The following is a 1,153,433-nucleotide window of genomic DNA, read 5'->3' as shown; positions in this document are numbered from 1 at the left end:
ACCTTGCTTGACCACTTTCTATGGGACCCCTTGCCTAAGCCCTGCCGGCCCCTGGAACCCAAGGGTTCAACCTGCAGGGAATGGGGATGGTATAAATGAAGCCCAGTCCTCATCTCAGTAGAGCATATCCACCCAGTGGGTTTGCCTCATAGGCTGTGTCAATCACACCACAGCCAAGGGCCCACATTCCACGACATCCAGTGGCTCTGCATGTCACTTGTACACCTGCTTCTTGGTGGTATGGCAGTCTCCCAGTGTTTTCTTGCTTCCTCCTCCCTGAACAAGAATATATAATTCTGTGGCTGAAAAAGGAAAGAGTCAGTTAATATAGGAGAAAGTTATACCTTCATGAAACATTAGTCTAGATTGATGACAACATGATCATTGGCTACATCATGTCTTATAATGTAATCAGATGACAATAGAGAAGATGGCACAGTAATGTACAGTGGACATTGCAATGTCAAAAATCAGACATTGAAGTAAAGGCCAAACGAATATCTATGCTGTCTACAAAAAAATGCTAGCAAGGTTCACTAAAATTTGTTTTGTGCCTTTTTAGGATAAATTCACGTCCTTTTTCTGTTTCACAGCATGAAATCAAAACTCTACTAGAATCGGACATTTTTGAGTGTATTTGAAAGTCCATGCTTGGATATACCAGATAACAAAAGTTGCGTGCATAAATAGTTGAAAGCAGCATGCTCATTGTGGCTAACGTGTTTGCACTCTGGAATGATCCAGTTATTTTTAGCGTGGAAAAAAGATCATACCAGTTACGCCGCTTCCCCAATCGCCATGCTGTTTTCAGTCAGGGTTTCCCTGGTGGGGTATCCTGCAAGCTTGCAGCGTATACCCAAGAGCAGTGATTTCCCTTATTTAAAAAAGGGGATGTGTAATACAACAAGGGGACTGTCCCTCCTGTGGCTTCCTAAAAATATGTCTCAGTAGACACACTACTGACTGTATTTGAAGCCAGGCCTTGCTTGAGAGGTGAGCACGGCGGTAAATGCGATGAAGCAGAAGGAACTTTGTCTTGCAGCAAGTTCCAAATGGTTTGAACATGGAGAAAGAAACCGCACCATCCTAACATAAACTATATTGTGCATCTTAGGCGCTGCTTTATTGCATCTCACCTTGCTTTTATCCATCTCAGTTCTCCTTCTCTGCCTGGGTCTCATTACTTTTCACTGCTTCTCTCCTAGTTTCTTTTCATGCCTCTTGTTTTACCCAGACTCCCTTCGGTTTTTCTGTATTTCTTTCAGCACGGGTATAGTATTTGACATTTTTTTCCCCTGTCTTATTTTTTCCCCAGCCTTTCCTTCTCGCGTCCTGCCTTATGCCTTGTTTCCTTCGTGGTTAACTCCTCCTCTTCTTCCATGTCTCACTCTGTCCCTCCCACTTTCCCTCTTTTCTTCCTCTTCCTATCATCCATCTACAGACAGGGCTAGTTTTGGTGGGGAGGGGAAGGGCAAGCAGGGCAATTGCCTGGGGTCCCCTTGGAGAAGTTGAGTGATGTCACTGAGCCTCTTTAGGGTGCCTGCCACTGGCTAGGCCCACTTCCTCGTTTCTGCCCTGGTTCCCGACATGTCTGACATTGGCACGGTATATAGAAATGGGCTTTCTGTGGCCTGTAATTCACACTACAGTGACCAGCAGATCTCTAAGGTTTATGTGATTTGCGCCACAGTCACCACAGAGGCTTCTTTATTCCCAGACACAGGTGGTTGGCTGGTTGCACTTCTTCTATCTATTGGGCCAGCGTAGGGTCACAGGCTCTTAAACCCCCGTGGATCAGAGCATTTTTACTTCCTGTTTAGTCAAGGAGATTTCTGTGGCTCAGCTCTCGTCAACTGTGGGATCTTGAGCCCAGGACAGACCATTGACTCAGGTCAACCTCAAACCTGCCTTGGCGTGACCAGTTCTACCCTGAATACTTTAAATATTATGTTAACCCTAAGGATGTGTCAACAATAAAGTAACTGTTCGCTTTTCATACATTCTGACTCTGAAATATAAATAAGGTATACATATATGACAAAAATGTGAATCATATGTAAAAATAATTATTAGTTATTAATAATGTACACATAGTATATTTAGAGATGAAGTTTTGGAGATGCAGTGTACGATGACTCCCAAATGTGAAATACATTTATTTTGCAGGGTAGGGGGAAGCGGAGGAATATTTGTAGAAATATGTTTGGCCTTATTTTGTTTAGTTCCTTAGGGGATAACTTTCATACTCCCCATGGATCTGCAAGTGAATTTTGAAAGGGAAAGGTCCCCTCGGAGTTGTCATTTAGAATTGTGGGGGATTGCAGAGAACCCGGGTACTTGAGTACCCGAGTACTATGCAGGTGCAAAGCACATGGGGTAAAGTACTGGCAGAGATTTCAAAATGAAATCTCCATGCCTATGTGGCAGGGCCCACCCCTAAATCCTGCCTTGGCCCATGCTTCTTTCCATTGAAGGTAAAGGTGTGATTCTAAACTAATTCTGATTTTTACTTATTTATGGTTAATTGTAGTGCATATGGTATGAAATTGTTTTAATGATATTATATTATGTGCAGTTTTATTTCATATGTTATCTTTTGTTATTTATTTGGCTTTATAAGTTATTGTTGGCTTGGTATTCTGTAACTCCACTTGAGCAGCATAGGACAGGCAAGAAATAAGTAAAAAGGGTGTTTGCGTCCGTAAAAACTTATGAACTTGCCCTCCACATGCTTCCTTAATTAACATTTGATTCACCTTTAATTAGATATATATATAGAGAGAGAGAGAGAGAACAAAATGCTGAGGCTCATTTAATATGCTGAGTTTCCCCAGTATGTCATAAGCCTGTGAAATTATTTGAGCGTAGTAACCCTGTAAATACCCTTGTGCAATCAAAAAGCAGAAGGAGCTGGAAGTTATTTCCCGTTTTGTTTTTTTTTTTGTTTGTTTTAGATATGTCACAGGGAAAAAAAGCGCACTTTCAATGGGTTAATATACACATTTAAAAAAATAAATAACTAACCAGTCAGCTGTGACACCATTTTCTGACAGCGGAAAATCTCTTCCCCCAATGTAACTTCCTCCAGAGCTCATATCTGCTCTTGTTTCTCTTTTCGTGCCATGGTTTCGATGATCAAATGTGCCAACTGCCACAGGGTATATGCAGTACAAAAGCCACTGAACGTATTCTGGTGACCCAATGCAATTTTTACCCAGGAGAAATCTTTTTTATTATTATCATTTTATGTATATATTTTGAAAAACCTGTTTATGCATTTTGTGTGAATGAGGGCAGGGTTTTGTTTTTTTGCTTTGCTGTCATTCTGTTACATTCTGTCTTTTTAGAGGAGGCTTGACCCACTGGTTGTAGCCCAGAGCTGCAAGCCAGGAGCACCGGGTTGTGACTTGATGTCCCATTCCCACCCCCGGCTATCTGTGTGACCTTAGAAAAATCAAATTGACTGTCTTTGCATCCCTTCTTCTGTCTGTAATTGGCTAATAATAACACTGATATTTCTTTCCCTTATTCACGCTGGAGGTTTTCACACAGTACAAGAGCCATAAATGTATGGGCTGCCAGGTCCTCCACCTCAGAAGTGGCTGAAAGTAATGCGATGTAGTACTTCTTTGGATTATGGCATGCTAGAGTGCTTATGTATAATGCACTCCCTAGCTAGCTTGTCGCACTTTCTGCCAAGCTTGTTTGAAGCTAGGTAGAGAGTGCATTGTACAAACCAACTCCTCTTGTACCTTTCATCAATTCAAACAGCAGAAAATCTTCAGTGATTTCTACTTTGCTGTTCGTACCTCCAACTGTGTATGTAAAACCACCCCACCCCCAAACCTACCCTACCCTCCAAACCCCACACCCATTTAAAAGTACCCCCTCTTATGTTATCTCGTGCGTTAGGGCCTTAACGCAAATGATAAATGACCTGTGGGTCCATTTTCAAAGGGTTTAGGAACCTAACTTTCAGGGTCATTCATCAGAATGCGTTATGGCATTAATGCAAGTGTTTGGGTGGGGGTATGAAAATGAGGGATGTTTAGCATTGCATGCGATATCAAAATAAATGTTATCATATTTTTTAATGCCAGAAATAACTACACCTTTTTTCCTGGTGTTAAGGTGTGCGATATGCCTGAAATGGGATTGTGATATTTATCACAAATTGGGCCGGAGAGGGAGAGGAGTGGAGTGGAAGAGAAACTCTGGGGTGGTGCACATATTAGGCATCTAATTATACCACTATAGAAGGGTCAACTAGTACCTCGAAGTGAGGTTTTGGTGGTGGTCTAGGGTTTTGAAACCAGTTTTACAAGCACAGTCAGATGTACGAACAGCACATTACACATCAGTGAAGATTTTATGTGATTTAGAATGAAGAAAGCTAAACAAAGATGAGATTTCTACAATGTACTCTCGTCTTAACTTGATAGTATGATAGTACCCAAGTAGAGAGTGCATCAAGATAGGGCAAGAGTACATTGTAGAAATCTCATCTTTATGTAGCTTTCCTCATTCCAAATCACATCAAATCTTCACTGATGTGTACAGTGCTTGGGGTCTCACTTGTGCTTTGAGCTGTGTGAAACTTCGTCGTGCTGCGTTGGTCCCTAAGGAGCAAAGGATAAGGGCATGCACGAGGCGCCGCTGCTCTCCTCTCCTCCTCCTGTAATGATGGGGCAATCACTCGGGTGAGGAAGGCCGGAGAAGGGGATCATTGTGTGCATGTAGCAGGTGTTTGGGGGAGGGGCAGGGGAGATAGGAAGAGGCTGCTGGTGGGGGAGGTTAAAGAAGGGATTAATAGGAGGATCATTGAGAGGTTGTGGAGGAGGCGGGGACAATGGAAGAGGGATCAACTTGGGGGAACTGGAGTCAAGGGCTGGAGTGGCTGAGACCGTGGCTCATCGAGGGGCCATGTGTGCGAGAGAGGGAATGAATTGCTGCCTGGTGTCTGTGTGTTTGGGGGGGGAGGGGGGTGGGGAGAGAGAAAGCCCAGAGCAGGAGCAGCAGCTGCAGCAGGAACCCTCCCTCTCCCCCCAAATCCAGATCCTCCCTCCCTCGACCCATTCCTCGGATCCTGGAATCTCCTTCTCTTCTTCTCCCTCCTCCAAGCCCCTTCTCCCATTCCCAATCCAAGATCTTTCCTCCTTCCTTTTCTGAATCCCAGGAACTCCCTCTCTTTCCCTGTCCCCGATCCTCCCCATCTCTCATCTTCCCTCTTCCTCCCACCCCTAATCCTCTCTCCCCTGCTGATTCCTGAGATTCCAGTTCCTCCCCCATAAGAGAGCGTTCAGATTGTTTCAGAAGCTTAGCTCTGCTGTACTCAAGTTCTCTTTTAAAAATGTACTAAATGCTTTCTGCAAAGTTCAAAGCAAATGAGCTTTTAGTGTACAAGCAGCCTTTTGAATTCACACGATCATCTTTAGGAAAACTAACCACCACGTGGGGCCAGCCTGCTTGAGGAAAATGGGTAGGCAGATTGCATCTGGTTTTACCGCCATTGCAGGCATTGGATTTCTAGTTCTGATCTCCCTAAGAAAAGCAGGACTGAATGTTTATGCGTGCAATGGAAGTAAAATGTACCGATTATCCTTAATACCCCTGGGCTATGGCCAAACTTGGCTGAAATGTAGAAGGCTCACAGGTGAAAGTTAATTTCTTTCCTGTGTTTTATGCTGAGCCATCTTTCTTCAGTCCTCCACGAGAAAGGATGTGCTGTCATTTTAAAATGAATGGAAAATCACAGTGACACCTGTTTATTTTGTGCTATTTCCCATCCAATTGACACAAAATAAAAAGCAAAATGTTATTTTGGGTCTGCATTTCAGCCCTAAAATGTAGAACGAAACAAAAAATTGCAAATGAAGTAAAAACAAAAATGAACCAAAAAACTGAAATGAAACTTTTTTCCCATGCACACTCTTCTCCATCAGTAAACTTAGAAGAATGCACCAAATCTGCAATAACATACTCTTACGAGACCCAAGGGGAAGCATTCAAATTCAACAGAAAGCCCTATGATTAAAAAGTACTCCTTCCTCTCCACGTGCCAAGTTGAAATGTGAATATAAGAAAAGCCAAGCAAAGACTAAGAAAGAGTTCTTAGGGATGAAACAAAATGCAAAATATTTTTGGGAGAACATACAGAAATGTGTGCATGCATTTAGGATCTGTCTGGCAAAGAAAATTTCTGAAATACTAGTTTGCAAAAATTAATCTGGCCATGTTCTCCAAGATGAGATTGACTTGAATATCTAAATAAAAATGTAAGCCCAGTGAGCTAACAAGACAGAAAACAGCTGCATATGTCTAGCTTGGACTATTTTACATTTTATTGCATAAAGAAGAATTACCTAACAGCTGGATGTAGCCAGGCTAAATATATTGAACAGTAAGGGTCCCAATACAGATCCCTGAGGCACTCCACTGTCCACTCCCTTCCACTGAGAAAATTGCCCATTTAATCCTACTCTCTGTTTCCTGTCTTTTAGCCAGTTTGCAATCCACGAAAGGACATCGCCACCTATCCCATGACTTTTTACTTTTCCTAGAAGCCTCTCATGAGGAACTTTGTCAAACGCCTTCTGAAAATCCAAGTATACTATATCTACCGGTTCACCTTTATCCACATGTTTATTAACTCCTTCAAAAAAGTGAAGCAGATTTGTGAGGCAAGACTTGCCCTGGGTAAAGCCATGCTGACTTTGTTCCATTAAACCATGTCTTTCTATATGTTCTGTGATTTTGATGTTTAGAACACTTTCCACTATTTTTCCTGGCACTGAAGTCAGGCTAACCGGTCTGTAGTTTCCCGGATCACCCCTGGAGCCCTTTTTAAATATTGGGGTTACATTTGCTATCCTCCAGTCTTCAGGTACAATGGATGATTTTAATGATAAGTTACAAATTTTTACTAATAGGTCTGAAATTTCATTTTTTAGTTCCTTCAGAACTCTGGGGTATATACCATCCGGTCCAGGTGATTTACTACTCTTCAGTTTGTCAATCAGGCCTACCACATCTTCTGGGTTCACCGTGATTTGATTCAGTCCATCTGAATCATTACCCATGAAAACCTTCTCCATTACGGGTACCTCCCCAACATCCTCTTCAGTAAACACCGAAGCAAAGAAATAATTTAATCTTTCCGCGATGGCCTTATCTTCTCTAAGTGCCCCTTTAACCCCTCGATCATCTAACGGTCCAACTGACTCCCTCACAGGCTTTCTGCTTCGGATATATTTAAAAAAGTTTTACTGTGAGTTTTTGCCTCTACAGCCAACTTCTTTTCAAATTCTCTCTTAGCCTGTCTTATCAATGTCTTACATTTAACTTGCCAATGTTTATGCTTTATCCTATTTTCTTCTGTGGATCCTTCTTCCAATTTTTGAATGAAGATCTTTTGGCTAAAATAGCTTCTTTCACCTCCCCTTTTAACCATGCCAGTAATCGTTTTGCCTTCTTTCCACCTTTCTTAATGTGTGGAATACATCTGGACTGTGCTTCTAGAATGGTATTTTTTAACAATGACCACGCCTCTTGGACATTTTTTACTTTTGTAGCTGCTCCTTTCAGTTTTTTTTCTAACAATTTTTCTCATTTTATCAAAGTTTCCCTTTTGAAAGTTTAGCACGAGAGCCTTGGATTTGCACACTGTTCCTTTTCCAGTCATTAAATCAAATTTGATCATATTATGATCACTATTGCCAAGCGGCCCCACCACCGTTACCTCTCTCACCAAGTCCTGTGCTCCACTGAGAATTAGATCTAAAATTGTTCCCTTTCTCGTCGGTTCCTGAACCAATTGTTCCATAAAGCTATCATTTATTCCATCCAGGAACGTTATCTCTCTAGCGTGACCCGATGATACATTTACCCAGTCTATATTGGGGTAATTGAAGTCTCCCATTATTACTGCACTACCAATTTGGTTAGCTTCCCTAATTTCTCTTAGCATTTCACTGTCCATCTCACCATCTTGACCAGGTGGACGGTAGTATACCCCTATCACTGTAGTCTTCCCTGATACACAAGGGATTTCTACCCATAAAGATTCAATTTTGTATTTAGTCTCATGCAGAATGTTTATCCTGTTGGACTCTATGCCATCCCGGACATAAAGCGCCACACTTCCTCCCAACTGCTCCTCTCTGTCATTGCGATATAATTTGTACCCCGGTATAGCACTGTCCCATTGGTTATCCTCTTTCCACCATGTCTCTGAGATGCCAATTAAGTCTATGTCATCATTTACTGCTATACATTCTAAGTATCAAAACACATGTTAAAAATTCAGGCCCCTCCTAAAGTCTCTCTCTAGAACAGGAATATCAAAGTCCAGTCTCTGTGAGCTGCAAACAGCTTTTTGTTTTTCATGGTAATTGTTTACTGCCTCTAAAGTAGACTAATCAAGCAGATGACTGAGGAAGATGAGGATTCAACTGGGTACAAAGGCAAACTAATAAAGGTCTTTTATGACCGTTTTTTGCCACATCTCACTTTCGGTAAAGATTTGGAGGATGTTCTAACTTTAAAGGTACAAGAATGCAATCATATGGGCCTGATTCATTCTGTCTATGGTAAAAAAAAATTAGAGAATCGGGCTCATCGTGCGAGCTACGGCACACATGTAGGATTGCATGAAGAAGAGAGATTACAACTATCTCCTCCCAGAACAATGACCCAGATTTGGCCAGAAGAGCTAACCAAGTACATCCTGGTCTTAAGCATCTTCCCATAAATTGGGCACTTGCACATCTTCTCAAATCCAGCTGATGTGTCAGAACGATCAACCATCCATAAATGGTTGGGCTCAGCCCTTGAAAGCTGACAGGGCACAGCTCATAATAAGGAGGTAAAAAGCAATGTGTACTGCTATTAATGTGGTCAGCATTCATGGGGAGCAGCTCGCTCACTCGTGCTGAACATCTGGCCTCTTAGGTCCCAATACCCGAACACCACCAACCTGCTGGCACTGACCTGGATTTTGGGGACTTGTAGCCTTCTGGTTCCATCCCAGCTACTCCATAGCCTGCAATGTCGCTAGTTCATTCTTCCTTTCTTTTGTCCTTATCATCTTTCCCTTTGCCGCTGCTATTGAAGGAGTGAAAGGTGAATTGGTTCTGATACTGCAAACCCCACCCCCACCCTCACACATCCCCAACCCTGTTCCTACCATTGCTGTGGACTATGTCAGCAGAGCAGGGCGAAACAACCCATCTAGTCCGCCTAACTCCAGTTCCAGCGCAATGCCACAAACCCCAGCCCAGCTCTGGCTTTCCGAGCTTCTCCGTACTTATCCCAGGCCCTCTTGAATTCTGCTACTGACTTTGCCTCTACCGCCTTCTCTGTGCCTCTACGATCCTTTCCAGGAAGAAATATTTCCTGGTGTGGCTCCTGAATCTACTCCTCTAGAGTCTCCCTGCAACATTCTTTCCTTTCATTAAGGTTTGCATCTTGTGCCTGAGAAGGAAATCTGTGAAATTCTTGTGCTAGAAAGCTTATAATCCCAATGTTCCATAACATTTCAGTTCCGTTTCTTAAGGCCATAGTTAGATTGGATTATTTTTTTCCCTTGAGCTCTCTGAAATTCCCAAGGGTACTATGGGTCACCTGGTTGTTTTTCAGAGTGGTAGGTTGTAAATACCCTCCACTTTCTCACACACCTTATTGCCCCTGTGTACTTTGCACCTGTCTAGGAAAGCAACCTTGATGAGTTTAGTGCAGTTTGATAACAGTTAGAAACTGTGCAAGGAATTTTGTTGTGACTTGGGGTCACTGGGGTTATTCAGTTTCCAGTGAACTGCGCCCATAGCACCACCACCAGCAGAAGACGGCTGCTTGTGAACTACGTCTGCTGAATCTACAGGTACACTGTGCAGCACAAGCAAACAAAACTATAAATCACAAGGAAAAAAAAAAAAAGAAAGGGGGACGTTAGAGCTCCCAGTCCTCTCCACCCATAAATTACTTCATCCCAACCAGCATTCAGGGGTCTCAACCTGTCATTACCCAATTATCTGTATAGCAAATCTGGCCCAGCCCTTTAACTATTTCGACACTGGGTCTTATGTAACTCGAGACTTTCGCAATAAATAAATGAGCAAACAATGAAGAAAGATTGTCACTGTTGCTCTATTAAAAAAAAAAAAAAAAAAAAACCCCAACAAAGACAGCAGTCTGGAAGCCCAAGGAAGCGACATTCACGTTACACTGACGCATCACTTAGTAACCCTCAGGTCTCTGTCCCTAATTTCAGAAGCCTGGCATGGAAGAGCGTGCTCTTTTGAGAGACCCGCTCCAGGAGGCGGACGAGGATAGAGACCTTCGAAGGGGGGGGAGTAGGAAGTGAAGGCATTTCTGGAGCATAATGGACAATTAGATAAAGGAGAGGTCTGATTAATGAATGAAGTGGGTGCTGATAAAATGCAGACTATTTTGGTCTTAGCCCACCAACCATGGCTCACTACTGTAAACTGGACATTAGAGGCATGGCTGAGATGGCAAGCCTTATTCTAGCTGCAAACCCAACTGAATGTTTATAACAGCAATAAAGCTCTTGATAGCAAGGCCTTATCAATTGGATAAGGTCCCAGAACATATAAGCAACTCTCATGTCACCTGATGTGGTATGGATCCTTCTCCATTCTTATCTTACTGATAGTAGCTCAGTACATCACAACTTATTACTTAATAACTTGTGAGATCTGTAAAGCTTTTATGAGGGGCAAGCTGGTTTTAATAACCTCTAGATGAAAATTAATGTTTAGATAAACTCAGAAACTGTAGGAGCAGACTAGAATATTACAGTCCTGATGAGGCAGGCCTCCTGGCTATAAGGTGCCACCAGCCTCTTGAGTTGTTTTGGCTACTATATAGACAAACATGCCTACCTTTCCGGGAACTGTATCTAGCTGGCTCATCGTAATGGTGAAAACGCTGCTGTGACCCTAAAGAATCCGGTTCACGTATGGTAGAACACAGGACTGTTGGTACACAGTGACCCAGACCTGTGCACTCACAACCGTAGGAGTCCACCGTAGCTTTTTTACTGACTCCATGATCAGAATGCATCCTTCTGATTTCCAGAGTTTCTAAAAAGGCATTGTTCATCCTTCTTAAAATGATGGTGAGGGCTATTTTAGGGCACGATAAAGGACAGGACTTCATTCCCTCGCCCCTCCCAATGCATTGAGTTAAAGGAGCAGCAGAACAGATAAACTGATGAGTGGGAGCTGTCCCTGCTATGGACCACTGGTAACACTACTCTCCCCTTCAGCTACAGTGTGCATTAGAGTATGTGGAAATACTTGTTTGGCTGGCATATATCGGTTTACCAAACAGAGGTAACTTTTCTGGTTAGACAGGTTCCATGGAACAAGCTCCTTTCATTTATGTTACATGGAAGCCTTAAGCAAAAGAGTATATGGAAAAAAAAAATTGGCCACTGGTCGCTTCCGTGAAAAGCAAAATCGGGATCAAAAACAGGTTTCTATAGAATATATTCAAGTATGCCTATAAAAAAAATGCTCCTGATTTGTTAACCAAAGAAAAATAGGAAGCCCACGGGGCTCATTCCAAACGCCAGAGACCACATCAAAGCAGAGAAAAGCGAACCAGCCTCTGACCCCTGTAAGATGGGCTCTCTGAATAGTCCCCCTTTTACTTTCTCAGCAGTGTTATGAAAGTAAAGGACATACAGGAGGCTGACTTGGCAAAGGTTTGAAACTTGTGATCAGTAGCGTTGTCAAGGCCTCAGTCCTAATTATTGACCATTTATGCATCTTTCATACACATTTGTAATTAATCTGCCTTTAAAAATCTATGAAAAGTAAGTGTACATCTTACCTTCACCCATCTCCTGCTTAGATCAGAAAGGGCTGGACCTTTTGACTACAAACTCTGAAGGAGTTGTAAGGAAATGTACATATAAATGGGGGAAACAGGGGGATGTGATTATCCACTCCTGTTTAAATTTCCTAAGGAAACTCTGGAAGAGTTTGCAGTCAGAACAAGCCCAGGCCTTTCTGAGTGCACCCCGTTTGCACACACATTTGGCTATGAAGATAACCTAAATGGTCAGTCAGCCTGGACATGAAGCTGGCTCCTGACCACAAAGGTGAAACCCTCCGATTGCGTTTGAGGCTGACAGCGCTCTGAGGAAGCTGAATCTTAAGTTATTGTCTGATATCAACTCAGGAAGAGTAGTGCATGACCAGAGGTTTCCACACAGGAACCTGTGGTTATTGCATGCCTTCCTTTCTTAGCACAATGCTAAGTTTTGCCTTCATTTTGGATAGGCCAAGTGGAGTCATTGTAATAATAAACCATGTTCCAATCCACTTTGACTTCCTTTTAGCAACGTCTAGCTTATTTATTTATTTGTTTGTAGGGTTTTATATACCGTTATTCGGTAGAGCCATCATAACGGTTTACAAATCTGCAATTATCATCCAACATATGCAATTATCTTACAATCAAATGGAGTTAACATAGTAGTTGGGAACAGTAGGGTTTTGTGAACAATCAACATATTTTCTTAGTCGTTGAATAACAGAATATTGCGGAGAACATTTTCAAAGAACTTAACAGATCAAGGGAGTGAGCAGGGAAGGGTAGAAAAGGAGGGTACATCAGGAGAGCATGAAGGAGGAGGATTATGCTTGCGAGTTCTGTTGAGTGCTGGGATGATCAGGTGTCAGATAGTTAGAATAGAGTTTGCGGAATAAAAATGTTTTTAGGTCTTTTTTAAATGTTTTTTGGATGTGCTGGGTCCTCAGTTCTATGGGTAGGATGTTCCAAGTTTTGGGGGAAGCAATGGAAAATGCTCTCTCTCACGTAGTTGAAAGATGAGCGTCTCTTAAGGTGGGGATGTTTAGGAATCCTGTGTTGTTGGAGCGTAGGTTTCTTTGTGGGTTTTGGGGGGGTAATGTTTAAGCCTTTTAGTCCATGAAGATCATCATTTAAGATTTTATGAATGATGGTCATAGATTTGTAGGTAATTCGTGCAGAAATAGGTAGCCAGTGAAGAGAGGATAAAATGGGTGTTATGTGTTCGTTTCTTTTTTTTCTGGTAAGGATTCTGGCAGCTGAGTTCTGCAGTATTTGGAGTGGTTTGAGGGATGATGAAGGGATTCCAATAAGTAATGAGTTGCAGTAATCGAAGGTGGAGAAAATAAGCAGTTGGAGGACAGTTCTGAAGTCAGAAGGGTTGAGAAATGGCTTTATGTGTCTTAGGGTTAGTAGCTTGTGGTATCCTTCTTTTGTTTTATTTACAATGTTTATTTACAAAGCTTATAAATCTGAGCAAAGAGTATGAGAAAGGCAGACGGGCAGACCTGAGAAGAGATTGGAAAGATGAAACAATTTTATTTTGATGGCCTGTTGCTCACCAGTGGTTGCTTTTAGTATGCAGGTATCATCCGGGCTGGTGCATGAATATTAGGTTCCCTAAGCGAACCTTCAATCTTGTATCTTCCCCCCTTACACACCTATCTATCAGCCACAGCTCTGGCATAGCATCCACCTCTCTGCTCACCTTTTGCCAAGTCGAGTCCCCTTCTCTTTGCCCCTAGTCATGGTATCCAGCATCCTCTCTATCCCACTGTTCAGCATTTCTTCTCTTCTTCTATCCCCCTCCCATCCTCCTGTTCCTCCCCTTCACTCCCTGCTCAGTACATCGTTGTCCCCTTTTTCCAGTGCCCAATATCTCTCTCCTACCTGCCCAGAATCCTCTCTCTACCCTCCCTTCATCTTCCCAACACCCCCATCTCCACAACTCCCCCACCCACCCAGCTTCTTCTCTGACTCCACCTCTTATGTCTGTCCAGCATCCATTCCCTTCTCTCTTGTGGTGCTCTGCTTTAAAACTGGGGCGTCAGCATCAAAATATTTCTGGAGTATTTGCCATCCCCTCCCCCCCAAAAAAATATTGGCACCCTAGGTGAATGCCTAGGTTGCCAAATGGAAGAACTAGCGCTGTATATCAAGGGATTGTCATAGGCTGTGAAGCCTTTTATTGGGTTAACAAAAACAATGTTGAGATATATGAGGTTTGGCAACCATCTAAGGTCCTTTCTTTGGATGTGGGACAGGACCTGCGTGGTCTTGGATTTCATAGACTTCATCACTTTGTTGGCCCAATAAAATGTACTTTGATAGATTCCAGCTTTCTCCAAGAAGGGAGGTAGCGAGGTTTAAAACAAAAAACAAAAAAAGATGCTGCTGTGACAAACAGATACATCCTTAACAGAGAGCTTATGCTCTGTTTTTCTTTTTGAACAGGAGGTTAAATTCTTCCATTTTGGATGTGGGTCAAACAGGTTTGTGGCATCAGTAGGGGTCAAAGGGCAGCACATTAACCCACCATATTGTATGGATTCTCAATTTTAGCCAAGAAGGGACCATCCCCAGCTCATGTCTAAGACCTTATTCTTGATCTTAGCCAAAAAGACTTAGAGAATATGTTGCAAGTACTGAATACTGTGAACGTATTATTGTAACTGCTAAGAAATGTTGATTGTCTAGACAAGTAAAGTACTGTAAATAAATAAATACATAAATAAAAATCTGTCATTCTTGAAACAGAGATGCCTTTAATATAAAGAACTCCAACCTGACAGGTTCCACAATTTTGCAACCAGGAAAAGAGACCCTACTTCACTGAACAAAGTGTATTTGATGAGCTTTTGGATGAAAGAAAACAGACTATAAACGCACCCATCTCTGACTACGAGTGGGCTGGATCACAACCACTAACGATGGAAAATAATTTCCATGCGATACCATCAAACGCATGTGATAACATGCAGCCTGTGAAATGCAAAATGTTCTGATCCTCAAGCTCAAAATCTTGCTTTAGTTTAAAATTAGACTGTCTATTGCTTTGATACCTATTTCTGACTGTCAAAGTGTGAGAGTGTTTAGTCTTGTGGTGCCTGGCGTTCTAGCATTTAATGTTAAGATCTCTGTCCACTAAGCCCCAGTTTGTAAAATGTTTACAGTTAGGTTTCTTGGTATTTGACATGTTTAAACCTCCTCTACCCACCCAGAAAATAAACAGTACCCCTGTATTGCAACCTGTTTTGTATTTTGCAAAAATGCACCAGAAAGCAGATGCTTTGTGGTGCTGTCCTTATGTAAGAAGCGGTGAGAAAATAGAGTATCTTAAGCTTAGAGTCCGGTTTCCTGAGAGGACAAGACTTGTTCTCCATCAAACTCACATTGGCATTTGGATGAGGGAGCGTTTTGTCTGCCACCCCTTCAACCTGAAAGAATTACAGGGCTCTTCCCAGAACGATCTTATAAATGAAAAACCGTGGAGATAAGCACAGCAGTGGATACCTTTCTCCAGAATTTGCTGGATGATGCAAATTAAAGTTTAAAGGGCAGATGAAAACAGGGGAAGCCCCAAGACCAAGTCAGCTCACAAAGATGAATATAAAGAGCAGGTACCCGAAATTCACCAAGGGCAACCCTCCAGGACCAGGGGGATTTGTTCCAAGATCATCTCTGGGCCAGGATTAATCTTTCTTGAGGAGCCTTCAAGTACACAGCTATTTCTTTTCAAAGCACTTATCCTAGGCCAAAATGGCAAAGCCCAAGAAAAGAAGTGCTCTGAGAAAGCCAAACCCTAAACAAAAATGTAAAAGCTTGAAGGGATATGGAATCTCTTCCCTTTCATTAAACCCTGACTCGAGTAGGCACATCAGCAATTGCTCACAAGCAGGTACGGAGAATTGTGGAGCCAAGATGAGTGTTGACTTCAGCATCTGTGACCTTCACTGGAATGCCCTACTGATCTCAACCCAGTCCTCAAAGACCACCCAAATTCAGCCTGCTTTTCAGGATATCCACAATGAATACCCAAAGGAAAATCTCTTTCATGTATATTCATTGTGGATATCCCGAAAAGCAGGCTGGATGGGAGATCCTCAAGACCAGATTGCGAATGGCTGCTCCAAGGCACACCCTGGTGATATGTTTATTGCCCTTATCACATGTTCTGGGCAGAGCAAAGGGACCCAGTTTCTGAATGGAGACTTTTTATCCATTTCTGCCCGTGATTTCAGTGTCCAGTGCACGGTGGTGTTTGTATCATATTTCTTCCATTAAAAATCAGCATCGCAGCCATCTAAACAAGACAAGCATCAGAAAACCGGGCTACACCTAAAGGCTGTATCCAGGAGGAGTCAAAAGACTGTGCACCAATAAACCTGGTGGCAGTCTGAACAACTCCAGGTTAAGAGAAATTGACAGTCAGTTCTGATTCTGAGCTAGTGCCCATATAAGATTAGTGGTCGTACTTTTCTTAGGGACAATCAGAACTATGAGCCCAGTGGGTCTGAAGGACAGGACTCAGCCATCCTATGACCTGAAGCTACAGAAATTTAAGACAGCAGAGCTTCCCGAGGGCCAAGCAGGGCTTCCTGTAAAAGGGCAGAGGGATGAAAGAAGGCAATTTGTTTAACATTCAATTGTGAATCAGCCCATCTCTAATTTTTAATCCTGTGCTCTTCCACTGCTCACTCAACCCATCCACACTGAAGGTTTAATGAAGCCCACACACAGGGACCTCTAACACACAAATAACTCTTCCAGCAGAGAATTATTGTACTTAATGAGTTTATTTCAAATTAGGCACAATACAATCAGTGTCCTTCTAATATGCATCAGAAAGCATTAATGATCTCACAATTCCCAGCTGAAGCAAGCGATCCACAAGACCTACTTTCATAAATCAGATGGAGCTGCTCTTACAATTATGGATTTCTCTACCGCCAAGTTGGCTGCATAAAACGCAGAATCCAAAATAAACTCATGCATGCTTCCTATCTGACAAGTGAAGCAAACTAAATATCACTAGAAACAGTACACAGATGTACATACTTAGATATGACAAAAAAAAATTACAAAATTAAAATACATTTCAAAAGTATTAATATAGTAAGAACAAGTCTGCACAATATTTATCACTGGTAAATTTCTGTACAATATCAATAACATTTATACATTTAAACTATATAATAATGATATGCATGCTGTTCTTGAGATAAAAGCATTTGAATAAATTATATTTAGTTTTTTTGATGATGAGGTTACTATATGCAAAGGATGCTTATAGCCAAAAGTGTGTGGTCCTTGTGACATCAAAGCACAAGGATCCAGTAACCTGTGGCCACTTGCACAAGCTACAATTACAAATCTATCCACCTTCATAGGTGCAAACATTAACATTACATTACTTATTCTTAAATATATCTCAAACAGCTAGTTAAAAAAAAACAAAAACAAAAGGACAAGGTAACTATTTACCTTAACTGTACTTTAAGCTTCATTCATTTGCACGAAATAGTGCAAGTAAATCAGGTCTGCTATCAGACCTTAAATCTGTTTTTGCTGGCAACAGGATTGCTTATGGTCCTTGACAGTTAACTGCTGAAAACATGTATTCCTCTGTCTGCACATAGTTGGTCTCTAGGGTGTGATTCAAGCTAGAAAGGTGTATAGCAATGATACCAAGAAAAAGAATTTCTAAAAAGCCACAATGTGATGTTCAAATTTAGTATTAATGCAAATATTGGATACTTTCTGTAGTTTAAGCATTTCTACGATAACGCATAACAGTAACAATCTAGGAGGTTACTACAAATCAAGAATGCCCAAGTCATTCGTCCCTGCTGGTTTATATGGTGAGGTTATGAAAAGTCTTTAAAAAAAAAAAAGAGTTTTGAGGAATACAGATTAAACCCAAGTGTCTGACAAAGATACTGCATTTGGAAACCTTCTCTTCTTTGGCAGGCACCTCGTGTGCATAACTCACTATACAATAGCGAACTAAATAACATTGTTTCATAGAAACAACAGACATTTGACCTCTGGCCAAATATACACATATATTAGGACTGCTTAACTAGCAGTGAGTGTTGACAAACGGAGCTCCCGGGTAGGCTAGTAAACGGAGCCTCTCTGCTGAACTGCTTTCCCCTTCAGGATCCGTTTTATCTAGAGTTTAAAAACACAAGCGGAAGGGGGAGAGAACAAAGAAATTAATGTATGCGAAAAACCCAGCCAGGTCTGCTCTGCGCGTCCTGCTTCCTGGGCTACTAATTCACAGCCAGTATTCAAAGAGCTTCCAGGTTCAAGGAGTCAGACGTCGTATTATTGCGTCTGATGGTTTTATCTCTATAGGTTTGTTGCACTCTGCCCTGAGCAATTTGGAAAAGCAGACTCTGTTTAAATAATGAGAAGAGGGTGGTTCAGAGTGCAGAACTAGCTTTCCACCCTGCGCTTGCTTGGGCACTGCACGGGGACGCCGCAAGCCCCTCTCCATATAACCCAATGGGTCAGAGGGCATCCACTTTCTTAAGTGGAGAGTTTGTGATAGCAGAATTCAATTGAAGACCTCTGCTCTTAAGCTCGCTGCTTTGATTTGGCATGCAGCCTGACCACCGTCTTCATGTCATGCTATCACTTGCAAATAATATAAGAAAAATCTGGCCTACAGCACTAAATATATATATATATATATATATATATATATATATACATATATATACACACACATACACACTTTTGACTCTCTCCTACACTGAAGATTCTTTTTTCAATTGTCCCTCTTTGTATGGAAATGTGGAACCAATTGCGTTACACATAATTAAGACCTTGTGTGTGCTGAAATGGTTTGCCAGCAAATAAGCCACTTGGGCCATGTGGCCCATCGGTGGTTAGCAACCAAGGATGTTTCTGTATTTTCACAACTGAAAATCTTAGGCCAGTAAGAATGGAAACACCATGGGATAGGCATCAGTTTGCGAGATAGCCAGGGCACACCCCCACACGAGAACCCAGTCGTTACCTGTTCTCCAACCACTCCGTCAGGAACCAGATGCACCGGCTGCTCGTTCTCCAGATTCCTGGCACTGGGGTCGGCTCCCTTCCTCATCAGGAGACGCACGGCATCCAGCTGCGTGATCCGATACTGCAGGCTGGCAGCCACATGTAGCGCACTGTTCCCATTGTAAGCCTAGCAAACAATACATAAATAAATAAATAAATAAAGGCATGAGGCAGTGCTGTCAGTACCAGCGGATTGCAAAATCAGTATAAAGCCTCGTCAGAATTATTTTCTTCCTCATGGCTAAAAATTAAGCAATTACCTTTGCATTAATGAAAGACAGGCAGTTGGGCAACTCCAAAAACAGGCGGAGCAGCTCCAAGTTTGCCTCCTCAGCAGCCAAATGCAGAGCCGAACGCCCACTTTTCCGGTCCTATCAAATTAAAAAAAATAATGCAGTGTTAGACGGGTCACATTGACCAGCAGATCCACATACAAGAGAAAACCTACTGGGTGTTCATGATGCAGGGCCCTCCCAGTATATAAGATATCAAATGGACTTGAAACTAAACCCGATTAAGATCTTTAGGAATTCATGGATCTGTAATTGGAAAATGAGGAGTGACCCAGTGGCTAATCTATGTACTTGGAAGCTAGGGGATTCCATGTTCAAATTTTAATATAACCTTGCGCAAGTTGATCTCTTAGCCTTGCTGGGCTCATTGTTTTCTCCTAATCTTTTTCCTTCATAGCTGTCTCCCCAGAGATGACTGAATTGCCGGCGCCGGAAAGCCTAACGGGGAACCTAGGTCTATGGAAAGCAATCTTTTGGTTTTACAAGCTGCGGTGGCACCACTCAGTCCTAGTGAAACGTGGTGAAATTCAAGTGCTGCACTTCATAAATCAGCAGCCCTTAACACCCAAGTCTTACATGCATTCTGTCAAGGTCACAGTCTACCAGACCTTCCAGGAGCATTGCCGCAGGTGCTCTATGGGCAGGAACTTACTCTCGCCTCGACAGAAGCGCCCATCTGGATCAGGGCCTTGACCGTCTCCACCAGGCTCTTGTTCTTCATAAGAAGCTCCTGACCTTCAGGGGTATGAAGCTGCTGATTCTTCTGCAGCTCATGGACTACTGCATTGTGGGTCATCACAGCACAATGCAATGCTGTCAGACCTTAATGTAAAAAAAAAAAAAAACCCCCAAAAACCCTGGGTTAGCATGAATTATATACTTGAGGGCATCCAAATTATGAATTCTCTATCACTGGAGACAGTACATGCCCTTCACCAGTGGAAAAAATAGCTCCTAAATTTCACAGTTCACAGTAGAAAAATTCTCCCCTATGGAAGGTGGTCATGTTCATGCTCCACAAGACCCTCACCATCATAGTTAGTTGCCCTAGGTCACAGTACTGATTACTGGTAGTAACTCCATTTTGGATTGCCTGCAAAAGTAGAAATCATTCATGTATCATTCCAATCTGGAACACAAATCTTTAACTATAGTCTTTATGGCACATGGTACAATCAACTTGAAAAATTATAAATATGCATATATAACATAGCTTAAAGCTACAGCAAGTACCTAGCCACAAGTTATATGAGAGGGAGAGAGTCCTGATCTTACAGGCATTTTATATAGGCTTTGGAATATGAAAAACCAGGCATGGGTCAACCCACAGCAGAATGCAAGTAGGCCACCCAGAGCTGTGGTCCGACCAACCTTTTTGCCCCACAGCATCAGCAACTAGGCAGCTGGGGGGGCGGGGGGAAGGGGCAGGAGCAGAGATTGGTTTGTTGGTCCCCCTCTCCAACCAAAAAGGTATTCTGCTGCCCATGGGCCCAACCTGTTCCTGAAGTCATTTGCTGAACAATGAATTTCAAAACAATCCAATTGGCTATGGAAGTATGATGTCTTAATGACAATTTACAGATGTAGCAATGACTTAATGTACAGAAGAGTATTATAACATCAAAAACCCGCTAGCAGAAAATCAATAAAATCTGTAAAAAAAACAAAAAAAAAGCCGGCTAGATTTGTGTTTTAAACATAAGAATGAGTCAGAAGATGTATGAGCCCAGCACAAAGTTAAACAAGTTTTGTTGGCTGTTTTGGGTCCTCACCTGAAGGACTTGTGCATAGCCCTTTTCAGCACAAACATGCATCGGGGTTCTACCCCAGCAGTCTGTGGTGTTCACCTGTGCGCCGAGGCTCACCAGATCTTGGACAATCAGATGCTGATTAGCCGCCACGGCTACTTGCAGGGCACTCTACAAAGGAAAATAAAGGATACTGTGATTACTGGCATTATTCCTTTGCTGCCAGGCAACGCCATGGCTAAAACTCGACAACTATTACACATCTTTTTTTCTTAAACAAAAGTTGCACCAAACAGTTGCAACAACAAACTCTTCAAGGGCCATAACCTGAATAATTCACGTTTATGCACCCACACAAAAGCGATACTAGATTTAATAAGTACTATTGACTCAGTGTTGGTCTGTTTGTTTAATGAGGTGTGAAAGTGTTTAGCAACGCAAGGACTTTGTAACTCTATCAAACTCAGCCTCTTGCAAGCTCCTTTTCCTGATGCCCTTTAGACACAAGTTAGGTATTTAGCAGCTCACCTGGCTATTGTGTTCTTTAATGTCCAACATATGCAGGTGGGCCAACTTTCTTCCAAGGACATAGGAAAGAGCCCGTCTTCCCTGAGCCACAGCAATATGGAGGAATCTGAGAGGAAAATACAGATTACCATATTTAGACCTTGAAGCATGATTTGAGACATTAAGAAAACATCCATCCATCACCTAAAACCTTCAACTCTGTAGATTTACAGACTTGTACACAGCATACACCTTGGAGTCCGAAGAATGGACATTTGTTTTTAAAACCCTAATCAGATAAGGGTCCACACATTTAGTTATCTCTGGGCTGCACAGTACAATATTGTAAATAGTGTAATTTGGACCAAGAGCCCCCAATTGAACTGGTTAAAAACAAGTCTTAACTAATAATGTTACAGGTCTTCCACTTTGTTTCACAAACCCTGTTTTCATAATATTAACCCCTTTTGCAAGTGAGATATCCAAATTATGTTTTACTTTTAACAGGAAACTCTTTTGGATCCAAATGGCAAGATGTCCACAGTTAATGAACCCCCACTCATTTTTATACTACTACTTGATGTAGCTTTCCTTTAGTTTTTAATCATTGAGGCACTTACGTATCACCATCTGAGTCTTTATACAGAAGTTGGTCCTGAGTGAGGTGGACTAATTTGTTCTCCTCTTGCTCTATTTGCCACTGGAAGAAGGACTTGGTCGGCTGTACTGCAGTCACCTTGCTCCCTTTCATACTCTGGTGCTGTAGCGAGAGGCCCATGGAATTCAGCACAGCCTGGTGTCCTCCTGAGCTGAAGGACTGCGGCGAAGCACCGACTTCTGGCTGCTGCCCAGCATTGGGCAGAGCTGAAATAGGCATGGTGGCAGCGGAAGAGCGCAGAGACTCATTCAGAAGGGGCACAAAGCTTTGACGGGAGCAATGCTGCTGCTCTTGGCACAGAAACAAGCTTTCTGGGAAACCGGAACTGGTACCAGGGAATGCGTTGTACTCCAGCCCTGCACTCTGGGTTAAGTGTGGTTGCAGCTCGTGCGTCTGTACAGATGTAAACTGGTACATCTGGGGCTGCTCCATCACTTGTGGCGGGCTGCTAGCCGGGAAGGGCTGGCACGGCAGAGCGTGAGGGTAGCTCTGCCCCAACAGCATGTCTGGATAGTGCTCTTCAGAGGAATTCTGACTGGCAACGGTGTTCATCCAGCTGACTTGAACTGTATTCAGGGAAACTGGGCTGGATTCATTCTTAATATTGATGATATTCTGCAGCAGATCACAGTCACTGCTTGGATCGCTTCTGCCTCGTTTTGTGGGCCTCTTCCATGTTTTCAGTGGAAGCTGGCGTGCTTGGTGGGGTCTGGAAACAAAAGGTTTCAGTCGACATTTTCAGTAATAGGAAACCTCAGTCAAGAACAACAAAACGTAAGTGATCCTTACAAAATGGAGGAAATAATAAAACTATTAATACCAGAAGAGGAGGTGTTTGGAAGGAAGCCGGTCTTTTACAAGCTGGTTCATCACAAGAATATTCATGAGCTCGCTTGCTACCACTCAGAATGTTCTTCAACTCTGTTAAAAACATTTAGAATCTATTGTAAGTTTGTCCTGCAGTTAAAGAACACTTGGAGTTGTTTTAAAAATGTTGAAAGCATTTAATAAAATACTCCTAAGAAAGGCAAACCAAAAGAAAGCATACCTGGATACTGGTCAATTGTCCCCAGGATTTCCTGACCTGTTAAAGCAAAAAGAAACCAATAAATTGCATGTATCAGCAGCAGGTTCTCTGAAAGAGCATCGAGATTCTTTTTTTTTTTTTTTTTTTTAACAAGAGTGCCCCTGCAACACATCTGCCCTCAAAGCCGCCCTACCTTCCATTCCTTGTCACCGTAGTCTGACATGGGCTTGGCATTCCGTAAGCGCGTCAGCAGCTCTTTCACTGAATTTCGGACACGCACCCCTTGAAAAGTCGCTCTCTTTCTTCTCTCTCCCATAAGGTTATCACCTGGGGGGAAAAAAAAAAAAAGTTCAAAAACCAAGCCACAATAATTTGCTTATCAGGTATCAAGGAAATAGAAAGTTAGTTTCATAGCTAGATCCTCAAGAATAACTGAATAGAAATTATTTATCCTTATTACTAATGAGAATCTGACCATAGTTTGGTTAAAGTGTATTGACTTACACATAAATGAAATGTGCCTTACCACATTTCTTCATTTGACCTCTTTGAAATGTAAACTTTTTTTTCCCCCAGTGTGAGGGTGGATGTGTTAATGTACAGCAGCCCTCAGAATGGCTACACTTGAAAAATATTAAAAACTTTGCTGAAATCATTTGGCAAATGCATTTGTTTTCCCAAAGCTCTTTTCTGCTTTTCTTTCCTACTGAAGGACCTACCACGGAAGCTCTGAGCCATGACTAAGAAGCAAGACCTTTTAACAGGAAAAGTATGAAATTCCCTTTTTACAATGCACCAGTCTGTCATAGCTTTTGAGTCAGCTTACAGAATGGCAAAAAAGCAGAAGTTAAGAAAAAGAAAACAAAACAGGAACTTGTTTATCAAGGCATTTGGCATATGTTATGCCTAAAATGTAACAGAGTAAGAATAGCAGGGATAAAATGGCCATTCTGAAACCTAGGAGTGCGATCCGCAAGGACATTTTAACACGTCTAGATTTGATTCAGAAAACCAGACATAAGAGCATAGGCCAACTACCCACAAACATTGCAGATAGTACATTCTCCTGACACAGATAAGTTAGCTACCTAGAAATAGATCTAAATTTCAGACATGCCCTATAATTTGTACGGCTGAAGACTGGAAGTCAGACCGTCATAATCTGCACACAAAAAAGCATAACTGTCAATAACTGAATAATTGTACATTTTATCCATATGTATTACACAGAGTGCAATTATATGATACATGAAGATACATGGATAAATAATTGTATTATACACACAAAATCATACAAATATTCAGAGGGGAGACACCAGTTAAATACCGTAGTGACCCCATTTAAATGTAGGCTTAACCCATTGTGTACTGGTGCTATCACCACTTCAAGCAAAGGGTAATAATCCTTTCATTTCATTGTAGGCCTCGCATACCCCAATGGGACTCAAGGAGATTTACAATTTCATAAAACTACAACACACAATCAAATACAATCACTTTAAGAAATTCCTAGAAGGGACTGCTCCTCCTTCCCACTTTCAGTGGAGGGTGGGCAGGATTGTGTAAAAATTAACATTTAACATATCAATAAATATATCCTCCTCCCCCCCCCCCCACTACAAAAAATGCAAGCTCCTCTTTCGCTTTAAAGCTGCGATCCCCGCACTCTTGAAATACGATCCAAGCCCCCACCAAATAAGATCTAGACAGAGAACTGGAGTGGCAGCGTCCTCCTCTCAGACTTTCATGTTAGTCTTAGCGTTAACGCGCGCGCGTAGAAACCGCTCCGCGCCGCAGCCAAAGCCACCAACCAACTCCAGACAGGCAGCCGGAACGCGTCCCTACTTTCTCCGATCCCCCTTCCGCGGCAGTTGGCTATACCGCGGTGTCATCAGACCCCCCCCTCCCCTCCCGAAGGGATTTCTTTATGTATGGCCATCTCTCCCTGCTCTCTCTCAGCCTCACCTTTGTCCAGGGACAGCTCGTTATAGCGGCCGCTGGCCGCGCCGTGGCCCTCCGCAACCTCCGCGTCGGAGCAGGGCGAGGAGCGGGCCGGGGAGCAGCTGGCCTCTGAGTAGGAGGAAGGGGGCGAGGCGCCGCTGTAGAAGCAGCCCAGGTTGAAGGGGCTGCCCTCCATCAGCCCGACGTCCCGGTCCAAGAGGTCGCAGCTCTCCTCCATCATCCCGTCTATGATCATGGCCGGGGGCGCTACTGCTGCTGCGGCACAATGGAAAATCCCTGAGAGCCTCGGCCGCTCTCTTCCGCTATACTGCCCGCGCCCCGCGCGCTCTCCCTTTTTATAAGCGCCTCCTCCAATCAAGCCGAGCGGGTGTCCTCTTACCCGGCAGTGGGCCGGACTGACGGGAAGCAGACGGAGGAGGTACCACCCCCCCCGCCCCCGGCTCCTGGCCCTGCCCTTGGCAGCTTTTGATTTCGCTTGGGGGTTCCGGGCAGGGTCTGGCTAGCTCCGGAGGAAAATAATAATAATAAAGAGCCTCACGACAGGTACTGAGGGAGTGAAGCACAATGGGGCGGGGAACGCAAGGCGGGCGGGAGTCAGCGGGAGGAGGGTGGGGGCGGGTCCGGTGGTCTGGTTAAAAGGGAAGCTTATACAGCCGAGCTCCCCTGTGCGATCCAGACATCACCGGGTTACCTGCAGTTTGCCGGCGCTGGCTCTGCCTTGTGTGCTGCTGATTCTGTGAATCTCCTGCGGGGATTCCCTGATTGCCTTTCGTTGCTGGCTCAATCTTTTCATCGAGCCCCTAACACTGCTAGCTTTGCCTTGTGAGCTGCTGATTTCTGTGAATCTCCTGCGGGGATTCCCTGGCTGCTTTTCCTTGCTGGCTCAATCGTTGCAGTGAGCCCCACAGGCTGCTCTACAAAAGCTTCCTGCACACGTGTTTCCTTGCTTTTCCTCCCCCGCTGGTTTCAGAGACCTCCTTGCTGCAGGAAAAGGGTGTCGCTGAGGCTGAGCAGATCAACTCCTCAATTCATCACACAGTATTGTTAAAAAACAAAACAAAAAAACAACAACCCTGTTTTTATTCCAGATTCCTACCCTTCCCCCTATTCCCACATGGTCTGGGAACCTTCCCAGCCGTTAGCTATGCTTGCTTTACTTCATAAGCTGCTACAAGGGAAAGCAATCCCATTAACTGTGCCCTGGCTTACTTGCTTTCACTTTGTTTTAAAGGGCCAGCAGCCCCTTATAGGAATTTGTGGACAGCAGTCCCCTTTTTTCCCTCATGCCTGCCTGCACTCAGAACGGGAACCAGACCAAGTTAATCGCATTAATTTGCACATGTTTGCATTATCTACTTGCTAGCACTTGAGATTTCACGTTTGCATCGCGTTCCCTGTATTAATAGGTTGGCATATTTAATTTCTGTCTCTAAGTTGTTCCCTAGCAGTGTTTATTTTATGTTGTTCTCAAGTGCTTGGGCAGCATTTACACTGTGTTTTTGCTTGCATTTGCAATTTTCCTCCGGTGATCACGTATGCACACTGTATTTTCCTGGGATAGCACTGAGCATGGCTAGGTTGTTTATGTACAGATTCGGGGAGCAGTGATCATGTGTACACACTGTATTTTCCTCTGGGATAGCACTGCACATGGCTAGGTTATTTATGTACAGATTCGGTGAGCGAGTACAGGGTCTGTGTAGCACATGGCGGCAGCCATCTTTGTTTAAGTATAATGTGCACATGGCCCATTTTGCCCCAGTCCACAGAGCAGAAGACATTTTGATTAGGGGCACATGGCGTCAGCCATTTTGATTAGGGGCACATGGCATCAGCCATTTTGAATAGGGGCACATGGTGGCAGCCATTTTGTTTTGCTACCCTATCCCAACAAAAAAAAAAAATTTTTTTTACAAGACCAATGGTAAAAATATTGTTCATCTGCTGCTAATCCCTGCCCCTTCCTTTCAGCTCCCATCATGTCCCCTAGTAGAAAGAACCACAGACACACAAAAACTATGACCAGGGTTTCATCTCAGCGTTCACCTGGCGAGCCGATGCCGATTGCGCCACCATTACATGAAGCCGTTGCCAGAATGCCAAGGAGGAGTAGAAGCCCACGGCAATCGGTTAATACTCAACACCAACGCCCTACGTCTATTAAGCGTAGAGGCAACAGAGCTACACCCTCAACGCCTCCAGACAACCATGACATTGAACATTTGCTCGACGAGATAAGAGCACAGGCCGCGACCCATGGGACTGAGTGGGTCCGGCAACAGATGTCAGGGCTTAACTCCGTGAGGTTGGAGGGGGCCACCCATACTACACCAAAACGGGTCAATGCGGCCTCCAAGAAGAAAGTTCCCTCCAAAAAAGTTCTCTCTCAAAGATCTTCAAAGCCTTCTGCGGGACAATCGTCTGGGCCTACAGCTGCCTCTACAGCCTCTACTTCAACAAGATCTCAGAGAGGAGCGTCTATACAAAAGGAATTCAAGATCTCGCCCTACTTCATCACAGGCTGCCAACACAACAGGAGGTAAGCCCACCAGTGAATCTGACACTTCTCTTTCTCCGAATTGCAGTGACGATGACATGGCCCTAGCCACAGCAATTCATAACGTTCTTAAATCTCACAAGAGAAAACGCTCATCTGCACACGGTGGTTCAGCGGCGACTGTTTGGGAAGCCGATCCGACACCCGACTCGCTATCCTATAGGGATACTACGGCGATTCCCCCAATAGGCTTACCTGACGCAAGTGCTGTAGCTTTACCAGACGCAAGTGTTATCGAGCTTGCATCTCATGCAAGCACCCTCACGCCTATAACCAATTCCAGTGGAAATACTGTTCCTTTGCCACTCTCTAATTCCGTCCCTGGTTCCATGCCCGTTCCTCAAGTCGCCACCCCATCTTCTGCGGAAGAAGTCCTATGTGGCGTCACTTCCTTAGCCCACAGCGTTCCACTTACAGTCAAGAACAAAATATGGAACCATGAGTTTATTGACATATTCACCTTACTAATCACGGATTTAGACGGCGAACCTGAAAAAGGGGGATTTAATGAGGGAAAAGACAAGCGACCCAAAATTCCCAAAAACATTCATAATTGGATGGAAGCATTCCACATCTTCATGACCGTGGTAGTTGAACGGGAGCCTGACCAAGCCCCTTTTCTCATTCGCTATATCGATACCATAATTAAGGCCCAGAAACGGGGGGGGGGGGATGGGCGTGGCTTAATTATGATATTAGATTCAGGAAAAGTATGGCGCAAGATCGGGCAATATCCTGGCGGCATAGATTAATTGATTTATGGCTAGATGAAATGACTCTACATAAGTCATCCTGGCAAGAGAGATCTCCCCCGCACTTGTCCTCTACTCGAGACAGAAATTCTTTTACGGGCAATGGGAGGCGTGAATTATGCAGACAATTCAATGCCGGACATTGTACATGGGCAAACTGCAAATATAAGCACACCTGCTCCATTTGTGGTCTGGGCCCACACCCCGCAACACAATGCCGGAACCCCAGAGACCGCAAACCTTTTTCGCAGGGTCCCATCAATCGCCCAAACGAATTCCCTAGCCCCAACACCAGTCAACGTTAGGGCTATGCTTCCCTGGTTACAATGCTACCCGAACCTCTCTCATGCAGCAGAAATTTACAATGGCTTTACATTCGGCTTCCCCATCCCATGTCAACGTTCCCCCCACTATTCATTCCAGCACCCACCACGTAATTCCCACTCCTTATCCTTACATGAAGAGGAAGCAAAGAAGAAAATTGACTCAGAACGCCTTTTGGGCCGGATAATGGGCCCTTTCACCCACCCACCATTCCCAAACATGGTTTTTTCCCCTCTCGGCATGGTTCCAAAAAAGGAACCTGGCCGCTATTGCCTCATTCATAACCTCTCCTTTCCCCCAGGGAATTCCGTAAATGATCAAATCGATCCCCACCTATGCTCAGTGTCCTATACATCCTTTGACTCAGCCATCAGTGTCATCAAAAAGGCAGGACACCTGGCACATATGGCCAAGGTGGATATTGAAGCCGCGTTCCGCCTCTTGCCGGTGCACCCAGAGTCCTTCCATTTGCTAGGCTTCCATTTCAGAGAGCAATATTATTATGACCGTTGTATCCCCATGGGCTGCTCGATATCCTGCTCTTACTTTGAACGATTTAGTTCCTTTCTGCAATGGGTCATCGAGAACCAATCGGGATCCAAACTTTTGGTGCACTACTTGGACGATTTCCTCCTAGTTGGGCGTGATAGACATAATTGCAACGACCTTCTATCTGTTGCGCAAGCGGTAGCCAAAACATTTGATGTCCCTTTAGCAGAGGAGAAGACCGAGGGCCCGGCCAGAGTGATAACATTTTTGGGCATTGAATTGGATGCGCAGGCGCAGCTCTCTCGCCTCCCTTCCGACAAAGTCGACAAACTACATAAGGCTATTGTTGAGATGCAAAGCTTGAAAAAAGCCACCCTGAGGCAATTTCAATCTCTCATTGGTTTGCTCTGCTTCGCTTCCAGAGTTATTCCGATGGGCAGGGCTTTCTTGCGGAGGCTCTCCTTGGCCACCGCAGGGGTACAAAAGAAACACCACCGTATATGCGTCTCTGCAGCCATTAAGCATGATTTAAACATCTGGGAAGTATTCTTGCGTAACTTCAATGGGGTAACCTTTTGGCAACATCCTCCTAGGCAAAACAGCAAACTAGAATTTTTCACTGATGCCTCAGGCGGTGTTGGCTTTGGTATATATTTCAGAGGAGCTTGGTGCGCTACGCGATGGCCACAACATTGGTTGCAGCACAAGATTTCTAAGGATCTTACATTTCTTGAGTTGTTCCCAATCGTTGTCGCCCTTAAGATTTGGGGGGAATCACTTTGTCGGTCGCAGCAAGAAACAGCAGAGTGGCCAATCTCGCCATACTCCCTTTCACGCTACATTCTTCATTGCAAGAACCTTGGAAAATCAAGGGCCTCAGCGAATTGCCTAGCTGGCTTATCATTCTTTTCAAGATTACTAGGGTTCCCTAGCTGCACATCAATGTTCCCAATCAAGAGGGCTATGTTAGGTTGGCAGAGGGGGGTGGGTATAACTACAGACAGTAGGAGGCCCATTACTGTTCAAATTCTTAGAAAAATTGTCCGGGCACTAGACAGTGTTTGCTCGGATGATACGGAATGCACCTTATTTAAGTGTGCGTTCTCCTTGTCCTTTTATGCAGCCCTACGCGTCAGTGAGCTGACTGCACAATCCACAAACAAATCATCTGCCTCATGTTTACAGTGGCAAGATACAGTTCTCGATCATGACAAGCTGATACTTCGTATTCGCAGGTCTAAGACAGACCAACGGGGTATGGGATCCACCATCATTCTACACCAATGGGCTGGGGAACTCACTTGCCCTGTCTGGTCCACCACCTTATTCTTAAGGCTACGCCCGCTGATCGCGGGGCAACTGCTAGTGCACAAGAATGGTAGACCGCTTACACGTTATCAGTTTAGTCGGGTCCTCCACATGTCGCACGCAGCAGGCATTGCAGTCTCGGGGTTTTCTACTCACTCGTTCCGTATAGGCGCCGCTACAACTGCTGCAAGCTTGGGCTTACAGGACAAGACGATAATGGCAATAGGTAGATGGCGATCAGGGAGATTTAGCCGTTATGTACGCCCCCAGCAATACTTTGCCAATAACATGTAGGATGTCACATCACTGTTTTTCCTTTATTTGCCGACAGAGCTGAGAACGCAGCAGCGCTTCGCATGGATCATTGGCCATTCTTATGTGCGCTGGGCACACAAAAGGGCCCTCCAGCGGCCTTTGGGGGAACATCTTGGTATGGCGGCCCATCAACTATCGTTGCTTTGGAACGGTATCCCGGGAATGAGATGGGACCAATTAATTCCGACTGTCCTTCAATTGTTAAAATTCAACCCCCCCCCCCAGATGCGATTATATTACATCTGGGGGGGGGGGTTGCCTCTTATCAGAAGTGTGGCTTTGACGCAAAAAATACAACAGGATCTAGTCACTTTATATAGCATGCTCCCACAGTCGGTAATTGTTTGGTCCTATATCACTCCCCGTAGGATTTGGAGAGGTGAGCTATCACACTGTGCTATGGAAAAGGTTCGTAAAAAAATAAATAAGTGGATTTCAAAATTCATGCCCACAATCAACGGTTTATCTTTAAAACACGACCTGCTAGACGAAAGCCCGGGTTTCTTTAGACCTGACGGTGTTCATCTCTCCGATATAGGGTGGGATATCTTTAATAGTGATTTACAAGATTGTCTTGAAGCTCTCTTGCCAATAATGGCCGCAGCCGAGCAATGAGTGGGGGGTTTCCCGGCAAAAGGTATCGCTACCGGGGAACCTTGGTGTGGTGACCAGCCGAAGCAACACCCCCGCCTTTAGTTTAAGTAGGCCGTGGCCTGGGGGATGGCGGCCCCTCGGGCCACTAGAGCAGGCAGCTCAGAAAGGGGCCAGCGGCCAGCGCAGACCCTCGATGCTTCAACGGCCGAGAGGGGCGAGCAAAGAGGCGAATGGACCAGTCGACCCTGACTTCCACGGTTGGGTCACCAGTAATTTATGACAGCCCCGGCTTCTACGGCCGAGGAGGGCGCATTTGCCTCAGAAACTCTGACATTGGCACGGGTTGGCGGGGGAGCGCTTGTCACTAAGAGTTCAGTTTTGCGAATACAAGTTACAGTATTGTTTATGATGGCTAATTATGTTTTATTGCTCAATTTAGTAATGTCTAATTTTACCATTGCTTGTTGGGCTGTGGCCATTATTTTGTCCAAACTAATAAATTCTCGTTATTCAAATATGTATTGGTGTGTGTTGTTTGAAAGAGCTACCTGCAGGTATGAAAAGGATTACAGACGCAGGCTTTCCACTGCCCACATTGTGCCCCTGAAAGCGGCAGCAGCAGGTGAAGTGAAAGCCAAATATCCTAGGCTATTTCCAATTCATATTTACGCTTCTATGAGCCAAGAAATGCGGAGTTTGCAGGATTCCCTGGGACCCTTCACGAATATAAAGGAGCACTCAATGCTAGCAAATCCCTTCCCTGCAGTTTCTTCGGCTCTTCTTTTCTGTCTGTCTCCCGGTACACGAAAACAAAAAAAACCACTGCAAACCTCAGCAAAAATGAAAGTGGCATGAGCAGAGATTGTTCAGCCCTGTCCCGGTTACCCTCTCATTGTCCAAGGATTTCTTTATTTCTTACTCGGGTTGATTTCCTTCCTTTTGAATAAGAAAATCACCCAGGTATATCGAGCTATATAAGCCAGTGCTCTTTTCACCCTTGTATAAAAAAAATAAACCCCCTTAAAGTAAGCCTTAGCCTAATAGTTTTAAATGATTTTAAAAAGGGTTTTTCACTGATCAGATGCTGGAAAGGAAGGGAAGAAGACAGGAAGAAAGAGAAGCAATGTAAAATGGAAAGGCAATCCTGGAAAAGAAAGAAGACCTAAATAGAGACCAGGGTCAGTCAATAAACTGGCCACACAACAAAGATAGAAAAGGAAACAGTTTACTTTCAGTTTTTGTAGAGAGGAATATGTCACTTTTGGGAATGTGCATTGCTTATATCCGTCCATGTTGCTCAGTATAGGTAGAAATTCATTTCTATTTCCTTTTTTCTTGCTCCTGAGTTGCACTCCTCTTAGAATCTGGTTTCTTGGAGTTTCCATTTCAGTTTTTGTCTGCATGTTTCTGTTTCAAATTCTGTATTAGGTAAGCGTTGACCTGTGTTCTGCTTGTGTGACTGGGTGCTAGCGTGTAATGTCTGTGCAAAGATCTTGTTCTGGTTTTCCAATAGGAGGTGTATTGGTGTTCTAGGGCCTGTACTAATGTTTGTAGTGCAGCCCTTTCATAATAAGTAAGGTTGTTGTTGAGTGTTAGTTATTTATTTATTTATTTATTTATTTATTTATTTAGCATTTTTTTATATACCGAGGTATAGCAGGGTTGCCTTCACTCCGGTTTACATACAAAACAACAAGTTACATTGAACGATGTTTGAAATTTAAAAAATTAACAATAATGAGAAATGACATAACTAGGAGAATGAACGAAACAAGATAACACAGTGTAGATACCCTGAATAGATGAACAGAGATATCTGGGAACATCGTAGAAAGGGGGCATCTGTATCATGAAGTAGGGGAGATTGACTTATTGAACTTTAAATGTACTTTAAAGTCGTTGAGTGCTGTCCTTAAAAAGTCATTGAGTGCTGTCCTTAAAAGATTGGCTGAGTAGCCAGGATTTTAGGTCTTTTTTGAAGGATTTTAAGTTTTCTTGATTGGAGAGGAAGAGAGGTAGCGAATTCCAAAGCTTTGGGCCAATAATGGAGAAAGCTCTATTTCTGGTGGAGGAAAGTTTGGCCTGTGGAAGTGAGGGAATCACTAGTTGAATTTTATTAGTAGTTCTTGTTGTTCGTTGAGAGCAATGTATGTGAATGATGTCATTAAAGGCAGTGTAATCGGCTTTGTATATTGCTTTGTGGAGAGTAGAGAACTTTGAATTCTACTCTTTTTTTTTTTTTGTTAGTGCTGTTACAGAATGGTGGTGTGCCACAAAAGTTCTGAGTGTGTTTGTGGCAGGCTTTTGTGGTGCATTAGGATGTGCCTGGTAGTGGAGAGAGTTTTTGTTGTCAGTGAAATCAGGACCCTAATTAGTTTCATATAATCAAAAATCTTATAATTCAATAGAAGAGAAAAAGGCATGACATTATGGTTTAAAGGCACACATGCCTTTTTCAACCCCTATTGCTTAAAAAGAAAGAGAGTGAGGGCATAGTGAGGGCAAAGGCGATCGGCGTCATTTTGAGTATTGGCATCGGATGACGATTTTGAGTCTCAAAATCACTATGTGTGTCAGTGAGGGCAAAGGCGATCGGCGCCATTTTGAGTATTGGCATCGGACGGCCGGCATGAAGGAGGTCGCTCCCGGACCCCCGCTGGACTTTTGGCAAGTCTTGTGGGGGTCAGGAGGCCCCCCAAACTGGCCAAAAGTCCCTGTGGGTCCAGCGGGGGTCCCGGAGCGACCTGCTGTCCGATGCCAGGACTCAAAATGGCGCCAATAGCCTTTGCCCATACTATGTCACAGGGGCTACCGGTGCCATTGGTCAGCCCTTGTCACATGGTAGGAGCACAAGATGGCGCCAGTGACCATGTGACAGGGGCTTACCAATGGCACCGGTAGCCCCTGTGACACAGGCTATCGGCGCCGTGATGAAACCAGCAAACGAGTGCAGCGATGGCTTCTGGACTCCCCGCTGGACCACCAGGGAATTTTGGTAAGTCTTGGGGGGTCAGGAGGGTGGGGGGTTTAAATTTTTATTTAGGAGGCCGAATAAAACAGATATCTGTTAAATACGTGGGGGGTCGCGATGCGTTTCGCCTCCCCACGTATTTAACAGATAGGACAAAATAAGTTACGGATTACAAATACATGGAAAACGGATGCACATCCCTAGTGAAAGTAGAAGCTATGTAATTTATTGGTGAGCAGGAGGAGAATGTAATATCAACAGGGCCCTTGCGGCACTGATGCTAAAGAAATGTTGGTTTTTTCATCACGCCAACGTGTTGTTCGATTGGAAATTAGTCTGATTTACTCTGCACTGACCTGTGAGGGTGGACTTCTCTTGTGTAATTTGCATTTCTTTATGTAGAGGATAAGAACATCAAAACATGAGAATTGACATACCGGGTCATCCTGAGATCCCATCAAGCCCAGCATCCTGTTTCCAACAGTACCCAACCTAGGTGCACATTTCTAGTGCACTAATATACACACCTATTCAGCCTAGGGCTCCAGATCATCCTAAACCCAGGCTAAGGTGGTCCTGGCTTTTGCTTTGATGGATCTCTAAACTTGTACTTCTGATTTCTCAACAAACAAAAAGCAAAAGAACGAACATAAGAACATAAGAAATTGCCATGCTTGGTCAGACCAAGGGACTATTAATACTTTGGCGAAAAACCAGGACTGACTACAGACTGGTGGTGCCATATAAGATGAACAGATTTGGATCTGAGAAAGCGCACTAGTACCTTTGAAATCTTATGCTCAATAAATCAGTCTATAAATTTCCACTAGCCTCTATACAGATTAACATGGCTATTCCTCCCGAAGCCTTCTGGTGACCTTAGGCCAAATCGCATTCTTCAATACCACATACACCTTGAACCATGGAAATTAAAATGCTACTTTTGAGTTTAAATGTCATTTATAGTTTGGTTTCTGGATAAGCCAGACCTTTACGGATGTCCAGCTATTTTGGTGGTCACTGACAAGGGGCCGGGCCACTTGATCCTAGGCTGGGGCAGCTCTTTCATTTTCTGTATTATTACTGTTACTATTTTTAGGACATCACCAGCCACCAGTTAATGAACAGTCCTTTAGGGATTATCCATTACCGAAAGAAAAACAAGGAATGCATTCGGAATTTCCAGCCTGACCTAGCACTTTAGCTGAACTGGAAGCATTGATGTGAAGCAGAGCTCTGAATGCTTTGAGTCACAGCCCCTTCTAGAGAGGGATGAAGGAATGCCCTTCAGCCAAGTGTGCAGAATTCATTTAAAGGAGGTAACAATCCTACAGAATTTCTATGGCAGTGATATAACGAGGGGCACCCCCAGAGAGGAAGAGACAGCCAGCTCTGCTGAAACCGACCCACAATAGTTTTTTCCGCAAATATATATTTTTTCTTTTTTAGCTAATAGAAATATTTTATGCGTTGATCCGCTTACCAGGGAATTTGTAAAACAGCAAAGTCTTACTGTAAAAGGGTCTGCTTTCAGCGCCTCTTATTTTGGGCTTTGATTCTAGGCGTTTATAAATTGTAAGCTTCAATGTTTATTTTAAAGCTAATTAGATGTTTTGGGAGGATATGGAAATATATGTGTATATCCTTGTTTTTAGGGAGTGGACAATTTTAAGTTATTTCATTGACAACAAGAAAAAATACAACAGACAAGCATTAAAATAAAAAAGCCATAGACATGCACAGAACTCATTAAAAAAAAATGTCTAGCACTGAAAAAATAACAATAACTTGCACATAATTCATTTTAAAAACCAAAACAAAAAAAGACTTGTTTTTAAATGAATTCTGTGCAAGTTATTATTTCTTCAGTGTGCCTCAACAAGGCAAATGGAACATCCATGGCAGAAAATCTGTGCAAAAAATCGAGGGTCATTAGAGCAACAGCTTACCCCTAGTTTGCTGTAGAGAGTGTCTGAGTTGCCACGGACGTTCCATCTGCCCTGTTGAGGAGTTGCCTGGGTCCTGCCTGAGTCCCAGATGTGATGTCATCAATGAGGGGTGACAAGAGGCGGCTACATAAGGCAGCCAGCAGTGGCGCGCAGCAGCCGGCACGCTGCTGAAGCTACGTGCCACAGGGGCGCGCTCCTTTGGAAAATGTTTCTTTTGGTTGAAGTCTCTCTGAGATGTAAGTACTCTCTCTGCTTTTTTTTTTTTTTTTTTTTCCATATTCCCCTGTGGCCAAATGGGGAAGAAGAGAAAAGTGTCTGTGCATTTTCTCCCATCAAAACCCTCAATGTCCTCTTCCCTTTCTCAACCGACTATAGAAGGGTTTATGATTCCATTTATTACAAGTACTCCATCAGGATCTGGTAAGCTTGTCATGACTGCTCATGCTGCTTAAGAACATAAGAAATTTCCATGCTGGGTCAGACCAAGGGTCCATCAAGCCCAACATCTTGTTTCCAACAGAGGCCAAACCAGGCCACAAGAACCTGGCAATTACCCAAACACCAATAAGATCCCATGCTACTGATGCAATTTTATTTATTTATTTAAGTCTTTTCTATACCGTCGTTTAGTAGTTTCCGTCACAACGGTTTACAAATAGGCACAAACAAATAATGATGCTGAAACGTTACTTTACACGAGTGCCATATCGGTCCGGTACATAGTTTTTTAACATAAGATAAATGTAGTGTGATAAGATACTGTACAGTTTTTGTTTTTTCGGAATTAAAAGCAATGCTAATTTTATCAGTGTCACTTTGCCTTATAGTGATGGATGATCAGACAAAGTAATAAAAATAAATAAAATACAGCTACACGCGTCTTGCTTTTGTTCCTATCTCGCACTTTACCAGCTTCACTATTCACCTACTCTCTTTGATAGGCCTTCTTAAATGGCCAGGTTTTTAGATTTTTTCGAAAGGATATGTTGTCGCTTTGTAACCTTAATTCTAAAGGCATGGTGTTCCATAGTATGGGTCCTGCCAGTGATAGAGCTCTTTCTCTTACTTGTGTGAGGTCTTGCTGTTTTTATTGATGGAATTGTAAGAAGTGCTTTGTTAGCTGATCTTAGATTTCTGTTTGGTACGTGAACGCGGAGGGCTGTGTTGAGCCACTCTGCTTTTTCATTGTGTATTAATTTATGTATGGTGCAATAAATAACAGTGGTTATTCCCTAAGTAAACTTGATTAATAGCAGTTAATGGACTTCCCCTCCAAGAACTTATCCAAACCTTTTTTGAATCCAGCTACACTAACTGCACTAACCACATCCTCTGGCAACAAATTCCAGAGCTTAATTGTGCATTGAGTGAAAAAGAATTTTCTCTGATTAGTCTTAAATGTGCTACTTGCTAACTTCATGGAATGCCCCCTAGTCCTTCTATTATCCGAAAGTGTAAATAACCAATTCACATTTACTCATTCAAGACCTCTCATGATCTTAAAGACCTCTATCATATCCCCCCTCAGCCGTCTCTTCTCCAAGCTGAACAGCCCTAACCTCTTCAGCCTTTCCTCATAGGGGAGCTGTTCCATCCCCTTTATCATTTTGGTTGCCCTTCTCTGTACCTTCTCCATCACAGCAATATCTTTTTTGAGAATTCTATCTCCCTTAGTCCTGATTCTCACTTACCATCTATTTTGAACCTAGAGGCCTCTGCAACCTCTCAGGAGGGTTTTCTTCAGCCTCAAAGTACTCTGAAGATGAGAAGGTTGTATCAGCTAACATCATCGGTGTGGTGCGGAACACAAAAGACATTTTGGTTTCCCCTGCTACAGAGCTTGCTTCTGGTGCTGTAAATCTAGAAAGACCTCTGCAGATTACACTAGAAACACTATGGACAGCTATTAAAAGGTTGGAACAGTCTCTGGTATCTAGATTTGATAATGTTATGTCAGCTGTGGGAGTATTGCATCATCAGTTTGCGGGGTTTGATCAATTGATTAAGAGTGATACTGAGAGAATGTCTTCTTTGGAAAAGCAATGTGGTTGGATCTCTGGGAAGTTGTGATATAGCTATAATTAAAGGTCAAGATTTAAATAATCGAAGATTAGAGATGTTAGAAAATCATTCTAGAAGATTACATTTTTCAGATGTTAAACTTTCCATAATCTTCTGTTATTTCCCCATCAGAAATGCTTAGGAAATTTTATCTTGATGTATTGAAAGTTCTCTCACTTCTTTTCCACCAATTACCAAGGCTTTTTATTTGCCAACAAGACAAGGAGTGGTGCCTGTTAGCATCTCAACTCATCATCTTAATGTGTTAGAGAATTTAACTATTAGGTTACCAGATTCTCAGGTAGAGCTTCAAGGCACTGCTACATTGCTTGTTTCTTTTGCTTTGGAACCTGATCGTATTTGGACTATGAAAATGTTCTTCTGTTTTCCTGAGAAGCTTTTTCTTGGTCATCAGTTGGCTTTATTTCCTGGTGTTTCTAAGGCAACACAATTAAGACGGAAGGCTTTTCTAATGAAAAAACAATGAGTAACTGGCCTTGGAGCTACTGTTTTGCTTCATTTCCCTTGCAAATGTATAATAAAATTAGGTGTTAATAGATCAGCCTGAAGGTTTTCTTCAAAATTGTGAACAACTTGCTCCCTAAACTTAGCTTCCCAGTTGTGTAATTTATAGCGAGATATTACATTGCATTTGGGCCATATTTCTTTGTATTATTGTTTATGATTGTCCCCTATGTAGAGGCCTCATATTCATCGTGGATATCCTGAAAACCAGACCTGTTTGAGGACCAGAGTTGGGCACCTCTGCAAGAGGATGTGTATGGGTGTTTTAGGATCTGAGGTAATATTTGCAGTGCTGCCTTTTCCTATAAGGTTGTTGCTGTTTGAATTTTTAGAGTTGTATATATATATACAGGTTTAATATAAGCTTCTGAATATCTGTTTTGAAAAGTTTTATGTTATTTCAGGAAGGGTCGGGTAATGGATAGAGTTTGTGTCACTATTACCAAGGTGACAACTAAATTTGAATTTTTTTAATTTTATGGGCCATTTTCTTTTATTAGTATTTACCCAAAAGGACCGCTTTTACTGTTCTAACAAACAGAACAACCAATACCACCTCACTTAGAACAGTACCATCTAAAACATCATCTCTTAGACAATTAACCCTAATTTAATGTTTATTAATATCACAGAAAATTTTATTGCATCAGTAAATATCAAATTCACATAATATCAGGACTAACTGCCTGTTCTTCATGTCAAAATGGATACATCTCAAATATACATAATATCAAAACAAACTTCCTATTCTTGTTATCAAAATTCCCTCCATAAGAAAACCTCCATCAAACAATTAATACACCTCACTCACACTCATTAAAAATATATCAAATGACCCGCTGACCGAAAAAGTGCACTTAACTTGGGAAACAGAAATGTCAAAATGATGAAAACTCCCTCCAAATTTTTGCAGTTCAAAGGAAAAAATCCAGTTCAAAGAGAAAATATATTGAGAAGCCATCCACAATGAAGGCTTGCACAATGTAGTATCGTTCCTTCTAAAAATTGCTGTTCTGATAAGCAGTCTACCTCCATTCCACAGAACCTGTCCTTATAAAGTCGGCATCCAGATTACAACAGAAAGGAATAATGTCGTTCTCATGCGCTGGTCTTTATCCACTCAGAAGGTCTATATTTTAGAGTTAGGACATCCCAACAGAGAGGTTCCAATAATAAGAAAAGTAGTCCAAGTGCCTAAAATTAAAAACTCACCTGAGCTAAAAGATTCCAATTTATCCTTGACAACTGAAAAGCAGAATGTGAATACAAACAAAAAACATACTTTGAAATGTTTGTATGCTAATGCCAGAAGTCTAAGAAGTAAGATGGGAGCATTAGAGTGTATAGCAGTGAATGATAGCCAAATATCAAAGGGCACCAAAACTATTTAAGAAGGATCCTTACAATACTAATTGAAACCTCAAAGCAAATCCCTCATAATAACTATAACTTCTTATATTTAACTCCTAAATCCTCATGAAAAGAGTGAAAAAATTGAACTATTAACAGGAAAAAATTTTTATGGAAGGAGAGGAATGTTTCATATGCATAATCATAAATCCCCACCAGGGGTAATATGAATGTCAATTGTAATCATAAACATCCCTCCTCCGACCAATGTGGATCTGGAGTGATTTTTTCACCGTTCTTGACAACGTAAAATGTTTTAGAGTAATAGACAAAAAATCATTTAAAAAAAGCTTTTTGATTGTAGCACTGTTTGCACATGGATTGTACACATTGGTCGGAGGAGGGATGTTTATGATTACAATTGACATTCATATTACCCCTGGTGGGGATTTATGATTATGCATATGAAACATTCCTCTCCTTCCATAAAAATTTTTTCCTGTTAATAGTTCAATTTTTTCACTCTTTTCATGAGGATTTAGGAGTTAAATATAAGAAGTTATAGCAGTGAATGATGACATAGATTTAATTGACATCTCAAGAGATATGGTGGAAAGAGAATAACCAATGGGATAGTGCTATACCGGGCTACAAATTGTATCGTAATGACTGTGAGGAGCATCTTGGTGGTGGGGTGGCGTTTTATGTCTAGAATGGCATAGAGTCCAGCAGGATAAAGATCCTGCATGAGACTAAATGCACAATTGAATATTTATAGGTAGAAATCCCTTGTATGTCAGGGAAGAGTATAATGACAGGAGTATACTACCGTACACCTGGCCAAAATGGTGAGATGAACGGTGAAATGCTAAGAGAAATTAGAGAAGCAAACCAAACTGGTAGTGCATGTTATAAAATCAGGGATCGGCACGCGCAAGGGGGTACACACTAGTGCACCTTGCGCGCGCCGAGCCCTCGGGGAGACCGGCTGGCTTTCCCCGTTCCTCCCCTCCCTTCCCCTACCTGTCCCGCACCCCAGCCCGAAACCTCCCGTACCTTTGTTGTAGAAGTTACACCTGCCAGAGACAGGCGTAACTTATGCACGCCGGCCAAGTGCCAGCACGCGATCCCCCGGCACATGGGCAAAGGGCCACTGTGCCGGTGTCCTCGGCCATGCCTCCCAGACCACCTCCAGACCACCCAGCCACGCCCTCGGACCACCCCACCATGCCCCCGGACCATCTGCCCCGCCCGTTCAGAAAAGCCCCAGGACATACGCGCGTCCCAGGACTTTACGCACACCACCGGGCCTTTTGAAAATAGGCCTGGCGCGCGTAACCCCCTTATGTGCGTAAATCCTTTAAAATCTGCCCCTTAGTGTAACTGGGTTTAAAAAAGGTTTGGATAAGTTCGCAGAGGAAAAATCCATAAACTGCTATTATTGTAATTAATAAGCAATAGTAGCCCGAGATCTATTTAATGTTTGGGTACTTGCCAGGTACTTGTGATTTGGATTGGCCACTGTTGGACACAGGATACTGGGCTTGATGGACCCTTGGTCTGACCAGTATGGCATATCTTATGTTCTTATGTGTTGCTGTCTGCACCGCTTCCCTCCTCTCTCCCGTGACCAGCGCCTACCTCCGCGGCTGGAGACGCCGCACTCCGCGGCCTCCGGGACCCAAGGACGCGCTCAGTTCCATGTGGCATCCGCCATTTGCCTGTCTCTCTCACCGCGGACTCGCGCGCACGCGCGCGAGTACGGCCACTATGAGCGTCCAGAATCCGGAAGTCAAGCCCCGCCTGCGCTGATGACGTCACGCTCCGAGACAGATATAACCGGCGTCCGGAGGTTCACTACAGTCCTGTAGTTCTGAGTTGAGCTTCGTCTTGCTGCCGATCTTGGAGTTCCTGACTACGCTCTGCCTGCTGCCTGCCTCGACCCCGGCTCGTTCCTGACTACGCTCTGCCTGCTGCCTGCCTCGACCCCGGCTCGTTCCTGACTACGCTCTGCCTGCTGCCTGCCTCGACCCCGGCTCGTCTCTGTTTCTGCTTCAGCCTACAGCCTTGCCTTCACCTGCTGGCTGCGGACCCCGCTCCAGGGTCTACCTGCTCCTACTCACGCTTGCTCAGTTAGAGACTCTCTCTAATACCCAAGTCCCAAGGTGCCAGAACCCTACGGGCCCCTCCTGGGGGGTTCTGGGTGCCCGGGTGAAGATCTGGTGCTAGACTCATTACCATTGGACTTCCTGGTTCTCTGCTACTGGACTCTCTCTCTGGTACCTAAGTCCCAAGGAGCCAGGACCCTACGGGCTCCTCCTGGGGGGTTCCTGGTTCCCGTGCGATCACCTGGTGAACACTTGAGCCTTGGCTCCACCTCCCGGCCTACCCCACCTCCGTGGTAGGTCGGCCCAAGGGTCCACTATTCCACAGCAGTGCCCAACTGCAACACTTATGTTCTCTGCACGCTCTCCCTCCTGCAATGGTTGCCAGCTCCTTCCTGTTCTCCTCCCACTGTTGCCATTCTGCCCCCCCCCCCCCCCCGACAGAAAATAAAACAAAAGAACCGCCACCTCCCCCAGTAACCATCTGACCCTGGCCAGTGCAAGGATATTAGGCCCCCTACGTGACATTCAGCTGTGTGCCACCTCTCCCCCAAATGACTTTCAGGCGCATAGACCACCCCTCCTCCTGTAAGCTCTGCAATCATGAGGGTGCCAGTACCACCCCTTCCAGAGTGATCCTGTAAAAAGAATATCAGGTTTGAATATTACACTTTGTTTTCAGAGAACAGCATTAGCCAGGGCTCCCAGTTGCACATGTTGACCTGTAGTAGTACCTTGAGTTTTAGTTCACCTGCTCCTTTCTTAGCACTGCAATTGAAAGGATGTTTACTGTTCTGTAATCCGGCTAATTAAGAGTAATTTGTAAACACCATTAAGTAGGTGAGGTGGAAGGAGGAGAGAAAGAGTCAGACAATGATCTCAGAACAAGTCAGTGGGAGATTCCTAACTAGGTGGCAAAAATAGCCCTGGCAGCGATTTTCGAAGCTGCGTGCGGTTCCTGGCCCATGCACGTGGATGCGCCAGTTTTATAGCATGCACGTGCCAGCGTGACAGCGTGCGCAGGTTATAAAATCCGATGGCTGCGTGCACATGCGCACCGGAGTTTAAAATCCACGAGCACGGGTGTGGGCGGCCCGTGACTCGTGCGCGCAGGGGGGGGGGAGATTTTATAAGCTGCATGCGGCAACACAATCAGGCCTCCCCCAGTTCCCTCCCAGTACGCTCCAACTAAGGAGTGGACTGGGAGGGAACTTTTGTATCCCGACCCTTACCCTACCCTTCCTCCCTCTTCCCCTCTCCTCCCTGCCCCCTAAACCTAACCTAACTAACCCCCAATTTTTTATTTTACTACTTACTGCTCCTCTGGAGCACAAGTAATTTCCATGCGCCCGCTGGCTGCCGGTGCGTCCCTTCTCGAGACGGCATCGAATGGCACTGTCCTGTCCCACCCCCCTCCCCGCCCCTTTCTTTCGGCCCAGCATTTTGGCGCTTAGCGAGGGTTACGCGCGTGGCCGGGTCCTTTGTGAAATGCATGCACTGCGCACAAGGCCCAGCCACATGCGTAACCCCCGTTTTTTATGCATGGCGGGCTTTTAAAATGTATTTGTGCATGATAAAGGGTCGAGGGCCAGATATGTTAATAGCCATAAAACAGGGAACATAAGAAAGGCTGTACTGGGTCAGACTAAGGGTCCATCAAGCCCAGTATCCTGTTTCCAACAGTGGCCAATCCAGGTCACAAATACCTGGCAGGATCCCAAGGGGTAAATAAATTATATGCTGCTTATCCCAGGGATAAATAGTGGCTTTCCTTAGATCTAATAATAATTTATGGACTTCTTGTCCAGGAACTTGTCCAAACTTTTTTTAAACCCAGTTACACTAATTGCCTTTACCACATCCTCCCGCAATGAATTCCAGAGCTTAACTGTGCATTGAGTGAAAAAATATTTTCTCCATTTGTTTTAAATGTGTTACTTAGTAACTTCATGGAGTGTCCCCATTAATATGTCTGGCCCATAGAGTTATTCTATTTGGGCAAATATAACAAGAAAATCTGCAGATACTGACAGTATAAATCCAGTGATGGCACCCCCCATGGTTGCCTGTTTGTGATGCACTACCTAAGAGATAAAAACAATTTTTATCTTCACCAGCTCATTTCATTTAAATACCTTCAGTGAAAATTGTCAAGATGCCAGCAAAACTGTCCTTTACATAAGTTCCTACTTTTTTGGTCTCTCCACTTCCTCTTATGATAGCAATGTCTTTGTATTTGATTATTCCGGGGAGGCCCAAGATTTTATTCGGTGAAGATTTTTTTTCCCCATAGACATGGAGCGTAATTTTCAAAGGCATTTCTCTGGGTAAAACAAAAAATTGCCTGCCCGATAGGCGAGTAAACTTATGTGCATGGTGTCATGTTAATGCAGAGGTTTACCTGGACTGAGCAGATGTATTCCTGGGGCAGAGCTGGGGAGGGGTTTGAACTTAAAAGCCCCAAAACATTTTTAAAAAGATGTGCAGACATTTTTACAGAAAATGTGTGCAAATGTTTTCAGGGCTGGATTTCTATATTTGGAGCCTGTAGGCAATGGGGGGAAGGGGTCATCAATGCCAATCCCCCACCACAGCAAAGTCCTCTTCCTTACCTCTGAGCCGCTGCACTCCTCCTGCGGTGGCAGCAGTACTCTGAAAAGCAAAGGTAGCGCGGGACCTCCAGCCTCGCGTCGCGCTCTCAAGGCCCCGCCCCCTCCACCTGCACATGGGCTTCCTGTTACTAAGGAACCCCGTGTGAGGGGGCGGGGCCTTGAGAGCGCGACGCGAGGCTGGAGGTCCCGCGCTACCTTTGCTTTTCAGAGTACTGCTGCCGCCGCAGGGGTTGGAGTGGCAAGCGTGCCGCTGCTCAGGCGCAGGTCGGATAGAGGCGTGGGGTGCCTCTCAGAATCTGGTGCCAGAGGCAGTTGCCCAGGTGGGTGGATTTGATGGGATCATTTTCAAAGCGGGCTTACTGTCCACTTTGAAAAGCGGTGTAACTCACGCACTTGTATGCCAGCTAACGTTTGCCCGATGCTGCGAAATTATTCCCAGAATGGGGAAAGTTCCTCCTGAGTGGTTAGATCTATCTGTCCATTCGTCAGCACAAGCTGGCATGGCGGGGGGGGAAGATTGACTCTGGGGCCTGCCATCTACCAGGCCCATCAGCGGGCCAAGCAGCACCCTGAGCCTTCCACGGGGGTGGGGGCAGGGCTGTTCACAAAAGGGGGGAAGGTTGGGTCCCCATCGAATGTTGCGGCCGCACTCTAGCGCCTGCATAAGAGCTCCGGTGGGTTGCTGTCTTGTGACATGGAGCACTGGCATCCCAGTCCCCTGAAAAGGCCCATTGGTGCTCTGGGCAGTCACCTGCCCCTTCTAAGCGCCCCAGCGTCTACCCTACTGACAATTAACGCGATCCGAGAAGGGTCAGGTGGTTTTTAGAACAGCAAAGCTTGAAAAGCACTCCATATCCACACACACACACACATACGGTTTGTTTTCCCCTTGTTGAATAAAGCACAAAAGTTCACATTTAACCTATTCTTCCGGCTGCTTACTGTGCTTCTGTGATAATACAGTGCCATCCCAGAACAGCAAGACATGGTGTGCCATCCCACCAAACACTCCCTGTTACAAAGTGCCAACCAGTGGTAGAAAAAAGAGGTACTAGATCGGAGACAGTGGCAGCCTCCACCCTCCCCTCAGCTGCAATGGGGAAAAGGAAGCAGGCTCTCCAGGTCAGTGACCTGGCCAAAAATCATCACTGGTACACCAACACACAAAATGCCACGGCAGGAAACATCATCAGGGCACGAGGCCATTCAATGCAGCACAATCCTCCCCGTATCCAATTCCCAGTGCCACACCTTTCCACATCCCGGCCGGATCTTATTCCTGCCCCATCCTAGCCAGGTGCTGATCACTGTCCGCCCCCCCTCCCCCACAACACAGCAGGTTAAATGGAGGCAGGTCTGATACCTTCATGCTGGCAGCCGGTGGAGGAATATCTGGCGGTGTCTGGTCCGTGCAGCCTGCTGGGAGAGAGAATGAAAAGGGCTGTTCTGGGGGCAAGCAGGACTCAGCCTCCAGGACTCTGATCTAGGGCTGGGGACTGGGGAGCAGCCCCCCTGGGATATTCTGACCTAGGACTGGGGACTGGGGAGAAGCAGCCCCCCCGGGGCTCTCAGATTGGGGATTGGGGAGAAGCAGCCCCCGAGGCTCTCAGATCTAGGACTGGGGACTGGGGAGCAGCAGCCCCCGGGGCTCTCAGATCTAGGACTGGGAAGCAGCAGTGCCCGGTGCTCTCTGATCTAATGCTCAGCTCCCAGTGCCAGGGAATAGGCAGAGAAGGGCAGATCCCCTCTTTCTCTGTCTGAGAGAGCCCATTTGAATAGAATCGCTGCTCAGTTTTGGTAAACGACACGTGGAAGGAAAGTCTCAGAGACAGAGAGCTCTTAGTCATTGCGGAAAGTCCCAGTCTGGGTGCATTCCCTGACACCGGCGAAAACCCGGCATGGATTCCCTGCCTGGAGCCGGACAGCAAACAAACTACATTGTAGGATGCTTTTAAAAACAAAATGTGTGTGTGTATGTGTGTATATACTGGTCAAAATGAAACTTGTAAAAATTAGCCACACACATTATATGAGCTGCACGTGTTTAGAGCATTAAGAAACTATGAATCATACTTTCATTTTGTACAAGTTACGTCCTGGTGCGGGGGTGGATTTCATGTGTGTCCTTTTCTCCATTTCTAGAAATGATATCGGGCCCAAAATAACGGGCCTGACGTTTGGTTTGCAGTCATTGCTGTACATAGAAATGTTTCTGCTGTTTCTAGGTGGGCACAGGTCTGCCTCTGAGAACCTGAAACTGCTGCACCGGGGGCCTGAAATCCTTTCCGGAGTGCAGAGTGGGGTCCCTTTGCCTCTTCTAATCCAGGAGGAGTCCCAGAAGGCCCGGGAGACGGAGTTAAAAAGTAGTGCCGCAAATCGTTCTATGGCTTATCTGTAAACTTGTGCCAAACCTATATCTATCTTTTTGCAGGGCGTCACCTCTTATCTTAGTCTAAGCCCCAGGACCAAGGAGGTTTAACAGCTGAGGGCGCGACCCTGGACTGAACTGGGTCTGCATTGCTACCGAAGTCAGCATTTCAAGTTCCTCTCGTGTTCATATTGAAGTAGGGAGAGTGCCTGCTACAGTTCTTGTCTGGTTCTTGGCTCTTTTTAGTCTTATGCTTACGGCTCCTGCTCTTTAGTGCTTATGAATTTTGTTCCGTATATTTTCACACTTTTTGAAATAAAAGGTAGGCACCTTACATTATTATCCCCACCACCCCGGCTCACACACGCACCTGGGGTTCTCCCCTAATGTCACTGCCCTTAGAACAGAGACTGCCAATGTTTCTGGCACCCCCCCCGGGGATGCAGTTAATGAAGTGATCTGAGGGAGGGCGTCAAAGGCCCCTGAAGGCAAGGACAGACTTCCCAATAGGGCAGCATAGGTAACTCTCTATGGGGTGGCTGTTTTGCCCTCCGGAAGCCAAGGCCGGATTTTAAGATTCTGGTGCCCATAGGCTGAGTGCCATAGCCGCACCCTTTGAAGCCGTGCCAGCGCAAGGCCCTAAATCAAGCAGGAGTAGACCCTTGTTTGGCCTGGAAATTTGGCACCCCAGGCAGTTGCCTCTGCCTAAATCCGGGCCTGCAGGGCACACGTGGAGGTTACTTCTGCCGCCTGAGCTTGTTTTCCCATTTGACGGCGGCATAAAACCCCCCTCCTTTCCAGATACAACTTCAAAAGGGGAATCTCCTCCTCCCATGTCTGGGAGCAGCCAGGGTTGTCTATTGGTCATTGCCAGTAGGAAGGGAAAAGGAAGAGAGTCTTCTGGGATAAGAGATGAGAAAGGATCTCTCCCTTCCAGCAAGGAATAGAGAACAGTGAGAAGGGGAAGAGCATCTCAAGTACGGGAGAGATATTTCCCTTGGGTCTTAAAGGCCGATCTGGAAGAGTAAAACAATGGCCCGTGGTGAGCTAAAGGTCCGAAGGAGGGAGAGTTGGCAGCCCAGTCAAGCTCTCAGAGTACCAATCCAGTGTAATGAGGCCTGCAGGCAGCCAGCATGAGAGAAGGATCTCCTGTTATTGGGATCTTAATATGGAGGAATGTGACAGAGGCACATGGGAGGGGAGACAAGCAGAGTAATTGCCTAAGGGCTCCAGGGCCACATTTGTGAAGCAGAGCTTCAGGGGGTCCTGGCACTCTTTACTTTCTGCCCCCCCCCCCCCCATGTCTAACACTGGCCCTGGAGAGACGAAATCCCCGAAGGAGCTGTCGCTCCAGGGACAGGGAAATGCGTACGGTATCTGAATGTAATCTGCTTTGAAGTGCCTGAAAAGCAGAACATGAATCAAAGAAATAAACAGATACACTGTCTTGAAGAGAAGATTAAGGATGACAGGAGGCACGAATATAATTACAAATATTTCACCACCACGTGGTAGCACAGATTTCTGCTCTGCAACAGTACTGAAGGATAACCAGGATGCTCCTTGGGCACTTTTTGCTGTACAGGTTATGGAAGATGTGGCATGGGCGGATGCCACCCAAGTTAAATGTACTATATGTGAAAAGAGAGTTTTCCCTGGAGCAGCAGCCTTGTGAGGAATGTACTTGACAGGCACAGGCTACTTTGATTTCACAGATAACACCAGTAGAGCACTTAAAGTCTTTTCTGTACCTCGATGGGAAGGATCCCCTAAATTCCCTGCCCCCTCCCCTCCCCCCATCTTATAGAGCAGGGGTAGACAGCTCCAGTGCCGCAAGCCATTCTTGTTTTTAAGATATCCAAATTGAATATGCATGAGATGCATTTGCACGCACAGCCTCCACTGCATGCAAATGCATCTCATGCATATTCCATGTAGACATCCCGAAAACCCAGCCAGCTTGTGGCACTTTAGGACTGGGGCTGCCTGTCCCTGTCATAGAGTAAGGGGAAGGGCTACCTATATTTTGGCACGTCCTATTTATTTGAAATTAGATCTGCACTACCAGAATGCAATCTGTTTGGAAGTGCTTGAAAAGCTTGTCAATATATGACTGCAGAGTGCTTATTCAGCTATTTAATCCATCAGGCAGGATCCATGACAACTTTCCTCAAAGAAGACATATCAGGGTCAAATTTGGAGTGAAGCCCAACCATGGGCATGGAATTTGCCCTATTAAATGATCTCAATCTGCTTATGCTGAGATCATGTTCAGTAGGGTCTCACTGAAAGGCATTGGAAGGTTAATGCCTATGCATGAGAGCCAATTCCTTCCTTAATTGCAGATTAGAACATAAGACTTTCCTTAATAGGCAAGAATAAGCAGTGGATTGCTACAAGTCTACCTTAATAATGGTTAATGGACTTTTCCTCCAGGAACTTGTCCAAACCTTTTTTTAAACGCAGCTATACTAATAGCTTTCACCACATCCTCTGGCAACGAATCCCAGAGATTAATTATGCGTTACGTAAAAATATATTTTCTCTTGTTAGTTTTAAATGTATTACCCAGTAACTTCATTGTGTGTCCCCTGATCTTTGTATTTTTCGAAAGAGGAAACAACTGATTAATGTTTACTCGTTCCATTCCACTCATTATTTTATAGACCTCTGTCATACCTCCCCTCAACCGCCTCTTCTCCAAGCTGAAGAGTCCTAACCTCTTTAGCCTTTCCTCATAGGTAAGGACCTTCATTTTTAGTTTTTATTGTTCTCTGTTTTTCCTAGGAATTTATCAGGGTTTATTATTATGGAAAGAACAAAAACAGGAGAAAATCATTTGAAAAAAAATGACTCATTATTTTTCCGGGTAAATATCAGAGTTTATTTTGGTGGAGAGAAGACAGGACAATAAAGTATTAAGCAAATTCTCCCACCCACTCACGCAGCAGCATCCCCCATCCCCTGCCTAGCACGCCCCTCTCTATCCCCCCCCCCTCACAAGCTGCTGAGAATCTCCCTCTCCCCCTCACCTCTGCACTGCAATAGCGTTCATCCTTATCGGTGGTGGCTCCTGGCTTCTCTCTCCTTCAGCAGCAGCTTACTGAGGCTCCCTCGCTCTGCTGTACTGCACTTCTGCTTTTGTGCAGGGCCAGGGAGCCTGCCGGGAATTGCTTCTGGTGGACAGGGCCCGCTTCAAACACATTTGCAGCACCAGAGCGCAGGCACTTTGGCTGCATGGGGGAGGAGGTGGGACGGCACGGACGGCACTGGAGGGTGGGCGCTTTCACTGGTGGGGGGGGGGGAGGGCTTGAAACACAGCAGGCACTTTGGCCTGCAGTGGCTGGAGGCCTTGAAACACTGTAGCTGCAGCTCTGAAGCAACTTTTCAATCATTCTTAAATTAGGGTGAATATTGATTTAAAATAATTGTCACCTTTGGAAAAATCCAGGAATTTATGGATGAAAATCAATGTAAATTGAAAACAAAGGACCCTACTCATAGGGGACTCATTCTAGCCCCTTTATCATTTTGGTCACCCTTCTCTGTACCTTTTCTGTGTCAAGACTCTTTCATCCAGGTACATAACTTGAAACTGTAGGCCACGCATGATGACATAGGTTTGTCTTGATTTGGAGAAAAAGCCATTGCCCAAAAAAGGGTGTTCCCCTTGTTTTATTCCAACAAATCATCTCGGAAAACAGGTAATTAGCTTTTGAGAACCAAAAGAGTAAAAGTCATGAAACATTTTCCTCATGAGGCCCAAGGCAAGTGTATGTTCTTGTTTTCTTTCTAACCTAACTCCTCCTGAAGCTGACCTATATCATCAGGAACACGTTTTATTGGGGTTTCTTGAACAGCAACCATATAATCCCACAAACATCAGGGTATTTATTGCATTTTGCAATCAATAGGCACTGACTGAGGTAAATAAGGAATAAATTATCTATTTATCAGGAAAGCTCAAACCAACTAATCTGAGTTGACAAATTGACTTTTGTCTGTTCGATAGTCCTGAGAGATGAACAGACATGTTCAGTCCTGCTCGTTCTACTGTCCCAGCCCGCCATTTTGCCCACCTTTTAACCTACCTCTCTATAGATGGCATACTTGTGCATTACCACTAACATCTGGTGGGAAAATCTCCTCTGAGACCCAACCCCTATGCTTCTGCCACTTCTCCATTCCTTCCTTCCTTCCTTCCAAAGGCCAAGCTCTACCATCCTCAGTGGACAGTGACTCAGATTTGAATTCTGCCCTCTATTACTGCCTATTGGGTGCCATCGTTTAAAGGCATCTTGGAGCTGGATAGCATGCAACACTTTTATAAGGAAGACCAGGAAGAGTCCAAGTTTGCTGGCGTGTTGAGTGTGCGCCAGCTCTGTAAAATATTTTCAGCTTCCTCAGGCCAAGCTGAAGGAGCATTAATCAGAAACATGCATTGTCACACAGCAAAATTGTTGAGCGATAAGAACCTCTTGGACTGCCCCAGTCACTGCTACCAATGGTGCCAGCACCGCACAGATCCCATTATTTTTTTATGAGCCTCTGATTCTGCATTCCACTACATTTTATCCCCAACAGCTAGCAGCAGTGGCCACTGTTACACGCCAGTTGGTAAATCTTTTAAGAGTGAGCTTTAGGGAAAATCAGAGACGTCATAACCTGTCACCGAAATACATCACAGCCAGGCAACCTTTAGGCTAAAAAAAAGAGGACATTTCCATCCTATAGAGAGAGAGAGTTAACGACTCCTGCCAGTACAATATGAACGTGAGGTACAACATAAGAAGTTGTCCCATTCCTGAAAAAAAACAGCTCAAGAGGGATAAGATTTGCTGTTTACTGCTAATTACTTTTATCAGAAATGCAATGCTGAAATTGGATAAAGAATAGCTATGCATAAGGCAAGAGATATAGAAAAAAAAATTAAGTTAGATTGCACAAAGCAGCAGGTGAGGCCATTGTACTGACGTGCATTAATGCTTTTGCAAATGTTAACGTGTTTTAAAAACAGTAGCATGCACAGTCTACTTTTAACATGTAGTAATTTGTACTCTAGTGTTTTAGTGCAAAAATGCATGCTAATGAGATGCAGAACAGCTCGTTACCTATTAACGCCTAGAAAAAGAGCATGCATTAAAAGTGAATCTAGACTTGTTACAGAAAACAACTTAATTACATGCCAGAAGGTGCAGTTACGTTTTTGTGATAATGTCCTCATTAAAGCACTAACAGTGGAAATTTCTATAGCAGAGATCCAAGCTAACTTTCTCGCCACAGAATACAACAGGAACATAAAAATCTAAACTGAAAGCCAAACAAACCAGTAAGACAATACAACAAAGAATTAGTAAATGAATGCAAATCTCATTTGCATGTCATGACCATGGGCCATTAATGCAAGGTAATTAACATGCATTACAGCCATTGGTGACACATTTTAGAATATTGTCCTGAAAGACCGGTCTGTCCTCTGAGGATCCCTTCTCTACAGGTTTCCTGACATGGTGGATCTACTTGGCATTCAGATGTCTTTATTACCTTTTCAGCAGTTTTAACCTGGTTTGCGTGAAAGTTATCATATTTTTTTCTCTCCAAATTTTCACCTCTGGGGAAAACCTTTGACAAATCAAGGTTCCTTTGTGTACCAATGTACTTTGAACTTTCAGCAAGCCAGGCTCTTCATCATGTCCCATACCGGTCAGTTTTACGCTGTCAAATTAGCTGTCTGAGAAAAAGAGAAGTCAAAAGGCTACAGGAAACTTTCAACAGGAGTGAGCCAACGTCTTAAGTTTCCCCAATATTTCTTTTTCACTAATTGATCACTTACTCCTTGGGTATACTGCAGTATCCCCTACAGCTTGCTCTCTGACCTTTATTTCTGCAAATTGCACGCAATTCTAGAAATTCCTTCGCCATCCACTTAGATGATATCAGAACCAGTGCTCTCAAACAGAATACAGAGAAAGACTCCAAAAGCCCCAAGATGCATTTAAAGTGACGGTTACTTTACGAGCTTTGATGGTGTAACCTAAGAGTAACCTGGAGGGTTACTAGATGCTGGGGATCCTCGAACTTTGCCTGTTTTGCTCTCATTTTAATGAGTTCCATTGTTCAGATAACATGAGTAGCCTTCTGCATATTCTAAGGGAGTCATAAAATGCAAAGCTGAGCATTTCTAATACTTGTTGGAATAAAGAGAAGTGAAGCTGTTCTTACAAGTGTAGACTAAGACTCATTTGGCAGTTGCTCCATAGGACCAGTACTAGCAGCAACCACAAATGCTAGCTTTCAGAGGATTTTCTATCAGATTTATCTATGGGAAGTTGCATCATATTCAACAAATTATAAGAGCTTGTTGAGGCAGGATGCCACACCCTCAGTGAGAGCAAGATAGCTTGCCAAGTGACCATCTGCCAGTGAAATCCGCCCCAGAAAAGATGAGGAATGACTAAATACATCAAAAGTGGTAGAGGAAACTGACTTGAGAAATCTCCAGGGGAAAATGGAAATACACAAACAAGCAATGATTAACCTCCTTATTGCACCTTAGTACTGTCAATCAGAAGTTTTCTTTCAATATACATTGGCCCCTATATGGAGTCCTTAGAAAAGAGAACCCTTGGTGTTCCTATATAGCACAAACAGTAAACTCTGGTTCTCAAGGGCTGCAGGCAGGTCTGTAAATATATTGCAGTATAGGCAAATGTGTCATGAACATTCACTACAGGGATCCTGGAGACTAAATCTGTTTGTGGTCCTTGAGGACTAGAATTGACCATCTATTCTACACCCAATAAGAGCAACTCATAAACACAGTGGGGTAACAAAACAAGGCAAGCCTGGCAACTGTCTCAAGTGCAGATTCAGGAATATGAATTATGCTAAAAACTGTTTTATTGTAGGTTTAAGTGATGTACTTTGTTAGTACTATTTTTGATTTAAGCATAAAGGGTGATTGTGCACTTTCACCTTCATGAATTTACTTTTTTGGGAGTTTTCAGCAGTCATCTGTGGCTTTCTTCCTTTTCCATATTTCTGTAAATGTTATGCATTAAACATATTTCATAAAATAAGTTTACTTAACAGCAATGCAGTTAAATGTAACCTTACCGTTCTGGCTATCCAGTGGTATATGCAGCTTGGATCACATCTAAAAATGAATCTAACAGGCATGACCTAATCAGGGTATTTTTTTTTTATTGATTTTTAGATCTTCATCATGATTAGGTGTTATTAATCCACAAAAACAGGATATTGCTATCAGTGAAAGACTTATGCCCAGGAAAGGCTGGCCTGGGCAGCAGTTCTTGCAATGCACAAACTATCCCGTCTGCATTGGTATGGGAGTAAAGTTGGCCCGTGGTGCACTGGCTTACTGGGGATTTTCAAGGGGGGAACCTTTAACATTTCAGGTGGTCGCCATCCACGCTGAAATTCTGCAACCTGGGCAAAAGACAAGAAGCAGGTCCATGCAGAACTAATGGAGCCTGCTTTCTGGGATATGAACAGTCCCAAAAACACCCACCATCAGGATCCTCTTGCCTCCCTCACATGTCCTAAAAATTTGGTGTGAATTGGATGCAAAGCAACATTTTTTTTAGAGGATGGCACACAGACAATGGCAATCTCATACCCCATCTTTGCTTCAGGAAGTAGCCAAAAAATACTGGGGTATATTAGAGATAAGAAACATCAAGATAATGAAAACCTAGGTTTTATTTCTTATGGGTAGGATACCACTCCAGAATACCTTTAAAATGCTGTCACAAAACCTAAAAATAGCATTTACTAAAAAGAAACAATGATTAGGAATTCAACCCAAAACTAAAATTAAACGACTGAGGAAGCCAAGACATTTTCAGAATCCACAGCCTCTTAGCCTGCCACACCCCTTCCATTAAGTTAATTGCTGCTTCTTATCCTAGAAATAGTTTTGCCTTGTGAATGTTAAGGGGGGAAACAGATTGCATTTCAACCCACATGTAATGTGGGGAAGGGCATGAACAGAAGTTTCTTCAAGTCGTTGCATTAACAAGGTCTGAAAGCAGACGTTTTCTTTGCCTTCTGGAAAATATGGCAAGCAAGAGCTTCACTCCTATTCTGACAGCAAACCATTTCCAAGTGGAAAATCCCTCCAGCCCATTGAAGTAATAAACCAAAAATTTGTCAGAACATTCGGAACATGTCATCTCTCTTCTGCTACCGGCAAAATGCTAAGTCAATATGGTCAGATTTCTAATTGCAAGAAGGCAGTTTGCATTCAGGAAACAAGCAGGCCTTTCAAACGTGAAAGCACCGTGAACTAAACTAAAAATCCCGGTTACGTTAAAACCTGTGAAAGTTTGGAGCCGGCAGCAGGAAGCTGATGAGAGCACTGGCTCCCCAAGGTTTAGATTTGGGATCTGCCTGCCAGCTCCATCAAAACTCCAGGAGCCACTGCAAAATGAGTTCAGAAGCAGGATCAAGCCATGGTGCTTTGCAAAAGCTGCTGTTAGGAGAGATTAGTGCTTTTAACATGGGATTTATTTTCTGGCTGAAGGTCTCAAAGGGTGCTATGGCTTGTGGGCCCAGTAAGAAAATCCCAGAACTAATCCGTCCAACACCAAAAGAATAAAAAGAAGGGAGAAGGTGGGTAGAATTTAAAAGGAAACATGTCTCCTGGCTCGTCACATTACTAGGATAAGATCCTTCAAATGCTCTCACTATTACACAATACGGAGCTGAAAGTGCACAGAGCTAGACTGCCATCCATTCTCTTGAATATTTTGCACATCTCTCCAGATTGTGGTTTGTGTGTCACTGAAAACTGGCAACAGTTTCCTGCATTCCTGTTAACAAGAGCTGAATAGGAAAACCAGATGTTATCTTTATAGAACATCATTTCAAAGAACTACTGTGTTCGTTTTAGTGCTCAAACCCTCTTCTCATTCGCGCTGCTTCTGATGAAACGGCCACACAACCAAAACCAAAATGAATGACATAGGAGTCAAGCAAACAATGGGCTGCAGCTGCAGACAGATTTAGCAATATTACTCCACAAAGCAGGTATCTTCTGCTAGGGACCACAGAAGGGGTGAGATGTTCAGAGGTAAAGCTAAAGACGTCATCCCTCACCCCGGGCTCTAATTCCAGGAGAGGCCCACCCCAGGAAGCAACATTGCTACTGTCAGCCATTTTGTTTTAAGAGATTTTGGCAGTCTGGAACACTGGGGATAATTCAGGTTTTCATGGAGATGCTCATGTACAATCCCCATTATCTCGCAGATCATTACTACCCGCATTTGTATCCAATCATGATACTCTAGAGAGGCCTGACAGTTCCATCTGATTTACAACTCAACATGTGAACAGTATGCAATTTTGGTTTCACAAATACTGCTTCAAGATCTCAGGCAATATACTAATACTGTTTAGGTAATATACTGAACTTTCTCCAAGATGCCCTCTATCTTATGTAGGTTCTATACTAGTTAGGGCTTCTGATTTTAGGTTTTAATCGATGAACCTCAATATTATTAGATAAACACTAGAAAAACACCACTTCCCTTAGAACTCTCTCACCTCTCTTTTGCCTACTCTGGACCCTCCAGTTTGTTTTAATGCCTTTTCTACACTAATGATGCCCCAGCTAAATGTATGTATTTGATTCAACTGGAAAAGGTACCCAACAATAGTACCTGTGCTGCAAAACACCAATAGACACTAAATTTTGGCTACTCCTAAATAGCTAGACACTAAACATCTAAATTTAGAAGCCCCTGAAACCAGGGGTTTCTAAATTCAAGAAGCAATTAATCCAGAGTAGTTCTGCAGTCATGACTTGAAAAAACCCAAAGGTGAATAAACTAACAGCAATGTCCAAAAAATTGACCTCAATTTATAGACATCAAAAACATAGATTTGAAATGTATATGACTATCATATAAGGATGTGTATACTCTTGTTCACATCCACATTTTGAGTAGACTGAATTATCAGTCTTTCTAAGACCCTGTCTGTTTTATAATCATCGGTCATGAAAAAATTATCTTTTTAAGAATTATTTCAAGGCACATAAAAACTTGAACTTAGAAACTGCCAGCAACATTTTAGTGTTTCAATTGTAAAGTCTGTGAATACATCTGCCAAAAGGTGAGCATGTCTGTCTGTAATGACAGCATTTCATGACTAAGTACAGCTGTCATATACATTTCAAATGCATGTTTTTGAAGTCTATGATTTGATGAGGTGAAATTGTTGGACATTGACGTTAGTTCTTCAGACAGACAACTTAAAATATCTTCCCATGTTCCACCTCCCCCTCCCTAAAATATAGCATTAGACAAGAGAATATAATAAGAACATAAGAAATTGTTCATATGGGGTCAAACCGAGGGTCTATCAAGCCCAGCATCTTGTTTCCAACAGTGGCCAATCCAGGTCACAAATACCTGGCGAGCACCCAAACATTAAATAAATCCCATGCTGCTAATGCCAGGACAGTATCCAGGACTTCTTCTGATCCATTCGTATCTCTGGCTGCTGTGACGGAGGGCAGGGGAGGGTTAGATCTGAATCCCTAATGGGACGACTTTTTTAGACAAATAATATGTTCGACCTGTAGATGGTATTGCCAAAGCGTGAAGGGAGATTGGTTGATCTCTGTCTTGGCTAAGCATAGATAAACATTTTTTCCCTAGAAAGCTCATACTCCATCCAACATCTCGGGATCATTTTCATATCGATTTTTCCCTAGAAAGCTCATACTCCATCCAACATCTCGGGATCATTTTCATATCGATTTGATAAAAGATATTACAACTGTTAAGGAATCCAGTTTCTCTTAGGACCAATATGAGTGCTAGACCTCTGTACTACAGAAATGGATGCCAAACCTAGCCACCAAAAACTTCCTATCCCGTGATTTTCTTAAGTCTCATTTGGGCATACAAAAGACAGGAGCACGTCTATCTGATTCTTGATACTGTTTGGCCCTAGGTGCAATGAGTGTGGCAAGTAATTTGCAAGGGACATCTCCCAAAAATCCACAAAGAAAATGCTGACACCCGAGAACATCTTCCTCATGATTGCATCGAGCTGCAAAGAAAACCAGTCGCTGTTGAACAGGCTGATCTCCGGCCCCAGCTCCTGAACATTGGCCATTCAGATGATGACCAGGGGCTTGGGACTAGGCTCCAACAGGGGCAAGATGGCCCCATGAATATTCCTGTCTCCGGATATACACCTCCAAGGGGGAAGGAGCTGAAATGCGACCAAACAGTCAGGGCCACCATGCTGTCCATCTCATTGGCGATGTAGCGCAGCTGGCTGCTGGACATCGTGGAGAAGCAAATCAGATGGCCAAGACAGCAGAACTTCCCATGATGTGGTGTTCATTGACATGGAAGGGCCCACATGCTTAGGGCTACTGCGGTTAATCTAATTCAGACCTGAAACACAGGAAATAGAACAAAACGTCATTCTTCTGCTGATGCAAGAGTTGGAAGTGTCACAATGTGGCTGACGCATAAGACTGTAAGCTTGGGGACTTCAGTTCGACTCTCTCCTCCAGAGCTTCCTCTGTGACTTTGAGGAAGTCGCATGATCTGCACATGTACAAAATAAAATTGCAAATGCTTTGATGCAAAGATGTTATGGCCATATAGTGTGTATTATTTTGTACAGAGCCGTATACTCTGATGACACTGTACAAACACGATGTACTGTTATTACAATCAAATATCACGTTAACTGCATACAATTATTTGCTCTTAAGAAAAGAATCTCATCTCTTTAGGTATACACTTGACCTTCTGATCTTTGTCTAAACATTTCTATTTCTTAAATTACTTTGTTAAAGGAAAATGTTTATCCTTCAGTTGTGAAGCAAAAACAGTTGATCACATCTCACATTTTACAAGGTCAGCGATACACCTTGGCTTGGGAAAAAACACAAAATAAACAATAAAAGTGTGGAAAGAATAATGGGGAGCTTATTATTCTAAGATTTGCTTTGATTTAAATTAGGAACTAGAGCATACCTGAAAGAAATATAAAAAAGGAATCTTCAACAGAGCTGACCATGCAGCAAGGCAATCATTTAATGAAAGATTTGCACTTCCATGAGGTCATGATTAAAAAGTTAAGCAGCGGAGATGGATGACATCTAAAAAAACAGAAATCTCAGACAGTTAGTCCACGAGAATAAACTTGACTTCCCCGTACACACACTAGCAGGTTCCTTCATCAGAAAGGGACAGACTTAACATAAAGGTATAGAAGGAACAGATTATCAGAGATGCCTTTATGGACATGGGAGAAAACAACTGGGGCTCACTATCCTGCAGCTGACTGGAATGTGACTTCCAACAAACCTGAACAAGAAATTCCAGACAAGATGCATCTTGGACCCAGGGTGTGTGCGCCTCTCTCTCTGTCTGCCTACCTATCAGTGAGAGAAAAGCAAAGGCTTGAAGCCACATCTGGATGCATCAGTTTCAATCCGGCTCAGATCCCCTGCTTACATGGGAGCACCCAGTCTTTCATCATCTGCCTCAATCCAGATAGCTGCTGGGGACAGGTGGTCGCACTGTGACTCCCCAACGCAGAAACAGCATGCAGACTTTGAGTGATGCCATAAAGTAGGACTGTGCTCCAGTGTAAATTCTGACCCCCCCACTTCACTCAAAAATCAACTCCCCCCCCCAACACACACACACTTTCCGCAACCTCACTTCTTTATAGTACACCAAATCTTTACCAAAAAAAAAATCATCCATACCCTACCGGAAAGGTGGGATAGGGAAGATACGATAGAGACATTTAAATACTGTTCCTCCAAGGTATCGATGCACTGGAGGTGGGCTGCTTTCAATGGACATGAGGCTCTGGAAGAAGGAGAATTAAAGGGGGTAGACTCAGGAGCAATCTAAGGAAATATTTCTTTAGAGAAAGGATGGTGACTGCGTGGACCAGCACTCCCCCCCCCCCCCCGGAACTGGTGGCAACATGGACAGGATCTGAATTCAAGCAGAGGGCGTGGGAATGGGAGGGAGTGTTGAGTTGAGCAGTTGCTGTGGATGGGCAGGCCATTTGGTTTTTCTGTCATGTTTCTTTTTTTTTTTTTTTTTGTAATTTAAAATGTATTGATCATAATAGCAAGAAAAAAAACCACATTACAATAACAGGCCTTAGGCTAATGCAATAGGTTATGGGTCAATTTCCATTTCTGTTGGCATGTTTCTGTTTCTAAGAGTTCTCTACCCAAGTGATTCTCAGCCCAGTTCTCAAGTAGCCACTAGCCAGTTGGATTTTCAGGATATCCACAATGAATACACATATGAGAGATTTGCATAGAAAGGAAGCAGCACATGCAACTCCCTCTCTTACATACTCATTGCAGATATCCTAAAAATCTAACTCGAGAATTGGGTTGATGAGAACCATTGCTATAACCAACGTACAAACAACAACAGAACAACGTGAAACAAAAGTCATCAGGTACTGAAACCACTATCATATGGTGGAATCCTCGAATAGATGGACCACTTTGCCCTGCGACCACTCCATGGCATCCAAGGAGCTCTTGAACTGACGGATGCTGTGTGCTCACAGCTACCACTGATCTTTGTTGAAATAACCAGAGGGGACAGACTCTTGACTCTGCCGTTTTGTCTGATTATCCATGTCTGAAAGAGAGGCAAAGACAAACGCTCTGGATTTTTTTTGGTAGCGTGGGCTGGTTGCACAATTTTAACAGACACTTGCAATTCTTTGCATTTTCCGAAGACGGGGGACCTGTGTGGTCTTGACAGCTCCTCCGCCACATTGGATGGAATGAAAGAAATCACCACCTATGCAGAGTCCAATTATATGCAGGTCAAACACACTTTCCTGCCCTCAGCATTCTGTCAGTTCAAGATGTATAAATGTTGCATCATGAAAACGTGAAGATATTGTGTAAGGAAATTGGCCTTAGCTTAAAAAAAAAAATGACATAAAATGTTACTGCTGGAAAGCCAGCACAGGACAAGAAATATTCCAGCACAGGAATTGTGCAAAGTGTTTACTTATTAGCAGAGTAAAAGAGTTAAGTAGGAGGTGGATTAGCATTTGCCTTGAAAATCAAAACAATCTCTCTTCAAATCATTTTGGGCTTTTCTCCTGCATGGAGTTCTAGAAGCTGTAATGGCCCAGGAGGAAACTGGATTCTCCGAAGGTTGCAATATCTTTAAATTACCAACGATGAGCTTCCGAAACCCCACAGGACCCTGATGCAGATGTTCTCATCAGCATTTATATTTCTTTGCCTTTCTCATCTTTTCCCCAAGCAGTGAGCCAAGAGAGAAAACCCAATTTACAGAAAGGAAACTGCAGGAAATGAAGAAGCAGAGCAATCCCGAATATGACACATTTTTTTGATTTGACTGCAATTAAAGGAGATTGGAGACATCAACCAGCACTAGGATTGTGCAGTGAAAATTATTTTGTCTCATTATTCATTCAGCTGTTTTGTTTTTTCATGTTTGTGTTTTTTTGTTTCCACTCCTATTAGCGCATGCTAAAATCATTTCATGTGCACTAAATGGTTCTACTGCATTCTAAAACAACAACAAAACCCCCCAAATCTTTGCTTTTCCTGTCTTTTCATTTTGAAAATGACATGAAACAAATATTGTTTCCGTTGTTTCAAAACGAAAGCACACCCCTAACTAGCAGAACTTCTCCGCTAGTCTTCCTCATCTAATCACCAATCATGTGTGCTTGATTTCTCTTTTTAGTGACAAAAAACCCCACCCCCATCTTAGAAGTTCTCCTCCTTATCAGCCTCAAATGGCATCAGTGGCAAAGTCAGCTTTTGTTAAATTTGAAAACGGTAAGGGAGTTGAAACCTCTCAGATTCTGATTTGCGTACGGCGCTCCAGGCTTTGCTCTTAAGGAAAGCAGTCCATTCTTAACGCATTGAACATGGGTTTGCCCATGATGCGACGCCGTATTCTGAAATCAGTTCAGAAGGGAGCAGTGCGTGTTGTGGCGGGGCAAACTTGTCATGATCGTATTTCCCCTGCCCTAGAAATGCTGAGCTGGTCACCTGGCCTCAGATAGGATTTCTTTTCAAGTCCTTATGCTGCTTCAGAAATCTTATTATAAAGAAGGATATCCATTGGCTGATTTGATACAGCTGTACTCCAATGTCTGGTCACCATGCCATAGCGAGCAGAACCTATTATGTGGACCTAATTTTCTGAACTTTCAGTTTCAGGAAATGCATTAAAAGTTTTCTCTATTGCAGGACCCTTGATGTGGAATGGATTGACCAGCCCATGGAGGGAAGAGGAAGAGTATTGGGTCTGTTTTGTTTTTTTTAGGAAGTGACTTATGGCTGAATTATTTTGGCAAGCTTATTTGAAATTAATTTCATCAGTTTTAGTTTATTTCTGGTTTGTTATTTTGTGTGTGTTTTTTATACTCCGTGCCAGTCATGTATATGGAGGCATGGGAATAGTAGTGTCTACAATAAATAATTAAAAATCTTACACTACAAATATGCATAAGAACATAAGAATTGCCATACTGGGTCAGACCAAGGTTCCATCAAGCCCAGCATCCTGTTTCCAACAGTGGCCAATCAGGGTCACAAGCACTTGGCAGTGGCTAGTGCCCAATCATTAAATAAATCTCAGGCTACTATTGCTTAATAATTAATAGCAGCTTATGGATTTTTCCTCTAGGAACTTATCCAAACCTTTTCTAAATCCAGCTACACTAACTAATGTAATCACATCCTCTGGCAATGAATTCCAGAGTTTAACTATGTGCTGAGTGAAAAAGAATTTTCTTTGATTTGTTTAAACGAGCTACTTGCTAACTTCATGGAGCGCCTCCTAGTGTTTCTATTGAGATGGTAAATAACCAATTTACATTAACCTGTTAAGTCCTTTCATGATTTTGTAGACCTCTATCATATCCCATCTCAGTCTATTCTCCAAACTGAACAGTCCTAACTTCCTTAGCCTTTCCTCATAGGGCACCATTCCATGCCCCATATCATTCTGGTCACCCTTCTCTGCACTTTCTCCAGTGCAGCTATATCCTTTTTGAGATACAGTGACCAGAATTGCACACAGTATTCAAGGTGCGGTCTCACCATGGAGAGATACAGAGGCATTATGACATCCTCCATTTTATTTGCCATTCCTTTCCTAATAATTCCTAACATTCTGTTTGCTTTTTTTGATCGCCACAGCACAATGAGCTGCCGATTTCAATGTATTATCCACTATGACGCCTAGATCTCTTTCCTGGGTGGTAACTCCTAAGATAAAACCCAACATCGTGTAATTACAGCAACGCTTATTTTTCCCTACATGCATCACTTTGCACTTGTCCACTTGAAATTTCATCTGCCATTTGAAAGCCCAAATCTTCCAGTCTCACAAGATCCTCCTGCAATTCATCACAATCCACTTGAGAGTTAACTACTCTGCATAATTTTGTGTCATCCGCAAATTTGATCACCTCACTCGTCGTACTCCTTTCCAGATCATTTATAAATATATTAAAAAGCCCAGGTCCAAGTAAAGATCCCTGAGGCACTCCACTGTTTACCTTTTCCACTATAAAAATCCTACTCTCTGTTTCCTGTCTTTTAACCAGTTTGCAATCCACAAAAGAACATTGCCTCCTATCCCATGACTTTTTAGTTTTCTTAGAAGCCTCTCATGCGGGACTTTGTTGAATGCCTTCTGAAAGTTCAAATATACCACGTCTACTGGTTCACCTTTGTCCACATGTTTATTCACCTCTTCATCAAAATGTAGGGGATTTGTGAGGCAAAGCTTCCCTTGGGTAAATCCATGTTGGCTGTGTCCCATTAAACGATGTCTATCTAAATGTTTTCTGATTTTATTCTTTATAACAGTTTCCACGATTTTCCTGGCACCGAAATCAGGCTCACCGGTCTATAGTTTCCCAGATCACGCCTGGAGCCATTTTTAAATATCAGGGTTACATTGGCCATCTTCTAATCTTCAGGTACAATGGATGATTTTAATGATAGCTAAAAAAATTAACTGAAATAGGTCTGAAATTTCATTTTTGTAATTCTTTCAGAATCCTGGTGTATATGCCATCCGATCGAGGTGATTTATTACTCTTCAGTTTGGGAATCCAGCCTACCACATCTTCCAGATTCATCGTGATTTGGTTCAGTTTATCTGAATCATCTTCCCAACATCCTCTTCAGTAAACAATGAAGCAAATAAATTAATTTTTCCACAGTGGCCTTATCTTCCCTAAGTGCCCCTTAAATTATTTCTCCTGTTGGACTCAGAATGTCATTTTGGCCAGAGATCAACTGGTATTTATAGCACTGCACCGGCAATGAAATTGGGAAGACCAGACAGGCCTCATGAACCGAATCTGCCCTCATTCTCTGTTTCCATTGTTTGCAGCCACTGGAACACTATTGGTGGTTCTGCTAGTTTTCCTAGTCTTTCACCAATAAAATGATGAAACCTGTTGCTGTAGAATGACACACCTGTTTACTCCTTTGTGGCACTGTGGGGGTGGCTCTAGCCGGAAACTGCTTTGGTTGTAGGGCGAGGGGCCTCAAGCTAGGGAGTGCTTTAGCTGCTGTATGTGATCCAAATTGGAACCGGCAGACCCTAACATGCAAGAGAGCTATTTCCAGCTGACAAAATATACTACCAAAGTTGCTAGTATAGCGTCCTCACCTGGCAATTACATAGTGCCCATTGTCAGAAATTTGCAGGGAAAAACTAGTACAAAATTTCTAACAGAGATTCTGCCATCTAAACAATCAAGTTAGGCTCAGAAATACAGTTAATCATCTGCTATGAAATGGACATGACAGTGAGCTTTTAAGCTGGATAAGAAACCCCCCCCCACACACACACACAAACCATATGTCAATGAGTATTAGAGGAGGCAGCAAAGGGGGGGGGTGTGAATTTGAAAGATACCTCAGCACTGCAGCACAAGATGTAAGCAGCTTTCAAAACAAGAGAGGTGGGAACGATACGATGCTGGAGGAGAAAACATTCAGGAGTAACAAAGAAATATCTCTTCACAGAAAATGCGGTGCATGCATGGAACAGTCTCCCCACAGCGGCAGCAAGAGCACAAAGCATGGGACAAGCAGAGGATCCTTTAATGCTATAACCTTAGGAAAAAATGCTTTCCCCCCCCTCTCTTGAGAAGTCCTTTCTGGTTTCCCTCTTTGGCATGGTTGACACGGTTGTTGCCTGTAGCAGAACCACGGTTAACCAGTGTACAGGTCAGTACAGTTGCACATAGGACTCTCCACCCCCCTGCAAGCACAGATTGCACACAGTGGGTTCTGAGATGCTGCCGGCCTGGAAGAAGCTTTTGAAGTAGACCCTATCAGGCTTGTTCTCCCATAACCTCTGAAGGACACCAACTACCTCGCTGGGATGGACCAAAGTCATGGATACAACGACTTTCCCTGGCCACCTCAAGGTGAAGTAGGCCGTGTAAAATCCATTCCAGTGGTTCACGACCCTTCCACTCACTCCAGCTTTCTGGAAGGAAGTGGATCTTCGCATGCACATAATCCCCACTGTTCTGCTTTGGCCTGCCTTGGATATCATCCATGTGAATCAGGACCTCCAAGGGCTCCCCCCATGCAGAAGTGGAAGTGAGAGTTCAGAATCACAAAATGGCAGGATCAGTGCTTTGCAAAAATTGGATCTTTTCAGCTGGAGGTAAAGGCCACTCCAAAGCAGAAAGCAACCATTCTTCTTCCGCTCGTTCTTCTGGGGACAGGTGCTGGTGTTGGTCGTCACAATAGGAACCTTCGCTGGTTTGGGTCACCTGGCTTAGGAACTGTTGCTCTTCTAGCCTGCTGGATCTGGATGATAAGTTGCGATTTAACTAGTCAGAGGCAAGAATGGCTTTAGAGCTGAATGACCCACATGATAGAACGCGGACGGAGAGTCACAGTGACCTCTGGCTAAGGAAATTTCCTAATGCAATGAACATTCCCTGAAGTTGTGCTCCTATTTACTCGCTGGGAAGCAGAACCTCTGCATTAGTTAGTTCAGCATTCTTGTAGCCAGATTAGTCCTGGAGAAAACTGACTTTTCTGCAGACTGTGATACTTTTTATGTGACCAACAAAAGAATTATCAAAAAGGAAGATTGTATGTGAGCTTTAGAGATCACAAGGGTCCAGGTACCATCCAGCAAGTTCATGGGGACCTAGGTTCGGGCAACAGCCTCACTAGTTTTGGCACCTGTGTAGATTACTACAAAGCTTGGTGGTAAAAGCTAGTGGGGGGGGGGGGGGGGGAGAAATGCCCGAGTGTTGGACTCATTAAGCTGGAAACTTGTATGGACATCTATCCAGGATGGTACAGAACCAAAAAGAGGAAGAAAACAAAAGCCAACATGGATAAGAAGTAATATCCCAGAAGCAGACAAGTCTCTATGGCTGGCAGCTAGGATATCTCTTTATCAGCCTAGACCTGAATAACTGAGCAGACTAACTGAGGCTTTACCTGCTGTTAGTATGTAACAAAAGCCTAACATAACTATTTTGGTTCAATTAAAGCTTTCTCAATCTACAAAGGATCGGAGTGTGTATTCTTTTGACAGTTTGACCACATTTCATTACAGTATGCTGTGTGAAACATCAAAGACATCAGGCCATCTACCTAGAGCTGGCTCAAAGTAAGTTTCTGTACAGGCCACAATTATTAGTGCATGGGTTTAGATGAAAGATGCTGTAAGTCTGAATCACTGAAAGTCTTAATAAGGCTATTAAAAAAAAATGTATATCCTGCCTTATCTTCAATTCTAAGTAGGTCACAAGCTCTGTGCATCCATAAATGAAACAAAAAATAGTCAATAAAATATGACATTAAACAAAAAGCAAAGTGCCCATCATCATCAGATGAGAAGCCTATGATAACAATAAAAACATTTGACATTAAATAAACATGCAATGGTTCTGAAGCACTAAAAGAAAAGGTGGAAAAAAGGAAAGCTTCACATAGCCCACAGCGCTCCCACGCACGCAGCCACACACACGACACGCTTATCATTCAAGTGGGGCTTTTAGAAAAAGCCCTCAACGTAGCAAGCTGGGGAGCCGTAAGAAGAGGAGCCTGCACAGCTGGTGAGACTTCCTTCAGAGAACCTGGCATGTTTAAAAATCAGAAGCCAGGGCCTCAGCGCGATTCGATGAACGTTATGCACCAGCGCCAAGCCAGTGGGCAGACGCGCGGGCGTCTAAGCAACAATTGCAACCGTACAAGGAATACAGTAGCACTGTGCCTAAGGCGACAGGTCTATTTCTTTTTGTCTGCCCCCTCCCCCTGGCTTTGGTAGACCGTCTTCTGTGTTGCTTTCTGGGCCCAGCATCAAGACAGCCAGCGCTGCCAGGATCGGAAAGCAAAATGGGTAGGGGCAGGAGCTCATTATCTGATCATTGCGCAGGCTGCCCATCGTTAGGATAAATACCAGTGTCATAGAACACATTTCCGGGGAACTGGGCGTCACCGATCTTTGCTCTGTACACATAAAAGACATCTAGAGGAGTTTACATAACATTCAATCACTGTAGCGTGGATAATTACTATTTAACAACCTCAGCTCTTAGCTGGTGGCTCTTTTTACATCATGAAAGTTTTCAATCTAAAATAGTTTTTTTTTCAAGCAGGTTCAATTCTTCTGCTTCGGCAATGGTTAGAACGTAACTGCAGCCCCAGTGGAAGGCGAGTGGGAGAGTGTTAACGCCTCATGTCGTACAGGCAAAACGTCAAGAAGGGACAGGACTCAGCTCATCACTCGGACCCTACCCTTGGATCTTAGCTAAAAGGCTGAGGTGAACACGAAGGCAAACCAATCTGCTGGTTCTTCAGCCTATTAAGCCTTGTCAACACCTCTAGCTTGTTCAGGGGGCTGAATTTAGCAGTGACTTGGGGGGCTCACCAAAGTTTGATTCCCCACAGAGAAAGGTAGTTTGGTAGCCCAACTGGCAAGCATGATGCAGAAATGTAGGACAAGGGCCACAGACTCAGGCAAGCAGGGGAAGGGACAAATTACGTTCAGAGACAAGTATGGAAAATTGTGCAGGGAAATGAGAACAGTGCCAACTGGTCAAACTGTTTTTGTTTCATCTTTAACTTGTTTTTAAATCACATCTCAAATATACAAAACTCCTCTTTTGAAGTCACACTTTATTCAAACTTGATGTCAGGAACCTGAAACCCCAGGAATGCAGGACTTCAGGATTAGCCGCAAGACCACCTAATCTCAGATCAGCTCAGTAGCAACAAATCTCCTTGGCAGAGGTGGTCCAGGCTCCTGGTGGCTCCAGCCTTGGGTGTGGCCCTAGATCCGAGGCTGGATAACAGGAGTTCTTGCCTGACACACCTTTGCTGGAAGCAAATAGGCCCAATTCCTGTTTCCCAGTCACAGCTACACCCTGACACCCTCAATATTCTCTGGAAACGCCAAGCCCCAGCCCGCACCCTCAGGCTCAGCTCACAGGGAGTGAACGTTGCATTGGGTAAAAACCCTGCCTGGGCCGCTTTCCTTCATGCAGCCTCCATCCTTAGACTGCCGCCGACTCAGGCCCCCGCTCTCCTCTAAGAACCCGATTGAGGCCTGGGATGTAGCAACACAATCCCAGAGCATTGTTTGATGATCACCTCAAAAGCAGTGCCCATTTTACTTCAGACCCATTGCAGAGGCTGAGTACCCGGGGAAGTAATAGAATATCCCCCACCAGAGATTCATAACAGCAGCTCGGACCAACATCTTCCTGGGAAGGTTTACAGCAGACCATGGCCGGAGACAGGGCGATGGAAATGAGTAACAGAATTTGTCCGAGGTACCCAATGATTCATTTAATAAAAAAAAAAAAAAATTGTAGGTGAGAATTGATATGAACTCTTGCCTTAATGGAAAAGCAGGGGTCATGGGGGGACTTGCAGATGCTCAAGCAGCCAGGAAAAGTAGCAGCAGAGAGAAGAAACAAATCGGCAGCAGGTTATGAGGTCCAAAGTCTGCACAAGAGCACCTCAAAGCACACGTGGATTCCGGCTGCATTTTGCAGCGGGTGCTTCGGTGCCACCATCCCACTATGGCCTAGAAGAGGACCCAAAAGAGGAAAAGACATCTATTTCTAGGCTTGGGGGGGGGGGGGGGGCACAAACAGGATGGGATGGCGAGACGCCAGCTGTTACTGGCCATTCATCGTTAAATAAAAAAAAAAGAGAGAATAAAATAAGTTGTTGTGTTGAGCCAGGCTCTGGGAAGGAGAGAGAGCTGCTTCGTAGGTGGGGCCGTCCGATCATTGTGAAACCACTTCCGGCTTCCTCTCACTGGAGGGAGGGAGGAGGGGGCTGGACTCGGAAAGGCAGGAGGAAGAGAAGAGGAAAGAGGCAGTCCTGCAAGCTTGTCCTGCCCTTTTATTTATTTTTATTTTCTGGCTCTCTTTCTGTGTTTCATCCAAAGTTTCAGCAATAGGAAAAACATGCTACTGCCATTGTTTCCGCCCTGCTCAGTCCGCCCTGAGGAGACGGCAGCAGAAGTAGTGAGTCAAAGGTGCATATGTGCCTCGGCTTTTGTCTGTAAATCAACAATCCCCCAAGGTCACTTTTCATGACAGGGCAGTTCTAGCCCATCTTCCCCCTAAACAAACTGTAATGGGAAGGAGGTAGTCTGGGGTACTCATCCCAGGTATTGGGGGCCAGCAGCTGTCCTTTTGAGGAGAGACTGTGGTCATTAGCAGCCTTGTATGGCGGCAGTCAAAGCCTGCCACGGTAAAAGAAGAATCCGTGGCAGTCCTGAGGGCAATTCACAGCAGCAGCACATCACAAGTGGGAGGGAAGAGCCTGGCGGGATTGGAGAGTGGCGAGAGGTGCAAAGGCTCTGTAGTCCCTGGGAACTCGCATGGAGACAGCAGCAGAAGTAATGCTGAGGGCCAAGTACAGCGGGGGGAGAACAGGACAGGGACATAATATAAGAACATAATTGCTATGCTGGGTCTATCAAGCCCAGCATCCTGTCTCTGACAGTGGCCAGTCCAGGTCACAAGTACTCGGCCAATCTCAAATAAATGAGATATTTCATTCCCTGAGATAAGTGCTGGATTTCCCAAATCTACCTGGCTAATAAATGTTCATGGACAAATAACCAGTAAGAAAAAAAAGGAGGTGATAATCCCCTTGTACAGGTCCTTGGTGAGGCCTCACCTGGAGTACTGTGTTCAGTTCTGGAGATCGTATCTCAAAAAGATACAGAGGCAGGATGGAGGCGGTCCAGAGAAGGGCAACCAAAATGGTGGGGGATCTCCATCAAATGACTTATGAGGAGAGGTTGAAGGACGTAAAATATGTACACCCTGGAGGAGAGGAGGTGCAGGGGAGATAGGATACAGACCTTCAGATACCTGAAAGGTTTTAATGATGCACAATCAATGACAAACCTTTTCTGTTCGAAAGAAAGCAATATAACTAGGGGTCACGAAATGAACCTGCAGGGAGGATGACTCAGAACCAATCTCAGGAAATATTTCTTCTTTGTTTAAATTTGCCAGTTGCTAGTTGTATGGCAGTGAGTCCCTTAGTCCTAGCGCTGCTTGAAAGGGTACATAATAACCATTCCCTATTTACCTGTTCCATATCCTCTCTACTGTCTCTTTGCCAAGCTAAAGAACCCTAATCTGTATAGCGCACTACTGCTGAAGAGCAGCGTCACCTTCAGAGGGAAAGGGAGACAACATAAATGCAAGGCTGCTGTTACAGTATAGAAAGGAGTCTACAGACTCATAACTCGCTGGGTGGTATTGACTTAACAGAAGAGCACCACTTCTATCACCCCCCGGTTCATGCTTTCTGAATAGTGGGAGAAAACTTGTCACACAATTTGGAAACCCACCTACAACCTTTGGGACCCTGAAGCTGGGGAATTTCCCGGGTCCTCAGGCTGCTACATTAAAATTAAGTTAAAACCAAAACGAGCTCCTGCAGCTGATGCCCCTCGTATCCTTTCATTCCTTCCCTGATGGAGGAGTCGAGCAACCCACATACACCGCTGCGGGGCCACCACCGCTGCTTCCACAAGATCCAGAATTGCTCACTAGAGCTTGGGGTGAGATGGAGAGGGCTGGGGGAATATCAGAGCTGCAGGTCACCGTAGCAGGTTTGTGGCTGATCCCATCAGTTGCCTTGCCTCCCCATCACTACGAGCTGCTGGCATGGGCTGCACTCCTGTGCACGAGCCCCGCCATGAGCAGGAGTGTGGTGCAAATATGGAACACTGCAAAAGTTGAATGTGCTTTCTGCTGATCTATGTGCCAAAGTTTGCAACAGTAAAAGGGGCTCATTTCCTAAATGAGGAGGAGGACCCAACCAGCACTAAGGGACACATTTTCCATGACCACGTTTCAGCTCATGCACAGACAGTCAGGTGAAACCCACATAGCTCTCGGCTAAAGGTTCCTGTGTACCTGGTGTTAAATGGCGGCATGTCAGGCACCTGCTGGCAGCCTACCTATGTGTGCACATTTTTTTAAATTTGGAATGTATGGGCGGTTATCTTCTAGGCTTCTGAAACACACCCAAGAACGCCTTTTATAATGTGGCTAAAAGTAGAGATGGTGTAAACACACTTCAAGATGACTGAAAAGATTCTTATGTGCATTCATTCTACCCACTAGGCCAGGGCTGGACGTGCTTTTGAACTCTAAAATCTCACTGGAGGTCCAAGCGGGATGGGGGTAAGCAGAAGTGAGGTTTGAGGAGTGGGGTGGAGAGGAAGAGGGGATCCTGGAAGTCCAACAGCAGGAGGGGGGATTTTTCTCCACAGCCTGAAGGAATGTGCATGGATTTCCAACAAGATGCAAGAACATTTTTCTTAGAGCTTTAATCTTCCTGCTTTGTCCATGGTTGTGTGTCATATGTGCAATGGGGCTGGATGGCAGGGTATTTGTCCCCCATATTATGCAAGTTCTCCAATCGCAAAATGGCAGAATTATTTTACAATTATTTGGGTGCTAGTACGGGAGGGATGTCATGGTAGTATATTTTTCTGCTGCGATTTTTATTGTTCACCATTTGGACAACGCAATTAGGCCAACCAGGTGATATAGGAAAAAAACTAAATAAATAAGAAATGAGCATCTTCAGCTCATGGCTCAGAACTTACAATCAATCTTAGCTGAAAAGAAGCAATCTACATCCTTGTTCATCACAATTGCTGCTTCCAGTATCCTGGTGACAATAACGCAAAGTTTGAGCAGCTGTACTGTTGGATTTTTTGCAAGCTGCAATACCCTCTATTGAACCAACCTAAGAATTATCAAACATCTTTGGAATTATTGTGATGTTGGCTTAACAACAACGATCATCATAGCAAAAATAACCACAAGTGGGGAAAATGCATGCTAGCTGCAGTGCACCCAGCACATTTTCCTTAACTTACTTCTTCCACCCCTCCTTAGAAAGTCCATGGGCTCGACGACAAGGTGAGGGTACAAATGCCTGCCGCTTCTTCTACTCCCCCCCCCCCCCCCCCCCCCCACTAAAACTGTCACAAGATGGCAAACGCCAGCATTGGGAGCCTGACAGAAGGTACATGCAGCTGTTTAAGTGGCCATAGCCGCCCCTGTGCACCTTGAACCATCCAATAGATATACTCACGATAGTGAGCCGTGCCTAAAAAATATTTAAGAGTTTTTCCTTCTTCCCCCAACCAAACAAAAAACTCTGCATACATTAGCATATAAATAATTTATTTTAAATGTGATTCACAGATGTACAAACATATAAAAATATTAGAACACAAGTTGCAAATACTCATAGAAAGTGTCAGGACTGCACCAGCGGTTTGAACAACACATTTTCTCAGCAAGAAAACCGCAGTCCAAATGAAGGTTTGACTCCCACGAGGAGGAGTGCATGGGCTGCAACTGCTAGGGAACAAGACGACAGTGTGAATCACAATCATTTGTCTCGTTGCTCAAGAACACTTTTGTTAACGCAGGTTATAAAATGCAGCCTCTAGTAGCCAAGCCTCTCTTGTTTTAAACAATCCTTTGCTAAGATTTTGTTTATCGATAGGAACCGGTTTCACCAGAGGCACAAACTGCAGCTTGTGTCCAAAATGAAACAATTCGATCTCTGGTTTTCACCGCCATGAGACAAAACCATTTCTGTTGCGAACACTTCAGAAACTAACAAGAAAATGCATTCATATTTTTAGCAAAATGGAGCAACTAGAGTTTGTGCTCCTAGATGGTCCTCTTTGTAAGAATTTGCTGTGCTATAATTCACTTGACTAGATGGCACAGTCCTTAAAAAAAAAACAAACCTAAAAATAGGCTGTCAAAAAAAAACAAAAAAACTATTTTTGCACTTGGATGAGAACAGGTGTATCTTGTGGTTTTGTACGGTATTTACACGTTAAGAGAGTCTGGATTCAATAACCAGGTGAACACACGGTATGGATGCTGTGTATTGCTTGGAAATGCTGGACCAATTCTAAATAATTGCATTTAGGGAGGCACAGGGATCGGTACTGGGCATTTTTTTTTTAATTTCTCTTCCTCCCAAGAAGGGAATATGGTGGGCTTCACAAGCAAACCTGTCCAAGTGAAAAAAAAAGGCTCATGTTCAGGTCAAGATAAACTAAAATTAAGACACTGCAAATCACACGAGAGATGCAGAAAATGGTTAACTGAATGATATTATGCAGAATAAATTCAATTTGTTTTGCTTTATACAGGAAACAGACTGCTAAATACATAACTCACAGCTTTGATTGTAACATGCATATTATGGTGTCTTTTATGAAGAAGTATTAAGCAAGCTATACATGCATCAATTGGCCTGATTTTAAAATAACCCTTGGAAACTTCCAAGGACACCAGCCTAGAGAGTGTTTCACACTCTCTAGGCTTTATTCTGGCTTTTCCAGTGGTCCAATAAAAAGAGAGCTACAATTAGTCTGACTTTGCCCCCTTGCGTGCTATTTTTATAGCAAATGATGCAACTTTAGAATGTTTCATTACTTCAAGAATAAGTTTGCATGGAGAGTGGAGAAGCACAAATGCATGAGATATACTCCAAAAACAGATGATCTCAGCTTTCAAAAACCCAGACATGACAGCCAGAGGTTGAAATTGTTTCCAGAAAATCTGGTTTAGTTAAATTTCTGTACTCCCTTCTGCATGAAGACACATCCTTGCTGGCTCCGTTCCCTCACTGTGGTCTTTTCATTTAGGCAGGAGCGCCAGCTAGTTTCTTGGCTCTATTACAGCCTATTTTTGGTCTTATTCAGAGTCTCCTTTCTTTTTGTGCTTCATGTGAAAAACAATTACTTGACACTTTCTTGGGAATAAAGGACATGAATCTTATTTACTGTAGTCACACAGATTTTTTTTTTTTTGTTAAACCTCCATCCTTGCATTACATGTAAAATAGGGCAACAGAAAAGGCATTAGTGTGATGCTTGTATAGTTCCAACAGAGACAGCATGCTAATTTAATTAGATTCTTATTAGGTACAAACAAAGGAGGTAATTTTCAAAAGGCTTAACATGCATAAACGGACTTTTGAAAATTGCTAGATTTACATGTATAACTCCTTGAAAAATTCACTCCATAGGGCTGAATGGTCACAAGGTTGTATGAACATAAATGGGGTTTTGAAACTTGCTACGAGGCAAGATTAGCTAGGGGGTTAAGGAAGTTCTTCTCCTTTACTGGGGCGAACTGGGAACAGGTAATTGCGTCGACTCGCATCTACTAAAATCCCCTCCACTTACGCAATCGAGGTGGTATTTGCATGCGTCAATGTAAAATTGTGTGCACATGTACGTAAGTAGAGCTGATTTTTATACCATAAGCACATACGCACGCATATGTTATAAAATATGTCATGTCCAAGTGTGCAAGCTGGCAAATGTGCTCCTGCGCAGTCTTAAAATCCAGCTTTCAGACTGTAAGCCTTTTATGGACAGGTAAAATACCTGAATGTAATCCACTTTGGCTGAACAGTTAGGAAAGGACAAATGTAAATAGATATGGCACACAGTCTAAAAACAAACACTAACATTTTCTCAGGAACAAAACAGCACACGGAACAAAAATGGGGAGTTTAATGCCTATTTTACCCACTACGTGAATTATCTTAGTTTGTAAAAGGTTTTCTTAACTGCATGAGGTACAGAGAGTGTCCAGTTGATACAAATCATTCAGGACTGAGACATTTGGAATACAGCCACAACCTGTGCATTTAATCTACGATGATTGATCATGCATTAGAGACAACTTAAAAGTGATATGTAGTCAACAATTCCAGATTGTGGGGAAGGCTTGACTCATGCATTCACAGGTCTTAACTCAGCTAATCCTGTACCTTACAACACCCGGTATTGTACAATGCATGCTGCAAACCAGACATTTTAAATAAACGGCAGCACTATCAGACTCAAACATGGTCTCCATTTTAAATGCTGTACCAAATTTCATAATGAAAGCACATTAAACATGAGGCAAGTTAGCTAGCAAATTAAATGGCATACAGTAGTGAAACAGCTCAAATACTGTAATTCCACTTTTACTAAACTGGCACAACATGCAGAATAATTAGATTCTCTGCTCCTCATCTAGAAAGTTCTCTTTTCTTTATAGACATTCGGTTTCCTTCTTGCTACATTTTCTGAAGGTGTCTCTCCCATTTTGCCCTTAGCCTACGTCTGGCCCCTTGGACTTCTTTTTCGGAGACTGCATTGCCTCCGTTTATCAAATGACAATGCGAGACTATTCCAAGGGCCCACAACATTGGACAGAAACCAACCAGACTTTCTGAAATCCCCTTTTTGTATCTTATCCACTGGGGGTTTGCAAAGGTAACATTGAACTGTGAAACCTTGAAAAAGCTGGGTGTCTGGCCCTTTCACCGGGGCAGATGTACTAAGCAATCCCCCATGAGCACATAATACGATAACCCATAGTTTGGCGTATTTCAATCGTTAGCAGATACTTCTTGCCACAATAAAATATTGCTTTAATTCAGTCTTGTACTCAACTCACAGACAAAACACAAGTTCTGCTTGCAGGGAAGTATTCTACATGTCAAAATGTAAACCACAAAAAGCAGCAGAGAAGACATAAAACTAAGGATTATAGGGGTATGTATTACAATGTCTTCATGTGCTGAAATAATTTTAATCTCACGCTGGACAGCGAGGTATATAAAGTGTATGGCGACAAGCGTGCATGTTACTTGCAGGTAAATAAAAGAAAGCACACTAATAAAATGCAGACCTACAAAAACAAATACTATTTAAAGAAACAGTCCCACTGCAGAAGGATTTTACTTTGCAGCTTCCCTTATGTTTGTTTGTTCTTTTAAATAAAAGACATTTTGATTGAAAATGTACTATTTTGAGGAGCCCCAGTCAAACTTTGCACAAACTAACCACCCAGACTACGCCAATGCTGACCTATTTCTGTGTTTCTTTCACGTACCATATAAAGAATCACCATCATTTTGGGATAACTGCTTAACACTGTAACATAGTAAATAACAGCAGAGGCAGACCAAAACGGCCCACCCCAGCAAGAGTTTTCAGGGTGGTCACAGCCACCCCATGCCTCATGATCATCCTAGGGATCCTTTGTGTTTCTCTTGTGCTTTTTTTGAATTCCGGTGCCAATTTTTTTCTCCGCCTCCACTGAGAGAACAAAATAAGGGGCACGGTACGGCAACGCTATGAGGAACGGCTGAAGAGGTTAGGGCTGTTCAGTTTTGGAGAAGAGACGGCTGAGGGGGAGATATGATAGAAGTCTACAAAAAAAATGAAAGGACATGAGCAAGCTAATGTAAGTTGGTTATTTACTCTCTCAGACGACAGGAGGACTAGGGGGCACTCCATGAAGTTAGCAAATAGCTCATTTAAAACAAAATCAGAGAACATTCTTTTTCACTCAGCACATAGTTAATCTCTGGAATTCATTGCCATAGGATGTGGTTAAGGCAGTTACTGCAACTGGGTTTAAAAAAAAAAGGTTTGGATAAGTTCCTAGAGGAAAAATCCATAAACTGCTATTAATTAATAAGCAATAGTAGTCTGAAATCTATTTAATGTTGGGTACTTGCCAGGTACTTGTGACTTGGATTAGCCGCTGTTAAAGACAGGATACTGGGCTTGATGGACCCTTGGTCTGAATCAATATGGCATGTTCTTATTCCAGATACCCTCCAGACTTTCCAGGAAAGGATGTTTTCTGAATTTGGTCCTGTCTTCCCCCATTCCAAAACTTACGTTCCATTGAAAAAGGTCTGCCTTTCAGGTATGTAAAAGTCTATCATATCCCCATCTCTCCTCTCGAGTATATACTTTCAGATCCTCAAATCTCATGTCAAATGGCTTCTGATACAGAACCCACACCACTGAAAACCTGAGGCACCTATTTTTTTTCTAAATGATAGCGCGTTGCTGATTAGAATTATTTGAATCCCAAATTTAGGGAAAGTGGATATGTCAGTACCCATCTGAGAAAAATGAAGCAAAATGCAAGTATCTCTATAGGGAATAACACATGGTTTCACGTCATTAATTTCCAAGTTGCACAGCTAATAAATTGGATTTCACCATCCACCCCTAGCAGTTTAGACACCATGGAAGAAAAGCATGCTTAGGGACTTACAGAATGATGAATGCCTTAGACATAGACTCACTTATACATGTGCCAAAATCTGTTACTCTTGATTTTAATTGTCTCTCACACATAAAAAATAAATAAATAAAACAAAACAAGAAAACAAAATGTGATACTCTCATGATACCACTCACCTCCCAACTGTGGATGTTTAATAAAAATGTCTAGAAAATCATTCTGAAAAATTCAAATGAGCCTTCAACCTGAACTTTGTGTGCAAGAATCTTTGCAGCCCAAAACCAAATCTAAATTTAATTAATAGGAGGGAGAGAAGTATTTATACCAAAATGTAAAGCAAAAATGCAGTATGAAAGAGACAGGTGCTGCCCTACACGTACACTTTTTAGGAGAAAAGGAATCTTTCGATTCTTTTAGGAGTATATGGATCTTGCATGTTCAGTACCCTGGTGGTAAGGATAGCCCATGCTTAGGGAACCTTATTGAGTTCTGGTGACATACATCTAGCATTATCAGTTTTTGGGTACCAACATCAACAGTATTTCACTCACTATGCTGGGTGTGTAATGTTTGAGTGCCAAAACTTGGCCCTGCATGCCATAAGTTCACCATCATTATAGGGTTTGTAATCTGCTATGATCTAGAATACTTGCAGCAGTACCAACCATACAGGCATGCAGATACAGTAATGGGAGGAAACACAGACATCAAACAGCAGTGCAGTATGATGTGGGGGGACCACCATACCCCAGGAATCAGACTATATGCTTTAATTGGCAAGACCAGATCTGAGCAAACATAGCTTATATTAACACCCCCCCCCCCAGTGCCCCCACATTTCAGATCCCTGTTGGATACATTACTACAGAATACTTTACTTGGTTATTAGGCCAATTTACTGGCTTACAGAAAAACCTCCTAGACAACATTCGCCACCACCACAAAACAAAGGAAAACTGGGTCTTACCTGCTAAGTTTCATACCTGTACCACCACAGATCAGTCCAGACTCCTGGGTTTTGCCTCCCCCTCCAGCAGATGGAGACAGAGAAAGTTTTACTGTCACTGCCACATAACACGAGGTGCCACCTGCAGTCCCTCAGTATTGAACTGTACCCAAGCCACAACTCAAACAAACAAAACCAACACCTTGATTGATTAATCTCCCCAAACGAGAAGTGGGAAGAGGAAACCTAGAACTGAAAACTGTGCCCACACAAAACCCTGTGTAGGATTAACAAAACCTATGCTGTTCTTCAGAGTAATCACACTAAAACAGATCAAGCGGACTCTGCAATTATTCCTTTCCTCAACTGGGTGGGACTCTGGACTGATCTGTGATATTACAGGAATGAAAATTAGCAAGTAAGAACCACATTTTCCTTTCCCTGAATGTACCTAGATCAGTCCAGACTCCTGGGATGTACCAAAGCTTCTCTAAACAGGGTGGGATTGTGAGAGTCCCGCTCGCAGCACACTTTCACCAAACCCCATGGCCTCTGGGGCCTGGACATCTAAATGATAATGCCTGGCAAAAGAGTAATTATTTTCAAGTAGCTGCTCTACAGATCTTCTGCAGCAAAACTTGCTGACACTCGGCCCAGAAGACTGCCCGAGAACGGGTGGAATGTGCCTGTAGCCCCTCCGGAACAGGGTGACCTTGATAGATATACACAGAGCTAATAGCCTCTTTCAACCACCGCGCATTTGTGGCTCTTGACGCCATATGACCCTTTTTGGCACCACTCCACAGCGCAAAAAGATGATCTGACAAGCTAAAGCTGTTCATGACCTTCAGGTACTGAAACAAAGCATGCTTTACATCCAAATGTTGCAACTCTCTAGCCTGAACCGTTGTAGGATCCAAACTAGGGAAGGTCAGCAGCTCCACTGACTGATTTAAGTGGAATGAAGACACCACCTTCGGCAGAAAGGAAGGAACCGTGCTCAAGGACACTCCTGCATCTGAAATTCTCAAAGAGGACGCCCTACATGACAAGGCCTGAAGATCGGAGATTTGGCGAGCTCAACAGATTGCCACCAGGAAGACAACTTTCAAAGTGAGATCTTTCATAGTAGCTCATTTCAGAGGCGCACACATACTCTTAAAGACTTCATTAAGGCTCCAGGAAAGTCAAGGCTTCCAAACTGGAGGATGCAAATGCTTCGCTCCCCGTAGAAAATGCACAATGTCCAGATGTGCCATCAAAGACATCCCTTGAACCTTACCTCGAAGACAGCCCAAAGCCGCCACCCGAATCCTGAGGGAATTAAAGGATAAACCTTTCATCAAACCCTCCTGCAAGAAGGCCAAAATATACACCACCGAGACTCGCATAGGATCCACCTTCTGTCCTGTACACCAGGCCTCAAAAACTCTCCATACTCTCACATACGCCAGGGACGTGGAAGTCTTCCTAGACTGCAAGAGGGTAGCAATGACCTCTTATTCCTCAATTGCTCCCTCTCAAAAGCCAAGCCGCTAGACAAAAGCGATCTGCCTAATCTAAACAAACGGGACCTTAACGCAGTCAATTCGGCAGATGAGCTAGCTGCAATGGGCTGTCCATTGCTAGGATGATCAAGTCCACAAATCACTGACACCTCGGCCACTCTGGTGCAACGAGAATCATGTCACCTGGATGGAACTCTACGTGTTGCAAGATCTTGCCCACTAATGGCCAAGGCGGAAACACATACAGAAGGATGTCCGTCCGCCAGAGTAGAACTAAGGCATCTACTCCTTCTGGTCCTCTTTTCTTCTGCCAACTGAAGAACTGTGAGACCTTGGCATTGTGGAAGGTTGCCATTAGATCCACGTACAACGTGCTCCACCTGCGACTGATGAGGCACATCACTCCCTCTGACAGCTCCCACTCTCTGGGGTCCAGCTGCTACTGGCTCAGCAAATCCGCTTGCATGTGTTCCAGGCCCACTATGTGGGAGGCTGCTAACCACTCCAGATGTTGCTCTGCCCAGTTGATTAAATCCTGGACTTCCTGAGCACTGCCCGACTTTTGGTGCCCCACTGTCAGTTGCTGTAAGCCACCGTTGTTGCATTGTGCAACAAGACTCTCACCAGCCTCCCCCTCACTGGGGCAGAAACACCTGTAGAGCCAAACGTACGTCTCTCGTCTCTAAATGAATGATGGACCACAAGGCTTCCTCCGTCGACCATCGCCTTTGCACAGACTGGTTCTGACACACCGCCATCCGGAGAGACTGGCATTGGTGGTGATGATTGTCTAGTCTGGGATATTCAAGTCTACACCCTGTCTTAACTTGTCCGGAAGGAGCCACCATGAGAGACCTGAACGAGCATACTCCATAAGTGGGAGAGGTAACTGAAACAGCTTTGACAAAGGATCTCAGCAGGATAGTAAAGCTGACTGTATAGGCCTCATATGAGCAAACACCCACAGAACCAACTCCAAGGTGGGAAGCCATAGACTCGAGAACTTGCAAGTAATACCAGACCTTTGGTACCTGCTTATCCAGCAATCCGCAAACTTGAGCTTGCAATTTGGAAATCCACTCTTCAGTGAGGAATACTTTCCCCCCCCCCTTGATATCGAAACGCGACCCCAGGAATTCCAAAATCTGGAGGAAGGGAAAAGATGACTATTGGACAGATTGACTATCCATCCCAATGATCTCAGGGCCAGAGGATTTCTGACTTCGCACGAATCAGCCAGTCGTCCAGATAGGGATGGACCAGGACCCGTTCCTCTGGAGAGTCACAGTCACCACGACCATTACCTTGGTGAAGGCCCTGGATGTAAAACTGAAAATGTTCTCCCAGAATCAAATCTCAGATATCTTTGATGATTGGGCTGGATTCCAATGTGCAATATACTTCGGTGAAATCCAGAGACGCTAGGTACCCCTCTTTGTGCACAGAGGCAATTATGCAGGGTTTCCATGTGAAACTGAGGAACCTTTAGAGCCACATTCACCTTTTTTAAACAGAGGATTGGATGGAACGTGCCCTCCTTCTTGGGAACTATGAAGTAAATGGAATAGTAGCCTGTCCCCTGCCCTTCCAGGGGGACAGAAACAATGGAGCCTAGCATGCGCAGACAACAGTTTCCTGTGCTGCCAGCTTTTCTTCATAAGTACATGGGAAGACAAGAACAAATCTCTTAGCGGCTGAGCAAATTCTAAAGCGTAATCTTCGTTTATCATGCTTAAGACCCACTGGTCCAACGTGATCTTGGCCACTCTTTGTAGAACAGAGCCAGCTGGCCTGCTAACACTGGAACTGAGGAGTGGGCTAGCCTTGCATCATTGGATTTGGCTCCACCTCCATCCTGGAAGGAGCCATCTCTACCTGGCCTTTGCCCTTGAAAGGACTGGTTCCAGGATGGTTGTCTGCCCGAGGACTATTGTTGTGTACTCTTCGACGCTCTGAGCAACCAAAACCACCAACTCCCTCTGAAGTGGGAATAAGGAGGAAAGGAGCCTTTCCCTTTCGGCTTATCCTCAGGCATTTTATGAACTTTATTCTCTCCGAGAAACTTAATCATCTCCTCCAAGTCCTTTCCAAAGAACAACTTCCCTTTAAAAGCCAAAGCTCCCAACTGACACTTGGATGAAACGGCAGCTGACCAATTCCTCAACGGGAGTCGTCTCTAGGCCGAAACTGCCGACATCATAGTCCTGGAGGAAGTCCTGACGAGATCATATAAGGCATCCGCCCCATATGCCACTATGGCTTCCAGCCACTCCGCCTGCTTTGTCTCAGATTAAGACAAGGACCTATCCACTTGCAACTGCTGCACCCAGATTAAGCCGGCCCTCAACATAAAATTGCTACACACAGCAGCCTGAACGCCAAGGGCAGACACCTCAAAAATCTTCTTGAGGTGCACCTCCAACTTCCCCATCTTGAAGGTCCTTCAGAGCTGTAGAACCAGCAACTGGAATGGTAGTCTTTTTAGTAATAGCCAAAATAGATGCATCCACCTTTGGGACCTTCAGAAGCTCAAGCGTATCCTCTGGCAAAGGATTCAACTTATCCATGGCCCTGCTGACCTTCAGGCCTGTTTCAGGAGTATCCCACTCTCTAAACAGCAACGTACTGACCGACTTGTGAAATGGAAGAGACCTCTTTGGGTCCCGGAGGCCAACCATGACTGGGTCCACTGCTCCTAATTCTGATTCTTCTCACAGGATCTCTATACCCAGTTCCTCCAGAACAGCGGGTATCAGGGGACCCAGCTCCTCCTTGTGGAACAGCTGTACCACCTTGGGATCATCACCGTCGACGGTCGGGTTCTTGGTCAACACCTGATCTGGATCCTGATCCATCAAACCCAGATCAGAACCCAGAGGGTCTTGCGTTCGTGGAATATCCGCTTCTGAAGAGCTCTCCATGGTAGTCATCAGAACCAGGGCCCCTAGGACTCACCGGATCCTCGTGGCTCCTGCCACCCTGGGTCTCGTTGCCAGCCTCACTGAAGCTGCCTGCTCAGCCCTGCGCCGGCCCATGCCTTTCCTGGCCTTATAAGCTTCTGAGTTCTCCTGGGTATCCCTCCTTGCTTCCTGAAGGAGGCCCCCTGAGGTCCTCACCACTGGAGATAAAGGAGGAGGGAAATCTCCCTCCCTGGCTCACGTGGCAGCGCTGAATGTGGACAGGATGGCTACCGTTCCCATGCTTAGCGGGAAGGGACTGTCTGCAGGCTGCCATGCTGACGAAAGCCTCCCAGGCTCATGGCACCTGGCTGATTTAGTCACTGCCATGATCCCTGAAGCGCCCTCTCTGCTGGAGAGGCACCGGGAGCATTTGCCATTGAGCGAGAGACAGATGCACGCACGTCCCCACAAGCTGAACCGTGCAGCATGAAACCCAGCACCAGGGAATGACAACAGAAGAGCTGCCAGAGGAACAAGGAATAAAAACTGAGCTGCCTGATCACTTAAGCAGATGAGCCGGGGTAAAGCGTGCTGTCCCACAGCAACCCCTATTCGCTCCCTTTGCCTTTAATTTTGTCCTCTCTTGTATTATTAATTTTTAGGTTTTTTTTTTTGTTTTGTTTTTTTTATGAAAAATGCTTTAATAGACAATGAAACAAATTGAAACACTTCCCTTAAAGAAGCCAACAGGCTCAGTCCGTCCTTCAGGGCAAGGGAACCGGAACCCCCAGTTTTTTGCCCTATCTGGCGATGAAGAGCCAAGCAACAAAGGGTCCCTGATCCCCTGCTTGTCTGCCTCACAGACCAGGGGGGATGGCCCCACCACGACCTAACAACCCCCTGGTAGGCAAGCACTCCTAGATCTTCTAGTCTCACTCTTTTTTTTTTTTTTTTGAAAACTCCGACTGCAGGCTTTGCAACTCCACCATCTGCTGGAGATAGAGAAATACTAAGGATCTACAGGTGGCACCTCATGTTAAGTGGCAGTGTCAGTAAAACTCTCTGTCTCCATTGGCTGGAGGGGAGACAAAACCCAGGAGTGTGGACTGATCAGGGTATGTACAGGGAAAAGCAAGCCACCGATCAGTAGGTAATCCATACAATATTTGTAACATACATGGACAAGAGAAAACTGCAGGGCATGGATAAGAGTTACCTGCTTACGGATGGACAGGAGCAGGTACAAACAGAATGCTTGGGTGCGGGCTGATAAAACAAAATAATGTTAGATAGTCAAGTCCAACTGTGGTTATAGAGAATCAAGTAGTGTTTTTGGTACTAAATTTTACAGAAAACGCAGGACAAAATTCAACTGTTATCAAATAAAAAGTGCAACAGCTGGGAATGACCCACTCTTTTTCCAGCATCGATTCCCAGACTATCCATTTAGTACAGCTTGGGAAAATGAAAGAATTCTCTCGGACACAGAATCCAGAAGTTCCTGTCTGGTATGAATACAAATTCTATATAAAAGAACAGGAAATTAAACTTCTGAACTGGTGTTAATCCTGCTAAACAGTTAAACTAAGGTGCTGCATCTGAAAGGCAGGTCCGTGCTCCTCTTGCTCATCTTGTCCTGCTTCCACATCCAATTGACAAATGCCTGGAGACGGCCCAATTTCTTCTTGCCAAGTGCCTGATGTGTCACGAGAAATGTCTGTTGATGGGATGCTGGAGAAGGAATCGTGGTTAGAGGATTTGGCGGTGTGGGGCCGGCTGTCGTCTGTCCTATCATCGGCATCTTCCCGCTGCTGAACAGAATTTAAATACTGCTGGAGGAGGCTGTTATCTGGCTCACTGCTGGAGCTATCTTTGCTGCATTCACCGTGGTCCTCAGCAGCAGACTCCTCCGTGGTGGATGGCAAATCGCCAACAAGATCCTTGTATTGTTTGATGGTTTCCAGGGATTTCCCTGAGCTGCTGCTTCCTTCTGTGGAATTGTTTTCAGAGCCCAGGGAGCAATGCAGTTGAGTTTGGTCTGTCACAATGGAGTGGAAGCCGGAATCTGGAAAGTCTGGTATGGACTCCTCAGTGCAAGCATTTGAGTCAGCGACTTGCTGGGGAGAGGTCTCTGGGTTTGGATCGAGCGACTGGTCAGTCAGTTTGCATGGACATGAAGTGCTTGATGTAGGAACCTCCAATTGTTTGTTGCTGTCAAAATGCTGGTTTACTGAAAGATGCCATTGATGAAGGGATTGAACCTGTGAAGCAGAGAAAACACAGAGGTGACAGGCTGTAAGAACTGCACATCTGCTCATCATTCTTTTTCACTAACAAAGCAATAAGTCCAGGGCTTTCAACACAACTCCATGAGTTAGGAGTCTGAGATGCCACTCCAGTTCTAGTTGTTTGCTTCTCATCCCAGGGCAGTCTGATACTCGATGTGCTACAGTTCATATTGGGATAGCAGTTATAAAGCAAAGACTGCACTACCATTTCACGATGGCATGGAATCATGGAACTGTATACAAATCAGCCCATGGATGTTGGAGAATGGTAAATCTGCCTTGCAGAAATCTCAAAGCATTTACATCAACACTTAATTGGACATATAGATCCATTTAACAGATAAAAAGAAAGAGGAGAGTACAAGTAATAACCCATGAAACTCTCTCAGGGGATAGGACTTTGTCCAGAACTCACAGATGGGGAGACTGGATAGACAGCACTAACCCTTTGCTCTGTTTTTCCTTGTGGGATGATTTTTTACGAGCCCGCATAAATTCTTGAACTAAACATGTGCACAAGTTACACCAGTTTTCAAAAGGGACAGAATCTGCATACTTTCCCTTTGAAAATGCCAGCAGAAGTACCTGCACACATTTACACCTGCTAATTTGTGCACAGGTATTATTTCTTGAGAAGCTTTATGTGCATACTGTTGAAAATGCAACCGTGTGCTTGTAAGTGCAAACCCCTCCCCCAGCTCCACCTCTGCTCAGTCCAGATAAACTTATGTACGTGCAGTTTACTTGCATATTGGCTGGGTGATTTTATAACAGGGCATTTCTGTGTGTAAAGCATGGTTTTACCAATGGAAATGCCTTTGAAAAAATCACCTTTCCTATATGTATTGTATCCTTAAAAAAACAAACAAACAAAACCAACCCAATCTGCCTGTTCTTTGCCCTTTTCATCCTTCCCCTCTCCTCCCATCAGGGATCTAGTGGTCCACATTCCCTGCTTTCTGATATATGTAGGTAAAGATTATTAGTGGAATCTAAGACCCGATGCTTGCTTGTTTTAGAAAGCTGTTGGTGGGTCTGCCCTCTAGGAGCAGGTAAGCAACAGCATCTCTGCCTTTCTTAGAGGACGTTAACTTGTTGTCCTCCCTCTCCTCAGTCCATCCTGTTTTCTCATTTTAATTACTGTGCAGCTTCCTTGCAACTCTCCTTTTGTCTGAGAGCAGAAATGTTGGCAAAGAGTCACAAAAGGAAAATTACAGCCACTGGATGCAAGCAGCTAACACTGCCATGATGCCACAAGCACAGTGAATCAATAAGATGCCAAAGGATACAGAATATGGCAAGCTGCATCCCAGCATCCTCTGAGTAAGCTGCAGGACAGATATTTATAGAATTCCAAACACTATTTGTAAGTCTGGCTGCTGAAACTGAAATGCCCTATCTGGATATTATAATAAAAGATAATTATGGCCTATTAGATGCAGGACTGCTACTCCAACATACCAAAACTAGGCATCCTCCCTTCACAGGAAGAGGTGCTTACCTGCTTCCAGAGGAATTTAACAGCCTCCTCCTGCACAAGCCTCTGGATCCGCTCTTCCTCGCTCTCTTTCCTTAACCTACAACAACAACAACAATTCAGTGCCCTCCAATTAACCTCCTGCTATTGAAGGAAAGGGGGAAGACAAAGGGCAGTGGGAGTGGCTGTGAAAACAGCCGCACCCACTCCCCTGGCTGAACAGAAATGCAGCTTCAGCTTCCTGTGCTAGAGGAAGCCTTTCAATGCTTCCCATCATGAGCAGCCCTGCACAGGATAGCATAGAATGGAGAACGAACTTACCTGATCATTTCGTTTTCCCTAGTGTAGACAGACGGACTCAGGACCAGTGGGTTATGTGCTCCTCTGCCAGCAGATGGGAGACGGAGTCAGGTTTCAAAGCTGACCTCACCCTAGATATACCTCAGCTCTTCGAAAAGTCATTGTGGACATATATCATCGAAGAACTTGATAAGAATTTGGATACAACTTGATTAAAACCTTGGTTAACAAAACTTGATTAAAAACTGGAGACCACCAGTGTACTCAACCAACATAAGCAACGGCTTACCCATATTCATATGGAATCGAGGTTCGCCTCATGGGCGATTCATTGGCGCCTCTCCTGGGCAGCCGTGGGCGGGATGCTGAATCCATCTGTCTACACTAAGGAAAACAAAATTATCAGGTAAGTTCTCCATTTCCTAGTGTGTAGCCAGATGGACGTAGGATCAGTGGGATGTACCAAAGCTACTCCCGAACAGGGCGAGAGGCTGCCCATGGTCCCGTTAGCACCGCCTTTGCAAAAGCTGCGTCCTCTTGAGCCTGGATGTCCAGGCGGTAGAACCTGGAGAAGGTGTGTAGGGAAGACCACGTCGCTGCTCGACAGATGTCAGCTGGCGACAGTAGCTTAGCCTCCGCCCAGGATACTGCCTGGGTCCTAGTAGAATGAGCTTTGACCTGAAGAGGTAAAGGCTTCCCTGCCTCTACGTAAGCTGCCTTGACTACTTCCTTGATCCAGAGTGCTATACTAGCTCACGAAGCTGCTTCGCCCTGTTTCTTCCCGCCTTGAAGAATAAACAAATCTGTCTTGTGCACCAGGTACGGCACTAGGAGTCTGCCAACATTTAGATGGTGAAGAAGGCGGAAGTCTTTTGTGTCCTTGTGTCCTTCCGGTGACAGTAAGGAGATTGATTGATTCAAGTGAAACTCTGAGACCACATTTGGTAAGAAGGAGGGGACAGTGCGAAGCTGTACTGTTCCTGGAGTAAATCGAAGGAATGTTTCCTAACAGGATAGAGCCTATAGTTCCGAGACGGGCCCAACATATTGCCACCAAGAATACTGTCTTTAGTGTTAATAGGCGTAGAGACAGACTGTGCACATCGGTCTGAAGAAAAGTCCTGCTAGGAAGTCCAATACTAGATTGAGGGTCCATAGGGGGATTGGCCACTTTAAGGGTGGTCAGAGTTGTTTAACCCCTTTTAGGAAATGGGCCAAGTCCGGATGTGCCGACAGACTGTTTCCGTTCACCTTGGCCCTGAAGCAGGAGAGGGCTGCTACTTGGACCTTGAGGGAGTTGAGGGACAACCCTTTCTTCAGGCCATCCTGTAAAAATTCCAGAATCATGGGGAATCTTGGCCTTTCGCAGGGGCACCCCGCCTCAAATATTCTCCAGATCCGTACGTATGCCAGAAACATTGAGAACTTCTGAGAGCGAAGAAAGGTGGTGATCACGGCCACTGAGTAACCGTGCTTCTTCAGGCGAGCCCTCTCAAGGGCCAGACCGTAAGAGAGAATAGAGACAGATCTTTGTGAAGAATCAGGCCCTGCTGGAGAAGGTCCCTGTGTGTGGGGAGGCACTGAGGACTCCCTGCGAGGAGCCTTCGCATGTCTGCGTACCACGGGTGTCTGGGCCAATCCGGGGCCACTAGGAGGACTAAACCGCTGTGGTGTTCTCTCTCGCAGATGATCTTGCCCAGTAGAGGCCATGGGGGGGGGGGGAAGGCATACAGTAAGTCCTCCTCTGGCCAGGTCTGGACCAGGATGTCAATCCCTTGGGAGTGCTGATCTAGTCTGCAACTGAAGAACTGGGGGACTTTCGCATTGTGAGATGTGGCCAGTAGATCCATGGCTCGGAGGCCCCAGCGATTTACTAGAAGCTGGAAGCCTTTGGTTGACAGCATCTATTCCCCCAGGTCCAGACTTTCCTTGCTGAGGAAGTCCGCTGAGACGTTATCTTTTCATGCGATGTAGGAGGCTGAGATCCCTTGTAGGTTTAACTCTGCCCATTCCATAAGGGGGTCTGTTTCCAGAGACACCTGATGGCTCTTGGTTCCTCCCTGGCGGTTGATGTAGGCAACCATTGTTGTGTTATTTATTTATTTAAAATTTTTATATACCGGCATTCATGTTGCAAACACATCATGCCGGTTTACATATAACAGGGGTGTACAGTGAACAATTCAATAACCTATTAGTGTAGAAGGAAGCAGTTACAAATAACAAGGTAATAGAACTGGGAGGAGAGAAGAAAAGGGAGAGAATAACATTAGGTATAGGTATTTACATTAGTAATAACATTTTTACATGTGGAAGTGGTAGAATCTGGCTGAATAGAATTAATCGGTGTCCGGGAAAGCTTTTTTAAACAGCCAGGTCTTGAGTCTCTTCCTGAAGGTTGGGAGGCTGGGCTCCTGTCTAAGGTCCGGTGGGATGGAGTTCCACAGAAGGGGGCCGGCTGTTGAAAAGGCCCGATCTCTCAAAGTAATGTGTTGTCAGACATCATCCGGATCGCTTGCCCCTGGAGCCTGTGGCTGAACTGTAGGCATGCTAGTCTGACCGCTCGAGCTTCCAGGTGGTTTATGTTCCAGTATGCCTCTTCCTTGGTCCATTGTCCCTGGGCTTTCAGCTCCTGACAGTGGGCTCCCCACCCTCGGAGGCTTGCATCTGTCGTGAGGACGAGCCAGCTCGGTGTGGATATGTTTACGCCCTTGCTTAGATGGATTTCCTGTAGCCTCTACTGAAGCTGAGAGCATACCTCTGTTGGTAGGTGGAGGCGAATCGAGTAATCTTGGGACAGTGGGTTCCAGCGTGACAGTAAGGAGCGTTGGAGAGTCCACATGTGAGCCCTCGCCCACGGTACTACTTCCAGTGTTGATGCCATAAGGCCGAGGACCTGAAGATAGTCCCAAACCTTGGGGAATATTGTGGTCCCAAACCGGCATACTTGGTCCATCAGTTTCCTCCTCCTCGTGGGAGGGAGGAAGACATTGTTCTGCTTGGTGTCGAATCGAGCCCCCAGGTACTTTAAGGACTGGGAGGGCTTGAGGCTGCTCTTTTCCATGTTCACGTAGGAGGGTCCTGACCCTGCTGGTCACCTGGAGGCTCTCTGCCACTGACTTCGCCTGGATCAGCCAGTCGTCCAAGTAGGGGTGCACCAGGATCCCTTCTTTCCTCAGTGCTGCCGCCACGACCACCATAATTTTGGAGAATGTTCTGGGGGCAGTTGCCAGATCGAAGGGTAACGCCCGGAACTGGTAATGGCAGCCCAATACCGCAAAGCATAGGAAACACTGGTGGTCTTGATGGACTAGAATATGAAGGTAGGCTTCGGAGAGGTCCATGGAGGTTAAGAACTCTCCTGGTTGCACTGCCATCATGACGGAGCGGAGAGTTTCCATGCGGAAGTGCAATATCCGCAGATGATGGTTGACGTTCTTAAGATCCAGGATGGGCCGGAATGAGCCCTCTTTCTTGGGCATGATAAAATAGATGGAATAACGCTCCGTATTTACTTGGGGTGTGGGTACCAGAATTATAGCCCTCACAGAGGAGCCTCATCAGTGTGGATTCCACTGCCAGTTTCTTGAGTTGGGAGTGGCAAGGTGATATCATGAACTTGTCCCTAGGGATGCTGTGAAATTCCAGAGTGTAGTCTTCTCGTATGATGTCCAGTACCCATTTGTCCGACGTAATCTGGACCCACTGCTGGTAAAAGAGGGAAAGTCGACCCCCTATCTCCTCTTACCGTGGATGGGTCGGCCCAACCTCATTGGGAAGCTTGGGTCGAGCCTTAGCCCGAACTTGTCCCCCTTTTGGGTTGTCTGTTCCGAAAGGACTGAAACCTCAGAGAGTAGAGGTGACTGGAATGATGGAAGCGCTGGGAGCCCCTGGTCTGACCCCTCATGGGAGAGAGGCGCTGAGACCTCTTTTTCCCGTCTTCCGGTAGTCGGGGCACTAGAGATTCACCCCACTTACTAGCTAGCTTCTTCAACTTGCTTCCGAATAGGAGGGATCCCCTTAGAGGGCATCTTTGAGAGGTTCGCCTTAGAGGTTGCATCCGCTGACCAGTTCCGCAACCATAGCTGTCTTCTGGCCGCCAGCCTAAGGCTACTCCTCTGACTGAGGTACATACTAGGTCTGAGCTTGCATCCATCAGGAAGGCTGCAGTGGGATCAATCGCCTCTCCGGCGTGCGCTCCAGAGCTATCTGCCTCTCTTGCGAGGAGCAAGCAGGAGCGAGCCACCAGGGCACAGCAGGAAGCGATCTGCAGTGTCATTGCTGTCGCTTCTAAGGCTTGCTTAAAGATGGATTCTAACCACCTATTGTGAGCATCCTCAACACGGATGGTTGTTTGCGTCGAGACAGCGCAGACCATGGCATCCACTTTTGGGGAAATGCAGGCGTTTGACCGCTGGGTCCAGAGGATACAAGGCTTCCAAGGCCCGCCCTCCTTTGAAGCTTGCCTCCGGGGGCGTCCCATTCCAGGTCAATCAACTCCTGGATGGCTTCCAGCATTGGTAAATAGCAAGAAGCTTTACAAAGAGAAACCAGGATGGGGTTTCTTCTTTGGTTCCGCCATAGGGTCCATGCCTGGAACTCCCAGAGTCTTCAGGGTCTGGGAGATTAGTGCCGGTAATTCATCTCTGGGGCAGAAACAAAGTATAGTCCGGTATGGTTCCAGGCCTGGAGAGACTTCCCCATCCTCCAGTGAATCCCCACTGTCATCTGTGGTATGTGGGTCCCTGTCAGGAATACTCTTGGTGAAGCATGGCATGTCTCGTGGCCCACAAGCAGGGCCGGGATATGAGGCCCCCCATTGGGGCTCAACTCGGGCAGGGACTGGGGCTGACTGCGCCTGAACAAAGGCTTGGAGGCCCTGAAAAAATTCCAACCAAGAGAAGGCTGCCGGATCCATATTTGTCATCCCAGGGGGAACTGGGATAGGGGCCCCTGAACTGCACTCGCCCGGGAAGGACGCCGTCCCGGAATTGCTCAGGTCCGGGGAGCTACCGGATAAGGTCGCGGCTGATACATCCTTGGAAAGTTTTTGAGAATCCAGTCCTCTCTGGGACTCCTCACAATGCTGACACAGGCAGGATTCCAGGTCAGACTGTGTGGCTCTAATATGGCAGGCCGCACAGAGAGAGTGTCACCTAAGCTTCTTTGCGGTCAGGGCCATGGCCATAGCCTGTGTGGTTTGAGCGTTTAGCCTGTTAATGTATATCATGCGTGCACCGACTCGCCTTGGCACACATATGTATAAGTGGTTGGTTGTGCGCGCAGTTATGCACACATTAGGCGCAAAGAAGGCCGGCCCACACCGCGCATATCGTCGGCCGAAGGGGGAAAATGGCACCGCACCAAACCACGCGCAAGATGGCGCCGCCACGGATCGCCACATGGCGAATTACTGAGCCGAAAATGGGGCCTAGCCCATCGGGGGGCCGCTCAACCCACTTGGAACCCCCTTCTCTCGCCCAAATGGAGATTGGGAATGAAGATGGTACAGCGTGCTGAGCAAGGAGATCGAAGGAAAGACTTACTGAAGCCCTTCAAAGTCTCTAGATCGGCGGAGCTCTTCTCTACTTACCTGGTCTCAGCGCTTACCGAATGAGTACAGAGATGGTCTCCGGCTGCGGGGGGAGAGGGCTTTGGCCTTCACCGCCGCGCTCGGCTTCTGCACCCACTGCCTTTCAGTTGCTTCCTCAGCTAAGTCCATGCTGGGAACCGGCTACCAGACCAAGGCACACCTCTGAGAGATCTCGGAAATCACCTCAGGAATTCTCAACTGGGGGAGGGACCCTTAGGTATCACCGCAGGGGAACGGGGCTCGATCTTCTTTTAAAGTGAAGGTAAAAAAATGTCTTTGTTTGTGCTGCAATCCCGCGCTAGTGTGGGGATAGCGTCCGCATCTGCTAGGAGATGGAGAGATACTGAAGAGCTGAGGTCCTGCAGGGGTATATCTAGAGTGACGTCAGCTTTGAAACTTGACTCCGTCTTCATCTGCTAGCACATAACCTACTAGTCCTGAGTCCATCTGGCTACATGCTAGGAAAATAATGTATTCAAATGGGAGGACAGTTTTCAAAGGGAACTAGCCATATAATTAAAGAATTACAACACACACACACCCACCCTCCAGGGGAACATATTTGCTCATGGAAAACAAAGGCACCTGTACTGGGGAGAGCAATGGATCGAGGGAGAGATAATGAATGTGTTTTCCCAAGCATATTTGCCCTGCAGAAATAGCACTTACGCGGGCACGTGCCAATTGTGTGAGCAGCAGATGATAGTGGTAAGAGGCAGCAGCTTAACCTACCTGGTGACCTCCTCCGTTAAGAAGAGGATGTGCTCCTGCATTCTGCTGAGCCGGATTTCATAGCGGGCCTCTCGAGCTCTGGGGTTGCAGGTTCTGGCACGGAATCCTCTCCAGCAGGCCTGCAGCTTCACGGCTGCTTTGTTCATTCTCTGGAATCTATCTGCATCTTGGTCTAGGAAAGCCGGGCCCTTTGCTTCGGTCTCCTCAGAGGTTGCACAGGGCTCCGCAGGAGCGAGGGCAAGGCTGGCTGGGCCACAGCCTATAGTCGCAGAACAAGCTGCTGGGTAACTGAGCGCAAAGTTCTTATTGGATATTGCAGAATCGGGGTGTGGGAACACGCCGGCCTTCACACTTGTCTCTTTTGCTTCTTCCCCTGCACAAGAGCTTTCTTCTGTGACCTGGGAAGTCTTTTCTGGTTGTTCTTCCTCTTTCTTGGCTTTTCTCATGACTTCCAGCACGCTATCATCGGCATCTGGTTCAGCAGTCATTCTAGGTACCCTCTCTTCCACTGTTGGAGACACTGGGGAAAGCCCTGGAGCGACAGGCATGAAGGTAGACTCTGAGGAGAGAAGGCTGCAGTTCAGTTTATCCTCGTCCGTTTGGATATCCTCCAGGTAAAGATCACCGGCAGCATGTCTTCCAGGAGGGCCGGAGCCTGGAAAGAAAGTCCTGACTGTGCAGGAATGGTTTTCACTAGGGTTCGCTCCCATCCAGGAATCTACTCGGACAACAGATTCTAAAAAGAGAACCCCATCCCCCAACAAAAGGATTACTTTGAATGAAATATATTTTACATATTATGTCTATGTAACAGAACTAATTCTGGATATAAACAGCCATTTGCAAAGATTCCATATTCCATAAAATCTATTAATATACCTCACTGTAAAACATTCTGGGTGAAAGACAGATAATGTTTCCTTCCGGCCAGTCAAATTCTAAGATCTTATTTAAATAAGAAATAGAAACACCGAATCATAGTACTACTACAGATAAGGACCTTTATACTGCCATAGATCTCAATTGATCTCTGGCCTTCCCTTCAATTTTCACAATTAAGAATCCTCTCTCCTTATCCCAGGTCTTCTGGAATTGTGTTACTGTTTTTGCCTCCACCACTTCCCCTTGAGAGGCTGCGCTATTCGTCCACCGCCCCTTCTGTGAAGAAATGTTTTCTCTCTGTATTATTCCAGCCTCTTATTTTAGAATTTGTCAGATGCCTAATTAAACAAAGGATTCCTTTCCCCTGGTCACTGATAACATGCCTTGGGGGCCTCCTCCTCTCTGAGCAGGGAGAGGCTTAAAAAAAAACAACAACTATTGGGAGACTGCTAAGATATATGTTTAATATGTCATTGCTCCCCCACAGATAATGGCTGAAGGGCGTTGTTATCCAGTTCTTCCACTATTCAGGTGGAGGGGTTGGTTTATTCATTCACATGGAAGCATGAAGTAGTATTTGATGCCACAGAAATTTAAGGGATTTTCCTCATTCACTCTGTGAGCATCATGTTGTTACTGGAATATAGCAAGGTGTGCCCTGAGGAAAATGGTCCATTTGTTTTAAAGAAAGCATAAAGTCTGTGCCTTCTCCGGCATATCACCTAGCAGTTATTTCAGGTGCAGCATTTATTTATTTATTTATAGAATTTATATACCGACATTCATCAATGATATCACATTGGTTTACAGTGTAACAAAAAATAACACATACGCTTGGAGAGCGTTTGACATAGAACAGTAGTGGGTAAAATTAAACAGCAAACTGGTAAATGGTCCACCTGCCTCCTTCAGTAAGCAGGTGGACTTGTAATGGTTGATTCAACATCAACAAATCTTAGGATAAGCAGGATTGCTGTGTCCTCCTTTATACAGCAGACATATATCTGTAGCTAGTATTATCAGGGGAGTACAGTCATCCTCTGCTATAAACAAAGTCCTGTTCCATCTGGTAATTCTGACACTATGATGCGAAAGCTGCCCAGAGAAAAACAAAGAGTCTGCTTGATTTTGCTAAGAGGCAGGTAATTGAATGACGAGCACATAATTGCCATGCTGAGTCAGACCAAGGTCCAACAAACCCAGTATTTGTCTCAGACAGTTGCTAGTCTGGGTCAAAAATACCCAGCAGATGCCCAATAGTTGATCTATTTCTTGTATCTCTCTCCCAGGGATAAGCACTGACTTTCCCATGTCAACCTGGCTAATAACTGTTTATGCACTTTTCCATCAGGAACTTCTCCAATCCTCTTATGAACCCCACTATGTTAGTTGCCCTGATAACAGATTCCAATAGCTTGACTGTGTGCAGAATGAAAACATTTTTCCTATGATTTATTTTAAATCTGCTGGTTGCTAGTTTCATGGCTGAATGTCTCTTGGCTTCCATTCATAATTCCTGCTTATCTCTGTTTATTTTCTGGGCCTGGTTAGGGACACAAATTCCAAATATACACGCTAGAAAAATTCCAAATATTTATGTACAATAGACTTCCAGAGACTAAGTCATGGGTACAGATACAGAATACTCAAATTTAAAGCAAAGGTCACAATGTTATCTGTTTGTGAAAAGGGTTATCCAGTTAAGAGTGTGATTATATTCCCTTTTGATGTGTTAAAAGGGACCAGTGCCTGTGTATGAACATTTATATATGTCTTCACAAATCCTGGATTCTTGTAACTTAGTAATATGATGCGACAAGTTGCTGTCATTTCTGAGTTAGAAGCAAAGGTGCAGAGAAGAACAGTTGACAGCCAATTCAGTACTTACCACTTTCAAAAGTTACATGTGGATCCTGGATCAGACTAGGAGACTCGGTAGCAATAGCAGGAGCTTTATTTGGCGTAAAGGAGGAAGGGTGTTCTTCAATTCTACTCTGGTGCATTAATTGCCTCTGGTGTAACCTAAAGAAACAGGGGAAAAAAAGACAAAAAAACCAACCCAGCTGAGATGCTATGACTTTATAATGAAAGGCTGCCACCTGCTGTCCTAAGGGCGCAACTGCACACGTCTTATAAGGAAAGGAAAATGTGTTCTTACCAACTAATGTTTATTCCTGTAATTTCACAGATTAGTCTAGACAAGTGGGTTTTGCAAGTGGGGGGGGGGGACTTTAGTAAATATGAGTGCCGATGCAATTGCCCGTTTCCCCAGTTCGCCCCAATAAACAAGAGGACCTCCTAAATTCCCTAGCTAACTTGCCTCCCTTTTACCCTATTAGCCCTGACCCTTAAAACCCCGCTGACTAGCCTAGTTTTTATTATTTTATTACTTACACACAGTCTATGGAAGATGTAAAGTTATGCAGTAGGGGACCCTGGCATGAACTTGTGTATACACACTTCATGTAACAGACTCGGCCCACCTATGTTTCACCCATGCCCCTTTTTTTGAATTTTTAAAATTTGTGCGCATGGTTTGTGGACTCGCATGGTTTTTAAAATCTGGGTGGTCCACACTGGGCAGAGTCACACACAAATCTCCCGGCTTTGGCACATGTAGTGCTTTTAAAATCTGCTAGCAAGAGAGTAACATCAGCCCATGCCCAGGGACGCAGCAATTTTATAACTTGCGCGTGTATTTGTGCACGTTATAAAAAGAGCCTGGCTGCACAGACATACACCAAATTTTAAGTGGATGTGCGCATGGGCACGCAAATCCTGCTTCTACTGCATAAACCGGGGGATTTTTAAAAGGGGCATGCGCTGACGCCACTGTCAGTTTACCAGTTCGCCCAACAGTTCACATAGTTAACAACTAAGTCCTCCAGATCCCCATGGTTTGATAGCCTACACTCCTCCCAGTTACCCCAGACCCTTAAACCCCTCCGAAATGTTCAATGTTTTTAGCTTACACGCCACGCCATCCATAGCAGAAGCAAAGCGCGCATCTGTCAGCCAGGCCCAGACACGCCTCTGCCCCACTCACGCCCTGCCCCTTTTGAAATGTTTTCAGATGTGCGTGCCGCAGCATTTTTGCGCGTATCTGGGCGTTTTTTTAACATACGGTTGCTGTGCACAAGCTGGACTTATTCGCGCATCACCTAATTAATGTGCCTGCTGGGCTTCTAAAATTTCACCTTTACGCAGCAGCAAAAGGATATTTGAAAACATTTTAATTTACATAGAAGGACACAGAACTGTAGCACATCTTTTACCCCAAAACGTGAACTGATTCACTCTTCCTCAAAATAAAGAGACACCATTTCAAATGAATAATATACATAGCATTCATATTTAGTAATCACACTTGGATTATCTGTGTCTGCCAGAAAAATTGCAGTTTTATTATAAAACTGCGAGATTGTAACCACAAAATAAAGTAGCACTATTTATACTTGGAAATACAATTACTGGCATATCCTTATTCAGTAAGTCCGTGAAATAACTTCCCCTTACATGGCTATTCCCTCTCCATTTTGAAAGCAGACACACACTATAGGGGCAGTCAAAGGCAAAATTAGATAAAAGAAAACTAAATAGTTAGGTAGAGACGATACGTTTAGAAGGTCCATGCATGCTTAAAAGACACAAGTGTTGAGGATTTCTGAGGACAGAATAAGAGAGAGAGACCGTAGTAGTCTGCTTGCCAGCACAGGAAATAGCTGCATTTCTTATCCTAGACATGAGAGAGAAAGAAGGAAAAAGACGCACAGGAATAAAGAAATATTGATGTCTGAAGGTGCAGACCTCTGCTTGCTGAGTATTTTTTCTAGCTTCGCATCCTCTGCAGTCTGGAGTCCCAGGATGGAGGTGAGCGGGCACACGGATGCCAAGTACTGCACTAACTGAATGTGCTGGCCTGGCCGGTAAGTGCGTCCCTTACCTTGGCTGTAAAGCCATTCTGCTTTCAAGCTAAAATAAAAAGTTAAAAAAAAATAAAAAAATCAGGTCATCGTCAGGGTCATAGTATCATCTGCTCAGTTATGGAATTAGTTATATTCCTATTGCTGACTTTTGTTGACCAAACGCCCTCCCCATTTTCTCATTGGGATGGGAGGAAAAAGCGCAATATCAAAAAAATGTTCAAAGCAGCCCCACCCCCCTTCTGTATTTCTTCTGTCCCGACTGCACTCTTCTCCTTACAGCATCCCATCCTGAAGACGGGTCACAGGATGCAGCAGGTCTCAGGAAGCCTCTGCACAGTGAACAGGCTTGAGGGACAGCATGATTCTCAGATCTTCCACAAATCCCATTCAGTAATTTTATTCCTTACCTTTCTTTCTGGGAAACCAGATATCCATCCAATACTTTAAGATTCAGACACCAGCTGACTATGTAGGGTCTATAGTCAAAGCCTGGAATGGAAGGCGTGGCCATCACACAAGGGTTATTCATGACAGACAACTGTTCCAACTCGGGAAGGCAGGCCAAGAATGAAATCTGGGAAGAAAAATATCTATGCTGACAGAAAAGAACAGACATGATTTTATGCAATGTGCTGTATCTGAGAGGGCAGAAGCCAGCCTGCGGGCTATGCAGTAGTACTTTACATCATGCCAAATACAGAGCTGTTGTTATTCCAGCTCCGTGAAAGAGTATTGGCAGTTCTATAGAGCACAGATCTAACATCAATCCCATACCAAGCTCTGAAAATTACTTTTCGTAGGAGGAATGCAAAATAAATCAATACATAAAAGCAAAAAAAAAAAAGAAATAGTGGCCATCCTTAGCCTCCATTCCAAAGTTAGCAGAGAATCCCAATCATGGTGCACCCTGATCCAGAGGGGTTACATAAAGATGGCTAAATGCCATAACAGTAAAGGGAGGAGTGGAAAAAAATCTGAAAGAGCAAGCCACACCAGCACGCATCGTATTTTAAAAAAAAAATGTGTAGTCCGCTAATCCGAAAATCTTAGTGGATAACATTTACAATAAAAATCAGCAAAATACAAAAACAACAATATCGAAAAGTAGACAACACAAACAAATTAAACATTACAAAAAAATGACGATGCAGATTCCAAATAGGTAAAGCAGCCTAGAAACCCGCAATGAATCTGCCAAACAGAAGGCATAGCACTGGGTGCCCAGACCATGCCAGTTCCCAGCCCTCATAGACCTGGGAAAGCTTGGGAGAAAAGACAGGTTTGGAGCTGCTTCTGAAAACGAAGCAGGTCATTTTCTGATCAGATTGTCATGGGCAATTCATTGCATAAGCTTGGACCTGCTTTTACGAAGCGTGGTTAATAGTGCTTGTTTTGAAGTAGGGATATCCAATAACAGCCGAGAGGAAGAATGGAGTTGACCACCTGGAATGCATTGTTGAACAGAAGATTGAATACGGAGCGGTAAAAGTCCATGTGGGGCTTTAAAGACCATGGTTAGAGCTTTAAATTTCACGAGTCAGTGTAAGCTTTCAAGGATCGGGGAAATGTGATTGTGAGGGGAGGAACCAGAAAGCAATCCGGCTGCAGAACCCGAAGATGGGAGTCAGGCAGACCTGAAATCAAGCTGTTGCAATAGTCGAGCAAAGATAAGATGAAAGACTGGGTCACAGAACAAAACCATGAGTGGCTAGGATAGACTTCAAAGAACGTAGAGTCTGCAGTTTAAAGTAGGCAGACTGAACCATCGAGTTTATGGCCGCATAGAGAGAGAGGAGCTGACTATGATCCCCAGGTTATAAGCACTTAAAAGAATGGGGACAGAAAATCCTTCAAACCCAAAGTTTGCAGAGATTTCAGACTGAGCCTCCTGGGAAAGAAATACAATTTCACTTTTCCTTAAATTGAGGGGAAACCTGTTATATGAAGGCAATCTTTAACCTTGCTCAATTAAACTGTACGTTTTTGCAGTATGAGAGCAAAATGAAGTAATAGGAAGGACAAACGGATTATCATCTGCATATATCTTGAAAAGAACACCCAAACTAGAAAGCACTGAAGAAAGGGGAGTACAATAATTATTGAAAAGAATAGGAGAGAGGAACACCAGTGGTTAGGGAATGCATCTTGGAAGAGGAATTGACAATCGCTACATAAGAGCAATTAGAAAGGAAAGAAGAAAACCAGGAAAAAATGGTAGATGTGATGCCCAACTCAGTAAGACGGTCCAGTAAGATATTGTTATTGAGGGTGTCAAAAGCAGAGGTCAAATCAAGCAGGACCAGGAGATACTGAGAACCAGAATCAAAGCCTAAGTGGATGGTATTGAATGCAGATACTAGTAGTACTTCGGTACTCTGCCGAGGCCTAAAACCAAACTGTGAACTGTCAAGGAAGTTATTGGTATCCAAATATTCCTATAGGTGGTTGTAAACTATTTTTTCAGTGATCTTAGCCAACACCGGGAGGGAGGAAATAGGCCTGAAATTACCTAAATCAAGGAAATCCAAGCCAGTTTTTTTTTTGTTTTTTTAGCAGTGGACGCACCACTGCTGTTTTTGGTTTTTGAGGAACCACACCTTCAGAGATGGAGGCATTGATAAGAGAGCTAATGAGAGGGCTTACTTCAGTATGCAGAAGCTTAAGCAAAGCAGTCGAACAGGAGTTCAAGACCCAGAAACTATCTTTCAACTGATTTAGTATGGGAGATCCCGCCACAGATGAGGTAAGGAAGAGGTTAAAGGAGGCATGGGAGAGCTGCTGGGAACTGAGGTGGCAAAGGTGTCGACCACCTAGGAGATTTTCTAGGCAAAAGATGAAGCAAAATCCTCACACATACAGCTTGTGGTAGTCAAGAAACTGAAAGTAGGTGGAGTAACTCGTGGGTGAAAAATTAGCTTATGTGGGTGAGAAGCAGCAGCAGCAATCTGTGTGGAGTACCATGAGCATTTTGCTTGGTCAATTGCCTCTTTGTGAATGGACAGATGAGAACTATAGAGCAAAGGAGTGGAATCTGACATTTTTTCACCAATGCCACTCAGTGGCCCGAAGTCTGTGTTTCATATCTTTAAGGGAGCAAGAACACAAAGGGGCAGATTTTTGTCAAACTAGAATTGATTTCATAGGAGCAAAACTGTCCAAAGCCGTACAAAGCAAATCCGTCCAATGATCGACTAAGCTATCCACATCCTGCACTGGTGGATTATTGAGAGTAGGAAGCCACCTGCTTTGCGATTCATCAGGCTCAATAGGTGGCTGCCTCAAAATAGTTTTGGGCGGATGGTTATCGGGCAGGGGCAAGACAGAGAGAGAAAATGAGAGCAAGAAGTGATCGGTCCAAGGGACCCTCTGTATAAAACTTAGGTCAATTTATGTGAGGGGGTGTGGATTAGCTGTGTCCATCCCAAGGCATCCATGATAGTGATAAAATCTGAGGAAACTGCAGTGGGTGGGCAGGACTCAAGGCAAACATTAAAACTGCCTAAAATAATAGCAACTTGTTATCCATTTTTTACAAATATATAGCCCAGGGCAGGATAAAACAAGAATAAAAAAACATGGCAACAGATAATAGGATAATAAAATAACAACATTACAAAAATATTTGTCACAAATCCATACAACAGATACCAAGCCATTTCCTTCAGCTGCACCTTTCAAATGTGAAACCCCCCCCCCCCCCCCCCCCATCAGATTTATAGGATTAAGGCACTACATTCTCACCTCATTCAAGTCTCGAATTTCATTTTCAGCCAGTGAAAGAATGGTCAGACTGTGAGAAAGGCAGACAGGTGCAGGCCGCAGAGAGGTAATGGTGTTCCCATGCAAGAGTAGTGTCTGAGAAAATTAAACAGATATGTCTGTGTCTAAAACGAAGGCTGAGTCACTCGGCTTTTCTCCCATTCTGTATAACTACAGAGAGACCAAATCACAAAATCTCTCTGGCACATTGCAAAAATAGTTTTTAAATTTCAGTAATGAAAGGAAAAATAAAGCCTGAGGTTACAGCAGAAAGTCGTTTCAAGGTAAACACCATTTCCAATTGGGTTTCTTATTTTGTTTACATTTTGTTATTTTCTGATTAAAATACACCATAGATAAAACCACAAATAGGAAACTATCCAAGAAAGGAAATTTAAGGGGACAGTCGGATTCCTGGGGTTTCAATATCACCTTTGTTCCACAGAGAACTGAACGTTGCTTATTTTCCTTCTTCTCTGAGACTCATTTACTTCCAGCCTGATGCCCACACTCAGTGGGACAATATACTCCCTAATACAATGATGCTTAAACTAGTCCTTGGCTCCTCTCCCACCCTCCTAGCAAATCAGATTCTCAGAATATCCCTAATACATAGGCATGAGATCTATTTATTTATTTAAGGGTTTTTTATATACCGGGGCACGTTAAAAACATCACCTCGGTTCACAATGTAACATAACATAGCAACAGGCTTTACAATAATTTATAGTAGGAGGAAACATTGAGGCAACTAATTCAACTTGAAAGGTGGTTACATGTTCACATATTTTAAGTATATTCACAATAACTATATTTACATTTTAATTATTCACATGGTGCCAGGGAATATATGCGGTTAGATCAGGTGGTAGGATGGTGGGGAGGGTGAGGGTGGAGGGTGAGAGGGGAGGAGGATGAGGGAGGGTTGGAGGAATGGGAATGGGGGTTGGAGGAATGGGAATGGGATGTATGTGCACCCATCAAAGCAGGGCATACACATTTCTGACATGCATATTCAGCAGGGATATCTTCAAAGGATATGTAAAGGTAAGGGATTTGAACCTGTTTTCTGAGGAAACAGGGAAGTGTAATATGCCTCATGTTGAGCACTTACCATCAGAAATGTGACAAACTGGATTTTTTAAGCTTTAGATAGAAATCAGACAGGTGCTTTTCAATTGCCTACATTAATGTTTCTGCCCTGGTTTGTTGAAAATTCAGTTCAACCTCCTGTTCTGAAAACATTTAAAGAAGGTGTGGATGCAGTCATTTAATGCAGTGCTCACCAGACCAGACTCTGGCTAGTGAAAACACCAGGCATTTTACAATCGAGTGCAGCGAGAGAGATTAAGAGTTCCAGCCAACCAGAACTATCCCTTTAAAGACCGTTTGTTTAGCAGTCATAAATGGCATAGGCTACCTCTTATTTCCATCCCAAAGAGCTCACTGAAAGAGAAGTGCAATATGAAAAAACAGCATTACCTTCAGAGATCCAAGCTTGGAGACATCGCCTATCTGACAGATGTTATTGTCTGATAAGTCCAGATGCTGCAGAGATGTGCAGCTGTTCAACTGATCCATCATCTGGAATAAAACCAAACCATTCACATTCCTAGTCACCTTTTACCTGGATCCTAAAAATTATGTAAAATATTTCTATTTCACAATATTCAATAAGAATTGTTCAAAGGTGGATTATAAAGATAAAAAAAAAAAAATTGTGATAAACAGAAAAATAAACATATATACATCTCAACTTATCAGATTCCCAAAATGGATATGTCTAATGTGGTCAATCTTTCTCACAGCTATTGCGTGACTCATCAATGCATTTTCCAGTATTCACAATAAAAGGAAAGAACTAAAGTGCACTAGTGCGTGCTATTAATGAACACACCCCATTCACCGTAATGCAGCCAGTGGCTGATATTTAGTAGCACTTAATAAATTAATCCCCAAGACGCTTACCTTTAGGTTATTTCCAGACAGGTTCAGCCACTCCAAATGCACCAAATCCTTCAGACCCTCCACATAGCCAATACTGTTCTGGGGCAGGTTCAGCACCCGTAGCTGGGTCAATTTTGCCACTCCCATCATGCGGACCAGTCGATTGTTGGCTATAGAGAGCTGCAAGATTAAATACAAGATCACCAGCTATAGCAGCGTAACAGAAGATTTTACTCACAAGTAGCCGACAGTAAATACTATACTTATTTTATGTATTTTAAAAGTTTTGTATACCATCGTTCGAAAAACATCACAACGGTTTACAAATAAATCATCATAAAGAAAGCAACAATGGTATATCTCAGAAGAAAATTTACAAAAACGTTTTCAATGTAAAACAAAATACAATTAATAAAAGGACGGTAAAATAAAACCATAAGGGACAGGCTGGCTTTTCCATTATAGCTGTTTTTTTAGCCTCTCTCAAGGTAGTCTGCCTAGGCCTGTGCAAAAAGCCAGGTCGTTAAGGCTTTTTTAAATTTTTTAAACTCAGGTTTCAAGTCTCAACTCAACAGGCATCATTGTTCTAGACACTGGGGCCTGCAATGGAGATGATCCTCTCGCGTACTAATGTGAGGTGGGCAGTGTTTACTGAGGGGACTTGCAATAGTCCTTTATTCGCTGATCTTAATGTTCTATGTGGGGTGGGTAGGCGAATTGAAAAATTCAACCAATATAAGAAAATAAGAACTGCACCAGCAAGCACAATCAGTAGCCAGGTTTTAAAATTCACTTTATTTTTTTAAGCATTTCATAATTCTTCCAGCATGATGCAAATTGAACCATTGTTGAAAATTAATGCACAGCCTAATAACTAGCATATGCTACAGGTTGCAGCAGGTCTTCTACCTTGTCTCATTTAGAGTATTACATAAATACCTAAATAAAAATAAGAATTATTTTGTGAAATGTGAGAATGTTTACTACACCAGATTTTTTTTTTTTTACTATACCGGTGAACAAATATTTAATCCGTATCATATGCAGTGGTAAAAGTAGTCCTAAGAAAACAAACATTTCACACTTTGTAAAAATTGAGGTTTACAACAAGAACAGCTTTGGGAAAAAAAATAAATAAATAAAAATAATTTCAGCCAACCTGCATGAGGTTCTTGCATTTCTCCAGATGCTCCAACTTATTTATCTGATTCTTATCCAGAATCAGGGTGTGTGTGTCAGCTGGACAGGGTAATGCAGGTCCCAGTTTCTGCAGTCCCTGACCTGAAAAATCAACGACTGGACCTTTAAGGGGAGAAACACCCATTAAATTATGTGTGCACCAAACAGAGAATTGATAAAAGTTAATACAAAAAGTATAAGAGAGCTTTACATTTAAAAATGTTATCAAAATAAATAATGAAAAATTACTACTTACCTGATAATATCCTTTTCTTTAGGATAGTCAGATAAATCCAGAACAAGTGAGTTATGCACCTCTACCAGCAGATGGAGATGGAGCAAGCTGATGTCACAGTAAACAGAGCTTCTCATTATCTCTTCACAAAACAACATCCATGCTAGCTCGACTCTACTATCAATATCTGACCACCACACGATACAAGAAGTCCGCAGTCTTGGCGTCATAATTGACAATCATCTTACATTAAGAAAATTCATCAATTCCACCATAAAAAATAGTTTCCACAAACTTCATACTTTGAAAAGGATAAATCCACTACTACACCCAAACGACTTTCGGACAGTACTACAGGCTACTATATTATCTAAATTGGACTACTGTAACTCCTTATTACTAGGTCTACCAAATAACTCAATACAACCATTACAGATGCTACAAAATGCAGCTGCACGCTTGCTAACTAACACGCACCACTACGAACACATTACTCCAGCTCTACAATTCCTGCACTGGCTTCCGATCCTATCTAGGATAACATTCAACGCACTCACCCTTAGTCACAAGACGTTGTATAACCAAGACTTGCATTGGTTTTTCGAGTTATTTACATTCCATACTTCAGACAGACCAATTAGAAAAACGCACCAGGCTAAGCTAACTACTCCAACGCTCAAACAGATAAAATATGTCTCAACGAGAGAACGAACATTCACAATAGCTGGAATCAACTTGTGGAACAAACTGCCCACTGATCTGCGCCTGGAACCCTGCCACAAGAAATTTAAACAGAACTTAAAAACATGGCTGTTTAAACAAGCCTACAATCTGTGATCCTGTCCCTTCTGTAAAAATATATGACTTTTATATAATTCTATCTTCCCATTCCAATCTATCTATTGTTTAATAACACTAAACACACTTTGGCGACATATTTACTTGCAATATTATTAATATTGTTATTTAGCTATCATCTAATTCTGACCTTGTAAGATCTGTACTGTTAATAATGTACCATTAATTTGATACTCCGGCTCCTTACGCCCCCTGTCAATTTAGTTTAATTTAGTTTATTTGAATTATATTATAATTTAATGTTATCAGCGATGTATCTCTATTTAATTATGTTGGATTGTAAAGCTTGTTGCTAATTTATGTTCATTGTAAACAGAGGTGATGTTTACTAACGAGCCGTGGTATATAAAAACCCTTAAATAAATAAACAAACAAACAAACAAACAAACATACACCCCAGCAGTGACATCAGCCTGCCAGTATTCTCTTCAAAAGCAACTGTGGACAGACCAGCAAACATTTGATTAAAAACAGATAACCATATAAATACTCAGCCAACAGGCAACACTGAGCTCAGATAAGGACTGGAGCAAAAAACCCCCCCAAAAAACCAAACAAACTTACCAGTAATCCCTGTAATATGTAGGCACACAGGAGAAGTAATATGCAACCATACGGCAGCCAAGGGAGGGAAGCCGGATTCATCTGATTGTCCTAAAGGAAAGAAAATTATCAGGTAAGTAGTAATTTCTCGTTTCTTAGCGCCAGTCAGATGAATCCTGAACAAGTGGGATGTACCCAAGCTACTCCTGAATAGGGCGGGAGGCTGCCCGCAGTCCAATCAAAACCGCATGTGCAAAGGCTGCGACCTCACGAGCCTGAACATCCAGACGATAATACCTGGAAAAGGTGTGTAAGGAGGACCACGTCGCAGCAGACAAAAATCTAACTTCTGCCCTGACACTGTCTGAGCCTGTGTGGAATGAGCCCGTACCTGACTAGATAACTTCTTCCTAGCATCCACTTATGCAATCATGACTACCTCCTTTATCCAGTGAGCTATTGTAACCCATGAGGCTGGTTCTCCCCGTCTCGTACCACTGTGAAAGACAAACAGGTGATTCGACTTCTGAAAAGGATCAGTAACCTCCAAATACCTGACAATATGTCTCTTGACATCCAAGGGTCGCAACAGATGATACTCCTCCGCGATTTTATCCAGAGAAGGCAGGGAGATGATCTGATTCAAGTGAAACTCAGTGACCATCTTTGGGGAAAAAAGGAAAGATTAGTAAGTAGCTATATCGTCCCCTGGAGTTATCTGGGGAAATAGATCCTGGCAAGACAAGCCTTGCAGTTCAGAAACCTTACGTGCCAAACAATTGCTACTAGGAACACAGTTTTGAAGGTCAGCAACCACAATGAGAGAGTTTGCAGTGGACTAAATGTAGGCCTTGCCAAAAAATCCAAGACCAAAATAAGACTCCATAGGGATACTGGAAACAGTAAGGGAGGACGAAGATGTTTTACTCTTCTCAGAAAACAGGCCACATCAGGATGAGCCGACAAGGATCCACCATTTACCTGACCCCTGAAACAGGCGAGGGCCACTTCTTATACCTTAAGGAATTAAGAGCCAAGCCTTTATTCAAGTCATCCTGCAAAAATTCCAAAATGAGCAGAATCAAGACCAAGGAAGGAAGAGCACCTCGATCCTCATGACAAGCCTCAAACACAGGCCAAGGAAGTGGAGAACTTGCAAGCTCTTAGCAAGGTGGAAACCACTGCCGCAGAATATCCACGTTTCAGTAGGCCATGCCGTAAGACAAACTTGAGTCGAATCTTCGTGAAGGACATGTCCCTGCTGCCAGAAGTGGACGAAGCGAATCCACCAGAAGCCTCTACATGTTTGCCTGGGCCAATCTGGAGTGACCAGAAGTACCAGCCCTCTGAGGCATTTGATTCTTTGAATCAATCTGCCCAAGGGCCATGGAGGAAAGGCGTACGGCAACTGGTCTTCTGGCCACTCCTGCACTAAGGCACCGATCCCCAATGACTTTGGATCTCGTCTGTGGCTGAAGAATCGCGGAACCTTCACATTGTGCAGTTGCCAACAGGTCCAGGAATGGGAGACCCAAGCGATCCCGAATCAGTTGAAATGTTTTGTCTGACAACGCCCACTCCCCTGGGTCCAGACTCTCCCTGCTGAGAAAGTCTGCTCTTACGTTGTCCTTGCCTGCAACGTGCAAGGCTGAGATCATCTGGAGATGCACTTCTGCCCATTCCATAAGTTAATCTATTTCCAGTGATACCTGTTGGCTCTTGGTACCTCACTGCTGATTGATGCAAGGCACGGTCATGGCATTGTCTGACATTATGCAGACCGATCGACCTTGCAGTCTGCTGCCAAACTGTAAACATGCCAACCGGATGGCCCTGGATTCCAGCCGATTGATGATCCAGAGAGACTCTTCTGCACTCCAGCGCCTTTGCACCATCAGCTCCTGACAGTGAGCAAACTCCTTTAGAGTTTTCATATTGTCCACTTGCTTTTGTACAGCATCCCAACCAAGGAGACTTGCATTCTTTGTCGGTACTAGCTAGTCCGGTTGGGATAAGGAGACACCCTTCCATAGATGATCCTCCTGCAGCCACCACTGCAATTGGGAGGAGACCTCCATCGGCAGGTGGAGCCAAAACAATTGGTCCTACGTCTGTGGATTCCACCGAGACAGCAGGGAGCTGAAGAAGGCACATATACACCCTCGCCCATGGTACCACTTCCAGGGTCACCACCAATAAGCCAAGGACCTATAGGTAAGTCCATACAGTTGAGGGCAGAGTTGACATCAGGCAGATTTGGGCTAGCAACTTCTGAATCCAAGCCTCCGGCAGAAACACCTTGCCTTGCTGCATATCAAACCAAACTCCCAGGTATTCCAGCGACTAAGTAGGCCGAAGGCTGCTCTTGGCTAGGTTCACCACTCAGCTGAGCTATCGCAACAGGGAATTCACCTTGTGAGACACCAGGCGGCTCTCTTCCAGCGATTTGGTGCGAATCAGTCAGTTGTCCGAATACAGGTGTACTAGTATTCTATCATTTCTCAATACCATCTCCACAACTGGGACTGGTGGACAGACCAAAGGGCAGCGGTGGTGTTCCAAAACCGCAGGAAGTGTCGATGTTCCAGTCGGATTGGAATGAGATGATATGCCTAGGACATATCCAGAGAGGTCAGAAATTCCGACTGCACTGCTATGATCACAGAGCGTAATGTTTCCATGCGAAAATACTTCACTTGCAGATGACTACTGATGCCCTTGAGGTCCAGTATGGGATGAAAGGAGCCCTCCTTCTTTGGCATAACAAAATAAATGGAATATCGCCCCATAATTTCTTGAGATGTGGGCAGTGGGACCACAGCTCTCTGCCCGAGGAGCCTTGCCAATGTATCCTCCACCGTCTGCTTCTTCTGCGGGGCATGGCAGAGATGCCAAGAACACGACCTGAGGAATAGTGCAAAACTCCAGTGCATATCCTACTTGTATCACCTCCAGGACCCACTGATCCAATATGATCTCGACCCACCTCTGATAAAAGAGAGAGAGATGACCCCCTATCTCCTGTTCCCGGGGGTGGGTCAGTAAACCTGCATTGAAAGGGTCCACCACCCGAAACTTGTGCCTCTTCTGGGCTGTCAGGAACGAAAGGACTGAGACCTACCAAAGGGCCGAGTCCTCTGAAAGGTCACTCTGTTATAGGGTCGAAAGCACCAGGAACCTCTAGCATAACCTCTCATGACAAGGGAGCGCTATGCCAATCTCTTATATTCCGACAAACGAGGAACCTGAGTATCGCCCCACTTACTGGCCATCTTCTCCAACTCTCTACCAAACAAGAGCAAGCTGTTAAAAGGCAATTTGGTCACATCGGCTGACCAATTTCTCAACCATAACGAATGCCTGGCTGCCACAACTGTAGCCACCCCTCTAGCTGAAGTGCTATCCAAATCACAGCCTGCATCAGCCAAAAAGGAAGCAGCAGGTTCTATAACTGATCTGGAATGTATCCCAGAGTCAACAACCTCCTTGAAGAAAAGCAAACAAGAGCGAGCTACCAAGGAACAACAAAAAGCGATCTGCAAGGCCATTGCCACAGCTTCAAATGCCTGCTTATGGATAGCCTCAATCTTTCTATCATGAGCATCCTTCAAGGCTGCTCCTCCTTAGACAGGAATACTGGTCTGCTTGGAAACTGAACACACAAGTGCATCTACCTTCGGAAAACAAAAGCGCTCTTATCATTGGATCCAGAGGGTAAAGGCCTTCTAAAATATGACCCCCTTTGAAATTAGCCTCTGTGGCACCCCACTCAAGATCAATCAATTCATGAATGGCTTCCATCACGGGAAAAAACCCAACAGGCCTTACACAAGGAAACCAAAATAGGATTCCTCTTCGGCTCAGAAGCAGAATCCACCCCAGGAACGCCAAACATAGTCGAGGTCTGGGAAATCAAAGGCTGGCAGTTCATCTTTATGTAAAAAAACGCAACATGGTTCCAAACCGCTGTCGTTAGAGGAGTAGTCTGTGCGTAACAGAAGGCAAGGTTTCCAACAGTGCCTCTGCCCTAGGAGCCTGGGACAGAGCAGAGGATTGCACCTGAAGAAAGGACTGTAACCCCTGAAAAAAAACTCTATCCATGAAAAAGTAAAAGCATCCAGACGAGGAGGTACCTGGGGTGTACTCACTGAGCTATCATCCCCTGCTGAAGAACCAGTTCGGGGGTTTCCAAAGTTAGGTGCCCCACCTAAGTCGTCTTTACCCAAACCTACATCTGGCTGGGAAGAACCAGGCTTCAGAGGAGGATAAATCTCCCTGAGCCTCCAAACAGCACTGGCACAATGCAGCAGGCACTCCTGGCTGAGATGCCCGAATATGACAAGCAGTGCAAAGAGAAAGGCGCTTACGACTTCTTAGGCACAGGCACCATTATGGCCAACAACTTGCTCAGCAGAGGCCAGAGGCGTGCATGTAGCTGTTATATATATATATATATATATAGTTTTATACGCACTCAACTAGGCACCCAAAAAGATACGCATGCTCACCTAGGCACTCAACTAGGCATCCAAAAAGTTATGCGTCCAATATTTATGCGCACACATCTAGGTGCTCACCCAGGCGGCCAACAAGAAGGCCTGCAAAAAAGTGCACAGTGCTAGATGTGTGCTGACATAAGCGTGCGGTCACTAGGCGGCGCTTAACGTGGGCATTCAGAGCACAAGGCTTTACTGTGCGCCCAAAAACTGGGCACACAAACTGGACGCACAGCGAGATGCACATGCTGAACCGACAAGCCTGTAAAGCACGCAAAAAGCTGATGTGGCCTACCACTCAGTGCACAGCAAAAACCTTGGAACGGGGCCTAGCCTAGATAGGCTGCTCATGTCCCTTGACCTCCCATGGAGCGGAATGAACGTCAGAACTGTGCGCCCAGCACAGAGACCAAAGGAAGGAAGCTCTGCAAGTAAAACCTCCCACCAAGTCTGTATTTTTTTTTTTTTTTAACTTGCTGGAGCTCAGCCTTACCTGGCTGAGCACAGAGACCGTCTCCAGCTGCAGGGGAAGAGGGCATTTGATGTCACCGCCGCGCTCAGCTTCCAGCACCTGCTGCCTTTCAGCTGCTCAAGCAGCTAAGCCCACACCGTAAAACCAGCTACCCAGCCAAGGCACACCTCTGAGGGACCACGGAAATTCCCTCAGTTGAGATTTCCTGAGGTTGAGACCATTTGGTATCACTGCAGGAGAGAGGGGCAATAATTTTCTTCCTTAACTCTCCTTCCTAAAATTGAAGCAATCCCCTGTGGGGAAATGCTCATCCACCATCAGATGGAGACGGAGAATACAATTCAAGAAATCGCTAAAAACTTACCTATTTCAATTAGCTTTTGAGACTTTTGCATCAGAACACACTTAATCACCCTCAGCTATCATTCTCCCGCTACTTCTTTTACCAATATCTGTGGTTTGGTACTCTGAATACTAAGGCAGGATACTCATTTTAGTTTTTATTAGTTTTGTCCTTCCATTGTTGTTTTTGTTATTTAGTTTTTATACTATACTGCTCTGGTTTATTGTATTTTATTATGTATGTACTGTATGTAAACAGTTTTGATTAATTTTTATATTGTAAAAGCAGTATATAAACATTTTTAAATAAATAAATACATATGTATGTACTGTGACAGCTTGTTCCATCTCCATCTGCTAGTAGGAGTGCATAACCCACTTGTTATGGATTCATCTGACAGGATGCTAAGAAATGTAATATTACTATCAAATACTGTTCCCAAATGCAATTTATAGAAGGAATTGTCAAGTAGTAAAATGCAGTCCCAGCATTATAGAACTATATTTATTTAATGGTTTTTTATATACCGCGGCACGTTAGAAAACATCACCTCGGTTTACAATGAACATTAAATTAGCAACAAGCTTTACAATCCAACAACTATAGAATGGTAGAGTAAACATTAAATTTGCAACAAGCTTTACAATTCAACAGCTATAGAATGGTACTATTTTATGTTTAGATATTTTTATTAAATGTCAAAGAACACGGTATAAGGATCAGACAAAGAAAAAGGTATCATAGAAACATGATCGGGTTCACTGGTTACTAGTTTCCAATGCCTGTATGCAAAACCTGAACCACATCAGATCCCCAACATGGCACTCCTCCCATCACCTTGTTGGCCCACTGTAATACAAAAATCCACTTTTATAAGGCTCCTGGCCTTATGTGACGACGCAAATAAAGCATCCCATGTAACTAGAAAATTTATACGTTTTCTGGTCAAATCAACTTTATCTACATGCATCTCATTCACGCATGAGATGTATTTGGTTCCTCTATTGCATTAAAGTTGGGGAAACCTTTCCCGTCCAGTGCTACAAAATAGATTTTTTTTTTTTCCCCCAGTAACAGGATGTTCTGAATCCAAAGCCGTATGAACCTTTTACCTCACATGTTGTCAAATAATATCACATCTGTTTGCAATGGTAGCCATATTCCCGTAACAAGAAAGATATATCGAACCACAGATTTCCAAAAATAACTTATCTTAGGGCATCCCTAAAACTGGTGTCCCAGACTACCTGGCACTTGATTACATTTTTCATAAATGTCAAATAAGGCAATATGCATGTGAAAGTCCAACTTTTGAGAATAGTGGTATCTCATTTATTTTTATTTATTTAAAAGTTTTTATATACCGCACAATGTGACATTTACACGTCCGTCTAGGCGGTTTAAAGGCACACATACATAATTTAAAAGACAAAATAATACAGTATAAAATAAGTTAAGAACATAAGAAAATGCCATACTGGGTCAGACCAAGGGTCCATCAAGCCCAGCATCCTGCTTCGAACAGTGGCCACTCCAGGCCACAAGAACCTGGCAAGTACCCAAAAACTAAGTCTATTCATACAAAATGGTAGGCCTTAATGCAATACGACCGAAGATGTTACTTATGATATTCTGTAAGCGTCATTAAACAGATAAGTTTTTAACATTTTTAATTCTTTGCGGTTTGATAATAGGCGGATGTTTTCGGAAAGAGTTCCATAGTGTAGGACCTGCTACAGAGAAGGTTCATTAGAAACATATTGTACTTGTAAATCTATATTTCAAGTAATGGATTTTATTTTCTTAAAATAGCATATTAAGGGCTTTTTTCTTTTAATATTTGTTGACTTTTTATGACAAAAAATATGGAGTCTTAGAACCAGAGATACTGATTTATAAAGGACATTCTCTCATTTTATCCCTATGAAATAAAACTTTATATAAATTAGATTCTAAGCATTTCCCAGTAGATGCAAATAAGAAAAGGCTTCATGAGTCTTTTGCATATGGGGAGCTCCTTCTGTGGTGGTGATGATTAAAATATATAAATATATATATATTATCAGTAAAACACCCCCAAAACCACTGATGTTGGGAAGGTTGCCATTTCCCCAGACATGAATTTGACTTTTTAGGAAGCTCAATTGAAAAATCAGAATAAATTAATGAATTCAATGGGCCAATTCTAGAACTAGATCAGACTGCTGGGTTGATCTGGGGTGGGTTGGTAGTCCTAGTTTGGTCTACCAGCAAACAGAATTTTAGCTGTTACTAGGAAAAGAATGGAGAATAAAATGAAGACTATGATAATACTTCTGTATCGCTCCATGATAAGGTCATACCTAGAGTACTGTCACTGTGTGCAATTCTGGGTACCACATCTCAAAAAATAGATATAATTGAACTGGAAATGGTACAGAGAAGGGCAATCAAAATGATAATGGGGATGGAATGGCTCTCTTATGAGGAAGGGCTAAAGAGATTAGGGCTGTTCAGCTTGGAGAAGAGAGGGATATAATAGAGGTCTATAAAATTACAAGTGTAACAGAACAGGTAAATGTGAATCAGTGATTTAGTCTTTCAAAAAAATACAAAGACTAGAAGACACTCCAAAAAGTTAGTAAATTGGCATTTAAAACAAATCTGAGATTACACTTTGAAGATTTATTTTTGCTCTTTGCACTGACAGATACAATGTGTATTTTCTTGAAGTTTTGTTAACCAATAAAAAAAGTTTCAATACAAGACAGCAAAAAGAAACCAGTGAAAATTATTTTTCACTCCATTCACAACTTGAGCACTGGAATTCATTGCTGGAGAATGTGGTTAAAACAATTAGCGTAATTGGGTTTAAAAAAGAAAAAAAAGTTTGGACATATTTCTGAAAAAGTCTCTAAGTTGTTATTAACCAGGTAAACTTGGGGAAAAGAGTCTACTTATCTCTGGGCGTTAGCAGCATGGGATTTATCTATCATTTGGGATCTTACCAAGTACTTGTGACCTGGGTTGGCCATTGCTGATGCACCCTAGGTCTGATCCAGTAGTTTAATATTCTTAGTGTTGTCCTCCAATATTGAGTCAAGAACGTCTTTAGCAACCCATCCTACTCTATAAAGATTGTTCCAACTCCAAAAAAAGAAATCAATGAGGCACTGGCAAGGGGCATCAGAGTCCAATTACTTACCGAGTTTCTCAGCCGTTAAACGTGAAACTCCCATTTCAAAGGAGAGCAGCGTTACAAAGTGTTGATAAAATTAACTCTGCAATGCAGGAGAGCTAGCAGGTTGCTCGGCCTGCAAGGCCAGCTCTGCTCCTACAGAGGAACCCTCACCCCCGCCATGAAAAAGCAGTTCAGTCTCACCTCCTATCGCAGAATGGGCTGCCTTATACGGCAGGCTACCATTTTATTACATTAAACAGCCCTCGCACTTCTAACCCTCTTGGAGGCTGCACAAATTAAAGACTAGCCGCTCCGACAAGTTCACAGTTGAGCGGCAGAGCATGCTGGGAGCTATAGTCCCACTCTAGCCCAGGCCTGCGGCCGATCTCAGTCACCACGAGGAGCCAAGGACCACAACTCCCAGCAAGCAGCGCGCCAACAACCTTTCCGTGCCGTTCAAAAATAGTAGCGACGGGAACGGTAAACAAACGTGAAAAATGCCCCTCCCTCGGGTGAAAAACCGCGACCCCAGAGTAGAAACCCGCCTTGCAAGCTGCAGAACCCGGGCAAGCCGTCCCGCTTTCGGGATAGACATGTACATGACTTAGTGAAAGCCGGTTACCTTCCTTTCGACCAGTCATTGCTTCCCTCCTGGCCACCTCAGCTGCCGCCATACTTCCCGCTTGCCAACGCCAAGCAACCGCAGAGCCGCCTAATTGGTCATTTTCAGATTCCGCTTAAAAATATTTTTCAGGAAGCTACAACCGCATTATAAGCTATTCCTGTCATCTGGTAGTACGTTTTTACGCATTTGTTTGCTTCCTGGATAAGTTGAGGGGTTTCCGGACTCTACAAAAGGAAGTTCCCATAATCCTCCTTTCCTCTTCGCCATCTTGGCCATCACCATGAAGTAAGTTGTTATGGGGCGTCTATCTGTCACCATCCGTTCCCAAATGCTGTTTAACCGGAGTAAAAGTACTGAGACGCGAAGCCTTGGGGGCTCGGCTGCCCTCACCGCCTCTTATTTCTCGTTTCAGGGTCGAGCTGTGCAGCTTCAGCGGCTACAAGATATACCCGGGCCATGGCCGCCGGTACGCCAGGACAGACGGGAAGGTAAAAGAGCCGCCGGCAGCGTTCGGCCTCGGATGGAGCTGGGAACTAGCTCCGGTTTCACCGGCAGGTTCGCTCCTGTCGGTAGCTGCCAGAGCATTCCTGTTTTGCGTTCCGTGCAACTACAGTGCGATTTGCCTTTTTGCCCCTTACCTTCTGTTCGTTGTTGCATTGGACGGTACCGACTTGTGCTGGTTTTCCTTCCTTGGCCGGTAACTTTATTAAGAGGCCTTGCAGATTTCAAGTTCAGCGTTTAGGTACATCTATCTTGTCTTGGATCCTGTACGTGAGCCTGTAGGTTACCTGGAGCAAACACGGTGGGAATCCGTGCCGTGATGACGGAATAGAGTTGGGTATTGTGAAGCACTTGTATGGCTCTATAGTGTGTTTTTACGTCACGTTGCCTAGTGACGTTGCTATCTATGTGTGTGTGTCTCTCTCTCTCTCTCTCTCTCTATATATATGTGTGTGTATGTATATATAGACACACACACACATAGTGTGTGTGTAACTAAACAATACTATGATGGAGCAAACATCTTTCGGAAAGGCTTGTGATTTGATGAGAAGAGGATCTTGGCCGTTATTCATGAGCAGTGTCTATTTTATGTTAAAATTTATACAAGTGTCTAATGGGTTTTAACCAAGCAGTTTGCATCAGCATATTCTTACAATGAAAATCAAAGGGAATACTTAAAGGCCATTTGTGTATAGAGCTGGTCACTTGATTACGGTGGTTTGGATAAACACCAGAGAAACTGGCAGTATTGTTTTTGGAATAATGTATGCTTTAGGATTTAAACTTTAAAGGGGCATTTTAGTTTTACCAACTCTGTAAAAGTGAAATGCTATTTAAGGATACATAGTGCAAACTGCCTTGGGATGAAGCCATGGGACAGAATGACTCTTAGTAAATACTAAGTTTAGGGGGCTATCCTTTGCCAAGAGAAACTTTTTTTTTTTTCTCCTGAATCTTTGGTGCACTATGCCTTGCAATCTCCTTTTAAGTCATAGAATCAGGTAGTACCTTGCAGGCTTTCATGGGGTGGGGGCAGCAAGACATGCAGAATGAAATCCCAAAGTAAGAAAATACTATATTTTTGCACTGTTCACCCTTGGGTATCCTTTCATCTTTGGCTTCAATGAAGTCAAGGTCACAGCAGGTGAATATGTAGTTGGTTGCTTTAAATAAAAATAATCCAGTTCACCTCTTAATATTTTAACACTCTTACAATTTATATTTAAGGTTTTCCAGTTCTTGAATGCAAAATGTGAATCTGCATTTCTTTCCAAGAGGAATCCCCGTCAGATAAACTGGACTGTTCTATACAGGCGCAAACACAAGAAGGGACAATCTGTAAGTAGATAACTAGGAGCAAAGTCATGTCTGCTATCATCTGCTTTTAAAATTTCAAATTCATATTGATCTTGGTATCTTGTCCAGTTATATTGTAGTCTAACAGTTTTTATATCTATTATTCTTTAGAAAACTACAGCAAATTAAAAAATTAGATGAAATAACATTCATTTATCAATTTATAAACTGCTTTTCTAGAAACTACCCAAGTTAAATTTTTCAGATTATTTTTCTAGCAGATTTTCACTTCTAAAACAAGTGGTCTCTAGGGTGCCATCAGCTTTCATGTTCAGGTTTGTGTTTGGCTATTTTAGCCACCCCCTGAGGTGAGCAGATATGCAGTTCCTTCCAGGGACTGCGTATGCTGTCTTCAGACTTCCAAAACAATGAATTGAACATCTGGAACTAAGATCAGGTAGAAGAGGCATGTTGATTCTAAACTAGAAATGATTTACACTAACTACCATTTTTGTATTATCAGCTACACTCTATATTGTTGGCGACTGATTGCTGCTGATCAGGCTACAAGGACTTGCTGGAATTAATGAGCTCATTTTTATAATGACTTGTTTTCCTAATGGGTAAATGTCATTTGGAGTATTCACTCTTTACCATTGCCCATAGAGTCCTTCAGACATCATGCAGCAGCAGTTTGCTCGGCATATATGAGTACCTTTGGGGAGATGGTAAGACTCCAGTCTAGACCTTATCAAAACGATAACGGTCAGACCTGGGAACGTCTGTACCAGAGAAAACTGGACTAATCTCTGATGTTACATGAGACTGCATGGATATGGTACAGCTGCCTGGCTGTACTCAATGTAAGTAAGACACTGTCGAAACACTTATACAGCTGAAGGAATCCTCCAACCAAGACACTTGGTGAAAAAACTGAACTTGGGAACAAGTTTTGATTGCAACTTAATTTTTAGTTAGACACTTTTTTTTGACGGTGGTCTTCCTTCTATAGAATAGTCCCAATATAAGGTGTTGTCTGCTAAACCCAGGCGGGCACATGAAAAGTAGAACATGCTGTAATCTAACTTGGGGAAAATTACAGGGCAGTTCTTCAGTATAATGAGTGATGATGTTGGATTGTGTATCGGGCTTGTGTGCCATGACTGGGCCTGCTGGTGGCTTCTGTGGTGGCTGCAGCATTTAGTCTCCATTCTGCCCACTTCTTCTCATCTTGCTACTAGCCCTGTAAATGCTGAACATTACTGGCAGCACATGGCTGAGTGTGAGACACAGTGCCCAAACTCTTGCATTATCACAAGACTGTGGCCCAGTACCAGAAGTGGTCAGCTGAGTGGGGGCTAGCAGCAATAAGCAAAGTAAGAGGAGGAGGGTAGAGCAGGGGCTAATATATGGCTAGCTTCAGGGGGGATTGTTGGTAAGACTTGGCTGTTGTGGAGGGATGTGAGGGGGCATAGGAGTGCAGTAGGAGTAGGGACATAATTCCAGCTCACATTTTTCCTAGATTCTGTCCCTTGGACCCTGGATCCTCCTTTCCAAATTCTTTTCCGATCCTCCCCATTCCTGAGATCTTTGTGTTGATACTTGAGATTCCTTTTTTTTTTTCCCATCCATAAAGGCCAAAGTACTGCTTTTATTTTATAATGTAGTCTAAAATATTTGATATTAATTTTAGCTGGGTTTAATCTATCCAAAAATTGCCCACTGGTCTTCAGGAGAAAAAAAGCAATGTGGTACTTCACATAAAAAGGTTTGACAGATAGACTTTTCTTCCTGTGACATTTATCATCCACTACTTGACTTGTTTGAAAGGCTTCTTAGCTCATTAACATATCACATTATACTGTAATTAGGTCAAGGCCAGATGTACTAAAATGTTTTTCCATTTTGTGTCTAGGGGCAAATGGTTAGTACATTTTGGCACTGTTTGATTTAAATAATCATTTTATAGAAACACAATGGCAGAGAGAAACCATATGGTCCATTCAGACTGCCCATCCATCCAATTAATTTAGCATCACTTCCTTAGAGATCCCCTGTATTTATCCCGTACTTTCTTGACTTCACATACTATTTTTGTCTCCACCACCTCCACTGGGAGGTTGTTCCCGCATCCACCATTCTCTGTAAAAAAAAAAAATATATATTTCCTAAGACGACTACTGAATCTACCTGCTTCCACCCTCATCACATGACCCCTTGTTCTAGAGCCTCCTTTCCATTGAAAGTCTCACCTCCTGTTCATGGAAACGTTTTGAGATGTTTAGGCAACTGTTTGTGAGGGGAGTATATTGCAAACATTCATCTAAATAAAAACTCTTTCCTACTTGACAGCTCAGGCTCATTCTTTTCAGCTTTTAGTTCAGTTGCCATGTCCATTAAATTTTTCCTACCTTTTAGCTTGAAAAATGGACTCTGGCAAAGGCACTGCTGCTAATAATATAAAAAAAGTCATTTTTCAAAGAGCAGGTTTCAAAGCTCTGATATGTTAATACTGACTGAAATGGGTTGGCTGAAGAATCATTAGAAAGTTCAGCAAAACTTTCCTTTCTCATAAAAAAAGGTTCAGGATTCAAACAAGATCCACAGTGTAACAGGAAAATGGTCAGTGGGCCTCTTATCTGCCATTTATACTTCTTGGTTTAATACTATTTTTTTTTTTTTTTTGTAAGTAAATAGTTTTTCCTTGCTTTATTTCAGGAAGAAATACAGAAGAAGCGAACCCGCCGTGCTGTCAAGTTCCAGAGGGCTATCACTGGTGCATCTTTAGCTGAAATAATGGCCAAGAGAAACCAGAAGCCTGAGGTGCGAAAAGCTCAACGTGAGCAAGCCATCAGGTAAGAAGCAGATCTCTAGTTGTCACATTGCCACGTCAGATGGTGGCTCTGATATTCCATTCTGATAGGCACTTAGTGATTTCATGTTTTACTCTGCTTGAAGTCTATCTTCTTATTGTGGGGAATCTGAATATTGTGCTTCATTGTGGCTGCAACAGCAATTACACTGTCACTGTAGACCCGAAATGAGTTGGTTGCATTTAATAAAACTAACTTGTGGAGCACACTTCACATTTGTTTGTGATAATGCGTTACAAAAATTTAACTTGCTACATGTAGTTGTGATCACCCTTTGTATAAACTGTACCAGATGGATTAGTACATTGAGTGCATAAAGAGAGGAATTGGTGATTCTTTGGCAATCTGTTTACCAATTTTGACTATGCCATTTGTAGTTTTCTCAACATTGAAGTCAGGTTACAAGTATACAATACACACTAGATTTGCTGGTGATGTAATCTTTCCGTTTTTCAAAGTAATGGCCCAAGTCTTTAAGTCTTAATCTGTTAAACAGTTTGTAATACTAATGGTCAAGCAATTTAAAGTAGAATTGAAAACTTGGTTGTTCAAATGCGCCTTCTTAGAGCAGGAAACTTAGATATCTGCAGCAAACACACCTGATTATACAGGAGCTTAACTTTTTTTCTAACCCTGTTCTTTTAACTTTTTATCTTATTTTAGAATATGAATCAAATTTAACTGCTTTTAGTAATATTCAGATTTTATGAAATAGTACTTTGCTTTAGTTTTAATGCTTTTAGTTTGTTGTACATCTTTTAGTTTAACAGCTAATTTATATAATGTTTCCGTTCTTTGGTCTTTTATTAGTTTTAGCTGTTACTATTTTTAACAAAAAATAGCCACTGCCATTAGCCATGGTAACATGGAATAGACTTAGTTTTTGGGTACTTGCCAGGTTCTTATGGCCTGGATTGGCCACTGTTGGAAACAGGATGCTGGGCTTGATGGACCCTTGGTCTGACCCAGTATGGCATTTTCTTATGTTCTTATGTCCTTAATGTATTTTCTTACTTGCAATTATTTGTAAACAGTTGTGAAGGCCTTGCTGATGTAATGGTATAGAAAATCCAATAAACTAAACTAATGTTAAATTAAATTCCTTGTATGTACCCAGATCAGTCCAGACTCTGGGTTTTGCCTCCGCTCCAGCAGATGGACAGAGAAAGTTTTGCTGACCCTGCCATATAACACGGGGTGCGATCTGCAGTCCCTCAGTATAGATCTGTATTTCTCTGTCTCCAGCAGATGGTGGAGGTGCAAAGCCTGTAGTCTGAGGGCCCCCCCAGTCTATCCCCGGTGGTAAGGACACGGAGGGGCCTTATTCAGGACGGTGAGGGGGATCTCCTGGAGGACTCGGATGCCTCCTTCACCTTTTCCTCCAGTTTGTCCTGTTGCAAAGGATTTATAAGGCCAGGAAAGCAGCGGGATGGCGTAGACCTGAGCAGGGGGCTTTGGTATGCCAAAGGGTTAGACCTTCTCGGGCCGCAGGAGCTACTAAGAGTCCAGCAGGTCCCAGGAGCCCCGGCACAGACGACAGCTACAGAGAGAGCTCCTTTCAGGGTTCAGGAGCGGAGGGTGCCCAGGACCTGCAGGAGGCAGATCTGGATTTGGACCAGACGTGGGCGAAGATCCGGCTGTGGAAAGAGATGATCCCAAGGTGATACGGCTGTTCCGCAAGGAGGAGCTGGGTCCCCTGATACCCGCGGTTCTGGAAAAAACGGGTATAAAGATCCCACGAGAGGAATCGGATCAGAAGAAGTGGATGGAGGGCCTCTGGGGTCTGACAAGATCTTTTCCGTTCCACAAGTCTGTCATAAAATTGATTTTTATGGAGTGGGATACTCCCAAGACCATCTTGAAGGTTGGCAGAGCCATGGATAAGTTGTATCCGTTGCTGGAGGATACGCTTGAGCTCCTGAAGGTCCCAAAAGTGGATATCTGTTTCGGCTGTTACTAAGAAAATGACCATTCCAATGGCCGGTTGTACAGCTTTGAAAGATCTTCAGGATAGAAAGCTGGAAGGACACCTCAAGAAGATCTTTGAGGTGTCTGACCTTGGCATTCAAGCGGCTATGTGTAGCAGTTTTATGCTGTGAGTGGGCCTGCGCTGGGTGCAGCAGTTGCAAGCTAAGTCCTTATCTGACACACAGGCAGAGCAGCTGGAAGCTGTGGTGGCCTATGAAGCTGATATGTTATATGACCTCGTCAGGACTTCGTCCAGGTCCATGATGTCGGCAATTTCGGCCTGGAGACTCCTCTGGTTGAGAAATTGGTTGGCTGATGTTTCATCCAAGTCTCAGTTGGGAGCATTACCCTTTAAAGGGAAATTGCTCTTTGGTCAGGGCTTGAAGGAGATGATCAAGCTTCTTTGGTAGAATAAGGGTCAAAAATTGCCTGAGGATAAGCCGAAGGGAAAAGGGTCCTTTCTTCCATGCGCTTGCTTCCATGGGAATAGGTGGTTTTGGTGCTTCAGATGGTCCTCAGGAAGGCAACAGTCCTGGAACTCAGTCCTTTCACGGGCGAAAGCCGGCTAAAGATGGCTCCTCCCAAGGTGTTAGTGGAGCCATATACACACTCGGTGAGGCAAAGCTGGTTTACTCCTCTGTTCCGGTTATAGGGGGTCAGTTGGCTGTTTTTTTTTCACAAGGAGTGGGTCAAGGTCACGTGAGACCAGTGGGTCTTAAGCGTGATAAAACAAGGTTTTAGACCATTAAGAGACTTGTTCATCATTTCCTCGTATTTACGAGGAAAAGAAGTTAGCAGTGAGGGAAACAGTCTTCACGTGCTGGGAGCCATTGTTCCTGTCCCCCTGGAGGAACAGGGGACAGGCTGCTATTCCATTTATTTCATAGTCCAAGAAGGAGGGTTCGTTCCGCCCAATCCTGGATTTTAAAAGGGTGAAAATGGCTCTCAAAGCTCCTCATTTTCGGATAGAAACCCTGCGTTCGGTGATTGTGGCGATACACAAGGAGTATCTTACATCTCTGGATTTGACCGAAGCAGCACGATCATCAGATTTCTACGATTCGTGTTTCTGGGGGAACATTTTCAATTCTGTGCTCTGCCCTTCGGTCTGGCGACAGCACCCAGGACCTTCACCAAAGTGGTGGTCGTGGTGTGGCAGCACCTCTCCAGAGGGACAGGATCTTAGTTCACCCCTATCTGGACTGGCTGATTCAAGTGAAGTCCAGAGGTCCTTTTCCGGGAGGCATAGACTTAGTCCTCTGGCGCCCGAGATCGTTGGGAGGGGTAGTCAATCTGTCCAAAAGTCGTCTTTCCCTTTCTCAGGTCTTGGAATTTCTGTGGGTGTGTTTAGATACCAAGGTGGGGAAGGCTCTTCGCACTGAAGAACAGATTTCCAAATTGCAAGCCCAAGTTCGTGGATTGTTGGAGAAGCAGGTGCTCAAGGTCTGGGATTATTTGCAGGTTCTCAGGTCTATGGCTTCCACCTTGGAGTTGGTTCCATGGGCATGTGCTCATATGAGGCCTCTACATTCAGCTTTACTGTCCCGCTGGGACCTGTTGTTGGAGCAGTTTCAGCTACTACTTCCTCTTATTGAGTTTGCCAGGTCCAGTCTCTCGTGGTGGCTTGTTCCAGACAAGTTGAGATGAGGGGTGTACCTGGAAGTTGTGGTCTGGACAATTGTTACCACTGATGCCAGTCTTTCCAGATGGAGCGGTGTGCCAGGACCATCCGTACCGGGGCAGTGGTCGACTGAGGAAGCTTTGTGGTCCATCAATGGCCTAGAGACGAGAGCAGTGCATTTAGCACTACAGGCATTTCTGCCCTTGTTGAGAGGGAAGCCTGCTAGAGCCCTGTCGGACAACGCGATGACTTGAGGCTTACATCAACCAACAGGGTGCCACCAAAAGTCGGGCTGTGGCACTGGAAGCCCAGGAAATGATCAGCTGGGCAGAGCAACATCTAGCAGTTAGCGATATCTCACATAGCATGCATGGACAATGTGCAAGTGGGTTTTCTAAGCCAACAACAATTGGACCGCGGAGAGTGGGAGCTGTCAGAGGAAGCAATGCACTGCCTGTCGCGGATGGAGCAGACCATGCGAGGTTCTAATGGAGACTTTCCACAATTCCAAGGTTCTGTAATTCTTCAGGGAGCGAGGAGCAGAAGGGGTAGATGCCTTGGTTCTTTTGCCGAAAGAGGTCCTGTATGTGTTTTCACCTTGGCCTCTGATGGCAAAGTCTTGAGACACAGAGGGCCATCCAGGTGACTTGATTCTCGTGGCGTCTGAGTGGCCGAGGCGTCCTCTGTTTGCAGACTTGATCACCCTAGCGGTGGACAGTTCGCTGAGGCTAGCTCATCTGCTGAATCTTCTGCGTCAAGGCTCTGTATTTTCAGATCAGGCAGCTCACTTTTGTCTAGCTGCTTGGCTTTTGAGAGGAAGCAATTAAGGAATAAGGGTTATTTGGAAGGAGTAATTACTACTCTTTTGCAGTCTAGCAAGTCTTTCACCTCCTTGGTGTAATGTGAGGGGATGGAGAGTTTTTTGAGGCCTGGTATACGGAGCAAGGTGTTGATCCTATGCGGGCCTCTGTGGCACATATTCTGGCCTTTCTGCAAAATGGTCTGGTAAAGGGTTTATCCTTTAATTCTGTCAAGGTTCAGGTGGCGGCTCTGGCTTGTCTGAGCTAAGGTTCAAGGAGAGTCTAGTGGCACATCCGGATGTAGTGCGTCTTCTCCGAGGAGCAAAGTGTTTGCGTCGTCCTCTTCAGAAGACCTGTCCTTCTTGGAGCCTTAACTTAGTTCTTGAGCATGTGTGCAGCTCAGTTTGAACATCTGAAACGGGCTATTATGAAGGATCTCACTTTGAAAGTAGTTTTCTTGGTGGCAGTTTGTTTGGCTCATTGAACTTTGGAGCTTTAGGCCTTGTCATGTGGAGAACCCTTTTTTTTTAGATTTGGGAGTCACATTGAGGACTGTTCCTTTCTGCCAAAGGTTGTGGTGTCGTTCCACTTAAATCAGTCTGTGAAGCTCCCGTTCTTCTCCAGTTTGGATCCTACTACGCCTCAGACCAAAGAGTTGCGGCATTTGGATGTGAAGCGTGCGTTGTTGCAGTACTTTAAGGTCACTAACTACTTTTGCTTGTCTGATCATCTTTTTATGCTATGGAGTGGTGCAAAAAAGGGTCATAAGGTGTCAAAAGCCATGATTGCGTGATAGTTGAAAGAAGCTGTTGGCTCCGCATACATCTGTTAGGGTCGCCCTGTTCCAGAGGGGCTAAGGGCTCATTCTACCCGTTCTCAGGCAGCTTCCTGGGCCGAGTGTCGGCAAGTTTCACCGCAAGAGATCTGCAGGGCGGCTACTTGGAAATCTTTGCACGCTTTTGCCAGGCATTAGTGTGTGAATGTCCAGGCCCCAGAGGCCATGGGCTTTGGTGAGAGTGTACTTGGAGCGGGACTCTCATGGTCCCACCCCCAGTTAGGAAAGCTTTGGTACATCCCAGGAGTCTGGATTGATCTGGGTATGAACAGGGAAAGGAAAATTGATACTTACTAATTTTCCTTCCTGTGGTACCACAGGTTGGTTAAGAGTCCTGGCCACTGGAGAAAAGGAAGTGTTTGAGAGTCTACTTCGTCTGCTGTGATTTTCTGAAGAATGGCACGGGTTTGGTTAGTCCTACACAGATCTTGTGTGGGCGCAGCTATCTGTTCCAGATTTCCACTTCCCACTGCTCGTTCAGGGGATGTTAGTAAGTATATTGGCATTTGTTTCTTTTTCTGGCTTGGGTACAGATCAATACTGAGGGACTGCATGTGGCACCTTGTGTTGTGGCAGTGACAGTAAAACTTTGTCTGCTTGAGGGAAGGCAAAATCCAGGAGTCTGGACTGATCTGTGGTACTACAAGAATGAAAATTAGCATGTAAGAACCAATTTTCCTTTATAGACCAATGGGAAGAAATGTTGCAGGGAGTTTGTTGACCTGAGTAAAGTAGAAGCTGTACAGTTGAAAAAGTCCTGCATTTTCTGCTATGAAGTTACAGTATATGGTGCTTGAACAGTAATGGAGATTGTTGTAAACATTTAACAGAGCTGCCAAGGAAGCTAAGAAGGCCAAGCAGGCTACCAAGAAGACTGCCACATCTTCTAAGGTAATACTGGGCTATGAACAGACACAAAAGGAACAAAAAGGCATTGTTGAAGCTGCATGGCTGACTAGCACTCTAGTGTGGAATGTGTTGCATATGAAATTTAGATTTAAGCTCTTAAGTGCAAAAAAAAAAAAAAAAAGCTTAAATCTGAGGCCAAATATTCAACTTTGCTAGAGCATGCTCGACATGATGCCGTCAGTGATCAAATGTGAGCAAAACGTGCTGACTGGAAAGAAGGATCACTGGTTAAACATCTCATCTAACAGGGCCTTTGGTAACTAGAGGTGGAAGCTCTTTGTGGCATACAGCTTGCCAGAGTCTTGGCAAATATTACATCCTGTTGTCTGTTGTGCAAACATGTAACCCAATAAGGGCAGACTAAATTACCCAGAATTAAACCTTGAAGAACATAACTAACCCAAACCTTTTTCCTGCTAGAGCCATATTTTTGTTGCTAGTAACTTTAAATATAATAAATTAGGAGACAGTCTAAGCTGTTAAGATGGGAAATCAAAATTAAATAAATATAGCTGAGGGATTCCTGGCAGTAATTTTAAGGGGTAGCTATGTAGTAGGAAACTTTGCTTAATCTCAAAGATTAAGGCTCTTTTCTCCAGTCTTAATACCTATACCTTTCAACTAATCATTCTGGTTGGTCAATGGCGCTAGTTTGCCTGTTACTTAAATTACCTTGGACGTCTATTTTCATTTAGCATAGGATGTTAGGGGCTAGTGATATCTAAAGTTTGTTTTTAAAGTTACTCCAAAAGTTGCAAGATTAGTTTATTTGGAGCTTGGTCAGTAGCATTGGTTTTTGTTTTTTTTTGTTTTACTGCCAGAAAGATTAGAGCTAGCCCTGCTGTGGAGACTTATTCTTGTATGCCTCAGATAGTAGAGGGTCAGGGCCTCATCGCCAAATGTATATTTTGTATAAACATGCTTTTAAATTTCTTAAAATATAGTGACTCACGTCACTTTTTGATGTGTTCCTTTATGTAGTGGGGGTGCAAGGAAACAGATAAAGCATTTTTTAGACCTCACTTCCTATCTTTATTGGCCAGTACAGCATTTGGAAATTTGGGGGAAAGCTTAGAAATAGATTGAAAGCCATGTGTGATGCTTTCTGGTGCCATAGGTATGGGAAAGGAGGCGATGGCTTGGCAGGGTGGGGTAAGAAGGTTAAATAGGATCCTATGTAACTTGTCAAACTGTTTTTATCTTTACAGGCTCCCACAAAGGCTGCACCAAAGCAAAAAATTGCAAAGCCTGTGAAAATGCAAGCCCCGCGTGTGGGTGGAAAACGCTAAAGAAGCTGCAGTTGAATTGTTTTAATAAAGCTCGGACATGTAAAAACTCAGTGCCCTGTTTCATATTGATAAATTCCAAAGTAAAGCAGGACTGTAGAAGGGTGGATTCGATGTGCTATACCATGCATTTAAAATTGATACGACTTCCACTCTTCTGGACCACTGGCTAAGCATTTTATAGTACTATGGATGTAGGAGTAAAAGGAAGGCTTCATTAATGAATGACTTGCCTTTATCACTACTGCTTCTTCTGTATCGTACCTTTTTTTTTAAGACTGTGTATCTCTTCTGTTTTCAGACTGTACAGCAGAAGCAGGCAAGGAGGATGGGGGAAGAACGAGTGGGTACTAACACTGTAGCTCATGCAGCTGAGCTGCACTAGGAGCCAGAAGGCAGGAAGGGGTTTGGGGGGGGGGGTTTAAAACTTGCACAAAATGGAACACTTTAAAAAGAAGAAATTTTTAGTTTTCTGTACCTTATGTCCCAGTCGTGCATCTTTTCTTAAACTGCCCACCCAAATAGCTTTGAAGGGGTTTAGCTAATGTCAAGGGTAATGGACTCAAATTAGGAGTGAAATTGCTAAATTTCTGTCCAAGCCAGATAAACAAGAGCTGGGCTATAGCACAGTTGGACAAGCTCTATGCTTTGATGTTGGTCAGGGGTCTACACCTCCCTCTGCCATGCTGATAGATCTCATTTCCAAAAGTAGCAGGCCAACTCTAAGCCTGTAATGTGAGAGCAGCAGACCTGCACTCTGAATGTTGAAAATGCAATGTTTATATTGGAGAGGGTTTGTTGTGCCCCAAGAGGCAAGATTCAAGTAGCTTCACCCCCTTCCTTACTAAACAGCAGCTAGGGCTGGTAGAATTTGTTTTCTATAGCTGCCTACCTTTTTCACCGAGTAGCAGGAATTAATAGGCCAACAATGCCTTGAGGGATACTTTTATTGGGCATGTTGCCAACCTTGGCATAGAGGCTGGGGAGCCTTGTTCCTAAACTTGCAGGATAATGATTTAACAGGGACTGGTATGAGTATGTTGCATGCTCTACACTTCCCCCAAAAAAGGCTACAATGGAGGTTCTGATGAAAGAACATTTGACATACTTTTACTCAAATTCTGGATAATTTTATTGCCCAAGCACTAAATAGCATGCAGATTTAAAAAAAAAAAATAAATAAAAAAATCAATGCAGCATAAATCTGATGTAAACTGTGGCTAGTCTTTGCATTATACTTGTAGGCACAATTGTTTATGTACAGATATGCTTAGCATCAAACTAGAATTGTATACATAAACTTTAATATACCGTATTTACTTGTGTATGTCAAGAAATTTATGCCAGAAAATAAGCCCAAAAAAACTCGGTCAACTTGTACACGCATACTATCATTTTTCCATGTACCCTATAACATTCCCAAGGTATGCATGTACATATGCCCCACCTGCCAAAATGGAGTAGAGTTAGCCACATAAGTCAAGTGGCTAACTCAGATATTAGCAGTTACCCACTTTTGCAGCTAAGCTGTGCTGTTAGTGTGCCCAGTAACATTTTTTTTTAATGTGGACATGGCTTTGCTTGAATTCTTGCCTTCCTGATAGATCGCTCATTTTAAACCTTGACTTATACATGGATCAATGGATTTCAGTCTTGAAATTGCCCATCAGCTTATACAGGAGTATATAATCCGGAGTGATAAGTAACTCTGTTACCTGAACCTCGGTATAAAAAAAAGTTATAAATAATTGCCATACTGGGTCAGACTAAGGTCCAGCATCTGTCAGGTTGCAAGTATCTGTTCCTTACCCTCAGCCATAATAGTTTTCTTTTCCTAGCATGTAGCCAGATGGACTCAGGACCAATAGGTTATATGGTCCCCTGCTAGCAGATGGAGACAGTCAGGTTTCAAAACTGACATCACCCTAGAGTGACCTTAGCCATTCAGTATCTCCCTGTCTCCTATCAGATGCGGATTGTCCCTTCCCTATCTGGAACGCAGTACTCTTTAGAAGAGGACATTTTACCTTATTTGGTAGCACCCTGAATCTGAGCAATCCTGGAGCCGCGTCCTCCCCGGGAGAGGGCAGCTCAGCAGCCCCTATCCCAGTTCCTCCTGGGCTAGATATGGATCCGGCCACCTTTTCTAGGGTGGAATTCTTTCAGGGCCTTCAAGCCTTTGTTCAGGTGTAGTCAGCTGCTGCCCCTGCCCGGACTGAGCCCTAGCTGGGAAGGTCTTGGGATATGCCATAGCATAACCTGGGATATGACTTGCCTCACACCAAGGGCTCATTGGAGGATGGGAAGATCCCTCCAGGCCTGGAGCCATACCGGACCATAATATGTCCCAGGTTGTGGAACTAGCTCCAGGTCCTCTGCCTGGAGGCAGTGCTGTGCGTGAGGGCACACATGCTGTCTCAAGACTACTCGATTCACCTCTACTTATGGATGGAAGTATTCTCTCTATTCCAGTGGTGGCTGCAGGAAGCTCATCTAGGCAAGGGTGTAACCCTATGACCATCAAACGGGCTGTCCTCATGCTAGACATGAGCCCCTGGGGAGCTCACTGTTAGGAACGGACAAGCGAGGGGCGTTGGACCAAGGAAGAGGCACTCTGGAGCAAACTGCCTGGAAGCCCGAGCAGTCAGATTGGCGTGTTTACAGTTCGGCTAAGAACTCTAGGGTGAAGCAATCCGTGTAATGTCTACATCAGTCACCAGGTGGGAACCGAGAGCCAGCAAGTGTCGCAGGAGATAGACCTCCTTATGGAATGGGTGGAAATAGATCTACAGCTGATTTTGGCCTCATACATCACCGGAAAAGACAATATCGGAGCAGACTTTCAAACAGGGAGCGTATGGATGCAGGAGAGTGGGTGTTTCAGGCTAAAGCCTTTCAGCTGATGGTAGGCCGCTGGGACCTGCCGGCCACATCCCACAGGGCAAAGGTTTCCCAATTCTTCAGTCACAGAAGAGATCTCTCGTTCAGACCTGCCTGGAAGAGGACTTGCTATCTGCCTTCACGCTGTGGGCCCTGCTGGGCAGCATCAAGCACCACACAGGATTCGTCTTACTAGTAGCTCCAGATTGGCCCAGATGGCTGTGGTATGTGGAGACTCCTGGTGGAGACCCCTGTATGCCTCCCACCGCACAGGGACCTGCTTTAGCAGGAACCGGTCCAACCCAGAATCTGACTTGATTCAGTGTTGTAGTTTGGCTCTTGAGAGGGCTTGCCTGATGAAGCATGGATATTTGGTGGCAGTAATTACCACCTTACTCCATGTGTGGAAGTTCCCTTTGAAGGGCAATGCTCCCACTTGTGACCAGGATGAAACAGCTGCTGACCAATTCCTCAACCAGAGGAGTCCATGGGCTGATACCACCAACGTCAAAGTCCTGAACATCTTTCACTTAGCTGGCTTAGGTCCGAGTCCTGGTGTTTTCAGAATAACTTGTAACAGTTGCAGGTAGATGTACCACAGTTGTTTATCATTGAAGACAGCCTTCCTGGTGGCAGTCTGTTCGGCCCATCATATCTCCGAGCTGCAAGCACTGTCCTGCTGGGAGCCGTTCCTCAGACTCTGGTCTGATCTGCTTGACTCCTTTCAGAAAACAGGATGCATGTTTAGACCTAAAGCTCTATCTCCATATGCTTTGCAGTAGTGATCACTAACCATTTGAGCAGCCACCCTCTGGACCTACTCCATCCTGTTTTTGTCCTGTTCAGAGATATGAACAGGAAGGAGGTGAGCCAGATCAAATTGCTTGTGAGTTTTGTGCTACTTTCAACTTTGGCTTTATAAACACTGCTCCTTTCCATTGACCAACATCAAATTAAAGGGAATACTTCTCTGGATCTGGTTCTATTCCAAAAACTACCAGGTTGCACTGAAAAGGTTTCTCATTTTAATTAGTTAAAACTGGTACAAGGATCAATCCCAATATATAAAACAAATCTTACAATGTAACAAAAAAAAATCACTGACATGACAAATCTCTCCCAAGTCTAAAATTGTGTCAAGAAACAGTGAGGTCAGTGGGTATTGTTACTATAGAAGCTGGCACAAAACTCAGACCCCATTTGCAGACACTGAGCTGTCCTCAGTACCATCCATTAGCCATCAGTCTGCTTTCTTCATTTCTTGTTGGGTTTGCTGGAGACTGGGCTTCTGATCTAAATAAGAAAAGCAAGAGATACATTACCATAAAGCTAGAGGCATAACATTGCAGGTAGTTGTTACCCACAGCAAAAGCTGAAAACTAAACTGCTGCAAGCAATAGCAATGAGAAAAAGTCCCTTGCTTTGGTGCCTGTTTTATAGAGGTCCATAAAGTTAGTAAAAAAATAAGTCCAGGTATCAGATTTTTCTATTTACATGAAATCAGTCTCATTAGTAGCAAGAGCGCATGGATTAAAATGTGCAAGAATTTGAAGCGTAAACAAAAAACAGCCTGATCACCCAGGGGGACTAAAGCAGAGCATAAACTTACTTACTTGCAGGGATCCCGGTTCTCGCTGTGGCTGTCATTTTTTTCCAGCCTTCTGATGCGTGTGCTGGCGGCGGTGGTGTCATTTAGGGCCACAGAATGCAGAAACAGATCGTGCGAGGCAGCAGCGTAACTCATGCAGAGTCAGAGCAGGGAGAAAGCGATGCGGCAGGGCACGTCAGCCAGAGATCTCATCGCGCGAGGTGGCAGCATAACTCATGCAGAGTCAGAGCAGGGAGAAATTGAACACGCGACGCGGGCACAGAGTCAGAGCAGGGAGAAATTCCTCCGAGACCTAATCCACAACCCCTTCCCGCTTTCTCAACCCTTCTAAACTGTTTTTGTTTTGACTATCACCCAGGGGCATGGGAAGGGGACTAAAGCAGTGCATAAACTTACTTACTTGCAGGGATCCCAGTTCTCGCAGGGAGAAATTCCTGCTCTGACTCTGTGCCCGCGTCGCGTGTTCAATTTCTCCCTGCTCTGACTCTTCCTGAGTTATGCTGCTGCCTCGCACGATCTGTTTCTGCATTCCGTGGCCCTAAATGACACCACCGCCGCCAGCACACGCATCAGAAGGCTGGAAAAAAATGACAGCCACAGCGAGAACCGGGATCCCTGCAAGTAAGTAAGTTTATGCACTGCTTTAGTCCCCTCCCCCCCCCCTGCGCATGCCCCTGGGTGATAGTCAAAACAAAAACAGTTTAGAAGGGTTGAGAAAGCGCGAAGGGGTTGTGGATTAGGTCTCAGAGGAAAGAAACAGAAGATGACAGTGAATGGAAGTGGAATGACTCACAAGTTTTGCTGAAGAAGAAAAAAGGAAGAGGAGTAGGACTGAGGGAGACGGAAGTAGATGTGGATAAGGTGACAGGGAAAGGGAAGATAAGAGGGAATCTATCCTAATAAACGAAGCTTGACCGACGTGCCGCTCTACTGCGCATGTGCGGGCAAGCACGATGGTCTCAGCGAGTATCAGCTGGATATCAACATGGCGGCGACAAGTGGCAGCGGTGACGAGGAGCGTCAGCTGGATATCAACATGGCGGCGACGAGGAACAGCGGCCAGTAGCGAGGAAGGAGAGTGAGATGGAGGGAGGTGAGGGAGAATGAGGGGGAGGTGAGTAAGTGGAAGGGTAAGAAGTTGTGGAGCAGAGAAAAAGGGAGTGGAGGAGGGCTGAGGGAGAGGGGAGGGAGGCAGTGGGAGGCAGAGGGTGAGTAAGACTGAGTGGAGGGAAGGGGGTGAGTGAACGAGGGGAAGGGAGTGAGGGAGAAAAAGTGTAGAAGGGTGCTGTGTTTGAAAATGGACTGAAAAAAAGTTAATGTTGCCCGTTTTAACGGGCTTAACGGCTTGTGTATATATATATATATATATATATATATATATATATATATATATATATACATACATACACACACACACACACACACTGATGTCAGGTTTGCTCCATCTGCGAGTAGAGGTGCATAACCCACTTGTTCTGGATTCATCTGTCTGGTCTAAAGAAAAGGAAATCATCAGGGAAGTAGTAATTTCTCATTCTTGTGCAATATTTATTGTTGAGGAAATGTGGATGTCTATATCATCCCCTCAATCAAGGACCTAAACATGTGGAGCATGAAGTGTCATTGCATAACACACCTGCTGCAGACTATCATTTTAGTAGCTATTCTCTGGACCACTTCCATTCTGTCTATATGCTCTTGGAGGCAGGGTCTATATTTTAACCTTCTATAGTGTTCCATGTTTTTCAGAGAGAATGAAAACCAACAGTAATGAATGCTCACCCTATATTCTTCTAAAATATTCAGTTGCATTTATATTGAATACATGATCTTTATATATATATATATTTTTTTTTTTTTATTTTTTTTTTTGTTGCAATGCCATGCTGAAATGCTCTTGATTCTAAACATACCACAAAAGGAGCTCATCAGTTAAGAGTCATCAATAGGCAACAATGGGTGAAAAGGTAGAAAAGTTCTGAACTCGGCCATACTAGTTTATTGCCAAAAAATAATATGTAAGAACAAAGCATTTGGCCTATATCCTGAATTAAGGGTCAACAACCAAGATGTAGGAGACACCTCTCCATTGGACTAATTCAATACCCGCAGGATTAGGTTTTAGAATTAGGCTTCTCTTAATTGCTCACCACTCTGGCTACATTACCTGGTTTGGGCTGATTTTCTAACTGAGCCTCCGGCTGTTCGGCCCATAGCTTGTAGTTGGGGTTATTCAGAAATCTTTTAGTTAAGCCACAACATAAGCATCTCACAACGGTTCGCCGCTGGCCATAGTGTCCTTAAACAGACATGAAAAATAAACAGCCTTTGGAAAATGTCCTGCAGTAATATCACCCACTGAGAAATAAGCAGAGCTAAGCCTTGGAGGTGGCACTAGTAAAGAGAGAGTAATGTGTTGTGTTTCCACTGTGCTAAAGGGACTGGGTTTTTTGTTTTTTTTTAAAGAATCAGCCAGTCTGGCAAAATGAGAATTACTAATATGTTCTGTATCACAGACAACACAAAACTGTACCATTAAACCCGATTATCGACAGGGTATTGAAGCCTTGCATGAAACTTTGAAAAAAAGAGACAAACTAGGCACTTGGACACACTGGTTTCTATTCTGCTAAATTCTAGTAGGGGCCTTAAGATTTTTCAGTGCCAGTGTATCTTAAGTAAATATAGTCATATCCTGAGTTTGCAAGAGAGTCATGGATCTTTGGTGGTCTAAAGTGCATGAATGTGCGTGTTGTTCACAGCTACAGAGTATCGCTTTCCTCTCTTCTTCCCTCTACATACTTCATGGGATAAGCAATCCTCAGTTAGCAATGTGCACATCTGGAAAAGGGAGCTAGCGGAGCAGACCTCAACTACTGCTGTCACCAGGATGAAAGGGCACGATACAGAAACAGCTGTGCACAATTTTTTATGAAATTAAGGCATTATGCTCAGTAGCCAAAGAGGACATTTTGGATTATAATTTGAATTTAAAATTCATAAATTTTGAAGCCATTACAGCTTAGCTAAGCACCATCTGCGGTTCCATGCTTATCTTTTCTCTGGATACACACGTGTCTCAGGACCACTCTCTCATTCTTCTTATCCTCCCTCCTTTCAACAGCACACAGTTCTTAAAACTGTTTTTATGTTGGCTCCTCTACGGCTTTGTAGTTGAATTTCGATGACAGGAGGCACAACATGATCTGACTTTTTGCAGGCAATTGTGGGGGAAAATTTGTGCTTTAAAGCAGAAATTTCAGGCTGTGACCCAGAAGACTTGCATAAAAGTCATCAGCACCCCAGCTGCCAAAGCAAGAGGAGGAAGTTGCCCGCATAGTAGAGCTGTGCTGCTGTCTTAAAGTTAAAAAAAAAAAAAAAAAAAAGTCTATTAAAAGTTCCCCCAAGGCTGGAAAGAGGCTCAAGAACAAAAAATAGACAGCCTCAGAAGAAAAAATACCAGAGCCTGCAGCCGCCTCATGAAGGGGAGGGATCTGGACCACCAGATTTACACCCCATGGGCGCAAGGACCGAGTATACTAAAGGGTCACCAACCCCCCAACTTGTCCACCTCAAACAGACAGGAAAGAACCCACCAGGATCCAAAAAACCCCTGGGAGGAAGGTTCAAAAACCAAAAATTGCTCAGACTGCAGAACTGCAAGCTTTACCCCATCTACCATTTGCTGGAGACAGAGAAATACTGAGGTGGCACATGTGGTTAAGTAGCACTGTCAGTAAAACTCTGTCTCCATCTGCTGGCAGGAAAGCAAAACCTAGGAATCTGGACTGATCTGGGTACCTACAGGGAATTATAGTTTTAAAATTATGTCTTAAACAGCTACAGTTTTGGATGCTTTATTTGCTAGTGGGTCTATAGGTCCCAGTGATCACTGAACGAGTGGAGAAACGGGCAGCGAGTTGGGGGCACAGTGAGAATGGGCACACGAAAGGACAAATAGTAATGTTTGAACCCACTTCTCTGGCGGACTGTAGCTGTGATTCCAGGCAGGAGGAGGGAGCAGCATCTCTTACAAATTGTTCTTTTCACAGATGGATCTCTGCAGAATAAGAGACAGGCGCACATATCAAATTTCTAGGACAAATTCAGCAATGACAATTGTAGGACTGCAACATGAACAGAAATCCCTAACAGAAAATCTCAGGCATACATAAAGGCAGAATATAAAATTAAATGAAGAAAATATTTTAAATATAAAAACAGCCTTTAGGCATGATTTATCAAGCATTTTCTTCCATGTTGTGATTACAGAAAAATATGGAAGGGCTGTTGTACTCAATTACAGAATCAACTGCTGTTCACACCAGAATCCCCAATGTGCATCACAGTTTGTCTACCATTCCTCAGGTTGGTAAGTATCAGGGGTATAGAGGTTTACACTTAAGCCACACCACCTGCAGAAATCCCAGTGACGGGATGTTATGATATGTGCTGGGGCTTCTTGAGTACACAATAGTCTGATCTCACCATGATTTTAAAATGTTTTCTGAGAGGCTATCTGGTACTTTAAACACACTATGCACCCATTTTACTCACTTTCATAAAAGCAATCATGTTAATGGACTGCTACGGTTTGATACCTCTTTGTTCCAAAGCTTCTAATTTATTTTACGCAAAAGTGTATTCATTTATTTTGTTTCCAAATGAAGGGAGGTGTGGCATCCTCCCAGGAGTCAGAAGCAACTAATCCAGCAAAAAAAAAAGGAGAGCGCATTTAGTGAGAAAAATAGAGATTCAAAACATATTCCAGAAATTTGTAAAAAAAAACAAAAGAAAAAACCACTAGGTACTCCATATTCAAATAAATTGTTTATGCCACATCAGTTCTAAAAGGAAAAAGCACACCATGAAACTCTGATACTTTTAAGTAGCACTAAGAGGGGAGATAAACATGATTTTGAAACATTTCTGTCCGCTAGACCATGTTCCTTTTTTGCTCTTGAAAGAAAAAAAAAATGCAGGCTCGAGGGAGCTCTTTATTGTTGCCGCCTGCAGGACCGTTCTAGTGAAACTTGCATCCTAATGCCAGCTGCTTAACTCTCTGCCTTGTGTCACAGTCCTGCCAGTAGATAGTAAACAAACCTGCCGTTAAACACTTGAAAAATTAAAGTCATCCTAACTTACATAAAAACTTCCAAACACCTTTCCAGGTCATTTATTTGAAGTAATAAAAAGGGGACCCGGTATAGAGATTTGATTTGTAAAAGTCGAGCATTAGACAGAGAAGGCACACAATCAGCAAAACATTTCTTTTTTATACAGACATTTATCACTAAAGAACCATGATAAACTGAGAATTAACTCACTGCCTTAGAACTAATCGCTTGCTGATGGTTTTCTGCGTGTGACAGTAGAACCGAGCCAACTCCACATTCTCTGGGTTTTGGGACAGAACGCAGTGGGCAGCCTGTTAAACAAAAGCAGGGTGACTATAGAGATGAAGGGGCCTCTATGGAGAGATTCTGTCTAATATATTGTAGGCCCGGTATTGAAAGCGTGTTAAGTAGGACTTATCTGGCTATCTAGCAGGCCACTGAAAATCAGTCACTTCTCCAGCTATCTTTTAGCCAGCCAATTTGTGGGTAGACAGTAGGGATGTGAATCGTTTTTTGACGATTTAAAACAGATATATTTTAAATCATCAAAAATCGTTAGAGCCGCGATACAATAACAATTCCCCCGATTTATCGTCAAAAAATTGTAAATCGGGGGGAGGGCAGGAAAACCGGCACACCAAAACAACCCTAAAACCCACCCCGACCCTTTAAAAGAAATCCCCCACCCTCCCGAACCCCCCCAAAAATGTTTTAAATTACCTGGGGTCCAGTGGGGGGAGGGGGGGGGTCCTGGCGTGATCTCCCGCTCTCGGGCCACGGCTGCGTTAATAGAAATGGCGCCGGTGGCCCTTTGCCCTTACCATATGACAGGGCAAAGTTAGCACCGGCGCCATTTTGGTTCCTGACACCCGACGTCACGAGTGCAGGAGATCGCTCCTGGACCCCCGCTGGACCCCCAGGGACTTTTGGCCAGCTTGGGGGGGCCTCCTGACCCCCACAAGACTTGCCAAAGTCCAGCGGGGGTCCGGGAGCGACCTCCTGCACTCGCGCCGTATTGCCAATATTCAAAATGGCGCCGGCGCTACCTTTGCCCTATGTCATACGGGTCGTATATCTAACAGTAAAAATGCTAACCCATCATTAAGGCTGAATAATATCTGAAGAAATCCTTTTAGAGAAGCTGTACAATAAATATTCATCAAACCAAGAAAAATGTCACCATACTGTTGAGGAAAGCCGTAATCATCTGCCACACAATCATATGGAGAAAAGCAATTTTCACATGAGTCAGAATATCACACTAATAAAAAGAAAAGCAGGTTTCTAAAAAAATTAATGTTTTCAATCTATTTCAACCAGAATCACCCGTCTAATCAGTGCTACTGCTTAATTCAGTTCACTTCAATTAGACTGGAATTTTTGTAAGTTCTGATAATTTTTGAAGATGTAGGTATATGAGGTCAAGACCGTAGATTTCTTATTCAGATAGGCCACCAAGTCTCAAGACAATAATGTGGGGTTTGAATTCTCTCAGTAAAGATTGTTAGGAGGCTTTAAGTAGAAATTGGACTCTACACTTCTGGATGACTTCTGTTGTAGCTACCGGTTAAAGTTACTGCCACACAGATTATCATCTACAGTTTCAATTCAGCAAGTGTGAAACTTGTGAGCAGCAGCCTCAATTGCCAAGATGCCAACTCTATGAAAGATGCACAAATGGGCAGTAACTAAACACATATACTAGTGGACTTTGTGAGACTGGAAGACTGGGCTTCCATATGGCAGATGAAATTGACTCACTTCCTCCTGAACAATGGACACTGGCATTTCCTGGTTAAAGCATATGCTCTAACCCGTTAAATTATTCGTATCATGTTATATTTACTCTACCTGCCTCTATCTTCCTTCCAGCTTGTCTTTAAGCCTCCAAGTTTTCCATACCTTGTTGATTGTAACTTTGACTTATTCCTTTTCCTTTGTTATCTATTATTTACCAGAATTGTTACCTCAGTTTTACCCTTTGTTAAAATGTAAACCGATCCGATATGGTTATCTACTATGAAGGTCGGTATAGAAAACTGCTAAATAAATAAAAATAAATGTGGACAAGTGCAGGGTGAAACATATAGGGAAAAATAACCCATCCCTGTATATATCCAGATCAGTCCAGACTCCTGGGTTTTGCCTCCCTGCGAGCAAATGGAGACAGTTTCACTGACACTGTACATAACCCAATTTGCCACCTGCAGTCCCGCAGTATTTCTGTCTCCAGCAGATGGTAAATAGTGCACAACCTGCAGTCTGAAGAGAAAAAAAAAATTAAAAAGAAAATTTCTGGATCCTCCCAGGGGGCTGTGAGGTCCCTGTGGGGCCATCCCCCCTGGTTTGAGGTGGACGAGCAGGGGGTTGGTGACCCTTCTGATAGCTCAGTCCAGAGATCCAGATCCCTCATCCCCCATAAGACAGCGGTGGAACCTGCTGGCAGTTCTGCACTGCAAGTCCAGTGGAGCAGGGAAGTATCCCTTTTATATGGTTTGCCTGGGCTGCGTTGCTAAAGTTTGGCGAAAGAGGACTGATATAGCCATGGGTCTGGCTCTTTTCTGATCTGCCATGCGGCCTGTGCTCCGGGAACCTGAAACTCTGCACCAAAGTAAAGTATTGGTTTCTGTGTATCTTTATTTGTTCAGAGAGAGAGAGAGAGAACAAGGAACTAGTTAGAGGAATCTGAGCAGCATCTCGGGGAGCTCAGCAATGGGGTTTTTCAGCAGCTTCTCTGCCTGCGGAGGAGACTGGGTGTTGGCTCCTTGGTGCTGAGGTGCCACAGATGAGGGGAGAAACAGCGAAAGCAGCAAAAGCATTTGGAGGTCTGAGTCAAGCATGACTGCACCGGTAGAACAAGCCTTACAGGTGACGGGATCTAGCACAGAGGTTTTCCCTCATCAGCACAGAAACAGCGGTCATTTTCGATTCCCTAGCAGCATCGGGTGGGAGAGGCAGGGGAATCCCCTCCTCAACTATCGCCGGCAGTTCCCTGTCCCGCAGAGATGCGCTTGCACTGAGTCTTCGTCTCTGGTTCTGAAGAGGTCTTCTGCCAGTTTTAAATGTGCTTATGCACAAAGCGTATTTAATAAGAGGCTACCTCTGGGTATCATTGCGGACTGGATTCGCTCTCCGCAAACCTAGCTACTCTGCCTCCTCGGACTTCACTAGAGGTACCCGCTCCTCGGGGGCCTCGCTCTCTCTTTTTCTTTTCAGGTCGCAGTCCGGAACCGGTACTCGCTCCTCGAGGGCCCACGTCCCGGACCAGCTCCTGAATACCACTTCTGCTAAAAAGTCATCGCTGCTTACAACATTAGTGAGTTTCCATCTATCTCTCGGAGCTTTTCCTGGGACCAGGTACTCGCTCCGAGGGCCTACTGCATTCCAACTCCTGGGCCACCTCAAGAGACTATGGTGTGAGTGTTATCATCAAGGACTTGTTCCAGAACTCTGCATATCCTATCTACTCACTTTCTTAGTTTCTCTACAGCTCAGCCACCTTGGGATCGCTGTTCCAATACTTGAGGGACTACAGCCCAGCCGGGCACTTCCATCTCACTACTGCCACCTTTGGTGGTCTATATACTGCTTACTAAGAAGTCTTTGTTACTTATAACATCAGAGTTTCTATCTATCTCTCAGAGCTTTCCCTGGAACCAGGTACTCACTCCTCGAGGGCCTAATGCATACAACTCCTGGGCTGCCTCAAGAGACTACTGTGTGAGTGTTACCATCAAGGACTTGTTCCAGAACTCTGCATGCCTTGCCTACTCACTTTCTTAGTTTCTCTACAGCTCAGCCACCTTGGGATCGCTGTTCCAGTACCTGAGAGACTATAGCCCAGCCGGGCGCTTCCAGCTCACTACTGCCACCTCTATGTAGGTTTGTCTCCTACACCTAAGCCTGACCAGTGGTCCCTCTCGGGACCTCCCCCGAGAGCGTGGTCACCTGCCACTGGTCCAAGGATCCACCCACAACTATTCTAAATAATAACAGATTGCTATCTCCAGCAACTCTGTTAATAACAGATTGTTATCTCTCAGCTTTAACAACAGAGCTCTAATAACAGCTTTAACAGCAGCATGGTGCCTTCTTTTCTTCCTAAGAGTCTTGGAGTTCCATCTTAAACAGTACAGCTTCCAGCTTTTATGGATTTAGATTCCTCTACGCCTCATGAGGGGGAACTTAGGCTCTTAGATTGGAGGCATGCATTATTGAGGTATCTAAAGGTCACTAATGATTTCTATAGATTGCATCTCTTCTTTGTGGATGGTATCACCTCTTTGTACTGTGGAGTGGTCCAGAGAAGGGAAATAAGTCATCTAAGGCTACCATTGTGCGGAGGCTGAAGGAAGCGATAGAGTCGACTTAACATTTCTAAAGGGTGCCTGTTGCCTGGGGGGGTTAGGAGCACCCTTGACATGTTCTCAGGAGACTTCCTGTGTTAAGTCACAGCAGGTGTCTCCGCATGAAATTTATTGGGCGGCTACTGGGAACTCTTTGCCCACTTTGCCTAGGCATTATTGACTGGATGACAGGGCTCCAGCTTCCATGTGCTTTAGAGAGAGGGCTCTACAAACGGAACTCTCCATGTCCCACCTGAGTTAAGAGGAGCTTAAGTACATCCCAAGAGTCTGGACTGATCTGGGTACATACAGGGAAAGGAAAATTGGTTCTTACCTGTAATTTTTTATTCCTGTAGTACCACAGAGCAGTCCAGAGATCCGCCCATTTACTGGGGGGGGGGGGGGGGGGCCCACTGCTTGTACTGTTGCTTTGTATATAGTGCAGAGCTCTTGGTTTTGAATGCTGATCTCATGTTAAATTTGGGAAACTAGTTTTCCATTGTCTTTTTGCACAACTTCACCTTCTTCCGGCTCGGAGAGGAGTGAGTTTGCTTAGAAATTTATAGTTGTTACTGTCATCTTGGCTTGGGTACAGGTCAATACTAAGGGAATGCAGGTGGCACATTGGGTTATGTACAGTGTCAGTGAAATTTTCTTTGCCTCCATTTGCTGGCAGGGGGGCAAAACCCAGGAGTCTGGACTGATCTGTGGTACTACAGGAATGAAAATTAGCAGGTAAGAACACATTTTCATTTGCTGTAGTTACACAATTAGGTTCTATCTTAGGAGTTACCACCCGGAAAGAAATCTAGGTGTCATCGTGTATAATACATTGAAAGTGATGGATTCTTGGTCTGACCTAATATGACATATCTTATGTTTATGTTTTTATAGAGGACAGAGGTAAGAGTAGGTGATTGGTAATAGAAGAAAAGGGGGAGAGCACTTGAGTGTTTACTCATTTATATGGAATTTCATAGAATCAACAAGAAGGATACAAATCAACAAGAAGGATACAAATCAATGGGCACAAAGCAGTAATATTTCTGTTTTGTGCTTCCAAGAAGTGTGTGTAACATAACACAAAATGGTGATGGGTACAGCCCTAACATAAGAAGTTTTTTTGCATCAAGTTTCCAGGAAGACAGAGTTCACTTTTTATGGAACGCATGAGGCTTGCAAGGAAGCTGGGACAACTTGCACAGGCCAACCATAGTTATAATCCTAACAGCAACAAGCACAGGGCAGCCAGATGTTTCAGACAATAGTTTTAATAGCTGTTTGGTTTATTACAGAAGTTGGTGGTCCAAAGCTTTAGATTAAATATGAGACTGGTTTGTTTTTTTTATAGTTCTTACAAGGCCTAAAACAGCCTGCAACAGAAGTGGTTGTAACCAGCATTCTACAGAATTTAGCACAGTATACGGCAAAAAAAAAAAAAAAAAGCAAATGCTCTATCTAGTCTGCCCAGTTGTACCACCCTGCAAAGTTATGTCCCAGTTACCAGTGCTAGAAGCCAGATGGTTTATAGGATATCAATTCTTATCCTAGGCAGTTTTGATTTTCGTTCTCTATCATCCTGGGTAGAGAAGCATTAGAGCCCACTTAACCTAGTTCTCAGCATCTCATGTCCTACTGCCAATATAGGTAAATATCTAAACAGCCCCGCTGTGTGACTTTTCATAATTCATTTACTTAAAAAAAAAAAAAATTCAGCAAGTCACTTAGTTTTTTGCATCAAATCAAACCCTATCTTTAACAGAACATTAGTGGTCCATAAAGAAATGTATAGCGGATTCTGCTAATCAAAAAAAAATAATTGTATAGATAATTTAATATTTCAGAATGTACCTGGTAAAGAAAGTTGAGTCTTTGAAAAGCTTCCTTATCTTTAACGTGAGCTGCCATTTTTCTTTGTTCTATACTTAAAACCAAAGCTATATTCTTAAATGAGCTATTTTTCTTTTTTGCAATTACCAGCAACTCGCTTTTGAATTCACTTAACAAAACAAAAGAAAGCAGTAGCCCAGCAGTTAGGAGCCCGAGAACCAAGCTTCAAATCCTCCTACCCCTCCGAAAGATAGTCCTGATGAACTACAGGAGGCGGTTTTATCTGTCACTACGACCAGGTACCCCCGTAAGTCGACAGCTCTCCGGGTCAGGGTCTCTCTGGGCCGGCAGATAACAAATTCATCTGCAACCTGCCTTAGAATGCCAAGCTCCTTCCTCAAGCCGAGAAGCGACGCTTAAGAAATTGACCCCCAGGCTCTCTCCGTCGGTGAACTGAATGCGAACGGGGAATAGCCCCGTCGCCGCGCAGTGACGTCACGTCCGGCTGTGCAGCAGCCATTTTGTCTGCCCCTGCAAGTCGGGCCCGCTCGCTCGCGAAGTGCAGTTCCACCTTCTCTCTTACCCGCCCCTCTCACCGCCGCAGCGTTCCGCTTCAGCATTTCGGCCGGGGGCAGCGGCGGCTTCGACATCGTTGTCCGTCCTCCCCTCCCCCTCAGCATGTCGAACGAGGAGAGCTACCGCGCCATCCAGCGCTACCTGACCAACGAGCGCGAGCCGTACGCACCGGGCACGGAGGGCAACGCCAAGCGCAAGATCCGCAAGGCCGCCGCCTGCTACGTAGTGCGCGCCGGCACCCTCTACTATCAGCGCCGCCTCCGCGACCGCAACCGCTTCGCCGAGCTGGAGGTGGTTCTGCAGGCCGCCCGCCGACGGGGGCTCATCGAGGCGGCGCACGTCGGGCCCGACGGCACCCACCGGACCCGCCTGCAGACCTGGCACGAGCTGTCGCAGAAGTACTGGTGGCGAGGTGGGTGAGGGAGGCCGTTCCCCCCGTCCCCTCTGCTGCTTCCTCTGCTCTTCGTCCGTCTGCGCCCGGAGGGACGGAATGTGACCGGGCACAGAGGGAGGGACACGGACAGGTCCGGCGGCCGGCAGGGGGCGCGTTCAGCCGCCTGTCCGCCTTATCATGTGGTCTGTAACTAATAACTGCAGGGGCTTAAAGCGCTACAAAGGCGTTATAACGTCTCCCCAACCCACCTAATTTGTATTTAGGGACAAAATACGTAAATGCATCCCTCCCACCACAGCTCTGTCTCAGCGTGTCAGGAAAGGCTGCTGCGGGTCTCATCCAACCCGGTTTGTATACTTGGATTTGGACCCCTACAAACCCCTGTCTGCTACTGAAGGAGAAAATCTGAATGAAATAAAGGTTAACAAAAAAAAAAAAAATACATGAGGTGACATCGTTTCATAGGAATAAATATACTTCTTCACTAGCTGTCAAGAGCTAATAGTTTCTCAGGTCAGAATAGAATAAGCAAAAAGTGACATAACCAGATTAAATGAGTGAATCATAAAAAGCTTTCCAGTGATACAAGCCAATGCAATTCTGACACACTAAAAATGGTCTCACTTTTTTAATGCACACACAATCACCTCTCCTGGGTGCTCAATGCAATAGGCAAATGAGCTGCTGTCGCTAAAAACAACACACTAGGGATAAATTGTGTGTCCCTTGCACATCCATGGCATCGTAAACCTAAGAGATGTGGCTGTATGCGGGTTAGGAAAATAGATGCTCAATTTTACGAGTGTCCGTTTTCCTAACTTGATCGCCAAGATATTTTTTTACATTATTCCTTTTTTTATGTTCCTTCAACTTAATATCACCATAATATTAAGCTGGAGGAACTACAAAAAAAAGCAGTATTTTCTTTTCTGTTAACTTTTGGGGTTCTTTGAGACAATGCCAGCTCCCGGGCTGTGTTAATTTCTGAGTAAAAATGTGCATGTCGGGGGCACATTTATTTTTTACATGAGGAGGTAATAGTTAATAACCTCATCAACATGGTATTTACATGTGACGAATGCTATTAGTTATGTGCTGGTTTTGGAAGCACTAATCCTCTTCTTGCATAAGGGGTTATGGAGGTGCATCCAACTGTGGGTTAACCTGTGCACTAGCCTGAGCACATGATATTGCATCGGCTGGATAGTGTGAATAGGACCTGAGGAAGATAATAAGCACTTAAAAGCTAGTCAAGGAATGTGAAGTTATACCAATAAAAAGGTATTGCTTTATTTAGTTTTTATGTTTTTATTTGCTAACCTTTATTTCTGTGCATTCAAATGGTCTAACAAAATCACACTGCTTTATCCAGAGGATAGGAGTGGGGACAATCGGGGCTGGATCATCCTGTCCTGAAAGAAATAGAGCCAGTTGGTAATTTTTCCTTTCCCTGCAGGGTTTTCAATTGGCTCCATTTCTGCTGAACAGGGAGATCCAGGTTAAGCTTTACTCCACTTTCTTCATGGGCCTGTAGTCCTGATTTTCCTAAGAAAAGCCAGACTTCAGTTCCCTATGTGCTAATGGAGTAAAACTTGGCTGAATCAGAGTGTTCTGCAGAAATGGATCCAGTTAGCAACCCTACTTCAATATTTGAATTAATTTGCAGTTCGCTGGGCTCAAATGCCATGAGCTGGGGCAGGCTAAATGGGCCATATGGTCTTCATCCATTGTTATGTTCCATGAAACAAAGGAAAGATAAGATATGTCCTCTTTTTGTGTGTGTACATCATTAAACAGAGGAAAGCAAGGGTTTCATTTTAAAATATTTATTTTTGTAATAATGCAATCAGGAGTTAAGACCACAGCTTGATTTTCTTCAAGTGGGTTGGTGGGACCTTTAGACTAGCAAAAATATGAATGAGTTTCAGTGCTGCTCAGAAAATACAAGTATTGGGCAGCCTATGTCCATCTGCCTCATGCTCAAAACATGGGAAGACATTGCAGAAGGTTTTTGTACAAGCCTCTTAGAGAGCATTAGTAATTTCTTCTTGGTCTAAAGAAAGTTACTATAAGATGATGTCTGACACTGAAAACATGGTTTTGTAGCATTTAGTATAAATTCCCTTTTTTACACGGTGACCCCTTTGACACTCCTTGTGACACTGGGCATGTCACTTCACCATCCATTGCCTTCAGGTACAAAATTAGGGTCAGATTCATTAAGGCTTTTCTCCTATTTTTTGACTGTGGGAAAAACCCTTAGTGAATCAGATACTTAGATTGTGAGACATTTGGGGATAGGGAAATACCTACAGTATCTGAATGTAATCTGCTTTGAAGTGCTGAAAGGCTAACTCCAAAAAATAAGACATCTGGCAGGCCTTTCTAGTTGGTAATGATTCTTCTGTCAGAAATTATTAGCAGTTCATATGACTTTTTAAGTTTTCACTAACAAAATTAATTGGAGCTTAACATCTGTAATAGAAGAATTCCGATTGCTGTATAAAGCTGGGAGTATTGTAATTGATTTTTTTTCCCTCTTCAGGGTTTTGCATAGTAAATGAATGCCTACTTTCAAATAATGCAAGCTAACTTGCTTTTGTTGCTTTTCATTAGGCATTTTAAAGCAAGTGAAAGATTATATTAAGGAGTGTAACAAATGCCAGGTAAAGTTTGATCGCTCTCGCTCTTTGAACGATACTGCTGAAATATTGGAAGAACTAGGAATAGATGCTCAATCTTTAGAAGATAACAATGAGACATGGGAGGAATCCAGCAACTCCTCACCTCTTCTTGCACCAGCACCAAAACCACCTCTCAGGAACCAGCCTGTAGCAAAACATGAAGTCATATATGTAAGTCATATCATGTAATTGGGCTTCACTTAAATCCACATGTACTGTTATAGTCAGATTTGTTAAAATTTTGCCACACTCATGCAGGGGCATGTATGTTTCCACCTAGTAAGGCACTTGCATTTTGTTTTGTGCTTTACCTGGTAAAGGGAGGAGCAAAATAATTCACAAATCAAGTAGGTTGATTTCATTGTCACTCTTGCAGAACATGTTCTTTTGTTCAGAACAAAATCTTTTGATTAACATGGCACAACTGTAGAATTGGTTCTGGCAGAAAATCAAAATGTTTTGATGTTGATAGCCTTTAACGTACCAATATGGAGACTGTACATCTGGATAAAGGGGGGAGTCCATGTGACTTCAAAAGTTCACATACTCCAAGGTGTTTGTGTATTCTTCATCTTGATCAGGCGAATGATATCGTACCCTGCAAAGATTCTGATTAAGATGAAAGTAAGGTAACATTTCATGTTGAGGCTTCTCTTTTTTTTAACCAGGTTGATAGCAAAGGCATTGTGCAGCAGTCTTCCACAAAGCACGGCCAGGCAGTCCTCAACTGTCTGAACCAACAAAGGCTTTCAAATCAGTTCTGTGATGTGACCCTGCTGATAGAAGGCGAAGAATACAAGGCACACAAGGCGGTCCTTGCAGCCAACAGCGAGTATTTCAGGGAGCTCTTCATTGAAAAGGGAGCTGTGTCCAGTCACGAAGCTGTTGTGGATCTTTCAGGTAATTCCACCAGGCAAGAGATTACATCTTGGGAATGAACTGGTAACTGTAGGTCAAAAAGGGTAGAATGGTTTTAACCCCACTACATATAAGAACATAAGAAAATGCCATACTGGGTCAGACCAAGGGTCCATCAAGCCCAGCATCCTGTTTCCAACAGTGGCCAATCCAGGCCATAAGAACCTGGCAAGTACCCAAAAACTAAGTATTCCATGTAACCATATATAGAGATAATTGCTTGCTTCTGTTAGGGAAATGAGAACTGCATCTCTGTATGTGCACTGGGGCTAAAACCCAGCTCAGCCTTTCCTTTTTCACATCCCAGCTAAAGGTGGCACCCCTAGCAGCATAGCGACCCTTAACAGAATCCTGGGGCACAAACTTGGAGGAAAGAGCCACCAGTCATTTTCCATATCACCTAGTATTCCCTGGGGTCTTCATCAAGGCATGAGCCAGACTCAATTCTGCTTAGCGTCAGATTTTACGGAATCCGATCCCAATATAGAATAGGTGCGGTGCAGATGGCAGTCTTAAATTCAAATCATTTTATTGTGATGTTTCAACAGGATGAGTTGTACTCCTGCAAACAGAACTTCCTTATCTCTGACTTTCTCTCCCAGTCTTTTTAGCTTGTATGATTTCTAGTAATTTCCCTACGCTCACTAAATATTTTGTATTATAATTTTAATTCTACAAACATTTTAGCTGATCACGATGTACTAGTAATAAACAATGCCTGGATATAATTAATAAGTTTTCCTCTTAAGCATATGGGGAGAAATCCTTTAATGAACCAAGTTATTCTTTTCTTTAAGCAGATTTTCACTGCCAACATTATAATGCATCTAAACCTTTTTGTTGCTGTTCAAAAATGTGAAAAGTGCCATTCATTTTACTGTTGGGTATCTGTCATAGGCCATAATGCTGAACAGCATGAAACATGCTTTAATAAAGCAGAGTTGCTTACCTGTAACAGGTGTTCTCGCAGGACAGCAGGATGTTAGTCCTCACATATGGGTGACATCAGCAGGATGGGGCACAATCACTGAACACTTTTGTCAAAGTTTCTAGAACTTTGACTGGCACCACTGAGCAGGCCCAGTATGGTACCAACCCTGCATCCAGCAGGGGTCCCCCTTCAGTCTCTTTTTTTCCGTGCAGCTCTTGCCATGTGGAGTTAGGAGTTCTTCCACGGTTTCCTGACAGGAAAATATTCTTCAGGAAAAAGTTTCAAGTTTTTCAAAAATTATCACCCCGGCTGGGGTCCCCCTTGTATACTGTTGATACCTGTGCCCGGAGGGCGATGGCGATGGGTTTTCGTAGGTGCCCGGACTGTCCAAGGACAATGTCCATCACCGACCCTCACCGGGTTTGTGTGTTGTGCTTGAACCCTACCCATGATGTAGATTCATGCACAACCTGGCCCAAATGACCCCTAAAGGGCGTCGGGCTCGTTTGGAAAAGATGGCTTTATTGTTCCATTCCAAATAAGTTTCTTCATCAAAAGCTTTGAAGTCATCGACACCGCCACCAGCCAAGTCCCATCACTGGTTGGATACCGATGACTCTCGACCCGCATCGAGGACTTCGGCTTCTTCGGCGCCGGACACCAGTAAGGGCGATCATAGGGAAAAGCATCGGCATCGCAAACCCTTGCCATCTGATCCCAGCACACTGGTAGCCTCCACTTCCAAGGAGCCACCGAGGAAGAAGGCCTGTGCCTAGGAGCCCCAAACCACCTCAGTGCCGGGTTCACTGAGGCGTCCCTCGCCTTCGGGGGGAGGCACCGACCGATGCTCCATCATCCTGATGTCACCCATATGTGAGGACTACCATTCTGCTTGTCCTGTGAGAAACCCCTTGATGTTTTAGCACAGTGAAGGTTAGAATAAACAGATGTTTCAAAATGTAAAGGAAAATTGGTTCTTACCTGCTAGTTTTTGTTCCTCTGGATCTAAAGAAGAAGGGTCCGGGTCCGTGTCCCCCTGCGTCTGATCCCTTCCCCTGCCATCAGCAGAGTCTTGTTCCATGGGAAACAGTGTGGGAGGGTAGTCCTGAGGCTCTGAAATAGCAGCCTGGCTTCCGGCTCCGCTGCCCTCCTCCCCGGGGCCTCCAGAGCTGGCCAAGCTGACCTCATGCTCCTGCCACCCCCTGGAAGTCCTGCAGAGGTCCAGACACATTCGTGGTAAACGCAGCCAAATCGAAGACCACTCGACGAGAACCGCAGCCGCGACAAACTTTGCCGCGATGGGCAGGTGACATGCCAGCGTGATCGGGCCTAAAAATCGCCCCTGCTGACGAGAAGAATGGCACTGTCTAGTGCTGAAAACAGCCCCTGGGCCCGACTGAGGAACAAATTTGGGCTCCCCTGCACCCTTACCTGCCTCCCGGCAGAGAACTCCAGCTGCTCACATTGCCTCAGCCCTGCTCCTGTCTTTTTTTTTTTTTTTTTTCCAAATAAACTTAAAACAGGGCCAGGGAAAGGAAAAAAATGTAAATACTTCCCTGCTTCTGAAGGAGACCGAGCGCTGAGGGTGCGAGGGAACCAGGACCCCTGGCTTTCACACCCCTCCACCTCCCCAACGATGAAGGCTGAGTCAAACCAGGGATCTCTAACCGCCTGCTTGCCCTGCTGTACCCGAGGGATGACATCTCAAGGAGCTGAAATCTCCTTATACATTTTTTTTTAACTCCAGACTACAGGTTTGCACCTCTACCATCTGCTGGAGACACAGAAACACTGAGGGACTGCAGGTGGCACTCGGCTATGAGGCAGCAGTGCCTTAAAGTTTTGTTCTCTGCCTCCATCTGCTGGTAGGAATGAATAAACCTACTTGTCTGGACTGATCCGGGGTACAAATAGGAATTGTCTTGATGCATATTTGACTCTCTAATTGGAACTGGTAGTCATACTATGAGAGGAGTCTGTAAGGTGTATGTGGTCAGAGTAATAAGCTAAAAGGAATACTTGTTAAAATTTTGCTGCCATTGCTTTTCCATTTGTCATTTTATTCAGGTTTCTGTAAGGCCAGTTTCCTTCCATTGCTTGAATTTGCTTACACGTCCGTGTTAACTTTTGACTTTCGTAGCATGGCAGAAGTTGCCATGCTGGCTCGTCATCTCTTTATGTCTGAAGTCTTAGAAATCTGTGAGCACGTGCACAAGCAGATGGAGGCAAAGCGACTAACTGTGTGTCAGAAGAGCAATGTGCGTGTTGTTGAATCTTCACATAATGTTCTAGAGGAGAAAGAGGACAAGACAGGACCTGCCCAGGACAATGGAGAAGCTTCTTTATCAGCTGCAATAAATAGTGAGGTTGAAGCTGCTGCACATGTGGAGACTGGAGGCGAAATGGCAGAACAATCTGATCCAGCCCTGAATGTAACTGCCGACCACTCTTTGTCACCACAGACCGTCAATTCAGAATCAATTGAAACTGAACACTTGCCTGAAGTTCTGCCCAGCTCTGCAGAAGTATGTGCTACTCTGGTGCAAGCAGGGTCTAGGTCTGCTGAAGACATAACTAGTAACGCCCAAAATGAAAATGTGTCCAGTCAGGATGCAACCTCCAAAGCAGCTGAAGATGTTCTGGAAGCAAGCAAGCGAAAGCGGCGCAGAGCAACCAAATCCCAGGATTTGGACGAGGGCCTGGTCCCCAAGACTGTGGTCCCAGAGCCCAGAGACACTCCTGTGAGTGGCATGTACAAAAGCAGGCTTCGACAGCGCACTGTTGTGGAAGGAGGGTACATCCGACTGCACAAGGGCCTGGAGAAAAAGTTACAGAATCGAATGGCAGCTCCCAAATCAGCAGTGCAGCAGGTAGGGCCACGCAAGTTTCCTGTGACTATTGGGTAAAATGATTTAGTGGTTTGTTTTTTTTTTTTGTTTGGTTTGATTTTTTTATTCCTGAATTGAACTTTTCGTACATGATGGTAAACAATTAATTTAGCACATTCTCAGCTACTTTTTCCCTTTGCAGTAACAAAGCTATCTTGCCACCTTTTGGAATGGTCCTCTGCACCTAAATATTTTAATAGTGTGACCTACCCTCTACTTTTCTATTTTGCATAACATCTGCTAACAAATGAAGGCGCTCTAAATTTAGTGATTCGTGATTTATTCAGATATTTTGTTTTCAGAGATTTTTTTTATTTTTGGAGCTAGAAATACTTTGAAAATGGGGTTCAACTTCCAAGAGTCATGTTACAGACTTGTTATGTTACAAGTTTCTTCTGTGTTATTGGATATACCGAACTGTAATCTTTTTTTTTCTATACTGCCCTTAAAATTAGATCGCCATGAAGTTAGTGCAAAGAGGCAAGAAAATGAAGCAGCCAAAAAAGGAGAAGGAAGACGCCGAGGCCCAGCACAAGTGCAACGAGTGTGGCATGCTTTTCCAGAGGCGTTACACGCTCATCATGCACAACCTGAAGCACGAAAAGACAAAAGACTACAAATGTCCGGTAAGTGCAGTCTCACTGGAGAACAGCATTCAGAGTTTGGAGGGTGCCCTGGTACAGTTATGAAGCTGCTAGTTACTGTCTGCTAATCTATAAAGGACCATTGAAAAATTGTGCCCCCTGTCTCCTGCACCTGAAGTTATGTTCTGCAGTTATTTTAATCGCAATTCCTCTCTCCCTCTGGACTTTTGTGACATGCTTATTTTTTTTATTTTATTAATTCTTTTATCTTAACTGCTCTTAGTACATATTTTGCTTCATTTGTATTTTATCTAATTATTATTATCTATTATTATTGCCTTTCATATTTTTATATATTTATACTATTATTGTTCTATTTCTATGTTTTTATTTCTTTTCTTAAATTTTGTAAACCATTGTGATGGTTCCTCCAAACGACAGTATATAAAATCAATCAAGAAATAAATTTACACTTCATTTCCCCCAGTCGTAAGATAAGCAGTCATGGATATCACTATAACCTGTTTATAAAGCAGCAGTTCCCTATAACAGGGCTTCACATTTCTAGGGTGAATTGTTCCTCCATGTGCATTGTACTAAAATATTTCATGTAATCTATTCAGATTTAGCTCTCATCTTTTCATTGTAGGGGAATTATGTGCAGGTGCTGTAGATATTTCCCTGTCCCCAATGCGGCTTGTATTCTAAGTTTGTACCTGAAGGCAATGGAGGGTGAAGTGACTACCCAAGGAGCATCAGTGGGATTTGAACCCTGGTTCTCAGCCCACTGCTCTAACCACTAGGATACTCGGAGTAATAGTACCACATGGGATTGTTTTGTCCATATCATGATCCTCACTGCTTGTGCTTCCTTCTAGAGATTATAGAGCGTAATATGAACAGGCAACGTAACAAGATGCACATGGGAGTTTTTTCACTCAAGCTTGTTGCGCTCAATATAATTGGGATTATTTCTGTATCTTTCTACCAGTTTTCTGGTTCTCTGATTGTATTGCTTGGTACTTGATTATCTTCTCTCCCTCCATAAGCTGTTCAGAATACGGTAGTAGTACTGAACTTCTATTAGCAATGCTGTTTCCCTGTATGTACCCAGATCAGTCCAGACTCCTGGGTTTTGTCTCCCTTCCAGCAGTTGGAGACAGAGAAAGTTTTTTGCAGACACCGCTTGTTAACCCGATGTGCCACCTGCAGCTCCTCAGTATTTCTCTGTCTCCAGCAGATGGAGGTGGTGCAAAACCTGTGGTTCTGTACCCGAGTTTAAAAAAAAAATAAATTTTTTTTTGGACAGTTTTTATTTCCTCCAAGGAGGTTGGCAGGTCCTGGTGGGGCCATCCCTCCTGATAGTAGGATAAGATGAGCAGGGTTTGGGGACCCAAAATTGCGCTCTGTCATGCCGAGGGTGAAAGCTGGTGGTTCAGTTCCCTCCCCTTCAGAAGGATCAATGGAAGCCTCTGCTACCCATCTTTCAGGGAAGTGAGGTTTTTTTTTTCTTTTATTAAAGTTTATAAAGAAAAAGAGAAGAAATGGTGCTTCTTTTTCTTTCGGCTTTCTGTCGCCAGTGGCACCCGGCGGTAAGCCGGTCAAGAGAACTCTGTCTTGCAGCTCTCCCAGACCCAGACCAGACAAGTGGTTATCCCTACCAGCAGATGGCGGCAGAGAACAAAAACTTTTGAGGAACTGCTACATAAGTTTTTCGCACCTGCAGTCCTTTAGTATTTCTCTGTCTCCAGTAGATGATAGAGGTGCAAACCTGCAGTTCTGACTGAAAGGTGAAATTTGGAGACAGTGAAGGGTTATTTTTTGATTTGAGAAGTTGGTGCCGCTCCCCGAGGTGCTAGGTTCCTTTGTGGGCCATCCCTTGGGTTGAGCCGGGCGACTGGTGGGTTGGAAACTCCTGTCTGCTGTAGCCCATTGCTTCCGGAGGTCTTGATAGCCAGGGGACTGGCTCTCTCTTATCTCCGATGTCTCCTGCTGCCGAGGGAAGTACCCTTTTTGTTTTTCGTTTTTTTTTTGTCAATTAAGTTAATAAAAAAAAAAATTAAAATAACTAGAGCGGTTTTTGTTTGTTTTTTTTTTTGTTTGTTTTTTTTTTAGTAGGCTGGGAAATTCAGTCTGCGGCTGGTGACTGGGGTGGCCGGTCAGTGGGAGTTGCCAGGGCCCACAGGACAGAGAGGGCCCTGGCAACAGGACCGAGAGGGCCGTGGTTTCTGGCGTGCCTGCGGGGGATCGTATCCTGGGGATTTCACCCCATTGAGAGCCCGGAGATTCACCTCTCCTCTGTGGTGCAGGTGATTGAGGAGGATCAGGAAGGAGGTGCGGGCTCGGATGGCAGTCTTCTCTCACAGGGTCCTAGAATCTGGAGGAGTTTTCTCCGGAGTTTGTCCTTTCATTGCACAGAGCCTTCCTGGTTCAGAGCGAGGCGGAAAGGTGGCCCGTCCAAGAGATCATGGCTAGCATCGGCGGGTAGTTCGGGAGATCTACTTAAGCGCCTGGGGTTATGGCATGCTAGTGCTGAGGGCGACCCCAGGGATCTGGATGATTCCAATGAGATGTAGGAGGATCCTGCCTCCCCTCAAGGAGCGGATCCGGATGGAGGTCAGAATCCCAATCATGATGCGGGCAAGGATGATCCTGATCCAGATGAGGGGTCCCATGACAGAAGGGGATGAAACTAGGGTGGTCCATCTGTTTAAAAAGGAGGAGCTCCGTCCTCTCATCCCTCAGGTGTTGGAAGATTTGGGGGTTAAGGTGACTCAGGAAGAGTCTGACAGTGAGGGAGTGAATCCGGTTCTGGATGGGCTGTGTGGTCCCCCCAGTGCCTTCCCATTGCCTAAGAAGATTCAGAAGCTGATCAGCCAGGTGTGGGATTTCCTGGAAGCAGGCTTGAAGCTCCATCCTTTGATGGAGAATAACCTGTATCACCTTAAGATCCCTGTTGGAAGCAGCGGTCTCAGCGATGACTAAGAAGACTATGATCCTGGTAGTGGTTTCAGCCACTCTGAAAGATGTTCAAGACCTCAAGCTGGAGCTTCAGCTGAAACGTAGGTTTGAGGTGGCTGCCTTAAGGCTGCGGGCCGCAGTGGAGGCAGTCTGAGGCAGCATGCCTGTTTGTGCTGGGATCAGAAGGCACAAGAGCAGGCTTCTACTGGGGCGTTCAGTCCTGGGCATTCTGCTCGTTTGAAGGCAGGAGTGGCCTATGTGGCAGATGCATATGATTTGATGTGTACATCTGCCAGGAGCATGGTCACAGCGATGGCGGCACGCAGGCTTTTTTTGGTTGTGCAATTGGTCAGCGGACATGTGGTTCAAATCCCAGCTGTGTAATGTGCCTTTTAAAGGAAGGCTTCTCTTTTGGTGAGGATCTGGATCAGCTGATGAAGTCTTTGGGGGAATAAGAAGAGCAATAAGGTACTCTTTCCATCCTGGTCCCATTTTCAGGATTCGCAGAGGTTTCATTCTGGCAAAGGGGCTTGTGGTTCGGGGCCGAAACAGTTGTTGGGGCACCATCAGTCCTTTCGGGGTTCCCGTGGGTCCTCCAGAGCCTGGGCCGGTCAAGGGACCGGAGCAGGAAAGTCCTAGCAATGAAGCCAAGATCGCTTACTCCTCGGTGGAAGTGGTAGGGGGCAGGTTGTCCTGCTTTTAAGAGTAGTGGGCCAATATCGCCTCAGACTGGTGGATTCTGGAGGTGGTAAGAGACTGTTACGCCTTAGAATTTTCACGCCCGGTCAGGGATGAGCGGTGGAGGGGACTCTGCAGAGGTTTCTAAGATTGGACGCAATAGTTCCGTCCCTCCGGACGAGCGAGGTCGGGGGAGGTACTCCATTTATTTCATGGTTCCCAAGGAGGGCACTTTTTGACCCATTCTGGACTTTCAAAAGCTAAACGTAGCCTTGCGGGTTCCATGTTTTCGCATGGAGATATGTAAGGTGATAGCAGTCCGCAGAGGAGAATTCCTGGCGTCTTTGGACCTGACCATGGCTTACCTTCGTATTTCCATTTGAAAGGATCCTCAGAAGTTTCCGCATTTCATGGTGATGGGGCAACACTTCCAGTTTCAAGCCCTTCCTTTCAGGTTGGCTACGGCTTCCTGCACCTTCACGAAAGTGATGGTGGTAGTGGCGGCAGCCTTGAAGCAAGAGGGAATCTTGGTATATCCTCATCTGGATGATTGGCTGATCGAGGAAAAACAGAGGAGGAGTGTGGTCGGTCCGTGCAAAAGGTGATGGATACACTGAGTTTTCTGGGTTGGGTGATCAATGTATGTCTGTGCATGTCTTTGGCTTATTAGGACTTGCAGCTTCAGTCAGACCAGCATCCTTAGACTTGACGCTGAAGACAGTTTTTTCTGGTTGCCATATATTCAGCCAGGCAGATTTCTGAGCTTCAGGCGCTATCTTGTCGGGACGCTTTTTTGCGTATTGCGAATGGCAGGGTGACGTTGCGTACAGTACCTTCCTTTTTGCCTTTCATGTAAATCAGACAGTGAAGCTTCCAGCTTTTCCAGAGTGGTCTAGAGAATCTCCATAGGATAGGGATCTTCATCTCCTGGATGTGCGTCATACTCTATTGTGTTATTTGAAGGTCTCTAATAGCTTTTGCTGGTTAGATCATCTTTTTGTGTTAGGTGGAATAAAGAAAGGGGAGAAAGCTTCTAAGGCTATGATTTCTAGATGGCTGAAGGAGGCCATTTGCTCAGCCGATATTTGTAAGGGTTGCAAGATTCCATCGGGCCTCAAGGCATAGTCGACTAGAGCGCAGGCAGCCTCTTGGGTGGAGTGTCAGTTGGTGTCTCCCCAAGAGATTTGTAGGGCTGCGGTGTGGTCCTTGCTTCATACTTTTACCAAACATTACCGATTGGAAGTTCGAGCGCAAGAAGAGGTGTCTTTTGTTGAAAGTGTGTTAAGAGCAGGTCTTTCGGATTCCTGCCCCCACTGTAGGGGTGTTTTGGTACATCCCACTTGTCTGGACTGATCTGGGTATGAATAGGAAAGGAACATTGGTTCTTATCTGCTAATTTTCGTTCCTTTAATACCACAGATCAGTCTAGAGACCCGTCCTGTTTGCTGCTGAAAGACTGAATTTCTTGGTAATGGTATACTCTGAATATCACAAGTGCTGCAACCTGTTCAAGAGTTCGGAGTTTTTATATTCAGCGGTTGTCAGCCTGTTTCCTATTGTTAAGAAGCATGTGTGTTTCCAACCCTGTGTTTCCGGTTCACCATAGAAAGGGGAAGGCTATCTTCTTTTTGGCTTGGGGACAGATCAATACTGAGGGACTGCAGGTGGCACTTGTGGTTATGTAGCAGTGCCTTCGAGTTTTTATTCTCTGCCTCCAACTGCTGGTAGGAGTTGGTCCTTGTCTGGACTGATCTGTGGTATTATAGGAATGAAAATTAGCAGGTAAGAACCAATTTTCATTTCACCCACCAATAATTAATTTCAGTTCAGAGAAGATAAATGGATAAACTCAGGTTTGTCCCCTTCTAAACATCTTTGTGGGGAGACTTCTTATATAGACTATGTGAAGATGGCACAGAAGGGTGAGAATCAGGTTGCATAGAACTAACTCCAGGACCACCGAAGACCCCATTATAGTGGAAGGGGGGGGGTGGAGCTTGTGGCAGAGTTATGGCATATGCAGAATACTGGTTGGAAAAGGCAGCAAACATGTTAGCTTGGAAACAGGTGGGTGATGAGGCAGGACACCATGCATTTTTACAGTAGTAAGGAATATACTGATTCAGTAAAAGGAAGTAGTATTCTAACTCGTGATCATAGTGATTAACCTTTCTATGCTACAGGTGTCTGATCTGCTGTGCATGTCTTAGGCTTATCAGGACTTTCAGCTTTAGTCTAGCACTTAAATTCTGCTCCATTTAGATCTAGAACTGGCACTTATAATGGGAAGATTGTGCTGTGTCTGGCTTTCCCTTCCAGTTATGTAAGAAAGAGTTCCAGTATGCCACTTCCTTGCGAGCACACCTTGTTCGACATTTTAGAAAAATTGAGACGCCACTGATGCCCCTTCCAGCTGCCACCACAGTGAAGCCGGGGGACCTGCAGGAGGTGAAAGGCCGAACGAAACGCCAGTTTATTTGTGATATTTGTGGAAGTACTCTCCCGAAGCTCTACTCTCTGAGACTTCACTTACTCAAGCACACAGGAGTGAAACCACATGCATGTAAGGTAAAATAGCATTTCCTGTCCTCCTGGCTTACAAAAGTCCAGGTATGCAATTAAAAAAAAACCTTTTTGTGCGCTTCTTGGCTACTGGTTGTCGTTCAGAATTAAATTCTGTTACAATGGAAAATAGTAACGGAATGCATTGAAATGCTTCTTCAGAGATGCATAGTGCTAATGTGTAAAGCACTATACATTATTTCAAGGGGAACATAGCTTTAAAATAATGTTCCCTATCATTCAGAAGCATTGCACACTATCTGTTTTGCCTCTGCCACTTCTTTGCTGTGCCAGTCAGAGCTCATACATCGAACCAGTGGCGTAGCCACGGGTGGGCCTGGGTGGGCAGGTGCCCACCCAACTTAGACCCAGGCCCACCCAACTGGCACCGGAACTGCAAGGCTGTCGCGGGATCCCATCCCCGCGACAGCGAACAAGAGAACCCACGCCTCGCGCGCCATCACGGCACACATGGGGAAGCACTGCTGCGGCCGTATGGCCAACCGGTCTTCCTGTTGGGGGGGGGGGGGAGCGGAAGCGCCGCGCGCAGCTTCCGCTTCCTCCCCCCAATGCAGGAAGATCAGCTGGCCTCTCCTGCTGCCACCGGCCTCCTGCTATCTTCGGGCGTCGGGCCCGCCGATCTTCCTGTTTGGGGGTGGGGGAGCGGAAGCGCCGCGGGCAGCTTCCGCTTCCTCCCCCCAAAGCAGGAAGATCAGCTGCCTCTCCTGCTGCCACCCGTTCTCCTGCTATCTTCGGGCCCGCCGAACTTCCTGTTTGGGGGTGGGGAGCGGAAGCGCCGCGGGCAGCTTCCGCTTCCTCCCCCCAATGCAGGAAGATCAGCTGGCCTCTCCTGCTGCCACCCGTTCTGCTATCTTCGGACCAAACGGCCTGCCGAACTTCCTGTTTGGGGGAGCGGAAGCGCCGCGCACAGCTTCTGCTTTCTCCCCCAAAGCAGGAAGATCAGCTGCCTTTCCTGCTGCCACCGGCCTCCTGCTATCTTCGGGCGTCGGGCCGTATGGTCCGCCGATCTTCCTGCTTTGGGGGGAGGGGGGGAGGGAGGAAGCAGACGTTGTGCGCTGCGCTTCCGCTCCCCCCCCCCCCCGACAGGAAGTTCGGACGCCCGAAGATAGCAGGAGTCCGGTGGCAGCAGGAGAGGCAGCTGATCTTCCTGCTCTGGGGGAGAAAGCGGAAGCTGTGCACGTGCTTGAATGTGTATGTGTGGATGAGAATGGGAGTGTGTGTGGGTGAAAACTGGAGCCTGGGTGTGTATGTGGGTGAGAATGGAAGCTTGAATATGTGGGTGAATGGGAGCTCGAATGTGTGTATGTGTGGGTGAGAATGGGAGCTTGAATGTGTGTATATATGGGTGAGAATGAGAGCCTGGGTTTGTGTGGGTGGGTGAGAATGGAAGCTTGAATATGTGGATAAGAATGGGTGCTTGAATGTGTGTATGTGTGGGTGAGAATAGTACCTTAAATGTGTATATGTATGGATGAGAATGGGAGCTTGAATATGTGTGGGTGAGACTGGGAGCATGGGTTTGTGGGTGAGAATGGGAGTCTGGGTTTATGTGTGTGGGTGAGAATGGGTGCCTGGATGTGCGTCTGTGTGTGCATAAGAATATAAGCCTGGGGAGGGGTGAGAAAGTGAGAACTTGAATGTGAGCTTGGGGGGGGGGGGGGGGGAGAGCATATGAGAGTGAGAGCTTGAGTGTGTGAGAGGGAGTCTGTGAGAGAAAGCGTGTATGTGTGTGTGTGTGTGTGTGTGTGTGTGTGTGTGTGTGGAAGGGAAGAAGACAGTAATAGAAGAAAGACACTGAAAAGGAATTAGGAAATGAGCTATAAGGGAAAAATGGGAAAAAGAGACCAGGACCAACTGATTAGAAAAATACAAAGATCAGACAACAAAGGTAAAAATATATATCTATATTTTGAGATGTTAGCAATTTAAATATAAGCAACACAACCGCTCTCTCAAAATTTATGGATAGGTAGGAGCCGTGTATAAAATCGTAATAATAAGAAGGCTAAAGTACCACAAATCACCGTGTATTATGTTTGTATCATTAAGTAAACCTCATACTTAGGCGTAGATGTGAATGCTATGCTGCATAATTTGGCATTATTTATCAGTAAAAAAACAACTAGTAGACCTGCATGCCTACAGCCCACCCATGTTAACCTTGTGCCCACCCAAAAAATCAATTCTGGCTACGCCACTGCATCGAACGCTTCATCAACTGGTACTAGAAGGGAGCTGTTGAGTAGGCAGGAGCCTGGCATGCTGCCCTGGTCTCAAATCACAATGGAAAAGCTCTTTAAGAGTGGTGTATTCTGTAATGTTGTATTTTATTGATAGACAAGCCGTTAAGCCCGTTAAAACGGGCTACATCCCTCTGTCTCTCACCTCCCCCTCATTCTCTCTCCCCTACCTCCCTCCCACCCACTCACTCCTCCCCAGCCTCCCTCTCCTCTCACTCAGTCCCTCCCTCCCACTCAGTCTCACTCACTCCCTCCCCCTCTCTCCCTCTCACTCACACTCAGTCCCACTCACTCTCCCTCAGTCCCACTCACTCTCCCTCAGTCCCACTCCCTCCCTCCCTCTCCCTCAGTCCCACTCACTCCCCCTCAGTCCCACTCCCTCCCTCCCTCTCCCTCAGTCCCGCTCACTCCCCCTCACTCCCTCCCCCTCACTCAATCCCTCCCTCTCACTCAGTCACTCCCTCCCACTCTCTCTCTTCGTCCCTCCCACTTAGTCCGTCCGTCCCTCCCTCCCTCCCTCTCTCTCTCTCCTCCCTCCCTCGCTACTGGCCGCTGCCGCTACCGCCCGCTGCCGCCGCCCGCTACCGCCGCCACTGCCGCCCGCTACCGCCGCCGCCGCCCGCCCCCGCTGCCGCTACCGCCGCCGCCCGCTACCGCCACCGCCCACCACCGCTGCCGCTACCGCCGCCGCTACCGCTGCCGCCATGTTTTTTGGGTTTTTTTGACGCTGCCTAAGACTGACGTGCTCGCCCGCACATGCGCAGTAGAGCTGCTCTCTACTGCGCATTTGCGGCACGTCGGTCAAGCGTCGTTTATCTAGTTAGATGTTGCTGAAAGCATTGCAGCACTGCCAATTTTTTTTTTAAATAACTTTTTTTTTTTTTTAAAGTTACTTTTTTGTGGCAATCTCCCTTTTCTTTTTACAGATTTGTAGAAAAACATTTACCCACACCCATGGTTTAAAAATGCACATGGTTCTTCATGAGGCACAGAAGCAGTTCAAATGTCATTTGTGTGAAAAATCTTTTGTAACAAAGAGAAGTCTTCAGGAACACCTCAGCATTCACACAGGTAACTGGAAGAAGCTGGTTACATGGCTCTAAACAGCCAATATAGCTTATGCTTCCCCAGGGCCAACACTATAGACTTTTCCCACGGGGGGGGGGGGGCCTCATCCAGAATTTAGGTGTAGCTGAAGTGCACAGCACTAGAAGTGTTATCTCCTCCTCATGGTCCTCATGAATTTGTTTCCCAGGAGAATCCAAGTACCTGTGCTCAATCTGTGGAAGTTCCTTCCATAGAGCCTCCGGCCTCAGCAAGCACTTAAAGAAACATAGACCAAAACCTGAAGTTCGAGGATATCAGTGTAGCCAGTAAGTCTCTGACATCCAGTATCTACATTTTTTGTGAGAGTATTTTGTTTCTGCATGTTATGTTCTGCTCACCTGTTGGAACACTTTAGCCCTGAAATGGACTTCCATAAAATTAATACAGTATCTGCTGCGTGTACCAGCTGATGACATCTTGTGCTGATCAGATGTTCTCGTTATAACAAATAGACTGGGAACCAGCCATTATATTTGTGGCAAGAAGGCTCCTTATACCAGTTTCACTGCTGTAGCAAATAACTTGTATATTTTTACTCAGAGGAACATGACTGGAGGTGATGGAAACACAAACAGTAACTAAATATAAGAGGATAAGCAGAGAGGGAAAGCAAGAGCAACAGCGGGCTGGAGCATTGTACCAAGAATTAAATTTTAAGCAGCTGAAATGAGCCGAGCCTTTGTGCCTTTATCGGCTGTCATATTAAGTGTTTTCTGTGATCGCCATTTGTTATAACCAAGCCATGTTATAAAAAAAGAAGTGGCTCTCCAGAACCACTGTATTAACCAGAAACCATCTCAAAGAGCTGCATGTCCAATACATTGCTTTTGCCCAAATCTGCAAAGAACGACGAGATGGTTGATTAACTGTTTTGAAGGGATGGTCTAAGCTCTTTCTGCATGCATTCTGAGCGCCTTTACTTCCCATGGCAGGTGCGAGAAGAGTTTCTATGAAGCTCGGGACCTCCGGCAGCACATGAACAAGCACTTGGGCGTAAAGCCGTTCCAGTGCCAGTATTGTGGGAAATGCTACAGCTGGAAGAAGGACTGGTACTCCCACGTGAAGTCCCACTCAGTCACAGAGCCATACAAGTGCGTATATAGGGATTTATAGCCACCAATTTCTGGAGAGGAAGGATTCTTGGAAGGGTTGTTTTTTATAGGAGCCACATTACTAGATGATTAGGCAGCGTCTACATGCCATAGTAAATAATCTAGGCTGCTGCTTGATTTTAGATCGCTGACTTTGTGGCCCATAAGACCAAGCAGGATACTAAACTTATGAAAATGACACAGGGCACAAGAGGATTGGGATGTAAAGAGAGCCAGACTTATTTTGGGTTTTCTAATTAGGTTTTGAATTAAATGGCAACTGAAAATTATGCAAACTGTATGAACAGGTAAACTTGGGCCTCAAGTAGAGGTAGGTGAGAAGGGAGATGCCCAGGGTATAAAGCTCTTTTGGGGGATGGGGAAAGGAACAGAAAAATTACTGAAATGCACATGTGAGTTGACAGCAGATTAGTAGCCAGGAAAGGTGCAGCTTTTCTTCTGTCGTCCACATTTGGAGGGGAAGAGAGGAGAGGGGATCAGACTGAGAGCAGGGGCATTTGCAAATATGCTTGCCTGCCTGGGGTGCTAAAATGCCTCATTATACTTCTGGCCTCAAGAATGGCTGGAAAACATAAATGGTATCACCATCCTGTCATCTTGTCTTTGACCCAAGCAAAGATGTTTAAAACAATTTCCAGGATTTGACGACAAAATAGTTGAGTTGTTTAGACTATATAATGGAATGGAAGTCTTTTCTGATTAGTTAGCATGATAAAGCCTGCCAGAAATATTTTGTAATCAAGGAAATACCTTTTTTTTTTCTGGTGTTCTTCTAATGCAGGGCCTAAACTGTTAGTGGGTGCAGGATGGTGCACTGGCAGGTACTGTTAATATAGTTGTTATGCTGCAGGTGTACTGTATGTGGGAAAGAATTCTTCGAGAAGGCCTTGTTCAGAAGGCACGTGAAGAAAGCCACGCATGGGAAGAAAGGGAGAGCAAAGCAAAACCTGGAACGTGTTTGTGAGCACTGTGGGAGAAAGTTCACCCAGCTTCGGGAGTACAGGAGGCACATGAATAATCATGAAGGTACAGCACCTAGAGCTGGCTCAAGTTACTGCCGGCTCCTTGACACAAGATGACTACGTTTAAAACCTGTACACTGTACATAATCTTATTTTTGTGTTTAGCAAGCTGCATGAGTCACTTACAATATTTTCGTCCAGCCAGCCAAGCAAAGAATCGTGCTTGGTGGTGTAGATTCTGCTAAATCAATTACATGCATGTTTTTCCAGTGCTTCAAGGGTGCACTTGCTAAAAATCCCCTATTTTTCTTTACACAGGAGTTAAGCCTTTTGAGTGTTTGACTTGTGGCGTGTCCTGGGCTGATGCACGTTCTCTGAAACGCCATGTAAGGACACACACCGGAGAACGGCCCTACGTCTGTCCAGTGTGCAATGAAGCCTACATCGATGCCCGCACGCTACGCAAACACATGACCAGGAACCATGGCGATTATGTTCCTTGCAAAATTATGCTAGAAAAGGACACACTCCAGTTCCATAATCAGGGGACCCAGGTAGAGCATGCGGTCAGCATTCTAGCAGCAGAAATACAAGAACAAGAAGCAGAGATAGTGGGGGAAGAGATTGAAACTGTAGTGGTGACGGGCGAAACACTGGAAGCCATTGAAGCTGTTTCTACTGAAGAGAGTCCATCCATCTCTACTCTTTCTGACCAAAGCATCATGCAAGTGGTTAACTATGTGCTGGCCCAGCATCAAGGACAGAAATTGTCAGAGGGGGCAGAGACTATTGAGACAGTGGAAGTGGAGGTGACCCAAGTTTCGGGGACAGACTGAAGAGGAATCGTGTACTATATCCCTTAATGTGCAAAAAATAACTTGAATCATAAACTTTAATTTTGCTGATTGGGCCTGGTTTACAGTAACATTATTTCCATTAAAAGCATGTGCTAGATGCTCAGATGTTTCCATATGTGTTGATCTTTGTCACCATAACATTATAGCACTACATAGAACCATGCACCTTTTAACTGGAGAAACATTTGTAAGGAGTTAAAGGAAATAGGTCTGTAACAATGCACTTAACATAACTCTTTCTTTTCACGTTCCTGACTCTGCGCACCATTTTCTGCTCTTTGTGTGCTTGGGGCGGGAGGGGTTACAAATGTTCTCTTTTATAAAGGTTTATAGTGCTACTTCCTTCTCTTATACCCAGAGCTGTGAATTACAGAAACGGTGGAGTCTTGCTATTATTTCTAAGTACTGTTCTACAAAGATGATGATATAGTGGGAAGCATCCGTTCTGATATGAAATCAATTCCATATTGACCAAAAGATTTTTTTTTTCCCCTGTAATGGTCCAGAGACCAGATATGCCCACTTTAAGGGAAAAGGCTGAAAATGTAAATGCAGTGCAATTATCATGCTGTTCTTTAAGTAGATAATGAAATGAAACATGGGCAAGGCTGTACAGCTAATTTAGTAGTATGCTTTTGATTTAAAGTTGGTAAGTGTGAGAAAATATTATGCCTTTTGCTAAGAGAATCTATCTTGCAGTTCTGGAAGGACAAAACCAGAAAAAAATTGTGTAATCCTGTTAGTCCCTATTAAATCAGGGTGTTAGGCTATCCCCTACATTAGGGTTCATTTATTTACTGCTAACCTTGTGGAAGATTATGCTAAAACAAGTGTTTACACCCCCCCCCCCCCCCAGCAGACACTAGATAAGTAAAGTTTTTTAAAGAAACATACTTCTGGATTTTTTGTTCTCTCCAGCTGCAGATATATATATATATATTTATAACAGGCCTGTCCAAGTAAGCCAGTGTCTCCAGGTTGGTTGCTTACCTAACTAGGAGACTTTTCAAGTGGCTGATTTAGCCCTAATAAAACTGGAAGGTTGGATTCTCACAAGTTGTGACTCAGTGCATCCTGTAGATGGGAATTGTAGCTCTCATTCGGAAGTGGGGTCCCAGGCAATTAAAGCTCTAGGCTGATGTAATGCTATTTGCATTTTCTGAAGCAAGTGAAATCATCATGGGCTTAATTTTCAACAACCAGTAAAATTGTGCAACTAAATACTGTATTCTTTCTAAAAGCACCTGAGCAAACCATTGGTCAGCTCTTGCATTCTTAGATCCTGAAGTGTGCCTATGTTTTAGTTGTTGTGTGCGGGCATCTTTGTCATAAAAGTGAGAGAGAATGATCTGTGTTTATTGGGAGAGTTATGCTGCCCTGCAAACATTAAACTATTGGCCTGATAAGTAGAACTCTTAATATAGTGGTGACTTACCCAAGGAAATCTCAGTTCCCTACTAGATGTAATACTTTCCAGAAGAGTTTTGGAAAGGTGCTCAGGTGGGATTCTAGCCCTTCTCGTCACCAGATTTAAATCTTCAATGCTGCTGCTTCCTTATTGCACATCTGTATGTACTAGAAAAGTCAAGGTTGATCCGACTGTGCCCAGCTCACTGCTCCCTATTAAGCTGTTTCTCATTAAACCCTGTCATGTGAACCTACTTCAGCACATAGGTTTAATAAATGCATGGTGGACCACAGCACCATACCAGAGAACAGTGGGTTATGGAAGAGAGTAAGAACAAACAGCATGTGTATTGTAAAGTTGTAAAATAGTATGACTCTACTAAAGAGTCAGACTAGAACACTGATGTTTTATCACATACGTCAGTTCGTTATGAGGATGGAAGCTTTAAGAATCCACCGGATGATGTATGTGCTCATTTTAAGAATTCCACTATATTATTAAAACACATTTTCTATGGCTGCTTTCCAATGTCCCCTTTCTTTCATGTTTTCTATCCAGCAAAAATCCAGTTCTACAGTCTCTGTAAGAAATACAACACGTCCTGTCCATCATAATTGCACCCTAACCTAGTAAGGTAGAAGTAGCTTCAATACCAATGTTGATTCTTTATTCCATGTGTTATCCAGCCCAAAGCCATGGTTCTTGCACGGACTCTCTTGCCCAAGATCCTGCTTTTGTTATGCATGAAGAAGTGAGTTCTCTGTATGTTCTCAGATCAGTCCAGATTCATGTTTTGCCTCCCTGCAAGCAGACAGAGACAATGAAAAAAGAATATTTAAAGAGAAGAGTGTTTTAATTGTGTTTCCAGCTCTTCCATGAGCAAGGACCCTGCCCAATCAGGGAGCTGCTCTTGTGTAGGTTCTTTGATCTGAGTTCAGCTACTTTGCAATAGATTTGTAACTGAACCTATGGTTGGTACCTTCTGTTAGAAATCAAATCCCCCATCGATGTGGTGTTTCCAGTACAACTGAATGGCGGTAGAAGTGGCCTTTGTCCTTAATAAGTGGTTTGGAACTGGCTTACAGCACAAAGCTGGGAGTGAGAATTTTTGCACTATACATTGCACCTTTGTAACATACATGTGTGAGGAGCAGGCAGGATTTCTTCAGGCATAGATCGTATAGAGCCCCGTATCACTAGCTGCCCTTAACCATGTCCTTGTGGGAAAAAACCTTTTTCTTGCCCAAACAGATGGTAAGAAAATGTAAGAGAAACATTTTGATGGTTTGTTTAAATAAGTGTATGTTTAAACTTTTTTCAGAAAGTAATGTTTCATTTGTATCTAATTAAAAATATTTAAGACAAACTTTGCATACTTCAGCCTTAAATGTGAGATTTGTCAGTTTGTGTTTAGAGGGACTGTCTTATCAACTTTTTTTCCCCATCTTGCCTGGGAGGAGAAAATAATGCCTCTGAAAGAGCTAGAGCTGAATCATTCATTTAGAACGATGACTGTTTTCTTGTGATATCATAACGAGAAGCAGGAGGGTGCTTCCCTACCATAGTACACTCTGCAGTGTAGCATGCAAGTTTTACCATCACAAAGTTGATGTTACAGGGGGAAGGTCCAATCATGCCAAACTTCCATAATTTAAGGACATTAGTGCAAACTGGCTAAGAAAAATAAAACAAATGCTGGGAGATGATAGTTTTGGAAGAAGAGTACAGCAGATGCTTTCTGAATATTATTTTCACAGCTCTTAAACTTTCTTTGCCACACAGCAGGGTGGAAAAAGCCTTTAAAGCTGCTAGTGCTCAGTGCTTAAAATCAGGTTTTCTGTCATTCATAGCCACACCGTAAAGTATGCTAGGTTCAGGTTGGAAAGCGGCAGTTAAGTCTGTTCAAAAGCAGGGGTAGAAACTTCCTCCTACCATGTAGGCAGAATTTGTTGTGATATTCTTTCACAGGGTTCCCCATGCCTTTTTATAAACTGTACCCATCCCCTAGAGAAAAAAAAATCATATCCTCCTGTAGCACATGGCATAGTTAATAGGTTTTTGTTGTAAGAAGATGGTTTGTATGTTCAGCAATTATAGGTGGTAAGGATAAAACTGTTTCATTGCAACTCTTGCCCCCTTGAGAGCTTGAGTTAGGCAGGAAGCTAAATTAACTAACTAAAGGGAGGGGGGGGGGGGGTCTGTGCCTGAGGATAAATTTAGTTGTAATGATCCTACTTCATTGAAGGTGACTTCCCTAATTTTTTAAAGAATAGAATTAATAAAATATCAATCTGAAAATCTCTTTGAAAAAAAAAATTACTGAGGCCAATGTTGGTGTGGCTTATGATTTTTAGCCTCTTTTAAACTTCATAAGCAAATGTGAAAATGTTAGGGTCATTCTCTACCTACTGGACAGGAGTCATTGCTTAATCATAGTGATCTGAAAGTGAAGCAATTTCTGCAGCAGCAAAACACAATGCGATAGGATTGATCTGTCTCGCTTTGGTTCCTGTTCATACCCAGATCAGTCCAGACAAGTGGGTTTTGCATCCCTACCAGCAGATGGAGGCAGAGAACAAAAACTTTGAGGTAGTGCTACCTGCAGTCCCTCAGTATTTCTCTGTCTCCAGCAGAAGGTTAAAGGTGCAAACCTGCAATTCTGACTGAAAGTTCAAATTTGGCGATAGTGAAGAGTTTTTTGGTATGAGAAGTTGGAGTAGCCCCCTGAGGAGCTAGGTTCCTTTGTGGGTCATCCCTCCAGTTGAGCCGGGCGACCGGGCATATTGGAAACGGTCTGCCATAGCCCTTTGCTTCCAGCGGTCTTGATAGCCAGACTAGCTCCCTTTTACCTCCAATGTCTCTACCTGCTGCTCAGGGAAGTACCCTTTTTGTATTTTGGCAATTAAGTTTAAAAAGAAAGAGCAGGTCTTTTTATTAGGCTGGGAGAGTGTCTGTGGCCAATCCATGGGAGCGGCCAGGGCCTACAGGAAGGAGACAGTAGAAGGAGTCTGCCGCTGGTTCTATTTTCTCCAGCAGTGAAAGCTTGTGTTCACACTCAGGTTCGGCATTCGCCCGGATCAGTGCGGCCTAATTCATTGTTAACTTACTTGGGCCACATTGCGTCTGCAGTCTGTGTAGCACCTTGCAAAGCCCGTCTTAATCCCACTCCCTCTGCAGCGGGACAGGAGGGAACCGTTGGGGGTGGCTCCAAGGCGAGGAGGGCCTCCTGCGTGTTGGGGGCTGTGCCTATAGCTTGGGTATTTCCCTAGCCCCAGAGGGCAGTGGGACTCAAACCCTGATCTCCTACTTCATAGCCTGCTGCTCTAACTTCTAGGCTAATCCTCCACTCTTTCCATTCTGGTCCCATTTTTAGGGTCTGTTCTAGCAAATGGGCCTCTGGTTCAGGGCTGAAACAGTTGTCGGGGCCCCAGCAGTCCTTTTCCAGTTCCTGCAGGTCCTCCAGAGAGGCAGCCACTCAAGGGCCCAGAGCAGGAAAGTCCTTGCAATGAAGCCAGGATCGCCCACTCTGCGGTAGAAGTGGTAGGAGCCAGTTTGGCCCACTTTTAGGTGGAGCGGTACAAGATCGGTTCAGGTGGTAAGAGATAATCACACTTTAGAATTTTCATGCCAATTAGGCCTTTCTGGAGTCCCACTGCTCGGCGTGAAACAAACGAACAGTGGCTGGGATGCTGCACAGATTGCTATAATTTGATGCAATAGTTCCCGTCCCTCCACACAAGCGAAGGCCGGGGAGGTACTCTATTTTTTTCATAGTTCCCAGGAAAGAGGGCACTTTGACCCATTCTGGTCTTGCAAAAGTTAAACGTAGGCTTGCAGATTCACGTGGAGAGATTGCGTACTGTGACAGCAGCGGCCTGCAGAGGAGCAGTCCTGGTATCTTTGGACCTTACCGAGACTTACCTTCATCTTCCCATTCGAAAGGATCATCAGATGTTTATACAGTTCATGGTGCTAGGACAACACTTCCAGGTTCGAGCCCTTCCGTTCACGTTAGCAACAGCTCCTAGAAGGTGATGGGGGTAGCCTTGAGGTAAGAGGGAATACTGGTGCAGTCATATCTGGATGATTGGCTGATTTGGGCAAAGATGGAGGAAGAGTGCAGTCGGTCCATGCAAAGAGTGATGGATACCCTCAAGTCTCTGGGTTAGGAGATCAGAGAAGCACTTGGTTCCATCTGTCGTTTGAGTACGTAGGAGCCCATTTCAATAGCTAGAAAAGCAGAGCGTTTCTGACAGCAGATAGGTTGTCGAAGGTGACACGTGCAGGTCTGGGACTATTTGTAGGTGCTGGGTTCCATGGGCCTTTGCTCACATACATTCATTGCAAAAGGCATTTTTGTCCAGGTAGAATCAGTTGTGAGAGTAGTTTCATCTGCCATTACCTCTTCTACGAGAATCTAGGTCCAGTCTTTTGTGTTGACTGTCGAGGACAAACCTGGAAAAGGGAGGGGACGTGGAGGCCATGGCCTGCGGGGGTAGTGACCACCGATGCCAGCCTCAAAGGCTGGGGGGGGGGGGGGGGGGGGGGGTGTCTGGGTCACTCTGCCCAGGGCCTTTGGACAGCAGTGGAGGCATCCTGGTCGATCATTTGCCTGGAGACGAGGGCAGTACGCAATAGGCCTGGAGGTGTTCCTACCTTTGGTCGAGGGGTGGCTGGTTAGAGTGTTTTGGGACAATGCGACAACGGCATACATCAACCGCTAAGAAGGGTGAAAGAGTAACACTGTGGCCTGGGAGACGCAGCTATTGTTTGTGTGGGTGGAACACCAGAGAGGGGATCGCAGCCTCCCACATTGCGGGAGTGGACAACGTACAGGCAGATTTCCACAGCAGGCAACAGCTAGATCCCATTTTGCAGCAATTAGAGTCACACCCAGGGATGGTGGTGCTGATGGCACCGGAGTGGCCACACTGTCCATGGTTCACAGACATGGGTTATCTGGTGATTGAAGGCCTCGTTGGTTGGCTCATCTGCCAGGATGGCCAAGACAAGGACCCATATTTTTGGATCGAGAGGATCACTTTTGTCTCGTGGCTCAGCTTTTGAAAGGTGACTTGCGCCTGAAGGTATTTTCAGCTCCAGTAATCTGCATTATGTTCGAGGCTAGGAGGTCCTCTACATCTATGAAAGGGGGTAGGTGTTTGATTCTTGGTGTCTTCAACAGAGTCTGGACCCCTGGCTGCGGGAGTCTCACATTTTGTCCTTTTTGGAACACAACTTGTCTAAGAACCTGGCCTATAATTCGCTTCACGTGCAGGTTTCAGGCTTGGGTTGTTTACGGGGCAAATTGCGGGGAAAGTCTTTGGCCTCTCATCCTGATGTGGTTAGTTTCCTGAAGGGGGGTTAAGCATTTGCAGCATCCAGTTTGAAAGGTATATCCAGACTGGAACCTCAACTTAGTTTTGCAGTTTCTTTGCGGCATGCCTTTTGAGCCTTTAAAACAAACTTTCTTGAAGGACGATGTTAAAGACAGTTTTTCTGGTTGGTTGCCATACATTCAGCCAGGCAGATTTCCGAGCTTTAGGGGCTATCTTGACAGGATCCTTATTTGCATATTGAGGATGACAGGGTACCACTGCATATAATACCCTCCTTTTTGCTGAAAGTGGTGTCTTCCTTTCATGTTAATCAGACAGTTGAGCTTCCCACTTTTCCAGAGTGGTCTAGAGTTTCCTGGATGTGCATCACAGGCTGTTGCATTATTTGAAGTTCTCTCATAACTTTCGCCGCTCTGATCATCTCTGTGTGTTCAGTGGAGGGGAGAAAGCTTCTAAGGTTACGATTTCTAGATGACTGAAGGAGACCATCTGCTTGGCCTATATTTGTAAGGGTCACGAGATTCCAATGGGCTTCAAAGCACATTCAACTAGAGCAGAGGCAGCCTCTTGGGTGGAGTGTAAGTTGGTGTCTCCCCAAGCAATTTCTAGGGCCATGGTATTGTCCTCACTTCATACTTTCACCGAGCATTACCATTTGGACTTTCTGGCACAAAAGGAAGTTTCCTTTAGTGAAAGTGTGTTAAGAGCAGGTCTTTCAAGTTCCCACCCCATGTAGGAGTGCTTGGGTACATCCCATTTGTCTGGAGTGTTGTGGGTATGAACAGGAAAGTAAAACTGGTTCTTACCTGCTAATTTTTGTTCCTATAACACCCCAGCTCAGTTCAGAGACCTGTCCCGTTTGCTGCTGAAAGACTGAATTTCCTGGTGATATAGTACACCGTATATCAGAATAGCTTCAACCTATTCAAGAGTTTTTATGTTCAGCAGTTGTCAGTGTGTTTCCTTTTTTTTTGTTAAGTACGTGTGGTTACCACATCAATATACAATTTATACCAAAGTCACCAAAAGTTAACCGCTATCAACATGGGAGTACAGGAAAAAAAAAAAGGCTTAGTTGAGCAGGTTCAGTTTAATTCTTTTTATTTTATTCCTCTCTCCCCTGTGTCCACTGCCTCCTTTCCTGCAATGAGGGTTTTTTTTTTCTTTTTATGGAATATATACTTTAATGGTATGATGTATCCCTCATTACTGTGCAAGATTCTTGTGTTATTTAAAATGCATAAAAAAACCATGCGTGTTTCCATGGCAGGGGTTTTCAACCCTGTGTTTCCAGTTCACTCTACAAAGGGGAAGGCTAACTAATTTTTCGCTTGGGTACAGGTCAATACTAACGGCTTGCAGATGGCACTCTCTGTTATGTAGCAGTGCCTCAAAGTTTTTGTTCCCTGCCTCTATCTGCTGCTAGGAATGCAAAACCATTTGTTTGGTCTGATCTGTGGTATTAGAAGAATGAAAATTAGCAGGTAAGAACCAATTTTCCTTTTTCCAACACAGCTGCTACCCTGCATAGCACTAAAATGGAGTGGTTATCACTTTCTCCTTATTAGCTATCAAGGGGGCTGATGCAATTATGTGAGCTGAAAGCGGGCACTGACGTTTCAGCGCCCTCTTTTTTAATGCATGCATGGCTCCCACAAGGAGGCACTATGCAATATAGAAATTAGGGTGTCACGCTTGCACAACCTTCGCGCCTCCTTCCTAAAGCGACCCATCGCGGCTGCCGGTTATGACCTGCCTGTCTGCCAGTAATGAAAACCGCCGCTGAGTTTAGGGGCAGCCATTTTCATTACTGGCAGATGGCCGGTTATGAAAACTATGCAGAGTTTACCAAGTTTTTCTTTTCAATGCACTCGGCTATTAATGCCTGTGATGAGCGCTCTCTCATTCACTCCGCGTCAGACACGAGTTAAATAGGCGCTAATCCCTCTATTGCATTAGCGCCTATTTATCCCGCATCCGACTATGGGTTACACAGTGTGCTCGGCCCCAAGCTGAATATAAACAAAAGCAGATCCACTTCGTGTTATTGCAGTAACTTAATAAAGTATACATAAAACCAATTCCAGCTAGATAAGACAGAGGTGAAATGTTTCCCACAGTACTGTCCGTGTAATGTCAAAATTCAAAACTATAGAAAAGGTATTAAAAGCTCTGGCTATTAGAGACTGCAAACTGCAAGAAGTAATATCCCCTTCCCAAATATATTACTATATATGAAGAGTATTTAGATGGCCTACAGCATACTGTGTATAATTCAAAATTTTACTCAAAAATCAATCCCTAAAAATCAGTCACCTTATCCACAGATCACTCCATATTAATAAAGATCCATGACTGAATTGTTCACATGCTCCCCCCTCCTTCACCCACCCACAGAAACTACCTAAAGCATGAGAAAAAAAGGTCTGTTTGATCCACAAATTCATTATTCAGCAGAGATGAAGAAACATCTTGATATGAATAACACTGGTAATATGGATGAAACAGATGTCATTTGATATGCATGACAATGGCACTGTAGTAGAGATTGGTGAAAAGACCATACTTGTAAGAACAATTGGTCATGAAAATACCCATTTCACGGTGGTCCTCTCGTGTATAGCAGATTGCACAAACTGCCCCCAGTGGTAACAGTCGAGAGGAAAATGATGCCTAAGTACCTAAAAACGCCGGCAGGTATTAACTGTTTGGGTTAGCCTAAAGGCTGAATGAAGAGGAAATGAAATGGTGGCTGGGCACTGTGTGGGGGGTAGGCCACCAGGCTCAGAAAACAAACCATCACTACTGGCAATAAGTTCTGTGCAAATATAACCAAGGATGTGAAGGACAATCCAAAGAAAATGGCAACCACGGTAGCAGTGGTTCCAGGTGGTCTGATATCAATGCGTCCACCATTAGACATCTGTCGCACCAAACCTTTCAAGGACCATTTGCGACGTGTAGAAACAAGGGATATGTTCTGGTCAAGCAAAGTAAATGAAAGGAGGGAACTGATGAAACAAACATTGATTTTGTAGCGAAATGGGGTAAAGGATGCCTGGGAGTCAATTCCACTAGAAATGGGTCAAGAAGTCATTTGTGAAATACAGCATTAACAATGCTATAGATGGATCAAAGACAAATCAGCATCTGATGATGATTCAATAGACGGAGATAGTGATGACATCAAAGAACATTTCCACAATTCAATTTATTTGGACATTCCAGCAATGAAGAATTGGATTTGGAAGGATTTGACTGAGTCACTTTATTCTTAATTTAATAACTACTGGTCAATAAAAAAATCTTGTAAGTTGTTAAATGTTTCTTATGAGACACTTTATTCTTTTAATAAATAAAAGTGATTTCTTAAGTTATGTATCTTAGTATGATTTCACCTTTATTTCATAAGCACCCTAGGGTTTTACCCTCGACTTATCCACAGGTCCCAATTTTTATGTTTTGGGCCCAAAAATTACCAACTTATACATGAATATATACAGTAATTGAGATTGCTTTCACGACACCCTTAAAATTGAATATTTCTATTAACTTAAGTTCTGGAATCCAACAGCAAGGACACTAGCACTGTTGCCAAGAGGTTAGAGCCAGGAACATTAAAAAAAACAACCCTAAATAGGATGGTGGATGTCCTCTTGAAGCAAGTGAAGACAAAAATGGTAACAGAATTCAATAGGGCATGTACTAAATACAGGGGATCGCTACTGGCAATTTTTAATGATGTCACAAAATGCACTGAATAATAGTGATTGTACTAGGGCTGCAGTTATGACAATATATGGATGTGCTATTTTAGGTACAATCCCAGAACATCACTTCTGTAACTCAATCCTTTACCCACACATCATGTGTTAATAATGCACAATAAAATACACAAGATAAATTTGTATAGAATGGAAAGCAAGTTCATGCAGATTTTTCTGATATATATTCATTATGGATATCCTGAAAAGCTGTAGGGGTCAGTCCCATGCCAACTTTGGGAAGGCCCAAACTAGCTACTTCAGTATAGACCCAGTTCTATAAACATTTTTTGATAAAAGGACCCAATGAAGGCAAAATAAAATGTATATATTTATGAATGTAACAAAACTTAGGAAAAGAAAAGGGTTACAGACATTCAAATGAAATGAAAACAAAATTTAAGGACAGCTCCCATATACAAAATAGTTTTTGAAGTTACAAAATCAGAACTTTCAGCCCCTTGGCCAATCTTCTACAAATACAATACAAACCAAACATTGGTTTTCCTGCTGTCCACACTGATATGGTAAAAGTATACAATGGATTACTTAAGAATGAATTAAGCAGGATAAGACTGAAAACTCTTGCAAACAAACAATTCTTAATAGCAAATCATAAGTAAACAAAATGTTGAAACAATCTGTGAAATGTGTTTTTTGGGCATTTCCCTTCTAATAAAAAATCTGCATTCTGCCTAAAATTAGACCAGGATCATTCTCATCTTACATAATACACCAAATACAACTACCACTTCCTCATTCTGCTGGCTACAAGTTGCCTCCTCTGATCTAAATCTTTTCTTTTACACTTAAGTTGTAGTCTGGGTGTATATAACATTTTGCGAAAGCTGCTGCTACAGAATTTGAGATATTTAGTTGCATGAATGTAATGTCCCATGACGACAGGAAAGCCTCTAGATTCAAGGCTCTTCCTTGTCTAGCCTAGTGCAAGTAGCTACTTAATGGGGGCTTTTATTCCACCTTTTTAAGAACCCCAGCCATAAATAGCAGATGTTTGTCTTTCTTACAACTTTCAGAAGGAATAAAAACTAATCTAAAATTGAATCCCATAATAGTACTAACAACCATACAGTCAGAATATAAAGTTTACTTTTTAAATAAGCAGTGAGACTCGTACAAGGACCAACAGAGGAGCTGCTGGACACGTACAGTGCTGAAGAGAACTATTTCAGTTTTAATGGGAAGCTCACAAAAGGACAATCCATCTCTCTCCCATTCCATGTCACTGAACTTCTGCTAGCTAACTGGTGACAAAGGAAGATTGGTTCTTAACTACTAATTTTCGTTCGTGTAATACCACAGACCAGTAGGTTTATGCATCCCTACCAGAAGATGGAGGCAGATAAGAAAAAAAGTTTTGAGACACTGCTACTTAATCGAGAGTGCCACCTGTAGACCCTCAGTATTGACCTGGACCCAAGCCAGGATTAGAAACCTTCTCCATAACCGGGCGGACCGAACCATCCCAGTGTTAGATACCCTTGAACTGAAGACCCACAAACTCCAGTAGCCACAGTCACAACGCTTTATGCAACAAACAAAACAGTAAATTGAGAAAAACTACTGACATACTGAAAAGAGTACCAGAAATTCAATCTTTTGGAAGCAACATTGGGGCGGGCCTCTGGATTGAGCTGTGGTATTACAGGAAAGAAAATTAGCAGGTAAGAATCAAATTTTCCTTTCCTGTACATACCCAGATCAGTCAAGACCAGTGAGATGTACCAAGGCACTCCTACCCCAGGCAGGAACCTGAAAGACCCACTCTCACATACTTTCACCGAAAGTAGCAGTCTTGCGACCGAACATCCAGCCAGTAAAGCTTGGTGAAAGTATGAAGCGAACACCAGACTGCGGCCCTACAAATCTCCTGTGGAGATGCCAGTTGACACTCTGCCCAGGAAGCTGCCTGTGCTCTAGTCGAATGCACTTTCAGACCCATCAGGATGGTTTGACCCTTACAAATATAGGCCAAACAAATCACTTCCTTGAATCAATGAGCCAAAATAGCTTTAGAAGCTTTCTCTCCTTTCCTTGACCCACCGAACATACATAGGTGGTCCAACTGTCGAAAGAAATTAGTGACCTTTAAATAATGCAGCAGAGTGCAACACACATCCAAAAGATGTAGATCTCTACCCTCTGCTAAATCCAGATCCCATTCTGGGAAACCCAGCAATTCCACTGAGATTCACATGAAAGGCAGAAACCACCTTTGGCAAAAAAGGATGGCACTGTATGCAAAGACATTTGGTTGTTAGAAATCCGCAAATAAAGGATTGAGACTAGAAAGAGCCTGAAGCTCCAAAATCCGTCTGGTTGAACAAATTGCAACCAGAAAAACCACTTTCAACTTAAGGTTCTTCAAGGAAGAAGGGTACAAAAGATGCTTCACGTAACATCCAAAAGACCAATTCTAGAATCCAATCTGGACACGTCTTTCGCACCAGAGGTCGAACATGCTTCACTCCCTTCAGAAATTGGATGACATCAGGATGGGTTGCCAAGGACTTACTCTGTAGCTTACCTCTGAGACAATCTAAGGTAGCAACCTGGACACAGATTGAACAAAAGGTCAAACCCTTGGACAAGCCCTGCTGCAGAAAGGAAGAGCCCAAAACTGGAAGTGCTGGCCCAACACCTTGAACCGCAGAAACTTCTGGTGATCCTCTTGAATGAGGATAAGTAGGTAAGCTTCTGTCAGATCCAACGATGCAAGGAATTCTCCTTTGCAGACCATCGCAATTACTGTCCGCAACGTCTCCATCCGGAAACATGGCACCCAGAAGCACAAGTTTACCTTCTGCAAATCCAAGATAGGACGGAAAGTGCCCTTTTTCTTTGGTATGACAAAATAGAAGAAGGAGTACCTCCCCTACCTTCTTGGCAGCACTGGAACTATGGCCTCTAGGCTTAATAACCTTTGTAGAGTTCCCTCCACCATTTCCATTTTGTTTCAAGAGGAGCAGTGGGACTCCAGAAAGGCATCCCTGAGCAGACAAAACTTCTAAGGTGTAGCCATCTCTTATAACCTCCAGGATCCACCTGTCCAAGGTAACTTTGGCCCACTCCTCGTAAAAATAGGATAACCTGCCCCCTACCGCTTCCAGCAAGGAGTAGGCTACCCTGGCTTCATTGGGAGGTCTTATTACCTCAGACCCCCTGACCGGATCCACTTCTGGAGGACTTGCCGTGCCAAAAAGTCTGCTGATGACTCAACGCCTGTTTGGAACCCTAAGCAGAAGATCCCCTGCCGGACCAAAACCTCCTTGAGTCCTGAAAACGGGAACAGGATGGAAAAACCTTATTGATGATCTTATCCTCCAGCAGCCCGCTTCCCTTTGACTCCCCCAGGGACTTCATCAACTGGTCAAGATACTCCCAAAAAGGAGCTTCCCCTTGAAAGGAAGATTACATAGATAAGTCTTGGATCACATATCCGCTGACCAATTACGCAACCAAAGAAGTCTGCATGCCGCCACCACCAAAACCATACTTCTGGCCGAAGCATGGACCAAGTCATACAAGGCATCTGCCACATAAGCCACTCTAGTGTCCAGGTGAGCCGCCTGAATAGCGGAGAGCACAAGGGCCGAGGACTGCTCCTGCAGTTTCTGGATCCAGCACAAACAGGCATGCTGCATCATGCTAGCACATACCGCTGCCCGCAAGCTCAAAGCCAACACCTCAAACATGCCCTTCAGCTGAATCTCCACCTTGTGGTCCTCGGCATCCTTTAAAGCAGCAGATCCCGCCACCAGAATTGTAATCTTAGTCTCCGCAAATACCACTGCATCCACCTTCGGCTTCTTAAGGCGATCCGAATGGTCCTACAGCAAGGGGTAAAGCTTCGCCATCACCTTCCTGACTTTTAAGCCTGCGTCTGGGAAATCCCACTCCTGGCTAACCAGCTTTTTTAGGTATGGGAAAGGTACTGGCCGGTCCCTGCAGTCCATCCAGAACCGGATTGAAGCCCTCATTGTCCGACTCCTCCTGCATTAGCTTTACCCCCAACTCTTCCAACACTTGTGGAATAAGGGGCTGAAGCTCCTCCTTCTTAAACAGGCGGACCACTCGAGGGTCATCCTCTTCAGTCTTGGCCTCTCCAAGATCTGGGTGATCTTGGCTCACATCCGGGTCCGGAATCTGATCCCCCTCTGGATCCACTCCCTATAGTGAAGCATCATCCTGCATGTTGTCTGAATCATCCAGATCCCTGGAGTCAACTGAAGCGCTATGTAACCCCCAGGGCGTGAGGACGCACTCTACACCACCTGTTGGCACCAGCCTAGGTTGCTTGGGCAGTCTTGGTCTTGAGTCTCTCGATCTCCTCTTCCCTGCATGCTTTCTAGCCATGAAAAGCCTCGTGCATCAGCAGGACAAATTTGGGGCGGGGGGGAAAACCCAGCAGACCTTCAAAGCTCTGCTCGCGAAGGCTGGACTCTGAATCCGCTCCCTCCTCCTGGTTATCCCCTAGTTCCTGTCCCGCAAGAGAGAAAAGAGGAGGAGAATCCCTGACCTCTAGATCGGCTGAAGCCCCCTGCCTGCTCACCCACTCGATAATATCAGAGGAGACACCACCCCCCCCATCCCCCCCCCTTTTCTGCCTGCTGCGGACTCCTCAGATCAGGACGACCTTTTGCTCTTAGAAGCCTTCAGAGAAGATCCCTCCTCTCCTGCAGCACAGCCTGTGCAAAGGGATCGAGAATTCAAGTGAGCAGACCAGAGCCCGCAGGCCTTACAAATCTCTACATGCAGCTCGTCTGCTGTGAGGCCCACGAAAACGCTAGGCCGGCCACACATGAGACTGTCTCCTCAGCCGCGTGAAAATGCAAGCCCTTCACAGACACCACCGGCGTGCAGGAAAATAAAAACAGCACTAGGCTTTAAAGTCGCATACGTCTCTCACGGCGCACTGTCTGAGATTCCCTTGCTGGGGGAAATCAAAATTTACTCTGCCTCACTCGCTCTCTCCTACCTGAGGACCACGGAACAACTGGCTGGTCGACCGCCCCAGCACTGCAGCTACAGGCTGAATGTCCTGGCTCCTGTCAGTCTGCCTTTCTTGATTTTTTAACTTAAACTTCACAGTTAAAGGATGACTAAAGGGATACTTCCCTGAATGGAGCCAGTGGAATCCAGGAGGGGGACTTCGGGGTACCAAGATAGAGCAGGTCTCCTGGCTATCAATTTCCCCGGGAACAGCAGGCTACAACAGTCAGGGGTAACAAACCCCTCGATCGCCCGGCTCAACCCAAGGGATGGCCTAAAGGAGCAGAATCCAAATTTCCAAGTCTCCCAAATCAATCAGAACTGCAGGTATGCACCTCTGTCTGCTGGAGACAGAGAAATACTGAGGGACTGCAATTGGCACTCTCGATTTAAGTAGCAGTGCCTCAGTTTTTCTTCTCTGACTCCATCTGCTGGTAGGATGTATTAACCCACTGGTCTGGACTAATCAGGGTACGTACAGGAACTGGAAATTAGCTGCTCATTATTCAGCAATCAACACAGAACTGCAATTTCCTAATCTTCAGGATTATTTTTGTCGTCAATCCTCAATGCTTCTTTAGGGAAGAGATTTTAATTTTCGAGCAAACCATTGCACATTTGCTGTTTTCATGGACCAAATTATTTTTAGAAACCACACTGAAAGGAAAGTGGAATTTTTATTTTTTTACTTTGATTCAGCCTGTGAAAATGCTTTGCTGTAAGGATTAAAAATGTATGTAGCTGCCCACCCCCAAAGCAATAACGCTTACTGTAAACAAGCCAGAAAAGATTATATACTACACTGCATTAAAAAATGATTTTATTATACAGCTAAGCCTTAAAGCAGTAGACCCTACTGCTTGCACAAAAATTGTAGGAAGGAAGTGGCAGAGTAAGGAATAGGAAGTTAAAAAAAGGGCAGCAGCAAGAGACAAGAAATTAAAATCAGGCACTGAAGAAATTACTGGGACTCCAGAAAATACCAGCTGCTAAACTGTGGCATCTCCCACTCTGAGCACCCTCTGCCAACTGGTTGTGGGGCAAGTCCACCAACTGGATGCTGCTTCCAAAGGACCAACCCCAAGAGTGGAACAAAGGTGAGCAGGAGATACTACTGATTGCCACCTGACATTTTTATTCTATTTAAATCCTCAAGAGTTCCATATTTATATTTGCAGTAATATTAAAAAAAAAAAATGGAGGATATTGCTTATTGTTCCAGCATCACAATAACCAAGAAGATGCCCTGATGCTTTAAAAGTCATACACATACATTTTTATCCAGCCCAAATTTTGTTAAACAGAAATTCCCCTAAGCAACTCAGTGAAAATAAACTTGCTTAGATAAAGAGCAAACTTTTTCCTTGTACAAGTGGCAGCTGTATGCCTAACTTAGGCAGTGAACAGCAAAGTACAGTGGGAACTAAAAAAGTGTATATTAATCCCCTCTAACATCTTCTGCCTTTAAAAAAAAAAAAGAGCACTTCTGAAAAAAGTATCACTTCCAATTTCTTTATTAACTAGCGGTAACATTTGGAAACTAACCATACCAAACTACAAAATTAGCAAATATTTTTCAAATTTGTATAGAAAACATAAATTACTTTAAATTTCACCAAACTCATTTATTTAGTGTACCACTCCATCTTTAAAACAAAGAAAAAAAAATAGTGGCCCTGGAGAAAAGTCATATCAGCTTAAAAAAAAAATAGAAGGGAAGGGTGGGGTGGTGGGGGAGGGGGAGGGGGAAGAGATCCTTGCCTGACATACGATTATTTTATTCACTGTGTGGAGAGACATCTTCAACACGAGTCTTTATATTCCGTTCCCACAGCTTCTGGTTATCAGAAAATCCATGCTTGCCTTTGTTAAAAGAGTTTGGTCCTGCTGATGTTGGGGTGTCCCTGTTAAATCGAATGGAAGAAAATTGGTTAACCCCAGAGATTAAGGGGACTTAAACTCCAGGAGCCTGCCTCCCCCCTTTCACCCACTGAAAAACCCATTCTGCTTTTCAGGATAACCAGAATATATACATCAACCCAGCTCTTGAACCGACTGTATGCAAAATCTCTCTCATGCACATTCATCAAGGATAACCTGAAAACCAGGCACAAGGAATGGAATCAAGAATGCTTCATAGAAACGACGGAAGAAGAAGACCAAACGGCCCATCCAGTTTGCTTCAGTATTCATGATAAAGAAATATGGGGAGGTGGAAAAATATTAAGTGTTAGGAGCCAAGGAAATGTTATCTTTACTTGTATTTCCTTTGCTTAATTTGCCTGGATTTATTTTCTTATTTGGCCTTTATTTCTGCTTTTCCTTTCATTTTTATTTTTTGCTTTTCTGATGTTTAGGCATTCAGGTCACCTGGGATTTTTCCAGCCCTGAAGTCATAATGATATATGCTGAATTTTAAATCCTCATTTCCATTCATCTACTTCCTTTCAGGTATCTAAATGTGCTCGTATTTTTTTTTTAAGACAAATATCTTTAGACCTCATTAAGTGATCATGGCTGTACTACCTACCCAGAGTATTAACGTGTACATTACTTCTCCCTAAAGAAGCTTCCACAAAGGTTAAGCTGGTTTCTGCTAAATTTGAGCTACATTAAATAATTATTCCACACTAATGTATTTTTTTTAAACTGTGAAGCTTATTGGAAAAAAAAAAAAAGCTGCAGCACTTCAACTAATTAAAAACACATTTACTTACATTCCCATTAAAAAATTATCCACGTTGTTTTAAATTGCAGAAGTGCTGTAGCTGCTTTTTTTGTTTTTGAGACTACCTTCCAATGCTGTCAGTATCCATGGTCTGTAAGTTTCTCTCTCACTTTAGTGTTAAAAAAAAACAAACAAAAAAACCACCCAAACAAAAACGCTCATGTTGAAAAACTCATGATAATCCACATTGATTAGCTGGCAACTTAAATGTTTGAGGGTGGAATCTGATGAAACTGAGATAATCCCTGCATGTGTAGTTTTCACTTCCTCCCTTCTTTGATAATAGCAGCCTTTTCTTAATTAAAAAAAAACAAACCCCATCATGCAGTCAGCAAAATCAAACTAAAGGGGCTTGACAAGAGGAAACCGAACACGACATGGCATGCAACAGAGCAGAGAACAGAGGTGGTTTAAACATGCAGAATGCCAACAGCAAAGGCTTCAATGTTCAAGTAGGCAGCACAGATCCAGTCCGCTCCAAACCTTATTGACATTGTTACTAACACCTCATTACACTTCTAACAAATTATGGTAACTTTTATTGTTTCTAACATAAAAAGGACTGCTCTTCTACCTTCCAATGTTTTTCATGCGCATCTTTGCTTCTGGGGGCATCTCTTCTGGTTCACTCTGTTAAAAAAAAAATAAAAAAATTATATATATATATATATATATATATATATATATATATATATATATATGCTATAAATACAAATTAAAAGGCCTAACCAGAGACTGAAAATCTTCAGTTCCCAACTTAACTTGTACCCATCCATTAAGTCAATTTAATGCATTTGCATGGGCTCTTAGGGTCTTACATTTATGGTAGAGATACATTTTGCTTGCTGAGAGGAGAAATATCTTTAAAGCATATGGTTTTCTGTTTAAGAATAGGACAAAGCTGTTTTGTTTGTTTCTCTCACCCACCCCATCTCAAATCTGCATTTATACACTATTGCCGAATTAAGGAGCAGGAAAAAAATAACAGGAAGCAACTAGTTTTGGACAAGCAAGTGCAAAATAAATCCTCACTCAATTTTCAAAAGAAATAGGTCAATTATGTTTTAACAGAGTAAACAAATGAAGTCTAGTAGAATTTAAGAAATATTTATAATAAAGGGATGCAGACAGTGAGATGGGGGTTACCTGGTCTTTTATTTAACTCTTTTCTATACCGACATTCATGAAAAATATATCGGTTCACATAGAACAGGGGTGATAGAAACATTAACATTAACAAGCAAAGCTGAAGCAAAGAGGTAAGTTACAATGAACCTAGGGATACGAGAACTTGGAAGATGGAAAGTACTTTTGCACTAAGTATTTGCCTTTTGTGTAAAGTTCATATGTTTGTGCCTTATGCAAAGAGCTCTTGGCTCTCAGAGAACAAGTCTGATCACTGGAGGCTACAGTGACAGACCTGAAAGAGCTGAGGCAGAAACAACCTTCAAGGACACAGTAGAGCAGTCCTACCTTCACTCTAGCGGCCCTTATGCTGCTTTGGAGAAGCAAAGTTTCCAGAAGACCCTTAATGGCCTTGGCGTGGCAGGAATTGATCCGGTAGCTAGGACCTGCCCTCCAGGTGGGAAGGGACAGGACTGCCGTTATTATATTATGATTGGAGATAGTTGAGTGGCTGGTGGGTATAAGAACTGCTTGGTAACTTGTCTACCTGATAGGAAAGTAGCAGATCTCATGTCAGACAGAATTTGAGAATTCTGGGGAACAGCCCACTGTCATGGTTCATGTGGGTATCAATGGCATAAGAAAGTGTAGGATGGAGATTCTGGAAGTCAAATTTAGGCTTTTAAATAGAAGATTGAAATCCAGTAATTTGAGTAGCATTCTCAGAAATGCCATGGTGACTGAAGAATAGAGTGGTCAATCTAATGCCAATTTTTAAGACGGGATCCAGGGGTGACTTAGGAAACTATAGACCAGTAAGCCCAATGTTGAAGGGGAGAGTGCAAAATTGAAAATGCTTCCTGAGGATCATGAACCTGAGGTATCTCCAATGATCCTGGCGAATCCCAATGTGCAAATACGCCTCCATTAGATCCAGGGAAGCCAAAGACTCCCCATCCTAAAACGGGGAATTTTGAGGGCCACTTCCACCTTCTTCAGGTCTAAGATCAGACGAAATGTCCCTTCCTTATTCAGCACCACAAAATAAATTGAATACTTTCCCATCCCCCCTCTCCTCCTGGGGGACAGGAACGATGGCCCCCAGCATTCTTAGCCTTTGGTCTGTTGAACGATAAGTTTCTTCACTGGTGAAACACAGGGAGATACCATGAACAGGCTTCTTAGCAGCCGAGCAAATTCTAAATCATAGCCTTGTTCTATCATGCTTAAAACCCACTGTCCTGATGTGGATCTTGACCCTCTCCTGATTAAGGAGTGGGTCAGCCAAGCTTCATTGTGCGGATTTGGCTCTGCTAGGCCCTTGGCCGGAACAGTCTCAATTCACTCTGCATCCACGAAAGGACTGGGACCAGGACTGAAACCTCCCAGAGGTCTGCCTCTGGCCTGCGCCCAGAGCCCTGCTCTGACAAAAATATCTTTGGCCTCAAAAAAAAAAAAAAAAAAAAGAGAGCGAACCAGCAGAAAACATTTTGCCTCTTTAGGTTTGCCTTCTGGTAGCTTGTACACCTTATCTCCAAGCTGCTTTATCAACTGCTCCAAGTCCTCTCCAAAAAGGAGCTTGCCCTTAAAAGGGAGTGGCCCAAGCTGTGCTTTTGATGAAACAGTCGCCAACCAGCTTCTCAACAAGAGTATCCTAGCTGATACCGAGGAGACCACTGTCATAGAAAAGGTGCGAATAAGATCATATAAAGCGTCAGCTCCGTAGTCTACCTCTGCTTTTAAGCACTCCACCTGCTCAGATTCCTGGGGTGAGAGATCCCTGGCACTCTGTAACTGCTGCACCTATATCAGGCTTGCCCGAAGCATAAAACTGCTACACAAAGGAGCATGGATGCCCAGAGCAGAGACTTCAAAAGTCTTTTTCAGGTGCACTTCAAGCATCCTGTCATGCAGATCTTTTAGAGCTGCTGCGCCAGCTACTGGAATGGTGATTCTCTTAGTAATCGGCACCCTTAAGAGCACTAGGGTCTCCTCAGGCAAAGGATAAATCTTATCCATAGCCCTACTAACCTTAAGACCAGTTTCCGGAATTTCCCACTCTCTAATCATCAATTGCCTGACCATCCTATGGAAAGGAAAGGTTCTGGCCAGGCCTCTCAAATCAGCCATGACTGGATCAACTGTGTCCTGGTCTGGCTCCTCCTGCAGAACCACTATTCCCAACTCCGTCAGGTGGTGCGGAATCACAGGACCTAGCTCTTCCCTCTGAAACAGGCGAACGACCTTAGGATCATCCCCTTCCATGGCCGGAATCTTTCCAGGCTTTCCCTCTGATCTGCATCACTGTTGGGAAGAGAGACACTGAGGGGACTATCTCCCGAGGGCAACCCCTGGTTGGACTGACGAAAATTCATCTGCAGTCCCCTGCATCGCCGGACCTCTAACCTTACAGATCCTTGTGGCCCCTGGTGACTCCGACAACCTGGGCACCTTTTTGGGCAGACCCTCTGGGGCCCTGCATCTGGAGGAGCAACTTGGCTTGGCCTGACTGGCCAGATATGCTTTGTGCAATAAAAGAATAAAAGCCAGAGAAATCCCCCTCCAGGGGGATCAGGATCCTCTCCTGACTGCCCCTGGGCCTCCTCGGGGCTACAATTAGTCTGCAACAGCACTGGCGGGAGATCCTCTCCCCCTGCTGCTCTCTCCTGTAGCCATGAAAGTTTTCAAGATGGCCACCGTTCCCAAACTTATCAGGGACGGTCAGCCGCTGGCAACCTGCCAGGGTTGCGCTTAGATGTTGCTGCTACAGATCCCCACAAAGAGCACGCTCCACCAGAGAGGCAGTGGGAACACGGCCTGCCCATGGAGAGCCGAAGGCAGTGCTCCCTGCACATGGAGCAGCAGCTCGCATGCGGCATGGCCTGGCATGCCTAACTGCGCAGCAGATGCTGGAGACAACAAACAGGATCAAGAGCCATGGGACCAACTCAGCCTGAGCACCTTGCCTTCGCCTGCCTCCAGCAATGGGAGGAACAGTGGAAAAACCAAGTACAGCTTTTTTTTTTTCACTTTTTTCTTTTGTTGTTGAAACTTTACTAAACAAGAAAGAAAAAGAAAAAACGTTTACTGAAGAAGGGTGGCAGAGGCTTCCCACAATCCTCGCTGAGGGGGAGGGAGCCAGACCACTGACTGTCACCCCTGGCCTATTCAAAAGAGCAAATGTGGGATCCCCAACCTCTTCTCGTCCTTAACCTGCTACCAGGAGGGGTGGTCCCACCAGGACCTGCCAACCTCCTGGGAGGAAAGTCTGAATAAAGTCCAAGAATATCCCTAGTACTACTTTACTTTTTTTTCTTTTTTATAAACTAGAGTACAGAACTGCAGGTTTTGCACCACCTCCATCTTCTGGAGACAAAGAAATACTTAGGAGATGCAGATGGCACATCGGTTCAAGAGGTGGTGCCTGTGAAATTTTCTCTGTCTCCATCTGCTGGAAGGGAGGCAAAACCCAGGAGTCTGGACTGATCTGGGTTTTGCAAAGAGAAGTCACATCTTACCAATTTATTAGAATTCTCTGCACGGTGAGCCGGTTAATACAGAGTAGCTGGATTTTCACAGATTTCCACTTGTGAAAATATACTCACATTATATAGTGTGCATTAATCAGTTCAATGGGCACATTAAGCAAATACCTTAAGCCTTAAAAACTTTGCATAAATGCCTCACACGGTGGCATGTTCCTGCATTCTAGTTACCCAGAAAAGCACACCTGTTGGTAGTTTCTAAGGACATCATTGATCTGAAAAACCGCTCAATTGCATTTGACTCTCCACACAAACATTTACTAGGGTGCTCCAGCTTTATAAAGAAACCCATTTACACACACCATTTTATAATAATCTGGAAGATAACACTTCAGGTTAATTCTACTCTGCTCTGCTAAAACAAACAGTCAACACTGGAATCAGCTTTCTGCAGTGATACCAGATTTATTTGGCTTTTTAATTACTGTCCCTATGCACCAGCTAGGAAATATTTTTTGCATCTACTAAGGTCAGAAAGGAAGCAAGCTACTGCTTAGTTTAATTGCTATTATATAAGAGAAAGGTAAAACACATTTTCAAGGAGTTTAACTCCAATGCACACGACTCACATCGTCATCTTCATTGAAAACTGCTGCCACGGAACTGGTTTTTGGAGCCATGCTTGGAGCAGCTTCTTTAGGTTTCTGAAATGAGAAGCTGAATTCAGAACGGCAGAAAAGAAGGATAAGGAAAAGCCTGCACTTTTCTGCTTTAATGCAAATTTATTGGATGGAAATCTAAATCATAAATCAATGCTGCTTAGCTTCCATTCTTTTAATTTAGTAAAAACTGTTTAGGTTATAAAGAACATCTTTTATTTGGTCTGGAACCATTAGTGTGCCTTCGTGGTGTACAGATGTCTCCTCATTGACTTTTTTAATTTTTAGAAACATCTTCACCTTTAGAACCCACACACAGCAATCTGTGGGTTTACCCACCCTGTACAGCAAAAGTTGAAATGAGTTTCTGGTAATTGTTCCCAATGCACATTCTCCCTCCCCTGTGGTAGCTTACACTTCCTGAGCTGCTCTCTAAGGTGACCTGGCTAAGGGAAGAGAATGGCCAGGAGTGGAGGAACATGAAATGAAAGAGTGGGCAGTAGCATTTCTATGTATTTCACACAAAAGAGTTATGTCTTGCTAAGGGTATACAGCATAATAAAATAGTATCATTTACTCAATGGAGAACAGTCTCATTTCTTTGGAAACTTTTTAAAGTTGCAGCATGAGCAAAAATTAAACAGAAGTAGGTTGATAGTAAATCCAAATAATTAAGATTCTATTTTTTGTTCTGGCTGCTATCATGCAGGCATCACATTTATGCATTATGAAGTGTGAGTAGAGCAACGATAGTCAAAAGATGCATGCAGGGAAGGGGGATTTTGAAAACTAGAGTCATGGCAATAACTGCACAACTCTAGGAAAATATAAAAAGTAATAACATGTATTAAGTCTAAAGAGAGACTCAGATCTAAAAAGGTAAGCGTCCGAGTCATTAAAAACAAGGAAGTTAATACATTGACGGGCCAATACCATAAAAGTGCGCTCGGCTGAGCACACTGTTTTACCCGCAGTTAGACGTGTGTCCACTACCCCTTATACAGTAAGGGACGTCAAAAACATGTATCCAAATCTCCCCCCCCCCCTCCCCGGGCCATTTTTAAAGATGGTGCGGGCCATCCAGTGCTCCTACCATGTGACAGGGGCTGGCCAATGGCACGGATACCCTGTCACATGGTAAGGACAAAGGGCCATCGGCGCCATTTTGATTAGTGGCAGCCGACGGCCCGAGAGCGGGAGATCACTCCCAGGATCCCCACTGGACCACCAGGTACCTGTAAAATGTTTTTCTGTACACCCTCCAACTTAATATCCTAGTAATATTAAGTGAGAGGAACCAAAAATGTTAATTAAAAAAAAAGTGCCAGCTAGTCAGGTTAGGAAAAGATGCTCCATGGCTGTCAGCAGGTTCAGAAAACCAAACGGTCGTAAAATTGAGCGACTGTTTTCTGAACCTGCTGACAGCCACCTCTCCTGGGCCAAGGAGGCGCTAGGGATGAGTAATCATCCCTAGCGCTTCTTTTAGCACAACCCCTCATTTAAATACAAGATTCCACGCCCAGGAGAGGTGGCTCGGCGCATGTTGGGAGAGCGGGCGCTCAACACCGCGTGCCCGTTTTCCTGAAAAGCTTACTGAATTGGCCTGTGAGTAAGCAAGAACCACTCACAGTATTGGGTATGGCACATGAGCACAGAATATTTCAGAATGACCTGATCAAATTGCTATCCCCACCCTCAAGGGACTTGTTCCACAACCTGATACATGGACAGTATTTTTGACCTTAGAAGTGTGTTGATTCAAAAAAATAGAAACCACCTTCTCCGTGAGAAAAATTGACTATCAATTCCAATATGCAGTTTAATCCATGCAGAAGATGAAGCATGCATTATCTGGGCTCCTCTTAAATAGATAGAGAGAGAGAGAGAGAGAGAGCGCAAGAGCAAAAGTAACAAGCACTGAGTTATGACATATTCTTCTGCTCAACTTACATTTGCTCCCAGTTTGATGGATATCGTTGACTGCTTCTTTACTGCCTGACTGCCTCTGGTAAATCCAAACTTGGACATTTTGGTAGGGGCAGGTTTTGTGCTGAGGTCTTCCATTGCTGATCGCTTCTCAGCGCTGCGACTTGAGCTTTCCCCTCCATTGCTGGAAGAAACAGTCTTAGTTTTCACAGATTTTTCTGCCTCTTCTTCAGGTCCTGGTGAAGTCGAAACAACTTACCAAGATGAGCAATTTTTTTTTACCGAGCAGATTGATTGGAGCAGCAGCCTCACAAAGTCCCGTTAAAAGGGTAGGGTACCTCTGCAGCTCTGCATTTACTGACCAAGCAGTCTCTTCCACTGTTTGTTAGATATAGCAGACACAGCAGCAACTAAGAACATGGTTCACTGTGGAAGGGACTCTGCAGAATCAACTAGTACAATACACATCTTACTCCTACAATTAATTCCACTTATATGCACATTTACTCTTAAGGAATTACTTTTCAGTCTCAAATTAGCTAGCGAAAGATACTGAGTAATGCCTTGTATAACATGAGAGAGAATCTCAGATTGGACATGATCATGAATGTGAACAAGTCTGTCAGCCACAACTAGTGCATATGGATGCATATCAAATAAATACTTGAACAATTTTTCAAGATTCAAGGCATGTACATATAAGAGGAATTCATTGTATATTAAAAACAAAACTATTAATCAGTACAGCAAGAAGTTTCTCTGTGTGTTCATTTTATATATGAGAAATTAATGCTAAAAAAAACTAAATTATCTTACTTAACCAGACTGATGAGATCTAAGTAGCAATTTGACAGTGTATTAAGACTTCCCAAACTAAGTTTCATCCTTCTGCACAGAAACTACAAGGGTTACTTCATAAGCCAGCCCAGCAGAGGAATCAAACCCAGATTTGATTCCTCTGCTGGGCCCGGCGGTAGAAACGGGCAAAAGGAGGCACTAGGGACACTAGCGCATCCTTTTGACCCAGAGCGGCGGCTGTCAGCGGGTTTGACAGCCGACGCTCAATTTTGCCGGCGTCTGTTCTCGAGCCCGCTGACAGCCACAGACTCGGAAACTGGACGCCGGCAAAACTGAGTGTCTGGTTTTCGGCCCGACAGCCGCCGGCCCAATTTACATTTTTTTTTCTTTTTACACCCTTCGGGACTTCCGACTTAATATCCCTATGATATTAATTCGGAGGGTGCACAGAAAAGCAGTTTTTACTGCTTTTCTATGCACTTCCCCGGTGCCGTCAGAAACTAGCGCTTACCTTTGGGTAGGCGCTAATTTCTTAGAGTAAAATGTGCGGCTTGGCTGCACATTTTACTTTCTGTATCCCTCGCGCATACCTAATAGGGCCATCAACATGCATTTGCACGTTTAGGGCGCTATTAGGTGCCGCGGGTTGGACGCACATTTTCCGCCCCTTACTGAATATGCGGTAAAGGAAGTTGCACATCCAAGAGCAGACTAACAGTGCACTCCGTCGGAGCGCACTGTACTGTATCGGCCTGACAAACAGCAAAGTGAGAAAATATTAAACACATTTGCAGCTTGCCATTTACAAAAATGTTATCATTAAATAGTTATTGTTATGCATGAAAACTATTATATCTTTTACTAACGGTGAGGGAAACAAAAATATTACCCTGTTAGTCCAACCTTCTGGTAGTAAACATTGGGAGGAGTGTGAAGGGCTGTTCTCAATTACTGGTCTTTGAGTCATCACTGTCCTTGCATCTGCCTACAAGTTCTCAAGGGGGGCCCCCCCCAATACTACAGGTTGTTTTCTCAACTTTGTTTTGTGTGTTACAAACATCTCAATCTCATTATCCTTTAGATAAAGTTGAATACCACATCATAAAACATGTGATGGAGAGGAGGATGGAAGCAACTGTACATAAAGTGAAAGGAATGTGACATTTGGGTCTTTCACCAGCATTCTTAGAAATTAAAAAAAATATTTTGTACTCAAAAGGTAATGCTACAAAACTACATTAATATCCTATACTTGCTTAAACAGTATGGGGCCAATGCAATTAAAACACACTGAAAGCGGGCGCTGAGTGTTCAAAAAAATGTAGATAATGTATTACATCATCACAGCCTTACTTCTCTCAGGCTCATTTTCCCTTATGCTCTTTCCAGGTTCCTCGTCACCCCAACAGATTCTTCCCCTTAAATTCATCTCTCTCCCACCCCCAGAATCCTTTTCATCACCTCTCCCTTCTAATAGCTTGATACAGTATTATACGGGCTGAGGAGAGGCAGTATAAGCCTGTTCGCATGGGGGTGGGGTGAAAGAGGAGCAGCAGAGACTAGGAGAGCAGCTTACTGTTATCACCCTGCTATCGGCCTGCCAAGGTGGAAAGTAGGCGGCGGGAAAGCTCTACTGCTGGACGAGGAAAAGTTAGAGGTCATGTTCGGCACTTCTTTTACCAAGAGGGATGTCGTGTACTCTGCGGATATCGTCAGGGACTGCCCTAACTACCGAATAACCCGTAGAACTGCAGTATTACACAGCTCCCTGGATATAGGGAGGGGGACGGACGGACATTGTGAAGACTTCTGCTACTCTTCCCTTCCGCGCGGACAGGCAGCGTATGCCCTGGAAAAGGGATGCAGGCCGCGTCACGAGCGGCCGGTTATGGCGCAGAGAGGCGGCCTACAAGGGAACAGCGGGGAGCCTGCCGCCCCTCACAGAGGAGGCCCCACGCCTCTCCTCACCCCTTCCCTTCCTTTTCCTGGCGTCCCCCGCCCACGGGAGAAACCGAGAGATAGAGAAAGGAAGGGCCGCATCACCTCTTTCCGCTTCCTTCTGCGGTTTCGACTCTCCCGATCTGCACTCCGCCATTATCGCCCAGCTCAGGCAGGCCGCGCAGCCGTGACGTCACAGCGTCAGCACACGCGCCGTCGCCGTCGCCCCACGTAATCTGCGCAGCGCTTTCTCCCCCAGCCTGGTGTCAATGGCGGATTTCCGGCTCTCCCAAGCTTATATACGATGCCCAGCTTGCGCTGCTTTATAAGAAACTCAAAACAAGCAGCAAGATGCGGACTATTTGTTGCTGAGCGCACCCAAAAATTGAGCGTGAGGCATAGAAAAACTAGCTTCCAGCACCACCCCAAGGTTTAGCATAAAGGGTATCAATCTGATTACTTCATGAGCTGCATTTCAATTTCTCTGCCTTTTCCTCATCATCCCCTTGCTTCGGTTGGGTGTTTGCGGTAACACACCTCCCAACTCTGTTCCTGCTACTCAGAGAGTATGATAGTAGACTGAATAGAAACAAGACCAGCTAATCTCTAACTTTCCCCTTACGTCTTTGTCTCAGCTTCTTAACTTTCTATCAATTATAAAGCTGATTTTGATAGGCAAAGATGGTATTTCATAATGCACTGGAAAATCTCTGATAGTTGTAGCTAGGTCAAGGTCCCAAGGTTTTCCCATCAGATTTTCTATGGGAACAAATACATGTTTGAGAATCTGTTCATCAAACATAATTGAAAGGTGCAGAGAGATGATTTATGCTGATTTTTATACAACAATGTAGTTTGGGGGACCATATACTAGGTCGTGCAGCCAGACAAATAAACTGCAGATTTTAATAGTAAGATTAATTTCCTATTGTTCCCGCCCAGATGTAAGATGGCCCAAGTTTACCTAGCTAATAACTGTTAATGGATTTGTCCTCTAGAACCTTGTCTACACTTTTTGAAAGCCAGTTCTGCTACTGGTCTTACCTATATATCCCTAGCAACAAATTCCACAGGTTAATTGTCCATTGACTGAGCAAATACTTTCTTAAATTTGTTTTAAATCTGCTACCAGTTAGTTTTTGGGAATGTCCCCTTCTCCTAGTATTACATGAAAGGATAAATAATGTTCTCCTAGTAAATTACTCCATTCCAACCGCTTTAGCCTCGCTTCATGAGGCAGCCAATCAGACTGATACCAGTAAGCTATAATTCCCCACAAAACAACTGGGACAGTAGCAAAAGGTATTGGTCATCAAGTGCTGTCCAGCAAGGCCACTGAGATACAGGAAGCCAACAGCCTTACTAGTTCAGGTAGCAATTTAGTTTGTTACTAAGCTTGGTGAAAAGACAGGGTGGGGGTGGGTGCAGGATAAGTAGGGGATCTTGTATGATCCTCCTAATACCTAGAAATCCTAGCTGAAACAAGTGCTCATGTAACTGGATCTGTCTGACAGGCTGTACAGGGAACCTAGGAAACCAGATGTTCAGGCAACAGCTGCAATGATAGAATTCAGTAGCATGGGATCTTCTCAGTGGTTGGGTACTTGCCAGGTTCTTGTGGCCTGGTTTGGCCTCTGTTGGAAACAGGATGCTGGGCTTGATGGACCCTTGGTCTGACTCATCATGGCAATTTCTTATGTTCATATGTTCTTAACTAGCAGCTGGTTCCGTCTGGCAAGCTGGAAGTATATTAAAAACAAAGTCCAACTTTGGAAAATAGTAGAGCTGGATCTCTCTGACAAGCTATGCAAAGGACTAGGAATAGCCATGCTAGTACTGATAGCTTTTAAAATAAGTATAAAGCTTTGTGATAAGACATGGGAGGGAAGCTAGGTGTGAATGAAGTGGGGGATCTTGTAATGCCCATGATGACAGTACAAATGCGAGAAGGTGAAAACTGTCCTAGATATTTTGGCCCAGCCATAGTCCATCCAATTCTATCTCACAGAATTTACAACTATAGTTTTTTCACATCTTCAATTTGCACAGAATAGAAGCTTAACAGCTTTGCAATGCCCCTTTTATGAGTGCTGCATTTTTCTTGCTTTCTACAAGTTGCAGAAAAAATAATATTTTAGTCTACTTTCTAAAGAGAACATTTACGAGATCACCATGTGCATGCGTCCTCACATATCCACCTCTAATAATTTTGTGTTTTTTATCCTATCCACACCAAATTGATAGGATGTATTAAGGGATCCAAGGGGATTCTAACTGGGATATTTTTTTAATCCACATATAAGTGCATTCCATTTTGGGGGGGGGGGGGGCTGTTTTGGGTTTTGTTTAGTTTTTTTTACAATGAACTAAAAGACCGTGCTGCCAAGAATCTTTTACTAAGAGACCAGCAGAGGAAGACTATACTATACTCACTAGCACCTTTGCAAAAAATATTTTTGTAAACTGCATAATCTTACAATAGTAGCAGCTTCTAAGGAAGAGCACATGGTCTAATATTTAGAGTAATGGACTACAATCCCAGACACCTAAGTTCAAATCCTGCTGCTTTGCTTAAGTGGATACCCAAGGTAAAGTGCCACTTTACCTTGGGTATCCACTTAAGACTGTAAGCCCTTCAGGAAGGGATTCATTATTCCTGTAGATCAGGTAGTGTAGTTAAAACAGTAAGCATCTCATTTGCCCAGTAACAACAATTTGTTTTCTTTCAATTACTAGATTTTGAAGATTCAATTAGATTCTTACCTGCTAATTGCCTTTCCTGGAATCCTCACAGACCAGTGTACTGTTGGGATTCTCCCTAACAGCAGATGGGGTAGAGCGCTTGATTTCTCTCTGTGACATCAGCTGTATATAGGCTAGCCCAGAAGTGAGATTATCAGTAATCTTTTGCCAAAGCTTGTTTCTTCCTTGTTCTCTTGTATGTGTCTTCTCCATTTATCTATTTATTTATTTAAGTTATACATCTATGAGAAGTCAGAGCCCCTTTCTTCTGCCCCTTCCCCAGGGTCCACTACCTTCTTGTTCCCTGGCCTGCTCCCCTTCCCCATCTGTATAGGGATGACTGTAGGTCCCAGGCATTGGGGTGAGCTCATTATCTCAACGAAAAGAATAGCCTAATGGCCTAGACGATTTTCTGCCCATCTTTAAAGCAACAATAATTTCATAAAGAACAACAAAAAAAGATGATAAAACAAGTAGAGAATCCCTCTGTTTATTCCTCCCCCCAACAGCTCCCCTCTACTGTGCCCTTGACCCGCAAGCGCCACTCTGTAATCTTATTTAGGCCTTGCTTGACCTACCCTGTGTGTTTAAATTTTTTTTCCCCTTTGGTGGAATTTAGACTGGTCTGTCAGGACCTCAGGAAAAGCAATAGGCAGGCAAGAATCTAACAACCTTCCTGATCATCCTGCCAGACCAGTGTAGTCTTGGGACATACTAAAGCCCCTTATTTTGGGTGGAGGACCCCCCATGGCCAACCTAGTTTCCCTTTTCTCATGCAAATTCCATCTATAAACTGGTCTACATTTGAAAAAATGTTTTCCACTGACCTAATTATTTTTGCTGATTTTACCCAAATGAAAGGTGCTTATTCCAAATATGAAGTTAAATATGCAATACGTCAAATTTTTTCACAAATGATAAATGTTTGATTAAAGATTATAAAGTTGAATATCAAAGGTAATAAGTTCTGAAGAAGCGATAGAACGTAATATATTTGTTTCATGCAAAAAACGAGTCTATCGTCTAACCAAGAGAGCAATTGTTGTGTAAATTTTAATTGTTACAGAGAAATTTTCTTTTTGGATGCTCTGGAATAGTTATGATCAGGGCCGTCACGCTGTAAACACCAGCAGTAGTCTGCCATCATGTTTGTGTTCCATCTGCCTTGCTATCTATGTTCCATGGTCTTAGTGTCTTGATGGAAGCGTTCTCCTCGTTCTTCACTCATAGCTCCAAGATTTGAGGGGAAGTAGTTCAGGTGGCTATCAAGGAAATGCAATTTGACATTCATGTTTGCTCCCAGTCTTTGAAAAATCAATAAATTTTGATTAACTAAAAAGTTATAATTTTGGCCCTAAAGTTGCCAAGAAAGTCTATAACCACGTCAGAAAAATCAGACCAAGCATCCTTTTCTATGGTTTTCATGGTGTTGAGGAATTCTCTGTCTTTGATTAGAAGCCTAATTTGCAGATCATCAAATATGCCAACTTTTAATTTCTCATGTGAAAGAGCAGGAAATTTGGTACACAGGTACTTGAAGCACTCACCATCTTGATCCAAAGCCCTATCGAACTGTTTCATGAGTCCCAATTTTATATGCAATGGGGGGAAGCAACACTTTGAGGATTAACAAGTGGTTCATTCTTAATATTCTTTTCACCAATCTTAAATTTCTCTCTAGCGGGCCATTCTTTCCTTGTATAATGTTCTGCCTTTGCTCCGCTATCCCAAAGGCACAAGAAGCAAGGAAATTTTGTGTAACCGCTTTGTTGTCCTAGAAGCATCGATATAACCTTGTTTAAGAAGCAGTCTTCTTATTGGTAATACCGATTGCATATTCAGCATTTCTTTTTGCGTATTCAGCATGTCTTTCTGCGCATTATCTTTTTGCATATTCAGCATATTTAAATAATAATGTTACATTATTGCTATAAGAGTTAATGAGTAGACAGCGTTTTGCGGAAAAACTGGACGTGACTGGAGGAAACGGATGTGAGTTTTGGATTCAGCACACTAAAATACATAGAGATCACATGTTATCTTGTAGTCAGCAAAATTGATGTAGACCAGTGTAATGTCTTGTTGAACAAATGCATCGCTGCCCAGGTGGCTGCTTTGCAGATATCTATTGGCGTTATTGCCCTATATTCTGCCCATGATGCTGCCTGCGCCCTTGTGGAGTGGCATCTTAGCCCCCTTAGTACTGCCTTTCCCCTTTATTTATTGCAATTGTTTCCTTAATCCATCTGGCAATAGAGGCCTTGGTTGCTGCCTCTCCTTTCTTCTGACCTACAAACAATACAAAAGTCTATTTTATCTTCTGAACTTATTTATCACTTGCAGGTACCTCAGCAGTACTCTGCAGACATCCAGGGACTTCAGGCCTGTGCATTCCCCTACATACTCTTTTTTTCCTAAAACCAGGAATGGCTTGATTAATGTGGAAACTAGACAGCACCTTTGGTAAGAAGGCCAGAAGTGGCCCGAATGTTACTTTTCCTTGGAGGACGACAAGTATGGGTCCCTACATGACTGTGCCTGTAACTCAGACATCCTTCTAGCTGAGCAGACTGCTACGAGTGTCACTGTCTTGAGCATCAGGTCCTTTAGGAAGATTTTCTTTAGTGGTTCAAACGGCAGGCTGGTCAGTGTTCTCCGGACTAAATTCGGGTCCCGAGGTGGTACCACCGGTTTGTGCAGCGGGCAAATCCATTTCGGCCTCTTTAGAAAGTATACCACATCTGGGTGGGCTGTGACTGACCTGCCCCTGAGGTAACCCCTGCCATATGGACCCTTAAAATATTCATTGCCAGGCACTTGTCTAGGCCCTCCTGCAGGAACTCTGGTGCTTACACCTTTCTCTGAGCAATGCTTCTTCCTTTGCACCTGGTTCCAAAGATTTTCCAAATTTGTCCAAATGTTAATGACATAGTGCTTTCCTGGCCTTCAGCAATGTGATGATTACTTGGCTTGAGTATCACCTTTGCTTGAATCTTTTCTTCTCAATAGCCAGGCCATGAGAACCTGTGTGAGTTCTTCATCACCACCAATCCCTGTTTGAGATGTGCTGGGACCACCCCCAGCCTAATGAGTTCCACCACGGTGTATCCTACCAGGGTCCACATACCTCTGTCTCCTTGGCCAATCTGGTGCCACCAGGATAACTTAGGCCTAGTGTAACATTAACCTTGTGATAACCCTGCCAACCATTGGCCAGGGTGGGAATATATACAACAGCTCGATCTTTGACCACTGTTGCATTAGCACATCTACACCCCTGAAGCCTGTTTCCTTCCTGCGACTGAGTAAATTCCTTGCCTTGGCATTCTCTTGTGGCCATCAGGTCCCACTGCCGAGTCCCCCAGGTTCTTATCACTAGGCTGAAGGCCACCTCCACCAGTTCCCATTCTCCTGGGTCTAACATGTGGCAGCTGACAAATTCTGCCTGGATGTTGTCTTTCCCTGATGTGTACTGCCGAGACTTCCAAGAACTCTGCCTCCATTGCAATTATTAGGGCTGTCTCCTCTGCAAGCTGCTTATTCTTTGTTCCTCCCTGCTTGGGGTTTATGTAGGTTACTGCTGTGGCATTGTCCGAGTGGACCTGTATCATCCTGTCTTGCAGCTGCCCCTGGAAGTGGCATAATACAAGCCTGACAGCACTCAATTCCAACAGATTCATGGAGTAGGCTGCTTCCTGATGAGACCAGATTCCTTGAGCTACTTGTCAGACAATGCACTCCCCATCCCTGGCAACTGGTATCCATTGTCACTACTATCGATTGTGGGGTCTGCAGGTTGGTTCCTTCTGTAAGATTGCTTGAGGTCAGTTACCAGCACAAGCTCCTTTTGACCTGCTGTGATAATCAGAGTCTTTTGTTGAACTCCTCTTTGTGGTGACTCATTTCCCAGCAACTGGGCCTGCAGGGGGCTCATCCTGGCTCTGGCCCATGGTACTAACCCAACCACCAAGGCCCTGGTGCCCAACATCTGCAGGTATCTCCAGGCAAATGGGTATGTGAATCCCAGCAGGTACTTTATTTGTTCCTGGATCTTCTTTACTGTCTTTTCAGTAAGGCATACCTCTCCTTATCTTTGTGTTGAAGTGAACCCTCAAGTGCATCAGGGTCTATGTTGGGTGCACCTGGCTTTTTGCCTTGTTTACCACCCATCCCAAGTCTTCCAAAACCTATATGACTCTTTTGATTGTAAGGCAATTTTGCTGTGCTCTTATGAGCCGTTTGTTCACCTATGGGTGGACTCCGATTCCATCCTTGCGCAGGAAGGCTGCTACCACTACCATTACCTCTGTGAAGGTCTTTGGTGCTGTTGCCAACCCAAAAGCTAATGCCATGAACTGGTAGTGCTGCCCTGCGATTGCAAATTGTAGATGTTGCTGAAATTCTTTTCTGATGGGCCTATGTAGATATCTCTCTGCCAGGTCTAAAAATGACAGGACCTCTCCCTTCTGCACTACCATCTTTACTGTCTCTAGGGACTCCTCCAAAAACAAAGGTTGACTAGAGCTCTGTTTACTCCTTTAAGGTCTAGCACCAGCCTCTATGTTCCTTCTTACTTTGGAACTATAAAATAAATGGAGTACACTCCTGTACCCTTCGCTTCCTCTGGCACCGGCAATATTGGCTGTAGCTGAAGTAACCTAAGAACATAAGAAAATGCCATACTGGGTCAGACCAAGGGTCCATCAAGCCCAGCATCCTATTTCCAACAGTGGCCAATCCAGGCCATAAGAACCTGGCAAGTACCCAAAAACTAAGTCTATTCCATGTTACCATTGCTAATGGCAGTGGCTATTCTCTAAGTGAACTTAATAGCAGGTAATGGACTTCTCCTCCAAGAACTTATCCAATCCTTTTTTAAACACAGCTATACTAACTGCCCTAACCACATCCTCTGGCAACAAATTCCAGAGCTTAATAGTGCGTTGAGTAAAAAAGAACTTTCTCTGATTAGTTTTAAATGTGCCCCATGCTAACTTCATGGAGTGTCCCCTAGTCTTTCTACTATCTGAAAGAGTAAATAACTGATTCACATCTACCCGTTCTAGACTTCTCATGATTTTAAACATCTCTATCATATCCCCCCCTCAGTCGTCTCTTCTCCAAGCTGAAAAGTCCTAATCTCTTTAGTCTTTCCTCATAGGGGAGCTGTTCCATTCCCCTTATCATTTTGGTCGCCCTTCTCTGTACCTTCTCCATCGCAATTATATCTTTTTTGAGATGCGACGACCAGAATTGTACACAGTATTCAAGGTGCGGTCTCACCATGGAGCGATACAGAGGCATTATGACATTTTCTGTTTTAGTCACCATTTCCTTTTTAATAATTCCCAACATTCTGTTTGCTTTTTTGACTGCCGCAGCACACTGTCCCGACGATTTCAATGTGTTATCCACTATGACACCTAGATCTCTTTCTTGGGTTGTAGCACCTAATATGGAACCCAACATTGTGTAATTATAGCATGGGTTATTTTTCCCTATATGCATCACCTTGCACTTATCCACATTAAATTTCATCTGCCATTTGGATGCCCAATTTTCCAGTCTTACACGGTCTTCCTGCAATTTATCACAATCTGCTTGTGATTTAACTACTCTGAACAATTTTGTGTCATCTGCAAATTTGATTATCTCACTCGTATTTATTTCCAGATCATTTATAAATATATTGAAAAGTAAGGGTCCCAATACAGATCCCTGAGGCACTCCACTGTTCACTCCCTTCCACTGAGAAAATTGTCCATTTAATCCTACTCTGTTTCCTGTCTTTTAGCCAGTTTGCAATCCACAAAAGGACATCGCCACCTATCCCATGACTTTTTACTTTTCCTAGATGCCTCTCATGAGGAACTTTGTCAAACGCCTTCTGAAAATCCAAGTATACTACATCTACCGATTCACCTTTATCCACATGTTTATTAACTCCTTCAAAAAAGTGAAGCAGATTTGTGAGGCAAGACTTGCCCCTAGGTAAAGCCATGCTGACTTTGTTCCATTAAACCATGCCTTTCTATATGTTCTGTGATTTTGATGTTTAGAACACTTTCCACTATTTTTCCTGGCACTGAAGTCAGGCTAACTGGTCTGTAGTTTCCTGGATCGCCCCTGGAGCCCTTTTTAAATATTGGGGTTACATTTGCTATCCTCCAGTCTTCAGGTACAATGGATGATTTTAATGATAGGTTACAAACTTTTATCTGCCCAACATTTTCCTCATCGTCACTCTTCTGCTTACCTTCAATGGCGAGGCAACAAAGCATTACCTTATGGGAAACTTCAATTCCGGCCAATAACTTTCTTGAATGATATTTAGGACCCATTTGTCCTGTTACTACGGCCCACTGATGATAAAATTCCTGTAACCTGCCCCTTACTGGTTGCAGAGAGGTGTAGGCCAGTTCCAAGTCAGTGTGGTGGCTTATTGTCTGCAGGACTCTGGGCCCTACCATACTTGCGGAAGTGCCTATTACCCGAAAGGGCTGCGCTATCCCTTGTGGTCTATATGTATGGCTATTCGAGCCTCTAGCCGCCCTTGTCTGCCTATAGCCCCTTGGTCACTGTCTCCATGACCCACCTCTGGGAAATCTCCTAGGTCTCTCCTTTGGCTTTAGGGTCCCTCACCAACTTTTCTAGTTCTTCTCCAAATGATGTACAACCTGATTAGGATATCAACTAAACAGGCTGCGATGGAGTTGGTAGCAAGGCGCTTGCCATGACTAGAAAACTGGGCAGCAGATGCAGCCTCCAAGATGCAATTAGTAGAGTTACCCTTTAAGAGGAAACTATTTAGTCTCATCTTGGAGGCTGCATCTGCTGCCCAGTTTTTCAACCATAAAAAGTGCCTTGCTACCATCGCGGCCTGTTTAGCCGAGATCCTATTCAGGTCATACATTTTATGAGATACGACCATCCCTGGATCCACTGCACCTCTCCCAAGGCTTGCTCCCTCTGGTTCCGGGCGATCCTGCTGGGACCAAGTAACTAGTGTTCTCGCCACATAGCCTCCACAGATTGCCACTTATGCCAGAGATGATAGCTCAAAGGCCTTCTTTAGAAGTGTCTCTATCCTTCTATCCTGGAGGTCCCTTAAGGCTGCTCCACCTTCCGCAGAGATCATGGTTTTCTTGGCTACTGCCAAAATGGCTGCACCCACCTTTGGAAGGCTCAAGAGCCTCTCTTTATCCCGCTGATTCACCAGATAATAGTTTCTGCATTGTCCTATGGCTGCTAAGCCCAGATTGTGGGCTCTCCCATTCTGCTAATAGCATATCCTGGATAGCTGTGTGCATAGAGAAGGCCTTGGTTGGTTTCTTTAGTCCCATCAAAACTGGATTCCCCCTCATCTTAGTATCCTTGATTTGTTCCTCCTTTGGGCTTAAAATTTGTGACCATTATGGCTATCAAAGCTCCCAGTTCCTCTGATCTAAAGAACCTTTTGGCTGAATCTTTTAGTTCATCTTCCTCGGCTAGCTCTTCCAGAGAAGAGGTCTCCAATGCCTCCTCTTCCCCAGGTGGGGCCTCCACCCCTCCCACAAGAGGCTGGCCTTTGCCTTCTTTCTCTCGGGGGGGATGCCAGTCCATCCAGCAATATGCCTGGTGCATAGCTAGAATGAAGTCTGAGAAGAACTCGCCTTCTTCCTCCTGCCGCAAGGATCCTGGCCTTTGCCTTTGTTTTGCCAGCCTGTCCCTCCCTCTGATGCCGACGACGAGTGTCGCAAGCGTCCTACCACTTCCAACAGCGGTAGGAGAGACGCACTTGCAGCGTCATGCCCCGCCTCCCTCCTCTACCGTGGCCCTGCTTTTCTCCATTGCAGCTGCAGCAAAAAGGAGTCAGCAATGCTAGGGTCGCGCCAGACTCTGTACTTGGCACACTTCCTGCCCTTCTCCTTAAGGGCTGTGCAACTGTCATACCATTCCCCCCCCCCCCCCTTTTTTTTTTTTTTTTTTATTTAACTCATTGCAGCTTCGTGAGACCAGAGGACCTGAACCACTGGCTGCCCTGGAGAGGAATGAGCAGACCTTTTGGAAGCTGTCATCCTGTCAAGCCTGGCACAGGCTTCCCAGGAAATCAACCCTAAGGAGGGCCGTTGACCTAGGGCCTATCTCCTGCTGGACCTGCGTAGCTCCGAATGCTCCTCACCATATGCTGGAGACAGAAACTACTAACATTCTCCCTGCTGGGCCAGCCTAGATACAGCTGATGTCACAGAGAGAAGTCAAATGCCCTGCCCCCATCTGCTGGTAGGAGGGAGAATCCCAAGGGTACACTGGTCTGGCAGGACAATCAGGAAATAGATTTTTCTCAATGAACTGCTTGTCTTTCAAACAGCTCAGGGGGTTTGGGCAGACATTTTGCCAGGTATTCTTGTTAATCTGCTTCTGTCACCCCAGGGTGTTCTCAACATTACTGGCCGACAGTCTTGCTGTCCAGCTTGGCTGAATTACCAGTCTGCCTAGAACTCCAAGCAAACGAGTGCATCCCTATCTTACATACAGGCTCTATTTCTATACTAGACAGCACATGCCAGTTGTGATTTAGTGAAGGGTAGGGAGAGCTGAGAACACAAAGGGCAGAAACAGATACTACTGGTGATGGCCACAAAATGAAAAATGTGTCCAGAGTGTGTTTTAGGAGACTCAAATCAGATGTGTTAAAAACAGTGACACATGCACCTGGTAAGACTGCAGGGATTGGCTCTCCCAATCACGAAATATTCTTTATTGATCTGTGCTAACGGCTGGACATGGTTTTCAGGGATTTACTAGTCCTCTTCCCACCATCTCTTTTGTTTGGATCCCTTGGTTAAACTGCCAGCTGATGGTTTGTCAATATTTTTTGTCCTGCTCCCAAACTGGTACATTTTTCTTTTTCTCTCAAGTTCCATTTTCTTTTGAATGTCTATAAACCCCTCGTGCTTCCTTTTGGGAACAAATGCTAGGGCCTGCTGCCAGTCCCCGGTATCTTTCAACGTCAGTAAAATGCGGATCATTTGATCCAGGGTGAGGTTTTTGGCACCAGTTTCCCAATGTAAGAACTTTTCCAGGGGAAGACGTGCTGTGGCCAGATTTAGACGCTTTGCATTGGCAAGAGACAAGCCAGTTTGTTGCGATTTGTCGACGAGCGAACCAATGATGTAAATCTTATCATGTTCGTACATCTTCATTACATTGGGCGAGTCCGCAGTTAAGTAAACGAGCTTGCCCTTTGGAAACAGGTCTACATGGGCCTTTTCCGTTGCTGTCAGGAGCAATTTATCCCATGCCTCCCCGTAGCGCTTGAGCAGCTCTTCATGATAGGGCCCGTCGGCGTGGAGGCTGCAGAAGTGGATATGGAAAGGGTCTGGGGATTTTCGGTTCCAGCCTTCGGTCTCCAGAAGCTGGTTCACCGTGTTCTCCATTTCCCTCCGGGACATGACCTTGTCATAGACCATATCAAACACCAGGGGCTGGCCAAACAGCATGGACTGGGCAGCCCGCCAGAGGTGCAGGTTGTCTATGGACCTCTGCCAGAACGTCAGGAAGAAAGAATTCCGAGGTGCTCTCTGTTCCTCTGCTGCCACTGGCCTTTCCAGAGTGTCGTTCCTTTCTGCCTTCAGTTTTTCCTTCTTTGCTTTCTTAGCATTCTTAAAACGTTCTTTTATAGCCAAGTGTTTTAAATACTTTCTTCTGGACGATTTGGTGGGAAGCTCCATGAGAACTTTCAGTTGCTCTTCGCTGATGCTCTCTGGGACCGCTTTGCCTGCCAGTCTCCACATCTCCACCAGCTCCCTAATAGCAGTTAGGGAAGAATCCCAATCCCCTTCCCGTTCCAGAATCTCATCACTGGCTTCTTCTGGTAAACTGGATTTCATTATATTTTTCCACTCATCCAAATTTAACTTTTCAGTAGGCAGTGGATGAGCATCTTCCTTTCTCATACCAAGTGATAAAAGCAGAGTTCTACAAGGGGGTGGTTTATGAGGTATTCCAAGAAACAAACACTTTCTTGTCCCTTTGGGTATGACAGATTGGAAGACTGTAAATGTGACTGTCTTTTTCAGAACTATATTTAAGAACCTCATGTTTCAATGGAATGAAGCATCAAACATAGCCTGCAAAATAAAAAGAAAAAATTAAAAAGAGCAAAACTAGTAGCTAGTCATCATCACCTTTATTTCAGCAAGATCCTAACCATGCCAATCATATGCTGCAATAAATATAGAGGCTGGTAAACCTCATAGGTAGTTTTCATCTACATAAGGTACTTGCAGGACAACTTATGAAGAGAGAAGTAACAATATTGTTACTCAATTACATTATAATTTAACCTTTAAAGTAGTCATTGATTCCAATTGCTTGCTAAGAGATAATTTGCTTTAAGCTACGCATTCCCAATCTATAGGGAAAAAAGTTTAATCAAATAATATGCAGTACAGTTTAGTAAGTTTTTCCAGTAACTAAATAGCAATTCAACATAGTAAAAAAATATTTCTGCTACTTGAATTGTAATTGTAATTGAATTGAATTGTAATTAATCATCTCTCAAACTCTGATTGGAGGTGTAGATGAAAGATGTAAACATGGGACAAAGTGAGCCTGATGACTGGGTACAGATAGATTACAATTATTCAGAAGGCCTGCGCTCTGGCAACCACAAGTTATGCAGTGGTGAAACAGAATCCCCAACACAGAGATAGTGAAAACATGCAACCAAGTCAAGTGACTATTGATTGGGGAAAGAGTCTGCTGGCTTTGGGAAGTATACTTTATTTAAGTAAAAATGAAGAAAAAAAAAGTGTTATGGGTCAAAGGCATATATAGGATCTTGGTTCTTACCAAGATCCTATATATATGATGGTCCTATTCCAATGTGAGGCATTTCAACAGTAGTATATACAATCTGTTTGGGGGGGGGGGGGGGGAAGGTGAAAAAGTTGAATTTAGTATATTGAATGTTTAAGATTTTAATAATTGTGAATGTTAATTATTATACATTCTTTTTGCTCCAAAGTAATTATTATTTGTGAGACTAAGATTGGGCATCCAAATGGCAGATGAAATTTAATGTGGACAAGTGCAAGGTGATGCATATAGGGAAAAAATAACCTATGCTGTAGTTACACCATGTTAGGGTCCATATTAAGAATTACTGCCCAGGAAAAAGATCTAGGCATCAGAGAGGATAATACATTGAAATCTGTTCAGTATGCTGCGAGGGTCAAAAAAGCAAATAGTTTTAGGAATTATTAGGAAAGGAATGAAGTCGTAGAATGTCAAAATACCTCTATTGCTCCATGGTGAGAACGCACCTAGAGTATTGTGTGCAGCTCTGATTGCCACATCTAAAAAAAAATATAGTTGCACTGGTGAAGGTGCAAAGAAAAGCAACCAAAATGAGAAATTGGATGGAACTGCTCACCTATGAAGAAAGGCTAAAGAGGTTTAAGGCTTTTCAGCTTGGAGAACAGAGTACTGGGGGAGGGGGGGGGGGGGTTTATGATAGATGTCTATATGATCATGAGAGGTCTAGAACCAGTAAATGCAAATCTGTTATTTATTCTTTCAGATAATAGAAAAACTAGAGGGCACTCCATGAAGTTAGCAAATCATAGAAAATTCCTTTTCACGCAAGGCACAATTAAGGTCTGGAATTTATTGTCAGGGGGATGTTTAGGGCAATTAGTATAGCTGGGTTTAAAAAAGGTTTGGGTAAGCTCCTAGAGGAGAAGTCCATAAACTGCTGTTAATTAAGATGATTTAGGGAATAACCACTGCTATTAGTGGCATTAGTAGCATGGGATGTATTTAATATTCGAGTACTTGTAACCTAGATTGGCCACTGTTGGAAACAGAATGCTCGGCTTGATGGACTCTCGGTCTGACCCAGTATGGCCATTTCTTATGTTCTTAACTCATTCGAGCCACACACTATAGCACCATTGCTCAATGGCTCTCTGACCCAGACACCTCTCGTCACGGCGTCTGTGCTCCATGAATCGCTCTGCAATTGAATCCAACCCAAGAATCGGCTGCCTAGACAAAAACAATTCGGAAGGCCCGTTTTTTAAAACTGGGAGAATATGGAGCCAGGATCGCCATAACTTCCAGGTATCGTACCACTGCCCGCTACCATCAGCGCGGTGCTCCATTTAAAGCGCGGCTCCGATATACCGGCCGCCTTTTTCCCTTCATACGAAGAAACTCTTGCATACAAATGCATAGCCCCGCCTCCCCGAGACTGGAATCCAATGTTGAGTTCTATAACTCTCCGTCCATCGCCGCAAGCAGCGACCCCGCTGCAGAGGGAGACAGAACCCCCCCAGCTCGCGCTGGACCGCCGCGCTCACGTACCTCGCACGAGCCGAGCACGTGGGAGCGGCCCCCGCTCGCCCCGACGACCTCAGGACGGGTCTTGCTCTTCCGACTGCAGCCGACCGCGAAGAGGGTGAGGACGGGGGCCAAGCCCTGTCCGCCCCGGGAGAAGGAGAGAAAATCACGTGCCGCTGGCCCGGAAGGTAGTGGGGCAGAGTTTGACTAATGGACCTTCCGCTTCCGGTTCGCTCGGGCTCCTCTGTTTCCTGTCAAAGGCAGGTTTCTCTGTCCCTGTGGGAGAAGCAGGGCTGGATGAATTATACGTACGTGTACAAAAAATTAATTAAAATTAAATTACTCTGCCTCCTGTAGCTGGGCAGACATGAACAAATCGTTTTCCTAAAACTGGGGGTGGTTTTTTTTTAATGTTGATAATTATAATTGGCAGTTATTAAGAAGGACTCGTTTGCTTGCCTCTGTTCTCCCTTTCTCCCAAAAAGTATCGTTTTTTCTTCTCTGTGCACCAAAAGTAACGCGTTTCCAGTGCATTTCAGTAGGAGCTTAAGATAGTGCCTTTTCCTTCTGAATCAAGTCAAGAGTTTTCAGGCACTGGCCCTGGTGTACTTAATGCCCTGAGCCTCTACTCTGCACCCCATAACCCCCCTCCCCCGAGCCATTTTATTTGCATGATGGATGCAGGCAACCGAGTTATCTCTAGCCGTGCCTGATATTATTTCCGGTTTTAATAAGGTGCAAGGTGTGATATTGGTATCATTTTATCATAGTCAATAGAAGGTATCACCACCTGTACAAAGGCTAATACGGTTTATAATTGTGCAGATTGCTTTGTGGTACCAGAGGCAGAAGTGATGAAACTAGATGTTAATATCCAAGATCTTAACATCATTGTCTAGTGGTATAATTTTAATTTTGCTCTCCCCAGGCTGGGATCTAGGCAATATGCTGTTTCACCGTCACCATCTAATGATAAAGGGTGATGGGTGCTTTTATTCGTGACTAAATGTTAACATGCATTTGTTGTTTTCTTCATATTGATTATTTACTTTTAGCAGAAGTAGGATTTGAACATTTGGAAGTAGTTTTATTCAAGATGAGTTTCTTGCTGCCCAAGTTAACCAGCAAAAAAGAGATAGACCAAGCTATAAAAAGCACGGCGGAGAAAGTTCTAGTACTTCGATTTGGGAGAGATGAGGATTCTGTTTGTCTGCAACTGGATGATATTGTAAGTAGATTTTACATCTAGCTTCTTTTATAAGTCTTACTTCATCTTTCTTGGCTGATTGTCAGGCTTGGGTAATAAGTCCTTCCTTTATTAGTAATTTGTGTTAAAAAACAAAACAAAACTAATCATCCTAGCAAATAGAGGCATTCTAAAGAGTTATGTAAACTTCAAAGCACGAGAAGAATAGTAATTAATGCATGGATAACTTGGATATTTGTAAAAAAAAAAAAAAAAAAATAGCATCTAATAATTTAAGGACCGATTCAAAGCTTTCTGTTCAGCCCAAGCCTGGACAATTATTCTGGTGAAGAATAGGTTTCCTCTAAATGCAAACTACATGGGGACCAACAAAGCTAGAATTCGTTATGGTTGGTGTGGTATTATGGATTATAGGATTAGCAGGGTAACACAGTGATTAGTGCAAGGAGCTGCAACACCTTATTCAGTCTCCCTATATGTGGTATTAAGCAAATCGCTCAGTCTGCCTGTATTTAGCTTTAGAGCTTAAGCTCCTTGGGCTAGAGGACTGTAGACATGTCATTTTGTACAGTGCCTTATACTTTAGTGATGTGTTAAGGTTTTGCCATATAACAAAATATGCACCTACTGGCAATCATATTTACATGTATTTGTCTCTATTTGCACAGCTTGCAAAGACTTCTCATGACCTAAGTAAAATGGCAACCATTTATCTGGTTGATGTGGACAAGATGCCTGTATACACCCAGTATTTTGATATAAGTTACATTCCATCCACTGTCTTTTTCTTCAATGGGCAGCACATGAAAGTGGATTATGGGTAAGATGTTTGTACAGTAGTTGTTTGCTTCCCTATAAATGATAGTATGTTCATCTAGGCATGGGTCTAAATAGTAAGCACCCATGGATATGAGGTATCTCACACATCACTGTTAAGTGATTTCCACATGAACTCTGCAATATTTTTTCTCATTTATCCATATTCTTAGTGTAATTTAAAGTGATAGTGAGATCAGTATCAAAGCCCAAACTCCACAGTTCTGGGGTCCTGAATGACAGGAATTAGAATTTAAGCTTCCTCGTTAGAAACACCCCCCAGGAACACTTTTCTCTCTGTGTTTGAGCAATAATATGCTCTAGTAACCATGTAGAAGTCTGCCAGTGTATGTGTTTATTGAATTATGCTATTGAGACAGCTTTTCATGAGGAATTTTAATTTTGAAACCAAACTTTTTCTTCATGATATTTTCTAGATCTCCAGATCATACAAAGTTTGTGGGGTGTTTCAAAACCAAGCAAGACTTTATAGACTTAATTGAAGTGATTTATCGTGGAGCGATGCGTGGAAAGCTTATTGTGCAAAGTCCTATCGACCCCAAAAACATTCCCAAGTATGACCTTCTTTATCAAGGAATTTAACAACCAGGAGAATGTTGGAAATTGTGTGGTAAACCAAATACCACTAGCACAGAGGACTTCATATTCTGATTATTGTGCATACAAATATCTGGATAAAAGGTCAATTTTTAATATTTGACTTGGCAAAAAGATTGATTCTTCTTCACTTTTTAAGAGTTGATCTGTAAAATGAGGATTGAGCTTTGGACTCAATTATGAGGATAGCTAGAATTAGTGCAGTTGGAGATCAAAACATTTGGCAAATGCACTGCAAGAAGTATGTGCTTATGTTTAAATTATTCTAAGTCTGAACAAAGGGTGAAGTACTGTAGTAAAATATAGTAAATTTGTTTATATTTCTAATAGTTTGATTCTGGAAAGTTTGTTTTCAGTGAGAAGGCTAAATGTTAAAAAATTGCTAGTATTTTACAACCATTATGCAGCAAACCCAATGTGCAAAACAAAGCAAGAAGATTGGCCCATACTGCTGAGCTGCATGTCTGCTGCTACACCTTAAGGCTCATCCTTTGTTTACAGAATTTGCTAGCACACCAAAAAGAACAAAATAGGATAGCTGTTTATCTTTAATTTGTATCAGCTAGTCACCACCGTGAAGTCAAAAATCTAAAAAGATACAGTACAGGAGCACAATACAGTACAGTATGTTAAACTGACAAGGGCCATTTGAAATTAAGATTTTTTGAACAAAGAAACAAAGTGACAAAATAAGGTAATTTTTTATTCAGTAGGGTTCTTCTTTTGCACAGCACTCCTAGTTACCATTCTTGTCCTTGTATATACTGTATTTGTTTTGGGCTCTGAGGATCTACCAAGAAATCTGAAGATGGGCTCGAGGCTGAAGGAAGGTGCCAGTTCATGGTTTTCAGTACCAGCAGAGACTCTAGGACAATCCATCTTCAACACCGAGCCTGTGGGCCTGTTTAAAGGTTTAGAACAGAGGACCCAGCTCCTGCAATGCCTCCGAATCCAGTCCTGCACCTCTGTGTCATCCCCAGCTTGATGCTGGGTGTTGTGTTTGGAGTCTATAAATGCAACAGCAAAAACTTTACTCATCACCTCCTTCCTCCCAACTAACAGATCAACAAAGGTCAAGCCCCCATAGCCATGGGCGATGAAAGCTACTTTCTTAGCTAAACTTTTAGCAATAAAGTGGTCCCACACATAAGTGGTGTGCTCTTCGGTGGTACTGCAGCACCTCTTTGCGATCTGCTGCCTGTTGCACAATGCAGGTACCTGACCATTTTCAGATGATGACTTCTCTTTCTTTATGAGAGTCATTTCAAGCTCGTCTTCTACTTTCATCTCAATGAAGTTGTCATTGGGGTTCAACACAATGACCCCACCGTACTCTTTCAGAGCCATTTTAATAAATGCTATCTGAGTTCCCCGGTCTAGACCGTGATGGATGATGGTTTTCTGTCCCCACTGACCAGCCCGAATAACTCCATGGTCTTGCAGAAGAACAATGAGGCTCGAGGGATTGGTTAAAGCTTCTTTACTCATAAAGAAGCAGCTCTGGGGTTCATGGCTCCGAGCATCCAGTGGGATATGCACTTTCTGCAGGTCACACTCCTTCTCCAGCAGCTCATACACATACTGTGTAATTACTTGTCCCAGCACCTGATAGCGTTTGTGATTTCTCTCGTGTTCATTTTTGTAATAATTAAAGACAAAAGGCTCATTAGTGTCTATGTGCCTCAATTCTCCCTTTTCATTGAAACAGTATTTAAATTCTTCCAAACCCTTTGCAATTTCAGGATATTTTTCACAGCTCACTAACTGCTCCATTTGCCACTGCAAGTCAAAATACAAATACAATTTGTTTTCAGAAAGTACAGATTAAACAGTACCATTTCCTGAACAAAAGAAATCATTATTACTTTAAATAAAAGTCCTTATAAATGTTTTCTTCCTCATTGTTTTATTATATATATGTTGTCATGTTAAAGTTTATCATATTTATGTTAAAATATGTTAAATCTACCATTCATATGTTTCTCTCTCCGCACACCTTGATGCTTCATCCCCCTCCCCATTACCTAACTGACCTCTTAAGATGTTCGAAACTTTAAGATGTAACCTCCTTTTGTATCCCAATTCTATGTTTTTTCAACTTGTTTCATTGTAAACCAATGTGATGTGCAAATGAACGTCGGTATAGAAAAGCTATAAATAAATAGCAATGTTTTCTTGTATCTTTGGATTTTTCCTTGGTGCATTTTTTTCAAATTCATTTGACCATTAAAGAAGACCCTGGATAAGGACCGTTGCTAGTTAACAAGAAACTGGAGGGGAGTGGAATGGATGAAACTCTGTTTATGGAAGAGAATGTATGGGAAGAGCTAGGAAAACTGAAGGGCCTGGGATGAACCTCATCAGGCCATGGGGCCTGATGAGGTTCATCCCAGGATACTGAGGGAGCTCAGAGATGTGCTGGCGGCTCCGCTAAGTGACCTATTCAATAGATCCTTGGAAACGGGAGTGGTGCCGAGTGATTGGAGAAGAGCGACAGAGAGCGACAGTAGTCCCTCTTCACAAGAGTGGGAGCAGAGAGGAGACTGGAAACTACAGGCTAGTTAGCCTCACCTTGGTGGTAGGAAAAGTATTGGAGTCGATGCTGAAGGAAAGAATAGTGAACTATCTACAAGCAGCAGAATTGCTGGACCAGAGGCAGCATGGTTTCACCAAGGGAAGGTCCTGTCAGACGAATCTGATCAACTTTTTTGATTGGGTGACTAAGGAATTGGATTGCGGAAGAGCGCTCGATGTCATCTACTTAGATTTTAGCAAAGCTTTTGATACGGTTCCGCACAGGAGGCTTGTGAATAAAACGAGAAGTATGGGTGTGAATGCCAAGGTGGTGGCCTGGATAGCAAACTGGTTGAAGGACAGAAGACAATGTGTGATGGTAAATGGAACTTACTCTAAAGAGAGAGCAGTGAGGAGCGGAGTGCCGCAAGGGTCGGTGTTGGGACCAGTCCTGTTCAATATCTTTGTGAGTGACATCGCGGGCGGGATAGAAGGTAAGGTTTGTCTATTTGCGGATGATAGTAAGATCTGCAACAGAGTGGACACGCCAGAAAGAGTGGAGAGAATGAGACGGGATTTAAGGAAGCTGGAAGACTGGTCGAAGATATGGCAGCTGAGATTCAATGCCAAGAAGTGCAGAGTCATGCATATTTATTTATTTTAAACTTTTCTATACCGACATTCATGAGAATATCACATCGGTTTACATTGAACAGGGTGAACGGGGGTAACCATTAACTTTGGAAAATTAGAAGTAACATGTAACGAAAGGGAGCTAAAACGGGGGGGAAAGGGCTAGAGTAGCAGAGTCAGGTAACAGAAAGGTATGGTAACAAAATAGAAAGTTAACAATTGTTTAGGATATATGACCATTATTTACAATATATACAATATAAAGGTCATGGGGCGATTACATGAATGAGATAATAACAAGCTTAGATTGTTTAACGAGAGATTGGAGGAGGATAAGACTTAGGGCTAAGGAGGGTAGCGAAGTAAGTAGGTAAGGATAGAGTCTACAGGGGTAGCGAAGGGGAGGGAAGGTAGTGGGGCACTTAAAGTGAGGCAGCTTAAGTTTAAAGTGTGCAGGGAAAAGCAACTTAAAGGGATGGGGGGGGGGGGGGAGCTGTGTGGAAATCCAAAAGAAATGTATTCAATGGAGGGTGAAGGGCTGATGTGCACGGAGCAGGAGAGAGACCTTGGGGTGATAGTGTCTAACGATCTGAAGTCGGTGAAACAATGTGACAAGGAGATAGCTAAAGCCAGAAGAATGCTGGGCTGCATAGAGAGAGGAATGTCAAGTAAGAAAAGGAATGTGATTATCCCCTTGTACAGGTCCTTGGTGAGGCCTCACCTGGAGTACTGTGTTCAGTTCTGGAGACCGTATCTCTGAAGAGACAGAGACAAGATGGATGCGGTCCAGAGAAGGGAGACCAAAAAGGTGGATGGTCTTCATTGAATGACTTATGAGGAGAGATTGAAGAATCTAAATTTGTACTCCCTGGAGGAAAGGAGGAGCAGGGGTGATATGATACAGACTTTCAGATACTTGAAAGGTTTTAATGATCCAAAGTCAACAACAAACCTTTTCCGTTGGAAAAAAATCAGCAGAACCCTGAAGGGGTCACAATTTAAAACTCCAGGGAGGAAGACTCAGAACCAATGTCAGGAAGTATTTCTTCACAGAGAGGGTGGTGGATGCCTGGAACACCCTTCCGGGGGAAGTGGTGAAGATAAAAACTGTGAAGAATTTCAAAGGGGCGTGGGATAAACACTGTGGATCCATTAAGCCTGGAGGATAGGAATGAAGAAAAGAGGTATAAGGGTGGCTTGCGGGAATGATGGCTACTACCTTGTGATTAATGCCCTTATTCAATAAATTTTCACACAGTTAATAAGACTTCTACATTGCTCTATGCTTCAACGGCAAGAGGAAATGTGGAAAAGAGGATTTGCATTCAGGGAGCAAACAAGGTAGCACAGTCTGGGTAAACAAATAAGCGTGGGAGTAGCTTGCTTGTTGTGGCGGTTACTACCCCATACATGCTTGATACTTAACTTTGCATATCCAGCGCAGCTCACTGCTTCAACGGCAGGGCGGAATGAAGAAATAGGATTTACATCCAGCCAACATCTAACAAGGCATTGATCTGAGCAATATGAGTATACAAATATCGGGATAACTTGCTCGATAAGACAATTACTACCCTCAAACATTAAGCCTTACACTTCACTTTGATACAGCTCCAATACTGCTCTCTGCCAGGGTGGAAGGAAATTAGAATCAAAAAGCTACCAATAAGGGCCCTGAACTCAGCGGTCGGAGTAACAGATAAGTATGAGAAAATAAATGTGAAAGCTTGCTGGGCAGACTGGATGGGCCTATTGGTCTTCTTCTGCCGTCGTTTCATTTGCAATACCACTTGAAGGGAATTTTTAAACAGATCTAGCTGCAATAAGATAGGTTAACTGGAACCATTTGAAAACTTCCCATCAATTGAGTAAAAGTACATATGCTGGTTGTGATAATTTGGATGTAGTCATCTGTAGTATCTTAGTATATAACTTGTATATTGAACCTCACAAGATCGAAAGTTTCCTATTCCACTTATAACACATTTTGAATATTAATCAAGAAATTTCCTCCATTTCCTTTTAGAAAATTCAGAGACTAGAATTACCATTGGTGCATCCTCAGAATACAATCACATTAATAGGCCAACTTTCCCCCACCTGCCTTCCCTGGCAGTGCAGCGACAATGACAGCGGGCTGGCAGCATGGGGACACAAAACTATAGCATACACTTCCAGTCCCTGTGGCTGCTGCTGCTTCTCCCTTTCCCCTGTACCATGGAGGAAGCGTAGTCAAGGAGACAAGAAATGCATGCATACTGCTCCCCCAAGAAATTATGAGGAACCAGAAATGGGGGGAAATGAGCGGAGTAAGAAAGAAATCAGAAGAAAATGAAGAAGAAACTAAAGGAAAGATGGAAAGAATGCTGGTGAAAGATAATCTAAGGAGAGATGCAAAAGGGGCAAAGATGACCATGACAGAGGAGGAGGAGGAGGAGATAAAGAGGAACTTTATAGTGAGAGAGACAATGAAATTAATTAAGTAGACAGATGCATTTAATAGGGGTGGAGTTGGAAAGGTGCTTTTATGAGAAGAGGGGAGATGGAGAAAGAGAAGTGGGAGAGGGGTAGGTGAAAAACCTGGAAGGATCAGGATTGTGCATCACATATTTTTTAAATCCTATCTCTGACTATGTTTAATGTATAAAATTCAGTTACATTTATTTTTCTGGTTATTACCATATTGAAAAACAGGGCAATTATGGCATACATGGTACCCAAATGCCAACTACCTTTTGGAGGCCTGGTGCCAACAGCTTCTCCTTTTCACTTCATGATTTTAAGCTCAAACTTCAAACGAAAATAATACTCCATCAAATGCTACAACACAAACAGGGGCCACCTTAGTTGAAACTAGCGAGAGACAGTCATTCTTTCAGCCTTATTTCCAACCGCTAGGGAAAAGCCACTCTCTCACCAGAACACACATCCGAGGATGCCCTTTAGCAGTAATAATGTTTGATGGTGTTTGCATGTAATCCGTACCATTATACAGGGAGATGCAAGCCGGCCAGTGCCCAGCGATTCTCCCGGGCACTGGCTAATCACGCTGATGTACCTTAGCAAGCATGAGAACCTAGGTCAGCCACAATAGGCATGAGCGCACACGCGCCTCGCGCCCCCGCCCGCCTTTCAGCTCAGCGCCCGGGCCCTTCCGGTGCAGAACGGAAGTCTTCGCAGCAGAATGTAAACAGTAGGCGGGGTCTGCGTGACGCACTTTGAGATTGTCGCCGATTTCCGAGCCGCGGATTGGGGAGGGGGGGTGGAAGTACTTGGACCCCTCCGCGCGTTTCTGTTGTGGGGAGATAGGTGACAGGTGAGCGCAGGGCGTTCGGGGTCGTATTTTCGCTCTCCTTCCCCCCACCGCCCTCCATCCTAGCGTCGTTATGGTGACTGGCAGCCCCGCTAGAAGAGGGATCCTAATTGTGTAGGCCGCAGGGATCCCAGTGCTCGTTGTGTTACTTCTTCTTGACACCGCCCAGAGCAGCTCCAGTTGTGATATCCTGCATAACCTGTCTTGATCTGTGATAGTTTATTGCAGGACCAAAAGTGGGAAGTATATTTGGTTTTTCTAGACTCTGTTAACTAGTTTATTGACATTGTCTTACATTTACGGTCCTTATTTCACAGTATAAATCGTCAAGGAAATAATGTAATTTATTGCATTGGTATTCTTTATTGGTTAATATTAAAAGTACAAATTGTAGTTTATATATATATATATATATATATATGGAATATATATTGATCAAGCACCTAGTATTATAATACAGTATATTGTTTTCATTTAATATTCTCTACAATTAGTATTAATATATATAATGTGCTGAATGATATTTTGCATTTCTGCAATAGTGAAGTTTGTTTAGGATGTATTAAGACAAGTAAGCTGGAGATCTGTTCCTGTTTTGCTGTATGATACTGGCTTCTTTTTGTGACCAATATTGTTTTGCATAAAAATGTATGGCAAGAGGCATTTCTTTCTACAGGTTCAAACAGGCCAACACAATATCAGCATGTGAAAAACGGGCGTTCATGATGGAGTGCCCACTTTCCAAACGCGTGCCCATCCACCAGTCCTGGGTGCACGATACAGGGGAAACTGCGCGTCCCTAGTGTCTCCTTTTTAACACAGCGGCTCGTTTGCTTACTGCATCGCATGCCCGGGACAGCTGGATGGGCATGCAGGTTAGGAAAAATGGATGCTCAATTTTACGAGCATCTGTTTTCTTAACCTGTGCACAGCCACATGTTAGGAAAATAGATGCTTGTTAATTAAGTGTCCATTTTCTTAACCTGACCATTGGCAAGACTTTTTATTTATTTATTTTTTACCTTACTCCTTTTTTCAGTTCTTTCAGCTTAATATCGCCATGATAATAAGTCAGAAGAGCTACAGAAAAGTAGTATTTTCTCCTTTTCTGTTAACTTTAAGAGCTTCTTAAGACTTAACGCCCGCTCTGGGGCAGGCGTTAATTTTTGAGAGTGAAAATGTGCGTGTTGGGTGCACATTTATTTTTTACATAAATGAGTAGTAGCTAATAGCCTCATCAACATGAATTTACATGAGATGAGCAATATTAGCTATGCCCTGGTTTGGACGTGCTAATCCCCTTATTGCATAAGGGATTATGGACGTGTGTCCAACCGTGGGTTAATCAGTGTGTTAGTCTGAGCATACGGTATTGCATCAGCCTGTTTGTGTATTTGCTATGTTTTTCACATTTGGTACCTTTTGGGAGCAATTTTCAAAAGTGAATGAGTCATTGAAAAGTCTGTCATTACTTTCCCTTTGAAACTGGCTTAAGGAAAAAGTACCTGCTTTTTCTGTGGAGGTTTATCCCTGATTTAACTCTACCTCTGAGCCTGCCTACTTGTCTCACTGATATAAAGGTAAGTGTATCGTTCATCCCTGTGCACATACTCTTACCCATGTACATGGTGGGTAGTTTTCACACACCCTATTTGCCTGGGTAAACAGCATTTGGAAATTCCTGAATGCTTAGTCTGGGAGTGCAACTCAACCACAAATTTACATCTCAACTGTAATAAAAACCTCCTTCCTTAGCATTCAGGTAGGTCAATCCCAACCAGTGGGTTATGCACCTCTGCCAGCAGATGGAGATGGAGCAAAAGCTGATATCACAGCTATATAGTCCCACCCCGACATCAGCCCGCCATTATTCTCCATCTCCAGCAGATGGTGGACATGCATTTTCCTTCGGGGGATTGCCTATGAGTACAAAAAAAAAGAGAAGAAAAGTTGGAAAGGAGACCTCTCCTAAATTGACCTTTTCCATGACTTTTCCACTGCCAGCCCTCCCCTTCCATACGTACACAATGATAAAGATAAAGTTGTATAGATTGTACAAAGTTATGTTTTCTTCTTTCTACCTTTCCTACCCTTCCTATCAGTTTGTTTTATGTTCTCATATATCTGATATAATGCTTCACCATGCAGATTTTACGCCATTCGCTTTAATATGATATGTTATTCTGTTATTTGTATTTTCCTCCTTTCAGGTCAATGTAAGCCGGCATAATGTGCCTTACGAATGTCGGCAAAGAAAAACCTATAAATAAATAAATGTGCATGTAGTACTGCTTGCCTCTTGAGGTGATACCATGTGGTCCCTCCCTCAGTAGAGTGCCTCAGTCTGCTAGCCTTGACTGGCGTGGACCTAGATTCCAATTAGCGGTTGCAAGCCGAGAGAGGCTTGGCGGTGAAGGCTTTAGCCCTCTCCCTCCGTAGCTGGGACCCGTTCCTGCTCTCAGCCAAGGAAGGCTGAGCTCAGGTAAAAAGTTTAAAACTTAAAAAAAAAAAGAGCGACTTGAAGACAGCAGAAAAAGGGACTGTTTCCTTGGCATTTGGCTATCCTGCTCATGTCTCTGGGGAGTGCTGTGAGGTGAAGAGAGAGTGCATGCACAGCAGGTTGAGCAGCCATTTGACTGGGCCCCGCTTCCAGACTTCTCCTATTTTCGCGGCGTGGTAGGCCACAGGGTATTTTTGCATGCTTTTTTGCTGCAGACCGTCAGCTCACGCTTGCACGTCCGAGTGTGCACCCATTCTTGTTTGAGCATGCGATTGGGCATTCTTACTTCTGGACACACATCTTGTGCACCTAGTTTAGGTGTCGGGCCTGGGCGTCCAGTGGGACGAGCAACCTAGGCAAGTGGGCTTGGGCACACACTTTTTGTGTGTCCATATTAGGCACGCTTGTACACTCAGGAAGGCTAGGCACGAGCCTTCATTGAGCTGTGCGCTTATAGCATGGTGCCTGCGGCAAAGAAACCTAAGCACCCCGGTCCTACCAATGAAGGTTTGCAGGCTCACCTGGTGGTGCGGAAGATAGGTGGTCATCTATTCCGGTTTTATCACATTGGACCCAGATTACTTTGCATCAATGGGTTTTCAAAGTAGTTCGGAACAGCTATGCTCTAAAATTTCTTCGCATTCCTCTGGCTGCCTTAATGGTCTCTCCATGCAGCTGTTCTCAGAAGAGGGTAGAAGTGGAAGCAACATTATAACAGCTGTTGATTCTGAAAGTGGTGATCCCCGTTCCTGAATCACAGCGAAAATACGGGCCGATATTCCATTTATTTTGTCGTGCCCAAGAAGGAAGGGTCGTTTTGGCCCATTCTGGATCTCAAGATTGTCAGCCGACATCTATGAGTCACACACTTCAGGATGGAAACGGTGTGCTCTGTTGTAATAGCAGTTCAAGCAGGGGAGTATCTCACATTTCTGGATCTGACGGAGATATATCTGCATATTCCCATCTTATAAGAACATAGGTAGTTCCTCTGATTTTCCATCCTGTTATCATCATTACCAGTTTCAGGCCTTGCCTTTTGGACTAATCACAGCGCCCAGGACCTTTTCAAAGGTCATGGTAGTTGTAGTGGAAGTCTTCGCAAGAAGGGCATTCTAGTTCATCCCTATCTGAACGACTGGTTGATGTGAGCCAAGACATTGGAAGAGAGTCTTCATATTTCCTGCAAGATAGTTTCCTTGCTACAGGAACTAGGCTGGGTGGTGAATCTGGCCAAGAGCCATTTGCCGCCATCTCAGACCCTGGAGTATCTTGGGGTTCAATTCAATACAAGGCAGGGCAGTGTTTCTGCTGGAGTCTCGGATCCATTCGTTGATGCTGCAAGTCCAATCCCTGTGGAATGTTCGTCCAACCATGTGGTTTTATCTACAAGTCCTAGAGTTGATGGATGCCACATTCGAAGTAGTTCCCTAGGCGAGGGCACATATGCGCCTCTTTAGCATGACTTGCTCTCCCGATGGAATCTGCAGTCACAGAACTATGCGGTGAGGCTATTCCTTCCATTTAGAGGTGAAATCCCAGTTGAACTGGTGGTTACATGCAGACCATCTCAGGAAGGGAATTTCCCTGATGATGCTGGATTGGTTGGTACTCAGGACAGATGTGAGCCTCTAGGGCTGAGGGGCTCACTGTTGGCAGCTGATGGTGCAAGGGTGCTGGAATGCAGTGGAGCGGCAGTGAAACATCAACAGACTGGAGGCGCAAGTGGTTCGGTTGACTTGCGGTTAGAGGCTTGGGCGGCTTACATCAATCATGAGTGTGGAATCAAGAGTTGATAGTTGTCAGAGGAGATAAATGCGCTCATGATATGGACAGAGCAATATCTCCTAAGCATATCCACCTCTCACATTGCTGGAAAAGACAATATCAGAGCCGATTTTCTCAGCAGGAGAAGCTTGGACCCATGAGAATGGGAGCTGGTGGATGAGGCCTTTCAGCTCCTGGTGGACCACTGTGGTCTACCGGATCTGGATCTGTTGGCAAACTTCAACAATGCGAAAGTTCCACGCTTCTTCAGTCGCAGGCAGGACCCAAAAGCAATGGGCATAGACACTCTCATTCAGGTGTGGCCTTATAGTGCCCTGCTGTATGCGTTCCTGCCTTGGCCTTTGATAGGCAGGCTGGTACAGAGGATTGCAGGTCAAATCAGCACCATCCGTTTAGTGGCTCCGAATTGGGCTCATGGTACACTGATCTCCAGAGACTTCTGGTGGGCAGTCCCCTCTGGCTACGATCTCGGAACGTTCAGGAGCTGATTCTGCATGAGGATCTGGGTCGGTTCTGTCTAACAGTTTGGCCATCGAAAGGGCTTGGCTGTTTATAGAATAAAAAACATATTTGGTTCAGATGCTGATTTCACTGAGAATTGGACTCTTAAAAGCTGTCGCAGCCAACGACTCCAGTTTTTCCATAACCAATATGGCTACTAAACTTCTGCAGAATGTTAATTATACACATACTTTACCACAAAGATGGGTCAAATAATCACAACCAGAAACCATGATCCCAAATTCTGCCCCTAATCTGAGTATTTGTGGATGAGACATGTTGAATTGTGATTGCAGTAGCATTTATTCAGGAAATCAGGATACATTTGACAAAAATATGAATTGTTTTAGAGCCTTTGAAATTTTTACCCAGGTTTTCCATGTTCTTACCATCAGAAACTGCAATTGTAATGCAATGAATCCCATTGGCTGGAAACGCAAAGGTCAGGGAAAGGGGGTCGGCATTCTCATCGTTGTTTGCAATTATCTGGCTCGTCTCTATTATGTTTTTTATTTGCTTCTTTTCTATTTAATTCTTATATACTGTATTTGTTCCCCCTAAGAGGGAACCCAAAGCAGTTTACATTTTAGTAGCAGTAAAATACAGTATAGCATAATATAACATAGCCAGTAATAAAATATCTCTAATACAGACCTACTTTATGATCTGTCATAAGAATACAGCAGATGATCTGGATGTATGATTAGTATCTGAGTAATGAGATCCAAATAATTTATTTTTCTTTTCAATGAAGGTTTTCGATGATGGCAACAATGGAAGAACGAAGAAAATCTTTAGTTTCCTCGGATCAAAACAAAGTGAAAGCCACTGAGGTATGCACAGAAATACTGAATGCATCCAGGAAAGGAATGGAAGAACCTGTTATTGGGAGAAGGTCAAAAGTTTGATGGGGTCTAGCAAGGGCTTCTGAAGAAAGGGCAGAGAAACTGGTTTCAATGGAGTGACTTGACTGAAATAGTGCAGGGAACTAACAGTGAATTTTGCGAATGAAATAATGCCTTATAGAGGAAGACTCTTGAACTAAATAATCATGGATTGTTTATTGAAAATATACCTTAAACCAAATAACTTACTGAATTTATATTAAATCTGATCTGAGATAGAACCAGGACTTTAAGGTACTAGAGTGCTAATCCTATTTTTGTCACAAAATCCCTCTTGTCCAGTGTAGTCATCAAAAAAGCAAATGTTGCCTGTTATCTAGAAACGTGTGCATTATCACAGGAGGGACCCATAAAAGACGTACTGTTAACTTTACAATAAGCAATGTAACAACGTTGCAATATACTATATGACGGAAAAAATATATAGTTGCTGTAGTTTGGCTTTATCAGAATCTCATTGGGCCTTCCTTTCACCCAGATGCAACAGCCAAGGCATTTGGGGGATCCATACAGATAGCTAGTAAATATTGTCTTGATTAGTATACAGTGGCTAACATAAGGTTCTAAGGATGCAAGGCTTGGGAACGTCAGAGAAACCAGACGCATAAGCTTTGTGCAATTTAACTAGCTGATAGTGGCTATGTGCCAGTTCTGTGGCACATGCAAGTACAGTACTGTCATTTCTTTCAGTTTAGGATCCCGAAGAAGAAACAGGATGCTTGCTTGGTGGAGGACCATCAGAGTTCTCCTTTGTCACGCTTATCATCCTCTTACAACTTCAAAAGACAGGTAAAGAGGAGCTAGAGAAAACCTTCACTGACGTGACCCTTGTGACTGGAATGTGCAAGCACAAGCTCACACTTCCAAAAATATCAAGCATTCTGAAGGCATCTGACAATGGTATGCCTTTATTTCACCCCATTGTCATGTATATTTTGTTTGGGTGGAATTCATCCTTTTATATTATACTAATGGGCTCAAGTTACCAGTTCTCTTCTATTATGAAAGTGTGAGACAGTGTCTCTATGTTTCCCCTTAAACCAGTGCAGGACCAGGCTAGGTGCCTGGTCCCCTTAATTCCCCGTGAGAGAACTCTGTGGGTGGGGCCTAACAGGGGAGGAATAAGAGCTGGGACCCCAGTGGGTTAGTCAAACCAGGCCCAGGTCTTCAGAAGGAAGTTAGCTCCTGCAGAATAACGCTTCCAATCACTGAGCTGTGATGAAGCTGTGTGAGTACTGAGGGAAATAGTGCTGAACTGTGAGTAAAGAGAGTACACTTTCTGAGGGTGAAGGCGGTCTACTAATGTTTAAACTGTGAATACAAATATAGTGTTTTAAGAGAGGCTGGAGTTAGACTGAATTTATGTCTCTAGACCTAGGAGATCATCACTTGGTCTCACATATGGTGTCATGCATGGGACTTTTTCTCTAAACCTAGTACAGAGGAAAGCCCAGCCTCCAAAGAAATTTTGGTGTATGTGTGGCCTGCCAGAAGCAGTTTGGAGGCCAAACAGATTGCAGAAGAGAGACGGAATTGTCTGTTTTAAATACAGAAAGTTGTGAAGAGGACCTGTGGTTCTAAAATGAATTACAGAGCACAGGAGTGCACAGAGCAGAGGGGCTTGTGAAAGGATGTGGCTCAGAAGCTGCACTGAAGGAAAAAAAGAGAGGAAACTGAGTGGGCCTAGTTGCAGGGACAGCCAGAAAGTGGTAGATTTAAGTCTGCTAAAGACAGAAGTTCTGCTGGGGGTAGCTAAGGATTTAATAATAAGCAAGTTAATGCTGGTCATGCATGCTGCTTTTTTTTTTTTGCTTTGGAAAAGAAAGTTGTGGCCTTAGAAAAGCTGCCAGAGTGGGCTGTGAGTGCGGTGAATAAGAACAGGGTGGGGCCCTCTTTCACCAAGCAAGCTACTCCTGCAGCCACAGGAAAGCCTGGCGTGGAGCAGTGTGGGTACTACAATAACTGGTGAAGCAAAAGCAGCCAGAGGGCTGGAAGGAAAGAACAGCCATGTATTTCTGTGTAGTGGGAGTTCCCCAGTCCCAAGAGTGGGGTCAGAGTGAGGATCTCAAGCTTGAAGTTTGGCAGCTGGAAAGACCAGCCAGGGTAATGGAGTGAGGGGACCCACTCCCAAGGGTCCAGGCCAGACAAGAGAGTGAATACCTAGACTGGCTGGACAAGGAGTGCCACCAAGTCCTGGAGAAACTGGAGGAGTTGCTGGCAGAAATGTTCCGTGGGGTGACTGAGTTGTGGGAATAGCCTGAGATTGGTGCTACAGGAAGTCCTGAGAAAGCCTTGTAGGTTGCCCAAACACTACCGGGAGTCTAGAAACAGCTCCCTTGAGAAGCCAGGAGAAGGGGGCAATGAAGAACCTTGAGAAAAGGGTCATAGAGAGCCCTAGGGAGGGTGACAGATGCTCAAGAGCAGGCAGTATTGAGTGGCCAGCAGGCTGTAGCACTGATCGGTCAGAAGGTGGTACTTCAAGAAGTTCTGATGAAGACCCTGTAGGGTGCCCAAACATTACCGGGAGTCCAGAAACAGCTCCCATGAGAAGCCCAACGAGAGAGGAAATGAAGTGCCAAGTGAGAGCTGCTGGAAGACTCCAGTGAGTGAGGCTGTGGAGGAAAACCCAGAGGAAGGAACCACGGAAAGCCCAGAAGGTGCTGCTGTGGAGAACCCAGCGAGTGAGGCTGCGGAGGAGCCAATGACCGGCATGGGCGAATGGTCAGAGAGCATTGAGGGGATACCAGAGTAATCGCCAATGGAGGCTCTACAGCTAGTCCAAGAAGTTCTGCTGGGGTGGAATTTGAAACCAAAGCCAAAAAGAGACTTGGTTAAAGGACTGGAGTGCAGGCGGTACATTGGGTGGTGGTAGGGTGGTCTAGGGTTACCCTGGAAGGTGGGGGTTGTTATGTTCGTAAGCTGCAGTGGGAATATAGGTACAACATGCAGTGCCAATGATAACACAGACTCAACCTTAGAAGCAAGAATAGAATCTAAGGCTAGACGATTCTGTTGAGCAGTAATTGCAGTTGCTCTAAGCTCAGTATTAATAGCATTAAGACCAGCAGTAATTAAATTAACAAACTACAGCCCTGATCCCAAGCTTAACTGGTCAGAGGCCAGATAAGAGGAGCTGGGGAGGTGAGGCACTCTCCTGGATGGGATTCGGGGGGGAATGCTCGGACCTATGGGTCCAAGCTCAGGAGGCAGGGAATGTGGAGGAGTAGCCTAGTGGTTAGAACCAGGAGACCAGGGTTCAAGTCCTGCTGTCACTTTACCCTCCATTGCCTCAGGTACAAACTTAGATTGTAAGCCCTCTGGGAATAGGGAAATACCTACAGTACCTGAATTTAATCCACTTTGAAGCACTGAAAAAAAGTGCAAAAAGCAGAATATTAAAAAAAATATATAAATAAATGTGAGACATTGCCCCTTAAACTAGTGCAGGACCCCTTTAATTCCCCTTGTGAGAGAGACCTCTGTGGGTGGGGCCCAACAGGGGAGGAATAAGAGCTGGGACCCAGGTGGGTTAGTCAGATCAGGCCCAGGTCTCTAGGAGGAAAGCAGCTTCTGCAGAATAACGCTGTATGGGTACTGAGGGAAGCAGTACTGAAGGCAGTCTACTGATTGTGTCTGTGTTTAAGCTGTGAATAAAGATACAGTATTTTAAGGAAAGCTGGAGTCAGACTGAATTTATGTCTCCAGGGCTGGGGGATCACTGCTCGGACCCACAGAGAGACTTTCTCCCTCAAGGAGCCAGGATTAATTAGAGTTGGAAACTGGGCCAGCTTTCTCTGTATCTTTCATTAAAAACAAATTCTTTCTTTTCTCAGTTATGATTACCTCCCGCTCTTTCTCCTTCAAAGAATGATCTTATTGAAAATGTGTGTTTAAATACGTTTTCTGTTTTTAACATGAAAAAATATAGTTCCCGTTCATAACCCAGATCAGTCCAGACTTGTCAGGAGCTGCTGCGGATTCTTTTCCCGTGACAGCGGGAACGATGGCCATCTTGAGTGCATTCACAGCAGCACAAGAGGCAAGGGATTCCCCTCCTCTCTTACTGCTGTCCGTGCAGAGTCCCACAGTGAGGCAGGAAGCCTCTGAAGGTGAGGAGGCCTGGATGCCTGAGGATTCTGGGGATTCTCAAGCCTTTTTCCTCAAATTTTGTGTTACTTCTCCACAGAGCCTATCTGGCTAGAATAGTCAGCGGGAACCAGCGACCTTGTACCCAGGGTCAGTGGCAAAGTGGCACATGACTTGCAAAATGGCCCAAGGTGACCAGCCAGAAGGCATCGGCTAACACCTGGAGGATGCTTGGCTTGGCTGGGCAGCAGGGCAGCCCCATAGAGGAGTCTGAGGACTCTGAAAACAATGATGGGCTGACAGCTGAGTCACCGGGGGCAGAGTTCACTCAGGTCGTTGTGGATCCAGAGAAGATGCAGGTTGTGGAAGGGAACGACCCTAAGTTGGTTTGACTCTTTTGCAGGGAGCCTAGGTATCAGGCTTCTTCAGGAAGAGTTGGACCAGGAAGGAGTGGATCCCATCGTGGATGGCTCAAGAGGTCTGGCTAGAGCCTTTTCCTTCCACAAGTTGGTAAAAAAGTTGGTCATCAGGGTGTGGGACACCCCGGAGACCCGTCTGAAAGTTGGAAGGGCAATGGCAAAGTGGTACCAGTTACCGGAGGGGACACTCAAATTTTTTGGTGCTTCCGAAGTTAGATGCCTCAGTCTCGGAAGTGACCAAGGAAAAAAATAAATAAAAACCACCATTTCAGTGGCAGGGGCCACTATGCTGAAAGATGGGGCTGGTGTTTTTGCCGCAGGGGACCAAATGCTGCAAGTTTCCCTCGAGGTTTTCTGAGGTTTCCACTTTGGGTATCTGGGCTGCGGTATGCCAAGTTTCGCCAAATTGGCTGCATCAGGGTCTATAAAGGGGTGCACAAAGGGGCTCTCCCCTTTGTGCACCCCTTCGTGCAACTCTTTGTGCTTCATTTAATATTTTTTCTTTTATGTTTTCTGTTAAGTAACCTTTTTTTCAAGTTCCTACCTTATGCCTTTGTTAACAATTTTATTATAAATGTTCTCTGTATTTGACTATGGAAATATTTTTTCCTGCTTTTTCTGTTTTATGTAAACCGGTATGATTTGCATTTTAATGTAAGAATGTCGGTATATAAAAATTATAAATAAATAAATAAATAAATGGTAAAAGTCAATATGTTATCCAAATAATTAAAGTATTAAAATAATAATAAATTAAAAACACGAATATCAACTCTTAGACATCAAAACATACATATAAAAGTCAAAATCTATAAAATCTTTAACTTGTATGAAAAAACTTTACCTCAGTTCTTCTTTGTTTTGTATATAGAACTACATAAATGTTCTTATATGTAGCAATAAACACAGAGATGGTTGCAAGAAGACCTAAATGTGCAAACAGAATCCAGAGGTTGTCAAACACACAGTAAAAACATTTTTATAGCGAGACAAAATAGTATCATAATCTCAAATAAATTAATACTCACCAATTAACTTAAAATATCTTTGCCATGATTTATCTAAAAAATGTATTTATATAACCAGTTCTTCTATCCAATTACATAACTGAAAATTATAAACAAAAATGAATTTATGATTTCTTTTGTGATGATTAGCTTATAAATGTTTAATTTAAAATTAATTATATGGATTACAGCTGTAGGCAACACATGTATGTGACCAGGTCCATGAGTACATTCAAAAGTATCACTATGTTCATTCAAATCCTATCGCTGTGCATTCTATTTGTGAGTTTAGGGCTTCATATGGAAGCAGTGTCCCTAAATATGAAATTTATATTTAGTACCGCATGCCTTTTTGTTCTTGTGTAAAAAGAGGTTCGACTAAATAATTTAGTAGTGAGACAGTTCTGCTTTAATGTTCATTCCCTGTACGTACCCGGATCAGTCCAGACTCCTGGGTTTTGCCCCCCCTCTAGCAGATGGAGACAGAAGTTTACAAACAAATCTCCGCCTTATCTAAGCTCGTGCCACCTACAGTCCGACAGTCTTCTTCTGTCTCCTAGCAGGTGGAGAGGGTGCAAAACCTACAGTCTGAGCTGAGGCCTAGTTTAAAAAAAAAAAAATAGAAAGTAAAGAGAAGGGATTTTAAGGAGTGGTAGGTAGGTGGGTAGGAGGCTGAGACCGCAGTTGGGTGCCTGCAGGTCCGGCCTTATCTCCTCCCAGGAAGCGGTGAGGTTCTGTTGGGACCATCCCTCCTGGGGGTTGAGCTCGCTGAAGGTGGGCTGGGGGCCCTTGCCAGCGTTGGTTGTTTGTTCCTGTCCTGGGGGTGACACCGGGGAGCTCGGTTCACTCCCCCCAGGTGGACCCGGAGCCGGCGGCGAACGGTAAAAAAAAAAAAAAAAGTTTTGGTTTTTTGATTGTCTCTCTTTTCTTCTCTCTCCTGTCCCTTCCTTCACCGGGCGTTTCGTTCGCGGGGGAGGGGGGGGACGCGGGCAGCGGCGCGAACTTGGTTTCTTTAGTGTGCCGTTTTTCTGAGGGAGGCATGCCGCGGCGGCCGGTCTGCAGGGCCTGCGGGGTGGCCCGACGTCTCTCCCGCGACAGCCTGTGTTCTGGCTGCATCTCGGGAGGGGAAGGAGTTTCGGCCTTTCAGGAGGCATCACGGGGAGCCCGGCAGGTGCGGACCGCGGCTCCGGGGAGCAAGTCAGGGGTAATGGCTGGCCCGTCTCCGCGAAGCGCGGGAACGGGCGCCATTTTGGGTGCCCTGGAGCCGGCGGCGGGAACGCCCGCCATTTTGTTTTCTTCGGGGCCCGGGATTTCGGCGCCCCCGGCAGTGAGGGGCGGGGAGGATTTGCCTCCTGCGCTGTCCCCTCAGCGGACAGTCCCTGAGGGGGACAAGTCTCCGCAGCCAGACTTGGAAAGCGATCTGGAGGAGGATCCGGATCACAGCTCTTCTGATTCCTTTTCTTCTGACTTTGTGCTGGTGATGCACAAAGCGTTTAAGGCGCGCCGTCTGGCCAGAAAAAGAGCGCAGGGTCCACAGGATGTGGATCGGGGGTTGGAGCCCAGAAAGCGGGCCAGGCCCGCTCCGGTCTCGGATCCCCCGGGGGGGGGGTCCGCCCGCTCAGGTTGGGGGCACCTCGGGGGGATCCCGATACCGAAACGGAATCTGATGATCCGGAGGAACAGGATCCGCCGTCCCAGCCAAGAGGCCTTGAAGGGGACGGAGATCAGGGGGCTACTGGTCCGAGCGGTTCCCATGCGGCGGACGGGGATGACCCCAAGGTAGTGCGCTTGTTTCGCCGGGACGAGTTGGCGCCCTTGATTCCAGCCATTCTCGGGGAGTTGGCCATAGAGTTACCACAGCAGGAGTCCCATCTCAGGCGCACGGACCCCGTAGTGTTGGGTCTTAGGGGACCCCCGTCGGCGTTTCCCTTACATTTTTCGGCGTCGGATCTCCTTTTCAAGGAATGGGACACCCCAGATTTGGGGCTGAAGGTGGCCAAGGCCATGGATAAGCTATATCCCCTGACGGAGGACACGCTTGAGCTGTTCAAGGTTCCGAAAATAGATTCGGCGGTGGCGGCCGTTACGAAGAGGACCACCATCCTAGTGACGGGTGGGACGGCTCTTAAGGATTTGCAGGATCACAAGCTGGAGATACAGCTTAAGAAAATCTTCGAAGTCTCCGTTCTCGGGGTTCGAGCGGCTATCTGTAGCAATTTCTCCTTGCGGGCAGGACTTCGGTGGGCTCAGCAACTATCCGCTAATGAAGCTCTCTCGCAGGAAGAAGCGCTGCAGGCGGGTCGCTTGGAGGCGGTGATAGCCTATAGCGCCGATGCTTTTTATGATTTGCTTCGCACCTCGGCGCGTGCTATGGTTTCGGCGGTGTCAGCGAGCCGTTTGCTATGGCTGCGTCATTGGGCGGCAGACGTGTCGTCTAAAGCTCGCTTAGGATCGCTGCCGTTTAAAGGAAAGTTGCTCTTTGGGAAGGAGCTGGAGGATATGATTGAGTCGCTAGGTGAGAACAAGGTACATCACTTGCCGGAGGACAGACTGCGGACTAGAGGGGCTCCATCCTCGAGATTCAGTTTTCGGGGGGGTCGCAGACCTCGTAATTCCCGGGGGTCAGTCTCCTCATTTCAGCACAGTGCTACCCGGCAGCAGTCGTACGCTCAGTCCTTTCGCGGGCGCCGTTTTGGCAGGCCAGGGACCGGACGGGTGTGCCGGTTGGTAAGCCTTCCCAATGATGGGCTGCCTGTCCACTCCTCGGTTCTGGTGATCGGCAGCAGGCTGGCGCGATTTTACGGGGAGTGGGCCAGAATCACCTCGGATCAGTGGGTCCTGGAGGTGATAAGTCAAGGTTACGCATTAGATTTTGTACAGCGGCCCCTGCCATGTTTCATGGTGTCGCCGTGCGGCTTCTCGGAGAAACGGCGGGCGCTGCGGGAAATGATTCGTCATTTGCGGGAACTAGGCGCGATCGTTCCGGTGCCGTCCCACGAGGTACGCAGCGGCCGGTATTCCATTTACTTCCTGGTGCCAAAGAAAGAAGGCACGTTTCGCCCGATCCTCGACCTCAAAAGCGTCAACAGGTGCCTGCGGGTTCCCCGGTTTTGTATGGAGACCCTGCGGTCTGTCATTGCCTCGGTGAGACAAGGGGAGTTTCTCGCGTCCCTGGATCTCACGGAGGCGTATCTGCATATCTGGATCCGCGCGGAGCACCAACGTTACCTCAGGTTCGCCGTGTTGGGGCAGCATTTCCAGTTTCAAGCCCTACCATTTGGGTTGGTCACAGCCCCGCAGACGTTCACCAAGATCATGGTGGTGGTAGCGGCCCATCTTCGCAAGGAACGGTTTCTGGTCCATCCGTATCTGGACAATTGGCTGATCCGGGCGAAGTCCGAACGCCTTTGCCAGTTAGCAGTCCAGCGGGTGGTCGGCTTGTTGCAAAGGCTTGGCTGGGTGATCAGTCTGGCCAAAAGTCACCTGGTGCCCTCGCAATCTCTGGAGTTTTTGGGAGCTTTGTTCGACACTCGGAAGGGCATGGTGTACCTTACGCGGGAGCGCATGGACAAGTTGCAGGTTCAGGCCAGGCGGTTGTTAAGCAAACCAATGCCAATAGTCTGGGACTATCTGCAAATGGTGGGGTCTATGACTTCCACGCGGGAATTGGTTCCCTGGGCGTTCGCTCATATGCGACCTTTACAATTGGCATTACTCTCCCGCTGGAATCCGGTGTCGGAGCAGTTCCATCTCCCTTTGCCTCTACCGCAGTCGGCGAGCTCCAGCATGGATTGGTGGCTTTGTCCAGTCAACTTGGCCCGTGGAATTTCGTTGGCGGTTCTGTCTTGGACAGTGATCACCACAGATGCCAGCCTGTATGGCTGGGGCGCGGTGTGTCTCCGAAAGTCGGTACAGGGCACGTGGTCCCCGAAGGAAGTGTCTTGGTCCATCAATCGGTTGGAGACCAGGGCAGTGCGATTGGCTCTCTGGGCTTTCCTCCCGCTGGTCCGAGGCAAGTCGGTCAGAGTTCTGTCGGACAGTGCGACAACAGTGGCCTACATCAACCGGCAGGGCGGAACCAGGAGTCAACCTGTGGCCGCCGAAGCTCGACAGCTGATGGCCTGGGCCGAGCGGCACCTGCAAGGCATAGTGGCGTCACACATTGTCGGAGTAGAGAATGTTCAGGCGGATTTTCTTAGTCGCAATCGTCTGGATCCCGGCGAGAGGGAGCTCGCGGACGTGGTGTTTCAGCTCATTTGTGCTCGGTGGGGGACACCGGTCCTAGATCTGATGGCGACATTCAAGAACGCCAAGGCTCCGCGATTCTTTGCTCGCCGCCGGGAAACGGGGGCGGAAGGCGTCGATGCCCTGGCGTTACCCTGGCCGACGGAGGTACTCCTTTACGTCTTCCCTCCGTGGCCGCTCATCGGCTGGACGCTACGGCGCATAAAGCTACATCCGTCGCCCGTGGTGCTCGTCGCACCCAAGTGGCCGCGGCGACCTTGGTTTGCGGATCTCCAGAACCTGGCGTTGGAGGACCCCATCCGGTTTCCGTATGTGCCGGACCTGCTCCATCAGGGTCCCATTTGTTTCGACCGGGTCGAATGCTTTTGTCTAGCGGGATGGCTTTTGAGAGGCGTAGGCTGAAGGCACGGGGCTATTCGGACGCGGTCGTCGCGACTCTTTTAGGTCTCGCAAGGCGTCTACGTCCCTAGCGTATGTGCGCGTCTGGAAGGTGTTTGAGACGTGGTGCCTTGCGCAGAATCTAAGGCTCACGCGGACTTCGGTGCCGGAGGTTTTACATTTTCTCCAGGATGGATTGGCTAAGGGGTTGTCTTGTAGTTCCCTTCGAGTGCAGGTGGCGGTTCTGGCCTTGTTGCGGGGCCAGATTCAAGGAGTGTCATTGTCTTCGCATCCAGATGTCGTTCGTTTTCTTCAAGGTGCTAAACACTTGCGTCCGCCATTCCGTACTCCTTGTCCATCATGGAACCTGAATTTGGTTTTGAAGGCTTTGTGCGCCGCTCCTTTCGAGCCTATTCGCAATTCTACCATTAAGGATTTAACTCTGAAGGTTGTCTTTTTGGTGGCGATTGTCTCGGCGAGATGGGTGTCGGAGCTTCAAGCCTTGTCTTGTTGGGAACCCTTCTTAAGGATTACGGACTCGGGAGTTTCGATTCGTACCGTTCCTTCCTTCTTACCTAAAGTGATGTCTGCGTTTCATCTTAATCAGACGGTGGAATTGCCTTCGTTTCCGGAAGTGGATAAGTCGATTCCTGGTCATTGAGACTTGCGTCGTTTGGATGTGAGAAGGGCGCTGTTGTACTATCTGGAGGTTACGAATGCCTTTCGGGTGTCAGACCATCTCTTTGTGCTGTGGGGGCGGTCCTCGTCGCGGTCATGCGGCGTCAAAGACTACTATTGCCCGTTGGTTGAAAGAGGCAATTAGTTCGGCGTATCTGCTACAGGGCAGGTCTACCCCTGTGGGTCTAAAGACCCATTCTACGCGTTCCCAGGCTACCTCCTGGGCGGAGTGCAACCGTATATCTGCGGAAGAGATTTGTAGGGCGGCAACATGGAAGTCGTTGCATACCTTTGCCCGACATTACCGCCTGGATGTCCAGGCTTCAGGCAGCGGGAGTTTCGGGACAGGGGTGCTCAGAGCGGGACTCTCCGGATCCCACCTCATATAAGGTAGCTCTGGTACATCCCAGGAGTCTGGACTGATCTGGGTACGTACAGGGAAAAGAAAATTAAGTCTTACCTTAGTTAATTTTCATTCCTGAAGTACCACGGATCAGTCCAGAGTCCCACCCATTGGTTCTGCTGTGAGGAGGGAGAGACCGGTGTGGTTGCGGCTTTCTCTCTGTCCATTCTGAGTTTTTTCTATCTATTCGTTATCGTTGGCTCGGGTTCTGGTCCCATTTGGGGGGTCGTTGAGCCAGTGGTTTTGGTTGTTAGGTTACTGTATATAGTTCGTTTGTATTGGGGCTTCATCTGCTTTGACATTAAGTAAGACTGCCGGACTGTAGGTGGCACCAGCCTAGATAAGGCGGAGTTTTGTTTGTAAACTTCTGTCTCCATCTGCTAGAGGGGGGGCAAAACCCAGGAGTCTGGACTGATCCGTGGTACTACAGGAACGAAAATTAACTAAGGTAAGACCTAATTTTCTTTTACTTTACACAAAGAGAATGCGCAGCAATAGGATTTGAATGGACTCATGGACCTGGTCACATTCATGTGTTGCCTACAGCTGTAATCCATATAATTAATTTTAAATTAATCATTTATAAGCTAATCATCACAGAAGAAATCATAAATTCATTTTTGTTTATAATTTTCAGTTATGTAATTGGATAGAAGAACTGGTTATATAAATACATTTTTTAGATAAATCATGGCAAAGATATTTTAAGTTAATTGGTGAGTATTAATTTATTTGAGATTATGATACTATTTTGTCTCGCTATAAAATGTTTTTACTGTGTGTTTGACAACCTCTGGATTCTGTTTGCACATTTAGGTCTTCTTGCAACCATCTCTGCGTTTATTGCTACATATAAGAACATTTATGTAGTTCTATATACAAAACAAAGAAGAACTGAGGTAAAGTTTTTTCATACAAGTTAAAAGATTTTATAGATTTTGACTTTTATATGTATGTTTTGATGTCTAAGAGTTGATATTCGTGTTTTTAATTTATTATTTTAATATTTTAATTAATTGGATAATATATTGATTTTTACCATTTTTATAGAACTGATGCAGCCAATTTGGCGAAACTCGTCCGGAGTCGGGCGTTTTAACAAATTACATTAATAACATTTTTTTTCCACGGCATAGGGTCTTTCTTTTGTTGTATTTGCCTTGGCTACTTTGGACCGCCTTCCGATTTGTTTTATTGTACTCTGCTTGATGGCAGCTACTCTGGAAGTGGTGCCATGGACAAGGGCGCATATGTGTCCTCTTTAGTGCTCTCTGCTATCTCGTTGGAACCCGCAGTCTCAGGATTATGCAGTTCGGCTCCAGTTGCCAATGGAAATCTGCTGCCGCCTCCACTGGTGGTTGCAGGAGGATCATCTGAGAAAAGGAGTTCTCTCCGGCTTGATTGGTACTCATGTCAGATGCGAGTCTTCACGGTTGGGGGGCTCACTGTCTGGAGTTAATGGTCCAGGAGCGCTGGAATGCCGAAGAGTCCCGCTGGAACATCAATTGCCTGGAGACTCAGGCGGTACAGCTGGCATGCTTGCAGTTCAGCCACATGCTGCGGAATCATGCGGTTCGCGTGATGTCGGACAATGCAACCTATATATCAATCACCAGGGAGGAACCAAAAGCCAGCAATTGTCGCAGGAAATAGACCAACTGATGAAATGGGCAGAAGGCCATCTGCAGATGATCTCGGCCTCTCACGTTGCAGGAAAAGACAACGTAAGAGTGGACTTTCTCAGCAGGGAGAGTCTGGACCCAGGATAGTGGGTGTTGTCAGCCGAGGCATTTCAGCTGTTGTGGATTGCTGGGGCATTCAGTTCCTAGACCTGCGGGCGACTTGTCAAAATGCAAAGGTTCCTCGCTTCTACAGTCGCAGGAGAGATCTGTGGACCCTAAGAATAGATGCTCTCATACAGGTCTAACTGGAAGACAGATTACTTTATGCTTTTCCTCCGTGGCCCTTCACAAGATCGAAGGCCACAGTGGGCTAGTACTCCTTGTAGTGCTGGTCTGGCCCAAGTATCTTTGGTATGCAGAATTGCGACGACTCCTGGTAGATGCCCCCTTTCGTCTTCCACCGCACATGGATCTGCTTCAGCAAGGACCGTTTCTTCACGAGAATCCAACTCTATTCTGTCTTACGGTTTGGCCCTTGAGAGGGCTTGCCCATTAAAGCGTGGTTATTCCTCTCCGGTGATTGCCACTTTACTCCTTGCTCGCAAGTTTTCCATTTCCTTGGTTTATGTGCGGGTTTGGAAAGTTTTTGAGGCCTGGTGTAAGGAGCAGGGTGTTCTTCCTCATTCAGTTAAGATCCTTCTCATTCTGGCTTTTTAGCAGGATGGATTGAATAACAACTTGGCCCTTGATTCCTTGATAGTGCAGGTTGCGGTTCTTTCCTGTTTCAAAGGCCTGGTGAACAGTGTTTCCTTGTCGTCTCATCCTGATGTGGCCCATTTTTTGAAGGAAGTGAAGCACCTTAGGCCTCCCTTGAGGTTACTGGCTCCATTGTGGAGTCTTAATTTGGTGCTGGACTTTTGGAGGGCCCTATGTTCCGACTACTGTGTAGCCTTTCCTTTTGGTTGTTGATTTTGAAGACTGTGTTCTTGGTGGCTATATGTTCTGCGCATCAGATTTCTGAGCTGCAGGCCTTGCCTTGCCGGGAGCCATTCCTTCTGGTGACTCCGGGGGCATTACAGCTGCAAACCGTTCCATTCTTCTTGCCCAAGGTAGTCTTGGACTTTCATTTGAATCAGTCCAGCCCCTTGCCATCCCTGGATAAGGGAGCTTGGGTACATTCCAGGAGTCTGGACTGATCTGGGGTATGAAAAGGAAAAGAAAATTGGTTCTTGCCAGCTAATTTTCACTCCTGGAATGCCACAAATCAGTCCATAACTCCACCGTTCAGTAAAGTCTGCTGATCATGGCAGTATGTACTGATGCCAAGTACTTTTATTTTGATTCAATAATATTTTGCTTAGTGTTGTTTGAATTAGTTTTCGATAGAGACTCAGTCTTCTTCTTGCTCGTTAAGGGGGACTTGAAGGTCTCTGTTATTATCATAGTTATTGTCATTTTCGCTTGGGTACATTCGCTTGGGTATATTCGATTGGCATTCTAGGTTAAGTAGCAGAGTCAATAAAGCTTTTCTTCTCTGTCTCCATCTGCTGGCAGGGAGGCAAAACCCAGGAGTCTGGACTGATCTGAGTATTCCAGGAACAAAAATTAGCAGGTAAGAAACAGATTTCCTTTGCCAGACAGTAAAAATTGTTTTGCTAATGTCTGTGAAATTACTACTACTACTACTACTACTATTTTTATTATTAATAAACATTTCTGTAGCACTACAAAATGATATAGTACTGTAAAGATACACATAACAGACGGTTTTTGCTTCATGGAGTTTATGATCTGATTATATCACCCAGAGAAGACAAACGAGAGGTTTCACGAACTTTAATTATTGTAGATTACATGACAAAGCCCCGATCAGTGGCCGGGGAGATCTAGAATGGGAATATTGGCATTGAAGTTTGTATTATTTTTTCTCCTCTCTTGACAGGAGCACTTCTCACCCTCATATGGTACGTACAATAGGACTAGAAGCCAGGAATCCTGCACGTATCGAAGATCATGCAATTTTGGCAGACTCAATGGTGCAGAAGAAAGAGCAACAATCTGGTAAGAGGATGTCACACATTCTAGCCAATCCAAAGGCATCTTCAGAGCAGCAGTAGTGAGACTGAAGCATGACTCAAGGCAGATGGGTCTTGCAAGCTCCCTAAAGGAGTTTCATACTACTATGGATCAGTTTAGAGCACCCATCAAGCTGACTAAAGTAAATATGTGACCATGTTAATATTATTATTTTTGCACCAAACGCTTATTTTTTATTAAACATTTTTTAACAAGTTTTGGTATTGGAATGATCACTGAGAAATTGGGTTGTCTTGTTATGAAAACAGGACCTATGATTATGAAAGGTCTGATTCAAGTCCCTTGGTCTGGCATATGATGATCCAAACTTTTAAAATTTGAAATTTCTGAGTGTATTAGGTACAGTTTTGGATTTTTTTCCTTATTTTTCTTTGTTCTTTTCTGAAAATTTGGATTCTTGGGTTTTTTTGTACTAACATTTTTATTTTTCCATTGTTGTACTGCATATTGAGTGACTTCTTGAGAATTTCGGTTCAGTTTTTGTCTGCACATTTCTATTTATACTTTATGGTCTCATTCTGTATTTGGTGAGGGTCTGTATGCTGCATGTGTAACCGAGGTGAGGTATTTTTCTAGCGTGTAGTTCCTGTGCAGGGGTCTATAGTAGCTTGGTTTGTTCTGTTTCCCAAATAGGAGGCACATTGGTGTTTTAGTGCCTGGTATAATATTTGCAGTGTTGCCTTTTCACAGATAGGGTTCTTACATTTGAGTGCTAGCAATTAGTGCTGTTTTGGTATGGGAGGTTTATTATATTGTAATTAAAATTCAGTTACTCATGGCTTTCTGAGGGCCAAGTCCACATCCAGTATGTGTTACAATAGGTTGAATGCCATATGGGCTCCAAATGTGCCTTTTTTATGCAGGGTTTTCTGGTTGGCACCAGAGCAGTGCATGTAAATAGAATAAGAATATTGTAAGTGATATTTTTACTGCAGTAGGTTCTTCTCTGAATGTCCTTTTTCCTAGCGTTTGGCAGATGGACTCAGGACCAATGGGTATAGTGTACTCCTGATAGCAGTTGGAGACGGATCAGATTTCAATCTGATGTCAGCCCTAGTACATACACCCCTGCAGGAAGTGCAGCTCTTCAGTATTTTCCGTCTCCATAGCAGTTAGGGACTCTATGCACGCTCGCACAGCATTAGAGTAATTTTATCAAAGAAAACCAAAAGAAGAAGAAATCTTACCTCTACAGACGAGCCCCGCTTTCCTACGGTGACACCCATTGGGTTCCTCCCCGAGTTGAGAATCCCCGAGGTGATTTCCGCGATCCCTCGGAGGTGAGCCTCGGTCCGGCAGCCGACCCTTGGCAGGGAACTAGCCCCCGACTTCAGGTGAGGCTGAGAGGCAGCGGGTGCAACTTCGAGCACGGCGGTGAAGGTATTTTCCCTCTTCCCCCCGCAGCTGGAGACTGCCCGGAACGAGACCGGGAAGCGCCGAGGCAAGGTAAGGTAGAAATCTATTTAAAAGTCTCCAGTCTCCGAAGCTCGATGAGTCGCACAGGTCGCCAGCTGGCACCAGTGCCACCGGGTTGATGTGCCCTAGCAGGGCTAGACCCCGGTCAGATCCGAGGGTCCTCCCACGTGGAGACCCTCTGAGGTGGTCACCATATTGTCCACGTGGTCGCCGTCACCATTTTGAGCTGTTCGCCGCCCTGTCCACCGTTCCGATCTGTGCGCACAGATGCGAGCCGTTTGCACAAATACCTTGTGCACACAACGTTGCGCGCCCAAGTACCGTGCGCACAAGCGACGCGCATAGCCACGTGCTTACTGTGCCAGGCGCATAACTTCGATCTGTGCGCACAACAGCGCGCACATCTCCCTGAGCGCGCACCAAATCTACACGCACAACTTCGACGCACCGGAGCGCACAACTGTATTTTACACGCACAAGCCACAAGCCATGGCACCACCGGAAAAGAAACTCACCACCACAGGGGACCAGTACTTCTAGTGGCCCCGGACTGGCCAAGAAGACCTTGGTATGCAGACATGCGAAGACTGATGACAGGGAGCCCCCTTCCGCTACCTCCACACAGAGACCTGCTCCAACATGGACCGATCCTCCACGAGGATCCAGCTCGATTCTCTCTTACAGTTTGGCCATTGAGAGGTCTCGCCTAAGGAAGAGTGGATACTTGGGGGCAGTAATTGACACCCTACTCCGAGCACGCAAGTTCTCCACATCCCTAACATACATAAGGATTTGGAGAGTATTCGAAGCCTGGTGCGAGGACCGCAACATCTTACCAATCTCAGTCAAAATTCCTGCGATTTTTGAATTCCTGCAGAACGGCCTACAGAAGGGATTGTCTCTCAAATCCATCAAGGTACAGGTGGCCGCATTGTCATGCTAAGGAACCAAGAGCGAGAGCGGCAGCATAGCCTCTCACCTAGATGTCTCCCGCTTTCTGAAAGGAGTCAAGCAGATCCGACCACCCCTAAAGTGGCTGGTGCCTCTTTGGAACCTCAAACTGGACCTAAATTTCCTAGCAGGAACCTCCTTCAGACCACTCCGCGGCCTGTCTCTCCGACTATTAACATTGAAGACAGCCTTCCTGCTGGCAGTCTGCTCGGCCCGTCGTATATCCGAGCTACAAGCACTGTCCTGCCGAGAGCCGTTCCTCAGACTCACCCCGGGAACCATCCAGTTACGCACAGTTCCGTCGTTCCTCCCCAAAGTGGTGTCTCACTTCCATCTCAACCAAACCATCTCGCTACCATCGTCAGATGAGCATAAGAATTCGGAAGAGGCTCGAAGTCTACGCCATCTCAATGTTAGCAGGCTCCTAGTCCGATACCTGGAAAGTTCGGAATCCATACGAAAGACGGACCATCTATTCGTCCTTCACAGCAGGAAGAAGCAAGAGGGGAAGCAGCCTTGCGAGCAACCATAGCCCGGTGGATCAAAGAAGTCATCAAGGCTGCCTACGTAGAAGCAGGCAAGCCACCGCCTTTACAAGTCAAGGCCCATTCTACTAGAGCCCAGGCAGTGTCCTGGGCGGAAACCAAGATTCTGTCACCCGCCGAGATCTGCAGGGCGGCAACATGGTCCTCCATCCACACCTTCTCCAGGTTTTACTGCCTGGATGTGCAGGCTCGGGAGGACACAGCATTTGCAAGGGCAGTACTAAGTGGGTCACGGGCAACCTCCCACCCGGTTCGGGAGTAGCTTTTATACATCCCATTGGTCCTGAGTCCATCTGCTACACGCTAGGAAATGGAGAAATTACTTACATGATAATTTCGTTTTCCTTAGTGTAGACAGATGGACTCAGCATCCCATCCACGGCTGCTGTTTCTCATGGAATTCTCGGGTGACATCCCCGAGAGCGAGTGATTCATGGGTAAGCCATGCCTTCCTACAGCTAGGAAAACCCATCCTACCGGATATCGACGTTTCTCGGTTGAGGGCATTGGCGGTCTCCACCTAATAACCAATTCAGCCGGTTCAAATTAATCAAGTTATTCAATTTATTCAGTCATACGTATATCCACAGTGCTTTTCGAGGAGAATACTGAAGAGCTGCACTTCCTGCAGGGGAATATGTACTAGGGCTGACGTCAGATTGAAATCTGATCTGTCTCCAACTGCTATCAGGAGTACACTATACCCATTGGTCCTGAGTCCATCTGTCTACACTAAGGAAAACGAAATTATCAGGTAAGTAATTTCTCCATGTCATGTAAAATTGTTTTTAAAAATTCATGATTTTTTAAAATTGTGTATGGGGAGTGGGGCGGTGCAAGCCTGCAAGGTTCAAACTAGGGCACCTAATATTCTTGCACCGGCTCTGGTGTTTCCTGCAGCTGAGGATGTTTGTATGCACATAAAATGCATTACAGAACATCTTCCAGCCTCTGTGGGTGAAAGTATATGCACAGTAGAACAGCATGTGTACTTTTACCTGCTGCAAAAATTCTGTGTATATATGATGAGTAGCTGAATTACAGTGCATTTCCGGGGGAGGTTGAAGGAGTGAATTTACATGCACGCCTGCCTTTTTCTCCCACCATTTTTGATAGACCTTTACACTAGTTTTGGAGTATTAAACGGGTCTGAGGATATTTAGACATTCATTTGTTGCTCTCTATTTAGTTGGATTCCCTTCCCCCTAACCTTGGCTGCATAATCCTGTCCTTCAAGTCATTTTGATATGTTTGCTTGGAATGCTATGCACTACTTTCCATCCTGTTCTAATGGTCACTGCCAGAGTCTGTCTGCTCTGAGCATGCTCTGTTACAGATTTAGATTCAAGACTGCTCTAGAAGAATTCTGTTAAACTGTATAATGGTGTTTTACAGGCACGAACACCAACAGAAAATAAATGCTGCTTCTTCTAAGAGGCAAATGGAAAATCTCCAAGGCAAGGGAAGGAAGCGAGCTCCTTATCCTCTACGAAGTTGTCATGAGGAGCCTAAAGGTTTGTACATGAATCATTAAGTTAGTATCCACTAGTACTTACCACAATAATGTGCTTTAAAAAGGACCTTCATAATAAGCACTACTGGTAATAGCAGATATACTTTTGTTGCTTTATATTTAATCATCGGTCCAAAGTCTATTTTTGTATATTTCAATAAAAGATGATCAAAATCAACAATTTAAGTGTACTTATCTTTTTCAAAGTGTGTCTTTTATAGACTTTACTTTTCTCAATTCGGGTTGATTTCTTCATAAATGGTTACGCGACACGTGTGTTTCGAATAGTCACTCTACGACGGGTATATTTTCATTGACTTATTCATATTTTCATGCTGTAGAAAAAGCACATTGTCAAAATATATTACGCAATCAACCTCTAGCTCACCACACAAACGTCCAAACAACAAAATGTACGCCATGTTCGATTCTGCAATCAGAGACTTTCATCACTAGAATTAAATACATTTTTTGACGTCAGACGAAAGGGTATCCAGTAAGGGCATCCGCCATGGCAATCAACCCAAATTGAGAAAAGTAAAGTCTATAAAAGACACACTTTGAAAACAATAATGGACACACTTTGAAGAAGAAAAGTACACCTAAATTGTTGATTTTGATCCTCTTTTATTTGCAATTGAAATATACAAAAAATAGACTTTGGATCGATGATTAAATATAAAGCAGCAAAGGTATATCTGCTAATACTGGTAGTGCTTATTATGAAGGTCCTTAATAAAGCACATTATTGTGGTAAGTACTAGAGGTTTCTTCCGTTATTTTGACACTGGGTTTCTTTGAGCATTAAGTTAGTATGACAGAAACCATGATCAAGTCTTCATAGACCTTATAAATAAAGAGAAGCCATGATGATGATAGACATTGTCCTTCCCGTTTGTTTCTTAATTTCTGACCTTTTCAGATGATTTGAAGGGATGCTGAATGTGTTGTGTGGTGCATGTTTGAGGTGGCACACCCTTATACGTGACATATAATCTAAGATAGACTAAGGAGGTATATAAAGGCTTCTATCCAAGACACTAGCCAAACCCAAGTTATTGTAAGTCAGTGACAAGAGTATTGCATCTCTGGGATAGGACTTGGTTGTTTGAGAGTTTCACACAGGACTGCAGAGGAGAAGCTATTAGGAGACCAAATAATGACATCTTAGCGTGAAGATTTACATTTGTAAAATTACAAAAGCACAAAATTGTGAATGACTGACTGCATTTTAGTAAGAACACAGTGGGCCTAATATTCAGCTGGCAGACAGCCGTAAAACTTATCTGGCTATCTAGTATCTGCTGAATATCCACTTAAGTTCAGTGGCTGCTAGATAGCCAAATAAATGATTTATCTGGCTTTCTCTTAACTGGAGAACTTTGTGGGTGGATCAGGGTGGTGCTACTTAGCAATGATAACTTACTTAGGCCTGGATTTATCAAAATGCACTAAATATCGCATGCGATAGGAAAAGGGGTGTGTTTTATGGTAATAGGCAGTTTATCGCAATTTGCACTAATATCTATGCGAAGGAGAGAGAGCCTAGCCATAATGCCCTTACCCTAGATAGGTTTTTATATCTCTATGGGAGGCCCACCTAGGAACTCAAGGTGAGGTTTAGGTATTAGTGGTTAGGGGCCACTTTGACATTCAAAGTGAGAAGTACGAACAGAACAGTGCACTCTTGTGAAGATTTGATGACCTTCGGAGTGAGGAAACTCACACAAAGATGAGATTTGTGCAATGTTCTCTCAACCTAGCTTGATGGACTCTCTACCTGGGTAACATCAAGCTGAATAGCAGGTCTAAACTTAGACTGATACATTTTATCTGGCTAATTAGTGGCTTCTACATGGATATTCAGCGGCATAGCCATGCCGCTGAATATCCACGTAATTTAGAAGGATAAGTTATATCCGGCTAAGTTACTTAGCCATTTAGGATTTAAATATCTACTTCAGTGCGAATATATGTTTGCAATAGTATTCTGTATCAATAAACTGTCTTTTTATAGGGAAGTATGGCTTACATACTTGGGGATAGCTTTGGTTGTTGCTATCCAGTGTCTGAAGTCAAAGAGTCAAGTTAGGGTAAGATATTCAGCTCTAGTTTCAGAGTCCGAATCCTGTCTAAGTAGTAAGAACATAAGAAAATGCCATACTGGGTCAGACCAAGGATCCATCAAGCCCAGCATCCTGTTTCGAACAGTAGCCAATCCAGGCCATAAGAACCTGGCAAGTACCCAAAAACTAAGTCTATTCCATGTTACCATTGCTAATGGCAGTGGCTATTCTCTAAGTGAACTTAATAGCAGGTAATGGACTTCTCCTCCAAGGACTTATCCAATCCTTTTTTAAACACAGCTATACTAACTGCACTAACTTCATAGTGCGTGGTGAATAGTTACTTCTCAGATTGCATCTAATCTGAATTTTATTCAGTGATTTTGATTGGTGTTTTGTTCCAGTGGACCTGTATTCTGTTATGCAGATTGAATCCATACCCCTGTGTTTATTCTGTTTCAACATAGGTAATCAGGAGAGTGATGCCCAGCAAAAAGGAAGTAAAATTCTTAACTGTACAGGCCCCGGTTCAGAGGAAGACAACGGTCTGAATTCCTGGAGCAGAAAGAGAAGAAGTAGTGGTTCTAGTTCAGATCAGAGTAGCTCCAGCTCGCATGAGAAATCAACTGAGCAACTTGTAAGTTAACTGTGTATTACTGGGAAGACTTTTACAGAGTTGCTCAGTAAAATTTGAAGTTATTAAGCATTCATAGGTGAACAAAAACAAACTGTTTAGTGCTTTTTTTTTTCCCCATAAACAGTATAATATAAAACATAATCATTTTGAATTTTTTTAACCTGCCTTTCCACATGTTCAAGCATTATTAGAATTCAGGTATAACAGGTCAATTTTCAAAACGATGCCTGAGCGCTTAATTTAGCTGGCCAAAGTTTGGCCTTCAAAATTAAGCTGATTTTCAGCCTGAATCTAGCTGGCTAGATTTTCAAATGAAAGCCAGCCTAAATCCTGGCAGCTAAAACTTAACCACGTAGAATTAGGGCACTGAGACTTGGAAACGTCTAAACTTAAACGGTCAGCAGTAAAAATCAGCTTTCCTGTTCATAATCTAGATCATTCCAGACAAGTGGGTTTTGCATCCCTACCAGCAGATGGAGGCAGAGAATAAAAACTTTTCGGGCACTGCTACATAACAAAGAGTGCCACCTGCAGTCTGTCATTATTTCTCTGTCTCCAACAGATGATAGAGATGCAAACCTGCAGTCTGAGAGAAATTAAAAAAAAAAAGAAAAGAAAGGAAAGAGAGAAGAAAGTCTGCAAGAGAAGATGTACTCCCTGAGGTGTTAGGCACCTTCTTGGGTCATCCCTCAGGTAGAGCCTGAGGGATGACCCAAGCGGGGTCATCCCTCAGGAGCGGGGGGTTGATGATCACTGTCTGGTCTCTGCCTGCAGCAACTGGAAGGATTGATAGCCACTCTCTTTCTGTGGTTTCTTCCCCCATGCCTTCATCCTTATTCAGGGAAGTATGCCTCTTTAGTGAAGGTTATCGTCTGAAAGGGAGTTGTGCCTTTAAATTGTTTAAAAAAAAAAATCTAGGAAAGCTTATCAGCTTGCAAGGCCTGACAGGTGGTGTGAAGCTTCAGCGGGAGCTGATAGTGCCATGGGGAGAGAGTGACAGGCCCTCATCAGCCCCGGGGTCCAGAGCAGCTGAGAAGGGTGGCTCGCAGCAGCAGCAGGATCTTGAGATCACGCATCTCTATGGGCCTGCTTAACTACGCGGCTCTGTGATCAGGCCACGTGCACAGGGACAATGGCACCATGGAGGGGATCCTGCAGGACATGCGACTCGTGGCACAGCTTAATTCTACTGCAGTTTGTGCGGACTGTTCCTCGGGGGGGCGGGGGGAACCTCTGCCGAGGCAGGCAGCAGGTGAAGAGCCACCAGGTTGGCAGGGCCTGCTGCAGAGGGCTCTGAGGGAATTGGGGATACAGCTAATTTGGCTGAGGCATGCAGTAAGAAGCAGGAGGCTTCCGGATGGCCCAGGGACTCCCCCGCCCCCCCCCTTTCCATTTCTCTGATGGTCCAATCTCTAGCAGAGGACCAGGAATGGGGGGAGAGTCTGATGGCAGTGTACAGACCGAGGATTCTGCGGAGATGGAAGATTTCTCAGCGGATTTTGTTCTGCTCCTTCACAAGGCCTATTTGGTAAGGAAGGGGGCAGGGAGGAAGCAGCCCCTGGACCAGAAGCCGTGTCGTTCCTCTAAGAGTCTAAGAGAGCAAAGATGGCCTCAGTGGGGGGGGGGGGAGGGGGGCTGGAGGATTGGGGTCTGGGAGCTTGCTCAGACACCTGGGTCTTGGGCATGCTGCAGTTCAGGATGAGGATGACTCCGATGACCTGCAGGAGGATCCGGCAGATGATCCGGGGGATAATTAATGGTCCTGTGGATGGTAGTCTGCATGGGGATCTGGATGTGGACAAGGACGCCCAGGATCCAGATGAAATACCAGGGTAGAAGGAGATGTCTTAAGGGTTTTCTGATTTGTTCATTAAGGAGGATTTGCAGCCTCTTATTCCACAGGTCCTGGAGGAGTTAGGAATTAATGTTGCCCAAGAGGAGTCAGATAATGAAGGGATGCACCCGGCTCTGGATGGACTGCATGGTCCTCCTAGGGCTTTTCCAGTGCTCAAACAGGTGAAGAAGTTAGTAAATTGGGAGTGGGATTCTCCTGAGACAGGCCTCCAGGTCAGTAGGGCGAGGCAAAGTTATATTCATTGACAGAAGAGACCATGGACCTGGATGCTTCAGACTCAGCAGTGACCAAGAAGAAGACTATTCCAGTGGTGGGGTCTGCCACGCTGAGGGATATAGAACACCATAAACTAGAGATTCAATTAAAATGGATGTTGAGGTCTCTGCTTTGAGTCTATGAGCAGTTATCTGTGGTAGCCTGATGCAGCGTTCCTATTTATGCTGCGTACAGAAGGCTCAGGAGAAGGATTCCTCCCAGACAGCCAATTCCACGCAGGCGGCTGGGTTGGAGGCTGGGGTAGCCTACATGGCAGATGAGCTGTATGATCTGGTTTGCATGTCAGCCAGAAGTATGGTCTCAGCAGTTATGGCTCACCAGCTCTTGTGGTTGTAAAACTGGTCAACGGATATGTGGTCCGAGACCCAGCTCTGTAATCTTCCCTTTAAAGAGAAGCTGCTGTTTGATGAAGATCTCGACCAGCTGATGAAACAGCTGGGGGAGTCTCAAGGAAATAGGTTGCCGGAGGACACGAAGAGTAGCAAGAAAAAATTTCCTCCCCATTTTCAGGTTATGAGGAGGTTTCAATCCGGCAAGAGTTTTTCAGCCTCCGGACAAAAGCAAACCTCAGGAAGGCAGCAGTCCTTTCGGGGTGCCCACAGACCCTTCAGGGATTCTTCTGGTCAGAGGACTGGAGGAGGAAAGTCCTCGCAATGAGGCCAGGGAGGTCCACTCTTCCGTAGAGTCTGTAGGGGGAAGATTATACCGCTTTTACGGGAGGTGGACCAGGATCACATCGGACTAATGGGTTCTATTGGTAGTAAAGGACAGTTACACTTTAAAATTTTCGCGCCCAGTCAGGGAAGCCTTTCAGGAGTCTCATTGCTCATCTTGAAGCAAGCGAGAGGTGGTTCGGGACACGCTACATTGGTTGTAAAGGCTGGACATTATTGTTCCAATCCTGCCAGCAGAGCAGGGACTGGGGAGATAGTAGATTTATTTCATGGTTCCCAAGAAGGAAGGCACCTTTCTGCCTCCTCTGGATCTTCAGAAGGTCAATCTGTCATTACAGGTTCTGTGCTTCCGTATGGAAACATTGCAGACGGTGATTGCAGGGTGGGGTTTTCTGGCATCTTTGGACCTGACAGAAGCTTACCTGCATATCCCCATACAAGTGGAACATCAGAAGTTTCTTAGGCTCATGATATTAGGGCAGCACTTCTAGTTCCAAGCTCTCCCTTTCAGGCTAGCGACAGCACCGCAGACATTCACAAAGATGATGATAGTGGTAGCGACGGCCCTCAGAGGCAAGGGAATTCTAATCCATCCTTACCCGGATGACCTGCTCATTCTTGCAAAGTCTGAGGAGGAATGCTGTTAGTCTATTTGACGGGTCATGGAAAGATTGCAGTTGCTAGGTTGGGTGATAAATTTGGTGAAGAGTCATCTAGTGCCTACCCAGTCTTTGGGAATACCTGGGTCCACGATTCGACACCCAGATTGGCAGGTGTTCCTGACTTTAGACTGGGTTGTGAAGTTGCAGGTGCCAGTGACTCGTCTATTATACCTTTTGGTGCCCAGGGTCTGGGATTATTTGCAGGTGCTGGGCTTCATGCATCCATGCCAGATTTGGTGTCGTGGGTTTTGCTCACATGCGTCCACTGCAGAGGGCGCTTTTATCCCCTTGGGATCTGTTTTCAGGAGCATCATCTTCCCTTACCTCTGCAGGAGGAATCCTGATCCAGTCTCTCATGGTAGCTGTCGCGCCATAATTTGGAAAAGGGGAGTGGATCTGGAGGTTGAGGGTGGGGGGCAGCCTGTCAGGGATGGATGGTGCAAGGCCTGTGGGCACCAGCGGAAGCATCCTGGTCTATCAATCACCTGGAAATGAGAGTGATATGCAGAGCATAGTTGTTGTTCTTTACTCAGGTTCATGGGATAATGGTAAGGACCTTGAACAATTCGATGACAATGGCGTATATCAATCATCAGGGAGGGACGAAGAGTTGCACGGTAGTCCTGGAGGCTCAGGAGCTGTTTGTCTGGACAGAGCTGCATCTGGAAGAAATAGCAGCATCACATGTCGCAGGAGTCGACAATGTGCAAGCAGATTTGCTCTGCAGGCAGCAGTTAGACCCGGTGGAATGGAAGTTATCCTCTGAGGCCTTCAACTTCATTTGCGCCATGTGGAACAACCCGCAGCTGGACCTGATGGTGTCGCATGGCTATGCCAAGATGGCTCGGTTTTTCAGTTACAGGCGAGAGGTCTGGTCCAAGGGGATGGATGCTCTGGTTCTTCCTTGGCCGAAAGGGATTTTTTTCTACGTGTTTCCTCCCTGGACTCTCGTAGGTCGCATCTTGCGTCGCATAGCAGGTCACCCAGGGAAGGTGATTCTGGTGGCTCCGGAGTGGCCACGCCTTCCATGGTTTGCAGATCTGGTACATTTTGGAATAGATTGCCCTCTCAGGTTGGCTCATCCACAAGGGTTGCTTCAGAAAGGACCCATCTTCTCGGATAGGGTGATTCACTTTTGTCTCGCAATTTGGCATTTGAGAGGCGACGCATGTAGCTGAAAGGATATTCTGAGCTGATTATTGTCACTTTTGCTGCAGGCTAGGAGGCCTGCTACTTCCCTAGCATATTCCAGGGTGTGGAAGGTCTTTGAGTCCTGATGTTTGGAGGAAGGTCTGGATCAGTTGTGGGTGGACCTTCCTCCAGTCTTGGCCTTTTTGCAACAGGATTTGTCAAAGTGACTGGCCTATAACTCGCTTCGGGTTCAGGTGGCAGCCTTGGGATGCCTTAGAGGCAGGCTGCGGAGGATGCCTTTGGCCTCTCATCTGGATGTTGTTTGTTTTCTGAAGGGGATCAAGCATTTTCAGCCTCCACTTCGGAAGTTGTGTGAATGGAGCCTTAACTTGGTTCTACGAGTGCTGTATTGTCGTCCTTTTGAGCGTTTACGGGGGGGGGGGGACATTGGCGAAAGATCTCATCTAAGACTATTTTTCTGGTGGCAATTTGTTCGGCCAGACGGATTTTGGAGCTTCAGGCTCTGTCATGTAGAGATCTTTTCTTAAGGATTGTGGATGATAGTGTGACGCTACGTACGTTTCCCTCCTTTTTACCGAAGGTAGTTTTCTCTCTTTCCATGTGACCCAGATGGTGGAGCTTCCCACTTTTCTGAATTGGTTGCAGGAGATGCTGCCGGCGAGAGAACTTCATTTATTGGATTCTGTTGCGGTATCTTAAGATCACAAACAGTTTTTTTCGTTTGGATCATCTCTTTGTTCTGTTCAGTGGCGTGAAGAAAGGATGTCAGGCGTCTAAAGCCATGATTTCTTGCTGGTTAAAGGAGACCATTTTTTCTGCCTATCTTTGTAAAGGACATGTGGCCCAGTAGGGTTACGAGCGCATTCTGCTAGGGCACATGCAGCCTCCTGGGTGGAGTGTTAGTTGGTCACCTCAGGAAAGATCGGTAGAGATGCAGCATGGTCTACGCTTCACACTTTCACCAGACATTACCAACTGGATGTTTGGGCGCAGGAGGATACGATTTGAGTGGATCTTTTGGGGTCCCGCCCAGTGTAGGGGAGCTTGGACTTGTCTGGCCTGATCAAGGGTATAAACAGGAAAGGAATGGAAAGTTTTTTGTTTCTTACCTGCTCATTTTCATTCCTGGAATACCACAGATCAGTCCAAAGGCCCATCCCCTTAGTTCCAAAAGACTGTTGTAGCTGTGATTAGAATCTAATTCAGAACTTTCCGCATGTATATATGTTGAACCAATGGAACTAGTTGGTTTTCAGTTCCTTGTTCAGGTGTGAAGGCTCCAGTTCAGAGGGCTCCACCCTAGAAGGGAAAGTTTGATTGAGATTGAGTGGGAGTTGGAGTTTTTTTTCCTCTGTGTTGGGTCAGAACTGAGGGACTGCAGATGGCACAATCTGTTATGGAGCAGTGCCTGAAAAGTTTTTATTCTGTGCCTCCATCTGCTGGGATGCAAAACCCACTTGTCTGGACTGATCTGTGGTATTCCAGGAACAAAAATTAGCAGGTAAGAACCAATTTACCTTTAGCTGTGCCAAGTCTTCTTCCACCTGCTCTGAATTCAAAGAAAGGTGCCACCCAATGTTACCAAAGCAGCGTTCCCACTTTTAGCATTCCACTTGTTGGCTGTGTATGTTATCAGTTTGTGATGTGTGTCCAAGTTAGTAGATATAATGCACTGGATTTAAGCAGGTCTTCAAGCTGAAATATGTTTTATAACAGATGGAGCATTTTGAAGCCTTTTTATGCTTCTGCTGGGCAAGCTGACCTTCAAACCACGCCACGTGTTGAAAAGGATCCTCGCTTCAGCATACAATTCGGTTTGAATGACCGTTTCCTGAATCTGTTCACTGCCTGCCATGAAAGCAAGGAGCATCTTACATAATCTCTGCATATGTCTTTGGAATTTGGTTTTAAGTCTTTCTTCAATTTATTCGTAGCTTCCTTGTAGTTCTGATATTTACTTATTATTGGAATTGCAAAATGGTTGTCTGAGAACCAGTTCTTTATCTGTCACTTTGTAAAATGTTCTTAATGTATTAAGTTAGTCCAATAACAAAGTATCATGTACAACGTTTTTGAGCCTTAAGTCCACATAAACAATTTGGAAAATGCATAACCAGAAAGCTGCCAATGGCTAATGCTTCCACTGATCTCTGATTTGCAGAAGGAACCTAAGATATGTTGCTCAACCTTATCTCCCATCAACAGAAGTTCAAATAGGAATCGCCATTGTCTCAGGAAGCAATGCCAGAGTTTGGAGCTTCAGGAGAACAGACCACAGCCTCCAGAGAAAGAACAGGAGTTAACTTGCCATGGGAACAGCATGGAGCCCTCTGTTGCCTGCACACAGAAACCTAACTTGGACTTATTTTCCAAGGCTTCTAATTGTAAATCATCTTCTACAAGCAGCAACAGTTTGAGGACTTCGCTACGGGCTAATATGACTGATCAATTGAAGACTGGACAGAAATTGCCAAATCTGAGGAAGTTGCACATCGGGCCACATTGTCGTAAACGATCTGCTGATTCAGCTGATCCAAGTAAGTATGACAGCTGTTGGGTTCTATTTGCGGTATCTGTGTTTGAGGCTGGGCCTCTCAGACTTCCTTTGACCAACTTGCCTTACAGCCCAAGTCAGAGCAGCAGAAATCACTGTGAAGCTTGGTGGACTTTTGGCCACCTTTGGTGAGAACTGGCAGCCAGATCATTTTTGTTGGCGCCATTGGTTTTCTGCAGACAATAGGCAATAATCCAACCATCAAAGATGGATAATCAATAAAAGGAGGAGGAACTTAAAGGTTCAAACAATGTCCTTAAAAGTTCAAAGGCAAAGTTTTATTATATACAGTCAAGCACAAAGTTCATTTGCCAGCATCAAACCAAATAAATTGCGTTGAGAGATTCATGGCCACTGGTTTTTCATGGCCAGTGATGATAGTCATTGTTAATGGGGTGTACAGGTTGCTTATTCTATTTTTCTTGAGATGATAGAGTAATTGCATTTGTAATATCACTCTTAAATTGACTTGAAATCATGTCTATTTTAAAGAACGAGGTCATTGAATTGCTTTGACTTAAACTAATATAGAACGTATTCATGCTTTTTTATACATGTTTTCTTGAGGGTCAGATTAGAATAACAATGTGAAAGATATATATTTGTGGTGAGGTTCTCAGCTTGCAGAACTATCAGTTTATAAAACTTTTCCCTAGAAGGATAATAGAACATTTGGTGATGTCATAGCCTTTAACATTGATAGCATTATTGCAGGATTTTTAAAGAATACCCTGCAAGAGAAATTCTGTAGATATTGGGAAGTGATAATATATCACATTGGTAGAATTAGTATGGCAGCCAACATGATGGCCAAGTAGTGTGTTCAGGTTCTTTCCATATGGAATCCATGATTGAACTCTGGCCCAGGCCAGCCCAAATGCAAGAACAGAGCTGAAAATTGGATGTAGAAATCCCAATATGATAGCAAAATAAAAAAGGCTCTTTCTGATTTGTCGTTTGAGTCTTTCCAGCTTTTTTCTATGAGCTCAGCCATTACTTGAACAGGTGAAAAAGTCTGATGTGCCTGGCAGTAAAAGCTGGCATGCAGTGAGATTCTGATCATTTTGTACTGGTAATGCAAGTGGGGCATTTTATTGACATGACCAGATAGCTTGTTTGCTGTCTCAAGCTCAGAATTTCTATCAGCCTGCAGCTCTGGAAAAGTGTAGTGAGTGCCAGTGATAAAATGGGAAAATTTGTACTGCAATTAAAAGCATTTTGTTCTTGCTTAGTTGTTCTTTCCAGTGATGAAGAGGAAGGAGAATCTCATAGATGTCAGAATGCTGAGATTGTGCATTTGCAGACTCTGCAGGGTGACATATGTGACACAGAGGAAACCGCAGTGACCACTAAGTCATCCCCGTCAGAACAGTCACCAGCGAGCATCCAAGAAGAAAATGAGCAGAGCGAGGTAAGTTAGCTTCTCATTAGCTCAGCAGAAGGCTGCCAAGATAAGATGTGCCAAGCTGAATCTGACCAAAGAGCCCAGCATTCTGTCTCAGACAATGGCCAGTCTGGGTCATTAGGAAGTACCTGGCAGATAAAGAGTAGATCCAGTTCCTTGTGGCTCATTCCCAGTGATGAGTGGTGGGTTTCCCAGAGTCCACCTGGCTAATAATTGTTGATGGACTTATCCTCCAGGAATTTTATCCAAGCCCCTTTTAAACTCAGCTATGCTAGATGCCTTGACCGTATCCTTCAGCAACAAATTCACAGCTTGATTGTGTGTTGAATGAAAAAATACATTTTCCAATTGGTTTTAAATCTGCTACTTGCTAGTTTCATGTAGTGCCCCCTAGTCCTAGTACTATTTGAAAGTGTAAATAGCCGATCCCTATTTACCTGTTCCACCCAACCCAAGATTTTATAACCTCTGTTATATTTATGTATCCCCCTCTCTCGTTCCAAGCTGAAGAGCTATAACTTTCTAGCCTTTGTTCCATCCTCTTTATAATGTTTGAATGATTCAGGTATGGGCCTCTCACCAATGTCCTCCTTAGTAAAGAATTCATGGAGCTTTTCTGCTATGGTCTTATCCTCCCTGAGTGCCCTTTTCACCCCCTCCCCTCCACCTTGTAACTGTCCCGCTGATGTCTTTGCAGGTTTCTTGTTTTAACAAATTTGGACAAAGGTTTTGGCTTTTGTCTCTTTGGCAAGTCTCTCCTCAAATTTTTCTTGCATAGCACTACATTAATGATGATCATCATCATTTCCCTGTACGTACCAGGATCAGTCCAGACCGCTGGGTTATGCCTCCCTTCCAGCAGATGGAGTCAGAGAAAAAAAGCTGAAGGCACCCCCCCCCCCCCCTGATAACCCAGTGTGCCACCTGCGATCCCTCAGTATTTCTCTGACTCCAGCAGATGAAGGCTGGCATAACCTGCGGTCCTGATCCTTTTTCAAATTTTTGATCTTTCGTTAGTGTGAGGGATTATTCTTTGTATCCCTAGTTACCTTTGGCTAGATCAACTGTTACTTTAAAAAAAAAAAAAAAAAAAAGAGAAAGTTGTTTTCGAGTTTAATAAGGTCACTCAGCAAGCAGTCGGCTGCAGACCTCCCGAGGGGGTGGGGGGGTGGGGGGGTCTTTCCCCACTTGGTAGCAGGCAAGGCTGGGCCGGGTGCCCTACATCCTAATTTCCCGGAGACGTTTGGTGCCTCACCCCCGGTGAGTAGGGAGGATTTACCGGTGGGCCGGTCCCTCCCCCCTAACGATACAGAGAAGCTTCATTCCTCTGTTAAGAGCCCAGGGACCTGTCGTTCCCCTGGTTTGCTGGCTTTAAAAGTTTTTTTAAAAAAAAGCATTTAAAAGTTTTTAGACATAGCCGGTTGTAATCTCCTGGGTCTCCGGGGGGGTGTAACTGCTAACCCGGGACGGCCATGCCGTGGGGAGTGCGCTGCTCCGCCTGTGGAGAGCAGGCAGCGTGGCTCTCCCGCGAGGGACTTTGCTCGCGTTACATCCCTGGGGCGGGGGAGGCCCTTCTCGGTTACCGGGTGCAGGCAAGCGGCCATCCCTTACGCGATTGCCAGGGTTAGAGAAAAGTCTCCCTGCTTGCAATCAGAGGCCGTCCCCGTCCCCGCGAAGCGTAGGAACGGCGGCCATTTTGTCCAATTCAGGGCCTGATACTACGCATGGCTCCGGGGGGAGGGGAATCCTCTCCGCAGCTTTCTCCTCATAATTTAAGCCCTGAAAGGGTGTTGCCTCCAGGGGGGGACCCTTAAAGCGGCAGCACCCCTTTTCTTCTCAATTTGTATTATTTTGTTGCATAAAGCTTACATGGAGGTGGAGGCAGATTGGAATTTGCAGGAGCCTCCACCTGCAAAGCTTCCTAGGCCTGCAGAGGGTACAGCGGCCCCTAGGGTCCAGCCACCTCATAAAGTTCCTGACACTGTGGTGCCACCATCCCCTGTCCAGCCAGATCACGATCCTCAGGATCCTTCCACGGGCGATGGAGTTGACAATGCAGCCCCAGTTGAAGGGGATGACCCGCGAGTGCTCTGGTTATTTCACAGGGAGGAGCTGGACCCCTTGATCCCCCATGTGCTCGCGGAACTCGATATTCAGGTGCCGCAGCCCATGGCGGAGCCTTCCTCTGGGGATCGGGTCTTCGGGCCCCCCTAAAACCTTTCCTTTTCACCCGATGCTTTTGTTGCTTATGACTCGGGAATGGGATGCGCCTGAAGCCAGCCTGTGAGTAAGTAGAGCCATGGTTCCCTGTACGTACCCGGATCAGTCCAGACCATGGGTTGAGCCTCCTGTCCAGCAGATGGAGACAGACTAAAACTGAAAGGGTATCCTATATGAGGACAGAGCCTACCCTGTAGCCCTTCAGTATTTGTCTGTCTCCAGCAGATGGGACAGCTCACCCTGTGGTTCCCTGTCTTTCTTCTTCTCCGTCCCTCTTGGGGACTTTTTTCCTTTTTCTCTAACACTGATTGGATCAAGCAAGTATTTATTCTTTATTAATCTATACAAAAAAAATAAAAATAATAATTTGTTTTGATTGGACTCTGTGGATTCTCTTACAGGAGACACAGTACCTGACTCCTCGCTCTTGAGGGGGCCTAGGGGGGCTTTGCCCCTTGTTTTACATAGCCTAGGCTCCCTATTCTCGGTGTTCCTCGGCTGCGGGGGTCGAAATTGGTGGTGCCATTCACTCCCCCTGTACAGCCCCTCTCTCTCTAATCTTTCTCTCCCTTCATCGGGATGATTTTTTCCTAGAGCTGCCTACAGGGACGTGTTTTCCCCTGCACTGTTTAAAAAAAAAAAAAAGAAAGAAAGTTTCCCTTCATCTGATTACCTGTGAAATAGTGCTATTAGCACTTGTCAGCCTTTGAGAGAGTTGTGAGTGCGCAGAGTTCAATCTTCTGCCTCTACTCCTTTCAGCCCCGGCAGCCCAGCTGATCTTAATTGTTGCTCCTCCTCCATATCGGGGCCATGCCGCACTCCCCTTTGTGTCTGGCCTGCAGAGATTCCTCAGTCTGTCTCTCCAGAGATGGCCTCTGCTCTCGCTGTTTGCCGGGGAGAGAAGGTTCCTCCGCGGTCGCTATGCCTTCAGGAGCCCGAGCAAGGCCTCTCAAACGCATGGCCGCGCCGTTCCCGGGCCGTCAAACCGCGGGAACGGTGGCCATTTTGGGTTTTTCAGCTGCTTCTTTTTCAGGGCAGCAGGACTCGCAGGACCCTGATTTTTTAGAGTGCCCCCCCCCCCCCCCCCGATTTGAGTCCTGCGCAGTCTCCTGAGGCAGGTCTTGACCCCACCCCCCCACCTCTGTCCCCCCCCGGAGGTTCCAGACCCCATTTTTCATCAGAATTTGTGCTCTTAGGGGTAGATTTTTAAAAAATGCGCGTTCGCGTACTTTTGTTGGCGCACCAGTCGCAAACAAAAGTACGTTGGATTTTAGTAGATACGCGCGTAGCCGTGCGTATCTTCTAAAATCCAGGATCGGCGCGCGCAAGGCTGCCGATTTTGGGCAGCCGGCGCGCGCCGAGCCGCGCAGCCTGCCTCCGTTCCCTCCGAGGCCGCTCCGAAATCGGAGCGGCCTCGGAGGGAACTCTCTTTCGCCCTCCCCTCACCTTCCCCTCCCTTCCTCTACCTAACCCACCCCCCCGGCCCTATCTAAACCCCCCCTACCTTTGTCCATGGATTTACGCCTTCCGGAGGGAGAAGTAAATCCACGCGCGCCAGCAGGCTGCTGGCGCGCCGAGACGCAACCCAGGGGCGGTTCCGGAGGGCATGGCCACGCCCCCGGGCCCGCCCCAAAACGTCGTGTCGATCGGCCCCGCCCCCGACACGCCCCGACAAAAAACCCCGGGACTTACGCGAGTCCCGGGGCTCTGCGCGCACCGGCAGGCCTATGGAAAATAGGCGCGCCGCCGCGCAAGGCCCTGCTCACATAAATCCGGGCAGATTTAAGCGAGCAGGGCTTTGAAAATCCGCCCGTTAATGCATAAATCCTATTTGGCAAGTTTGCAAGAGGAGTCGGACCCCCTCCCTGGCTGCCCCCTAGCTAAGCTTCCTCGAGTTACCGTTCCTCCTGTTCCAGCGGCTCCGGATGCGCAGGGGTCGTTTCGGGTTTGGGTGGTCCCGGGGCCCCCCCCCTCTCCGGATCCCCGCCCCCCTGTCTGTCCCGGACCCGGGTCAGGACCCGGATTTTGTTGACACTCCTCCCCCTCTTGAGGGGGATGACCCCCGGGTTCTCCGTCTCTTCAGAAGGGAGGAATTGGAGCCCCTTATCCCCTTCATCACCGAGGAATTGGGGATTGAGTGTCGCCCAGTGGACGAATTCTCGGCTGCGATGCCAGCTTCTGCAGACCTGGTCCTGGCGGGACTCAGGGCTCTGCTGTGCGCCTTTCTCTTCCACCCTATGCACAAGCTAATGCTCCTCCGGGAATGGCAGGTCCCTGAGTCGGGTCTTCGCGTCGGGAGGGCCATGGACAAGCTTTATCCTCTCCCAGAGGAGTGCTTAGACTTATTGAAAGTGCCTAAGGTGGATTCTTCTGTGACTGTGGTCACTAAGCACACCACCATCCCGGTGGTGGGGGCTACGGCCTTGAGGGATGTCCAGGATCGCAAGCTGGAATTCCATCTCAAGCACATTTTTGAAATCTTGGCCTTGGGTGTATGGGCGACGATCTGCAGCAGTCTCATGCAGCGGGCAAGCCTTAGGTGGATTCAAAGTTTTCTCAGCACCCAGGACCTCCCTTCTGCAGAGGCAGAGCAGGCTGAAAGGTTGGAAGGCGCTATAGCCTATGGGGCGGATGCCCTCTACGACCTGTTCAGGGTCCAGGCGAAGGCGATGGCTTCGGCAGTCTCAGCCAGACGGCTTCTCTAGCTCCGAAACTGGGCGGCTGATTCGTCTTCCAAGGCGCAGTTGGGAACACTCCCCTTTAAAGGTAAGTTGCTTTTTGGCGAGGACCTGGAACAGCTTATTAAATCCTTGGGTGAAAACAAGGTTCATAAGCTGCCTGAGGACCGCCCGAAACAGTGGAGAACTTTTTTCCCTATCCATACCCGTTTCTGGGGTCAGCGAAGATATAACCCAAGAGCGAGGGGCGCCTTCTCTAGGGGAAATTCCTCCAGGGCTCAGTCCTGGTCTCAGTCCTTTCGAGGCCGCCGGGCCTTCCGAGATGCTACTCCACATCGCCCCGCGGCCAAGCCCACTTCCCAATGAGATTCCGCCGGCCCATCCCTCCATTCCCAATTTAGGTGGTCGTCTATTTCTGTTCTGGGAGGAATGAGTCAAAATTACTTCGGACCAGTAGGTCCTCGAGACAATCGAAAAAGGCTACGCCTTAGAATTTGCTCGTGACATTCCAGACCTGTACATAGTCTCCCCGTGCGGCCAACAGAAGCGGGCCGCTGTGACTCAGACTCTCACCAGACTCCAGGGCCTGGGGGCGATAGTCCCGGTTCCGGAGGCGGAACAAGGCACCGGTCAGTATTCTATCTACTTCGTGGTTCCAAAAAAGGATGACTCCTTCCGTCCCATCCTGGATCTCAAGAGGGTCAACTGAGCACTCAAGGTGCCCCATTTTTGGATGGAAACACTGCGGGCAGTGATAGCGGCGGTCCATTCCGGAGAATTTCTTGCCTCTCTCGACCTGACGGAGGCCTACCTGCACATACCGATTCGTGCCGAACATCAGAGGTATCTCCATTTCCGCATTTTGGGCCAACACTTCCAGTTCCGGGCTCTGCCCTTCGGCCTCGCCACGGCACCACGCACGTTTACCAAGGTGGTGGTGGCGGCCGCCCTCAGGAGGGACGGAGTTCTGGTCCACCCGTACTTGGACGACTGATTAGTACGGGCCAAGTTGGAGACTCTGTGCCGTCAGGCAGTGGACTGCGTCCTTGCTCTTCTCTCGTCCCTGGGTTGGATAGTCAGTTTTTCCAAGAGCAATCTCCGACCGACCCAGATCTTAGAATTCCTAGGGGCTCACTTCAATACCCATGTTGGCAAGGTTTTTCTGCTGGACTTGAGAGTGTTCAAGCTAATGGATCAGGTTCGAAACTTCCTTTCCATGTCTCTTCCCTCGGCGTGGGATTATTTACAGGTCCTGGGGACCATGGCTTCCACGATCGACTTGGTCCCCTGGGCATTTGCGCATATGCGTCCCTTACAGAGAGCTTTGCTGTCCCGTTGGAAGCCGGTATCGGAACAGTTTCAGACGCCGCTCCCGCTCTCCAACTCTACCATCAACGACATACAATGGTGGCTATCGCTCAAGCACCTTCTACGTGGAATGTCCTTTCAGACCCCGCAGTGGATGGTAGTCACGACGGACGCCAGCCTCTCCGGCTGAGGAGCGGTCTGCCAGTCTCAGGCCATGCAGGGATACTGGTCCCCAGCCCAATCTCACTGGTACATCAACCGCCTAGAGGCTCAGGCGGTTCATCTGGCTCTCAAGGCGTTTCTCCCTTCTTCGCCGACGGGCAGTCCGGGTACTCTCAGACAACTCTACCACCATGGCATATATCAATTGCCAAGGGGGCACCAGGAGTCACCTGATGGCCCTCGAAGCAAGTCAGCTCTTCGTGTGGGCGGAGCACCACCTGGAGTGCCTAGCAGCTTCTCACATTGTGGGCAAGGAGAATGTTCAAGCCAACTTCTTGAGTCGTCAACGTCTAGATCCAGACAAGTGGGAGTTGTCTGATGGCGCCATGGAACTGATCGTCAGCAGGTGGGGTCCTCCGCACCTGGACTTGATGGCAACCTTGCACAACGCCAAAGCTCCCAGGTTCTTCAGCCGCTGGAGGGAGCATTGCTCGGAAGGGATAGATGCTCTAGTCCTTCTCTGGCCGAGCGACATCCTTCTGTACATATTTCCCCCGTGGCCCCTGATAGGGAAAGTGCTCAGTCGGATAGAGCTCCACCGAGGTCCAGTCATTCTCGTAGCTCCCGAGTGGCCTTGCAGACCGTGGTTCGCGGATCTAGTCAACCTCTCGATGGACGGCCCTCTTCGTCTCGGTCATCTTCAATACCTTCTCTGGCAAGGTCCCGTATTTTTCGACCAGGCGGATCGCTTTTGTCTAGCAGCCTGGCTTTTGAACGGTGGAGACTACATAGAAACATAGAAACATAGAAACATAGAAATGACGGCAGAAGAAGACCAAATGGCCCATCTAGTCTGCCCAGCAAGCTTCACACATATTTTCTCTCATACTTATCTGTTTCTCTTAGCTCTTGGTTCTATTTCCCTTCCATCCCCACCTTTAATGTAGAGAGCAGTGATGGAGCTGCATCCAAGTGAAATATCTAGCTTGATTAGTTTGGGGTAGTAGCTGCCACAATAAGCAAGCTGCACCCATGCTTATTTGTTTTACCCAGACTATGTTATTAGCCCTTATTGGTTGTTTTTCTTCTCCCCTGCCGTTGAAGCAGGGAGCTATGCTGGATATGCGTGACGTATAAGTCTTCTCCCATGCCGTTGAAGCAGAGAGCCATGCTGGATGTGCATCGAAAGTGAAGTATCAGGCCCATTTGGTTTGGGGTAGTAACCGCCGTAACAAGCCAGCTACTCCCCGCTTTGTGAGTGCAAACCCTCTTTTCTTCTCCCCTGCCGTTGAATCAGAGAACTATGCTGTATATGCATTGAAAGTGAAGTATCGGCTTATTTGATTTGGGGTAGTAACCGCCGTAACAAGCCAGCTACTCCCCTCTTTGTGAGTGTGAATCCTTTTTTCCACATTTCCTCTTGCTGTTGAAGCTTAGAGCGATGTTGGAGTCAAGCCTGTGTATGTTTATTTAATAAGGGTATTGACTCCAGGCAGTAGCCATCATTCTGGCGAGTCACCCACTCTTCATTGGCAGCCTCTTGACTTTATGGATCCACAGTGTTTATCCCACGCCCCTTTGAAGTCCTTCACAGTTCTGGTCTTCACCACATCCTCCGGAAGGGCATTCCAGGCATCCACCACCCTCTCCGTGAAGAAATACTTCCTGACATTGGTTCTGAATCTTCCTCCCTGGAGCTTCAAATCGTGATATACGGAGGATGTCATTTCCACTATTTTGCGGACTCTCAAGACTTATACTTCCCTTGCATATGTCTGGGTTTGGAAGGTCTTCGAACTTGTCTGCGCGGAATCGGGTGTCTCGACACACTTGGCCTCAGTCTCGCTAGTTCTTTCTTTTCTCCAGCGCAGTCTCTCTAAGGGCCTATCCTTCGGCTCGCTCCAAGTACAGGTCTCTGCCCTCTGTTCTCTCTTGGGCAGTCTTGAAGGCTACGCGGTTGCGTCTCATCCGGATGTTGTCCGTTTTCTCAAGCGGGTTAAACATTTGAAGCCGCCACTGCGTCCCAGTTGACCCTCATGGAGTCTGAACTTGGTCCTCTGGGCTCTTTGTCTTGCTCCCTTTGAGCCCCTTTGCCATTCTACCCTCAAAGATCTGACGCCTGACGCTTAAGACGGTTTTTCTGGTCTCTATTTGCTCCGCCAAATGGGTGTCAGAGATTCAAGCGTTGTCTTGCCGTGAGCCCTTCTTACATTTCTCGGACACTGGGGTCTCTCTTAAGACGGTCCCGTCTTTCTTGCCGAAGGTTGAGTCTGCCTTTCATGTCAATCAGTCAGTGGAGCTTCCCGCGTTCTCTCCTGCGAATATTACAAGCACAGGTGGGGATGATCTACGCCATCTGGATGTGAAGCGCATTCTCATGCGTTATCTTCAGGTCTTCGGATCATCTATTTGTCTTGTGGAGTGGGCCCAACCGGGGCAAACAGGCCTCTAAAACTACGATTTCTCGTTGGTTGAAAGAGGCGATAGCAACGGCCTATATCTGTCAGGGCCGGCGGTCCCTGAGGGTCTGAAGGCTCATTCCTTGTGTTCTCAGGCAATTTCTTGGGCAGAGAGTTAGTCGGTCTCTCCGCAGGAGATATGCAGGGCAGCTACGTGAAAGTCTCTGCATACTTTTGCTCGGCATTACCGCCTTGATGTTCAGGCACCTGTTTTGGTTCCTTTGGTCGGCAGGTTCTTCGAGCGGGGCTGGCTCGGTCCCACTCTGTTTAGGGAAGCTCTGGTACAACCCATGGTCTGGACTGATCCGGGTATGTACAGGGAAAGAAAAATTAGTTCTTACCTGTTAATTTTCGTTCCTGTAGTACTACGGATCAGTCCAGACACCTTTCCCTTTACTGTCTATTATCCACTCGAAGCTTCTTAAACCATTCATCAAATGCTGCCTTACAAATGATTCCTTTTTCCTATGTGCTCATCAATAAGAGGCACCGGAAGCATCTATGCGATGGTTGTGGGCATTCATGCAAAAACGTCCATCTACAGAGTTCAGTCATTGTCTGTACTTGTTCAACGTTTATAGAGTTCTCTTGTGGTTTGCTCCAGTTCTTCTGTTGCTTGCTTGATTCCATTTTATTTATCTTCATGTTTTTCTGCTTTGATAATGGTTATACTGAAGGGCCTCAGGGTAGGCTGTGTCCTCATATAGGATACCCTTTCAGTTTTAGTCTGTCTCCATCTGCTGGACAGGAGGCTCAACCCATTGTCTGGACTGATCCGTGGTACTACAGGAACGAAAATTAACAGGTAAGAACTAATTTTCCTAAAAGCTTTATCCACTTCTGGAGGAGTCTTTGGATCTCCTTAAGATTCCTAAGGTGGACGCGGCCATCTCGGCGATCGCTAAGCGCACAACCATTCCTGTGACGGGAGTGGCAGCACTTAAGGACCTCCAGGATAGGAAGCTGGAGGTTCCTCTCAAAAGGATTTTTGAGGTATCGGCGCTAGGCGTCAGGGCGGCCGTGTGTAGTAGTCTCATGCAGAGAGCTACTCTTAGATGGGTGCTGCAGTTGCTCACAACTCAGAAGCTTCCCCCGGCGGAGGGGGAACACGCGGACCATATGGAGGCAGCAGTAGCTTATACGGCGGATGCTTTGTATGATCTCCTATGTACATCCTCGTGCACAATGGCCTCAGTGGTGTCGGCAAGGAAGCTTCTTTGGCTTCGCAACTGGTCGGCTGACGTCTTGTCGAAGTCTCAGCTGGGTTCCTTCCCATATAAAGGAAAACTGTTGTTTGGTGTTGACCTGGAGCACCTAATTAAGTCCTTAGGGGACAATAAGGTTTTCAAGCTCCCGAAGGATAAGCCCAAGTCTTCTTGCCCTTTCGGCTCGTTTCAGGGTCATTTTCGGGGTCAACGCTGATTTCGTGCGGGTAGGGCCCCGTCCTTTCCTCCGCGACAAGGGTCAGCACGGCCCAGTTTTGGGCTCATTCCTTTCGCGGTAGACGGCCTCCTCGTGACGGAGCCTCCCAAGGATTCACTGCAAATAAGTCTACCCAATGAAGGTGCGCCGGCCCATTCCTCAGTTCCGGAGATCGGAGGTCGCCTCTCTCTGTTTCACGAGGAATGGGTCAAGATTACTTCGGATCAGTGGGTTCTAAACATCATAGAATACGGTTACACTTTGGATTTTGCTCGCCCACTATGGGATCTGTTCTTGGTGTCTCCTTGCGGGTCCCGGGCAAAGCAGCAGGTGGTACACCAGACTTTGGCTCATTTGAAGGCTCTGGGTGCGATTGCCGCGGTCCCGCCGGAGAAGCATCAGACCGGAAGGTATTCTATTTATTTCGTAGTGCCCAAGAAGAAGGGCTCCTTCCGTCCAATATTAGACTTAAAGAAGGTCAACAGAGCGCTTCAGGTACCTCGTTTTTGCATGGAGACATTGAGGTCCATCATTGCGGCCGTCCACAAAGGAGAATTTTTGGCCTCTTTGGATCTGACTGAGGCTTACCTGCACATAGGAATCCAAGAGCGTCATTGGAAGTTTCTGCAGTTCATGGTCTTGGGCGAGCATTACCAGTTTCGGGTGCTTCCATTTGGTTTGGCGACGGCTCCTCGCGTATTCACCAAGGTGATGGTGGTAGTGGCAGCGGCCCTCAGACGAGAGGGGATTTTGCTCCACCCCTATTTGGACAACTGGATCATTCGGATGAAGTCTGAGGCTCTTTGCAAAGTGGTGGTTCGGTCTGTGTTTTGCTTCGTCTCCACTCACTCGGATAGGTAGTCAATTTCGCGAAGAGTCAATTGGTACCTTCCCAGGGGTTGCAATTCCTGGGAGCCCGTTTCAACAAAGTTGTGGGCAAGGTTTTTCTTCCACAGAACAGAATGCTCAAGCTGATGTCGCAGGTGTGCTGTCTTTTGGCTGTGGCGTACATCATCATACAAGGAAGGAACAAAGAGTCGTCCAGTCGCCACAGAGGCGGACAAGTTGATGGTCTGGGCGGAGCGCCATCTGGTCTGCTTAACGGCGGCTCGCATAGCCGGAGTGGACAACGTTCAGGCAGATTTTCTCAGTCGCCAGCGGCTAGACCCCAGAGAGTGGGAGCTGTCCAAGGAGGCAAAGCGGCTCTTGATTCGTTGGTGAGGATTGCCCTGTCTGGATTTGATGGCTACTCAGCTGAATGCAAAGGCAGGCGTTTCTTCAGTCACAGGAGGGAGCACGGGGCGGATGGGGTAGATGCCTTGGTCCTTCCGTGGCCCCACAACGTACTACTCTGTGTTTCCTCCTTGGCTGTTGGTGGGAAAAGTCTTGAGGTGAATAGAGTCCCACTGGGGGCCGATGATTCTCGTAGCTCCAGAATGGCCATGGAGGCCGTGGTTCGCAGATCTGATCAACCTAGTGGTCGACGGTCCCTTGCGTCTCTGTCACCTTCCGAATTTACTTCGGCAGGGTCCAGTATTTTTCGATCAGACTACTCGCTTTTGTCTAGCGGCTTGGCTTATGAGAGGCAGCAGTTGAGAAAGAAGGGGTATCCGGATGCGGTTATCTCTTCTCTGCTGCGCGCACGGAAGACTTCTACTTCTCTCATTTATGTTCAAGTGTAGAAGGTTTTCGATTCCTGGTGCAGCGGGTTGAAGGTGTCCCCGCGCCAGGCCTCTATTGTGCACATTCTCACTTTCTTGCAGGAAGGCTTAAAGAAGGGACTGGCATACAGCTGGCTCCGGGTTCAGGTAGCGGCATTAGGATGTTTAAGAGGTAAAGTTGATGGTACATCTCTTGCAGGACATCCTGATGTGGCGCGTTTTTTTGAAGGGAGCCAAACATTTACATCCGCTGGTGCGGCCAGTGTGTCCTTCCTGGAGTTTGAATTTGGTTCTCTGTGGGCTCTGCGGTGCCCACAGAGCCTATCAAGCTGGCTATGTTGAAAGATTTAACACTCAAAGTGGTGTTCCTAGTGGCCATCTGTTCAGCCAGAAGAATATCTGAGATTCAAGTGTTGTCCTGCAGCGAACCATTCTTGTGGATCTCGGGTTCTGGGGTTTCGCTTAGGATGGTGCCTTCTTTTCTGCCGAAGGTGGTATCAGTGTTTCACGTAAACTAGTCAGTTGAGTTACCAACTTTTCCTGATTTAGATCGAAACTCTCAGGCTCATGACTTGAGGAGACTGGATGTCCGCCGGATACTTCTGCAGTACTTGGAAATAACTAATGCTTTTCCTTTGTCAGACCATCTTTTTGTCTTATGGAACGGTCCTAAGAAGGGATGTAAGGCTTTCAATCCAGGTTCTTATGGCCTGGATTGGCCACTGTTGGAAACAGGATGCTGGGCTTGATGGACCCTTGGTCTGACCCAGTATGGCATGTTCTTATGTTCTTATTGCCCGATGGTTGAAGGACACCATTGCTTCGGCATACATATGTCACGGCTGGCAAGTGCCAGAAGGTCTTAAAGCTCATTTGATCAGATCTCAAGCAGCATCTTGGGCAGGGAGCCAATGTGTTTCGCCACAGGAGATTTGCAGAGCAGCTACTTGGAAATCTTTGCACACATTTGCTAAGCATTACCGTTTGGATGTCCGGGCTCTGGATGTTGTTTCTTTTGGCAGCAGTGTGCTTCGAGCAGGACTCTCCAGGTCCTACCCCATTTAGGTCAGCTTGGGTACATCCCAGTGGTATGGACTGATCCGGGTACGTACCGGGAAAGGAAAATTGGTTCTTACCTGCTAATTTTCGTTCCTGTAGTATCAAGGATCAGTCCAGAAGCCCTTCCAGGGGTATAGTGTTCCGGAGAGTCCGCAACAAGAAGCATTCTAATCCATACTCTGTTCATGTACGTAGTTTTCACAGGTTATTGTTCAGAGGAGTTCTCTTGATCTAGTCATTGGTTGTTTTAAATTTACTTCATTCTGTTTTGATATTGATTATATTGAGGGATCGCAGGTGGCACACTGGGTTATCAGGGGGTGCCTTCAGCTTTTTTCTCTGACTCCATCTGCTGGAAGGGAGGCATAACCCAGCGGTCTGGACTGATCCTTGGTTCTACAGGAACGAAAATTAGCAGGTACGAAACAATGTTTCTTTGTATAGTGCTATCAGATATATTCAGCATTATTGAGAGACACATAAGAGACTGTCCCTGCTCCTTGGAACTTACAAACTAGGCAAGACAGACAGACACCCAAAACCAAATAAGAGGCTTTGAGTTAAAACAGTGGGGCTCTGATTAGAAAGAAGTAAACCAGGTACATAAGACAATTGCATTTTGTACTTGCAATTGAGCAGGTCCTCATAGTTTTGTTTTGTTATCCAAGTTAAATTAATCTTTTAAAATGTTACCAATGAAAAAGAATTGTGCTGTTTAATGGTGGAATTTCTAACTATGCAGAGCTCGATATTCAAAGATAAACATTTAAGTAAATTAGCCAGGTAAGTTTTATCCTGCTAACTTACAAGGGATATTCAGCAGCGTGGTTATGCAACTGAATGTCTTCAGTGAAATTGCTTGTTAGCCGGATAAGTCTTATCTGGCTAATTTCAGATCTGCTGTTGAGCAGATCTGACTTAACCGGCGAACATAACCAGATAAGTTTGAATATTGTGCTTCCCCAGAATGACAATAGCCCAGCTACCACTTATCCGTCCAACTGCTTAGCCAGATAAATAGATATCCAGCTATGTGGCAGCTGCTGAATGGGACCAGATATTCAGCGCTACTTAGCCGGATAAGTCCCTATTTAGCAAGGTAAGTAGCGCTGAATATTGGTTTCCCAGTTTTTTTGTGCTGTAGAATTATTTGTATTGAAGCGAAAATAAGTTTGGCACATGGCACTATTGGCATAGTGAGAGGAAAGAATGTCACAGTAAGACTATAGTGAAAATGGTTTCCAATGGGCATCAAAACTGTTTTTCAGTCTACTGAGTCGTTTTTGTTATTGGTTATACAGATTTTAGATGATCTATTTGAGAATAACTCACATAAAACTACAGCTGCACAGACCGAAGGCAGAATGCTGAGGAATTCACCAATCGAAATAGAGTTTGTTTCTATATACGTTGCTCGAATGACAGGAAGATCACGAGGTCCAGTCAAGGTAAGTATATGCTGACCTCCACTGATGCTCTTGGTCCTTAAAATTCCTCTTTCCCTGTACGTACCAGGATCAGTCCAGACGGTGGGTTTTTATCAAATATATTTCTAGAGCATTTTTTGGCTTAGATGTGTTCTATTCAACTGGGTCAGACCAAAGGTCCATCAAGCCTAGTATCCTATTTCCAACAGTGACCAATCCAAGTCACAAGCATCTAGCAGGATCCCAAAAGGTCAATAGATTCATGCTGCTTATCCCAGGGATAAGCAGTGGATTTCCCCAAGTCCACCTTAATAATGGTTTATGGATTTTCCTGTGCACTCAGGCAGGCCAGTGGGTTATGCACCTCTACCAGCAGGTGGAGACAGAGTAAAAGCTGACATCATGATATATACACCCCTGCCCCAATATCAACTCTCCAGTATTTTCTGTCTCCAGCAGATGGTGAACTGACTTTCTTATGACATTATAGTTCACTTGTTAATTGACTTTGTTCTTATGACATTATAGTTCACTTGTTAATTGTTCCTATGCTTCACTGCTCTCCTTTTGGTTTTTGTTCCCCTACCCTTCCCCTGTTATTTGTAATTTCCGTTGCTTTTGTTCCATGTAAACCGAGATGATGTTTCGACTAACATCGGTATAGAAGACTCTTTAAATAAATAAATAAATAAATAAATATCAGGATTGCTTGTAGTAAAAAGAGGAAGATTACTGCTTGTCACCGCTTGTATTCCTGAGGTGACAACAATGGGTCCCTCCCTTAGTTGAGCATCTTTAGTCCGGCAGCTTTTTTCAGGCGTGGACGTAAAAAAAAAATAAAGCGGTTGATGGATGAGAGAGGCTTGATAGTGAAGGCTTTCGCCCTCTCCCTCTGTTGCCGGAGACATGGTCATACTCTCAGCCAGGACCAGCTGAGCTCAGGTTCCTGTTCATACCCTGGATTAGTCCAGACAAGTGGATTTTGGATCCCTACCAGCAGATGGAGGCAGAGAACAAAACTTTGAGGCACTGCTACATAACGAGAGTGCCACCTGCCACCCCCTCAGTATTTCTCTGCCTCCAGCAGATAGATGGTAGAGGTGAAAACCTGCAGTCTGGAGTTAGGGAAAATAGATTGGAAAGAGGATTCGGCTTCCCGAGGTTCCTTCGAGGGCCATCCCTCGGGTGAAGCAGGGAGTTGGTGACCCCTGCCCTGCAGTTTGACTTCTGATGTATCTATGTGCAACCTCTGTCAAGTTACTACAGAAATCATGACACTGAACTCAATGACTATTGAGCACTGCTTGCCAAGTCTGGTCCCTTTCTTTCATTCTGATTGCTCCTGTATTCCTCCCAGTGGAATATTATTACTGAACCAATAGGAAAGTATCCCTCCAGTATCACCCATTTAGCTTCAGTTTCTGGGATTTTTCTCAGCGTGGGGAGCATCAAGAACCTCTGACTTATGTATTTTCAGTTGGGTTCCTTAGGGGCAAACTATTGCATTTCTCTTCCATAACAATTTACCACTTGCTGCTAAAGCAGCCAAAGAGTTAATGCATTCTTCCAGAGTTCTTGCACAGATTGGCAAAGCAGGAGAGAGGTGGAGCACAGGAGCTTGGTGCACAGAAAATACATTCACTTGCTCTACAAGGAAACATGAACACATTTCTGAGCAATCGCTTTCTTTGATCGAATGAAAAACTAATTTTTCTTTTTCTTTTTTCTTTTAAGTTTGCAACAGAATGCATTGAGATCCCTTTTCAAGGTAAAATACTTGTTTGTGCCCTTCTTTATAACTGAATTCTCTCTTTCAAACTGAACATATTTTAGGGTAATGAATGTGTGTGCAGGAGCTCTTTATCTTAATTAACCCAAATAGCTGTCTCTGAAATGCACCCTGCGTTGTGCCCGGCGCTAACATATACTGCTTGCATCCTGATCATGGACAAAATATGTTGATGATTTAAAAACAACCGTTATTTCCTGCCTACTGTGGGGCTTAGTACAAGCCAGGGATTCAGTGCCCCTTCCTTCCCATTGCTTTCAGCTGTTGCTGAACCTGGCTTGGAGCTCAGAAAGGCACTGGGCAGGGGCAGGGGCAACTAAATACATGCCACCTGGAAGAGAGCCCCAACATTGCATGTCAAATAACTTTATCCAGATTTTCTTCTGAGAATTTGGGCACTCTCAATTAGCACACCACACATGCAGGGTATATTTTGAACTTGACTGACTTTTTATGTGGTGGTGTTTAATCATTTCATTGGTGAGTAGTGTTAACATACTGATCATCAGTTAGCAATGAAATGGAATACAGTCCTATTTAAGGACTTTTTTTTTTTGTGGCAAGTTCATTGTTACTAGTATAGGATCTAAAATTATTTCACTTAAAGAGAAACAGAGTTCAAGCTAGAGCAGCCGTGGTAAACAAAAAGGTCTGGAAATAAAACTAGGCCCCAAAGTGTGGAGGGAGATGGGGAAATCTGGCTGTAGTTCTTTGCTGTTTTCCAAACTTACTTGTCAGCCTTGTTGGTGATGCCTTCCGAAAATCGTTATGGTGCTCAAAGTTTGGAAGTTTTTGGGATGAGGGGTAAACTGCCATGTGTGATATGAAAGTTTTTCATTTTAGTGGTTGGCTACTGGATTTGTCACACCCCTTGTTCTGTGGCCTACCTAGGCCTTCCACTAACTTGCCTCTCGGGGCCTTCCTTGCCTTTGGGCTTTCACGTCAATGTTCAATGTTCTGTGTTATCCTTGTCTAGCCCTGTCTTATCCTTGTCTAGCCCTGTCTTGTCCTGTCCTAGTCCTAGCCTGTGTTCCTGAGTTTCACTCTCACCTGCACTCTGTTCCACAGTTCCAGTTCCACTCTTACCTGCACTCTGTTCCACAGTTCCAGTTCCACTCTTACCAGCACTCTGTTCCAGAGTTTCAGTTCCACTCTTACCTGCACTCTGTTCCAGAGTTCCAGTTCCACTCTTACCAGCACTCTGTTCCAGAGTTCCAGTTCCACTCTTACCTGCACTCTGTTCCAGAGTTCCAGTTCCACTCTTACCTGCACTCTGTTCCAGAGTTCCACTCTTACCTGCACTCTGTTCCTGAGTTCCAGTTCCACTCTTACCTGCACTCTGTTCCAGAGTTCCACTCTTACCTGCACTCTGTTCCTGAGTTCCAGTTCCACTCTTACCAGCACTCTGTTCCTGAGTTACACTCTTACCTGCACCCTGTTCCAGAGTTCCAGTTGCACTCTTACCTGCACCCTGTTCCAGAGTTCCAGTTGCACTCTTACCTGCACCCTGTTCCAGAGTTCCAGTTCCACTCTTACCTGCACTCTGTTCCAGAGTTCCAGTTCCACTCTTACCTGCACTCTGTTCCAGAGTTCCAGTTCCACTCTTACCTGCACTCTGTTCCAGAGTTCCAGTTCCACTCTTACCAGCACCCTGTTCCAGAGTTCCAGTTCCACTCTTACCTGCACTCTGTTCCAGAGTTCCAGTTCCACTCTTACCTGCACTCTGTTCCAGAGTTCCAGTTCCACTCTTACCAGCACCCTGTTCCAGAGTTCCAGTTCCACTCTTACCTGCACTCTGTTCCAGAGTTCCAGTTCCACTCTTACCAGCACCCTGTTCCAGAGTTCCAGTTCCACTCTTACCAGCACCCTGTTCCAGAGTTCCAGTTCCACTCTTACCTGCACTCTGTTCCAGAGTTCCAGTTCCACTCTTACCAGCACCCTGTTCCAGAGTTCCAGTTCCACTCTTACCAGCACCCTGTTCCAGAGTTCCAGTTCCACTCTTACCTGCACTCTGTTCCAGAGTTCCAGTTCCACTCTTACCTGCACTCTGTTTCCGAGTTCCAGCTCCACTCTTACCTGCACTCTGTTTCTGAAGTTCCAGTCCTACCTCCACGCCAGTCCAAGCTCTGGTTCTAGCTTTACCTGCACTCCGCTCCGGTCCGCTCCAAGCTTTTCCAGCCATGTCCTACTCCAGTCTTGCCCACCATCCTGTGCCACTGAAGTGGTGTTCCCCATGCTCTGCCTGAACCTGAGCCACAATCGTAGAAGAGGCTGGCCAAACTTACATCCAGTTGCTGGCTGAATTTTCTGTGTTCTTAAGTGAAGAAGTGCCAAGGAAAGTCAGTGCTAAAATCTCCATTAAGCACAAAAAAATAAGACAGCAATCCATGAGCATTTCTTGCAGCTTTTGAATGTGTAAATCTTGCTTGTTGGGTGCACATCTCATTCTTTGTGCTTGCATCATTCCAACTTTTCATTTACCTCACTTGCCTCCATCAATGCAGACTGCAGAGCAAATTGTCTGTGTTCTGAAATTAATTTCCAGCTGAAACTATTGGGTTTTGCACCTTGAATCCTCACTTCAGCTCCTTGTGTTGTGTTCCTCCTTTGCATGGCTCATTGTGACACTGTGTGAGGCTTTGATGGCAAGCAGTTCTGCAGACCTGATTTACATAGATTCATTAGAATGAGAGGAAAACTAATATCTCCCCCCATATATAACAAAAATTAACATGAAAAATGGGGATGCCTGATAATTCTGTTTAACCTGTAGAAATGTCCAGAAAGCTTTGTTTGGCTGAATTGTTGCTTTAACTTATGTTTTAATGAAATGCATTTAAATGGAGTTGGCTTTTTTGCAGGAAGGCTCAGGCATTGAATTGCTGCACTTTAAGCAGCAAAACTGCATGGAAACAAATTCAGCAAACTGGTTACAGTTGATACCATGCTGGCTAATTTAAATGTTAGTAATAAATATTCAGAGTCCTAATCCTTCCTTTAGACCAGTGCAAACCGGGAGTTCAGCACTTGATAAGTAGCTAATCCAGTATCATGGCATCACCTACAGCCTTTTTCATGGCTTGCTATTTCTGTCTATCTAAATATACTAACATGGTGTCCACATTTCCTCAATAAGCAGAATTTCCGTCTTCCCTGAACTTTAGATATTGTGTACCTCTTCTCCAGCAATTGAGTTTTGCTTCCAGTTTTCAAAGCCAGTGCTTCCAAAAGCACAGAATTCTGATGTTTTGCCTTTTCTTGTATTCTGTTTCCTACAGTGGATGACGGTGAAGATATGTCTTTGTTGCTGGATACTCATCATCTGAAAGGATATGGGCTGTGGACTAATGAAAATTATGAATCACCTTTTGAAAAACAGAATAGTTTAATTTACTTTAGGCTAGCTAAAGATTATGTAGAACAGATGCAAACCCAACTAGGACATACCGATGCCAACAGGCCGTGTAAGTACAGTGGGACTCAGCTTGAAAGAGAAATACAGAGAGACAGATAGCAACTACTGAGATCACAGCAATCTTCTATGTATTTAGATTTAGCTCACACCTTTTCATTGTTATCTCAAGGGGCATAACTTTCAGGTACAATAGATATTTTCTGTCCCGAGGGGGCTTACAGTCTAGATTTGTACTTATTTTGGTGGTTGTTGAGTTCACCAGATGTATGAAATAATGGAGAATGAATATCCTGACAATTAGCACCCATCAGTGTGTATTGCTAAAAAAGAGAAACCAATACTGCATACCATTACAGGGAGAAAATGTTTTTAAATCACTTTTTCTCCCCAGATTTCCCCTTTACAGCACATTTTGATCTTGCCAACGTTTGAGATCATCTAGGATGAGGCACCGTTTTATATAAATGTTTGTGGACGATGGCCAGGGCACCTGTCGTGTCGCTGATACTCAGCCATTCATCAAATTTCTGTTCTAGTGCACGTTTCATACCAGAGATCTTATCCCTGCCCTAGGTTAAACTTTCTTCTGCCATGTGCGTGTTCTCAGTCCATCCCTCTCCATTTCTAGCTGAGATGGGTCTAAGCACAATTTTGTATAGTTGACACTTTTGTAAAAGCCAGCCAGCAGTATGGGGAAGTGGTCTCCATTAGTGTGCAAGGTAAAGGTACATAAACTCAGAGATGACTTGCCCTGTATACGTGGAAACTGAATATAGGAATCTTGCCTCTATTTACGGCCCCTGCCCCATGGGAAAAAGCTTTCTAGTGGGGTAGCAGACATGTTCTTTTTTAAAGGACAGTGTCCATAAAGAATGCAAAATTGTGCCCACTATTTGATTGTCTGTCAGGTAAAGATGTCAAAAAGTATTTTGGATGAGAAACTTGCAGACTGCTTAAAAATATGCATTTCTAGGAATCCATGGACATATTCAGTATAACAGCAGAGTTTCCTGTAGGTGCCCACAGAAACCTGGAATTTTTAAGCAGGCTGCATGATATACAGAATGTCTGTGATTTAATCTGAAGGTTCCCAGAAGTTTTGGGTCATTTTTCAGCTTATGGGACAGGCCCATTTTCAAAACTGTCCTTATTGGACACAGTTGGCCGGGAGTTTTGCCCCTCCTATTTTTATGAAGTCTTTTCCCATGGAAGAATGAGCACATAGAGTGGAAAATTCAATCTGCGTGTGTTCATTTCCGTGTACGTACCCAAATTGGTCCAGACTTCTGGGTTTCGCCTTCCCTCCAGCAGATGGAGACAGAGAAAGTTTTACTGCCTCTGCCACTTAACATGAGGTGCCACCTGCAGATCCTTAGTATTTCTCTGTCTCCAGCAGATAGTGGAGGTGCAAAGCCTGCAATCTGAGTTTTCAAAAAAAAAAGATTGAACTACAGAATTCAGCAGTGCTTGCCTCCCAGGGGGTTGTTAGGTCCTGCTGGGGCCATCCCCCCTGGTTTATGAGGCAGACAAGCAGAGGGTCGGGGACCCTTTCGTAGCTCGCTCAATTGCTGGCTGAAAACGGGGGGGGGGGGGGGGGGGGGGGGTCCTGGTTCACTTGCCCTGAGGGACGGACTGAGCCTGCAGCCATTCTTTGAGGGAAGTGCTTTCTTTATTACTCATTACTTGTTAAAGTTTTTGTTCAAAAAATAAATAAAAGCAGAACAGAAGGAAAGTTTTAGACGGGGGTTGCTGTGGGATGGCATGGTTTTACCCTGGCTCTGTTGCTTACCCGATCAAGTGGCTCGGTTGTTCTCTCCCCGTCCCTCCAGCGGCTTTTCTGCTCTCACTGCCTGGCACCGGGAGTGGGATACTCCCGAAACAGGCCTGAAGGTCAGCAGGGCCATGGATAAGTTGTATACCTTGCCAGAGGATATGCTTGAGCTTCTGAAGGTCCTGAAGGTGGATGCATCTGTTTCGGCAGTTACTAAGAAGACGACCATTCCAGTTGCCGGTGCTGCAGCTCTGAAGGACCTCCAGGACAGGAAGCTGGAAGTGCACCTCAAGAAGTTTTTTGAGGTGTCTGCTCTTGGTGTTCAGACTGCTATATGTAGCAATTTTAAGTTGAGGGCAGGCTTACGCTGGGTGCAGCAGTTGCAGACAGGCAGGTCTTTGTCTGAATCTGATACTCAACAGGCAGAGCGGCTGGAAGCTGTTGTATCGTATAGTGCGCATGACTTGTATGATCTCCTCAGGATTTCCTCCAGGAATATGATGTCAGCGGTTTCAGCTTGAAGACTCCTGGTTGAGGAATTGGTCAGCCAACGTTTCATCCAAGTCTCAATTGGGAACTTTGCCCTTTAAAGAGAAACCGCTCTTTGGCACTTAGAGGAGGTAATCGGTGAGAATAAGGTCCACAAATTGCCTGAAGATAAGCCGAAAGGGAAAAGTTCCTTTCCTCCTCGTTCCCGCTTCAGAGGGAGTCGGCGATTTTGGGCGCCCAGAGCGTCGGGGAGTAATCAGAGGCAGATCTTGAGCAGGCAACCATCCTGGAGCAAGTCCTTTCAGGGGCTTAGGTCCGGCAGAGATGGTTCTTCCCAAGCTGGAGCCAAATCAACCCAGTGATACGAGGCTAGTCCACTTCTCTGTTCCAGTGAGAGGGGGCCGGCTGGCTCTGTTGTACGAGGAGAGGACCAAAATCGCCTCGGATCAGTGGGTCTTAAGCGTAATAAAACAAGTGTACGCTTTAGAATTTGCTCGGCCGCTAAGAGATCAATTTATGGTCTCTCCGTGCACTTAGAAAGAAAAGAAGCAGGCAGCGCGGTGGTTGAAAGAGGCTATTAGCTCTGCGTATATCTGTCAAGGTTGCCCAGTTCCGGAGGGGCTCTGGATGCATTCTACCTCTTTGGCCGAGTGTCAGCAAGTTTCGCCATAGGAGATCTGTAAAGCGGTTACTTGGAAATCGTTGCCCACTTTCGCCAGGCATTGTCGTTTGGATATCCAGGCCCCAGAGGCCATTGGTTTTGGTGAAAGTGTGCTGCGAGCAGGACTCTCACACTCCCACCCTGTTTAGAGAAGCTTTGGTACATCCCAAGAGTCTGGACTGATCTGGGTACGTACAGGGAAAGGGAAATTGGTTTTTACCTGCTAATTTTCGTTCCTGTAGTACCACAGATCAGTCCAGAGTCCCGCACTCTGGAGGAAGGGGAGTATTGGAGAGTCCACTCAATCTCTTTTATTGTGATTACTCTGAAGTATAGCACAGGTTTTTGGTTAGTCCTACACAGGGATTTGTGTGGGCGCGGTTTTCAGTTCAAGGTTTCCTCCTCCCACTGCTCGTTCAGGGATGGTCAGTTATTGAAGGTGTTGGTTTTGTTGCTTTCATTTCTGGCTTGGCTACAGAACAATACTGAAGGGACTGCAGGTGGCACCTCGTGTTAAGTGACAGTGTTAGTAAAACTTTCTCTGTCCCATCTGCTGGAGGGGAGGCAAAACCCAGGAGTCTGGACTGATCCGTGGTACTGCAGGAACGAAAATTAGCAGGTAAGAACCAATTTTCCTTTCCTTCTCCCAGCCGAACCACGCCTTGTCTAAAAGAGCTCTGGAATGAGGCACCTGCTTTTACCTGCATTGAAGGAGGGTAAATCTCCCTCTACCCCCCCCCCCAATCATGGTTTTGAAAGTTGTAATCTGATTTGAAGTGAGATCCTGGCCGTGTTGGGGTTTGGGAGCGTCGAGCTGCACGGTGAGCTCTGCCCTTTTCATGTTTCCGCAGCTACCTTTTATGAATTTGTTCTCCTTGAACTGAGCGGCGTTCCCACAGCACAGGAACGGCACAAGCTGGCTAAGCTGATAAAAGCCGTGAGCAGAAGGAACAGGTCTCCGGAACTCTGCAAAGTTCTGTCGTGGGAGCAGGCATACCCTTCAATGATGGGCATCCCCCATGAAAATTGGGCCTGTATGATCAAATGTTTTGCCCTCTGTTCTGAGCTGCAGCCCAAGAAAGGCCCCTTGGTGGATGTGCAAAGCTTACCTCAGGTAGTCAATGGCTCCATCTACAGGCATTTGTAGCTACCATAAGACTGTGTTACTCTGTGACATCTTTTCTTCTCCTTCACTTCTTTCTCTTTACAGCTGTGCAGGGGGAAAACCTTTTGTTTCTCGTTTCTTGTTCTGTTTTTCTAGATATTTTCATTTCTGCCTTTTAGCATTTGGTAAAACACAGACACAAAGCAAGATTTTGTTCTTGTGTTTCAGACGGGGGGAGAGGAGGGAGTGATAACCACTTCGAAAGGAGGGTTTGTTTCCTCCCAAGTAGGTCATAGTAGATCCTAAGTTCCTCCCCTTTGCAGAAGAAAATGGTTAGAGCCCTTGCTAGCCAGCTGATCACTGCTGGTAGTTGTGCTCTCAAGCAGGTGTTGCAGGATGTCTGCACCTTCAGATGGGAGCTCTATAGTGCCGAATTGGGGAGAGTTGGTGACTGTAGCCATCAGGTTAGTCTGGGGAGTTCCCATTGTCTTAAAAAGTCATGACCAAGGACTTGCCAGCTGTGTAGCAACCCTCTAAATAGTTGTTCCCTGTACGTACCAGGATCAGTCCAGACTGCTGGGTTGTGCCTCCCTTCCAGCAGATGGAGTCAGAGAAAAGCTGAAAAGGCACCCCCTAGATATACTGGCGTGCCACATGTGATCCTTCAGTATCTCTCTGACTCCAGCAGATGCAGAGGCATGACCTGCGGTTGTTTTTTCTGGATGAAATCAGCTCTCTAGGAAAGCGTTGGCCTCATTTTTAATGAAGTTGTCTGAGAGCCACAGCTCTCCTAAAGCAGCGTATGAACAGAAAGTGCAGGCCCAATGTGCAGTCTGAGTCATGTCCATTGCTCCAGGTAACGGGTAAAGCGCTCACAGGCACAAACGGTGATCTTTTATATGTAAGAGAATGATACCGAAGGGCCTGGTGGTGTCATATGATGAATGTATATGTTGCCTTTGGGGAGGGCAATTTTGAAACCCTGCAAGCCGATTTTCAAGGGGAAATTGCCTGCAGCGTTTGAAACTCTGGTGGCAGGTCATTGCTGCAGGGATTGTTTAGTCCTTGGACTTTGTAGGTGCAATGTACACATGTGGCTTCCACTCTAACCCCATCTTAAGTGCCACCCTTCTTCCCCATATACGGGTGGGGCAAAATTCAAAGGGGCTTCTCTATAAGGTTTTATGGGATTTTCCCAAGAATTGTTGACAGAATTATGGAAAAAGTCTACATGGTTTTTCTTTTTTCCCCCTTCAGAAATCAAACGTGAAAGATCCAAAACCCAACTACACTCTTGTGCATAAGCACAGTGTTGATTGCTATTCAGTTACAATTTCTCCTAAGCCAGATGAAGCATGGAGTGAAGTCCGAAGTCCTGGACCAGGCCAGAAGTATGTTGCAGATCTGCTGTTAGATTTTTCCATGTTTTGAAGTAGTGACAACAGCATGGGCACTGTTTATGTCACACACACACACACACACTGTTAGTGTGCTTGTAATACTCGAGGCTCTTTGCAGGTTGTGACACCTTTTAGAGACAGTTTTCAAAGTGATTTATGCAGATATTGACTGAAAATTCCCCTTCCACATTGCAGTTAAAAGTGCTATACTTTTAGCCGCTCTGGGAAGAGGTGTTCCCAAGGGTGTTCTTGGGTCAGGGAAGAAAATGTACACACATTAAGATTCCATTTTCAGATCTTCACGTGTACTTTTTCAGCAAAAATTTACCTGCAGAAGAAAGTAGGCCTAAGTTACCATACATGCTTTGTACCCTTGGCAAGTATCATGGAAGCATACGTCTCCTTTTGCTTTAAAAATTGGTGCAAAGCTTGGAGATCAAAGTTTGTGCATTGTGTTAATGCAGACAATTTTAAAATTGCCCTCTTATTGGACAAAACCTAAAAATTATCCAAAGATAATGGTGTATACAAACTTTCAAGACCTCTTGGGAGACTTGGCTAGATATGGACATCAGAAGAAAGGACCTTTGTGGTCCTGAAAGTTAAGGGACAACAGCATCTTCTTTCGCCAATTCTTATGTTGGTCGAAATAAAGGTATCTAGCTGCAAAGAATTCACTTTTGTCCAGGACCAATAAGGATTCTAAAACTGTGTTCTATAATCAGTGCCAAACCCCCCCCCCCCCCCCCCAAATCTCCCACGATTCCTCGGCCACAAGATGGGCCACAAAATTCAACTACTGCTGTCAAATCCTCCGATTACGCTTACTATTGATGAATTAGCAACACGCTTATTTTCTCGCCTACATTGTGGTTTTTCTCTTTAGGTTGATTGTGTATCCTCCTCCTCCAACAAAAGGGGGATTGGGTGTCACCAGAGAGGACCTGGAGTGTCTGGAGCATGGTGAATTCCTCAATGATGTCATCATTGATTTCTACCTTAAGTAGGTATTCAGAGGGAGCTGCTGAGCTGTTCTGAGACAGGGCTAGTCATGGAAACGTTTGCTTTTCTCATGCAAATTGCCACAGTTGAAAGATTCGTCCCACAAGAAATGCAATAGTTTTCTAGAATCTAAGCTGAACTCCGCAGGCATAAAGGAATTTTGTCTGCTGGAGAAAGCATGGAGATCAGAAACTGGGGTTGCTGTCAAGACCTGGAGTGCCTGGAACAGAATTTCTCTTAAGAGAGAATTCTGATTTTTTTTCCCCTTAAAATTTGTTTGCTTTTCTTGTTAAGAGATTGTGAAATCATATTCTAATTTTGAACTTAGACGAAAGCAACAGCACCCAATAGCAATCTGCAAAGCAGTGCTAAGGGTTGCATGCCTTTGACCTCACTAAGTATATGAAATCCTGAGAGAAAAAACTACTTGGCATGTAGTCTGAGGTGTTTTGTTCCATTAGGTCAATGTGATGGTTTAATTTTATGTTATAGTAAAAGAGAATATTCAGCTTGTCGTTCAGTATTACAGCAATGCCTGCTAGAACTGTAGAATAACATATAACAAGCCCAGCAAGCTTCCCTAGGTAGCAGCTGCCATTCTGTGTAGGCTACTGTCATGTTTCTCTTAAGGGTAGTAACTGCTGCTCCATGCAGTTATTCCAAGCTATAACCCATAAAAATTGTAGCTAGCAACATTTTTAACTGGCTGATGAGCTTTCTTGAAAATTCAGACAGTGCTGCTTGATGTGCATTGCTTATGGATTTGCAGTAGAAGCAGTGCTGTGCTTTTCCCCCTTATGCTTGAGTATCAGTACCCCAGACCTTAGAAGACGGGGCTGTCTTGGTTGATGAATCCAGTTCCCCTTTTCCCCCTGCCATCAAAGTGGAGAGTGATGTTGCAGTAAAAGCATCAAGGCTTATTGGTTAAGGGTTGTAATCTCCATGCCTTCTGAAATCTCCTCTAATATTCTAAGACTTCCTCTAATCCAGATACCATACAGTGGCATATAGAAACTTTCTAAGGAGAAAGATTGGACTTTGTATCTGGCTTCTTCTCTGCTGTACTAGTTAATGGATATTCTGATTATGAACCAAGTGTCTCACAGGATTCCAAATACCCAATTGCAGTGACAAACGGCACCTACCAATCACTGCTGAGATGACAACAGGGTAGTGTGTGAAATTTAACAGACTGCTAATGGCCAAGAATGCTAATACTACGGTATACCTGACCAATTTAAACCATTGACGGTGTTTGTATGTACTCATGTATAAGTCGATCTCGAGGATAAATCAAGGCTATCCCCGGTTATTCAATCCTTCCCTCCCTACTCCAAGGCTATCCCCAGTCATTCACTCCTTCCCCATGGCAATCCCCGGTGTGCTTTGGCTGAAGATGCAACCGAAGCAGCTGGAAAGAGGCTGGTGGCAGTAGGACAGCTTCCCCCTCGCACCCCCTCAACTCACCCGCTGCTAGCAGGATAACAGGCATTGTGGCTGCTCAGTGCGTCTTCCCTCCTCCCTTGTGGGGTCCCAATGTCATGCCTTGAACCAAGTGGATCTAAGCATGCCGATCAGGCTCTAGCAGGGAAGGAGGGAGGACGCACCTGAGCTACTGCAACTCCCATTGTTGTCCTGCTAGCAGCGGGTGAGTTAAGGGATCCAGAGGGGGTGCAAGGAGGAAGTTGTCCTACTGCCACCGGCCTCTTTCTAGTTGCTTTGGTTGTGTCTTCAGTTCGCGGGTGAATGGACCGGGGATAGACATGGGGGAGGGAGGGAAGGACTGAACAGACCATTGACCTGTGGATAGGGTGACCCTGTTTTTCCTATCGTGTAGCCAGACGGACTCAAGACCAATGGGTTTATGCTCTCCTACCAGAAGATGGAGATGGAGTCAGATTTCAAAGCTGATGTCACCCTAGATACACCCCTGTAGTGACCTCAGCCCTTCAGTATTTCTCCATCTCCAGCAGATGCAGACAGCTTTCCCTATGGGGATCGCTGTACCTTTTGGAAGAAGAAATTCTACTTTTAAATTGGAGAAAAGATTGAGCCCCACTCTCCTGCAGTGATACCTAAAGATCCCTCCCCCAGTTGAGAATTCCTGATGCGATTTCCCTCAGAGGTGAGCCTTGGTCCGGTAGCTGGTTCCTGGCTTGGACTTTGCTGCTCAAGCAGCTGAAAGGCAGCAGGTGCAGGAAGCCGAGTGCGGCGGTGACAGCCAAAGCCCTATCCCCCTGCAGATGGAGTCCGTCTCTGTACTCAGCCGGTAAGCGCTGAGCCCAGGTAAGTTTAAAAAAAGAAAAAAGATTTATCGATCCAGAGAGGATTGGAGGGATTTCCGGTAGGTTTCCTCAAGTCTCCATGCTTGGCGCACCATACCGACATTGTTCCCGCTCCCATGGGGATAAGGGGAATTGGGCCTCCGAGCGGGTTGAGCAGCCCCCAGTGGTCTAGGCCCCACTTTAGGCACACCACATGGTCAGCCTCATCGGCGCCATCTTGCACGTGTTTCTATGAATGCAGTATGGTCCTACGAAGGGCATTGGTATGCGCAGGGCTCAGCATCCCGCCCACGGCTGCCCAAGAATGCTGCCAAGGATTCACCCGTGGAGTGGATATCGATTCCAAGAGATTATGGGTAAGCCGTCATCCAGTCCCTAGATAAGGGCATCTATAATCTTACTGGGGTTCATTGTTTGTTTGATTGAGTACAGTTATGGTTATCCATTTTTAATCCAGTTTTTTCGATAGTATGTCCACAGTGACTTTTGAAGAGCGTACTGAAGGGCTGAGGTCACTGCAGAGGTGTATCTAGGGTGAAGTCAGCTTTGAAACCTGACTCCATCTCCAGCTGCTGGCAGGGGGAGCATAAACCCATTGGTCCTGAGTCCATCTGTCTACTCTAAGGAAAACAAAATTATTAGGTATGTAATTTCTCCATTTCAAGATGAATTTTGAGACTTAAATTTCTCGACTTATACATGAGTAAAAGATATAGTTGCGATGGAGAAGGTACAGAGAAGGGCAACCAAAATGATAAAGGGGATGGAACTGCTCCCCTATGAGGAAAGGCTGAAGAGGTTGGGGCTGTTCAGCTTGGAAAAGAGACGGCTGAGGGGGGATATGATAGAGGTCTTTAAGATCATGAGAGGTCTTGAATGAGTAGATGTGACTCGGTTATTTACACTTTCGAATAATAGAAGGACTAGGGGGCATTCCATGAAGTTAGCAAGTAGCACATTTAAGACTAATCAGAGAAAATTCTTTTTCACTCAATGCACAATAAAGCTCTGGAATTTGTTGCCAGAGGATGTGGTTAGTGCAGTTAGTGTAGCTAGGTTCAAAAAAGGTTTGGATAAGTTCTTGGAGGAGAAGTCCATTAACGGCTATTAATCAAATTTACTTAGGGAATAGCCACTGCTATTAATTGCATCAGTAGCATGAGATCTTCTTAGTGTTTGGATAATTGCCAGGTTCTTGTGGCCTGGTTTGGCGTCTGTTGGAAACAGGATGCTGGGCTTGATGGACCCTTGGTCTGACCAGCTAGGCAATTTCTTATGTTCATTTCTCTGAGGACAAGCAGGATGGTAGTCCTCACACATGGTGACATCATCAGATGGAGCCCAATCCGGAAAATGTATGTGAAAGTTTCTAGAAATTTTGACTAAGCACACTGAACATGCCCAGCATGCCCTATACCATGCAGCCACACGGGGTCCCTCTTTTTTTTTCCATGGAGCTGTGAGCCTCACGGTTTGATTTAGCTCTAAAATCTTAGCTATTTGCCTTACAGAAAACTTCAGTTTTTTACAGTTTTACACGATCGGTCCGTTGCCGGGTCCCTCTTTGTGCCCTCCCCGTAGTTCCCCTGTCAGGGTTTTTGGCGTTTGGGTAAGTTTCATTTCACGGTCGGTTCTTCCCCGTGGTGGTGGTGCCTCGGTGCTCGTCTTCCATCAACACCCACCACCATCATTCTGTTCTTTTTCCCTTTGGTTTGCCCCGTCATGGCCACATCCGGTTTCCACCGATGCTCCCAGTGCCGGAGGACCATGTTGATTACCGATCCTCATGATGTTTGCATCCTCTGCCTGGGGACATCGCATGACATCAGGGGTTGCCCCTTGTGCACCCTGATGAGTCCAAAGGGACATCAACTTCGACTCAAGATGGATAACTTCTTCGGATCGAAAAAGTCGAGCTGTCGGCATCTGCATTGAAGGATCTTGGCATCAACATAGGCAGGACCATCAATTCCATCAAGGTCGCCGGTGGTTAGGGGCACCCAAGACCAACCGCTGTCTATCTCCTCCGGGCTGAGGACACCAGGTTCATCATCCTCGACCTGGACCAGGCCAAGCATCATGGGAAAACCAAGAAGCATCGGCACCATCCCTGTGGCGGCACACCTCTGCAGACTGGCCTGGCCTCTCTTCAAGCTTGAGAAGACAGAGGGATTATGATCCTCATAGCCCCTCATTGGCCGAGACAGATCTGGTTCCACTGCTGCGGGAGTTGTCCATCTGGAAACTGATCAGTCTAAGGACCTCCCCAGATCTCATCACGTAAGATCAAGGCAGGCTGCAGCATCCCAACCTCCAGGCCTTGTCACTCACAGCCTGGATGTTGAGAGGTTAATCCTGCAGCTGCTTGATCTCTGGTCCTGGTGGCTTCTAGAAAACCTTCCACTAGAAGGTCCTGTGGACTGAAATGGAGGAGGTTTTCCATGTGGTGTGAGCAGAAGGTCCTAGATCCATTCTCCTGCCCCACACAAAAACTGCTTGATTACCTTCTACACCTGTCGGAGGCTGGCTTAAAAACCCACTCCGTTAGAGTTCATCACAGTGCAATTGGTGCATACCACCACAGTGTAGATGGTACGCCCATCTCTGTACAGTCTATAGTTAAGAACATAAGAACGTGCCATACTGGGTCAGACCAAGGGTCCATCAAGCCCAGCATCCTGTTTCCAACAGTGGCCAAACCAGGCCATAAGAACCTGGCAAGTACCCAAAAACTAAGTCTATTCCATGTTACTGTTGCTAATGGCAGTGGCTATTCTCTAAGTGAACTTAATAGCAGGTAATGGACTTCTCCTCCAAGAACTTATCCAATTCTTTTTTAAACACAGCTATACTAACTGCACTAACCACATCCTCTGGCAACAAATTCCAGAGTTTAATTGTGCGTTGAGTAAAAAAGAACTTTCTCCGATTAGTTTTAAATGTGCCCCATGCTAACTTCATGGAGTGCCCCCTAGTCTTTCTATTATCCGAAAGAGTAAATAGCCGATTCACATCTACCCGTTCTAGACCTCTCATGATTTTAAACACCTCTATCATATCCCCCCTCAGCCGTCTTTTCTCCAAGCTGAAAAGTCCTAATCTCTTTAGTCTTTCCTCATAGGGGAGCTGTTCCATTCCCCTTATCATTTTGGTAGCCCTTCTCTGTACCTTCTCCATCGCAATTATATCTTTTTTGAGATGCGGCGACCAGAATTGTACACAGTATTCAAGGTGCAGTCTCACCATGGAACGATACAGAGGCATTATGATATTTTCCATTTTATTCACCATTCCCTTTCTAAAAATTCCCAACATTCTGTTTGCTTTTTTGACTGCCGCAGCACACTGAACCAACGATTTCAATGTGTTATCTACTATGACGCCTAGATCTCTTTCTTGGGTTGTAGCACCTAATATGGAACCCAACATTGTGTAATTATAGCATGGGTTATTTTTCCCTATATGCATCACCTTGCACTTATCCACATTAAATTTCATCTGCCATTTGGATGCCCAATTTTCCAGTCTCACACGGTCTTCCTGCAATTTATCACAATCTGCTTGTGATTTAACTACTCTGAACAATTTTGTGTCATCTGCAAATTTGATTATCTCACTTGTCGTATTTCTTTCCAGATCATTTATAAATATATTGAAAAGTAAGGGTCCCAATACAGATTCCTGAGGCACTCCACTGCCCACTCCCTTCCACTGAGAAAATTGTCCATTTCATCCTACTCTCTGTTTCCTGTCTTTTAGCCAGTTTGTAATCCACGAAAGGACATCGCCACCTATCCCATGACTTTTTACTTTTCCTAGAAGCCTCTCATGAGGAACTTTATCAAACGCCTTCTGAAAATTCAAGTAAACTACGTCTACAGGTTCACCTTTATCCACATGTTTATTGTACGTTTCATGCGGGGCCTGCTTCAATTGAAGCCTCCCACTGTGTCTTGGGACCTCAGCATGGTGTTAGCTCAGCTGATGAAAGCTCCTTTTGAGCTGCTGAGCACCTGTGACCTAAAGTACCTGTCCTGGGAGGTCATATTTTTGGTGGCAGTCATTTCAGTGCGCAGGGTCAGTGAGCTCCAGGCCTTAGTGACTTTCCACCTTATACTAAGTTTTATCATGACAGGGTGGTCTTGCATAGGCACCCTAAGTTCTTGCCTAAGGTGGTGACGGATTTCCATCTTAACCAGTCAATCATCTTGACAATATTCTTTCCCAGGCCCCATTCGCACCAAGGCAAACTAGCACTGCACAGTTTGGACTGTAAGCGAGCCTCAGCCTTCTACCTGGAACGGTCAGTTTACCCAACTTTGCCGTTGCCAAACAGACACTATCTAGTTGGCTAGCAGATTTCATTTCCTTCTGTTATGTCTAGGTGTAACTGCATCTTGAGGGCCATATCAAGGCTCATTCTGTTAGAGCCATGGTAGCGTCGGTTGCCCACTTGCGAGCAGTTTCCATGGAGGAGAGCTGCAAGGCTGCGATGTGGAGTTCTCTCCACACATTCATATCACATTACTGTCTGGATAAAGATGGCTGATGCAACAGTAGGTTCGGCAGTCTGTCCTCCGGAACCTGTTTGAGGTGTAGAACCCTCTCAACCTAGGGCCTGTTGTTTGGGTTCCGGCTGTCTCCCCCTCTGTTACCAACAGTACCTGTTAGATATATGTTGGTCTCCTTTTGAGTTGGGGAGCAGCCTGTAGCTAGAGTTTCACCTATGTATGAGGACTACCATCCTGCTTCTCCTTAGAGAAAGCAGAGTTACTTACCTGTAGTGTTCTCCAAGGACAGCAGGATGTTAGTCCTCACGAAACCTTCCCGCCACCCTGCAGAGTTGGTTTCTTCTCATTTTTTATTTTAATCTTAATTCTGTGTTACGAGACTGAAGAGGGACCCCGCGTGGACGCATGATACAGGGCATGCTGGGCATGCTCAGTGTGCCTAATCAAAGTTTCTGGAAACTTTGACATAAGTTTTCCGCATCGGACTCTATTGGATGATGTCATCATGTGCGAGGACTAACATTCTGCTGTCCTTTGAGAACGCCTGTTACAGGTAAGCAACTCTGCTAAATGGTAACTTTAGAAATGCATTAACAAGTTGTCCACATAGACTTTTTGTGCCTAATTGCGATCTTATGATAATCGGGGAGATCAACCCATTTTTCACACAAGTATTTTTTTTCTTCGCTTTTCAGAGACCTTTTAGTCCTCTGTGTTGGTTGTTTTCGTATTGGCAGCAAGACCTTAAGGGGTAACCCGTGTTCTTTCTGTACAGATACCTCTTGATGGAGAAAGTTCCCAAGCAACTTGCTGAGCGGTCTCACGTTTTCAGCAGCTTTTTCTACAGATGTCTGACTAGGAAAGAGAAGAATTCAACTGAAGAGATCTCAGATCTTTCGTGAGTCCATTTCGGTTCAGTTTTTAGGATTGTTTACTCAATGCAGAACACTTATTTATTATTAGTTTTATAATTATTATTTTATTAGTTTGATAGCCCATCTTTCCAAGGTAAAATTAAAGCAGTCGCAGTCTGTCCATCTGTGTGGATGGATTTGGGTGAAATTTAGTAAGAGAGTCTCTTACTGAAAGTGCCAACACTCCTGCCAGATTTCAGCCAAATCTGTCCTGGGAGAAGGCCCCTGATAGATCTCCTGGAAGTGGGGTGGGAGGGGGGGGCGGCCATTGGTGATTTGGCAGGATCAGTGAAAAAAAGAGCTTGAAATGCAAGAAGACTAGAAAACCTCTCTCACTTGTTTTTTTGGGGATTTTGCTTTAAGTGTGACCAAGAGACCCTGTGATGGTCACCCAGTTTACTGCAACAGTCCATCTTGGTAACTAAAGTAGTTTTGATAAATTCAGTGTTGCATTTGAGTATTACATTGTAGAGGATGGCAGTGCCCTCTCCTTCCCTACTCCCTGGGGAGCCTTTGGTGTTCAGTTTTATGGTTCAGGTTTATTTAGAAAACTAGATTTTTAATTTGAGAAGTGACATATCACAGTTACAGAAACCTCATAGCTTTGATGCCTACCCCATAATTCTTATTTGATACTCTCCCCCAGGACAAAATTTCTAAATTCATCTCTAGGCAAAAGTTAATCTAGAACCCATCCAGCCTGAGTCTTCATGTAACTACAGACACTGAAAACTGCCAGAAATAGAAGATTTGCAGCATTCACTGCCTTAAACAACTCAATCAGTGTATTTCCCTCCTTCCTCTGGAGTGCTAGGTTGTAATCTTTCCTGTTGATGTCTGTTGGGTGCTGGTAGTCGTCTGGCATATATGTCATGCCATGCTGTGGGGCCTCTTTTGCACGCTGATTGCATTCAATGGGATGCTCTTCTCAAGAGTGGTCCTCCTGTATTTTCCTAACATTTGAAGCTTAAGGTACAGCTGGATGGTTCTAGCAGGCAAGAACAATTTTGCTAAGATTAGAAGCTATCATGAAAATCTGTGACTATGAATTTTGCCATTTTTCCATCTGACTCTTTATTGTTGTGTTATGTGGCTTACACGTGCGATGCTCCTACGTGTAATATAAATGGTTGGTGAATGTCGAATGGCTGTTGACATCACTGTCTGCAGTGGTTTTGATGATAAGAGGTTAGAAAGAAGTCTGTTTGCTTTTTCATTGACAGAGCAGCACAGAAGCGGCATCAGCGAGTAAAACGATGGACCCGCCATGTTGACATTTTTAAGAAGGATTACATCTTCGTACCTGTGAACGAGGAGTAAGCATGGCATGTTACCCTCAAACAAGATTTCAGCAACTGACCAGTTCTACAGCTTCGTTTCTTTTCAGAAACCTAAGGGTGGGGGGGGGACTAGCATTGTTAGTGGTAATTGTTTTTAAAATAGTAATGCTAGATATGATAGAAACCCAGCACAGTTTAGTTTATGAGGCATAGAAATGTATTATATTTAATCCATGGTGTTTTCCATGACGCTGCTTGATGTTCACTATCTGGAAAATCTTTGTGTCGTTGAAAAGAAAGTGCCCAGAAGGATTTCCATGTTTCTAGTAGTTTTGCTGTACTAGACTAACAGCAGTCATGACTGATGTAGCATTGTAGTAAAGAGCCATGCAATTGTCCTACACCTGCCAGCAGGACTAGCTTTGAAAAAGTGGCCAGGGTGTTAGTAAGCTTGTAGGCTGATATGGCTGATACTTCACTCTTTGCAGGTCACACTGGTACCTGGCAGTGATTTGCTTTCCTTCATTAGAAAAAACTGTGTATGAAGACAGGCAGAGTGAGTCTCCGTCCACACTTCAGCCCAGAGAAACAAGAAATCCAGCTAGAAAAGAAACCGTTATTGTCTTTCATGACTCTTCTAGCAGGGAAGAAGAAAAACTCGATGAGGATAGTAATGAGAAATCAGAAGGTAAAACAAAAGTTCCACATCCAGAAAATAAATCCTCTGTACAGAAGCCACTGCTGTTGGCAAATGTAGCCCCTCTGCTCCTCTGTCTGCAGTTCATAAAATTGTCCTGTGAATCTTGTAATGGCTTGTCTTCGGATTTTGTAATCTTTGGGGGTAATTTTCCAAACTGCCCACATCGGTGCAGAGTCACCTGGTGTTTCACTCACGGGCTTTGTACCAATTTTCAGAGGGAAGGTCTGAGTGCAGCGTCCCTTTGAAAGTATATCCACAGGCGTATTAGCACATGCGTTTTCTGTGGGTCATTTTTCCAAGGAAACTTTGCAGTGTTGCCTCCCCCATTCTAACCTCGGGAACTCCTCCACACAGTTTGAGTCAAACTAAGAGCATTGAGTATTTGCAGCTTTCAAACAGCCACTGTTCCCGGTAAATAGCTTTGGGAAATTGCCCTTGGTACAATGTATAAAGCATTTGATAAATGAACACTATGAGGTCAGTATTCAGCAGCGCAGCGAGCGGACAGTTTATCCTGCTAAAGTTAGCTGGATAAATAGTCGTGGATAATCAGTGGAACGCTGCCAATTAGGTGCTCGGCGGCATATAGCCAGATAAACGTATCGGACTACCTTTAGGGTTGCTCTTCAGCATAACCAGGCATAGCCAGATAACTCATCCAGCAAAGTCTGAGTAGTAGAGTTTCTGACTAGTTTAACTCCACCTCGGAATGCCAGCTGTCATTTATCTGGCTAAACTGCAGGATAAGTTGGAAGAGTTCAGAGCAGCAGGAAATTTAAAACCTGCAGTTTTTCCGGCTAAGTCCCATTCTGAACAATTGGAAGAAGATGAATCAGACCCTCTATGTAGCACTGATGTATCCTCATTCAGGTTTGTACTGGTAGTGTAATAATCAATGAAGTCTACTCGTATTTTGTTTTTGATTTTTTTTTTTTTTTTTACCCCAGATGATGAACAGAGGACGTCCTTATTCTCCACGAACTGTGAGAATCCCAAAGTAAGTTTGGTTCTGTTGTCTGCATTTATTAATTCCTTCTGATAGGAACGGATACATTTATGCTAATGAATTTTATTGTGTTGCTGCTCTTACAGGTGTTCTGGCACTCTTCTGCAAAATTTAGTAATACATTTCTTTATGCATTTAAACCGGAAAATAGTATTGAGTTTTACGTGTTCAGTATGAAATCCCAGTTCAGTTTTGGGCCTGATGATTCTTGACTGTTTTTCAGACTTGGTATTTTCTCAGCTAAGGGTCTACTCCATTAAATGTTTACTTAGATCACAGTTTCCTCATACGCATTGCTTATTAAAACTGAATTTACAGGAAATGTATCTGCAATGTTTTCACAGAATGCCCTGGAAAATAATTCTAGGAAACTGAAAGTTTGTAAAAGGTAGGTAATGTCATTAGCTCCTGTTGATTTCAGATTATTCCAGAATAAAAAATCTCACTAAAATATGGGGCAGTGCATAGTTTGATTTTCCTAAATAAATATAGCTTGCCTGATGCATAAATTACCAATAATTTGGTATCACTTGGAGAGATCTTTTATCTAACTATTTAATTAGCAAGCTCACCTAAAAAGAAAATATTTCCTGCCAGGACTTTTGCATTTTGCATTCAGGCAATAAGTACTATACAAAAGTAACGTTACAGGATTTTGACACACCTTGTAATAATTTTGGTTTCTTTTATTTTGAATTAACTTGCAGCTGTTTGATAATTGCAATGGATTGAATTTTCAACGCATTTAACTGGCTAACTTTGGGGCGTTATCCAGCTAAAACTCTGCTTTTGAAAAATCAGTCCCCTTCAGGGGCTAAATGTAGCTCCTGAATTCACAAGGTGGCTAAGTTCAGCTTGTGAAACAAGGTTTGGGCACAGGGGCAGAGTTTGATAGGCCCTAAACGTTTGCCAGCCAGTCTGGAATTTTGGTTACATCCTGAAGTCTAGCCAGCCAAATTTTAGCCGGCTAGATTAAGAGAAATGATTAACTTTTGTCAGCGTTGGCTCAGAAGATTCGATAGAAGCTGGCAAGATAATACAAATAAAACAACCAGAAACTGAAAGGCCTTTCTGTTTTTGCACTCTCCAGACCTTGCATTCTCATGTTAGATTCCCTGAGAGCGGGATCTTTGCAGAACACTGTCCAGATGCTACGAGAGTGAGTACTAGTGTCTAAATTAAGTGCTTTTGTTATGTGTTTAAATGAAAAGTAATTTTGGTCGTTCTCTGAGTAGGTGCATTGTGCTGTACCCTAGCAAGCAGATGAAAAGTCTGCTGTCAGTAGATGAAAAGAAAACAGTGGGTCCATTTAGTCTGCCCAGAATCCTCTGATCAGCTCCAGCTGCTGTGAAGAGAAAACCCTTTTGGAGACCCCTCGTCCTGTTGAGTCACTACTGAGGAAGACTGGGAAAACTTTCAGTACTTCTCCAAGCCATTTATGTGGGTAGATTGCAATTGGCTGTCAGAGAAATGCCCTGCGGCAAACTGTCTGCGCAGGGTTCCACGACCCGCGTGCTTTTAGCCGTGTTTACAGGAAGCGTTCCTGGGATGTGCTCTAGAATGTACTTTCAATTTTCAATTGCTAAAATCTACCTGTGCATACTTTCCCTTTGAAGCCTGTTGCAGAGTCTGCAGGTAAAATGCACCTTGTTCATATTTGAATCATTGGCAGCTTGTACAGCTTTGATAACAAGGTATCACGACAGCTATTTATTATCATTTTTAAGCAGGACAAGATCCTTTTTTTTTTCCCATTCAGCATCCTTTGCATGGTGTGCCTGAATTTTTTTGCATCTGTTAATCCCAGGTACTTAAAAGTGGAATGGCATGTTAAAAAAGGAACGGCTCGAGAGTTCAGCAGATCTAACATGAGAGACTTTTGTCCCCGAGTTCCCAAACAGGATAACAGCAGTGACTGTGGTATCTACTTACTACAATACGTAGAAAGCTTCTTCCAGGTACAGCACTCTTTCTGTGAGGTTGATCTTCATCACAGTAGGGTGTGTTATAAAGCATGTTCCTCAGGCTCCAGGTTGTCTACCTTGAGACGCTGCAGTGGCCCCAAGGCTTCAGTAACGTGAATCAGGTTTTAGTGTTAGCTGCTTGGCCAGACATCCCATCACCCTGGAGTCTTTTCTCCCCTTTTAAAATCTGTTGACTGTTTTCTGAAATTGTAATGCAATCTAATTGAGATCCTTTTTGGTAGCTGTAAATCATGATTTTGTATTGGGCGCTGTCATTTCAGATCATTTTACTAATGTGTCTAGCACATTGTGGCTTTGTCACAACTGCACCCAAAATAGCCACAGTATTGGCAACACTGGAATAGCAGAGTCTGGGGAGGTCAGGATTTAGGTACATTGGGACGTATAAAAGGGGTCTTGCCCCATAGCAGTCTGCCAGATGCTAGCCAGTGGTGTTCCTCGCTTCCACAAATATCTAAATGCTACAATACCGAAGTAGGTAAATAAGATTTAAGAGCACATTTAGAAACATCTTTTGCTATGTTAGTATGTTACTATTTAATTGAGCATTATACTTTCCATTACTTACGATTGTGGAGACATAGGGTGAATAGCATTTTATTAAAAACAGAACGGGAGTGGACCGAACTTGTGGCCGAAGGACCAGTTCAGGTGTTTGGCTCCCTGGCTCAGTTGGAGCTGGGGATCGCAGCCTTTGGGGAAGGAAGGGTCCCAGTCATTTTGCATTGGTGACACACAGTGGTCAGATTTAGGGCCCACATTTACTGGGTTCCATAAAAAGCTCTGGTGCGTGAACCCCACTCAGAACTGTTGCAGTAATGAGTGGGCTAAGGGGAGGCAGGAGGGGATAATAAAATAGGTGAAACATCCCCTCCCGCATGTAGTTGTGAATGAAGGCTCATGGTGCCCACATCCCAGACCTGGTTCCAATTGAGTGAAAAACTCAAAGGAGCAGAGGAAACTACAGTATTGGAAAAACATTAGGAGCCACTAAATAGTTTGTTATAACAGATTTTGGCTTAAATTATACTGTGCAAGAATGAATTTATGGGTTCTGGGTTCTTTTCATTATAACCAAAGTTTAGCACAGAGGATTGTTAACAAAGGGACACTAGTTGGAGTATAAGGCTTTTGAATATCTTGTCCTGTCTTTAAAAAGTTCCTCATTTTCTCTCCCTCGACATCAGAATCCAATTATTGACTTTGAATTGCCAGTGTCCTTGGAGCATTGGTTCCCTCGTCACATCATGAGGACGAAACGGGAAGAAATCCGTGATTTGATCCTGGGGCTGCATGTCCAACAGCAGAGCAGCAGCATGTGCTGATTTTACATTCACGGACTTAAGCGCAGTGGAAGGGGGCATGCAGGATTGCTGGAGAGCTGATCATTGTTGGACTGTGACGCCCGTGGAGAGAGAACACAGAATATTTAATGTGCATTGTGTTTATTTTCATTATTTACACTTGAAAAAGACTTGTATAGATTTATGAATCGAGAACAGAACTTTAGATTCCCAATTGTAAGTATATATTTTGCAGGTTTAATAAATATTTGTTATGTAGTTTTATTGATTTTCTGTCTCTTACCTATACTATTTAAATTATGTAGGAAATATGGCACAGAGGAGTAGAGCTTATGCTTGTCTATCTAAATTTATAGACATATGTTGTCATGCTCTCAAGAGACAGAGTTCTCTTAATCCAGGCCTGCTCACTTTTCTGTTAAGATGCTAGCTTGCCTTTTTCTCTGGGTAGTACATTAGCATATTCAAGTATTATTGGTCTGATCTTGCTAATGAAATGTCAGAGCTTTGCAGTTGTATGCATACTGTATATTTTTAATTCAGTTTATTTAGCCATTCTTTTTTGTGGCACATTTCAAAATAAGGTTGCATAACTGTAGTGTCCCACTAGATCTAGATGATTTGTATAATACATTGCAAATGTATTTGTTATAATCTGCAGGTTGTCATTGCTGCCAAGTGGTTCAGATATTAGAATTGTACTATAGGAATTCATATATCTGGCAACAGAAATGCTAACTGGGCTAAAGATGGCAGCCAATCGGTGGCAACCAATCTAATGTGTTAATGATTCCAGCTTGCAGCGAAATGAAGGTTCCCTGTACATACATTTAAAATTCAATACCCAGATTAGTCCAAACTCCTCAGTTTTGCCTCCCCTCCAGCAGATGGATAGAGAAAGTTTTACTGACACTGCAACATAACCTGAAGTGCCACCTGCAGTCCCTCAGTATTTCTGTCTCCAGCAGATGGTGGAGGTGCAAAACCTGCAGTCTGAGAATATTTAAAAAAAAAAAAAAAAAGATGAAAAAGACAGACAGAATTGGACTTTTGGAGATTGCCTCCCAAGGTGTTGGTAGTTCCTGGTGGGGCCATTGCCCCTGCTTTCTGAGGCAGATAAGCATGGGGTTGGGGACCCTTTATTGCTCAGTCCTTGATAGCCAGTGAAGGGCCGAAAGCTGGTGGTCCCAGTTCCCTCGCCCTCAGAAGGATAAACAGAGCCTGCTGCCAGCCTTCATTTTGCAGGGAAGTGCTTTTTTCTCTGAGTTTGTTTGTCTGCGTTCATAAAATTAAAAAAAAAAAAAAAAAAACATAGAAAAGAGAGCAGTTTTGTGTGTTTGACTTTTGGCCGGCAGTGGAGCTTTGCTCTCTCGAGGGGAGGTTCAAGTGGTTCTGCTTTCTTCCCGGTCCTTCGACAGCTGTTTAGCAGTCACGATCCCTTCGCCCCGACCACATGCCACGCGGTGTGAGCTGCCCGCTCTGTGGGAATGCGTGTTTCCTTCCTGCAAAGGCCTTTGTTTCCAGGGCCTCTCCAGGGGAGAGGTCACCTCGGGGATGGTTGCAGCAGCATCGGGCAGGCGGCGTGAGCCTGGGAGGCTTTTTGCTGCATCACAAAATGTGGAGGCCCTCCTTCCTAGTGAGACGTGGGAACAGGGGTCATTTTGTTCACATTTGCAGCCGCTTCGCAGGCCGCAGAGGAAGAGAGGGATTTTCTTCCTCCTTTATCCCCGGCTAATAAAACCTCCAGGGGAGGTCAGGAGGCTCAGAATGTGAGGAGCACCTCCTGGGGGGAGGTTTCTGATGTCTCTTCTACCTTTTCTTTTGACTTTGTCCTATTACTCCACAGGGCTTTCATGATCAGAAAAGCCACGAGGCGGTGCAGGGCCGAGCAGGGAGCATTAGTACATCCATGGCCAGAAAAGGCCAGACCTTTCCAGGCTGTGGGGTCTGTGAGGGTTCGACGCCCCCCCAGGGTTGCATGTGCCGGCACACGCAGTGGAGAATCTTTCTGAAAGTTCAGAAACTGACGATCCGCAAGCAGAGGACCCATTTGGTACCAATCCTGCTCTGGCAGACAGAACCCGGGAGAAATGCAGGAGAAGGCCCCAGCTGTAGATCAGTCCAGAGTCCCACCCAGAGGAGGTCTTGGATTTGAAGAGTCCGCTCGATCTGTTAAAGTAATCAGTCTGAAGAATGGCGCAGGTTTTGTATGTAACCCTGCATGTTTTTTGTTATTGAAGTCAAGGTTATCTGTTTCAACTTCCCGCTGCTCATTCAGGGGAATATAACTTGGTTGTTGTGGTTGGTAATTATTTCCATCTGGGCTTGGGTACTTATCAATACTGAGGGACTGCAGGTGGCACCTCGGGTATGTGGCAGTGTCAGTAAAACTTTCTCTGTCTCCATCTGATGGAGGGGAGGCAAAACCCAGGAGTCTGGACTGATCTGTGGTACTACAGGAATGGAAATTAGCAGGTAAGAACCAATTTTCCGTTTTTTGGGGGGGGTTTTTGCAAGTAGGACTAATCTTACTTTTAAAGCATCAGAATTGTGAGGATGTGGTTAAAAAATGAATTAACTGGAAACCTAGAAAATGTTGGTATGCGTCTAGTTCTCTTCCAAACTGATAGCAGTTTGATACCTTTAAAATAATAGCCAGTTAAAGAGAGAAGAAGCATGAACGTGGTCCTGCTGTCCATTTTCTTGGCTTTCACTCAGATCATTTTAACCTGCTTGTATATTTTCCTTCCAGTAGCTATTGCTGCCTTAAATGTATTCCTTGGTTAGCTAGACATACACAATATGGATAGTCTGTTAGCCACTGAAGAGCACAAAGAAGCTTCCAGAGGCCAGACTATGATGGTCATTGCCACATTAACTCCTAAATATCTTGATTTGAATTCCAGCTCAAGCTTTTGCATCATCTATAGTTGAAAGGCTTAAGCACCAAGCGTTGCTTTAAGGGTGAAGTAGCCAAAAGGCAACATTTTGGAAGGAGATAGATTCCGGGAGCTATAGCAATAGCCCATCTTTGAGAAAGGTTGTATGAGAGAAAACAGGAATTACTGGGAAGGTACGGGATGATGCATTCTTATTCTTTGAGTCAAATGGGACAAAAGCCTTTTTAAGGAGAATACAAATAGGAACTTAAGCTGTTTTTTATTGTGTGTACATATAATAAAAAAAATATATAATATATAATAAAAAAAAATATTGCACAATCCCAAAACAATTTTAACACATTTCAACAAATTTCAATATAGAATGTTTATTATTTTCTTATAAATGTATTACAAATATAATTAGACCATCCAGCATGTTAAAAATCACTCCATACATACTTCCCCATACCCTAAAAATCGTGTTTATCCAGTAACCCATTGGGGTTGCAGCAGATTGGATGCTAAAACGATTTGTGTGAAATTTTAAGAGACAACATGCGATGTACACTTTGACCGCCCTGGGCGAATACATAAGCATCACAGAGCACTAGGGAAGGCTATGGTGTTATTTCATCTTGCGAACATGAAACGCATATCTTCATAACAGAAGGAATTATCTGGAGATATTCATCAGAGTAAAAACCAAGTAACGATGGAGTTTGGACTATGTTAAAAAAAAAAAAAAAATTCCAAAGCATATTTTACCAACAATAGGATTTGCTGAGTTGCCAACTTTCATGTGCACTATTTGGTCAAAACTTTGTTTTCAAAATATTCCCCTGATGAAGCCTTTCGTTGGGTGAAACCTAGGCCTATGTTGGGAATTGGGAAAGAGAATGAGAATCAACAAGAAGAATTTATTGTTTTCATTTAACTGTTTTGCATAACAAAAATGATTGGAATTCGTATGAAGAACTTTGTATTTAATTAAGACAATATGAGAAACATTGCGGGCAGGAATAAGCAAAGTTAGAAGAAGCATTTGTTTGTATTTTATTGGCATGTAATATAAAAATTAGTAGGAGAGGATGCTAGAAATATTTTATGAATGTGATGATTTTTAGAGTAAGGGGAAGTATGAAAGGTATTTATGAAGTGTGAGTGATTTTTAATGTGCTGGGGTGTTCTAACTATTTGCAGTACATTTATAAGACAATAAACATATTCTATATTGAAATTTGTTGAAATATGTTAAAATTGTTTTGGGATTGTGCAATAGTATTAATTTATACTGTGTAATATTTTGTACATAAATCTTACAAAGGCAGCCTTGATGAAACTCAACACAATAGCAAACAACCCATGACACAGCTGCCATTCTTAGGTTGAGTTCTGGTTGCATTGATAAACCATGGCTACAAATGAGTTTAATACTACACACAAAAATCCAGTATTCGAGGAGTACAATATCTAGCAATCTCAACAACTACTCCCTCCTCCATTAATATTCCAAAATCAAACAGGAGACACTGTAATATGGGCCTTCATAACAATAAAGGCAGTGTGATCAATGACTGTGCAAAAAGCACTCTTCATTCTTATGCCCAAGGTTTAATCATCGAACCTAATCATCAAATGTCACTCTCTTTACAATTCTTTCTTTTTATAAAAACATTTTCAATTCCATATAAAACATAGAAATAGAAAATCCCTCAAACTTATCTTCGTGAAGTAATTCTCGCAAAACTTGCCCAACACACTCCATGTTTCAGAATATAATTTCCTGCATCAGGGGCACCTTCTGAACCTCTGTAATTGTGAATAGACACGTGTGTTTTAAATCTGTACTCCCTCCATTAAAAAAGTTAAATATATCCACATTTCATTTGGCTTACTAGATTGTACTGGCGACCAAATATTTTTTAAATCTACCAAATTGGATGCATACTAGGTGAATGTCATTTAATTACACCAATGTGTCATTTCATTTTATTATTTTATGAGTTACTTCATCTACTGAAGAAAATACAAATGCCAAATAGAAAAACAGGCAAATCTAGGAAGAATACTGTTGTTTGTTTTTGGTTTGTTTTTTTTTTAACTGTGCTTAATTTTGATGGGCTGATTCACAGAACAAGACCTGTGTTGGAACCAAAGAACCAAACTGACCAGCAGGCTACTGTTAATCTACTGCACCATCATCCAAGACTAAGCATGGCTTTGATTGGCTACTCAAGGCATCGCTTTATTTTACATTTTAGTTATTCATAGAACACTAATAAAGTGATTGGATTTTGTGGCATGAAAACGACCTTCAATATCATCTGAATATCATTATTCTTATTTACAAAGTAGATTATTCATCAGTGGACTTTTCATGTTCCTTTACATTAATCAAAGCATAATGTGGCCATTCTTCTTTGTTTTTATGAACTTGCTGAAGAATTTTCTTACTATTAGAAGATGTAAATAGTGCGTCTTAAAAATATCAATGTCTTTGATAATAAAAAATGCCATCAATTTAGTTTGGGTTTGTCTTCAAGTTGTTTTTTTCTGCTCCTTGATTATTTTGTTCTATGTCAGGCAATTTAAGCTAACTAAAGTTCCCTGTGCATATCCGGCTCTAAAGCTAATTGGAAAACTGTCCCTCTTGGAAATAAGTAGGCTAGAAGTTAACAGATTTGTTGTAAAGATTTGTTTAGCAGAATTAGACTGATACAACAAACATTGTACATGGATTACTTTGGTAGCTTGTTATAGGTTGTAGGTGAACACCTTACACTGAACACCTTTTTCAATGTAAGGTGTTCACAAAAAAACATTGCATGTGCTTTTGCTTTGCATAATTGTGATAAGTGATCTGGAAGTGAACCTTTGGTACTGTGGTGTAGTTGACGCTGCCTCATAGGCGAACATACAGGCCTATGCTGACAGCTAGCAAATGCACCCTAAGACGTGATTAGGCTGTCACTACCCCATTGGAGTTCAGAGGCCAGCATGTAGAAATGAACCCATACTCCCCAACAGACCAGGAGCCTTGTCGTATCAGAAGGAACTCAGATGCCATGGAAGACATATTCAGCCTGGCTCATCAAACATCAGGCAGAATTCACACAGGAAGCAGTTCAGGTCCCCTAGGAGTGGATCATCTCTCTCCGAAAGGGGTGAAGCCCAAGTTAGGGCGGGACCACGCAGCAAGGACAAAGATGTAAGTAACTCCTTGAGGTTTGTTTGTCCTAATAATGTTGACATTTGTGCATTTTAATGTGTCTTACTTAGCTATGTGAATATAGGCAATGCATTAGTTTACATAAGTATGCAGCTCATTATGTAGATTTATATAGATTTTAGAGAAATGTTCACATTAGCTAAATAATGCATGATAAAATGTCTTCTAGAGATACACAAAATGTTTGTCTACTCTGCCTGGGTCCTCATTATGATTCAGCGAATTGCAAAGTCTATGGTAGCATGTCACCGAGGGCCAAGTGTTCGGCGACATGCTTCAGAGATAAATATGAATTTCTTCATGCTCAAACAGCTCACCAAAAGAGGAAGCATGGTGCTTCACCAATGGATTCACCTTCTCGTAATTATTCCTGGAACATTTTGTGTAAGTTAATAATGGCCATCATCTATTCATGTATTTATTGTTCCATTTTTTAAATCTTTTATATGTTTTTTTTTAATACTTAGGAAAACTGTAACAAGTGCAGTCGTTTGTTTTTATTTTCACTAATACATTTGGGAGAAAAGAAATAAGCTGAAATAGGGAAGTGATATACAGCATCAATGAATGAATGAATCAATCTAAATTTGCAGTCATGATAGCCTTTCATAGAAGTTCTCAAAGCATGGCACAATTTAGTAAAAACAATGACATAGTAAACAGTTCATAAAATCCATACATCAATAATAAGCAATAACAGAGTCAGGTAATGACAAAATGCAGTAAATAACAGAGAATTAAACTATATGCAGCTAGTAATTCTGAGTAAATCAATTATGATCCCATATAGAATTGCTAAGGATAGAAATTGAACATTTTCTAGTGAATTCAATAATCAGTGGAGTGAGGGGGTCTGCACTGCAGTTTTTCACATAAAGCATCATGGAATTTTGAAATATGACGACAATATTATATTATGTTTGTACAATTATTACTCAGCCTTGTGCAAAATGTTTTGGTAAGGTGGATCTACAAATCTAACAAAATAAATAAATAAATATTGTGGCTTTGTTGACATTCGATGAGTGCTGTTTACCTCCAAACTCATTTGCATGTAATTAACAAGGGTCATTATCGCATGATAACTGCCCATTTTATCCCACCATAATGACTAGGTCTCTTAATTAGATGCAAATAATTATACAGATAGAAATGTTATTGAGGACAAGACAAATCTTTCTAAAGGGCTGAGGTAGTTCTGTTACGTAAGGACAGATCCATCTCAAGTACCAGGTGGTACACTGCAGAAGACATTGTCATGCCACTAGACACCAGTACAGTTTGAGTGTAGCAACTAGGCTGAGACATGAGAAACCAGCATTTTTCCATTTAAAGCTATCCAGCCGGAAAGCTGAATGAGATGGCAGAAACTAAAAAGAAAACGGAATAGAAAGCCTTATCCCACAGTACTGAGGTTCATCTTTGAACCTTCTTCAGTGAGACACAGGACAAGTGTCAGAAATAACCTGGCATTCTGAAACCCATAAGAAGCTTTTTTTTTTTTTTTCCAAGCAGATCTGACAATATATTTCCAAGTCAGTGCATGATGTGGTTAATGAAGCGTGAAACGTATGCCCTTGAATGCAGTTCCTGCTAAGGACGTGAAGATCTCTGGTAAAGAGCTTAAGCAAGCAGATTAAAACAATAAAAAAAATTTGCTGTTGGGTCCCATCTGTTAGTTTGATGGAGCTCTCTTCCAGCAGCTTGTAATTATTTACTAAACAAAGTGAAATAGTTGAGAGAGAACACTTCCTAGAACATTTTGGGTAAGTCTCCATTTAATTCCACTAGCTAGTAGCAATACTAATAAAATGCATTATCTATTGATTTGTTAACTTTTTGGAAAAAAAATATTAAATGAAATTGTTTATAAAGTGTATTTAAGGTCCAGTGTTTCCACCAAGGGAATGTTCTTAGATAGGACGTAAATGTTTGAAATGACTGAATCTGTGTTGAAAGGATTTTCTCCTGCCTTTTTTCCCCCAAAGATAGAATAAGAATGATGCTCAACTTTTCTTGGGAACTGTCTCTGAGTATTTTGATTTTTGCCATGACCGAAGGGGAACGTCAAGGCTTGACAGGTAAAATAAATAAATAATGAATATAATACCATAGTAAGTTGAAGTTTAATTTTCTTTTATAAGTTTTCAAATGGCAGACAATTTCTGAAAGTAAATAATACTTTTAATTAATCTACAGAATAATATAAAGACAGCCTAGTAAAATGAAACCCCTTCTGGCCGGCTGTCTTTCAGCTCAAGGCCTTTTCCAAGATAAAATCTTTTGATGGTGACCACATTGCACCAGTTTCCTCTTAAGTGGAAGTTGAATTATATCTCCTGCCCTTACAAAGATTAATAGACGGGCAAGAGAGACCAAACAGGAGGCTTCTAAATCTGCTGGCAACCTTATAATAATGTTTAACAGTTACACTGAATGTATCAGGTACTGCCTTCCTCTGCATTGTGTGAACTGTGGGCTTGGAAGAGCTGAAGGACCTGTACATCAGTTGATTTTTCAGTGATGAAAGAGCAGGGCAGAGTCTACTGTCAACAAAGCCACAATATTTATTTATTTATTTTTAGTTAGATTTGTAGAGCCACCTTACCAAAACATTTTGCACAAGGCTGAGTAACAATTGTACAAACATAATATAATATTGTCGTCATATTTCAAAATTCCGTGATGCTTTATGTGAAAAACTGCAGTGCAGACCCCCTCACTCCACTGATTATTGAATTCACTAGAAAATGTTCAATTTCTATCCTTAGCAATTCTATATGGGATCATAATTGATTTACTCAGAATTGCTAGCTGCATATAGTTTAATTCTCTGTTATTTACTGCATTTTGTCATTACCTGACTCTGTTATTGCTTATTATTGATGTATGGATTTTATGAACTGTTTACTATGTCATTGTTTTTACTAAATTGTGCCATGCTTTGAGAACTTCTATGAAAGGCTATCATGACTGTAAATTTAGATTGATTCATTCATTCATTGATGCTGTATATCACTTCCCTATTTCAGCTTATTTATTTTCTCCCAAATGTATTAGTGAAAATAAAAACAAACGACTGCACTTGTTACAGTTTTCCTAAGTATTAAAAAAAACATATAAAAGATTTAAAAAATGGAACAATAAATACATGAATAGATGATGGCCATTATTAACTTACACAAAATGTTCCAGGAATAATTACTATTAGCACCCCCCACCACCTCCTCCAAAATAAAAAGTGAACACTGAGGTGTTTGAGCACATGGATAGAGTTCAACAAACCAGAAAAATCACATATTTTCAACGTAAATTATTGAAATAGGTACACCCTCATATATGAGCTATTGTATACATCTGCTGACAAAGCGTTTTAACTATTGTACACTTATTACAAGTGTGACTGCTCATTCATCTTAATCATGGGGTAACCCTTTTCAATTGTGTTGCAATCTGCCGCTCTTTAAAGCAGAACAAACTTTTTTTTGAAGATTTTTTGTTAAACTTTTTTAGAACCATTAAAGGTTTATAACATCAACTCCAACTTAATAAAGTTTTCATGGAATAGAAAACTTATCTTTTCCCAAAAAAAAAATAAAAAATGGACTAGAGCCCAGAGCTCGTCAGCTCTGCTCCGCCAAATGCCCGACACCACTGGTGTTTCGAAGGCTTCTTCTTCAGGGGCTTTAAACAACAGTTAGAGTTGGAGAATAGATCATCTATGCGGCATAGAAAAGGGTTACCCCATGATTAAGTTGAATGAGCAGTCACACTTGTAATAAGTGTACAATACTTAAAATGCTGTGTCAGCGGATGTGTACAATAGCTCATATATGAGGGTGTACCTATTTCAATAATTTACATTGAATATATGTGATTTTTCTGGTTTGTTGATATCTTCATCACATATTTCACCAGTTTTTCTAGATTGAGTATGGATAGAGTTGTCAAGCTTCATGGATAGATTGATCTGCCTGTGGTTTCATGTTTTGGTAGCTACTAAGACATCTGCAAAGGAAATCCAGGCACAGGATGCGGCATCTACACCTGAAATGAAGGTCCATCAATCCGTAGAAACAAACCCTTCCATGGCCCCTGAGCCCAGGGAGCTTCAGCACAGCTATGGAAGACTCCTTCTCCGAAAAAGGAGGGCCGTGCTCTTCCCTAGCGGGGTGAAAGTCTGCCCAGAAGACACTATGGAGCAGACAATGGGAAACCACCTGAAGTACTTCAAGCTGAGAGGTAAGTCAGAAGAGAAAGCTGAATTCAGAGACGGGAATCGACAAATTCAACCAAACCAAGTTCTTCCAACTAAGCTCCCCGTTTTTTTTAACCTAAACTGAACTTGGGCATCATCAAAGACGGCCTGTCAGGTCCACATCTCCATGTTTGAAAGTCTGAATATTATGAATACTCTATTTCTTTAAGAAGAATATTTAGAAAGTAATAACCATCTCCCTTAGTTGCTGAAATGTACTTTGTGCTGGTATTTCAAGGTCTTCACCTTGAAGTGGTGGGTCAATGATTGGTCTCATTTTTCTTGCTGAGAAATAGTCACACAGCAGAAGGCTTTAGCAGTAGGCATGAATAAACGAATGGCAGTTGTACACAGGATTCTTTGCATATAGAATTAAAGAACATACTACTAAATTTACTTGCCATATAATTAAGATAGGGTAAAATAGTTACAGCCTGAGTTGAGTAGAATGTTGTGGCAATTGAAGAATGGTTAAAATATCTGCTCCGCATCAAAAGTGCCACCTATGACCCAAAAATGAACTGTGACTGACTCCGATCCTATATTCAGACTGGCTTATCCAGACCTGAACTTCAATCAAATAACATCTTGAAAAGTTCTCTTACTGTCCGAAATCTCACAGGGCATCCTGCATAGTCCAAGGTTTCTAACTAGATCAAATTTTAAGAGATTTTCCCATATTTACTGAACATTAATGAGAATGACACCTTTTGAAACATTATTAGGAATGGAACAGAAATAGCTGCCAGTAGGGATTAAAAAAAAACAATTCCCAAATTTGCTAAAATAAAACAACTTGCACTCTAAGAGACCAGCGCAGTAAAGTGCAGACAGATCTGCAAAGTCGAAGTCACATGTTAAAACTACTAATAGAGTGTGTTCAAATTTTCACGCAATTTCCATAATAATGCATCTGTGATGCAAAATTAGGCAAAGCAGCTCATTAGCTACGACCGCATAAACAACATGCATTAAACGCTTTATAAATGCAATTTTAGCCAAAAATGTAACTACACCTTAATAAGGAGTAGTTTTGTGATGAAATCCAAAGAGAGCTACACTCTTTGTTTTGCTACTGAGCTCTTCAGCAAGCTAGAATGCACAAAAAATAGTGCATGCTTTTCTGGCCTCCAGAAACCTTCTTAGTTTCACATAGGACCAGACAGAAATACACTACAGTACTTAAATCGCAGACAGCTTGCTTCTTTGGCTTTAGTCCATATTGCGTGACAGACTCAGTTTCTCTTTTGACTTGGCAAGAAATAAAATCTGAGTAGATATAGAATGACCTATGTACAGATGCACGGACAAGATGCAGATGGTCCCTAATCTACAGGGAAACAAATATCTGGTGCTAAGGGAGGCTACGATACTGGCAAGAGGGCGTAGCAGGACAATTAATTTAATACTAGGCCTTTGTTCTTGGGATTTGTATTTGACTGTGGCCAGATTTACTAAGGCTTTTCTCCCAATCTTTGTCTGAGAATCAGGCTTATTATGCAGTGCCACTGGTTGTTGCAAGGTAAGGTTTGCCAAAAATACCAGGATTAGGTATTGGGTCATTTGAAGAGTACTTGGAAGCCAACTACGTACAGTTGGCTGTCCTAGATCACAGTGATAAGTTAAAAGCTACTATGTTACTATGTAAAAGGACACCTTCTTAAAATAAACTGTGCCCTTATGGGTAACTGGTCAGTCGGGCGCCTATTGCACTGGGATTCAGCCAAGGCAGAACCTGCACTGCAGATTCACAAGCCTAAGAAAATGAGTGGGATCATCTCAGAACTGCAGGCCAGATAACTGCTTTACAAAGCACTACGAGAAGCCATTAACGCTGATTGCAATAAAGCAAAGAAAGGATTCCCTATGATCTCAAACATTAAACCACCAGGAGATTTCAAGGGAACTGGAAATACGATTGCAAAACTAACCAATAGCATAGGAAACAGCATGAGTTTCAGATAAGATATTCGATGTTAAGAGACTGTCCCCCAACTTTCAGTCCTACAAATGAAGTGCTATAAAATGTATCATTATTTGGGTTCATTTGTAAAAATGCAGCTTTATAAATATTGCATTTACTGCCTCTTAAATATAATCAGAAGGACAAATACTGAATATGCAAAATATTTACCATGTCCTTTTTTTCTCTCATTTTTCAAGATAATTCACTGATTATTATTTGTTGTTTGACTTTGGAAGCATAGCAGTAAGATTATATTTTATGTGACGTGTGGCTGTGTGTGTTTTGTTTTTTTTTTACAAGTGTTTCTTAGTGCTGAAGGTTCAGTTGCTCTGCAGTCAGCTTTGCAATTTTTTACACAGTAGGAATGGTTATCGCTAAACCCTTATGGTATTGGTTGAGTGCCTTCATGATGAGTCATGGTCAAGTTCATCAGTTGATTGGGTTTTGGAAGGATGGGTGATGATGACATTTCTGGGTGATACTTCTACAGTTGATGGCATAAAAATGCCATAAACAAATGGGCATAAGTATGTTATTGGAACACTCAAGTGGTGTAGAGTAGGATATCCCTGAGGAGCAGCCAGTTCTGATATCCTCTGTTGTTAGCTCTCAGTGGACCTATCATTAAGAAAGGAAAGGAGATTTTATCTGCCGACTTCACAATAAGCCCCATAAAGTTTGAGCAAGAGGGTCGCATTTTGTTCATTTATATTGGTAGTACTTTCTTAATTAAAAAAAAAAATCTAATTGTTTAGTGCCTGTAGGAGGGTTGATAGAGAAAGAAAGAGCTTCAGAAAACCCGTAATGGTTTACCTGCTCCACTCAATCTTTCTAAAGTTGCTGAAAAGCAATATGGAAATCTCTTTGCAAAACTAAATACCAAACAAAACTGTGAAATCTGTAAATACGGGTGAACTAAGATTTTAAACATCTGATAGTATTTCATGAGAATCCATAGAATATTCCTTTTATCACAGTCCTACAGCCTCCATAAGTTGTAGAGGGATTGCACTTGAATCAGTGTGGGTGAGGCTCATGCTATTACAGGCTGCTGCACTATTAAACGGTGTAAAAATGAGCAATTCCATTGCATCGTAGAACAGAAGATTCAGTGATTCAGGTCAGGTTTCCTATGCTTCTTGCTCGTTAGAAAAAATAAAATCTGGTCCGATAGCTTCCTGGTAGTGCTGCCATGCACGACATCCAGGTTCAGTACCTAGAAACGATTCCTATTCCTCAGGCTGACCAGGACTGGGGGTACTGTAGAGGCAGCATTCATAGGCCCCCCCTGGCAGGGAGGGAGAACCAACCATCCCACAACAGTAACAGCTGCTGGCTGGGTCAAGAGCCTGCACATGTTCTTGTTCTTGTTCTGGGCAATGGCCGGGAAGAACACAGGGCAACCACAAGTGAGGGTTCATGGTGCCTCAGCCCAGTTGGACCGGGCTCCAATTGAGCTGGAAGCCCCAAAGGAGTAGAAAGAAGCTCTGGGCCATTTATTTTTATAGTTTCCTTAAGGTGAATTTTAAAAGCCCGTCGCGCGCAGACCTTGGACTGGCGCACGCTGAGCGGATTTTAAAAGCGGATTTGCGTACATCTCGGAGCTTCTTAAAAAGGGGCAGGGCATGGGAGGTACATGGGTGTTTTGAGACTTGAACCAGAAATTGGCGCGTAAATACTTACACAACCCGACGGGCATCGAGGCCCCCTGCTGCGTAACTTTACTTCTGCTATGGATGGCGGGTAAGTACAGAAACAAAAACTAATGAGCCATTTCAGAGGGATGTAAAGGGTCCGAGGTGTACAGGTTATCAAACCAGGGAGCGCTGGAGAACCTAGCTCTTAACTGGGCGAACTGGGGAAGAACTGGTAAAACTGGCAAAGGCGTCGGCGAGCATCCCTTTTAAAATGTCCCCACTTACATGGTAGAAGCGGATTTTTGTTTGCACAGGTGCACGTCCACTTAAAATTGAGGCGCTTGCGCGCATGGCCAGTCTGTTTTATAACGTGCGCATATATGCGCATGTGTTATAAAATGGCTGCATCCTTGGGCACGGGCAGGCTGATGATTGTGACCATGTGTGCACCTGCACGCCGCTTTCAAATTTCACCTTTCATTGCATAATGGTTTTGGTACTTTTATTTAGTTGTGCACTGCCTTGAGCAATAGCTAAACTGGCAAAGGAGTTTAAACATAAATAAATTATATTAAAAGACAAACAAGAACAGAGACACATTTCTAATGCAGGGGTGCTGAAACCAGTTACGCCCTAATCTGTTCATCTAAGGTACATCTTCCCTGTTCCAAGGCCTTCCTGAGAATAAGCTGCTCATGCGCTGAGTGAGCTGTTTACAAATCCAAATTTATTCATGCTGTTTGGGAAAACAGCCGTAGATACCAAGCTGCTCAAAATAGATCAATACACGTCCTAAGAAGCAGTAACTGGATTAAGTGAGGATTAAACCACTTAACAGGGGCCCAGTCACCAGCTCAGCCTCTGATCATGTGGGTTGTGTTAGGCAGCAGCAACAAACTAACTATATATGGATCTGTTAATGTTCAATCTATACAACCCTATGATGTACAGCCCAGATAAAATGGAGGGAGCCATTTTGTTTACCCGTGGTGACATCAGTGCGCAAAACTGTGATGTAATTGATTGACATACATTGTTTATTTCAATTTGATCCCCTTGAAACAGGTTCATTGCACTTTGTATTTTTGTTTGCGTTACTCAGTTTAGGTTGTTAATATGAATGCATCGTGCACAGTGCAAAAAATGCAAGACAGTACTGGTGTGTCTAGGTATTACACTGAAACAGGACTTAAGGAATACGATTAATGACATCACTTCTAAACAAAATGGCTTATTATACCCCATTGGTAAAGCTTATTCTGACAGTCATTTAAGCTCTGGGTAAAGCACTAGAGATACTCCTACCAATCTTGATAAGAAAAAGTGCGTAGAATCCGGATTAAAGACAACTAACCTGATTAACAGAAAAAGTTGAAAGCAGGAAAATGCCAAAACTGCCCCAATGATAACATTCACTCTTGTTAACATTTATTTATTTATTTATTTATTTATTTATTTATTTATAAGCTTTTATATACTGAAGTTTAGCTAGCTGCCATCACTCCTTCATGAGGCCTACTTACGCAGTTTCCTGGTAACAATAAATCATTTTTTACAGACTGAGTTCCTGTACAAAGAAGATGGAATACAGCACTCAGCAGACGCTCCTTCTGTAGTTGATGGGCAATCGCTGTGTAATGCAGGGGCTTCTCAGAGCTGTTCTGGGGACCCCCGCAGCCAAGACAGGATGTCCGCAATGAATATGCATGCGATAGAGCTGAACATATTACACACCCAGTACGTGTAAGTTTCGCCTGCATATTCATTGTGGACATTCTGAACAGCCGACTGACTGCGGGGGTACCAGGACGGAGTTGCCCTGGTGTAATTAGTCAGCGGTGCGTCTGATTACGAGCTACATCAAGAACACCATCTGAGTTTTGTATTCCATTTTCACTGTGTATGCAGTACCCGAATGTTAAACAGCAATGAGCTGGGGAGCATGGAGTGGGCCTTGCAATTTTGCAGTTGCCCTCAGAGTGTTCAGGTATGCTGAAATAACACTAAAAGCTGATCCTAAATGCTGACACACACCCCCCCCCCCCCCCCACCACCACCTAATTGTAGTATGCTCTAGAATTCATTCACGCTCTGGACTGAGGATTTGCATTTGACAACAAAAAAAGAGCACTATGTAGGACCTGTGTATCAAAATCAATAGGCAAAAGGCACCACCAAATTAATTATTCAAGTTAACTTGATGTGAGTCAACTTGAATAATTAATTAGGTGGTGCCTATTGATTATATTACTATGTGACATCTTTTTTTTATATATTCATATATAATTCAGTGTGCCAGGAAACAATTTGGGAAGTTTTCAAAATCTTCTGGGAGAGACTTCCAGTCCATGAAGAATACCAGACCTGGATGAGTTTGTGTGAAGGAGGAGCTGCCGGTATCTTTGAAATAGGCGCTAATTTCAGTCAGTCAGAAGAGCACCAGAAGCTGGTCATGAAGGTATGCGTGGGTGGGGGGAGGCGTCTGGTGCTCAGACTATTGGAGATGGTGTGGGAAATTAGTTTGTGTCCCCTCTGCCATTGACTCTCTGTGTGTCCTCTGGCAAGTCACTCTCTCTCCCTGTATCTGTGGGCCCATTTGTAACTGGGCAATAATAATAATGCTCCTTCTCCACTTTTGGAAGTTTCCATGTAGGACGGTGTCCGACCAGCCATCCCAGGTAGATGAAAGACATCATACAAATCCAAATGATTACAACAAAGTTTGCTATACTTTGAATATGTTTCTGAAATAATGCAGTTTGAGAATTGCAATATAGGTATATATATATATATATATATATATATATATATATATATATATATTTGCTAATCACAGCTTTTTAGATCCTGTGGGGGACAAACAGATTAGATATGAGGTCTCCTAGTTAGCTTTGTGTAGGTGCTGCATGATCTTCACACCTGCTCTGGTGAATATAAATAATTTTTCGCAGAAGGACTTCCAGCCCTCAGGAGATGCCCAGTGGGACCAGACAAGGTGTACAGAATCTAGGGGGCAGGGTGAATATATGGGGCAGAGAGGGGATTGTGCACCAAGGCTGCGAGTCTGCCAGAGCAAGAGGCAGGCTGCACAGTTTGAGATTGTTAATGGGACAGCTCTTTGAGGCAGTTCATGTAAAAGCTGAGCAGTTTCCTTCTACGACCACTCTAACCTCTTTTTATTTTTATGACCTGCCATGCACAAGACGATGCCCTGACTAGGCATGGGACCTTATTCCAGGGACCTTGATGCTCTGCTTATTGTCCAGCGAACAGAATCAAATTTCCTATTGCAGCAAGATTTTGTGGGGGAAGGGAAAGCAGAGAAAGTTCCCGCATAGGCTGGCTCTCATATCCTTTTTTATTCCACTCACCCAAATGTTTTGTTTTTTTTAATGCTTCTTACAGAAACTCTCTCTGCTTAAAGAAGCCATAAGCAGGTGAGAACATCAAAATGCTTTGCCTGTGTTCTTTCCTGTCGCAATTTTGTAGCCTGTCCTCTGCTGCTAATAGCATTCCCCGATCCATCAGCAAAACGGGCTCAAGAAGGCACATGGTAATTACAGCCATGGCTGTGAGAATGTTACTCACACATGCGGGTGACTTTCCAAAGGAGTTACGCATGTAAATGTAACATCCTAGCGTAGCAGTTTTCAAAAGCCTTTCACCACGTTAAGTGCACTTAATGCGGATAAATCCTATTGACAAGTCAATGACATATAAGGTAGCAATTTTTAAAAGGCCATTCACCCATTTAAAACCCAGTTTTAAGCGTGCAAATAGTCTTGCAAATCAGGCCTTTAGTATCACTTGAAAGCTGCAAATGCAAATCTTCTTCAGTAATAATTTGTATTTCTAGTAAGGTCCCCTAGAGACTGCACTCAAAGGTAAGAGACTGTAATGCTGCTGCTGCTGCTAATAATCATCTCTCATACTGTGTTCATATGTGAAGAAATATGTTGTTCCTTTTTACCACTGATATAATCAGTCTTCTCTTTTTTTTTTTCAAGACCTTGCAGCGACTGGACCTGTGGGTAAGACACTTCCAACTCTTCTTGCTTTGTCCCTCGCTTCCTTTCTTTAGGTGTTGCTGTCAGCTCAAAGACGGTAACCTGTAAACAGCCGTGCGGGCGCATATGTACGCACGTATGCCGGTTCACTTTCAGGTCGGGTCGGGGCCTAGGCCCCGGCATCAGGAACCCTGCCTTCGTCAGATATCCGACGGATAAGGTAAATATTGGGGCGGTTTTCTTTAATTTTTAGGGGTTTTGGCCCATGCCTTGGCCCGAGACCCTGGTGTTGCACTTGGTGCCCAGGTCACGGTCCGTGCTTAGGGGTGAGAGTGAATCAGAGAGAGGGTGAATAGTAGAATCTATAAACTGCCTTTTTAATGGCTAATTTTGAGTGGTGGAAAGCTTGCTGTACCCGTTCTCTAGTTTACCTTGTTCTGGTTGTTTTTCTGCAGGTTTTCTAGGTCTGGAAGAACAACACCTTCTCCAGCCAAGGATTCTACACCACTAATAGGTCTGTTTAAATCTTTTCCATAGTTTTTTTTTTTTATATTTATATTTTAATGAATTTTAAACATTACATCAAGAAATCACTTCTTGTTTGAAAACATATACAAATCAAATCATATAAGAAATATCTCAATACGAATAATATAATATATCATTTTGTATCATAAATCAAAGTCCACAATCCGAGATCCAAAGTACTACCTAAGGAATTCAATTATTAAGCTTTTAAAGAAATTTGGAACAAAGCACAGTGATATACATCATAGATGAACGAATTATCTAGACAGATTTCCCTAATCTTTTGGGGATGAACTCTCAGGCATTACCCTCTTACCCACAAGAAAAGTTGAAAGTTGGTTCGGGTGGAAGAAAACATAAGATAAACTTTGATATGTAATTAGACATTTACAAGGATATTTCAAAAGAAACATTGCACCAATTTCTAACACTCTTGGTCTTAAGATGAGGAATTGTTTCCTCCTTTTTTGAGTACTCTTGGCCAAATCAGGAAATATATTAACTTTGTATCCCATAAACAATTCAGTTCTATGTCTAAAAAACATTCTCAAAGTCATTTCTTTATCTGCTTCCATTAAATAGGAAACCACCATAGTAGCAGGTATAGTTTGATCATTTTGAGAAGTTTCTAGAAATTCAGTTAAATTAAGTTGTGTAGGGGCATTGTTTACCTTTCTGTCTTCTCCTTCTTTAGCAATACTACTACCAGGAATATTCCTGGTAGTAGTAAATCTTTTCCATAGTTTTAACTGCCTATGATGATTAATGACAAAGTCTGCAGTGTAATGACTCCTTACATATGGGCAGTTTCTTGATACTCGGTGATTTTTTCTGAAAAAAAAAAAATGTAAAAACTGAATGTTATTTCCCTTAGATCCTAATTTACTAAGCTCTTTTACCAATAGAAACAGAATGGGAAAAAAAGACATAATACATCTAAAAATAAAATAATTTTTTTTAAAAAGTCTGTACTCACTCCAGCGATGGAGATATATATTTATTTTAGCTTTATTTGAAAACTTGGATCAATTCATATTTAAAAAAAAAACCAAACACCAAGCAAACTGCTTGTCAAACAGTCCACAGATAAATAAGACCCTAAGGCACATTTTACTCTCACTTCTTCGGAATAAAGGGTGGGGACCTATGGAAATGCAAAAAAAATTAATTTCACATACATCATGTAACTAGTCATGACAGTTTACAGAAGACACACAATTCTATATTCTAATATTTTTTTTAAATCTCCATCGTGGTGGTGAGTGAAGACCTTTTGATTTTGTGTAGACTATGCTTTTCTTTTCTTTTTTTTTTGGCACTGCCTAATGATAAACTCTAGGCCCTGGGTTTGGAATTGATCACCATGTACCCATGTGATCAGTGTACCACGGACAGGGAAAAGCAACTTTCCTTGCGGTTGATGGCAGCACTATAAGGGCCACTGTGGCAGTCACAGACGAGTCCAAGCATACTTGAAAGAGCATTTGCTGAGGCATTAAATCATCTAAAAGCAGCGGCTTGATTCTCAAGGACCATCTGGCCAGTCTTGTTTTCAGAATATCCACAATGAAGCATGCGATAGATTTATATACCATGGAGGTAGTACATGCATATAGATCTCATTGATATTAATTGTGAACTAATATAGTGAGGGATTGAGGATTAGGCTGAGAACCAATCATCTTAAGAAAAAGGGAAACTGAGCAGCTATTGTGGTGGTCCAGGCAATAATAGCAAATCCTAGACTTTTAAATATATGGGGGGAGGGGGGAAATATTACAGTGATCAAGTTATGACCACTAAAATGTTTATATTCATAAGTAATGAGATCATCCATTATTCAATGAAAAGACAAAATGTGCCATATTGTACTGTAACAATTTACGTGTTAATTTTGCCTGGCCCTCTGCACTTATTCCGCCTTGCACAGTATCTGCCTGCTGCTACATATTACACAGGAATACATGTGGTTTTCCTTTCTCTCTTAGATGTGGCTGCTAATGTCTCTCCCCCTCAGGAGGTGTCTATGAAAAGTACTCCGCTAAGTAGCATCAGCACACCTGAAGAGACAGAAAATATTGTAAATAATATTTTATTTTGTTATTTCTCTTCCTTTAATTAATTAAGGGATTCTTTCCTTCCCCACCATGTACTCTAGTTTCCTTTGGTCTGGGTTCTCTTCCTTCTGTTCTTTAAAACAAAGGAAATCATATTAAGGATATGGATTTAAATGCATAGATGAATAAAACGTAATTTGTTAACTGGGAAAGCCAGATTAAGATAAAAACTTTGCTTTAATTTGGGTCCTGGAGGCAGAAGGAGATAAAAGTAACTCACTCATGAATCCTAGATGTTTCCTGCATCCCAGTCCCAACATTCTACCCACTAGACTGTGCCTCTTCCCACTGACATTTGCAGAGCATTTCTTGAACAGGAGAGTGAAGGCTAATGACATGAGGGTGAGAAATTTTTCTGGACATTTCCCGCTAGCTTCGGCCATCACTGGCCTAGTCCCACATGAATTTTTCTTTTCTTACTCAGTGGGAGCGATTTTCAAAGCTTTAGCTTATCATCTCCTGCTCAGAATAACAGCCAGAAATAATTCAGACAGGGTGATGGGTTCTCCTTAGATCAACAACGAAATTGAGAAGATCCCCGAGACCCCCCTGGAACCGAAAGTAGAGCAGGTGGTGGAGTTCGGCATCCACCTTTCTGGAGAGGAGTATAGTGAGGGATTGAGTGACCAGTCAAGCACCCGACACTGGCAACTCGCTGGACACTTTGTTTCTCAGGTAAGTGCACGTCCATGGGTGCCCTGCTACATGGGCAGAGTATGAAAGTTTTTGCTATGGGATCTATAAGAGTAGCCTCCATAAGGTTGTAGCCTTGTGATGTTTGCTTCCAGTTCATCAGTCTGACTGTACGTGGTTCTTTGTTGTGTTGTTTTTATTCCATGGGCAGCAAATAAATAAGCATTCACAGCGGAGGATTCCCGAGGACGACCGGCCCAGGTATTCGCTGCCCAGGCCGGCACAGGACACATCACGTGGTCTGCCTAGCGCGGCTCTGTCACGGCCACGCACGGCACACCACGTGACTGGAGCGATCGGCCCACCGGGGGATGCCCGATCCCCCGATAAGCCAATCCGCCCCTGAGCATTCATATATTCCAAGCTAAACTTTATTTGTACTTGTTCTAAATCAGATTGCTACATCAATCAAGTTTATTTATTTAAAAATGTTTGTATACCGCTTTTACAATTGGAAATTAATCAAAACAGTTAACAAAATAAAACATACATAATCTAATTTTAAAACAATAATTATAATAGCTAAAAACCATTAGTTAATTAATTTTTTTCTGTACATTTTAAGGGCCATCAACAAGAGAAGATGTCTTTAAAAAAAAGATTTCTATTTAGCTAATTATTTAGTAGAAGCAAATTTGTTTCTTTAAATACTGCAGGTAGGTCTGATGGTGCTGGAGTATTAGATGCAGACCACAGAGTACTGTATTCACTGCTATACTGTTTCCCTAAAATTTATATACCAAGAAACCTGAGCTCCTAAAATTATCTTTTATAATAAAGAGTCATAGGGAAGGTGATTTTATAACTCTGCAGACTAGGGTAAAGTCTTTGTATAAAAGTTACATGTAGACTTTACAATCAGATTAGCATATGCTGATTAAGAAAAACACAAATGCTAGGTTGCAAAAACTGATGATATATTTTATTGTATAGATGGTTCTGAAATGTGATTTATTTTGCTTGTGAATATATTTGATTGTAAGCTTTAAATAGTGTTTTTATTGTAAACAGCCATGATTGTTAATTAAGAATGATGGTATATAAATAAATAAAAATGAAAATAAATACATATATATGAAATATTAAAATAGAAATTTACACCTGCAACTTCCTGACTGCTGAGATGCAGGAGTAATTCCCGAGCTGAGCTAGTAAGAGAAATCACTTCTCTTATCCCATCCTTTATCAATCTACTCTGGCCCATTCCCAAAGTCCATTCCTTATTTGAATGACATCGCGTGCATTTTTATGGTTTGTTTGCAGGTGGAGAACGTATTTAAAGAGCTTCCTGGGTTCAAGAAGATTCACATCATGGAATTTAGGTATATATTTAAGAAATCATTTTGAGGCTGGCTCTTTAGTTCAGCACTGTGCCCGGTGTCTCAGGGAGGTGATGGTCTCGAATGCATCGGGAAGGCAGGGTACAATTCCTATTGCAGGGTCTCGAGAGCAGTGCTGGGGAGGACTTCATGACTTTCTCTACTAAGGGTTCTGTTTTCAAAAATGTCTCCTCCCCTGCCCCCTAGGCCCTGAAAAGAAGATCCCTTCTAAAGGCTTCAGTGTGTGCATCAGGCCCCCAGAATTTTGCTATAGGCACAAAAAGGAAAATAAAGAATTACAAAAACAAACGAAATGTATTTGATAACTGGGAAAGCCAAATTAAGACGAATGTCGAGTTTCAAACTAAATCTTTGAGGCCCAGGGAGATAGATTTGCATGCACTGCCTCCATTGTATGCAAATCTATCTCCTGCATATTTATTGTGGATATTCTGAAAACCAGGCCTGTTTGTGGCTCTTGAGGACCAGAGGTCCACCCCTGGTCTAAAGCATTGTGGAATGTATCTCTAAAGGTATTCTTAATCTTAACGAGATCATCCAGCATCATCAACATGTTTAGGGAACACTTGTTGTTTGGCAAATCCTAAACTGACTTTCTTCCTTTTTTTTTTTTTTTTTTTTTAAGGCCTCCACAGGAGAATGGCAGGTAGGACAACACATGCTCACTGCATACATTATAGAGCACTGCAAGTTATTAAGTGTTTCACTCACAATTAGGAGAATAGATCTTATCCCTACAGGTTTTATACAGTGCTGCAAGAATCCCACAAAACATAAACACCCCCCTCCTCTGAAAATATGTATTCTGATTGCACATCCTTCACTGTCTCAGCAAACATTCTGTTGTTTAATGCAATTGATATAGCATCCAATAGTTTGGAACCAACCATTGCTGATTTCAAAATACGGTGCCTGGGGAAATTAGTAAACCTGCTTGTATTTAGAATTTTCAGGGGAAAGTCTTATTTGTATTAATGGTCATAAGGAAGTACCATTTTTAGTGGGTCTTTCCTAAAAAAAATAAATCACTAATGTGTTCACTCTGTCCATCTGTCTGTGTGCACATTATCTTCTGAACCATTCAACCTACAGCAACCACATTTTCAAGATAGGCGCAGCTCTATAAATGCTAAAAACCCAAATAACATTTTCCCATAAAATTATCTCATGCAAAACTGAAAAAAATGGCGGGGGAGGTGTTTATATCAATTGTTCTGCAATTCTTGCCTGTCTTGTTCATTTTCCATCCACTGGTAAGATTAAAACAAATACAATTGAATACTAACAAACTGAGCAGGCAGAAGAGGTCACAGGCGAGAATTTATCCCAGACACACAGTAGTCCAGGAAGCTTTCCACACCGTGTCTGAAAAGGAAGCTCTTTTTATTGTGCCATTCTATAAGCATAGTGAGTATGTCATGGCTGATTGCTAATTCATATGGCCTTCAGGAATATCTAAAGATGATTTGTACCATTTTCTCCCTGCATAACCCAGCGGTGGTGTGGAGGTTTATTATGCCGTCATCTTTGATGGCGATGCTGACGCCAACAGCAATGCCACCTTGGACCTGATCAACCTTCACTCAAATAAGGTGGAAGTCAACAACTTCATGGAGAGGGAGGATGATCGTGCTGCCATTTACACAGTCAACGACTTCAGAAGTTATATTACAGAAGCCCTGCTCAAGCAGACCTTAGCGGGAAAGATCACAATGGGTTTGGATCCTCAGTCTCTTCAACTCATCAAGGGTTTGTGCTTAAGATATTCTTGCATAAAACTTTTTTTTTTTTTTTTTAACGTATCACGATCAAGGAAGTATTTGTCCATAGATGCCACTACTGGGGCAAAAGCTTCTGGTCCCTTAAATCTTATGATACAATTTCTACATGCAGGCCTGCAGAATTTCTGAACTGAGTAAGTAGTCGAATATCTGTAGAAAATCAGGCCATTGCATTTTGATTCTTCTGCCAAATGAAAGAGATGCTTGGGCTGGCTCAGGAGGTGTTTGTTTATGCTTTGGAGATTTACTCCTATGTATAAACTTTTCACATTCCCTGTACGTACCCGGATCAGTCCAGACTCCTGGAATTTGAATTTAGTTCTCAAAGCTCTGTCCTCTGTGCCCTTTGAAGAGGGCAAGCCTGAAGGACCTTACCTTGAAAGTCCTCTTTCTGGTAGCCATTACGTCGGCTCGTAGAGTGTCGGACCTCCAAGCTCTTTCCTGTATCAGGAGATGTTTGTTTATGCTTAGGAGATTTATTCCTATATATAAACTTTTCACATTCCTGTACATTTCACAGAATAGAAACCATGACAGGTTCTGTTCGTAGCAGGTCCTTCAGATGCCCTTTAGTTGTATGTGCACATGGAGGGTTGGTCAACATTCTGACAAGACTGACATCACTTCATGACCACCAAGAGCAGCACACCTAACATTGGGAAATGGAAAATTGTGAGAGAATGTAAAACTAAATTGACTTTACTTGTAAGGAAACAGAAAATAATACAGTGAAACAAAGCAAAAGACCAAGGAACAATTTTTGAAGGCTTGATTTCATTTTCTGATGGTATTCAGACACATTTTAAAATGCACAAAACAATTAAGAAAAAGGTGTAATAATACCAACCATGTCCTCTAAGAAATCAAGTGTTAGCAGAAGCTTTTAGTGCATTTACTGGAGTAATCTTCTGTGTTTTGCCCGCAATGGGCTATAGGCGGAATCATTAACAGCACTGCAACTCAAGTCATTTACTACTTTCCAAAACAACTTCCAGTTGTAATAAAAATCTTCAAATTCTAATGAAAATCCAAAATACTTATTGTTTGGCATCATTCTAAATATATTGCCTTTTGTATTTGTGCTTCCATAAACCACGGTGTTTTGGCAATATTATGCCTTCATCAGGAGTCACATCTAAATTTCACCAACAATGAAAGAGAGATATGAACTGGCTTTCCCCAGCCTCTAACCTTCATAGCAATTCTTAATCTTATGAGCATCTGGATTTAAAAGAAACAAAATGCACTTTCATGGTAAAGCAGATAATACTATAAAGAATATCTAAATGCACACTGTCTTTTGGCAGTCAAAGAAGTTTCATCTCCTGTTTCTGATGAGCAGAGTCTGGTAACTGGAAAGTCAAGAGTCCCTGGATCCTCATCCTCTGATGTGGTAAGTAGATTTCAAAAGTACATCAATGGAAACTTTTGCAAAAAGATGGAGGCGCAGGCAATAGACGAGAGAGTTTCTAATGTAAGTGAAATAGATAGTAAAGTAGCAGATGCCGGTCATGCCCTCCCCAGGTTCCTTTCCTAAGAATAGAGAACAGCCTTGATGTAGTGTCATGTTGGCTGACTTTGGTGCCTCTTCTTGATGCAGCCATAATGCCACTCTGTGCTGGCTTTGCTTTTTCCCCTTTTAGCACCTTCAGAGAACACTAATAAAAGGTATTTCTGTGGGATAAAACACTCCTTTGATTATTGCCCATCCTCTAAATGGGTAAAAGCAGGCATGTAAATCAACAGCTTGCATAATTTTACTCTCGTATTTCTTTAGTGTTCCCGGGCTGCGGTTAGGATGAGGGAGGCAACCACCTGCCCAGTTTCAGCTATTCAAAACCATGTGCATGGTTATGCCATAAAAAACACCTGCACAAAAAGTAGGCAGGAACCCATGGGTAAAAGCTGCCAGACCACTGCTAGTTTAATTATCTGCTTCGTAATGCTCCGTATGATTGAGCAGTCCGGGTCCCTCCGTCTCCAGTTTCCTTTACCCCGCCATTTACTCTTACCACTGCACTCTGTATGAAATAAATGATCAAAAATACACCTTTCTATCTCTCTCACTCTACCTTCTCTTCTTCTCTTTGTATCCGTCATCTACCCATGGGTAAAAAAAAAAGTCAGGCTGTGGAAGTGCCGTTATGCTATTATATTCATACCGAATCCTAATATACGAATTCAGAAAGTGATCAATAGCAGGGCCATTCCATCTGCCAACTTCTGCTGCTCCCTTCCCTCGCTCTACCACTTGATGTTGTCCACCCCTTCTTCGTTTTCAAAGTGCACACACAAGATCGAGACCAGGCACAATCTCAGAAGTTAGAATCCCGCAAGTAAGATTTTGCTGGCAGCAACATTTCGGAAATCGTCCCGGAGCAGAGGGTTTTCTGTTAAATATCTCAGGCTTCTCCTGCCGAAGTGAGCTGGCACAGCACAAGTCCATTTAGTATGGAACATGCTAGTGCAGTGGTTTATAGCAGCGTTCTTGGATCAGACATCCAGCATTAAAATAACTGAGGGCGAGCAAATGCTTACTTTTAAATCCTGTACACGTTCTTCTTCTACAGCTGCAAATAGAAATCATTGCTACCCACTCTGTTTTAAAAAAATATTTTGTATCTACTAATGCACATGGTTTTGTTGCACTAAAAATGTTAGCTTGCTTTATTTTATATATTTTTTTAAATCATTTTACTCTTGTGTCTTAAAAGTGAATGCTACTAATGCGGTTGCTGTGCATTTATAATTTGTAAATGTAAAAAGCAGCTTATGGCTGTGGTCACTGGTTACTCATAAGCTTTGCTTTCAGCTGGATCCCAGAGGCACAGAGATGCAGAGGGCCATAATGAACCTCCCTCCTGAAGCTTGAAGCAGGTGCAAAGCACACACTGGAAATGATGCACGGATATTTGATTATATCATGTAATTGCCCATTTTCTCACTGGGTCAGAGTAGACGCACTGCAAACAGCAGCACGGGAGGCTGGGGAAGCAATAATCAGACTGCATTTTTACCTGGATAAACGTGGGCTGATCTGATGATAAAAAAAAAAGAGCCCCAATGTGACTTGTCCAAGGACTCAGGGAGGGCAGCTTTCAAAGCCATTTATGTGGGTAAAGAATGATTTCTGCCCATAAATTGGCTGTCTGAGAATTGCCCTCCCTCTATGTGCCTCATCCCACACTGCACATGGCTTCACTTAGAAGCGGCATTCCTGGGGGGCGGGTCTAGGTTGGGTATCAAAAACAAGGCACGTAGAAGGGCATTTTCCATTCTACATGCATTATTTTCCATGAATAAAAGTACCCACAGAAAAAAGCGGGTGCAAATGTTCACGGATACTTTGTTCTGATGGGAAGTGCCAAAGCAAAAAATATGCACCTCCTTCCTCTTTGAAAATTAGTGCTGAGTCTGTGGCGGACATCTCTTGACTTGCAGTTCAATGTTCTAACCGCTAGATCACTCCGCATAGGATTTATAGGTGGCAATGTTGTGGGTTTTATAACATTTGCAGTTATCATCACCCGCTCATCCTGGACCTACCTGGGATATCCTACGCTGGCACCTATCGTAGAACTTCGCATTGCATTGAAATTTATAAAAATCAAACTCTGACAAATGACAAAAATAAAAATGTAAAAGAGGACATCATAAACCTGCTTTTCTGGGCAAATAAGGACCTGATGCCCCCACCCCCCACACCCAGTGTGACCAGTTGCCCTTACTAAATGTGTCATTGCAGACCTGTTTGGATCCTGGGCTAGATAAGTATTGAGAAAGGAGGTCGATGACCAGAACATGAGTAGTGTGCAAGAGTAAACTTTAACGACTGCTGCCTCCTTATTTGTGGTGTGATAAGGGAAGAATGGGTTAAGGAGCCAAAGTGTCACACTTCAGCAAGCAATCATTAAACTAAATAAGACAAATGAACAGTGGACAAGCCTATAATGTAATAACTTATTTTTTCCCAAGCCTATTGGGTTCTTGAGATGCAGGAAAATATTGGAGATAAGTGCAAGGTGATGCATATAGGGAAAAATAACCCATGCTATAGTTACACAATGTTAGGTTCCATATTAGGTGTTACCACCCAAGAAAGAGATCTAGGCGTCATAGTGGATAACACATTGAAATCGTCAGCTCAGTGTGCTGCGGCAGTCAAAAAAGCAAACAGAATGTTGGGAATTATTAGAAAGAGAATGGTGAATAAAACAGAAAATGTCATAATGCCTCTATCGCTCCATGGTGAGACCGCACCTTGAATACTGTGTACAATTCTGGTCGCCGCATCTCAAAAAAGATATAATTGCGATGGAGAATGTACAGAGAAGGGCAACTAAAATGATAAGGGGAATGGAACAGCTCCCCTATGAGGAAAGGCTGAAGAGGTTAGGGCTGTTCCACTTGGAAAAGAGACGGCTGAGGGGGAATATGATAGAGGTGTTTAAAATCATGAGAGGTCTAGAACGGGTAAATGTGAATCGGTTATTTACTCCTTCAGATAATAGAAAGACTAGGGGGCACTCCATGAAGTTAGCATGTGGCACATTTAAAACTAATCGGAGAAAGTTCTTTTTCACTCAACACACAAATAAACTCTGGAATTTGTTGCCAGAGGATGTGGTTAGTGCAGTTAGTATAGCTGTGTTTAAAAAAGGATTGGATAAGTTCTTGGAGGAGAAGTCCATTACCTGCTATTAATTAAGTTGACTTAGAAAATAGCCATTGCTATTACTAGTAACGGTAACATGGACTAGACTTAGTTTTTGGGTACTTGCCAGGTTCTTATGGCCTGGATTGGCCACTGTTAGAAACAGGAGTGTGGGCTTGATGGACCCTTAGTCTGACCAAGTATGGCAACTTATGTTCTTAAAGCACTTGAGGAATTTCCCTCTCCCTGTCCTTTCCATCTGATACATTCTGACTTTCTCTTTCAGAGCAAAGCCGAGTGGCTCCCAACCTCTCAACCAACTGTGACTACCCACTTGCCACTTGCCATTCCTAACAGCAAACCAACCGATGGCATCTCTGCCAAGCAAATCTGGCTAGAACCAGAAAGTTCGCAGTCTGCAGAGCATGGATTCTCTCCTGGTCCTCTGCTTCCTCCCAGTTCAGAAGCTGGCATTACCTCGGCACCCAAGACACTAATCCGAGAGGAAAGTGCCCTGGCCACTCCCAGCTCCCCAACAGTACCGCACACTGAAATGTCTGGCAACGCCAACCAGTGGCTTTCCAATCCAAGTGAGTGCCTTCTTTCAAATGGGCAACTATTGTTACTGCTAACGTGTGTGCACAGTATAAAAAATCTTTGGTAAAAAGGCATAAATGATAGGAAAAGAGCTTTAGCATAATGAAAGTTGGCAGAAATATTTTTTTTTTATGGAACTACTTCCTGAGTTCTATATTTAGATTTGTTGTGGAGAAGTTCACAGTTTACCTGCAATTGCAGTCCCATCAGGTGGAGCTTCTGATAACCCTGTTTTGTCACACTGAATTAAACAGAGGAACATTTAAAAGCTCATCAGGGACATGTTAACAGGGAATATACTGTCGGACTTGCATGCAGACTCTGTGGTAGCCAGATGGGAAGGAAGGAGTAAAACACTGTTTTGTTAAGTACTTTTCTATATACTGTATGTGCAGTTCCCATCCATAATAGCTGTTGACTCACCATATGATCAAACTTGTAATGTCTACTCCTTGTTTAAGAGAGGATTCTCTCTTTGAGGAGAGTATGTTGCCATTTCTCCACTGTTTCCTTCAAAAATCATTATGTAATGGGCTCACTCATTAACAAGAGGCTGCTGCATGTGCAAAAGTACAAACTTTTCTGCTCCGTTGAGTGCAAGAATGTGCAAACAATTTTTTTTAATGGGAATTATTGTCATGTTTAAAATTTTATTTATTTATTAGTTTTTATATAGCGAGGTATAGCAAAAATCACGTTCACTCCGGTTTACAATTACAACAACCTGTTACATCTAAAGTATTCATCAGTAACTGAAACTGGTTCCAAACAACAACTTAATCCAATCAATATCTACAATATAACGAGGTATATATCCTCGTTATATTGTAGATATATATTTATTTTATTTTATTTTTTTGTTACTACATGCAGAAAACTGTTCAGTAAAAGTAGCTTTCATGCCATTTCTCCTGTCTTTTCTCAAACGGCTGTCATGCATTGACGCCAGTATTATCATTTGGTTTTTTCCCTCCATCATCCTCACATTCACAGAGCAAATAGTGCAGTGACTGCCTGTGAGCAAGAGCGCCGGGTGCAGTGGTTTTCAGAGTTGCTTCCAGTGCAGCTCCGTGGCTAAGTGTTACTGCAAGGGTAGAGCACAGTTTCTGCCCTGCCCGGGATCTCTTTCTAAGATTCTTCAGTAGCCTTTCTTTATCCCAGACTGCCCAGGGAGCAGGCACCCTAGCCAGGGCTTGATCTAAGACCGTGGCTTATTAAAGGGCTTTCCAGCAGGTACAAAATGAAGTCAAATCTTTTAGTCGTTATTAGGCTGTAAGCCTTCCTAATGGTCAGCATCGTGTGCTTAACCACAAAGCTATCAAGCTGGCTTTTCAGCTTTTTCTGTTGTATATTTCATGTTTTTACTGCTTTCTGGCCTGCTAATAGAGTTATTTAGGGATCATCTTTACCCCAGACTTCCTAATTATTAATATCATTATCATTATTCATTTCATTTGTACTCAGTGCTTGTAGTGTGGATCCTAGTAGTAATATCATCATCTTAGTGGAAGCAAGAGAGGACCACCAAGAATTAATGTGCTCATTTGTATGTTTAACCATAAGAAATTGTTTAAAATCGAATTCAAATTTTAATTGGCAGTTAAGGTCCAGACTATCTCTAGACATACAAAATATAATGTGGCGCTTATGGTTAATAAAAACACTGGCAGGCAACCTATTTAATGAATTTATCAGTGGAGAAATTGGGATCTGATACTCCTACCTTGCTGTAATGGGGAAAATATTGCAAACTCCAGGCAATTCATGAAATAGAATTTCCCAAGATGCAGTTTCCAAAATACTATTATGTCCACTAAGTAGAGAATTGTTTGCTTTTAGGGCTGGCTGATGTAGAAGACTTGGAAGACCTTGTTTTTGACTCATTGCCTTCCAAGGTACTTACAACCAAAATGCCCTCTCACTTTGTGCCAAAAGATCTAGTCTCACCACCAATGGCCTCCACATCAGCATTGGTACCTTCTGGAATTGCTGAGAAATCTGATCTTTTTGATAGCTCACTGGTCAGTAGAGATGAAAGGCCTGAAAGTTCTGAGTCACCCATTGCTGAAAATGCTGCTGTCCAAACCTTGGGGCCTGGGTTTACCTCCCTAGGGACAAGTTCCCTTCCAGATGCTGATTCCAATGAAGAAAGAGACACATTAATTTTAGAGGATAATCTTCTGCAGCCTGATATGAAGCCTGGAAGTGATACCTTATTTGAGGATGGATCAGGTTCAGGGTTTGCTCATGCTGGGCGAGAGCTGGAATCAAACTTGTGGCCATGGGCTTTATCAACTCCAGAGACTGTTTCCTATCCCAGCATTTGGCTTGAAGATAATGCATCACTACAGATTTTGGATGAGGAGACCACTAACAGAATGACCATAGATTATACTGTCGATCTACCTGATAAATTCAGTATTGCTTCTCCAGGAGAAAAGTTGTTGGACACTACTGGAGAATTCAGAGGAAATCCTGAAGCCTCTGATGGATTAATTACAATAGAGCATATCTCAACCACACCTGTCTTTACAGAGACTAGAGGTGAACAAGCATCTAAGCTTTGGACACAGGAGTCATTAAGTGTTGAGATGTCAGTGAAAAAAGAAGCATCAGAAGATATATATGATGATTCACTAACTGAGCCATCCATTATATGGAAGCCCACAATGCATTATTTATCTTTCAATACGCTAAAAGAAGGAATTTCCACCTCCGCGAATGAAATAGAGCTTGATTCAACCAAAACAGGAGAATCTATTTGGGAGCAACAACACAATAGTTCATCTGCTATGGCTCAAACAGCTAATGAGGCAGCCATTAAGCAAAACCTTTCCAACTTAGATAATAAAACTGAAAATTATACAAACCATGATCTAAGTATGAATGAAACACATCTGGGCACAGGCACCACAATAAAAACACTCATTGAAAGTTTCACCGACGATTACCACCAAATATTAGAATCAAAGTTTACAGCTCAAGGAGTTACGGGTACTCCAGTTATCAGGCCACCCAAGAAGGGGCCTACGGAAAGTACTAACAACCCCTCCGAGAAAGCTACAAATCAAGATGAGCTACTATTATCAGTGACATCACTAACCAGGAGGACTTCCACAGATATAGAACTGCTCACTAAAGTACAACAAGCTGGTAGTATACATCTTGAGGCAGACTCCAAAGCTCCTTACTTAAAATTGACAACTGATTCAGAAGACGTCACGGGACAATCTAGTAAAACACATGCTATATTTTCTGTAACTCACTTTGAGAGTACCACAGTAGGGAATGCTATTGAACTGATTGACAAAGAAGATCCAGTCATTTGGGATTCAAACAAAGTAGGCCACCATGATCAGCTGCCCAAGGTTTCTATTCTCCACCCCACAGAATTGACTCCTCCGATTATCTCCGTGAAAAAGGATGAAGAAATTGTAATAGGAGTACAGGACATTGCAGTAGAGCTGGATCGCATGGGCACAGTGTACTACAGCCCTGATAGGAACCAGGAGGAAAGAAACACAACTAATGACAGCAGCCACTCCCCAGACATGGGTGGTGTCATCTTGTCCACAGGGGAGAATGGCACCAGTGTCACAGGACGTGCTCTAGTGGTGTTCTTTAGTCTTCGGGTTACCAACATGATGTTTTCAGAGGACCTGTTTAATAAGAATTCCCCAGAATATAAAGCCCTGGAGCAACGTTTTCTAGAACTGGTAAGTCATTAGACCAAAACAATATCTGCCAATAATGTGTGTGACTCAGATGAGTTTTCTGTTTTTCTTTAAAAATTGATCGAATATATAAAATGTTAGTACATACACTATTTATTCCTGCCTTAGGAAGGGATAACTATAATTATTTAAAAGAAAGCATTGCTTATTAGAAAATAATTCAAGTTTTGGAGCATGCAATAAATATGATGAATATGGATTACAATAGAATTGTATTGTAGAACATTCTTCTTCTTCTTGGGAGGAGACAATTGACAGAAGATTATTTTTGCTTGGGGCTGAAGGTTACATGCAATATTGTTTCTAGCAATCCCTATGCCCTCCCAAGAAGACAAGGTGTTTTTCATTAGAGCCATACTGAGGTGTAAACCTGCACTATACAATAGGAAGGGCAGTCTACTGGTTTCAGAAAATGTGGTTGCTAATGAATAGGACCCTCTCTCATGTTGAGAAGGCCCACAGATTACCGTCTCGAGCAAATCACTTTTACATTTGATGAGTTCCAGATCCTACGTAGTCCCCCTGCTCCCTCTACTCCTTCAGAGAAAGAGCCCTTGTCATTTATTCCTTTAATTATACTCTGTTTTTGTCTCCCATTTCTCTGCACCTCCTTATATACCCCCTTTTATAACTCTTTACCCCCTTCCCCTGTCCTTGAACTTTTAGTGAAAGTTTTCACTAAAAGTTCCATGTCAACATGTTACAATGTATTACGCCCCTGAGGCAACAGTTCAGTTCCCATGTAAACCGGTGCGATATGTATTGTATACAGGAACATCGGTATATCAAAATTAAAAATAAATAAATAAATACACCCTACCTTTTTCCCTATAGTAACCTTTTTATACCCCTTTTATTTACCCCTTCCGCTATCCTTTAAACCTTACTTTTCCCTATAGCAACCCTGCTAGTCTATATATAGTTGCCTTTCTGAACGCATAATTTGTAATGTCATATATAGTGTCTCCTGTATGTACTAGTTAAAGATAATGTATATTATTGTATATAATACTTTTTGGAGTGTATAATTTATATAAGCTTATCCACAGTGTATAAGGTTATACACTAGGGATGTGCAGAGGGACGCCATACGTTGCATTCGGGATTCATATTCGTCGGGGGGGCAGATACATTGCATTCGGCAAGGGGGGCCCCCGATACGTACATGCGTTAATTCTTATCATTTCCCGGCTAAAATTGAATTAAGTACAACCCCCCACCCTCCTGACCCCCCCCCCCCCGCCAAGACTTACCAAAACTCTCTGGTGGTCCAGCGGGGGGCCCAGGAGCCATCTCCTGCACTCACACCCTCGGCTGCCGGTATTCAAAATGACGCCAATAGCCTCTGACCTACTATGTCACAGGGGCTACCGGTGCCATTGGTCAGCCCGTCACATGGTAGGAGCAATGGATGGCCGGCGCCATCTTGTGCTCCTACCATGTGACAGGGGCCCCTGTGACATAGTGAGAGCAAAAGCTATCGGCGCCATTTTGAATACTGGCAGCCGATGGCCCGAGTGCAGGAGGTCGCTCCCGGACCCCTTTTGGACTTTTGGCAAGTCTTGTGGGGGTCAGGAGGGCCTCCAAGACTTGCCAAAAGTCCCTGTGGTCCAGCGGGGGTCCAGGAGCAATCTCCTGCACTCAGGCCGTCGGCTGCCAGTAATCAAAATGGCGCCGATAGCCTTTGCCCTTATTATGTCACAGGTGCTACTGGTGCCATTGGTCAGCCCCTGTCACACGGTAGGAGTACAAGATGGCACCGGCCATCCATTGCTCCTACCATGTGACGGGGCTGACCAATGGCACCGGTAGCCCCTGTGACATAGTAGGTCAAAGGCTATCAGAGCCATTTTGAATACCGGCAGCCAAGGGTGTGAGTGCAGGAGATGGCTCCTGGACCCCCTGCTGGACCACCAGGGAGTTTTGGTAAGTCTTGGGGGAGGGGGGGGGGTCAGGCAGGTGGGGGGTTTGTTTAAATTGGCTCTTTTAGATGGCCGAATAATTTAGCGAAGATTCATTGTATTCGTGGGGAATCGTGATACGTTTCGCTTCCCACGAATACAACGAATATGGCCCTATATGTTGCGGATTACAAATACGTAGGAAACAAATGCACACCCCTATTATACACAGTCCCTTATTGAGTGTATAATTTGCAATGCTACTTATTATGTTCTGTTGTTTTCCATCAGGTACTGTTCCTTTTCTCCTCTTCCTGTTTTTCCCTCTCTTCTCTCGCCCCTTCTCTCTTCCTATCTGCTCCCTCTCCCCCACCCTGGTTTTTTGTAATTTCCTCCTTCAGCTATATTGTAAACCGGCATGATGTACCCACGAATGCCGATATATAAAAGCTAATAAATAAATAAATGAGTTCCTTGAGGGTGCGGAGTTATATCTGCCAGTGGCAGACAAGATTGATGCCAATGCAGTAGTTGGGATCAAGTAGCATAGAAGAAATAATACCGGTTCCCCAAAACACCCCAAAAATAAAAAAATTGTATTGTGCCTATTACCAGCACTATACTGGCACAATGGCAAAACTTACCGATTTATCTTAGATAAAACTTCAAGGGCAAGGGTGGTACTTGCCCTTGAAAGAGAGGGCAGTCTTTCAATTTACGGAATTCTAAAATATCTGCTCCTTGCAGCAATATTATATGACAGGAGGAACTAATGCAACCAAAAGTTTTGTTAAAACAATAGAAATCTTCTTCCAGGTCAGCTAGAGAAGTTGCTCCTTTAGTGCCGAGATACAGGCCTTAGCTTGACAGCTGCAGCTCAAAAGCCTGAGATTCCAAGCTTATTGATTCCTCACGAGAGATGATATAATTCAAAGAAAATGATGATGTTTTCAGTTTCTACCCTTGAGAGAAATATGGAGGTAACCTGCACAGTACAGCAGATACGACCATAAGAAGCTTGCTGGGCAGACTGGATGGACCATCTGGTCCTTTTCTGCCATCATTTCTATATTACTATGCTACCAGTTCCTCTGCTCATGTGCTGTCATTGTCTTTTTTTTGTGTTGAAGTTGGTTCCCTACCTGCAGTCCAATCTAACAGGCTTCCAGAACCTGGAAATTCTGAACTTCAGGAATGGCAGCGTTGTTGTTAACAGCCGAATGAAGTTTGAAAAGCCAGTACCTCATAATGTCACCAATGCGGTATACATCATCCTGGAGGATTTCTGCAATATGGCCTATCAAACTATGAACCTTGCCATTGATAAATTCTCCCTCGATGTGGAAGCAGGTAATGCTGTCAGTACTAGCTTTGAAACTGAAGGTGCTATTGTCGTGTGTGTGTGTTTGGGGGGTGGGAGGTTGGTAAGGCATAGGTCTTGCCTTGCCATCATGTCTCTTAGCACTTGTCCCCTCTTTGCATTACTGTTATTGATACTTTCCAGTATCATAGAGCTTTAAATTGAAAGGTAGTCTGTTTCTTACAGTGATCAAAAGCACACTATATTAATTTACTCCTACTACTTTTGCAAAGCAATCATGTGATGACTTGTTGGTTTGCAAAATACAGAGTTGTTGGTAAAATATAGAGGAAAGCATCTTGCCAACTAACCCAAATTAAGTTGACTATTTAAAGTGGATCTAACAGCTGATCTTTAGCACCATCCAAACATGGTGATCAAAAAATGTCCCCTTTTCTTTCTTGTGACTCATAGCTTTGGATAATCCAGGATGTCTGACTCCTTAGATATACCCAATCATAGTTCAGGACAAATGGAGATGGTCAATGTAAAGTTGCCTGATGTGTTCATTTTATGCACATGTGTTTCCTGGGTTTGCCTGAAACCATCTAGTTTTTCACTGAAAAAGATGTGACTAGAGTATTTCTATTATAGGCCATGACCTTACATTAACGTAAGGTTTCACCCCTTTGGGAGCCCCTTCAGGAGCGATAGAAAGTGGTAGGATATGTTAATGTTTTAGGATGGGGCTATTAATGCTGCAACCCCTCTATGAGCGTTGGGGTTGGCATTGGGGTAAGGGTATTGCATGGCTGTAGAGCTGGTTATTGTGTGTGCATTTATTTAGATAATATTTGTACTATTAGATTGCTTTGTATTTAATGTGACTTCTTATTATTATTGTGCTTTTGAAGATTTTGGTATTCTGTTTTATTGACATTGTATTTTATGATATTGATCATAAGCTGCTCTGGGTGCTTTGGGAGAAGGGCGGGATAGACATGTAAAATAGAAATGGAAGGAACTGAGCTCATAATATAAAATAATTGAAATATAGAAGTGCTGGTTCCAGGATGATGCACTCAATCTGGTCAGGACTGAGTGATTCTTAACATTTATCAGGTTACTCGGATATGAGAGGATAGGAGACTAAAAATGCATGCTCACTCCTTTAAAATTCATAACACTGTTATCCTGCCATCTGAGACCTCGCAACTCATTTCACTCCTTGTGTTTAGCTGATTTGAGCTACAGCTGAAGAATCATTCTGTTGTCCTACACTGTCATCTGCATTCTTTCTGTCCTTTTTTGGTTTTGTTTTCATTTGAGTGTTTAGGAGAGCAAGCTGATCCTTGCAAATACCAGGCCTGCAATGAATTCTCCGAGTGCCTTGTAAACCGCTGGAGTGGGGAAGGAGAATGCATCTGTAACACAGGGTATATGAGCATTGATGGACTGCCTTGCCAAAGCATCTGCGACCTGCAGCCAGATTTTTGCCTAAATGATGGAAAATGTGACATCATTCCTGGAAAAGGGGCAATTTGCAGGTAGCTTTCCATCAGGCATGCCCCTATCCTATAGACCAAGAGTTCTGAACGCACACAACCAAATCTCGCTAGGTATAAGTTTAGTTATTCCTGGCAGCTGGGGCAATCCTTTAGAATTTACTAGTTTACAAGCAAACTGGAACCTCTCTAGCTAGGCAGAGAGTGCATGGGACAAATTAACTCCTCTTGTACCTTTCATTGATTCAAACAACAGAAAATCTTCCGTGATGTCAACTTTGCTGTTCGTACCTCTGCCTGTGTATATGTAAAGCAACACCCCCCAAACTCCACACCGAGTTAAAAGTTCCCCCTCTTAGAGTGATATAGAGTGTGTCATATTGATTTCTAGACAGTCTCTCTCTCTTCCCCCCCCATGGCTTCTATCACAAAGAAAATATTTCCCCGTGTTAAATTTCAGCTTTTTGTAAGCATTAATGTGCATCTTATAAGATGATAGTTTTGGCGGCAGATGACTATTATTGGATAAGAAAGTTATTCTGGATGTGCCAGACATGCTTTGTATTCCAGTGGCCCACTATGGCTGTTTCCATTACTCACCAAAATGTCAGCCGCATGGCTAATCAAACACTGTAAGAAAATGAAATACTATGAGCAGCACGGCAGAAAGCAGTCCCCTGCAAACTGGCAAGTTACTCTGGATGGAGTTCTACTTGAATTTCTTTTCTCTTTCTCTGCATCGATGGTGACTGCAGATGTCGTGTTGGCGAGAACTGGTGGTACAGAGGCGAGCACTGTGAGGAGTATGTCTCTGAGCCTCTGGTTGTGGGCATTGCAGTTGCTTCTGTGGTTGGCTTTCTTCTTGTGGCCTCTGCAGTTGTCTTCTTCCTGGCCAAAACCCTTCAATGCCAGCAGACCCATAGTGTCAGAAAGGTGTCTTCAGGGTGAGTCCACACGTCATCTCATTAGAGATGACGTTTTAGGAACTTATTTTGATATCTTCACCAACAACTTGTAACCTCAGATTTCTCAGCATAAAAGGAGTCCCCTCCCATAGCGATAAGGAAGAGCTAGCATTGTTCAAGATATATCTATCATGGTTTAAGAAGTGACATCAGCATGCACAGTGCAGTACATGTTTACAGCACTGACTACATAAGCTAGCATTATACAGACCAAACATGAATACACAAAGTAACAAAATCAATTAGAATGATTTTTGGTGGATCTAGTTTTCACATGCGTATGAGAAATGGAAATGTTTCATGGCCAGAACGTGGTGCCTGTAATCTTTATTTCAATGAAAATGGTAGAAAAGAGTTGACCAGTATTGTTAGAAGAAGTCCGGGTATCATCTTTGTTCCTTAACGTCTAGATCAGTGGTTCCCCAACCTGTTCTGGAGGACCCCCAGACAGTTGGGTTTTCAGGATATCCACAATGAATATGCATAAGATACATTTGCATGTTCTGCCTCCATAGCATGCAGATTGTATCTAATGCTTATTCACTGTGGGTATCCTGAAAACCGGACTGGATGAGGGTCCCCCAAGACAGGTTTGGGAACCTCTGGTCTAGATGAATTAATATTTTAAAGGAGCTACCAGTTTAAGAAGAGGAGAACAAGTTACTGCATAAACACTGGTTGACACAATACAAAATCTGTAAATTCCTTTTTGTATTCTTCATCTAAGGCACAATGCAATGAGCAGTCTGTTCTTTCCATAGGCAGAGTGCCAGCTTGACATCCATTGAGGATGCCGTAAAGTACGATCCCATGTGCAAAAGTGACATTACTGAGTGCAGTGGTTACTGCAGGAGATACCCACCACTGTCCTCCCACAGCGCCACCAGCCCTGAGGCTTCTGCCAATTTAAGCAGGGAGGAGATCAGACACATTTATGAAAGCAGCAAGCTCACACAAGAGGTAGGACAAAAAGCACCCTTTTACACAATTATTGTTCTGCATTTAGCTACTGGTTGGTTCTTCCACTTATCTCCAACAACCATTGCTGTTTTGTGCCTGGGAAGATCTTCGCAACCTCCTCCTGACACTCACATGGTGTACAAGGAGAGAGCACTTGACCCTGACAGTGACTCAGAGTGAGAACAGGAGGCTTGTGTTGGAAAAGGATTAGAACCTGTGGGATTTGCATAACCCTCTCTCAATAAAAAGAAGGGTCTGTTATCCCCGAGGCATCTGGCTGCTGTCTGGATACCTGCTTAAAGCTATCAGCAGCCAGATGAGATTCATGTCAGCAGTATGCATTGGTATGTGTCACCTCAGTATATGTAAGTGCTACAAGGTAGTGTTTCTACCAGATGTAAGATCCATGTCACCATTCCAGCTGTGGCTGCATTGCATGCCATTATCCAAAGCCTATTTCTGTATCTCAGTCCAAATACATCTGGCAGGGCTGTGCTCTCTTTGGTAGGTGGCTTCAGCTAGTGTTACTCTATGGCAAATCAGCAATGGAGTAGTTGTGGAGAAGGCCCCCATTTTCTGCCTGTTGGTGGAGGTAGAGAATAAGTTGACCAGACAAGCTTTATGTTAAAAAGGGATCAGCTGATCTAGTCCAGGTTTTGCCATAATCATGGAAACAGCAAACCAGGATTAAATCTCCCTGTGTGCAGTGGAATAAAGTCAGGTCTGCTTCGGAGTAGCTGTCTGGCCACCTTAGTTTGTAAGGCTAGGATTCGGGGAGTAAGCAGTTAGGAAAGACAGCCCATAGTGTGAATCTAATTCAAGCTTTTGTCAGGCTCTGTAGTCCAAGAGAAAAGGCAAAGAGAGAGACCCTACATAAGCCAAATCGCTAAAGAAAATAAATGGGGATTTCCCAGGGAGCATTATGTGATGTGTTGTGCAGGAAGAGCCGGTTGGCCCAGTTGCATGGAGCTGATTTCTTTATGGTTCCAGATTTGACCATTTATTTTCTTACTTCACAGGAAATGCAGGACAGAATAGAAATCCTAGAACTTTATGTCAAGGATCGGCAGTTTGCTGACTTCGTGAGACAACATCAAATGTGAGCGATGCAGATGCTTTCTTTCTAAGTTTATACATTTTACTCTTGCACCCTTTCCAGGACCACTTTCATTCAGTATATATCCTGCCAGTTCTTTTTGTAGGTTGATGCCCTATGCTATCTTTCTACCACATATTCAGGGCTTGCCCTATGCATCAAAGAGCTCTAACACAGTAGGCTGAATTTTATATTCTTACCAAATAAGTTATCGGTCTGTGGTCATACAATAATTACTTTTAATGAGGCATTTATATGGCTCCCTAAACCAGGGCTTCCTACAACAAATTATACAGATGTACAATGAATCCCCATTCTAAATAACTTTATGATCGACATGAGTAATTAGGCAATGAGAGATCAAGGTCACACCAAGTGACAGTAGTAGAAGCAGGACATGTACTCAGGTGTGCTGGTTTCCTGTCTGTTCCCGTAACCATTAGGCCACTCAGACTGCGGTTCATGAGTTCTCATTGTTTTGTTTTTGTTCACCTAGATCATTAGACAACATCAGGAAAGGAAATCCTAGCAGCTAGTCTTGAACTTTTGCATGGCCAACAAGGTAGGATCCATAATTATATTTAGAACTTGCTTGCTGTTGACCGAGTGCTGCTACATAGAACTTCCCCCTCTACAACCAAAACCCAAAATCAGCTACAAGGTTTTCTATACTTCCCTCCGTAACAATAAGGGAGGAGAAATATTTTTGCAACAATCTGCAGCTAATTACTTTTTGCCACTGTAGAAATGAGCTACATAAGTCTGAAGATGCCTGAAAAATAGATTTAAATAATTGATGTAACAATGCCACAAGTAGCAGTACCGCTGATTATAATAATCATAATTATTGTTAGTTGATTGGGAAAATCGGATTAAGATAAATACCTTTTTATCACTGGGTCCCCCAAGGCAAAGGGAGATAAAGGTGACTTGTGTATGATCACCTTCAGTTTCAGCAGCAGAGATAAGTCTTGAATAGTCACGTGTGCAGAAGTTGGAATCAGACTCCAACAAGGTGGATTTCAGCCTGGTCCCTACTCTGATGCAAACTTCCCCAGATCCACTGGGAGAAATCCATTGACATTTTACCGACATATTAGGGGAAATTTGAAAAGAAATTCTAAAAAAATGGATTTCCGAAAGATCTGATGACCCGTCAGATTGCTTGAAGGTCTCTCCTTTTGTAAACTAACTAGGACTTCACTGATTGGCTGCGTTTTGGGTCTGTTTCAGGAAGTTCCGGTCCAAGCCTTGCAGACGCTGAAGATGTCCTCACTGCTGTCATAGTATTGGAATGCAAACAGTACCGCAGAGTTACTTCGCAAACTTTTAATTGTGTAGATTTAAAATCCTGCACGTAAACCATCTACATTTTCTAAAGAAATGAACACAGTGTAAGAAAAATCCTTCATACTTATTTTGATTATCTTTTTATAAAACTGGATTTTCAGCTTACAGTTTCCTATGGCAAAGCTTAAATTCTAATGTACAGTGAAATTCAATTATGCTGAATTTTCTTGTCCGGTGGCAAGCCTAGCTCAGTTCTTTCTAATGCAGTTCAGTAGAGCACTTGGTAAAGTGAATTTTTCAGGAAGGATATAAATTATTATTTAATAAATATATGCTTTAATATTTTTCTTCCTGGATGCATAGCATCTGGTAAAACTCAGTGTGGTCCTTGTTTTGTGAAAGTCAGAAGAGAGTGTAAACAGGAGCAATCTCTACAGACCAGAGCGTAACATCCCCCAAATATCATCTTTGCAGCTTCAGAGAGAATGCAGTGAGGTGAATATTTCCAGCTATCTGCTGCTTAGCCAGTGCAGGCACTTAGCAGAATTCAGGCCTGAGCAAGGATGGGATTGTAAGGTGGGCGGGATGCGGGGTGCATATCTTTCACTCCGTCCAGCCTTGCCGACATCAGCCTGGAAGAAGCATCTCCCCGACCGCCATGGAATTGGGAGGCACCCTCACTTGGTCTCAGCAACTAGAAGAATGGTGAACTGTAGCACAAAAGTAGCTGAATGCACAGAGTCTCACCATGGTCTGCTTGCTGTTCTGTGATAGGAGCGAATTCAGAGGAGATGGGGGATGATTGTCCTCATCATTTAATATTTTTGTTTGTCTTAAAAAAAACCCCAAAACTCGAGCTAAAACATAAACTCCAGCTGTACGTGCTTTTGCACTTTCCTCACGGGGTACCACTTGGCTCCACTGCTCCTAATCTGTGCAGTAATATTTGTGTTGTAAGTACTCATTCAATAGATTATGGAGGTCCGTGTGACCCATCTCTACATTTTGTTAGTAAGTTTAATGGTTGCAGAAGAATCCACTTTTAAAAAGAATAAAGAAAAAACAAACCTATTAAAAAAAAATTTTTTAAAGGTAGAATCCAATGTATTCTGATAACTGAAGTCTTCTTTTCCTTGAGCACCAAAGTACTAATCTACGCTTGGTCGATGACGAAAACAAGTATTGTAAGCTAAGATCCGGGATCCTCGAGGGCCACAAACCACTGAAACCAGTCTGGTTAGGGGGATTTTTTACCACGACTATGCATGAGATCTGTTTGTACACACTGCCTCCAGTGAGATTCAATGCATTTGGAAAATAGTTTAAAGTGGTATGAAACAAAAAGAAAACTGCACTCTGTGGGTAAACATCTAGTGCAATAGGTGCTACAAAAATGTTTCATCATTTGAAACTATTTGATGGGTCCTTCTCAGCATCAGTTCCACTTTTATGGAGCAGGCTTCCTGTTGATATAAGGGCAGAGATGCAGTGAAAGCTGATCCAGAAAAAAAATTGAAAACTTGGATGATGTGTACAATTTTTAATTGAAACACTTGGACCAGAATTAGCCCAATGTAATAATTATGTATCAGTATTAAGGGATACGGTCAGATGTGTTTGTTAATGGAGTGAATGGGGCTGGCTGTGGAAGATTTGTTTGAAATGGGAATTTTGTATAATGTTATTGTTTTATTATGTTTTTATATTTTATGTGTTTTATTTTGTTGTGTATCATTTTGGACATTAACAGTAAGGCGATCAATAAATATAAATACATAAATAAATAAATGTAGAGTTGTGCATTTGGGATTTAGGATTCTGCAGGAGCCATGATGAAGGGGAAGAGCTGATGCGTTGTTTTTTAATGTAACAGGCTTTATTCTGCATCGAGCCCGTTTAGTTTTAAATTATCCAGGGAAGTGTATCTGTGTGTATTCAGGAAGACCTGGCTTTGTCACTCGGCAGCCTGCTGAACTTGGAGCTCTGTGTTAGCATGGTTTCATATGGAAGAACAAGGTTTATTATGAGCTGCTGTCGTGTATGACTCACAGGGGGAGGGGCAGAGCAAAGCCCCCCCCCCCCCAACCTGATTTTATTATTTATTTTACAGTAAAATTATAAAAGTATGCATTAAATTCTTAGGTGCTTTCCAATAACTCAAAGGAGGAGCCCCCTGCTGCTGCTCCTAGGGGACTTTAGGCAAACTGCTTCAGGTGCAAATTCAGATTGTAAGCCCTCTGGGAACAGGGGAGATGCTTACCATATATGCACGGAACTCACCTTGAACTACCAATAAAAAGCTGTGTGCTAAATACACAGTAAGTCAGGGGTGGCCAGTATTCAAAGCCACAAACTGGTTTTCAGGATAGTCCCCATGATCATGCCTGAGCTGTGTTTCTATACAATGGAGCCCGTGCATGCAACTCTGTCTCATGCACGTTCTCGGTGGCTAGCCTGTAAAGCAGGCCATTTTTTGTGGCTATTGCACACCAGAGCTGGGTCCCTCTGCCCTGGGTTAAGCATAGGAGGGATTGGTACTTCCGTTACTCCCTTTCAAGTTCTGGCCTTCAGGCCTGCTAAAGGTGGCACTCGTATATCGATACTCAATCACACTTCAGTTTCTCTGCACCAAGGTACTCTTTTTAAGCATAACAGGACATCATCAAACAATACTTCAGAGGCTTGTGGGTTAGGATAAGAATGGTTTCTCTTTATAAAAGGACAGGCTATGAATTAAGAGATTTGGTTATTAGACAGATATTGTAGAATTTGACTTCGTTGGGAACAGCATATAAGAGTCAGGAGCGGGGGCTGGATGGATGAAGCATTTTTCCTAGACAGTAAATGGGAGAAAACCCTTTGCACCGCTGGCCCTATGTTTCCTATTTATAATGTATTAGTAGCTTTTGCATTTTGCTCATCAGAAGTGTTCTCAGGAAGTCAGAACCTTGTAGCTCAGCTTCATGTTGTTCTCTCCCAACGAGGGTGCAGGGCATCTCTACTTCTCAGAAAGATCCCCTGGACTCATTGAGTGCCACTTACTTGCACTGGTTCTCAGCTACTCTGGGGACCTCACATGCCATAGGGCTTTTTCTTCTTGTCTTGGTATCTAAGGATATGCTATTACTCAGGGCTGGCTCACTTAGTTCCAATGTGTAGCAATAAAATAAAACAAACAGTGTTATATTAACCCCAAACATACTTGTTCTGGATTCATCTGACTGTTCTAAAGAAAAGGAAATTATCAGGTACATAGTAATTTCTCAATAGATATCCCAGGAGGTCACCGTTCAGGATGGGTTGAGTTTGGTGCTCATTACGGAAGTCTAATTCACTCAGCCAGTCAGGGGTAAGGGTTCAGTCTAGTGCAGGGGAACTGGGCAGGCAAGTGTTAACTGGATAATGGAACCAGAAAAGGTTCAGGGAAGGGCTCCCCTACGAAGAGAGGGTACACAGTCTAGAGCTCTCCAGCTTGGAAAGGAGAGGGCTGAGGGGAAAATAAAAAGAATATATAAAGTCAAGAATAGATAGAGGAACATTATTAACCTTTTCAAATAATATTAAAACAAAGGGACACTCCATGAAACTAACGAGCAGCAGATTTAGAACTAATCACCGAAAATACTTTATTTATAAAAACAAATTTGCATTCCACAAGTAACATATTCCAAACATAATATAAAACAAGTAAGACAAATAAAACATAACATAGCATTAAAACAATAACTAAACTAAGACTAAGCATTTACTGAAATGCACTTTTATGAGATCACAGAAGCAATGGAAGCATCGATTAAACCTGAAAAGCTTCTTGAAAAAACTAGAGCATTAAGACTTTTACAGAATTTCTTATCTCCATTTCTTCTTTCAACTGACTTGGAAGACTATTCCATAGGGTTGGACCAAGGGCAGAAAATGCCCTTTTCTGAGTGCTAGATGACGGACAGGTCTTGATAGTTAAATTTTGATCCAACGAATGAAATGACCTTCTAGGCTTATAAGGAATTAGTAGTTCCCCAAGATATGTAGGCCCTCAATTTTGACGGGCTTTAAATACCATCATAAGGCATTTAATCTTTATTCTCTGTAAAACAGGTAGCCAACGAAGGCTCGCCAAAATAGGTGTGATATGGACTTGCAAAGGGACTTTTCCCAACAGTCTAGTGGCAGGATTCTGGATAATTTGTAACATGCAGTGTTTTCAGAGATAAGCCATTATAATAATATGTTAACAATAATGCACAGTCAAGCTGTGGAATCTTTTGCCAGATGATGCGGTCAAAGCAAGGCTGGGTTTAAAAGAGGTGCAGACAAGTTCCTGGAGGAAGAGTCCATAGCACATCTTGGGAGTGAGTAAGAAGAAATAGATCTGCCACTCTCAGAGACGGGGATGCTGGGTGCGATGGTCTGACCCAGCAGGGCACATCTCATGTTCCTAAGGACAGAGCTGTATTAAGGACAGGATTATTGCCTGAGCGATACAGCCCATGCCACGCAAGATAAACACTTTGGGCACCTAAGTTCTGCATGTACGTGGCAAATAAAGTGAGTTAAGGACAGCAAGACAATGAAAAGGGTTAGATCCTTCTGCACTCATAACAGACAAGATGATGACTTCTGCCTGGGAAATACCCTATAGCTTTCCCCTTTAAATTTACCTTCAAAAAGTGCATCTTTACTTGACTAAAATGGAGACTTCTAAGTATTTCCATGTACTTTGGCAGCTGGCCTGGATCATAGCTTTAAATAATGAATTTTAGTCTGCTTTTTCAAATAATGCTTAAGAGAGATGGCCTACAACAGGGGTGGAGAACCTTCTGACCTTGAAGGCCAGACCCCAGTCAGGGTTTCAGGCTCTCACGAGTGAATGGGCATCAGAAGATAGATTTGAATACAATTGAGGCAGTGGGCATGCCAATCTTGTTTCTATTCACTTGGGATAGCCTGAAAATCTGACTTGGTCAGCTGTCTTCCACCCTGGCTTACAGAATGACTGGTATTTAGGTACAAGTCCCTTCCCAGAAGAGCTTACACTCTACGTGGGTACCTGAGGCAATGGGAGATAAAAGGGACTTGCTCAACACCACAAGGAGTATCAGGAGTGGGATCTGAACCCTGGTTTCCCCGATTTTTAGCCCATGGCTTTAGCCACTAGGCTAGTGTTTCCCAACCAGCGCCATGGAAAAGTCACTACTGCCTCATGCTCAGATCCAGACCAGCAGCTGGGCTGAACAAGAGACAGTGGCAGTGGCTCTTAAACATGCAGGAGCCCCTCTCTCATAACATGCATAGTCCTATCTATAGTATGGGACAGAAGAGCTGGGGCCCACTTGGTGCAGGCATGCAGCAGCAGCCCCTCCTCTCTTATCCCCAGGCTGCAGGGGAAGGGGCGAGTGTGCCCCGAGTACGGGAGGTGACTCACTCAGGACTGAGAGCAGCAGCACTGGAGGAACTTTGGAAGTTGTAGGCAGCAGCCAAGGTAAGTAAAGAGTTCCCTTCTCCTGCACTTGCATACAGGCCCATACAGTACAGTGCGCTCCGACGGAGCGCACTGTCAGCCTGCTCTTGGACGCGCGTTTTCCCTTACCCCTTATTCAGTAAGGGGAGGAAAACGCGCGTCCAACCCGCGGCCCCTAATAGCGCCCTCAACATGCAAATGCATGTTGAGGGCGCTATTAGGTATGCGCGCGGGATACAGAAAGTAAAATGTGCAGCCAAGCCGCACATTTTACTTTCAGAAATTAGCGCCGACCCAAAGGTCAGCGCTAATTTCTTCCGGCGCCGGGAAAGTGCACAGAAAAGCAGTAAAAACAGCCCACGGCTGTCGGGCCGAAAACCGGACGCTCAATTTTGCCGGCGTCCAGTTTCCGAGCCCGTGGCTGTCAGCGGGCTCGAGAACCGATGCCAGCAAAATTGAGCGTCGGCTGTCAAACCCGCTGACAGCCGCCACTCCTGTCAAAAAGGAGGTGCTAGGAACGCGCTAGAGCGCCTCCTTTTCCCCGTTTTCACCACGTCACCTAATTTAAATACAGAATTGCACCGCCGGGAGAGCGGGCGTTCGTCTGCTCTCCCTCGGACTTTACTGTATCGGCCCGACAGAAAGGGAGCAGGTCTATTATGGACTTAATTATGCATGTCACTGTCTCCTTTTCCTTTTTTTTTTTAATTTGGAAGAAAGGCTGGGGAGGCTTTTTAAATTGGCTCCTGGCTTGAAAACCGGACACTCAATTTTGCCGGCGTCCGGTTTCCGAACCCGTGGCTGTCAGCGGTCTGAGAACCGACGCCGGCAAAATTGAGCGTCGGCTGTCAAACCCGCTGACAGCCGCCGCTCCTGTCCTAAAAGAGGAGCTAGGGTCACGCTAGTGTCCCTAGCGCCTCTTTTTACCGCGGGCCCTCATTTACATACTGAATCGCGCGCACAGGAGATTGCTCGCTTGCTGGCTCTCCCGCGACTTTTACTGAATCGGCCTGATAGTTAGTAAGCATGTCTTGCGCTTGCCAAGGTTGGGAGACACAGCACTACTTTAGCAGCTGTCCCCAATCCCTGAAAGCCACCGGTAGGTGGGAGTCGGACTGTTCCCTCCTGTGAGCAGCGATTTATAGGGTTTGGTGTTTTTTATATAAGGCTAGCTGCACGTTTTTACTACAATAAATATATCTCCTTCCCCGAATGACCCGTTAACTGAATTGTTCAGGCCTCTTCTTTCAGAGGGAATAATAATCTATACCTGGGATAAATCTCTCCGTCCTGTGGACTGATAATCGTGAGCCTTGGGTGAAACATCCGATTAGCAGGGCCCGTGGGATTCTGTGGCCAGATTGCCTTAGTCTGGCTCTGTCGTGCAGGCTTCCTGTGTACGATGCCTCCCTCCTCTCCTGGGGGGGGGGTCTCATTAATTGCCTCGTTAACTTCAGGGGAGCGAGGCAGCCCGCAGCGTGGAGAGAGACCTTGGTTTCAGCTGGCTCCGGAGGCAGGGGAGAGAGAAAAGCAGTCACCAAAAGAGTCGAACTAATGATGCAAGGAATCTGCAGGGTTTGTTCCTGTCTCTCCCGTGCCTAAAATCGGAAGTGCAGCCCGGGCTGGGGGCAAAGAAGATTGGAAGAGGCTCCTAGCTGAGGATCAATGGTAGCCCACCCAGTGACCGTCCGAGCGGCTTCTAGTAAAGGTAAGAGACAGGAGAAGGAAAGCCTTGCTAGGAACGTGCAAGCTCTTTACCTTGCTTCCTCGTCCCTTCGTGTGTCCGGTGAGCTCGGAGACGCCTTTAAACCTTCCTTGCTGTCTTTGGGTACCATCTTGATGCCTCTTTGTGGTGGCCAACCCGTGGCTCCTCTCCCAAGCCACGAAGAGATGGCCACAGGCTGCCTTCTGCAATTGCTGGTGGATGGCTCGGGGTAGGTTTTGCAGTTATGAACAGCACAGCAGCTGCTGGGTCTTGGCTTTCACTATGCTAGGTGCGGCTCAAGAGGCCACGTTTTCAAGTCGTTCATGTCTGACTTGTTTAGGATGGCATAAGAACCAGAGATGAATATTTTCACAAAGCTATCAATGCCTCCATTTTTGCAAGCTCTTTGTTTTTATTTTATGATATTTCTGTTCGGTTTAGCATTCTATTGGGTTGTGTTTTGGTTCTGTATTTGTGTTTATATTGTATCCCACCCAGAGTAATTATTAAAAGGCAGTTATGAAATGTGATAAGGGATGAAAAAAAGTAATTGTTAAAGATGTACCTTAATTTTTATTGTAAGATATTAGTAGCGCTGCTCCTATACCAGGTGATAGTTGCCCTGCTTTGCCTGTAGGATAATGCACTCCTGAGAATTAGGAGTGTTTGATGTCAGGTGTAAGGATTTAGACATCGAGGAAGGGCCCTGTATGGTTTTGAAAGCTCAGGTGGCAGCAATATCTTTGGATAATTATTCAGCTTTGTCTAGTTAGTAACAAGTAAGACAACCTGTGAGAATAGGAATCCATGACTTTTTTTTAAAAAAATCATGAGAACTGGATCCTCGTTTTGCTGAGGGCTCCTTCACCTGTGAGGCTTTCGTGGCCTATCCTTACGATAGGGCTGGCACAAGGAGGGCTTGTGTTGGATTCTAGGGTTGCTACCTCACTCCAAATAGGCAATGCAATTCCACTTTTGCCCCGCTGCATGCATTGATTTGTAGTTCTCGGTCTGTTGGAGATGATGTAGAAACAGCTTTCACCACCCCTGGGGAGGAATGGTTAGGGGGTGTTCCGATCCCTATAGAAGGCCAATCAATACCAAGTGCTTTGAATTAGGGTTTATGACTGCAGATTTCTAGAGGTAGTCCTGATGCAAATAATTAACTCATGATCCAGGTTTAAAAAAAAAAAAATATATATATATATAAATATTTGCTGTCTTTCATTCATAAATATTTGCCAAATAACTGAGATCGGAGTTACATACATCCTCCAGTTAACCACTTTTGGCATACAGCCGTGGAAACATCAGCATGATCTAATCCTTCATTCTCTTCCCCCTTTCTACCCTGAGATTCACGCTGTTTTGTTCCAGGTGTATCACAGGAACACTATTTTTTTGTCACATTTGTCAAACTACACATATGCCCAACATTTGAAAGTTGCTTTTTTTTTTTCTCTCTCTCTTTTTACTGGCAAAGGGACAGGTCACATTCCCCTTGCTCCCCTCCTCTTTCTTTGTGGATTTGTCCCTTTGAAAACATCCAATTACAGAAGCTCTAGCTGAAATGTCAGATTTCCCATCAGCCTGATGCCTCCCTTTATCCCATTTGGCAAAAGAGCCTGTGATAGATAAATATAGCCAGCCCCTAGGCAGGCAGGCAGGCACTTAGCTGACAGCAGTGCTTCTTAGCACAATAAGACCCCCCTCCGCTGCAGATTCTCTGACGTGTTTGCTGGTGCTGGGTTAAGTAAGAAGCAGATTTCTTTTTTTAACGGAATTTGTCATTTACTGTCGGTTTCCTACCACACACACACAGTGGAGCAGGGGTCCTTACATTTTCAAGAGGTCTACATAGGACATTTCAAATCGCCGAGAGGGCCAGGGTTGGGGTCCTTCTCAGAGTTTGCTGGGTGGGGGCAGAGTTGTTTGCTGAGAAGGGTTTGGGGGGGGGGGTGGTGGTGCCCTTTGACATCCTGAAATGCTGGGGAAGGGAGGCAGAGGGAAGTGTTCCCGGGGGGGGGGGGGGGGGGGGGGGTCGAGGTGTGACAGATAGTATGAGTAATAATATTCCTACATTTCTCCAAAGTTCACAACTCTGCCACACCCCAAGCAAATGTCCCGTCCCCCACCATTTCCCCTATATCTGCCCACCTAGGGGGAAGAAAGGGGCATGCAAGGTGGATGGATAGCAGGAAGGGGTGTTTGTGTGTGTGTGGTGCACTCTCTCTCGCTTACACCTCCATGTACTCTTGCTCCCTCCTTCCTCCTTCTCATCCTTCCCCCCCCCCCCCCCCCCTCCTCTCACTCCCCTCTCTTGCAGCACGGCAGATCAATGGCGTGGACAGAACAGTCCCTTCTAGAGACCCTAATCTGAGGAGAAATACTCAAGACTTCTGTCTGGGTTATAGTAATGAGGATTTCAGTACTCTCCCCCTCCCCCCACAGCTCCAAAGAGATGGGGGCATGATTGGGACCTCCAGGAACCAACCACCTGGCTTTCCTTGGATGCTCCGCAGACCCACAGCTCCATAACTGCCAGTGCCTTCCTCCTCGTAGCCTGCATGGCCCTTCACGGCATCAAAAACCTCCTCCTGGCTGTGCTGCAGCCTGTCTTTGGCCCGAGTGGATCCCCAAGCAGCACCAGCCGCCAGCAATGCATGATGATGTAGTCGATCGGTGGTGGCCTTGCACTGGCATGTCCCACCTCCATCACGCTAAGGCGCTGCCACGTCTGACTTTAAATATCCCAGCTGGTGGGAGCTGTGGCACGTGCGTCCGCTGCCGCCACTGCAGGCCGGATCAAGCTCCTCCTTCCAGGGGCCGGATGACATTCAGCCCCTTGGGCCATGGGACTCCTGTTGTGGAAGGAAGAATGAAGACAGGAAGCAGGAGAATTCAGACACTTTTGAGATGCTGACATTTTAACAAATGATGCACAAGAGAAGCATTTCACAGTGCAAAGAAACCTATTAGAAAATGCGAGATCACGGTGTGAGGGAGCAGAATCAGAAGTAACCAGGAAATATTTCTTTACAGCAGAGGTGTCAGATGGAAATGGGGGAGGGAAGGACAGTAACAGAACATGGGACAAGCACAGAAGATCTTCAGTGGAGGGGAAAGCAGGATAAACCCATAGATCAAGCAGGGCTTGTGGTATGGTATTAAGAGACAAAACAAATGGGCAGACTAGATGGCAGACAAAGACCACAAGGCCAATCCTCGTCTGTTTCTCTAGTATTTCTTTGATTATATTTTTAATTGTTTGCACATCTTTTCCTTAATAACACTTCATGTGGGCTGGCAGAAGGATGTGGTGGTTTGAATACAAGAGTTGTCGCTCATAGCCCAAGCTCACAGCATTATTATGACCCAGGGTTGAGTAACCATATCCACCACTCACGGTGGCATCTTGAGCTACTTACCAAACCTCCCTGGGGTCAACTTGGACAGAGCACTCTTTGTAGCAGGGACACTGCAATTGTGAATTTCTTTGTGCAACACTGTGTACACCAATGCTGCAATAATTACTACTATGCAGGCCTGCCTAGGATGGGGGGGATTGAGAGAAATCTGTCACAAGGGCTAAGCTGGCAGTCGGATTTATTTTTCCGCAGGTCCTTCTTTCAGATCTCGGGTCTGTACCAGTTCCGTATCTTATATTACGTGAAAATATGGCAGCATTAGATTTGTCTGCTATGTTGTAGTGCTGTACGCCCTTAGAATGGAGAAAATACATTTCAAAAACACATATGTTGAAAAGTTCCTCGTGTTACCTTCTAAGGGTGTCAACCTGCAAATGGGATGTTGTACCAAGGTCCCAGCTATACCCAGGACGTGCTGTGTGTTCCTGCAGGGAGTATTCAGGCAGCACCACCTCAGGGCAGGCCCCATATCTGTAGCGGGGCCCCCAGTAAGATGATATTCTCTCTGTATAAAATATATGGATGTATTTGTTGTATCGCAATAAGTCAACATCAAGCAGCACACATCCGATTTTTTATTTATTTTTTTTAAATTGTAGCCAGCCAGTCTGCAGTCCTCCCCCGCTGCCATCCCCAGAGCAGTGCAGACACCTGGGCACTGTGCCGCCCGCACTCCCAGAGCCTCACGGTGCCCAGGCACCTGTGATCTCGTGAGGACGAGGGGGAGAGCTTGGGCAGTGCTTGGCTCCCACTCCGAGAGCTGGCTGGAGCCAGAAGCCATCGGTCCTTGCAGGGGTGGCCTCTGGGAACCCTTCAGCAGTGCTTGCCTCTTTTCCACACAGAAAACCATGTAACTCGGGGGGGGGGGGGGGCTAGGCTTCTTGGATATCATTCATGACTTTGCCTCCAAGAAGGCTGTGGGGGGGGGGGGGGGGGGGGGGGGAAGACTTTAGTGATGTCAAAACCCACTGGAAATGTAAGAAATTATAATATGTTTTGTAGCTTGACTTTCTGATAGGGATAGGACCCCAAGACTGGGTAAGATGGTGTTGTATTCCAGTTTAATCTATGATGAAATTCCTGTAGAAGTCATTAAAAGCTGCCTTGTAAAAAGGAGCCTGACCACATAGAGAACTAACGTTTTCTGATCCACTTATGTTGTTCCCTATTTGCACCTCACTTTGTACTTACGCGCTGCATACATAAATGAAAACTGTTTTCCAAATTGACAGTATACCAGATCGGGACTTGATCTTTGTCTGTGCTTCAGCACTGGCACTGGTTTTCCTGTCCCAGATTCCAGCAGTATACGCAGTCCCAGAGTGAATCCAACAGCCAGCTGCAAGTGTTTATGGTGTGTTGTCCCTTGTCCTCAAGCTAACAAGCTGGCAATATGGAATGATTAGTTGGACGGGGATGCATAGCACTGGAACAACTAATTAGTTCAAAACATATTTTCTGATTTTCTTAATTAGGTTACCCAGATACACAAGGGGGGAGGGGGAGGGAGAGGAGGCGAAGAGATGAAACTGGAGAGCAAGTGAGAAAAGCTTGCCGTGCAGAATCTGACTAGCAAGGCAGAAACAGCTTCCCAGTTCTCCTGTCCTTTTTGGGATTTGATGATCCCAGGGTGCCTGGTTTTTAAAGTTCAGATTTCAAGGAGGAAGCACGGCAGGCTGTTCAGATCCAAATGTAAGGCTGCGGTTTGTCCAGTGCAGAGATCCCGAACCTCAGCTGCTGCCCAACATTTAATAGGTTTTGTTGATTTGTCCCATTTCTGACTGTGGACCCCCCCCAGCATCTTGTCTTCAAAAGGAGCTTAAGGGCATCTTTCAGCCTTTATAAATGAGACCGTAAAAATCCACATTTTCAGACACAACAATGGATTTATTGGCAAGGAAGGAGCTTAAATTTGTGTGCTTTTTCAACCACTTCTGTTTCAGGTACATTCGGGAAACCTGCATGGAGCAGCAGTTGCAACTCTTAAGTCCTTTTCTGGGCAGACTGGATGGACCAGTTTGGCCTTTACCTGCCGTCATTTACTATGTTAATGTTTTCAAAGTCTCTTTTCGTTTTTAAGTGGACCACTCTTACAGTGAGTCCATTTATCCTAAGAAATGTGCGGCCAAGGTTTAGGATACTTTGTGGTGCTCCATTTCTTGAGGATCGTTTTGCTGTGCAGGGTTGCAGAGGCCTTGGGCTTGATTCCCTGGGCTGGCTAGGGCCTGGGGTTGCCGCGCGGGAGGTGGCGTGTTCGGCCCCCTGGTGCAAAAGGACCGTCCTACTACAGCGACGTCTAGTGATTGAATTTAGGATCCACGTTACCCAGGTTCCAGAGGGAGCTCTGGTTGGTGCCCCCCCCCCTCTCCCCGGGTGAAGACGGTCTCTGCAGTGGCTAAGCTGAGTTGTGGGGGGGGAGGTGGGGATATATAAAAACATGGCAACATTTCCAAGGCTGCTGCCAGTAAATACTCATAGCGCCATAGCCCAGGAGACTAAAGGCCAGTTTTGATTGAGCAGGAGTAAACCTCAGGACCATTAAAAAAAAAAAAAAAAAAAAAAAAAAGGATTTGCCCCTCCCTTCCACTAGAGGTCCTCAGAGGCTCAGAGTTTTAATCCAAATGCTAAAAAGAGTGATAATGTAGTTCAGTGGTTATAGCAATGTCTTGGGAAAATACATTTTCAGAAAGAAAGAAACAAACCCCAAAATGAAATCGTACAGGGACACCTAGATACGTCACCCCTAGCTTAGAACATGACCACAGATGGGAAGGAACAACCTGATTTAGGTTTGGAGCAGTGAAACACAGTAATTCTCTCCTCTTTCAATAAAAAAAATGAGGGAAGCAGCTTTCGATCTCAGGATTTACACCCTCCTCCCCCCAAAAATAAACTAGTTCCACTTCAGACTTAGTTGCGTAACCCCTGCCCTTTTGTTGATCATAAACAGGGTCAGTATGCTCAGAGGCCATCAACTGAAGTGGGGGAAAAAACACATCTTCCTCCCCACCCCCCCATACATAAAATTAGGCTTTCTAAATCTTATTTTATTTTGACTCACAGATAGTGCTTCGGGAAGCACTAGTCCTTAAAAGGTCTGCTCTAGCATCTCGTGGCATTTACAGTGAGGTAGTGTTCATTGGCCATTTCGAAAAGGAAGCACAGCTTTCAGAGGCCTGGCTGTTGTCTCTCTTTCTGTCCCCGTGGACATGATCTTCTTCTGCCCAGAAGTGAAAACTGTGGGCGTCACTGACCGCTGCCATGGGTGAACGCAGAGCTGCTGGAGTAAGACTGAAGTCTAAAGCCATGCTGGCCTCTTATCGACCACCTTTCCTGGTGCATTCTGGAACCTGTGGTGCTACTGTCAAATGGAAGAAGCAGGACTACAAGTCCCAGAGTGCACTGCCATTTAACAGTAAACATTTGCAGCTTTCCAGGCTTGCGCACCAGTGTTGGCCATTGTGGGTGTAGCTCACTGTAGCGCCTCAACTTTCCAAGTTTCATTCAGATTAAAATGCTTTTCTAGTAACTGGATCGGTTCTGGAGATGGGAAGAAAGGACCCAGGTGGGCTTGAGAGCTTATGAAATACAACTTCCAATTGTGTTGGTCTTTTTAAAGGGTATCTCAGCCTGCACTGACGCCATTAAAACGCATGAAATAATTCAAATAAACATCCCAAACCACTCAAGCGATGGTAACAAAACGTTTGATACAGATTTTCCATTTTACCAGCCCTCACAATGTCCCTTTGGAACCTCACCGTAATGCTCTGTGTTGGTTTTCAATTAATGCATATTACTTATATCTACGTCCTTTTAAAGCATCAGTCCAAAATCCAGAGCATTTTCATTAATCAAACGCTTTGTCAGAAATACCAGGAAGAGTCCACGGAGTGTGGATCTGCTGCCAAAAGACCACATCTGAGCACAGTCTGCGATTGTCCATATCTCCCACGGATAGGGCATATGTTCTGTATCTCATATATTGCAAATCAGAATTGGAAGCTGGAGGCAGAGAAATAATAGCACCAGTTAAATTCTTAGTATTGAGCTGAAGAGTACCATGACGGCATCTAGAAGACGCTTTGGGTCGTTGCAGTCCCCCTGCCCCCCTCCCTCCCCTAAAAGTTTATAATCCCAGGTTAAGTGCCTGCCCTGCCAGGCACTAATAGTTGGTGCTGCAGGATCTAATGGCGTCAATATGTCTTTGCAGCAGCTGGCAGCGCTGGGATTCTGCTGACAGGCTGCAGTTTTCCATGGAACAGGCTCTTCCTCGCTTTTGGCCAGATGTATGGAAGGGGCTTTCTCCCTTTCGTGTCCATGAGAAAACGATTTCTCCATCTGGGCCCCGTTTGTGCCTTTTCAAATGCAGAATGTAAACAACATAAGCTTCCATTTTCCAGCCTCCTCTGCCGTCCTCTCTGCTAATGAACATGCAAATTAAATTAAAATACTTTTGTACATAGCGTGTAGGCATGGGATGAACTGTGCAGTGCCTTTTTTTTTTCTTTTCTTTTCTGCCTCGTTGTCTACTTCAACTTGGATGTCTTTGAAAGGCAACTTTGACTGCACTTCAAACCCAATCTGAGGGCAAGTTAATGAGGACCAGTCTGTACTCATGAAACTTTATCCATGCTTAAAATATGTGCAATTAGCCCTTCTTATTATGCGATACGAGTCATTGAATTCCGTTTTACATTGGAGCCTTTCATGAGTAAACCTGGAAGCAGATTTTGCGTTGATGATGGAGTCGATTTTTAATTGTCGAGCCGCAGCTGCCCAAAGGTGGCCCACCTCGGTGGTTTCTGTAGTTCGGCAGCGTTAGTGCCTACGTTGAAAAAAAAATAGATGGCAGGTGATGGGTGGCAGAAGGGCTGTTGTGCGCCTCGGTGACGCTGCAGCTCTGGGCCCACAGGAGGAGCTGTGTTTTTTAATAACATGGCTGTTTCCTCTGCTGCACGGGGGGGCCAGTCTTGCAGGATGAGCGGCGAGATTATGGGGGTCTCGCTGCCCGGACTGCCAGCCTGGCATCGCGCAGCAGAGGAAGCTGACGGGGCTACCGCTCCTTCCTGCCAACTGGGGCGCGTGGGCTGCTGGTGGGCTGGAGGCAGATTCGGTCCATCCCAATGGGCAATGGTGGTGGCCGCCCCAGGGCGCAACCCTTGTCTCACAGGGTCCTGAGCGCCCGCCTGGCTTGCCCCACCCTGTAGGCGCTCCCCAGAAGATTCCTGCCCTTATGGCGTTCCTGTGTTCCCTAACTCCAGGGGAGGGGGGGGGGGGGTCATCGTGACTCAGCTCCCTGCGAGTTCACGTTGGAACTTGGCAGTTTTGCTAGGAAGGTGGCCCTCCCCTCCTCACAAGGAAGCTTTCTCCAAATCATGACTGTTATTATGCCCTTTTGTATATATCGAGCTGTGTGTTTTCATATCTACTGGAAGATGCCTGTAGTGAAACGTGTGCACTGCAGGCAGTGAAGGGAGCAGGCGTTTTCTTATTTTTAATATTAATAAAATGCCCCCTAATAAGGAAGTTTTGCTCAGAAACACAGACAGGACTCCAGCACTGGCAATCGCGTCCTTGATACGCCGACTCAGAATTGGAGAGCTTCCTCGGTATTCCAGTAACTCCTGCCCGGTCCAAGACATCGACGGAGGCGGGAATGCATCAAGAACTTGCTGTACTGCTGCCGTCGGGTCATTTCCACTTCTCTCCCCTCCCCCCCCCCCGAAGATTTACTTTTGGGGGGGGGGGGTTTGTTCCGAAAAGGAATGTGGAAGACTCCTGCGGCAGCTCAGACGGCGAGCTGCTTCTGGCCCTGTCACTTTAAGCCCCTGACTAATGCTGTGCCCCAACCATTGTTTATACAGTGTAAGAAGTGTTTAAATTCAGACGCGAGTCTTTTTGGCCCGGTTCTGACACATTTTGGGCGCCCCTGTACCTTAGATCAGGAACAAACACGCCGCCTGCCAGCAGTCCGTCCTTCTCGGAAGCCACCCAAGGCTCTCTAATGTCTTGTCCACAGATCTATCGGAAAGGTATGAAGGGGAATTTGGTTGCCGTACAGCTGCTCCCACATCTGGTCTGCTTATCAAAAGGTTTGTTTTTTTTCATTTCAGACCAAGGAGAAGTTGTCTCTTTTTTTTAAACATTTTTTAAAGAGGATTTGGAATCTGATTTGGGTACTATTTGCCCCAGTGTGAGGCAGTAAAATTCTGCTCCTGCTGTCTGCGTCTCTCTAGCTCCTGCAGCCCGGTGCTGCTGGGGACTTAAATCCTTGTGAATCACCAGTACACTGTGTACTTATTAGAAAATGGGCCAACCCAACTTTTTTTTTTTTTTTTTGCAGTCAGCATGGTTTTACTAACGAAGCTTTATATTCTCCTTCGTTACTCTGCTGTTTAGAAAAGCAAACCAATCAATCAATGTCCTTGTTTCCTTTCATTGTTCTGAAGCCTACTGACCAATCTGGTCATCCACTGTGTTCTAGAGCAGGGGTGCTCAAATTGGCCCTCACCCCTAGCCAGTCGGGTTTTCAGGATATCCCTAATGAATATGCATGAGAAACATTTTGCATACAGAGGAGGTTGTGCATGCAAATAAATCTCATGCATATTCATTAGGAATATTCTAAAAATCTGGCTGGGAGGGCCATGTAGGACCGGTTCTAGAGAAATGGTGGTATTCTAGTAGTCGTCTTTTTTTCCCCCCTGTCTCCAGTAGAAGTTGCTGCTATGGGAAGTTAAATTGCTTGTCTTTTTTTTTTTTAATAGAGGGATATGACATCAAATATTCTGAGGTTAAGCATGACCAGATTGACCTACAGTAAAATGAGCCATAGCTTGGAGACTGGATGGCTCGGTGGACTGATGCAGGCGTAGTGTTGGTTACCTTCAGTTTACTAGTTCAAATCCAGCTTAGACGAAAGGTCATGGGTGCATAAAAGCTGAAGGTTTGGTTTATGCAAAATAAGATGGTGGCTTGAGCACAGCTCCTAATCAAGAGCTGCCCCCATTATCACAAGTTGGCATCCTAGCAGACACAAATTCCTTCCTGGTTGTCTAACACTGGTGGCACAGAGCCAAAAGTCAGTCCCTCTTGAGCTGGGTTGAAGTATATTGGTAGGTGTGGAAGACTCACATGGTCTCTCCCTGTGCTGTACCTGCTCTGCTCTGTGTAAGCAGAAGTCTTTTGGGTTTTGGTGCTGTCAAATAGGTCACTTTTTCACAAACAAATGTGAAAGAGAAATAACAACCCTCAACTCTCTCTCTCTCTCTCTCTCACCCTCCTATGCTGTATTATGTGATTTCAGGAATTGTGGACTGACCTGATGGCCTGGAAGTATAGTCTGCCATGTATGTATCATATGACTTCTGAACCTGTCGCATATTACATGCTTTCAGCTGAATGCAAGCCTTTCTCTCTCTCTATAACATTCAGTATTTTTATTGACAAATTATACAGCATTTTCCAGCTGTGTCAACATCTTTTCCCATTATCTTATCTTAATCAACAGAAATGAAAAGATTAAACATGAGCAGAGTCCATCTATGGTTCATTCCTTAAATCACTGGCTTCATAAAATTAATCAACTCATAAAGCTAGTAAAATGCATCTCCGTTTTACAGAACAAAGAACTTAAATCTGCTGGTAAACCATTTTTTCATCACCCCCCCCCCCCATGTCTTATACAACTAAGATACTAAAATAATTCGTGCAAATTGTGATCTGTTTTGGGCACTTTTTATGATGACCTATGATTGTATATAAGGCAGAAGATATTTAATGTGCATTCACTACTGATGATGCTTGTATGATAGTCACATTGACAACTATGTTCTTAATATATCTTTAAACAGTATAAGACTGAGTGTGGTACATTCAATGTTTCCTTTGATTCTTATTGGGTATTGTGTAGGTAGTGAAAGGATGCGAGGTTTGGGTGGACTTGGGGGGGGGGGGGGGGAGAGGAGTTCGGGCTGAAGAACCAGGAGGGTCTCGATGACCTGGAGAAGGACCAGGTGGACTGATTGGCAAAACTGCGCATGTCTTAAATTTGGCTGACCCGCATGTGTGAATCAGGAGTAGGTCCCAGTTTACTTTCACACGTAACATATAAGTGGGGGGGATGGGACGCCCATATACGTGAGTAGCGCCGACTTTGAAAGCCATTATGTATGTGCGTGTATGCGCGTGTGGGAGTGGAAAAGGGGTGGAGCTGGGCATTCTGGGGCGGGGCCAACAGTTATGCGCGTAACTCTGTACTTTGAAAGTGGAGCCCGCGGCACGCGGCGGCTTGTTAAGTCGCGTAACGTTACCGCTGCTCTTGCAGAAATCCACGTTTTTAGGGCTTACACGACAGGGTGCGGGGCTCAGGTCAACCGGGAGGCGTGCACAATGAAGAACCAGAGGGGTCTGGATGACCTCGAGACTGACTGACTGACTGGGCAAACTGGGAATGTCCCTCTTGCGAGCAGGCTTTAAAATCCGCTTACATCCGAGCGTCTGAAGCCAGCGAAGTCCTATGGAAGGTTTGCTGAAGTAACCCCTTAAAATTAGGAGCACACTTATGCACAGTAGGCGTATTTTAAATCGTATGTGCATGTATGGGTGCACACATGATCATTTTAAAATTAGTCTGTTAGCGTGTATATTTTTTACTTATTTGATTTGAAATGATAAAGAGGTAAAAAAAATATTTGACAATGAAAAATAGACAATATACAGTAGTAAAACAATAAGAAATTATATCTAAGTTGTCACTTTTAGACCCCAGTATAGAAGGAGGGGGGAACAAGAAAATAACCATGGGGAATGGCTAAGACACAAGTCCAAATGTAACCATAATAAGGATGGAAGCTGCAGAGCAGAATTCTACCCTATCAAACGATATCCACATTAGCAGAGGAAGAGGGAACCACAACCCCCTCATCTGGCATCCAGAAAGTGTTGTAACCGGCCAGGATCGGAAAAGTAAATCTAGCAGAATCGCGAGTTATCAGACATTTGCAAGGATAACGTATAATGCAGTGCGTACATATTTTAAATAGATGGGTAAGGTATGTGTGTTAAATGCATGCACTGCATATATTCTCATGTAAGCTTATGAATGTCTGTATGTTGCATGGTTGAAAGTACATGTATTTTATAAAAATGCGCACACACCATGTACCCTTATTATAAAATATATACCAAGGGCTCAAGGAACATCGGTGAGAGAAGTGGAATTTTGAACCTTGACTTCCTTGGTTCTCATCACATTGCTCTGCCCACTAGGCCACTCCTCTAACCAGCAGTGCACATCCGTAGGTATTTAGGACAAGGGGAGCTGCAGTTCTTCAGTGCTCCCTAAGGGACGCTGGCACCCTTACATATGGCTCAAAAATATCTGCACCTCCCAACTATAAAAATGTATTCCTGCTCCCCCGTAGACACCTAGACTTTCAGTATTGACATGAATGTTACAAATGTATCACGCTCACAAGGCACAGTGGTCCCAAGGAGGATTAGTAAAAGTGTGGTCCCATAGATAATGATGCTTGCAAACATGGCTGCTTTCAGGGGAGCAAAGTGGTTCCCATCTTTATATGACAGTGCTTTTGGCCAGGGGCTACAGATGGCCGCTTGCTATGGAACTCGGGATGCCTGCACCCTGAGCCCATCCCCCTTACCGTTCAATGCTATTCACTATCTAGGACTCCCTCCCAGTGGCGGAGATTTGTGCTTTCTGCAGCCCTCCCAGCCTCTGCTAGCGTGACGGGAAGAAGCCAGCATTGGGAATTAATCCCGGATTTCCAGCACAGCTTGTTAAAAGCAGCTTTTTAAATTGAGACAAGATAACCCGCACTACTTACTGTCTGAATGGGGAAATGGTGTTGCTGTTTCAGAATTGTTCCACTTGAATCAGGGAGCCTGAAGAATGGTATAACAAGTTTTATTTCACCTTATGACACAAATATGGCTTTGACACTAGAAATTGCTCATTGACTCTTGGGATAACTGCATCGTGAAACAAAACAGATCTTGATTGAAGAAAAAAAAAAAAAGATCCATATGGTTTTGTCTGGCAAGAATAAATGGGAGATCTTGGATAGCAAGATAGCTAATTGAAAGCACACATTTGGAAACAATAGAGAAAAGGCATCTTACTGTAAAGGTCGGAGGGAGAGATCTAAATGCTAAACAAATTTATTTGCTGATAAACATGGGGAGTGTTCTCCATGGGAAACCTGAACTATGAGAACAAGATATGGGTTTCTGTGCCAAAGGTCGTTTTCCTCCTCCTTTTCAGTATACAGTAGTTTCTGAGGGAGCTTCGCTATTTTTGTCAGAGATCACATAAACACTTCTAAACAAAGATCTGCTATTTATACTGTTCTGCTTTTGATGTAAAATATTACAGAGAGAGCCCCATTGGTGCCTGTCATTTGGATGCTAGGCCCAACAATTAATTTTGTTTTTACATTTGGAACACAGCAGACCTCTCATGATCTTAAAGACCTCTATCATATCCCCCCTCAGCCGTCTCTTCTCCAAGCTGAACAGCCCTAACCTCTTCAGCCTTTCCTCATAGGGGAGCTGATCCATCCCCTTTATCATTTTGGTTGCCCTTCTCTGTACCTTCTCCATCGCAACCATATCTTTTTTGAGATGCGGCGACCAGAATTGTACACAATATTCAAGGTGCGGTCTCACCATGGAGCGATACAGAGGCATTATGACATTTTCCGTTCTATTAACCATTCCCTTCCTAATAATTCCTAACATTCTGTTTGCTTTTTTGACTGCTGTAGCACACTGAGCTGACGATTTTAAAGTATTATCCACTATGATGCCTAGATCTTTTTCCTGGGTGGTAGCTCCTAATATGGAACCTAACATTGTGTAACTACAGCAAGGGTTATTTTTCCCTATATGCAACACCTTGCACTTGTCCACATTAAATTTCATCTGCCATTTGGATGCTCAATCTTCCAGTCTTGCAAGGTCTTCCTGTAATGTATCACAGTCCGCTTGTGATTTAACTACTCTGAATAATTTTGTATCATCCGCAAATTTGATAACCTCACTCATCGTATTCCTTTCCAGATCCTTTATTTATATATATATATATATATATATATATATATAAAAGCACCAGTCCAAGTACAGATCCCTGAGGCACTCCACTAATTACCCTTTTCCACTGAGAAAATTGACCATTTAATCCTACTCTCTGTTTCCTGTCTTTTAACCAGTTTGTAATCCACGAAAGGACATCGCCTCCTATCCCATGACTTTTTAGTTTTCGTAGAAGCCTCTCATGAGGGACTTTGTCAAACGCCTTCTGAAAATCCAAATACACTACATCTACCAGTTCACCTTTATCCACATGTTTATTAACCCTTTAAAAAAAATGAAGCAGATTTGTTAGGCAAGACTTCCCTTGGGTAAATCTATGTTGACTGTGTTCCATTAAATCATATCTTTCTATATGCTCAACTATTCTCAAGATCAAAATCGTATCCACTATTTTTCCTGGCACTGAAGTCAGGCTCACTGGTCTATAGTTACCCAAATCACCCCTGGAGCCTTTTTTAAATATTGGGGTTACATTGGCCACCCTCCAGTCTTCAGGTACAATGGATGATTTTAATGATAGGTTACACATTTTAACTAATAGATCAGAAACTTCATTTTTTAGTTCCTTCAGTACCCTAGGATGCATACCATCCGGTCCAGGTGATTTGCTACTCTTTTTAGTTTGTCAATCTGGCCTACTACATCTTCCAAGTTCACAGTGATTTCGTTCAGTTCGTCTGACTCATCACCCCTGAAAACCATCTCTGGAACTGGTATCTCCCCAACATCCTCATTAGTAAACACGGAAGCAAAGAATTCATTTAGTCTTTCTGTAATGGCCTTATCTTCCCTAAGAGCCCCTTTAACCCCTCGGTCATCTAATGGTCCAACCGACTCCTTCACAGGTTTCTTGCTTCAGATATATTTTAAAAAGTTTTTATTATGAGTTTTTGCCTCTATGGCCAACTTCATTTCAAATTCTCTCTTCGCTTGTCTTATCAATGTTTTACACTTAACTCGACAATGCTTATCTTTTTATCCTATTTTCTTCAGATGGATCCTTCTTCCAATTTTTGAAGAATATTTCTTTGGCTAAAATAGCTTCTTTCACCTCACCTTTTAACCATGACTGTAATCGTTTTGCCTTCTTTCCACCTTTCTTAATGGGTGGAATACATATGGATTGCGCCTCTAGGATTGTATTTTTAAACCATGTCCAAGCCTGTTGAACACTTTTAAGCTTTGCAGCTGCACCTTTCAGTTTTTTTTTTCTAACTATTTTCCTCATTTTATCAAAGTTTCCCTTTTGAAAGTTTAGTGTTAGGGCTGCAGATTTACTTATTGTCCCCGTTCCAGTTATTAGTTTAAATTTGATCATGTTATGATAACCGTTGCCAAGTGGCCCCACCACCGTTACCTCTCTCACCAAATCCTGTGTTCCACTAAGAATTAAATCTAAAATAGCTCCCTCTCTTATTGGTTCCTGAACCAATTGCTCCATGAAGCAATCATTTATTACATCCAGGAACTTTGTCTCTAGCAAGTCCTGATGTTACATTTACCCAGTCAATATTGGGGTAATTGAAATCTACCATTATTATTGGTTTGCTTCCCTGATTTCTCTTAGCATTTCATCATCTGTCTGACCATTTTGTCCAGGCGGACAGTAGTATACTCCTATCACTATACTCTTACCCAACACACATGGGATTTCTACCCATATAGATTCTACTGAGCATTTAGTGTCTTGTATGATCTTTATGCTGTTGGACTCTATACCCTCCCGGACATAAAGTGCCACACCCCCACCAAGTTGATCTCCCTATCATTGCAATATAATTTGTACCCTGATATAGCACTGTCCCATTGGTTATCCTCCTTCCACCAAGTCTCTGTGATGCCAATTATGTCAATCTCATCATTTGCTGCTATACACTCTAACTCTCCCATCTTACTTCTTAGACCTCTGGCATTGGCAAACAGACATTTCAAAGTGTGGTTTGTTTGTTTTTTTTTTGTTTTAACAACCTGCTTTTCAGTTGTTTGGGATAATTTGGAAATCATTAGCTTCGGTGATTTTTTACATATAGGCACATGGACTATGTTTGCTTTTTTTTTTTTTTTTTTTTAATTCTTTATTTATGAATTTAAGTTTACATTTCAAACTATTCATATTCGTATTCAATATACATTGAATTCTTAAGGATCAGAAAATAAGCAAATCTCATCATTTTAAACCATAACACTTTCCCATTTTATATTTAAATTAAATTTGCTCTATTTACCTGATTCTATATTACTAAACAGGTGAGGAGCCTATAGAGCATTATTCTAACATAATTCTAACAAAACAAGACAAAATTATTACAGATTAATCATTCATTACATTCCCAACGTTTGGGTCAAGGTCTGAAATTTCTGAGGTTTCTGCCCCCCCTCTCTGGTTCCTGTACTCCCCCAAGTATCTCTCCAAATCAATTGGATCAAAATATACAAATTTTGTACCGTTCACATACATAATACATTTACTGGGAAATCTTATAAAAATACGAATTCCATATGTTCTAGCCTCATTCGCTAAACTAATAAATGTTTTCCTCTTTAATTGAGTTTCTTTTGACACATCAGGGTATACCCATACTTTCTGACCCAGATAGAGAGAGGTTCTTTTTTGCATAAATAACTTTAAGACCTTATCCCTTTCCAAGGAATGGGCAAATTTAACCATTAACGTGCCTCGTTTCTCAATCTGGGCGGAATATGAGGTTTCTAATAAATCTGTCACAATTAAAGTATTCTCTTGTGGAGGTAATTCTATGTTTACATTTAAATTTCTTTCTTCCAAAAAATAAGCATTTATGATTAAAGGGAGATTATCAGTTGTCAATAACAAAATACCTTTAAAATAATCTTTAAGCTGTTCTATAGCTGAGGTCATTATACATTTAGGAAAATTTACAAATCTTAAATTGCAATATCTAATTGCATTTTCCAAATTTTCCATTTTTTTTGTTAAGATATTTTCTCCCTTTATTATTGATGTTTGTACTTCTTTCATTATTGTTAGTTCTTCTTTTACCTTCCCTAAGGAAACTTCATTATTCGTCACTAAAGGGTTTAAGTTTAGCAATGTGGACTGCATATCTTTTATATTAATATTTAAATTTGCAATATTATTCTGCAATGATACTATGGCGGACCACAGCATCTCTAAAGAAACATGCTTAACACCCCCCAGTTTAGAATTAGATGCAAAGGGCGCATTTACTACATTTAAGAGATCTTGTCCAAGAACAGTCCCAGAAGAGGGGGTAATCATACTCCCTTCAGATACCATAGCTTGACCACAGGTGTTTTCAATATTCCGCATCTCTGTTGGAATAGAGGAAGACAAACTTCTTCCTTTTTGTTCTTCCGGTCTTATCATCCTTTCACCAGAATCTTCCTCAAACGGGCTCAAACCTTTAGTCAAATTTGAAACTATAGGTGAGCCTAGCAGTCTGGTGGCAAAATTAGACATTGGTGGTGCAGGTGTAATTGGGACCCCAGGACTCAGACTAACCTCTCCCGATAGTGGTGATACATGCTCCGTGTCCTCCACTATAATGGGACTCTCTGGGGTACTATGTTCTGTAATTGAGTAGATACCTTCTAATGTCGTTTGAACAAGGTTAGGTCTGGCTGGGGTTGAGGCATCCTGCCTTACCTTTCCTTTTCTTTTTGTATGCGGCATATTTGAATAACTTTAAAAATTAAACAAGATTAGGGTATCTACTCACTCTTCTGTCGTACATAAACTGTTTGGTTTGGAGAAGGGGGGTAAGATGTAAACTTCGGGACCAGGAAACGTGGCAGCCTTCCAGCCTTCGCCGGCCTAAGCCGGTCCAAGCCGCGCGCCCCTTCGGAGCGCGCGGCTTAGGCAGCGCGCCGACGTCGGCTGCGCGCCGTCTGCTACTTCCTTTATAGTAGCAGACGCCCTGCACTGACGTCACTCGTTGGCCTCGTTGTGAGTCCTGCCGCTTCAATCCAGCACCGGGTAAGCGGGTTTCGATGTTCCGGGTCTCAAACAGATGAATAATAGGTCTCAAAGTGCGGCGACAGGTCCCGGTTGCCCCCTCTCTCGACAACCACCGGCTCCCAGGTAAGGAACTTCTGCTACTTCCTTTATAGTAGCAGACGCCCTGCACTGACGTCACTCGTTGGCCTCGTTGTGAGTCCTGCCGCTTCAATCCAGCACCGGGTAAGCGGGTTTCGATGTTCCGGGTCTCAAACAGATGAATAATAGGTCTCAAAGTGCGGCGACAGGTCCCGGTTGCCCCCTCTCTCGACAACCACCGGTGGTTGTCGACTATGTTTGCTTTTAATGGAACCTCTCTGTTGGGATGCCCTAACTCTCCTGTTTCATTAGTATCCTTCAAGAATATATTTCTCCAAACCATGCACTGCTGAGTGACTGTCTGCTTTCCCCTTTGCTCTAGTTTAAAAGCTGCTCTATCTCCTTTTTGAAAGTTAGTGCCAGCACCTTGGTTCCACTCTGGTTAAGGTGGAGCCCATCCTTTCGGAAAAGTCTCCCCTTCCCCAAAGTTTCCCAGTTCCTTACAAAGCTGAATCCCTCTTCCCTCATCGTCTCATCCACGCATTGAAACTCTGCCTGCCTCTGGGGACCTGCACATGGAACAGGAAGCATTTTAGAGAATGCCACCCTGGAGGTTCTGGATTTCAGCTTCCTACCTAAAATCCTAAATTTGGCTTCCAGAACCTCGCTCCCACATTTTCCTATGTCATTGGTGCCCACATGTACCATGACAGCCGGCTCCTCCCCAGCACTGTCTATAATCCTATCTAGGTGACGCGTGAGGTCTGCCACCTTCGCACCAGGCAGGCAAGTTACCAGGCGGTCCTCACATCCACCAGCCACCCTACATTTCTAATAATTGAATCACCAACTATAATGGCCAGCCTAACCCTTCCCTCCTGGGCAGTAGCCCTGGGAGACTTGTCCTCAGTGCGAGAGGACAATACAACACCTGGAGAGCAGGACCTTGCCACAGGATCACTTCCTGCTACACCAGGGTGATGTTCTCCTACTGGGAGACCTTTCTGATCCAAGGCAGCACTGGGGCTGCCAGATTGGATTTGGGACTTGGCTACTATGTCCCTGAAGGTCTCATCAATGTATCTCTCTGTCTCCCTCAGCTCCTCCAAGTCTGCTACTCTAGCCTCCAGAGATCGGACTCGTTCCCTGAGAGCCAGGAGCTCTTTGCACCGAGTGCACACGTACAATTTCTCACCGGCGAGTAAAAATTCATACATGTGACACTCAATGCAAAAGACTTCTTACGATTCCCCTAGCTAAACTTTGTTACAGATGTGGTGAATGAATGTGCTGTATCTGCCATGGAAATCTAGCTAGGTGTCCACTTTTCCTTGTAGTGACTGAGACGACGAGGCAGGACATACAGTACTGGAGGAGGCTATTGCAATGTTACCGTAGTGCCCACACTTATCTTTTGGCTGCCTTGTCATATTTTTCTTGCTGATCATAGGCAGATGGCTATGAAATGTTAGTAATGCCATTGATTTTTTCCCTGGAATGTTTTACAGGGCACTTGCGATGATGTAGTCATAGGAAGGGCATCTCTGTTTCAAATGTGCATATGGGCTCCTTTTGCCAATGGGTCTTCTCATGTTGGGCATTTACTGCAAGGAGATTCCCACCTTGAGGTCATTAGCAAAAAATGAAAGAGCCTTACACTTATGTAAATTAGCTTGACTATGGAACTTTTGGATTAAAAAAATATATATATTCTTTGTAGACTGGTATGTATTGTTGGATTTTGTCTAATAAATGTTTTACTGTGATCTGCCATTTTTAAATATTTCAAAAAAATTCCAGAATCCACAAAAATCAGGAAATAATGATAAGCACTGTAATAATACAAATCCTGTACACTGTTTAGTGGTAAGTACTTCTGAATGAAGGCTCAGAGTGACCTCATATAGGGTGCATGATGATGATCTCTGTTTAAAATATTAGAACTTAAGGACAGAAGAAATTGCCAAGGGTCCATCAAGCCTAGCATCCTGTTTCCAACAGTGGTCAATCCAGACTACAAGTCCCTGGCACATACCCAAAAATGAAGTCTATCCCATGCTACTGATGCTAGCTATAGCAGTGGTTATTTTTATGTCAACTTGATTAATAGCAGGTAATGGACTTCTCCTCCAAGAACTTATTTAAACCCAGCTACACCAAGTGCACGAACCACATCCTCTGGCAACAAATTCCAGAGCTTAATTGTGCGTTGAGTGAAAAAGAGTTTTCTCTGATTAGTTTTAAATGTGCTACATGCTAACTTCATGGAGTGCCCCATAGTCCTTCTATTATCCGAAAGAGTAAATAACTGATTCATATTTACCCATTCTATACCTCTCATGATTTTAAAGACCTCTATCATATCCCCCCTCAGCCGTCTCTTCTCCAAGCTGAACAACTCTAACCTTTTTAGTCTTTTCTCATTGGGGAGCTGTTCATCCCCTTTATCATTTTGGTCGTCCTTCTCTGTACCTTCTCCATTGCAATTATATCTTTTTTGAGATGCGGCGACCAGAATTGTACACAGTATTCAAGATGCAGTCTCACCATGGAGCGATACAGAGGCATTATGACATTTTCTGTTTAGTCACTATTCCCTTCCTAATAATTCCTAACAATCTGTTTGCTTTTCTTGACTGTCAGATTATGTGAAACACAATATGTAATAACCCTTTTTTTTTTTTTTTTTAATTTTCTTTGAAAATTTAGCCCAGAGATTTAAGATTCTTGTTTAGAAATTCCAATTAAACCCACACTTAAAACAATAAAAAGAGGAAAGTGGAAAGATGACCACTAACCATTTCATTGTTTTTCATTTAAGCCCCAAAAAAATTCAGTAAGCGAAAATGTGGTAACAATCTTCCTCCATTTTACTGAAATAATGGAGGGTTTCCTGAGACCTCCGAGGGGAGTGATGTCAGGTTCTTGGAGCTGTGCTGGTTCAGGAGAAACGCCGGCTTTGTGAGACTGCGTGATACCATTGGAATAATCCAAACCGAAAGATGAGCTAATGCATGAACTTTACAGGCTGGATGGGGCTCCCCACTTGGATGCAACTTCAAGGCTGAAGGAAGCGCGAGGACGTGAGAAACTCGTCCTTTCTAGACATTTGCTCTTATTGGACTTCCTGCCTATCTTTCAGCAAAATGTCAGTTTGAAAACGAGCCTGCTGGCACTGGAAAAGCAGTCAACGGCGACATTTATTTGAAACTTTAGGGATCAGGGAGAAAGAGAGAGAAAATATCTGTACACAAGCCTCCGGGGCCAGTAAAAAGTCCTTTCCTTGGACCATGTTAAGATTCTCGAGGGGTCGAGCATGCAGCCATACTGAGGATGTTTTGTCCACTTCCGTTACACTGTTAAGACATGCTTCAAACTTTTTCAAAACGAGCAAAAGTAAGTTCATAGCCTGCAACTCAGTGTGGGGGAAATTTTTCAAAAGGATTTACACGTTTAAAACTGGGTTTTGCATAGGTAAATGCACTTTACTCATGCAAGTGGGCTTTTGAAAATTGCTACGATAGTATGTTATATTTACGCACGTAACTCCTTTGAAATTACCTCCTAATTATTCACGTGGCAAAAACGTGCCTCATTTTTTTCCCCCTCTTTCCCAGCATCATGCACCTTTATTCAGTGACCTAGAAAACTTTCTATCCCTTTTACAGAGTTGGCATCTTCTTTATTGCCAGTGGTCTCCTCACAATATCCTGAAACACGATCCAAGTTGCCATTTGATTTTGTGCCCTGTAGAAGAGTGGGCATGAAAATTTGACCGTACACCTCCTTTTGCTTTCATAACACAAGGTAGAATGTAGATTATAAAATCAAATTATTCGCTTAATAAGAATTTGAAGTGCCAGAAAGAAAAGAAATCCCCCAAAGCATCTCAAAATGTGGATAACAGTTTGACCATATGCTGGTGGAACAACACAGCAAAGACATTACTGGGCAGAGAAGATCCAGAAATCCAAGGCTCTGATGCCAGAGAGGACTGAACCAGACCAAGATCGTTGCTTGGAGAACAGTACTTCTTGGCTTTTGTTTGATCGACAAAAATTGAATGCAGGAAATGCTTGAACTTATATACTGTGGTCACGCAGTGGACCCACCAGGACATCTCTGAGTTCTGTAGTAACCTGGGATGTACCTCATTCGGTCTCATGACCTTGTCCACTTCCTGTTTTCCGAGCTCTTCCCATACATTCTCTTCTGTAAAAGGAGTTGTCTATCCCATTCCCATTTATGGTCTTTCTTTAGTGAACACCAAACTGAAGTACTTGTTTAATATTTCTGCCATTTCTTCATCTGTCTCTCTAGTTTTGCTTGTTGTCACCTTTCATTTTCACTATTCCACTTCAGGCCTTCCTTCTTTTTCTGATGTATCTGCTCTTTGCCAATCCTTTCTTCCATTTGTCCTTTTGCTTTCTTGATTTCTTTCTTCGTCTCCCTCAGTTTCACCAGGTCTTCTTCCCTGTGTTCCTCTTTTTGGGATCTTTTATACTTCCTGTTCTTTTCACCTTTATTTTTTTTTCAGCCACCTCCTTTGAGAACCAAATTCATTTATTTTTCCTTGTAGTTTTGTTTCCTTTTCTAACATATAGATTTGTAGCCTTTGTAATAGCTCCATTTAATTTGGCTCACTGTTGTTCCACCTCGCCCATTTTCTCCCAGTCTTCTAATTCTTCCTTCAGGTTTGTCCCCATTTTGTCAAAGTCCATATTTTTGAATTTCAAAACTCGGGTTTTCCTGTGACTACTCTGTATCTTATTTGCAATATCAAACCATACCATCTGATGATAACTGGTACTCAGGTGGGCAGCTGTCCAGACATTAGAGACATCATCCCCATTAGTGAGCACTAGATTTGAGTATTGCACCCTCCCTCATAGATTACATTACCATTTGTTTGAGGAGAGCCCCTTGAAGGGCATCCACTATCTCTCTACTTCTTGCAGATTCCAAAGAAGGGATATTCCAATCTACAGCTAACAGATTAAAATCTCCAACTAGCAACAATTCTCCCTTCTTTCCTACCTTTTGGATGTCTTTCAACTAGATCTTGATCCAGGTCTTCAGTTCGTTTTGGAGGTAGATCATGCCAGTGTAAATGGAAGAACCATTGTCTAGTTTCAGGATAGCCCATAATGCTTCTTCCCTACCCAATGTCCCTTGCATTACGGTTGTATTGATATGGTTTTTTACATAAAGGGCTACTCCTCCCCCTTTTCTGTCCACTCTATCCGTCCTTAAGTTATAGCCTAAGATGGCCATATCCCAGTCATGAGACTCATAAGAACATAAGAAAATGCCATACTGGGTCAGACCAAGGGTCCATCAAGCCCAGCATCCTGTTTCCAACAGTGGCCAAGCCAGGTCATAAGAACCTGGCAAGTACCCAAAAACTAAGTCTATTCCATGTTACCATTGCTAATGGCAGTGGCTATTCTCTAAGTGAACTTAATAGCAGGTAATGGACTTCTCCTCCAAGAACTTATCCAATCCTTTTTTAAACACAGCTATACTAACTGCACTAACCACATCTTCTGGCAACAAATTCCAGAGTTTAATTGTGCGTTGAGTGAAGAAGAACTTTCTCCTACTAGTTTTAAATGTGCCCCATGCTAACTTCATGGAGTGCCCCCTAGTATTTCTACTATTCGAAAGTGTAAATAACCGATTCACATCTACTCGTTCAAGACCTCTCATGATCTTAAAGACCTCTATCATATCCCCCCTCAGCCGTTTCTTCTCCAAGCTGAACAGCCCTAACCTCTTCAGCCTTTCCTCATAGGGAAGCTGTTCCATCCCCTTTATCATTTTGGTTGCCCTTCTCTGTACCTTCTCCATCGCAACTATATCTTTTTTGAGATGCGGCGACCAGAATTGTACACAGTATTCAAGGTATGGTCTCACCATGGAGCGATATAGAGGCATTATGACATTTTCCGTTTTATTAACTATTCCCTTCCTAATAATTCCTAACATTCTGTTTGCTTTTTTGACTGCTGCAGCACACTGAGCCGACAATTTTAAAGTATTATCCACTATGATGCCTAGATCTTGATGTGTCTGCTGTAGCACTGGAAAAGTTCATGTTAATGATTAATCTTCCCACTGCCCTAAAATTTGGGCAAGTTAAGTAGGACACTTTTATAAAACCTGGTGAGATGGATAAGATCTTCATTCAGATCATGATTTGATTTTTCCCAGGGAGTTGAGACTTTTTTTTTTTTTTGTGAGGTTTGTCCATGGCCGCATTCCCGAGAGCAGAGTTCTGAATTGAAATCCAAAAAAAATTGTTTTATGTGATTTTTTTTTTTTTTTTCTGGTGTGGCGTACGAAGTCCCATCTGCTCGCTTGCCCAAGGGCAGAAAGCAGACCACAGTTACGCCCCACTGATGCTGTAAAGTTTCAAAATCACTGTGTGCCTCATTGCCCTTCTTCGAGTGTTGCAAAGGGGATCCATTTGTCAAAAACTGCCACGTTGCCTCCAAATTATTTCCCACTGTTTTCCTTGTTGTGTTGGCGTTCATCTCAATTCTTTCTCAATCTTTTGTGAACCAAAAGCTCTGTGGTTATGCAGATCAAACGGGAAATGTGTTATGGGATTAATGCACGTCTAACACATTTTATTAATTATGCATGCATATCTTTTTGTTATGAATTCACATTCACATGTGTAATTATATAGCGTTGGGGGTTTGTTATTTCGCAAGTATGTCAAATGAGTTTCCATAAATGGACATTGTCCCAGGAAGGACAAAGTTAGACAGATGAGGCACAGAAAGTCTGAGAAATTATTTTATTTTTTTCAGGACTCGCTTGGTCCAGCCTTGGCTGTTTTGAAAGGTGGTAAAACCTGGAATGCCATAGCATGGCATGTCTTGTGTAAAAAAAAAAAATTATGGAAGCCACTTGATAAACCCCTAGGGGCAGATTTTAATACCTATGCGCGGGCGTAAATTTGTGCGTGCAACCCGGCGCGCACAAATCTACGCCCGATTTTATAACATGCGGGTGCAGCCGCGCGCATGTTATAAAATCCGGGGTCGCGCACAAGGGGGTGCACCTTGCACGCGCCAAGCCCTAGGGGAGCCCCGATGGCTTTCCCTGTTCCCTCCACCCCCCCAACCTTTGTTATACAAGTTGAACCTGCTTCTGGGCAGGCGTAAGTTGCGTGCGCCGGCCAAGTGCTCGTGCATGATCCCCCGGCCTACAGGCCCTACGGAGGCCTCTGGCCACACCCACACCCCGCCCATTTTTTTTCAAGATCCGGGACATACATGCGTCCCGGGGCTTGCAGGCGTCGCTTATGCGCGTAGGGCTTTTAAAATCTGCCCCCTAATGTGTACTCCATAATACCAAAGATGCATCAGGAGACAGGCAAACGATATCTGTATCTATAATATGTCTATATATATCTTTATCTATATCTATCTATAAATTGCAGGTCCGGTTTTAGGAGGGGGCAGGGACGCAGGGGAATTGCTTCACACTGCAACCCCACAAGGGCCACCATCAGCAAAGCTGAGCAGCGTCAATGAGGCAGAGTTGCAAGGCGCCGAGCACTGGCTTGGCCCAGTCCTTTAGTTTCTCTCTTGGGCTCCAGTGTGTCTAATGCCGCCCCTGCATAATTGTAATAGTAGGCAAAAAAAAAAATGTACAAATCTTTTCTTTGGACGAAGCCTATTATGGACACATTCTTTCTGGAAAATGCTGTTCAACTTGAAAAATAAATATATAGTACTATAGAAAGAATGGAAAATTTCTCAACATATGGGATCGATTTTTCTCTTCCTCTAGGGATTGATCCCAGCTACTTTTTTCTAGGAATGTGTAGGAAGAGGTACCTCCTCATTTATACGCCCGAGTGCAATAAGTGTAAAGGTATGGCTCAGCTTTTGCTGCACTATGAAAATGGTGCCAGGATCTGCCTAACTGGGATAATATCAGTGCTTCTAGTTCTCCTAGTCTTCATTTACATTGCATGGCTCAGCTAGAAGATGCCATTTGAAATGGACCAATTTTTTTCTAAGCTTATCCTTGCAGTGCCCAAGAGCATCGTCTCCAAACAAATGTGTGTATTGACATATATGCGGGTGTATGGCTGCGAGCAGATCTACGCTAGTTTTTTATAACCCAGCGCATAATATATGTGCGTATCTCTACCCTACAACATATGCGCCTATATAGGCTTACACCCGAATACCCGCACTGTATAGAAAGAGCATACTTTTCTGACCTAGTTTAAAAATATGTGCCCACATTTTGAGGTAGATCTTTAAAAAGTACGCCGGATTTTATAAGATACACGCGTAGCCACGCGTATCTTATAAAATCCAGGGTCGGCGCGCGCAAGGCTGCGCAAAATTGGCTGCCATAAGTCTACGAAATCTGATGTGGGTATTGGCTGCATGGGTGGATTTTCACCAATCCACAGAAAGCTGAATAGAATACAGCTGCTTCTTTTATGTTAACAAATATGCAAACATTTTAGCAGCCAGCAGAAGGTGCAGGAGCAGTGGAGATTGCGGGGCCAATAGCTCCTGCAAACCCAGAAGTGCTGTCCGAGTTGCAATTTTGCAAAGAACAACCCTCCAGGAAGGAAGTAGAGAAGCAGTGAACCTGTGAACAACAGCTGGAGCACGGTGGACTGCTCCTGCCCTGCCGGATCTCTCCGGAAGTAATGATAGTGGTGGGGCTACCCTGGCAGTGCAGCCCTCAACCTCATCCCTGAGGGCATGTCTTAAGCCAGGCACTGGGTAATTCCAGTAGGGTTGTCAGGCTAACCCTAATGAATATACAAGAGACAGATTTGCATAAACACTGCCTCAATTGTATGCAAATGCATTTTTATTCAGGACCTCTTGATAACCTGATTGTGTTGGCCATTATGGACCGAATTACCCACCCCTGCTGTAAACAATTTATATGATAAATTTCCCCATACTGCTGTTTCACAATACATTAAACCCTGAAGGGGTTAGCCATGCAGGTAGGATGCTACACAATACTGTACTGTAGCAGGGCTACAGAGAAAGGGGCTTAATTTTTATCAATTTATATTCCACCTTCCCAGTGAGCTGTCCAAGGTGGGTTACAGCAAGTCATCCAATAAGCATTAATAACATTCAACCATAATGAGGTATTTAAGATGTTAAAATCCAAAATTTCCAACAAAACAATAAACAGATTACAACAAAAATCATGAAAAGCCAAAAAAAATCATACGATTCATATATTAAACTCGAAAGAAAATAATGCTCACAGATCTGAATAAGCATGAAAATATTCTGGAAGATTTTTATGCAAATTAATGCTTAAAGAAGAAATATGCAAGAACAAAAGCAGAAGCAAATACTCCAGAATACGTCCTAAAGATTTGCACTATCCACTGAAACAAGTTTTTTGTAAATATTTTTGCGTTTTCCAAGTCCATGTACACAATTACAATTACAAAGCCAGTACAATGAACCATAAGCCTTTAAACCCCTGGAACATCCAGGCCCAGGAAAAATCAAAGCACAGCAACGTAAAGCAACACATTTGAGTCCCACATCTCACGAAGTCAACCTCTAATATCATTTACCCCACTCAGCCCATCCACCCAGTGCTCAGAAATACAAAAAAAGAAAGAGTTAATGCAAGATCTCTTATACCCTTGGAATGTACTGCATTACCTCCTTTGGGAGTGAGGGCAGAAAATCCTTCCAAACACTTTGGAAAAGAGATGTGTTTTGCTGTCAAATGTTTTTGTCATCCTTGCCGTTATGTTTCAAGAAAACTAAAGCTCCTAGCATTTGCGAATTGCAGTAACTCCCACTGGGTAACTTTCAGCATCGCGGAGTGGGCTGGAATTTTCCCAAATACTTTATTTATAAATCATTAATTACAATTAAGGGGACGTAACATATTTTACTGCTCAAAAGAAATCTGATATAGCAGATGAGCCATCGTGGCACAGATAAGTGACCATATTTTTTTTTCTTTTAATGTTTTTAAAACTAATCTGAAGACAGCTGTGATGATGGTTAAAAACAAAATATTTTTTTCCACCAGCTCAATGCTGGAAATGCAATAGTCTTCTGAATTTATGGCCGACTTTTCCCTGCCCCCTTTCCTCCCCCCCCCCCCCCCCCATGGTCTGTTGGAGAGTGACTTAACATGCCATGGATGTAATACATTGCCATAAATCATCGATGTTTCCAATTTCTAAACCTAATAAGCAGAAAAGTATAACAATGGAAGGCAGGCTGATTTTTGCTTAATTCATGAATGTTTGAGTAGGAGCTTTCAACTTGGCCCGCCGTGAGTACCTGGTAGAAGTGGAGTGGAGTTGAAGGAGTAGTGGGCTATGAATCAAGGAAGCCAGGGTCAAATCCTGCTGCCACTCCTTGTGACCTTGAAAAGTCAGTTCACCCTCCATTGCCTCAGGAATTATGCATGTAAAATTAGCATAGATGTGCATAAGTAGCTTCTGCTCGCATACACGCTATGGGAACACACGGAAGCTGCTAGGTAATAAACGCTAGGCAACCTTTGCTCAATGTTGCACCTTCTAATTACCTAGCACAGTTGATATCAGACCCGTCTCCTGTCGCCTGTTGTTGGGTGAGAGGTCTGGGCAAACTGTGGGGAGTTGAGTGTGAAGAGCTAGGCTGGTCTTGATGAAATGGAGATGGACTGGGTGAACTGGTGCAGGCATCGGCAAATTGGTGAGTTCATGTACGTGCACATTTTTTTAAATAGTATCTACTTTTGCGTAAAAATCAGAGTTGTACATGAACAAGTTAATTTTTATTTGCACATCAAATATATGTGTGTGCGTATAAAATAGCTAGTAAAAGTACATGTTTTCAATGAATTGCTGATATTAGTGCGAAATGAAACATGTGTATATGTTGGGGGGGGGGGGGCGGAGATTCGTGTATTTTCTAATCCGCACAGACCAGATACAAGCATGTTATGAAATACTATAGAGTAGATCTCTTGGCGCCTATATACGCATGTACATGGGGCCGCTCGGGGTTGTAAGTTCTTTGGCGACTCAGAACTACCCTAGCATACCTGAATGTAATCTGCTTTGAAGTGGATGACCAGACATGAAAGACAGAATGTAAACAAAGAGAGAGAGCAACAGCAATGCACACGTGCAATCGGATTTATTTGCCTTTTTTTTTCATGTTAACATGCAACAATCCAGTCCCCGGGCCCTTTTGGTTTAAGTTATTTGATCAGCTGCACCGTCTCGGTGCGGTATATGCCCAGTGAAATAGTATTTATTTATTTAAGTGCACGGTTGCGAAGGCTTTTCACCCATTCTGTGTCTATGGGAAGAATGCTTAGTAAATGAGGCCCAAAGATTTGAAATTCTGCTAGACCGTTCGAGATCCCCAAAGCGGATAACCAAGGTTAGAACGGGAGAAAAATTGGAATTGCTTCCTAATGGAACGTTCCAGTGGCGCATCTTCTGCCAGTCACATGGGGCTAGTGTGGGGAGCCCGGAGACTACGCAGGGAGAATGCACTCGAACCTGCAAAGCCCAAGGGGGTTATGTGCCTGCGAGAGACCTTCCAGCGAGGCTTCATTTAGCCTCACTTGGGCGGTGGATAGGGGGTTATGTTAATCATGCAGGGTCATTACCCACAATTGGACCGACAAATGATAATCAGTGTGTGCTTGTAGGGCTCTCTCGAGAGTACCGACGCCAGTTTTCTGTCCATATCACTTGCTCTAGAGCATTGCCAGGATCCGCAGCACATCAGTAAACAATAACCAAAGGCTTGCAGTTCACTCACCTTGAGGTCTGAAGGGCTATAATTAGCAGCCTGGAATATTATTTATCCCTCTGTCTGATTTGTTTGTTCTTGGTTATACTCATTGTGCATAGCCTGGTGCTAAGTCGTCATGGAAATTCCTCCCAGCCGTTCATCTGGCTATAACTGAGAGAATGTTTTTTGTGTGTGTGTATTTAAGTAAAAGCCGTGAGAGAGAGGACGTGCATCGCATTTGTAAGTTAGTAACTCCTAATTACAGCCAGAGAAAATTCCTGGAAGAAGACCTGATCCACTAGGGGGTGAAGGGGGGAGGGTACTCCAATACAGAGGGATTCTGATTGAATATTTGAGGTTTTCAATACCGTTTTTATGCTGATGACTCCCAGATCTACCTTTTGTACACCAGAAATCCAGGCCCGGATCTCGGCCTGCTTATCTGACATTGCTGCCTGGATGTCCCACAGCCACATTAAACTCAACATGGCCAAGACAGAGCGCCTTATCTTTCCCCCTCAAGCCCACCTGCCCTCGTCGTTCTTTCTCTGTTTCTGTGGATAACACAGTCGTCATCCCGGTCCCATCAGCTCGTACCTTGGAGTCCTCTTCGACTACACATATCCAAAACCGTGCTAAAACATACTGTTTCTTTCTTTGTAACACTGCCAAAATCCATCCTCCTCCCACTAAGACTACTGCAACCTACTCCTCACAGATCTCCCGGCAAGCAATCTCTCTCCACTGCAATCTGTCCTAAATTCAGCTGCACGAGTTAGCTTTCACCAAAGTCGCTACGCTCACATAACCCCTCTTCTGAAGTCACTGCATTGGCTCCCTATCAACTCCTACATACAGTACAAGCTCCTCTTTCTCACCTACAAATGCCATCACTCTGCAGCTCCTCACTACCTCTCCTCTCTTATCTCTCTCTGCACCCCTCATCTGATGTCACTCCTGTCTGTGCCCTTCTCCTCTACAGCCAATTCCAGACTCCGTGCTTTCCACCCGGCTGGACCGTGTGCTTAGAATAATCTTCCTGAACTGGAGCGTCGTGCTCCCACTCTTGCCATGATTAAATCCCATCTAAAGACCCACCTTTTTGAAACCGCTTTTAAATCTTAGGTCTAATTGTCTGCTTTTAGTCTTAACTAACTTTCTTTTCTGTTTAACCATTGTCTTGCTTTATACGCCAAGTCTCTTGTCCTGTTTGTGTTATTAGCTTGTGAGCTGTATTGAGCAGGGACTGTCTTTTTGTATGTTTGTACAGCGCTGCGTATGTCGTGTGGCGCCTTAGAAATGTTAAGTAGTAGTAAGGTTTGTATGAAAATAAGTAATGCAGATGTGCCTATATAACAGCTGTATACAAACAACTGGATGAACACTTCACATGACAACATTTCTGCCTCGGGACCATTAAAGTTTGAGCAGTTAGGTTACGTGAATTGCTTAAGATCACACACTGTGTAATGGACAAGCTGACTTTTTTTTTTCTTTTTCTAGTTTTTTTACAACTGTATTTTTACTTTTACTCCCTATAGTTTCCTCTGCCCACTTTTTTGGTATTCCGTGCAGTTGGAACGGGCCTATGCTAGTTTTATTCATAAATGTGAGAGGTTTTCCTCCTTTTTCCTATTCCTCCCCCTGCCCAGTTATCACAGCAAAAATCCTTGGAAAGGGATCACAGACTGCAGCTCCCTCCAGAACTTGGGACCGCGTGCACCCTGAATCTTGCCACTTGGTGCCAGCGTTGTGACTCTGTTTAATTACCTTCCTCCAGCCCGCCGTGCCAGCCTTTACCTTCCTACATGGGAAATAAGCAGTCCACGAAGAACTGCACTGTCTTTAAAAGACTAAGGTGGTACGAAATCCTTTGTGAGAGACCTCGCTTTGGTCTAGAGTGGAGGAGTAGCCTAGAGGTTAGAGCAGCAGGCCGAGAGCCAGGGAAGCCAGGATGCTGCTGCTCCTCGTGAGCTCGGGGCAAATCGCTTCACCCTCCAGTGCCTCAGGCACGGACTTAAAGGTGAATCTGAAAAGCCCGATATGCGCGTCAATTAAGGGATGGGCGGATATGTCGGGTCGATGCGTGCCGAGCGGATTTTAAAAGCCACTGGGTTACGTGCATACATACCGCTCCTTGCACAAATGGAACACTTCCAAAAAGGGGCGTGGACATGGGATGGGCGGGGCATGGGAGTTCCGGGATTTTACATGAGGTTTGCACGTAAATGCTTACGTGCAGTGGCACGCGCAGAGGTCTCCTGCTGCGTAACTTTACTTCCGCTCTGGGTGACGTGTAAGTTGTAAAACAAAAATCTCTAGGCAGATCAGCGGGGGTTTTAAAGGTCGGGGCTAACGGGGGGAAGGGAGGCTAAGAAATTAGGGGGAGTTTAGAAGTCCTGTGCCTTAACTGGCTGAACTGGGAAAACGGCCAATGGCAATGGCGCGCATGTCCATTAAAATCCCCCCCACTTACGCGGTAGAAACGGCATTTGTGCGCACAGGCGTTCGTCCACTTAAAATTCTGCGCACATGTGCGTGCGTCCAGGCTTATTTTATACCATGCGTGCATATATGTGCGTAGTTATAAAATGGACGCGTCCCTGGGCGCGGGCCAACAAACGTGCGCACATGTGTGCCGCACGCCGCTTTGAACGTTACAGTGTGAGTCCTCTGGGGACAGGGACTGACCAACCGTAACTTGCCTTGAACTTGGATTTGGAAAGCTGACACGTTAAATCCAAATCATTTCATTTATTTATTTAAAAAATATTCATATTCTGCTTTTTTCAATGACCTTGTGCAAAGCGGATTCCGTGATAAAACACAAAGCATCACCCACACTCTATAACAATTACTCTAGCCAGCAACAGCTTGCTATTAGGACCCATAAAAACCTAATAAAAACGTAAAACTTCAACACGGCACCTTGACAGACCTTAGAACAAGCTGCAGACTTCTCTTGGTAAAAACACAAATCAATTAAGGGAGAGAAGAGAGAGCTTCGTTTTAAAGAAACATTTTCAAACCCCTTCCTGAAGTGCAGCACCCGAGATTCTGGTCTGAGCAGACCCTGCCTGTGGACGACCAAGGCCCTGTGTCCAGGGCACCAGTTCTGAAGGCGTCCAAAAACTGGGATTCCCAGTTGCTGCTCTCCAATTTCCAGGGGGTGAAACCCCCCCCCCCCCCCCCGTGCCCAGTCCTCTGCCTATGGGCACCATAATCTTAAATCCAGCTTGGAGTCTGAGGGCCAGTGCAAGACTTCCACAACAGGGGTCCTGCGACTGAAAATGGTCTGGGTTGAGCTGAATAGCAATGACATTCTTATGCCAGCGGAACGCTACAGTATCCAAATTGGAGTAGATGTTAAAACTTTTTTTTTTTTTTTTTTAAATACTCAGGGCCATTATCATGTAACATCTTAAACACTATCATCAAAAACGTAAACTATTTCATGCCTTCCCTTTGGTGTGTTTGTAATAAAGAAATCTACTCGGCAGAGAATGCTGGTAAGGAATGATCATTTCTTCAAGCATGGCATAAACTTTCAATTAGCAAATCAATTTTTAATTCTCCACATGCCTTTGCTGGTTTATTGTCCTCTGAGCATGCACAGCTGTGGGTTTTCATGACTTTGCCTTGATGAGGATTAAAAATGTCAAGTATGCTTTAACTAGGAGAAAAAAAAATATTTTTTTTTTTTCCTGTGAAGATTTATACAGAATTGGGCACCACAGAGTCTGTTCATCAGAGGTTTGATCCACGCCTGCATTCCCTCTGTGTAGAACATGCTCTTCTAATCAAAAGGCATGCGCCATTCGAGTTCGGAAAAGACAACTTTTACGCTTACCACACGTGAATGTTTTGCAATTTCCGTTCCTTTTTATGTGTTAAATTTTAAAGTGGGGATCCTATTGACATTGATTGGTTCAGCATTGCGTTACCATTGAGGGCACCTAAAGAGCCGCCCATTGCATATTCAGGGTGGGCGAGGGTAACAGATTGGCTCTTCCGACACTGAGATCTTTCCTTTCAAAGATGATGGAATGGCAACTATTAGCAATAGCTATGATTGTAGATCCAAAGCAATGTAAGGAGATAACTAAACTGCGAGATGCATTTTTATGGGCTTAACTGAATGTTTCGGCACGTAATAGGATCCTGAGGTCTCCTTGACCCGACGTGGCCTCATGCCAGCATCCTGCAGCAGAGTCCCCCAGACGTCCAGCAAGCAGAAACCCAGCACTGCAAAATGGCAGCACATGGTGCACTGGAATTTATTCACTGTCTCTCTCTCTCTTCAGCATGTTACTGTGCACAGGATTTATATTCAGTAGTCGGCGGGACTGCTTCCCTTGCCCACTTCTGTAATCTGAGGCCACCCGAGTTCAAGATCATGCATGGTGCCCAACACTGCAGTGGGCAGCGTACAGCAATCATCGTGTGGTTGTAGGGGTTTGCCTGAGGTGGGAAGGCAAGGGAGAAGGGGTAATTAGGCCCAGGCTTATCACAGGAAGAAATATTCAGTGGCAGATTGCCCCGTAATTGCTTAGTTTATTGTACCGAATGAGATGAATCCAGAGGGGTGAACCCTTGCCCTGTAATGTTGGTGACCAGAGGGTAGACAAAGGTTAAAACAACGCAAGGGGGGTTTGCAAATTGGAAGGGAAGTGCCCAGTTTTAGTAAAAGCAGATGAACTGGCTAATTGATCTAGGAGAGTATTGGAGGTAACGCTGATAAGAAGGGAGATTCAGGAGCCAATCTTTTAAAGTTAGCTGGCAGCCAAGGTTAGTCTGCCCCTGCTCAGAATTCCAGAGGTTCATTGGGCTGAGTGACTTCTGAGTTAGATGGCACAATATGGAGGCACAGGGGCAATGATCACTAGAAGTTGCTTATAATGGTTCTCTGAGTTGCCCTGCCATTCAGTATGTCTATGTTTTATTGGTTTTTTTTATTTCTTCATATTGAATTTTATAAATATTAGCTGGTATTGGTGCATCAGAAGTTACTTAGTTTAGTTGTTAATATTATAATTTTGATTTCTAATTTGAATTGAAAAGTAAACTTCCTTCAAAGAGTCAGTTACTGTGAGTTTATAATTTTGCATAATTGCTCGCTTTTTTTTTTAGCCTTTTTGGATTACAAAATTAGATTAGTATAATTAAAAAAAAAAAAAAAAAAGGCATTTTTCCAAAGATTTGTTCTTTTACTTACTTCTTGATTACTTTCTTCTCCTGGGTCGTTCTGCTTTTAATTAGTTTAAGCAATAGTTCAAAGTCATTTGGAAGTGTTTTATGATTTGCTTGGATAACATAAGGAACCCTTCTTTAATTTTCATTTTATAAAACTGGTTCCTGTGCTCCTCCTCCCTTTTTATTGGAGCAAATGTTGAGACTTGTTAGTTCCGCTGAAAACGGGAATATTGGAATAGGTTTCCATTCGATGGGTTAACTTTCAAAGGCGTGGTACAGGTAAAATTAGCATAGCTGCTCGGAAGTAGCTTGCGCTCGCATGCCTTCTATTTTATAGACATCCGAACATTCAGAAGAAAGCGTGTATGTTGTGGTTCTGCGCACACATTTACCTTTGCAAAAAATGGGGGTGGGGCAGCCTAGGGTGAGGCCAACAGCATGGAAGTTGCTATTTTATAAAAGATTTATGCGACTATCTTAAGCAGCTTATTTGTGCAGTCTTACACCTGCTAATTAACTAGCGCAATTGATATTACTCGTCTGTCTGCTGTTTCTGGGTGGGAGGTCTGAGTGAAGTACTAGGAGGGTCTTGGTGAACTGGAGGCAGACTGAGTGGTGGAGGTGTTGGCACTGGTGATTTCAATTGCACATATATCATTTTTTAAATATGCTTAATTCTACGTATAAATGGGGGGTTTTACATGAACGAGTTCTAAGTTGTTTTTTTTCGTGCGCAAAATACGTGCGTCTCTGTTTACAAAATAGATAGAAAAAGGTCCTGCATTCACTGCATTGCAAATGGGCCAGACAGGCACAGATTATAAAATACTATAGTACCTTACTGTGCACCGATGTAAGCGCGTGTATGGGGCCATGTGGAGTTGTTCTGAAAGGTGTGCGCATAAAAAAAAAATAGCACTTGCACACGTAAAACAGCACGAACCAGAGTGTTTGCTATTTTAAAAACCACAACATACACGCGTGTATCGGGGTCCATGAGTGAAAAAGGCGTGGGTCAGGGGCATTCCAGGACCCACATTTACACGAGTAAGTTGCCATTTTACGACCTGCCAAAGTGAGGTGCGCAAGTCTCTTATTTGCATGTATTGGCACCTGGTCGTTATCTAGCATAAGTAATCGTAAACATCTTAAAAGTGGAAAAAAATGACTCTGTGGGAAGGTCTGGGTGAAATGAGGGGACTGCAGGCTGAAGAGCCAGGAGGACCTTCACGAACGGCTGACGGACTGGTCAAACTGGCAGACTTGATTAGTGAAACTGGTAATTTTATTGCCACGCGCATGTTATAAAATCCCCTGACTTGCGCATTTAAAAGCAGACTTTCAGGGGTTAATTGTGTCTAAGTAACGCCAGTAAAATCTGCTCGCGTATCCCTTTCAACTTTGAAACACAAATATGAGGTTATAATCATGTTTATCTGGCTAAATGCCAGCTTATCCAGCTAAGTAGCTCCTTTGCTGCAACTGGGACAAATTTGAACTTATCGAGATAAGTGGCACTTTTTTTTTTTTTTTTTTTAGTTATCTGACTATATTACATATCTGGATGAGTCTGAAAAATACTAATTATATGGACAAGTAGCACTTTTCAGATTTATCCAGCTAACTGCCATTACTTATCCAGATAAGTCCAAACTTGCGTGGCTCACGGTTTTTACATCCACAAGCATTTGTGCGTGCATAGACTCGTATTTTATAACCTGCGCATATCATGGCCATGCTGATTATAAAAATACAGTAGCAACTTTTTGCTTGTGCCCATATACATTGAGTAAGTGGGCACAGTTGAGCATTTTTGAAAGTTATCCTCTTGAAGGTGGAGTTTCAAAGAGTTGCGTGTGTATATATTAGCAGATGTGCATGCAAATAGCCCATTTTATAAACCTCAAACATGCCCATGCAAGCAATGGTGCATGAATATATGTGCGCTTATAAAAATGGGGCGAGCCTGGTTGTAGCCAACATTTACCCGTATAAGTTGGTATTTCATAACCTGTTAAAGTGACGTGCATTTACACCTGCTACCTACCTGGAGTAGGTGAGAATAAGAATCTTTATAACCAAATACTGTCTGGATGAGAGGTCAGGGTAAACTGGGGGAAGTGTAGGGTGAAGAAGCAGGAGGGTCTTGATGACCTAGAAAGAGACTGGGCAAACTGGTGGACTAATTAGTAAAAACAGTAGTTTCCTTCTCTCTGGCATGTTACAAAATTCAAATTAAGGGGCAGATTTTCAAAGGGTTGCGCGCGTAACCCCGAAAACCTGTCCCTGTGGGCGCTGAGCCTATTTTGCATAGGCTCGGTGACGCGCATATGTCCCGGGGCTTTGAAAAAGGGGCGGGGTGCCGGTCCGGGGGCGGGACAGAGGCCTCCGGCATAGTGGCCATGCCAGGGGTTCGCACCCTGGCACTTGGCCGGCAGGCGCAAGTTACGCCTGCCCAGAGGCAGGCGTAAATCACAAAATAAAGGTGGTGGGATTTAGGAAGGGCTGGGGGACGGGTTAGATAAGGGAAGGGAAGGTGGGGGGAGGGCAGAAGGAAAGTTCCCTCCAAGGTCCCTCTGATTTCAGAGCGGCCTCGGAGGGAACGGGGAAAGCCATCGGGGCTCCCCTAGGGCTCAGCACGCATAAGGTGCACAAGTGTGCACCCCCTTGCGCACGCCGACCCCAGATTTTATAACATGCGCACGACTGCGCGCGCATGTTATAAAATCGGGCGTAGATTTGTGCGCGCTGGGTTGCGCACAAATCTACACCTGTGCGCATGTTATAAAATCTGGCCCTATTTGTGTGAAAGCTGAGAATTGGTAAGGAAAATACGCAAGTTAAATTTCCTTTTGTAAATGATTAAAATTAGAATACAAATATGCATGCATAGCAGATTTGCATCACTTATCCTGTTAAATTATCTCCGGGTAAGTGGTGGCTTTGCTGCCGCTTAGCTATATAAGTCTCAAGAACCACCACTTATCCGGCTAATTAGCTGGATAAGCGTTAAAATGCTACTTATCAAGCTATATTGAAAATGCATGCCGCATATCTTTTAGATATATGAATATGATTTTGGGTAGGTTTGTGTATTTTATATAGTGCACTTACCTTTGCACGCATGATATAAAATACGTGTGCAGGCATGCTCATGTCGATTATAGCTGCGTATGTGGGTGTGTGCACACGCTTGTTTTAAAGTTATCCTTCCTCTGAGCAGTATCAGTAATGTCAATACAGTGTTCCCTTTTGTGCCGTCTTCTTTCCATCTTACGACTGATTGTCTCCTTTGATGTAATTGGTAGTGGGAGGGCTTCAGGAAGAATAAATTTACTTATCTATAAAGGAGTTAACATTTTAAAGCAAACTTAGCACTGACCCTCATTTTTTATGGGCAATTCCCATTTGATCTCTGGCTTGCTCTTCATCACTTGGTAATTAGGTTTCCTCTGGTCTTATCCCAGCCTTCTTGAATTTCAGTATCTGTTCTTTTCTCTACCACCGGGAGATGTTTCTGCACATACCTGATTATCAGAGGTACAGTAGTGAGACATGTGGCATAAAACATTTTGCTGCAGAAATAAATCTTAAGAGCATAAGAAGTGCCATTCCGGGACAGACCAAGGTCCATCGATCCCAGCATCCTGTCTCCGACAGTGGCCTGTCTGGGTTACAAGAATGCGGCAGATCCCAGCAAATATACATCTCTTTTTTTTTTTTTTTTTTTTAATTGTTTCTCATTCCCAAGGGTGGCAGTGATTTTCTTTAGTCTACCTGGCTAATAATGTGTAATGGTCTTTCCTCCAGGAACTCGTCCAAACTTCATTTAAACTCCGCTATGCTCGTCGCCTTGACCACATCCTCTGGTAACAGATTCCACAGCTTGATAGTGCACAGAGTGAGAAAGTACTTTCTGTGATTTGTTTTGCATATGCTGGTTGTTAATTTCATGGTGTATCCCCTTGTTTTATTTGAAGGGTAAATAGACATCTTTTATTTACCCATTCCACCCCACTCACGATTTTATAAACAACTATCGTGCCCCCCCTCTTTTTTACAAGCTGACGGATCCTAACCTAAGTAGCCTCTCAACATTGGTAAAGGAGATAGAATGGTTTCCCTATTTTAGATGGCGTTCTCTGCACCTTTTCTAGTTCTACTACTTTTTTTTTCTTAGTTGGGGTGACCAGAATTGCACACAATACTCAAGTTGCAGTTGCACCATGGATCGATAGAGGCAATATATTTTCCATTCTATTCTCCATTCCTTTTTTGGATCGTTCCTAACATTTTATTTGCTTTATTGACGAGGATTTCAATGCATTGTCCACAAGGATTCTAAGGTTCTTTTCCCTGGTGGTGACTCCCAATATAGAACCCGGCATTATGTACCTGTAGTTGGGAGCTTTTTTCCTATGTGCATCACTTTTCTACGTTCAGTTTCATCTGCTATTCAGTATCTCTCCTCGTTTCACGAGGTCCTCCCCGCAGTACCTCGGAATCCGTTCCTGTTTTAACAATGTTCAATAATTTCGTGTCTTCTCCGAATTTGATCACCTCACTCGACGTCCACTTTTCCCTTTATCATTTTGTGAATTCGTTAAGCAGCACAGGTCCCGGTACTAGTCCCCGTTGTACTCCATCAACGGCCTTTCTCCACTTGGAGAACTGGCCACATAATCCCATTTTCTGTATCCTGAGCTTTTAACCAGTTGCCAGGTCACAACAGGACACTTCCTCCTCTCTTATTCTAGGGGGACCAATGGCCTAGGCTTGACAGATTTTTCTTATTAAAAAGCTTAACTCTTAACCTTCTGCCTGGTAGGTCTGGTTGAGTGGAGATAACAGAACGTCACCAAAAACAAGAGAGAGAGAGAAAATAGCCGTTCATTTTCAAGACCGTGGAGCCGCCGCCGGGCAATGCGGTGTTAAGTGATTTTTCTCATCTGCTGCTGTGGAAAAGCAGATTGCTATTCAAAACAAGTTTAATTGTCTTCAGTGGTTATTGCTGTTGTCTACCACAAATTAAAACTCTGCTTTTGATCTTGGACAAAGCTGGAGCTGCCTTGGATTCAGAATGGCAGAAGCCGATGTGTGCCCACAAAATGTTCCGGCACTGACGTTTTGACATTTTAGCCCCTTGACAATTTTTCATCTGCAAGCTTTGCTCTGGCGCCCGTCCCTTTTTTGAAGGGGGGGAGGGGGAGGTACTGCTGACTATTTTGTGAGCACAAGAAGGTGGGTTGTAAATGACAGTAGAATAGCCTGGGTCATTTTACATTTGCAAGGGAAATATGGGAAGTACTATGTACCATCTTTCTAGACTAGTACGATGGGAGACTACCGTTTTCTCTTGTCAGAAACTGGATTATAAATCAGGGTATTTATTTTTGTGGATTTTTTTTTTTTTTTAAAGTCTTCTTCAACCTAAAGAAGTTCGCCGTTGCCCTTTTTTATTTTCCAACCCGCTGATTATTTTTTCTTCTGGAAATCAAGGTAGGAGGATGAGAAGGGGGGGGGGGTTCTGAATTTAATCCGACACCCCCCCCTCCCCAGCACCTACCAACAACAACAGAACCTTGGGCGTGTCAGCAGCAGGGAGCATCTGTCCGCCACTGAAAATTAAAAAAAATAAATCAATAAATAAAAAGGTCCTGAAAAGCAAGTAGCCTAAACATAGCATAGCCCCCTCACTGTTCCCCCAACAAACGTGCCGCCCTACCACCCTTCCAGACTGCCAGACAGAATTTTCAGCGATGGGCTCTCGCTCTGACTTGGGAGCAGGCCAACTCGACAGATGTAGCTTTTACTTTTTGATTAAATCCTTCTGAAGTTCTCTTCTAGGAAATAACATCCAAATAAATGAATAGGCTTTTAAAAAAAAATAAAAGATATATATATAATATGCCTAGAAATGCACCCATCTCCTTCACCTTTATCCCACCCTTTCACTTTATTTATTTATTTATTTATTTATTAATTAACTTTTATTTACAGACATTCGTGAAGCACATCATGCCAGTTTACAATGAACTCAAGGAGGAAAATTACAATAAAACAATGGAACAATAAAACAATAGAGCAATAAAACAAGGGAGGAAGGTGGGGAAGGAGGAAACGGGGGGGGGGGGGGGGGGGGGGAGAGGGAGGGGATAGGGGGATGGGAAAGGCAGAACTGATAGAAGAAAGAAACAAAATAGAGGAAAACTATATACAGTTGACAATATGTACAGATACGATCAGCTTATGTAGAGCTAAGGAGGTATTGAGAGACTGGCTGTATTATCTGAACGATGGTATTCACTTAAATATAATGTAATTTGGGGGTGATTAAAAGGATTTAGAAGTGGTAAGGAGGAAACAGGGGTAACTGGGATAGCATGAAGGGTAGTAGAGGGGCAGATGGTGAGTTGGGCGGGGAGGGGGTACCGGGGGTAGCAGGTCGTGCCGGGGGGAGCTGAAAAGGGAGGAAATTTAAGCTTGGTTTGTATCGGGGTAGGCCTGTCGGAAAAGCCATGTCTTGATTCCTTTCTTGAATTTGTGAAGTGAAGTCTCTAGGCGTAGGAAGGTGGGGAGGGAGTTCCAGAGGGTGGGACCAGCGACGGAGAAGGCTCTCCTTTAGCATGTTTTGTTTTGTTTTATTTTTTTTCACAGATTTGCCAATCAATGTTCCTGTCAAAATCCAACCGGTATGTTTTGGACATCAACATGATCCCTGGCTTATTTTTGCCTATTTGAATCAGTTTAAGCGATTAGTGGAGGGCACTGAAAAATAACACCCGGCACTGCCTCAGATGCTTCGTGCATGAACTACCTTTTAATCCTTTCCCGCATAATAGTCATATCTGATGTGGCTTTGTGTATGAGCCATGAAATCGAGGGCAAGACGGGTCTACTCCATTTCTTTTGCAGCCCTTTTTTTTTTTTTTTGAAGAACATAAGAACATGCCATACTGGGTCAGACCAAGGGTCCATCAAGCCCAGCATCCTGTTTCCAACAGTGGCCAATCCAGGCCATAAGAACCTGGCAAGTACCCAAAAACTAAGTCTATTCCATGTTACCATTGCTAGTAATAGCAGTGGCTATTTTCTTAATAGCAGGTAAGTTTTACCATTCATGTACAGAATAGGGAAGATGCTTTTGAGCAGGCTGTCCTGTTGAATGCATTCACGTCCTAGCCATATGGTGTGGAAACATTCCTCTAGAAACACACGCATTTTCAGCACTTCATCTGAAATGCTATTTGGCCTTTTTAATATCAAACTACTTACATGATATATCGTAATATAATGCAATTTTATTTTCTTTATTTATTGGTTTTTATATACCGACAATCATCAAAGATATCAAATCGGTTTACAGTTTAACAGTAACTTATGCGTAAAATGCGTTTGACATGGAACAAGAATGGAGAACATATACATCAAAAACAGCAACTAGGGGATGGAGGTGCACTATATGCAGGGATTAAATACATTGAACTGTAAGATTATATACATAGTTGAACTGAAAATGTATATACATTAAGGTATGCTTATTCAAGTTGTTGTATAGATTGCTGGAGGAATATCCTTAGCAGAACAGGAAAGGGAAAGAAGGATTTGGCTATGTATGCTGTGGACTGGTTTAATTGGGAATAGTGTTGTTGAGGAGTAAATGTGTGAGGTGAGCATGAGAGCAGGCTGATTGGTGCTAGGTGTAGGCTTTTGTGAACAGCCACGTCTTAAGTTTTTGTTTGAATGTTTTTTGGCAGTCCTCTTACAAGTGGAGATCTACATTTGGCAATGTAGATCTCCACTAGTAAGTGGCCATGGTTTAGGACGCGTGGAGGCTGCTGCAGTGGTGGGCCCAAGGATGAACTTAGAAGGATGCAGGGCCCAGAGTGAATCAACCCCAGTGGGGACCTGGAACATTGGAATTATAGTGTTGGGGGGGATGGGGCGATCCTAGTGAGTTGGGCCCAGAGCAGTCGTCCCTCCTCACCAGCCCCTATCGATGGCTCTGGGCGGGCCCCTGATATATTTGGTTTCTACCCTTTAGGACATACCACAAACATAATGAAACTGTAGGGATCGATTTAAAAAAAAAAAAAAAAATGCATGCGGGCATGTGTGTGTTGGCGGGCGCATGTGTGGGTGGGTGGCCTCTCCCATGCACAACGGGCGATTTTAAAAACATACGTGTGGTGACGCAATAGGGCCTTCCACACTGCCCTTCCAGTCCACTCCAATAAAGGAGCAGACTGAATGGGAACTTCCCTATCCCCACTAACTACCCTTCCTACCTTTTTCCCCTTTCCTCTCCTCCCCTCCCCTACCTCTAACCCTAGCTAGGCTAATATTTTTTTGTTTTAATACTTCTGCTCCTAAGGAGCAGTAAGTAACTTTGGCACGCTGGCCGGCTGCTTGCTCGCGCTTCCCCAGGACAGAGCCTAATGGCCGCTAGGCCCAGACCTCACCCCCGCCCGCCCCTTTCATCGACCCTGGCACTTCTGCGCATATCAGGAGATACGCACATGGCTGGGTCATTTTTAAAATGCACGTGGAGCGAGCATGGCCCAGCCGAGCAGGTATCCCCTGATTTTTGTGCGGACTTTTTAAAGTCAGGGCTTTAGAGCACAGTAATGGCAGCTTAAAATGTTTTACCCATTTAGTAGTGGCACAGGAAATTCCCACTGAGAGAGGGGTGGGGAACCGCATGGAAAATAATTTTGTTTCCTTTCATTTTTGTTTCCCTTTGTTTTAGTTCATGTGCTAAAAAAAAAAAAGAAACAATTTTTTGTGTGTTTTTGATCCAGAGTGGAAATGACACAAAACAATCAAAGCTTTGTGAAATTTCTGTGTCATTTAAAAAATGGCAGAATGCCCCTAAATGCCATTACGTATGGTACTCCAGGCTCATACAGCATTGTACATGTAATCCCTTTTATGCCGCTGGATTACAATAAAATTGCACTTCGTGACAGTGAATTGTGTATCGCTCTTTATGCTTTATGATTTCTAGTTTTTACCTCTACTGTTTTTTAGTAATGTATGTAGTTATCTATTAGTCTTATTTATTTTATTTACCCTGTTTTTGTAATTTTATTCTAATTATTTTATATTTTTATGTTTTATTTGTGACCTGGAATGTAAACCATAGTGATAGAAACTTCTTTCTGTACAACGGTATATAAAAATTGTACAAACAAATAAATAATGGTGCTCTTGCTTCTGCCAGCAAATAACGTAAAAGCATTCTGTCTGACGTCAGATCTGTTTGAACGAATGTGTGAAAGCCATATGGAATGCATTTCAACCTCTCTTGAGGGAAGGTCTGCACTGTATGAGGGAGGGAAGCTACCATCTAATGGAGTGTGTGTGGGGGGGAGGAGGGATGGTTTGGCAACTCTGCAACTCCCGTTGCATGGGTAGGGCTGGGATTTTTGTAGCTCACACGGCAGGGTTGCTTTTTTTAAACTGCAGGGCCCCTGTGCTATAGAGGCAGCTTTGCACCAGTTATGCAAAGAAGGAATGCCCAGGCTGGAAGGTTTTGCTAAGTTATTTCTCCTAAAGCAGAACAAAACATGAAAGATATCGCCCTTTTTTTAATGGTGATCTCAGCTGAATCCCTTCAACTCCCCCCCCCCCCCCCCCCCCCACCCCCAAGAATAGAAACCAGTTCCTCATGCAAGGCAGTGTGGAAATATACTCCTTCCCCCAAGATGCTTTTACAGCTTGTTGTCTTTATGAGTGATATTAAAATAGGGATGTGCGATCATTTAAAAAAAGACAAAACAATATTTTTATTTTCCACCCACAACACAAAGAAATCACACATTTTTGCTTGTCATGTTTGTGCAATATTTGCATTAATAGCAGATGTAATATTTTATATATCATACACTAAACACAAACCAAAGCAAAGAAATGTAATGGATAAAAAAATTGAAATAAATGGAAAGCAAAAAAGACACTTTTTCCATGCACGCTCCTCAAAGAAAATCCCCAAAGAAAATGAGCCTCCCCCTAAAAAAATGTAAGGGAACTGATTTAGCAGTTAAAATACACGGATACGTTTGTAACTCGCCATGACTTTAGGAATGGCGATTGATAAATATTTTCTACATAACTGAAGACGACTGAACTGATGGTGCCGATTGATTGTTAAATAATGGGCAGCAGGTCTGTGGGTTTTTCCTCTTCGTTTTGTTCGCGTTGTCAGCTACTGAAATGTGACAGGAAGCCGGGCATTCAGCAGAAAACCAGCAAAAAGTCGCTTTGATTAGAGAGGGACTCCCTTAGTACACCCAGCACAGGCCTTGCCCTATATTTTGGAGGTGACCCCTTATTTACTAGAAAGATTTGGACGTCTGTGAAATGTGAGGAGTTGGGGGTTAGCAAGCAAGCGACCGGGTCATGTGAGTTTTATTGGTTAAGGTCCATCGTCTCATTAAACGCACCTGATTTACGTTAGATGGTTCTATTAACGTTCCAGTTCTGGGGGATAAAAAAGATAGTCCAATCCAAAGATCATCTGATGGGTTATCCACGCAAGTCTAGTCCTGTAGGCCGAAATCCATATCGTTATTAGATGTGATGCCCACTGTTTTCTGACTCCCATCTCAGTTTCTTTTGGCTTTCTCTTGGATGACAAAGCTGCAGTTCTCATGGACCCAACAGGGCAGCTTTTCTCGTTAAATTTTGCTGCACATTGTACTTTGCAGTAGAAAGCGCCCAGCGGCAAGGTTTCCCATTCAAAAAAGAATTTGGCCGGTGCCAGATGCATTGGCTTACATTAGAAGGAAGACTCGGATGGCAGGCAGATGGCACAGATCAAGTCCATTTGGATGATTCCAGATTTAAAAAATGGAAGTGAGAACCCATGAGAACCCTATTTAACCTGCGTTAACCGTTCCTCTCGTTTTCTCTCCTTCTATCTATCATTGGGGTCCTTTCCCGACCCCCTGTTACTCTTAGTTCTCCACCTCCCCGCCCCCCCCCCTGTTATTTGTAATTTCCACCTTTTGTTATCATGTAAACCGATATGATGTGTATTTTAATGTCGGTATAGAAAAACTGTTAAATAAATAAATAAATGAGATGAGTGAGGTTAGACCGGGACAATAGAGCAGAGGCGAGATGCAACAATGGGCAGATGACTTGCAAACTGAGGCACATCTGTGTGTTTTTAGTGCCTGGTGAACAGATAACACAAAATGAAGACTCGAGCTTTGGCCTGGCAGCTGGTAACATACAAATGGAGCATAGGATGATGGTTTGTCTCATCTGCCCATTTTTATTCTTAGTGCAATGCCATAGGCCACAAAGCAGGGATGGGCCTGCTTTGTGTAGCTCTGAAATTGGAGCCCTTAAGTAAAGTATGGTGGGGGCAATAATTTCTGCAGAAATGTCCCTACTCTCTGGCAATCAGCTTAGGTTATAAGTCAAGGAAAGTAAGTTTGTGTTTTTTCTGGGTTCCATTTGTTTGTCTTTGTTAATAAGGGGACTGGATGTAGCCTGGAAGGAACCCTTGCATGACTCGCAGAGCTGCAGAGGGACCTGGGTTCAATCTCCAGCTCGGGTCTCCCGCTCCTTGGACTGGCTGGGGTGCATTCACTGCCCCTGGCACGGGGGGGGGGGGGGGGGGGGGGGGTCAGCCATTGCGTAATGGCCACACCTAGTGGCTGGATGAGTCCAGGGCCCCCCTCCCCCATTCCAGGAATGTCGCTACACTGACTGGGCTTAGGTGAGTTGGGAACTGAATGTAAAATCGGGGCTCAATTTGTGGGGGAACAGTCTGGACTGTAACTCCACCACTTCTTTCCAGAGAAAGGGCAGGGCAGCAGGGGCGCGCGCTGCTCCAGGTCCCCTTCCCCTTCTCCTTCTCCAGGCAGCCTGCAGGGGAGGGGAGAGGAGGTTGGTGAGCCTGGAGCAGGTAGTGCAGGGAACAGCCATTCTGGTCCCTAATTCATCCTTCCCTCTCCCTGTTCTGCAGGGAACAGAAGAGGAGGGTTTGATCCTAAAGCAGACACTGCAGGGCAAAGGAGAGACACACAAAGGAGTTAATACAAATTTGAAACTTGTGAGCAGTGGTGCCCAACTGTCAAGGTTTCCACCCTGGCTACTTGGCTACTGCTCGCACGTTTCAACCTTTTATGCATCTGTCACCCAGGGCTTAATTTCTGGAGGAATGAACTGGGAGGTGATCTGCCACCATTTTTTCCTGGACCTAAGCACGTGGGTTTGTCTGTTCTGGTTAGTGAAATACAGCTGGGAGTTGAGCTTGCATGGGGGGGGGGGGGGTGTAAGGAAGAGGAGGCTTGTAAAGCTTGTGTTCAGGTGTATGTCCGGGAGAGAGACGGGTCTCGCGTAGTCCTGACCCCGCCCCCTCACGCAGGTCACACCTGACCCTGGCCACTCTCCTCCTCCCCTCAGTCCCTGCCCCACGGTTCCATTTCCTGTTTGTTTACAAATTAAACCCTGGGTAAAATACCTGGGTGGTTGTGAATGGCGGCTCATGGTGCCGAATCTTAGCCCTGATCCACCTGGGCTGGAGCAAGAAGAAACTGAATAAATACCACCTTTTTATTTTTGTTAATGCCTCTCATTTGCTTCATTTCTGTTCAGTGAGTTCTGGGGGTACCTTTAAGGCTAGAATATGTTCCAGGCATAAAAATTGAACTGACTTGGTAGAGGGGGCACGCCATAAAGTTAGCAAGTAGCTCAATTAAAACAAATCAAAGAAAATTCATTTTCACTCAGCGCACAGTTAAGCTCTGGAATTCATTGCCAGAGGATGTGGTTACAGCAGTTAGTGTAAATGGGTTTAAAAAAGGATTGGATAAGTTCCTAGAGGATAAATCCATAAACTGCTATGAAAAGTAATTAATAAGCAATAGTAGCTTGTGATCTATCTAATGTTTTGGGTCCTTGCCAGGTTCTTATGACTTGGATTGGCCACTGTTGGAGACAGGATGCTGGGCTTGATGGACCCTTGATCTGACCCAGTATGGCATGTTCTTATGTTCTTATGCACTTTTCTGTGACGCCGTGATTATGTGGCGCTGACCATTTTATTCTTAGCAGTGGATAAATTGACTCATCAGTCGGATTGCACTTTGCCGATTGCTGTGTCAGCGGCAGGTGAAGAAACGGTTTTGACCATGGCAAGCTTTTATTGCCTTTGGGCCGTACAGAAAGGGGTGCAGATCCAGAGTCGGGGACTTACAGTAGTAAAGGACTGTGCTTTGAGCAATTGCAGAGGTTCCTGCACCAAAAAATCTCAGTTGCAGGAGATGAGAGGACTCCGGTTTTGCAAAGTCGTGCATTACAGACGCAGTTGGCAGATATGAACTTCGAAGTCTAGAAGATATTCACCATCATCCACGAAAGCTTTTAAGGAATAAAAGGAAATATAAACCGTTGTTTCAGACAGCTCTAGGTAGTATAAAATAAACTGGAATGAATCAAGACTACTCAATCATCTCTTGGAGCAGATATAGTCCCTTGCAACAACTTTCAAGGTGAATGAGGCAAAAGGGAAAAGGGGGGTGGCAGTGCTGGGAGTGAAGCTTTCTCCAGACTATAATATTTATTCATGGTGCTCCCACGGATTCTTGGGAGCCCCTTTATTTTGAATCTTATGAAAACGAGGAACGCCTGGAGCGGAGCAGAGCTGGTCGGAGCCGCTGCGTAAGACTGGAACCCGATTCAGAACGTAAACGGGCAGTACCCCAGGGTCTGTGGGTCCATCTGTTCATGCGGATACCTCTGGGTTACTATGGGCTGCTGCTTTCATGACCTCCCATCCTAAGAATCAAGAGTTGCTCTTCTCGTTTCGCGGCTTGGAACCATCTGAAAACATAAATTGGACAAATCCTGGCTTTTCTGTTAAACTAAGCCCTTCTTTTAGAGGCTTAAAATGTTTGAATCCAGGCCTTAATTTTGGCCCCTGTGGGGAAAAAAAAAAGATGTCTTGATTATATTATGCCGCCTTCCCTACTGCTAACAACTAATCTTACTCTCATATGGAGGATATCCCCAAATCTATAAATATCTCGCATGCTCATGAAAATGTACAATTTGGTTTTCCTTGGAAACATCCAACAGTAATTTACATGCAACCTCTGTCATTAGACTGAATTTGATCTCCCTAATAATCATTTTTGGATTTTGAGCCTGCCTTTTCCAAGTGATGCTTGATGCAGTTTACGGCGAAGAGCCCTAGTAGCTATATTCATTTATTTGATTTATATTCTTGGAGAGTATAAGATTTCTACATCTTTTTATTTGACCCACCACTTAAAAAAAAAAGGCAGTGATACAGAAGTGTTTGAGACCACATAAGTCCCTTTTCAGATCATGTCAACATCTTTTTGGTGGAGCCAATAATAGGTATTGCAACTTATAAACATATATTTGTAAACCATAGTCATACCGCTGGGGTGAGTCACCTCTTTTCCAAGGTGAATGTTTCCATGGTGAATATTTTACCTTTCTACATTTCATCAGTATTCATAAAAGTAATGCATTTAAACAGTAACAGATTTAGGGTTTTGCTACCCCGCCAGTGCCCTACACTCCTACCCTCTGTAAGGTTGGACAACAGGGAACACCTGGTCCTAAGGCACAGCGGCACGGTTTCTTGCGGCAGCTTAGGGGTAGATTCTGTGGCAATCTGAAGCGCGTCGACAAAACATTTCCCTCTCTTACTTTACATTATAAAAATAAAGTCGTTTTCTAACCTTGGTTTTGTCTGTATAATTTATTTTCTTTTTTATTGGAGGAGATCTCTGGGTTGGAGGGGAAGGGGAAATAGTGGGTGAGAGGACCAAGAATGGGGGAGGAGAAGATGAGAGCCCTAGGGATGGGAGAAGAAGAACAGAGAGAGAGAGAAGACTGGGAATAGGGAGGAGGGGAAAAGGGGAAGGAGAGAGGGGGGAAAAAAGGGAATCTCTGGAACTGAAGAAGGAGAAGGGGGAGTAGAAGAGATTGGGAGTGAGTTCTAGGATCCAGACAGAAGGAAGAAGTAAGAAGTATAAGAGGTTCCAGGACCTGGGGGATGGAATCTGAGAAGGGGGGCAGAGGATCCGAATTGCAGTTCAGGAGGAGGGAAGGGCAGAATAAGAGGCAGGTAGATGGTCCTCCTCCCCCTTACATCCCCTCTCTAACCTTCCAGTTCCTCTTCCCTCTCTCTCTCTCTCTCACATACACTACACACAAACCACTGGCCCCCTCGCTCTCTTTTTTACACAGACACACTCCCTAGCTCAGGGGTGGCAGCTCCAGTCCTCGAGAGTCACAAACAGGCCTGGTTTTCAGAATATCCACAGTGAATATGCATGAGGGAGATTTGCATGCACTGCCGCCATTGTATACAAATCTATTTCATGTGTATTCATTGTGTGGATATCATGAAAACCAGGCCTGTTTTGTGGCTCTTGAGAACCGGAATTAGCCTCCCCTGCCCTGGTTGATCCCCTCTCACTCCCCTCCAATGATCCCCCACTTAGCCCCATCTTAACCTCTCCAGAATGATCCCCCCCTTTGCTTTGTCTCCTCTCCTTTCCTTGAATGACAGGAAGGGAGAGGTTGGATTATGGAACAGAGTAGCTCTTATTTTCCTCTGCTACATCTGCTCCAAGCTCGCCCCCTTCCCCTCCTGTTCCTGCACTGTGCCTGGGAGGGAGGGGCTGGATCAGAAAGCAGATGGCTGTTCTTTGCTGAGTGACATTCAAGGCAACAGGAAAGCAAATTTTTGCTGCCCTCGTTGACAGACATAGTGTGTCTGTCCACTAGTCTGAGTTACAAGTGTTTTAATAGAGAGATGTATACTTCATTAATTTATCTTAGCAATTCGTATTAACTCTGGACCTGATTTTATCCAGGGGTTTCCCGACAGACAAAAAGCAGAAGAAAACACGTGATAAATCAGGGCTGATCTTTCATGTCTTCCACCACATGCAGGATGGTAATACCCACCTACGGTATCATGTATGTACTCTGCAGTGATTCTGTCAGAGCATGGTAGGAGGGGTAATGGAGGTCCTTTATCTCTGGTTATACAGATTTAGAAATGAGTCCATTGCTCCAGTTTTCTTTTGGACACTAACCTGGTATCACTTGATGTTTTCCCAAAGGATCCACAGCTCTTCATTGGCGAAACCAGTCAACCGTGAGCAACTAGTGCTGAAGTGTTAGGAATTGTGTTAAGAAAATATTCATTCTCTTTAAGGTTGACATTTAAAAAAAACAAAATTTCTTAAGAAGCCTGGTTTGTTATCCTATTTATTAGAAAGCTGGGTTCATGCCGAGTCTGGTTAATATCAGATTTGAACGTATGCATAAACTATTCCCTGGCAGGCATCTCCGCAACCAGCAGAAAAGGTGGGAATGGCCCGAGTGGTACACTGGTGCTTGTGAACAGCTGAAAGCACTGGCATATACCTCCTTGATACATACTGTAAGCAATGTCCGTTCCAGTTCAGGCTGCTGACGAACAGTGTCAGGCATTGATGTTACATGGATTCTCAAACATATTAAAAGAAAAGTCTTGGACTGCCTGCTGTGTAATATTTCAAATGCACTCATGATGAGTGGTAATACTTACCCTACCCTAAGTAAAATTATACCTGAGTTACTTGTAATGTTCTTCAAGTAGCTCTCCTGCTTTGCTTCAGTTCCCTTGGGTGCAATCTTGCTGATGATAATGGGTATTAAACACACTGACTGTAGTTGGCAATAACGTCTGAAATTATAGGAGCGTTACATGGAACAATTGGAGACACTGTATGCATTGAAACTGGTTTCGGTCTTGCCAAAAAAAAAAACCCTTGAAAAAAAAAAAGCATGTAAAAGTGACTTCTTAAATTCATACCAGGTGGTTATTGCTGATCGCAATTAGAGAGATAAGCTCATGTCATTGTTGTGTCTCGATCAATTCCTCACGGATCTGGTAGCTCTTTAACTCATGATGAGAACCCTCCTCAGGCATTCAAAACATAAGTCTCTGCAAAATGAACAGCTGTATTCAGTCTAAAATTCAGAAGTTCCCAAATTCTATTCTCAGCACACTCAGCCATTTCAGGGTAACCAACCTATGGTAGACCAAATATGCAGAACTGTACCTCCTATCTTATAAACATTTATGTTGGATATGCTGAAAACCAGGCTTTTATGAGGATCTATTGTGCTGTTTTTGCCTCCCACCAGCAGGGGTCCTCAGTGGGCCTTGCTAGCTATCTATCTAGTCCTCCTAGTGCTATGGCTAACCGCTGAGGCACTCAGGTTGTACCTCCTGCTGGCAGCCGCTGGTCCTGTTTTAGTTATATTCTAGCTTCATAGGATACTCTGATAGAGTTTGGGTAAGTCTTGATCCTTGTGCTCCCAGTCTCTGCTTCCCATAGCCCTAATTGGAGGCTTTGTGTTGGCCCTATTCTCAGGCCTGCGTATTCTTGTAGCCCTGTCTTGCCTTAGTTTTTTTTTTTTTCCAGGTATCTACTGTACTTGTCTGTCTCAGTATGTTCTTGTTTGGTCCTAGTTTTGATTTATGTTCCTGATTTTCTGTCGTTTTAAGTGGACGCCTTCTGGTCCCTGTTTTGCTTCAGGTCTGCCCTCCTGCTATGGGCTTCGTTCAGTTCACTGGCGTGTGTGTTCCTGCTTTTGTTTAAGTCCAGCCAGCCACCAGTGCCTAAGGGCTCAACCCAAGGAGAATGTGGTTGATATAGACAAACTTCCTGAATCCTGTTCTGGTCCAGCTCCAGATGTGGAATGTATTTCGTCTTCTCCAAAACACAGACTGGTGGTCCTAGATAATTGTCGAAGTAGGTCAGTGAATAGGATTCTAGCTAGTATTCTATTTGTAGTATTCTACTACTTGTGGATTGAACAATCTGCAGAATTTGACTGTTTTTCCCAAAGCTTCTCAAGAACAATGGTAAGAAATCTGTTCTGTTGACATAAATTTGATAGTGACAGAGATAAAAATGTAAAATAGCACAGAATTACTGTGCGTTTCTCTGGTCTTTCATGCGGACTACAATGGTGGTAGTGTATGACCCTGTAAGGAAATGTCAAGAGTTTTTAGCGTACAAAAGTAACAAAGCATGCATATTTCGCATAATGCTGAACTTAAATTTCATGCCCTAAACTCCAAGCATTCAGTGACAATTGCATGCTGTTCAGTCCAATTCATCCCTTATGCTCTACTGTGACCTGTTTAATATGTGATAATGTTGAAAATCCCCGCCACTCTAATAACAACCCCTTTGGCGACACACTAATATGACCTTCATAATAGGCATCATTGTGCGGCAACACGTACCATTTGTCACTCTGCCTTATTTTTAATCATTGGTCAGTCCCATTTTTTTCTGAATTTTTTGTGCTTAAATCATAAGTGCTCCGTGTTTTTAAAACTCATTTCTTGCCACGTATATCTATTTCTGCATTATATTCAAATTCAATGTGGGAATGTTAGAATCACTTAGCTTATAAATCCAGTATACATGAATATTATTGCCCAAATTTCTTCACATCCGATGATATAGCAATGCGATCTTGCTTCACACTGCCATACTGTGTCCGTGCCCAACACTGTACAATGTTTCGGACGTTGTTGTCCTTCCTCAAGGGCCAAATTTCAGCATTCCACCATTATACCTCTCCGCGTTGAAAAAAACGCGGAGAGGTATAATGGTGGAATGCTGAAATTTGGCCCTTGAGGAAGGACAACAACGTCCGAAACATTGTACAGTGTTGGGCACGGACACAGTATGGCAGTGTGAAGCAAGATCGCATTGCTATATCATCGGATGTGAAGAAATTTGGGCAATAATATTCATGTATACTGGATTTATAAGCTAAGTGATTCTAACATTCCCACATTGAATTTGAATATAATGCAGAAATAGATATACGTGGCAAGAAATGAGTTTTAAAAACACGGAGCACTTATGATTTAAGCACAAAAAATTCAGAAAAAAATGGGACTGACCAATGATTAAAAATAAGGCAGAGTGACAAATGGTACGTGTTGCCGCACAATGATGCCTATTATGAAGGTCATACTAGTGTGTCGCCAAAGGGGTTGTTATTAGAGTGGCGGGGATTTTCAATAATATCATGTGCGATAACTGATCCCCATCTCAAATACAAATTGAGTGTCAATGATAGTGTTTCTACTAATATGTGATAATGCCAGAAGCTGGCCTAGGAAGCAGAGGTGGAAGAATACATATATATTTATAAATAAATAAATTGACTGGGCAGTGGGAACCTCCGTGACATTCAAAGAGTACCAGGGTGTGTGCCATGGTGGTTGGAGAAGATGGAAAGATGGCGTGGTGCACGCTTAGAGAATGACAAAATATGTGAACTCAGCTATATTACTCATTATTATAAATGAGATGAACTTAAAATGGAAGACCTGACATGACGTCTCGTTCTCAAGAGTGAGACTCTTAAATTGGATGGTATGCAGTAGAGTTATGAAACAAAATATGTCCTTCTAGACCTGTGTCTCTCATGTTATCTTCCAAGCCTCAGTCTGTGGGTACTTTTAACCTCTGTGTTGGTTCCCTCTAAGCGTTTGGTTTGCTTAGTTTGAAAAGTGTGCAACCACAACATTGGCAGCCTCCCAACTGTCAAATTCAAACCCTGACTCATGTTTTCTTCATTTAATCTTCTGCAATTAATTATCAAAATATAAAAATATGTGAAATTAGTAACTAACCTAAATATAGCTTCTGACTAATGTGACATGGAATAGACTAGTAACCACAACCATGAACAAATATAATATCTTAGTTTTCATCATTAGTACATGATGGTGCTCATTTTTCCATAAGAACCAGCCCAGAGAATAACCTGAAGTGTGAGGGTTTTTTTTTTAAGTTTCTCCTCTCACCTTGGCAAATTACTTCATATCTCTCTCTGCCTCAAGTTTTCCTACCTGTCAGAGGGTAGAAAGACAACACCGGTCTTCTCCTCCCAGTTTGAAAGCTTTCAAGATGTTCAGGTGCTCAAGATGTCATGTCATGTCATTTACTCATGAGGTGACTGCACGCATGGCTCTGGATCATTAAACAGGCCACATTTTTATAGAACGATATCAGAAAAAAAAGTTATTGTCAATCATGGTTTTGTACAAGGGTTACGTATGCCTTTAACCTTCTGTAGATAGATTTTTTTTTGTTTTGTTTTTATCTTGGCAGATATATGTAAATAAAGCAACTGACTTGTTCTTTTTCAACCAATTGTGAAGTTTCCGTAAAGTGCCCATGAATAATTTAGAATTAAGCCCATATCATACAATAGATAGACTATCTAGCAAAGCACCATTCCGCAGCTATCTTAGATATAACGTTCGTCTTAAGCTGTGAAGGCTCCCTTCCTCACTCCCTTTTCTCTTTCTCATCTGTATTCCAGCTTCTAAAAAGTTGGAATATATTTAGTGCACAAGAAAGACACTCTGCTGCCCAGGTTGGTATTTGAAACTGGCATGGATCAAGTTCAGTTGCTCCTTAGTCTCTTGTGCATTTTATAAATAACCTGGGAGCTTAAGGGATAAATCTGCAAAGCAATTAAAGACCTGCTGGCAGTGCCAGCCGCCACTGCACTCTAGCATCCTGCACGATGACGCTATCTGCACGTTAGACTGATTGAAAGCAAGTTTAGCAGCAATGTTTTCCCTTCCCAACGACCATGGTGCTTGAGATTACAAAACTCAGCATCGACACTTCATTCATGCTTGTGTACATCATTCCATTGTCTGTTGCTTGTGAATCACTAGGTGCTCTGACCCCCACCATTCCACAGTACAAAAGTTGTCCATTGTGAAATCAAATTTGCTACCATCTACTACAGGAACTTTCAGTCATTCTCCTGCAATGTGCAGCCTAGCAATTCTGAATTATGAAACTGGGGTTGCAAGAAACATTATATATATTGGAGAATTCCGCCTTGTCTCTGGTATTTTTTGTCATTGTGGTACACTTTAAAGGCCAGCTGTGACCTTACAAGAGGTTTCACATGGGTAGATGCATCCCAGAGCCAATGGTGCATAAAGCCAGACTGATCAAAGAGGAAGCAAGTGGTGCTGGGTTGCTAGGAACCATAGTTTAAGGAAGTTGTCTTCCCAAAAAAGTGGATATGCCTTGGCGAGATTGCTGGAGACCAGAAAGTATGACCTCTCCTCCCCTTTCCCTAAGGGTTGGGGGGGTGGGGGGGAGGGAAGGTTACACATATAAGCAAACATTGATGTCATATTTTGTTTTTGAGTGCACAAGACAAATCTGGATAAACTTTGTCAGTATTTAGAGGGCAAACCACTAAAGTCAACTAGGTTTTGATGGGCAACCCACAGGCATCCCCTTGCTTTTGCTCGGAGCTGTCCACAGAGTTCCATAAAAATCTGGGACTGCTTAGCGGTCTTTGTTGTTCATACAAGAAAAGTCTATAATATGTATAAGGTTACGTCTTCCTCCAATAAATTGTGGTGTACTATATACAGCTGCCAGGATAGATGGATGGTAGAAAGTTGGAGGGCTGAGGGCTGATATTTTTGTAAGTCTAGAGAACAGTCCGTCTGCACTCAAATAACACAAAATCTCTCCTGTCTAAATATGCCGGCTTCCAAAATAAGTCTTTTCTAATTTACTCTGAAAAATCCTTTATTCCCTGGAGTACCTTTCTACCTGACACACAAGCTTTTTTTTAAGTATCATCTGAACATGAAACCAGACAAATAATTCCACAGTGATGCCATTTTGAAAGCTGTGTAAACACAATTGCCTGACCCAATAATATATTATCTAAACAATAGCGACTTCATCACCCGAAGAGGATAGTTGTTTGAAATGTGGCCTTCGTTTCATGGGCTGTCTGAGTAGAGGCTGCAGTTCAACTTTTGAGCCATGGTGCAGGTAAGAGAAACAGGCCAGCTGCTAATTTTTAGGAAAAGGATCTGAAGACCCTCAAGAGATCCACAACATCAAGCGTCTTGACTGGCCACTCACAAATTATAAACTGGGGCATTGTGGAGCAGGGTACGATGCCCAAGGGTGCACTGTTGTAGCTGAGGGCCGTTTTTCAAAAGGAAAGCACCCATGGGGTTTCTCTTTGAAAGTTGGGTGCAAGGGAAGGGATCATGGCCTTTGCAGCGAGGCAAGGTAGATTGAAAATTGCCCCTGATAATGTGGTTGAGGTTTCAAGGCAGAGTTAGCAGAAGCTTCTTGGTTGGAGTGAATGGTTTGATCCTGTGGTGGATTTTTTTAAAAATCCCCCTTCCTGTCCCCATGCTACAGCTTGCAGTCTGGAATTTTCATTGTAAAAATCCAGGAGCACAATAAAATAAGATTTATAAATGTAAAACTTAGTGGCAGCACAGGATACTGCCCTTGCAGTGGACTTCAGTTTGATTTCTGGGCATCCAAATGGCAGATGAAATTTAATGTGGACAAGTGCAGGGTGTTGCATATAGGGAAAAATAACCCTTGCTGTAGTTACACAATGTTAGGTTCCATATTAGGAGCTACCACCCAGGAAAAAGATCTAGGCATCATAGTGGATAATACTTTAAAATCGTTGGCTCAGTGGCTGCAGCAGCCAAAAAAACAAACAGAAAGTTAGGAATTATTAGGAAAGGAATGGTGAATAAAACAGAAAATGTCATAATGCCTCTGTATCGCTCCTTGGTGAGACCACACCTTGAGTACTGTGTACAATTCTGGTCGCTGCATCTCAAAAGAGATATGGTTGCATGGAGAAGGTACAGAGAAGGGCGACCAAAATGATAAAGGGGATGGAACAACTCCCCTATGAGAAAAGGCTAAAGAAGTTAGGGCTGTTAAGCTTGGAGAAGAGACGGCCGAGGGGGGATATGATAGAGGTCTTTAAGATCATGAGAGGTCTAGAATGGGTAAATGTGAATCAGTTATGTACTCTTTCAGATAATAGAAGGATTAGGGGGCACTCCATGAAGTTAGCAAGTAGGACATTTAAAACTAATCAGAGAAAATTCATTTTCACTCAATGCACAATAAAGCTCTGGAATTTGTTGCCAGAGGATGTGGTTAGTGCAGTTAATGTAGCTGGGTTTAAAAACCTGCTATTAATCAAGCTGACTTAGGAAATAGCCACTGTTATTACTGGCATCAGTAGCATGGGATCTTCTTAGTGTTTTGGGTACTTGCCAGGTACTTGTAGCCTGGATTGGCCACTGATGGAAACAGGATGCTGGGCTTGATGGACCCTTGGTCTGACCCAGTATGGCATGTTCTTATGTCCGTCTGTTCCCCCCCCCCCCCCAGAGGAAGGAGTTCTCATTACCATGCAATGGCAACGCTTAGTATCTGGATTTAGGGGTCATCATTGTAGAGTTCTGGAAGAATATCTAGTGCATGAAACTCCATCCCTCCCCCGATATAAATTGGAAGATGGGCGGAGAGATTGTGTGTGGAGGGGGGAGGAGAATCCTGGGTAATGTTGAATGAAGACTCCTGACATCGTAGCCCAAATGAGGCTGGTTCCAAATAAGCTGCAAGTCCAAAATAGGAAAAAAATGTGGCCTGGCAAGCCTGACTGAGCATACACTGCAACACCTTCAGACTGGATGGACTGACTCCCCATGTCACGTCGTGATGACACCCACCTTCAGACTGGATGAACTGACTCCCCCATGTCACATCGTGATGACACCCACCTTCGGACTGGATGGGCTGACTCACCATGTCACGTCGTGATGACACCCACCTTCAGACTGGATGGGCTGACTCACCATGTCACGTCGTGATGACACCCACCTTCGGACTGGATGGACTGACTCCCCGTGTCACGTCGTGATGACACCCACCTTCGGACTGGATAGTGTGACTCCCCGTGTCACGTCGTGATGACGCCCGCCTTCGGACTGGATGGTGTGACTCACCGTGTCACGTCGTGATGATGCCCGCCTTCAGACTGGATGGTGTGACTCCCCATGTCATGTCGTGATGATGCCCGCCTTCGGACTGGATGGACTGCCTCCCCATGTCACGTCGTGATGACACCCACCTTCAGACTGGATAGTGTGACTCACCATGTCACGTCGTGATGACGCCTGCCTTCGGACTGGATGGACTGCCTCCCCATGTCATGTCGTGATGAAATTTTTTTGAAGTAGCGTTGCATACTGCTGCTTTTCAGAATTAACTCGCAGTACTACTCAAAAGTTTCAAGTGTTGCAGTTGCAACAGCAACAAATACTTCCCAAGTATAATCCAATGTACCTTTTGCAAGAATCTTATGAGACGGGACAATTTGAACTTTTCAACCTTCTGCAAACTCAAGCTTTTAAGTGCCTGCACAGATTTATGCTGCTTAAGCGAATCATAAAAGACACAATTGTGTAAAATTTGAGGTTGAAATGCTTCCTCTGCAAAATTCATTATCGCACTCTGTGAGGTCTTAAAAGCTCATGCATTGTAATGTCTTTTTGGGGTTTTTTTTGGCCTTTGGAAGATTATAACAACTTGCTAAGACTCCAGTTTTCTCTGGAACCAATCCAGCTGTTTAGAACAGCGCTCCCGATAAGGAGTTCATTTCACTCGCCCATCAGGATGAGCAGGTCTCCCTTGCACTGTCCATGATGCAACAGAAATCTTGGTCTCCCATTCTGCTTCCATGGATCCCCATGCTCACACCATTCTTGTATAGCTTGCCTTTCTGCCTATCATATTTCAATAGCAAGGAATTGATCAATTTGATGGGACCAGTAAATGTGTCCTGCTAAAGCAATAATACATAGTATTCTGGATCAAACAGTTCTGACTAAGCTACCAGGGTAATGAGTTGAGAAATGAGGAAAAGATGGAATACTCAGTTAATTAGTTGTTTGTTACCATTAGGAAAATAAAATAATATAAACATTATTTCCCAGTCCATAGGTAGATTTATCTAATGACTCCGGGCCAACAGGTGCTAGCTGAGTCAGCCCTGCTATAACTCCCACACCGTTGCTTGCAGTTTTGCCTCTTTTTAAGGGAATTGGAACTACTGTGTAAGATTCTAGTTGCGAAGGTAGAAATTAGGACTGGCTCAGCTCGTGCCCCAGTGATGACCCAGACAAGTCTGGCTTTGTCAATAGGCACTCTAGGCCTGAGCCTAGGGCAGCAGAAATCTGGGGGGTGGAGAGCAGCAGGCTAGCCGAAGATTTGCTGCTATGCAATAAAAATAATAGAAATTATACTAACAAATGTAGTGGAAAACTGCTTTAGTTCCATGAAGATGGAAGTGTTCGCCAGTTTGCTTCAGAATTTTTAAACTACGGGGGACTGTGCCTTAGACCTTCTGCCCCCTGATGTCCAACCTTGGGGCGGGGGAGGGAAGAGGGCATGACAGGAAGCGACAGGAATTTGGTGCCTAGGGGCACCAAAATCCTAAATCTGTCGCTGGACCCAAAGTTTCTTTGGTTGCAATAGATCACAATCAACTAGCAAAGGGTCTTCATTAGGTGGTAACTGTGAAGGGAGAAGGAGGTTGTAAAATCCTGGTTTCATCTGCGAGGTTTTTGCATTATTAGTGGAAGAGAGATCACTGGCAAGACACACGTTGGTCTGATGCCAAAGAGAGAGTGAGCTAAGGGCTTGGCCCATCGGGAACCATTGAACAGAGAGCATTTAAGCTCTGTTGCTTCAGAAACATCACCAGCGATCAGGAGCATCCTTGCAATTAACACAATAGTGGATCAGGTCACAGGTGTCTGGCAAAAATCTGAAGAAAATATTCCCGCCCACCAGGTATCTAAACCAGCTTCCTCACCCCCAATTAAAACCCTTTTTACAAAAGAGGTTAAGATGAAATGAGGCTTTCAGAATGCGACCTTCTGTTTTAATAATTTTCCGGGTTGTGTGTTTCCAATTATACTTTAGAGTGTGTGTGTTTCTGGTTTCCAGTTTTTCATATGTTTAGTCACTAATCCTACCACAGAACTATTTGAATTTAGTACATTTAACTGCATGAGTTGCTGGCAGTGCCTGAGGTCTCCTGGTAGAGGGGCGACCGTGATGAGTTATCTGTGTCTATTTTGTTTTTTTTTAGTTTAGTTCTTTTTTTCTTTTTGGATTAACAACATTCAACTAGTACTGAGCTAGCCAAAGGGAAGAAATGAAAATGCAATGAAGATGTTCTGATGATGTTTTGGAATTTGATAAGATCCCAAAAGTTAAAGAAAACAGACTTGTATTGCATGCAGTAAAACGTCACATCGCATCCAAATGTACCTGATAATGGACGAGGAGGAGGAGAAAATCCCTTCCAACAGACTCCCTGGTATATGTTGAAGCAAACACAAATATACACGGTCAAGTTAAAATATTATTTTTTTCTAATTTGAACACTACAAGACAGCCTGCCCAATATGTAGGTAAGTATCAGTCTACATTCCCCCACAGTAGGGCACTTGGAGCGGGGTTTGGACCTATGCACGTGCCTTTCAGTTTTGTCAAGTATACACAGTTTTTGCTGTGAAAGGTACCCACCTGAGTTGGCAAGTGTAAATGGTGCATGGGTACTTTCCTGGAGTAATACCCACAGACTGCACACTCAAAGGTGAATTTTAAAAGCCAGGCGTGCCCCAAAATCAGGAGATGGGTGTGCTTGTCCACCCAATTTTAAAAGCCGCCAATATACGCGCACAAGTCCCAATGCGCAAATATCTCGCATTCAAGAAAACAGGGGTGGAATGTGGGCATGCTGTGGGCGGGGCATGGGTGTTCCAAGGCGGGGCTACGAGATGTGCATGCAGGTACCTATGTGCCTGGATGGGCACCTAGGCATAAGAACATAAGAAATTGCCATACTGGGACAGACCAAGGGTCCATCAAGCCCAGCATCCTGTTTCCAACAGAGGCCAATCCAGGCCATAAGAACCTGGCAATTACCCAAACACCAAGAAGATCCCATGCTACTGATTCAATTAATAGCAGAGGCCATTCCCTAAGTAAACTTGATTAATAGCCGTTAATGGACTTCTCCTCCAAGAACTTATCCAAACCTTTTTTGAACCCAGCTACATCAACTGCACTAACCACATCCTCTGGCAACAAATTCCAGAGCTTTATTGTGCGTTGAGTGAAAAAGAATTTTCTCCGATTAGTCTTAAATGTGCTACTTGCTAACTTCATGGAATGCCCCCTAGTCCTTCTATTATTCGAAAGTGTAAATAACCGAGTCACATCTACTCGTTCAAGACCTCTCATGATCTTAAAGACCTCTGTCATATCCCCCCTCAGCCGTCTCTTCTCCAAGCTGAACAGCCCTTCCTCATAGGGGAAGCTGTTCCATCCCCTTTATCATTTTGGTCGCCCTTCTCTGTACCTTCTCCATCGCAACTATATCTTTTTTGAGATGCGGCGACCAGAATTGTACACAGTATTCAAGGTGCGGTCTCACCATGGAGTTGACATAGAGGCATTATGACATTTTCCGTTTTATTCACCATTCCCTTCCTATGGAGGAGGTGTAAGTCTCTCTCAATAAAATTATTTCTAGGCATCTATGAAGTGTTTGAGTGGTCTGGGATAACTGGACGGCGTGCAGGCTAACGAACCAGGGGGGGTTGGGAGGACCTAGCTCTAGACTGGGCAAGCTGGTGGTTGAACTGCTGAAACTGGCAATGGTGGTGGATGCACCTGTTATAAAAATTCCCTCACTTGCGTGGCTCAAAGCCGACATAATAAACCGTTATGATGGCTCAACCGAATATCGGTATATAAAACTCTTCAAATAAATAAATAAATAAATAATGCCACTGTGCGTGCACACTTGTAAAATTAGGAACACACGTATGTGTGCCGAGCTATGTTATAACATGCGCACGTTTGTGCGTGCAGGATGTAAAATTGCCACGCATCTGGCTGCGTGCCCCTATACGCCTGTATATGTGCGCCTGCACACTCATCTGAAAGTTATCCTCTTAGTCTTAAAATTATCCCTCCATTTGTGTGCTTTCAAGTGGACTGACATGGCAGCTCTGTCCTCCATTGTGGTTTAGAGCCATCTGTGCCACCCTTTCGCAACAGACGACTTGGTTGGTCTTTCTTGGCTAAAGGTCAGGTTCTATTTTAGTAATACTAATGGTGGAGTTTTGACAGCTCCTAGAGACAAGAGTCTGAACATTAGCAGTTTATTTTTCCTAGCAAATGTTCTTTGTACGGAGAGTGGTGGCTTCTTCTATAAGCCACGATGCCAACTTCTCTCCCTCTGCCCCCCTCTCCCAGGCTAATACTATTATCTGAAACTGACATTGTTCATCTCTGTTACTTCATTAACGATTAGAAATTTTGATGCAAACTCAGTCCTGGCAACCTTTGCTTGAGTGTCCCTGAATATATTTATTGCATGTGGTTAGTTGATGTAATTCTAGTTATACCAGTCCGTTGCATTTGCATATCATTAATGTGCTTGGCATTTTGCCTTGCCTGTTGATAACATTATTGTCCTGTATATCTTTTTTCCTTTTTTTTTTTTTTTTAATATTGAGAACATATGCATGAAAAAATTATTATTCCCTATTTCTTAGAATGATTCAGACTCCGTTGCATTTCTTTTCATTAAAAGCAGAATCAGACTTCATAAGTACAGTCACTCTCCTTGTAACCTTACAGTATGGTACAATTGTCAAGTCACATTTCTAAGAATGTTTTATGCCCAACAGTTAAGGGTCAACTGGATTCTTTTTCCAATTATATGTTCATATATTTATAATAAAGAATATCGTGATGCTTGAGATGTATATATACATATCAGCATTTGAAAGCTCGTAGGTAAAAGAGAATGCCCATTTCTTCTGCTGAAAAATGACGACATAAGAGAAATCTGACGAAGGAGAATAGGAAAATCAGGCATTTTTGGCTAGGAAAGGAATCTAAGAAGGTCAGATTGAAAATGCTGACTGTATGAAAGCAAAGTTGAATTAAGTGCTGTTTTCAAACAAGGGGGTTAAGTCATAGCCAAGGTGAAGGTGACCAACAGCTGAAGAGAAGACAGGCAAGCCAAGGAAAGTACCCGAAGCAACAGCAGAACGGGTCTGCTTTTGTTGCCAGATTGTCCTCCCTCCTCCTCCCCCCCCCCCCCCCCCACCCCCAAAAAAAAATTAGGAACATATCACAGTGTTTTCTCTAGCGTGGGTAGAGCAATACATACAAAAGAATGACCACGTTGTCAGAATCTACAGTCATGGCTGCCATCTGCCACATCCTTAATACGCACAAGGCCAGATGTAAAGAGACAAGTCCTCATTGCTATGCATTGGGAAATCCCCATTAGCACATCTGGCTTATAGTGGAATGAGCCAAACACCACTGCTCATTTTATGTTGCTGTCCCTAGAAACTGCTGCCTAGACTGGACTGTTATGGTGCCTTTTCCCCCCATTGCCTTCAATTACCATTCAAACTCGTGTGCTGCTCCTCAAAGATCAGCAGCAAGTCATTTTTTCTCCAAGGTAGGAAAAGCTAACGCCATGTTTCACGGCCGAACAGATGGGAGCTATTACCCCAGTTTTACTGGCCTGTCCCATGATTTTCACATGTGGTTCACAGAGCTCCTATGTGTGGTAGGAAACTGGTGCACTTAATGATGATTGTGGATTACACGTTTCATATGTACTTTTTTTTTAAACACATTGCAATTGTAAACTACAGAAATTATTTTTAACCAGTATTCCTGTACATCTAATAATGTGTGCCCAGTGCATGGCAGGTGTTATGAAATTATATGGGGCTGAACATTTTTTATTGATGAAGATGACTCTTTCTGCCATCAGAAGTGAGATTTTTGTATAGCACTGTTTACTAATTATAACTTGAATAGCGCTACTAAACATGCACAGCACAGACCTGAGACCTGATCATCCAGGCAGGGGTAAGATCTGCTTTTGGTACTTCCATGCTGCTCTGCAGAGCACCAGGGGGGGACCTTCGGTTAATGAAACGGTAAATGTGCCTTTCTTCCAATGGCGCACAGAGACTCGCCTTGCATCGAAGAATGTATGACATGGAGCAACTGCTTGCAGGCATTGCCTGTTAACCTCTAGCGGTCTTAAGTTCAATGGTGTGCTGGAGGAGCTACTGGAAACTTAAAAAAAAAAAGTATTCATCTACTGTCTGAAATTAAAAGTGGTAAGCTTACGAGATCGCTACGATCTGGTGTCTGTGCGTCTTCCTCAAATAAGCTTTTTGCTTTGGTTTTACCCATAGCACATTACCAGCACAGAGGGGAGGGGTCCAAGAGGATCTACAGAGGGGCATCTCTACTGTGATCTGCATATCTACCCATGGATGTGTGTGCACGCTACCCCGAACGTGGGTCCCATCACTAGAGGAGTGGAAGAATGGGCATGCGGTTAGAGCAGCAGTTTGAGAACCAGGGAGGTAAGGGGTCAAATCCCTCTGCCTGTCCTTGTGGCCTTGGGCAAGTCACTTCACCCTCCATTGCCTCAGACACCAACTTAGATTGTGAACCCTCTGGGGAGGGTCCTACCTACTTTGGCTGAATTGTGACATGCCTTGAGGATGGCTCTAGAAATGTGAGTAATAATCAAATCCAAAACCCACCGTGCTTGGAACTTATTTATTTATTTTTTTATGACAACAAATTATGTCTTACCTAGTGAAGCAGAACTGGTGAGTGACCCTAGGGAAGAAGATGGTAGCAGAGGAGGACATTATTCTAGTACCAGTCCCATCATTACTGTATCACAATATCATCTGTCCTTGAACATATCTGTTACCTAACCCCGTTCTGCTGTTGGTGGTACTGAGAACAATACAGGCCTTTTCTTAGTTAGAATTCAAGAAATCCTCTGGAGAGTCAATAAAAAGATTTACTACAGCATATGCATTATCCTTTCTGTAGGAACTGATAACAAAGAAGCAGAATTTAAATTAATAGTCCTGAAGGGACTGAGACAGATGAGCTAATCTAGAGTACAGACCGGGTAACTGATTACCAGAATAAGGCAAGGACATCATGAAATTCAATTGCAAACTCCCAGGATGAATCTGCAGCCTGGTCCTCTCTTGTCACGACTGCCTCCTCCTGTAATTCTTTCTGTTCTGAGCCTGAATACGTTTCACCAGAATACAATAAATGAGATGATTAAATAATTACTAATATCTTCTCTGCTTCCAAAGAAGTGAGGCTAAACAGCAGATGGCGTCATTGCTCGTGATCTAGGAGGGGAAATTCCGAAATGCAAATCTTGGATGCTTTGTCAGAAACATGATTTCATGTGCATGGATCGAAGTGATTCAGATTTGGCTGCCAGCTAAAGAAAACAAGATACCCCTTCCTGGTGGGTATTTAAAGGAGAATTCATTCTAGCATCTCAGATCGAAATCTGGTAAAGGAAATATCCTGGTAAATTCTTTATGAATTATAGAAAGGGTGGACCTTAAAGAGAACCAATAAACATGTAATTTTATGTTGCAACAGAAGGTCATGGATCGGATACTGCATCCCACTGGGAGCATTGCTATCTGAGATCAGATAGTAGTTTAACCCAAACTATCCTGGGAAGTTGCAAAGGAAACAGTGCTACTTAGTTGTATTCAAAGGAACAGGTTGAGAATATTTTTGTTAAGTCTACACAGAATCCCAGAAGGGAGGGTACTCCATCCTATGCCAAAGATTCAGAAAACAGCCCCCAGTAGTTGCATGGATTAAACCCAAAAGTGGTCAATAGATTCCTGTCTTTAATTTAAATGCGTCAAATTATTGTGAATCACCAGAGAAGCATAAGTGACTGTTCAACTCAGATATTACAATTTTCTACAGAATATCAAGGTCAATCCAAAAACGGTATCCGAATTCAAGGAAAGCCAGGGACAAGCCCTGAGGATCTCTGAGGAATAGTAAAGCTAAGCAAGATGCGAGGACAGGTAGAGCGGAGAGGCCATATGGTCTTTATCTGCTGCCATGTTCTCTGTTTCTATGTTTAGTTAGCTTCTCCTACCAGTTGAGTATAGATCTTATCTGTATTTGTCGACTCATATATCCAAGAATGGAACTTCTTTTTCTCTAGAGTAATAGTGTGAGAGCTAACCACTAAGCAGATCATGGGTTGTTTGTCAGCACCATATGCTTGTTTCATTTAGTGGTTGGTCCTCACTATTATGCTATTGATTTTCTCGAATTGTGGGCACATTTTAGGGTTTCTTGTTTCCTTTGCCTACCACTTTGTACTCAAATATTTATTCTGCTATGCTGCTAATATACAGATGAATACAAATGTTTAAAAAGAGTTCAATATAAATGTTCTTAATATTGTCATATTTAATCCAACAAAAATATAACATCCTCCAGAATAAAATAATTATCACTAGGAAATGTAAAAGCCTTGTCATGTTTCTACTTTTCCAAAACCTTGATTTCTGAAAGAATTTGGATACAAATATTAACTCCTAACCATCTAATGGGTTCTACATTTAGCAAAACAGTTTCTCCTATTTTTAATGCATAATTTAGTAGCAATTTTCTACTACTATCTATAAAAGTAAAATCTTGCATCCATCTATTATCACACTAGTCTGCAAGTATACTATATTCATGAAGCTGCATCTTCAACAGGATTGAGAATGCTCATTTTCCAGTTGACATACCCAACTGGAAACCCAATGCTTATTCTTAATTAATGATAGATAAGCTATTCAGTTGAATAACTTGTTTCATGGCCATAGACCTAAATGTTATGTCGGAGCCTGAAAAAGTGTTTTACAACTCTTTCTTTATTTATAAATACACAAAAAAGACTGTATTTATTTTTTATTACTAAATAAATATCCTCATTCATTCTCAATTGCTTGAAGGCCATGAAAGGACTTGACTTGATTAAGCTTGCATTTCTTTCAGAAGTCAATGAACACAACAAGGGATTGAATTAGAACAAGTTTGGTGCTTCTGTTCACAAGTTTCAATCATCAAGCCTTCAACTTTAGCTATTGTCTATTCATGCATCTTCTATATCCATTCATAATAGGGTACATAATTCAATTATCTTTAAAATAAAAACTACAAAAAAAAAAAAAATAATAATAAGGTGCGCATACATCTTAGAAGCAGGCACCTTATTTTCAGAAGTTGCAATATTAGCCAGGAATTTGCTCCCTTGTGACTTATGACACAGTATTGAATAGTGAGGTTATTAGCCAGGAATACATGGTCTGTGACTTCTCTGTGCCATAGTCGCTACTCGCTAAGCCTAAGGAACAGGCTTAAACAAAAACCGTGTATCACAGCAAAACTTCATTTTTGCATGATACTTTTCAGGTTCTGCAAAACTATGGGACTCTTTTTAAATCTGTTTGTATTCATCTGCATATTAGCAGTGTAGCAGGATTTATACAACTACAACTTTATTAAACTGGCTTAAATTGATTTAGGGGTTTCCTGCCGCACTAACCAGGACAGGTTGGGCTAAAATTGAAATACTGAAGGATCAGGCCTTTCACTGACAATAAGTTGAGTTGTGTGCTCTGAACAAGATGATAACCTGTTTTAAACAGTTGTTTTTGTAGTTTTGGGTATTTTAATAATCTTTAAGAACGGGAGCAATGTTTTATTTGGTTTTGTATTTGCTGGAAATTATATAAACTGTGCTTTGTTAAACCCTTTTTTTTTTTTTTTTAAACCACACAGTGGCCAATCCAGGGTTCAGTAGAAATTATTTCTTCACAAAATAAAAAAAACAAGCCATCTTTGGATCCAAGGGTGCTCTGCTTTGTTAAATTAAAGAAATATTACACCAGAAAGCTCCACTGAAGCACGTCCTCCCTTCATGTGCTTTGCTGCTTCGTGCAAAGTAGCCCAAGGCAGTCAATATAGGTCTGTTTGCCAGGCCTTGTACCAGATTTCTCATTATGGTACTTCATAGAAATAATACACCCGTACCTTTTCATATTGGCTTTCATGATACAGTACGTAGGGAGAGGGGTTGATGGAAACTGTGAACGCAGGCTTTCTCTCTGGTTCTTTCTCCACGTATCGACCCTCTTCCTTAATGTTTCCCACCTTGCCTCGTCTGTGATGATTTTGTGACGTTTTGTTGTTCTAATCTAATCTATCGCACTCTTTTTTTTTCTGCAGATCATCCCAGCAGGTTCGTTGACTTTGGTCTCTTCCAAGATAGTCTCTCTGACTCCTTTAGGATTTATTCTCTGCAGCTTTCCAGACTGCTTTCTCTTTAGCTCCTTCACTCTCTGCTATGCTAGTCTTGACCTTCAATTCATTTCCCCCCCCCCCCCCCCCTTGGCTCTTCACAAACTGCTTTTCCCCGTGGCTCTTCTCTATCTAAGATCATGTAGGACTCTGGCCATCCTCTCCAGATTTTGCTGATGGAAAGCAAAGCCCTCCAACTCCACATTCACATGTAAACCGATTCCCTTCTGATTAATTCAGGCCTTTTCTGCAAGGAGCCTTATCCATGATAAAATTAATATTGACATCATTGCTATGTGTTTTCCCCTACCTACTGTGCACTCATCTAACTTGCTCTTGTAGCTTTCTGCTCTTCCCATAAGTCTTTGATGCCAGTATAGGACTGCTAACATGAAGAGCTGTGCAACCTTTGTGTAGTTTATGCTCTTATGGATGACTGGTGACCGCTCATGCAGCTGGCAGCAAAGCCATCGTAGGAAGTCCCGGGCCTTTGAGACAGACTGCCACCATTCTCCACAGACCTGAGCGAAACACACAATTCTGGCCCTTTTTGTGCAGCAGCAAAGTCCAAGACAAACAGAAAACAGTTCTTCTGCCATCAGGCATTTGAAACCGAAACAAACAAGGAAGTTTCAAAACTTGCAAAAGATTAGCACTTAACATCTTGTGCCCAACGGCATTTCAATACAAGCAGAGGAATTAATTTGAGGAAATATTAATTTGTTCCATTCAGCGTTCGTGGGGATGTTGCCTTAATTAACCAAAGCTGGTGAGAAAATGACAACGGTTTTTCTTTGTTGAGCCGCCCGCAGTGTTGATAGGGTTTCTGGCTTGTACTACTGCATTTTAACCCTAACCTTGCCCAAATCTTTTGTGTGGTGTCTCAGCACCACATCTCAGTATCTGCTTAGAAGAAAAAAATGGTGCTTCTACCCACAGAGCAAAATCTACAGTCAAATGTATTAAATATAAACAGATGCAATTAATTAGTGCATGTGGTCTTTGTAAGAAGCTATTTTAATTCACTGTCTAGCAATGTTCTGATTAATTAGTGAATCTTCATAAATGTTTGCTGTATTAGTGCTAAGTGATTATTTCACATATGCTATAAAATTGTGGGTGAGCGAGTAAATAAATATGTAGAAATCTAATGGAAATGCAATGTTTGCAAAACTGGGATTTCTAACAATTCTCTCTCTCTCTCTCCAAGGAGACCCTACTTTTTAGTGATGGTAGCAGCACTGGCCCTGAATCCACTACCAAAGCTCAGCCTCTTTGTCTGATATTGCTGCCGGAATGTTCTGCCGCCATCTTAAACTCAATATGGTCAAGTCGGAGCTCCTTATCTTTCCCCCCAAACCCACTTCCCCTCTTCCCGTTTCTGTGGATACCGCTGTCTTCCTCCTAATACCTTCAGCCCATACCTTTTGGGTCATCTTGAACTCCTCTCTTTCCTTCTCTAAGTACATCCAAAACAACTGCTAAAATGTGGGTTGTTTTTTTTCTTTCTCTGTAATATCACTGACAACCATCTTGCTTCCTTTTTGAACACACTAAAGGAACTTTAATTCGCTCTCACATAGCCTTCTGCAACCTGCTCCTCACGGGTCTCCCAGAGAACCAACTCTCCAAACCACAATCTGTCCAAAATTCATCTGCGAGACTTATGTTTCGCCAGTGTCACCACGCCCGTATAACCCCTCTTCTCAAGCCACTTCGTTGACTCTGCCCGTTCCCACATACAGTTCAAGCTCCTCTTGCTCACCTACAAAAGCCTTCACTCTGCAGCTCCTCACGACCACTCCTCCCTTCTCACCTTGTAAACTCTGCTCACTGGGCAGTTCATTCCTATCTGTGCCCTTCTCCACTCACGCTGCCAGGTCCCGACTCTGTGCTTTCCACCTTGCTGCACCGTACTCCTGGAATAGTCTTCCTGAATTGTCGCACCATTGCTTCCTCGCTGGCCTAAAACCCATCTTTTTTGAGGCTGCTTTTAAATCCTAACCTCCGATTCTCCTACTCGCAGCCTTGTTGGTTTTAATGATTTTCTTAATAAGTGAAATTCCCAAAGTCTTGTTTGACTTGATTAGTCTGTAAGCTCCAGGGAGCAGGGATTCTCTCTAATGTGCACCAGTACAGCTCTGCCTATGTTGGGAGTAGCACGATAGAAGTGCTATTAGTAATGATACTATCTGGGTAACAGCTGCTCCATTCTATTAGTGCACACAGTATTTTGGTTTTGATTGAGAGCTATATCCAGCTTTCACTCTATATTTTCTTCCATACGTTTGTGCTTTTTAGTAAAAGTAAAATGATCTGAAGGCTAGTGGTTGGGAGCCTGATAACTTTCATCTCCAAGACCCAAATGTCTTTCCGTGCAAGCTTTTAACTTCAGAAAAAAGACATCTTTTGGTAGGTCTACCTATCCTGCAAGCTTATTTAGATATGTATATTTTTCCTGACAGGAAATCAATTTTTCTGTGTTTTCTTTTTTTTCTTGCTAGATACTACTTTATTTTGGACATTTTTGGCTTTTTCCCCTAGGGGGGAAAAAAAGTACTTAAGAGCCGGACTTCTTATAAACAAAAGAGAAACCTGAGCACTCGCTCTACATTTCACCAATAAATTTTTGTTCCATATTTAAAAAAAAAAAATAAAAAATCTGTTATGTTTTTCTGCTCCTGCCTTTGAGCTTTCGCACCATCCTGTTGTGGTGGTGGTGACGGGCATTGATCAAATGCAGGGAACTGTTGCAAACTTTAATACTCGGTGGCTTTGCCTTGTCACCGGATCACATGCCAACAGCCTTGACCGGCAGCCCCACGCTCCAGAGCTTATTAAGGGATGGCTAGCTTTGTCATAGCCGCAGCCTCAGCTGGCCCGCAGTGCCACAGAGCTGCGAGCGAAGTTCGAGGTGTGGTTAATCCAGGCTCTGGGAAGCTTGTGGTCTTCCAGTGAGACATTCTCTGAAACCCAACCCCACTGTAGCCTTTTTTTTTTTTTTTTTTAAGGCTCTGTTTTGCCGTTACCAAAACACCTTAATGCATCGAAACCTCAGCATGTGTTACTTTTCTGAAAGTGATATGGAAGAAAGGAATGATGATGTAACTTAATAGCTTATCCAGGATCTCCTCAGTTATTTGAAATGTGTTAGATGGGTGTCTAAAGAATAACTGTATGGGGAAATCGTTAATAACTTTTCACATTTAGATTTAGCATTTTTTAGAGTTTGAAAAGATTATACCATATGAGCAGATTTCATTTTTACATATTAATACATACTTTGAGGATAACTTTAAAACAGCTGCACAAGTGCCCATATATGCAAGTATATGGGCACGCAGAAATCTCTTGTATTTTATAACCCGCATGCATGTGATATGAAAGGGTTCTAAAATACGCATAAATGTACCAGCAACCTGGCACGTATGTAAAAAAGAAAATGCACAAATACATATTGTACTTATCCGGCTAGGTAAGTAGCAGCTTTATCTGGATAAATAGCTCTCATTGAGACGTAACTGTTTATCATACTTAGGGCCTGATTCACTAAGAACATTTCTCCCATTCTCAGGCCGATACAGTACAGTGCGCTCCGACGGAGCACACCGTTAGCCTGCTCTTGGATGCGCGTCTTCCCTTACCCCTTATTCAGTAAGGGGAGGAAAATGCGCGACCAACCCGCGGCACCTAATAGCGCCCTCAACATGGAAATGCATGTTGATGGCCCTATTAGGTATGCGTGCGGGATACAGTAAGTAAAATGTGCAGCCAAGCTGCACATTTTACTCTAAGAAATTAGCGCCTACCCAAAGGTAGGTGCTAGTTTCTGCCGGCACCGGGAAAGTGCACAGAAAAGCAGTAAAAACTGCTTTTCTGTGCACCCTCTGACTTAATATCATAGCGATATTAAGTCGGAGGTCCCGAAGGGTGTAAAAAGTAAAAAAAGAAAAAAAAAAAAATTTTAAATTGGGCTGGCGGCTGTCGGGCCGAAAACCGGACGCTCAATTTTGCCGGCGTCCGGTTTCCAAACCTGCTGACAGCCACGAGCTCGGAAACTGGACGCTGGCAAAATTGAGTGTCTGCTGTCAAACCCGCTGACAGCCGCTGCTCCGGGTCAAAAGGAGGCGCTAGGGACGCGCTAGTGTCCCTAGCGCCTCCTTTTGCCCGTTTCTACTGCACCACCTCATTTACATATTGCATCGCGCGCAGCGGCGTGTGGCCGGTGCGCGCACCGGGATAGCGGGCGTTTGTCCGCTCTCCCGCATTTTTACTGAATCGGCCCGTCTGTGAGTATGGGAAAATGCCTTGATGAATCAGCCCCTTAGCTAGATAAGCAGCACTTTTCATACATATAGTAACAGATTATATAGATATACACCTTTTTTTGCTAATAACAGACAGATACTTGATAATTCTGGGTGCCTGTCTTATCTATGTTTTGGAAAGGCAAGATTAATGAAGAAAACATGTACAAGAATGTGCTCACCATATGGGAAGAATTGATGTTCAAGCATTTAGATATGGATCTAAAACTCCATTAGCTATTCAATCTGTAAGGTATGTGTTGCGTTCGGTGGTCAGTGGGCTAACCCTGTGAACAGCCACCCTCGCCTGCCAGGCCGGACCCCAGTCACGTCAACACCGCTCCTTCCGTGGCTCGCTTTGCTTCCCTTCATGGTGAAATGCCACCTGCGTTCTTCGTTGCCGGACGCCGCTGACTCGCTGCCACTGTGCCTCCCCTAGGCATGCAAATGGCCTACACTGGAGAATTTAAAGGGCCTGTGGTGGGAAAAGCCCCGCAATGGGGGTTGATGACATCACGCCCCAGGACCTATAAGAGGCCTTCTGACCAACACCTCCTTGTCTCGACAACAGGTCTCCCTACTTGTGAAGCAATGCATGTCGTCAGCGATCCTTGTCTTCGGTCCCAGAGTTCCACCGTCTTCATTCTTCAGATCCAGTATCCTTGTTCTTCAGTTCAGCATCTTCTTTCTCCAGTCCCAGTGGCCTTGTCTTCAGTTATTCAGTTCTTCAGCGTGCCTTGCCTCCTGTGCTATTCCTCGCCATCCTTTGGATGGATACCTGGAATTGACCTTGGCCCAAATTCTGGACTCTCCCAACTGTTGACTGCCACCAACCACTGCCTGCCTCTTGGACGTTCTCGGATGCCGTCTGTTTCCGGATTTGCCGGACCTATCTCCTCTGATCCAGCAACCCCAATGGATCTCACTAGCATCAGCAAAGGCCCCCACCTAAGACCTGCTGGGCCCGGTACCCAAAGACTCAATGTGAGGAAAGCGTGAGCTGGTAAAGGCGAAGCTCTGGTTGGGCCGCTGCCTCATCTGGATCCGCCTGCTGACAGTGGGGACCTGCAGAGCTTTAAAATGAAAGTTGATAAAGGAGTGAATGAAAATATATTCTCCATAGAAAAAAAAGTCTCTCAATGAGTCCAGTGGACATTGCCAGCTACCGCACGCATTTTCTCTGTTCTCAACTTTACATCTTGAACATCAACTGCAGATCTGCATTCTGAAGTGTTGTTCTGAATCATAGACATTTAGTGGAGGAGAGGAGATCTCTTTTTAGTGCAAACATGCCTGAGATATTGGGTGCCTTTGTTATTACTGCTAGTTTACTTCTCTGGCACTTTTTCCAAGATGGCGTGTTGACTGATTGTAGGGCTTTTGCTTGTTTTTTCTGAGAGACTCCTCTTTAAAGATGTTCTGCTCTTGCCAGGTGACATCTCTCTAAGCTGGAAACAGGTTATGAGGGACAGCTGCTAACTAGGAGTATGTCCTAATGAAGAACTAGCCAACAACCCAATATACATCCTCCTCCTGTCTCCTCTTGGCTATAGACCAGTCCATCTGCTGCACTGACAGGTCCAGAATGTGTGCGCATGTTGGAAGAATCTTGGCATCAAAATGCACTCTAGGATGCATGAAATGCAAATAAAGCTAACTTTCTATGTTTCATATCACCCTTAGATCTTTTTTTTTTTGGGGGGGGGGAGAGAGTGGGGAAGTGGATACAATAGAAGAGAGAGAACTGCCTTGATTTCTGAGTTGGTAAATAGTTATTCTATCCATTTTTTTTATCTTCATCAGAAGCCCACTTAACCAAATATATACTTTCAGCACCTAAACATTTCTAACTCAGAGTGCCAGTGCCATGGCCCGCGTTTTTGCCCGTTCTTCATCAACTTGCTCGGATTATAAATGTAATTCCCTGTCTTCTCTCCTCAAACACTACTTAATAGTTTTCTACCTTTTTTTTTAAGGTCTAGCCTAAAATCACCCCATGTCCTGAAATGTCTCTGAGTTCCTAAATTCATTTCTCCACTAATCCGCTTCTCAAATGTTTTTTCTCTGAGGACTGAAAACCAGGGGAGCATAACTTGCTGGCCTCAGAGAGAACACATCATAGCTGAGGAATGAGTAGAAACTGAAAACCGTGTGGCATTTTGACAGACCGTCAATGGAAACGCTCCATGCTGGTAACGAGCAGGCTTTCTACAGTTAGGTTTTCGATGACCAAAGTCTGTCTTTTCTGTGTTCAATGCACCAGCAGACCCCGATGGGGGTATCAAGCAGGAGCAGAGCCAGAACTGAATTTTTAAGGGGTGGGGGGATACTGTGCTACCGTAGTTTCGGGCAATCCTGAAGTTTTAAGGTGCTGTGAGGAGGAGGAGGAGGGGGGATAATTATCTGGAGGAGACCAGGGTTCAAATCCCACTGTCACACCTGGTGACCTTGGGTAGTCACTTTACCTTCCGTTGCCTCAGCTACAAACTTAGATCGTGAGCCCTCCGGGGATGGGAAAATACCTACAGGGTCTGCTTGTAATCTGCTTTGAACTGCTGAAAAGTGGAATATAAATAATTAAATAAAAATCTGCCAAAAGTAAACAGGCTTTGATGACCTCATCTAACCAGGAGCACCCGACGGCAGTGTTGGTTCTCTCTCTGTTCGTGAGCTTCCTTAAAGGACAGGGGACCATGGTCTGGCAGTGGTTCCAATGTCTCCAGGCTCTCTTAACTGCTGTACCTTTTATAAGGGCCATTTCAGATGTGGCATAAGCTTGCTGCTAGGGGGAGGGGGCTGAGCCAAATGTAAGAGGCCACAGGCCTCTGAAGGCACTCCCCCCCCCCCCCCCCCAATTCCTGTAGCTAGCCCCTGGCAACCAAGTCTAAAAAAATAAATAAATAAACGCAAATCATTACCCAATCTGGAAAATGAAGTAGATGCCAGATTGTGCGAGACATCTCCATGTACCTTCCAGCTTCCTGGGACTTCTTAATCAGCTCTGTTTAGTGATGGTTCCAGTGATTAGCTGTGTGCGCCCAAGAGAGATTGAGTTGAATCCTGGTTTGAGGCTCTCCAGGATGATTAGGAAAAGGGCAAGAAAAGGATATTTGGAATCCCTTGAGAGGGAGCGCTTAGTGGGTACTTAGGAAAGTACTCTTCAGAGATCTATATCTGGCTCTCTTAGCCCCAGGACCTTGCTGAAAACAATACTTTCGTTATGTATGGGATGAAATTTGAGAGAAAATGGGAAACTTGTGGAGCACTGAAGGCTATGCATGACGCTGTAATAGGCCGTAAAGCTGGCCTTTCTTCATCTCTGACCTTCTTGCAGAAAGTATCCAAGCCACTGGGAAACTTAGAAAGAAAGGTCAACAAATATATTGTAGGTGAGACCATTTTAATGGGTTATCATCTATAACTTATTTGACCTTTTTTTTTGTACATATCCAAACTAACGTTAATGTAACATAATTTGCAACAGCACTATTTTCAATATAGAAAGGAGAAGGAGTCTCATAGTAGTTAAAGCAGTGGGCTGAGACCTGGGGCTGTCTTGATAACCGAGAGAGAGACTGGGCAAACTGGTGAACTAATTGGTAAAACTGGGAATTTCCTTCACTTGTGCACGCTACAAAATTTGATGATTTGCACAAGTAAAATCCGACAAATACTAAGGAAAATATGCAATTTAAATTTCCTTGTGTAAATTATTAAAATTAGGAGCACAAATATGCGCGCATAGCAGATGTCCGCCACTTCTCCGGATACATTTTGACTTCTCCAGGTAAGTTGTGGTTTTGTTGCCACTTAGCCGGATAAATCTCAAAAGCCATTATTTATCCAGCTAATTAAGACTGCCAGATAAGTGTTAAAACACTGTTTATCTGACTGTATTGAAAAAACACGCCACATATATCTTTTAGATATGCAAACACGTTGGGTAGATTTACATGTATTTTATATATGTGCACATTTGCACGTACAGTATAATATACATATGCACTGCTTTAAAGATATCCTCCCTGATAAGTTTCTTGTGAAAATTACTAATAATGTTGTAAGGATTTTATGTTTTATTTCTGTGTGATCTGATTTGAACATGGCCTAGGCAGTACAGAAATATTTTAAATATATTAATGTTGCCTTGAATGTTATTTGGAAAGGCAGGCTAAAAATCTCAAAATACTATTATTGCATGCAGTATGTACGGAAAATCATTCGGTTATAACCTGCCTAGTATTGGAGACAGGCAGGCTATACATTTTTTTTAAATAAAATAAAGAATAAAAATAAAGAACTTGAGAGGACACAATTTGGAAATTATTCCATTCCATCTTCAAACCGGAGAGATTTTGTCGGGAAAATCTCCGGAAAGGGCTTAGAATCTCTAGCGTGGTAAGTAAAAATCCTTCCTCCCCTTTACAAGAGAAAAATACCTCTCCTCCCGCTGGGAGTGTGTGCAGGTCTGGGTTGTGGAGGGGACTCTGCCCTTCTTCCTGCTCACCTGCGGAAAGCGTGCGGTCTTGAGTTAAACTCTATGCTAGGAAGGGGGTGGGGCTGTGGAATGTGACCAGAGGACCACCAGTTTGGACAAGTCCATCTGTATGCATTAATGATGGAGAAATTGGCGCCAACTCCAAAGGTAGGACTGGAGAGGTGGGGCCGGGGTGAGGAGGTTCAGAATAATCGGAACTGAACGACCACAGCCAGCGAACAGCTCGGATAAATCTGAGACATTTTTGCAACTTGACTGTGTGAAACTGTGAGCTTTTTTTTTTTTTTTTTCATACAGCTCCAATTTCTAAATTGGTCTTGCGCTACATCATAAGAGAACACCTCAAGTTGCGTTGATGTCCTCCAATATTAAGTTCTCACCCATCTCTTTGTACAGGGTTTTATCCACTAGTCTGGTGGTTCCGTAACTAGTCTTGGGGGGGACCCTCGGCCAGTCATATCCTGAAAACCTGACTGACTGGGGGTTCCCCAGGACAGGTTTGGGAACTTCTACACCAGTCCATTTCTCCTCCACCAGTTCATACTGTTTGCCACATTTCCTCTCATGAAAGCTCCTAAGCTGCTTTCCTGTTCCCACCGCTCTTTCCATTCAGAACCTGCTAACATCTGGGGGGAGAGAACACATGTGGAATTAACTCAGCTCAAGTTTCCATGTCACATTTCATTTTTCACAAAACCAGCTCTATTTTGGTTTCTGCTAAACACTGCTTGTGAAATCTTGCATCAGGGGACATGATCTCTCACACTTTTTACTATCAGCCCACTCCTTTTCTCTTTCACTGGGTTTCTCCTGTTTGCTCTGTTGTCCTGGATACAAAACAGCCCTTAATAGACAAAAGTTCTAATCTACCCATGGGCAAGAGATATAGCAGCATTTTCTTTTCACCAAGTAAATGGGAGAAAGGGAAGTCAGATTATTCATGAATATATCAGAGTAATTTTTTTTTAGGTTTGATCTCATTCTGACTTTTTCTTTAAAAGTATTTCAGCCATTCAGGAAATGTGAACTTAATGTTTCTGGATCCATAGATGAGCTTTGTAGCGTTGTGAGCAGAAATGTTTGTTTTGGTCTCCGCAGGGTTCACCAAGTGATTAGAGGCCACGTGAAATGGACTGATGTCTTGGTATTCCTTCTGTTTTGGTCTACAGCTAGAGATACTAGTGGATGCAAGCCCGCTCTTCTGGTTAATTGCTGATTCTATATAGTCTAAGTCCAATTGATTACTATTAGCTCTGTGCTATCTGACAGACAGACAGACCTGGTCGTTCCCTTAATTTGTAGCTTGCTAGACAAACCCGGCTACCACTCTTTCTTTCCTTTCTTCATTATTGTACCCTTGTAGCTTGTGGATATCCCCATGGCCTACAGTGTTAGGTTTCTGCTTCTGTTTCACTATCTCATTCACTTTTGTTTGCAACTAAGGATATTCTGTGCTTATCCCATGCCTTCTCGAAGTCTGTTGCTCTTTGACTGTTTTAGCATCCATCACCTGCTCTGGAAGGATCTATCCTCACATGTTCTAGAACTTCCTTGTCACTGGAAAAAAATTTCCTTCTGTTGAATTGTCAATACCGTTCAGGTGTTTGAATGCCTCTGTCTTATCTCCTTTCAGGTGTCCATGTTAGGTTCTTTAATCTCATCTCCTCGGGGGTTTTGGTGCAGAAACTTTGCACTATTTTGGTAGCCCTTCTCTGGACCGTTCTGTATTTCCTTCATGAGGCAAGGTTAGGACTCTTCAAAAGTTAAAATAATAATAATAAATTAATAATAAACTAAAAAGACTTGAAGTCCCCATGTTTTTCAGATAATAGACTAGGGGGCACTCCATGAAGTTAGCATGTGGCACATTTAAAACTAATTGGAGAAAGTTCTTTTTCACTCAACTCACAATTAAACTCTGGAATTTGTTGTGTTAGTGCAGTTAGTTTAGCTGTGTTTAAAAAAAAGGATTGGATAAGTTCTTGAAGGAGAAGTCCATTACCTACTACTAATTAAGTTGACTTAGAAAATAGCCACTGCTATTACTAGCAACGGTAACATGGAATAGACTTAGTTTTTGGGTACTTGCCAGGTTCTTATGGCCTGGATTGGCCACTGTTGGAAACAGGATGCTGGGCTTGATGGACCCTTGGTCTGACCCAGTATGGCATGTTCTTATGTAATGCTACATTTATCTAAAGTGTTCATGTACGGAAGAATAAAGTAATTTAACCCTGTTTTTGATGTACTGCTGGTAAATTATTGATGCACTAGGTTGTTTTAAATAAATCTATAATAATAATTTGGATTTAGGTTGCCCCTTTGGGCAAGAAATGATGGCAAGTGCAACAGAGAAGCAAGAACTGCTCCAAGTAGAGGTCTTTTAACACCATCCGGAACATTCCCTTGTGATGCTGTAAATTCTCTTTGGGGGAGGGGGAATTTCAAGATTTCCTCTAAGTACAAAACAACTTACAGTACACACTATAGTATCTTTCCATTGTCCCAGCTGCTTACACATTACTTCTATGATTTAACTTATTATTTTGGAAGTCTTAGGGGGTCATTTTCAAAAGGGATCGCATGCGAAAAGTTCCTTTTCAATTGCGATCACTAAATCGGGGGCGGAGTCAGGGCATCGTCCGCACTGGAAGAGGAGGAGTCGGGGCAGACGCCACGAAAAGACATCGCTGACGGCGAAAAGGTAACAGTACATGTCTAATCAGAAACACCACATGAATGGGGTAGCACAATTTTTTATCATTATATTTTTTTAGTTATATTTGGAAGTCATGACCTAGACATTGTCCTTAGTTTTTGTTGAGCAAAAAAAAAAAAAGTAAAATTCCACCCTCTGGCATGAATGGATGATTAATAGCATGTTTAAAATTGTGGTATCTTTGGTTACGTAAATAAAAGGGTTTCCAGGCATTTCATCTGGGTTCCTAGAAAGTTTCATCAGGTGCTCCATCCACCCCGCCAACCACCTCCAACCGCTCATTTAGATGTCAGCCTACACAATGCACGAGGTTAACTAGACTTTTAGTGTGCTACATTTATGAAATATAACTTATTTAGCTGGTGGCACAGAAGAAGATTTCGCAAGTCAATGCATTTTTAAAGGGGGAATGCTCATCTTTCAGGAGACGGCTGAGACAAAAGGGTTGGTCGGACTGCAATGATGAGAATGGCAGATTAATGGAATGTTGGTTCTGGTCTGAAGGAGCGCAGGTTCTGCCCCCATGGAGGTACAAAAATGGAAGACCCTCCTCCTACTGTGGTGGTTTGATTGTTCTTTCAAGTAATCAATAAAGAATGTTTGGCCGATGCCAGTGCCTAATGAGAAGCAGTAATGGCTGCCTGGAGAATCCTTTCTCCTTGATTTCTTCCAGCACAGTGTTTGTGTTGGCAAAAGCTGTTCTTGTTATTTTTTTGCATAAAAAAAAAAGGCACAGATAAATTCCATCTTTTAGCAAATGATGGCCTAATGGTGATTTGTTGCTGTGCCTTCTCCATGGTAACAATCACGCTGTTGACACTTTAATTAAGGGAGATCATAAAGCAGGATTTTTATTGTGGTTTAGTACAAAACCATGCTTACTTTTCCAAGGCTAGAATCCCAGAAGGGCCATGAAAAATGAGTTTCTGAACTGAAAAGGTGAGGAACGTGGGGGGAGGAGATCCAGGATGAATCTGGAAGGGTGTGCGCTCCCACTGACTGCTTGCCAGCTTTGGCTACAATTTGTGGTCTTGTCTGTTAGGAGAGGTGCGCAGGAAACTTAGTCAAACCCGAAGCAGTTGGATTTCAGCCAAGTTGGGTTTAACAGAGATTGGGGATGTTTTCACCCAGATCTGATGGAGAATTCTATTCCATTTTCCCAGGTGGATCTGGGGAAAATCCAAAGTGAATTTGAAAAATCTGCTCCAGACCCTTGGGGGAAATTGTGAAGCAGATCCTGCCAATCTGATGACGTCCACTTCAGATTTTCTGAAAACCCAAAGCATGTTTTTTTTTGGATCTGGTTTAGATTTTTATTTTCTTAATAAACAATAAAAAAAAAAAAAAGTTTCTCAAGTTGATTTCAACAAAGCTTTGAAATTTTTCCAGGTTCATAAAATTATTCAGTGAACCTATTTTATGGATATAGGCACATCTGTGTTTTGTTAAAATAGTATTTTTTATCCTACAGCATCATAGTATAGCGTGCATATATGACTGTAGAATATTGTCCTGCTAAGTGATGGGTAACTGGTCACAGGGACTAGTAAGATACCAGGATCTGACACGTTGGCGGAAGTACACTGTGTACAGTAGTATTTACTAGCTCAAGACTCAATTCATCCAATAGCAGTGTCAACTTGTCGTAGATTACCTGCTTTTGGAGCACAAGTGGGTATTGATTGGAAACAGTTTGCAAACCACTGTATGTGTGTTATCAGGAGTGAATTTTTATTTTTCTCTGCACAGCTTCTCCTACTGATTTCTGTATTGTGGCTTGCACCTTGGGTGTCACTGTTTTTCGGGCCTCACTGCCCTGGGACGTTTTTTCTCAGGTCGAACTTTCTCTGCACCTTGGATAAGCTTTCAGGGTCTCCTTTTTGTTTTTGCTTTTGCGTGGACCTCTTGGATCATCTCAGAGCTCTTAAATGGAAAAGCCGAGAACCAGTTTCTCAGAGCATATTTTAGTAATGATGTACTTGACCTGGTCCATCATTGCCCAGCACTTTTTTTTTTTTTTTGGAGCAAAAGAAGATTTATAATTTATTTTACAAGTACTGTAAACATTATCAACTTTCACATACTATAGCAGTCTGGTAAAATAAAAGAAAAATTCCTAACATGTAATTGGCCCCAGATAGGGTGTCATATTCAAAAAAAAAGTTACAAGCTGTTCTTTTCTTGAGCAAAGGCTGAGTAACTGGGATTCATATTTGGGAACCAGGCCTGCTGGGTTGGATCATTAGTTCCCCTGACTGGTCACCTGGCATTCTCCAATGGTCATCCAGCCCACGTATTAGCCAGTCTGACCCTGCTGAGCCAAGTGCTCATAGCGGTGCGATGTGAATGCTGATTCATTGCTTCCCTATTCATAAATAAAACACTTGATTTTAATACTTTCAGCAGACTGGTATGTCAAATATCTTCCTATTGCATTTTGCTGAAAACAGAGATGTATGGGAAAGCTGACGGACTACTAACAGGAGAATTCTATCTCCTATTGCATAGGGTTTGTGCTGTTTGATGGCAGATGACCAGCAGCGTTAGAGCCACAGAAAAAAACTAAGTGAATTTTTGAAAACGAACCCCTTATGACTGGGAAGCGGCTCCTTAACTCATTATGAGCCATAAAATTCTACCGCCTGTCACCTTGTGATTACCCATTAACTGCCTTCCCCTCCCCTCCTACCTCCTACCTGTATCATTGGAATTTATGAATAAATGAATTTATGATTCATTTATGGTTTTTGGTAATGTCTTTGCTCATTCTGTTCAGAGTTGAAAAAGAAAGTGCTAGTTCCCGAAATCTAGTCAAGAATAAGTTAGTCCAATAAAAAGATACCATCTTTATTTATATATGTGTAATATATTTTGTTTTGTTTTAATGGCAAATTTTATTTTTCTGGGAAGATGTCTGTAAGCTAAATGGAAGGAAGCAATTAGGAGGTAATTTTGAAAGGAGTCGCGTGCGTAAAGCGCACTTGCACGTGAATACCCTATGGACAATTCAATGGCTTATTATTGTAGTAATTTTCAAAAGCCCATGGGTAAAGTGCATTTATATGTCTAAAATCCAGTTTTATGCATGTAAATGATTTTTAAAATTTCCCCCAGAGACGGTAACTTTCAAACAGCGGCGTGGGGGGAAAATGTACCCACGTATTCTGGCCGGCACTCAGAGACATGTGAGTATGATATAAAATCGGCTGTATGTGCGTACATGTGCACATAATTTTACATGGATACATGCAAATGCTGGCTCTACTGAGTAAGTGGGGGGATTTTATTAGATACGCGTGCTGTCGCAATAGCCCTTTTTCCCAGTTCGCTCCCAGTTTGCCAAGTTAATGGATCAAATTTCCTAACTCCTTGTTATTTAACCTCCCTTTTAACCCCGACCCTAAAAACCTTGCTGACTCGCCTAGTTTTTTTTTTAAATTTTAATACTAACACGCTCTCCATAGCAGAAGTAAAATTACGCGGTAGGGGACCCATAGGTGTGACTATGTGCGTAAATACTTAGGGGTAGATTTTTAAAAACCGCGCGCGTCCATGTGCGCGCGAACATGGACGCACAATTTTATAAAATCCTGGTCGGCGTAGAATTTTGCGAATTTGCATGGCGATGCTTCGTTGGGCTTCCCCGGTTCCCTACCCCCAACCCTAACCTCCCTTTCCCTATCCTAGGCCCCCCCCCCCCCCCCATTTTTGTAACTTACTTTTTGCTCCTGCAAATGGCCGCTGTACCGGGAGCCTCTAGCCCCGCCCCCCCCAGACCGCCTCTTTGCCAAGGCCCGGCTCTTGTGTGCGTAACAGGGGTTATGCACGCGGCTGGGCCATATTTCAAATGCATGCGGTGCGCGCACATAAACCCTGTGTTTTACGCACAGGGGCCATTAAAATCCGGCTGTTAATGCGCACATTTCAAAGTGACTTCCGAGAATGCTCAAGTTCTGCCCAGACCATGCCCACGCCCCACCCGTTTTTGATTTGTGCGTGTACCGGGAGATACGCACGTACTCGCGCGATTATTAAAATCCGCATGGTGCACACTGGCCCCAGACAAATGCATATCTACTGCTTTTGTGCACATAGGGCTTAAAAAATCAACCTTTATGACTTTAGGTGCTGCGTGATGCATCTGCTGTGTAATTTAAATTTTCATACAATTTCAAGGGCAATGTAATGCCAAGTGATTGACTATCTCTCTTGTATTCCGTGCCTCTTGGAATATTCACTTCAGTCAAAGAGCACAAGTGTGTGAATTTACAGAATATTCATTAAATTATTGATGGTGAAAATATTTTCCTAGGCGATGCAGTAATATAAAGTCAGTCCCAAGTCTCAAAGATTTTTAAATGTGAAAATATTTTTATTCATCAAATCGGCAACTCCTTTGCTCAAAAGACACAAGATTTTTTCAACACAGGGTCCCCCGACACGGACCCGTGTTTCGCCTAACGCGGCTGCGGGGGGGGGGGGGAACAGTATTTTCTTTTTGGCATTCAAAACTTTAATTCTTAGCGTCTTAACAGCATTTCTGGCAAGGATTACTGATTTTGGAGAGCAGTATTTGCTCCGTCTGATGTTTGTGAAAATATTTTCCTATTCATGCAAAGTTGTCAAATTTTTTTGGTCCGTTTTGCTCTGCTGGAACCTGCTTTTTTGCACTACTATTTCATCACTGAACACTACCCTTGATTCTAACGTGATATAAGAGGGATGAGAGATTTCTTCGACTGAAAAATCCATCACTTCATCTTTGACTCTAAAACCCTATTCTCTGCTCTCACCAAATCAGCTCCACCAACTATCCCGGATGACCAAGCACTAAGCAAAGCTGCAGAACTTGCTACTTACTTCAAGAAAAAAATCACCAACCTGATAACCCCACTGATCTCAACCAATCCCCAGTCGTCCCGTCCCCCGTCCCCCCCCCCCCCCCCACCTCTCACCTCTACAATCCACTGTGAATCAACTTTCGAAACTTTTGAGCCAACGTCATCTCTGGAGATAGAAAACATTCTCAAGAAGCTCAAACCATCCTCTCACCCATCCGACCCGATACCTTCAAATCTACTCATCTCCATCCCTAAAACCATCGCTAAGCCCATTGCCGAAATCATAAATTGCTCCCTATACAAGGGCTAGTACCAGACTCGCTAAAGCTTGCTACTCTCAAACCCCTTTTAAAAAAAAAACAAACTTGTCTGCAGCCGATCCTGCAAACTTCCACCCTATAACCAACTTATCATTTATTGCCAAACTCCTGGAAAAAATCGTCAACAAGCAACTCACAGAATACCTTGAGGAACACAAGATCCTCACCCCATCTCAGTTCGGTTTCCACAAATCATTGAATACCAAATCCCTATTAATCTCTCTAAGAGACACCATCCTTTTGAACCTAGAAAATAAACAACCATTTCTTCTCGCTCTTTTAGATCTATCAGTGGCCTTTGACACAGTGAATCACTCAATACTCCTAGATCGGCTAGCAGAAATAGGCATCACAGGAGCTGCTCTCAGCTGGTTTAAATCCTTCCTAAGCAACAGGTTCTTCAAGGCCAGAATTAACAACAAAGAATCCCACCTGGTCAGCTCCACCCTGGGAGTCCCTCAAAGATCATCGCTCTCCCCAACTCTTTTCAACATCTACCTCCTCCCGCTCTGTAACTTACTTGTGAATCTAAAGCAAACTCACTATATCTACGCCGACGACGTTCAAATACTCATCCCAATTAAGGAGTCCCTCACCAAGACCCTCAGCTTCTGGAATAGCTGCCTCCAGTCAATCAACCACCTTCTCACCAGCCTCAACTTAGTACTAAACACCAAGATGGAGATCCTCATCCTCTCCCAGGATGACAGCTACGGACCAACCAACATTCCACCTACATCTCAAGTAAGTTTCTCCCAACGAGTGAGAGACCTGGGTGTCATCTTGGACAACCACTTAAACCTTAAAAAATTCATCAACAATACCACAAGGGAATGTTTCTTTAAATTACAAGTCCTAAAAAAGTTGAGACCCCTTCTCCACTTTCAGGATTACCGCACAGTACTCCAATCCATCATCTTTTCAAAACTCGACTATTGCAACTCCCTCCTTCTCGGACTCCCAGCCAACTACATCAGACCCCTACAGATGGTACAGAACTCGGCCGCTAGGATTCTGACTAACACCAACAAAAGAGATCACATTACCCCTATCCTTCGGAACCTTCACTGGCTACCAATCAAATACAGAATTCTTTACAAAGTTCTAACGATAATCCACAAAGCCTTTCACAATCTTGCTCCACTCAATCTAAGTATCCCTCTGCGTCCCCACTCTTCCTCCAGACCAGTTAGAAGTGTCTACAAAGGCACTCTATACACCCCTCCAGCTAAGACCTCTTTAAGGAAACGCGCTCTTTCACCAGCTGGCCCCCCACAATGGAATGCTCTCCCCCCGGACCTCAGTCAAGAACCGTGCCCGCTGACTTTAAAAAAAAAAAAAAAGAAGCTCAAAACGTGGCTATTCAGCCAAGCTTTCCCCTATTCTGATGATCACCACACCATATAAAGACAGTAACACCCTGGCCACTCCTACGAACATCACTCCTTTGGATATCTATCTCTCTCGCCCGTCTTGAGCGTTGGTTATCCTTCTCATAACTGGCCTCTTTATTGTCCTTGACCCCTAACTGCAATCAGGACTTTCTGCCTCTTTTCTTTTCATTACAACAAATGACTTAACTCAGACTGGCTTAACTCCCTACCCTTCCCTCCCACCCCTGCTCTTTCCTTTGCTCCACTAGTTCCTACCTACCTCCTGTTCTCACGGCCACACAGTCGCCTCCTATTATCCTCCGTTATATTTCCCCTTATTCTCTCACCCTTGTCCCGTATGCTCCCGACTTCATTTATTATCTGCTGGTTATTACTATCTGTTAATTTTAATTGTTAATATCCGAATTACCGTTATAGTTGGTGCTTTACTTGAATGTCATATCAGCAGTTTTTATCTACCCCAGGTATTTATTTTCATGGTCCCCAGTTACGTTTAACCCCTGTTCCATGTAATGCTCTTATGCAACTACTGTTTCACTGTAAACCGATGTGATATGTATTTGCTACATGAACGCTGGTATAGAAAAATTCTAAATAAATAAATAAATATTTTTGATGGACTTTTGAAGCAAGTGCTGCTTGATTACAGTACCCTGCTAGAAGGTGGGTTTAGACAGATACTACCTGTGTCCTGAGCCCCAGCTGGCTATTTAAGTACTGGAGGTTCAGTGATTTAAGTACAGTCAGAATGGTCAGTCTAGAAACGATTAGCCTTTAATAATAATAATATTAGGATTTTTAGTTCACCTCTCCAAATTATGTTCAAGGCAACTTACAGCATAATTAGTATTCATGTACAATAAATTCCTGCCCCATAGAGCTCACAATCTAAGAACCTGTGGCCAGTGACCTACCCAAGGTCACAAGAATGTCAGGGGAGGGAGTGGAATTTGAACCCTGATTCTCAGCCCATTGCTCTAACCACTAGGTCGCTCCTGCCACCCTTTTAAACGATAGTTGGGACCCTGAACTTTGTATTACTTTTGTCTGCCCATGGGCGTCCCTGCTTGCTGGTTTCTGTATTTTCCATAAACCCCTTTCAGATTTAGATGAAGTAGTCTGCTGTTCTCTCAGGCTAGACTTGTAACTTTTGTATTCTGGCAGTCCCCTGTGCTGGCAAGAGTTGAATAGGGGCTATCATCACCTTGCAAGCTATGGAGCGACACCCCCCCCCCCCCCCCTCAACTAGAACTCTGCACCATATTGAAAAAGGATCTGAGTAAGACAAATAACAGAATAGCAATACTTAAAGCACTTCAGCACGTTTTGTTGACTTCATAAATTGCTGTCGCTGTATTATCCGTGCAAAAGGACTGTCTTATTTTGCCTTGCATAAATAGACTGCTCCGAGTCATGGCAAGTGAGAACCCTTCCAGTAACACTCAGCTATTTGTCCCTTGGCTTTTTTTTTTTTTTTTCTCTTTTCCACGCTGGTATTCGGAAGAGGCTCGTGGTTATTGTGACACAATCCAGTTGCTTTACTTTTGCAAGCCGAGTGCTTGCAGGCGAATCTTTTCTGCCCCGATCTATGACATCATCATGACAATAAGCAGAGGAGCGGGAGAGGGGAAACGCGGGAGGATATCATTTTTCGGCGAAGTAGCCTCGTTCTATTTATTTATTTGTCCGCGAAGGGGCTGCGGTGATGTCACAGTCTCCTCCCCTCCGAACGTAGCTGCTGTCAATGCTGGCTCCTCGGTCACTGAGGGAACAGTTCCCCGCACTGCAGCTACCTTGCCTGCTAACACCCCAGCCTCACTGTCAGGGCGAGTTTGGGTTTCTAGCCATGCTGTCCAGATGGGTTTTTCTTCTTCTCTGTGGAAATATTGCAGAGTACCTGGGAAGTGCACAGAAATTGCCAAGAGGCGAGTAGCACTACCGTTCTCTCTCTCTGTTTAATGCTTCTTTCACTACGTTGCTTTAAAGCATGCAAAGATGAAATGTGCTGAATAAGGAAAGCTGTGCAGTAGCAAATACCTGGGAAAAACGAATTCCTGTGGCTTAAAAGACCTTCAATTTACAGATTGAAGCCAGCAAAGTTGTGGATAGCTTTTGCATGGTGATGGTTTTTTTCTTCTAGTCTGGTTAAGAGAAATATAAATTGCATTTATTGTTGCAACCGGCGTGATACGGAGCTGTAATAACCAATTTAGGAAGAATATTTATCTATGATATCCTCTCCAGAAACACGAGGCTGTAGGCATTGACTTCCAGGTTCTTAGTATAACCCCCCATAAAGTTGGTTTACAGCTTTCCAGAGTGTATTGAATGTAGAGATGGTTTAATGCTGCATAATTCAGTAAAGAACCTGGTAATCGGGGCTTTGCAAGACGGTTTGCAAAATACTAGACTGGAAGAGACCCTCCCCCCTTGCCCGTACTGCTCTGAGCTGCATGCAGGCATTTTGGCAATTACTTGCTGGGCGAGCAGCTGCACTAGGAAATCAAAGTCGGATTTCTAAATCTGGATCTAAATCTGGATTGGTTTTTACAGCTTTGGCAGTAAAGGATTTACCCCCCCTGGGTGCACAACCCTGCTGAATACTGCAGGCTCTCCAAGATCCGGGGGGGGGCGCAGGTTGCCTGCTGCTTTGAGTGCATTGTAGAGCTCGGGGGTGACGATCAGAAAAGCCCTCTGAATTAATAACCCTCGTCGGTCGCTATTCTCTGCCCTCCAGCTGAGAAATCTGCCGCGGGAGGGAGGCAGTCTCGGAAAGGGGGGCTTAACAGGCAAAAGTCTGGCCACTGGAGGAGTTCCCGAGACAAACCAGAAGCGCGCCTTTCAGGCTAGGCGTTCTTTTCCCTTCTCTGTATTTTGAAAGACTAGAGGAGCAATCTGAAGAATTTGCAGAAAAAAATTGAAAGGGGGTGGGGGGGGGGGGAGGATATTTCCTTGAAAAGAGGCAGCCACCCAGATGTTAGATGCATTTTTTTTGGTTAGGTTTTATACCCTAATATTTGGGATCCAGGCAAGGTCCCAAGACTTACTTGTTGGCTACAATCGGCTGCTGGCCCAGGTGTTGCAGGATATTCTGCCCTGGGTGGATCTAAATTATCGTTATGACTTGTGTCAACTGGACACAAGCAGAGAAATGGAGCCTTACATCTGTTTTCTAAGTTAATGTTCGTCAAGGCTGGGGAAAGAGAGAGAGAAAAAAAAGGCACTGAAACCAATTTATTATCAGCTGCTCTTTCCTCTGTTATGGAAAAAGGAAGGCTATTGTGAGAAGCAGGTTTATGGTAAGGCCTTTTAACTTTTATGGCAAGAACAGGGGGATTACAATAACTGCTAGCCCAGAGCATCTCTGCTTTTCCCGTTTATACTCCCGAGAAACTCGAGTCTCAAACACTTCCCATGGCCTAGCCCCGACAGATGGTCTGGGTTTTATTTTTCTTTTATTGCTGCTTGGATGGGATGACAGCAGAGGTATGGGGCGTCTGGCAAGGATGGAAGCTTCAGCTTTCCCGGTGCACGCGCTGGGTTCCTGCAATCCACTGACTCTTCTACTCTTTGACAAATACAAGTAAAGGTACAGATGGCAACAAAAAAAAAGAAGATGCACATTACTCTGCTGCACTGTAGGACATTTCCCATAGCACGGAGTTCCCCCTCCCCCAGCCTGTTCTGGTGAAGGTTGCAGCCCCTGTGGTTTACAGAATATCCAGGATGAATATGTATGAGATAAGTCTGCATGGTCAGTATGGGGGATCCTGAAAACCTGACTGGCTCCAGAGTCACCGGGACGAGTTTGGAAACCTCTGCTGGAGCAATGAAACGGTACCCAGCCAATGCCTGCAGGCTTTGAAACCCCCGTCCCTTGATAATGCACCCCCCATTGGTTGGAAGAATCTAACCTAGGAGTTAATATTAGCACATCTGGAAATGTCTCTCCAGGTCCATCCCTACATTTGATACAACCTTCCTGATTTTATTATTTTTTTTTTATATACACAAAGTTTGAGTTTTTGAGGCCAGTGGGAGGAGCTGCTTGTATAGCTTTGGTGTTTCTCAGGACTGTAGAAATGCAGGAGAGGAGTCAGTTTTGAAGTTTGTTCCTTTTTTTTTTTTTAAGTCATTTTTTGAGGGAGGGAGCACAAGGATTATTATTTTTTTTTTTTTTTACCCAGTACAGGAATTCCCAACCTGTGCATCTGAATCCACTAGTGCAGGGTTAGGGAGTCCAGGAGTGCCCCATTCAGGATACAGTTACTGTATATGTGCTGCCTCCATTGCATGCAAATCTATCTCATGCATTTTAGCTGTGGAAGCCCTGAAAACCAGACCTATTTTGTTGCAGCTCAGGACTGGCGTTGCCTAGCCCTGCATTCATGGGTCTAAGAAGAGGTGCATATGAATCAAAAGATGAAGTTCTCACGTGAAGGCCTGCAATGAGTGTGCATCTCCTCACTGTAAGAAAAAAAACATGTGGCGTTGGTCTGTGACATTTGTATAAATATGATTTGTGCAGCTGGAGGATGAGCACGAGTTGGCGGCAGCAGCCAATGATGCAGAATCGCATAGCAATGTGAGGATGTTGGGAAAAAATCATGGGTAAAGTGAGAGAAAGTGATCTGAGGCCTAGGAAAACGATAGCAATTTGGAGCACTACTGCTTGGCATAACTTCCACGACACTTTCACATGTGAAAAACGGACCTGCCCATTCTTGAATACTCATGGGATCCGGCATCTGTTGTTGTTTGGGTTTTTGGGTTTTTTTGGAGCCCATGAAAGGCATCGCGGCCCCTCCGAGGTTTCAGTTTCCTCCCGAGCCGGTTTGGCTAGTGGAACTCTGTGCTTCGTGATACCTGTGAAAAAAAAAGTTGCGCCCTCCGCGTGGCTTGCGAAGTTGGATCCTTCCCAACTTTTACCGCTGTCACTGCACTGCTAATCCTCTCTAGCCAGGCCGCTCTTGCTTTGGTCGGCAGGGCACTCTGCGCCCACGTCTGGCAGCGGTTACTAATGCATGGGCCATGCGGGGCTGTGAGCTGGTGGCGAGGGGGTGCTGGAGATTTAGGGAATCTCGAGGAGCGTGGGAATGTACCGTGGAATGTAAACGGCTTTGCTCGTGGTTGCAGACGGGCTGGCAGTGCAGATGGAATTCAAACCTGAGAACTTGACAGCTCTCACATTACAGAGGGTTGGCCTCGCTGATAAGGCATTCTCCTGTCCTGGCATCCCACTGGATCTTCAGTACTTGGAAGCACGCAAGGGTCGCCAAAGGAGTATTGTGTGCAGATACAGGCTCTCGGGGTGCAGAAATGATCCTCATTGAGCCATGTACAGCTCTATGCAGACGTTGGTAAGGGCCACCTTGTAGGTTGTTTTAAAAGCAAAACAAACCCCCCACCTCCAAATTCATTTTTTCATTCACTTTTGGTTTTAACTAAAAATGGAAAAAATTTCAGGCTGGTTAGAATTTTGCCAAAATTTTGGACTTTTCCCCAGATGCACTGGGTGGTGGTGGGGGGAGGGTGTTCTTTGGATTTTTACCTGCAGATTTCAGGAAAATGCAATTTTGAACCTGGGAGCTTCCTGCAATTCTGTTGCAGGCCTGATGTGCTCCTGTTCTACTTTCTCCTTTCACTGGTATATTCTGAGTTCTCAGATTGTGTCCATACTTAAAAACTGTTTTCAGACTCATTCTGGAGGCCAGTTTAGTTCACTAGATGTCATTTCCAGTCTTGTATTTTTCTTGGGCCTATGGTTATTGTGTAAGGTTAAAGTGTGTTATATTTCTCAATGGGAATGTTTTCGCACCAAGGGTTATCCAGAGATTACAAATGGTGGGCGGCTTCTAGGAGAGGAGAATTTGATAGCCCTTGCCTCTGGCAGGGTGGTGTGTTAAGGTTAAAAGGTTACCTTATCCTGGAACACGGGGAAGGTTCCAGGGTTTGGTTCAGGGGACTGCCCCACTAGGTGTGTGTCAATGAATGAATGACCAGAGCAATTCTTAGCCGGTGGCTGTGTGTAGTCGATGCAGTGCTATGTAAGGAGGGTGGCTGACCTTTTCACAGGGCTGGTCACCGAGGAAGGAGCTCGGGACCAGGACTCTCTGGAGGGTCCAGGTCATAGTGTGTAAAAGGAGGAGGAACAAGTGCGTCACCCCGAAGTGCTAGCAGTGTGGATTACACAGAGATGAAAGAAGAAACAGGCAGGGAAATGCAGAAACTATCTGAAAGCTTCCATCAGCTTTCCTGGAAGAAAGACACGTGAGAGGAGTTGTACTACAGTGTGCATAAAGTTTGGGAATTACGTGAAGCAACTGTGTTTGGAGGGGGCTGCTGGCTGGCCCTAGGGGAAGAGGTACCAGCTTTCTATTTCAGTATAGAGCTTGGAGCGCTACATAGGCCCAAAGAAGCAGGGGTGCACCATCCCTGGAGCTGCTCCTGGAGTGTGCTGACTGGGCTGTGCACTGCTTTTCAAGTGTGTGACATCTATAAGAATTATGTGGAGTGAAACAGAGGAGGAGCGAACATCAGGGACCCACGTAGGGTCCGGAAAAAAAAAAGGCAGGAGGACTGTGAGAAACGGTGGGAGGCAAACTAGGCTCCTGCAGTGCTGGGAGTTGCCTCAGCAGTGTGGTTTGGAGACAGTGAGAGATTATCTAAGATGTGTAATCACTCAGGAGTATAAGATTAGGACTGTGGTTTTTGCGATCTGACCAAGAAGGCAAGAAAATTGGATTTGGACGTGGACTGCGAGTTAAACTAGATGTTTTTGCTACTATGGAGGTCCATATTCAATCACTGCCCAGCAGGCAAGTGTATAATAAATTGAATCGGCAACTCTTACCTTCCGCAGTCAAGAACATGGGGCAGTGCATTGCACGTCATTAGAGAGGTGTTCACTGGCTTGTGTTCAAAAATGCCGTGCCTTGCACAGGGACCTGGGTTCCATTTCTGGGTCCAGTCTTCTGCGTCATAGGGGTACTGAGAAAACCGCATTTACAGCCCCTCGGGGAGGGAGGTTGGTCTTAGTTGTCATGCAATGGTGACACCTAGTGGCTGAATTTAGCTTCCATGAATTCAGGTTTCTGAGAGGATCCCAGGTGCGTGGCCTCTGGCCGAGGAAGGTTGCAGCAGTGATTGGACTGAAGCAAGTTGGGACGGGATATAAAATGGGGAGGAGGGGGGGGGGGGGGGGAGACCACTTCCTTGAAGCTACACATGAAGGCTCAGTGTGTCAGATCCTAACCCCGGTTCCAACTGAGCTGACACCCAAAGGAGAAGGAGTAAACTCCCTGGTCAAAATATGCCATGCCATCATAGATCATTGCTGCTTTTCCCATCTGTGCCAGTGAATCCAAAAAACATGCATTCCGTATTGAATTTATTTTATCACCCCTTAATGACTCCAACTGCAGATACACTGTGGGTTCTGGAGCAGGGTCAATCCTATTGGTTAATTCAACCTTTTCCATGTGAAAAGAAACCTCTTCAATCCCGGCAAAAAGCTTGAAAGTGGTCTCTGCAGTCAGGCCCACGGTCTCTTGGCTCAGGCCCACAGTATTGCCCCATTGTCAATGCACTTCTTCTAGGGAGCGTTGAATTTGGCGCTTTCTCAGGCACGTCAATCTGCTCAACATGGTCAGTAAGGGTTGATCAAAAAACTTAATAAAGGAATTTAAAAAGGAAAGATGCTGCTGAGCGTAAAGATCTTAGAACTATAAGCAATTGCAAAAAAAAGTCATGAATATGAAAGCTCGCTTTTTTTTTTTTGATGTTCAGCTGTCCTTCAGTGTGGTAGCAACTCTCCGACTTGCTGATTTTACGGAGACTGACAGTAACAAATGTGTTGCTAAGCTATAATAAGCCATTCCATACTAATGTTACTGTACAATAAGCAAGAAGCCGGTCCACAGCTGTTTGCTTGGTGAGTGTGGGGTTGGGAAATATTTGCTGAGTAACCAGGCCCAGCGCTACCAGGTGTGCAAACCGTGCAGTTGCACAGAGCGGCACACCAAAGGGGGGGGGGGGGTGGAAGAGAGGAAGAGGTAGAGACCCGGCAGATCCATCAGCAGCATCTATCCCGCTGGGAGGCTGAAGCAAGGAGAGAGAGAGAGGCCCTAGCAGGGCTGCTGGGTGAAGATCTTCGCACCGGTGGCCACAGAAAGGAGAAGGAGAGGCCTGTGTGGAGAGAATGAACCATGTGTGCATTAGAAAGCATGTGCATTTGAGAGAAAGGAAATCCTGAGTAATCCATGACCCTCAGGGTGACTGGAAATAAAAAGATGCCAGATAGATGCTGTTTTGAAATATTTTTTTGTTTAGGAAATCTTGTAAATATTTTGAGGAGTGTTTAACCGTGAATTATGTTCATCAGCTGTTTTGAACTATTTATTCCTTTTGTTAGTACAGTTTTACTATTATGATTTATGTTTCATATTTCTTGATTTTATTATTTGTTTTATGAAGAATGATGCCATTTCTGGTTTTCCATTGTTGCACTATATACGGAGTCTTGCTTGTCGCAGTTTCCAGTTCAGTTTGTCTGCATGTTTCTAGTTATACTTGATGGTCTCTCTATTCTTTATTTGGTTAGAGTCTGTGCTCTGCATTTGTGACCAAGCTGAGGTATTCTGCTAGTATGTAGTTTCTTTGCAGGGATTTATAGCAGCCTGGTTGGTCCTGTTTTTCTAAGAGAAGGTGTATTGGTGTTTTAGGGCCTGGTTTAATATTTGCAGTGTTGCCTTTTTCATTGTTTGAGTGCTGGCAGTTAGTGCAGATTTTTATGGGAGGTTTGTATATTGTAATTGTAATTCAGATTACTCCTGGCTTTCTGAGGGCCAAGGTCACACCCAACACGTGTTACAATAGGCCTAATAATATATGAGTGTCTTTCTTACTTTTTTTTCAGTTTTCTGGTTGGCAGCACAGCAGTGCCTGCAAATATAATATACTTGTTAAGTGATATTTTTACCTCAGAAGACTGTACTATGAATGTCCTTTTTCATATAAAATCTGATATAAATGCATAATTTTAATTGTGTGAAGAGGGGAGGGCAAAGCACAAGCCTTGTAAGGTTTGTCTAGGGCACCTTCCGCGAACCTATTTTGTCCTGTCCCTGGGTATAAAATGCCCAAATGGGTAGAAGCAGTCCCCAGGTACTCCTGCCTACCAGGATGCAAACATGGCACCAGCTGGCCCTGTGGCCGGCACCATCGTGGTGCTCCGAGGTACTTTTGTGCAACAAAATGCTGGTAGGCACAGGGCTGGCGGGCACCATATTTATAAAGTAGCAGGTAGGGCAGTCTGTATGTCTAATCCTAACAAAGACTAGGCTTGCGATGACAAGTGAAGGAGCAGGAACTCGGCCGAAATGTATGTCAATTCTAATTAAAGTGGCAGTGCCCAACAATATAATACAAGAGCATTGGATATTGCTGGCACTAAGCAGTGACGTTGGTGTGCTGTGTGTTCCCTACCCAAACCATGTGAAGTCATGTTTTCCTTGGTTTCTGTCCCTGTTGCGAGGGGACGAGGAAGGAGAGGGCCGCAGGCCTCTCGTGCTTCTTTGCCGACCCCCCATAGCATGCACAGAAGGCTTCCCTATCTGCTCTTGAGGCAGAATAGGGTCTTTGTGTAAGGGTGTGCATGGGGAAACCCTTTCCTTTTAATTTTGGTTTTCACTTTATTTACTATTTCTTTTCCATTTTGTTTCATTTTCTGCTTTTTTTTTTTTTTTTTTTTTAGCGTGCGCTAAAACCATCTTAGCACATGCTACAAGGATTTAGTGGGCGCTAAAACACAGAAATGAAACAATATTTTGTTTTTTTTATGGAAATTGAAACTAGTGTTGTTATGATTTTCCTTTTTTTGAAAACCGCGCAATCCCTAGTCAAGAGTTTTGCTTATCCTTTGATCCTTGTTAGACATTCTGAATCCTGACTGACATAGCAGATGTTAAGCATCTCATTTTCTGCAGGGAGTCCTTAGTCCAGTTCTGTGGCTTTATGGTGCCATTCTGGCACATCTCCTGATTCATTTCTGTACTTGTACTGATTTCAGATGGAAGAACATACTGGGTCAGCCCAAAGGTCCATCAAGTCCAGGATCCTGTTTCCAACAGTGGCCAATCCAGGTCACAAGTACCTGGAAAGATCCCAAAATCAATAGATTCCAAGCTGCTTATCCCAGAGACAAGCAATGGATTTTGCCAAGCCCACCTTAATTAATGGTTTATGGACTTTTCTTCCAGGAACTTGTCCAAACCTTTTTTAAACCCAATTATGCTAACATCTTTTACCGCATCCTCAGGCAACAATTTTCAGAGATTACAAATACCACAGTGCATTAGGATGCAAGTTAAAAAAAAAAAAACCATCAAAAAACCAGAATGGCCAAATACTACCTCCTGAAACTAGGATGTCTGGCAGAATTGGTAGTCTGGTGATTAGCTCCATGAAATCTGTAGACCACAGTTTGTCTCCCTTTTGACTACCTACTGTATTATCTTGAAGAAGACCATTTAACCTACCTGTAGTATACTTGTAAAATCTTGGGGGAAGGGCCTCTATAATTGTAAGGTTTATCATATAAGTGCTGTGTAGAGTGGTGGTGATGCATACATACTTTCATTCCTATCTCTACTCCAGCCTCCAGTAGATATTTTTCATGCTTTGTTATTGAAGCTACCTCTTCTATTATGAATGCAGTAATTGACCAAGAACTAGCTTAAATCCTGTGTGTTTAGCTTTTTAATCACAGTTGACCTACTGTTCTGTTTCTGCTGTGTATTTTCTATACACAACTTAAACAGATAGCTTAACTCAGTCTTTACTCTCAGACACAGGAGGCAACTTAAACTCCAAACTTCTGTTGACTCATCTACCAGCCTTTGAAGATTGTTTGGACTATGTTAAGCCAATTTTTGAGATTTCCCTATGAGAGCCTATCCCCTTGTTGAGGTGGATTGGGGCGTCCCTGTTTTCAAGGCTGGATGTGGTAAGGAAGACCTGCTTGTGTTATATTTCCTAACGAGCATACACAGTGTCAGTAACCTGCTACAGGGGAAGAATAGTTTTACATGAACTGTGTTGATCTACCTCTTCTGTTGTGAGGCATGGACGTTTTTCCACCCTTCCTGCTTCTTGCTCAGTTTTCCCCGATTTTGTCCGCTTGGAGTTGCTAACCCAAGGTACCTGGAGTCAACATCCAAAACCTACTGAAGGGAGAGTGTTTCTTCCAGAGATACAACAAAGGGTTGCAAGTTCCATCTAAAGAAAGGGATCCCAGTAAAGGAGAAACAAAGGAGATACAACATAAAGGTAACAAGAACTTTGTTACAACATAAAGGTAACAAGAACTTAGCAACAAAGTTCTTGTTACCTTTATGTTGTAACAATCGTGAGACGGTTACTTAAGAGTGTGAGAAGTTCCCACCTGGCAGTACCTAAGGAGTGGAAAGAATCCAGGAAAATATGAGGGAGAGTGAAGCTCCCCTCAGGTGCTGCGTAAGGAGCTAAAATATTTGAAGAGGATTTCTGGAAGACTATTAAACCTGGGACTGAGGTCTGATTAAATATTGGGACTGTGGGTGTATACTCTAACCACCTCCAGAGGGAAGAGACCAGAGGATAAATTGGAGAAAAGAAGGAAGATTAAACTAACTAATCTGCATAATCTGAAGAATTTAAGAACTTGGATTCAAGGAGGAATTCTGTATAAATATAAAGCTTCCATTAGAAGTAGAGACTTTACCAAGAAGTGGAGTCACAAGTTTATTCTATCTATCTGCTGTCTTATTATTTATTGCTGCTAATCAATTGAATGAGAGAAGCGTAAATATTATTCAATCATCTAATCAAACTATGAGTAAAGAAGCTGGAAACCACAGATTCCTCGGTGTGTGTTTATTGGATGCTGAGACTGCGTAATATTGCTGCTGTACGTACAGAAATTGGACTGAAATGCAAAGAAGCAGGGTATAAGAGCTGCTGTTCATCTCCACGTATTGAACTTTTGGCAGTAGATGAAAGCTTGTCCGGTAGGGAGAAGGAGTCGAATAGAGACAGAGGAGTTGTGTGGAAAGGGTCCGTCTCTGCTTTCTCTTTCTATGTGCCCCTGTGTGCCAAGTGAAGGATCCGTCCCGCCCAGGGGTTACACTAACATCTCTTAGTCAAGCAGGGATCATTGCTACTGGCAAAAAGGACCGTCCAGGCTTACCTGAACTAATCTTCAGAGAGATTACAGTGTATAAACATCTTGTTTCCAGAACACATACAAAGCATGAAAAGTACGGAACATGGCATCCAAGAACAAGTTGATAAAGTGAATCCCAGCAAACATGAGAGAGAAGAAACCTATAAAAGATCATCACAGCACAGAGCCTGGCCAGGACGCTCACTGTGGCTATATACAGACTAAATAAAACTCCATTAAAGCACTTCTCTCTCTCTCTCAGGCCCCTGCGCTGTTAAAGAACCACCATAGATCAGAAAATGTTTGACTTTTGCACCCTGTGAAATGTTCTCTGAAGTAGGACAGATGCTGCAGCCAGACCCTGGGTAAGGACAGCCTGTCAGAACATCTGGGGGGGAGGGGTAAGGGGAGGAAAACTGAAGTAAGCATCTCTTTCAATGCACTTTCCCAACTGACAATGGGCAAACGTTGGGCATGAGACCCGAGGCTAACATCACGCTTGAATGCATTTTCCTGAGCTGAACGTGTCCAACTGCAAGTGTGGTGAACCCTTGTGGCTGTGGTGAGGTTGGCCCAACATATGGGGCGAACCCTGTAGACCCTCACCAATAGCTGGTGGAGGCTGGCTGGCAAGAGACTGGTCTAGAGTTGCCCCTTGCCCCGTAGGTTGAGCCCTTGGGTTCTGGGGGCCAGCAGGACTTAGGCGATGGTTTCTTGCAGTATGGTGAAGGGCCTGGGCCTGAGCCTGGCAAGGATCAGAGGCTGGAAGCAATCAGAATAGTCAGGCAAGGGGTCAGAACCAGTGGTCAGTCCAAAGGAAGACTAGGAGGAGACAGGGTGAACTGATATGGAAGGACTGGCAGACAGACAAGGAGTGTAGATACTAGATACCATGAGGCAGGGCATGCTGGAGAGACGAAGCTGGGCGAGGCTGGCAACAGGAATCTGTAATGCTGGCAACTCGCACTATGGAAATAATAGGATCTGCTGCTGAGGCGAGTTGCTGGAGTCGCAGCTGAGTTTAAATATCCAGCTGCGTAATGTCATCAGGGAATGTCAGAGTTGGTTTTCCTGCCATGGGGCTCTTAAAACTCTGTGCCTTGTGCGTACACGTGCCTAGAGACTGGCACAGCGTGGCACGATGGCCTGGGAGGCTCTGGCGGGGTCTGTTCCATGAGGGAACGTTAGCGGTGGCACAGGGAGTGCATCTTTCGGCTTCCCGGCCGCACTGTAGGAATTTCTGCATCGGGCCCAGCCACCGGTGATGTCTGGAGTGAGTTCAGCGGCTCACGGGGGCTTCCCGTGAGCCACCAATGTAACAGTACACCCTGATATAATTCATAATTCTGGTTCAGAACTGGAGCTTATTCAGCCATTTCTAGAATCCTCAGAAGGCTGATTCACACTGACAACTGCTGAAATATAGTGACTTTCTGACTATTACAGACTCAAAGAATGTGAAAGATCTGGAAACTTGTAGGCTCTGCAAAGCCTATAATTACAGGCCAGGAAGGCATCAATGACCATGTTTGCACCACAATACAGGGAAGCTGGGTCCAGGATGCAGGCTTTTGTCTTACAAATGCATATCTCAACGGACAGGAGCCAGGTGAAAAGATTCTTCTTTTAAAGTTACAGTTTTAATTAAATCCTGGTGCCAAGAAACGGAATTCAGGCCTAACTCCTATTGAAGCCACAGACTTGCGATTTGTTTACACAACAAAGAATATCAAGAGAAGAACAGAAGAACACAGTGCATCAAAGCCAGGGTGATAGAGGAACTTTTATGGTGGAAGGGTGTGTCAGGGAAGACAGGTGGAGAGTATGATTTTTACAAATGAATGGAGGATGTCCTCACAAGCATTTCCTTTACATGATAGATTGTCATGACAACAGCATAATGTATCTTTGTAAATAAGTCTTTGGGCAGTCACGTCATTCATTCTGGAAACTTCGGTAGTGCTGTATTTTGATTATATAAGTCAGGGCATGTCATATAGTCATTGAGACGCTAGTTATTACAGATAGAGGGCATATCGCATCTCACAGGAACACTTGTCGTTTAAGAAGCCAAATAAACTAAATTTAAAAACCTCTTGCTGAGTTGAAGTGTTCTTGTTGCCCTGGCTTTGAGTCCAGAAATTATTGACAACCCCTCTTAAGTTCCCTCCTCAAGGTTTTAGGCTTTGGTTTCTGGGGAAAAAAAGATGATGAAGCTCCCTTACTAGTAAAGGGAATGTCAAGGTTGGTTGCAGTCTCCCAAGAGTTTTCCTCAGGTCCATATTTTATCCATGCTATGAGATACTCCAGCTTGTTTTGGCGTCTATGGGCATCCAGGATTTCTTGTACCTTCTAAGTAGTGTTTACTTTTAGTATTTTGGTTTTGCTATATTGAATCACCTTAATTTTTTACTGGTATATTGCTTTACTGTATTGTATTACCTTTTTAATTTTTATTGTATTGCGAAAACTGGTTTATCAAAAATAAATTACCATTACTATACCTCCTTGGAGGAGGTTTCTGTGAGTTGAGGTGGTTGTTGAGAAGACCAGGAATGGACCAGTGGCTTCAGGAGAAACACATGAAAGACATTATGTATATGTAGTGTAGGTGGATAGCTTGACCTCGTAAGTCACAGGGCCCACTTGTTGCAGCACAGAAAAAGGACCACTGAATCGAGGTGCCAGTCTGATGGAAGGTATTTGGAGACACAAATTCTCTATACTTAGCCATACCAAGTTGAATTGTGGAGAGAGCCTGTGCTTCTTGGAATGGGCTGCTGCCTTGGTAAGCAACTAATTGGTCCTTTGCCAGAGATCGTGAGAAGTGAGTTGGGCTGCCAAACAGGTTACTGCCCAATGGAGAGGAAGCGGCACTAGGATGTTTGCCCTAAACTTTGGTCTTGCCTTTGGTCAGTTAATTTACTCCTGCGTTATACTTGATTATTAATATTTTATAGTTATGATTGTTAATGATGTTAGCATATTACCCTTGAAACCCAATGTTTTCTGTAAAGCCTGTTGCTGTTATATGTTTTACTGTGTAAACTGTTATATGTAAAGCCTGTTGCTAATTTATTGTTTCACTGTAAACCGAGGTAATGTATAGCTATACGTACCACGGTATAGAAGAATCTATAAATAAATAAAATAAATAAATAAATAAACTACTTGGAACAGTGTCGAGCCGGCGGAAGAGCTTATGTGATTTGTTGTGAGAGAACTCAGGCTGGAGAGTCTAGGCAAGGCTAGAGACAGGAATCGGGAATGCTGGCAACTCACATTATGGAAGCAGCAGGATCTGATGCTGAGGCAAGTTTCTGGAGTCGCGGCTGGGTTTAAATAACCAGCCGCGTGATGTCGTCAGGGAGCGCCAGAGTTGGTTTTCCTGTTGCAGGGCCCTTAAAGCTCTGGGCCTCGTACGCAAGTGCGTCTAGAGACTGGCACTGCATGGAATAGACTTAGGTTTAGGGTACTTGCCAGGTTCTTGTGGCCTGCTTTGGCCTCTGTTGGGAACAGGATCCTGGGCTTGATGGACCCTTGGTCTGACCCAGTATGGCATGTTCTTATGATGGCCAGGGAGGCACTTGTGGCGTCCATGCTACGAGGGAAGGTCAGCCGTGGCGCAGGGAGCATAGCTCTCGGTGTCCTGGCCACACGACTGGAATTGCTGCATTGGGCCCGGCTGCGGGCGGCGTCCGTGAAGTACAGCAGCTCGCGGGGGGCATCCTGCAAGCCGTCAATGTAACACAAACTACAGTGGTAAAGTTTTAACATTGGTATCGGGTAAGCAAAGCTGAAGAGCCCCTCCCTGCTTTTATTTCTCGTTCTCACTCTCTTGCCCATGTTATTTACTTTTGTTTTAGCTATTTTGCTGTATCCACCTTTCTACTGCTGGCTTGTTTGGCCTTGAAAGATCTTTCCTAAAAGAGAAGCGAGGGCTTGCAGCTTGAAATTCCCTGTCGTCATTATTTTCTTTTTAAAAACAAAGAAACGCGTGCAGTCCCATCCCAGCCTTGCCTAGTGCCGTCAGCAGACTTAAACTGCGTCCTCCTGGGATTTGCGGACAAGCAGTGCATGTGGCAGAATCACCCACTTCCTGATTCCTAAATTATTCAGTTGACAGCTTAAAAAAAAATAGATGTGGTCATTTTCTTGGTCATCATCATCATCTTAGTCATTCTGGTTGCAATTAACTTTAGTGAATCAGAATAAATGTTTGACCTGTTTTGATCCATGATGGATCTAGGTGAGATATTTAAAAAGCTTTCTGTGTAGGTTATTTTCTGTCACATGGCAATAGGTAGTAAGCAATTTCCCCGTAGTCAACACTTGGGAGAAAACCTTTAGTACATCTGGCTTTTTCGTTAGGCAAGTAACCATTAAACAGAGTTAGACAGTGCTGGGATTCTCTCTAAGGAGCGTAGCCTGGCCTGTCAAGTTGATTTATTGGGTCATGCTTTCACTTTAGGTGTAGTCCAAGGCTTGTTTTATGAGTCCCCATGAAGTACCGCACTGGCTGTGTTCTAGAGATGTGAATCGTGTCCTCGATCGTCTTAACGATCGATTTCGGCTGGGAGGGGGAGGGAATCGTATTGTTGCCGTTTGGGGGGGTAAAATATCGTGATATATCGTTAAAATCGTTAAAACCCGCTAAAACCCACCCCCGACCCTTTAAATTAAATCCCCCACCCTCCCGAACCCCCCCCCCAAATGACTTAAATTACCTGGTGGTCCAGCGGCGGTCCGGAACGGCAGCAGTCCGGAACGGGCTCCTGCTACTGAATCTTGTTGTCTTCGGCCGGCGCCATTTTCCAAAATGGCGCCGAAAAATGGCGGCGGCCATAGACCAACAGGATTCGACGGCAGGAGGTCCTTCCGGACCCCCGCTGGACTTTTGGCAAGTCTTGTGGGGGTCAGGAGGCCCCCCCCAAGCTGGCCAAAAGTTCCTGGAGGTCCAGCGGGGGTCAGGGAGCGATTTCCTGCCGCGAATCGTTTTCCGTACGGAAAATGGCGCCGGCAGGAGATCGACTGCAGGAGGTCGTTCAGCGAGGGTTCCGGCGCCTCGCTGAACGACCTCCTGCAGTCGATCTCCTGCCGGCGCCATTTTCCGTACGGAAAACGATTCGTGGCGGGAAATCGCTCCCTGACCCCCGCTGGACCTCCAGGAACTTTTGGCCAGCTTGGGGGGGGGCCTCCTGACCCCCACAAGACTTGCCAAAAGTCCAGCGGGGGTCCGGAAGGACCTCCTGCCGTCGAATCCTGTTGGTCTATGGCTGCCGCCATTTTTCGGCGCCATTTTGGAAAATGGCGCCGGCCGAAGACAACAAGATTCAGTAGCAGGAGCCCGTTCCGGACCGCTGCCGTTCCGGACCCCCAGGTAATTTAAGTCATGAGGGTGGGGGATTGAAGGAGGTAGGATTTGGCAAGGAAATGTTTAAGTTATTTGGGGGGGGTTCGGGAGGGTGGGGGATTTAATTTAAAGGGTCGGGGGTGGGTTTTAGCGGGTTTTAGTGTGCCGGCTCACGATTCTAACGATTTATAACGATAAATCGTTAGAATCTCTATTGTATTGTGTTCCATAACGGTTTAAGACGATATTAAAATTATCGGACGATAATTTTAATCGTCCTAAAACGATTCACATCCCTACTGTGTTCATCCACCTGAATGCGTGAAACTGAAGGTCAACAAATGAACTAGAAGTTAAGACCTTTCTAATGGACTAAATACACTTCTTGATTAGCCTTTGGGAGTTAAACCAACAGAAAAGTCTGTCCTTTCAGCAGGCCAAAACAAAGCTAGTCCTCATAGCAAGGGTTTGCCACATGGCCTTCTCTGCCCTGTGGCCTTCATCAGGAAGCTGATTATTGTTCAGAAAGAGAACTATGAGCCTTCTGTATTCTGTGGCTTTTGAGAGTGAATCTTAGCATATTAATCTTTTCCCATAATTAGCAACTAAGCTTCTGCTATTTTGGGATATGAATCTGCAGATTTTTACCGATTTTTTTTTTTCTTTTAAATGTTGTGTTTTTTATTGTTTTGTTTTGTTTTAAAGATTGTGTTTTGGTCAGTTGGAGCAGGTTGTGCCACTGTCCTTTGGACATGTAAGATTTTGTTTTATATGTTTATGCAATGTACCTTTGTGATCTGCTACAAACACGTTTTGGATGTGCAGGGCATACATTCTGGAAAATAAAATAAATGGCCCTTTCAGCACAGGGAGTAGTGCTATGGAACCTTTTTGCACCTTGGGTTGATTGGCCAGGCCTAGTTATTTAAGCAGAAATATATTGTGAATTTATTTTTTTTTTGTTGCCAATAGTTTGTGTCTTGGAAATTTTATTTTAATCTGGACAATTGCATCAAAGAATTTCAACTAATAATAATAATACTGCACAGGATCTAAGTGACTCCCTTAATAATAGTGAGGGATGTGTAACAGGCTGAACCAGGGGGCATGGGTGAAGACAGGTGAAGGACAAATCTACTTTAGAGTCTAGATTTTTTTCGTCATCAGTCTTCACCCATGCCCCTTGCTTCGGCACCCTGTGTGTGCCAAATGAGATCAGTCTCACATTAGATATGTAAAGAAGTAATAGGCTTTGCTTGTTCTGAAATGTTTAGGGCTATAGGTACAGCAGATTCGAGGACTTCCATCAGCCATGATGAGGACACCAGGTATCTTCATTCAATTCCAAGTTACTGCATCTCTTTCCTCGGTGATGAAATTGTGCAAGCAGGTTAGGTTGTGCAAACAGGAAGTGCATAAAAGCACACAGTGCACAGCAACCATAGACAGCCCTGTGGAATAACGACAAGAATGCCCACACATGACCATGGCCATGGGCGCCCGCCATTTTAAAATGATGGAAATTTGAATTAAGAGCAATATAGTTCTCCTTCCCACCCCTCACCCCAGTCCAAATACATTTTTGCAATATAAAAAAAGTTATAAAAACCCAAGGGCACCAAAACAGGAGTCCGCCCCCCCCCCCCCCCCCCCGCCAGGTGGAATGTTTATGCATCCCTTTTCAATATATACCCTTTTGCTTGGCGGCCTAGGGCTAAACTTTTGCATTTGCACAGAAGATATTCAGTTTTTCTTCCTGGTTGTTAATTCAACAAATAATGCCCTTCAATACCTGAAAATGAATTTATCTGCTATCGAAAAATGGCTATTTCATAACTGTCTGATTCTCAATGGGGCTGATTTTAAATCCTACGCGCGCGGGGTACATTTGTGCACGCTACCCGGCGCGCACAAATGTACCCCTGATTTTATAACATGCACATGCTGCCGCACGCATGTTATAAAATCCAGGGTCGGCGCGCATAAGGGGGTGCACACTTGTGCACCTTGCGCGTGCCGAGCCCAAGGGGAGCCCCGATGGCTTTCCAAGTTTCCTCCAAGGCCGCTCTGAAACTTTTTTTTTCACTCCCCCCACCCCCCAGCCCTACCTAAATCCCCCCCCCCCCCTACCTTATTCCACGGAGTTACGCCTGCCAGCCAGCTGCCGGCACACGAACCTCTGGCACGGCTGCTATGCCGGAGGACTCGAGACCGCCCCTGGACATAGGCGCGTCCCGGGGCTTGCGCGCGCAGGGTTGTTTTTTGTTTTTTTTTAAAAGGATTACGCGCATATCCCTTTGAAAATCTACCCCAATGTCTCAAAAACAGAAATCATTTATTTAACAAGGCAATCTATTACTGAGGAGCTATCCAAGTTCACATTTGGTAATCGCACCATCATGATTTCCTCTAATGTCCACAAGCCTGGAGTGATGCTAGATGCTAATCTCAATATGAAGACACACATCTGCAACGTAATAAAAACTGGCTACTACAAATTAAGAATGTTACATAGAGGTTAAAACCTCTCCTAGAGCCCCTGACTTCAGAACGGTATTACAGGAATAAATATTCTCCGGCTTTGATTACTGCAATTCTCTCATGCTGGGTTTACCAGACTGTGGAAGAAGATTGCTCTAGTTGTTATAAAACTCTGCTGCTCGTGTTTTAAATGGGTGCTCAAGATATGACAATATCACTCCCATTCTGTCATCACTACATTGACTCCCAATTTGGTTCAGAATAAAATACTTAACAATTATTCTTAAAATCATTTTAAGCAACAACACTGAATGGTTAGATGCTGCGCTCCATGTATAAACCCCTCAAAGATCATTGAGGTCTGCATTGAGGTGCGGCTTATTGGCTGTCCCATCCATACACCAAGGACATCTAGGTGAGGTACGTGAATGTGCAATTTCAGCAGCCGGACCACTACAATATAGTGCCAGAACAGCTTAGGCTTATAATGGATACCCAACTCTTCAAAAAGAACTTAAAAACATGGCTATTTGAACAAGTATTTACCAGCTAACGGCCTTATCAGATACTAATTTGGATATTTAATCATGCTGATCAAATTAGCATCTTATGTTCATGTAGCGTAGAATTGTTTTTTATGCATGTTTAACTTGTAACTTGCCATGATTGTTGGTGTAGCGGGCAAAAATGTTTTTAAATACAAATTATATAAATAAATAAAATACTGTAGGGAGAGGCCCTTACAGAGGGATCTGGGGGTTGTCATATCTGATGATTGTGATCATGGGGTGGCCAAACAGGTAGATAAGACAATAAGAGCCAGAAAGAAGCTTGGGTATATAGGGAAGGAAAAGCCAGCAGGAAGGAGGCGATAATGCCTCTGTATAAATTCTCTGGGGAGATCTCTTTTGGAGTACAGTGTGCAAAGCAAAGAGTTGATCCTGATGGTAGCTACTAAAATGGTATATGGTTTTCATCATAAAGCATGCGGGGACAGATTTAACGATTAAACATGTATACTTTGGAGGAAGGGAAAGTAGATATGATAAAAATGTAAATACCTCCAATTGAATAAATGCACAGGAAAGGAAACTAGAACAGAACTGAGATTTTGGAACGAGGGATCATGGGATGAGGGTGAAAGGAGATTAGACAGGCAAACAGTAAAGGAATACCTTTACAGAAAGGGTGGTAGACACATGGAACAGCCTGTCAGTGGAGGTGGTAGAGACAAGACAGTATCAGAATTCAAGAAAGCATGGAACAAACACATAGGCTCTCTGAGAAAGGGATTGTGAAGGTAAGCAAAAGATGTGGATGGGCAGATTGGATGAGGCAAAGGGTCTTTATCGGCCATCGTGTTATGGGTTTCTCTGTCTGTGCAATTTCAGGAATTTTGCAGAACTGATAATCTTATATTCATATAGGGGGCACACATACCAAACTTGTTTTAAATTCATTTTTTTTTTACATGATCTTTACCATTTTAAAACTATAGCAGGGAGCCAAGTTGACGTCACACTTGTATGCATTCCATACTTAGCTGAAATCAAGTTAACACTCATCCATTGGAAGCTTGAAATGCTTCTGTGTACTCTTGGCCAATGACCCATGAAAATATGTTCATACACAAAGAAGAAGCATTTTTGTGTCTCCCATGCTTTTCGTTCTGTTTCAACAGATCAGAACAGCAGATTTTCCTCAAGTATGCTGAGCTGGTAACATTTGTGGCACAGATTTCATCTGTTGTAATGAAATGCAGTAAATTGAAGAGTAAACACAATTTATTAGGGAGCTGGGGAGCAAGGATTATTAGCCATAATATATATATATCGCTATGACACAGCATCTGTTTTCCTGAATGGCTCAAATGTGATTAATATTGTTGTGTTGTTAGAATGGATGTTGGCCATTTTCACTCTTGTAGCTTGGCTGCAGTTGCAATGTGGTCGGTCGTTGTCCTGTTTTTGATATCCGTAGAGGATGAAACATCAACCCCACTGATCATATAGCATAATTGATGAGTTGCTGGATTATTATTGAATGGGAAATGCATTCAGTAAGGTTGGTGATGTTCGAATCCCATCTAAAAATTCACCTTTTTTGTGGCTGCTTTTAAATCTTAGGCCTGCTGGTCCTCCTTCAGCCTGATTAAGTCCTTTTAACAATTATCTGTTGACCTGAAGGGGTTGTCTTGATTAGATGGGGTAAGCTGTGTTGAGCAGGGACTGTCTCTTGTGTGGTGGTTGTACAGCGCTGTGTACATCGAGTAGTGCCATAGAAATGTTAAGTAGTAGTAGTCAGTGACTTGAAGCAAAATGGCTCTGTAATGGCATGGTTTTTGGTTCCTGTTTCTCCAGTCTCTCTCCCTGGACCCTGCTCCCACCAGTTCTTCAGTACTCCATGGTGCCAGTTTTAGTTTAAAAAAAAAAGCAAGCAACAGGGTTAGTTGGATAAAGATGATACCTCCTTTATAAGGCTTCCAAGTATTTCCAATGAACATTTATTAGCCTTATAAAGGCATTAACTTTATCCAACAAGGCTATTGCTTTTATTTTAACTAATTTTATCTTTGGCAGTCTAATATGTTGTTTCCTTTCTGTACTGTAATTGTAATAAATTACAGGAGTATAAACAGTGTCCCTTTAAATCCCAGCAGGAACGCTATGGTGCACGTATCTTTAAATACAATAAAATTAAATTGTACTACAGTTTGCCCTCAGTTTCTGGCACTAATCTTTTGCTGTATGGAATTTGTTTAATATTACACAGTAGAAGGCATAAAGGGTTATCATTTTTGTCTTAAAGTGGTTGTCTTTTGAAGGGGCATGCTTGAGTATGTGAATACTTGAGGATGATTGGCCTTTCTAAATGACCTATGATAGGTTATTTCAGTTGTAAGAAGTAGTAATCTGATAAAACCTTTTCCTTGCAAACCTTCCTTACATGGTGCATCATTCTCTGTTGCGTTTATTAGTGGCGTTGGGTTTATATTGTCATATTATAGATGCATTATTGGAAATACTGAAGAGCACACAAATTCATAAGCAAGAGGGCTGAAAGAAGACCACACCGTGAGGCTTATTTTTCTATTATACTGTATTGTAATTCAGGATAATAGTGGCAAATGGCATACAGACTTAGAGGATAAGAGACTTGGCAATCCATAGCCAGGGCATTAAAGTATTGTGGAAAATATGTAAGTCTTTTATGGATAAAAGTGCAATCCATAACCAAACAAGAATAAATAATTAAAAAACAAAACAAAAAACAATGTGAATTACTGCAAAGGTTACTTGACAAAGACATTTAGTTCCAAATCAGAGGTTTAATAGCAAGCCAGCAATTTAAAACTTGAGAATTCTGCACAGTATTACAAAACCAAAAGGCAACCCATTGAAAACAATTACAGATGTATACTACATTATAAACCTCAGTGACCGGGGGAATTGAAATTCCATATGTTGTTGGCTGTTGCCTTAGTCTTCATTCCATAACAGTCTGATGGTGCCAGCAGACACTGGGGGAGCCATCCCACCAAGGGACAGGGCGTTAGGAGCACAAGTCTCCAACTGCTGCTACTTTCTAGTGGAAGGCAAGCGCTCACGAAATGTGCTGGGCTAACCCGGCATGGAAAGGAAAGCGAAATCCTCCACCGAGCCACAGAACCCATTCAGAAAGAGTAGTTACTGCTCACGTCTCCATCCTGTCCTCCAATGCAGCTCAGCCTAGCTCTTTAAGAACAACGTCATGTTTCTTGGCATTTCATTCTTGGACCTCTCTGCCGAGACACTCTTCATGATTGTCAGTTTCGATGGGGGATTTAAATAATGTCTACACTTGTCCACTAAAAGGACTGAGATCACAGACTCTTATAAAAGCTATCAAACAGCTTTCAGATCTTGAGGACTTCCATATTAGTATCAGTGTGAGCTTAAGTTTGAATCTGAAGCTCTTCTTGGAGATTTGCTGATTTCATACCACGATGACAAAAATTCAAGGAGAAAGCATGAGCCAAGCTTCCCCCTCCCCACCCCCCAATAGTGTCTCCTCCTCATGATGTTGATCTGTAATCAAAATTTAGTGATTTAGAAATATATCTGGGGCTATAAACCAATTTGCTGACTTTAAGCTTAAAGGTGAATTTTAAAAGCCCGGCACGCACCTCAATGCACAAATAAGTCTGGCTCGCGTGTGCCGGCCATGTTTTAAAAAGCTCCCAGATATACACGTAAATGCTGTGGCATGTACAGCTAAAAAATTTCCATAAAGTGGCGGGGCATGGGTATTTCGAGGAGTGCGCATAAATACTTATGCGCTCCGTGCGTGTCCTAGTCCCCTGCCACGTAACTTTACTTCTGCTATGGATGACATGCAACTTAAAATAATAAATTTGTTGGGTTTTAAGGGTCGGGGCTAACTGGGGGGAGTGAAGGCTATTAAACTAGGGAGGTTTGGAGGACCCATCTCTTAATTGGGTGACCTGGGGATGAACTGGTATGTGTCACTTTTAAAATCCCCGATTTACGCGATAGAAGCAGCATTTGCTCGTGCCCACTTACAATTTGGTGCGTGTGGCCAGACTATTTTATAGCACGCGTGCATATGCACACGCATGTTATAAAATGGCCGCATGCCTGGGCGAGGGGCAGTGTATGTGCGCACGCATGCCAGTTTGAAAATTACCCCCTTAATCTTTTACCAAGGTTGACGCTATTGTTGCAAAATTTAGATAGCAATGTGAACGGCAGTACTATCAAGTACTATTAAACTAAAAGCTTGTATACCCAAATCACACCACTCACTCTTTCCTTAGAATGTGACTGTTGTTATCCAAAAATCAGCTCATCTGTTCTTTATTTAAAAGATTTTATATTCCACATCCTCCATAATAGCTGCTCAGTGCAGATCACGTCAAATTACATCCATAAACAACACAGTGAGTACTTATTAATCAGACAAAGACAATAAAATAAAATTACATACAGACATTCAAAATTACAACAGACACGTAAAAGATTCTTGAAAATAAAAAGCCTTCATCTTTTTCCTGCAGTGCATTCCACATGTGGGGGCTACGTATGAAAATGCTCTTAAGTCGACTTTGCTGCTGCTGCCTGTGATCCCAAGTCGCTGGGACAGGTAACAGGCTTATCCTAGATGACCTTAATGTCTGTGCAGGTACATACCAGTGTAACTTAACTGCTACCAAGCATGAGCGCTCAGATTACAATAGTTTATGGGTTATAACAAACATCTTAAACTGGGATCTCTATTTTACCTGGAGGATTGGAGTAGGCTGGTCGCTTACTAATCTAGCAGATGCAGATTGCTCAAAAGCCCAACATGTAGACTTCTACCTGTAAAACAGTTTGGAACATTTTAACGATTTCAACAACTTTAGCTCACAGAGTGCCATTTTTGCCAGATGGTAAATATGTGATTTTAAAGTCAATTTAGAGTCTAAAGTGACTCCCAAGTTCCTGGCTTCAGATTAGAATTGCTAAGAAACATCTGTCAAAATAATAATGTGGTACCGTCCACAGGGGGAAATTTTCTGCCCACAAATGTTTTGTTTTCTGTGCGTTCAATGCTAACCCATTACCTGTCAACCAATCCTTATCACTGGACATGCACTTTTGGGAAAAAAAAAAACAAAAAACAGTTCCCTCTGGGGACAGGGAAATATCTACAGCACCTGAAGTGCCTGAAAGGCGGAATATAAATCAAATAAATAAGATAAAATGCAATCCCTATCACAGGAGGCAAACAGCTCAATGCATCAGCATAAATAAAATAAATTACTCCCAAAGACTTAAGACAGCTTCCAAAAGGAGACAAATAGGTGTCAAGCAGCACATAAGATTTGCACGGGTCCTGCAGTACACCTGATAAGATTCGCCAAGTTGAGGAGGCACTTCCTAGCTGTCCTGCAAAAAATAGAAGTAAAGCAGGAGGCCAATACTGTCCCGTGAAATAAGCAGGTCGTGCTTAATATAATAGTATCGAGGGCGGCTGATATATCGAGCTGCACTAAAATCCCCGGTTCTCCATGTTCCAGTCTGCAAGAAAGTCAAGTCATCCAGTTTGCATTTTCATCCGGGAATTTGTCTAAGTGGAGCAGCATGCGTTTCTCCAACACTGGCCAACGATGGGAGATTAGAGATTGGACATTAATTATACTTATCTCAGCTGTCAACCCCCCCCCCCCCCCCCAAAGATTTGCTGTGTAACCTTTGCCTTTGGTTTGTACACCTGTGATTGGTTCTTAAAATAAACAAGATGATTGCCATTCAGATTTAGAAAAAAACAAAAAAAGTTAAGATGAGGAAAAAATTGGTAAACTTGAGTCCCTTTCATTAACTTTTTATTTCAATGATTGTATTGACTAAATAGATATTTCCGTCAATTATGCACGGATAACCAAATACAGTACATTTAACTGGATGGCAAATATCCACCAGTCATTAATGCTTTAGTACATGAGCTGCTGTCATGGCTTTTGACCTCTCAATTGCATATTGGTCCTGTGGAGAGAGTTCACAGTCTCTAGCTTTTCTTCTAAGTGTCGATATTTGTCACCATACAGTGAGCATGCTGCCAGCATCTGCTGAGAAACGGCTTTAATCCCAGCTGAAATGGTGTGAAAAGGAGAGGAAGAAGTGAATATCACTTGCTCGTCATTTTGTTTTCATAGTGACCTAGTATATGACATCAGAAAAAGACCAGCAGACCTATCCAGTTTGCCCAGTTATTCCTGCCTTCTCTGTGAAGGATACAACCCAGCTGCCAGCTGAAGATTGTGACTGCTCGTAAGAGATCACTCCTTATCCAGGACAGTTTGTGTCTTCCTCCTTTGTACTAAGAACATAAGAAGTTGCCATACCGGGTCAGACCGAGGGACCATAAAGCCCAGCATCGGGTTTCCAACAGTGGCCAATCCAGGTTACAAGTAGTACCTGCCAAGTACCCAAACACTAAGTAGATCCCATGTGTGAGAATAAGCAGTGATTCCCCCAGGCCTGGAGACAAAACTAGTCTGACCCCAGCCTTTCTTACAACATCTTTATTATCACTTCACAATATACAACAGTAGACTGTCTTCCCTTCAGAACAGTGTACTTAATTGCTCGCAGTTCAGCTCAGTGTTTGGACAGTGTTACCTACCTTACAGGAGCTTCCTTTCTCCTGGAGGCCTGGGCCTGATCGGCTGATCCTAGCTAGGCTCAGACCTTATTCCAATGCCTCTGGTCATGCCTTCTGCCCCGCAGGATCCTGCCCATAGAGCATACTCGCCTCAATGGGTTTAAGGTGGACCACTACCCACACACCATGCTACTAATGCCAGTAATAGCAGTGGCTATTGCCTAAGTTAGCTTGATTAATTGCAGTTTATAGACTTCTCCTCCAGGAATTTATCTAAACATTAATTGCCTTAACCACATCCTCTGTCAACAAATTCCTGAGCTTAATTGTCCATTGAGTGAAAAACATTATCAGATATATTTTAAATGAGCTACTTGCTAACTTAATGGAATGCCCCATAGTCCTTCTATTATCCAAAGGAGTAAATAACCGATTCACATTTACCCGTTCTAGACCTCTCATGATTTTATAGACCTCTATCATATCCCCCCTCAGCCGTCTCTTCTCCAAGCTGAACAGCCCTAACCTCTTCAGCCTTTCCTCATAGGGGAGCTGTTCCATCCCCTTTATCATCCTAACATTCTGTTTGCTTTTTTGACCACAGCAGCATACTGTATTATCCACTATGACGCCTAGATCTCTTTCCTGGGTGGTAGCTCCTAATATGGTACCTAATATTGTGTAACTACAGCAAGGGTTATTGTTCCCTATATGCATCACTTTGCACTTGTCCACATTAAATTTCATCTGCCATTTGGTTGCCCAATTTTCCAGTCTCGCAAGGTCCTCCTGCAATTTATCACAACCCGCATATGATTTAACTACTCTGAATAATTTTGTATCATCTGCAAATTTGATTACCTCACTCATCATATCCCTTTCCAGATCATTTGTAAATATATTGAAAAGCACCGGTGAAAGTACAGATCCCTGAGGCACTCCACTGGGAAAACTGGCTATCTAATCCTATTCTTTTTTCTGTCATTTAACCAGTTTGCAGTACACGAAAGGACATCACCTCCTGTCCCATGACTTTTTAGTTTTCTTAGAAGCTTCTCATGAGGGACTTTGTCAAATGCCTTCTGAAAATCCAAATACACTACATCTACTGGTTCAACTTTATCCACATGTTTCCTAACCCCTTCAAAAAAGTAGCAGATTTGTGAGGCAAGACTTCCCTTGGGTAAATCCATGCAGGCTGTGTTCTATTAAACCATGTCTTTCTATATGTTCTTTGAGTTTGATCTTTATAATAGTTTTCACTATTTTTCCCAGCACTGAAGTCAGGCTCACTAGTCTATAGCTTCCTAGATCACCCCTGGAGCCCTTTTTAAATATTGGGGTTACATTGGCCACCCTCCAGTCTTCAAGTATAATGCACTATTTTAATGATGTTACAAATTTTTATTAATAGAGCTGACATTTCATTTTTTAATTCCTGGGGTATAAACCATCCGGTCCAGGTGATTTGCTACTCTTTAGTTTGTAAATCTGGCCTACTACATCTTCTAGGCTCACTGTTATTTGGTTCAGTTCATCCAAATTATCACCCTTGAAAACCCTCTCAGGACTGTGCCATCTTGAGCAGATGAGCACACAAGGACACCCACTTAGTTCACATACCCAGCTCCTCTTCGTTCCTATGTCTTACCAGGAGGTTTCAGGACACAGAACACAGAAGAGCTATATAGATGTTGAGAAGATGCCATCAGGGCCAGCATGAAGTACAAAGACTTAAGATGCCACCCCATCTTGCCCCTCTCTGCAGACAGATGTGTTGTACCCTTCCTCATGCCAGCCCTGCAAAAATAATGGCAAAAGTTGTTTTGCAGCCCTATAAAGAAATACTTCTCATTTTCTCAGAATACAGGAAAGCAAGTTGCTGGTCTGAGAATTAATATTAGATCAGACTACCCAAGAAGCTGTGTCAAACTGGCAATATATATATATTTTTATTTAAACAAGCAATAAAGTGGAAAACGCAATGAAATATCTAGAGACGGCAATTATAATCCCAAATCAGCAGCTCATTCTGGAAATTCAGTCTGAATATTTCAGTCTGGGAGGATCGCCCTAAGACTAGATCTGTAATGAAATGTCATACAATTCACCGTCTTGTGAGCAGCCACAGATGTGTAGGAGAGGAAAGAGAACGTGCACTGGAAACTTGAAAGTTCAGCTCTGTCAATTGTTTTCCCAAATGCATGAATCACAGTACAAAGGAGACTACATGAAAAGGTGAAGGGTTAAAATCATGCTGAAGAAGATCTGTCAATATAAGACTTGTCGTACCCTGGAGGCAGGGAGGGAAAATTTTAAATCAAGCAAGTTTTTTGACTGTGTTAGATAAAGAGAGATATAGTGCATGCACACGCATCCCTATGGAAGACTTGAAATGCCATGCGGAGATCTTAAAAGGTCTCATAAGGCACCTAGCAGCCACTGGTCATTCCCTTCCTCTTTCAGGTTCCTGCAGGAAAGCACGTGGGGAGTTCTTGATGTCTAGGACAGGTTTCGGGGGGGAGGGGGGGTAATTGTATGTATTGGAATAGTGATGCTCAGCTGATTAACCAGACCTTTTAGATTTTTCTTTTCATTTAAGGTCGGTAACAAAGTAGCTTTATTTTTCTGTCTCATAGTTTCCTCCTGCTGCTAGGAGCTTCCAGCTCAATCAGAACCAGCCTATATTGGACAGCGATGCCATTTGCAACAAACCAAGGATTTCTCCCCCCCATAATTTTATATTTCTCCCATTCAACTTAGCCCAGCCATCACAGAGACAGTCCTCAGCCCAAGGGTCACAGACCGCAGTTTCCCGCAAGAGCTCAGCTCTAAGTGTCGCCTTTGAGTGATGGCCGAGACCCCCCCCTTTCTCTCCCCCATTCCCCCACCGTATATACTCATTGAGCCGGTGAACCTAACCAGCTAACTCTGACTGTAGTGCAGGCAGGTCTAAAGTTAGCCGGATACACCTAACTGATAGCCAGGTATTATTCAGCGGCACTGCTGCGCCACTGACTGTCCTGCTTACGTTAGCCGGATAGGTGTATCCGGTTAACTTATGTAGCTGCTTATTGGCTGACTATGGACCCCATAATATATTGGGAGCTTTTAGTATAGAGTTGTATTAGTGGATGCGACAAATCTGCTGCTTATAACATAGCAAAGAAATCTCATTCTTAGCTGGTTCAAGGCAATAATTAAAAAAAAAAAAAAAGCATCATACTGATTACTGGAAGTGACATTTTGGAGAGGAATCTAATACCAAATTCACTGTTTGCTTTGCTTTTTCTTTTTCATCCTGTTCTTCACTTGTCCCCAGAGTCCCTGTTGTGCAATGGTGCTCTTCTTCCTCTTTTTCTTCGTTATATACCATGGCCTGATGTCGGAATTAAGTTGATTCCGGTTCACCCTGAGGCCGGTAAAACATAAGGGAAGAAAAGCCATCATCAGAAGCATCTTGCTGCAGTTTTACCGTGCTGCAGTAAAACGATTCTTAGTATAATTAATTAATGACCTCTCACGCTGTTAAGTTATTGCAAGCGCAAGAGTTATCCGTATTAATTTCTTCAATATGGACATGACTGAAACCATTTGGCAGCCAAGATTTTTCTCTTCTTCAAATGCCAATTAGTTCAGTCCCTTTCAAGATTTTTTTTTTTTTTTGAGTGGTGAATGTAATGCTTTGCAGAGCACAGTCCCGTTATCAGTGCGGCCCGTTATCAAAGCGCACTGCGGCATGCACCACGGCGCCCGGCCAAAGCTCATCATCCCCCCCCCCCCCCACACACACACACCATCGCACATCTTGAAACCACCGGGAGATCCGGCGACAGAGGCCCTGGCGGTTTGCTTCATCGCTCCTCCCTGTTAGATGCTGCTCATCGGCAGGGCCTGGGACTTAGGCGACATAGGTAAGCTGTCAAAGACGCCAAATTTTGAAGACGCCCAGATATCCAGGCCAAAAAGGAGCCTGCTCTTGCTTGCCTTAGGGCCATGGACTGGCACAACTGTGGCAACTCCGCCTTAGGGGGGGCGACAAAATCTTCAGTCCGCTCATCGGCAGCCATGTCCTGACAAAAATGGAGCTCTGACGCGAGCCCGAGTGGACCTCATCTCCTTTTGATGGGGTTTTTAGATCCTCTCCATGGCCCCCAGTGCATTGGAGAAATTTGTGGCAGTTTCCCAAGCGAAACTGGAACGTTTCAACCTTATTCAAGGCGGGGGTTTGCCGCAGATTCATCGACTCTTTTCATGGGAATTGACAGGGATTCCACTCGTAGTCTGATGTAGGTTCACAACTTTGAGGAATCTGCATCGGATTAAAAAGAAATGGGAAAAGCAAATCAATTTGATGAATCTGAACTTCATAAAGATTTGTAGAACCAATTCGTGAATGATTACTTTAAAAAAAAATTTTTTTTCACACATTTCTACTTGTCAGTCTTGTTAGAACTTTTTAGTCGGAAGAATTTGCACGCCAGGAATTATAGAAATAATAATTCCTCCATTTTACTTTCTCCTGGAACCTGATGAAAGTCTGGTTGCAGACCCAACCTTTGCTTACTGCTATGGAGGAATAAATATTTACTATTTCTCTAACTGTAGCTCTTGGTGTGGAAACTCTTCTGAACACAATAATGTAGATGACTGCAGATAAGGACCAAGTGGCCCACCCAGTCTGCCCAGTTAAGTCAGATTTTATTGTCTTCCTCTTGGGTTTTCTAACATGCTGGGCAAACTAAAATGCAAACTCCATACATAATCCAACACCCAGCTCATCCCCTCCCCCAACCCCATTTGTGTCTAATCTAAAGTACCACTAAAAGTGGTGAGGCTGTGGCCTGAAAACTAGTGGGCCTGTTACCCGAATATGCAGCTGCCTGTATCCCCGTGGCCTTGATGGATGGTACCTGGCCACCCCCAAACCTGCCAACATAGATTTCTGCAGAGTTTGCATTCTAACCTAGAAGTCTGTGGTGTCGCCAGGTCGCGTTTTGTTTACTTCTTAGCACCTTACTGGAAATGAATACTTAAATCAGTATTTCCCAGCCGTGGGGGCGCCGGTGTGACTTCAGACCTGATCAGGCGTGCCATGGAAAAGTCACCACGAATGCTCAGCTCCAGACCAGAAGTGTGACTGTGCTCTCAGTGCCTCACAACAAGACTGTGGCATGAGAGCATGTGTAACCATGCATGCCTCTTCTACCTGGCCACAGCGTGAGCTCTAGAGGGTGGAAATTTAAAAGGCCGCAGGCAGGGCATGGATAGCCAGGCTCCATGTTAAGCGGCACATGCAGTGCGTATGACACCTTCTCATCTCCTCCACCCCCCACCACTTATCTCCGGGCTGAGTGAGGCAGGGAGAGCATGCACCGAGCACTGTATGCAATGTGTTCTAAGGCTTAGGAGCAGGAACAGTGGAGGAGCTCTGGCAGCCACACGCGGCAGCCAAGGTTGCCCACATCACACCACGTCTCCTTTCTGCCGCCTTTGCATATAAAGGGAACTGGTCCATTGTGACTGGTTAATATGTGTCTCTGCCCCCTCTCTCCCTTCATTTGAAAATTTGGAAGAGAAACTCGTGGGTCTTTCAGTGCAACTCTTCTTTTGGCCCATATGACTAGTCCTCTACATGTGCATATTGCTTGCCTCGTGGAGGTTGGGGGGGACGCACAACATTTTTGTTAACACAAGTGTGCCATGTCCTTAAAAGGTTAAGAAATACTGACTAAGTATATGAATGTCTCAGGGCTGGGACCAGGAGACCCCCCACGGTATCAGAGGTTATGTAGTTATCAATACTCTGTTACACTGACAGTTGTGTTGTGGGCACACCTTGTGGTTACATATTCCGTGGTGAATGCGTGCGGGAAAGCCCTGGGAAGGGGCATAGAGGCGTAATCACTTGCTCCTGTGTGAGTGTGAGCCCCTGGTCCACGAGATAACTCAGATAGGAGCCCCAAGATACCCCGAGGATAGGAAAGCAAGTGCGAGCTTGGACACAGTTCAAACTCATGAAGAATGGAACTGGAACAGGGGACTCCTGGTCCAGAGAGCTAAGAGTCAGAGTTCATAGAAGAAGGAGGATTCCTGGAACTTGGACTAGATGAGGACTCCTGGACATGGATGAAGAAGAGGTGTACTCTTGAAGATGAAGATGAAATGACAATCTTGGAGAAGATGAAGAGGGACACTCTTGGGTACAAAGAAGAGACGAGGCTCTTGAAGTCAGGGAGTGCTATCCCTCAAGGCGCCCTACACAGCCCAAGGACTGGTCGTGGACCACCTTGTCCGCTGTGTGCCCTACACAACCCGGAGGCTGGTCGCAGACCACACTAGGAACGGGAGGAGCACCAGACGGAGAGGAATCGGGCAGCACTCGACGAAGTCCAGCGGAGAGATTCCGATCTATCAAGCATAGACTGATTGGATGCCAAGATCTGCAGACATGTTCTCCAGGATAAAGAAGTGTAGTGAAGAGAGAGGTTTGCAGAGGGCAGTACCTCAGAGAAGCCATCTTGACATCAGGATACCTGGACATCTGAAAAGATGGACGACAGCAGGAATGGGCCTCTGCTTAAGGTAGGATCTGGAAGTCTTTGTAGAAGAAGAAGACAGACGAGCATCTGATGAAGGACGTCGGGATGCCAAGACATCTGGGATCAGAACAGGCAGACTTCGAAACGTCAGGACATTGGAGCATCAAGGACATCTATGAATAGACAAGGGATCCCAAGGCTTGAGGAAGGAAAGCCTGAGACTGGAACATACCATGAAGAAGGCTGATGACAGAGAAGACCTGGACGTCGAACGAAGACATCACGAAGAACGAAGAATTAAAGACGAAGTCTTCTGGACAGGAGCTTGAAGATAACCACAGTGGAACTCAGAGGTTGGAAGCTCTGAAGGGTGTTGATCCTGGAGGGTGATACTCCATCCGAAGGCACTTAAGGAATGAAACAGCGCCTTTTTATAGGGCAGGAGCAGGAAGAACCCTGAAGAAATCATCTGGGAGGGCTGAAGAGGAACTTCCTGTGCTGTCCCTTTAAAAGAATGAAGAAGCTGCGCGGCCAGCCCCTAGAGGGAGCCCTGGAGCACAGGGGGCAGAGCCAAGGCCTGCAGCAGCGACAGAACAAGAAGGAAGGCCTGAGGATGTCGGGTAGCGGCTCCTGCTGCTGAAGAGAGGTCTCGGTGGCAGCACTCAGTCCGCGGAGGAGAGGCTCCAGCGGCGTCCTAGGCCGAGAAGAGAGGAGGAATTCCCGGGCGAGGGGAGTTCCCTCGAAGCAGCATCGGTGCCGTGGGCCCAGCCGCGCAGGAGGGAGGACAGACAGCTGGCGGCTTACACAGCCGCGAAGAGGAGGGCAGCGTGGCTCGGCGGCAGTCCGAGCCGCGACAAAAGGTGAGGCCCTGTCCGCAGAGCAGCTGTGGGCAGGGGCATAACAAGTTGTGACTGTGAATTAGAACTTTTTTTGGGGGGCGGGGAGGGTGTTGGCGTGTGACATGTTTAATGCCGGCCCTGTTTCAGCTCGGTGAGTGTGGACCTGCAGAGTCCTCCACTTTTGGAAGATAACTCATGAGAGCCGGTCTCTCTCTCTCGTCTGTGGTTTTTAATATTATGCAGCAGGTGATGAAGCCGTTACTCAGTTTGTTTTGGCAATGATTCTTCCAAATTGCACTGAGTTGTCCACATAGAGAACTGCTGTCTGACACTGCTGAGGTCACTGCTGCGTATTCAAGTGTAAGAGACTCAACTCAATTATTCCTTCCCTCCTCCTCCTACCTGAGTTTGGCTGAGACCTTGCAGTGCAGGCAAGAGATGGGGAGAGGCTGTTTAGCCAAATTCAGCACCTACTGAAGCCATTAAGGTTTTGCTAATGTTTTCCCTGCTGCTAGTACAGGGTGATTTAAAAGAAAAATGACTCCTTTGTGTGCTTACCTTGCTTGCCTTTAGCAGCAGGTCATGTAATTCTCTATCTGTTCAAATGTGGGATTTTTAATTTTATTTTTTGCTTTGTGACGCCATGTTACCATTTACATCTGGTGTTTATCAATCAGATAAACATGAGTCTTAAGCCCGTATAACCTATTTCACCCTACTTTCTCTGACCCCTTCCTATGAGAGACATTTGTACGTTGTTTTGTTTTGTTTTTAGCTAATCAGAATGGAATTGAATGATTTCTTTAATATAACGGACTGAGGTAGCTTTCTCCTGTTCTTTCGGGCTTCCAGGCCTTACTGGACTTCCAGAGCCTTGAATCTCCCTTTGCCAACAACTTGGAGGGTGGTGCTTTTCCCTCCATTTTCTACTCGTCCTATCTAGCCTGGCCATCGCAGGGAATGGGGTCCCTGACTCCTGCTGCTGCTTGGTGCATGTGCATCCCGCTCCTGGTCGCTAGCTGTCTCCGTTTTCAAGGGCCGAGAACGCCTTTCTTCAGGGGCCGAGAACGCTAGGGATGTGCTTTCGTTGGAAATGGCAGATTATTTCTTATGTCTCTTCATTATTAAAATGAAATTGAACAAAAACCCCCTGCATTTTGTGCTTTCTGTTTTGAATTTTTTTTTTTTAAATAGCATACATTGATTTTAAAACAAAAGAAAAAAAAATGCATAAGGAAATGAAACATGAAACAAAAACGCAATGCACAAGCCCGCTGAACGCAGCCTCCCCAACCTCCCCAGCCCCTGCCAACCCACGAATCAGAAGCCAGGTTTAGAAATCAAGCCCTTTCTTCTGACTGTGACAGCAAGATTTAAGGGTGAAAGTATTTAGGAGCTAAACGTATGGGACTGGGCAGGTTAAAATGTTTTCAAAAAAGGTAAATGCCACAATTCCCAGTGGTAAAATTGTCTTTGGCCCTTTAAAAGCAACTTTTGCATGGAAAATTTTAGCTGTGCTTTAGCATGACCGCCATGTTAGACCACTTGAATGCGCAGAAATAATGGTTAACAAAGAAAAATAAAACAAAAAAAAAAATAAAGTGATACTCTTTTATTGGATTGCCAATCTTTTTCTTTTTCTTTGTTAATGTTTATTTCTAAAAATAGCAAAGTAAGAGTGGGTAGCGTGTTTTAGATTTTTTAAAAAGTCATTACAGAGTAAAACAGAAGGATTGGTTGCAGCTAGGATTCCTAATTTTTATCCAAGTACATAAAAATCTTTTTTTTTTTTTTTTTTAGAAATGTTAAAATATTTCCCACAGGAAGTGATGGGAGCTGTATGGCTGTAGCAGTGCTGTGGCCCAAGCAGAAGTAACTTTTATTAAGGCCAGCGAGCTGCTGCAGGCAGTTAAAAGGCGTGCAATATGTATTTGAGTGAATCGGTCTTCACGGCCATGTCTGTGGGCAGATTGGAGGGTGTTAATGGAGCAGCTCTGATAGTGCTTTCTCCTGCACGATTCAGATATCTTTTTTTCATGCCATGGTCATTGTTTTGTTTTTTTAATATCTCCTCTTTACCTGATTTTGCATTAGTTGCTATTTGCTCTCTAGAGGTCAGAAAACCTTTTGAGTCCAGCCCTTAAAGGGAAGGAATGGAATAGTGCAGTGGGAGTTGACACCTACTAGGTTAAGTTTACAAAAGTAATGCCGAACGAGCAGGGTTGTTGACGTAGGGTGATGAGTATGAATAAGGTCTTGGTGTGGTTATGTAGTACCCGTTAGTGTATCTGAGTCTATAAGTTTTTATGAAAGTTTTGTTTGTTTTTTTTTATTTTGTACTCTGCTTAGAATGATATTATAGAGCAGAATACAAAGGTTTTAAATATAAATAAACAAGCCGTTAAGCCCGTTAAAACGGGCTACATTACATTTTGTTTTCAGTCCATTTTCTAACACAGCACCCTTCTACACTTTTTCTCCCTCTCTCCCCTTCCCCTCGTTCACTCCTCCCCTTTCCTCCACTCAGTCTTACTCACCCTCTGTCTCCCACTGCCTTCTTCCCCTCACTCTCACCTCCCTCCCCTTCCCTCAGTCACTCCCCACCCTCTCTCAATCTCAGCCCTCCTCCACTCCCTTTTTCTCTGCTCCACAACTTCTTACCCTTCCACTTACTCACATCCCTGTCTCTCACCTCTCCCTCATTCTCACCTCTCCCTCATTCTCCCTCTCCCCCTTCCACTTACTCACATCCCTGTCTCTCACCTCTCCCTCATTCTCCCTCTCCCCTCACTCTTCCCCACCCCCTACCTACCTCCCTCCCACACACTCACCCACTCCTCCCTCCCTCTCACTCAGTCCCTCCCTCTCCCTCCCTCCCTCTCTCTCCCTCAGTCCCTCCCTCCCAGTCCCTCCCCCTCTCAGTCCCTCCCTCCCAGTCTCTCCCCCTCTCAGTCCCTCCCTCCCTCTCCCTCCCTCCCCCTCACTCAATCCCTCCCTCCCTCCCTCTCACTAAGTCCCTCCCTCCCACTCTCTCTCTCCGTCCCTCCCTCGCTACTGGCCGCTGCCGCCACCCGCTGCCACCGCCGCCGCTACCGCCCGCTGCCGCCGCCACCGCTGCCACCCGCCGCCATGTTTTTTTTTCCTTACCCTGCCTAAGACCGACGTGCTCGCCCGCACATGCGCAGTAGAGCTGCTCTCTACTGCGCATTTGCGGCACGTCGGTCAGGCATCATTTATCTAGTTAGAAATAAATAAGCAAGCCTGTCTTGGAGGACTCACTACAACCAGTGGCTCCCAAACCTGCCCTGAGGGACCTCCAGCCAGGCGATATCCGCCATGAATATGCATATGAGAGATTTGCATGCACGTGAACATTTATCTGCTACATATTCATGGTGGATATCCTGAAAAGCCGCCCGGCTGGAGGTCCCTCAGGGCAGGTTTGGGAGCCACGGTTGCAGTGAGTAGAGGATGGGCCTGGAATGCAGGAGCTGCCTCAGGGTATCTGTTCAAGATGTCCTCTTCCCTAGTGAGCTGGGGGGTTTCGGCGCTTTAGGGACAGAATGGAAAACTTCCTATGGAATTCACGGTCAACACATTTATTATATGGATTTCCTTTTTTTAAATTCTGAATTTTCATTTTACTGCACTGTAAGTCCCATGAAACTAAAGCTTCAGCACAAACGCTTTTCGGAGAGCTGAAAGGGACTGGCTGACCACTTTTTATTTTCAAGTGACATTTTTGGCAGCGTGCAGCAGTGTGACTTCACAGGAATCTGACAGCTGCTAGTTGGAAATGAGTAGGAGGATCAAAGGAGAAAATAGATTTCACAAGAAAAAGCCCAATAAATATAATGGATTGCAGTTTTCATGCAAGTGAAGGGCCTCTGTTTATACCAAGCCGCCATGGATTCTGAGTCCACAGCAGAACTCTTCTGAATGTAAAGCTCACATTCAATTTGGCAAAAGGAACCACTCAAATATTACAAATAAATCATGTTACGCTCTCATGTTTCACTGATTTAAGAGAATTTCTTCCCAGTTTGTATTTAATAGCGAGAAAGATGCGGTCACAGGACGCCATGTTTAATAATAACTGTAACTGCATCTTCCCCTGGGTTTAACTAAAAGCGCTTTGGGGCTGGCACCCAACCCGGCTGGGATCACCACTCCTCGCTGGAGTTAGGAAGCTTCCCACCAGAGTCTTCAAATAGATTCAAATCAGTCTCTCTTGTGATATTTATTGCGGCATGGACCAATCCACGGTTCCAAGTGAGCTTTCTTAAAACGTGTTACAGAGAATGCCTCCTGCCTTTTATAATATTATTGCAAATAGATCAGTAAGGCTCCCGATTGCCCAGCATTAAAAAGTAGTGCAGAGCTGTATGAATTAATCATAGGGGTCCCGAAGGAAAACAAAATGGAGTCTTTGTAGGATGCGTTGCCTTTCACAGGATGCAACATAAAGACAGGTGGTAATGCACGAGGCATTGATACCCTAGGAGATCCCCTTTCTTCATGAGATGAGACTGCAAAGCGTTTAAAAATAAATAAATAAAAATTCCCTCCATTTTCAGATCTTCCTGGAATCGGGATCATTTTCTGCTGCCTTGTTCGATAAGAAGGAAGGACGAATGAAAACTCACACTTCTGCATGGGGTTTTTCTAGCACTTTCCAACCTCAGCTCTGTTGGAAATGGCCTTCACCTTATCGGATTGAGAGGGTTTTCAACAGAGTACATCCCAGGGCCCCTGGACACACACGGTAACAGATAGAGACCAATCGGCTCATATGAATGGACTGAATTGGAGCCCGAGCGCTTTCTGGCATGAGTTGAGTAGTGGTGGAACCTTCCCCCCCCCCCCCCACCACACCCGGGAAAAAAACCAACAACAACAAAAAAAACAGGGCAATGAAATGGAAATAGAAAGGCAGCCTTCTGTTTCCAAAAACCTCAAAGACCCACGCTGACCCACGAACGTAGCTGAAAGACACGCACAGGAAGACGGCACAGAAAGGGCATTAGCGACACAGGGACGGTAACTTTCAAACCGCCTCGCGCACCTCGGCTACCCGTGCGTACAGGCGTGCACCATTTTACCATGACGCGCGAATGTGCGAGCGTAACCCGTCTCGATCGCTTAAGGGGGGGGGGGGATTTTAGTAGGTACGCGAGGAGACGCAATAGGCCCATTTCCCAGTTCCTTCCCGGTTCGCCCCTGTAAAGGAGCGGATTTCCCTCCCAGCCCTGCCCCCTAAAATCCCGCTGACTACCCTAGATTTTTTTTTTTTGGTTTAATACTTACCCCGCGGCCCGTCGCAGCAGCAGGTTAGGCAGTCGTCGGATCCCGGTGCTCGCTTGTTAACTGATGGCGCTGACCCGGCCCATGCCCCGCCCAGACCCTGGCTGGCCCTGCCCCTTTTTGAGAAATCCTTTACAATGCGCGTACCGGGAGATACGCGCGTGGCTGCCGGCCTCCTAAAAATCCGCGTGGCCCGCACGCATCCCAGTCATACGCCCATCTCCCGGATTTGCCGCCTGTAGGGCTTTTAAAATTCGCCCATAATTGTTTTGCACATTGATTGAGACAGAAGGTCGAAGTCTTGGAAATGGGTGAATGTGGTCACCCGCTGAGAAATGCAGCCTGCGATGGTGTAAAATATTCCTCTCTTTCCAAAAAGGAAAACCAAAAATGACAATTTTTAACATTCAAAAACCACTCACACCAATAACAATATTTTTATGAATATCTCTTGTCTATTCTTATTGCCGCATCATCAAGCCTAACGACGTGCCTACCTGGTTTTCAAACGGAGGCCATCCGGTCTTTTAATCATTTGCGATCGATAACATAAGAAAAAGTTTTTTTTCAAAACACGGTGATAATGTTTTGGTTTTTTTTGCAAAAAAAGAGAAAGAAGGGTCAAACTTAATTTAAACCCATCATTCATATTCATGTTTTTGGTTTTCCTTTTTGGAAGAAGTTATCCTCGAGTGGAAATCAATTTTTGCTCTTTTTTTTCTGTTTTGTAAAATATTCCTCCACACTGATGCCGGTGACAGGAATTGATGACTCTGCCTGTTCTGAAGCAATGCTCCTCATGCAGTGTGATCTCATCAGAAAGAGCAAATTAATGCCATGGGGCACCAGCCTGAGCTCTGTGAAAAGGAAGTAATTTAAAGAGTGTGGAAGTATGCACACATACTCCACACCCCTACAGACCAAGTGCATTAAGTCCCTAAAATGTAGGGCTGGAGGTAAAGAACACCTTTTGGAAATGTTATGTACTGCATGGCATGTACCTTTTCAGTGTTGTTTCTGTGCAGCCATGGTGCAGAGCTAACTAGGTACAAAACTTACATCTGTGACACACAGAAGTCTACATGCGTGTGTACTGAACAGGCATACGGCAGGGTGAATTAGCGCAAGTTTGAGACTTGTGAGCCGTAGCAAGAATCGTCAAGGCCTCAGCCCTGGCTACTATGCGTCTGTGCCAAAGAGAAAATCTGTCAAAAAAAAACCTGCCATTGGCTCATGCTGGGATCACAAACATGACCGATTGTGGATTCATTCTATAAACATACCCTTGGCTTTAAATTACTAAATCTGTGGAGCTTAATTTGGTACGGAAGACCTCTGTTAAAAAAAAATAAATAATAATAATAATAATAATAAACGATCAAATCCCTGAAAGCTATCCAAAATGGAAAATGCAAGGTAGTCTTAGTATCTGCATTTTTAGCAGCATGCTGATGCTGCTGACTGCCTGAACCTGCTTCGACCAGTTGCTGCATGAGAGGCCAAACTTATAACGCTGCAATGTTGGCAATTTATGTAACTGACAAGGACAGGTCAAGAGGCAGACCTTTGTTTGCTTTTTTTCATATTATAATTTGCTTATGCAGAAGGCAGTAATGCAAACAGACCCCTGGTGCTATCTATGCTCTCTTTCTCCTGAGGCCTGTAGAGGGGAAATATTTTGAAATGAAATGTTTTCTGTTGTACTAGAGGGCGTGTCTTATCTGGCACCCAAATGCATCATTCCCGGGGTTTAATATGCTGTCAGCTGAAAAAACATTTCGCATGTGTTTTGTGGCAGGGACCATTGGCGTGGGTTAAAACTATATATATATATTTTTTTTGCCTGTGATGATTACTGCAGCCTCTTTGTATGACTTAACAACCACTTTGTAGAAAGAAATCAGTTGTGAGAGAGGTAAAAATAGCTTTGACGTTGTTTGCTGGGCCCTTGTGAACATTTGTCTGTGGTGCATTGTATAATCCCTGGGTTGGGTAGGTGATGCTACGTTTTGGGCAGTAGGTTTAGAAAATGCAAGCCTGAGGAGAGCTAGGATTATCTGCCGCCGAAGACTACAGCTGTTTAAACATTTACATGGCGCTGCGAGATGTCCGCAGCCCGGTACAGACCCACGGAAGAGGGGAGCCCCTGCATGGTGGAGCTCACGGTTTGGTCAAAGGCGCACGGACAAGACACGTGAGAGGCTTCGGGAATTTCATTGCTGTAAGAAGCCGGCCCCTCGCCAGCCCCAGTTGTTTCATTTTTAACCGGTTTTAGGATTTAAATCTGCCGGCAAAAGGTGGGGGCTTTTGGCAGCGTCTGAGCGGCCACTTTAACTGAGCAAAAGGGTCTTCGCCTTCTATTAAAAAAAAAAAAGGATTAAGAGGCACGCGGGCAGTGAAATGGGGTGGGTGGGCGAGTGTGGGGCAGGGAGAGAGGGAGCTTTCAGGAATATGAGGGTTTCAAAGCTTAGCGTTAAGTTCTCTGGCAACGGAGGGAAGCAATAGACAAGAGAGACGCCTGCAGAGCTGCCCAGTCTGGGAGTACCAGAGGCACCTGGCAGGGTGAGGGGCTGCCGATTAACGTTGCGGACGCTCTTACTCTTGGGCTCTTCCTGCTGACGACAGCCCCCCCCCCCCCCTCCTCTGATCTTCTTTTGTTGGACGGGGGGGGGGCCCTTCTCTGAAGCTCCGGATGCCAACGGAGGGATTCCCTCGGGCGGGACTGAAAAACAGAGGCCCTGCAACGAGGCTAAGAACGTCAGTGATGAGGACATAGTCTGCATTCTCCTCGCATTCCCTTTCCCTAAGGCCGGTTTTTTCTTTCAAGTACTTTTTCCCCACAGTGAGGCTGGAAGCCATCATGGGAGGTTGTGTTTAAAGACATAGTTCTGAAGAAGTCTGCAGCTGGGGCTACTTATTCACTTTATCTTGGGATGGTGATTTGTGATTGTTGTAATACTCCGAATGCTGGCATGTTTAATTGTGCCCATTGTAGTCTAATTGATCTTGACTGCCTGCAGTTTTAGGGCCAAGGGCCTTTAGCCTTCAGAACCACAAGGATGCCTAATGGAGCGCTTGTGAGCCAGAGTGAAGCTGCTGTTTGTTATGTCTGGGATGCTATTACCAGCCTTGGCTATTGACGACAACAAAGTCTATTTACAGCACTGAATGTAAGCTTTAGGTTTTATTGAGGCTCTCTGCAGAGGACTTCTAGAACAGTCAGCATTCCATGAAGTAGGTGGCTTCCATAAAAAAAAACAAAACACAAAAAGTATATTTATTTTTAGCTGAGAGATCTTTTTAATTTTGTCTTTTTTTTTTTTAAGATATATTTTTCATGGTATCAAGCTCTGTAGTAATTGTCCATGACTATTTTAGCGCCCTGGCACTAGTCTGCAACCCCAGGGCCATTGCATCAGACACACACATTAGAAAAGGATGGTTTGCCCATGTCCTTAAGGGCAGCTTCCTGCACATCGGACCTGAAGGATCCAGCTTTTGCTGCAATATAATTTGCATTACTGCAGAAGCCTGGGGGTGACCTGTTACCCCTCCCCTCCCCCCCCCCCCCCCCCCCATTTTCCGGGCTACACATGCACTGGTGCGAATCAACGGATAATACCATTGAAATCCCACTAATATTTTATCACTGATCTAAACCAGAAGTCAAACGTGGGGCTGTAGTGTACTAACCATGCCATTTTTTTTCCCCACAGCTAAAAGACAGAGCCTGAAAGTTCAGATCAATGCAACTGGTGACACCATCGCCATGAAGTTTCTGCGACCTAACCCCGGCGTGCAGTTGGAAGGCTTCATCCTGGGATATGGTAGCAGCTTCTTCTCCAGTCAGTACATTCCCCTGCCGGCCAATGGAAAGTCCTATGAGACGGAAGTCGGTAAGAGATTGGCTGGCTGCCGCTGGCTTTGAGATCTTTTCTTTGATGTGAAAGGTGTCTGAAATGCACTGGTGCCCAGTACATGGCCTTTTCATCCCAAGCTGAATTTTGGTCTGTGTCTATGCTTCCTCCATGCCTAATGGCACATGCGTCCTAAATCCTGCCATCAAATGCCAACACTACATCAACTTTCATGGGGAAAGGTGGGGAGAGGTAGAGGACATCCAGAAACAACACTTATTTGCATTTAAAGTTAAAACTTCATGCCACAAGGGGGTTTGTATACTTCAGTACTGATGTGTGTGAGCTTTTTTTTTTCTCTCCAAAAAAGCTTTCAAACTAGTTTGACATAAGTTCATAGTTTCATACAAAAGCATGATAATTAAAAAAAAAAAAAAAAAGTCAAATTTGGCTGCTTCAGATCTCCTATTTTTATCTCAGATTTTCTGCTCCTTTCTGCTTGTAAGCACTGTCCTAGCTCTTGGCCAAGGAATGCATTATCTCACGTTCATATATCACGCCACCTCATTGGGCCTTGTCCAAAAAGGACAGTTTCCTACTTCGTGCCTATGGGAAGAGTATTTATTGAATAAAGCCCATTGTCCCAACGAGGATGTGGTTTTTTTTTCCCTCATGGCATTGTATTCTTCTGAAAAAGGGGTAATGGGATTCAATTGTTGATGTCCCATGGAATAGCGACATGAACTCATATAGTTGCCCACGATTCAAGAAAGTTGGAGAAGTGTAGCCTTGCAAAACAACCCAAAAGGCCTGTTCCATAGTCTTCTCGTGTCTCAGCATTTTATTGAACCTCCAGTAAGCTCAGACAGGATGGCGTGTGGCGCAGAGTCCCTGGCTGACTGGGAGGGGTGATGACAGTATATGCTGTGGGCAGGGTCCTTAGCTGAGTCGGAGAGAACTAGCACAGGGACAGCAGCCTTCACAAGCACAGCAAGAGCTAGAAGGGCCAGTGCACGCCCAAAATATAAACAAGTGAATATGTTCAGAAAATGTACCTGAAACGAAAGAGTATTCATTTGGCTCCATGCGTTACCAATAGTTTATCGTAACAGAACTGGTGCAGATCCACTGAATCAGAGCACAGCAGATAGGCGGCTATGGACGGACAGACGGAGAGACTTACCAAAACTAATGGACCTTTTAGAAATTAATGAAACTTGCCTAAAAATTATGGAATTGTGGATGCAGCCATTGATCTGTACTACTTGACCTTGTTCTTTGAAGACCTTTTGAGTGGAAAATGAATTTTACATTTGCAGGTTCCCTATATAAAAACCTCTATTAAGTCTTCAGGCTTGGTTCAGGAAGTGTTTTGGGTTCATGCCAAGCAAGTTATCAAGAATACTGTACAATCTTTATTTCTTGTTTTATACAAGGAAGTGAGTATGTTGTGATTATGATTGGCAGTCAAATGGTATTATTTTTTTGCTTTTTGAAAGGGCCTGATCTTGGAAGCACTTTACATGCATTAAACTTTGGTTTATGTTCATAAATCTCGCCTTGAAAATAAACTTGGGTGTTCGGCAGATAAAGCCGAATTTTGCGCCTACTTCTTCTGACAGTCAAGCAGGCTTTCCGAGAGGGGTGTAGTGGGGGAGGGCTGAAGGATTTACACACGTACTTGTGAAAGCCCGCAGGTAAATGTACACACGCACAGGCCGATACGGTAACGTGCGCGGGGAAAATGGGTGCTCCTAGCACCTCTAGCGCCTCCCTAGCAGCGGAAGCCCAGGAGAGGTGGCTGACAGCAGGATTTGGAAAACAGACGCTCAATTTTACGAGCGTCCGTTCTCCTAACCTGACCTGCCGGCTTAATATCTTTTGCTTCCTCCGACTTAATATCGCTGTGATATTAAGTTGTAGGATGTACATAAAAGCAGTATTTTCTGCTTTACTGTACACTTTTTCAGGCTACTCAGAAGTTAACGCCTGCCCTTGGTCAGACGCTAATTTCTGAGCGTAAAATGTGCGGATCGGGCGCACATTTTTTTTTTCTGTATCCTGGGGGAATAACTAATAGCCTCATCAACATGCATTTGCATGTGATGAGCGATATTATTTATTTATTTATTATTTATTAGGGGTTTTTTTTGGGGGGGGGAGGGTTTGGATGCATGTTATGGACACGCTAAACCCCTTATTGTATAAGGGGTAGTGGACGCGCGTCCAACCGGGGGTAAAACAGTGCGTTCAGCTGAGCGCGCTTTACTGTATTGGTCTGACGCAAAATTAACGCTTGCTCCAGAGCAGGACTTTGTGTGTCGGCATGTCCACACATACAACAAGCAAACCGCTGAATTTTCAAAACGGGTTTGTGTGTGGAAGTCCACTTTGGAAGTTTGGGCTAAAGTGAAAGCTACCTGCAGACTTTAGTGCTTCATATGCTGTTTTAAAATGACCCTCTAAATGTTAGGTGACTAATAATCTGCACTCTGTGCTAGGATGATGGTGTTATTGCTAAAGAGGAAGATTCTCAGCCAGATAGCTGACAGCTCTGTTCCATGAGCAGTTAGATACGTAGATGTTTGGGGACTCTGTGGACATTTCGGTACGACCTGAAGCAATGGAAACAGGTGCTGTTAACAGTTAATAGTAGGAGACAGTTTGATAGGTGGACGTATCTTGGGGGTGTTGCACTTTTATTTTGAAGGCCTGATTACCAAGGGTTTTTTTTTCCCATAGACACAGAATAGGAAAACAGCCTTAGCAAATCGTGCTATCGTATGATAGCACTCCGGTTTAATAGCTTCCAGATTTTGCATATTAGTAATATATTGTACATAAGCATATCTTATTACTGTGTTATTAAATGTAATGGTTTTTCACATGCCTCCAAGCTAGACTTAGTTATCGATTTGTTATGGTCGTTTTCTGCCTCTACAATACATAAGGGCTTTATGGTGAACAAATGAGTGAAATAAAGCTTGGTTACATAGAGCAGCATGGATCTGTGACCATTGTATTTTAAATTCACCTCAAGCGTAAACTTATTTTTTTTTAAATCTTCTTTGTTTCTTTAGTGCCCTGCTGGCTCTTCTTAATTTATGGCACCCGGTAAGGACCGGTAGATTGAGTGGGGAGGGGCGTGCTGTGCCTGTCGCTCCCCTGTCAGCCAGTTCCGTGGGGGCGGCTGTGACAAGCCCCAGAGTAGGACAACCTTGGACTGCTTAAGCCTTTGGAACGACGGAGAACAGTTTGTTCCTTCCTGGGCTTGAATCTTACCCTGTTTAAATAATGGCCACCCCAGTTCCAGAAAGATGCACTACTGTACAAGTAACTTAAGCTGTCACTGGGAAAGCAAGGAAAGATTTCGGCCCGCTCTCTTCTGTTGACTTTTGTTTGAAAAATCTGGACTTGGTTAATAAATCTTGTAGATAATGGTGCGGCACTATTTACATGAGTAAATCACGGTGGGGAAGGGGGATAACATCGCTCTCTCTGCTATTACCTAATCCACAAAAATCTACGGAAAGAAAACATCTTTATCTTTCAGTAAAGTAAAAATAGGACCTTAAAGGAGATGATAAAGATTTGGATGGAGATTTTCTGTCTGAGTATAAAAGCTTTCTTGATTTTCTTTAGACTTGAAGGGAGGGGGGCCTCCAAGTCTTGATTTTGTTCTTGTTTTCCTTCCAAGCACATCAGAGTAATTTGGAAGTTACATGAAAAGATATTTTTTTTTTCATCTCATAAATGAAGAGAGTTGCTCTCATTGTTGAGCAGTTGTGGGTTCTTCCAGTTATTTTGCCTTCGTAAATAAAAAATGCATCCATAAATTTATGGAACAAACAGTTTAAAACCAGATGGAAACTTTAAAAAACAACCCTTCCAAAATCCTGTGTTCCTTTTTTTCTTTTAACCATTTCCACTTCTACCTCCCTTAAAAAGAAAATATCACTGGCAGGGAACTTCAGCACCTAGACTAGGGACTCCCAACCCGGTCATCGAGGCTGGATTTCAGGATGGCCACAATGAACATGCAGAGATACATGCAAATATTTATTTATTTATTTATTTATTTATTTATTGTTTTTGTTATACCGAGTTTCATGATAGGCATCACATCAACCCGGTTTACAAATAACAAGGAGTGTAAAGCATAACGTAACGTAAAAAACAATATTTTCAATAAGAACCTTGAACTTTAAATACAGTGAAATATAAATACATAAATACAGTGAAATATTAAATACAGTGAAATATACCTCATGCTTATTCATTGTGGTTATCCTCAAAACCGGACTGGTTAGGCATGCCTTGAGGATGAATTTGAGAGTCGTGAACCTAGACACACTGACTTCTTTTCTAGCATAGCTAGGAGGTCATTGGTTGTACTATCAGATTAATAAGTTCTTCAAAAGTACCTGAAGAGATTGTGGAGTTTGGTTCCAGAAGCTGCAATATGGGATAGCATTTGACAACCCCCCCCCCCCCCGCCCCCACCTATTAACCAGGATATTTTCCCATCAGTAGGATTTATTGGATAGCAAAGGTGGAATGTGATATTAAGGTCCCTAAAAATTGTGGAGAAATAATAGCAAAGTCCTCCTTCCCCAACCTCCCCAATATTACTGAGGTTACAACAGATTGCATACACTTCTAACACTCCCTCTGCTGACTGCCAGACTGTTTGTTTTTTTTTCATGCTGATCTGAATTTTCCTGGATTTCCAATTAAGAAGTAGATATTTGTCATAAACTGAGACCAGGTTCATAGGTGCCTACTGATGAGGAGGATAATCAACAATACTCGTGATGATATGATAATGATATGTGGAACTAAGTCATCTTTTAACTCACCCCACCCAAGGTGAGAATGCAGATCTTTCATGTATGCTTGCAGAGACAGTGTAGCTGACTGCAGCGGCTCCCAGACTGAGTTCTCAAAATCCCCATCAACAGATCTGGTTTTTTGAAGAGCCCTAATGAATATTCTTGTGATATATCTACATATGTTTGGTCTAAGGATCAAGCTAATTTCCATATTTTGGTTACCCTGAAAACCAGATCTGTTAGATGTTCTCAAGGACCTAAAGAAATTATCCACCTGTATTAAATGATCCTGAATTATCTGGGTCATTTAACATAGGTGGATAATGACTATAGGTGATTGTCTGGTTTATTTAATATAGTAGGATGTTCTCAAGGACCAGCATCAGGGTCTGCTGATTAGTGGTTAGACAAAAAACAAATCGGGGAACCATGGTGACCCAAGTCAGATTCCTCTGCTTTCTCCACTGCACACTGCATGTGACCTTCAGCCCATTTACATGTCCTCTGTTTCAGACTTAAAAGAAACTCTTTGGAGGAAAGGGTTAACAATGCTGTGGTCCACTCCTACTGCTACATAATTAATATTCTTGGTACAAACGATAATTATAATATCTTCCACCTCCCGAATAATTTCTGTGCTCACCTACATGCTCTGTAATACTAGGGGCATACGTGGAAAAAAATCTCTCATTTAATTTTCAGTTTCTTCCTTTGTTTTGACTCTTTTTCCATCTTTTGGCATGCCACGCTACATGTGAAAAGATGGAAACAAAACAGCAATTTGCTGGGTGGTTTTGCAGCGTTTTTGGATTGGAAACGAAACAAACAAACAAAAAAGTCATGGGTATTTCTCTCTCATTTTTCAAACACCACACCCCCAATTCATGCCACATGGTAGGAATGCAGAAAACTACCACCAGCAAACAGTCCAGATCACGAAGAAGCAGCACATTTGCTATAGCCGGAAGCCTATTGTAAGCGCTGACAGGCAGTTTGAAGATGCTGCTCGTGGACATACATGGGAGGAACGTGCAGTTAGTGCACAAACTACTGCTCTACAGGCTTTTCTGTTTTTCAGAAATACATTCTTCCAGAATCTTTGTTTTATAGACAGTGTGCGACCACATTTCTCATTAACTAAGTATGTGTATGTATGTACTTAGATTTTTTTATATTCCGCTTTTCGGCACTTCAAAGTGTGTCTGGAGTCAGTGGACGTTCATAAACCATGTCCACAGACGGGTTTAGTCATAGTTTCATTTGCCACAGACATAAGCAAGCATAGTTAGAAATTTAATATTAGATGCATCCCTGTAGCTTAAGACTAGATAAAAGCAGACTGTAATATTTTCCAAGAAATTTCCTGGGCTATAAATAACACCATCCTTTTATCAAGCACAGTTTTGAGATGCTCATTAATTTTATCTTTTTTAGCATGCAGATAAACATGTTGAATTTTAAAGTACTGTCTGTGCATGTGATAAGAGCTTCTTTTGGGGAATGTGGAAAGGGAAAGAGATCCTTGGATTTGGGCAGTAGTTGTTCTGTCTTTAGTGGCTCCGTGATGATGTCAGGTCTTTGGTGTGGGCTGGACCCAGTGAAATGTCTTTCCTGCTATTTGTTGTTGGGTTTTTTTGTCTTTTAAATCGTCCAATGTAGACTCCCTGCTCTGATCTGCTGATTCATACCTCTCTCCCCAATCAACTATAGGGGAGCAGCAAACAGATAGAGGGCTTAGTTTATGTATCTGCAACAGGAAAGTGTGGCCTAGTGACCTAGCAATGGACTGAGAATCAGGGACCCCAAGGTTCAAGTCCCACTTCCTCCGCTGACATGGGTTTGTAACCTCAAGCAAGTCACTTTGCCCTAATTCACCGTTTGTCTCACGTACTGGTCCATTTGTATATAAGGCAAGAGATTCCTGCAGCAACTTTCTTACAAAAAAATCTGTAAGATATCAGACTATCACAACAGGTCTTAATTATGCTTCGCTGAGGTGCGATCAAGTTTTGTAAAAAGAAATCATAACTTTAAAACGATTTTCCATGCATTATTTATTCCGGTTTTTATTCCATCCGGCCAGGAAGTTCACAACAGAATACACTCTTAATTGATCATGACCAACATACAAAAAACAATTGCAGGTCATAATCAAGTGACAATAAAAAGCAAAACACTTATACAATACCCCAACATAATATAACAATAGAATGCACAATGTAAATGCAATGTAAGCAACAATTTAAAAGTTAATGGTAAAATAAGTTTGCAGCTGATCCTCTGTGATTCATCCACAGTAATAATCATGACTACCTACTTAGCCACACACACACAGTCAGAGCATTAATAACTGCTATGACTTATTGAGTAACCACATTTTTAAATGGTGTCTAAATGTAAGAGTTTCTACCTGGTGAATCTGTTCAGGAAGTGGAACAGCACAGGAGAAGGCCTGGTTTTGAGTCAATGATTTGATCACTTTTTGAGATGGTATCCCAAGAAGGCAGTCGTTAGCAAAACAGAGAGTACACCCTGGAATGTATTTGGTCAACCAGTTAGCCAGATAATCTTGGCCTTATCTGTGCAAACATTTTGGGCCCAGTATTAAAAAGATATCCTGTCATCTAAGTTATCCAGATATAACTTAGAAGGAATATTCAGCAGCATGGCTATGCTGCTGAATATAACAGGATGAAACTTTCTTTTATTTGGCTGTGAACTGTGCTCTGGATGAAAAGGGCATCCAATGAGGCTCCCTCAAAAGAGGGAAGACATTCTGCGTCGGACCAAGACCCGACAACAGCCAAGCAGTCGAGTTCTGCATTAACTGGCAAACCTAAATAAAGCATGTTACAGAAATCTAAGCATGGGATGTCCTAGATGAACAAAAAGGCTTATTCTATAAAATTATCTCAGAAGAAACACTTCCTTGATAACAATAAGGTGCATTACCTATGCATGAATCCCTAATAAGCTCATTTGCAAGATATTTGAGCTCGCTAGGTAATCTTCATAAAATTTGCGAACAGGACCTTCTGCACGTAATTGCGTACCCTAGAACTCCAAATAGCTTTCATTATTTTTCACAAATGCTATGGTGTGTACTGTTTCAATTTTGCAAGAAATAGCTTGCATATTTATTGTCTTAGCACACGTTAGCACTGCTGTGATCCCATTGGCTAATTAGTATTATCAGGTACCCACTTAGACTGTAAGCTCTTTAAGCAGGCACTTATTGCACCTGAATGCTAGAAGTGGCCTTAAGCATTATTTGGGAAAACAGATTAAAAATTATTATTATTACTACACAATGCGCATTACAGGTAGAAAAACAGAGAAGAAAATGAGGAGAAAAAAAAGCTAAACATTGAAAATGGGCAAGAAGAGCGAGCATGCGATTGCCTTTATGGTTTTAATTCTTAGAGGGTTTGTGTGGGAGGAGGTGAGGAGTGCTGAGTAAACAGGAGACACCTGCTCTTTCCTTAGTAATAGGGGCATTGTCTAAGTATTATAAATATCCTCGTCAGCCAAGTCTTCTGGGGCACGGAGGGTCCCTTTCTGTGCACCAAATGAGAGGTGAGGACTTGAAAAGTGGGCACATTAAATTGAGAGAGCATTCAGGATGAATTTTCATCTCTGAAAAGGTTTCTTGGAGGGGAGGGGAAGGCCCTGATATCAGGCCTAAGCCTAGCCCTCCGTTAAAGAGGCCAATGCAAGGGGGGATTAGGCGCCCTAGGCACCTTCTGCCTCGCGCCACCCTCCCGGTCGCGCCGCCAACCCCATTAGGGGGCGCGAGCTACGTGGGACTGCGCGCGGCGGGAAAAAGAAGCGGAGATTGCCGCTGCTCACGACCCCAAACGGCTCACACCCCCTAATGTTCGGCGTCGTTGGCCCAGGCCTAGTTCACCCAGTGCTTCCACCAGCCCTGCTCGGTTACCAGAACAGGCCTCCGGCTGCACCTTGGCTAAGGAACCAGGCTTCTCGGGGCTGGGCCCCAGTGCTGAGCCCAGCCTAGACTTTGTGAAGGGGCTGGTATGGGTGTGAGCCCTTTGTGCTGCGGTGTAATTGATGCAGCCTCATAGGCAAACTTACGAGGCCTATGCTGGCAGCTGGTGAACACGCCCTGTAGCAGGACAGACTGGAGCTTGACCTATACCAGCCTCCTCCCCCTTGGGTTCTAGTGGCCAGCAGATCTTAGGTGGGTCCCTAGGATGGTGGCTAGAGCAAGAGTCCAATGGCATGTGGGGTCAAGGCAGGCAGAAGACTAACAGAGTTGAAGGCAATCCAAGGCCGGGGCAGTGGCTAACAAGAATGGTCAGGTCCAAGCAAGAAGTCAGTCCAGGTGGCAGGCAGTCGTGGTCAGGTCCAAGCAAGAGATCAAGATCCAGAAAGTCAGGCCAAGGATGGATAAAGACACATAGATAACACTGGATGAGACAGGCAGGGCAAGGCAAGGCTGTCAAGGCAAAGCTGGACAAGGCAAGGCTGGACAACAGGAAGTCATAGCAAAACACAAAGGCAGGAGACCCATTGCTGAAGCATCTGATGCTCCTCAGGAGGAGCTTTTAGCCAGGGCCTGGTGATGTCATCAGAGGGCATTTTGGCTAAGTTCCTGCCATGGGCCCTTTAAAAGTGGGACTGTTGAGCGTGCACTCACCTAGAGCAAAGTTGGGAGGAGTGGTGGCTGGTGGCATCCTATGCCACATTGAGTGGCGTTTGAATTCCAAAACAGCATCTTGGCCACATTTTGAGCAGGAGAGGCCTGGCTGCTGGTGGTGTCCCATCTGCAGAGCTCTGCTGCCTGCATCGGGGGCGAGTGAGGCGGCTCGTGGGGGCCATCCTGCAAGCTGCTAAATGTAACAGGCTTTGATGATGGCACCAGGTAAATTTCTAGTCTCACTCATGGCCTGTCTTTTTTTTTTTTTTTTTAATGCTTAATGCCCAAATACAAAAATACTCAAAAGTTTTTGTAAGAGGCTATTTTCAGATCGTTCCCTTTGGAATGAACCAAAAATGGCCTTATTCATTTTAAGTGAATGCACATCCCTAGAGGATTCTCCCAAGCAGAATCTTGATATATGTTACAGTTCTCCAAAATTCTATATGCAGTATTTTTTTGCTAGCACAGGCTCCTTCCATTAATTCAGTTCTACTTGAGGAGAGATAAGTTGGCTGGGCTAAGGGTGCATGCAGTTTCATGTTCCAAGTGTGAAGAAATGAGCTCACATCCCAGCAGTCCTCCTGACTCATACCGTAGCTCTGATTTACTGAAGGGATTTTCCTATTTTGTATTTATGAGAACAATCCTTTGGCAATGCGACCCGCTAGGGGTTTTTCTTTTTCCTTTGTATTGGCCTTTCTTTCTTGTTGTAGTAGAAGGAACTTTGTAAGGAGCTGGTTAGAACGTAATTTTCAAATTCCCCCCCCCCCTCCCCCCATTTCTTCTGTGGCCTCACATCTGACTCATGAACTTAGTTCGCTTTCTGAACTTTTAACCCAGCTCTTCACCACCTGTATGGTACGTACTCAATGAGAAGAACTTCTCAACCGAACAAAGAAAGCAATGTTGTTAGAGAGGGTGCTGATTGATTTAGCCCACTTGTGAATAATTTAATGCAATGCTGTGCATGAGAAGACTTGTCCAGCTGCAAGTATAAATGTTCAGAAGGAATATCAGGGATATTGTAACTAAAAGATAAACCTTATCGACAGAAAGTACTTAAATGTAAGAAAACAGTTCCTATGTGCCTTAGCCATTTTTAGCTCAATCCCATGTTGAGCTTATCCATCAGAGATGACTGACCCTCGGCTGGTCCATACTGTGATATGGCTGGAATGTGAAGTCTTCATGGATTTGACCTCCTTAAATCGCTTGTCTCTTCGCATTATCTTTAGACAGTTAAGTGGTTAGCGGTGATGCTTCCTGTAGTAGATCTCCTGTAGTAGCTCTCCTGGGTATAGTGCGTTTCTCCACCATTACTCAATTGCCTGAAATTAGCTGAGAACGTCAAAATCGTATTGTAGAAACATGAGTAGTGTGCATTCTTCCTTCGGGATCCTATTATGATACAGTTCTAAGAAACAATAGACGCTGTTGTAATAAGTCATCCAGAGTCATACCCCTCACATATGTAAGGACTTATCGTGCATTGTCTGATTGGGTTAGGAAATTCATCTTTGGAATACTGGTATACAAGCATTTCAAAGCACATCCCATTGTGACATAGAAGATGGTGCCATGCACCATTGCACACTGATTTTATAGAGACTTATTGAACTTATTCAGCCAACCATTAGTGGGTGTTGCTTCTGTTATAATTAGTGAGGTTTGGGTGGACCCTTGGACACTGTGGCAGCTGACCACGCCCACGGGGAGCAGTCCCATGAGGGGCCACAGGTCAGGCTCAGCTGAGGACACACAAACACAGAGATTGATCTTTATTTAAACAATGTTGTGAAGCCACCAGAGGTGGCAGTGGTGAGTAGTTGAAGTAGCCCGGCTGGGCTAGTATCCCTCAGGTGCTGGAACAGCGACTCCTCCGGTAGCAGTGCTGTAGTGGAAAGAACTGAGAATAATGAGTACAGTGGAATATGAACAAGCCCCAGTATGGAGAACCCCAGGATAGGAAGAGCAGGTCCTCGAGGAGTTAGTACCTGATCCCTGAGAGCTGAGAGGCTTAAAGGTGATGTACTTACACAGCGGTTCCATGTAGGAGATGGCACCAGGGCTGGAACGGAGGCAGGCCCTCGAGGAGCGAGTACCTGGTTCCAGGGACAGCTCTGAGGTGGAGATGGTAGTTCTCACTGGTATTGAAGATAGCGAATCCTTCCAGGCAGAAGAGAAGGTAGGAGCAAGCAGCGAGTCAGGTAACATGGGCCCTCGAGGAGCGAGTACTGGTTTCCTGATAGTAACCTGAAAAGCAAGTGAGGCCCCCGAGGAGCGGGTACCCTGTTAGCGTTAAGAGTCCAATGAAGATTGGAGGCAGAGTAGCTGGGTACAGAGAGCAAATCCCATCCATAAGGTATCCCCCTTGCTAACTCAAAGGCTAGCAAACAGTGTAGGCTTTAAATATCCGGGCAGCGTGATGTCATCACAGGGGGACTCCCCTGAGGTTCGTGCCAAGTAGTAAATAAGAGTGAGGGCCGCGCGATGCGCACGCCCTAAGGTACAGACAGAGCATGGCGGGAGGCAGTGCCCAAGCCGGTCCGGGGAGCTGGAGAGGACGGCAGACGCCACGGCAAGAGGGGGAGCAAAAGGAGAGAGGTAGGAGGAGAGCAGCTGTCGGGAAGGGACGGTTGCAACAGCTTCTTCTTAGGGGTATGGCAAAAATGGACATTTGTAAGTGTGTGGCTAGTACATTCTAGCAAAATGAGCTGCTTTGTGACTCTTCTAGGCAACAGGGAGTTTAGCCATAGAGAGCCTCACAGCCGTTCATGAGAACGTTGAAAGGGGATAGTAGCTGGTACACATATAAACGTGACACACGAATGATTAGTTTTCTGTATTTGGCTGTGGAGGTTGAGACTGTTCAGTCCGTCTTGCAGGGTATTTTCAGAGTTTGGCGGCTGATGATGCTAAATTCGTAGTGGCAGATCTGAAGTGGCTAAGAGCACATCACCTGCATAAATCACTTCAGTCTGAGCTGCAGGATGTGTTTCTTGGGTGAATCTTCTCCAGGAGCAGCAAATAGTCACGTGGATTTCAACTTTGTTAGCTCCTTTTTGTGGAATTTGGGATGAGGTGACAATTGTTTAATTTTTTTAATTGCCTTGCTGTGAGTTTTGATTACTGTTCCATTATCAGTTGCTACATTGATGGCTACATTGATGCCTACAGAACTGATTGTTTATAAACAAACATCAGTTCGTTTTCTTACTAATATCGCTCTTGAATTTATTTATAAATTTCTTAGAAGACATTGTTTGCAGAGTGGTCTTGTTAAAAACAACAATGTGTCCTACCTTGGCTAATGTTTATACAGTAATATAAATATCTGCCAGATAATAACTGGAAGTTGTGTGAGTAAAAAAGTTATAAGATATGTTCTATGGGCAGTTATTATACATCAATGTGGCATACTTGCTTGCCAACAGTAAATGGTAAGAACATTAAACCAAATTTTCATTTTTTTTTATAATAGAAAATTTAGCTAAGGGAGTTGTTTTTCTAGGGAAGGTGAGCAGAGGAGGATATGTTTTGAAGACCTATATCCTTTCTGGAACACTGAAAAGCCGAAAGGCATGCTACTGATCCCTGTCGTCCAAATATGATAAAGTAGTTTCTAAAGCTCTTAAAATTTCTTTTATGCATTCAGCTTGTTATAGTACATGCAAAAACATTTGCCTTGTGCTAAAATGTATTGTGGTAGCCAGAGTCAGCTCAGAAGAATGTAAAGTTGTATAAGGAGCAGCAAATCTAGCAGAAAAAAAAAGAGGCGATAATGCCTCTATACAGGTGAATGGTTAGACTGCACTTGAAGCAGTATGTTCAGTTCTGGAGGCTGTACCTCCAAAAGGATATAGATAGAGTAGAGGTAGTCAACAAAAATGGCTACCAAAATGGTGCAAGGTCTGCATTAAATGCACTGTGACATAAGACTTAAGGACCTAAAGAAGTAGAGAGGAGAGAGAGGCAAGACATTCCGCTACCTCCAAGATAGTCATGATGCAGAAGAGGAAGACATTTTTCAGCAGAGAGGAAGCTCTAGAAGCAGAGGTTTCAGTCAGGATCCAAGGCAGTAGGCTCAGGAGGAACATCAGGAAATATTTCCTCATAGAAAGGGTGGTGGATGCATGAAAAGACATACCAGTGAAAGTGGTGGAGGCAAAACCAGTAAGAGAATTCAAGGCGGCGTGGGAGAAGCATAAAGGGGTCCCTGGTTGCAAAGAAGCGAAAGGAAAGCCAGAGATCAAGTGGAGCATAGGAAACAAGGAATGAAATTGGACAGAGTAGATGAGCCTTACAGTCCTCCTGCTGTCAAATGCTATGTTTCTATTATTTCAGTTGAAGCCTGGAGCTGAAATTGTATTACATAATTACACAGGCCTACATTCTTGTTTTCAGATGCAGAGCCAAGATATTTGATAGCAGTGAGACCAGCTCCAACCACAAATCCAAAGAAGTCCTGCTCAGGTACTGTGTCCAGGTACTTCATCATCTGCGCAACAGAAACGGACTTTGTATGTCAGAGCTCCCCAGACCTGGTCTGATGACCCCTACAGCCAGTTGGGTTTTTGGATATCTATAGTGAATGCACATGAGATAAATTTGTGTACATTGGGAAACTGGTACATGCAAGTTTATTGCATGCATGTTGGTCATGGCCATGGGGATTCCCAGGACGCGGTTGGGAAGCTCTGGAATATGTTATAGTCTTGACTCCATTTCATTTCCCTGTTTTCCTAACAAGAATTCATTAATTTGGCAATGTCCCGTGTTAGGCATGTCCTTGTACAGTGGGAAACTTCCAGTCATATCTTTTGGGTTATTTCTTTACTTTCCAAAGCACTCTCTCTATGTGCATGCATGTACATATATCTATCTATATATTTTTTTTTTGAGACAGTGTCAAAGTGTAAATGGGGACTAGATGGAAATATCTTGGTTCTGATGCAGTTACCTGGACCAGACCCAGAGGTCTGAGCCCTGTTAGCAGCCCACATTCTGTGAAGCTACATTCCTTACTAACCTCATGCGCAGTGCAGGAGGGACATGCTTTATTTTATTTTTTCTTAAGTCGTGGAAGTGTGCCATTGTGGTTGCATAAATCACATTAGCAATGGGCCAGCACTGTCCATGACACTTCATGTTTTTTGCTGGACAAAAATTGTGAGCACAAATTTTAGTTCATGATTGCAGCCCAGTGAGATGTATCTTTGCCAACTGTGAGAGATCACCAACCCTCACATCTAATGATTCCAGTTGAAGTGAACATGACAAGAAGTTTGGCAAAGATGCAGTTCTCTTATTAGCAAAGTGTTGAGCTCCGTTAACCAAACAGTTTAAAGCAATCTCTTCCATGACAGCTGATTAGGTTTCCAAAAGGGGAAGAAATATGAGAGCAATTTTCTGTGTTACAGGGATTGAAACCCACTGCTCCAGCACTCTGTCTATTCAAACCACAATCTCCATGCTGCAGTTTAATGTTTTAATCTCCTTAAATCGCTGGGATCTGGTTTTCGCTGTCACGAAGCTCACCAGTGTAACATATCTTGTTTTGGTCAAATCTCTCAGTAAAAGCTTCCTCGAGGCTAGGGATTTCTAATCAGAGCAGGATCATCTCCCATGATGCTCATTGTCTGTCTTTACTGCCATGCTCGCCTCAAGTTCTGGGTGGTACTTTCTAGCCATATACTACTCATACTGGGGGCAATTTTGAGAAAACTGATTAGCAGCAATTATTTTTTATTTTTTTTTTTTAATCAGCTCAAGTTATGCAAGTACAAATCCTTGCTGTTTGTATGACTATGGGTTTGGGGGAGGGGGTTTCAGGGAACTTACCCGTGTATAATTTGGAAATCAAATTATATGTGCATAGATCACTTTCCCAGCCTAAACACACCCTCTGGAAATGTCTACATTAAAAGCATCTAAATGCAGTCATCTAGTGAAAGTCATCAACTAAAAGTAGCTGGTCAGCAGCGGGGCAAGTCTCACACAAGGGATTCAGTCAGCTGACTCCTTAGATGGAGATGAAGAGCTCAACCCATTCAAAATATTTGCCACCTTTTGAAGTGTGAGCACTTCTTATCCCCATAAGAGGATCACATAACCAAGTTACTGATGTCAGCATTAAATAATGAATGAGGGAAAACAACATCTTTTGTGTCTTCAGATCTTCCCCTTTCTTCACTACCACAATCAATGATATATCAGTTTTCATTACTCTCTTTCTCTGATAGCAGTGATCTTCTGCACCTTCTTTTGATGTCATCGATGACCACCTTTGCTTCATTGTTGTCACATAAAAAGTCTGCAGGAGCTCACTTGAATATTATACTGATAATCAAGTGATAAAAACCATAAGACCTATTGGTGCAGTGGACCAGATATAGATATCTGCTAAACCATTTGCCATTAATTACAATTGGTAGGAAATTAAAACATTTTAGGTGCTTACAAAGCATTTGGCTAATGATATAACAAAATCAAGAGAAGTTGTAACAGTAATGAATGTCTGCTTAATCGTTAGCTGCATATATCTATGGTACATTGTTACTGGATCAAAGGTAAAGAGGGATTTTCCATAGCTCCCTAGTTTCTCCCCCATTGTGCTTGGTCCTTATTACCTATTTCTGGCACAATCGTTGTATGGTACTGTAGAAGATGCAAACACTTAAACACGTGTGATTAAACCCAAAGGAAAGCAGAAATCTAGAATTCAACATAAAAATATATCATCATATAGTGTCTGGTGCAGCAAGACTTATTTAATAAAGTCTTTGTAGCCCGACAACCTGATATCTATGGGTGCTAGTGGCTTGTAGGTGAAGCCTTAAAGTACAACAACCAGTTTAATCATTGGTCACTTCTTTTTGTCTTGACTGTGACTATTTAAGCTGTGAGAATCAATATTTATTAGATGTGCACAATTGAGGGATATGTAATGTGCACTTATCTCCTTAGTCTGATCCTGAAGTCGATCTTCCGGCGCTGCAGGGTTTCGGCGTAGGAAACTCCTTCTTCAGGGAGCTTCATAAGCTCCTTCTTCATGAGCTCATAAGCTCATTAAATAAGTCTTGCAGCACCAGACACTGTATGATGGTCACTTTAATTCTCATTAAGTGATACAATCAGAGCCTTTTCTATAGCAGAATATTTATTTTTGTGTTGACACCTAAACACAGCAGAGTACCAAGGAAGAGAGTTTATCAAACAAGCAGTCCAAGACCAATATAGTGTTTGCCATAGATAAAAATGAAAGAGGAACAGATGTTAATCCATGAGAATTTCAGGTGGCAGCTGAGTTTTCTACCATAGTGGGAAGAGAATGAAGACATCTACTGTGTTAATGTCTTGCAGTACCATACATACAATGACGTGACTCTGTGGAATAAAAGGGATCATGTCTCCAACTCTGCAGTTAACTCTACTATCTCTACAAGTTGGATGTGATGTTCTATCCCTCACCTGTTCACCATTCACACATTTTTCTCTTAATGAATGTGTTATAGAACCACTGCTGTCTCTTTATATGATTCTTACCCAGGTAAAAACAATAATCAAAAGCCTCTGCAAGTTGTGGTCGGAAATTTGACGCCAACATCTGTCTTCATGTCGTGGGGCATCCTCATAAATCCACAGTACGACTGGACTGTGATGAATAACTGTCCTAATGACAGGTAAGAAAGCAGAACGCCAGCAGAAACCTCTGTAAATACAGTGTAGTGTCCTTGAAGGTCTACACATATCTCGTCTGGGTCTTCAACAATGCAATGGCATGAAAATTAACACGTCCACAGCGAATATCCATTTTAAATGTTGGGGGGGGGGGAATGTATATAAAACAAATGCCAAAAAGTAGTTATGGCATTAAAGGTAGAGTTGCTATTGACATTTCTAAATTATTGTGTATGTGCACTGTCTATTTAAATCATTCCAGTTCTTTTACTCTGAGTGCAACAAAGTACTCATCTTGAAGCATGCTACAATTTATCTATGCTCCTTTTGATTGATGCCTTTGATCTGCCTCCTAATCTATCATTTAAAAGGCTTAATATTTTTTCACAAAAATGTTTCCTCTTGTTTTGTGTCGAGTTTCCATTTTTACAGCCTTTTGTCATGCCCCCTTGCTTTATTAAAGAAAACATTTTTTTAAGTCCTTCCAAATGGAATTAAAACCAGGCAAGTAGTCTAGAAATGGTAGATTGCGCAACCTGTAAGATCACTGGAATGAGCTTGCACACCAAGAAGGTGAAAAATAGGATAATCAGCAAAAAGAATGCCACTGCTATTTGCTGAAGTATTGAAACTGGAACAATTGTAAAAAATGTGAATATGCAGGTAATTGGATCAGTGAAGACTGAAAATGTACAGAAGTAAAAAAGAATTGGGAAAGCAAAAAATGATTTTTGGGATTATAAGGAGTTTCAGAGGCGGAATTTAAGATTTTAAAGCAAGGGAAAAGCCTACTGGGTGCGGGCATCTCCTCAGTGGTAGGATACAGAAGCGAATCATGAACTTATAGCAAAGAGATCAAGAGGAAAATATGTGTGTTGAGAGCGGGTTTGGTTCTACTGCCACTCACTCTTGCTTGTTCACCGAGAAAGCACATTGCCGGGTGTTTTCATTACTCAGCGAATCTTTGCTTCCAGGAGTTCTGACATCTATTTAAATTAAGCTGCTTGCAGAGAACAAAGACCATGGCATGGATCCGCAGATCTTTTCTGTTTGACGACTGCCGGACTCTTATGCATACAAAGTAGTAGTTTATTAGGACTGAACGTTCTAATTGGTTTCCTTTGAGAGTCTGAAATGTGGTCTGAGTCTCAAAACGTTAGCAAATAGGAGGCAAAGAAGAATCCGAAAAGTACTGCAGTCTTATGTTCCAGAGCTCCCGTCTTTCTGCAGCCCCTCCCCCCGTCTTTTCATGGTATCCTTTGTGTCTCCTGCCTGACGCCACCTTTTGTCCGGAATCCCTCTCACACTTAGTTTTTTCCAGCCTAAAATCCACAGGAAGCCTACCACTGGCATCCTCGTTAATGACCTATGAACCGCCGTCTGGGTCAGACCATCGAGCCCAGTATCCTGTTTCCAGCAGGGGCCCCATCCAGGTCACACGTGCCTGGCAGGGTCCCAAATAGTGGGTGAATTCCAGAATGCTAACATCCAGAGATAAGCAATGGCTTTCCCCAAGTCTCCCTGGTTAAAATCAGTTTATGGACTTCTCCTCCAGGAACTTGTCCAAAGCTTTTTTAAACCCAGTTACACTGTCTTAACCACATCCTCCAGCAGTGAATTCCAGAGCTTAATTGTGCATTGAGGGAAAAAGAATTTTAACCAAATTGTTGGAAGGAACTGGCTTCTGATCCCCCTACCTGCTGCTTTTTAACTTCCTGAATAATATATCCTGTACAATTAAACAGAATTGTCAAAACCCTAAGGATATGCATTCAGGAGAAACAAAATGGGAAATGAGACAAAATTTCCTATTTTATTTCAGGTCATTTTCAAATGAAATGATTTAAATTCAGATGAAATTTCGTAGGAATTTCATATTAAAGTAAGCCATTGGGCCTAGGCCTCAGCTCAAAACTGGGGTCTCACATAAGGAATAGAGTGAGACCCAAAGCAGGGACCCTGCCTACACCTGAGCGTGACTCCAGCTCCTCGGCCTAGACCCAGGCCCAAGGCCAGGATCTCGCCTAGGCAGAGGCCATGGTCTACACCTGACTCTGACAGTGAGGTCTTGGCCAAGACCGGAGCAAAGGCCCAGGCCCCCAAAATATTGGACTTACCTGATCTGATCTCCCAGCCTAGTCTGGAGGCCGAGTTTCGAAGCCTGGAGACCCAGGCCTAATTCCAGGGCCCAGCCTGAAGGCTGGGTCCAGATGCCTGGGCCTCAATCTAGGCCAGGACTTAGGCTCCATGTCAAAAGCTGGAGCCTGGCTCAGAGGCCTGGTCCTGTCACCAGGGACAAAGCCTGGACCCAGGGTCAGGCCCAGACCTGCCTCTGCAAGGCCAAGGCTTCAGCTTGAGCCTCACCGGACCGGGGAGGCTGGAAAAGATCCTAGCCCTGACATTTTTCTGGGTGGAAGGGATGGGTTGGTGGGGTCCTGAGGCCTTGGGAGGCCCTGTTTCCTTTTTGTTTTTGTTTTTGTTTTTTTTTTAATGTTTGATTTTTTTTTAATGAAAGAAACTAAGCATTAAATGAAATGAAATTCTTGAAGAGAAAAACCTCCCAATAACAAAGTGAAAAATTAAACATTTTTTACCCCGTACACCCCTATCTGCCAGATTGACCCAGCTGCTAGTTAATTATGTCATCCATAAAAAGATCAGGACTAACTCTGTGCATGTGAAAGGGAAAACCAGGACTGGCTATGCCTGCCCTTGTGACTATGGAGCTATACTTGCTGATATACTGGGCAAATGAAGTCATCTGAGGATCAAGCAACCTCAGGAACTTATCTGACCATAAAGTCACAATTAAGGGGAAAATCTTGCAGAACAAGCTTGATTGATTTCTTTGATTAAAGATCAGAGGATGCAGTTGATATGGCCTATCTAGGTTTCAGTAAAGCTTCCAGTCTAGGAGCTGGAACAAAAGTTATAAACTGGTTGAGAAGTTTGAGTCAGTTGTAGTCAGTGGGATCCATTGTGAAGAAGGGAAAGTGACCATTGGGGACACCACGAGGGACATTGCTTGGCCTAATCCTCTTCAATATCTTTAAGAGTAACTTTGGGGAAGGGCTAGAAGGGAAAATGCACTGTTTGCAGGTGATATGAAAATGTACCATAGAAAAGATGTGCCAGAGGGGTTTATAAACTCAAGAAATTGATCAAAGTTATGGCGACTATGCGTCAATCCAGGTCTGAGGTGAGACCCCACTTTGAGACTAATTCAAAGGAGGGCCACCAAAAATGATACATAGTGGAGAAGTTAAAGATGTGCTCTATAGAAAAAAAATTGGGGAAAATGGCGATTTGATATAAATATTATTCAAATGTCCAGCGGGATTCACCAAACTATTTTCCATAGAATGAATAGCTCAAGGGCAAGGGTTCCTCGCCGGAAGTGGAAGTGAGGGAGGCTCTAAAGGAAAGCGAGAAAATGTCTTTTTTTTTCACTGAAAGCACGGTGGACGTGGACTTCCAGTGGAGACTCGGATAATAGGGTTCAAAACAGCGGCAGAATTCAAGCATGGATAGGACAGATACAAAGGGACCTTAGTGGCAGAGGGATGGAGAAGGCCACAAGCCAAATCCGTGACAACACAGTGGGGCAGGTACAAAAGGGTAGACAGGATGGATTATTTTGTTGTTTTTCTGTCAATATCTTCTATGTTTCTATGTAACCCTTGCTAACTGCAGATTAAACAGGTTTCTGAAGTACTGGAAGTCTAAACATTTATTTAAAGAAAAAAAATGTCTGTGCCATGGGGAATAAACCAATAAACCCCCTCCCCCCCATACTTTTATTGAACAGATTCTATACAGTTCGCTACAGAGAAAAAGATAAAAACAAGAAATGGCTTTTTCAGCTCTGCCCAACGACAGAAACAGTTGTTGACAACTTGAGACCAAACACAATGTATGAATTTGGAGTGAAAGACAACTCAGAAGACGGGGTGTGGAACAAAGGTGTAAACCACAAGATCGATATCCCTTGTAAGTACATCCACACCCCAGACCAGTGGTGAGACTACATTACTGCATCTACTCCTTTGTGTATCTGAGCCCTATCAATTGGAAATGGCTGAAATGACCAATCGCGTTGGTCCATTGACCCATTTTTAGGACATGTATGCAGAGTGGATGGCCAGCATACAGCTGTGTAAAAATGGGATAGTTTGACCCTGCTGCTTTAGGCTCCTACAGATGCTTACTGAAAAAAAAATCAATTAAGACAATCTGCAGTTAATTAGATGAAAAAAACGTCCATTCTTAGTACTTCCCAGATACAATCCTAGCCCACTTTTCTATGTCCCAAAGCAAACCTGTTGAAGGGAATGTTAAATGAGAGCCATACCATAAAGAACTCATTTTTTGTTGACTTTTAAAATACTGCAGTTGATCTTTCCAAAATATGAAATATTTGGCACGAACATTTCCATTGTGATGGTGACAGGTATTGTGACCGGAGGTGATACAAAGCTACAGACTGAGACATGCGAGAGAGAAATATTTTTTTACCCATTTGTTTTCTCTTCCACAGCAACTAAAAAGAAAGAAAATGGGCAAATTCAAAATACATACAAAGTACCTAGAGGGCAAATACTGGTAAGTTAAAATAGATAAATAACAAGCAGCAGGAACAGCTCGCTGTCGGCCATGCTGAGCACATAGGACGGAACAGCTTTCATGACCTCGTCTCTGTGCTGCTTTGTGTATTGCTGTTGCCTAGGGAGGCGATAATTCTGCTGCTCCTCAATGTCATCAAGACAATGGTTATAGAAGGAGCTGGGCAGAACGCATTGTATCCTCGCTTTTCAATTAAAAAAAAAAAAAACAAAAACCTGGAAAAATGCAACTAATAGGTACGCAATGATGGGTTCTGAACTGGGAGTCACCATCTATGAAAACCCTCTGAGCCCTCATGCACGATACATTGAGATCCTCCACTCGGTGCTCAGCGGCAGTCTAAAAGGCAAACAGAATGTTAAGCGCGATTCAATATCTTATTTCCTCTGTCACGAGCCATTGGGCGACCACACCTCGGGTACTGTGAGCCGTTCTGGTTGCCCCATCTCAAGAAAGACATAGCCGGAGCTGGAAAAGGTGCAGACAAGAGCAAGAAAACCAATAAAGGGCCTGGAAAGGCTTCCCCTCTACAGCGTGGTGGGCAGGATGTGGAATAGACTTTCAGCGGAGGCTCAGATAATAAAACAGCGGCAGAATGTAAGCATGAATGGGACATGATTCCCTCTCAGCCAGCTTGGAAAAGAGATGGTTGAGAAGGGATCATGATAACAGTTTATAAAATTATGAGTAGAGGTGGAACAGCTAAAAAAAAAAAAGTAAGGTTATTTATTGTTTCAAATAATACTGAGTCAAGGGGACACTCCATGAAACTGGCAACCAGCAGATTTAAAATGAATCACAGAAAGTACTTTTTTTTTTTTTTAAACTGAACTCATAACCAAGCTACTGCCAGAAGACTTGGGCAAGGCAGCCTAGCATAATGAGGTTTAAAAGAGGTTTGGACACGTTCCTGCAGAAAAATGCCATAAAACATTAGCAGCCAGGGAGAATCGGGAACGCCACTGCTATCCCTGGGAGGGAGTAACAAGAAATAGATATACTGTGACCCAGACCGGCTGCTGTTGGAGACAGGATGCTGGGCTTGGTGGACCTTGGTCTGACCCAGCATGGTTTATTTTCTGTTCTTATGTAGGGTATATCTAGAAAGGAGATGCAAGAAGCCCTGTGACCTGGGAGTCACAGACAAAATCTGAAATCCTATGCAATGTTAGCAAGCTGGGAGGAGCACTGATAAACTATTGTTTGTTATGTTTTCATTGTAATGCGCATTGAGTATGGGTTTACCTGTAGAAACGTGCAACTCAAACAGCAATAACGTATTACATTTAAAGGATCAGACTGGCTGGCTCTAAGCTTTTTCTGCAGAGCCGTACTGTGCCGATAGCCAAGATGGCCGTGGCATTAGGTGCCGCTACCGAAGGGTGCCATAGCAGCGCCATGTTGGAGCCTCAGTAAAAGCAGTGCAGCCCATTGGCCATGCTGATGATTCTGTCAGGGCCACGCTGTTTTTTCCACTCGTAGGCGTCTGAAAGGGGAAGGGCCTCCAAAAACGGTAGAAGCCTCATTGGTGGGACGGTGCATGCTTTTCTTAATGTTGCTTTCCTCCGCGGTGCTACTGTGATCCCTTCCCGTACCCTTTCTGCTCCCAAAGAATGGAAGGATTGCGGCCTTGCAGCCCAGGCTGCTGCTTCCTCCTTGGCTTTTGGCACCTGATGACATCATTCAGGCACCGGCAGCCAGGAGGGAGGAAGCAGTCCGTGTTGCAAGGCTGAGATCCTTCGATTTGTTCAGGAGCAGGAAGGGTGAGTGAGGGGATTGTGGGTGAGAAGGTATGGGGGGCAGGGGACAAGACTGCTGGGGACTGGGAGGGGAGAGGGGACTGCGGAACAAGATTTCTGGGGAGCAAGACTCCTGGAACGTAGGGTGTCTGGGAGAGGAGAGAGGAACAAGACTCCTGGGGCGTGGTGTGTCTGGGAGAGGAGAGGAGAGGGAAGCAAGACTGCTGGGAGTTGAGGGTCTGAGAGAGGAGATAGTGCTCTTGGTCCAAAGGCCTGAGGACTGGGAAGCTGGGGAGCGAGGAATTCTGGGGAATGAAGGTCTGAGAGGGGGCTTAGAAGCAATAGTGCTGGGGAGTGGGGGGTCTAGGAGTGATGCAGAAGCTGGAGAAAATGTTGCATAAGTGCCTGAAACTGTTTTGCTGGAAAGGGACCATTAAGATGTGATCCTCCTATACACTGTGGATGGAAGTATAGTGCTACGTAGGATGGAAAGTAAGTCTCAAATCAACCTGTCTGATGGACAGACTAGAGAGGGTACTTTTCATTCCTGTTTTGGACTTTAATCCATCCTGAAAAGGAATGGTCATAAGCCTTCGCTTCGTATTCTAAGCTTTTGAGAACACAGTTTTGCTATTAGGACTCTGCACTGATGAGGTTTGTATAATCAGGTCTCCAAGGGGCTTCTTCGTTGGTTTGAGGAGTGTCAGACTGATTGACTGATGTGTAGCTGCATACTTTTGGCTCATTTAGTCAAGGAAATCTGACTCTTGACCATGGCCGAATCCTTGGACCAACAGGGAGGCGGAGCATACAGCAATGCTATCTCCACTGCTCAGAAGCTGGGATTTCTGTAAAGCACATTCCTGTAGTTTTCCATCATCTGATCTAAATGAAGCTCCATGCCCTTTACTTTAACTGGGTGGGTGGTGGGAGGAGGGAGACTCAGGCCCTTAAAATCTGGGGCAAGTGATGGACAGGATTGTGTCTTGGAGTCTTCTGTGTTCCTAGTAAGGAAAGGGAGTTGATACTAATGTAATTTATTGCCAGCAATTAAGAGAGCCGAGGAAAGGGCATCCATCTCAGTTGTAGAGAAGAGGATGTTGAGAGATGAGATCTGCCTTGGAATGGCTCTGTGCAAAGCTGCCATAGACTTACAGTTCCCCAAGTGCAAGCCTTTTCTGCATTGTACGCACATCTGTAAGTTTATGTGTTGCTCGGAACTCAGGGCAGTCAGAAAGGGAGCAAGCGACGGCAACTAGGATTCTATAAACTGTCCTGGCACATGAGCCCCGTTTTTCATTTCTCTAGCTCCCCAGAGAGCAGTCAACTTTAGTGTGGAGGCAATTTCTCATCTCCAGTTGTAGCTCTAGCCAACAAACAGGAAAAGGTCAAAAACACAATTTAAAAAAGAAAAATGTAATCCTTGGAGGAGCCATATTGGAAACCTAGGAAATGACTACAGATAAGGATTGAAAGGCCTGTTTAATCTGCCCATGTTCGTTCCTGGTGTGGTGCTGTAGACCCTAGTTGACCTCTGGCTTTCACATCTCTTCTTATGGCATGGGGTTAGGTTTGATATGCTGTCTGGTTTCATTTTAGATGAGAACCATTTTTATTACGTTTGGAATTTCATGTTGTATGAATTTTTTTAGTTGATGTATTGTGTAATGATGGTTTTCTAATTGTATATTGTATGTTTGCACATCAGTTTAGGCAGATTGTATGATCTGGAGAAGCAGTTGATAAATGCTTTCAGTAAAGTAATTTAAATTCTTTGCAATTAGGGACCCTAAGTGCTTATCTCAATTTCTCTTGAATTCTGTTAGCATTTATCTCCTCTGCCTAAAGGAGTATCCCAAAATTAACATAACCGGTACCTTCCCCCACCTGAATCATGCAACCTGTGGTTTCCAGGACAGTGACCTCAGTATATACCATTATTCTTTGATGTACGCAGCACCAGCCTTTAGAAACTGCCATCAGTTTGTGGTGGCACACAAATATTTATTTGCAGAGAATTGTAACTCTCACAATACTATCTGAACAATATCTCTTTCCAACTAATGTTGTAGTCTTACTTAAACTTTTTACCAACATATACATTTGTTGTGAGAATGGGTGGTAGTTTCATAGATTTTATAAGGCACTCTCCATGATGCCTTCTTTAATTTAATCATTAACTACCCTCCAACCTCCATTTTTTATTCGAGCAAATCTTTTAAAATTTAAGTTTGGCTCCAACATTAGACCATTACTTATAACGTGTGACTTATTTTCCTTTTTTTGAAAATTTTTCCGTGTGCACATCTCAGAGTGGTGGCAGTATATTGAACATTTGGTTAGATTCATCGATGGTATCTTTTTTGTATGGAGGGGTACTGAAGAGCAACTTAATACATTTATGCAATGGATGAATTCACTGAATCATAACTTGAAGTTTACACATAATCAGAGTAAGGAGCATATTGCTATTTTGGATGTGGTTGTGATCATTGTGGGAGATACTCCACATACTATGGTCAATAGAAAATCTACTGACCACAACAATCTATTACGATATGAGAGTTACCATCCAGTAGGATTTAAGCAGGGTCTTCCTATATCTCAGTTTTTCCGCATCCGTCGAATTTGTGCAACCCTTGCAGAATTTAAAGCACAGGCTGATCTACTCACCCAAAGATTCCTTGAGAGGGGTTACCTAAGAAAAGTAGTAAGACAGGTGTATAAGAGGGCAAGGTATAGCGACAGAGAAGTGCTATTGCAATATAAGCCAAATAGAGAATTAAATAGACTCACATGTGTTCTCCCACAAAGTACATCCACTTCAGCCATTAGGCAATCCATCAAGAGACATTGGCATGTTGTAGCATTACATGAATCTTGGGTAGAAGAACCATTAATAACTATCAAGAGGGGACAGAATATCTGCGATCAAATAGTGCATGCACAAGTGAAAGTACGTAAAACGCATGGTAAAGGGCAACATAAGAAATTTGGAAAATGTATGGTATGCGCTACTACCATTGAAGGTACTACATGGATCCATCCAACAACAGGCTACATAGTGCATAGGAATAATGATACAGATTGCACGACTACATCAGTTATATATGCGATTGTATGCCCTTGTTTAAAGGTCTATGTGGGACAGACCAGCTGAGCTATAAAAGCCCGTATCATGGAACACCGATCAAGACTGAACACTGTCACAGTAACAGCTCCAATAGTCCAACATTGTGTGGAAAAAAACCACACATTTGATCAACTAAGGTGGACAGTGATTGACAGCTTTGAAGAAAAGAGAGTCAGTTCAACATTACTAAATCGCCGGGAACAAGCATGGATTTTTAAATTACGTATGGAACAGCCCTCTGGACTTAACGAACAACTGGATTGGATGTATTTAGTGTAGGGTACTCTGATTGGTAGCACTGGTATTCCATGGGTCCTTTTTAAAGGAAACAGGAAGTGTTTAATGGAAGAGAACCGTCGGTCAGCGTCGGGTGGAGGCAGCACCATCTAAGGAGATACAGCAATTTCAGTTGCAAGACAGCGTTTCAAACAAAAGAAGAAAAAGATTTCCTGAGGAAGGCATTTCATGCTGAAACTTGTACAAGTCGGAACATCATAACACTACCATCGGGGATAGTGTTGAAGAACATTGCAACCATTGGGGATTTTCAAAGCGCAAGCTAAGTAAACATTTAAAAACTAAAACAGGAATATTGCAACATTACTATCGAGGTTTGTGCTGAAGAGCATTTGTTATTATCAGAGACTTTCAAAGCGAAAGTTAAGTTAACGTTTAAAAGTCAAAACAACATAAGCAATCGTTTAGGCTACACTGACGATAAAAATTAAGAGGTGTGCACACACGGAAAAATTTTCCAAAAAAGGAAAACAAGTCACAAGTTATAAGTAATGGTCTAATGTTGGAGCCAAACTTAAAATTTTAAAAGATTTGTTCGAATAAAAAATGGAGGTTGGAGGGTAGTTAATGATTAAATTAAAGGAGGCATCGTGGAGAGTGCCTTATAAAATCTATGAAACTACCACCCATTCTCACAACAAATTTATATGTTGGTAAAAAGTTTAAGTAAGGCTACAACATTCGTTGGAAAGAGATATTGTTCAGATAGTATTGTGAGAGATATTAAGTTTAACCTGGAATCATCTCTATAATATAGAGAATTGTGGTAAGCCAAGAACCCATCAAGAGGACGGAACAGAAATCCATTGTCCCAGGTATTTCAATGAAAACTTTATACCCAAGGTAACGGATACTTGACCCAGGGTTACTGCAAGCAGTGTCCTTATCTGCTTGAGTTACCTGGCATAAATATATAATTGTGTGAAACCCAGGGGGAAAGAGGGGGGCCAGGGGGAGAGGCGGCAGAGAGGGCTGAATCAGCATCCAGCTTTGTCTTGGAACAGCGGCTAGCAGTTTGATGGATTAATTGGGCTGTACGCCCCGCTGATATCCCTAGAAGAGAGCTTTAGGAAGTATCAGGCCTGAAAATGAAGGCGAGCCATGCGTCGGGGCTCAGATGTCTGCACATTGTACAGGTTGGCGTTTCCCGTAGCAGGCTTTCTTTAGACTCTTCTAGAAGTCTTGATTTCATTGCAATAAGACCTCCGATTGTCTCTCTTAGCATCTGACTACCCATCTGTGGCCTGTGTTCACTTTAAAACTAAAACAAAACGCTCCACCGTGTTCCCATAGGTCCTCCTCCCCCCCCCCCCCCCCCCCCAACTTTGTCTGAGATCTTTTGCAGAAACTCAATGCTAAAGGATTCATTCTCGCAGCAGAACTCGGCAACCAGAGTCAGCTGTCACGTGAGAGAGAGGAGGGATTAGTGCCAAAAAATGTACCTTATACCAACTGATGTACGTGCAGTGCTAGACTATGGCATAGGCTGTATGAATGAGGGGCAAGTAATTACTGTCGCAGACATCAAGCCATTAAAAAGGATGCATAGGTCGAGGTCTGCCAGGGAAAGCCGCTTTCTCTTCTCCAGTTTTCGGACCATCTTTCTCACCTTATCCATTTTTTCTATCAGCCTTGGGTTGTCTCTTCACTCCACCTCCCCGCTTTCTGTTCCTACTCCAGTGTCAGCTGAAGCCCACCCATGTTAAATGAAGCAAAGCTTTTCCTTTGGGTAATTAAATGAGCACAGCACGTAAGGCGTTTCTCTTCTAAAATACGCACTAGACTGAGGCAGGGACCACTTTACAGACGTTACTCTGAATTCTCCTAGGGACCACTTTACAGACGTTACTCTGAATTCTCCTAGGGACCACTTTACAGACGTTACTCTGACTTCTCCTAGCATGACTGGGCTAGCACTTGGCAGATCCTCTTCTTTCTAATGTTTTGGGTTTTTTTTCTGGTATGGAGAGTTTGTAGCAAGCAAAATTACAAGTTAAAAACAATAATATCAAGGACGTCACCAAAATAAAGAGAGGCTTTATCGCTTATCCCGAAGAATCTAGATGTCTGTCGCCATTGAGGAACGTGGGAGTAGGGAGATAGACTAGGGAAGCAAAGCCCATGTCATCGTGTGGCTACCGCAGGTTTGTGTGCGAAGACCGTAAAGTGAGACACAACGAGCGGAGCTTTTTTTTTTTTCCCGCCTAGCCCTAAACTCCATAATAATAAATAACTGTGGTGACACCTCTGAATACCCCATTTAATCCCAGGCCTGGTTTACTAAGGCTTTTCTCACATTCTGTGTCTATGCTTAGTAAATTACTGCTCTGTGTTTTCTGAAATAAAAATTTGATGGTAGCCCACCCCACCCATTCCATCCTTTGCTTTACAGCCATGCTGCCCTGTATGAAAATCAGAAATATAAGCGAAGTGTGGCTGACGAGAAGGTCAGACTCGAGGTCATCATTCAGCCTAGCCATATGTGATTGAGCACTGAAATTTATCTATGGGGTAGCAAAGGAACTTTTAGACTTCTAATAGAATTACTGAGGGACCTCGGGAAACAAGGTATAGAGAATATCTAAATTTAAAACACACTTTAGGATCATGCAAATTGAAGTGTGACACTCTATATGATAGGGACCATAAGGAAATAAATCTTAAATTTAAAAAAAAGTCTTAAACGGCAGCAAATTGCGTATTAGCTCACTATTTAAGAATGTCTGTCTGGCTACCCTCAGTTCTAAGTGGGTTACATCGGTACATACATAATCATAATAAGTAATAAACAAAAGCAAAATCATAAAAACATGAACAATAAAACTAAATAAAATCCATAATGAAAATGATTACTTAAAAAAAAAAAGCAATAAAACAGTTAAAATCCATTAAAAAAAAGCACACATTGTTATGCAGGATTGCCCCCCATCTCTGTTTTCTCATTACTCAGAGGACCAGAATGTATGCTCTGAGTCACGCTGGAAGGAAATGGGGAACTGAACATTGTTTAACAAGAATATACAAGCTTGAATGAAAACACCCGAGTTAAACAAAACCACATGGGCTCAAATGCTCTAACACAGTTTTAATCTACCAAACAAGGATGAAAGCAATAGTAACCTACTGGGAGATAATAATTCAATTTTGTTGCATGCTTCTTCACCACTCTGCGTGCTCATACCCTGTTACAGATACAAAACTGGGGTGTTAATTGTTCTGCAGAATTAGCAGATTACTGAACAAGTCAGTGTGAGGCATCACTCACAGCAAGCAACTCAATTAATTATTACCAGCGGACCTGATCCCAATAGTTAACTTCTGCTTTTCTTTTCTCATCAGATGGCACCGGAAGATATGAAGAAACTAATCCCCATTCAAGTGATAAAGCAAGGTAATCCTCTGAATTTTCCCCACACTGCTTGCATTCTCGCATCCTCCAGGACGTTCTCCAGTGATCAGCAGACAAATAAGCAGGCATCTTGAGGAAGCAGAGTGGCCAGTAATGATGGCCTGAGGTTGGGGGGGGGGGGGGAAACATTGGCCAGCTTGGCTTCTTTACTTCTTGCCGGACAGTCTGTCATGCAGACCCGCCCGACCGCAGTAAGGCCAGGAGTACAAAAGAATGAAGTTTAAGGAGCCGCCAGGACTGGATCAGCTAATCGAGCTTGAGCTGAGACAGATAGTAAACACCAGTCCTTGGATAGCCTCAAGGTAAACTCGGAGCCAAGGGCAACTTGCCATCCAGCCAGCAGCATGGAAGATGGACCTCAGAGGCCGCGTCCTTCCGTCTTCTCGTGAGGCTGGCGAGGGTTACCCAGAGTCACTTGGACATGCCATCTGGGGCAGGGCGTTCAGAGATGGAAAGTGGAAGGGACTACTTTTTTTTCTGCCCCCCCCAAAAATTCAATAGTTGGACACAAACATGAAAGTGACAACGTAATTTGCAAGACATTTTTTTTAACTTCGCTTAAGCACAAAGTGTGAAAAATTGGGAGGAAAATCATTTAAAAATTATTTTCGATCAGTAGTCTGAGAGCTGCCTTCCAAAGTTCACTTCCTCTAGGGTTTTCCAGATGTTTAAATAGCGGACCCTGGTCTTTCTGTCCCAGGAGAGAGTCAAAATTTTCCCGTGTCTGTAAAAGAGAGGGGCAATGTGTAGAACAGGAGTGACCTGCTTCGTGTATGGAGGGAATTAAACCCGCCTGCATTGCTAACCCAAAAATTAATTAAAATATAACATCGGTATAAAATCAGCCTTTGGAAAAGAATAAAATTCTCATTTCCCGAGACATTGGAATACAGGCGCTTCGTTTGATATACTTGGATGCTGACTCCGACTAGATTTAAACTGCCAACTCTAAAGGGCGCACGGATTATTTACTCTGGCAATTTGGGAATATAACATCAATAATAATAAAAAAAAGAACTGAAGGGTATCCCTGTCCTAACAGCTAAGCGAGGAGCTTATAACGTGGCCTGCGTTAACTTTTCAAAATGAGCTCCCGTCTCGTAAATTAATCTTTGAGAGCTGGTGGGACTGCGGGCGACTCCTGGCAGAACCAGGAGACCGTGATGTGTGGAAAAATACGAGACCGAAGGGGCCTTGGCACGCTTCAGTAGCACTAACCGCTCGCCTTAGTGCCTTTTTGTATCTGAAATGCTTTATTTAACGAGGCAGATGTGAGGCTATAGCTCGCTTTATAGAAGGGAGAACATCAAGTCGCTTTACAAGAAGAATATAACCGGAGGTGTATAATCCTGGTAGGCCCTTTCGCTGGTTCTATGTGCGCCTTCAAACCACCCCCTGCTCCCATCCACTATCACAACTCCCGCTACTGTCGTTCCCACCCCATAAAATCCTAGCTTCTCCGTTTCCGTGGATGTTTAACGTTAATTTATTTAAAGCTCCTTAGCGCAAGGAACTACACTGCTTATATTTGCACATTTCTTTGGGTTTTGTTTGATTGTTGATAGTAGATTTTGTTGAGTGGGTTGAGGTTTGGTTTTTTTTTGGTAGAAACAAGAATTTGGTTATCTTCCCTTTGGAGCTATTCTGGTTTTGACCCGGCAGTTACCCGCTTTCCTTTTGGACCTCCAGCTCAGTGGGATCCAGGGCACACGAGCCTTCGTTTATACCTCCCCTGGGGTTCCCCCCCCCCCCCACTTCATTTCATATCCTCTCCAAATCGTTGCAGTGACAATCCTCAGCCGGGGGCCATGCACCAGGGCTCTTTTCTGGAACCCTGCAATTGTGGACCCTAAATCCAGCCACTAGGTGTCGTCATTGTACAATGGCTGACTCTCCCATCCCAGGGGCTTTGAACACCGCCCCAGCTCACTCAGGGAGTGGAAGACCTGATCCAGGACTAGAACTTTGGTCCTTCCTCATGGACTGCACAGCACTGCCACTGAAATCAAATTTGCAGTTAATTCCTCTGACTGTGGAATTAACTAACATCACCCCCCCCCCCCCCCCCCCAAACCCACCCTGAGTTCAATGTGCCCATCTACAGTGCTACTTAGAGAGTCCTATTCACCCTATTAAAGTTCCCCTCTCTCTCTCTTGCTCTCTCTCGTTGTGCGAGATGCGATAATGTACCATGTGTTGCGATATTTGTCTATGTGATGTGGTAAGTCTACAATTTGCCTAGCCACACCCATTTTTTGTTTTGCGGGGCGCTATTTCTGCTATATTTATAGCATTTTGATGAATCTAGGGTAATCCTCAAAGTTTAACCAAATTGTTGCATTGACCCCTTTTTTTTTAATTAGGAGTTCTGTTACATTTTTAATGTTCAGTTTTATTATTTTTAGGTTTTATTTTATTTATTTATTTTTACTGTTTTGTATCATGAATTGTAGTATTGTTTTATGACTCCTTTCTGCTTTGAAAGTTATGGAAAAGTGGCATAGAAATAAATGAAATGCAGATTCTTAAAAAATTCAAGATGGATTTTCTCCGATTGGAGATCTATTTTAAATTTTATCTTGAAAGATCCAGAGCAATTTTTTGTATTCTTTGAATTTTTCACCTTCCTCCCCCCCCCCCCCCCCCCCCCCAATATCTGCTGGTTAGAAAGAAAAAAAAAAACCTTTTGAAAGACTCCCACCAGGTTGAAAGCTTGAGCTTGGTTTTGAATTTGTCCATACACATTGTGCTGGCGAGATCTGCCCTTTATAATTGTTGAAATGTGGGCTCATGCAATCTTTCCACTTGCAAAAAGAATACCTAGAGATTTTTAAATCTCTAGGTTAGTACAAGTATGGTGATGCCAGGTACGACTCCTGGGACAGGGACACCTGCCTCATTCTGGGGCATCAGAAGCTGCCGTTGTGGCTGGTTCCACTGTACTGGGAAAGTACTGGTTCTTCCGTGGTGATAGTGGGAAAGGTCCAGTTGTTCTCTTTCAGTGTCTAAACGTCAAGGCCCATTTTATGTAGATGCATTGTTCAGTGTCATCGTGACCTCGGGGGAGGGGGGGGGATTTCTGACTAATTCACATGCGCTTCCAACGCGCCTGGGTAATTTTTTTTAGCCCAGGTCCATTGCAGCCAGTGGTGTTAGGGAAACCACCCGCGGCGTTATCCCTTTTGAAATTCGGCAAAGCCGCAACGCATGCACGCTACGATCACCTGTGTACTTTGCACTCACTGTTGAGGGCAGCTAAGCAGGGGGGGGACAGCAAAAGAGCCATGCGTTTATATGAAAGTGGAATATAGGTGGACTGTGGTTTTCCTGAGACCTAAATATGCACCCTCCTGGACAAGATGGGCAGTGTCAGACAGAGCCATTGACTTGGGCAAATGATTCTGAAAACTAGCTTCCTCCATGGATACTGCGTCTAACCAAAAAGGAAAATAGAACAGTTCTGCATTACTCCCCTTTGAAAGTGGACACAAATTAGGTCGATTTTAAGGTTCTAGAAGTGATGATGTGCAAGCAAGAACTTTTTTTTTGTGCATTTTAATTGTATATGCTATAGGGCAGCCACTTAAATGTGTCACTATCCATAAAATTATCTCTGAGTACAGTGGCATGTATCTACATTATATAAGCACTATGCACATTGTAAACATATACTATGTGACTATACTTTTCTGTATATAGAAGATTTGAGATTTTTAACATCGCACTGACTTTTGTTTTCATAGTGATTCAAAACATCACAAATTCAAAACACTTCATAGTTCAGTCCACAGTGGAGCCCTCGCCACCAGAAGCAATCCCAGGTGATTAAGTGTCTATTCCTCTATTATGCATCCCCAGAAATCAGCAGAGACGCCGCTCATGATCTGCAAATCTGTCCCAGCAGAAATTTCTATTCCACCCACTGTTGGTATCAATCATGTCTTCTGTTGCTTTTTGTATAAAGAGAAAATATGCTGAATGTTCTCTCTCCTTGGCATTGCTACCTTTGCTCTTGTATGTTATTTTCATATATCTTTCACTAAATTTTGGTTATAATTTGCTATAAGTTGAGTCTTTACTTTTGAGCAGTATGTACAGTTAAAAAACAAACAAACAAAAAGGCCTAGACTTTCAAAACCAAATCCTGAAGGCACCCAACCTACTGAAGTCAGCAGCATGTTGACATTTTCATCCATACCCAAACGTGGCTTGGTTTAATTTTGACCTCATCAGGTCATAACAGCAATACCGTTCTGAATGGTCATTCTCAGCTCAATTGCAGCCCCTTGTCCAATCCAGACCAAACTCTGGGACCATGTAATGTTGTGTTTACTTGTGTTGGACCTTGAATTGTTCAGTCAGCTTGGCCAAATCAGAATTTATGGCAGTTGCATGCAGTCCTGTTCAAGCTTAAAGTGCAGAGATGTCAGATCTCGTCAACGGGACCGTACAGAGAAGCTGCCCACTACCGATAGTAAAGAGAGCTACGGCTATCGATAAAGCTCAGATTGTGTACAAAACTTCTGTCTCCAATGATCCCCAATACAATATTTCTCAGTTTGAGGCACAAGGGTCATTAGGACGAGCACAGTTGGAAAAAAAAAACATTTAAAAACCTGCATTTCCCATTTCATTTTTTTTTTTCACTTATGTATGTTCGTTTTTGTTTTTGGGTTTTTTCATTTTGTTTTTAGTATGTGCTATTTTTTTCCAATTGGTGTAATTTTTTTTTAAAGTAGCATGCACTAAAATGTCAAAATGCAGTTATAAAAGACATGATTTTCTCTCATTTTGGATGGAGGAAATGACCCATAATAATATAATACAGTTGATGCTTTCTAGTCATAAAAAAAAAAAAAAGCCAGCGCGTCCCTTTGAGTTGCGTGTTAGTGCAATGCCACAGAATTTTAGGACATGGAGCAGATAAATCACCGAGTGGTGCTGCAGTTACTTCCTGACTGATGGCTCATGGATTGTCCACTTTGGTCTTCCCACCTAGTTGGGCAATAATATGGAAAGCTTCCTGTATCTGCTGTGAGGCCGACTGTATTGAGTTGGTGAGCAGAGCCCCAAACTTTCCCCCGGATGCGCTAAGCCATGATGTTTTATCGCAGGAGGGGTTTCACTATCGTGGGGGCAGGGGTCACTGTAATAGTGGGACCCCTCCCCCCCCCCCCAAAAAAAAAAGCATTGCAGCTGTATGGTGCCCTCTTTCGTGCCATGGCCACACACGCTGGCACAACAGAAGGCAGCGAGCAGCCCTTCAACGCCAGGGCGACCCCACCCTCACAGGGCCGCTCTCGCCTTAAAGGGACACCGACCCAAAAAATAAATCACGGCAAACGGGGAGGTTGAACGGGGTCAATGTCTCCGCACCCCGTCCATGTTAAAAAGCTTGCTTTGGGTCCGGGTCCCACCCCCACGTGTCAAAGATAGAGTCCCAGCCTCATCTGCACATATATGTCCTCCCCCCCCCACACCCCGGAAGCTAGAAAGAAAATTAGAGTGCAGGCCGGCCCCCCCCCCCCCCCAAACCTTGAAGTGGATCCCGCATCGGGGCCAGGTGTGCCCTCGGACCTTACCCCAGTCCCGTGGCTTGGGCAAGGTCAAGTCTGCACCATTTTGGAAAATGGGGCCGACCAGGCTGGGTGAGAGGGCACCCCTGGCCCCCACCCAGGGTGGGGGCCTGCACTCTAAATTTTTTTTTTTTTTTTGCTAGCTTCCGGAGGGAGGTGGATATGGGCAGCTGGGGGCCAGGACATGATCTTTGACACTTGGGAGGGGAGGGGGAGGACCTAATGTAGTTTTTGGTCATTGCAGTGTGGGCTTTTTTTTTTTTTTTTTTTAACTTTTTGGGGGTATCTAGGCCACCTCGACTGTTGGCCCCAGGTTGAGACAGAGGTCAGCACTGATCCCTGCTCAACCTCCCTGCTTTGCCATGACTTTTTTTTTTTTTCCTGCTTCTTTAAATGTGCGGCGGGAGTCATGGGACCCACCTTAGGGTCCCAGGGCATCTGCCGCACAGCTAACACATTTCAAAGCGGCGTTATTTTATTGTTGCTGCCCACCTTCTCAGCCTGCCGTAATAAAATATTATCAAATTAACTATACATGACCTTCTTTGCATGCATTAGCATTATTCATGCCTGCAAATCACATGCAAAGGAGGTCATTGTAATAAGGGAGGATATTTGGGCAGGGAGATGCAAAATATTGGATAAATCATGCAATATATGCATTATAACACGTGTTAGAGCACCAGCGCGGCTTGATGCATGACCCAGTTTGTGTTCCTTATTGCCACCGCTTATTTCTTATTTTGTTTAAAGGAAAAAAATATTTTGTTCCAGGGCAGAAAGAAGTACCTGAGCCCGTGAGAATAGACGTGCCTGAATCACCAAAACCAACGTTGGGTAAGTAGTGATGTTCTCTATAGATTTAAAGGTTGACAAAAACAAAATCGTTTAGTATATGCGAGGAATAATCCGGTCGTCAAGCAGAAAAAGAGGCGAATCAAACGAGGCCACAAGGAAAGACACAGATAAACAAAAAAACTCTAGGTTCACGTGGCCTGTAAAGGTAAAAAAAAAATGTGAATTAAGAATTTCTAGCAGGAAATGATAAATTTGAAGCAGTGCATGCATGCCGTGCCTGGCGTACAGAGTCCTGTTATTCCCCAAAACAATTCTTTTTTTTTTGTTTGATGGGTTTTCCATCAGTATGGAGGTTAATGTTCAATCAGATTGTTTGGCTCGCTTTTGGAGTTAGCCGGACAAAATCCCAAGGTTTAAATAATTCCCGCCTCCGCTCCTCTGCCACGTTTTGTTCGGGCACACACAATGTATCCGGGTAAGAAAGATGGGACGCTGGAGGGGGGGGGGACGCGTTCCCGTGCTGCGGGTTCGCTCTCTCCAGGCACCACGGATATTCGGCACTGCCCGGCAAAGTTGACCAGATAAGAGGGTTTGGAAAACTGCTTGCCCTAAAGTTATCGGGATAGCGTTTAGCTGGGTATATTTAGCAGAACACCCATCCCGGTAACATCTTCTTAATATCCCGATAAGCCTTTCGGGGGGTCGCTTTACCGCTTGCCAGCTTAAGTCAGTAATGGACCTCGCAATGCGCCTACACGGTATAAAAAAAAAAAGAAAGAAAATGTTTCCGCTCCTTACACACACTCACGCACTCCATAATGAATCAGCTCTTTGGGGTAGGGACTTGCTACCTCTCCTCTTCCCAGAGACAAGCCAGGATACCCAGGCACAGTTTGTACTTGGCCCTGCAACTCTAAATAATCTTCACAGCTTCCTGTGGCTTGGAGAAAGGAGCTTCCAGCCCATTTTCTCTATTTGTGGCTTTTTAACACAGCAGGGCGTTTTTAAACAAGCAATTAGACACTGAAGATTACAGACCTCTGGCTTTAACCTGTCTTGTGCCCGCTCCCTCAGCAGCTGGCTGGCCTAGACCTTCAAACCCATGCAGATCCTCCTAGGCCCCACCTTCTCAGGCCCTCCTGCTGCCGCTGCTATCTCTCTGGCAGTTTGGTTTATTCCTTTCGGGTTTGACTGCGCCCTATTTGCCTTCCGCATGGCCTTCCCGGTCAGCTCAGAAGCCCCATAATTCCCGCTCCTAAAGCCTTTTCCTTCACTTGTAGCTCCAGCAGTTCCCTGTCTTGGGGATGTCTCTGCCTGTGTGGATCTGGCGCTCTCTCTCTCTCTCTCTCACTCATGCACAGACATCTCAGAGAGTAGGATAATTAGCTGACACTGGAGTCTGCGTTTTGCCAAAATCAGCTCTCCGGAGGGGACTTTCCAAGAGTTCACAGCATCTTTCAGCCCATTTCACAATGTTGTGAGACCAGAGCATAGCATCCAAGAAATGGGCTGAGAGATACTAGCAATCTTCAGGACTGCTTCTTCTAGCAAAGCAGTGGCTGCCTAGATGCAAAGTAATTACAGCTTCTGCTTTACATATCCCCCCCCCCCCCCCACTCGCTCCCCCTCTGCACCTGCTGTTGACTTTCCCATAATCAGCAAATGACGTAGGGGAGCGTTTTAGAAATTAAAGTAGAAACTCAAAGTACAACAGAAAGAGAAACAAAATCTTTCCAGGGAGCTAAAAAACAAAAAGGGATATTCCTAGTTTTGAATGATTGAATGCCACAATCATGTGTTCAAAGAAATCAGACCTCAAACCAGATGGTTTTTTTTTGGGGGGGGGGAATGTGTTTACATTAGCTGAAAGAGCCTACGAAATCTTATACAAAGTATTGGGTTCCCAGTTTTAAAAGTCTTTTGCATGTCAGGTTTTGTATTTATTCGACACCACAGGCTGCGGCTGTTTGGTGCTCAAACCCTTCCCCCCATTCTGAACCTGGACCCCCATCCATTCACGGTGTTTCAGGCAGAAATCGTTTTGCACTTGGTCAGGTTAACTGCTTCTTTTGGGGGACTGAGAGGGGAGCGGGGGCTGAGGACCTCCAGTCACGTCCTTTATTTAAAATGTTTGTTTCACTAATGCGTATTCCAGGTGTTCGCCGAGAAGATGGGCATCCTGCCCTCTCTACAGCTGCTGGAATCCAAAAGGCCACAGCTTTATTGTGCCAAACGTTTATACACACCCAAGCGTAGCATTGTCAAAACCTAAACCACTGCCCCCATGAGCATCCACCACATCCCCAGCAAGATGCCCGCCCCTAGCCTACCCAGCTTGCAGGCATCCGGCAGCACCGAAGCTGCTACCATGTGAGGTGCCCACCACACCCCAGCAAGGCACCCCCACAGGATGCGGCTGAGGCTTAGCCACGCCTTCCTCCTAAATATTCTCCAACGATCAATCGGTTCTCCTGGCCGAGCCAAAGGAACCAAGTGCAAAATTCTGCTCGGATGACGCTGCCCCCCCACACAGGGGCGGATTCCCCATGACGACCGGCGACCGGGGATTCGCCACCCAGGCCGGCCCAGGAGATACCACGTGGTCTGCCGAGCGCGGCTCTGTCACGGCCACGCTCGGCAGACCACGTGACTAGAGTGACCGGCCCACCGGGGGATGCCCGATCCGCTCCTGCCCCCCACACCATTCCAGCTTAATCAAGCAGCAAAAGAACATAAGCCAAAACCATAGAGGGAAGGAGGGCGGGAATCTGAAAAAAACAAAGAAGAAAAGGAGGGGGGGAGGAAACACAGGTCCACAGGATCTCTGTCTTTAACACCCCTCAACCCCACGTGCCAGTTCCTATCCCAATGGAGCCAATCAGACCAAAGCAAACCTTGCATAGTTGGAAAGTTCCACTGGGAAGATGGCATCCAAGGTCATGTGGCCACACCCGTTCCTCTGTCTGGCCACACTGCACGAGGCCAAGCCAGGAGCCCACATTGTCCCGAGCAAACCACTATCTGTTCTGGCCTTCCCATTCAAACCTTTTAGATCTTAACGACTTAAGACCACTCGAAACTTGGCCATCTGGTATATAAAGCTCAGATCTTTAAAGTTTCTCTAATTGGTGCTATGCATGGAGATTCCTCAATTGGATTGCAACACAGTCTTGACCTTGAGGCCCGAGTACTTGACCAACCCTGCCATTACTGAGCAAAAGACAGTAGACCACAGAAACAAAACAATTGTATAATTATAATAAAATATATATGGTTAGGGATTGCCAGCTGTCTTCTGTACAAAATGATTCCACTTAAGTCCTTGACAAAGTTTTGACGTTTAACCTCCGGGATGGGGAATAATAAAAGATCCATCTGGCGGTGTCCAGAGGGAAATCTACAAACAAACGATGCACTTGGGAAATTGTAAACTTTAGGCAAAAAATGTAGGATATGTAATAGTAGTAAAGACTCCGTGACTCATCAAACTCAAGCCACACCCTTTGACAGGTGGTGGCAGCCAGTCAGCATCTCTCATTGCTACAAGCGGAAAGCACACATCATGGGTTCAGGAGGAGGCTGTGCAAGCTGATTTTTACTCTTCCTTTCTTAGTTAATACGCAGTGATAACACCACGATCATTTTGTTCATTTGTAGTTTATCCAGTTTGGAATCTTTACATTCCCTGCAGTTCCTCTTTCTGTGGGCAGAAGAGGGGAACGCAGTACTGATTTATGTTTGTCTGGAGCGGACTGGGAGGGATTTTCCCTACCCCTAACCCTATCCTTCCTCCCACTTCCCTTCTCCCCAACTCCTAAACCAGGGCTTCCCAAACCTGTCCTGGGGACCCCACAGCCAGCCGGGTTTTCAGGATATCCACAATGAATATGCATGAGATACATTTGCATACCCATTTATCTCACGCATATTAATTGTGCATATCCTGAAAACCCGGCTGGCTGTGGGGTCCCCAGGACAGGTTTGGGAAGCCCGGCCCTAAACTAACGCTACCTATCCCCGATTTTTTTTATTGTTATACTTACTGTTCCTCGGGAGCAGAAGTAAACCACGCGCGCCGGCTGGCTGCCAGCAAACGCTTCCCCAGGATGGTGTCTAATGGCGCTGCCCTGCCCTCCCCCCGGCCCGGCACTTCTGCGCGTATCGGAGGTTACATGCGTGGCCAGGTCCTTTCCAAAATGCGCTCGGCGCGCAACCCCTGATTTTTAAGCGCGCAGGCCTCTTAAAATTAGGGCTTATATGCAAAGTAGGCTGTACTCATGTATTCATATTTTATAAATCTGAAAAGTGTATGCATGCATACTTCAGGCTTCACATGCACAATTCTGTGCATAAAAAGAAATGGCCATCTGGGGTGGTCCAGGCAGAGCAAAACAGATACACGTGTAAGTTGATATTTAAAAAAAAAAAGAGACTTATGCGCATACATTTGACAACTTGTCCAATTTTACATTACCCGTGCATGTTTTTAAATACGTCAGCTTATATGCATAAACTGGGTCTTACATGAACAAGTCCCACTTTATTTTCATGAGTAAAATATTTGAGCATTTTTAAAATTGGTAGGAAAAGTATGCACGTTTAATTCATCTAAATACTCTCAGTCCATTGCATACATAGGCACATAAGCATACATACGTGCGTATTTGCAGGGTAGACATACGCGTATTTTATAATAAATGCGTATGTGATATGCACAGATTATAAAATACTGTCACCGATCTCTGCGCAGCCTTATACCCGAGGCATGTTTCAGTCCGCAAGAAGATCATGGCGTGGTCTTAATGCTGCCTTAAATGTACAACGAGGGCTCGTTTTACCAATGAGTTAGTCCGTCTGTCCATCCTTGCTATCAGCTGCATGCCAGCTGGGAAAGTAATCGGAAAGATATCAGTTACCAGACGGTCAGTCAGCAGTAAGTTTGGAATTATAGTTCCGGCGGAGCCTGACATATACAGGTCCTGGCACTGAAATAGGTAGCCAGCCTTTCCATGTGTGGGTTTGCCTGTTTCTGAAGTACAAAATTGTAAATTACTTTGGGATGCCTATTTTCGTGAAAGGCTCTATAAATTTAAACGATTGCTTATAGACGTACACCGGAGGTTTCTATTTTGGAACTGTGACGGCGGCTTCCTTTCTGCCTTCCATCTCAAGGAAACATTTTTATTGCTCCTGCATACTGTGGGATGGGGGCCATGCTTTTTAATGCTTGATCTTCCTTGTAAAGCAAACCTTTTCCCTTACAGCTGCTACTAGAAGAGCCACAGAAAGCATTAAATCTACAGCGTCTGCAGGCTTGGGAATGTCAAAGGTAACCCAAGGTAATGGTGCTGAGCTCTTCCACTGTTCCGTTTCTCTAGCTTCTGCTTTCTCTCCCTCTCCTAAGAATGACATGTTTCTGTTCCTACAGCTCAGTAATAAGTTCAGCAGACGAGAGAGCAAATGTTCTTACCTGCCTTACTTCTGGATAGATTGGAAGATTCTGGTCATGGACTGCTCTGTCAATGTTGCTTCCCAAACTTAAAAAATCATATTTAAAAAGGTGGAAAAAAATGCAAAAACGTTAGATCTAATGATAGAATCCAAGTTGAAACACGCCATTCTGCCTTCTTTATAGTATGTGAAAGCATTTTGCAAGGTAGCTTGTAAGGACAAAATGCTTGTAATTAAAAAAAAAAAAAAAAAAAAAAAAAAAAAAAAGATATATTAGCCATGTCTTCTCAGCTGCTTGCAGTGTTGCCAGTCAGGACTGTGCAAAATAATTTGAATTTGAAAATGAATGATCCAAATACGATCATCCTCCCAACAGCCGAACATTTGGCCAGCTGTGTTCAAGGTTGCAGGCACTACATTCTAAAACAAACATTAAGTGCTTTCATAGCAATTTTATGAATTGTTTAGCCAAATGTGTGGGAAAATAAGAATAAATATTTTAACTTTGAATTTCCCTGAATGTCTGTTTATTGCTTTATTTATTTATTTGTATTTAAAGTATTTATATACTGTTTTTCACAATACAATGCAGACCAAAATGGTGATGAATTTAAGCACATGTGGGCCAATACAGTACAGTGCGCTCTGTTAGCTGGCATTTGGACGCGCGTTTTGGACGCGCTAGCTTTACCCCTTATTCAGTAATAGCTCCCGCAACATGCAAATGCATGTTGATGGCCCTATTAGGTATTCCCACATGATTCAGTAAGCAAAATGTGCAGCCAAGCCGCACATTTTACTTTTAGAAACTAGCGCCTACCCAAAGGTAGGCGCTAGTTTCTGCCGGCACCGGGAAAGTGCACAGAAAAGCAGTATACCCTCCGACTTAATATCATGGCAATATTAAATCGGAGGTCCCGAAAGTTTAAAAAAGTAAAAAAAAAAAATTTTTAAATGGGCCCGCGGCTGTCGGGTCGAAAACCGGACGCTCAAATTTGCCGGCGTCTGGTTTCCGAGCCCGTGGCTGGCAGCGGGCTCGAGAACCGACGCAGGCAAAATTGAGCGTCTGCTGTCAAACCCGCTGACAGCTGCCGCTTCTGTCAAAAAAGAGGCGCTAGGGACGCGCTAGTGTCCCTAGCGCCTCTTTTTTCCACCGGGCCTAATTTAAATAAATTAATATACTGAATCGCGCGTGCCCGCTCTCCCACATTTTTACTGTATCGGCCCGATGGTTTGGTGGGTTCAGCCAAGTCCACCTGTATACTCTTATTACTGACTCAGCGCCACATCACTGAAAGATTCCTGGTGTGCAACAGGTTTTCTAACATCTGTTTCAGTGTATTCCATCCAGAGCAGGAGGGCAAAGATTGCACTATGTAGGGACAGGGCCAGATTTAGACATAAGCAAAGGAGGCATGTCCTAGAGCGCCAGATCCTAAAGGCTCCCAGAAACTGGGACTCTTTTCTGTACTGTAACTGTTTGATTTCCTGAGATTAATCCCCTCCCCCTGCCTTGCTGGACTTACCCTTGCCTAGGGATATTAGGTTAGAAATGACCAGAGAAAATAGTTTTTCTTACCTTGTGCCTAGCCTACGGAATTTGCTACCATTGGCCTTTTGATTGGAGAAAGATTACATCAAGTTTAGGAAAGCCCTAAAGACTTTCCTGTTTAAGGTTTATCAAAATGTTTCATCTTTTATGAAAATTTTGGTTTTCTGATCAGGATCTGTTTTATTGCATTTTTTAATGTTATTTTATGTTCACTCAATTTTATTATATTTATGATTGCTTTTATTTGTAATGTTTGCTTATATGTTATATTATTAACTGCCATTTTTATGAATTATCTTTGTGATTATATTTTTAATGTGTAATTTCAACTTTTATTATGTTCATCGCTTTCATTTACTTTTGTAAAATATTGCAATTAATTAAGCAAATCAATAATAATAATAATAATATTGGTGCCATATTCTTAAAACCGTCCCTGTGCAGGGAAGCAGCGTAGAAATCCAAAGACTCTGAAAGTGTATGACAACATGTAGTATGGCTACCAACACAACTTTTTGACCCAAGCATTCATACATCTTAACCAGCTTATCTTGCTTAATCTAGAGGCAGAGAAGCATGGCAGCATGCGTACCAGTTATTTGATCATCCCTTCACAGCAAAATAATTGCCCCCCAGGGAGAAATATGCAAACATTTGGGAGAGGGGAAAGATCAGACTACAAAGCGATCTTAAGGCATTCAAGAAAAGTTTAAAAACATGGCTTTTTAAACAAGCATTTTACAAAGAGACGAGAGAATAGAGAGAAATTATTCAGGAAAAGACAGAAAGGCACCGACACACAGTACTGTAGTCTATGAACTCTACATTACAATAAGCATAACTATAATACTATGTGTGATAAAACTACCCATATAAGTACCTTGGTACAATTGGTCATGAACTACTTCGCTAAATAACTATGTATAATGATATATTGTAACCGAATCTTTGACGGCACCTGTTAGAATGTACTATAGTACACTTTTACCTACATTAAATATGTGCCAACATGTAAACCGTTGCGATGGTATTTAACTTAGCAACGGTATAGAAAAGTTTTAAAATAAATAAATAAATGTTGGTTGCCCTCATGGCTTGTAGCTTGCTCATTGTGTGGGGCTAAGCCTCATTGCAGTATTGTTAAATGAAATGTACAGTAACTTGTTCTATCCTTTGTCACAGCTCATGGTGAAAGCAAGACAGACTCTACGAAACCTGATACAACTCTTAGTCCTGAGCTGTCAGTAAGCACACGAGGTAAATGAATCTGCTGTTTCTGTTTCCACTGCAGGCTGCACAATATCACTGAAACTTGTTTAGATAAGCCGAGATAACCCGTTTTGATCTGTAGGAGATTTTGAAAGCTGGCTTCAAAGAAGCAAGTGCTTTTTATATTCTATTTCAAATAGCTGTGTGTGACCCAGGACTTCAAATTTATCTCAGCATAGTGTAGTGGCATCCTGCAACTATCAGATGGTGAAATAAAAGGGGACCAGAAGTTTTCCAGCAAGCGTTTAAAAGATTACTCCCCTTTAAAAAATATAAATAAATAAAATAAAATAAAATAAAAAAATTGCGCCTGGACGTTAGTCTTAAATAGCTGCCACTGTGATTGTCTGACTTCCTTGCCAAGGGAAGAGACTTCAGAGATTCCGCCCCGGGTCACAGCTCACGCTAGAATATATTGCTAACGTACAAGTCCAGGCCGGAAGGCACAAGTTGAGGTTGGTCCTGGCTCGAATTAACCTCCCATCCCATTGTGCACATGGACCTTGTAGCCCTGGTGTTCTTAGGGGCATGTAGACAGATGAGGACAAAACCAGGACTGGCCCAGGAGGTCCCCAGATGGACCTGGTGCAGTTTGGCACCTTTAACTAGACTGAACACCTCAATAAAATCAAATGGGCCATGGTATAACTAAGTTAAATACCAGACAACTTCCTTCATTATGGCATGTGGGAGCAGTAAAACAGGGCAACATTACTGTGAAAAACATTTCCATAAAATACTGCACTGCTATAAATCTCGTTTGTAGTGTGCAAAGTGCTGGGTTTGGCAAACTTTCACCAATGCACCTCAGGCTTGGCTACTGATCCCAGCTTCATGCGGCTTTAATTTGATTTCATATTTCCTGTAAGGCAGAGGAAAATCTCAAAAAGCATGCCCTACAGGAAATAAATCTGATGGAGGATAGAAGTGGAAAATCAATTTTCAAATAGCCCAAGTAGTTGTAAAGTCTGCGGATGCTTTGAGGACAACTTCATGCTCATTTTTAAAGAGAAACTATCCTAATCAGTAGGTATGTGCAGAGGCGAGATTTTATTTTATTTTTTCTTTTGGCAGGGGATTTGGTTCCTTTAATATTTATTTCACTTTGGATCTTTTACTGAGTTGAAATATTAAATAAAATAAAAAAAATCAAAACAAAACACACATCCCCTCCCTTATAGCCCCTGCCACCTCCATATCTTCTGGATTGTTGATGAAAGGGGCATGAGCGATCTTCAGTGGGCCCTGCCCCCAGATCCTCTTTAAAAATAGTGCCAGTCAGCACCATGTTTTACGGCCACAAAGTGTGATGACCATAAAGTTTGTTTTATAGTCCTAAAACATTGGGCAGAACAGGGGATTGCTCCTGCCCCTTTCATCAGTGTTACAAAAGGGGCAACAAAGTGGCTAGAGGTTGTTGTGGAGGGTGAATTTTTTTTTTCAGTTTCTCAGCAAATAGTGCATGCTATTTGCCAAAATAAAAAACACCTTACATTATTGTTTTGTTTTTTTTCTGGACCTGTTAGGAATTTGTTTTGTTTGGTCATTTTCAATATGGATTGCAAATTTGTTTCAAAGGAAGTACATTCCTACTGCTTAACATGAAACATATATGCCAAAAGTACCTTCTTCCTTTACAGTAGGAATGTGCATTCATTTAAAACGAAACTGCAAAACGTGATGAATAAGGCTAATTCGTTTCATTTGGGGGTGAGCCTGAAACGAATCAGGAGCTTCATGAATTTAAACAAATGTTGTTCATTCCTTTCATTTTAAACTGATTCAGGCCTAGATCTAGGCCTGAAGCCGGGGCCTCACCTAGGGCATACGCCAAGGCCCAAAGCATTGTCGTACATCAAAATGGTGCCATCTGCTGGGGTGTATGCACAACTCTGGCAGGACCCCAGCAGACAGCATAATTTGGTTTGCAAATTCCAAAGAAAGAAGAGGACAAAGGAGAGGCTCTGAGGCCTGGGCCTAGTTCTGGGAAGATTGCTCAAGGAGGATCAAATCAGATGAGAGCATGAGAGAATTTTTAATGTCCTCAAAAAAAAACCAAAACCTTAAAAGGTGTCATAGAATAACCTCAAAAGCTTTTATTCAAGAAGAACTCCACATTCAAATAGTACAGAAATCAGGTTATTAAATCATTTTACACTTATTATGTCAATACTCATCCTCTTATCACTTGGGCCACTTTCCCTGTGGCCAATGTTCAGTACATTCACTATCTCTTTCACTCATCTCTTTTCATCACTCTCACATCGGTAAACATTATAAACTCCATCATTCTACATCATGCTTGACTTCGGGAGTAGTTTGTCATAAGCTTTCCTTGCTCCAAAATTTATGTTGGCAAAACCATATGCTTCCTTAAAACACGCATAATTGAACATTGCTCATGCATTTGATTCTCCCATGAAGAAGCTCCGCTACTACATCACTGGCTCTCTGCTTCTTGTTGACTGACATCGGATATTTTGCGATTGACTTGGTTAGCCCTTCTCCTCAGGCCAGTGATTTTTCTGCACAATTACTATGCAGAGAGCAACGATGGATTTTTACTCTCCAATCTTTGTCCCCCCAGGGACTTAATACAAATATTGAATGGATCCATTTTCTCTAATACCTTCTCTATTTAATCTTTTTTCTACACTGTCTCCTTCTTTCGGGATTGTAAAGTTCTTTTCTGATTGGTGTTCTTTGATCATGTGACCGATGGCATAGAATGGCGTTTTGGCACCAAAGTTTGGTTTAAATACCTTCCTTTAACTCAAATCTGTAAGAACTCCTCTTATGTTCATATCTTGACATAGAAGGTAATTTTTCCCACATGTATTCCTGATGCACTCTTTTTGTACCTGTTATGCATCTTCAGTTTGTTATGTATCCTTTGCTGTCCTCTGAGTTTTTAAGCTTTGTTTATTTTTATTTCAGTGTTCTGAGCCTATTTACCTGAAGTATCCCTCCCGATGCAGCCTTGGTTGGCATAATATGGTGTCCATGTTGGGGGATTTAATAACCTGATTTCTGTACTGTTTGAATGTGGAGTTCTTCTTGAATAGAAGCTTTTGAAGTTATTCTATGACACCTTTTAAGGGTTTTTGAGGATGCTAAAAATTTTCTCACGTTCTCATTATCTGACCAGGACCCGGCCTCCAGGTCGGGTTGTGGTGTCGGGCCTGGTTCCGGGCCGAGGTCAAAGCCAGCAGACTGGGTAAGTAGGGGCTGGTGGAGATCCCAGCCCCGGGAGGCCTCATTTTCAGTTTTTGGACTTTTTTTTTTTGTTCGATTCGTTTTGGATTTTTTTACAAATGAAAACGAATCAATGCACGAAACAAAATTTATGGAAAAAATTTCCAAAAACGAACTAAAAATGAGAATTTTTTTTCTCTTGCACATCCCTACTTTACGACTGCTGTTTCTTCTGGGCGGTTGAGAGGGATTAAATTATGTGCATACTATGTGATAATGTCATGTGTAACTATTATTTTCCTCTCCCCATCTTAAACATGCCTGCTGGAATATCTCTCCACAATCCAGATAAATGTGCTCGCGCTGTGGGAGTCCCTGCATCCTTTGAGGGCAATTTTCTGACAGCTCAATCTAGGTGTGTTAATTCACTTTAAGGCAGCTAGATTGCTTTGAAAATCCTCCTCCCCGTGTCTCATGATCTGCTTTGGCTCACAAGGCACAATAAAGAATTAAAATAATCACCCTCATTCTGTAATTTAAGTCTAGACTTTTATCCAGTTTCCAATGAGAGACCACAAGGACGTCAAAAAATTAAATCAGCTTCTAACTCTGATCTGGCAAAACAAGTTGGATAATTTGTTTCTTACTTTAAAGCTGCAGTGATTTTGTTTTCAAGGATTTTTTTTTTTTTTTTTTTAACTATAGCTCACTGCAGTGGAGTACAAATTTCAAAAGAAAATACATTATGTAGTGAGGAAAATGTAATATAGCCCTGCGTATTCACAATGAAACCAGGCCTAGTAAAACATGGCAGCATTTTGGGACTCAGGGCAGCATTCTCCATGTCTGTCTCATTTTTCTCTAGCCTCGTTAATGGCACGACTGTTTTGGGGTTAGTTGCTCCTGGGCGGTTTTCACTTACTGCTGTTACTACTCTGGAGTCCATGCCAGTGAAACTTTAAATGCCAGCGTTTACTCTGAAAACATCGCCCAGCTTTTGTCAGACCAGTTTAAGACCACACATCTTAGACGAGGGCAAGGCACCCCGTGATCCCAATGGCTTCCCGTCCACGTGAAACACACAATCTGATTTGAGATTGTAGAGCTCTGTCTTTCCTTGGGAGGGGGGGAGAGGCAGATTCATTCTGAGATAACCTCGCAGGAAGAAGACCCTTCCTGCATGGCGGTGCAAAAATCTTCTGTCCAGCCACGGCGCTCTCGTTTCTGAGGGTTGCTCAACCTGTCCTGAAAACCTGGCGCCATTTGGCAACCCTAGACATGCTAGGAATGGAATTGCAGCGCCATGATGTGTGAGCCCTAGGAATGAGCGCCGAACGTGTAAGGTGCCGCCAGCTTGATTTGTATGGTCTTGATGAATTTGCGCATTGCATCGCTCAAATGCCCTGGCTCAAAGGGACAGCACAAGTACTCTCGCACGTCTCCTGTCACTATTGTAATTCATTTTGAAGAAAAGAAGGCAAAGATTAGGAAAGCGAGGAAAGGGGTTCCTCCTGCCCACCCCCCCCCCCCCCCCACCCCCACCTCCCCATGTCTTTTTTGATTACCATCATATTATTCATCAGAGCCTTAAAGCGCATAATGAGCTTCCGGAACTTACAAAGCCCAAAGCATCTAGGCCCCATGAGATATCCACGGGTGCACTGGGTAATAGTGATGCTTTCAGCCTTTAATCACTCTGCTTTTATAGTTCCATGGAAAACGCTTGCATTATTGTTGGTTGGCCAGGTTCACGTCAGACATGGCTGCAGAACAGAGCAAATGAGCCCCTTTGTCGCTGTTGGGAGTTTGTTGACTCCTTTTGTTCTGTCGTTAGTGTTTCTACTAGCCCGGGGGGGGGGGGGGGGGTCTACAACTCCATGGCCGTAAGCCATTCTGACTCTCAAGATAGCCAAAACATGCAAGGAAGCTGGGTTTGAAGACCAAAAGTATACAAATATATGCTGATCCTAAAATCCTCTCTGTGTTTCTTGAGCTCTGGGGTTCTACATGGCAACATTTTAGTCTCTCTCTTTAATTCTCAGGCTAGTGGATCCATGGAGTTGTAGCCAGTCTATTCCATCTGAACTATAAGACTACCAGTAAAATAAAAAAAAAACCTAAACCACCCATCCCCTGCGTCAGACAAAAAAAAAAAAGCCCTGGCAGAGCTGTCTGGCCCTCCTGCTACGTATGGTGCGCTATACGAGAGAGAGTGTGTACTGCGACCGTAAGGATTTTTTTTTTTCTTTCCGGTTTCCAAAAGCACAAGCGCCATCTCTTGCCTGTCTTTCAGCAATTAATCATGGTATCCCGAACACAATCTGCTGTTTTTGTGCTCCTGGCTTCAGGCACCCGCTGATTATGAATCAAAGCACAGAGCAGTTCTGTTTCTTCTCAGTGATGTCACTGTGCAAAATCCTGATTATTCCTTTGTAACTTCAAATGAATCGCAGCTGATCCCTTCTGGACCCCAAACCTCTCGCATTCCAAAAACGGCTGCAGACCAGGCCCGACGAGGCCGCCGTTTCTGCTGATCAGTATTTTAAGTGTTATGGTCTTGGAGCAGGAAATTTTAGGAAATCCTTGTACAGATTCCCTTGTGCGGTGTGTGCCTGCCGCAGGCTTTTAAAGAAAACCGTGGGCCTGAGACGCGCAGAGATTGCATGTATTTACTGCAGGGGTTGTTTTTTTTTTTTAATTTAAATTTTAACAAGCTAACTGAACAAGAAAAGACATCTTTCCAGAAAAAGCTTCTAGTTTCAAAAAAAAAAAAAAAACCAACCCACCCCCACACACGCATACAAATGTTACATAAGAAAATATTTCTTACTAGAACTGCAAATAAGACCACAAAAGGAAACAGAAGGGTTCCAAGAAAACAAAAAAACCCTCAATTATAAAAAAAAAAAAAGAGATTAGGAGTAACCTATGTTGCTAGAAAAAAGTAAAAACATAGTGATTGGAATGGATTCTGGTTTTAAAACGATGGGGAAAAGCCAACGGAATTTTCTGTTTTGGTTTCTGTCATCTCCCATTTGAGACCAAACAAAACCGAATGAGATTTTGTTTCGATGCCTCATTTCAATGCACGCTGTTCCCCCACTCCCACCCGCAACACATGGTTTGCAAATAGTGCACAGTAAAACATTCTGTAAGGAATAGCGTATTCTAAAAATAAAAAAGGAAAAAACACAGGCTAAATGAATGAAACATAGAAATAACGGCAGAAGAAGACCAAAGGGCCCATCCAGTCTGCCCAGCAAGCTTTCACACTTTTTTTTTTTCCTCTCTCATACTTATCTGTTACTCTTGGCCTTTAGTACCCTTTTGGTTCTATTTCCCTTCCACCCCCGCTGTTAATGTAACCTTTTGGTTCTATTACCCTTCCATCCCCACCATTAATGTAGAGAGCAGTGCTGGAACTGCTTCTAAGTGAAGTATCTAGCTTAATTGGTTAGGGGTAGTAACCGCTGCAATAAGCAAGCTACTCCCATGCTTATTTGTTTACCCAGCCTGTGCCATTCAGTCCTTGTTGGTTGTTATCTGAATATAAATCCACTTTTCTTCATTTGCCCTGCTGTTGAAGCAGGGAGCTTCTCTGGATATGTATTGAAATTGAAGAATCAGGCTTAATTGATTTGGGGTAGTAACCGCCATAGCAAGCAAGTTACACCCATGTTCCACTCCATTCTCCTCCTCCTCCTCCAAGTTTCAGGAACCCTCGTTCAATGTAACTTATCTCTCTTCTCTCATCTCTTCTACCACCTTCTCCGGTAGCCTCCTAGTTACGTTTATTGTTTAGAGTTTCTCTTTAAAGTTCTCTTTACCCTTGTTCAATGTAAACCGATATGATAAGATAACCATCTTGAATGTCGGTATAAAAAAGGTTTAAATAAATAAATGTTTATTTGTTTACCCAGACTGTGGAATTCAGTCCTTGTTGGTTATCGGAATATAAAAATAATCTTCATTCCCCCTGCTGTTGAAGCAGAGAGCAACACTGGATATGCATTGAAAGTGAAGCATCAGGCTTGTTTGGATTGGGGTAGTAACCGCCATAACAAGCAAGCTACTCCCCGCTTTTTGTGAATGCAAATCCTTTTTTTCACATTTCCTCTTGCCGTTGAAGCATAGAGCACTGTCGGAGTCGCATTTACCATGTGTATGTCTATTGAATAAGGGTATTATCTCCAGGTAGTAGCAGTCTTCCCTGCAAGCCTCCTTCTCTTCCTTCACATCCTCTAGACTTTATGGATCCACAGTGTTTATCCCACGCCTCTTTGAAGTCCTTTGAGAAATGCAATGAAAAAATAAAATAATTTATATTCCGTGCACCCCCCTGCATAATAAGAAAGATTGAAAATGCAATATTCTTAAGCAAAGACGGCTGAATCCTTCCAAGCTATCTTGAGTGGCCATCTTGATCAGAATTGTAAAACAAATAATTATTCTTACAGCTCAGTTTAGGTCTAGCCAGAAACGGTAGGGAGAAGCTGGCCCCAGGTTCTAAGATCTTGGGTTATAGATTCAAGACACGCATCCTCCAAACCTGCATTGCCCTAGATGCACTGAGGAACGTAAAAATATTGACAGACAAAAAAACAAAACTTATCTGTTTCAAAAAAAGCTTTTTAATAAAAGCTTCCTGTCCATGAGTGGGTGGAGAACCAAATTCTACAATTAAAAATGGCCTTCAAAAAGGTCAGGAGGAAAAAGAAATCTTGTCAGATATAGGGAATGAATGATGGCAGATAAAGACCAAACTTGCCCATGTAGTCTGCCTATTTTGATCTTTATGAATTTGGGAATGTAAGGGATTTTAGTCTTACATGGTTTGACATTTAGATAAGTTAATTTAAAGAGAGCAGAATACCTACTCCTTTAGTGAGGAAGATAAGTTTTTATTGCAGTAGCATAAAATATATATAATGTTTTTTTATATAATAGATATTAAGGTTTCTGGTTTTACAAAGCAAAGCATTCTTATTACAAAGGTTAGGAATACCCCGGGGTATAGGTCAACGCCAACTTGTATTCCTCAAATGCAATGCCAGTTAAACCACCCCAGTTTAAAGTAGTTGTTTAGCCAGTTCTCCTGCAACTGATCCTGCTACCAGAGCACCAGCTGTCTTTCATAGCTACTGTCAAAACGGAAACCAGTCAGCGGGCACAGAACGTGCCACCTCCACAGCACAGGTCCCTGATGTCTGATCCCAGGTCCAGATCGGGGGCTCTTTTAGCTGTGATGGACATCCTCTTGTCTGGAGCCAAGACGTTCTCCACAATCCAGCACTCCACTCGACCACTTGCCTCATTACGGAGGCGAGGCCCGGGAAGGCGGGCAACCCTGGACATCCGCTGGCCTGGGAACCCTTTGCGATGTCCTTTCTCCAAAACTAGGAGGTGCAAATGGCTTTGAGAAATCTAGCTGAGGAGCCGGTACAGGGCCCAGACCCCACCAACACTGCCTCGCGTATTGCAAAGTTGTCCATTAGGCCAGTCATAGGGAGAAGAAGCCACTGGGCAAGTGTATTTACCCGGTTTCCTCCTTACAGTCCGTGCTAGGAAGAAAGGAATATAACAAAAACCGGTGCAGGTCAAGCCAAAAAAAAAGCGCCATCTTGAATCACCCTCCTATCTGTGATTTATGAAATCTGATACATTTTTCAATGAATCATTTGGGGCTGTTTAAACTCTACACCCCTAAGAAGATTTTTTTTCATCCAAGTCCAGACACTAAATTCAATTCATCCTAAAATAAGTTAAACTTTATTCTCATATTTTTAAACTGCCTCTCCCAAAAATATAGCTACAGCGCAATGAATCTCTGTGCATTCTCTGAGATGGCCCCTGCACTGGTAGGTTTTACAGTGCTATGATAAAATGCCAAGACAAAGTTCGAGCAATTTGTTTGCAATCTATTGATCTAGGCGGTTTCAACATTTTATTTATTTTTTTATTACTTTACTGGACTCCACCTCTGAATCTGATGAGGAAAATAAGATTCAGGAATTGTTTATGTCCTTCCTGACTGGACATTAAGCCTATCTGACTAGATTTGTTGATATATATATATTTTTTTATTAACTAATTTGATAGATTTTTTTGTGTAAACAATTTTTATTGGTGATTAACAAGAAAATAAGCGTATATAACAATTTATTAGTCTCCGACTTGTTATTCCCCAAGGTTTTGAGGGTAACTTTCAAACAACTGCGCGTGGTGGCATCCATGCGCGTACATGGCCGCACGTAATTTTCCCATAGTATTTTATAACCCCAGCATATACCATACACGCATATTAAATACACATACCTTTACCCTGCAACATATATGCCCAAGTATACTTACAGGCCAATAGAGGCAAATATTTGTGCCTTGACCACACTTACTTTTCCTACCCATTTTAAACATATTTGCACATACGCACACCAAAATCGGGAGATATGCGAGTATCTCGGGGCGGCGTGCACCACGCGGATTTTAAGAAGCACCCGAGAGTGCACGTATTTTTAGGGTAGGATAGGACTGTTGGAATTTTAAGAGCCCCAAGCTTCTGCAGAAGCCTTGCTCCCAACGTCTAACATTAGGAGTGCCAATGGGGCAGGACTGGCATCCCATGCACAGAGACATCTGCTCTGGGCCAAAAGTTACTGTGCCCACCCTCACCCTGCTCTTCAGTATCTTTGGGGAGGGCTCATTGGGGCAAGGTTTATCTGGGCTCCGCATTCCCCTAGAGTTAGCTCTGCTCCCAAAGCACCGTCTCTGTTGAGAACTAAAGTGGCACAGACTATGTAAAAGCTTTTATGAACTGGACATTCTTGGTCTTAATATACAGGAATCCCAATGTTATGAACCAATTTATGAGAAAGTCCATTGAAGTTGGGTGAGATGAGAAACCGTTGCATACAAAAGTTAATGATCCTCTTGTTTTATTTTACTTTTATTTTAATTTTATAAAATGCTTCTTTCAATTTTGGGATAGATCCATAAGTTTAATGGGAAAAAGTATTTTTGTAATCACTTTTAGCCTGGATCTATTTTTCATTTTTTATAACTTTAGACTAGATCCATAAACTTTATAGGAAAGTATTATTTTGATTTCTAGCTTTTCTATCTATCTTGAAAATTTGCTTGCTGTAGGTTGACTGATTTGGGAGATAATGTGCACTCAGACAGACAAAACAAATATATATATATAATTTTTAAAAAGTCACTAAAAAAAATGATTCACGCAGAGGAAACTGAAGAATGACATTTTACATTGACATGGAAACTGCTGATCAGAACTTGTGGATCAGCTGGAACAGCATTTGCATATTTTGAGTACTGCGTTATTGTTATTTACAGTACATAACAGGCAAACCATTCATGTGGAACCATTCACTGCAAAACTCTTCCAAGTGCCCTGCCACTCCCTCAGATTTATTACTGTAGGTTATCCTAAGCTTCAAGCCACATGATGCTTCAATTAGCTGAAGACTCTTGCTACAGATGGAACATGTCTTGTATGTTCAACAAGACTGAAGAAAACAAAAGCCTTTATTTTGTAAAAGCCTAGTAAAGGTGCTATGTCCACCAAAAACAAATCTTCCAGCCCTCCAGAGATACCATAGTGGCACTACAGATTTTCCCACAAATTCCTGCCAAGGAGCTTTGACTTCACAATGGGGAAAAACGCTAGAGATCAACGTATATTTTATGTTTCAACATCTATTCAGCGCTTGGAATCTCTGCTCAGACTGTCAGCTCTGGTAGCCACTCTGATGCTGTTTTTAGTACTGTTAGATATCTGCCTGCTGGGGACTGGACGGAAGCCACCATGTTGAAATGACATTTGCTCTTATTGCATAGAATATTGTTGCATGGTCATCTGCTGAAAGGCTGCTTACCTCTGACTTAGGGTTACTCACGTTTGTTATTAGCTACAGAAAGAACATCCTTAGAAGCCAAAGCAACGTTTGGTTCATTGGAAAGAGCAGGGACAGTAGATAATGGTGAAATATTCATTTGTACTACTTTCTTGCAGTTTTTTTTATTTAGCGGCTGCAAGACAGCGTCAGTGGTATGACTTTGGCGTTCATGGCTCTTGGTTCACTTCTGGCTCAATGGTTAATCCTCTACCCTTGTGGCAACCCCAGCGTTTGTAAAATGTTAGGTCTTTTTTTTTTAGCTCAAGCATCTTAATTGCAGATCCTTTATAATGCGCCTTACTACCATGGCTAACCAGTCACTTGGCCTTATTCTAAATCTGGTAATTCATCATTTGAATCAGTCAGGGCTGCAATTTGATTTTCATCTTTTCCTATTATAACATATCTGAACTTGAAAATCCATCTTACCTCACCGCATGACATTTTCTGGCTCTGCACAGAATTCTTGCCTTCACTCAGTGTTGAAAATATCAAACCTGAAGTTCTGGCATGGTAATTTTTCAGATTTTAATGAAACACAGCTGGCTTTTTTTTTTTCCCCAAGTCCCCAAATTCTCAACAGTCCATACATAGCACCAGTTAAATCTGGAAAAGACATTGCAGTAATCCACAAAAAAAATGAAGTATTCCGACAGTTAATTTATTAAGAGTGTTAAGGATGGTATATTTATCAGACGGTTGGGCTGTACTAGCCATCTTTGTAAGGTAGCTCCTGCTGACACTGTATAACATTGGGTTTCAGCAGGTTAGGAGGAAGTTAACTAATGCAATAAATCTTCATAGATCTCAGGTGAAAAGATGAACATGCCAATGCAGTGTTTGGCTTTTTTTCTTATCCATCTATTACATTTCTCAAACAATTCCATGTTCCTGGAAGTAGATGTTCAATAGTATGAAAAAGTGTGCTAAATTATATTAATATCAGGACTAAAATACAGCCCAAAAGTAGGAATAAACTATATAAAACTTTAACACAAAGAAAAATCTTAGTCTGGGAAAAGCATTTCCTGCAGACTGCCAAAAATGTCAAACTAGAACAGAATTCGAAATTCTTATACCGGCGATGCGGTGTTTTCAAGGTTTTTAAAAACTTAAAAACGCATTCTGAAAATAAGCAATAAAAGGTAGGAATGAGTATTCATTTTAAAATGAATGGTAATCCAAACTGAACGGGATATTTTCATTTTTGTTCATTTTATCCCAAAGCGAATGCACAATCCCCCCAAAAATCCCACAAATGTAAAATACTGCTATTTTCAAATAATGTAGACTATTTTCCAAAACAAAAAAGAAAAAAAAAAAACCAAAGGAAAAAAGCCCACAAAATGAAAACAAATAAATGATCCAAAAACAAAACAAACAAAAAAAACAAAAAGGTGCATTTTAAAATTTCGTTTTACTTCTATTAGATCGCATCCCAATCGGTGTCTACTGGTTGCAGATTTACATTATGACAGTGTAGACAATTCAAAATCAGACCATGTCAATAAATAATCAAGAAGCTTCAGGAGGATTTTGCCGCTGTACACAATGCAGTGATGTTTGGGGATTGTTTTGTATTTATAAGCACCTGCTAATCACATTCTATTGCACTGTTTCCCTTTTACAGTTCAGAGTATGTAAAATATCTTATACAAATTATTTGTATAGCGCATGCCAGATGTATGCAACATTGTACGGAGACACATAAGGGACAGTCCCTAAAAGTGTAAACCGCTTTGACATATTGTATGAAAGGCAATATAATCAAATTTTATAAACTAAACTAAGTGAAAGATATAGGTCAGGTAGTTGCTTTATAATCAGACAAAAAATCTATGTAATTTATCATATTACAGCTTGTGGTTTCCACTGGGCATAGATTTCAAGCAGCCTTATTGATCCTGGAGAAAACTAGAGTTACTGTAGGCTAATAAAGAATCAACAACTAAAAAGTGGAGTCGTAGCCTAGTGGTTAGAGCAGGCAGCTGAGAACCAGTGAACCCAGATCCTATTGCCGCTTCTTGTGACCTTATGCAAGTAACTTCACCTTCCATTGCCCGAGGTCCCAAGTCAGATTATAAGTCCTCTGGAGACAAGGAAATACCGACTTGTATGTAAGTGTAACTCTCATTGAGCTACCACTGAAAAGATGAGCCAAATTGAAATAAATTAAAGATAACATTGAAGTTGTGCACCTTCACAGGTCTCTTCTTCAGTCTTCAGTTTTATTGTTGATAAAATTAAGCTTCCTTGAGTTCATAATGCTGAGGAAAGGCTTGTACCTCAAGGTTTGGATAACAGTTACAGGTCATGGAATTGGTTTTTAAGATTCAAAAACAATTGGTGTCAATTAGCAGGGAATGTCATTGAAACTGGTGGGACGACAACCATGAACAAGAGGTTCAGTCATAAGTATATAATATCTGCCAGTGGTCTAAGCATAGGTGTCAGTTGTGTTTTCTCTTTCAGCAACAATCCAGACACTCCTGAGACCTTTGACACCTGAAGGTAGTAAAGCCAAACTTGCTTTCTCTCTGTCTGTAGGCATTTCCTGCTTTTCACCAGGCAGAAGCCTGCATTGCACTTCATTGAGATGCCTTCTCCGGCTCATCCGCTCATTCCTGCTGTCATGGCCCAAATTTGTCTCATAGCTGCTGTATTTCTATTGACACGCATGCATCTCACATCATACTTACAAATATCAACCATTTGCTCTCTTACTGGCTGGGGCACCATCTAAATATACTCCACAATGCAACCGTTGGTGACCCCTGGAATGGACCCCATGCACCTTAATTGTCTTGTATTTTCTGGCAAACACCATTCCTCTTCCATGAAAGGCTAGGGAGAAGTTCCATGAAACTAACAAGTAGCAGATTCAAAACCAACTGGAGAAAGTACTTTTGTTCACTCAAAGCACAATCAAGCTGTGGAATTTGTTGCCAGAGGATGTGGTCGAGGCAAATGATATAACTAGATTTAAAAAAAGGTTTGGAGACGTTTCTGAAGGAAACAATTATTAGGTAGGTAGCCTTGGAGAAAGCCATCACTTAACCAATGGGAGTGAGCAATAGGAAATGGATCTACTGTTTGGGATCTGCAGGGTACATCTGTAGAGATCCAGACTGGCTGCTGTTAGAGAGAGACTGCTGGGCTCCATGGACCTGTGATTAGCGTGCTGAGATTTTCACAGACTCTGGCCAACTCAGCGATGCTGCAACTTGTAACCAGATAATCCATTTGTCTTTCTGCATTCACCAGAGCTCTTTCAACAGCTGAACGTGGACCTGTCATCAACTGAAAATGCTGTAGCATGTGTTCATTTTTTTGTTTGTTTTTTTATTTTTATGAGAGGCATTTGGCCAGGATCCAGATGGTTTAATTCCTGGAGAGGGATCAGGTGGCAGGACTTTAGCTCGGTCCACGCCCTTCCCGTATTGTACAGGTTCTCAATCTCAGCCTTATCGGTCAAGAAAGGACCATCCTTAGCTCATGACTGAGACCTTAACTTTAATCTTAGCTAAAATGCCAAAAAGTTTCCTCATGGAAGCTGAGCAAAAGTGCTACTCTGTGTTTGGATTCCTGATATTCTCTCTTTTTCTTTTCCACATCCAGATGACATTCAGAGTTTGCCTTCCAGACCCCGACCATTGGCGAGTTCAGAAGGGCCATCGACAGAACCTGGTAATAACCAAGTTATTTTTAGCTTTCTGACGCGACTCTGTTGTAAGGTCTTTTGTAAGCTTTATAAAAAAAAAAAAATGTTACACCAACACTGTGTCCCTTTGATGCAGGTGATTCAAATACTGAGCTTGTCCTTTTAAAAAAAAAAAAAAACCCCAACATTTTTGAAAGGTTACATTTCAAGAGAGAACATATCAAAACAAATAGAGGAAATATCTGCCAAATTCTCTCTTACTTTGTGTTTTTCTTCCCCTATGCCAACTTTCCAGTGGCACAGAACTAGATTGGGGGTGGGGTAAAGGAGAAAGGTTGAAAACACCAGATGCAGAACCATCAGCATCTTTCACTAGGTGCTTTTTTTTTAGCATACTGTTAGGATTTGCGGCACTCGCCCGCTCTCACGCAGCAGGAAGTCCGCCAAATCCAGCTGCCGTGCCCGGCCTCCATGTAGGCGAGCATGCCGCACGTAACACGCACACAGTGGAGGGAAGAACCTGGACGGCGCCTTCTGATGATGTCACTCGCCTACCCCTACTTAAGCCCGGGCCCCGCAGTAGTTCCTCGCATCAGCAGCAGGTCTCCTGATGTGCCTTGCTAGTCAGTACGTGTTGCCTTAGTCCTGTGTTTCTGTCCTTTCTGTGTTCTCATGTTCCTGCCTGAGACCTTGCCTTGTCTTGCCCAGCCCTGTTCCTGTCTGTGCCTTTCCCCAGGTCTTGTATTGTTCTATCTCGTCTCGCCCTCCCTCGGCTTGACTTCCTGGATTCTGACCTCAGCTCTGGGCTCTGACCATCCTTGTCTTCTTCTTTGCCCTGACCTCTGGCCTTCCCTGACCTCCACCCAGCTTTGGGCTCTTGCTTTCACCACCACCCTAGAGATCCACCTAAGTCCTGCCGGCAGCCAGAACCGAAGGACAAAGCTCCAGTCTCTCCTCCTACGGGGCATGTCCACCAGCTGGCGGGGTGAGCAAAACAGGTTTGCCCTCTAGGCTGCACCAATCACCTCTCAGCACCAAGGGTTCACCAACACCTATTCCTGTGCCAGCATTGCACATACTTTTAAATCCTATCAAATGGTGGCATAGGATCAATATAACCCTTCTATAGTTTTTGAACAGAAGAAATGCTGCCTTATGTTAACCACTCTGTGTCAAGCATACATAACAGGCAGCCCTTCAAGAATATTCACATTTTTCTTGTAAATGTAAGAAACAGGCCCAAGGCTTATAGGTAAAGCTTTTGAAGATAGCATATTACATTCTGATACTCTGCCCCTGGAGCATCCACTCCGTGCAAGCTCTGCTCAGTGCAGCTAAAGCTTGATCAACTCCCACTGATGAAAAGTTGACATTTCCATCTGCACTAGGCAGTTTGTTTATTTATTTATTTATTTATTTATTTATTTAAGGTTTTTATATACCGGCAATCATGAGCACATATCTTGCTGGTTTACATGAAACGGGAGTGCATTAAATACATCAACTAGAACTGTGGTGATCGAAGGAGCAGTTACAAATAACAAGGGTAGCAGAACTTGGATAAGAAGGAAGAGATAGGAAAGTTTACTTCCCGCTTGCTGCGGTGTCACTTGAAATCACAGATCCTCCGCTTTTAGTTGATGATCTGAGCACCTGCTCTAAAACGTTTGTGGAAACAGCACAAAAACGGACACCAGAAATCTTTGTAAGAAGCTGTCGTGCCCATTGCGGTTCATAAGGTTTGACCGCTGCACCCCAGAGCGTTACGCTCGGGAGGGGGGAAATGTCACTGAAACACTGAGTACCAAAATGTCCCCAAAATGTTAAAGGTAACGTTTTTCTGTAGAATAATAAGTTCAAGGATGGGATCATCATATGAAGCTGGGGAGAGGGAGGCAGGCTCAAAGGGAATGCAGAAAACGTGAGGGTGGTAGATGCCTAGAACAGACTCCCAGCGTGTTTCTCTTTCGAAAGTGAACCCTTGTGCTGTGAAGGAGCTGTCCCGGCCAGACGAGCGAGTCCGTCAGGCCCACACTGACAACGGGCAGACATACCCCGAGGCGGGACTGGCAGGAGCTTGGCTTATACGAGCCGGCTTGCCTACAGGTTGAGCCCTTGGGTTCTGATGGCCAGCAGGTCTTAGGAAGCTCCCTGGGATGGTAGCAAATGCGAGGGTCCAAGTCCAGGCAGTGAACAGCGAGAATCAGTAGACAGGCCAGAGATTAGGGGCAGGCAGCAAACAAAGAATGGTCAGGTATAAGGCAGAGGGTCAAGTCCAGGAGTCAATCAGGAAGGTCAGAAGTCAAGCTAAGGTCGGTCAGAGGAGACAATCCAAGGGAGATGGAGTGAGACAAGGGCTAGGGCCAGGAAAGACTAACTGGGAAACACTAGCACAGAGACGGGAAGGCATGCATGAACACAGGCAACAGGGACATGAGCAGACAATGCAGGGAGCGAAGCAACATGCACTGAGGAGCAGATCACTCGGGAAACCTGTTACTGAGGCTTCTCGGAAGGCGCCTTTAGTAGAGTAGAGGAACTGATGTTATCCAAGGGCGCCATGGCTGAGTTCCCGCCACGGGCCTTTTAAGAGTCAGGCTGTTGGGTGCACATATGCCTAAGAGGAGCGGCTGCTGGCAGTGTCTCAAGCAGCACTGAGCCGCGTTTACGGAAGGGGGGGGGGGGACTGTGTGCCAGTCGTGAGATGGATCTGGCAGCATCAGGGGTGAGTGAGGCGGCTCACGGGGCCATCCTGCAAGCCACCGAACTTAACAGTATCCCCCCGCCAAAGCCTTCTCCCCAATCTTCTGGGTTTGGGTTTCCCGGGGACCCTTTTGTGAAATTCTTGTACCAGCTGTGGAGGTTGGAGGCGGGCTCCCATGAGTTCTCAGCTCCATAAGTTTTCCTTACTATAAAGGTAATGGGAATTTATTGTTCGCTCTCCTAAAGTCCAGGATCTCTGCTATCTCATATTGTATCTTCTTCAAGGACAACGTCAGAAGGCCGAGATGGAGGTCTCGAAGGCCAGGACAGGACCGCAGATTTTAAAAAAGACATCGTGGATACGGAGCGTGGGTGGCAGTTTTAACTTACAGTTTTAACGCACCCCACTTGACAGAACTCAGAAAAAGTACCCACAAATCGCGGGGTGAACTTTAAGGGACTGCATACGAAACCTCGAGCTCTGGCTGCTCAGCCAGACCCACTCCCCCAGTTGACGCTGAGGTGCAAGGCGGCGTTTTTTCTCTGCCTGTTTCTTAGATCGGGCTGTGGCTTGTTTCAGGACTGCCAAAGATTATGTGGTTCCTGACCCTTTTGGTTGGCAGCAGGGCCACTACCGAGACTGCCTTTCCCCAGCATTCATGTCCCCCATTCAATACATAAAATCAATTGTTGGTTTATACTTCTGTTGAAAACAAACCTTTCAGAAGGATGTAATGCAATGCTTTGTGTTCCCTCTGGTTGAGAGTGGGATTTAATGCCTCTCTCCAGTCAGAAGGACCACCAGAGCCAAAGGGCTGTGGAAAATATTCTGACCAGTGTCATCTCTTCTGCTTTGTGGCCGATCCTAGGCCCCACCATTCTGCTGCTCCTTAGAGGCTTTAGCTTGACTAGATCTCAAGTTTTTGTCTTTCAGTGCCACATAATTTACAGTACGCGCCTTCCACATCCGGAAACTCTGAAATGCCAGAAATAGCACAAACAGAATCTGGTAATTACAGTTTTACACGTTCTATATTTTAGCTTTCAGATATAACTGTAGCATAGCATCATTTGCATTGCTGATGGATTAGTTTACATAATACAGACAGAGATCGTAGGATTGTATAAGGAAAGCATAGTTGACACTAGGAAGTGGTGAATGATTAACGAAAGTCACATGGGTACAAGGGGGCTTTACAGTCTGTGGGCGCAGAGAAGGAGAAATACAAAGGATGATATCGGGAAAAGAAGCAGTTCCACTGAGAATATGTGGTGGATTCATGTAGTAGATTGTGGTACCCTGGAGACAGCAAAACCATCTAAAGCGTTGTACTGCAGACAAAAAAAAAACCAACTTCATGGCAATGACCCAATCTTCTCTAAGAGTTCCCTTGAACAACTTTCTTTCAGGATGTCCCATTTGCAGCTCCTTTGGGAGTGACCTGGAGCATGAATTTTGTTAAAAATGGGGGCGGGGGGGGGGGGGGGGGGATGGAGCTGGGTTATTTTTTGTTTTTATGCGAGATTATTTTATATGTTCCGTTATGATTTGCTGGCAAGCAAGAGTATCTGATGTGAAGAGGTCAATATTCAGCACCACTTAAGCCAAATAAGTTCGGACTTAATCCTGCTAAGTGGCAGCGCCTGAATATCCAGCGGCATTCAGCAGCCACTGCTTGGCCAGATAACTATTTATTCAGCTAAGTAGATATCTGGCTACGTGGTGGTTTGGATGGGGCCTTCTGGGGAGGAGCTACTTATCTGGCTAACTTAAGCCGAATAAGTGGTGATATTCAGCCTTATCCAGCTAGGTTAGCCAGATAAGTTAGACTTGCATTTTTTTTTTTCATATTTTCATTTTTATTAAAATGTATTAATTGCCTTTCACAAATGGTCAAGGCGATTTACAATAAACATATACATAAAATAATTGAGAAACATAACAAAACATAACATGAATTTCATATAGAAAATTATTGAGAACATTGAACAGGGTCAACAAAACATTGCCCATATTCAAACATATAAGCAATTGTTGAAAACATTTGTCAGTATCCACAATCATCAGTCATATTCAAAATTAACAGAGTTGCACTTACTCTGCACCTCTGAATGTCCCAGTTAAGTTGGCCAGATAGGTTGATCAAGCTAACTTTCCTATCCGGATAATGTTTGAATATCTACCTTGTTGTGTTCAGCTAGTCTTTTCCCCCACTGAGAGGGGGTTTATGATATCTGTTTCTTCTGTGAGGGATTTATAAGAAGATTGTAATTTTGTTCTATTGAATGAGTATGTTGTGGGCCACTTTGGGTCATTTTTTGAGAATGGCGGTCTGCAAATAGGAATATAATGTTATGGGTGATGCTTGCCTATTTTTTATCTTAAGATCAAAGTTAATATGAACATTTTGGTCACCCCGAAAAAAAAGACCTGTTCAGGGTTCTCAAGGACTAGATTTGGGCACCACCAATCTACAGTGCCAAGATGAACATCCTGACTATCCTACACCCAACATTCATAGTGAAGAGCCAGATACTCAGTCGGTCTTCAGTGAATAAAGTTAACCGGGTATTTGCCCTAAAAAAGCAAAAACGTCTGGGTTGAATTCCATTCTAAAGTTAACCAAACAAAATTGGCCAGTTAAATTTAGGCCTGTTAATTGGTTGACCAGCACTACCCGGATAAATTTAGCCAGCTATAGCTGAATGTCGGTGCTGATGGGCCAAAATTAACCTATGGCCTGGGAATGTTCCAGTGCCATCTCTTTCTTGTCAATTAAATTTTGTGCCGGCAACCCGGGTGGAGGGAAGGGGGGTTGTGCTAATTTCAAAATGGAATGTTTATCCAGCTAGCTCCCAAAGTTAGCCAGACAAACCTTTTGACTATTGATCCCATAGCTAATAGAGTGCATTCTCATCCAGCCAGGAAATGGCAAGCTGAAACATTTTGGGTTGGAGAATGCCCCAACTGGTGATCCTCGTCAGGTTTTGATTTTTCAGGTTTGTGATTTTCAGACTGTGGTTCAAAGATGAAGGGTTTTATGTAATACAGGATGCTTTGGTGCATCGATAAAATATAATGGATAAGAAGTGAGATTGTTTTATGTTACGTCATAAATGAACATCCGCTTATAGGTTCGTGAGGCTTGCTGTATCTCAAAACACAGCAAGAGGCTCGTGCATGTTTTAATCTGTCTCATCAGAAATTTACCTTGGTATCTTAGAATTATTCATTTTTTCTGCAGTTGCAAATAGCCCTGACCTGGAAACTTCCATCTCTCTCACAACCAGCATACCTCAAGTGTTAGGAACAACACTGGGTAATAACATAACTGTATCTTTTTTTTTTTTCCAGCTCTTGTTACCTTTATAAAATTTGGACTTCTGCAGCTAAGTTCAGCCTTATAGTTTCTAGAGCCTCATTCTTGCTGGCTCTTCGGTGTTTTCACTGGTGGTTAAGCTGCTGATCTTTGTCGGAGCAGCTGTGAAGGTGGTAGATGCTACTGAAGTTGTCGGCTATGCAGTCGCCTGGCATCCCAATTTCATTGTTTTGTTTGTCAGTAGCATTATCTTTTTCCTTATCAAGCTGTAGCTATCAATGTATGCATGAACTGAATTGTCATCACCTTGAAGGAGATGGACTGTACAAGTTGACCATGGTCTGTGAAAATGTCATTTACTCTACTTTTCGCCCACTCTCTCTCTCTCTCTCTCGTACAGCATTAGAATTCCCTACAGAAGCATGAACCTCAAAGAGCCTGGGTGCTTTTCTTACCCTGCAACTCTACTTTTTTAAGATCATTAAACACCTCCCCTCTAACTGCTTAGCTTTGCATTGGACCCTTGCAAGCAGAAAGTGTGGTCCGTAGACACACCCTCTGAGTTTCATACAGGAAAATATTATATGACTACTTTGTTCCTTTCTTTAGCCATAAATGATACATATCCTCTTCCTACAAGACCAAAAACATCTGAAGAACCAGACATATCAGAAACCATACCAGGTAATGTTGTGCTACCATTCCAAAACCTTTCTCTTTTGAAGCCTTTCTGGCTTAGTGGCTTTGAACTTTGCTGCCCACTAATCCAGCAGGATGTCAGTTTTTAAATGTAACCTTCATATTCAAAATTCAAGGCACCTTGTCTCAGCCTAGTTGGACATTAAACTAGTTCAAGAGCCAGGTATTAGGTCCCAGCTGCTGGGGGCATTTGTTTTTGTGTGGTAGCAGCAGGACAATGACACTAGCACGTCCCATTCCATCATGGGACATAGAAACTATGTTTCTATCGCTGCTGCTGTTGGCAAAAAAATGGACGCTCCCAAACAAGGATCTGTGTTCAGTGGAATTCAGCTCTTTTCCAGTGTTGAATAGTCTTCCATGGATTCACACTGATGGACCATTTACTGCAGGACCAGGACCCCTCCCTGAATCCACGATCAGCAGCATCTGACCAACAGTGATATGAATCACCACAGTGATTCATATCTCTGTGAATCAATGATAATTCCTTCAAAGAACAATCATTTAGCAGCAAGTAATTACCCTGATTTGATGCAAGAAATGATTTTATTGGTAGCTGTTAATGTTCACTTGTGCTGGAAAATCTGATCTACATTATGGAGATTTTGTAATTCAAGAAGGTTTGCATAGTTAAACTTGGCTTTGCCATCTGTCTGCAAACTCATAAAATCAAATGACTATGCAACAACTTTGAGACTTAAGAAGTATTTCAGAATTTTGTTGACCAACAAATTGGTTTTACTTCTAGACAAATTAATAGCAGATTACAGCGCTACATGGATTTTTTTTTTTTTTTAACTATTGCATGCTTTTTGCCTATTCTGTAACCCCACAACATCATAACAGGACTGAAATAGTCCAGATGAATGTAAAGAATTGCCTTAGCTCAATTATAGTTCACATGGGAGAAATCCCTTTTATTCATGAAACAGTGCTGTCTTTTGTACCTGTATGAATTTAGATTATTGACTTTTTTTGCAGCAGCTACAATCCAGACTTCACTGGAATCTGTCCCATCAGGAACCCTGAATACACTTGAATGGGTCGGGGCCACTATGGGTAATTCTTGCCTAGTTGAACAGTCATGCATTGTTGATCTCAGTCGATCTGAAAACTGGACTTTGTGTTCTTCAGAAGACTTTCATTTCACTGTAGCTTGTCCTTGCCCTTTTCTTCTTCTGCTTTTGGCACAGGTATTCTGCCTTCTGTTTGTGCAACTCTTCACAGGGCGTCCTGCTCTAGTGACCTTCAAACCATTAAAACCTGCATGGAACAACATCATCATCATCATCATCAACATGACGTTTTCTCCCTCTCTCTTTTTCTCAGCGTCCATCCATGTTTGCTGCTTCCTTTTCAGAGATTCTGCTCACGTTTAGAGCATCAATTTTTTTCCTTTTTCTAACCTGTTTCTTCTGGAATAGGCATCCTGCACCAAGAACTTGCTTTCAAAACCAGCACAGGGGTTGCCTGGCCCAGCTTTGCCTCAAGCTTAAATCATGTACTGTTGGCGGATGAAAAGAACATTTTTAAAAAGGTGTCCTCCAAAGATAACTCACTTTGCTTAAAATAAACCTTTACATGCGGTTGATCTCAATGACATGCAGGTACAATTTGCTCAATGTAATGTTTAAAAACATTTTTACATATTCTGCTACTTCACAGCAAAACGTATGGGGAGGTTCAGGGCTGGTATTTCGAAAGAAGACACCTGAAAAAGATCATGCTTAGCTTGGCGTTGCCGTGACTTTTCTCCGCAGAGCGCCTTGTAAGCTGATTCCTGAGGAACTGTGCCTAACCAAGGTTCTCTTTTCCAGTCTCTAACGAAACACCATTCATGCCTTCCAAATATGATCAATCTGCAAGTCCAGAGACGCAGGAAATGGAACCCGGTAATTGCGTTATCCAGTTACTTAGCATGTTGAAAATGATAACGTTTTCTGGGAAATTCTGTCTTTACTGTTTTGGAAAGAAAGCCTACAATGTGTAACCAGTTCCTTCCCCCATCTAAGCTTAGCAGGAGTCATACAAAAGCCATCATATCAAAAATGTCAAAAAGGAATCTTTGGTTTCCTTGTTTAGGAAATAATCTCACATTATTTGAGATCTTTGATGCTGAAGGCAATGTTTCTACTGTTGGATACAGAATGCTTTGGAATTATCAATTTTTTTGTATTTATGTGCGAAAAATCTGTTTTGTGTCATGAGCATTTTTGCTAAAAAATTCTAAAGATTTTGCACAATAGAGAGTAATCCAGGGCACAGGGAAGGCTACAGAAAAGAAGGGAACAGGGAAAGAAGGCAATCGCAGAGACCAATGAGAAAACACTTGGAAGAAAATCCAGAAGATAAGGTCTAACAGAATATTTTTGGGGTGAATTTTAAGAGCTGCTCGTGCTAAAAGGCCCATATACGCGAGTATTTGGTCCGAGCACAAGCAGCCCGTATTTTAAAACTGCCCAATTATATACGTATATGCGTGCATCCCAACGCGTGAAAAAGGGGGCCGAGACAGGGCATGTCAGGAGCGTTCCAGGCCGGGCCATCATTTACATGTGTAAATCCATATTTTAAATCTGGCAGCCACCACGCACAGTGGGCTGTTAGTCGTGTGTATTTACTTCTGCTTTTGATGAAGTGTAAGTCTGCATAAATCTCATTTTAGGCCTAATATACCAGATTGAGAGGTCTGGGTAAACTGGGGGGGAGTGCAGGTTGGTTGACCTAGAGATAGGTACAACTGGGAACGTCCTTCACATGAGGGTGGATTTTAAAACATGCTTCAAATGAGCATGTTGTAAAATCTGTTTATCTGCGCCCATTAAAGCTGGAAAAGTCCTAAGGAAGGATATGCAAACAGCTTGCTTGTGTAATCACTTAAAATTAGGAGCGCACGTACGCGTGATGGGTGTATTTTTAAACCTTGCCTACACATATGCTCGTATATCGGTGCCCGCGCACTCCTTTTGAAGTTACAGTCTCTGTTTCTAGCTTAGCAGCATGAAAGAATTTTGAATATTTGGCTGAAAATAAAACGGGCATAAGAGTCTCCCTCTCTTCCACAACTACAGCCCTTGCATGTTGCTTAGTTGTTTCACAGCCGGTATACACTGTGTGCATGTGATCTTAAGTTTGGTCTTGCTAGGCACTTGAGATGTGCATGGAAATATTTTTTTATTTAGTTTTCTAATTTAGTTTTTTTAATTTTCGTCTTAGCAAGGGCTAAAAGCATTTAGCATACACCAAAACAACACAATGAAATTAAATTTCATTGTGTTGTTTATGTCGTCTCAGATTGGAAATGACACAAAATTGAAAAGATGTTGCGTTTTCCATGTGGTTTAAAAATGACAGCATGAGCCTTCTAGGCATGTTGGAAACATCCACACAGGGTCACGATTTCAACCCTTTATCTGACATGCAGAAAGGTTTAAATTAGTTTAAGCCTGAAACTTGTCAGCAGTAGTGCTTTTGATCAAACCTTCAACCCTGGCTACTGTCCTCCATTCATGCAGCTTTCATCTACATTTGTAATTCAAATACCTTAAAAAAAAAAAAAAAAGTTCTTAATCTATGAAAAGTAAAAGTAAATCTTACATTTACTCACCTTATACTGTTTTGGAGGTCCCAGAGGCTTTTATTAGAGAATTTAAATATGAGTAGGGAATTTTATTTATTTATTTATTTATTTGTTAAAGGCTTTTATATATCGACTTTCTTGATACAAATCAAATCAACTTGGTTTACATTGAACTAAGCAGTAACTATAACCAACCAATCAACAAGAGATATATTAAAAGGAGCATAAAGTTACATTATAACAAGGAAGCCTTAACTGGGAGTGGGAAAAAAAGAGAGGGAGAACAAGATATAGTACTATATACAATGGAGTATGGGAGGGAGGCAATGAGCCGACCTCATGATGACTTGTGAGCGTAATTAGCGTTTGTTTATTTACATAAGTGATGGAACAGTTTTAGGTCAGGCTGTTGGGCTAGAGGCGGGGAAGGCACGGCAGAACAGCCATGTCTTTAGTTTCTTTTTGAAAGTTAGAAGACAGGTTTCCTGCCTGAGGTCCGGAGGCATGGCGTTCCAGATGGAGGGACCTGTGATAGAGAATGTCCTGTCTCTGATATTTGAGTGTTGTACAATTTTGATTGGAGGAACATGTAAGGATCTCTTGTAGGCATCTCTTAAGGGTCTGGTGAGGCCTGCAGAAGAATGGGACTCTCCAGGGAAGGGAGTGCGATTTTTTTTTTTTTTTTTTTGTCAAAGAAATGAAGCTTATCTTTTGTAGGCCAGTGCATGTTCTCATTAATTGGGAACCTTCACTCGGCTGCTTGATGTACAGCACTTTTTTTTTGTGACATGCATTGGTTTATATTTGGTTTAAAGGGGCTACCTCTCCATTCCAAGGGTGGTGGTTAGGGAACTATTGATCTACATCCTGCGATGTTACTTATGCAAGTTTCTCTTCATTTACATAGTTATCTCGACCCTGAAGCTATCAGTGGACACCGTAAATTTTATTCCAGCAGCAACATATCAAATGCCCCAAGAGCCGGCAGCAGCCGAAACTTCCACTATTCCCAAAGAGAAAAAGTTGACGATGGGTAAAGATGTTTTGCAGATTTTTTTTTTCCTTCTGATCCTTTGGGCTTCTGGCTCAGAACAGAGGGTAGGGATCTTGTGCCAAGAGCTTTCGTTAACAATTACCCAAGAGAATTTACCCTGTTTTATATCCTCTTCAAATTCACTTAGTCCAGCCACCACGGCGACGGTCCGCTGTTGGATTCAAGCCACCCAAGGCTCCTTGGCATCTCTGCAATCATGAGTCTTATCTGGCCACTAGTTGTGCCATCGAGCAATAATGACCCGCTCATCGATGTACTCCTTTGTGCCAAGTCAGTTCTGGTCCCTGTTAAAATAAAGAAATAAAAAGAAATTAAAAGCTCCTGGAGTTGGGAAAATAATGTAATCCCCTAGCTTATCCAATGATTTTACATAAACACCTTCCTGCATCTCATTATTTCTTTCCCCTTTGAGTGAACAGTTTAATGTCCAATTTTCAGCTTCCTTTATTGTTGTACCTCTCCAGCCTCGAGGAATGTGATATATCGTTCCACTGAATGTTAAATGCTTCTCTGTGTAACGAAATCAGCGGCCTGAGAAGAGATGTGGCCTGAGCTCTGAGTCACAGCCTCTTCTGCCTCAATCTACCTGATTATTGTTGGGTAATACAGCAGTGGCAATGTTCCTTTATCATTCTCCTCGCCACTTTGGAAACTTTTATACAGTCTGAAGGCCAGAATCGGGCTGCTAAGCCATCCACCCCAGAGATGGTTGCCTGAAGGTTTTTTTTGAAAACTTCAAACAGAATGCAGACTGAGATTCTGCTTGAGTCCGTGGTACTTCAAATTGCAATGATGATGAAATGTTTTGTTTTTCAGCTCCTATTGAAACACGGTTCATTTATCCTCATCCTATGCAACCTGCTAGCCCAGAAACAAATCCCGGTAAATGCCTTTTTTTTTTCTGTGGCTCTCTATGATTTTTCAGCTTTCTCTTACCAACCACTTATCCTTTGCGTTGGAACAGTCTTTCCATTTGGATAATTTACAATAATCAAGACACAGCAACGATCAAAGATTTAATATTAACTGGAATTAGTGATAAAGTTCAGTAGCTATCCCATCAGTTTTTAGGAATTCAGAAAGTGCTCATTATGTCAAATTCTTGAGTCAGAGAAATGGTCTGCAGTTACTCTGCTAGTTACATTTTTTTTTTTCATGTTGCATAAAGTTATTCTGGCTGGCTCAAGGAGTAGTCTTATAAATCTATTCCTCTGCCTATTTTTTGCATACCATTGAATGTCACTGAACCAAGACCCCTAGCACCTTTCTGTACATATTTTAATATATACTATGGAGGTAATTTTCAAAAGGATTTTCACAGATAAAAGGGCTTTTGAAAATTGCTACTTTTACATGAAACTCCTTTGAAAATTCACACCATATAGCTAACGTTTCAAAAGGTTTTTCATGCATAAATATACTTTTGAAAACTGCTATGAGATATGCTGCTTTTATGCCTGGAGCTCCTTTGAAAATTCACTTCTAAGTAAGCAATATCTGCTTTGAAAAGTTTAGATACTGATGCAACATGTTGGAAATGGTAAAGGAGACAACTTAATTTATAACCTTAAATTAAGTTTTACTTTCAGTCAATTTCAAAGCGTTGAGCATTTCTTTCTTTATTTTATTTACATGCCTCTATGCATTTACTTGTACAATATAATGACTAGGATAGATATCCATGAGGCAGTGCATGAATTATCATTTCAAAAATTGAAATATGAACATCAACTGGTGCTTGTGATTATTTTTGACAGGAAGGGATGGGGAGTATATTCTTGGAATTTTAGTCACCAAGATCACCTAGAGCTATTAAATTAGCAATGTCAGCACTTGTTAATTGTTTTCTCAACAGACAATAGACTTCTGGTTTTAGAGACCACTCCAGCATGGCTGACCCGTTATATTTTATTTATAAACATTTTCCATGATATAAAGCAGAGAGTGTCTCTTACATGATTTGTATTATTTATATTTGTTTGAAACCACTTTAAAATTGTAGCATCCTCTTCTTTTGCTGCCTATCAGTTCAAAACAGTAAATGAGTTTGTCTTGTGGTAGCTGCTGCTTCTGCACTTCATGTCTGAGGAAGGGACCTTCACATTTTCAAACGTTCATTAGCCTTCACTCAGTAATGCTTCCTCTAGAGGTGACCTTTTTGCATGTTCATTTGGTCAGAAAACAGACTGCATCTGAGTTCTGTTGCATTTTCATCTGTTACTATGTGCCCCTCACTTCAAACGTAGATCAGTAACTAAGCCAGGGCCGAACACCCTAGCTACCTTCTCAGGTGCATTTAGCATTCATCTACTTATGTAGCTTGCTGTTGATACAATAAAAGGACATTCCCACCTGTAAGCTGTTTTAGGAATGTGTACATTTTTCACCCCAACAGTAACGCATCAAACGACATCAGAATCATTTGCAAAAGAAATGGCCTCTGAGCAGACCAGGATCATATTGGGTAAAGACACTACCTTGATAAATGCTTCTGATCTTTTTCCTACTGAAGACATCGTTTTTCAGAAAACCATTTCATGCCACCCATGACCATCGCTGATCCCCATTCTGCTTTTTAATCTGTGTGTCCCTCTGCACTGAAGGCTCATCAGGGTTATCCCTGCTCTGCATTTTTCTGATATATTCTCCTTCCTAGTGCCTTGAAGTCTCCATTATGTTTATTCCCATCATGCTGAACTGCTTTGTCCTGTTTTCTTCAAAAACTAAGTTTCCACAAGATAATTTTCTACTTTTCATGGTGCATCCAGTTTTTACCAAGAGCATGTGAATCTTTTGCAACTAACATTTTATTTGAATTGTTTTTCTTGGTGCTAGCTTCTTGCACCAATTGCATAGTTATACTATTGCTCCATTTCAGCTGGAAGGATACACATTCTTATATAAGTTGCAGAAATGCTGCTTAATGTAATTTGGAAGATAAATACTGAAGGAGCAATTAAAATTTAGCTTGTTTCTTCCAGCTTCTACTGATGCTGACCTACAGTTCACCCCATCTGAGTCTAGTATTTCTTCCAGTTCAGAAAAGCCACAAGCCATACTTGGTAATTACTCTATTCATATAATTTAGCATTTGTTGAGTTGCATCTATCCATGCTAACTTTTTACTGAATTCCTCCTTGAAGAGGATGTGAAACTTCCGTGAATGATGGAATCATTGAGGACTTGAAGGCCAAAAAAAAAAAAGTCAAAATTTGAGTAAATGTTTGTAGTCAAATTGTAATCAAAGTTTGTAGTCCATTTTCCCGTAGGTGAAAGTAAAGCTATGTTTATCCACACACTCCGCTCTCTTTAGTTGAAGATGGTCTACCAAAAATATAAAGAATTTTGCTAAATAGTGCATAGGATAGCAAGACAAATTTGCAGTAGTTACAAAAAACTAAAAAGAAAAGCATGTACATGTTTGCATTACTGGAGTTGTTTCTAAATTGTTTCACTGGCTAAATTTTGTGCATTGAAATGAGATTTCTTCATGGTGAAGGACTTTGTATATAATTCCTAGTCTTGTCTTGTTTCTTTATCTAGTAGTAGCTGTTGTATAAATCATGGGCCTTCACCCTAGTTTGTTATCAGTATAAGTTTGAAACAATATTACAGCCCTACTTTAACTAGTGGCTTGCTCCACGCTCTGTTTATTTTAATGTTTGGTCTTTCTTTAAATGAACGCTGATGCCCACAAGCTTGTTCAAGATTGCCCTGCATTTTTTTGACAGTAGCACAGCGAACACCAGAGCCCCTTACATCCAAAACATCCATTGCCCTTGAGCAGCCAATAGCAACACCAGTAAGGGAGTATTCCCTTTCATCAGGTAAATTGAATGCATCCTCAGCATAACGTGTTGAGCTGCAACCCTACGCACTGTACATAGTTCTACATTCTAAGCCAGAATGACTATTTACTCTAAATAATATAACATGGGCAGCCTTCCTCACTATCCCCTGCCTTCACAAATCTTATCCTGTAAAATACCTGCTCTACAATAAACACCAACACAGAACTTGGAAATCAAGGGCTTCGACTTTGTTATCAATATTGACATGTGATAATATCTAAGCCAGTCAAATCACACAGTGCCCCCCCCCCCCTTCATTGCCTAGGTAATCCAGCTGCCATCATCCCAGTTAAATGGGTTATATCCAGGCCGCTCCAGGCAGAGGTCGGCCAAATGCTGTCACTGTCACCATCCAGACCCCTACCACATCCAATCAAGCCAATGATTCCTCACTGCCAGTGTTGTCCACGCCGCCCACTGGGCAACAGACAAGTCAGATCAACACTGCCCCGAACAAGAAATAAATTGAATATTCTGCCACCCTCCCTCCCAAGCTGTGACACACAAACTAGTAAGCCATATACAACCAAAACAAAATGAAAATAAGAGTGAGTGGGTTGGCTGCCAGCCCTTCTCCTGTGTCCCTGGCAGATGGCAATCCACCAACCAGGGATAGAGATTTCCTTGCTGCGTGGTTCAAGCCACACAGGGACCATTGAGGTTTCAGGCCTCCTTCTCCCCATCCCCCTTCCCCCCCATCATCATGGCTGTGTCTGGATGGGTAGTAATTGTAGACCAGACCCAGTGACTGCTTATCCTAGGCAACCGTGGATGCTGCCCACCTGATACCCTGAGTCCCTATTGTTCTAACAGAGCGTTTCAATGTTCAAGTTGTCTTAGCACCATTTGCATTCTTTTTCAACAGCGACACCTCATGTGACCACTGAACCACCTTTAACAACAGTGTCCATGCCTTCTGATCATCACAGGACAACTCTGGGTATAGAATATTTATAAGTAAATAAGTATCTTTCTTTACACCATGTTATTAAAGAAATCCTAATACTCACCAGAAGATCACAACACACCACCACAAATAATAATTCTCTCTGCCTGATTCAAGAGTTTGGGATCTTTTGGATTACATTTTTTTTTTAATTAAAAAAAAAGTCTTTTTTGAAGTAGGTTATCCTAGAGCTTCCAAAAGCAATGGGTGATCTTTTGCAACCCTTTCTAAACCTTCAGTAAAAGCTTCTTCATGGTACGGTTTCATCAAAATAAAGCCAGCACCAATATATTTTCCTTAAAGACTATTTCACTCTATTGTATTCTGCTTTAGCATACAGGCTGCACAGAAAAAGATACCTGTTACTGTACGTTTTTTAATGCATGCTGACTTTTTGGTATGCTTTTTATTCCAACAGCAGCACATGGCATGATGCCAGAAAGTCTTACTACAAAACCTTCTTTGAGCCTTGAACAGCCAAGGGGAACACTGGGTAAACATTTTCAGATTACAACTAGAGCTTCTGGACTGTTAGCTGATCTGTAATTTCAAGTCACAGGAATACTGAACAGTGATATTAATCCCTGGGCTTCCAGGATCACCCCCATGTAGGCTGCTTTTTTTCTTTTGCTTTGAAGTCTCTAGATTTACTTGCAAAATAGCACTGCTTGCAAAAGAAAACCTGGAGAGACCATGACAAATCAAAGGGGTACCAAACAGTGAATTTGGTTAGAATAGTCAAAGAATGTCCAAACGCTTGTGATCAAGATAATTTAGCTTTTTTTTCTTAGAAAAATCTAACAAGGGTTTACAATTTTATTTGTAAGAATCTTTATCAACTAAAAGAAAAAATGTAGCCCTTTCTGTTCAAAACTTTTATGTAATACTTAATGCTAAGTCTTAAAGGTATAATAAGAACCTTATAAAGCAGCCATCTATTCAAAATAGTAAGTCAAACAACGTTCTATAGATGGATTGGTGCTTTCATTCTGATTGGTCATTTTTAATTGTTTCTGATAGAAGGAAAAACAGTGCTCTTGGAACCCAGTGCACCTAAAACTTCTAAAACTATTGAACAGCAAAGCACAACACTAGGTAATAGAATTTCTCCAGTGGCAACTTGCTCTGTTTCCATTTCTCAGAGAAAAATAGTTTGATTTCATTGCGCAAAAGTATTTCTTTCTTCTCAAAAGTTCTCTTTGTGTATGTTGCTCAGATAGGAAGGCTCCTTCCTTAAAGGACAGTTACATATCTGTTATATATGGCATTACAGTTTATTGATCAATAACCGCTCAGTATTTTTATATGGCCTGGCCTCTGATTTCAAAATGGCTTCCATTTTCTTAACAGCAGCACGTACAAAACCACAGTCAACCAAAGCATCTGCCATTTTTGAACCACCACGGGTAACTCTGGGTAAAAAATATGTCTTCAATATCTTTTTGTATCTTCATCAGTCAAAATAATTCTGGCATTCATCTGGAGATCATCTCATTCTGCTAAATATCATCATTGATGCTTAAATACATTTGTCTTGTGGCATGAATGCTCCATCCAGTTGAGTTGGCTGATTGACTCTCTCTCTCTCTTTGTCATATATTCTTATTATCATTAATATAGCAAAACTTTCATCATGAAAAACAAGCTTTGAGCAGCTCCATTATCTACCTATAGTGTCTGTCTTGTCTAAGTATTCTTCTGTTTCTTTTCAAACTGGAAGTTTCTAAAGTACCAGGAAATTCAACCTACAATTTCCTTTATTAACTAGCTGCACTTGCATAAAAATACTTTCCCACATTTTTTATGCTTTTTCAACCATTTTCAGCTTTTTTTTTTTTCATTGACTCACACTTTCTGTAACCTCAGGGAGGGCTGGGCTGAGGCATTGTCCGGTAATGTTGGGATACAATTTCTGAATGATCACCACTCACTTTTTCTTTCAGCCCCGATTGAAACACACATCATTGCTCCTAGGCCTAAAGTGCCTGCAAGTTCAGAGAAGCCACAAAGTAAACCTGGTAATTACATGATTTAGTATCTTTTTCTCCACTGAGAAGCCTGGTCTGAGTAATTTGTTTCCAGGTTGGTGATATAGGAAAACATGTAAGTAGCAGTGACATTACTGCAGGGGCATCGAAAACAATGCAGGCAAGCAAAGTTCCGGTAGCTCTTTCTTGGAAAAATACCATTGTACAACGCTTTGATGTGTTTTCAGATGATTAGCGAGCAATTAAGTTTTATTAAATAAAATAAAAATCATTAAGTTTGCGCATTTTAAATACTGTACAATGCAGGAGAAGATTTAAAAACCCCATTCCTCTGCCGTCTTACCATTATAACTCTACAAAGATCTTTAACATAGAGCTGTAGGATACTTCCTTGGGTGCAGCCACAACATCTTTGGTTCAGTTTTGTTTTTTGTTTTGGGGGATTCGTTTTATTCTGTTCTTTTGCCAAAAAAAAAAAAAAAAAAAATTAAACCTCTCTCCCACCCCACCCCCAACCCCCTACAAAAAAAAAAATCAATTAAAAAAAATGCCACAAATACAAAAAAATGCCTAAAATATTTTGGCATATTTTCATTGGAGGCTATTTTCAATTTGTAATATTTGGAACAAACTGAAAATGGCATCTTTTATTGTGCTCTTGGTATTTGTCAAAAATTGAATGCACATCCCTAGTGAATATGTTTGTATAAGGTAGAAGACTAACAGGTTTGATTCCTTCACTGAGATTTAAAAGCTACACACATATAATCTAAAATTTGAATGAAATGAGAATAAGCCCAGAAGGGCAGCTGACGCACTAATAGCCCTATGGGAACTAACGAGGGTTGAATTGGCCAAATTCCATACAGCTTAACAGTTTGCAATGAACAAAACATGACTGATTGGTTCTTGGACCCTTCTAATACCACCCCCTTGGAGATGGAGGTAGCTTTGATTATGGTCGTTTTTACTATAGCCCGCTTTGATCTTTGCTAAAGCAGGTATAATAAATCCTTTTAAATGAATATAAATAAATAAATAATTTGCTCTTTGGATTTGAGATTCATAATTAATGTAATGCCAGCAAAGCTTACGGACTTAAGGGAAAGTCCCATGCATGAGAACTGGGTGTGTAACAGGTTAACAATGTTTCACCTTTCCTACCGATCAGAGGAAACCTCAATTTCACTTAGGGAACCACTTTTTTAAAGATTTAAAAGCAAAAAGCATACCACTGGTGTTTCATTTAAGTAACTAGAGAAGAATAATTTAATAGGGATGTGCAGGGGTAAAAAAATGTTTGTTTTTCAGTTTGTTTTTGGGAGATATTTTTCCCCCAAAAGTTTGATTCATTTAATGTTTGATTTCTTTTTCAATTTAAAAAAAAAAAAATGAAAGAAACAAAAAAAAAAAACCTACTAAAAAAGGGAAACAGGGCCTCCTGACAACACCACCTATCCATCCCACCCCGAAAAATGCCAGAGCCAAGATCCCCCAACCAACACTTACCCAGTCCGGTGGGGATCTGCTGGTGAGGCCTAGGGCAAGGCAGGTCGCTGCGCTCTCGGCCTAGGTGCTACAAAAGCCCAAGGCTTGGTCCCGATGTGTCGACCCAATGTCAGGGCCTCAGCTGGATCCTGGGACTAACACCGGGGCCCAGTCCAGAGGCCGGGTGCCAATGCCTGGGTTTCGGCTTAGGCATAGGTCCAACGTCGGGGCCCAGCCCTTGGCATGGGCTGGAACTTGGTCTAGATGCCAGGTCTTGATGCTTGGGCCTCTGCCTAGGACATGACCCAGGCCTGATGCTGGGGGCCGGAGACCGGGTCCTGACTCCAGGGCTTTGGCCTAGGCCCAACGCCAGGGCCGATCCAGAGGCTGGGTCACAACGCCTGGGCCTTGGTCGAAACTGGGGTCTGGAGCCCAGGCCTCTGAGCTCCTCTCAACAGGTTGTCTTTCCTCTTCTTTGACCCCATCGGATGGTGTCTTTGACCCCATCGGATGGTGTCTTCTTTGACCCCATCGGATGGTGTCTATTCAAGACCCCATTGGATGGTGTCTTGAATAGACACCATCCGATGGGGTTGCGTTGGAGTTAATTAACTCCAGCACATTTTCCCTAGCAGAGGGCGCCATTTTGATGTACGGCAGCCTACTTGAACTGTCGTATATCAAAATGACACTGTTTGTTTAATTTGGGGGGGCTCGCAATTTGTTTAGGTGCTCCCCGAATTAAACAAATTGCCCTTATTCATTATTTTTTTCAAATTATTTTAGAACCACTGCACATCCCTATAGTTTAAACTGTTTCATAATATTAAGCAATACTGTACGTTAACCATAAATAATTCTGTACTTACATAGAAATTAGAAGATATTAGGCATGTGCATTCATTGGAAGTGACATGGGAAACTTTAACAATTTCTCATTTCATTTTGTTTCAAAACAAAAGAAAAATGAAATTTCATTTGTTTCCTTTTGTTTTGTTTTGGTTTTTTTGGAAAAAAAAAACTTTCGTAGCTGGAAATATATTTTTTTTTAATTCACTCTCAGCCCTCCCCCAATCTGCCCACACGAACTTACCCTTTTCATTGTTTCAAAATCTCTTCAATTGGTAGGAGTCATTCCCCATTCGCTCCTGCCCTGACGGTGAGCCAGTTGAAATGGTGCCGTCTGAACGGCAGGAAAGGGCCTTGGCATGGGGCGAGCTGAGGGAATCCTTACATTTTTGTGGGTACGCAGTCTTGCAGTAGGAATGGAGGATAGACAGATGAGAATGAGCCCTTCACAGTGGTTGCCTGTTCTCATATTCTCCATTTCTGTGTTTCTGTAGCAGCAGAAATATCAGCTCACTTGGATCCAGTTACATCAGCAGTGTCTAAAAGTCTTCATGCGTCAACAGCAGCAGAGCTGGGTAATCATTTTTCTTCTGTGGGCGATCATTTTGATTTTCCATTTTATCAGGAGAGAACTTTGTTCGTAGACTTTGTGCCATTCAGGTTGTCCATAAAGATGTCATCACAGGGGCTCCTGATCTGGTGTTTGTTGGCAGGACAGTGGAACCATCTAGGTAGTAATTTGTTGGTCCTTTCTGCTTACAAAGCTGTCCGTTCTCCAGTGCCCTTGAAAGGATTAAGTTCGTGTCTCCGTTCACGTTGTTTCTTGTGGTTAGAGTCCGTTTACAGTATTCTGCATTTCCTTTTGTTTGCAGTTTACTTTTAGGCCGCATGCTGTACAATACTAAATACCCTACTGGGGCGTGCATTGTCTTTCTGGTACCACAAACGTGTGCTCCTTCCTGATCTGCAGTCCAGCTTCCTTCCCAGTCAGCCCTAGACAAATCTCAGATCAGAGGAGATCTGACACAGTCAAGAGAGCAAACTGTCCAACCTTTCGTTAGCTCTTTTCCGGCCTCCACTGAATTAAGAAGCAGCAAGGCAGTTGCCATGGAAAGGGAATATCCTTTACAGTGCGGTTTAAATTCAAGAACCCGCTGTGTGGGTAAGATGGCTGAGCAAACTCACACGGATATTTACTTGCACTTCCCTGGCTAGATGTAAGCCTACCATCTGCTGAATATCCCGCTGACCGGCTAAACTTTAAAGCCTGGCCTAGCAGCGCCTTTACCTCTTTCACTTGGCTGAAATGGTGCAATGTGCAATTTTAACTACACAGATTTAGCTGCTTAAAGGGGCCAAAGGGTTTTGAATATCGCGCTCTTCTATGGTTGTTTAGATTAAATATGGGCTGAACTGGTGCCCAGGCTCCTAAAACCTGCCTCTAATCCAGGGATTTGGTCACACGGGTGGGGGTTTATTGGACCATAATCGAGCTTAATTGATCATGCCTGGCGCATAGTTAAGGTTTGGCTTCTCAGAAATGTATCAAGAGATGAAATAATTCGATTATCTAGGGCTGCCTCCACTGTACTCACAGCTGTCTCATACTTCTATGCATTTATTTCAGTGGCAACCAGTCAAACGACGCCAGGAGCAATCATTCTGCCTGCTCTTACTGATCAGCCAGCAGTAACACTGGGTAATGCCTTGTTGTCTCAGAGAACAGTTGCTTTGACTCCCCTCTCGTCATTTCTCAGCTTTCAGGACCACTTTAAGCCACCCCGTCTACTGGCGAAGCTTCTTTTCTGCTTTCAGGTACTGCCTGCGCTGGCTTGCTTTGCACTGAAGGCCTGGCCTTTGCTCTTCTGATTTCTTTTCCCTGCAGGAGACGTGCTTTCAGGCAGCGACGCTCCCGTTGCTTCTCTCTTTGCCATCTGAGTAGAGCATTCCAGCCAGTTGTGGGAAGAATATACTTCAGTTCTGTCTCGCTACAGTTTTCCTGCTGCTGCCGATAAATTTTCAGCCTTTGGGGGGACAAAAATACCCCCAAACCAGCATCTGTGTCTAATGTACTTTCCTAAGCAGTTGGATCACTTGCATCTTCTTGTTACACCCTCACAGTCGATCGTTATGTCTGCTCCCCTCTGGCACGGAGTAACCTCTGTTTGCTTATCTTTACAGGAATATTCAATATTACTAATGCACGAAAAGCTGTGGTACTGTTGTGTTGTGCATCAGTGCTCTGTGCTCTTTCTCCTTTTGTTGTTTGCTTTTTTTGTAGGTTTAGTCCCTGAGAAGCGGAATAACCTGCCAATCTGCTCCGAAACAAGAATTTATATTTAATTAGTGTTCAGGTTTTAACAAATGCTTTAGGTGAACTGAATGCACTGTTAAACTGATATCTGGATTAATTTGCTTCTAATCTAGAATTATTTTTTTTTCTTTCAGCTGTAAGGGAAAAACCACTCATTCCTTCCATACTAAAAGCCTCTGTAGGGCCAGAAATGTCCCATACTAAACCTGGTAATGGTAATACTGTATTTCTGAAAGTCCGTTTGTGAGAACTGTGCAAACACTTTCCTAGAAAACCCTGAAGTTTAGAGGGGTTTGGGGGAACTGAGGCAGAATTTACTTGTGGGGGTTTCTCATCTGTGTCCTTCGAAAGGCAGAAGGCGGGTATGAGCTGAGAAGTCAGTCCAGGAGGCCAGGTAATCAATAGACTGTTTAGAAATTAATAATCACTGTTCAGAGCAAGTTACAGACTCCGGCAGTATGTGGCACATTCTGCATAAAGATAATAAAAACTCTCTGGATGTTTTTTTTTTATATTTATGCTCCAGTAGAGTTAGCCAGTATTGGTTTGGTTGGGCTATTTCTTGGCAAAAGGAGTTGGCTGGCATTCATTTGGGCAAATATACTTTCAGTTTTAGCATTCCAACCAAGCCTGGGATTTTATTTAAGAGTCATCTTAATCATCTGCTACGTCTTTTCTTGTACCAGTAGCAGTGCGCCTGAGTAGTTGGTTGCAAATAAATGAAATCAAGATGACGACAAGCGAAGAAAATTGACAGGATGATGGTCCTCCTGGTGTGGTTTCCCAATGCTGATATCAAACCACATTAGTTATCCTAATGATGTCTAATATCAGCAAGGGCCTTAGGACAGCAGAGGACATGCCCCACAGTTTTGGCCATAGATCCACCTTCATGTTGCTTTTCCTTAAATACCATTTGCAATGTTCTCACAAAAGGTTTTGTATCAGTCCCATTATGTGTGCGGATGAGTTTTCTCTTTCACAAATCCTTTTTGGAACTTGATTTCTATTAAACCGAATCCGTTTCTCAATAACAGGTGAAATGCGACATTATCTGAACGGTTGGGCCAGAAAGCTGGTAGAACGTAATGATTCTAATCCAGATTGTCTCTTTCATTATTTTAGCTCCCACCAAATCCTTTGTCCTTCCTCCTAAGCCAAAAATAACTTCCGGACATGAAATGCCACAACCAAAACCTGGTAACTGTTGTTTTCGCAATTCTATAAATAGAATCTTTTTTTTTTTTTTTTTTTTTTTTTACAAAACCCTCAGAAATTATGCATTGTAGAGGAGTCAGATGCTCCCCTTAATGAATTGTCAATTCTAGTGCCATCAATATACCTTACTCTCTACACTTATAATCCATCCAATTGCTGTAATATACTCTAAATATGAATTCCCACAACAAAATCCTAGTGAGCCTCTTTCCTGAACCTTCGTAAGATTGCCTGCAAGACTAATTTCAGAAATGACCAGCATGCCCATGTGAACTTTACCTCATAGTAACATAGTAATGATGGAAAAGAAAGACCAAATAGTCCATCCAGTCTGCCCCGCAAGCTTCCCATGGTAATAACTGCCACTCCATGCAGGTTACCCCCAAGCCTTATGTTAAGGGTAGCAGTGATTAAAGTCCAAACCAAGCAACTGTCAAATCCATTGCAAAAATGTTATTAGCAATGTTTATACAGGGGAAGGAGCCTTCATGATAATTCAGACAATGCTGCTTGGACATGCTTTGCTTTTGGACTTGGCCCCTGAAGCAGTCCTGTGTTTTATCCCTAAAGTATGGATATTAGTACCCCAAACCATAAAAGTCGGGGCCCAGTGTTGGCTGTCATCTGAATCCAGTTCCCCTTTTTCCTCCTACCATTGAAGCACAGAGTGATGTCGTAGTTGTGTCACAAGCATTAGGGTTAACTGGTTAAGGGCAGTAACTGCCGTTCCATTCAGGTTACCCCCATGCAGCCTTTTCTTACTTCCTAACCTCTAGTTCTTAGGGATCCGCAGTGTTTATCCCTTGCCCTTTTAAAATCCTCACCACCTCTTCTGGAAGGGCATTCCAGGCAGAAGTGGTGATGGTGAAAACAGTAAATGAATTCAAAAGGGCATGGGATAAGATATGGATTAAGAATAGATTGTGGATTTATCAATGGTCCATGCTAAACTGAAAATTTTATTTTTCTCTAGCCCTGCTTCTTTACTGTTAGTTTTAGGTGATTATGTATCTCTGAACACATTACTTGCTCCTGACGTAACTATCACTGAACAGAGACAGCTATTTGATCCCCCTAATAACCGATATTTGAAAGAATCCTTTAAAACCAAAAGAAGGTTGTTAAATCTGCGCACAAGAGAGCGTGATTCACATTAAAATGAAAGTGGGTTTTTGCAACCAAGCTTTATAGCTGGTTATTTGCCCTCATCCACTGATGAAAATCTCTGGTTAGTAGACAGGGGAATTATTCCATATGGTGTGTTGTCAAGGGCATTGTCATTCCTACAAAATGGAAATTGCAAAAAAAGAAAACAAATCCAGAAGTGGTTTGCTTGAATGTAGGTTATTTGTCTGTTTTATTTTGCTTGCTGCATCAGCTTCAAGGGTCACCAAACTTTCTGCTGCTTAGAGCCTTTGAATCTGACCCCTGATTGGTGGACAGAAGCATCCTGTGTCTAATGCTTTTTAAGGGAATTACTTCCACCACTGACTTTGTGATCTGTTTCTCTACAGTAAAACCAGTTGTCTTGGATCCTAGCACAACCAAAGCCGAACCACCAAGAACAACACTGGGTAATTTCCACAGAGGCTGACTGCTTGCTTATCTTTCTTCATTCATTTTAGAAAATTTTGGCTTTTGTTTTTGTTCCTAGCAATGTTACTCAACCACAATCACTCTCTTACAAAACATATTCGGTTCTTGAGGGTTCAGGATATTTCATTAAGAGACTTATCAATCAGCTCAGAATAAAATGGCAAACTCAGCCTAAGAACATGGATGATATTAAAAACAAGACCATATAAAATGTGGATCTATGAGACTGACTCAATAAATTGGCCTTTAAATGATTAAGGTTGAATAACATTGGTAAATGAGGTCATATTTAGCTATCACATTTACTTAAGACATAAGAACATAAGATATGTCATACTGGGTCAGAGCAAGGGTCCATAGGTCCATCAGGCCCAGTGGCCAATCCATGTTTGAGTACCTGGCAGATACCCAAACATTGCCCTTCACTGCTCTTCAAGATATATTTTCTCTTCATCATGGTTGTCTGTCATCTGCTTTGTTTGAACTTTTCATGCAGAGTTTCAAGACAAGCTAGCATCACTTCTTTGCCTTTTGGTTAAGATCAAGTATAGAAAAGCTGGCAGTAGGGCCCTCATTCCTTGTACCATTTCCGAGCTTTGCTCTTTTAGATTCATCCTTCTCCTGTGCTGGGTAACCAAAGATTGCACTCATTTCTGTTCAGTTCCATCTGCTTACCATTGCTGGGCAACACAGCTCCATGAGTCATTCTCGCAACTGGTTATCAATTTTCAGCACTTCATGTACACCAAACTATGATTTCTTCATTGCAGGCATTTTGGAAGTCAGGGTTAAACAGGGGGGGCAGATTATTGGGATTGCAATAAGACTTAATTATATCCCAAAGCCTCTTTTTCAGCTCCAAAAGAAAAAACAATGCTTCCTTCTGAACCCGAACTGTCTCCCAGCCCAGATGTGCCACAGCTTGAACCTGGTAAATGCTCACCTGTATCTTTGCGTTTCAGTGCATCGAGGGTTATCTCTTACTCTTTAACAAGACCTGTGTTACTGATTTTGGTTCCAAGCTTCCTTACTAACTGCAGGACTAGTTTCAGATTTTATCCCTGTTCTGTAGTAAGTCTTTATTTCATAGGTATCTGGAGATTGATCCTGCACTGCTATTCTACCTATAAATGTAAACAGGACTGACAACGGGTTTTCTTTCAGTTACCATGCTGCAGGATTATTCATGTGCTGTATTTTCTAGTGCCTTCCAGTCTACCCATCACAAAGCCAGTCCCTGCTAAATCTCCTGATACCTTTCAACAAGCGCAATCAACATATGGTAATGCTTTCTGCAAAATCATGATCATTTTTCCCTTTTATTTATTTCCTTCACAGCATCACTTCATATCATTCCAGCCAATCATTGATCTTCATTTTGCTTTTGTATATTTGCTTGTCCTTTCAGATCAAAGACCATCATCCATTCTGTTTGCCCATTTGCACTGGCTCATAGCATTTGCAGCTTTTCCTGCTTGTTTGTTTTCCTTCCACTTCCCTCCTTGTCTTTTCCTGGCGAGAGCTCTCAGAGAACCAGTAATTCCCTCAAACATCCCCTACCTTTCAAACTTGAACTATTGTCATTCTCCCATAAGGCTTAGGTAGGTGTTAAGAAATGTTGCACCTGAAACTCTCAGTTCATTGTATCTCAATCTACAACATCTTTCAGACTTGAAACTGGATTACATGGTAAGCTGCTTGAATACAAGCATAAGAAGGGATATTTTGACCCTCTAAAACCTTGGGGGATTTTTTTCCCCTATTGACAGCACATCAAAAAGTTTTATATCTGTTTACAACCAAATCTCCTATCCTGCCAGAATGGCCAAGAGCAGCAATGGGTGACTGTGTTTTATCAATGAATAGTCATTCACAGCTGTTTGGCTACTGCCTTTCATGAAAGAAAACACTAACATTTCATTGAAAGTTATTGCCTCAGGCATGGGAGAGCCCTCTCTGAGGTCATATTTTTGCTTGTCATCATAGCAGCAGAATAATAATCTGTTCAGGGCTGTAGAGCTGTGAGCTGTCATCCTCCTGTGTTCATGCCTGCCTGGGTCATCAGTTTGTGAAAATATTTAAGCTTTGCCTGTTGATGTGATACCACAGCTACTTTAGCAATACCATAACGATCTGCTTTCTTTTAGCTGCTAGTATATTCACTCCATTAGGACTTCTCATTACAGGTTTGAGGAAACCTGTTCTAAGGGTGTCTAAACCTGGAGTTGGATGGTAACCTTCAAAGAAAACATTAACTATCTTGGTTCTTTCTTTCAGTTCCTAAAACAACCCGTCCTGCTCCCTCTAAACCTAAACCCTCCTCCAGTCCAGGAGCGCCACAGACTAAACCCGGTACAGTAATTACATACTTGTGGTATAAAGTTTAGCACAGAGGTTTACAAAGCTTTAAAAAAAGACATCTAGTGTGTGAGTGGAAAAAAACTTATGCATCAAGGTTTTAGTTTTAGTTAAAACAAATGCTAATAGTAAGTAGGAAATAGAAAATTAAATAAATACAATGACCTTTACTAATACATTTCTCAATTGGACAAGACTTGTACTGTTGTCTGGTCTCTGGAAATATGCATTTCCTTTTTTGTCCATGGGACTAAATTATTTCACTTTACTCTCACCATGACTTTACTCTGGGCCATGACACTGGTGGTCAATATATTAAAGCATTAAATTATTTTCACTTACAGGAAGTTAATAGCTGCTGTGAGATCTGTTATGCACAGAAATACTTATACATACACACAATATTTTCTTTCAGCATCGATTTATAAAAATGAGTATTGCCAAATATAACAAGTATTACGGCTGCCCATAAAATCCCAGGGTCAAGTCTAAACCCAATGCTGTTTGATTTTACCAACATGTATCTCTCCATTTGAACCTAAAATAAAGTAGTTTGATTCTTTTAAAAATGGATAAAACACATATCCTTCATGGCGGTGGTACATTTCAAGACTGTATCCGAGTTTGCCAGATGCAACTTATGCGAAGCAATACTGCGTCTGTTAGGATTTCTTAAGAACTGGAGTCCTCCTCTGAATCACTTTCTAGATACTGAATACTTCAAGATGACACCAAAAGCTCAGGAATGATAATCTTGTGACTTTCCCCTGATGATCTGAAGGGGTAAAGCAGTGACGAGTTAGTATCTTTTCCTTGCCAGCAGCGAGGTGTACATTCCTTTAAGCACTCTGAGTCCCATCCTAAATTAGAGCATAGTTGTGACAAATCAGCATCAACTACCTCAATGCTGAATAACAGCCTCCCTGAGGTGTATGCTTCAGAAAACATGGGCTTCTAGGACAAAGCGTATGGAAAAACAATGATACCACAAAAGGCTTTATCATAGGAGCTTGGTCCCTGCTGTCACCGGATAATTCCATTCTCATTTAGTACTCCGCCAATATCATCGGAAACATCTGGGACTATTCTAAATCCTAGAAGATTTAAGAGCGACAAGCGGACATTACAAGCATGAAAGTTCTGGAACGTTGTGAAAGTTAACTTCAGCAGTGTATAAGGGAACGAGCCATGAAGCCAGCAGAAAACCAAAGCTGAGAGGAAATGTGTTTTATTAATGTAAAGTTGGGTCAAGTGTTTTGTTTGAAGACCATCACCATGAATGTGTTCTCTCTCCTCCAACCCTAGGTCTATTCCAGCTACCCCTGACTTTTTCTTCTTTCTTCCTTGCAGCTCCAAAGATGACCCAGTGGGAGCTTATTAACCTAATGCATCTCTTTGAAGATTCCAGAGTAACTTTGGGTAAAGACGATCTTTGCTCATTTTGTCATCTGCTTGACTGCTCTCTCCTGCAGACCCAGATGGTTCTTTTATATGCAACTCATCTTCTGGCTCTTAAGTTGCAAAGTGCATGATGCTCTATCTGCTACTCGAGACCTTTTTACACTTGAGATCTTGCTGTGTTTTCATCCCAGGAATTTTCAAGTGTCATAGAGAAGGGATATGAGATGTCATCCATTCCTCGAGCTATTATTTACAGCTAGAGTTACCATTCCTTTATCTCTTTGTCTCACTTCCCTTTCAGTTAACGTGTTGCTGCCTTTTCAGGAACTTAGCCCTCTTGCAGAAGGCAAACAAGCTGTCACCTGCTTTCAGCTTGAGAATTGCATTTTTTCCATCTCTTTGAAAGGCAACGTTTTCCTTGGAAGCACGGCGTACCATGTTTCCACTACGGAGTCATTCCCTTCAGTTGTTTCCGCTGTACCACAGAGATTTCATTCTTCACTCCTGCTGTTGTAAAAAGAGAACTTCAGAAAGTAACTGCATGCTAAACTCTGATATTTCTTTTTTTAGTGTCAAATGAAACACAAACGTTGATTGAACCAGAAACAACCCAAATGTCTGAAAGTCCACACACAAAAACTGGTAATTGATGTGATTTCTTATTAATTTGCAGTATAGTTCAAGTCAAAGCTGTTTTGCCTTATTTTCTCCTCTTTCCAGCTAACTTGGGTGGTCACTTAAGTGATCGTGACCTCTCTTGTTGACTGAGGACCACAAGGGAAAGCAATGCCTGACTGTGGAAACCTTCAGCACTACTCTGCATCGCATCAATGTTCTCCTCCTTTCTTTCCAAGGCCTGCGTGTTGTATCTCCCATAGCACGCTCATTCCCTGGGAGACTCCAACATGATTTCACAGGGTTGCAGCCTGGCCACAGCACTTGTTCGTGGGCTCCTTTTTGCAAGGAGGTCTTGTGCCTTGCTTTGTTTCACCTTTACCCCTTGTGCACCCTTCACCTTCTCTCTTTGAGTTGCCAATGACCAATTTCTTTTCTCTCTACAGCTCCAAAGAAGTCGCAGTGGGCGCCCATTAACCTAATACGACTTAATATCTTTGAGGACTCAAGAATATCATTGGGTAAAAGAATCTCTCCGCTTCTCTTCATATTCTTCTCTGCAGGATTTTCAGTTCAACCTAAATTTTCTATATTAGAAGTACTCCATACCAAACATGAAGGCAACCAAGTTACCATCCAACCAAGTTACCATCTTCCTACCCTCATATCTTTGAACTTTTGTATTCTGTCTGTTTCAAGCTTAAAATGTCAAAGCATGATCTGCTTTTCTATCTTTCTCCTTCTTTTGAAAAACTGTGCCCAGCCTTGCTTAGCCTATAGATCCACATCTACAATGTAGAATATTTGTAAATTTGGTTGCGAGCAAGGAGCAGGTGTCTGATGGGGAAAAGTCTTAAGTGCTGTGATATTTTCCATATGCCTAACCAATTCACTTCAGTTCCTTTTCAAACATTTTAATTCTCCATGGGTCTACCAAATAACTGGAGAAATATGACACCATGGCAGAGAAAAGGACATTTTGTTCTAAGGAACTCACTTGAATACTGCAAAATATATAACGCATGTTGTTTTGAAGGAAAAGCCATTTGCACAGCCTTAAATTTCCCCCTTAAATGCAGTACATTGAGTTGTATTTATTTATTTATTTATTTTTACAGTTCCCAATGACACACAAGATAAGATTGTCCCCCCTTCTTCCAAGCCTAGAACAAGACCAACAACTAGGGCTCCTCACACCAGAGCTGGTAATAGAATGTTTATTTCAGTTCCGTATGTTAAGATAGCGACATTTAAAGAATTACAAATTCCTGTAAGACATCTGTACAATTAGGAACTAGGAATATTCCATAATACCATATTTTAGACATTGTCTTTTTTGGCTATTTATTTCTTCTTTAAATGCTATTTAGAAAAGCTCAATTTAAAACATTAAGATTTAGACATATAAGACTTTGTTGTGCTATGTATATTTTGCTCTTATGTTTATATTTTAGCCATGTATATTTTGCTCTTATGTTTAAATGTTATTCAAAAAAGTTATACAATATGTTACTCAAAAAAGTTCTTTGTTATATGTAATTGCCCACAAGCAAGCTTATTCAACTGTTCTCTGTAAACCGATTTGATTTACATATAATGTAAGAAGATCGGTATATAAAAACCATAAATAAATAAATAAATAAATAAGTATAGATCACTTAAGTGCTACGGAACAGTGCAGATGAACAGAAAGGCACAGACATCCATGGGTAATCTGCAGGGCACATTTTAATGGCACCATCGACAGCTTGCCCACTGGTATCCCCAAGTTTCCACAGGACCTGCAATGAAATCTGCAATAATCTGCTCCTTCTGACGGACAGTACCGGTGCCATTGATATTAATACCCACTGTTCACTGCTGTTTTCAGATGAGATTAAGATGAATGTCATTTGTGGAAGGGGTTACCATTATGCCCATGAAATTTGTAGGGGTAGCTTACCGTTTTTCTCTTCATGATTCCCTGCCATTTTTTCCTCAGACCTGACATTTCCAAAGAAAGCATGGCCAACCAGGTTTCCAATTCTGATTCTTTCTCCATTGTTGAGACAACTCAACAAAAGGGATTTCATCTTTTGCTTTGAGTAGCTATTGTAACCTCAGAATCTGAGAAAGGAAATGTAATTCATTAAACTCTTGTATTTTTCTTTCAGTGCCAATTGCAACACACAAGACTGCTTCTTCAGTGCCCAAAAGCACCGAGAGGCCACATTCAAGATCTGGTAATTGAATTGTTTACTTTTCCACCTTGACATTTGAAAACACAAGTTTTATGGGAAAATCTTTTCTATTGATCAACATGGCCCTTTTTTATCTCTCCTTTCTATCTTGTTTGTCGGGAGATGTTGGTATCTGCAGTTTTGGAACATCTTCCTATGGATAGAACTCCTAGCCCTCTGGATCTAAGAAAATTTGCTGTTCTTATTATGTATGCATCCAAAATATAAACTGGCAGCTCCTACAGAAACTGGCAAAGCACAACTTCAGGGGGATGGCACATATTTTTAGTGTAAGCAAAGGGATATCAATAAGGAAAAGATGTTTTAGCCATTTATCTGCAAATATTTAGAAAAATACTAGAACAAATTTGTGGTAGGTTTGCACAGAAGAAAAAAGTGAACCCAAAAAGTAATGACTAGGGTAAAGTCTAAGGAGTATAATTTCAAGAAGAAATGTGAACTTAAATAGCTGAAAGATTATTAAAACTTTTCTGAAGCTAGTTACAATACTTTTCTCTGTCAAGTTGGTTATAGGTTTCCTTGTCTCATGCCTTCTACCCTGCTTTGCCTGTCACCAGAAAAAACTAGTCACTTATTTTTTAATTCCTGCACATTTAAATTAAATTGGGAATTGATCAACCTTTTAAGATGTCAGATCTTCACAGAAACCCAGAGTTTCTTTGGCTAACTAGCACCTTTGCCAATAGTTTGCAAATAGCTCTTTCGTTTTCTCTTCCTGCGATCACAGGAAGGATGGTTTCCAATTTGCTGCATGAAATTCTCTGTACCTTACTGTTTTTCCTATATTCTGAGTATCACAAAAAAGTCAAAGGACCTGACGGTCATCTTACTAAGCCACCTTCTGCCTTTTACTGTGTCGGTCATTGCATTCTGTCATCCAATGCATTTGATGTCCCTTGACCATGGAAAGCAGACGAGCTCCTCTCTTCGCTATCTGAAAGTCATAGCCCCTTCCCTATTACTCACTCTGGATTACTATCACTTTGGCTTGTGTGACCTCAGACTTTGAGTGCTGAAATCTCCAAGGAAAACATGGCCAGACAGCTTTCCTGTGCAGCTCTTTTTTTTTTCTTTTTTAACTACATCAAGATGACTTTACACCAGAGATATTTTTTTCTTCCTTTTGAATCGCAGCAGTAACGTGACCTTGGAGTTTGAGAATGCAGACATCCAGTTAAGATTTCATAGTTTTCTCCCAGTTCTAAGCAGAACACAAAAGCTTTCTCCCTTCCAAATGAAACCATTTCAGACATCTGAAATTCCAGACACAGGACCTGGTAATTGAGCTGGAGCTCTTCAGTTTGGCATTTGAAGATTCCTCTGAGGCAGTCTGCATGCTGCTCTATTGCGTGAATATGCATTTCCTCGCAGACTGGCTTCTAGGTATGCTTTGTGTATAAACAAAGAAAAGAAAATCCCTAGAACTGTAAGGAACTTGTTCTCAGGCTTGGGGTACCTTGCATGGAGCGGTAGTGACTATCCTAGAAAATCTTGCTGGGCAGACTAGATGTACTAGTTTGGTCTTTTATCTGCCATCAGTTACTGTCTGGCCGGTACAGTAAAAAACGCAGGAGAGCAGGCGAGCGCCCGCTCTCCCAGAGCGCGCAGAGGACACTCTCCTATGTGCGCGATTCAGTAAGTTAATTTATTTAAATTAGGGCCTGCGGTAAAAAGAGGCGCTAGGGATACTAGCGTGTCCCTAGCATCTCTTTTCGGACAGGAGCGGTGGCTGTCAGCGGGTTTGACAGCTAACGCTCAATTTTGCTGGCATCGGTTCTCGAGCTTGCTGACAACCATGGGTTCAGAAACCGGACACCGGCAAAATTGAGCGTCCGGTTTTCAAGCCGCAGGCCTATTTCAATTTTTTTTTTTTTTTTTTTTTACTTTTTTAAACTTTCGGGACCTCCGACTTAATATCGCCATGATATTAAGTCGGAGGGTGCACAGAAAAGCAGTTTTTACTGCTTTTCTGTGCACTTTCCCGGTGCCCGGAGAAATTAGCGCCTACCTTTGGGTAGGCGCTAATTTCTGAAAGTAAAATGTGTGGCTTGGCTGCACATTCTACTTACTGTATCGGTTAGGAATGACTAATAGGGCCATCAACATGCAGTTGCATGTTGCGGGCGCTATTAGGTTCGGGGGGGTTGGACACGCGTTTTGGACGCGCTATTACTCCTTACTGAATAAGGGGTAAAGCTAGCGCATCGAAAACACACGTCCAAATGTCGGCTAACAGTGCCTGTATGTTAGCATTTTGCTGTTTGGATTAGAAAAGGACCTACAGGGGAAGCAAGTAAAAGGAATAGGTGTTGTCATTTGAGCTGCTATCCCAGATCTCCTATCTTTCTTCCTTCTGCTGCATGTGGATTGGCCACGGCGTCTTACGTCTTCTACAGATGCTGAGTTCTATAAATCTGAGGTCTGCAGCAGAAAGGAGAACATAAGAACATAAGAAATTGCCATGCTGGGTCAGACCAAGGGTCTATCAAGCCCAGCATCCTGTTTCCAACAGTGGCCAAACCAGGCCACAAGAACCTGGCAAGTACCCAAAAACTAAGAAGATCCCATGTTACTGATGCAATTAATAGCAGTGGCTATTCCCTAAGTCAGTGGTTCTCAACCCTGTCCTGGGGACCCTCCCAGCCAGTCGGGTTTTCAGGATATCCACAATGAATATGTATGAGAGAAAATTTGCATACACTGCCTCCATAACATGCAAATTATCTCTCATGCATATTCATTGTGGATATCATGAAAACCCGACTGGCTGGGGGGGTCCCCAGGACAGGGTTGAGAACCACTGCCCTAAGTAAACTTGATCAATAGCCATTAATGGACTTCTCCTCCAAGAACTTATCCAAACCTTTTTTGAACCCAGCTACACTAACTGCACTAACCACATCCTCTGGCAACAAATTCCAGAGCTTTATTGTGCGTTGAGTGAAAAATAATTTTCTCCGATTAGTCTTAAATGTGCTACTTGCTAACTTCATGGAATGCCCTCTAGTCCTTCTATTATTCGAAAGTGAAAATAACTGATTCACATCTACTCATTCAAGACCTCTCATGATCTTAAAGACCTCTATCATATCCCCCCCTCAGCCCTTCTCTGTACCTTCTCCATCACAACTATATCTTTTTTGAGATGTGGCGACCAGAATTGTACACAGTATTCAAGGTGTGGTCTCACCATGGAGCGATACAGAGGCATTATGACATTTTCCGTTTTATTAACCATTCCCTTCTTAATAATTCCTAACATTCTATTTGCTTTTTTGACTGCTGCAACACACTGAGCTGACGATTTTAAAGTATTATCCACTATGATGCCTAGATCTTTTTCCTGGGTGGTAGCTCCTAATATGGAACCTAACATCGTGTAACTACAGCAAGGGTTATTTTTCCCTATATGCAACACCTTGCACTTGTGCACATTAAATTTCATTTTCCATTTGGATACCCAATCTTCCAGTCTCGCAAGGTCCTCCTGCAATTTATCACAATCCGCTTGTGATTTAGAGGGAAGAGACTTTGCTGTCATCTGAGCTGTTATCCTGGATTGGCTGTCTTCCTTCCTTCTTGCTGCATGTGGATCAGTTGCAATGTCTGACAACTACGGTCATCAAGGTTTTGCTTAAAAATCTGAGGGCTATATAAATGCATCTATGTGTATTGAGTCAAGTACACTAGTTTGTATGAAAATCTGTTTTATAAGATATATTATTTCTGTATTTCCTTACAAGTTTTTTCTTGTTATATTGTTTGAAAACCAATAAAAAGTAAATTAAAAAAAAAAATCTGAGGGCTGCAGCATGTGTAGCCACTGGCGCGTGCTGAAGCCGCGTAACCCAGGTACATTCCCCTGGATACAGAACTGGACTTGAAAATCTTATAGTAAATCAGATGTCTCCCTTACAAGATTTCCTGATTGCTGGGATATGGAGAATTTAAGGCCTATCCCATCTGGATCTACTCCTTTAGCCACCTCTACTCAACCCTCCATTAAAAAAAATAAATTTGTCTGCTATGGAATCGGGAATTAGTCAGCGTGGCTCTGTTAGTGCCATTTCTACAGAGACTTCCGGCTTCCTCTGTCCCGATGCTTGCTTGCTCTCTTCCAAATTTGGGATGCGAATCAGCTCATCTGCCTCAGGACGGGAATTTTGTGTATGATGCGGTCTTCTCCGGTCCTGTGGCTGGGAAGGCAGTGAGCCAAGAAGAGGGTCTTGTTCAATCTGGAAGGGGCATCCTGAGGGCGATGTCCTGGGAGCCTCAGTATCCACTTGTGACTCTCTCCAGGTTATCTTTTTCTTTATTACCATTTCTTTACCACTCTATGCCGAAGCTCAGAGCCGTTCAATATTTTTAAACAAACCAAGAACAGATCATAAAAACCAGAATAAATAACCCTCAGGAGTCAAATGTAGAAAAGATCTTAACCATCTTTAATGACCTTAGACACACTTTGGGAGGCTCTCTCTGAATTGGGAAGATTCCGGTCTGGGAAGATGAATGTGGCTTTATCTAGCCATGGGGATCGCAAAGATCCTGATCAAACTTTTAAGACTCATGAGGAGAAATTGAAAGAATGAGAATTATAGGTTCAACTCCTGCAAAAAAGTGATCAATCTTTGATAAAGGATAGTGATTGGACTCATTGCCAGTTAGAACATTTTGATAATTATGTGAGAAAATCTAATCTTAGATTTTTATTTAGTTTTCTTAAAGTTAGTTTGATGTCATTCTATTTACAACTTTTAAAGTTGCCATCAGAATCCTTCCCTCTGATCTCTAAGGTTGGTTTTGTTTATATATATATAACTGGGGAGGGATCCTGTACGTAACCCAGAGCATTGATCTAACTGGTTTTCTACAAGACTCAGGGCAACCCTTTGGTCTATTATGCTCTTGAGCCAGATAAGGAGGGCACCTTTAAAATATTTTTCAAGTTAAAAGATGGCTTCCTTTTGGATGGTAAAATAGCCGTTTTCCCAGATGTGGCTAGAGGCACATAACAGAGAATGAAGCCATTTTTGATGATGAGGCAAGAGGCTTTTGGACCTCTGTGCAATTGTTTCTTTAAGATTTCTATGTAAATAGCAAGTTAAAACTGCTAATTATCCTTTTTTTTTTTTATGAGCCAGATCGTTTGGAGGGCTTTTTGCATAATACAGAGTTGCCCAGAATTTGGGAGTCTTTTTTTCCGAGTGTGCTGTATGTTTATTAGCTGTGAGCATAAGATAAATTGACAATGTTTCTTTCAAATTCTTTCCTTTAATCTCCCCATATATTGTGGTCTGACGTTGACTATATTTCCTTATTGTTATAATTAAAAGAAATATATGTTTCTGTTTAACAGGGATTTTCTTGTTGAAAATGGAAAATTTCAATAAAATAGAAATCTAGAAAAGGACCTACAGGGCTTCAAACAGGTTTGGTTTCTGGGATTATGATGGCAGCAGAACAGAAGTGGTCTCGCTTCTCACAGTTGGGCCTCCTTGCAGGTTCCTTCAGTCTCCAGGGGAGTCCCTCCCTGGTTCCTCACCTCCCCACCTACCATCCTGGCTAGACCCCCGATTTGACCCTTGACCCAAAAACTTGCTAACCCCTGACGTAGGGGTTGTGAGACATTGGACATGACAGGCTGCATGACTGTGTCCTGCAGGAACTGAAGGGCGCCCTAAAATCTCTGTTTTAATTTATCAGTTTCTTAAGGTGGTCTGCACCAGGGGTGGATTGGGCTGTTTCCAGTGGGCCGGTTGCTCCCATCAAGGGTTTTTTGGGGGTTTTTTAAGCTTCCCAGCCAAGGAAAAGGAAGAGGGGCTGTTGCAGCCCGAAGAGAGGCCTGCAAGGCCGAGGCCGAGCCGATCAAGCTGCTGACAGAAGTTAGACCTGCAGGGCTGCAGCAGAGCCCATCCTGCCGCAGCCAGAAGAGGACCTGCGGGCTGTGGTAGAACCTATCCTACTGCGGCTAGAAGTGAGGCCTGTGGGGCTGCGGTGGAGGCCATTGTGCCTTGGCCTGAAGAGAGGCCTGCTGGGCTGCAGATACTCTGCCGCAGCCTTAAGAGGACCTGCGGGCTACGGCAGACTCTGCACCTATTGGCAGATCCTGAAACTAACAATGTTTGTAAAAAAAATACATATTAATGCAAAATAGAAGGGAGATGGAGGAATTAGACCAAGCAAACAACTCAAAAACTGGCATATCAATATTTTGAGAAATCTAGGTAGAGTCACATTGCTCCTGCTACTTCGAGCCTGCTGTCCATTTTGCCTTTGAATTTCTCCACATCTTTGACTGCCCCTCACTCCCACCGCCATCTCCTCAGCTCTCAATAGCTTTCCTGCTTGCTAATCTGTGGGTGATGTTTGTTTCTCTCTTTCTACCCTCCACCTCATACTCTGTGTTCCTTTTTTTCTCTCTTCTCAGTCCTCCACCACCACTACTAGTGATCCTCTTTAAAGGTTTCACTCTTATCACCTTATATTCTCTTCCCTTTTTTGAACCAGTTTCCCCCTATGGGTCCTATCTGCTCATCTAAATGGTAAAAAAAAAAAAAAAAAAAAAGAAAAATCAAGTTTGCTACCCATTCAATTAATGCCTGGCTAAAGTGCATAGAGGTCAGTTATCAAAGGCTTTAGGTTTGTAAGAGTTAGGAGCCTAAATCGGCACCTGTGAAAACTGATGAGGGCTCAGTGCCTAAACGTAAGCATCTGAAAAGCGGCCATATATAAAGATGCAGGTAGGGTGGGTGGGAAAAGTTAGGCGTGTAGTGCTGCTTTTCTGTGCTAGGCACCTAACTTAGGAGCCTAAATCTAGATGAATGAATGTTGGGCCTAAATGTAGGTCCCTAGTGTGAAATGCTGTGCTTTTTTTGGAAAATTGATCCATTGTGATTTAAGCTGGGGGCTTCTCCGCGTGAGTCCTCTAGGGGCCATGGGCAGGCCTGGTATTCAGGTGTCCATGATCAACACTCATAAGCTCTATTTGAATAGGTTTGGACCAAGACCAGTGCTCATTTCCAGCTTTTGCTTGCTCTGCAGATCAGACCTCTTTGTGGCCCTCAGGGACCAGCACTGAGAACACCTGATTTGGGATAGTTCTTTTAGGAGGTAGCATTATTAGACAGTGCTTTCCTGTTGATGTTGGCTCCTCAAAGAATCAGAAGGAACTTTGCATTCCAGCGCACACACTTATTTTTGCCATCAGCGGTAAGGGTTTTCTCTTGTTTTGTTTTCCGGACAGATCGGATCCAGCACATGCACTGTCATTGGGATTGCATTATACATGACTGCCCCCAAGGCAAACAGGAAAGCTGAGAGTTCTTTTTAAAATAGTCCTTTACCTTTGTATTTTACTTGATAATATTTCCTATTTCCAGACAATATCCTACAGAGAAATGATTCCCAAACCTGTTCTGGGGGACTCCCAGCCAGTCATGTTTTTAGGATATCTGCAATAAATATGCATGAGAGATTTGCAAGCAATAGAAGCAATGCATACACATCTACCTCATGCTTATTCATTGCGGATATCCAGAAAACCCAATTGGCTAGGGTCCTCCAGGATAGGTTTGGGAACCTCTGTTACAGAGGATTGGGTAAACTTTGCTGAAGCATTGCTACCCTGAGTAACATCATGATCATATTTGCTTCCACAGCTCTCACAAAGACAGTAACGGAACCTGCTATGTCTAAACTACCACATCATCCTCAAAGGCCAAAGGCAACACTGGGTAAAAGTGACCTCTTCACCTTTCTTTAAAGGGGCACAAAAATTGCTATTTGCTTTATTTCTGCATTCAGATTAGGATGTGCCTTCTCAGTAGTTCTAACACCTCTTGCATCCTTTTGCTGTGCTGCTTTCCCTTTTATTTTGCAGATCCAAATCCAGTCTCGCAAAGTATCCAATCTCTTGCAAAGTTGCTGTCTTCCCGCTCTTACATGCAGCTCTTGCCCTTTTGCAGACATCTGTTCATTCATATTCCTTCCTAATGAAGCCATGGGCATCGCTAACTTTGGGAAGTAGATGTCAGCTAAACAAGAGATTGCCTTCGGGAAATGCTTTCCTCTGTCTCTCTCGGAAACCGCATCCAGTCGGCATGCCCGGACGTGGCATTGGCTTTGCTGTCCCTTGGAACCGCAGCACCTAAAGTCTAAATTCTTTTCTACAGGTCCTTACAACATCCGCTCCTATTCACCTAGACCAAGACCCAGACCATCGGCAAGACCTGGGAGCAGACCAGGTAATTAGCACTTTTCAGTACTGCGCTTTTTTGCCACAAAGGTCATCTGGAAATTGCCCACACTGTGTACGGATACAGTGCATGTAGCATCACAATGCATGCACTCTTACTGGCACTATAGTAGAGGAGTTCCCGAGGCACGGATAAGCCAGGGGCAAGAAAACAATAGTTTTGGGGGGTTTCAGAAAAAAGATCCACATTTAAAAAGGAGGAATCAAATCTCTGCAGATTCTTTCCCTGGGACAATTTATCAAAGTAAAAAATATGCACCTCTTTTTTCCTTTAAAAACCGATGCAAAGACCGTGGGTAAAACGTACAGCAATGCAGCCAGTTTGAAAATTGCTCTTTTTCCCTGTTGCTTTAGGGGTAGATTTTCAAACCGCGCGAATAGGCGTACTTTTGCTGGCGCATCAGGCGCCAGCAAAAGTACGCAGGATTTTAGTAGATACGCGCGTAGCCGCTAAAATTGTGGATCGGCGCGCGCAAGGCTATCGATTTCGTATAGCCGGCGCGCGCCGAGCCGCGCAGCCTACCCCCGTTCCCTCCGAGGCCGCTCCGAAATCGGAGCGGCCTCGGAGGGAACTTTCCTTTCCCCTCCCCTCACCTTCCCCTTCCTTCCCCTACCTAACCCACCCGCCCGGCCCTGTCTAACCCCCCCCCTTACCTTTGTTGGGGGATTTACGCCTCCCGGAGGGAGACGTAAATCCCCGCGCGCCAGCAGGCCGCTAGCGCGCCGGGACGCAACCTGGGGGCGGGTCCGGAGGGCACGGCCACGCCCCCGGGCCCGCCCCCGGAACGCTCCCGACACGCCCCGAAAATGCCGCGCAGTTCCGGCCCGCCCCCCGACACGCCCCCTCCGAAAACCCCGGGACTTACGCGAGTCCCGGGGCTCTGCGCGCGCCGGTAGGCCTATGTAAAATAGGCTTCCCGGCGCGCAGGGCCCTGCTCGCCTAAATCCGCCCGGATTTGGGCGGATTTAGGCGAGCAGGGCTCTGAAAATCCGCCCCTTAGAGTATTTCTCATTTGTTGTGGGACTACTTGCTGTGCATTTTGTAACTAACAAGAAAGCATTCTGAACCTTTCCCTTAAGTCTTCAAAAGCAAATACCTCTTGCTTTTCTTAACTAATTTTTTCCATTCCAGTCCTAGGGTCTCTAAAGACACAAACCAAGGACTAATTTTCAATCCAAACAGTCTAATCCAAAGTCTCTGCTCATTGGTCTGTGACCTGGAGACTTCCCAGTCTGGCACTTTTTATTGACCCAGTGGAAGACCCATTCGAAGTGCAGGAGGTTTTGTGACCACGATGGGATCACAAGTTTATGAAGCATTCACTTTTCCCCAGGACCCAGGTGGCCACTAGATCTGACTGTTGCAAAACAAATTGCTGATCACTAGTTTGTATTTTTTTTAGTGCTTTTCAATATGTTCATCCAAAGACACAATATCTTGCCCGCCAATAAAGCAACTGGACTTGCAGTTTGCAGGGAGAGGAAGACGGTGGACTTACCCTGTTGAAAGTGGCCTCATGTCAATAAAGATGAGGTTATTTTTAATGGAATCAGAGTTGAAAAGCACTCCAGATTCAGACACATGTATGGTTTTTCCTCACTTGTTTGATCCCACCGACATGTGTAGGCCATGGTTAATTTGTTGCAAATCCATTTATTCTGGTAGATTTTTGTGTGACTAATTGACAGCTGAGAAGAGAGGGAATGTATGGACTCTTAATTCTCCATGGATCTCCAAGACCCAACTAATCTCAGCTCGAGAAATACTACAATTAAAACCCTGTCATATTACTTTTCTTAAAATATAAGAATCAAAGTATAAAGTGATGTATAATTTAAATAATTTAATGCCTTTCCTTGGAATTATTTAAAGATGTAAGAACTTAGCAATAACTTAACTTTAAGGAGCAGATTGAAGGTAGGCTTCTCCAGACCGGGTTCAGATGTAATTTGTCTGCCTTTGGTTTTGCATTTGTGGCATTGAGATATAAGATTTTCTGTACTCTTGCCTTATGTCAACCAATCAGATCTGTTGCTCTTTGACACCTGTACCTGTTATTGAAAACTGTTCAACCACTTCTGACTCTTCTCACTTTAGCCTTCAGTGGAACAACACATGGACCTGTCAAACCAAAACCATCGAGTGACCTCAACTGGTTTCCTGGGAACACAGGTAGTGCATATTTGTACCGTTTTTTCAATGTTTCAGGCAACACCAGAAGAATGTTAGCAATGTTTTTTTTTCTCTCTGTACAATTCTGGTCTGGCTACAGAAGGAAGGTGAGGGGGTTAGAATGCACTTAGAGATCTGCTTCCAAGAACAACTTAGGAGCAGAGCTCAAAGGCTTCTTTGATCTCACACAAGAAATCTGTCGAGTATTTGAGTGCTACTGGAGCCACTGTCTAAAGTCAGCCCTACACTTCTTCATACGTTGATATGATCTCAGATATTACTTATCTGTGCTCCCTTATTTCTTTCTTTTTTTTTTTTTCTAAGCCACCCATCTGTTTTACATTGAAAAGCTATATAATAATTTATTTCTGGCACCTTTTGACTCACCTTGTCTATAATCAACTCAAGGCAATTTACAAACAAACTTCCTTACAAGTCAAAGCCTATTTACAAAACACATCCATAGAAAATAATCACAAAACTGTAAAGCCTAATTTCAGTTCAACCTAATAAAACACAGTTAAAATTACCTTCATCAACTTCCTAATCTATCTCTCATCTTAGTATTTCAGAGGATGCATTGGAACTGCATGCACGTGGTGGTAGTTTAGAGTTCTTTATTTTGCTTAGTGGCTGCCTGGCTTTCAGAGGTGTTTTAGTGTCTCCATTGGAGCAGATGAGACAGTATGTGCTTGTACGAGGGTGAGGACCCTTTTGTTTCTCTGAGGGCTCAGTGCAGATGTCTTTACAATAATACACAAGCATGCACTTGTTTTGCAAAAAAAAAGACAGGAGGAGGTCCGGATCATATTAAGCAAAACAAGGTTTCTATCTAACAAAAAAAAAGTGAATATGTGAGAAGCAATAAAGATGATTTGAGTAAGGCTAGAAGAATCAGTGTCAAAAGTAGAAGTTGCTACTTTGAATACTGTTTGGTACTGCTGCTTTTGATGATCGGGGAGAGACTGGGGGGACATTGGTTCATGGGATATAGAGCCATACATTCCTATGTCTGACGCTTGTTTAGGAGATTTCATTAAAAAAAACAAACCAGTCATATGTCTTAATTCTCTACAGAACATTTCTCAGCAAGTGCCTATAAGTATCCATTTCCACAATTTCTACTTTGTTTTGTCTGCTCCTGCACCATAACAAAAAAATGAGAACATAAGAAAATGCCATACTGGGTCAGACCAAGGGTCCATCAAGCCCAGCATCCTGTCTCCAACAGTGGCCAATCCAGGCCACAAGAACCTGGCAAGTACCCAAAAACTAAGTCTATTCCATGTAACCATTGCTAATGGCAGTGGCTATTCTCTAAGTGAACTTAATAGCAGGTAATGGACTTCTCCTCCAAGAACTTATCCAATCCTTTTTTAAACACAGCTATATTAACTGCACTAACCACATCCTCTGGCAACAAATTCCAGAGTTTAATTGTGCGTTGAGTAAAAAAGAACTTTCTCCGATTAGTTTTAAATGTGCCCCATGCTAACTTCATGGAGTGCCCCCTAGTCTTTCTACTATCCGAAAGAGTAAATAACCAATTCACATCTACCCGTTCTAGACCTCTCATGATTTTAAACACCTCTATCATATCCCCCCTCAGTCGTCTCTTCTCTAAGCTGAAAAGTCCTAACCTCTTTAGTCTTTCCTCATAGGGGAGTTGTTCCATTCCCCTTATCATTTTGGTAGCCCTTCTCTGTACCTTCTCCATCGCAATTATATCTTTTTTGAGAAGCGGCGACCAGAATTGTACACAGTATTCAAGGTGCGGTCTCACCATGTAGCGATACAGAGGCATTATGACATTTTCCGTTTTATTCACCATTCCCTTTCTAATAATTCCCAACATTCTGTTTGCTTTTTTGACTGCCACAGCACACTGTACCGACGATTTCAATGTGTTATCCACTATGACACCTAGATCTCTTTCTTGGGTTGTAGCACCTAATATGGAACCCAACATCGTGTAATTATAGCATGGGTTATTTTTCCTTATATGCATCACCTTGCACTTATCCACATCCCCATCGTGCTCTCTTTTTTTCGTGCCTGATGGTCGTTGGTGGAGCAACTGTGCTGGAGGGAGCTCTCGGAAACACCTTGGAAAATTATTTTGTGATAATGAAGAGCGTCTCACACAGTGCAGCAGAACTTCCGAGAGTCCCTTGATAAGAAACTGATAGCACACCATAGAAACAGAAAATACGTTGGCAGCTAAGTACGGCAAGATCCATCCCAGCTTCCCAATTTTATTTCTGGTGAAATGGCACAGAGTCCATTTGATTTCTGGCTTTCCCTTCACCTCTGTGCCTGCCCTAGGCTCTCCTGAATTCTCTTATTGTCCTGATCTCCACCACCTCCAATGGGAAGTTGCTCCGCACATCCTGTCACCCTTTCCGTGAAGAAATCCTCTCTGTTGCTGCTCCTGAGTCTGTCTCCTTGGAGCCTCAAACTATGACTCTTTTTTCTAGAGCATTTTTCTCTCTGAAAAAAGGTTTGCATCTTGAGCACTTATAGCCTTGTTTCTAGCAAGCTGTAATTGTTTTGTCAAGTTAATTTATAAGCGTATTATCAAAACGGCTGAAAGACCTGAAGTGTGGGCGTGGGAGGGGGATTATTTTTAAATATGGTCATCGTGAAACCTCTTTTAACATACTTCTGCAGTCCAGGTTTCCCAGACTAAATATATTCTGGCACATCTGCTCCATAGATTTCTAGTTGTCAAATTATTTTAGTACTGAGTACGGTAATTTCTGCAAGCACTGGTAGTAGCATTTGTTATAGAAGGGTTTTTCCAGGCCACTTGTCAGCTGTATTTACTTACATAGCAGGGGGATAAAAAGTGGAATAAACCAAATCCGTCCATCTGATTAGCTGATCTGGCTTTGTGCACTGGGTTTTTCCTACTCCATGGAAGATGCAAACCAACTCACAAAATCTAAGATCGGACTTGGCGTGCTTCATTTGTTTACTTCAAAGCTAAAGCCAATGAAGCCTGACGTTTTTGGACATAATGTGGCTCTTAAATGACCTGAACATGAAAAGTCACTGAACCTCCACGATATTTCAGCATTAAGATCAAAGGTTGCTCAACTTTTTCTGGGAGATGAACGTTAAATACAAAACAGATACATTTATTGCTTAGCAAAAGAAATACTGGCAGATTCTCCCTCCCCCACCCCCCTCAAATATCTTCCACAGCTGGTCTTGAACAGAGAGACCTGTTTGCCAGCCCATGGTACTTGTGTGTTTGTTTATAAATCTGGTAAGTACTGTGGGGTTTTTAGGAGTCATTGGTAGTGACTAACACAATTGGATTGGTTACTCTGAGTTCTCTGTGGCTTCTGGCATTTGACTGTACATCTGGCAACCTGCTTCTATTTGGGGGAATTGGAGGATTTGCTAAAACGCTCCAGGCTTTCTGCCTTGTTGTTGTTTTATTGTACTGAATTTTCAGGTCAGATGCAGCATTAAAGAGGAGATGAGGTAGCGTGGCTAGTCAAGCTCTTCCGTTTGCCTGACTGTAGCAGACCTAGTCTTAAACTGACAGCCATGGAAGAAGAGTCAATTCTGTCCACTGTCTTCTGCAAGCAGGAGGAATCTCCAGCAGGCACTTTGAATTGTACTGAAAAAAAGAAAAATGTTTTGCGATATTTTTACTCATGAAAAATTAAAGAAGCGCCACCACAAGTGGAATTGGTGTAAGAGGATGGTCTTCAGAAGGCCCTTGGGTGACTAAGGTGTTCCCCGGCCAGATCATCTGGGTGAAAAATGCACCCCCTTTAAACTGGCTAAAAGTGCTCATACTGCCAGCCAGATTTCCTGGGGGAGCAAATGACATGCACAGATCTCTATGCAAGTAGTTTTGCCCCTTTCCTCCATCCAGAGAAACAATAGATGCAGATGTCTGCTGGTAATAAATGTGCTTGCCTGGCTGAGTACCCATGGACTTTGCACTTAGGTGGGCCTCAGATATTGCTCCAAACCCAAGCCCATGTGCCACCAAGTACACTACCAATAGCTGCAAACACAGACATGTTTCTTTACATACTGTAAGAAAAAAGGGAAGAAAGTTATTTCACACTGAACTGTCAGCTTTTCTTATGGCAGATAAATAAACCTTTCCTCTTCTGCAACTTTTGGTACTCTGCCTAGCACTGTATATTCTGAGTCATCTGTTCATTCCAATGAGCCTTTCCAGCACATTTGCAAATAGTAACCTTTGCTTGGGAGCAGAAAACTATCTAGCAGAAACGAATACAATGAGAAAAAAAAAAAAAAACAGGGACTCCTTCAAGGCCTCTTCAGAGAACGCTTCAGAACTGAGCGGAGACGTGATCAGTATCGAGGGGAAATACTGCAGCAGTGGGCACTGGCTAAGAGTGGTCATAAAATGCAGTGCAATGTAAACCCATTCATTCAATATCAGAGGGCAGGTTCTTGCTGGAAGTTCCCTCGGTAAAGCTGGGCATTTAGATATCACGTGAGAGAGCTTTTTCAGTCGAAGTTCCAACCTTATGGAACTCTTTACTCGATATTATCCGGTCTATTGATTGTCATAGTATCTTTGAAAAGGCACAAGACCTTCCTATTTAAGAGAGCTTATAATTAGGAATCAGCCATTGTGAAATTGTCTAATCGGTCAGAGACATGAAAGTGGCTTGTTGCTTTGTATGTGATGCTTATTGATTGTTTTACATTTGTTCAGAGGTTGTGTGTGTGTGTGTGTTGTTTATCTTGTAGTCTGCCTCGGTCCTTGAGAGAAGAGTGTAGACATTAACATTTAATAAATAGAAATAATAACCAGAGAGCAATTATCCTTACAGTGAAATGCACTACTGGGAAATAGCGAGCAGTACATTGAAGACCTTAATCTGGGTTGGAAAATGAGTGGCCTAAAGTTGTTGTGGAGGATCCAATAATCTCTCCCAAGCAAAGAAGATAGAGAAGGAAAGGACAGAAGTGTAGGAAAGCAGTTCTGGAGAACTCTATCTGGGAAATATAGAGAAAGATTAGAAATATTAGTGTCATGGAAGCTGGAAGCATGGGATGCAAAAAGGTATCCAAAGGCTTCTGGGGGAAATTTAGAAGGAAGAAAAAAAATGCAACTGGCCAGATTCTCAAGAAGGAGTCATCAATCGGCAAATTACAGAGAATCTTTGCTGTTCTCAAACCAGATTTATCATAGAGTATTTTGTAGATCAAGCAGGGTAAGAGGCAGGAGGATGGGGCAGAGCTTTCTCTTCTCCTAGTTATTGATCCAGTTACTGTTGCAAGTGGTGCTTAGAAGAGACCTGAATCCTCTGGGAAAACAAGGCTTGGATAAGTGGCCATGCTGATTACTCATATATCATTTTAAGCAATTCCTCCTTGTGAGGGCCATGTGGTTAAGGAATAGATAATCTATTTATTTTATTTATTTATTTAAAACATTTCTATACCGGCCTTCATGAATGGGATTCATATCAGGCCGGTTTACATGGAACAGGGGAAACCAGAAGTAAAAATAAAACAGACTAAACATAAATAAGTAAGGTCGAAAATTCAAAGTTACAATAAACATTGTCATCTGTGACAAACTTTCAGGCTGTCAAGTAGAGTGCTGTTACATGAACAAGGGCAAGGAATGCGCAGACTGAGCAATGAAACTTGGAAACAAACAGTGTAGCTAGTATAAAATCTTTCAGATCCGTCTTGAGACACTTTGGACTGACTTAAACCTAAGAACATTTGCCAAAGACTATCTTTGTTCTAAAATCTGCTATGTTTTATGGAACCTGTGTGCTAGGGTTAGTATCAAGAAGAGAGAGACTTTTGAGCATCTTGGTTCAGAAACCCAGGATTTAGATATTGATAAAAATTATTCTAGGTTAAAAGTACTGTATAGATTTGGTGAGCTATATACTGTATGTGTCAATTTTGTGATTGTTTTGATTTATCATTGTATGTTTGGAATCTGCCCAGCACAAAGTTTTGTTATGAGCAGACCAGAAATATTTTAGATAAATAATAAATGAATATCATGGAAGAAAGGCTGATGGGACCAAAGCAGATATGTTTCAATTTTTGTAGATCCAGCAGAACTCAAACTGTTGGTCTGTTCATAAAGGAACAGAAAACTACTTCCCTAAACTAACTGCTAGCTCCAAAGTATTTAGTAGTCTGCATAGTAATCCAGATGTATTTCTTGCTTCAATTTTTTATGCCTTGAGTAATAATTCATATCGACATCAAATGGAAATTTCATCAGCAATGGAAGCTGGAAGTCCTGCCTGGAATCTGCTTCCCATGGTACCTCAATGACCTGGAGAGACTATCCTATCCAAGCACAAAATAACTCATTCTCCAGTCAACGATCTTTCTGGTAGATGTTTCCTATGAATCTAGACTAGTTTGTTGACAGTGAAGAAATAAAGATCATTACAGCAATGAAATTGCACTGATAAGATTTGCCAAACTATCTAAGGCTGCTGAAGTGCTAGAATGTATGTAAAAGGTTAAAAAGTATGTTAAGAATCAATACTGAGTTTTGTTTCTTCCTTCTGAGCTCAATTTACAAGAAATCACATAACTTACAAGAATTAAATCTTAACATTTATAAGATAAAATGATAATGCCAACCAGTTGTACCTGAAGACTGGAGGATAGCAAATGTAACCCCAATATTTAAAAAGGGCTCCAGGGGCGATCCGGGAAACTACAGACCGGTTAGCCTGACTTCAGTGCCAGGAAAAATAGTGGAAAGTGTTCTAAACATCAAAATCACAGAACATATAGAAAGACATGGTTTAATGGAACAAAGTCAGCATGGCTTTACCCAGGGCAAGTCTTGCCTCACAAATCTGCTTCACTTTTTTGAAGGAGTTAATAAACATGTGGATAAAGGTGAACCGGTAGATATAGTATACTTGGATTTTCAGAAGGCGTTTGACAGAGTTCCTCATGAGAGGCTTCTAGGAAAAGTAAAAAGTCATGGGATAGGTGGTGATGTCCTTTCGTGGATTGCAAACTGGCTAAAAGACAGGAAACAGAGAGTAGGATTAAATGGGCAATTTTCTCAGTGGAAGGGAGTGGACAGTGGAGTGCCTCAGGGATCTGTATTGGGACCCTTACTGTTCAATATATTTATAAATGATCTGGAAAGAAATACGACGAGTGAGATAATCAAATTTGCAGATAACACAAAATTGTGCAGAGTAGTTAAATCACAAGCAGATTGTGATAAATTGCAGGAAGACCTTGTGAGACTGGAAAATTGGGCATCCAAATGGCAGATGAAATTTAATGTGGATAAGTGCAAGGTGATGCATATAGGGAAAAATAACCCATGCTATAATTACACGATGTTGGGTTCCATATTAGGTGCTACAACCCAAGAAAGAGATCTAGGTGTCATAGTGGATAACACATTGAAATCGTTGGTTCAGTGTGCTGCGGCAGTCAAAAAAGCAAACAGAATGTTGGGAATTATTAGAAAAGGAATGATGAATAAAACGGAAAATGTCATAATGCCTCTGTATCGCTCCATGGTGAGACCGCACCTTGAATACTGTGTACAATTCTGGTCGCCGCATCTCAAAAAAGATATAATTGCGATGGAGAAGGTACAGAGAAGGGCGACCAAAATGATAAGGGGAATGGAACAACTCCCCTATGAGGAAAGACTAAAGAGGTTAGGACTTTTCAGCTTGGAGAAGAGACGACTGAGGGGGGATATGATAGAGGTGTTTAAAATCATGAGAGGTCTAGAACGGGTAGATGTGAATCGGTTATTTACTCTTTCGGATAGTAGAAGGACTAGGGGACACTCCATGAAGTTAGCATGGGGCACATTTAAAACTAATCGGAGAAAGTTCTTTTTTACTCAACGCACAATTAAACTCTGGAATTTGTTGCCAGAGAATGTGGTTCGTGCAGTTAGTATAGCTGTGTTTAAAAAAGGATTGGATAAGTTCTTGGAGGAGAAGTCCATTACCTGCTATTAAGTTCACTTAGAGAATAGCCACTGCCATTAGCAATGGTTACATGGAATAGACTTAGTTTTTGGGTACTTGCCAGGTTCTTATGGCCTGGATTGGCCACTGTTGGAAGCAGGATGCTGGGCTTGATGGACCCTTGGTCTGACCCAGTATGGCATTTTCTTATGTTCTTATGTTCTTATGTTCAGTTTTGAAAATGTTATACAAATGTTATACACATGGGGGTAGATTTTAAGAGGCGCGCGAACAGCCTACTTTTGCTTGCGCATCAGACTCAAGCAAAAGTACGCTGGATTTTAGTAGATACGCGCGGAGCCGCACGTATCCACTAAAATCCTGGATCGGCGCGCGCAAGGCTATCGATTTTGTATAGCCTGCGCGCGCCGAGCCGCGCTGCCTCCCCCCGTTCCCTCCAAGGCCGCTCCGAAATCGGAGCGGCCTCGGAGGGAACTTTCCTTTGCCCTCCCCTCACCTTACCCTCCCTTCCCCTACCTAACCCACCCACCCGGCCCTGTCTACCCCCCCCCCTTACCGTTGTCGGGGGATTTACGCCTCCCGGAGGGAGACGTAAATCCCCGCGCGCCAGCGGGCGGGTACGGAGGGCGTGGCCACGCCCCCGGGCCGTAGCCACGCCCCGTACCCGCCCCCAAAACGCGGCCGACACGCCCCCAAAACGCCGCGTCGACCGGGCCCGCCCCCGACACGCCCCCGACACGCCCCCCTCCGAAAACCCCGGGACGTACGCGAGTCCCGGGGTCTGCGCGCGCCGGTAGGCCTATGTAAAATAGGCTTACCGGCGCGCAGGGCCCTGCTCGCCTAAATCCGCCCAAAACCGGGCGGATTTAGGCGAGCAGGGCGCTGAAAATCCGCCCCATGTTATACACTGGTGTTTAAATTAGAGGTGCGACCTATTTAACCTATTGTGTCAATAACATTCTCAGAAGTTGCTCCTGAATTGCCTTTATTGGTAATTGCACTTTCCTGGGATATCCCATTTTTTCAATAAAAATCTCTCTCTTTTAGCTGTCAGTGTTAAAGCATTTATTTATAGCCCACAACAATTTTGGTGATCGAGATGGGACATGGAGTGAAAAGGTGGGAGGCAGCATGGCTTTCCTGGTTGGTGTATAAAGGCTTGTTCCTTGCCCTGCTTCCATGTACACAGAGCCCTTGTTTCTACCCCTTCCCCTCACATAGGGGACCCCATTTGATTTGGGCATTTACTATAACATACCAGCAGGTGAGAGAAATTGTGTTTATTGGGTTTAGGTTTTGTTTAGTTAAATGCTTGTATATTTTGATTAAGTACAATAGAGTTAACCTCAAGATGATCTAGAACACAGGGGTTCCATTGTTCGGTTGGTACAATCAGTTGCAGATACCTCTAGACCATTGGGAAGACACCCTCCCCTGCCAAGACAAGAAACAGGGGCAAGTATTTGAATAAGCCTAGGCATGAAGTTGGGTAGGATCTCAAACAAATTATACTAGTGCTATTAGTGTGAAGGACATCCAAATAGAAAATGAATTATTTGAATCCTTTTAAGTGTGGAAGTGTATGATTGCCTGTAGTGAATGAGGAATTATATGCTTAGTGTGAATGAATGATCTCTGGGTTTTTTTTAGCTGTTTATTGAAGTAGTAACACTTTGTTTTAAGCTTTCTGTTTTTCTTTTAAGTCTTTACAACATGAATTCAAGAAATCTCAGAAAAGGAATCCGAAACCAGTTTTACCTTTTCAAAATTAGCAAATTGCAAGCATACCTCTTGGCCCTGCCCTGGAATTCCCCTAGACTGCTCCTTTTTTAACTGTAAATGTGTGCGCAAGATCAAAGATATGTGCATATTTTTGATGTTCATAAATAGCATGTCTGCGAGTACAAGCTAGTTATGCATGTATATGCTAATTTTATGCACATAATGCCTTTGAAAATTCACTCCTTAGGGAGAAATGTTACTGATGTATAAATGATTTCACTTAGAAAATAAGTATTTATTAAACATCCAGCCTTCTATGCTTTGGTGTCCTATTTCATTGATGGTCCCTGAATCTGACTTCTATGCCATTGATAAAATCCTTGCTAGTGACAATATTACCTTTTTGATAACATGACGTAACTTTGTTGTTATATGCCCTACCATTAAAAATGCTCTAGGCGTGGAACAATCAGCAAGCAGTCACACACATGTAAAGACTAAAGTATTTTATCAGAAACCAATCCAAGAAACTTGCTTTCCCCACTGTCAAAACCCTGCTCCTATCTATACACCACATTAACTTCAGGCCCCAGTGCTGTGCATGCAATGTGCTTTTCAGGCCCGTTTTGCTTGTAGACCTGTTTTCCACATTGCAATATACTGTGCTCACTAAGTAGTATGTTCTTTAATCATTTTGATATTGAACTGACATTGCCTGCTTCTTTGGACTGGTTGTGTTGTCTTTTGTCTTTCACCTCTTCATCTGGGACTAATATACACGAACACTTGCAGAGTGGGCTTGGCAGCTCCAGTGTCCAGATGCTGTTTTTGTTTTTTGGTTTGTTTGTTTTTTTCAAGCATCATCTGGGACAGGTTCGCTTCCTGGCCTTTTGGACAGATCTTCATACCAACAGTCTCTAGGCCAACTGGTAACTTAGCCGTGAGCATGGTCCAAATTGAGAATCTCCTTGAATCCTGCATGCTCTGTAGTTCTCCCTCATTCGGAGGGGTTTGTGTGTTCGTTTATGTCATTTCTGTACCTGCAGAGTTGTGGCATGTGACAACCATCCATTTTTTTTCCATACGTGTTTGCCCCAATCATTGATATGCTGCATGAGGAGTCATTCTTTAACCCAGAATTATCAGGACAGTCTGGTCAGGAGGGGGTACCTCAAACCTTTCCAGTTTGTGTCTACTAATAGCTTTAGCAAAATCTCTTGCCAAGGCCCTGGAGATGAATCTTTATGCAACTAATTCTCTTACCTCTTCTAAAGGAGGAACCCTGCAAATAACTGAGCCTGAAACAGTCATCTAATGCCTTTAGGTACCTTAGAGCAACCCTGGCTAGGGAGTTAGGTTATATTTATGAAATGATAAAAATTCATTCTCCTGAGGGCTCCCTACGTCAAACACTATGTGATCCGGCTTGAGATGTTTTTGTGCAAAGTATCTTGCATAACATATTTGGGGGGAGGGAAGGAGTTTTATGCACTGATTAATCTTTTGCAGTCTCAAAATCAAACTGCCAAGCTCGTAAAATGACATCTTTATATTTTTTGAGGAGACCATAAAACAAATTCTCAGATAAACAAGGGATGAAGAGCAGTAGCATTATAATGAACGCAGTGCAGAGATGATGACAGGAACGTGAAAGGACGTGCGAATCCATTACGGAAGGCAGAGGAGAGACCTCTTGCTGTGATGAGAAAGGGGGCCATGGTTGTTATTGGGCTTCTCAGGAGAAATAAGTTTGAAGAGACGGTCAGAAAGGCATCAGGGAATAGTACAACGGATAACCAAAGACTAATGCAAATTTAGGAGGTATGGGAGAAAATCCCTGTCCTGCCTGGGTTTCCACAGATACTTTCAGCAAGCATGCATGACAAATCTCAAGGGTTGTACTCCTGGGCAGGCTCAGGGTACTGCGTGTTAATGACTGAAGCCACCTACCAAGCTGACCGTATTATTTGTATTTATACATAAGATGAAGAAAAATCAGGGCCTATGATGGAATTTATTAATTAATTTTATTATATGGAGGATTCTTCTCCTTCAGTTGGATCCTCTGAACCAAATTGTTGATTTTAGCTATGTTATAAACGTGTATTTCTATTAATAATTTACATTAGAGTGCTTATAGTTCAAAGAACTAAATGCAAATTTCTGTTTGACTTCAAATGCCCTCTTTGCTTTTCTTTGGGCATCTGGATACTTCCAGAAGGTTCTGCCTTTTCTTTTAAGACTTCAGGCCTGGCCCGTTTGTCAATCCAGGATGGCCAGAGTAGATGGTAAAAGACTATTATGAACCACTATTTATAGTTCAAGCAGGGAGAGCTGATCAGCTGAAGGAGCCTGATGGTGTAGACACATTTTAATATAGGATCAGCATTATCTTTTCCTTATAAGATACCTGACACAATACAAACTTGACTGCATAGGTATAGAATTATTGTGCAGAACTAATTTGTTCCCAGGATCCTTACTTTCAAGAATAGCTGTCTCTGTTGATAGTGAATGCCCAGCGAAGATTAGATAGATGAAGGGCTTCAGATTGTATAAATGAAAGGGGTTTGCTCTTTGCTTATTCTATTTTCTCTTCTTAAATAAATGATTTGCTCTGCACCAAGCATATTTTTCTTCATTCTCAGACGGACGGCTAGCAGGTCTGGACATCAGCAAGCTTCTGGGTGTCAGCAGGAATATGTCGATGGAGCCCAACGGTACAGGAAAACGGCCAGTGTCAGGTACAGTAGAGCCAGCAAGATGGTAACTCTGAGCGTGACTTAAATCCCCTTTCGGTCAAGGCCAAAACCCTTCCCAAACCTACACCTAGAAAGTTAAAACCTGTAGCGCTCCAATAACCTGCTAGGACATTATTGGCCGAATTTTAAAAGGGCCACGCGCACAAATATTGACACTTACGCCCGTTGCCGGGCCCTGCACGCGCATTTTCGAAAGGGACCCGCCCACACGCGTAAGTGCCAATACGCACACAATTGCCGGGCCCTGAAAAAGTGGGGGGCGTGGGCGGGGCGGGATGGAGGCCATTAGCTGCTGTCCCGGAGAAGCGCGAGCTTGCAGGCGGTCGACGCGCGCAAGTTGCTTCTGCTCCAGTGGAGCAGTAAGTAAACACATTAAAAAAATTATTTTACTTAGGAAGGGGGTAAGGCTCGGGGTGGAGAGGGGAAAGGGTAGGAAGGTTAGGCAGGGAGGGGGTAGGGAAGTTCCCTCCCAGTCCACTCTTTAATTGGAGCGGATTGGGAGGGAACTGGGGGAGGCCCGATTGCATCACCAGGCGTAATTTGGTAAAATTGCCACCCATGCGCATGCCCCCACACATATGCTTGCGGATTATAAAATCCAGTGCGCATGTGTGCGTGCGGCCCATGGATTTTATAACATGCGCGCGTCCATGTGCACACACCGGTAACCGCATTCACGTGGACGCGCGAGCACCTTTTAAAATCTATCCCTATCTGTTAGCCATGGCCCACATTAAACATTATTGCCTGATCAGTAATGGTGGCACTGTAACCTGTATCCAAGGCCAATTGACCTCGGGGTGAGATTTGTGGACAGCAATCTTTGAGCAATCCCCTGCTGCTGGTCATTCAAGCAGCGTTTGTCTTCTTTTCCAAGACATACAATACTTATACAGCAGAGGTCTAACGGATAAAAAAAAAAAAGGTGATGCTAGAACAACCAGGCATTCTGGTAAAGAAGGAAAACACAGGAATGGCATTGCTGGTAGATGTGTGAGTACCAAGCGACTATTCTGTGGAACGTATGGGGAAAGAGAAGACCCTCAAGTACTTAGAGGTGCAATCAGTGACCAAGAAAACGAGGCAGAAAGGTACAGAAATAATCCTAAATGTATTGGGTTCCACTAGCCTGATATGCTCCTGCACATATTGCATCCTTTGAAGTGCAGAAGGAAGTCTCTTTTGGCACAACGCAAATATTGAGAAGAGGATTAGCAGTGCATTTGAGAGACTGAGATCATTCCCAGTATACCTGGGCTTAAAGATGAGGTTCATTCCTGTGAAAGTTATTCCAAAACAAACCCATTCAGAGACACTTCCCCCCCCCCCCCCCCCCCCCCAAGATCATATCCAGCATGCCCTAGCTTACGAGTAAAGTTCATTCCTATCATTAGTACACGCAAAACCCAACCCATATGGAGACACTAGCCCTGGAGAAGACAGACTTGCCCAGCAGTATCAAAATAATGACAGCGTATCAACACATTCAGAAAGATACTTCGAAGTACCATTTAGGCTGAGAAATGGTACTTCCTCTATTCAGTGAAGGAACACAGAGGAGCTTGTGGCATTTATGGATCATATGATAGACATCTAGAAAGGTGGCTGTGAACCACTTAGTAAACTAAATCATCACAATTTTCCTTTTGCTATTGTCCATTACGCTCCTCTTAAGAAATGTGTGCCTCTCACGGATATAGGGAGGGAGTGCCCAAAAAAAAAAAAAAAAGAATTGGCAAGAAGAGTGAAAGAACAGCTAGGCAAAATGGAAGAAAATCACCAGGTATATTTTTGTATGGACCACTGGGCAGAGTGGATGCGCCAGCTGGATTTTTTAGCTGCCGTTAACTGCCGTGTTACAATGGGAATGGAGTTCATTTGCATTCTAGAAAGTGAGGAAGCCACAGGTGGAAGGAAGTGAATAGCTTGTGAGGAAACTAGAATTAAAATCAGTAACAGAGGGCTTTCCAAACCTGGCCTGGTGACCCCACAGCGAGCTGGGTTTTCAAGATGAATTGGAGCCTTGGTATTACTACGGCACTACACTCGAGCCTGTCCACCACTGCTCTGCACAGTATTTTGCTATGTGGTTGCTATCTTTTTATGATTGATTTTGATACGCTCCATGCAGATGGTCTAGAGTGCTGGAATAGATGTCTTGTCTTTCGATTGGCAGATGACCAATGTTCTGTCCACTTCGGCAGGCATTTATCTCACTAGTAAGGTTCTCTGAAAACAGAATGTTTGTCATAACCATTTTGGGACAACTTGAGTGCCTGGAGGGTGGGGGGTGTCGGGGGCCCCCTTGTTTTGCCTTAGATCCGCCGTTCTCACCACCAGATACGTCCTCTGCCAGTTATTATTCAATCGGAGTTTCTGGCAGATGAAACAAAATGGCCTATTTGTATGACATCTTGTTAAGAAAAATGTGCTTTTGATTCCAGTTGGCTATTAAGCTTTTGTGCAATTTATTGAAGTCTTCCAATGACTAATGAACTGTTTGTATTCTCTGAACCTAGGGAACACATTGGCCCAAAATAACTTGGCAAGAGAAAGATTAGCCATGTTAATTTGTGTGTTGTAAGGATTGTTTGTTTTCCTATAGTTTTGCCTCTCAAACATTCAGAATGGATCGAGTTGTTCTTCTCAAATTATTAATGAAAGCTTGATTCAAGGAATTGCTGTCTACAAGGAGATAATGAGGATTGTACCCTAGAAACGTTAGTGAAGAGAAATCATTTGGGTTGTTTTTTTTGTAAACAAATTGGGAATGTGATGTATCCAACTTCCCAAATCCTGGATATTAATTTGCTTCCTAAAGAGAGATTTAAACTTGTGTCCAGTCCTGTGGTTTAAAATGGAAAGTTTTTAACTGCTGTGCATTGTGGAAGGGACATGGCCTACCTACATTGTTAAATAAAACAGGCCTATGTGCTACGGTGTGTCGTGACACACCCGTGTCACCAAGCACATGCAGGTGTGTCACCACACTTCCCGGTCCCCCGCTGACCCAGCTGCTCCCCCTGCCCCCCCAGCGAAATAGGAACTCATCCTCCGCCCGGGCTTAAAATGCCGATAGCCCAGGAGGAACGCAGCAGGAGAGCTGGAGTCGGCGACACCAGCAGGGTCTCTTCTTCCTGCCCCTCCCCCGCGGTCTGGAAGAGGAAATGGCATGCAGCAGCTGCGCGTGCAGGAAGAAGAGACCATGCTAGTGTGTGCAGCATCGGCCTGAAGACTAGAGGCGTGGCCTGAAGAAGAGCAGCGCAGCGCGGAACTAAAGAGGAGTAACCTCGGCCCCCGCAGCCGATGGGACTCTGTTCTCGAGGCTGCGAGGGCTGGAAGTGGAGGAGGCTGCTACTGTCGCTAGTTCAGTGGGGGCAGTGAGAGAGTGCTAGTTTGGTGGGGGGGGGGGGGAGAGAGTGAGTTAGTGAGCAAGCATATGCGTTTGAGATCCTGTGTGTGTGTGTGACAGCATGTATGTAAGTGTGTGATTGAAAACCTCTTTGTGTGGAAGAGAGTGTGTATGTGATTGAGAGCTTGTGTGCGAATGAGATCCTTTGGTTGTGAGAGAGATAACATGAATGTAAGTGTATGATTGAGAACCTTTGTGTGCGAGAGAGCATGTGTATGTATGATTAAGAGCCTGTGTGTATAAGTGAGAGAGAGAGAGCATGTGTGTCTGTGTGTGACTGAGAGCCGGTGTAGGTGAGAGAAAGAGTGAGCATGTGTAAGTGTGTGAATGAGTCTGTGTGTGAGAGAAAGAGATAGCTTGTATGTAAGTGTGTGATTGAAAGCCTGTCTGTGTGTAATTGTGAAAAGACAGACAGCATGTGTATAAATGTGTGATTAAGAGCCTATATAAGTGAGAGAGAAAAAGCATGTATGTGACAGAGAGAGGAGAAAGTTTTATAAGCAAACCATCCCTCTTCCTGCAAATTCAAAACAATCTCAGGGCACCTGGATATCAAACGTTCACAGGTATGCAGAGTAAAGCATTTTTTTTATCCTTATTTTTCATTATTGGGTCTTTTTATCTGCTATATTGAAAAATTTTATTGGAGTCTGCAAATTTTTTATATGAGTTTTTCATTATTGGATATTCCATTCATCAGCCGTTTTGAAATAATCTGTTCTTTTTGTTAGTCTGGTTTTACTGCTATTGATTTTATATTTCTTGATTTGTTTTATGAGGACTGGTGATGTTTCTCTTTTTCCTTTGTTACACTGCATATATTCTCTCTGTCCAGTTCAGTTTTTGTCTGCATGCTTCTAGTTATGCTTTATGGTCTCTTTATTCTTTGTTAGGTGAGGGTCAGCACATGTGATTCAGGTGAGGTATTCTGTTGGCTTGTAATTTCTGTGCAGGGCTCTATAGCAGCCTGGCTTGGTCCGTTTTCCCAATAGAAGGTGTATTGGTGTCTTAAGGCCTGGTGTAATATTTTCAGTGTTGCCTTTTCTTAGGTAAGGTGGTTACTGTTAAGTGCTGGAAATTGGTGTTTTGGTATGGGATGTTTACTAATGATGCAATTTCTATTCAGATAGAGTACTTGTCTTTCCCTTGTGTCATTCTTAACAATAAAAATAATACTGGACCTTAATTTTTTTTATTTCCGCTGTGAATTGTAATGAGCAGTGTGCCACACATGTGAGCGTGGTCTGTCAGGTGTGTCACGATGGGAAAAAGGTTGAGATTCACTGCGCTAAACCATGGGGTAGATATGTTAACCACACTCACCACACAGGTAGTTGTGCTCCGATTACTGCTGCGGGAAAAGGTATCCACAGAGTTGCTCTTGTTTGTTCACTTTTTCTGGTCAAATAATCATAGTTTTGAAAATCCAAGGCCACGTACATTATTTCCTCCCCCTGATCTTAACCCTGCCCTCAGGAACGCTGCTAAGCAATGTGGGTAAAATGTAACCCGCTGTCTGTGTGCAATTTCATCTGGATCGAGGGAGGGATTTTCAAAAGGAACCCATTTCTGTGGGTAGAAGTTTCTTTGGTTATTACCCGCTGAGTGTTCAGAGTGAATCGGGAGACCCTGCTCCGTTTTCAGTTCATCTCTAGAAAATCTGAAAAGCCTGCGGTTGGTTTATACTACCAGAAGAAAAGGAGCTTTAATATCTCTGAACATCTTGCTATAACTTGCTGCCTCTGAAATAGATGCATAGGGAAGGGAATTTTCAAAGGGGGGGACTCCTGAGGGTGAAACTGTGCTCTTCCCACAGAAATGACCCTTTTGAAAATTGCTCAGCCCAAAACGCATGGAAAATTCCGTGCATAGTGAAGGGGTGTTCTGTGGGGGTGGAGTCTGTGAAAGGTTTGGATTTATATGCATGCTTTTTTGCATTTGACAAGCATACATGTAAATTCTCTCTGAAAAACTCCCCGCGAAGATTAACAGCTGTAACTTGCGCGAAGCGTTTTCCAAGTTGATAATTTTCAAAGTGAACCTGTGCACGTACATTTTGGTGTAATTTGTGTCACGGCCTGCCAATTTATGCAGGCTGTTGAAAAAGAGCTCCTTTAATTTCTATGCTCATTATCATGCTTGCGTTTTGTGTAGGGAATGTATGAACCTGGACTTTTTTTTTTTATTTTAATGGTAGAATTAATCGTTTAACTAGGATGTCCTGTATCATTTAGTGCCGTCATCACCCCATCGCATGCAGCTACCTCCTGTCCGGCCAACCTATATGCGAAGACGACCTTTCAACAACATGACTGGTAGGCCAGGAAGTCCAGGTAAGTTTGCCAGCTTTAACAAAATAATTATCTATTAATGTACATCTGAATGTTTAAGATAAATATATATTAGTTTATGAATGATATAAAGAAGTCCATTCCTACATGTGGGGCAAGTTAAATTAATGAGCCCCGATGCTGGATTTTTGTGATCCTGGCACCAGCTCTCTGGATTAACAAAACAATGATCGGGTAAATTGCTGAACTGGCTCAGAGAGATTTAAGGGAATAAAAATCTCTTATTGGTTAGGAAATTTTAAAATCATCCTCTCTGTGACCATCAGACTGCCTCCATATCCAAACCTTCTTTCTTTTCTTTGAACCACCTCTTGGCAGACTGGTAAATATCGAACCCACAACCCTTGAATTCAGTAATCCAGAGTATCTCACAATGGCCTATATATTGTAGCCTTTATTCTTCAGGGGCATCAACAGTCAATCAGCAATAAAAGACACAAAAGGATGAGTCACGGACTCCACAGCAGAGAGGTTTAACTGCAGAAACAAAAAGGACCCTATCTTTTCTTTTAGCAGTGCATTAAGATCGGATTCTCTTCTCCCAACAAACCACACACAAACTCACTCTTCAAGTTCATCCGTTCTCACTGAGTCTGTCGTTTCCTGTTACCAAAATGGGCCCTTTTTAAGAGCAAAGGCCCCCGGTACCAATTCCTCTAGGAGAACAACTAATGGTTATGGGTTATGTCCAAATTAATTTAAAAGAAAAATTTCACATCAGACCACAACTTCCCTTTTTCTTATTTTATTGTGAAAAATATCAAAAGAGAGCCAGGGGCAATCCCTAAAGCTGTTCTGAATCTCCAAGCACTTACAATCAGTTATATACATCATATTTTGTTGAATACTTATCAAAACCAAACAACATGTTGCAATGTCCCTATTCCCTTGCATCATATTCTAATGTTCAGTTGCTATGCCCCTAACCAATCATGGGTCCGGTCTACCATTCCCAGCCCAACCATCTATTTCTCAGTTTACATCATAATGCCATAGCAGGTCCCATGTATCCCTAATTAGCCTTCTTACGCCTCAAAGTCACGTATCCCTTATGCCTCCATTTTGTAGAAGGCATCATGTGACATTGTTTTCTTCATCTCAACTTAAATCATGTTTTTCATCCCTCAAAAACAGGAAGCTTTGCCGTTTCATTCTAGCTAGGCTCCCAACGCAAATCTAAAATTGCTCTAGGTTCCAGACAGTATGATTTCAGCATTATATCCTAAGCCAGCAGCATGTAGAAACAGCATTCTTAGCCTCACTTAAAAACTTTTCCCACTGTGACACTCATCTAGCTGGCCTAATTAGAGATCCAAGAATCTCAGAGGTCCCAAATTGAGGACCTCTTAAAACTAATTCTACAAGTCCTTCCGGAAAGGAAATTTTTAGAGAAAAACGAAGGACTTCTTGTATGTAGTTGTGTCTGTGCCTCCTCCCAGGTAGCACTAGGCTAATGACTCCAAGTTATTGCTTTGGCCCTTCAGCATACATTGAAATAGTCGGCCCTCACAGGTATCCCCAGAACCCAGGACTGCTCCTGACCCTATGGACTCCAAACTCAGGATGGCACAAATGCTTTTTGCCAAGACAGAAGCCAGGCTTCTATACACAGGGCATGCTCCCCCTAGAGGTCATCGCTCTACACAGTTTAAGAGTAGGCAAACAGTGCTGTCCTGTTCTTCAAAACCATCCACCCATAATAGTAGAGGTCAAGTGCGACATTGGGGAAAGGTTTAAGGATACAATTTCTCTTGGCATAGGGATTAGAATTTAGGACCTGAGCCACATATGTTTTTTGGGTTTTTTTTGGCTTTTTTTTACAAAGATAATTGAGAAGCGCTAGTACCCTAAATTGTCTGTGTAGTTTAGTGTTAGAGCACAGAGCTGTAAGGGCAGCACAACACAGAAGTTCTCTGGGAAATGCTATTGTCTGTTTTCTTTAAACTCAATAAATGTTTTATTACTATCAGGGACTGCCCTCATACCCCGCGGCACATCTTTCATGAGATTTACGGCCAAGCCAACCCAGTTTTCTGTGAGTCAGAAGACCCAGGTGCCCAAAAAACAACCAACCCTTTCATATCCTGAGTGGGAAGAAGGTAAGCGCGCCTGTGCCGCCTCCATTTCCTCGTGCGGCGATAGATGCTGTGTGCATGGAAAGCATCGCGTTGTGCTCGGCAGGGTTTCGGTTAGTCCTAACAAATCTTACGCAGAAAGAGAGTGAATCTCCTTATTCAGCTGGAATCTTTTCCTGTTCCCTTCCCCCTCCCCCCACCCCCCCTAGGATGTCCGCACCACTTGTTCCACCCTGCCTCCCTCCCCTTCCACCGCCATACTTTCAGTATTCCCCCTCCCCTCACTCCCCTCCCCTGACCTCCACCTGCTCACTCCAGCTCCCAACCTCCCGATTTGCCACAGCGCTCTCCGCTGCACCCCTCCTCCTTCCAAAGGCCCTGATGTTCCTTCTGTTCCCTGCAGCCCCCTTTACTCCTCTTACCCCCCTGTGTCCAGCTGCCGGCTTCAGCTTCTCTTCTTCAGCTGCCAGGGCCTGGAGCGTAGGTACAAAACAAGCTCCATATTCAGCCATAGGCAGCCCGAGTAAAGCAGCCGGATAAACATATATCCAGATAACTTGAACTGGATATTGAGCGATGCAATTCAGCCATTGAATATATCTGGATAAATCAAAGTTATCTAGATGACTTTAGGTCTGCTCCGCGGCATGACCGGACTTACCCGGATAACGCCGAGTATCGGCATTATCTGGATGGTTCAGCCTGACCCCAGAATCCCCTCCTCCCCAGAGCAACTCAAGATTAAGATTTTATAGAGCTAACAACTTAGCCAGATAAGCCAAAGCCAATGGAATTCAAAAACTGCCATTTTGTCCAGGTAAGGCCCGAGCGTAGCCAGACAAACTGAATGTGGAGCTCAATATATTTTCTGCTCCATACTTGTCATACTTTTGCTGTTTGAGTTTTCTCCACGCTCTGCTTGAAATCCTTTGTCTCTCACATGATCTCGTTGAAGTTCAGCCCAGGGGTAGCCCTGGAGCAGCCCTCCATGCTCGGGGACGGGCCTGTCTGGGGCTTTAAGGGAGAGGAACGTTAAAACCTTTAGTTGTATCAAGGCTTTCCGGTCCTAAGAGGCACTTGAGATGCTGGACCTGAATTAGGTCCAACACTAATGTGGAGTTCAGTCATTTAGGTCTATTTATTCTTTGGTTTTGGCAGTATGCGCGTCTCGGTTTTCTGTTTCTCAGCCAAACTGCTGTCAGGACAAAAACCAAAAGTGGCAGACGTTGCCTGTATTTTACTGTCTCAGTCATTGCAAGGCCATTTTATGATCTCTGAATGTGATGCCAGGGCATTTCTTACCTCAGCGGTGCACCTCTTATGCTTCCTCAGCTAACGACACAGTCTTCAATCCCAAACCCAAGGCTGAGCTTGATCCTCTGGGCAAAACCAGGTTTACAGGTAAGTCATGGAAAGGTCCGACTTTTCTTTTTTTCCCCCAAAGAAATCATATATTTGTTTATTCAAAAATTCATTTTTTGCAGCATCAGCCTTAAGCAATGAAGTAACATTGAAATATTTTTGTTGTACAAATTTTTTATTTTTTTTTTAATGGAAGCATCTCTAGAGTTCTCCTCCCTCTTGGCAGTAAATCTTGCTCTCAGGGCTGGTGCAAGCATATTTGGCGTGTCGGAGAACACAACACACACATACACAACACACCCCGACTTAACTCCTGGCAGCCGTGGCTCCAGCACACGGCTCCCCATCTTTGATGGTGTTGGCTCTGGGACAGCACTGCGGCAGGCCTTACACTGGCAGGGGTTTGCTGCCCCCCCACAAACCCTGGTGCTCCAGGTGACCACCCAGTTTGCCTAATGGAAGCACCGGTCCCGCTTGCTCCCCAGCAGTTGTGAATGTGGCTTGCTTTAACCTGCATGCATCGGGCAGGAACGCCGTAGAACCAAGCGCTGTCTTGCATTGATATTAAATTGCTGGTATCATATCTTATGTTTATATGGCCATTAACAACTAGAGAGTAAGTGGCATCCAATTTCATCCCCTACCAGTTTCATCAAAATTCAAATGTACAGTCCATAAATAGGCTGCAGAAGCTTCAATGAAAACAAACAAACAAACAAAAAAAAAGGTTCCAATTTTCTGTTTGCAAATACAAATCATTTATCTTATGAGTCACTCAGTGGCGCCATCAGTGCCCCAAATTTATTATTCAATTTTGCTGTTGCTGCAAATGTAGCCAGATGGTAATAGAACAATTATAATTTAAAAACAAAACATATGACAAGAGAGTAACACAGATCCTTTTTTCAATAAGGAAACATGATATGAAAACAAGAGAGGACTTGAACAAAGGTTGATGTACTATCTGAGCCTGCATTTTACAAGAAAACTCTCTACTCTGAATGGTCATTTTAACTTATTTAGAGATAACGTTAACTGTTTCCTAAACTTCTTGTGATGCTTCTAGCTCCCCATGTGAAGTATATGAGAAAAGAAGAAACGGTGCCTTGTTCCATTACGGAATCGCTCAAGCACTTCCCGAACGAGGAGTCGGGCAACCAGGACATCACTAGTGCGCCACAGAATCCGCCCTCCAACCTTACTGTCGTGACAGTCGAGGGCTGTCCATCCTTCGTCATACTGGACTGGGAGCAACCGGACAACGACACAGTCACTGGTCAGTCCTGTCTGTATTTTTCTCGTGGGGGGGGGGGGAAGCACCTGGCTCCAGGTCTTGAGGAACAGCTGAGCCCACCCTGGGTCTTTCGAACTGTTTCAAAATCTTGTGTACTGAGAAACTCCCGGAAAACTCTGAGGCAAGAGTGGAAACCCCGAGACTGACTTGCTCATTCCTCATAGCCCAGAGCCAGATGCTCACACAATAACAGTAATAAAATATTATTTTTTCCCTGTTCACTTACATCATTACACAGCATATTTCTTCAGTGGCCCAGTGTATGACGGGCTGCAATAGTTTTTGTGACCACCACAATGATAAACCCCCAATTTTGCATCCAGAGAGCCTTTGTGCAGGGTCACAGGAAACTGAATGCCAACCGTACTTCATGGGGAGAATGGCTGGTGGCAGATTGCTACCATAAGAAAGCCTGCATCTCATAACACAGTGTTTTCAACAGCCGTTTTGGAGAAGGCCAGATGTGTTTCTCCAACACAGAAGCTGCGTTTCAGATAAGGGGGAATGGTTCATACTTACAAATGCTTTAAAGTTCATCTTAAGTTAATGCCTCGGACATAGTTGAGCTGTGCTCTAATTTAAGAAGTCAGATGTGATTGAAGTGAAGGAATGGATTGAAGTGAAGGAATGGATGGCCGGCGCCATCTTGTGCTCCTGCCATGTGACAGGGGCTGACCAATGGCACCGGTAGCCCCTGTGACATAGTAAGGGCACTGGGGCTACCGGTGCCCTTACTATGTCGGCCCCTGTGACATACCGAGGGCAAAGGCTATCAGCGCCATTTTGAATACTGGCAGCCAACGGCCCAAGTGCAGGAGGTTCGCTCCAGGACCCCTGCTGGACCACCAGGGACTTTTGGCAAGTCTTGTGGGGGTCAGGAGGGTCCCCCAAGACTTGCCAAAAGTCTCTGGTGGTCCAGAGGGGGTCCGGGAGCGATCTGCACTCGGACCGTCGGCTGCCAGTAATCAAAATGGCGCCAATAGCCTTTGCCCTTACTATGTCACAGGGGCTACCGGTGCCATTGGTCAGCCCCTGTCACATGGTAGGAGCACAAGATGGCACTGGCCATCCGTTGCTCCTACCATGTGACAGTTCGAACATTCCAGGCCGGCTAACATTCCAGGCAGCCGGCCTGGAATGTTAGCCGCTGGGTTTCACCTTGCGTCTGCTGCCTCCGCTGACCCCCTGCTGTGCTCCCCTCGACTGATACTTATCCGGCTAAGTAGTGGTGACCTGCGGCAGATACCCAGATAGGTCAATAATGATCTGCAAAGTATATTGGTCAATTTAAAAAAAAAAAAAATTGTTTCTGTTTAATCAATTTTAAGTGCCAGTGTAGTAGCGCTGGAAACTTAACTCCATCTCTGACCTGGCGTTAAGTTTCCGGCGCTAAGAAAATGACAGCCGGCCCAAGGCACTGCTTTGCAGCGGGGAGTAATACTTAATGCCCTCGTTTGCTTGGGATTTTCCATGCAAGGGTGCCAAGCATTACTCCCATTTTTAGAAAACTCATTTTGTGAACGTAAAACTTCTTGCTGCATCGGCAGTAAAGTTTACCCTCACAAAACGAGCGCTGGAATTGCAGGCAGTGTGGTGAGTCGGCCCCTGTGTCTATAAACTGGGGAATGTGCTGTGCCGACTGTGTGCAGGCATCACGGGCAGAGGAGTGAATGCAGGGGGAACAACAGAAGGCTGGAACTCAGAGGTGGCTTTCTCAGGAGTCAGGACAGGGTGTGCTCACGATAAGAGGACTCACCTATGAACTCTCCCCTCCCCCCCCCCCATTAAAAAAAAAGCATGAAAGGAAACTTAGGAATAAGACCCAATAGTCCATAAACTGGCAGGCTGAATATGCTGAGGAGTCAGCGATTAGAGCGAAAATGTACGAGCACGTTCAGTAAAATGATGACTGTTTGTGACGTTTCAGAATATGAAGTTATATCAAAAGAAAACGGAGGGCCTTTTGGAAAGGATCAGTCCATATTAAGAACAAATCAGACGCACTCCACAGTAGAAAACCTGAAACCAGATACAAGGTAAAGTCTGCCACAAGTTTTGAGAGGATTCTGTCCACTATTCGTGGGGTTGTAATCGGATACCAAACTCCCAAGCACCGGGAGTTTATTTTTCTCTTCAGGACTGGTGGCATCTGCTGCATTGTGCTTGGAGGGGGTCCTGAACCAGTTATGTTTCACCGTGCGCTGTAAGCAGCTGCAAGTCCCATTCTGGGAAAAAAAAGCAGCGTAGAAATAGAAATAGAAGGCGTGCAGGTAGCAGTGCAGATCCAGGGGTGAATGCACCGTGGGAAGAAATGCTCAGAAAACCTGCAGCATCTTCCAAACATGAACCTAACCAGGATTTTAAGGGGATACATCTGTGGATACAGAACCTCATCTGAATATTAAATTGGATGCCTAAACAGGGTGTACAGTTAGATATCGCCACAGTAAGTGATGGAAGTTTTGAACGGCTGTCATTTAAACTGCGCTCTCAGCACATCCATGCCAGAGGCTGTGCCCCTATACTGTCCACTTTTCAGGGGGGTCTGCGTTTAGCCGTCCAACTCCAGTAAGGCGCTTCTGGATGTAAGAGGGGTGTTTTAATTCCCTTCAGTGCTTGCCTGGTCCATCTAGATGCGGGTCTATATATTTTCCTTACACGGCTTGTAAACGTGTGAGCTTAGCCCTAGATCAGATCAAGCCTGGATGATGCAGTCCACATTATTTACAACTCTCAGTCAGACAAGATCACCAAATTAGTAAGGGGGAGCAGAGTTGCCAGGTATTGTACAGCTCCCAGAATGATTCGTCAGGGATGGTGAGAGGGATTTGTGGTGTGGTACTGTGCTTTAAGTCCTGTTTCCACTTCGCTCATGAATGAAATGAAGGAATATATAGGGGGAGCGCATGGGCTGCGAGTTCCTATGTCACAGGATAAAGATATCCCACTATCTACCACCAAGTCCTTTTATTATTAAGTTGTTTTCCAGCCAGATAGTGGGAAATCTTATTGTAAATCCCATAAGGGGAGAAGAATGACTCCCTTTACATATATATATATATATATATATATATATATATATATATTCATTCCATAACATTTTTGGGTATGTTATAGACTTGGTATTAGTCTCATGTTGTAGTTTTAGCTGAGTTTCCATATTGACCCATAATATTTTTTGAAGTAAGAGAATTGGGACTTTTTAAATTAACATTATTTAATATTAGTCTCGCTCCATGATTTGAAGTGGATTGCCATTTTGATTTTACTATGCGCACACACACACACACTCACTCATATGCACGCACACACACACTCACTCATATACACACAGTCACTCATATGCACGCACACACACACTCACTCATACTCATATACACACACACACACACACTCATACAGACACTTACACACACACTCATACAGACACACACACACACTCATACAGACACACACACACACTCATACAGACACTTACACACACACTCATACAGACACTTACCCACCTTTGTATACGTCCCCATTACTTGTGTGAGTGCAGTAGGAGCAGGAGACATCCCTCCCTGCACTTCCATAGAGTCAGACAAATCTTCATGCATTCATAGTTTCAGCAAGCGTGCAGTTATGAACACTTGAAACTGAATATCGAAGTCAGGTCATCCATGGGAGGGAGCGCCCACTTCACAGAGACGCGCTGACCGGTGACGGTTCCCGTTATTTCTTCCTGAGAAGTCTCGGATGAGCACGCTCGGAAGGGACTCCCTGCCAGCACGGCCATATCTGTTCAGAACCGCACGTCTGCATTATGATGAAGATTTACTGAACGCGGCATCAGGGCCGGCAGAGCTCCACTAGGCCTGGACCTAGGGCACCGACCATTAGGGAGCCCGGGCAGCCCCACATGGCTTGCGCCTCCTAATGGGGGAGGCGGTACGACCGGGCAGGGGGGGGGGGTAGTGGGCGCAAGGCAGGAAGGTGCCCTTGCCCCGGCCCTGCACAGCACATACGTTATGCGCCGAATGAAATCATAAATCGACACTGCATCCCTAACCGCATGCAGGCATCACACTGACATGGAAAAGCTTGGACTCGGGGAAGAAGGTTCTTCAAAACAGGCTGTGTAGTGGTAAAAAGACACTCAAGCTAAGCACACATCGGCTGTACTATGAAGCCCTACTTATCGGCAGTATCCTCCCAAAAGCAAGAATGGACTTTCTCCCTTCCTCTCCAATGCCAACAACCCAAAATGACAACAGCTAAAATATGAATAGCACTCCCAAACTGACCTCACATTCACCCTTTCCTGGCATGCATTGCACCAGCTTCCAGCTTCAGCCTGCCTGCCGCATTTAACATAATAACGTAAACATGATGGCAGAAAAGGACCAAACGGTCCATCCTGTCTGCCCAGCAAGCTTCTTATGGTCGAATCTGCTGTGCCATGCAGGTTACCCCCATGTTTCTCTTAAGGGTGGCAACTGCTGCTCCATGCATTTATCTCCAAGCCTTATGATAACCCATAAAAAATGTACTGCTAGCAACAGTTTTACTGGGTGAGGAGCCTTCTTGAAAATTCAGACAGTGCTGCTTGATGTGCTTTGCTTATGGACTTGGCCATAGAAGCAGTCCTGTGTTTTTTCCCTTCTGTCTGTGCATCAGTTCCCCAGACTGTAAAAGTCAGGGCCCTCATTGCCTGCTATCTTAATTCCATTTTCACTTTGCCCCCTGCCATTGAAGCAGAGAGCAACGATGGAGTTGTATCAACAGTATCAAGGTTTATTGGTTAAGGTTAGTAACTGCTGCACCAGCAAGTTACCTCCATGTGCTTGTTTCTTCCTTTCCATCCTCTAGCCTTTAGGGATCCACAGTGTTCATTCCATGCCCATTTGAATTCTTTCACTGTTTTCATCTTCACCACCTCCTCTGGAAGGGCATTCCAGGCATCCACCATCCTCTCTGTGAAGAAATAGTTCCTGACGTTGGTTCTGAATCATCCTTCGTGGAGTTTCATTTTGTGATCCCTAGTTCTACTGATTTTTTTTCCCCCCAATGGAAAAGATTTGATGTTTGTGCATCATTAAAACCTCTCAGGTATCTGAAGGTCTGTATCCTATCTCCCCTGCACCTCCTCTCCTCCAGGCTATACATATTCAGATCCTTTAGCTTTGCACTGTGTAATATCTGCCTCTCCTCCTATTTACGTGATTTGGAAGAAGAAAGCATTTGCTTGGCTTCCTTCTGCTCCATGTGGAAGAACAATTACCCACAGAACAGTAACTGAAATAAATAAAATGAATTTCATCTGCCCAAATGTTTTTATTAGCCTGTGCGGTTGAAGTAAATGTGAGATGCCAGAACACAAAGAAGGACTCTCACAGGTTGGCTGGGCAGCTGCTGGTTGGATGCACAGGTGTTGGCTTCAACAGTTGAGAGATGTCTTGACTTGCATGGGAGACGATCTGCATGCCTTAGAAATTGATTCTGCTTTCTTTCTTTATTCTCTCTCACTGTGTCCTTGAATTCTCAGATTCCTAGGCATGACCTGCTTTTCAGAACATAGAATGAATCCAATTCGCTCTCAGAGAGTGGATCTTAGCATGCATTGCACCAACATCCCAGAAGTGGACAGAAACATAGAATATGACAACAGTGGGCCAGCCACGTGGCTTAGTGGTAGCGCTGTGCATTACCATACAAGAGTTAAGGGGGGGGGAGGGGAGGCAGCATCTGGGTTTGAGTTCCGGCTCAGGTCTTCTGCTCCTTGAGTCGCCCGAGTATAGAGATGCTTCAAAGGCAGCGTTCCCAAGCCCCAGGGGTGAGGGTCATAGTCCTTGTGTAGTGGTGAGATCTGATGGCCGGATATAGGACCCATGGTTGCAGGGTTCCAGTAGGAGCAGTGACTGCCCTAAAATAAGCTGGGAGGGGGATATAACGTATGGAAGAATATTTCCAGGTAATTGTGAATGAAGGCTCAGGGCACCCAGATCCCAGCCCTGGTTCCGATTGGAGCTGGAAGCCCAAAGGAGCAGGAGAAAACTGGCAAGTTGAAAAAAAAAAAAAAAAAAAGAGGAGCAGAAGAATATGGCAGCAAGGAAGGACCATAATCTGCCAAGTCTGCCTCGGTGACACCTCTGCATTTACCTTCATTTCCTCACAACTAGGGATCCAGGCCGTATTAAATTCCGATGCTGATTTTTGTCTCCTTCACCTGCCCTGGGATGCTGCTTCATGCGCCCGCCACTCTTTCCATAAAGATGTCCACAGCGCTGACTCACTAAAACTCTCCTTTCGGTATTACCTCTGGTAAGCAAGGCCTGGGCCCCTTGGCTCTCCACTTACAGTAGCACAGAGGTGGCAGTTATTTCATTATTGTCTTGTGATGTTTTGTATTCAGAAGCAGTGCACAATTCTGGTCGCTGCATCTCAAAAAAGTTGCGATGGAGAAGGTACAGAGAAGGGCAACCAAAATGATAAAGGGGATGGAACAGCTCCCCTATGAGGAAAGGCTGAAAAGGTTAGGGCTGTTCAGCTTGGAGAAGAGACGGCTGAGGGGGGATATGATAGAGGTCTTTAAGATCATGAGAGGTCTTGAACGAGTAGATGTGACTCGGTTATTTACATTTTCGAATAATAGAAGGACTAGGGGGCATTCCAAGAAGTTAGCAAGTAGCACATTTAAGACTAATCGGAGAAAATTCTTTTTCACTCAATGCACAATAAAGCTCTGGAATTTGTTACCAGAGGATGTGGTTAGTGAGTTAGTGTAGCTGGGTTCAAAAAAGGTTTGCATAAGTTCTTGGAGGAGAAGTCCATTAATGGCTATTAATCAAATTTACTTAGGGAATGGCCTCTGCTATTAATTGCATCAGTAGGATAGGATCTTCTTGGTGTTTGGGTAATTGACAGGTTCTTGTGACCTGGTTTGGCCTCTGTTGGAAACAGGATGCTGGGCTTGATGGACCCTTGGTCTGACCCAGCAAGGCAATTTCTTATGTTGCTGGAGCTTGGCTCTGTTGCCTCCTTCGTGGCCTATTCCTAGGTCTTCTTTCTTTGTAGTGTTTTCCATCCAAGGCTGAAAGCGCTATAGTAGTGACTCAATCCATCCATCTGTCTGGGGACACAATAACTTCTCCAAACATTCACTAACTGGGTCCAAACTTGGGTGAGAGGATGATGGATCATGGGCCTAGCATCTCTCCTGTAGATGATCTTGAGCTGCTAAGGGTGAGGCCTTTTTCAATGGGGTCAAAGTTGAAAAGTGCTAGAAAATCCATACCTAAGTCTGGCTTTCACGTTCTTCCTCGTTTGTTGTATTAAAAAACTGTCCTGGATAAGGAGAGAAAGAGCTTGCAAGTGGTCCTGCTCTAGGGCTGGCAGCTGGGATTTATCCTTGGTGGTATGGACAGCAACGATTGAGAAGACTGGATGGGCCGTTTAGTCTCTTTTTCTGTCATCATCTACGGTGTTGCTGCAGTGCGCTCTTTTAATTACTAGCTTTGAAAAGCGGAGAAGCAGCAAAACGATCACTTTCCCTTGAAAGTAATAACGACCAGTTCTTTTTGCACATCTGGAGAAAGGCCCCCTGTGATCTCCAAAGCTCCTGCATATCCTCATGTTTCGATGGTTTGTACTGGACCAACATAAGAATTATCACAAACAGCAAAGACGTTGCTTTTTCCTTCAGGACCCATGCTTCAAGCAGACTCTGCACCAAACTGAAATGATACAAGTGGCCACGCCTTTCTGAAGAACAACATGAAAAAAAACCCCAAACCATCATCAGTCATGCTGGACTCTGCTTTTCAAAATGTGTGCTCTGTGAACATGGAATGGGATAAAAAGAAGAAAAAAAACCACATCCCATGAGCAACATTCAGGGCTCCCATTGCAGAGAAACCGGGAAGATGCGTTACAGCTGTACTGCAAGTGTAGCAATGATACCCTCCTGGTCTTCCCAGTGGGGGAACAAGTCAGGGCAAAACTGAGGTAGTTTCTGGCACTGGAGCAAAGCTCTGCTTTGTCTGCCATGTTGAGGTTTAGTCAAACTGCCAGGAGACATGGGTAAAAGCACTTAAAATTAAATATAAATTTCTTATTTTTTCCAAAAATCTCCTGCTGTAATCCATCACACATTCTGATTAGGTTGTTATTTTGACCACTCTCTACTAGAAGGGAACATAAGTGCATTACACATCAACATGTTTATTTTTTTTCCAGGAAAGTGTTAGTGTTTTTCCATATAGTTAGATTTTTTGCTAAACTCTTCCATGGGAAGCTGTATTTTTGCCACATTAAATTTTATTTTGGGCACAGAGTCCCAGTGGGAGAAGGCAGGACTGTGCAACGGTGGCAAACATTACCATTGCTTAAAATGACATTTAATAGTTCATGCAACGCTTCCTCTTACATTTTAATGACCACTGAGTAAATTCTATTGCCCTCTGTAATGTGTTGGAGGAAAAAGCATAGTGAAGAGCTTTAGTGATGAAGAAATATAAATATGAACCACTTCTAGGATCATCCACTTTTATTTAAGAAGGTCTGAGTCACATTAAAATACCTTCAGTTTCCATAAAAGAGAGAGAACAATTGCAAATGTTTATTTGTTTACTGCTGGGAATATACAACTAATAAAATTAATTTTAAGTTCAGGCATTTTAACGGTTTCTTCCATCCACCAATAATTTGTTTGGCAATGGTTAGAAATGTTTTCTTGGAGGGGGAAGGTTTTTGTGGGGGGTTTGTGGCAAAACATGTCCGGGTACCCTCAATAAACGTTTGCTCCAGTGGTAGCATTTTTCCAAATTTTGCCATGTTTTTCTCCATTTGAAAACCCTGCGATATTTTCAGATGTCCATCTAGACTGAATTTTGCACACGCGCCAAACTGTCAATAAACTGAACCCCATCAAAAGACTAAGAGGTGAGGATAATAATGTAAAAAGGAACTCGCAGACTGAGCCAAAGGTTGCAGGTGGGTCTGTTCTGATCAGTGGGCTCTGCTGGGGATGCCAAGGTCAGCAGCCGCTGCTGGTGGTGGCAGTTCCTGTACTGCCAGGTGTGCTAAGAGCTGGCATTCTGAGCAGGTTCAATGACAACCCTCTCTGCAGCTCTCTGGAGTCTGGCAGCGGAAAGGACCGTGGGAGCAGTTCAGCGTGGCCATTCATGGCTGCTGATGGTCAGGCTTTAGACTGGAAAAATCTGCTGATGAAATCATCATTCAGACGCTCACCAATTTCTTGGATCTGTTATGAGGTTACCTCATTCTGCAGGGAAAAAGTTAAAACTCATCTATGTATGCACTCCTCCCCTGCCAGCTTCTTTCGACCATTCTTGTGCACAGATGAGATGCCAGTCACATCCACTACTGTATTCCCCTTGATATCATCTTGTTTCTCTCAAACACCCGCTTCTCCTACCTCTGCCTATGTTTAATTTAAATTCCACTTGTGTGCTTACAAAGTATGCTAATAAGTTACATGCAAGAAGGCTTTTATTGATGTCTACACTGGATTTGCCAACATGAAATACCAAAGTACAAATTCGGTCAAGCAGAGATTTAGGGTTTATGTGATGAAATGTTGGCAAGCTATTGGAATAATCTTAACACCGCATTAGGCACAGTTGGGTTGAATATCAAGTTTACAAAAGCATTTGACTTTCCAAAAAGTCTTGTTGCTCCGGTAGAGAATTTTACGAGTCTCCTTCTGCCAAGCAGTGTGGTGGAAAGGAAAGGTCCAAGTTGTGCAAGGTCTTGTCTTGTTATGAAATGGCTGAGATTTCAATAGCCGGTATCTCAGCGAGGAGCTCTTGGAGGTGATGCAGTTCAAAGACTAAAGCACATATAGCACGATAATTACAGATCATAATTGTCAATGTGTTCTCTAAGGCATCCGTACTCCTTCAATTGTCGAGCACTAGAACCTGAAAGAGAGGACCTGGTAGGGAACCTCACTTTAAATGTGGAACATATTCACCTGAATAATTAAAACAAAAAGCCCTGGGCTGACAAATACTGTGTGCACTGCCATGGGGGAAGGTCCCTGGTAGAGTCCCCAGTTGGCTGGAATGCTGCAGTATTCATGGTAGCCCAAGGTGGGGGAGGAAGTCATGATCATTGTTTAAGGAATGGCACCTGGTGGCTGGATTCAGGGCCAGGCAGCAGCCTGGTGCACAGTCCCCCACCCCACCCCAGGACACAGAACCGTCACTGCTATGACCAGACAGGGTATGTTGGGGAAGGTGTATAGTATAAGGGAACACTCCCCGGGGAGTTGTGAATGAAGGCTCATGACTCCAGTTCCCGGCCCTGGTTCCGACTGAACTGGAAACCCAAAGGTGCAGGCGGAAACCAAATCATTGCCTGGGGCTGCTGATCCTTTAACTGGCCACAAAATATTTGGATCGAATTGCTGCTACCCGGATTGCTTTACCATCTGCAAGAGAGTGATTTTGGCAAGGATGATGATAGGAAAATGGGAGCTAGGAAGGGGAAAATTCCATTGATCATAAAACCTTGAAACACTTCAGGTAGCGGTGGAATGCAGGGCCGATTAAGCTCCTTCTGTCATCACTGCCAGGGGCCGGATCAATCTCCTTCTGCTGTTGCTGTCAGGGGCTGGATGAAATTCACTCAAGGGCCCCATAACGCTGGGGAGGGGGGGGGGGAATAGTTGAAAATGATCCAAAATATCATTCACAGACTCATCCGCACAAAGTTACGCTTGCTCATTGCAGCCCGTGACCTGGGGGCGTTAATTTACACACAGACTTTTTAAAATCGGGTAAATCCCAACGCCACCCCCTTTCTCCCCTGGAGCCGCCTAACGTCTTTTGGGGGCGTGCGCATGAAAGAATGCTGGAAATTGGGTTGCGTGCATACGTCGATGTGCACAAACCCCGCCCGATGTTATAAGCAGTAACGTTAAAGTTACCCCTTAAATGCTAACACCCCCTGCGGAATGAAATGGAGTTTGGAATGGAAAGCTGAGATTCTCTTAATTCCATCTTTTTTTTTGCTGACGCCCAACTGAATCCACTCGAACACTCTTTGCTGGCACCGCTGCCCTCTATCGGATCAAATACTACAGAACCAAGAGGGGGGTGGGGGAGGGGAGGGTTTGGATGCTGAGCAAAATCCGACTCTCCGTTTAGATTAACCCCAGCGGGCAGCGACCTGTGCACCTGTAGTGATCGATTTGAGCTCCTTGCGTGTAGAAAGATGTAGATTTTTTTTTTTTTTTTTTTTAAATCGTGGCATCGCTCTTCTTCTTCTCTATCTGCAGTGCATATCGGGCTTGCACGATAGCGACACAGTCTGAATAGAAGGGGGCACGCTAAAATCGCTTCATTTCTTTTCTGTAGCCCACGGCTCAGTGGTATTGCGTCCCCTGGTCAAGAGTGGGGAAAAAAAATAATGGTTTCCTGGTAATGTTCCAGATTCCTGGTTTGTCTCTGGATTCAGCAGCTCTAACAGCATTTGATATAATCAGATGGGGTAAGAGTGCTTGGTGGTGTTCAGCTGTCTTATTTTATAAAAGATGTGAACATTCCCAGTAGGTCAGAGTGGAGGAACGGGCTGGCTGGGATACTGGATTCCTGGAGGATTTTGACTGCTGTTTTGCAGGTCGTATCTACCCCTACTAAACTCTTGTTGCACAGCTTCCATGAGCTACCACAGTCCGTGGTTAGGGGTAGGATGAATTGCACCTGGCACACCAAATGCCTTTTCCATCAGCAGAGCTAATAAATCAGCTTCCCTCCCTCACGGCCCCCTACAAAAAAAAAAAAAAAAACCCCAAAAAAACCAGAAACAAAAGCTCTAGAAGCAAGTAGGACTTGCAGCTCGCTCCGGACCCGTAGCCCTGAGGACCGTCTGGAGGGTTTCCTGGCACCTGTAGCGTTCTAAGTGCAGCTCTCTGCTTCCTCTCGTTGGGTTTGGAGACCGCTGGCCCAGCCACAAGGCAGAACCTGCTTTTGAGGATGCAGTTCCTTTTGCATTGTGGTTAGCGCTGGCTGACAGTGGACTGTTTTTGCCAGTTTTCAGTGGCTAGAAGTGCAATTACTATGCTCTAACGCCAAAACAGCACACACTTCTGTTTGCTTTTTGCTGCAATAAATACCTTGGGTTTTTTTTTTCTCAGCATGCATAATTCATGGGCTCAGTAGGAGAAGAAAATACAAAAATGTCTTGAGTGGGGGCCAGCTGGAGCTTAAAAGCCCAGAGCTGAAGCCTGAGCTTCAATCCTGCCCCTTCCTTGGGGGATAGGGGAGATCACAAGCAGCTGAAGGAAATTTCACTCTGAATACTGTACATTGCGTTATTTGAAAGCATTCATGCACAGGCTGAATTGTGTGGCTTTTTATAACTCCGATGACACCTGGGTTTGATTTTTGGAAGTCTGGCTTACCTCCTCTCTGGCTTCTGGTCTTCCTCCCAGTCACCTTACTTGCTGTCAAAATCCTCGGCTCCATGGAGCTTCTCTTCTGCTCCCCCCCCAATGCAGTATAGGAAGTGAGGGACATGGATGGAGGCTTTGTCTCTGAACCCCTGCACAAGTGAGCCAGCTAAGTCTTATTGAGGTCAGGTAAAACAAGCAGGACTCCCTCCCTCCTGGGCACGGTGAGCACGGTCCTGACATAACCGGGGGATGTCAACCTATCCAGAATCAAAAACCACGAATGAGCAGAACTGCAAACCCAAAAGGCCCTTGTGAACCACAACCATCCCTAGCCCTCCTAAATCAGGGAGGGAAAAGAATAGCAATGGCTTAATCCAGCCCTGCTCTTTCATACCCGTGTCAAGTAAACGTAAAATAATCTTGCTTTTAATCTAAAAAAAATTATTAAAATGCAAAAAGCAAGAGACCTGGGAGGGGATTGTCTTTCCCCTACACGTCACACGAGAGAGAACATCCTTAATAAATCTGAGCTCTTTGATACCCACAACACTGTGAGATGATTGATTACCCTTGGCAAAGCAATATCCCCCAGCATTTCCATATACCATCTTAATTGCTCATAACCCAGTACTTTAAGGAGCTGCTTAAAATTACAGCTGACCAACAGCAAGAATGGAAAAACACAGTCAGCAGCCAGCCAGCCGGTGACAGTGCTGTGCAAGGGATCCAACCTCTGCTCCTTGGTCAGTCCGGTCTGGGAATACCGAGGCTGATGGTGCTCACAGCCTCCTGGGAGGAAGGACTGCCAGCCAAGACCAGGGTGCACGCTGCGCATATACCAGGGTCCAGGATCATTTCTGTGATAGTTTGTCCAGATGGGAGGGGGGAGAGCATCATGGCACTGTGTTCCTAGCAAGAGCTGGTTCCAATCGTGTTAGAAGCCCAAAAGCACTTTGGTGAGCCGAGAATAAATGGGAGGAAAAGAATATCACACTTTCTCCTTGGTATGTTGTTTGACTTTTGACGAGTCCAATAACTGACAATGAGTGTGAGTGGATGTCTCCTTCTTGTGGTTGACACTGTGAGCACTGCCGAGGGGGAGGAATGTGATGCCCAACGGGACACACGTTAAAAGAATCGAGAGCGTAAATATAATTGGGCTAAGGAATGCACCAAAGTGAAGGACAGACATGAGTAACCATAAAACGTTCAATCCTGAGTGTAGTTGGAGGGAGTGGGGACTTCACAAATAACATCCTAACATTGGGTCTCTGGCTTTCTGTTTGCAGCTATGAATTCAAAGTGAAACCCAAAAACCCTCTGGGTGAAGGTCCAACCAGCAACACAGTGGCATTTAATACAGAATCGGGTAACTATTGCAATAGGTTTGCTGATGAAAGTTGAGAAAGACTTGCAGATTGCATAAAATAGTATCTTTTTTAGATAAGGAAAGGCTAACCAGAACTTAAGGTGGAATTTATTTTTTTTTCATTTAGTGCTATACTATTTAAAAAAAAAAAAAAAAAAAAAAATTCACATTGAAACAGGATTCGTAAATCCTGGCCAGTTTAGGTCTCTTCAAAAGCAGCCAGGCTTAGACCAAGTTTAAATTGAGAATTCTGTCCAAAATACTAGACGCAAAGATCCCACTTGTTAGGGCCCGCCCAAAACGGGCGCCCGGGATTTTATTAGTAGAATGTTATACCCCGAGTCTGTAGGAAGCAGGGATCTCTGTGTGCTGAGGTTGTTCCACGTCTGGTTGGGCCACTCCTGGTTTCGTCCCTTTGCGTGTAGGGACTTTTGAAGTTGTGTTTTTCCTAAAAACATATAGATAGGTCTAGTTTAATGGGACAAAGCCAACATGGATTTAACCAAAGGAAATCTTGCCTCACCAATTTCCTACCTTTTTTTGAGACTGTAAACAAACCTGTGGATAAAGGTGAGCCAGTCGATTATAGTGTATCTATATTTCTAGAAAGCATTTGACAAAGTCCCTCATGAGAGACTTCTTAGGAAACTAAAATGTCATGGGATGGGGGCAGTGGCCTATTGTGGATTACCAACTGGTTAAAAGATAGAAAACAGAGAGTAGGGCTAAACGGTAAATTTTCCCAATGGAGAAAAGTGAATAGTGGAGTGCCCCAAGGTTTTGTTCTAGGACCATTGCTTTTTAATATTTATAAATAACCTGGAAATGGGAACAAGTGAAATGATCAAATTTGCTGATGACACAAAATTATTCAAAGTTGTTAAATCATAAGAGGATTGTGAGAAATTGCAAGAGGACCTTGAAAAACCGGGAGACTGGCATGCAGATGGCAAAATAAATTGAATGTGGACAAGTGCAAAGTGATGCACTTAGGAAAGAGAAACCCATATTATAGCTACACAATGCAAGGTTCCACATTAGGAGTCACCACTCAGGATCTAGGCATCATCATTGATAATACATTGAACTCTTCTGCTCAGTGTGCAGCAGCAGCCAAGAAAGCAAATAGGATGCTAAAAATTATTGGGAAAGGAACAGAGAATATCACAATGCCTCTGTATTGCTCCATGGTGCAATCTCATTTTGAGTATTGTGTGCAGTTGTGGTCACTGCACCTCACAAAAGATATAGCAGAATTAAAAAAGGTATAGAGAAGGGCAACCAAAATGATAAAGGGGATGAAACAATTCCCCTATGAAAAAAGACTAAAGAGGTTAGGACTCTTCAGCATGGAGAAGAGATGGCTGAGGGGGAAATATGATAGAGGTATATAAAATGAGTGGATTGGAATGAGAAAATGTTAATCAGTTTACTCTTTCGAAAAATGCAAAGACCAGAGGGGACACAATGAAGTTACTGGGTAATACATTTAAAAATAATAAAATATTTTTTGACTCAACACATAATTAAGCTCTGGAATTCATTGCCAGAGGATGTGGTGAAAGCTAATAGTGTAGTTGCATTTAAAAAAGGTTTGGACAAGTTTCTGGAGGAAAAGTCCATTAACAATTATTAAGGGAGACTTGCAGAAATCCACTGCTTATTCTTGGAATATGCAGCTTGGAATCTGCTACCCCTTGGGATCCTGCCAGGTACTTGTAGCCTGGCTTGGCCACTGTTGGAAACAGGATACTGGGCTTGATTGACCTTTGGTCTGAATCAATATGGTGAGTCTTATGTTCCTGCTCTTCCAAGACATTTAATTCAACTTTACTGTCCTGATAGAAATGGGGTAGTAGTCTTAAAGGGAGAGATAAAAAAAAAAAAGGGGTCGCTGACGTGATTTAAAAAGAGCATTTAACTAATTTAGTATTTGCCCTGCTGCCAGCAAAGAGATTGCTTATAAAACCCTGATGAGAATATGATACCCATAGTAAGTTCATTTCAGTTTCCATGTCTGACAGCCTCCTCCAAAAAGACAAAAAAAAAAAACCCACGATGGCATGCAACACAGCACTCAAATATAGTAGCATCTACAGCAGATCTGTTCACAGGCAACAAATAACAAAAGCATCAAACCAATAGCAATATACATCAAATATCTAACACACACAGCAAAATTGCAACACCACCAAAAGAATAAATGTAAAATACAATTACAGTGATGCACATGCTAACGTCACCTCAGTGCTATAGAAAGAGTCTCTGCCATTTTCGGTAGAATTCTAGTTCTCAAAGTATTTATTAAATGGGATTCTGTTGATGTAACTCTTTGCTTCTATTTTTCCTTCAGCTGACCCCAGAGTGAGTGAGTCTATATCAGGTAAGCTCTGCCCATCTATATATTTTCAGATTCCTTCATCTTTCCTTCCACTTAATAGCCAGTTTTTACGGATGAGGACTGTGACTCGCTCCCTGGGTATGCACGCCTTGTAACAATCCATACTCGAATTCACAGATGGCATTACCGGATTCCCACACATCATAAAACTTCGCATCAGTCTAAATATTTACTTGGAAAAAAAAAAAAAAAAAGAAAGTGCAGATTGGGTGGAGGATCAGGCCTCTTCCAGCCTTAGTGGCGTGGCGCAGGCCCTTTCTGCATGACCAGTGTAACTGGATACTCTACACCAGTCTCATGTAAAGGTACTAATAAGTGTTTTAACAGCAAAGAAATCAAAACAGCTCTCTAGCTACAGTAATTCAGGACAACAGCCAATCCTTGAATAAGATACTTTTTTTTTTTTTTCAAAGAGCAAAAGAAGTGCAGAAGAGACTATGTGGCATTTACTACTGTTTAAAATCAGGAGTATCTATAAAGAATGCACATAGTAATTTTTCAAATACAATACCACATCTCATTTTAATAAGGAAGCCAGGGACTCTGGACATGGATGCATATGGTCTTCTCCCTTTTTCCCCACATCAGAGATTTTGATGATTAAATAATCACGATGAGCTCCATAGAGAATGATCCTATGAAAACGCAGGACCCTAGTATTACTGAGATCCTGCTGGCCTTATGGGAGAGTTTGAAAAAAAAAATAGGTACTTGTGAAGGAATTTACTGAGTTTGAAAGCCAAAGGCCAACCTCTCTGTGAACTCATTTATTGCTTTGTACTGTGAAAAGCTAAAAAAAAAAAAATGCTTACAAACAGGCAAGAATCTGTGAACTGTAGTTATGCTAGTAGTTCTACAGTGAGAAAGGTGAAATTGAATCTTACCTGTTAATTTCCTTTCCTTGAGACCTATCAGACCAGTCTAAAAACTTCTGGGATTTCCCCTCTTTCACCAGCAGGTGGAGGCAGAGAACTTAATCTTCGGTGCTATATATTCTGGGATAGCTGAAGTCCTTCAGTAGCTTACTGCTCTAGCTCGAACAACCTACTTATACATATTTTTTCAGGAGACAAAGAAGGAGCAGATTAGTAGGTGAGTGAAATAATACACTTTGAATCTATGGACTTCTTGTGTCCACCCCTTCTTTCTCTGAGATGCCCGAGGAGACAGCTGACTGCATCCATATGATTGCATTTCCATTAGTCCCTGCCTGCTTCCTGATTCTCCTATTATTTTCTTTTCTGGGTGGGTTGTAGACTAGACTGATCTGCTAGGACACAAGAAAAGGAAATTAACAGGTAAGATTAAATATCACCTTCCTTTTCGTCCTGCAGACCATTCTAAAAACGTCTGGGATGTGCCAGAGCAGTGCTACAATGGGAGGGGTACGGTTTCTATCGCTGTCAGCACTTTCCTGCCAAACCTTGCCTCCTCCCTTGTGTACAGATCCAGTTTATAGTGCTTTACAAACAAATGTAATGATGACATTCAGGTTTCTCTATACCTTTTAGAATGGGATCTCCTCCCTTTTTTTTTTTTTTTTTTTGTGGGTTTCTCCTGTTTCCCCAGATCCGGGGACTGGACCACTTGTTGAAGGAGGGGGCATACTTGTTTTTTTTTTTAACAGTCTCACAGCCATATCCTCTCTTTCCCCTACCTCCTCTTTCTCCCCCTCCAAGTCCTCTCCTGATGCCAGAGGGCAACTGCTGGGGAAAGGCCTAAGGGGGCTTTGGCTTCCTATGGGGGCTCTCTTTTCCTTCTATCTGGGCTGTTTTGGCCTCTCCTCCTCCTCCAGCCTTATCCGGGAGGCGACTCCTTTTCCCTCTCCCCCCACCCCCCCTTCATTTCATAATAAGCTGTGTGCGTCATTAATATAAATTCAGAGGAGAATTGTCCTCGGTCATTTCCTCTTCCATCTTATCAGACGTCTACCCCTTTCTGCTTGGGCCTGCTTCCTCTCTCGGCTCCCTTCTTGGGCCTTCCACCGCTTCTCTGCCACGTTCGGCCCTTCCATTGCTGTCTCGCTGTGCCGGGAGTTAGCCCTGCACTATTTCACTCGCGGCTGCCACATTTTCTTGCTCTCCCACCTCCAGATTCCCTTTCCCTACCTGGGTGGCTTCCTTGAGCGGGTCCGTCTCGCGTTTGCGGCAGAAAGAGCCCACTATGGTGCTCTGCTTGCGGTGGCCGCGGTGGAGACATTTCCTCCCTCCTATCTGCCTTCATGATAACGGGTTCTAATTCGGGCCACGGTACTGCTCCTCCTCGGCATCCCCTGTAGTCTTGCTTTCACCCTGGTTTGTGCAACCCCCGCGCTCTGCGGGGGAAAGGGGAACCTTGCACCAGCCTAAAAAGAGGTCCCACGCAACTGCTTCTCTTTGTTACTTTAAGGTTTGTTTTATTGGGGGGGGGGGGGGGTTTCCTGCTATCCCGGTCTTTCTTCACCTGCCAGAGGCAGAGAACACAACTGAAGGGCTTCCGGCTATCCCAGAATATACAGCACCCAAGGAAAAAGGACCTTCTCTGCCGCCACCTGCTGGTGAAAGATGGGAAATCCTAGAAGTTTTTAGACTGGTCTGCAGGACAAAAAAGGAAGTAAACAATTAACAGAAAGGGAGAATTTACCGAACACTCGCACAGCTGTACTTGGAATTGATAAGAAGACAAGCCAAGGAGTGGGCATTACTCCTATTCCAAGTAATTGCCAATTTTTACTGTATAAAAAAATGAGAATAGCTAGAGGGGGGAGCGAGATCGCATCCCGGACATGATAGAGCAGACTCATCCTTTGCAAATAAAAGCTTTGCTATATATAATTTTATTATTTATTTATGTAGGCATTCACTTTAGTGTTATCTGATTTTACTTATTCTCTGCTCTATCTTCTTATTGATTAAATTAACCTATCAGAAAGACCTGGAACCGCGATGTACTGAGTCAGAGTATGCGTGTGAGTATTTGTGTGGGGAATAAGCTCCTAGGTCCAAGCCCCCAGGTATAATCCCAGTAACTGTGTGTGTGGGTGCAGCCCTCTGCCACCTCTCTCCATATAAGAAAAAAACACGTTGAATATACAATAGCTTAACACTGAAAATTACATTCCAGTCATGGGATTCCTGGCAGATTCTGCAATCTTTTGCTAGATCGGCATCTGCATTATCTAAAAATATTGTGCATGAGCTTTTCAAAATCCCAGAGGCATGTCACATCAGAGACCTCAATCGCGGGTGTAGAAGGGAGCTTCGTGGCTTCAATAGATCATCCATAACATTTTGGGAAACACTTACATTGATCCAATAAAATCCGTCGCAGCATGCATCTGTATCCTCCAGAAGCCATGCAGCTACTGGATCGCTGTGTTACGTTCTCCACTCTCTAGAGTTTCTTATCTGGATGGGATTTCTTTTGCATTGCTCTTGGTCTCTTTCCTGATTTCCTAGGGTCTGTCTTCTCCTAACTTTTTCCTGGCACTCCTATCAATTTTACTTTAGTTTTTCACTTCTTTTGTTCTAAATGCTCCTTCATTTGTTCTCAGACTCTAAGTTTCTCCCTTACATGACCATCACGTCACTCTCTCTGTATTCTCACATCTGGATCTCTTCTTTCCTATCTTTCATCTCGCACTCCATTTCTCCCTATCCTAATACTTCACTTACCCAGTGGTCCCCTCCGTTGCTCCTCTCACCCCCCATGGATTGTTCCCTCCAATTAATCTCTTGCTATCTGGCTATCAGCCACGACCCCATCAATCCCCCTCATCCCTACACTGACTCTCAGTCCCTTTCAACTCCCCTAATCCCATGTTCTCCTATTCTTTTCATCAACCCCAACCTGGTTCCCTCTGCCTTCAATTATCCACTCTCATACTTCACTCCCTCACCCTCTCTCTTATTAGCTCTCATCCCAAGTCATTCCCCACCCCCCAATAATCTCTCTGGCTCTATATCAAACATGCTCCCCCATCACATCTTATAGCTCCACACACCAACCCCTATCACCCTTGTTCCTCTCTCGCAATCCCTTTCTCCTCCAATCTATAGCTCACACTCTCACCACTCCTTGTCCACCCTCATCACCACCTCTAGCTTTCTGTCACCCTCCCTCCCCCTTCACCACCTTGGACTCTCTCACACCTCATTTCCTCTGCTGCACCCCCATTCCATCTCTGGCTCTCTTCACCCCATCACTACCTCTCCCTTAATCTTTTTTGCGTCTCTTCCCCCAGGCATTGTGCTCCTTCAGTTCGCCCCCACATCCCTCCTCCTACATGGTTTTCATGGATCCCCATATCCTGGCTGTTTCTAATCCCCTTAGAGAGCCCAGGTGTGCACTGCTGATTTCAGGGAAATGGGGGAAGGCAGGCCTGGATTTGCCAATGGGCACACTAGGCCTGTGCCTAGGATAGCAAAACTTGGGGGGCAGCAGACACACACATACAAGAATCTATCTATCTATTCATAAGCACATCTCTATATGAGAAACCTCCACACTGACAACCAGAACCTGGCAAAGAGCTGGAGGAAGAAGGGCACTAGGACTTATAATTCACAACCAAGTTTCTGGATTATAACCTGCAGCTCTGCATCGGAGTCCAGCCAAGGGGGGTAATCAGCTAGCCACAGCCAGCTGCCCAGCCTGGTCCTTAGAGCTACTGAAGCTCTAACCTGTTGGCTAAACACATTCAAGAAATTCCCCACTGCTTGAGAACTTGTTACTCCAATCACCAAGCATAGCTATCTTTACCTGAAGGTGGCCCAGATAAAATATACGACCATTCTCTCATGCAAGCTGACAGGCTGATTTCCTCAGCCTTGCCTGTGGTGTTGTCTTCTTTGGTACCTGCTCATACCAGGGACATATCATTCTCTGTGCCTGCTGTCCTGGGAGTCCACTCAACCAGGGAAATCGGCCCTCTTTGCCTGCTTCCCTGGGAGACATTCAGGTGCTTTGCTTGTTAACCTGGGAGCCTGCCTCCACCAGCATCTTCCGTGCAGTTTGCCTACTTTCCTGGGCTTCTCCTTCTAGCAGGACCTTCAGGACCCTTTGCCTCTTTCCCCAGACTTCTGCTTCTACCAGGAAGCCTAGTCTGCAACTTCCTCTGCTGAAGACACTACGGGAACATGTTACCGAGTATCCATCCATCTGTTACTGCACCAGTCTACATGTCTGCTGAGGCAGAGAACATACTAAGGAGCTGAGGCAGGGCCAGGCCTTTTATAGGGAGTGAAGTCAGCTCTTGAATGTTTGCCTCTGCCTCTATCTGTTGGCTGGGGGCCGCATCCCACCTTTACAGATGGTGTGCAGGACAAGAAGGAAGGACTCTACTCTTTGAGACTTGTGCCCGGTACCTGTGATCTGGATTGGCCACCACTGGAAACAGGCACCTGGGCTTGATGGACCCTTGGGATGGCAGTTTATAGGTTCTTATGAGCCTGCAAGGAATGAGGCCTCTTATGATTCTGTGTAAGAAAACGGGCAGTGGGGTAGGTGGGGCTCTAGAGAGAGAATGATCAGGTGCAGTTCCTCGGAGGTCAAGGGTTGGGGGTGTGACTCTAACAAAGAGAAGGGCAAACGGGGGAATGCAGTAGGGTAGGGTTCACTGGAGGACAAACTCCACTTAATGTGAGTGGATAAAGCCTGCATGAAATGAGACTTTGCCCTTCCAATAACCAAAACCAGGGCCTGGGGTGGGAGGTCACCAGTGAGCACAGATTACTTTTCAAAGACGACCTCTGAGATGAGGTAGAGCAACCGAGGGAGGCTGCATGTCAAAAAAAGAGCCCTGCGTGGCATCATTACGGAGATAAATAGCATTTTTTCCTTCTTAGGGGAAAAGCAGCGAGGTGTAGTGGCAGGGAGCTCAAAGGCTTCATCCTAAGAAAAGTGGCTCAAATTAGATTAAAGCTTCTCCTGTTGAGCCACCCCCACCACAGATTACGTTTCCAAAGCTGCCAGATTATGAAAGCTCCAAAACAGCCTCCCGGTCACAAGAACAGAGGGAAATAAATAGTGCTCTGCAATATTCCCTGCCGCCTGGGTGGAGACTGAGCGCTTCTTTGCACTAAATAATCAGTTGTGCCCTGAGAGGGCTCAGAATAACTGGGGTTTCTTCCACTGTGAAACACTCAGAATAGAAAAGGCCTGGGAGAGATCTTCCACACAGCACCAGTGGCAAGTGAATGCAGAAAACCCACATTAATTCCTAAAAGAACACATTTAAATACAAGGCCAAGACCTAAAAGTCACTACAAACAATTTTTAAAATAAAGCAGTAGCTGAGTTTGAACCTACGGCCTTGGGCTTGTTGTCTACTTGCTCTCTGTCTTGCCAGTCCAGATCTTCTTCTCTCTCTCCTCCAGACTTCCAGACCCAGAAAAGGACAAATATGGGTTCCGAAGAGCTGCCATTGTGAAAGCCTTGCTGGCCCAAGGGTTGGGAGCAGGCTTAGTAGTCACCAAGTCAATAATGGCCTGGGCTCCAGCCTTTGACCCTGCTCTAAAATGAAAAGGGATGTTTGGTAAAGAGAAGTACTCGCACGCTCAGACCACTGCCCCAGCAGTCGGCTGATAACCCTGAGGCTCCTTTCCCTCCTCTTCATATTTCTCTCTCCCTGACTTTGCAGTAAAATAAAAAGAGACAGATTTGAACCCACAGCCCCACCGCTATAAGAAGAGGTCTCAGCCCACTGCCCACCAGTGAGAGGGTAAGAGCAGGCCTCCCGTTCCTTCCCTTTATACCTCCCTGTCCCCGACTGCACTTCAATAAAAGGGGATGGCACTGTAAACAGGGGGAGGGGGGATGGCTCTTGACAGGAACCTTTTTTGTACTACGCTTGTTTTTAAGAACAAAAACTGCTTTGGTGTGTTGTCAGCTAAGCACCTCCATCCCCAGCTCCTTCATACAGTCCCTCTCCCTCCAGGTATTGTGCCCCTTCCCTTTCCACACACACATCCTCTCCTCCCACATCATTTTTATAGGTCCCCCATACCCTGGCTCTCTCACACCAAACAGCACAAGTTTGCACTGCGGGAGAAAACCCCATTCACCTCCTCTCTTTTTTGCTCCCCCCAGCATTTAGCACTCCCCCGAGCATTCAACCTACACTTCACCTCCCCAATTTCAACCCCCCCCCCCCCCTCCCCTTTTGGTCTACCCTTTCCTTACTTTCCCAAACTAACGTCCTTTCAACCCATCGCCACCTCAAGCATTTACCCAGAGCTGTTGCATGCCTATGGCCAACAATACCAAGGCCATTGGCGCCGCTGACAAAAGGCGCCAAGGAGAGCTGTGTGGCCAGCGGGTCCTCAGCAGAAGATAAAGCAGCACGGCCCTGTCAAAATCGACAGTGTGGTTGACGCGGCCTTAGTAAGTGGAAAAGCAGTGCGACTCCACTGGCAATGATTCTGGCAGGGCCACGCAGCCTAGTTCGGCGTGGTTGTGCTGCTTCGGCGAAAGAGGAGCTCACCCTGCCAGAAGTAGTCTAATTCCCCATGGATGGAAGTCATTCCCTCGGCCACAGGGACTGAAGAAGAAGACTGATACTGCCTGCTAAGTCAAGGGAAGTGAGTGAGAGAGAGGATGTGTGCTTGTGTGTGGGAGAATGAGAGTGAGAGAGTGATTGTGTTTGTGTGTGGGAAAGAGAGAGAGAAAACATGTGTGCTTGTGTGTGAGACAGTGAGGGGAGAGCATGTGAGTTTGTGTGGGGAAGAGAGTGAGAGCATGTGAGTTTGTGTGTGGGAAAGAGAAGGAGAGAATGTGTGCTTGTGTGTGTGAGAATGAAAGTGAGAGAATGTGTGTGTGGGAAAGAGAAAGAGAGAGAACATGTGTGCTTGTGTGGGAGAATGAAAGAGCATGTGTGTAGGACAGTGAGAGAGAGAGCATGTGTGCCTGTGTGTGAAAAAGTGAGAGAGCGCATGTGTGTGTATGAGAGGGAGCATGCATGTGCACAACAACCCCAGTTACTCTCTGCCTGCTAATCCATGACAATTTCAGGGCATCTGGAAATCAAAAGTTCCAAGGTATGGATAATGGGGAATTTTTTAAAATCCTTATTTTAACTGTTGGGTGCTATTCGATGTGTCTCTTTTGAAATATTTTATTGATGTTTGGAAGATTTTTATATAAGTTTTTAATTATTGAGTGTTATTCTATTCATTAATTGTTTTGAATTATTCTTTTTATTGGTATGGTTTTACTAATTTTGTTTTATGGGGAACGGTAATGTTTCTGTTTTTACATTGTTGTAGTGCATATGGAATTTGGCTTGTTGCGGTTTCCAGTTCAGTTTTTGTCTGTACATTTCTATTTATACTGTATGGTCTCTTTATTCTGTATTTGAGAGTCTATTGTGTTTTGCATGTGTGACAGAAGTGAGTTATTCTGTTAGTGTGTAGTTTCTATGTAGGGTTCTATAGCAGCTTGGATTGTTCTGTTTTTCTAATAAGGGGTTTATTACTATTTTAGGCCTGGTGTAATATTTATAGTATTAACTTTCATAGGTAGGGTTATTGCTGTTTGAGTGGCTCTCTGAGGGTCATGCTCATGCCCAAGATGCATTACAGTAGGCCTAATACCATATAGGTTCCAAGTGTCTCTTGCTTTTTTGCAAGGTTTTCTGATTGGTACCTCAGCAGTGCAGTAAATATAATATACATATTGTAAGTGATATTTTTACCTCAGAAGACTGTACTTTGAATGTTCTTTTTCCTGTAAAATCTGTTATTATAAATGCATAATTTTTATGTGTGAGGAGGATGTGATGGGTTGGGAGGGTGCAAGGCTGTAAAGTTTTCCTAGGGCACCTAATACCTTTCACTGGCCATGGGCATTGCCGTACAAACATTGAAGAGTCTCCCAACTCGTGGTGTCATGCATTGTGCAAAGGGTGAGGGCGCAGTTTTTCACTTGGCCATAGGTGCCAAATTGCCTGGCTACATCTCTGCATTTACCCCCTCCTGACTTCCCCAAACATTCATCCCCTCTCACACCACCTCCCCTGGCACCACAAGCATTTACCTCCTTTCCACCTCACCCCCGTTCAGCACCGACTGCCCTTTTCTGTGAAAAAAAAAATGATTTTCTGGCTGAAGTTCCTAGGTCTACCCTCTTGGAACTTCGTCATGACCCCTAATACTAGAACTTCCTCTTCCTGCTTCTTGTGCCCTTGTAATACCTTTCAGGCATATCCCCCTTCTCTCTCCTGTCCTCTAGGATATACCTATTCAGATTCTCAAGTCTCTCAGAAAGCTTCTGATGCAGACCCCACACCGTTCTCATTGCCTCTCTCTGGACCTCCTGTAGCCTCTCTCTATCCTTTTATAGATACGACCTCCACGACTGAACCCAGTACTCTAGGTGAGGCCTAACCTATGACCTGTACAGTGGCATGAGCACCTCCTTTTTGGGGCTGGCTCCACCTCTCGTGCTGCATCCCTCCATCCCTCTGGCTCTCGCCACCACCTTGTCACACTGGTTCACAATCTGGAGATCATCAGACACTATGGCCCTGAGCTCTCTCTCCTTGTAGCTGCACATCAGCTTCTCACCCTCCTCCTCCCGACTGTGTACCCACCCGTTTGGAGTTCTGCACACCGAAATGCATGTCTCAGCACTTAGTTTTGCCTTGAATTTTAATTAGAAAGCATTCAAGCACCCCCTCCAAACACGTTCAGCTCTCTTCTCGTTTTGGCTGCTGCATCAGCGTTGTCCACCCTGTTGCAAATGTTTAGCATTTTTAGTGGCATCCGCCAAAAGGCAAACTCCCTTCCAACTCCTCTGCAACATCGCCCACCAAAACATTGAACCGCACCGTCCCCGGCGACCAGTCACTAAGGCACTCGCTCCAGTCTGAACTTGTGTAAACGTAGTGCTTGCAAGACCAGGAGTCATGCTTTCCTTAACTCTTCTTCTGCAGGAGGGAAAGATGCCATATGGACGGAAATCTCCTTTAAATCGGATGGCTATTCCGAGTGCAAAGGGAAGCAGTATGTGAAGAGGACCTGGTATAAGAAATTTGTGGGCATACAGCTGTGTAACTCTCTAAGATATAAGATTTACCTCAGTGACTCGCTAACAGGTAAAGTCACGCCTGGGAGAAAGCCAGACTATGGTGAGGGATTGCTGGTCTGCTGCAAAACTCTTTTTCTGCCCACGCCCTGCAGTGTCAGAGGTGGCACGGGGAGCTGCCCTCTACCTCGGGTCCTCATGCCAGCCAGGGCCCCTGGCTCAGGTAGTCTTCCAGGGGCTGGCCAGGCCCAAGACTGCTGCCAAAGGAGCCATTTTTTTTTTTTTCTGTCCACGAGAAGGGCGAGAGAGCATGGAAAAGGGCATCCAAGTGCCCGAGGGAAATGGCTGCAGCTTTTGAAGGGTTGGGCAGAAAGGCTCCTCCAGGAGGAGCTACGTAGGGAGATGGCTGCGCTAAGAGCAAGGCATTCTAGGCATTGGGTTGTTCCCTTCCTTGTGACAGCGTTGGCGAAATCCCTGCAATCTGTACCAGAATGTTACACTCCAGTGTATTTCACAAGACACTGCCCTCATTCTCGCATCGAATCTCCTTCAGGTTGTTGAGAGTGGCTGCCAGTAGCCCAATCTCTAAAAGATTGCCTAATTAACATCTGGGGGCACAGCCTCTCCCCGGCCTTAACAGCTGGAGCGATTTCTCTGGGTTGCTTTCAGAAACCGTTCAGCAAGCACAGTCTGGCTACGGCTGAATGTCCGTGGTCTTCCTTTCTAGGGGTGTGCAAAATACGACGCACACCAAGGAGAAAATAAATCATTTTACTATACAGTTAAGATCTAAGGGGTAATTGTGTAACTCAGGGCTTCCCAAACCTGTCCTGGGGACCTCCCCCCCCCCCCTCCCACCCAGTTGGGTTTTCAGGAAAGCCATATGATTTGCATATACTGTCTTCATGATATGCAAATGCATCTCATGCATATTCAGTGTGGATATCCTGAAAACTGGACTGGCTGTGGGCTCCGCAGGCCAGGTTTGGGAAGCCCTGGTGTAACTGTCCATGCCAGTGTAAAGTCTGCGAGTACAATTTACCTGAATGTTTTCCCTTTGGAAATTATCCTACCAAAATTATCTGCACACATTTGCACCGGTTATTAAGTGTGCATAGTTTGTTTTTAAGGGGCAAACATGCACATACATTTTTAAATACAAAAGTATGCATTTCATTTAAAATCCCACCCCTTCCCAACTCCACCCACAACAAAGCATCTTCAAATGTAGGATAAACTACCTTTGACACTATGGGGCGGATTTTAAATGCCCTGCGCGCCGGCGTGCAAATCCCGGGGCTTTCTAAAAGGGGCGTGTCAGGGGCGCGTCTAAAATGACGCGGTGTTTCGGGGGCGTGACGCGGTGTTGCGGGGGCAGGGCCGGGGGCGATCAACCAGTTCGGTTGATCGCGCGCCAGCAGCCCGCTGGCGCGCGTAGATTTACGTCTGCTTTTAGCAGGCGTAAATCATGAAACAAAGGTAAGGGGGGGTTTACATAGGGCCGGGGGGGTGGGTTAGGTAGGGGAAGGTGGGGGGAGGGCGAAGGAAAGTTCCCTCCGAGGCCGCTCCAAAATCGGAGCGGCCCCGAAGGGAACAGGCAGCGGGCGCTGGGCTCGGCGCGCGCAGGTTGCACAAATGTGCATCCCCTTGTGCTCGCCGACCCCGGATTTTATAAGATACGCGCATATCTTATAAAATCCAGCGTACTTTTTTTCGCACCTGGTGCGCGAACAAAAGTATGCGATCGCGCAAATTTAGAAAATCTACCCCTATGTTTGTAAATTTACTCACAAACTGGACAGGTGATTTTGTAAAAGCCTATTTCCGTGGCTAAAGAACTATTTTGCCCGCAGAAATGGCTTTGAGAGTTGGAACGTGAAAGGAGGGTGTCTGGTGTGAGAGAGAACGGGGCATTTCTGGAGTACAGAGTATGTGAAGCTGTACTATATCTAGACACCTGCTCTCTTAATTTGAAAAGCGCACACTACATGAATCTTAGTGCATGGGTCATTAACTAGAAAAGACGGTGACTAAAACATCAAGTCCCATTCATTCCCTGCTACTGTAAGAGCCATGAACTTATGGGGAGAGAGAATGAGTAGAGAGGTTATGCCAGCTGTACCTAGCAGTAGGGATGTGAATCGTGTCCTCGATCGTCTTAACGATCGATTTCGGCTGGGAGGGGGAGGGAATCGTATTGTTGCCGTTTGGGGGGGTAAAATATCGTGAAAAATCGTGAAAAATCGTGAAAAATCTAAAAATCGAAAAATCGCAAAACCGGCACATTAAAACCCCCTAAAACCCACCCCCAACCCTTTAAATTAAATCCCCCACCCTCCCGAACCCCCCCCAAATGACTTAAATAACCTGCGGGTCCAGCGGCGGTCCGGAACGGCAGTGGTCCGGAACGGGCTCCTGCTCCTCAATCTTGTTGTCTTCAGCCGGCGCCATTTTCCAAAATGGCGGCGAAAAATGGCGGCGGCCATAGACGAACACGATTGGACGGCAGGAGGTCCTTCCGGACCCCCGCTGGACTTTTGGCAAGTCTCGTGGGGGTCAGGAGGCCCCCCACAAGCTGGCCAAAAGTTCCTGGAGGTCCAGCGGGGGTCAGGGAGCGATTTCCCGCCGCGAATCGTTTTCGTACGGAAAATGGCGCCGGCAGGAGATCGACTGCAGGAGGTCGTTCAGCGAGGGTTCCGGCGCCTCGCTGAACGACCTCCTGCAGTCGATCTCCTGCCGGCGCCATTTTCCGTACGAAAACGATTCGCGGCGGGAAATCGCTCCCTGACCCCCGCTGGACCTCCAGGAACTTTTGGCCAGCTTGTGGGGGGCCTCCTGACCCCCACGAGACTTGCCAAAAGTCCAGCGGGGGTCCGGAAGGACCTCCTGCCGTCCAATTGTGTTCGTCTATGGCCGCCGCCATTTTTCGCCGCCATTTTGGAAAATGGCGCCGGCTGAAGACAACAAGATTGAGGAGCAGGAGCCCGTTCCGGACCGCTGCCGTTCCGGACCGCCGCTGGACCCGCAGGTTATTTAACTCATTTGGGGGGGGTTCGGGAGGGTGGGGGATTTAATTTAAAGGGTCGGGGGTGGGTTTTAGGGGGTTTTAGTGTGCCGGCTCACGATTCTAACGATTTATAACGATAAATCGTTAGAATCTCTATTGTATTGTGTTCCATAACGGTTTAAGACGATATTAAAATTATCGGACGATAATTTTAATCGTCCTAAAACGATTCACATCCCTACCTAGCAGAAAAGTTGTCATCACGCCAGACTGCGGGTGCAGTCTCAATAAAACTGGAGCGCCCCCCCCCCCCCCACCACCACCACCACTGAAAACTACTTCAGTGTACAAATACATCTGCAATTAGCTGCGACCAAAATTAGTGAATCAGAATGTAAAATCAGGTTTTTTCCAAGCATGCACTTATCCTCCATGCAGGAAGTATCCGTCGGCTTTGAGAAAGCTGGAGGATTTCCCTCCAAAACATTTCCATTTAGTGGAAATGAAATTTTGTTAACAGCCCAGCAAAAATGTGCATAGGTTATAGCAGTTTTCAAAGCAGACTCTGTGTCCCTGCACAATTACCTCAGCTAAATCGTACATGGAAATGTTTTGGGGGAAATCCAAAAAGTCTGTGTATAAATGCAGGCCCCCCCCCCCCCCCCAAACCACCTCCGCTCAGTCTGGGGTAACTTCCATGCATGCAGGACATACATTAACCTGCATATTGGATGGGCAGTTTTATAGGAGGCAGAAGTGCCTTTGATAATGCCCCCCCCCCCCCCCCCCCCAAAAAAATGCTGAATTTTCAAAGGCACTTTACCAGCATATTAACCCTATTTTAGGTGCGTAAATGGCTGTTCGAAAATAGTGCCGGGGTGAGTGGAATTTGGAACGACCCACATTTTGATTTGAAAGTGTAAACTCCCTCAATACAGCAGGTGGATTTGTGCACACACCCAGGCTTGTTACACTCAAATTTTCTAAGCCAAATTATGTTCAGGTGTTCACTCAGAAAATTCAGGGGTAAAGCTTGCACGGAAAAGAAAGCTGCAGACTTACCCTGCCGTGCAGCTATAAAATTACCCTTCCACTGTCCAGCTCCTTGGCCCTCCAACATGGACAGGTTACAATGCGCACAATGGGGTAGATTTTCAAAGGGTTACGCACGTATGATATGCGCGTAACCCCCGAAAACCTACTCCTGCGCGCGCCGAGCCTAAGCCCAAGCCCCGGGACGTGCATATGTCCTGGGGCTTCGAAAAAGGGGCGGTCCGGCTGCACGCGTAACCATTTTTTTTTACGCACGGGGGTGGGGTTAAAATCCAGCCGTAATTCTGGGCCAAAACTGCATCATTTAGAAGAAAATGGAAAGACAGAGTCTAATGAGTGGGACTGAATGGGTTTAAGTTTGTGAGGTTCTCATTGTAATGTTCTTTGCTTTCTGCTCCAGGAAAATTTTACAACATAGGAGATGAGAGAGGCCACGGCGAAGACCACTGCCAGTTTGTGGACTCATTTTTAGATGGTCGGACAGGCCAGCAGCTATTGCCAGAGCAACTGCCAACCAGAAAAGGTGAGCACAAGACATGACTGCGTTTCTGAGTTTTTATAGTCTGGATATGGGTGTAGGAGAAGGACTGAACGTATGCTAAGTGGATTGGGACCAAGATGCGCTGTCAGGAGAACAAGCAAGGCTCTGTGGTGCTTTTGATGGATAATGTAAACTATGAGGAGTGCACAGGAAGAGGGCCAGATGGTCTGGCTTTCATATAAATATTTCTACTGTCTTTTCAACTCCACTCAGAATCTTCTTCAGCCTCTGTTAATTATGCAAATAAATTAAAGGAAGAAAACTTTCAGAACATTTTTATTTTTAGCAGGAGGGTTAACATAGGCACATAAGAAATGCCATGCTGGGTCAGACCGACATCTATCAAGGTCAGCATTCTGTTTCCCACAGTGGCCAGTCCGGCTCACAAGTGTCCAGCCAATCCCATAAAATAGATCTATTTCTTGTTACTCGTTCCCAGAGATAGCAATGCCTTTTCCCTACTGAACCGGTTAATGGGTAATGGACTTTTCCTTCAGAAATCAGTCCAAACCTCATTTAATCCCCTTGCGCACATCCTCTGGCAACAGATTCCACAGCTTGAGTGTGTGCTGAGTGAAAAAATAGTTTCTACAACAGGGCGTCCCAAACCTGTCCTGGGGACCCCCCCACCCAGCTGGGTTTTCAGGATATCCACAATGAATATGCATGAGAAATTTACATATGCTGAGTTTCCATGACATGCAGATTTATCTCATAAGAACATAAGAAATTGCCATGCTGGGTCAGACCAAGGGTCCATCAAGCCCAGCATCCTGTTTCCAACAGTGGCCAATCCAGACCATAAGAACCTGGCAATTACCCAAACACTAAGAAGATCCCATGCTACTGATGCAATTAATAGCAGTGGCTATTCCCTAAGTAAACTTGATTAATAGCAGTTAATGGACTTCTCCTCCAAGAACTTATCCAAACCTTTTTTGAACCCTGCTACACTAACTGCACTAACCACATCCTCTGGCAACAAATTCCAGAGCTTTGTTATGCGTATTCACTGTGTATTCACTGTGATATCCTGAAAACTCAACTAGCTGGGGGGGGGGGGGCCTCAGGGCAGGTTGGGGAAGCCCTGCTCTATGATTTGTTTTAAATCCAGTAGTGTAATCCTCCTAATGGAGAAAACCAGTGCTTCTCATCTCAGACCTCAGGGTACACCTAACCAGTCAGGGGTCCATTTTAAGAACCACGCGCACATGGGTGCAGCTATTTTACAACGCGCACGTTGGCGTATGCATGTTATAAAATATGATATCCGTGCACACTCGCACAGTGGATTTTAACATTCGTGCATGCATGTGCAGGCGGGTGGCCTCCTCCGCACGTGGGGGAGGGGGGATTTTAAAAGGCCACAGCAGGCTCCAGGAACTTCCCTATAACTTTACTTAACCTTCCTACGCTTTCCCCTCCTCCCCAACCCCTAACCTCTTTCTAGATACTTCCGTTTTTTTGTTCAATTACTTACTGCTCCTTCAACCTCTCCTCTTAAGGCTTTTGATGGAGACTACCCAGTATTCTGGTCGCCCTTCTCTGGACAGCCTCCATCCTGTCTCTGTCCCTTTTGAGATATGATCTCCAGAACTGAACACAGTACTCCAGGTGAGGCTTCACCAAGGACCTGTACAAGGGGATTATCACCTCCTTTTTTCTTACTGGTTATTCCTTTCTCTATGCAGCCCAGCATTCTTCTGCCTTTAGCTAACGCCTTGTCACATTGCTTCCCCATCTTCAGATCGCTGGACACTATCAGCCCTAGCTCTAGTAAGAAAAAGGTGATAATCCCCTTAAGTAGGTCATTGCTGAGGCCTCACCTGGAGTTCGGTTTAGTTTTGGAGACCATAGCTCAACAGAGACAGGATGGAAGTGGTCCAGAGAAAGGTGATCAAAATGGTGGGGGGGGGGGTTTCCATCAAATGACTTATGAGGAGAGGTTGAAGGACGTAAATATGCATACCCTGGAGGAGAGGAGGTGCAGGGGAGATAGGATACAGACCTTCACATACCTGCAAGGTTTTAATGATGCACGATCAATGACAAACCTTTTCCACTGGAAAGAAATCAGTAGTAGAACTAGGGATCACAAAATGAAACTCCAGGGAGGACGACTCAGAACCAACGTCAGGAAATATTTCTTCATGGAGAGGGTGGTGGATGCCTGGAATGCCCATCTGGAGGAGGTGGTGAAGACAAAGCCAGTGAAAGAATTCAAAGGGACATGGAATGAACATTGTGGATCCCTAAAACCTAGAAGATGGAAATGAAGAAAAAAGTGCATGGGGGTAACTTGCTGGTGCAGCAGTTATTACCCTTAACTAATAAGCCTTCCTAACATTGCTACAACTCTATCATTGCTCTCTTCAATGGGGAATTGGATTGACAGCAACCAACAAGTACCCTGCTGTTTACAGTCTGGGAAACTAATAAGTATGGGGTGACTTGTACAAGGTGGGAGATACTAGTATAAGCCTGCAGTGCAGACGGGATGGACATCATTTCTATGTTTCTATGTCTTTTCAGCTTCATTGATTAGTGCAATTTATACTATTTTGCAAAGTATACAAAAAAAAAAATAGTATTTACCTGGGATGTGAATCGTGTCCTCGATCGTCTTAACGATCGATTTCGGCTGGGAGGGGGAGGGAATCGTATTGTTGCCGTTTGGGGGGGTAAAATATCGTGAAAAATCGTTAAAAATCGAAAAATCGAAAAACCGGCACATTAAAACCCCCTAAAACCCACCCCCGACCCTTTAAATTAAATCCCCCACCCTCCCGAACCCCCCCCCAAATAACTTAAATAACCTGCGGGTCCAGCGGCGGTCCGGAACGGGCTCCTGCTCCTGAATCTTGTCGTCTTCAGCCGGCGCCATTTTCCAAAATGGCGCCGAAAAATGGCGGCGGCCATAGACGAAAAAGATTGGACGGCAGGAGGTCCTTCCGGACCCCCGCTGGACTTTTGGCAAGTCTCGTGGGGGTCAGGAGGCCCCCCACAAGCTGGCCAAAAGTTCCTGGAGGTCCAGCGGGGGTCAGGGAGCGATTTCCCGCCGCGAATCGTTTTCGTACGGAAAATGGCGCCGGCAGGAGATCGACTGCAGGAGGTCGTTCAGCGAGGCGCCGGAACCCTCGCTGAACAACCTCCTGCAGTCGATCTCCTGCCGGCGCCATTTTCCGTACGAAAACGATTCGCGGCGGGAAATCGCTCCCTGACCCCCGCTGGACCTCCAGGAACTTTTGGCCAGCTTGTGGGGGGCCTCCTGACCCCCACGAGACTTGCCAAAAGTCCAGCGGGGGTCCGGAAGGACCTCCTGCCGTCCAATCTTTTTCGTCTATGGCCGCCGCCATTTTTCGGCGCCATTTTGGAAAATGGCGCCGGCTGAAGACGACAAGATTCAGGAGCAGGAGCCCGTTCCGGACCGCTGCCGTTCCGGACCGCCGCTGGACCCGCAGGTTATTTAAGTTATTGGGGGGGGTTCGGGAGGGGGGGGATTTAATTTAAAGGGTCGGGGGTGGGTTTTAGGGGGTTTTAGTGTGCCGGCTCACGATTCTAACGATTTATAACGATAAATCGTTAGAATCTGTATTGTATTGTGTTCCATAACGGTTTAAGACGATATTAAAATTATCGGACGATAATTTTAATCGTCCTAAAACGATTCACATCCCTAGTATTTACTGTCCTCTACTGTGGTTTTTCTCAGATGGATGTGAAGTTGAACGTAGGAAAGGTCTTTTTCAAAGCACATCAATGGCTCAAAATGTGCACTACTTAATGACTCAGTAATAACAAAAGGTGGAATATAAATTAATCACTAAAGGTCTTTGCCCTAAGACTCCTTTTAACTGCTACATAAATTACTTAAATCTGTTTTTTTGCCAGCACTGTCTGTGTCGTTTGGTACAACCAACCCTAACGCATTCTCTATTTACAAGCCCAATTTAATGTTAACCTAGACAGCACCCGAGTGGGATAAAGACAGCTTTTACTGTCTCTCTTGCAGATCTGTTGGATTGTATCCAATGCGTGCTGTTCAACCAAGCTCCACCCACATCAAAAGCTATTAGAATTAGTTTTCAGCAATGCTAGCCCACTATTGCAATATAATCTTAAAGGACAATAGAAAAATTGCAGCTTGATTGCTGGCTCTTCAAATATTATCAAAATATTTACTAGAATACAAGTGCTCTCATCATAGTAGTAGTGTAGATCTAGAAGTGTTGACAACCAGTTTTCAATAGATCCTAAAAGTGACAGATGTACAGCTTTCTGACTTCATTAAACAAGCCAGAGGAGAGAGATGTCCTATTTCGTGCTCCACTCCCAAAGAAAAACACAACAAATGACTGTGAATAAAAAGAAGGTCTTGCCTAGTTTGGTAGACTGTAGATCCATACAGTTCTCCAGTAAAGGAAAACTGGTTCTTACCTTTATTAAAAACAAAAAAACCTCATAATCCCAATTGATTTTTTTCTTGTTGCTTTGCCAGGTTATTACAGAGCCTTTCGCCAACAGCCTGTTGAGTTTGGAAAAATAGGACGAGAGACCCAAATCAGTTATGTCCATTGGTACGAATGTGGCACTACAATACCCGGGAAATGGTAGGAGTTATCGACTCGGGGCTGGCACTACCGCCACTGCTGTCACCAAGGTGGAAATATATTATTTGTATGGAATTCCTGTCATTTAAAAGCGTTTACTAATGTATAAAGTTTATAGAAGAAAAAAACTCTAAGTAATGAAAATATTGTGGAGTTGATTATAGCCTAGGCTGCTTACTGTATTTATCAGGTTTTCATTATAGAGAGAGGAGAAAAGGACATTCACAGAATAAAGTCTCGGGAAGCTGGCTCCCTGGTCTTGATATTTTAAGATATACAATTTGTATATTATTTATCACAGTGATGTAATAAATGTTTTAAGGCACAAGAACAGCAAGGTTGATGTTCCTAACGCTATGGTTTGCATTAATTTTAAATATACTCCTGCCTATTTTATTAAAAGGAGACTGATGCAGGATCTCCTCCTGGCCTATTTTTCTCTCTACTTTTTAGATTCTAAGTTATTGAATCAATAAATGTTAGAGTTGCCTATTTCCTATAAATGCAACACTTGTGTCCTAGAGTAATGCAAGTCATTATCTTTTCCACTCATTTATTTTCTCCTCCCAAAACAAGAGATGTTTAAAACAAACAACTTCAGAGAAAAATCAAAAACGGTCCTAGCCCAACTCATTTTAACCACTTTTTCATGTTAAGGCAAGATGATTGCATAAAACCCATTAGGTGATGTGTTTATGCAGCTCTCTCCTTCTATGTAAGTTAGCTTTCTGGCTTCCAACATAAATGAGAACCTATTATCAAAAGACAGCTTATAGATTGGCTTATCCATCTGATGAATGCCCACTGGGAAACCATGAATGCATGACTTTTTTTTTTTTGTCATGTTTCAAAACACCACCAATTTTCTTTACCAATGCCTCTTAAGAACATTTCACTTACTGGTAGGTTATTGTGTTTTAAAGATAATGTATATTTTTGTATGAAGGACAACAGTGAAAATTCTAAGAGCTCCTCCCTGCAAATTCATTTAAAGCAAAAAGCAAGTATTGCAGTAAAGGATGGTTGTGATTTCTGTCTAGAGCAATGGACATGAATGGTTTCATTACTGCCTCCTTCCTACATGGATCCACCCAATACCAAAGCAGATGTATAAGATGCAAGCATATTCTCCCAGCTTATCTGAAATACAAGCTTGTTTTTTTGTATCTTGGTTATACAGTCCATGAATTCTGCAATAAAGATGTACTTTTTTAAACCATGGGGTCCAAGGCTAGTTCTTTACAGTAAAAACCTTCCGATGATAGCTGTTAAGGATTAGTAAAGGTAACAACCCCCATCATCTTAGGCTGGAGTCTGTACAATACCAAAAGCCAGGAGGGTCTCTCTCTCCCCCCCCCCCCCCCCCCCCCCCAACCGATCTCACTTTACAGATTATGCACAATAAACAGGCAAGAGATTTGGCTTTGATGGGTGCCCATTATCGCTATCCTGAAAAGTTAGCTAAAGGAAAAATGGTTTTCCTTCAACACATTTCAATTAACTGAAAGAAATAGTATATACACTTTCCAGCCCACTGGCAGTATATTGGAGAAATTACTTGCATGATAATTTCATTTTCCTTAGTGTAGACAGATGGACTCAGGACCAATGGGTTTATATGCTCCCCTGCTAGCAGATGGAGACTGAGTCCAGTTTCAAAGCTGACATCATCCTAGATACACCCCCTCCAGTGACCTCAGCTCTTCAGTATTCTCTTCAAAAGCCATTGTGGACATACTATTGGAAAACTTGATTAAAAACAGATAACTAACTGAACTCAACCACACAAACGCTGAATCTCAGCAAGATTCTACTTGCCCTTATGTAAGGAATATGTGATGGCTTATGCATAGTTGCTTGGAATCGCTCTTCATTTCACAGGCAATTCCTTGGCAGGGTTCTTGGGCAACCATGGGCAGGATGCTGAGCCCATCTGTCTACACAAAGGAAAACGAAATTATCAAGTAAGTAATTCCTCCATTTCCTAGCGTGTAGCCAGATGGACTCAGGACCAATGGGATGTACAAAAGCTACTCCCGATCGGGACGAGAGGCTGCCTGCAGTCCGGTTAGCATCGCCCTTGGAAAAGCTGCCTCTTCTCAGGCCTGAACATCCAGGCGATAGAAGCTAGAGGTGTGTATGGAGGACCACATCGCCACGGGGCAGATATCGACAGGAGACTGCCTGAGCCGTAGTCGAATGAGATTTAACCTGAAAGGGTAGTGGATTTCCTGCCTCTACATAGGCTCCCATGACCACCTCCTTGATCCAGCAAGCAATGGTAGCCCATGTCTCCTTCCACCATCAAGAACAAACAAGCGGCCCGTCTCATGGACCAGTTCTGAAACTTCCAGATACCGCGCCAAAAGGCTACTGCTGTTTAATGGCAGAGGCAGTATTCTTCCGTGTCCTTGTGGCTATCTAGGGATGGCAACAAAATGGGCTGATTTAAGTGAAAATCCGAGACTACTTTGAGCAAGAACAATTAATCAATCTGAAGTTGTAATGGTGCTGGATGTGACGAGTAGAGCATATCACCACCAGGAACTCTGGTTTCAGGATTAACAAGCGCAAGGAAAGACTGCACAGCAGCCAAAAGAACGGCCGTCAAAAACTCCAATACTAGATTAAGATTCCACAAGGGAACCCAGCCACTATAGGAGGGGTTAGAGGTGCTTTAACCCTTTCAGAAAACCAGCCATAGCTGGATGCACTGACACACAGGTTTCTGTTTACCTCACCCCTGAAACAGGAGGGAGCCACTACCTGGACCTTCAAGGAGTTAAGGGTCAATCCTTTATTCAAGCCATCCTGTAAAAATTTCCAGAATCAGTGGGATTTTGACCATCCGAGGGGCCACACCGCATCCCTCAGACCAGGCTGCAAATACTCTTCTGACCCGCACATATGCTAAGGACATAGAGAACTTCAATGTGCGGAGCAAGGTGGTAATTAGTGCTGCTGAATATCCACACTTCATCAGGCAAGTACTCTCAAGGGCCAAATCACAAGACAGAATAGAGTCTGATCCTTATGAAGGACTGGTCCTTGCTGAAGCTCTATCCTACAAATGACCCTGCCCAGCAGGAGCCACGGATGTAGGGTGAAGGGCTGATGTGCACGGAGTAGGAGAGAGACCTTGGAGTGATAGTGTCAAACGATCTGAAGTCGGGGAAACAATGTGACAAGGCAATAGCTAAAGCCAGAAGAATGCTGGGCTGCATAGAGAGAGGAATATCGAGTAAAAAAAAAAAGGAAGTGATTATCCCCTTGTACAAGGCATTGGTGAGGCCTCACCTGGAATACTGTGCTCAGTTGTGGAGACCGTATCTCCGAAGGGACAGAGATAGGATGGAGGCGGTCCAGAGAAGGGTGACCAAAAAGGTGAATGGTCTTCATCGAATGACTTATGAGGAGAGATTGAAGAATCTAAATATGTACACCCTGGAGGAAAGGAGGAGCAGAGGTGATATGATACAGACTTTCAGATACTTGAAAGGTTTTAATGATTCAAAGACAATGACAAACCTTTTCCGTTGGAAAAAAATCAGCAGAACCAGGGGTCACAATTTGAAGCTCCAGGGAGGAAGACTCAGAACAAATGTCAGGAAGTATTTCTTCACGGAGAGGGTGGTGGATGCCTGGAAGGCCCTTCCGGAGGAAGTGGTGAAGACTAAAACTGTGATGGACTTCAAAGGGACGTGGGATAAACACTGTGGATCCATAAAGTCTAGAGGATGTGAAGGAAGAGAGGGAGACTTGCGGAAAAGACTGCTTCTACCTGGAGATAATACCCTTATTCAATAGACATACACACGTTAAATGCGAATCTGACAGTGCTCTATGCTTCAACGGCAAGAGGAAATGTGAAAAAAAAGGATTTGCATTCACAAAAAATGCAGGAGTAGCTTGCTTGTTACGGTGGTTACTACCCCAAACCAAACAAGCCTGATGCTTCACTTTCAATGCATATCCAGTGTTGCTCTCTGCTTCAACAGCAGGGGGAATGAAGATTATTTTTATATTCCGATGACCAACAAGGACTGAATTCCACACTCTGGGTAAACAAATAAGCATGGGTGTAGCTTGCTTGCTACGGTGGTTACTACCCAAATCAATTAAGACTGATACTTCACTTTCAATACATATCCAGAGAAGCTCTCTGCTTCAATGGCAGAGGAAATGAAGAAAAGTGGATTTACATTCATATAACAACCAACAGGGACTGAATTGCACAGGCTAGGTAAACAAATAAGCATGGGAGTAGCTTGCTTATTGCGGCAGTTACTACCCCTAACCAATTAAGCTAGATACGTCACTTAGAAGCAGTCAAGCACTGCTCTCTATATTAATGGCGGGGGTGGAAGGGGAAATAGAACCAAAAGGTTACTAAAGACCAAGAGTAACATAAGTATATGAGAGGGAAAAAAAAGTGTAGAAGCTTGCTGGGCAGACTGGATGGGCCATTTGGTCGCCTTCTGCTGTCATTTCTATGTAAGGTGTATATAGCAAGTCCTTTTCTGGCCAGGTCTGAATGTGGGAGTCAATCCCCAGGGACCACTGATCTCTTCTGCAACTGAAAAATCGGGAATCTTTTGCATTGTGAAAGGTGGCCCACAGGTCAATGGACAGGTGGCCCCAATGATCTTCCACCAGCTGAAAGGCTTTGGCTGACAATGCTGCTGGATCCTGACTCTCCCTGCTTAGAATGTCTGCTCTACTGTTGTCTTTTCCTGCAATGAGGGAGGCCGAGATTATCTGTAGATGTGTTTCTGCCCATTCCATAAGGAGATCTATCTCCTGTGATACTTGCTGGCTCTTGGTTCCCCCCCCCCTGGAGGTTGATGTAGGCTACTGTTGTTGCGTTGTCCAACATTATGTGGACTGCCTGACCCTGGAGAATGGGGCTGAACTGTAGACATGCCAATTTGTCTGCTCGGACTTCCAGGTGCTTTATGTTCCAGAGCACCTGGTTCCTTAAGAACATAAGAACATGCCATACTGGGTCAGACCAAGGGTCCATCAAGCCCAGCATCCTGTTTCCAACAGTGGCCAATCCAGGCCATAAGAACCTGGCAAGTACCCAAAAACTAAGTCTATTCCCTGTTACCATTGCTAGTAATAGCCGTGGCTATTTTCTAAGTGAACTTAATTAACAGCAGGTACTAGACTTCTCCTCCAAGAATTTATCCAATCCTTTTTTAAACACAGCTATACTAACTGCACTAACCACATCCTCTGGCAACAAATTCCAGAGTTTAATTGTGCGTTGAGTAAAAAAGAACTGTCTCCGATTAGTTTTAAATGTGCCACATGCTAACTTCATGGAGTGCCCCCTAGTCTTTCTATTATCCGAAAGAGTAAATAACAGATTCATATCTACCCATTCTAGAGCTCTCGTGATTTTAAACACCTGTATCATAACCCTCCTCAGCTGTCTCTTCTCCAAGCTGAAAAGTCCTTACCTCTTTAGTCTTTCCTCATAGGGGAGCTGTTCCATTCCCCTTATCATTTTGGTAGCCCTTCTCGGTACCTTCTCCATCGCAATTATATCTTTTTTGAGATGCGGTGACCAGGATGGTCACCGCATCTCAAGGTCTCACCATGGAGCGATACAGAGGCATTATGACATTTTCACCATTCACCATTATTCACCATTCCCTTTCTAATAATTCCCAACATTCTGTTTGCTTTTTTGACTGCCGCAGCACACTGAACAGACAATTTCACTGTGTTGTCCACGATGAAGCCTAGATCTTTCTTGGGTTGTAGCACTTAATATGGAACTTAACATTGTGTAACTATAGCATGGGTTATTTTTCCCTATATGTATCACCTTGCACTTATCCACATTAAATTTCATCTGCCATTTTGATGCCCAATTTTCCAGTCTCACAAGGTCTTCCTGCAATTTATCACAATCTGCTTGTGATTTAACTACTCTGAACAATTTTGTATCATCTGCAAATTTGATTATCTCACTCATTGTATTTCTTTCCAGATCACTTATAAATATATTGAAAAGTAAGGGTCCCAATACAGATCCCTGAGGCACTCCACTGTCCACTCCCTTCCACTGAGAAAATTGTCCATTTAATCCTATTCTCTGTTTCCTATCTTTTAGCCAGTTTGCAATCTGTTTGCAATCTACGAGCTTCTTCCGAATTCTTTGACTCATCAGGTGAAGGTAGCGAGATGGTTTGGTTAAGATGGAAGAGTGACACCACTTTGCGAAGGAACGAAGGGACTGTGCATAGCTGGATGGTTCCCGGGGTGAGCCTGAGGAACGGTTCCCGGCAGGACAGTGCTTGTAGTTCTGAAATGCGGGGGGCTGAACAAACTGCCAGCAGGAATGCGGTCTTTAAAGTTAACAGGCGGAGGGACAGACCTCGGAGGTGTCTGAAGGAGGTTCCTGCTAGAAAATCCAGGACCAGGTTGAGATTCCAAAGAGGTACCGGCCACTTTAGAGATGGGCGGATGAGTTTGACACCTTTTAGGAAGCGTGACATGTCCGGGTGAGAGGCTATGCTGTCGCCCTCGCTCTTGGAGCCATAGCATGACAATGCGGCCACCCTGCACCTTGATGCACAGCCCCTGCTGTAGCCCTTTCTTCAGGAATGCCAGGAGCACTGGGACTTTAATTGAGCGTGGTATGATGTCATGGTCATCGCACCAGGCTTCGACTACTCTCCAAAACCTTGTGTAAGTTAAAGATGTGGAGAACTTGTGTGCTGGGCGTAGGGTGTCAATTACAGCCCCCGGAGTATCTGCTCTTTCTCAGGAGAGCCCTCTCAATGGCCAGGCTATAAGAGAGAATTGAGCTGGATCCTCATGGAGGATAGGTCCTTGTTGAAGCAGGTCTCTGTCGGGAGGCAGTGGCAGGGGGTTCCCTGCCAGCAGTCTTCTCATGTCTGCGTACCACGGTCTTCTTGGCCAGTCCGGGGCCACCAGAAGTACTAGTCCCCTGTGTCGCTGTATCTTGTGAATGATTGCGCCCAATAGAGGCCACGGTGGGAAAGCATATAATAGGGTCCCCTATGGCCAGGTCTGTACCAGGGCATCGATCTCCTGGGCCTGAGGTTCCCACCTGCAGCTGAAGTACCTGGGTACTTGGGCGTTGGACCGGTTTGCGAGAAGGTCCATGTCCTGTGTCCCGCCCCAGTTCACTCTCATTTGGAACGCTGCAGCCAACAGCTTCCATGCTCCTGGGTCTAGACCAGTGATGGCTAACCTATGACACGCGTGGCAAGAGGTGACAGGCTGAGACTTTTTGCTGACATGCGCAGCATTTCGTGGACTATCAGGAATTTTTTTTTTTTTTTTTTTTTATTGGCTGCACCGACCTTTTTTTTTTTTTTTTTTTTAATCTGCTGCACCAACCCTTTAAAACTAGTTTTTTTTTTAGTATCCCCCCACGCCAATGCCCCCAGGCGCAGCGACAGGCAGGGCTGTGGTGAGGCTCAAATCACCACAGCCCGAAGAAAACGATCGCGTTTAAATGCGCTGATGCTCCTCCTTCCTGCCCGTGCGGCCCCAGAAGTAAACATTGCCGGAGCCGCGTGGGCAGGAAGGAGGAGACGCATCAGCCCGTGCAGAAGAGGCTCAGCGCTTGTGTTTACGGGCCGCCGTGAATCCCAAGTCGCATTGACCCAAGAAGAGGAAGAGGCCAGGTAGCAGGGCCACCGCAGAGCCCATCCTGTGACAACCCGTGAAGAGGAGTCCCAGAGGTGAGAGAGAGGCTGAGGGTCTGTAGAGTGTGTATGTGTGCATGTATGAGATGAGTTGAGAGATTGTGTGTGAGAGTGAGGACCTGAATGTTTGCAGAGACAGCATGTGAGAGCCTCTGTGTGTATGAGAGAGAGCACGTGACAGTGAGAGCCTGTGTGTGTGAGGGAAGAAGATGGAGAGAAAAGAAACAGAAAAAAAGACAATATAAAAGGAATTGGCAAAAAAAATAAGAAAGGGAAGGTGGGAAAAAAAAAGCCTGTGACCAACCAATTAGAAAAGGAAGATCAGACAGCACAGGTAAATAACAAAATAAATTACTTTTTAGTGACTGGCACATGTAATCTTTGGGAATGTGCAAGAATAGCACTTTCTCTATGCAGATCTCACAATGTACGAGATCAGCATGGAGAAAGTGGAAGCCCACGGGGCCTGCACAGAGGAGGCAGCAGAATGGGCTTCAGTAGCAGCAACCGGCACCTCCCCAATAGCCATGCAGCAGCAGAGGAATGAGAGAGGTTCTGAGGTTGCTGGCAAAAGAGAAGGGGGTCTGCCTTTAGTGTATGTGTGTATGTGAAAATCCAGGTGAGTAAGAGTTTGTGCAGGGGGAGAGAGTGTTTTTAGCCAATGAAATTCAGCAACAAAAAAAGTCACTAAACAGGTAAGGTAAAGAATTATTTGTTTTTGCTTTATTAATAAATACAGAACATATTAGAATTAACTTTGCTATTAATATTAAAGCTACAAATATCACAAAATTATGGATTTTTCTAGAAGTGATACACCAGCCGAGTTATGCTCATTTTTTTTTATGAATTTTGACACACTGAGCGCAAAAGGTTGGCTATCACTGGTGTAGACTTTCTCTGCTGAGGTAGTCCGCCATGATGTCTTTCCCGGCGATGTGGACGGCTGAGATTTCCTGCAGGTTTACTTCCACCCACGCCATTAGGGGGTCTATTTCCAGAGACACCTGCTGGCTTCTGGTTCCCCCCCGCCTATTGATGTAGGCCAATGTTGTGGCGTTGTCAGACAATTCTCTGACCGCTTTTTCTTGAAGTCTGTGCTCAAATCGTAGGCAAGCTAGTCTGACCACCCTCGCTTCTAGGCTGTTGATGTTCCATCCCGACTCTTCTGCGTTCTACTGCCCTTGGGCGGTTAACTCCTCGCAGTGTGCTCCCCATCCTCGTTAACTGGCGTCTGTGGTGAGCAGGGTCCAGGTAGGGGAAGAGAGTCTTGTTCCCCGGCTCAGGTGGCTGACCTGTAGCCACCACAGTAGCTGGGTCTGGACTCTGCCCGGGAGTGATAGACGTATGGCGTAGTTCTGAGACAGTGGATTCCATCGTGATAGAAGTGAACGCTGCAGGGGTCTCATGTGAGCTTGTGCCCATGGCACTACTTCCAGTGTGGATGCCATCAGACCGAGGACTTGCAGGTAATCTCATGTTGTGGGACGAGGTTCACTCAGCAGGATTTGTAACCGGTTCCACAGTTTTGATCTCCTTGTGGGAGTCAGGCTGACCTTGTCTTCTTTGGTGTCAACTCGGACTCCTAGATATTCTAGAGACTGTGAGGGCTGCAGACAACATTTTTTTGTGTTAATCACCCATCCTAGGCTCTCCAGTAGAGTTTTGACTCTGTTGGTTGCTTGGTGGCTTTCCTCTGGGGATTTTGCCCTGATCATCTAGGTAAGGGTGTACAAGGATTCCTTCCTTCCTCAGTGTTGCCGCCACCACCACTATGATCTTGGTGAACGTCCGGGGTGCTATGGCTAACCCAAAGGGTAGTGCCCGAAACTGGTAGTGACTGTCCAGGATTTTGAAGCATAGATAGCGCTGGTGTTCCTGATGAATTGGGATGTGTAGGTAGGCCTCAGACAGATGCAGGGATGTGAGAAACTCTCCCGGTTGTATCGCCCTTATGACGACGCGTAGGGTTTCCATGCAGAAGCAGGGAATCCTCAGGTGGCGGTTGACCGACTTGAGGTCCAGTATGGGCCTGAACATCCCTTCTTTCTTGGGGACAATAAAATAAATGGAATAATGCCCAGTATTTATCTCTTGTGGAGACACTGGTGTTATGGCCTCGAGGGCCAGTATTCTGGTCAGTGTAGCTTCCACTACCGCCCTCTTGGAGATGTCGTGGCAGGGGGACTCCACGAACTTGTCCGGAGGGATTTGCAGGAAATCCAGGTAGTGTCCTTCTCGAATGATGGTTAGGACCCACTTGTCCGACGTTATCTCGACCCATCTGTGATAGAATAGGGCTAAGTCTGCCCCCTATGGCTTCTTCCCTTGGACAGGTCGGCTGAATCTCATTGTGGGGTGCGGCTGGGGCCTGGACCCGAGCTGGTTCCCCTCTTGTTCCGAAAGGACTGGTTCCTGCCCGTAGGGCGGGGTGCTTGGTAGTTGCTTCTATATGGATTGAAGCGCTGTGAACTTCTGCCCCTGGAGGACCGGGGTAAGGGTCACTGGTTTCTCTTATTCCTTTCCTCCGGTAGGCGCGGCAATGGGGACTCACCCCATTTGTGGCCAGTTTCTCTAGTTCACTACCGAACAGTAGGGATCCTTTGAAGGGCATCCTTGTGAGATGCGTTTTGGAAGATGTGTCGGCTGATCAGCTTCGGAGCCAGAGTTGTCTCCTGGCAGCCACAGCTGACGACACTCCTCAGGCCACTGTGCGCACCAGATCGAAAGCAGCCTCTGCAAGGAATGATAACTGCTGGTTCCATGGCCTCCCCAGGGGTGCTGCTCCTGGTCTGGGATAAACAGGCACGTGTCACTATGGTGCAGCAGGCCATTTGTAGGGACATAGCGGCGACGTTAAAGGACTGTTTAAGGACGGATGCATCTTTGAGCGCTGCTCCTCCCTCCACTGGGATAGTAGTGCGCTTCGAGACCGCACAGACCATGGCATCCACTTTTGGGCATGTCAGAAGGTCTTTGGCCTCCGGGTCCAGGGGGTACATAGCTGCCATAGCTCGTCCCCCTTTGAATGTGGACGCTGGAGCACTCCATTCCAGGTCAATTAGCTGCTGGACGGCTTGTAACAGAGGGAAATGGCGGGAGGTCTGGCGGAGGGCCCTCTAGCAGGGGATTCGACTTAGGCTCCCCTGAGGCACTTGCGCCCGGGATAGCGTGCTCCTTCAGGCTGTGGGTGACCAGGTCAGGGAGCTCATCCTTGGTGAAGAAGTGTCTCATGGTTCGGTGAGGCTCTGTTCCTGGGGGGAGTTCCCCCTCTTCTAGGGGCTCTGCTTCCTCTTCAGAGTTGTCCGTGTCCCCATAGGTGAGGCTTCTGGGCAGAGGGAACCTTTGTCTAGGCCTCGAGGTCTTCTGGTGGGAGCTGTGGCTGATCAGCGAGAGGTTCCGTTTGCATGTGAACAAAGATGTGTAGCCCTTTGAAGAACTCCACCCATGAGATAGACACCGAGTCCAAGCTAAGGGGCGTGGAATCCCTGGGGGTCCCCATCTGCGGGGGTGTACCGCTGGAATTTGCTAGGTCCGGGGTACCCACTGAGGAGCTAGTGCTTGGCCCTGGGTGGATCTCCCAGGGCCTCGGCCTCCTCGCTTTGTGCGGCTCTGATACGGCATGCTGGGCAGAGGCCTTGATCTCCGTTTCCGGTGGTGCCATGGCTATCGGCACGTAAACCCTTATGCGCTCCGGCGCATCTAAGATGTGTGTATGGGTTGCACGCGCAGTTGTGCGCCCAAGTAGGGGGTAGGCGCGTGACGCACGAAGCACGAATGTCTTATGCCCTTGTGCGTGTAACTTTATGCGCACATGTAATTTGTGCAACTAGTTAGTCTAGTGCGCCCGGGTCGAGACGGCGAAGGGAGTGGCGAATAGGGCCAAGATGGCGACAGCGACCACGCGGACAATATGGCGACCACCACAGGGGGTCTCCACGTGGGAGGATCCTTGGAACTAACTGGGGCCTGGCCCTGCTAGGGTGGATCAACCTAGTGGCACTGGTCCCAGCCTGTGACCTGTGCGACTCCTCGAACCTTGGAGACCGGAGTCTATGCTGAAGATTTCTACCTTACCTTGTCTTTGGCGCTTCCCGGTTTCCTTCTGGGAGGTCTCCAGCTGCGGGGGAAGAGGGCAAATACCTTCACCGCCACACTCGAGGGTGCACCCTCTGCCTCTTAGCCGCACCCAGGATCAGGGGCTAGGTCCTCGCCGCGAATCGGCCATCGGACCGAGGCTTACCTGGCGAGGGACCACGGAATCACCTCGGGAATTCTCAACTGGAGGAGGGAGCAGAGGGTATCACCGCAGGAGAGCGGGGCTCCTCTTCAGAGGTAGGTTTTTCTTCCGAATTTGGGTTTTCTCCGTTGAATTTGGTCTAACGCTGAGAGAGTGTGCAGATAGTCCCTAACTGCTATGGAGATGGAAAATACTGAAGAGCTGCACTTCCTGCAGGGGTATATGTACTAGGGGCTGACGTCAGATTGAAATCTGATCCATCTCCAACTGCTATCAGGAGTACACTATACCCATTGGTCCTGAGTCCATCTGCTACACGCTAGGAAACCACCATTACACAACATACTATATGCCAAACAAGCAAGCCATTTAATTCTTTTATTAGGTCTGTGAATATTACAATTTGTACATAATACCTAGTTTTCATGTCTGTAGAGTTCTAACTCAGTTAAAAGTAAAAACAAGCCAAACAACTAGTTAAATCTGCAACTAGCATTTCAGTATCCTTCAGACAAGGCAAGCTAGATGTCATAATCACTTTACAACACACTTAGTAGTGTTTCAAAAAAAAAAAAAAAAAAACCCTGGCACAACTGGAAAAAAAAAAAAACAGACAGACATGTTTGGTCTTTTGTCCCCAAAAATTATATTCCATTGACTTAAAAGCAACAGTACTACCCATGAAGGATGGTCTGCTGTATTTCAGGTCTTAAATTTCAATGCAATTGAAAAGGAGGGAATAATGGAGTCAAGTTAGGGACAGATGGGATCTAGCAGCCTCTGCCATCGTTGTGCTGCGAAGGTTCTTTTATCGGTAACCAGGACCCGGCTGGGTATAACCCTGACCGAAGGGAGGACGGTTGCGTGCATAAGGATTTGGCCCGCTGGGAGAAGGGGTCACAGTACTTCCTGGGGGTGGCGTGAACCCTGGTCTAGGCTGGTAGGCAGCAGGCTGGCTTGCAGCCATTCCTGGCTGGGAGGCAGGGGGCACGCTATAATTAGCAGGCTGGGAGGCTTGTGTCGTATAATTCTGTGGAGGGTAGGTGCCCGCCTGGTACTGCTGAGGGGTCTGAGAGGGCAGCTGCTGCTGCTGAGCAGGGAATCCAGGAACAGAAGCCGGTTGGCTGTAAGCCTGGAACTGCTGTGGTTGTTGAGGTGTCGCCTGTTGACTGTAGCCTGCTGGAAAGCAGAAGAAGAAAGAGAGTGGCATGAAGCAACACCATGCATACCAAAACAGAAGGCAGGTACAGTTTCTAGACAATTTTACACTAATTAGTAGAGATGTGAATCGGAACCAGAATCGGATCCGATTTCAGTTCCGATTCACATCTCTACTAATTAGTCTGCCTGGTCTCGTTTAAAAATTAAATGTATGCTCATGAAGAAAAGCAGAGTTTGAGGAATGCACTGTATATTCAGTGACTCACATCTCCCCCTCCCCCCAAATCTACATGGATAAGCTCCCCCCCACAATGACCACTAAGAAATTGACATACCAGGGTACTGAATGCCAAACTGGGGCTGGGGCTGGGCCTGTTGCTGTGAAGTAGGATAGCCAGGCTGCTGCTGGTACTGTTGATACATCTGGCCTAAAAATTAAGAACAGTTTTAGCCAGTTTCTTCTGTCAGAATCACTGTGAGATGAGAACTTTTGGCAGAGTATTTACAACTTCATCGCACAAAGCATTTACATCAGTACTTCTAACAAGTTTATTTAAGCTGTCAACCAAACATTCCCCTGTTGATAAGGAAGGTGTAAGATGGAGGTTCTGGAGACCATGTAAGAAAAATAAGGGGGGGGGGGAACACCCACTAGAATGGATCTCCTCGTTAGAATCTGTTGGCTACTTCATAATATGGATCAGCAACCGTCAGAGACCAGAAGCTGGGCTCAGGGGACCACCAGTCGCACGTACTATTCTATTTCTTAGGCGCTTAACCAAACAAAATCAATTAGCTGGTGAAAATGGAAATAAAAATCCCAACCTCTCACTACCAACAAAGGGATGGGGAGCGAGCATCTAGAGAAACAAAAAAGTGAAAGTATTGTCATCTTAACGGCAACTAGCCCTACACTTCTCAGGCTCCCAGAAGAGTCTGTTCTGAAGATGGAAACTAAGGAATTATTCCATCTCCAAGACATGAAAAATGTGCTGAATCTAAAATGTTGCTTCTGGCAGGGTCTCTTTTTAGTTTCTATGTCAAAATTGTAGCAGAATGATCAGGTTAAAGGAAGTAAATCTGGCACAAGATATGCTTGGTCCAAATTACCTTCACAGCTACATTAATCAAAGAATAGTGAGACTAAGACCTCAGAGAAAACGGCAATGTTTATATAAGAGCAAGAAATTACATTCCTTCAAAAAGTAATCCATAAACTATGCCCAGCCATTATTCAAACTACAGTCCTGTGCTAGGACATCTACCTAATCTGTTGCTTGATACTGACTAACTGTACTGCAATCATCACAAATAGAAGCCAAGAAGCAGTCTACTGAAAGAATTAAAAAACAATTACTGTTTTAACCTAAACTGCAGATTTTCAATAAAACAGCACAAGGCCAGGCCAATGGCTCCTGCAGCATTCACAACCCATGATGGGTGTCGAGACGTCATAGTGCAATGACGACACCTAGTGGAGGAGCCCTGGTATTGCAATGGCTGGACTAAAATAAGTAGGAAGGGGATTACTGGAGCTCATTGACCCAGAAGGAAATAACTAGGTCCAAATGGTGGGGGGCGGGGAAAAAAAAAAAGTCACAACTTACATTTTCAAACCACTTGCTATTTGTCTTACGGTTCTTAGCCCAGTCCTCAAGGCTCCAACCACAGGACTGGTTTTTAGGATATGGACACTGAAGACCCACCTTAAAATTTGCATATTTTGGTTATCCTGAAATACAGGATCTGGTAGGGGATGCCTCAAGGGTAGGGTTCAGAACACCCCTAACAACTCTGTCAAAGAAACCAAAGATCCCTTACAGCTGCTTCTTGCTCACAACAGGACTGGTGCTTTGAGAATACTAAGCACTTGGATTTTAGAAGCAGTTCTCACATCACCCATCAAGCTTATTAGCAAGGACCAACATAATAAAAAAAAAAAAGTCATGGTTTATAGTCTAGTAAAATCCCATCCACCCTACATAATATCTAATATTCCTTGAGTGTCTCATTGTATGGTGTCAGGGATTTCTATAGAGGCCATTCAACTCTAAACCAGCTTCTATTTAACTAGTAGGACACACTGATAATGTCTGCCAATAGCAGGTTTACCTAGATTCATGGCTACAAAACCATAATCTATTTAGGTGCATTAACACTAGCAGTCAAACCCTCTTCAATAATTTGAGACAAAATATTTGGTGTACACACTCCAACTAGTTGACCACGCCTGTGTGAATAAAGCATTCCACACAGCAGAAGGCCCAAGTGAATACGGACCAGTGTTAGCTCCACGTACAAGAGCTTCCTGGAGCATAGTGCACTTTCCAAGTGCCCAAACTACATGACAACTGCCAAAAGGAGAAATTACTGTCCGCTCGAATATAAATGGCTAGGCTTCTGCATATTTGCTAGTTTTGTAAGTGACTTACACCAGCAGTATGAAAAATTGCAATCTTTCAGTGCCATCTGGGGGTTTTACACTGAACAGTCAGACCCAAACTATGAATTCACTGGGTGATGGCCTGAAAAGCCCACAAATGATTGCTGCTATGAGTGCTTCTATGATAGTTTGCTAAAGAGTTTGTGAAAGCAACAGCGCTGACCTTCCATCTGACCTGCTTGTGGCTGCACCCCGGCATAAGGGGGCTGCTGTGGCTGCACACCAGGGGGATGGGCTGCAGAGGAGGAGGAGGAGGTGATGCTATCAGGTGTACCAGCCCGTTCTTCTACGGGAGCACTGGGAGGCCCTGAAAAGAGAACGCACATGCGAGAAGTAGATAGCAAGAGCCATGATTCAGTGGCAACGGATCGCTAGGCTTTTTCCCATGCTCCTTCCCTGCCGGCAACACTGCTTAATCATCCAATTTGGCAAACTATCCCAGGGACTGGGTCGAGCTCAAGCAGTAATCTGCAACTTTGATTTTTTTTTTTCCCCCGCCAGCTTCAAGTGATAACACAAGGTGAAACCTGAAATGTGTGTCGTGGTCATGTATGCTGAGAGTGGAGTCACCAGGATCACCCTTTAGTCCACAGAAACCCAAATAGTAGAAATGTTATCTTCAAATATTTACCAATGATGGGATAGGATTCACTATTTCCTATTTTCAACATGCAAAGTAATGAGGCAGTGCGTCTTGCACACTATCTACCCTGACTTGCTCATCAACAGTTAAACTTGAGCCACTTCTCCCTGCTCGTAACACAAATCCTAAGTAATTTAGTTTAACCTGAACAGAAAGTATATAGTGATTTATAAAATGTAAACATGTGAGTTTTAGCTATGAAACTAGTGGGTGCAATCTTGAAATCAAAGGGAAAGATCGCACATGCTAGGCCTCATTCTGAAACACTGGCAATGTCCATGATTAAAGGATAAGTGGCACAGGAGAGAAAAAAAAGAGCTTGTAATAACTAACATCAAAAGCTATCTAGGGGAACTCTGCAAACTCTACCCTTTCCATTGAATGAAATATCCAACCTTACCTGATGCCTGATCTTCGGACAGTCCAAATGCAGACATGACATTTTTGTTGATTTCATCTGGATTTTTCAGGGGGTCAAAAGCAGACATATTAGCTGCTATGACTTGGGTGGAAGGCTTAACAGTTGAGTCAGGAGCAGTGGGTTTTTCTTCTCTACCATCCAAAGCATCTGCATGTTAAAGTGCGCACACACACACATATACGTACAAGTCATTCCCAGCATAAAAACCGATTGCCCAAAACAGGTACAGAAGCCTCAGAATGCTATCAAGCAGGCATTTTTTTTTATTTTTTTTTAAGATGTTATGACTAGAGTTTTAATTATTAAGATATGGCTTTATTTATTTATGTGTGTCGAAGACGGTCCTGCTTTAACTCACCATTCTCAGGCAGGCTGATAGTAAGCCCCGGCTCCGAGGGAGGCTCTAAGCAATCCAGCAGCCGGTTCACCTTGTTGCGAAGTTCTATCAGCTCTCGACGGAGATATTTCACCTGGCTGGATTCCAGGGGTCTCGGCTGACCATTAACTAAACCAAAGAGGAGAAAGAGGATACTCAAAAAGGTTCCTGCAGGGATAAATACAGCTGGGACCCATTGGGAATAAGACAATCATTTCTGGGGGGGAATGAATGCCATCTAGGCCTCCGCAGAGATATAGGCTAGTGTTCTGTGCTGACATTTAATCTTTCTGTGGAAGGCAAAAGAGCAGTATTATATTTGGCAGGCATGCATGTGTTGATCTTAAGTACAAATTTACATTACAAAGTGGCTCAGATCCACCAAGCCAAACACTTAGCTGAAAGGATGTAATCGGAGTATGATTTACAGCCTGCCCGTAGTCCCAAGCTCATTTTTAAAACGGGGGGAAAGCACAGCAACAAATCCAATGGTGCATTAGTAAGACGACACTTGGGGCAGGGGCTGTCCCGACTTTGCCTTTGCTGCTGATTCTTGGAAATTAATTTTACAACCGGAGGCTGGGCGTTTATACTAATAGAAGCTCGCTTTTTTTTCACAAGCCATTCTTTTCTAAGTTTTTTTTTTTTGAGGACTAAGTTTAGCATATTTAAGCAGTCTGCTCTGGACGGGTGTGAAGGAAAGAATGTTACAGAAAGCAAATGCACAATAAACCAGCAGATCATACAATGCACTCTACTAAACCCTAAGGCAAGAAACTGGATATTAAAACAGGGCCTGGGGAGATTTTAAACATCACCTCTTTAAAAAAAGAAATCAGCTTTACACCATACTATTGGGCTATAGAGTGCAGCCATGTAGTTTTGAGGGCAGATACTGGCTGGAATAATTAGACAGGTTAGAACTACAAAACAACAATTGGGAGAGAGATGGAAGCAAATTAGAACTTTGACAATCTGGAGGGATATTTTCTTTTTTGCTCACAATGGGAAATGCAACCCTTATCTTTAAGCCTATTATAGAACTATCTTGCGCTATTTGGATCTCATTTCTAAACTCCATATTGGATAAAAGCATGAGGCATTCGTGGCTCAGTTTGTAGCACTGTGCGCTCTAGCTGGGATCAACAATCCAAAAAAACTGACCACGCTCCTTTCCTGACAGACAGCAATTTGCTGATGAGAAAGCATCTCTCTTACAAAATAAGAAATAGATGCCACAAATTAAGTATTCCAAAACACTTAAAGCCACTTCTTATGCATGATGATTTCAGGACCGTGTCACAAACTCTTATATTTACTGGATTTGACTAGTGCAATACTCTATTGGTTTGCAGCCTATCCAACCCTTGCAGTTATAACAGAATGCTACTGCAAGAGTTTTAATCAGGCAACAACAAATCTAATCACATTACACCCGTTTTGAAAACATTGCATTGGTTGCTGGTTAAATTTTGGATACAATACAAAGTGCTTTGCATTCTTCATAACATGATTAACACCACCACCGATTAGCTAAGTGCATCATTGCACTTATATATGCCACAGTGAAACCTGAGGTCTGCTAACAAGCGTCCATTACAAATTCCTTCATTAGACTCTGCACACATAGTGAGGAGAGAGAGAGAGGGCCATCTCAATTGCTGGTTCTAAACTATGGAATACAATGCCAGGTGACTCGCGTGTCCAGAAAGATAGAGAGAGAGGTTTAGGAAGGACTTAAAAACATGGCTTTTCAGTATGGCACATGCTGCTAGAAGATAAAGAGTAAGTTGGAGAATAGTCATGTATTTTATGCTCCGTTAATTTTATAGGCAATAGCGATATTGCGTTATTTTGTATGCTTTTGAAAATGATTGTTTTATTGTGAATCACCGTGACTGTCTTTTCAGAATGATGGTATATAAATAAATATGAAAGATATTTCACCAGATCCCATGCAACTCAGCCCGGACCCCTCAGTCAGCCAAAAGGAGGAAAGCAACACAGATTAAATATGCTGATTCCTCTACCTTGCACTCACCCAAATGAAGGGCAGAGACCACCCACACTCTTCCCATCTTATGATGATTTTAAACACTTGACCTAGAGAAGAAAGGCTAAGCACCCCCTGGGATTGTTAATCAAGTCATCCAGTTTCAACTCCAAAAATGTGATTTTGCTACCATATTTGACCCCCCCCCCCCAACATTCTTTAGGAGTGGTTAACCAAGGAAAATTGGTTCTTACCTGCTAATTTTCATTCCTGTAATAGCACAGATCAGTCCAGACCAGTGGGTTTATACATCCCTTCCAGCAGATGGAGACAGAGAACAAAACTTTGAGGCACTGCTACATAACCGAGAGTACCACCTGCAGTCCCCTCAGGATTGACCTATACCCAAGCCAAGATTAATGTAAACCCCCTCAAACAGAGGGATCAAGGGGTTGGACACCCCTCAAACTATATACTTTGTTAGTCGAGAACCAAATACACACAAGAAGCATAAACACCACGAATCCTGCCCCACTAAGATAAAGATTCTATAGCAAATTATTATAATTGGCAGGAAAAATCAGTCAGTGAATGGGAGGGGCCTCTGGACTAATTTCTGGTATTACAAGAGCGAAATTAGCAGGTAAGAACCAATTTTCCTTTCCTGAACATACCCAGATCAATCCAGACCAGTGGGATGTACCCAAGCTCCCTAAACCGGGCTTGCACCCAAAAAACCTGCATGCAGGACACTGTCCCCATAAGATGGCTCATCCTACGCCCTGACATAGAGACGATAATGTCTGGTAAAGTATGAATCGAGGACCACACTGCAGCCCTACAAATCTCCTGTGGTGACAGCAGCTGACAGCCCAGGACGTGGCCTATGCCCTAGTGGAGTGCGCTCTCAAACTCAGAGGGATCTGCCACCCTTTATAAATGTAAGCAGAACAAATGGCCTCCCTAAGCCAATGAGAAATGGTAGCCTTGGAGCCTTGGCCCCTTTCTTTCACTCCACTGAAAAGGACAACAGATGATTGGAACGTCGAAACGCATTCTTGACTTCTAAATAGTGTAGAAGAGTCCACCGCACATCCAGAATATGTAACTCGCTATCCTGAGGGCATTCTCTCGACCACTCCGGAAACCCCGGAAGCTCCACAGTCTGACTGACATGAAAGGAAGACTCCACCTTTGGAACAAAGGAAGGTACTGTTCTCAACGAAACCCTGTCCCGGCAAATCCGCAAAAACAGGTCCCTAACACCACAGGGCTCACAGCTCTGAAATCCTTCTAGCCTAGGGGTGGGCAATTCCGGTCCTCGAGGGCTGCAAACCGGTTGGGTTTTCAGGATATCCCTAATGAATATGCATGAAAAAGATTTACATACGACTGAGGTAGAGTGCATGCAAATCTCTCTCATGCATATTCATTAGGGATATCCTGAAAACCCGACCGGTTTGCGGCCCTCGAGGACTGGAATTGCCCATCCCTGTTCTAGCCGAACAAACTGCCATTAGAAAAACCACTTTAAGAAGAGCAACCCTGAAGGATTTGACGCTGAAAGGCTCAAAAGAGGGTCCGCAGAGGACACGAAGAACCAGACTGAGACTACAATCTGGACAAATCTTTCGCACTGGGGGATGCAAAAGCTTTACCCCCTTGAGGAATCTAATGACATCCGGATGAGCAGTCCTATCCTGAAACCTGCTTCTGAGTTCTCCCAAAGTGAGTCATATGCCAAACCCTTGGCAACCCATGCTACAGGAAGTCTAACACATGTGACATCCACCATCAGGGCATCCAGCCGACGCTGAAGACACCACACTTCAAAAAGTTTCCAGACCCTAACATATGCCATGGAGGTCGCCAGCCTTATGGACTGAAGAAGCATGGCGATGACCTGCTCAGACTAACCCTTCAAGCACAGTCTCCACCTCTCAAAAGCCAGGCCGTGAGACAAAAGTGATCCTCCCGATCCGAAAATATGGGCCCCTGACGCAGCAACTCTGGGAGAGGAGCCAGTCTGAGGGGACATTCCACCGCGTGTTACACCAGATCTGCGAACCACGGTCTCCGTTGGCCACTCTGGCGCTACCAGAACTACACTCCCATGATACGATTCTATGCGCCTGAGGACCCGACCAATGAGAGGCCATGGAGGAAAAATGTACAGGATTCCTGTTGGCCAAGGGCACACCACAGCATCAAGGCCCACTGAACCAACATCTTTTCTTCGACCAAAAAATCTGTCTTCGAGTTGATTCGCATCGCCATCAGATCCAACTGGGAAACGCCCCACCTTGTGCAGATGTAGCTCCAAGCCTCAGGGGACAACTCCCACACCCCTGGATCCAGCTGTTGTCTGCTGAGGAAGTCCACCTGCACACTGTCTACTCCCGCTACATGTGATGCAGCTAGACCTTGAAGATGATGCTCCGCCCAGGCAAATAGCCTCTGAGCTTCCAGCGCCCCAGATTGACTTTGTGCCACCCTGCCGATTGATATACACCACTGTAGTCGTGTTGTCTGAGAACACCCGAGCCATTCGTCCCCTGACCAGGGGCAGAAAAACCTCCAAGGCTCGACAGACCACTCTCCTCCAGACGATTAATGGACCAGGACTTTTCTTCCGGGCACCACAGTCCTTGTGCCAACTGGCCCGAGCACACTGCCCCCCAACCCGAGAGGCTTGCACCCGTGGAAACCACCACCCAGTCCATAGGCTTCAGGTCCATTCCCTTCTCTAAATTGAGACGAGACAGCCACCACGAGAGACTGGACCTGGATTCTCAAAGCAGAGGCAAGGGAAGATGAAATTCCTCAGACCAAGGACTCCACCTGGACAACAGTGCATGTTGTAGTGGTCTCATGGGCGCAAATGCCCATGGAACCAAGTCTGATATGGAAGCCATGAACCCCAGAACTTGCAGATAGTCCCACACAGTCGGCATCTCCAACTGGAGACACTTCACCTGGGCTTGCAACTTCACCACCCGGTCCGCTGCCAGGAAGACTCTGCCCTGCTGAGTGTCGAAATGGGCTCTCAGGTAAACTAAAGAATGACTCTTTTGCACATTTATGACCCAACCGAGCGACTGCAGAATGATTACCCCCTTCTGGAGAGACCTCTGCATTCCTCCTTTGACTTCGCTCAAATCAGCCAATCATCCTTGTGAAGGGCCGCTACCACCACCACTTTGATGAATGTATGGGGCGTGGTCACCAGACCAAAGGGAAGGACTCTGAACTGAAAGTGCTGACCCAACACCATGAAGCGAAGAACCTCAGATGTTCCTTCTGAATTGGGAATGTGCAGGTAGGCCTCCTTAAGGTCCAGGGAAGCTAAAACTCCCCCCTTGCGAACCACTGCTACGATGGTGTGCAGCGTCTCCATGCAAAACCGCGGGACTCAAAGGAATCAGTTCACCTTCTGCAAATCAAAAATGGGACGAAAGGAGTCCTTTTTTGGAACCACATAGTAAATAGAATACCTTCCCTGTCCTTGCTCTGCCAAAGGGATGGGAACAATGGCCTTGAGGGTGAGCAACCTCCCAGAGTCCCCCCATACTGCCTCTCACTTGCTGCGAGAGTCTACATGCAACTCTACAAGGCCTCCCTTAACGGGCATGAAAAATCTAAGCGTAGCCCTCTCGTATCACTTCCAGAACCCAGCGGTCCGAGGTAATCCTTTCCCACTCCTGGTAGAAGCTGGGCAATTTGCCTCCACAGCTTCTACGTAATAGGGGGGAACCCTAGCTTCATTGGGCTGACTTTCCGCTTCCAGCATCCTGACCAGTCCCCTCTCTGCCCGACCTGTGGGCTCCACGAAAGGACTGCTGACGCCACCGCTCTGCTTCGAGGCAGATCCAGACGAACTTGCCAGACAAACCTACAGGAATCCCAAAAACAGGCCGAGCTGAAAACACAGTCTTGCTGGGATTCCTGTCTTCTGGCAATCTGTTCCCCTTGGACTCCCCTAAGACCCTTCATTAACTGACCAAATCTTCTCCAAAACAGCTTCCCCTTAAAGGGAAGATTACAGAGCTGGACCTCGGCTGACCCGAAACACAACAATAGAAGCCTATGGCCGCCACCGAGGAGGCCATGCTGCAAGCTGACATACGCACCAAATCATACAGAGCATCCAGCACATAGGCTATACCAGCCTCCAGGTGAGCCGCCTGCAAGAAATTGCCATCTCCCGACCGTAGCCGGCATCAGCGCCTTCTAAATCCAACACAGACAGGCCCTCTGCATCAAACTGGCTCAGACGGGCCTCTCACAGACTCAATGCTGAGACCTCAAACATCCGCTTGAGCTGCAACTCACCCTGCTGTCCTGTATATTCTTCAGGGCTGCCACCCCCACTACAGAATTGTCATCTTCTTGGTAACCGCTGAAACTGCCGCATCCACCTTCAGAATCTTCAGCAGTTCAAGGGAGTCTTCTATTAAGGGACAGAGCTTGGCCATCTCTCTGCCCACCTTCAGACCAGCATCTGGAGAGTCCCATTCCCGGTTCTCCAACTTTCAGATCTTCTTGGCAACAGAAAGGCACTAGTGTGTCCTCTCAGTCCGTCCAGGACTGGATTAATGCCCTCATTATTCCAATTCCTTCCTGAGTGACCTTCACGCCTTATTCCTCCAGCACCTGAGGAATGAGCAGCCACAACTCTTCCCTCTTGAACAGACGAACAATTTGCAGATCATTCCTTTCCGGGACTGGAAACTCGTCCTGATCAGAGTCATTCTTAGACCCATCCATTTCGGGGGTCGGCAACTGGGATCAAGGGGGGCATCCTGCACCTGATCAGAGTCCTCACCATTCTTGGAAAAACCGTCGGCAGCCGCACAACATTAACCCCAGGCGCTGCAGGATATCACCAGCCCCGAGAGGCTATTTTAGGCTTCTTACCTGCGGGCGCTCTTCAGCCTGTCTTCTTCCTGCACCCCTCCTCCAGCTAGATAGCCTTGTTCAAAAGGAGAACAAATTTGGGGGAAAAAATCCCCTGAATCATCCTCCCCCAACTCTGGGGGACTATCAATTGCATCCCCCTCCCCCACCAGGGAAAGGGGGGGAGGGGAGTCTTCAGATCGCACCGCAACCTCCTGCTCAGCCTTCCCGGTGGGAATAGGGGCAGGCCTGGGTGTGTGCCGGCCTCTATTCCTTCCACAGGCCCCCACCAAGGAGCCCTCCTGTTCAGAGCTGCACTCTGGGCAGAGGAACCAGGCGTTCAGCCACGAGGCACGTGGCCATTTTTGTTTTGGCATCATAGCTAGGGAAAGTGCTAAGCTGCACACCCCTGCTGCGCCTCACACATGGCGCCTAAGAAGCACGGCGCAAAGCAAAGCCTCCGGGCTGCCACCAAGAAGAAAGCTGGACTCTGCCGGTGCGAGGGAACGTGGTGCCTCCCCTGCCAGCTCCACCAGCGCGCGAACGAAAGGGCAATCGCACCGCAGGCCCCGCCCCCCAACGCAAGAGTCAGCACTGTTTGCTGCAATCTCCCGGAGCCCCGGGTTATCAGTGCACCAACCAACAGTCTTTCTTCCACTCCTCGGCCCTGGCCAGCAGCTCCTGCTGACAAGGCCCACCACTGGTGACTACTTACAGACTTTCCTGCTTGCCAAGGACTGCTTCAGTCGCTTTTTTTTTTTTTTTTTTTTTAAACAGTAAGGGAAAACTTTAATACTTCCCTGCCAGGATTAGTGGTGGTCGAGTGGGAAGCCTCGGGGGAGGGGTGTCGAGGGAGCCAGATCCCCTGGGCTATCGGACTGCCCGGTATGCTGCAGACGAAACTCAATCAGGGGTATCCAATCCCCGGTCGCCCGGCTCCACCTGAGGAATGGCCCAAGAAGGTGCCACCTCAGGGAGCTACCGCCCCCTACACCTACCACTTTCTACTTGACTAAACAGGTTTGGGGTTTTTTGTTTGTTTTTTTTAAACTAGCCACAAGCTAGGGACTGCAGGCGGCACTCTCAGTTAAGTAGCAGTGCCTTTAAGTTTTGTTCTCAGGCTCCATCTGCTGGTAGGGATGCATAACCCACTAGCCTGGACTAATCTGGGTATGTTCAGGAACAAAATATTAAATGACCACAATGAGTGCTGAGATAGCACACTGAAGACAGTCCATAAAGCAGTCCAAAGTGGCGCCAAAGGGAGCTGCATTTTGTTTCCTCAGCCACAGAAATATGTCAGTGCATGACAGTTCTGAAAGTATCAGATCGAAAATTTCAAGATCTAAATTTTTTCCATGTGTGTGCACTTTTTGAAAACACAAAAAGATTGCTGGCATATAATTCATCTGTAAAATGTTCTTTTTATTCCCTCTCCCAGGTACATGCAATCCCTGCAATTATAAACAGGTAGAGATGTTTTCTGTACCATACTTCCAAAAACAAAATGGAAAATTAAATCAGATAAGTGACTTGCTGCAGGCTGCAAGAGCAAACTTCAGTTATGTCATTTGTCACAGCCTTAGTTATCTGGGCATATCATGCTTTGGACCTTAAAGGAGGGATGATGAAATATATCAGATAAGGTGAATGTGATACTGGGAGATCTTACTGTTATGACTTGGCTTTAAAAAATTGATTAGAAATAGTTAGTTTTTTTCCTTAGCATACCAGCCATGGGGATCAAGTGTAAGATCACTCCCCAGCCATCACCTCTGCAAACCAACACTGTTCTGGACCCTAAGGCCCAGACATTCTGTGCTTCTCTTTGTTCTTCATAGCTTCTTTCAGTTGTTATATTATCCTCCTCTGAAAGGCAGCATGGAGCACTGCTTCCCATGCCAGTACCTAGCAGATCCAATAGGGGTCACTGCAAGGGCTCAACTCCCTCTATCTCACCAATGACCAAGGAGCAGGAGCCCGATACTGGAATCAAACCTAAGTTTTGCACTTGGCAGCACAACGCATTACCCACTAGACCACTCCAGTTAGAGTAAGCAAAATAAAACTACTTTTTGGTGGGAGCCCTAGAAATGATGGATGTGCATATACAGGGTCTCCAATGTATACATATTCATTGTGGCAATCCTGAAAATCTGACTGGCTGTGGGGTTACCAGCACAGTTTTGGAAAGCCCTGGTCTAATATATTTGCAATCTAATTGTAGGCATGTGCATTTACATAATGAAACAAAACAAATTTTTTAAATGCTGCAAACAAATCTCTACCCATTAACTGAACTTCAGTCCAGTCCCCCCCCATCTGCTGGCCTACCTAGAAATGCACATGGCAATGTGTTACAATCCCAAACACTAATATAGGGAAGAAGGCATTGATCAGATTCAGAGCATTCCTTTGCTAGTTAACTGGTAGAACTATAGTTTGAAAGCGTGCTTACCCAGCCCCCTCAGAACAGAAAGGACATGCCAAACTAGCAATAGCAGCACTAAACAAACTTCTGCAGCTTAGAGTGGAATCTTATCACTCCTAGACTGGTTACAATGTATATAGCCATATATTCACAAACATATTAAACACCAGTAAGAAAAAAAAAGAATAATACTCACCAAATAATGTCAGTTTGAGTATCCTACTGCACTGAATAGCAAAGGAAAGATCCGAGCTATCAAAAATTGTTATAAGATCACCATCTAAAAATTAATGAAAAACATTATCAAAAAAGATAACTTCTCATGGAAAAGGAGTAGATTTATAATGGAAATATGTTAACATAGTAGATAATGGAAAAAAAAAAAGACCAATTGGTGCATCCATTCTGCCTAATTCTTCCTAATGTGCTTGACTTCACAAAATGCAAAGTGCTTCAAGAGCTATTCACACTACTGTAACCTATTACACAAACTTAACTGGGAAAACAGATTTATACACACAAACGGGAATCAATAAATAAGGTGACTAAGCATTTTATCGCCTTATTTATTGATGTGTGTATAGACAGACACCTGCTTTACATCAGTTTCCTCATGGCATTGCCTAGGAGGCAAAGGAGTTGGCTAGTTTCATTTTATTTCTTTTTTTTTTTTTTAGGATTAATTTCCTTTGCTTTCCCTTAATATAGCCCACTTCCAGCCTTGACTGTATACCAGACATCCTAGATACATATACATCTTCCTGAGCTGGTGCGTCATGCTCCCTTCTCTGGCCATATTTCAAATCTGCTATATTAAGTGAATCTGTATAGTACTGTGTACATCTAGGAGGGCCATAAAAATGTAAGTATAGCAGTACATCTTAAGATTTTCAATTTTATGCAATGCCCACCTTCATCTTTATACTTTATTGTGACTTCGTCACTGCTCTGAAGCTTCCCTCTGAACACTCTCTGCATCATTAGCACCAACTCATCATAGGTGATGTCCTCATTGTGAATGGGAATTCTTCGAATATCCTCTCCAAGTTGGGCTTTGATTATCAGCTTCCCGCTCAAGTCTAGCTGTCCGTTCATGGTGGACTCTGTGTTCTAAACAGCTGTCAAACAATACATTAAAACATAGCATCATAGTAATGTCGGCAGAAAAGGACCAGATGGTCCATCCAGTCTGTCTAGCAAGCTTTTTATGGCATTATCTGTCACTCTGTGCAGGTTACCCCCATGATTTTATTAAGGGTAGTAACTGCCACTCCATGCAGTTAACCCCATGCCTTATATCAAGGGTAGTAATATTTACAATCAAAACCAAGCAATTGTCAAACCTATATCAAAATTACTGTTTAGCAACATTTTTACTGGGCGAGGAGGCTTCTTGAAAATTCAGACAATGCTGCTTGATGTTCTTTGTTTGGGGACTTTGCTGCACAAATAACCAAATTAAAGAAACACCAACTGTATGGCAAAGATGTTCAAATGTTTACAGAAAGTATTAAAGTCAGAGCAGCCTTTGCAGCAGCAACTGTATCCATCTAAATTACAGCAGGTCATTGTTACTGGAAAGAATGTAAAAGAGACGGGTAAAATGCTGGAGGCAACCTACAGTAAATGAGGAAAGACAAAGGAAAGTAGAAAGACCACAATAGCTAAGGCAGAATTGATGACAAACATGCAATATCTTATGTCTAAAAAGCATGAGGCTTCATTCCTGCACGCAACTATATGCCATGAAGTATATATTTCTGTTATCCTAAATGTTTGTAGTTGAAAAAAAAATCCATACCTTCCAAAGGCATCAAATAACAGCCACTGTAACCAGCCCATCTGGCTGTAGTTGTCCACTCCAATTAAGCCATCTGTATTTATTTTAATTTATACTTATATAGAATGAATGGATGGATAATGCTACCCAAAGTTTTTTTTTATTTGGTAAATTAATGTAAATATTGCTAGAATTACCTTACTTTTAAATTGTATGTTTTAGTAATTAGTAAATTAAGCATTATATAATGCTACTAGATTCGGGGTTCTTTAATTTCACACCTAACATTTACATAAATACCAATACAAATTAACAGAGAAAGAATTTTTATAGGCGTTAACCTAATTTAAAGCCTGGTATGTGCAAACCAATCCCATCAGGAGACACTAACCAGAGGGAAAACCGGTATCGTGACCTCTACACTACTTGACTAAAGTGAAAAGCAAACAGATTCAATCGCAAGATAAAGTTGTTTAATGCGAACAAGAAGTCGAATTTGTGTTTTGCTCCTCTTGCTCAAACGCTACCTGATTCATCAGGCCCAACTACTCCCTGAGCCGGGGCGGCGTCCTGCCCTAGTACACGCCGCGGGGAGCAAGAGGAGGAGATCCCCACCAACTACCTGAACAGGGAGGAGGAGGAGAAGCGGCGCCCCGAAGCCTCCGAAAGCCAACCGAAGAGAGGAACGAAACATAAACCGTAACTCCAGGGTCAGGCCCAAAACTCGGGAGACAGAGCCCGCCCACAAACAGGAAGCAGCCCCAACAGCGGGGGCCCCTCCCAGACCCTCGCCGTGTCTCCTCAGCCCCTCCGGGGTTACCATCTCGGCTACAGATCGTAGACACCCACCAGCAGCAGCCGGCTCCGACCGTCCGTCCGACCGACCGAACCCTCCGCTTCCTCTCGCCGTGCGTGCGTGCTCCCAGCCAATCGCGTGCCGACGCCGTCAATCCGCACGCCCGGAATCCGTACGTGGCAAGCAGGGGAAGTGGGACGGAGCATGTGCAGCGCGCCGCCTCGCCCGGAAGTGACGCCACCCCGTGGCTGTCAGCAGGGCGCTGCCTGTCGGGATTGTAACCTAAGGAATAGGACGATTGCTGACTGTTCCTTATTTTCAGTTTCCTACTGTTACCAATTTCCGAGTCCTAGCCCACTATATTTTTCAGCACCGTAAGCAGTAGATTAAGTTGGATTTCACCTATAATTTGTTTTTGACCCTTAATTCTACATATCTGAGTGAACTAATAGGATAACCTTCCTGCTTTACCCGTTGCCAGGGGAGAAAACCACAGACGTGCCACTTTTCATGATACTTACAAATTAATTATGTTCAGAAAATGTAGGTATTTCTCCAGCTTCATAGGGCCTACATTCTTAACAGGCCCATGCAATACTGACGCCTTAAAAATCCTGCATCCAAAGTGAACGCACTTTTTTTTTAAGGCGCACATAATCCTCTTTCCTGGGGGCTTGATGCAATAGAAAAATGAGCTGCCGTGCTAAAAAGGGCACACTAGGGATAAATTGTGCATCTTTAAGACGTCCATGGCATTAGGCACCCATGCACAGTGGCTGAGCACAGGTTAGTAAAACAGACATTCAATGTTATGAGGCACAGCTTAGGAAAATGGATGCTCCTTAATTGAGCATCAATTTTCCTAACCTGAGCACCAGCACAACTTTTTTTTATTATTTTAGTAGTTTCAGCTTTTCTGTTAACTTTTAAGCCTTCTCACAACCTCCAGGGCTAGCATTAATTTTTGAAGGTGGACATGGGGTACATATTTATTTTTTTACAGACAGGAGTAATAGCTACAAGCCTCATCAACATGACATTTATGTGTGATGAGCGCTATTAGCATCACACGCTTTGAACACATTATTTCCTAGCATGTAGCAGATGGACTTAGGACCAATGGGTATAATGGGCTCTTGTCAGCAGTTGGAGACAGAGTCAGATTTCAATCTGACATCAGCACTATATATACCCATGCACGAGGCTTTGCTCTCCAGTTTTTTCCATCACCGTTTGGGACTTCACGCACGCTTGCATAGCATTAGAAAACCAAACGCACCTGAATGGACCTTGCTCACCATGGCTACGAGCCTGCAGGGATAGGAGTCCACTGCCAGGAGCTAACGGCTCAAGGACAATGGGACAAAGAAGAGTTGGCATGGAACATAAACCGACTGGAAGCCCGAGAAGTCAGACTAGCCTGTCTACGGTTCAGTCACAGACTCCGGGGCAAATCAGCCACCGTCATGTCTGACAATGCCACAACAGTGGCCTACCTCAACCACCAGGGGGGAATCAGAAGCCAGGAGGTGTCTCTGGAAATAGAGCTCCTAATGACGTGGGCAGAATTAAACCTACAAGGGATATCAGCCGCCCACATCACAGGAAAAGACAACTTCACTGCAGCTTACCTCAGTAGAGAGAGTCTGGATCCAGGGGAATGGACCCTGTCTACAGCAGCCTTCCAGCGGATAGTAAACCACTGGGGAACCCCAGCCATGGATCTTCTGGCAACCAGGTCCAACACCTGGGTTCCCAAGTTCTTCAGCCAAAGACGGGACCCGCTGTCCCAGGGACTCGACACCCTCGTCCAGACCTGGCCACAGGAGGACCTACTGTACGCCTTCCCGCCGTGGCCTCTACTGGGTGGAATTATCCGCAAGATGGAACACCACAGAGGGCTGGTACTTCTAGTGGCCCCGGACTGGCCAAGAAGACTGTGGTATACGGACATGCGAAGACTTCTGGAGGGGAACCCTCTACACCTACCTCCACACAGGGATCTACTCCAGCAAAGACCGATCCTTCACGAAGACCCAATGATATTCTCGCTTACAGTCTGGCCATTGAGAGGTCTCACCTGAAAAAGAGTGGATTCTCAGGACCAGTGATTGACACACTGCTCCAAGCGTGCAAGTTCTCCACCTCCTTAACATATATACAAGTATGGAGAATATCCGAAGCCTGTTGTGAGGACCGCAACATCCTTCCACAGAAGGTCAAAATCCCCATGATCCTGGAATTTCTGCAGGACAGCGTGAACAAAGAGTTGTCCCTCAACTCCGTCAAGGTGCAACTGGCTTCCCTGGCCCGCTTCAGACCCAGGGTGGACGGCACCAGCCTAGCAGCCCACTCAGACGTCTCCCGCTTCTTAAACGGGGTCAAGCACATTCAGCCATCTCGAAAGTGGCCGATACCCCTATGGAATCTCAATCTAGTGTTAGACTTCCTCGCAGGAGCTTCGTTCAGACCAACTTGCGGTCTGTCCCTACAGCTCCTGACCTCGAAGACGGCGTTCCTCGTGGTAATCTGCTCAGCTCATCGAATCTCCGACCTTCAAGCCCTATCATGCCAAGAGCCGTTCCTCAGATTCATGCCAGGATCCATACAGCTGTGCACTGTACCCTCCTTCCTGCCAAAGGTGGTTTCTCACATCTCTGTTAACCAAACCATCTCACTGCCATCTCCAGCCAAGCATAAAGACTCTGAAGACTCACGCCTTCTTCGCCATCTGAATGTCGGCAGATCCTAGTCCGATACCTGGAAAGTTCGGAACCTGTATGAAAGATGGACCATCTGTTCGTTCTTCACAGCAGGAAGAAGCAAGGGGAAGCAGCCTCGCGGGCAACCATAGCCCGCTGGATCAAAGAAGTAATCAAGGCAGCCTACGTAGAGGCAGGCAAGCCTCCATCTCTACAAGTCAAGGCCCATTCCACAAGGGCCTAGGCAGTGTCCTGGGCAGAAACCAAGATGCTGTCACCCGCAGAGATCTGCTGGGCGGCAACATGGCCCTCCATCCACACCTTCTCGAGATTCTATCGCCTGGATGTTCAGGCCAAGGAGGACATAGCATTTGCAAGGGCAAGTCTAAATGGGCCACGGGCAGCCTCCCACCCTGTTCGGGAGTAGCTTTTGTACATCCCATTCGTCCTGAGTCCATCTGCTACACGCTAGGAAATGTAGAAATTACTTACCTGATAATTTAATTTTCCTTAGTGTAGACAGATGGACTCAATATCCCGCCCATGGCTGCCTCGCAATCAAGAATCCTTGGCGGAACCTCCCCCCGACTGCAACACAAGCACAGGTAAGCCAACCCTAGCTCTAGTTCAGACACCCATATTACCAGGTGTCGGCGCTTCTCGGTTGAGTGCCCAGGCAGTCTCCAGCTAGAAACTACGTCAACCAATCAGAGTTATCAAGTTAACCAAGTTAATCAAAATTATCCAAACACACATATATCCATAATTGCTTTTTAAGGAAAAAACTGGAGAGCAAAGCCTCCTACATGGGTATATGTAGTGCTGACGTCAGATTGAAATCTGACTCTGTCTCCAATTGCTATCTCCTGGGCACACTATACCCATTGATCCTGAGTCCATCTGTCTACACTAAGAAAAATGAAATTATCAGGTAAGTAATTTCTACAATCCCCTTATTTCTTAGTGTTTAGTAGAGATGTGAATCAGAACCAGAATCGGTTTGGATTCCGGTTCACATCGTGGTTTTTTTTTCATCCGGTCCGATCACAGTTTTGTTTATTGGCTGCACCCGAGCCGATAAACAAAAAACCCACCCAGACCCTTTAAAACTAATCCCTTAGCTTCCCCCACCCTCCCGACCCCCCAAAAAACATTTTACAGGTACCTGGTGGTCCAGTGGGGGTCCCAGGAGTGACCTCCCGCTCTCGGGCCGTCGGCTGCCACTAATCAAAATGGCTCAGATGGCCCTTTGCCCTTACCATGTGACAGGGTATCCGTGCCATTGGCCGGCCCCTGTCACATGGTAGGAGCACTGGATGGCCCGCACCATTTTTAAAGATGACGCCGGCCATCCAGTGCTCCCTCCATGCAAGGGCAAAGGCCATCGGTGCCATTTTTATTAGTGGCAGCTGACAGCCCGGGAGCGAGAGATCGCTCCCGGGACCCCCACTGGACCACCAGGTACCTGTAAAAAGTTTTTTTTTGGGGGGGGGGGTGGCGGGGGAAGCTAAGGGATTAGTTTTAAAGGGTCAGGGTGGGTTTAGGGGTTATTTTTGTGTGCTGTTTTTTCCACCCTCCCCCAAAACGATTAGAGAACTCCCACGAACAATATCGTGGGGTTTTCCTATCATTTTGGGGGAGCCCCTGATTTCTGACAATTTTGAAAATATCGTATGATATTTTCAATCATCCGAAGCCAGATTCACATCCCTAGTGTTTAGACAGGTGGATCTAGCACAAGTGGGTTATGCACCTCTCCTAGCAGACAGACTCAGAGCAAAGTTGACATCACAGTATATAGAGCCTGGCCTTGACATCAGCCCACCAGTATTCTTAGTCTGCAGCAGATAGGAGACGTGCATCTCCCTATTGGGGCTTGCTTAAAGTTTTCACGAGAAAAGAAGAAAGAAAATTAATTCTCCCCGCTCTCCTATGGTGATACTATACAGTCCCTTCCGCTGTTGAGAAGTCCTGAGGTGATATATATTGGATTTTTCCTAGTCGTACACTGTTCAGCTGGTAAGAGGTGCATAACGCACTTGTTGTGGATCCACCTGTCTATATTAAAGAAAAAGAAATTATCAGGAAAATAGTAATTTCTCATTGCATAAAGGGTTACGCCTACAACCGCGGGTTATTTTGTGCACTAGCCTGAGCGCACAGTATTGCATCAGCCTGCATGTTTGTTCCTTAAGCAATGGAAGGTGAAGCATCAGGATCCAAACCTTGGCTTTTCAGGTTTGCAGACCCTTGCTCTACTCGCCAGTACCGTCCACTGCAATTTATGGCAGAAAGCTTTTTAACAGGGCCCAGTTGCTGGTATATAATTCAGGCATTGACCTTTCCTGCAATCCTACATTCCACAATACCCACAGATTCAACATTTTGTAGTTCTGGTCAGTTCTGGAAGACTTTTTGTCATACTGCTATTGTCTTTAATCGGCCTCCACCAAATTAAAACATATTCAATGTATTTATACAGGACTCTCAAAACAAGCACCTTCACCTACACAGAGCCTGCAAGATAAGAGTTGAACTCCAGCTCCTGCGAAAATGTTGCTTGTAAGGAAAAAATTACTTGTACAATCTTTTATCTTGATTGCAGCTGTTTGATGATTGCACAAGACCAAAGGTTTGATGGCTGGAGACTGCTAACACGGTTCAGTGTAAATGACTACAGTATTGAGTTATTTGTCTTTTCTAATCTTCAAATTATTAGCTGGGGATAGTATAATTTCCTCACTACCACAGTGCTCTTTGCAGCTGTTAATAGACTCCAGTAGTTGCAGTTCTGAAGTTCAGGGTAATCATCATAATCCTATGCAGCGGGAATTTCTGCCAGATCAATAAACCCAGAACCTTTTTCAACTTTTTTTTTTTTTTTTAAATCAACATTGCCATACTGGATCAGACCAAGGGTCTCCTGTTTCCAACAGTGGTCAATCCAGACTACAAGTACCTGGCAAGTGCCCAAACATTAAGTAGATCCCATGCTACTAATGTCAGTAATAGCAGTGGCTATTCCCTAAGTAAACTTGATTAATGGCCGTTAATGGACTTCTCCTCCACAAACGTATTCAAACCTTTTTTAAACCCAGTTGCACTAACTGCACTAACCACATCCTCTGGCAACAAATTTCAGAGTTTAATTGTGCATTGAGTGAAAAATAATTTTCTCCGATTAGTTTTAAATGTGCTACTTGATAACTTCATGGAGTGCCCCCTAACTTTATTATCCAAAAAAGTAATGAACCTATTCACATTTACCCATTCTAGACCTCTCATGATTTTATAGATCTCTATCATATCCTCCCTCAGCTGTCTCTTCTCCAAGCTGAATAGCCCTAACCTCTTTAGCCTTTCCTCATAGGGGAGTTGTTCCATCCCTTTTATCAGTTTGGTTGCTGTTCTTGGTACCTTCTCCAGTGCAACTATATCTTTTTTGAGAGGCGGCAATCAGAATTGTACACAATACGCAAAGTGCAGTCTCACCAAGGAGCAATACATAGGTATGAGATTTTCCATTTTATTCACCATTCCTTTCCTAATAATTCCTAACATTGTTTGATTGTTGACTGCCACAGCACACTGAGCAGATGATTTCAATGTATAATCCACTATGACCCCTAGATCTTTTTCCTGGGTGGTAGCTCGTAATATGGAACCTAACATCGTGTAACTACAGCAAGGGTTATTTTTCCCTATTTGCATCACTTTGCACTTGTGCACATTAAATTTCATCTGCCATTTGGATGCTCAATCTTCCAGTCTCGCAGGGTCCTCCTGCAATTTATCACAATCCGCTTGTGATTTAACTGCTCTGAATAATTTTAAATCATCTGCAAATTTGATAACCTCACTTGTATTCCTTTTCAAATCATTTATATATATATTGAAAAGCACCGGTCCAAGTACAGATCCCTGAGGCACTCCACTGTTTACCCTTTTCCACTGAGAAAATTGACCATTTAATCCTACTCTGTTTCCTGTGTTTTAACCAGTTTGTAAATCCATGAAAGGACATCACCTCCTATCCCATGACTTTTTAGTTTTCTTAGAAACCACTCATGAGGGACTTTGTCAAATACCTTCTGAAAATCCAAATACACTACATCTACAGGTTCACCTTTATCCGCATGTTTATTAACTCCTTCAAAAAAGTGAAGCAGATTTGTGAGGCAAGACTTCCCTTGGGTAAATCCTTGCTGCCTATGTTCCATTAAATCATGTCTTTCTATATGCTCTGTGATTTTGATCTTCAGAATAGTTTGCACTATTTTTCCCAGCACTGAAGTCAGGCTCACTGGTCTATAGTTTCCTGGATCCCCCCTGGATCCCTTTTTAAATATTTACGATTTGCAGCCTGGCTGGACCTGTATCAGGCTGCATAGCTGCATTCCTCTTCTCAGTCATAGGGTATAGACATGACATATAATAAAGGGTTCACACAGTCAATACAGGCAGTTGAAATGTGATGCTTATAGAAAAATTCTGAATATTTCCTGGAAGGAAAGGATGCATGAGATGATGGGAGGTGGAAGAACGCCAACAGTAGATCTGACTAAAAGGAACATGAGATTCATTAGTCTTCCTCTGAGTTTCTGGTAGCAACTCAGCTAATCTAGAAGTGGAGGGCATGATAGACAGCAAACAAGAAAGCAAAAAGCAGGCTGGGATAATGGCCTTAAAAAAAAAAATGGTCAAGATCTGGAAACTTGGACAAAAGAAAGTGGAGCAACTAAGCTCCCAACCCTAGTCTGGAGGATGGTGCCTGATGAGTCATTTCTATGTTTCGATGAAAGGCCTTTTGTGTGTTTGGACTATTTTGAATTTTAGTTGCTCTTTTAAGTAGTCAAGTTTAATGTACTCTCTTATGGTTTTAATGTTATGTATTTTATTGATTTTATGTTGTTGTAACCGGTATGATTGTATCAGAATATAAAATTAAACAAGTAAATAAATAAATGCTGTAGGATTTGCAGGAGAAGTAGGACTGCAAACAGACGGTTTTCATGCTTTTAATGAAAATTTCTGAAATCTCATCTACTTTAGCATGAAAAAAAAAAAAACCTGAGGTGGCCAAGTAGTTTCCCTATGGATTACACCGCATTATTACAGAAATTCTGAATACAAACTGTATCAGAGCAGTGCGCATGGCATATGGTGCACTTTCGGTGGGGTAACTGCTCCTCTCTCCCATACTACAGCAGCAAATATTAAAGTCCAGCAAATCCTCAGTGTCAGAAATCAAAGCACGGGAAGCCTTGCAAGGTGGCAACAAGGTTTCTTAAGACAAGGTGTTGTGCCGCCAATCAAAATCACCGCTGGCCTGTGCCACCCAGGTCATGAAGGGCACAGATAGGGGACCAGCCCTTGTGGCTTTTCATTGTACTCTTTTGGGGCCTGCGAGTACTGCTAGAAGGCACCTCAGTCTGACAATTGACTGGAATCTGTACCAAGCTGTTTGTAGTGTTCCTGTGTGCTCCAGGTGGATGATGATGACAGCATAGAATACTTGTCTGAATGCAGATAGAGCCGGATTTTGGGAGGGGAGATTCTGTCAAATATCTCACCCGCCTTCTTCAGGAAGACTGGGTTCCTCAGAGTGTGTAAAATGAAAACCTGCAGACCCTGTGGGGGTGAAAAGGAGAGCTCCGAGTTATTACCACGCATCAGCAGGACCCAGCTCAAACTTTCCAAGCAAAAACAAAAGCGGTTTGCATTTTTAAGCCTCTGAAGTTTCTCTGTTTTAAATATATATGAAGACCAGAAATGCTTAACCCACGTGGCCTTCACTTATGGTATCCCTCCATCCTTCTGCACTGTTCCAGCTATGACCACAAGGGGCACTCTTGGCTGCGGAACACGTGCATGCCACAAAAAATAAAAATAAAAAAAATTAAATAAACCCACACTGGGGAGGCGAAGCAGCCACACATCCCTCCTTTGAATTTTCACTGGATTGCCGCTCGTAAATTCTAGAACATGTCACTGGTCTGAAAGCCTCTCTTGGAGCACCAAAGGAAGGGGAAGTAGCAGATTGCCTCAAATGTAGCATGATGTTGCGTGAAACAGATCATTCTAAGATGGTCCAAGGATGTAGGCTCTGAGCAGATATATTTAAATCCAATCATTTATTTGCAAACATGGAAAAAAAAACCCCACAGAGCAAAACTCTGTACAGACGTCTTGACAGAGCTCAGGGGGAAAGTGTGGGGTGGGAGGTGCAGTGGAACCCCCATGCCAAGGGGAGTTCCTGTAATAGTTCAGTTTATCTTTACTTGTGGCTGGAAGAGCTTTATAGTGTGTTTATGTGAGACCAAACAGAATGAAAGGAGCGGTAAATGGTTAAAATACCAGGGAGCTGCTGTTTTGTTTGTGGATGGGTCCAGAATGGACACTTAAAAATTGGCAAGGGAGGGGGGCTGCCTAAAATCGTTTGCACCTGGGCCTCCGTCAGCTGAAGCCCATCCCTGTACTTCAGAAGCGGAACAGTGTCCAGCGCATGCTACGCAGTGCGTTTCCTAAGACCTGTGCCAGCTCTTCTGCTTCTCCAGGAGGCTGGTAAGAGCAGAACTCCCAGCTGCCCTTTTAACATTGCCAAATAAAGCCTTGGGATTGGTCTTCTCTGCATAGGTTTTGCATTCTTAGTGCTGTGGAGGTACTTGTTTCTTTGACATATGCCTTTTCACTTTGGCCACTGTCCTCAGGCACTTTCCGCGTTCTTTGCCCGAGCCCTCCGGGACCTGGGTGTGTCCAGGCTCTGGCATCCTTCAGAATAGGCAAAGGTCAAACATCAGTAAAGCCACCCTGGATTCACATCATCGGCAACAGGTCAGGCCAAGCCAGGTTTTATCCCCATTGCATGGATGGATTTTTCTAAGAAAAGGCTGGGCTATGTCTATCCATGCACTGGGGATAAGACCAGGATTGGCCTGTCCAGATGAAACGCAACATAGTTGGTCATCTCAGTCCACAGTGATGGCTGTTGCGTTTATTTTTCTTGAGCAAAATGTGTAACATTTAACTTTCTTCTGGACAGAAGGTGGTCACTGCTTACAGAGGCTCAATATTTCTTGCAATCCTAGGTAGTAGTTGAGCCTAGCGTCATAGAACTGGATGACAGAATAAGAATATTTACCTGAGTGGCATTAAAAATACAAAAAAGTAAACTGAAGATGAAATTAGTTTCCCCTTGGTTTATCAGCATGAAGTAACCCATGCTCCAGGTGATTCCCAATAGCACGGCCATGGAGAGGCACGTCAACAGCTTCTTCAGTCTTGACTGTTTCTTCGTGCTACAACAGAGCAGGAAGCAGAAAGATACAGTTACTTATCTGAAGCATCCTCTGGGCCCTGAACACAATGCTTGTTTTATTTTATATAGTGAACATTTTTGGAGATCTAGGTTAGGGGAGGTTAAGTCTATTTTAGCTGATAAGAACACATTCTTGAATTACAAATATCTTATTTAACCACCTGCTTTGAATATGAAACCAGCAACTAGGAGATGGTTCTGGTATAATCTACATGTTTTGGTTTTTTGTTGTTTTTTTTTTTAAGTCAAATAATGGAAGATGTTTTTTTTTCTTTTATAGGATTCCTTTTAACCCTGGCAATGCAAGCAAAAGTCTTGGTTGGGACCAAGGTTTGGTTTGCATTTCTCGTCACTCTGTCCCTTCCTAGACCTCCTTTACCTTCGCAGGTTCTTGTTCTCTTTACATATCACTTGCACCATGACAGTGACAAAGATGATAATGTTAAGGACCAGAATAGCCCCCACGGGCAAAAGGAATGCCCATAACATTGGCTTGGTTATGTCAAATTTCCCAGCTCGGTCCAGTGCAGCCAGCCAGCAACTAGAAAAAAAAAAGAGAATCAGAAATTGACCAGCATGGCAAATTTGTCAACAATTTACAGATCAATATATTAATCAAGTTTACTTAGGGAATAGCCACTGCTATTAATTGCATCAGTAGCATGGGATCTTCTTAGTTTTTGGGTACTTGCCAGGTTCTTGTGGCCTGGATTGGCCACTGTTGGAAACAGGATGCTGGGCTTGATGGACCCTTGGTCTGACCCAGCATGGCAATTTCTTATGTTCTTAATACTAAACCACACCGACCATTTGCTATGTCAACTATGCAACTGCTCTGTCTTAACCATGTGTTCACATTCTCAAACCCTCACAAAATTATCCACTTCTTCAAAATGGCCATTAATAGTACATATGTAGCCTCATTAAGAAGGTTTATAACATTAACAGTAAAATAAATTTTTTAAAATCCAATCAAATTTTCTTTTTTAAATTTGAATATAAGGCTTTTCTCTATAATTACCAAGCATTAACATATTGTCTAATTGATCTATCTGTTGGCTTTCAAATATTCCCCATAAGAACAACACAGGATATAAGGGCAGATTAAGGCCCATCCAGTCTTCCCAGTTTCATTCCTGGTTCAGTACAGTAGAACCCATCTCTGACTTGTATTTCACTTCCACATAATTGGGTATCCTCTGGGCTTATCCCAAATCTTCTTGAATTGTTACTCTTTTTGGCACCGTGAGGCTGTTCCGTGCATCCACCACCTTTTCTTTGAAGAAAGATTTATTGATTTTAATCCTATGACTATCTATTTTGAGTCTGATAGTGCGACCCCTGGTTCTAGAACTTTCTTCCATTGAAAAAGGTGTTGCTGGTCATCTTCTTTGCAGGTCAAACTGGTTTTGAAGGGCTATGACCCACTCCATATTCTGTATGCTCCGCCCCTTTTATTCATGAGATTTTTCACCCCACTCTGGCCAATGTCAGAGACAGAATGCTGGCTTGATGGGCCTTGCTTTGACCTAGCATGGCCTCTCTTATGTATGGCATAAAGCCATTCTGTAGATTCATTCAACAATATCATCGCTTTCCAGGAATCCATAAAATAAAACCCAACTGTCATGGCGATAAAAGACCAAAGCCTAGCAGATTACAAGCAACCTTCATGATCAATCTACTGGAAATCATATCAATGCCAGAACTGTTCATTGAGCCTCTAATGAATTCTGGAGTTGTACCATGTAAGGTTTTATACATTGAAAAAATGAATGCAACGAGCAATTATATAGTAGCCACTCTATAAAGTAACTTGGGTATAGCCACCCTAAAATCAGGACAGAACACACTGCAGTGTTACCTGCAAGAGAAATGTAGTCTCACGAGGACTTAGTTTGCTGGGTACAAATCCTGGGAATGTGCTCTGAAACCATTCTATCATTACGGCCTGCAGGTAGGCATGGATTATGCTAAGTAAAGCATGCAGAACGACGATGCCAGGAAGCACGTTTTTGCTATTGAAGTGATAACTTAAGATACCTTTTCAGCAGCTTCCTCCCACTCCTCGATTGGAATGCCAGCTGAACTGGAAGCAGCTCCTACGCCAGGTTATGACACCATGAGTCTCCATTTATCCAGCTATGAAGGAGTTTCCCTCTACCTCTCCCCACCCAATTTTAATTCCCTTTCCATCTAACCCAGCCATCACAGGGACAGTCCTCAGCTGGGAGCCAAAAACCATTGCTCCCTCGCATCCTGAGTCTGGCCAGCATGTTTTACTCTGTTAGCGATGGCTGAGACTCCTTCTACCCCCTACACTCAAGCCCTCCTATCCCCAAGGGCTACGAAGGCTGCTTCTGCAGCATTTATGGAGATCCCTTGTAACAGCACATACAAATATCACTCAACAATGGTTCTTATTAAAAAGTCAATACTGGCAGTTTTTCATAGTGGTAGCATACTGACAAGCAACTTTCTTTCATTAAAAGGTTTTATTTACTGAATCTACTTACAACTCTTCCTGTCGGTAGTTTAATGGATTGTCTACTCTATAAGTAGCCCCCAACGTTATAGCAATAATTACAGCTGGGACGCCTGAGTAACAAAAAGACATGAATTAGTTAACGTGTTACTGCACCGAGCAATAGTAGTATTGTCAAATGCACTGTGTATGCAGTTCACAAGACACCAGCTCATCTTCTAATATCCTTACGCCAGGCTCTGCATAAGCAAAATAAGCAGCAGCTAGGCTACTGTAACTGAAAACACTAAAACAGTTAAAATACTTGAGTGAGGGGCGCCGACAATGCATTTATGTATTTATTTATTTCAAAAAACTTTTATATTCCGTCATTCTGAAAGACAATCATGACGGTTTACAAATTTACCATCTATAAAATGAATAAAATTAAAAGGAACTATAAAAATACAAAATGATTATAAAATGATACAAAGAATTTGGTTAATACAAACAAGATAAAAAATAATAAATGCATCTACACAAACTGTGTGAAAACAGCAATCCTGGGGTTTGCGCAGCTTCGAGGTACCACCTGCCAACTGCTATACCATTAAGTAATGGGACAAGGTTCATGTCATGGGCTTGCCCCAAATACTCTGGGGAGAGGGGGATCACTTCCTGTTGGGAAGCTAATGCGAGGTTTCCACCAAAAAATGTTATTCATCTCTTTTTTAAGATGGAGCCTTTAAAAAAATAAATAAATAAAACAGAAGTTGTGCTCCCAAGCTGCAACTCACCATGACTACAAGTGAAGAACGCACACTCGCAGCCAACCACAGAGAATGTCCGCTCTTCCATTCTCGCATGCCTCCTGCATTTTTCAAACTCCCTCTGGCCCTCCAGAACTTAGTCAAGTTCCCATTGGCCTTCTGGAGCTCCCTGCCTACCCCCCCCCGTCTCCCATTTCCTTCTTTTGGCAGGGCCCCTACTCCACCTCTGAAGCAGTATTTTATTATAATGCTTGCCCCATCGAGCAGATAAGCATCCCCTCCAGCTCACGGGCCGGTGCGCTCAGGGCAAGAAACAGCAGAGATCTGTTCAGCTGCCTTCCAACAGCCACTGCCACATAGGTTTAGGGACTCTGTCACATTTCTTACCCCATCCAATCGCTGACATGAGTTTGAAATACTTTGGAAGCTGTTGTACAACTCTGTTGACCAAGTGAAGGTACAGCTGTACTGAATAGGCTGCTGTCCACACAAAGGTGGCCAACAAGAAGTAGTGCAGCAGGACCGTCACAGCTGTGCAGAAGGGATTCTCGGGTACGGTTTCTATGTCGGACTTAGGAACAGTGTTGGCGGTGTCGGCTTTAACCTTATGTTCCTCCTCTCTGCCATCTTCGTTTCCCACTCCAGCAATGAAGACTATGTTGAAGACCAGCATGGATGTCCAGAGGTTCACCAGCAACCAGGACCCTGAAGTCCTCTTTGACTTCCTGGTCTTCAGTCTAAGGCAAGAATGAGCTGATGAGATTAAAAAGCAAACCAAAAGCAGGAAAGAATCAGCCAATCAAGTGCTATCCCTATCATGTGTACAGGCTACCAAGGTTACAGCTAAATATGGGATCAACATTGGAGTTATTTTGCTATTTTTCAATAAGAGACAGGTAAGGTGTTTTTGCAATATCACTCTAAGCAGTATTTTACTTTTCCACTTTCTAGCAGTAAAACCTATCCAGAACTGATCACATGCAGGACAGCCAAGGAATGTTCGCATTAAGTCAACATTTCAAAAGTAAAAGCTGAGATCTAGTTTTATATAGAGGCAATTTTCAACAAGCCATCCACCATGGTGGTCTCAGGGATGTACTCTGTCCTTCCCATGTCTGCAGGAGAGGTGCACAGAGGAAACTATGTACATCACTTTGAAACATTCAATTCAATTCCACGTGTCATTTACTCCCCAGATCAAGTTACGCCCTCAGGAATGCTTAAAAGCAGCTAACCCTAGCTGCGCAGTGAAACGCCATTAATCAGCTAGATCCTTGTCCCCAAAAATGTGTTTTTCTTCCATTCTGTGCCTTTAAAGAAATCCTTTTATAAACCGGACCCATGAGGAACCAGCAGCCCTGTAAAGACGTGAAGCCTGCTATCTCTTAGCTCAAGTGGCATAACCTTTCGTTTCTATTGAAGCATTGGCTTGATCTGACAGTCCAATGTCATCCCAGTGCCACTGGTATATGCACAAACCTACACACCGTCACCCTTTGTGCCGCTCTGGGGTATCTGTTTCTAATTTGGTCATCACCCACCAACTCTTCCCAATTTAGTTTGAAAGTTTCTCCATTCCCTGAGGAAATAAATAACAACAAACAAATTGTACACGAGACATTTTCCTTGGGAACCCTTATTACGTCTGTGATGAGGTTTTGAGAGCTTGGCCCCCTTCACCAGGTCAGTGCAAAAGAAGCCAAGGATGAGGAGGTATGAATATATAGAGGGCAATCTTAAAACTGAGCTGATGCGCTCAAGTCCATTTGGAAAATTGGCAGGTCATGCTGGGTATATACGTGGGGATGTCACACCTGCACCCAAGCAGATTCAACATACTACATACGCTGTTATATGCATCCTGTCAAAAACTAAAAGTACATGCATCAGTTCTATTCCCCCTCCTCCCCAGGAATATCTGTTTAACATGCATGTAAAAGTATGTACACCTTTGCGCTCACAAAAATGGGTTTTATGCATGTGCCTGAGAACATGAAGCCCAAGATGAATTGACTCACAGATTTACTGGTATGTTGAGATCATCATCAATCCTTGCCTCGTTTTGCACTGAACTCATGAAAGCAGCATGGCTCTCGAAAGCTGGTCACAAATCTATTACATGCGTCCAATAATAAAAAAAAAAAAAAAAAGTCCCACCTACAGTCTTCTTGGTGACCTTCATTTCTACATATTTAAGTGAATTGATACACCATCACATTACTTGCCTACCCGTGCAAGTAAAACCTGCCAAGGTTATTCGTACAGATTAAAGTACTTGCCTTCCTTCAGCTCACAGAATAATAAATATCAATCAAATTTTGAGCCTCCAATAGATCTCCTTCCTTATTACCTGGTGATGATGTGGAATAAGAGGTTTATTATTAGCCCAAGAATGGAGAGCCCACAACCAACATAGGACACAATTTCCAGTGGTTTAGCGTAAGCATAATTGGGTCTGAAGCTCTGGAAAAGAAACATGATCAAACATGATGAGTGCAGGACATTGGCAAGTGCGGGCCAGCGAGTACTATTTTGAGGCTGCCTTAGAGTCCCCCAGTGCTATCCTCCATGTCTACCTTTTCTTTCTGTAATTAGATCATGGGGAAGCGTATCAACACAAAACTTGCATCCAACAAGTGGAGAGATGAGAACAGACCAGGGACACTACCTCCCTAGAGGCCATTTTGTTTAAATGTTTCCCTCCATGACACTTGCATGGATCTCAGGGGGTCCTCCCGACCTTTTCTAGGGATGACCAGGCAGAACTGCTGAACTTCTTTAGAACAGGTTTGTCCAACAGCCTGACAAACCCATCAACATTTCAAAAGGTTGGTTAAATCAGCTCGGCAAACTTTTCTTTGAAGAAGATCCAAAGAGAATCCAAAAATTCCCTAGCAGACCTGGGGTGGAGGAATCCAAGTTTCCTGCTGAACTCAAATTAAGCCTCAGTCTTCCAGATTCTACTTTGATGTGTTCATACATCTTCCTTAGCATTAGCAAGATTGACTTGCGCAGCGCTATGTTCTTGAGGGTCCCCAAATTTGCATACATCTGTCCCATGCCTGCTTGTAATTATTGTGGTACTTGTTGCCTGGTTATATCTACAGAGGCTTGATGCCTCTGAATCTCAAGTTTAAAAAAAACATTTTGATCATTTGAAAAATGCAAAAATTAATGATAAAAATGATCATTTTTGTAAGTTTAGAAAAGTTAATTAGAAAGGAACGCAGGAGTTTAAAACACTCAGATCACAAGTCATCTTAATCAATGTTGACCGGTGTTGGTGCAACAACCTCATGGCAATGGATCAGTCACAGCAATTTCTGTTACTAGCAGTAGTGTAGGAAAATCAAGAGAGAAGGAAAACGGTGGCTAAAATAAAGAAGAGATTACCATTAATACAGCAAAGTTTGTGGTGTGGTTGCAGCTGCATCGCAGGAGCCCAAACGCGCCGCTGGCCTTGGCACAACCCGTTGTATTCCAGTCGCTGAGCGCATAATCCCAGAAGACGCAGGCATGATCAGACAGAGAAACAGACGAGTCATTCTGGGATGGGAGAGGAGACAATGAGGGTTCACTAAGGAGCCTGACCCATAGGGGTCAACACATCTCATCTCTTTATGAGGGTGATTTTCAGCAGGGCTAAAGCCAGCAGGCACATAAGAGCACTTTGAAAATTCGCTGGTATCCCTGGGATGCATAAAGAACATAAGAAATTCCCATACTGGGTCAGACCAAGGGTCCATCAAGCCCAGCATCCTGTTTCCAACAGTGGCCAATCTAAGTCGCAAGTACCTGGCAATTACCCAAACACTAAATGAATAGATCCCAAGCTACTAATCCTTATTGATTAATAGCAGTTTATGGACTTCTGCTCTAGGAACTTATCCAAACCGTTTTTAAACCCAGCTACACTAACACAACTATATCCTCTGGCAGTGAATTCCACAGCTTAATTATGCATTCAGTGAAAAATTATTTTCTCCGATTTGTTTTAAATGAGCTACTTACTAACTTTATGGAGTGCCCCCCAGTCCTTGTATTATCCGAAAGAGCAAATAACAGATTCACATTTACCTGTTCAAGTCCTTTCATGATTTTGTAGACCTTTATCTCTAAGCTGAACAGCCCTAACTTCTTTAGCCTTTCCATCCCCTTTATCATTTTAGTTACCCCTTCTCTGTACTTTCTCCAGTGCAACTACCGGTATATCTTTTTTTTGAGATGTGGCGACCAGAACTGCACACAGTATTCAAGATACGGTCTCACCATGGAGTGATACAGAGGCATTGACATGGAACAATGGCATATAAAATGTCTAAATTATGAAATTTTCTGTTGTATTCACCATTCTTTTTTTTAATAATTCCTAACATTGTTTGCTTTTTTTTTTTTTTTTTTACAATAGCCTTCCCAGCAGCCCCAATTCCTCCTATCATTGTCGTATAAAAGTAGGGATAGAAACGAAGCAGAAAATTTTCTTGACACTTTCTGCTTCATTTCCCTTCGTTTCTACAATGAAACAAAAAACGAATAATATTTCAATCTTTTGTTTTCAAAAAATTCCTTCCTGTATAGCCTCCCGACCTGTCCCTTCCACCAATGGACCATTCCCTGTTCCTGGAGGTCAAGGGAAGTAATCTAAAATCAAAAGTAACGTTCTATGCTTCATCTATTCCTCCAAACAGCCCTGCTGCAATTTGGGCAAGCACAAGACTGATTTTACTGACTCATTTGAACAATAATATTGCCAGAACTTACCGGAACACTGAAGGCCAGCTCTACATTGTTAAAGGTTCCATTAGCAACTCGGCCAGATATGACCCTTCGGCTGTAAGACAGCTTTCTCTTGTAAGTTCTTGAGTTGAAGAATCGGTCGTTTTGATAAAGGACAAAACCTACTCTTCCAAGATCAGAGCCTGCGTAGGACAACATAGACAATTCTGTCACAGGAGAGAAAATGCCCATTCATTCAGACTGCGCTGAGAGAGGCCCCCCAAGAGCCCCATGCAAATTATTTTATGGAAAGAGAGAATCTTGCCGAGAGCTGCAGAGCTGATAAGAAACTGCAAGCAGATAGCTGGCCAGCTGAAACCGCATTTTAACATACAGAAGTGGGGCTGGCCAGCTGAAACCGCATTTTAACATACAGACGTGGCCTTTTACAAAACTACCCGCCTGATACGCTGGCAAACTTGCGTGCATTGGTCATATTCATGTGCAGTTTGCCTGGGCTGAGCCAAGGCATACCCAGGCGTAAAGCTGGTAGGGGCTAGGGTTACATTTACACACTTATAAATTTTGCATTTTCATAGGTCTGTGTGTAAAATTTACCAAAACTACTTCTGCGAACAATTATCTCTAAATTGCCCTTCTGGTGTAAAAGCTCCTTTGTGATGCCCAAGAAGTACTGTTCTAGGTGGGAGACCTGCATTTTGAGGCCTGGATCTGGCTTTTGCCCCTCGGCCTGGCTGGAACTGGGGATGACACAGAGTTGAGGGTGGTGCAATAACTGAGCTCCAGATCTCCCCACAACAGTGACACCTAGTGGACAGACTCAGGGTACGCACACAACAGGTTCCGGAGGGCACAGCCGTTTGTGATCCCTAGCAGAGGACAGTCCAACAGCTGGGCTAGATGGAAGGGATGGGGGGAAATCCTGCATAGTTGCAAATGAAGGCTCTTGGCACCAGTACCTCAGTAAAAGGTCAATACCAATTAAGCTGGAAGCCTAAAAGGGGCAGGTGGAAACTACCAGTCCAACGCTCCCCCCCCCCCAAATCCCATCTGTTCATTTTCTTACATCCTCATTTATCACGCAATGAAAATGGAAAAGGAAATGTGGGCCATGTAGCTTCCTAGCTAACCTCATCAGACGAGGCTGCTTATGTTGTCTTTCGAAAGGAAAACATCCTGATCTTTGTATTCCATCTTCTCAATGCAGTACCACAGCAGAAGAGAAAATTATTTTGAGGGGTAAATGGAGCAGATATGACTGGAAAGCACAATGTAGCTAGTTCTATCCACTGCAGTCAATGATTTCAGTCTTACATAATGACAATCTTTAGAGAGAAGACAACCCTGCAAGCCATGACAATCAAATAGTTTTGGTTCATTGGAAGGGTTGCAGGGCACTATTTTTGACTGTGGATGGCTCTCCGTCTTCCCTTCACCCCACAGCAATATTGATGATGTATCTAATGCCTCGCTACAAACGTACTTCCGGTAACGTTGATGAAGATCTGAACTTCCGCAGCAGGGTGAATTGTAAGGCCGGAGGCAGTCGTGTAATTAATTCTGTTGGGTATCAACCCACTGTCATTACCAGGCACTAAAAATAAAAAAAAAGACAAAAGGTCATGGATTCTCATATAGTTTGCAACCCAAATAAAGACCTGCTGAAGCTTGGCATCCAGCTTTCAGGAGGAAAGCTCATCTCCACCTCCTTATATCTGGGGACTTTCAAGCTCAGTTGCCGTATGCCCGCCAATCTATCTAGCTGTAAGCAAACATAAGAACTGCCATGCTGGGTCAGACAAAAGTCCATCGAACCCAGCATATTGTCTTCAACAGTGGCCAAACCAAGTCACAGATACTCTGCAGTGCTACAACCTACCGCCCAGGTACAGGAGTGCCACTCTCAGCTCGTGTCATGGAGGATCCTGCTTCATTTCAGCTTTAGTTCTATATTTACAACCCTTTCCTACTTCAGCTGGAAACATCCGTATCTACTCATCTCCCTTAGCGTTGCTGGGAATGCCTCTTCTTTTTGTATTACATGATCAAGGTTCTTTGCGATTAGCAGCCCTAGGCCATTGGTGAATATGATCTGCAGTCACAGACCGATATTGATTCGCCAGGTAGGACTTCAGAGAAATCACACTTGTTGGATGTCACTAAAATTTCCCGTATCCAAATATGGTCATTATACCCAAACAGATCAATGAAGACATTGATAATTTAGTCCAAAGATCTTGTGTCACAGTCACATGATTTGAGCTTATTGCATCGGAGAAATTTCTACCGGAAGCACAACATACACACACACACACTCTAATGCCAGAGCGCCCAATAGCCTCTGTTTTGGGCTAAAATAAATACAGCTCACCTCTCAGTGCAGAGAAGAGAATTCCTGTAGAGGCATCCTGGGCTGTCACCTGTACCATCTGAACCGCAATGTTGGGCTGTACCAGCAAGGTGGCATTCTCGTCCACAGAGAAATCCTCAAGGGTCTTCGTCAAGCTGCAATGGAGGGGGGAAGGACACGTGTCATCATTTCTGTGGCTGTGGAACCCACCCGTAGAAGTTTGGATTGGTGTTCATTAGATGGTGACTGAGGAGCTGAGGGCTTTGACACAGACCTGAGCACGCTCTCCAGAGAGCACACTGTGTGTTAGGAGATTCAGGACACGGTGACACGTGGCAGGGTTTGCATTAAAGTATTTCGACCCACACCTCAGGCAAACTGGGAGGCCCAATAGATCGAAGTACTGAAAAATGAATCAGAATCCTCCAACAGACAGACAGTCTATGTTGAGCTGCCCTGGGACTTATAAAAACAGACTTTTCTTTTAAAATAATAAAATCTTATTGGTTATATTTTCCCCACTGTAGATTCAGGTGGATCCATTCAAATGCAGTGAATGGAGAGCACCTCTTGATGACATCAAGTACTGTCAGAGGTAGCTTGCCATTGGCCGGTGTTTCATGATGTACTGGCCGAGCGTTTGTGGATGAAGCACAGACTCACATATTGCTGTCTGACAAATTGCAACCATACTGTCCGGCAGACTGTGGGTTCCGACAACTGTGTAGAAACTCAGTTTTGCAAATACAGCTATCCAGGAAAATATTGATTTTTGCTCTTAATTCACTCCATTTTGCTGACAAACACTAGAACTTCTAGTATACCAGGCGGCCTCCATGGGGCAAATTATTTTCTGTGGGATCCAGATGGCGTGCTCAATTCTGAAACAGTTCTATTAACAGAATTATTATTGGTGGGTTGTGTTTGGGGAAAGGTTTCAGGTTAAAGAGCATTCACTTTTCAGTATTACTGCTGGACACTGTTTTAGAGGACAAAGGCATTGGTGGGTCTGATGATAACTACGCACAAGGGAAAAGAAATCATCCAGTGATTCTGAGCTGATCACTGTCGGGAAAGAGTTTCTTTCACTGCAGATGCAGAGTGTCATCACCTTCCCCTGGATTAACTTGTACACAGAGTTGTCAGGCAATCAGAAGAGGGCACGACTTGATGATTTTCTTTCAGCTATTTAACTATATGTTACGCTGTTGAACGTAGTCTGTGCTACAATGGGAATATCTTTTTAATAGAAATTCTATCATGGCTTTTGTTGCTTTATGTATGTGTTACTGGTGGTCTATGTTTCTTCTTGAAGCAACGTTTTGATTGGCTGCTGAAAGGCGTTTTATTGAATGAATGAACAAAACTAACACAAAAATAAGCAGTGTGCACCTTGTGCTGTCTGGGGAAGTTTTACGGCACTCATGAATGTTTGCACCTATGAGTTTACTGCTTTCAGCAGCTTGGGGCCTCTGAGTTCGTCCAGGCAGGTCAGAGCTCCCATTTTCCTCTGGAAGCAAGATAGAATTAGCAAAAAGAGGGTTGCACTACATAACTAGCTACTCAAGCCATAATCATTTCTCTCAAACATCACTGGGTTAATCGAGTGCCACCAGGAAGGTTACAACAGAAACTACTTTCAGTTTTGAACATAGGGTACTGCATGCATATACGACTCAGCGCTTTGCCAAGGTAGATCGTCCGTACCTTCGTGTAACGTTGTCAAGGCTGCTGCTCTCTGAAAGAAATTCAGACTCGTTGGCATTCAGGATCTGGCTCACTGTAGCCACCGCTGCAGCAGCTACCTGTTGAGTTCAAGTGGAAAGTATTTAGTCCAGTAGATCCCACTGCACACACCAATCTGATTGTTCTAATTAGTCATATTGAAATGTTACAAGCAAGGTTCTTAATTTCCACTGAGCTAGGATTATACTATTGGATATCAATGACAAAATAGGCCTTAGATGTACAGTTCCAGTCAATCCAAATGACTCATTATCCCATAATACTGTGGCAGTGATACTAATAGCACTATTCTGCATTTCTTTGTAAAAGCGATTTGAAATAATGTTACAAATATCCCAAGGGCAGTCTTTGATTGCTGAGTGGAAGCATCACACAGGTGAGAATCTCCAGACTGAGTCTGCCCACGCTCCCTTTCTGTTGCAATACCGCAGACTTAACTTGATCCACCAGCTTTACCCTTGTTTGCTATCAAGTGGGAGCACTTATTAGATTGTAAGCTCTATTGAGCAGGGACTCTCTTTTTTGTGTGTTTGTACAGCGCTGCATGTGTCGTGCAGCAGTAATAGTAGTGGCAGTACTGGGTCCAAGTAAGGGCTTCACATCATGGACAGGCTGAAGCTGATCTTTGACCCATTTAATCTATAGATTTGTAGTTCCCAATTTCTCTTTGAAAAGCAGAAATCTCCAAGCACAGAAATGCAATTGAGGGGGGGGGGGGGGGGGGGGGACACACCAGGACTGCCTCGGCCTGTCTCCGATAGCATGGAACCATCCGGGAAACGTATTTGGGTTGCAAAGCCACTTTGCAGTGCTATCCATGGCGGCCTGCTGGGAGTAGGGAAGGGTATACTTGCTCTATTCTAGGAGTTCCCCAGGAGCCCTCAGCCCACAGTCTCAGGACACAGGGGGATAAGGGAGAGATGAAGGTCCCAGATATTAACCCAAGATGGTGCTATGCTGTCCTCAGAATGGAATTCCCATGGCCACCATCTTAAGGCAAGAGCGGGATGTTGAGCTGGATTCCGGTTTGGTTCCGAATGAGAGAGCAGAGGAAGACATTGGAAGCAGAAGCTGGATTATTTCTTGTTTTTACTGCTGCTGCATTGTAACTTGATAGCATGCAGTCCAGCGAGAGAGGGCAGGCTGAGGCCTGCCAGCTGTAAACCAGGCCCTGACCAGGTCCTGTGGCTGCCGTCAGGATGGACTGCACACCACCTCAGGTCCTGCTGTGCAGTGGGAGAGCAAGGAATAAGGTAGACATGGCAAGCTTGGCATAGAGCAATCTCCACCTCAAATGGCTTCTTAAAACCGTCTGAAGTGCACATGAAGAATTATAAGTCTCAGAATCCTGCCCAGCCCACCTGCTCTTGGGACCTGGCGATACCACCGAGAATCTTCTGGACAGTTTCGGCCGCCGTTGTAATGTTCTGTGCCGTCAGCTGCTCTGGCTGGGAGGTGAGCAGCTGAGTGCTGCTGGCCACTTGCAAAATCTCCTCACTAGTCGGAGATCCTTCTAACTGTTTAAAAAAAAAAAAAAAAGATAAGACAGGTTTCATGGAATGAGAGAGGCAGAATGTGAGGGAGACTCTGGGCTCCCAGCAGGGCATCTAACGCCCTATTTTAGGATTATTGTATGATGTTAATAGTGAGTCGGAAGTGCCAACTAAAACTGTTTGCTAATTCTGATGTTTCAATGTTACGTGCCAGTGCACTGGGGTAGCTGTAGTCCTGCTTCTTCCAATTGAAATCAGCATGCAGGTATCAAAATGCACTACCCGAGGGTGTCAAAATAAGGGACTAGCCTCCAATCGGAAACAAAATCAGTCGGACAGTTCTGCTCATGACTACAACCGACAGACAGAACCCCTTTCCTGCTAACTGCTCCACAGAGACCAGGCTGGCCCAGTAAGGCACCACCACCGCTCATGGACTGGCCCTTCGTACTCAGACAACAACTTACAACTAATCCTGCTCGCAGTCTGAAAACAATGCCCCCACACATGGGACACCCCAGTCACTGAGTAGAGTTCTGGTCGATTTGTCACAGAGACTTGTTCTGAAGCAAACCCTGCTCTCCTCGTAATAGAGAAAATGTTAAAATGGGATAAGGTATTTCATAGAGGAAAAAAAAAAAAAGCTGCTCAGTGATGGCAAATTTCATTTGTCCATTCAAAATAGCCATTTATTCAAAATGCTCAAACAATGAACAGAAAACGCTGCCATATTTGTGTGAATAATTCTATGTCATGTATGGACATGCTTTATGACGCGTGAACCTCCCACATGTTCCAATGACCTTCATGTTCCATGACCTTGTTAAGCCACCCCAGAAATCATGTGAGATTTCCTCGCTGGTTGTACCAGTTGCAGCCCCTAGGCCGTGTCGAGGGACTGTACAGTTTATTACGATTATTTGAGAAGCATTCTGAATGAACGGCTATTTTGAATGGACAAATTTCCTTTCATGTCACTGATCAGCTTGAAGTGATAGCTCACATTTTCTCTCTACTGATTATGCTGTATTTGTGATTTCCATTAGTCCATCGTCCTCCTGTACAATAAGGTATTTCAAACCAGCATTTCACTTCTGCCTCTATCCAATAACCAAGTCCCCAAGGGCCACCCTATGTATTGTCACCGAGTAGCAGTGAAGCTTTGGAGGTGCAAGGTGTTACACACACACAGGGTTTCCAGCTGTTCCTGTCTTAGATATTTCACATGTCCAACGATTAACACCACAGACTGGAAGGCTGGGGTCCAGAAGCATCTCAAGGAATAAATACTGGTAGGCAGGGCCGGTGCGAGGTTTTTTGCTACCCTGTGCGAAGAAATTACTGTGCTGGCCCCCCCCCCCCCCCCCCCCCCGATTCATTCAGTCTCTGTCCCAGCCCATCAAATCAAACCCAGCTCCCTCCTGTAATCTTTATTTTTAAAAACTGACACACTCCCACCCCCCCACCTCAGTCACATATGCAGAACACACAGACTCTCACCAAATACAGAATAAAGAGATCGGAAAGTATAAAACAGAAATGTGCTGAGAAGAACTGAACTGGAACCCACAACAAGCCAGCTTCTATATGCAGAGCAACAATGGAAAAACAGAAACATTACCATTCTCATAAAACATTAAATAATAAAATCAAGAAATATAAAACATCAATCATAATAGTAAAATCAAATTCATAAAAAGAATAAATATTCAAACCAGTTAATGAATAAGGGTATCCAAAATATCCCAAACACCAATAAAATATTTCAAAACATCTGATGAAGAAAAAAATCAAATAATTAAAAAATGTTCTACTTTACCCCCAAAATTAAATATTTCAAAAGAGCAGAAACATCAAATTACACTCAATAATTAAAACTAATAAGGATTTAAAAATCTGCTCCTCTCCATATCTGGGATCTTATGATTTCCAGTCACCCTGAGCTCATCGTGGATTGGGGGAGGTAGGGCCATACAAATGTTATCTTCCCTCTCACACGCATGCATTCTCTCACACATTCTCAGGCTCCTTCTCCCTCACAGATACATTATGCATGTGTGTGTCTGTGCCCGTGAGAGCCTATGTGTGACACACAGGCTCTCCCAGGCTCACAAACATTCACAAACACACACACAGACACTTCACAGGTACACAGGCTCTCACACACCACAAGCTCACACACATACATACAGGGCTTCCTATTGTCATTGGGTCGTAGTGGGATGAGCTCCACCATGCCCAATGGCATTCCTGCTTGGTGGGTGGGGAAGTCGAAGTTGTGCGCGAGCCTGCTCACACATACAAAAAACACGGGCCTCTCCTTCAACCACCAGCAGCCTCTCTCTTCTTCTTCTTCAGCTGCTGGTGGATTGAGCTCCACCGGTGGCCAGCAGTTCCTTCAGCCACTGGTGGGTTGAACTCCTGCTGCCAAAAATGCATGGTATGCACTCCCAGTTGTGCTGGGCCGGCTAGCAGGCCAAATCTAGGAGACGCTGGTAGATGTGGTTCTCAGCTCTGCCAGTTTGCTTTTCAGGCAAGTCCCAATGAATGTGCATAGGACAGATGTGCACACATCGGTGCATATTCATTAAGGCTGGCCTGGTGGTCCCAGAGGACTGGTTTGAGAACCTGTAATGAACTTATGTACTGGGAGAGCTGCTCAGACTCACAAATTCAAGTTCTGCTCTCCATGGACTCTGTACAACCTTGAGCAAGTCACTTGATTTCCATGTGCCACAGGTTATTCCACTGTAATTGTATAAACATTTCATTATTCTCTGGATGCTTTCACGCAAATTAATCAGAGTTTCCACCCCAGAGATGGCTGCAGGCATGTTTCCGAAGTATTACTTGTCAAAGTGCTTTAGAATCTATTGTGGACAAAAGGCACTGCATAAATCCAAATCATTACCATCCTGAGTCAGAAAAACGCTTGGATTAAAAAATAACCCAGTTTGGTTCTTCTCCTGGCTACACATGCAACCATTTCCTGTTTGAATTTAGTGGTTGTGATGGCTACTGTATAATCAAGTCCTCCGTTTGTCCACAGAGGCACAGTATCGTCAGTGACAGTACAACCGTCCCCAATGTGTCTCAACCCCCGCTGGGGGCGAGAGGGTCATCCAGTCTCCATGCCCTGAAGCTGCCCAGAAGGGCTGCCAGTTTAGTGGCAATTTTTGTTCATGTGACCAATTGTACACTGGCATCTGGCCCAATACCACCAACCCATTTCACTTAAGGCCACTGCCACATTCAGCCACCAATAATCTGAAGCAGTGGCCTAGAGGCGAAAAGCTCTGGAGCGCACGACGCATTCTTAATTCTTACGCCAGTGCTGGGGACGTCCCAGACTACTCTCATTCATGCCCTGGCTTCCAGTCTAATCAGTTACCTGGTCTTTCAGCGAGTCAAGGCTCTCGTTGCAGTTCTGAATTCTTGGGTCTTCTAAAACCGGCAATCCGTCCCTCCGTGTACACAGCCGAGTTGCCTTCACAGCTCCAGCTTTAAAACAAGGATCACATTTAATGCTCTCTGACAAGACCCACCACCGCCATGTTGAATGAAAACACAAAGAACCACATTTTCCTGAGACCTAGATGTTCCTTAACATTTCCAGCCAAAAATTCAGGATGGGGGGGGGGGGAGGGGGCCTTATCTGGCCGTAGCAAGAGGAGGAAGAATTAAAAGGGACCTGCCAGGGGAACTGTGCATTGCCCCGGCTTGTGCCCTTGAGAAGGGCACTGTAAGAGGGTGGGAGGAAGGACAAGGAGGATGGGGTTTACAGTCACCATTAAACGTGCTGGGTTCACATGTTTCTCTGGAATGTCCGTATCTGCCAACAACAATTCTGTCAAAAGTCAATCCATGGGAAGAAGATTTCTCGCAGAAATTGGCTGTGAAAAAGAAAACAAGACAGTAAAAACCAACCAAACAAAAAGCCCAGAAACAAATTCTGCAAGGCAGTAGGAACCAGCAAACATTATTTGGAAAAACAGAGAGAGAGAGAGATGCATTCCTGGTAGGAGACTGTGCTCTCTGCCATCTGCACGCGCTCCCCTAATTTTATCCAAACGGCTCAAAACGGATCTGGGCTATGTCTGGCTGGGGGGGGTCCTTCAGGCCTGGGCATGCCACCGAGGCCTAGGCAGGGAAAACGGCTGTGGCTAATGTGGCAGTCGCTGCTGCCAACGAGCACCAGTGACCCAGGGAAAGAGGCAATCAAAGATGGAGAGCGTAAGGGGGAAAAGTAAAGAATAATAATAAAAAGCCGCAAAGCCTTGCTCCACTCCTCCAAAACAAATCACAGGCCAGACAAAACTAGGAGGGGCAAATCTATCTAGGTTAAGCAAAGAAGCAGACCAAGAATGCTAGATTAAGATGAAAAATGCTGCGAAACCCCCCCCAAAAAACAGGATGTTCCAGGGAAAAAATGACCGTGGAGATGATTTGTTCTGCCTGGTATATAGCACAAGGAAATCCAGGCATGAACTAGAAGAGTAGAGTAAGACCATCCCTGGGTCCTAGGAGCTGCTCGGAATCTGTCCCACTCCTCCCTAGCCAGCTCCTAGAGCACAGGTCCCCAAATCTGGTCCTCAGGCCCCAAATCCAGTCCTCAGGATTTCCACCACAAATATATGTATGAGATCGATTTGCAAGGGCTGCCTGTCTCATGCAGTTTCTTTGTGGAAATCCTGAAAACCCGACTGGGTTACGGCCCTTGAAGACCCAATCTGAGGAGCCCCCTCCTAGAGGGCGGACGGTCAAACCTCTCTCTCTTTGTGCTGCAAACTCACATCCCCCCGATTTCCCACCTGTGCCTTCAGCTTCTATTGGAGACCTTGGCTCAGTAACTTACTAGGGATGCCCAGAATATTGGGGTTTCGTTGCCTTGCCCATGGTGCGGACTTTACTTACCAGTCTCACACCGAGTTCCCGTCCACTCAATCGGGCACAGGCAGCCTCCAACTTGACAGACTCCATTATTCTGACAGGGGCAGGGTGGAGGGGCAGTGGTGGGTGCTGGAATGGAATCTATGAAAAAGAAATCCAGATGTACAATAAAAGTTAGCAAACAGAAACACCTTTATGCGATTTCTACTTAGTAGTCTGCTCCCATTTTTGGCAGTTTTGACTTTGCCGGACCCTGATGCAGGCCACCTCTCAATCTGAGATGCGTGTGTTAGGTTTCTCTCAGCTGAGCGCTTAGGTTGACAGCATAATCTGCATTCTGGAGGGCGGCATTTTCTTGCTATCGTAAATTCTCTCTATTAAAAAATGAAAAAGCTAGAAAAGTTTGTACGGAACACGCCACCCTCTGTTGTGATAAGGCACAGGGTGACTGGATGGGTATACAAATCTCTTTTTCTGCATGTGGCCCTTCTGGTTGCACACCAGTGTGCTTTGCTCTTCCCTTTTCTTCTCAAGTCCTATTTCTTTCTGCTGGTGAGCACCGTGCAGGACAATCCGCAGGCGATGAGCAGACCCGGTGTTGCCTTAGGTCTGGTAGAGCTTCCCCATCCTGCCAAGCTGGATTTCAAGATGCCGACTTGGGTCTAGAGATAGATTTAAGTAGGGAGCACAAGCGCATGACTCACGGTTTGCTGTGCTGCATTGATGCATTCACGGCCAGAATCCCAGATCCTCGTAGTCTAGAGACTGAAGAGGATACATCACACGCTATTAAACTGCAGCTCAACTCCCCCGCTCCTCTGTTCTCCTGCCTTTGCAGGCTGCTTATCTTTATGCTATTTCATATCCCCGGGCATGTTGAGCTTGATTTTAAAAGCAACTTAACTGCATAAAACCCTGTTCTATGTGCAGAAGTGGCACTTTCATCCTCAATTAGGGGGTTGGCGTGTAAAGCGTGCAACCCCCTGTAGGAGCATGAGGCATTCCAGTGGTGGGGAAGGCATTTACGTACACGTGTTTTATTTTTGAAAGTTCCTCGTGCTTGGGGGCAGATGTAACATTCTATGTGCCTGTGCGTACCGGAACAACCTGCAAAGTTTCACAGCAAACTTAGGTGCACAAGACCTCTTTGAAAATCCAGGATAAAGTCTGTGGGTACCATGTTAGCCCTACACGGAGCTCTTATACAATTCCCCTCTCCATTCCCAGCAAGCACAAAGAAGTGAAACCTGGGCTACAAACTCTCAGCATCCCACGAAGGCCTGAGCAATCGGGCAGCGCTCATTTCTAGGCTGCATTCATCCATGCTACACAAGTATGGGGCAGTGGCCCTGGGCAACAGTAGCCGAAAATTTTGTTTTTTTCAATGCTAAAAAGTAGATGCTTGTGTTGCTCATTAGGAGAAGGTATATTTAGCTGCACTACTCAGCAGGGGCAGATTAAAATGAACAAGAGTCTTACTGGTTGGCAAGTACAGGTCCTTCCATTTCTAATAAGGATTCTGCCCCTCTTGGTATTGGATTGAGCACCTGATAAAACCAATGCACAAACATCTGTCTCATCCATATTCTACTCATCCTGCTGTCAGTACTAAACAAACACAGACTCTCTGCTTCCCAGATGAGACAGAGAGGGGGACAGTGCCAAGATCTCTAGGGTCCCAGCTTCCAACCCAAACCTCATGGAGGAAGACAGAATCCCTGTTTAAAAGTCCCATTACTGACCAGATTGCTCAAAACGTCCACTTGCCTCCTCCCCGGCTCCCCGTTTGGTTTTATTCTCTGCTGTCGGTTTCCTTTTGTGCTAGTTTATTTGATTCCGTGCACCTTTTGCTACAGCCATGGCTTCTTTATAAAACCCCTCTCCAGCTGAGCGCACCTGCGTCCTTTTGAGAAAATCCCTTCCACAGATCCAGATGTGAAGGATGTGATCCAGGAGCGCAGGTTCATATTGTAAAGAACTTAGAACTGAGTGAAATACAGAGTTACAAAAACGGCTGGATTTAAAAGAATTATTCAAACACCTCACAGCACTCACATCTTTTAGGTGATACAATTTGATTTTAGTTAAGCTAATGCCTAGCACTACATTTCTGTCTGGGGCAAATACAGACTATTTCAAACTGCCAAAAAAATGTTTCAAGTCATCTTTGTGGAATCCTTGGCAGAGTGGTGGAAAACTCAGGGAGATTTTGTGCAAATCTGAAATTTGGCAACTATGCAAAATTCATTGCAATGCTGTGTTGTAGGGGGAAGGGATTTTTATTGGTGGGGGGGGGGGGGGGGTCTAGTCTTTAAGCTCATCCCAGATTCCCCCAAAAGCTGCGGTTGGTGCCCCACAGATAACTGCTACTGGAAAGCTCTTGCCAGAAAGTGGGAAAGCGAGACAGACAACTGAGCACCAGCACGCTCAAGCTAGGGATGAACTTATTGTGGCCACCTGCACACCCTAGGTCTGGGTGAGATGAGTTGGCGAGTCGGTGGCTTGCACGCAGTTGGAATGGAGAGCCCACCATGTGCCAGTGCGGTACACTGAACAGCTGGGAGGGGTGCTGTTTTTAAAAAAAGACAGGGAAATCAGGGCATTTGCTGTTTCATTTCATTTAAGCATGCTAAAAAGCTTGAAACAAGGCAAAACGAAAATAGTCAATTACATGAAAACAAAAAGGGATATAAAAATGCTTCCCCTGCACGCCCCTACCGAAACCATCACCAAGCAGGTACTTAATTATTCTTCCGCTATCTTGGTACACTAAATAACTTAAATTTGTGGAGTAAATAGAAAACATTCTGGTTTTTAGCAACCAACAGAGTGTAGATCATTTCCCAGGCTGCCCACCTTCCGATATCACACAGCACAGCTATCAGACAGGCCGGCATGTACACAAAGGTAGTATTAATGCCACCAGTACCGTAAAGTACAAACCCATACCATGCATGTGAAGGAAATTAGCACAACCAGAAACAAAATCCGGGCTCAGCATGGTTCCTGCTTATCGTCACCTAAACGAAGAAACTGAGAGGAAGCAAATCAGAATATCCAAGGGCTGCTCCCAAAAGGTCCCAGATCATAGCTGACTTCTGCCTAACCTACCTGGATAATGTTCACCACCCTGCCCTGTGATTCATGCATGCCAGGGCGGTGAAACACACTGGCCATGGCTTTCACTCCTCTCACGTTCACAGCTGCTTAGACTGGCTCTGATCTACTACCCAGGGGGTGCAGAGCTCAAGGCAATATCTTTATTCCAATCAGGCTTGGGAAAAATGATCCCAAAGTGTACAAGGGCTTGCTGTCCAATGCCTGGAGGAAGAGGGGCGGGGGGAGCTCTGCTCCCCCTGCCCTAACACACAGCGAGTTTTATTTCTAAGTATCTGAGGGTAAGTGGTAGCCTGGATGAGCAACAAACTGAAAGTAGACAGATAAAAGAAGATGATCCCCGCCATTAAGGAGCAAGCGGCACGGAGGGCGGCCCATGGCATTAACTGGGTCGCGGTGCCCTGAAATGGAGCCCGAGTCATCGTGCCCTCGGGGGGCCGCTGGTAAACGGTTCTGGCACCTGCAGGGATCCCAGTATCGGTCGGGTTTCGGGATCCCCACAGTGAGCACGCGCCTGTACTGGGACTCTCTCTTGCATATTCATTGTGGATATTCGGAAAAGCCAGCTGGCTGTGGGGAAGCTCCGCTTTCAGTCATTAACCCAGAAAACCTTGTTCAGTTTTAACTAATGATCAGCTGAGCAGGTATGCCAAGGCCACTATTTTATAAAATAGTGGGGGGGGGGGGGGGGGTTCTACGTATTCTGCATTAGCAGGATGGAAACGCAGCAGCTGTCGCACCTCTGCCCTCGAATCGTCGGGCTAAAACAGTAGTGCCCACTCCCAGCCCTCGGAGGGCATGCATGATTGATTTGCAGGTCGGGTGTTCAGGATGTCCCTAATTAACATGCGTAAGATGTGCATGCAGATCTCTCATATGCAGCTTCATTAGGGCTATCCCGGAAACCTGACCCGTTTGTGGCCCCTGAAGGCTGGGAGTGAATAGCTCTGGGCTCAACTGTTTATGGATGCAAAGAGCAAGTAGAGCAATTAATTTGTTAAACACCGTATGGAAACCTTCTTTATTCAGTAAGGCAAAGGATGGGACCATAAGATGTACAAAAAGGGGGTCCTACCTGTGAAGAGTGCCGAAATGATAAGCCACCCCCATACGGTGAGAAGCAGAGAAGCCAGGAAACAAAGGGACAGCTTGAACCAAATCTTGACTTTTCTTTCCTCTTCGGCCATTCCCTTCACTAACTCGGCTGGGCAGGGTCCACACTCTTGGAGCTTCTTGGTTACTGATTTACAGAAGTACAGCCCTCCAAACAGAGGCCACAGTTACTGTGGGGAAACCCCCAGAAAGAAGGCACTTCTCAGAATCTGCCAGCCCAGCCCCCTCTCCTGGAGGCTGAGATCTCTTATCGAACTGAGAGAAATGACAGGGAGGATGTTATTTTACAGGTCCCAGGAGTGCAAGGATAATAATCCATCATTTGCTTTTGATGGCTGCAATAAATATCATAACTTCCAAAACATTCTCTTTTCTGGGACCAGTTAAGCCACAAACATTGAAACCATTAACTGCACGGAAATACTGTATATTGCACAGGAAAGCTACAAGATTTTTTTGTTTTTTTTTTATATGGGGAGGGCAGTTTCTTCTTGTCCGTTCGGGCTGCCAGCTCAATTAGAAGCAGTCTCTGCTGGGACTTTGGTGTCATGAAACTTAGTTTACAGCTGTCCAATTTTTTTCCCACATTATTCTCTCTTCACCAACTGCCTGACTTTCCCTCCCCATAAGCCCAGCCATTGCACTGACAGTCCTCAGGCCGGCAACGCAGACCACAGCTCCTTTTGGAGCCAGCTAACCAGCTCCCAACCATTACCCCTCTCCCCCCCCCCCCCCCCATGGGCTATTAACACTGCCCCGGGCTACATCCCCAGCCAGCCCAAGGCAGGTCAGGGAAACAGATGCCCACCTCTTGCTTCACTGGAGTCACTTCTGTCTCCAGAAGCTGCTTTACAGGGTAGAAAAACCTGCAGGAAACAATTCAAGGAAATTGAATTGGCCGGGCAGTCACCAGCCACCCAGCAGGAGGCACAAATCCTGTTAGTCTGCATTTAAAGCACATAAACAGGATCTAGTAATCCTGAAATGGGTTCTGTCTGTTTAACAGGAAAAACAAAAAACTGATAAATTTACTGGCTGATTCATAAATTTAAAACAAAGGTAGTAGTTGCATAATCTCTGCTGAATGTTTGTGAGAGGGAGAGACTGAGCCTAGGTCACTCTCACGGTACAAATACATTGAGTCAACAGCAGGGGGCGCCCTTGTAAAGATTTATCATAATCTTGGCTACAACTTTAGCAATTAGCCATTAACACAATGGGACCACCCAGCAGGAATGCGGAAGGAATTGAAATAAGGAAATCAACCAATTACAAGTGGATGAGGTATAAAAGTCCCCAAGGCGAATGCAGGGGAAAGAGCGAGACCTCTTCCCCCAGAAATGCAGGTCACGGCATGGTCTGAGTTCAAAGGGTCGCAGACCTGCCCTTGCCTTGTTCGCCACACTGGGAGCTCCGTTAAAAGCCTCTGTGCATCCTGTAACATCTCTTAACCTCAGCATTGGGACGGGAGCTCTCAGTCCATGGCTGCTTGCAAGGATCAGTTGAGAATCAACCTATTTATCTACCTTAAGGAGGGAGGGGGGGTTTCAGCAGTCCATATAGCCCTGGATTCAGGAAAAATAGATGGGGGTTTAAAAGTGGGGGAGGGGGGAATAAGGGATTAGACAAGGTCATGGAGAACAGCTCAGTCAGAGGCTATTAAACACCCAAGGTTTACAGCATCCCTAAGCCAAGACTACCGGAAGGAGATGGATCACACTACACATGCCCCCTTTCTGCACCGTGAGAGGCCGGGTGCTGGGCTGGATGGCCCTTCTGGTTTGACCGAGTGATGGATGAAAAGGGAGGGGGGAGGCTAGAGCAGTCACCCAGGGCCTAAACCCTAGAGCAGCATTTCCCATTCTTTTCATGCCCCAGGCGCACCTGCATTCCAAAAACTGCCGTGCGGACATGGAGAGGACCCATGCAGCCAAATGAAGAGCCAGAGAAGGACTGAAAGCCGCAGCAGTCCTCTCTTCCACGTTTTAAACCAGAGGGAGAGAGGGGACGAAGACACACAGGAACCAGTCACGAGGCACCAGTGCATACGAGTGCAGGAGGAGGGAGAAGTCGGCATGGTCTGGTTCGGTGTTAAGTTACCTTGGCTGCCGGAGCTGCTGCTTCCAACAGTGCATGCTCTCCCTGGCTTATTCAGCCTGGGGATAAGACAAGCTGGAAGGATTCAAAGGACAGGGAAGATGAGGAAGAGCTTTGTGCATGGCACAGAGAGGCCCAGCTATCCATGCCCTGCATCCTCCATGGCTCATGCTGTACCTAGGAACAGGAGGCACCTATGATCCATTACACATGGTCTCAGAAAGGAGCTCCTGCAAGTTTAAGAGCCACCACTGGTGTTTCTTGTTGCTGTGAGGTGCTGAGAGCAGAGCCCAAATGCTGATCTGGATCTGAGAGGTGGCAACCTTTCCATGGCACACCTGCCCTTCAGGCACACCAGTGTGCCACAACATACTGGCTGAGAAACGTTGCCCTAGGAGGGGTCTCCTACAGGTTACATTTACATGTCAATGGGAGCAGGGCACCACCCAGGCACCCAAAATTGAGCCAGTACAGAAGGTCTCACATTCTTAAAGGTGCACTGACAGGAGCAGACCCTGCAGAACGGTGGATGACCCCTGTACTGCTTACGGCAGACAGAACATAGCCTGAAACTTCCAGGATGTACCCTCACGACCTCCACATACCATTCCCATCCCTCCTGCTGAGACTGGCAACTCCTGGCAGGAACCAGCTGCTGGTTTATGTATATCAGGGACCTTGGTTAATATTTTACAGCACCCGCCCTGTTCACCAGCACTAAAAATCACAGCTTTGTTTTTCTCATTGAGTAGGAAGCAAAGCTCCAGACCTAGTTCTGCATGATAGGAAAAGGGGACCAGTTCAAAGAGCACGCCTTTCTGCAGTAAGAATGCTCCTTGGGGGAAAATAGATTTTAGTCTAGAGGAAATAAAGTGTCAGTAGGGTAAGGGAGTGAAGAAACTATTCTGATCGGTCCCGTAACATCTCTCTCCCCCCACCCTGCTCATAGCAATTCTCATGCGCCTTGAGGGAAATTCTCGCCTTCTCACCCAAGAAGAAATACATTCCTGGTTCTGCTAGTAATGCACAGAGGCAGCATGTAAATGTTGAATAGGGTATCCGAGTGTGCTAACCCTTGGGAGACCCCTGTATCGACTGGGAAGGTGTCAGATATGTGATCGTTCAGTTTGACTTGGAATGATTTGTTTGCTAGGAAGGACGAGAACCATTTTTCTCAGCTGGTGGCATAGCAGGGTATGGTCTACAGTGGTAAAGGTCAATTAGTACCAGGATATAGGAATCATTTTCATCAAATCCCTATAGTGCATGATCAGTTAGGGAAACAAGGGTTTCTGTAGAGTGATCTTTTCTGAAGCCGAATTGGTTAGGGTATAGAATATTATTGTCTTCTAGGTAGCTTTCTAGTGACAACACTGCTTTTTCTAGGATTTTAGCGATGAAAGGCAAATTGGATATTGATCAATAATTGTCCCAATCATCACTTCTCCTGTGCTGCTAATGCTTAGGGATAAGAAGTGGCTTTCCCCAAGTCTACCTGTTTAACAGTTTATGGACCTCTCGTTTAGGAATTTCTCCAAACCTTTTTAAACCCAACTACACTAACTGCCTTTACCACATCCTCCGGCAATGAATTCCAGAGCTTAATTGTGCTTTAGTGAAAAGGAATTTTCTCCAATTTTTTTTTAATGTGCTACTTACTAACTTCATGAAATGCCTCCTACTTTTTGATTTTTTTTCTTAAAGAGTAAACAACCAATTCACATTTACCTGTTCTATTCCACTCAATTTTTTAGACCGCTATCATATCTCCCCTCAGCCATCTCTTCTTGAAGCTGAAGAGCCCTAATCTCTTTAGCCTTTCCTCATAGATAAGCCATTCCATCCCTTTTATCATTTTGATTGCCCTTCTCGAATTCTGCTATATCTTTTTGGAGATGCAGTGACCAGAATTGCATACAATACTCAAGATGAGGTCACACCATGGAGCAAGCCAGAGGAATTATGACATTCTCTGTTTTAGTGTCCAGACCTTTCCTAATAATTGCTAACATTGTTTGCTTTTTTGATGGCTGCCGCAGCACCGAGCAGAATTTTTCCAAAGAATCGTCAACGATGGTACCCAGATTTTGTGGATGGAAAAATCCTAATATGGAACCTAACATCGTGTAACTACAGTGTGGATTGCATTTTCCTATGTGCATCACTTTGCACTTATTCACATTAAAATTTCATTTGCCATTTGGATGCTCAATCCTCCAGTCTCGCAAGGTCCTCCTGCAATTTCTCGCAATTTGCTTGAGATTTAACAACTCGGAATAATTTTGTGTCATCTGCAAATTTGATCACCTCACTTGCTGTAGCTCTTTCCAGATCATTTATATTAAAAAGCAGCGGTCATAATACAGATCCCCGAGGCATGTCACCGTTTACTTTTCTCCCCTGAGAAAACCGACCATTTAAAAGCTGTGCTCTCATTTAAAACTGAGCACCAGCAGCTTGGCTCAACCCTGGTTAAAGTGGAGGCCATCCCTTCACAATAGGGTCCTCCTTCTCCACAATGTTGATCAGTTCATCTTCCCTGCACCATCAGCTCATCCACGCACTGCCTGCCTCTGGAATGGGGAGCATTTCAGAGAATGCTACCCTGGAGGTTCTGGATTTCCGCTTAAGAGCCTCAATTTGGCTTCCAGAACCTCCTTGTGTCATTGGTGCCCACATGTACCACAACAGGCGGCTCCTCCCCAACACCATCTAAAATCCTATCTATGTGAGGTCCGCCACTGTCTCAGTAAAGAAATACTTCCTCTGTGCCTCTCCTCCCTCTCCCGACTTACCACCATCCCTTCTTCATGTGTTTCATTCTCAATATGAAAAATGCCACCATCTTGCGCTGGTCGTAGCCCGTGAGATAGCTGAATGTTTCTAAACGTGATTGCTGGATACGCCAAAAGCAGTCACATCAATCTAAACACCCAATCAGGTCTTCTACAAAATTCATCCCTCTCCGGTTGACATGGGATACTTAAAATCTGGGCAAGTCACACACACTTGATAGCCTCTTCCTGGTCAACGCCCCCCCCCCCAAAAAAAAAAAAAAAAAAAGCAGAGCGTTTCACCATTCGCCCTTCTTAAACCAATGGCCGTCGCCACCTTTGAGCACTAGAGCGGAGATCGATCCCAAATGTTTCCCTGGTAAAGAGCTCCCCAAAGTAGAAGCAGGTTTTTTCCAACACAAATTAACAAAGATCAGCATAGTTTTTAAAAAATGTATGAAATTTATTTAAATATAATTAAAAAGGTACATTTTATTGGACAATACTTAAAAAAAGAGAATGAATTCAATAATTTATCTTATCACTTCATAGCAAAATAACATTCCTCATTTACAAACTTGATGGCTTTCCATCCATATTATAGTCTGAAGAAGGCAGCTGACACAAATGCTATTGTCAGAAAGATAACGTAGAGTTCGTGTGCTAGATAAACAGATTCTCCCTTGGTTTTCACATCCCCTGAAGCTTAAGAAACTGGGGGAACTGCTATGGTTCATTTCTAGCAAGAGTTTGTGTTGTAGAAATCCCCAAAGTCATCCTTCAGGAGAATGAAGGTGCCATACTCCAAGAAGGAGACTTGGACAGCACACCCCACCCTCCACCCACCAGGTCAGGCCTCCCATAACTCTGTTGTACCCCAAAATCAACCTGTGATTCAGAGGAGCCACAGGAGCAGCAGGTCACATCTCAAGAGAAACAAAATCCACACCATCATGCCATCTTCTTCACTCTTAACATTTAAGCATTTCATTTCATTCTGAGCTTTGAAGCAAAATTCAAGGGTCTGAATTAGCTACTCCAAGAGCTCCATAGAGACAGCAAAAGCCCCGACGCTGCTGGCAAACAGAAACCTGTCTAGCTGGCCACAGCAAAAAGGTTGCTCTTGGTTTGGATAGTGCAGAGCTAATCTGTCGGCCAACGAGCTTCTTTGTCCTTCATACGGTCTCAAAAAGAGGGGAAGCCACAACTGTGACAAGACTGAAGGAGTGCCAGATGAAGCTTGACATGGAACAATTTATACAACACAACAGCTTTGATTTTAGAATTGTACACAAAAAGAAACAATTTAAGGCTTCAGTATGTAGCAGCAGCAGCAGCAGTAGTGAGGGATCTATTGGCACAGTGGTGACCAGACCATGAGGTACCAAACACATGATCAGGTTTTTGCCTGCAGGCTACAAACAGCAGCAGCACCTACCACATTGCAGGGCCAGACTGCAGAGCAGCAGAAAGATGGGAACAAGAGAAACCTTCCAGGGGGGCACAGTTATAAGTCCTGAGTCAGTCACAGCAAAAGGTTTTGCACACGACATTCATTCTGCACCCTTCCCGTGGCGTTTGGAGCATAGTAAGATAGACACTGAGCTATGGTGTAATAACAAGGTTTGAGTCTTAAAAGTACAGTACAGTTATATTCCAGATACAATTCACCAGTGCATCTTTTACAGCAGAAATCCATGTAAACTGTGTGGTCATTTTGAGTTTCCTTGTTCTTTTCTACAACCATCGTCCCATCTCTTCCTAGTAAACAGAACCAACATGAATACATGCTCTTCTCCCATCGCCCATGCTGTTTCTGCAAACCACACAGCAAAGAGAACGTGGGATGCAGCTCCCTCCGGGGCTGGCCTTTGACTTCCAGGTCATGTCACACACCCAGTCCTGATATATCTAAGAGAGCCACGTGGACTGCTTCAGCATCTCTCCCAGCTGGAACAGAACCAGAGCAGATCAGCACTGACCCTCTCGTCTAATTCTAATCTAATTCTTACACGTAGACACTCCAACCATCCGGCCCATGTTTACCAGAGCTAACAGAGAAGCAAATATTGACAACAGATTCCAAGCCACATCCTACTGTTTGGTTTATCATCTTGCATTACTAAAGCGTGCTAACATTATCAAATTGAACTATTTATGTATTAAGTGTGAAAACAAAATAAGTTTCAATAAAATAAACTATTCCAAAATAATTCTTTAGTATTGCCTGTAATAGTCCTGAACTCCAGCAACGTTAAAGAGCTAATTTTTAAACTCCCCATGCAGAGGCCCACCATGGGGCATGAAAGACAGTCAGGATCAAGCGGGCAGGGCAAGGACTGTGTGAAATCCAGACTGGCGGGTTTCAAGGGCCAAGCAACCTGCAAAGCATGCCGCAAAATCCAAAAAGGTTGGGGGCGCGCTGGTCTAGGGAACGTCAACGACCGAAAACCCAAACATCAAAGCTTCCTAGCCTCCTAATTTGGGACTACTCTGTCTTTGCATGCATCTTATTATGAGAAACAAAGGCCAAGCTTGATCCCTAGTGCAGACACCTCCCTGAACCGAGGGAGAGGAGCCTGGAAACAGGCTGTGCCGCACAGACTCTCCTCGCAGAGAGTGGACCACTTCATCAGACAGGACTGCGTGGATCCTGCGGGGCATTTATGTACCTTAGTCCCGGAGCAGTGCTCGTAAGCGGATGGCCAGCAGAAAAGAGCAGGGATCATGTCTCGAGCAGACCACGACAATCGGGTGCTAATATCATCCCAAAGCACACAAGATAACCAACGACCAGACAATCCTATATATTATGTAATATGGACTATTGAGGAGCATTCCGGGAAAACATGGGCCTGGGAAAAAAAAAAAAAAAAAAGGAGGGGGGAGGGGCTCAGGTGCTTGTTTTCTTAGGTAGGATGAGTAAATTTGACATCACACTGGATATGCCCTGTCTCCAGGCCATAGAAACGTACATAGAGCTCTCACATACACACACCAACATACGCAGAAATATAGTGAAGGAGGACACGAACATGGCTAAGATGCTCAAAAAGCCAAAAGCATGTCTAATTGCACAAATAATGATCAGATTAACTACAAAAAAGGCACTGTGCCAGCAAGTAAACAAGCCTGTGTTAAAACCCCCTAGATTTCATCTTCGGACTCCTGATCCCGTTCCGAGTTTTTCAATAGTCCCATTTCCACAGGCTGGGCCGCCTTCATCTTGATCTGAACCACCCTGAAAGACATGCAGCATATGCACACACATCACAACGGCATGTTAAGTCCAAAATCCCAGCTCTCTCACCAACACACACGTAATTGAGATTGGATCCCACGGTCTTCCAGGAGCATCCCCAGTTATGGACTCTTGTATCTGATGCTGCAGACTCTCTCTCTAAATATACTTCTCATCTTCACACAGCTGTAGAATCATTTACCATTTTAAAAATCATAAAAATGAAGCATTAAACCCCAATCCCTAAAGAATGGGAAACCAGTGGTGAACAACTGCCCGTATCAATCAACATTTGGCCTAAATGCAGAAAAAGCACATTTCCAGTGCTGTAACGACCTGTTACGGACACAAATATTGAAGTCAGGGCTTCTCAAGCCCATTGTGGTTTTCTGGCAGCTCACAATGATTATTCATGAGATGTGTTTGCATTCACCCAAATTAATTTGCATTGGCTGGCTAGCCAGAAAAAAAAAGAGAAGTCAGACTTGTTTAAGGGCCACGAAGCCCAGACTTAAGAACCTTTCATGCTGGTCTTCCCCAGCTAACTGCTCACTCCCCCTGTGTCCCACTCTATCCTACTTTTGACCAAAGCCCAGGCAGAAGCCGTCTGCAAGTACAGCATCTGCTAAAAAAAAAAACCGCAACGCGGCTACCGTTCCGCCAGCTAGCCATGGCTTCCAGTGCCAGGATATCCCATACTTACCAGGTGACTACCGTGTAATTCACCGCCAGGAGGAGGAGAGCAAAGGCGTAATGCCAGCAGTAGCACATAGTGATGAACATCATGTTACCATGGTCCTTTTGATCCCATTCAGGACCACCGTTGGGAGGGTACAGCACAAAGCCAATCTGTTTAATGACAAAGCAAGTAGACGTTATCATCTGAAAAGAAAAGAAAAACAGCTGACGAGAGGAGGTTCGTTTCCCCTGGTGGGGGACCAGCTGCTCAAGGGGGGGGGGGGGGGGGGGGGGGGGGGGGGGACTCAGTGGCATCTTTGGATTTTTTTGGCCATTAAGTCAGTCTCTGTCATGAACGAGCCAGAGGCATGCAGAAGGCACAGATTCACTTTGCTGAATTTCAGGAGACTGCATAACCAATGATGAAGGGAGCTTCAAAAAGTCAGACACAGTCCCCCTCTACAACCGTCCCATACAGAGTAACATTACCGCCAATTAACTCAGTCCCCCCTTGGGCCTCCTCCACTGTGGGGCTAGCTGATTCTAGCCCCCCCCCCCTATTGTCCAGTTGGGAATGGGACAGGAAGACATTTAGTTTAATGCTTTCTAGTTCAGATTTAATCTACAGTACTATTGCTCGCCTCCTTCCAGACGGGAGTTCCAAAAGCCATCTTTTGTTTCTCAACGGACTTAGCAGGAGATGGGCAGAATGCACCAAGTGCCGATTCAATTGATCCTCGGCATTGAAGCCAACGCCATGCGGAGCCCCCCCCTCACCTGCCAGAACCAGCTGCCCTGCAGGATGCACAGACTCGCCCGCAGCAGCTCCAGGACAATGTTGCCACGGCAGAAGACTTCCAGAAAGATGCACAGTGCCCCGCCAAAGATGGCCGTCAGGAGCAAGATGTGAACATGAGCGTCCAGCATGGTGCGTCCGTGCACGTGGTAATAGAACAGGAAACCTAGGACAAGGCAGGGACGTGTCAGGCTGGGCCGGCACAAAAAACAAAGAGTCGTCCTGCGATAGCTCTTCTGCACCGTGAAGACGATCAAAGGCCGGGATCTAACAAGTACACCTCTCTTAGGAAAGAAATGCTGAAATCAACACTTTTTGTTTCGCTTGATTGGGAAAACTTAGCATTTACGAAAACCAAAAGTTAACTGATATCAGTACCTCTATCCCACACATGATCTGAATATATTACTCTCAAGTTCCAATACATTATGGAAACCCACATAAATTTCAGCACTGCTCAACTGCAGCTCTGCTTTCAGGGCTACCCATATTGAATATTCATGAGATATACTTTGCATACATGTGATTTAAGAGACTTACTCTGCTGACCAACAGCATCTTCTCCTGATACGTGGTAAAGATGGAGGGCAAACTACCATCACAGCAGGGCCCCAACAAACTATTTGTATGAGTAATGGCCATTCTAGTGAGCCTAGCTTATCACTTGACCCCCATACCACCAATCACTGAGTTTTCCTTAACATTAATAAAAGAACCTTTCCTCGTGCTTCCATCTCATTCATTCTGCAGGCCGTGCAAATCACGAATGGAAACACAAACTTAAATAGCACCACAAGGAGCACCTTCTATGAAGACGGCTATGGAGAGCATCAGCCTGTCGAAGGCCACAGGGATGGCATTCGTGGCGTGAGTCAGGACGTCCACCACCCCCGACAGCCCATAGAAAAGATACATGGTGGAATGCTGCCAGTTCATCAGGTGATCCCAGCCCTGTGTCTCGTAGTTATACAGCTTCAGGTGGGGCCCGTCGGGGACAAACTGCTCCGCCAGCATACCTACAGAACAAGGAGAAACAGGGTGACTGCTCCACCTCAAAACATGCCTGACACATGGGCTCTGTGGGACTGCTTGATTTATACATCAGTTCCCAGTGTGCTCTCTTGTGCAGTTTATTGCTGCAGAAAAATTATACCCCTTATAAAAAAAATATATATATATATAATCACCAGACGAGGATGTGGAAAACCTCTTCTGTATAAAGGTTAAATTATTCTTACATCATCATTTTCTTTCCTTGAATTCTGCTAGACCAGTCGTCACATATGGGATTTCCCCCTGCACAGGAGGTGAAGACAAGAGGACACACCTCTTATGATCTCACTGTGGGGTATTAGGGAAGAGTGGCCCAAGTGTGTTGCCAGTAGCCTCCTGCCAGAGCACTGTGACCATTAATCCCTCCTTTTTTTTTTTTTTTTTTTTTTTAAGGTTATGTATCATAGGGCCCACAAGACTGTTCTGAGTGAGGCAAGAGGTACACCAACAGAAAGAGAAACCAAGCACCATTAGGGCAGTAAAAAGGTGTGCTTTGTGTTCATGCCCGGGCTCTGGACTGGTCTAACAGGTCGTAAGAAAAGAAAATCATCAGGTAAGAGTAATTTAACCTTCCTTATCTTCCTGCTAGACCAGTCCTCACTTGTGGGAGTTACAAAAGCTATTCCTTAATGGGTGGGAGGAAAATAGGGCTGCTTTGATAATTCCTGCTGCAATGGCAGTGTCTACTTTGGCTTGTACATCCAGTCTGTAATGCTTGATGAAAGAATGTAAGAATGGCCAGATAGCTACCCTACAGATTTCTTCTGGGGTAGCTGGAGCTGCCTCTGCCCAAGACGATGCCTGTGCCCTTACAGAGTGGCCTTGGAGCATTGCCGGGGCCTATCTACCTGATAGTAGGTAGGCTGATGTTATTGCCTCCTTGATCTACCTGGCTACAGTGGCCTTGGAGGCCGCATCCCCTTTCCAAGGGTCTCCAGATAATATGAATTTGTCCCGTTTCCTACAGGCATTTTTTACTTTCAGATATCCGAGGAGCATATGCTGCACATCCAGAGGTAAAAGCTCTTACCCTTTCCTGACCATCACCCCTGTTGAAGGCAGGAAGGGATATAAATTGATTGACATAGAATGCAGAGACCACTTTGGGCAGGAAAGATGGGACTAGATGAAAGGTAACCACATCCTGTGGAAATATTAAATAAGGATCCCTGTATGACAGGTCCTGCAGTCCTGAGATGCTCCTGGCTGAGCAGATTGCTATTAGAAAGACAGATGCCTACATTATCGGCTGAAAAGGTGGTTCAGATCAAGGTCCCACTGGGGAACTAGCATGCTGAGCTTTATCCCTCTAAGAAAATTCCCTATATTTAGGTGTGCCATGACTGAGGTGTCCCTAACTTGGCCCCTGTAGCATAGAATGGTTACTACCTGAATCTTCAGAAAACCAAGGGCCAATCCTTTATCCAATCTAGTGTTCAAGATATCTGCTCTCTAGGGGAAGAGGTCCTGTTTGGCTTGGATATTCTCAAATATTCAAACCCTGACATTGGGTAGGCGAATGGAGAACTTCCATGCCCTTAAAATAGTTGAAGTTACAGATGACGGAGTAACCTCTTTCACAGGTGCATCCTCTCAAAAGGCCAAAGCCATAAGAGAATGGCGATGGGTCTTCCATTTGAACCGGACTTTGCAGAGAACACCTTACTCCCCAGGCAACTTCATTGGGGTTTCATCCAGCAGTCTTACTAGAGCTATATGCTAAGGCCTCCTCGGCTTCTCTGAGGCTACTAGAGAACATCTATTCTTGGTCATCCTATCATCTTTGTCTTGCTTATGAATGGTGGGAAGACATATAGGGGGCTAAGCCTTGGCCATGGGCATAGGAGCGCGTTCTTGCCACTGGATCCCAGTTCTACTCTGCGACTGAAAACCATGCTAACTTTGGCATTTGATTGCATTGCCATTAAATCTGCAATGGTCAACTATCATCTGAAAGACTTCTGGATCTAATGCCTATTCTCCAGGGTTAAGCCGGTTCCTGCTGAGAAAAACAAACAAACAGTCTTGTTGGTTCTCCTTCCCGGCTATAAAGCAAGCTGAGAGATGGAAGAGATGCTCCTTTGCCCACTCAAACAGGCTGGCTGTTTCCTGTGCCAGCAAGTGGCTACGAGTGCCTCTTTGTTGGTTGACATATGCTATTGCTATAGCATTGTCTGACAGTACCCTGACTGGCTTCCCTCTTACCAAAGGTAGGAAGTGCTGTAGAGCCAGTCTAATGGCTTGTCTCTCACCTGTTTATTGAGCTTGATGCTTTTTCTCTTGACCTTGCCTTTACCTTCCTGTCTTGGGAGTCCTTTAAATGTTGAAACCTCTTAGGAATCGTGGTCTTGCATGTCACTGCTGAGACCAATATGATGACCCAATGTCTAAGGGGAGAGAGTAGATTTTACTTCTTTCCCCCTTTTATCCCCCCGTATTCCATTCTGTAAGGGCAATGTGCCTCAGAGTGCTATGTAGTGGGGATGTTTTCAGTGACTTCCTAATGCCCTGGAGAATAGGAGCCCCTGCAGTTGGGTCTTTCGTGGAAGTATCTGATATTCCTAAAGAAATCACCCAGAAGAGCCAAACTGGTGGAGTCATCATCCTCCAAAGAGAACTCCCCTTTCTCCTGCGAGTCATTAGGAGAACCCTAGGCTCACTCCTTCCTGGACCCTGACACTTCCCCAGTCCTGGGGAACTGTATGACCCATAGGGGGGGAGGCTCTAAACCATCCCTTGGATGTTTGCTTGCTGTCCCTCTGGGATGGAAGCTGCATCCTGGAGAAACAGATGTCCTCACCACCATCTGAGGCCTTGCTGTTGCTGCAGTCCTGGCTCCCTCCCAATGCTGCTAGAGGCTTTTTTTCTATGCCTCCCACCAAGGCAATGAAGAGGGAAGGAAGGAAAAGAGAGAGAGAGAAAAAGAAAGAAAGTCCTGCTGGCTCTCCCTCCCTCTTGTTTTTTTTTTGTTTTGTTTTTTTTAAAGGCTCCTTGACTCCTTTGGCTCCTCTGAAGTCCAGGAAAAACCCATCAAGGTACAAGGATAGTCCCCAGGGTCTTGACCAGGGAAAATCCTAGGAAAATACTCCCACTGGGAAAATCAACCCCCTAGAGGTTGTTGTCCCTAGAGCAACAAGGACTCAACAAGACTGAGACCGGACCCAGGCTCTGGGAGTTGTCCTTGCGTGTCCATAGTTGCTGGAGACAGAGACTACTAGCAATACCTCCCTTACAGTCCACTTTGAGGTCATAAAAGGGGTGTGTTCTCTGTCTCAGTCAACTGTGGAGAGGGAAATTCCCTATGTGATGATTGATCCAACAGGCTACATAAGGATGTTTGCTTTTTCAGTTGCGTAAGAGGGAGCAATAATTCAAACTGCTCTAGCACAAAGTCCACTTTTTCTTTCATTGTTCCCTCAAATAGTTTATTTGTATTTCCCTGTATTATTTTCCAAAGCATTGAGGATACAGTTCCTCTCACATGTTATAAATACAAAAAATAAAAACCTGTAACAAGAGATATGTTATTTAATGCTGTGGCATGGATGTAGAGGGGGCTGTGTGAAGGAGAGAACAGCACAGGAGCACAGGGAGGAGCAGAGTGAGCTGTCAGAGAGGGTTTGCACTGGCAGTTACTGCCATCCACCCGATAGAGGTAGAGATGGTGATGGCTGGAGGCGCTTCCTGCATGCAAGGAGCCTCGCTCTCCAGCTACGGCACTGCCTCGAACAATTTATTTGCTCTAGTGCCATCTGCATAAAAAGCAAAGCTAAGTGCATCCTGGAGACATACCCCAAGATAGTTAACCTATTAACTGCCTCGGGAGAACTTTTCTGCATTTTTACTCTCTGAGTATTCACTTCTAATTTCAGAGCAATCTTCTTGTCCTAGGCAGTCTCGGCTGGGGCTGCCCATGCTTCTCTCTCAGTTTCTGTCCCCCCCTGGCCAATCCTCTCTTCTCATCCTTGCTTCTACCCAATAGGAACTGACGCAGTCCCCAGCCCCGCCCCCGGCACGCCAGGAGAGGTGCGGTGCCATACTGAAAAAGCCAGGGATGCTCACTGGAGGCACTATTTGAATTTGATCCTAATAATAATAATTCTTACCAAATATTTTCTTCTAATACAAGGAACCATGCAAAGGGAAGTGCTGGATGGACCTATTAGCCCGGTTAGTTTAAGAATACCAAGTGTGTTGTTTAAATACACTAAAAGCTGAGGCGGTAAAGCTTTACAAACACCAGAGGACACCCCTGTTCAGGGCTGGTTCCCCCTTACCTAATGGGTAGCTTATTGGTGGGGGGGGAAAAAAAAAAAATCTAACCTTTTATTTCTTCTTTCTACCAAAGGAAAAAAAAAACAAAACCACCAACAACTTAAGACTTCATTGATAAGTTAGAGACATTGAACGATAAACGTGAAGTTGCCAGTGGGCTTCATTTTTTCAAAACAGGCCAGTCCAGTTCTTGTTTTACCTCCCACCCCAAACATACACAGATGCGTTCCAAGTCCCACGGGATAAAACCAAGACGAATCAGCCTGTCCTGAAAAAGAAAAAAAAATTATGGCACTCCTCTAAGGCAGAGCTTTCCAAACTTTTCATGTTGGTGACACACTTTTTAGACAAACATAATTTCACGACACGGTAATTCAGTCTACTAGTAAACCAGAGGTTAAAGGTTAAACGAACGAAACATTTCGACAATTTATGTATGTTTCCTTAAATATATACATAAATAAAATGTTTCACGACACAACCTATCTCATGAAAACCTTAAATTTATATTAAAAATATATATTCCAAAATTCATGTTATTGTTATAATTTATGAGAAACAATAATAAAACAAATTGTCTGTCCCCCACACACTCATCTCTCTCCTCCCCCCAGCACATGTCTGGCCCCCACACACTCATATCTCTCCCCCTCAAGCACATGTCTGTCCCCCCAGCACGTTTGCCCCCCACTCACTCATCTCTCTCCCCCCAGCACATGTCTGGCCCCCACACTCATGTACCCTCGTCTTTTTGATTGTTGCCAGTTAAGTGCTTCACTCCCTTCCATGATCACCAGACACTGCTGCTTGCAGTCAGTACTCCTCATGGCCAGGCCTCATCGGCAGCAGCAGCCAATGCAAGGATGGCTGGGCTCGTTCCACCCACCAAGCCCCCCAAAAAAACGCGATTGACAGCAAAAATCACCCAATAATAAGCAACCCATAAACTGAAAAAAAAAAGTGAATCTCTAGGAAAAAAAAAGCCCAAACTCGCATCAGAGTTGACCTGGCTTGCGCGACACACCTGCACACTGCAGGCGACACACTAACGTGTCCCGACACACAGTTTGGAAAGCTCTGCTCTAAGGAATGAAGCTCTATGGAGCAGGGGCTCTTATGTATATCTGTACAGCACAGAAACAAGCAGAGATGGTAGGTAGCAGCTTCCTCAATGCATCCCTGCTTCAGTTGCTGTGGAGATAAAGCAACGAAATGCACACTCCTGCTCACCGATCAGTGCGAAGACTGCTTTCACCGTCCCTTCAATAATTTCGACCCGCTGAAATCCAGCTTTTGACCCGAGGTAAAAGATCTTCTTGTTCTTTTTGCAGGCGTATTTCAGCGGGAACTTCACTGACCACCACAGGCCGAAGAGCAGGAAAAAGCTCCCGGGGAGAGCATGGCCTTTGAAATTTGCCATGATTCCTTACGATGGACAAAATCTTGGGAATAGAAAAAGCAAAGTACACGGATTACTGAATTAATTACCAATAGTAAAGAGACATTTGTGAGCGACATGTTAGAGGAAGAAGGTGGTTTATGACAATCAGCGAATTACACTGCTTATACTGACATCTAGTGGTCGACCATAATTCAGCAAAGGACATAGCTCTCGGGGAGCTGCATCTTCTCTCAATCACAAAAGAACCAGCAATGCAGGACAAGTGGGAGAAAAGCAGAGAAACTAGCGGACACCAGGCATAATGGCTGCAACAAAGTTTGGTAGGGAGAGGGTTGACACAACCACCTGTAATTGGACGACAAGCTTATTTCTTCTCCCTGCTTGCATGTTTTGGCAGCTGCTGAACAGAGGTAATGAGGCAGGCAGCTACATTTTCGACCCCTAATATAAATTGCACATTTTTTTAGACATGTGAAGGAGAAAGCTGTGTTGGGTTCGTGTTTGGGTGGACAGGACGGGAGGAATATCAATTATTTGATTCTAAATACTGGGATTGGGCCATTCCAGCATTCTGGAATTTCCAACCTCATTCCTGCTGGGTGGTCCCATTGTTTTAGTGGCTGATTGCTAAAGCTGTAGCCAGGATTATAATAAACCTGATGGTCCTTTACAATGGCACCCCCCCTGACCCATCATATATTTGGTAGGTAGAGCGAGAGTGACCTGGGCTTTGACTCTTCCTCTCACAAACATCCATCAGAGGTTGTGCAAAATAAACAGGGGACATATTTCAGGATTACTAGCTCCTTTTATTGCAGAGTAATAGGATTTGTACTTTCTGCCAGGTGTACCGTGCCTGCATTTCCTGCAGGTTTTTTTCTAGCCTGTACAGGAGATGGAAGTGACTCCAGTAGAAGCAAGAGCCTAACACTGCCGCTGCTGTACTGGGGCCTGGCCCCAATCCAGGAGATCTTTGGGGGGGGGGGAGGGGGGGCTCGAATGGGGTCTTGGCTGTTGCATAGTGGCTGTGCCTAGTACCGAAGACTAGGGTGCTGGTGTGCAGTGCTCCGTCCCCGAGCTGAGGACTGCCACTGCGATAGCTGGGGAACGAGAGAAAAACCGTACCGTGAATGAACTTTCAAGTCTCAGCAGAGGTCGGTTCTGATTAAGCCGGCAGCCCAGAAGGAGGAGGAGAAAAACTGCCGACCCCCTCCAAACCCCACCCCCACCCCCAAACAAATCTTGGAACGTCCCCAAGTCCTGTGCAGCAGAGCTGTAGCCAGGCAATTTGGCACCTGTGGCCAGACCTCGTCTTGAGTATCGGTATAGTAAAAGAATTTAAATAAATAAATAAAAAAAGTAAAAAAAACTGCACTCTCACCCGTTACACAAAACATACGACACCACGAGCTGAGAGACTCCGATTAAAGATTTGAACAACAATAACCAAGGCTGGGACAAAAGGTATTCCAGGCAAACCTTACAGCCGAGCACCCCTCCCCCCCCCCCCCCACACAATTAAAAATTATGTATTTGTAACAGATTTTACATGAAAGAGATATTCAATGTACAGTCTTATGAAGTAAAGATATCACTTACAACAATACATACATATATATACATACATATACACACACACACACATAATTATATTTACATGCACTGCTGTGGTGCAAACCAGAAAACCCTGCAACAAAGCAAGAGACACTTGGAACCCATATAGTATTAAATCTATTATAATGTATCTTGGGCATGGGCTCGACCCTCAGAAATCCATGAGAAAACAGTATTCCAATACAATAAACTTTCTATATCACAACAGCACTAACTGCCAGCACTCAAACAGCAACAGCATGAAACTATATAAAACACTAATATACCTATTAGGAAACAGAACAAGTCAGGATGCTATAGATTCCTACACAGAAACTAAACACTAGCAGAAAAATCTCACCTTGGTTGGACTTGCAGAACACAAACCGACCTCACCAAATATAGAATAAAGAGATCAAAATGTATAAATAGAAATGTACAGACAAAAACTGAACTGGAAACTACAACAAGCCAAATTCTGTACTATGTGCAACCATAGAAAAAACAAACAAAAAAACCAGAAACATTACCATTTCTCATAAAACAATACAATCAAGAAATATAAATATCAATAATAGTAAAACCATATCAATAAAAAGAATAAGTCAAAACAGCTAAAGAATAGATCAAATAATTTAAAAAAATGCATAACATTTTTCCCAAACACCAATAAAATATTTCAAAGATTAACGCCCAATAATTAAAATAAATAAGGATTTAAAAAAAAAAAAAAAAAACATTCCCCAGTCTTTTCTGGGATCTTTTGATTTCCAGATGCTCAGAGATTGTCATGGATTAGTAGGCTGATATGCGAGGTGGGGTTGTGGCACATTCTCAGACTTTCACTCACTGCACTTTCACTCTCAGTTTCTCACACACACATTTATTTATTTGTTTTTCTATACCGATGTTCGTAGCAAACATCACATCGGTTTACAAATTTTTCTCAAATGTACAGTTAAATACATTTAAAATTCCAAAAACAGGTCATAGAAATGAAATACTTAAAATATCTGATAAAACATTTAAATTATATAAGAATATATAAACCAAATAAGCACATATTAAAAAGTCTACCCAGGGATCGCAAGCAGCAGCAAAAGGAGGAGGTAGTTGGCTTGGTACCTTAATATGAGCAAATCTTAAAAGAGACGCTGTCCTGGTTCATAAACCGGGACATTTATTTTTATTCCATCGCTCTTTGCTGGAGGATAAACCTCAAGGATATTTAAATGGGTGAAGAGCGATTAGTGTGTACATTTCCTGTCTGAAAACTGCCCTCTCACAACTTGGCTCAACATGCATGTTTGGTTCCACACGTTTAGCAGCATTTAGGGGTGGTGGGAGTGGAAAATAACGCATGCAGATTGTACTTCTCTCTCTTATAAATCAGCTTTTCTTGAACTTCTCAGTGTTCAAGCCCCACACACAACACGAGTTCAGAACAATTTTTTTTTTTTTTATAACCACCTCCCAACTACCCTCCCCCAGGCCCAAGCTTTTTATATTTACAGAGCTGCTCTCTCACACCTCACTTACTCTCCCCCTCCCCCTTTGAAGCAGCAGCATTCTCCTTTTCAGCCCCCACAGCTGACAGAATGAATTCTTCTTTCGGGCCGTGGGGGCTGACCTTGCTCTGGTTTTGTGCTCCTTTCTACAGAGCAGGCTGCTCATCTCGTCTTCCTCCTAAGGCCCCCCCCGTCAGCCTCGCTGGCGATTCCAACGGTAGCAGGCGGCAACCTCTTCCCTTCTGCACCGATGGCGCTAGCATGGCCTTCGGGAAGCAGCACCTATCGCCGAGGCCATATTGACCACTGGCACGCAATGGCTCGGCTGTGCAGCACATCTTGCAGCTAACGGCGTAAATGTCTGAAGCTGAACCAGTCCCAGAAAAAGGATACTTTCCAGGTTGTGATGTTTATACATTTTTACAGCCCACTCTCTCTGCTATTAGTGCTCAGAGCGGGTTACGATAATTACATTCATAAATAATAATTACAAACTCATTCAGACCTATCATTTATCGCATCACCCACTGGAAAGGATACAGGATATTACTGTAGTGAGCTCTTGGAAATGATAAAACATCTGAAGAGGGGACCTGTGGAGGCCCATATTGTACAGGTTGTCCATCTCAGCCAAAAGACTAAGAAAGGAGCAGTGCCTGGCTCAGGGCTCAGACTCCATGCTTGTGATTTTAGCCAAAAAAAAAAAAAAAAAAAGAGAATCTCTCCTTGCTCACTTGCTAATTGAGAAGGGCAAGATTTATTCTGCAGGTGCATAACAGTTAATCCTTTCCGTGTACACACATCATGGTTATTGCATCTGCTTTCCCAGCGGCTTGTTCAACCACCCTAACATGAATTATGTATTCAGCTTCGTATGGGAGACCAGGCGTTTCCTTCTCAGGGAGCTCTCAGTGGTGGAGGCAAGCAGACAGGCACTAGGCAGCAGACTCCCTTTGATCCAGCTGTACTGGGCCCATTATTCCCTGCAGGTGTGAAGCCGGCTGCAACACAAAACCCAGCAGCACCAAGCACTTAGTCTAGCCAGCAGGAGAGATGAGCGTGCACTGCCCACATCTGCCCTCTGTCAGCAGGAACAGAGGAGGCGGCTAGAAGTAATCGAAGGAAATATTTCTTTACCGAAAGGGATGGTAAATATATGGAAAAAGCCTCCCAGTGGAGGTGCAGGAGACAAGAACAGCATCTGAGACAGACACAGGATATCTCTGAGGGAGTGGGAGGGATTGTAAAGCTGAGGGTTGGCATGGATGGGCAGATTGGGGAGGCTGTATGGACTTTTGCTGCTGTTATTTCTATAAGGGGAGGAGTGGCCTAGTGGTTAGAGCAGTAAGTAGCTTTCCCCTCTGTTGCCTCAGGTACAGACAGATTGTGAGCCCTCTGGGGACAGGGAAATACCTACAGTACCTGAAGGTAATCCACTTTGAAATGCCTGAGAAGCAGAATATAAATAAATTATACACACACGTTTATTGTATTGAAACTGGTTTGACCTTCTTTGCATTTTTCCTTTTCTCCATCACAGAGAACACATGGCAGTTACAGAAAACAGAGATAGAGAACTTTGATAAACACTTCCAGAAACATGACACTTTAGTTGTCAAAATGGACTCCAAGGCCTTTAATAGAACTGAATCCAACAGAAATATCAGATATAAAAACGCGGCCGTCCCGCGCACGGGCCTGCTCACCTTCATGGTTCCACAGCGGGTCCCAGGACGACCTCCCTTGCGGTAGTTGCCAGCCCTGCCAGGCCCTGGCGTCCCGCAGCGGCGGTCGCCGGGCCTTCCACTGCGTGCCAGGCCTCACGCTGAGGCTCGGCGTCGTCTGCCATGTTTAGCCACGCCCCTGCACGCGCGGAGTGTCTGGACTCATGTAGGGTCAAGGGCGGGTCCTAGCTCCGCGGCGCGCCCTGATTGATCCCTCGATATAAGGAAGTTCCTGTCTATGCTTCCTTGCCTTGGCAATCGGGTCGGTTTGCTCTAAGATTGCCTCTGTGTTTGTTCCTGCTCTTGCCTGTTCCTAGTCTCGTTCCAGGATCCTTCTGTTCCAGTTCAGTTCCTGACTTGTTCCTGCATCCTGCTTGTTCCCGTTTTCATTTGTCTGTCTACCCAGGTAATACCCTCAGACTGTCTTACTGGTACTGACCTCAGCTTGCTCCTGACCTGCCTGCCTCAAGACCTCCGGTACCTGCCCTCTGCTTTACTGACCATTCCTCAGACTGACCTCTGCCTGCCCTCATCTCCAGATTCTGGCTCTGTTCCTCGCCTTGTCATCCCCAACTCTGTTCTGGTTCTCCTTGTTCCAACCAGCCTCCAACTTCGAACCCGATCGCGCTCCCCCTGTGTCCATGGGCACGCCAAACTTTCATTCTCTCAGGAGACCCTGCGAGGCCCAGGTCCCTATGGGCTCCTCCCGGGGGGGACCTCGGGCTTCTAGTGGTGAAGCTCTTCACAGCCTCTGTTTTCTCCACTGCTCCGCCCCCGGGGGCAGTTACCTCCTGTTCCCTTTCAGGAGACTTTCCTTCACTGTCCCAGGACAAGGGTCCATCTCAGAGTGCAACATAAAGAGAAGGATCCAAAACAACTATTTCAAACACACCAGATCCCAAAAATGTATTGTAAAGAAAAGCAGCAAGTAACACTCTGCTGCAGAACTCATCTGTAGATACTCTGTCACATAGAGAACCTTTGCCACGTTCAATTCTAATATGCAGATACTAGATTCGCGAATCCGGATTCTCAAATACTGGACTCTCAAATCTTGCTGTAGTTATTAACCTTGTACGTTGTATTCCTGATACTGCGTTATGATGCTATACTTTTTAAATTTGCTGCTGCATTATTACCTCTCATGCTACCTCCCATTTTAAATATAGAATTATTCTCATGTAAAATAGGTCCACTGTCTGTTAACAACATTTGTTACTGTAACCGCATGTAACGTACAACAGCTAGTACAACTGTTGTGTAGCTATGTTGGCTGTTGTATATCTTTATCTGTACCCAAGTATTAAATGCATCTATCCTCTTGCCTGCTACTCTCCCTCCCGTGCGCCTCTTCTCTCGCACCCCCAGTTTTATGACCCCTGTTTTTTGTAACTGATATCTTCCCACTTCGTTATCCCTAGTTAACTGTAAACCGGCATATCTCTGATGATGGTAGGTATAGAAAAAAACCCTGCAAATAAATAGATAGATAGTGCCATTGGATCATCAGTGTTCAACAGGTTTGTGGTTATGCCACCTCCTCCTGCCTGAGTCCCAGTGAGCTAGCCAAGAGTTACTATGAAAGGGTCACTGTGTCTTTTTGAATGTCATCAAACTGAATACAATGTGGTGGGGGTGGGTGGGGGATGTGGTAAGGCTCTGTATAGTCATAAATGGAGGGGAAGATACTCTAGCATCCATGTAATCTAACATCACAATTAACCCGGGAACCTTAGTGGTGTCTTCAGAGTCATAACCAGGCCATTTGGCACCTATGGCCAAGTGAAAATATGCACCCTCACCCCGAGCACAACACAAGCTGGGAGACTCTTAAATGTTTATTTTACCCGAGCAGTTTCCTCCTGCTCCTTTGGGATTCCAGCTCAATCAGAACAAGTACAATCCTGGTACCATAAGCCTTCATTCAAAAACTCCCAGACGCCAGACTCTGCATGTTGTGCAACACTAGAGAAATAGAAACAAACATTTTCTCCTGTACTGTGCAAAATAAAATATCATGGAGCTGCACATTCCCAAAGCTGACATATTCCATTCACTAAACTGAATATAAAATGCTTTTATCTACCCTTGCTTTCTGGACATTTTATTTTTCTAAATCACTTTGGTCCTCATCTCTTAATACTGCTTTCCTCTTCTTGATCTCCTACCTCCTTTACAGGATCTCCTGTTCATTTTCCCTCTCTCCCCCCGTCTAATATCGATCTTTCCCTTTATCTCGGCCTCTCCATTCACTCATCTAGATTCTCCCCCTTCTCTGCTTCCAGTTCTCTACCTCCCCAACTATTGTCCCCTCTCAGTCTTCCATGTACCATCTCCAGCTGTCTGGCCCTTGTATTTCCCCTCAACAACTGCCTCCTCTTGAAACCCACCTCTGCTCCCTCCCCCCTCTTTCACTGTCGTCTGCCAACCAGTCCTCCCTCTCACTCCTTCCCTACGGCCGGTGTATGGGTATTAGTCAGCCTTGCACCCTGCCTCCTCCCCACACAATTAAAATTGTGCATTTATAACAGATTTTACATGAGAAAGGACTTTCTGAGGTTAAAATATCATTTACAACATGTACATTATATTTACATACATTGCTGCAGTGCCAACCAGAAAACCATGCAAAAAAACAAAAAAAACAACCACCCACTTGGAACCCATATGATATTAGGTCTTGGGTGTGGGTTTGGACCTTGGAAAGCCAGGAATAAACTGAACTGCAGTTACAATATTGTAAACCTCCTAACTGCCAGCACTCAAACAGTAACAATCCTACCTATGAGAAAGCATCACTGCAAATATTACACAAGGTCCTAAAACACTGATACACTTCCTTTTAGGAAAACAAAAACGGGCCAGGCTCTCTCCCAAGCTGACGCGCAACATGCTCCTGTACTGCTTCTCTCTCACACACACACGATCAATCATACACATATTCCTCCTTTCTCTCTCTTCTGCAGGCAGTGCTTTTTTTTGACTGCTGGGGCAGAGCGAAAGGCCCTTTTTTCAGTCCGCGGGACACTCACTTCCTAAATGCAGAGAAGGTGGAGGAGGCCCACGGTACTTCTACACTCCTCCTGACTTCTGGGGGTGGGAGGCGGATGCTGCTTCTTGCGGCTCCACAAACCTCGCTCATTCTGACTGCTGAGGTGGAGGGGAGAAGGTTCTCGGAGCTCCGCGGACTGTATTTCTGTCTTCTTCTGTCTGCCGGGGCAGGATAGGAAGCTATTTCTTTTTTCGGCCAGTGGGTCACACTCTTTCTGCCATGGAGAATTGCTCTGCAGGGGGCGCTGCTCCGGACTTCCTGGATAGGAAGCAGATGCTGCTTCTTGCAGCTGCAGGGGCCGCTCTGCTCCTGACAGCGCACGGGGAGGTGGCAGCGTTGGCGATTTTTTTTTTTTGGTCCCGATTTGAGGCCCCCACCACCGCTCCTCAAACCCTCCCCCCAGAAGCTGGCGCAGCACTTCCCCCCCTCCTGCAGCTGAGCTAATTAGGCGCCAAAACTCTTATTGGTGAAGGGGAGACCTGAAGACCACCTACCATATTTCGAGAGTGATGGATGGCGCCTGTGGCCGTAGCCATATCTGGGCTCTGGGTGTCTTCCTGCATGCAGGAAATCTGCGACTGTGCAGCTGTTAGATCCTGGTCTAATACCCCAATGCCTTGCTTGGATTTTCATTTTGAGTCTCAAGACGTTGTCTGCCTGCTCAGTAACCGCCTTCAAATCATGTCCAGGCTGCTAGACCTGAACCTGCAATATACTACGGTACCGTGCCACGTAGTGATGCTGTATGCCACGCAGCCACGCTCTGCTCCTTATCTATAACATCTTCACTTCCTGGGGACCAAACCAAAGACTGTCATAGAGGGTGCTGATTAGAAAACGCCATTCGACGTGCACCATACCTTGTTGTGTAAAGTCTCAAACTCTCTGCTGGTAGTTAACTTTAAAACTTCTTCTGAGGCCTGCTCAGACTTTGAGCAGCCTGAGGTTTGATGTTGGCCATAGGTGCGAGGAGACAGACTTTCTATGCTATCTACTACTGCCCACCCAAGCTTTAACATATCCTAACAATAGAAGCACTGGATTATGACTCTCATTTCTGTACCCCCGCCTCCCCCGGGAGTTGCCTGGCCTACCCAAAATCTACTCAATTGAAGCTTTAAGTCTGACCTGTGTCTTCCCTTCACAGCTGGCCAGAACTACCCCTCATGGGTAGGCCATCTCTGTTTTGGCAGTCTAGAAGGACTAAACTTCTGGGAACTCATTCAAAGTCATCTCCCTTGTTCTGTGGTGTTTCCCCTATCGGCCCCTTCATCATTCAGAAGTTTCTGGCTCCGTCCACATCTTGCAACCTGCTTATGCAGATCTGTCCAACTCATTTACTGTCCAGTAACTGGAACCAGCAGGTACGGTAAGAGATCACCTGTTTAATCTTTGCACCCGGCATGCAATAAACTTCTGGGAATCCTGGCTGGAGGAGAGTGTGAGCTGTGATGTGTTAACAGACTTTCCATAGTACTGGTTTTAATTGGCAGGAAAGGGCAGAGGAGCTGGATATTTTTAAACACCAGTCTCCAGGGTGACACAGGAACTGTGCAACCTGGCCGCATTTCTTTACGGTTCCTTATGGTGGGAGATCACAAAAATCAGAGAATGACAGGGTTAGAAGGAACCATGAGTGGTTATCTAACTCAACTCTACTGCCTCCAAGCTGGATCCCCTGTGTCTTTACCAATCCCAGACAGATGTTTGCTGAGCACCTGCTATCAAACCTCCAACCCTGAGGATGCCACCAGATCCTTTGGCAACTTTTTCCAATTCAATACTCTGTTCTTTAAAGAGACATTTCATCCCAGCCAATAGAGAATGCCATTATCTGAGGATGTAGAGCGCTAAAACATAGCACAAAAGGTGGATAATGGGCATGAAATTTGGGGTTTGTGATGTGGTGCCACACATCCGATGGTATCCTTTTTAAAGGAGGAAACTGTTTGCTTTTGACACCTCATAAGTGAATCCTGTAAGCGAATCTTCTTCTATCACACACAAAGTGTGCAAAAAATATTTCTCAGCCCAAGTCTGATGTGCAGAAAAGGAAGATATGCTTGTTCTCTCTTTAAAAGATGCTAGGCGGAAAATACTGGAGAGTAGCTTTGTAGGGCGGAGGTTTATCATCCTGGGAAGAAGCAGTAGGGAAGATGTCCTGCCTGACGGAGAATGCCTGCCAGGTGACTGCTTATGGGCATGGACTGGAGGATGAGATCTCACAGTCCACAGGGAATCTCAGGACAGCTTGATGCAGCAGTCAAAGGGAGACAACAGAGCAAAAGCAAAGAGGAAACAGACAGATTAAAGATCCAGACTCGCCCTAGAGGCTGTTTTCCTTCAGTACAGCCCCACGCGGACAGTAAAAACTTGGAGCGTTATGGATTCAATACGAACCAGGCCAGGCCATCAGCTGGAATCTCTCTGCCTCTCTACCGTATAATTACTATGACTAAAAAAATTATCTATGTGCAGAAATGTCCTAACCACAGAAGCTTCTCAGTGCACTTTGTAATGCAGGAAGAACAGAGATACTGAAAACCCTTTGTAGTGCCCCAGAGTTGCATGCCAGATTTTCAGGAGAATCCAGCAGGTGTTGCAAAAGAAAAGCAATGGAGAAAATGATTTTTTTTGGTATTTATTTAGGCATTTTATGTTTTATATACTGTCATTCCATGTAATTTATTTATTTAGGCATTTTATATACCGTTGTTCCAAAAGTAGATCACAATGGTTTACAAGATCTGCATACATAATCATAATTAATGATCACCTTTTAGTTCAACACCACAAATTAAACTAGTTACTGTACCTAGATCATATTTGTGCAATTATTGTTCTATTTCACATATGTGCATTTTCATCGTTGGTTTAAAATAAATACAAGATCTAATCCTACTAAGCATTACACATTATATCATTCGTAATTATTGCTCGCGTTAAAAACATCGGTGTGCTGCTCACTCTATTAACATCTCATCATTTGTTGTGAATGGTTTGCTCTGTTAATGTTAAACTCTGGTATTGATGAGGGGTGGTACCAGATTATTGGGCGTTAAATTGTATGCTTTTCTGAAGAGCCATGTTTTCAGTTCATGCTTGAAGCTCTTTCTATCTGCTATTTGACGTAAAAAGACTCTGGTAGGGACCTGCTGTTGAAAACATGCGGTCTCTTATTTGCATTTGGTGTGTTTACCGAGTTGAAGGAACCATAAGCAGTCCTTTGTTTTGTGATCTTAAGTTTCTCTGTGGTGTATAGTTTTGAATTGATCACAATGGTTTACAAAGTGACATTCACAGTTACATCTCAAACAAACAAACATACAAAGACTGGTTACAGGGATGGGATTCATAGGCAGGCAATAATATCTATCAAGTTCAATTTCCTGATACACTATCTATTACATATAATTAAAACAAAATGATAGTTTTCACATCCTTAGGGTTGTTTTGAGAATCTTGCTTTCTCTCATATGCTTCTATATTGCTAAAAGGCTGCTGGAAGTTTCCAGACAAGAAATAAAACAGCCTTTTCCCACAACTAGCGAAAGCCTAGACTTGCATCTTCAAGGGGAAACCAGCTGCCGATAAAACCTGGGTGTTCACTGGCACAGTTGCCAGCGCTTAGCCCACAATCAGATTAAAAGAACCATGCCCGTGTTTAAATGAGGTGCTGCCTTAAATCCTTTACTGATTACGAGGTAATAAGCCAGGGTGGCAGAGGGCTTTCAATCTAACACCTTTAGGCGGAAGAGCCACACCAGAGTCTGTGTCGAGTGGTATGCAATGCTTTGACATTCAGTCTTTGGGATGTTGGTCTCTCAGTGCCGCGAAACCCTGCTTATGTGCCGGTCTGAAAGAGGGCATATAAAGCCTGACCTAGGGCAGCAATTCCAAGCGATGCACAGCAAAATCGAACAGTGGCACGATGGAGCTCTACTTACAGCAAGTGGAAAGGGTCCCGGAGGGAGATGTCAAGCCAGCTCCGGCCACTCCCGAGGTCTTAAACGAGAAGTCTGCAATCTCTTGCCTTCTGCTGGATGTCTAACCTGTTTTCCTTCTCCCTTCAGCACTGCATTTAATCATTAACTGAAGCACCTCTGAACATCACCTGGAGGCCTCCTGGGAGTGACAATTACAAGCAGTGCAGGTAGCCTCAGGTGCAGCCCCACAGACAGCTGCTGTCAAGGAACGGCCTACCCCCCTGACACCAGACCACCTCCCGGTCTGAAACCGCTCGCCTCCACCCCCAGATAATCATCTTTTGGCGTGTGAGTGTGTGCGCGTGTTTTCATAAAAATCCTGATAAAGCGCCGTTTAGTACAGCACCTCCCCTCCGCCTTCAGCTGCACTACCTCAATTTTCAGCAAAAACCTAAGGCACGGCTGTTCCACCAGACCTTCCCCTGAATTTGCCAGCAGAGGAGATAAGGATGATCTAGAGCCTCTCCAGTGTCACCAGGACACCCTCCTAACTGGGTAGGAGGACCCACTGGCCATTAACCTGCAGTACGGTCATTTGGTTAAGGGGCACAAGAATCACAACTAGATATACTGAATTGCCAAGGAACAAAAATGCATCATAGAAAGATATAAGCCAGTAGTTGGGAGTAGCTTCTAACAAAGTAGTTTTGTCCTGTACACAGAAGTTACTGCTGTATGGTGCTTGTTACAGCAGCCAAACACTGGGCTCTATTTACTTTAACCAAGCTTTTTTCCCAAAGACACAAAACGGAAGAAAAGAAAGAAAGAAAGAAAGAAAGAAGCTGTCAGAAATCAGCTCCCACTGGCAAAACTAATCTCAACGAATCTCATTTTAACGAACGGTTTTGATTCCAGACCTCGATGCAAGCCCTGCCTGCCGCTCCCCTCGAACGACAACCCTGCTGACTACGGTTTTCCCCACTGCCACCGCACGCGACAGTGCACTCTGACTCCTAGGCCCGGGAGCGGCAAGGAAAGCTCAGGTCACGAAGATTAAACAAGCCAGAGGCGTGCCGGCAATCACGTAGCAGAGGTGTGCAACCTTTGCTGCGGCTAGGCGGGCGGGGAAGGGTGCAGCAGGCTGCACTGTAACCCTAGCTGATACCCAGAGAGACATCACGCAAGTCCCGTTCTCGTGCATCTGGGCAGGGGGATGCGTTTCCTGGCCCGGCTGACAGTGGCAGAGCGCTGTGGGAGTGGCCCGGAATGGCAGGGACTTGTTTGACCGACTGATTTCCATTGCCCCTTTCAGGCAGTTCGAAGCGGAGTCCGTACCGGGTGCTGCAGGTTGCGAATCCTGAATCCTGACCGGCGGACGCCCGCCATTCTCTGCCGCTGGGAGCTCTGTGCCATTTAGGCTGGGTTGCGAGGTTCTGCTTTTAGGGACTTGAGGGCAAGCAGAACTATGAGTACCAGAGCCACTGGCCAGTGTTCCCAAGGCACCTGTAAGTCGACCGCCTTTACCATGACATTCCCCAGCCAGGAACGGAAGAGTCGCCACCAAGCACCTCTTCTGTGCCACATACAGAGTGACAAAAGACCATCAGCTGCCATGTGGGTTCTTACGGTCCTCGAGGTGACTGGGGATGCTCTGGAGGGTGGTGCTCACAACCCCTGGGAAGGAGGGAGTCTCCCCTATTACTCAATGACAACACCTACTGGCCAGACCTAGTGTCCATGTTAGCCGGGTTTTGTAGGGTGCTGTGGCTTGTGTCCCTTAGTCTGGGATTATCATTGTGATAGCTGCACAGAGTTGGGAGGGGGATTAAAAAAACAAACAAACAAAAAAAACCCCCAAAAACCCAGAAGAATAAATCAAGATAGCTTTGAATAAAGATTCCTAGGGCTGTAGCCCAATAGAGGAGGGATCCAATTGAGCTGGAAGCCCAAAAAAGGAGAAGAAAACTGTCAGGCTAGCAAAATAAAAGAATGAGATTCAGTCATAACAATTATGTGCAAACCAAAACTTGCAGAGAAACTTATCCAAGAGTTTATAAGTACCACCATACTGTACCAGACCAAAGGTCCATCAAACCCAGCATCATGTCTCTGACAGTGACCAATCCAGGTCACAAGTAGCCAGCAGGATCCCAAAGAACAGACCCAGTTCTTGCTCATAACCGGGATAAGCAGTGGCTTTCCCAAGTCTACAAAGCTAACAACAATTTATAGACTTTTCCCACCAGGAACTTGTCTAAGCCCTTTTAAACCCAGCTATGCTAACTGCTTTTACTACATCCTCCAGCAACGAATTCCACAGCTTAACTGTGTGCCGAATGAAAAATAACACTGATTTGTTTTAAATGTGCTACCTGTTGGCTTCATAGAATGTCCCTTAGTCCTAGTACTATTGGAAAGGGTAAATAACTATTCCCTAATTCATGATTTTATAGATCTCCATCATTTCTCCTTTCAGCCATCTCTTCTTCAAGCTGAAGAGCCCTAATCTCTTCAGCCGTTCCTCACAGGGGAGCTCTTCCATATCCTTTAACATTTTGGTCACCCTTCCTGAGCTGATGTGGCATACGCAAGTAGCCAGTGCAATAGCTCTTTTCCTTCTCTGACCCAAAGGAGAGAGAGGAGAACCCTGAAAAACTCATCACCGATAACATTAATAAAAAGATCTCGTCTACAGCTAATTTGCTGACCCTTAATCCGACATAACTAAGTAGGCTCACAAGGCAAACACACATCTTTACCCAGAGTATGAAAAGATGTACTTAGAAATGAAATATTTATAGAACAGGCCTGGAACCCAGCAAATGAATATGGGCATCTTCATAACGAGTGGAATTTCTATTGCTTCCTACCAATTAGAGAGGATGAGACAGAGAAAAACAGGAAATGCATTACTGAAATGTTATTTCAAAGTGAGGTCTCCTCCAGCCCAAGCCATCAGCTTAGGTACTGAGCACATTCCCCAGAGATACAAAACGGGGAAAAACCCTTTAGCCCAAAGCAACAGGAGAGCGCTACTTGCCATGGGAATGGAAATCCTGATTTTTCCCCAGCACTATTGGAGGATTCATTTAGTCTGGGCTCAGCAGAGCGGACTGGGAAGTACCAGGACCTACTCCACATTCTGAATCCGCCGCGCATGGAGCCGAGGAATGCGGGCAGGGCTACTGTCAAGCAGGCTGCACTTCATTCAAGAGACACCAAGTGGGGCTGCAGCCCAGGAAAGCAAACCAACAGTCCCCTCCACCCAGCGACTGAGCGTGGGAGCACTGGGAGCAGAGGAAAGGAAACAGTCAAACGCTTTCCCCCCCCCCTAGTTTATACCTTAAGGCTCTGACTTTCTTCAGCTGACGTGTCTCATGCTCTGGCAGCACTACGTGCCGAGCAACACAATCTCAACTAGCTGCATCAAAATATCTCCCGCCCCCCTTTAAGGGCTGTTCCTTCCCTACCATGGTCAGGCCTGAAATCCTGCCTATGCCCCCCCCTACTATAAGATGTACACCATCACCAAGACAGCTGTGCTGTCACCAAATGATTCCACGTCCCCAATTACAAGTCTATCTACAAGAGCACTTTTAAATCAGAACTTGGCTAGATTCTAGTCTTAGGGGCCAGTCAGCTAAAGTGCACCAACACTTATCACCAGCTTTAATTTTGTTTATGCATGTTAACCGGGCTTTTAAATGAGCATTTCAGGAAGTCCAATACAACAATTACCTTCATGAGGTAGAGCTGCAAAACAGCTCGTTACCTATTAGCACAATGAAAAAGAACATGCACTACACTATTTTGCAGACACATTAAATGCAAAGGTGGAACTACACCTCAGAGACGCGTAGGTAAGTTTTTGCGATGTGCATAGGTACAGTACATGCCTACTTTACCATCTGTCTCATTTGCATGCCATTAACATCAGCACTAAGCATGATAAAAGGCTGTTTGGTTCCAGCTGGCATCACAGGTCAGAGAAGTTTGGGGAAAGCAAGGTCGGCTGCCCAACAGCAGGGGCTCCATGGATACAAGGTTTGCCCTCTCACTTTAGGCTTTGAACTTAGGTCAGGGGACACGACCGGGTAATAAAAAGGCAGCCACTGCCCTCACCCCTTACAATTACGGATCCACCAGAGACAGCAAATAGGAGCCCACGGAGAGAAACCAATAAAAGGTTCGCAGTGATGCACTGAAAGCCAACTGAACTCAAGAAGTCAAAACTGTTATGAAATACCCGAAGGGAACAATGCTTCACCTACGGTAACAAGCAGCTCTAAACTCAAGTTTAGCTCAGGCCGTTTGATCTTACGTTTCTGTGAAAGGAGCTGGCTTGAGGCGATAGGAATTAAACGCGCTTTCGCTCAAACTCCATTTGGTTTAGGCGTTCAGTGAAGTGCACCAAGTCGTTTTAGTTTACTTTGGAAAGGGAGGGAAACCCGTCGCTAAGAAATTGATCTGAAGGCCATCTCGCTTTATAACGTTACTTTACATTTCTCTTTAAGCTCCCCCGTGCGTCTCTCCCCTTTTTTTTCCCTTCAAAAACGTCAAGATTCATTTGAGCAGAGGATGGCATGACTGAATACATAATTGGACCGGGCCTGGCAGCACAATTCTGGCACCTCCCCCCCCCCCCACCCAAAAAGCAAGTAAAGCAGCCAAATATGGGAAAGCATGATTTTTTAACCCTATCCCCCCCAAGAAAAAAAAGCTAACACAAAACAGATGAGCATCTTTCTAATGGAAAAGGTTTTATAAGCTGTCATAATCAAACCGTGCCTCCTGTGCTCTGGAGGAACCAAGTCCAACAAAGCTCGTCTGTTTACGAACATTAAGAGAGGGTTTGACATTTGTAATTTTCCGACGCCTAAACTTCCCATGGACCCAAAACATGAAGCGCCGCAATGAAAAGTTACAGTCACATTTCGGATTATTGTCTACCTGCTTCTGAAGGGAGGTTTCGGGTCCGGCCGTGCACAGATCCATAAATCACGCTGCCCCTGCGCTCGGCGCCGTCTCCAGGGACGAGCTAAGGGAACTCGCGGAGATGTGGACATCTGGCGGGGGACCCAGCACGCCGGGGAGGGGCGAGCCAGCTCCGCCCCCGGGCCCTCGTTTCATTGGCTGTCGCAGGACTGGCTCGGCTCCGGATTGGTGCCGCCGGCGTGTCAGTCTCCGCTCAATCTTGAAGCGTCCACGTGGACTGCTAGCCGCCTGCGGCCGGTGGTCGCTTGCGGTAGTGCAGCGAGAAGGCGCCGTGTGACGCGGTGAGAAGGGGATGGGAAGAGGGAGGTGCAGAAGCCAGGGGCGAAGGGCTGAGAACGTGGATGGGGGAGAGAGGCTGCGGGGCTCGGACTGGGATGGGGCAGGGAATGGAAAGAGGCTGCAGGGGCTGGGTGTAGGATAGGGTTGTTGTCACCGTGTCACCTCATCCCAGGTTGGCAGAACAGGCTCATTCCGTCATGGGGTTTGTTTGGTTTTTTTTTGCCCCATTGCCTGCATGGCTTTGTAGTTCTGCTTATTTAAACTTAGATCGGGGGCAACTCTGGTCCTCGAGAGTCACAAACCGGCCAGGTTTTCGGGATATCCACCAAGAATATGCATGAGGTAGATTTTCATGCACTTCCTCCATTGTATGCACAATAAATATCTCCCCCTGTGTCTGGAGAGACTTAGAAGAGAAAGGTTGACCTTTGACATGGGCATGCTCCCCTAATGCAAATATTGAATGGAGAACTGAAATGCAGATGTCCCCCTTATGTTAGGATGGTGTGTGTAAAGGCAGGGGATGGAGGATGTTCTTCGCAAGACTCCCTATCATTTGTATTTTCATAGTTATTCTAGACTAGCCCATGCCCCCACACTCCCTTTCCCCCTTTTGTTTCCAACTCGGCAGTCTGGCAAGAGTGAGTCCATTTCTACTAGAGAAGCTTTAACGCCCTGAAGTGTCTTGGGTAGAGGTGCTGATAATCATTCAGTTGGCTCCTTTAGCATATTTTTATGACAAAAAAGCTCCAATGGAATGAATGCCAAGCCTCTGCCCCCTATTCTCTCCCCCTACCCTCTATAGCCGTTCTCTGACACAAGTTATATAATAACGACAATTTGCATTTCTATAGTATATTTCTTCACTGAGGCAGCCCAGCATCCTTTAGGATGTAGTATGTCTGAAACATGCATACAGGCATATCTGGGTTGGAGGACGTAGCAGCATATTTCTCTTAACTCAAACTGCATGGGAACTTCTAATGGGTGGGAAAGGCACATTATTAATATTATTCTGATCACCAAGGCAGAGCAAAATAACTTGCTCTGCCTCCACACTTATGGACAGTAGGAGGTAAATCAGTTGGTCGGCCTCATTGGCCAAGTCTCCGCATACCTAAAGTTAACCTCACCGATTGGCACCGGTGCTAGGATGATCACACTCATCCCTAGGAGCACCACCAAGCCGGTATGTGATATGAAAAGCAGTTTTATCGCTAGTAGGAAAATTAGGCACCTCCATGCTAATTATAGCATAGGCAAACTACTTCTTTCACTAGATAAACACAACAGAGGAACCTCAATAGGAGCCCTCAGCTTGCTGTAAAGCCTAAAGATCTTCAGGAACAGATGCACATCTTAGCAAGGAAGTGGATGATGGTGAATTAGATCTCAGCAGATGAGGCAGCAAAGCTCGAGGTCCGCCCGGATCTGCCACAAGATGATCTGAAACGTGCTCTGTGGTTACGCCATCATTACCCCTACAGAGATCTGCTTACATCAGGATGTTTTCCCTTAATTATATACCCCTATTGAAGGCTATCGATAGAGATTTGGATAGGTGGAGTAGGGGGTTCCTTTTCTTGGCTTGGGCATATCACCATTGTAAAAATGAATATTCTCCCTAAGTTTCTATACCTGTTCTCATTACTCCCTATTTTTCTCTCTTCTGCCCAGCTCCGTGCTCGGCAGAAGACATTTTTTTATTTAATCTGGAGGCGTCATCCCCCTTGGGTTACTCGCCAAATTCTTTATCAACCAAAGCTTACTGGTGGCCTTGGTGTACCCAATCTTATGTGGTACTTTGCAGCTTCCCAACTGAGAGCACTCTTGGATTTTGGGCGCCAAACCGCCCTGAAACAATGGGTGACCATTGAACAAATGATTGTCAGGGAGATGCCTCTGAGCGCCTTGCCTTGGCTCCCCTTGCGTTGCTTGCCATGGGCTACCTGCACTACCTTAAAGGTGTGGAGTCAATGGAAGGCGAAATTGATGGGAGAATATTCATATTTTTACCAGTCCTTTCTCTTCCATAATTCAACATTCCCAGTAGGATATCAAACCACTCTTTTTAAATCTTGGAAGGCAGCAGGGATTTTTAACCTTCGGACACTTGTTTTGACAGGGCAGTTTTGTACTGCAAGATATCCTGGAACAAATTTACCATAATGAGCATATAACTTCTTGGCATATGCCCAAATCAAGTATTTTATAGACTCAGTGAGGAAACTGGCATCATGCAAGAGGACAGATCTCTGAAACCTATTTCACTCTGATTCCTTAAGGGGTGTAATCTCAAAAATATATAGGCTACTTAATGACCTTGGCCAACAACCCTTCTCACATATTGTTAAATGGGAGGAAGATCTAGGACAAACCCGTGACCCCAAGGTTTAGGACTACATCTATGCAGCAGCTAAGAAATGCTCAATTTCAGCGCGCCTGCAAGAAAATTGCTATAAAATGCTATTCCGTTGGCATCTTACCCTAGATAGTCTCACTTATGTTGGAGACAATGTGGACTATCGGGAACGTCCTTTTATATTTGGTGCAATGTGATAGAATAGCCCCTTTTTGGCAAACTGTATTAACTTGGCTAAGCAGGGTCCTGGATACAACATGCACTCTTTCAGCTGAATCCATGTTACTTAATCTACCTATCCCAAGGTTCAGTAAACACCAACAGACGTTCTGTATGCAGGTTTTTATTGCTACTAGGAACATTATTGCTATTAATTGGAAAATGAGATGGACACCTCCCGTTTCAAGGGTGTTGCGAAATCTACATGATTACTGTCATTTGGCATCCTTGACTGCTGCCAAGAATAACCGTTTATCCTCCTTTGATTTGCAAACCCATTCATGACTCTTTTTTCCTGATAGGTGAATACTGATGCTCACTCTATGCTATACAAGTATAATGGTTCTCTTAACATGGAAGTATGTTTGTCTGGAGACATATTGTACACTTTTGTATCTCAGAGACCTGACTGGCAACTAATGTACAGACAGGTTATAGAAACATAGAAACATAGAAATGACGGCAGAAGAAGACCAAACGGCCCATCCAGTCTGCCCAGCAAGCTTCACACATTTTTTTCTCTCATACTTATCTATTTCTCTTAGCTCTTGGTTCTATTTCCCTTCCACCCCCACCATTGAAATATCTAGCTTGATTAGTTAGGGGTAGTAACCGCCGCAATAAGCAAGCTGCACCCATGCTTATTTGTTTTACCCAGACTATGTTATACAGTCCTTATTGGTTGTTTTTCTTCTCCCCTGCTGTTGAAGCAGGGAGCTATGCTGGAAATGCGTGATGTATCAGTCTTCTCCCATGCCGTTGAAGCAGAGAGCCATGCTGGATATGCATCGAAAGTGAAGTATCAGACACATTTGGTTTGGGGTAGTAACCGCCGTAACAAGCCAGCTACTCCCCTCTTTGTGAGTGTAAATCCATTTTTCCACATTTCCTCTTGCTGTTGAAGCTTAGAGCGATGTTGGAGTCACAGTAAGCATGTGTATGTTTATTGAATAAGGGTATTGTCTCCAGGCAGTAGCTGTCATTCTGGTGAGTCACCCACTCTTCATTGGCGGCCTCTTGACTTTATGGATCCACAGTGTTTATCCCACGCCCTTTTGATGTCCTTCACAGTTCTGGTCTTCACCACATCCTCCGGAAGGGCATTCCAGGTGTCCACCACCCTCTCCGTGAAGAAATACTTCCTGACATTTCTTCACGGAGAGGGTGGTGGACGCCTGGAATGCCCTTCCGGAGGATGTGGTGAAGACCAGAACTGTGAAGGACATCAAAAGGGCGTGGGATAAACACTGTGGATCCATAAAGTCAAGAGGCCGCCAATGAAGAGTGGGTGACTCACCAGAATGACAGCTACTGCCTGGAGACAATACCCTTATTCAATAAACATACACATGCTTACTGTGACTCCAACATCGCTCTAAGCTTCAACAGCAAGAGGAAATGTGGAAAAATGGATTTACACTCACAAAGAGGGGAGTAGCTGGCTTGTTACGGCGGTTACTACTATCTTTTACCTTTTCTTCTCCTCTTTATTGCATTACAGCTTTTCACTAATATTGACGCTGTGGAGATATGATACTGCGGGTGGGGATTTTGGGGATGAGGAGTGGGAGGCTGGGTAACAGTGCTGTATTTTTAATCTGTGTGTTTTATGGTTGTTGCACTGTACTTTCTACTTTATAAAAATTTAATAAAATGTTAATTATAAAAAAAAAAAAAGTAAGCATTATTGGCCCTAGTGGTCCTTATCTGTTAACATATTCTATGTTTTGTTCAGCTGCATGATCCTTTTCTTTCCTTAATGTTTCATTTTCCCCCTTAGATTTATCATGCACCTATCAGCTATGGTGACATACAGAGCATTTTGGAATATGATTTATGTACAAGGCTCACTACTTTATTTTACCAAATTGCTTCCCTTGCCTTGAAATGCATAAGAATTTGCGAGTATTGTGTCAGTAACATATGCCCTTTTTTCTCTGTCTAGTAAGCCACGAGTGTGGTATCACACAGAGACCTTCCTATTTTTATTTTATACTTTTATTAGCTCCAACAGTGGTTCTCCCACTTGGGCTCCTCTGAGCCACTGCACTTCTTTGCTGGACATCAGAGCTGGGCATTCACAGCCTCTGACCTCATTGCCCCAGCAACAGAATCTGGATCTTCCCCTCCCCCTCTGTCCACCATGGAACCAGGCAGAGCAGTCTTCCAGTGGGATCTATGTGCAGATATCACGGCACTTGGGGAAAAATAGCCCAAATTATAGCTTCACAATGCCGGGCTCCACATTAGGAGTCACCATTCAGGGAAGGGATCTAGGTGTCATCATTGATAATACGCTGAAATCTTCTGTTCAGTGTGCAGCAGCAGTAGCCAAGAAGGCAAATAGAATGCTAGGACTTATCAGGAAAGGAATGGAGAATAAAACAGAGAATATCATAATGAGTCTGTATCGCTCCATGATGCAACCTCATCTTGAGTATTGTGTGCAGTTCTGGTCACCACATCTCAAAAAAGATAGATAGCAGAATTAGAAAACATTGAGAGAAGGGCGACCAAAATGATAAAGGGGATGGAATGATTTCCCTATGAAGAAAGGCTAAAGAGGTTAGGACTCTTCAGCCTGGAGAAGAGATGGCTGAGAGGAGATATGATACAGATCTATAAAATAATGAGTGGAATGAGTAAACGTTAATTGGTTATTTACTCTTTCAAAGACTACAAAGACTAGATGACACAAAATGAAGTTACTAGGTGCTACATTTAAAAGTAATAAAGAGAAAATATTTTTCGTCGATGCATAATTAACTCTGGAATTCATTGTCATGGGATGTGGTGAAAGCTGTTAGTGCATTTAAAAAAGGTTTGGACAAGTTCCTGGAGGAAAAGTCCATAAAATATTATTAAGGTGGCGTTGCAGAAATCTACTTCTTATCCCCGGGATAAGCAGCTTGGAATCTATCTACCCCTTGGGATCCTGCCAGGCACTTGTGACCTGGATTGGCCACTGTTGGAAACAGGATACTGGAATTGATGGACCTTTGGTCTGACCCAATATTGCAAATCTTATGCCATTTTAATTGATCGCTTGTGCTGATCACGTATCTGCTTCTCCCACCCCTTCAGCAGCCTTCTGCTGTGACAATCTTCAGCGTCTGACAAAAAACTTCTGCCCTGCTATAGAGTGGTCATTCTACTGTGGGTTCACCCTCTGACCGGCTCTATCCTGCAGGTTGCCACTTACCATTATTTATGAGTTCTGTACTCTCTGACTGCAGAACCTCTCACGTTGCAGCCCAAAACCCATTTCTCCCTCCCCCTTCCGATGCCACACACCAGCTCTGGCACTGAGGCATTGTGTGTACGTCCACAATAGGGTGATCAGATAAGCACATAAAAAATGCCATACTGGGTCATCAGGAACATGGCTCACCTGTTGTGATTTTTGCCCCATTACAATCAGGCACTTGTAGTTCTAATTCTTTTTGAGACCTATTTCAAGGTGTTGGTGAACGTGGCTGGGGCACTATCTGGGGATCTGTTTCAATAACGGATCCCAAACATTAATGCCACAGGGAGCTCCCATGAGTATCAACAAATTGGGCCCCACATCCCATGGGGTGACCAGAAAAAAAACCCGCCTGAAACAGAAACTGTCAGGAGGCTCCCCACCTGACAGACCGAAAAGCTCAATAATCTTCTGATTCTCCTAGGGAAATTTATGAGAAATCAGATCTACAAGTCCCAGCATTCAATGGGGAAAGACCAGCAATGGCTCAGCCTGTCCCTGATGACCTGGATTCCTCTTCCAGAAACCCAGAGGCATAGTATTTCATTAGATCAGCAGGGCCACAGAGTTTTCAGAATGATAGCCACATGGCATAACAATGGGGAAATAGTAAAAAGCAAATGAATCTGCTAGGAAATCAAAATGTCTTTGTGAAAACCTATTGCCCTCTCTTTCCTCTTCCATTTTGCCCTCCCTGCAACATTTTCCCCCTTCGCTCTAGTTCCTCTCTCTTTATATTTTTATCCAAAGTGAACCGGAACCCTGCAAACTCCTTGCTTTAAAACAATATCTCCTTTGTTTCCAAGGAAGAGGAAAATTAACTCTGCAGAAAAGAAACTGTGCCAGCATTTTATTTAATGTCGTCAACAGGTACAATACGGTGACACAATACACGGACAAGCAACAGTATTTAAAAGAACAATAACCAATAAGGAGCATCATGACACATACCAGGATCAAGCTATAATAGTGAGAAAAATATGTGGGGCAGGGTCCACAACAAATGAGAGATACCAATCAGACACCAATGACCATTCTTGTCTGATGATGTACTAACTATTTCACTCCTATTGATGCAACAACCAACCGGATTTTCAGGATATCCACAATGAGTATGCATGAGGTCTACCTGCATACACGGACGTAAGGTTAGCTCAAGGTATAGGTCTTATATTCTGGTTCAAAGGGAATCTTCTAGCAGTGGGGGATTCATGGGGAGTTAGTGGTTTTTGTGATTGATAGTGTATTAAGATTATTTTAGGCAGTTATTTTTAGATTCTCGGAAGATTATTGAAAGCGAAGGTGAGTTTGATATATGGAACAAAACAATCCACAATAACTGATAAATGTGGATCAATATATGCACATTGCACATAGTTTAGCATAAGAGAGGCCTGAAACTGTAGCATGCTGTTTGATACTAATGAACTGCAGATAAGCCAAGATACTATTCTTTCTATATTTGTTTTTCTAAGAGATAAGCTGGTGAAAAGCAAAATATAAAAATTGTAAGAAATAAATAAATAAACAAACAAGGCCTGTGTTTGAACCTTTTGGGAGTCAGGCAGTACCAGTTTCTTTAATTGGCCATAGCTTAATGAGCTACAGATGGCTGTTGTCAGAGATATGAATGCAAGTCAGAACACTTAGCACTTGCAGATGCTGGATTAGGGCCAGAGAAAAGTAAGAATATAAGGAATTGCATTTGACAGAGTTCTTTAGATGAGCCACAGATGTGAGCAGGAAGCCAGTTCTTGGAGTCTCCATCGTACAGCCTTTTGTTTTTCGAGAAGATACTATCTCAGAGAAAGAAAGGCCTATGAAGAAAGTAAGAACATAAGAACATGCCATACTGGGTCAGACCAAGGGTCCATCAAGCTCAGCATCCTGTTTCCAACAGTGGCCAATCCGGGCCATAAGAACCTGGCAAGTACTCAAAAACTAAGACTATTCCATGTTACCGTTTCTAGTAATAGCAGTGGCTATTTTCTAAGTCAGCTTAATTAATAGCAGGTAATGGACTTCTCCTCCAAGAACTTATCCAATCCTTTTTTAAACACAGCTACACTAACTGCACTAACCACATCCTCTGGCAACAAATTCCAGAGTTTAATTGTTCGTTGAGTGAAAAAGAACTTTCTCCGATTAGTTTTAAATGTGCCACATGCTAACTTCATAGAGTGCCCCCTAGTCTTTCTATTATCCAAAAGAGTAAATAACCGATTCACATCTACCCGTTCTAGACCTCTCATGATTTTAAACACCTCTATCATATCCCCCCTCAGCCGTCTCTTCTCCAGGCTGAAAAGTCCTAACCTCTTTAGTCTTTCCTCATAGGGGAGCTGTTCCATTCCCCTTATCATTTTGGTAACCCTTCTCTGTATCTTCTCCATCGCAATTATATCTTTTTTGAGATGCGGGGACCAGAATTGTACACAGTATTCAAGGTGTAGTCTCACCATGGAGCGATACAGGGGCATTATGACATTTTCCGTTTTATTCACCATTTCCTTTCTAATAATTCCCAACATTCTGTTTGCTTTTTTGACTGCCGCAGCACACAATAACTATTTGTCTTTATTAATCTACATAATATTTATGGTGATGCTGTGTGTTTATTACTGATATTCACTTTTGATATTTGTCTTTGCTAATCTTTATACAATTTTTACTATATTTAGTAAACTAAGTTTTGCTTTTTCAAGACTGTGTGTGTGTGTTCTATGCCATAATATACCACTATTCAGCCCACCTCTCACAGATAGGAGGGTCCAACTCCTAAAGGGTGGGTCAACAGTGAGAGGTTATAAAAGTGATTCAGGGAAGCACTGAGAGGAGTCTTCTGTGAGGGAGCTCAAGAGAGATAGCATAGAGGCCATGCTCTGCCTGAGCTCCAGTGAGGCAGAGGACAGCAGTGGTTCCTTTTTCTTGGGGAAAGTGTAGGGATAAATCAGTCACTCTAAAAAGGAGTGTGCAACTGAACCAAACTTTGCAGACATGAACAACACAAGATGGAAGTCAAGTCACGTGATAGCCCCTGCAGTTTTAATGTGAATGCCTGTAGGGATTACACTGAGGAGAAGAAGCTGTTATTGTTCTTCATATTGAGCAATCTGTCTTCACCTTACACAAACTTGCTCAATTTGTGCCTTGACAAACTTTGTATCTAGATATGAGACTCAGCATTGTTCCAGGATGTCTTCCATTCTCACGCCATCATATCCCTGAGAATATGGAAATACGTAACAGCTAAGAAGCAGTTATATTGGAAGCCTACCAAGCCTATACCAGTGGATTATGGTAACATCCAATCAATATCAACTTTTGAATCCTATGCATATATATGAAGTCCTGATGTAAGAAAATACTTTGGATTTAAGATTCAGTGTTGCTTCTGCTTGCTGCCATTCATGCAAACTTAATATATCATATTTCATAAATAATACCATATATGTTGGAAACTTATGCTGAATTATTTGTGATTTAGGTCATTTATGATTATATAATGAAAGTGTGGTAACTTAATGTACCAAAGAAACCGTAGGGTCCATTAAGTAGGAATCATTATTAACAATAAGTGAGAGAGTATAACAATTCAACTCTCCCTTATCATATATGAGGTCTCTACTCACAAACAAATAATTCAGCATAAGTTTCCAACATATATGGTGTTATTTATGATATATTATTATGTGGCTACATCATATTAGCAGTTTCTTACAGTAGAAAATTCATGCAAACTTAACACCTGTGAACTTTGCACCCAAGACTGTTCACGATGCTTAATCCTAAACTATGAAACTGGGCTCTCTGCTCAGCCCAGCCCTGCTCCACTTATTTTGGAATACTTGCCAATCTCATCTTTGCCTAACTCCTTGCAGGCCAAGCCAGTCTTTGTTTCTGACACCTGCCTCCATAGCTTAAAGAGGTGCCTGGAAGCTCTGGGTCTGCCATCTTGAGATGGTGGTGTTAACCTGTCATTTGCCTGCTGGAGGTCCAGCTGACTGCCCTCCATGCTGAGATAAGATCCTGATTCTCCAGAAGGATGACTTGTCTGCAGAGGCCTAACTGAGATAGCCTAACACTTTCTTTGTGATGTCTTCATGCACTCCTGTTCAGCATAAGATGAACTGGCTAACTAATACTTTAAGTTGAGTAGTTAATTGTCAATGCATCTGAGATGTGCAAGTTAACTTGGAGCTACATATAGAGGCTTTCATAACCTTTGTGACAAGAGTGATTTACTGTTAAACCAGAAACTTGTAAACAATATTTACTGTATATAAAATATTGTATATTTTATGCTGCTACAATAAAACGCTATTATCTACCTCTAAAAGGTGTACACATTCTGCTCCTTTATATGAACTTGAGACGTATACTATCCGATTTATATAAATCATAGAAACTAAAGGGAAACCTGCTGGATTGTTTGGAGCTGACCCAGAAGGGTTGTTATCCCCAGTACATCAGGGTTGGGAGCTAGTCCAGTAGGCTGTTTTCAACATCCAATTATCTGAGAAGTATTTCTGAAGTGGAAAAAGAGGATTCCTTAGCTATGAAGGGAAGAAGAACTTTTCAGGAGTCTGGGGAAGTCTGGGATTTTCCTAGCTTGATTTCTTCAAGGAGTATGAGGATTTGATTTTAAAATTGTAGACTGCAAACTGTGTCTGATTTGCTTTGCTATCTATTGACTTAAAGGAAATCTGATTGTTGTATTCTTCTACATTTTGAATCATCTGAACTTACTTTTTGCTTTTAATAAACTCCTTTTTGTTTGGAACACAAATTTCATTGTGGCCCTGCAGAAGTATTCCTTCCCCCCCCCCCCCCCCACCCTTCCCAGAACTGGAGTGAGCAGTCCAGAGCTCTCCAAGGCTGAGGTGGTGACCCCCTTCCCCAAGGGGGGAATTAGACTGTAGATCTAGTATAGGCAATTTTACCTTATGCAAGGTCATTATGGATATCCTGAAAACCCAACTAGCTAGGTGCATCATAAGGACAGGTTTGGGAATCACTGAGCTAGCCACCTTATCACCATCTCAAAAAGTCAACAAGGAAGAGGTTTTCCTGAGTCTGGAAGATCAGCCACTAATTTTCACATGCCTTACTTTTTCTACAGCAGACAGGACCTCAATCAATAAAAAGCCTTTTTCCCATTCTGCTCTGTGGGAAAAAAAAAATTATTTATTGAAGAAGGCGTGTTGTGTCCTCCATCCAAACATTGGTATCTTAATATTTTCCAGGGATCGCACCAGTCAAGGCCAATGAGTAACATTCGTGGTTCATTCCTGACAAATTTGAGTGGCCTCAAACTGATGAGATGAAAGCAACTTTACCTCTTCTACTCCACTCTAAGGATGGCATACTGGAGATATTTCTTCCTCTCCCCACCTCTGGGACCTTGAAATGTATGCAAAATGATTTCTCCATTGCTGTTTGGAGTATTATTTCGTTGTGTACAGAACTATTTGCTATAAATCTAAATTAACACACCTGGCAAAATGATGGAATGGAAAAGTCCATCTCAGTAAACTATCCTTGTATTTTAGAAAAAAGCAATTTTTTATGTTGGAACTTATGACAATATTAATGTCCTTCATTTCTAGTATTTATTGGTTACAAATGCTCTTGTTGGATCTCAACTAGTCCCACTCTGCCGGCCAATGAACACTCTGGAAATGAAACCTGATAATCAGGTTCATCCTTGCAGTCTATAAGAAGTCTTTGAAACATGGGAAAGGCCTGAAAGACTGGTGGAGATGAAAACATGCCAACAGCTTATGAGAAATGTCCTAAGACAATGGGTTAGTGTGTTCGGTTCCCATAAAAACATGGCAAATTGCCTCCCAGATACTGTAAATGTACACAATAAAGCGTGTGCATTACTAGTGCAATAGGGTATGCTAAGTGTTGTGAATCTGCTGTCTGGTGGGAGGAGCAAGCAGATTGGAGTTCGCAATCTGTTGTAGATCTGATGCCGGATGGGTGGAGCCATCAGATAGTAGTTAGCAATCTGTTATGGATCTGCTAGGGCGTTAGCAATCTCTTATGCTACGACTCCAGAGAGGGGAGGAGTTAGCATTCTTGTTATGTGTGAGCTCCTCTGGAGGGAGGAGCTAGCACTCTGTTATGGTTAAACTCCTATGAAGGGGAGGAGTTAGCAATCTTGTAGTGTACTAGCTCCAGAAAGAGGTGGAGTTAGCAAGCTGTTATGAATATGTTGCTGAAGATTCTGGTAGGAAAGGAGTAGCCATCTGTTACCAGCGGAGTGCTTGGAGAGGACACTCAGCTGTAGAGAATGTAGATAGGTGAATCCTTGGGCCGATGGCAGATGGCTGTGCCCCCAAGAGGATATCCTGAGAGGGACCACCGGCTAGGCTTGGGTATGGAGACAGACACAGATAGTTCTTTATTAGACAGGTAGTAGAACCACCAGAGGTGGCAGTAGTGAGCTGCTATTCCCAGCAGGGCTGAAGTCCCTCAGGTACTGGAACCACAATCCCAGGGTAGCTGAGCTGTAGAGAAACTATAGATAGTGAGTAGACAGGTATACTGTGTTCATAGCGAGAACTGGATGACAGATCTCACATAAGGTCTTTAGAAAGCTCAGTAGCTGGAAAGGGTTAGGCCCTCGAGGAGCGAGTACCTGGTTCCAGGGAAAGCTCTGAGAGAGCGATGGTAACTCACAATTGTCTGTATCTGTGATAGCTTCCAGGCAGTAGAGAATCTTCAGAGTGTTCAGGAACATGGGCCCTCGAGGAGCGAGTATCGGTTCCTATCGGCAATCTGAAATAGAGAAAAGAGAGCGAGGCCCCCAAGGAGTGGGTATCCCTGGTAAGTCCACCAAGTCCTGCAAATTTGTCACCAAGTAAGTCACCAAGTCCTGCAAATTTGACCATATCACCCCTATTCTCAAAGATCTGCACTGGCTCCCCATCCACCATCGAATAACTTACAAAACCCTTACATTGATACACAAAACCCTCCACAATCAGAACATGCACTGGATGAAAGACTCCATACAGTACAATAGACCAACCAGATCAGCATATAAAGGTACCCTCCACACACCCACCCCCAAACACATACACCTCAACTCCACTAAAGATCATGCCTTATCCATTGCTGGCCCATATGCTTGGAATGCCATGCCCCCTGACCTCAGACTTGAACAGTGCACACAGAAATTAAAAAAAAACTTAAAACTTGGCTATTCAAGCAAGCTTACCAATAACCCCCACCCTCATTAAGCCCCCTCTGACGCTCTTTTATTTGAAACTGCAAATTTTGTGATGCTTTCTAACTAAGGTTAACTCGCTATCCTAGATGTACAAAGTTCTGTTATCACTATCGTTATAGTGTTGTTAAAGTCCACTGGTAACTACTTCCTTTACCAGCCTTGATCCTCCAGTTCTCCTGCCTTTCCTCCTTTATTTCACATTTTACTCCAGGTTCCTCGCATCCCTGTTATATGTAACTATTATTCTTTTCCATGTTACCCTTGTTATATGTAAACCGGTATGATGTCTCTTGATGAATGTCGGTCAAGAAAACCTTAAATAAATAAAAATAAATAAGTCCAAGGAGGCAGAGTAGCTTAGGTAGCGAAACCCTTGCTAACTCAATCCGTTAGCAATTTCTGAGACCTTTTATATTGGAAGCGGATGATGTCGGTTCAGGGGAACGCCCCCGAGGTTCGCGTCCTTGCTGGTACATCATTCGGAGTGCGTGCATGCGTGCGCCCTACGTCATCAGGAACATGGCGGATCCACAACATCGTGCCGCTCTGGGGATGCCGGAGGAAGACGGCAAGAAGATGCCAAGGCAGCAAACCGTCCATCAGACCCGGAGGGAGTCGCCACAGTGGTAAGGAGGGCGGAGTGAGGGCGTTGAGCAGTGACGGACGCAACACTAAGGACCAGCCAGCAGATTATATTCAGACTGCTAGATTTCAAACACACACATAAGGGTTGAACAGCTTTGGAGCGAACAGAGATGGTTTTTTGACTAGCACCAAACAATATGTGCAACACAAGAGTTATGACTCCAATAGGTTGTTTTAGTCTACTGTCAACCACAAGAAGAAAGCTCATACATTTCTAGGTCCACCACATTGCTCTATGCCCAGAATCTACAGATGGGAATAAAAGAACCCTAGAGAGAAAATCCATGGCTTTGGTTCCATGCACATTCTGCCTTAGTCTGGATTTGGCCTATCTAAGGTAAAATAGATCTGGGTTGGTTTGGGAAAAGTAAGAGTTCAGAATGATGACTCTATTCCCACCTCCAGGTTTACCTTGTATGGTACCTACCAAAGATCCAGAGTGTCTGCTTCTGAAATGAAGAAGCTTCAGAAATGAATTTGAAAACTCCTGGATGGAGCTGGATCTCTTTGTTGGAAGTTTCCTCTCCTGGAGTGTACCATCCATCAACGCTATTTTGTGCAGTTTCATGAGGCCATTGTTTTTTATGTCTTTATCCTCTCGGATCTCCTTACAGCTTTTGAGATACACTGCAGATGGCTCTTTCAAAGTTGTGTGAAGTCTAGCCACATGCATGGCACAGAGATGGACCTGCAAGAGCATATTCAATTCTTCATCAGTAAAAATAAACATGGAACTAGCAGTGATAGTAATTGCAAATGCTGGACCCCATTGGGATCTCTATGAAAGAGTGTGGCCTAGTAGCTTCATCATACAGTATACAGTGGAGGAATGCAGCATCTCTGCCACAGCATCCTCAATGGAGGTTGATGCAATGGTTTATTCCTGCTTGGATATCTGAAAGTGACCTCCCCACCAGTGTCTGTGTGGAGTTTGGAGTTGAGAGCATAAGAATTTGTGAAAGGAGTGTCTCCCTCTGTCCCCTATGTTTTATATATTTTCTTTTAATTAATTGTATGTATTATGTATGATTATTATTTTTTTAAACTGATTCGCCTAGCATGATTCATCACTATAAGCAAAATATAAACATTTTTAAATAAATAATACTTGGATTTCTAATTAGGCAGATCAAACTATCCACAATCGGTACTCGCTCCTTCTGTCCTATGTTTTATATATTTTCTTTTAATTAATTGTATGTATTATGTATGATTTTTATCATTTTTTAAAATTGTGATCTGCCTAGCCGCTCGTTTATTTTATTAACCTCTAGTGGATTACCACATACTTTAAGGTTGATACATATTTTTGATGTTGTTAAAATCTTTTTCTCTGCTATGCTAGATGAGTGGATTACTGTATCTAAATTAAATTTCTATGTACTATTTGAAATGCATAAATAAAAAATTAAAACAAAAAACCTAAAGACTTGGCTGTTCAAACAAGCCTATCCTTAACCAAACAAGCCTATCCTTAATCATTTAATCGGTAACTCTATATCCTTCACTCTATATTTTATGGTTTTAACTGGTATCTTTCATTTGTTGCCTCTCACCATTGTGAATTATATACTGTATATTGTATACGCAACCGCTCCGCTCCCCTACATTGTGTTCTACATATTTATTTGTATATACTTTGGCGATAACTTGTATCACTCAACCTCTGGACTGTTGAGCTCTACGTATTTATTTTTTATATAATATGGCTCCGCTCCACCCTACTTATATTGTTTGCTACATATTTAGCTTGTATATACTATGGCTATAACCTGTATCACTCATTTGCTCCTCTTTACTGTTATGTTCTATTTATTTAGTTTGTATATAAGGTTATGTTACATACTTATTTTGTATGTACTACGGCTATAACCTATATCAATCATCTGTTCTTCCTTATTGTTGTGAAGTCCATATATTTATTCTGTTAATCAACCGCTCCTGCTCTCCTTACTTTCCTCCAACCTCCAAGTTCCTGTAACTTTGTCACTTACCTCTTTCTTAACTCTATCAGTAGCACTCTAGCTAGGTTGACTGTTAATGTTAAATTTCCCATGTTTGATGTAAATCGATGTGATATGACATGTGTTATGAACATCGGTATAGAAAAGAATTAAATAAATGAATAAATAAATATAAAACCAAAAGGTCCTGCTTAAACACCAAGGAGCAATGTTTATCCCTGCAGTTCAAAGGCCCGCATACACAAATATGCTTTCTGAAATCGCTGATGTCATTAATGGCATGTAGGGCTACAGGCAAAGAGTTCTACAATCTCCTGCTAAAAATGATCTTGCACATTTCTCCTGCAAGCGTACTGTCTTGATTGTAGGGAGTGATAATACATTTTTATCACCAGATCTCAATTTACAATTGGGAGCATATGCTTCAATAGATTTGCCAGATAGCTGGAACCCTCTCATTTCAAAGCCAGAACTAATATTTTGAATTTAATCCAATGGCTTACAGGAAGCCAGCGAAGCTCCTACATGTATAACAGGAAAGCTGGCACCGTGTAGTCACTATCACGTTTACCAGCATAATCTTTATATACATCAGAATGAACTGAGATATGGTCACAACTTTCAAATTGTAAGAAAACTTCCAAAATTAAAAGCCACAGATTTTGTCTTACTGCATATCACTTCTATAGTGTTACCAGATGTACGAGGTTCCTTCACGCAACACAATTGAGCTTAGTTCAGTGTTTGATGCATGGTTGACTGTAGGGAGGAGTGGGGGTCCAGGGCAAACCTGTTGGAGCAGGCCCCCCTCCCAAGGCTGAAGACAGGGGACATGTTTTCTCCCCACCTGCCCTGGAGAGTGAGGGTAGGGCCTTCTCCAGACCAATTATCCCTGTAGCTGAGGCCTCCACCACCACAGCCTATTAACATTCAGAAACAGGAAGTGATATTGGGGCAGGGCTACTATGGTGGCATGGGCTCTGGAGCAGTCACCCCAATTCGCACTCTGCCCACCTCAGGACAGCCCTAGTCTGATGGTTCAGAGACTCTGCTAGCTTTAGCAAATTGAGGCTTAAGCTAAAGCTTTTCTCTCATTCTGTGTCTATGGGGAAAGACCTTGATGAAACGGGACCTGTTTATCTTCTGCCTAGGGCAGGCGATGCCCAGGGATTTTGTGGTGATGAAGGAAAAGACAAAAATTGCTGCCCTAACATCCTGAAAGAAAACAAAGTGGGCTGTCTTGTCTGATGCTGGGATTTCAAAGGGTGAGGTGGCAGAGATTTGATGTCTGGTCAGGTGATCCATCACTGAGTGTTGATAGGGAGGTTGCTGCGATCATCCCAAGCATGAACCTGGCTCCAGTAATTAAGTCATTTCTGAACTTTCAGCGCACGCAGGGTCAGTCATGCGTGAATGAAAGAGAATTCAATTGTGAGGACTTCAGGACGGGGAAGGTTTCACTTAACTAGATTTGTTTTGTTTTCGTCTTTTTGCCACAGGCATCGGCAAATCATTTTACCTCATCTGATGCTATCTTGTTTGCAGAGCAGAGTCAAGCACAGGGAAATAAAGTGCCAAATAGCAGACCTGGTCTCGCTGGTGGATTCCCACTCAGGGAATAAAATTCCACTTCATCTTCTTAGAGTCAGAGGTGTTCCTTGCTGTTAATGCAATGCCTAAAGAATATTTCTATGTGGTTGCAAAGAGGTTCATACTAGGAGGGAATGGAAATACCCAAGGAACACAAAACCATTCCAAAACCTTCTTAGCACTAGATTGTAGTTTTGGGTGTTCCTGGTACATGTGGCCTGGTGGTCAGTCTCTTTACTCCTCCCCACCAGGCAGGGAGGATTTAATGAGAGCTCAGAGCACAGTACCAGGGTCCCAGGAACTATCTTGGCTACATGTGAAACCCTTCTCTTATTTATTTAGTTTAGATTTATATTCCGCTTTTCGCACTTTTTTCAGCACTTCAAAGTGGATTACATTCAGGTACTGTAGGTATTCTCTAATTTTGTTGCAACCTAATACAATATAAGTATGTTGGAGCATTTACCTTTTGCACTTCAAATCCGAATGTAAACATTTTAGTTACATTTCCAGTGAATCTGCAGCAGAAAAAAAAAATGTTTACCTTCTTTCTCAACTCTCTCTCATTATTATGCATCATCATTATTCTATACCAAGAGCAGCAGAGTGACACAGTAGTGCATCGTTCCAAGGCTAGGTAGGTATAATTCTCTGTGATGTGTGTGCAACTCAGGCTAGTGCAGTATCGCATGCTTTATAAACTGAATGGCAGAAATGCTCTAACCCATTATATTCTATTGGGCCCAACTGTTCCCTCCTATTTCTTTGGGTTCTAAAACTCATCTGGAACCAGAGTTGAGATTCAGCAATCGCAGCCTTCATTTGTAACTAACTGGGAGTTTTGTGTGTTCTCTCCCAACCAATTTTCCTTCTAATTCTTTGTGGACTGAGTGCACTAAAACATTCTCCTGAGCACCACAGCATGCACATTTATGTGCAGTGTCCTTTGAAAGACCTTTCTATGTTCCTTTTCCTTGCATGTATGTGCAAAGCTCAACGGGAAACATTGTTCCCAATCACCCGATCCAGCCATCACAGCAATAGCCCTTAGGCAGGGCCCACACCCCACAGCTCCTTCTGGAACCCCAAATAGACTCTAAATCCAGCCTCTAGCTGTCACCCTTATGTGATGACTGGGAATACCCTCATCTCCTTCCTTTCCGTCTCCCTCCCCCGGGGGGGGGACGGAGACTGGGAATGCTGCCTTTGCAACATCTCCAGCCCTGGCCAGCCCAGTAGGCTTAGCAGTAACTGGGATACAGCTTTTCAGGGTTTCTTCTGATACACTCTAGAACATCCTGGGTTTTGCCAGATTTCACCAGCTTGTTGCATCCTCATGACCAAGGCACCTTAATAATCCCAAAACCTTAAACGTTCCTATTTCTAATGGGTGTTTAAACATTCATTAGAACTAGGGGCCATTTTCTATCGACAAATTCTGTTGGCTCAATGGGAAATTTATAAACATTTAAAAAGTTGTTTTTGTCAATCTATGGTTTTTTTTATGTAATAGAAGCATTCATCAAGTGAAAATGGCTCAAACACTATGCAGGTGACAGTTTAAATGCATCAGTTAATGAGCAGAGAGGCAGGTTAGGTCATATTTGGAAGTCAAACAATATTAGACATATTTAAATTTGGAAGTGTTAGCGTGTTTTTGGAAGTCAAAATATGACTCTTCATTTTGAAAGAAGAACTAACAGCTCCATGCTTCTCTCATTTTTAGAAGTAAGCTGAGCAGCAGACTGCTTCTTACTGGACAGGGAAGCGAGGATCTTCTTTCACTGTACACCCGCACACCCTTCCCTGGCTCCTCCAGCCAGCTGTGGCCCCAGAAGCCGCTCATCCATTTGGCAAAGAGAATATTGTCAGCCTCCTCACAGTCCATGCACAGACACGTCTGAGCCTGGAGAGGACTCTCCCAGTGGAAAGGCCGAGGGAAAGAGATCCCTGCTGGGCCTGGACACGGCTCACCTGGAATTTGGATTTGGGAAGGTTACGGCTTCTAAAGTCCAAACTCAAATCCCAGTTCACTGCGGAAGCCTCAAGTGCACAATCCTCCTCTGCCAGAGAGAAGGGAGACTGCGGCTGCAGAGGCATCCCTTCTAAACTGACCCTCCCATAAAAACAGCTGCAGCAGCTGAACGGCAGAGCCTTTATAAACTAAGCTCTTGTAATCGGTTTAGTGGTGGTGGTGGTGGTGGTGGTGTTAGAGGGGATCTTGTAATCGACCTCCCATGTTCAGATCTTCTGCTCTGGCAGTAGCAGCAGAGCTTTCTCAACAGGGGGGAGCGGAGGGCAGAGTGTGTGCTATAATTTGTACAGGGCTGCGTGGCTTAGAGAACTAGAATGCACATTATTGACAATTGCCAAGGATTGGCACAGTCGTGCAGAGGCTTAACAGGCTTTGCAAAAGGACTTGTCTTTCTGAAAAGATTGTGCCTGGGACTACTGCCTGCCAAGACCTCACAGAAGCCATACACCACATACAATAGGTCCCTTTGATATATTTTCGGTTGAAAGGTTTTAAGAAATGATGGATGTCAGTGGTGCTGTTATTCCAATTCAAAGGCTAGAAGGGCACAACTTCAGACACACCTAGATCCTCTCAACACTAAGAAACACGTTTGTTAAATAAATATTTAGATATATATCTTTTTACTTCTAAAAGCCTTCCTTTTTTTTTATTTTTTGTCCACTGGTCCTCTGGTTTATGCAAAGTGCTGCAGTTTTATCCCATTATTCAGTGTTTATTACCTGTTACAGTCATGCCCTTAAGATAAGAGCTGTAATGAACTCCACAGGAAGCCGCATGGAATGTTATTTCATGCAAATGGTTGCATTCAGAGGAACCCAAGCAACATAAAAAAAGGAAGACATAACAGAGAGGAGAGAGGGAATCTGAGGGGACAAGTAGTGAGAAAAAACAATACATAGATTTAATCGAAAGTACGGAAGGAAATCAGACACCAGGGCATGTGAAATGTCCGCCAAAGAAGCACTTGGATGTGAAACACTGTCAGGAAGCTAAGGCCATGGAGGATCTGCTTTTAATACTAGCGTACAATTTGGAGGTTTATTGTAAACCCTGCGGTGGCTGAAGTACCTTGAGGTTTGCATATTCAAGATACCACATCCATTTGCAAGTCACCACAAGAGTTTGTTGGGGACATCTAATCTGCATAAGTGTGTACTAATTATTTTTGGTCTTCTTTCCCCAATACCTTTTCGTGGACGGCCTGCTCCAGAAAAGAAGCCTCCTCTGAAATTGGACCCTTTGAGATCCTCTCCGGCCAGCTGTCAGAAACACCCCAGGAGTCCAAGGAAATCAGTTCTACAATGTGCTCGATCTCCACTGGTTCAAGTGCAATGCTACTGCTGCAGGGCAGTTCTAGGTTACGTGTACTGAGATGGTTCTAGGTTATGTGTACATAGTGTCCGTCTACCTTCTTAGAGCACCAGATTCAGGTATGGGTAGGGCAGGCTGAGGAGTTGTATCTGGCTTTGTTTCACTCTTAGTTTTGGTGAACGATGCACAAACGCATTAAGTTCTTGAGTGTCCTTTAGTCCAGCCAAAGTGAACCATATTTATTTATTTAGATTTAGCTTACACCTTTTCATTGGTGGCTCAAAATAAATCTTGGTCTCTTCACAGTGCCTGATATTCTTAAAAGTCGGGTCACTGTTGGCCCCATGTCATTCCAGTTAGGCTACATCAGCTCCATTTTTTCCTTATTACATCTATGTAGTCTTGTAGCTCTGCTGTTCTTGAGAAACTGGAACTGCAAGTTAATAGACCGACAACCTGCTGATATCTAGTAAAGTTAATCAAACCTGTTCACCGCACTTCAGACCATCACTTTCAAGAAGTGTTAGAGTGAGTCAGAGAACTGACAGCTGTTGCCTAGTCTCATTCCTTCTACACATTAACTCTTGGCATCATCAGGGTCTTATCCAGTTAACCAGAGAGTCTGGTGTGTGATGAGTGCTCCTACACTTGCTTCTTGAGCCAGCCAAGACCGGGGATGCTGAGGAAGCAAGATTCAGAGGCCCTGGGCAGGAAGGGAGAGTCAGCCATTGTACAATGGTGACCAGATTTGAGGTAGAAGTGAAATGGATTCCAGAGGGTCTCTGGATAAGAATGCTGCTGCAATGGCTGAGCCAGACAAGGTGCGTGTGCGTGTGTGTGTGTGTGTGTGTGTGTGGGGGGGGTGTACGTGTGTGTATGGGGGGGGGGTACATGTGTGTGTGTGTGGGGGGGGTTTAAAAACAGGGAACAACTTCAGGTAGTTGTGAATGAAATGCCATATTCCCAGTTGAGACTGGTCCTAATTAAAGCCGAAAGGAACAGGAGAAAATTGCTGAGCCAAAAAAAATTAAAATGCTGTATCTACCTGTGGATGGTTTCAGAATTTGATAAACCAAAAGGGTATAAGCACTGAAACTGTAAGCCACAACAGCAGCTGTGGAGATTGATGACAAGTTTTTTTCCCTTGTCTTCATGGAAATGTCGTCAGATGTTTTGCACTCTGAGCATGGACATGAGGTTAACAAAAGTCTTTGCAAGCTCCTCTACTGCAGTACATCGAGGAAGTCCAATGCTAAATTTGAAACAATTGTTCTTCATTCTTGCTTTCATCGGTTAATGCATTTCTGTTTGCACTCGAAGATTCGCACCCTAACTGCACAATGCAAACTACACAACCAAACTAGCTGTTGGTAATACAAACATGAGCATAACCTTCCAACTGAAAGCTGTCCTTTATTATTGCCAATTATTTAGAAAGTAGACAAACAATTCATAATTGCAATCCTCTTATCTTCGACATTTACATTTATTGCATTTCTTAATCGCTCAACATGGTACCAGCCTGAGCAATGAACAATAATACATACATAATATAATCACATAATAAAGAAAATATTATAAGATTAAAACAATAAAACATGCTTTGAATAAACTAAATCTTAAAAGCTAAAAATGCAGATAAAAACACAAGAGCATATTGAAAAAAAATTAAACTAAAACACAGTATGAACTATGAAAAGTACCATAGTTTAAATAAATGCTTTTTTATTAATTTCCTAAAATCCTTGAGTGATTCCGACTGTCTCAGATCCAAAGAAAGAGTATTCCAAAATGTCGGTCCAGCCACCAAGAAAGCGCATTCTCAGGTAATATGCAGTCGAGCTATCTTAGGAGATGGAACTTCAAGAAGGTCATGTTGGAGCGAACTTAAGGCTCTTGTGGGCTGATAAAATTTTAGCAATGAGTTAGCCCAGTGAGAGAAATCAGCATTTAAAAGCTTGAAAATTAGCATAGCAATTTTGTATTTAACTCTTTCTTGTATTGGAAGCCAATGAAGTTCAATAAGAACAGGTGTAATATGTTCTGATCTTTTAGGTCCAGTGAGTAAGCGGGCGGCGGAGTTGAGGAGTAACTGTAAGGGACGTAGAGAGATGTATGGAAGACCTTGATAAAAACTGATGCAATAGTCAGTTATGGGGAAAATAGATGCCTGAAAATCATTGTCAAAAAGAACCCTTTTTAAACCAGCAAGAACACGTAACCTATAAAATCCATGCGTGATCACTTGCTTAATATGATCACAAAATGATAAGGTGTCATCTAAAATAAATCCAAGACTCTTGATCTTCTTTTGAAAAATGAAGGAAGTGTTGTTAATCAATCTAGTCTTTTCATCAAAAGCTAAGAATGGGATTCAAATCACGAGAAATTCAGTCTTGCTCATGTTTAATGAAAGCTTATGATGAAGCCATTTTAGAAAAACAGATGTTCATCATTTTTAGAGTCTCAACCCAGGAGTGGCAAATTTGGATCACAAACTGTATGTCGTCTGCATAGATTTTATAGCAGTCAGTTAATGACGCAAGGATTTTACAAATAGGGGCGATGTAAATATTAAAAAGAGAGGGGGATAAAACTGATCCTTGAGGGACTCCAGATTTGATCTCAGAGAAGGATGAGAGGCTGTTACTGAACTTAACAGCATGGGACTGATCACTCAGGTAGGATTTAAGCCAGTTGAAGACAGTTCCTGAAATTCCAGATTCTAGTAGCCGATACAACAAGATATCGTGATCAAGAGTATCAAATGTGAAGGATATATCTAAGGAAACCAGCAGATATTAATGGCCAGAATCAATTCCCCTACGTAGGAAGTCTATAAGGCTTAAAAGTAAGATTTCAGTACTAGGTTGCGGCAAAATCCTCAGATCACTGTCCACCCTGTTGCAGTTGCTGCTCCGTGCGGCAGATCCGAAAGGGCTTGGAGTTGTCGGAGGACCACTCATTTATTTATTTATTTTAGTTTTTTCTATACCAGCATTCGTGAGGGAATCACATCATGCCGGTTTACAATAAACAGTGGAATGAGAAAAGGAACAATGAATGAAATAAATAATAGGTGCTAAACATAAAATAGTTACAGTTACAATAAAACAGGGATGAGTACAACTGGGAGCAAGAGGAAAAATGAAAGGAACTTTAACACTCATGAGACCAACATTGCATTGTTTGGGTCTCTTTCTGCTGCATACAGGTGTGGCTGTAGTTGAGGCCATCTTTTCCATCTTCAGCCCATGCTGGGGCACCTCTCACCTGCCTCGGTGCTTGCCGGAGCTCCTCTGCGGCTGTATCAGGGCCCAGGGGCACACGAAAACATCAGAGATGGAACCGATTAGAGATGTGAATCGTGTCCTCGATCGTCTTAACGATCGATTTCGGCTGGGAGGGGGAGGGAATCGTATTGTTGCCGTTTGGGGGGGTAAAATATCGTGAAAAATCGTGAAAAATCGTAAAAAATCGAAAAAACGTAAAATCGCAAAACCGGCACATTAAAACCCCCTAAAACCCACCCCCGACCCTTTAAATTAAATCCCCCACCCTCCCGAACCCCCCCCCAAATTACTTAAATAACCTGCGGGTCCAGCGGCGGTCCGGAACGGGCTCCTGCTACTGAATCTTGTTGTCTTCGGCCGGCGCCATTTTCCAAAATGGCGCCGAAAAATGGCGGCGGCCATAGACGAACACGATTGGACGGCAGGAGGTCCTTCCGGACCCCCGCTGGACTTTTGGCAAGTCTTGTGGGGGTCAGGAGGCCCCCCCCAAGCTGGCCAAAAGTTCCTGGAGGTCCAGCGGGGGTCAGGGAGTGATTTCCCGCCGCGAATCGTTTTCGTACGGAAAATGGCGCCGGCAGGAGATCGACTGCAGGAGGTCGTTCAGCGAGGCGCCGGAACCCTCACCTTGGTAACACACAGAACTGACCTTCACCAAATACAGAATAAAAGACCACATTACACATGTGGAGGTAAAAACTGGAATGGAAACTCTAATAAGCCACTTTACATGCAATGCAAAACTGGAGAACTAGAAACAGAAATATATTTCCTCCTATACTAAGCAAAATACAAAGACAGAAGAAATGCGCATTCTCAAAACTGACATATTATGGCTCTAGCACTCCACCACTCCCCCTCCATGGCTCTATCCCTCAATTCTCCCAATTATTCCTTCTTAATCATCCCCTCAAACTCACAACCCTGCCCAGCATTCCCAGCATCTCCTCACATCCTCTTCTGTACTCCCTCTTTCCCCTGCCCTCTTCTTCCGCTCTCCCTGCCCAGCTAGACCCCCTCCTTCCCACCCGTTCCTGCTCAGAAATCCCCCCCCACCACTCCCTCTCTCTTCCACTTGTCCCTGCCCAGCATCACAGGGTGAAAAGAGCATCGGGAGCATCACTTCCAGGCCCAGCGGGGGGAAGATAAAGTGGATGTCCTGTCAGGCCCAGAAGAGCAGGAGTTGGTAATGTCTCACACTGATCTGGGTGAAGAAGAAAACGGCCTCCCCCTGGGCCAAAAAGAGGAGAAGGAAGCAAGAGCAGCCTCCTGTCAGGTCCAATAAAGAAGTCAGTCGACTCCCACCCAGGCTGATGAGGAGAGAGCAGCCTCCTGCTAGCCCAGGACCTAGAGACACATGTCCCAACACACCCGTTGACAACCACTGGCTTAGACATTGAAAAGGTGGATGCTAGAGGGAATTAAGAGGGGGAACTTGTGTGCTCCTCTACCGAAGATGGAAGAGTACAAAGGGTAAGGACAAAAATTGACTGTCCTGGATAAGGAGACATATCTTGCAGGTAGTAAGTAAATATCTTACAGAGAAGGAAGTGCAAATGTTGAGATCTGAACATTTTTCAGAAGAGATTCCTTGTCTGGTCAGCCCAGTCCAGAGAGTCTGAATTTTAGGGCATGAGCACAACAGGTGGGTGGTGGTATTATTTCTGCAACAGTGTAGAGATGTAAGCCAGGTCTTGCTGTTTACTTCCCACCTATTTACTGCTGTTGCTTCTCTCTCTCTCTTTATTTTTTGTATGCAGCTCTGTGAATCTGAGGAGAAATGCAAGGCTTCCAGCCTGATCACCCGTGGGAGGAGGAAAAACAACCCTAGGAGGGCTGTCTTCCTGTGGAGGAACCCCCAACCCAGCACTGGCTTTCTCTAGGGAAAGCAACCTCAGGGTGGCCATCGCCCATTGCAATTTCCTATTGGACACGACCCACCTACCATCTGCTGCAGGCAGAGAACTACCAATTACTTCCCTGTTACACCAGCCTATATATGGAGGGACATCGGAAGAGAAGGCTAGAACTCTGCCGCCATCTTCTGGTAGAGGAAAAAAACCCACTATGAAGACTGGTCTGGCAGGGCGAAGAGGAAAACTAATTTGAGAAACTCAGAATATCCAACAGAATATGGGCAGGGATGCAATTTTCAAAAAGGATATAGAAGTTCTGAACCCTGGGTTTGAAAATGTGTCCTCATTAAGCTGATAAACAAAGATGTCTGGTCTCAGTACATGGATATATTTACCCATGGCAAAAACTGAGCATTTCAGAAGGTGGGCTTGGGTCAGGGAAGTAAACTATGTGGGGTAGATTTTACAAATCTACGCACGCGCGAACAAAAGTACGCCGGATTTTATAAGATACGTGCATAGCCACACGTATCTTATAAAATCTGGGGTCGGCGCGCGCAAGGGGGTGCACATTTGTGCAAATTGCGCGCACTGAGCCCTGTGAGCGCTGCCTGTTCCCTCCGAGGCCGCTCCGAAATCGGAGCGGCCTCGGAGGGAACTTTCCTTCTACCCCCCCCCCCGCACCTTCCCCTCCCAGTGGACGTGGTGGAGACAAAAGTAGCATCTGAATTCAAGAAAGCCTGGGATAAATACAGGGGATCGCCAAGGAAGTGATGAGAATTATATTGCTAAATTAATTGGACGGATGGACAGACTGGATGGGCCATACAGTCTTTTTCTGCTGTCATGTTTCTGTTTTTCTATGAGTGAGATGGGGAGAACATGCACTGCGCACTGGATGTCACTTACTCTGCGTGTTGGGAGTAGCAGCAGTGAAGGAGCTCTGGTAGCCACATGCAGTAGCCAAAGGAACTAACTTAGCTGACTGCCTGCACCACATTAATATCTCCCTTCTTCTGTACTTGTATATGGAGGGAGCTGGTCCATCATGATGAGTTCATATGTCTCTCTGCTCATCTCGCCTTTTGTTTTAAAATTTGGAAGCGAGACTGGTGGGGCTTTTGGTGCTTCCCTAGCTCTTCTTTTGACCATATGAGTCCTCTGCGGGTCTGCACTGGTTTCTCCATGAAAGTTCTACAACATTTTTGTTAATGTCAGTGTGCCTTGGGCCTGAAAAGGTTGGGAAACACTGGTACACATTTCAGTTTATTTCTTAATTAATCACATTTTCTTACATGTCATAAACCAAAGTGATACACAAATCTATATTAAAGCAAATAAATACAATAAAATATGAATTAAAATATAAAAAATTAAACAACACATCATTAAAATAAGTAAAAGCTAATGCAACCTAAAGTACTACTTAAGTATGGTATAATAAAAACTAAATGTCTAAACACGTATAAAACTACAAAAGTAACTCGATGGTACATTTGGTAAATAATAAAAACTGATAATACCCAAGGTACTGCTTAAGAATTATAATAAATAAAATATCTAAATATATATGATTATATTTAAAAGTAACATAAAAGATCCAAGTAACAAAAATTCTGAGCCTCACCCTAATCAAGATCAGCATAACTATTAGACATACAACACATACTGTTGCGCATGAAGTGGACCCTTGGCCTGGGGCAGGGTTGGTCCGGCCCTCCGGTCGGACCCGGAGGGCACCTGCCACCAGGAGGCGGAGTACAGGAGGAGATGGTCTCAGGTGGGTCTTGTAGGATCTCAGATGAGACAGTTCAGGGTAGGCCCACCACCACAAGGATGCGTGGTCATTGTCCTAGGAAGAAGGCTGGAGATCATGGGAGGCCAGCAAGAAGTGTCCATATGGAAAGCAGGGGTCAGTACCAAGAGATCAGTCCAGAATAGTTAGCCAAGGCAAGGTCGGGTTCCAGAAGGCAATCAACGTAGTCAGGTCACAGGCATAGGTCCGGGCAGGTGGCAGGCAAGAATGGTCAAGGAACGAGCAAAAGGTCAGGATCATTGCTAATAATAGCCACTGCTATTACTAGCAACGGTAACATGGAATAGACTTAGTTTTTGGGTACTTGCCAGGTTCTTATGGCCTGGATTGGCCACTGTTGGAAACAGGATGCTGGGCTTGATGGACCCTTGGTCTGACCCAGTATGGCATGTTATTATGTTCTTATGTTCTTACGACAGTCTGGGGTCAACCAGAACATGGGATCCGAAGTAAACACTTTATCAGGAGCAGTGGAATGACCCAATTCCAAGGCGAAGATTGAATGTCCACGGAACCCTTTTGTAGAGCTAGAAGAGGAAACTCCCTGTGAGAAGCTTGGAAGAAGTTCAGGAGACACACCTGCACTATCCCTTTAAAAAGGGAAAGGAGACACGGCCTCGCCCCCTAGGAGGAAGGGGACAGGACCATGGACAGCGGCCATGCTGCCGCTGCAATGCAGGAGAGTGAGGGAAGCCGGAGAAGGGCCTAAGGGCAAGCCTTGTCATCATCATCAGCTGCGTAGGAGAGGTTCAGGGGCAGCACAGCTGAGCAGGTCCCGGCTTCAGCGGCCTCCAGGCCGCGGTGGAGAGGCATGGCTCCTGCCGTGCCAGCAAGATGGCGGCCGGGCTGCGGGAGTCCGCGCTTCGGAGGCTCCAGGCTGGCCATGGAAGCGGTGAAGATAGCGGCCTCTGGGCTGCGAGGGAAGTCAGGCTGCGGCCTGGCTGGGCCGCGGGGCGGCGGATGGAAATAAGAAGCGGCTCGTGGCTCCAGCCACGGGCCACATCGCAACACATACAACATAGCCAGGTAAAATAAAACATATGCAGGTTAATCAGAACCATCAAGAGTAAGTCATACAGCATTATCCATCATGATAAAACATGCAATAATTAGATGCAATATAGTCATCGCATTACAATAAAGCATATCATAAGACATCTGAGAAGGCCTTTGAAAAAAAAGTTTTTAATGCCTTCCTAAATTTTAGTCTTTCTCTAAACACAGTGACAATGGTAAAGTGTTGCAAAGACTGGCTGCTAAACAGGATAAAAACAATCTCTTGTGTAGTTTCTAATCTTATTTGCTTAGTGAATGGTAAAATCAACAGTTCCTGCTGAGATGACCATAGGGAACAAGTTGGATGATAAGGAACAACTAAGCATGTCAAATAAAGTTGAGTTCCAAATCAAAAAGCTTTAAACAAGAGACATCCAATTTTGAATTATATGTGTAAAGAAATTGGAAGTCCTTGTAAAACTACAAGAAAGTGATGTGAAATGATCATAATTACACTTATTAAAAAATCACTTTGGCTTCCGTATTCTAAACTGGTTGCAATCTGTTAACTAGAGTAGAGGAAAATCCACGAAACAAAGAATTGCAATAGTCTAAGAAGCTCAAAATAAGAGAGTGAATAACTTTAAATCTGAGGAGCCCAGAAAAGGCTGGACCCAACTAACAAATCACAAATAAAAAGTATGATTTTTTTCATCATATATACTATGTGAGCTGAGAAGATCAATAAAGAGTCTAGGCCAACACCTAGGATGGCAATAACTTCTTTAAACTGAATAGGTTCTCCGGCCATAAGAGGAACTGTTAATGTATCACACTTTGATCATCTGTTAAACCATATCACTTCTGATTTAGAAGATTAACGTTGAATTTAAAAGGGTGAAGCCAACGAAACAGTGGCTGAATTCCAAAAAAGGGTCAGACGAATTGAGCTCACAGCTAGCAATGACTTGGATATCATCAATGTAATATCCTACTTTAATTTCTCCATTTGCCTGCATATGAAAATGACATTTTCTAAGGAAAGGCCAGAAATAATCAATAAATTGCATGACAATTACAGATGCTTAAAACTCTCTCCTACAGTTCAGGATTTCACATTTGTTGTAAGATTAAATTCAGTTATTAGTTTAAAATGATGATCTATGTCGTGTAAAAGAAAAGCATATTAGTTTGTTCTGCCTTTAAATAAATTCATTCTTAGTGGTCATGAATTTCTTATCCTAATGATCCAATCTTTATATTAAAATAAAGGCAATGATAGGCCAGGCCCTACTGCATCTGGGACCTGGCTACACTGACCCCCAAAATACCTTTGCAAGAGATCATTTATCCCAATGAAGAACTCTTAGGAAGAAGAGTGAGCATCGTAGGAAAGAGTGAATAAAAATGTTATCCTTGGCATGATAAGGTGGAGTTTGATGGAGAAAGAGATCTGCCCGCTCTCAAATAGGCTCGTTTGGGAAAGACAAAGGAATCCATTTATTGACTTTGAAAAGGCCAAACATTGCATCTCGTGCTGACGTGCTAATGAAACAAGACGTGTCTGTGGCTAGCAAGCTGGCTTAGACTGCAGGTTGGCAGAACAGCACCAGGCATAAGACCTGCAGAACTAGGCCCCCTTCCTGTGTAATCCCCATGATCAGCAGTTTGACTGGACAAAAGATCTTTTGGCTACTGAAGAAGGGACCCAGGCAACCTCTAAAGCTCCTCTAACAAAAGAAGATCCTCTGGATAATTCTGATGGGGGGCCAATAAAAAGTATACAAAACCTGCAAAGAATTCAGTCTCCTCCAGGACCAATACAGCGCTCAGATCTCTGTACCACAAAACTACTGCATCCAAAAATAAGGTCTGCCCTCTTGCTTGGCAGAGGGCATCCATCTGTCTTGGAGAAATGAACCCTTTCTAATTGAGATCCGTTTGTTTCCTTTCAGTCCAGTCTGTACCTGATATAATCCCAATCTTTCCAGACTCATTCATTACCTAAATGTAATTCATGTTATTTGCAAGATATGGACCTCAGCTACTCAACAATACAGATTCCTTTGTCTGTGAGACAAGCAGGTCCAGAGTTACCTTCAAGAGGATTTGTAGTAGGAAGACACCAAAATATAACCTCTAGTTATTTACACGATATGTCTGAGGCTAGCCCCCATATTCTTTTCACATTAACGACTTCTCTCACTTTTTGGGAGCAAACATGTGCGCCTTTAATTACGGCCACACCCCATTTACACAAACCTCCTTCCCAAGTCCAGTTTTTAGCTCTTTGTGCGGGTTCTCTGCTTTACGTCTCAACATAATGTCTCAAAAAACAAAGCAGAAGCCGATCCAAGATGGCTAGCAGCAATGGTCACGAAGAGATGAATCGGTAAAAAGGACTTTTATTGAATCTTGCCAGACTCTGGCCGAGTTTCGCTCTTCTAGGAGCTGCCTCAGGGGCTTATCAGCCACATCTTTTGGCTCTTCCACGAGCACACAATTTTTTAACTAAAAGGTATTGAAAATTCGATCTTTTCATACACTGAAGCTATGTGTGAGAGGTATATTCATTGGTTGAAAACATACTATTGTGGTGATTGTTTCAACGCCAGTATGTGTACAGTTGTTAGTCAGCAGCAAGGCTGCAGTGCAACGTGTGTTATTATTTGGGATAATTGTGGGTGGATCCTTGGGCAGATGGCAGATGACCATGCCACCGGGGGAAGATCCCGAGAGGGACCACTGGTCAGGCTCAGAGTTTGGAGACAGACACACACTAGTTCTTTTATTAAACAGTATATTGACCCACCAGAGGTGGCAGTAGTGAGCTGGAAGCGCCCGGCTGGGCTGTAGTCCCTCACATACTGGAACAGCAATCCCAGAATGGCTGAGCTGTAGAGAAACTGAATATAGTGAGTAGGCAGGGTATGCAGAGTTCAGGAACAGAACCTTGATGGTAACACTCACACCATAGTCTCTTAGAAGCAGCCCAGGAGCTGGAAATGAATTAGGCCCTCGAGGAGCGAGTACCTGGTTCCAGGGAAAGCTCTGAGAGAGAGATGGTAACTCACTGGTGTTGTAGGCAGCGGTGACTTCCTGGCAGAAGTGGTATTCAGAAGCAGGTCCGGGAATGTGGGCCCTTGAGGAGCGAGTACCGGTTCCAGACTGCGACCTGAAAAACAAGAGAGAGAGCGAGGCCCCCGAGGAGCGGGTACCCCTGGTAAAGTCCGAGGAGGCAGAGTAGCAAGATATGCAGAGAGTGAATCCCATCCGCAGCGATACCTGGAGGAAGTGAACCCTTTCCCCAGCTAACCTTTGCTAACTCGATTAGCTAGCAAAACAAGAGTCCTTAGGTATCCGGTGAAGATGACGTCATCTCAGGGAGACGCCCCTGCTGGTACTTGAGTCAGGACCGCGCCGCGTGTGCACCCTTAGGCTTCAGGAGAACATGGTGGAGAGCAGCATCTAGCCAGTCCGGGGACGCTGGAGGAGGTTGGCAAGATGAAGCCGTGGCAGCCAAACTTCCATCAAGCAAAGAAGGAGTCGCCAAAGAGGTAAGGTGGGCGGAGTGGAGACGTCGGGCAATGACGGAGGCAACAACGTGGAATGTAGTAGTAACAGTAGTTCCTGAAGCACATGGGAAATCAACGGGTCCAGTTCCTCCTTGCAGAATAAACGGAGTACCTGAGGATCATCCCCCTCCACTGGATCGGCATTGCTCACATCATCACTCACATCAGGAGTGGAGGGGTCCTGAGTTATGGGATCCGCAGGTGGGACAGGAATGGAAAGTCCATCCCCCGGGACAGCGTGGAGTACCCTCGGTCCAGGTCTCCCCTGGTCTGTTGAGGCCTTAAAATACTTAACCTGGGCAGGAGACTGGCTTTCCCAGTCAGCTTCAGCTTCTACATAAGTCTTATGCAGAAGCAACACAAACAGAGGAAAACGGGTGTTGCCTCTTTAAGGCCCCCCCCCCTGGTTGTCAAAGGTGGGGGAGGGGCCGAATCCTGCTGAAAATCGCGCGGTCTCTGAGGGCTTAATGCAGGCAGGGAAAGAGGCGGGAGCTCTTCTCCCTCCCCCACTGAATCTGCATCGGGTTCTGAAGGAGGCAAGATGGCCGCCGCTCCCGTGCCGGGCCTCTGCCTTCGAATAGGCTGCTCACTCCAATGTCCCCTCAGGCGCGGTAGGGCCGATCCCCGGCCCGAAATCGGCCGCTGCGAAGGTCTCTTGCCCCCGGGAATACACCAGGAGCAGAGGCCTTCGCGAGAGAGCCGGTACCCCGGCTCCCCACACGCAGTACAAACGATTCCCCACGGCCTGCCAACAGCCCGCAAAAACAGCTGGGTGACACGCCACCCCCTCCGGAGGCCCGGGAGATCGAGGCAGGTGAGGGCTGCAAAAAGTGTGTATTAAAATGACAGAAAAAAAAAGGCTGTACTGAAATAAATGCACTCTCTACAGAAAAATATATTCTCTTTTTTTTTTTTTTTTTTTTACTAACTTTAATCAGCCCTCCCAACCCAGGGGAACAACTTCCCTGAGCCACCAGAACAATTGTCCATCAGAGGAATTTTAACTTCTCTGGATAACTTCTCTGGAAAAGCGCTGCCTCAGAGGAACGTTACTTCTCTGCAAGTAGGGGGAGAGTGACTGGCCCACCGGTAAATCCTCCCCCATATAGCTCACCGGGTCAGGAAAACATTTTATTCTCCGGGAAATGGCTGTAGGGCAATGCCCTGCCTTGCCTGTGTCCTTTAATTTTTTTTTTTTATCCTTAGGAATTGATCTAGTCAAAGGATTCTCCCTTTAGTTTAATCAAACCTGTAAGAACCCTCCCGAATTTAGAGAAGATCAGGACTGCAGGTTATGCTCTCTCGATCTGCTGGAGTCAGAGAAATACTGAGGGATCGCAGGTGGCACACCAGTATATCTAGGGGGTGCTTTTCAGCTTTTCTCTGACTCCATCTGCTGGAGGGGAGGCATAACTAAACCCAGCAGTCTGGACGGATCCTGGTACATACAGGGAACTCAATTATACCATATCTAAACTTTCTCCACATTATGTCTGAGACTCCTCAGGGGAAGTTGCTCATGACACTCTCTGACTTAGCAACCAGAGACAGATACATGTTACTGGACTGGGGGAAAGGGCAGGGAGGGGGCAGTGTTTTATTGATATAACAGATATTTATTTATTTATTTATTAACTTTTATTTACCGACATTCGTGAAGCACATCATGCCGGTTTACAATGAACTCAGGTGGGAGATACAGTATAACAATATGACAATAAAACAGCATGATATTACTAACGCAAGAGCAAAAACAAACCAACAACAAAATACAACAAAATAAGCAATAAATGAAACCAAGGAATAGAGATTTGAGGGAGGGTAGGGGAGGGAGAGGGGGGGAGGGTAGGCTGAGGGGCAGGGCGAGGGGGGGGAGGGAGGGGAAGGGGTAGGAGGTGGGTGGGAAAGGGGGGGAAGGGGGGAGAGGTAAAGTTAACAGAGGTAAAGGGAGAGAATAAAGCAGAAAAGAGGGATACTATGTACAGAGATATAGCCCTGATCAAGGTAAACATACATAAAGAGACATTGCATCTCTTATTCTTCTCAGCCATTTGACTGATACCATGAGTTGAAGAGTCCCTTCTAGGCTGAGATTTCGAACCTGCAACAAGAGGGTTTAATGCCCTGCCACCACAGTCTATTTTGGGGAGACCATGATGTTATTTATGTATAAGTATTTATTACCTGCTCTTTCAAAAGGTTATATCTCCACAGCAAAAGCGAGATAATTCAATAACCTGCTAAAAAAAATCTTTCAATATTAAGATATTTTCCAAGAAAAATACCCTTCTGCCCCCAAATAGTGCAAATAAATATTTTTTAAAAATGAGCTCACTCATGGTGACAGTGATCAATGTTGATGTGCTGTCCCTTTAAGTCAGAGATAGCAGAGATGGGTTTGCGCTGCATTGCTAGGCAAGCGAGAAGCTTGTGAGGAAAGCCTGGTTGGAGTGAGTGGCAGGTTTTTTTTTGGTTTTTTTTTAATGATATTGGCAGTTTGGACTGGAAACTAAAGGGGACACAAATAGCTGATGGAAGCTGTTGTTCTAGGGTAGTTTAAAAACAAAATATATTCTTAATAGTGACCGAGACAGATTGAGAAAAGACAGTCTGAGCTTGGGAAGCTCTGTGTGTCCACAGCAATATGTCAGTGGCCTGACTGAAAGTAAGGGAATAACTGAGGTTAATTTTAATGTTGACAGAGACATGGAATTTAAATTTCTGCCATAGGGGCCGCTGTTGGATTGGGTAAAAGGGACAGTGATAATAAACTAAGAAAGATTAACCAAACATTGATAGTGTAACTGAGATTGGTTACAATTAAACCATCTTGAAACTGTGTTTCAGCTTTAAAAAAGCATCTCTTGCTATATCAGAGAAAGATGGCTAAACGATGATCCTCATTTCAATGACAAAACCTTGTTATAACTGGTATGACAGTTGTGTCAACATAAGAACAAAAAAAGTTGATCTGTTCAATAGCTCTTCGGTACTTGCTCACTGATTAGTGACAAATAACTATCCTACTTCTTTCTAATAGACAGAGAGAGCATTGTGGCAATAAGGGAAGGGGGCATTGATTATGGATATATTTTAAATAACTAGATTCACAGTAAAAATAAACAAAACAGTTCTTCATACACTGAGGCACACACAGGAGCTTGCGGATGAGGAGCACATGCGTGTAGGAAGACTCTTTGTAGATTTTGTGGGTTTTTTTTAAAGAGAGGCTCCTGATTTCAGCAGACCAGTAAACAGATCAGCAGAATCTTCAGACTAGAAGGAAGGCACCCAACGCCCTCAAGCTGCTAGAAAGGATAAGTGGAAAACCATCTAAGCTTCACGCATTTAATCATTTAGTTTTTTTGACCAGAAGCACTCTTGGGAATACTTAAAGAAAAATTCACAGAAATGCTCATAGTCGAAGTTGGGAACATTTCTAAAGGGAAAAGTAAATGGAGATATAAGTAGTCTGTTAAAAAGTGTGCAAACTTTCAAAATCAGTCTTTTCTTAACCAAACCATAACATCTGGTAAATTAACAGCCAAGCCTATTCTACCTGGGTTTTTGTTTTACAAACTCTTCGTCCAAGCCTCCCCTCTCTACCTCCGGGAGCACCTTTGGCTGTGTACACGGTGGAGAGGTGGGATTATTGTGCAAGCCCCTCTATGGGAAGTCAACATCAGAAGCAACATTTTAGTAGTCCCGAGTCTCCGTTCACCCGGGAAATCATCGTCTCCCTAACCATAGCAAAAACCGGCAAACGAAACAACCTGCTACCTTTTTTCAATGTGCAGACAAAAAAAAACAAAACCTCCTCTCCACGCCTGGCCACCTTTTTTTTTTATTATTCATTTAAAACTTCCGCTCTCAAGAGAACCGGCCACACCCCTTCGCTGTAGTCCTCAGACCGGAAGTGACGTTCCCGCCCCGGGTCCCGGCATGCCTCCGTCTTCCGGTGACCCCACGCCCCCTGTCTCTGTGTTGGTGTGGACTGCAGCATCATGGCCGCCTCGAAACCCGTGGAGCCGCAGACCGGGAGTGCTCTGCCGCGCTGGCAGCTGGCGCTGGCGGTGGGCACGCCGCTGCTGCTCGGTGCCGGGTTGTTGTACCTGTGGAGCCGCAGGCGAGCCGACAAGGAGGGCAAGAGGAAGCGCGCGGAGGGGCGGGCCAACCCCGCGCTGGCCGCCGGGCAGCAGCCGGGCCCCGGTGGGGACGCGGCCTTCGGTGGGCAGGAGGAGACGGTAAGAGAGAGGCGACGGGAAGGAGGATTGTTGTACTGACTCCGGCGTGGAGAAGGAGAGCGGCTTCTCGTGCTCCTCCTTAGAATGCATTGGCGCGTTTTTTTGTTTTAGCGCTTTAGAATGCAATGGCAATTTTGGTACAAGAGGAGTCCGGGTCTCCGTTCCAGGAGTGGAGAGGGGGATGATTAGTTATCCGCCCTTCCCCGGGCACAGGCTGCAGGATGAGCGTTATACTGCAGCTCTGCACAAAGCTGAGTAGTTCTTTGTATTCTGCTGCGTCTTTCTGGAGCACCTCTCCGGTTTTCTTTGCAACGTGCAAAACTTTTAAAAGTTCTGATGAGTTGTATTTGTTTTTTTCAATCGCTTGGTCAGAAATTGCCATCTTATCTTCGCTTTGACTGTAAGACAAGATTATTATTTTCGCTTTTATAGGCTGTTCGATATCAGGCAGTTGGGGGTGGGAGGAAGAAATTAAGTTTGAGGAATTTATCAGGGGATGATCAAATGACAAAGTTGTAGATCCGTGGCAAATTATGGTGGCGAGTCTAGCAGACACTGTATGTTGGGAGTAGGACCGTGCCAATTTATTTCACATAATCCTCCCACTGACCTTCAGACTATAATGGTGGCTTAGCCTAGTTTGGAAGCTGGGATTGTATACCTTACTGTGTGCTATTTATTTATTTTATTTAAAAACTTTTCTATACCGTTGTTAAGATCGATACCGTCACAACGGTATTATAATGGAAGTAGACTAAAACATAGGCACCAAAGATGCCTTTTATATCTGTTATCCAACATAAAATCTCCCAAGCTGTACATTTTTGTGACTTGTTTTGGGGCGTTCATCATTAACCTTACATTCAATTAAAATGAGCTTCTTAATGGGCCCAGTAGTTAGCATTTTCTGCTTAGGGTGGTCAGCATTGTGGAGGGTTGGCCATCTTGCACTCCATTGACCAAAACTCTTGCATTTTGGCCTGTTGGCTAAAATCTGAGCTGTGAGTGGTGAATAGTCCCCTATCAATTTGGCTAGATTAAAAAACTATATAATATGAGAGCTTTCTCTGCTGCCACCCCAACCCCGTTAGGAACATGATATAGCAACCATCATCGGAGCAGAAGAATTAAACCTGTTAAAAAGAAATCAGTATGTGTCAGATTCAGCGCTTGAGTGGATAGGTACATTAGGCTGAAGTAACTATTCTTGGCCCCAAATCATATGTATCTGTGCTAATACTTATGTACGAGTTCCTGAGATTGGTTTAAGATGACTTGAAATGCTCTGTAAAGACTTAGATATGCTGGGTGTTCCACAGATCTATGTTCGGCTTTGAGAGAGTTTACTTCAAAAGGAGATGAGGGATAACCTAGATAGTTGTGTGGTGCTAGAAGCTGCGCTAGGATGACTGGATTTCAGTGGGAGCTCACCCACGTCCTGTTAAAGGGGATATGGCAAAGACTATAAAGGGCAGAAAAATATACTTTGACACAAGTGTTAAACTTAAAATGTCCATATAATGCCTCCTTGCCTAAAACAATGTAGGGTTTGAATAAAGGATTAATTCAGAAGTTAGGGAATTCAAATCATTAGTGCTTGAAAGGAACATATTTTGAATATGTGAAAAACCTAAATTGGATGAATCTTTACCAGGCAGACTGGATAGACCATTTTGGTTGTTACCTGTGTCTTTTTTACTGTGGTTATAACCCCAAACAGTAGTGGTATGATTACATCAGGCTTCTAAGATGGCTGGGGTAACTTGCATGGAGAAACTATGGTTAAAGCCCAGGCTTCAGTAAGCATGGGGAGGATGGTTGTTTTGCACCATAGCTTCAGTGGTAGATTATTAGAAAATCTGGTAATTTAATTATAAACATTTGATGTTCTGTCTTAAGCTGGTCTCAAGACTGATTACAATCATTTTGTAGAATAATTCTTATCCATAAGACATGGAAAGGGACCAGGGTGTTGGATTTAGTTGGTGTTTTAAGGCTTATAGAGGAAGGTGACAAAGCCTGAAATAACTGCCAGTAGAGGTGATGGAGGCCAGCACTTTAACAGATTCTGGGGATGCTTGGCACTGATGTGGAGGGCTGTGGTAGGAAAAGAGCAGAGCAAATTGGTCCATCCAGGCCACCCAACCGAGATTTTCACTTTGGGTAGATGAGCATATAATTTCCTACACGGAACCCAACACCACTTCCCACCTCCCATGCCTTGTACCTGACCTTTCACTATCTGCTGTCCTTTACTATGTTAAGCACAGGTTTGGGAAAGTAATTAAATCTAAATCCATGCTGAGCGCATGGCCTGTATATCTTCATGTAGTCCCAGCTTTTTTGGGGGATGCAGTTCTATTCTTTTCTAAATGGAAATATGGATTTACAATTACCACAAGTCATGCAGTTAGTATTTAAGAGAAAAATGCCTGTGACACTGGTTTTCAGTGAGTTACTGACAGAGCTCTCTAAACTGTACAAAACCAAGCAGCAATAAATTATAATTCTTGTCAACTTCTTCTGCTGGGTTAATACGGCAGATCACAGTGGCTGCCTGGTGGGTTGGCACATCAGCAGAGGGCCTGCATAGGATTCAGAGCCGTGGTTGTTTTTGGTTTTTTTTAAGGGTGTGGGCAAGGGGGGAGAGGAAGGTGGTGGCTGTCACAGTCAGTAGTCCTCTCCCTGACCACATAGATCTAAAGGCCCTGACACAATTATTGTCCATGTTAGACTAGCACTATTTGACAGGACCCAGTGGCATCAGCCACTGATTTGAAGAGTAACACTTAAAGAGTCAGTTTGAGACCAGCAAGAGGTCAAACAATGCTGCATGAGGCTTATAATTTGAGTTATTTTAGTGGATATGGGGATTATGTTGGCATCTGAGTAACAGTGACATTGATGCTGTGAGCAGGCCCGGCCACAAACTCAGATGCTGACTCTCCCTGCTCAAGCAACACTATTAGAGGACCCAGCAACTTCAATTACCACATCCAGGGCTCATTCACCTATTCTTCCTCTAATGTGGTTTATGCCATTATCTGCCAGCAGTGTCCCTCTGCTGCTTACATAAGATAAACAGGTCAGTCCTACAAATCTGTCACACAAAATGGCAACATCCAGAAACCAGTAGGAGAACATTTCAACCCCCCAAGGCACCCTGTAAATTATCTTAAGGTTAGCATACAATGGAACTTCAGAGGGAATCATGCTGAATTAGAAGTGATCAGTAAGCGGGATGTCATCATCCTGGTCCTGAACAGGGACAGTGTTTTCATGTCCCACTGCAGAAGTTACTTAACTGTGCTAAGATTAACACGTCAAAGATTCCCTCACCCAGTATATTATTACTGTACTAAGATTATTACTGCCTTTCCATTTACTACTCTGTACATTGTATCCTTCAATTTACTTTTTTTTATTGATTTATATTGTGCTTTTTTCAGCACTTGAAAGTGGATTACATTCAGGTACGGTTGGTATTTGACGATGCCAAGATGATGATGTGCACTTTCTTTTGCATCTATTCCAACAACGTGGGTATACACCCAACTTTTCCCACCATAGTGGAGTCTTGTCTTCAGAAGCTTGTGTGTCAATAAATCTGTCAGTCTAAAGCAGCATTTCCCAGCTGTCTCCTGGAAGCACACCTAACCAGTCAAGTTTTCAGGATATCCTTAATGTTTTTATGTAATAAATTTGCATATACTGGATGTCCAATGCATGTAAATCTATCTCGTGCATATTCATTGTGGCTATCCTGAACAATCTGACTGGATAGGTTGGGAGTCACTGCTGTAAAGTTATTCCAGGCTTTGTTTCTTTTTTACTACTTCAGATTAACATGGCTGACCCTCTGGAAATTTTATCCTGACCAGGGTAGATTTAACATGCTGAGATGCTTGGGAAGTCTCTGCACTATAGAAGCACAGTGCTACAGAGGGTATTAATGCCAGAGCTGCAGTTAGAATCTCGTCCTCATTCTGTGCCTGTTGAAAGGAGATGCATTATTGAAACTATGCAATGAAAGTAGTTTTCTGTGTATTTAAGGGAGTTGGGATATCTTTATAAAGACCCCTCCAGTTATTAGAGAACTCAGCTGCAAGCGTTCTTAGAGGAAAACAGAGATGTGATCATATAACCCCTTACAATAATTGTATAACATTTACAATAATGATTGTTTGGTTAGGTACAAGATTGCATGTACACCCTCCATGCAATTTACATTCAGCAAATAAAGGTCTCTTGAGCATTCCTACAATTCAGGAAGCTTATCTAGGTGAAGTGAGGGACAGAACTCCCTGCTGGATACATTAAGACTCTTTGATAAAGACCTGGCTATTCCGGCAGGCTTTTAAAGAGGTTTTCCCTGGAACTTGAATTTCCATCTATAGTGAAACATGAGCCTGTTCAACACCATTTTTAAGGTTTTTTTTTAATTATTTATTTTGGATTTTATGCTCTGGATAATCTTTAACTTTTGGTTTTATCTTGTTTTAGTAGATGTTCTAATTGTACTTTAAAATGTTCTGTATGTTTGACTTGCAAACTGCCTCATTTGATACTTAGGTGGTACATAAGTGATGTTAAAATAGAGATTTGGCTGAAAATCCTCCCTCTCCCCCCTGCTTTATAACAGAGTTGAGAGTAAAGATGGGGGTTACCTAATTCTTTTGGCAGGAGCATGAAATGCTGTGGCCGTTCTCTGGCTTGTGTATAGTACAAATATGCTCATCGCTTGATGTCTAAATGTGAAAAAATCACAGCTCTTGGAATGAAAATGTATATATTGGGTATGAAATCTCTCTCGCAGCTATTTACGTGTTTACAGGTGTTGCGGTTAAACCTGCATCAGCTTCATGCAAATTTGTCTCATACATATTCATTGCAGGTATCCTGAAAAGCTGCCTGGCCTGGGGTCTCCCATGACAGGTTTGGGGAGCCACTGCTCTAAAGGTTTCAAGGATAGCTTATGCAGCAGGACTCAAATTGTGCAGTAATTTTTGCATTTATTGGCAGTGTCTGATGTGGGTTGAAGTCCTGTGGAAGAGAGCCGGGGTGAGCACAGCATTGCCTTGAATATGACACAAATGCCTCCTACCTGAAGAATGCCTGGTTCTCAGGTTACTAACTGTGTCAGAGATGCATTTACAATTTTGCTTAAAGCAATTCCCATGCTAGGAAGAAATGTTCATATTCTACTTTTAGATCAGTTCCCACACCATATGTCCCTAAATCTGGTGTAAAGACATGGGGCTGCTGCCTTTTTGAGGATCCTTTCTGCTCTTTGCAGAACAAATCTGTGGTAGGATCACTGTGTTATTACTATTATATTTTTTTTTTTAAGACATGGGAAGGGATAGGACACAATCATCGGACTGTTTCAGTTGAAAATTCACAGAATCTTTGCCTCTAATTTACTTTAAAATGATCGGTCATTGTCCTTTCTGTCTTATCAGTACACATCTCTCTGAAATGAGTGAATGGTGTCAGACAGTTACCACTCTAAAACCCTGTTTCTCAGCATTCAGACAAGTTAATCCACACCAGTGGGTTATGCACCTCTACCAGCAGATGGAGCAAAGATGACATCACGGTATATATATACCCCTGCACCGACATCGGCCCACCAGTATTCTTCGTCTCCAGCAGACGGTGGACGTGCATCTCCCTAATGGGGATTGCTTGTTTAAAAAAAAAAAAAGGAGAAAGAAGATTAGCACATACCACTTCTTATGAGGTGATATCTGGTGATTCCTCCTTCAGTCAAGTGACTCTGTCCGGTTGCTGGTTTCCAGCATGGACTTAGCTGCCAGGAGAGATTCAGCTGAGAGGCTAGCGGGTGCAGAAAGCTGAGTGCAGCGGTGAAGGCATTAGCCCCCCCACCCACCCCACTGCCGGAGACCTATTCTGTGCTTGGCCAGGATGGGCTGAGCTCAAGTAGAGAGCTAAAAAGTAAGAAGAGAGAGATTTAGGGAACCCTCTTCTGGTTCTGGTCTCCAAGCCTCGGTGCCCCAATCCGACGTGTGTGTAAGGGACTTGGGGAGTCAAGGTTGAGTGGGCCTTTGGCATGGGCCCCGTTCTCAGGCTTCACTGACATGGTGCATGGTAGGTGCAATGGCATTTGCGCACTTTTTCTGCATAAGTTGCCCATGAAAGTGGTGCCTAATATCAGTTCGCACCTGCGTGTCCAGGCCGAGTGCCCGTCTGGACACACACATCCTATAACTGGGCATCTGTTTTTTGGGCATCTTGTCCGGGCTTGTCGGGATGTGCAGTGGTTCGGTGCTTGTGTTGTTGAGCGTGATGCTGGTAGCAAAGAAGCCTAAGCGCCTTGCAGTTTGAACGGATTGCCATATTCGGGCATCACAGCCGGGGCTTCCATCTAATCTTTGTCAGCGCTGCTTGGAGGATCAGGGCAAGTGGTCTCCAGCTGATTTTGCTGAGCCCAGCCCTTCCCAGCAGGTTGCAGGAAGGGAAACGGAGGGGGACCTGTCACATGTTTTGCCTGGTTTTGGGGCTCCGTAACTAGTTCGTCAGGGGCGGGCACTCAGTGGGTGCCAGACCAATCCCTGGTATGAACCCCTCCACCTTCGTTTGGGTGGCATTTTTTCAGGGACTGCAGTCCTTTCTACAGGCACATTTGGCAGAGCTGTCCAAACTTGAAAGTTCAGGATCACACTGTGGAATCCCAGAAAGCTGGTGCAGCAGGTAAACGTCGGAAGGTGTCTTGGGCTTTTGCGGGTCACACTGATGAGGACCCGGATGGCATGGGTGAGGATGGAGAGATCCTTACTCTGGAGGATAGGAAAATTCCTCTGGGGTTGGAACCTTATCGAACAACGCTGCGTTCTTTCATAGAGATGAGCTGCCGTTGCTAATCTCTCAAACACTGAAGATGCTGGGAGTACCGGGTACTGATCCTATGTCTGAACCAAAGAAAAAGCATAAAGCATCATGTTTCTTCAAGAGTTAATTGATCTTGAATGGGGCACTCCAGAAGCTAATTTTAAAGGGGGATGAGCTTTGGAAGATGTGAATCCTCTGGATCTGGTGGTGAGAGAGCAGTTGCGTTTTCCAAAAGTGGATGTGCTGGTGTATTCTGTCACCAAGCGGACTATCATTATGGTAGAAGGAGGAGCAGCACTGAAGTATGCTCAGGATAGGAGAATTGAGGCTATCCTTAAACAGCCCTTTGAAGCAGTGGCAATGAAATTGCAAATAGCTTCTTGCTGCTCCCTGGTGACTCGTGTTTGTTTCTATCTCAGGAGGATGATGAAACTGGTTTGAGTTCCAGGGCAGTGATGGAACCGGCCGCAGCCTTTTTGGTGGATGCGGGCTGCGACCTGGTCCATACTTCTGTCAGAGGGGTGGCTTCAGTGATAGCGGCCAGATGTCAGCTGTGGCTGCGGAATTGATCAGCCACAAAATTGCCTTTTAAAGAATCACTCTTATTTGGGAGTGAGTTGGAAAAATGGCAGATAAGTTGGGTGAGTTCCAGGTTCCTTGGTTGCCAGAAGATGAGCAGGCACCGTGCCTGTTTGGCGCAAAAGGCCATTTATTTATTTATTTATTTATTTAAAACTTTTATATACCGACGTTCAAATGGATATCACATCGGTTTACATTATAACAGGGGTAACAATTAACATCAGTAGGAGGAAAATAATAGTTACATCTAACAAGGTAAATTCCAAGGAACGGGATGTCGAAAAAGAGAAGCAGAGTTTAGTGAGAGATAGAGTTAATGTTAAGAGAGAAAGAAAGAAAGCAACTATATTAAATTACTGCCACATTATAATACGGTACAGTAGTAGAGTATTATATAACATTATCTGAAGGTATATTACATTATGTTACATTGTAAATTACAGACTTTAATACAGAGCTATGTTGACCAGGGATGCTACGATTAGGTGAATGTCTGTTTGAACAGCCAGGTCTTCAACTTTTTTTTGAAGGTTGTTGTGCTCTGCTCTAGACGTAAGGGGTTGTTGTGCTCTGCTCTAGACGTAGGGGTTTCAGGCATTTTCGACCCTACAGAGGAGTGGCTTCTCAAGGGCTAACTTTTTGAGTAGGTCTTAGTCTTTTTGGCCCAGGCAGCCCAGATGGGGTGCAGGCTAGGGTAACGATGCCTCCTGACCCCCTCAGTGAGGGTGTACTGACCATTCTCCTGGGGCAGGAGATAGGAGGTTGTTTATCTGTTTTATTGGAGGTGGGTCAGGATCAGGTCAAGAATACTGGGTTCTGGAGGTGATAAGGGATGGCTATGCTGTGGAATTTCTCAACATTGCTTGGAGCGACTTCATAGTCTCCTGCAGCTCCCCAAAAAAAGAGGCAGGCAGTGGAGGCTACTTTGTCGAGACTCCTGAGCTTGCGGGCCGCGATTCCAGTGCCCGAATCACAAGAAAATACCCAAGAAGGAGGGTTCATTTGGCCCATCCTGGGCTTGTTTAATCTGGGACACATTTTGTGACAAGATACTACTATATACACCTCCTCGACAAACAGCCGCTTAGACTTGATGGATCTCTGGTCTTTCTGCTTATGTAACCATATGTTACACAAACACATTACTCTCTTCCAAGTCGTAATTAAAATAACAGCGAGTGTGTGCATGTAGGTATTTTTGTATTTCACGCCACTTAATGTCTTTTTTCATATAATTTCCAATTGTATACTTGATTTTATTATAAAACAATCTGTATTTTTTGTACAAAATTTGATGTTACATTCAATATAGCAGTGCTGCTCTCTTAACTTTCGTATATTTAAATAGAATAACATTTTTTAGATAAGCTCAACAGTTTCTTTGTTTCTTTAGCATTAACACATGCCAGCTAGAGAGTCAAATAAGCACACAAACTATTGTATAGTAATCCTAAGAAGTCCATCCCTCACTTTTTTAACTGCAGGTAAATTCCCAAGAAGGGTACTATAAAATGAGAAATAGCCATTAAATTCTTAGATCTACTTTGTAATCCAGCAGAAGGCAAAAAAACCACCGTTCTTTGGTGGCCATTTCTGCAAGCATGAAAAACTGTTTTCTCGGTTGTTAGCATGGAGATTAGCTGAAGATATGGACAAGTACTTCCTTCAGAACCTGGGACAGATACCTCTCTAGAGCCACTGGCAGTTGTTACTGTGGATAGTGTTTGCCAGGACAGTCAGCATAGTCTGCTACTTACTGTGTTGCTATCCAGCCACCACCTGATTCTTGCCTGGTGGTGGTGTTTGATCAGAAACTTGTTCCTTGGCAGTTCCTGTGCACAGAACTCTGCTGGCCATCTGACATGCCTCTCTCTTAACCTGCAGAACTCCTGATAAGTGGCATTTTTCTGAGTACCTGCAGGGATAACTGGGCAATGTGATGAATGTCTGTGAAGGGGAGTGATGAGGTGAGGTAAGGAAAGCAGCTGTCACTCTGTCAAGGGCATGTTGAGAGTTCTCAGTTGAGGTCGTTTCAGCCTAAATGTGATTGTGTTAGGTTAAAATGTGAAATGATATAAATTAGTGTTAAAACCTCCTCATTCTCAGTTGAAGAAACTCATAGTTGGTGCAGGGTTTCTCCTGTAAGTAATCAAAAGTAAAAACTTCTAAACATTGCTTGATAAATCTGGGTTGGGTTAGTTTTCTGAATTCCTTCATGTGTGCCACACTGCCAGCACAGCTGGGTCATTGAGAGGGTTCGTTGCTAGTTTATGCTGCGCATTTGTGTCTTATTCAGTGCAAATATAAACACTATCTTGAGAGAGAACTGATCAGAAAATCTGGTGTAATTGGGCATTAAGCCTTACAGGTGTCTAAGTATAATGCAACATACAAACTAAGATGTAGATGACAGCAGAAAAAGAGAAATTGTCCCACCCAGTCTGCCCAGTTAAATCCTTCCAGTGTGGACAGGGTTGTTCCAGGTGCCAGCCATGTAAGTTTTGGCTACTTATTGGATATCCCTCCTATTTAGGTTTCTTCTTGTTGTTTGTTTTCCTCCTCATTGATTCTCTACTATCCTAGGTAGATAAGCTCACAGGATCCCATACTTTAATCCAGCACTCAAATCCCCGCCATTATAATAATCTAAATAGCTACTAAAACTAGTGATGCAGTTCCTGGAACGCCTGACCTCCCCCTTGTCTTACTGAACAGTGCTTGGCCACCGCCAGCTTTCTGACACTGAGCAACCTTGCTGCCCCGTGGCCTGTGGCATCGCTCTGTCGTTCCTCCTTTGCTTCTGAAGGGTGGTTGGTTTGTAGCACTGCACCTCCCAAGCCTGTTCCTATCACTGTTCTAATGGGTGACTCATAGACTATGATGAGGGATGAGGTCCTTTAGGTTCATCTCTTCTGTGCATTGCCAAGCGTAGACCCCAGTTGATCTCTGCCTTTCCCTTCATTCTTTCGCATTAAGGATTCTGTGCCCTTCTCCCAGGCTTTCTCCCTTGCATGCATCCACCACTCTTTCTATTTTAGAAATAGACTCAGGAGCAAGTTCTAGAGCTGCCTTTTGTCTTAAGTTTGCTTCCCATGCTGCTGCTTCTCGCAGACGGAAGATCGCTATTGTTCCAGTTAGTTAGGCTTCCGTGGAAACTTTAGTTAATACAGGGCTCTCAGAACTCTAATTGCTTGCCTTAAATGTGGGTTGAGTGTTTATTTTTCCCTGTTCTTGGTCCAAATATTACAGTGCTGCTTTCCGTTTCCTTGGGGGCTTACTTTGCATGTGAGGTGGCTGTGTGTGCCATGTAAGTGGAACACTACCTCCAGGGAGATGAATGATAGCATGCAGTTTGGCTTGAGACAGCACGCCCTCAGCTGCAGTGTTATTTCTCAGTCAGTGCACCGCTTCATGACTTCTCGCTAGCTTGCGCACCCCCAGTCCCTCTTTGCATGCTTCGTGTACAGTTTGCAGTTCAGCTTGCCCAGACATTCTGCAGAATGTACGTGCGGCATCAGATTGTACTTTGAGCTAACGTCTCTCGTCTTGAACAGTGTTTACTGACTTGTAGAGATGGCAGAATTTGTAACTCATTGGCAGCAGGAATGCATCGCACTGTTCATTTTGGGCACATGATTCTAGTGAGTCTGAGTAGGTATAGGAGCAGCATGCCAGTAAATAGCCTGGGTCTGAAGATCAGCTCACTGCTGAAGGAGACGCATGGGTTGATACCATGCAAGAGAGAGAGAGCCAGAGGTCAGGCCAACCAGTTGAGCAATTTGATTGGCTGAATGCCCCTCCCCCACACCATGGTGAGTCCGTTGCACATTAACAGAGAGCCAAGACCCAGATTCCCATTCTAGTGTCCATATCTTTAAATCTTAATGATTAAATAGTAATTGTGCTGACTTATCGCCAGCTCCATATTTGATATATTGCCCTGCATTGACAGCATACTTGTAAAGTGACTGCCCCCTTCTGCTTTACTCACTTAAATAAGATATATTTTTGTTTTGCCGTGCTAAAAGCCAAAGGATTTAACGTTGGAGTCTAAGAAATCTGCCTCCCCCCCACCTCCCCTCGTTTATCCGTTTACTAATGGAGTTCATGTTTTGTTTTCAGACCTCCCTGGACAAAGCACAGGCTGCTAAGAATAGAGGCAACAAGCATTTCAAGATGGGGAAATACGAACAAGCCATCCAGTGTTACACGGAGGCCATTGGCCTCTGCCCTTCAGAAAAGCACATTGACCTGTCTACGTTCTATCAGAACCGCGCTGCTGCCTATGAACAGTTGGTATGTGCCCTGAACTTTGCCACCATTCATCCAGTTCTGTCTTTCCCTCTCTGACTGCCAATGCTTTATTACACTGGTGTTCTTGGAGCTATTCTCCAAGGCCCAAATTAAAATATTCCTATAGCTGGAATGAGCTATGGAAAAGAGACCATGATGGACCTTTGACGGTGTGTTTTTAAGTGTACTAGAAAACAGTTTGAGTAATAAAAATGTCGAAATGGTTCTTCCTTTCAGTGTCTCTTGCTATTGATCACTGAGGAGTTTCTGCACGGGCTGAAGGAGTGTTGTGGGGTATTTTGGCATTACCGCGCTGAACGACACAACCTCATTGGAGAATACTGCAGAAATAGGCGGCCTTTTGTTATGAATGTTCTCATAGTTAGGACAATTGGGGCTCATAAGACCTGGAATCTGAATGCCTTGAGCTACTTAATAAAATGTTCACAGCAAAGCTGTGTCTTGTGAAGATTCATGCATGCTTATAGACCTACGGAGTAAGAGTCACCAGCATTGTGGCTCCCACTCTTATTTTGGCACACATTCTGTTCTGAAGCTGCTCTCTTTTATATGCCGTATCTGCGTAACCCTCATGTATCCTCTGGGATTGAACAATCCAGCCACTCTTGTTTTGTGCTGCTTGGGTAAATACTCTCAGCACAAGTAACTGGTCTTAGGGAAGATGATAAGCCGTGTAACCATCTGCTTCCCTTGTGAAATCATGGCATCTCACTCTTCTGTCTTGCAGCAAAAGTGGAAAGAAGTTGTGCAGGATTGTACGAAAGCTGTTGAGTTGAACCCCAGATACATCAAAGCTCTCTTCAGACGGGCAAAGGCACATGAGAGACTAGACAATAAGAAGGAATGCTTAGAAGGTCTGTAGTGTTGCTTGGTCTGACTGTACATTTTTTTAAGTAAAAAAGATATCCTTTTTTTTTTTTTTTTTTTACACAGTGAATATTATAGCAGCGTTATGCTCTTATGTTTATTTGTGCCCATGGAGGAGGTCAGTAGGGAGAGTGTTGTGGGTGCAGTGCACACACTCCAGCAACTGTTGGCATTAGTGTGCACCTGACAGCTAATTTAAGGGAAGCATTGGTTAGTCTTAAGATTATGCTTCAGCCTATTCCCTCCACTGCACAGGTCCCTGCAGGTTCTGGTTCACAGGGAGCCTTAAGCTGTGCCAAGCTGTAGGCCTCCTCTTCTCTCCAGTAAAGTCAGTCTTTAGGGACCTTCGTGATGACTAGCTGCCAGTGAGCACCATGGATGCAGTGGTCTGTGTGGGACCAGAGCTACAAGAAAAACTGTAGGCTTTGAATGGGGGCCGGGGGTGGGGGGAAATGAAAGGTCAGTCTTGGAAAGGCCTCTTATTATGGCTGAATGGACTGTCACATTATTGAAAATTTATGGGTGCTGTTGGTTGATATTCCCAGATGTGACAGCAGTCTGTATTTTGGAAGGGTTCCAGAACCAACAGAGCATGCTGCTCGCTGATAAAGTTCTTAAACTGCTTGGGAAGGAAAAAGCCAAAGAAAAATACAAGGTTAGTTTGTGATTTTTCAGGAGTGACACATTTTAAAGAGATGTGTGTGTGTGTGTGAGATCTGTAGCAAAGCCTTGGCTTGCTCTTCTGGGAGTCCCCTTTCCATTTGGAAGCTTGCAATCATGGCCCCTGAATCTGACCATTACATGTCATTCTTAAGCAATGACCCTCTGTCTTGGGGACTGTGAATGCTGGGGAACCAGGACCCTTGGAAGGAGAACACTCCTCGTTCCCACCCTCCTCCCCACTTGGCTGTGACATTGGAGAACAAAAATTGAGGATTGGCCCCTTGCACAAGGGAGGAGGCAGGCAAGGCAGAATGTATCTCTGAATAGGTGGGAAGGAGAATGGAGAGAGGACTTGCATGGGAGGAGAAATGGGGAACAAAAGTAGCCTAACATGAACTTTGTATTCCCTTTCAGAACCGAGAACCTTTAATGCCATCGCCACAGTTCATCAAATCTTACTTTAGCTCGTTCACGGATGACATCATCTCCCAGCCCCTACTCAAGGGAGAGAAGTCCGATGAGGACAAGGACAAGGAGGGCGAGGCTGCAGAAGTGAAGGAGAAGTGAGTGGCAGGTGGGGGCCAGAACCCACAGTCTGGTCTCTTTACTTGAAATGAGTCGCAGCTCATAAACTGACCCATCTTCTTTTTGGAGCGTGTTGTTTTGTATAAAAACTAGCATATACGCACATCAGTAACACGCGCTCACGTAGATGCTCTTTTATACATCTCGAGAGTATGTGCACAGTGCTATTTTGTAAGAAATGTATGCATGTACATTACTGAATTTGTCCAAACATTTTTACACCTGCTGATATGCAATTGAAATTGGACATTTCTTTTATCTGCAGTTTTTGGATGAACTGCTGGGGTTCAGGGTGTAGTGCTAGAGAGTCAAGGTGAACTGGTGGAGATATTGGCAAGCTGATGACTCAGTGTGTACATGCATAATTTACCCAGTTCCCTGTGCATACCCGGATCAGTACAGACAGCTGGGTTTTGCCTCCCTTCCAGCAGATGGAGACAGTGAAGAGAGGCAAAACCCAGCCATCTGGACTGATCCGTGGTACTATAGGAACGAAAATTAGCAGGTAAGAACCAATTTTCCTATACCTGCCTCCATGTTTAAATCAGCATTATGAAGTAGACAGGTTATATATTTTTGTGTGCCTAAAATAAATGCACATATATTTATAAAATAGAGAAAACTGGTGTTTCCTAGCATGTAGCCGGATGGACTCAGGACCAATGGGTTCTGCTCCCCTGCCAGCAGATGGAGATGGAGTCAGATTTCAAAGCTGATGTCACACCCCCCCCCCCCCCCCCCCCCCCCAGTGACCTCAGCCCTTCAATATTTCTCCATCTCCAGCAGATCGTGGATATTTCCTCTCCCTATGAGGATTGCTGTACTTTTTGGAAGGAGAAATTCTACATTTAAATTGGAGAAAAAATTGAGCTCCGCTCTCCTGCGGTGAGATCTAAAGGTCCCTCCCCCAGTTGAGAATTCCTGAGATGATTTCCAAGATCCCTCAGAGGTGTGCCTTGGTCCTGTAGCCAGTTCCCGATGTGGACTTTGCTGCTTAAGAAGCTTAAAGGCAGCGGGTGCAGGAAGGCGAGTGTGGCGGTGACAGCCAAAACCCTTTCCCCCCCACAGCCGGAGACTGTCAGTAAGCGCTGAGCCCAGGTAAGTATATTAAAAAAAAAAAAAAAGATTTTCGGTAAGAATTCCTCGCTCGGCGTACCATACCAACATCGTTCCTGATCCCGTTAGGGCAAGGGGAAGTGGACTTCCGAGTGGGTTGAGCGGCCCCTAGGTGGGCTAAGCCCTGCTTTAGGCTTGGTTGGCACACCATGTGGTAGGCTGTGGCAGTGCCATCTTGCGCATGTCTTTGTGCATGCCGTATTGCCCTCTGTAGAACGTCGGTTCGCGCAGTTTGTTGGCTCTGCGCACCTGCTGCACACAAAGTCAAACTCTTACATATGTGCACAGCCTACTAAAAGCAGAATACAGGTAAAGTTGGGTGCAAGGGCTGTGCATGCGCCTCGCCTTGTCCTGTCTTAGCACCTGGAATCTGTGTGCATAAATTTTAAGCTCAAGCCGATAGGACGTATAGTTACCGCCGCCAGTGGCTCCGGCATCCAAGAAACATAAGTGCCCTTCTCTCTGCGCTGCTTGTCATATTAGGCCTTTGCAATCTGACCTGGATTCCAACTTATGTCGGCACTGTGAGGAAGCCCAGGGAGAGTTGGCCTCTCTGGGCTTTGCTAAGCCCGGCTTCTCTCATTCAGAGGATGGGTTAGCCCAGCCTTAACTGGAAGTACCCCAGATCTGAGTACCCCCGTGACTGGTTCATCCATGGGAGAAGGAAATTCAGTGGTGCCTACCCCAATACCTCCTGGGCTAGGCATGGACCCGGCTACCTTCTCTTGGGTGGAATTTTTCCAGGGCCTTCAAGCCTTCGTACAGGCGTAGTTTGCTACCTCACTTGCCCCTGTCTGGAACCTCAGCCAGTAAGCCCTCCCTCTCCCAGTCCTATCGGCAGACCTCAAGGCAGACTTCAGTGCCGGGAAAAATAGTGGAAACTATTCTAAAGATCAAAATCACAGAGCATATAGAAGACGTGTATTGGAACACAGTCAACATGTCTTGCCTCACAAATCTGCTTCATTTTTTGAAGGGGTTAATAAACATGTGGATAAAGGTGAACCGATAGATGTAGTGTATTTGGATTTTCAGAAGGCGTTTGACAAAGTCCCTCATGAGAGGCTTCTACGAAAACTAAAAAGTCATGGGATAGGAGGCGATGTCCTTTTGTGGATTACAAACTGGTTAAAAGACAGGAAACAGAGAGTAAGATTAAATGGTCAATTTTCTCAGTGGAAAAGGGTAAACAGTGGAGTGCCTCAGGGATCTGTACTTGGACCTGTGCTTTTCAATATATTTATAAATGATCTGGAAAAGAATACGAGTGAGGTAATCAAAACTGCAGATGATTCAAAATTATTCTGAGTGGTTAAATCACAAGCGGATTGTGATAAATTGCAGGAGGACCTTGCAAGACTGGAAGATTGGGCATCCAAATGGCAGATGAAATTTAATGTGGATAAGTGCAAGGTGATGCATATAGGGAAAAATAACCCTTGCTATAGTTACACGATGTTAGGTTCCATATTAGGAGTTACCATCCAGGAAAGAGATCTGGGAGTCATGGTGGATAATACTTTAAAATCATAAGCTCAGTGTGCTGCGGCAGTAAAAAAAAAAAAAAAAAAAATAGCAAACAGCATGTTGGGAATTATTAGAAAGGGAATGGTCAATAAAATGGAAAATGTCATAATGTCTCTGTATCGCTCCATGGTGAGACTGTACCTTGAATACTGTGTACAATTCTGGTCGCCGCATCTCAAAAAAGATATAGTTGCAGTGGAGAAGGTACAGAGAAGTGCGACCAAAATGATAAAGGGAATGGAACAGCTCCCCTATGAAGGAAAGACCAAAGAGGTTAGGACATTTCAGCTTGGAGAAGAGACGGCTGAGGGGTGATATGATAGAGGTCTTTAAAATCATGAGAGGTCTAGAATGGGTAGATATGAATCAGTTATTTACTCTTTTGGATAATAGAAGAACCAGGGGGCACTCCATGAAGTTAGGAAGTAGCACATTTAAAATTAACTGGAGAAAATTCTTTTTCACTCAACGCACAATTAAACTCTGGAATTTGTTGCCAGAGGATGTGGTTAGTGCAATTAGTGTAGCTGGGTTTCAAAAAGGTTTGGATAAGTTCTTTGAGAAGTCGTCCATTACCTGCTATTAATCAAGTTGACTTAGGGAATGGCCTCTGCTATTACTGGCATCAGTAGTATGGGATCTTCTTGGTGTTTGGGTACTTGCCAGGTTCTTGTAGTCTGGATTGACCACTGTTAGAAACAGGATGCTGGGCTTGATGAACCCTTGGTCTGATCCAGTATAGCAATTTCTTATGTACTTATGTTCATGTCCCGCCTAACCAAGTGTATCCCTGTCAGGGACTTGGACGGCATGAACGAAGAGTAGGATACGGATTCCTTGGAAGATGAGGAATTCTCCCTGGCTTAGAACCGTATTGGCCTATGTTATGGTTTTTCCATAGAGATGAATTGCCAGCCCTGGTTTCCCAGACCCTGAAGATGCTGGGGGTTCCTGAGTCTGACGGAACCAAAGAAAACTCGGGGATGAGTTCCAGAGCAGTTATGGAACCTGCCGTGGCCTTTTTAGCTGATGCGGACTCGGATCTAGTCCGTACCTCAGCCAGAGGAGATGCCTCGGTGGTGGCGGCCAGAAGACATCTGTGGTTGCAGAATTGGTTAGCAGTCGCAACCTCCAAGGCACATTTACAAAGATGCCCTTTAAAGGATCACTCCTTTTTGGAAGCAAATTGGAAAAGCTGGCCAGTAAATGGAGCAAATCTCCAGTTCCCCAGCTACCAGAAGATAAGAGGAAGCAGTTACAGCGCCCCTCTCCTATGAGGGGTTGATCCAGGGACTCCCAAAGCTTTCGCCCCTGCAGAAACTCAAAATTTCAGAGGACTCGGCCCATTGGGAGGTCTCAGTCCTTTTGTAGTCGGCAGCTCAAGAGAGGGGCAGGCTCAGATGCAGGATGGCTTGAATAAAGGTTTGGCCCTTAACCCCTTGGAGGTGCAGGTAGTGGCTCTCTCCTGTTTCAGGGGCGAGGTGAACGGACCCCACCTGTCAGCTCATCCGGGCGTGGCCTGTTTTCTGAAAGGAGTGAAGCACCTTCGGCCACCCCTACGGTGACAGGTTCCCTTGTGGAATCTTAATCTAGCATTGGAATTTTTGACAGGGCCCTCCTTTCGGGCACTGCGCAGTCTTTCCTTGCGTTTATTTGAAACCGGTGTTGCTGGTGGCGATGTGCTTGGCATGTCGTATCTCTGAACTTCAGGCATTGTTGGGTTGGGAAGCATTCCTTCAGATGATTCCAGGAGCCTTACAGCTTCGTACCGTTCCATCCTTCTTGCCCAAGGAAGTCTTGGAGTTTCATTTGAATCATTCCATTTTGTTGCCATCCCTAGATAAGTAGAAGGACACGGAAGAATACCGCATCCTCCGTCATTTGAATGTCAGTAGACTTTTGGTGTGGTATCTGGAAGTTTCAGAACCTGTTTGACCTTCACAGTGGAAGGAAGCAGGGCGAACCAGCTTCAGGGGCTACCATAGCTCGCTGGATTAAGGAGGTGATCACAGGAGCCTGCTTGGAGGCAGGAAAGCCATTACCTTCTCATATTAAAGCTCATTCCACTAGGGCTCAGGTGGTCTCATGGGCAGAAGTTAGACTTCTGTCTTCCGTCGATATCTGCCGAGCGGCGACGAGGTCCTCCTTGCACACCTCCAGGTTCTATCGCCTGGACGTTCAGGCCTGAGAGGATGCAGCCTTTGCAAGGGCAGTGTTAACCGGACCGCAGGCAGCCTCCTGCCCCGATCTGGAGTAGCTTTTGTACATCCCATTGGTCCTGAGTCCATCTGCTACACGCTAGGAAATGGGGAAATTACTTACCTGATAATTTTGTTTTCCTTAGTGTAGACAGATGGACTCAGCATCCTGCCCATGGCTGCCCAAGAATGGCGCCAAGGATTCGCCCGTGGAGTGGATATCGATTCCAAGAGATTACGGGTAAGCCTTCATCCAGTCCCTAGATCAGGGCATCTATATTCTTACTGGGGTTCAGTGTTTATGATTGGTCGAGTACAGTTACCGTTATCCATTTTTAATCATATTTTTAAACAAGTGTTTTCATTAGTATGTCCACAGTGGCTTTTGAAGAGAATACTTGAGGGCTGAGGTCCCTGAGGGGTGTATGTAGGGTGATGTCAGCTTTGAAATCTGACTCCGCCTCCATCTGCTGGCAGGGGAACATAACCCATTGGTCCTGAGTCTATCTGTCTACACTAAGGAGAACGAAATTATCAGGTAAGTAATTTCTCCATTTTCTGGCAATGGAAATGTGTGTACTTTAGGGACATAAATTTGCGGTATTTTATAAACTGCGGCCCCTGCCATACATAAGTCTCCGTACATTCACCTATGCATGAAAATTATGTGCTGCATCCCGTTTTTTAAACGTTAAGCACCCTAAGTTTTTATTCTTATGGAAATTCACCAGTAATTAAATTCCCCATGGCACACTGTTTATCTGCATGCTTGACTGATTGCAGAAAGTTTGGTATATCTTTTTGAGCTTTGGGGGCATCTGTTTTATACATGGCTGCAGCAGGACTGAAGGCTTGCTGGGGAGAAGGAGGCACCGCTGCCCATGGTTCAGGAAGAGAGGAAATTTATAATGGAACTCTGTGCCAGTGTATCCGCTCTGCTAGTCTGGGCTTGCTGCGGCTTACCCCTCTTTACTGCAGTTCAGTGTTTGTAGAATATAAATTTACGTCCAGGTTTAGCTATTCCAGATTTGTAAGGTTGATGCACTGAGTTCCCCCCCCCCCCCCCCCCCCCCCCCCCCCCAATATATGCAGTGCAGTATAGTATAGTGTGTAACCGGCTTGTGCTTCCTTTCAGGTAAGAACTTGTGCTGTTGCATTACACAAAATGACTTTTCACCCCTGTGCGCCAGTACAGCCCTAGGGTATGGACTGAGGAAGTAGAGGAGTGTGGGTAGAATTTGGTGAAGTAATGTAAAGTCCTATCAGCTGCACAGTTCCAGATCTGACTGTGGCCTGCTGTTCTCTTTTTCCAGTAGTTCTTTTGCAGTTCCTGTTCTGTGCTAGCATGAGTGTTACTTAATGACCACACGCACAAGCTCTGCATTGTCCCATCAAGTGTGATCTTGTGATGATTCTCAACGTGCAGTGTGGGTACAGCCTGCTTTTATAGAGATGTAAAATCAGGGTACAATGCTGGAAGGATTTAATAGGAACAGTTTTGTTTTTTCTATTAGCATTTTTTTCTGTGATGCCTGGGTGCAACAGTTTTCAAGGACACAGTAACTCGAGTACACAAAAGCAACTTGTATCGCATTGCACATATGGATTTCCCTGGTTTTGTATTTTGTCTGCTTATGAAATCTTGCACGGTGCAGGACGATAAAAAACTGCGTCTTTTTTTTTTTTTGTTTTGTTTGTATTTCTAGCGCTGGGTATTTGAAAGCCAAACAGTATATGGAGGAAGAAAACTACGACAAAATCATCAGCGAATGCACAAAAGAAATGGAAAGGAACGGCAGATACAGAGCTGAGGCTTTGCTTCTGCGAGCCACTTTCTACCTGCTGATCGGCAATGCGAATGCTGCTAAACCCGACCTAGACCAAGTAGTCAGTATGGAAGACGCTAATGTTAAGGTAAGCCTGGGTCCTTTTGTCCTTGAGGGCAGTACTGTAGTGGAGTGCAACCCAGAGAAACCACTGTCCAGGAGCCGGGTGCGCAGTATTATGAGAACAACCTGATGCATTGCTTTACTAGCAGACTTGGCATCTGCGCTCTCTGCAGTCCTAGCTTACTGGAAAGCAGTCCTCCATCCCACTTTAACAATTCAAAAGCCTGTTTGTGTTGTGAGGTTTGTATCCTAGAGTCCTTTTACCATAGGCACAAAGTTAGAGAGAGCATTTAGTGGCAAGGATTCTTCTTGGCTGGTTTTAAATCCTGCAGTGCATTGAATCATGAGAGTGCATTAGACTTTATGTAGACACAGCCCTTTCACTTTGTGGGTCTTGGCAAGCAGACCTGTTGGCCAGAGATTTATCTATACTGGGTGATAAGATTTTCTTATTTCAGTCATGACGACACACACACACACACACACATACTCATAACCCCTGAGACAGACCCATGCCTTGAACAAGCTCCAGGGCTGTTTTTTTTTTTTAATTGATCAGAAGCTTGCTTGTGAATGTCGTTTCAACTCACTTTAATATGCCCCATGGGCATGCCTCTAAGTGCAGTATAAACATTAAAACCACAAGATGCACCATAGACTTAGCTTTGGCCAGGCTGGAACAAATGATATCATAAATTCCTGCAGAAAAAAAAAATGGGAAAAACAAATGTTTGTCTACAAGCTTTGAATACTGGAAGATCTCAGGAAGCGGGCACCCTCAGCCCTTACCTTTGCCAGCATAAAACCTGGGAAATCTGAGATTTGACATTGTGAGCTGTGCTAGACAGAGGCACCACTGGGGCCGGGGTGGCAGCAGAGGTCATGTGTACGTGTTTTGCTTTGAATAGCTTCGCGCCAACGCCCTCATCAAACGAGGCAGTATGTACATGCAACAACAGCAGCCCACCCTGTCCACCCAAGACTTCAATATGGCTGCCGATATCGATCCTCAGAACGCAGACGTTTATCACCACCGTGGGCAGGTAAGAAAGAGAGAGATCATGGCCTCTGAATAGCGAGGAGAAGCCTTCTGTAGTCTGCTTTTAAGTGTGAATTGCATTTTTAAATTATTGAGTGGATTCTGGTTATAGCAAGGACCTTCTTCTCCTGTGCAATGTTTAGAAACAAACTTTTTCAAAGAAATTAGTAAACACCGATTAAAAAAAAAAATCTCTCTTTACAGTAAGAGTGTCAGGCTGCAGTCATGGATTTTATTGTGATGCTCTGAAAATAGTTTTTGTTAGATTCCTTGAATTGTTCCATTCTTCCTTTCTTTTTTTTTTTTTTTTGCTGCAATTTCCAAACTGTATGTGCAAAAGTTTCACGTAAATATGGGGCAAGTTTAATAGTGAGACATGGGCAATTTGAATGTGACCCTGATGGTTTGGAAGCAAAGGAGCATGACATCCCAGGTTTGAGTTTAAAAAAAAAAAAAAAGGGACAGAAGTTCTCTTACACTCATTCCAAATTTACTAAAGCCATTTTAAAAGAGGTCCTGAAAGGAGTTGGAAGTCGTAGCAAACGGTGATATCTAAACAAAATAAAATCCCTGGCACACTTGATGATGATTTTCATTCTGGTTCTTTTCACGTAGCTCCAAGTTTTTTCCTCCTTCACAAACACACGCATTTAACACCTGCTATTATCTGCCGGGAAAATTCACACGCGCACTTTAGAAAACGCAGAAGTATGTAGGTCAGTGCGAATCCCTCTCTACCTCCGCCTCTGTGAGCGCTACTGCTCAGGCTGGGTAAATCGGCGCGCTTACAAGAAATGTGCATGTCAGGCAGGCGACTTTATGAAGAGCCATTTCTGCAGGCAGAGCACCAGTTCCAAAATTACTCATTTTATTGGGCCAGCAAAAACGTCTGTTTCATGTCTTTATCCAAGCCGGATAAGAGGGAAACCCTTGATGCAAGGACAAGGGTCGAAAGCTTACTGAGCTAGTGTTTCAGGTTAGGATGATGATCTTCAAAGTGGTTGATAGTCACCAGGGGGGACTTTGCAAGTGGTGGTTTTACCCCAGGGCAGACGATGAGAAACGGAGGCAGGGCTTCTTTGCTTAGACTGCTGAATGGGTAATGATGTATTTCAACACTAGGGAAAAGAGTTTTTTGCAGAATTGGCTCAAGATAGCACTATATCTGTGGGGGCCTTCCTTCTGAATTCTGATAGAAATCGCTTTGGGGGCAAGTAGGAAAACGTTGGACTTGGTTGGCACCTCGCTGTCTCTAGCTTGGATCTCGGCGGGTCATGTGCCGAGATCAAGGGGAAATGCCACATTGAGTTTCATGTTAGCTTGCTCTCTCTGGTTACATGAATATCTCCAGTTAGACTACAGTATGTTTGAGACACGGTGTGGCCTCGTCATTTGTAACCTGCTGCAGTGTTTCTCCACCCCCCATTCTCCTAAATTCCAGCTGATTGCATTAAAAAAAAAAAAACCACCGTGTGCAGGTTTCATGCACGCTCTCTTCTATAACTTAATCGGCCTAAGGCAGCCCGACTTGTGACCGAGGTACGTTTCTCCTTTTTCTCTTCCCCAGCTGAAAATTCTCCTAGATCAAGTGGAAGAAGCGGTGGCGGATTTTGACGAGTGCATCAGGCTGCGACCCGACCTCGCCTTGGCACAGGCCCAGAAGTGTTTTGCGTTAGTAAGTGCCGCTGCACCCTTTTTCTTTCTATTTGTCCATGGGGGGGGGGGGGGGGGAGTGTGGATGTCGGCAGGCCGAGGAAGCTGGTGCATTGACGCTGAAGTACTTTATGTTGGGGGGGGGGGAAAACAATATAATGCTGAATGGCGTCTTTGAAATCTTAAAAAAAAAAAAAATAATTCCTTGAGCAAAGCAGGGCGTGTAAATTGGTAGAATGTAAGTGACCACCGAGGCAGCGAAAGAGAGAGAAGAGTGTGTGTGTGTGTGTGTGTGTGTGTTTTCCACTGGCAAATGTGATATTAACCAGGCTGTAATCTACACACACAAAAAAAGTTAGCAGTACTGCAATATTACATGTAAGATCTTCAGCACAACAGTTTTCAGGATGTGTTTTTGCCTTTCTCCGCGTGGCGTCCTTATGTAGAGCACAATCTAAATGACCTCCCCGTTGGTGTGCCTTGACCAGCGCATCATCACTGTACTGCTCCTCGTCTATCTCTGCTCCCTCTGATGTGCTTAGATACCTTTTTTTTTTTCTTGCTTTTCTAGTATCGTCAGGCGTACACGGGAAGTAATCCCTTACAAATACAGGCCGCTATCAAGGGCTTTGAAGACATCATTAAAAAATTTCCCAAGTGTGCCGAGGGCTACGCCCTGTATGCCCAGGTAGGTCTGACGAGGGCCATCTCTGCTGTCCTGACCACATGCCGATGGTGAGCGCAGTGCTCTAGGTGGCCGTCCAGCACTACTTGATGCTTGTGGAAGGAGAAAAAAAAAGATTGGGAGCTTGGTGCTGGCCAGAACATTTCTTCCCAAGCCCTGCTAAGCCTGTCGAAGAGCGCTGCCCTCCCGTGCCTGCTTCCTGATACATTTAATGGTGCACAAAACAGGTTTAAGCCTGCTAGGAATACATCTGTCATTTTTCTTCAGTGTTTTAAAGGATATTACTTATTTGGAATTCCAGGTTCTGAAAGGCGGGTGGGGGGGGGGGGGGGGGAGTCATCTTTAAATCACAGCTTGGACTTCAGCTACGTGTTCTGTGGGAACGTACGTTCCAACGCCGGAGGTGAGGAGACAGTGTTTTATACAGTCACTGACTAAATCCACTGTGATAAAGTTGTCTCCGCCAACAGGATCCAGTTAGAGGTGGCATATCTCTGTAGGTATTTAGGACGTCCGGGCTGTTTAAAAAGAGAGTTGTGCAGCCTCTCCGGAGCATGCATGGGGAAATGGCCCCACTAAATTGTTTGTTGAACTCTTTTAAGTTGCCCTCTATCCCCCCTGCACTTCTTATATAGCCTTTGGCGTTTAGTAGGAGTTAGAAACTGCCTCCCACCTGAGCCGAGTGGCCCATTAATGGCTGGGCAGTCACAGTGGAATTTCCAGATACTGCAGATCTTTCATTGAATCCTCTGCGAACGACTGCTTTAAGATTACAGCGAAACGTTGCAGTCTTTGGAAGCTCTGCTGAGGGGCCTGCCTGCCTTACAGATGTTGGAGCTTCCATTCCTCCCTGCTTTGTGCATCTGCAGTGTGGATGGACCCCCATTAGCTTAACAGACTTTTCTGAGCAGTTTGTTCCTCTCTATTTTTGCCTGTGATGTCACAAATGGCACTGCATCAACAGCATGAACCAATCCGAGGTAAATTTTGATACTTTTGCAAGTGTGTAGGGGAACTGTATGAGAGATACTTAATGAATTTCAGTAGTAACAATGTGAATTTATCAAAGGTGGATACCGCTGGTCTGTTGAAATGTTAGGCACCGTGCTGCATATTTTCATTTGAAAGAGATGCTTGCTGATAGATAAAAATATCTGTTTTCAATTCAGGCTCTGACAGACCAACAGCAGTTTGGTAAAGCCGATGAAATGTATGATACGTGCATTGAGCTGGAGCCCGATAATGCCACAACATACGTTCATAAAGGGTATGTACTGCTGAAAGACACAGAAGGCCACTGATAGAGGGCAGCTAACTATACAAACTGCTTTAGCAGTGCATTCTCTGCAGAGCTGTGCAGAAAGGAGACAATTAGTATAGACCATAGTCCTGGGGCATTGCAAGATCTTATTTGGAGATTTGGTTTGAAACACTTTTTAGGCCTGCTTGCTTTGTTAGATTATTTGTTTTATGTACTCATTTCATACGACCCGCTAAGTCAGAGCTTTCCAAACTGTGTGTCGGGACACGTTAGTGTGTCGCCTGCAGTGTGCAGGTGTGTCGCGCAAGCCCGGTCAACTCTGATGCGAGTTTGGGCTTTTTTTTTTCCTAGAGATTCACTTTTTTTTTTTTCAGTTTATGGGTTGCTTATTATTGGGTGATTTTTGCTGTCAATCGTGTTTTTTTGGGGGGCTTGGTGGGTGGAACGAGCCCAGCCATCCTTGCATTGGCTGCTGCTGCCGATGAGGCCTGGCCATGAGGAGTACTGACTGCAAGCAGCAGTGTCTGGTGATCATGGAAGGGAGTGAAGCACTTAACTGGCAACAATCAAAAAGATGAGGTACATGAGTGTGGGGGCCAGACATGTGCTGGGGGGAGAGAGATGAGTGAGTGGGGGGCAAACGTGCTGGGGGGACAGACATGTGCTTGAGGGGGAGAGATATGAGTGTGTGGGGGCCAGACATGTGCTGGGGGAGGAGAGAGATGAGTGTGTGGGGGACAGACAATTAGTTTTATTATTGTTTCTCATAAATTATAACAATAACATGAATCTTGGAATATATATTTTTAATATAAATTTAAGGTTTTCATGAGATAGGTTGTGTCGTGAAACATTTTATTTATGTATATATTTAAGGAAACATACATAAATTGTCGAAATATGTTTCGTTCGTTTAACCTTTAACCTCTGGTTTACTAGTAGACTGAATTACCGTGTCGTGAAATTATGTTTGTCTAAAAAGTGTGTCACCAACATGAAAAGTTTGGAAAGCTCTGCGCTAAGTGGTTTAAATGATTTTGTACACCGCCTGGAGCAGTGTATAAATATAGCATTGCCGAAAGCTCAAAGACCGAGCTTCTCCATGGATTGACTGCCAGTGGTAGCACGGGGTTGGGGGTAGAAGCATCATTGGACTGCTTGCCTATTATTCTTTGGGTTGGAGGGATGGACATGACCTTACACTTAGTTATATGTAGCAGTTCTTCGGTCTTTGAAACGAGAGGATTGAATGTAAGGTGGAGAAACTATTGGACATGTTCTGTAAAATTCTTGAGCTGTGTGAATGAGCCAGGATCTGGAGATATTCTGACCTCGGCACTTTTAGCCTGCCGCTAAGAAAGAGATTCAGGCTGGCTTGGGAAGGGTGTAAGAGTTTTGCCTCTGATAGGCAGAGATTGTCCCATGTGGGATTTCTTGTATTGCCTCCCCATGTCACAGAACAGAGGCTGAAGGAGTGGAGGAGGAGTGGCCAGGTGTGGTTAGAGCAATGGCCTGCAAAGCTGCCCTACTGTCAGTAACTCTTTATGTCTCATGGGCTAAGGTACCCACTTAGAATGTAAGCTCTTTGGGGCAGGGGTTTATTGTGCCTGAATTCCAAAACCGCTGTAAGCTGCCTTAAGTATCATTTGGAAAAGCGAGCTAAAACAATCCAAATTTAAATACAGAAGAGATTGTGGTTTATTTTAAGGAAGCCTCATACTAAACCTTATCTATTTAGAAGTGCCATTAAATATGGATTTAGCTCGTATTTTCCAAAATGAGATGCACGTGACACACTAAATGCCGGCTACAAGCATCAGTAAGGATCTCATCGTCCCCGTTTTTAGCTATAAGCCGTATGCAATGGTAATTAAATAAATGGACCGCTGGAATTCATTGTAAGAAGATTGCGCTAGTACATGCCTGCTTCTCTCTTCTTAGTTTACTTCAGCTGCAGTGGAAGCAGGATCTGGACAGGGGCTTGGAGCTGATCAGCAAAGCCATCGAGATCGACAACAAATGTGATTTTGCCTATGAAACGATGGGAACTATTGAAGTACAGAGGTAAAACGTAGGCCGGTCCCCGGGTAGGGGAAGAGGAAATTCGTAAAGATGATTATTTTGTCCTTTCCTTTATTAGCAGTTCCTACTGCTTTCTCCCTAGCCTGGCCCTCGGAGGCACCCCCTGGCTTTCATGCACTGCCCCCATTATATGTAAATGTATCTCATGTATATTCATAGCCTGAAATCGAACTGGTTTGAGAACTAGTGTTGATGAACAAACATTTCTTGTTTGAATCTGAGCTGGAAATGTTAAGCTACAGAAAAGTAATTCAGCATTTACTGCTGCTAAAAACTGACCGAAGAACTTTGTTGCATAAACTTTGTATATTCATATCTGATGGTAGCTTCTTACCTATGAGGAATTCAGTTTCTTCCTAACTGCTGTTTCTGTAAATTGTAATTTATTTTACTTGTTATAGAAGAGTATGGAATTCAGTTTGACCTTTCTCTCCCCCCTCCCCCAAAAAAAACCCAACCAAACCACAACCCAAACCTTCTAAAGATCTTGGAAGTCTCCCAGAATTCCTTATTGACAGCCATAAAGAATGTGGGGATGGATTTGGAGGGCACCAATGCCAAGCCAAACGATCTGCTTTAGATTCTACATCTAATGCGCCATTCTAGAAGAAACATACAGGGGCGAGTGCGTGTTTAGTATTTTGCCCTTGTGTGCTCCTTCTGAACATAGTCTACGTTCTAACAGCTTTTTTTTTTAATCTTTCCTGTTTCAGAGGCAATTTGGACAAAGCTATTGACATGTTCAACAAAGCCATCAACTTGGCCAAGTCGGAAATGGAGATGGCCCATCTCTACTCCCTGTGTGACGCCGCCTACGCCCAGACAGAAGTTGCGAAGAAATATGGATTGAAACCTCCAACGCTATAAAAGAGAAGCAGGTTGAAGGAGAGAAGTGCCGACCTTGTACGCGGAGACAGCTCACCACGTCACGTTGCGCCCAAGAGAACTCTGTTGCGAGCCGTTGAATGGTGGCCCTTGGTTTTTGCTTTTGGTGGTGTCGTCGTTCGTTCCTTCTGTTTGATGTTTAGGTGTTGTGGGGAGTGGGTGTTGGAGGACACGTGCAGTTCTGCAGCGTATTCCTGGTACAACTGACATTGAGAGCCTGCCGGAGAATGCAAACAGGAAGTGGCAAGGGAGTGGATATCTGTTTTGGGCCATGCAAATAAAAACTGGCTAATCTCTGGGGGGATGGGAGTGTGATTTCTCACCTCCTCCTCTTCCCTGGAATGGATGATTACACCGTAGGCAATCTTGGAATTTTGTTTTATAGAGATCCTTTGAATTGTTTCAGCATGTGTAGTTTGTGTTTTAATTGTTTAATCTAGACCATTCATGAAAAATCATTTTCTTTTATAGGTATGTTTATCCCAGCAGATTCATTTTTAGATTTATAGAAGATAACTGTAGAATTCTTGAGTGAAATAGGGCCAAATCTGGGAAGCATTTTTCCATAAACACACACTGGGGGAGAACTTTTTTAGTTACACTGGCCCAACATAGCTTGTTTTGGTTTTTTTTTTTGGTTTGTTTTTTTTAAGAAAACAATAGAAGAAATCTTGTAAATACCCTTAGCATGCACAAACCAGTTTTTTTTCCCCTCCTTTGCAAAACTGGTTCAGATTGAATAATCCTATTTCACTTCGGTCCACCACCAAACTCTTTCCTCTTAATTGTGCAAAGCCCTTGAACAAAAGGCCCTGTTAGACGAAGCCATTTACATCCACGTGCAGAGTTACCCAGGTATGATGTAAAGAGAGAACTTTGCTTTGCCCACTGGATGCATAGACACACACAAAATACATAAATATATATAAAAGTGCACATATGTTTGTGTATGTATGGGTTGAGAATGAATTAAAAAATTAAATGCAGTTGCTTGCTAAATGCTGAGAGCCTGGGTGCTGGTCCTGCAGTCCTTTGGGGTGGAGCGTTTGAGAAAAGTTGCTGATTATAGGGTTTCACTCAGAGGGACACAGGCACAGCATTTTTGGGTGGAGTTTTGGGCTTGCGGACACGAGAGCCCCCTTCTCGGATTCATCCCACCTACTCCACTGTTTTGCCCCCATGGCCCAGCCCTGGCCAGCGAGGTGGGGAGGTACTGGTCCAGTGAGATTTGGACCCTTCCTACCTGCTGTTTGTTTTGAGGAAATGTAATGGAAAGTCCTATGTATGCTGCTTGTCATTGAAATAAAATGCGATGCTGGCCGTTGGCCTTAACAGATTTGTCCTTGGTGTGGAGGTTTCCAGGGCTTGCTTGTTAAACCCTCAGAATGGGCAGAAGGTATGCAAGAAAGTTTCTTTTTATCCTGGATTCCTTCTTCATTTAATTCTCCTATGCTTTTGCGCTCCACTTTCCCTCAGGATGTTCTTCTTCAAACCTGCTCTAATCTATGCATTCTGACACTGGAAATAAAATGCGAGAGAAGCTTACAGCGGAATGACTCTCGGGTCCCATTCATTTCTGCTGCTTTCTGTAAAATCAGTACATTTCGCTGCTGCTTAAATGCCAAACCAGTCAGCCACACTATTGTGGGTGGTACTTGCTATTGCTTTGGGATTGCCCCAAGATTTTGTAGGCGCAGATTATCAGAACTAAGCTGTTGATTACCTTTCAGAAAGCTGTAATGGGTTAAAAAAAAACCAAACCTATGTAAAAAAAAAAAAAAACAAAAAACTCTGGCTACCACTTGCCCTTGGACATCCTGCAAATGAAAATTTTGTAGGGAAAAGGAGGACGTTGGTGCCTTCACTCTTCTAAGCCCTCTTTTCAGGAAGATGTTGCTCCTTGTTGTGCCTAAGCCAAATACCTCTCTGTTCTGCTCCAAGCAGAAATAAGCAAATGCTTCTTAAGTGCAGTGGCCAGATGGCTTTAGCTAGGGTTTCAGCACTAATTCCAAAGCACCCGGGGTTTCTTAAGTCTTAGATTAGAACAGGCAACCAGAGTTTACAAGCACCGAAGTGCATTGGCACAGTTTAAACATCTCCTGGGTCGATGGAGCTAAGCCTAGAACGGGCCAGCTTTTCTGTGCAGGTGGGTGGTCAGGCTTTCGTACTAGATTCAGCCGTTCATGATGCTCTAGGAGATCCATATTCAGTGGGTCAGTGAGTGGGGAACTGTAGGGACTCACCCCATTCAGTTTAGCTGGTAGTGCTGAGTATGAGTGCCATGCCTCCAGCACACCCCACTGCCTTCGGAGCCGGTTCATTTTTACCCAGTAGTGACTTCCCTGGCTAAAATGTATGGGCTCAGCGGGGCAGGAACTTTAAAACTCTGGGTTTGGATAACTGGAAAAGTTACCCCCACCAAACCCTTTTGCAAGTAAACGTCTCTATCTTTAAAGATCACACCCAGTTTATTTTTCGGCCTTGTAACTTCTCTGTTCCTTTGCTGCGTCTTTCTCTGTGGGAAGTCAGATTTGTACCACTTGTTCCCCTTGGGTGATAGACAATGTATTCATGTTGTAGAAAAGAAGACATTTCATGGACTTTCTTGCAGGTGAAATAAGCTCTGAGAGTGGAAAAGAATGGCAATGGGATAAAAAGCACTAGAGATGGTCTCACTGTTGAATGTTATTTTTAAGTTCTGAATCACGGTGGGTGGGAAGAGTTTGTATAGAAGCAAGCAAGCAGGGGCTGTTGATACAGTTTTGCTGACTCCGAGGATTGTGTGTCTGAAGTAAAATAAATGTAATTATTTTTAGGAGAGGAGCAGTAATGTTGTTTCCGCATCCCTTCACTAATAGGGGTCCTGGAGAGCGGCCAGAGCCAGGCACTGCCCTCCTCACCCTTTTATAAGTGCAGGCAAGTAAGAAGGAGATGCCAAGTTCCAAGGTTTGAATTTGTCTAATCCATGCTGGGAGTTTTTACTTGCATGGCCTCATCCAATTACACTCAAGGTCAAAACTATTTTCTCCTTCTCTCCTGAAACAAATGCAAATGAAAAAAAAAAAGCATGTGTCCCCGTAATTCCACCATTCCACACCATAGACTGTTGCCTGTTCTTCAGATATTTGCAACTGCACTAAAAGAGAATTTGTCTGTATTCTTCCTTTTGTAAATGACACATCACGATGTAAATTCAACAAATAAACATTACATTGGAGTATTTCCTTTTCTTTGTAGCGCGTGGCTAGGTGGGAGAGGCTGAGCTGAACCCTCTGTGCTTTCTTTTGCTGAGAAAAGCAGGTTTTACTATCTAGCAAATTAAGTGCCAACATGGGGGAAGGGATGGAAGGAGACCCAAGCCACTCTGGTTCATAGGTTAGGGGCTTGTGGCTGTTTCATCCAGTTCTTGATTTGGCCTGCTACAGCTGTTCGAGGAAACTTTATTTGAGGGGCGGTAGGAGTCGCGCTGGGTCCAGTAGTGCTGCATTGTTTCTGTTGCCAGAAAAAAAATACTTCCTAGCCTGTAGCCAGATGGACTCAGGACCAATGGGTTATGCTCCTCTGCCAGCAGATGGAGACAGAGTAAGGCTGCAAAGCTGACATCACACTCCGTGCACCCCTACAGTGACCTCAGCCCTCCAGTATGCTCCGTCTCCAGCAGATGGTGAACGCACCTCTCCCTAGAGGGATTGTTGCACTTTTTGGAAGGGGAAATTCTACATTTAAAATGTAGTGTATTTGGATTTTCAGAAGGCGTTTGACAAAGTCCCTCATGAGAGGCTTCTACGAAAACTAAAAAGTCATGGGATAGGAGGCGATGTCCTTTCGTGGATTACAAACTGGTTAAAAGACAGGAAACAGAGTAGGATTAAATGGTCAATTTTCTCAGTGGAAAAGGGTAAACAGTGGAGTGCCTCAGGGATCTGTATTGGGACCGGTGCTTTTCAATATATATATAATGATCTGGAAAGGAATACGACGATTGAGGTTATCAAATTTGCGGATGATACAAAATTATTCAGAGTAGTTAAATCACAGGCAGACTGATACATTACAGGAGGACCTTGCAAGACTGGAAGATTGGGCATACAAATGGCAGATGAAATTTAATGTGGACAAGTGCAAGGTGATGCACATAGGGAAAAATAACCCTTGCTGTAGTTACACGATGTTAGGTTCCATATTAGGAGCTACCACCCAGGAAAAAGATCTAGGCATCATAGTGGATAATACTTTAAAATCGTCAGCTCAGTGTGCTGCAGCAGTCAAAAAAGCAAATACAATGTTAGGAATTATTAGGAAGGGAATGGTTAATAGAACGGAAAATGTCATAATGCCTCTGTATCGCTCCATGGTGAGACCGCACCTTGAATACTGTGTACAATTCTGGTCGCCGCATCTCAAAAAAGATATAGTTGCGATGGAGAAGGTACAGAGAAAGGCAACCAAAATGATAAAGGGGATGGAACAGCTCCCCTATGAGGAAAGGCTGAAGAGGTTAGGGCTGTTCAGCTTGGAGAAGAGACCGCTGAGGGGGGGATATGATAGAGGTCTTTAAGATCATGAGAGGTCTTGAACGAGTACATGTGACTCGGTTATTTACACTTTCGAATAATAGAAGGACTAGGGGGCATTCCATGAAGTTAGCAAGTAGCACATTTAAGACTAATCGGAGAAAATTCTTTTTCACTCAACGCACAATAAAGCTCTGGAATTTGTTGCCAGAGAAGGTAGTTAGTGCAGTTAGTGTAGCTGGGTTCAAAAAAGGTTTGGATAAGTTCTTGGAGGAGAAGTCCATTAATGGCTATTAATCAATTATACTTAGGGAATAGCCACTGCTATTAATTGCATCAGTAGCATGGGTTCTTCTTAGTGTGTGGATAATTGCCAGGTTCTTGTGGCCTGGTTTTTGGCCTCTGTTGGAAACAGGATGCTGGGCTTGATGGACCCTTGGTCTGTCCCAGCATGGCAATTTCTTATGTTCTTATTGAGCCCTGCTCTCCTGCAGTGATAACTAAAGGTCCTGCCCCCCTGTTTTCTGAAAGGGGTGAAGCACCTCCGGCCTTGTGGAATCTTAATCTAGCATTGAAAGTTTTGGCAGGGCCCTCCTTTTGGCCACTGCACAGTCTTTGCTTGCGTTTATTAACCTTGAGAACTGTGTTGCTGGTGGTTCTATGCTTGGCACGTGGCATCTCTGCACTGCAGCCATTGTTGTGTTGGGAAGCCTTCCTCTGGCTGACTCCTGGAGCATTTCAGCTTCAGATCGTTCCATCCTTCGTGCACAAAGTAGGTTCATTTGCATTAGTCCATTTCATTGCCATCCCTAGATAAGCAGAAGGATGTGTCATTTGAATGTCAGTAGACTTTTGGTGTGGTATCTGGAAGTTTCAGAACCAGGCCAAAAGACGGACTGCCTGTTTGTCCTTTGCGGCAGAGGGCAGCAGAGCGAACCAGCTTCAGGGGCTACCATAGCTGACTGGATTAAGAAGGTGATCACAGGAGCCTACGTGGAGGCAGGAAAGCCATTACCTTCTCAGTTTAAAACTCATTCCACTAGGGCTCAGATGGTCTCATGGGTGGAAGTTAGACTTCTGTCTCCCGTTGACATCTGCTGAGTGGTGACGTGGTCCTCCTTGCGCACCTCCAGGTTCTATTGCCTGGCCGTTTAGGCCCGAGAGGCAGCCTTTGCGAGGGTGGTGCTAACCGGACTGCGGGCAGCCTCCCGCCTCAATCGGGAGTAGCTTTTGTACATCCATTGATCCTGAGTCCATCTGGCTACACGCTAGGAAATGGGGAAATTACTCACTTGATAATTTAGGTTTTTTTGGTGAAGACAGATGGACTCAGCGTCCCACCCTTGGCTGCCCAAGGATTGTGCCACAGGTTCTTCTGAGGAGTGGGCCTCAAATCCAAGGGATTATGGGTAAGTGTTCATCCAGTCCTTAGCTTAGGGTACCTATATTCTTACTGGAGTTCAGTGTTTATGGTTGGTTGAGAACAGTCACGGTTACCAGTTTTTGGTTTTATCAAGTCCTTATACTACTCTGTCCACCATGCCTTTTGAAGAGAATACTGAAGGGCTGTGCTCACTGTAGGGGGTGGAAGTAGGGTAAAGTTAGCTTTGAAACCTGACTCCGTCTCCATCTGCTAGCAGAGGAACATAACCCTTGGTCCTGAGTCCGTCTGTCCCCACTAATGAAAATGAAATTATCAGGTAATTTCTCCCTTAAATCAGATACCACCAGCTAACATCCATCCTTGAGTTTTCAAATGATAAAAGTGGAGAAAGAATGGTACAGGCTGGTGCTACCGGTAGTAAACTGATTTCTAGCATCCTTGTATCCTCGTGTTCAGCCATTGTGATGTTCTTTATACTCTCTCCTTGGCCTGTGTGTCTTTTCCATGATAATGCACAATCCCACTACTGCAGGGTGAAGTTTTATGCTCGGGGGGGAAGACATTTTATACCGACAAGTTTTAATGTATTCTAAAGCACTGCAATACATTTCCAGAGAGCACAGGAGGCCTAGTAGGTTTGCGCAAGGTCACTGTGAGAGAATGTAGCTCTTTATCTGTTACTGAAAGGGCTTGCGTCTCTGCTTTTTTTTTTTTTTTTTTAAATAGCAAAATTAGTTTTGTCTGGAATGGAGTTCCTCTGCCTAGCAGTCTTAAGGACTGCTATTTCCAATGTAAGTATCTTTGGGCCACAAAGCTAGACCATACACAGGTTTAATGAACTTTACTAAACCAAAACAAGCCACTATTAAGCAGCAAACCACCTCGGTGCATTGTGCTGGCTCATCCACTTGACAGAAGCAATGGATAGAATCAAGTCATGGTGTAGGGTCAATATTCAACAGCATTTTTTTTTAAAGCTATAAGTTCTATTGTGATAATGAAAAATGAAAATTGGTTCTTACCTGCTAATTTTTATTCCTGTAGTACTGCAGATCAGTCCAGACTCCTGTGTTTTGTCTTCCTGCCAGCAGAGGGCATCAGAGAAAGTTTCACTGACACTGTACATAAGCCAGTGGGGCCACCTGCAGTCCCTCACTAGTGACCTGTACCCAAGCCACGATGACAGCACAAACTATAACCTTCAAAGCAAACTCCCTCCCCTCTGAGCTGGAGGAAGGTGAAATTACCCAAAAAGACAATGGAAAACTTGTTTCTCAAATTTAACATAAGAAATCAGCATTAAAAATCTCCAGCAACAGTATGAGCGGCAGCCTCTCCTCCTCAGTAAGTGGGTATCTGGACTGACTACAGGAACGAACATTAGCAGGCAACTTGTTTTACTCAGATCAGTCCAGACTCTTGGGATGTACCTAATCTCCCCTTAACTCATATGCCACCTGGAGAGTTGTGCTCGTAGAACATTCTCACCAAAGGATATGAACACGAGAATGTCTAGCAAAAGTGTTGTGATTCAGCCCAGGAGCTAACTTTTTTTTTCTTTTTATAGATATATATATATATACTCCCTGACTGCAGGTTTTAACACCATCTACCAGCAACAAATACTGAGGGTCTGCAGGTGTTACACTGGATTATGTACAGTGTCTGAGAAACTTTCTCGGTCTCCATCTGCTAGCAGGGAGGCAAAACTCAGGAGTCTGGGCTAATCTGGGTTTGTACAGGGGAAAGGAGGATATTATACACACAGCATCTACAAAAGCTTAGCTCTTCTGCTATATAATATCCCTTAAAAAAAACAATCTGCTAGCATGATTTTCTTTTAATTATCATTAAAAGGACAGTTCTTCCAGCTGTGTGTTCTGAAGGCTGAGGAGCCTCTCTCAGGGGCCCATCTCCTCTATGTCTTTATCCTTTGCTTCGACACTGTACAGGTCTGAGCGCCTCTGGCTATGGATAGGGATCTGCTGCCGGATTTGAGCAAGATGCTGTAGGTCTAGAAGGAAAGAGAAAGTCGCAGCACAGAACATTTCATGGGTGAACCCAACAAGCGTGCAGACAGAAGAATGGGTACAAGTTTGGCTCGCTCAGAGGTGCAACTGCTGAAAAAAGCCCAGATCCTGACTGCTGTCTCCTCAAACAGATCACTACGAGAAGCAGAAAGGACAAAGTCTAAAGCATGCAGCTGTTTTTTTCTCCAGTGATCTCAAACAGAGCCACCGAGAGACAAAGGAGGTGGCAATAAACCCACAACTATTTCGTTAAAAGCTCCCTGGCCTGAAGAAATAGTCCAAAATAATTGCAGATGTGAAAACATTTTGACACAAAAGAAAATGTTGCAAATAAACTTAATATCACTTGAGGAGTATATATTCCTTACTCCGAGACCTTTAAATTTATAAAGGATGGACCATATAACACCCCTTAGATACTGATGTGATTGGTCGGCGTTAAAGAAATCTTTGTGCATTTTTTGACAATTATGAATAAGAAGCTCCTGAAGCAGTTAGTTGGAATGTGATAGCAGGTCAGGCGCAATGAATGGAAAATATGCTTCTTTAAAAAAAAATTTTTATAAGCATTTAAAAAAAATTCAAAAAATGTCTTTCCCTCTTTGGACTGATTATTATTGATGACCTTTCAGAGGTGAAAATACTGAATAACAATTAAGTTCAGTATCGGTGGGCATTAATGATGATCCATCCTTTATAAATGTAAAGGTTTCTCTGTGTAAAAAAGCCATCAGGCTTACTGATGCGGTTATTGAATGACTTTTGCAAGATGTTTGTATTAATTTGATGGTGGTTTCTGGGATTTCCTTTTGATATTAGCTATTATCCTAGGCCAGGGGCCATGCAATAACTGGCCCTATATCCAGCCACTAAAATGTCACTGCGTGATTGCTACTTTTCCCCTCAGGTGCTGCAGCTTCCACCACCCCAGCTGATCCATGGAGCGGAAGACCAGATCCAGGACCCTCCATGGTGGCAGTGCCCAGCCCGCTAATTGTTTTCTTACCTATATCTGAGTAAGTGACAGTCTCTTCAGAGCCAGCTTTGGCGATGACTTCTCCCCTGCAACATCACATGCATAGAACACTTAATGTATGGGGGTCCTGCAAAGCAGCAATGACACTTCAAGGGCCAGGATTATGCTTTTAGCAAAATGTATTATAGACACAAATTGTAACTGGGCCCATGAATTGGCTTCTGGGCTCAAATACCAAGCAAGAGATCATTATTGTTGAATTATAAACAACCAGGTGTTTCACCAAGCAGGCTACTCCATGCTTCCAACCCTGCTCCTGATGGAGCAGCAGCTAGATCATCTTACCCTGAGCCAGATTTCTCCTTTGTTTATATTCTGATTAAACTCCTTCTCCATTTAAAGTACAATAAATCCAAATAAAAAAAAAATACACAGTTGCTATCTCTGTCCTGTGCTAAATAAACAGCCAAATAATAATGTTCACTAGCTAGCAAGTAAAAATCCTTTGGCCAAATCAATGTTTTATAAGTTATTTGAGATGTTTTCCTGGGCTCTTAAAGAATTGGAGATGCTGATCTGAGCACACAGGCTAAGAATTTAGGGGGCTGTGTGATGGTGTAACCAGTATGGACCAATCAGATTCCGTGAGTGAGAAAATAAAGGATTGTCCTGCCACTACAGCCATTCCTGGGGCACACAAGAGAGCAATTCAAATCATGCTTTCTTTCTAAAACTGCAAAAAGCAGGTTACGGTTTTCTTTTAAGAGAGATGTTGGTTTGAATTGTAGCGGTGCTTCGAGGGCTTCTCTGGGGTGGCAATCAAGAAGCAGAAAGATAATAGCAGCACAATAAGATTGAACTGATCAGAATTATGGACTAAGCAAGGCAGTAGGAATGCAAGGTTTATCCAGAAAGCTAAAGTATGTCAAAGGTCAGCATTGAGTTTTGCTTCTGCGTGCTGCATTAATAGCATATATGAGATAAGGCAGCCAATTCAAAAAGGTTATGCATGTAAAGAAACTAACCCAGTGGGGTGCAGTTTGGGGAGGATGACATATATAACCTGTTGCACAATTGGAGCCCTCTCAAACTCTGCCCTTTATTTATTTATGCAGCTTATATTCTATGATTCCAGTTTCATTCAACACAGAGACTACAAATACATGCGTACACAAAACGAATCAAAACGTACACATCCATTCAACATTAAAACACAAAAATAAAACCTCAACATACAAAATGAGAACAAAACAAAGCACATCATGAAAATAAAACTGCTCACAACTGATACAGATCACTAATTGAAAGCTCGCACAAATAAAGTTTTATAAAAAAGTAAAAGCCATGTTAACTAGTCTAATTCTGCTCGAACCTCACTTGGTAATGTATTCCACATAGCCTTACTCTACATTGCTCCATCCAATATCTTACTAATAAAAGATTTTGTCTTTACTGACGGTTAGTGTTCAGTGTCTATTCTTACAGTGGGAAGTACCCACAACATTTTGACGTGAAGAAAGAATTTGATATAAGACTATGGCTTGAACGAAGGGAATCCGAAATAAAACTCAGCACCTACCATGGATTCACTACACTGCTGTGTCCCCAGGCAATGTAAGATGCTTTATCATCTCTGGCAGGTGATGCTGTTGCCACGTACACCTGGTTATCCACCGCTCTGCATCAGAAACCCAGCAAACGTGACAGGGAAAGTTAGAACACAATCTGATCACAGCTAAATTTGGTTCATCTAAAAAACCAATGCACAAAACAAGACTAAAGCTGAGAAGCACTGCATCCTGGCGTCTTATTAATACACGTCAGTTTTCTTTCCAAAGGACCTTATATGAGGAAAATAGGAAAAGCTGATCAATAACATGTGCTTTTGAGGCTCAATGATGCAATCTGTACTTAGGTGACCAGAAGCATTCGTTCATAAAAACGTCTGTGGACAGTTTGCACGTTGGCTCAATAAATGTAAACAGCCTGGAAGAGGAAGAGCGACCCGAGAAGCAGGGAAACCAGATCCAGAACCCTCTCCCCACCACAACTCCTCCCTGTGACCTTCTGCAAGTCACTTTACTGCCTGCTGCCGCAAGCACTCACTTAAATTGCAAGGTCTTTAGGGCAGAGGATTAATGCTGTAAATCACCTTGAGCATCATTTGGGGACCAATGGGCTAAAAATGTAAAGAATTATTAGAAAAATGATTACTTTTTGGAAAGGAAGGGCTAAAACTCCAAATATAAAAATAAATAACACAGTCTTCACAGCTCCGCTCCAGTTTCTCTCTCCAAATCCAACTTTTCCTAAGGGAACAACTTAATCGTGTTAATCCCCAACCCCCACCCTCCCCCTCCCCCACAAAAACCGAGCTTAAAAGCCATGCGGGGGCACCGATGCCCGCAGCACCGTTGGTAGGATTAGGGCGCAGCCTCTTCCTCCCCTTCTCACCGGCTCCTCTGCAGCAGCTCCCAGTGCGCAGGTCCCGTGGTCATATTGAAAGCTGCAGGGTACACCAGCAGCTGGCAGCCTGTTTCACAAGAATAAAAAAAACAACAACAAGATTTCAGAAGTGAACTCTTCCTTCCTCAGGTCCAAAGAGAATGAGCAGATCCCGGCAAGAGATGAATGGCCAGAAAGTACAATTCCCTTATGGGGGGAAGAGAGGCAGCCGAATCATTTAAGCAGGGACTTAAAAAAAATCCAACTCTCAATTCCTTTTCAGCATTGAAACGTCCAATGTCTTACATTGCGGGAATTTCCCTTTTAGTCTCCCCATAAGGTGGGGGTGACATTTTTTCCAAGACATTTCTGCAGGCAAACAGGTGTTTTATCTGTGGAGCCCATGGGGGGAGGGCTTGATCGAGTTTGCACCTGCAAAGCAGCTCGGGGATAAAGAACATTCACGGCACTGACAAATGCCACAGGCAGCGGGAACGCTGCCCGCAAGGTTGTCGAGGCAGAGACGGGGGATTTTAAACTCGGTCCCAGACTTAATTTTGCTGCCCCTCCAGCACTTTATCCTCAGACCCCTTCCCACTTGAACCACTCTTGTAATGTAATCTGTGATTCGCCTTCATGCTCAGGCATCGTCATCTTTTGTCTTTGAGCATTTGCGCCTGAAAGCCAGACAAGCAATGTATTATGTTGTCTCACCTTATATTCCTTTTTATGAACCTTCGTTTCTGATATTTCAAGTGGTTTTGACATGGCACAGACACCACTTTATGAAAAAAAAAAAACCCAGAATACTCCAGGACCAGAAGCAATAACGAGATTTCGCTGCATGGGACACTGCATTCACCCCCACGCTGCAGCCGCATTATATAATAAGGATTTGACTTGTAATGGCGGGGTGAAATATTAAATATATTTATTAATTTTACTTAAAATGATTTTTAAACCGCCTTCCCAGCTAAATAAGTAGTCCAAAGCAGTGTAGAACAATGAATCACACTTCACAATAGAAACAATCAATCCTATCCTCAGCAATACAGCACAATAAACTTTCATTAAAAAAACTATTTCTGCTCAGTAAGCAAGCAGGTCTTCAATTTTTTCCTGAAATTTTAATAAATCACGTGCTCCTCTAATCTCCAGGGGAAGCCCATTCCACTTCTTAGGAATTGCCATGGAAAAAGCTCTATCCTGGAACCTAACATGTCGGAATGCTTTGCCCAATGGGAGCTGGCACTGAAATGTAAATGTTTCTTAGAATAAAGACCCCGTGCAGAGCCTAAACACCCAGGATGGGTCTGAGATCAGATTAGCCCTAACTGTACAAAGTTTGTTCATGTGCTACAGCTGGCTGTCTCACCTCTCCTCGTGTAGATCTGAGCAAGTTCAGCAAAGCGAATGTCGTAACAGATTCCCACTCCCACTCTGCAGTACGCTAAAAGAAAGACAAACGTCCAAATTAAAGACTGCGGTTCCCGGAGAGGTAGAGTAACCTCTAGACTTTGACCATAATGTCTACTGAGCCAAACGTGGCCATGCAGCGCCTAAGGAACATCAGCACAGAAGATACAAAGAATGAGAATGTCCTGCCCCTTTCCACAAAATTAAATGCTGTACAAAACGTATTCAGGTGGAGGGGTTGCCGATGCCCCCTCCCTCTTGTGATGTCATCTTCGGCCATCTTGAAGAGGAGCGCTGCCGCCAGGGGCAGGAGAGGTGGTTATTGTGAGTATATTGAGCTGGGGAATTTGTTGTACTGGGTGGGAGAGAGTGTTATTTTTGTAGCTGTACAATACGGCCCGTCATTTTCCCCTAGGAGATGAGATTCGTCTGCATTAGGGACTTTTGAGTACTACTGCATGAGTTACATTATGCTGTTTTGATGGACCTTTTGGGGATAAAAGCTGTATGCAAGTTTGAAACAGAAGTAAAATTATAAATAGAGGTGGGCTGGTCTGCACATGTTTACATGTAGCCAGAACCCAAATACAAAAGAGAGTTTTTCCACCAAACCCTGCTCTCCCCCCTCTGCTTACGAGTATCAAACAGAGAGAAACTGTTCCCGGGGCTGAGTGTCTCCGATTCCTGGAAGCGAATCTTCCCAGGCACATCAATGTCAAACAAATGAATCTGTTAAGAAACAAGAGCAGGAAACATACTGAAGGCCGACAAGCACACGGGTCCTTATGAGCTTTGTCTGCTTGTCAACATGTTTGATACAACCAGACACAAGACTCAAGGCATGCATGCATGTATGTTAACCCCAGCAGCCTTCTGTAATAGCAGCATTACGGCAAACACCACAAGATGGAAACTCAGCCAGTGCCCCTCAAATGCTCTTTGAATCTTTGGGTTTAAAGCACAAATTTTCTGCTTCCAAAGATTTCCCCTGTATGAGCGCATACATTTTGTAGCAGCTGTATGCAAATAATTTTAAATGAGTGCACAAAACATTCTGAATGGTGCTTGCAACCCACTGGTACAAATCTAAAGCACAGTGAGGTGATGTTCCCGCAGCATTCATTCAGAAACCAACCACATACACACACACACAAGCTGTGCTGCGCACCGTGCAAATTGAAAGCTTTACCTTTCTGTGCTTCACCAAGAGCTCTCCATCCGGCCCAAAGACAGCACAGGTATTGTATAACTTCTCGCCATCCGCTTCTGGAATGGAACCTTACAACAGAGCACAAACTCTACCATCGGTCTGGTTTTTTTTTTACTTTTCATCATCAGCAGTGATCGCTGGCCCAGGAGAGGAGAGAGCCCCGGTCATCATGCCACAGCAACACTTACAGGCTGGATTTAGGGCCCACAATTACAAGGATCATGAAAGAGCCCTCCCCAGCCTAGTGCCGTGGCTAGGTGCGAGGTGAGGGGATACAAAATAGGAAGTTGCAAATTAAGGATCGTGGCATCGGATCCCACCCCTGGACCCAACTGAGGTGAAAGCCCAAAAGCGCAGGAACTGTCAGATGCATGAGATAGATTTGCATATGATTTAGATTTGCATGCAATGAAGACAGCATATGCAAATCTATCTCATGCATACTCACTGGGAATGTCCAGTTTTGTGGCGCCTGAGGACTGGAGGTGGCCACCCCTGACCTAATAGGAGCGAAGGCAGCTGCCTTCGTCAATAACCCACAGAGGAGATGCAGAGTTCCAGACAGCTTCCTGCACACGTACTGTCTTGTGCTGAATGAACCTACCTCCAATCAGGTATATCCCACACTCTTTGGCTATTTCCGAGAGCGCTCGTGTGGATTCTCCTGGAATCGGTTCTGCATATTCCGAAAAATATTTCGGACCATAGGGAGAATTGAAGCATTCCTGCAACAAAACAGTGAGAAAAACCATTTTCAGAAGAAACATTAAAACCCAAAGATGCACTAATTATCTGACAGGGTTTTAAATACTTGTGCTTTCATATAGTCAGGGGTTATTCCAGAGATGGAGATGTTTTTACAACATTTTAAAACCCGAGTGATCGGCTCTGGATTTCATGGCTAGTAAGTAGCAAGACAGGCTCAGGTATGGGCCCGCCAGTTGTGCCAGGGGTCAGGCTCACATTCTCAAGACAACCAGAGCTTTCCACTTGGAAGGATAAATGTTCAGCCACTGGAGTTTTCATTTCCAGAACTTTGCACTGTTGAGTCACTTATTACACAGCGCGGGGCGAATAACCAGGGCCTGCAGCACAGCACAAAGAACTGCAACACAAGCCTCCAGAGCCTGTGAAACTCAATCTCACTTTCAAAATGAAAGCAGGTTAGCTAAGCACTGACACGAAACCAGAAAAAGGAACCATTGCCCGGTTACAGAGTCACCCTAAGGAAGAGATTTCACCAAAAACCCATTAAACTATTCAAATCAAAGTACTGGTAAACAGTACATGACCAGCAGTCAGTCACATGATTCCTGAAATACCCAGAGAAAGTTAGTATTGTACAAAGATTTTATCGCAGTAATAATTAGCTTTAGTCAGCTCTACAAACTGTAAGAAAAACAATTACGGTTTCCTAGCTCACAAGATTGAGAACAGTGAGGTTCAGAGGTCACTGGACCGGCACAAGAGACCAAATGGACGAGTACCATGTGATGCTCCGAGGATGGACCATTAGCTTTATCCTTGCTTCACTACTCACCGGCAGTGCCACAATCTTTGCACCTTGTTGCGCAGCTTCCTTTATGAACCTGCAGGCTCGGCTAAGGTTATCCGACTTAACCGGGGACACCAAAAGCTGGATGAGGGCCAGGCGGAACTCTTGAGCATTAAAAAAAAAAAAGATGTATAATCAACCAAAAATATGAATACAGAAAACATTTTAAAATATCCCTACATTTCAATTTATCTAGGTCAGCCGCTTTTTTGCAACTATGAGGCCAACGAGTGAAAAATATTGTTTATATTTCCTTAAAAAAAAACAAAACAACAACAACAAAGAATCACCATCAGGCAGGCCTGATGGCAAATGTCAGGCAGCAGGACCTGGAGTTGATTCCAGAGTAGGTCTTCTACACCTCATGTGGACCGGGGCTGTTCCCTGACCATAAACTATTGCTGCAGCGGCTGGAGAGTGATATTAAAGAGGGGGTAAAACCACCAGGCAGTGGTGAATGAAGGCTTATGCACCATAGCCAAAGGGTGGCCAGTCCCAACTGAGCTGAAGGTCCTAAAGAAGTGGAAGGAAGCTGCAGTTAATCCAGTCATTAAACTTATAGCAGGGGTTTTCAACTCAGTCCTCTAGACACATCTAGCCAGTCAGGTTTTCAGGATCTCCACAAACATGCACGAGAGAGATCTACACACAATGGAAGCAGTGCATGCACATTTACCTCCGGTATGTTCACAGTGGAGATCCTAAAAACCTGACTGGCTAGGTGAACCAGAGGACTGAATTGAGAACCACTGTTCTATGTGACATAAGATACTTTAAACAATGCTGCAGCTTTCCTAGACCCTCCCTCCACCCCAGAAGCTTGCTGAAAGATTTTTAGTATTTATCTGATTTATACTCTGCATTTTTGTGACATTTCAAACCTGAAGGCATTTCCCTATCCCCCAGAAGGCACACAATCTAAGTTTGTCCTGAGGTAATGGATGATGAAGTGACTTGCCAAAGGTCACAAGGACTGGCAGTGGGATTTGAACCCTAACTTACAGGCCGATTCAGTAAAGTCCGAGGGAGAGCGGACGAATGCCCCTCGCCGGTGCGCGCGATGCAGTATTCAAATTAGGTGGCACGGTAGAAACGGGGAAAAGGAGCGCATCCCTAGCGCCTCCTTTTTGACAGGAGCAGCGGCTGTCAGCGGGTTTGACAGCCGACGCTCAATTTTGCCGGCATCGGTTCTCGAGCCCGCTGACAGCCATGGGCTCGGAAACCGGACGCTGGCAAAATTGAGCGTCCGGTTTTCAGCCCGACAGCCACGGGCCGAATTCAAATTTTTTTTTTTTACTCTTCGGGACCTCCGACTTAATATCGCCATAATACTGTATCGGCCTGTTAGTTGGTTCTCAGCCCACTGCTCTAAATACTAGGCCACTTTCCTGGTGCCGGAAGAAATTAGCGCCGACCTTTGAGTCAGCGCTAATTTCTGAAAGTAAAATGTGCGGCTTGGCTGCACATTTTACTTTCTGTATCCTGCGCGCATACCTAATAGGGTCATCAATATGCATTTGCATGTTGAGGGCGCTATTAGGTGCGGCGGGTTAGATGCGCGTTTTCCTCCCCTTACTGAATAAGGGGTAAGAGAAAACGTACATCCAATAGCAGGCGACGGAGCGCACTGTACTGTATCGGCCTGTTAGTTGGTTCTCAGCCCACCGCTCTAAATACTAGGCTACTCCTCCACTCTACAGTAATATATATAGTTTCTGAGAAGTCACATAGAGTAAAATAAGGAGCTCTGAACAAACAGAAACGGTTGATTTTGGCAAGAAATGCTTGAAAGTATCATGTTCCTCAAAAAGTTCTAGTAGAACTAATCCCATTTTCCAGTATCCGTACATATATACATAGATCCACCCAAAATACCGATCGGGATCCTCTTGGACCCCTGCCATATCCTGAAAATCTGGTGTGCTGTGGCTAGAAGACCAAACACAAAGGTTATTGCGGAACGCTGACCAACCTAAACCCACTTTTATTACTTCTATTTAAAAATATATTTTACAAATGCAAATACATCTGTACACCTGTCAATCGGAAGGGGCATTTCCTTGGTAAACAGCGGGCTCAGCAGCTTCACTGGATTCTAAACTGCACTGAATTGCGTTTATAAGGGTACGATTTACTGACGCTTTATTACGATACTGTGTCTATGGAGGAAACATTTAGTAAATCAAGTCCTAAAATGAGTGTTCAGTCTAAGATCAGCACTAGCCCAGCCCTAGAAAAATATAGTGGAAACTTTGCTCCCCACCAATTATTTTATAAAACTAAAGAAGTGTAGATGCTTATCCACTAATCTATTGATAATATACATTTACACAGATAAAAGCGTGCAACAAGCAGAAGTGCATTTATTTACTCATTTAAACGATTTCTAAGTATAAATCGCCTATTGCCATCGCTCTAGGAGGCGTACATAAATCAAAACAGATATGAAATGTGCTAGCGGCAGCTAACGAGCTTTTTGAGCGAAGAGAAGTTAGGAAAGAATGTTATTACTGGGGCTGCAGCTATAAAGCTGACAGGTTCACCAGGCCGAAAGAGGTCAAATACAAATTCGAACCTAAAAAACGAGCCCGCAGTGTCTGCAAGGATCAAAACGCATTAACACGCAACCGAGCAGCTACCTCCTCCACTTACTCGTCATGGCTGCAGTGGTCAGACAGAGCGAAGAGCACGCGCCGCAGGCGCCAGGCCCAGCGACCTGCCACGCTCCTCCGCTCGAGCATGCTGGGAGGTGTAGTTCTATGTTGAAGGTATGAGGTCTATAAGACAGGTTTGAGAAGCCGGCGGGGGTTGACTGCTCTTCTTCTGCTTGTGAAACATTCTGTGTCGCGGGCTTTTGATCAGTCGCACTCAAAATTTCCAGAGTTTGAACTGCAGAAACAGTAATACACAACAGCAATGGCAACAAACTGTAAACAATTATGTCAGTCGAACTGCATAGTGCATGTAGGTCTATTTAATGCCTTGGTTGACAGATGTGAATTACAGCTGAGCTATATAAGTAGCAATACTGATGCTCAAAGCTTTCTGCAATAGCGCGTCCCAGTGGACTGAATGCACGGGATGCAGGAAGGGAAAATGAGTAATAAAACAGTAACCGTACCAGCACTGGCAGCCTAACAGCTCTTGTCGCGCCTGCGCGAAAAGCTGTTTATTGTACGCAAGCGCACCGCCCTCCACAGGAGGAGGAGGAGGAGGGTCACGTGACTTGGCGCGGCGGTACTCAACGAGGTCCGCTTCCGTCGAATCTTCATAAGCGTCGGTTGCGTGGGCTAGTGAAGACTGCTTGCGAGTGGTGGCAGACTTGATACGGTCCCATTCAAGTTGATTTCCGGTTTTCATCTATACCATGTCGGGGCGCGGTAAAGGCGGCAAGGGGCTGGGCAAAGGGGGCGCCAAGCGACACCGTAAAGTGCTGCGAGACAACATCCAGGGCATCACCAAGCCTGCTATCCGCCGCCTGGCCCGCCGAGGCGGCGTGAAGCGCATCTCTGGTCTCATCTACGAGGAGACCCGCGGCGTGCTGAAGGTCTTTCTGGAGAACGTTATCCGCGACGCCGTCACCTACACCGAGCACGCCAAGAGGAAGACTGTGACCGCCATGGATGTGGTCTACGCCCTGAAGCGCCAGGGTCGCACCTTGTACGGCTTTGGCGGCTAAAGCGCGGTTCCTGGATACAGCGCGCAGCTAAAGGAGAAGAAACGTAGACAACCTACCCCCCTCCCCCTCGCTTCAGCTTGTAGGTATCGCTGCCCCCTTTGTTTTGCTACTCCCTGGAGGCCATATTGGAACGGCTCGCCGCGTTCCTCTCTCTGGCTAGACAGTGTTCGTGATTGGCTGATCGTTCTCCCGTCGTGTCCAGTAAGAAGCGTGGTCTCTTATTCTTCATTTGCATACGGAACTTCAGCTTGTGGTGTGTGCAGCTGAAAGTGCACTTCCGGGATGCTTTCCACGCTAGGTTTAGCTGGAGGAGGAAAAAGGGTTTGCATTCCCGTCCCGCTGAAGCTCCAGCACCTGAGAAAACGATCAAAGGATCCCCCGCCAGAACGAAGACGACTGCCCCTCAGAACTTTAACTCCCCCGCCAGCGACCACGTCGGGAGTTCTTTGGGAGACCTCCGGGCATCTGTTCTGACCGGGACTCTTAGTTCCAGGGTTTCCTCGGCTATTTCAGTGACTGAGCTTCGCATCTGCTGAGCTCATGCTCAGGAATTGTGCTTGGCTTTTAGGCTGCTACACGCCATGTGCTTGAGATCCGGACTTCCCTCTCAAGTGCGAACAGAGCGTTTCCCATTTCGGACACTTGCGCCTCAGTCTGCGCCAAATATTTGCGTCCCTTCCTTTTGAAAGTGTTAATCAAATTTGTTTCCTGCGTTCGGCTTCCTGTGTAAACCAGCAGTTTTTTATTTGTCTTAATTTAGGAAAAAGCATTTAACGAGTATGAAATGGAGCTTTAGGGCAGCATCAGTGCTTGTTTTAGAACAGTATAGTCGCTATTGCGTGCTGTATTTGATTAATAAAATCCCTTTAAATCGAAGAAACTTGTAGCGAGTTCTTTCTGAGCGAGGCTAAGCCTCTTTCTCACTGCTTCCTGTTTTGAGAACAGATCACGTGGGAAACGTTCTTACCTCTTGGGCCAATAAAGGCCAGCAAACGAGCTCTAGGTGAGACGCCTTGAATTGTGCAATGAGCTAGTCTGAATATACACCTGAAGTTGGGTCTATGGCTCACACTTTTAGTTTCTAAAAGTGTAAAGAGCTGTAAGGTGCAGCATTTATTAGTAGAGGAAGACTGGCTTCCTCACACCTTACCACTCTTCCTCTAGCTGTGGCTGGTAGGTGCCCTCAAATTTCTGCATTCTTAAGCATATGGACCTCTGCGCACCCCCCCCCCCCCCCAACATCTTTACCCCACAAGTTGTGAAAATGTGATTACTTTTTTTTTAAAGGATTAACCTTTTTTTTTTTCATTTTTATTGGATATAAAAGATTTACAGGCCAATACAGTAAAGTGCGGCCGCGGTTACCCTACTTCTAACCCGCTTTCTACTCACAATTTGGCCGCGTTAGTCCAACCTGCGATTCACTTTCCCTTTTAACCCATCCTTACCGCCTCTTTAAATCAACGGGTAACCCTTTCCGCCCACGGGATGTATAGGAGATGTAAATGATCGGATTAGCTATTCCCTCCCATACAGTAACGGCTGCCCCAATTATCGCTTTTTAAACCTGCAGTTTTGCCGTGCGTTTAACCTAATTTACCACCTACCCCTACCCTTGCGTTAGTGTGGAGCATCAGGTAAGCCGAGACGAAATTTCACGGGCCACGGAGCAGCCCCAGCCAGCCCTGCTTCACTGCCTGACCCACTCACTCCCCGGGACAAGATCAAAGTGAATCTGGCAAACTTTCTGCCAGCCCCCGCTCACCTGCCCTGGCCGCGTCCATCTCCCACGCTGACAGCTCCAGAGCAGCCCCAGTCCTCTCTCCCCCTCCTCCCGGGGACAGCCGGCGGCGAGAGCGGGCGCTCCCCATTCTCTAAAAGGTAACTAGTGTATGCAGTGACCTGAGCACCCGAGGTCAGGTCACAGTGTGCACTCATTACCTTTTAGAGAATGGGGAGCGCCCGCTCTTGCCGCCGGCTGTCCCCGGGAGGAGGGGGAGAGAGGACTGGGGCTGCTCTGGAGCTGTCAGCGTGGGAGATGGACGCGGCCAGGGCAGGTGAGCGGGGGCTGGGGGGAGTTAGGGGGTCAGTCAGCCCTTCTCCTGTATCCATTTCCTGGTACCTGTCATTTGAAATGACAGGTACCAGTGCACGCAGGATACTGTATAGGTGCTGTATGGTGCCTATACAGTAAAATGGATTGCGCTTCATAGACGTGGCTTGCATTTGCATGCCATTTAAATACAGTATCGAGCGGTAGGTGAGCCACAGTGTGCGTACAGCAAACGCGGGTGCGCCCGGCACTAACGCACCTCTTTCTACCACACCTTACTGTATTGGCCCGTTAGAGAGGGAGGCAATTAACAAGCTTGTTCTTGGAGGAAGTGTTTTGGGTGCACACATGGCTCCTCCTTTTACCTTGCTGATTATCTACCTTGGGCACAGGTATATTTTACATTTGCCTGATGAAGGGAGTAAATTAAGCGTCGCTAAACATTTCAAGAGGACTACCTAGGATATTTCAAATTGAGGGTGGGGGAGGTGCAGGATACCATGAGTAGTGGCCCTCTGGGTCGTTTGAAATGCTTGAGGTGGTGGGGGGTGGGGTAGTGCCAGGAGTAGTTGTAGACTTCCACCTTGCCCTCTGCTTTCCCCTTCTACTCTGTCCCCATGGAGGGAAAGTAGACTTAGGCTCAATGGCAGGATAAGGAGTGGTGTTGTGGTTTTTTTCACACCCCCATGCACTCTTAACTGTCATTTTAATGCATCTCCCTTCCTCTCATGCAAGGTGCTACAATGGTGTGATGAGCAAAACAACCCCTGGTGCCTACTACCCTAGTCCAGCAACAGCCATTGAAACTTAGCGTTCTGGGTTATAACGATTTCTATACCTTACACCATCCAAGTTTGCATCCTTATGATAGCTATGCCCCCTCTCCAAGGCAGCGATGATTATGTGGGGTAGGAGCTCAAGGAACCACCATCCTTACATGACTTTCCCTTACTATGCCATAGAATTGTGCCCTTCTCCATCTGCTCTGCACTCCTTTAACACCTGAACCCTGGCTAAGGCTATTCTGCAGCCTCTTTCCCTGGCTGTGGCCCAAGCAGCACTAATGCTGGATATGCATAATGCAGCCAGTGAAGGATGACCTTGACTGGGTATAGTAGGCCTTGCCCCTAGTGCTCAGCTGTTTCACTTGTGCTTAAGATTGCCAGTATCGGCAGCAGGTACTGCTGCTACTAGTGTAGGAGGGATCAAGCTCCTTCAGTTGTCAAGGGAGGGTCACAGGCTGGATGAAATTCAGCCAGCGGCTGTAGCGGCCTAGCCCAGTAGTGTGAGGACTCCGGAGTGAACTATTAGGCCCTGATATTAAGGTGTGTTTGGTATCTTGACTCCTTAAGATTTATACCCCAGACATGGTTTGCCCACATAAATATTTTAGCCTTGCAAAGCATGTGTGCATTTTTTCATGCTGCTACTTAGCCAGATCAATCCGAGTACTGCTGCCAGCCAGTCGCTAAATACTTATTTTTCCGGCAGCACTATCTGTGGTCGTGTAGCCGGATAATTCTGCATTGAGCCGGCTAAGTGGCCGTATGACAAAGCCATAAATCTGCGAACTACTACACAATAAGACAACAGGAAACAGCAAAATAAAACGATTTTAGATTCATATCTGTTAATATAGGATTAAGTACAGCCGGCTCCACTAGCCGCAGGAATATTTTCAACTAGCGCAATCCATCAGCACTTGAGCAATAAGGGGCAAATAAAAATGGTGTTCTTGCATTAGCCAGACATTTACTGAAACAGCTAAACCTCATTTTGCAAACTATTTTCAGAAGTGTGGCTCAGAAGACAAATCGGTGACCGGCTCGAAAGCAGGGAAGGAAGCGCTGGCTGCACACTCAGCCCTTCCTCGGAAGCAGGAGCTAGATTCAGCGCTGGGGCTGCGGCAGAAAGGGGAACGCGTCCGCCCGCCAGAGCCGGCTTGTGTAGCGACAACGCGATTGGTCAAACTAAAGAACCAATCCCGTCTCACGCTTCCTATCCGCGCTTGGATAGGCAGCTGCTATAACAAGCCGCGTCCGGTAAGGCGTAGTTTCTGTTTATGTGGCCAGGGAGGGAAGATGTATTCCGTCTGTGGACCGCCCTGAACGTGCTTTCGCTGGCAGGGGAGAGCCCTGGGAGATGAAGGAACCTGGCGCCGAGGGTCCTACCTTATAGTTTCTCATTAAACAGATTTTTTGGCCGACAGCTGGAAGCGAGGCTTTTCGACTTAGCAACTGTGCTTACTGCTCTCCACACTGAATATTTCCGTGTCACCTTCACCTACTGCAGGAGCAAACGCCATAAATCAAGGCAGAAGGCTCTTAAACAGCCAGGAAGTGGAATAGAGGAGGTGGATCCGGCTAAACTTGAGGAATAGTCTAACTCCAGTCCTGGAAACAGGCCAGGTTTTCAGGATATCCACAATTCTATTTCACACCAACCGTAATTGTAAAACACAGAGAATATGAATTTTATCTGGGAATAGTACCTTACTGGTACAATTGGTCATGACCTTTGTCACTAAACAATCGATTGTCTTATATGGTATATTGTAACTGAACCTTTTGTGGCACCTGTTAGAATGTATTATAGTATGCATTCACCTAACTTATGTGCCTACATATAAACAGTTGCAATGATATATAACTTAACAACGGTATAAAAAAGGCTTTAAATAAATAAAAATAAATAAATGAGCATCCATGAGAAATATTTGCATCCAGTAGAGGCAGTGCATGCAGATCTTTCTCATGCATATTCATTGTGGATATCCTAAAAACCTGGCCTGTTTGCAGCCCTCAAGGATTGGAGTTCACCAGCCCTGGTCTAAGGTCTGGCAACTAAGATTTAATGCTGAAAAATGCAGAGTAATACATTTACCAGCTGATGCAATATTGGTATGCGGGAAAACAGCACTTATGATTGAGTGCCAGCTCTAGTGATGTGTGCTGAATGCAGCGGGCGCTCTAGCCTAGTCAATGTGCAAATAAGCTTCAGCAGTACCTCAGCAGCAGGAGAGGTAGCTGTCAGTGGGTTAGGAAAATGGACACTCAGTTTTACAAGTGTCCCTTTTCCTAGCTGGCTGCCGGCACAATTATTTTTTGGACAGTTATGTTAGTTGCTCAGATTTAATATCACCAAGATATTAAAATGAAAATATTGTTTTTCAGCTTTTCTGCACACTTTTTGGGCTCTTCACTGCACTGGGCAGGTGTTAATTTTGGAGAGTAAAGATGTATGAAGCACAAGCTCTTTTTTGCATTGGGGGCAATAGTTAATAGCCTCATCATCATGAATTTACATGTATGTGATGAGTGCTATTAGTTACGCTTACAATTGGATGCGCTAACCCCCGTTTTGCATTGGGTGTTATGGAGGTGCTTCCAAAATGCACATTGAGTCGTGCGCTACCCACACACACGGTATTGCATCGGCCTGTTAAGATTGCAAAAACCAAGGGAAGGGTACAGTTCTGGATGTGAAATTCTTCTAAGCAAAAAGGAAGAACCGGATCTAGGGACAATTGTATCTGATGTTTTTAAGGTGCTCAAACAGTGGATAAAGCAACAGTAAAAACCGGAAAGATGCTTGGCTGCATAGAGAGAGGAATAGTCAGCAGAAAAGGGGAGGTGATCTTGTCCCTATATAGATAGATCCCTGATGAGACCTCACTTGGAATACTGTGTAGAATTCTGGAGGCCGCATTCAAAAGGATATAAACAGGATTGAGTCGGAGGTTGAAAGGGGGTAGACTCAGGAGTAATCTTAAGAAATGTCTTTACAGAAAAGATGGTGGATGCATGGAACAGCCTCCCAGTGGAGGGTGGTAGAGACAAAAACACTATCTGAATTCAAGAAAGCCTGGGATAAATACAGGGGATCTTCCAAGGAAGTGAATGCTAAACCAATTGGACAGATAGGCAGACTAGAGGGGTTGTATGGTCTCTTTGTGCCATCATGTTCTAGGTTTCTATTTAGAGTTTGCCTGTGCCAATTCAGAATTCCTACCTTCATTTTAATATTAAAAAAAAAATTACAACTTCAGCCAGGAAAGTTATGATCAAACTCATATTGGTTTATTTACACCATTGTAATTTATAAACAGTAACACAAACATTTTTTACAGTAGTTTTGTGAAAAATCCGACTATTGAAGGAGGCACAGGAGCAGTGCTCCTGAGGGGCTGTGCTGGAAGGCGACACACCCAATGCAAAAGTTACAGACCAGAGTCAAAGGGTTCATGCAAATTACCTTTAAGTATTAACATTAGTGGGTGATTATTTCCATGGTAAAGTGCCTGAGATCTTAAAAGAAGCTGAAATGCTTATCAGAAAGATCAGCTGACCGTTAGCTGCAGGCAAGCAATATTTGTAATTTTACATTGTTTGCCCACTACCGCTGTATTCTGACTGGTTAGTACAAGCAGACTACACAAACTTAATAGGTGCAATTGTTTTTTAAAATACATACACTGTTGGGGCTGGGGACGCTTAATGCTTGTGACTTTAAAACTGGTTTAGCTTCAGCATACACAAGGTGGACCATTTGTCAGGAAAATATAAAGTGATTGCAGAAGTGATTTCTTTTTCATAATCCCAATTAATAATATGAAGACCCTCCTTGTAGAACACGAGGGGCACCAGTGACGTCTTAGTGATTTTTCAGACTGCTTGTGCTCTTCCCCTCGCTTCCATTTGCCAAACAGCAGACGCTCAGGGGAATCCAGCACAAGCAATTCTTGTTCTTGGAGCATTTTGGTTATAAACAAAAAAAAGGGAAAAAAAAAATTATGTGCTGGACTTAAGGCTTTGCTCTTAGAAGAGGAAACCCACAGTGCTAACACCAAAACTGCAGCACAAGATTTTGAATTGCAAGTCAGTTGAGGAAATAAACTACAGCAGCACACAGGGCTTACATAAAGTCAGCTGATGGAACATGGGAGAACTTACAGCGCCAATGGCTTGGCTTTAATTTACTGCTGGATTCTACACCTAGACTGATGCGGTATTAAGCTAAAAGTTATTCACAGTACACTGAGCCTGGGAGACTTTGTATATTCTTTCAAAGCTGTGCTACTGCCGCATTCTCTACATGAACTACAGCCGTGAACAAAATAACTTCAGTCCTGTGCTCTTTAAGTTATTCGGAAAATGTCACCCTTGTTCCTGCTGGTTAAAAGGCAGAGTATAACACCTTTATTAGTAAAGGTTTGTGCTTGTATAGTCCAGCACACTGGCATAATTTAATTTAAATGTTTGGCCCATAAAACTGTTCTTTGCTGTGTCTCTTTCAATAATCTGAGTAAGTTTCAGTCCTTGATACTGCCAGCACATACAGTTTGTTGAACAGAAGTTGGGAACCCTCAAACCATGTCTACATAATCTCGTTTCCTGAGGTCATTTAAAAGCACTGCATTAGTATCTTCCCCTCCCAAAGTGGAACACTGCCCTAGTACAGTTCTACATAAGCGAACTGTGTTCTGTATGTCTTTATTAAAAGGAAAGCCTTGCTGCTTGAAACTGACCTTTATAATAAACAATCTTTGCAAAACAAAACAAAAAAAAGATTTTTTTTCCAGGAATTTACATGTTTCAGAAATCTATTTTACCCTAGTGTAGGTCCTGCTACTCAGGCAATCCATCAGCAAAGGGGAAAGGGTTCTTAGGTTAGTGTCAGGTGGAAGGAGTCATTTATTTCTGCTTTTAAATAAATGCTTTCACGCATTTCTTGTTAACTCTCCAAGGCGTCCAGAACTTTCATGATCTGTTGTTTTATGGCTTTGGTAGCATCGCCTGCATTTGGAATCAAATACCTAAGGGGAAAAAAGGAATCGTTGCAAGTCAGGAACGCAGATAATGTGACGAGTCACCTCAGCTCACTTAGAAGTCAGCTACTTTAAAATAGGCCCCACCACAGAAAGGAAAATGGTTTTTTTACATAAGCATTTCTCTTTGGAAATTGGGGTGTCTTACTCAGCTGCCCTTTAACCTCCCTCCTGCAATTCTAGGTAGCTAAGCCCAGCATACCACACTATGCAGGCGGGAAGAGCTCTTTTCACATGGACTCAGAGGGGGCAATATTCAGCCACTGACCAGCTTGCCAAATGTGGCAGGATATTCAATATACCAGACTATCTTACAGTTATAGCTGGATACGTTTTTCCAGCTAACTTTAGGACTAGTCTATGGCATGACCGGAATTAGCTGAGTAAGTTATCTGGCTAACTTTGAATAGCAGAGCTAGTGAGATAAATTAGCAAGCTAACTAATTCAGTGCCCCAAATATTCAAAAGTAGGCATTTAGCTAGATAACTCACAAATGACCTCAGACTATTTTAAGAAAAAAAACCCAAACCATATAAACAAATAGAAAAGCATGAAACGCCCGTGAAACTGGAAGCTCTAATGCAATATATTCTTTTGTGTTCCATAAAAAAATTAAATTGCCCATTTCCCGGGAAGAATAAATGGGAGAATGAAATCTAAGCCTAAAGAGATTTTATTGCACGTGAATGAGATTAGTTTGTGGAGGCTGTAGTTCTGTGACCTCAGGCTCCAGATCTGGATCCCCTGTTGGTCAGGACCAGGCAGGCAGGCAGGCAGGCATGCACAGAGGAAGGGAAGAGAGTGGCCTTGAGCTGATTGGCTGTGCTGTTTGGCAACAGAGTCATAAGGAGAAAAAAAAAAATGTATATCCAATTAGAAAGACAAAATGTGACACTGAAACTGCAGACCGATGTGCTTTACGTGAACATTTGGCAGTAACTGGAAAAATGCACCTGTAGTGGTAGTGAAAGGAAAGGTGCTCTTACCTTTCGACTGCTAGGATTTCTATGCCTGAGGAACTGCTGTTTCCATACTTAAAGGTAATCAGTTCAGGATGTTTCTTCTTGGAGGTGATCTTCACTACAGAGTTAAGCGCCTGCCGGGACTGGATGTATGCAAACCCCTTTCTTGCTCCAATCTCTCTCAAGCAGTACATGTGTGTTGCTGTTACTAACAGGTGACTTTCCAAAAAAAACAATGAACAGATTGACGTTTTTCTTATTTGTATATTATTCTCATGTACATTCATGATATTCCCAATAAGCCTTTTGCTCTGCTGATACATACAACAAATAGTTTATCTCCATCTTATCCTTACTGTCACCTTCCCAACCACCACCCAGACTAAACTCAACATGGAATAATGGCTTAAGAAGTGGACACGATTTACAGAATGACTCGTTTGGTTGGTGCCATTAAGAACAAACAAATAATGTTCATCTTTGTTTCAATGTATTTTTTTTAATGCAATCATTTATTTATTTTTAATTTAACATCTTCTGTCATTTAGTAAGTGTACATGGTTAGCAGTAGACTCTGTGCTCAAGGATCCTACAACACAGGATGGCTCAGCTTTGCCATGGTCCCAGAACACAAACTCATCAAGAAGCACCACTGAAATAAGAGCTGTTTTTGTTTATTTTTACACCGATCATGTAAAAACATGAAAGGCAAGCTCAAATCCACTCCACTGGAGGGTACACAAACAGGATTACACAGCTAGAATACCTGGGTAACATGTGGCCACTTTCTTTCACTTCGTTACAGGGGAAATGATGTTTGACATCTGGTTTATTTATCCACGTTTGGATGTTGACTATTTCTTTTCGGTCATCGTCCGACATGGAGGAGTTATCGATTTCATCTGCAAGCAATAGCAAGAATAAATCAGACCAATAATGGTTCATTGACCAGCAGCAAGGATTCTCACCTATGCTCAAATTAACAAGGTGATCTGATGCCAGGGAAGAGGAACAGGGTATCCCTACAGCTTGCTGGCATGGATAACTACTTCAGAGTGTTTTGTGGTCTATAAAGGAAAATTAGTTCTTACCTGCTAATTTTTGTTCCTGGAGTATCACAGATCAGTCCAGACAAGTGGGATTTGCATCCTTACCAGCAGATGGAGGCAGAGAATAAAATCTTTTCAGGCACTGCTACATAACAGAGTGTGCCACCTATGATTCCTCAGTATTGACCTGTACCCAAGCCAAGATGACCAATCCAAAAAACCCAAATAATTCTGGGTGAGCAGAGACTCAAATTTGGAGCCCCCTGACTCAAAACAAGGGTCATTTTAATTAACAACCCTAACCTCTAAACTATGTAATGTTTGAAAATCTGTATATGACTAAACAAAAAACTGCCTTAGCAACATCCAGAAGCGAGGAATGTCTTTCGAAAACTCATGGAATGGGCTTCTGGACTGAACCGTGGTACTCCAGGAACGAAAATTAGCAGGTAAGAACCAGTTTTCCTTTCCTGTTCATACCCCAGATCAGACCAGAGAAGTGGGATGTACCCAAGCCCCTCTATACTGGGCAGGAACTTGAAAGACCTGTGCGCAACACACTTACCCCAAACGCAGACTCTTCTGGCGCCTGCACATTCAGACAGTAATGTGTGGTAAAACTGTGAAGGCCAAATTTCCTGCTGAGAAACTAGTGAACACTCCATCCAGGTGGTTACCTGCACCCTAGTAGAATGCGCCTGCTGGGACCGATCATCCCTTACAGATATAAGCTGAAATTATCGCCTCCTTCAATCATGCCCTTGGAAGCTTTATTGCCCTTCTTCGCTCCACTGAACAGGTCAAAGAGATGATCTGATCTCTGAAAGACATTCGTCACCATAGGATATTGCAAAAGAATTCACCGAACACCTAATAAGTGAAGCTCCTTCGCAAGTGGAGTATCGGGCGTCAAATGCAGAAGGCCAGCAGCTCCACCACCTGTTTGAGTCGAAATGAGCAAACAACCTTGATAAAGAAGGAAGGGACCACATGTAATGATACACCATCCTCCACAAAGTGTAGGAAGGGGTCTTTACATGATAACGCTTGAAGCTCTGAAATTCTCCTAGCCGAGCAAATGGCTACCAAGAAACCGGTCTCCAGGGTAAGATCCTTCAAAGAAACCTAATTGCTTCAAAGGGAAGACCACAAAAAACTCAAAGGACCAGATTAAGGTTCCACACTGGACACATCCAGATTGGTAGACAAATGCTTTGCCCCCTTCAGAAAATGCATGACATCCGGATGAGAAGCCAATGGTCTCCCCTGCTGCTCATCTCGAAGACAACCTAAGGCTGCCACTTGTACTCGGAGGGAATTATAGGCCAATCCCTTTGCTAACCGGCTTTGCAAAAAGGAATATCTACATGCAATAGCAGTAGCCCTTTCTGCAAACACCACGACTCAAACACTGTCCAAACCCGGATGTAAGCCAAAGACGTGGAAGTTCTCCTCGCCTGAAGCAAAGTCAATCACCGGCTCTGGGTATCCTTTCAAGTGAAACCATCATCTATCAAAAGCCAAACCGCTAGACAAAAGCAATCTGCCCTGTCGCAACAGCCCATGCAGGTGAGCTAAACGAACGGGAACATATCTATAGCGAGATGAACCAGATCTGCAAACCACAGCCGGCGTGGCCACTCTGGTGCCATAGAAATCACCCTGCCAGGATGATGTTCGGTGTGACGCAATACCCAGCCTATGAGAGGCCACGGGGAGAACTCGTAGAGCTGAAGCTTCGTTGGCCATAGTTGAACCAGGGCGTCAATGCCCTTGGAGCCAACTTCCCTCCGGCGGTTGTAAAACCGATCCGCCATGAGGTCCAACTCTAGCCTGCCCCATCTGGCCTGTATAGGGGCAAAGGCCTTTTATTTGATCATGTAGTAAAGAAATTATCCGACTCGGGCCGAGTTTCGCCCATACCAATGGGCTGCTTCAGGGGTGAAATTCAATAGTGCTATGAGTTTGCCCCAAATATATCCTTTACAGAATATGTACTGTCTAATTATTTTTTGTTTCAACCACATATGACAAGAACAGTAAGGAGTTGGAGTCACACCTTGATATCTTATGAAGATAATACCTTTGCTCAGCTAACTAACAATACAGGAATATAGAGGTAAATGTTAATTCGAAAATACTGGTAATGTGTCTTTACTATCATAATTTCTTTGATATATGTGTGTATCTTTTATTATTTATTCTTGCTTAAATGTGTTTTTTGATTTTATAATGTGTGATTTTTAATTGTGATTTATTTACTAATTTTAGTGTTAAACAACCCCCGAGGCAGCCCATTGGTAATGGGCGAAACTCTCTTGTTGAGAACTAACTCTGTTCTTATTGCTGTATACAGCAATAAGAACAGAGTTAGTTCTCAACAAGAGAAGGATTAGAGATCATAGTTGATTGAATATCAATGGTGGTGCCGTGGTATTTGAAAACAACAAAGAACAATCTGCATCTAGTTGAGTCATTTTGTACTGGATATCATTGGGTAATTCTAAACACAATAGAAATTATTGAAGTTTTGAAACGCAATATTTGCATAGAAAGGCACAAAAAAAACGGAGGAGGTTGGCGGTTCTATGATTATAACATGCCAAACAAGGCAGGGTTGCCTACACGATTATATGAGACCCTTCCAACCCCTCTACAAAAAATTTTTTTTCTAGTTATATTCAATAAAGAGAATTCCATCGTTCGTGTAGGTGCATAAAAATCAAAAAAATAATTAAAAATACAAAAGCTCTGTAATAATACACACACAAACGTTTTTCACAGTGAGTGAACCTTTTTGGTTCCTTTTTGATTTTTTGGATTGATCAGCACTGTGTATGTGGCATGGATATATTTAGATCTGTCACAAGCTCAAGATTAGCCAAATTTAAAAAAAGAGAGAGGGGAAGCTGTAACAAAACAGCCAGAATTTAAAAAGAAGAGGCAAGCTGTGTAACAAAGCACCCACTGCCTCGAGCCAACAGCCACCAAAGCAGCCTCGTGAAGGGGAGGGATCTGCACCACCAGACTTACACCCCATGGCACAAAGGGGAGGGATCTGCACCACCGACCCAGCTCGTCCACCTCCACCAAACAGGAAAGGATCCTCCAGGACCCAAAAACCCGTGGGAGGAAGGCTCACAAAAATTAAAGTCTCTCCAGACTGCAGAACTACAGGTTTTGCACCATCCACCATCTGCTGGAGACAGAGAAATACTGAGGAACTGCAGGTGGCACAAGGGAATGTGAAGCAGTGTCAGTGAAACTGTCTCCATCTGCTGGCAGAGATGCATAAACCCAGGAGTCTGGACTGATCCGGATATGTACAGGGAACTCTGCATTCCTCTTTATTTGCAAAGAATGTGTCACTTTAAGTAGCCAATTAATGATGCAATCAGAAAAGACATTTGTAAGGGTTAATTTTTTTTTTTTCTTTTTTGTAAAATCATATTTGGAGTTCACCACCAACCTCCTATATAAAAAGGTATTAAAGCCAATTGAAAATGTTCTTCCATTCCTATCCACCTGTACCATTTGCAACATCTTTAATACAACTATTAGATTTATTGGAATACGTTTTGCTCAACAGATGGGAAATATCCTCTCAGCTCCACACCATACCGGTATCATATTCTTCTTCATCTGCAATGCTGAATACTGGTTTCACACCCCGATAGGGTTTTCCTAGTCTGTCACTGCTGCTCACGTGCCTAGAAATGAAATTTCCCCCGCAAAAGGGAAAAAAACCAAACACAAACACCTTTTTATTCATTGGCGCAATGTTCCATAAGGTGATAAACAGCATACAAAATAGGAGAGAAATTTGCGGTTTGAAGAAATCCGAGGCGTTAGTGGAAGCCAATGAGGTTACCGGATCGGGCTGAAGGCATACACAAAATGCTGACGATGCATCACAAAGCAGACAGGTTTTACTGTGTCCCAAGCTAGAATATCCCAAGGACATGTGAATAGCTCCTCTTTCTGGTCTAAATCATTCTGGGGTGACAGCAAACCTGTTTCTGGTTGGCTAACTGGTTTATTGGCTAGCAAGGGTAAGTGGCTGTCGCAGCGTAGCAGGGAGGCAGTGCAGGAAACGGGGAGGACACGGATTCTCCCCCGGAGGACGTTGGTTGGGTGTAGATTGCTTAAGCAACTCCCTTTTGGGGGAAGGAAGGGGGATCTTCGGAAGAGTAAAGCTCATCTGCAGAAAATAAACACCTCCCTCTTTATTATTCACTAAGGGCATAAAATGCTAATACACCAGCTCACAGCTAAGCAACGGAACAAAAGCAGAACTGTGTGCTGAAATGACCCTTTAAAAATTAAATTGGTCTCTTTAAATTAGTTTCCTCTATACTAGGAATCATGATTTGAGTTGCCATAAGGATCGAGTGACTAAACATTTTCTCTTCAAATCCTCCTCGTTCCAATAGCTTTGCAACAGGCGGTACAACAGGAACAAAGTGAGGGGAGATGCTCAGAATTAAAAGAGCATCATGTACGCTGCCTATTTGTTAAACCTTTAAAGTAAGCACCTACCGGTCCCAGAGGGCTCTCTTTCCCTACATCAGCTCTTATAGCGAAAGGGGTGAAAGATAGCAAGAAAATTAAGAGAGCGACACGGAGCGGAAAGGTTAGCTCATTCCAAGTCTGCAAGGCCTCCTGCCCAAAAAGCTGCAAAGATGAGAGAATGAGTGCATCTTGACAGCAGCGACTCGTTAGGGCAGTAAGTAACAGGAACGCCGACAGGCCAGGGGCAGTGATATCAGTACACGACTTCCATCTTTACATACTTTTCGCTGAGCAGCATTTCATGCCGGAATACTTCTTATTCAGGACACGTTAAACAAGCAAAAATGTGAGAATTTTACTTATTTCATGGCAGGGGGCTCAAAGTGGTCATGCTTCTCTCTGTGATACTGCATTCAAAGACCCCGTTGGGTGGGTAAGCTACCCAGGTATTCAGCAGCACTTATCTGGGTATACCCAGATCAAGTTATCAGGGTAATTTTAGGACAGTGCTTTCTCCAACTAGCATTACCCAGGTATCTCTTGTCAGGGCAGCACCAATGTTCAGATCAGAGTGAAGCCATCCTGGAACACCCCCAGCACCCAGATAAATTGTGTGCGGCCCATTTAGCCAGGGAGCAGGGGGAAAATTTTAAACCTCAGGGTTTGTCTGGGAAAGTCAGCCGGACTAGCCCTTTGAACCTTAACCTCTGTGCGTTTAATTAAAGTTCATTACTTTTGCGACTACGGCCCTCTCCCCGACCACCATTAGCTAACCCCACAGACCATTCAAGCCTGTGCTCGCGTTCCACCCTAGTCTGTGGGCCGGCCACGCTGGTTCCGTGGCGGTGCTGCACAGTGTCACGTGCAGAACCCGAGTTTCATTCCCGGCGGGAGCTGAGGATGCTGTGCAGTCAGTGTTCACAGCTTGGTTGGGAGGGGGAAAGAGGACTCCTGATCACCACTCAAGGGAGTCACCTAGTGGCTGGATTTACGACCCATTTAAAAAGAAAAAAAAAATCAATTTATATAGTATGTAGGTTCAACGTAAGCATGTGCTCCATCGATTCTGCTCTTTATGCGTGCATACGATGAGACAAGAAATAGTAAATAGGAGACTGAGCAGGATCCGGTGAACTTTGAAATCCCCCACCCCTCTCTTAACTCTGTGCAGAGCAGGGATTATTGTGAGTAGAGCTACAAGGTCACTGGCTCCTTAAAATCAGTTTGACCCTTGTTAAGTCTGAGTATTGGGGTAGACATACAATGCAGTCAGAAAAAGAAAAAGTTAGTCAATTTGATGTCAGCCTTCTACAAAATTAAGTCTCACGTGCAAGCCTGTCAAAGAAAGCAGGATGGAAGTCGCGGACATTCTGCCACTGTAATTAATGCTTAGAAGTATGCGGGGATTCAAATACTCGACATACTGGCTTACCGCTCCATACTGAATCTGTCTGGCCATGGGAGAGTGAAAGCCATTCTACAGCAAAGTAAGGCAGAGGATAAAATAAAATAAAATAAAAAAAAATATATATATAAAATTAAACTCAAAAGACAAAAATGTAGGGGGGGGGGAGGAATAAGCAACTTTATTCCAGAATGTTCCAACTACTTAAAAGGAAAGGTGTTTAAAAGGATCATTTGGGAAAACCATAAAGGAATGGAGACAAGTTTAGAAATATTTTGAGCTGTTAAGAAAATCACGTTACAAGCAATTTAATTCAAAAATTAAAATGCTCATTTTATCATAAAATAAACCAAAATTACATTAACTATATATAGGTGGCTTCTCATGCTATGTGCATCAGAGCTTTCCTCCTTTCATAACCACGTGATGTGGTGTTTGTCTCTCTGCTTAAATTAGCCAGAGATGTGCACGTTTTGTCGGACTCTGGAAAAACAAGGTGGGTCTGGAGCTGGACAGCGCCTTCAAAGAGCCCTGGGTGACCAGGGAAGTAACAGCAGCGGGTCAGTCCTAGTGCGGTGCTGAAGGCGGGTGTGTAGACTTTAAATATCCCAGGGATACTAAAAGGGGGCCATGCTTACGTAAGGCAGCTCTGAAGGAAAACAAACTTCTCTCTTACATACATCATTTTACACTCTCTTTAGTTGCAATGATTAACATTCAAATACAATGTTCAAGTCCTTTTTAATACCAAAATCATTTACAAATTGTTTAATACAAAAATACAAAATATCATTTATCTAATCTATACAAAATATGGAACCTGAATAAATCGCTAGAAAACGTTAACCATTCATAGTGATACAATGTTAAAAATCCACACCACACATTCAAAAAAAAACCATACACCACCTAAAATTACCCTAAAAATTCACATTCATTCCCCAAAGATAATGCATACATCTATAATGCCCTACCTGTTCACATCCGTTGAAAAAAATCTCTTTCTAATGACAATTTGTAAATTATTTTTATAGTAAAAGAGACTTAAAACATTGTATTTGAATGTTAATTTTACTCTCTCTTTGGTGGTAACGATTACTGTATATGAAGCCATGCAAAGGGTGCCTGGGCCAGTCTGGGACACAGGGACCCCCTTCTGTAGCTAGAAACTGAACAGACCCTAGAAGAAAAACCTTTCCCTCATTTGTAGGTAAGCTCCTAACTGGCCATTCACAGTGCAGGACAATTCATGCCCTGGGGCATTTCTGCCCTTTTACGCAGGAGGCAAACGGGATTACTGAGCCTGACCACTGTTCCCAGCCCAGGAGCAGCTCTCTCTCACCTGTCGACGGGGGCAGACGTGTTCTCGATGAAGCTGATCACTCGCTCTTTCACATTCACAGACTTGGTCTTTAGGGCGACAGTCATTTTATTTACGAGAGACTTCACGCCTTTCCCGTCTCCTGAGCCGTTAGGAGAATCACCCTAAGAAGAGAGAAGAATTTCTTTTTTGTCAAAATACTTTTTATTAACAGGGAAAGCAGTATTTACAGGCGCCTAAGAACCTGACCAGTGGAATACAGTAACAAACCAGCAGGAGCACAGAGAACACTTAACCCCACGTTACCGCCAAGCCCGGATTTTTCCTTTGGCATTGAAAACTCTCCTCCCACCACCCCCCCTTCCTCACAATCCATTCACACCCTAACCCCCCTCCCCCCCCCCCCCTCGCTCGATGAAGAACGCACACATGCAAGTCACTTTGCAGCTAACGCATAACAGTGGAAAGGAGCTGCAAGAAAGCAAAGCATGTGAAAAATAAACCAGAGCGCCGAACATGCTCGCTGGATCCGAGATTTCAGGGAACTGTGAACAGGCTTTACAGGATTTATAAATCAGTGAGATTTAACCGCACTGACCTCTGATTACACCTGCAAAATAAATAAATAAATAAATAAATAAATAAAGGGAGGAAGAAGCTGCTGCTAGTTAGTGAAATACACTGCTTCCAAATCTCGAGCCTCACAAACGTCACCTGCTTCCTTAGCCCTTGTATCAGAAACAAATACATTTAGGAACAAAATAACTAAAAGCAACAGCTAAGCCAGGCGTCACGCAAACGTTTTAAAGGGCTTTAGAAAGGAGCCGACAACTCTCTTTAGGTCCATACGTACATCAAATGAGGAATTGATGCTGCATCTTGATCCAGAGGTGCTAGCAATCCAGTGGCCATAGCCACTCTCAGGCCCTTCCACGTTAATGTCTGCTAAGTGCTGCTGGAGGGCTGGTGGGAAAAGCAAGGAGAGAGAAAAGTAAGGCAACTGGGAAAGGGGCAGAATCCAGGTGAAGGCCACAGACTGGAAAGGTCATTCTCAATAAAACTATGCATGCAGTGGGACCCGCTCAGGGCAAACGGAGGGTTTAGTGAGGATACCAGCGAATTTAAAAAAAAATGAAATGTTATGGATGGTATTTACGACTCCTTTATGGGGAGCAACAGCTGACAATTTAGATATCTAATCTGTTTACAAATAAACCTCTCAATTTATGTAAAAATGCCCAATACAAAAGACTTCAATTTCTTCACTGTCAATATCTGGACTTCCTCAGGCTGATACCTTGAGGATCGGGGCTACTGGTGCTAATTCAGCCTCTTTTCGTGTCTGTTATTGTGTCCAATGCAGGCGCACATATTTTTTTCTGTGATGTCCCAGAGATCCAAATTACTGACAACTGCTTTAAACTATTTACTACAGACAGAAATTTCTGTCCCAGTCCATCCCTTACAGTCTCCTAACCAATGGCCGGGGGTATAAAAGAGTTTGGAATTTACTTTTCCGTCTGATGTAACGTGAGCCTTTTCTGAGGGACCTCTGCTGACTGAATGGTAACGTGAACCCCTATAAAACAGGCACTCTGGCAAAGCCCTTCTTCTCTGTTCTTTAAAATAAGCTCTCGCATGAAAATGTAACTTGCATAGTAATCTGGTGAGCAAAGAAAAACTGCTTTACACGCCAGTTTAAGGAAATACTGGGGGGAGGGGAGGGGGAATCTAAGCGTTGCTATGGCTACCTGACAGCCTGTGATGTCATCGGTTACTACCCAGAACTCCCCTGCCTTCTCAGAGCCATCCAGAATTTAAAGGAACCACATACCTTAAACCTGCCTCAGCTGCAGCTCCCTGACCTCTCTTCCCCCCTCCCCCCCCCCCCCCCCCCCCCCCCACACACACTTTCTCGCTGCCTGAGTCCCTGTCCTTCCTCTTAAAGGGCTAAAATAATAATACATTTAAAAAAAAAACCCCAAAAAAACCAAAATAAATGAAAAATCTAGCTACTGGTACCGTAGTTTTTACTTTGAACAGCAATTCTGGAATGGAAGGATGTTTGTTATAAACACGACCAGTTTCTCAGGTAGCTTGCCTTAAAACGATGTGCACAGGGAATCTGATCCATCCCTCCCCTACCTTGTAAGAAAGCCACCATAGTAATGCACCAGCATGGACTCAAAGCCGATTTTGATCTAGAAACGCTGTGAAGGTGGTAAGGGGATCGGATTGGCTTTTTCTTTCAACAGAAGCAATTTAAAAAACAGTTGCATTAAGCTGGCAAAATGCCATTAATCCATAAAGTTTAGAGACTAAACATCCTGAAAGAGGAAGGCGCTGGGTTTGCTTGCTTGAGTTATTTTAGGTTAGAGCACAGTAGGTAGCTGTGCAGGAGTGCATGGCTGCATGTGCGGAGAATACTTGCTTTTCCCATTTCTTTAGTACATCAGAAAGGGCTCTCTCCACCTGCCCTATATTCAGATTGGCCCCTGCTAATTTGTGTCTGATAACTGGAACATCCTCAAGTTGGGAGGTGAAAAATTCAAAAGGGAAGAGGCTGCACAAATTCAGTTTGCACTGTCAACCCTGCTTCACATGGTTGAGTCCATGAACAGATTAGTAAAGGAAAATTGGTTCTTACCTGCTAATTTTCATTCCTGGAACACTACAGATCCGTCCAGACTCCTGGGATTATGCCTCCCTTCCAGCAGATGGAGACAGAGAAAGTTTCATTGGTACTGGCATATAACCCAGAGTACCACCTGCAGTATTGACCTGTACCCAAGGGAAGATTATCCCCATAACAATCCTAACAAAAATGCAAACAAGATCCCAAAAACGAACAAGGGAAAAAAAAAAAAAGGTTAAAATCCCAACTTGAAGGAAAATTCTTCGATTCATAATTCCAAACTAGGAGAACAAACTTAAAATCTTAAATAGCTCTGCAGCCTATATACAATAGAACCATGACAGACTCTTCCCCACACAAGGCGGGACTCTGGACTGATCCGTGGTATTCCAAGAATGAAAATTAGCAGGTAAGAACCAAATTTTCCTTTCCTGCCCATACCCGGAGCAGTCCAGACTCCTGGGATGTACCAAGCTTACCTAATTAGGATGGAACTGCGAGAGTCCCGTTCGAAGAGCATTCTCACCAAAGCCCATGGCCTCTGCAGCCTGGACATCCAAACAATGTGTAGCAAAAGTGTGCAACGACTTCCAAGTAGCTGCCCAACAAATTTCCTGCGGCAACACCAGCTGGCATTTGGTCCAAGAAGTTGCCTGAATTGAATGAGCTCTCAATCCCTCCAGGACAGGACGCCCCTTACAGACATAAGCCAAGCTTATCGCTTCTTTCAACCATCGTGCTATCGTAGATTTTGAAGCCTTCTGCCCCTCCTTATGACCACTACAAAGCTCAAAGAGGTAGTCAGACACCCTGAAGCTATAAGTGACTTTGAGGTAACGCAACAAAGCCCTCTTCACATCCAAACATCGTAGGTGTTTAGTGTGCGGAGCCGACGTGTCCAAATCCAGAAAGGCCGGAAGTTCCATGGTCTGGTTCAAATGAAACGCTGACACAACCTTCAGGAGAAAAGAAGGCACCGTCCTCAAGGAGATTCCAGAATCCAAGATCTTCAGGAAAGGCTCTGCATCACAGGGCTTGAAGTTCTGAAATCCTACGGGTGGAACAAATGGCTACCAGAAATACCACGTGAATTCCTTTACCATTGCCCTTCTTAAAGGTTCAAAAGAAGCCACATACATCCCCCTCTAAGGACTAGATTGAGGTTCCATGAGGGACTTATTCTCTACAACAGAGGATGTAGATGTTTTGCCCCGCGAAGGAAGCAAACCACATCCAGGTGAGCAGCCACAGACACTCCATGCACCTTGCCTTGAAGACAGCCCAAGGCCGCAACCTGAACCTTAAGAGAGCTAAAGGCCAAGCCTTTCGCCAAACTGCTCTGTAAAAAAGCCAAGATGTGAGCTAGAGGCCAGAGTCGAGATTACTCCTTAACCGGTGCACCAGGACTCAAAGACCTTCCAAACCCTTACATATGATAAAGAAGTGGAAGTCTTTCTAGCCTGCAATAAGGTGGTAATGACATCCTCCAGACATCCCTTTTCTCTCAAAACGCCAAGCTGCAAGACAAAAGCGATCCACCAGATTCGAAAATATCGGACCCTGCCGAAGAAGGTTCGGCAAACGAGTGAGCCACAGTGGACCATCGACCGTGAGTCACGTTGACCAGATCCGCGAACCATGGGTGCCTTGGCCACTCTGGCGCCACCAGAATCACTTCTCGGGGGTGATTTTCTATTCATCTTATCAGCTTTCCCACCAGAGGCTATGGAGGGAACACTTAAAGGAGGATTTCTTGGGGCCAAGGCAGAACCAGACCATCTATGCCTTGTGCTCAGTGCTCTCTTCTGCGACTGAAGAACCAGGACACCTTGGTGTTTTTCTGTGACTCCATCAAGTCTAGGTGGGGAGTACCCCACTGGCAACAATTCAGAGCCATCGCCTCTCCCGACAGCTCCCACTCCCCTGGATCCAGTTTATGCCGACCGAGAAAATGCGCTTGCACATTGTCCACTCTGGCAATAAGAGATACTGAGAGCCTCACCAGATGCCACTCCGCTCAGAGAAACAACTCCTGAGCTTCCTGGGCTACCACCCGACTCCTGGTTCCCCCTTGTCGGTTGATATAAGCCACCGTGGTTGTGTTGTCTGACAGGACGCATACTGAGCGGCCGCTCAACAGAGGCAGAAAAGCAAGTAACATGCACTGCACTGCCCTCATCTCCAAATGATTGATAGATCAGGACTTCTCTTCCTTGGACCACTGCCCCTGGGCCAACTGATTCGGAGAGACTGGCGTCAGTGGTAACTATCACCCAGTCTGGAACCTCCAAGTCCACTCCGTGCCTTAGATGCTCCTGACCAATACACCATGAAAGACTGGACCTGGCAGTTTCCTTGAGCAACAGTGGAAGGTGAAACTGCTCAGACAAAGGATCCCAACGCGAAAGGAGAGGCCCCTGCAGAGGCCTCATATCTGCAAAGGCCCAAGAGACAGCTCCAATGTCGAGGCCACAGAGCCCAACACTTGAAGGTAATCCCAGACTCTGGGAACCACTGCATCCAACAACCTGCGCACCTGCTTCTGCAGCTTGAGAATACCACCCTCTGTAAGGAAAACCTTCCCTATCCTGGTGTCGAAATGTGCTCCCAAGAACTCCAGAACATGAGACAGGGTAAGATGACTGTCAAATTCACCACCCAGCCCAGAGACCGCAACTGCTCCAAGACCTGAGCTACCGCTTGAACCCCAAGGGCTTCCAATTTTTCCCCGAATGAGTCAGTCGTCCAGATATGGATAAACCAAAATGCCCTTCTTCCTGAGCATCGCTGCCACAGCCATAATTGCCTTGGTAAATGTCTGTGGTGCAGTTGCCAAACCGAACGGAAGGGCACAAAACTGAAAATGTTTCCTGAGGACCATGAAGCGTAGAAACCGCTGGTGATCTGGGCAGATTGGAATGTGCAGATATCCTTCAGTCAAAAACTTTCTGTTGTGCACTTCTGCAATCACCGAACACAGTCTCCATTCGGAAGCGAGGAATCTGAGAGCCATATTCACCTTCTTTAAATTCTAAATTGGACGGAAGGACCCTTCCTTCCTCGTGACCACGAAATAAATGGAATACCTTCCCGTCCTTTGTTCCCCCATAGGAACGGGAACTACAGCTCCCAATTCTCCTAACCATTCCAGGGTTTCCTGGACCACCTTTCTGTTGCAGCAAGGAGCGCAAGGGGAAAACATAAACAAGTCCCACAGCGGGCGAGAGAATTCTACCGAGAACCCACAGGTCTGTTGTGATTTTGGTCCACTCCTCGTAAAATACAGTCAGACGTCCCCCAATACGAGGAAGAGAGGAGTGGGCCGGCATCACATCATTTGGAGGACTTTGCTCCACCAGAACCCTGGCTGAGATCTTCTCTGCCTGATTTTCTGCCCCCTCGAAAGGGCTGATTCCAGGGTTGTTGCCTCCCGGTGCCTTGCCTCTGAGCTCCTGCCGAGGGCTTACTTGGGTGAAACAGTCTATTTGACCGAAACTGGGAATGCCCCGCAAAGGAACCTCTGTTTCCTTTTGGCTTATCTTCTGGTAGCTTATGCCCTTTGGTCTCCCCGAGATGCTTCACGAGCTCCTCTAAGTCTTCTCAAAACAGAAGCTTCCCCTTGAACGATAATGCTCCTAAACGAGACTTAGACCAAACACCTGCCGACCAGTTCCTTAACCAAAGGCACCTGCTGGCCGACACTGCAGACATCATAATTCTTGAAGTCCTGATGAGGTCATCCAGGGCATCCACAGCATAAGCTGCTGCTGCCTCCAAACAGTTCGCCTGCTTAGCCTTGGGTGGAGATAGCGTTCTAGTAGCCTGTAATTGCTGTACCCAGCATAAACTGGCCCTCTTGCATGAAGCTACTTGCACACAGCAGCACGAATGCCAAGCGCAGACACTTCAAATATCTTCTTGAGGTGTATTTTCAACTTCCTGTCCTGCATAACCTTCAGCGCTGCTGAAAAGCCACAGGGATGGTGGTCTTAGCGACCACAGACACAGACACATCCTCCTTAGGGAGTGCCAATAGCTTGAGTGTGTCCTGAGGCAATGGATACAACTTCGGCATCGCTCGGCCCACCTTCAGGCCCCTCTCTGGAGTGTCCCACTCCTTGACCAACAGATTTTTCACAGACTTGTGAAAGGGGAAGGCTTTTGCTGGACCCCTCAGGCCATCCATGACTGGGTCCACTCCCTCTTGATCTGACTCCTCCTGAGGAACCTTGAACCCTAGCTCCGAGAACACAAGAGATCAAGGGCCACAACTCTTCCTTCCAGAAAAGATGCATCACCTTTGGGACGCCTCCTTCTGCAACTGGCACCTGGTTCAAACCTTCATCAGGATCTGGACCATCCAGGCTATTATCAAGTAAGCTGGATCCTTGTCAGGCAGAGTCAGATCCGGAAAGGCAGAAACCTGCAGGGCTCCGTCCCCTGAACCGGAGTCTACATCTGGACTGCCCGGAACTGTCCTCAATCCGAGGACCCTGGGCGCCTTCTGCAGAACCAGACCCACAGACCCTCCAGGCCTTTTGCCCAGTCGCAGACCATCAAGCCTCTGAGCCCGGTCTGAGAAGTTCCCAACCATCTTAAGAGCCAAATTTGCCTCGTGCATAAGAAGGACAAACTCTGATGAAAAAGGAGCGGGAACCTCCAATCCATCTCTGGGAGAATCTCCCTCACCGTCAGAATCGGGCTCTCTCTGGTGAACAGAGCCCTGCCCCATCAGAGACAACCTGGGGGGGGAGGGGGGGATCCTCACTCCTCACACCCCTGAAACAGCCCTGGCAAGCCTTCAGCTCCCGACAACATGGCCGCCTTTCCCGCTCCCAGCGGAGGTCGACTTCAAAGGTGCTCCGCGCCTGACTGCTGTTTCAGCTGGTGCTCCGGTGTGGCTTCTGCCAGCCCCAACCCACCCTCTCTCCATCAGAAAGACATCAGGAACACAACCCGGCTCGCGTGCAAGCAACATGCATTGCTGCTCGACAATTAAAACAAGCAACGCTGTGCCGCCTGCAACAAGGCCTGACCATGTGGCAAAAGGAGTCCCGCCGTGCCACACAGTCAAACAGCACTGCCACCCGGGAACTCACCTCCCAGCAGCCCTGCAAGGTTCCAACGCAGCCTTCCTGGCTGCTAAAAACCTTGCCGCTCTGCTTCACTTCCTCCCCATCCTTTGTTTTTTTGTAAGACTTTTTTTTTTTTTTTAACTTTACTCAGAGGAAGGGAAAAAACCTCACAAAGGGTACTTCCCTGTGCTGAGGAGCTGCCAGATTCCACCTGTTCTCCTGGGGGGGGGGGGAGGGGGGACTGGCCCCACCAGCTATTCACCCCCTCGTGGCGAAAAGCTGAGACAGACGAGGGTCCCTGACCTCCTGCTCTTTCCTCTGAACTGAAAGAGGGATAGCCCCACCAGGGCCTAACAACCTCCCAGGACGGACAATAAAAAGAATCTTTGTACTCTCTCTCTCTCTTTTATTTTTCTTTTTAGACTGCAGGGATTGCACCTCTACCATATGCTGGAGACAGAGAAATACTGAGGGACTGGCAGGTGGCACTCCAGGTTATATGCCAGTGCAGCTCTCTCTGTCGCCATCTGCTGGAAGGGAAGCCTAATCCCAGGAGTCTGCACTGATCCGGGTATGAACAGGAACTCGTAATTATCATTACATTCAGTGCCTAAGTCGAATCTAGCACCTCCCAGCTGAAGGGGAAAAACAATTCTCCAAAAGGCAAAACACAAATTTTTTTAAGGCAAGACAACTTGATACCTTGAGGCTACCAAAGGAGCAGGTGATTACATTTAAAGCTTACCCATAAATCCTCCATTGGCAATGCTGATATATTCTTTGTTTTTCTGTAACAAGAACATTTGAAATGATAAATGCATGCACGGTGGTAGATTTTACAAAGAAATAAATGCAGCTTGTTCACCAATTTAGAGATTCTTGCTATTGTCTCTCCTGGTTTAAGGCACAAACTTTCTCAGGCAATGCAGAAGCAGGACTTCCAGGGCAGAGTTAGCCACCTGACTTCATGGAACAGTTTTTAATCCTGTCCAAGCATCTACTGGCTGACCGGTCCCAAAAACTCACCTTGAAACTCATTCGTCAGCCATGTACAAAGATCTAACCAACCACCTTTGTTGCTTTCCTTTAATTTAGGGTGCTCTCAAACAGCATACCCTTCCTCCAGAAGTCAGGGACACCATGTCGAAGGTAATAATTGTGACAGTCTGATCTCTAATCAGAGGCAGAGTCCTGATTTTCTACGATTCCATAGCTCCTGCCATTGCTACAGAATCCCAGAAAATATGGGATAGCACTGCATGGGCACTCAGCATCTTATCTACTCTGCCATGCTGCCCCTGCCCAGTCAGACAATGCTCTCCGCACTCTCCTCCCACAGCTCCTCATCCTGACATTCCTGCTTGCTTTTTTTTTGTTTTGTTTTGCTAGCTGATGTCCACACAATTTTGCTTATTCTGTTCAATTTGTTTGGCACTGGCAAAGTCAAAAGTGAAAGGTATGGATTTTACCCAACTTCAGGCCAAGTATTGGGAGAAGACATGGAGGTGACAGAAAGAGGTTAGCACAAGAAAGAATCAGAGACTGGGAAGACTTCTCTACCCCTCCCCCCCCCCCCCTGCTATAGAATCTGCCCAGGATCTGTCGCAGAAAACCGGAGACCTTGATCAGATTTACCTGTAAAAAGTGTGCCAGCACCATGTTCATATACATGTCTTCCTCCTCTCGACCGCTCCCCATGAAACACAGGTGCTCCCCACCAGCTATAGATCCAGACTCGATGGACTGCTTCTGTGCTTCCAACAGCGACTTTACGGACAAAGCAAACTCTCCGGGATTCTGGAGCATCTACCACAAAAACCACCCATTAGGCATGGGAGAACAGGCTGGAGAAGCTTCTCTCTAAAGTACTTAAAATTACTATTTCATATCCAAAAGTGGATATGTCCCTAACAGCCAGCATTGATATTATTGGTTCATAGGACAGGGCTGCTGGCTGACTGGCTTATACTAACCAGATCAGAATCCAAATGAAATGCTGTTGACAGGTGCCCAGAATTGTACTGCTCAGCAGGCCGGCAATCCACTACAAAAAAACGTACTCCTTCCTGAAAGGAAATAGAAATTTTAACATTTCACATGGGTGCTGAATCTACAGCCTTACACCAATACAAACTGCAGCCATCTGTTTACAGAGAGCAGGCTGTTTTGTTGGTAATGAAGTGCTAAAAATTTAATTTGCCATCCAAAACTATCCTTTGGATACTTATCTATATAGGGGATGTGATTAAACTTGCAGTAAAAGCTGGAAAAGATCAAACTGCTATGAACTGCACTTCTTAGATCCATGGACCACACATGACTTAATTCTATGGCACTGCCCAAAGAGGCAGGTCCTATATACCAGGCTGCTGGCAACTGGCAGAGCGCTGATGCCAACATCACACTGCATCTGACAGCCATGCAATATAGCATCTAATCACTTGGTTTACCGACCCCTTGCTGATGATTTGCTTGAAGAATCTCAGATACCGAAATTGGCAGACAAAGGGCCTGGCTCAAATCTGTGTCATCATCTTTCAGTCCTAGCAAGCTACTGCCAAACAGACTCTGGTTGCCCTATGAGAAAGTAGAAAGAGCGCCCACGGTCGTCTCAGAAGTGGTAGGACTTTTTCAGGCAGGCAGGCAAGAAAGCCCACAAGAGATGCATGCAAAAGCTCAAAAGGAGCCTTCAAAGGGAAACCACACCCCAGTGGTCCTGGAGTAGTACGCTGGCCCCCAACCCGTGGCACAAACATTCACCAGCACGACTCGGGAGAAGCTTTTGGAGTAAAAAAAGCTCGTTCTTTCAGTACCTTCCTGAATGAAGCTGGGGTTCTACTGCAGTAATACTGAGTCAGCGAGAAAAGATCTTCCATATCTTCAACCTGCAGACTGGAGAGAGAATTCTCCAGGGACTCTGAAAGCCACACAAAGAGTCATCATGGAATCACTATAAGTAAAATGACGGCAGGCAAAAAGCAGAACGGCCAGCCAGTCTGTCCAGCTGAGATTATACCTGCAACTGCCCGAAGTGGAGGAAATCCCCATGGGCCAACTCCAACCCCATTTTTTCCCCCAAATATGTTTTAGGTTCCCCCGATTTCTCAACCCCTGACCCTCCTCTGCCCTCCATATCTGTCCTAAGCATGCACACGATCTGCGATAGCGGAGGGGATGGAGACCACCCCTAATAGGCCATTTTTGTCCCTGCCATTTACAATTTTATTTCTTAGAAGACCCACACTTGAGTTAACAGCCTGGTCCCCTTCTAGTACTGGGATTTGTAATAATCCCCATAGCCACCAAGGTTTGTGAGGCAGTTCATTTAAAAAAAAAAAAAAATCCGGTCTTCCTGCACACAATGCAGTTTTGGGTTTTAACCACAGTCCCGCCCTTGAGGGTCACTTCCAGCTTTCTTGGAAGCCCCACGTTCTTGCATCATTGCTGTTCAGGGTTAACCCAGCACTTTCTTGGATACCTGATGCAATCAGGAATGAGTAAACGTTAATCAGTTGTTTACTCTTTCAAAAAGTACAAGAACCACTGGACACACAATGACGTTACTGGGTAATACATTTAAAACTAATAAGAGAAAAATTGTTTTTACTCAATGCATAATTAAGCTCTGGAATTCACTGTCAGAGGATATGGTGAAAGCTATTAGTGTAGCTGCGTTTAAAAAAGGTTTGGACAAGTTCTTGGAGGAAAAGTCCATAAACCATTATTAAAGTAGAGTTGCAGAAATCCACTGCTTATTCTTGGGATAAGCAGCTTGGAATCTATTTACCCCTTGGGATCCTGCCAGGTGCTTGTGATCTGGCTTGGTCACTGTTGGAAACAGGATACTGGGCTTGATGACCTTTGGTCTGATCCAGTATGGCAAATCTTATGGTTCTTATGTAATCGTACCACCTCCGCTTGGGGCTGAACTGCTGCTCTGCATGTTGCACATCTCATGCCACAAGGAATCCTGTGTGTTTATCCCACACATTTTTTAATTTAGATATCATTTTTGACTCCACCAACGTCCTGATGTTGCTCCTGAGTCTACCCCCTTGGAGCTTCAGATCATGGAAATTAGCTGTACAGCTTCCTTCCCATCAGAAAGGGTTTGTTTCTTGTGATTTGTTAAATGTCTCTATCATACCCCCTATTTCATCTCCTCCAGAGCATTCATATTTAGGCTCATCTCATATAGCTTTTGGTGCAGAGCCTGCACCATTTGTAACAGGAAGTAAACTGTGCAGAGACTAGATGGGCTACTATGAATCCAGCTGTGGCATGGCCAGCAAGAAATCTGCATGTAAACAGAGCTCCAACAGTTCTTGTCTTATCAGTTAGAAGCGCAAGGCTATATGCTAGTGCACATTAAATTTCTGAAAAAGTGTCCACATTATGTCAACAATAAAATAAAATTGGTTCTTACCTGCTAATTTTCATTCCTGTAGTTCCACAGATCAGCCCAGATTCCTGGGTTTTGCCTCCTTGACAGCAGATGGAGACAAAGTTTCACTGCCACTGCTTCATAATCCTTAGTGCCACCTGCAGTCCCTCACTATTGACCTGGACCCAGCCGCTCCAAGTGCTGCTCTGCTCAGAGAATCAACTCCCAGGCCTTTCAAGCCCACCGCCTGATTCTTGGTTCCGCGGCCTTACACACACAAGTACCTGCGCAAATATGCATTCAGTTACCTGGGCAAATACACGCTAAAGTCTAGGTCGCAGACATACATGCTCAAATCTAGTCCGCGGCCTTATGTGCACAGATCCCTGCTCATGCATCTACCATGCGGCGGGAATGTGCGCACACATGGGAAGAGAACCACTGCCGTGGCCTACCATACAGTTAAGCAAAGCCTGCCTGCACCTTTGGATCACTGAAGGCCCGAAGAGCTTCTTAACAGCTCAGGCCTCTTCTCGCCGAGAATCTATGGAGACTGGGGCTGAGAGCCAGCATCCCGCTAAACAAGCTTTGCGCATAAGCAAATTAAAACTGGCAGAAGACCTCTACCAGAACCAGAGACGCCTCCTCGAAGCAAGTGCCTCTCTGCACCGCCGTGGGATAGTTGAGGAGGGGATTCTCCTGCCTCTCCCACCGATGCTGCAAGGGAATCTAAAATGACCGCTGTTTCCGTGCTGTCGGGGAAAGCCTCAGCGCTAGCCACAGTCACCACCTGCGAGGCTTGTCCTACTGGTACAGCCATGCTCGATGCAGACCCCCCGAATGCCATGCTGCTTTTGCTACATGCACATGCTGTTCCCTCCCTGCACCCGCAGCACCACCAGCACCTCAACGGCTAACAGGGGAACTGTCCCTCAGTATCATGGAGACAACACCCGGTCTCCTCCGCAGGCAGAGAAGCTGCTGAAAAACCTCATCGCTGAGCTCCCCAAGCTGCTAAGGTAGCTTCCCCCCTGGAACCCCGCTGCTGCACAGATTCCTCTAACTAGTTCCTTGTTCTTTTTTTTTTTTCTTTCTGAGAACAAATAAAAAGATACATAGAAACCAGTAGTTTCCTTTGGTGCAGAGGTTCAGGTTCCAGGAGTGCAGGCCGCATGGCAGATCAAAAAAGAGAGTCAGACCACTGGCTATATCAGTCTCCTTTTGCCAAACTTTAGCGACCCAGATCAGGACAAACCGATACTTCCCTGCTCCACTGGACTTGCAGTGCAGAACCGGCAGCAGATTGCACTGCTGTCTCATGAGGGATCTGGACCACCAGAAGTCCACCCAACGGACCTCCGGACCAAGCTATCAGAAGGGTCACCAACCCCTTGCTCAACTGCCTCAAACTAGGGGGGTTGGCCCCACCAGGACCTCCCAACCCCCTGGGAGGATCCAGAAATTTTGTCTTTTAATCTTTTTTTTTTCTCTCTCTCTCTCTCTTCAGACTGCAGGTGGCACACTGGATTATGTACAGTGTCAGTGAAACTCTCTCTGTCTCCATCTGTTGGTAGGGAGGCAAAACCCAGGAGCCTGGACTGATCTGGGTACATCAGAGAATGAACGTTTATACAAGTTTGGCGCATGAATGCATAAAAACAGATATTGTCCTAGACTGTGATGAGAAATATTCAAAATAAAAGATAAGGTGGTGTCCTCCAATCAGGCTCCATCCTAACGCTCCACCTAGACTTCATTCCCCTTCAAATCTTATAATCATAAGTTAACGTCAGATTAGGTTTCTCAACACTGTTACCTACTTATAATTTCTTCTTTGTTCTCCAATTCTTGCATCAAAATAACATCTCTGGAAAAGAAGACCAAGACGATGAGTACAGTTACAACTACAACACAGAGGTGAAACTCGGTTTGAGAGCAGCTCACTTGGCATTAACGAGGATGATCAGCGTCAGGAAATATATGAAGAAGGGGTCCGCTTGCTGGAAGTAGTGGTCCCACATCGTCTGAGCAACGTCAACAGAGCAGCAACACGCAAAGAGGCTTCCAAGCTAGAAAAGAGTCAGAGATGAGCTGTGAGAATAGCATGGCAACACGGTTAACAGCGCGCAGTTCCACGCAGAACTAATGGGGCCTATTTTCTGAGTCGTATGCATAGAGGATCCTAAAAGAGAATACCCCGGTCAGGATCCTCTTGCACACCACAGTCATCCTGAAAATTTGGTGTGGAGAATTATTTATGGGATGGGATAGATGGTCACAAAGACAAGGTGATCTCATAAGCCTATTTTTCTTCCTTTGGAAAGAAGTCTAAAAACAAGCTGAAAAAGGACTACATTAGACCGTAGTGCCCCGTATGTACATAAAAACAAATGTGAACTTTGCACCTCTCCACCTTTCCCCATGGATCATTTCTTTTTCCTGGATTGAAAATCATAGGAACATTGCAGCTTGTTTTCTTTTTTTTAATCATTTGATGATCAAATGGCCACCAAGTTTCTGAAGGATGTTTGCTGTTCCAAGTTAACCCACTAGTACACTTTGTACAACCAGACTTTCATTTGGCAAACATTTAAACTGGAAGAACAAACCAACCCTCCTGAATGGAAACCCATGAGAAACAGATGTGAAAAGCTCCAAAGCCATCCGATGGGCACATTCATTTTGTTATGTAATAGTTCCGATTTCTGGACCTCGAACGCAGACATAAAAGTCAGAGTCTAGCTGGAAGGTCCAAAGTTTGCAATTAAGTCATACAAAGCAATCGACTGAATGGCTCAGGCCACAGATCAAGCTCAGAGTCAAACTCCAGAGTTCACTGCCTGTGCTCTCCAGTCTTTCACTCCCTCTGGCGGTCTGCATAGGGAGTGAAAGAGTTCCGAGCTCTCCACGACGTTGCTCACCATTCTCTCGCTTACCCATCTGAGTGCATAGGAGTCTGGCATGACCTTCTTTGTGTCCAGGAAGGAGCAAAGTTCAGGCTCATGATACTGGAGCAAAAGCCTGAACAGGTGAAACGGCCTTCCCTTCATGAAGCAATCTCTTAAACAAATAAACACAATTTGCACTTAAAAAAGGAAAGAAATAAACAGTATGAAAATACATGTCTAGCGCCTACCCCTGCCTTCCCTTCTCCACAGCCGAACACATTCATTTATATACCCGTGTGCATATTATTTACTGTATGGAGCACCAACGATCTAGTTATTGTACTTTTAATTTGTCTAATCCTGACAACATATACTGTAGTCCAAGTTTGGCTAGCTGGCACAGATAACGGTTCACAGATAATTAGTCCATTGAATCTGCATCGTTCTTTATCCACCCAAAACAGATGCTTACCTGGGGATGTATTTATTCATTATAGCATAGAAGCAGTTGTACAAGTCACCGCGTGACATTCGAAGTTCAGCCAAGGGTTTCAGCAGGTATATCCAGCCCAGGTTTGGCTGATACTTAACACTGCGTGACTTACAGTAAAAGGTAACAATGGATTCAATATCCAAAAGCAGCCCTGGCTTCTCCTCTTCTGGAGCTGAGAGCAGGCCTGCAAACAGCACAGATAATTGCAAACTGTACACAGGTGCTAGGTTATTTTAACAAATTCTTTTGCCTTTTTGGGGCAGCTGGGGCGGGAACAGTCATGTTTTAGACATCCTGACTGCAGCTAGTACATGGTAAATGAAAACATCTTCTCTAGTAGTGAGAGTCTCTTCTGTTCTATAAATGTGGAAGTCAAGCTACTTCTCGCCTCCTTTTGTTCAATTACGCTCCTTTCCAGCGAGAAAAATTCCATTTCAGAGCTAGTTAACCGTGCCACTGAGCAAGTGACTTTGGCTGAATACTGGTCCACTGCCATGTTTCAAAGTAGATGTGGCATTAAATCACAGACGAGTGGGGAAGGGGGAAAACGAGGGAAGTCAAAGAACGAATTTCAGCAATGATCAAACAGAAATCAGGCATCTCTACCACCTCACTTGCTGAAGCGCTATGGGGCCAAGGTAAGAAAATGCGAGTAAACTTTTGTCACTGACTGCCAGGATGACTCCTAGATGTGTTATCTAGGAATACCACTCCCTGTCAGTACACAGGGGCCTCTCTGCACAGAGAGGATCCATTTAATGGTCTATAAAGCACTGGGGGGGGGGGTGTGCTCTTGTGTACAGACACCAAGAAATCAGACTGTTTCAATGTGGGAAAAGAGGGCAGGCTTCTAAACATTAACAAAACTGTTTAGAATATTCAGTTTTAAAAGATCTCAGGTGCACGGGGATAGGGTAGGCAGATCCATGTGTCACAGGCTGCTTGCCTCAGATGGCCTCTCTTACAATAGACACAGAGCAGGCTGATGAAGCAATTTTTCCACAGATACAAAATAAGATAAACCCCCAAGTACAGCTGGCCTATAGTTTGTAGCACCTAACAACCTCTGCCTTCTCATTAATAAAAAGGTAATTTTCTTGAACAGGTCTCTAGAATGATGAAACGGGGCTCAGATGTAAGCAAAAGGGTTATTGAACCTACCAATGAGCTTTTGGCAGTCCTCATGAATTGTGGTCTGTTCTGGCAGATCCAAACAACCATCCCAAGATGCTAAGCTGTCCCCTTTCCCAGCAACATTCAGTGCAATCTATAAAAAAAACAAAAAAAAACAGCCCATACCCAAGTACAAATTTAGAAGTTGGCAAGTTTGACGCTTTCGAAAGACAAAGCATTTGAAAGTAAAATACACAGACACACAAATATAAAGAATCAAACTTCCAAGCTGGTGATATCAGCTCTCATTCCATGCCCAGGTTTTATATATGTCTTGATAAGCTTTACCTTCCAGACTTTGGCCCTGAGGTCAGCAGGCAGTTCTCGCCCTTGAATTATGTTTCGTACTGTTTCAAGATCACAACCTCCTGCCTCCAGAGCTTCCGCCAGGTCTTTTTCCCTGCAAAAAAAAAAAAAAAGAAATGGCTCCATTCAGTATAAAGGACACATCCCAACAATATTCAAATGTTGCTTTTTAGCTAGACTAAACTATTCTGAGATGATTTTACCCATTTTTTGTCAATATCAGATCAATGTAGTGGTGTCACCAGATACGGCAGTCGCTAGCTTGCTACCACATATGGAAACTTAGAATAATGAGCAGATAATATTCTTTCTGCTTTTGCCATCTTAACTTTTGCTTTACAATTCCTGTAACTGACGAGCTTCTTAGATATCTTGTGATATCTAAGAAGATAAGGGACCTTACAGGCAGAAACCAGGGATACTATATTATCAACATCTGGAAAGATTAATAGGAAAATAAATGTCTTTATAGGTTTTACAATTTTATGTTTTGATATATTTTTAATTGTTTATTTTATGCTGTATGTTTGTATATACATTGCTTAGTCTAATTTTATTTCTAATTAACGGTTTATAGGTTTTTAAAATAAATAATCTGTAAGATTAGTGTGTTAGTGAAATTGCTGTCCGTCCCTGTATAGCTCTATTAAGTTGGTCCTTGATTAATACTTGAAGCATTTTTATTGGGCTTAATAGGAACTTGATAAATATGGTCATCAGTTGTCAGAAAACTGCTTTTCCATGTTCAATACCAGATTCTGCTATTTAGCGCCTGATACAATACAGAAACACTAATGTGCATGGTCTGGGAGAGGGACTTTGGAGTGATAATATTTGGTCCGGTGAAGCAATGCCAGAAGAATGCTGGGCTGCATAGAGAGAGAATAACCAGTAAGAAAAAGGAGGTGATAATGCCCTTGTACAGGTCCTTGGTGAGGCCTCAACTGGAGTACTGTGTTCAGTCCTGGAGACCACATCTCAAAAAGGATAGAAGATGGAGGTGATCCACAGAAAGGTGACCAAAATGGTGTGGGGTCTGTATCATAATACTTATAAGGAGAGACTGAAGGATCTAAAAACATATACCCTAGAAGAGAGGCGGTGCAGGGGAGATATGATACAGACCTTCAGATATCTGAAAGGTTTTAATGATGCACGATCCTCTCGGTTGGAAAGTAAACAGTAGAACTAGGGGTCATGAAAAGAAACTTCAGGAAGGATGACTCAGAACCAACATTAGAAAATATAAGAACATGCCATACTGGGTCAGACCAAGGGTCCATCAAGCTCAGCATCCTGTTTCCAACAGAGGCCAATCCAGGCCATAAGAACCTGGCAAGTACCCAAAAACTAAGTCTATCCCATACTACTGTTGCTAGTAATAGCAGTGGCTATTTTCTAACTCTACTTAATTAATAGCAGGTAATGGACTTCTCCTCCAAGAACTTATCCAATCCTTTTTTAAACACAGCTACAGTAACTGCACTAACCACATCCTCTGGCAACAAATTCCAGAGTTTACTTGTGCGTTGAGTGAAAAAGAACTTTCTCCGATTAGTTTTAAATGTGCCACATGCTAACTTCATGGCGTGCCCCCTAGTCTATTATCTGAAAGAGTAAACAACCGATTCACATTTACCCGTTCTAGACCTCTCATGATTTTAAACACCTCTATCATATCCCCCCTCAGCTGTCTCTTCTCCAAGCTGAAATGTCCTAACCTCTTTAGTCTTTTCTCATAGGGGAGCTGTTCCATTCCCCTTATCATTTTGGTCGCCCTTCTCTGTACCTTCTCCATTGCAACTATATCTTTTTTGAGATGCGGTGACCAGAATTGTACACAGTATTCAAGGTGCGGTCTCACCATGGAGCGATATAGAGGCATTATGACATTTTCCGTTTTATTCACCATTCCCTTTCTAATAATTCCCAACATTGTTTGCTTTTTTGACTGTCGCCGCACACTGAACCGACGATTTCAATGTGTTATCCACTATGATGCCTAGATCTCTTTCTTGGGTCTAGCTCCTAATATGGAACCTAACATTGTGTAACTATAGCATGGGTTATTTTTCCCTGTATGCATCACCTTGCACTTATACCTGGAATGCACTTCCAGAAGAGGTGGTGAAGATGAAAACAGTAAAGAAATTCCAAAAGGCATGGGATAAACACTGTGGATCCCTAAAAGCTAGAGGTGGAAATGAAGGAAAGTGTGCAAGGGGGTAACCTGCATGGAGCAGCAGCTAGTTCCCCTAACAGAAAGCATGAGGATTACTACCATTAACCAATTTGCTTTCATGATTTTGATGCAATATCACTTTCCATTTCAATGGCAGAAAGAGGGAGAAGGAGAGAGAAGGGGAAAAAGGATTCAATCAGCCAACCCTGGGATCTGACTTTTACAGTCCAGGGTACTGAAATACAGTCATTAGGGAAACAGTGCAGGCCAAGTCCAAAAGCAAAGCAGGTTCAATCAGCATTATTTGATTTATCAAGAAGGCTGCTCAGCCTGTAAAAAAAAGTCATTAAATGAGTTTGTGCCAGTGCGGAGCAGCAGTTACTACCATAAGAAACTTGCTGGGCAGACTGGATGGACCATTTGGTCATTTTCTGCAGTCATTATGTCCCATCATATCATGTGATGGAAACAGCTCAACAACACGTTTTAAAAAATTAATAAGGTTTTAGAAACTACATTCTAAAATAGTAAAAAACCAAACAAAACTTGGCTCAGAGCACAGGTAGAAGCAAGAAACTAACAAGCATTCAGACAGCAGAGCCTGCAGCCCTGTTAGCATAAATGCTAACACCAGGATCTGTAGAAGAAACCACAAAATATGGAAGTAAGTAATCTCTGAACTGAGAATGCACGTCGGGCACGAGAAGCATCTGACATTACATCATATCTGTGCAACTTTGTTAATATTTTCCTATCACATTCTCACCTTTGGAATCAGTCATGCAGGACTTCCTAACAAGTAACATATCACCTTGCCCAGGTGGCTATAAATGTGCTACTGACTTGTTAAACCTGTAAGACGCACTAAGCTCCAATCTGGATGAAAGACACTGTAAATCCTAATTATTGTTTATATTCCCAAAGAAAATATTTTTTATCTGACAAAAACCCTTGTGTTTTCCCTGCCAAATTAAATAGCCCAAGATGACGGGATCAACTTCAGCACCTCCATGTCCTACTAGAGCTGAGCTTAGCTGTACTGAAATTCATTATTAAGCTCAAGTCATATGAATCCCCACGTCCAACCAAGCACACGAGGAAAAATGGTTTACCACATTTACGAAAACTCAGAGCAAAAGACACATGATTTATTTTAAAGAAATTATTTCCGGCGCCTTCACTCGAGAAAAGCAGGCAAAGGTGAATGTGAAGGCAGCAGATCTCGTCTGCGTGTCTGGACTAGACTGTAAGCTCTTACGGATATCGGTACAACCGGCAGCGCCATAGAAAAGCTAAGAACGAGGAGGTCGCAGGGTCCGACCAAAACTCAGCAGGAACCGGAAAGCGCGAGGAAGGACAACCCAGGCCGAGCCCTGTCGCTGCTTCTGCTGTGTAGCCGGTGTCCCGGTGCCACCTCTGCTTCCCGCCCCTCGGCAACTCACCAGCAGCAGCTCCCTAGCGGCGGCGCCTCCTCCGCCTCGGCCATCGCCGTGTTGACGTCCACGTCACTCTACCGTAAAGCGGTTCACGGCCCGGTATCGTAAAAAGTGGGTGGTGTGGGGAGGCGTGGCCTCTAAGGGGACGAGACGGGAGGAGCCGCGCTTCTCTAAGTTTAAGTACTGCGTTTCAAGCCTCTCTTTGGTTCTCCCTTCCCTGCCTGCCGCGGACAGACTCTGTGTAGAGGAACCCTGCGTGACGGTTCAGAGCGAGGCTTGAAACGCACCATTCTCCGTTTTCGTTCCCACCCCTGTCTCGCGCGTGGTTCCTCTGTTGTGGCTGCAGGTTTGACGGGTGGAATCCGCGCGCATTTTGGAATTCTGCGCGGCCGTTGCGATACGGAGATGGGCGACGACCTGGGGGAGGAGTGGTGGCAGGAGCCAGGGCAGCTGAGCGGAAGCAGCGCGGGTAAGTACCTGCCTCTTTCCTTCCCTCCCGTGTACCTGCAGGGAATGCTTTAAGGCTCCCGGTTTTGCCTGTAGCTTACTCAGCCGTGCCTGAGGGGTTTTGTCTTTCAGCTGCAAGCTAAGGGTGTTCTTAGTCATTCAAGGGGAGCGGTAGTTTGTTCATATTCATTTGGGAGGAATGAAAAATCCTTTTATCATTTGCTTGCATAAAATGAGTTTTTTATTTACTTGTGACATTGCTCTTATCAGTGTGCAATGGGGCTCTCTTATGTTTGTGGGCTGCATACTTAGGATTTAGTATTGTGATTATCGTAAATCATTGCTATTTCTATGGCAACTTTAATGTAAACAGAGTTACTGATTTTATTATTTCAGAAATATATGTTCTGTCACCTCTAGGGTAAATGGGCTTGGTAGCACGTTTTTTGATTTCCAGCTTGTATGTAAACTTCCCAAGTGGATTGAGGAGAGAAGGCCCAATATCATTAGTAGGTACATTGACTTGATCAGAGATGGGAGAGCCTGTTGCACTCACAGGCAAGAACGACTCTTGGTTTACAGATCATTGCCGTACTTATGAGGCACTTCTTCCATATGTGGTTTATGCATAGTTGATTATCATTTTTAAAAGTAATATATCATCATCATGGGTCCACTAACTATAGAAAGATGTAACCACATCAAGAAGTACAATGACACCTAAACCAGGAGATTGTAGGTCAAGAGGAAAGTCTCAAAAAGATGAAATTCTGTACTATGTTATCTCAACTCAGCTTGATGGTACCCTGTTATAGAGTCCATCAAGCTAGGGTGAGAGAACATAGTAGAAATTTAATCTTTTTCCTCACTCCAAATGATGTCAGATGATCACCAAAGTGTACTGTGCTGTCTGTACATCTCACTCTACATGCAAAACTGGCCCCTAAACCACCACCAACACCTCACCTCCTATAGAGATATAAATAAGTGCACCCAGTAAGGCCCTCGGACAATTCTTCTCTTGGTCCAATGAAGGTATCGCAACCTGCAAAGAATCTAGTTTACACCAGAAATGATTCCTGTTCCTGGAGTGATCTAGGACCAGGAGAGGTGCTTGCAGTCTGCACTTCTATCGGAAATGGTTACTTGTCTGGCCTTTTTATTTATCAATCAATACAAAAGGTATCGCCAAAAAAGGTATACAATTATTCACACCGTCTAATCAAAATGAAAAAATGATGAAAATTTTTTTGAAAAATTCATCATTTTTTCATTTTGATTAGACGGTGTGAATAATTGTATACCTTTTTTGGTGATACCTTTTGTATTGATTGATTGGTTTCGACAGGTTCGTGAATTTTTGCCTTTTGTGTTGTTGCTTTTTATTTATCATACATTTTCCATCAAAGTTTATTAGCTATGTGCACATTTTGTTATATCTGTTAATGCATTTTGCCTTTTGACCAAGAGCAAAGTTGCAAGATGACCGGAGGTTTTAAATATTATCAGCTATGCAATGTTTCATTCCATTTTGGTAAGAGGATAGTTTGCTTTTAGATTGTCTTCTTTTTTCTGCCTGAACCTGCTTCGCAGGAATTGATACTACTATTAGGGTTAGTTATTTGTATACTATTACAAGGTGTACATCCCTGCTTTGTGGAGCTTACAGTCTAGTCAAGACAGACATAAGGCAAATAAGAGTGTTTGGGGGGAATGATTTAAAGTCTCAAAGATGAGTTAAAAGGTGAGGTAGCCTGGATAGAGAAATTGGCTTATTCTTTAAGAGGGGCTAGGGACAAATTTGGGGAATACTATTCTAAATGGGGGAGAAGGTGTCTGCGTAACAGGTTTACAGTTTTAGACGAAGGCTTGTTAATTTGTTTATATGCTGATTGTAAAAATATTGAGAGGTCATTTTCAGGACTTAGTGTAAGAGAGCGGTGTGCTTTATTGTTTTTGTATCGATGTTTGTTTGTTATGAGAAATGTTTTGCTTATTTTGTAATTGCTTTTTGCTGGATTATCAAAGTAAAAAATAAAGGTGGGATGGTAAGGGATCAGCTTACCTATGGCTAAAGCTGCAAGAAATCAGGCCTCTGTCCAGCATTCTATATAAGAAGCAAGAAAAGGGATGGATGGTTGAAGGTCAGGGAGCATGGGAACTAATGAGACATAATGAGACAATTGGAGTTTGCAAGCCAGGATTCACTGTTTTGCCAACTGAGGGAAGCATCAAATAGAAACTGCATCTGGAAAACAGAATTTCTTTTTGTCAGAGCTGTTAGTATGCCCAATTATAAAAGCAACACCTCTTTTTCTTATCTTTAAAATTAGAAGCTAGATGCAATGCTGATTCTCTAATGCTCAAAGAGGGGTATGCAAAGATCAGTGTCTCCAGTCTATTTATAAACTGGATAGAATGATATTGTCTAAGGGTTTCTTAAAAAGCTAAATTTGGAGGTGTGCTGTAAAAACGGTGTTTGGATTAGAAATCAATACATTTTACGCACTCTTTTCTAATCAATTTTCCTGAGTTTATTGAAAGTCAAAATCTACAGAATTATATCAGTATTGTAACATGCCGCTCCACTTACAGAAAGTACTTGGTGCAGCGTTTTATTTATTGAATTTTTCAAATAAAATATAAATCATTAGGTACAGGATAAAGTAGGAAAAGTCATTACATTGTAGTCTGAAAATTTTAGAAAAGATAATAAGGAGTAGATAACTACTTGCCATCAAAGTGAAATACTTGTCCACGAAATCACGGGAGAAGTAAGGAAGAAATAACCTCACAGAAAAATAAAATATCTTAAATTTCATGACAATTCAAGGTGCATTAATATGCACACATAGGAACGTCAGTGTGCAAAGGCTTTTGGAAAGACATCACTGCTTTATTTTTTAATTTCCCTTTAAGATTGCTAAACAATCTTAAAGGGAAAACTATGGGAAAAGTGCAAAACCTGTAAACAAAAGTTGATATTTAATTCTAAAACAGAAGAAAGATTATTTTAAGAAATGTCACTTGCTTTTGGCTATGAAAGTTGACATTCGCTCAATTATTTATATTAAAATGTAAAGAAAAAAATAATTTATTTTTTTTGGTATTCTGAACTTTAAAAACAAAGGTTTGGCATCCTTTGCAGCTTTCTCTAGACATATATATAACCTAACCTAACTGTTCTTTACAAGAGTGTCTTTCTGGTAAGCACACGCAGGTATGCTAAAAGCTTTCCGCCATATGGAAATATTTATCGCTCCCCCTGAAATTCTGGTCTTGCCCAGGGCATGCTGGTTTATCGCTTCTCGCTGTTCTGGCAACTAGAGATTTGGTCTTGTGCTGTCTTCCTGGATTGATCTCTTGGCCTCTTGGGTTGGTTAGTTTCAGTCCCGGTGGGTGTTCTCCTTGTTACTTTTGTTGCGCTTGTCAGCTTTGGCATAGGAATCCGAGATGGGGCTGTATGATGACCAGTCATCTGTGGGGGGGGAAAAAGAGGAGTAATTGAAATGCATATTAAACCCTTTCGTGAATTGCTTCCCGGTTTTTCATGATCCTTTTTTTTCCACATTTGATTTCTGTGTCATTTCCACAGTTCATTGAACATCATCAAAACAAAGTTTCCACATTGATTCTAGCTCTGAAGTCATTTCTGTTTCACTCAGAAATGGGAATTTTTTTGATCATTTAAAGTTTTGTTCTTTATTTACATTTTTACAGCTATTTTTATCAATATTGTCCAGAGTTTTGTAACTATTGCATTGTCTTATGTTCTTAATATTTGTCCTTATATATTAAATTGTTTGCTTTTTTTTTCATTTCTGATGCTCCTTCTTGAATGAGCTGGAAATGGAGGTTTTTCAGGTGTTAGTGATTCATGAGCCCTAAAATAAAGAGATACAGTGAAAAATGAAAAAAAAATAAAAATTGTAGATTATGTTCCAAAAATGGGGATGGAGAGGTATTAGACTGAAGTCATGACTGATTTTTTAGCCCATCCCTAAAAACCATTTATTAAAAAACCATATATATTATTAACCGAATGGGTAGCAGCAGTGCAGAGTTTTGCACATTGCTCTGCTAATGTGCCACAGTCCCATTTCTAGGGGAGGTTGGAGGAAGGGGAGATAGTCAGTCAGGTTTTGGGGTGACAGGATAACCTGGTTTCATTACCAGCTCTTGTTTGCTGAGGGTGTTACGGCAGGCTTATCTGTCTGGGCCAAAAGGAAAGGAATTGCTCAGGGTTCCTAATGGCTGATGCTCCACTGAGCCCCAGCACCTGTAGACACAGTCCGGCAAATCAGTCCACCCCTGGTGGATATTATGGACTTTTCCAAATCTCATCCACCTTAAAAGTTCCCAGCACATGGATCCTCTACCCATCCCTAACTCCTGGGAACTTGCTGTTCCTGGTCTTCCCGTGTGGAGCATTTACACTGATTTTTCCTAATGAGACCTGCTGATTGACCTTGTTGCATCTAGCTTTAATGATGTGGATGCATGGCCACTGAAAACTGGGCCAAGACTAGCCTACTCATTAGTCACAGGCCACCGATCAGCCTATGCTTATTCACCTCCTTTGGTCACAAATGATCTAATCCAAATTTCAGCCAGTTTCCTAAATGTGGAGGATTCTGTGTCCCCTTCTTTTAGCATCCTACAATGTACTTTTGTATATGAGTTTCGAGACTCTAGATGGCAGTGTCGTTTGACTGATCTGTAGCTTAAAAAGTACATAAATCTGAGTTGAGTGCCAACAAATAACATCATGTTTGCATAATTTGTTAGTCATTTAATTTTCTTAATATTATTTGCCTTTCTGCAAAGTCTAGAAGAATGAATATTATAGCTTCTTTCACTAATGTAAAAAAAAAAAAGCATACTCTGACATCTCAATCATTTATCCCTTGGCATCTTGGTTTTTTGATCCACATATATATTAATAATAAATGTTCATAGTGTTCTACACCTAATTTCATATCATTCGTAAAAATTCATGGCTTTAATACTCACCACGTCCATGGTTGGTATAAGTCCCCTTTTCATGGCTCAACACTTCTTTTGTGGAAAAATCTGCACAAACAGCAACATTTCCCAAAGAAGAGTGGCTTGGGGGAAGCCTCATTGGCCTGAGGCCTGCAGGGGCCACCACGGTAGCTGCAGCTGTCTTCTCTCCCTCTCTGGACCCATTGCTCACCAACTCCTTGCTGGTTCTGAGGACTTGGGGGGGGGGGGGATGCGTGATCAAAACCTGTGCCCCCCCCCCCCCTAAGGATACAACGCCGTATCCTGAGCCCTGGGGCTGGCCCGATTGCTCATGTTTAAAAATGAAGTTTTGGCAGAGGCAGTCCAGCTGTGCTGTAGAATTCCGCATCCTCGTTGGGGGGGGGGGGGGGAGGGGGGCACACCACTCCGTTTTTACTTGGCTCATTTAATGTTCATTATCTTAATAATGCGTGAAGTGCTGAGATGCGAAACTAGTCTTCATTCTCTAAAACATAATCCAGCTGTTCTGACTTCATCGTTGGCTTGTGCTGTAGTTCAGACTGTCAGGTTTCCCACTACAGTAAAGATTTATTTCATCCCTCGGTGTGATGTAATAGGGCCTCGGTGGTTACTCGCTGATTAGTGCTAACAGTTGAGGTACAGTAAATCTGACTTTCAAAGACGACAAGCTGCAGTGAGATTTCAGTCTTCAGGTATACGGTGTGGTATATTTCTTCCCTGCCCCCTGGTTTTTAAAAAGAAGCTGAAAACATGGCTCTTCAGCCAGGCCTTCGTGGAGAGGTAACCGCCCGCTAGCTGTTTCAGCTCTACCGGTTTATCCTTCAGCTACTCCAGTATTTCCCGTTATCATGGCGTTCCCCTAAGTTTATTTTGAAGTTTCACACTATATAGCCCTTGTTTTTATATTACTCCTCAGCATATTCCTATGGTACCAAATGTTCACTGCTGCCTCATGTTCATTATACCTCATGTTCTTTGTATCAGCCTCATGGCGATTGTTCAGTTTATATGTAAACCGGGGCGATATGTATCCTATACAGGAACATCGATTATATAAAAGTTAAAAATAAATAAATAAATATTACTGTTGAAACATTTTGGCCAGTAAAGGTCCGCCAAACTCGCCTGCTTTGTCCGGCTGCTGACTCTGCTTGGTCTTCAGCTTTACCCTCACTTTCCCTCTGCTAGGGATCTTCTGCGCTTACCCCATGCTCTTTTGAATTAGCTTACTGCTTACTGCTTTTGCTGCCTCCTCTGGGAGGCCGTTCCATGCATCCACCACCCTTTCTGTGAAGAAAGAAAGACTTCCTGCCGTTCTAGAACTTAATTTCCACTAATGGATTCTAGAGACGGCTGAGGGGGGATATGATAGAGGTCTTTAAGATCTTGAGAGGTCTTGAACGAGTAGATGTGACTCGGTTATTTACACTTTCGAATAATAGAAGGACTAGGGGGCATTCCATGAAGTTAGCAAGTAGCACATTTAAGACTAATCAGAGAAAATTCTTTTTCACTCAATGCACAATAAAGCTCTGAAATTTGTTGCCAGAGGATGTAGTTAGTGTAGCTGGGTTCAAAAAAGGTTTGGATAAGTTCTTGGAGGAGAAGTCCATTAACGGCTATTAATTAAGTTTACTTAGGGAATAGCCACTGCTATTAATTGCATCAGTAGTATGGGATCTTCTTAGTGTTTGGGTAATTGCCAGGTTCTTGTGGCCTGGATTGGCCCCTGTTGGAAACAGGATGCTGGGCTTGATGGACGCTTGGTCTGACCCAGCATGGCAATTTCTTATGTTCTTATGTTAGTTCAGATGATTCAGTGCTATAGACCTGGTCACTCCTATTGGAGTCTTCTGTTTCTGAAAAAAGCCCTGCCTCCATTCCTACAACATTTCTGACTTTCTAAGTGAGCCCACAGGTTTGCGCTCTGAGTCTTTTCATTCAAGACTGCAGAGCAGTAGTTTCAGTCGTGGGGTCGTGACCCAATACTGGGTCACAGCCCTGTTCCCAGTACTCCTGCTCCACGCGGCTCAAGGTTGCTGACTGAGTCATGTGGTGCCTGTGCTGGCAGGCTTCTCAGCCCTTACGATGAGAACATCACTGGGAGTATGGGTGATGCCTTCCTCACCCTTCCTGAGCACTGTTCTGACTATGAGAGCCAAGAAGCCAGAGAGTACTTGCACCATGCAGTTCAAAGTGACCGAGCCGTGTGGAGCCAGAAGCGTTGGAAACAGTGAGTGATGGGGCTGGGGGAAGGATGCGGTCAAAGTAAGCAGTGGGAGCTGGGGACTACGCGCATGTATGTTCACGTGGTTGGAGGAGGAGATGTTTTTCTTCTACCGGGTCCTGTGGGAACATTTTTTTTTTTTAAAAACCACTGACTGTTCTACAGAACATATCCACTGTGTCCCCAGTTGTGTGTTAAGTTTGTGACTCGTTGTTTGAACAAGCTTGTAATGAGGAATAATTCTTGGCTAGAGTTTGTAAATGTTTGTATGTTTTATTTGATTTTTAGTTTTATGTACATTGTTTTATTATTGTAATTTTAACTTGTTTTATGTATTTTTGTTATAATTGTAAATTGTTTTATTTGTTATATGTATTTCGGTTTTTAATCAGTGTAAACTGCTCTGATGATTTAGGCAATGGAAGAGTGGTATATTCAATAAATAATGATAATAATAGTCCCATAAGGTAAATGCAGTTGTTGCACAGGCTGGTAAGGATGTCTTCACGTTAATCTCTCCGAAGCAGTTCACTTTTGCCTTGACTTAAGTTCCAAGACTTTGACATCAGTCCCTTCTAATCCATTGGGCTAATATTTGCTAGAGTTTTCTCACAAAAGCCCCCAATAACTTCTTTATTCCATTAACATGCGCCAAAACTGGGGAAAGGTACAATTCACACTTTCTCCAAGTGCTTTATGTGGAGAGGGCTTGTGATTTGGCATTTTGCCAAGCAGGTGAGATAAATGGCTGTTTGGATCAATGTTACATCATGAGTCAGTCAACCCGATGAGGTAAAGCATAATATGTAGGGAAAAGCCCTAAACTCTGTTCCCACTCTGAAGATCAAAAATGGTTACTTAGTCATAGAATTCCACTGATTCAAAGCCTGGGATTTTTTATGGCCATTAAACTTTGACATTAAGATGATTTCATTTCTGTATTGTAGAACAGTTCTTTCTTGTACTGCAATTAGAATATTTTAAACATATGATGTGCCATGCTGGGTCAGACCAAGGTTCATAGAGCTTACTATCTTGTCTCCAAGGTCACTAGGAAGTACCCGTTAGATTCCAATGTGTAGATCTACTCATTGTTGCCCACTCCCAGGATAAGCAGTGGGTTTCCCTGAGTCCACTTGACTAATAATGGTTCATAGACTTTTCTTCCAGGAACTTGTCCAAACCCCTTTTAAACTCGGCTATGCTACGTGCCTTGACCACATCCTCTGGCAACATATTCCAGAGTTTAATTTTGCATTGAGGGAAAAAATGCTTATTCCAATTTGTTTTAGATCTGTTACTTGTCAGTTTCATGGAAAGTCCGCTAGTGCTTGTTCTGTTTCCTACGTACCTGTTTTACCCCATTCATATTTTATAAACCTGTGCCATATCCCCTCTGTTTCTTCTCCAAACTGAAGAGCCCCAACCTGTTTAGACGTTCTTCATAAGGGAGGTGATCCATCCCCCATAAGCACTTTTGTTGCCCTTCTCTGAATTACTATATCTTTTTTGAGGTGTATCGACCAGAACTGCAGATAGTACTCCAGGTGTGGCTGCACTATGGATTGAAACAGAGGCATTGTCATATCCTTTCTGAATAATTCCTAGCATTCTATTTGCTTTTTTGATCATCCCCGCACACTGAGCTGCAGTTTTCAACGTATTGTCCACCATGACACCAGATCCTTTTCCTGGATGGTGACTCCTAATATGGAACTCAGCATTGTGTACCTAAAGTTAGGATTATTTTTCTCTTTGTGTATGATTTTGCACTAGTATACATTAAATTTCATTGTCCACTTTGTTGACTGGCAAGGTTCTTCTGAAGTTCCTCACAGTCTGCTCATGTTTTAACAACTTTTGATTTGTGTCATCTTCAGATTTGACCTCCTTAGCCATAGCTTCCTTTTCCAGATCATTTAAGTAAATGTTAAAAGGCACTGCTCCCAGTACAGATCCCTGGGGCACTCTATTATTTTCCTCGCTCTATTGCGAAAACTGACCATTTAATCCAGCTCTTTGTTTCCTGTCCTTTTAATGAGTTACCAGCCCACAACAGCACATTGTCTCATGTCCCGTCACTTTTTAATTTCCTGAGGAGTCGCTTAGTAAAGTCTTTGCAGACTTTCACATCTGTTGCACATTTTTTTAAATCAGTTACTAGCTTTAAGAAACAAAATTCTACCTGTAGTTTCAATTTCTTGTGGTATTTTGTAGCAAATACTGTCCTCCATATGTTTCAGTAGCTTTCCTTAGGCTTCTAATCCTTTTTTCTGATCCTTGTCAAGACTTAACTATTTTCAGTTTCTGTAAATTCCTGATTGGAGTTAAGGAGATAACTGTCGGAGACTTATGGGAGCAAGCCAGCCAATGCATGTTGTGCAGAATAGTTCCTGGGTAGAATTATACCAGATTCTCAAAGGAGCTGTGGTCTTCATCTCTTGGTCAAGGTTTGTAGCTTCGGTAACTGGATTAAAGGACAGTGGCAATCCTACTTGGGAACGCAACACCTCTAAACACCTCCCCTCTAAACACCTCCCCTCTTCCTTCCACAGATATCAAGCAGGGTTTCAGACTGAACCAGAACCTTAAATTGGGAGCTGTTAGCATATTATCTGTGGTGGTTATATCACTGTTTACAATAATCTCACATTTTCCCCGATATAGCAAAACAGACCCAGAAAAGGCGTCAGCAATTTCTGATATTGAAACCAAGAGCTTTGCAAGTAGGGGCTATGTTTTTTCTAAAGTTCCCCTGTAAGTGTTGTATTAAATTTAAGGGTTCGTCTTACATTTTCTTTCAACCATCTCAATTGTCCGTGTTTCTTGCTGACAAAGTACCTGTAAATGAGATAGCTTAGTAGGCAACTTAAGACCCGGCATAGCAGCGTAGAGTTCAGAAATAGCCTCGTTCGAAGCACCGTCGTTATTCTTATGCAAATAGGTGAATATTTTTGTTTCTTGAAATTGTGAAAATGCTTCTCCTTTATTGAGGACTAGATTTGTAAGAGGCTAGATTATGTCTCTTTAGAGCTTTGTTAAAATTTTCCTGTTTTATTTTCTGTGCCTTGTCAAATTTTCATGTCAAGGTTGTCTTGAAATATAATGTGAAACTTAATAAAGTATAAATTAAAAAAAACCCAAAACTGTATTACTTTTCGAATAGACCTCTTTCTAGAAATGGGATAGTTTTGCGAGGTAACATCAGAACTTTAACTGCGTTGGACGATAAATGTACGCCCAATGGTCACTCTTGGAACAAAGAGTAGAAAATATTCAGCTATCTTTGGATCTACCCTGATATTTGTTCAAAACTACATTTGCCATTTCCACATTTTCGCAATCTTATCCATCAAGAAATGGTTTTATCCAAGTAGAAGGACTAATGGGCATAGAAAGGGAAACATTAGAGCCAGCTAACTAATCAAACTGACCGAGCGTTAACTAGCAGTATGCACCTGAATCTTATCACTGATTTGGGATTAAAAAAAATACTGAATCAAGATTTTATTTTTATTTTTTTTAATTTTTAAAATAATTCATCAGATAATTGCCATTGAAAGCCTGCGACTTGAGACACCGAAGTGTTGACTTGGGCAGTTGTGTCATGGTAATGCCTTCTGGAACAGGGAGTGTTAATGCAGAAGAATGCTTTAGAAGTGTCATGACCCCATTTTATAATACAGTGGCAGTACTGATTCCAAGATTTATTTATTTATTCTGTAGCAAAGGAGAGAGGATGGCCAGTTGAGCATGGTCATTGAACCTAGCTTACCCCTTTTTCCACCACTTTCTGACCTTGAATATTCCTGGTCTCAAATGTAACTCGCAAGTGTTATGGGCTAACTTTCTTTTTTAACCATTGTCTTGATTTATGAAATACCCCAGGTCTCTTGTCCTTTATGTTTGTCTTTTTAGATTGTAAGCTTTATTGAGAAGGAACTGTATATTTTTGTGTGTTTGTACAGTGCTGCATATATCGTGCAGCATTATAAAAATGTTAAGTAGTAGTAGTAGCTAAAGATAACATAACCATGTGCGTTTATCATGTTCTATGCGGCTGCTCATGCAGTGTAAGTGAACATATTGTTAGGACAGTAGCTTAAAGGTAGGATGAAATCTCATCTGGTCATCAGAAATTTTATTTTGGAATGTAACTACATGTTTCAAGTTCTTCTGAATTATTACTTTATTTTACCTTTCTTTTGATTAAAGGTACTGATTTAAGTTTAGACAAAAATATCCACAAATCTTCTTAAAGGAAGAATCTTATTTATTTGGTACAGGAAGAGGGTGCATCCTAAATCTAGTTCTGTGTCCTACTGTTGAAGTGTGTGACTGCACAAATCAGCTTTGCAAATTGCACATTAAATCTTAAGAATAATATTGGATGATCAGCTTTATCGTAGGTTTTATATTGACTTGCCGTATTTGAACATAGGAATTACACCAGTGAGACTCCTGAAGGCTTTCTCACTGCTGGAGAGTCATGGAAGCTTAGAAAAGGAACTTAAAGTTAGCCAGATAAGTATATTCAGCTAATTTTAGGACCGTTCTACAGCACGACTAGCTGGATAATGTCATGGATGTGAGCCCTTAGGCTGTGGTGTGGTTGACACATCCTATTAAGTGAGCCTACTAGGCCTACACTGACAGCTGGCAGATACGCCCTTACTGGGATTGGAACTGCAACTTCACCTGCACCAGCCCTGTTCCCCGCGGGTTGAGTCTTTGGGTTCCAGGGGCGAGCAAGGCTTAGGAGAGCATCTCTTAGATAGCGGTCAGAGAGAGTCTGGGTACGGGCAATGGTCAGGACAGGCAGCGAGAAAACAATGTCCAGGTCTAGCTCAAGGCAGGCAACAAGCAGACAGAGTGGGGTAGATTTTATAAAGTTGCGCACACGCGTACTTTTGTTCGTGCATCAGGCGCGAACAAGAGTACGCGGGATTTCAATAGATATGCGCGTATCCATTAAAATCCGGGGTCGGCACGCGCAAGGCTGCCCAAAATCGGCAGCCTGCGCGCACCGAGGCCGCTCCGAAATCGGAGTGGCCTCGGAGGGAACTTTCCTTCTGCCTCCACCCCCCCCCCCCCACCTTTGTCACGAAAGTTACGCCTGCTCGAGGCAGGCGTAACTTGTGCGCGCCAGGCCGGCTGCCGGCACGCCATGTTCTGGTCTGGGGGCTGATCCGGAGGCCGTGGTCATGCCCCCGGGCCGGAACCAAGCCCGCGGCCCTGCCCCGGATGACACGCCGACCGCGTCATGCGCCTGATACGCCCCCCACCCCCCCGATGACGCGCAGGTCGCGACATGCCCGCCCCGAGGAAAGCCCCGGGACTTACGCGTGTCCCGGGGCTTTGCAGGTGCCGGAAGCCTATGCAAGATAGGCTTGGCGCGTGCAGGGGAGTTTGGGGTAGGTTTTCGGGGGTTACGTGCGTAACCCTCTGAAAATCTACCCCTATATGTGTCCAGGCCAAGGATCAGGGCAGGCAACGAGCAGATGATATCTATGTCCAGGTCAAAGTTCAGAGCAAGAGGCAATCCAAGTGAGAAGTCAGAACCGGAGAATCAGGCCAAGACAAACAAGACGGACAGAAAGGAGACGCTGAGGGGTAAGACAGAGCAGAACGGACGAAGAATGGCAAGATGAGACTTAGAGGACCAGGTCAAGGTAGGAAGAAAGGATAAGACAAGGGTACAAACCAGATGAGGAAAGACAGCATGAGCATGAAGCAGGTAATGGAACAGTGAGACAAGCACAGCAATACCAACACACACTGCAAGGCAGGAGGACCTTTTGGTGAGGCATCAGCTGGTCTGCGAGGGAGGTTTAAATAGCTCGGATTGGCCTGACATCATCTGAAGGCGCCGCAGTTAGGTTCCCATCACAGAGCCTTTATCAGGTGCTGTTGTGCACATACGTGCGCCTAAGGCAGCCTGTGGCAGCGGTGATTGAGGCCGGTGTTGGTGGCGTGTTCATGTTGGCATCCTGCCGTGAAGACAACAGAAGGCCCAGGTTGAGTGAGGCTGCCTTCGTGGCTCTTCGGGGTAAATGTGGCTGGTCGCAAGACTGTTCTGCGACCAGCCAGTGCTACAGAAACTTATCAGGCTAACTTTGAATACCTGAGTTAGCCAGCTGATGTAACCCTGTCCCGGAAAACCGTTAGCCAGCTAAATTTTAGCCATATAATGAGTTATTTGGATAAAATTTAGCTGCTTAAGTGGCAAAAGTATTTAAAAGTTGGCATTTAACCAGATAACTTGTGAGTTATCTGGCTAAATGCCTTGAATATGGACCCTCAACTATTCATCTTTAAGTAGCCTCCAAGCCACTAAATCTAAAGAGGGATTATTGTTGGTCTGAAAAAGTTTAAGCTTAGATGATAGGCGGATATTTTCAGTGGTGCTGCTGTGCACCACTGAACATAGCCAGATAAACTTATATAGTCAGGTAATTTTGCTGGCTGAACAACAGCTGATAATGAACCCATTGGTAGCCCAGTCAGTTCTTAATCAGTTGCCCTTGAGACACTGGATTTCTGCCACAGACATTTATTTACTTATTTGATTTGATTTATATTCCACTTTTCAGGCACATTGTAGTACGTGTGTATTTGTATTGCTTCTACATAGAACGTCTTGTTCTTTCCCTATACACCCTTAATGAGATGGGGCATGAGGTGTTTTAAAGATGTCCCATAGTAAAAAGAGATTGTACAGTTGAGTAAGTGGAATACAAAACTGAATAACCGTGCATGCCTCTAACTGGCCAAGATAACTTCTGTCTTGCCATTATAGATCTACAGGACAGAAGGACATAGGTGTCTTGCAATTGGGAGGGGGCAGGGTTCCTCATATTTTTGTTTATCTTTTTTCTTGGAATTTTTCTTACCAACAGCAGAGGGAGACGATAAAGTGAATAAAGTTCTACTTTTGTGTATTTTGTAATTTTGAATACAAGACTGCAAGGTGCAGAGCATCCTTTTTGGTTCTATAGTGAAATGATTTTTGCTATGAATCCACACTCCTTGCAGAATAAAGAGGTTCTGAGCCGCTCAGCCAGTTGACCGATCTGTTTGACCGTGTATCCAGATGTCACAATTTGACGCCTGCTTTCAGTGTCCTGTGGAATATCCCTCCTCTGCTCATCTGGATTCATGCATTTTGCTATTCTGGGGGAAAGAAAAAGAATCTTACTCTAGACATCAAAGGGTTAGTAGTTTGCTGAAAGCCAGAAGTAATGAGTTGGGTTAGCATGATTTAAAACCATCTTGAGACCTAATCAGAAAGGCTTTCTACCTATATGAAAATCGGATATTAAATAAACTGTTATTAAATAAAGCCACTGGAAATAAATTGTCTAAGTCCTTGGGGTGGTTTGAGGCCACCCACTGCTCACTGTCCAGACAAAGCAAGCCCGCCCTTTAGTGCTCTTCCACTGCGGTCTGCTTTTCTTGCCCATTTTTCCAGAAAAAAAAGTAACCAAAACAGAAAAGAGGGGTCAATGATAATTGGTGTCAAGGAATAAATGTAGACAGAAGGCCAACAAATGTAAAAGCTTATACCAAGAAAAAGGTGCTTGTGCTTTTTTTTTGCTTTTTTTTTGAACAGTATTCAGTGAGGATGTGCACAGAAAAAAATTACAGTTTAGTTTCCTGATTTGTTTGATTTGGATCAGAAGCTTATTTGTGTCATTCATTTCATTCGTTTTAATTAAAGTCAATGGGGGAAGAAATCTCTCTTGTTTTTTACTTTAACTTTGGGGTTTTCTATCTTAGTTTTCTGAAACTTGCAGGCAGGTATCAACAGCACCCCAGGACACCAAGAGTGACATGAACATCCCACGGCACAAAAAGAGAGACAAAGGATACCAATAGTGGCATGAACAGCCAAAGCCATCATGAGAGGGGCAAAGCAGCACAAATAGTGGAGTGAATAACCCAAGGCACCAAAAGAGGAGCAAAGAGCACCAACAGTGATGTCAACATCCCAAGGCACAGAGTGATGGTTAAGGCAGCAAGAAGTGTGGCAACAACACAGCAGGGCATTGAACCACGAGAGCAGCAAGATGGCGAATAAGGCCAGACAGGAGCAGCATGATGGGAGACAAGATCCCAAAACATGCAGAAGAGGGAAGATGAGAAGAGGATGTTTTTATTTTTTATATATATATATATATATATATTTTTTTTTTTTTTTGCAAGGTCATGGCATTGGCCAAAACACCCCCAGTGGAACCAGGAGACTAGAAGGGTATAGGGAGCAGGCTGCAGCACAGCAAAGTGATGAACCAGAAGAGAGGCAGGGCATGCAGCAGTCTAGGCAGTGGCAGCAAGAGTGGCAACTGGCAACAACATAGCAAGATGCAGAGGCCAAAAAGTGTAGGCATTGGTTCAGTGTGCACTCAGTCATCCTGACACTTGCATGGAAATTCAGGGAAGCTCGGCAGAGGGAGGTTGATCTCTTTTCCACCACTGGTGGCAACCGTGAATGATATGGATTCACAATGTTGCCTGCCATTGAGAATATCAATTCACTAGGCACACTGGTTGGTGAGAAGGAGAGGACATGCTGAGCAACCTTGCCAAGGCCTGGCCAGACTGTGGCCTTCTGTGCCCAGTATACCAACAGGTCTGTGTTCATGACCTTGGTGGGCTCTCTGAGGTACTGTGTCATTGCAATTTGTTAAGGGGGTCTCCTTTGTGAGTTTGTGGGGTGAATACTGGTCTTTTATACCAACCACTGAAGCTGTGGCCTGTGGCAGGAGAGCCCATTGTGTGCCGAGGGTGGATAAAAGTTTGGTGGAGGGGATTGGTAGCTTTCAATGTACTGCTGATGCTGACAGTATTATGTGGGGAGCCCACTTTTTCCTTTGTTGTATCCCCACTGCCCTTTTGCCACCGATGCTCCCATTCTTGCACCCTGTTCAGTAGGTTCTCTTTCTAGTAAGTCAGCATGCCAGATTGGAGAGTGATGCTCCCTTTCACCTGTGGATTACACAGGGTGGCCAGCATATAAGGATCCAGCTGGGTGAGGGGTCTCAGCCAATTTTACAGTTGCAGCTGCAAAGAATCCATGAGCACCAACACCCCTGATGCCAGTTCCTGTTCCTGCCAAAAACCAACTTCTCCTCCAGGATATTGATTATGGGGATGACCTTGTCCATTTGGTTCAGAATTGCCAAACCAAACTGAAAATTGACTCATTCATTGTGCATTTCATTTTTGGATCATCTGAATGCACATTGCTAAGTTTCCAAGCAAAACAATTTCCATTCTATTGTAGCATAGCTGCATCTTTCCACCAGAAACAAACCACACTGTAATAGACAAAAGTGTACATTTACTGTGATTACAGAAAAGTCCGATTTTACAGTTTTTCCAGCTGATGGAAACATGGTAACAGACTCCATTCATCATCATATATGTAGAAAGAACAACCTATAAGGCTCCAGTAAGATTTTCTTTTTCTGTGTGTGTGTATAACCTGTATTGGAATGAGTACAAAAATGTGGCTGTTGGAGGAACTGACAACAAGCGAATCCAGCCCAATGGTCCATTTGGTTTTAAAAGGTATTGTCCAGTCATGTGGTTGGCCAGTGGGTGGGGGTTCTCACCATCAAGTCTCTTCCTTAGAATGTGTCCAAAAGGATTCTGCTTAGCACGCTCATTTGCTTTCTCTCAAGTACAGCTGGCGGTATGGGATCTGTAACTTCCCGTTACTTAATTAAAAGCTTTAACTAGCATTCTTGGTAAGTACACACATAAAAAAAAGACTTCCTGTTGAATGCCCTTGGACCATGGCCAGCACCACCAATTTGATATATTTCCCCATGATCTTCCTGAAATAATTGAAAGTCTCTTGACAGAAGTAGGAGGCACGCAACAGTTTTATAGTAATTTCATTTTATTAATGATCTTATATCTGGTTAATGTATGTGTCTTGCCCTAACATTGACCTAAATTCCCTTACTGTAAGAAATAGGCAGCCATCCAAAGGCTGAAGCCATGTGTACTGTGAGTGACTGCACTTGATGTTTGCCATTAATTGATATTATGATACCCAATCGACTGCTGAGCTGGTTACTTTACAAAGCAGTGTCGAATGTTGATTGAAGTTTAGCCGGAATTTTCTGCTTAATTATAAAGTGCTAAAACCATGCACCTTTTGAGTAATTACATGACACTATCATAAAAGGCGAGTGTGCTCATCTGTAGTTGCTAAGGATTTCCCAAGCTTCAGCATACTTGCTTGGATTACTGTTAACATTTTTTATATTGCCAGTTGAGTTTTTCAGCTTCTGAAAAAAAGATTTCTAAACTGTGCTCTGTGCCTGTTTCTTAAGAATCCCAGTGTGCCCTGGGTACCACGTCATTTTCATGGCACTTTGAGTTTGATCCAGTGGTCATTCTGACTCGAAGGATAGAGGAGGACACTGCAGCAATAGTCAGCATAGAAAAAGGAATGATTTACCTTCTCTGCTCCACTCTTTCCAGTCCTAGCCCACTGTCTTTCTTACCTCAGTTCTGGCAAATCCTCTTTTCCCCGTAGTAGGACTTTGTTGGCTGCCTTCACCTCTCTCCCTGATCGTGATGTGACTGTGGCTGCTCCCCAATCCCCATTTCCTCTGCTCTTCTTTCTTCCTTGACCTCCTACAACACTTTCTGAAGTCTTGGCCAGGGCCTAGAGAGAGTGAAGCCAGGAGCAGGGAAACACTTCTGTTCCCATACTGGCTATTTCTGTGGGCACAGCGCCACTGCTCTGTTAGACTCAAATGGCATGATGCCCACTGTATGCTGAGATCCATAAGAAAGGGGGGGCAAAGCACCATTTAAAAATCTGCGTTTTTAAAGTTAAAGAACTAGAGATTAGAACAGGGCCAGCCTGCTGGGTGGAGTCTGCCACGTGAAGGAGCCTGTGTTCCATTCCCGGGCCAGACCTTCACTTCCTGGGCTGGCCTGGGGATGCTGCAGAAGCCCCTTAGGCTGTTGGAAGCCTCGGTCATTGCTCGGCAGTGGCACTTAAGTGCCTGTGTTAGCTGAATTTCAGCAGCAGCCATGGTTTGAGGCTGTGATGGGAGGAGAGGGATATAAAAGTAGTAGGAAAAACTCGGGATAATTGTAAATGAAGATTCATGGTACCATAGCCCAATGGAGTCTGTCGCTGATTGAACTGGAAGCCCAAAGCAGCAGGAGGAAAATGTTGGACAAACCCTTATTCCCCCCCCCCCCCCCCAAGCAATCTGAGCAGGTTTGTTGGGGCTTGAGGAACAAACTGGGAGAAACATTTTGAGGGCACTTTCCCTGCTCCCAGCAATGGTCATTTTGTGAAATTGAGATTTTTGCATCGTTTACATGAGGCTAGTCCATGACTTTCAGTTCAGATCTGCTTAGTGCACATGGCCAAAGATCCCCCTTTTTTTGTATTCAGTTGCTTCAGGAGAGAGGATGATTCTATCAGAAGATGACCTCCTAGGCAGCACCTTCCCATAGTCTGCTCGGGAAAGAAATGCCCTCCGCTCATTTCAGCTTTTACCAAATTGCCTGTAAATAAAACAATTTCTAATGCAGGCTTTGCCTACTGGGGTTGCAGTCTGTAATTATGACTTTGGACGGCGAGCCTGAAAAAAAAAGAAAGTGTAGGTGCGCTGCAAGAAACCCAAGAAATGGTGAGCAGTGTGTACCCAAATCGCGTGTTACAGAACGAGGGAAACTGAATGTTCTATTTAATAAGAAACGAAAGGAACAACCAAAACAAAATACTTTACATAGCTCGGGCGATGAAAGTATCCCAGGGTGCTTATCGGGGAAATCAGAACAAAGCCACTATGATGTAGGGTTGGCGGATGAAGCCTGCATAATGACGTAACCCAGCAGAACCGAGTAACGCAATGTGAGTGTAACGGGATTAAAGTAACTACATTCTGAGTCCGCGAAGCTCATTTCGATAAAAACCAAATATCCATTCCATATGTGGTGTGGCATTAGTTAACAGGATACCTGATTGTGAGGAGCGTGGGGGGTTGACGGTTGCTTACCTTCGTCTCCGAGAAGTCCCGTCGAGGGGCAGCATAGGACAAGCCCACGGTAGATTTCAGAGAATTGCAAGGGCCTGTTGATTGAAGCGCCCTAATGTGTTTTGTTAATCACTAGGCCCCCATTCAGATTACTGGGATCTATTGATTAATGATCATTAAGGTGATTTGATAAATAGGTCCTTGTGTGCATTAAAACTATCTATTCAAGTCCCGGTGGAAACAGCAGCATATGAACAAATGGACAACAGTGAGTGCATTATATACTACTAGAGAGCCTGCTGCCCACTGACATTATTTTGACCTGTTTTCTCTAAAACTTAATATAATGTTTCCTAAAGGTCTTTATTGAATTGTTTCAGTAAAAGCTTCTGTATGACGGAATGCTGAGAGCATGTGTATAGTGTGTGTATCTATGTGAATATTTCATATAAACACATTATATATATGTGTATATTTTTCTTCTCGCAAATCCTTTCTTGGTTGTCTGTCTAGCCAGAGATTGGCTGGGCGATTTTCATGGCTGAAATCTTGACTGTTTATCTTGCCAGAAGATGTTACAGCAGAGAACGGATGCTTTTCCTCGCTCTCTGGGGCCAGAGTGCAACTCCCTCCAAAATGGTCCTGAATCACCCCAGCCAGGCCACCCAGTCATAGGCCCGACACCACATGTTGTAGTTAAAGGCTCTCATGTATGCAGAAGCCATCAGGGATTCAGTGTTTATTATTAAACTCTGATAATTATATATCTGGTTGAAGCTGAGCTAGGAGCTCCTTACTAGATGGTGTCTGGGCATTTTCAGGGTTAGGGAATAGCAAAACATGGCTTGCAAAAAGAGATGTTCATTTATATGATGGAGCCTCACAAAGCCTTCATTCCCCAGGGAATGCTCAGATTGATTTAAGCCAGTCTATCTGACTTCTGTTAACATGGGACTGATTATGGTGTACAAAAACATAGGGAATCTTTGTTTTCAGTTTTTATTTTATTGTTCCTTGGAAAACAGGAGAAAAATCAGTGGAGAAAAATGACTCATTTTGTTCACTGAAGTTCTCCCATTTTTATTCAATATAACACTGTTAAATTCCCGGGGAAAAAAATACAAACTGAAAACGAAGGTCCCCACAAAACCAGCAAAATCTGGCAAAGAACACAGAACAATTATTTTATCCTCTTAATGTTATGATGTCGCAGACTTGTGTGAAACCACTTTTACAAAATAACGTAATCCTTTGCCATACAGAGCCGTCCTATCTGATTTCCATTAGCTTTATTATCATCTGTAATACCCAGAAAAGTACTTCTTGTTTTATTTTGGAGCATGGTGTGAGCCGATTTGGGCGAAAGACAGATTGTAATCTGTGAATGATTTGTGGTAAGCACAAATCGAGGTTACAGGTTTAATGACTTGTTGAATATTTGTTTAAATTTGATCCCTTTCTGCTTCAATACAATCACAGGAGCTGGAGGGGAAGGCATAACCTGGACTTAAGATGGTATCGCTTGTTTACTTTGAATTTAGATTGTACTTATATCAGTATTGTAAAACAAAGAAAAAGCAAATTCGTTACCTGAGGGATGCATGTCCAGTGGCAAACGCAAAGAAAAAAGAAAACAAAATTCTGCAGGCAGCAAAGAGTCAATAATCAAGTTTACTTGTTTGCAATGTTAGAATATTTCACCAAGTCAAGTTGTAGTCAAAAATAATGTCGGCTATGGAAAATGAAATTACATAAAAATAAATTTAATTAGAGGTGCATACTAAGAGGTTTTTTTTTCCATACAGATAATGAAATGAAAAAAACAAAATGATATACAGTAAGTGCACACTTGATATGACTAAACAGGCAACACGCAAGATTGTTCCGTGTACTTTTGTACAGATCATGCACAAACTTCTTTCAGAAAAAAAAAAAGAGGAGTGCTCCAATAATTCTTGCAGGGATGGAAAAAAAAAAGGGATAGATTGCTGGTAAAGGATGTGGATCATTTATAAGCATTACTTACTGTAATTTGTGCTTGTCGTGGGGGAGGTGTGCCTGATGGTGTAATGCGGATACTGCTGGTGATTTTATGTGCAGGCCTATTTGCTGTTCCATTGGTAAGTGCTGCAGTTCTGTTCTCTTGCCCTGAAGCATAAGGGCTGAGAGATCTTCCCAAGTGGATATGGATTTTATTATCCTCGGTTGTTATGATGCTAGAAGTTGAACCAGTGCTGTTGGATCTTTGAAACTGCCAGCCTGCTTGTCTGTCCGGCGATACTCTGAAAACCGCATGCGTGCCACTGATTTCCATGGTTTCAGGTGAAAGCACGTGATCCGGAGAGCCGGATGAGCCCCTGACGGCCAGTACCTGAATAGGGGACATTGTTCGTTCGGGAGTCACTGAGCCACATGAATCGGGGGTTTTCGCTCTTACAAAGGAAGTCATGGTAAGAGGAGAGACGGCCTGCTCTGGACTGATGTACCCATCCATAGTTTTTGATTTTACAGGTGTTAAAGAGGCATTTTGGAAAATGGTTATTCTTTGCTTTGGGGTACCACAGTTAGGTATTACTGCTGTACTTGTGTACGAGTGTGGATTTTCTGTAGTTGGACTTGTAATCTCGAGGGTGGCTGTATTTTGACCATGGTCTGGAGTAACTTTTATATGCAGAGGTTGTCCAGGTGTGTGAGTTAGGACCAGGTCACCTGGTTCTACATAGCTTCCATTTTGTTTTCTGTGAACTCTTCCATTCTGAGGAAGATTTTCTTTGGACTTCATCCAGGGGATCCATAACTTTCTGTTGGTAGAGTTTGCAGTGGATGAATTGCACCTGAAAGCCATAGTCTGCTCCTCCTCATTTGATTCATCGTCACTGTCCTCGTATATCTGTCCATTTATAACCGCTCGTTCCAAAGGTAGAAGACTTCTGTAATCAGGTGGTTCATTGTCTATTGGATCTGTTTGAACTTCTTTAGAGAAGACCTGAAGATCTGAAATTCGTCTTCCATTAAGACTAGGTCTAAGGCTCTTACTGAAATGTCTGTACCTTTCCAGTTCTCTTGAAATATTTTCAATTTCTCTAGTTAGCTCTCTGTTTCTGCTTTCTTGCTGAGTAAGCCTCCTTTGGAGAACCGAATGATCTCCTTTTAACCGGCAAATTATGTCTTCTGTAGCCATATACTCATGAATTTTTTCTTTTAATGCATCTACCTCCCTTGCAAGATGCCCTGACTTTGCCTCTTCCTCCTTCAGTTTTTTGTAAAGCAGGTGTTCTTGGCTGGACTCCATCTTCTCAGCCAGTTTATACTTCGCCAGTTCCTTTTTCATTATCTCAAGTTCTTCAGAAAGAAATTTTGCTTTGTGGTGTTCATTGAGATATCTTTGCTCTAGGGATTCAAATTCATCTTCTGTTTTCATAAGATCATCCTCCACTGCCTTCATTTCTTTCAGGGTATGTCTGAGCCTTTCAACTTCCTGAGTGAGTTCTTTAATTTTGTTGTTTTCCAGGTGAAATGCAGCAGTGGACATGGGATTCTCCTGTTTGTGTTTATTTTTAAGAAATTCTTTTTCAATCGCTTCCAGGGACTGCAGTCTTTTCTTCAGGATGTTAACTTTTGACAAAAGGTCGTTTCCCTTCTCCTCTTCTGCATTTAGCCTGCTTTTCAGGTCATCCTTCTCTTTTGTCGCGCAGTATAATTTGTCTTGCAGCTCTGACTTTGATTTCAGAGCCTTTTTACTCTCCTCGATCAGTTTCTCAGTGATAGATGTGACTTTGTTTTGCTCTGCCTGAAGTTGTGTGGTGGTGGCTTGGAGCTTTTCTTCTGTTTGGTTTATTTTGTCACTCATGCTTTTTCGTTCATCCACTAGCATCACTGTCAGCGTTTTCAGTTTGGCTAAATCCTCTTTCAGTGTGAGTTCGGTTTTTTCTAATTTGATTTCGATGACCTCTAACTCTCGGATTCTAACTTTTAAGCTGTCAAGCTCATTAGATAGCTGTTTTGTGTTGATTCTCTCTTTTTCTAAGTTGCATTTCAAAGCATAGCTTTCTTGTTTACTTCTACTGAAAGCCTCCTCCAGTTTCTCCAGCTCCATAATTCTTCTATTAAGCTTATCAACCTCTGCTTTTAGGTTCTTGCTCTGTGCTGTTTCCCTTTCTAACTTTCTGTTGAGATCTCTGCATTGGTCCTCCATCTTGATAAGCTCTTCGTCTTTGCCTTCCATTTCTAATACTCTCCTTCGTAACTCTTCTACTTCAGCCATGAGATTAGAGTTCCCACAGTCCCCCTTATTCATTTTATCTTTGAGGTCCTGCAGCTCTTCTTCAGCTTTTCGCAAAGATTTGTTCGTCTCTTCGAGCTCGTCAATTTGGCGACTGACCGCCGCCAGTTTTGAACGGAGTTGGCGGTTCTGGCTGTCTTCGTTGGTTAGTTTTGCCATCATGGCTTCCTGATCTTGATGGAGTTGGATGGCTTGGGCTTGTAGTTCTTTCTCTAGCCTATTCACCTTCTGTTCTTCTTCTTGAACTCTTGCTTCTGCTGTAGCAAGTTTCTGGTGAGCCTGTTCTGCAGTGCTGGTTAAATCTTGGATTTTCTGGCTTTGCTGGTTGAGCTGCTCTGTCAGCCTTTGTTGTTCATCTACCACCATTAATGCAAACGATTTCAGTTTTGTCAACTCGTCCTTTAATTTTGTTGTTTTCTTGCTGTTTTCTTTCTCCTTTTTTGTTTGATATGTTGCTTCTTGTTCAATTAGCTTTTTTAATCTGAAAAAAACAAAAAGACATCCTTAGCTGATTATAACAGGTATCATATTGCTACTCTTAAAATTTCAATCCTGGTATGTGTGACCAGAAAATTCAGATAATATATTTTTGTAGAATTCTTCCAAAAGAAAATCACTTTTTCTGAATGAAGAATTCAGTTTTAGGATTACATTGGAATATGTCATTGCAAAGTGTTCTTCTGAACAAAGAGATCTAGAACAGTCTGGTTCTGAAAGTGTAGACTCTTTGGCCCATGTCCAAGGCTATTCAAAACAAAGTGCATTCAGACTTTAAGCAGGAAGCTCTGTGGTTTGAAAAGCTCATGCTCGTCATCTTTTTGGTAGGTTTTCTAAGATTATGGTTTTCAAACTTGGGACCACAACCCAGTACAGGATCACAGCTCTGACCCAGGTACTCCTGCTTTGCGTGGCTCAGAGTGACTAAATCATGTGAGGCCTGTACTCTTGGGTTTCTTGGCTCTTATGGTGAGAACGGTGCCAAGAGTCTGGGTACCGTGGGTCTCAAACTTCCTTGGGACCACATGGCACCTGTCAGTGCTGGTCTCTTAGTGAAGGCCAAGAAACTTGAGAATGCAGACACTGAGCGGCTCAAAGTAACTGATGTGCGCTGAGTAGGAGCTTTGGAGAAAAAAGTGAGCGGGACTGAGTGGGGGAGGTGGTGAGCATGAGCAGTGTGTGCTTTTAGGAGTGGGGGTGAAAGAGAGCAATGGGAGCAGGGGAATGCATGCGTGCGTACGCACAGGAACAGAAGGAGTTGTTTTTTTTTTTCTTCCACTGGATCCCAAGAAGAAAATGCCCTGTGGGGGAAAAAAAAAAAGAAACAACCCACCCCCTCCCTAGAAAAGATCAAAAACAAACATTAGTACCACAGCCCTGGGGGAGGGAATCTGTCACTGTGCAGGGGTGATACCTGGTTGGCCAAATTTACCGTCCATGATTGCAGAGTTCCAGAAAGAGCCCTGGTGCATGGCTTCTGGACTAGGACTGTTGCTGCCGTCACTGGAATAAAAAGTAAGTTGGAAGGGGGGGTGGAGAGAATCCCTGGGAGGCTCTGAATGAAGGCGCACGGCCTCAGGATCCTCCTGGTTCTGATTGAGCTGGAAGGACAAAGGAGCAGCAAGACGCTGCTGGATCCAAAAAAAACCCAAAAAAACATGTACAGCAGCGAGGAGCTCAGGCTCCTGCAATCCCTGTTTTCACAATGGCAAAAGTCTCTGACTGAGGCCTAGATTCATCATTCTGCTATATTTGCAGCAGAATGATGGCCCGCGAACAAAAAAGGGGGACGATAGTGCCCACTGTCACCCCCAGAGCGCCACGGGAAAAGGTGTAGTTATTTCCCTCGGCGCTGCCAGGACATAACTCTGCCCAAACCCCACCCATGCTCCCCCCCCCCTTTCGTTAATTTGAATAGCACCGCCGCGATGAGGCCGGTTGCGCGTGCAGTAGGGCGTAATCGCAGGCGATAAGGCCACATCGCAGCTTGATGGGTGACCCGGGGAGGTGGCACTAGGTTACCCTGCTTCTGCAGAGAAGCTGTGCTGTACCTGCTCCTGCTATGCCCAGGGCAGATCTCACTGGGGGGGGGGGGGGAAACTACTGAGATCTTTTGTCTAAATGTTTGTATGGTTTTTGGACTGAATAAAAACATTGCCCATCGGGTGTGGCTGGATTTTGCATGGGGTTTTTTTTGGTTTTTTTAGACTCTCATTTCACTTGTTCTACCAGCCAACCTCCCCTCCGCCCCCTACCCACTCCCGACAAACGTCGCCGACAATAACTGGTGACTGGGGGAGAGCTGAAGGTCAGTTACTGTATTCCTGCTGAAAACAGAATTATTTTAGAAAAATCAATCCCGCTACGTTGCCCTTTGTACCTTTTTTTTTTTTTTTTTTTAGTGAATGTTGTCCTTGTGGCAGGTTTTACATTTTAAAATGACTAAAAAAATAAATAAAGCATTAACTTTTGCCATGTGCAGGAGGCACGGCTGCTTGAAAACAGGCCCTACTGATGGCATGAGGCACTGTACGCTAATCGGATGGGGTGAGCTCCATTATGCCATGACCTTGCTTCTTTGGAGGATCCTCGCCGTCACGGTGCGTGGGCACAGCCAATAAAAATAAAAGCAGCCGTGGGACCTCAGCCGAGCGCTATTGTCATTTTGTTAGGATTTATGACCATTGGGTTGCAGTTGCCCTTTTGCTGCCTCCCAGTGCCTCCTCCCTGCCTGTGGCGTGAGAATAGGATGTCCGTCTGTCCCAGGATCTTGGAGGCAAGTCTCTCTGCCAATAAACCCTGATGTCTTTCAGCTCAAAAAAAAAAAAAAAAGGAAATTTAGCTGCAGCAAATCCTCGCTTTTACTCTGTCATAACATCTGCAAGAAAAGAAATGAATATCTTTCTTGGCTGTAAGTTGATTTTAAAGAGCCTGTACCATTTTTCCTGCTTGGGATTGTGGTTTTAGTTAAAAAAAAAAAAAAAAAAAAAGCTTTGATCTATCTTACTGTCTACATTATCCTATTATAACATGGATTCTGAAACAAGTTTTACTTACATTCATTTTAACTTCTTTCTCCCACACTCATTCAGTCACACCTCACACTCCATTCACTTTCTGTTTATTTATACATTCTTGTATCCTGCAAATTCCAATAAATTGATCAGTGTGGCTAACAAATAATCATGACAATGTTAATATTAGTTGTTAGGCTTGTTTTGTTTTTTTTTAACTTCATCGTGCGCACAAACCTTTTTCCACCTATCTACTCAAACACACATACATGGTATTGTCAATTCCTAGGATGGTAGGATGTTAAGGCACGTGCAGTGCTATCCTAGTGCATTGCTAAGCAGGACTGTTTATAGCCATTTCTCCATCTACACATATAAACCTTCCTTCACACCACACACACACACACACAGTACCTGGTAATTGAGGTGATACATTTTCTTGGGTCCTGATGGTGAAGCTCACATATTAAGACAGATCCCCCTTTACAAACAGATGTGTGATGATGATTCTCAGAATGGAGTTGTGTTGAGTAGTTGTGGAAGAGAATGAGTCTTTATGTGTAGTATTGTGAAGTGAATTTTGTAAATGATCCTGTCTCCTCCTCCTCCTCGTTGTGTGTTTGTCGCTAATGATGAATATTTCTGTTTCCCTGGCTGTTTGCTTCATTCTTACAGCAGGGCCATTTGTTGAGTGCCCATCGGGTCTTAGGAAAATCCCTTTCCCTCTGTGACCTACACCTCTGATCTTCTGAGGGCTGATGCCCACCAAAGGGTTCACTTTTTGTTTTAATTTTCTGACTTAAATGTGAGATACTTACCTGACTCCCATACGACGTGCTTTATGTCCTTCTAATTAGAAAACTGCTTTATTACATACATAGTAACATAGTAGATGATGGTAGAAAAAGGCCTAGCAGCCTATCCAGTCTGTTCAGTTATTCCTGCCCACGCTGTAGGGATATTTTGTAAATATCCAGTTTGGGTGAGTTGATCTCCTTCCTCTGTTGAATGAGGCTTTGTCTAGTGAGAGGGCGATGAGTGCTGCGTGATGGCTGCAACCTGAAACCAAATCCACATTTTTTTTTGGTTGTGGTGAATGTATCCTAAAAAACAAATCTCTAAGGCCGGTTAATCACTGGCCAATGGCATTGGAGCAGTTACACAAAGCCATTTCCAGTCTCAATCTCTTAATTCCTTCTTAAAACTATATGAAATTGGAGTTATCTTGCTGTGGAATTTAAGTGTAAAATCTGCATGCCATCCAGTTAGCAAAGAGAAAATATGAAACTAGCAGTTCCAGGCATACCTTCCATTCAGCTCAGTGCAGTGCAAGTCAGAGGAGCAGCCTAAAAGTTAGAGCAATGGGCTGAGAACCAGCATTGCAAGGGTTCAAATCCCGCTGTCGCTCCTTGTGACCTTGGGTAAGTCACTTCATCCTCCATTGCCTCAGGTACAAACTTAGATTGTGAGCCCTCCAGGGAATGAGAAATACCTACAGTATTTGCATGTAGCTTGCCTTGAGCCACCAATGAAAAGACGTGCTAAATCCAAAATAAATAAGTTTTGATGGCTAATTAAGAGAGAATAGGAAAGCTGTACATGGAAAATATTTCTATGTCAATATAAAGGTTAAAAATACTTTGTATACCTCTTCAGTATAACCCCGTCCTTGGAGATTCCCTAGACTGAATATGGAAGATATTTCCAGTTTTTGTTTCTTTTTATACCAAGCTTATACATTAAGGGCCCGATTTTAAAATCGCATTTGCATGCAAATTTGCATGCAAATCCCAGGAGATACGTGCATGGCCGGGCCATGCGCGCGCTGAGCACGTTTTCGAAACGGCCCCGCAACGTGCATGTGTCCCGTTACGCACGGCCGGGCGGGGCAGGGGGGCCGGCTGGGACAGCGCACGAAACTTACTCCTGCTCCGTGGAGTGGGTAAGTTCAGCAACAAAATAAATTAGGGTAGGTAGGTGGGGTTTAGAGATCAGGGCGGAGAGGGAAAGAGTCAGGAAGGATAGGGTTAGGGAAGTTCCCTCCCAGTCTGCTCCTTTATTGGAGCGGACTGGGAGGAAACTGTTTCTATGTTTAGGGCGGAGAGGGGAAGAGCCAGGAAGGATAGGGTTAGGGAACTGGGGTAGATCTACTCGTGTCGCCACGCGTTTTTTTTACAAAACTACCCTCCCCCCCCGTGCGCTTGAGAGGGGCACCAGCGCGCCCTGGGATTTTATAACATGCAAGTGGCGAAGTGCGCATGTTATAAAATTGGCGCTTCCATGTGCGCGTGCCGGGAACCACGTGCGGGTTTTAAAGTTTACCCGTAAGTTTTTAATTTTTCTAAGCTATTAGAACAGCGTGTCCGATGAAACTGTTCCTGTTTTGGCCACTAGGAACTGAGGCCGACTCTGTCCCGAGTCCCGGGTTTATTGTAAATGAGAAACATGCTCCGCCGTCCTACCCAGAAGGCAGGATTCGGCGGCATGGGCTGTCCGCCGCTCCGAGAAACAGAGCTTGGTGCTCTGTTGCCTGCCACGGTCGTCTCTGGTCTTCCGCCTTGGCGGTTTGTTCTCCCTCTTTTCGACCCCCTTCCCCAGCAGTGGAATTCTTGTAAGTCTGCAGCCTCTTCCAGATTTGTCACTTCTTTCTATTATCTTTGTTAATATATATACATTTTTTTTTTACTCGTTCACAAAGTGAAATGTTTCAGAGATTGCAGAAGTAAGAGCAGCATACCAGAACTCTGATGCAATGCGCTGGCCTCATCTGACTTCATCCTAACCTTGCTATCTTAAGCCCCCTCTGGCTGCTCTATCCATCATTGGCTTCATCTGTGAGCAAACAGCAGAGGAAGTGAAAGCTGATTGCTGTTCCATTTTTTTTTTTTAAACAAAATATCATTTTAGGCAGTGTCCAAATGTGAAAGATTTTAAGTGGGGTGCAAAATATAATATATATATATATATATATATATATTTATTTTTCTTTGACAAAATGGTGATTCACAGACGGGAATTAAAGTGAATACAGTTTGCAATGCCGAGATGTTAACCATAGCGTGTGCGTGAATTTTTTTTTTGAGCCTGCCTTTGACATCCATATCAAGGCTCAAGGAGTTAAGGGCATTCAACCAATTGCTTTTTAAGCCAGATTGCCTGTTCTTTCCCTCCTGCATGTGGTCAGCTAATGAGCTACGTTTTGCCGCTAGCCTGGTGTATTAAAGGTCACGCAGGGCACACAAACTATCTTGCGTTATTCCATCGGCATTTGCACTTCATCTTCCTTTTTCATTTCCTATCCCTGCCTCTGGGCATAGGGAGGGTAATTTTACCAGCAGAGGTGGCCCTGTTCTAAAATTGTGCGCCCGACATGTGGGTAAATTCTGAGTGTAGGTCACGCATGGCGCATAAGTGTATCCAGTCTGAGCGTGAACCTTTCCCTACCCCCTCCCACCCCTGCACAGATCAGCAGGTATAATTGTGTATGGGCGGTTTCTGCGGGGCAATTTTCAAAGCAGACTTGTGCACGCAAGTTCGCCTTGAAAACTGGTGTGTCTTATGCGCATGTTTGCCAAATTTCATAGGTAGGCTGTTAAAAAACCAAAAAACAAAAACCCACAATGTGTGCAAACCAAGACAAATATAATTTAGTATGATAATACTTAGAGAAAAAAGTCCCCTGAAAAAAGGATGCGTGGTTTCTGGTCACATGGGTCGTATTCCCAAACGTTGGATGGTAAACCAGGCCTGATTGTATTGGAATGCATTAAATGCATTTAGATTTTTTTTTTTTTTTTTTTTGCAGGTATTGTTATACTTTTGTTTTGTTAAAAGACAGATGTGAAAACAACTCTTTAAGCTGACAAAGTAGGAAATGGACGGCTTTGTTCTGTTACGGCTCCCCCAGGGTATAATTTACAACTTGGCAAGATGAAGCCTTTGGTAAAGACCTAAACTGGTAAAAAAAAAAAAAAAAAAAAGAAATGTCCTGAGATAAGTCTCTTGCCAAGTGCTTGAATTGTTTAAAGTTTGTAAAAATGTGTTAACAGTAAAGTGTATGTCAGACATCAGTTCATTCCCACAGTCTGCTGCTGGCCAGTGTGAGCAGCGGTATCCAGATTGTTCAAATTATTTATCCAGTTATAACTTGTCTTTTATGTTTTGACTTTAGGGGATAAGCGACCATTTGTCTATGCAAAATTTTTCTTTTTTAGGAATTTGAATGACAGCGTGTAGAAATACACATATACCATGTTGCTGTCTCCTTTCTCTGCAGAATATCACCACGTAAGTGAGCCTCCTATGGTCCCTGTCAGGTTTGACTAATGATTTTGTGTCTATTTTGAGAAATTAACAAAAGTGTTTCATTTTTATAAACAAAAAAAAAGAAAAAATATTTTTTGTGTGTATGCAGGGTTGTGTTTTTGCTTGATTTAGGTATCACCTGCATTGGTGGATTTTTTTGTTGGTTGTGGGTTGAGGTTTGACTAACGGCAGGTAATGGTTGTAGGGTGCATCACGTGAGTAAGTGAAACCATGTGCCTGGAAGGAGCTAGGGACTGTTGCTCGTTTCTGGAGGGCTGCCAAATGGGGGTACGCGCGCCCAAGAACGCTCATTCACCCTAGGAAGCGTCACGCGCGCCCGAGAACGCTCACTCACCCTAGGAAGCGTCGCGCGCGCGGGGGCGCCCGAGAACGCTCACTCACCCTAGGAAGCGTCGCGCGCGCGGGGGCGCCCGAGAACGCTCACTCACCCTAGGAAGCGTCGCGCCGACGGGACAAACATTTCTCACTTTCCCACTTAAACTTGCTTTTTTCTCCTTATGGTAAATTACGCCTGTGAGGAAATCCTGAAGTCATCGTGAACTTGAAACTTTGGCAAGTGGATCAGCTATTGTTTCACTCACTCCTGTTATATTTGTGTCCCTCACTTTGGCTCTGCATTTTTAAAGGGCCAGGGCCCCAAAGTTCCGCTTCAAAAGGGTAAACAGTTTCTCGCCTGCTGGGGTAGCAAAATGGGTATAAACCTAGAGACCCTCCCTGTGGCCAAACTTACATTGTGCGTTATTTGTAGACAGGGGCGGTGTAACTATAATCACGCCTCTTGTACAGTCCTATGTACAATAATGTCATGTAAAGAAATGAATAACGTTTATCTTACGAGTTAGAATAAGATCTAATTAGGATAAATGCAGATCAGCATGGCAATACAATAAAATGTGCATAAAACGTTTCTAGTAAAACTTATGTTAAATCAGATGGTTCTTCCTGTCCATGGCATTGCCGGGCACGCCTCCTGGTCAGCATGCATGACACAAGCACTATATTACCCCACAGACAGAACAGCGGTCACTCACCTGAATTCCTTCTAACACCTGGCTCTCCTGTATTTATTTATTTATTTGTAGAGTTTTATATACCGTTATTCGGTAGAGCCATCATAACGGTTTACAAAATATGCAATTAGCATACAAAATATGCAATTAGCATACAATCAAATGGAGTTAACATGGTAGTTGGGAACAGTAGAGTACTGTGAACAGTAAACATTTTTTCTTAGTAGTTGAATAACAGAATAGTGAGAAGAACATTTTCAATGAACTTAATGAATCAAGTGAGTGTATTAAGTGAATTAAGTGTATTATAAAAAGTGCAGAAATAAACGACACTAAACCAGGCCGGCTGTGTGCAGTCTCACTCTGTCTGTTAGTAAAGCTCCTTGTCACTCGGGGTGACCCAGCGCGGAACATGAGATCCCATTTACAAACGCAACAAAAGTGGAGCTTGGATTGGGGGTGGCTTTCCAAGAGTCTAGCCCAAATCAACCCCTCATCTTATCGTACCTCGTATCATGGGGCTCCAGTCTGAAAAGATTTAGGTGCCTGGTGGTGGGAGGAGGGCTCCTAAATTGGCCCCCTTGAAAATTTACTAAAGCCCTGTTTTAAATTTAGGGACCTAGGATGTGGCTGGCTACGGGGATGGAATAAAAATTAGGAATGTGACACTGACGTTTAGTAGTAGGCACCTAACCTAGGGGTACATTTTAAAACCCGCGCGCACGTGGTCACGTCGATTTTATAACATGCACACGTCGGCGAGCATGCGTGGGCAAGTGGCGTCTCGCACGCGCAAGGGGGGATTTCAAAAAAACTAAGTGCGGCGACACGATTGGGCCTACACCGGTTCCTATCCCCCTTCCTACTCTGCCTCCCTTTTCCCCTCTCCTCCCCGACCTCTAAAACCCTTTTCCCCACACGTACCGGGGATACCCGCATGGCCGGGTGATTTTTAAAATGCGCTTGGCCCGTGCATGGCCCAGCTACACGCGTATCCCCTGGATTTTGCACACAGCAAGCTTTTAATATTTGGGCTTTAGGCTCTTAAATCTAAACAAATGAATTGCAGGTCTAAATTTAGGGACCTATATTTTAGGATCAAAAATTTAGAATTCAAATGAGTGTGGGGTTTTTTTTTTTTTTGGTTTTGTTTTTACTGAAAATCTTACTAAATTTAGGCACCATGCATTTTTTGAATGTTGACCTCACGGTGACTTACAGCAGAAAAGGGCCAGTTGAGCCACACAGTCTGTTCTAGTTAAGGTCAAACTAAAGATATCTCCCATCTGTCGGATGTACAAGCTTTGACCACCTGCTGAATGTTGCTTCTTAGCCACAACAGTTTTTCCGTCTTCTCTCCCTGGCCCTCGATCATTCTAGGTAGAGGAGAGTATAAGTCCCCAATACTTAAACCAACATCCGGACCTCCCACCCACCCCCACATACCTTTTTTTTTTTCCCCAGCCTCTCAGTGCTATCCTTACCCCACTGCCTTCTATAATTTATATTTTGTTTGTAAGGATAGGAGAATCTTTGGGGATTATTCAACCTGAAAAAATTGATTTAGCATGCATTTTGAGCAAGGATAAAAGATGATTTATTTGTCCTTCATTTGCATTATAAAGCCATTACTTTAACCAATCTCCCTAGTTATTGTTCCGCATGGGGGAGCATCAGATCTAGGAGGGTGTGGCATGAGCAGTCTTTGTGAAGTTTTTTTGGGGTTTTTTTTTATTTGGAACACTATCAAGTGGTGTGAACAACTACAGGACGTGTGATTCCTCCTCCTAAGAAAATCTGTGTTCCCGAATCGCACGTGAGGGGGCTGGAGGTAGTAAAGGGATGTGTTTCCCTCATTTTGTGTCTATGGGAAGAATGCTGAGTGCATCCTGCCCATGGTCAGAACCAACTCCAGGGTGTATCCTGAATCTGCTGGTTCACTTGTGAACCTGTCAAGATAAATCTGAGTCTCCCTATAAAAACTAGATACAGTTTTCTTTTATTGGTTTTCTCTCTATACACATTTCATATTAAAGGAAAGGCATTCATTAAAAAGAATGGAGGTGAACTGCTAATTTCTCTTTGTTCGCATGCTTGGTTGGTGTGGTATGGTCTCTTGAAGAAACCGTTTTTAGCCTGCTTTCCAGTGGGAAGAAGGTTTCTGAGATCATCATTTCAGGATGTGTCGGGGGGTCCAAGGCGTATTGATGCTTGGATCTGCGTACCTCCGTTAGTTCCCAAGTGGGAATGTCTAGTTACTTAAAACACTAGTTCCTTCGCTCCCCGCTATATATTGTCTATTTTCTGTGCAAAAAGGATCCCAAGATTGTTTTCAATATGCCTTGCAAGCTATGTTAAAAATATCCATGCACACGTGCTCACTTTTCCACACCCTGCAATGTTAGAACATGGTGACTACAAGAAGGAACCAGTTGGTTGATGATGCACACCCCATTGATTCCCAAAAGAGTTGGCAACGTGGGGCACCTGAAGGTGCAATTTCTGCTATTGGATGGTGGAGTAAGCATGCATGTGCCAGCGCGCATGCACACTCCTCCTTCTTATGAAACCCGGGGAAGATGTGATGCGTATATACGTCCCAGCAGCTGCCTGACAAAGCATATTACCAAACAATACTCGGCATTGCTCGGGTTCTGTGCTCAATAACAGCCTGTGTGCGTGTTTGGAACATAAGAACATGCCATGCTGGGACAGACCAAGGGTCCATCAAGCCCAGCATCCTGTTTCCAACAGAGGCCAAAAACCAGGCCACAAGAACCTGGCAATTACCCAAACACTAAGAAGAACCCATGCTACTGATGCAATTAATAGCAGTGGCTATTCCCTAAGTATAATTGATTAATAGCCATTAATGGACTTCTCCTCCAAGAACTTATCCAAACCTTTTTTGAACCCAGTGTGCAGGTGTGTGCAGGTGTGGGTCTGCCTCTGTGCATATGTGTCTTTGAGACAGGGCTTTGCAGACAGAGCATATTGTCTTTACACAGTGCACCTTCCACCAGGCACCATCTGGTGGCCACAGACAGATATGACAGTGTGACCAACCAACCACCGACACAAGCCTTTTTATATATATTTATATATATATATATATATATATATATAGAGAGAGAGAGATGGGGATATAGTTATATATAAAGCTAGAGGGAATGCACTATAGCTATAAGAAACTATTTTTTGTATTATAATATAAAACAGGATTTTAATTAGTAAATTAAGTAATAATCATGTGGCAGTTTTAAAATTTTGTAAAATTATGAATGCTCCATTGCTGTCAATGGTAGCTGCTCCTTAGACTTGTGCCAGCATTAAAAAAAAACCTCCATGATATGTTCTCATCTGCTAGTATTCATTGTGGTTTCTGGTCTTTTGTGCAAGACCAAGGGCCTGCTTATTGAATCGGGCCCTTTCAGATTCTGAACTCACATATGGTATTAGGCATGATGTGGGGACTTTACATGACCTTCCAAGGACATTTAGAAAGTCATCATTCAGGCTACCATTAAAAAGGAGACTTGGAGATTCGCAGTAATCTGGGAGATGCATGATTTAATCTAAGCAATGAGGAAATCTTGGCCTCTCTCTGCTGACAGACACTGGCTTGGGCTCAGAGCAATTAGTTTCACCAATTTGTTCTCTGGAACCTTCTATGCTCTTAACTTGCATGCTGATAGTGGATATCCGAAAAACCTGACCAGGCTGGGTTCGTCACACCCTGATGTAAACTATGCGTATCTGTTTGTGAATATAAAAATGGACTTGGGTTAAAATGTTTGGAGGTGTAAGCTTGTTCTAAGACTGCACTGCAAAAAAAATCTGCCTTAGAATAAGTCCTGGTCATGTTATGCAATAAGTATTTAAAGGCAGTAACAAACTTTTGTGCTCATGCGGTCAGTGACTCTGCCCTGTGACATGGCTTAAAGTTGTTATGGAACTGCGTTTTACGAGTTTTGCTATTTAAGATTCTGAGAAGCTGGTTTGCATCTTTCCATAGGTCACTATGACTAAATGGCTGGTCATTGATTCTCTGTTGCTCTCAATTACATTTTGTCTGGGAGCCCAGTTCGTTGAGGCTTTCCTCCTATTCTGTGTCTGGGGGGGAAAAAAACATTTAGTAAATCAGGCCCAGTGTGCTAATAATGTTGTACACTTCCCTAGTTAAGGACACTCTATAAATGTCACAATAAATGGTGCTAAGGAAAAACAGTCCCACTTATAAATGTCCTTTTATTTATTTTTAAATCTTTTCTGGGGTATCCCAGTTCCTAATGTGCTTTAATAGGGTTTTTCCCCAAAACTAATAATTAAATCAACTTACTCTACTCATTTTTACCCATTTTTTTCTGAGCAGTTCATTCTTTCTTCACTCACTCTCTCAGGGACCTCTGTTTTTTTTTTTTTTTAAACTGCTTATGTAGTGGAGAACCAGGTGGGAAGCTAAAACAGCACAGCCCATTCTTATCAGCTGATGTCTGGGGGAACAAACCAGCAGCAGAAGGAGACTGAACCAGAGGAGCATGGAGAGCAAGTAGCATACAGAAGCTGGCTTTGCAGCCAAAATCAAAGCATAGCAAAAGTCAAGATGCCCCTGAAAGGTCAAAAACAGAAGGGCATTTACAAGTAGAATAATTTTCCTATTGCCTTTAAGAGTGTAACTTAATCGCATTGGATTCGACATTAATCTGATTGTGCTTTCCCACTCAGATGCAGTGTGCTGGCCCTGAGAGAGAATCACGCGGCTCTGTAAAATACTCTGCTGAATGAGGATGTATGTTCATTAATGGATCCCAGATAAGTGTCCTTTTAAGCGTGGCAGAGGAAAGATCCATAAAACTGAATTCTGACGTCCATAAAACAGAAGTGAATCCGCTTTGTATTGCTGTTCTGGGATTCACAGCACACTGCATGCAGAATGACTTATTTTGGAATAAACCTTGATTGGTTATCCAGAAACTGAAAGCCAGCGAGTTTAACCTGCTGGGATTTTCGGAAGCCACTTCTTCCACTAGCGCCCCCCCCCCCCCCCTTCCGATGGTCCTCAGAGCTGCATCTCCTCAACCACGTATGTCTAGTCGCTATTTGCTTCAGACCAGCAGTTGTTGGGGTGCAGCTTTGAGAGTAGTATGTTGAAAGCTCAGCTGAACACACAAAATTAGGCATTGTGGGGTTAACAGACAAATGGTCAGAAGTGTCAGCATTGGGTCTTAAGAGCTATTAGTGTTTAAAAGGTGCTTTGAGAAGGTTTAACCTCTCTCAGCCTCATGAAGGAAGGAAAGGTGGAGTGCTGCCATGCTGGTCCCCATGTGGGCATCACGCCCCAGCACTGAAAGCTAAAATAGAGCTGGCAGAACCCAAGACCAGATTCAGAAAGGCCCTTTTTTCCCCCTTTATAACAGAGAGATTGTAATAAATGATGTACAAACATCTTTCTATTTATTTTATTTATTTATTTAAGGCTTTTATATACCGACTTTCTTGAACAGATCAAATCAACTCGGTTTACATCGAACTAAGCAGAATTATAACCAACATTTCAACAAGTGAACATTTTGAGGGAGCATAAAAGTTACATTATAACAAGGTTGCCTTAACTGGGAGAAGGAAAAAAAGAAGGGGAGAACGAAAGATAAATTACTATAAACAATAAATTACTATATACAATGGAATATGGGAGGGAGGCAGGGGCCTCATGATGACTTGTAGGCAAGAACAGCGTTTGTTAATTTACATAAGTGATACGATAATTCTAAATCGGGCTTATTTACTAAGCGATATGTTTATTTACATAAACGAAATGAAAATTTTAAATCAGGCTGTTGGGCTAGTGGCTGGGAAGGCTCGGCAGAACAGCCATGTCTTTAGTTTCTTTTTGAAAGTTAGTAGACAGGGTTCCTGCCTGAGGTCCGGAGGCATGGCGTTCCAGATGGCAGGTCCTGTGATGGAATTTTTCTATTCCAAAAAGTGGTGCCAAACCTTAAAAATGTTAGGGAGAGGAGAAAATATATCTCGGTGTATCACCAACAAAGGAAGCAATTTCCACCAGATAACAGGCAGATCTGTGCTACTCCTGCCAGATCTATGGCAGGCAAAGAGCAGGGGATGTTGCTCCTTACTGTACATCTAGCACTCACTTTTTTGGCAGCTGTAATAAAGTTTGAAAGAAATGTGGACAGAGATTGAGGGCTGTTAAACCGATTAAATGGAAGCCAGTTTATGAACTGAAAACAGAACGGTTCTAAATGGAGTTTAAGCAGTTTGGCCTTTAGAAGAATAAATCGTTTCCGGACTAGGGGGAAGCAGAGCTGTTAGGGCCTTACTTGATGTCAGGATTTGTAGCAGGCAAGCCGCAGTTTATGGTACTGCTTTGGGCATAGCTGAAAACATGTCGTTTCTGCTTTCCCTCACCTCCCTTTGATCCACAAGAGCAGAATAACCTCTTGCTTAAAGACAAAGCCAAACGTTTCCCAGTCGGTTATAGGGCAGACCGGATCATCAGCTTATGGCATGCAAATGTACATATCCTGAAACGTTATGGTCCTGAGTCGGATCTGAGCGGGGTCCCCGATGATCCCGCTATAAATCATCGCACGTGAAATGACATCAAAGCCCACAGCATGTTCGCGGAGGGTTAAGGCAAAGCCACGTTCAGAGAAACCTCGCGTGTACTTTTTGCAGCTGCCCCAGTGGGCGTTCACCGAGCTGGATTGGGGGGGGGGGGTCTGCAGCGGAGGCGGGAAGGCGCAGACCTCCGGATCTCCCCGCACACCATAAACCACGCGCTTTCTTGCTCGGACCTGTCACTATAGATTAGGGAGCAGCGAAGTCGCCCGAATAATCCGCAGCAGCCGCGTGGTTCCCAGGTTGACTCGGGGGGGATTGTTGCTCGAGTCGTCGCATCCCTGCTGCACCTCTAGCACTGCACGAGCGGAGAGGGGCGTCCCAGCCAGGAGCTCCCAGTCTGGGTTTTGCCTGAGTCCCGACGCCTGGATCGGGTCGCTGCGGTTCCCGCGGGAAAGGCCAACGGGACGAACGTCCCATAGGCGCAGGGGGGGGGAATGCAGCTCCGCCAAACTTTGACCTGATGGTCTTGAAAGTGGGGAGTCTGCATTCACTGCAGGGGCACGCGCTCCTGTCACGGAACAGCGCGCGTTAGATGGAGCGGGTTAATTATTAGCGTCCCCCTGTATTGAAGAGGTTGCCATGGCCATTCTTATCTGGAGGAAGGAAAAGCAGGGATACTGAACTGCAAGTTTCATTAACTTGCTTTTCGTTTCGCATCCGCCAGGTCCTCCCTATGAAAACAAATTCCAGGTTCTCGTCCCAGTTGCCTTAAAGATGCTTTGCAAAGCCTACGTGTCAGAGACGGTTGGGTTCAATTCTATTTTGCAAAATGTCATGTGCCCGACTCCAAGAGATTGCAGGCTGATTGCCGGCGCTGTGTTTTCTTCACTTTTACAGCCAGATTCTCCTCCAGACTGTCAAAGAACCAGGAGCCCATTCAGTCCAGCTGATGGATGTGTGCGAACGTGGTCATAATGTTCAAAATATATATATATGTGTGTGTGTGTGTTTTAAAAGTGCCCCCTTTCTACATAGCAGCTATTCAAACGCACCCCATTATGCTAACTGAGCAAGTTTGTTAATACTTCTGAAAATGAAAACTGCCACCCCCCTCCCCTCCTTCCCCTTACCTTAGCGGCAGGGCTCGTGGCTCGCCTGGTCCGGCCGCGGCTGCACGCGCAGGGCCGGCGATGTGAGCATTTCAGCGGGAGCCCCGAACAATGAAAGAAGAGGCAGGGAGCGCGGCGAAGAGCCTCTGGAGCGTGACGTCACGGACGCGCCTTATAAGGAGCCATGCACTGTGCAGGCTCGTCCGGGGCTTGCCCGGCGCGCGGCAGCCGCAGTCACTGGGGGGGGCTCTGGCATTTGCGCAAGGCTTAGATTGCAGCAGCTCCTGCTTGCCATTCATGATAAAGTTATTAGCGGACCGGGTTCTTCACCTTTTTTTTTGGTTTGTTTGTTTCCTAGCATGGTTTTGCAGCACTTGTAGGATGTTGTTTTTTTTCCTCTTAAGTTTTTTTTTTTTTAACGCCAAGCTTGATTTTTAAGCTTGCAAGCGGTAGAGAGTGATGTCTTCTTCAAACTTTTATCCCAGTTACTTTTGTAGAAGTGAGGTAAGGCCTCAGGGGATAGTGTTTTATTTCCTAGTGATGTAACTGTAAAACAATTCTTCAAGTGATGATGGGAAGGCCAGATGAAATCTGATTTTTTTTCTCTTTTCCCCAACAGAACCCTTTTTCTTTTTCCTTGTTTGTGTTGCTCCAGCTAAGGGATGAAGAAACTTGAGAGATTTAATTTAGCTGGAAAGGGCAGTAAAGAAACCAGACTTATTGTCCTGCCTTGTTAGTTAAACAGCAAAAATAAAACAAATACAACAAAAAAAAAAAAACCATCCAAGCCTAAAGATATTTTGTGACGTGGAGAGGAAAAATATTCTTTGTTTTTTTCTTTTTTTTACCCAAATAAAATCATCTTGTAGCTGTAATTGCCAGTCTGGCTGTGGGTTTGCTCGGGTTACAGTATTTGCATCACTAGAGTTTTAGTGGCTTTGTGGCTTACTTGAATGCCCTCCAAAGGCCTTACAAAATGCTTATTTAACACAAGACATAGCTAAGATTAGTTCTAGATTTATTATAAAGCTGGGAAAAGAAATTCTGTTTAATTTCAGATATTTAGCTGCCCAGAATATCTATTACTCCTTGAATCAAGAAAATATTTTATGTGCAAGCAGTGATGGATTTTGACTCTTCCCCCCCCCTCCCCCCCAACATCTGATCTGATTCCTCGTCCCTTTCTCTGAATCTTTGATCCATTTTTCCCCCATCCCTCCTCTAGACATCTGATCTGATTTGTCCTCCGGGCACGGACTTCCGATACAATATCCCCCTCTACCCCAGATCTCTGTTTCAGTTTCCCCCTTCTCCCCTGGCTGTGGACATCCTATCTGATTCCCAACCCATTACCCTTGGACCTCTGATCTGATTTCCCCTGCCCCCTTCCTCTGGCAGCCGATCTTAATTTTCTTCCCCTACCTTCGCCCCAGCAACACTGTCATCAGAAGGCAGTGAGTGTTGGGACCATATCAGTCCATAACACCACATTCACAGAACCAGCGGCACTCCAGAAACGTTTGTTTGGGGGGGGCATAGATGGGTCACGGTGAATTTCAGGGTGGCCAAGCTCCAAGTGCCATTCCCTCCAACCAGTCAGATTGGGGGGGGGGGGCCCTTGCCCCTCGCCCCTCCTACTCCCCCACTCCCCCCCATCCCCGGAACCACCCCTGTCACAGACCTATCTCCCACATTGAAGCCCAGAGGGGCCTGGGTCACAGTAATGCCTGTGAGTGTGGTCTGACTCAGTTCCCTTGTGTTGCTGGAGCCAGAGGCCTGCAGTGAGAGGGAAGGGATCAGAAGTCTGGGGCAGGGGCAGGAATGGAGGACTATGGGGGTGAAAAAAACAGCAGCAGCAGGAGGGAAAGAATCACAGATCTGGTGAGTAAATCCAGGCCTGTGTCCAAGGTGAAAGCTGTTGCATTAAACACAATGCGCTTATGTGCGTTTGTTTCTCTTGCAAGATAAAACGTGTTTCATGCAGCAGAACTTGGCATGCTGGCCTGCTTCATTTTTCCTGTTTTCTTAATGTCATTAACTTTTTGCTAAAGGAGGTGATCAGCAAATTAAGACATTAGCAGTGAGTCTGGTTGTGTTTAGAGTCACAGGCTCGGAGTTGCAGTTTGTCATGGGGGCTTTCCACATCCTGCTGGGTGCATGGTGAATTTTGATAATTTTGAAGTGAGCGCAGACGATGCAGCATAGAGGGGTCTGTGGCCTTAATAATCTGACGCAATTCCCTTCTGTGCCCATGTCACTGTGTCTCCTTGTACAACTTCTACATCCTCACTGGCCTGGCTTTATCTTGTACCTCGCCTTGAACTTTCTGGGAAGGCAAGTAATTATAGAAATAAAATAAACCAGAATTGCACTCTGTGTGCGCAGATGTAATAGAAATTAGGACAAGTAATGTTATTTTGTAACTGGAGTAAAATGTACACAAATAGTAAAAAACAAAACAAAACACTAAAGCAGATATTTTAAGTAATCATAAAAAGAACATTTAAAATGCATTTTCATTTTTCCTGTGGGCTGTTTCTGTTACAAGTTTCTTTGTCTGTGCAAAGGGACAAATAGCAGAACTATGCAATTATGTTCTTCTGTCTCATTGCTAAGGCAGTAAGAGCTTCAGTCATGTAGCTATGCCAGATTTGCCAGTTATGCAACTTATCTTGATCAACACAATCTAGCCACTGTAATTCACGTGTTAATAAGCAGTTGGATTTACTATTGTAACACTCTGCTGAATGGTATTTCCCAGCACAGTATGAAACGCCTCAAACTCTTGCAAAATATTGCAGCCAGGATCTTGGTAGGCGCCATAGCAATAAACCACGTAAAGCCTATCTTATATAAACTGCACCGGCTCCCAGTAGAAACCACGTAAAGCCTATCTTATATAAACTGCACCGGCTCCCAGTAGAAACCACGTAAAGCCTATCTTATATAAACTGCACCGGCTCCCAGTAGAAACCACGTAAAGCCTATCTTATATAAACTGCACCGGCTCCCAGTAGAAACCACGTAAAGCCTATCTTATATAAACTGCACCGGCTCCCAGTAGAAACCAGGATTAAATTAAAAACTCTTTGCTCCGTCTATAAATGTGTAAATAAGCAGGTCCCAGAGTACCTTTTCCCTTCTTCTTGCCACCTACGCCCCCCCACCACGGAGCTCTGATCCTCGCAAAAGGCCCATCTCTTCCCCCCCCCCCCCCCCCCCCACCGCCTTGATTTCCACAAAACTGGCTGAAGCTGGAGGCCCGAAGGAGCAGGGTAAAGCTGCCGGGCACTAAGGAGAGGGACAGAAGAAAGTAATGAGTCCCAGCTTCCCATCATCCATGCCACTGATATCGCACCCCTTCCCTCCTCTGCAACTAAGGATCCTCTGCATCGATCAAAGTTGCAAAACCTCCGGGACCGCCAAGATCCTGCCCTGAGTTCACCTGCCTTTAAAGGGCCTCAGCAGTGCTGAAAACGTGCAGCTTGTAAGCAGAAGGATCTACTTCTACTCTCTCTCACTGAACCTCATGAAGTGCTTGAGATCCTATTTTGATTTCCTTGTTTCCCTTTCTCTCTCTCTCGTGCCATTTCACAGTTTAGTTCATTCCACTGTCTGACAAAGAGCTCCTCAGGGAGGGCAGAAGAGCCGCACAAAGTTCTCATTGGCCAAGCCCTGACTTGAAAGATTCGCTTTGAGCCCAAGTTACAAGGGTGCTGAAGGCGCTGGTAGAGCTCCGGAGCTCAACGTTACGTCCATGGACACTGATATAAAAGCAGTAAAATGCCTCCTGTCTGAATGCTATAGCCTCGCTTTCTCAGTAACAGGCCTGGGTTTGGCATCGCTCGCGATCCATTATTTAGCAGAGGTATTTGGAATCTGTCGATATTTAACCAGAGCCGACCGCCAGGAATGAAGGGCACTAAACAGCAACTTAATTCTTTCTTTAAGGTTTGGAAACCCTGCTGTAACAGAATAAAGACAGGAAAGAGAAAAGCATGTTATTAAAAGTAAAGTTTACTTCACTAACCAGAACGGTTTCCTTAGCAACTGATGATGGTTTTCAGCAGTTGATGTCCTTACAAGACTCAGCAGCCAGGATAAAGCACAGAGATCTTAGGGATTAGCTTGTATTAGAAACTGAAACCCCCCCCCCCCCCCCCCCCAGATACACAGACAAAGGTGCATGATCCTGGTGAAGTGGAGATTGGTTCTTGCAAGTCTGGCCTTGATGTTGTTGGAAGTGAACAAAAAAAAACAAAACCCAGTGCGAGTTAGGCTATTTAGATGCATAGCTATAAAAGCCAGGCTAACCCACTGAATGGCACACAGCATTCGAAAACCGTTTACAGACATCTGGAGTCCAATAAAAAGGCATCCCTTCCAACCTGATTGTTAACTCCAAGGGAGCAAAACCGTGTGATAAGATGGTGGCCAGAGCCGGGAGGATGCTTGGATGCACAGGGGGAAACGAGATGTAATAATGCCTCTTCATAGGGCGTTGGAGGGAGCTTAGCTGGTGTACTGTGTTCAGGTTTTGGAGGCCGTATCTCAGAAAGGCAATAGAGAGGCTAGAGGTGGTCCAGAGAGTGGTGCAGGGTTTGTACCAAAGCCCTATGAAATGAGACTGAAGGAACATAATATGTACAGCATGGAAGAGAGAGACGGGACAGGGGGGAATGTGACACGGACATTGAAACACCCAAAAGGTATTAATGTACAGGAAGCCAAGCTTTTTCAGTGGAAAGGAAACTGTAGAATGAGGGGGTCACAATATGAAGCTCCAAGGGGGATGACGACTCAGGAACAATGTCAGGAGGTTTTTTTTTTTTCATCAAGAGAGGGTGGCGATTGCCTGAAATGCCCTCCTGGAAGAGAGGTAGCGATGATAAAGACAGTGACAGACTTCAAAAAAAGTATGGGATAAACACAGAGGATCCCCTCTGGCAAGAGAACCTTAATGAGGGCACTAGGCAGCCTTCACTGAGCGGTTGCAGCCCAGGGCAGCAGTGATGCGGCTGGATGGTACTTCCTGGGAGGCTTGGAGAAACCTGCATGGAGCGGCAGCTGCAACCCTAAAGGGGGACACATCTGGATTGGCGGTTGGGTCCCATGGAGGAATTTGATCTACTTTGGGTAAGTGCAGCTTGGCAGACCAGATGGGGTGTTTTTGGTCTTTATTTGCTGCTGTTTATTATGTTTAGTAGTTTTATGTTTGTAGTATAGTGTTGTTGTTGGTTTTTTTTTTAGGGGGGAGTTGCAAAATTTAAAAAACAAAACAAAACATAGTAAAAAGAAAAGGTGAAAACGGCTATTGCAGTCAGCGGCCAGTAATTTCATCCCCTAAGATCTAGGGATCTCTTCCCCTGGGCCCAGAGCAGAGGGGAGAACAGGCAAATTGCCACCAGTTTGAGGATTCCTGGAGAAGAAAACAGTTGTGGCCATTTGGGATCCCTTCCCCTAGTCCTGGAGGGGAGAAAGTCCTTGCTGGCGCTGGTCTCCCTCCTCACTGGGTCTAGAGGAGAGAGGATCAGAGACTAGGGATCTCCTCTTCTGAGCCTGGAGGAGAGAGCGGTCATCACTGGCTCTTGACTTTTTACAGATTGTCACTTTGTGTTTCTGTATTGCACCCACACTTATGCTAGAAGTAATGGAAACATGACCTAAAAGGAACAACAGGCAATGTCCATGTTAGACAGATTCCTTATTTTACCCATAAAGTCTAATCTGTCTGTGAGCACGATATTACAGAGTGAGACAGGGGAGCAAAAATTTAGGAGTAACATAAGGTACTATTTCTTTACAGAAATGGTGATTGGCAAAAATGGTTTAAGAATTCAGAAAGGCATGGGGACAGGAGCAGCAGTAGATCCTCGGTGCTAGCAATGCAAAGGTCGGGTATGCTTTCTGGCAGCAGGAGAGGAAAATGGGTAGAGTACGGAGGCCTGGCAGGTTTTATCTACAATTAATTTCTACATATATATATATATATGTGTGTGTGTTATAGTTATCACAATCTCTCCCTCTCTCTCTATATATAATATGGATATTAGCGCATTTGTATGGAGTTTTCATTCACTATGCAGTGCCAGTGTTTATTAAGGGGATACATGCAATAGATGTCAATACAGAAATGTTCTGAGTCTAATCAGATATTTTGCAAAGGGAATAAGAATTTCAGAGCCAGATGGATTCTTTGACCTTTCTTAGAATATACAGGGGGGGCGGGGTTGATATTCTGATTGCTCGCATCGATGCACTATTGGCACGTATGTTTTTACTCGTGGGCTCTGTACCAGTTTTCAAAAGAAAAGCAAGCAGGGGCTTTCGCTTTCACCCTTGCCGTGGGCACAGAGTGCGGGTGGTAATTTGTACTCGCTGCACGGGTGGGATATTTCCTGGAAAATAAAAGTGTGTGTGGATTTGAAAATGCCATTTACATGCATATTTTTCCTCCCTGGGTCTAAATGACCACGGGAGCAACACCTCTCAATGCAGCAAAAGGTCCCCGTGATGTGGAAGAACTGGCAGGCTTTGAGCCTCCCACATTGAGAGAGGGAGGTTATCTGGCAGCCAATTAGCATGGGTAAAACGCTTTGCAAATTGCTCTCTATAAACGGGCATGAGGAATCGGTGATGCCTCTTTACAATAAGCTGAAATCTTGTCTCTCAAAGTCATAACACTCGTATTCTGCTATAACGGATCCTCTGATGGCAAACTAACAACTTGGCTTAAAGAGGTAGCACTGGTGAGGTTTGCACATCTCAGTTGGGTAACTAATAGTCTGTGAGCGCTACCTGGGCAGAGAGAGACCCTCCTCTGCATAGGACAGTTGTTGTCAGTTGGCTGACCAGCTAGATATGACCCATACTGAAGGCTTGAAGACAGCTGAGCGGACACGATGTGATTATGCCTCTGAATCTGGCCGGCAATGCTTAACATGACTGAGCACTGACATCGGAAAGTGCCGAGAAAACCAGAGATCAGCTGGGGTACAGCACTGTCCCAGGAAATAAAGTGGGCACACTATAGGGACTTTAGGGTCTCTGTCTGCTGACAAGCTCTCGGGGTGTATAAAATCCCTTCATGGCGTTGAGGCCCGGTTATGCCTGTGAAGTTTTGCCTATTCTTTGTAAATTTCTTTGTTATTTTTCAGAACCCTTTCTTCCCCCTTCAGATTTTCTTTCACTAGGGCTATGACCAGCAGTTCCAAGTTTTTAGTTTTATTTATTTTACGTTTGAAAACACACACCGTATTTCATTTTGACTATGTAATGCTAGTAACACCTCTTTATTGTATGCTAAGCTTCCCTCGAATGGGGGTGCACAACTTCAGTCCCTGATGTTGAAATTAGATGAAACCCATCTAGTCACTGTGCCTGAATGTGACGGCCCAGAGCTACCAATGAAAAGGCATCAGCTAAATACTCAATCAAATATTTCTTAGCGTCTGGTCAGAACCAGTGGGTTATGGAGATGGAGCAAAGCTGACATCACAATATATATATACCCCTGCAGTGACATCATCCTGCCAGTATTCTCCATCTCCAGCAGATGGTGGATGTGCATATCCCTACTGGGGATTGCTTCAGTTTAGAGGAGAATTAATTGGAGATTTGGATTGTCCCACTCTCTTGTGGTGATACCTAATGGTCCTCCCCCAGTTGAGAATTTCTGAGGTCATTTCCCACAGATGAGTGCCTTGGTCTGGTAGCTGGTTCTTTAGCTGGCGTGGACCTAGCTGCATTAAACAGCTGAAAAGCAGCGGATGCAGGAAGCCGAGCGCAGCGGTGATGGTTTATGCCCTCTTCCCCCCCCCCCCCCCCCCCCCCAGCCGGAGACTGTCTCTGTACTCAGCAGGAAGGCTGAGGTCAGATAAGTTTTTGGAAAAAAAAAAAGTCAGAGTAGAGGGGTTGTTGTAGAACTTCCTTCGGTCTCCATGCTCGGTGCTGTTCCGATGTTCTTTCCCGCTCCCGTTGAGATTAGGGGAACTGGGCAGCCTGGCGGTTTGAGCAACCTGGGTGGGCTAGGCTCTGTGTTAGGCTTCTTTCTGTACGCCGTGTGGTAAGCCGTGACAGCATTTTCGCGTGCTTTTCTGCGCATTCGGCTGCCCTCTACAGGACTGTTGGTGTGCATAGGTGCATCCAGCTGTGCGTCCAAATTATGTGCCCAGTTTCTTTGGGAGCGCTGCCTGTGAACATATTCTAACATATATTTGTTGTGCGCTCAGTGTCTATATCTGTTTGTATATCTGTTTGGCGCAGTGACAGTGTGCTTAGTTTTGTGGTGCATAGCCTTTGGAGCACTTAAAATTTGTGTGCATAAAATTGGTGCATCTAAATTTTTTCAGTGCAAACTCGGCTGGATGCAAATCTTCAGTCACCTGTTAAGCGTTCTAATGGTCTAATGGCACCAGTGATTAAGAAACCTAAGCGCCTTTCTCTCTGTGCTGCCTGTCATATTCAGGCATCTCGGCTTGGAGTGCCCTCTAACATGTGTCAGTGCTGCTTAGAGGCTCAGGGAGAATTATCTTCGTCAGATTTTACTAAGCCTGGTTCTTCCCAGCTTGACGATGGCCTGCTTAAGGATGTTTGCTTAATAAAGCCGTGAGAGCAACAGTACACAATAAGCAACCAAATGTCCGATCTTGTAGAGGTTTATTGTGTGCAAATATACGCAATAGAGCCCGACTCCAGCCGAGTTTCGCCCTCTTTCAGTAGGGCTGCATCATGGACGCTTCTGCCTTTTCTTGGGTAGAATTTTTTCAAGGACTGCAATCCTTTCTTCAGGCACAGTCCACAGCCACGTCCAATCCTGTCAAGTCGAATCTTCAGGCAGAGGACTCTCCCTCTTCCAGTACTAGGTTTAAGTGCTGAAGTACACCTTGGTTAGCTGCGGGTATTCCAGACAGGAATCTGGATGGCACCGATAAGACAGATCTTGACTCTGGAGGATGGGGAAATTCTTCCAGGACTGGAACTGTATAGGACTATGTTGTGGTTCTTTTATAAAGATTAACTGCTGGCCCTGATTTCCCAGATGTTGAAGATGCTGGGAGTACCTGGGGCAGATTCCATGTTTGAGCCAAAGAAAAATCCCATTTTGGTTTCATTACGTAAAGCCTCTTGTTTTTTCCTGGTTATGGAGGCCATTCAAGAATTAATTGATCTTTAGTGGGATGTTCCGGAGGCAAATTTCAAAGGAGATTGGACCTTGGAGGCCCTGTACTCCCTGGATCCAGTGGTGAGAGAGTGCATTTTTCCAAAAGTGGATGCGCTTGTCTGACCCATCTCTAAGTGGATGACTGTTCCTGTGGAGGGAGGAACGGCCTTGAAGGATGTGTATGATAGGAGGATTGAGGCCATCCTTAATCAAGCATTTGAAGCAGTGGCCTGACATTGCAGATAGCTTCCTGTTGTTCCCTGGTGGCTTGCTCTTGTTTGCTTCTCTCTCAGGAGATTGATTCTGGAGTGAATTCCAGAGCAGTTATGGAACCCACTATCACCTGTTCAGCAGATGCGGGCTGCAATTTGGTGTACGCCTCAGCCAGAGGAGTGGCTTCGGTAATAGCGGCCAGGCGTCAGTTATGGCTGCAGAATTGGTTGGTCGACGCGACTTCCAAAGCTAATCTTACAAAATTGCCTTTTAAAGGCTCGCTCTTGTTTGGGAGCAAGTTGGAGAAACTGGCCAGTAAGTGGGCGAATCCCCGGTTCCTCAGTTGCCGGAGGATAAGAAGCAGTTGCTGCGCTTGTTTGGTATGAGGGGTCATCTCAGAGGTTACAAACTGTTTTATCCCTACAGAGGGACAGCCTTTCAGAGGACTCTGTCTTTTGGCAGGTCTTAGTCCTTTCATCCCAGACAGCCCAAGTGAGGGGTGGGCTCGGGTAATGGATCCTCCCGAGCCTCTTTTTGCCGACCCACCCTCGGGAACAGGAGATGGGGAAAGGATATAATTCTAGTACACCCGTATTTGGACGACTGGCTGATTTGAGCCAAGTCTCTGGAAGAGAGTCAGCTGGTGACCCGCAAGTTGATCTCCCTGTTGCAGGAGCTCGGTTGGGTGGTGAACCTAGCCAAGAGCAGTGTTCAGCCATCCCAGTCATTGGCAGGGCAAAGCTTCCTGCCGGAAGATCGTATTCAGACGCTGATGGCACAGGTGCATCTCTTTGTGAACACTAAACGCCCAACGGTGTGGTTCTATCTACAGGTACTTGGTTTGATGGCGGCAACCCTGGAAGTTGGGCCGTGGGCGAGGGCGCATATGCATACTCTTCAGCGCTCCGTGCTGTCTCACTCGAACCTGCAGTCTCAGGTGTATTCGATTCGGCTCCACTTGCCAGTGGAAGTCTGCTCTCACCTTCAGTGGATCATCTGACAAAGGGAGTTTCCATGACATTGCCAGACTGGTTTATACTCACAACAGATGCGAGCCTCCAGGGTTGGGGAGCTCACTGTCAGGAACTAACGGCACGAGGAAGCTGGAATATAGAAGAGCCTCTCTGCAACATCAATCGTCTGGAAGCCCAGGTGGTCCGGTTGGCATGATTGCAGTTCAGCAGCAGACTGCAGGGTCAAGCGGTCCAAGTAATGTTGGACAATGCAACAACGGTGGCTTACATCAATTGGCAGGGAGGAACCAAGATACAATAAGTGTTGCGGGAAATAGACCAACTTATGGAATGGGCGGAAGAGCATCTCCAGGAGATCTCGGCCTCGCACATTGCAGAAAGACAATTTAAGAGTAGACTTTCTCAGCAGGGAGAGTCTGGACCAAGGATAATGGGTATTGTTGGACAAGGTGTTTCAGCTGATAGTGGATCGCTGGGGCCTTCCGTTCCTAGACCTGCTGGCAACTTCTCACAATACGAAGGTTCCTCGATTTTTCAGTCGCAAGAGAGATCCAAAGTCCTTGGTTATTGATGCTCTCATGCAGGTCTGGCCAAAGGACAAACTGCTGTATGTCTTTCCTCTGTGGCCCCTGTTGGGCAGAATAGTTCGGAGGGTCAAAGACCATAGGGGGATGGTGCTTTGAGTGGCACCAGATTGGCCCAGGAGACCATGGTATGCAGATCTGCGAAGACTCCTGGTAGAATCCCCCCTTCGTCTTCCGGCACACAGGAATCTGTTGAAGCAGGGACCTGTCCTTCATGAAGATCCAGCTCAGTTTTGTATTATGGTATGGCCCTTGAGAGGGCTTGCTTGTTGAAGCATGGATATTCTACTGCGGTGTTGCCTCTTTGTTATGAGCACAAAAATTCTCCACTTCCTTGACGTATGTATGGATTTGGCGAGTGTTTGAGGCTTGGTATGAGGATCGGGGAGTTGTTTCTCGTTCAGTAAGGATCCCAGTCATTTTTGGAATTTTTGCAGGATGGGTTGAATAAAGGGTTGGCCCTTAATTCCTTGAAGGTACAGGTAGCAGCTCTTGCCTGTTTCAGAGGTCAGGTGAATGGTGAATCCTTATCGTCTTATCCTTATGTGATCCGTTTCCTGAGGGGAGTGAAACATCTTAGTCCTCCCTTCCTGTTATCGTTACCCTTGTGGAGTTTTAATCTGGTTTTGGATTTTTTGGTGGACCCAACATTTCGACCGATACACTCCCTTTCCTTGTGCTTACTGACCTTGAAAATGATGTTTCTGGTGGTGATATGTTCTGCACGTTGAATTTCCGAGCTATAGGCCTTGTCTTGTCCGGAACCGTTCCTTCATGGGACTCCAGGACTGATCAGCAGTGTACTGTTCCTTCTTTCTTGCCTAAAGTGGTCTCAGATCTTCACTTGAATCAGTCCATTTCCTTACTGTCCTTGGATAAGGAAAGAGATGCGGAGGAATACTGCCTGTTGCGTCCCTTGGATGTCAGGAGATATGTCCTGAAGTATCTAGAGGCTTCTAAACCTTTCTGAAAGATGGATCGCCAGTTTGTCCTTCATGGTGGAGGTAAACAGGGTGAGCTGGCTTCACGGGCTACAATAGCTTGCTGGAATAAAGAGGTAGTCACGGCCGAGTATGTGGCTGCTGAAAAGCTGTTGCCTACTCAGATTAGGGCTCATTCCACTAGGGCTTAGGCAATGTCATGGGCAGAAATTATAGTGTTGTTTCCCGTCAAATTTGCCGAGCTGCAACGTGGTCCTCCTTACACACCTTTTCCAGGTATTATTGTCTGGATGTGCAGGCCCGGGAGGACACCGCCTTTGCACGTATGGTTTTGATGGGACCGCAGACAGCCTCCTCCCTTATTTGGGAGTAGCTTGGGTACATCCCACTGGTTCTGGATTTATTTGAGCAGATGCTACGAAATGAGAAATTACTACTTACCTGATAATTTCCTTTTCTTTAGGATGGTCAGATGAATCCAGCTTCCCATCCTTGGCTGCCGAATGATTGTGCTATGGTCCTCCTGTATAGCTACATGTTATGGGGATTACTGGTAAGTGTTAATCCAGTCCCTAAACCAGTGTTAATATATTTCTTGTCTGAGCTCAGTGTTTTCTGTTGGCTGAGTATTGAAATGGTTATCTGTTTTTAATCTAGTTTTTGCTAGTCTGTCCACAGTTGCTTTTGAAGAGAATACTGGCAGGTTGATGTCACTGCAGGAGTGTGTATGTATGTATATATATATATATATATATATATATATATATATATATTCTGTGATGTCAGTTTGCTCCATCTCCATCTGCTGGTAGAGGTGCATAACCCACTGGTTCTGGATTCATCTGACCATCCTAAAGAAAAGGAAATTATCAGGTAAGTAGTAATTTCTCATTTGCAATGAAAAGAACCAGGTTCCCTGTGGAAATTCAAAGCCCCATTTATTCATTTGTAGGCTGCTTTTCCAGAAATATCCATCCAAGGCAGGCATGAACAGCATAAAAAAGCTTTGCTGTTGGGTGTGATACAATAAAATCATAATACTACAAAACCAACAAAAAACATGAAACCATCAATAACAAAATAAAATTACAATTCATGAGCTCAAATCACAAACCAATAAAATCAGTCAACCACAATAAGCAGTAAAAGATGTTGCTGTGCATATTTCTCTTCACACTTAACTTTCTGCTGTAATGCCTGACTGTTTTCATAAGTTACCTTGTGCTGTTCTAGTACTCTGTTAATTCAGGGCTGGGAATCCTGAAAGCAACTTGGTAAAACTGGGCTTTTACAACACTGCCTACGTGCGGGTAAAAGGACGCTTGCAGGGCCTGTCTGCATATGACCTTACCCGCAGTGACAAAAGGGGTTCCCGGCAGAAGGGGGTGTTGCACTTATACGCATACTTTTGTATTTTCAAAAGCATTTCGAAAATCTGCCTGCACAAATTAGCGGGTGCGGGTAGTTGTGGTGGAGTAATTCAAAGGAAATTTCCGAGCATACTTTGCCTATGAAAACTGGCGTAAAGTCTGCAGACAATTGGCTTTGAACCTGCCCGTCCCATACTAAAATTAGCCCCCTAAATGGCAAGAGGTTGCATCCAGGTCTCTTTGTTTTTTCCCCCCGTAATAAGAACCAAAATAACTTTTGCCTTGTTTTCTAAATACATGGTTCATGTTCCCTCATACAAATTCCTTTTGCATCTGCTCAGCAACCCTTCAACATAACAAATGGCGCCGATTTTTGCTTTTCCGGCTAGCTTTAATATTTTTAGAGCATTTTTTTGGACATCCTCTTCATGTTGTGAGCCTGATTTACTGTGCCTATAAATTGTTTAATTTGTTGACGCAAAGCCATCCACAGCCTCGGCGGGAAAGCAGATCGTATATCCTCCAACAGAAACTAGCATCTGCATTGAACCGAAAATTGTAAATGCCACTCAACCCCAGCTATTCAGTAATGCATAGTAAAGTGCTGGCAGATTACATCTGTGCGTGCCAGATGTAATCTGTTATCACACGTTACTGTATAGAGCTTGAGCAAAGAAAAAACGTTTTTCAGTGAGATTTAAAAAAAACAAAACAATGTTCTGTTAGGTTCTGTTACCAGCTATGGTGGAAGAGATTCTGGCTTTTATTGTGTTCTGGTTGGAGTTTCCTCTGCTTCCCTGGAGCCAGATCCCATCTTCACGCAGCACTTGGCACTACAGAAACTTAAAATCAGAAAGCCAGCTATACTGAAATGCTCGCTGAAGGTGCGCAGTCGTACGACGTAGTGCTGCATCCCGTTTAAACGCAGAGTGGGAATTTAAAGCAGAGCGCAGGCGATTTTACGTGCCCTAGCCCCCCCCCCTGCAGAGTCTGTCCGGCAGCCACTAACCACTGAACTTGTGGTTCCTCGGGGAGGGGAGGGGGGGAAATAACTTAACTGGAAATGTGCTTTACGCATGTAAATCCTTTGGAAAATGACCTCCACCCTGTGTTTTCAGATGGAATGTGCAGTCTTTGAGGTGCAGAGCCACCTTTCGTCAGCCACATGTTTGTTCTGTCCTGTTTTCAGACATTTCTTGCACCCCAATGGTTGATATCCAACACTGAGCTGCTCAGAGTGGTGTCTGTTCTTCCAGACCCAAGTATTTTCTACTTCACTTAGTCATTGGTCTAATGGTTTTATGCTGGTTACATCAGTTCTATGCTTTTTGTGAAAGCTATTTATTTGGCACTTTTTCCTAAAACAAATTGGTTTATGTTTTTGCCTTGTCTGTTTGTGTGCATATAAAAGCACAAGAACGTAAGATGTGCCATTTTTTTTTTGGTCAGATTAAAGATCCATTGAGCCGAGCATCCTGTCTCCGGCAGTGGCACATTCACGTTACTAGGAATTACCTGGCAGATCACAAGGGGATGGATCCATTCCTTGCTGTCACTCCCAGAGATTAGTGGTGGCTTTCTCAAGCCTACTTGGCTGCTAATGTTTTTTTTGTTGTTTGTTTTTTTTTTCAGAAAATGTCCAAATCCCATGCAGCTATGCTAGATGCCTTGACCATATCCTCTGGCAACGATTTCCACAGCTTGATTGTGTGTTGAATGAAAAATACTATCTCCAATTTGTTTTAAATGTGCTGCTTGTTAGTTTCATGGAATGTCTTAGTACCGTCTGAAAAGATAAATAAATGTTCCCGATTTACCTGTTTCTCATGATTTTATAAACCTTTAACATTTCACCTCTGTCATCTCTTCTCCAAGCTGAAGAGCCCTAACCTATTTAGCCTTTCTTCATAAGGGGACCACACTATTTTTGTTGCTGTCCTCTGCAACTTTTCTAGTTCTCCTTTATCATTCTCCATTCCTTTCTGAATAATTCCTAAGATTCTGTTTGCTTTTTGACTGCTGCCACACACCGAGCTGCTAATTTCAACATATTAACCACAATGGCACCCAGGTAGTGACCCAGAATGTAGAACCCAGAGTTGTATACCTATAGTTATCTCCCAAACAATTCAAAGTACAGCAACCACATTTTCAGGACAGGTAGATCTATATAAAACTTAGAAACTGGGATAATATTTTTCCAGAAAACTTAGGGATCTAGTTAAAAAATTGGGAAAAATCACTTTATCAGCTGCAGCATCAGCACTGGCCTAAAGGTGGCGGAATCCTATTAAAATAATAGATGATACTGACATCTTGTGGTCACTTTGAGTACTGCAGACTGCACAGGTAGATGGATAACAGGAGTCCCAGGAAATTAGTATTATAAGAAAAAAAAAACTTTGTAAAAATTTCTCTGTAGTGCTTTTCTTATTTGTTTTTGTTTTAAGCAATAAGTTCCTCTGAAAAAGCTTCAAAATGAAAGCAGGGTTTTTTTTTATCATTTAGAGGTGAAAGCATGGAACTATAACTCAGGAGAACCTCTTGGACTGGTTGGTTCTCTTCTAACAATATGGGATTAGCAAGGCTGGTTTCAACCAGAAATAGTACATTTGACTGTTTTGACCCATGTTTTGAAATACAATTCCAGATGAGGTTCGAGAGAAAATCAGTTATTTATTATTCCCCCCTAAAGAAACTTGGCTATTTTCACAGATTTATGGTTGATGTAAAGGTACTTGACCAATTTTAAGTGGTCTGTGTTTATTTTATTTGCAGCTTGGTAAACTTATTGTATGTGTTGGTTTATTGTTGAATGCTTAATTTTTTCTGTGATCTACTTTGAGCTAGTAGGAATTTGGCAGATTTATCCAAACGAAATAAAATATTGTATGCCCTAAGTTAAGGAGCATTTTTTGCCTTGGTGACTCTTGCCCACACCAGAAGCTGGCATGTGGTGCCACTGCCCACATTGTCTTACAGATCTTTGATACCCCCGCCCCAGTCCCCTACAATTACTATGCACATAACTCGGATGTGCTACAAGTGAAATGCAAAGGTGAGTCAGTTTGTTTCAAGGATGAGGCTGGAATTTATTGTCCTGCCAATTTTGTTTCCACTCAAGATATCCACCTCCTGCGGAAGAGTCACTCTGCTATTGAATCATTGGCACTTTCAGGAAAAAAGACACGTGGATGCTACATAATAGGTTACTTCCCTCTCTCCATATCACATCTTAATACACTTAAAAAAAAAAAAGAAACACGTTCTCAAAAAAAAAAAAAAGAAACACGTTCTCAAAAGGGTAAATAAGAAACATTCATTATCCCTCACCAAACATGGTTCAGAGGGGTGTCCTCCAATGCTCTTATCATTCTAGAGAAAACTTTGTCCAGTTATAAAGTTTCAAAAGCCATGCAAGCTACGAGCACTTCAGTCATTTTAGCACTCATGCTAGGTCAGTAGCCCTGAAAGAAGCTTACCTTCGTGTTCCTACAACTGTGTCAGAGGAAAGTGGTAAGGTGGCTTTATGTTAAATGCCCACTATTGAGAGGCCACCTTGCCCTCCCTTTCATTTTGATTAGTTATCACCTGGTGTGTATGATGGCTAATGAGAATGCAGAGGGGCCGATTTATGTAGCCCTGTTTGGATGACATTCCAATCTGGACAGAATCGGACAGGTACTATCGGAGTTAGGATGGCTTAACCAGCAAGGGAAAGAATCAGTTTGAGTTCTCACAAGGCATAATAACATCTGGGAGGCAGTTTATTAACAGGGCAAGCAAGAGTTGTTTACCCAAAGACAAATGGCATTAGTAACCCAGACAAAGCCAAGGATGAAACGCCCTCTGACTGTGCAAGCTCAGTGTATGCACATTTTTGGAATGATGTCAGCATCTGCCCAAATTATGCCCTGGGCAAAACTGAACATCAAAACCCTTCCAAATTTCTCCAATAAGAAACTGGCCTCTTTTTTAGGAAGATTTAAAATTTTGAATCTGTCCATGAAGTAACACAGCACCTCGAGTGCTGACAGATATGTAACTTGAGAAAAGGGAAGCAATGCCTGACTTCATTATTTTTTTTTAACTGTTCTTGACCCATATGTGCAAGCAATACAGGTTAGGGAGTAGCACTGGTAAGTGAGGTAACGTGACAAGCAAGATGCCCAGGAGGGAGAGAGAGCTATAGTTAGTGTTCTGAAGATGAGAATAGTAACGAAGGCTTGAATTTATTTTAAGAAATGAATTGTCAACTGGAATGTAAAGCTCAGATAATGGGTTGGCCATGCCTTGTGTGTGCCGAGAAAGTAATAGGTTAAAATGCCTGTTTGTTCCAATTCAGCATATAAAAACCAATGGGGAGGGGAGGGTGAGTCGATCTGCTGGTGTAATGGATCATAGGGAAAGCATTCAAAGGCCAAAGGTGAATGCTGGCAATCAAGACCATTAGCTCATAGCAAGAATTTCAACGTGTTCTGCTTCTCTCAGCCTCCATGAGATCTCACCAAACCCACTCCTTCTAGGGCTTCTCTGTTCTTGGCTTTCCCTTGGAGCAAAGGATTCCTGATTCTCACTTCACTTAGAAAAATTTTACTCCAGCTTCTGATAAACTGCTTGGAGAAGTAGCCTGGATTTTAAAGCCTGTTGCTTCTCCCCATTTTCCCCAAGGAATTGGTTGACTTACTCAAGTTTCTAATGAGTGGTATCACCCAGTGAATCCTTTTGCTTCCACATTTAGTAGAAAATAGATTCTCTATTTGTTAATTATGGTCCAAAGGTTGTATCTTGTTTCACTTGGGTGGGAACACTCGACTGTTGGGCTCCAGAAACCTCCTATGAACTAGAGTTTCACCAGGAGCTGGCATTTTTTTCTCTTTATTAGGGCTCCTCCAACACTGTCTCTCTGCTCCTGCAGCTTGCTGTTCTTCAGCACATCATCTCTTGGTACCCAATATGCTTCCCCTAGAGCAGGGGTGGGCAAGTCCGGTCCTCGAGGGCTGCAAACCAGTTGGGTTTTCAGGATACCCCTAATGAATATGCATGAAATAGATTTGCATACAACTGAGGCAGTGTGTATGCAGGTCTCTCTCATGCATATTCATTAAGGATATCCTGAAAACCCGACTGGTTTGCAGCCCTCGAGGACCGGACTTGCCCACCCCTGCCCTGGAGCATGCTCATGGCACCCTCTGTGGGACACTACCTCCTGGGCCCTAATTCACAGGCGGTCGCTTCTCTCTAGAGCATTCCATCTTGGCCCAGTGGCTACAATAACATTCCATGGGCCATCTGAACAGATTTATTGAGGAATTTTTATATGATGATCTGGTTAGAGGTTTGGTCTTCAGCACGCTTTGTTTCTCACAGCTATTTCTGCTGTAAGAGGTGACCTAATAAGGAAATGACCATCTTTCAGGCACCTGGATGCCATAAATGTAGTGGAGGCTGTAGTTTTGTTACAGCCAAAATATTTTAAACTTACTTCAGCTGGAATCTGAATATTGTGTTTTAAGATTTTACCTAATTCTCCATTTGTTGTCCTCATTTTTCTGTCCAGGAAAGCTGCATTTCTAGATGGCGAGAGGTAATAGCTTAAAAACACGGTCACATTAATCTCCATTTTTCCCAGAGAAGAACTGCATTGGCATCCAGTCCTGGGTCTATTCCAAAAATGAACACAGACGTGCATGCAAACTAACACATCTTTTTCTCAGCCTGTATCCAAAACATAAGAATGCCAAAAGAAAAGCCATTGATTGCTTAGTCCTCAGTAAGGCATTAGAATTCTGTCCTGAAAAGCAATGTACAGGAAATTACGTGTTCAGTATGGAACTGCAAAGGGGTTACATGCATCAAAGCACCTGTCATTAGATGAGTCTTTAATGCCTAGAAAACACTGGGCTTCAGCCCTCCATGGTGAAGCAAAAGACCTTCAACTCAATAGCTACTTCCTGCAAAAAGTGGCCATCCTTCTGAAATGTGTTCCGTATATCATGGTTGGATATTTAATGGTTTTTAATACTTAAACAGACTTATGAAGAAGTAAATGAACATTTTGTTTCCAAAAACTTGTTCCCTACTTTCAAATTATTCAGAGGATTGAAACATAAATTGGGAAGTAGATCCATAAAAGAGAGATGAAGTTGTAGTTTTTTTAATTTGCTTTTAACATTATGATTAAACAGTACCATATATTTTCTTCAAACTTAGGACGATGCTAGACTGTACTATCCGGGCCATCATTCCCTATTCTAAAGTGCTGCTGTTATAGTATACCATAATCTTCCAGTTTATCTACCTATTATGTCTGTACCTGCTTTATCAGTCCCAAGAGATTATCCAAAGCAGTTTACAGCAGATAAAATACAGATGTTTCAAATTCTAGCTGATTTGTCTTGTCTGTCTTGACTAGACTGTAAACTCTACATAGAAGGGACTGTCTCTTATGTACAAGCCCTAGTACACCTTGTACTGCTGCTTACATGTTCAACAGTAGTAGCAGAACTGCAGATAACCAAAAATACACTGGCCTGGAAGAACTGGTCAAAGGCCTGACATCTGGAAAGGTTGACAAACCGGATTTGCTGAGATTCCGTTGAAAATTGGGCCCACACCCAACTGAGAGCCTGAGCATGTTTTATTCCCCACTAACCTTTTGGTTTTGTTGTAAGATTTCTGTGTAAGAATTTACCTTATTGGTCCAATGGACAAATGAGCGTTTCTTAATTTTCTAAACTCGGAAGGAAGCTCTTTTTTTGGTTAAGGGCCTGTCGGGAGCATTCTTAAATAACTTATGGAGAGGCTGCAGTGCAGGCCTGTTGTGGCAGTCTCTTCCTACAGCAACAGCGCGACTCATATTTTCGGAGGTTCGACCCTGCTAAAAAAATAAAACAAAACAAAAAAACTTCTGTATGCTGTCGTCATTGAGGGAAGATGCCGTGTAATACTTAACAAGGAGAATACTGATGATTTTGGCTTTGAAACTGCTCATCGTTGTTGAGAAAAACGAAAATCTGTCAGCCCGTGTTGCCTTGGATATTACCCTTCTTTCTTTCTGTGAAACATACGTTTTTAATAGTTCAACTTCCCTATGTCTTTATTATGTTATGTTGCCAGCCAAGTGTCTAGTCAAAAAGAAGTGTCCAAAAGCATTAGCTCACTTCCTTTGTTGCAGGACTCGGCGGTTAATAGCTGACTGCCTCGTTTTTCTTCCTGCATTCTGTTCCAGAAAGGCACGAGGGGCCTGATTGACTAAGGCTTTTTTTTTTTTTTTTCCAATTCCCGTTCTGTGGCTATGGGGAGGAGAGGCAGGAAAGCTTTGTAAACTAGGTCCTAATTTTGGGATGTATGAGCAATTGCTTCCCCCCTCCCCTTTTTTTTAAAAAGTTTTTATTTTGTGCCGCTTGCACAAAAAACAGGCTTATAAAAGCAAAGTTTCTAGCAAATGATTAGCAGCCCACTGAACCTAATCTCCCCCCCCCCCCCCCCCCCCCCCCACCCCGAAACAAAAAACCTATTAATGGCTTTTGTGGTTATATAATTATTTTGGGATAATGATTTAATGAGTGTTTATATTGAAACCGTAACCAGATTGCTGATTTTCCCTAAATTTTAAGTAATGCTAGGAATTCCTCTTTCCTGAAGCTATGTGACTGGAGCTGATGTACTAAAAGTCAAATATAATTGTTTTTGTCCTGCCATGTGCATTTTACAGTGAATTGTCATATTTTGTTACCGACAAGAATCTTGTTTTATTCCACAGGATCCAATGCCTGTAAAAAGCAACGTTAACTCTAACCACTCACAGTTCTTCTGCTCTCATTGTTTTCCAGTCCTGACAGAATTCCATCTGTGACATTCCCCCCCTCCAAATCCCATATGGAAATGCGTTGTCTGTTTTATGCTGAGCCTAAGGTTGACTCTCGCAAAGTATGAAACAATGAACCCCGCTGCCTCGATTGTGGAAAACTGAGATTTTTTGATTCTTCATGGTCATGATTCAGGTAGGGTCATGCCCCGCCCACCCTAGGATGCTTAATGTTGAGCTAGATACAAATGGACTTTTGTCAAACTTGTAAATGAGAGGAAACCCTGGTGGATGATCTGCTTCAGTCGTATCCATGCCCGCCTTCGGTTTTCTCAGTTTGGAGCCGTGCATCTGTCTGCTGTGTGTTACAGATTGTGATTTCTAGTGATCAAACCAGAGAGGGATGGCCCGGTGACAGTGCAGATACTCTTGACACAAACAGAAAAATAAAATAAAATCAAATCAAAGTGGTTGCACCAAGCTTTGCAGGCTGAGCAGGAAGAGAGTGAAATGCCCTAAAATAAGAACAAGCAAACTGAAGAAACACAAAACTACTTCTGAAGCAGAGGGAAGGCGTTTTCCAGCTCTTTTCAGATAATACTGTGTCTGATACCATTCAGAGGAGAAAAGTGTCTGGCAAACTGGAATCTTGAAATCATTAACAGTAAACTGGGGAAAAACCAGTCATCGTTGGGTTTTACGGTAGGTAATTTAAGGTGGGGTTGACGGACTTATTTCATGCTGACCCACAATGGTTCCTGAGGGTAATCCTGCTGTTACTTAGGAAGCCGGGTCGGGTCGCCTGCTAAAAATTAAGCCCCCCTTATGCTGGTTCCTAACAGACTTCCAATCTCTCTCAATATATACAATTTGCTGCGTTTGTGCCTTGGTCACTCTGCGGGTACGTATTTGAGCTGCCTTTTCAGGACTGGTAACTGATCTCATCATTTCTTGACGGCCTGATTCTAAAACGCATTTACTGAAGTAAGACTGTGTTTTACTCGAGTAAGTGGGCTTTAGAAAATTGCTATGATAGTATGTTACATTTACGCGCGTGACCCCTTTGAAAATGAGCCCCTTGCCGTGCAGGTTGGGTATCCCACCAAATGTTTGCCTCAGTAAGTCCAATTGAAGATGAAATGCAATAAAAATGATTTTTCTCACGAGCTTCCTGTGGGCGTGTGTGCACGCGCTTCGAAACATTGTCCGGCCTCTGTGCAGGGTAAAATTACTTGTGCGCGCAGTCTTCCTCATTGTGAAAAGTGTGCATCCTTTCCGTCTGTGGGTGGGGAAAGCTGAGCTCCCAGGGAAGCGACTCTACGCGCACAAACACCTTTTTCCCATCTCTTTTGACGGGCCCTTAAGCTAGTTGAGTCTAATTTGCTCTTTCGTGCCAGTGGAACCTTAAAAAAAAAAAGGTTTGTCCTTACTGATGTAAAAAAAGAAAAAAAAAATATCCCATAGGGAGACACAATGCATGTATACTTTGAGTTCCAGAAAGGCCTTAAAGCTTCATTATTTAAGAAGCTGTGGATTAAATAGACCAATTGTGCACAAAGAAGAATTGCAAAATGTTATTCTCCACCCCCTTGCACAAGTCACTGCCTGGATGCTGGATCTGTTTCAAAGTACTTTAACCTGCTACTGTTTGAACCTTAGAAGCCAGGGCAGAATTTTGTGTGCCGCGAGACAACACCTAGACAAGCACCTGATGCTGTAAATATTCTGCTTGAGATATAAAGAGTGGAGCCAAGTGTGCAGAGCTTTGTGTTGTAAATGCTGCAATATGATTTTTGAGTAATAAGATCAAAGTTTAAAAAATAATATATATATATTATTCTCACAGTACAATACGACCTCATGAAAGAAAATAAGTTGTGGAGGATAAATTATCTCAAATACTCGCGTTCTTTCCTGCTACATTAACGTCAACAGATAGCTGGGATTTTGTCTTAAATCACTAGAGAGAAACCTACATTTTGTGATCTGCCAAATGATTTGAAAGCACTTGGGCAGAATTAAACTGAACACCTCCTCTAGATTAGGCAACAGTACATAATGAGATGTAACACTTGTTGGCTTGATTTCTCAAGCTCTCTTGCACATTTTCTGCTGATGGGAAAGATCAGACCCTTTGTGAGGTAATGGGATTTTGCAGCCCAGGGGAAATGCATTCTTTGGAGCGAGACGCTATTCAGATTGTGCAGAAATTATCTTTTATTTTTTTCTGGTATGCATCTAGTGCAGAGGTCGGCAACTCCGGTCCTCAAGTGCCGTAAGCCGGCCGGGTTTTCAGGATATCCCCACTGAATATGCATGAGGTACATTTGTATACAATGGAAGCAGTTCAAGCCAATGCATCTCATGCATATTCAGTGGGGATATCTTGAGGACGGGAGCTGCCTACCTTCGATCTACTGCATCCCCGTAACTGTTGCACAATGTTCTGTGCACTTTTTCCACAGATCACTTTTTCGTTCATAGCTTTAATTATTTCCCAGGGTGCTTTAGTCTTTGCTTCTATCTAGCACGGTTAATAGCAAATCCAGACACTAATCACGAGGTGCTACAGAAAATGACATAGTGGATATGGAGGTCAGTAGGAGTTCACAGCATTTCGAAATTTGCCAAGATCAATTCAAAATGGAGCCTGAGTAATGGGATGCAAAAATTAAATCTTAAAAATGGCTTTGAGATGTGAATGGAGAGCTTCTTAAGTCTAAGAATATTTTATGCATGTGTATCCTCCACTCTACACCATTACATCTACTAGTGCTATTGAAATAAGATGTAATAGTAATAACCTCCAGTATGGTGTAAATCTAGCAGGAATTTATCTTGTAAGATTAAAAGGGAGTCCTTTGTTTAGTGTCTATGTAATACTAAAGTATTACTTGCTTTTTTGGTTAATGATTCAGATGGACTGAACCAAATCACGGTGAACCTGGAAGATGTGGTAGGCCTGATTGACAAACTGAAGAGTAGTAAATCACCTGGACTGGATGGTATACACCCCCAGGGTTCTGAAGGAACTAAAAAATGAAATTTCAGACCTAGTAGTAAAAATTTGTAACCTATCATTAAAATCATCCATTGTACCTGAAAACTGAAGGGTAGCTAATGTAACCCCAATATTTAAAAAGGGCTCCAGGGGCGATCTGGGAAACTACAGACCGGTTAGCCCGACTTCAGTGCCAGGAAAAATAGTGGAAAGTGTTCTAAATATCAAAATCACAGAACATATAGAAAGACATGGTTTAATGGAACAAAGTCAGCATGGCTTTACCCAGGGCAAGTCTTGCCTCACAAATCTGCTTCACTTTTTTGAAGGAGTTAATAAACACGTAGATAAAGTTGAACCGGTAGATGTAGTGTATTTGGATTTTCAGAAGGCATTTGACAAAGTTCCTCAAAAGAGGCTTCTAGGAAAAGTAAAAAGTCATGGGATAGGTGGCGATGTCCTTTCATGGATTACAAACTGGCTAAAAGACAGGAAACAACAGAGTAGGATTAAATGGACAATTTTCTCAGTGGAAGGGAGTGGGCAGTGGAGTGCCTCAGGGATCTGTATTGGGACTCGTACTTTTCAATATATTTATAAATGATCTGGAAAGAAATAGGACGAGTGAGGTAATCAAATTTGCAGATGATACAAAATTGTTCAGAGTAGTTAAATCACAAGCAGATTGTGCTAAATTAAACCGTTGTGATGGCGATACCGAATGACGGTATATAAAACTTGATAAATAAATTGCAGGAAGACCTTGTGAGACTGGAAAATTGGGCATCAAAATTTAATGTGCATAAGTGCAAGGTGATGCATATAGGGAAAAATAACCCATGCTATAGTTACACAATGTTAGGTTCCATATTAGAAGCTACCACTCAAGAAAGAGATCTAGGCGTCATAGCGGATAATTCATTGAAATTGGCTCAGTGTGCTGCTGCGGTCAAAAAAGCAAACAGAGGGCCGGATTTTAAATGCCCTGCGCATGCCGGCGTGCGCAAAGCCCCGGGACGCGCGTAATTCCTGGGGCTTCGTAAAAGGGGCGTGTCGGGGGCGTTCCGAGAATGACGTGGCGTTTCGTGGCGGGCCCGGGGGCGTGGTTCTGGCCCGGGGGCGTGGTCGAGGCCTCCGGACCAGCCCCTGGGTCGGGTGATGGCGAGCCAGCAGCCCGCTGGCGCGCACAGATTTTCGTCTGCTTTCAGCAGGCGTAAATCTGCCAACAAAGGTAAGGGGGGGGGTTAGGTAGGGGAAGGGAGGGGAAGGTGGGGGGAGGGCAAAGGAAAGTTCCCTCCGAGGAGGGAACAGGCAGCGCGCGCTGGGCTCGGCGCGCACAGGTTGCACAAATGTGCACCCCCTTGCATGCGCCGACCCCGGATTTTATAAGATACGCGTGGCTACGTGCGTATCTTATAAAATCCAGCGTACTTTTGTTCGCGCCTGGTGCACGAACAAAAGTACGAGCTCGCGCAAAATTATAAAATCCACTCCAGAATGTTGGGAATTATTAGAAAGGGAATGGTGAATAAAATGGAAAATGTCATAATGCCTCTGTATCGCTCCATGGTGAGACTGCACCTTGAATACTGTGTACAATTTTGGTCGCCGCATCTCAAAAAAGATATAATTGCGATGGAGAAGGTACAGAGAAGGGCTACCAAAATGATAAAGGGAATGGAACAGCTCCCCTATGAGGAAAGACTAAAGAGGTTAGGACTTTTCAGCTTGGAGAAGAGACGACTGAGGGGGGATATGATAGAGATGTTTAAAATCATGAGAGGTCTAGAACGGGTAAATTTGAATTGGTTATTTACTCTTTCGGATAATAGAAAGACTAGGGGGCATTCCATGAAGTTAGCATGTGACACATTTAAAACTAATCTGAGAGAGTTCTTTTTCACTCAACGCACAATTAAACTCTGGAATTTGTTGCCAGAGGATATGGTTAGTGCAGTTAGTGTAGCTGTGTTTAAAAAAAAGTTTGGATAAGTTCTTGGAGGAGAAGTCCATTACCTGCTATTAAGTTTACTTTAAAAATAGCCACTGCTATTACTAGCAACAGTAACATGGAACCGACTTAGTTTTAGGGTACTTGCCAGGGTCTTATGGCCTGGATTGGCCACTGTTGGAAACAGGATGCAGGGCTTGATGGTCCCTTGGTCTGACCCAGTATGGCATGTTCTTATGAATTAACGAGCTGACTTGGGTGCTTAGAGAAGTTCTAGAGTCAATCACCAAAGTCTTGCTGATGGCACGCTATTCTGTTTTTCTACCTGAACCATACAGCTCTCAGTGTGCTTGAGCTGCACCATGTCCAAACTCCTGCCCCTTTGTCATGAAACTGAGAACAGAGTGAGAGCTTGAGCACTATTCAGCTTCAACTCCCTGAGAGTCAAGCAATGCCTGAAGAAAACAGCAGTTCCAGATGCAGCACCAACAGGAAGTTTCCAGAGAAGGTGAGGGAAGATTAACAAACTGGGAGGAGAGCTGGCTTGGGAGAGGAGAGGGATGAGGGACTGGATGGTGGAGGTTGAGTCAGGCTGAGATGGGGATGGATTTGGAGGAGAAGAGAATATGTGGGAGTGGATATTTTAGGTAGAGGAGTCACTCCACATGCACCTGAGCAGCAGGGTCAGTCAGAGAGTTGGACCCACCTACCCCACATCATTGGATGGGGCCCTCCCTTGCTCATGGTGCCAGTCTCTTTGTCCAGCAACGATCTTGGCTCTCTCACTGAAGGTGTTTTTTTTTTTTATGGGGGGGGGGGGGCTTTGCCACAATTGCCCCTGCTTGAAAAATAGTGAAGATCACCATTCTAGACATGAAACCCATATGCTCAACAAACTTGCAGACTTGCAAAGTATGAGTCAGTTTTTACAGTAGTAAGAATTATTTCATCTTGGTGTTACTAAGCAACACATCAATTTCCTCCTGAAGAGGGATCTAAATGCTTAAATATCAAGCGAATGTGCCTTTAGCTGTGGAGTAGAAGGGGTAAATGCGAATCAGAATTACTCGCTGGATGATTCGGTAAAGGCAGTTAGAGCATCTGGATTTAAAAAAAATTTGGACAAATTCTTGGAGGAAAAGTCCATGAACTGTTATTAACCAGGTACATTGGGAACACCACTACTTATCCTTGGGCACCAGCAGCATGGGATCTGACTGCTGTTTGAGATCCCTGCCAGATAAAACAGGATACTGGACTTGATGGACCCTTGATCTTATGTTCTAAAACATTTGGCATTATTGTGCTAGGCCATGAGGCCCCACATAAGTTGCTTATTTGTAGGGGTGAGGGGAAGAATTAAGTGTTCATGCATACCGTAATTCTATTTTTCCCTAAGTGGAATAAATACAACCGTATTTTGTTTCCAGTTAAAATTGTACCTGCCTGGCCCTGCATTAATAAGCAGTCCCCCCTAAAAGAATGACATCTTGACCTGGCATCTTTTATTTCGGGGGGGCGGTAAGGGAATTTGTCAGAAATGGGTAAGGTTACGCTCGTGCCCACTGTGATCTTCATTTAGTTAACACAGATAGAAAGGTCAGCCAGTAGCGTGTGTAGGCGATACCTTTTTTGATCTGGTTTGGAAGGGGGGTTGCCAGTTGGCCACTTTTTATTACCTGGTGCAGATGAGTAACAGCTCTAAGCTGTAGGGAAGCACATAAGAACATAAGAAATTGCCATGCTGGGTCAAGCCCAGCATCCTGTTTCCAACAGAGGCCAAACCAGGCCACAAGAACCTGGCAATAATGTAAAAAGCACGTTTGCATGTGTAAGAAGGTAGTAGCACCCATGGTTACCACCTGATTACGGTATGTTTTAAATACTATTATTTTATGAAAGAACTGCTTCGAGTTCAAAGTTCCAGGTATCACCAAATATGAGTTAAATCCTCAACAATAATTTACAAAAAAAACCCCATATAATATTTTGTGTGTTTTTTCTTTGGAAATAAAAAAAACAAATTGCTAAATACTTTTGATAGTCATTTCAATTTAAACGAGGGACTAAACATTCCTTATTTATGTATTATGTGTGGATGTGCTCTGTTGGATTTTAACAAAATGATATTGATAGCAGCCCCTCTGTACACTGAGTGCAATGAACGTGGGATGTGTCCTGGCAAAGAGCAATGCTGTGGTTAACTAGAATAATAGACCTAGATTGTCTTCACTTCAAAATGTAGGATAGCTTTGCTAAAATTTATAGGATGTTAAACCACAAACGTCCAATGATTTTTCCAGTGAAAACATATGAAAAAAATTACCCATTGTAATTAAATAAGCACAACTGTGTGCAAGCTTTACTCATTTGGGTTTCCGTTAGTTTAAAAGGCCTAAAGAATGCAGCGGTAATTGTGTGCGCGTGACAAAGGAGGTTCATCGACCAGGCAAATAGTTTTGTCGGAAAATGTAGGGAAATCTGTTTTCAGGAAACATAATATCGTTTCAAGGAAGAAAATAAGAAGGTCGTGCTATTTGCATGTCTTTTCAGAAAGAGGGAGGCCCAGACGGTATTATTTCTAGCTTTTGCTTTTTTATCTCCTTGAAGTCTTCATGGCAAAACTTGAGCTGTTGGATGATCTGGCCAAATTGCCAAGCTGCTTTGGAGTTGACTAGTCTGGAACCAAGATGGGCAGTTCGTCACGTGTCTTCCTTCACCCTCCCGTGACACATCCTGCTTCGCCTTATTGTTTTAGCTGTGCGCAGTTGTTCAACCAAACTGTTCAGAAGAGCTTAAGGCCTCCTTTTTGGTGTTAAACATTGGACATAAAATATTTTTAAAATTCATCTTCTAGGATAGCATTGCTATCCTCAACAATGGCCACCTCCCCGTTATTGATAATTGGAGATGGGGGAAAAAGGCCTTTAATGTATTTTATTTTACTTTATTTATTTAAAATATTTATTACCTGCTCTTTCATTCTAGGCGGGTTAGAGTAACTATTCATAAAAATAAAAAAAAAACCACATCGACAGCCTGACCACTAATCATGGGATCCTAAGAAATCATAAAACTAATTATTTCAGAATAATGATGTACATCTTTGGATCCATAAGCTTGCATGAGCATAAATGCCTTATCTTTCTTCCTAAATGTTTTTATATGATCCTCTGACTTTAACTCATCTGACAGTATATTCCAGCCCCTGTTAGGGATGTGCATTTGGGTTGTTGGGTTTTTTTTTTTCATTTTTGTGTTTAGTGTGCACTAAAACAAAAACAAACCAATAAAAACCGAACCGATTGATGAAAACAAAATGAAACTAAAATAAAATAAAACGAACATTTTCCGGCTCCACATCCCTAGCTACTGCGAGTGTTCTTTCACAAGCTTCAAATTGTATTTATTTTATTAACATTTGATATTGCCCCTTTTCCTAAGATAGTTACAAGGCGAATTACAATCAAAATTAAATCAAACTCACTTTTATAGAAGCATTAGGATATGAATATGTGTACCCTGGAAGAGTGGAGTCACAGGGGTGATATGATACAGACCTTCAGATACCTAAAAGGTTTTAATGATGTGCAAACGTCAAACCTCTTCCATTGAAAAGAAATCAGTAGAACTAGGGGTCACGAAATGAAAACTCCAAGGAGGATGACTCAGAACCAAGGTCAGGAAATATTTCTTCATGGAGAGGGTGGTAGATGCCTGGAATGCCCTTCCGGAGGAGGTGGTGAAAACAAAAATAGTGAAAGAATTCAAAAGGGCATGGGATAAATACTGTGGATCCCTAAAGGCTAAAGGATGGAAATGAAGAAAAGAGTGCATGGGGGTAACTTGCTAGTGTGGCAGTTACTACCCTTAACCAATAAGCCTTGATACTGTTAATGCAAATCCATCATTGCTCTCTGCTTCAACAGCAGGGGAAAAGGGGGAATTGAATTCATTCAGCAACCAAGGGCCCTGACTTTTATGGTCTGGGGAAACAAGTATGGGGGTAACTTGCTGATGCAACGGTTACTACCCTTAACCAATAAGATTGTTACTTTGATGCAACTCAAACATTGCTCTCTGCTTCAACAGCAAGAGGTAACAGGGAATTGGATTCAACAGCAATCAACGAGGGCTAGTGTTGGAAACAGATAAGCATGGGGGTAACGGTGAATTGGATTCAAACAGCAATCAACGAGGGCCCTGACTTTTATGGTCTGGGAAACTGATAAACATGGGGTAACCTTCATGGCACAGCACAAACTGCCATAAGCGTATTGGGCAGACTGGATGGACCATTTGGTCCTTTTCTGTCATCATTTCTATGTTTCTATGTGGGTTACAATCAGAATTAAATCAAAATTACATCTGCATCAGCATTATAATTTTTAATTGGAACTAAGACAGTTGAACATGAATCTAGGTCATTTGTACAGATAAAAGATAAGTGAAGTAGACTGTGAATAGTTCTTGGTTGTAGCACTGCAGACAGCTAAGGAGGTGAGAGATTTCTGAGTAGTCATCTAGGTGTTGGTAGTACAGATAGTAGATAATCAAAGATCTGTTTCATAGGCACAGCAGATGTTACCGTAAGCTTGCTGGGCAGACTGGTCCTTTTCTGCCGTCATTTTCTATGTTTCTAACTATCAAGAGTATAGAGACAGGGGCAAGAATGAAGATGCATTTACAATGAGGTAGGCATCTAGTGCAGACAAGCAAGAATCCTGGGAACGAAGGCCTAGTTAATTAATTTTTTATTTGATTTATATTCCACTTTTTAGGAACTTCAAAGTGGATTATATTCAAGTACTGTTGGTATTTCTCTATCTCCAGCAGGCTCATAATCTAAGTTTGTACTTGAGGCAAGTGAAGTGACTTGCCCAAGGTCACAAGGAACGTCAGTAGGATTTGAACCCTGGCTTCCCTGGTCTCAGTCTGTGTTCTAACCACTAAGCTCCTACTCCTTGACCTTTGATCAAAGATTCTGGTAGGCAGATCCTAGAATGGAAAGTCTCTGCTGAGGAATCTAAGGCCAAAAAGCCAAACCTTAACATTTCCTGGAAAGTGAGGTAACATGACGGGATATTTGACGAAGCAGTGGCACCTCAAGTAGATTTTTTTCCTTCAGATCTTGGTGCATGCATAGATACATACATTTTCACTGCTACTCTAAATCATATTGGTACTTTTACTGGGACACCCTGACCCTAGCAGCCAGTCACAAGTTTTGGGAGCTGGGGACTTCCTCAATTAACTCTGCTGAGTAATTTTTTATTGACGTTTATTGATGTTTATGTTTTCTGCATAGATCTCTGGTAATTGTAAAATTGGGCTATTTATGAGTTTATTTGAATTAATAGATGCACGGCGGAAGAATGATGGTTTTAGGGAGGGGGTGAAGTAGAAACTGAAGCTCCATGTGAAAGGTTTAGCACTTTTGTCGCAGGAGGGAGATCAGACTTTGCTGTTGCTTTTATTTTTTTTATAATTCTTTGTTTATTAATTTCCATTACATATTCAAGAAGTAATTACATATTTGAATGAAAAAACATACATGGCATTCCATAATATATCTGAGACAAGTAGTTGAGGTAACAAACCAATCATTTATCAAATATGTATTAGTCCTTGTCTTTGCTGTTGCTTTTAGACTATAGATGACATCAAGTGACCTTTTTTTTCCCCTTTAAACTCCAACAATATTACAGCAGCCCTTCTTTTCAGAAAAGAAGCTCATCACACAGTTGTATAGCATACAGCATATCAATAGTTATTTGTAGGTTATTGGCTGTTTTTCTTTCTTAAGCATCTCGTTATTGCTTCAGTTGTGTTTACTGTTTTTCCTGTCTTGAATGTTTTATTTTTGTATTTTTGAGCTGCAATGTAAGCTTAATTCCTGAGTGTTGCTCAGTGCAGTGCCTATATTCTGGGGGCCAGTGGTACTCAGGATGAGCCCCATGTGGCATGGTGACTTTTCCAGACTTCCAGTTGGAGGAAATGTGGGATTCCCTTTAGCTTTCACAACCAAGGGGCCGTGCCGATGCTGTGTTGGGTCACTGAACGGGAACCTTTTTTGGCTGAGAGACACAGTGTCGTAATTTGCTGCCATGTCTGCTGTTTTCCCACATGGGCTGAAGGGAAGAGGCATCTTGATGATCATCCAGGCCCTGGAGGAGAGCTGCTGGTAAAGAGCTGAGACACTGTAAGAGAGAGACTGTTTGGGACAAGGGGGTTTGAGACAGATGGCAGAGAGCGGCAGGGAGAGTGGTGACAGAGAGCAGGAGACTGTTGGGGATGAGATTGGGGTTTGAAATGGGCCCGCACCACTCTAGCTACTCAAGAAGGTAAGTGAGAGAGCGGAGAGAAGATCAACTCAGGCACGCCCTTCTCTATCCAGTCACCTCCCAGCGCTATACTTTTTTTTTTTTTTCAAGAAAATGATCCCTGCCAAGGTTTATCTCATTCATTTGAAATGTCCTCTTCATTGTTTTGTGTGAGTACTCTCACAGCACTGTGTATCATTAGTGCTATTTATTTATTTATTTATTTGATTAATTTTTGCCTAAAGATTCTTTCAGCACACAGCTTGGGACTGATTTGTCCATTACATATTCGGCACCATCAGGTCCTTTCAATTAAGACATCCATTCATTGACTCTGGCTGTGTATTCTTGAGAGGCAGCTCCGTTTCCACAAGGCGCATGTGCTTACATTTATTAGGGAAAGGATTCATTTACAAACCCTGAAGTAAAACCTGTTGTGTCCTGGGATATTAAACTCATCCTGCTAAGCTAATCGGAGCTCCTACACTGACGCTTATTTTTGGATTCTCAAGCACCACATGTGGAAAGTTAATTAGTGGTTAACAGTAACTCCAGGTCCCCTCTGCTCTGGTGACTGAATGTTTTATAGGGGAATCATGATGAAGTCTGCTAATACATTGCTGTTTCTTTTAATGATACCCAAATAACATTTCAAATAACCATATTCTTGCCAGCATTTTTTTTTTCCTGCTCGCGTTTTATTTCTGGAAAGGACCACTACCTTTCCTTATTGCATCTCGGAAAACCTTTACAAAGCTCCAAGTGGTTTTTATTTAGAAGAGGCACAGTCCTGCAGGATTGTGTTTGGCTGTAGCTCTGCTAGTCCAAAAGATTTGGAGGTGTGCGAAAAAGATTATGAACAAGAGTAAATCTCTACAGTCTCCAGCAGAATGTTATTTGCTGCCTTAGGTGAATAAAAATGTTCACATTCATTGTTGGGAAAATGGAATAAACTTCCCTTATGGGTTTTTGGGCCAGCTTCCACTCTGAATTATGTAATACATTATCTGCCTCATTATAATATGCATAACCCTTAAATATCTCCTTTCAAATGTGCAGGGTTGCTATTCTGATGTATTCTTAGCCCATTTACAGATGTTGGTGACAACATTGCACATTCTTCCGCCATGCTGTTGACTTGTACTAAGGGCAAGAAGCCAAAAATGCCTGCCTACACTTTGGCCCCAACACTGCCTCAGCTGGATAAGCACTTTACACAGCCCAGCCCCATAGGAAGCAATGGAAGGAAAAAATAAAATAAACTTCGACATTTATTTTTCTTGGTGATTAAAATCACAGCCATAAGTAGAAAGAAGTGAAAGACAATTATGTACAGGAGCTTTGGGAAGTTCTCAGGTACGCAGTGCAGATTAAGGTAATTAAAAATGTCTCCCTCCACTTGCATATTTTACTTTGTTCTCATCCGATCAGGAGCATTGCACGTGAAGGAGGAACACTATTGCAACACAAGTGCTTTTTATTAGCCTGCAGCTTCATTTTCCACCCCTGCTAGGAGAGGACAGCTGCCAAAGGATGGGGGGGGGGGGGGGGAATGTGTCAAGAGTGACCATCTGATTAGCCCCTCAGAAAATCTGTCTCATCTCTCAGGACCACACTGCCACTTTTTTTCTCTCATGTCCGGTACATAGTGGCTGGTACTGGTGTGATTGTATGGGGCCACGGCTTCCACATAGGAAGGGGCAAGATATATGAATGGCAGTCATGCTTCATGGCACTCTTGGGAAGGGACTTGTAGGAAGGCCAACTGTTTCAGGACTTGTTGTTTTAGTTGTGATATGGCCTCAGCCAATCTCCCAATTAGGACTAGATGTCTACAAAAATGGGTGCAAAACAGGATGGCGACCACCTCAGCCGCGCTCATGTACATTACTTATGATCTTGTGTCTTGTAGGCCCAGTGGTTAGAAGTCCTGTCACACATCCTATCGTTCCTTTCACTGCTTTCTGTTCGTAACACATAATGAACAAGATTCACCCTGTGAATATGCTGAAAGAAAATACATTCCAACACATTATGACCGTCATATCATATGGAATGTGAATGCACTTAATTTCAGAGTGACTTATTTCTTTGAGTGAGGCATCTAAATTGTAATCATAGGTTGTAAAATATAGATTGTGTTCTTTTTTTTTTTTTACATTTTTGAATATTGCAGGTAAAAGCACTTATCTTATGAGGGAAATCTTCTGAGCGCTCAATGCCAGCAATATTCAATATGCAATATTAAAAAATGTAAAGAAAAAAAGAGCACAATCTATGTTTTACAACCTGTGATTACAATTTAGATGCCTCACTGAAAGAAATAAGTCACTCTGGAATTGAGTCCATTCAGCATCCCATATTATATGAAGGTCATAATATGTTGAAATATATTTTCTTTCAGCATATTGACAGGGTGAATCTTGTTCATTAGTGGCTTGGTGCATTTTCTTTTCACCCTTCAGGTTTATTATTTAATAGTATGTTCATAACACATGCCATCTGTGTAAAAAGAAATCCTCTCTGTGCACAAACTCTGTTTCTTTACTGATCAATATAGTAAATTTAGATTACATCTGTGCTTTCTTGCTGAGCAGAGATATCCCTATGGGTGGCGAAGCATCCAGCGTTCTTTGGATGATTCTTACTCTACAGGCAAGAAAAGTTAAATGTACAGACAGTATATAGAAAAACAAAAGAGGCTAGGTTACAAAATGGAAGTGCAAAGTGAAATGTAACATTTAGAAGCTGGATTCTCACTTTATCCTAAGATATAAAATAAATCTAAAAGCTAAAATCAAAACAAGATTATCAGCTGCCAGCACTGTAAAGCTCTAAAACTGACTGCATTGTGTAAAAAACTGCTGAATCAAATTTGGCAATTCTTCAGCTCGGATCATATACAGCCTTGAGCAAATAGACAGGAACCGATTAAAATAACTAATCTTTGTTATTGGTTGTGTAACATTTGACCAGTTGTGGGGCAGTCCCCCAACTGGCCGCACTCATTGCTGAATGCCATCAGCCCTGTCCTGACGCCTTGCTACGCCAACGTGGCTAGGATGCCGCCATGCTGCTCTAGTTCTGGGTCTCCCTAGGCACATGCCACACGGCACTTCTTAAAGGCCCCACGGTGGGAACTCTCCTCCGGCGCTCTCTGATGATGTCAGCAAGCCCAGGGGATTTAAAGAACAGTTGTGCTACAATTCAACACCTCAGCAACAGATCCCTCTGCCTTGCAGTGCCTGTTGCTATTCATGTTCCTGTGCCTTGCCTCCTTGTCTCCTCGGTGTTTCCTTGCCTCTTTGCTACTTCCTTGTCTCTTCGTGGCCTTGCCCTCCCCTGCCTTGGTTGCCCTGTTGGTGTCTCGTCCCAGTAACTTGTCTAGTCTTGTCCGTTTGTCTCTGCCTGTCTCCCAGCTCTTAGCTCAGCTATGGATCCTGACTACTCTCTTGCCTATTGCCTGGTACTGACCTCTGCTACGGACACCAGGTAGTCCTTGGACTGCCCTGACCTCAGCCTGCTCCCTGTCTGACCGCTCCTTAAGGAACATTTGCCTAAGCCCTGCTGAACCTGCAGGGGAACGAGGCTGGTATAGGTGAAACCCCAGCTCCAGTCCCAGTAAGGGCGAGTCCACCAGCTGTTGGCACGGGCCTAGTATGGTAGGTTGTGTCAACCACGCCACAGCCCAAGGGCTCACATCCGAGATACGTTATGTTTTGGATTCTTTTGAATGTATTTTATTTATATATTTTATTATTGGAAACGTATTACTGAATTGTCATTTATTTATTATGTAGTGCTGAAATATTTGCTATTTATTTATTTAGGTGTTTTATATACCGTCGTTCCAAAAGATCACAACTGTTTTAGATTATGACAACATTACATATCTATTTATGGTACCCTCCATAGAACATTAAAAGGGAAAACTAGAAAAGAAACGCACTTTTCATAAAAATTATGGCGGCACCAACACTGTTGTAGGGATCTGAAACATGAGTTATGCATGATAAAGAAGCTAGAATCCAGGCAGAAGGAAATTATTATTTCTAAGATCGGTTTAAAGGATGTAATACTTATTTCTAATGGCGTTTATATTCTGTTATTACAATATTAGCTCAAAGTGGATTTCAACATCTAAAATGTAACACAGCATCATCATAACAATCAAGGAACGATGAGCTATGTAATAACCAAAAGTAATGTCACAACCAAGGCAATTAAAATGTGAAGCTTATTCAAGGACAGCGTTGATAGGCCGTTTTCCTTTAAATCCAATTGTCTGTTAATTAGAAGTTAATATGACCCTGATTACAGAATTAAATGTAGAAACAGGAGATGTGTAGGAGTTTACAGGAAGAATGTTTTGTGCATTTATCCTCCCAATGTGCTGCTAAACGTGTCAAAAGAAATCTATTTTCTTACTTATTTGTATGTGCACATAGATTTGTATATAGGTATTGTGACAGATACTATATACCCCGGGAGGGGTTGGGTGAGGAAACCAGTAGGGGAATCGGGGTAAGAGAGTGAACCCGGGTGGAACCTTCAGAACCCAAGAATCCCCAAGTCAGGAGAAAATCTTTCACTTAGGGCTGGAGAGCAAAGAGGGAGGGACTTCACAGCCTTCACCTCAGCAAGGGGGAGGGGACACCCAGTGGACTGGGAGGAGAAGGGGAGGGCAGGAACAGGAAGGAGCATTAATAGAGGCAGAGGGAGGCATGGAGGAGAGGGAGGTGGAGCCAGAACCGAAGCCAATGCCCATGGAGGTGGCAGATGAATGGTGGAAACCCCCTCAAGGAGACCTGGTTAGAGTCCGGTAGAAGGAACTGCCCTGGGTGGTTGTAGCTGTAGTTGGGCAAGGCAAAGTGTATGTCTCCCTCTACAGGCCACGGAGGGTGGTGGCAGTAAGGGCTTAGTTTCCCTCAAATCAAGCCCACAAGCACTAGAAGCTCTGCTTGAAAAGACTCTTCTGGTCTTGGCTAGAAAGTGTGGCGGAAGCCAGAGACTATGTTTAAAATGGACAGGTTCAAGCCCTGTGGCAGAAGCCAGAAATTGTGTTTAAAACAGGCAGGGTTAAACCTGGTGGCAAAAGCAAGAGACTCATCATTAGGCGGGTCTCTCCACAAACTGTGATTTGACACTTGCAGAGAAGGCCGGACCTATTTTCAGAAAGCCTGCCATGAACTGGAATGTTATGGTAGGTAGATTTTACTCCCGGCCTTTAAAGCTGTGTTTTGAGGTTGCCACGCTATATGGAAGAATCCTGCAGAGGAGAATTGTTTACTGAAGCATTGGCTGTGTTGGGGAATATGACAACCTACTCGCAACCCATGGAAAGTCGGGAAGGACGACAGTATATACATATACATGCCTATAACATACTGTATATAAGCACTTTTTAGTTATTCTTGATTATTCCTTTGCTTCTTTAATAAGAAACTTGAACTCTGTTTCATTTTGGGGCTTATGTGCTAGTGACCCTCCTCTGTATGCAGTTTTGCTATCCATGAACATGAGCTGAGTAGCAAAACTGGACACACAACTTTGCTCCCAGGTCGGCTACAAAAACATAACTACACCTGATTGTGGTGTGCTTATCTTTCTCACAAATACCCGGCATGCGAAGATGCTTTTCTGTGCCGGTATTTGCAGAATATGTAATTAATTACCTACTTTGCATGCTTTTGCATCACAGCAGCTCATTATTATGAATTTAAATAAGCTTCTGCGTCTAGTGGACTATAGGTGAAAGTTTACAATAGAGAAGGGGCAAAATTTGCATATATATAATTTTTTTTTTTTTTTTTTTTTGCAAAAGAGGGTAATCCAAAAAAATACACAAAATGCTGAAATTTCGGCATTTTTGCACATTGCCTCTTTTTGCATTTTAGCACATCAGCCTCTTTGTTTTGAAGTAGTGTAACTGTTCTACCATGTCCAAGTCATTGTGTCCATTAGTCGAGATGTGAAACCTTTTGCTGGTCAGCACAGTTTATTTTATTGGTGCTCTCTCAAGGTAGTTCTACCCAGAGTGCTTGCGTTCTTGACATTCACAGATACCGAGCTGTTAGCCTATTCTACACAAGATCGGACAAAAGTATTCAAATAGAATTAATTTCTCGAGATTTGTCCCCTTGATTTTCCTCTTATGTTCTAACAGCCAACTGAACTGATTTTTTTTTTTTTTGGCATCATTTGTCGGAGCAGATGAGGGCAGCTATGTCATGCTCAACCACCATACAGGAGAGTACGTAAATATCCGAAATTATAATCTGATGATTCATGTGCTAATCCTGCAGGGAAGTGGGAAAGAAATCCCCTTTGGGAGCTCCTGCTTTAACCTTTCTGTAAAAATGCTCTCGTGCCATTTCATTTCAGTTACAGTCCTCAGAAGAATTAAACTTACTCTTTGGGGTTTGAAGCCACTAGGAGATCTGTTTCACTTCTTCATATTTGTTATCTCCTAATTAGCTCCTTCCCTAGAGATTAAATTAATTTTTAATGCTGTTGTGGTTAATCTGGAGAGGTATCTTGGAAGGAACAGACCAATAAATATTAACAAATGCAGTAACTGAAATGGACTTAAAATTTTGGATTTTTTTTTTGTTTTTTTAGCCTGTAATGCTGAAGGCCACTCACAGTGAAATGCTTTGTTGGGGATTCGCAAAGAATGTTTTGCATCTGCCCGTTTTTCCCTCTTCCACCCCCATGTAAACCAACAAAGACAAAGACAGCCTGACCGTTTAGCCTGGTCTTGCTGGAGCTGCACGCTCTGAGTCAGAGGTGTCTTTGGGGGCTACACATCCTTCTGTGTATGGAATATCCTTGGAGAAAGATGCAAGACGAGAAACCAAAAGTGTGAATAACGGTTCCTGGTGTTCTCTCTGGCTCCATCCAGTCTGCCGTTCCATCGTGGATAAAGAAGGCAGTTCAGCGACTCCTTTTCCTGGCATGTAAGTAGCAACACATGTTTGAAAAACACTGAATGGAAATTCCAGGAAAAAGTGACAGGCATATGGCAACAGGAAGGCCAGATAAAATTTGTTGCCCTGATGCTGGCCATATAATTGGTGCACTTAACTACTTAGGGATTGATTTATTTAAAACCATGCGCCCCATTTCTCTAGCTTTTCTGCATGACGCGCAGCAGCATTTTTTCCAGTTACAGAATAGCTTCCCTGTGCTTGGTGGAAGTAATTTGCTCCCACAGGTGTGTGTAGTCCTGAGAGAAGGAAGATGAGAATGGTATGTCATGAAAAGCTGAAGCATATGAACCAGGAAAATTCACAATGGAAGACCTTTAAAAGCTTTCTAGCGGATTGACCTGCAAGATATGGAGCTGTTCATCCTCTGGTGCGTTATTTGAACTTGGGTAGCTTTTTTTTTTTTTTTTTTCTAAAAATACTTTTTATTTGAAGAAATGCTTACTGTACCGTGACGATAAAATTCCTCATTTCATTTTCTAAGTTTATGGGAAACCGTTTTACTGAAGGCAGTGTACATATAACATGCATTTCCCTTTTTTTGGAGGGGAAGGAGGAGATTTCTTTCTATATGTTTTTAAATGTAAACAAAACTGCTGCAACTGAAGATGCCACGTGCTGGAATGCAAAAGCCACAGACCTGCCCAACAAAGTGATGCGGTGACCATACTGATATTGATTCATGGGTAAATACTCTTCCGCTAATGGTAGCAATTTAATATTGCAAGCGTAATTTGCCATACATGGAAAGGACCCATCTGTACAGCTCCAGGTGACCTAATAGAAGCCCTGCTGCCTCCTGAAATCCACCTCGTGATTCGTGTCATTTAACACTCGTGCCATTGAATTTGCAGTGTCGCTGTGCTTTGTCTCGCCTCTCTCCGCATTAATCACATCTGCATAGTGCAAGTGAAAACCAGCAACTCTAAGACAAAGGTGCTGAATTGCTCCTGCACCATGCTGGCTCAGAGTCCCTAAGAATGGGGTTGTACCCCCAACACCTCTCTTTCGTGCAGTTAGTATAGCTGTGTTTAAAAAAGGATTGGATAAGTTCTTGGAGGAGAAGTCCATTACCTGCTATTAAGTTCACTTAGAGAATAGCCACTGCCATTAGCAATGGTTACATGGAATAGACTTAGTTTTTGGGTAATTGCCAGGTTCTTATGGCCTGGATTGGCCACTGTTGGAAACAGGATGCTGGGCTTGATGGACCCTTGGTCTGACCCAGTATGGCATTTTCTTATGTTCTTATGCTATGAACTGTGGAATATGCGGAATATAAAAGCTTTTAAGTAAATAAATAAATAAATAAATAAATAAACTCCATTCTTAGGGCTTGGAATCAGCCAAGGAAACCAAATAAACCTTGAATCTTTTGATGCAACTGCAACATTGCTCTCTTCTTCAATGATAGGGAAAAGAGAAATTGGATTTAGACAGCAACCATCGAGGGGCCCTGACTTTTACGGTTTGTGGAACGGATGAGCATAGGGGTAACTAGCACAGTGCAGCGGTTACTGCCCTTAATGGAAGCATGGGATTATGACCCTTAACCAATAAGCCTTAATGCTTTCAATGCAACTGCAACATCACTCTTTGCTTCATTGCGGAGGAGTCGGAGTTAAAAGGAAAGAGAAATTTGGATTCAGGGACAATCAGTACGAGCCATGACATTTTTTTACGGTCTGGGGTACTGATACTCAGACATTAAGGAAAAAACACAGGTCATCTTCTACTGCCAAGTCCATAAGCAAAGCACATCAAGCAAAACTGACTGATACCTGCACGGATACTACCATGGGAAGCTTGCTGGGCAGACTAGGAACCGGATCAAGCATTGTTCAATTGAACTAATGTGAAATTTTCTGGATTCCTCGCGAAAGAATTTATTGTACAAACCTTGCCCATACTTAGTTAATTTTCTAGCAGCACTGGCTTGTGGTGAACGTGTTTAATGTTTGCACCAACAAACAGAACCTACAGGAAAAGCAGTCCAAGACCTGGTAAGGTTATTGAAATCCACAAGATCTTTGGGAAGCATAGCGAAACTATCTGATGTCTGTGGTAAATGAGAGATCCCATTTCGGTAATGCATGTGGATTTACAAACAGGCTTCAGTAAGGTCATGCAGAAAATGGGCACTCAGTGTTGAGCGCCCGCTTTCCTAACGCACACCCGGCCACCTCTTCTGTGCATGCGATACAGTATTTAAATGAGGGATCGTGCTAAAAAGGAGGAGCTAGGGACAATAGCACGCCCCTAGCACCTCCTTAGCAGCGGAAGCCCAGGAGAGGTGACTGTCAGCGGGTTTGGAAAACGGAAGCTCAATTTTACAAGCTTCCATTTTCCTAACCTGTGCACAGGCACGGGTTAGGAAAACGGATGCTCATAAAATTGAGCATCTGTTTTCCTAATCTGACCGCTGGCACAGTTTTTTTTTTAATTATTTTTTAACCTTTTGATTTCTCCAACTTAATATAGCCACGATATTAAGTCTGAGGATGTTCAGAAAAGCAGTACTTTCTGCTTTTCTGTACACTTTTTGGACTGTTCAGAAATTAGCGCCTGCTCTTGGGCAGGCGTTAATTTCTGAGCATAAAATGTGCAGATTGGGCGAACATTTTTTTTCTGTTTCTGGGGCGAATAGCTAATATCCTCATCAACATGCGTTTGCATGTGATGAGCGCTATTAGTTTTGGGGGGGGCGGTTTGGACACGGGTTTTGGATGCACTAAACTCCTTATTGTATAAGGGGTAGTGGACGCGCATCAAACTGTGCTCAGAATGGCGCGCTCTACTGTATTGGCCTGAAAGAATACATTTCTTGCCTTTGGGGTTTGCTCCTTATGCACTCTTAATATCTTTTAAGTATGCAAAAGTCTGCATCATATCCTCCCTGTCTCTCCTCTCCTCTAGGATTTTCAGGTTTAGGTCCTTAATGCTCAACATGAAAATGTCTTCTGTTGAATTGCCCTTGAATACATATTGAGATGAAACTAATCTTATAAACCAATGAATACTCATATCCTTTGAGAGTCCATCTCCAGAATTCCAAATACCATTAAAGTGCTTCTTTTTATCTTCTTCTGAAGAATCAGAATTAAAACTATAGAACAATTTCCAGGGTGACCTGTAGGCAGGTTGGGAGAGTTCTGTAATGTATACTGTAAACAATTTGGCAGCCTTTAGATGGTATAGTCGGATTACCTTTACTAACCTGGTTTAAGACCTCAAGTATGGATAAGGAGGTGCCATGAACCTCCTTATCCATACTTGACTAGAACCTTGCCTTCGAACTTTCCGCAAAAAACTTAAGACCTGGCTCTTCCTCCAGGCCTTCCCCTAACTTTCTAAGCCATTAATTGTCAACCGGACAGGACTCTGCTTTACCGGCTAACGCCCCGCTATGTTTAGACATTATAATTAAGCCGCCGTTTCTTTTGTTTCATTGCCTTTTCTAGTTCTCTTCAGTTGCACTGTCCTATTCCTCTGACTAGCCTAGCCTCCAAGTTAACTACCCTTGTTATATGTAACTTCCGCTTCTAGTGAATTGTTCTTGTTTAAGTTATACCCTTTGTTACATGTAAACCGATCTGATATGAAATTTTTTTCATGAAGGTCGGTCTAGAAAAGTGTTAAATAAATAAATGATCACATCTTTGTACTCCTTGGGGGCCAATGTACTAATCCGGAGGATTTCCTGGAGGTTGTCGGTGATTTCACGTGCCGTTTTTCTGCGGGTGCTCTGTAGAAAAATTGCATGCAAAATATTTCTGGGGGCCTGACTGAAAAAGATAAATACACCTCATTGAGGTATAGGGTAATTGTTTTGTGAAAATAACATGCAAAGACATTTTTGCGCCCTGATTTTCACAAAATTGAAGTTAATGAGATGATTTGAATACTTTTGTATTGCTCAATTATGAATTAAAATGTTCCCATGTAGCAGACTACATGCGAAAATTTACCTGAGAAATAGAAAACTTGTGAAATGTTTTTTGTAAATGGGGCTTCATGAAAACAAACGCATTAAAATCCTGAGATTTTTATTTTTTGCATAGTTTTCATTGCAAAGCCCCAGTTGCAGATAAAATTTGCACATTAGTTAATACATAGATCTCCTTGTCTGCATCTTTTACCTTGTTCCTCAACAAATCAATTTTAACAACTCTGGCTATCTTAGAATGTTTTGGTTTACTCAAGGAATGATACGGCCTAAAGTTGGCAAAAGGATGAACTCAACATATCCCTCCCACACTTATTCCAGAAGTCAAAGGCATGATCCAGTGACTCAGTAATTTGAACTTGCTGTAACCACAGAATTTGATCCAGACAGAAAGCTGAGACTGTATGTGGGCTTAAACCCCAAACTGACCACTTGGACCGGCCAAGTTTAGGGTTCACATATGTGTAAAGTACCTTGTGATGAATTATGGACTTTGTCTGAATTGAGCAGAGTTCTAAAAATTGTGAACTGTGTCAGTAGTCAAATATCTGCAGATACTGGGTTAGTGTCATCTTTTCTCATGCCGCAAGTGCTGCAGAAAAATGGACTTCAGAACCAGCTCGCAAGATTTTCAGTTCTGTCCTGCGGAGTTGTATTCCTATGGAGAATTTTTTTGCACGGCTCCAAATATTCCAGAATGGAGACCATAATCCTTTGTTCCTTGCTCTTGTTTTTTTCTGTGAAAGCCAGTACTAATGGAGCATATCTTCTGTGGACATTTCAGACCAGGACGTAGGGCCTGCTGAAAGAGACGACACCAGAAAGTTGTATAAGAGCATTACATATTTTAGTTCAGAGCACCCAGGAAACAGATCTAGGCTGCCTCCAGAAGATATGTTTAGGAAAGCTGAAAGAATTTTTTGGAAAAAAAATGTTTATAAGTGTATTGTCTCAGAAGATTAATGCCAAATCCTCAAAAATGCAGTGGTGGGCGATGAGTCATTCTAAACCATGTCAAAACAATGCAGCTTTGCAATTTTCCCTTCCCTCGAGAAGCCATTAGAAGCTAAACAATATTGCCAAGGAACTATGCTGATAGACTGTCTTAAATTATGCGCTTTTGCTTGGCCGTGTGCCACTTCTTCCCTGCATAGGGATTACCGCAGAACAAAACCTGGAACTTATGCTGACAGTGATCATATACAGTTTATTCTGCTAACATCTCATCTCTACGAATTTTTAAAAATTGTTCAGTCATACAAAACCCAGTGGACTGAAACAACCAGTATAACCGTAGTGTAGACCTTTGCCAAGCGTGTGTGTGTGTTTTAAAGTTCCAATTGAATTTAGCGTTCGTTGGTAAAAGTGCATTTGACATTTTGGCCTTATTGTTCAGTGAGAATACGAAGATGAATTAAAAGGCACATGGAGCAGAAACATTAAAAAATGGTGCTACATTTTGGCTCTCGCCTTGAAGCATCATTCTTTTATGCTGTGTTGCAGTAGCACCAATATTTACTTGTTTCATATGTTATTGCAAAGTGGATCATTTTTCCTTTTTATAGACTTCATTCATCCTTCGTCTCTACCAGCAGGTTCATTGTTCCTTTTCCCTGCCAGGGAATGTTCTCTGGTTGGCAAGTGGCAGAGTTTAACCTGTTCTCCTGTCAAATGTAAGATTTTGTGTTCATGTAAACAATTTTGTCTTTCTAGATCTGTGTTTCCCGAGTGCCCTACCTAGTTTGGAAAAAGGGCCTGGAAAGTTATTGACAGGTTTTGTCATCATTTTCTTGAGTGAGGGAAACAATGAGAACTTTGGGGAGCCGTTTGTTGCCTTTTGAAAAGTAGAATTAGGCTAGTTCTGCCTAGCACTCTGCTTCCAAGAGACTTGGCTATTACTGGTTATGTAATTAATGGCTTGACTTTTATACGCATGCTTATTTATTTATTTATTTAAACGTTTTTCTATACCACCTATACAGGATGCATGTCTAAGTGGTTTACAAAATTTAACACATATGTAAAAACAATCATAAAAGAAATAAAAACAAAATTAAATCATAAAAACTGTATAAATTAAAATAGACATACAGTTGTACAGCTTATGGATTAAAGTAACAGGACAGAATAGAAATGGCCATCATGCCTTTGGTTCAGCAAAAACAAGTGAGCGTAGGTAGGTTTTTACAGCCTTTTTAAAGTCTTTTGTATTTGTAAGAAGTCGAATTGAATTTGACAATGAGTTCCACCATATGGGACCGGCTACGGAAAAGGCACATTTACGGGTTAAATCTAGCCTTGTTGTTTTGATGTCTGGTACCTGTAGATAGTTTTTATCAAGAGAGCGTAGCTGGCATGTAGGTTGGTAAAGATGCAAGGAGGAACATAACCACACAGTTGATGTATTTTGAATCAAATTGTGAATGGTGGATAGAATTTTATAATGAATACGTTGGAGTATTGGTAACCAATGGAGGTGTTTTAAAACTGGAGTAATGTGATCTTTTCGACTTGAGTTGGTTAGTAAGTGGGCTGCTGTGTTCTGAACCAGTTGGAGGAGACGTAAAGTGTTGTCATGAAGCCTAAATAAAGTGAGTTGCAGTAGTCTAAACCGGTTAATATTAAAGCTAGTAACACGAAACTGAAATCGTTTGGATACGACAAGGGTTTTAATTTTTTTAACAGGTGAATTATGTAAAAAGAGTTTTTTGTTACTAATGAAATATTGGTGGTCATGGATAGGTTGGAATCTAGGATAATACCTAAATTACATGCTTGTCTGGTAATTGGAATAGTAATGTTGTCAAATATAAGTTCTGAAGGGGGAGCATGGATTGAATTGGGAATAGTGGATAAGTATATAATTTCAGTTTTAGCAGAGAATAGCCACTGCCATTAGCAATGGTTACATGGAATAGACTTAGTTTTTGGGTACTTGCCAGGTTCTTATGGCCTGGATTGGCCACTGTTGGAAACAGGATGCTGGGCTTGATGGACCCTTGGTCTGACCCAGTATGGCATTTTCTTATGTTCTTATGTTCTTAAAATCAGACCAAGAGCTGACTGCCAGGGGAAAATTAATTTTTGGAATGGGAGGATTGAATTTTGAGGAGAGATTTATGATTTTATCTTTGAAGTATGCAGCAATATTGTCACAGAAAGAGTCTGAAATATGGTCTGTGGGTTCGTATTTTACAATGGTTAGTGATTTTACAATATTGAATAGAGTATTGGAATTACCGTTTGCAGCTTGTATTTTTTCTGCATAGTATAATTTTTTGGCATGATCAATTTGCCTTTTATATTTGTGTAGATACGAAAAATAGGTGTTTTTTCTTTCAGAAAGACGTTTTTTTCGCCAACAACATTCTGATTGACGTAATTTGACCTTCATTTTGTGCAAAAGTGGAGAGTATCATGGGGTACTTAGTCTCAAGGAAACAGTACAAAGTTTTCTCTGGGCTAGTTTTTCTAGCCTACTGGAAATTCAGTCATTCAGTTTCTCAGTTATGGAATTCATGTCTGTAATTGAATCAGTAATGAAAATTATGGAAAGTTTGGGAAGAACAAAATTACTAAAAGATTCTGGATCAACTTTTAATTTTTTTTTAATAAATTTTCTTTGGAACAACATGCGAATTAGAGTCTAGTAATTTGAGTTTACCGGTTGCTTGAATTACAAAATGGTCTGACCATGGGACTATTTGAGTGGCTGCTGTTAGGGATACATTCTCAGGGTTGTAAAATAATAGATCAAGAGTTTGACCTAGTCTGTGAATGGGTTGATTGATTAGTTGTGACCATCCTAAACCAGATAATATTTCAGAGAGATGTGTTGCTATTGTGGGGCATGGATCATTATTAAAATAAATCTTTCTCACCCAACATGGGGTTTGAACCCATGAGCCAGAGATTTTTGTTTCTTCATTATTAAAATGTAAATTAAAATCACCTGCAATTATGGTTTTTGTTAAATCCACAGGTAGAGTAGTCAAAGTTTCAAGTAAAGTGGATAAATCTTGACTAAGTAATCTACGTGGACAGTATATAACACAAAAATTTAAAATTGAAGTGGTAACAAGCATTGTTTCAAATGGACTATTAGGTATCAATGCAAGCAAACCTCCTCCACGTCTATTTGGGTGGGGTTCTGAAAAACAAAGATAACCATTTGGGCATATATTATTTAGAATTATGTTGTCATAATCACAGAGCCAGGTTTCAGTGATGATGACAGCATCAGGAGAATGAGAGAGAATTATGCCATGGATAATTGGTACTTTCTTTCTGATAGATTGTGTGTTAAAAACTAAGATTGACATAATAGTAAATATTAGAGCAGTAGATTTTGGAGAAGATAGTAATGGAATTAAGAAAGGTCTATGACGTTGGGGAGGTTTGCGATAGAGTTTATTTAATTGACCAAAGTGGCCATTATCTGTAATAGTACTCATGCTATGAAGACAAGGGTTGCTTTACAATGGGTTGTATGTTGACTGCATTACTAACTGAAAGCAGCCTGCAGAAGAAACAAAAGTGATTCCTTCAGCCAGGTCATAAGTAGAAGGCAGCAACAGCCAAGGCTGTATGGAACGTTATATAGCGTATACTATGCTGAGTGAAGTAAATTTCCTTACATAGCTTAGAATTGTGTATCCAGTCTAGTTAATCAGTATCCTTATTTTAACAGAAAAGAGTCTATTCAAGATGCTGATGGTTTCTTTGAGTTGGAAAATGACCATGACATAACTGGAGGTGGTAAAAACAATAATGAAAGATTTCAAAGGGGCATGGGATAAACACACTGGATCCTTAAAGGCTAGGGGATGAAAAGAGCACATGGGAGTAACTTGCTCGTCTGGTGGTTACTACCCTTAACTAACAAGCCTTCATACTGTTGATGCAACTCCAACATTGCTCTCTGCTTCAACAGCAAGAGATAACAGAGAATTGGACTCAGCAATCAACAAGGTGATGGAACAGCTTCCCTATGAGGAAAGGCTGAAGAGATTAGGGCTGTTCAGCTTGGAGAAGAGACGGCTGAGGGGGGATATGATAGAGGTCTTTAAGATCATGAGAGGTCTTGAACGAGTAGATGTGACTCGGTTATTTTCACTTTCGAATAATAGAAGGACTAGGGGGCATTCCATGAAGTTAGCAAGTAACACATTTAAGACTAATCAGAGAAAATTCTTTTTCACTCAATGCACAATAAAGCTCTGGAATTTGTTGCCAGAGGATGTGGTTAGTGCAGTTAGTGTAGCTGGGTTCAAAAAAGGTTTGGATAAGTTCTTGGAGGAGAAGTCCATTAATGGCTATTAATCAATTTTACTTAGGGAATAGCCACTGCTATTAATTGCATCAGTAGCATGGGATCTTCTTAGTGTTTGGGTAATTGCCAGGTTCTTGTGGGCCTGGTTTTGGCCTCTGTTGGAAACAGGATGCTGGGCTTGATGGACCCTTGGTCTGACCCAGCATGGCAATTTCTTATGTTCTTATGTTCTTATGGTTGGTTTGGCTTGGTTTCTCAGAGGAAGTGAATGACTGGTTCTGCGGCACTCTGGGCAGGAGATGATGCTTGAGACTGGTCACTCAACAGCGGACATGCTTCTGTTGCAAAATCTACTCTGCTTGAGTTTCTGTTCTTCCTCAAAAGTTTTCCTCTGCTCATGAACCGTAGCGCCATTGTGAATGAGACTTCATCAGTTGGAGGCATCGTGAGCAAGATTTTCCCAACACCTCTGGGTCATTATTGAAATGTTTCAGGGATGACTTGATCCTTGAAATGGTTCTTCTGTCCTCCCTGAAAGTCCTTTCCCTCCTTAAGCTTTCCATAGAAATCTTTTTTTTTGTCACTCATTCATCTCTCATCCTGGTAACATGGCTTTGATTCTCTCAGCTATTCAAGACACATACGGGCCGATACAGTACAGTGCGCCCTATTAGGTATTCCTGCGCGATTCAGAAAACAAAATGTGCAGCCAAGCCGCTGCACCGGGAAAGTGCACAGAAAAGCAGTAAAAACTGCTTTTCTGTGCACCCTCCGACTTAATATCATGGCGATATTAAGTTGGAGATCCCGAAGGGTTAAAAAAGTAAAAAAAAATAAAAATAAAAATTTGAAGTCGGCCCGCGGCTGTCAGGTCGAAAACCGGATGCTCAATTCTGCCGGCGTCCGGTTTCCGAGTACGTGGCTGTCAGCGGGCTCGAGACCCAACGCCGGCAAAATTGAGCGTCGGCTGTCAAACCCGCTGACAGCCACCACTCCGGGTCAAAAGGAGGCGCTAGGGACGTGCTAGTGTCCCTAGCGCCTCCTTTTGCCTGTTTCTACCGCCGGGCCTCATTTAAATACCGAATTGCGCGCACAGGCGAGTGGCCTGTGTGCGCACTGGGAGAGTGGGCATCCGCCCACAGACTTTACTGAAACGGCCCGATAGAGAAGAATATTTTCTTATCATGCAGAAGAACAAAATGTAACAAACAGGTCCTTGGTATTATAGATGAATCCTTGTAAATGACTGCATGCAGAGTAAAGACTTATGTATATAGCCACATATCAGCAGACCTCTCTTTCTAAATGAACAATTCATGGTAAATCACCCACTTCTCTGCTTGGTAATTTACAGGTTAATATACTTTGTTAAAGTTACTATCTTCTCTTCTTGCTCCTAGTTGTTCGCCTCCTTGTTTTATTGTAACTGCATCTATTGTATGTTTAGTACATATTATCTCCTTCTCTGTTCCGGTTATCACCCCACTATTTATTGTAAACCGGCTTGATGTGATATTTTCACGAATGCCGGTATAGAAAAAAATCTAAATAAATAAATAAAATAAATAAATGACTTATTCTGGATGCATCTACAAGTAAAAGTAAATAATAGAGCAGGCATATTGTTAGAAGCCATGCTTTGTAATGCAGAGCAGGGGACATTCATGTCTACAAAGTCACCCGCATTTTAATATAATGTTTTTAATGTAGCTTTTATTGGCTTAGTTAGCTAGAACTCAGTGTACATGAATTTCAAAATGTAATAATCCCCTCTGCTATTTCCACCCCATCCCAATTTTATCCCAAGTTCTTTATAAAGTGACTGCAGGGGTTCCTTGCTAGAGGCGTTCCTTTTTCACACAGTAGGTGGCCATTTCGTATTTGCTACAAATGATCTTTGGGGAATTTCTCCTACCAAGATATAAGACCAGCAAGCCTTGGCCACTGTTGAGAGTGGATTTAAATCTAGTTTTCTAAGGAAAATGTTTTCCCATTTTGTGCTTCACATCTTGTGCTCCTTGATTTGATTCGTTTCCAGTGGTCTGACAGAATTTTCATATCGGTTTTATCTTTGTGAAAATACATCTCTTTTAACTTAGCTATTTTCCTGCTATTTTTTGCAAGAGGGGGAATTGCACCATTGTTCCCTAGTGGTTCTCCTGATTGGGCTGGTTTTGCCATTATGCTGGCCTGTTCTCTCTCTAAATAATTTCAGAACGATTGAAGCTCAAATTATTACAGTTTGGCAGGGCCATCCGCTGGGGTATGCCAGCTATTTCTGAAAATATGTAAGAAAATACAAACCACTTCCTCCAAATCACTGAGAATTCTCCATGACCTTTATTCTTGTCAAAGGTAAGAGCCCAAGACCTTTTGGAAGTACAAGCAGATGAGTGAAGTGAAAACAGACGATCACGATGTTCGCTTTACTTGCAGCAATTAATGGTGAATAAGTCTCACATGAAGCAATATATTTCCCTGTTGAATTGTATTCGAGTAAAAATTTTGAAAAACTGTGTTGTTGCAGCAGGCATTAGACATCACATAGGCATGCAGATTTGCATAATTTCTATTTAAGAACTAAAATGATTCCTTTTTAAAGCAGCATTTTGGGGTGTCTGTTGTATGATGGAGCTGGTTTTTTTTTGGGGGGGGGGAGGGGGGTTTGTAAGCCAGATGGCAGATGAAAGCTATTTGCTTTGATTTGATATTCTTATGCACACCATGCAATAGTGCTTATTTGCCCTTCTCCACTCTTGGGTCCCAATACACTTTCTGGTGTGGACAGTTTGACTTAACAATTTTGGAGCCTGATCTGAACAATTACTTCCAAAGTACAGAAGAAGAAAGAAGATTATAAATTGCCCATTTACAGTTGAGTAAATTGAGGCACAGAAGAGTTAAAGTGGCTTGCCTAAGATCACGCAGTCTGTGGCAGAATAGTCCTCGGCGTGTATTAGATTTGAGGGTCTTGGCCTCTTGAGGGCTTTGAAACATCACTAAAGAGGAAAAGAAGTTATTTGAGGCTCAGCTGAACCTGTAAATTTTGCACAGGAAAGAGCTTACTGTTAAGATTCTCATTGAAAGATTGAAGCACCTGTGGGGGAGAGCTTTTCAGACAGTGGCGGCTTTGGGTTGACCAAGACCGAATGCTGCTGTAACTAATCTTAATCATAAGGAACCATAAGTAAGTAAATAATAAAGCGGGCATGTTTAAATGTTTTCATACAAGCAAAATAGTGACGCTGAACAGTGACAACATGCAGAAGAAGCTGAGCTACTTGGCAACTTCTGGGTTAATTCTCGCCTAGGAATTTCTAACATGTGTTCATCCTTTTCTCTAAAATTCTTACTGTTGTCAATTCAAACTGGCTGTTTGATTTGTCTCCCTTATCCTTTTGGCTGGTGCTAGGATAAGAGTGCCACTTCAGCGCTGCCTGCTTGACCCTCGAGTCTCGTCATTTTAAAGCTCAGTTTGCTATAGTCAGCAGTGACTTTAATAAAACCCAGGGCTTTTGCAGCTGGGCATCTGAAGAAGGGACCCAGGAGGTCTGGAAACCTCACTGCCGTATACTTTTCACATCAAAGGATCACAGAATGCAAAGGATTGTGATCATCCTGTCAGACCGCTTGAATATCTAGAAATAAGGGTCAGGCAATGAGTTGTAGATGAAACCTTCTTACTGGACTCGCTCAAGCCATCTGTGATTAGATTTCCAGAGCTCTTTTCCTTTCTTCAGGTTGGTGAAGAAACAGCGCAGTTATTCACTGACCTGGTGCCAGATGAATTGAGTTAGTCCAATAAAAAAGTGTCACCTGCAGCAAATTTGTTTGTTGGCCCTTATTTGTACAAAATGCAAAGAATGTCTTTTACAAACTCTCTCCCTAAAAAGGTCGTACAGCCTCAATCCCAGGACATGACGGGGCTCTTATTTTAATCTCGAACAGGGCACACCACATGCAAGCAGGACATTCATCCTTTTTCTTATATTTCAACTGTAGATCTACCACCATCAAATTTAATTCTCCACCCTATCCGCCCCATTTTATCCCGGTTACACCTCCCTCCTTTCCCACCCCTACCCTTTCCCCCCCTAGACCCTACCCCATCCCTGAACCCACAGTCCCGGATCTGTAATCTTACGGTTTATCTTTCTGTTTAATCCTTATCTCTCCTCCCTCCCTACTTTTTCTAGCAGACCACTCTTCCTTTAATTACTTCCCCCTTTCTTTATCTCACCCTTGATCCAACCTAGATCTGAAATTTCTCTGAGCTCATCCCATAAGTGTAATCATCTCAGTCCGACCTCGGCTTCATTTTAATGTTCTGTTCCTTTATAATATAACTATTTATCTCTTTGTTCTTATTTTTACACATATATTTCTTTATTGTGTTTTTTACAAATTTAACAAATTATATATATCAGCAGGTTGTATTTAACTACAGGTATTTATCTTCCTGTACCCCAGTTATTTGTAATCCTTGTTCTATGTAATGCTCTCATGCGACAGCAGTTTCATTGTAAACCGATGCGATTTGTATGTTTTACACGAACGTCGGTATATAAAAGTCCAAAATAAATAAATAAAATAAATAAATAGTGAGAGAAGCTACAGTGCTACAGCCAGGCATAAAATAAGCTACAGAAATGTCATGAAACATCCCATTTTGAATCCTTCTGTGAAGGTGTATAGACAGACATGTAGCATTATTCAGTTCTTTAACTCATAGTGAATATCATTAAGCATTATGGGATGAATGGAGTATTTAAATTTTCTTTTGCTCTCTCTCTCTCTAATTGCCTGGAAAATAATCCAGTTGAGCCAAATGATTTGCAGAATGCAACCTACTTGTTCTGGCTTATTGTAAAAAAAAGATAAATTTGCAAACATCTGGAGCCCATGAATGAAAGGTGATATAGATTTTTCTTTTTAACAGTACCAGAATGATGATGTGCTGTAGTCGTGACATTAGTAGCTGCCTATCACAATGTCAACCAGATGTTTGCAGCTTTTAGGAGCCCCCTCAAGATAATTTAATTTACAAAAATTAGATTGTAGGGTTTCCTATGTATGGCTCCTTCATAATAGGATGGTTATATTTGCTTGATTTAATGGCCAAGATATTACAGTCAGCCACTGCGCTATAAAACATCTGGAGATGCTCTAGATGATTTATTTTAAGGAAATGACTTCATCAGACAGACTATGCCATCCTATTATTGTACAGTGTCACATCCTGGAAGGATGACTGCAAGTTTTGCATTCCATTGCAGTCAATTTTGTTGGTTACCAGGTTAAGTTCATGCTCAGACTAAACAGGGCCCAGCCTTTTATGGGAGGGGGTGGAGAGAGGCCTTATTGTGGAGTTTTTTTTGGTAGATACCACAAAAAAATATAGTGGATCGGTGCACAAAAAAACCCCACACAAACGAAGAAAACCAAAAGTTACAAGTGTGTGTTGCGATATCACTTAATGTGGTTGCGTATAAACCAAAAAACTCTGTTAAAGTGAGAGTATCTCATCATTCAGGATTAGGTTGCCAAATGATTAGGCAACCTTTATCTGAAGATATTTACGCTTGCATAGAGCTTTCTCTTATTAAAAGGACTTTATACAATTTGAATGAATGATGAGATACTCTCTCTTTATTTAACTCTTTAAAAGATGTTTTTGTTTATATGCAACCATATTAAGTGTTATTGCAATACACGCTTATAGCTTTTGGGGTTTTTTGGTAGAATCTTCCTGACCAAGGGGAGTCTGAAATGAATGCCATCTCAAGAGGAGGGAATATACGTTTGCCCCAGTTCATGTCCTACTCTGCAATAAAGCTGTTTCTGCTTTGTATCAGAAGGATGGAAGCTAAATGTTGAATTTGAAGACTAGCCCAGAGACATTGAGGTTTCACCAGGTCACATTTCTTAGGTGCATGACTTTTACTCAGTAGCAGCAACGCATGTTCAAAGAATTTATGATATCATACATTTTCCATTCCCTGATTTAATCAAATGTGGTCAAGTCACAAGTTTGCCAGTGTACTGTGTATTATTTGAGCTGCATAAACACGATTATGTATTCATGGCACGCCATGCCACAACAATTTTCAGAATCCTTAGAACAAGCAAAACAAGTTGATTACTGCTGTTGGGCATTTTAATGACTAACAGTTTAGCCGGCAGCGGATTCCTACCATAGGCCAATTTCTTCTGACACTGAATATCTGTGTGTTAAATATAACATGTGTAAGGCTTGGGTCAGCCCAGTGGCTCAGTGGCAGTTGAGGAACATGGGTTCAATTTCCTCGGGCCTTAGAGTTCCCCGATCGGCCGAGGCCGGGGATGCCGTGAAAGCAACAGTCGTAGCCACCCAGCAATGACAGTTAATGGCCAGATTTGGGAGTCCATGATTGCAGGATTCTGGAAGAAGCCCGGGCACATAGACCTTGGCCAAAGACTGCCCCACAACAACTGGACTAAGGGAAGTCACTATCCTGAAACCTTTGCTAAAAAAACCAAATCTTTCCCCAGATAACCCAGCCAACTTCCGCCCTATAGCTAATCTTCCGATTATCTCCAAAATCATGAAAAAATTAGTCAATAAACAACTCGCCGAATACTTGGAAACCAACAACCTCCTCTCAACATCTCAACTTGGGTTCCGAAAATCTAGAAGCACCGAATCCCTCCTTTTGTCACTTTCAGACAATATTCTCTTGAACTTAGAGAAAAAACAATCCTCCCTCCTCATTTTACTCGACTTATCAGCAGCTTTCGACACAGTGAACCATGATATCCTCTTAGATCGTCTTACAGAGATTGGCATAAAAAACTCCGCACTCAACTGGTTCTCATCTTTCCTCCAGAATAGGTTTTACAAAGTCAAAATCAACAGCAAAGAATCTCCACCTTTCAGATCCACCATGGGAGTCCCACAAGGTTCTTCTTTATCTCCAACATTATTTAACATTTATCTTCTCCCTCTATGTCAGCTTCTTTCCAAACTCAATCTTATACACTATGTTTATGCAGATGACGTCCAAATCCTTATCCCGATTAGAGATTCATTGCAAAATACCATACAATTCTGGAATTCCTGTCTTCTATCTATCAATAACCTCCTAACAAATCTTAATTTGATACTCAATTCCAACAAAACAGAATTCCTTCTCATCACTCCAGATGGCAACTACACTTCACCTAATATTCACACCTTATCTCCTCCAGCCTTTTCCACCCAGGTCAGAAATCTTGGCGTCACCATGGATAATCTACTGAACTATAAAAGCTTCATCAATAACACTATAAAAGAAGGTTTCTTTAAACTTCAAGTATTAAAGAGACTAAAACCCCTCCTACACTTCAAAGATTTCAGATATGTATTACAAACAATTATATTCTCGAAAATAGACTACTGTAACTCATTGTTGCTTGGTCTACCCGCAAACACTTTGAAACCTCTACAATTGTTACAAAACGCCACTGCGAGGATTCTAACTAAATCTAGCAAAAGGGACCACATTACTCCCATCTTAAAAAACCTTCACTGGCTCCCTATCAAACATAGAATCCTTTATAAAACCCTTTCAATAATCCACAAAATCATCAATAACTCTACTTCAATTGACCTCACCATTCCTTTACAGCTTCACACCTCCTCCCGTCCAACTAGACTAGCCCAGAGAGACACCCTAAAGGCCCATCCTCTCAAAACATCACTAAGTCGAAGAGCTCTTTCCACCGCTGGTCCTAAACTTTGGAACTCTCTCCCACCAGACCTTAGAATTGTACAATCAACACCTACTTTTAAAAAGAGACTCAAGACCTGGTTGTTTAACCAAGCATTTTCTTAACCCCAACAACCAAGCTCTTAACCTCATGACTATTGACATCAGCCTCGACATAGTCAGAACCAGCAATTATACCAGCATTTATACTCATTTTCTTTAAAATATATTGTATTTAAATTGTATTTAAATTATAATTCCCATGTTCATTTTAATTTATTATTATTATTTATTATTTATTTATCCAAGTTCATCCTACCTTGTTCATTGTAAGACATTATTCTATATATTGTCAAGTTATTTGTTGCAATGTAAACCGAAGTGATTAGTAACTATGTTACCAGAACGTCGGTATATAAAACTGTCAAATAAATAAATAAATAAATAAACGTGTAACAAATCCACAAGTAATTTGCAGGTAAAGGCTCCTGGTGCCAGATTCCCGCCCCGGTTCTGACTGAGCAGGAAGGCCAACAGAGCAGGAGGAAACTGCCAGGTCCAAAAACAAAAGAATCCCCTGAATATGCACTGCTCATAATTGATCGATTGTATTCATTCTTTCTTTAGAACTAAGTTGCTTTACATTCCAGGAGAACAAAGGATAGGGTGAACCTGAAATGCTTTGTGTTATCACTTCCCGTTTTCCCACCTGTCAGAAGTGCTACATGATAATATTCATAGTACATGTCAGCAGAAAAAGACCAGCCAGCCCACCCAGTCTGCATCATTGTCTCTATCCACACTGCCAAGAATAGATCCCAGCTGCCAGGATGACCAATTATAAGATATCACTCCCTATACAGGATAGGAGGGTGGTATACACAACAAAGAAACCAAGAAGAGGTGACATGGTAAGCTACCCACTTGAGCTTCTACAAGGACATGATCTGGTTCCTCAGACTCCAGGATGGTCTATTTACAGGCTCCATTACTTAACCAAAAATCAAAAGTTGATGGTACATAGAATCTTATCTGCTCCCGTTATGCATTGTGTCTGTATCCACCTTGACATCCAAAATCACTGATGTTGTTCCAAGAGGCATTCAACCCGTCGTAAGTAAATAAGTTCCAGAAGTGACCTACCTGCAGTCAGGGATCCATTCCTTATCTATGAGCCCTTGCTGGTCTTAGTTATTGAGGATTTTTACCTAGTCTTCTGTATTCAAACAAGAATCACTAAATCCAGTAAATGCAGTTTATGTAAGGATAATCTTGCAAAAGAGCTGTTTAAATTGCATATATATTTTTTTTTTTGCACAAAAGAAACATCTCGTAGCAATTACAGCATTACATCGACTCTTGTGATTGAACTAGACGGTTCTGTGGAAAGCAGTAAAGATCCAAGCTGAGACTGAAGGCTCTGAATCACTCTTCTGTCGGCTTCCATAGCAGACAGACTGATTAAGGGGATTATAGTGGCCATAAATAGTACAGAACAACTCAAGTTGTAGGGAAAAGTATATAAATTTACTGCAGATATGTGTGTTAATCAGAATAGGATTTAAAGACTTATTTAGTACTTTTGGTCAGTGCTGTTCTGTGGAAGGTGTGTAAATTGTGCATGGAGTGTCTGAGAGAAAACGTACTTTACACTGCTCAGTCAGCAAACGAAATACTGTATTTTTGGGTGCCGTGTTTGCTCTTAAATGCAGAAGAGTCCATTAATTATGCTAAATAAACTAATGGCGACATAGAAACCTGAAAGTCTGCTTCTGGTTTCCAGCTTCCAGCAACCTCATCCTCTGATGTGTCTCCCCCCTTGTTTCACTGAAGGAAAAAGGTACAGCAAACAAACCCCTTCCAAAGAAAAGAGGTCACTTGATTTGCAGGAATTTGTGCCTTGCGTTACTGCAGAGGGGGATCTAGTAGCGGTGCTGAAACATAAGGTGCCATTGTCTGTAGTTAATCGGTCTATGCCTGTCCTATCAATGTGATGCCAAGGTGCAGTGTGAAACTGGCCCAGTCAGATACGTAGTACCTGTAAGATATTTGCCAGCATGCTACACCGGAGACCAGCTGCCAAGGAACACCCCCTCAGCAGCTGACAAATAGAGGCTATTGTCCCCCCCACCCCCAATCAGAATCCTAGGTGGCAGGAAACAGCAGCTCTGCTTGCTCCTCCATGCCCTCCCCTCCCGGGCAGCATGCAGAGGGGTGAGACTGGAGCAGCCAGAGTGGAGAAGAGGAGAGCTACTCTGCTCCTACTCTAGTCCCTGCTGAGAAGGGTGTGAATGCCTGGGAGAAATGAGGCGGAAGGGTGGATGTTGGGAGAGATGACGACGTCTCATCCTCCACCCCATCTCCCTGAAGGCAAGTGAGGGCTGTGCGACTCCAGGCTCGCTCCCTCCCCTCTTGTTGCCTACACACGGACAGGAGGAAAGAGAAAATGCACAGGAGGGGAGGGGGGTTGAATTAGGAAGCAAAATACCTTTTCTTTGACATGATTTTTGACAGAAATATTATGTCCATATATACCAAGCAAAGTATGATGTCCAATTATGCATTTTTTTACAGGATCATTTAGGGAGGAATGGTGGTGAGGGGATCACGGTTTGGTGACTTTAATTATCAGGCGGCCCGTGGGCCTGGAGGTTAATTGGGGGGGGGGGAGGGGTCGGGTCGTGCAAGACTGAAGGTTAGCCTTCAGGGATCCAGTAGTGAGAACAGAAAAAGCCAGGGAGTCCTGGCCTGAGAGAAGGGCAGTCTCGCTGAGCGTGAGCCACCCGACGGGTACCGTGGCTAATCAAAGGGCCGGATTGATAACTGCGCCTCGAATATAGTGGTCCGCTTGAAAAAGGATGCGACACTTGAACAACTTAAGCATCTGAAGTACTGTGACATGCGCTTTACCTGTACCCTTGAATAATTTTATGTGCCGGGTTAACATTCCTGCCATCAAATACTTAGGGGTTATTTTGCCTTCTTTAACAAAAATTAAAAAAAAAGAAGCAGTAAGAAAATATGTGTTTATAGAGTAAGCAATTATTCATTTTTTCGCTCAGCAGTTTCCTCCTGCCCCTTCTGGGCTTTCCCACCACAGTCGGAAGCAGGGCTCGGGATTTGGCACCTCGAGCTTTCGTTTGCAACTACCCGGGGGGGTTTCCCCTATTTCATACTCCCTCCCACCTCGCTTAGCCCAGTCCTCGGGCTCCTTCCAGAACCTGGCTGCAACGTGGGCCACTTAAGTAGTCAGCATTGCGCGATTGGACCGGAACCTTCTCGGCACCAGTGCTTGCCAATGCTGGCCCTCTGCAGCGTTCCCAGATCCCAGGTGATCCAGTGCACGGGAGAAATGACCCAGAAACAGAGCCCAGCTCTCCCATGTGGCCACCAGGCCTGTCCTATTATTATTATTAATTTAAAAAAAAAAAAAAGCGTCTGTCCAAGAGTTGTTCATTATTATCAGGCGGCCCTGTGGAGGTGCTGCTCGGGGCGCAAATAGCGGCATGCTGACACAGAGAGAGGTACAAGGCCTGGTATGTTCCTTACACTTTAAGGATAATCCTGTCTTGGGCTACGCTTTTCTCTGAGGGTCAAATAAAACCATGGAAAGTCAGCAATTATAATGCAACAGTCTGTTGACCTGAAATGATTTTAACATAGAGAAAATCTTTGCTGTGTTTTGTTTAAAGCAACAAGAATCTCGGTTGTTGGTTTTTTTGTTTTTTTTTTAAATAAGCTGTGTTCTTTGCGTACCCGTTTCTCTCTCTCTGTGGCGGCAGCAGGATCTGATCAGGGTGCTGCTGCCGTCGCCGTGCTTCACACATCTAAACACTGCCAAGGAACTGCAACGACAGAGGATGCCGTGCTTTGCATCCTACATGTGGTTTTGATGCATGCGCCATTTACTGTAGCTGTCTTCGCACAACGAAGCTCCTTCTCTTTGCCAAAAGGACTGAGCTAGCAGGCAGCTGTCGTTCGTTATGGGGGTGGGGGGGAAGGGGTGGAGGGTGCAGCTTCTTCTGGGAGCTGGCATGTTGGCATGTTGGCATGTTGGCAAAAATGCAGTGCCCTTTCAGGCACACAGTACACTTAGGGGCCATCTACCTCTTGCTGTACAGTACACGTTTCAGTGTCAGAATCCAAAACTACTCTAGTGACTGCTATTTAGTTTTTATGATGTTTTCCTTACAGTGTTTCCCCGAGATTTATAATTCTAGGGCCTTTTATAATGCAGGATTAATGGATCCATATAGGATATTTAAACTTACAAGTGGACTTTGTGGGCCTTTGACATGGACTCTTTCGGTGGCCTGCAGGAGGTGTACAAGAGATTTCTCTAATTATCAATCTGTTGGCGTGTCAAGCTTTGCCTTGGGGATGGAGAGTGAGAATGATTCCTTTGTGAAATCCTGCCTCTGGGGTAGGGAGGAGAGGGGGGAATGAGGGGGCTATCAAAATGTTGCAGCTTCAGCAGTGGGGGGGGGGGGGGGATGAAGGTCCCATCGTGAAATCCTGCCTCCTTCCTCTGTGATGCCGGCACTGTATTCTCAAAATTCACAAGTGAGCTCTACCAGCCTCGCGGGTCACGATGATAGCAGAGCCAAGAGTTTTGAAAACGAGCAGGGAAGGGTATCGACATCGCTGAGGGAGCAGGCTTACCAGGAGAGTGCTCCTTGTGACCGGGCATCGCCGACCCCTGCCCTTGGACGGTCCAGATGGCTTCTGTGAAACCTTGCAAAGAAAGCCCCCAGCTGCATGCTCTGCAGTGCCTTAGAGGCGTATGTAGCAAACACCACATACAAACAATTTGGAATCCTAAAGAAATTAATGAATAAAACAGTTAAGCAACATCTGTTGGGGATTGTGCAGTGTGATGGAGCTAGACAGCCTTCCATGCGTGAGGTAATGAATCTGTATATGCATCACTTTCTACAGTCTCTCTCTGCCTTGAATGGCTGATCCCAGTGGCCTGTTATATAGAATTACATTATTAAGATGTTTTTTTGTTTTTTTTTCTTTCACGGAGGCTCCTCCTCGCCTATCTCCGAAATGTCGGATAGCCATGAAAAAGGTCAAACACATAGAGGTCTGGTATCCATTTCACTACCTCCAAGACATATTCTCAGTCATATGTAATATATATATACCAATGCCAGAAAACCAAAGGAAGTGATTGCATTCAGATACAATGCACCATGTAACAATAGCATAATGTGCATTAAATTAAAAACGGCTGCTTGACTGCTTATGTACATATATATAGTAAATAGGCAGGCGGGGTTTGTTTTGTCAGCATTCTGTAGAAGGATGTGTGAATAAATGTAAAGAATGCTTGCTTTGGTTGTTTTAGACAAAGTTAAGAACATAAGAAAATGCCATACTGGGTCAGACCAAGGGTCCATCAAGCCCAGCATCCTGTTTCCAACAGTGGCCAATCCAGGCCATAAGAACCTGGCAAGTACCCAAAAACTAAGTCTATTCCATGTAACCATTGCTAATGGCAGTGGCTATTCTCTAAGTGAACTTAATAGCAGGTAATGGACTTCTCCTCCAAGAACTTATCCAATCCTTTTTTAAACACAGCTATACTAACTGCACGAACCACATTCTCTGGCAACAAATTCCAGAGTTTAATTGTGCGTTGAGTAAAAAAGAACTTTCTCCGATTAGTTTTAAATGTGCCCCATGCTAACTTCATGGAGTGACCCCTAGTCCTTCTACTATCTGTCGCAATGAAAACACCTCAGACGGTCTTCAGGGTGAAGCGTGCTCTCCCAGGCTTTTGGGAAGGCTGCTCTTTTATTGTAAATGATCTCATAGCATTTGATATGATACATACGTCACATGTTTACTGCTACAATATTTCCACATAAATGTTTATGCTGACCTTTTACTACGTGGGTGCAGAGAGGTGCAAACGGTCAATCTTCAGGCAGGGAGGGGGGAGGTCATTAGCTGGTCATGAGGCAATGGTACTGAGCTATCTAGGTGTGAAAAACCACATAAATGCTAGTAGGTCATAAACTAAGCTGGTGCTGCAAAGCTTTTGCTGCAAAGCTTTTGCCCTAGATATGTTCCTTGCAGACTTCCTGTTAGCTATAGACAGGAAGTATGTTTGCTTGCTAAAACTTGCTGCGGTCGGAGCAAAACAGTTTCTTTACGCTAAGAGTAGGTTTTAGACATGGGACAGATGTTGACCTTCTGAGGTGGCGTGCCATCAGTCAGGGAAGCCAAACACCCAACCCCCACAACTATCCGAAAGAGTAAATAACCGATTCACATCTACCCGTTCTAGACCTCTCATGATTTTAAACATCTCTATCATATCCCCTCTCAGTCGTCTCTTCTCCAAGCTGAAAAGTCCTAACCTCTTTAGTCTTTCCTCATAGGGGAGTTGTTCCATTCCCCTTATCATTTTGGTAGCCCTTCTCTGTACCTTCTCCATCGCAAAAAAGTTCTGAAAGCTAAGGAACTATATGAACGGCAAAAGTTTTCATATGTCGATTCTCTTTTTTTTCAAAAGACAATTTGTTATTGGTATTTGGTAGTCCATGCTGCGAACTGGGTAAAACTCCTCAAAGTTGCATATGCAGGAAGCCAGAGATGCACTGAAAGCTGCGAACGAAACTGCATAAGCATTTGCGTGTTTTCGGAAGGCTCATTAGGGGAAGTGTGTGTGTGTGTTCTGGATCGCAAGCTCAGTGTGGTGGACGTTTGCGTGCACAGGCCTGCAGAGAGTTGATGGCCATGCTCTGTGGACAAGTTGTAGGTCCTTGGGTCTCTGACATCTCGTATGAATGCTCTGCGTTAAATTTTGCTTACAGCATTGCATGACTCTCCAGGCCTAGTTCTTGGGGGAAAGGGAGTCACAAACAGGTCTGCTCCTGGTCATAGTGTAGACAAATTAACCACCTCCCCCCCTTATTTGAATTGTTAGAGAATCAACAATATTATACAGTATTGTCTTCTCAGTTTTCAGTCTTCTTGTTTAAACAAGTGGAACATGACCATCAACCAGTCAACCGGCAAGATTCAGGGAAATGTTCTACTATACAGACGCCAAAATGTATTAAATAGCTTGTTAAGTGAAATGTTAATGTGTACGTTAAATTTTTACCGGTTTGTATGCAAAAGCTTTATTGGCTCAAGGTTTACTGCACAGGCCCCAAAATGAGTGAAATTGCTTGATAAATTAGCTCTTAAATCTGTTTGATATAGTCAAATATTTCTGAGTGTGCTAAAGGAATTTGTGAGCCTCTTAAACTGCTTATTTTTTTTTTGCTATGACAGTTTGCTTATCGATGGCAACTGCAGCTGTACACTTTTTCCATCTTAAAGAACTTAGTTTAATTGAGATCATTTTGGAGTTGAATTATATTTGAATTTCCTTATATTCTGGGGGGTGATGGTCTAGTACAAGCAGCATACAAAAAGGACCTGCCAGCAAACAGGAAAGGTGAAAAGAATATTTAGATGTTTTTATATTCCACCCTTTGGCACTTCAGAGTGCCAAAGAGCAGATTACACTCAGGCACTATAGGTATTTCCCTATCCCCACAGGGTTTACAGTCTAATTTTGTACCTGAGGCAATGGAGGGTAAAAAGTCACAAGGAGCAGCAGTGGGATTTGAACCCTGGATTCCCTGGGTCATAGCCCACTGCTCCAACTGCTGGGCTGCTCCTCCACTCTAGAAGTCAAGTGTGCTGCACGGGCTGAAGGCGGAAACATGCATCTGGGCAGCATTTAATTTTAGAAAAAGTTCAGCATTCTCACACCTAAACTTTTCCCATCTGTCAGCTGTTCCTATCCAGAAGGAAACCCTGCAGATAGAGCGTGCCTCCTGTGCCATCTGGAGCAGACTAGATAGTCATGTTTCCTGTCCTTTTAAGTTGAAAAATTACATTTTTTTTTTTGGTCTCTGGGAATCAGAAAGGGACATTCCAGTTTACATGGAATGACTGTGCGAGCTAACATTTATTTTGCGCCATTTGTATATTTTCAACTATTTTAATTTTTCAGTGTTTTTCATTGACACCGATATACACAACTCAAAAATTAAAATTAATTCTGCAAATGTTCCTTCCTTACACTGGCCATGGCCTACCGCTTTTAAATAATAGACCATTTGTATTTTTTTTCTTGTTACATAAAAACATAGTATGTTCCAGTAATTAAAGCATGGAGTAATGAAATAGCAGAGTACTCCTATTCTTCAGTTTAACTACAGAGAGAGAGGGAGAGAAACAAGATGTCCTCCAGGAGGTAGTTCATTTTCCAGAGAGTGGAAGACCCTAGGCAGTGAGCACTACAGAAGTGCTGCAGATAGACAGGTCATTGGATTGGCACTGAAATTGGAGACATCAAATGACAATTATTTATTTAAAAAATATTTGTTACCTGCTGTTCCAGAGTACAATTTCAAGTCATTTATAACTTGAAATCATTACTTTTGAATACCTGCACAGCTCCCACTCTGATGTAAGCTAGCATCTCAGTAAAGCAACTCAACCTCGTTCTTGACTAAGATCAGATGTAAGGTTTGAGCTGAGGGTGGTTCCTTCTTGGGCTTTAGGCTGAGAAGAACCCTTATAATATGGGAGGGTTAACACCCTGCCACTCATGGGTCATGGGACAGGATCATGTTACGACCATGGCCAAAGCAGGGAGGATTATATGCCCGCTCCAGAGCCGGAGTCCTCCTGAGCAGAAAACAAGACGAGGTAAAGCCTCCAGAGGATAGTGTAACTGCCATGGGCAGAATTACAGAAAGAAGAGTGGGAACCTGGCAGGTAAAGAAAAACACATCAAAATGAAAAGTGCAAAAAAAAAAATCCAAGGGTAGCAATGCAAAAATACACTTAGTGGCAACAGAGCTTAAAGTAGGGAAAGAAAGTTGGGTAGACTGTAGCATAGGGTGGTGCGCCCCAAGTCACACAGTCATGGAAGAGCAGTAGCTGGAAGGAGAGTCCTTAGGCTCATCCTTGACCTCTGACCAGTAGGTCAAGCCCAATCCCTCCTTTTTAGCAAAAAATGTAAAAATCAATTTTGAGGAAAGTGAAAGAATGTTGCAGTAGATTGCCTCCTACCTTGCTTTACTTTTTAATTACACATCTTGAACTGAAATGTAATCCCCGTGTGGGGAAACATGACACCAGTAATATCAAATCGGGTAATCTTCAAACAGTGCTTTTACAAAGCATACCAAGCAAATGAATAGTTAACACTGGTAAGAGACTGCAGCTGTACATTCTAAATCATTACAAGGCTTCTTGTTACATGGACACTTCCTAACTAGCCATGGAAAACTAAGAGGTCTTTTAGTTAACACACATAAAAAAAAAAAAACCCCTCCAGTGTTCACAGCTGTGGACTTGGCAGACAAGAAGACGAATTCTGAGTCATGAGACTGTCAATGTCTTCCTGCTGTGGCCACGTAACACCACTCTGGCTCTCGATACCACTTCCGCCCACCAGCATCCTTTGCGTGCGTGGTGACTCCCGGGTCAGGTAAGGACTGGCAAATGGTTCGAGGCTGGCCGTTTATTTATTTATTTATTTCATCCAACGTGTATTCTATTTCCCCAGTGTTCATTTGCTATGGGGGGGCGGGGAGCGTGGGGAGTAGAGATTAGGTTTCTATTGAAAGGGCTCTATTACATTTCCCTACAGTAAAAAGTGATTACAGTGTTCCTTCTCTCCACCCCACATACCTCCCTCCCACCTACCAGCGCCAGACCCCAGGAATGGTTGGATGGGGTTCCCTCTGACATCTGTACATGCTGGGCAAGCTGTTTAGTGATCCCCACTCTCGTGTGGACTTTAAACCAGCAAAATGCTGTGACGTGCTAGAAACCAAACTTTTCTCGTGACTGAGCAGTAAGAACATTATATGGCCTACCCCAAATGCTAAAAGGACCTCAAAATCAAACTTCAAAGCTTGATACTTTTCACGATGTTAGTATCATAAATGTGATGCTGTAACATGCTAATTGCTAATTTGGATGTTCCTGATTGAATTACCACTGTGGCTTGTTTGCCTGTGACTCGATTTTGGATCTTCCGGGGCCACCATGAGGCCTAGATTCTAGGACCAGGCATCAGGGAGACTACTTCTATAAATGAGAAGAAGCAAATGACAGCTCCCCATGTACAGTAGACTTGTGATGAGCTTTGCATGTGCCCCATCCAATCCCCACTACTCTTAATTGCAGGCCGTAAGTACCTCAAAACGGGAAAGATGGCCACACCCAAATTTCTAAGCACAGTTACCCTAGTTATATCCTTCCCAGAGGGGAAGCTTCACTTCCTGCGAGCAAATGCTTGGAGAAACCCCCTGTCGCGTGCAGACTTAAAACTGACCTTTGTGTTCTGAAATGAAAGCCTCGATTGCACGGGCACTGGTTCTCGTTGCGTTAGCCGTGCAGAACTATGCAATAATACAGTCCTCAGGGTGACCCGTCATCTGACGGGGAGTAATGCTTGTAAAGGTCTGTGCATGCTATCCTGCATGGTCTTACCTCTCGCGTTCTTGCTCCAGTAAATTTGTGAATTCGTCACTTTTCTCCATGTATTCCGTGTGCTTCCTCTTCTCTTCCTCCAGCTCGTACAGGGTCTGCCGCTGTGATTTTTCTACCATTAATAATTGCTCCAGCATTCTCTTGTGAGTCTCTTTATGTTTCTCAACGACTTTGTCCAGCTATGAAGAAAAACACCACAGTTAGATTTCAATTAAGTTTGTATTTAATTAATCAGTTAATTAATTACTTTTTTAAAATTAGCTCGAATTTCTGGTAACCATATTGGTCTGGCACTGCAGTCTTTTTGGATGTTATGAGACCGTGTATTAGTTCAGCCAAAGAGATGTTGGCGTAGGTAAACTTTCAAAACTGCACAAGCCCATGTGATCTTAAAAGCTCACATGCTCCCAATATCTAATAAACTTACAAAAACTTCAGAATTTTTTTCCTTTTTCACAAAGGGGAAGTAAAGTGATGAGATTGCTCTGTGTGTGTGTGTCTAATAACTTTTCTGTTTGTATCTGATCTATCCACACCACATTTTCAGGACAGGTGGACTCTGTCAAGGGTGTTTTGGGTTTTTGTTTTTTTTCTTTTTCAGATCCATGCGTATCCATGGACCATGCATACACATGCCCCGGAAAGTAGGTTCTGTAATGATTTTGAGCTCTTGTGCTGTGGAGAGGTTGGTGCAGCCTAGTAGGCGAACCTGCTAGGCCCCAGCCCACAGCTGGTGGACACGCCCTGGACTGGGACAGCCTGAAGCTTCACCTATACCAGCCGCCTCCCCCACAGGTTGAGCCCTTAGGTTCCGAGGGCTGGCAAAACTTCTGTGGTTCCCGAGGGCGATAAGCAAATGAGAGTCCAGGAGCAGACCAAGGTCAGGGTAGGCAGCAATCAGGAGATACCAGGAGCGGACCAAGAGTCAGGTCAGGCAGCGAGCAAGTGTGATCAGCTCCAAGGTCAGAACCAGAGAATGAGTCCAAGACAGGACAAGATGAAAAAGACAAGACTCTGAGGACAAGGACAAAGCAGGCAGACAGGGTGAGGCAACAGGAACAGGACAAGGTTGGAACGGGCAAGGTGAGGATGGACAAGGCAAGGCTGGATAAGGCAAGACTTGGACAAACCAAGGCTTGGGTGAGACTGAGGCAACACGTTCTGCTGGCTAGTCATAAGACCCGTTGCTGAGGTGCCAGGAAACAGGGCCACTGAGTTTAAGTTAAGTAGAAAGCCCTTAGTGATGTCACCTGGGAGTGCCAAAGTGGTTTCCCACTTTAAGGTGCATGCACCTCAGGCAGGCACGAGGAGGCGGGAGAGCAGCACCCCTGCTGCGCGGCACTCTTCGGCGTCCAAGGCCTCGGCGGCTTGCAAGTTAAGTGTGGCCAGTCGTGTGATCTGCCCGCAGCCAGCCAAACATAACAGGTTCCTTTAGTGCATGGTCATAACTTCTTATCTAACGTAAAAATTCATTGTTTTAATTCAATAACTGCAGTACCTGATTCGCCTGGAGCTTGGATTTGGAAAAGGCGAGTAATTAAATCTAAATCCAAGGAAAATTATAATTTTTAACATAACTACAGCATGTAAAAAGAAAATTGCTTATAAAAAAAACCAACCAAACAAACCCTTCTCTCTTTGTGTGATGTAGCATGGCGTCCACGTGATTGTTGGCATAATTACTGCGTGTAGTAATTTTGAAGATCAGGTATCTGATGTTCCAAAGCCACAGACTTCTCATGGGAATGCGCAACTCTTACCAAGCTGGATAAATAGATTGAGGGAGAACCCTGTACGGTAATTGCCTTAACATCCATGTGCGATCTAAAATAAATGATGTACGTTTTCTCTAGCATTACTTCATTCCACGGTTGGGCCCAGGAAGACGGGATTCCGGTTCGTTTCAGTACGAATGACTTTGTTGAAATAGTACCCATTCCTGCAGGCTCCCTGGTGGTCAGATCTGCACTTTAGAGCAAGATTCTTTCAATTGGAATAAAAGCTCTAGTCAGCTAAAAACATGGCCGAGCATTTTATTGTAATTTACTATTTGTGGTCGAGTTGCGATTCAAATGAAATTTGCTGCCTTTGCTCATAAGGAGGCTTTACCTCTAATGAGTTGTTGCTGCCTTGAAATTAAACCTTTCTGCTGTGGAACTGTCCAGCTTTTGTGTGCTTTGGAAGCTGCTGGGAGCAGACGCCCTGTGATTAGCACCTCTGGCCGGATGCTTACAGTCTAAGTGCAATAAAGAGACTGAAACCAGTAAAACGTTTGCGTGAAGAGGAAGAAGAAGGCGAGATTATCCTCAGAAAAAGGTGGAAAGGCAAGTCATTAAATATGTACAACATGTGTGGTCCTTCCTATTTTTATTGTTTGAAAGAAATTACAGGCGAAGGGTTTAATGTACGTTGGGGTTTAAAAACAAAAAAAAACCCTTCTTTTTTGCCCAATTTTTATTTTGGCTATGAGAAGACAAATAATCTTTTAGCCTTTTCAGAATGGGCCAGTGAGAGGGAACTCTTGTTCCCCCTCACAGCCGCACAGGGTCCTGCAGTAAAAAAGTCAATTACTTTTAAATTGGGGGTGGCCGAGCCTCTGGGAGAAAGCATGGTGTAAGGCATCGTAGGTGGTCCTCCCCCTCCAAACAAGGTTAGAAATAAGAATCTCTGGGGCCGTTCCTGGAATGGTTTTCACAGTTTGTGCACCCCAGGGCAAGGCCACCTTGCTCCTCTTTCAGAACAATAAGAAAACACAGCACGCTGTGTGAGGAAGGAACAAGTTAGAAAATAAGAGATTTTAGCACATGATTGATTGCTCCAAAGAAGTAAACCAAAAGTTTTTAGTAAGGGAGATAGATTCTGACACTGAGCACACAGTGTCCACCTCATCGTCTCTGACTTTAGGTCTCTCTTGGATTGTCTGCCAACCTAAGGGGTAGGAAGGGGCCTGTTGGTTAATGTATTGAGCTCAAATCCTGTCTTTCCCGGAGACTCTGCTTGTGGCCCTGGGCAAATCACGTTATCTCCGGGTGCCTCAGATCCCTGGTCAGAGCTCTTGGGGGGCAGGAATTCATTGCACCTGTATGGTCTTTGCTGCAAAGAGCCCCAGGTGAGGGACACCACGTAAATGCCGGAAGAAAGGTAATCGGGTCAGACTATCAAGGCAGCATGACGTCTTGTGGCATACGACTCGCCGTGTCAGATTTTATAATTAAAAACTTTTATTCAGTCCCTTTAGGGTGCAGAACCCTAAACGGCCGAGGGCTGCACAAGGAATGAGAGGAACCTTTCTCTAACTCTCTCCCTCCCCCCTTCTCAGGTTGACTTGTGTAGCATTTGCTCACTTACATGTCTGTTTCCCTTCCTTGCTCTGGTTTTCACAGTAAAGTTTAGAGTTGGCTGCAGAAACCTGTATCGCTGGCTAAATGTAGAATTATAAAAATGCACTCTTTAAATAAAATGATATAAAACCAGGATATAAATCAGAGATTTGGTTTTGTGGGGAGGGGGTGTAAAGTAGAGACCTTGGGGGTCCCAGAGGATTTGATCGTTGTTTTTTTTTTATTTTATTGTTTTTGACCTGTAAATTTTCTTATGCTCTTTGGGGCTTCCAGCTCAGTTGGAATCAGAAGTGGGACCCATCGCCATGCACCTTCATTCACAACTACAGGGGATTCCCCCCATCCCCCCTCCCCATTTTATAGCCTCTCCGTAGTCCAGTCATTACAGCAACAGTCCTCGACCGGAGGGGCCACACACTACCAGGGCTTCTCCCAGGATCCCGCAATTACAAGCCCTAAATTCAGCCGCTAGGTGTCACTGTTGCATGAGCAACCGGGACTCCCTCTAAGCAGTGACCGTGAATGTTGCCTCCACAGCATCCCTGGCTTCACTGTACCCTGGGAGCAGAAGACCAGGCCTCTCTGCAAATCTATGCACAGCACGGCCACCGAGCCACAGGGGGTGGGGGCAGTCCTTGCTGGGATTTGACAGAGTCCTAAATCTGGCCATGCTCATTCCCAGCCTTCTGTCCTATTTCTCATCAAACTACACCAAGAAAGGAGGAGGTAGTTTTTGTATTTTCGGGCAGGCCGCAACATTTCATTCAGACCAGATTTAAGTTTGATTAACACTTGTCTGGAAAGGCGTGGTAAATTTATTTAGCTTGCCGGTCTTCTTTGGACTAGATGGCAACTCTAAAGTGCAGCCTTTTATGGGGAGATGTACATTCCCGTTCTTTTTTAGCTCTTGGCCAGGCAGTATCATTCTGTTGTTTTGGGCTTCCAGCTCTGCAAGCTTCATTTGCAATTACTTGGGGGTTTTCTCCTATTTAAAAAAAAAAAACAAAAATGGATCCTCGTTCCCTTTCATTACAGCAAGTTTTTGGTCAGGGGCCACCAATGGTGGCTCCCTCTGCAAACACGATACACGTGTGCCTGGAGTCTGGCCGCCAAATCAGCGGTGGCAATTGCCATCGTCCTGCGATTGGCCGCTACTACCTTTCCCGTGGACTGTGAACACGTGGCCCACAGCGTGACCAGCATTGCCCAGAGAGCAGAAACTGGGCTCGGGAGTCGAAGCCAGATGTTTTGTTGAGTTCCCGTACTTAAGAACAAAGGACCTTGTTGAGAAGGCAACCTTGAATGATTGGGCTTGTGAGCGGGAAGTGTTTCAGTCTCTTAATTTTACTATCCTGAGAAAACAATATTCTTCCATCTCTTTGTGTTTGTGTTTCGTGTCTTCTTTTTCCGTTTTCTTTTTGGTTCATGTCGTTTGTGGGGTTTTCACATATGCTGGAACCCGAAAACAGCACAAAACGAACATTGTTTATTTGTTTGAAAACGACATGATACAATACAACATGTGTTGGGGTTTTCATGTCGCTTTCCAAGGACTGGACTCTCTTACTCATGAATAATGACATTGTAGTAGAGAAACTGCTTTCTTCTGCTTCTCTTGGATGTTAATGTCTTCTGTTTTTTTGCAGGGCGTGACACCTTTTCTTGGAACAACATGGCTGTTATCCAAAGATGTTCATGAGCTTTCCAGAGCACACTAGGCTCTGTTTCAGATGTCGTCGGAAAAAAAGCTTTGTGCGGTCTTAAAAGGTCATGTTCAGCATCGCCTTTGGATAACTTTCATGCCGATCCAGTAAAAGGTATTGCAACCTGCAAAGCATCCCTTTTTCTGCAGGAATGATCCGGCTCCTGGAGCAGTGTACCGTTTAAATGCCTTACATACTCCATCTCTGCATGAGTCAATACATATCATGCCAAACCAGGACCCTAACTAGGAGATTTGTTATCATGTTAGCTGGAATGGCTTTGTTGTTTGATAGAAATAGGTTTTTTGTTTCTGACCAGTTCTAAGAATAAATTGTGTAATATGTAGGACCTCCTCCTACCAACCTGCCCTCCCCCACTAAGTAAAGACACTTTGAGTAACAGTGAGCAGTTTTGGAAGCTTGAAAACGTCATATGAATGTAATCATTGGAAAAACATTTTGCCACCTACTGGTGTCTAAAATAGAAATTAAATAACCTGCCTCATATCTGTTTAGCCTGGGCTGGACCCCCCATCCTCTCCTCGTTATCTCTCAGCACAAGGACTTTTTTTTCCCTGAGTTTCCTGGCCTTATCTCAGCTTAAAAACAAAACAAAACAAACCAAAAAAAAAACCCAGAGCTTCTTCCCATAACCGTACAGATAAAGTGCACGGAGCAGGCCGATGTTCTTGTTAATGTGATAGATTTATACAAATAGTCATGGATTTAAGATGCTGTCAGCAATGAAAACATGTCTGTTTGGGCATTCCAGAAGACATGTTCATATTTTCCAAGCAGCGGACGTGACATGACCTAACTCAGTTTTCATTGGCCTTTTTCTGTGGTTATTAAAAGAAACCATGCTTGCATCTGATGAAATGGACTCTGTCTTCGAAAGCTCATGCCTCGATAAACTGCTTAGTCTATAAGGTGCCACCTGCCTCCTGTCGTTGTTGCTACACCAGACTAACACAGTTACCCACTGAAGATCTAATGCCCTGTACTATGTGTATATTTATATGCATAGCTGTATAGATAGTAGCAAGTCTGAATTCTTCTTGATAGCTATTATTTTGTTTTAGTTGATTGTTTAGGATTTCAGAGAATTGTACTGAGCCAGCTTGCAATGCTGAGGAGGCTAGGTGTCAGAATATAGTACTTCTCAAACCCACTCCACCCCCATTTCCATCCCCATGCCACTGGCTTTTTTTTGGTTAATTAAAATCACCTCTTCCTCAGGTAATTCCACTTATAACTCATCTGGTCTGTATGGACTAGATTGTAAGCTCTAGACAGCAGGGACTGTCTCATCTGTGTCTCTATACAGCATTGTGTACATTGGTAGCGCTATACAAATAATAATAATTAATAATGCCAATTGGCCAGCGTCATGCAAGAAAGCTCACATATAAGATCAGACAAAACTAAAACCTGAATTTCTAACCACAATAGATTTTCTTATTCTAGCCGTGCTCTTCTGCAAAGTAAAATTTATCCATGTTCAGTTTGGCATCTTTCTTTTCTGCAGTCTGGATGTAATGTAGTAGCAATGACTTTTATTCTGTTATTTCATTTTAAAACTATTAGTACCAGATAAGCTTATTGGGCTGAGAAAAAAAAATCCCACATCCCCGATCTGGTTCAAGAGTCCTGTGCCACTGACTGTAAACAAATAATTAGCCAAGGCCCACTGCATTCAAAAATAAGGAACAGAGCCAAAGCATTGGAAAACTTGAATTTTTCCAGTTAACTTTTTCCAGACTTTACCCTTCAGCATGGCAAAGAATGGAAACTTTATTTCACTAAACTCAGTGGAGTGAATTTTCAAAGGAATTATGTGTGTACATATAGCAATTTTCAAAACCCATTTATGCACCTAAAACCTTTGGAAAATTACCTCCAGTGTGAGAGCAGTAAGTCTTCTCTGAGATCCTTGCAAATGTAAATCCCTTGTGGATATCTGAAGTAGGGAGGGTTCAGTCATTGAATTTATTTAGGAAAATGGCACCAGCTATTCAGGAATGGAAGATGGGAAAAGATAGTTTGCATGATAATTAGCTTCTGTTTTTACTATTTTTTTTTTTGGGGGGGGGGGGGGGAGAGGATTTAGATTCCTGAGTCATAGAGCTGGGTGCTGCTAAATGCTGTCACACCAGTGACACCTAGTGGCCAAACTCAGGATGCAGGTGTAGCAGGTTGCGGAGGGAGCAGCTGCAGTGGACCCTGGCCAAGGTCTATCATTGCGGTAGCTGGGATGGGTAAAAAGAAGGGAGAGATGGTTAAAAATCAGGGGAAAAACCCTAGGCTAGTTATGGATTGAAGGCTTATGGCACCATAGCTCCAAGCAGAGGCTGATTCTGATTTGAAGTAGAAGCTTAAAGGAGCAGCAGGAAACTACTGCCCACTCCTAACCCCACTTCCAAAAACTTATTCCTGATTGGAGTCATGCCCCAGGGCTACAATCCTCACAATCCATTTCTAACTGGATATCACAGTTGAAGCCACCTGAGGAGTAAGAATGAAGACATAGATTAAAGCCAGGGAGGCCTTGTAATTAAGGTAAGCAGAGGAAAGTCCTGAAAGCTTCAGAAATCCTGCTACTCTTTGGAAGAGGGTCAGTAACCTAAAGATTATATAAGAAAACACAAGGGTTTTCTTTCACCTCTATAATTTTGGGGCTTTTGCTGGTTCTGTAGTGAAGCAGCCTCACATTTAATGAGCACTGGTTCCAGTGAGTTTCTTAATGCTACTAGCAGGATATCGCTGCTCTGCCCTTCCCCATCCCTTCTTTTGCACTCTTTTCAGTTTTAATGCCTGGCCTCTGCAGATCAAAAGCAATAAGGAACAGAAAGATGATAATTATATCATAGAAACAGAGAACATAACCACAGATAAAGACCATACAGCTCAGTTTTACAGTCCCTCCCTCAACGATCCTCATAAGAACATAAGAAATTGCCATACTGGGTTAGACTAAGGATCCATCAAGCCCAGCATCCTGTTTCTAACAGAGGCCAAACCAGGCCACAAGAACCTGGCAATTACCCAAACACTAAGAAGATCCCATGCTACTGATGCAGTTAATCACTAACCAACCTCTTTCCCTTTTCAACAATTCACCAACTCGAGCGTACAAGGGAATCCTTGTGCGGTGGTAATCTTGTACGGAGGTATTTGATGAGGATAACCGATTTGCAGTTATCCTTTCTTTTACCTCCGTCTATTATTCTTTTTATTAAGGTCAAAAATATTTTTTAAGTGGTCTTTCGTGCTTTTTTCTTAAAATCCCTTCTCCCCTGCTGCTTTTCCGACCCACTGCTAAGCTTTTGTCATACTTATCAAGGACATCGCCTTTGTTGATTTCTCATGGGTACGGAGCTGCTCGTCCAACACGGGCCATGTTTCGGCACAGGTGCCTGCTTCAGGGACTGTGGGAGAGTGTGCTGTGTCCTATGTGGGGTTCACAGCATTCTAAGGTCTTGTCAAGAATTTCTGCTGTCTCTCGTGCGACGCCTTCTGTGGCAAACACAGAAGGCGTCGCACGAGAGACAGCAGAAATTCTTGACAAGACCTTAGAATGCTGTGAACCCCACATAGGACACAGCACACTCTCCCACAGTCCCTGAAGCAGGCACCTGTGCCGAAACATGGCCCGTGTTGGACGAGCAGCTCCGTACCCATGAGAAATCAACAAAGGCGATGTCCTTGATAAGTATGACAAAAGCTTAGCAGTGGGTCGGAAAAGCAGCAGGGGAGAAGGGATTTTAAGAAAAAAGCACGAAAGACCACTTAAAAAATATTTTTGACCTTAATAAAAAGAATAATAGACGGAGGTAAAAGAAAGGATAACTGCAAATCGGTTATCCTCATCAAATACCTCCGTACAAGATTACCACCGCACAAGGATTCCCTTGTACGCTCGAGTTGGTGAACTGATGCAGTTAATAGCAGTGGCTATTCCCTATGTAAACTTGATTAATAGCCTTTAATGGACTTCTCCTCCAAGAACTTATCCAAACCTTTTTTGAACCCAGCTACGCTAACTGCACTAACCACAACCTCTGGCAACAAATTCCAGAGCTTTATTGTGTGTTGAGTGAAAAATAATTTTCTCCAATTTTTCTTAAATGTGCTACTTGCTAACTTCATGGAATGCCCCCTAGTCCTTCTATTATTCGAAAGTGTAAATAACCGAGTCACATCTACTCATTCAAGACCTCTCATGATCTTAAAGACCTCTATCACATCCCCCCTCAGCCGTCTCTTCTCCAAGCTGAACAGCCCTAACCTCTTCAGCCTTTCCTCATAGGGGAGCTGTTCCATCCCCTCCGTGCTTGTCCTGGCCTTGCTTGAATTCAGCTACTGTCCTTATTTCCCCCATCCAAAGGGAAGCAGTTTCATGCAGCCACCATCCTTTCAGTAAAGAAATATTTCCTATCATTACTCTTCAGTCTATCCCCTTTCATCCTCATCCCATCTCCCCTCATTCCAGAGCCTCCTTTCTGTTGAAAGAGGCTCTCCTCCTGTGCATTTATTCCTTGGAGGTGTTTATATGTCTCTTTTCTTTACAAAATCAGCATATGATGAAGACTTAAAGATGAATACCATGGAGGAAAGGAGGGAAAGAGGAGATATGATAATAATTTTAAAAAAATATACAGGAAGAAATGATTATATGGAAGTGGTTTGAATTAATAGAGCATAAATAACAATTCTCAATGCTTTTTTTTTTACCGGTTATAATACCTCTTGCTTTGGTTATCTGATGTAATTTTTGAGCATGCGTATCACGGCACATAAACCTACCTCACTCAGGGGCTTCTCGTAAATATCTTCCTGCCACTGAGGCGTTGTGGATTGAATCGCGTCTCGCTGCAGCGCCTCCAGCACCTTTTTGGGAGTGACAAAGCCGTACTGTGCCTCCAACAAAGCCAAATCGATTTTCTCGGCCTTTAGGACGGATATGACTTCATCTCGAGCCTACGAGGACACAAGTTATTCTAGTAAAGCCGTGCCAGCAAGAGTGGACTGGGAGGTTTTATTTTTTTTAAAAATTAAATCTTATTCTTCTTCTGTAACTCTAGTTCAACTCAAATCACAAGGTTGACAATGACCTAGAACAGCGGGGTGTGAATCCTGTATTCTGGTGGACTTATGAAAAGTGTTTTATGTGTTCCAGGGGTTTATGATTTATTTTTTAAAGGTTTTATTTTAATTTAAAAAAAACTCCAGAAGTAAGTTTTTATAAGAATGCCCTTTCACAGTCGGTCATTTCCCGCTGCTAATGTCCCGATGGGTTAACACTTCCAGGATGTACTGAAGGCCCTTGGGGCTTCCCAAACCCTCACTGTTGGGGTCAGATTTGCAGGATATCCACAGTCGATATGTGTGAGGTACATTTGCATGTATTAGGTCTTCAGTATATGTGAATGAATCTTCTGCACATTTTTTTCTGGGTAGCCTAAAACCCTGACGGGGTGTGGAGTGACCAGGACAGGTTTGAAAACCACTACCTTAAATCCTTGAGGAACACCCTCTTTAACTGGCTTGGATGCTGGATCCAGAGAAAATATGGCCTGGCACTAAACACCTCGACCAGAGGGGCTTGTTAGTTAATTATAAGCAAAGTGGATTATTCAGGCTCCAAGCAGCCTGACGGGCTGCATTAAACATGCACTCAAAGGTTCTGTTTGCAAAGTAAAACATGACGGGTGTTTTGGGGGTTTTTTTTGTTTTTCAAATTTTGGTTCCAGAATGTTTTGTGAATGGAATGAGGGATGCGGGTCTCGGTCAATCCTAGAACAAGTGCATTTCCAGAGTTCTCTGCCTCAAGTCATACAGCAATCCCTGCACTGCTCCTTTCTGTAGTCATGAGAAGTATTTTTCATAAATCAGGTACATGATTTGTACGTCCTACAAATGTAAGCATTTAAGGTATATTTGTCTTGTACTGGATTTTCAGGTAGTCTTCATGAAATTAGCAAGTTTTGAAGCTCCTGCTATCATGTAGGGAGGGTGCACGCTCAGCATCTGCAGCCTCTACACATCTATGCTGCTATTACAGATGTGTTGGTCTGCTCACCAAATCCATTGACGTGCATTTGAATGTGAAATCACTATCAAGAGACCACCCACATAGAATGAACCACAATACCAACTGAAAAAAAAATATCACTCACTCACTGATGCAATCTCTGCATTCAAGAATTAACAATTAAAAGTACATGAGGGGAATTATCTCAAAAATCGTTCAGAACAAAGGATTGTTGACAACTTTATATCATCATTGGGTCCCTTCTCATATATATACTGATCCATAGATTTTTTTTTGTTATATAATGCAACTAAAAATCAACTTATCTTCAATGGTGTTTTTTTCAGGCCATCTCAATGAACAGTACTCCAAGGCTCAACACGGTCTGCGTTTTAAAATAGATCTTCTTAAAGCGGCAAACTTTCAGAGATGCCGAACCATCATGGCCATCATTCCTTTTCATAATAGATGCTAATGGTCGCCAACCACCATTGAAGATAGGTTGATTTTTAGTTGCATTATAAAACAAACAAACCAAAAGTACATATTGATCAGTTTATACGTGAGAAGGAATACAATGATGATGTAAAGTTTTGAACAATATTGTGAATGATCTTTGAGGTAATTCCCCCTCGTGTATTTTTAATTGCTAATTTTTTAATGTAGAGGTTGCATCAGCAAGTGAGAGATTTTTTTTTTCAGTGTGCATTGGATGTGAACATGCGTGTTGCTAGCACGTAATGACACACCTGTGAAACTTGATTCACAGCCCAAGTCACAACTGACTGAAGGTTTCAACGCACTCATTTAAAATAAATTTAAAAAAAACCAAACTATCTACAGTCTAAAAAAAAAATGACAGCTAGCCAACCTGGAGTTCTCCTTCCAGCACACTGAGAAGGAAGAGTAAGTCATCTCGCGAGAGGTCATCTCCCTGCCTGGAATAAGTCCTTGGCCTTTTTTCGGGTTTGTGGCTTCTCAGAATGGTGTTGCTTTCCACCTCATACTCTTTGTCCTTGGAGCCCCTGTTTATTTTCCAGGTTCCAGCCTCTTCCTTCTCGGAGCCTCTGTGCTGGTGCCTTGGCCAGGGCTCACTCTGCTTTGGCTTCGGTGAGCTCTCTGTGCTGTTGCTCCGGGATCGCATGTTTAGATTCTGTGTGATGATAAAAAAAAAAAAAAATTATTAGGAAAACTTGGTCTAATGTGTAAATCTAGACACACACTAGAATAATATATATATATATTTTTTTTTTTGGTGGAAAGAATCCAGCCCTGTAACATCTTTGGTAGAAGTTGGATGAGGGGGTTTGCTTGAGAATGTCCTTAAACTAGCTACCTAGTTTTTTACTGATTTATTTTACTTTGTTGCTTTTTATTCCTACAGTTGGCTTTTGTGGTGTTGTTTCTTCAGTTTTAACATTGTAGGATGCACCTTTTTATTTTTTACCCTGTATGCGGGCTTTCTTAAATCTCCATTCCGCTACATTTTCGTTACTTGTGCTCGAAATGCACCTCTCCACGGTTGACAGTCTGCTGCAGCAGCGGCACCCCTGGACTTACGTGCCATATGTTTTAAAAATGTAAAACACTTGCTTTTCTTTCCCCCTACTCCTCCCCTGCAGGCGTGGCAGAAGGAAATGGCAGAATTCCTAATGGATTCTGTGTGCTGGGACAGTGCCTAGAACTATCCTCAGGTCTGCTTCCTTAATAGAGCAGTCACATCTAGGGAACCCCCTTCTTGTGAGAGCATCTCTACAAACTCCCAGGATCACAGTTCTTCCTCTTTGAAGGACATGTAGGGCAATTTCCAAAGAGGGATTGGTCAGGGGAGAAAAGTGCACGCGTAAAATTGAACTACACGGTTGGTTTCTCGTTGAAAATTGGCTAAAAGTGCACAGGTACAAAAATACGTTCCTACTTTGTCACTGTGCAGCTTATTGAAATCCGCCCCCAGTGCCAATTTCATGCTCAAGACTTGTGTCTGTGTTTATCAGAGAGGATTTCCTGTTAGAAAAACATGTTGGCCTGGATTGTTAAAAATGGTTTCAGGGGCTTGTGTGTGTGGGGGGGGAAATCCTTAAATATTTGTTTGAAGCTGTTAGGCATCTATCAGTCAGGAATATTTAATTTCAGTACAGGTAAACTCACTCAAAGCTGTGTGTGCATGAAATGCAATCAGCATAAAACATCCAATAGAGAAAATCTAATCTACATAAAAACATGCATCAACACACTAACACAATTTACAAACACATTCCAGCAATAAATAACAGTAACATAAAATCATTAAACTAGAAAAATCCCTAAACACAATGGGGCCTGTATTTAAAAAAAAGTTGAGCCCCTAAATTTAGGTTCCTGTTTTCAGCTGAAACTTCACATAAATTTAGGATCCTAAAAAGTAGAGTTCTGAATGTAGTCCTGCTATTCATTTGCCTGGATTTAGGCCCCTAAATTAGGTGCCTAGTGCTGAAAATCAGTGCTAAGCTCCTAACTTTGCTTCCCTGCCCTAACTCTGCCCCATTGCCACCCACTTTTTAGGGGCCTAAATTTAGGCACTCAGCCCTAGTTAAAAAAAAACAACAAACAAACAATTCAGGGACTTAACACCCAAAGTTAGAAGCCTAGACCCTTTAAAAATTGACCCCAATCTAAAATAAATACCATAAGCAATACCATAATCACGCACTCTCCAGTTATACAAAAACCTCTGATCTCTGCTAACTCATCCATATTAAAATACATCTTAATCCTCTTGTGATTCCCCCCCCCCCCCCCCCCCACACTATAGGATTGGCCGTAGACATTATAATTCCTTACTAAATAAAGGTAAAACTTTAGTAAACATTTTGTAGCAAGAGCCAGGTTTTTACAGATTTTCTGAAGGTCAGATACCAGCATCCCTCTTCTGCTGATTTGGGTCCTTCTCCAGGTTTTATAATACGCTTCATGCACTTGGCTGCCTACAACAGCGCGCAATGTGGAGTTTCAATCTCTCTACCTTTATAGATTGTTTTTCTATTTATGGATTTTTAGTCATAAAAAAAAACCAAAACAATTCCGTCTAGGAGTCTGTGGAACAGACAGACAGGAAGCTTGTGTTATAACAAAGATCTGGCTCTTATCATCTGGCACTGTTGGTAGCACCTGATCTCACAATAAACTTTATGCTAGTAGTAAACACAGGGCTATTGTACACTGCCATTGTAGACCACTCACCCTTCTCCTAGAGAGACGATTAAAGAGTTGAATTAAAGCACGGAAGATGAAGATTTGTCCAGAAGTAGTGGCTTTGCTCGAAAAACAGGCAAAAGCCAATGTCAGCACAGTGGGTGCTGGCCATTGGGCCTGGATGGTGAATGTGGGGGTAACGAGATGAAAGTGCTGCCGTGCCTTTCGAGAGTTCTCTCTTCGACATGCTCTCCCAAACATAAGCTCTCTTCCTTTTTTTTTTTCTTCCTTTTCATTTTGACTCAGCAATTTCCTTTCCTCCTTTGTACTTCCAACTCGGGCAGAATCGAACCTGGAATCTGGCCCCCCTCAGCCTTCATTCAGAGCTACCTGGGGATTTTTTACGCTGTTAACTGTTCACCCGATCTGCCACCTGCAGATGTGGTTTCTCCCTCACTCTGTAACGAGCCCAGTTTTCTCTATGAGTGGCTCATCCTGGCTGCACCTTCCGTTGCTCAAGCTTTTATTTCTTGAAGGTCACTTTGACTTGACTATGAATCCACATTTTTGGAACAAATTCATTTATCTCTCTCCGGAGGACAGAGTCTGTGTAGGTAAAATCCTGGAATAATTGGTAATAGTGGGAAAAGCCGGACAATAAAAGCCCATGGCCCACTTACCGGTAATTGGTCTTTGGTAAAATGTTAAGTAATCTGTGACAGGGCCATTCTTCAGAAGGCTGAATTAGAAAGGTGGAATATAAATCAAATAAATAAAATATGTTTACTGGTTCAAGGCTGGATTCATTATCTCTAGCATCAACCGTTGCATGCACAGGCTGTGTTTCTGTTTTGCGCCTAAAACCAATTAGCATTTACTATCTTCAAATTACTTCATATCTAGGCCAATGCAATATTGCTGCATGAAAAGCGGGCGCTCATGATTGAGCACCCGTTTTTCTAACGCGTGCCCATCCTCCTCTCCTGGACCCGCAATGCAGTAGGCAAATGAACCACTGCATTGAAAAGGAGGCGCTAGGGGAAATTGTGCACAGCCACAGGTTAGGAAAACGGATACTCCTTAACTGAGCGTCCATTTTCCTAACCTGACCGCCAGCAAGACTTTTTATTTTTGTTTATGTTATTCCTTTTTTTCAGTTCCTCTGACTTCATATCGCTACAGTATTAAGCCAGAGGAACTACAGAAAAGCAGTAACCTCATCCACATGGCATTTACATGTGATGAGCGCTATTAGCTATGCGCTGGTTTGGACGCACCAATCCCCTTATTGTGTAAGGGGTTATGTATGCGTGTCCAACCACGGGTTACCCTGTGCGCTAGCTTGCGCGCCCGGCATTGCATCGGCCTGATCGTCTGTAACGGGGAGTCGATCACAGCAACCGCTGAGAGCGTGGACGAACAGAGTATGTAAGCAGCATTCCCATGGACTCGGCCTCGTGTCTGCCGGGAACAGGGTTCTGACAGGCCGAGAGGTTCGCTCCGCTTTTGGACTGGAGGACATTTTAACTCTCCCTTGCAGGCCGATGCCAAAGGCTCTTTAGTGAGCGCGGCTGTGAGGATCAGTGTGTGTTGGAGCTTGTCTCGTCTGTCTCCGCTAAGCCGCCTCTCTTTTTTGTTTTAATCTCCCCATTCAGCGGCCCATGTTGAAATGTACAAAGCATCCCGGTGACCTCATGTGCTTTCGCTGGGTTTCCTCCCTTTCTTGAGCTGTGTCTGTCATCCTTCAGTATTAACTCTTGCTACCAGCCAGTTCCCATGACCATATTCTCTTTGCTTTGATTAAAAGTGGTTAATGATCTGCCATCCTTGTGAGAGTTCAGCTTTTCTATAATGATGATCAGATTGCAGTCTAAGTGTGTGTGTGTGTGTGTGTGTGTGTGTGTGCATACATGGAGTGCAGGTCAGTGAGCGGAATATCTTTCGGTGATTTACAGCCACTGCTTTGTTGAAATCTTTTTGTGTGTGTGTTTTCCCTTCCTAGTGTTCCTCCTCTCCACATGGAAAACCCAAACCACAAGAATCCCGTGTCCTGACGGTTCTTCAAAGAACTTCAGAGACCTTTATAAACAAATGATGAATCCATAGACTTGACACAGTCATAAACTCATGCCTCATGGGAGCATAAGTCTTTTATTTGCCTAAGGCTGCTGGATAGGTCGTTCAGTTTTGATTGAAAATATATAGCCATTTGAGGAAACCCACCAGTGATTTTGACTTAGCAAAGCACAGATAATGCAGTCAGTGTCCAACTTAGGAGTAATCACAAACACCCAGTGAAGAGATGAGTAGCACTGTTGCAACCTTAGCACAAGAAAGACTTAAATCAGGCTGTGAGGATGTTTGTTGTAGAAACCGTATTGGAAAATGTCTTATTGCAAAATAGGGTTTGCGCTGCACCCATAGCTACATAACCCCATCGTGAATGCCCAGTTTCACACATGCTTTGTCATCTAAAGTGTAAGAATTTTTTTTTTTTTTTGCACTGTTAATTTTTGTAAAGTAGGCTTTTCTGGTAAGAAGATAAAGCATAGAATGAAATCTGTGAGTTTAAAAGCAACCACATAAATTTGCCATCCGAGAGTTCAGCTTACAGCTTTTCTAGGTCGTCATGTTCATCATTATTTCTGGCCCTGAGCCAGTTCTCAGCTCAGACCTGGGACCTCCTCTGGGGAGTGCACGTAGATCCGCTGCCATCACTGTGGAAAATGCAGTGAATCGACGGTGGAAGGTGCTTCTTGTACAATAGGAAGTTTCTTGTGGTAGAGTTAAATTACTTGCATGGGGACAGATTGGGTGGCTGTAGACTAGGCAGATGTGCATTTTGCCCTTTGCATTCTGTGTTCTTCAGGAAGTTCTCCTCCTTTAATACATTTCTTTTAATTAAGTTGCATTGAGTTTTTCACTAAGCTGTGAGTTTTTATCTTTGTGTGTGATTTCATTTCTGGATATGCAGTTTTTTCTCTAAAAAAAAAAACCAACCCCACATTTTTACTGCTTCCATGTCCTCCTGCTCCTTTGCGCTTCCAGGACTGGGATCCAGCACCATCAGCCTTCGTTCACAACTAACCAGGGATTTTTCCCTTCTATTCAATCTCTCGCTCTCCGTCCCCGCCGGTCATTGCAGCCTTGGTCCTGTGCCAGGACTCTGTCCAGAGCACTGCAGTTGTGCCACTAGGTGTCGCTTCATCGACAACCACGACTCCTCCTTCCCCGCTCCGGCCAATCCGGAGAGCAGAAGACCCAACCCAGGGATGGAACCGCCGCCGGCCTGCCCCCAAGAAACATATTTTGAACCTGTGGTCCCCTTTTAAGCTTCCACTATTGTATTAAAAACAAAACAAAAAAAACCTCATAAAAATGTAGCTTCTCTTTTCAATAATTCAGGGCTTTCAGATTTATTCTGATCAGAAAAAAAAACCACTCTAATAAACTTATTTTATTTGGCATTCATTATGTCCATCCTGCAGACGCTGATCTTTTTCGAAATGGCTGTGCACAAGGGTGCGCTCACTACCCATTTTGAAAAAGGGGACTTGGACTCTCTGGATTGTACTGACATTGGGAATGTTTTAAGCCTCCCATTGCATAGCTAGTTGAGCCACTCCTGCTTTTACTGTGAGCTCCACATAGACAGAAAATTGGCGGGAAATTCAAACTAATCTCAAAGTGAAGCCAGAATGACTGGAAGTCTTCAGTTATTCCTATCAGCCCGTCCCCCTGCCTTTTTGCTGGGACTTTAATTCACGAGAAGGAAAGCCTTTTTTTTTTTTTTTTAATAAAGAGGTGCGTGGAGTAATTATTGAGCAATTTGTGCCTTGATACATTAAAAGAAAGAGCGAGTATGGCCTTAAGACCAGTGCGAAAGTGTTTTATGCCTCTCCCTATTCTTAAAACCGTATTCACACTTCTCCAGCTTTGAACTTGAAAGGTAACTGGAGCCTCTTAGATGTTATATAATTATTGTTCCTGATGGCGAAATAATATTTGTATTGGATAATGTGGAGATAAACTTTCATTGGAGGAGCTGCATCTTTCAGCGCCACCGACTTGATGCCAATATATACACACACTGATCTCTGGCCAAGACTCCTATGTGTCATTTTAAACCTGTAAGAACAGCACAGTCTTGTAAATATTTGGCAGATTGGAATTCTTCTGGGTTCTTTCTGTTGAATCTGTCTCATTCTCTTTGATGTGTGAATAATAGACACGTTACAAATTAGCTATAGGCTGGGTTACCAATTGAATTCCAAATATTGGTTCAGTCGGATGTCATTTTATGGCCCTGATAAAATGGATGGGACGTTAGGAAGGCTGTAGAAGTGCTCCCCATGTGGAGTCTAATCTAGGGATGTGCATTTATTAAGTCATTTGTTTCATTCATTTCGACAATATGCACATACCTCACAGACGTATGGTACATGCGTAAAACGAATAGTATGCGTGTATTTTCCATGATGGGTTATGCACATACTAACCATTTTATGCGTGTACTGCAAGACCGTGAGGTACGCACCTACCGCCATAACACATAAAACAAATGACCTAATGACTGCACATCCCTACAGTCTACCAGATACTCTTCTAGAGATTTTCTGATGCACAGCTTTTCAGCAACGGGGGCTGGACTAGCTTATCCATCTGCTGTAGGACAGAGAGGTTTTCTTTTCAGCAGGGCCTAAACATTTTGCTAACAGGTCGGTGAATGCTTTGTAGATTCTCCAGTGTATTTGGATATTCAGGATTTTCTGATCTCATCTCCAAAGGAAGAAACGTAGGGCTATGAGATCACCAAGTCTGTGTGTCCGAGCGTTCCCCATCCCCTCAATAATGTTTTTGCTAAGTGTCTTATCCACAGTAAATTTTCAGGATGTGTCAGTGGGTCCAAGATGGCCCTGACAGAAGGACACGGGTGTCCTGGAAAATAGGCTTCATTAGTTCTTAATCTTGGCCATTTAATTACATGCAGGTACAGACCCATAGTATTATTCAAGGTTGCACCTCCCCACACCATTAACAAGACAATTTTTCACCTGCTGTCATTGCCAGCAGTGGTAATATTACGATATGGCCTCTGCCAGCAATGCCTGTCCTTTATGTGGTTTACATCTGAAAAGACAAAAGGGAACGTGAAAGACCTAGGGACAAGGTGGACCACAGATATTAAAGATATGGCTGGGATGCAGTCCCTGGGCAGTGGCGACACCTAGTGGGCGGGATTTAGGGCCCCGTGGTTGCAGGGTACCGGAAGGCGTGCCGATATGTGCCCCCCACCCCCTGGCTGAGTGAGGACCGGGCTAATTGAGTTGGGGGAGGGGGGTACCTGAATGTAATTTTCTTTGAAGTGTCTGAAGGGTGGAATATAAACCAACAAAACAGGAGATAAAATCCCCACATCGGTGCAACTTAAAGCTTATGACGCCGGATTTCAGTCCTTGTTCCGAATGAGGTGGAAGACCCCAGAAGAAACTGCCAACCCCCCCACCACCACCACCACCACCACCATTCTTCCCAAAAAAAAAAACAAACCCTATACAATTTTATTACAATTTCAGTCAATAAATGTTAGTGATGGCAATCTGATTATAATAAATAAAGTTATGTTTGTTTAAACTAGAGTTGTGCTGCATCTCAACTACCGGATTTTTGAATACAAAGAATTTTGCCCTATAGATATATATATATATATATATATACTGTAGATTTAATACACAGCTTTTTAATGTTTTTGTCTTAAGTACACTAGTCCCGGTTATTGTATAAGACCAGGACAGGAAACATTTCATCAAGATCGGGAAGCAGCATTCTCTTTTTATGTCTGAAAATTATTATTTATTTTTTTTTAATGACTCTTGGTCTGAAGATTTAAACCTTCCAAGAGAGCGAAGGGGGCTGACTTAAGGGAGATGAGGAGTTTTCTCGCACGCTTTCAAAGAGATGCCTAGCAGCTGCTGTAACCGTCTCTCCAGTCCTCCATGACTTCATCCTTGTCACATGACAGCAATAATATACAAAGTGAAGGGAGAGGACAGGGTGCCAAAAGGAGGTTGGGGGTTTTTTTTTTTGTATGTGTGTGTGTGTAAAGAATTATGTTTTGCGTGCAAGCACATCAGAAATATGTTTATCCCCAGAGGGAGCATTTTACAAGATCTGAGCTAGTTGAAATCGGATGATAAAATTACAAAATATGTCTTTTATACGCTGCGATCCAGAAAACTGTTTCCTATGAACGCTGGCATTTAAATTACCAGTCTAAACTCATGCCTTTGATATAGACATTAAATATCTGCTATTCGTTTATAAGTTTTTATTGCTTGCTGTTTCCATGTATTATAGATAGGAAGGGTAATGGCACAAAATCAAATGTGTTCTCATAATATGATTTGTTTAATAAACAGTCGAAAGCTAAAATGTGTTTTAGCTTTGCTGATTAGCAAGAAATGTAAGATTTTAATCTTTGATTTTTGCGCTGACCCCAGACAGTAATGTCAAAATGTAAGCACGAGACCCTGGCAGGAGTTTGGGAGGTGGTTGCCTGCCTGTGGCTGTTGTATGATTTTCAGATTGTATCTGGTCACTTGTTTAAACTCTTTGTCAGCACAATCTGCACAGGAAGATGAAAAAGAAGAAAGCAATCAGTTTTCTGTTTGCATGGGTAATGGTAGCAATAAATAAATAAACAGATTATTTTCTGTACAGGGGAAAATAATAGTAGAATGTAAGAGTTCACAAAGCGTCAGAAAAGTTTTCATATATGGTGGGATGGGGTGATGGAAGGTTTGCAGCAAGTCTCCACAGTTAAAACATCTTGAGCTGATTCCTCCAGTTGTCCATTGTGGAAGAGCCAGTGCATTGCAAAGGACCGGTATGTCTTGTAATGCAACAGTTTGATTATCTGCTAAAGTTAAGCTTGCTAATGTTCGGGTTACCTACCCCCATGGCCTTGCAAGCAAAGTTCAGAAGAACGGGCAGGTTTATCCTAACATAAGAAGCCTAGGCCAAAAGTTGTAATATATTCTGACTACTTGGCTACTTGGATATCCCCATTAGGATCTGCTGGGTACTTCCAAGTTATCCGGATTATCTACTGTCAGAGTTAAGATGTTGGATTTAATGGATCATTGGTCTGATCCAGCATGGCAATATTATTTAATTGGACCAGTAATTGTATAATAGATTATCTGTTATGTTTTTATGTAAAATTTGCCTTTATGGTGTCCGAATGACATCATTTTATTTTATTTTTGTTTTATTTGCACATTGAGCTGTTTTATTGATTCTGTGTTTTGATGATGTATTGTTAACGCCTTGAATATTTTAGAAGGGCGATATAATAATAATAATGATGATGATCATAACTTGCCAGTACTTATGCACCTTCCTATATTCCTGTTGTCTCTTTTTTTTTAAAGAAAGCCTTTTTGGCTTTAATAGCCTCTTTCACAGCACTATTCAGCCGATGTGGGAGATGCTTGTTCTTCTCTTGATCTTTTTTGAGTTGTGAAATGCATTTATCTGGGCTTCCAAGATGGTACTTTTTAAACAGCCCTATACCTCATGTAGACTTTTAACCCTTGTAACTGCTGCTTTGAGTTTGGTTCTAACTAGTTTCAATCTTAATTCGTGATTGGAATTAATTTGTTTCAATCATGCAATATGGTATGACAGTGCAGTTATGCTGATTAAGTTCTCTTAAATCTTTGTTTCAGTTTACAAGCTGTATCACTGGGCTTCACTCATTTATTTTATGTTTATATCTGTTAGATTAGTTTTTTTTTAAAAGTGTTGCAATTTTTATTAAACATAACATTACCATAAAAACTTAAAATATGATGGCAGATAAAGACCATAAAGTCCATCTAGTCTTCCAAATTTGAGGACTGCCTCATTCTGTTTTGTTTTTTTATTGTGAACTTTTATATATGTTGGATTGTTAACTGCTGAGAACTGACGACCGAGCAGGATATACTTTTTTTAAATAAATAAATCTTATCATTGTCTCCCTTTTTAAAACAATATTTTACCACAGTAGTTTTATTATCCATCCCCCCCCCCCCCACACACACACACATACACAGTGATTATCTCAAATTTAATTGCATTATATTCACTATTACTAAGAAGCCACACCACCATTACTCTCTGCACCAGATCCCGCATTCCGCTGAGAACTAACAGAATTTTCTCCTGGGCAGACGTTTTTCAGATTCCCAAATCCAGCAGCATCGAATCCATAAAGTACACACTCAGAAGCCAATCATTAACAGAGGAATTCCAAATATTTGTGTGTTTTGTGATGGAGAGTACATGGATTGTTTGGCATGGTCATTCACTTCCCCAGTTGCCAAGCACAAAGTTGCTAAGTGTAGGAAGAAATAACCTTAAATTTGGCTTGGAGGAAAATGTGATAAAAATGGTCAGAGCTTCTTATAGGAGCTCAGTGGGAAGATAAGAGCATGAAGGATGGAGAGTGGGACAGCTGCCCCCCCAGGAAAGGACAAAACGACGAAAAACGGGAATAAAAGATCCAACAGAAATGCACCAAGAGATTCTGTGGGGATTGAAATCAAACTATTTCCTTACATAGAAATACTGAGCGTTCTTCACTCCTTTATTAATCATAACATACACCGAACACATCCGATAAAGAAAACTGTAGGAACGCAAATTTGCTGCAGTTTCTAATGTTGTTAAGGTGATCCGGTGAGAAAAGAAAATATAATTTCCCAGATATGAACAAAATCTGAAGTTAATTTTCCAAAGGTCAACACAGCCTGTTCTCCTACTGGGCAGCACTGTTCCAGCTCTAATCAAGCCTTGTCCCTAGCAATGTATCTCTGTTATCTGTGTTTAAAGTGGTTCCCATCGGGTTTCCATGATGATAATCCCACACTGTGTCTGCGACAGCTGTAACAGTAACTTCCTTACTGCAGTCTCCCTGTCAGATGTCCAAGAAATGTCCAGGATCTTGTTTCTAGGTCTTTCACTGCTCCTATTTTTGGACGGCAGCTCCAGGAAAGAGCCATTCATCTCTCAACAGATTGAACCAGGAACGGTAGCTTTGCGACGGGCGCCGCGCATTTGCCAGCTCGCATCCAGAGACGTAACCATTTTATAATGGACGCCTGTATACGCGCGCACGGAACATGGTATGAAACAGGCCGCGTGTGCACGCAAATGTTGCTTCTGCCGTGTAAGGGGGGGAGGGGATTTTTAACAGACGCGCGCGCCAACGCAATTTCCAGTTTTCCCAGTTCCCCCAGGCAAGGGGATAGCACTTTCAAACCCCCTCCCCCCCCCCCCAGGTTTAATAGTTTCTCTTTCCTCCTGTTAGCTCTGACCATTAAAAGCCTGCTGACGCGCCTAGAAGTTTTTATTTTATAATTTACGCGCCATCCAAAGCAGAGATAAAGTTACGCGGCAGGGGACTGCAGCGTGCGCTTGTTACAGGTAAGTATTTACGTGCTGGTTTCATCAACAAATCCAGGAATGCCCATGGCCCCTACACAGACCACACCCTGCCCTTTTTTTTTCAGAAAAAAAAAAAATTTGTGAGCGTTAAAGGTAGATACGTGCAATACTCGGGCGCCCGCCAGCCTTACTTGTGCGCGTATCTCCTGGTTTTGGCACGCGCCGGGCTTTTAATGTTTACCTTATAGTGTCTAAGGCATAAAATACCCAAACTCCAGAAATGGCATCGCATTTGCTTTGCTTAGCATTAAGTAACCCTCGTCTGTTTTGTGATTTCAAAAGAAGAAATGAAGGTCCGGCCATAGCGCTGTAAGCGAGACCTTTTCATTGGACTTAACTGATTTCTGGGGAGCTTACCCTCCCTTCGTCAGGCGTATGTAAAAGATGTTGTCACCAGGCATAAATCTCGGGGTTGCACTAGGATGGTGGTGGAAAGTTACAAGGCTGGGGGAGGGAAGAGTTGAAAGGGGATTTCAAAGAAAATTTAGGGATAATGAAACTTGCTGATTAGAAAACAGTCTGCAGTGGTTTTGTTTGATAAAGCTGAACAGGGCTGCAGAGCTTGGAGTATAATTCACACCTTGAGCTAATATCGCCGCTGGTAATATATTCTAGTGCCGTGAGGCTGGCCCGGATGTGCTGGGGATGAGCAGGTAAGAATACGAGCAATGATGCTTCCAGCAGAATGGAAGAATTTAAAAGCAAGAGTTCTGTACAATTACTTTTGAAGTATAACATTTATTGCTCGCTTGAGAATTTGCCATCCAAATCCTTTTAGCCAAGCGGGTTTGGTTTAAAATTGTTTCTATGGTTAAATCTTTTGCGTTGTGGAACAATGGGACACAGGTTGTGTCCACCTTATCCATTTAAGAGGCCAAGGTTAGCACACGGCTTGTGTTCCTCCTCCCCAGCAATTCCGTTGCAGACCTCAAGAGATTTAAGCATGAGCGTGGAACAACATTCAGCTTGTGATTGGTTGCATCTTTGACAGATGCCACCTCTTATCGCAGTATTCCTAGTTGGGTTCTAGCCCCCAGCTCTGTCCATTTCAAACCACTTTATTTGAAAACATTAATATAATTTGAAAAAAAAAGAAATCAGTATTATTTTTAAGTCGGTAACAGTGTGCATGGGAAAAACATGCATTTCAGTTTTTGTTTTTCTGTTTACTTATTTTGGTTTTCTTCATTTTGTTATGTTTCTGCATTTTAGTGCATACTAACGCCAAAACAAAACGAAAATTGATTGATTTTTGTATTATTTCAGCTTGGAAACAACACGAAACACAAAAAACGGTAGTGAGGAGTCATAACTGAAATAAACTTTTGATCTCAGTATTTAGTTGGTACAGGTTAGTTATTACCTTAGTGATTTGCATACGCCCACAGGCTATAAACAAGAGGTCCAATCAATTCTGCAACCTCGCTAGAAACTCTTGAGTTACACTATTTATTTTACCAAACAGAAAATAATTGTTGCACAAAATCTTTAATGAATGGTCAGTTCCATCGCTCTCTGTTTTCTGAAGCAGTGCCGAGTCCCTAATGACTGTTCTGGCCCTCAATAAAACTGGACTCTGCAGGTTATGTGCTTGATACAGGAACATGTATGAGCCTCTAAGCTCACACACCTCCTCATTTTCAGATAATCCGTATGTCTGTTCAGTGAAAGGCTATACAGAGCATCCAGCTTTCTGTAGTCTTGATGGATTCTTCCGTTTAATAGCTAACGAGTTGTGGAGTAAAATAAGTCTAATGAAAGACAGCAAGAGGGAACAGAAATGTAGCCATCCTGAATAATGAGCACAAACAGAAAAGCATTTTCTTTGGATGAAAGCCCCACGGCCCAAAACTGACAAAAAAAAAAAAAAGAACACTGATTGCGGACGTCCAGATGACGTACAAAAGAAACATAATGCTCGATGCAAACACATTCATTTCTGGCAACTAATTCACTTAGTATATACAGACTTGTCAAACAAAATTATATTTTAGATTTTGCCCGCACCATCCATACGCTAATGCCAAAAGTGAAAACCACATTATATATTTTTAGGATTAAACCATCTATTACTGATAGATAATGACAGAGCAGAAACAGAAGGCACCAGTTAGTCTGCATTAGCTCATGTGTTTCCGGATAACTCTAAAAGTGAACTCTAGGATTTGTGAAATTCTATCACTGCATGTGGACTTCTTGTTGCCTTTTTTTTTTTTTTAAACTCTTTATTTAACAAGTTTCAGGCATACATGGCACAAGTGAATAAAGCACCATTGAAGAAATAACAAAATGTCAAATCATCAAAAGTTACGGCAAATCAGTAAATGTAGTTACGACAACCTATGCAAATCAGAGCAGTACAAGCAATGTCACCCCAGAAAATTCAATCCAAAACAAGGACCCCGGATCTGGCGAAATTGAAACCCGCTATTCAAACATTTCATATCCTAATTTTTCAAGATCCTTAATATTACGCCCCTGAGCCTTCCAGTAACCCAATTCCGGATTAGATTTCCACTTTGTGCAATAGTAAACCAGGCTGCTAAAAGAAGCTGTCCCATCGGGGGTCTGCATTTTACCAGTACCAGAGAATTCTGTCAAATCCCCAACAGGCCCAATTTGGGAAGAAGGTGGAAATCGATGATCAATATGTCAGCAATCTCTTTGGCTACTTCCAGCCGGAACCAAGCCACCCCAAGACAGTTCCACCACATATGAATATAGCCCCCAACCTCCCCACATCCCCTCCAACAGGAAACACTGTATTTGGAGAATAAAGTAGCATAAAATAATGGCGAATGGTAAGTTCCGTGGAGCAACCGTATCCCCAGTTCATCCCGCTTGCAACAAATATTTTCAGATTAAAAATTTGTTATTAGAACGCTGCCCCATTTGTGTTGTAAAAAATGATTTGTTGTTGCCCAAATCAGTTGTAAAGTGATAAGGGCATGTTAAGGCACGACGTAGAATTCCCAGATAATGACCGTGGTACACCCTGAGTGCACTTTTGAGGCACGAGGCTATAGGAGAAGACATCAGAGAAGCATGGTAATAGCCAAATAAATCACGACCTAGGATGTGGTCACATTGTTAATGCAATGAGGCTGTAAAGGAGCTTTCGAGAGCCCCAGGCTCCTTATGCCGATGTGACTGTAAGGCTCAAAGAAGGATGTTGCTCTCTCTCCTTTTTGGGTTTCCTGTCCATCATTAAATGATTTTTTGCAGTTCCATCTAAAGAAAGGACCTGTCTGGTCTCGAAAGCTCATGAACTAGAACATCTGAACCCTCCAGGAGAGATGGAGGGACATTTATTTTTTCCGTATTTGATTCATAATTCAGCTTTCCGGCACGTCAAAGCGGTTTACATTCAGGTACTGTAGGTATTTCTCTATTCCCAGAGGGCTCACAATCTGACCCCTAGATTCATTAAAATGCTAAAAATTTAGCGGAGAGAGAGAGAAAGAGAGACTGTATAGAGTCAATGTGACATGCTACATATACACCACTGTAAGAGGGAACTCTTTCAACTTGGGGCAAGTTTGGGGGGGATTTACATACACAGTCAGAAGAATTAACTGCAAATTTGATATGACTGATGAAAGTCACTACTGCTTTGTGGTAATCAACTCCTCTTGTTGGTACCTTTCATTCATTCAAATGATAGAAATTCATCAGTCATATCAAATTTGCAGATAATTCCTCTGAATGTGTATGTAAAAGCATTCCCTCAAACCCAGCCCGAGTTGAAAGTGTCCCCTCTTACAGTGGTGTGTGTGTGTATATAAAAGCATTGTTCCCGGTAACACAAAGCTATAATGCACAGTAAAAAGGTGTAGTTATTTCTGACGTTAAATCCCACGATAGGGTGCATTACTCTATCGCATTCCGCGCTAGCAGGTCTTCATTTCCATTAACTTCTCCCACTTGCACATTAAATGTAAAATTTGCATCCTAGCACGTGTTACGATATTTATTGCACGCGTCAGGGCCCTAGCACATTTTGACGAATGACCTGGTAGGTTTGTAACTGAGGCAACAGAGGGTGAAGCGACTTGCCCAAGGTCACAGTGGGATTTGAACCCTGGCTTCCCTGGTTTACAGCCTGATAAAGCGATGGTCAGCTGCCTCAAAGGTATCAGCAATACACAAGAAACAAAAGCTTTTCCAGGGGAAGGAGTGCTCTTACAGAAGAGGCTTCAAGGGGGAGAAGTCAGGAGCAAGATCAGGAAATATTTCTTCACAGAAAGGGTGATGGATACATGAAATGGCCTCCCCAGGGAGGTGATGGGGGCAGGACTCATGGCAGACTCCAAGAAGGCACGGAATAAACAAAGAGAATTCCTGGTGATGGAGTGAGGGGAAAGCCAGAAACCAGCTGAATTGTACTGTTGTTGGTTTATGCTGTTATGTTTATGTAACTTGATTGCAATCCGCTTTGAGTTCCGTGTTCAAGGCAGAAAATGACATTTAAATAAATCTGGCACTGCAACTGGAATGAAACCGAGCATCTCAGAAGAACCGGAAGGAGCTTCTCTGCCTTTCCTGTTGAACCAGTAAAAGCATTTTCCATGGATAAAGAAACTCGAGGAGGAATCGTCATGACGTGAAGATGGCAGCAGATCTGAGCGGGGCTCCAGGCATTCGCTTTACTGAGGGGGGGTAGCGGACGGCTGGAGTAGCCTCCCACCAGAGGCGGCAACTGCAAAACGGATGGCAGAACTCAAGGCTGCTTGTGACAGGCACGGAGATCGGCGTCGGGACAAGAGAAGGAGATTGTTGGAGATCGAGTAGGGGCTGCAGAGCCACAGGCGGGGGTTGCGGAGGCGGCAACTGAGCCGTCTGGGTAGGTCCCGAGGCCTTTGACCACCCACTGTTGCAGCTTTCCCCAGACAAGCGTGTCAAGAAAAGGTGGTGGCAGGATTTGTTTTAATAAAGATATTAACCATAAAAAAAAAAATGTAAGCAACTGAAGTTCTGTAGACTGCTGACAGACTGCACTACACCATGGTGCCATCTGTCACCCTGTCTGGAGAAGCTCACCATCTTTTACTTTGTTGTTTTTTCCTGTTTATTATTTTTCCAACTTGGCAAGACTTCTGATACTTTCCCCATCATTCTGACATTCCAAATACCCTGCCTTTGTTGATGGAATCCAGTCTTAACAAGTTGGTGGCCACTAATTTCCTGAACGCCGGCCTTGGAATTCCGAGTCCTTTTCTACCGTATTACTTGACAGATCTCATTATAAGAATACTTGGCTTAATGTCCAGGGTTTTTATTTTCAGACCAGCTTCCTGCACTTAGGGTTGGGCGTGGTTCTTGCCCTTATCGCCCCCATGGGAAGGAAAGTCAAGTACACCTGCTCGTATTTCTGCAATTTTAATTCGTTGTGTAGTCTACAGTGTGTGCCATTGGTTCCATATCATATGTGGGTTGGCTCAGTAACCATCACATTAAGATCGTTATCTCAGCAACTATTAAATAAACATCCAGGAAAAATGACATACCTTTCTTTTGGATTTAAAACTTTTTAAAGCTCTGCTCTGAAATTGCGATTCAACAGTCCAACCAGATGTAATGGATGTCACAAGAAAAGCTTGAGTAGTAAATTGAAAGTAGATGTATTTTGTGTGTTTTTATGAAGGAGGGGTGCGTGTGATTATGTTTGTGTATTAGCTTGTGTCATCACGCTCTGAACAGCCAGTATAAGTGACACTTTCTAATGTCACTCATACAGACAAAGTTGGTGCCAACTGATCTTCCTGCAGTCCCAGTGATCCTATTGTGTCATGGGTGTGCACTGTTTGATAACAAAAAAAAATGAAAGTTGTGTATGTGAGAGAGTGCATGCGTGCAGAGAGAGGATGTGAAGTTGTCAATGAAAGGAAAAGACACTTAGATTAGGATAAGAGAGGTGGTGTGAATGTTGTGCAGGGATAATGTGTACATTGAGGGTAGGTGGTTTTTAAAAGGCAAGAGCTGCCATTCTCTTGGGAGAAGTGGCCTGATTTTTTTCAAAGTGGTTTCTGCGTGGGAAATCTCAGACCATGTTTAAAAGCAGGGAAAAGTTGTTACATTTTTCCTTTGGTGACGTTTGATAGAGCAAGAGAGGGGGGCTTGTTCAAGCTATCTTTCCTGTTTGTTAAGAAGTGAAAAAAAAAAGGTTTGAAACGTGTCAGATTTACTCCCGTAGGAAGCAAGGGAAGTTTTTTTGGCAGCACTCCAACTCTGACGTACACTGGCCACATGCAGGCATAAATAATTTGGAGTCCGGGGGCGCCTAGAGGTGAGTTACAGGTATCTGCGTGCAAACGTGGGTGTTATTGAAATGTCCTGTGATGGCTCCTTCCCTTCGGCCTCTAATCCATTTTTTTTTTTTTTAAATATGACGGTGTCAAATATTTTCTCTTTTTGCCAAATATCTTGCAAACATCTCCTTCTACAACAGTAGCTATTTGGCAGAATTGGAATATTTCCCGCCATTTGCCCTACAGAGGTCAAAGACAATTGAGGTGACTTTTGAAGGGGGTTAATAAGCATGCAGATAATGGTGAGCCAGTGGATACAGTGTATTTGGATTTTCAGAAGGTGTTTGACAAGAGACACCTGAGAAAAATTAAAAAGTTATGGAATAGGAGGCAACGTCCTACTGTGGATTGCAGGCTGGTTAAAAGATAGGAAACAGAGAGTAGGAATAAATGGTAGTTTTCTCAGTAGAGAAAGGTAAATAATGGAGTGCCTCAGGAATCTGTATTGGGACTGATGCTTTTTAATGTATTTATAAATGATCTGGAAAGGGATTCGATGAGTGAGGTGATCAAATATGCAGATGATACAAAATTATTCTGATTAGTGAAATCATAAGAAGATTGTGAGAAATGTATTTATTTATTTATTAACCTTTTTATACCGACATTCGTGGTTTACATCATAACTGAAGAAAGGCAGGAAAATACAAAAAGCAGGGGGAGGGGAGCAGCAAGGAAAATGGAGGAGAAAGCGTCAGCAGTGGAAGGAGGCAGCAGGAAGGCAACAGGAACGGTACCAAGGGGTGGTACAGGCAGCGATAAGAGGTGGGCGGAGAGGCCAACTTGTATGTACAGGGAAGGAAGTATTTACATATGTATAAACTCTGAGGAGAAGACCTTGCAGGAAGACCTTGCGAGACTGGGAGATTGGGCATCCAAATGGCAGATGAAGAACAAAGTGAACAAGTGCAAAGTGATGCACATAGGGAAAAGTAACCCACACTGTAGTTACACGATGTTAGGTTCCATATTAAGAGTTACAACCCAGGAAAAGGATCTGAGCATCATCGTGGACAATACTTTGAAATCCTCTGCTCAGTATACAGTGGCTATCAAAACATTAAACAATGTAAGGAATGAAGAATGTCATAATAACTTAAGACATGGCTTTTCAGCCAAGCCTTCTCAGATCCCCCGGATACACACTAGATGACCTAATTCCCTTCATGAGCGATGGAACCTTGTTACCTCTAAGTTCATTAAGCACTAGCCCACTACCCTATTGTATTATATTACTAGTTTTCTGCCATCCTAGGCCTCTCTTTCCAGCTGATTAAGCCTCCAAGTTCACCCTCCTTGTTGAATGTAACTTTGCCGCCTTCGTTCATATGTTTATTTTTGTTTCAGTTTTTACCCTGTTCGATGTAAACCGATCTGATATGGTTATTACCATGAAGGTCGGTATAGAAAAGTGTTAAATAAATAAATAAATAATACCTCTGTATTGCTCCATGGTGAGACCACACCTATAGTACTATATGCAATTCTGGTCACCGCTTCTCGAAAAAGATATAGTTGCACTGGAGAAGGCAGAGAGAAGGGTGATCAAGATGGTAAAGGGGATAGAACAGCTCCCCTTTGAGGAAAGACTAAAGAGGTTAGGGCTTTTCAGCTGGGAAAAGAGACAACTGAAGCAGGATTATGATAGAAGTCTATAAAATCATGATTGTAATAGAATGGGTAAATGTGAATCAGTTATTTACTCTACCAAATAATACAAAAACTAGGGGACATTCCATGAAGTTAGTAAATAGTACATTTAAAACAAATCAGAGAAAATCTTTTTCATTCAATGCACAATTAAGTTCTGGAATTCATTGCTAGAGGATGTGCTAAAAGCAGCTAGCATAGCTGGGTTTTAAAAAAGTTTGGACAAGTTCTTGGAGGAGAAGTCCATAAACTGTTATTAACCAGGTAGACTTGGGGGAAAGCCACTACTTTTATCCCTGGGTGTTAGAAGCATGGGATCTATCTACTGTTTGGGATTCTTCCAGGTACTTCTGACCTGGATTGGCCACTGTTGGAAACAGGATACTGGGCTTGATGGACCCTTAGTCTAACCCACTATGGCAATTCTTATGTTCTTATGGGTGAACAAAGTCCCAAATTTTTATCAAAAAAACTGTTATACTGTATCTGACTCAATTTTATTCATAATCGATACCAGTACTTGTATGCACTTTGTGATATCTAGGTAATACTTGGTGAAGTAACCAATAATTAATTTTGTGCCTTTTGTTGTGATGTGGAAATCTAGTAGTCAGGGAACCATTGATCAGGGATTTGATGGCCACATGGTAACCTTTTTTTTTTTTTTTTTTTTAAACTAGAATACATAACAGGATAACCCAATGAATGCGCAGGCAGCTCTCAGTGTTTATAGGTGTGGATCTGCCTGAACAGCCCTTATAAAGAAATATGTTCACAGAGGTAAGATCCATGGGGAAAAAGTACTCGCGGACTTTCTTCCAAAGCAGTTTGAAACGGCCCCTGAAGGCTTCTAGCGCATTTGTTGCCATTCCATTAACATTGGTGGTTATTCCGGTTAGCTGGCCTCTCTAGCCTTTACGCCACTCCCTGCTTAATTGTTGGGAGGTCATGCCCTGCTGCGCCATCTTGCACCGAGAGGGGGCTGGTCGGAGCCAGAGCACCTTCGCATCCGCTGGGATCCCGTTGCCATGATACGGGGCTGCCTGATCTCCGCAACTGAAGAGCAGTCCTGCATCCATCCTGCCTTACAGATGGCTTGTCTGGTGAAACGAGAAAAGAAGACGCACAAGGTTAAGGCTTATGCCAGCTGAAACGCGCAAAAGTTCCGGGCGGAGCTCTCAAAGGTTCTGTACCTCGTTCTGTTCTACATTTAAACAGTTCTCGCTTTGGAGCCTTGGTAACAATGGGTTTCCAATGAATAAACTTGAACTACTTAAAATATATTGCTCTCTCAGCATGGAATGCGCGCCCTTTGACCCTGATTTATCTCCATTCAGAGCATACTCTTTTTAGCGTGATCATTATCACTCTAAGATGTGCCTGAGCTGAAGCTTCTCTGCCTAATGAAAAGCTGTGCGTTCTTGGGGAAAATTAGATTCAGATTGTTCTTCGTTTTTCTTTTTTTTCTCTGAGACAGTGGTCTGCTTGTTCTGTTAGCTTTACCCCTGCTCCCTGTAAATTAGACATTCTTGTAGAGTTGCATCAGGCTACAAGTGACATGATTAATGCGGGATGCATGGAGGGGGTGACGTAGTGGCTCCTGCAGCGTTTACCTGAGAATTATCTCTAATTCCGTGCTGTTCAGTGTCTGTGTGAGTCATGATCTGAAGCACTGCCATTCTTCAGTAGGGTGGTATCACACTTACCTCATCCTATGCATTTCTCTCACTAATACCAGATTGAATTAAAAGTGTTTTGTCTTAAGCCGTAGAGATATTAAGAAGTAGATGTTACATTTTCTTGTACAGATACTGTACAGTAATTGGTCACGGTAGAATGTTTTCTAAAGTGTGCTGAGTAAAAATATTATTTTACAATGATAGCCCAGCGATGCTGTACCAAACACGTTGATGATTGCTCCTATATAAACATTAGGCCAAATATTTCTGTATTTGAATACTGGTAACAGGAGACTTGCCTTTTATCCCAGTTCAGATCACAGAGTAGAGCAGGAGTAACATCAGAAAATATTTCTTTACAGAAAAGGTGATGATGAATGCATAGAATGGCCTCACAGTGGAGGTAGGAGAAGCAAAAATAGTAACCAAATTCAAGAAGGTTTGGGATAAGCCTCGAGGATCTCTAATTGTGAAAAAGTGAAGGTAAAACCAGAGGTCAACTGAGGTTTACAGCACTGAGCAGCAAGAGATAAACTGGATAGAGATTAGATGGGCCTGACTGTCCTCATCTGTGCACATTCTCTCTCATTCTCTGTTTCATTACTTTGGCTGCTTGCAGTATTAAGTGCATTAATGACAACTTAATGCACATGCACTATCCAGGTACAAATGTCAATGTTTGCTCTTAGATTTTGATATCTAATTCAATGAGACCCTTTCTGTTAACTTGTAGGGATGGGCATTCAGGAGATACGAAATAGGAAATGAGACGAAATTTCCCATTTCATTTCATTCTCTAAACAAAACAATTGAAAATACGACATAATTTTGTTGGTTTTCAAATTTCGTTTTAAAAAGAAAAAAAAAGTGATCCATCAGGCCGAAGCCAGAGTCTCGCCTAGGGAATAGGCAGAGACCCAAAGCAGAGGCCTTGACCTATACCTGAGGGCGTCACTGGGGCCAGGGTCTTGCGAAGGCTGCAGCCTGATGCGATGCTAGGGCCTCGGCCAAGACCCCCAAAATTGTACAAACTTACCCGCTCCGTCGGGGATCCACCGTCTTGGCCCAAGTCCCCCCCATGAATTTCGTTTTGTTTAATGTTTATTTTGTTAAGAAATAAACATAAAAAAACTGGGGAAAAAAAAAAGAAGCAGGGCCTCCCAAGTCACCCACCCACCTGAAAAAAATGCCAGAGCCAGGATCCTTCACATTCCCCACTTATCCAGCCTGAGGGGATCCAATGCTGAGGCCTAGCCCCCCCAAAAATGGATGTTTTTGATGACCTTGCTTGCCAATTAAATGCTCTTCTTCCATATCATTTGGATAAAGATTTTGAAAAAATAGAAGAGCAGCTCTGAATCAGTTACATGGTTTTCTTGCTCTGCTTTCCAGCTCGTGTCTTAAGGAAAAGCGATTTTCCTTCCGACTGTGCTGTTGCTTGTTGTTGGCAGTGCTCAGATCTTTATTTTAAATCCCACTGTTCAACACCAAGGGTAAAGCTGATGTTACGCTGCCTATTTTCTGGAGTCTGAGGTATTTTTGTCTAAGGATCCAGGACTTCTCTGCAGTCCAAAGTCATTTAATCAGAGAAAGAGACTGCTTGTCTGCAAACAGCCCTGCTGGACTGTTAAATGGGGAAAAGGAGGGGCTCCTGGCATCGCGTTAAATTAAGTGGAATTATTTTATGCTCTCATAAAAGAGAATGTTCCTGCAACCTATGATTTCTGGCGAGAACAGTCGTGTCTTCAGGTTTACCTTTTTTTTTTTTTTTAGGAGATGTGAAAGGGGTTGATTTCACGGAGTCAAGAGTTGGCATCATTCCTGCCCCACTGCAGAATTATAGTTTCATTTGGGATTGTCTGTGTCTGGTGTACAGGCCTGAGTATCATGCTAAAGGGTTCTGGTAATGAGACAGGAATGTAGCGGAAATAGCCATGAAAAGATTCGTTTCCACATCTTCTGCCGTTTCTTTGGGATGCAGGGACAAGAAAGTTTCACCATTCAGATCTTATTTACCCCAAGCATTCGAGTAAGCCCTGGGATTATCTGAAGCCCCCTTTGCTTGTGCCTGTCCACCGAGCTGCGAACAAGCAAGGAGTCTGGTTCTGAACGATCTTCACCGTATTCTGTAGTCTTCGAGTTAACAAGCCCTGAAGTGGCTCATTAAAAGGAACATTACATGCTCGAGTTCCTGTCCTCAGGGACCTGTCCCAAATGGGAAAACCGCCAAGGTGGGCAGTGGAAATAATTTCAAAGAGAGCTTCCTTTGCTCGTCACGGGGATGACGTCCAATTGTTCTTTTTTTTTTAAAGAGTACTTTTATACCTTTTTGTTTAATTCTGAAAGGAGCTGCTATGCAACTTCCATGTACCAGCGTCACCGAGCATGTACTGCTGACTATTAGCTTATGCAATGTGTGATGTCCTTGTGGCATCCTTGCTACTGTGAAACAATAGAATCCAGTTTGTGTGCTCACAAGAATATTGTAGGGAGACTGGCTGGGTAGAGAATTTCAGGAGTAATGGCAACAGCTTGACCAGTTTTCTGTAGAGCGTGAGGGTTGCTAACTCCAGAGTGTCTGTTGCAAATCTTTCTCAATGCAGAGTAGGTAGTATATGGTGTTTTTTTGTTTACATTTTCCTTAAAGACTGACAACTTGGAAGACATCCATTGATTGCAGCCTGCCATTTAATGGCCAGCCCCTTCTGCCCGCAGCTGTGGAGTGACAGGAAATCCCTCCTCGTTGATAGAGGTGAATGAGATGCCCAGCAGGATACAGCACTGCAGTGACTGGGGAGATGAGCGTCCCCAGCAGCGAGAGCACATCCCGTTCTACCTGCGGCACGACATGCAGACCAAGGACTGGATTCAGCTCCTTCCTGCTTTTTAGAGCTGTTGTGAAACCGGTGTGTGCAAGGGAGTTATTTTCAAAGCTATTTGCATTCGTGACATTTGGTTTCATGAGCATGAATGGTTGTTACAAACCTGGCCAGAGCTTTGTTCGGGTTAAGGTACGCATGTAACCCGAACAGAGGCGCTTCAGAGGAGCTGGCGTTAGGGGCAGAGTCGGCACCTACATTATTATTTTTTTTTTTTTAATTTGGAAAGGTTACGTGTGTGATCGTGTGTGTGCAAATTACATCCTCCGAAGAGGAGGCGTAATTTGATGCGAGAGAATCTGTGCACATACCTGGCCGATTACCCATATGTTGTCAAAGCCAACTTATGAGCATATTTTCTCTTTGAACATCCTAGACTGCGGGTTGTTGTTGGAAAATTACCCTCTAAAGGTACAGTGCTGGTGAGGTACCTGTGGGCAGGTCACCACTGGTCACTGGCAGCTGCCCATGACCATGCATAGGTTTCAACAGACGCCTGCCACTTTTGTAGAAACAAAAAGAAAAATCTTGTGTTAATGAATTTAGGCAGCAGTCGTACATATCAGCGCCTGCAAACGCTTCTCGGCTTATTCACGCATTTTAAAGAGTTTATCTGTGAGGGTAGCAATCGGTCTTATATAGTGATTTCACACTATGCAGTAGGGTCTGTTCTTTATGCCTGGACAGTAGTGATGGAAAGAAAAGGTCAAAATGCCAACTTCTCATGCTCCAGCCACATGGACCTCCACACTGAATGTGAGGATGTTAAGTGACATCCAGGGAGTTTCTCCGAGCTCTGTTGGAAAGATTAGAAAGCAGGCCTTTGGTGTGAGAGAGTCTGCAGCAGAACTTGCACAGAACGGGCCCATCCCGTCGTTGAGGGCAGCGAAGGATTTCTGACGCCACGCCTGTTCTAGTTTATTGCCGCTCTTTATTTGAGATTTTTGTTTTCTTAAGAAAAATAAATAAATTCAGCGGAACAGAAATGAGCTCATGCTGGAGAGAGACTCTTTTTTTTTTTTTTTTTTTTTAGCATGCTGTAGTTTAAATTCACATTAAAGAGCTAAAGAAAGCTAACTCTGTTGACTCTCGTGTTGTCAAAAAAACAAAAAACGTATGATGCTTGGATGGCATGCCAGTGTTTTTTTCTTTTTGCAGAACAGGATGCTGGGGAATGTTTTCTATTCTTCATACACTTCTGCTCTCCACCTCTTAAATGCTCTTACATTATATGTGCTTAAGAATTGAGGAAATTTCTGTTTTAAGAAGGCAATTTTCAAAGGCATTCCTATGGGTGAAACAATGTTTTCCGCCCAGAAATGAATCGTTGTAAATTGCCTGCATGTGGTGTCAGTGCATGCAAGTTTTTAGGTGCAGAGAGAAATGGAAAATGTTGCCCACATAAGTAACAGGTGCAGCTTTGCGCGCTTTTTCTGACCTAATTTTCAACTGGAGCCATAAAGTCCTGAGGTAAAACGTGCCCGCAGATTGGACCTTTCTGTGCACAGCTGCAGTGTACATCAGTTCATGATGCTTCCGAGTCTGGTAGATTACAGTCGGCCATCTCGTTCCTCTTTCTTTTCTCTGATACAAGTTTCGGAAATAAGAAAACATTTTCATTTCAGGGTTTCCTAGCCGTTTTCGGTTGAGTTCTCCTAGTTGTCATTAAAGTTATTTTATAGGAATCCCAAGCATGGGATCTCACATGGCCTGATATTTCAAAGCTTTAGTCGATAGTTTGTTTAGCAGCAACCTAAGAGGATTACAGAAGCCTAGTTAGGGAGCAATCCACATCGGATGCAATACAATGAAAGCTGAGGAAATAACAGCTTGGAGTACTGCCACTTTTACCACTTTTGTCACTTATAAATTCTGTTTATTATGGGCCGGATTTTAAGAGTATGCGCTGGCGTACATTTGTGCGTGCAACCCGGCGCACACAAATGTACGCCCGATTTTATAACGTTATAAAATCCGGGGTCGGCGCACACAAGGGGGTGCACACTTGTGCACCTTGCTCACGCCAAGCCCTAGGGGAGCCCCAATGACTTTCCCCATTCCCTCCGCCCCCCCCCCCCCACCTTCCCCTCCTTAACCCGCCCCCCAGCCCTCCCTAAACCTCCCCTCACCTTTGTTTTACAAGTTGCGCCTGCCTCTGGGCAGGCGTAGGTTGCTTGCGCCAGCCAAGTGCCGGCACGCGATCCCCCGGCCTAGCAGGCCCACGAAGGCCTCTGGCCACGCCCCGGACCGCCCACGCCCCGCCCCTTTTTTCAAGCCCTGAGACGTATGCGTGTCCCGGGGCTTGTGTGCGTCGCCAGGCCAATGCAAAATAGGCTCGGCGCGTGTAAATCCTTTTAAAATCTGCCCCTATGAGTATTACATTTAGATTGGAGTAGTTCTGATGATAGCATGTGTTTAGCATGATATTTTTCCTCTGCCCTTGAAAAATACCAAGGCCGTGGAATTATTGCAGGCTGCCACACTCCGTTCACTGGGCCTCGGTGTTATTCTCCATCCTTGCATGAAGGATTACAGTGGTAATATATTTGCTTACTCCTCTCCTTTTGACAACTCCTTTTTGGTTGCCCTCAATTACGTTAAGGATACAGGGGGCCTATGCAATGACATGTAAAACCAATTTTAGCATAGGCTTGTAAAAATAATTTAATGGGCTTTTTAAAAAGACACTTAATGAGAGATGCAAAAAGATTTGACCATGCTTGTGGTAAAAATGTTAGAAATAACATACTGTTCTCGTGCACAGAACCCAAAAAAATGCATTTCCTAAATGGCATTAGCATGCTACTTACTGAGGGCTTGCTAATAGAGCATACAGCTAAAGTCTAGTATGGTGATTGCTTGGCAGTGCCAAGAAAAGAAGTGAGAGACCTACTACTTTCCAGGTGAAGAGATCTGAGAGCACAGAGTTGTAGAAGAGCAGAAAACAGACACGACGGCATGTTTAGAAATCTGTCTTATGTCAGTAAGGATCTTCAAAGAGCAGTAGCAGAGAAACATGATTGGGGACAAAATGGAGCATGAAAGGGGGAGATCCAGGGAAGACTCTGGCTACCCTGACCCAAAAGGGCACCGGCATCTGATCATGCCCCTGTACAACCACTCTGCATTGTAGGCATCGCAGTGGCTGCACCACACAGTCTGCCACTGCCTCAAAGTTCACAGACGTGAATGCTGCACTAAAACCAAAGCAATTGTCAGTTGAAAAATGCTTTCAAGGCTAGGACTGCCTTTGACCTCAAGCCTTGAATGCCTACAGTGATCTTTATCTACAATAACAATGTGCATAACAAGAAAGACCTTTGTCCTCTGACAGCCTATTGCTTGGAAATACATTTACCTTCTGTAAAGAAAAGCAGATTTATTTTTGAAATTCTCAAGTGTGCCTCCGTTGCCACCTTCTTCTCTTTGTCTCCCTTTCCTCTATGTATCTCCTGTCCTGCTGATATCCTGTGAAAACTTTTGTTTTCAAAGTGGATGGAGAGGGGGAGAGGGTGGAGGAAGGACTGGGGGCAGGGGGGGTGGCTGGCTTGTCATTTGCCCATGTGGGGAGCCTCCCTGCATGAGAGGCCCTCGCTTTTGTGAGTAGTCGAGAATTGGGGCTGTGCCCATCACAAAAAAAAAAAAAAAAAAAGCTGTGATGGACAAAAGTCTCCTAATAAAAATGGACACAGTGACATAGTAAATGCAAGTAGAAATATCTCTCAGCTATCAGCCACTCAGCTTTGACTACATGCATTGCTCTAACCATGATTATCGCACTTCCACAATTTTTCATGAAAATATACTCACATCCTTTTGAAAATGGAAAAGGACATGCAGTTAAGTGCAAGGGCCGCCCAGCTCTGTCCCTGAGAACACCCACACTTGGTCCTGGTAAATTAACATGGACAAGTAACAGGGGCGGGTGGCTCCTTATAGACTAACCAGTTTATTGAGGCATGAGCTTTCGAGGACCAGAGTCCACGTTATCCAGTGCACACAGGCTCTGTGCAGGAGTAAGGCTTACCCCATGTCAAGTAGGCTATTTCTAGCAGGTCCTTGCAAAACTCGGTTTTACCTACAGAAATGCCTTTGAAAACGACGCTCCCTGAATACAAGCCTGCTCTGGTCGACATTTGCATCAGTCTCTGGTCTATGAAAGCTGTAATACTTCACTCCAGCAAAATCAATGGTACATGTAAATGTATTTTATAAGGAATATTTTGGGGAAAAAAACCCATTAAAAATAAATCCAAAGAGAAATTGCTTTAGTTCCTTGATGTTTTGTAATGAATTGGAGAAGAAAACAATTCTGCTAGGGGATATTTTCTTTTCTTCCTGCATGGGTTTTCTTTGCTAACTGTAGCTTCTTTCCAGCAACTTGTGTCAAAAATGTGTTATCGAAGTATGAAAGAATCTGTCTGTATTTACATATTTACATCTTTGTTGCAACAAACCCATTTAACATGGTTGGTGGAAAAATTATATACGCGTCTTCTGATGGAGCTGCCTGATTCTCTCTAGTGAAGTTCTCTTTTACCATGCTATATCATGCCTTTAGTATCGGATATCCCTTTTGGCTTTCTCTGGAGCTGCTGCGTCGCCTTACTTTACTTGGTATATGTCCTTCATTACTTTGTACAATGGATGCTTCTGTCCAAGACTTACATGGAGCACTAAATGTGTTGAATGTCTGCTTTTTTTTCCATTTTAACATATGGTGTCACAGGAGTGGAGGAGTAGCCTAGCGGTAAGAGCAGTGGGCTATTAGCCCAGGGTTCAGATCCCACTGCCACTCCTTGTGACCTTGGGCAAGTCACGTTTGCCCTCTGTTGCCTCAAGTAGAAACTTAGATTGTGAGACTTTGGTCTTTTACAATCTGCTACTGCCATAGATGGGTCAGGACTGACCCACTTCCTGAGAGAGATGGTCCTCGGTGGGAGGGGGTGTGTGTGTGTGTGTGTCAGGAGTGATGGTTGGGGATTTTTTTTTTTTTTGAGAGGGGAAAAGTCAGCAATCCTTCCCTGCCACAACTCGGCAGCATTTGACAGACCAGAATTAAAGGTATCGTGGGCTGAGGTCCTGAAATTGAGACCGGCCACCAAAAACAAGAATATTGATGTTTCTGTTGGACCCATCTGCTACCCACTGCCCTGTCCAGTCTGGGTCAATAGCTGCACATGTTGCAGTTCAATAATGTTAAAGGGTGAAAGTACCAGAAGTCCCAAATGAAGAATATGGGACAGTATTTTATGGTCACCAGTTTCAGTATAAAGGTGACAAATATTTAGCAAAGTAATGTCGGCATGAAAATCATACAAACGCAGTGTTATTTCCTTTAGGAATGGGGATGATTATATGTGTGCCATAGAATCCAAATAGCATTATTATCATGTGGGAATCGGGATGTGTTTGGATTTTTGTCTCTTTTGTTTTACTTTATATCGCTGTGACGGGGCATATGTCCCATGCAGATGGCTAGCTGGCAGAGAGAAGCAAATCCGGACATAAAAGAAACAAGTAAATAGCTGTAAGGGCCTCGTCCCTCCCAAAAGGGGAATAATGAAAGACTGATGCGTTACTAGGTTTGACTATGAGTTCTGAGGCAGGGAGGTGGATGGCTGAAAGGGGGGAGGTTCTGGCGTGTCGGTGGGCAGAGATCCCATCTTCACCCAAAGTAGTGACAAAATACTGGGGATGGAGAAGAGATGCTGCTGGGAGAACAGGCAAAGAATTCCCATTTATAGCAGTGAAAGCAGCACAGCTGGCTAGAGAGCTGAAGGATTTACCTTGAGGATAGGTTCCAAGGTTTGGAGGTTTGAACCAGAGCAAAACATGTGAAACAGTTCATGTTGGTGGGAGCTAGTGATGGGAGGTGGTAAAGGATTCTTAGTGTACTGTAGAGTGTGTGTGGGATGGGTGCCCACAAGAAGGGTGCAACCTAGACTGAGGGTTTATTTTATAAAGAGAAAAGAAGCTTGACAGAGGATGTACAGGTCATGCTGTGGAAATGACAGAGGGATATCACAGCAGCCATACTGGGAGGGATATGGATTAGGAAACCACAGGATACTACCTGGACCTGACGGCTACGCAACAGTTGCAAAGCATTCTGGAATTCATAGTTTTAACTTTCCTGTGCAAAAAAAGAAATAAACAATAGAACCATCACAGTCCTTTCAGATGGATATTAAGGGAGATGTAGAAGAGAAGCTGTCCTGATAGTCCATCAGCAGCCCTGGGCTTTCCCAAGTGGAAGACCTGAGTTCAATTCTCAGTAAGACTTTGGCTCCTCATGCTAGTTGAGGAATGCAGGAGAGGTAGCACTCAGTCTCCCACACTTTGCACATTGCGACATCTGCAGGTGGAATTCAGGGTGCATGTTTGTCAAGTTGTGAAGGGCTGTATAAATATGAGAGTGGGACTTCCTCCTGTTAAAATCCTTGGTGACTATGACTGAAGGTCCATGGCATTTACAGTTTGGACTGGTCTCCTTTCTCCCTCCCTCCCCCCCCCCCCTCTTGGTTATAAATGACAGTGAGTGGGGTTGGGGCAGGTTAGGTGAGCAAGAGGATGGATGAATACTTCTTTGTCTGTTCACCCTAAGATCAGTGGACAGAAACTTCAAGTGCTAGTCCATGAAATCTGTAGCCTGAGGGGAGTACAGCCTGCCCTGCACATAAACCATGCCCTCATAGAAAATGTTAGACTTAATTTAGCTGCCGTGGCAACAGCTGAAATTGAAAACGCCATTCAGTACGTGCAGATAATCTCCTGGCTTTGCCTCTCTCAGGAAGCAGGGAACAGGAGAATGGGACCTGAGACCTGGAAGAGCACAGGAAGCCCTGGAACCAGAGCTCAGGATGCCTTGTGGTCTGTACGTCGCTGAATCTGCGTCTGCTCTGGTGTCCTTATTCCGGTGATAGGAGAATTAGTGGTTTGGAATGGCGCTGTCCTGGCCCTCCCCTTTTGCGGGGGGGTTATGTGCGTGGCCGGGCCTGTTCTAAAATGCACGCAGTGCGCACAAAACCCAGCCACGCACATAGCCCCCGTTTTTTACGCGCATGGCCCTTTTAAAATCAGGCCGAAAATAAGCAGGTGAGTATAACTCCCACGAATAGGTCAAGAAATGCATTAGATTTTCCCAGTAAAAAGGGCTCACTACAGTATCTGTGTTTCTTTTTGACCTTTATTTCCGCTCACTCAGACAATCACACGACTTTATCCCATAGGTATGGCATGGGAAGAGGTTGGGTTTTTTTGTTTTTAATTTTAGCAAGGCCCCCACCCTTCTCCACAGTGTATGTATCCCTGATTAGCCATTGCTAGGCATGACTCCTGATGTCATGATGCCCGTCCGAATGCTTTGACAGCTAATTAGTGTTCATCAAACAAAGACCCACTCTGAAAGGAGAAAAGAACCACTCTGCTGACAACATGGCCATAGATGGCCATTGGCACTGTAAATAGTTAGAAACCACAAATCGTGTTCTGGTTAGATGCAGAACTTGAAACAATGTGAAGTTAATTGAAGAATTCCTTGAAAGTGAGGTCAGACTAAAATCTAAATTGGAGTCAGTAATTTTTCTAACCTAAGTTGATCTGCGTGCCTTAAAAGAATGGGAGAACATTTCTTTTTTTTTTTTTTTTCGTAAACAGATCTGGCTTGCATAACAGACTAGGCTGCTTTAATTATTTGTCCGAATGCTGCAGACTTGTGGAAGAATCTTTTAATTAGGTAAGCTCTGATTTATTGGATCCGCTTCCATGTAGGATGATGCTGGGTTTGATTATGCTGTTTAAGCTTAGATTGTTTTTAACCTGGAAAGATTTGATTTTAAGCATATCTTTGAGGACACATTTTCCCTAGGCCCCAAGATTGTTTCATAGTCCTTCTTGATAATGTAACGCCTAACCGCATCTGTACAATATTAATACACTTCCCACTGACTCTTCTTTATCATGTATGTCCTTACTAGATTATAAGCTCCAGGGAGCAGGGACCTTCTCTTATATGTATCTGTACAGTGCTTTAGAAATGATCTCTTTTAGAATTGAAACTGTTTATTCAAAGTAAACATCACAAACATTTGACATACATGACTCTGAAGCATGTCAAACAACAACCAGTGTGCAGCCATGTGTTCCAGTGTACAATTTTATACAGAAAACACCATCCCCTCCCAACCCTTCTGCTGAATAGAACAAAAGACAGCCAAGAAGCAGGATAAGATTCTTTTCAGGCAAAACCAACCTATTCAGGGGTAATTGATTAGCTCACTTCTAGCCCTAGGAGACAGTCTTTGTAGATAAGGATGCCAAATACCGATAAATGTACATTTACATTTAAACCAATGTGTGGTAGTTTGATTTTCCATTTGCATTAGTGCATGTAATTTATTCCGCCAGTGCAACAGAATGGCCTTCTTTGCGATCAATCATGCCTTCTGAATCAAGAGACACTTTTCCCTCCCCCGTACCTGAAAAGACGGAGCTACATCAAAAAGAGCACCCTCATCAACTCAGGTATGTGCTTTATGGCGTGAATGAGGGGGAAATTGGCTAAGATAGGTATTTCTGCTTTCCATTTGGCTTGTAATTCTACACTTGAAACCTCAGGTTTTAAACTAAGGAAGGACTTACGCATATGAGAAATCCCGAGCCGACCCCGTCTATTTGAAAAACCTCTTCCAGCCAGTCCATGAAACCATTACAAAGATGAGCTTCCTTCAAAGAATGTACATAATGATGCAATTGAAGATAGGCAAAAAAGGAATTAGGGGAAAGAGCAAATCGGGTGGACAAATCTTGATAAGATAACATGGCTCCCCCAGAGTCCACCACGTATGATAGGGAGACTATGCCCTTTTCCTCCCATTGAGAGAAAACTAGGACTTGCATACCTGGAGGAAAATTCAGGTTACCCCTTATAGGTAAGTACACGGATTCCTGCGGGTTCTGGCCCAATTTAGAACAAAGACATGCCCAAGCCTTGCGCATAGATACCAAATATAAAGTTACTGCGAGTAGAGGAAGGTAAACGGGCTGTCCGAGCATGTAGAACGTATGCGGGATGCACTGGCTTAATCCAATTTTTTTCCAGGGTGGGTAAAGGGCAGAAAATGAAATAGCCAGTCTTTTACATGTCTCAGTAAACAGGCCAAATTTATATTCCTCTAAATCAGGAACCCCCATCCCACCCTGGCGCCATGGCCCCACCAAATGAGCCACAGAAATACGCGCCTGTTTCCCACGCCAAGCAATTCGCAACAGCATCGCATAAACTAGCTTGATATCTGTCTTCTGAAGCAATAAGGGAAAGGTTTGCAAGATATATAACCATTGGGGCCAGATAAGCATTTTAAATAAATCCAGCCTGCCCGTCACCAATAGAGGTAGAGCTCTCCATTCCAGAAATGTATCCTTTAGAGACTTTAAAAGTGGGAGTATGTTCAAATCATAAACTTTGGCCAGAGAGAAGGACAACTGTATTCCCAGATAACGAAAGGAGTCCCCAGCCCATTTAAAAGGAAATTTCCTTTCCCAGTCAGCCTGATAATGTGCATGGGAAGCTATCGCTTCAGATTTGCCCATATTTAGCTTGAAGCCAGAAAAAGCCCCATAAATGTTGAAATCCTCCAACAAAGTACTCAACAACGCCACTGGGTCACTAAGATGGACCAGGAGTTCATCTGCAAAAGCAGCGACTTTGAACGGTCTGGCTCCAACCACAATACCAGAGATATTTACATTCTGTTGGATGGCCACCAATAATAGTTCAAGTGACAAAATAAATAGTAAAGGTGACAGTGGGCAAACTTGTCTGGTGCCACATTGCAATGGCAATTTGGTAGTAAGAGAGCAATTTATCAAGATTTGTGTGTTAGGTGCTGAGTATAGGAGGTGAACCACCCTCAGCCAGTCACCCTGAAATCCAAACCGCTCTAAAATAAAGAAAAGGTAATCCCAGGCCACCCGGTCAAAGGCCTTTTCAGCATCAAAACTGACCAGCAAAGATGGCATTTTGTGAAAATTGCTCCACGCAATAGAAGTCAGTTCTTGTCGCACATTAACAACAAGATGCCGCCCTCGTACAGACCCCACCTGATAATTCCCAATCAAAGAAGGGAGAACGCACACTAGGCTATCAGCAAAAATCTTAGCAAGTAATTTTACATCAAAATTCAACAAAGATATTGGCCTGAGGGAACTTGGATCTATTGGATCCTTACCTTTTTTGGGAATTCATTTAATCAGGGCCTTATTGGTGTGAGGTGGGAAAGATTGCTGTTTAAGTAGGTTCTCATAAAAAAAGAAGCAAGGGAGGGGCCAATTTCTCTCGTAGAATCTTATAAAACTCCCCCCATAGCCATCAGGCCCGGGTGCTTTATAGGAGGGAGCCCCCAGAATCCCATACTGAATTTCCTCCAGACATAGAGATGCATTTAATTTTTCTAACTGCGCATCAGTGAGTTGCGGAAGAGCAAATCTCCGAAAGAAACAAGACCTGGCTGCTACATCCCCCAGCTACTGAGCACAAAGCTGTTGAAAATATTCAAGAAAAGTTCCATTAAACCCCTCGTGTGAGTTAACAATTTTATGAAATTTATCCCAAACTGCCACAATATGTTTAGCACCCAATTTACATTTTACCAAATTGGCTAACAATTTCCCCGTCTTACTATCATATTGAAAAAGTTGAAATTTGTAATAAAACATAGATTTAACCATGCACTGATGAAGCAATGAATTCAAGGCAGCTAGAAAAGTGAGATAATTTGTCTTGGCTATTTCAGAACGTCCACCCCCCAGTTTTAATAACTGGTCATCAAAAGCCTTACGTCTATGGGCTAGATATGATATAATCTCACCCCGGAGCACTGCTTTACTAGTTTCCCAAACGAGGGGGGTATAATGACATGTTCCTTATTATGCTCCTGATACTCATCCCAACGCTGCAGCAAAACTACTTAAAAGCGTTTATCTGGCTAAAAATGCAGGAAACTGCCAAGGTCACTGTCCCTGCCCACCTGTCCCCCCAATGAAAGTCCGTCCATATCAAGGCATAATCACATATCACCAATCTCTGCTGCCATCACATGAGAAAACATAGCTGGCGCAAGCAGGAGATAATCTAGGTGAGATTGAGACGCATGCGCCCTGGAAACATGTATAATCCTGGTCTGTAGGATGGAGAACCTTCCAGACATCCAATAGATCCAATTGATTGCACAACATGGGAACGCCTTTGTGTGTTATGGTCCTTTCTGTCAGGCCTGGGTGTGACTTATCCATTTGGGGATCACTGACCATATTAAAATCACCCCCTAGGAACTGAGGAAGCTTCCCCTAACAGCTAAGGCCTGGATTTTCTATTGTCGCACAGCTCCCTCATCTAGCCCCCTCTCCCCGAGTTGAATACCCAGACTAGCTTGGTCACTCATATGACACTTAAGAGCCTGCTACCCCCATCTCATTTTCATTTTTCATTTATTAAAATTTATTAATTGCTTAACACAACAAAATTGTGGCCTAGGCGATTTACAATAGAACATACATAAAATAGTATATCAAATCCAACAACCTAGAAGTGCCCAACAGTATCTATGGACAATAAGTCCTTGCATAGCTGGTCCTCGGCAGTCCAAATGCACAGTCTGATATTGCACATTGGGGGAAAAAAAAATCCAAAAATGTTGAATTGCGTACCCCCTTCTTTTTGAATGTAGTCCAGTCATTGCAGAGAGAATCTTCGGACAAAGGCTCATGTACAAGACTCCTTCCAGAAGTCTGTAATCATGAGCCCTGAATCCTGCCACTAGGTGTCACCCCTGAGCAATGACCACAAATCTTCCACCCCCCCCCCCCCCCACACACACACACACTTTCACCTCTGGGGAAGGGGCTGTGAACTTTACCTCTGCAGCATCCCCATCCCTGGCTCACCCAGGGAGCAGAAGATCTGAGACAGGAGTCAAGCCCAGGAACCTCCCACATGGCAGCACCCAACACCAGGCTGGCCCAGATGCTGGTTTTTCTTATTGACAGATATATATATATATATATTACAAATGCACCAACATTTTGGCACCCAAAATTTTCAGATTATGCAATCTTAAAAACGAGTCATTGAGTAAATGTTATGTTTATATAACAAGAGATGCTCACTACACCCAACCTAACAAAGATGATCGCTTACTTTTATTTTTTAGAGATAATCCACTAGGATGCCAGTCAGGGGTCCGTGGGTGAGTTAAAGTGACATGGACACCTTGCAGGAGTCATGACTGAGACCCCACAGATCGTTTTCACATAAAGTTATTGAACTGCCTCCAGAGCCTAACTTGTGATTCCCCCCACCAGTTCGAGCCTAGAAGCAAAAGGACTGAGAGGCTGGAGAGTCGATGAATTGAAACACATTTCACTTCTGGCAAAGCAAAGCATACACTGTTCTGAATTAGCAGTAAAGCCATATGTTAATCACACTTATAAAAGAAAGAAAATAAATATGCAACCTTCCCACAAATCTAACACAGAAAGCTGTGCCTCTTTATTAAAAATGTATATATATCGCCTGATATACATTATATATTATGTGTGTTTTATTGTAAATTGCCCTAGGCAATTTACAATAAAACACACATAATAGCAAATATAAAATAATACATAACTAAATACAAAACAGACATAAAACAATAATAAAATTTACAACATTAAAACAAATACTCAGCAGAGCTGTTAATAGCAAACGTATTGTTATAAAAACATGTTAAAAAAAAAAACCATTATAGGAATTCACCATATAAGCCAGACTAAACAGGTATGGCAGGTGACTGGTCAGTAAAGAACTCCACAGTTCGGGTGCCGTGACTGAAAAAGCCCTGTGCGTGTAATACTATAATACTATAGCTGCTATAGCTGATGGTGGATAATACCTGCAGCAGCAGCTTAGCATGTCACCTGGCTGCTGCTGTTCTTGTAATCCCCATTGTTTTATTTGCATAATGCATTATGTTATTTGACTAATGACTGCACACCGCTTTGGGCAGAGTTTTAATCCAGAGAAAGCCATTTAGAAATACATTAAATTAATTAGATCACACATATCCTGCAACTCTATCTCTCTAGGTGGACCCACCTGCAAAGTCAAATCACCATTACATATCTGTGCAGTCACTTTCCCCTGTATTACCCGTGTATATAACGTGCTACCACATAGGGCATGCGCTGGTGTTCCTATAGTCAGCAGCACTGTGGCACTGGTTATAATCATCTACCATGAGTCCAATTTCTATTTAAATCGCAAAATTTAGATGATAAAATCAAACCAAATGGTCAAACCCAGAGTTATCATTGCAGTTTCTGCTTTTTAACCAAATATTCTAGTTTGAATCAAAATTGGGACTGCATTTATAACTTATGGTGCCTGGTTATAACCGATGTCACCGTGCTGACAGCCATAGCACCAGTAAATGGCTCTGTACGGTGCCAGACATGCAACGATGGTTTGAATTTCCAAACGATGCCAGCGTTCTTGCCCACGCTCAACCTTTTCACAGCTGCTGGAAATGTTTGTACCTGTTGAGAGACTGGGCTGGCAGAAATACGTTAGAATGTGGGTAAGGGGAGGAGGTTTTGAGTCAGTTCAGGAAAGCGTTTGTAATGCTTTAGCCTCTCAAACATTACCAGGGTCCGCAGGTTTCACTGCAGACAGCTTGTGTGTCCAGAGCCCACGGAAACCATGCCAGCCCCTTGCTGGCTGGGCACTGGACCTTTTATTTCTCCGTTGGCTGTCGCATGTGCATGGGAGCAGACCAGGCTTTGCGCCAAATAACCTGTGTGCATTTGCACACGTGTGCGCCCTGCGTGTCTCGGAGCAAGTTGTCTGTTCCGGTTGTTTTTAGCCTCGTTTCTCTAATCGGATGTGAACCACAGGGTTCTCGACTGGCTCGGTTTCTTCAGGGCAGCCAGATGCAGACCCGGTTTCATCCCATTACCCATCCTGTGGCCTTACAAGTCCATGCATGCGGTGGGGTTAAACACGATCAACCCCTCCTGAGAGCTAAAGGTGTCCGGTAGTAACCCTGGTGAATTGTGCAATAATAAAAAATAGGATTTTGATGAAACACCAACTGAGTATTTGAGGCACTTCCTGGCAGTGGGATTTTACCCTCTAAACTGGATCGTGTTCTGGGAAGAGGATTATCCTGACAGGGTGGCATTTCCTGTGCCATGAAGGCGACCCTTGAATTGGCTCCAGCTGTACTTATGACCCAGAGCTGGTGGCTCATTGACTTGAATTCAAGTGTTTGTTCTAAAATGTGGGAGAAGAAGAAATGGCGGAAAACCCAGAAGGTTACGGTCAAGGCAAGGATAATTATTGAACTGAATTGATTGATTCGGGAATCTGTATGCTTAGAACAGTGCAGCAAAGCATTATTAGAATTGTATGGGCAAGGTCACAGACCCTGAATTCTAATTTGTGTTGTCAGCGGACTTTGCACCTTCTTTTTTTTGTGCAGGCAAAATTTTAATGGAAAATTACGTACGTGGATGTGAAAAGACCTTTTACGTGTGTTCATTTCTGAGCCCACCCTAAACACCCCCCCCCCCCCCCCCCCGAAATACCTCCTCACGGGCTGCCTGAAAACATACACACTGGAAGACGGTGAGCGATCTTTGCTGGATCAAAGGGAGGATATTTTCAGGCAGGTTGGTTTAATCGGGCAAATTACGATTCATCCACGTAAAATGACTTTGAAAATATTCAAGTATATAACTTTGATCAACAACCTTGCATGTTGACTGCATTTCGTCTTACATAGTAACATATGTAATATAGTAATTCTGGCAGAAAAGGACCAGATGGTCCATCCAGTCTGCCCAGCAAGCTTCTTATAGTAGCAATTGCTGCTCCGTGCAGGATACCCCCATGTTTCTCTCAAGGCTAGTAACTGCCACACCATGTAGTTACCCCCAAGCCTTATGATAATGGTAGTAATATTTACAATCAAAACCAAGCAATTGCCAGACCCATAAAAAATTACAGCTAGCAGCATTTTTACTGGGTGAGGAGCCTTCTTGATAATTCAGATACTGCTGCTTGATGTTCTTTGCTTTGAGACTTGGTCGTAGAAGCAGTCCTGTGCTTTTTCCCTTAGTCTACGTGTCAGTACCCCAGACCATAAAAGTCTGGGGTATCCAATTCCCCTTCTGGGGTATCCAATTCCCCTTTACCTACCCCCCTGTCATAAAAGCGGGGAGCAATGTTGCAGTTTCATCAAAAGCATCAAGGGTATTGGTTGAGAGTAGTAATCCCCATGCCTTCTGTTAAGGGTAGTGACTGCCGATCCATGCACATTACCCCCATGCACCCTTTTCTTCATTTATGTCCTCCATCTATGTTTGTCCCATGCCTCTTTGAATTGGTTGACTGTTTTCTTCTTCATCATCTCCTCCAGAAGGGCATTCCAAGTATCCACCAACCTTTCCATTAAGAAATATTTCCTGACGTTGGTTCTGAGTCATCCCTCCTGGAATTTCATTTCATGACCCCTAGTTCTACTGATTTCTTTCCAATGGAAAAGGTTTGAAGTTCAAGCACTTTCAGGTATCTGAAAGTCTGTATCATATCTCCTCCCCTGCACCTCCTTTCTTCCAGGGTATATATATTTAGATTCTTCAGCCTCTCCTCTTAAGTATTCCGGTAGAGACCCCCACACCATTTTGGTCTCCCTTCTCTGGGCCACCTCCATCCTGTCTCTATCTTTTTTGTGAATCGGTCTTCAGAACTGGACACAATGCTCCAGGTGAGGCCTCACCAAGGACCAGTATAAGGGCATTATCATCTCCTTTTTCCTGCTGGTTATTCCTCTCTCTATGCAGCCCAGCATTCTTCTAGCTTTAGCTATTGCTTTGTCACATTACTTCGCTGTCTTCAGATTGCCAGATACTATTACCCCAAGGTCTCTCTCTCGGTCCGTGCACACCAATGTTTCACTCCCCATCATATACAGCTCTTTTAGATTACCACACCCCAAATGCATGACTCTGCACTTCTTGGCATTGAATCCCAGCTGCCAAATCTTCAATCACTCTTCAAGCATTCTTAAATTACTTTCCATTCTCTCTACTCCTTCAGGCATGTCCACTCTGTTGCAGATCGTAGTTTCATCCGCAAATAGACAAAGTTTCTGCGAGTAGACAAAATTTACCTTCTATCCCTTCCGCAATATCACTCATAAAGATATTGAACAAAACCGGTCCCAAAACCATCCCTGGGGCACTCCACTTAACACGGTTCTCTCTTCAGAGTAGGTACCATTTACCATTACACACTGTCTCCTATCAGTCAACCAGTTTGTAATCCATGCCACCACCTTGGCACTTACTTCTCATTTTATTCACAAGCCTCCTGTATGGGACCATATCAAAAGCTTTGCTGAAATCCAAGAAAATCACATCGAGCACTCTTCCTTCATCCAATTCTCTAGTCACCCAAACAAAAAAAATCAATAAGATTGGTCTGAAGGGACTTTCCCTGGTGAATCCATGCTACCTCGGGTCCAGCAAGCCACTTGATTGTAGATAGTTCACTATCCTTTCCTTCAACAGAGCCTCCATTAATTTTCCCACCACTGAGGTGAGGCTAAGTTGCCTGTAGTTTCCAGCCTCCTCTCTGCTACCACCCCTGTGAAGCGGGACATTAAACACACTTCTCCAATCTCGCAGCATCACTCCCATTTATATTGAACAGTTCTTTTAATGGACCCTCCAGCACATCTTTGAGGTCTTCTGAAGTCTTTTGAATCAGTCTGTGAATTGGAGAAAGTACAGAGAAGGGCAACCAAAATGATAAAGGGGTTGGAACGGCTCCCTTATGAGGAAAAGCTAAAGAGGTTAGGGCTGTTCAGCTTGGATATGATAGAGGTCTACAAAATCATGAAAAGATTTGAACGGGTAAATGTGAATTGGTTATTTACTCTTTCGGTTAATATGTGGACTAGGAGGCACTCCATGAAGTTAGCAAGTAGCTCATTTAAAACAAATCAGAGAAAATTCTTTTTCACTCAATGCATAATTAAGCTCTGGAATTCATTGCTAGAGGATGTGGTTACTGCAATTAGTATAACTGGGTTTAAAAAAGGTTTGGATAGGTTTGTAGAGCAGAAGTCCATAAACTGCTATTAATCAATAAGGATTAGTAGCTTGGGGTCTATTCATTTAATGTTTGGGTACTTGCCAGGTACTTGTGACTTGGATGGTCACTGCTGGCCACAGGATTCTGGGCTTCATGGACCTTTGGTCTGACTCAGTATGGCATAGCTTATGTTCTAAAGCAGTGGTCCCCAACCCTGTCCTGGGGGCCCAGCAGCCAGTCGGGTTTTCAGGATATCCACAATGAATATGCATGAGAGAAAATTTGCATGCCCATATGGGAAGGATGGGAGGGGGGGCATCAAAAGCAAACCTTGCCTGGGGCACTCTTTGTCCAGCAACTGCTCTAAAGCATGTAGGTTGGCCCACTCAGTGACACTTTCATCAGGTTTCCTTACTTCATTAGCTAAAGGATGCTCGTCCAGACTGGATTGATTTGTGGTGTTGTTCTTGTGATTTGTTTTGTTTTTTTAAAGCTTGCTCATTCCTACTTGGCACACATATAATCCGGATCTGTGCATGTGTGTATGTTTGTGGCTTATTTGCTCTGTGATGGCATTTGCGGGTTCTGTTGTCTCGCCTAGTCTGTGCCACAGACCACTGACACAGCTTTTAGTCCTGTGACTGCCCGCCTGCCTTGGGGGCGTGCTCTGCACCTCCTCCCTGGATTTCTTACCCATTATCTCTCTTGCTCTAGAACAAAAGTGCTGAACCACTGGGCTTTGTTGTTATAATCTTCCAGTTCGAGGGGGGTGGGGAATGGGATAAAATCACCTTGGCAGAAGGAAATTAATGGTCACTCATCCCTGAAATCTTTTTTTTTTTGACTAGATACAGGAAATACTGCATGTGGCGAGGCTAACACATGGGCAGGGCCTTGGGCTGATTTTTAGGTGTTGCTGGCCCCACCCTCACTCTTCCGTGGTCTGCTAGCAGTGCTTCCATCTGTGGCTTCCCCCCGTGGCACCCCAAGTTGGGGAGAAACTTGCTATAACCAGCCACAATGACTGGATTTTGGTCAGAGTTTCCATGATAGAGAAACCTGGCAGTATCTAGAGCCTGGAGAGGCAGGTCCTTTTGAAGGTGAATTATTAAGGGTAAAATTAGGTCCTAGGTGGAAAGCAGAGAGGGTCCACCTCTAGTTCAATAAAATTGATTTTTGGAAACGTGGTTAGCTGAAATTGCTTTTAAGCAAATTATTATTGTTTGAAATGGTAGACTTGATATTCATGAATAAGCTGAGAAAAATTAGGTTTGAGCTAATTGTATAAACTGATTTAGGGGTTAAATTGACAGACGTTATACTGGCGTGTGGAACATAAAGTCTGATGTTTCTAGTCTGGATTTAATAGAATGTAGGGGAGTAATGTTTAAAGAACACAATGTTTATCTGTTATTTTTAGCTCATCTTTGTTCTTTGTGTCTAGAGCTGCCCCCAGCACAACTCTTCACCGACCAGTTGGTCTTCTTAGTTCGGTGGGCTTTCTATTTTTGTGGTTACAAAAAACAAAGTATGCAGGATCAAACTTTCTGTTACGTAGGCTAGAAAGGATTCTACAGGATTTAAATTTGCAGGAAGTATGATTCACTAATCATCAGTGCTATTGCCAGTTAGTAGAATGGGTTCGTTCTAATTTTCAGTTAGAAGTACAAATAAAGTACACGCATCAGGCAGAGACATCATACTTGGGTAAACAGGCATAGCCTGAGGGGTGTGCTTAGCTGTCAGCACGTAGTAGGTCATTTCATATAAAAGAAGTTCCACGCAGAAGTAATGAAGCCTACGTTTTTGGAACACCTGCATCCATGCGTACACATGAATCCTAAAAAAAAAAATACCCCCGTCAGGATCCTTTCGGACCCACTGACATGTCCTGAAAGCTTTGTGTGGATGGGACACCAAGCTTGAAAGTTGTTAGGATCAGGCACAGGCGCACATTCGCCCATAGTGATGCCCTTTCAGAAAATAAAGCTAAACAAACTCTAGAAGTGACCACATTTCATTGCCACGTGAAAGCCTGTCGCGTGGCAGCAGTAGGTGGGCCTTAGTTGAATTCCCCATTGGCAGCAGAAAGGCCGAGGATTGAGCGGGCCCAGGAACTCTAAAGGCAATGTGGCAAGAACAGGCTTGAGGCAGATGGGATGGTTGTTGGAAGTTCCCATGGGGGGGTACCCTGGTCGTTGGATGACATGGAGCACATCTCTGTCTCCGGGGCTATGGCAGTCCGGGACCTTTCATGAGCTCCACATTCACCATAAAAAAAAAAAAAAAAAAGTCAAACATTTTAATGTAAAACAATTTTCTACAAGAATAGCACAGAGGCTTTCCAAGCCATTGACCCATTCAAGGGCCGGAATGGAGCGGCCGTAGCCTGGAGAGCCATGTTGAGAGCTGCGCGACGCGGCGTGTGGCATCTGCTCTGCACGCTGCTGGAGATCTTCTCCCAGAGGATCAAAGTGCTGCTGGACGCGCTGGGAGGTTCCAGCAGAATAGCACAGAGACAGAGATCAATCTCACAGGCACCATCAGGCCAGTGAATTTAAGTCCATTTATTTGGATTTGGGAGGCTGATTCGTCCTGGTCAGGGTGCTGGGGGAGAAGAACAGGAATGATGTCAGTATGGGGGGAATAATTGAGGGGGAGTGGGGGTGGGACTTGAACATAATTTGTCTGGGTTGTTTTAAAGTATTTGCTTGTGCGGTTGTCTTTGTTTATTTTTACTGTAATGATGTTATATGTTTTTGCTTGGGAAAACCTTGTGTGTGAATGAAGCAAGTCATATATGGAAATGAATACATGCGTGAAGAGTTATGGAGGGGATTATCGGGGAGGGCCACAGTGACATACGGTCATGCGACCTGACCGGAGGACGAGGGTGGGGGTCTTTTACAGCAGCTGCGTTAACGGCCATGGCTCATAACTCCTTGATGTACAGAGATCACCGCCTTCACGATGTATCCAAATTGAGATTTCAGTCCGCAACATAAATCCAGCAGAAAGCGGTGCTGACTCCCCTCGCCCCTTGCGCTAGTCTCTTACCATCGGCACATAATTGCATTCTCAGATGTGAATTAACTTGTGTTTATGTTTCGTTTCTTTTAAATAGCGGGATCCAGTTCTGATCTGTTGCCATAGCAAGAAGAGGATGCTGCAGTTTGGGGGGGGGAGTTTCAGTGGCATCGCTTTTTTTTTTTGTATACAAAACTACCGAAACGCCAGGATGCTTTGGTCTCCTATGAAGTACTCACGCAGTAACTTCTGATGTGGAAGTTGAAACAAAAACCCTCTTGCTCCCCCTCCCGTCAGTCAAAACCAAAGTCATGGGCCGATGCAGTAAAATATGCCCAGCCTAGTACACAGGTTTACGCGCAGTTGGACACGTGTTTTGGACATGCTAGACCAACACCCGATGCAATAAAGAGATTAGCGCATCCAAGACGCGTGGCCAATAGCGTTCAACCCATGTAAATTCCAAGTAGATGAGGCTATTAGCCCCGATGCAGAAAATCGCTGGGCGCAAATTCTGGACACACAATGTAGACGCCCAATGTAGACGCCCATAGCAAGGGGCACTTAGCTATGGGCGTCTTCAGCAGCCTCAGCAAAATCATCCAGAAGTGGGATAAAAACGGACGCTCGTATTGAGCGCCTGTTGCAATTGTGGGCGCCCGATGCATTTGAGCACTTGGGGGACACAGTTCTTCCCTCGCGCGTCCTTTTTATACTGCATTGTGCGCCCAAGCGATGTGGCTGGGTATGCATTAGGAAAACGGGTGCTCAATACGAACACTCGTAGAAAGTGGCGCTCCAAGTCAGGAGCAGAGGCTTTCGCTCCGCTTCCAATCGCAGGGCTTGAACCCTGCTGCTGAGCTTTTAAGCAAACGATCATTTAAGAGCTGCGAGGGGCAAGGAGTTTAAAGTCGTATTACCAGCAAAAAACAAAAAAAACAAAAGTTTCAGGCAATTCAGTTGGGAGTTAAAATCTCTCTTCTTGATTCAGATTCTCCAGAGGTGGTGGTGAGTGCTTGAGCTGCAATGCATTTAGTTAAATCGGGGTGTGGCTTGTGCCGGGACCCTCACCAGAACGCCAGATGGGCTTCGCCACTGATGCAGGAATACAGCAGGGACAACTGGGGAAGGGGAATTTTTAAATCTGGTACTGCGGCTTTAATAAAAGATGCATACCATATGTCGAAGAATTTTAAACAAATGTATGAATTAAAAAAAAAAAAACAATGAAAAAGAGCTGGGAATTAATCCAAGAGAAGAAGCAGTAGAGATGAGAATTAGCCAAAGTGAAATTTCAAGCAGTCTGGCTTGATGACGCTGCAGTAATATTTTTCAGTGTTTCCTATATATGGTATTCAGCTGGTTAGGGATGTGCAAATCTAAGCCAATAAATTTACAACTGTGTCACTCGAGCAACTCCAGCGTCGTTTTAATAAATATGTTAGCAACTTTCTCAACCTGTGGGCTGGGACCCAAAAGTAGACCCCAGCAGACTTTGCAGGCAGATCAGAAGACAAAGGACGCACCTCAGGACAGCTGGACTGGAGACTGCGAATTCTTCCATCGCTCTTACAGCAGGGTTCACAGGGTTTTTAGATTGCAGGATAAAACCGCACAGGAACGGATGACATTTTATTTTCTAACAGGTCCCCTGATTTTGTCAGTTATTGAGTTGATCCTCACCAGAATAAGGCTGAAAACCCCGGACCTAAGATGTCTTCTTCTCCAGTTTTCTATCTCTTTGGAGGTAGAATATAAATCCCCATCCTTAAACCAAGATCGGCAGCCCTCTCTCCCTATGTTTGTTTTTTTCCTGACCTCTCAGCTATGTTCCCACTGGTGCCCTCTATAATCTGTCCCAAGCACGCTCATGTTGATAGAGTTCTTATAACTGTGCCACTCCCTGCAGGTTAATCCAGCCATTTTGGAAGCCCAGTACTGTTGGGATTGTTACCATGCCCACTCCTTTCTGCAGCTGAAAAACTGATGTTAGGGTATCATTAGAAGGGCTAGAAAAATTCCAGGTGCCAGGTAACCCGAGCTCTTAAAATTTGAGGCCTGACGCCTGGCAGAAGCGATGCCAGTATGGCTTGGAGAGGTGAGAGGAAGCTGTGGTGGCCGGCAAGGCCCAGGCCAGGAAATAAGCAGGGGGCCTGAGAAAGTCATAGCAGCTACCACTGGGTGGAGGGGAAGAAACTGGAAGGGAAAGTAAGGTTGGGGGAGAGAGAATGCTTAGCAGGAGGGGAAGGAGGGCAAAGAACAGGAAAAACTGAAATGAAAGAAAATACGAAATAAATGACAAAATGAAGAGCAAAAGAAAGAGCTAAAAAGCAAATATTTCCTGGCTCCTAAAAGTTTTGGCAAGCACAAGGGGGCCGATGCAATACAGTGCGCTCATCCGAGCCCACTGCTTAACCCATGGTTGGATGCGCGTCCACAACCCCTTATGCTATAAGGGGATTAACGCGTCCAAAACGTGCGTCCAACACCCCCCCCCCCCCCCCCACGAAACTAATAGCGCTCATCACTTGCAAATGCACGTCGATGAGATTATTAGCTATTCTGTCCAGATCCAAAAAAAAGAAATGTGCGCCTGACCTGCTTATTTTTACGCTCAGAAATTAACACCTGTCCAGAGCAGGCGTTCATTTCTGAGTAGCCCAAAAAAGCGTGCAGAAAAGCAGAAAATACTGCTTTTCTGTACATCCTCCGACTTAATATCGTGGTGATATTAAGCTGGAGGAACCAAAAGGTTTAAAAAGAAAAAGATGTCCCGGCGGTCAGGTTAGGAAAAGGGACGCTTAGGGGTAGAGTTTCAAAGGGTTACGCGCGTAATATACGCACGTAACCCCAAAAAATTACCCCTGCATGCGTCGAGCCTATTTTGCATAGGCTCGGCAGCCCGCACAAGCCCCGGGACGCGCGTATCTCTCAGGGCTTTGAAAAAGGGGTGGGAAGGGGGTGGGGCCAGAGGCGGGGCGGCTGTCCGGGGGCGGTCCCAAGTCCTCCGGCACAGTGGCTGTGCCGGGGGATGGCGCGCCACCAGCCGGCCGGCGCACGCAAGATATGCCTGCAAGAGGCAGGCGTAAAAAATAAAATAAGGTTGGGGGGGGGGATTTAGGTAGGGCTGGGGGGTGGGTTAGATAGGGGAAGGTGGGGGGGGAGCGAAAGAAAAGTTCCTTTTCGCTCCCCTAGGGCTCGGCGCACGCAAGGTGCACAAGTGTGCACCCCCTTGCGCGCGCCGACCCTGGATTTTATAACGTGTGCGCGGCAGCGCGTGCATGTTATAAAATCAGGTGTACATTTGTGCGCAGGATTAAAAATCTGCCCCTTAATGAACAAGCATCCATTTTCCTAACCCATGCACAGCCACCTCTCCTGGGCGCCGGATGCCTCCTTAGCAGCACAACCCCTCCTTTGAATATTTAATCTCAAGCCCGGAGAGATGCTGGGCGAGCGTTAGGAAAGCGGGCGCTGAACACCGAGCGCCCATTTTCCGCACTGATGTTTTGCATCGGCCCCTTAATGTTTTCTAAATATCGCCTCCTCCCTCACCCACTATTGCCACCAAAATTTAGAATTATTTCTTTCATAATTTAAGATCTGGTGGCAGTGAAATTCATAGTTCATCGTTACGTCAATCCCAGATTCCTTTAGAAACCCCTCAGATATCAAAACGTAAACCTTCTCAGACCTGAAAGTCCCAAAACTGAGGTTGCCGGATGCAGCGAGTGGGAAGTGCTGCATCGTGCAGATGAGTTCCACGGGTGCACTGGTCTGGCAGAGGACTTTTTCTTGCAGCTGTTGACTTGACACTGAAACTCTGCAGCCTGGAGATTATTTGGCAGTGGCTTCGGCCCTACAAAGTAAACTGAAGAGAAATCCAATCCTCCTGTAATTTCTGCTGGGATTCCATTCACGATATTTGACTTTTCCTTTTCACATTGATTCAAGGGATCTTGTTTAGTCTGTCAGAACTCCGCTTTTGTGGCGGTTCCCCAGGCTTTTATTTATTTATTTTGAATTTTTCCATACTTGTGCTGAGGATGGTGAGAGTCCATTTGATATATTTTTTTCTTTTTCTTTCTTTTGACTTTGCAGGTGATAGCTGCCAATATTCACCCCCTTTTTTTTTTTTTTTTTAGATAAAAGAATGTGTACTTTCAAAATACTCTACACTTTCTTCCTCCCTTTTCATCTGTTTCTCATGTTCAGGAATGTAAGTACTTTAAATATTGAGTTATGGGGTGGAAAACATCTCTGTAATGTGCACTGGAGCAATGTGCCATTTGATTCATATTGTGGGCTTTTTTCCCCACTCTCATCTCTCACGTTGTATAATTTGCGCCTTTTGTGTGTTGGTCGCTCTGCCATTCATTCTCCAAAAACAATATTTGTGCTGCCTTTTCAGTACATTTAATGGTTGATGTTTCCTCGTGGGGCTGTATTTTCGGTATCTTGGCAAAAATTGTGCCTTTATAATCTTAATTGAAGAAGAAATCCAATAAAAGTGATTTGCCTGGGGGACGCACAGATGGCAATTTTCTGCACGTTTCCTGCAGTACAGTATATACCTGTTTGTGCACGTAAAATGGCGTTCTGCTCATTGCCCAGCCTCTATGCATTGGCTTAACATCGTGGGGACGTTACCTGCCAGGAACAGTGCACGCAACGACTCTGCACATGTTTATCTATCCAGTGGGGAAAGTATGCACAGTGCATGAGCTTTCAGTGGAGGATAGGGGTGTTCCCGGGGGGGTGGGGGGGGGGGGGTTGGAGAGCGATTGTACCTGTCCATCCCTCCCTAATTTTTGACTGGCCCCTACATTAGTGTTGAATAGTCCTCACTTATAAAAGGTAGCATGGCAGGTTCTAAGTATAGGGAAACCAGTGTAACAAGCGAGATCGTTAATGACAACAGAAAGAAGGCTAGTGGACCAGGCATGACTGTGTGAGGGTGTCTCTGTGTCTGGTATGGTGACTACAGAATAAAAGTAAGAAAACCACTCAATGTTATGTAGACATGATTTTTTTTTTTCCAAATAACTTTCAGTGGTTCTTCAGCCACCTGTTCTAATCTACATGGAGGGCCCTATTTCTATTAGTGGTTTTCCGTTCAAAATAAGCAGTCTAAATCTTTTGACTAATAGGCTTCTCCTAGATGATATCTCATTGTCAGTCATCTCTGTTTCATTTTTTTACTTTGCTGGGGGGGTGTTCAGCCTTTCTTTATGCTTCGTAACCCTTAGGATGTCAAGCAAGGAGAGAGAGCCTAGAAGTGAAATACCAAACCTACTTCATTCCCTCAAAAAATACCCTTATTATATATAAATGGATTGGGAGAGGAAGGATACCTTCCTGTTATGTCCTTCCTGGGAACACTGTCTCGAGAATGTGCCGTTTTTTTTGAGACATGAGGCTACAGCTTCAGCCCATGAACAGTGATTGGTGGGAGGTATGTAAATAGAAAGTGTCATCGTCATGCATCACTAGTGATCATATAGCTAGCTCCATGTCAAGAGGGGCAGGCTGAGTCAGTTCTGATTCTTTTTTTCTCTATTGTATGGGGGAGATATGAAGTTCCCAAGTGTTTTCTCAATGAAATACAGCACGTCATCTCCCTGCATGTAGTAGAGTAAAACCAGGAATCAATTGGCATCTCCCCCTGGACGTGCAGCTATATAGTCAGTAGGAGCAAACTGATATGATGGGGGTGCTGTAGTTAACATGTAATTTGGAAAGGCAAAAAAAGGACCGGGATTCAGTTTGAGATTGATTTTTGTGTGCACCCTAATTCAAGCTCCGTGTATGCATTCTCCCACTTAAGAAGAAGAAATCCAATAAAATTGATTTGCCTAGGGGGCACACAGATGGCAGGTTTCTGCTCATTTCCTGCAGATATATACATGTTTGTGTGCATAAATCGGCATTCTGATCATTTCCCAGGAACCTTACAAATATAATTTTCCAGTTGTAAACACTGAAATGCCCCCATCTAAAATCATCTTTATTCTCTAATTCATCACTAAATAGTGTGATACTGTTATAGGCTGGGCTTATACTGAAATGAATTACTTAAGGGGCTTAAAAAAGAAGCATCAGATGGAAACGGTCTATAGACTCTCTGATCCAGACTTCTTCTAGCAGACTTACTACTCTGAATACTGTGATTGCCTTAGGACCTGATGCACTAAGGCTTTTTTCCCATTCTGTGTCTTAATGGACTCAAGCTTAGTAAATTCACTTGTAAACTATCGTGGATCTCGGCAGAGCGGGTATGCATGCATATATGACCACGCCTAGATGTATGATAGTATTTTATAACCCACACATATTATAGAATATGCATGTCTTTACCCTGGAACGTAGGCACATTGAACAATGTGTAAATAGCAGAAAATAAGATAGTATAAATAAACTCATTAAACTTATTTATATTTTGCTTTTCGGTACTTCAAAGTGGATGAAATGTATGTTTATGGCGAATGCATTGAAACACATATATTAATGCATTGAGCGTGTGTACTTTTCCTGCCTATTTTAAAAATATAAGATGATAACTTTAAAGCAAATGCACACGGGTATATAGACACTCGCATGCACATGTATTTTATATTGTGCACGCAGATGTGCGCATACTATCTAAAATACCCTTAAATCTACCCACAACATGTTCGTGTATCTAAAAGATATGTGGCATGTATTTTCAACATAGTCAGATAAGTATCATTTTAACACTTATCTGGCTGTCTTAATTAGCCAGCTAAGTATTGGCTCATGAGGTTTATCCAGCTATGTGGCAGCAAAGTACCGATTACCTAGGGAATGCCAAAATGTACCTGGATAAGTAGTGCAAATCTGCTATGCGCGCATATTCGTGTTCCTAATTTTAATCATTTACTCAAGGAAATGTAATGCATGCATTTTCCTTAGCACTTGTCGGCTTTTACTTGTGTAAATCAAAATTTTGTAACGTGCACGCGTGAAGGAAATTACTGGTTTTACCAATTAGTTCACCAGTTTGCCCAGTCTCTCTCTAGGTCATCAAGACCCCCCTGGTTCTTCAGCCTGAACTCCCCTAACGTTTATCTAGATCCCTCACCCAGTCAGTACTTGGCTGTAAAGAATTTTATTCTCTCTTGCACCAGATAATTAGCAGGTGTAAATATGCGCAGGTAACAGCCGTACTTGCGTCGCTTTCACGGGTTATAAAATAGCAACTTATAAGCGTACATGCTGGCCCCGCCCCCTTTTTATACAAACAATGTATTCCTGCACCAGAACTTGTGCATGTATGTTTGAGATGTATAACATTGCACTTAAATGAATGTGCGCAATTTGCATGCATGTACTGATTTGTACGCACACGACTCTGACGATTCACCTTTATATGCAGATTCTTTACACGTGAAAATAAAAGTAGGGCTTACTTGCATAAAATGGCATATTTTAAAGCACGAGCAGGTAATTGAAATGAACCAGTTTACCAATTCCTCGCCCAGTTCTTCTACAAGTCGCAGAAGCCCTCAGGGTTCTTCAGCCTGAACTTTTTCCCCCCCCCCCCCCATTCATCCAAACCTTCCACCCAGCCAGTTCTACACAATAAACAAGTCTGGGATCAGTTATGCCAGGTAATTAACTGTAAAACTACACAAGTAAGCTGCCAAATATACACCCGGTAGTGTCTATTAAAATTGCAACTTGTACATGTAACTGTTGGCCCCGCCCAGGAATGCCCCAGAACACCCCTTTTTCACACACATATATGTGCGAGCGAAACGTAAAGTACGCGCGTGCTTTCAGCTTCTGTAAAATAGCGATTATGTGAGCACAGGCTACTTACGTGCGTATATGCTCATTTTTATGTGCCTAACGTTTTGACAATTCATACACAAATAAAAGATTTTATTGTGCTAAGCAGTCCATGTTTCAGCTGCCGGGAAGGCTGGTTTCCTCTCTGATGGATGGATGTGTTTTCAGAAACGCCTTCTCTGTTTAATCACTAATATCCAGAGCAGTAAAACAGTGCTGTAGGGAATTTATGTACACACTGCTGCGTAGGAGCAACGGTAGAAAGTTCTGCTTTCCGGCGCATTTGTTACCGAGATGAATGGTTGTGGAATCACCGTTGGTATTTCAAAATCCAGAATTCACAAGAGTCCCGGAAAATGGGGACCCCCCCCCCAACACTGCAAGGCAAACAGCACTTAAAGGGTTAAGGACATGCAAAGCCAGCAGCATGGATGTGGAGTATAAAACAGATCATCTAATTAAATAAACAGCCCAGAAAAAAAACCAAAAAATCCTGCACTGCAAAGAGTCCAGAGGGATAGAGAACACCTATAGAAGCAGAAAGCCGCTAAGAAAATGAACTCTCTAATCCAGGGCATGAAATGTAAGTGCCAGTCTGTTTTAAAGCGATAGCAGCTATGAGTGATGTTGCCCTGCAAGTAACACTTCTGCCCAGACTGCAGGCCGGGGCCAGCACTCGCACGGCATCTCCTCCCTGGGAGGGGAACGCTCGGCCCGTGCTCTGGAAACAAATGCAGACTCTGGCCCAAGCTAAACAAACCCTTTCAAGGAAGCAAGTGGAAATGAGATACGGCTCAAGCTCTATCGCTCATAACACTTTCAGAGAAACTCAAAGATTTGCAGGTTTTCTCGTTACCATTTTTGGATATCTCACCCATCCAAGAACTACTTAACAATGGCTTGGGCGGGGCAACGTGTACGTGTTTTGGGAGCATGCCGGTGGCAGCATGCAGCGAGTAGGATGTGCATGCTTGACAAGTGATTGAGGCTAGCCCTGGCAAAGCTTGGGCAGGTCGGCCACTGTTGAGCTTGGCGCCCGAGAAGGCTGCGAAAGCCAGCGCCACCATTTGGTAGTCCTGTTTCTTCAGCCAGCACTATGTTCTGAAGAGGGTGACTAGCTTGCATGTACGCGCTCTGGGGCCACTGGTCTGTTCCACAGAGCAAGCAGATTAAGACAGCTGAGCCCAAAACTCTAATGACCGAGTCCATGATGGAATCTTTAAAACCATGCGCACATCCGTCTGGACTTCTGTATTTTGTTAATGGGGAAACTCCATTTAGGCTGTGAGCAACGATTAATTCTACGATATGGTTTGACCAACATTGTAAACAATAGGGTTGATTTCTGCAACCAAAAATCTCAGGATACAGCCAGACCTTCTTTGTTGTTAATAAATATATTGGTTTATAAATTTAAACAACTCTTGCATGGAAAACAGTATCAAGATATAGATTAAAAAATGCATTCAGGTAACAAGGACTGAAAAGGCAGTCTAACATCTTGTTGCAATAACCAGTCCCCAATTTTGGGGGGAGGGGGTTATCCAAACCTCATAGGAGCTAACAAGAATCATGGACATAAGAAAAAGAAAAATGCAAAAAAGGACGTAGCTAAATCTTACCACTACCTAAAATGGTTGTTCATACTGCATGATTAACCTTAGGAGAGGGGCTACGAATCATCCTCCTCCTCTTATGCAAAAAAGCTGTAGGCTGGAGGGATCAAAGACGACATACATTACTGCTGTAAATTTACGACACATTTGCAAGGATAATTTAGCCAAACGGTCCAACCAAATTGTACTGCTTGGGGCCATGTAATCATGGGTAAAGCGTAAACTCTGACCTCTAACTATATCTTCGACATTTTCCAACTTATCGTGTATAAACAGATTATCAGTAACCAAACTTTGCACATTGCCCTGAGTCTTCCCAAGCGCAGATTCCATAGTTTCCAAGGATTCTGGGGGTTTTTTTCTTCCATTAATGTAGATTCCAGTTCTTTAACTTTACCAGGAATCTCTTTGAACTGGTAAAGAAGTATTGCTGTGTTGTTTAATAAATTTGGTTATCTTTGACTTTTATCATCTTTGAGTTCCCTCTGGAGCAAAGTATTTCTGGCGGAGATGAGCCAGGAGCGGCTACACCCGGAGCAGGATCCTTTCCAAGTAGGAAACAAAGTGCATTGAGTATCCTGAATTTTTCCTGGCAATGGTCAATTTAAAAGAAAAAAAAGATGTTCTTATGGAGACAGTGTCCCCAGATAGGTTTCTTTTGCACATACGTTGACGGGACAAATCTCATTCCTAAACCAGGGTATGTTAGAGATTATCTTACTCTCTTAAACTGACTGCTAATGCTCTTCTCAATATTTGCATTGTGCCAGAGAGAGTCTCCTCCCGGAGTTCATAGGATCTAATATGTTTAGGATGCATATAAAGGTATGCTTGGAAGTTCTTTTTGCTCAAACTGGAGGTGCCTAATACAACTGGGACTATTTTTTTATATCTTTCTGCCACATTTTCTTGGTCTCTGATTGCACCCCTAGATACTTGAGGATCTTCTCTATCTTCATACATTCCACAGAATAGTCAATTGGTACGACACTTCCATCAGTAATGCCTTTCTTGTGTTTTTTCTCCTTTATCACAGTATCTGAGTTTCTAGCATGAACCTTTTTATCATTTGGAAGATGGTTGACTCCAATGATCACAACTTGTTCATTCTCTACAATTTTTTTTCTGGCGAAGTAGTTTCCAGTGGTTGAGCTGTGCCGCCTGGTTGTGCCTTTCTGTATAGAGGCCTTCTGACTCTGAAGAAAATGCACTGGATTGGTGCACATAAGCAAGGGAGCTTACCATATGAAGATGAGACATAAAGCACAGCTCAGTGGACACTGTACTTTAATAGCCACATGACTTTGGAAGTGACGAGGCAGGGACGGTCTTTTACAAGCCACAAATTGGAGAGTGAATTTTTCCACTTGCATATCTTGAAATGGGAAGGGAAGACAGAAATAACCGTACTTGGCTTTGAAAACACATTTGTTTTGCTTGGAATCTATTTTTCTTATTCTGTTTCTTTGCTGAGGACTTAACTCTTTCATGTAAGCTATTTCGGTAGAAAAGTAAATCGTGATGTCATTGGGCAGCATCAAAGAGGATTTTCCACAGGCTAACGCCAGAACAGATGTCAGCTTAGCACTGATAATACAGACGTATTTATGTGGGTCTGTTATTTGGGTCAGGGGTTTAACATATATACTTTATTTTTTGTTTTTGCAATAAAATCAGAAGCTTAGAAGAGCTTTAACGACCTTTCAGACCTTTATCTACTTCACAGTCAGGATTATATAACTTTGGCACCTTTTATTAGGTTCTGCCTCTTCATTTTATTTACCAAACAGAAAGCCAACATGAAGATTACATATGCTCTGATTCTTGGTTCGCCTGGGTTTCTCCGCTTCTTGGTGCGGTATCAGTATAGCAACTCATTTCACCCTGAACATTAGAAATGCCATAATGGATCAGACCAAAGGTCCTTCAAGCCCAACATCCTGTCTCCAACAGTGGCCAGTCCAGGTCACAAGTACCTGGTAGGTTCCCAAAGAATAGACCCAGGCCTTCTTGCTCATAACCAAAGATAATTAGTGGTTTTCCCAAGCCTATATGGCTAATAATGGTTTATGGACTTTTCCTCTAGGAATTTGTCTAGGCTCCCTTTAAACCCAGCTACACTATCTACTTTCACCACATCTTCTTCAATAAATTCCACAGTTTAATTGCATGCAGAGAGGAAATATACATTCTCCAATTGGTTTTAAATGTGCTACTTATTTTCTTCATGGAGTATCTACTAGTCCTAGTACTATTAGAAAAGGTAAATAATTGTTTCCTGTTTATCTGTTCCAACCCATTCATTATTTTATAGACCTCTATTAAATCTCCTCGCAGCCATCGCTTCTCTGGCTGAAGAGCCTAACCTCTTCAGATGTTCCATCCAATTAATTATTTTGGTCACTCTTATCTGTATCTTTTTTGAGATGGGGCGACCAGAACTGCACACAATATTCAAGGTGTGGTCACACCATGGATCAGTACCAGAGGCATTATATTTTCCATTTTATTTTCAATTCCCTTCTTTATAATACCTAATATTCTTTTTTTTTTTTTTTTTTACTGCAGCTGCACACTGAACCAAGGATTTCAAAGTATTGTCCACAATGACTCCAAGATTTTTTTTTTCTGGGTGGTGACATCTAATACAGAACCCAGCATCGTGTAACTATAGTTTGGATTATTCTTCCCTATATGCATCACTTTGCACTTTTCCACATTAAATTTCATCTGCTATTTAGATGCCTAATCCCCCAGTCTCGCAATTCCCCTTTCTAAGATTCTGTTATTCTGTCGCCAGTGCAGCAATCAGCTTTTGATTTTACGACTACGAATAATTTTATGTCATCTGCAAATCTGATAATCTCACTCATCACTCCATTTTCCAAATTATTTATAAATATATTAAAAACACCAGTTACAATACAGATCCTTGGGGGCACTTCTTTATTTACCTTTCTCCGCTGAGAAAAATGACTATTCAGTCAAAATCTGTTTCCTATCCTTTAGCTAGTTATCAATTCACAATAGGACACTGCCTCCTATCCCATGACGCTTTAATTTCTCGATGATTTTCTCATGAGGGCAATCTGAAAATCTAGAAGCACGAATATCAACTAACTCACCCTTGCCCACGTGTTTATTAACCCCTTCAAATAAAAACCTAACAGATTTGTAAGGCAAGACTTCCCTTTGCTAAATCCATGTAGGTTCTACCCCATTAATCTGTCTCTATCCCTGGTAACAGTGGTAATTGTAAGTCTTGCACTTGGCTGCATCTTCCGCCTTCCATCACCCATGAGACTTGCTTGCGCATTAACCCGGTATGGTAAATATGCCTTGGACGACTTGGGTAACTATTCGTCTAGCTGACAATATATTATGTGTCAACATTGAATTAGAATATTTATAGACACACAGGCTGTTGAAATCTTAAAAAAAAAGAATCCAACAGCTAATCACAGCGGTGGAAAGTGGTAGCAGCTTTTAATATGCCTTGAAATGTCAGCGTGTTACATGGGAAGCTTAGAGCAACTGTGCCTGCTGTTAACAGCAGAGAAAGAGAAAGAGTCAGAGGGGGAACACATTGGCAAAAAAAAAAAAAAAGGCATTTCAAATTCTGATTACTGGAAGCTGAGAAAATAGCTAGTGGGCCCTCAGTTTCCTCCATCCTCTTGTTTCAACCCGACCGCTAATGGATTTTTGAAGGAGTTCTAATGACTGTAAGAGAGAGATGGGATCTGCTCACCGTTTTCAACTCACAGCTAATTCAGTTTTAACCTATTTTTTAAAAATGGGATTGCATATGAACTGTTAGCAGGTGGAGTTTCTCCTTTATCAGAGGCCGGGATGCCCTCATTCTTGCAGGAGATTTTAATTTAGCTTCATGTAGGAAGTATTGCAGCTTTAAGCTTTTTTTGGAGGGGGAGAGGAGCTGTCAGATAGTGCAGTGCGTCAAAAGATTCTGTTGTTCCATCATCTGCAGCAGACAAGACATGCATTTGTTTGTGAAAATGAGCAGAGACTGAAAAAACTAACAGGTGAATTTTCAAAGGAGTTATGCATTTAATGTAACATACTATCGTAGCATTTTTCAAAAGCCAAAGTGCCCTTATGCAAGTAAATCCTATTGACAGTTCAATAGCGTATATTGTAGCAATTTTTAAAAGCTCACTTACACAAATAAAGTGCATTTACATGTGTAAAGCCTTTTGGAAATTAGACCGTAAGTATTAAAAGGTATTTAGTATCGAGTTTGCAGAAATATCAGTGATTAGAAAAGTATGCAGTACATATAAACAGCATATATCTAATTAAAATTCTCAATGAGGCATGCATTACACCATAGGCAAGTCTGCATGTATAGACCTGACAGATTCAGTATACCTTTAGCAATAAAGATGATAGGATTGCTTCTAGATTAATTTCCATCCTAGGGGATTTTAGTCATTTCTCATAAGAAATGCCGACACATCAACTTGTAGATCAGTGGAATGATCTATTATCGTAGGCATTAAATCAAAAATCCCTTTGGAAAAAAGGCTTTATTCTATTAAGAAGTCGTGACCTTCATATATGGAGAGCTTGTGCTAGTTGAAAAAATTGGGTAGACAACTTAAAAAAGCCTGGCATGCTAGTATGCAGTCATTGGAGAGTATTAGCTGTCATAAATATCTAAAAGCCTATAATCTTAAACTCAAAGAGGCTATGAACATTCATTTTTTTTTATAAATTGACCAGGCAAGAAACTGTCCTAAGTCACTATTCAAATGAATCATGAATTTGGAAAGAACACCAATTCAACTTCTCTTTAAATTCTATATATTCCATTAGCTGTGAGATATTTGCAACTTATCACCTGGCATCAACTTGTCATTGTTGAGCCTGCTGCTCCTTCTCAGCTGTCCACCACGGTAGAAGAACAAGACTTCCTTGACTCAGTTCAGTCCAGTTTCAGAAAGAATTTTAGTTCTGAAACCTTCCTCCTGGCTTTGATGGGTGATTTGGGGAAAAGTCAGAATAGGGGGATAGATACAGTGGTGGTTCTCCTGGACTTCTCAGCTGCTTTTGATATCATATGGACCATACATTCTGTTGGAACACCAGAAGGTCCTCAGTATCAAAGGCATTTTGCTGTCTTGATTCTCTTCTTATTTTTCTAGACAGAACCCTACGAATAAAGTTGGGAAATGCTTTGTCTCCTTCTCGGGAGTTAAAGTTCAGTGCGTCCCACAGGTCTTTTCTTTCACCTGGAAAATCTGATCAGAGGCTCTGGTCTTAAATTCCTATCATATGCTGATGACTTACTCTACTGTAAATTGAATTTTTACATTCCTAGTCAACTGATAATTTACAAGCTGGTCTTCATTAACCATTGATTGGTTAAGAATGAATAAATTGAAGGGCAACTCTCAGAAAACGAACATGAATTAAAACACCTTCAGTTCCCTTTACTGCTCCTCTTCTAACTTTAGAAGAGGATTAAGCTACCTTTAAAATTTGAAACTCAAATCCTGGGGATTGTTTTCGATTGAGAACTTACTTTTCAGATCTCAAATTGTGCGAGCCTGTTTTGCTCAGCTCCATGTGATTCGTAATTTGTGCCCCCACCTTTCAAGTGAAAATTTGGTTTCAGTGATTCACATATTAATTACGAGTTGTTTGGACCATTGAAATTTGTTGTATGCAGGTCTCAAATCTTCTTTACTTCCCAGATTTTAGGTAGTGCAGACTACAGCCGCCTGGATCCTGTCTGATTTGATATTTCCTGATCACATTTCACCTACTTTGAGCACATTACACCAGCTGCCTATTGCTTTCAGAATCCAGTTTAAACTTGTATCTTTTGTTTTCAAATCTTTACTTAACCAGGGCCCCCAGTACAGAGAAACCACCTGACTCATTATATTTCTGAAAGAAGTGTAGGTTCCTCACAGGAGATGGTATTAGAGATTCCTGCTGTAAATGAAGTTAGGTTTATTAAAATAAGATAGTTTTTTGCTGCATGGGCCCCTTGATCTGGAATTCGATGCTTGAGTTTTTGAAAATCTTGTAAAGCCTGGCTGGCTGTAGCTGCTTGTGATTGTTTTTTTTTAGTTGTTTGTTCATTTGTTTTGTATATATGTTTTTGGGTATATTTAGTTGTTATATCTTTTTGTTATTTGTTTTAGTGACACTACTTTTTGTTGTTTGTTTTATTGTTTGTCTTTTTTGTGCTGTGTTTTGATTGATTGATTGTAGTTTTGTCATATGATTTTGTATCCATCCACAGCCTCTTGCTAGGGGGACAGTTTTAGACAGTACAGTGCTAATGTGTGCACATCACTCCTGCTCAGGCCGGCCCAATACTGCCGTGTAGGAGGCTCAGGCTCAAGTTCCAGACTCAACTCCTCCTCATTGTGCTAGCAGGGGCTGCAGGTGGATTGTGGGGGCACAGCCCGACTGGGCTTGAAAGGGCTGGTGTGAACCAGGCCAAAGCAAAAATCACTGCATACTGGAGGGAAAAAATGGAGACAGCCTTCTTCTACATTTAATATCTGATAATTTAATATTTGTTGTTTCTTCTGTGGTAAGAACTTTGAATTACCTTGAACGTGTGTTCCATTTGCAGAAGAGTCTGTTAGCTGCCGGTTAAGGGAAACAGCTGAGCTTCAGAATGGATGAGGATGCAGTGCTTTCATTTCAGTTTGGAGACCGAATGCAGCTGCACTCGGGTTTGCCCCTCGGGCAGAAGCAGGGGTATAGCAGTGCAGAAAGGAAGACAGGTTAAGGGGCAGCCGTGGCATGGGATAAATAGAAAGGATCTCTGAGGGACTGAGTAGTTGGTGTGGACAGGCAGACTGGATAGGCCGTAATGGGCTTTTTCTGCCATCATGTTTCTGTGAATCACCTAGCTCGTGCATGCCAATGTTTTAAGTGCTTTCTGTTATTCATTTCAGTTGAGAAGCATCTTCAGGTACTCGGCTTGTCAGTTTTTTAATTCAACCCCTTTTTTCTTGTGTGAGTCAGTGAACTGTGGTGAGGTGACGGGGCTGTTCCGTTTCTTAGGATAGCCAGCTGCTTTCTGTATCTCATTGATGCCAGTCACGTTCATAAGCCTGAGCCCTACATCCGTGCCTCTGTGGGTTGATTGCATCAGGCGACAAGCTGGTTGTACATCTAGCGCTAGGGTTTTATACTAATGTGGGACCAGCACATGGTGATGTGGGGTTGCATGCCCTGCAGATGGCACTGTGTAACCACAACTTAGTCATATGTGCCATTTCACACTTACTGTATATTCTATACATTGCTCTAACACCAGTTCCCTTCTTTATATCCATCCATCTATGTATTAAACTTAGTGAGGCCAATATTTAAAAAAAAACAAAAAAAACAAACTTGGAAGGCTAAGTTTTCAGCTGAAAATTCACATAAATTTAAGGGCCTAAAATTAGGTCTGTTATTCATTTGCCTAGATTTAGGCTCCTAAGTTAGCTGATTTGGATGGTTTATAAAAGCAGATTTAAAAACTTATTTTGTATTCACCTCTTGGTGCTTCCCTTTACAAGGCATGGACTTAGTTTGTTCTGGTTGCCTCTATTTCAGGTTGCTGAGTGTGTTTTTGCTTTGCTGTTACCATGAGACGGCTGAAACAGATCTGGTAGAACTATAATAAGCCCTGAGACCATACTGCATATTTACCTCCAGCGCCGTATTAATAGCGCAGCTGAATAGAGCCTGTAATATCCTGTCTTATTTCTGGGCACCTCATGCTGAGAACGGCAAACATCTCTTTTGGAGACGTTTGCTGAGCTTCCCTGGAGTAATTCACATGGGCCAAATCGTCCAGAAATGATGCAGGGAGTTGGCAGACAAGGGTAATACCGTAAGACCTTGCCGGGGGTGGGGGGTGGGGGGGTGTATTTTTTAAATATGTTTCCCTTTATGTGACATAATTGGAAAAGAATCTCAAAGTAAGGACTCCAAGCCTGGGTTTACAAAGTGAGAACCTATTGTTGAAGTCCTCCCAAGGACAAGGTACCTCGGTGCCGTCAGATATCTGTTGTCCTTTTTTATGGCCTTGCTATACGGGCTTTAATCATCCATCGTGGGCATCTACAAGCCAGATAATGTCCATCAGGCCTAGGCTAAGGGTCTACTTTGTAGCCCCCATCATCACCCTGGTCACTCCTGGATGGAAATGATTTATTTGTTTAAATAGAATCATTTTTTAAAGCAATGAATGTTTTAAAAACACAAAAGTTTTAGGACTTTGGTTAAAGAATGTTTTGGGGTTTGTTTTTTTTTATCAGTATTTGATAAGATAAATAGGGAGCTGAAGGGATAGGGTGAGACATAGCAATTTAGTTTTGATTTTATTGGCCACATGTTCTTCAGCGCTGTTGAGCCCCTCTAGAAATCTCCCTGTTGATTGCAGAGGTCTGGGTAGCCATGGCTCTGGCGCTAAAGGGTTCTTGACCCCTTTATCGATAGGTAATATGGATTTTCAACGTAGTGGGAACATCTGCTCCCTCTGTGGACTTCCCTTTTCTGTGGCGCAGTGTCTGCTCTGAACCTGTATGAGACATATTTCTGCTCTCAGTGTTCCTGTCTTTTAGGTTCTGGTCCTCTATAGATGATCAAACAACTGTACACCATTATTGGAAACAGCAGAGAGAAAAGGCGAATGCAATGTTCTGTGTGTCCTGAGTCAAACAGTCCAGTTTGCTCCTAAAATTAGGCAACAGTTCATTTTCCTAAATGGAGGAACCTAGGTACTGAAATCAGTGCTAAGCACTATCTCTTTTTTTTTCTGCCTTAACTACATAAAATTTCTGCCTTAACTACATAAAATTTTTTTCTGCCTTAACTACATAAAATTAGATTCCTGACTCCTAAAGTTAAAAAAAATAACACAGGGGTCCATATTCAGCCGCCATGCTAGGTAGTCAGTTATACATAGCCAGCTAACTAGTGGTATAGGTTCAGCGGCACAGCTGTGCCACTGAATATACCCGGCTTTCTCAAACCGGCTAACTGTATGACAGCCTACAGCCCAAGCAGAGTTAGCCAGATAACTTAACCGGCTAACTCCACTCCTCTCGCCCCCGAAATCCCCTGATTTATTCAATTAAATTCTGCCCGGGAAACTAGACTACTGCGTTATCCGTCTAAATATTGTTTGAATAGGTCCTCAAAGTGTCATTTTGTGTGCTAAAGTGACGACGAAAATGAAACGACAATAATTGAATAAATAGAAAACGATACATAAACGAAATAGAAAACAAAGTGAAAGTTTTTTTTCCCATGCACACTTGCTGCTGGTTTTCATCAGGAACGTGTTATAGCTGTTGCCGTGTTGTCGCTTGTTGATCTTTGGATGCTCATTTATTCTGAGTTACTGTTCACATCCTCTGAATTTAAAAAAGAAAAAAAAAACAAAAAACTAGCCTAAAGCTGATGACAAGGAGATTAGGCACCAGGAGGCAGCCCCGGCGCAGGGAAACAAACATTTCCTCTTTTGGAACAGAATGCAGGAGGCAGGAACGTGTTTCACTCCTCTGTGTCTCATCATGCCTATAACAGTCCTGCCATTCTTTTCATCTCAAACTCTGTTTCCCGTCTGCTTGCTGAGTTTTAAATCAGGCCATTAAAAAAAAAAAAAAAAAAGGCGGCAACTTTGTACGTCCTCGAAAGCGAACAACCTTCCTGATGCCTTTGTAGATTTAAAGAGCGAGATGTGTATAATACACCTCAAAGCCCTGCTGTGGGACGAAGGTACCAGCTACGTTTCAAAAGTGCCGTAGAAATACAGACCCAACAAACCAAGGCTGTAGGTGACCTCTTTTTACTGGACATCATTGCATTTGTGATCACTTTTCCACAGCTATGCTGTCTTCATCAAGCCAATGCAAAATAAGCTGAGCATCAACATCTCCCCCTCCCCACACACACACACACACACACACCCGCCCTCCAGACTTTTAACTTTACAACTCTTTACAGCTTTGAAAACAAACACCCCCGCACCACCATGGGTAATGCAAGCTGTAATTTCTTTGTACATTCTGGCAACTTCATCCCTAACTCATTGTGCACTGACCTGATCTGGTTTCTTGACCTCTATTTCTACATATCCGGGTGGGCTGACACAGCAACCACATGGCTGCACTAAAGATGCCATGCAAATTGCAGCTTACTGTATAGGAATCGTGCTGGCTGCACTAGGGGCCCGGGGGTGCAGAGGAGAAGAGAGGCTGAAATTTGTACATGGAGTTTCAGGTCCAGTTTTGCAGACAGCGGCCAGTGCATTCACTTTGTACATGACTTTTAACCATAGTAATACAGTAAATCCTACGTGGCTCTGAACGGCCCATGCTGATGTCACTGTGGTCACACATGTGAATGATTAGAGCTGCTTGCCTTGTTTGTTTGGGGGTTTTTTTTTAAGTTATTGGCAAACTATGCAAAACCCCCATGGTTTTGGAGCTGATCCATCAGTCCATAATTGCATTTTTTCTACAGCAGGTTTGCAAGGTAGTACACGTCACCCTAAAGAGAATGTTTTCTGTCTTAAGACGGGTTTCCATTTTCAAACCAGCTCTGTTTTGCTATGAACAAATATAATGGGATTTAGTCCCAATAGTGACAGCCTAAGAGACAAAAAAAAAAAAACAAGTCATGCCATAAAATCATTCCCAATAAGGGAGGTGAATGAATTTGAAGACGCTAGTTAGGATGATTTCGGGCGGAATTGCCTGTTGAGTGGCTATGTTTTGTACCTGCCGACCTTGCAGCAAACTTTCAAAAGGAAACTACCTGCGTAGTGCCCCGTTTAGCGAATCCGCGGGTGCAAAAGTAGCTTTGCACGTTACACCTGCTTCTTCTGCAGGCAGAGGAATGGGAACAAAATACGTGCACGATATGTGAAAATGCAGTGATGCAAGGGTAGTTTTCCCCCCCTTGGACTTTGCTTCACCCTAGGAGTGTCTCCTTTTTCCCATGGCTTAAGCTAGCCACCGAGGGGACGGCAGTTTACCTGGGTAAACTGCTTTAAAAATTGATCTTCCACTGATTTGTCAGACTGATTTCTGTGGTTCCTTCCAGTTTGTGCATTTTTAGAGCTTTTCAGCCAGAGCTGAAAGCGCTATAGCAGTGAATCATTATATCTGTCTTGGGGGTACAATAACTTCCATAAAGGATATCCAATCGGCCCAAACTTGGGAGGGGAAGGTGGAACGTGGGTCTGGCATTTACTCAGTTGAAAATGATCTTCATCCGATGAGAGTGAGAGAATTTTCAGTTGGGTCAACATGGAAAAGCGCTAAAAGGTCCCTGCAGAGATGCGGCTTTCACTTCCCTCATTCGTACAAATTCAGTGCATTTTTTAGTGCTATATCCACTCTTTTGGCTGGCAGTGTACCCTACCATCAACGTTTTATTCCTTGCATGAAGATGGACTCTCTTGCCCTTCAGCTGAGCGTAGTTTGCCACGACGAATAAGTCCTGGGGGGAATTTTTCAAACCCCGGCATTATTTATTTATTTATCTATCTATCTATCTATCTATCTATCTATCAGAAAATTACATCAAACAGATTGAACAATTAAACAAATATACAATTACATCCAACAGCCAACAGATTGATTGGAACCGTGCAAATACTGCGTCTTGGGCTTTATTCTGCTAAAAAGACCAAACCTGCAAACCGAGTTGGCCTCAGCTCAGGTGTGATACCGAACAATTAGTCAAAATAAATCGCTACATGATAACATAGGTAGGCAGATGTCGCGTCATTCCTCCCATTCACCCTTGACACAATGCACAACCCGGATCAAAATAGAAGTAAAAAAGCCGCAGTTTATTTCTTACAACATGAAACCCAAGCTGGATAATAACACAATCACCCCCCGGCACCTCAAACTGACTGGGTGGGAGGACTGGGTGAACCTGGCTGTTGGTGGAGGGGTTTCAGGCTGAAGAACCAGAAAGTTTTCAATGACCCGGAGAAGGCCTGGGCAGAACTGGTGGATTGATTGCTAAAACTGGTCATTTCCTTGGCGCGCACATGTTTTAAAATTGGCCGATTTACAGGGCATAAATTGGGGCTTACACAAGTAAGTTCAGCTTTACTTTTGTGCGTAAAATTCACACGCTTGTATTTTTAAAATAGGTCGGAAAAGTACGTGTGTTCAGTACATTGATGCATGTGTTTCAAGGCAATGCATCTTCAAAGCCTACATACGTGCATATGTTGCGGGGTAGAGATACGCGTATTTTACGAAACACATATATATCATACACGCTGGCTATAAAATACTACAGGTTGGCCCATGGAAACGTAGCCTGCCTGCGTGGCACTGGTATTGGAGGCGGGCTACTTTTCCATGGGCCACCCTGTATAATAAAACCACGCGTGGCCATATAGGTGGGTATATGCCGCCACCTGCAGTTGCTTGAAAGTTATCCACCCTGTTTGTAAGCTTTCTGGGGATATAAGGAAATGCCAACGTATCTAAACGTAATCCACTTTGAAGTGTCATGAAAGATGGGATATAAACAGAAAAAAAAATGTTTGAGTTAGTGTTTAGCAGACCACCAGTTACCTGCGATATTATCATATTCAGCCATATTATGCTGTCACACGAGAGAATAAAGCGTGTTGACTTCAGCTCCAAGTCTTTTTTTAACATTTATTTTACTTTACTGGGTATGTTCTGTTTCATATCTGAAGTCACTTGAGTCTCAAGGACAGATGTGGTAGCTTTTTTTTTTTTTTAACCATTACACACAAATTGCCAACTGGTCCATAAGCTGTGTTGGGCAGCACCTGAGCTGAGCTCCTTTTTTTGCTGACTGAGTAAATTCCCTTTTCCCCTAGCATGAATCAGTACGATGCTTCCAAGAGAAACAGCCCTCTGACTCCCTAAACAATGGATCTGCTGTGTGCTGGCTGACCAGGGGCCCGAGGGGCTCGTCCTCCCGTTCATTGGACAGTGGCAGCTCCTTTCCCTGCCACCACGGGCCCATAATCCCTGCTCGGTTCCTGTGTGACCCTGCCTTGCGTTGCTCGTCTGCCTGGAAATGCTGTGGGGAAGCCCCCGTCATGGTCCGCCTTTGTTGCTTCCAGCTCCGCTACGTACCTCGCCCTTACATTCCTTAAATGGTTGGGATTTAAACGCACACAGCTTGCTTAAGCATCCGCAGGGTGTTGCAGATCAGAAGGGGGCTGTCCGGTGATTCCCAACGTGTTTCGAGTCATGGCATTCAGCCGGCCCTGGGTTCACTTTGCCGTGGCGCACGAGGACCTTCTCTCTCCTCCCTGACCTATCACCTTTCCTTAGTTTCCCTTCCCCACCTTCCCCTCCCCCCTGACGTGACCACCTGCCTTTTCCTTCCACTCCTACATCTCCAGATCCCTTCCCTTCTCCCCAGCATCACTTTTTTTTTTTCCTCCCCTCCCTCTGATTGCCCTCCAGCCGGCAAGAAGAATGCAGTGAGCAGTGATTCTTACCTGCCGCCACCTCCTCTGCCCGCTTCCTTCTGAAGGCGGAATTGCCCCAGGGCCCGCAGGTTTCAGGAGACTACAGGGCCCCGCGATTTCAGGGGGGGAGGTCAGCAGAGGAGGAGGCAGTAGGTAAGGCGCTTTGCTCAGTGACTCCCCTTGCTGGCGGAAGACCGTGACAAAAGAACCGGAGGTTGAGGTGGGGGAGAGACCTTGGTTCCTGCAGTGGTGGCTGTGACCTGCATTTGTCTTTCCTCTGCAGGCAGACAAAATGTCACAGCACACTGGAGGGGTGCGTGTGCCGCAGCGCACCGGCTGGGGAACCTCTGATCTAGGCTGAATTGAACTGGGCACAAAAAGAAATAACATTGCTTTTGGTAAAATATAAACGTGAATATTTTCTCCCCAAACTGCTGGCGGGGCTTCAAGCATTTACAGGCTATGGAGCCAGTCCTCACCACTTTATTTCTAGCAAGACCAAACTTGGCTTTGGATGATCGGTTTCTGAGAACAAAAGCAGAATTCCACTAAAAAGGGGAAACGCATGGAAACTCCCGGTCTCTCTAAGAAGACTCGATTGGAGCGGCCCTGGTTGTTTATTGTTGGCTACCAAAAACTGGCAAGAAGTTGAGTGAACATTTCCTCGTGCCTACTTTGTTGAGTACAAAACTTTGCTCGCCCCTATGATCGTGCTCGTTAGGTGAATTTCTCTGGAACCCGGTACATCGTCGAAGCTTTTCTACCTGTCAGAAAGCGGGCAAAATAGGGAGCCAGCCGGGGACTGGAGGTGCTAACCAATGGCCAGGCAACCGTAAGAAAATGCTTGTTGTCGATCAACGGCAGTCAAGATTATAAAATTCAATAAAGAAATGTTAACAAAAAAAAAAAAAATGCACATAACGACGTCACAGTGTGCCCCGAACCTCCCTGAGATTTTCAAATGAGCCTACGTGAATTGAGCTGGATCATTTTTGCATGGGGTAGGAAAGCAAAGGAGGGAGAGTGTAAGTGGAGTGAGGAGGGGGGATGCTGGAGGCACGTGGAGAGTGCAGGTCAGGGGGGGGGGGGGCGACCTGTGGCATGACTTTGTGGGAATGGTTCAGAAGGCATTAGAAAGGGACGGAGACGATGATTTCAAAAGGGCCGTTTCCTTACGGAAAGCTAGGGCAGCGGCCGCAGTGTAATAATTAAAGAATCGATACCGTATCTAGGTTGGTAAATCAGGCCTGGGAGGAAAACGGAACGCAAAGGTGGACCACGTTCGGAGGGACTGTCCAGCTAAGCTTTGGAGCTACCCTGACAGAACCTGAAATTTGAATTTAAATACCCCCCCCCCCCCCCACACCTTCCGCCTCCCTGGCTAAATTTTGTCTGGGCGGCGCGTGTTACCCGCACCAGAATATATTTAGGTAAGAAGAGTCGGCAAGGGATGGGGGAACGTTCCCAGGGCAGCTCTGCCCAGACAAAATTGACCGGGGGAAACCCTGGTTGGGAAAAACATCCAGATAACTCTATCCAGGCAAGTTCCAGCCAAATAACTTACTCATTATGGACCTGACTGTGCTACGCCGGTGGTGCCTGTCACTCTCTTTTCCTGCTCCTTGAGGTCTCTTTTCTTTGTTTATTAGCCCAAATTTTGCCATTTTGGGTGCGACTTTCTCGTTTGAAGGAGGTGGTACACAGTTATAGCGAGATATGTACATATATTATTTGTTTTTTGGGGGGTTTTTTTATAGTGGTTTAATGTCATCCGAATCGGCGTCTCTCTCACTGTTTTCCACTTTCTGGGCCAGGAAGAATTTGGGCTGAACCAGTTTTTTGGTCACAGGTCAGTGGAAAGGGTTTACAGCTGGATAACTGACGTCCATGTGTAGCACGGCAGGTTAGAGCAGCCAAGAGGTCTCCCCACCTCTGGCCAGGGCCAAAGGGAGACAGAGCCACGTGTAAGGAGGAGGCTTTTGGAAGCGCCTCTGAACAGAAGCACGTTTCAGCTGTGGGCGTCTGATTAAGAAACACAGGGTACGTGTGCTAAAAGAGTAGGGATAAGGATTATGCTTCCCTGTGGGGTGGATTCAGCTTTCACAGCAAATGCAAACTAAGACAAGTCAGTTTAGACTTCTTGGGTTTTGCCATGATGCCAAAATCCTAAAAACAAAACCAATTCCGGCCTGCTCCGCTATGATTGCCTTCTTACCTAGCCTAATACAGCATTTTAATCATTTTATTTTTTTACGTAGTACTGACTGTTTATTCAGGGCTGTGTAACAGGCACGTAGACTGGAATAATATTGAATTTGCAGTCCAAGTGGCTCCCTGTACACAGCGCCTCAGCCCCCCCCCTGGGTGCACTGACAAGCAAGCCTCTCCCCCTGCAGAAGGGGCTCGGTACCCTTTTCCAAAGCAAAGAGAGAGAGGAGGCTGCAGAGTGCCTGCAGAAGCCTCCTTCCATCTGTATCTGGCAGCTGGTTTATTGCCACAGGGAAGGAGGACGGGCAGAGGATGCCACGAGGAGGAGAGGCGGGGGGGGGGGGGGGAGGAGTTAACCACGTAAGAGGAGAGGCGAGGCCACAGATGAAAGGTGGTGGACAGAGGATGATCTGAAGCAGTAAGAGGAGATGCCTCCTCGTCTCTTCAGGCAAATCACCCCCCTGTGTCGCACTGCGTTTCTTGTGAGATAGTTCTGACAACCTCGCTGGCTTGCTTGCTGCTTCCCCCCTTTGCTTGTCTTGGGCTCGCCGGCTACGCGTCGCGCGCCGCCCTGGTTCGAACAAGGGGCTCTGGCCGTTGGCATTCGCAGCAGGTGTTAAACATATCGACCCCAGCCGTTCAGAAACCTGAGCTAAGTCCTCCACTGGTAATGCAGTGCCTGAAAAAAATGTCTCGGCATTTTATAGAATCTCTAAATTAAAAAAAGCAAAAAGGCTGGCCTGGAGACCCGGGTCAGGGCAGTAACCTGAGACTTGCTCTCTATTACTTTACAATTCGAGCACTTCTAAAGCGTTGATTCTGCTAGCAATTCTTGCTGGACAGGAACCATTTATCCCACATTGCATACCTTCCGTTCTATTATACATCAATCGTCACCTTACTCCTTATTTAGGGGGTCATTTTATAACATCACACATGAGTTAGCCAGCAAATATGTGCTTAAGTTACACCAGTTTTTAAAGCAGACTTACATGCATAAGTCTGATCTGAAAATTATCCCAGCAAAGGTGCACACCCACAAGTACATCAAGGCTGCTTGGCGCGCATAGTTTTGGTGAAATAATTTATCTGCATACTTTAAAAAAAAAAAAAAATCAAAAGGTGTGTGCGTTAAGTCCCACCCCCGCCGCCCTGACTCCCCTCTCTGGAACGCTGCTCCCCTGTGCATGTAAAAGAAATACATGTACAGAGCGTGTGCACGTAATCTTACACTCGCATCGGTCGCACTATTTTACTTGCTCAAGAACATAAGAAAATGCCATACTGGGTCAGACCAAGGGTCCATCAAGCCCAGAATCCCGCCTCTAACAGTGGCCAATCCAGGACACAAGAACCCGGCAAGCACCCAAAACCCAAGTCCACTCCACGCCACCACCGCCAATGGAGGTGGCCACTCTCTAAGCGAACTCAACAGCAGGCAATGGACTTCTCCTCCAAGAACCCACCCAATCCCCCTTCAAACACAGCTACACCAACTGCACCAACCACTAGGGATGTGAATCGTTTCTTGATAATTTAAAACAATCGTCAGATATATTCTAAATCGTCGAAAATCGTTAAGAGTCGCGATACAATAGAAATTCCCCCGATTTATCGTGAAAAATCGTTAATCGGGGGAGGGGGGAGGGCGGGGAAAACCGGCACACACAAAAAAAACCCTAAACCCACCCCGACCCTATAAAACGAATCCCCCACCCTCCCTTTCAAGTCCCTTTCAAGAATGTACCCTCCTTGGTTTTTTGCCCATAAAAAGTTTTATAATTTATACCTACGTGCCATGTTTCCCCGGAGCCTGATTGATATCAGATTTTACCCCTGGGCGCACAAAGTGGGAGAAACATCTTATTAATCTGCCCTCCGCCATCTCTCCACCCCACCCCCCACACTCCCCAATTTTTTTTGCTGGTCATACACTTTTCAAGTGGTGCAGATATGTCAAAGGTACAGGTCTCCCTCAGCACTAAATAGCTATTTGGGGTTGTTTTTTTAAATTTGTGTTCATGTAATTTTATGCACGGAATATGGTACAGAAAGTGCCAGTAATGGTTTTAAATAAATTAAAAAAAAAAGGGGTTTCTGCATTGCTTTGCTAGTTTTCCTTCTAAACATATTCCAGTTATTATGTATGTGATCACTGCACATAATGAAGTCATGGGTGAAGCTTGAAAGCATCTGTCTGATACAAGTTTTAATAAAGGTAAGGAAAGAGTGATGGAAATGTAGACATGACATTGGCTAGAAAGCAACATTTCAGCCCTTTCACATACCCCCCCCCCCCAAAAAAAAAGTGATGCCAGTTCTTTGCTCTGTCAAGAAATTAGTTTCACGATTTGTCCAGATTTCATCTAGATGGAGTCAGCTGATTTTTATTCTTTGGAAGTCAAAATTATTGCTCGCTTTCAAATCGAATGAGAGCATTCACTTTGTGAAAAAGTCAAAATCATAATATAATCCTATAATGCTAAGGAAACTATTTGTTAGAGTTTCTTACAGAAGGGGAATTAGGAATTTTTAACAAAAAAAACCTTTCATGATGGGGTCACACCTGTGTCAGTGATCAGTGGTTGGCATTCCATGTGCTCAGCTGCTGCTGCTGCGAATGGCACTTCAAATCCTGCAGATATGCTGTTCTTGGAAAGGACTCTTCGGAGAAAAGGGAGTGTAGCACCTTTATTTATCTCGCTGGCTGGGCTTGGCATGCCTGCGTGCTGGCAGGTCAGACGGGGGCATTCTGAGCTCATGGCCAGCCAGATGGCCAGCTTCGGAAGGACTTCAGAGCCCAGACTCTGCCTTCACTTTCCAGGTGCTACATCCTCACCCCACAGCCTTCCTGCCTCTTGTGGAACACCTGCCCGACAGTGGCAGTCGCTGACCCAAACGTGGCATTGCAGTATGGTGGAGAGTCTAGAGGAAGACCCATCTGCAGGGCACTATATGCTTTTGAAGAGGAGTGGCCTAGTGCTTATACCCATGAACTGACGGGACATGAAGGACCCACCAGTCATACACTAGCACTGACTTTTTGTTGTGTCCTCCTTCAACACACTTTCTCCTTCCGCCTCAGGGTACCCAGCTATAAATGACTAAGAAAAACAATATTATTCCCGCCTCCCTTTCCCCACCCTCCATTCACATTAGGATAAACTTTTCATCCTATATGTAGTTTTTAAACTGTTCAGTTTTAAAGTTTTTTTTAATCCTATTTAAAAGAAAATAAATCTATAAGTGTGAATTATTACTTATGCATCCATTGCCCTTGTGTGTAGAGATTATCATAACTACCAGGCAAGAATTTATAAACAGAAAAATGCTAGAACCCATGGGAAAATATTGATGCATTTTCCCACACATACCTGCACCAGTTAAAATTCCCTTTCACAAATGTATTTTATTTATTTCAGCACATTTACGAGATGCCTATTCACTAAAACAGATCCAGGCAACATACAGCCCCCCCCCCCCCCCCACCACCACACACACACACACCCTAATAATAAAAATACAAAATCCTAAAAACATTCTACACAAAATAGATTAAAACAAAACAATTACATAATAAATCACAAGTAAAATAAAAAATCAAAAATAAGCCCATCATAAAATTAGCTGCAAAATACAGGGTTAGAAAAATATTTAAGCTTGATTTTAGAGTCCAATTTTTGGAGAGCCTGTTCATAAATTGGATGTGATTGTCAAACAAGAAATTATGATTTTGAGTTGGATTATCATTACATATTTGATAGCATAAACAATATGCACTTACACAACCCATTCCTGTCCCCAGGATGGTTTGTTTATTTATTTATTTTTTACAGATAAACATATGTGCTCTGAGAGCTGCAGTTTTCACCCTTTGGATCTAGCCAGGTAACTTCTTAGCTACCTGCTAGATCCCTTTTGAAAATTTGCCTTCCTGTCATATTCCCTTCAATTTTCTTTCTCTTATCCTCATTCAGTCAAAACCAGCATAACTAGCCAGACTGACGTGATATTTTGGGCTGGCTCAGCGGCAGCAGTGGGCATCCTAGAGGTTCCCCCTGAGATGGGTGGAGTTGTCATTTTTTAGGTTAACACCTGCCAGCTGGATTTAGAGCCAGTGATAGAGGTTCTGTAAGGAGCCCTGGTGCATGGCTTCTGGCCTCAGGACCAGTGCTGCAATGACCAGACTAGGAACAGTGCGTGGGGCAGAGGGGAGGATCTGTTAAACTAGCGGAAAAATTCCCGGCTCATGGTTCCAGAATCCCAGCCCTGGTCCAATTGATCTGGAAGAAAAAATGGAAAGAAGGAACTCCCAAACCAAAAAAGTAAAATAAAATATAGTTCATTGGCATTACTTTCAGCTGTTGAAGATCAGAACATTAGGTAAAATGATCTCAGCTGCCAAAACGCATCAGACTTGATACATTCACTTTCTCATAGCAGAAAAAAAAGAGTGCCATGTTAGCTCATCAAACATAACATTTGTAAAGACTAAACTGCAAAATAGCTGAGTAGAGATGATGCCCCTATCAAATTGACAGAATTTAAGGATGTGCACTTTGGAGATGGCCAAGGTTCTCTTCTGCAGGCTAAATCTTTCTATCCAACTCTGACCCAAGCCAGCCTTGGCCCAGGGAATTAGAAACAGGGTCTGAGCCATCGCCCCAAAATCGAGCGCATAGGATGTCTGCTCATGGAGAATGGGGAAGGAAAGTATTCAGAGGCCCAAACCGTTGACTGTGAATCAGAAGAACTCAAATTCTGCTCTTCAACTGATTTTTTTAAATTTTTTTTTTCCGGTGTGAACAGGAGCAAGCTATTGTTGCTTCTCTGTGACTGGGCAACAGTAATACTGCTCTTTCAACTCTCTCTTCTGCCCTATGGGAACTGTCACACAGATCACAAACCAAGCTGGTCATCAGACCTTCCACTCCAAAAGTGGTTGCATTCATGTTTTGTAAGGGAGGTGAGTGGAGAAAAATGATAGAAACATTAAAATACCCCAAAGGGCAGAAGAAGCAAATCTCTTTCAGTGGAAAAAAAGTTCAAGGACAAGAGGTCATGATAGGTAGACTCAGCTGTAACCCTCGTAAATGTTTCTTCGTAAATCAGGTGGTGGAGAGTTGGAACAACCTCTTGGGGAGCGGGAGTGGTAAGGGCAAAAACAGTAACAGTATAAGCCTGGAATAAGCCTAGAGCAGCCCTAGACGTGAAGACGTGAGGGGAAGGAGATCAAGTGGGGTCTATGACATTGCACCAGAAAGTAACTTGGGCAGGCTAGATGGGCCTTGTGCTCCTTATCCTGAATCACTGAATCATATTCTCCAAGTTTCAGTTATAAACATAAGACATGCCAGGCTGGGTCAGACCAATGGTCCATCGAACCCAGCCAGTCTGGGTCACCTGGAAATGCCCGCCATATCCCAAATAAGCAAGTCCAGTCCATGTTGCTCACTCCCCGATGTGGAGCACATTGAAGACCTCTTTGGATAACATTCACTTTATGAAGTCAGGTTACTGTTACCCCCACTGCCACCATGTATGCAGGGCCAGAGTTAAATTCTCCCCGGATCCCCTTTGGCAGTGGCCCCTCTCACTCAGGGAAGTTCTGCTGTCTTTCCCAGGTACCTCAGTGGGACTCAAAACCTTGCCAAGCGCCTGGCCATGCACCCAAGCTAAGGGGGGAAAAAAAACAGCATTTGAAATTGAGCTTCCACATCTGCTGCAGGCAGTGCAAAGAGAAAAGGACCCAAGTCACAGACCGACGGTAGCAGATGAAGGAGACCAGATCAGTGCAGGCTGCAAGCTGCTCCTCTAAGTCGCAGATGAAACTGATACAACAATATTTTTTCTTTTCTTTTGCTTTTTTTTTTTTCCCCCCCTATAGCCAACGGAAATTCGCTGAAAAGTAGTTTAACTGTACAATGCACAGAGCCTTCTGGCTGTTGATTGATTGCAAGCGATACCTGACGGGACAAAGCATGCTCGGCTTACCTGACTGTAACGGATTATCTGTCGTTCTAATGGAGCCAGTGATCTTCTAGGTTCACGCCAGGGACAAATCCAATGAAAGCTGAAATTGCATAGCTTAAAAAAAAAAAAAAAGGCAGGAAATCAGGGGTTTCTTCTTGGAGCTTATTTTAACCAAGCAAGTTCAGATCTTCTATTCTGTTCTCTGATCAAGAGAAATTTCATTTTTTATTCTGTTTTTTGGGGTTTTTTTGTTCTCTGTTTCCTTTTTTTAATTCTGCGGTCTGACAAGCAGGATAGCTGCAGCCACAGACTGGTGATGGCTGCTAAGGGAAGTCAGCAAGACCCTGGCACTGCCTTAGACCAACCTCTAAATATAACCCAACCCCCTTTTTAGTGCTGTCCTCTTCTCTGCAACTCTGAAGGCAGATGGTCTTGTCAGAAAGCTGACCTCCGAGCTTGTCAGTATTCACTGCGACATCAGCCTGGACAGGGGTACAGTGTAATGGGATAAACTGTAGTCAGCCATCTGCTTCTGCAAAAGAGCAAACATTTAGGCACACTCTAAGTAGTTTAGTATCTATCCAGTATTACTGGATAGATACTAAACTGTTTCAGAAACATAGATACATTACTGTTTCAGAAACTGAGAATATTTGGAGAATGAGGAAGTCATGCTCATCATCATCATCTTATTTACAGCGTGCTTTTCCATCACGAGCGTGCCAAGCGAGTTACAATGAGTTAAATAGTAAGCAGGTAGGATGCCCCAGAACAAAGGGTGTAAGTTATTTGAAGATAATATCATTTGTTTTTAGATACAAACTCCAGAAAGGTGATCGTATGCCCTACTGGTTAGAGGGGATAGACTATAGCAGATGAGATTCAGTGAATTTCTTAGTAGATCTGTTGGGTCAGAGTCTCTTGTGCAGGTGGAGTAGGGCTATTTTGGTTTTAGGGGAAAGTGATTGCAGAAGTTAATGGCTGGCACCAAAAGCTGTCTCAAACAGCCACAGTTGTAATCGTTTTCTGAAAGATAAGAAGTCAGGGAGTTCCAAAGAGTGGGAGCCGAGCCTGTGAAGGATATTTCCTGGGGATAGTGAGGTGCATGGTTGTTAGAGGCAGGGTCATAAGGCCGGCCTGCGACAATGCCCCTAGTGAGCTGGTGGACTCACAGCAGGTGAGGGCATTGCTGAGCTAGGACGGAATTAGCTCATTGAGGGATATTAGCTCAAGATCTTGAATTTGCAGCCAGGGTAAGCTTTTCAGGACTAGGTGGCACGATTTGAGAAAGATGCTTAGAATAAGTTATACTGATCAGATTTGGGCCTCTTTGCTTTAAAGTGTGATGAATCCTGCCAGAAAGGTGACCCCGACCTAACTTTTCCTATTCTCTGGGAAGCAGTAATCCAGTACAGAGTATAATGGTTCCTTATGCACAACCTCTGTAACCTGGGCCAGCATTGGGAAAAGTGCTCTCCATTATTGGAGTGGGATCCCTCCCCCCACCCCCCCCCCCCATCTTCCTAGATAACTGCGGTCAACAGCGCCCCTTCCAAGCTGTCACCATGCCCCGAAAATGGCAGTGCCCTGTGCGACTGCCCAGGTCTCTCACCCCTAAAGCCGGACCTGTCTGCAACTGTGACGTTTATTTTTCTTATTGTAAATCATGTGCACAGCAGATGGCCAACTTCATGTATTCCCAAATTAATGTCACCTTTTATGACTAAAGAGCATAGATTAGTCCTATATTACTGTGTGCCATTCTAATAATTCTGGGTTGTAAAAAAGTCACATGAAAGCACGTGAAACATCCGAGCCTTAGAAACAGCAGATGACAACAAAGACCTCCCTCTCATCTGCCCATCCTCTCGTCCTGCTACAATGTAGAAGACCCGATGTCCAGTAAGAATACGAATCATTTTTATAATTCTACTGGAGGCTTGCAGCACCATACAGTGGAGATACGTCATCAGGTGTGCGAAATTCCTGTCCCAAAGAGCTTACAGTCTTAAGTGGGAACCTGAGGCAAATGGGCAGAGCGTGACTTACCCAAAGTCACAAGGAGTGTCAGTGGGGGGAGACTGGGATTTGAACCCTACTTCCCCAGTCCATTGCCCTAACCAATAGGACCATTCTTCCTCCTCATTTTGTCTGACCTCCATCTTTCCCCTCACTCCCCCCATTGCAAAAGGGCTCTCTCTTTCCTCGCCCCCCCCCCCCCTCCCCATCTTTCTCTCACTCCCCACGCTGCCTCGTCTATGGAGAAATTACTTCCTGATGCTGTCAATGAGCCTCCTCCTTTTATAGCAATTACTCAGCCTGTCTCCTAGCTTTTATTGCACCTTAACGCTCATAAATGTGCAGTGGATGCAAAAATAAAAGCTTTCCTGAGCACTTTGGTGCCATCACACATGGGTGATAACTTTGAAGATAAAGGCACCCTGTGTGCTGACTTTGGCAATATTGAATTATAATCCACGGCTTATGAGCAGCGAAAGAACCTCAAATATGACAGGTTCAAGATTTTTCTATTCCTTCAGCTCCCCATCTCACGCCACCTCCCAGAAAGCTGCTAGTTTTCAGCCTTTGTAGACTTGTTGCGATCAATAAAATGCTCACTGCAGTATTGTAAAGCACAGAAGAAGGTAAGAGCCGATCGAATCTGTCAGGAAGCAGCGCATCTCTCTCAAGTTTTGCTAGCATACGTGTCTTCCACGGTGGCATGGATATGGGTTGTGCCGGAGCAATTATACAATGCATCTGAATTTAAAATCCATAGGTACCATATGGAGGCAACGTCCCCACTCCCACCCCCATTCCAACCCTCGGTCACCTTAGTATGTTGCAGAGGTACAGCGGATGAACCAGGAGCTAAGATGAGTGCCTTTAAAGTCAGATTAAGCCCCTGAATTTCCCTGAAGGGTGTTGTATAGCATGTCTGTGTTTGGACAGAATATTAGAAATGGAGCACATTTGGGTAACGCAAAGATATACATGAAAACAGTAAGCCATTGAAGCCCAACTGAAAGGGTGTGGAGGTTGTGCTCCTAGCCACTGGCCAATCAGATCACTTGTCTTCTAGAAGGCTTTCTGATTTATGTATTTATTATTATCTGTGTGTTTTAATATACCGAAGTTTGGTACATGCCTTCACTCCGGTTTACAGCTATAACAACTCATTACAATGAAAGACAAGTTAGATATAACAATGATATATATTGTTGGTTCAATTTGTGTCACAATTAGACAGAGATGCAGTGTTAAAACTACATTTCAAATATCAAAAGTCCATTTTTTATGGGCAAGCTATAAGGATTTTCCCGGACATAGCCCGCCCAACTCAACTAAGACGAAAAAGATTTATAGAAATGCGATCAGAAGTATTATCAAGGGGGGCACAATTCCAATTAAGGTATCCCTGTAGGTGTTTAATAAAGCATTTGAATAATAGATTCATTTTCACCTACCCCGAACAATTGCGAACATACTTGGACACACACCCTAAAGAAGCTGTGCAATAGGGGGAAAGAGATTTATAGTGGGAGGAAATAGTATCAAGTATTTCCTTTAGTTTTCTTTAGTTAATGCTCCTAATTTTGGTGTTTGAAACCCTCTGTTCTCATGATTTTTGTGCTTTCCTATTACCGATCAGAGTTAAGCACTATAAATGTGACATTTCATGACCTAATGGTGTACAATTTGCAGTATCAGAACAAACATTTGGTCGTAGATTTGACCAGCAAGTTTCTGAGTTTCCATCTGCAGTGTAAATACTGAAGTGCCCTGAACCGCATTCCCGCAGGATCTGACGGATTTGCCTCTTCATGCACGAAAGGGGGCATCAAGGACTCTTACTGGGGCCACACTGGCAAACTGCCGTCTCAGATCTGAAGACCACTTAGCCAGCCCCAAGATTATCAACTGGTTATCAGTCCTCGGCGTACAACCCTCATTTTCTGCCGTAAGTTGCCCCGGCCGTACAAAAGATGGTGTCACTTTTATAGGGTCCTTACATACACTCATACACTCATCTTCCCTGCACGGCTTACCTTATTCGCAGGTGCTCAGACCAATTCTCAGGCCCTGCTCCCTTGAATGTATGCAGATGTATCTTGCCCATATTCATTAGGGATATCCTGAAAACCCAAACTAACTGGGATTTTCAGGATATCCCACTGCTCTAACTGATCTGTACCGCAACACCCTTTTCTACTGATCTTTCATGCTTGGCAGGTAATCCAGGAGCTGAGATAAGAGACATTAGACGCACTTCTGTCCTACTGATATTCATCTTTTCCCGTGATAGCCCGCATTCCCCTTCTACCTTCTCCTCCCTGGATGCCTTCTCGAGCTGCTTAAAATGCCACAGACGATGCCTCGCTGTATTCTGTGAAGAAATAGCAGATTTTAGAATGGTAACCAAGCTTCTTTCAGCATTGCCTTAAGGTATTGACTTTTCACTTTATGCTCCTGTCAGTGAAACTCCCCGAGCGCGCTCGATCCAAACCTGCATACGTCTGGTAGCCCTAAAGAAATGCTAAGCAATCACAGAGGGGTGGGGACTCCAAAGCACTATGAGAACCAGTTGGCGTTTTGCTTCGGCTAGAAAATTTGAAGTGAAATTACAGCTGTGCCCCACATAACCTAGTAGAGGATAGTAATAAAAGACCAACTGGCCTATCCAATCTGGCCAGTTATTCCTGCCCACTCTGTGAAGGCTGCATCCCAGCTGCCAGCCATGGAGCATGACTGCTTGTAGGATATCAAGCTGTCCTCATCCAGGACAGTTTGTGCCTTCTTCCTCCTTTGTACTGTGCCGTCTTGGGCAGATAAAGCACGCAGGATCATCCACTTCGTTCACACCCGTCACCCCGCCCTTCTGATGTCTCACTACAGAGCTTTGTAATAATCCTAAACTGCCACCCATACCTGCATGGCCATTAGCTGAGTATCTGGCCTCCTGCATGTCCACCTGGAAATCTAGTTATTACAGTACTTGCATCCTGCCAGGCAGACCCGAGAGAAAAAGATTTTACATAGCTTGATAAACAAGAGCATTGTTTAAACTCTGTTTTCCATCTTGCACCACAGAAATATTTCCCTTTTACCAGAGACTCCCATGGCAGTTCTGAGAAGCAGGGAAGCCACAGCTGGGCACTGCCTTCAGCTACCTTGCTTGGGGGACAAATAATTATTTGTTGGGGGTAAAAACCGATATGACAGCTGAAAGGTTGTTACAGAGAGGTGGCCCTGTCACCAGGCAGCCCAGCCTGTCGTGGGAACAGCCAAGGCAGGATTTTCATCGCCTTGGAGCTAATAAGGGGCTCGCACTGACTCGCCTTTGCATGTGAATTCCAGCCGATTATCTAGAAAAGGAAACCAACAGATATTCCAACTTTGGCACGGGACAGGTGTTGATGCTGCTCTTGAACTCGACATTGCTCGCCACGCAATTCCGGTGTCTGTGGCCGGAATACCCTGAAGGTGGAAATGCTTTCGCCGCTGCAGTTCTTCCAAACGTTTATTTTGCATCTCGACACCGCCAGTACCTAAGCCCCAGGCGGTGCACAATAAAACATCCGTACTTCAATCAGAATGACACAATAAAGCAAAACAAATACGGTAAAATATAAAAAAAAGAAAAAGAAACCAGCAAACAGCTCCGAGCTTGCTCGAACGCTGGCCTGAAAAGAGAGGTTTTCAACATTGCCCTAAATGTCTTTGCACAGTGCCTCGCTCGCAGTACTTGTGGCATGGCGTTCCAAGTTTCGGTTGCATTCAGTTACATTGCCATAGAACCAGGCTTCCCAAACTTTTAGCCAATGTGACCCCATTTTATCACTTGAAAATTCGCATCACCCCCAGAGGACGACCAAAACAAATAGCAGGAGTGTGGTCCTCCCGCAAACCATCACTCCACTCTCACCTTCCCCCTCCACTCCATCCCCTCCAGCGTCCTACTCCCTCCGACCCGTTCCCTACAGCTCTTTTCATATTCCTCCAGCTGCTCCTCTCTCACCCGAAGCCCTTCTTATAGCCCCCCTCCCCCCCAACAGATCTTCTCATGCCCTCTCTCTCACCTCATCCCCACAGGGCATCATTTTTCTCTTGGGTAAGTTTCAGAGCTGGGTGAGAAGAGAGGAGCAGTGGCAATCTCCGCTGACCCGTGCACACTCAGCCCTCTCCTCATGGCCGGTCCCAGGCCTGACCAGTGATCTGCACGCAGCAGCAGCAGCAGGGGGGGGGGGGGGGGGCTGTGGGCTAGCGCAAGCTCACGGGCCCTGCAGCAGCCCTGATCCTTCCTCGTTCAGGGCTTCCTGTTACCAGAGAAGCTCGCACAGGAGTAGTGTCATAGGCCCCATGCTGCCTTCCACCACTAAGGCTGCCATTTGAGGCAATTGTGACCCCCGGCGGAAGGGTTTGCAACCCCATTTGGGGTCCCAGCTCACAGTTTGGGGAAACCCTGCCAAAGACCCCTCAGTTATCTTAAACATGTCTGTGAAGGGCGGGGGTGGGGAACACCAACTTAATTCCTTGTGTCGGGTTTTATGTTAAAGTCGGAGCTCCTTCAAATGTCCCCTTTCACACAACAAAATCTGATTTCTGCATGTTTAAATGTGTCCGGTAACCGAGCAGCTTGAATTGTGCTTGGTCTGTAACCTGAGCCTAATCTGTAGCATCGTAGACTCAACCTGGCATGACACATCACGGCGTGTTATTTAAATGTGCAAGGTCTGCCGTTTCCATCCATCCATCACCCGCAGATGGATTCTTTGTTCTATTCCTGTCCTCTTTCCCCTTCATGAATCAAGGTGATCCCAGATTGGTAAGAGGCAGAGGAAAGTAAGCAGTGTCGGGGTAAGTTTGAAATCCATAGGCCAAGCCTTCCCAGATGTTTCAGTCCCATGCAGGGCCATGCCTCTAACCTGAACACGAACTAGGTGAAGAGAAAGATTCATCCAGTCCTGGCTTTTAATCTTTCTTCTTTCTGCAACAGCCGCTTAGCATCACACGATTCTGTGAGTAAAACCATTGCACCTTCTTTAATAAAAGATTTTTATTCACATTTTACAAATTTGGCGTAAATCTTCTCCATGGTCTTTTTTGTTAAAGAGCTGCTTGTTTAATGTGGGCTCTCTCTCCAGTCTGCTTTCTCCACTGGCAGGTGTTGTTTATCTGTGCCACTCCTCTCTTACCTGTATGGCATGGGCTGCTGGAGAGCTCTGAAAGGTTTCTGTCTTTTATTACTCTTGTTAAAAAAGATTATCAGCTTTGTAGATCATTTCACATTTTCGCTGTTCTGAAGCCGGTGGCAAGATGGTGAACGTACCAAAAGCCTGCAGGATATACTGCAAGAAGTGTTAGATAAGAGCATAAGATATGCCATAGTGGGTCAGACCAAGGATCCATCAAGCCCAGTATCCTGTCTCCAATAGCAGCCAATCCAAGTCACAAGTACCTGGTAAGTACCCAGACATTAAATAGATCTCAAGCTACTAATTCCAGCATCAAGCTATTGATTAATAGCAGTTTATTGACTTCTCCTCCAGGAACTTATCCAAACCTTGTTTAAACACAGCTACACTAGCTGCCTTAACCACATCCTCTGGCAATGAATTCCAGACATTAATTGGGCATTTATGACGAATTTTAAAACGGCCATGAACACAAATACCGGCACTTGCGTTTGTGGTTGGGCCCTGCGCACCGCACACATTTTCAAAAGGGCCCAGCCACTCATGTAAATGCTGATACATGTACAAGTGCCGGCCCCTGAAAAAGGGGTGGTCTGGGGAGCATGGTCCAGGCGGGTGGCCATTAGCCACTGTCCCGGGGAAGCACGCACCGGCAGCCAGCCAGCGTGCACAGATTACTTCTGCTCCAGAGGGAGCATTAAGTAAGAAAACAAAAAAAAAGCAAGTTTAAGAGGCAGTACTCTATGGAGGTCTGAGGGTTTTATCTGAGCTCTGGAATCGGGAACTGGGTGCCACTATAGTTGAGGAGGACGACCTATCAGCGGCGTTACATACCTTTTACAAAGCTATACCATGGGCTGGCATGAGGGAGCAATATCTGCGGATCATGCATAGAATCATAATTTCTCCAAATTATTCCCTCCCCAAAATTTATTTATTTATTTATTTATTTTTAATTTTTATATACCGAAGTTCTTGTAGAGACTACAAATCACTCCGGTTTACATACAACGAAGAACTACTCATATGTCTCATATGTCCAGAAAATGTCTCATATGTCCAGAAGCATAGGCTTCATTAACCCATGGATTATGGGAATGCCCCCCAATACAAGAGTTTTGGACTATGGTGCTGCAATATCTGGCGAATATGCTGTGGAGCCTCACCCCCAAACTCGGCAGCTCTAGCTGTCCTTGGCACGGTCGATGCAGGAGTGGACTGGTCCAGCCAACACCATCTGTTGATAATTAAAGCCCTGGGGGTGGCAAGGAAATGCATATTATCTAAATGGATTCAACAAGATTCTCTGAAATGAAAACCCTCTTAAACCTGGACCATCGCACATGGCTTTTATCCCTGCCCCGGAAGAAAGGGGCATTTTCCAAAACCTGGGGCCCGTTCATTCATCATCTCCCGAGCACATGGCAGGACAAATTCCAGGATGATCCCTGTTAACTTGAAACTCCACAGGATTCACCTATACAGAGCAGCAAAATATGGACTTGTAAAGGACCTGATTATTGGCTAGTTTAAAAGTAAACAAGTTACAACATAGTGGTTACCCTACCTCTTGCGAGATATGGGTAGGGGGTAGTGGAGGGGGGAAAGAAGGCGAATTTCTGTGTAACAATCCAACATGAGTGTCATAGCTGGTTTAATGTGTTTTGGCTGTTTGGGAAAAAAAAAAGCAATAAAGACAAATATATAAAACAAGTTTAAACGAAGGGTTTAGGGGGTAGGGTGGGGAGGGAACGGGGGAAAGCCCGATTGTGTTGCCACGCCTAACTTACTAAAATTCTCCCACATATGCGTGCGTGGGTATTAAAATCCGGCGCACATGTGCCCACGCCCCACAGATATTATAACATTCGTGCACCAGCGCACATATGTTATAAAATCCGCACACCCATGTTCACGCTCCGGGAACCACATGCACCTTTTAAAATCTACCCCTTGGTGAAAAAGAATTTTCTCCAATTTCTTTTAAATATGCTACTCGCTAACTTTATGGAGTGCCCCCTAATCCTTCTGTTATCAAAAATAGTAAATAGCAGTTTCAATTTTACCCATTCAAGTACTTTCATGATCTTAAAGACCTCTATCATATCCCCCCTCGGCCTGCTCTTCTCCAAGCTGAACAGCCCTAACCTCTTCAGCCTTTCCTCATAGGGGAGTTGTTCCATCCCCTTTATCATTTTGGTTGCCCTTCTCTGTACCTTCTCCATCGCAACTATATCTTTTTTGAGATGCGGCGACCAGAATTGTACACAGTACCCTTGTAGGGCTTGTATACTTTATAAAAGTAACAATTATATATTCTTGGAACCTACACAATTAAAAGAATTTTTGGTTGCACATCGCCCCCCAAATATCCACAGCAGTATCAGAGTAAAGTAAGAATGGGTTCATAGCACTGTTCAGTTTAATCAGTCATGCTAGTTTCATGTTAAAATTTTTATTTCCTCAATAATTTGCTCGATTTTCATCTCCTTATTATCCTATATTAATGATGTCTAAAATATAGAATGAAGGATTTGTAATGTTTAGTTTCTCATTGTTATTTCTTTTTCTAGACATCAATTTTTCTGTATAAGAGTTATTATCTTGGTAAAATTTTCAAAATTGAAAATAAAGAATTAAAAAAAAAAAGAATTGTACACAGTATTCAAGGTGTGGTCTCACCATGGAGCGATATAGAGGCATTATGACATTTTCCGTTTTATTAACCATTCTCTTCCTAATAATTCCTAACATTCTGTTTGCTTTTTTGACTGCTGCAGCACACTGAGCCAACGATTTCAATGTAATATCAACTGTGACGCCCATATCTCTTTCCTGGGTGATAACTACTAAAATGTGTTGTTGAATACATCATGTAGAGCTAATTATAGTTTTACTTGATTGAAGCAAGTTCATTTGGACACATGACAATTATTGATTGACCAAGATGACCATTATTAATTGTCAAGTTGGTAGATTGTCATCTTGTTGTGGCATTGTATGTTATATTAGTATTGTATGTACCAGGCTAGGCTTATCAGATTCTTTGTTGTTTTATGATGTTGGTAGTGATAATGTTGACAAGCTGATAATGTTTTATGAATGTGTATGCTTTATTTATTATGGCTGTATTATTGGAATCTGCTTTGATTCATTGTATGGGAAATAGTGGGATTTAAGTATTTTTAAATAACTAAATATTACCTTATAATGCATGGAGTTTTAAAAAAGATCTGAAATTGCTTCATCTTACATCCATTTAAGTGATGCATAATTCTGTGAGTGGACAGTAGGTGGGGGTCACTGATGCTCTTAGTGGACAGTTGTGGGGTAGTTGGCTAGGTTCAGGGGAGGGGGGAGGGGCTGGTAGTATCGCAGCTTTGCTGTACCTACGTCCTCCTGTCCCCAGCGTCACGTGGTGCATGTACTGTAGCAACGTGAACACTTGATCTCTCTCCCCAGCTGATTCACAGAACACTCTTTTACCATAAGGGTAGGAGCAAGCTTTATAAATTATATTGTTTTCAATAATGCCAAGAGCAGCACACGTGAGCAGCATATGTAAGTCAATGCACTCATTCAATAATAATTATAATAATAATAATATTGGAATTTTAGCCCTCCTTTCCAGGGCGGTTTACAGGTACGATACAAGGAGGGATAAACACAAGTGAAGCAGGCACCCCATTAATGGATAAACATTAAAAAAAAGCACATTCTATTGTATTTCTCAAAGCTTTCCCATAGTAGAGCAGTGGCCAAGTGGTTAAAGCTATGGACTGAGAATCAGGGAATCCCAGGGTTCAAATCCCACTGACATCTTTTTGACCTTGGTAAGTCACTTAGCCCTCCATTACCTCAGGTACAAACCTAGGGCCTGATTCATCCAGGCATTTTCCCTGCAGACACAGAATGGGAGAAAAGCCTCAGTGAATCAGGCAGTTCGATAGTGAGCCCCATGGGGACAGGGAAATACCAGTGGTACCTAAATGTAACTCACCTTGCACTACCAATGGAAAGGCATGAGCTAAATAAAACCAGTTAAAGTACAAAAGAGACATTAAGTTGTTTTATTTTCATCTGAATCTGTTAGTTCTTGGATTTAGTCCTGCAAGGTTTTTTCAGCTGGATACGACTAGGAAAAATGTCTTGTGAGGAGGATGTTGATTGGATCTTGCACAGAAACACAATAGTATCTTAATCTTTCTAGGCTGAGCAAGCGTCACGTTATTTTGAAAGCTGTGCCATGGGTCCTCTTTGCTAGGTGCTGAATGTAAAGTACATTTCCATTAAGTTTGTGAGTTTAGATGCTAGGGAAGAAGATACCTGGGATCTTTCTGTTCCTCCTGGACGTGTCTGCTCGGCGCTTTATATTCCAAGGTTTAAGAAAGCTTTTGGCTCCTCATGGCTCTGCGTACTGTGTAGCCTGCACGCTGCATGTTATCCGTGCGAGTCGGCTCCTGCAGAAAGCCTGTGCTGCTGCAACTTTTTTTTTTCCCCCACATGCAGGATGTTGGCTCTGAGCTGTCAAGTGTTCTTCACCAACAGCCAGTGTGCTCCCGTTATCCTTTGGTGCAGAAGGAATTCAAAATCTCATGTAATATCTTGAAACTAGCAGTCACACATGCGTAGCAAAGGGAGGGGGGGGAATATGAGAGGGGCATTCAGATACCTCAAAAGCCTAAGCAAGGCACAAGAAACGAGCCTTCTCCAGTGTAAAGGGGGTTCTGGAACAAGCCTTGCTGTAGTTACACGATGTTAGGTTCCATATTAGGAGCTACCACCCAGGAAAAAGATCTAGGCATCATAGAAGATAATACTTTAAAATCGTCGGCTCAGTGTGCTGAAGCAGTCAAAAAAGCAAACAGAATGTTAGGAATTATTAGGAAGGGAATGGTTAATAAAACGGAAAATGTCATAATGCCTCTATATCGCTCCATGGTGAGACCACACCTGGAATACTGTGTACAATTCTGGTCGCTGCATCTCAAAAAAGATATAGTTGCGATGGAGAAGGTACAGAGAAGGGCAACCAAAATGATAAAGGGGATGGAACAGCTTCCCTAAGAGGAAAGGCTGAAGAGGTTAGGGCTGTTCAGCTTGGAGAAGAGACGGCTGAGGGGGGATATGATAGAGGTCTTTAAGATCATGAAAAGTCTTGAACGAGTAGATGTGAATCGGTTATTTACTCTTTCGAATAATAGAAAGGCTAGGGGGCATTCCATGAAGTTAGCAAGTAGCACATTTAAGACTAATCGGAGAAAATTCTTTTTCACTCAACCCACAATAAAGCTCTGGAATTTGTTGCCAGAGGATGTGATTAGTGCAGTTAGGGTAACTGGGTTCAAAAAAGGTTTGGATAAGTTCTTGGAGGAGAAGCACATTAACTGCTATTAATCAAGTTTACTTAGGGAATAGCCACTGCTATTAATTGCATCAGTAGCATGGGATCTTCTTAGTGATTGGGTGGTTGCCAGGTTCTTGTGGCCTGCATTGGCCACTGTTGGAAACAGGATGCTGGGCTTGATGGACCCTTGGTCTGACCCAGCATGGCATTTTCTTATGTTCTTAAGTGGCATGAGGCGTCGAGGGAGGGTGCTGGATGTGTGGAGCAGCGCTCGCTGGGGGCATGAGTAGCATGTAGATGTAAGAAAGCTTGGGATACTGCGGAGGATCCCCACTTGTATGGGAGTGCAAGGTGAAGCTGGAGATCCAAGTGCAGTCTGCGACCTACAACAGGAAGGGGAAACGGGCAGTCTGGCTGGGCCTTGTGCTCTTTGTCTGTCGTCGTATTCTGTGTTTGTATGTCTGTGTTTCTGTTTGGGAATGAATAAGGGTTTACTGAGTCGATGTTTTGGAGGGTACACAGATGCTGAAATGCCTCCAGTCCCTCACACCTAAGAGCATAAATAGCGCTGGTGAATAAATGAAACACAATGCTCCCTTATAAGTTATAGCGCTTTTAGTACCCTGCGCTTGGCAGGTCAGTGAAACAGAATTAGATCATTACTGCAGTGATATAGTATCTCTTGTGAATTACAAGTTTGGGCAAGAGAACAAGAAATGACAGCGAGTTTGCAGCGGATTATATTTAACCCAAAAGAACTGTAAGTGATAGCTCTGTCTATGTACAAACTAGTTGAAATCCCTATTAGGTAACTGATGGTGTCTTGGAGGTAATCATCATCTGGCCTAGATTCAATAGTTTATTTTTCTAATGAAGACGCATGCCTTATGTAGAGTTTTGTCACACTGTATCCATATATACCACCTGTGAATTTTATCAGGGCCCCTACATCACAGTAATTTTGCACATGATGGCAGATAAAGACCAAACTTAGAACGTAAGCCCCCTGGGGACAGGGAAATACCTACAGTACCTGAATGTAATCCATGCTGAAGTGCAGAAAAGCAGAATATAAAAACCTAAAATAAATAAATAAAATTGGCCCATCCAGTCCGCCCAGTTGATAATTGCCCACTTTGTGTAGAGGTGCAAATAAACCAGCTCCCCCCACTCCATGTCTCTCATCCAACCTCTCAGCCCTTTTCCTACCAGTACCCTCCTCATCTGTCCCAAGCATGCCCAAAATCTGTTAAAGTAATGGCCTCCACCATCTCAGCTAGTAGGTCTTGAGGCCCCTTTCCCTGTCTTATTACCAAGCTGAGTAATAATTGCCGTAGCCACCACGGTTAATAAGGCTTTCCTAATAAACATCTTTTCTCCCCACGTTCGTTGAAGTTTGGGTTTTAATCGTGGTCCATCCATGCAGGTCGCCACAGCTTTCTTGGAAGCCTGATGCTGTTGTACCACTGGTATTTAGGGTTGTAGCCACCACTCTGTGCAGGTTACCCTTCAGTAGGGGGGGGTCCCAAACTGGCCCTTACTAGTAGACCTCAGAATCTCAGCAGAACCTGAGTGTGAGGTCAGAGAGAGGAGGAAAGGTAGAGGTTTTGGGCACTTCCCAGTGGAAGGTGTCATTGTTTTAAGAAAAATTCTGAGCCCTCATGATTCAGGGTTCCTCAAGCCCCTCTTTCTAAGAGAAAGCTTATTCAGGTCTCTCCTCCCGACCTGGGAAGGTGACTGGTTGCCCAGGCCTTCGGGACGAGGGCAATGTTATCTTGGGATACAAGAGGGGCCGCTGAGACCTTTTGAAGGAGCAGAGGTAGTCTCAAGGAACAAAGTGCTTTTTCCAGCTGTGTAGAGTGGAGAGTCCTAGCTAGAGTCATGAGGAGGGCTGCCGAGCCTGGGGAAAATCAGACACAATTAATCAGTATTACAAGAAACAATGTTAGCTATTTGAATATTAAATACATAAACAACATGATCACATATTTAATTGGATACATTTATAAATGACAAATATATCAAACAAACAAAACTTTGCATAACTGTAATTTTGTTTCTTCTATTCTGTACTTTGCATCTTTTGTATTTTATATTATGTTATGCAAAGTGTTTTGTTTTTCTTGTTCTGTAATTTTGTTTCTTCTATTCTTTACTTTGCATCTTTTGTATTTTATATTATTAGTTGTGCAAAGTTTTTGTTTTTGTATATTTGTCATTTATAAATGTATCCAATTAAATATGTGATAATACTGTTTATGTATTTAATATTCAAATAGCTACATTCTTTTAATACTGATTAATTTTGTTTGATTATCTGAGGTTAACATTTCATGCATGTTGGAGATTGATATTTAGTGGTATTGTTAGGCTTTAGCCAAGTAATCATGGGGAAAAGCCATTCTAGAGCTGCTCCTGAGCAAAGCTTCAGAGAGGCTCAGATGACGTGGTCCACTTTTAAGTCACTGGATTCCAGAAAGCTGTGCCCAGAGTGCACAGGGAAGGTTTTTCTTGCCAGAAGTACTTAATACTAGAAGTATATAGATTTGTAGGGAAATTGATAACTGTGATTTCCTGGAACTTTAGCTTGCTGTGTTGAATGTACACTAAGCAAAAGTGTACAACAAAGCCTACAATCCAGTAAAAGGGTTCATTTTGAGCAGCACTGAAATGTCCAGTTAGCAACACAGACCCATCCCCAACCTGGCAGGCAGAAGAAAAGAGGCCCAGTGAGAATGATTGGCAGACCCCAAAACACCCCGTCACAGTGGCCATAGGAGGAAGGTACCCATCATCAGTGATCCTGTGAATCATTTCACTCCCCTGGGGTGAGGGACAGATGCTTTGCCCAATCAGGCGCAGTGGTGTGTAACCAATGGCAGGAGGTATAGACCGGGACTAGAAGTTTGTCTGTCCGTGACAATAATGGACCGGGGATCCCACGGAGTGCTTAAGAGTTGTAGGCTTAGGAGGTGAGGGTGATTCGCCAAGGATGAAAGCAAGTGGGAAAGGAAATAAAACTAGGGCAGGCTGTGGAAACCCCAGGTGATGCTGCATCAGACTCAGACTCCATCTTTAGCTGGCCACCGGATACAGGTGAATCTCATGGGGAGAGGCCCGGCTTGAGTGAAAGGTGTGTCTGTGAGAGGAAGAGAGAGACAGAGCATGAGCATGTGTATGTGAGACAGCATGTATGTAAATAGGAGAGAGAGAGAGAGAATGTGTGTGTATGTAACAGCATGTATGTGAGAGGGAGAAAGGGAGCATATATGTGTGCATGTGAGAGAGACTGCGTATGTGAGTGGGAGAGTGAGAATGTGTGTGTGAGGGGGAGAGACAGAGCATGTGTATGTGAGACAGCATGTATGTAAATAGGAGAGAGAGAGAGAATGTGTGTGTATGTAACAGCATGTATATGAGTGGGGAAAAGGGAGCATATATGTGTGCATGTAGAGAGACTGCGTATGTGAGTGGGAGAGTGAGAATGTGTGTGTGTGTGTATAACAGAGCATATGAGGGGGAAGTGCGTATAAGTGTGAGTGAATAAGAAAAAGAAAGTATGGGCATGTGAATAGCAGGAACTAGTTGCAGGTTCAGGGACAGTGGGAGCAAACATATGCAAATGAGGGGGAGTGGCAGGGGGAGGAGAACACTCCTTTCCCCCCCAACCTCAAGGATCCAGTCCTGCTCTCTGGAAAAGTTGTTCAGCCTAGCCCTGAAAGACTTGTCCTCCCCCATCCTGCTGCCTTGTGGAAAGGCCACGGGAGGATGGGAGCAGAAATGGCCTTTCTTGCAGCTCTGACTTGGGTTGCACTGATGGTCACTGCTGCGTTCAAGTGCTTTCCAGGCTGGCATCTGTAGTGGGTGCCCAAAGCTTTATACATAGCATGGGAAAAATGCCTTAGTTAGTAAATCAGGCCCATAGCATGCAAAAAAATACAGGAATTTATTGTAAACAGTTTTGCAGATAGGGGTCTGAAATATTGACGATTGTCAGTGCCATCTCTAACACATGTTCTAGATAGCAGATGAAGATTATAAAGCAGAGGTGCTCCTCCAGGACTAAGGAAAACCTTGTGTGCAGCAGGTAACTAGCACAAGTTCGCTAATCAGATTACATTTGGCATTGTTGTTGATCTGCTTGCCACTAACGAGGCGGGTGTTCGCTTATCAGATATTTAAGTCACAGTCTCTGGCCCTGTAAAAGATCATGGTTGGGTGGTGTGGGTGAACCAGTTTTCGACCCTGGTTTGACATATTGGGCAGAACTCGAGGGTTACAGCTGGCTCACCCCTCCAGGGCGCCCTCTGTATCCGATACCACCATATATCTGATGATATTTAACTATAATTTGCCTTGTCAAGCGTGAGGAGTCTGATGGCCCACCTGTCACTTGATAACACAGGGTGACTGTTTCTCCAGGCAGTTTATATTGTCTGGTATGCAGACAGGCTTAAAAAATAACGACAACAAAACTAAAACGCAGACTCGTTTTGTTCCTCAGAGTCTTCTGAAAATGAAGAAACGGTCAAAGAAAGCAGTGCAAGAAAAAGGAAGCAGCGGGATATGAGTGCCAAGCCCAGGAAACGGAAGAATGACGGACAATCGGACAGGAGGCCCGGCAGTGCTGAGAAGAAGAGACAGGTAATCGGATACATTCAGCAGACGGTTAAGGGTGTGTGTCACAAAAAGGAAGCCAATGCACAAATCCCCAGTACCTAGCCGGCTCTGACAACCCCACATGGAGCCTTCTGTTGCAAAAAGCCTCTGCCCAGAAGATCTCTGCAGCGCGCGTTTATCTGCGTAAGAGGACCTCACATAGGTGATGAAAGTCCCATCCAGGATGCAAATGCTGAAAGAATTATTTACAAATTCAAGGTCACATTTCATGTAAATTGGAAGCGCTCGACTTTTCTCCTCCTCTCTCCCTACCCCCATCTCTTTCTGCCTTATTTTATGTTTTGGTTTGGCCCATGTCCATTGTTAAGTTTAATGGTTTGTGGGTTTGTGAACTTCCATCTTTTCAACGTATTAAAAAGTGCAAAGTGCTAAATGTTTCTGTAGCCACACACACACACACACACACACACACACACACACAGAACAAGGGTCTTAAAAGGGACCAGAACTGGGTCTTTAGCTGATTGGGATGATGGTTTCTGTGAGCTTGGGCAGACGAGCGTCGCTCAGAAGCCACCTGGAGCGTGAGGCGGCCGATGGACTGACCCAGAGACCAAGGGGGAGGGGGGTATTCTTGCACGGGAAACCCTCAGAGGGCAATACGTGCTCTGATTAGAAAAGATAAAGAATTGACAGCGCCCACAGACTCTGACCTGATTCCCAGCAGCAGACACAGTGGAAATGTATTATGTGAGTTAGGGGCATGCATGGAAAAACCTTTTGTTTGATTTTTATTTCGTTTGGGTAGGTTTTCATTCGATGTGGTGCACACTAAACCAAAAAGAAACAACATTTTGTAGTGCTTTGTGTTATTTGGGGGGGGGGGGAATAACACAAAATGAAACACATGTGGTTCTTTCCTTGTCATTTTAAAACGCATTTCTAATATGAGTTAGAATTTCTCTGTCCATAAAAGCAAAGGCAAAGTGAGCCTAGGGTTGAGAGCACAATCTAGTGAGCAGAGCGCAGAGCTGCAGACATGGAAGCCTAGGTTGGAGTCTCGTCTCTCTCTCTCTTCAGTCACCTTGAACGAGTTGCTTAATCTCCCTGTGCTCAAATTTAAGATTGCAAAATACTCTGGGCTACTGTACTCATCTAGGTTAATCCTGTTCAATATGGTCGTTGTGTTAATAACAAATATTATTGTTGATTTAGCTTTTTGCTTTTGCTTCCTCCAAGGGATGGCGTTGGCAGAGCCATTAACCTGAATACCAAGAAGGGTAGGTGGGAATATAGAGGCAGAAGAGACCAACCAGTGGTACTATAATATTTATGGTAACCCCTGATACATATAGTCAAAACTAAAATCTATAGTGAGCCAGTTGCACATAGGAACATCTTTCTATGACTAGCTACCCAAGAATTAAGATTACCTCTTGCCCAAATCAGCTGACCCCTTTTGCTCTGGCCACAAGCTTCTCAGGGCCAGTCTGTTTCTGTTGTTGATGCTGATAATGATGAGGAATTCTTGGCTTTGATAGTTCCTTTATAGTCCTTGCACATAGATGGATGTAACTCCATATATGGTCTCTGTACATGCAGATCTGAAGTTCTCTCCCTTTCCAGTTATTGCTGCCATTGTCATTAGAGACCTGTTGCTTCATTGCTTGTCTGAGCTGGTTCAGTAGCCGGTTATCTCATGAAGGTAAGGGGCCGGTGAGCAGAGAATGTCTCTACAGGCAATAGGAGAGATCCTGTCTGGCTTGAGAATGCACTTTCCTTTAGTTAAGTCATGTAGCTTGTTATTTCTGTGCTGGAAGGAGTTTCTATTTACAAGTGGTTGTTAGATCTCCATGTTCTATAAAGTTCATGCCACATGGCCGTGAAGAAACAACTTTCTTGCTGGGCAGAATTTCTTGTTCTTCTATGGGAAAGTAGTCGCCTACTGGAACAAAGCAGAAAGGAGGCTGAGAATCCTTAGCCTGATCGACTGGGCCTGACTGATGCTAAGCTGATGCTCAAGACTACCTCAGCACTATGCTAGCCTAACAGCATTTTCAAACCTCATCCATATTTAGTTAAGCAAAAGGTCATGATGGCTTTTTTTTTTTATTCCGGAAAGAGAATCACCGTTGTTTAACCTTCGAGATTGTGAAAGTCTGTGTTAATAGAGTATGATATCCCTCAACAAATGCCAGGACAAAGCTGTGATGAGGGGGAGATAAGATAGAGACATTTAAATACCTCCAAGGTATCCATGCACAGGCAGCAGGCCTCTTTCAACAGAAAGAAGGCTGTGCAACAAGGGGTCATGGGATGAGGGTGAAAAAGGGGTCAGACTCAGGAGTAATCTAAAGAAATATTTCTTTACCGAAAGGGTGTAGGATGCATGGAAGTAGTGGTGACAAGTATCGGAATTCAAGAAAGCATGGGCGCGGTAGGAATTGGGTGAACAGACAAGACAGACCATAAGGTCTTTTTCTGCTGTCATGTTTCTATGATCTAAATTATTTCCATCACCGTCGGGACTGATGGGGACAGTCCATCGCTAACCTGTTCTTGTAGAATAAGAGAGAGGATTAAACATGAACAAGGTGCGTTAAGGTGACCTGCTAGTGAGAGACAGTCATGCATCATTATCCAATATGTCACCCAATGGTGTCAACATAGGTAATGGGATGTCTTGAGCTTATTAAACTGTTTCCTGCATGTGCAGAAATGTGTGTTTCACCAAGTGTGGCTTGAAAAACATAGAAAATATGCCACTGAGGCATTAACATTTCTACATTGGAGGACCACTTCCTGTTCTAGTTACTTTTTCATTACAACTGTTTATCTTCAGCTGGCTCCAGAGCCTCCGCGCTTCAGTCCCACCCTCTGCCATGTCTGATGAAGCTGAGGTTTCCATAAGCCTTCATCTGCAGTTGTCCGGGTGTCTGGCTGCCACCGCAGCAGCCCAGTGTTTAAGGAACGTAGACTGCAGCTCCCATTAGAACCAGCACGTTGGGCCAGCAGGTGGCACTAAGGTGCAGTGAAGCACACCTTTCATTTTGAACAAGATGTGTTTCTATGTTCAATTAAAATTTGAAAAATATACATGTATAAACATTACAAAAGACACATTACATGTATTTGAAAGACTTTGCTTTCTGATGATTACATTATGAACTCATGGTAATTAAATTTACTGGCAGATTGCTCCTTGTGTGACAGTCAGTTATTAAAAGATACAAGATACCCAGATAGGTTGTGGTACGGGTTTCTGCAGTGCAGTGACCATGAGTCCTTCCCGCGAGCTGTGAGGGCTGTGCTGGCAAAGTGACCAGGGCTCAGGTCTCCTGCACAGCAGCACACAGCGGAAACCAAGCCCCCAGGCCAGTCATAAACACTAGACTTTTTCCATGATGTGGATTAAATCCTCTTTTTCTTTTAACCAAGTACATTTGGCAGAATTTGCAGTTGGGAGCTAGTCCAGAGAGAGAGAGAGAGATGTGAACGATGGATAACTTATTTTTCAGCTCATAGAAAATCTTCGAGTATCACTTGATTAGTGCTTGCCGACTGAGCCAGGTTTGACTATTAAAAACAGAATCTACTGCCTCTTTCTATGAAGACCACATGTCTCATGTCGGCAGCCTTGGGCATTCGTTGTCTGAGCTGCTTTACCGGAATGTGAACTTAAAGCTCTTGTTTTAATTTTAATACTTCAGCTAGCTTGGCAGCGTGGCGCAATATATCATAAGAGGAAACATCGATGTCCTGTGTAGGATTAATAAGTAGGGATCCCTTGGTATTTTAGCTCATAAGTCAAGGCCACGTCACAGACACATCCCGCGTTTCCTTCGTTTGCACAAGCAAGGGCCATCCTTAGTGGGGGCGAGCAGCAGTGCTCGTGCTGGGCCCCCGCGCTTTGGGGGGGCTTCACCCTGCCATGATAGCCCCATCCCCAACTCTATAAGTTCAGTGTTCCAGGGCCCCGCACCCTCCTAGAGGCAGCTCCTACGCACAAGAGTGGGGAGAGGTGTGAACATGTATTGAAAGGAGAGATGTTTGGACCAGGCCCGTAGGATTCCACCTCCAGTGGTCGGTGACGGGAGAAGCCCGTGGGGGGGTGGGGGGGGGGAGGGCCAGCATGGAGAGAGGGCCGGAGAAGGACAGGGCCTAATTTCTTCTTCTTCTTCTAGCAGTGGCAGTTCCCTTCGCAACGGGTGCTAATGTGAGATAATTGCAGTGGCCTATCAGAGGGCCTGGCAATGACACCCATTGCCACTGGCACCATTTATTGAATGAATGATTTGTGGTCATTATAGCATTGCTGGCATGCACAGCACTATACAGGATAAATCACTGGTTCTGGGCTCTGTCCCAGAAAAGGGAAGACAGCACTTTAAGTCACCCAGAAAAACCAACAGCTTTGGAATAGAGACCTTGGCTGTTTCGCTCTGTCATATAGCACTGTACACCAGGAGCAGCTTTGATAGTTCTTATATTTTTATTGAAGGCTGTGGGTATATTATTTTCTCTGAGGGCAAGCAGTCCTCACACACCGTCAGATGGAGGCCCGACACGGAAAACTTATGTCAAAGTTTCTAGAACTTTGTCTTGGCCCACTGAGCATGCCCAGCATGCCCTATACCCTGTATCCACACGGGGTCTCTCTCTAGTCTCTCTTTTTCCACGGAGCTGTAAGCATCGCGGTGTGAGTGAGATCACTTTGGCCTTTTGGAAAACTTTTTCTTTTCCTCTTTTCTCACTTTTTCGCAGGTTTTCTTCGCTGTCTTTGACACTGGGTCCCTCTTGGTGCTCCCCCGTAGTCTTCCTAGTCAGGGGTTTTGACGTGTGTCCTGCATGGCCCTTGTTAGCAAGGTTACTGAGGAGAGTGGCCGTTCACAAGGGATGGATTATTCTGGTAGCACCAGACTGGCCCAGAAGGGCTTGGTATGCAGACTTAGTGAGACTAAGCAGGGGCACATCTTTGAGATTAGGGTAAGCCAGGAATCTGCTCAGCCAGATCGATGGATAATAATCTTACAGCCTCGCTCTTGACAAGCTAGGGAAGGAAGGGCTACTCAGTCAGAGGAAGCCATTTTATTGAGGTCAAGGAAGAATTCTACCTTCTGAGCGTATGGTAGGGTCTGGAAGATTTTCCGGGAATGGTGTAGGAGGAGGAAAGTCGCCCTGGGAGCAGCACGTATTAAAGACATCTTGCAGTTTCTACAGGATGGTTTAGAGAAAGGGCTAGCCCTGAACTCTCTTACGGAGCAGATGGAAGCGTTAGCTGTTTTTAGGGGCCGGATGCAAAGGAACTCTCTTGGGGCTCACCCAGACATAGTATGTTTTTTAAAGGCAGTAAAGAACGTACGTTCTCCAATACGCCAGCTATTGCCCACATGGGATCTTAACATAGTGCTAAAGGCCTTAGCCAAACCACTTTTTGAACCGCTCAAGGGGGCATCAGTAAAAAGGACCTGACACTGAAAGCAGTCTTTCTAGTGTTAGTGTGTTCGGCCAGGAGGGTGTCAGAAATCCAGGCCATATCTTTCAATTTGTAGGGACAGAATAATCATCTGCCCTGTCCCATCCTTCCTCTCTAAAGTGCTATCAGATTATCACTCCAACCAAGAAATCATCCTACCGGCCCTAACGAGGACAAAGGAAGGACAGGGAGGGGGTAAACTGCACCCGCTAGTTGTCCAAAGGGTGCTCCTGCATTACCTAAAAGTCACCAATGCATTTAGGAAGATGGACAGGTTGTTTGCCCGGTTACACGGCCAAAGAAGGGGCCAGGCAGCTTCTAAGCCCTTAATTGCACGCTGGATTAAGGAAGCAATAGTAGAAGCAACCATTGCACAGGGCAGACAGGCCCCGAGAGCTTTGTGCGCACATTCAACAAGGGCGCCAGCAGCCTCATGGGCAGAGAGTAGGACGGCAGTGCCTCAGAATATTTGCAAAGTAGCAACTTGGTCCTCCTGGGGTATATTCGCAAAACTTTACAAGCTAGACCTGCAAGCAGATCAGGAGCTGAGTTTCAGCAAGATCGTGTTGGGGGCCACAGAGGTCATGTCCCACTGCTCGGGTACATCCTGCAGGTGTGGACTAATCTGCAGGACGAAAAGGAAGGTAAAATGTGTACTTAGCAGATAATTTCCTTTGCTTTAGTCCTAGCAGAGAGGTCCAAGCACCATCCCCAAGGAAAAAAAGAAAAGAGTGGGAGGGGGTGCTAATAATGGCAGGTCATTAACCTAACAGGCTAGGGCAAGAGGCTCCTGGAGAATCACCCCGCTGTCCCAGAGTATACAGTGGCGAGGACATAAGAGAACTTAAGAGGAAAAACAAAAGAGTTCTCTGCCTCCACCTATGGTATACAGGGGAATCCGCAGGTGTGGACTGCTCTGCTAGGACTAAAGGAAAGGAAATGATCTGATCTGGTAAGAACAAATTTCACCATCTCGTGATTTATTTCTTGTTACAAGGCAAACTAAGAATAATGGCATATGAATTCTCAGAACTTATAGGCCTTATATCAAATAATTACACTAGTAATATCAGTGATTCTCTGCTCCATTACTTTCCATCGCGGCACAAAGTTCTTCAAGTAATCTAAAATAACTCTTGACATAATGTTCCACAATGATGGGAGCACAGACTCTGAATACCTGCCGGACCAGATTCAAGTGCCACCTCTGCCACTCAGCATGAGGCTTTGAGCAAACCGCTTAAACAGTTTGCTGACCTGGATTGCACAGTCTGCTTTAATGTTCAAGTGATTTATTTCTTATATTCCGCTATTTTCACATAAAAAGATCTATGCAGATCACATCAATCCATTCAGGAATGCATAAACATGCTCCCATACAGAAAGTAAACTTTCATTACAAGCCTAAAATATCAAATCTATCAAGGCTCAGCACCCAGCCACAGTATAAAAAAAATAATATTAAGACCCTTAAATGATAGCACTGCCCAGACAGCCTGGCATTTGCGTTTTTTTCGATAACACCCAGAATCCTGCTCCTTGATCAGCTCCAGCGGTGAGACATTCCACAGATGGAACGGATGGTAAATTTGGTCCTGGTTTCCACCGGTGCCTTTCCCTTGTGAGCAGCCCTGCGGTGTTTGTGGTTAGCATATTTGGATCTTTAAAGTCTGGTTTTGAGTGCCAGAAGAATAGGGGGGGGGGATATTTGTCACACACAAAGCCATGAGTGGGTTATGTGGGGTTCCGTGAAAGTCAAAGCCACACCTTACATCAGGTCCCATGGCATAACGCAAGAGCAATTTTCAGAGTTCCCCCGCCTAGGTGCAGAGCCGGACCTTGCACCAAATTTTCAAAGAGAACACGCTGGTGTATCTTCCCGGGGGTACCAAGGACCTGCTGGCTTCGTCCCTGCTTTTTCTGCGAGCAGAGTTTTGCTGGAAAACCCAATACGTGTAGACAGGAAAATCCCATTTTGGTTTCCTAACCTGCCCCCCCCCCCCCCCCCCCCGCCCTTCTTCCTCCTCCAGCCCCGGGTGCACCTCCCCTCAATCCAGCTTGAAGTGTGTTCATTAAGGAACCCCACATGTACTTTAGGAGGACTGAGAGAGAGCAATATTCAGAGGACCAATCTACACTCACAAATCACCTTTCTCTCAACTCCCCTCCCCAGTAATTGACTTTGGAAATTGTTCCTTTTGTGTTTTGCTTTGAAAGTTTAAGTGAATATATACAACCTGTTTACATAAAGACGGGATTACAAGGGCGAGAACTCAATCACATTGTAATTTTTCTACATTTTATAGATGATTGCATTGAATGGCAAAGCCAAAAGGAAGGATCATCTGTAATATAGGAGAATAAACTCTCTCTCCTGCTGTGGCTCTCCTTTTATGTTCTTTTGCCTGTTACATCCATATTTATAAAACATAAAAGCAAAGATCAGGGCCTCTGGCTCAGTGAGAGAGCATGAGCAGCACTGACTGCTGTACAGATAAGAGGGTTTTTTGTTGTTTTTTTTTTGTTTTGGGTTTTTTTTAACTGTGTTGCTTGTTGATCCTTATGAAGGACCTCCATACACACAGGAATAAAGCTGGCTCTGGTATGGACTGTAATGTCAGCACGAACCTGAGATGCACAGATCTGGATCCCAACACGACTGACCTGCCCTTCTTTCTTCTGAAGTAGACTCAAGCAGTACCAGTTTTAGCTGAATAATAATAGCTGTTCTGCCCCTCTGTAAAGTGTTTAGTGACAGGAGGATGTTATTTTTACTGAATACTAGATTGATGCAGGATGGTATGCGTCAGCTGGAGAACCCTACAAGGTATGCATCTGGTGTTTTACCTTATCCGACTGCAAGTGATACAGCTCTAGAGTTATTGCCATTATAAATCCCCTGCTCTGGTTCTTGAAGCATTATTTCTGTTTTTAAAACTTGTAATAGCAGTGTTGCCAATTTTGTAAAGCATTGGTGGAAGCACTTATGCCGTCATGTTTAGTTCATCAGGCCGTGCTCGGTGGGGTGAGGCCCCGAGCGTGCCAGTCCCAGGAATCGGTCAGGCTGGTGTACGGTAGGCGTTCCCTGCGTGTTTGGAGTGCTGCTTGGAACACATGACCATTGGCTGTCCTCATTCAAAATAACAAACACTCCTTGATAAATCATGTCTTTGCAGCCTTCCAAAAGTCACCTGCCGCTTCCGGAGAGGAAAGAGGAAAATGCTAAGAAAACCAAAAAGAGAAAGAAGGTAATAAAAAAAAAAAAAAAAACAAACCCCTAATAAAATCTCCCTAACACAGGGTGCAGCAGTTGGTTCTGTCTGTCATGGAACATAATTGCTCTGCCTTGCTCCGTAGACTGCAGAAAGCTACAGTCGATCCCCCATCTCTTGAAGTGTTTGACCCTTCACAGAATGGAATTTTTCAGGGTTCCAGACTGTCGAACTAGGAAGTGCTCTGTCCTAGAGCAGTTGAGCAGTGGCAAAGGGAACGTGGGCTGTTCAGCCACTTCAGCACTCCAGAACTAATTTGGGGCAAGAAACTGAAAACAGAAAATAGTCTCCAGAGGAGAAAGGGCCAGTGTATGAAACCAGTGTGCCACCTTGCTCCAAGGAGCAGTCACGGAGCAAGTACAGAATGTGTTAGAATTGCAATGTGGTGTTAGTTAATCTGCAGATCGTTTTAGTATTGAACACCCAAACCCGAAGCAAAGGAAATATTTAGTATAATTTAGCAGACACTTACATTCAGCTGGATGCATGAAACTAGCCCTGATTAGCATTGCCCTAGTACTAATTACAGGTGTCCTGTTTAAGGGAGTCTACACTGCACTGCTTCATCTCACCTTGGAGTATTTTACATTAAAGCATATTCTTGTTAATCTTGTATTCTTTCTCAATTTCTTTTATCTTTTATTTGTTTGTTAAGAAAAAGAAGATTTCTGAAATTCTGGCAAATTCAGCCCCTAAATCCGGGGTCCCCTCAGATCTACAGAAGCTGCTTCTTCAGCACTTTGAGAATCGACGCACAGCGATAGAAATGGAGGAGCTGACACTGCCAGGTAAAGCGAAGCACGGACGTCAATTCTCTCTGTGTTTCAGAGTACGAAGTCCAGCGTCCACTGCTGTCATTGTAAGTCTCAGAGAACAGGGTTCTCGTCTTAATTTCTGCTTTTATTGCAATAAGAGAAAGCTCTGGACTTGTACGATGACCTATGTGCATAGGAATCGAAGAGGCAGAGAGGAACATTTCTCCTGCAGCCCTGGATGATAATCTCCCAGGGTGCCATCAGCAAAGCATAAAGAAAATTCAGCACGCTAACCACTTCAGTAAAGGGAAGCTATTGACAGAAGGAAGCCGTGAGCTCCCAGTTGACACAACTCGGTATTGCTTCGTTTATAGACACCAAAAGCCCCATTGCCTGGTATGCTTGAGGAGCAGTCCATGCTGGTTAATCGAGCATGTCTGTTATTTGAAAGTAAAACTAAGTCCATGGGGCTTTTTTACGCCTTTAGACAGTATCTGCAATCCAACGCAAACCTATCCCCCACTCTCTCATTTACCCTGCTGCCATTACACTCTGCCCCCACACTTCTTATCCCCATTACCCTCCCCAAAACTGCCCCATACTATTTATCCCCACTCCCTCTCCAATACTGCTCACATCCTGCTCCCCAACACTACGTATCCCCCTCCCCCACACTGCTCACACTACTTATCCCCATTTCCCCCTCCCCCACACTGCTCACCCACTTGTAGAAATTGTGATTAATCAAACCAATAAACAATAATAATAATCTGTTGTTGAACTGCCTTGATCCTTGACACAAGCATGAGAAGCTCTTTGAGGTAATTTGTGGATGTCTTCCTGCCTGACACATCAGGCCTGCTGACCCATGGAAACTTTAAAGCGTGACAGCCATCCTCAGGAATTTCCATTGTTGATGGAAGTCTTTTGCCACGTCAGTAAGCACTGGGCTACAAATTGGAGCTCCCTCTGAATGATTTAAGGCAAACCATTCATACAGTTCCTTATCTAAATGTTGCAGTTTCGCTTTTTCCAGCAAACAGCATTGATCAGTTGCTTTGCTTGTTTCAGAATTTGTCACAAACTGTAGTAAGTTTGCCTTCTGTGCCTTGCTATTGTAGACTGAATGTCGAGCCCACATTGTATTCCTGCATCATCCTGCTTCTCTTTTCTCTGTTCTCTAGACAATTAATGTTCAGTTTCCTGTCTAATCATCAATACAACGTGCTTTGGAGTACTGAGAGCCATGGTTGCAAGACGGGCTAGATTTGGGGATTTTTTTCTTGGGGGGGGGGGGAAGGGGAAGAAAAATGCTAGTACTGAGATGTGATGCAGGATCCTCTTCACCAGCCCCCTGAACATCAGCTTCCCTCCAGCTCTTTCTCCTTTTTCCTTCTGCTCTCCCTTTCCCTAGTGCTCTTCCTTGCTTTCCTTCAAATGTTGATTAGTAGTGGATTGGCAGCAGTCCCAGCCACTGTTTGCATGCACCCTGCCCCCAGAAGTCTTCCACTCCCCATGCATTTGCAAGCTCTGCTGCTAGGTTTTTAGATGCTGGTTAGTTGAGCTTTCTGGTTAATGGGCCTTTTACTGTATGTGCATATAGCTGTGTACACAAATGAGAGAGGGCACGGGTGTATGCCCATGTGACTGAGGAGAGAGGAGTGCAGTGCTGGGATCCCATAGCAGGAGAGGGAAGATATTTCATTTACAGCAGAGACATCTTTCCGGTGCACAGAAGAACATGAGAAATGCCAAACCAGTTTAGACAGTGCTCCATCAGTCCAGGTCACCATGCAAAAATTATCCAGCAGATTCCTAATCCTGCTAGAGCTTGTGACTTAGTCCACAGGTACAGTAACAATTGACTAGTATTTGTTGAGAAGTACGGCACATTCCCACAAAAGTGCTCTCTTTTGGTGGAATAACATCAGACTAGGCCCTCTCATTCCATCTAAAGATGGTATGTTTGTGAGTACGTGTGCCACAAGCTCCATTTAATCCTCTTGTGTCACCAATCCTACGTCTGCCACCATCTCCTTTCTGGACAGTGCAACAAGCATTTTTTCATTTTTTATACTTCTTTTTTTTTTTTTTTTAGGGCTTTGATTGCTCCTCCAGCTTTGTTATTTGAAGGAGGTCAGGCTTCCTGCCATTGAAAACGTGAAAAATGTCTGTACTGTAGACCCTAGTTAATCCATATGAATTCTTCAGTTAATTTAGTCTGGATTTTAAAGAACCATTGAGATTCACTAAGTTGCAGATTGGTTACCAGTTATAACTTAGCCGGCTAACTTAACTCCTCCCAGTTATGCCCCTGGAACTCCCCTAACTTAGCCAGCTAAGTATCCAAATATTCATTTAGCTGTATAACTTCTGAATTATCTGTCTAAATGCTTCTGAATATGGACCTGCCTATGTATACCAAGTTATCTGGATAAACTGACTGCAAATTACTTGTTAAGAGCCGATGATGCTGATTAGCATGGAGTGCACGAGACAGTGGCATCTCCCACCCATTTGGCTGAAAGCCCACCTCTACCACCCTTCCTGTGTGGTCATCATAACCCTACTTGCAGCCTCTCTGTCTTCCGCTATTTTTTTTTTACTTTCTCTTAACAATTCTTCACTTACAGCAGAGTCTGCTAGAATGCATGGACACGTTCACACATCAGCATTTAGTTAGGCACCGCTGTCTTAGGTATTCCATTCTACACATAGCACAAGATGTACTAAAAGATTTTTTCCCATTACGTCTATGGGAAAAGAGCCTACTACCTCTGTCCCATTGCATAAAAACATGTTTGTTTGTAAATAAAATTGTATTGAATTCCTGAATATCCTGGTAAAATACAGAGATCACAGACATGTAATAACTACGCAGTACGAGACGTGCACAGCAATATTTCAATAAACCCCCCCCTATCGAGCCCCCTCCCCCAACTTCCCTTCCTCCTAAATTTTAGAAATACAGTAGTTCCGAGATAAATCCAAGTTGCATTAGTAGAACTGTGATACAACACAACGCCAAACCTCAACAGGTTTCCAGATGGATTTTAAAAGGTGCCCTTTGCCCCTACGCATTGCTGTCACTTTTACCATCACATGCGTCAGCTCAGCGAGTCAGTGGATGAAGGTGCATCTTCATGAAAACCCTGTGTATTGCATTTGTTCAAAGGATAGTGCTGTGAGCTGGGTTCTGCAGGGAAGCTCTGCTCTTCTCTGCTTTTGGCATCCTTGTGAGCAAACCATGGAAGGATTTTATCATTCTTTCCTTTTTTTTTGTCTTTAGATGCATGCTTCCTCCCATCCAGCGACCTCACCCACACTTTATCTTCGTACTTGAAAGAAAGTAAGTAAAGAACGTATCCTCGGTGGATGTTTTATTCGTGGAGGTGGGGCGGTTTGCATCGCTTCGTGTTCAGCGGTGCCGCTGTCCCTGGGGGGGGACTGCAGGATTTGGAATTCGGTTTAAGATTTGAAGTCGAGCCCTTGGATGGTACTGCTTTACGGCGCCACTGGGCCTCCCTGATGCCTCTGACAGTGGCCATGCCCTAGAAATCTTCTTGTGGGGTTGCTTTGCAATGAGGGTGCCCAGGAGCTGGGATTCCAGAGTTGGAAGCACAGGATTTAGCCTCCGTAACTGATCTCACACCCTACAGCGGCGATGGCGAACTCCAGTCCTCGAGTGCCACAAACAGGCCAGGTTTTCAGGACATCCACAATGAATATGCATGAGATAGATTTGCATACAGTGGCACAGTAAAAATATATATAATTTGCTGCTGGGCCATGGTTTCAGAAGGTTTTGGCCCAGAGGTACAAAATAAGACAGCCCTTATGGAATATATGGACCAAAGAGATGAGTGTGCTTCAATGGTCCCCTTCAGCAGTGTCTGATAATATAGGCTCTTTAAGTCAGTATAGAGTATTTAAGGGATTGTCTTTACTTTGTCTTGTTTCAGTCAGTCCCAAGTGGACAAAGCTATGCAAAAACCACCAGACGAAGAAGTCCCTGTTGCTGCTGCTAGTCTGTAGCTCGGCTCATCGGGCCCTGGAAGTCATTAAGTAAGACCCATCACCCGTTTCTGCATCCACATAACTCAGACTTTCGTTCTGCAAACCTTTGGGAATTGTGTTACTACCCCGACATGATGAGATTAGCATTTTTTACCAAGGCAAAAAGCAGTGCAATTGCTGTGTTTAATCCATGTGCACAAGCCCAAGCTCCAGGTAATACTGTCCGCTGCTCACCAGGCAAACTCCCGGCACAGCTCATGCCGAAACTGTGCTGAGATGGTCCTGAGGCCCACAGTGCTGGACTGGGTCATTAGACAGTACCACAGACTTACTGCTTACAAATTAAAAGTGAGATCCAGTCACTTTTCTTGAGTGTTTTGCATTTACTGAAATCAGAGCACGCTTTCAAACTTGACCCATGCATGTTATTTTTTTTTTTTTAATGCATTAATGATTGCTTTTATACCTTAAAAGGAAGTAACATACTGCTAGGGAATTCCCAAAGATGTGCAATATCTGTAGATTATAAACTGTGAATTCTTGCTGGCTAAGACCACTCTTAGGCCGTTTAGTTCCCAGGTGATCATATTACAGTTTATTTGGATGTAGGTTGATTAAACAACTCTGTGCTTCCCATGGAGATGTTATTAGTGTTCCTAATCAGCACCACATTTGGTGCTATATAATATACGACTGCTGGGCCAACATTAAATCGTAACGGCAGTGCAGTTTAGCCTTGGGGATGGTGTGGTAAGCTCCTGTCATGAGCCCTCTTACATGTTCTTCTTCATTGTTCCTTCAGGTTACTCGCCACCTTCAAAGGCAACGGCAGAGTTCTCAAATTGTTTGCCAAGCACATAAAGGTAGGTCTAAGATCCAGCTAACAAGGCTACCTGTGATAGATCTAGAGATGAGATAACCAGTTCTGGTAAAACCCAAACTCCCAATCCTGATTGGAGGGCAGGGTTTACAGATAATCAGGTCGGATTCAGGCACGCCGATTCCAGGTTGTATATGCATCCATCTGAATCTTTTTTTTTTTAAGTTTGATTTATTTTTAAGTGTTTATAGTACACATATGCAAAGAAGAGAAGTTTCTAAGAGGATTGCATCAACTACTGTATGTCAGATGCACAAAATCATAGCCCTTGGTTGGAACTAGTTTTCTGCCAACTTCACCATTATTTGACATCAATCAAGTTGTGGTTCTGCCAATCTCCATATCTTTCCCCCCTGATTTCCTGTCCTTTGCTAACCAAAAGCAACAACACAGGATGATCCTTAACTTCACGCTGGAAATAAGCGCAGGATGTCATATGCTGTGATGCTGTTGCTTCTCATTGGACCGAGCCATTCTTGCATGTATGCATCATAAAAATTTGCGATATTCACAGTCATGGATAATCGCGTTATTTATTTCTTTAAACACATTTATAGTCTGCTGCTTCCACAAAAATCCTGTCCAAAGACAGTCATAAAAACACATAAAAAAATAAAACAAAAAAAGACAAGAATATTAAAAATAAGACAAAAATAAAACAAACAAAAAAAAACCAGCATAAAAATGAAACTAACATTCAGTCAAAAATCTGACCAAATAACTGAGCCTTCATCTTCCTAAAATGTAAATAATGGCAGTTTTCAAAAGGTTTCGACATGCCATCATTTTACGTGGCATCGATAGGAGTTTCTTTTTTTTTTAATCCAGCAATTTATTCAAAATCAAAGAAATTTGTCTTTGCAAATCATACCTTATGTTATTCTTTGCCACTTTTCCCCCACTGCATTAGATAAACGAGCAAATGAAGGCATTGGAGAAGGGCATTGTTCACCTGGGCGTGGGGACACCCGGGAGGGTGAAAGCACTGATAGAACAAGGTAGGAAACCAGAGTGAGCAAAAATTAAACTTGTATCCCCTTACTGTGGTGTTTATTACCCCAGTTCTAAAAGGGAACTGTTATTCCTTTCTTCTGATTCATATTTTAGGTTTTGAAATGTGCATAAAAAGTAACTTTTTTAATAACTGTAATGAAAGCAGATGTGACCTGAAAGTCAAACAGCAGTCATCCAAAGTCCTGTTATCTTCGAGTGACTCTCACCAGAGGCCTAATGAAATGCAAATCAAATGCTTAAAGCAATGACCTTGTCCTGGATCGTTTAGTAAACCAGAACCTCGGACTAGAGCCCATACGTTTTCTCCACATTAATGGAAAAAGTTGAGCAGGAGCTTCTGGTCTCTAGGGCTGTAGAGGATGAACGAGACAGGAAGGTATAAGAGGAAATTTAATTCCCAGGCTCCATGACCACAGATCAGGTGGCAGCATGGCAGGCAGGCACAGACAGACAGACAGAGCGGGCGGACCAAGTTGTGTTGTCCTTTCTTCTGACCTCTTCTGGGCATCGGTGACCAGCGAGATATATCTAACGAGCGAAGGAAGGGATTGGAGTGAAGGAGTCCAAAGTCTTAAAGCTCATCTTTATGCTCTAATGACAGAATGTTCTCAGAGCAAGCCTTGCTCTTCATCAGTAGAAGGCAACAAGTTACAGAGGAATTCCAGGACTGATATTGGCTTGTTTTTAGAGAAGCTGTCAGCTGTCCTGCCCTTTTTTTTCCCCTCTGTCCCTGGCTCACAGTCCGATGGGCCACTCCCATGCTACTTATCTTTTCTATAATCTTACTAGAGGTATGCAGTGCTGTAAAGTCTTGCATATGAGAGCGTCCCTGCTCCTAGTCACCAAGAGTTGAATGATCGGCGAATGAGATTTGAGAGCCTACGGTGGCAAAAGGGCTCTCACTTTTAGAGGTTTACACGCTGATTCTTTCTAGCCGTGAAATTGAAAAGCATCTTTCATCGGAGCTGGTGGCTAAGAGGGCAGACAGCTTCCTCAAAGGGCACAGAAGCTCCAAGATTGGCCACATACTTGAATTTTTGAGGTACTCCTACTAACCATTTCTGTGGCACTACTAAATGTACCCAGCGCTGTACAGAAAGAGTCCCTGCTCTATGGCGTTTACAATCTAATCAAGAGAGACAGAGAAGTAAGAGGATTCAGGAAATTTATTTATAGTAAATGTAGTTTGAATTAATAAGGATCATCAGGGGAAGCCAGGGTTTAAGATCATCAACCAATAGGCCAAGAGGCCCGGTCCGGTTTACAAGGGGATGTTCTGATATGGATAAGTATCCTCTGGGCTAGTTGAAGCCATCAGACCTTACTTAAGGTTTTGCATAGATTTTTTTTTTTGTACCGGTTTCCTGAGTTAGTTTGTGTATTAAACTCCAAGGCCATTTGTGCTCCGTAATTTCATGTAGTAAAGGTGTTCAGAGATGAACAATGTAAGGTAAAATTATCATCTACGCCTGCGTGCACTGAATGCTGCCTCCGTTGTCTTTTCAGAAGGCCTCACTCTAGACTCTTGAAGTACCTCATCTTTGACTGGAACTGGAGAGATCAGAAGTTGAGGAGAATGATAGAGATCCCTGAGGTAGGCTGCTGGCTCTTGTTTTAGCGCTTCTCAACTATTATTTAAAAACCAAAAATATATATATATATGTGTGTGTGTGTGAAAAAAGCGCTTAGGGGCGGGCTCCATTAATCCTTTTTTGTCTGTCCGGAGGCTTGATAGCTTCAATGAAAATTCACTGATTGGTCCAAACGTGGGGGCAAGGTGGATAATGAGGCTGGCACCTATCCTTAGTTTGATATGACTGAGGTCAAGTTCTCAGGGTAAAATTTGAAAAGCACTACTATATCCATGCTTGAAGAGAATGCTAGAACATCCTCCTTCCTTGTTTTGTTTTGTTTTTTTTTCATTTTAATGTTTTTGCAGTAAGAAACTTTACTCATTAAATAGTGTCAGCCCAGGCCCTGGAATCCCACACCCTCTCAAACAGGTTGCTTCCAGCTGCAGCGCATGCTTAAATACTTTTTGTTCTGCTTGCTAAGTGAAGCATTTAAGACTTTAACAGTAACGGCGTCCTTAAGGCTGAAATCTGTGGACATTGTCCCACCGGAAGTAAGCGAAGAATGGAAAATGAAATCTGCTTTAATGGTAATCGACTGCTGTGTGTGGCATCATTGGCCCAACATGGCTGTCATGTATCCGAGTTCTGTGGCCACTAGGCACAAGTAGAGTATCCTGGGCTCTGCAAAGCCTTTCCAAAGCCACAAACCTAATGCCTGACTTCTTTGGAAGTAGGAGGTGGGGGATGGGGGCAGGAAGGTGCAAGGCAAATTAGAAAAAAATGCAGGAGCTGATATGATCTCGTAGGTGGGGGGGGGGGGACATGCAGGGATTGATTGGGTGGTGTAGTTGGGACAAGTGGCACACAGGAATTAGATAATGCAGGTGGTCTTGGAGGCAAATAGAGATTAGGTGGTGCAGGTGGGATTGGAGGCGGGTGGGGATTAGGAGGTAAAAACGAGCTTGGCAGCGTGCCCAGATTAGGTGGTGCAGGTGGGATTGTAAATCCTTTCTCCATATTTCACAGCTCTTTTGCTCCAGTCACTAGGCTGCACGGTGCCTTTCTCCATGCTGGGGTAATACTGACAATCCATATAATCTTTCACTTCCTTTTTTTGGGGGGGGGGCTCTGTTTAGGTAAAGAGAGAAACAATGGAACTTCTGGAAACAGGCTTGATAGGAGCCTGCCGAGCTGGGACCCTGAAGCTGGGCCTCTTCTGAAGCTTGGGTCTGGATGGAACTCCTCTCCATATCCTAATCTTGTATCGCGCAGTGTTCAGCGCTCCTTGCCATCCTGTGAGCTGCCAACGCTGAGTTACTTCTTGAAGGGACTACTTTTACCTCCTGAGTATTTGGCAGACTTTGATCACAGCTTGTTGGGACCTTTTTTAAAATAAAGTTTACAAACCTTATGTGCAGCTTTTTGTAATCCTGTCTCTTTCTTGCCTTCAGAGGTTGTAGAACTTTTTAAAATAAAATCCATCCCTTAACATAAAGGTTAGCCATGCTGACCCTGGCTGGAGCAGAGCCGTGCGTTCTGAGAGCCCTGAGGTCAGGAAACTAGAAGAGCTGAACTGTCAGTCCTGTTAAAAGCCTCATTTCTGGTCAGGAATTCGTGTTCCCAGATGCAGATTATTTATTGATGTTTGGATTTACAAGACAGCATCCTCCCCAGCTGTGACTTGCACTGGGCTGTTACAGCTGTCTGTTTTATCGAAATAGGGCACTGTGAAAAACAACTGCTCACACTTCATTATTCCAGCAGAAGGCATATTCAGAATCCAGTCCCATGCCGGCCTTAGCAAATTATTAAGTGGCCAGCACATCAAAGAGTTTTCTCATTTTTGTGGCAGTGGGAGAAACGCATTAGTACCTCTGGTCCTTAAGAGGGTGATTTTGAGAAAGATTTATACGTGTTGAATCCGCGGACATGGTGCTTTTACGCAACAGTAAGCAGGCGTTCCAGGAGGGCTGGGATCGTAGTTTTTGTGCGTGTTTTTGATTTTTGAAAGCATGCTTGTAAATCCACACGGGCCACGTTACAGCCACTGTCGAGGTGGAGCTTCGTGCATTCCGCCCACACAAGGCGGGTTTATGCACATCAGAAAATTCTGGCTATAATCTGTGTAGGCTGTCTGAAAATGACCCTCTAAATGTTGGAATAAAAAGGCCAAAGGTCATTCCATTCTTTTTATGGTAAAAAAGCTTAATAGTACATTGTATGAAAACACTGAGACACGCCTTGGGTTGATGTCTTCGGTTTATGACAGCCCTTGATGTGTTTCCGTCTTCTCAGGATCTGGCATTTGAAATCTGCTTCTGTTGCCATCTCCTGTAGCTTGCCTCAATTTATTTCACAACAAAGTAGAACATTGTTATAGGAAGGATACTGAAATCAATGGAACCTTTTGTTTCAAACAAACCAAACTAGATTTCAAGTTGGTAAACCTTGTGGCTTATAAAATCCTCAGAAATGGACAGTAGCATTGTTAAGTATTATTGGCTGCAGCCCGTTTCATGTAATGCAATTTTATAGCAGCATAGTAAATGCGGCAGTAGGGTTGCCAGTTGGCTCCAGCTTTTCAGGATAGGCTGATCCAGTCCTAGTTTTACCCCACAGGCAGTGATGTAAAACCAGGAAAATCTTGAAAATCTGGAGTCAGTTGGCAACCCTAGACGGCAGATAAAGATTAAAATGGCCTATCCAGTTTGCCCAGCAGCAATCTATCCACTTTGGGTAGAAGAAGATATATATGCACATAGGTTTCCTTGCCTACAGTCCCATAGGAAGGAAGGCTCAGGTCAAATTGTGAGATTTGGAAAATGTGATGTCAATATAGACTTGAATATTTCTTTATGAAAACTGTCATTTTTCTGAGACCTAGTATTATATTGCGAGGAATGGTCCTTATTTATATGATCGATGTCTCTGGCTCCTGAGGAAGGCAAAACAGAGATCCTTTGTCAGTGAAAAACTTAAGAGGGGAGATTTATGGCATATGGATAAAGTTGTCATTAGAAGATTTGCGTTTATAGCAGTAGTGCCAAAGCTGAACGACAACAGGATTGTGAAAATCAAGGACTACACCATCCAGAAGGAGTCTGTTAGACGCAAGATTTTGTCAGGTGGGCGACTTTTCTACTTTGAAGTCTTCTGGGAGTTTTAAAAATTACAAATTAAAAAAATACTGTTATCTTTTCTACTTTTCTAATGATATTTTAATGAAGGATTCTTCTAAAGGGAGTACATTCCTAATAAAATTGTGAATTTCTTTTAGAATTTTGAAAGATTTTTGTTCTATTCTTTACGATGTAAAGTTGTTCCCATCAGTGTTCTTATTGTTTCACTATTAGATTATATATATAAATATATACACACACACACGACTCCTTCACCCCTTTCCCCAAGTATTATTGCATTATGATAGGATCTATACAGAAATCAATTGAACTTCATTTTAAAAGGGTTTTGCTGTTAGACTATCTTTAAATAACGATAAATTAGGGGGTTTCCTGTAAGCATGGAATAAGGCAAACCCTTGAACCAAGAGCGTTCCTGAGACATCTCCCCTCTCTCCCTCGCAGCGTAGGCTGGAGGAGACTGTGCAGCGCACGTAGCAGGATTCTGCGCGTCTCTTTCAACGGGCAGGAACTGTTTAGAGACGTGGCGGTCTTAATTTCCAATCTAACAGCCTTAAAGGTTGAGCGTGTGCAGTTTCGAAAGAGAAATGGCGCGGATAACGCCTCTTTGAAAACGTTCCTAAAGCATGCCAACCTAAACGGGGAATTGCCTCTCCCCCCCCAGGAAGACTCTGCCATCAAACGTATTTAATTATTTTTCAGAAAGGATCATTTTCTTTGGCAGGAATTTCAGATACACTGTAAAGCAAACGAGCTGCTGTTTAAAAAGGGAAAGGTTATGCTGCAATTCAAAATGGCTTAAAGAATGACTTTTAGTCTCCAGCGGACTGAGCTGGCTTATTTTGAGAAGATCTCTCTAAGGTAACATGAAATAAGGGGGGTCATTTTATCTCAGCCTGTGTAGTGCTAAAGGCCAGTTTGAAAATTCACAGGTGTAACTTTCTGCAGGTACATTTACACACCTTCTTTTGACAATCGAAAGTATGCGCCTAAATGCCCTTCCTATCCCAACTCTATCCCTCCGGGAGCAGCCCTTCCCAGTGTAGGGAAAAGTAAGCGTGAAATGGAGTTTCCTGCGTGCCTTTTTGTACACGACCCACTAGTTGGTTTTTAACGTGCTGCTTAAGCACATAAAATAGGGTTTTGCGTGCAGAAGTGGCTTTGAATATCAAGCCCAACGTACACACAAACTACCTCGTCGCCCGCATCGTCACTTCGTTCCCACTGCGAACACTGTGACATGGCTGCCACACACACACACACACTCACACACACACACACACACACTCACACACACACTCACACACACTCACACACACACTGACGCAGAATCGGATGCTCCCCGCAGTGCTAAAGCTTCCCTGTCAGAAGAAGCCAGCTCGGCAGCCTGCTGTCAAAGTGGATCAGCCAGCCGAAGGGCTACTTGCCCCCGGCTGCACAGATACCGATCACAGCTCGGGGCGTGCTAGATAACTGGAGACTTCCAAAACCGCAGCCGAGATATCCAGGGCAATGCGCTGAACCTCTGAGCAAAGTACACTGGCTGGGCAGGTGGCGGGGATGGCACCAGCTCACTGTATTGACTGTGAAGCCCAAGGGAAGAGCTGAAGCCGGTTAATGAATAACTCCCAGGAAGGTAACAGGAGGCTTTCCTCCAGGGCTCAAAACGCGAAAGAAACGCCGTGTGATTATTAAACCTCCCCTGCATGCGTTCTAAATCTCTTTTTATACAGAAAATAATTTGACATCCTACTTGCTGGAACAGCATGAAGGGTAAGAGCGCCAGCACGACCCGGCATCCTCCTCCTTCCAAATGCCCGGATAATTCGGCATTTAAACAGCAGCGGGTGCCCGCTTGGACGCCAACCCTCTCCGCTTGGCCTGTCCTGCTCAGCTTCTTTGGCGTTGGAAGTTTCTGCCTCGCCGTCGGGATCGGCTTGATCGTATCCACCACAAGTGTTCGTGAAATAAAGGTTTGGTTTGGTTTACATTTCATGTTCCGTGGTGTTAAAAAGTGGCCTGAGAAATGAGAGGGGTGTGGCAGAGACAGGATGAAGGAGGATGGGAGCTAGCCCCCTGTGTATGGGATACCCCCCGGGGAGCTGAGATAGCGTCAGCTCAACTAGGAAATAAATTGCAATAAAAATGCTGGATTTAAGCAATCATTAGGCAAAACGTTACTACTTAATGTATTGAGAACTAAAGGGAAAGAAACCATTTCAACATTGTTTCGTTATTGTACAGAAAACTGGTAATTAATGGTATTTACATTTTCTGTTCCTGCAGGACTTCCCACTATTTCTGTTCTCCCAGGGACCATTTCGTACATATCTTGGATGTCCGGGCTTTGCTTTATGGATGGGGGGGGGGGGGGGGTGGGGGGGGAGGAAGGGGGAAGGCTAGCTCCTTCCTCCTGCTCTTTTGGGTTTCCATCTCGGTCAGAACAGACTCCACATAGGGCTGTGGTGCCACGAGACTTCACACTCAGCTATCGGAGGCTTTTCCTCACTTTCAGGCCGATGCTCGCCGAGCAATTGGACGCGCGTCCGTAAACCCCCCCCCCCATGCAAAACGGGGCTTAGTGAGTCCAAAACGTGCGCTCAATCGAGCACGTAGCTAATAGCGCTAATCCCATGTAAATTCATGTGATTAGCACAGAAAATACTGCTTTTCTGTAGTTCCTCTAACTTAATATCGCAGCGCTATTGAGTCAAAGGAACTGAAAAAGAAGAACTGTTAAATAAATTGGGCTGGCGATCAAGTAAGGAAAACGGACACTCAATTTAAGAGCGTCCGTTTTCCTAACCCATGGCTGTGCACGTTAGGAAAACGGACGCTCGTAAAATTGAGCATCCATTTTCCTCATACGCTGACAGCCACCTCTCCTGGGCACCCGATGCCAAGGAGACTCTAGGAATGCAAAGTTTTCCTTAGTGCCTCCGTTTTACTGTTGCAACCCATTGAAATATTAAATTGGGCGCCCGGGAGAAGTGGATTCGTGTTAAGCGAGCGGGCACTCAAATCATGAACGCCTGTTTAACGCGTGTCGATATTGCATCGGTCTGTTTATTGCCTCAGCCTCCTGTAGCCACAACAGAGATTCATCAATAGGGGGCCACAGATCCCGAATCTCCTTAGGACCCGAAATATATTGCCACTGTTGCAGGATGGCTGAGATTCACCCCGACACACGTCCCCAGCCCCACGCCCTCTCCTTAGGGAGAATCCTGCCAGCCTGAGAAGCAAAAACTGTCCAGGGGATCAAACCCAGGCCTAGCACACAAAAGCATTCAGACATTGGGCCAGGATAACATGCAAGATCCTGCAGCATTTGGTGCAACACCAAAAAGTCCACACAGATTCTGTGGGTGGGGCAGGAGACGGGGGAAATTCCAGCATCTGGATTTACCTCCCAGGAGTTGCCCAGTTCTCTCCTTGCCTTTTAATTCGCATCCCCAACATTATAAATTATTAGGAGCACATAACAGCCTTTGCCAGTTAGGTCCTAGATGCAAAGCGGAAACCAACCAGAAAGAAGTTCCCCTTTTAAGCAACACTGACGTCTAACTTTCTTCTCTTACCTTTTTCTTTGTCCGGCAGATTCGGTATTCAGATGCATGTTCAAATTGTTCCAAGTTGCGTGAAAATTCATCCAATTCAGAAAAACAGTGTACATGTATTGTCCACTTCTCACTGAGAGAAAGCATCCAGGTGGGTGAAAATCAGGAACAGGATATTGAATACATTACTGGGCAGACTGCAGGCAATCCCATTTACTAGGCTAATAATAATTTCAGACTGGTCCCAGAGTTATAGTTATTTACCTTTTCAAATAGTACTAAGAGCAGGGGACATTCCATGAAGCTAATAGGTAGCACAATTAAAACAAATTGGAGAAAGTATTTTTTTTCCACTCAGTGCACAAATTGTGGAATTTGTTGCCAGAGGATGTGGTGAAAGCAGTTAGCATAAGTGGGTTTAAAAGGGGTCTAGATAAGTTCCTGAAGGACATGTCCATAAACCATTATTAGCCATGTAGGCTTGGGAAAGCCATCACTTTCCCTGGTTATGAGCAAGAAGGACTGGACCAATTCTTTGGGATTCTACCAATTAATTCTGACCTGGATTGACCACTGTCTGAGACAAGATGCTGGATTAGCTGGACTTTTGGTCGTAACTAGTTTGGCATTTTTTATGTTCTTATAATACCTGTAAGGGAGTTTAGTCTGACATGGTTTATCTGATATTTAAATTAAACAAAATAAGGTCCAAATTCGAGTTAAGAGAGCAGAATACCTACACCTTTCTTCAGATGGATAATAATTTTTATTATAGCAGAATAAACATACACTGGTTTTATATAAGGTAGATATTGTTTTAAGTTTCTGGTTTAACAGAGTAAATCACTCCTGCTACAAAAGTTATGAAATAGACTTTATGTTTAGCTCCCAGCTAACTTTTCAAACACATTGCCAATAACTACCCCAGCTTAAGTAGTAATTTAGCCAGTTTATCTTACACTAATAAGGAGTGTTGGAAGATGTCTCAGGCTCTCTCTCTGCACTGCCGTCGGGTCATCCTTTAGAGAATCAGGGTCCTGTCTCAGCAGGGAGGGCAGCCAACTGGACCTCCAGCATGCAAATGACAGGTTAAACCCACAGTCTCAGGATGACACCCAGAACTTACAGGCACCTCTTTAAGTTATGCAGACATGGACGGGGCGAAGATAGCTCGGCTTGGGCAAGGATGACCAGCAAGTGTGATTAGACAGACAGTCCAAGGTTAATGGTGCAGAGCTCGCTGAGAAAGGGAGTTCAGCCTTCAAGCTCAGCTTGGGCTTCGTGAAAAGTCTCGGGTGCCAAGTTCACGGGTGTGAACTTCAGCAAGCAGTGCAGTGCGGCAGGGTGGTCCTGGATCTGTTGTCCAAAGTCCTTTTCTTTCCTCTCCAGATTTCATACATATCCATATGCATAGGATCCAAAAGTTGATCTTGATTGGATGTCACCACAATCCATTCGCATAGGATTGTTGGGCTTCCGATATGACTTCATCTTAGCTGGTACGTGTATGCATATTTTCATGACGATGCTGACATGAATCAGAAGACATCTGTGAAAAATACCAAGCTTCATTGCTAGATACAAAGCTTGACAAGGACCCAGGCTTAGGCAAGTTTGTGTCCAGCAGGACCAACGAAATTATAAGGTGAAGACAAATGCTTGATATGAAGAAAAATAGCCTCATCTTCTACTCAGTGTAGTTCCCACAGGCATTAAAACTGCAGGGGCCATCACATGGCTGGACCTCCATCTTGTGTTGCTCAGGCTTGCAGAGTTTGATTCAGTGCACACCTCTTTTTTTTTTTTTTAAGAGTGACTGGCTATTCCCTACACATCACTGGTACACAGAGCGCTGGGCAAGATAATTCACATGGTTGCACAATCTGTGCCTTGCAGAGCCTAAATTGTGTAGGATAAAGCACAGGAGAGGTTAAGGAAATGGCTTTAAGGTAAAGTGAGTGGGAGTTTAAGGGAGTAAGGACAGGATCTCTGTTTGCAGCTCTCTGCTCTGATCTCCCCATTGCACCACAAGCCGTTTTTTTTTAAGCTATCTTTTGCACTGACACAGAGATAGGAGTGTAATTCAAGGCAGAAAATATTTTGGGTTACTTTCCTTAAAAGTCTGCTACATTATTTTTCTTTGTTCAGCTCTGTACTAAATAAATAATGCTTAGGAAAATGTTTCTATGAAGTGGAAAAAATTGTGGCTAAATGAGAGACCAAGTTAATTACTGCATGGAGACTTGTACAGTAAATAGAACTGGCATCTGAATGAATGAATGAATGAATGAATGAATGAATGTCAGTTCTTTTTGCTGGTTCTGAGTGGCTAGCAGAAGTATCAGAGCAATGAAGCAGATGACTCAAGAAACCATTCTTAGTCCCCACTGGACAGCAGATTAGAAAGCAGTTTGCAAAGAAGGGTTTCCTGGAACAACGAACACGCACATTTGTCTAGGGAGACCTGCAAAAGAAAATCCAGCAGGAGATCACACAGAAACCGTCCTTGCCGATGACAGCGCCTGCTGTGTCCTGCCCCGAAATCCTGCAGGGGTCCCGCTGTAACTTAGCGCTGTAGATCTCCTGGATTTTGGGTCAGCGATTTCACAAAACATGAGGAGAGGATAATGGCAAGTTTATCTGCAGAGAGAGGCGATGGACCTCCGGTGCGGAAGGGAGGTTCTGGGTTACTGGTCGCGCAGTCTTTCTTTACATGCACGGCTTGCAGAGAACTGTGAGAATTTTAGAAAGACCATTAAAACATGACTTTTTAAGCTGGGAAGTTTTGTGTATAATTCTCTTTTTGCTAGAGTGTTTTATTTTGCAGTGAGACCGCACCTTGAATACTGTGTACAATTCTGGTTGCCGCATCTCAAAAAAGATATAGTTGCAATGGAGAAGGTACAGAGAAGGGCAACCAAAATGATAAAGGGGATGGAACAGCTCCCCTATGAGGAAAGGCTGAAGAGGTTAGGGCTGTTCAGCTTGGAGAAGAGACGGCTGTGGGGGGATATGATAGAGGTCTTTAAGATCATGAGAGGTCTTGAACGAGTAGATGTGAATCAGTTATTTACACTTTCGAATAATAGAAGGACTAGGGGGCATTCCATGAAGTTAGCAAGTAGCACATTTAAGACTAATCGGAGAAAATTCTTTTTCACTCAATGCACATTAAAGCTCTGGAATTTGTTGCCAGAGGATGTAGTTAGTGCAGTTAGTGTAGCTGGGTTCAAAAAAGGTTTGGATAAGTTCTTGGAGGAGAAGTCCATTAATGGCTATTAATCAATTTTACTTAGGGAATAACCACTGCTATTAATTGCATCAGTAACATGGGATCTGCTTAGTGTTTGGGTAATTGCCAGGTTCTTGTGGCCTGGTTTGGCCTCTGTTGGAAATAGGATGCTGGGCTTGAGGGACCCTTGGTCTGTCCCAGCATGGAAATTTCTTATGTTCTTATGTTTTAATATACGGGTTTGGTTAGAGTGAGTGTTTATTCTATATGTGCTGTGACCTTATATTTTACTTGCTTTATGTTTCTAGATCGCAAACCGCCATGATTGGTTAGAAATAGCAGTTATATCAAATTTATTAAACATTACTGCTGAGATCTCTTGAGTTTTGTTTGTACCTTAAAATCATCTTTCCACACTGAGTTCTCTGCCAGAGGGTCCTTCTGTATCTGTAAGTGTTCTCTTCTGCTACCTGTGTTTGAAACCTCTACTAATTGTCTCCAGTTCTGCTTTTCCAGGGAGATGTGTTCATGTATTATGGCCTCAGCGGCTTTTACCAGAACCATCGGCGATACGTCATCTCCAGATACGATGCGCAGCTGCTGGGAAGAAACATAACAAATGTAAGATGGTTTATTGGGCTTAGGTTACCTAGCTCCATTCAGCCCGTCGACGCATGTGCACAGAGCGAGGCTCTGGCTGGTGCTGCTTGATATTGATGCTCTTTCTCTAGATAAGGTCTTACACCAGAAGGTTTATTGTGTCTTAACTTCTGGGACACATGGTTCAAACACTGGACTTTGCCCGCGATCATCATTGCTTGGCCTGTGTCTATTCTTTTATGGCAAGGAATAAAGCTTAGAGCTCTCCAGACTACACATCTGTATCCCTTACATGGCCCAACCTAGGTTTATAAGCACAGGAAATAGAGACACTTCTGGGATTGGGCTGCACCTCACCAAGGTTAGGGATAGAAAGAGAGAGAAGACATTTGTCACCCCTCCCGCTACATGGTTGACGTTACAAGGAATTCACAGTGGGGTCTTAAGGTTTTCCTGGTCTGTTTTCTAATTACTAAGGAGGCCGGTGTAAAAAGCTAAGAGTTAACACTATGGGACCGATGCAAATCAGTGCGCTCAGCCGAGTGCACTGTTAACCCGCAGTTGGATGCACATTTTGGATGCGCATCCACAGCCCCTTTATGCTATAAAGGGATTAGCATGTCCACAATGCGCTCATCACATGCAAATGCATTTTATGAGACTGTTAGTTATTCATCCCACATGCAAAAAAAAAAAAAAGAGCACCAGACCCGCACATTTTTACGCTCAGAAATTAATGCCTGCCCAGTACAGGTGTTAATTTCTGAGCAGCCCAAAATGTTGTATAGAAAAGCAGAAAATACTGCTTTTCTGTACATTCTCCAACTTAATATCGTGGCGATATTAAGTCGGAGGAACCAAAAGTTTAAAAAAATTTAAAAATACCATGGTCAAGTAAGGAAAACAGACGCTCGGTTAACAAGCATCCATTTTCCTAACCCGTGGCTGTGCACCAGTTAGGAAAATGGACGCTCGTAAAATTGGGCGTCCGCTTTCCTAACCCGCGGACAGCTGACCTCTCCTGGGCGCCTGCTGCAAGGAGGCGCTAGGGGCACACTATTGACCCTAGCGCTTCCTTGGGAGCACAACCCCTCATTTAAATATTGTATCGCACACCCAGGAGAGGTGCCTGGGCGTGCGTTAGAAAAGCAGGCGCTCAACACTGAGCACCTGCTTTCGACGCACTTTTTATTGCATAGGCCTCTATGTGCTGAAGTTCAGTGCACAGTTTCCTAACACACAAGCTTTTTTTTTTTTTTTTAAATCCCGATGCACAAACCGCAAAATGTGCACATTATGAAAAACATGATTTATGCGCATAACTCAGATTTTATACGCAGAAAACATGGTTAATATGTACAAATCATGTTTTCTGCACCTAAAATCTGAGTTAGGTGCAGAAAAAAGGTTTTCCACATATAACTCCTATTTTATGCGTGGAAAGCATGCTTTCGGTGCACAACACCGGTTTTCTGCATGTTTTCCCAGATCTGGAACTTCAGCTTCCGCTTGTAGACAAACATTAGCCCTGGAAACTTTACTCCACCTCAGAGTAACATTTCCAGCACTAAGAAAAACTGGAGAGTAACAGCTAATGACTTCATTAGCAGGGAATTTCCATGCAAGGTCACTAACGTAAATGCATAATGTTGCATGTTCCTAAAACTCCTTGCTGTATCAGCAGTAAAGTTTGTGCACAACTGAGGGTTAAACTGTGTGCTCTGCCGAATGTACTTTAAGGTTTCTTTGACCTTACAGGACAATGTGTTTTGTAAAAAAGAATGAGAAGCCAGCATTTCACAAATGAGAAATTTTGGATGGGAAACAGAAAATGATTACTCTAAAAATTTCATTGTAAATCTATTATAAATACATTTCTGAAGCTCGTTATTAAAATTAAGAAGATGAACATCACCGGGCAGGCCTTGTCCACCATCAGCCCGGCAGGTTGATAGTGGTCAGGTCTCGTCCAGCAAGGCTACAGCAATATAGGTGGCCAAATGCTCAGGCAACAGCCTGATAATGCTGGTCAAGCTTCTATGGCTGGTAACTGGGATATATCCTTAGTGGTGTAGGATGCATGAGCCAATCAGCATTTATCTGCTGCCATCTGCTATCTTACTGACATGTCTGTTGTTTGTTCTAAAGGACCAGGCCGTTGAAAGCAAGTGTGCACCCTTCTCCAGGAATAGCGATGGAAGTACAGTGGCCCCATGCGGAGCCATTGCCAACAGCATGTTCAACGGTAGGCACTCTACACATGGGCACCTCGACCTTAACTTCTTTGCACATCACTGCAGACTTTAAGCTAAAGGAAGTCTTGCAAAATGTATAAAATATGAGCTGATGTGGCTGAGGAAACCCTCAGTTTGATGCACTGGCAGTAGTATGGGAGGGTGAGCATTCGCAGATCAAGAAACAGATCAAAATTTTAGGAACTTTGGTTGTTGTCAATTTGACACTGGCACCATATATTTGACAGGTTCAGTAAGAGGTTGGTTTTTTTTTTTTCCCCACTGCTGTCAACTTCGCCAGTTGAAATCGATATTAGACATGGGTGATCTTACAACTTTTATTCACTCTGTAGTGGGAAATTAATTTGACTATTGTATGTAATGCAACATTGGCAGGTTTGCCTAAGAGCTGGTTACTGAAATAGCAAAATGTCCAAAATCAGGCAGCCAGACTTCTGTTGGGCTTGTGGAAGTTGGTCCATCTATCTCCATTTTTAAAATCACTCCACTGTTTGCCGTTTGAATGCTGAAGCAGGTTCAAACTTTTGTTAGCTTTTAAAAGCATGCCTGGGAAAACATCCCTTTATCTGACTGTTTAAAGCGATATAATCCAAAACAGCAACTGTGTTCAGCAGATGAAATTTTATTTCACATCCTGGCAATAACTGAGTCCTGACCGTAGATAAGTAGAAGTCAGGGTTGTTTTGTGTACTGTTCCCAAGTACCTGGAGAGAGGTTACTGATCACTGCCTATTCAGGAAGCTAATTAAGAACCTTTTCTTAAGCTTTTACATAATTACTGTTAGTGTTTTATGACCCTGGCATCTGGTTATGTTGTACCTATGATTTAGGGAGTTATGCCCCTAAAATCTTCTGCAAAGGAATCTATTAGTGTCGGCTAATTTTTTGGCTTTTGTTTGTTGTTTTTTTTATGCCAGTACTTTTATTGTTTGTATTGATTTATGATTTGTTATTCATGATGCATGGTTGATTGTATTATTCATATTGTAAAAGTTGCCTTGGGCAGCATTGGTAAAGTGACCCAGAAATATGAAGTAATAATTCAGTTTATGACCATCATGTTCTGCCTTCTGCAGCTTTTCTGAAAGTCAGCCTTAGTGTGATCCTGGTGAAGCCCATTGCCTACTTGCAAGCAACAGTTTAAATGGAAAAGATTCACTTGTGGATCATCTTTCTCTTTGTCTGAGCATCTTCCTAAGGTTTATAACCCTGACAGTAATGACTTTCTTCCTCCAGACAAATTAATTTTTGTGAAGCTATCTTGATCAGAATTAAATTCCCCTAACGAGGCTTCTTCTGAAATTATCATAATTCACAAATGTTTTCTTTTCAAAGTAATCCGTTCCCTGCATTACACCATCTGAATTAAACTTTCTTAGCAGACATGAAGGGCAGACATGTATTGTAGAAAACTAGTAAATAATTCAAAAGCTAGGCTGGTTGGAGACTGATGCCATAAAATGTTGTCCTTTCTTTGATACTTTGGTTGAAAAAGCGATCTTCTGTGGCATTTTTTCATGACCATATAATCGCTTTAGCAAAACAGTCTGAAGGTGTCTGCCAGACAGCATTTAAGATGTAGCAATGCCTGTGGGACAGGGGGCTCATCTCCCCAGTAAAGATTTGCTCTGCTAACCACCTCTTGGGCCCCAGACCATAGATGGGGATTCCTTAAAATCTGATTGTCAACGATGAGATGTGCTTTTGCTTTTCAGTTTAGGTCCAGATTCATTAGAGCTTTTTTTTTTTTTTTTTTCTTCCCCATTCTCCATCTATAGGAAAAGACTTTGATGAATCAGACCCATTATGAGCTTAAGAAAATTCTTTTGAGAATGAGATGGGAGAAGGCTGAGCTTTTTCATCTCCTTTGTCATAGGAAAAAACACACGAGGGTTGCCCTAGATTGTAGCAGATCCTTATTTGGGGGAGAAGACGGAGGTGTTCACCCACTCCGCAGTTCTCCTGCATTCCCGCAGTTGGGGATCTTTCTCGTTTCCCGACTAAGGCATACCAGCTGGTGAAGTTTGATGCTATGAAATTCACTGTTAGCCGTTGAATCTCTTGTGGACCTTCGTCAGCTGGTTTTGGGGGGGGGCATGGTTTGGCTAACTTTACCACCAGTGTGTCCCATGCCCATGACTGTTGCCTTTCTGAACATCCCCAGCTCAGCCTCATTGTGGGATGTCATCCATCAATAGGTGTTCAGAATGTGCAACTCAATGCGTCACGTTGCCAGATGATTGTTACCTGCATTGTGATAGCGTATTTTTATTGAAGTGTTATTGTTCTATTGTAAGTTATAATTGTGCTGTAAGCCATTCTGAAGAGCAGGGTATAAATGCGAGAAAGAATAGAATCAGGATCCTAATTAGATTTGGAGCCAGATCATCCCATTGAAGATTAGTGTCCAAAACAGTGAAACAAAATTGTTACGTGCTAAAGCTGTGATATTCAGAGTGCAACGTTTATGTTCCTAACACTCTCTATTGCATTCAGCCTCCTTAGAAAACAAGGATTTTAAAATAGCTTTTACTTTTTTTCAGACACCATTCAGCTTTCTTACCACCCTAATGCATTCACACCCATCCTGGTCCCACTGCTGAGGACTGGAATCAGCTGGTGGTCCGATAAAAACGTGAAATTTAGAAATCCAAAACCAGAGGACAATCTCTCCCAGGCATTTGCAGGTAAACGTGCAGAAAAGGAATGCTGGTGGTTTTCCCATTGCCCGGTCTTTCAGCTAGTGCTATGACATGAAAACATCTACTGTATGATGTGACGTTGCCGGGACTGAGTGTGCATAATTGTCTCAGGTCCTAGGTTTCAGATCATAGCATCAAAATGGGCCAAAATTGTATTTTACATTCCAATGTTTAAAACTACAGAACAGAATGTCACAGTTTACCGCAGCTATATGTTGGCTACCAGCACAAAATTAGGACTGACAACAGAAAAGAAATCATTGCATAGAAATGAGGCTGGGTACAGATTCAGATCCAACTTTTTCACCATTACTGTTGCCGAAAATGGACTATATAAGCGTGTTGCTAATGATCTTGTGAGTGCTAGAGGTGTTCATTGATGTCATCAGAGAACGGGAGGGCCATTGATGATGTCATCAGAGAATAGCAGGCCCATTGATGATATCAACTACGTGTTTGGCTTCAGCTCAGGAAGGAAATGCAAGCTGACCCTTTCTTCACTGTGTGTGGAGTATGTGTGTATTTGAAAAGTGCTTTCTAAATTATTTCAGTTAAACAGGTGTCCTTAGATAAGCAAAATGTTGAAATGCTAATAACCTGATTTCTAGCCTCAGGGAGCTTGTGTAACTATGCAAAATTTTCAGCCAAGTAAGTGGATTACAGTATGTTAATGCATTCAGGAAGCAAGTGCTGGAAGCTTATATAGTCTCTTGGAGGAGAAGTCCATTACCTGCTATTAATTAAGCTGACTTAGAAATAGTCACTGCTATTACTAGCAACGGGAACATGGGATAGACTTAGTTTTCTGGTACTTGCCAGGTTCTTATGGCCTGGATAGGCCACTGTTGGAAACAGGATGTTGGGCTTGATGGACCCTTGGTCTGACCCAGTATGGCATGTTCTTATGTTCTTATGTTAAAACAATAATTAAAGATGAAAGCATGGGGAAGGACTGAGTGAGTAGCACGCCTCTTTCTCGCCTACAGGCACGGTGAAGCCTCCGTACTGGCAGAAGCCCGTGTATTCGCTCGACACGGCCGACGAACAAAATAACGGCTACGTGAACGATGACTTTGTGGTGTGGATGCGGGTGGCGGCCTTCCCCACGTTCCGGAAGCTCTACCGCCGCCTCAGCCGCACCGGGGACTTCTCCGAGGGCCTCCCACAGGGGAATTACAGCTTAAACATCTCCTACAGTATCCTTTCTCCCCCCCCCCCACAACCACAGCAGGAGGCAGAGGGCAGCTCGCCGTGGCCGAGTGACATCATCCTCCCAATAAACTCCACCCCACAGGCATGGTGGGAGAGCAGGTGGTGTTTAGAAGCTCTCTCTTAGGGCTCGGTATTTTGACTTTTCCGAGATGAAGAAAATCATTAACATCCTCATTTATGTTGTTGCTGAGAGGTATGAAATAGAAATCAGACCGGTGTGTAAAGTTATTTATAAACGCACCCCTAACCTCTGTGCTGTGCTGGACATCATTAGAGCCCCATGCAGGCCTGAAAGTGTGGCTTGTGGAGCATGAGTACAGCACGGACAGATGGAGCAGGTCATCATCGGAGCCCCTCACGCCGATGCATGGAAAGCCTGGGTCGCTTCCTGGGCCTTTTGGCTCAGATACAGGCCTGGAGCTGTGAGCCAAGGACAGGCCCTCCTTGGATTTTTGGCAGAGATTGGGAACCTGTATAATATGGTGGGGTTAACACCCTGCAAGCTGTTCTTATGGGGGGAGGATTACATAAATACCATTGCCAAAGGAAAGGATTAAACCTGCTCAAAAGAAATTAAAAAAAAAAAATTGGACAGATGCAGACTTATGAAAAGATTTTTTTTTTAAATCGAGGGTGTGACCATAGTAAAAGAACTTCTGCTTTTTATTGATAAAAAAATATAAGAAATAAAATATATTAGGAGCCAAAAGAAAAAAAAAACACAAGAGTAGAGGCCAAAGAAAAAAAAGAGAGATAAAATTAGGCAAGTGGAGTATTTAGAGACATTTAACGGGCACTTTCTGCCTCAGGGTATCCCTGCAGGCCAAGGTCAGAAGTAAGGTTGCCACTTTACCCCAGGTCAGCCAAGAGGTTTTCTCCCTTTCCATACGTAGGTTTGTAGTTCTCAAATAAGTGAACTCCAAAGCTATCCGTGCATTGGGGTGAAATCAGGACTGGGTCGGCCTGTCCGACTGGCCTGCAAGGTAGCAACCCTGGCTAGAGACAGCAAACCTCCGCAGTGATGCTCACTTTCTGTGAGCGAGTTTTATTGCTCTTTATACTTCCTCGTCGACAGGCTGCAGAACCCTTATTGCATCTTAACTCCCGCCTCCAGATTTCCCTGTCTCCAAGTTCAGAGGGGAGAAGCAGGTGATTCTGTCCACGGTGACATGGTGTGGAGGAAGCAACCTGTTCCTGGGAATCGCCTACACCGTGTCGGGTGCCGGGATCATTCTGGCGGCGTGCGTCATGCTGGCCATTCACTTAAAGCGTAGAAAAAAGTTTACCTATTCGGAACACTAGGACTTTGACTTTCAAATAAAACCTCACTTAGCATTTGGAAAGTAATTGTCTGCTCTGCATGGTTGAGCACTGGGCTATATCTTGTCCGTAGTTGGCCATTGATGTGCACATTTGATCCCCATGTACCTCCCGCTGTAAGAATTTCTGGTGTGCGTGTGGCTGCTCTAAAGATATTTTAAGTGGAGGGGGAACCACCTCACAACTTTTTGAAAAAATACCCCAAGGTCATCTGTTGCAGCTGAAATCTTCTGTAGCAAGACTGATCCAGGCCATCGGGGAACCTGTGAGAGGCGAGAGCTGGAGTTCAGCTCAGGCATCCTCTGCCCGACATTCCTCTTCTTTCTCCGACCTTCTGGCTTCTAGGAGAGATTTTGTACATTACGAGCACCTTGTAGTAGACTTTACGTCTGAATTGGACCCAGGAGTTTGTGTCCAGTGCTGCTTGTTACATTTAGAGTGCTTTGAAAATTCAGCATTTCTAATGATGGCGGGGGCTGGCCCATCGAGGGGGTGGAGTTGTGGACTTTGCTTCCAGAAAATCATTGGGATGGGAAATGCCTAAAAATATGTTCCTACCTTTAACATACATAGAAACATAGGGGTGTGGGTAGGAGAACTGGATTTGTCAAGAATCTAGACGGGAAATGAGCGCAATTGGTCCTGCAAATACTTTGCAATAGAAATGAAAGAGCCCTGTTACCAAGATGATGGAAGCATGACCCTACATCCAGGAAGCATTGACCTCTCCTTATTTTGTTTAAGAAGTTTTCCAGTCTTTTGTCTCCTCTCTGGATTTTTTGCCCCACTGAAGGGAAATGCCTGCACTAATATGAGTTTCATCCAGAAAATAACATTACTGTTGCCTGAAAAATGTTCTCCCTGTATTATGCACATAAACCATGGGGCCGATATTCAGCCGCTGACCAAGCTAGTTGTTAGCCGGTTATCTAGCTAACCTAACCAGGATATTCAGCGGTGCAGCCAGCTCCGCTCCTCCCTGGAACGTCTGCCACCCTCCCCCAGGAATGCCCCGACCTAGCTGGCTAAATCCTAACTTGTGAAAGAGTTAACCAGCTAGAATTTAATCGGATAAGTCATCTAAAATAGTGGCCAATAAGCCATTTAGATGGATAACTTTTCAGTTACCCGTCAGAATGGTTTTGGCACAGACCACATGTGTTACGAGCTCAAATCCTGTTTTCTGCACATAAATCCCAAGTACGGGGACCCCCCCCCAACAAACTCCAGGTTTGGCCCCGTAGATTAACACTAACCCCAGAGCCTTCCTCCACCTCTGAGCAGCAGTTATATTTCCAGTTTTAGGGAAACCTAAGTTAAGCCTAGGTACCTGTGTGCGTTGGAGATAACAGGAGAGCGTCAACAAGCGTACATTATTACATTGGCCAAAGACTGCTCACGTTAGTTTGACCAGAGAAGGGGGAGAGTCAGCTCCCAACAGCTGGTCAAGAGATGTGTTAAGTGAGTCCAATAAAAAGTTATCACTGTATATCCATGTGCTATGGGGATTCTTACATAGGCTCGGCACCTGCACATATGCTATTTTTCAGCCACATCTGGAAACTAGTGAATAATCCAATATACTCTGAACTGCTCAAACTTTCTTAAGAGGGGAACAAAGATATCTTGCAATGCTTTTATAACAGCCAGATGTAGTAAGAGATTTAGCTCTCAGATGCGCATTGCATTGCTACAGTAGTACCTTACTAAGTAGAAAGATATTCATTGCAGATTGTGAAGCAAATTTGAACAGATATTGTCCTTTAAACGTTCCTGAACTGGAACTTTTGGGCCCCATTGTTATTAATATTTTTACTTTTAGATAGTGTACGTAAATGGCACAGGAGAAATATAATGCAAAATTAAGTTGAAAATTTTGAAAAAATGAAAAGAATAGGGAACATTCTATGAAGTTAGTAAGTAGCACATTTAAAAAAAAATACTTTTTTCACTCAGTGCACAATTCAATGCCGAGAGTGTGGTAAAGGCAGTTAGTAGCTGGGTTTTAAAAAGTTTGGCTACGTTCCTGGAGGAAAAGTCCATAAACCATTACTAACCAGGTAGACTTGAGGAGAGCCACTGCTTATCTCTGGGCATAAGCAACAATTATCTGTCTACTATTTGGGATGCTGTCAGTTATTTGTGACCTGGATTGTAAACAGGATATTGGGCTTAATAGAACCTTAGTTTGACTCCTTATGGCAGTTCTTACGTAAGTTGGTTGTTGAGGGGGTCCAGGTAGTAACAACACAGTTCACCTAATGACCTCTAACGGCTTGCTGCCACTGCAAAGTTGGGTTTGAATTGGCAATCTAGAGGTGAAAGGCTCAGTATCCTTGTGCCAATGTGCATTGTTGCCCTTTGCACAATTATTTTGAAAGCTTTTAAGATGATCGGTGTTTTGCCCAGTATAAGCTTATTAAATACTGTAAATGTTTTCCAGACTGGGGGAGCATAATAAACGAACCAGAAGTGCACAAAGCTGAATGAGGAGCAAGCCCCAGTGGAAGACCTAATACTCAAAAGTTAGGAAAGCAAACTGCTTGGATACCCCCTGGAGTTTGCATGGCTCCTAGCTCAGTTCTGTGTGGTTGCTGCAGACGAGAAGGGGTAGAATCTTCACAGTCCAGCAAGAGGGCATCGAGGCGGAGTGCGGCACAATAGCGGAAAGCCGGTTGGGATGAGGTCTACAAGAGCGTAAGGGGGTAACACTATTTCAATTGTGTTGCAACATGTGGAGAGAATCTCGCTCCCTCCCTAAGTATCTTTTACAAGTTAAAGACCCATGGTACTGATCGCACTGCTCTGAATGGCAAGCTTTGAGGCTAATGCCCTAGGTCAGGAATTGAAATCAGGCAGAGATAATGAGCCTTCCTGGGGAAAGGGCACAGCTGTTCAAAGGCATCATCGGCGTTCTCGGCCTCTGACTTTTAGTACAGATCTTCGGTTTACTGCTTATCCCAGACATGGGTGAAGACGAGATTCCATCCATAAAATAATTATCCTGATGTTAAGACTACAACAAAAATACTTCAGTGGGTAAAGTAATGAAATGCCCCTTATTTTATTGGCTGACAGGCTTACATTCCCTAAATACTCGTCATCTACAGAAGGCAACATAAACCACAAAGCTTGCGTCCAAGGTGTTCATCCTTCACTACAGGTCAAGCCCCTTTCAGAGATGTTTCTCTGTCTTAGCTAAAACATACTTTTAAGATTTATTATTTTTTTTTTTTTAATTTGCTTTAGTATTTTCCTGTCCTATCAAACGCCTGGCACAGGTTACAACATAACATCCATAATAAACACACACAATAACAAGCCCAACATAACCCTCACCTCATCTGCTAACCCTCTCATTTCTCTCCAGAGCCCCAGCTCATGCTACCATAGGTGATAGGTATATTTTTTTATTGTCTGAACTGCCAGGAAAATGTACTCATTTATTTAAACCTACATGACTAAACAATAGGAAGGGTCATCTTGACAAACATTAACTAGATTGAAATTATAATGCATCAAATTGGAGAAGACAGTCTGGAGCAGAGAAAAAAGTGTAGATGAAAATTGTATTTTTGGTGGGGCTGGCCCAGCGATTCGAGTCAGAGCTCTACTGCAGCACAGGATGCTCAGATCCCTCATCTACCAGGGCCAGAGAGACCTGGGTTCGCTGCAGAGGTGGTGCACGCAGGCTCGAGGAAGGAGGGAAGGCTACTACTGAGGCAGCCCCTGCTGGCCATCAAGCGGTGCCCAGGCTGCGCCCTCAGGTAGATGTAGATTCCTGCTGTTTGGGGTGTGGGGAGCAGTAGAGACCTCTGGGAAGCAAATGGGTACAAACAAACAAACAAAAAAAACCAGGGACAGTAACTTTTGATACCGGCGCGCGGGAGCACAGTTGCGCATATGCTGGCTCACGCCAAAAGACGCGGCCATTTTATAACATACCCGCATATATGTTTTTGGCTGCACATCCCTACTAATTCAAATTATTATGAATTTTTTTTTTTTTTTTTACATCTGTAACAGGGAAGTCGGATCCATTTTCTGAGCATTCAAATAGCAGTTTGATTGCAAGTGGGGTAGTAGTGACACCCAGTGGTGTGATAAAGAGCAACCTTATGCTCACCAAGCACTCCCACAGCCTGATTGATTACCCATCCTATTGACCCCAGAGAGACAGTCCTCTCCCTCCAAATGTACAGCTTTTCACTAAGTGGTAGGTTAGGTATAGAATTCCTGCACTTCAGAAGGGAAGACCATGAAAGGTTACTGAGGAGTAGCACAGGCTCTCTCTCATTCCATGGAGGCCTGCCAACTTATCCCGGGGCAACAAACGGCCCATCCCCGGAACGCCCCTTTTTCGAAGCTCCGGGACATACGCGCGGCCCTGGGCTTGCGAGCGCCGCCGAGCCGATGCAAGATAGGCTTGGCGCGCGCAGGGGCAGGTTGGGGCAGCTTCTTGGGGGTTATGCGCGTAACCCTTTGAAAATCTGCTCCATAACGCGTACTCAAATTCTTTCAACAGATATCTTTGAAACAATACTTCAAAAATAACTTCTCTTTTTTCTTTTACATTAAACAACAATTTGAAATTTAAATGCTTTCAGTTTTTTCTTTGACATTTAACAGTACCTAAACAATTATAATCCTATTCTGTTTCTTGCAGGACTATATACTGAATTCAGCTCAGATAAGTATATGACTTTTTTTCTCTGTGTCCCAAACTTTAGATTTGTACCTTAAGAAATTGAGTCTTTGTGGGGGGGAGGGGGGGTTCTTCCAGGCTCTTCTAATACCCACAGTTCCTTCTACAGTAAGTATCTGCCTCTTTCTTCTCTATGTTTGTTGTTTTTCCCAGCGTTGTCTGTCTTTTTATGTTACTTTCCTATTTAGACTGTTAGTCTGGCCAGACCTAGGATGTCTCTCTCAGATGCCTGTACACACTTACCTGTGTTCTTTGGGTCTCCGTCTGAGCTCTGTCCGTAGCAACGCAAACTCCTATGCGACTGTGTCTGGCGCAGAAACTGTTTCCTGATGTCACTGGCATCTGTCCTTCCTCTGTCTGCGTCCACCTAGAGGGGGGGGTACCTATCATCTGGCTATAATAAACCTATAACGGAAACTGTCCGTCCCCCCCCCCCAGCATTAAGAGTTCCCTAGTGAGGGTGTCCAACGGCTTGATGAAACTGGTGATCTAGCTACAGTAAACAGATAATCAAAAAGTCCCAATCTTTAATTTTTCAGGGGGGACAGCATTCACTTTTCAGTCTTCTTATTCCCTCTCACTAGAACAAGTTAAATTAATCTGCATTCCTGTTCAGCTCTTTACTGTTAGCTATCCTTTTTTTCTTTTTACCTGAAACCAGGATACAGGAATTGCTTAGAATTTAAACTCACGATTTTTTCTTCTTCTTTCTTCCAAATCTCACCTGCCTCCAATAATAGCAGTATTACTGGTCCTGTGGTTGTTACCCTCAGGTGCAGGCTGGTTCTGCCACAATTTCTTTGGAACCTGGCAGAGATAGTAATTAGTATTTCTGCCTCCTCCTCCAAAAGCCTTCTGCCTTCTCCTCAAGTTTCCACATGGAAAGCCTTTTTTCTTTAGAGAGCAGATCCTTGCTTTGCTGATGTCACCAAAAGGACTGCCACTTTTAAAAACTCTTAATTTCCCTGGCACTGCCACGCTCAACTCTCTTGGTGACAGAGTACAGATGCCAGTCACCTCTAATTAATTTCCATATTCTTTTAGACTAGCTGTGCTGTCCCGATGTTGTCTCCCGGTAGCCGCCAGCCATCGACCGTGTGTTTTTCGAGTTGACGTTGTCCGGTTTTCACCGGTGCCCTCTATGCCACCAAACTATGTCTATCACAGACCCCCATGAGGTCTGTGTTCTTTGCCTGGGGCCATCACACGACATGCTATCTTTGCACCCAAATAGCTCCTAAGAGCCATCGGGCACGGCTAGACAAAATGGAAAAGCTATTCAGGTTAAAAAAAAAAAATCAGATCCATTGTCGGCGTCAGGGACTTCTACCCTGCAAGGGAAAGGAATCTTGACATTGGCCCCCTCTCGGTCTCCCCTCCGTTACCACCCCTGGATCCTGAGGTGGGAGTAGGGGACCAAGTGAGATCCTCATCCTCTCAGGCAGGTTCCTCCATCACCGGCAATCCCGGGTAAGGACCATGGTGTGCACAGACGAAAACACCAACCGCTTGTCCTTGAAGTCTGACCATGGAAAGGTATCAACCACCTCGCTGCCTCCCTCTAAGCAGTCTCGTCCAGAGGAGGAGATTTCCTCTTGTCCATCTAAGGACATTCAGTAGTCACCACCAATGCCAGTGGAAGGTTCGGTTCCAAACCCTGCCACCGGGGTCGATCCAATTTCATTGCCTCCTCCACCTCCCGCTGTTCTATCCTCAGTGGCTGTTGAGGAGGAATTAGAGAGGCGCATGTGGATGGTGATCAGCCGGGCCCTGCAGCGCATCGAGCCTCTGGTTCCACTGGGACCACCACTGCCGCCAGAGCCAACTCCAATGGTGCTTGCTGAAGCAGCTGGACCTACTGCTCAGTGTCTTACCAATGCAGCCAGCTCCAATGCCCCAAGCCCCTTCACGGCCAAGGGGAGCATCGCTGCTGGCACCACTGTTTTTTATCCCAGTGAGCGATTCCTCAGACAAAGAAGATCCTTTGTGGTCGAAGGGGCCTCCATTGCGCATGACACCGCAAAAACCTCTAATTTTCCGGAGTCTCCGGGATTGACACCCTCTGTGCCATCGATGCCACCAGCGCTCCCAAAACCGAGGGATCTTGTCAGCACCCTCACGGGCTCAGATCCCACCGGTGCCCTCGGTGCCGCTGGCTCAAGGCCCAGGTGGGTGCTCCATGCCCCGCATCTCCATGCGTTCATTTCGAAGGGAAAGCTCCCTATGACCCTGGGAGGGTGAGGCGTCCTTTTCCTCCACCGAGGAATCAGAGGACTTGCTGTCTGAACCTTCTCCAGAGGAGACGTAAAAATCTCCTCCAAAGGATCTTTCTTTCACTGGTTTTGTAAAGCCATGTACTTGCCAGGTACATGTGACTTGGATTGGCCACGTTAGAAACAGGATACTGGGCTTGATGGACCCTTGGTCTGACCTAGTATGGCATTTCTTATGTTCTTATGAGTCAGTGGCATTCCAACTCTTGACAGAACAGGATTCTCGCCACAAGATGCTGGAAATCCTGCAGTTTCTGGATGCTTCTAAGGAGGTGGTGGCTGCTCCAGTGCATGACATCTTTAAGGAACTGGTCTCCTGACTCTGGGAACACCCCATCTCCGTCCCTCCCGTAAATCGGAACACAGGTGCAGTCTATCTGGTCCAACCCACCATGGGGTTTCAGCACTGTCAGCTTCCTCATCAGTGATGGAATCATACCTTAAGAAAGCAAAGCAGCTTTGTACTCATGCCTTGGCCCCCGCCCCTCCTCACGCGCTATGAGCATAGAGCTCTGGATACTCTTGGTCGCCGTGTGTACCAGGGCTCAATGTTAGCAGCCAGGATTGCTTGTTATCAGCTCTATAAGGGGCAGTAGGGAAACAAGCCCCGGAGATGGGAGAACATCTCCCGCAGCAATTCCAGGAGGAATTCCAAAAGATAGTTCAGCAAGACCTGGACTGTGATAAACACAAGGTCCAATCGGCATACGACGTGTTCGAGACAGCTATGCAAATTGCCACAGCAGGTATTGGGGCTCGCCTTATGCTTGGCTGCATGCTTCTGATCTGCGCCCAGAGGTCCAAGACCGTATGGAAGATCTGCCTTGTACGGGTGAAAACCTGTTCGGGGACAAGATTAAAGAGGCGATGGCGCAATTGAAGGACTATCATGAAACCCTTCAGCAGTTGTCAGCCAGTACTTCAGACACCCAGCCTTCCAGCAAAAAGCCTCCTAGACAGTATCCGAGGCAGCCTTTTTACCGGCCATGCAAGTACTACCCACTGGCCTCTAGAGCAAGACTGGGGACACAACAACCTCGTATGCTCCGTCCGACTCCAGCTCTGCCACAAAACCACGTTGTGGGATTTTTGACTGGCGGCCAGGCAACATGAGCCAGTCTCCCCTGCCACGTGGTGTCGATCCCCCAGTGGGGGGCCGTCTGCAGTTATTTGCAGACTGATGGACATCAATTACATCGGACCTCTGGGTCTTGTCCATTGTATGGCAGGAAATCAAATTGCATTTCCAACACATTCCACCCCACTCTCCTCCGTGTCCATGGTGGAAAGAGGTAGGAAACCTACAGGTGCTTTTTGTAGAGCTCTCCACCCTCTTAATGGCTCAAGCAGTCAAACCAGTCCTGCCAAGCCAGCAGGGGGACGGGTTCTACTCCAGGTATTTCCTGATTCCCAAGAAAACCGGTGGCTTCCACCCCATTCTGAATCTGAGGGTGTTAAACTTCTCTCTGACCAAAAACCAGTTTAAAATGGTCTTGTTGGGCATTTTGATTCCCCTCCTCAAGGTGGAGAACTGGCTCTACTCCCTCAATCTCAAAGACGCATACGCCCATATCACAATTTCTCCAGTGGATCATAGGTACCTATGATTCCTGGTAGAGGGGGGAACACTACCAGTATCGCGTACTGCCCTTCAGCCTAGTGTTGGAACCCCGGATTTTCACCATATGCCTGGCGGTAGTGGGGGGGGGGGGCCTATCTTCTGAGGTGAGGGGGTCATGTCTTCCCCTACCTTGACTACTGGCTTATCAAAAGCGACTCCATGCATGCGTTCCCTGCAGGTCACCATACACACCTTGGAATATCTGGGATTTCTTATCAACTATACGAAATCCCATCTCCAGCTGTCATTACAACTGGACTTCATCAGGGCCAGGTTAGATACCGTGAAGAAGGTCTTTCTGCCTCGAGACAGGGTAGAGACTGTAGCTGCCCTTGCTCGGGTAGTCGCCAGTTGCCCCCATGTCTCAGCACATCAGTTCCTACATCTTCTGGGTCATATGGCAGTGACAGTGCATGTTACGCTGTTTGCTCGGCTCCATCTGCACAAGGCTCAGTGGACTTTATGCGCCCAGTGGTGTCAAGCCACCCAGGATCATGTCCTGATCACCACTACCCTTTGGCAATCCCTCATATGGTAGGCAGACTCTTCCAATCTGGAACAGGGGATGCCTTTCTGGAGCCTACAGCCCCAGATGGTCCTCACTACAGACACCTCTCACACAGCTTGGGGAGCCCATGTGGCGGATCTCCATACTCAGGGTCTTTGCCCATAATTCTAGGAAGTTGATGTGGGTCTACGTCTCCTACATGGATCAATCTGGTACGCCCTGAAAATGTTCTGTATCGGCCTGCAAGTGCTCTAGGATGCCTCCTTCCTCCTCCACGCTGCCCTCAGCTGATTTTAGAGGACTTGGATCAAAAGCTGTGGTTGAGTCTGGTCCATCCCCTCCCCTCCCCTCCTGTTGAAAGAAGGGGACAGGGTGGGAGGGGATGAGACTCTTTACCAGTTTCTCCCCACCTGCAATGGATGTTCCAGTCTCCCCCCTCCCCATGTTTTTCCTCTCCTTAAAAAGTTCCCTTTCGCCCATGCATATCAATGGGAGGCAGAGAGAGCCACTTTCCTTTCTCCCCTAGGCTTCCTCTGCCCTCCACTGTTAGCAGGTATCTTTTATCCTTTGAATCCTCTGATCCCTGTTGCCTATTACGGCTTAATTGACTGGTATAATGCCTGCACGTTCCTTAGCACATCATTCAGGTGTAGGACTGAGTGAACATTTAATCTGTGGCGCACTGGCGACATCTTATGGCTGCTAAGTGTAATCCTAGACCATTTTATTCTGTAGATATTCCTTGGAATCTGCATTGAATGAAATTTGCTGCCCTGCAGCTGTTGCCTCATGAATATTTTAGATTTTTGACCAAAGAATATAAATTGAGGGAAAACCATTTTGTCTCTAGCAGACTTACTTAGAAGACCAAAGTACAGTACAAAAGCAATTTGTTCACATTTTTAGAGAAAGGTGACAGCAGAAAAAGACCAAATGGCCTATCTATTCTGCCCACAGCAGGATCAATACTCGTGTGTTAAATTCTGAAAACTAATTTCCCCCGCTAAGTATTATGATTCTGGTCTACAGTTAAAATGCTTCTGAAATGTAGTCAAAGGTTACTAAATCTGGGTCACTGAGAATAAAATGATGCTTAAAATTGTAGATTGGCTTTAGTTTTCAAAATATATGACCTTTGACTTGGGAGTTATAGAGAATAAGTGAGTTAAGAAGGGAAATGATCTCTCATATTAAACCAAAATCAACTAATGTACATCGTTGAATCGATGCCTGGGTTTGGACAGTACTTACTTTTTGGGGACAACAATGCATGATGGAAGCTGAAGCATGTATTGCATCATACATTATATTATTTCTACAACTCATACATAATTCAGTTTACAGCACTCTGCTGAACAAGTTTCCCGACATCAGCTCTAGAAAAAATACAGTGTCATTTTTCAGTGTTTGATTTTTGTCTGAACAGGATCACAGATACCTCGCGCTTGTGCAGGTAACTTCTGCTATATTTGTGTGAAGTACCTTTTGCATCACAACAGCACTGTATAACTACTATGGTTAAGAAAGCCTAGCACCCATCTTTTGGCTGCAATATTGGAGATCAGGAAAAGAGCTGGGTGCCACCTCTATGCTACAACCCTTGTGCAACAAATCTTCACTAGTGGTTGAAAAGGAAATTATTCCTTTTGCAGTGTCAATGATTTGGAGAGCAACAATTCATTATCAACAATTGTTACTTCTGCATGGCACCTCTTGTGGAGAAAGGTTTGTCAAATAAAAAAAAAAAGTGGACTGTACAGTATCCAAACCTTCCATCTGATCTAAGCCCAGTACCCCATGGAGAAAGACTGACAGTACGTGTAGTGCCAGAATCAATCATTCTCCTTTGGGGCAGCTGAAGAAGAGGATGAAACTTGCAATCCTGAACCATCCAATGTCACATGACCCAGATTTTCTTCCATCTTCCTCCTCTAACACAAAGTGAACTGAATGACCTTGTCAGGGACTTGGAGTTACCCACGAGTAAGGCAGAGCTGTTGGGCTCCAGCCTACAGCAGTGGAATATCCTGGCAGATGTTAGGTCTTCCATGTTCCGTGGCCGTCAAAAGGATCTTGTCCTATTCTTCTTCATGGAAGGGGATCTGGTAACATCCAACATCACTGGTGGTCTGATGACAACGTTCAACATCGTTTATGGGCCAGATGAGAGGAGACTGTTCATTGATTCAGCAACGATGACTCTTAAAGCTATTGTGCTGTATAATGGCAGTGTTTTGCCATCAATTTCAGTTGATCATGGGGTGCATATGAAGGAAACTTATGTCAACATAAAAACTTTTGAGGTGCATAAACTATAACCAACAGCAGTGGCAGCTTTGTGGTGAAGGTTGTTGCCTCTCACTTGGTTTTCAGACTGGATACACAAAGTATTGCTGTTTCCTCTACAAATGGGATAAGTCATGCAAGATATTCCCACTACATCAAGAGAGACTGGTCACTCCGAAAGTCCTTGGAGCCTGGGGAAAAAACTGTTCAGCATCCAGCACTTGTTGAATCAAGGTGGGTCTGATGAAGAACTTTGTCAAGGCCATGGACAAAACTAAAACAACGTTGGAAATTTACCACCGAAGATTTGAAGGCTAAGTGAAGATAAAAGAAGATGTCGTTGTTGGCCTTCAAATTCGCAAATTTCTTCCAGGTGATACAGTTAACTGTGCGTTGTGTAGCAAGCAAAAAACGGCATGAAAAGCCTTTTAGTTAGTGGTAACAAATGTTCGTGGAAGCAACAAAGCAGACAACTACAAGGAGTTGGTGGAAAACCTTCTCCTGGCGTACAAAAGCCTTGGCTGCCACAGTCACTAAAGATACAGGGCCGGATTTTAAAAGGGTTATGCGCATAAGGTATGCATGTAACCCTTTTAAAACCCCCTTGCGTGCGCCGAGCCTATTTTGCATAGGCTCGGCGGCACGCGCAAGCCCCGGGACGCGCGTAAGTCCTGGGGCTTGCCGGGGGGGGGTGGGGGTGGGGTGGGGTATGTCGGGGGTGACGTTTTTGGGGCGTGTTTCCGGCTCAGGGGCCTGCCGTGCCGGCGCGCGTAAGTTACTACTGTAACTTTTAAGATAAAGGTAGGGAGGGGGTTTAGATAGGGCTTGGGGGGGGGGGTGAATGGAAAGTTCCCTCCGAGGTCGCTCCGATTTCGGAGCGGCCTCGGAGGGAACGGGCAGCGCGTGCAGGGCTCGGCGTGCACAAATGTGCACCCCCTTGCGCGCGCCGACCCCGGCTTTTATAAGATACGCACGGCTACGCGCGTATCTTATAAAATCCGTGTACTTTTGTAAAATCTACCCCACAATTTTTTGCACTCTCATCTAGATTTTTTTTCCACCAAACAGCGGAGAAATGAGCGATGAGCAGGGCAAGGGATCTCACCAGAACACTGCAGCAATGGGAAAACACTACCAGGGCAAATGGAGCCTATCATCTAGAATACTTTTGCTGATTTAATTTTTAAAAACAGGACAGGTGAAATATTATGCAACCATAAACACATCTAAAGACCTACATTTACAATTTATGATTAAAACTCTATCATCTACACATTAGACATACATGTAAAACATAAGAACTTACAGGTCTATATTCAAAAGCCATGTAGATAGATAATTGAAAAGTTAGCCGGCTAAATGACAAAACTGCGATTTTTCTTACCATACGCAGCTAGAATGTGGCCATGGGCGGGCAGGAGGCATTTCTGGGAGGAGCGGAGTCAGCTGCATATCAGAGAAAGCCAACTCTGGTCATGCCCAGGGCTGTCCTAAAGTTAGCTGGATATACTTATCCAGCTAGCTTTAAGGTGGCCGGGAAGGAGTATCCGGCTAACTTAACTAGCTGCTCCGCGGCTGCATATCAGCAAACAGTTGCCCCTCAGCTGGTTTAATTGTCATATTTGAATTCAGCACAGCAACATCGATCATAAATGGCATATTTTATCGCTGAAGTAGTTGACATCTAAAACTTTGTATACCAGCGTTACTAATCGTTTTCCCTGTAATCACTTTTCTTTTTGGGAGCTGTTCAGTACCACCAAAGTTTATCCTCACCAGAGACTGGGGCAGCTTCTTCCTCCCTAAGCAGCACAGAGAGAAACTGTAGCTAGAAGAGTGCAAAGAATTTTAAGATGAGAAAAATCTCTTTTTAAGAAAGGGAGAAAATATTACAAAGTTTTATTAATGCAAACGTCCTTGTGTTATTTCTTTTCATGTCAATAAAATTCATTTACATAGTGGTGACCTCATTTATACTTTCAAAGAAAATTATAAATAGGTAATACAGGGTATATTAAAGAAAAAGCTGTCAATTTAAAGAAAGGCAGTGCTCTGTACAATTTATTGAAAACACTTAAAGAACATTAATTTTCACTCTCTAAGGTCTAGCATCATATACAAATACAGAGTGATTACAGTACATGTGAGGTAAATACATTCTGGGAGAGCTGGAAATAGTCTGAGCATATCCATATCATCTTTCCCATAAAGTATCAAAAAACACTATTTGACCACCCATATAATCCCCACAACTTCCATGTAGTTCTTTATTAAAGCTCTTTTCAGACTCAGACTCGTATAAAACAGCAGATTCAGAAGTAGGCAGTCTGGCTCTCAAATGAGCTGTTTAATAATATATTTCACGTGGAGGAAACAAAACCTGTCTGAAAAGGATTAACAGTGGTTATTTTCATGCACCAGATTCCGAGCCCTTGTCCCCCAGTGAGATAGATCCTTTTTCTTTCTTACAGATGCAGTGTAAAAATAATCTGCTGTGACCTTGGGCAGGTCCCTTGCTCCCCCCCACAAATATTTGTATACAGTAACAACAGCATTCTGAACAAGGGCCTCGAAGCCTGGCTCATAAGATCACAGGGAGGTTTTTGGCTTTCTTTCCCCACCCCCTGAAATCCTCCAGATAAGTGGGAAGAGGACTACATGAGAACCCATGATACCATAAGGCCTGGGTGGGGTTGGGTTCCAGCTGAGCTGGAAAGCCAAGGACGTGTAGCTGTGTCATCAGATGCAACTGATTCATGGCACACGTTCCTGACTTTTACCTGACAGAAACCAGACCATCAAGGGGATCCTCCAGAGAAGGCCCCCCTTGCAGAGAGAAAAAGTGTAGACCTTAGCAACAATGAAGGGGACCTTTCATGCTTTACAGGCAGCACCTTAGCTGAAAATCAGTAAACCTCTTACTTCACTAGTCAGACTGGAAAAAACAAACTGAAATAAATAGAAAATCCATTAGGACCTCCTCTGAATCTGTGAACCCCAGAGGAATGGACATCGCCCGTGTCAAATCAGCCTAAGTCCACATACTATTGAGGCTCAGGGAAGAAATATTTTTAAACGCTCCAGGAGTGAGGATCTTAGGCCAGCTGGCCACTACATGCCAGTCCTGCTCGTGGGCTCTACTAGGCACATGGGGTTAAGTCATCATGGCACTAACACATTGCCTTGGGAAAGGAGAGGCCCTCTACATGCAGAGCACAAGCCAGTGGAGCTCAGAGGAGATTTACATTATCAATGCATGGAATTCTACATCTCGTAGCATTTCAGCACAGAGAATGGATAGAAAGTGGTGCCCAATGTAGAATTATACTCACCCGCTAAAACCTCCTACTGGGATTCTCACTGTAATAGACAGACAGACTCCCTAAAATGGTTAAAAATTCTATTGCCATGTACAGTGAAAAATAATAAAAACAACTAAAATGGGGAGATTGGGGAGGCAGAGACAACAACTTTGCTGGCAAGCACCATTTCAGCTTGAAGCTCATGGACTTTGACCAAAGAACTTCACCCTACGACAGGCTTTATGGACCCCCTAGTAGAATGGCTCACAGTTTCTGCAAGGGACCTGCTACAGCAGCAAACTGAAGCTCAGACATGCACACCAACATTACCATCTTTGCTTTATTCTTTGCCATCCTTTAAAAATAGTTGGACGACTCTGAAGAAGCAGGCTTCAGATGAGAAAATCATGCTGGATGTACCATTAGCAAAAATCTAACACAACAGCCCTTCCACCTGACTGAACCATGCTGGCTTAGGTCTCTCAGGGCAACATTTCTTTCTAAGTAACTGGCAACAGACCTCTCCTTTTCCTCAGAGGTCATTAATACAGTATTCCACAGTAGTAATAAACCAAACATCCGTACCCTCACACCGCACACAAATCAGTCATCACGTGATATAACAGCAATCATGAAAATTAAGTGTCTTGGACCTCTATCACATTTCTTTTTCAACTACTTCAGCAACAGGAACCAAGTGACTCTATAAAACATGCTAACAGTATAAACAAGTTTTCAAATGTGCTTTAAAAATGACATTCGCTTTTAGGTAAAAATCACCTTCTGCTTCTGTACGTGCATCCTATGATGGCACATCTTTGTGTCCTGTAGGCTGTGGCACATGGTACCCCATCTCATCCCTGTTGCCTGGCCCTGGCGCCCCCTTGGGAGTATCATACAATGCCTGGGTGGACGAAGAGCTGGCAGTCCTGGCTAAGAGTTTATTGTAGGTCCCTACCAGTGCAGGAGCCTGACCTGCAGCGGCCTTGAACGGAGGTGCAGCAGAAACAGCCAAGGCTCCAGCCGGGTGGTTGGACATGTCCACGATGATGGGGGTGGCATATTCCGGCCCGCTCGCGGGCAGTGGCTCTGCATAGGCGTGATAAACCGCTTGCTCTGGCGAGTTGTAGGGATCCAGGTCGGCATACCCAGATTCTTTACCCTCTTCTGGTTTAAAGGTTGATCGCTGATGGAGTGTACCCACTACGCCCACCAGCGGCTGAGCATACTCTATTGCAGCAGAAGAGAGAATGAAAGAAAAGAAACTGAGAACAGTTCCAAAATGGTGACTTCACATTGGCAGTTTACACCTGGATGTCTTGAGATTCGACCCTGGGGCTTGAGCTATGGGAGCACTCCTCTTGCTGAGCTAGTAGGACCCTGTCTACTTTAGCCAGGCTGCTCTTATCAATCTCCTCATTATTTATTTATTCATTCTTATTGACCGCTCACTCAGGAAAAACCTGGTCAGTACGGTATACAACAATTCAAGCAACAACATACATTAAAGACAGGATGCAAGCAGATCTACGTTCAAAAATATAACATAAAAACAAAAAAATCATATACCGTATTTTTCAGACTATACGGCGCACCGGATTATAAGGCGCATTATCAATGAGCGCCTGCTAAGGCATCCAGGTTCATATATAAGGCGCAGCGCATTAAATGAAACAAAGCTCAGACCGCCCTTTAAAACTACGGTACTTTTATTATTATCCCCCCAATGCCCCCGGGCGCAGCGACAGGCAGATCGGCAAGGCCAAGAAAAAGATCACGTTTAAACGCGCTGATGCTCCTCCTCCTTCCTGCCTGTGCATCCCCGGAAGTAAACGTTGCCGGAGCCGCGTGGGCAGGAAGGAGGGGAAGCATCAGCGCGTGCAGAAGTGGAGCAGCACTTGCATTTACGGACTGCCGCGAATCTCAAGTCGCAGCGGCCCAAGAAGAAGAAGAGGCCCGGTAGCAGGGCCACCGCAGAGCCCATCCTGCGGCGACCCGCAAAGAGGAGGCCCAGAGGTGAGTGAGAGCCTGTGCTTGAGCAAGACAGCATGTGGGAGTGAGAGACTGAGTGTATGAATGATTGTATGAGACACAGCATGGGACAGTGAGAGCCAGTGTGTGTGTGTGAGAGAGAGAAAGCATGTGACAGTGAGAGCCTGTGTGTATGAATGATTGTATGAGACACAGCATGGGACAGTGAGAGCCAGTGTGTGTGTGTGAGAGAGAGAAAGCATGTGACAGTGAGAGCCTGTGTGTATGAATGATTGTATGAGACACAGCATGGGACAGTGAGAGCCAGTGTGTGTGTGTGAGAGAGAGAAAGCATGTGACAGTGAGAGCCTGTGTGTATGAATGATTGTATGAGACACAGCATGGGACAGTGAGAGCCAGTGTGTGTGTGTGAGAGAGAGAAAGCATGTGACAGTGAGAGCCTGTGTGTATGAATGATTGTATGAGACACAGCATGGGACAGTGAGAGCCAGTGTGTGTGTGTGAGAGAGAGAAAGCATGTGACAGTGAGAGCCTGTGTGTATGAATGATTGTATGAGACACAGCATGGGACAGTGAGAGCCAGTGTGTGTGTGTGAGAGAGAGAAAGCATGTGACAGTGAGAGCCTGTGTGTATGAATGATTGAATGAGACACAGCATGGGACAGTGAGAGCCAGTGTGTGTGTGTGAGAGAGAGAAAGCATGTGACAGTGAGAGCCTGTGTGTATGAATGATTGTATGAGACACAGCATGGGACAGTGAGAGCCAGTGTGTGTGTGTGAGAGAGAGAGAAAGCATGTGACAGTGAGAGCCTGTGTGTATGAATGATTGTATGAGACACAGCATGGGACAGTGAGAGCCAGTGTGTGTGTGTGAGAGAGAGAGAAAGCATGTGACAGTGAGAGCCTGTGTGTATGAATGATTGTATGAGACACAGCATGGGACAGTGAGAGCCAGTGTGTGTGTGTGAGAGAGAGAGAAAGCATGTGACAGTGAGAGCCTGTGTGTATGAATGATTGTATGAGACACAGCATGGGACAGTGAGAGCCAGTGTGTGTGTGTGAGAGAGAGAGAAAGCATGTGACAGTGAGAGCCTGTGTGTATGAATGATTGTATGAGACACAGCATGGGACAGTGAGAGCCAGTGTGTGTGTGTGAGAGAGAGAAAGCATGTGACAGTGAGAGCCTGTGTGTATGAATGATTGTATGAGACACAGCATGGGACAGTGAGAGCCAGTGTGTGTGTGTGAGAGAGAGAAAGCATGTGACAGTGAGAGCCTGTGTGTATGAATGATTGTATGAGACAGCATGTGACAGTGAGAGCCTGTATGTGTGTGAGAGAGAGAAATGCATGTGAGAATGAGAACCTGTGTGTTTGAGGGAAGAAGATGGAGAGAAAAGAAACAGAAAAAAAGACAATATAAAAGGAGTGGCAGCAGAAGAATTCATATATAAGGCGCACCGGATTATAAGGCGCACTTCCGATTTCTGAGAAAATCGTAGATTTTTATGTGCACCTTATAGTCTGAAAAATACGGTAATCAAAATAACACACTATAACAGCATTAAAAAAACAAATACACTTTAAAACACACTATATTCTGAACTATCTTGGAAAGAGCCATATTTTCACTTTTTTCCAGAAGAACAAATAATTTAACTCCATCCATAACTTTTGGTGCTGAGTTCCACAGTTCGGGTCCTGCAACGGAAAAGAGAGGCTTCCTAACTGCGCTTCTTGACATCTCCTTTACTGTTGGAATTCTAAATAACATTTCTGATGCTGAATGAAGGCATCTCCTTGGTGTATATCACTCTACAAACTGCTGTAAATACTTTGCCCCCTGTCCTCTAGATACTTTATATATCAAGCACATGATTTTAAATTGTGCTCTTTGCTGGACTGGGAGCCAACACAGCTGCTTTAATAAGAGAATGGCACAACCATAAATCAACCCAGCTGCCATATTTTGCATAACCTGTAACTTTTAGCCATCAAACCCACCAACAACCCATTGCAATAATCAATCTGAGGCAAACCAAAAGCCTGTACAACCACCCGAAACGCAACCAAGGAGAGGAACGCACAAAGTCTTCTCAACAACCTAAGCTTAAAAAATATTTGTTGAACCACCATTGAAATATGAGACTCAAAATCCCAATGACCATCACAAATCCCCCCCAAGTTTTTTATCTTAGGGTTAGTTCCCAACTCCACCCCCTCCTAATCTCAATATCAATGATCTTTGTACCACATCCTCTTTTCCATTATACAACCACTCAGTTTTCCCAATGTGCAACACTAAGCGGTGTTTATAAAACCACCAAGAAAGCAAACCCAAGTTCTCCTTAATCCTCCTCAAGGCCTCCTCGAGATTACATCCCGCTCGGAAAATCAATTGCACATCCTCCTCCTGGAGAAATCCCTTAAACCCCAGCTCCTGCATAAAAAGATTAAATAATAATGGGGATAAAGGGAAACCCCACACGCAAAGCCATACTGCTGGGGAATGTTCCCCTTTGCACCACTGCAGTTCTCTCTTTCAAAAAGGAATTCAACCACCTTAAATCCTGCCCCTTTAGCCCCTGATCCTCACAACTCTCCAAAAGCAGTGAGTGATTTCCCCCAGATGAAATGCAATGGACAGATCTAAAAAAATAAAAAATAAAAAAAATCAAACTCACTGATTCTTATTTCTCCCTACAATGCATTACCTCTTTCTGAACTGCTCAAAGAACCATCTCTGTGCTATAACCCCGTCTAAAAAGCGATTGATACACATCTATCCCATTTTTTTCCTCCAAATACGAGGACAACTGGGAACGCATGTACAATAACTTTAGCCAATAAAGGGCTAGACGATAATTAGCAAGACAATTCTTATCTAAAGTAGTCTTCAACACACTGATTGTTTTAACTGAATTGGTAACCAACCACTATGAAATGACAAATTAATTTATTGTAAACACCAGTGACATATTATCTGGCAAGGTCTTTATCAAAAAGGAAGAGCAAGGGTCTAAGGGACACAGAGAGAACATCTCCCGCGTCTCCTTCATCCCCACTGAAGCAAACTTCTCCACGCCCCAAGTTTCATCTCTCAAATACAAACACTCGTTTTTTTCCCCAACTTCTCCCTCCAGTAATCCAGATCTTTTCCCACAATCAATATGGACCTTTTTCTTCCACAATTCCATAAAACTGTCCCCACAAAGTTCCTCTGGAATAACCACCCCTGGCCTACAATCACCACCCAAGGCAGAACGAACCAATGAAAACATTTCCTTTGGTTTATTCTCAGCAACTAAAATCCTGTCTTCCAAAAATTGTTTTTTTTTTGTTTGTTTGTTTTTTACACAAACCACCTTCCCATAATATCTATTAGCTTCTTTCTGCCACAGAAGCTTATCCATCAGACTATGTGTTTTTACCCATTTCTTCTCCATTCTCCTAACTTACCTTCTCTGATCACCAACACTGGGGAGAACCAAGGCCTAATCCTATTCCTAACCTTGTCAGGAGCTACTTTATCTCCAGAACACTCCAATACTAATTCTCGAATACTAGTATTCCACCAGTCTACTAACCCAACCAAATCATCTGTCCCAGGGCCTGTCTGCAATTCATTTCCACTCCTGATAAAATTTATCAGAATTCATTTTACCTCTTGATTTCCGCACCCTATTACAGATATCTACATAGTTACCCTCTAAAAAACAGGATGAAAAATGAATCAATTTGTGATCTCGCCACCCTACCTCTCCCATTCCCTCCAGCCTTAACCTTTCCACCTCTAAAATTCCCAGAGACCCAAAAACAAGGTCTAAAATGCGGCCCTTATTGAGTTGGTCCATCGGCTATTTGAACGATATCAAAAGTTTGTACAGAAGTCATTAACCTTTTTACCAAAACATCACTGGGATCACCTACATGTAAATTATAATCTCCTACCACAATCAAGTTAGAGAATCTAACCGCTACCTCCCCCATAAACTCTGTAAGTTCGTCTACCCTGCCCACACCAAATGCTGGTGGAGAGTACAACAAGAAACCCAAAACTTGCTCCCTCCACCCCCCCCCCCCCCACTTCAATATCGAATATTCACAATCCTTAATAGCGCGCTGTACTACTTGTTCCATCTCCCCACTTTCTTTAGATATAAATGCTACTCCCCGACCCTCCTGATAAAAATTCTGTACCTCCCCCCCAGTCACAACAGAGGCAAAACAGCTGCACAATCAACCGTCAACCATGATTCTGCCACAAACAAAGTCTGTCCCATTTTCCACGATTAAATCGTGAATTTAAAAGCCCTCCTTATTCTGTCCTGTCACAGCTTTAGGACTTGCACCGAGCGAGGGCCATTAAAATTTATGTTCACCGAGGTGCCTGGAAGCCAAAAAAAACCAAAAGAATCCTAATCCTGCACTGCTGCTCTGGGACACGGAGGCCCCATCGCTGGCATTCTTCAAAGCTTGCTTAATCAATGGTAGGCTCACACCACATTATCTGCTGCAAACTTTAAAAGGAGAAAAGCAGGGAGAGGGGAGGGGCGGAGTGAGCCCTGTGACTCTGCAGTCTCCTGGGCTTCATCATCTTAGCACAAAAAAAAAAAGTTACTGCACACATCTGTTGTGGCCAGGGCGACCACATCACCGCACACATGTTCCCGCCAGAGCAGCCACATCACCACACATCTGGGCCAGCCAGGGCAACCACATCACCACACACATCTGAGCCAGCCAGGGCAACCACACCACCGCACACATCTGAGCCAGCCAGAGCAGTCACATCACCACACATCTGGGCCAGCCAGGGTGACCACATCACCATACACATCTGTTCCTGCCAGAGCAGCCACATTACCACACATCTGGGCCAGCCAGGGCAACCACACCACCGCACACATCTGAGCCAGCCAGAGCAGCCACATCACCACACATCTGGGCCAGCCAGGGTGACCACATCACCACACACATCTGTTCCTGCCAGAGCAGCCACATTACCACACATCTGGGCCAGCCAGGGCAACCACATCACCGCACACATCTGAGCCAGCCAGAGCAGCCACATCACCACACATCAGGGCCAGCCAGGGCAACCACATCACCGCACACATCTGAGCCAGCCAGGGCACGCCAGCAGTATGTACCTGCAGAATCTGTCTGCAGCATGGCCGCCACGTCTCTGGGCCTCAGGTGGCTCACTTCACAGCTGCTATAGCGCACTGGAGTCTCCTCGTGATCCACAGACTTGGTCGGAAGAAACTGCTTCATTCCTTTCCACCAACCTTCAGCAACAATCAGACAGAGAGGATGTCAGATGAGGTACGCTAAACGCAAGTTTACGACAGAGGGGCTTTACCCCAATGACAGCATAAGATGCAGGACAGACTTTGCATGGCAAAGCAGTGTAAGCGCTGGCAAGCTGCTCTGCTTAAAGCACAGCCACCAACACAAGAGGGAAGAGTGGTGTCAGGAAGGCAGACCTAGCCAGACGACGAGACAGGGCGACGCAGGGCGACGGGAATGTTTGGAGCGGCTGTTTTAATCCATCGCTGAAACGCATGGCCTGGCTGTCGGGGTTTCCAGATGTTTTTACCTGCACGGTCCCAGTAAGGTATTTCATAGGTTCCTTCACTTTCTTCTTTCTGAAGTACAGAAGAGCAGTTTTATGAAGAGATCAGATGATGTATTTTTAATTAAGAAGAATCAGGGGGTATCTTCCATATATGCCCCCACAGCATGGCTGGCTCCTGGTGCCAGATCTGTACATTAGCTGGTGCCATCCCCTCAACCAAGGAGGAAAGCTGCCATACATTAACCCGCCATAAATGCCCATTCTTGCCCAATATCCTATGATGATGACGACCCCTTTTCAGGGCAGCATCCCTAACACCATGCTGGAAGCACTGGCTCTGTACCGGTACTTGGATGGGAGACCTCTAGTGCAATGTAACAGCCAGGCTGGGCCTTAATTAGCTTCTTATGGGATGAGTCCAAGCTAGTAGGGCTTCAGATTTTGGATGGACAGATACAGATTTATTTTAACGCATACATAGAAATACACTCAAGGCTCTAGACTTGCTGGCTTACCTGTTTCTCCAGTGCCAGGCACATACCAAGATCAGTATAAGGCTAGTGAGGATCATGACCAACACAGGAACCAGGACGGCTGCCAGTGCCACACCTGAAAGCCAATAAAAGAAAGCACTGCGGGTTTACACACCAAGCCGAGAGCACGATGCTGTGCCACGCTCCAAGGGACGCTCGCGCTCCTTCAGGGGCCAGGCTCCTCCCAGCACACCGAGGAGAGAGAGACTGCAGGCAGCATACAGGAAGCCAGACGCAGGAGCATTAAAACGCTGCTTTTGTGCTAAACCCAGATAAACTGTCACAGCCTGGCAGGCAAATGAAGCTCCATTGGTAGGTCTCCTGCTCCCGGCGCAACCAAATTTACTTTTCTTAGAAGCCTTCGTGGCACCCTTGTTTCCAGGGGGATCGGTGGTGGTTCCCACATGGTTGGGGGGGTGGGGGGGCCTGAAATTTTCCATTTTCTTCCCAATGGGGGACTTAACGTCAAAGATGCCTTTTACACCCACGTAAAATCTGACAGCAGAAACACCAAGTCCGTATCCAGCATTTAAGGTAACGGAGCAAAGAAAAACGTCTGCTGCTGTTTTTACAAATTGTTCTTGGGAATTTTACTGCTTGCGAAAGGGGCTGGACTGACAGCGCTTCGTGTTTCCTTGGCACAGGCAACTGCAAGCAGCACACTTCAAGCCTGCCCGGGAGGGATCACCTCCCAAAAGCTGAGCCAGACGTCCAGTCTCCAGGCTCTCTCCGCCGAGATTGCCAACAGCAGGACCAATGGGTGCCAAGCCCTGATGGGGCATTTTTGTGTCATGGCCACTGAGCTGAGACCCCACCAGTTCATTTCAAAATCCTGTTAATTTTTTTTTTTTTTTTTGCAGACATTCTATACTGTGAAAATGTGAGTACCTTTGATTACATCTGGTGTCACCGTGGTATTTCTGATCTCGGGAGGGAAGGTAGTTTCCTCAGTCTGAAAGGGGGAGTCAGGACGTCTGGTCTGAGGTTTTACCGGTGGTGGCGGCGGCGGTGTCACACTGAGCTTTGTAGCCCAACCTTTGTGGGGGGGGATGGAAGAGGCAGGGAGGGAGATAAAGGTACAGGAAGTTTAGGTACTGTACAGGTCCCTAGGCTAACAGCAGAATTACCTGCTGGAAACTAGAAAAGCGCCCAAAATAATCAAGAACCAGAAATACACTTCAACCTTCTGATATACCCAGGTGTGTTTCAGAAGATTTACTTTTTGTTCATTTTTAATTTACATTTGCACCATATGAAAAAAAAATATATTTCAGTTTTCATACGACTTACCAACCTGGCCTTACAGTAACACAGTCTCAAAATATGGGCACAATACTAAGTCAGAGTGTAGATCAGAGACAAAAAAAAACCCCAGGACAGGCCAGGAAGAAACAGGTTTTAAGCCTGAAAAAAGAAAGAGAGTGTCCCACACATCTGGAGAGAAGTTAGGACCTAGAGATGAGTAATTAGCAACCTGAGATGGGATGGGGAACAACAGAGGAAAAGGCGAGAGGGAATGAATCCAAAGTAAAGATTAAGAGATGCAACATTATCCTGCATTTGATGAAACAAGGGAGGGGGAAGGTGGTAAGAGAAGGGAGGTTGCTCAGTCCCGCAAGAGCTGGGGTCATGTGTGAAGAAGACTTATCAAGCAAGCCAGAGAGAAGGAAAGAACAGGGCTTGAAACCACAGCAAGAGAAATGAGTCAATCACGACCCTCAGGCTTTAAGCAAATCAGCAACAGAGGGGGGGGGAAGGCAGGAATCCAGGAGGAAGGCAGGGGGGATTGCCGAGTAAAGCTGGGAAGAAGAACACCCCAGGCCTGATGGGGTTTTACCTAAGGAAGGTGAGAGCAGAGGAAGATCTGCTGGTTATCAGCACAGGCAGCAGATGCAAGGCCGGACTAAGGGCACATTGAGTACAGACAGGAACGAAGCCTTGAGGAACACCAACTGAGCTAGAAGATGGAGGAGAACAGGAGAGGTTTTAAGTAAAAATAGCCAAGTAATAAAAAAAAGCAGACTAGGATAGTGCCAGAGATAGTAAAAGCAGTTACTGCGGATAAAAATAAATGGTATGACCAAAAGTGCTGAAGCCTGCAGCCAAGACCAAGGAGACTGAGAATAGCAGATTGGCAGGTGGCAGTAGATAGGGGAGGTGAAGCAGCACAGTTTCTGTAGAATGGAGCAGGTCCATGGCACTGGAGGCCAGAAGGGAATCAGGAGTTCACCTATGCAATGCTCTTTCCAGTGCTTTAGAAAGAATGGAGGAAGGAGCCAGTGCTTAGATAAGGTGTTGGGATGGAAAGAGAGGAAGGCACTGCATTTACAGCAGGGCTTCTCAAACCTGTCCTGGGGACCCCACAGCCAGTTGGGTTTTCATAATATCCGCAACAAATATGCACGAGATAGATTTGCATGTACTGAGTCTCCATGATATGCAAATTTATCTCATGCATTTTCATTGTGGATATCCTGAAAACCTCAAACTTTGAACATTCAAAGCGCAATAGAGATTTCTTATAAAGCAACACCAGTGGCAGTCAAAAAAAAAAATAAAGATTAGTAAGGGACCCTCATAACACCTGCTCTGGTGGAAATTCTCTCTCACATTTCTGTGAGGCTCTGTGGAACTGGAAGCCCTTGGTCTGCGTTTCCGTGATTTGCTCGGACCGAGCAAGGAACGATGGGCGCAGTGAAAATACGACATCATGGCATTGGTGAACCCCTGACGCAGAGCTGCCGTGCCTCGAAGCATAACGTCATGTTGGGTTTCTACTAACAGGGATACGGGCTTTCCAATGAAGTTGGACTTAAGCAATGCATATTAAAGGGAAGTGCTGCTCCGTTATTTGTACAACAAAAACATTTAAAACCGATGATTACACAAGACCCGTCAGAAAGGTGAAAGTATTTCCACCAGAGCGGATGTTATGAAGGTCCCCTTACTAAATCTTTATTGATTTGACTGCCATTGGTGTTGCTTTATAAGAAATCTCTATTGCGCTTTGAATGCTCAACGTTTGAGATTTACCTTCATGCATTCTGCAATTTGACCCCTGCATTTTTGTTTGCTTTGCTATCCTGAAAACCTGCCCAGCTCTATGGGCTCCTTTTGGACTATGACCGACGAGAGAGAGGTACAGAACATGCAGGTGCAAGGAGGAAGAGCAGTGGGTCCCCGAGAAGAAGAGTGGTCAGAGAAGGACCCGGACTTACCGAGGATGTCAGAGACGACCTGAAGAGGAAAAACAACAAAGAGAAAGAACGATTCTGAAAGCGGGAACTGCTTGTGCGGAAGGGGACAGGGGTGCACATTAAAGACAGAAAAAGAGGCGGTGGAGGGAAAAGCAGATGAGTGGATAAGGGATTGGGTGTAATTCGACTGGGCTCAGGCTGAGGGCAGAAACAAATGACAAAAGGGTATCAGAAGAGGAATACCTTGCATCAGAACTAAGACATTAGCAAAGTAAAAATTACCGCATGATGAATAGACAGCGGGGGGGGGGTTGTTGACTTTTTAAGTCAATGACTTCTTGCTCATAATTTATTATACGCATTTCTGGAACAAAGCCAGCTCTAAATCCTGACCCTTCAATTCCCTCACAAACAATTCCAAAGCAAAGCTTTCATTTAACCACAGAGAGGAAATAAAAACCTGCATTGATCAAAGTCCAGCTTTTCTAGTATGCTAAGCCCACCTGGGCCACAGACTCACTGGCATGTCACCCACCCAGGGCCTGGCCTTCCTTCCTTACCCGTGCCAGTCTGGCAGCCCAGCAGCTCCACCTTCATAGCGATCTTCTGATGCCACCGGAGAGGGTTAATTTTAACAAAGCGGGCCAGGATGGGAGGAATGAAGTTATTACGCACCTCCTGGTAGTAATTTGTGTTTCCCTGAAATATCTGGAAAAGAAGAAAATAATAAAAATAAAATAAAATCCCAAAACACATGACTATGGTCTCAAAGAAGGCTTACATACAGACAGCTTAAAGAAAGATCTTTATTTAGATAAAGTATGGCATATTCCAGAAGAGTGCAAGTCTCGGAGAGCATTGCTTAAACAATAGACTAGATAGATTATCACCTAGAATTTACACACAAATGAGCTAGTTTGCTTGCATAACATTTTGCTAATTGGGTGACATTAACCTAACATACTCTTATTAGGGTAGTATTAGAAGTTTATCGCATATATGTTAATGAGGCTAGGATTCATGCGATTTTTTGTAAACTGAACCCAAAAGGCAGGAACAAAATTCAAGTCTGGACTTGACATACTTTTTGACTTCTGGCCTACATTCTAGCATTTCAGCATATTTTGCCATGACAGTTTTACAAGTCTGATCAGTGTAATTTCACAGTGCAGTAATAATAGTTTCAAAGGAAAACCTTTTCAATGCACCCTAAGAAAAGCAGAAGAGAGATTGGGAGATGAACCAAGTTCCCTGTTTATGTCAGTCTGGCAGGCCCTGGGAACAGTACAGAATATGTTGAGTGAGGCAATTTTAAAAACAGTCCAAGTAGTTTCAGCGTCCATTGGAACTTTTACCAGTTTTCAAAGAGAAGGTGCCCACATAATTTCTCTTTGAGAATCACCTAAAGCAGTGGTTCCCAACTTGGAGTCTGCGAAACCATCCCAGGATGTCTTCCAGAAGGGATGCAAGGAAGTTTAGCTGGGGAGAAAATGAGAAGGCTTCTGCTTATCTGTGATTAGCTGAGCTGCTGTCACAGGCCAGGAGAGGGAGAGTGGGGCCCTATCAAGGCCCTGAAAATTTCACTCCACATTGCTGCTGACCAGGAGGAGGGGGGGGGGGGGACACAGATAAAGGCCACTTGCACCTATTAGAAGCCTCAAGCCACACTGCTGCAGGTTTAGTGGAGGTGGAGAAGAGAAGGGGCTGATTGCGGCTGTCAGAACCTCTGCAGGCTTTGCTGAACACTGAGGAAAGCTGGGTTACCGCATTGAGGAGAAACATTTCCCACTGCTGCCGTGTGCTGTGTCGCTGGCGTGACAGGGAGAGAGGAGAGCTGCACCAAAATAGTGAGTAGAATGGCTCAAAGGAAGAAAGGATGAAATGGGGCTGGGGTTAACAGTAGGAGGGGAAAGACAGAGGGAGTGAGGAATGAGACAAGAATGAAGAATGACTTGGTTAAGTGACGTAAGAGTGGATGGCAGCCTTTCAGGGGAGAGAAGGAGCGGACCCCTGGAATTAGGCTAGATAGAGATAGAGGACTGCCATGGGCCAGGAAGGAAGAAGGGAAAGATGCCCTCTAGGGAGGAAGGAGGAGAGAGGACGAGAGATCAGCCAGGTGTGGATTATTTAGGGGGACTGACAGACAGACATGAAGCCTTCTTCCCTTTGAAATGCAGGCTATTGTTTCACTTTCGAACAATCTAAATTATTTTGTGACTCATTTTCTGTACGTGTTTGTAAGAGAGCCATAAAAGAAAACAGCAAAGCATAAAAGAAAAGCAGGCCTCAAGGAAGTCAGTTTCCAAACTTTTTATGTGGGTTAACCCACCTGTTTACCCAAGCGAAAAGGCCCTTTGGAAAACTGCTATTCCCCGCCACCAAGGATAAGATTCCCTGCACAGTGCGCAGCAGCAGCAGACTTTTATCTGCAGGGCTGGGTTGGGAGAGGAACGTGCATGCAGAGATTTCTTCCACTCTGCGGGTTACCAGGCTGGCAACTTGGTCTTCTTTGAACTCTCTTCCTTTTCCCCACTGCAGCTGGGCTGGAAGGTGGAATGGCCCTCAACCTTCAATTAGGAGGGCAGTTTTCAAACCACTTTGCACATTGTCCTCCTACGTATCCCAGTTTAGATCAAAGCTTTATTCATTATGAATGATTTCCGGAGTGCATCTCATTACTTCTTTTGTTTTGGCATGAACAAAAAAAATAAAGTGTATGTGGGGTGCGTGATACTTTCTGAAGCTGAAAAGGGGGTCTGTGCTCCCTGGAAAGGCTGGGAAACCCTGGCCTAGAGGAAAAGTACCCAGGGCAGACCTACACCTGCATTTACTGCGGGCACCTGTTCCCTCCAAAATAACATATATGGTTTTCAAAATGCAAAACCGTGCAAGTTACTGCCTCTCCCAGCCTAACCCCGCTTCCAAGCCCACCTCCTTTCCCTGCAGCTAAAAAGGTACACAGGGCCATCCACCCTACGGGTGCCCCTACCCACGGAAAGGGCAGGCGTGTTCCAGACGGACACTTTGCCCAGGTACACGGCTTCCGAATATGGCTCGGTTCGGACATAAAAACAGGTCGTGCTACGTTCCCTCCTCAGAAGGACGCGACGAGCTGCTATTCACCCGATCGCTCAGCACACAGCGAGACCGCACCTTGCCCTGGTCGACACCAGGCTCCCTGTACGCCGTCCACTTCTGACCGTCGGCGCTGTGGAAAACCCGATACTCCGACACGTAGAAATAGTACTGGGCTATGGTGGAGCCGGCCGTTACGATGCCTGTGAAAGGGAGAAAGAAATATCAATGGTAAAAACCACTGTTAAAGTGAAACACAGAAATTTCAGGCATCATCGTTTGGGATTTACGAGAGCGCTTTTTGTACAAACTGCGGACGGAAGCACCGTAACAAGGGGGAAGAGGTGAGACAGAGCCACAGGTATGAAAGGGGTAGGTGGGAACTGGTAATTGTATCAAACTCGCCACGTGCTCTTGGTGCAACATCCTGGATTGAAACATTAAGTGATATGTTTGTGACTGAAGGCCCGAGGCATGCATAGGACACTGGTTCTCGAGCTTGGGGGAGGGGCACAAACACGACAGGTAGGATGCAGCCCCCTGCCAGACACCAGACAGAATTGTCTCATCCTCCTCCTGCTTGCCGGGGAGGAGTGGCGCTGGCTTCACTTTAAAAACTTTACCTGCTCCCTTCTCCAACCCACCTCCCGCCCAACCCTCAAAGAAGAGAGGAATTAACGAGCCAAGCCACCTGCTCCATCCCGTCACAAAATGTTACCTGTGATTTTTTTTGCTTTATTGAGGTCTATCTGCAGCCACTGATGCTCATCGGTGAGAGAGGCAGCCCAGGCAGGACCGGCCTTTTTCAGCCTGGCGTGCTGGGAGCTCCAGACGTTGTTGCCTGTGGTATCCTTCCATTCCAGGAAGGAGGACGTCGTGATCTGAGAATCCGAGATCACTCCCGACTCCATTCCCAGGGTCCCGTAGCAGCCTGGACAAAAGCAGACTGCAAGCTGAAATCTCAGAAGCAAAATACAACGCCCCCTCCCCCCCCCCCCCCCAATCCAGTCCTCGGGAACATCCCAGACCACTCGCAACAAATATGCTTAAGATGTGTTATTTCCACGTAACCTGCTCTGAACTGGCTTTGACTAAAAAAAAAAAAATGCAGACTATAAACTTTAAGTTAGATACATTTGCACATATCAAACTGGTCCTTAAACCCACTATGTGCAGGTCACTCAAATGCATATTTATCATGGACCAGCTGAAAACCAGGACCGGCCTACTTGCACTGATCTAAGAACCCCTAGCCCAAACATTACTTGATAAATCCTGAAGGAAAGGACCTTCTTAGTCTCTAACACTCAATAGTCTCAAGGAGGCTTGGCCGGTTTGCTTCTCAGCGGATCTCGATTTTCGGCAGGCTGGCACAGAGCTCCCTCTCCTCATGTTTTATTTATTTATTTATTTTTTCACTAGCCTCTTTTTGCCAGCAGGGAGGCAGACACATTAACACTCCCTGGCCCTACCAGCAAGACACCCAAGCTATTCCATTAAACGCGCACAACGAGCCACGACCCGCTTCCTTTCAGAAACGGGCTCGGATCTGAACATCGTGACGAGGAGAGCTTCCTGCGCACCCCCGTTTTGTTTTAGTAACACCTCTAGGCGCTACAAAAACCGGGAAGGTGCACCTAAATGCTAAAAGGACAGGATAAGTTAACACTGGGGTAAAGTGCCGTAAGTTCTCAGAGTCTCCTTCAGCCGTAATGGCATCAGCTGCCGTCACTCCACATGGCACCTAAGAAATACATCCCTGCTCCTAAACTCTCCAAACACGTATCCCCCAGACACTGTGGGCTGATTTTTACATCCATACATTAAAAATTCTTTTATGCACAGAGAAGGGCCGCATACAGCCCACTGAAAAGTACAGAAGCTGCCGCATGCTGGAGGGTTTAAAGCTGAGAGATGAGGTACAGTCACTCGGCGGCGACAGCTCCCAATTCTCCCAGTCACTTTACAAACTTGCCTGGTCAGTTTGCTGGGGAAAGCTATTGTGATCCTATCAATTAAGTACATAAGAACATGCCATACTGGGTCAGACCAAGGGTCCATCAAGCCCAGCATCCTGTTTCCAACAGTGGCCAATCCAGGCCATAAGAACCTGGCAAGTACCCAAAAACTAAGTCTATTCCATGTAACCATTGCTAATGGCAGTGGCTATTCTCTAAGTGAACTTAATAGCAGGTAATGGACTTCTCCTCCAAGAACTTATCCAATCCTTTTTTTAGGCCCAGCTACACTAACTGCACGAACCACTTTACCCAGCACAGCGAATACTGCACATTACGCTATTCATGCAGCAACAGTAATTTTCCCTAACGTAAAACGTATCCTAGATTTCTGGTTTGTCTGGACTCTTCAAGGTGCCGAGACATATTATCCCGGAAACCATTCAGTTTGTTACTGTATTATCTCCAAGGTTATCTGATGTTTGTTTATTACACACGTCCATCTAGTGAGCACACAGCAGATTGCTAAATGGATGTGTGAAAAGTTACAACCTAAACTAAGCATATAAGCAGAAAGAAAATAGAATAGGCCTCATCTATAGTAGGAATGCTACTTAAACCCCCAATCATAGCCATAATGAGATTTGTCGTCATGCTAGGTTTAACCAGCAATTGTCCAAACCCTTTAGATAAAAGCTCGGCAGAACAGCCAAGACTTAACTTACATTTTAAAAGCGAGGTAGTGGGACTCTACACACAACTCAAAAGGAACGCAATTCCATAATTCAGACACCAAACGGCTAAGCGAGCGCTGCAAGGCACAGATTAATCTTTCCTCTGCTAAGGTTTCTGTCTCTGCTGCTGGTATTTGTACCGGGCAGACCTAAGCTTTTAACGTCAACAAAGCCCAGAGAAGAGATCTTACCAATGGTCTTGAACGTAAACAGACTTGCCGATAACGGTCCCCTGAAAAATAAAAAGGTTGCATTTTTAGCCAGCAACTGACTTCAGTTACTCCAGACTCCAGTAGTTTGTTTTTCTGCTATACAATCTGCATTCCTTCTACCCCTGTAATGACCCTTCTAATTATAGCTTACCCTGCTGCATACCCTGGCAGAGGTATGCAGCACATACATTTCAAAGTCCTCTGGTCAGACAAATAAGCTTTATTTCGTCCTGGCACAGCATAAAAAGGACTGCATGAGCATAAAATCAAGATGTTCCCTCCCGCCAAGTCAGCAAAAAAAACCCCAGTAACCATAAAGCCTGCCTCCCGGTAACACCAGGGTCTTCCTTCTTTGGACTTACCAGAGAAGAAAAGGAAAGGTAATTACAACTGATCCTGACCAGTGTGATGCATTCATGTCAAAGGAACCAGACGGGACCCTCCCTGATGGACAGCAGTGATTCTGATTATTTCCCCATCTAAGATTATAATCACAGATTGAGATCTAATGGACAAAACAGCTCAGATTCCCCCCAGAAGCCTTAGATTCTGCCGCTCCAGCATTAGGAAATAACTACAAGGCTGCAAGGGGTTAACTTGCACAGAATGGCACTTACAATCCTAAACACCTTGCTGGGCAGATTGATCTTTATCTGCCATCATTTACTATTGGGCCAATTCAGTAAAGTCCGCGGGAGAACGGGGCACAGGCCACTCGCCTATGCGCGTGATTCAGTATTTAAATGAGGCCCGGCGGTAGAAACAGGCAAAAGGAGGCGCTAAGGACACTACCGCGTCCCTAGCGCCTCCTTTTGGCCCGGAGCGGCAGGTGTCAGCGGGTTTGATAGCCGACGCTCAATTTTGCCGGCGTCGGTTCTCGGGCCCGCTGACAGCCACGGGCTCGGAAACCGGACGCTGGCAAAATTGAGCGTCCAGTTTTCGACCCGACTTAAATTTTTTTTTTTTACTTTTTTAACCCTTTGGGACCTCCGACTTAATATCACCATGATATTAAGTCGGAGGGTGCACAGAAAAGCAGTTTTTACTGCTTTTCTGTGCACTTTCCCGGTGCCCGAAGAAATTAGCACCTACCTTTGGGTAGGCGCTAATTTCTGAAAGTAAAATGTGCGGCTTGGCTGCACATTTTACTTACTGAATCGCGCGGGAATACCTAATAGCGCCCTCAACATGCATTTGCATGTTGAGGGCGCTATTAGGTTCGGCGGGTTGGATGCGCGTTTTCGGCCCCTTACTGAATAAGGGGTAAGGGAAAATGCGCGTCCAATGGTGGGTTAACAGTGCGCTCCGTTGGAGCGCACTGTACTGTATCGGCCCGTATGTTAGTAATCTTGCACGTCTATGGCTTTTTGTGCCTCTTGCGAACCGAATGTAGACTGCCTTTTGGACCTTAACTCCTGGACTAAGAGGTGTGGCAACCCCTTATAACTCCGTGCAGCTGATAAGGCTCAGGGTTTACATTCATTAACATAAAAAAAAAAAAAAGGTGCTGGCTACCGAAACCCCGGTGCTAAGGGGAAAATCATTGAATAGAATCAGATCACTGGTCCTCTTTGTTTGGAAAAGCAGCCCAATCCCGAGAGATCTGTTCTGTGAGAAAAGTAAGTCTACTTACACTTTGGACGTGACGTTGTTGGCTAGAGAGCTTTCATAGTAAGGGATGCCTTTGCTGATCACGACATTGATTTCACCGCCGAGAACATTGGACACCACTCCAGCGTGTACACCCGCCATGCACAGAGAAGACGACTGAAGAGAAAAATGGATCTTTTAACTCTTTCTTCCCTGGTATAATGTGCAGTAGAAAGGCAATCGGACTGTCCCATTACAGGCAGTAGGGGGCAAAAGCTTTAAAGCCAGCAAAAGGCCATAACTATAAAAAAACTGGGAAGCGTATAAATGTCTTATAAGTAAACATGAGCTCAGCTGACTATCTTTCAATATACAAAAGAGTTACCACAAACACACTGGGGCTCATGCAACTGCAACACAGTGATGCAGAGCAGGGGGTAAACTCCTTAGCACTCATCAGCTCACGGAACAACCCCAGAGGGCTAATGTCTCCAGTACCATGCGATGGCCACGTGATGAGTGCGCCAACATGGCTCTGCAAAGACCAATTTTACTCAAATGCCAGATGGGCTGTGAAGTTAAACTGAGCTGGGGGGGTGAAATATTCCTTGAAGGGACCCTCGCTTGTCAATCGCCCACTGCTACCATCCCACAGTTATTTAACACCAGGAAGAGGAAACCTAGAAGAGAGATAACAATTCAATGACTGGTACCAGCATGGCAGACAATCTATGGCAAAGAGGGCAACAGTGGATCTATCAAATAAGGAACTCAACACTTGCATGTCCAGTATCAATAGAAGGGGGTCCACCCTGCTGTGATTCCAGTAGGTCTCAGATTATGCAAAAAATCGTTTCCCTTGACCAGCAGCTAGTTTTACTCACATCTCTATACCCATGAGGAATGGTCCCGGAAACGTCCCCGAACGGCATCAAGCAACCCGCTGGACAATACTTCCTGAAAGGAACGAGAATATTATAGACAAAAAAACCCCACAAAAGCCCTGTCCTCGCCATCTGAGGCCAAAGCAACAGCAAGGAAGACACCAGAACACCTGTGAGGAGGCCTGAAACTTGACGGCTATTAAAAAATGTTCAATGCTACAAATGCCACATTGGTAACCTGTAAGAAAGCTGCCAGACTGGACCCCTGAGCATCATTCTGTTGAAGCAAACTTGTACAACACACTGAAGACTCTGCTAAGCCTTACTATGACAGCATCGAGCTCTAGCAGAGCAGCCCCAGAGGCCGGACACAGACACATGTGGGCACGTTGGCGAAACATTATGACTCTTGGCCAATTCATGCAGGCTTGGCCAATTCCTAAGTCATTACCTCGGTGATACATGCCCACTCCTGGAGAGATTTAAGGACAGCATGGGGCCCCGCCAGCCAGCGTGCCTTGCAGTTTGAGCGAGAAATGAATTGCGGAAGGGACAAAATGTTCCAACAGGGAGATCAAAGCAGCAGAATGTCGCTGGTGCATACCAGCGTGAGAAGGATTCTGTTATTCCACATCCAACCGATGTATGAAGCTTTACTCGCTGCCCCGGTGGGGGCGATACGCTCAGGCCCAGGGGAGGAAGGAAAAAAAAACGTCTCCCGCTACCGTGGCAGCCCCTGTGGGCTAACGAGCGGCACCCCTCCAGCAGGCAGGGGCACTCAGCTGCACCGAGGCAAATCTCACCGGGGATGGGGGAAGGTGAGAAAAAGGAAAAGACAGAGGAATACGTCTGGGGAAAAAAGGTAAAGGCTCATAACACGGGCTGGAAAAAAATGCTCAAAAACTTGAAAGCCAGCCAACATTGTTAAAGCGCCAGGGAGAGAAAGGTTTTTTTTATTGTGCTTTTGTTTGGTTTTGTTTGTTTTGCTTCTTTTTAATCTAATTTTTTGCTGACTTTTCTGTTTGCCTAATTTTTCCTTTCCCCTTCCAACTCAGCCTCTCTTTCTGCCCATCCCCAGGCCTGGCCCAGCTCTACCTGAACCCGGGCCTGGGCTGGCCAAGCCCCAAATGTAAGGTGCCCAGGCTTTTACCAGCCCCTGCTTCAGCAACGAAGTCCAGCAAGCAAGAACCTGCGCGGGAGCTGGCAGCTGCATTCCCCCGACAAGGAAGAAACGAAAGAGAGGAGAAATCCCAAGAGGGCCATATTTTTAAAGTCAATTTACAGGAAAACGCTGCCAAGATGAAACACAGTTCTCCTGCAGCTTTCCGAACAAAATAAAACCCAAAGACGGTCATTTTCAAACGGCCAGCGTAGGCCTTCAGTCTGCAGGTACGTTTTAGCTGCAGAGCTTAGTCCGCATTTTCAATGGAAATTTATCTGCATCAATCCGCTTGGAAAACTTGCGGGGCGTGCAGGGAACCCAGCACGGCGTGCACGCACGAAGCTGCACCTCAAGAGCGCCGGGCGCGTGGATTTACACGCGTGCAAGGCAATTTTCAAAGGAGCCGCGCACGCAAACGTTGCAATTTTCCAAAGTTCTTTTACGCTCGCAAAGCCTTTTGAAAATTACCCCGGACTTCTGAAAATAGGAAGTACCCGCTCCCCAGCTCCACCTCCCTGGAACACTTACTTACTATGCACAGAGATACCCCCCCACACACACCCCACCCCAAGCAGAAATCTTTTTTTTTTTTTTTTTTTTTTTTTTTTTTTTAAATCAGGCCCTGCAAGCCTAAGCTGGTGAGAATTTCTTACCTGTACTCCGGCTCTGAGAAACGACTGGCTTTCTCCAGGCAGGTGATCAAGTCTGAAGAGCAAAGAAAAATGGTGAATATTGTAAAGCTCAAACCAACCCACCGATTGCCAAAAAAAAGAAAAAAAAAAGCATGACAAAGCCCTTTCAGACAGGGCAGCTTGTATAAATGAAATTGCGAGCTGCTGCCCAACTTCCAATAACATTAGCCAGAGAAATCAGCACCCCGGTGCGGACCCCACCACAAAGCCTGCCAACGCTAGCATCGGAGCAGCAAAGGAAGTCTCACAAGACAGCCAAGGAAGTTGAGAATTAAATATGGACACGTTATACACTCATCGACTCAGGGTGGTAGAGAACCTAGAGGAAGACCACAATAGTCATCTTGGACAAGGCGAGACGTCCAATGAGCGATCAAGCTTTTACAGCCAGCGCCTGGGACATTTATCTGGGGTAGACTGGATGGGCCAATTAGTCTTTATCTCTGTCCTCTACTCTGCTTTGTGTTGCTATAAACTTTTAAAGTTCCCCCACCTTGCCAGACGAGGAGGGGGGTGGGGATCTACAGAGACCATACCCAGCTCGTTGACAAGCCACACTCCTTGTGGTGCCTTTCCAAGCCACAAGAAGAAACTCCTCCATCAACACAAAGCTTGACCAGTTAGGAGAAAAAAAAATGAGCAACAGGGAAAATTTCTTAGCTTCATGAAAATAAAATAAAAAATTGTAGGCTTTCATTCATTCCACAGGTTCTCTTTTTTCATACCAGAAACCATCAGACCGGACAGAATAATACCTGCTTTATCTGTGATAGAATAGGAGAGAAGAAAACCCCGGCCAGACGTGTGGATTCCACTCATGAACTGCACCGTAACTTCGTTACTCTTTGACTCAATAAAGTTTTCCCAGTGCAACGCCAGTCCACAATATTTACCTAGGAAGCAGAAAAGACAAGAAATGCACTTTAGTTTAGGTGTTCCTGCTTTGGGCTTGCTCTGCAGATACCAGCTAAACCCATGCCAATGGTTACCAAGTGAAGGTGGATCCAAAATTTCAGGTCAGTAAGACGAAGCGGTGCGCTGCCAGAACATCTGCAAGAGATTCGTTAAATCCAGAACACTTACAAATTTCGATTTCGTGACCTGGGCTCGGCTTCGTCCTGTAACTCGGTGGTACTCAACTTCTATCTTCCAGACTGCCACACGAAGATCAGAGCGAGTCTTCTGTCGAGGCTTCGTCATGGACATCCTTACCTTCATTCTGCTGTCTGCTGCCCCTTTAATACCGGCATGCGCAGCAGACCCTCCACAAAGGGAGACCCTTGGAGATACCTGGCACGCCCACCCTCATAGGAAGCAGGGGGTGGTATCAGCTTGGCAGCTTGTTTTCTGCTCGTTAGAGCTCGGCCCTACACCATCACAGTTAACGAGGCAGCGTTTCCTGCAGACAACACTACTGTGGGCCATTACAAAAAGACCCAAGCAAGTCCCCTCAATGCATAAGGTTGTGCCTTTTAAACAAGAATATGACCCAAGGGAGGCAGACGTACAAAGAGAGAAACAGGCTGACCCGCCCAAGTTAAATGTTCAGTTTTAATCTTATTTTCTGACCTGAAACAACCATTGTGGTGTTTCAGAAAAGTACAGAACAAGCAATGGATCTTCATACCTATCTCAGTCCGAGTGGATCCAATCCCATCGTACACCCGTAAGTAATTAAAGTGGCACAGATCCAAGTCCTCGATGTCAAAGTCTCCGAATCGCAGCCGAATTCTCTCTCCCTGCTTCACGCGGATCTCCCACTCGCACACGGTGCTATTGGGGTAAGTCTGCGGGTAGTTTATGGAGGCGAGGGTTCCGCTTTCGGGTCCCAAGACAGTGTGCCCACATCCATCTCCTAAAAAACAAAAGAAAAAGGAAAAAAATTAAAGGACAAATCACTCGGCCAGCGCTGGGCTGCACTCACTCCTGGTCTTAAACGTGGGTGCTGGAGGAGCCGAGCCAGAAGGAAAGGAGATGTCTCAGGGTCTGAAGCCGGTGTTTAGTCATTTATACGAAGTACGGTAACCAGCCTGGGGCATCCCTCAGCCCACACAGCCTGAACCCAGCACCCTCGCCGCACAGGACCAGTTAAACAAGAGAATGGAAATACCGGCTCGACGGCAAAAGCCAAACCTCATGCAGGCCCGGAATGTAAGGCTCATTCCATAACCTCTCGGCTTCCTACCAGGAGGTCCTTTATCTGATGCCGCGGTTCATCGCTCCGTTAACTCGGTGACCCCCGTAAGACAGGATCTAAGGAAGAGAGAGCCCACAGCCAGCTCAAACACATACAGAGCAGGGCTAGGGGCCATTCCTTGAAACACACTTAAAGGACCGTTTCGGTCAAGGCACAATTCAACTGGAATTTGTCGTCAGAGAATATGGTCAAGGTTAATTCCATGGCTGCGTTTAAAAATGGTTTGCACAGATCCACTATTATTAGCCAGACAGATGTGGGGGATCATCACCTCCTATGTGTGGGAATGAACAGGGAAGGGATCATCCGGCTACTTCTGAATGGCCTGGTTTGACCATTGTCGGAGACAGGATGCCGGGCTTGAGGGACTATTGATCTTATCCAGTACGGCACTTCTTACGTTATGCTCCCATGGCGGCCCTGGATTGAGAGAGGGAACACTACAGCAGGAGCCCTGATAATGGTGATAATTGTTGTAATGAGGCATCCACAGCAAGGGGAGTGCAGGTCCGCAAAAGCCACCCTCACCCATCTTCTGAAAGCGGGAAGCACAAGTCCTCTAGCCATCCAGATTACACGCACTGGCGCGTTACCAGAAGCTCAGATCTATCGGTTCTGCAAGACAATGCACGAAAAAAACCGCAGACAGACACTGAGGATCAGAGGCAAGTCCAGAAAGATTATGCAGATTCAAGCTTTTTCTGTTTCCCTCTATAAAGACGTCATTGTAAACCACATGAGAGCTCAGCTGTTAATACACTGCACAACTTGTGCATTAAAATCACAAATGGCACCAAATATTTTATCCATGACATCACTGCAAAATATTCTCTGCAGGAAGGTCACAGAATGTGAGGACAGACAAGGACCGAAAGGCCCATCCGGTCTGCTCAGTTGGTGCAATGTTTTAGACTCCAGCTGATCTCTCGCTTCCTTGCCACTGGGAATCCTCTGGGTTTCTCCCAGGCCTTCGGGAATTCGGTTACTGCTTTTGCCTCCACTGGGAAGCCGTTCCATGCATGCACCACCCTTTCCAGGAAGAAAGATTTCCCAAAGTTGATCTTAAGCCTCATAGCTCGACCCCCTTGTTCTAGAATTTCTCTTTCATCGATAAAGCTTTGCTTCTTCTGCAGTATACAGATAGTATTAACTTATACATCTTTCATAAATGTATATATGTGCCTCTATGTAAACCGTTGTGATGGTATACTACTTAACGACGGTATAGAAAAGATTTTAAATAAACAAATAATAAAAACTGTATCTGTACCTCTGAGGTACCTGAAGGCGTCTATCATATTGCTCTCATCTCTCTAGAGCAGCGGTTCTCAACCGGTGCGTCGCGACACACCAGTGTGTCGCCAAGCACCGGCAGGTGTGTCGCGTGGCTCCCGGTCCCTCCCGCTGCTCTTTCTTCCCTGCTGCCGTTGCCGCCGGGCTATCAGCACGTTCAAGCCCAGCGGGAACGGCAGCGGTGCAAAAAACAACTGTGGCATCCGCAGCTGGCATTTTCTTCTTCCCGCGCCTGCATTCCACCCCCCGACCCGGAACAGGAAGTGATACGCGGTGCGCGGGAAGAAGAAAGGCCGTGCCGCGGGAATTCTTCCTTCTTGGCCGCCGGCGGCCGAAGAGTGAAGAGGACTGTGCGCCGCCGCCGGCGGCCGAAGAGTGGAGAGGCCCGTGCGCCGCCGCCGGCGGCCGAAGAGTGGAGAGGCCCGTGCGCTGCCGCCGAAGAATGGAGAGACCCGTGCACCGCCGGCGGGACTGAAGTCAAGAACGAAGAGACCTGTGCGCCGCTGCTGGAGGCTAAGCCGGAGGGACTGAAGAGCGGAGATTCCCGGCGCACCCCCGGAAGTCAGGTCAGCGGCAGCTGATAAGCGGAGGCCAGGCTTATTGGGGAAAACAATGAGAAGAAACTCCGTGTGTGGTAGAATGTGTGCCTGGGTGCAACTTTGTGTGTGTGTGGTAGAATGGGGGTGTGTGTGTGTGGTAGAATGGGGGTGTGAGTGCAGCTTTGTGTGTGTGTGTGGTAGAATGGGGGTGTGAGTGCAGCTTTGTGTGTGTGTGTGTGGTAGAATGGGTGCCTGAGTGGCAGCTTTGTGTGTGTGTGTGTATGGTAGAATGGGTGCCTGGGTGCATGAGTGAGAGCTTGTGTGTGTGTGGTACAATGGGTGCATGAGTGGCAGCTTTGTGGGTTGTGGTAGAATGGGTGCCAGGGTGCATGAGTGGCAGCTTTTTGTGTGTGTGGTAGAATGGGTGCCTGGGTGCGTGAGTGGCAGTTTTTTGTGTGTGAGGTAGATTTGGTGCCTGGGTGCGTGAGTGGCAGCTTTGTGGGTTGTGGTAGAATGGGAGCAAGAACATTTGTATGTGATTGAGAGAGAGACTGGTCAGAGGTGGTGTGTTTCTATGAGAGAGAGACAGACTGGTCAGGAAGATGACTGGTGTGTGTGTGTGTGTGAGAGAGAGAGAGACAGACTGGTCAGTGAGGTGACTGGTGTGAGTGTGAGGAAGAGATACTAGTTAGGGAGATACTGGTCTGTGTGAGACAGAGACTGGTTGTGACTGGTTGTGGGCCCTAAGGAAGAGGACTGTGGGGACAGAGCTTCAGCAGCCACTGCTGCTTCTGGTATGTGCTATTGGTCTGCAAGGGAAAGGAGTAGGAGAGTTGCTGGAGAGGGTAAGTAAAGGCGGCTTTTTAAGTTTATTTTTCTTGATTGACTGCCATTTTAATTATTGGGTATTATGTGATGTGTCTGCTGTTTTGAAATATTTTATTGATATTTGGACAATTTTTAATAATTTTTATGAGTTTTTAATTGTTGGATGTTATTCTGTTCATCAGTTGTTTTGTAACATTTATTAGTATAGTTTTACAATTATTTCTAAGTAGGTATCTATCTATAGCAGCTTGGCTTACTCTGTTTTCCTAATAGGAGGTGTATTAGTGTTTAGGGCCTGGTTAAATATTTGTAGTGGTAAATTACTCTCTTTTCATAAGGAGGGGTATTGTGCCTGCCAGTAAAGAGAGTTTGTTTTGCTTTTACTGAGATGTCATCAGAACCAGAATATATTTTTTTGTATGGCGAGTTGTACAGGGTAATGCCCTAGATCTGCTTTGCACCCATTTTTGGGGGTGGAGGGGATTCCTGAGGATGCAGAATGTATATTTACATTTTGCCCCTTGACGGTCACATGTTCAGTGTGTCACGCATATGAGAACCATCTGTCAGGTGTGTCCCGGCCGAAAAAAGGTTGAGAACCACTGCTCTAGAGTACATAGGTTTAAGAGAATCATATTGTTGAACTGGCAACTAAATACTGATGTCAACCCTCTCTCTATCCCTTTTTCTCTCTGTTGGTCCTCCTCAGCCACTTTCTGAGCAAATCAGGGAGTTGCCATTATTCCTAATCAGAAAGTCATGCAGGCATCAAGGGCCAGCCAAAGCGGGCACCCCAGGAAGAAGATTCTTCCCAACCCAGAGCTGTGGGGTCATCAGACCCCACAGCTCAGCAAACATTATAAAATACTGGAAGCTAAGAGAGAAACGAGCCTCAGGAGCAAGATCCAAAAACACCCAGCAAATTTATATCCTGAAGAACTTGGCCAGAGCCAAGGCATTAATCTACAAAGTCTGGAGTATAGGTAAACTCCGCCGACACCAGCGTTCACCCCGAACGCACTGGAAGACACTGAACCGAACAGAACAACATGAAACCTCCCTGCACATTCCTTCCAAGCTGAAAGCTGATTTTGCAAAGGTCAAGAGAGTCTGGAGGAGGAACCCACTCGGTATAAAAACTTTAAAAAAAATAAATAAAGTAAACTACTGGAGTAGAAATGTTCAGGTCGGCTAAGCAAAGCACGTTCCGTGCCAGTCCTTCCATTAAGTGTCACTGAGCTCCGATTCAGCAACTGCAATTCTTATCGCCTGCAGCAAGCCATGGGATAACTTTTTTTTTTTTTTTTTTTTTAAAGCCAAATGGATGCTGTGAAATGTCCTAGAGCTCCTGCAAGGCTGCCCAGATCTCTGGAAATCTGATGACTCAGACAGCACAGCTGTACATTACTCACACCACCATGGCTTCAGCCTATAGGAATTACACACAGGGACCCAGGCTACATTCCTTTCACCGCCCCCCCCCCCCCCCCCCCCCTCCGCGTCCATGTGGAAGGCCTGGTCAACGTTTAACCAAAGCGATCTTTCAGCTGTGTGCTTTCGCTCCATTGTATTTGGGGTTTTTAGCGTTGAGCTCGAGCTCTCCAGAAGTTTCAGCTCTGTGGCAGGAGAGCCACATTAGCTGGAGGAGGAAGGGGGAGCAGAGTGTGAGAATGCCAGGCTTCTGTAAGCACAGGGCCAGCTCGCGTTTGCACCCCTAGTCCATACCTGCTCGCTGTCATTTAGCAGCAGGCTGCCAAGGCCTCAAGGGCGGGCCATCCCCTCCCTCCATCGCCTCATCAGCCCCATGGGATTTTAATGCAGATGCCCGAAGTCTAAACTCTCTGGTGTACCTAGCGTGAACACAGATCGAGGGTGCCGGAGCTAATCGCCAGGCCAACTGAGCAAGTAAAATCTTGCTGGGATTGCATTTTCCAGAAGAAAGCAAAACCAGCCGGCCCGGCAGCTGGGCCCAGCCAGGCGGAAGGGTCCAGGGTTTGATCCCGGGTCCCAGCCAGGGCTAGGCACGCTGCAAAGGCAGTGGCTACAGCGCCAGAGGGAGGCTCCGTCACTGCACCACAGTGACACCTAGTGGCCAGACTACAGAGTGCAAGCGTACCCAGGCTCTGGAGGGAGTCAGAGCCTTGGCCCATGGCCAAGGATCGTCACTGCGACAGCTGGGCTAGCAGGAGGGGGGAACTGTGAATGAGGGCTTATGGAGTCCGGTTTTGACTGAGCTGGAAGCCTGGAGGAGGAAACTGCCATGCCAGAAAAACAAAGAGGAAAAGAAAAAGACATGCTTGAGAAATTCCCCAAACTGCAAACTTAGCCTGTGCACAAAGGCAGCTTTAAATCCAGGTCTCTTAGGATGTTTTCACAAGTGGTGGTGGAGACAAAGGCAGTATCTGAGCACAAGAGCGCATGGGACAAGCCCAGGGGATCTCTGAGGAGGTGGGAGGGACTGCAGAGCTGAATTAGTTGTGGGGATGGGCAGGCTAGGGAGGGCCCCCATGGGCTTTTCTTGCCACTGTTTCTATAAGCTGCTAACTTTTATATTGGACTGACTTTATACATTTCTTGACCAGTTTGGGGGAGCTGAGACACACTCCTAATGCTACTAGACGTGTACAGCACTATATAATGGTAGCGTGAAGAGAGACTAATATGGTAGCCATGCTGCTAGCAATTACGGTGTAAGGATTTTGGCACGGTGACTATACACGTAAGGGTGTGCATTTCAGCATGGCACACACCCGAGAAAGGGCTCCCCAGGCCTTCCGCTTTCCTCTGCGCCGCGCCGTGCGCTTCCAGAGGTGACAATGGATTTGAGTTAAGCCTGGCGCACGGCGAATCTGGCCCTGCCGTGCAGGCACAGCGGGACGGAAGGGGGAGGGGGGGAGGAATTTGCAAGGCGCTGTCTTGGCAGCGGAGCCGGCCATGTCTTACTTTTGGTGGGGGTCGTTGAAGGACTGCCTAGATGGATTTATCGGAGTCTGGCAGGACGAGGGCATGCGGCAGGGCTGGCAAGCTTCTTAAAGTGCCTATCTGCCAACACTCCTCTCGGGGGGGTTTGTTTAACCCCTTACACAACATCCTGCGAACAGGACAGCAGCCAAGAGACCGGCCTAAATTACCTCTAATTCGCAGAGCACAATCAGCCCTACCTCTACTAACGCAGCTTAAAGAATAAGAACGTCTGCTACAGGTATGAATATCACAGAAGAACTCCAGAGCACCCCGATAACGCGCCGCGGTTTCTTAAATTTCACAGACCTCCCTCATTTCCAAAGGGAATCTCATTTCTAAAAACTCGAACCCCCTAGGGAGTGGGAAGGAACTCGGATCTTACATGCCACCTAAACTCCAGACAAGGGGGGATCCCTAACTTGCAAGGCAGAATGTCAGTAACAATCAGGAACAAGCATTGACCCCCCCCCCCCCACCCCCAAAAAAATACAGGGACTGGGTCACAGTCAGATAAACTCAAGGGTCAATGAAGCATCAGGTGACAGCAAAAGATAACAAAAACCTAAAGGAGAGGGAAGTGATTTTGCTGTGTTTAATGGGGTCTGAGATTTTACTGTCACTGACCAGTTCTAAGTTTATGCAAGATTAGCTGCTGGCTTCATAAGCACGACTCTTACAACCCTGGCAGCCCGACAGGAGACCCCGGTGCCACTACCAGAACGAGCCTGCGTGCCAGTACAAACCTTGCAGCTCAGACAAAAGCACGGCCCTGTCGGCCAAACCAGATTCCAGTCACCCTACGACCAAATGAACCGTCAAGAGGCAGCGAGCGTGTTCGTCTCTCGTTATCTGCAGGCCTGGCTTAGCCAGAAGAAATTGAAATCGTTTCTGAAGGCAGATGCAGCAGCCGGGCATGGCGGAGTGGATTTTCCACACCCGACGTGCTTTTACGTTTAGAAAGCTGTGTTCCAGCTCCGCTGAATCAAACTCCTGGGAGCTGATGGAGTGGATCCGTCACAGGCACGCGAGCGCCGAAAAGACGGGTCACTCCATTGCTTTTCTCTGCTTCCCTGAGAAAGTAACCAAGCGGCCTGACCTGGCCAGCGGAAAGCCAGCTCAGTAAATGAAAGCGGGTGTAGGCTGGTCAGACTAATGGGCTACAAACCTGAAATTCCTCTTCTCCTGCTGACAATACTCGTGACCTTGGGCAAGTCGCCTTACCTCACGTTGCCTCGGGTGCCTACGCAGACTGTAAGCTCTTTGGGGTAGAGACATATTATACCTTAAACAAAAATGAAATAAGCCTGCATGAGCTAAAACTGGAAGGGGGTTGCAGAAATGCAAATATGCATTTGAGGCTGACCGCGAGCCGGAACGGCGCATATGAAGGATGATGGCAGGGGACTGTCCAGATCCTGCTGCTTAGACACCTCTGGGGCCCGGGACATGCAGAGAGAATCTCTGAAGCTGCTCCCTGGGCAGCAGACACTGGTTGCTTGGCAGACTATAGTTTAAAAGGAGCTTCCCCAGCACGCACCGTATTCACACCTGACCAAACGTAGGGTTTTTGGGATGATTTTTCTTAAGACACCGCCCTTCGTAGGATAAATCTCACGTGCAGCGTCATGGCTGGAAAATCCCTAGGCTGATCCGCGAAAAAAAAGTGATCACAACCTGCACAAAACAAATCCAGCTTCCTCCAGAACCAATCTGGCGATTAGAGCTGAGCACTGGACTGGCCAAGAGGGACAGTGCGTAGGGAGCAGGAGCGCGAGGGACAGGAGGGTGCACGTTCGGCGCCATCCACGGGCCGCAGAAGTCAATAAATGCAAGCTGCCGAGAACCAGGGAGCAGCTAATGGCTCTGTGTGTGTCCTCCACGACCACGCACCGACCCACTGCCCCACACTTTCCGCGGAAAGGTCAGGGTGACCTAATCCTGTCCTAATCCCCGATTCAGGCATTTTTCACCTGGCTTACATTCTGTAACACCGACCCCTCTCACGTAACGCATAAAAGGCTGAATTTTCTGTGCTATGCTTGCTCCTAAGCTCAAAATGACATTCTTTCCCCTACAGGTCCCGTACAATTTTAGAACAAATCTTTGGATCAGATGAAAAAAGTAAGACAAGGGAAAACCCAGTAACTTCACAGGAGAACCGCTCCAGCCTAGTCGTGAGAGCCGAACTGCAAATCAGGGGAGGCAGGATGAAAGGGATGGGGGACACGTCTCATGCAAGGCTCGGAAAGGACTCTCTCTCTGGCACGTGGCCCACAGCAGCTGCTCCCCTTACATCCGAGCTCTAATCCCCAGGTCTGCGTCTCCAGAACGCATTGCCCCGACTGACGGGCCTCCGACCTGTGCTGTGCTCTCTCACATAAGGCCTAGAGAAGTGGAGGCGAGAAACCAAAATCTGTCCAGATAGTAAACAGAGATAATCACGTTACTTAAAAATATATATTTCCTTTATTTCTACCCATAGGCCACTTTTAGAAGTATAAAATCTCAAAACAGCTTACACCAAAATCAACAAAAGCATAATCCCATGAAAATGTATCAGCATGAACGTTAAACACAAACTAGACAGCCTATCCTTTCAGCACCAGACTGTGTCTGACCCTGCAAAGTCCATCGTCATCCCCAGCAAATCAAATGCAGTCTCCACATCACAGCACTTCATATGGATTTTGCCAGCAAAGAATGCATGCTACTATTTAACAGTGCTGACTTACAGCAGCACTTCAACATAACTGACCCTTGGGTGGCGATCCAGCTTTAATGACATTACTAAATCATTCACAGTTCTTAAACATGGAGAGAATCTAATAATCCACCGCAGCAACGCACGGCACGAAAAACACCAAACTGGCACTCCACGGTGACCCCTATAAAACTATAAGAAAGAACATAAGAAATTGCCATACTGGGTCAGACCAAGGGTCCATCAAGCCCAGCATCCTGTTTCCAACAGTGGCCAAGTACCTGGAAGGTACCCAAACACTAAGTAGATCCCATGCTGCTGATGCCAGTAATAGCAGTGGATATTTTCTAAATCAACGTGATTAATGGCTGTTAATGGACTTCTCCTCCACAAACTTATCCAAACCTTTTTTAAACCCAGCTACACTAACTGCACTAACCACATCCTCTCTCAACAAATTCCAGAGCTTAATTGTGCATTGAATGCTGCAGCAGTCAAAAAAGCAAACTAAATGTTATGAATTATTAGGAAGGGAATGGTGAATAAAATGTAAAATGTCATAATGCCTCTGTTTCGCTCTATGGCGAGACCACACCTTGAGTACTGTGTACGATTCTGGTCACCGCATCTCAAAAATGATATACTTGCAGTGATGAAGGTACAGAAAAGGGCACCAAAATGATAGAGAGGATGGAACAGCTCCCCTATGAGGAAAGGCTGAAGAGGTTAGGGCTGTTCAGCTTGGAGAAGAGACGGCTGAGGGGGGGGGATATGATAGAGGTCTTAAAAACCATGAGAAGTATAGAATGGGTAGATGTGAATCAGTTAGTTACTCTTTCAGACAATAGAAAGACTAGGGGGCACTCCATGAAGTTAGCATGTAGCACATTTAAAACTAATCGGAGAAAGTTCTTTCTTACTCAATGCACAATTAAGCTCTAACATTTGCTGCCAGCAGATGTGGTTAGTGCAGTTAGTATAGCTGTGTTTAAAAAAGGATTGGATAAGTTCTTGGAGGAGAAATACACTAACTGCTATTAATCAAGTTGACTTAAGGAATAGCCACTGCTATTTACTGGCATCAGTGGCATGGGATCTTCTTAGTGTTTGGGTACTTGCCAGGTACTTGTAGCCTGGATTGGCCACTGTTGGAAACAGGATGCTGGGCTTGATAAACCCTTGGTCTGACCCAGTATGGCAGCTTCTTCTGTACTTAGATGACAATACATGACAGAGGACAACAGAATGATAGCACTATCCAGTGCCAGGCTGACAAACCATACTCAGATAGCTAAAGCAAGATATGGCACGCCTCTTCCCTTCTGGAGTCAATCTCCACTTTGGAACAAGAGGTAAATCATTTACTCTAAATATTTATTCTGACGCTTACATAACTCCCTAAAATCAGGGCAGGCTACAGCAAACTACACACAGGAAAGTAAGTCCCTGCCCTGTAAAGGGGAACTCCAGGCAACGGAAGATAGGGCAACTTGCTCACGCTGACAAGGCAGAAAGCAGATTGGAACCCCAGCCTCCCGGTTCGCAGCCCGTAACCAGCAGGCCACTGTTCCCCTCGCCCCCTTAAAACCCAGAGGAGCGCTTCCAAGAAGATCAATCAGTGCCCGAAATCTGTGCAGCTCCCCGAGTGAAGCACTTAAAAAAAAAAAGTAGAAAGTTTGTATAAACAATCTTTCCAGGCCTTCCAGGGTCAAAGGAATATCTCGGCCAGTTTGCATGATTAGCCAGGGGTAATATGACTCACACACACACACACACACAAAGCAGCCACTTGGGCACCCGCCTCCTGGCCTTTTTGCCAAACGATGCATCTGGCACCGAACCCAAGAGCCAACTGCGTCTCCGACCATAAACAGCGAAGCCACTGGAATCCTCAGCATTAATAATCCAGGGAGCAAAATGCAGGAGACTGGGCCGCTGAGGACGTGTTGACAGTGAAAGATAAGTGCTTTTATCTGTGCCAGATGGAAAAAGAAAGCCCTAATGGAAATATTTCACTAATCTCCCTGGAGTCCACGGCCAAACGAAGAAATTAAATTGATGAAGTGCATTTGCGCATCTCTGTGTTGAAGCAGACGCGCCTCCTGCTCACGTCAGCAGCGCCGCGAGCGGGAGGCGAAGAGCATCCGCTGCTACTCTCCCCCAAGTTAGAAACAAACTGCAAGCCCTCCCGAATGAAGCGGAATCCGACAGGGCCCGGCCCGCCGGCTCGGCGGTCGTGAGGAGGACCCGAGTGCGACTCCTGACTCGAGTCTTCCGTGTCCCGGGCAGGAAGGGAGTCCTGGTGGCCGTGGAGCGTTTAAGCCCCGTGTTTGCAGGATGCTGGAAAGGGGCCTTTAGTGGCCTCCCGGACGAGGCCTTTCGCTGCAGTGAACTGCACCGAGTCCAACTGAGAGAACGACATAAAATAGGAAAAAAAAAAAATTCCCCGGGGAGATACAACCGAAGGCCTCACGGCAGCAGGATCCCAGCCCCGGCTCTGACTGAGCTGGGAGACCATAGAAGCAGGGGGGGGGGGGGGAACTGCCAGGAAACAGCACCCCCCCCCCCCCAAAAAAACAAGGATCCAAAAAAGAGAGGGAGAGCCCGTGGTTTCTCTTTTCTCTCTGTCATGTCCCGGGGTAGATCCCGCTGAACTGGCAACCCTCGGTGGCGAGACAAGAGGAGAGAAAAAGGACTCAGCTTTCCCCAGCTTCTAGTCAATCCAGCAGAAACCAACTTTTATTTTCTCCTAAATAAGGAGAATTTGGGGGGGGGGGGGGAGTTACATAGCACTCGGCAGCAGTTCTTCACCCGTCTTCCCCGTTTGTTCAGGGAAAATCTCCCCTATGCCAACGGCAGAGGGGATGGGAACCTCCAGCTGAAGGTGCCGTGGGTGCCTGGGCTGTTGGACAGAGACATCTCACAGCAGCCACATCCACTTCCCACGCGTGGCAGAAGGTTCAAATCCGCAGGTCACCGACACAGACCTCTCTCCTCTCTCCCTGGAGCGCTAAGTGAACTGTCCCTACCCGAGATGACTTTCTGACAACAGTAAGAGGTACCAAAACGTTTAGGGCCAACTCATCTGATCAGTTTAGGGGGGGAACACAACGCCCCACAGGGGCTAAAAATGCCAGCTAGACGTACGAAATAAAATTCCAGATTGTCTCTGACAAGCGAGAGACATATTACCCTCCTCACTGGGGATCTTTCTTACAGTCACAATGGGCAGCCATCCCTATGGCCTCCACTGCTGGAAGGGATTGTTCTGGCCCTCCTCCTCCTCCTCCTCCGTGGTATCTCAGGGTTCATGTGCCCGGATGGCCATGGACTCCTTTCACTTCCATGTAAACCTTATCATCCTTAGATTTTGTCTTTGGGAGGGAAGACTGCTTTTATTTATTTATTTATTTATTTAGTGCTATTTGTGCCCCGTCTCTGGTGAAACGATCGTACTAGGCGGTACGGCGCCAGCCAACAAGCACACAACAAGGGAGGCGCGCCTCCATTTCGGTAAAGGTAGGAGAGCGGTCGCACGTGTGCCATGCCGGGTGCAGTAATCGCTGCGGACTGTCCCATTTAAACTTGCTTTGAAGTGGGTCCAACTGTTTGCAAGCTATTTTGGTTGAAACTGGCCACCTGATCATCTTCACGCACGTCCTAACTCACATTTTCACTGGCTTCTAACTTGCTGCCTGCAGCAACCAACCAAGAATGAGTTCCGACAAGGGGAAAAAAAAACAAAAAAAGTCAATGAATCAAGAAAAAATAGTAAGTCATAAAACCAGTTTGAAAAAGTAGTCCCTTGTATGTGTGTTCCTCAGTTCAGAGTCAGTGGAACTGGGCAAGAAATATTAATAAAAAAAAATATGAAGTGCACCCTCACAGCGTGCGACTGGGAATACTTCAGAGATGAGGAAGAGAGAGACGCCTGCTGCCGGAGCTGCAGTCCGAGGAGGCACGGAGCGAGTAAATGCAATCTACTCCCCAGCGTGCACTGCTGACCCTGAGGTCCTCGTATGACTGGGAAGGTGACACGCATCCACGTTCAACAGAAACGTGTTACATTCGGCTTGGGATCAAAAATTAATCAGTAAGCGAAGGATGCAGGCCCCTTCCCCATGAAACAGTCACTGAAGTGCAGAGTTTGGCACTCACTCTCTCTCACCCGAGGTAGTCTTGTCCTGGCGGGTAGGGCATCGGCTAACCTCTAACCTTCTGGCATCCAGAGACTTACTAGGGAACCACACTAACTTCTCAGGTGACCATGCACGTGTTGGACAGAACCGGGATTGGCACTGCCCCCACGCCTACCCTGGTGGCAATCAGTACAAGCAGCAGCAGCCGCCTAATTGGACAGAATGCAATAGAAAGGACTTGGCGCAGGAACAGAAGGCAGGAAACTCACTGCTTCTGACTTTCACCCCGCTAGAAGGGTGAAGTGTACTGGAACCGGATTTAGTTTGTAAGCACAGAAAGATTGCAAGAGAGGCTCGGGGAGGATTTCTCCTCCTTTTATGCATTCAGCATACCCTGTGGCTGGTGCTGGTTGCAGATACATCACTGTAAGTGGATGACAGCCACACTGGGATTATCAGTCCAGGTTCACAAAGGCGCAGCCAGAACCCTAGAAAGCTCCACCAATCAGAGCCTTTGGAAATATAAATTGTCTTGCATCACTGGCCTGAAACAGCCATCTTCCTAAACAGCTCTCTCGCAGCGTGGCCCGTGCAGGCCAGTGGACTAGCCAGGGCGGCAGGACTTCCCTCTGCGGGTCAGGGCTGCTTCACCCAGTCTTACGCCGTTGTTAGCATGGATCTGACTCCGGCAGACACTTCATCCTCCCTCAGGCATTATGGCTCCTGCTACTTTGTTTTCTTGCCCCAGGTAATTTTTTTTTTTGTCTTCTGCGAACCTTTGTAGCTGGATCATGGAAAACAAAACGAGTGAACACAAAACGTCATTCGAAAGCAGTTTGTGTGGTACCTTTACTCGAAATGGGCCCAGGACCAGGCATACTTTCAGGACAGACATGTCGGCTCGCTTGAATGAAAGGTCAAAGGGCTGGCTTTGGGCCAAGGCAGAGGGCACTGGCAAACTCAGCCTTTACATAATGCAGCAGGCGGTGGAAACGGCATCCTTCAGATCCACCTTCTCTGTAATGATTTTTATGTTCTGCCCCAACAGTACAGATTAGCACCAAAGGCTTTGAAAAGCACCCCCCGCCATGGGTAAGTAAGCAAAGCCAGGCACCGTCTGGCCAGCAATTCATCTTGGAATCAGACTGGCAAGGGTCAAGCTGAAAACAGAAGCCCAGGACAGATTTAAAGAACAAAGGGGAGTGGTGGAGAGGGCAGAAGACACAGCGGCACACCTCTCCCTCCAGAAATGCAGATTATATTAATTACAAACCTGCAGAAACAGGAAAACCAAACGTTTGGAAAGATCTAGGTATGCGTGAATAAATGGCATGAGCTGGCAGAATGGTCCTACATGAGGCAAGACAGCAGTTACTGCGGCATGAAGCATCTCCAAAACAGCACAGCACAGCTCACCCCAAAACAAGCACAGCTTGTGTGCCCGGATCAAGAGGCAAGGCTTCCCAGCAGAAATTCAACCAGGTCCCCGGGGCCAGTCTGAAAGTTCCCTCCATTGTCAGCACTAGGAGGCCTGGAGATGAGAAGGCAGGGGCAGGACAGACCTCAGGCGTAGGAAGCCTTTCCCCCCATAGACACCAAATAGGAAAAAAAAACCCACCTCTTTAGTACGGCTGAGCTGCATACAAAGGGCTTCCCAGAAATGACTGAGATTCCAAGGCCATGAAACGAGACGTGACCACGAGTCCGACTTGCTGACATTTGTAGAAAGGTCACAGCGCAGCCCCCTGACAGCCCCTCACCCGCACCCAGAGGCTGCAACTTCGCTTCATCAACGACTGCTGTATAAAAATGGCACAGCCCGAGTTTCAACGCCGAAATCGTACTCAAAAGTCATAAACTCGCTCCCCAATCCCCAACTTTAATTAGGAAAAACATCACAAAGTGATTCAATCTGCACGAACCTCCGCAGGAGGCACCTGCCTGCCCCCGCACGCCGGTCAGCTCCGGGGATCCTCGCTTCGGGTCAACAAAAGGTGGGGGCAGCAAAACTCAAAGCGATCCCCCCGTACAGCCCCCGCTCCCGGCCAAGGACAAAGCGGCGGTGGATCCCCAAACCTCCCCCCATGGCAGTTTCTTGCCCACCGACTCCAGGCTCCGGGGCTTCAGGACCATCCCCCTCCCCCCGTGCAAATCCCCGAATCCGGGCCACCGCAGACCTCTGCTCCCGGCAGCAGCACCTGGCATCCCCTGCTCGTGCGCCGATCGCGCCCCGGCCCCCGGCACTCACCTTGCTGGGCTCGGCTGCCCCCGGGCAGGAGGAGCGGGAGGAGGAGGAAGGCGGCGATCCTCCGCCGGCTCCTGCTCACCGCGGCCGCGGTGCCCATGGTGGCCGGCACTGCGCCCGCATCGCTGGGGCGGAGCAGGTCCCCGGGGCCGAGAGAGCCGCCGGCTGCACGTTCCCAACCCCCCCGCCCCTCCGGTCAATGACTTCCGCCACTTCCGCTCTGCACCGCAGCGCGCGCTCCCGGCCCGGGGGAGGGGGCACGCGCCCGCGCCTCTGCCCTGCAGCTCTGATTTTGAGTGCAAGCGAGGAGACGCCTGGGTCGGGGTGCGTGCATGCATGCAGAGGACAGGGACCGCGCTTCTGGGTCTACGTGCAGAGGGCAGGGACCGCGCTTCTGGGTCTGCATGCAGAGAGCAGGGACCATGGTTCTGGGCATGAATGCAGAGGGCAGGGACCATGGTTGTGGGCATGCAGGCAGAGGGCAGGGACCGAGCTTCTGGGTCTGCATGCAGAGGCAGGGACCGAGCTTCTGGGTCTACATGCAGAGGGCAGGGACCGAGCTTCTGGGTCTACGTGCAGAGGGCAGGGACCGCGCTTCTGGGTCTGCGTGCAGGGGGCAGGGACCGCGCTTCTGGGTCTGCGTGCAGGGGGCAGGGACCATGGTTGTGGGCATGCATGCAGAGGGCAAGGCCCATAGTCTGCATGCAGAGGGCAGGGACAGAGCTTCTGGGTCTGCATGCAGAAGCAGGGACCGAGCTGCTGGCCATGCATGCAGAGAGCAAGGCCCATAGTTCTGGGTCTGCATGCAGAGGGCAGGGACCGAGCTTCTAGGTCTGCATGCAGAGGGCAAGGCCCATACTTCTGGGTCTGCAGGCAGAAGGCAGGGACCGAGCTTCTGGGTCTGCATGCAGAGGGCAAGGACCGAGTTTCTGGGTCTGCAAGCAGAGGGCAGGGACCGAGCTTCCGGGTCTGCAAGCAGAGGGCAGGGACCGAGCTTCTGGGTCTGCATGCAGAGGGCAGGGACCATGGTTTTGTGCATGCATGCAGAGGGCAAGGCCCATAGTTCTGGGTCTGCATGCAGAGGGCAGGGACAGAGCTTCTGGGTCTGCATGCAGAGGACAG

General features: G+C 44.0%; 24 protein-coding genes and 1 long non-coding RNA gene across 84 annotated transcripts; 10 read left to right on the top strand and 15 right to left on the bottom strand.

Annotated features, from left to right (window-relative positions):
• Window positions 1–16,615: 16,615 nt before the first annotated feature.
• On the bottom strand, window positions 16,616–25,462 carry NFKBIZ (NFKB inhibitor zeta). The gene is given in 15 exon segments (XM_029578809.1): window positions 16,616–18,012; window positions 18,866–19,033; window positions 19,167–19,277; window positions 19,852–20,021; window positions 20,230–20,247; window positions 20,250–20,292; window positions 20,972–21,118; window positions 21,476–21,581; window positions 22,075–22,754; window positions 22,756–22,821; window positions 22,933–23,033; window positions 23,161–23,196; window positions 23,333–23,339; window positions 23,342–23,466; window positions 25,105–25,462. Coding segments are annotated over 15 exon segments (2,064 nt in total). The 5' UTR covers window positions 25,337–25,462; the 3' UTR covers window positions 16,616–17,958.
• Window positions 25,463–58,283: 32,821 nt separating this feature from the next.
• On the bottom strand, window positions 58,284–81,103 carry NXPE3 (neurexophilin and PC-esterase domain family member 3). Its single transcript, XM_029578039.1, is given in 8 exon segments — window positions 58,284–58,596; window positions 58,598–58,620; window positions 58,622–58,756; window positions 58,758–58,805; window positions 65,551–65,694; window positions 65,696–65,927; window positions 65,929–66,281; window positions 80,744–81,103. Coding segments are annotated over 8 exon segments (1,596 nt in total). The 3' UTR covers window positions 58,284–58,295.
• CEP97 (centrosomal protein 97) lies at window positions 78,200–117,041 on the bottom strand. Of its 5 annotated transcripts, none has more exons than XM_029578798.1 (12): window positions 116,211–116,325; window positions 107,139–107,228; window positions 105,462–105,604; window positions 104,324–104,482; window positions 103,838–103,939; window positions 102,338–102,451; window positions 99,004–99,170; window positions 98,478–98,642; window positions 96,559–96,692; window positions 93,789–94,524; window positions 87,188–87,263; window positions 78,200–85,659 (listed from the first exon to the last, which is right to left on the bottom strand). In XM_029578798.1, exons 1-12 carry the CDS (start codon window positions 116,260–116,262, stop codon window positions 84,970–84,972), a joined length of 2,628 nt encoding a protein of 875 aa, XP_029434658.1. In that variant the 5' UTR covers window positions 116,263–116,325; the 3' UTR covers window positions 78,200–84,969. The 5 variants fall into 5 exon arrangements, with proteins under 5 accessions (XP_029434658.1, XP_029434659.1, XP_029434662.1 ...); XM_029578799.1 differs by lacking the exon at window positions 116,211–116,325 and adding an exon at window positions 115,613–115,976; XM_029578802.1 differs by lacking the exons at window positions 107,139–107,228; window positions 116,211–116,325 and adding an exon at window positions 116,852–117,041.
• On the top strand, window positions 116,360–128,358 carry RPL24 (ribosomal protein L24). The gene is made up of 6 exons (XM_029578808.1): window positions 116,360–116,498; window positions 116,626–116,701; window positions 117,945–118,055; window positions 120,732–120,868; window positions 126,941–127,001; window positions 128,228–128,358. Exons 1-6 carry the CDS (start codon window positions 116,494–116,496, stop codon window positions 128,306–128,308), a joined length of 471 nt encoding a protein of 156 aa, XP_029434668.1. The 5' UTR covers window positions 116,360–116,493; the 3' UTR covers window positions 128,309–128,358.
• A 3,374-nt stretch (window positions 128,359–131,732) lies between these two features.
• RPP21 (ribonuclease P/MRP subunit p21) lies at window positions 131,733–144,560 on the bottom strand. Of its 3 annotated transcripts, none has more exons than XR_003852877.1 (6): window positions 144,109–144,358; window positions 138,122–138,222; window positions 136,772–136,854; window positions 134,962–135,093; window positions 133,195–133,371; window positions 131,733–132,478 (listed from the first exon to the last, which is right to left on the bottom strand). XR_003852877.1 is itself a non-coding variant. In XM_029578806.1 (6 exons), the coding sequence occupies exons 1-6, from the start codon at window positions 144,163–144,165 to the stop codon at window positions 132,426–132,428; spliced, it is 501 nt and encodes a 166-aa protein (XP_029434666.1). In that variant the 5' UTR covers window positions 144,166–144,358; the 3' UTR covers window positions 131,733–132,425. The 3 variants fall into 3 exon arrangements, 2 of the variants coding, with proteins under 2 accessions (XP_029434666.1, XP_029434667.1); XM_029578806.1 differs by lacking the exon at window positions 133,195–133,371 and adding an exon at window positions 134,214–134,288; XM_029578807.1 differs by lacking the exon at window positions 133,195–133,371 and having other exon boundaries at window positions 144,109–144,560.
• Window positions 144,561–144,746: 186 nt separating this feature from the next.
• Window positions 144,747–166,898, top strand: ZBTB11 (zinc finger and BTB domain containing 11). Its single transcript, XM_029578797.1, has 11 exons — window positions 144,747–145,075; window positions 147,674–147,912; window positions 148,410–148,641; window positions 151,658–152,460; window positions 152,934–153,104; window positions 159,021–159,269; window positions 162,451–162,595; window positions 162,780–162,897; window positions 163,564–163,722; window positions 164,594–164,769; window positions 165,024–166,898. Exons 1-11 carry the CDS (start codon window positions 144,766–144,768, stop codon window positions 165,539–165,541), a joined length of 3,120 nt encoding a protein of 1,039 aa, XP_029434657.1. The 5' UTR covers window positions 144,747–144,765; the 3' UTR covers window positions 165,542–166,898.
• Window positions 166,899–176,380: 9,482 nt separating this feature from the next.
• PCNP (PEST proteolytic signal containing nuclear protein) lies at window positions 176,381–194,007 on the bottom strand. Its single transcript, XM_029577963.1, has 5 exons — window positions 193,851–194,007; window positions 191,034–191,245; window positions 189,054–189,128; window positions 184,389–184,444; window positions 176,381–182,990 (listed from the first exon to the last, which is right to left on the bottom strand). The coding sequence occupies exons 1-5, from the start codon at window positions 193,900–193,902 to the stop codon at window positions 182,864–182,866; spliced, it is 522 nt and encodes a 173-aa protein (XP_029433823.1). The 5' UTR covers window positions 193,903–194,007; the 3' UTR covers window positions 176,381–182,863.
• Window positions 194,008–205,185: 11,178 nt separating this feature from the next.
• Window positions 205,186–208,976, bottom strand: TRMT10C (tRNA methyltransferase 10C, mitochondrial RNase P subunit). Its single transcript, XM_029579106.1, has 2 exons — window positions 208,839–208,976; window positions 205,186–206,599 (listed from the first exon to the last, which is right to left on the bottom strand). Exon 2 carries the CDS (start codon window positions 206,567–206,569, stop codon window positions 205,271–205,273), a length of 1,299 nt encoding a protein of 432 aa, XP_029434966.1. The 5' UTR covers window positions 206,570–206,599; window positions 208,839–208,976; the 3' UTR covers window positions 205,186–205,270.
• A 9-nt stretch (window positions 208,977–208,985) lies between these two features.
• Window positions 208,986–213,346, top strand: TXNL4B (thioredoxin like 4B). 2 transcript variants are annotated; one of them, XM_029579110.1, is made up of 4 exons: window positions 208,986–209,122; window positions 209,870–210,042; window positions 210,690–210,841; window positions 211,275–213,346. In XM_029579110.1, the coding sequence occupies exons 2-4, from the start codon at window positions 209,911–209,913 to the stop codon at window positions 211,438–211,440; spliced, it is 450 nt and encodes a 149-aa protein (XP_029434970.1). In that variant the 5' UTR covers window positions 208,986–209,122; window positions 209,870–209,910; the 3' UTR covers window positions 211,441–213,346. The 2 variants fall into 2 exon arrangements, with proteins under 2 accessions (XP_029434970.1, XP_029434969.1); XM_029579109.1 differs by having other exon boundaries at window positions 208,988–209,122; window positions 209,873–210,042.
• Window positions 211,986–217,788, bottom strand: LOC115077003 (putative protein FAM172B). Of its 2 annotated transcripts, none has more exons than XM_029579107.1 (2): window positions 217,661–217,788; window positions 211,986–213,234 (listed from the first exon to the last, which is right to left on the bottom strand). In XM_029579107.1, the coding sequence occupies exons 1-2, from the start codon at window positions 217,670–217,672 to the stop codon at window positions 212,158–212,160; spliced, it is 1,089 nt and encodes a 362-aa protein (XP_029434967.1). In that variant the 5' UTR covers window positions 217,673–217,788; the 3' UTR covers window positions 211,986–212,157. The 2 variants fall into 2 exon arrangements, with proteins under 2 accessions (XP_029434967.1, XP_029434968.1); XM_029579108.1 differs by having other exon boundaries at window positions 217,588–217,744.
• Window positions 217,766–299,663, top strand: SENP7 (SUMO specific peptidase 7). Of its 6 annotated transcripts, XR_003852929.1 has the most exons (23): window positions 217,766–217,918; window positions 223,459–223,537; window positions 224,300–224,398; window positions 238,390–238,508; window positions 242,852–242,970; window positions 245,503–245,672; window positions 252,453–252,828; window positions 254,078–254,256; window positions 268,521–268,667; window positions 270,381–270,414; window positions 273,714–273,899; window positions 277,623–277,885; window positions 279,134–279,267; window positions 280,163–280,279; window positions 287,850–287,972; window positions 289,212–289,304; window positions 289,757–289,956; window positions 290,916–290,965; window positions 291,319–291,362; window positions 292,065–292,133; window positions 292,782–292,932; window positions 294,147–294,479; window positions 299,278–299,663. XR_003852929.1 is itself a non-coding variant. In XM_029579101.1 (22 exons), exons 2-22 carry the CDS (start codon window positions 223,466–223,468, stop codon window positions 294,282–294,284), a joined length of 2,883 nt encoding a protein of 960 aa, XP_029434961.1. In that variant the 5' UTR covers window positions 217,766–217,918; window positions 223,459–223,465; the 3' UTR covers window positions 294,285–297,931. The 6 variants fall into 6 exon arrangements, 5 of the variants coding, with proteins under 5 accessions (XP_029434961.1, XP_029434962.1, XP_029434965.1 ...); XM_029579101.1 differs by lacking the exon at window positions 299,278–299,663 and having other exon boundaries at window positions 294,147–297,931; XM_029579103.1 differs by lacking the exon at window positions 299,278–299,663 and having other exon boundaries at window positions 217,802–217,918; window positions 224,305–224,509; window positions 294,147–297,931.
• Window positions 299,664–301,945: 2,282 nt separating this feature from the next.
• Window positions 301,946–335,420, top strand: IMPG2 (interphotoreceptor matrix proteoglycan 2). The gene is made up of 18 exons (XM_029578038.1): window positions 301,946–301,988; window positions 302,363–302,455; window positions 304,371–304,616; window positions 310,527–310,693; window positions 311,641–311,672; window positions 312,698–312,756; window positions 314,759–314,850; window positions 315,401–315,562; window positions 316,844–316,902; window positions 318,416–318,669; window positions 320,009–320,175; window positions 323,642–323,945; window positions 325,792–327,668; window positions 330,718–330,937; window positions 332,224–332,434; window positions 333,148–333,336; window positions 334,119–334,317; window positions 335,337–335,420. Exons 1-18 carry the CDS (start codon window positions 301,946–301,948, stop codon window positions 335,418–335,420), a joined length of 4,458 nt encoding a protein of 1,485 aa, XP_029433898.1.
• Window positions 335,421–343,636: 8,216 nt separating this feature from the next.
• On the top strand, window positions 343,637–637,378 carry ABI3BP (ABI family member 3 binding protein). 33 transcript variants are annotated; one of them, XM_029577766.1, is made up of 56 exons: window positions 343,637–343,869; window positions 475,256–475,435; window positions 489,293–489,361; window positions 492,438–492,570; window positions 496,377–496,558; window positions 497,106–497,170; window positions 505,700–505,751; window positions 509,513–509,590; window positions 512,120–512,182; window positions 517,408–517,482; window positions 520,329–520,403; window positions 533,996–534,034; window positions 535,142–535,210; window positions 538,822–538,896; window positions 541,133–541,207; window positions 541,817–541,891; window positions 542,891–542,968; window positions 543,727–543,801; window positions 546,397–546,522; window positions 547,360–547,425; window positions 548,939–549,007; window positions 549,525–549,605; window positions 550,275–550,370; window positions 551,260–551,334; window positions 551,759–551,833; window positions 552,361–552,435; window positions 552,691–552,756; window positions 553,284–553,358; window positions 556,160–556,240; window positions 557,293–557,364; window positions 558,114–558,188; window positions 559,105–559,179; window positions 560,712–560,771; window positions 561,638–561,724; window positions 561,998–562,075; window positions 563,071–563,145; window positions 564,502–564,570; window positions 565,123–565,194; window positions 565,614–565,688; window positions 566,286–566,372; window positions 567,321–567,389; window positions 575,069–575,143; window positions 575,582–575,653; window positions 577,763–577,837; window positions 590,169–590,264; window positions 595,929–596,027; window positions 598,016–598,144; window positions 599,453–599,521; window positions 600,549–600,758; window positions 602,704–602,812; window positions 614,466–614,545; window positions 616,899–616,928; window positions 626,154–626,297; window positions 626,857–627,018; window positions 631,409–631,531; window positions 636,048–637,378. In XM_029577766.1, the coding sequence occupies exons 1-56, from the start codon at window positions 343,827–343,829 to the stop codon at window positions 636,161–636,163; spliced, it is 4,869 nt and encodes a 1,622-aa protein (XP_029433626.1). In that variant the 5' UTR covers window positions 343,637–343,826; the 3' UTR covers window positions 636,164–637,378. The 33 variants fall into 33 exon arrangements, 32 of the variants coding, with proteins under 32 accessions (XP_029433626.1, XP_029433618.1, XP_029433610.1 ...); XM_029577750.1 differs by lacking the exon at window positions 343,637–343,869 and adding an exon at window positions 433,383–433,597 and having other exon boundaries at window positions 552,694–552,756; XM_029577751.1 differs by lacking the exon at window positions 343,637–343,869 and adding an exon at window positions 433,384–433,597 and having other exon boundaries at window positions 561,650–561,724.
• On the bottom strand, window positions 460,777–471,628 carry LOC115076395. The gene is made up of 3 exons (XR_003852747.1): window positions 471,543–471,628; window positions 462,652–463,166; window positions 460,777–462,266 (listed from the first exon to the last, which is right to left on the bottom strand). It is a non-coding gene; the product is annotated as an uncharacterized LOC115076395 (long non-coding RNA).
• Window positions 637,379–648,454: 11,076 nt separating the features above from the next.
• Window positions 648,455–665,223, bottom strand: TFG (trafficking from ER to golgi regulator). Of its 9 annotated transcripts, none has more exons than XM_029578669.1 (8): window positions 665,084–665,223; window positions 663,366–663,572; window positions 662,651–662,734; window positions 653,117–653,263; window positions 652,738–652,905; window positions 651,858–652,001; window positions 649,587–649,679; window positions 648,455–649,269 (listed from the first exon to the last, which is right to left on the bottom strand). In XM_029578669.1, the coding sequence occupies exons 2-8, from the start codon at window positions 663,547–663,549 to the stop codon at window positions 648,899–648,901; spliced, it is 1,191 nt and encodes a 396-aa protein (XP_029434529.1). In that variant the 5' UTR covers window positions 663,550–663,572; window positions 665,084–665,223; the 3' UTR covers window positions 648,455–648,898. The 9 variants fall into 9 exon arrangements, with proteins under 9 accessions (XP_029434529.1, XP_029434531.1, XP_029434532.1 ...); XM_029578671.1 differs by having other exon boundaries at window positions 648,455–649,266; XM_029578672.1 differs by having other exon boundaries at window positions 651,870–652,001.
• Window positions 665,224–672,734: 7,511 nt separating this feature from the next.
• Window positions 672,735–697,833, bottom strand: ADGRG7 (adhesion G protein-coupled receptor G7). 3 transcript variants are annotated; one of them, XM_029578828.1, is made up of 16 exons: window positions 697,693–697,833; window positions 693,525–693,641; window positions 692,399–692,503; window positions 692,002–692,111; window positions 688,479–688,634; window positions 687,079–687,176; window positions 685,393–685,526; window positions 684,505–684,615; window positions 683,046–683,203; window positions 681,678–681,830; window positions 680,635–680,747; window positions 678,672–679,021; window positions 677,567–677,648; window positions 675,430–675,591; window positions 674,874–675,030; window positions 672,735–673,363 (listed from the first exon to the last, which is right to left on the bottom strand). In XM_029578828.1, the coding sequence occupies exons 1-16, from the start codon at window positions 697,802–697,804 to the stop codon at window positions 673,160–673,162; spliced, it is 2,322 nt and encodes a 773-aa protein (XP_029434688.1). In that variant the 5' UTR covers window positions 697,805–697,833; the 3' UTR covers window positions 672,735–673,159. The 3 variants fall into 3 exon arrangements, with proteins under 3 accessions (XP_029434688.1, XP_029434689.1, XP_029434690.1); XM_029578829.1 differs by lacking the exon at window positions 697,693–697,833 and adding an exon at window positions 696,450–696,522; XM_029578830.1 differs by lacking the exons at window positions 677,567–677,648; window positions 678,672–679,021.
• Window positions 697,834–703,043: 5,210 nt separating this feature from the next.
• Window positions 703,044–730,935, bottom strand: TMEM45A (transmembrane protein 45A). Its single transcript, XM_029578874.1, has 6 exons — window positions 730,800–730,935; window positions 713,875–714,086; window positions 708,120–708,332; window positions 707,298–707,482; window positions 706,546–706,691; window positions 703,044–705,842 (listed from the first exon to the last, which is right to left on the bottom strand). Exons 2-6 carry the CDS (start codon window positions 714,062–714,064, stop codon window positions 705,749–705,751), a joined length of 828 nt encoding a protein of 275 aa, XP_029434734.1. The 5' UTR covers window positions 714,065–714,086; window positions 730,800–730,935; the 3' UTR covers window positions 703,044–705,748.
• Window positions 730,936–767,232: 36,297 nt separating this feature from the next.
• Window positions 767,233–798,937, top strand: TOMM70 (translocase of outer mitochondrial membrane 70). The gene is made up of 12 exons (XM_029578307.1): window positions 767,233–767,519; window positions 779,076–779,249; window positions 779,995–780,121; window positions 780,680–780,789; window positions 781,212–781,360; window positions 787,930–788,137; window positions 789,021–789,155; window positions 790,719–790,826; window positions 791,376–791,492; window positions 792,659–792,756; window positions 794,692–794,814; window positions 795,546–798,937. The coding sequence occupies exons 1-12, from the start codon at window positions 767,280–767,282 to the stop codon at window positions 795,697–795,699; spliced, it is 1,743 nt and encodes a 580-aa protein (XP_029434167.1). The 5' UTR covers window positions 767,233–767,279; the 3' UTR covers window positions 795,700–798,937.
• A 3,493-nt stretch (window positions 798,938–802,430) lies between these two features.
• On the bottom strand, window positions 802,431–814,136 carry NIT2 (nitrilase family member 2). Its single transcript, XM_029578370.1, has 10 exons — window positions 813,900–814,136; window positions 811,233–811,351; window positions 810,297–810,417; window positions 809,672–809,760; window positions 809,118–809,211; window positions 808,442–808,516; window positions 807,076–807,154; window positions 806,201–806,299; window positions 804,652–804,707; window positions 802,431–803,629 (listed from the first exon to the last, which is right to left on the bottom strand). Exons 1-10 carry the CDS (start codon window positions 813,904–813,906, stop codon window positions 803,517–803,519), a joined length of 852 nt encoding a protein of 283 aa, XP_029434230.1. The 5' UTR covers window positions 813,907–814,136; the 3' UTR covers window positions 802,431–803,516.
• Window positions 814,137–814,464: 328 nt separating this feature from the next.
• Window positions 814,465–815,806, top strand: LOC115076669 (histone H4). The gene has a single exon (XM_029578371.1). The coding sequence runs from the start codon at window positions 814,615–814,617 to the stop codon at window positions 814,924–814,926; it is 312 nt and encodes a 103-aa protein (XP_029434231.1). The 5' UTR covers window positions 814,465–814,614; the 3' UTR covers window positions 814,927–815,806.
• A 5,230-nt stretch (window positions 815,807–821,036) lies between these two features.
• Window positions 821,037–852,788, bottom strand: TBC1D23 (TBC1 domain family member 23). Of its 3 annotated transcripts, none has more exons than XM_029578538.1 (19): window positions 852,635–852,788; window positions 848,993–849,104; window positions 848,693–848,798; window positions 847,511–847,715; window positions 847,087–847,210; window positions 846,095–846,219; window positions 845,971–846,017; window positions 842,580–842,683; window positions 842,221–842,343; window positions 841,740–841,832; window positions 841,402–841,572; window positions 840,512–840,554; window positions 832,910–833,019; window positions 832,078–832,220; window positions 830,763–830,807; window positions 828,440–828,528; window positions 824,536–824,671; window positions 823,794–823,988; window positions 821,037–822,794 (listed from the first exon to the last, which is right to left on the bottom strand). In XM_029578538.1, the coding sequence occupies exons 1-19, from the start codon at window positions 852,676–852,678 to the stop codon at window positions 822,713–822,715; spliced, it is 2,097 nt and encodes a 698-aa protein (XP_029434398.1). In that variant the 5' UTR covers window positions 852,679–852,788; the 3' UTR covers window positions 821,037–822,712. The 3 variants fall into 3 exon arrangements, with proteins under 3 accessions (XP_029434398.1, XP_029434397.1, XP_029434399.1); XM_029578537.1 differs by having other exon boundaries at window positions 848,993–849,107; window positions 852,635–852,718; XM_029578539.1 differs by lacking the exon at window positions 830,763–830,807 and having other exon boundaries at window positions 848,993–849,107; window positions 852,635–852,717.
• A 57-nt stretch (window positions 852,789–852,845) lies between these two features.
• On the top strand, window positions 852,846–1,082,491 carry CMSS1 (cms1 ribosomal small subunit homolog). Its single transcript, XM_029578541.1, is given in 12 exon segments — window positions 852,846–853,097; window positions 1,004,098–1,004,214; window positions 1,063,977–1,064,116; window positions 1,072,745–1,072,816; window positions 1,073,496–1,073,628; window positions 1,076,885–1,076,944; window positions 1,077,558–1,077,660; window positions 1,078,415–1,078,475; window positions 1,079,403–1,079,490; window positions 1,081,013–1,081,030; window positions 1,081,033–1,081,100; window positions 1,082,217–1,082,491. Coding segments are annotated over 12 exon segments (1,008 nt in total). The 5' UTR covers window positions 852,846–853,033; the 3' UTR covers window positions 1,082,301–1,082,491.
• FILIP1L (filamin A interacting protein 1 like) lies at window positions 855,645–1,047,264 on the bottom strand. 3 transcript variants are annotated; one of them, XM_029578534.1, is made up of 6 exons: window positions 1,046,951–1,047,264; window positions 971,381–971,662; window positions 969,282–969,455; window positions 959,432–959,610; window positions 874,353–877,089; window positions 855,645–856,553 (listed from the first exon to the last, which is right to left on the bottom strand). In XM_029578534.1, the coding sequence occupies exons 2-6, from the start codon at window positions 971,651–971,653 to the stop codon at window positions 856,374–856,376; spliced, it is 3,543 nt and encodes a 1,180-aa protein (XP_029434394.1). In that variant the 5' UTR covers window positions 971,654–971,662; window positions 1,046,951–1,047,264; the 3' UTR covers window positions 855,645–856,373. The 3 variants fall into 3 exon arrangements, with proteins under 3 accessions (XP_029434394.1, XP_029434396.1, XP_029434395.1); XM_029578535.1 differs by lacking the exon at window positions 855,645–856,553 and adding an exon at window positions 866,911–867,482; XM_029578536.1 differs by lacking the exons at window positions 959,432–959,610; window positions 969,282–969,455; window positions 971,381–971,662; window positions 1,046,951–1,047,264 and adding an exon at window positions 892,668–892,791.
• Window positions 1,082,492–1,082,593: 102 nt separating the features above from the next.
• Window positions 1,082,594–1,103,740, top strand: LOC115076731 (cell cycle control protein 50C-like). The gene is made up of 7 exons (XM_029578540.1): window positions 1,082,594–1,086,193; window positions 1,087,821–1,087,931; window positions 1,091,529–1,091,633; window positions 1,093,761–1,093,857; window positions 1,096,411–1,096,554; window positions 1,097,556–1,097,765; window positions 1,098,896–1,103,740. The coding sequence occupies exons 1-7, from the start codon at window positions 1,085,987–1,085,989 to the stop codon at window positions 1,099,081–1,099,083; spliced, it is 1,062 nt and encodes a 353-aa protein (XP_029434400.1). The 5' UTR covers window positions 1,082,594–1,085,986; the 3' UTR covers window positions 1,099,084–1,103,740.
• An 8,636-nt stretch (window positions 1,103,741–1,112,376) lies between these two features.
• Window positions 1,112,377–1,152,537, bottom strand: DCBLD2 (discoidin, CUB and LCCL domain containing 2). Its single transcript, XM_029578410.1, is given in 15 exon segments — window positions 1,112,377–1,115,026; window positions 1,120,941–1,121,078; window positions 1,121,390–1,121,431; window positions 1,121,876–1,121,977; window positions 1,122,790–1,122,936; window positions 1,125,659–1,125,806; window positions 1,128,252–1,128,376; window positions 1,128,892–1,129,104; window positions 1,131,057–1,131,097; window positions 1,132,711–1,132,844; window positions 1,133,552–1,133,624; window positions 1,135,367–1,135,418; window positions 1,136,161–1,136,298; window positions 1,137,033–1,137,260; window positions 1,152,315–1,152,537. Coding segments are annotated over 15 exon segments (2,106 nt in total). The 5' UTR covers window positions 1,152,412–1,152,537; the 3' UTR covers window positions 1,112,377–1,114,598.
• Between the last annotated feature and the right edge of the window lie 896 nt (window positions 1,152,538–1,153,433).

This window comes from Rhinatrema bivittatum, chromosome 15, assembly GCF_901001135.1.
Source record: "Rhinatrema bivittatum chromosome 15, aRhiBiv1.1, whole genome shotgun sequence".
NCBI lineage: Eukaryota > Metazoa > Chordata > Amphibia > Gymnophiona > Rhinatrematidae > Rhinatrema > Rhinatrema bivittatum.
Note: the sequence above shows the minus strand (reverse complement) of the source record. Positions and strands in the feature narration are given on the sequence as shown.

Excerpts from the sequence above, each read along its gene's own strand:
- CEP97 (XM_029578798.1), bottom strand. The coding sequence starts at position 116,262 with ATGGCGGCAGCTGAGGTGGCCAGGAGGGAAGCAATGACTGGTCGAAAG. Across the intron at positions 87,264-93,788 it reads TTAACGGAGGAGGTCACCAG|GTTAAGGAAAGAGAGCGAGG; the intron begins GTAGGTTAAGCT and ends TTGTTGTTGTAG. Across the intron at positions 85,660-87,187 it reads TTAAATTCCTCTGGAAGCAG|GTTCAATCCCTTCATCAATG; the intron begins GTAAGCACCTCT and ends TCTGCTTCACAG.
- RPL24 (XM_029578808.1), top strand. Across the intron at positions 116,702-117,944 it reads ACGCCAGGACAGACGGGAAG|GTTTTCCAGTTCTTGAATGC; the intron begins GTAAAAGAGCCG and ends TTTATATTTAAG. Across the intron at positions 127,002-128,227 it reads AGACTGCCACATCTTCTAAG|GCTCCCACAAAGGCTGCACC; the intron begins GTAATACTGGGC and ends TTATCTTTACAG.
- RPP21 (XM_029578806.1), bottom strand. The coding sequence starts at position 144,165 with ATGGCAGCTCACGTTAAAGATAAGGAAGCTTTTCAAAGACTCAACTTT. Across the intron at positions 135,094-136,771 it reads AGCTACAGTCCGCCAGAGAA|GACACTATGGCCAGCGGCGA; the intron begins GTGGGTTCAAAC and ends TGTCTGTTTAAG. Across the intron at positions 134,289-134,961 it reads AGAAAATCAGCCCAAACCAG|ACCAGACAGATGAATCCAGA; the intron begins GTAATGTAGCCA and ends CCTTTTCTTTAG.
- ZBTB11 (XM_029578797.1), top strand. The coding sequence starts at position 144,766 with ATGTCGAACGAGGAGAGCTACCGCGCCATCCAGCGCTACCTGACCAAC. Across the intron at positions 153,105-159,020 it reads CAAAAGACTACAAATGTCCG|TTATGTAAGAAAGAGTTCCA; the intron begins GTAAGTGCAGTC and ends TTTCCCTTCCAG. Across the intron at positions 163,723-164,593 it reads TCAGTCACAGAGCCATACAA|GTGTACTGTATGTGGGAAAG; the intron begins GTGCGTATATAG and ends GTTATGCTGCAG.
- PCNP (XM_029577963.1), bottom strand. The coding sequence starts at position 193,902 with ATGGCGGAGTGCAGATCGGGAGAGTCGAAACCGCAGAAGGAAGCGGAA. Across the intron at positions 191,246-193,850 it reads GCAGAAGGAAGCGGAAAGAG|GACCTGAAGAAGAGGCAGAA; the intron begins GTGATGCGGCCC and ends CGACTTCACCAG. Across the intron at positions 189,129-191,033 it reads CCATCAAACTGGGAGCAAAT|AAACCTAAAGAAGCTGCTCC; the intron begins GTAAGTTGAGCA and ends TTCTCATTTCAG.
- TRMT10C (XM_029579106.1), bottom strand. The coding sequence starts at position 206,569 with ATGAGGTTCTTAAATATAGTTCTGAAAAAGACAGTCACATTTACAGTC.
- TXNL4B (XM_029579110.1), top strand. The coding sequence starts at position 209,911 with ATGAGTTTCTTGCTGCCCAAGTTAACCAGCAAAAAAGAGATAGACCAA. Across the intron at positions 210,043-210,689 it reads GTCTGCAACTGGATGATATT|CTTGCAAAGACTTCTCATGA; the intron begins GTAAGTAGATTT and ends CTATTTGCACAG. Across the intron at positions 210,842-211,274 it reads CACATGAAAGTGGATTATGG|ATCTCCAGATCATACAAAGT; the intron begins GTAAGATGTTTG and ends GATATTTTCTAG.
- SENP7 (XM_029579101.1), top strand. The coding sequence starts at position 223,466 with ATGATGGCAACAATGGAAGAACGAAGAAAATCTTTAGTTTCCTCGGAT. Across the intron at positions 245,673-252,452 it reads AGAAATCAACTGAGCAACTT|AAGGAACCTAAGATATGTTG; the intron begins GTAAGTTAACTG and ends TCTGATTTGCAG. Across the intron at positions 254,257-268,520 it reads AAGAAAATGAGCAGAGCGAG|ATTTTAGATGATCTATTTGA; the intron begins GTAAGTTAGCTT and ends TTGGTTATACAG.
- IMPG2 (XM_029578038.1), top strand. The coding sequence starts at position 301,946 with ATGCCCTTGAATGCAGTTCCTGCTAAGGACGTGAAGATCTCTG. Across the intron at positions 314,851-315,400 it reads CTGAAGAGACAGAAAATATT|ATCAACAACGAAATTGAGAA; the intron begins GTAAATAATATT and ends GGTTCTCCTTAG. Across the intron at positions 332,435-333,147 it reads GGAAAAGGGGCAATTTGCAG|ATGTCGTGTTGGCGAGAACT; the intron begins GTAGCTTTCCAT and ends TGGTGACTGCAG.
- ABI3BP (XM_029577748.1), top strand. The coding sequence starts at position 433,417 with ATGCTGGCTCCTCGGTCACTGAGGGAACAGTTCCCCGCACTGCAGCTA. Across the intron at positions 562,076-563,070 it reads ACAAGCGCAATCAACATATG|TTCCTAAAACAACCCGTCCT; the intron begins GTAATGCTTTCT and ends TCTTTCTTTCAG. Across the intron at positions 567,390-575,068 it reads GAGGCCACATTCAAGATCTG|CTCTCACAAAGACAGTAACG; the intron begins GTAATTGAATTG and ends TTGCTTCCACAG.
- TFG (XM_029578669.1), bottom strand. The coding sequence starts at position 663,549 with ATGAACGGACAGCTAGACTTGAGCGGGAAGCTGATAATCAAAGCCCAA. Across the intron at positions 662,735-663,365 it reads AATAAAGTATAAAGATGAAG|ATGGTGATCTTATAACAATT; the intron begins GTGGGCATTGCA and ends ATTAATTTTTAG. Across the intron at positions 652,002-652,737 it reads GTCCGAAGATCAGGCATCAG|GGCCTCCCAGTGCTCCCGTA; the intron begins GTAAGGTTGGAT and ends TTCTCTTTTCAG.
- ADGRG7 (XM_029578828.1), bottom strand. The coding sequence starts at position 697,804 with ATGGCCGAAGAGGAAAGAAAAGTCAAGATTTGGTTCAAGCTGTCCCTT. Across the intron at positions 684,616-685,392 it reads TCTCTTCTCTGCACTGAGAG|TGCCTGGTAATGACAGTGGG; the intron begins GTGAGCTGTATT and ends TTTTATTTTTAG. Across the intron at positions 677,649-678,671 it reads CATGTCAGCGATTGGATGGG|GCGTCCCAGCTGTAATTATT; the intron begins GTAAGAAATGTG and ends TTTGTTACTCAG.
- TMEM45A (XM_029578874.1), bottom strand. The coding sequence starts at position 714,064 with ATGGCAAATTTCAAAGGCCATGCTCTCCCCGGGAGCTTTTTCCTGCTC. Across the intron at positions 708,333-713,874 it reads AGCAGTCTTCGCACTGATCG|GTATGCTGGCGGAGCAGTTT; the intron begins GTGAGCAGGAGT and ends CTTGTTCTGTAG. Across the intron at positions 705,843-706,545 it reads AATTACACGGTAGTCACCTG|GGTGGTTCAGATCAAGATGA; the intron begins GTAAGTATGGGA and ends CATGTCTTTCAG.
- TOMM70 (XM_029578307.1), top strand. The coding sequence starts at position 767,280 with ATGGCCGCCTCGAAACCCGTGGAGCCGCAGACCGGGAGTGCTCTGCCG. Across the intron at positions 788,138-789,020 it reads TGGAAGACGCTAATGTTAAG|CTTCGCGCCAACGCCCTCAT; the intron begins GTAAGCCTGGGT and ends TGCTTTGAATAG. Across the intron at positions 790,827-791,375 it reads CCCAGAAGTGTTTTGCGTTA|TATCGTCAGGCGTACACGGG; the intron begins GTAAGTGCCGCT and ends TTGCTTTTCTAG.
- NIT2 (XM_029578370.1), bottom strand. Across the intron at positions 809,212-809,671 it reads TCTTGGTGAAGCACAGAAAG|ATTCATTTGTTTGACATTGA; the intron begins GTAAAGCTTTCA and ends GTTTCTTAACAG. Across the intron at positions 807,155-808,441 it reads TCAGATCTACACGAGGAGAG|GCTGCCAGCTGCTGGTGTAC; the intron begins GTGAGACAGCCA and ends CTTGTGAAACAG.
- LOC115076669 (XM_029578371.1), top strand. The coding sequence starts at position 814,615 with ATGTCGGGGCGCGGTAAAGGCGGCAAGGGGCTGGGCAAAGGGGGCGCC.
- TBC1D23 (XM_029578537.1), bottom strand. The coding sequence starts at position 852,678 with ATGGCCGAGGCGGAGGAGGCGCCGCCGCTAGGGAGCTGCTGCTG. Across the intron at positions 847,716-848,692 it reads GGACTGCCAAAAGCTCATTG|GCCTGCTCTCAGCTCCAGAA; the intron begins GTAGGTTCAATA and ends TGCTGTTTGCAG. Across the intron at positions 832,221-832,909 it reads GCATCAATTCCTCATTTGAT|GGTGATTCTCCTAACGGCTC; the intron begins GTACGTATGGAC and ends CTCTCTTCTTAG.
- FILIP1L (XM_029578534.1), bottom strand. The coding sequence starts at position 971,653 with ATGCGATCCCGGAGCAACAGCACAGAGAGCTCACCGAAGCCAAAGCAG. Across the intron at positions 877,090-959,431 it reads CTGGAGCAAGAACGCGAGAG|ATTAAAAAAGCTAATTGAAC; the intron begins GTAAGACCATGC and ends TGTTTTTTTCAG. Across the intron at positions 856,554-874,352 it reads CACGACAAGCACAAATTACA|ATGACTGGTCATCATACAGC; the intron begins GTAAGTAATGCT and ends CCCCCCCCACAG.
- LOC115076731 (XM_029578540.1), top strand. The coding sequence starts at position 1,085,987 with ATGAAGGGTAAGAGCGCCAGCACGACCCGGCATCCTCCTCCTTCCAAA. Across the intron at positions 1,086,194-1,087,820 it reads CAAGTGTTCGTGAAATAAAG|ATTCGGTATTCAGATGCATG; the intron begins GTTTGGTTTGGT and ends TTTGTCCGGCAG. Across the intron at positions 1,087,932-1,091,528 it reads CACTGAGAGAAAGCATCCAG|GGAGATGTGTTCATGTATTA; the intron begins GTGGGTGAAAAT and ends CTGCTTTTCCAG.